Here is a 1153433-nt window from a genome sequence, read left to right on the forward strand (position 1 = left end):
GATTTTCTCTTTATGAGTAAAATCTCAGAGATGCTTCTGATATACTCATCACTTCTACAGTATTCAACAATTGTTTTAAGAGAGTTTTAGGACAGAATCTATCATTGTTTAGAAACGGTACTGAGGAGGTCATGTTTACAAAGTTGAAGAAATACAGCTTTCACAAATTTATGATCCTCAACAGAATGACAGTGATAAAATTTCTCATATGACTAAAAACAATGCCAGGGCCAGCTTTTTAGACTTTTGTAGCACATGCCAGCAGAGTTGATCAAAAGGCATGTTTAATTATTTTTTTTGTGAAAATCTTAATAGACTTCATAAGTAACATGACTTGTATATGTATCTTATTCTACCAAATGCTTAAAAAAAAAAAAAAGATATCGTTTTCTGATGATAACCTTCCTCTGTTCTGAGGCTTCTCTTGAATGACATTGAAACCGGATCCATTGCGCACCAGGGGGAGCTAACAAAATTTATCATTCTTGTTACAGCACAGGAGAATTAACAAGGTAACTCACTGTATACTACAGTGAATTATCAAATTTCAGAGGTTGTCCAGTCATTGATATATTAGTTTCATAATGCGATTGCATTATATTTAAAACTAAATTAAATTAATACATCATCAATAAGACTGGTTGAAAACTGACAGACCAAATAATTTCTTAGATGGGAGGTGAAAAAGTAGTCCTTTAAAAAAAAACCAGACAAACAAAAAACAAAAAAACCCCTTTCTTATTTCCATTAAAAACATTAAAACATAACCAAGACTGCAATTCAGAGTTTAAAAATAATTTTCCTCTAGCCTCTGACCAATGTAGAAATACTTTCAACAGCAAGAAAGTCAGCAGATGAGATAAACACTGAAGTCTTCTTGAACTTTAAATATGAGTATGCCCTCATGCCATCCGGCAGTAACTCTGCCAAATGCATGCAAGTTTATTTTTAGGTCACTGATGGTAGTTGTGTATTGAAGGATGGTATCAGCAAAAGGTTAAAGACTGAATTGCCCTCTGTTCCATCAGTATAGTCCATGAAGTCAATGTTATTATTCTATTATTTATTCTTATTATTCTATTAATCTATTATTATTCTAGTGTAATGTTCTCTTTCTCAAAGTGTTGTAGATGAGTTCTTAGAAACTTTACAGCATGTGCTAAACCATGATCTGCAGCAGAGGACCTCATTTCTTTCTTACAGGTGGAAGAATAAGTCTACACACGGATTGTCTTTCTCACACTCACATGCAGAGCAAGAGATGGTGTCATGAATCAGATTTAGGATTTCTCAGGCACAATGAAAGCCTGGAGTTCAGAGATAGTCCCGGGCAGTGATGGACTGACAGGCTAACCCCACACAGCCCTGTGTTAGGATATAAAGAATGGAGCCAGAGCAGCCAGAATGGACCTACAGACACTTATTTATTGCAATATAATGGTCTAGAAATTAATGCTACTCTGGGCAGATCCTTTGAAGCTATTAATCTGGGACTCTTGTCCAGCCTTATTCCCACCCTCTCAATGGTGATTCCCACCCTCTCAATGGTGAAAAGGGAGGTGAGAGGAATTAGTGGAGAAGGGACAATGAGATGAGTAGACTTAAACTGGAAGTGTCTAGCATGAAAGATATGACATTTAGTGATTGAAGACAGGCAGCAATGGATCATCAGAAAAAAATGTAGTATGTTAAGAGTATCACAGAGAGAAATGGGAACACAGGCACACTTTTCATCATGGTTCAGAAAACATCACTCAGACCAGTCGTTCCCTACTGCAGTGTCACGAAGGCGGCAGATGGCAAAGTGCTAACTGCACCAGAAGGCTCTAAGAAATACTGGTGAGAAAGGAAAATAAGTTATAAACATTTGGGAAGAATCCAAGATTGAGGCTAATGAGTTATTACTGGGAGGAGAGAGGCCTTCAAGTCTTGTGGTGCAGAAATTAAAACTACAATGAGGAGGAAAAAAAAAAGCTTTTAAGCTACAAGAAGCCCTTGACAGAGATAGTACCGTGACTGAGTTCATAATAAAGACTGACAACTGTGCAATTAGCATGTTTTCAGAAAACTCATCCATTCAAATGGGAAACAGAGGAGAGGCCCTGAAGCCTGTAACAAATGAGCCTACATCAAAAAGAAAACTCAGGGCAGAGTCTGAGCCCTACGAAACAGTTTCATTTGTCTCACCAGCTATTTTGCTTCTGCTGTTGCTGCTGCATGTCACCCTAAACTGGACCTTAAACTAGATGAAGTCAGGACAGGTTATTTGTGGCAACATCACTGGAGGGTTAGAGGAAATCAGGATTGGGGGAATACCCCTCCTCCCCACACTGAACAGCAGAATATTCCTCATGGAAAGTCCAAAAATGTATCACCCATGCTCTCTGTGCATCACTGATTTTCAGCAGCATTTCACATTTCGTTAGATAAAGGTCATAAATCATAAAGTGCTGGTATTTCGGTGCTGGTGTTTCCTTACTCCCTTTCTCCACACAGTTTTAATGAAGCACCACGATCTAACATTTCACCCTAAATTCCTTCCTCGTGTCTTTTAGCAGCTTGGGACTGCAGCCCCAAACTACTTGGGGAACAGTAAAAGGATTAATATAGTCTTCTGTCTATGCAAATACTCAGATCAGGAAACCATACCCTCTGACTACTCAACATTAGCCTGTGGATTTCCTTTCATTACTTCTTCAGCAGTTGTTCCTTTCAACCTGTGTCAATATGTTCACATATTACATGGTAATATACATGGTAAAGTCCTATTTTAATATCAATTAGCTTAAAAAACCCGGTTTACTTATGAAACTTTGAGCTGTCACACAAAGAATCAGCATATACCACTTATCAGCTAAATGTTAGCTAACTTCAACCTTGTGATAACACATGTAAGGAAAATAGTTTGAAGAATGTTACCTAAAAGCACTAGGAGTTGGGGGACTGCTTTATGGACGTTTGTTACTTACAAATAGTTCTGCCCATATGGTCTATATGTTTTTTTCTGTACTCATAACCAGTAACTGGTTCAGGGTACACCTCTTCAGTAGTCTAAAGAAATGCCTGCAGTTCTGCAGATGTACCCAGAATTGTACATTAGCTAGCTATTGTTCTGATAGCAGCAGAGTCACCACAGAATGGACCATGGAAGAGATTATGCAGCCACAAAGCCTCAGATGAATTTTGCAGTCTATTTCATCACAGATTGCAGACCTATTATCAGATCCAGAGCAAGATAATTCAAAATTATGATTTTGAATGAAGTAGGTGTCTGTAAGCTATAGAGATTCTTCTGGACTGTAGGGCGGAAATCTTGAATGACTATCAAAATGTACTTGTAATGGCTTTTGACAAATACTTCACTTTTTAGCAAGAACATCTGGAGCCACCATGATTGTTGCATCAAGGGACAGAACAATGTGCCTGACGAGCTGGTTCATGAGGAAGAGAGATTTGTTTCAAGGAGGTAGTGTGAGGAAATCTTTATTCCTATGTTTATTCTTGCTGACAAAGGCCAATAGCACATGTTGGCAACTTCTGCTGGTGAAGAATTAACCTTTTTGCAGGTTGTGACATTTTTTACTTCAAGTGTTTCCTTAGGAAAAAAAAAAAAAAAAAGATCAGAAATGACAAGAATATTTAGTCAAGAGTCACACTATGGCTTCTTAGGGAGTAATGACTAGAAATAAAAATATTTTCCTTATTTAAAAGAAACTGAGCAAACCGATTTATGAAAGATGGAGGATGGAGTGGAGGAAGAATGGGAGTGACTGCTTCATAAATTATTCTATTACAAAGAATTTATGTCAGGCTTAAAAGCATAACAACACAAGTCTGTTTAAAATAATAATGGAACATATTTTAAAAATAAAATTTCATTGCAATATATGGTTGGATGCAACAGATAAGGTTTCTAAATGTTACACACAAAAAAATTTCAATAGTGGCCTTAGCTGACTAATCTTATCTTTAAAAACAGATGACAATTTTTCTTATTTTTTCTGGTGGATTTATTCCTTCTATGGCAAATCTTTTTATCTGAGAGGTGTTTCCCTTTTTTTTACTGTCCATTCTCTTACTTTACCTCTGCAAAGCTTTAGTGCACTATGAAAAAAAAAATCCATATGTTGTGTTAATTTTCTTGTATTCTGTGATTTGCTAAATCTCACGTTAAAGGAATCAGAGGCATCCAATTTGATCATGCCAATAATATAACTGTTCTACGCAGCTTTTCTCAGTAGAGACCTTTATATGGCATTTTAGTAATTTTGGATAATCCAGGTGCTTCTGAATCTTTAAACACCTTGTGTCTGGAGATCTCCATACCCTGGCGTTTGCATAGGAACTCATTTTGATATTAAGAGCTTAACTGAAAGCTGTGTAACAGAAGGATTAGGAGGACTTGTTATGAATTCCTTTTGGTCCATTTTTTGACTTATAAAATATGATGGAGAATATAAGACTTCATTTCCATAAAAGAATACATTAAATAATTGTTGCTTTTAATTACATCACTGGCTTTGGAGATTGTGAGAGACTGAAATGTTATATGACTGTCTCAAAGCTTGCTTGTGTCTGTGCAAACCCCAAGGACAAGCTGCAGCCTTTGGATTAGTCTAAGGAATGTCACCCAAGGAAGCAGAAGTGTATTGAAGGATGCACCCCCCACTCTTTTGTAATTGTATTGACAAACTCCTTAAGTAAGTTTCAAAGGGGGAGACATGAAATGAGCAAAAACAAATGTTTATCAGTGGCTCCATAGTGTAGCTGTTTGTGACTCTATTGTGTACGCCAGACACCATGCATGAGTTGCTAATGAACTGAAAAGAGGTGAGCATTTCTGCCCCAGAAGCCAGATACAAAAAAAGTGGGACCAGAAAAGTGGGACCAGAGAAAAAAACAAAACCAAACAAAAACAAAACAAAACAAAACAAAAAAAAAAAAACCACACACAAAAAAAACCAACCAAAACCTAAAGGTGGGTAGAGATACTAATCAGCAGATATGAGGAATATAAAAAGGCAACAGAAAACTTTGCTCTGTTTGTACCCACCACTGAAGAACTGAAGACTGAGGACCAACAGGACACCACTGGATCCACGGTGGTGACTATTCTTGCAACTCTATCCTGCATCCTTGCTTTATTTCTGCCTTTTCCTTCCATTCTGTCATATCACTACCCCTCTTCACTTTTAATAATAAAAACTGGTTTGGGTGTAAGGCATTTGACCTTGTTTGTGTATTAGTCTTGCTCTTGGGATTATATCAGAACCTCCCCCGACATTGGATTGGGACAGAGATGTAATCTCTTTTCAAGAATTAATAAAAGACATAGACAAAATTAGCAACAGAGTGACAAAATCTGGAGAAGACATTTAGATACACAACAGAATATATGGCCTGAAATACATACTATTTTCGGCTATGTAACGGCTGAATAAATTATAACTGTTGTGGTTTGACCTTGGCTAAATGCCAGGTACCCACCAAGTCACTCTATCACTTCACCCCTCTTTCCCCTTTTTTTCTCAACAGGGCAACTAGGGGACAGAGAATAAGATAGACCAACCCTTGTGGGTAAAACAAAAGCAGTTTTAATACAAGCAAAGCAAAGCAAAGGTCCAAGTGCAGAAGCAAAAGCAAACAGATTTATTCTCTACTTCCCATGGACAGGCGCTGTGGGGCCTTCTCAGGAGCAGGGCTCCCATACGCGGAGTGGTTGCCTGGGAGGACCAAGGGTGACCCCACCCCCTTCCTCCTTTCTCCCAGCTTTATACTGAGCAGACGTCACATGGTCTGGAATATCCCCTTGGTCAGTTGGGGTCAGCTGTCCTGGCTGTGTCCCCTCCCAAGATCTTGCCCACCCCGTCCTACTGGGGGAAATATCAGAAAGAGCCTTGGTGCTGTGTAAGCACTGCTCAGCAGCAGCCACAGCCCCAGGGTGCTGCCAACACCCTGCAGCTCCCAGCGTGAACCACAGCACCGTGAGGGCTGCTACAGGGGAAATCCAATTCCGGCTCAGCCAGACCCCGTACAATAACAATCAAGGCCTTTACTTTGAAGTCTGTGTCCAATATGGCATTTATACTACCTATGTTCATTGTAAACAAATTCACATTAATTTTATTGGAGTAGCATTTTGAATATTTGGGGGTAAAGTACCACCAATACACTTCAAGAAATATGTGACTTTTATAAAAATATGCATTTGAATAAAAATGGGAATTTTTTTGGTTGTACAATAGCCTTTGAGTTTCAATATTTGCAAATGGTATTTTAATCTTCTGCAGATTTTGAACCTCTATTGAAGTACTTTGCTGTAAGTGTCCTGTTTTACTGAACAAGATGAGAACTTCTTGGACTTTAGCCTTCCAAAAGTTTTACTTGTTTTTTATTCTACTTTTCAAGATAAAATGACGTTGGAAACCTAGAAATAGAACTAATATATTAGCAAAAATGAATGTCATTCTTATTTTCCCTTACAAAACGCTGTTCATATTATCAAGATCAAAGATTTTAAGTTCAAGCAACATACATTTAAAGTTATTTACAGCAAATCTAAGAATCAGGTGCAAAATCTTTGATAGTTAATGGAAATACACCCCAGAGACTCCTACATATTTTGTGTCAGGTCACTGCGGTGCAATTTGTCATGCTGTTCATTTACAGGAGTGAATCAGAAGTAAAGATAATATTTAAAAGTGTGACGCTATTTAATTGTTACAATTTAATGGCTTGTCAGTTTAATAATAGTTTGTTATAAGTAACTTTAATACAAGGAATGCTTTGTAAAATTACAAAGACTGAAAGGTTATCATGACAATCATTCCAACACATAGTTCCTACACAGCTGACTCTGAGGGTGCTGCCTGTAGTTTACTGGTAGTTATCGTAACAGAGTCTGAAAGCTGTAGAGGGACTGTGTGTTAGATGGTTGTTCATATTTCTTTCTTGTATGCTACAGCAAACTTTGAATATAAAAAAAGATTTGGTAGTTACTCCACATTGAAGGGAACATTTACATATGTACAGTGTATCAAAAACAAATGTGCTAATCTCTGCTTAGCTTGGAGAGTATTGTGAGAACTGACATTGTACATAGCACCAAAGTTATTACTGCTTGAAAATATATGTATATTAGATATCAGCAAAACACATGGCAAGTCTTGCAGTGATTTAATTCTGTAAGTTTATTTTTATTAAATTAGTAGGCAGAGTAAATAAGCAGATTTTGGAATCTCTGAGCGTGACTGTACCAGGTTATGCCTGGCTGTCTGTGCTGCTACTAAATGCAGGATTCTGCTGTGGTGATTTAAGGAGAACTCTGAATCTGAGTTTATAACTGTAATGACATGAATTAGCATGTATTGGAAGAAAAATGTTATGAGGGAGGGAGAAGGACTGTATGTCATTTTTAGGGTGTTAGCCAGCTACCACAGACATTGGTCTTAATCAACACATTCCAAGGCTTGCTATATTTCTACCCAACCCTCTTAAAAAAAAATCTTCTTAAACAAATACAGATATGTGGTTTATAATATTGATTAGTTCTTCAAGCATTGTGCTTCTAGAAAAGATTTCACAAAGACCACCAACAACATCTAAAGGGAATAAAATAGTTTATGGTAAAATATGAATGAGTAACAGGACCTTTTGACTGGATCATGAAGATGTAATTTTTTTCCTTTTGGCATTTGAAAACTTCAAATTCTTACTTAGCATTTTTCTTACCTTTTTGGGGCAGAAAATAATTATCTTATATGGGCTCTTAACTCTGTATTATCCAGTAAAAAAGGTGGAATATAATTTCCCAAAATGGGAGTTTTCCAGTCTAATTTTCACAACACCTTTGCTGAAAAATGTGAAAGTCTTTAAGATAGACATTGCTTTTTGTAACTTCTGTTGTGTTATTGAGTCAGAAATTTTTAACCAGGCAGTAAGTGTAACTGTTTTCATTATAGACACCGCATCAACAAAAGCTGCCCCTGTAACTCAGGGTTTCATTTCTCAAATTGCTAGAAAGAGAAATAAAACACAAACCTTTAATAAGTCCTGTTCTTTTTTTTTTTTTTTTAATGTCCCTGAAGCTGCAGCAGAACTATATAGAACAATATTTTTTCTATTGTCTTGCACCAGAAGCAGTATCAGTTGAAGTGCTTTCTGCATGCATGAATTTGGTCCCATGCTAATACATACAGGTTCTCATAAGCCCCTGGGAAAGCTACTGGTGAACAATCAAACATGCAGCTGTTGAGATCAAGAGATAATTCTTATCCATTTCATTCAGTGGCTTCTTGCACTTGTTTTTGTGTGGGAGGACAGCTGAAGAAGTAGTTAGCACCCTAGAATATTGAAAGTTTTATTTTAACTACTTTTACAAAGCAGAAAGAAATTCCTCATTGTGATGGATATATTAGCTCTGAACTACAGGAGACTTCTAAAACAAGGCTAGCTAAACATGATTCAGGAGAGGCACAAATGTTGGTGATCCTGTTTCCAATCAAAGAAACTGCATGAGAAAATCTCTTGATTTGCCTATTCCTACATGGCTTGAAATAAAGACCTACAATGGCATCTGCTCCCCAGACTCATTCTACCACGTGGGAAGTGAAGCAAGCTTTAGCACATGTGGCTCTCATGAAGAAGGTGAGTGAGAGTCTCCAGACGATGCAGAGGCACAAGGTCTAATGAGAGTGCTAATCCTCCAGGAGGATGTTCCCCAAATTTCCCCACCGAGCATCTGGATTAGTGCTCCAGCAACTGAATACCCGTACTAGCAGTGACTGAGTGGGTTTGGACTGTGTTTGTTACACATGACTGTAATGCACATGTACAAACTTAACAATAACTGTCAATTTAACTCTATAATGCAGCATAGAAATTTCATATGAGAAATCCTTCAATTTAAATGAGAAATTATCCTTGTCCTGTTTTCTGATGATCGCTCGCTTTGCTTCAAAACCATATTTTATAGAATGTTTTCTCCTAAGTAGAGGGAAAATTATTAATGATCTGTGATTAAGACATTTCATCCTGTATATGAAAAAATAGTAATATTTTGCAAATTAAAGTTATTGCTACGGGTCATACTGTTTGTTTCTCAGAATATTAAAATGAGGAAGATAAAAGACAGAAAAAATATTTATATTTTAAAGGAAAATATCTAAGCCATAATCCTGGAAACACTTTGAAATAAGATTAAACTTACTTAGACCTGAGCTAGTTTGTTTTCTTATATATATGCTCTTAGAATTGTTAGAATGAGCAATATTTAAGTCCACAGTTATAATATAACCTTGTATATGTGTGAGGTAATTGCCTGTTCCCAAAACCATTTATAAATATCACAGCAGTCTGATAAGAGGAAAAGCTGTTTCCCTACAGTGTTCATGACTGTTATTGAAAAAATGAACCTCTTTTGTGATCCAGAATAATTGCTCAGTCAGCTATTGGTTTCTTTTGTCCATGGGTAGATTATTTATCTCTGCCTTTCCCAGACTTTCCTTATAATTTATATTTTTATTTCAGATGCTTCTATTGTCTCTGCGTGGGTAGAGAAAATAATATTTTCAACAAATAATTGGAAGGTATATGTTATTCTTATTAATTTTATACATATAATATCTGTGTGACGATGAAAGGTTTCCTATATCTCTGATAAAATGCAGCATAAAACTTAATATTTTAATGCTATTGTTTAACTTTGAATTTGAAGGCTCCACCTCTCTCTGCTGACATTAGTTGATGTTTTGTTTAGCAAGCCTTTATTTGGCACAATATTATGATGTGAAAGCATTTTACATTCTCTTTTCTTTACTCTGAAATAACATTTCCTTAAGCAGTGAATGCTTTTTTATTGTTGTTGAATATGATTTGATACCTGATGAGTCTAATTCTATTCAAATGTGTATTATTCTAAACCAGGTGAACTGGAGTCACAGTTTAAGACACTATGAGTCTGAATTCACCACATAACTAAAATAATTATAAAATTATTCACCCTTTTAATTCAGCAGAATCTTTACCTGACAATAATTTATATAAAATTTACTTTGCAGCTTACATTCTTTATGTTTTTAATACACAAACTCATCCAGTGGTAATGACAATGAAAACTTTCTCTTTGATAAAATGAAGGAAATTTATTAACCTCACCTTATATCAACTTGAAAATTAGTATAAAGTTATTACTTCAAGTAAAGGTACAATGGGAGAAAATAGTTTTTTATGTGTTGATAGATTTCATATTAATTCCTATTTCTGCTGTTACTTTGAAAGCAGTTAACCAGTTAAAGGTTTATATTAAATCCAGAATTATTTGAAAAACTGCACACAAAACCTCAACCATTTTGACCTATTATAGTGTTTAATTTTAATTTAAAATTGTAATGTAATATTTTATTGAAGAAAAAATTTTTGGCTAGTGTTGACAAGCCAGCATGAAGTGAATAGTATTAGTTTCAGAGTATTGTGAATAATAATTACTTGTACTTTATAGTGCCAAAACCAGTTGAATGAATTAATGGCAGAGTCAACAGTGTGATTCCAATCTTCCTTACTTTTCAGTCTACAGTCCAGCCACAACATGCGAACCAGAGGGGAAATGTTTTAAATATATTAGGTGTCCAGTCAATAAGCTTTAAGAACATAGTTGCTATTGTGCTGCTGCGGTTCTGCAAAACATTGAGCTTGAAAATGACTCAAAATCTGATTTTTGAGCTTCCTTTAACCTGAGTTGTTCTATATGAAAACTTACAGCTGTAATTATCAAAATGAGACTATCTATAATGTTAATTCTTGTAAATATCAGTGCAAATATAATCAAATATAACCTCGTAAATATAATCAAAAAATATAAATTCTTTTTCAGAAATGGCTGCAATCTACATTCAAGAATAGATTGTATTTTCCATTGAAAATTTTATTTTCAATTATTTTATATTCAAGAGGTTTTGTATGTACCTCTGGTTTGAAATACAGTGGATCAGTTTTTAGACAGCTGAATACATGATCTTCATTGACCTTGTAATTCAACCACCTAGTGTTGTAATTATATGAAATTAGTAAAATTTCCATAATATTACCTAGTATTTAACATTAAGAATACTTATCCGGGTATGTTTAATGTTTGATTCAGCTAGCCTATCATGGAGCCTTCTGTGTTAACTAATTTAGGATGCATATTTATATGCAAGCAAATAATTAACTTCAGGAGGATAACTCCTTTTATAGTTCCATTTCTACAGCATGAACTGGATGCCCAAAGAAAAATATTACAGCTTTTATTGTGATCCTTGTGCTGGTTTAAGCCCTGCCGGGACCGGAGGGCACGTTGCTGTTGCCCTTCCCCCACTCTCAGCAGGTCGGGCTGGCAGTGAGGCACAAACCCCGGGTTAAAATGAGAAGAAATTTAATACAACAGTGTGATAAACAATCTGAACAACAACAGTAGCAATGATAACAACAATAAACAGCAATAACAGTAAACAAGACAAAAGATATACAGAGAAATACCACAAAATGGTCAGGGAACAAGCCCACCGCGTGTGTGAGTCACAACCCCCAAAACAAAAAGCGAAAATAAAAAAGGCTCCGCCCCTGGACCTGACATCAGCATGGTATGAATAACCCGGCTGGAGATCCCTTCTCCCTCTCCCTCTGTTGGGGAAACTTAACCCTATCCTAGCTGAACCAGGACAATCCTTTATTACAAACAGTTCACAGAATATACAGTTTTACCTTCATTTTCAACATCAGGAGAAGATTCTGAATAAGCACTGCCTTGAGGTCACTTCCTCTATCAGCTCATGTAAGTTTGCAAGGTCAGTTTTAACGTTTTTAATGATATATGTACATCTGACCTGAGCAAAGTCGCCACTGAAACTAATGTAACTACTGAGTAATTCACATGAACACCTGGGACCTGAGTAAGCTTGTTTACTTCAGGGCTCCCCATGTTCCTATATTTTTCAAAACAAGCAAACAATCCCTCATACTATCCAACTGTTAATTTCAGAGACAACTCAAAAGACATACTCAGCTGGTTTATGGTGATAAAGGTTTCTTAGGAAATACCCATTTAAAACATGTGTGTCGCAGTTGTTTCTCTCTTGGAATTTCTGGAAAGAGAAATTTTCCAGAGTTTTATATGTCTCTTAATAGATTGTAGGTTTTCTGTACAGAAATGTTTAGAGGGATTTTCAGTTGACTGGCCACATTTGACAGACTTATTTGCACAACTCATCTGTCATTCCTTAGTGAGTATGAAAGTTTAGTTAAATATGGAAGTTCTTTGGTTTTGAAAGTATTTTCCAAATTTTTTTATTTTATTAAATGATTGTAAAATCACTCCCAGTAACAATGTAATTTGGGTATCTCATATATTTAACAATCCCATTTCAACAGGCAGTTTTATTTTTCCCTTGCGTTTAGGGATTAATACAATAAATATTTGTTTGCCTTGCATTACTTTCCTAAAGGCTTATTAAAGAGGACAAAAACATATCCCTTGTCTGTGTCTGATATATGATGTAGGCATTAACATTGCATTTCACAGCAATTTGAATTTGTTGAAGTTGTTTAGAGAGATAATTTTGAATATGAATTTGAGTTATTGGGGCAGATAACAGACAGATAGTAACCAGTGAAATAAAGGGAAATTTATGTACATTCTCTGGAATTCTCTGAAAAGCTCAGCAGTAATCATTTTTATTAGATCAATGTTTATGAGAAGACAGTTGTCTTTTATTAATTGGTCATAACAAATACAGTCCTCCTATGGGATACAAAAGCAGATTTTCATCCTTAAGGTGGACTTTTTGAGGAACTTAGCTTCAGATAACATTTCCAAAAGGCACGGGTGGGTATTTCATTGTTGCTTCTGTACTTATAGCTGTGGTATGAGAACTTCTTTACAAACCTGAGGCTCTGAGTTGGATCAAAGGGGCTAGAGAATGCCCTTGCCAATCTGGACATTGTTTAGTAATACTTTGAAGCAGGAGAAAAATCAGGTCTTGCTGCTGAATTAGGACTGTTGTTGTTTTCTTTTTAGTTTGCTTGCAAAAGAAGAATGGCAACAATTTTATTTTTCTCTCAAAGCAAATATGGCAAGGTTTTTACAGTAATACAGGCAGGCTGAGTATTCTCAAAGGTCTGTGAAGGAAGAAGGGGATTTTGCTAGTCAATTAACAGTTTAGATTTTTTTAAGGCTAAATACCTACAGAACCACAAAACTAGCACAAGCTTGGAGACTGACTAATGACTATGAGCTCACATAAAGAAGGGCCCCAACACAGAGACTTTTTTAAAGTGCATTAAAGAAATAATAAGAAAAGGCCCTCCTCCACTAGTGTGCAGAATGCACCGAGAACTGGATGTTTGCAACTGACCAGTGGGACATAGCCCTGCTCCAGTGACAGCACAAGATGGTGAGATTTCCAGTCTCCATCAATATAGCACTTCAATTAGCTGAACATCCCAGTAATTTCAACATCCTTTTTTCAACAGTGGCCTGTAACTGATCACCCAAAGGCAAATCCATGAATTAATGTAGCACAGAGTTAAATGTTAAATTGTTCACAAAGTCTTTCTAACATTGCTTACACTCTGAAACTTGAGGCAAGATACATTTATTTGTATATTCTGAAAGTGCAACTTTAAAAAAGTCCTAACTATAGCAACAGACACAGAAACACACAAAGCCATATTACATATATTTCACTGATGGATGTGTTCTGCAAAGCGGAGTGAATTTCTGTCCCATTGGAATTAAGATACTTTCAGGATTTTAAGTGATGTGAAAGCTGAAATGCTATGTGTTTCTGAATGAGTAATGACTGATCTTTTCTCCTTTTCTAATAAGGTTGATTTATGGCTTACGTGACTCAAACCACATATTACAAACCAAAGGTGAAGGAACCTCTGAGTCTTTTGGAATATATATTATAGTAGACACTGAAATATAGAGGAAAATATGACATATGGAAAAAGTGTTGCAGTGTAGGCATCTGTGCTGGTTTTGTGTGGCGGGGTTTTTGGTAGAAGGGGAGGTGGCCACAGCAGTGGCCACCTGTGAGAAACTTCTTGAAACTCCCCCAGCTCCAAGTCAGACCCACCTCTGGCCAAGGCCAAGCCAATTAGCAATAGTGGCCACACCTCTGCAATAACATATTTAAGAAAAGAAACCAAACTTTGAGGTTAAGAGAAGGACACCTATGCGAACACTGAGGCCAGCAGAGAAATAGGACGAAGTGGGAGGAGCTGCACCAGAGCACAGATCCACCTAGTATCCCGTGGTGAGAGGGCAGGGCCGCCCCTGCCACCCACGGAGGTCACCGGAGGCGCAGAGACTCGCCTGCAGCCTGTGGAGGACCCCCGGGACTCTGTGGGAAGAAGCAGCCCCCGCTGTTGTAGTTCAGCACTGGGAGGACTGCAACACGTGGGGGTGACACACACTGGAGCATTTCGAGAAGAATGCCCCCCATGGGGAGGACTCCTGACAGAGAGTCTGTGGAGGACTGTCTCCCGTGAGAGGGGAACCATGTGGAGCAGAGGAAGAATGCAGGGGAATGATCCTACCCACCTGGGAGGAAGAAGCAGTGAACTGACTGCACCCTCCATCCCCTGTCCCTCTGCCACTGGGGGAGGAGGTAGAGATATTGGGAACAAAAGATGAGCCTGGGAAGAAAGGAGGGGGTGGAGGGAGGTGTTTCTGGAATATGGTACTGCCTCTCACTTTCCCATTCTGTCTGCTAAGTGTTGGTTTTGTTAGTGTTTGAATTAAAGTGACCTTGTTTTCTTGTTCTAAGGAGCCTGTATTTTGCCTGTGACTATTAAATGGGTGATTGACCACTCTCTGTCCTTACCTCAATTCCTGACACTTTTGATTCATTTTACTCCTTCCCTGTACTGGGGGGGGGAAGGGGTGAGTGGGTGGCTGCGTGGTGCTCAGTTGCCCACTGGGCTCGAACCACAACAGCAGCTAAGTAGAATAACTTATTTTAAACCATTGTTTCTTTGCAAATTCCCAGAAATGGACAGGCACTGCCATGATCACTGATGATACATTCTTCTGTACTGTCATCCCACACTGGCACCCATTCAGCTTTCCCAGTGAAACGTTATAGTACCACAGTACCCAGTTTTCTTCATAATTAAGACTGTAGTTAGGATGTCACTCATACAACATCATTACCTGCTTCAGGCTAAAAGACAAGCTTTATAATGCTCTGTTCAGAAATGTCAGGATCAGGTTATTAGCCATAAAAATTAACTACAGCAACCTGTCTGAATCTTTGCACACAAATGTGCACACTTTTAACACAGCTACACTATGTGTCCTGGTTCAGCTAGGATAGGGTTAAGTTTCCCCAGCAGAGAGGGGGAAGGGATCTCCAGCCGGGTTATTCATACCATGCTGATGTCAGGTCCACGCTCAGGAACTTAGGTCCTTGGTGGCTGTGGTGGTGGGGAGCACACATCGGCTTTGTTCCATGACCATTACGGTATTTCTCTGTATATCTTTTGTCTTGTTCACTGTTATTACTCTTTATTGTTGTTATCATTGCTACTGTTGTTGGTCAGATTGTTTATCACACTGTTGTATTAAATTTCTTCTTATTTTAACCCGGGGACTGGCTGAGGGTGGGGGAGGGGCAACGGCAACATCGTCTCCGTTCCCGGCAGGGCTTAAATCACCACACTATGGCAGAGGCAACACACAGAAGACAAGCAATGCTCTGTTATTCCCTACCCCTTCTCAAAGCATACAAAAAACCTTGCAAAGTGAGGTGATAGAGACCTGTTTGTGCAGGGGGATGGATATGGATAATCCCATATGTCAATAGAAACAGCGCCCTTAAAAATGGATTGTGGTAATACACAACAATGGTGAGGAGAAATGGCGGTGGGGTGGGAATGTACATTTCCATCCATTTCCTCTTTGAACATCTAGTTTCCAATGGCCTAACTTTGCTCTGCATCTTGCTCACTGCTGGAGAAGAAGGGAAGCATAATGGGAAGCATAGTAGTGGTAGTGATAGTTGCATAAATCCAGTTCTGAACATTATAGCTGATCTGGAAGACAAAACTAAGTTAGATATTTCCAAAATTCCTGTTCTCTACAGAGTACTTTTTAAAGAGACAAACCCCAGAAATAACCATCTTAACATGAATTTCTAAAGGTAAGAGACCCAGTCATTTCTCTTGGCTATTATGGCAAATAGCACAAGGTACAGAATAAATATTACCCATCTTGCCTGTCAGCATTTTTACAGATTCTATTTTCCCCAGTAGTTTCAACATAAAAAGGCTCATGGCTCCAGTACTTCCCTGCCATTATACTAAAAAATTCAAAATATATTTTTTCTCTAAGACTTTTTTCAGAGAGTATTCATGAGAAAAGAACTTGACTTTATATCCTGTTGCAGAAAAAATATACTCTTAAGCCATCTGTGAGAAACATAGGGTCGCCTGAGTCCATCTCTATTCATTTACCACTCTTTAACATGACTTGTAGTTACCTGATACCCTGACTAGATTTCCTTTTCAAGAAATAAGGCTGTCTTCTGATAAGAACAATATGGGAAGAATTATTGATACAGATTAAATGCATCTTGTGAAAGTCACTTTGTTTTAATTTTAAATTTAATGCTTTACCATTTATTACTATCTTTTGATCTCTTAATCAAGGCACTACCAGATTAAAAAAAAAAAAAAAATCATTTTCTTCTCACTTGTCCTCTCTTCTTTTATCTTTAATCAGAAGTGAACAATAGTACTAATTTTCTGAATGTTCTTTTCCATTTCTTCGTCTAAGGGTTTTAAGTCACATTGTTTAGGAAAGCCAACACATTTCACTCTGAAGTTTGCTAGTCAGATTGTTATGAATCCCATAGCTTGTTAAGAAGTACCACTCCAAATATTCACTTGAAACAAAATGGTGTGATCTCACAAATGCAGGCTGATTGCACCATCACCTACAAATCTCTAGACACCTGGTCCTGATTCTCCATCACTTTGTTCCTTGAGTCATCATCCACAGTGATATTGAAACAAAGTGCATATTAACATACAGCTAGGGAGAACTGACACAGTATTTCTATCATTCCCTCTTCTGAGGTATAAAGAGGCATACTGGGTCTGGCTGAGCATTTAGCCAAGGTCAGACCACCACAAGAGGAATGAGAAAAAGTGGCCTGCCAGCCGTGTTGATCTGGAACAGGGGAGAGGGGATCAAATTGAAAGTGGAGACAGGTTTCCAACAGAAACCTTTTGCAGAATGTGTCTGCATGGACTGTTATTTACCCCAAGTACAAAGATGCAAAGGTTTTTGTTAGGAATGAATGGTAGCATGCTTACAAAAATTCACCATGAACATCAATTAACCTCTGAAGAGTTTTTCATGTGTTGTTTCTCTATTTTTGATGGAAATATCAGAGATCTTCTATCCATTACCATCACATATGATAATATAAGTTAGATTTCTTTGTATTACAGTCAAAGACAGTAAAGAATGGAAAGATCAAATGATTAAATGGTGTCCCGATCCAATGTCGGGGGAGGTTTCGATATGATCCCAAGAGAGAGATTGAGACACGTATGAGGTCAAACGCCGTATACCCAAAATAGGTTTTTATTATTTAAAAAAGTGAAGAGGGGTAGCTATAGGACAGAATAGAAGGAAATGGCAGAAATAAAGCAAGGATGCAGGATAGGGCTGCAAGAATAGTCACCACCATGGATCCAGCGGCGTCCCATTGGTCCTCAGTCTTCAATTCTTTGATGGTGGGTGCACATGGATCTGGCTTTGATGGTGGATGCACACAGATCTGGTTTTGATGGTAGATACACAAAGAGCAAGGTTTTCTGCTGCCTTTTTAAATTCATCGTACCAGCTGATCAGCATATCTGCTCTCCTTTAGTGTTTTTTTTCTCTGGTCCAACAGATTTTGTGGCATCCAGCTTCAAGGGCAGGAACGTTTGCCTTTGTCAGTTCATCAGCAATGCATGCATGAGCCTGGCCTACACAACAGAGACACAAACGGCTCCAGGATGGGGCCAGCTCAGTACATGTCTGCCCGTTTGAGGCTTATGTAAAGAGTTGGGACAATAAAACAGCAAGGAAGTGGGGGTGTGCATCCTTCAGTACGCTCCTGCTTCTCTGGGCAGCATCCCCCAGACCAATTCACAGGCTGCAGCAGCTTCTCTTGGAGGTTTGCACAGACACAAGCAAGGTTTGAGACAGCCGTATGACATTTCAGTCTCTCACAGGTACAAGTGTTACAGGCACTGATATATGTGAATGACTTGACTTCATATTCATATATATACAGACTTGAGTGGAAATATTCAGTAAATAGGAATATGCACTTCAAGCCTCTGCATTTTCAATTCAGGTATGTATAAGTGTTTGTATGTGTCTAAATAGAGTTTGATATATTTAATTTAGTTCAGGATATGTAATATACATAGTTCATATTATTTGTGTTTATACATATTTAGATATATAATACATAAATATACATCAATGATAAGGTAGTAAACAGGAGTGCAAATATTTTTCATATAGTTTCTCTTTTAGTGAATAAATATTTTTTTCTCTTGCTCATTCTGTTTTAAAGTTTTGGTTTGCTTTTTAACCAGAGGAACTAGATATATTATCGCTCACAGAATTCCTCATTAAGCCCACCAGAAGCACAGAATTTACAGACTAATTTAACTCTTGCAATAGCTCTCGGAACTGAAGCTCCACTCTTTCAGAAAGGAAAAAGAGACTGAAAAGAATCACTGCATAGTGATGCCCCTTGACTGAGAGACTGTCACATTGCAAATGGATTTGCCTACACCTCTTCAGTATCCTTATGGCAAGCCAATCCTACATCAAGACCCTTCATGTATCTGTAGTCCCACAGGCCAAGAGGATAATATACCAATTTCTGTGTGGCAGCAGTTTTACCTTGACATTTCACCCCCATGGTTTTCTGGAAAGAAGTTAAATTGGCCCTAGCATTTATGATCAGAAAATGATTGGCTCTGGTTCTCCAACAATGTTATAGCAAGTCTGTTGTTAACAAGAGGCAGAAATGCACTATTACATGCTAGTTGATAGGTCACATTTCATCATCCCTTAGGATATTTTATTCAATCCATTAAACACTTTCAGTTTTGTTCTGGCCCAGTGTAACAAAAAAAACCAAAAAAACAAAACAAAACAAAACAAAAAAATAAAAGCCTTTCTTTTATCACTTCCTTACTTTTGTGAACGTTCTGTACCAGGAAATCATTCAGCCCTATAAACGACTGAACACTGAAAAATGAGGTATCAGGGAAACATTGCCATTGCTTTAAACGCACAGAACTGAGGTAAAGTAATTTGGGAGAATACCTTCAGTCAGGTCATTAGGGTACCTTCTTACAAGGCCCAAATTCAACAGTCACTGTTTTAATTATAGCTAATTCTGTTTACATATATATTATACGTTTGTATAGTACAGTATACCTAGGTGTGTGTATTTTTATATATAAACGAATGTAGATACAAATACATTTGAAAAACAGTAAACCTTGAAACAAAAGCTGTTGACCCAGTATCTGTGAAATTTATCAGTCAAGAAGCAGAAATTTTCTTTTTTACATGCCAAGTATATTATATAGGTTTACTATTAAACATGAAATCAAAAATAAAGAAGAGTGTCCCAGAATTTTTAATAACACTTAGAGCAAAGATAGGTCTATGAATGTAATGGAGACCACAGACTGCTGGAATTTGGGCCATCTTTTTGTGGAGCTTAATGTTTGGCTATAAGGTCTTACTGGCACAGTGTATAAACAGAGACAAGAGTTTTTCTCTTATTTTCTTGGTTGCAGACTTAGTATCTTAACCATTATGCTGCTAGGAAGTACATTACCTTAATAATTCATAGTTAACAAAAGCTTTCTCAGGTGGTTTGATGACAAACATCTCTGCCTGCATTTTATACTTTCTTTAAATAATTAAAATTTTGTGGCAAGTATATTGCTAGAGTAAATCAGGGAAAGTAAATATGATCGTAGGATATTATAATCTGAACATTCTCAGGAAGGATAGGCCTGAATCTTATATCCATAACACTTCTCTACTGTGAATTTTATCATATTTGGATGTAAATTTGAAATCTTTGGATTCCAATTTAAATTATACCAGCATGGTTTTTCCTTTATGTGAATGTACAAAACTATTTTTTGGTGCAGCCTGGAGTAGAAACTTGGGGCTCTTTCTTCCTGATTCAAGATGTGCATTCTTCCATGCACCTCCAAAGCCAGTCATAGTATTCAGACTGAAGTAAAAAGTCTGGTTTGTCACTGTAGTAATGATCATTTTCTAGAGCCTTGAAAAACATGGACTCCTAGAGAATGTGTTTTCTCAGCTGTCATTCCGACAACTGGAAAATTAAACTTCTGGAAATGTTGCTGGCTAAGCATTTCTAGTTTAGGGATTCTGCTGAATTAAGGTTTTTACAGGTACAAATATGAAAAGTCAAGGCTGCTTGAAGCATTACTTTCTGTAGACTGGCATAGGACCACTGAGGTCAATTGAATTATGTCATTCACATCACTTGAGCATGTGACTGGTGGATAAGTTACCATACTGGAAGCTGTTGATGAACAGCCACTGATGTACTTGCACTGGGTAAATCCCAGTGGTACTATAATCAAGGAAAGATAGTTTTTTCATGAGCTGAGCTTTTCCCTATTTGAATCCCAAATAGATTTCAAAGGAGATAGCAAGGAATGTATCTCCTCATTTCTCTTTGTGGTATACGCCCATACATGTACACCACAGAAAGGTCATAGGCTTATCAGTCTGGAAGCTGTTTGCTTTTGCCACTCATACTACAAGCAAATTGCTTCCTAAATTAATAGCTGTCATGGTTTAAACCCAGAGGGCAACTGAGCACCATGTGACTGCTTGCTCACTCCTCCTTCACATCGATAAGGAAGAGAAAATAAAAGGCTCAGGGGTCAAGACAAGGACAGGGAGAGATGATGCACCAATCATGGTCACAGATGAAAGACAAACTTGATTTAGGAAAAAAACCCCATCAATTTAATTTGAACACCACCACTAATTTACCAATCAAATCAGAGTAGGATAGTGAGAAACACAAACACATCTTACAAACACCTTCTCCCACCCCTTCCTTCTTCCCAGGCTCAGCTTTCCTCCTGATTTCCCGAATTCCTCCCCAACAGTGCCACAGGAGGCAGGGGATGGGGCTTGTGGTCAGTTCATCACCTGTTGTATTTGCCACTCCTTCCTCCTTAAGGAGAAGACCCCTCACACTCTTCCTGCTCCAGTGTGGGGTCCCTCCCATGGGACAGATTCCTCCATGAACTTCTCTGACACGAGTCCTTCTCACAGGGCTACAGGTCTTCATAAATTGCTCCAAGCATGGGTCCCTCCCATGGGCTGTAGTCCTACCAGCAACAGACTACTATAGTGTCGGCTTCCCACAGAATCCTGGTCTTCCTTGGGTGCAGCCACCTGCTCCACCATGGACCTCTGTGGACTGCAGTGGCAGAGCCTACCCTCTCACCATGAAGGGGAGTCTCTGCTCCAGCTCACCACTCCCTCCTCCTCCTTCTTGAACTAACTCTGGTGTTTGCATAGGTATTTCCCTCACTGCTCCTCCTCTTCTGCAGGTTCCCCTTCTTAAATACGTTATCACAGAGGTGCAGCCACCACTGTTAATTGGCTTGGCCTTGGCCAGAGGTGGGTTTGATTTTGGAGCCAGGGGAGCTTCTAGCAGCTTCTCACAGGAGCCTTCCACATGGGCCCTAACACCCTACCAGAACTGTGCCACACAAAACCAATACGACAACATTTTCATGTGAGCAACTCAGGATCTCCCCCAAGTGGGTCATTATATTATATTACAAATAGACTGTTCTAGACCCTTCTTTTTTCTTCAATGTTCTGATCCAATATGAAGCATTCATTAATGAAACTGTTACATGTCAAAAACAAATAATCAAAAAAAAGTACATATGAGCTTATCACTGAAGAGAAAGTGGTTCACTTGAAGCTTTTTTCCATACAGCAAACTTTACCTGTATTCATGCATGTGCACATGTATACATATATGATAGGAAGTGGTGGACAAGGAAACAAATAAAGATCATTCTTTATCTGAGTTTTCTTCATAAAATTTTTTAGCTTTTACTATAATCAAAACAAGAAAAAGCATAATCCTTCTGAAACACAAGAGGTTCCTTGTGAATATAAAACACTTCATGTGGTGGTGGCCAAGCACTGACAGGTTTCCCAGAGAGGTTGTGGAGTCTCCATCCCTGGAGATATTCAGAAGTTGTCTGGACATCATCCTGGGCAACTGGGTCTATGTGGCCCTGCCTGAGAAGGGACATTGGACCAGATGGCATCCATAGGTTCCTTCTATCCTCAACCATTCTGTGATTCTTTGATTCTGTGAATGCCCATCTCAGCTCCTTTAGCTTATACTAATATATATAACTGATCCGAAAAAGATGTAACTGTTAATAAAAAGTGACACAGTCTTAACTGCATCACATTAATACACAACTTCTCTGCTACCTGTGTCTTTCTCACAGAACTACAGAAAAGTTTGTGTCAGCGTATTCTTCTGATATTCCCTTTGTCAGTGCCCTTTGGCATGGAAAGTGCTGGTTGGAGATGTTGCATTTTAACTATCTCCCCATTACTTTTCAGAATAATTTTCTGATTGCTGTCACAGGAAACTAATACATGTATCTTCATTGCACAAGACATCAGACCAGGAAGGCAGAAGAAGAATACAGATAGGCAGCCACTGAGATGTAAAAAAGCCATCAACAAATCAGAACTCTGCTGTGATTAACTGTCAGATGGAAAAAACCTCGAGATAGAAGGAACTAGGATGTTGTTAATAAATAGTTATATATTAGGATTACACAGTTTACAACACCAGGCATTATTGGCAAATAAAGGTACTGAAGTGGTTAAGAATCTTCTAGAGATCTTATCTGTGTAGACAAATATGTTCTTCATGTAGATCTAAAACTGTATTCAGTAATGAGCTATCAATTTTATTGTCATATAAAAATGGCACCTGAGAACATTAATTTGAGATTTAGTTGAGGTTTTAAAATTTTCTTGGGAAATTATTAAGAAATTCTAATGGCAAAGAATAAGCAAAACGTCAGAAGTTTGTTAATTTGGAAATAGACAAAGATAGATAGGTGGTGTATGGGCATATGACAATGTTGGAGCCAAAATTTGTTGAAGTATATGGATGGAATAATTCTTCTTAACCATTTTGGATTAGACTGCTGTTGGCTCAGCAAGTCCTGGTAAAACATTCAATGTCAGAGCTTACTCCTCCTGAAACTGAAGTACCCTTCACACACAAGTGGACCTCACAGACCAAAACTGTAAGTGGCCCTTAAAGACTGCAGATAATCTTGTGTTACCTCACTCCGTATATGACATTTTTTTCCAAAGCGACATTCTAACACTTGTTCTGTGGTTTTACATTCATATGTAATTTTCACTTGCAGAGAGAGTTTGGAATAGCAAATAGCAAATTGGAGCAGCAGAACTTGCATACATTTTGCTCAGCCATAAATGATGACATAAGGCAGTAAAGACTTAAAAAGCTTTGTTTGAATACTGCTGGGAAAAGCAGGAAAGGAATATAACCCTGAGTTTTGTGTATGACAAGTGTAAATGAAGTACTATGTAAATAAAACCTTGCTTCCCTAACCTACAAAATGAAGGAGATTAAAATTGCTACTTCAGGTTACTTAGAAGTCTTTTCACCTCTGGCAGACAAGGAATTCCCAGTTCAAATCTAGAGGTTTTTTGTTGAAAGCTTTTTGTTTCACTGTAGTTAAGGATGTCAGTGATCAGGTGAAAGTGTTTCTTCTGCTTCTTCTTGAGGCAAAGACCATTGTCTCAATAGATACAACAGGACATAAGAGAGCAGGTTCAGTGGGTTTTTTTCTGCAGTGGAAGCCACCCTCTCTTAATACTGAGCATTACCATCAGTTTTGCAAGGATGACAGATGTAACAGATTGAGAGGCAGAATAAATAAATCTATGCCGTTGTCCAGATTGCTGTATCTGGCTTAATTAATTGTCTTAAGGAAATGGGTATCTCTGAACTACATCACAGATGTGGCAGCAGCTGGAAAATTGACAAAGCCTTACAGCAAGTCCAGGACTCCCTTGTATGTTCATATTTATTCATTTATTAGCTAGACAATGGTCATTCCATTCACTAGGCAAAAATATCAAAACTTATTCTTTGTATCAAAACTGCAGTGTTTTATGGTGACTGTCATTCATCTTCCCATTGCCATGTCCATACTGAGATCTCTCTCCAGACTGTTTGCCATAGCACAAGGCTTTCTTCCTTCTCAGTGTAGCAAGGACTGTTTGCTCAATTACAATGTGTGATTCCACAGATGGCCCAAAAGAAGCAAATGGTTGACTAAAACCCATGGACCTCTGCAGCACAGTTTTGACGTAAAACACATGGGTTTATGGGGTAATATTTAAATTTGGATTTTAGTTATTCTGTAGTATACTAGAACATGTTAATACAAAATATAGTGTAGAAATAGTCTGTAGTCTGTTATTAAAAACCTGATATTTTAACAAAAAAATTGTTGATGAAAAAAAAGACAACTTAACCTAGTACTAGACTGCTCAATCATCGCTTTTCAACCATGTTGGAAAAAAACCTGTTCTAACACAAAACGGATAAAACAGATGGAGATTTCAAATTTTGTCCTTAATAGTAAGAAGGCAGGCAGCACATAATTTGATTTTGAAGTGATATGGAAATAATAAAAAATATTCTTTTAAACTCTGTATCTACAACCAACTGAAGATAAGTCAGACTCATAGTTTTGGGGGATTTTTTTCTTTTCCACACATAATGTCACACCATCTGTCAGAGATATAAGATAGAATATTAACATGAGTTGTTTACATCCAGAAGGGATACTTTTCATAACATTCAGTATTTCTTAAAGGGCAGAATGACATGGTTGCTGTGGTCAGAAAAGTAACGATGACACTTCTGTGCAGAACAGATTGACTCTCTGGGTTAGATCTTCCTCTGGGGAAAATTTATGTAGTTGACTTAAATTGAGTTATACCGATCTACGTCAGTATTAGGTTCTCTGTGCATTCAAGCTATATCAGTGTCTTTTACTGATAAAACCAAGTGTACTTTGTACACCACAAAATAAATCTGGGTACAAAATAATGATAATGATGCTGAAAATCATTGCAGATTTTGTAATTAACCTACTTTTCTTCAGCAAGATAAGACTGAAAGATCTTGAATTTATTTTCTGAGGAGAGAGAAAGGAGAAAAGGGCCAGACACTTCTACAGCCAAAACTATAACTTGTATCAACATGGGAATTTCTGAATGGGGTTTAAACTACCTTGCTTATTGAATAGTGTTGTGGATTTTTTTCTAAACTCAGATTGATGCAACTAGAATGTTCCTGTTATCGAAGATAGCTCCTGACTGATTTGAGTATATGCATATTTATACATAGAGATATGTGAATAATGCTACATTATTATTTGTATAGCAACAGTATTATATACAGAGGAAAATCATACAAATAGGAAAAATAAAGTCAACTGTTGAAAGTTTCATTGGGCATCACTATTGATCATGTAATTTTTAAATATTTTTTATCTATCAAATATTTGTGTATGACAAGTATGATTAAGTATTATGTAAATACTTACGTGCATTTTAGAATTTTCCTAAAATTCATATGCAATTAAATGGAAAAGTTTATATCAGCTTTGCTGTGGAAGAGGGCATTATTATATGTCTAACTTCAGATAATTTTCAGAGTCTTTCCTTACCTTTATATTAGAAAACTTTATTCCTTCTTCTAGCAGAAAATATACCTTTGAATAAACGAAGATAACTTTCTACTGTTAAACTAATCCGCTATTTACTTACTTTTAAATCAGCAACAACAAGCCAGCAGACAGTGGAGTTGTAACATGGTAAAACAAATGTTATCCCACAGCTTTACAATCACTTTCTGATATAAATGTTGCTGTGCAAGCAGTTTTCCTAAGAGATGCTTCTTAATACAAGTGGAAGCTTGATAGCGCCAAATGCCTGAAGAGGTCTGTATGAAAGTCAGACATTGTAGATGTGGGAGGTAGTATTTTTTTATTGAAAACATATTTAAGTGAGGCAGACACTTGAAAGTGTAAGATTGAATTCTGAAGAGATAACATAAGCATATGTTTCCAAATTCCTAACTCACATTTTTTCTTAAGTTAGCATTATATTCATTTTACTTTACATGACATTTCATATATCCGCCCAACTACTTAGTTCACAAACAGCCCCCAGCATTGTTGTGTTTTTTTCATGGTATTAATTCATGATCAAGATCAAGATCTGTATTGTCCAGAAAACATTTCTTGGGAACTAGCTACACAAAGACAGGCAGCTGGCAAGGAGCAGGGTGGCCCATTTAATTTCACAATTATTATGAACCACAGGACTTGTTTAGATCTTCCTCCCTGAAAATAGATCATCTGTTTCATTTTGTTGTTGGAATTACCTCCCTCTGTTTGACACCACACATTTCTTTATTTAGAAATGTAAATATTGTCCTAATTAGCTAATCAGGAGAAAAGTTCTAATAAATCCACTCCAAAATGCTGTCAACATGCAGCAGAATTCAGCAGAAACAGGTGAAGTTTTATTCAGGAACTCCCCAGCAGATAGTACAATTGACTCTGAAAGAAGCTGAGCAGTGATAAAAGAAATGCTGTATGGGCTCCATCATCTGTGTAAAACTGTGGATAATTCAGTTTATCGCTCTTTAGAGGAAAGGGAACAGAAGTGGAAAAGCAGCATATGGACTACAAGACACACAGGAATAATATGGGGAGAGAAAATCTACCCATAATTTGAGACCTGTATAAGCCCAAGACAAAGATGTTCGATCCACTTTTTTCTCATGCTATGCATGGTCTTGCTTGGAAAGGAAAATTAGCTTTGTGTATTTTTAAGACCTTAAATGATTTTAAGAATTTCCACCATGGGGTTCCTTTGAATTACGATGAAATACACATTCTCACTCCTAAAGGGATTTGATCAATCTAAACTTTGAAACCAAGTGTCTTTTAGGTGGAAAAAAATTCCCTGAGAGATTTTAATGAATGCTGTTTGTATCATCTGCCTCCAAGAAAAAGTAGAAGACAGTGTTTTTGCTAAGCTGCTCAAATGTGGCTTTGGAGATAACTCTTCCTTTTCTTTTTTTTTTTTTTTTTCTTCCCCCCCCCCAGCACTGTCTTTCTTCCTTCAATGTTTTTAGTTAATTTTTTCATTCCCCTCCCAACACCTTTTATGTGAGATGGACATAAGAGCCTCCTTTTTCTTCTACTGTGTTTGTGGAAGTGGAAAGGTTTTGTGGGTGGGAAATACATATTGTCAAGTCTTTTGACTAGTGATAATATGATGAGGTATTTGCTATAGGTTCTGATGGACTAGAAGCAGTAAGACATTAGTATCCAAAACTCGTCACCTGAAATGTCTTCTCCAGTAATAGACGGGGAAGTAAAGAGCAGAAGCATAGTAGATTCCATGTAGAGATCCTAAATCTCAGGGTTTGGAAGAGAAAATACCTTTGCTCTTCCTGATTTTCAGTCTTTCAGTTTACAAAAGCATTACGACTCCTTTGGATTTATTTGGTGTTGGGCATGCCTCAGTTTTGTAATAATGTGGTTTTGGCTCCCTATATCAGGGAGTACTGTTTTTATGACAACTTGTTTGTCAACATCCTATACTTAACAGCATTCTCAAAACGGCAAAATACTAATAATGCATTTTGCAGACAACACAGAAGTCTCTCCACTTGGTTAATATTAATCAGATTTATCTATAAATAATAAATCATGCCTATTCACCCTTGTCAAACTAAACATGTATGAAACTCAAAGTTCTGGCAGTTAAACCAAGATCATACTTCCACTTTTTTTTTTTTCTTTTTTTTTTTTTTTGTGTAAAAATGATTATACTTAATATAAAAGTTTAAAGTCTACTTGCATTTTAATACATTTTTATTTCAGTAAGCAACACTAAATGTACAAAAATTTTCTATTAAGGTTCTGTTTGGATGCTGAAAAGTTTTTCTTTTTCTTGATTATTATATTTCCTGGAATCCTATTACTTTTTACATTTAGGTGCCATTTTGTAGGATTAATTGGAAAAACAGCACAGAGCAGAAAAGGGCCAAGGAGATTTCTAAGTTAGTAGAAGACAAATTCAGTCATTTATTCAGCTCTTAAGATCTGTCAAATGCAGTCAGGTTTTTTTGCTGTCAAAGTATGCTTCTTTAAGAAGGTAGCATGTGTGATGTATCATCTTTTAGAGTAAACATGTTTTTTATTGACTATTGAAACTAATACATTTGGTACATAAAATATACATAAAGTGACTGTGTTTGTCCTTCCATTGATGCCTGTGGTCTGCCATGGTACCTCATTTCCTTCATTTTCCAAAGCACTGCCAGATATTTTGGCTTGTTTTCTTATTTCTATTTTTTTTTTTGTTTAAAGATGTACATATTCACAAACTGGTTTACACTACATAATATCAATAACTCATAAGCTGATCAACTGTGAAATTCTATATATCCTATTTTTCCTGATGTCTCACAAATTTTTATAGTATCATTCTGGGATACTTTGAGAAGATATTGTTCTCTTGATAGTTTTACTTTTAACCTGTCAACTCCAGATGTTAAACAGCTCTGCTTTGTGGAAAAAACCAAACAAACAAACAAACAAAAAAATAAAAACAAAAAACCCCACAACTAAAAACCAGCCATCAAGAGTTGTGAGTTAGGCCAGAAGTAAAAGTTCTGCACAAAGAACTGGGATCACATGCAACACTGGTAAACTTGAAATTATGGAGTAGGAGACTTGAAGAAGACTCGATTATGTGGATTTTCCTCAAAGAAGATGTGGCAGAAGGACTCATTGTTTTAGATTCAAAGAAATCTTTTGTTTTGTTTTGATACCTTTTGATTAACATTTTTCTTTATTTACCTGCAATAGCTTTATACTAAAAGATCATTAACCTTTGTGCCTAAAGAAGTAGTTTATGACTTTTTCTTCAGCTAGAAAAGATGAGAAGGAGAACAGAAGGTGTATACACTATGTCTGTGTCATCTCCTTCTGTTCCTAGAATGGCCTTAAGCACTTTATGAACTCCCATTGGACACTGAACAGGTCTAGTGTTTTAAAAAAAAAAAAAAAAGAAAAGAAAGATGTCAAAGGGAAGATTAGACATCAACTAGAAGTTTCAGTGGAAGTTTCAGATTGAGTTACTTTATTACTCACTATGATAATCCAGGTGAAAGTATGACGAATTGTTGTTCATTTCAACAGAAAAGATTAGATAAAAGTATAATGCTACTATATAACTAGAAGGATATTTTAGATTAAGGCACAAACCAAACACTGTAAGGTACAGCAAACACCAAAGGCAGAACACAAAAATGTTACAACCAGGCAAAAAGCTAGTATTTGAATAAATAACAGGAAAAATGAAGAAGGTAACAAGTTATAACTAAAAGACTGGAAAAGTTGAGCTACCAAGAAAGACTAGAAGAATGTGGGCTTGTTTTTTTAACCTGTAGGAGCTAAGGTGATTTGTTGACTGTGTAAAACATTCTTGCAAGCAAGCAAGCATGTTGTTCCCTATGCACTATATAAATCTTGAGGACCTATGGGCTCAAGCAGAAGCAAAGGAAGATTAGGATAAATACAAGAAAAGTGTCATAAGTAAGGATTCTTAGAAGCAATTGTAGGTTTTGCACACAGACAAACATTTAAGGAAAATCTGATTCCACCTTGACTTTCAAGGGTGTTTCAAACAAATCTTTTTATTATTTTTTAACTGCTGAACTAAAACTGATGTTGTTTTAAACATTTCAGTACATTGTGCTGTTAAATCTAGTCTGGAAAAGTTACGTTTGGTTTTGTTAAGCCGAAAATAAATGAACATTATAAATCTTTCTAGTATACTTAGCAGCTCAGGGAAATTTGTTTTAGATGATGTCTGGTTTAACAACAAACATGAACTTTCTGTATAAGAATCACAGTATCTCTACTGTTTATTTGAGAGATCAAGCTGACGTTAATGCTTGTTTTATTTAAATGGCACACTTTATATGATTCACATTTTCAGGGAATTTCTCCAAAATGGAAGCTTTTACAATATAATATCAAAATATTACCATAATATTTTGACAGAGTGGATGCAAGGGCATGTGATAGTCTTACAAATGTGCTTCTATACAATATACTGTAGAAATTTTCCATATACTTTTGAAGGAGAAGACCAAAATCCTGTGATATTTCTAAGAATGTTAATGGATATATATTCTAAAATATTTTCAGCTATTTTATTACTATGAGAAGTACAAATATATATATGTATAAAGGTAAGTTGAAAGCATTTATCCTTTGACCCTAACAAAGAGCAAGCTAGCTGCCTGCATGGCATGGAGGCTATAGGAAAGACAGGAAGAGTTGGACTGTTTCTAAGAAGCATTCTTAGCTGGATGAGAAAAATATATATCTTGTTTATTTTCAAAAATATTTGACAGAACTGTTTATTTTAAAATTTATTTTATTATCATCTACTGAACATTTAAATATCTCCTTGGTTTTATAGAAACAAGATAGAGCTATCTAGAAAGGGTTTGTGGCAGAAATTCAGCAATCAACAAAATTCATTTTTTTACATCAACAAACTAAGATTTCTTGGGGAAAATGAATCTGTTGTGTGCTGAAGCACAGCCGCAAACCATGGAGTGGAGATAAAATGCCACAGTACCAAAGTTAGCACTGGAGGTCCTAGTGCCTTACAAGTGTCCCCATGGTTCACTTGCTGTTCAGTTCTCAGCAATCAATGTCTCAGTAGATGCCAAAGGGCCTCCAGTGCCTTTTCCTTTCCAGCTATATTCTCCAATGCTATATACCAGTGCATGATTAAACTTCTAGTCTGTAGTTGACCTCAAAATCTTTGATAGACCATTGATAGCTTAGTAATTGTAAATGAACTCCAAAAGATGAGTAAATTTGGCACTTCAGAAACATGGATATGTTATATGGAACACTGCAGCATGTAAGACAATAATATATACATGATTCTGATCCTGTTGTGGATGATTCTGATTAAATTTATCTGACTTGTGGCCATAGAGGAGAAACCATGTACCAGGAGTTATTTACTGCTAGCTTTTTCCTGCCTAATTTTATTAAAGTTTCTCTTGCAAGATCAAATTATTTCTAAATGTATGCACGAAGATCTCTTCAGTAATGGATAAAAGAATTCCTAATGAATACCAGGCACTTAATTAAGAGAAGGGGTTTATTTGTTTGCTTGTTTATTTTTGTAAAGAGAAATCTACTCTGAATGAAAAAAAAAAAAGGAAAATTAAAACATTGAAGGAGAATATTACATACATATACACGAGGTGAAATTAATAGAGTAACCTTTTCAGTGATAAATACAGATTTTTCTGTTTTGCATATGAGGAAACGCATCAAGGCAGAGATTTTGACTGATATTAGATATGTATATTCATGTGCATACAGGGAAGGGGAAGGCAATTAGCAAAGAACTTTTAACTCTTTTTTGTCCTGCAGTGATAGATAATTAGTAGCATAGTTTCCTAATGAATTCAGTCATGGCATTAGCACTTACCTCTTATTGGCCAGCCAAGCAAATTAGAATAGGTTTTATTTCATCATTCTGCAGATTATTCACTCATATATTGCCTACTCATACCTACTCTTCAGTGATTTAAATACAACACTTCAGTGACATACAGAAACCAGAAAAATGTCTCACTCTAAAATTCCATGTCTGAACACAATGGGGAAGGCAGGCTAGAAAACCAATTTCATATTAGAAGTATTTTTATTGTAGCTGAACAAAGACCATGCGACAACACAATACCTATCTCTTATAAAAACTTTTTGAGACAATGACTCACTAATGAAACAAAATTTATGCCCTTTGTGTGAAAGACCTGGAAGGAAATTTGAAATACCATGCAAAATAATATTAATTAAGCAAATATTAGTAAAATTCCCTGAGTGTGAACTTTATATTTTAAGAGAATAATTTTTAAGTGAATTTTTCAGTTTCATCACCTTTGTATCTGAACTAAGAGCCAGGCTGAAGTGGCTTTTTTGTGCACCTTGCATGACAACAACTTTTCATCTTCTTTGCAAGGTAAAATGTATGAGCAGTTCTCCAACCTGATCTTCAACCCTATGCAGCCCTCACCATTTGTAATCTTGGATAAGGAATGTTAGAGGTACGTTCCTGTCTATTCCTTTTAGTATTTGCTTATGGATCCTATGAATTTGTCTAATCCTTTCCAAAGTTTCTGACATTCTCCCCACAGTGTCCAGTATAAAACTTTACAAGTTCACTATCTACTGTAAAAAAAAACCCTGTTTTCTCTTCTATGCTTTAACAGGATTTCATGTAAGTGCCAATAAATACTGCATCATTCTAGTTTTATGGAACTTGGTGAATATAATTATGCATTCATCTCATTCACTGCTTTCATGATTTTGTTAAAACTCTGTTTCATAGTGCCTCAGTGGGATTGCACTTGTTTCCAGGTAGGCTGATGAACTAGGGCTCTTAAGAATGCTGTTAGAGATCAGCTGAAGAATAATAATGGAAACTAGTGGCATTTCCTCTACCTATGCAAGTGTAATTGTTACAGATAATACATATTTTCTCCCCCAACACTAGTCAAAGGAGGAAACTGGAAGTCATTAATGCTGAAGGTAACAAAGATATTTTCTGAGACTCTCTTTAAAGCAAAGCAAGAGACACTGGAGAGAAGACAGGCCCTGTCTGCTTTACTGTTTTGGTTGGTTTCAAACCTCCAGGTAGACATGAAAGAGAATATTCACATTCAATATTTCTCACAGCATAGAAATGAACAGGTTGCTGTTGTTCCATGATTTACAGAACTAATACGGTTACTACCAAGTCTACCTTCTTTAGCCACATGAATTTTTATACATGTTTGACGTAATGTGGTACAGAATAAGGATTCAGTAACACAGATCTGGGTTTGAAAACTTATTTATATTACTGTAGGCATCAGTCATGTTCATTGCTTCAATTCTACAGTATGAGTGAATACATGAGAAAAATGAGATTGCTATAATACTTTCTGGTAGAAATATCTTTTTCTTTAAGAAATGTCATGACAATGGCATGGGAAATATGTTTTTGATGTTATTACTCTCCACTAAAAATCTGTTATTACTGAAGGCTTTACTGCATAGTTACTTCTCACTGTTAGGAAATTAATAGATAGCTAGTATGGTAAGGGTGGTGACAGAAAAGACAAAGGTGTAAAAATTATTCTGTATACAGGTGTATTTCCTCCTTGATATCAAGCAGCAAACATTTGATTCAGAGGCAAGACACTGTGGCTGAAGATCTATTTTAAGTGCCAATACCTGGGGGGGGAAAAAAAAAAAAAGGTGGCTGCAGACCAAAACAAACCTGATTACAACACACACATATGTACACACACACGCACACACACATATATAGTTAGATACATACATACAAATATGGGTTCTTTTCACAAGAAATTTATCATCTGCAAGGGAAGACTTTTACTGTCTACATTTATGCAAGGTATATAGACTGAAGAATCAACAGAACTGTTTTACTTTCATTTTTTTTTTCTGAAAATTAATCCTGAATTATGTTCTGATTTTATTATTATTTATTATTAGAGTTTCTTCTTTTGGTTTTGTACCTTATTAACCTAAAATTTGGCCTGAAAGTCTCTTAATTCAGGTTTATTTCTTGTGACATTTCTAGCATCTCCTAATTTTCATATAATTATTTTATGTAAAAATGGAGAAAAGAATAAATGTTCTTAAGATACAACCAAATGAAATTTCATTCTGGATTGATGATTTGTCCCAATAAAAGGAAGCATGACTAGGAAAGTGTTCTATTCCTGGTCTCATTAGGGGGTCTTAAAATATATTCTTTTTCTCTGTAAGATTTTCAGACTAGCTTCTGTAAACTTCTGTTTTATCTACATGTCATTCATACCACAGTTAACTTCACTTTTGCTCTACTGTTTAAGCTATATAGTCACAGTAATCCTTGTAACTGTTCTTCTTTTTACCAAATCACTGACAATAGGCAAAGATACAAGATTTAGTTCAAGAAAGTTAGGGTCATATATGGTTGAGAGTGGTATGCTTGCATTCTTCCTTCCCTGCTAATGCAAAGATCTAGGTAGTCCTAAAATGCCATACATTAATGAAAGAGAAGACATAATTAACTGAAGACAGGACAGCACTGACGTAAACCGCTTAAACTTCACATTTCCAAGTATCTCTTGACCTGTCCAGCCAATTTTCAAGAACTGGTATAAGCACAATTACATGTGTGCTGAGTCTGAGCACACGTTTTGTCTGTGAGTTCTGCATATTTATCTCCTCCAGTTTGATCTGCTGCACTTCATAAATACTGAACTGTATGTGAATTGTGTCTGACTAGTTACTGCCTTGGGGATTAGTTTAATTTTAAAAATCCGTGCTTCTCCTTTGAGAGTCTCATAGCACAGGAAGCACACTGCAGCTTTTTTTCTAAAAAGACATCTGAATATAAAGCTCAAGGCAGGATTCAAATCACACCTGTCCTACCCTCCCTTTTTTTAATCTAGAAGAGGTTTATATAACTCCATCGAAATTCTGGTTTATGTAGGGTTTTGCTACATTTTGGTTTCTTTTTTAAACTTTATAATCTGCTAGATTCTAAAATCCTGTGTGGATATTCTGAATATTCCACTGCATTTGTGTGTGCCCTTGCACAGTTTGAGGGCCTAACCTCAGTGCCACCGGAAAGAGAGAAATCCATGAATCTGTTGGTTTCACTCAGATAATCAGTCATTCACATTCACAAGGCATCATGTTGTGTTACTCTTGAGGTTCGTGGGTTTTAATCCTTTCTTGAAATGTAAACATGTTTCTTCCGGAGTGCATGCTTTGTGCCCTCTGCATATGGATTAAGTCCCATTGATGAGTAGGTAGAAATATATGTACTTTAAAAAATCCAGTGATTAAATTGTAATGTAAATTACAAGGGATGACAGTTTTAAATGAAGTCATCTTGCTTTTTGACTGCTTAAAATCAGCTACAGCAGGCCATCAGAAAATACTTTATTTTCCTCTGTGGATCATGTAAAATGTCTTTTTACTGCCTGAATATGGATAATACATTTTGTCATTTTACCTAGAGAAATTTTGCTTTCTCAGATTAAAAATACTTGGCTGTTGGAGTGTCCAGATAATATTAGAGTTATTGTTTTCTAAGAAAGAGCTTAAAGAATTAGAAATTTGTTTATGTTTGGGAGTCTCCAAACTACATTGCTGCTAGATCATTATTTCCCACTGACTACTCTGAATTTTTTCTATTTTAAAGCCGTACTTTCATCAAAGTGAATTGCATTCTAAGTTCAAATATACTTGTATAACTCTTTGAAGTGCTAGACACCTAATTTAAAAAAAATGTTGCAGCTGTTTCTCTTAATTCACAACGTGTATTTTATCATGTCCTAAGCACAACTAGGCAATATTACATTGACACCATATTTGTTCTGCCAGTAAGCTTACCATCAAACATTTGTAAAGAGACACTTGCAAGTAATGAGATTTCATTATTAAAGCTCTAATTTTTTTGTGCTGAGAGGTATTGTCTCTGATATGCGGAAATCTGAAAATGCTTAGCTATGTATGAGGTAATTATATTCATGTCAGCGGTCCCATTGAGATAATACGAATATTAACAAGATAAAAGTTGCTCCTATTTAGGTGTTTTCAGAATTAGACCATATTCTCTGTTTCTGTGTTGTCAAAATCTCAGAAGCTGTTTAAGCAGCTCTTTTCCCCCTGGATTTGCTCATTCTTAATGGTTAGACCTATATGTTACTGAGAAGTGGTATTCAAGTCCTTTAAGCAGCTTTAAAGATCTAAGCCTAATATACTTGGCGTATGCCTATGCTAATGTCATCACTTTCCCTGTCTCTGTTCTGATTTTCATAAGCATTGCTAATCAGTACAAGAGAACAATATGATTTATTTTTTTTAATCTCAGGAGTTCTTAGCCTGTCTTATATGAGGTCTCAGATGGTAAAGCATAAAAAAACCCACCATGATTATCTCCTTTCTTTCACAAAGAATGTTTCTTATATGTGTATTTTTCTTAGGTATCTGCTGCTGGTAGCAGTAGGATTGTGTGGCTCCTGCTGTGATCCACTAAGGTTTTTTTCTGCTCTTATTTTTTAAGGAGGTCTTCAATTTCCAAATTGTTGTGAAATTCTGTGTTCCTTTTGCTGACTGAATACCCATTCAACATAATATGAATTCAAGGGGAAATTATTTCATTATAGATTTGCAAATAGGAAATAATATCCAGTATTCTGCAATTACTGCATTGTGGAAGATCTATGTTCAAATACCCACAGACATCCTGAAAAAACATACTTCTATTACCGGTGATAAAATAGTGGATTTTTTTCCCAATACAGAAATTTGCACATGATTGCAGCTACAGAGCAAATAAGAGAATGATGTCTCACTGATACATTAGGTTGCATCCCCCAGGGCTCTAAATTGGGGGATTGATCAATATTGCCTAATCTCTTATCTACTGCTTACAGATAGACACTTTGGTATAATACTATTTTCTCCTCCCTACAGAGAGCACACATCTTTTTCACCATTTTCTCTTCACCAGCAAGATCTCCCAGGCTTTTTTTCTAGAGGCAAGCTTCAAGAAGAATTACAGGTAATGGAAGAGATCCTGGTTAGAAAGCGCTTGAGAAAACTCAACCTATGCAGTTTCATGGGACCCAGTGGGCTATATCTGAGGGTGAACAGAGAACTGGCCAATTTCCTTGCAAGGCTGGACTCTATCATCTTTGAAGGGTCATGGAGGTTGGAGGCATTCTGCAGCAACTGGAAAGGGAAATGTCACATCCACATTCAAAAAAGTCCAAAAGGATCATGTGTGAAGTCCAGACCAGTCAGCCTCACTTGGGTGACTGGGAAAATCATACAGCAAGTCATCCTGCAGCATATTTCTGGGCACATGAAGAACAAAAAAGTGATGAGAAACAGTCTGCATGAATTTACCAAGAGCATATCGTGCTTGACCCTGTAATAAAATGTCTGTGAATGAAACCAGCGGATATAATGTGTCTCTATCAGTTTGGGATGTTATATTGTAGGTGTGTGAACAAAGAGGAGTCAAAATTAACTAGATCATTGTATCAGTTACTGGTTCGTATTCCACCTGGGGGTTAGTTACAGGTGAGGTTGCTCAGGTCTCTGTCCTGCAATATATCCTGTTTAAAAACTTTAATCAATGTGAATGAACTGACAGAGCACACAGTCATCAAGTTCATGTATGACCCCAACCTGGAGGAACCAGTCATAGAATCATATAATCATAGAATACTTAACATAAGACCACTTTATCTTAATTAAGAGGGAATAGTCATAGAATCATACAATGCTCTAGGTTGGAAGGAACCTTAAAGATCATCTAGTTCCAACCCCCCTGCCATGAGCAGGGACACCTTCCACTAGCCCAGGTTGCTCAAAGCCCCGTCCAGCCTGGCCTTGAACACTGCCAGGGAGGGGGCAGCCACAGCCCCTCTGGGCAGCCTGTGCCAGTGTCTCACCAGCCTCACAGTGAAGAATTTTATCCTTGTATCTAATCTAAATCTGCCCTCTTTCAGTTTAGAACTCCAACCTCTCCTCTCAGATTCTCCTTTTAAAACATGTTGTCACAGAGGCACAACCGCCATCACTAATTGGGTTGGCCTTAGCCAGAGGCAGGTCTGACTTGGAGCTGAGGGAGCTTCAAGAAACTTCTCAGAGAGGCCAGTGCTGTAGCCCTCTGCCTGCTACCAAAACCTCCCCCTGCCACACAAAGCCAACACACAGGTCCATGTCCTTCTTTTGCTGGGGGCCCCAGAGCTGGACACAGTACTCCTAGTGGTGTCTCACAAGAGCCAAGCAGAGGAGGACAATCACTTCCCTCGACCTGCTGGCCACACTTCTCTTGACGCAGCCCTGGATACAGTCAGTTCTCCAGGATGCAAGCACACATTGCTGGCTCATAATCAGTCTTCCATCCATTAATAGCCCCTAGTCCTTCTCCGCAGGCCTGCTCTCAATCCACTCTTCACCCAGCCTGTATTTGTGCTTGGGATTGCCTTGACCCATGTGCAGGACCTTGCACTTGGCCTTGTTGAATTTCATGAGGTTTTCACGGGCCCACCTCTCAAGACTGTCAAGGTCCTTATGAATGGCATGTCTTCCCTCCAGCATCCCAACCACACCTCACAGCTTAGGGTCATCAGCAAACTGGAGGTCAATACACCATTGACCTTGGTGCCCTGATTACCTTGTTCTGAATTTTCAGTGCTGACCCTTCTTTAAGCAAGAGACTCTTGCTTAAAAAGAGCCTCTGATTCTCAGATTAATTAAAATAGTGGGGTGAAGAGAGGAGGGAGTAGGTTGTTCTTGGTAGAAAAAAAAATATATGACAGAGCATAATATTCTGGCTATTCTTGGCTGATTCATTGACATATAATGAGAATGCTGTAAAACAGAATAGTGTAAGATGGGATGGACTTCTGGAGTTCACACAGGCCAATCCTCAGCTCAAAGCAGGTCCAGCTAGATGAAGTTATGCAGGACGTTTTTGAGTCATATATTTGAGACAAGATGTCAAATAAGTAGCTTAAACTATGAACACTGTACCACTATCTACTAATGTTAAATAATAAATAAGAGTTCTGACTGCAGATGATGACTGAGTCATCATGACCCAGTTTTGGATAACTGTTTTGAGAATGTTGTGGTCATAATGAGTCTGCATGGGTACCCACAAAAATTAATTCATCAATCAAAATTTCTTGGCAGTTTGGAAATATGATATCAGAAAAGGGCCCTTAGTCACAGATAAAAAAAAAGGCAAATAAGCAGTACCTATCTCAGAAAACACGAGTTTTCTATTACCAAAATGTAGCAGCAATCCTGATGCTTTATAGCTTCTTAACAAACTGCCTTCAAAATGTATCCTCTTCAAATTTTGGTTATGTTTTTTGTATGCTTTGCTTCCTAAGAAGGTCCTGGGGTAATTTTTTTTTTTTAAGTGGGAAGGTGGTGGGCACAATTTATTCCATCAGTAGTAGTAAATATAGTCTATATTTCTCTGGAATTTTTTAGATCCAGAAAAAGAAATTGAACTTTATTGGCCTTTGCAATATCTTAGACATATCTATTAAAACGGCCAAAGAGATACAGGGTGGAGCAAAAATCAACTTTGAAGGATACCTTTCCCTTCTGCTCTAGAAAGAAATGGGCTTTTGGAGACTGCAGGGAATGATCCAGTCTAGACCTTCCAGAAGAATCATGCAAAGGATCTTTTTTGAACAGCTACAGCGTGAAAGCAAGTAGGACCAAGAGAAGTGAAGAATGTTGTTAAGTTTATGCAAGGAAATGTTTACAAAGAGCAATATTTCCTCTGTGGCATTTAAGGCACATTTACACTACACAGTAAGATATTTGAACTTCTTCTTGGATACAAACTAATATATTTATGGTGTTTAGCATGGATTCTGAGCTAGTTTGGATATCTTCAAGACTGTACTGCATTGCATGTTTTAACCTTAGTCTCTGTCATTCAGAATTGATCTGCTGAGATCAGACTAGACTGTCTGGCTACCTTCCATCTCTGCCTTTTAGTTTACACAGTTATCCTGAAATATCTGTAAGGGGTTAATTGAGACAACACTGTGCAGCATTACAGGAACTGATTGCTTGGGCTGCTTTAGAAACAGTATATGAAAGATTTCCCTGAAGGCTTTGAAGCCTGGAAGAATGGAACTGCTGCTGTGAATCAGTGAGGACTGCATGAAAAGACACTCTAGAAGTGTGAGTCTCTCTTGAAACAGCTTATTCCTGCTCAACAAATACATTTTTCAGTCTGTATATTCATTGCAGTAATATTGTACTGTGCTTTACCCACTACTTGGGAAATAAATTAGGACCATAATAAAAACTTTGTTTTTTTCAATTTGAAGGTCTGAATCTCACTAAATATCATTTAAACCTACTTCTGCTATTATGTCACCATTTCTTTATATATAGTTTGGGGAAAACAAAGATAAAACAAAACAAAACAGAAATGGCTCTTTTGATAATTTACCCTGAACAGTTAAAGCCCTAAGTGCCCTATGCCATTCACTAGTCAAAAATCAAGCATTCCTGCAATTTATCTTTAGCTTCATGCCCACTTCAATTCATGATCTTGTCTAAACTTTGCTGACCTTAGATGCATACCAAGTAGATTCTTCCACATAGTAGTATCCATTTCTAAACAGCTGTTAACATCTGTGTCAAATACTTATGTGTTGAAAAATAGGTCAGATTTCTTCAATCTAAAATTCCTTAATAAAAGCAGGGGGTTTGTTTGTACTCTTCTCCCAGAATAAAAGACATTTTGACTAGAAATTAAAAAAAAAAAAAAAAAGAAAAAGAAAAGAAAAACATATCACCTCAGCCTTAAAGTTCTTCCCGAAGATTGACGTATGGTCAAAATTTGTTATCTTGCCTTCCCCTAACATCTCTCCAAGCTCAGCTCAACAATAAAATGATCTGACTTTGGCAAACTAGGACATCCTAGTTTAATGGAAACAGTGACTTGTCTTGCAGCAACTTTACCAGTGATTTATGCCAAATTTAGGGATAGAGTATGATGAAGGGCCCAAATCAAAAATAACCAGCCTGGTTCACATTGATGACATCAACACGAGGGATGAGGAGAATAAAAAGGACATAACAAAGGTGAGAAAAGAAGAAGAAAATGAATAGCAGTAGAGTGCAAGGGAGTGAACTTTTAGGAACTGGGAAGGTCGGTATAGAAGAAAAAGAGCAAAGAGGAGCTCAGTAAGGCAGTAGTTGTAGAATAAGCTGTCAAACATGCAGGAAATTTGGAATCCACAGATCTAATAGTAGTTAGGAACGTGTTTAAAGGGGATTTACCCTTCATTGTGGCTTCATGACTTGCAGAAGCTAATGTGCTTTTAATAGTTACAGCTAGCTGTAGCTCAGGCAGTAAATTATTGGGTTTTAAAATCTCTGCTACCAGTGATGCAGTGATCAGTAAAAATTCAAGATCTACAGGTATCTTATGATTTTGCTCTCTTTTCAGGGATGACAAAAGAGTGTCAAAAAAAAAAAAAAAAGACAAAAAAACCTGTCTCACATCAGTTTCATTTTTCAGAGGATTTTGTGGGTTTTCAAGCACATCTCTTAAACGCTGATGTGAAAACAAGGTGTTACAGTGAACATCTTTAGTTTTGTGTCAAAATCGTCAGATTTTGCTTTTTTTAAAAAATAAATCATGCAGTATTCTAGCATCATGTTCCTTAATATTATGGATCACCATAAAAAATCTGACATCTGCCCTGCACAGTTTCATTTGCAAGAGATTTGCAGCAATTTATCCCTTTTTAAATTCTCTGGACCTGTTTTTTTGTACACTCAAGAAAATATTCCTTCTTTTCTTTGCAGTCACAGGAGAACACAGATAAGAAAATTCTTCAGAAAATACCAAGGATTAGTCCCTTTATTGTTATTAGTATTAAGACAGGAGCTCCTTATTAGCAAAAAGCAAGGGACAGAGAAACGATACCTTCTTCATGACCTGGTAAGGGGAGGTCACTGAAATGAAAAAATATGCAATTGGCCTAATTAATTTCCTACGGTGTATCTGGCAAGATCTTCCTTCCTTTCCTTTTGCGACAACTGTGCCTACAGCCACAGGTAGACGTAGCACAGACACACTAGTGAACCATCAAAATTTCTTTAGCAACCACATGGTATGAATAACAGAGTTTTGTTTCTTCAGCCTTTCCTTCATATCCACTAATAACAGCTGGCTCCACTGAGCTGTGCTCTCTGCTCTCCTGCTGCCACTTATTTCCAGCAATCTGCTCACCGCTGCAACTGCAAGTTCAAACCTTTGATGTTTCTGCTGTTGTTTTCTTTGCTTCCTGACCAGTACAGAGAAAGAAGCTCATTAAGACTGCCATGCAACACATCAGAAGATAAAAGCGCTTATGTTCTTGTCTCTTTGCAATATTGTGAGGGATGATGACTCCTGGAGATGAAGAACCCAAACAACGTTAACATGACTGCAAACTGCAGTCCAGCTTTCTCTTCTTTCTTCTACGCCCACAGTCACATCAGCTGAACTTCTCCACTTTCATGCACACAGTAGGTCAAACTTAGAAAGAAAAATGCCCTATTTAGAAGAATTTAGAATTAGAATGAAAATAAGTCTGTCATCATTGTATCATCCATCATCTATGTGCCCTTGGCAATTTTGTTTAGCCATATGTCAAAACTAAGTGAACCAGAAGCAAACTGAGTTGAACGAATAATAAATTGGAATCAGAACAACAAAAGGACAGAGAAAAAGCTAAAAAGCTCAGTACAATTTGCATAGGACTTCTTTTTCCACAATAAATTGTTTCACTGTCACTCTACTATTTCTAATCTGATTTTGTTTTCTATTCAGACTTTTCATATCTGAATTGAAATACTTTGAAATGTCTAGATCACAGCACCATCCCTAGTCTCGCTTTAATATTAGGAGATTGTAGACACTATATTTATCCACTACAAGACTTAATACTGAAGCTGAGTTTTCAGGATCTTATCATGTGTAATTAAAGCTTGTATCAACACAAATGTTGCTCTCGGTGACTCTGCATGAGTATACGGTGAAGGTTTTGTGGTACAAAAGAGGCATTTTCCCCAGATCCCTCTTTCATTTCCAGCATCACTAGACTCCTTGTGAAGCAGAAACTATAAAGGGAAATCCCTGGAATTCCTCAATATTTTGTATAACTGTCCTTAAATATTAGATTTCCAGACCCTCTTTTTAATTCCCACTGTGATCTTGAAAGGTGACTTTGGGAATCAGATCACTGGAACTGTCTAGTGACACATGACCTTAAGGATGACCAAGTTCGCTTAAATATCACTCACTCCTCCTTGGAAAGATTCATGCACTCCTTACTACCACTTCTTTGCTGCTGCCTCCAGATGTCCATATCAATTCTGTTTTGTGGAAGCAATGCTGTACTACCTGTCACAGTCTCTTCTGACGCTCAGGCCAGACCCTCACGATTGTGCCCTATCCCAGACATGTTCTTGGTTAACGAGTGAGGGTCTTCAGACTCTTTTAGACTGCAAAAGAAAACCCTTCTTGGGAGAAAAAGATGCCTGCCTACCCTTTCCTCGTAGTGAGTGACTTATTTGTCAGGGTAGAGCCTACCCCCCAACTACTGACCAGGGAGAGCAGGTAGGGCTGCCATCTTGCCTTGTGATGACCTGAAATGAGGAGTAACCTTCCTACTCTGATGCCTTCATCACTTTTGCCAAGAGCAGTGTGTGGTTTATGAGCTGTCCTCTTTCTGCAGTTCTTGACAATTAAGACTCTTCTGAGGAGGTTTAAATTTGGAAAATGCGGTTGTTTCACTCTTGCTTTTTTGTGACAAAGTCATTTGTTGTTTGCTGCTGTGAGGATGGATTTGATGTGGAGATAAAGACTGCTGATGCTGAAAGGAGATGTGAATCTGTGAGTAGGCTGAAAGGCAATCTTGTTGAAATCTCTCACTAACTCCTCTCAACTTTCCTTTAAAATGTTCAGAAAACACATGTAATTTTATGTAAGTTTGTACAAGTGTGTGTGCATTGCAGAAATATGGTGCTGGCCTGAGAGTGTTCAGATGGTTAATAAGAGGTGGGTTTTGTTTGACTTTTGGTACCCCACTGCACAGACACCTGATATATCTTTTTGTTAGTGAACTAACAAAATAAATAGCCAAGTAAAGAAGAGTCCTTAAAAGCAGTAACTGAGGAATTCAAGAATTGGCATGAAAAGTGCTAGAAGTGCAAAAGTTGTGAAATCCCTTTCAGTCAAGACAGTGGAGGCCTGGGAATCTAGTTTTAACTCCTAACTGACAGAGAACCCATAGCAATCTGCACACACCATGGATTCTCCTAGGCCCAATCTTTGTTATTTCTAACAGAAACAAAAAAAAGAAAAAAAAAAAAAAAAAAAAGGTCCTGTATCTTTCCACCTGTATTGTTCTCTCTTACGTAATTTTGGATTCTTTGGGACAAAGGCTTGCGTTTGCCATATGTCTGTACACTGCCTAGAAAAATTGGATCCTGGTCTAGATTTGCCCTGTAGACATTCTCATCATCTGAACAATTCAAGTATTGCTATCTTTATTATTATTTTAATGCAATGTGTTCCATTAAGGGAATTTGTACTGGTTTTGTATTTCTCCTTCCTATTGATGCTCTTTCTTAATCCACTTGAGTTTCACTCCCATCAGCAGCACATTCAAAGCCACAAATAATTATGCCTAAGAATGATGTTCTCTTTTGCCTACTCTTTTCTTGTTTGTTCATGTATTTTTTTTTAAAGACTGTGTGATCATGTCAAAAAGAAAATAACAGCTAGAAATCAGTGACTGATAGGAGATATGTACCTACCCTTCTTTGCAATGGATGAAAAAACTTATCTGTGTTAACTGTTGTTTAGTGACTTTTATGCTTGTAGCAGAGAAAAATGCAGCACTCTGGAGCCTTCAGATTTATATATTGTAGTGTCATGTTACAGAGTTTTCTGTTGTTCTCTGCCTGCATATGGATGTAGTTACTAAATAGGAAATAATTATTTGGCCAATAAAACATACGTGATTCTTGCATAGCAAATACCTTTTCCTCCAAATATAGAAAAGTTATTCCCCATAATGGGGACGCATTCTGAACAAAATGACAGATGGTCTGCATGAAGACCTTTAAGCAACAGCAAACCTGCTTTGCCCCTGGAGCACCAGAAGGGGTTGAACTCAGTATCAGTAGCTAAGTCGAAGGTTTCTGCTATGGTGCTTTCACCTGCTGGGTTAACACAAACCTGGAGGAAGAGGATGGTCATTTGTTGAGATTAGCACCTTGCAATAGGTCATAGAAGGCAAGGCATCCACTTGTGGCCTCCTAAGTTTTTAAGGCTTACAAGTTTTTCTTGCATTGCCCCAAACAGTAAATTCTCAGCATTGCTGAGAGTGAATATGTAGACTTCAGTGCATACTAGCAGAAAGCTAAAAAAGAATAACACTTCAAAACAAGCACTATTCCTTAGCTGAAATCCATTTCTGAGGTGTTAGGAGTATTTCTGCCTCCTGAAAACAGATGTTCTTGTTTTAGATGAATAGACACAAATGGTATCAACTAGGCCTCAGGGATGGTGCTTGAATTTCCAGTTGGTCTGTTTATAACCAAGTGCCTGGTGCAATGCAGCCTGGTCCATGCAGAGGACATGGTATCTCATATAGTTCAGCTTGGATTGTCGAGGCAAGGCTACTTGTTGGTACCAGTGAGATGTACAGGTGAGAATGTGGGATCAGGGTCACTGTTTCAGACCCTTCCTTAGCTGTCAGAAGTAACTTAAAGTTCACAAGCATGACACATTCTGCACAGTTACCTTCCTTGTGAAAATGCAGAAATTTTCTCATTAATTAACTAAGAGACTGGTATTATGATGAGGATGACAGTTCCCAGATTTTCTCTTGTGAAAACAGAACTTGGCAGTGATGATGATGGGGTTCACTCTCCATCATGTTTGATTTCCTTGCTATACTATAGGTTGCAGATGTGCTTGAACTGTCGTGAGTTGAGCCCAGAAGGCAACTGATCGCCACGCAGCTGTTCACTCACCCCTTACACACCCAGTGCTGTGAAGAATAAAAAGAAGAAAAAAAGGCTCAGGAATCCAGGTAAGGACAGGGAGGTATAACTTACCCATTAGGGTCACAGTCAAGACGGGCTTGATAGGGGAAGCAAAAGGACATAACTTTAATTCAAACACTTAAAAAAATTCAACACATGACAGACAGGATGGGACAGTAAGAAGTGTTACCACATGTGAAAAACACCTCCCCTGACTGTAAGGAACTTTTTGGACTTTTATTATGTCTCAACATCGCTGTCTCCACGACGATCACTTCCTGACTCATCATAAAGGAGCACATCTTGAAGGAAACACACAGTCCCCCATGAAAACCACATCCGCCCTAGACGAGAACATCAGCAGTCTCAGCAGTCACCCATCGAGCTGTGCCTACGCGTGAGCCGGGTGGAGGGGAAACCACGGCGAGACAGATCGGCCCCTCGCCAGCACGACCACCATGGACACTCGGGCATGCGCGCACGGAGGACCACGGGGTGGCACCTACAACAACGAGCCCCGTGGAAATGGGCAGACAAACTGTGGGGACGGGGACTATAAAAAAGACAGACTGCGTACTCCTTTGGAGAGGGAAACCAACTAGAAGATGGGAACCAACTAGAAGAGGGGAACCAACTCGGAGCCAGGAACGTGGAGCGTCATCGGGCGGACAGAACATCGCCGGATCCCCAGTCGTGGTGGTGGTAATTAGTTGCGCCTCTATCGTGTTCTTGCTTAGGGATTCCGACCTTTTCCTTTCTTTTCCTCTCTGTCCTATCGCTCTTATCAGTTGTTATAGAAAGTAAAGCTCATAAGGTTATGCAGCATCTGACCTCGTTTGTGTCTTAATCTCGCTCTCGGGATTGTTTAAGAACCCTCCCCGATATCGGATCGGGACACTGACCTCCCCCTTCTTCCTGGGCTCATCTTTGCTCCTGATTTCTCTACCTCTGCGCAAGTGGGGCAGGGGATGAAGGCCAAAGACAGTTCACCACTGGTTGTCTCTGCCACTCCTTCCTCCTCAGGAGGAGGACTCCTCACACTCTTCTCCTGCTCCAGCATGGTGTCCCTCTCATGGGAGACAGTCCTCCATAAACCTCTCCAGTATGAGTCCTTCCCACAGGCAGCAGGTCCTCATGAACTGCTCCAGTGTAGGTCCCTACTACATGTTGCAGTCCTCCCAGTGATGAACTACAACTGCAGGGGCTTCATTCAGAGTCCCGTACTTCTTCAGGCACAGTCACCTGCTCCAGTGAGGCGTACTCTATGGGCTGCAGGTGGGCATCTGCTCCACTGGTGACCTTCATGGGCTGCAGGGACACAGTCTACCTCACCATGGTCTTCACCGTGGGCTGCAGGGGAATCTCTGCTCTGGCCCACCTACCCCCACTCCTTTTTTCCACTGACCTTGGCGTTTGCAGAGGTGTCCTCCTTGTAACACCACCTTGCAAGTCCCCAACCCCTCCCAGATTCACCTTCTTAAATACGTTTTTGCAGAGGCACAGCTACCATCATTAATTGGCTTGTCCTTGGCCAAAGGCAGGTCTGACTTGGAACCAGGGAAGCTTTGAAAAGCTTCTCACAGGGGGCCACCCCTGCAGCCCCCTGTCCCACTACCAAAAAACCCCTGCCACAAAAATCCAGCACAAACTCCTGCAAAGAGAACAAGACATCACACACATTCCAAATGCAAAAGCTGGCACTAGAAATAAAAAAAAAAAAAAAAAGGAAAGCATTTGTTTTTACTATATGATGCAGTATTTCACCTGATTATTCCTGTTATCTTTCTTACAAATAAAATATAATCCATGTCTGTCTGTTCCAGGAGAAATTATGTAATGTTGTCTTTTTCTCCCCATTTCATAAACTATTATTTTTCAGTTGTTGAAAATTATCCCTGTATAAAATTTTACCTGGTTGCCACATACAAACTATTGTTTAAAACTGTTACAAGAAACACATGGTGATTATTTCCCATTCTGCTTATCTTTAATTTTCACAGGTTATCACAAGCCACGAGATAATTCAAACTCCATGGTACTTATGAGGAGACAAATATCCCACTTTCATGACACATATGCAATTACGTCTTTAGCAAGCTTCTGTATGTTTGGGTTTTTTTCCCGATACTTGCTATTAGCATGTTTACTCCAGGTGAGAAGCAGTCAGTTACCAGACTAATAATGTCGGTACTGAAGTATAATTTGTAATACGTTGATGAGTACTTTGTTTGAGGGGGTAGAACAAATGAGCCAAAGGGGTGAAGTCAATATGCACAAGTTACAGCCTGTTAAGGCTGTATGTGGATTCTCTCATTCAGAAGGAAAGCAACCATCACTGCCCTAATCCCTAAGAGATTTCAGCTCTACTGAACTGTAGCCATGTGACTTCCAAATTAAAGCATCTACACAGGGATTCAATAAATGCTTTGCAGTGGGATTAACCTCTGGCAAAATAAAGCATTAACTTCACTCTTTGCTGGAAGATATCCATGTAGAAAAACCTTATTATAATTGTGGACGAAACCAAACATGGGATCAGAATTAGGCTTTCAAATGACTGCTGACATAAACACAGTCAGATCCTGTCAGTAAGGAAATTTACAATGAATCTCATTCGTCCATTCCCAATTTTTCTAAATTTGAAGTTTCCACAGAAAATCAACTTAGTGAAGAGGGCTTTGCATTGCTTAAAATGATTAAGTTAAAGTAGGCAGAAACCAGTCATTTTGAAAATATATTTTGCACTTTTTTCTGTATCCATCTGGAATGAGGCCATGAGTGATGGCAGAGGCCTACTCTCCTGAACACACAAAAGAAATAAAAATCACAAAACTATAGGGATAGGGACAAAAAAAAAAAAAATGTTCAAGCTCTATGACTTTTAAAAGCTGTATTAAATAGTGTAATATTGTTTGTATTTGACATCACAATTTAAAATATAAACTGGAAGCAACGCAAGTAGCAAAATACACTAGATATTATTATTCGCTGAGGTTTAAAGCTACTGAATTTTGTGTTGGGTCACTATAGCTTCCAATTAATTACAAATCTGCAAATTCTAAAGAAACTTTTACTAGAAAAAAAAAGTTAAAATCTGTGAAATCATCAACAGGAGTTGCTTTTAAATGTTAAATTGCTGCATTCCAGGCTAAATGAAAAGTACGCTTTCTAACAAGATGCAGTGTCACCTCTGCTCAGACTCACTGTCAGTGTGCGGTCCTTTGGCATTTGTTTAGAGAAGATGACTTTTGTGTCATTTGGAGTGCAAATAAAAATATGTCTGTGCATATAATAATTTATCTGAAGTATCTTTAAAGCAACAGAAGCTTTGTTGTTGCATCCAGATGTATGATATAGCAAGACCAAAAATAAATTAAAAAACAACCCCAATCAAAAACCTGTGTGAAGTAACGTACTTTTTATATGGTCTTTCTCATAACACAGAAAATCAGGTTAAAATATTCTGAATTCTGACCTAACAAAACAGACTTACTTTTGCCCCACTTGACTAGTAATGTAGATTATTGGGATATCCCAGCATGCTTTTTTCCATTGTAAAAACATTGGCAATAGGTTTTGTATGTTTTAGAAATTATTAAACTACGAAATTCTAGAAGCACCATGCTCCAAAAAGTGATCAAGTGGTTTACTGTGGCTGCTCACATAGTCTTCATGTGAGCTTCAACTTTGTTTGGACACCCAAGATATGTGTTGGGCATATCACCTCCTAAATATAGAAGATAAATGTGTTTTCTCAATTTATGTGTATTAGAATTTGAGATTAACTGTCTTGTAAAGCTGCAAACTTACTAGCCTTGTTCATTCAGAGGAGCTGGAGCTTAAGATGTGGAATTTGTGAGTATTCCAGCAAAAATAGTTTATTAGTCAAAAGTCCTTTACAATGCCACACTGGAAATGACTAACTGGAGGTGTCCAAGCAGGGATCTGCAGTGATTTGCATGCAGTTCTGCTATCCCGGCCAGTTCAGGAAGCCAAGGGAAATAATCAGCCATTGGCAGAGCAGAGGACCTGGTGGTCTGTGACAGAGATGCCAGTCCATCAGTTTCACACACCCGTGTGTTGAAACTGCAGCATGCCAGGAAGAGCGAGAGCGGCTCCCATGCACTGTATGTCTCCCTAAAGGTGTTACAAGAAGCCCGCAGCTCATTTTGGTAGAAACAAATTTGCACCATCCATTGGCTCTATTGAACCTGAGTACAGTCAAAGGCGTTTTTTGCATTGCCCAGCACTGCTCCATAGAGAGATCCTCTGCCCAGCTGGGGCCAAGCTGGTGGCAGAAGCAAGAGGCTAGCAACCTGAAGCATTGTTCCCATGATAACCAGTGCTCAGGTGTCACACTGGCACAGCTGCTCTGCCTCTGCTGACCAGGGGTCGGCTTTCCACCACATTTCTTGCCTAGAGGTAGCTAGGGTATTTCTGCACCACATCCCAGCCGCCTGAGAGTGCTTCCCAGGGCCTTATAGCTCATGCAAACGTGAATGACACCAGACAAGATGATAGCCCAAAGTCTGCATCCACCTGTTCCTGAAACAAGGCTCAGCTAAGAAGGTTAGGGCACCAGAAGCGCCATGACTGACCTGTGTATTGTTGAGGGAAGAAGGGTATAGCATTCTTCCCAGCACCTCTGGCACCTGCCAGATTGTAACTTTTGAAGTAATTAGTCTTAGTAACATTTATTCTGTCAGAAAGCAGGCTCAGCCTAACCTCTGACAATGCCTTTCTCTGACAGTAATGTTTTCCTGCATAGTTAATAGGAAAAGGTAACATGAATTGCTGAATTACATGCTAAAAATACATGAAAATTCAAATTGCTGTAGTCAAGAGGAAGAGATAAATGTGGTCTGATTCAAATGCATGTGTAGGCTTATTTTTCAGCTAATTTACCAGGTTGTACAGAAATCAACAAATAGGAAATTTGGATGTAACTCAACACCTTGTATTGTATGGCCAGAATTGTCTTGTCTATATTGTTAATATTTAAATGTTTTCTATAATCACAAATATATCTAAATTCCAGAAGTATTGAGCATTTTACTGACTGTTCTTCTGACTGAAGTCTGCATCATGTTTAAAATTTATGTATCTGAAAGGTGACCAGATGAGCCTTACTCATATGAAAGAACATTCAGGTCAATCTTTCAGGAAAAAAACCCTTGGAATTTTAAAAGTACATTGACAGGCCCTGTTGACATAATTTATCCAGTGAGAGTATCAAGCAGGTAAACATGCCCACATAACAAAATAAGAGTTACACGCATTCTGCAAAGTCCACCTAAGCCTCATAGCACTGCAATATTTTTGGCAGTTAATATTGAAATGTACAGCAGAATGTGCTTCCCTGAAAGTTAACAGACAAAGCTATAACAAAGATGTGTATTCAAGCTGAATTTTGCTATTATTATGGTAACTCTCAAAAGGTTCAATATTTCATTGTTTTTTTGGGTAACGTGTTGAGTCCTTTGAAACTGGGGCATTTATACTACTGATCTTGTTGCAGCTAAAATTTCTTCTAGCAAGGGTTGAAGTTTCTTCTGTAAAATATTGTAAATATCTATTCTAAAGCAATGCTGTAACTTTTGCTCTTTCTCGTGAAATATTTGCTTTTTGTTGTTGTTGTTGCTGTGTGAAAATTTCAGTTGAATGGACACTAAGCAAATTATATTTTTTATTTGTATCTCACTCAGGATCAGGAAACTCTTCCCTCCCTTGGAAAATCTTAAAATTGATGAAAACAAAGTAAAAGGCTTTGTACTCTTTAAACAAATTTCAGAAATAAATCAAGCTGTATATGTGATTGTATTGCTGTGTGCTCATTACTGAAATAAGCTTAATAATAAACTATAATTTAGACCATCTGTACAAGGAAATTGTGTTCTTCAGAAATTAAGGAATTTGTACTAGCAAATGTTGGCATTTTGGCCATCAGCAATGTAAAAGTCACTCTAGTGAAAAAGAATCTGAGAAATATCATCCTTTCTATGTTCAAAGAGGATTAGACGCAAAATGACTGAAGTTTGTCTTCTGCATATTCAGTTACCATCAAATATTGAAGAACTCACCAAGAAGAGCCATATGAAAATGTTTATTTAATATCTTCTTGGAAGCCCAGTATCAAAAATGTTTCATCATCGGCGTCAATTGCCCACCTGAGCACAGAATTATGTGGCTTAGTATTGCATGGAATAAATATGATGATCCTTGAAATCTGAGGACAGTACCAGAAATAAACTCCTTTAGACATAGTTTCAGTTATAAATTGTGGCTAAACTGGGTCTGTTGGAGGAGAAACCAAGTTAAAAGAAGATGAATTATCTATTGCTCTCACAAGAAAAACTGCTTGGGGCAGAAGATTAAATACAGTGTAATATATGATATGACAACAATTCATAATACAAACCGAAAGGCTGGTAAGTACTGTTGCATTGGCATTTAACACTTTCCATTAGATAAATACTATTAATTGATATTCAATGGCCATTTGATATGGCCATTAGCATGTGCCTAATTTTACTTTTACATCCTTATTCATCAGGATTAAACCTAGTCAAGTCAGTAGCAGCACACTGCATCTTCAGGCCCCCAAATGTCAAATTACAAAAGGTGAGCTATTAATGAGAAAGAAAGCAAATTGTTCATTTTTACTAGTGAAGCCTCTGTCCTGAAGAACATGAAATGTGTTGGATGGTGGACTTTAAAGAACATGACATATGTTGGATGATGGTAGAATACTGAGGGCTCTCCCTCTGCCCTTTCATTTGAGAGAAGGGATAGATGTTTAGAAATTATGGAAGCACCTGAGAAGGGTCTGGTAGGGAATGGGGCCCACGCTCACAAAAAGGTGCTGGATTCACTAGCTCATCTCAAGTGCATCTATACCAATGCACACAGTATGAGCAACAAAGAGGGGGAGCTTGAAGCCATGATGCAGCACGAGAACTATGACATAGTAGCTGTAACAGAAATGTGGTGGGATGCCTCACATAACTGAGTGCCACTACAAGCTCTTCAGGAGGGATAGACAGGGAAGGAGAGGTGGTGGAGTGTGTAAGAGAATGCTATGACAGCTCAGAATTGAAGTATAGTGATGATGGGGTTGAGAGTGTTTGGATTAGGTTAAGGGCCAATAAAGCAGATCTTGCTGTGGGAGTCTGCTACAGACCCCCCAGCCAGAGCAGTGAGGTGGATGAAGCTTTCTATAAACCGCTGGGAGAAACCTCACAGTCACTTGCCATTGTTCTTGTGGGGGACTTTAACCTCCCGGGTATCTGCTGGGATCACAACACAGCAGAGAGGGAACAATCCAGGAGGCTCCTGGAATGCGTGGAGGATAACTTCCTCACCCAGCTGGTGAGTGAGCCGACCAGGGACGGTGCCTCCTGGACCTGCTGCTTGTGAACAGGGAGAGCTTGTGGGGGAAGTGAAGGTTGGAGGCCGTCTAGCATGCAGTGATCATGAGATGATGGAGTTTTCAATCCTTGGAGAAACAAAGAGAGGGGTTAGTAAAACTGCCACCTTAGACTTCTGCAGGGCAAACTTTGACCTGTTCAAAAGACTGATTAACGAAATCCCTTGGGAGGCTGCCCTGAAGGCTATGGGAGTCCAGGAAGGCTGGACATACTTCAAGAGAGAAGTCTGAAAGGCACAGGAGCAGGCTCTTCCCGTGTGCTGAAAAACAAGCAGGGGGCGAAGGAGACCGGCCTGGCTAAACAGGGACCTTTGGCTGGATCTCAAGAACAAAAGGAGAATCTATTGCCTTTGGAAGAGGGGCCAGGTCTCTCATGAAGACTATAAAGATGTAGTGAAGTTACGCAGGGAGACATTAGGAGAGCCAAAGCACAGCTAGAGCTCAATCAGGCTACAGCTGTCAAGGATAATAAAAAATGTTTCTGTAAAATCATTAACAGTAAAAGGAAGATTAGGGAAAATCTCCCTCCATTACCGGATGCAGAGGGAAACATGGTAACAATGGATGAGGAAAAGGCTGAGGTGCTCAGCGCCAACTTTGCCTCAGTCTTTAGCAGTGGAAGTGGCTGTTCCCTGCACACCCAGCCTCATGAGCTGGGAGATGGGGAGGGGAAGCAGATTGAGGTCAGCACAGTTGAAGAGGAGCTGGTCAGAGACCTGCTGCACCACCTGGATGCACACAAGTCTGTGGGACCAAATGGGTTACACCTAAGAGTGCTGAAAGAGTCGGCAGATGTGCTCGCCAAGGCACTTTCCATTGGACTTGAGGGCAGCGAATGTAACACCCATCTACAAGAGAGGCAGAAAGGAGGATCTGGGAATCTATAGACTTGTTAGTCCGATCTCACTACCAGAGAAAGTCATGGAGCAGGTCATCCTGAGTGCCATTACAAGACATATAAAGGACACCTAGGGGATCAGGCCTAGTCAGCATGGATTTGCGAAAAGCAGGTCCTGCCTGACAAACCTGATCTCCTTCTATGACAAGATGACCCTACTACTGGGCAAGGGAAAGGCTGTGGGTATTGTCTACCTAGATTTTTGAAAAGCATTGGACACAGTTGCCCATAGAATTCTTATAGAAAAACTGGCTGCCCATGGCCTGGATGAGCGAACGGTCTGCTGGGTCAAGCACTGGTGGCCGGTCACAAGTGGTGTTCCTCAGGGCTCGGTGTTGGGACCATTTCTGTTCAACACCTTTACTGATGATCTTGATAAGGACATAGAGTGAGTGTATCATCGGTAAGTTCACAGGTGACACCAAGTTAAGTGGGAGTGTCGACCTGCATGAGGATAGGGAGGCTGTACAGAGGGACTTGGATAGACTGGATCGGTGGCCAACGTTAACAGGATGAGCTTCAACAAGGCCAAGTGCCAGGTCCTGCTCTTGGGCTACAACAACCCCCAGAAGCGCTACAGGCTTGGGGAGGAGTGGCTGGAGCTGTCTGGAAGAGAGTGATCTGGGGATTCTGATTGACAAGCAGCTGAACATGAGCCAGCGGTGTGCCCAGGTGGCCAAGAAAGCCAACGGCATCCTGGCTTTTATTAGAAATGGTGTGACCAGCAGAAGTAGGGAGGTGATAGTCCCCTGTACTCTGCACTGGTGAGGCCACACCTGGAGTGTTGTGTCCAGTTTTGGGCACCTCAATACCAGAGAGATCTCGAGGTGCTGGAGCAAGTGCAGAGGAGGGCAACGAAGCTGGTGAAGGGCCTGGAGAATAAGTCCTGTGAGGATCGATTGAAGGAGCTGGGACTGTTCAGTTTGAGGAGGAGAAGGCTGAGGGGAGACCTCATCACTCTCTACAGCTCCCTGAAAGGACATTGTAGAGAGGTTGGTGCTGGTCTCTTCTCACAGGTGATTAGTGACAAATCAAGGGGGAATGGCTTTAAACTGCAACAGGAGAGGTTCAGGATGGACATTAGGAAAAAAAATTTCACAGAAGGAGTGGTCAGATAGAGGAATAAGTTGCCCAGGGAGGTGGCAGAGTCACCATCCCTGGATGTGTTTAAGGGTCATTTAGATGAGATGTTGGGGGATGTGGTGTAGGGGAGAACTTTGTAGAGTGCAGGTGATGGTTGGACTAGATGATCCTAAGGGTCTTTTCCAACCTGAATGATTCTGTGATTCTGTGTATTTAAAAACATTTTGCATACGGGTTCTCTAAGAAAAGTTTAGATATTTGCCAATGAAAATTGAAGAAGTGAAACTTTCTGCAGAGTCTGCCATGAACCAGACCTTAGTTCTGCAACCAAGATTGTGGTTCTTGTAGCATATGTCACCAGAGACAACTGATGGAAAAATTCATTAATTAAGATGATGCAGTTTTAATAGAAGTCTTTACCAAATTAGTATAAACTTATCTTCAAGTTTTTCTGGTTTGGAATTACTCTAGATTTTGGTTTTCAAAATATATAATATCCCAATGCTAGCAGAATGGGGAAGCCATATACAAGGGTAAGATTTGGTTTCCTTCTGACTAATGGAGCTGGCTGCTATTTTAAGGAGAAACCTGTTATCTTGACATTAGGGGGAGAAAAAAAAAAGGAAATTAGCATAAATATTAGAAATCATTATCATTAGGTTTCAGAGGTAACAAATCATCTGAATAGATAAAATAGCTGACTTTCTCAAGTCTTCAGGCTGTGTACAAGCTCTAGAAGTCTGGTTATGTTGGTTTTGTTTATTTCATGAGTTGTTAAAAAACACTAGTAAAACCAGAATCCAGTTTTTACTGTGAGATTTTGCTACAAAACTAGTGCCTCCCAAGAATCAAATTATAGAATAGATGTGTCACTAAAAGTATAGAGGTCTGCTTCCCATTGTTTTGGAACAGCTGGTCATTCTGCTGTGCTTTCCAAAACATAGTTCTACAGTTAATTACATAGTTATTGCCAGAACGTGCCACAATCACTCACCATGTAGTTCTTTACACAAGGAATACCTCTTCTGTTGATGTTCAATGCTGCTGAGGATCAGTAGCAGAACCTGGATGTGACTAACAAGAGGCAATATCGTGGTGGGGGTGAGAAAAGTCAGTAAATCAATGCATAAAGTGTATAACTTTAAGCACAGATGCAACTTGAGGACTATTTATTTCACCAGCATAGCAAAGAGTGCTGAATAGTCCAAGTTCCACTGCTAAACTGTGAATAAGTACAAAATAAAAAGAAGTTAAGCCCACACAATACAAAGAGACAGTGCAGACTGTTTCACAATCCCTGTTGTCTTGTGCTTCCTGTGATAACTAGAAAGTAAATATCCCAGAAGGCTTTTTGAATAATACTCTAAAAATAAATCCCCCATGATAATCTATCTGTTTTCAAACTTGTATGTTCCCTTTTTTTCCCCCACTAATTTTCAACATTTTCAGCAAACAGAAGTCCACAACGAGGCACATGATTTCAGTATATCTGTGTTTTCTATATGCTGTAATTTCAAAGCAACAAAATATAGTAGTATTTAGAGAAAGAGCTTTTGCTAGATTTGACATACTGGGGCAAGCAGCACTTTTATTTTCCTCTCCTAATAGACTAGCTTTTTTCTTTCTCACTTTAAAAAATATTATTTATATTTCAATAGCTGCCTGATAGGAGGCAGCCAGAGAGATATTTTGGCTCTAGTCCTATAAGAGCTTTTACTACCTTTTTGTAGAGAACACTGGGTATTTGTAAATTTCCCATGGGGCAGCTTGCTTGAGAAGTTTGGAATTACATTAACATTCAGCTTTCCTGGCCTGCTTGAAGCTTGTCAGCTGTGTGCGTAGTTACACCTCAAGTTACAGTAGGACCACTTGGCTGTAGTGAAGTGATGTGGTGACTGCATCCAGATTTGAAAGTACCTGGTGAATATGGTGAATATGCTGGGGTCACTTGATATGGTGGGGCAGTTTGGGGAAAGTATCTGTGTGGAAACATGCCCTCCACCACCCACCTTCCCAAGTTTCTTTGCACTATGGAGCTAAGAAATATTTTGGTTGTGTGCGGCTTATTTTCACTGGTGCTTGTGAGGTGGTACTTAAGTTGTGATGTTGCTGTGGGGTGGTTGTGAAGCACAGTTTCATGACCATGTACACTGCCTTCACCTTTACTCATAGAGACACTGTGGAAGTCTCAGCAAGAGACAGGGGAACTGTGAGACAGCTCAACTTCGGCTGGTGCTTCCAGGACCCTCCAGTACCTGTGCATGAGTAGCTCTGGGGTCCTCAATGGGACAGTGGGACTTTTCCAATGCACAGTTGCTGTTGCACACAGCCTCCTGTGAGTAACACTTTTGCCTTGTACTCTTCAGCCTAGGCACCCTTCAGACCTCAGGGGCTGGTAAGTTAATGGGACTGCTGTTGTGGCACAAGGGCAGTTACCAAATCGGAGGTCTGCAGAGGGATCTTCTGCAGAGGACAATTGTGCACAAGTCCTTAATTCATTCTGGGACTTTCTCATCCATTCTGTCTTGAGCTTGTATGAGTATCTGTTTCTTCTCTCTCTCCTACCGGGCCCAACTAGATCACCTCTTCTTCTACACTGCTACTGACTAGTAAGAATAGTTTATGTCTGCAGGTGATAAATGGAGAAGCAGATGATGTAAGTGCCTGGCCAGCCATGGCTCTTCAGAGTGCTTACATGTCCTGTGTCACCTGCAAATGTGCTTAATCTTCCCTCTCTGCTGCAGGTGGCCTCTGATTGTGTGTACTTTGCTTTTCTGCAGCCAGCAGCCTGTCATCTGTGCAGCCACTCTTTCCTAACAAGCAACAGAACAGCCAGCCAGAATGTGCAGATATGCAGGTGCATGTAGAGGGGAGGAAAGATAAATGGAAGGATTTTCATTTGTGTGCATTGCATAGCCTGCAATGCACAGTGCTGTGTGGACATAAGCAGTCTATACATGTCTTTTCAAGCAGTGCCTTTATGCAGGAATTCAATAGTGTCTGAATTGTTACAGGGTAACTTGACTGATTCTTGGAAGAAAAATCACAAAAAACCACTGGTCAGGTTGTGTCCCATGATTGCAGATGGCCCTTATAGTCTGCACATATTTCCCTGTTTTTTCACTGGTGAAGTGTCATATTGCCTAGATTCGACCTCCTTGCTGTCTTGTCTGACTTTTTTGTATTTTCAGTGCAAAGACAGCTTCTTAGGACAGGGGAGCTGTTTCAGGAAAACTTCTCAGTGTCTACTACATTAGCACACTAAACTTTGAAGTCTTCTTTAAAGGTGAGCCAAGGAGAAATTATAAAAGAGGACAGGCTTGGTCCTCATTGCACACTCTAAATGACTTTGACACTGTCCCACACAAAGATCAGTGTCAATATTTGGACTGGTGGTGCCCTTGTTGTTGGCTTTTCATAATGTGGTTCTGCTGTAAAAGATGTTTCTTTCCCTTGTGAGAGTTGCCTGTTTGAGTCCTGGGGTAACTGCACCCTTCTCAGCCCAGCCCTGACCCTTTGAGGTTGTCCCAGATGCATTGCTGGACCATAGTGGCTGCATGTAAGAAAACATTTGCCTCCCTGCCACTTGGTTTCTTGGAGACATTAAAAAAAATATAACTTGTAGATGAAGGAAGGAACAACAGATCTCCTCCAGTGCTGACTTTCTGAGCCAATCAAATACTTTTTCCCAATTAAATACCAGTTTTGCTTTGGAGGTTGAAATGGCATAACACTATAGTAATGTGTCTTGTCCTGTGTGAGACTGTCATGTTAGTGATCAAATACAACTGGTATGGACAGTTAAGGGGTATCTGTCACAGACCCTTGGCCCACTGGCTGTGAGGTGCCTGACTTCAGAGTAGACCAGGAGGCAACATCCTCTTAGCCAGGGTTTGCATGACTTTCAGAGCTGCTGTGGTTGCAGGGACTGGATCATTGCTCACAGCACATGCAAGCATTTTGTTGAGTAGCTATAAGGACATTCGGCTCTTACTATGGGCATAATAGTTTTCTTCTGATTATCTATTTTCCTTCCTAGTCTGGTGTTTGAAGGAAAACTGTCCTCTGTCTACTTTATTCTCTGTCTTTCCGTTACATAAGAATGTGCTAATGTTTGCATGGAACATGTGAGAAAAATCTAGAAAAGCACAACAGATGACATGAGTGAGTAAGTACTAGAAAGGGAAAAACTTACAAATAGTACAAGTTGAGTGAAGTATTCCATTACACATTTCTATCTGAAATTGACATGAATTGAAGCTACTGCCATCATACTCTGGTTAATGACTTTTTACTTGAGAATTATAAAATATATTTGGAGAGTTACCTCGTTCAGCTCTTTAGATTACTTCTTGGATTACATAATGCAGTTTGAGCTACATTGAAATTAATGTTTTGATGCATGAAAATTGGAAAATGTAAAAAGAGCTTCATCTTTTGTTTGTCCCTCTGAATAAAGGAAACATGTAATTCTGTCTTTGTGAAACTGTGGAGCAAATAATTGGGCATCTGCCAATACACAAAAGGGAACAAACACAGAATTGCTATTTTACACTGGCCAGAAACAATCTTGCATTGGTAACAGCTATGCTGCATTTTAAATTGATTAAACAGAAGTTGACCTATGCAGAATTAGGAAATGTTTTGTGATTATGTCTTTTGCAATACCTAAGCAAACTCACGATTTGCCCCTGCACCCTCCTGCACCACTTTCACATGTTCTACTCCTAAAAACTTTATTTTTAAGTTTAAAGGTACAAGTGTTTAACCAGCTAAAAGGACCGCAGAACTTTTTCCAAGGAATTAACATTTATTGCTACAGACAAGCAAAACCTTACAGAAAATGTGTGCTTTAAATATAAAAGAAATGTCTGTTCTCATAAATAAATAAAAGGTGTTGAACCGGTTTGTTGGACTGGGACTCTAAATGCTAGTTACACTAAATAATTTCTTTAAGTTTCATCACATCACCACAATTGTTTTGCTCTCATTTGTGACTGGATACAATTACTGGCTCATACTCAGCTTTTCATTCACCAGCATCCCGAGTCCAGCTCCTCAGAGCTGCTCTTAATCCACTCACCACCATGTATCCATGTCTGGGATTGCCCTGACCCATGGACACCTGGCCTTGTTGAACTCCATGAGGTTTGCACAGGCCCACCTCTCAAGCCTGTCAAGGTCTCTTTGGATGGCACATGTTCCCTCTAGACTGTCAGCTGCATCACACAGTTTGGTGTCATCCACAAAATTGCTGAGGGTGCACTCAATCCCACTGTCCATGTCCCAGTAAAGATGTTAAATAATACTGGTACCAATATGGACCCCTGAGGGGCACCACTTGTCACTGGTCTCCACCAGTGACAGATATAGAGCCATTGACTGCAACTCTTGTGAGTGCATCCATCCAACCAATTCCTTATCCACCAAGTGGTCCACCATCAAATCCAGGTCTCTACAATTTAGAGACAAGGACATCAATTGAGACAGAATGAAATGCATTTAGTAAATCCAGGTAGATGACTATGTTCCATGTGCCTTACCATAGTTTCAAGGAGAATCTGCTCCATGATCTTCTCAGGCACAGAGCTGAGATTGACTGGCCTGTACTTCCCTGGGTCTTCCTTGTTACTCTTTTTAAAAATAAATTTTTAAAAATAAGGGTTATTTTTCCCATTTTCCAGTCAGTGTGAACTTCATCAGACTTCTCAGATACGATGGATAGTGACTTAGAAACTTCATCTTCCAGTTCCCTTAGGACCCATGGATACATCTCATCAGGTCCCATGGACTTGTGCATATTCAGGTTCTCTGGATAGTTTGAAGCTCATATCCTCCCGAGGTGGGAAGTACTTAATTCTCCCAGTCCCTGTGTTTGGATTCTGTTTGGTTTCATGGTTTACTTTGGCTAAAAGGTCTTGACTTAGCCAAGCTGGCCTCGTGACTCCCCTGTAAAACGTTTTGCACATCAGGATTGAAAGCTCTTGTGCTTTTAAATATCTCTGAGTTCTCTTTTGCTCCTTTGCCTCTGAGGGTATTTTCCAAAGGGATGCCACACACTAGTGTCCTAAGTGGACAAAACTTTGCCTTTCTGACTACTTTTTACATGTTCTGTACACCTCAAGACTAAGAATTCTATCACAGGATGATCACTACCTCCAATTTTAACCTCTTCAGTAAGCTCTTCCCCATTAGTGAGCAACAGGTTCAGCAGTGCCTCTCCTTTGGTCGGGGTCTCCATCATCTGTACTAGTAAGTTGTCCTCAATGCAACTGCAACTCATTGCTTGCAATTCACTGTTCCACTTTTCCAGAAGATGTTCAGGTGGCGGAAATCCCCTCTCAGGATCAGGGCCTGTGAGCATGACACTTCGTGCAGTTGAAGAAGGAACTCTTCACCAACTTCTTGATCAGGCGGTCTGTAGTAGACACAAACCACAAAGTTTTCTTTGTTGTCTTGGTCTTGAATTTTCATGTATAAGCTCTTGACATATGCATTGCTGTTCTTCAAAGACATCTCTGTGCAATCAATCCCATTTTTGACATAGAGGGTAGTTTTCCCAACTCTCCTTCCTTGACTGTCCCTTCTGAAAAGTTTATAGTCATCTATCACAGCATGGAGGCTTCATTCTGCTCCCTGTCTGTCTTTCATCTCAGTGGGCTGAGTACCCTGAGAACAAGTGGTCTTACTAGTAAAGACTGAGGCAAAGAAGGCATTAAGTCCCTCAGCCTTTTCCTCAGCCTTTATCACCTTGTTTCTCCCCACATCCAATAAAGTATGGAAATTCTCCTTAGCCTTCCTTTCATTGTTAATGCATTTATAGAAACAATTTTTATTGTCTTTTACAGCAGTAGCTGTAAAGTTCTAGTAAAGCTCTGGCCCTTCTAATTTACTCCCTGCATAGTCTCACAACATCTTTGTAGTCCTCCTGAGTTGCCTGCCCCTTCTTCCAAAGGTCATAAACTCTCTTTTTTTATTTTTCTGAATTCCAGGCAAAGCTCTCTGTTCAGCCATGACAGTCTTCCTCCCCACTTGCTCATTGTTCAGTGCATGGGGACAGTCTGCTCCTGCACCTTTAAGATTTCCTTCTTGAACAATGTCCAGCCTTCCTGGACTCCTTTGCCCTTCAGGACTGCCTCCCAAGGGACTCGATCAGCCAGGCCCATCAACAGGCCAAAGTCAACCCTCTGGAATTCCCTAGAACTTTAATGAACCATCATAGGAGTAGAAATTATTTTGTCAGCTGTCATGTGAAGGACCATTCAATGGCAGCAATCTATAACTCTGTCTGTCTGACACTCTTTCACTTACTACATATTTTTATGCTTTCTTCTTCATTGCCTATTTCATATTCACTTTCCTCAGATTTTAATACAATCTTTATAGGTAAAAGGGCCAAAGAAGGGCTGTTATTGAGGGTTTTCTCTTCCCTTGAACAAGTTCACGACTGTGAACTACAGAATGTATTTTTTTTTTAATCTGTAGAAGAACTATTTTTATCCATAGTAATATGAATAATAATTAAAAAAGAATAGGTCTGTTAAGGTTTACAGCAGAGTAAAGAGAATGGCTTGCTGACCTCTGAGAATATACCTAAATTAAATTTGCAGGGAAAAAAAAATAAAAATCAAAGTATAATTCAGCTGCTTCAAGCAAGATATTTCTTACAGAAAACCATGTAAACTGTTGTGGCATGAAAGTAAAAATATTTAATTTGACAGATTATTCCTTTCTTAACTAGCTGAAGGTAGATATTTGATCCTCATGAAAGGAAACTATTTTTTGAAACACGGAGTGAAGCAGAGTTACATAATTTGTCAGTTCTTTGTCCTTTTAAACAAAAGGTTTTTCTCTAATGTAGGAAACAGGTTTGTAACATTCAAAAGTACATATACAGGTTTAAACATCAGAGATATATGCATTTTAATAATAAGTCTTCAGTCTGAGTAGCTATCAAGAATTTAAAATGGAAAGATGAATCTATAACTGTTTAACACTGCTGTGCTAATGTATACTTGGCTGTATAGTATTGCTTCTCGACAAACATGCATTTATGAACTGCAAACTGCAAACATCCCTGCAAGATGAAAACCACAAAATACCAGTAAGTATGCATAGATAGGTACAGATGAAGTAATGTAAAAGCTAGAAAAAACTATCTTGGAAAAATATCTTTAAAGTGTTCTAAATCACCATTTAAATAAGTCTACTCTAGCTTTTGAGTCTGTGTGCATACAATGGCATCGTGACAGATGTCTGTTGAAGAGTTGTCTCAGGTGTAATGCCACTGATAAGTCATTATATTTGAACTACAGTATTAGTGATGTCTTCCTTTGCTACTCTTGTACAAACTGAAAACATTTTCCATACAATGTTTGCTTCAGGACTGGCAACTTTATCCACTTTTAGGACCCCAAGCATTGCACCTGACTGGTGTAGATGTTGGCCTATATGTTTCTTTCACCTGATAATCAGTGACAAACCTCTACTGATCCTTGTAAGGTGAGTCTGTGCAGGAGGAACAGGGCACAACTAATTCATCGGTCTTAAGTCCCATATCAAGTCATATTCCCCAAGTAGCTTATCATGACTGCAACATTCTTCTGCATTGCCACATGGCATTCAAATTTATCACTCCTAATGCTGTACTACATTAACTGGAGACTTGAAAGCATCTGCTTAAAATCTTTCTGTAGCTACAAAATACCTGGTGGTGATAAGAGTAGCATGTGTTCAGTGTTGTGCTTGTTTAGGGCTTTTGCCTTTAGAAAACTATAAAAGCTCAATATCTCTCCAAGTTCTAATTTAATTACACTTTGCATTCTGTCTGAAACATGCTAATCTCTTCCTCCATATCAGTATCACTATTACATTTTTAATTAGCTACTGTATGTAAAATTTCCTATTTGAAAGTCTTTTTCTTTGTTTTCAGGTTCTTCTGTATCTGATAAGCAGGTCATGTTTTGTTGCTTGTGGTTTTGTTGGGATTTTTTAAAAGTAAAACGTTCTCTTTCTAGCTTTAATTTTTCCTCATATGATATGAAATTTACAAAGCACAGAAAGTATATGTATATTGTGTATTGTATTTGCTGACAGTTTAAATTCTTGCCTAAATCTAAACTATTACTGAAACCTTAAAGGATGTAAATCCAGTGTGAACATATAGTCTTATTAAAAATATAGTTTCTTTATATCACCAGATCAAACATAGCCAATGTACTTCATCAGACAGCTGAACCCCTCGATGAGAAAAACTGGCAAAACCAAATCTTGAACAGGTATCCCTGCCAACAGTTGTGTAGCTGTCATCTGTTATCTAAGAATAACAGTCTGATACAGCTGATAGGACCATGTATGTACCTATCACTGAGTGTTTGAACTGAAGGAAAACTGTTAATGGAAAACATGATGACATGTGCAGTGGAAGGAAACCTGTATCTACTGGACTTGTCATACAGGAAAATATTATATATTGGATAAATTTAGATGTTTACATAGCCTGTTTTGGTTTTTCTGGACACTTTCTCAGTTTCTTTTGTTTTATCTAAATGATATCTTGCTTTAAGAGGATTTTGCATTTGTCTATTGCACCATTTGTTCCTGGAAGAAAAGTGCAGGTAGTGAAGGTAAGTCAGGCCACAGGAGTTAACTAGTATTGATCTCAAAATATATCCCCAGTCAATCAGAATAGTTTAAAAGTACAACTAGCCCAGGAACTCTGATATACACTCTACCATAATATGCAACTCGAGAAGAAAAGCAGAAATTAACATCTTCACTTTCTCATCTGCCATAGAAAGATAGGACTTTTATATGCCTACTTCTCTAGGGATATTGCTGATGGCTCATGATACAGTACAATGAATTTGGACCAGTGTATGTTGTGTGGTATAAATTTTTTTTCAGGGGTTTCTGTAAAATATATTTGACTCTTCTTCATACAAAAGGCTGTAGATAATAAGACCGCACTATGTGACTCCTCTTATGAACAGACAGCTGAAGGCTTGCACAAAAGCTTCTATTGTAATATTCAGGGCTAGTTGTCCTAGCCCTGAGAGTCCTGAGTCTCTTCCATGCCTTAAAGGGAAAGAGAAGGGAAAATATTTTTAACATAATCAAGTATATCCAATAGGACATGATCATCTTAGAAAGCGGTGCACAAATATTCTTCCATTAAAGGATTTTTTTCCTTAGAGAACCTCTTGTATTACACTTAATCATGAATTCATTAATCATTAATGTTAAAGCAAAAGTGCCATTTACTGTATTCGGTAGCCTATTTGAGTAATGGTCTTCCAGAGATGTTCAATACCTGTAGTCTTTAATCCACGCTTTAAATTAAAAGCTGTATTGAAGCATTAAAACTGGAATCTTAAAATGAACCACACATTGTTTTAAGAACTGTATTAAGAAATTTTTGTCAGGAAGCAGAAGTAAGAATTAATTATCTGTGTTTGGCAGAGATCCAAAATGACAATATTGCTATAGCAAGAGGGGGGATTTTAGCATCTTTACACATAGACATTAGTCTTTGCAAAGCCATGATTCAAAAAAGAAGACTAATAATATCTTCATGCATTAGAAGGGATGCATACTGAACCAGTAAGAATGATGCAGATCCATGGCCTTGATGTTATCAGGGTTGTGGAGTTAATGATTATTGCATTTTTTTTTTTCCTAGCACTTTTCAGTAATTTTATGTAGGGTTTTTATCCTTGCTTTAGTTAAGTCTATTATTTCTGGGAAGTTGAAAATTTTTATGGTGATCAGATCCTTTAAGACAGTTTTAATGGGATATAATCCTGTGAGAGTGGCAAAACGTCTGGCTGAGACTAGTCTCCTGAGACTGTTATGAAACACTTAGAGTCTGAATTAATTTCTACCACACCGTTACTCAGCTGGGCCACTTGTTATCCTATACCTGGCAGTAAAAACTCAACATCTACAGAATGCTGATATATCTGCATATATAAATGATTCTAAATTGACAATACTTCATAGCAATTCAATCCTTCATTATTTTAGATAGGGAAGAAGGCAAGGAATCTTAGTTAAAGACTGCTAGAAGTTCACTTAAATGTGATGAAAGACTAAGTGAAGTAACATAGAATGTCAATTGCTTTCATAAACAGTGAGTTGTCTACATTTTCAGGTCAAACCTTAGAGATGAGTAACCTTTCTATAGGTTTTAAATTAAGTCAAAAGGACTAAACTGCATACATCTACTTTCTGCTTTCTCATCTTCAGTTCTGCTTCTTCTTGTATGTAGGATCTGGGTTCAAAAATCTACTGAAATCAAGACTGGCCTTGTGCACGTGCATACACATTACCTATGTTTCAGAAAAATCTTCTCAAATTGACTTAACTATGTCTGTCTGGTTTTATTTGAATATTGATGTCTTGCAAAAACTTAATGTTGTTATCAGTTTGTGGCTATCTGTGTGCAGAATATGCAAATAGAGCACTCAGCTGGAAGACTGGACAGTATCAGGGTTCCCAAGTGTGAATGTGAAAGAATTTATGTAGTAACACTGAAACTCAGTGCACCAGTATGCAGCTCAGAGACAAGTCATTTCCTAAATTTGAAACTATTATGCATGACTTGCGATATATTTTTCTGTGTGTTCTACAAATTGGTCTTTCCTTCACAAGTACATTTGTATAGCCAAAACACATAAGCAAGTCATGAACTTGTAAATTCAAGTCCCACTATATGATACAGAAGCATGGAAAAAATTTTTTTAAATTAATCCATACCTCATGTCTTCCCTTGACCATCATGATTAATTCCTTGGTGACACAATACCCATGTATAAAACAATCCTCCTCCTCTTCAGAGGGATGCTAGACTGAATTCATTACATGAGGTATTTAGCTAGAACACCTGTAAGTGTACCCTTTAAGGAAATGAAAACTGAATAATAGCTGCTTAAAGATCTGCAGAGGGTCAGGAAATGCACCCTGCAACTTAGGGACCTTATATCAAGCTGAAAGTAGAATGATGAAAAAATTCTTGATAGTCTATTCAAAACTTCATCCAGAAGATCTGCAGTTTAATTTTTCAGCCTCAACAATTAATTAGTTAACTTTTTCCTCAGAGTTCTATACACACTGGGTGAAAACTTAATATTTAGAACAATATTGTGCAAAAGTGAGCTCTTTGCAGTCAGAGGATTAAGATTCGAGGTGCTGCCCTTTTGAAACACTGATATAATACGTCACACTGTCATAGGTAGAAATAAAAGACATAAAGAAATAAAACAATCCTTATGTATTACATAGCAAGTAACTATTTCTGAAAATTTTAAGCAAGAGCAGGGATTACTTTGGTTTTGATGGACTGAAAAGCTGTAGTTTCATTTAACACTCGTCTATTTTTGCTGAAATTTGAATAGACTTCCTCCTCTTTACATGTACACAAACATGTCTTTTGCACCTTTCTCTGCAAAGGATGAATGATGCTTTTCATCTTCATTGTGGCCAGTTCATCAGATGGGGATCGAGCAATGACCTCGCCCCTTCCCTTGATATCCTCAAACTCAGACTAGACCTCAGCACTGTACTGGAGTAAAGATGCCAATGTTCATTCACATATTGAAACACTCATGTAAACCACAAGAAACAGTGAAACTGTGATTCCTACATTTTGGCCAGCTTCTTATTGTATTTGGGTTTGTTCAATGGATAGGTAAGTGACCATTTCAGATTGTTGAAATATAGCTTCTAAAATATGATTTACTGAAGACTGATATGGTTCACATCCATTGTGCTTCAAAATATAAATTTTCAAACTAATGGTAAAATTATGATTTCTTCAGTTACCAGCATTGCAAAGTCAGAAGAATTAATTCTGGTTCAGTCATCACCATCCACATCAAGGATTTTTGTAGCTGTAACTAAGGCACCAACATTGATGATGTGTAGCCATAACAGTGTTCAATGTCTCCCAAGCCTCTGTTCTTAAAACCTTGCATGGATGTAGTTCAGATTAGCTTGTGTCAGGGAAATAGGCATGACTAAATGCAAAGTATTGCTGTGCTGCCTTGCTTCTTAACCATCTAGGACCTCCTCTGTGTAATGCTGCATTTAACAGATCAAAATGAAGGCCACATGGAAAACTTTAACAGCTACAAGATTTGTCCCTTTTGCAGATAGCTTCCATTATAGTATAACTCTTTTCCAGCAATTCTGACATAAAACTCAATATGACTTCTATTGCTTTATTATTAATTCTCATTTCTAATAGCTTTTATTTTCTCATATGAGGATAAGTCATCCTGAAAGAGTATGTAAAAAAATGTTTAAAGTATTTAAAAATGCAAATAACTGTTGTCCTTTCTATCCTCACACTTTATTTTAACTTAGTGCTTCTTTTAAAATTATTTTTTATACTGTTGCAGCTTTTTTATATGCATTTCATTAACTTGGGACCTCACTGAAAAAAGTAGCAAAGCAAAACTGTGAAATGTGCAGGGTTCTCTCCTATGTTATGCTGTTGTAAGATAAGAGCTGCACAACCCTAGGGCTCTTAGAGTCAATATAAATTATTGTTCTAGAGGAATCCCTATGAACCTTTTCTCAGTCACATAACTGAACCAAAAGAAGTGTTTGAGTGATTTTTATGCTTTTGTTGCGATAGAGCCGTTTTCAGATACTGGTAAGTCAGTCCTGCTAGATATTAGTTTCTCCAGTGCTCCTCAAAAGAACTTTTAGATAAGCTGGAGATCGTGATTTTGGGGTTTTGGCTTGGTTGCTTAGGGGTTTTTTTTGAATGGATGACATCACAGATACTGTCTCACTTTTCAAACTATTTTCAGATGGAGGATTTGGCCCCACAACCTTTCTTTCTAATCTTGTGCAGTCTTCTTTCAGCCAGTGCAGACTGATATTACTTCATTCAATCTGCCCATCAGGCACAAAGAACAGAGATTTCTGTCAAAAGCTTGTTAGAGGTTGATTTGTCAAGTAGTGCTGCTTGCTTGCTTGATTACAATTTCAAAGGTATTTACCACATAGTTTACTTCATGGAATTTTCTTGTTCTCATCTTTTAAAAGAAATCCTGTGCTCAGCTGAGCTCCTGAGAGGCAGGCAGAGGACCCATGACTAGCAAATTTCTTGATCAAGTGCTCATCAACATACCCAAGACCTGGTTGTACTCAGTGTTCCTGTCCATGCTGTAACCATGTGTATGTTTGTGTGTACATGTGTGTGAGTATATTGCTGCCTGACTGTTTTGAAGTGAAAGCAAACAACAAGGTAGAATGCTAATTCAAACTCATGGTTATAAATTACTGGCCTCTTGGCAAATGAACTAGAAGACAAAGCAACTCTGTGAAGACAAGTATGCACAAAAACGAGTGTACAGAAATTTAATTTGCTTGGTTATCCCTTGACTGAGCAGAATTATTGCAGTTAAAATACAAAAAACTCAACTGGAAGATGTTTTGTTCTGATCAAATACAGAAAAAGCAAAATGGTTGAAATCTGATCTAGTGCCATTCAAAGCCAGTATCAGTGAACATAAATATCCTTTAAAAAAAAAAAAAAAAAAAAAAATCTCATATTTTGGGGAAAAAAAAAGTTTCAGTGTTGAAATTTCAAAGTGTGGGTTTTTTAATATTAAAGGTGTCACTTGATCACAAAATAGCACAAGTTTATAAAAAAAAAAATCAGAATTGGGATATTTGGAGAATAGAGAAATTTTTTTTCAGAGGAAAAAAAAAATGTTAACATCTCCTAGAAGTGCTGTGTCCTTCCAAACAAAACATAAAAACATCTTATGGTACCCAGTTTTTGCAAGTTTGAAGTTAGTGAGTTGGGACTATTGTGCTGGCCAATTAGTTCCATTTCACCCTTTTATGATCATTGTAGCAAGCCCCACACTTCCTTACATTCACCTTAAATCCCTAAATTAACAGTATTACTGTAACATAGATAAAGTATTTTTCTCAAAAACACAGCATCTACTTCTACACAAATGGCATAACTTTATATATGTGTTCTGAAAATGTTAATGAAGAAGCAGTTTCTGCAATACCAAAACTCTCTCCTGGCCAGAGAGTAGATTTTCTGGTCTCTACATTTTTATCTCTATTATTTCTTTATTGCTGCAGTGAAAATGCCAAAAAAGCAATATTTTATGCTGTATCTGAGAAATATACAAGCTTCCCACAGCAAAAGGCTCTGGTATCACTGTCAGTATATCTCTGTGCACGTAGAGGACTGCAAGAATCCGGTGGGTACATTTGTCAATGCAGACCTGTTCAGCTCTACTGTTTCCAGGACTTCATGTAGATGTGGTGTTGAAGAATGGATGATATCCTGACCTAACACATATTCTTCGGTAAACTACATGCAGCTAGGAAGAAACAAACCTCTTGTTCTCTCAGCTACTGAACAAAGCAGAAGTACTGGTAAAGCACGGAAGTATGGCACTTGACATGACCCCCCTTGTTTTTCCAAGGACTGGGTATCCACTACGCAATCTTATTAGCATCATATGCAATACAATGGTATTTTTAATAAAACTATCATACTAAAAGGTTTATAGCAAGCAGAACAGCCTTGTTCCAGATACTTCTTCCATTTGTGCTTGTTAAAAGAAGCTAGTACAAGTCCCAGTGTACAGACCTTCAATCCAAAAAGATGGGGCATTCACAATTGTTACTAAGTTCAATGATGGAAAAAAACATGAACTACATAACAAGTGCCATTCAAGTAGAGGATTTTTTTGTAATGGTCAAATGGATTTACAAGACACAATATACTTGCCTGCCAGCAACCTCTGACAATGACAGATAAAATATTAATTTTAAAAAAGTCTTTAAATTGTTGTCACATCTCAGAAAAGTTAAAAATAAGCTTCTGCTCCCTTCTAAGTATTACTTTTAATTTTTCTTATAAACTTTCAAACCCTACCTAAAAAAGTTTCAGAATACCTTGTGTGATAGCCAATTATTTTCCCAGAAATCTAAGAGCTTGTCAACACGAAGAAGTCAGTGTGTGGTAGTTTCCATGCTGAATTTACAGTCCTGCACCACACTAAAGCACTAAAGACAACCTTAATTTGCAGAAAGAATGTGGGTAAGAAGAAAGCATGATGCAGTGTGAAGCTGGAGTCGACCCCTTTTGGAGTACAACAAGGAGGAGAACCTGGATCTCAATGTAAAACACTGTAAATTCATGTGTAATCAATCCCACTGGTGAGTAATGCCATGTGGCAGACAGAGTTGCTCTGTCACCTGGTGGCTGCTGAAGCTGGGACTATATACATCTACATTCTGCTTCTTTCTCTCTCTAAATTCTGGTGTCTTGTTAAAATTATCATGTTTTTTCCTCTACCCAGATTTCAGCATTTTAAACATAGTAGTATAAATTCTTCTCTTCCTTTTTTGAGAATGTGGGTAGCTCACCACCTATACCCACTTTTTCCTTGGCCCCCTTTTAAATAAGCTCAAAAATTCAAGTCAGTATGTGCTGTTTTACAAAGGTGCTCCAAGTGTTTCTACGTGGACCAAAAACAGAGCGGCACTGAGGTCATATTCCCTGCAAGTTAATCAGCACTGTTAAAAAGTGAGTTTTAACTTAAGAGTTTTTAGGGCTTTAACTCCACATGGGCTAACATGGCTGTACTGCTGCTGAGGCCTATGGTATTGTCCTCTGCCACAGACATTCACTGGCTCTTTAGGAGCTTGCTCTGAAGACTCAGCATATGCTGTGTAACATAGCACAGCCATCTTTTGAGTGTCTGCCACTTGCTAAATTGCTAAAATGCAGTAAGGAAGTACTGGGAAATCCCAGTTTTTTCCCATTAGCTTTCCCTTTGGCATGACAGTGGTGAAGTGATATATAAAGAAGTTTAACTGTAGCCTTTCTTTGTTTTCAAGTTCTTTAGAAAGTGGAGTCTTGCTACAAGGAACTGTCGCCCTGGTTTTGCTATTCAATTCAGTAGAGAGATGATAAAATCTGCTTTTGTACCAGACTGTCTCTAGTGCCACCTCTTTCAAGAGCTCTCCTTATGCACTAACCTGTTTCTCAGTGAATGGAGAACCACATGAAGCTTGTAACTTCTTCTGCATGGGCTTACCTGCAAATCTGTCAAATGTTTGTGAGTAGCTCATTGCTACAGAGTGTGGTAAGATGTAATATGCACTCTGTGTTAATTGTTAACGTCTTCCAAAGTTTGTACTGAATGGCTCCACTATGTCTTTGGTCCCTCACTGCATTTAGTAACTCTTCTACCACTTGTAATTAAGAAACACAATTCAGGTAATGTCTACAGAGATGTCACAGAAATAATGGCAAATAAGAATTAACACCATTGTCTGATAGAAAATACCAGAGCATATTATTCTTTTAGAATGTCCTTAATTGAAGAAAATAATTCTTTCCCCCCAGAAAATTGTTAAAAAAGCAGAAAAGTAAATGGAAAATTAGCAGACAGTACAGCTTTACATAAAGTGTTTAGTGGTTAATCATGTGTACAGTTACAAATATCAAATATCCATATTAGGTTGTCTTCTAGATTTTAGCTTTTGGTTCCCACTGCTAAATAATTTGTAACTTTGTTTCCTTTATGTACCTGTACACTCAAACTCTTTTAAAAATGACATCTTGGACCACAAAACTAGGAAAAAATATTCTACCATTCATACTTTTCCACCTCTAACTCCTATCAGGAAAAAAACACCCCTGAATTCTTCCCAGCATTTCCAGTATTACTTTTGACAAGAACGGGAAATTCTAGAAAGTGCTAACAAAAATCTTGGGTTTAGATGCTTATTATTAGCCCCCTATTTGTGTTAGTAAAATATAACTAGAAACTTAAGTTAGTTGGTACTAAAATTCTGGGATTTTATCAGTGTTCTTTATGATGCTGCTCTAAAATTCCAATATAGTACACAACAGTGTGTTTTGGTGTTATGCTACTGATGTGGGAGTTACTGACATGAATAATCTCTCTTCGGGGGAATATATACTGGTACATGTATAGATTTGAGAATACAGAAAAATAATGCCTGTAAATCACATTGAGATCAATAATCTAAATTGTAAAACATGATGGACACTGTGTTTTTGAAGGATTATACATTAGTAAACCAACGACTTTATTCAAAATCTTCTAAAGCTTCAACCATTCAACTACTGTGGTATAGATCAGGTATTTAATCTGCCTAAGGAAAAAATAGGTTTAACTTTTGCCTAGAATTTCAGACTTTTTGTAGAACTTGCCCATTTTTCTCAAAAATCATGAGTCCAGATTCTGCTAGTATAGCATACAATTCACAGTGAAGGCTTTTTGTCATATTTTCAAAGCAAATATAAAGGGATTTACCTGGTTTACACTTTTTAAGATACAGCTCTTTAGCTGTTTTGGGCTAAAAGCATGTGAAAAATTAGTAAAACTCAGTAATGTTGAAGTTACAGAATCTTCTTGATTATAATGACTTATTTCAGTTTTCTTCATCAATTTATATTCTAGTGTATGAACTGTCTTGCCATGTACCTCACTGAAAGAAAAATCAGGAGTGGAAACTTAGCATATATCACATACAGACATACCTTACCATGAAAAACAAAATTTAATATCACTAGACCTGTGTTGTGGTTTCAGTCCAGAGAGAAATCGAGCACCATGCAGCCACTCACTCAGTCCTTCCCCCTCAGAAATGGGAAAGAGAAAATACAACAAAAGGCTCAGGAATCGAGATAAGGACATAAAGAAATGACTCACCCATTATGGTCATGGGCAAAAGACAGACTTATTGGAGAAATTTAAAAAAAACCCACATCAATTTAATTGAAACCAACAACAACAGCCCTTAATTTAACAATTAAACAAAGTAAGACAGGGAAATCACATCTTATGAAACAACTTGCCCCCACCCCTTCCTTCCTGGGCTCAGCTTTGCTCTCAATTTCTCTAACTCCTCCACCCCAGTGAGTCAGGGGGGCAGGGGATAGGGTTGAAGCCTCTTCGTCAACCGTTATCTCTGCTGCTCCTTCCTCCTCAGGGTGAGGATTCCTCACACTCTTCCTCTGCTCCAGTGTGAGGTCCCTCTCATGGGACAGAGTCCTCCATAAAATTTCTTTGACATTAAGTCCTTCCCACAGGCTGCAGTTCTTCAAGAACTGCTCTGGCGTCCCTCCCATGGGCTGCAGTCCTCCCAGCAACAAACTACAACAGCGGGAGCTTTCCTGAGTCACAGCCTTCTTCGGGTGCAGCCTCTGCTCCAGTGTGGGGTCCTCCACGGGCTGCAGGTGGGCATCTGCTCCACTGGTGACCTCCATGGGTGCAGGGCACAGCCTGACCTCTCACCATGGGCTGCAGGGGAGCCTCTGCTGCAGCACACCTCCCCTGCTCTTCCTTTCTTCCACTGACCTCAGTATTTGCAGAGGTGTTTTCCTCACAACTTCTCCTCTCAAATCCTCCTCCTCCTCACAGATTCCCCTTCTTAAATATGTTATCACAGAGGCACAGCCACTGTTGCTGATTGACTCGGTCTTGGCCAGTGGGAGGTCTGACTTGGAGCTGGGGGAACTTTGAGAAGCTTCTCACAGAGGCCACCACTGTAGCCTCCTCCTCTTCTACCAAAACTCCCAACACACACACACAGACCCAACACAGCCTGGGACTGGGATATGACTAAAACAATTCCTGCTCCAAACCAGTATATTTTGTCTTCATATAGCTTACAATGTTTTTTACTCTGGTCATATTCTAACATGAATGTACCAAAATTTGCCCTGACACCATAGTAACAAATACCACAAAACTAAGGAAGGGAGATTTCTAGTGCATACATTTGTGACAGCCTGACAATGGATGCTTGATCTACCAAGTTATTTATTTGGCTTAAACTCTTACAGGAGGAGGAGGCCAAGTACACTCTCTGTCCAGAGTGTGCTCTTTGCTATGGGTCTGTCACAGCAGAAAAGTTTTACGGAGCACAGGACACAGAGCAGGATCCAGCATGGAAAAGAGCCTTTCTTTGAGAAAGACTAAGAAACCCTGAGGATAAGCCAGCTAGGCTTTTGAAAAGAATGCAAAAACCATCCTGATGACCAGATACAACTGGACAAAGTTTGCTGTCACTGGGTCATCTCAAATAAGCCTGCAAAAATAGACCTGCATGTGAAGTCTAAGGGGGCAGCAGAATTGTGAATAACACTTCTCCATCTGACCTCATCAACATGTTGTTGTCTCTGTGAAGGTTGTGTCAAACATGGCTTTCAGACTTTCAAGGGGTTTCAGTCTGCTTTGGAAAATTCACTACAGAAAAAGAAAATGAGTTCCCCTCCAGAGTGTGGATTATTTGAAATCATGTGAAAATATTGTTTTTCATAATCTATTCAGAAGAGCACTCCCAAATCTGCATCACCTGTATGTCCAGTGATAACTCCTCTAGCACTCAGAAGCAGGAAGATCTTTGAGTCAAGGGATGTTGTTTTCTGTTTTCTTAATTTATTCTTCACCGACAGAAAGTCTCTGAGAATATATGTGGCACTGCATAAGTAATAACATAATAAGATTTTCATACACTTCCATAAATTTGTTTGACCTCTTGTTCAAACATGTTCTCAGTGGCTCTGTTGAATGAGAATGTAGGTCTGTAAGGAACAACAGTAACAGCCTCATATGAGTGGAATGTCTGCATTTTCATTTGTTTGCAAAGTGCCATGAATAATAGGCTGTTATAAATTAATACACTATCATTGACTCCAGTACAGCTACAGCAGCTTTCCTCGGTGGAAAGTCTTGTCCTTAATCTTAAGAGCAAGAAGATGCTGTTCTTCAAGTATTCTTGGAGGATTTTTTTGAACAAAGTCTGCACAATCCAGCAACATTCAATCTCTAACACCAGGCATTCTCTGAATAATAGAAGGATGTAAATTTACATTGCTTTGCTTCTTCTCTGCTTCTCCATATAATAAGAGTTTACAGTCATTTTCCAGAATGTAACATGCTGGGTTTATCTCCTGCTAAGTATGCTGCCTTGAGAATTCCCTTTCCAAACAACTATTCGGAATAAGCCCATCCTTAGTGGCTAGTCAACATACAAAGAAACTCTATCCCTTTTCTTGTAATTTTATAATCTGAAAGCTAATTTTCATACACTTCTTTTTCTTACATAGTACAAACACCTTTAACCTTTTCTTTCCTTATGGCAATCCCACTTGTGAAATTTTAGTCAAGAAATTGTTGACTAAAAGAAATAAATTGGCCTTACCAAAAGAAAGGAATATAATAAACATAGCCATATAACAATATTGTACTATTAGTTATGTAAAAAATCTAATAGAAATGATGAAGAATTATCATCATCATAATTTTAATTATTTTACCAATGTTTAATCTAAAGCTCTACCCACATATATTCTTAAGATTCTAAAGCAGAATGGCTGTTAATCAAACTGGAATCCGTTTACCTTTTATGAAAAGGTTTAGCCATCATGTGTGCCATTTTCAACAGTAAAATACTTAGTTTCAGTGTTAGAACTTTATAAAAGTAAAACAACTCTTACTATGTATTATTTAGTTTCCACACTCTTTCCCAGTGAGATCAAGGCATCTCTGTTCATGCCTAATATGATCTCATCAGTGAGAAGGGGATGAAAGAGTATAAAATCTCCAGTTATTGGTATCAAACCATTGTATCTGTTTAAGCTATATTGTGTAAACCATCATACACCATTCACCTTTAGGTTGATGTTATGAGTGAACTGAAATGCTTTCAGTTCCTTGTTAAGGTTATTTGCATGTACAAGCAATGTGAGTGTATACATACATGTATAATATTATATTCAGAAGTTCCAGATTGTGGCACATCACATTATTACCTGATAATTTGACTCAGTTGCTATGTCACAATTTTGCCTTTCTTCTAAAGAAAGCAGTGAGTGAAATTCCACATAAGTTCTGAAGTGATCAATTCAAATGTCATGAACTGGGCAGGTTAATGTCCAGAAGCAGTGAGAGCTGTCTGCTCACCCAGGGGTGGAGAGCTAGTACCCGGGTGATCCCAGTGCCAGCTGTGTCCACCCCAAAATGCAGTCCCAAGGACTCCTGGACCATGGGCAAGGTCAGTGGGAGGTCCCATAAGAAGCTGGTGAGATCCATTAAGGCTTGTAAGTTCTCTAAGGGCCCTGGCAGTTATGTATATCAAAGAAGAATTTGTTCAGATACCCCTGAAATAATGGGACCATTCTAGCAATTAGGCAACGTTGCTGTTCTTCTTCCAATGAAATGCTTGTGTTAAGCTAACAACAGAAAGATTTTTTTCCATGCTCATTCTTCTCATCATGTTGATCATAAAGTAGTTTGGACATGTGTACTTCGAGTGAGGAGAAAACTGTAGAAAACAGACAGTTGCAGTGAAAGTAATTTTTTTTTCTCTTTTTTTTTTCCCCCAGTTGAATTTCTGTTAAGATGGAGAGGGCCTGGATTTAGGATAGTGGATTTAGGGTTTGGAGATATTCCATGACTATGTTACCAAAAGAAAACTAAAGAAAATCTTTCATGAAACTAAGAATAGGGTACCCATTATCAGCCAAATGTTGAGCACTAGTGTGTATGAAAAAAGAGGACAGAGGACTTTCGAGTCCACAGGTCTGGTGATCAGTAATCTGGCAGATCATTGAAGACTTGAGAAACTGGAGCCCTAACATATGGTTCTGCTAATAATGCTTATATTTGCTCCTCTGCATATGAAGTTCTATGGCTGAGTTTGAACTAGCTCTAGCTTTTGAATTTCCTGTGATTGTGATGCTGTCACTGCAAAATACTAACTACTTTTGAAGCAACAAAAATGAAAATGTGCCAGGGCTACTGTGGTGCAGGAATAGAGCTGTTTAAGTATTTAGGCAGAGCTGTGTATCTGATATATAGCTACTGTACACTGTCTTGAAAAACATAGTGTCTGGTTTCAAAAAAGAATAGAATCACAACTACCTGTGATGGTACCTTTTTCCTCTTCTGTCATTATTGCCTCCACAATTAGGATATAACCCGGCTATTTTTATCCAGAAGATTATTTGCCTCAAACTCTGGGTTCAGTTGTCTACATTTTGTTTAGCTTTTTTGACATTTCTGAGAGAGACACATCTCCAAAGGGTGAATTCAGCAGACTGTAGAATCAAGATCTAATAAAGAGTATGACACAGAAATGATTTAAGATGAAAAGTGCATTTGAATTTGTAGAAAACTAGGATAACCTAAGAATGAGGATTTTGTTCATGCATTATGTTAGAAAAGCTCATGGTTTCCACTGAAGAAAAGATTTTCCAGAGATTGAAGACTTTTTTTTTTTTTCCAGGTGCTCAATTATTTTATTTTACTTCTTCATTTTTTCCCCTTAAAAAAAAAACCAAAACAAAGTTCAACTTCAATTTATCATTTAGATAAAACACATACAGCTGCATTGTCAAAAGACCTAGACTCTAGCATGCTGTACAATTTTATGAATGGGGTGTCACTACTTTGATGTGTAAAATGGGAAGTGAACTGCTTTGGAAGTCTATCTGACATTGTGGCTGCTGAAATCTTTAGGAATTCTGTCCCTCTGGGAATAACCTGCATTCTCCCAGCCCAAAAAAGATAAAATACACCTACAGAAAACATTTTCAGAATGGCTCTTCACATTATTTTTTTGTGTTCCTGTAGATCTGGGAGCCTTTCACATTCCAGTGAGCTAAAAGTTTCCAAGCAGTTTTGTGTATTAGCATAATTCTCAGGAAGAAAGGGATCTCTTAATATTTCCTATGACAAATACACAAATTAATCCAAGGCCACCAGAGGAAAAGCTGAGGTGCAAGGCATCCATTAAAGCCTGGACTGCTTCAGGCATGACAGTACACTCTTGTTGGATCAATTAACTGGACTAGCCATGTGAAAAAAGTTAGTAGGATGTATGCAGATGAATAAGTTCTTTAATTTTTCATACAGCTACAAGCAGAAAAACTGTCATAAGAGACAGAATATACAGCCAAGCTTGGCTACATAGCACACTTGGAGAAGAACAAAGGTTTCTGCCAACCCAAGCAGAGACGCTACAGGAATGAGCAATCTGGTGAAACTACTCCAGCTTTTGTTCCACTTCACAAATGAACAACTCATGACCAAAATGGCTGATTCTTTAGTTTTTCTTCTTATTTTGCACAAACTCTCATACAGCAGAAACTCATGGACTCACCAATCTTGGGCAGGCAAACATTGATTTTCTTCCAAAATGACTGGGGTCTTTTCCCTCAGTCATCTTTGCCAGGGAAACTGGTAGGAGGCATGTTATTTCATCAGAAGTTTATTTGAAAAGATAAGGCAGAGCAGTAGTTTCAATAAATCTGTGTTTGTATAGAATGCACTGCATTGTTTGGGTTTGTTTGTTTCTTTTTGCTTATTTCCCTTCCTGGTGTAAGAGACAATATGCTGTTCCTACCATCTCACACATCAGATCATTCAAAAGCAGCTACATATCTCTGATGCTTCGGGTGTTGGTTAAACGACCCACAGAGAACAAGAGCCTGTTTTAAAAGATTTGTTCCTGAAACTTTTTTTTATTTTTTTTAACTTTACCTTAGCTTGTGAACACTGAGCATCTCCATAAATAAGGCCACAGGTAATTCAGTGTAAATCTGAAGTGCCAAGAGTTAATTGAAATTCTTAAACTTTATATGTGAGGACTATACACAAGAATGTACAGTGAATTAGAGTCATGAGCTGGTTGAGAAATCAGGAGAGCCTGAATTTTATTCCTGGCGTCTAACCAAGTAGCTTTACATTTTTCGTCATTAAATGAACCTTCTGCTTCTCAGCCCAAGGAAGAATAAATGGAAAGGCATGCTTAATGTCACAGACTGTAAATACTTGAGGACAAAACCAACAATAGCTTTTTCCCTGCCACTAGAGAGTAGAGGTAAAAAAATTTTATTACTGGCTTTCAGTAATATCTGATTCTCACTGTATTTGAAAGACCCTGTAACTCATACTTCTCACTCTCATGCACCTTCTGAACACTGACGTTCATCAGTACTGATAAGCTGCAAGGTAAATTCTGAGCAACAACTGGCTACACCGTTAATACGTGTAAGAACATCGTGACAGAACTATTTTGAGGGCAACTTTTCAACAGTGTACTGGGTGGACTATGCGATTGCATTATTAGCACATGATATTTAATTCCATGATTCTGTGTTTTGCAGTTACAAAAACATTTTTATACTGAGAAATTCAGAATTTCAAGTGTGGCATGGCACTTGCATTTGTTCAGTCTTATAAACTGCCAGAGTTCTCAAATAAATAAAGAGAAAATAGGGTGCTGTATAGATAGACAAATAGAGCTTCCTTTCCTTTCTGTGCCCTGAAAGCAACAGAAAGCAATAACAAAGGCAGTTTCATGTCAGTCCGTGGAGTTTTGCATTGTGTGGTGTTGGGACTTCAAAAACTAGTGGGTAGGTGATGAGCAGGCATAAGGTGACCATATATTCTACTGCAACGGTCCATGTGTGAGATTGCATCTAGGCATCTGAGCCATTGCTTGATGGACCAATGTGACGTAGTTCTGAGCCTGTGTCACTTGGTTGTAAAGGTGATGCTGTCACTACTCTGTTCCAGACTGAGGAAAGACAATTGCATTCCAGCCACACCCCAGTAAATGGATCCATACACCTGAATTTTTATTAAAGCCCATATAAAGCTCATATAAGTTCATTGGCTGTCTGAAGAGGTGAATACAGTAGCCTTAAGATTTTTAGTTTTGAAACTGAACATTTTAGTTTTGAAACTGAACTGAATTTTGTATGATTTAATTTAATGTAAATCAGCTTTGCTCCACTGAATTTTAGTTTCATTAACAGGCAAGCAGGAGATTTATACAGCATTTGTGCTGCACATTTGAATACACAAAACCTTTATTTGTTATATGTATAGACATAAATATTTAAAGAATAAAAACATTCAGCTATTGGAGAAAAAACAATACATAAGCTGAATGTAGGTCAAAGGAAAATTAGATTTAAGTTCAACACAAGTTGAACTAGCTGAAGGCGTATTGTTGCACAAAAAGAAATACAAGCATTTTGCCCATTAAACATTTGGTGGTGTATTTGTGGCTGTAATTTCTTGAATGAATCTATCATGCACTCTGCCATTAATATCAGCCTGGAAGGCTGCACTTTCTACTTGAATATAGCTGTATGTTAGCCTCAATAAGATATATCTTTACCTGCTACAAAGAAAACAAGACCATCTATTTCTATGTTGTCCTGGTTCAGCTAGGATAGGGTTAAGTTTCCACAGCAGGGAGGGGGAAGGGATCTCCATCCGGGTTCTTCATACCATGCTGACCTCAGGTCTGGGCACCGCAGCGTGGGAACTTTTTCCTTTGTGGCTTTGGTGACGGGGAGCACGGGGCTGTCTGTAACCATTGCGGTATTTCTCTGTATATATTTTGTCTTGTTCACTGTTATTGCTGTTTATTGTTATCATTGCTACTGTTGTTGTTTAGATTGTTCATCACACTGTTGTATTAAATTTCTTCTTATTTTAACCCGGGGTTTGTGCCCTACTTGTGTCCGAGGGTGGAGGAGGGACAACGGCAACGTGGTCTCCGGTCCCGGAAGGGCCTAAACCACCACAGCCTTTTTTGGCGCACCAACGTGGGGCACAAGAGGGCTAAAATAAGAATCAAAAAGGGACAGACCCTGACCAGAGTGTGTTAGAGCAATCTGTTGGGTGTAATTTTTCTGTTTGTATTTGTATTTGATAAGAAAATGTATGCAATGCTGGCCCACTTGCTTGCATGGTGGGGCTGGATTAATCCTTATATCCAGTGTATGATCCCAGTGCTGGTGTTTGTTATCGGTGGAAAATGTATAAAAGGTCTTATTTTGATGTACTGGCTGCTGACTGCTTATAATGTGTTTGTATTGGTGTGTGTGTGGGCAGGCTGGTACCTGTTTTCTGCCTGGGCTTTAGTTAGGGGTCTCACCCCCTCTACGGGTGAGTCAGGGGAAGAGATCCTCTTGGCTTTGGGGAGTTTCAGTTATCCTTGGAGCCTGCAGGCCAGTGTGATTGTGGCACAATGCCTTCTGAATGCTGCCAGATCTTGTTTTGGGCCATGCGGCACTTCTCCAACAACAGCAGTGCCCGGAAACCTGCCCTGAGGTCAGATAATAGTGAGTGGCAAGGGGTGTGGGAAAAGATGGGCAAAGGCCTGAGTCGGTGGGCACCTCCAATGCTTTGGAATTTCACTCCCAAACAAATGCAGAGCCCTGAGAAGCTGATGGAGTGCTTAGAAAGGGTGTGTTACCAAGCTGGCAAAACCCAGGAGACACAGATCGCTGCAATGTTTTGGGGACATGCCCATGCCTACCATGTCCTCTTTAACACCACCCACTGCCCTCAAGGGGGAGAAAAGGTTACAGAACCTGAGAATGAACTTACTGGTACAGGAGCAGGGCCAGGGGGACAGGCAGAACCAGTCTCAGTCGCCCCCACCAGCACAGCAGCTGAACCAGAGAGCCAGCCAGTGCTGGTATCAGTCGCCCCGATACAGAAAACAAAATATACCAGAAAGTCAGTTCGCAGAGTGAGGGATGAGGATGAGCCAGGCCCATCACAGGAACAGGAGGAAGGGCCAGAGGTGATCGTCCGATCTCTATCCCCAACTGAGCTGCGAGATATGTGGAGAGATTTCGGCCGCCTGGGAGGCGAGCAGATTGGCACCTGGCTGCTCCGATGCTGGGACAATGGAGCCAGTGCTTTTGAAATGGAGGGGGGACAGGCCAAGCAGCTGGGATCTTTGGCCAAGGATGCTGGCATTGGTAGGGAAACAGGGAAACAGACTCAAACCCTCAGCCTTTGGAAGCGACTCCTGCTCAGCGTAAGGGAGAGGCACCCCTACAAGGATGATATCCTATGTCAGCTAGGCAAATGGACCAGCACTGAGAAAGGCATCCAGAACCTCAGGGAACTGGCTGTGTTTCAAATGATCTATGGTGATCTGAATGATGAGCAGTCACCCATGGACCCAGATCAGGCCCCTTGCACACACCTGATGTGGCAAAAGTTCCTGAAGAGCGCACCAGAAGCACACTCGAAAGCATTGGCAATAGTGTCCTGGTGAACAGACACCCACACGCTGACAGTGGATGGAGTGGTTGGCAAGCTCTGGCAATATTAGGGAAATCTCCCTTCATCTCAGCATTCCTGGGTCTCAGCTGTGGAGGAACTGTCTCAGAGGGTCCAAAAAAATGGAAGAGGACATGTCCTATGTTCCACCTGCATGGGCTGATGTCTCAGCCATTAGAAGTAAACGTTTCCCCAGCCAAGGGAAAGGCAGCAGAAGGCACACACCACGAGGCACCCTGTGGTTTTCCCTCCGCGACCATGGAGAAAACATGAGGAGGTGGGATGGACAGCCCACTGCTCCCGTAGCTGCACAAGTAGAGCAGCTGAAAGGGAAGACCATCACAAAAGGGGAGTCCTCCAAGAAGAGCGCAGCTCCAGTGTCCAGTCAGAAATCCCCCAGGCAGAATAGAATGGCCAACGTTATGTCTGACCCTCTTGAGGGGACCAGTAAATCATTCTTGCAAGAAGTGAGTGATGATGAGCAGGATTAGCCCTGCCTCCAGCCAGGTGGAGGAAAGGGATAATCAGATTTACTGGACAGTGTGGATCCGATGGCCTGGCACGTCAGACCCACAATAGTACAAGGCTTTGGTGGACACTGGCGCACAGTGCACCCTGATGCCATCGAGCTACAGTGGGGTTGAATCCATCTGCATCTCTGGAGTGACAGGGGGATCCCAACAGCTGACCCTACTGGAAGCTGAAGTGAGCCTGACTGGGAAGGACTGGCGTAAGCACCCCATTGCGACTGGCCCAGATGCCCCGTGCATCCTGGGCATAGACTACCTCAGGAGAGGGTACTTCAGAGACCCAAAAGTGTACCGGTGGGCTTTTGGGGTAGCTGCCCTGGAGGAGGTTGAAGAGTTGTCCACCTTACCCGGCCTCTCAGAGGATCCCTCAGTGGTGGGGCGGCTTAAGGTTGAGGAGCAGCGAGTGCCGATTGCTACCAGGACGGTGCACCGGCGGCAGTACCGCACCAACCGAGATTCCCTGGTCCCCATCCATCAGCTGATCCGCCAACTAGAAAGCCAGAAGGTGATCAGCAAAACTCACTCACCCTTCAACAGCCCTGTATGGCCAGTGAGAAAGCCCAATGGCGAATGGAGGCTGACTGTGGACTACCGTGGCCTGAATGAAGTTACGCCAGCGATGAGTGCTGCAGTGCCAGACATGCTGGAGCTCCAGTATGAACTGGAGTCGAAGGCAGCCAAGTGGTACGCCATGACTGACATTGCTAACGCGTTCTTCTCCATTCCGATAGCGCCAGAGTGCAGGCCACAGTTTGCGTTCACTTGGAGAGGCATCCAGTACACCTGGAATCGATTGCCCCAGGGGTGGAACCACAGCTCCACCATTTGCCATGGACTGGTCCATACTGCACTGGAGAAAGGTGGGGCTCCAGAACACCTGCAGCACATTGATGACATCATTGTATGGGGGGACACAGCCGAGGAAGTCTTTGAGAGAGGGAAGAAGATACTTGAAATCCTCCTGAAGGCCGGCTTTGCCATTAAGCAAAAGAAAGTCAAGGGGCCTGCAAGGGAAATTCAATTCCTAGGAGTAAACTGGCAAGATGGGCGTCGCCTCATCCCAATGGAGGTGATAAACAAGATCACAGCCATGGCCCCACCAACCTCTAAAAAGGAGACTCAGTCTTGCCTGGGCGCTGTGGGGTTCTGGAGGATGCACATCCCCAACTACAGCCTGATTGTGAGCCCTCTCTACCACGTAACCCGTAAGCAGAACGATTTTGAATGGGGCCCTGAGCAAAAACAATCCTTTGAACAGATTAAGCAGGAGATTGCCCAGGCAGTAGCCCTCAGGCCAGTCCAGGAAGGGCAGGAGGTTAAGAACATGCTCTACACCGCAGCCGGGGAGATTGGCCCTACCTGGAGCCTCTGGCAGAGAGCACCTGGGGAAACCCGAGGCCGACCTCTGGTCTTTTGGAGCCGGGGATACAAAGGCTCTGAAGCTAATTACACACCAACTGAGAAGGAGATACTGGCAGCGTACGAAGGAGTTCGGGCTGCCTCAGAAGTGGTCGGCACTGAAACACAGCTCCTCCTGGCACCCCGACTGCCGGTGCTGGGGGGGATGTTCAAAGGAAAGGCCTCCTCCACGCATCATGCAACAGATGCCACGTGGAGTAAATGGGTTGCGTTGATAACACAACGGGCTTGAACAGGGAACCCCAGCCGCCCAGGGATACTAGAGGTGATCACGAACTGGCCAGAGAGCAAAGATTCCGGGATGTCACCAGAACAGGAGGTGACACGTGCTAAGGAGGCCCCACCATATAACGAGCTGCCGGATGCGGGGAAGCGATATGCCCTGTTCACTGATGGGTCTTGTCGCATTGTGGGAAAACATTGACGATGGAAGGCTGCTGTGTGGAGTCCCACACGACGGGTCACTGAAGCTGCTGAGGGACAGGGTGAATCGAGTCAGTTGGCAGATGTGAAAGCCGTTCAGCTTGCTTTGGATATTGCTGAGCGGGAAAAGTGGCCGAGGCTCTACCTCTACACCAACTCGTGGTCAGTGGCGAATACCCTGTGGAAATGGCTGCAGCAATGGAAACAGAGCAACTGGCAACGTAAGGGTAAAACCGTCTGGGCTGCTGAAGTATGGCAGGACATTGCAGCCCGTGTGGAAAACCTCGTTGTGAAGGTGCGCCATGTGGATGCCCATGTACCCAAGTGTCGGGCCACTGATGAACATGGACATAACCAGCAGGCAGACCAAGCTGCTAAGATCAGAGTGGCTCAGGTGGACTTGGACTGGCAGCGCAAAGGTGAACTGTTCATAGCCCGGTGGGCCCATGAGACCTCGGGCCACCAAGGTAGGGATGCAACATACAGGTGGGCTCGAGATCGAGGGGTGGACCTCACCATTGACACCACTACAGAGATCATCCACAGATGTGAGATGTGTGCTGCAATCAAACATGCCAAGCGGGTGAAGCCCCAGCGGAATGGAGAGTGATGGCTGAAATACAGATATGGAGAGGCCTGGCAGATCGACTACATCACACTGCCACAAACCCGCCACAGGAAGTCCCACATGCTCACGATGGTGGAAGTAACCACTGGATGGCTGGAAGCTTACCCAGCGCCCCACGCCACCGCCTGGAACAACATCCTGGGCCTTGAAACCCAAGTCCTGTGGCGACACGGCACCCCAGAGAGAACTGAGTCGGACAACGGGACCCACTTCCGAAACAACCTCAAAAATGCCTGGGCAGAAGAACATGGCATCGAGTGGGTCTGCCATATCCCCTACCACGCACCAGCCTCTGGGAAGATCGAGCGCTACAATGGACTGTTAAAAACCACACTGAAAGCACTGGGAGGTGGGACCTTCAAAGACTGGGACATGCATCTAGCAAAGGCCACCTGGCTAGTCAACACAAGAGGATCTGCCAGTCGAGCTGGCCCGGCTCAGTCAAAACCTCCACGTGCTGTAGATGGGGATAAAGTCCCTGTGGTGCGCATGAGGAATATATCGGGAAAAATGGTCTGGTTTAGTCCTGTGCCAGGCAAAGGCAAAGGCAAACCCATCCACGGGATTGCTTTTGCCCAAGGACCTGGGTGTACCTGGTGGGTGATGCAGGACAATGGAGAGGTCTGATGAGTACCACAGGGGGACTTGATTCTGGGTGAGAACATGCCGTGAATTATGCTGTGCCTGTGTAAATTATTACTTTGTTATTGTTAACTGCTAAATGGCAGCTGGACATGATGCAGATGGTATAGAATAAAGGGGTGGATTATGTCCTGGTTCAGCTAGGATAGGGTTAAGTTTCCCCAGCAGAGAGAGAGGGGGAAGGGATCTCCAGCCGGGTTATTCATACCATGGTGACGTCAGGTCCAGCGCGGCATCGCGGGAATTTTTTTCCATTGTGGCTTTGGTGATGGGGAGCATGCGAGCGAGCTGTCTGTATCCATTGCGGTATTTCTCTGTATATCTTTTGTCTTGTTCACTCTTATTGCTGTTTATTGTTATCATTGCTACTGTTGTTCTTTAGATTGTTTATCACACTGTTGTCTTCAATTTCTTCTTATTTTAACCCGGGGTTTGTGTCTCACTTCCAGCCTGACCAGCTGTGAGTGGGGGAGGGACAACAGCAACGTGGTCTCCAGTGCCGGCAGGGCCTAAACCCACACATATGTATGTCCAGCATGGACCAGGCCCCACTCACAGTGCAGTGCAATGAGATGGTTATTCACCGTCCCGTGTCTCATACTGCAAACCATGAATCAAAAGGGCATTTGAGTGGGTCCTGATATAAGAAGGATGCAAAGCAGTGAGTTTGCAAGCCCTCCTAGGGAGGACATCAATGGCTCTTGAAAATTAGGCATTTTCCTGGAAACACATGGCTTAGAGGAGAGCTTAACTGATGGATGTAAAGGACCTACAGCCTAATGCTGACCTGAAGAAAGAGGGGAACACCACCACAGGCACAAGATCAGAAATGGTACCTGGAGGGATGGTGGTGAGAAGCTGGTCATGCTGCTGGTAATTTCTTGAAGTGGTGCCACTTCCTGAAGCAAGGAGGTCTCATGAACAGCTGCAGACCTAGACAATAAGAAATGAAAGGGACTAGGATTCCTTGAAAGAAGGACATGTTCCAGCACCAGCAGAAACACAGAGCTTGAGACAGGGCTCACCACTTGGACCACTATGATGCTGTCACATATCCTCAGTGACCATCAGAGCTCCTTCTGGTGTCATGCTCCAGAAAGGCAAATAGCTTGAGCCTGCAGAAAGATGAGAATGCAAACCCTGCCCTGTGATAGCCCAAGAACTAGGCAACACAGTCCTGTTTGCTATCCTGAGGAAAAGGATTGTCTGTGGCCAGTAACAGAGACAGCAGGGCAGGAAGCTCCATTCTTATTCCACTGGGTCTGCAGAAGGAACAGGGACACTAAGAAGTGCTAAACTCATGCCTACAGTGGTGGAGATACCACCTCCACACAAGGAGTGTTCAGTTGACATTGCAAGTGCTTTCCAGTCATGTCAGGCATGAACTACACTGCCCTGAACAATGTAATAAATCATGAATATTGGACACAAGTTCTGCAGTATTTTCTATTAGAAATCCTGAAATTTATATCCATAAAAAGGTACGAGTATTGTACTGAGGACTTTTCATGCACTCAATGATACTATGGCATGAGTATTTGCAGCCTCATCTTTTGTGATACTTTTTTGAAGACTGTATTATGACAGGTAATTGGAGGAAGATACTTTGGATTATTAGCCTTTTGAAACATGTGTGTGCTCAAACTGTATTCTGGAAAACAACTGAACTCCTGAGACAAATATCAAGATGTTATATTAATTATTTGACAATCTCCATCTGTTAACTTTACACTACTCTGTTATTCCACAAATGGCATTTACACAAGATCTTTGAGGATTTTAAGTCAAGTCCAGATAAGCCTTATTGAATATGATACCCAAAATGAAACAGATTCTCCATGTAGAGACAGTAAGTAGTTTCAATACATTTGGCCAGATGGGGTTTCTCTGAGTGTGGGGTCTGTTGTTTTGGGTAATGGGGGGGGTCATTCATCCTCAGCTACTAGTTGTTGATCACGCACCATACATGTTCTCTGAGTACTGATCATATTCTGAACAGCAATTGCAAGGTGTTTCAGATCTTGAAACACAACATTCTGTACATAAATTTACTAATTTATGTTTGATTTCTCTTCTTTTAAAGCAAATTTGCACAGTTTCATAAATGCTACTTTACAGAAAAATCTCCTTCAGTTCTATATAAAGATGTTCTTTATGTTGTTGAAGGGCTTGTGGTTCTTATTTTTATTTACATGTTATTTTTTCAACCCATATTAAGTGAAAAATCTGAGTCTTATGGATGGTTAGCCATACGGATCTACTGTTCACTCACAAAACTCTTTTATATGCATTTAGGATGAAGTTTACCCCTGCAGAGAGAGTCAGTAAGAGTTTTATACAGTCCTTCAGTGGTGAATGAACCTTACATATTTCTCTGCAAAGTTTCCATTTCAAAGATGCAGAATAGAAAACAAGATATGTTGAAACTTGGAACTATTTTCTGGAACTCAATAAAACCCTCTAGCATTGAAAAGTAAAGTAATTGTTTTGCAAATTGGGTTGCTTGTGTAAGTCTGTAATTACTGTGTTAACATGACGTGTTTATAAGTCAGTTGCAGCATAAGCACATCATTCCTTATGTGTGGAAATCTGCCAGTTGAAATACAGACTATTGTTGGCAGCAAAACTACTGCATGCTAAAGACATAAATTTGTCAGCTTAAACAGGTGCTGTAGCCTGTGATCTTGATACCTAATTTATACTCTTTATTAGGTGCATTAGATTTCATAGACAAAGCGTGTATGTAGATCGCTGGCTTCATATGGCATTTTAAGTGAGCTACATCTCTTAAAAAGCAGGGATTTTGCACTAAAATTATACCTATAGCTTGTATTTTCTTTTTGTGTGTGTTCGGGAGTGAGGAATCCCCTTTTTTATTTTTTGAGGAGATTGAAGGACAGACATTTCTGAAAAGCATTGACTGTATGGGCACTTTGTAGCATCACATAAGGATACACGAAGAATGCTACAAGGAGAATGTAATAGAAACCCTTTCAAGTTTCTCTGAGCCTCAGACTGAATTCACATATGATTATTGCTATTACTTTTGTCTTTCCTGGACTCCTCAGAAAATATTACACTAATTCAGCTCTGTCCTGTTTTTTGGGACTACAGGCTGCTAGTCATACAGACAGAAAAGCTGCCAAACTCCTTGATTATTTTCAGGATGCTGGATTCCTAATTGACTTTCTTGAGCTTTGGAAATCTAGTCAGCCTTTCTCAGCTGACAGTGCTCCCAGTAACCTTTAAATTAGAATTAAAGCAGATTTGGATGCTGCCGTGGTTGGGAATGAGAGGCCAGACAGAACAGCCCTCCCAAGCTAGGGACCTGAAAGTACACTCTTTCTCCTCTGAGCAGTTCATTAGCTAAACAAGTGAGATATTGAGATGACAAAAGCAGTACTCAGTCCAGGCAATTTTAACCTAAATAGCTAGAATATAGGTTCAAGCAAACAAAATAAGATCCTCAAGGCTCTGCTGAGAATTTAAAACATAGACCTAAGGGTGGGAATCTTGTAAAGACATGGAAAAGCAATGGAAAAGGGACAATTTCCTGCTGGTGAAGATGACAAAGTATCTTGCCTGTGAAAACACGTATTCAATTCTCTGCTTTCCTCACAGCTTCTTAATCCTCTAAGGAATCATCAAAATATAAATAAAGAAAAATTTTATTCCAAACCTATACCAAACACTTATATATTATATTCCAACTTATATCAAATGCTTATAGGACAAGTTTCTGGACTTTTCCTGTGCTCATATTACACAGTGAATGCATGATTCCAGAAGGGTTGCAAAGACCATTCACTACCATGAGTAACCTCCTTTTCCACTGAAAATAATGTATGGAAAGTGCTGTAACAGGAAAACTGCAGTTTGTGATCAAAGAAGAAATTCAGCAGTCAGATGCCACTGTTTTGTCATTTGCTCTAACCTTCACACTACAGTTAGTTTGTTTTTCATGTCTCAGTTGCTGTTTAAGTCATAATGGCTGGCTAAAAGCTATTTAAGGGGGAGAGAAAAACCAACCATTAAAATAGCATTTTGAGGAATAGAGGGGAGATCAGCTGATGACCTGTGTCAGAATCTGCTGTGTGGAAAGAATTTTTCATGACAAAAGAAGTGTGGATATTTACTGAATATTAATTTACTCTGTGCCTAACCAGCTAAGCAAAGCTAACTGGGACTTTTTATTGTTCTTTTGATCACAAAAAAAAAAAAGATTAATTATGCTTTTTCCTGAAATGTCCCTCATTCTATTAGTCATGTGACTTATTCACCGTACAGATTTGGGGTTGAATATTTTTACATTTGAATATTACATGAAAGATAAGGACTAGGGGTTTGAGACTGTTTATGCTGAGAGTTGGATTTACAGAGTAGTTTTTCAGTCCTTCCCTCATTTAGGATCTGTCACTCAGTCAAGGAATTGACAAAATGGTTTCTATTCATGCCTTACAGTCCTTTTTGCCAAATTGCATGGTATCTGTGCGTTGGCAGGTGGCTGTTGTCTAGGCACGTGCTTATCCCATGCCTGCACCTGTTTTCTATAGAAATAACAATCCAGGTTTTTTTTAAGACATAAGTAGCTCTTTCCAAGTGCTTTACACTACTGCAGAGGTGTCTAGGAAAAATCCCTCCACACCTGCCTTGAACTGATGCAAAGGACACTGTTTGCACCAGTTTAAGTGTGAATGTCAATTTTCTTCTTTCACCATAGCCTAGAAAACCTTTCATACACAAACTGGTGCCTCAGGGACCTTCTTCTGTCAGCAGCCCAGAAGAATAAGTCTTTAGTACAAAATTTCATGAAAGTCAGCCTTCAAGAACAGAAATATTTACTCTCAAATTTAGCGTGAATTTCACAGTGGCTTTAGATCCTTTAAATCCTTTGCAGGCCTCATTAGTTAAGAAATACATGTCAGCATGACTTAACTGAGTCAGCCCAAATTAATTAACAAAGCAGTGAATTATTTGAAAAAAAGAGCTACTTCCTAGAGCTTCCTTATCTGACTGTCCAGAGCCTCCCTGTATGAGCTCACATGCTATTGCTTTTTGTTGCAATGCACTACAGTCCTGCTTGTCTGACAGGGTCTGGTGAAGAATGGGGTGTACACCCTAAAGGTATATAAACACTGTAACTCTCCTGTAGCTATAGGAATAAACTGCTCCTGCTCTGACCTCAGCTAAATTGAACTCCCATTATTTCTGTGACCATAGGATAGTGGAAAATGTCTCTCTTTGAAACTTAAAATTAGTTTGCATTTTATAAAGGCCAGGTTTTACATCTTTCCTTGGACAAAACTCCTGACAAAGTTTAATGAACAATTAGCCTGAAGACTAGGTACCATAGGCCTCCGATCAGTTTCTTCTAATTATTCCAGTTTTGTAAGAATAAATTAATGGCTGCGTAAGTATCTGAATGGAAGTTGTGAAATATCAGTTTATCTGTCTTCAGTTCCCAAGGAGTTATGCCATGATTGAAAAAAACTCCAGCTTAAGAAAATCCAAGTTTCTGCCAGGAAATATTTACATGTCTCTTAAAGGAACTGTAAGTGAAAAAATGTGACATCTAAATTCTGTATGATTTTATTTTTTGTGCCTGGTCGTCTGCAAGTGACCTGGTGGTCACTTATTTAAAAGAAAAGGAAGACACTCTCCACTGTCATGGCCTTATTAATCTTCCCTGTTCACTACAGTTTGGTTTTGGATAGTTGAAAAAAAACGTTTCAGTTCTGCTGCTTTGCCCTTCCCCTATCTTTTCTTTTTTAGTCAAATAGAAGGAGGCTATATCTAACCTAGCGTTTGTGAAACACTCATAGAGCCCAATGGGAATTAAATACCTCCAGAAAAGCATCTGTGGCACAGTAATAACTGGGATTGCCTTCGAACATGCAGTGTTCTTCCTTCCTGAGTGATCCTTAAACCAGAGTTGTCAGGCAGAATATTTCAGCCCCTGTGGGAAAACCTGATTTCCTACCACTAATGCAGTTCAATCCAGCAACCCTGAAAATTTCCATTCACTAAACAGCAGGAAAACTCCATTATTTTCCTCTTTGTTCTTGTTATAAAAATGTAGCACACATATGGTGTGGGAGGGAAATGCTACTGAGTGCATTTAGAGGACATATATTGTTGAATTATAATAGAATTGCCACTTAAAGTACATTTTTAAAGTAATTGAAAACAGTAAACTTCTATCAATTAATGCATTAGATACTGATATGGTCTGATTCAAACACAAGCATTTTAATAGTCAGAAGTGCAGATAAAATATTCTTTGTTTAATCTTAAATTTTTGTCTCTGTAGCCAAAATTATCAAGGTGTTTTTTTCTGATCTTCTGATTAGCACTAGCATGCAGACTCTACCCTTAACTACCAAGACTCTTCAAGAGCTGTAAGCAAGCTGTAGATTTCTAAGGTTTGTTTTGTCAGTTCCATCTTCCTATGTGGGCTGCCATTTGGCACACACAACTGAGCAGATATCAACTTTACTTTCAATAAGATGCTGTTCTAGTTCCTGTCCTTGCTACACAGTCACAAAGTCACAACTGGACCACTACTGTTGAAAAGACCAGCATCTGAACTCTTTTTGCCTTTCCCTTCCCTTCCCTTCCCTTCCCTTCCCTTCCCTTCCCTTCCCTTCCCTTCCCTTCCCTTCCCTTCCCTTCCTTTTTTTTTTTTTTTTTTTTAACCTTGATACAAAGGATTAGGAAAGATTTTTAAAAATTAATTTCTATATCAAATGAACTGGTTATACTTTATAGGATATTCCATAGGGTTGTTATTTCTGTGGATGAGGACTTCCTAGATTATCCCTCTGAATGGCAAGGTAGAATAATGAAAATGCACTGCTAAGAATGTAAAGTCCTTTAACTACCCAAACATACCAGCTGTATGTCTAGACACACTGTTCCAAAGATTTTAAATAGAAAACAAAGCTTTCCCTGGCTAAAGAGTTGTCCTTGAATATGAAAAAGAGATGGTTTTGCTTTTGACATTGACCTGCTGTAGCTGAAAAATATGTTGTATTCAACACAAAGACTTGTTTGACTTTGGTCAGAGATGACAGATGGAAAATTTCTCTTTGCATATTTTTATTTCATGCACTGCTCTTTGATTTATATTTTTTCGTCTCTCTTGCTAATGCCTGGAATGATGCAAGTCTTCATTTTATATAAGCAAATGCCTAAATTATCTGTTTTTCTCTCTTTTACTCATGCAGTTTCCAAGAAATTACAGGTATCTATCAAGTCTCTGACCAAACAATTCTCAGTCCCCTAAAGCTCATTTCTCCCCAGTGTGGTGTATTGCTTCTAGTTATTCTGAAGATTGAATCCAGAAAATAGAAAAGGTCACACTGCTCTACTGAGTGCTGCTTGAAGTGATGCCTTAGCTGTAGCCATTCACCCTCAAAATCAACTGGACATCCAGAAATGATCTCCAGTAATGGGGCCTTTGCTCTTCTGAAAGACAAGCTTCACACATTCAGAAAGCCACTACAGGAAAAGAATGGTGTGTTCCTCTTTCTGGGTATGTTCCCATGCTTGTTCATGTCACGACCAACTTGTGAGGCTGAGTCCTTCTCCAAAGTGCCTGTTGTAACTACTGAGTTCAGGGAACAGAGGGAAGAAAAACTTGTGACCACACAGTGGTCCTGTAGAAGGCAGAGTCTAACACTGATAAAATGAACTAGCTAAGCAGAATGAGCCACAGCAGGTGAAAATCAGCATATGGGTTGGGTCTGAAAGCATTCTGGTGCTGCTTTCAAAAGTGTCTGTTATGCACTCATCATTAATTTTAAAAGACCCTTGAAAGCCTTAGAGCAATTACATAAACAGTCTTGAAATACTTTAAATCCCTTTGAAAAACAGTAAAAGCAGCTCCCCATCACCTGATCAGTTCTTAGAGCAAGAACAAGTTGAAGAAGAAAGAGCAGCTTCTCCTCACTTTCCAGACCACTTTGCTCCAATCAGTAGAAAGGAGTGGAAAATTGGAGGATGTCAGGCTTCAACAGAGTAAGTGGTTTTGATGATGTGGTTAAAGCCACTATGAGGAATGTCAGTTTAGAGAAGAGGGCTGCTGCCTGACAGTAGTGACTGATACCATCTCAGGTGCCTTCATCTGTGTTCTCACCTAGGTTGAAAACTATCTTCTGGAGAAACAGAGAAATTGAAGCATCCAGGTGGACGACTGAGCCTTGAGAAAGGGCACACCTGTCCTGGTTCAGCTAGGATAGGGTTAAGCTTCCCAACAGAGAGAGAGGGGGAAGGGATCTCCAGCCGGGTTATTCATACCATACTGGCGTCAGGTCCAGGGGCGGAACCTTTTTCACCTTGCTCTTTGGCGGGCTTGGAGGCGGGAATCCTTTGTCCGTAAACCAGCTACCGGTATTTCTCTGTATATCTTTTATCTTGCTCACTGTTATTGCTGTTTATTGTTATTATCACTGTTACTGTTGTTGTTCAGATTGTTCTATCACTCTGTTGTATTAAATTCCTTGTTACTTTAGCCCGGGTCCGTGCCTCACTTCCAGCCCGACCGGCCGCGGGTGAGGGAGGGGCAACGGCAACATGCTCTCAGATCCCGGCAGGAATTAAACCTACACAACACCTCAAATATTAAATGTGTGTGTGACTCTCTTGATCCCAGTCTTCTTGCTGTAAAGATAGGTATTCAAAGGACATTGGTCTGCAAAACCTGCTTTTCCTGTACAGTTCCTGTAGGAATTCCTGGATATGGTCACTCACAAAACATAAAAGCCTTGTTGGGGCATCAGGTGGAAAATATTCCTGGATCCCAAAATGACACTTTGCCCTGTAAAGCGACCAGCAGTGACTCTTTCGCTGGGTGAGGGATCAGATCTTGCTTAATTTAAAAAAAAATTAGATTTTATTATTCTACCATACCCAGAGCTGAAGCCACTGCTGCCGAAGACTGATTTGGGATAGGTTCACTCTAGAGGTACAGTGGTCCCAGCCTGCAGGGAGTGTCTGTGCAGCACACCTGTTGGGTTTGGTTTTGGCAGACTAGGATTACCTGGGGACAGGCTTTTTTAAAGAATCTGGAGTAGAGGAAGCCTGGAAAGGTAAAATGCTGTTCAAAATCTGGCCCGCAAAGAAATAACTTGTGAAATGGATGGTAAGAACAGAGGGTACATGCTATGGCATGGGTATAATGGATGGAGGAAATAGGTGCGAGGCTTCCCATATTGGTTCTGCTCCAGTTTAAAACAAAAACTAGCTCAGGGTTTGTGCTGATGTATAACATGTCTCGGTGAATTTTCAGCTACCTGCACAGTATTTGCTGGCTTTAAATCCCTTTTTTACAGTATTTTAAATGACTGAAATCTTTTCTTCATGGACAAATAACAAAATTTACTGCAAAAACCCCTCTTCTGCTTAAGCAGTCCTGCATTAAAGACTTAATAAATCTCTTTTAGGTTCACATCTAAAATGGATGGAAGAAGAGATACCTTAGCTCTTAATAGTTTACACATAATTATAATGTATATGGCAAGGTAGAGAAGACAATTTTATGATACATCTGGTTTTGCATGTTTCCCCAGTTAATCATTCATGTAGTCAGCCCTACCTCTTGCCTATTTTGCTGTTTCCCCCCAAATTACTCTCAATATTCCAGACTTCTCAGTAGTATCCAGCAGCTACTCTTTTGAGTACCACACTCTTAGAATAGATGTGTCTTTTCATCACCTAGAGAAGCTAGATTAACCTCTGTGAGAAGGTTGGTCCTCTAGCAAATAGTTGTTAAATTCTGACATCCGGGAGGTCAGAAACTGGGATTTCACTTCTTTGAGGAAATGGAAAGCTTAGCTTCTTTATGGGAACTATGCCACTTACTGCAAGCTGTGGAAGAGCCCATACTATCTACCCTTTCTCACATTATGGCATATTAATGTCTAGAAAATAAATTTTATATCATTTTTTAAATATACTTTACACATATTAGTTTCACTTTTTCTTTCTCTCTGAGCCCTGCTTGGTGGGGTTTATGCTGAGAGCACTGTTTTAAGGCAGAAGACAATATGTATCTAAAACTTGGTGACAGGTTTGGGAAGATTTTTTTTTTTTTCTGCTGTATAGGGCCCATGAAGAGTGTTTGTTAGTTGTGATGAGGATCAACTTTCTGTCAGCATTTGCCAGAGGCAACTTTAGTAAGGACAGATTAGCACTTGAGTATCTTACAATCATGAAACCAGGACATTTTAAAAAAATGTAGCGATTTGGGCAAGGAAAGTTGTTAAGTTTCAGGAGCTGGGAGTAGATGGGTGTTTTCTTCTGCTCGCTAACAACCCAGATAATCTCAAATCACAGAACAGAGCCTGGGCTTGCTTCTGGCGGGTTAGATTCCCCCAAAACCTCATGGGCTGCTGGCCTTTATAACCCAGCGTATGGTCTGGCCTCTCTCAGTGCTCCCTCTGGACCCCTTAAACTGCACTGACTGCTTGCGGTACTCTGCTGTTCTGCCTCGCACCTATGCTTTGCTGACAAGAGGTACCATATAGACATGAAATGAAGATGCTAGATTACGTGAGAAAAGCTTGTCTGTGCATCCCCCCAAAGAGATACTGGCAGGAAGGGGAATCCAAATAATAAACACCCTGTTCTCCTCACAGCAGTCACCAGCCCACCACTGGCCCATCTGCACAAGCCCAGGGTCAGGGCCCCACGTGCTGCTGATGACAGTGACTGGAGCAGTGTGGGTGTGCAAGCGAGTGACCACTAGCAGGGATCAGCGTGGACAAGCCACTGAGTAGGCAAGATGGCCTGGAAGTGAGTGGTGAGTGGGTCCCCATGGGCCAGGGTGAGAACATCTGCCTGTCCTTAGGGGCAAGAGCACACTGGGGTTGGCTGTGGGACCAGGAGAGTGCTGGCTGGCTGTGTGTGTGTGTAGGTGTGCGTGCGTGTGCATGTGTGCACAACAGTCAGCAACAGCTGCTGGAGTGGGGCTGTGGTCTCTGGAATCCATGTGTCCAGGTGCTAGCAACTGGAGAGACTGGGATCCAGGGGCAGCTACTGGGCAGACTCCCTGCTGGGAGGATACACCTTGTATGTGTATATATGTGTATATATATGTATATATACATACATATAAATTCTCTCTAGTGAACCTCCATCCTACTCAGCCAGAGAGGGGAGCACGAGAGGGAATGTCTGTCTGTGATCTGTGTGGCTGCTCATGTATAAAATATCAGTGCTGTATACGCGTGCTTTGTGGGTGTGTGCTTACTGTGAACACATCTTTGATCATGCTGTTGGTTGGACATGGGGACATGGAGCTGCAGCAGCCCTGTCTCCTTTGGGCTGTCAAATCTGGCATGATAAATTTTCTTCTAAGAGATGGCAGTGTTGTGGGATCCATATCTACATCTACCTTGCTGGCAGTCCTGCATGCATTCCAGGCTATGGTATGTAATATGGTACACAGTACATATGCATCCATGCACACATGCCAGTGAAAACACTGAAGGACTGCAAGTGAGTAACTTTTGCTGAAAATACAGGACTTTTACAAATACTACATACAGTAAGGCAGAAAGAACATGTATAACTGAATTGTTTGATTGACTCATAGCCTTCATGAATTTCACATGGCTACACCACCTTCATGAAATAGGAAGTTACTTGAATGTGGATCCAATGTCTTTTCTTTTTCCTGATTACTCTGCCATTTTCCCAGTAAATCCAGAGGGATGAATGAGCTTGTCAACATACGTGAAAGACAGTTAATTGCTAAATAATTTTTAAAGTAATGTTTAGAAAATGTTGTACCTAGCTGCAAGGTTCAACTGAAATTACTTTGACATTTATTGTAAGAAACTTTTGCATTAAATTATATGTTGCTATGTCTCACTCTATCCTGTATGGCTATTTAAAGTGTTCTGTCAAGATTCTTTATGCATTTGCATGAGTATAGAGATATTAAAGAACAGTGGATTATGGCAAACACATCTTATTCTCACATGATCATAAGTGACTTCTCTGATACAAAGTCACAGAGTAGCTCCTACCTTTAACTTAAGAAATTCTGTGCAAGACAGAAGTGCTACTTAGATGTGGGATTTCAATAGTTACCACCACTAAATGGGTTGTCATTATTCCAGCTCTTTCCAGGCAGCAAAACTCAAAATATGGAATACTTTCTCTCCCCTGCCTTTCAGAAGATTCAGGAAGAATATGATCTAGCTCGTATTTAGACTTTTCAGGGGGGAAAAAAAAAAAAAAGTTTTTGCCTTACTCAAACTTTTAATGGGCAGAGACAGATATTTGAGCACAACTTTATGAACCTGTCACCACGTGTTATTTCAACTAGATATGCTGCATCTGGAAGATATCAAAGTAATTAGCTGATGAAGGCCAGTCTTTGTAGGTGCAGACAATTTAGGCAACCCTGGATTTTGAGCCTGGCCTGTTCAGTTCAAAAGTTACTAGAAATGAGCTGGCGAGAGAGAAGGGGGATTCATATAAACCAGGTCCCTCTTTTCTGAAATTTCCAGCTGAATCAGAAGACTTCTGGTATCCCTCAGGAAGGGATTGGAGGGGAACGCTAAGCCCTTCTGCTGAATTCAGTTTCAGTCTGGGTGTGTGACTCCTCCGCACTTTTGTTTGTGCCAACCATGATTTGTGCATCTAAGTCAAGGAAGCTTTGATACATTCCTAAATTTTGAGCAAGATATCCTTCTTCAGCTAAGTGCAGTTCTGTTCAGCTCATTCATGAATTACACAACATTCTCTTTCAAAACCGGGCCATGAGCCCAAATATCCGAGTATTTAATTATTGTACGAACTAGTTCAGTTGAAAGTAGATGCAAGTATACAGCAACAGCATTAATTTATCAACATTAAAAGGTTGTGGGGTTTTTTTAATGCTCTGATTTTTTTTGTTATAAATTCTTTGCAAGGTATACACACCTACATAAATCAAATTACTGAAGGAGCTCTTCTGAGGTATGAATTTGCTTTTCATCTTTGCATAGAGCGCTGCAAAACAGACTTGAGTGACTAGTTGATATATTCCAAGCAGCTTCTCTGCTGGTGATGCCAAAGTTGAAAACATGCACCAAGATACTACGTAGCACAACCCCCTGTGAAGAAGACTGCGGTCCAGCAGCTAGCTCTTGTCTCTCACACAGCGTGTATCTAAAATATTCAAGCGAGGATGAATTTCATCACAGGTCCTGGAATGCACAGGATTGAACCAGTCCTTCTCTTTTTACAGCACCAAATGAAAAATTAAAATGAAAATCACAAGGTGCAATTTCATAATAGTTTTTTAATAGCTAAATTTGTAGATAAATATATGCAATGTTCATACCCTTTTTGTGAACAACAACACTAAACAGTTCATGAAAGTAGCTAGTTATTTATATGTCCTTGAGTTACAAATTTATTTATGGAAATTAACATCATCCTAAATATTAAGCAAAATATCTTCGGCTAAGAGAACAACATGTTTTTACTTGTTTTGTCTCAATGATTCCCTGTCAACTTCAACTTTTGTTTGTCTACAAATGCTCTATTACTTTGGTGATGCAACCACTAATGACTGATGAAAACTTTCTCATGCAAAAGAAACTAAACCAGTAAATTCAGCTAAATTCTCTAATAAAGAATTGAGAAACTTGAAAGAGCAGAATAGCCATTTTTCTAGACCTATTTAGAGATATTTACAGATAAAAGTTCAGATTTCATTACATTACATATGAAACCATATTCATCCTAGTTGACTAGTCTCCTATTAGATTAGTTCCGGTTTATTCAGTTAATGTTGAGGATTTGTCTCCCTGTATAAAATACAAGATTTTTATTAGTTGTAGAGATTCAAATGTTTTAATTTTTTTTCTGACAGAAATGGATTTTAAAGTATTACTCTAATGTACTTGGAAACTTAGAAAAGTTTGCAAGTGCTTGCACCTGTTGCAGTTTCAGAAATTTGCGTCCAAAAAAGCTGCATGATATAGTATGAGTAATGTCTGAACAGATGGATTTTCAGCTCCATAGCAATAGCTGGAAATCTGAGTAGGGCAGGGATATATTATTGTTTTCCCTTTATCAGCCTTAGTAACACCATCTGGCTTTCAATTACGGAATTGCAACAAAGTCTATTTTCTATTTATCACCATCTGGTACCTCACAATCAAGTCACAGAGTCACACGACAAATTTAACCGGAGGTTTTAAGAATTTCATCCATGAAATCTGTAAGGTAAAAGAGAAGCTGAAGGGCTTCATATGAAATACTAAAATAAGCAGTCTAAGAATACAGGCACTGGAACTTGATCAGCTGCACCTTCAGGGAGGAGAGACTGGGAACTCACCTGATTTTGGCCTGGCTCAACCAAAAACCTCCTAGATGATTTCTGGGACCACACAGTTTGGATGTGGACACTGTTTGGAAGCTGTGAGAGTTTGATAGTAGAGTGCAGCCAGACCATTTTAGTTGCAATCTAGGCCACAGAATGGCCCCCAGGACTATTTAATTCACTAGCATAGGAGTCCTGCAGCTTGGGAAAAGTGATGCTATTGTTCCTACACATCCAAAATGCAAGGAGAAGACAACAGACAGTAACTTTGTTTACCAAGCGACACAAGCCTTTGGCTTTCTGCTGTCTGCATTTGCTGTACATGGGAGTATTATGTAATGCACTGATGGTTTTGGAGTATTTCCATCTCTGTGTGAAGAATCTTGACGATGGCAGAAATGGTTCTGGGTTAGACAAACAGTTCTGAATGCATAACACTTTTGTTAAAATTAATAGGTCAAATAATACACAGTGAAATACCGCCAAAAAGGGATGCTCAGTTGAATGTAAGTTAGTTTCAGGTATCACTGAAAATAAATAGTGTTTATTCATTACAGCATTTTAAAATTCTTGCTATAAACCCTTATTCTACTATACAATAAACTTAGACTCAGGCACTTACTGGCTGACATCATACTTGAGATTTTCACATAGTCACAAGGCACGTTCTGTTAGTTTACGTTCACAACATACTTTCTCACATGTAGCTCACATTATTGAAGTTGCATGTGTACTGTAATTAAAAGTACTGATAGGTTAACTAACAACTATATCAAGGTTTAAAAAGAAGACAACAGAAGATGTTGAATAAAGGTTGGAAGTGATACTACATACTTAAGATGCCCATCTAAATTACCCTCTCTCCAACAAATGACACATGATGTCACATTTTTTTTATTCCTTGTCGCTCAATAAAATTATTGCTCTTTCTGCTTAACATGTATGACAAGTACTAGAACTTTGCTAAAATTATCCCTAAATAACATTTTATGATTTAGAGCAGCTTTTGAACAGCAGCAACAGTTATGTCCTGTTTCTTAGAAAAGTATGAATGTTTTGTAGTGGCCTTTGAAATCACTGAGAGAAAATGCTACTTTTGAAAATGAAGGTTGGGTTCACCTGTGAGATACTCCTATTTTACACTGGTAAATTACACTCTCTTAATGCTATTGACATCATACCTTTCACAGAAATTGTAGTAAAGCAACAGTGAAAGAGATCCAGAAAACATGATTTTAAGAAAATAAGCTGGTTTTCTTTCAGCTAGATTTCATCATCTGGATTTAAGAATAGTTCAGTGCTTTTCCCAAAGTCCTTCTATCTCTAACATTCATGTAACCCTCAAATAAAATGGAAGTACATAATGTCCCCCTATGTCCATAATCTAAGCAGATGAACATCATACATGCATCGTAACTTTTTAAATTTGAGAGTACATTTGCTATGACCCTGCTTCTGACAAATATATAAAGAGAAGGCGAGCAATTAAGCACAGAAAGCAATGTATAATTTCCATGAAGACAGAGATACATGTAATCCTGGCTTTTCTGGCTGAAAAAAAAGTAAAAAGAAAGCTTATCTTCCAGGCTTTGGGAACTGGATGTTTAATAAATGAACAGTTTAACTTTGCTAGCCTTCCTACTGGTATTTAAGAGGAACTGCTTCTCTTCTAGAATTATTTGCTGTCCTCCAAAAAATTAAAGGAGAATTTCTGATTTGCAGTTTCTGAAGACATGATTCATGCTTGCTCAATACTGCTTAATAAAACAGGGACACCTCTTAAGTGATTAAAAATGTAATATGGTGAAACATTCACCTCTGTGATGAGAAAAGCAGAAAAGAGTATTTATTGGGTCTGAATTTATTAACAGTAAGCAGTGATATATACACATACATTTTATGAAACTTCTTTCCCTACTGAGCTGTGGTGGGAGCGAGGGGGTTGCCTGCCACACTAAGAACTGGTATGGCTGGGAAGAACCCAGGGATTCTCCCTGGGGAATTACTGCAGCATGCACAAAAGCTACGCAGAACTACAGAATGGTATTATTTTGGTAAACATCACGATCTGAACTCACACGTATGTGCCTGTGTCAATTCTCACACAGCATGATGTCTCATGTCATTAAATTCTAAATTGTGTCTATCTTGTCACGAAAATGCAGGTACTGTTCCTGCAGCAATTCTACCTTCTTCACAGGTTCTTTTCTCCTTCTGCAAACTAGGAATGTCACGTCTGTCATGGATGACCCCAGTCCCACCTCCACCAGCTCCACTAGGCAATGCACCGTTCACAACTGTAACAGCTATACAACACCAATGTGCCTGCCCTTGGATTTAGGAGATTTAACCATTGTTCACAGGTTTCACTCTCCACAAAGAGAAACTGCAAGTATGGGCTCTGAATGAATGAAGAAGGGTCTCATTTAAATCCATTGACCAACTTTTAACTCAAAAGAATATTTGTTAATTCCATTCAAACCATTTCTTGAAGAGTCAAACGAATGGAGTGCATATGTAAAAGCTGCTGGACTAAGAAGGTATTAGATGCTAATTAAAAATGGTGGAAATATAAAAAGTATGACATAGAAAAACAGTCTTTGACTTTCAATTTGAGTTCTCTTTCAAGGTTAGGAATAATTTTATATGATAAAAATAATCTTAATTTTTCAAAACATTTTTTGCAAGAAATTGTCGATCATATCAGCAGCATTTTAAAAACATTTTCAAAGTATTTAAAATTTGAAGTTTTGAGTTCTTGACTGTTAAAAGTACTTTTTGAAAAATTTAGACTCTATACTGATCTGCATACATGGGTTCTAGACCATTTTTTTCTTATTTTTCTTTTTTGTTTGTGGGTAGAAGCAAACTATGAGAAGGTCCAAATTATGATTCAGCCAATGATTTCATTCTACCTAGATGACAAATAATATGCTAAAAACTGGGGCAAAGAAAACCTGGGAACACCATGGTAAGCCCAACCCTTCAGATTCTTAAGGCTAAGTGTTTCTATAAATCTGAAAATACTTATTGTAGATACCCAAACAATAGGAAAAGCACTTTAAAAAGTTTGAATTCTCGATAGAAACCTCAGTCTTAGAACGGTGACTGGAGGAAACGTTTACAAATCAATTAAATACAGGATTTTTAATACATTAAATATTTCTTGCTAAATGATCGTGATTTGAAGATTATTTGATTTCATTTGTTCTGAAGAGGCAGTGCAATCTTATGAAAGCTGGAGGTAAATGCATAATCATTCATGTTTCTATAGGAACTCCATTTTCCGAGTTAATTGCAAAGAAAATATAGTTGTGATCTGCTCTTTCCTTCCTTTTCCTGAACTTTTGGCAAAAAGGAACTACAACACCCTTCCAAATGCCCTTTCCAATTAAACAGCTAATGGACTATTCAAAAAAATGCTTTTAGATTGTGTTATGCATGTAATTCCTCAGAGCAAAAAGTCACATCAGCTTTGATTTTTATATGGAGACCTGACTGGCCAACAGTATGGAAACATTTGGCTTCTTGTGGTGCATTGTTGTTTCCAGCTCTTCCAAAAGCCAAATACCTGCAACTTAAAAGAAATGGCAAACTTCACAAGCTGCAGTAAGGTTCGGTATGCTACTGCAGAAGCTTCCTTTGTGATTCACAATGCACTGAACTGGTCATCACAACTGATGAGATGCAGGAAAGTTCTTCAGGTTTTCTATTGCTTGATCATTTAAGATCCCTTTTGTGACCCACTCTCCTTGACTTTCAGTCTCTAAATTACTGCAAAGTATAAAAGACATTTATTTCTCAAATTTCACTTGTAGCATCTCCTTATTTCAAAAGCAACCCTGACGGGAACAGTGATAGCCTTAGTATTTTCCTGTTTCTATTTTCAGTCTGTAGTAATTCAGTCTCTATATAGCTATCCTGCTTTATCTTCCACTTAGAGAACACTCACGAGGTGGCAGTATCCAGGAGAGACTCCCATTTATCTTGTTGTCAGTACACTTCTTGGAGTAGATGGAGTACTTTATCTTGCTGTTTATAAACCTTCAGAAAAATTACACTTAACTGGCAAATTTTAGATACTTCTATATGCAGTATAAAATTTCCACCAGGTATGAAAACATCAGTGTAATTTCCTCTGAACAGCGATCTCTTTGTATTATCAGCACTCGACAGAAACACAGCAATGATTTCTGAATTTATTTTTTTTTTTTTTAACTACAGCTCATCAGCTGGTTCCCAGTAGTAATGAACAGCTTTGTGTATCCAGTGTGAGACGATTTGCAGAAACCCTGTACCATGTGGTCAGCACTTTCTAAAAATTGACTTGAAAAAGTCAATGAGTCAATTGCTTTTGAATCCACACCATAGGTTCACAATAGAGAGTATTTTATGAAAATACTCTCACTTGGTTTAATTTTTTGCTGGTTCTTCTCCAGACTTTGCAAGAACTCTCAAGTCATTTTATTCCGGGTAATTCCTTTCTAAAATTTATCTTCAAATCTAAGATAATCCCATATAACGTAGTATAAACCATAGTTCTCCTGTGTGAATAAACTGTATGGCACGTGATTCTGGATTAGCAGTGCTTCCTTTTATTGATGAGTGCATTACATGTATTACAGCACCACGAGACACAGAACGAAGGTCAAGATACTGCTCTTAAGTTTCCTATTTATTAGTGGCTAAAGGTAGCTAGCTGCTCTTCTTCGGTATTAGCATTCTTATTCAGGTGGCTGTTGCGGATGAAAGTATTGACACAGTTACGATTTAGAAAAATAATCTAGATTTATTAATAACTAACAACTATTTGTCAATACAAAATAACTCAGAAAGAAAAGCGACTTATTCAGGTTCTAAAATGACAACATTCACTCTAACTTACTTAATGGTACCTTAATTTATACACGTATGTACATGCGCATACACAAACCAGACATATACATACAGAAACAAAGGGGTTTGGATTCGGTAAAATGAACACAAAAGGGACAAGCACACAGGAACAAGGGTAAGGGTACGTACCCACACACACACACCAATAAACAGGTGAAATAGAAGCTAGCTCAAAGAAAATTTCCCTCTCGAGTTTAGAGCAAATACTCACAATGCCTTGGCATTCCTCAACGGGCGATAATTGAGACTCGAGAGGGGGGACTTCGCCCTGGCCTTCCATCTGGAGCAGACAACACCTGAAGGGTTTTGGTACCTGAGAGGCGTCCCAGCTCAGGGGAGATGCTGGTCACAGCCTGCTGCGATCCAGGAGAGCTCAAAGGGCCTCTCTGGTGGTAGCAGTTTATAGGATCCAAGATAATTGACTTTTGTCAAATGCTATCTGGTGCCTTCGGGCACTTGCACAAGAATTTGAATAACATGCAACCCTGTTATTGTTCCATCTGATCACATCCCAGGCACTGGTGTGTCAGGCCATCAGGAGATGATGGGCCATTATAACCTTTTCCGAGGTTTTTGGGAGGGGCAGGAGCCAGGCTCCTCAAGGTTATTCAGTCCTTATCTCCACAGATTGGTGTATGGCTCGGGGGAATGTGGATGGAATCACACCTGGCACCAAGCAGCCCAACAAGGAGGGCAGGGAGGGGTAAGAACTGCACCACCACAGTGGCTTATGCCAGAGGTGGAGACAAAAGAAAACAGACAGTCTTTATAGCACTGAAATGAATACAGAAGCTGACCACACAAACTGGAAGGGAAAAGCTTCTGCCGTAAAGAGAACAGTTTTCTTACCTCTGAAGTATGGCTACCACGGCTACTGCGGGGGATTCTTCTTGAAAAAAATACCCTTGGACAAAACACTGGTAGTGAAAGAACAAAGAACTATGTTTCATTAGCTTCCTTTATTCTAAGTCTTCCATTGTCAACAAAACTTGTGCCTGGGTTTTGAAGAATGTGGTTATGTGTATATTCATTTACCTCCTACCCTGCTATGTTAGCAAAAAGCTATGCAAACTGTGTGTACGCACACGTTCTTACATGTGTGAAAGTGGAGGGAGAGTGCCAAAAACCGAGCAACTCACAGTTATCATTCAATTATTTATAACTTTCACATTAGTGCTCCTACTGGTAAGAGAAATTCCTTAAATGTGCCAATTTTTCATCAGTTTTATAATATGTAGGTTTCTGAGAACCGCAGTCTCCAGCCAGGTTTCTATGGACAGGGAAGGAATATGCTGGTAGTAAAAAAATGTTTAAAAAGAAATAAAAGATCGTTTTTAGAATTATCTTGGGGAAGTGGCGTTCCCAACACTGCTTCTTAATTACTCAATACGAACCAGACAGTTCACATCCTCCATGAAAAGATGTGTTAAATGCAACTATTTCAGACTGTGCAAAGGGCAAGAAAGTGGGATACCCAAGCTCCAGAAACCACGCAGCACCGACATCTGCAAAAGCTGGGAGAAGCGGGAGCAGCGACAGCTCTTCCAGCATCAGGCACAAGCCAAGCAGGCGGCGAGGAGGCCGGGGGTGCTCTCACACCGCCGACGCGGACAACCTCCCGCCAGAGCACGGTCGCGGGGAGGCCTCGGACGCGCCCACCTGCGGAACACAAGGCTGAGGGCGACGGTCACCGCTTCGCAGCCGCCGCCGAGACGCGCCGGAGCCCATCCCTCGCCCCCCCGCTCCGCCGGCCGCTGCTCTCCTCTCTCCCACGCCCCCTCCCGCCGCTGTCCCGCGCGGAGCCGTCGAGCGGGCGGCGGGACGGTCCCGGCGCGGAACGGTCCCGGCGCGGAGCCCCCGCCGGCCGCGAACCCGCGCCCTCCCCGCCCTGGAAATGGCCGCCCCGCCGCGCGGGTCCACCCCTCCTCCGCGCGGCACCGCGCTCCCGGGGGAGGCGAACCCCCACGGGCGGGCGGGGGCCGCTCCCACCCCCGCGGCGCGGCTCCGCGCCGCTGCGGCCCCGGCCTCGCCGGGCAGCGGCGGGGCGGGAGCGGGAAGGGCGGGGGGCAGAACCGACCGCGCCGCCGCCCAGCGCGGGAGGAGGGGGCGCCGCCAGCCGCGGGGGCGCGGGGGTCTCCTCCTCTCGGCCGGGGAGGGCTGACGGCCGGCCGGCCGCCGCCCCGCGGCGCGGCGGCGGGCGTGGAGCGGGCGGCGGGGCCGGGGGCGCCTCTCCGCCGCCCGCCAGCGACCGGGGTGGGGGCTCGGTCGGCCGCCCGCCCCTCTGCGCACCCGCGCTGCCTCCCCGAGGTGCAGCCGCCGCCTCGGCGGGACTCGCCGCTGTGCGAGCCGCCGCGCGGAAGGAGCCGCTCCGCCTCTGACAGAGACGCCCCCCCGCCCCCCCCGCCCTCACCTCGAGCTGGCGCTGCCTCCCCGCGCTGCCGGCGCTGCCGCCTCGCCCGCCGATCGCTCGCCCGCCCGCTCGCCACCGCGCCCCGCCACCGTCCCCCTGCTGCCGGGCCCCGCCGAGGGGCAGGCGGCCAGCCCTCGCCCCCGCCGCCCCGCTGCGGCTGCCGCGCCTCTCGCCCCCGCCGCAGGGAAGGGGCAGCGGCGACTGCCAGGAGGGAGGAGAGAAGAGAGGAGAGGAGCGGAGAGGAGAGGAGCCGCCGGCGGCTCAGGCAGCGCTGCGGCTGGGTCTCCGGGGATGGACTGGGCTTCGCCCTCCGCCTCAGCCTGCCCGTGGAGAGGAGGGCGGTGACCGGCCGCCCAGCCCGCCGGGGAGGAGAGGCACCCCGCCTGCGCCGCGGGGCCGGTACGACCCTGCTCGCGCCCGGTTAAATGTCACGGCTCCCCGGCTGCTCCCCGCCGCCGCGCCGCGCGTCGCTCACCTCGGGAGGGGGCTGTGAAGGTGGCGGCAGAGGCAGCCCCGGCTGCGGCGCGCCCCGCCGCCGCTCGCCGTGAGGGAGCGCCCAGGCAGCCGCCAGGTAAGCGACGGGGGAACCCCCCGGTGCCGTCGGGGGTGGCGGCCGCGGGGAGCGCGCCCGTCAGGGCAGAGTAACTTTTGGGGGGCGGGGGGGGGGAGAGTAGACTGCAGCGCGGGGGCTGCGCCCCCTCGCCTCGCCGTGCGCGCCCCCGGGGGGGGGGGGGGGGGGGGGCTGCGGCGGGCGAGAGGCGGCGGGACGGAGCGCAGCGACCCCCCCCGCCGCCCTCCCGGGCCGGCCTCGTCCCCAGCCCCCGCCGAGAGCTCTTGAGTGAGTGGCGGACGGCGCTGCCCGCCCGTCGGCGGGGTGGGGAGTCGGGGTGCCCCAGTCGGGGGGGTGGGGGGCGCCTTGCCCAAGCATAACCCCCCCGGAGGAAGAGCTTTCCCCGCCGGGCTGAGAGCCGTATTATGGGGGACAGGAGCCCTCCGGGGGCTCCAAGCGACGTGGCACGAACACAATAGTCCTTTGTCGCCAGCGCAGAGATGCTTCCACACCTGTGTCCGCTGCCATGGTGGATGTGCTCGCTGGAGTACGTGCATCGGTGCAGTGGGGCTTGGGGGGGGAAGACACTAATTTACCTTCAGCTAAGCAAATTCTGAATACCGCCGGTTTAAAGGAGAGGCTCGAAGTACATGCAGATGCTCCTGAACATAACTGGAAGACAAACAAAGGCAAGAAAATCACCTGCCGTTGTATCGTTTCTCCAGTCTTTTGAGTCAAAATTACAGGGTTTTGCGAGTCCTGTCCCATAGTTGCTGGAGTAAACATCAAATGTTTTTAAGCATTTTTTCCCCTATAGTTTTCCTTGCCAAGCAGAGAACTGCAGTGCTTTCTTGATATACGCTGCTATTTCAAAATGCCGTTCTTTCAGAACACCTTCTCATTTAGAAAGGAGCGTTTCAAAAATAAATCATATTTGAACTTACATTGCTTGCCAAGTGCTGGGTGGGGGATAGGAGGGAAAGGAGCACACAGCTTTTGGGGGGGCTTTGTAATGAAAATGAGATGTGCAGTCTTTATTTCAGTCAAAACTACAGCACTAAGGGAATGGAAGTGAAAATTAGTTCCTGTAATGTTCAGGGAGGTAAGCCATGACATGTAAAGCACGCACCCAGTAGTTCTGAAGCCTTACCCCACTTCTTACAGTGACGCATCTGGGATTGAGTGGTCTACAATGTAAAGTGTGTCTAAGAAGATTTCACCTGAAACTGCTGTGTATACCCTAGAAGAATTATATTACATTTTATTGATCATACAGGAACAACAACATCTGCGTCCACATGAAAAAATAACATCTGTTAGGAGGTAGCAGAAAAGGATATACCTTTCTGAGCTTCTACTTTCCCGTGAAAACCACGCAGTTAAAAGAGATGGTCAGTCTTCCTGCTGTATGCAGTCAAAGAACCAGTAGTTCCATTAGGGGCTACACCCTTTCCGGGAAGTGCTTCCCTGTAAAGGTAAAGCTGCGGTGTGGTCTATTTTGCTACATAAGTGGACCACACAGGAGGGTGCACTAATGCCAGTATGTTCTGACTCCTGCTATGTATGTGTAAATATCCCAGTCAAAATGTGATCTGGGATTTTTTCTTCAGATAAGCACTTGAAACAATTGACTCCTCGCCTACTGTGCCACCTTCTTACTTTTCTTACTTGAATTGTAGTGACTACTGCACACAGTAGCTAATCTGTATGCAGCAGAATCCTTTTAGGTAAACAGAAGATCCCTGAAAACTGTTTTTACTACTCTAAATTCCCTCTTGAGAAAGTAGGAATAACACCTACGTAGACTGAACAAAATAAGGTGTGATCGACTTCATAGAAGCAGTGTGGTTTCGTAGTATAACAGGTATCAGGGATTTTTTTGTTATTGTTCGAGAATCCAGGCATTCTGTGGAAGGGCTCTAGGTGGAAATGTTATCCTGCGTAGTAGCAGCAAGAGGTGAAGGAATACAAAGTATTAGAGAAGCTTGTTAGTTTAGACAGCTGTCCACAAGTACTGTTATTAGTACTATGTCGGCATGCCACTGCGAACTAATACTGTAGATTTGGGTATCCTGCAGTTAAGAAAAAAGACCAAAGTAACATGCCATTCGCAGTTCTAAGCCATATCATTTTCCTCCAATACAGAAAGGTAAGGAGGTCTGGGGATTGAAATACTAGTGAGTCTGTGCTGAGTTTAAAAATGTAAGTCTATGTTAGTGGCTTTTTCACGTCTTGTATTAAGACCATTTGTGTATCATAAACACAGGGTGGGTGTGGTTATCAGGGAGGATATCAGTGAGATTCTAGGAGGATTCCTGTAGTGGTTTTTATAATTCATGCCAGTGTGCTTGTTGGAGGTTTTTTTGGGGGGAAGGGGGTTATTTGTTTGTGTACCTTTTGACTGTCTAAACCTCAGGGAATAAAGCAGGGAAAAAAGGTTAAGGAGTTCTGAAGGCTTTGTATATGGTCATCTGTTGGTTCATTGGCTTGTCCTTTGTGAGAAGGTAGATTTCCTTCTAGCTGTTGCTGATAATTAAAAATCCAGATGAGGGACCAGTGGAGGGATAAATGGATCAGTTTCAGTAAATCTATACAATACTAAGTGTGTGTCTTGCTTCATTCTTCTTCTGCCAAGGAGTTCAGCTTTTTCAGCTACTAGATCTATAACATGTTAAATACATTCTAATTCTCTGTACTTTCTCTTCACTTCTTGTACAGATATTCAGGACATTTAAGAAAATTCTATTTATAATTAGTCACTGATTGGCATCCCTATGTTATTATAATGATGATTTGGCTAAGCTGTGTCTAATTATGAATTTTTTACAAATTATTGCTCATTTCTAATTAGTACAATGACTAGTTTAACTGTTTATTTTCCAAAATATTTTCAGCTCATGTATTTTCAGCCAGGAACTTTTTTTCCTTTTTTTTTTATGTGAAAGCACAAAACCAAGGTTTTTTTCTTATTTTCTGGAAAGAGTGGCTTCTCTGTTATTGTAGAAAAATATTAAAATAAACGAGATAACTCCATAGAGAATGAAAATTGAAGTGTTTGAAATTTATAGGCATTGCTCCTCAAGACTTATGTTCATGCAGCATACCAATCGATGCTTTCTGTGCTGAGATATCAATATTATTCCCATGAGATACACTGAGTAGAGCTCATGTTTGAGTTTCTTGCCATCTTATAAGCCTCTTGATTCCTGGGGACAATTCCATTTCTTAATGATGAAAATCTGTAGAGGGAGAAAACATAGAAGATAAACTGTCATCAGTGTTGTATAATGACATCTTGGTGACCCATTTTCTGTTGATAAAATGCAAGTCTTAGGATTTTTTTTTCCCTCTTCCTTCAGCAACTATCCTGTGAAGCAGTAGTTCATGAGATTATTTATAATCATACTGATCAGAGTTTTTATTTGATTAAAGTCTAATCTCTCATTCCCTTTGAAACTTGAAGTAGGTATCTGTATCAGCAAATTGTGGGCAAGTTATTATATATTGATATACTCTTTGTGTTTTCAGCTTGATGATTATTATGAAAGTCATAGTAGGTCAGTGTGGATACTCAGTGAACATCTTTTCTGTGAGATGAAATTCGTGAGCAGTTTAACACATCTTCCAGAAATATTCCTAATTACATACAAATAGAAACAACTGTGCATTGAAATGAGTATTTTATTTAAAGTTGAAATATTTTAAACTGCTTCTTATTGTTGAATAGCACTTTAGCTAATATTTTTCTTAGTCCCTTCATAATAGACAAGAAAGTCCTTTTGAGTTTGAGTTGCAAGAAAAAGCCAAATCATACCATACTTAGTGGATTTTGAATGACATGGTCAAAGTAGGGTGATTTAAAAAAAAATAATTTCAGAAGACTAATTGTGTGTGAAGGAAATGGGCATGTGAGTTTTCATCTGATAGGCCAATCATAGTTCCCAAAAAGAAAGGAAATTGAGAAAATTGGTTTTAAATTATATAGACAAAGCAACAAAACTTACTAGCTGTCAATCTCAAAATTAAAGTTGCAGTGCAGATTAAAAAAGTAAAATAGAGGCAAAATTTTGTCATCATTCGTAATAAAACTATAACACATTTGATTGGAGTGAATAGAATTAAATTCAGAAGAAAGATTAGTCTGTGTAAAATTTTACTTTATTGTGGAATTTGATTAACTACAGAATGCCTGTTCTTTGGTCAGAATGAAGAAGAATTTATTCTACAGTCCTGTTGCTTTTTGTTTAGCTAGGATTTATACAACAGTAGCCTGTGATTAATATTTTATTAATTTTAATAAATCTATATTCTATTTTTACATTTTAAAATAAAAAATTTAAGTCTTGTTAAAGCTATTCTTCAGGTGAAGACAGTTTCTTTTAAACAGTAAAAAAATCACATATATCCTGTGAGACTGTAGTGAAGGTATCTTACATGCAATGATAATATACTTTTTACATTTGAAATTACACTTTTAAAAATTGCTCTAATTCTGATATTCTTGTTTAATGCTTAAGAGCAACTGGTAGTGAGCATCTTAGATTATAGGAGTTTAATAGGAGAACACACACCACACCCCTCCGCCCCCGAAGTATACCTATCTTCAGTATTGAAAACTTGGAAGAGCCATAGGGGTAGCATTTACTGAGGCAGGACAGAGGCCATCCTCGAGCTCTACGAATGCAGAGCCTCATCTCAGGGAAAAGTTGGATTTCACTGGAGTCCCTTCTCTCATAGTTCTGCTGTAGCTGAGAGTGTGATGCATGGGAAATCACACCACTAGAGAAACCGAATTGGCTGACCTCAGAACTGGACAGCTACTTAGACTGTCATCCTCTGTCCTCTTTCCAGCTTCATTCCTCCTGTTATTTCCTTCACTTTATTTTGTTTCTGAGAAGACACAATTTTTTCAGCAAATGATATTTATGTTGTTTGCTGTGCTTCATAAACCGCATTTCAGCTTATGATTTGCTGAAGTCCTCATGAAACAGCAGTAGATACTGGCCATGAAGAGCCTTGCAAGAGAAGATCTTCTGAGAAAAACTCAGCTTGGTTTTTCAGGGTTTTGTTTCATTTAAAGCAAAAAGGTTTATGGTCCTCTGTGACAAGCCATTAAGTGGACTCCCATTCATGGCACACGTGAGCCTCAGCACTGATATTTTCTCTTGGTTGGCCTACACCCAGCAGTTTAACACCATACTGTTACTGCAACACAGTATTCCTCTTAGCAGTTGTAGGCTGGTAAGGATGTGTCATACTGATCAAACAGTCCAGAGTCCCAGAATATTTTCCTAGGGTTTGAGTTTGCCTGGAATGTCCAGCTAAAAGTACCTAGTCATAGCATACAAATTCACTTGTAGTGAGGAAATTGATTACATGTTTCATCTTAACTGTGAATACTGTTTGCGTTGTCATGTTCTTTGTTGAACTTTCTGAGCTCACCCTGCTTTGGGGCCTGTTGTAAGCTCTGCTATCAGTTTGAATGCACAGGAGTCATGGGTTGTGATAGTGTCTCTCCCTGAATATAGCAAAAAAGTAGAAGTTCTTCAGCTGCATCAATTAGTGAAGCTCCGTTAAAGTCCATGGGACTACATTGATTTATTACAGTAGTAGATAATAAAGCCCATTAGGTTTTGAGCAGTGGTAGTGGACTGTGTTTAAAATACTTTCTTTAGGAAGGGTCTTGGGCTTTGTGGATGTTTGCTGTTATGGCTGGCAGATGGAAAATACCAGCAAAAGTCAGTTAATTACAATGACTCCTGTTTCAGTTCATTAGTAGTTCATTCTTTTGATAGACCCAGGGAAATATGAATGTCTGCAAACCCATGGTTATGGCAGGAACTAAGTTATAGCCCAGGTTTTTTGCACTGAAGTCATAGGGTACAGCTATGAAGAGAAATCACACGCATACGGTTCAGATCTTTGAAAGAGGTAAGAATATTCATACTTTTAAAATTATTTTTAAAAAAGCTCTTAGGATTATCCAAGTCTTTAGTTAATTCCCAGCAGAAGGTAGGTTGAATGAATACCTGTATCTTACAAATATGTAAGTATTTAAATGTATTGCTGAGACCTGTAACCACTTCTCTAGTGTTCCTTATGGTGTAGTAAATTCTTGATGCCACCAGACAAGGAGGTTTTTAGAAGGATTTGTAGTCAGACTGGGAGGTAGTATTTGGAATTCTCATTGTCCGGATGGACTGACTGGATTATAAAGACTACAGCTAACGTCAGGAGGGAGACAAGGAGAAAAACAGGCTCTTTGGGAAGAAATTATTATGCTTCTCTGTAGGCTCTGGAGAAGAAAAGGAGGGAGAGATTTCAAGATTTTGAGACTTTGCCACTCAGCCATCTGCAGACCCTTAGCTGGTACATACTACAGCTGACAGCCCCGGTAAAGAGGAGGTAGGCTTTGTGGCTGCTTGTGATGAAATCCCATGTTTCTGAAGAGGAAAGGAATAGGGAAGGCTGAAGTGGGATGGATGGTGGTGTGTGCCTGTCAGCATGTCTGGGAATGGGAGAGCCAGCCAAGCCTGTGGCCTCCCAGCATCAAGGCTGGCCATTCTCAAAGGTAACCAACTGCACTTAAGCTTAAAAATTGTGATGCAGTTTTCTAGGCATATCAATAATTGTCTGGAAAGGAGACAGTATGTTGCTGTGCCTGTCAAGGGTGTTACAAAGTATTAGGAGATTTGGAAAACTAAAAACTCAGGGACCACATTTGAGTACAAGACTTGGCTTTAGATGTTCTTCTGAATGCCTCCAGTGCTACATGTAGCTATCCAGACTAGGGCAGTTACATACAAGAAAAGATGACATTTATAATTTTATTAAATAGAAACTAGTACATTCACCAGTAGTAACAGGACTAGATTTTTGATTTGAAATCCATGCCAGATTTAATTTTAATAATGTATATGGGGAAGAGCCAATGAGACGTGTGTTTAGATCAGTATATGAGATAGTCTGGAAGAATAAGCAGAATTCTACATTAATGTATGGCTTTATTGTCTTTTTTTTTTTTTCTTTTTGGTCTGTGTGTGAAATAATGAGCATGTCCAGCCAAATATGGTGGGAAAATACTTGTCTCATGCCAACTTTTGACTGTTACCCTACGTGAACTGGCACACCTTACAGTGCAAAAGAAGCACTTGGGCTATAGGCAAACATGTAAAGAGAGATGTTAATTTATTGCAGGTTGGGTAGTAGAAGCCTTCGAAGAGTGAGTGGACCAGTTTAATTTGACATAAAAGTTTGTGTTCCCCATGTAAACAGACCTTAGTGCGAAGAAGAATTCATTCCAGCTGGGAACTGACTGAGTTGGTAGACTAAGTTATAAAACAGATAAGCAGATTCAGGAAAGCTAAAAACTCAAGAAATCCTTGTTTCTATTGCTTCCATAGAGAATGAAGAGGAAGTAGTTACCTTAGAGTTACTACAAAGGTAGCAAAGAGGTATCAAGATAAAAAGCAATGGAACAATTGCAGAAATTAAACTGCAGTAAATCATAAGGGTGCAATGGCTTGCTTCCAAGATTTCTGAAGGAAATACATAGCCGAGCATCTGAGTGACTTCTCAATCTGTAATTTATTTTGAAATACTATGTCTGACCTGGAAAACAGGCAACTATTAGGAATAATAATGATGTCAGGAATTAATAATAAGTCAAGCCCCACACAAGTAGTTGAGAAAAATAAATTAAGTCAACATCCTGAAACATCTGGATGAACATGTTAGGAGGATATGAGACTGCTGCTTACATTAAGAAGACAAGTATGCAGATCTGCTGGTGGAAACAGTCCTGTCCAACCTCCTCACTTGTCAGCATGACTTAAAGTGAGTGTACCATTTCAGTCTTACTATCAAACACTTCTCTTCCTGATAATGTATCCCTTCAAACTGTTCATATGGTTTGATAAACAGCTTGATTAAAGGGACAAAGTTACATGCATGTTCTTTAAAAAAGATTGTCAATAATTTGACTCCAGTTGTTTACAGCAAACACTTCTGTAAGGTTTTTTATTTTGCTCATACCATGTTCTGCAAATGGAAGTTGTGTTGGGTCGTTAGGTCCTTCCTCTTCTTTTAGTGATAGAGTTTTCAGGAAAGGAGTAATTTGGGATTTTGGAAAAAATAGGTCTTGTGAAAAAACAGACATAATTTCTACTTCGACACTGAGGTGATTAAGTACTGGGCAGCATTATGCATTGGGGACTGCTAAATAAGTCATTAAATGTCTCCTGTCAAACAATTACAGTGAAAAGACAAGTTAAAATGGTTTACACATTATAATAATAATAATTAAAAAAAAAGATTAAGGAGGATACAAAAATTTTATTTAGAACTATTTCAGTAATTATTTTGGATTTTCCGAATATGAACAGTTTTCATAGTTTCAAAAACAGAGTAAGGTAAAAGAGAAAAAAATCCTTGTGATGAGTGGATTATTAAGATCCTACATATACATTAAGGTTAACATGTTAAAACTTTGAAATGGAAAAGGCAGAGATATGGTGAGGATATTTAATAAAACATATCCTAGTTTCTCTGATTTTATTTTTTCCCATTAGACAAACAAATGGTATATGATGGGAAAAGAAATTTGAATTACAAAATGCTTTAAAATTAATAATACATTAACAAACAGTATGGAAGTAAGAATTCAAGTAGAGTTTCTCTCTTTCAAAACTATAGCGATATTATATCCAAGTGAACCTTTTTTAACTGCAATAGAAGAGAAAAACAAGAAAAAAACCACCAGTGCATGAACTGAATACCATAAAAATATTTGCATTACATCATGTTATACTGTTGTTTGCCTGTGTTTGGGGAAGTTTAGCCATTCCGCTGAAGCAGGAACGGTACAGGACAGTAAGGTCTATCAATTTAATTGTTGCTCCTTTGGTTACTTACATGGCTGTTTGACCCGCATATGCTACTCTTTGTAACCTTGCTTAAAAACAATTGAGATGTTACTTCGCAGTGTGGATAGTAGCCTCCGAATACTTACATTAAAACCTAATTATAATTATGTAGTATGCTATACCAATACACAATCTTGATATTAGATTAAAAAATAACTCAATTTAAAATTTTTGCTGCTGTTTGGTATTGCTTGATTTTATCTTAAAGCAGCTTGTTATAAGTATTTCAGCTTTTCTGTTTCATTTGAATATAGGTCAGGTGAGAGCTTCCATTGTTGAAGAAAACAGATTATGGTTATATTTGACAGCTACCAGCCACTAATAATTCATTGTTTGTTCATTTTAGGGTAATAATATTGAATATTTGGTGCATCTAAAGATAATGAGGTTTTTTCACTGTTGCCTCTTATAAAGTAATGAAGCTATTGCTGTAGTTTACATCTGGGAGATGCTCTCGTTTAGCTGGAAAATGGAGTTTTACTGGAAGGAAGGAGACATTCCATATAGGAGAATTAATCTTTTTCTTCATTGTATGTGTTCTCTAAAGTATGAGAAATCTGTATCATGTCCATGGTTGCTGGGTTTTACTCTTCCATGTGTAATCAAGATCATAGTTTTATTTTATTCACATTCTAGCTAGGTATTAACAATATATGGAAGGGCACAAGAGCTTACATCTTGCTTTAAATTTGTCTGTCTTAACTGCATGTTGTTTCTGTAGCTATGAGTAAAATACCGTAGGTTTTCTGAACACATGAAAAAACACTCTACCAGAATGGTAGAGGAGAACATGCAGATAATCCATGCATTTCTTTGGTTTTCTACTTTTGATTGCAACAGATTTCATTATTGTTGTCTTCAGGTGCAGTCACCTTGAATCAGCATGGAGGTAGAAAAGGAGAACAGTGAGACATGGAAGTAGGATATACCTAGAAATTCCCAAAGTCTCTTCAAAGATGATGTCAGACATGCACACTCAGTTTGGAGCAACTGTATCATGGATATGTCTTCTTCAGCAGCTGTCAAAGTACAGCATGTTCTGCTATAACATTTTATTGAATGCAATACAATTGAGTCTCAGATTTAAAATTGATGTGAATACCTGTAAAAACTAGGTAATGCTTCTGGGCCTGTGACAAGTTACCAGTACATTCTGTTACACATAGGCAATGCAACTGGCAAAACTCTGTAATTTACTGTTTGTTCAGTCTTTCTGAAGCAAATAGAAAACTGCAGAAAGTAATTCTGCAATATATACATAATAGTTTGGTCCTTTCTGCTGATTTAAATGAGAATAATTGGTTAGATTTTAAACTCATCAGAAGGATTTAGAATCCTAAAGCTCACTGAAATTTACAGTAAGGAGATAGATGCACAACTTCAAGCTCTTTTGAAACTCCTGCTGTATGATTTTGTGTTCATACTTGCAGAAGTTACATGTTGCCCAACTCATCATTCAAGCTGATGTCCATTTTAAAGGAGTTATGCACAATTTCACATGCATTTTTGTGCAGTTTTGGAATCTGAGACCCAAAATACTATTTCAGTGATTTGTAATTATTACATACTTACCCTAGAAGAAAGTATTCAAAAAATACATTAGCAACAGGTGCTGATCAATAAATATTTGAGAAATTAAAAAATGGGTAGTATTTCTGCTTTCTGTGTTCTCTCCTGTGCTTGGATAAGAATTTTTATCCAAGCAATCCAGTATTTAAGAATATTTAGAGTCATGGTTCCTAACTAGACACTTGTAGTATTTCACTTAGAGTACAACAAGGCTATTTTCTGCAGCTGTCAGAAAAATAATTTAGACCTCTGTATGAAGTACATACCTTCCTCTTCCTCCTGTAGCTTAATTCCAGTTAATAATTGTCAGTACATCCTTCAAAGGTAACAACCGAGATATTGCTCACTGATAGTTCTTACGTGTTACTCTTAGAGTATGGAAGATATAAACTTTCCCAACACTTTGTATTTAGGGACTATGGTAGGCTCTTCCTGTTAATCTGCTACCTGTAACATTTTTACTTTGAAATACACATGCTGAGCTCTCTTGAAGTGGTAAGTGCATGAACTCTGATAGAACTGACAATTCCCCTTAGAGTTTGTTACACAAATGTTTTGTGTTCTGTTCATACTCAGAAAGTAAGAGAGGAGGTGAAGTTTAGTTACTGATATTATTCATTGTATCTGCAGCACATACTAAAGCGAACTTTTATTTTTATGGTGGCAATCACTAGATGGCACTGCTCTATGGTCTTTGTAAGTGGCTATATTTTCCTTTTCTTAAAATATTCATTTTCTGATTCATGACATAGTGACTTGTCACTGGCTTCGTGTTATGATTTCTCTGGGTTTTGTGGTGAGACAAGAAAATTTGACTAAAATAATTTTTGACAAAAGTTAAGTCCCTAACATGTTGGTGCTTTGGTTAAGTTTTGGCAAGAGGAGAAACATGCCTTTTGACAGTCTCTATTCCAGGACTCATAAATAGATGTCAGACAAAAAAGTTGCAGTAAGAATGTTCTTCAGTTTCTGTGTGGAATTATCTTCTCCAGTTGTAAATCAGTATGTAAGTGTATCTTTTATTTCTTGGCAGAAAGGTGATCATGTAATCCTATATTTGCTAGGTGGCAATTCTAGTTTTTCTGGTCTTAAATTGCTCAGTTGTCAATGCAGCCTTTAGCAAAGTGCATAATGAATAGGAAGATGTAAGACGACTTAATCCCTTGTGTCACTGAAGCCCTGGCAAGCTGTATGGCTGAGGCTGTTTATTTCACAACCTTCTGTGATTAGATTGCTCTAACAGCTCCACCCCCAATTCGGTAGTGTACTTAGGACACCATCACTGCAACAGCACTGTTACTGAACAGCAACCACAAAGTTAGAGAGCCTAGCAGACCTAAACCCATCACCAACAATACCCTTCCAAAATAAGGAAGCAGGAGCTGTTGTTTGCATGTGGCATCTTTTCAAAATTTAAGGTACCATCACCAAATCTCTCACTAAAATTAATTATGCCGTGGTAATGAAGGACTTCTGTAAAGTGTAGTGTCTTAAAAGTCCTTATGCATTGGTCCCATTTATTCCTGGATTTTGTTGTTTTGTTATTATGGCACCTTGGCACAATGGGGCTCCAGGCCTGTCTGGTTCCTTGTTTATTTGAAGAACAGTATAAAAGAGTACACCTGTCTAATGGCTGCATATAAATGGAACTGCTTTTGATCTCCAGTAAAGCTGTCTCAGGAGTGTCTTCAGTTCTTCTGGCTGGAAGTACTGTGAGGCATTTTTTAACCAGAAGTTGACTGAGATTCTCCTAACATCAAACCCATAGTGGGATTCTCTCAAGAGTAGGTGCCAATACTGTCACTAACGGCAGCCAGTAGGCATTAGCTGTTGTCAAATTCTGAATGATTAAATAGTTAGACACTCATTCTGAGCTTGTCATTTGCAAAGTATTCCATGCTTTGGAATTCAAATGGTGGTTGGAGCTGTGCATGTGATTTTGGGGTTTATTCCAGAAAAAGGACTTACCAGTCTAGCTTTTGGTGAAAGTTAAATTTACACTCCCATGTGTTCATACTGTGTAGTATAAGATTGGGAAGGTTTAAATGAAAGCCTTTTTTCCATCACGACAATTTTGAGTGCTTATTATAATACAGTGGCTATTCTTTCAGTTCTCTAAAGCTTTTTGATATGAGTTTGTTGTTGTTCTCATTAATAAAATGCAGTCACAAAAAGGCAACCATATTTAGCCCAAGACTTTCACAAAATATTTTTGGAAGACAAAACTGCTAATTCTGTGAAAGAAAATGTTGAAATTATTGTATGAATTGCTTTTCAGCATGGGCTTTTTCTTCATAAGAAAAATGAAGTGAAATAGTTGTTTTTAAATTACTTTCATAAATGAATATATATATTTAATGATGCATTTATTTAATATGGTTACTCGTGTGAAATTATTATTTTAAATAATCTGAAAATTTAGTTTCCATGATGATAATTTGCCTTAGAGATTGATGTCAATGAATTTTGCAGAAGTTATCCATGAATAATTTTAGAACTTCATGAAGACTTGCCAAAAAAATCCATAAAATCTAGTTTATTTCATAATCCATCATTTTTGATGTGAAGATTCTGGAGGCCTGAGTGTGGTGTTGGCATGGTAATACCCTGTTCAAGTGGATGTCAGTTTAGATACTCTTTTAATAAACAGTTTCAGATTAAAGTAGAATGCAGTATGAGGTCGTAGCGATGCTAGCTTCAGGTTGGAAGAATCTAGGTTGAGAAGTATTTGCTCTGGATATTTGATGTCTTCATGCAGCAACCAAGTGTTTGATACAGGCACATCAGAACCGGAATACTTACTGAATTTTATCACCTGCTGGTTTTGATAAAAATATGCTTCTGTCTGGTTTCTAAGTGTTGTTTGAGCTGTTTTGTTTAAAGAATTACATTTGTGGACTCTGCATATGTGGCAGTGAGGAAACCATTTGTTCACCAGCTTCTGAGTTAGTAGCCTCATTACGAGTTATCTCTCACCAGTGGTTGGAATCTGAACCTCATTCTGTATTCATTTCTGAATACAGTTCACTGAATTGGTGAGTATCTTGAGAGACTGTATGAAATGTGATCGAATTGTACAAGAAACTGTCATATAGACTGCACTGTAACAACAAAAAAGTCTTAAAATGAGTCATTTTCGTTTAGTGCTAAGACAGTGATTTTAGAAACACAGGAAAATATTGTTATGCCTAAGGCTGTTCTGTCTCTACTTGACTCGAGTCAGACTAAGACTTCTTCCCTGATTTCCCTTATTGCCTTGCTTTCCATTGTAGCTGTAGAAGAATAGGCACACATTTCATACTCTGCAGTGGCAGGAGAATGAGGCTGCTGCATTTATGATTTCTGCCTTCATTTCCTTGTAGGAAACTTCTTAAAGATAAGGACCCCTCTTTTAGTAAAAAAACCCACTCCTAAAAGCATAGAAGATTTTTTTTTTTTGCAAATGACCTTGTGGTTTGTTGTTTGATGAAGTAATAATCCAGTTACTTTGAAAACATTTAATAGTGTTTTATTTACAAAGTCTTAGACAACTGTGGAAGTTTCAGGTATTTCCTAATTTGTATTTCAGAATGACTGAAAACTGGCTACTTTGTTTCATAATCGGTATTTCAATTTAAAAATGAAAAATAAAAAGTGGCCATAAACACCTAAACATATGCATAGGTATGAAATACTTTGCATTGTAAGTAGCATTATAGTCACAACAGTATTTTTTGGCTGTTCTTTGAGGGTAGAATATATTTGTATAAAAACACTGATTTCCTTTATGAATATAATATATATAGAACAGTTTCTTTATAGGTATTTAAATGAAACGTTTTACAGTTTTGTATTTGTAGTGCTTATGGCTAGTATCTTTACAAATGCTTTTTGCAAATCTTTAAGGTTATCATTGGCTGTTACTGCTGTGTAGAATGTAACATATTCCCAAGCTGTAGAAGACCCTGCAGCTTTGTTAAATAAGCTAAACAGAAATACTTCTAATGGTGAACCATATGAAATGGAAAAATAACTTGGTAAAACAGTACAAGATGACTTGGAGATGTCTTGGAGACATCTGATGAGCTTTCCAGTGCTCTATACTTAGCATTACACACTGTCTTAGAAATTCAAACATGATGTATTTATGCTTATTATACCTCATAAATTAGTCCATCTAATTAAGCTGTACTTTATATAAGTCTTAGGAGCTTAATTGAATTGTCTCAAATGAGTGGGCTAGATTCTACCCATCTGTATTGGTTTTGTGTTGTACTGCATATTTTTTTAGTTGTAATTTAGTGAACTCATCTCTACAGATGCTTTGTCAAGGCTGAATCTTTGATATTCAGTCAAAGTCTGGGCGTTGAACTTGAGAGGAGGAGTTATTTACCTATTTCTGAAAAGGTCTGTGCTAGAGTATGCATGTCTGGCTTTTGTTGCTTTTTCTGAGTATTTCTGAAACAGTAAGAGGAAAGTGTACAATTCCTTGCCAGGGCCTAATATGCTGGTCTCGAGGGCCTGCTAAACCAGGTACAGTTCAGACCCAAGATGTCTCTTTACAGATAATTTAGGAAAAAGACTCTTTTCCAAAGGAACAGCCAGATTTCGCCAGATCATCAGTCTGTGTTTTTTTTTTCTCTGAATTAACCTGTGCAAACCAACACTTAGAGGTTTTATTACAAAAAAAAAAAAAAACCAAAATAAAACCAAACCAAAACCCCCCAACAATTAAATAGGGCTCTAAGTAGAGTGTGCTTTTTGTTTGTTTTTTTTTTTCTTTTTGAAATTAAAATAGGACCACTTTATCTTAATGAAGAGGGAATAATCATAGAATCATAGAATTGTTTGGGTTAGAAGGGACCTTAAAGATCATGTAGTTCCAACCCCCCTGGCATGAGCAAGGACATCTTCCACTAGATGAGGTTGCTCAGAGCCTCGTGCAACCTGTCCTTGAACACTGCCAGGGAAGAGGCAGCAACAACCACTCCAGGCAACCCATTCCAGTGTCTCACCGCGAAGAATTTTATCCTTATTTCTAATCTAAATCTACCCTCTTTTAGTTTAAAACCGTTACCCCTCATCCTATCCCTACACTCCCTGATAGAGTCCCTCCCCATCTTTCCTGTAAACCCCTTTATGTACTGGAAGGCCGCTATTAAGTCTCCCCAGAGCCTCCTCTTCTCCAGGTTGAACAACCCCAGCTCTCTCAGCCTGTCCTCATAAGGGAGGTGCTCCAGCCCCCTGATCATCTCTGTGGCCTCCTCGCTCCAAGAAGTCCGTGTTCTTCTTATGCTGGGGGCCCCAGAGATGGACACAGCACTGCAGGTGGGATCTTATGAGAGTGCAATAGAGGGGAAGAATCTCCTTCCTCAACCTGCTGGCCACATTGCTCAGGATGCAGTTGGCTTTTTGGGCTTCAAGTGCACATTGCTGGCTCATAGTCTTTCATCCACTGCTACTCCCCAGTCCTTCTCTGCAGGGCTGCTCTCAGTCTACTCTTTGCCCAGCCTGTATCTGTGCTTGGGATTGCCCTGACCCACGTGCAGGACCTTACACTGGCCTTTCTGAGGTTTGTATGGGTCCACTTCTCAAGCCTGTTAAGGTCTCTCTGGATGGCACATCCCTTCCCTCCATTGTGTTGACTGCACCGCACAGCTTGATGTCTTCAACAGACTTGCTGAGGGTGCACTCAGTCCCACTGTCCATGTTGCCACGATGATGTTAAACAGTGCTGGTCTCAACACTGACCCCTGAGAAACACCACTTGTCACTGCTCTCCACTTGGACATTGAGCTGTTGACCATAACTCTTTGAGTGTGAACATCCAGCCAATTCCTTATCCATCAAGTGCTCCATCTGTCAAAGCCATGTCTCTCCAATTTAGAGACAAGGATATTGTGTGGGACAGTGTCAAAAAGTTTTCACCATTCCAGGTAGATGACGTCAGTTGCTCTTCTCTTATCCACCCAGTCTGTAACCCCGTCATAGAAGGCCACGAGATTTGTCCGGCACAATTTTCTCTTTTGAAGCCATGTTAGCCATCACCAGTCCCCTCCTTGTTTTCCATGTACCCTAGCATAGTTTCTGGGATCACTCCATGATCTAGCCAGACACGGAGGTGAGACTGACTAGCCTGTAGTTCCCTGGGTCTTCTTTTTTTCCCTTTATAAACATGGGGCTTATGTTTCCCCTTTTCCAGTCAGCAGGAACTTCAGTGGACTGCATTGACTTCTCAAATATGATGGATAATGACTTAACAACTTCATCCTCCAGTTCCCTCAGGACTGTGGATTCATCTCACCAGGTCCCATGGACTTGTGCACCTTCAGGTTCCTTAGATGGTCTTGAACCTGACCTTCTCTTATTGCGTGTGGTTCCTCATTCTCCCAGTCCCTGCCTTTGTGTTCTACAGTTAGGGTGGTGTAGCTGGAGTGCTGGCTGGTGAAGACTGAGGCAATAAAGTCGCTGAGTACCTCAGCCTTCTTCATATCCCAAGTAAACAGGTCTCCCATTTCCTTCCAGAGAGGGCACACATTTTATTTAGTCTTCCTTTTATCACTGATGTACCTATGAAAACTTTTCTTGTTGCCCTTGATGTCCCTGACAAATGTAATTCTATCAAGAGTTTGGAGTCCCTAGCCTAATCCCTGGCTGCTCAGACAGTTTTTCTGTATTCCTCATAATGAAATAGATAATCTATCCCTTTAACTACTACTTTCTTGAATATGTTACAGCAGAAGTTAGAGTTTTTAACAAAAACATCCATGCATATTCATACAGAACATTCTCTTATTTTTGTTAAGAAATTGAACATTTCTTGGAGAAGTTTGATTTTTATTTTAGGAACATGAAGAAGAATTTTTTGGACTTACTGCTGTCATGACAAGTTCTTTACAGCTTTTGTCACCAAGAAAGAAAAATGTATGTTCCTTATAATGGAAACTATATTGTTGTAGCTATTGAACACTAGCTATAACAATTAGTATCTTGTAATTACTTGCTTTTTAGTCATTAACCTCACAAGGACATCAGACTGAAAGATGTTTTTGCAGATTTTCTAAATAGGCTCAATAAAAATGATTCCAGAAACCATTCCTAGCTGAAATGTATGTGTTGTCTGATGACTGCTGAAGGAAGTCCCTGGAAAGAGGTAGACCAATATGTCAAATTGGTCTGACATATTAAACAGAGGTGTAAATAAACAGTATTGAAGTTTCCAAGTAATCATTTAATTCATATTTTTTTTTTTTAAATTATTTAAAGGAAAAAAAGGTCTAAGAAGGACTTTGTAAGTAGTGCCACCATGTTTTTATTTGATTTCAGTTAAATAGGTTTAATTACCTTGCGGAAATGCTGCTGTAATTCAATTGGACTGGAGCAGACACTTAGGTGTGGTACAAGCTGTTGTATTAAAACGATCATGTAAGCTAGCTAAATATTTACTCAATTGTTTTAACAGCATTCTTGCTTTGATTTAACATTAGAGCTGATTCATATTGTTATTGGAAAAGATATGAAACATTAACTTTAGAAAGTGTGTATTCATTGAAAAATGGAGTTGCACATGCTTCTGAGCTCTTCTCCAAACATAGTCACTGATGATCTTTTGGTTTTGTTTTTTTTTTCCATTTAAGCCCCACTCTGTGGTACCTTTTCTGCTTCAGGATACTTCTTGCTCTTCTAATGTTATCTAATTTGTTTAATGATTACAAGTTTCTCTTGAGTGTGTTTTGATATCACTATGCTATTGTTTTTCAAGAGGAATGTAGGTCTTCATACAAGAAACAACCATAACACAAAAGAAAATTTATAAAATAATGATCTTATGACCGGTAAGCATAGTAAAAGTATGTCTGTTCAGCATTTTGTTTCACAGGATTTTTATCCAAGGTGTTATTTGAAATACTTCCCATTTATATTTTTCAATACAGTTACTGAATGGGAGGATTAAATCTTGCTGTTACCACAAAATGCTGATTTTTGAAAGACACGTCTTTCTCCATTCTGTAGATCTCTGCAAGATGGACTGGTCTGAAAACTGTCATGCCAGTAGAATTATATTCTTTCTTCAATACAGATTTTGATTCAATACGAAGCATGCAATCTGGTGAAAGTGACTGATTCACTGTTGTATCTGCCCAAGGGAGTAAAATGTGTTTCAGGTTAAAAAAGAAAAAAAAGAAAAAAAGAAGAGTAGGACTGGATCCTCATTTGGTAGGAAATAGTTTATGTTTGTTGATAAAATATTTCCACTGACAGTCCTTTGCTGTCAGTGCTGCTGTTGTGATTTCTATGAAACAAAAAATGAGCTTGCAAGTGTAAAACTTTGTGTGGTTTTATGAACATTTATTCAATTTTCATTTGTTCTGGGTGGTGTAAGAACTAATAGACAAAACAAAACAGGATATATGAAATCTGTAATTTATGGCTAACAGATTTCAAATCACTTTTTGGTGTTGCATCCAAGGAGTCTTCGGAAAAATCATACACAAATGTGTTTCCTTGACACATTATCTGCCACTGTGTTTTATTTTCTGTTTGAAATAAATTTATCAGAAAAATGTTATTTGCCCCAAATGCAGCTAATAGTTCTGATTTTGTGTCCAAAACAGGCACAGCATTTTTCTTGAATATTGTTCAAATCACAAAATCTTCTAGGTTGGAAAAAACCTTGAAGATCACCTAGTCCAACCATCAACCTAACATTGACAGTTCATAACTACACCAGATCACTCAGCACTATGTTGACCAAACTCTTAAACACCTCCAGGGATGGGGACTCCACCACTGCCCTGGGCAGCTTATTCCAACACCTAACAACCCCTTCTGGAAAGAAATGCTTCCTAATATCCAGTCTAAACCTTCCCTGGTGCAACTTGAGGCCATTCCCTCTTGTCCTGTTGCTTGTTACTTGGTTACAGAGACTCATCCCCAGCTCTCTGCACCCTCCTTTCAGGGAGCTGTAGAGGGCGATGAGGTCTCCCCTCAGCCTCCTCTTCTCCAGACTAAACACCCCCAGTTCCCTCAGCCGCTCCCCGTACGACCTGTGCTCCAGACCCCGCACCAGCTCCGTTGCCCTTCTCTGGACACGCTCGAGTCATTCAATGTCCTTTTTGGAGTGAGGGGCCCAAAACTGAACCCAGTCATCGAGGTGCGGCCTCACCAGTGCCGAGTACAGGGGTCAGATCCCTTCCCTGTCCCTGCTGGCCACACTGTTGCTGACACAAGCCAGGATGCCATTGGCCTTCTTGGCCCCCTGGGCACACTGCTGGCTCCTGTTCAGCCAGCTGCCAATCAACCCCCCCAGGTCCCTCTCTGACTGGCAGCTCTCCAGCCACTCCTCCCCAAGCCTGTAGCGCTGCTGGGGGTTGTTGTGGCCCAAGGGCAGCCCCCGGCATTTGCCCTTAGTGAAACTCCCCCAGCTGGGCTCAGCCCATGGCTCCAGCCTGTCCAGGTCTCTCTGCAGAGCCTCCCTACCCTCAAGCAGATCAATACTCCCACACATTTTCGTGTCACCAACTGGGTTTAACTCCGTTCACCACAACTCTCTGGGCCCGGCCATCCTGACAGTTTTTTACCCAGCAAAGCCTGTGCCCATCCCAGCCAGGAGCAGCCAGTTTTGCCAGGAGAATGCTGTGGGAAATGGTGTCAAAGGCCTTACTCAAGTCAAGGTAAATTACATCCACAGCCTTTCCCTCATCCAATAAGCAGGTTGCCCTGTCGTAGAAGGAGATCAGGTTTGTCAGGCAGGACCTGCCTTTCACAAACCCATGCTGACTGGGCCTGATCACCTGGTTGTCCCGCACATGTTGTGTGATGTTACTCAGGATGAGCTGCTCCATCAGCTTCCCAGGTACCGAAGTCAAGCTGACAGGCCTGTAATTTCCCGGATCATCCTTCCGACTCTTCTTATATTTTGGCATCACATTGACCAATTCCCAATCTGTTGGGACCTCCCTGCCCAGCCAGGACTGCTGGTAAATGATGGGAAGCGGCTTGGCGAGCACCCCAGCCAGCTCCTTCAGCACCCTCGGGTGTATCCCGTCTGGTCCCATAGACTTGTGTGTGTCTGTGTGATGCAGCAGGTCACTGACTGTCTCCTGGAATGTGGGAGGGTCATTCTCCCAGTCTCTGTATTCTGGCTGTGGAGGCTGGATTCCCTCAATACAACCAGTCTTGTTATTAAGACTGAGGCAAAGAAGGCGTTAAACAAATCAGCCTTTTTCTCATCACTTGTTACCACGTTTCCTCCTGCGTCTAGCAGGGGATGGAGGTTCTCCCTGGTCTTTCTTTTGCAGTTGATATAAAAACATTTCTTTTTATCGTTGATTGCTGAAGCCAGATTAATATCTAGCTGGGCTTTAGCGCTCCTGATTTCCACCCTGTATAGCCTCACAGCATCTTTGTAATCATTGTGAGTGTCTGGCCCCTTCTTCCAAAGGCTGTAAACACTCCTTTTCCCCCTGAGTTGCAGCCAAGGCTCCCTGTTCAGCCAGGGTGGTCTTCTCTGCTGCCGGCTTCTCTTACAGCACCTGGGGACCGCCTGCTCCTGAGCCATTAACACTCCTTCTTAAAGAGCGCCCAGCCTTCCTGGGCCCCTGTACCCTTCAGGACCATCTCCCAAGGGTCAAGCAGTTGCCTAAACAAATCAAAACCAAATCAAAGTCAGCCCTTTGGAAGTCCAGGATGTCAGTTCTGCTGTCCCCTCTCCTGACCTCTCTAAGAATAGGGAACTCTATAATTTCATGATTGCTGTGCCCTAGTCGGCCTCCAGCCACTACATCATCCATCAGTCCTTCTCTGTTCACAAAGAGGAGATTCAGCAGGGCACCATAAAACAGTCTTTTTGCTTCAAAAAGATACTTTGAAATTATGTTTATCTCATTTGCTTTTTAGGTTGTTTTGTTTTTTTTTTAAAATCCCACAGGAAAGAAATACAAATTTGCTCGGAGTTTTTTAAAAAGGAAAGTGATCAACAGCTAGGGTTAGTCATGAAGTCATTGAAGGGTTTGTTTGTTCCAGAACTGCAATAGTCCACATCATCTGGAGTTTGTATTGGAAATAAAAGGAAGAAAAAAAACCCGGCGGTTTCAGCATGACATTCAGGTGAAGGGATGAATCCTTGCCCTTAAAGCAGCATCTCTGTGATGCTGGTAGATTACTTATGTGTCTGAAGAGATGCTGAGCAGTGACATTATCATTAGATTCTGGATACTGAGGAAGAGGTGTGGCTGCCATATAAGTGCATTGAAATCAATAATAGATGTGGTGGAATGTGAGAAAAGCCAAGTAAACTTCGATTTATTTAGGCAAATTAGGGTCTCCAGGCTGTCAGTCAAAGATTAGCGGTAACATTGTGTGTTGACCATTTTGTTCCTAATAGCTTACTCTACATGCCAGATACTAACTGCATGATCCAACAGGCTTGTGTCACACTGTTGTATGTTTGAAGGTAAATTTCTGTGTTTTTCACATGGTATAGCCTGAATATGTTCCAAACAGAAACTTTTACTCTCTGCAAATTTTGTCTTCCAGTTATCTTCTTTGCCGCTATTCATCTATAGCCTGTTCTCCCTTTAGGCTTGCTGTTCCTGTTGCTTCTATTTCTGCTGCATGGTTAAGTAAGGTAGCAGCCTACTGTAGGTACATGAGTGCAGAGGTTTCTAATTCACCAATCAGCAGTCTGAGTTACATGGGAGACATATAAATACCTAATTTATATGTATTTAGATCTTAAAGACTGCCATAAAATATGTGAAGAGGAGACTAAGTAATCCCATATTGAGAGCAGAGATTGATAGCAGAGTTTTCAGTTTTGGACATTGAAGCTAAGAATAGCATGTGACTGACATAGTGTTATTGTAATAGAATGAAAGAATCTTTTAAGGTGGAAAAGACCTTTAAGATCATTGGGCCCAACCGTTAACCTAACCTTGCCAAGTCCACCACTAAACCATGTCCCTAAGTGTTTCTTATCTACACGTGTTTTAAATACCTTCGGGGTTGATGTCACCGCTTCCCTGGGCAGCCTGTTTCAGTGCTTGACAACCCTTTTGGTGAAGAAATTTTCTGTAATGTCTAATCTAAACCTCCTCAGCACAACTTGAGGCTGTTTCCTCCTAGAGATATATTTGACTAATTATTTGCCTTTTATTGAAAAAAGGGGGCAAAAACATTTTTGTCTTTTTAAGGTGAAACTTTAAAAGTGTTATTCTTTGTGTAACTTTTATTGTTGAAACATCTAAACTGTCACTTAACGGAGTACCTGCCTCCCTGTTCTTGTTCCTTCATTTGTGTAAGATGCAGTTGCAAAAGTAAGATTCCTTGTTCCATAGACTGGAGAGTAAACAGATACTAAGATTTTTAACATGTCTCTTAGAAGAGATTTTTCCTGAGAGATTTAATACCAGTCCCACAACATTTCAAGGACTTTAACTAGGTGTCAAATATGAGCCAGATTTTAGATATTCAGACATATAGTAAGCATCCACTTCCTTAGGGATACCATTCTACTTCCTGCAACTGAAAGAGTAGTTGTCAAAATAGGGAATATTGGAGAAGGAAGTTGAAAACTAACAGATAAATGCACTCTGATGCAATCCACTCTCATTCACTTCCCCTGTAAATAGTCCTCAGTGCACAGTATTCTGATCAACTCCATCTGACCAGGTTGATCCAAAGGAAAAAGATAAATGTTTTTATTTAAAGTGATTTGGTTTGCAGGCAGGCCAAGTGTTTGGTCTTGTTGACTGTGTGGCTGAGTGAACATTACTGTAGGTGCAAAGGAGGTGCCACCTCATTCTGGTAGCATTAAAAAGTTGGATTGACAAACCAAACTGGGATGAATGGTCTTGGAGCCTTGGAAGCAGTGGGCAAGGACTGAGATTCAGAACTGAGATTTGCTAATGGTGTGCCTAGAGCACATGCTTTTCCTTTGTAAAGCTTCAGTGCTTTCCTTTATTTTTTTTTTTTTTTTCATTGTTTGTTTTTAATGTTTAGAATTCAAACTCTCTGAGGTAGTAAGTGACTGACCATATTTCTGTGCTTCAGCACCTGGTATATACAGCAAATCTTGAGTGGAGCTGGTAGCTATTAAGGTAGTACTATATTTTCAGCATGAAAACGCATTTGAGCTGGCTCTGTTTTACATAAAGTCTTTGTCCTGTCGTAGTGATGCTTCTCCACCTTGATAGGATGATACCAGCTCATTGTGCTACAGCAGGATATACCAGGTGTATTACATATCTGTGTATTACATATATTTAGTACTGTGACTTTGTAAGGTCACTTTCTGGGAAGCAGTGTCTTAATAAGCTGGTGTACTTGTAATATAATGAAGGGTAGGTCAAACCGATTACTAATGGATATATTTAGTAGTTTTTTAAAAGTGAGCGTAGAGCAGATTTTTTGCTTTCTGACTACTTTTCCAGGTGTTTTTGCTTTAGCTGAGTAAAAATAAAATACAGTAACTTTAAAATATCAAAAGTATGCATCACTATTTAAAGCTTCAATACCTGTAGGTCAAAATTGCTAAATATAGGTAATTGGCAATAATTTAGAATATTTTTAATTCTTTTTTTATGGTCTGTGATGGAGCAGTCAGCCTTTGAAAGCCTGATAGATTTAATGGACAATGTCAAGTTTGGAAACGTGGAAAAGGAGACAAACTGGGAACATAGGAAGAATCTTTGGAGAAAATAGGCTGGAAGGTCTGGCTGTACATATTGACATATTGCTTAGACTTTTGCAGATGAGGCAAGATAGTACCATCAAGATAGTACCATCAAGTGGCATCAAGGTAGTACTAAGATTTAGTTGCACAATTAAAGATGAACAAATGGTTCCTCATCATAAAACTGTACTCTCAAGACTGTTTTCAGAGGGAGTGAATGTGAATGGTTTGATCATTTCACTTTGTACAAGGTAAAAGTGTTTGAAAGAGAGTTAATGGTTAGTGTATATCATCTGCTGAGAGAGGAGTCTAAGAATCTTGGAGGAGGATGAGCTGTTAAGTACACTGGTAACTGGCTGCAAAAAGCACACAACTTCACAGGTATTAGGTGACCTTTTATTTCTGAATGTGGTCAAAGCTTCTGTCTTCTGCCTCTGAAGTTTTCACAAATTCTGAAATTAAATTGCTTTTGCATAACACCATACATATAAGCTTTTAGGGTTTCAGTTTAAATTTCTTCTGAAGATTTTGCCTGGATTATTTAAATGGAACCCCCAAATCCACAATGAAGAAACATAGCATGAATGCTTTTTCTAGATTATTAAAAAAACAAAGCAACAAAACAGCCAAAAACCGGAGAGGCCTAACTTTGAAAATAAAGCAGAAAATAATTTTTAAGCATTTAAAAAACAGATCTTTGAGACTTTGTCTTGAGATTTAAGAATAAATTACCATCTTTACCAATGCTACTTTGTTGTCTACATACACAGAAAGTAAGGGAATAATAAATAGAAGAGCTATACTGTCCTGTGTTGTCCCCTGAAATAAACTGACCATCATTGTTTCAGAGTAACTATGAGCAATACTTCTAGAAAATAGACATTCATTCATTTTTGCATTTGAAGTCACTTAGGTAATCTTGTCATTCATGTTGGAAATATGAAATTGAAGGCCAGATTCCAAAATGTGACCTGTAATAATAAGGTGGATGCAGTGGGAGAGAAAGGCATTGGATTTGTTTGTAAGGCATCTAGAAAAAATACTCTGTAGCCTCTTTCCTTAAGAAAAGGACATTCAAACAAACTCAAAGCTTTAAATCCTAGTTTGTATAGAGATTCAGAAATGGACATCTGTTGCTCTTTCTTGCTAGACACGAGTTTCTTTGTACTGAGTGAAAGAGTGTGCTCCAGGAGACATAATGTCCACTGCTTTTGGATTCAGCTGTACGATCCAGTAATGCTGTAAAACTGTATGTTCAGTTTTACAACTTTAGAGATTTGGTTTCCTTCCAGATAAATCCAAATTTCCTCAACTTGTTATTTTCCAGGGGAGAACTAAAAACCAACAGCAGTTGATCCAAAATATTTGGAGTTGTGTTTGATTTCTATTTCATGTTCATGTTTTCATGTGTGCCATTATAATATAAAGTAATACAAACAGAATTTGAAAGGAGAAGTAATTTGGAAGCAGAATAATTTTGACATTGTCAGAACATATTTTCCTTTTTGTCTCAAAAATGAACCTCCCAAATAAAACCAACTGGATTTTGCAAAGAATTACATTCTGAAAAATGTCTTGTGATGGAATATAGTTCTAGCACCGTATTTCTCTCTAGCTTGCTCTATTTTTTGCTTCATGTCTAACATATTTGATGTTAGGGGTGTCCAGAGGTTAGGCCAGTTGAAAACAAGATTGATAAAATAGCATGTTGGGCAGATATGTCAAAAAATGATCTAATAGGAAATGGGGAGAAAGAAAAAAATTCCCTGAGATTCACTGTGCAACAAAAATATATGTACAGTATTGCGTACCACATAAATGAGACTTCAGTGATTTAATCTGAAAACTCAGTGTTCATATACTGTAATTTGTACTGGGAGATTTTTGGACTGCCTTAGTGATGTGCAGTGGAAATTATACTACACAGGAAAGATGCTTCCTGAGCATGTTTTCTTTTTATAGTATTTATTTTAGTTGACTTTTTTTTGTCAAGGCCTATCTATGTGTATGTGTTCTTCCTTAAAGAATGCTGACGTCCTCTCTTTGTATTGAATATTTTTAGGTTGCCATAACATGGTGCTCTTTTGGTTAGGTGAATAATAACTACTTTCAAACAGTTTCTTTAGCTAGCTGCAAATTGTTTATGTGAGCAGGTTTGGGCCTTAGGAAATTAAAGTAAGAATGGCTTCTATGAATTCTTTGGAGAGTTGAAGATTTCAACAACTTGAAAATTTGTTTTGTTTCTAGCACTATCAATTCCTCTTCTAGGCTTTTCCCCCTGTATCTGGGAGAACTGAGAGCTCAGAAACTTGTCTGATGATGCTGATGTTTGTTTTAATGTATGCCATTTGCCTCATTTGAGTGACAGGCTATACAAACCACCCTGACAAGCCTTAGCAATGGTATACATAGAGTTTACTTAGCACCTGGGCAACTGTCCAGAAGAAATTCACAGTGAAGATTAGTGTTTTATCTATCCTTTTTGATAGAGATGAAACAGAACTTATCAAGAAGAAACTTATTTTTTAATGACACTGAATTTAATGCAGTCACGTAGCATCTTTAATACCTGTTTGAAGACAGGCAGTGAGGTCAGTGCTGCACATTATGACCATAAAGTTTTATGGGTATATTTGTTCTTTGGTCACTGAATCTCATGTGGATATGAGCCTGAGCCACTTAAAAGTAGATAAATCATATATGCTGCATAACTGATTTTGCACACAGACATTTTGAGGAAGAAACCTGGAGATGTGCAGATCCTCTTCATGAAAAGGTAGCTTACTGCTCTTGATGTTTCTACAATAAACATGGTTCATAATACATGGGAAAATATACAACTTGGACAGCAGATAAAAGACATTTTAAAATGGATGTTCCTTTTTCTGTCATATTAAATCCACACTTATGAGCGTGTTACTAATTATTTCAGTTACTGTAATAAGTCCTGAAATGAGTTCAGAAGGCCAAGAAGTATTTATTCCTGTTGGTGTGGGCATACATTTGACAAGAAATAAGGACTTAACTTACTACATCAGTCAAACCAATCGAGTGTAAAAGCAGGGCAAACTAAGGCACAAGGTCTAAAAGCATTCAGTTCTCCTTTTTGTTCTGCATGAATTTCTTAAAAGTCTGACCCAAAATTTCATTGAGTGGGATAAATATGAAGCTGTTCTTAAAGAAAGTTTTGTGTTAGCTTTCAATACTATAGAAAATACTATATTGCCTTAAATTATAAGTGAGATTAACATTTGGATGTTTGTGTGCTCTATGCAGCTCTGATTTCTCCCTGGTATGTGGTTTTCTGTGATATGTTCTCTCTTCAATATTATTTTGTTATTAAAAGTAGATTTAATAGAATCTTTAACCATTTATTTATTATTTTTTAGGGACCTCCCTTTGTAGGAGATGTTTTAACTTGTACAGCTTTCACTTCTTTAGCAGCGAAATAAAATGTTTTGGGTTTTCAGTTAGGTGTAGGAAGAGCACAAAATTCTGAAGTTGGTCATCCTTCATCCTGGCTTTAGTATAAAATCAGGACTTCGATAGTAGACCATCAAGTCCTTTCTTGTCCTTACCCACTGTTAAAATTACCCACTCGCTGCTGGCTTTGTGTGTGTGGTGGGAGTTTGGTAGTGGGGCAGGGGGCTACAGCAGCGGCCCCTGTGAGAAGCTTCTTGAAGCTCTCCCGTTTCCAGGTCAGACCAACATCTGGCCAAGGCTCAGCCAATCAGCAATGGTCACTGCGCCTCTGTGATAATGTATTTTAGAAGAGGAATCTGGGAGGAGGAGGGGGAGTTGTGAGGAAGAGTCGTGAGGAAGACACCTCTGCAATCACAGAGGTCAGTAGAAGAAAGGAGGAGAAAGCAAGAGAGATGTGCCACAGCAAGTCAGGCTGTACCCCTGTGCCCACAGAGGTCACCAGTGGAGCAGATGCCCGCCTGCAGCCCATGGAGGATCCCACGCTGGAGCTGTGGGCTGCACCTGAAGACTCTCAGGGAGGAAGGCCCCACTGTTGTAGTTTGGCATTGGGAGGATTGCAACATGCAGGATGGACTCATGCCTGAGCAGCTTGGGAAGGGCTGTTGCCCAAGGAAGGACTCACGTCAGACGAGTTCATGGAGGACTGTCTTCTGTGAGAGTGACCCCACACTGGAGCAGGGGAAGAATGCAAGGAGTCCTTCCCCTGAGGAGGAAGAAGCAGCGTGACTGATGGTAGCCTTCTTCCTTGCCCTCCTGCACTGCTGCAGGGGAGGAGGTAGAGAAATCTGGAGGAAAGCTGAGCCTGTGAAGAAGAGAAGGGTGGGGGGAAGGTATTTTTAAGATGTGGTAGTGCTTCTCACTTTCCTACTCTGTCTATTAAGTGTTTTTGTTTGTTGGTGTTTGACTTAAAATCATGTTCTTTTTTCTTCCCCTGAGTCTGCCTTTTGACCATAATGGGTAGTCATCCTTCCCTGTCCTTATCTCAATTCCCAAGCCTTCTTTTCATTTTTTCTTCACAGTCCTGAGGGTGAAGGGATGACTGAGCAGATGCGTGGTGCTCAGTTGCCCTCTGGGGTCAAACCACAACACACCCATTTCCAGGCAGAGCCTTTTCAGACATATACTGAAGAACTTGTTCCTCTATCTGACTCTACTGCTTCTGTGAAAGCAATATGGAAGGTGACATTTTGAAATGTTACATATTCATTGTTTGAAGTGAAGTTGTACCTTATTGCTACTGGTGTTAGTGGATACAGTTCCAGGAATTTTCTTATCCACTTCTAGCTACAATAGATCAATCATTTTATCCACCTTTTGTTTCTTTGTCACTTCTGAATCACAGTGCTTTCATGCAGAGAATGTCTGCTGCACTGCCTGTTTTTAACAGTCACTGTTGTAAAACAGTTTTATGTCTTTGTTTTGTGTATTTCCATTGATTAATTTTGTACTTGATTACTAGCCTTTATATACAGCAGTCCAAACGGACTCCCTTCCATAAATCTATGATCTGGAAGCATTTATTTTTCAAAGGTAAGTGCATCCATCAGTTTGTCCTTGGTATCGTTCCTTTAATGTGTAAGTACTTGATGCTGGAGGTATGAATGGTTTGTTCTGTCATAAAATTGGTTGGAAGAAGCCTGTGCCTGTTTAATCCTCTGCCTGCCCTTGTCTTTGTTCCTAGGTTGCCTTAGACAAAAGTCATAGTTCTTGAAATCTGCTGATGAAGTTCCCCTGTATGCTTCCTCTGTATGTTCTCCAGCATCTTTACAATTTTCTCACTGTTCTCTAAGGGTAGTATACTACAGAATACAGTAGGGGGTTGATTTTACATCTTCTCTGTCAGTAGTATTGCTCCATATAATTGTGTTCCATCAGGATTACTTACCTGATTTTTTTTTAAAGTTTTCTTTACTTTTGGTGACTAGCTGGAACATTATCCCTCTCTGATTTGTATTAGTCCCTTACTTATTAAAGAACAAAATCCCTTTTTGCTGATGATTTTTTAAAAAAAAAATAAAAGGCTTGCTCTCTGATTAAGTTTTGGTGGTTCTTTCTAGTTACTTCTTTTAATCATGAGTTTACATAATCTGATCTGTTAAAACTATCTTTCCTATTTTTGTGGGTTAACCCCAGTGAGCAGCTAAGCCTCACACAGCAGCTCACTAACTCCCCTGGCAGTGGGATGGGGGAGAGAATCAGGAGGTTGAAAGAGAAAACTTGTGAGGCAGTTAATAGGTAAATCAAAGCTGCACATGCAGGCAAAGGAAAATGAGGAATTCATTCACTGCTTCCCATCGACAGGCAGGTGTGTAGCCATCTCCAGGAAAGCAGGACTCCGTCACATGTAACTATTACTTGGGAAGACAGTTTCCCCTTCATCCTTCTTTCCCCTTCTTATTGTAGAGCATGACATCTTATGGTGTGGAATATCCCTTTGGTCCATTGAGGTCAGCTGTCCAAACTGTGTCTCCTCCCATCTTCTTGTGCACCCCAAACCTACTTTCTCACAGGACAGAATGAGAAACATAAATGGCTTTGGCACTGTGCAAACACTGTTCAGCAACAGCTAAAATTTGAGTGTGTTATCAACACTGTTTTGGTCACAAAGCCAAAACATAGCATGCTCTGAACTGCTATGGAGAAAATTAACTCCACCCCAGACAAAACCAGTACACTTATCTTGACAAAGGATAACTGGTCATTCCCTGTTTTGTTGTTTAATTTGTCTCCTTTTGCTTTTTCAGTCTATAATTTTTGTTCAGAATGGTGATTAGTCTCTAATATCTTTCTTTCATGATTTTTTTTTTTTGGCTTTTGGGACTCTGCTGTTTCTGAATTTTAGCTATTTTCTGTGAACTGATTAATAGGTTCTGTGTTGGTCAACAGTAACTCTGGCTCACTTGACCTCATCTACTTCAGATACTGCATCTGAATCTTTCTAAAGAACATGGGACCATAGCTAAAATAAATGAGGTGAATAAGCTGTTCACTATCTGCTCCCCCCTCCAAGGAAAAAGTAAATCACAGGAGTAAAATTAACCTTTTGGAAGAAAGCTTTTATTTCACAAGATTCACAAGGTCTCATAACAAAACAAAGAAAAATATAATTTCCTAAAATTTGTCTCTATGCTACTTATTCTGAGCATTGGAATATTTGTATTATTTAATAAAACCAAAATGGACTTTCCAGCATGAGTAAAAACTACATTGTAAACATCTTAAGGAATGAAACAACACATCTAGAATTCTGGATCATGCACTGGAAGGAATAGGTATCTATACTTGGCCCACTTAAGAGGCACAGACCCAATTTCTGTAACAGCTTGAAAAATTACAGGAAGTTTAGTAAAAAAGAAAACTGTTTTTTTGTTCCAAGATCTGTGAATAACCATGTGTGTCAGTGCTGTTAGAACTCTCAACAGGGAAGTGGCAAATCTCTGTCTCACAAAATTAAGTACAGCAGTTGTAGGTCTACTTGAAGTTGCTTTGATATGGCCAGAAAAAGGTCAAAAGCAAGATGAACACAAAAAGGAAGAGTTGAGCCAGAAGTTCTGTAGAGACAAAAATGAAACTTGCTTATTTTTGGATTATCTTTTCGTATCATTAGAAGAGAGGTTAGATAGTAGAAATCTTTCATATTGGAAGTTGAAGGTTTACAATGTTTAAGCATATTAAGGTCTTGGAATAGTTTCTACATATTTTGACTAAATGCTTTACTGGTCATTCTAGACCTCTGTGCAAGTAATACCTTAAAGTACCAACTCTCCTTTACACTCCTTCAGTCTCCTCTTTATACTCAATGTCTTTGTAGAAAAGTGATTTACTAGGAAGAAAATTTATTCTCAATTCTAGTGAGATGGTGCTTTGGATAATCAAATAGGAACTATGCAGTGCTTTCTGTTAGTTTCCGGTTAGTTGTTTCTTACATCTTACAGATGAATAACCAGTGTCAACATCTTGTATTGCTTTTCCTGCTGTTACTGTTTTCTTTCTCGTCTTTCTGTCTATTGGTCCTGTGGTCTGGAAGGCACAATGATAAGTGAAGAAGGTAAAAAAATGGCACTGCATAAAAAGAGCAGAGTTTTAAACAGTCATTGTCCCTGTGTTTGGATCATTGCTTGGCAGAGCTCAGAGGTGTTAGTTCACTGACTTTGCTGATTGAAACTTCACGCATCCTGCTTTCCTGAAAGCAATGCTTCCAACAGAAAAGTCGAGAAGTCATTTGTCAACATTTATTAGCATGACTAAAATGATAACTGTTGTAGTCTCAGAAATTGCTGCACTGCACAGCAGAACGGTTATCCCTGTGATATGTGTTACTTAAGGTTGTTCTGTTCCACGAGTGCCCAGTAGTAAGTAGCCTGCTGGTTAAGTACATGCCAAGGCATTCATCAAGTACCCAGTCTGGTGGGTCTCTTAATTTCGAAGTGTTTTCTCTAATAATAATAAGAAAAAGAATATTGATAGGTTTGAGTGTATCCATTAGGTAACTCTGGAAGAAAGAGATAAAGAAAAGACAATAATTAAAAATTAAATTATGGCTCAAAGTGAAATGTTGAGGGCCATTCAGTGGGACACAATCACAGGTAACCCCTGATTTCCAAAGCACATAATCTCGGATATTTAAAGAGATAGCTAAATCTAGTTGTATTAATGAATGATTTACTTGAGGGAAACAGAACCAAGCAGCTTTCAAATCATCTCAGCATAATGCAAGTCAGTAGCTAACTAGTGCATCAGACTGTGCACTGGTGTTTTATTTATGAGTATTTGCGTTCAGTTGTTCTCTCTATACTTTATTCTGTAGATTCAAGAAAAATAATAAAACCCTCATTTTTTTAACCAAAGGACTATCAAAATTCAATGAAAAATGTTCTGAAATTTTCTCTGTACTCCAGACTGACAGTAGATTAAATCAGTTATGGACTCACTTTTAAAAAAGGCTTGTGTTAAAACACAGGTAACAGTGAAAAAGGGGGCAAATAGAAGGTATGAATGATGGAATTATGGCTTTTAGAAGTTTTACACAAATTTACAAAGATTAGGAAAATAAAAAAAAAAGGTTCTATTTTATTTTCTGCTGGAGTTCTTAATTTCCAAGAGTAATGTCCCAGATATGCAAGAAGAGATTTTAGGACCTGTGTTATCAGTTCTGCTGTTTGCTGCGATGGAGGAATTCCCGCTCAACAGGGATCAGCCTATGTGATTCAGTCCTTAACTTTCTTTGACTCCCTTTTTACTAAATGAATTAGTAAAACCTTCCTTCTCTTATCAGAATGAGTAGTTTGACCAACTAATGTGTTTAATAATGTGTTGTTTTAGCAAAGGCATTTTTATTAAAACTCAGGACACTTCTAATTTATGAATGTGTAGTTTTAATTTCAAAGCCGGTGTAGGCAATGGTTCTTGTTTCACTGGAATACACCAAATAGCATGTTTCCTTCCTTGAAAAATAGAATAGGCAAGTCCCAGATTTAGTTGTGTCACAAATTACAGCTGCTTCCTGTCTTCTTTGCAGTATTAATCTCTACAGGTGACAAATTTAACAGTTGCCTGCTCAGAAGCTATGTTTTATGTTTGGAGACCTTGCCAAGTAAATTGCTGTTTCTCAGCATTATCAGATAATTTCTACTGGAAAGTTCTGTGGACAGAACTTTGAAAGCACCAGAAGAATAAAAACAAAACCCCTAAAAATGCATGATTATGCAGTTGTGACACCCTCAATATATCTTTATGGAAGTGGTTTCTAATCGGAACACTGATTAATGTAATGCTGAGTTTTGGTTCTCCGTTATGTTCTCTGTCACAAAGTAAGTGATTTCCACTGGCTTTTTCCTACTCTTCTGGGGAAAAAACCCTTCATTTTACAGAAAGAGGACTCTGATTTTAATCAAAGCATATAAATAAATAGCGATCTGGGAGACATTGAGATATTATATAGACATTCTTGAACTATTACCAGGGGCTTTCAAAATAGGCAGAAAACTTGGAGACATTATTGCAAGCGATTTTGTGATCTAGATATTAACATTTTCTGTGTTGCATTCTTGAGCAGTATTCTTTCTCATTCCATTTTTTTCCCCGTTAGGAAATTGCACTTTCAGAAAAGACATCAAAAATAAAATCCAGAATCAATAAGTAAGGGTACCTAAGGATAACATGCAGTGTGTATTCTTAGGTAATCAAATAAAGGGAGAGGACTTCCACATCACTCACCTCACACCTTCAATGACTGTAGCAAATAGTGGCAAATGAAATAATGAAAAAAAGTTTTTGCAGAACTAAGAAGAACGATAAGCAGCTTTTGTTTCCTAATAAGAACAAATTCTTCCATCGGAAGTTACCTCCTTTTTACCTTTCAAAAAGGTGAACACCATTGGGGAATCCAAAAAGCTAGAACAGCAGCACTTTGCTTTTGTAAATTAATTTCTGTCCCTCTTGTGCCGAGATGTGTTCCAAGAAACTGTACATAGGCCCAGTCAGGCTCTGAGTATGCAGACTTGATATAATATGAATATAAAATATGCATTTCAAAATAAGAATGTACATCTAGGCAGAAATTTACCAGTCTAGAATGTGTACATGAGGATTGACGGTAAAAAAATTCAAGCCGCTGATGTTTTCAGTATAATGAAAAATATCTTAATACAACATCGTATATTGTTCAGTGTGCAATGGCTGAATTGAAGCATACTTCCTAATTTTGTGTGTGAATATTTTTGTACAAGGATAAACCTTCTCTGCAACAAAGAGATCAATAAATAATGAGTAAGTGGTGGTGTGAATTTTGCATTTCCTTTCCTTATACACAGCAGGGTGAAGAATCCAGGACATTTACCTCTTAATTTGTAAGGTCTTTGGAAACAAACTATGCAAGTGGACTAGTCTGTCCAAATAAGATGACTTGAGAACTGTAGGACTGTTACCTTGACATTGGAGTTTGTGATGTGGCACAACAGTCCACAGCTTTTATTCAGATGTGTGGTAATCATCCTGTGTCTTTATGATGAAAAAATGTCTGTGCTCAGCATATATGTTCTGGCTTTCCACTTTTCAGTATAACACAAAAATTCAGCAGAAACAAGTAAGTAGGCTACTCACCTATAAGGTTAGTTTATAAGTTTAGTTAACCATGACTGTATTTTAAATACCTGGGGTCATTAAAACTTGAATGGTGAAGAAAGGCAGTGACCATCTGGGTGTGCTGGTTATGTCACATGGTTTAACCTTTCTTTAGAATATGCCACTTCGGTGCAGAAATTGCACAGTCTATTTTGCATGATTATGAGGATTCTTTTGCCTTACATACAGGCTTTGAACATGGGACTGGCTAGAGATATTTGTTTTCTTTTTGATAAGCTGAAATATACCATGATAAACCAACACAGTGTAGCCAACTAGGGTCTTCAACTCAGTGAATCTTTGTTGTGGTTTTTTTTTTTTTCTTTCCTATGTGTGGAGTTCCACTCTTCAGGAAAAATGTGTAGGCACCAAGCAAGAATATCTTTCTTCTTAGAGGTTTGAGGCTTGGTAAAACATGGCTAATATTCTGCACACAGCTAATATTTTTCTTTTGTATTTTTCCACAGCAAAAGTAATAACTTTCCTGATTGCTCTAATGTTGTTCTCTGTATAAATGAGTAGTATTTTTAAATGTTTTAAGGACAATTTTCATGCAATAGCAGAACTTCAAAGAATATTATGAAAGCAATGCCAAACCCTGCTGAGCAATTTCTCCTTGATGTAGACAGAAATATTCCATTTCTCACCGATAATTTTAGATACAGCACATAAAAGTGCTAACTTTTCACTCTGTTATTGGAATGACATACTGTTGAAAGATTTAACAAAACATATACTTTTAGTGTAATTGTATTAATCTAAACTATATTCAGATAAATCAAATGACCATCTTACACATCAAAAGGAGGACATACTTAACTAGCTCAAGTAGTGCATTTTAGTGTTTGACAGTGTGATTTTTAAGAAGAGTTTAATATGATTTTTATCTGAGCTATCTTTTAATTTTATCCTAGGGAAAGATGGTATCTTAGATGATGCAAGCATCACTAGGTGTTAAAAGATGATTTTAGTAGTTAGGACCTAAAATTTAGGACTATTTCAATTTATGCACTCACCTGTTGTGTTTCAGATCATTAATCTGCATTACTGTATTTTGAGCTGAATCAGAAATTAGAGCTAAATCAGTACAAAATAAAATATATGGTTTCTGGCAATCTTGCCCTGATAACTTACCCTTTTTTCCATTTCCTGCAGTGAGAAAATAGTCATTCTTCTGCATACTTTGCACGAGATGAAATTTTGTTTCTCACTTGTAACATAGACTGACCCGATGATTTTACCTGGAACCTTGAAATGCATCAGGTGAGATTTGGTTCTAGCACATTTAGTCAAGGTCCTTCTGTGTCAGTTTTCAAAGTTAATAGTCATATGATGCTCTTAATTGCAAGAGCTTGGCAGCTTGGAGAACAAGAATATTAGTACACTTTCTTTCCTTAGTTTCTTCATCATTAAAATAATATTTTTCATTTTTTTTTGGTGATACAATACTTTCTTAGTTTGATTTGGTATGATATTTTATTTGTTTGTTACCTGTTTCTGTGATTTTTCTCTGTTACCATTAGATTAAAATTACAGATAACAGAAGCAATTTTTATAGTTTTAAAATTAAGATAATGCAAATGCCTTGAAAACCTGCAGTGCAATATATCTTTCTATTATCAGTAATCACTGGGCCTCTCAGCAGGTTTGAGATCAAATATGCCAGGTGCTGCTCAGGCATCCATGTATATATTTAGTCCAAATAAAATTTAAAGTACTCTTTCTGTCAAGTCGTGTGGTTCCTTACACAATGGAGACTCCCCATCAACCTCAAGAGGGTTAGTCTCTTGTTATTCTGAATTTCCGGCATAAAAAATATTTATTTATAAAATAGTAGAATACAGAAATATAATTAAGTAAAATTGAAAAAAATGCTGCTCCATAATTAAGTGCATAATTATCTAACCTGACTCACATTAACCATTTTAAAGCGTATTTATTATAGAATTCTTGTTCAAAATGGTCGTTAAGCAGTGTATCAGTGTGTCTGTTATAAATGGTACTGTATCTCATTTATACCTTGACAGTGATGCATTTATGGGAAACTAATACATTCTGTCTCCACACTGCATGACAGAAGCCATATAAACAGACATTGCCTGTTTGTAGTTTATATGGAAACACAGTGCCTGTCTTTTCTTCACACGGTGAATAATGTTTCTTCTACAAATCATTCAAAAAGGACTAGAAAGAGAGTCTACATTTCATGAGTGTCATATTTTTACCTGCCACTGATTCTGTGCAAATGGAGCACCCTAACTAATGCAGAGGATGCACAGAGACTGTATGAGGGCTTTGGCAGCCTTTTTCCTCTTCTTGAGGAATGTGATCTGTAAACGAGTTCCCCATTTGGGAGAAGCTGTAATAGGTAGTTAATATCATGCTTCCATTTTTTATAAGCTCTGGTTAAAGTTGGGTACATAATAGCTTGTCTTGAAGAGCGGAGTACTGTATTTTTCAGTAATGTGTTTACTGCCAGTCTTCAAAAAAGCATTCGACAGTTCATAAATATATATGTGTTAGATACTAGTTTCTCTAGAAAATGTATCTTCATTATTGCATAATGTGTGACCCTGAAATAATTTAAATGCACTTGATTTCTATCAAGAGTTTTTCTTTGGACCGGGATTACTAATTAGTTTTGCCTTCTGCCATCATGGAGTGTGTGTTCACTAATGTAATTATTTGGATTAGGAGTGTGATTTTTTGAAAGAAAATTTTGTAGCTCTCTCTAGTTGCTGTACTTTGCTTCAAACCAGTTGTATGCAGCAGTCTCAGGACAGATGACCTCATTGAGACTGAAGTGAGTTACATCTTCTTTTGGACACTCTTACGCCAGATAATACCAAGGCTGAAGTATAGTTCCATGAAATATAGGAGATATGGATTATTTTGCTGTACACATTCACTGCAGTACTTGTTAAAGTAGTACAGGCAGTGTGTCCAACTCAAACATGATGATGTTGAAGTCAGAGGAAACTTATTAATGCCCATGACTTCGGTGATCTCAGGAAATTAATTTTTATAGCATCATTTCATTTGAAAAGATAAACTTACCAAGATCAGTTCTACCAAGTCATCATGTTTTGGTTACATAAACATACTCAGCGTAACTGCTTACAGTTCAGTGCTTCTGCTTCCAAAGAATCGGCTAATTAATTTTTAACTAACTCATTTTTATGATTACCTGTGAATATTTTTTTTGTAAACTCTTTGAATCTCATGTTTAGGTTTTTGTTTGTTTTAAGCTGTAGCACGTTGAATAGCACTGATGCCAACAGAAGCCTTTTATGACTGGGAATACAACAGCATCACTTTACCATCTCCTTCATCCTGAGATGGCACCTAATCTTAGTGTTTAATAGCGAAGAGTTAAAAGCATTTGTAGTAAGAAAGCAAGAATGGTGTGTGGCTGAAATAACACTTCCTGTCATAAAGGCTGTTCTACTTTTTCTAAGTTAGGCAGCAGGGCTTTGCCCACCTTCAGCTGAGAGTCATGATTAATCTGTGAACAGCAAAGATCATCCTACACAGAAATTCATAAATATAAAATATAAATATAAAATAACTATTTAAGACTACATGATTCAGCACCCTTTTAGATGAAAAGTAGTTATGGACAGTAATAAGGTTGTGGAAGTGAATGATACCTTGTGCATTATAAAGGACATAACGAAATCTGTCAATTCAGTAAAATTTTCTGGGAATTCTGCTGTGTGCTTGGCCCATTATACAAATCATACATTTTGAACTCTTTTCATGTGGCTAAACTGACTTGACTAATCATGCAAGTAAAATAAAAGATTATTTTGAGGATTTATACTCACCCCGACGCCTTGGACTGTGTAACTAGTGGCTGATGAAATGGAAGGTAGTACTAATAAAATAGTAGTTTATATACTCTTATAAATTGACAGCTGTAGTGTTTTCCCTTTTAAAAAATGTTATTGCTAACTTGCCAAAAGCCTGAAGAATTAAGGTAGTTCTTAATTAGCTGTCAAATTGCTATAGATAAATTACTTAAGCAAGGATACAAATAAGTGTGGGAAGACCTTTATACTTAAGTGTTATCAAGGAAGGATTCATAGGAATGCAATGATACATCATTTCACTATTTTATTTAGGGATTGCTAATGCACCTGACAAAATTAGATATTATCACTGAAAAACTACATTTTACCTCTTGCTTCAGATTGAGAAAACTGCAAGCTTAAATGAAAGCTACTTGCTTTATCTTCTTTTTGCCTAAAGCTCCTTAAGACTGACAGCTCTATAATGAAATGAAAGAAATGTAAAAAACCTCACAAACCAAATTTATAGTTTATTCTGTGGAATCCTTGTTGTCACTCATTAAAATAAAATTGAAAGGCTGTTTTTAATTAGTGTATTCTGATGTATAGAAAACTTATTTTCTCTTGCCAGTCCACCAAGGAGAACTGTCTAATTCTTAAATCTCTTAGAGTGCTTTCATAATTAACCTGTCATGGTGAGGACTAGTATCCTGGAGCTGTATTTCAAGATAGGTCCATGGCATAATATGTCATTATAGTGTGTTTACAAAAACAATTTACAGAGATATTAAACTGGTAAAACTGCACTTAGATAGGGGGCTGTTTAAAATTGTGGTTTCTAAACTATGACATTCAATCCATTTTTTAAAAGAAGGCACTGAGATAAGTGCCAGATAAATTAGTCTGTAGGATTATGTTTTATACCTCACTGCCTCCTAACTATGTTTTTAATTAGGCATTGACTGTGTATTTGGTAAGACAGTAACTGAAATAAACAATGCAAAAGTTATTTATGCTACTTTACATCCTTGAGATGGCAGTGCAAGCAATCTGAGATTCCTTCTTAAGTGGAATAGGGTTCAACTATATGGAGAAATTGTGGCAGTGCTGAGAAACTGGGTCTTTCTGAGATTTAAGCATTGCATAAAACAATTATTTTTCAGTTATTTTTTATAATAGTGGTAGAGCTGTGTGAAATTTTTCCATGAAAATGAGAAATTATGATTCCAGTCAAACCTAAAAACATCGATTTCATTGGATTCTCCTTTTTATTTTTATGTTATTGTTTATCCTTCTGTTATCCTTTCTTTTCAGTTTGGGGCAGTGTGTTTTATAGTCGTGAAACATTTTACTGCAAAACTGCAAGACTTGTCTATATCCTTTTTTTTAAAATCCCATTAAAGCAAACTACCACCCAAAAAATGTCAATTTGGAATACAAACAAAACCCTAAAATAGTGTATTACATTAATTTATGTTGTAAAATTATAGAGCTGTCATACAGCCTGCATTTGTTTTTAAATACTTCTGATGCAAACTTAGATAAGAGTTGAAGTAAGCATATCTGCTGTGGAGATAAAGTGGCCAGATGGACCTTCCAGTTTTACAGCAGGGTCACAATGTAGGGATGGAACAGTTGGAATACAAGATTGAGAAATAGATAATGTTGGGAAAATCTGAAGTTACAATTACATGTGAGAGCTTCTTAGAATGATTTATTGCCTTGAGCTACAGCTGCTAGCATAATTGAAATTATGAAACATTTACAAATGAACCAGTTTGGCAAGGATAAAAATAAAGAAATGCAATCCCTTTTTTTTTTTTTTTTTTTTTTTTTCCACTCTGATTCTGTTATTTTCTCACAACTTGCTACAGATGATCCACATGGTAAAACTCTGATATACTGAAACTGCATTAAACCATGATTTCTTTCTTTGGATTTATAGTGAACTACATGAGCTTTTCCTCCAGATACTTCATGTGTTTGCTTTGAGATATTTGTATGCATTTACTGATATTATATATCTCCCTTAGTCATTACCATCTTTTAACAGGTTCTGAGAATTGATGGAATTGAAGGGGCACATATCAAATCTAAATATTGTGGTGAGGGTGGATGGGAGAGGGCATGGGGGACTGAAAGCATGTGTTCTTAGCACATGCTGAATCAGCAACAGATTCAGCATTTTTTGATTAAAATCTTGCCTGGAGAAATATGTATGTTAAATTTAAGTGATGCTGGAAGAGTGGTATAAATTACTTGAAGGTTGGACCAGTGGGCTTGGATTGTCTTTACACCTCCTCTGGTGGAATAAAAAACTAGACAGGAGTGTTGGTGGCTTAATGTCAAACTGAACACAAATAGTTAAAATTTTTTTTTCAAAGTTTAGCATTCAGCTCCAGACTGCCTCTTTCTTAAAAGCAATATTTATAAATCAAAGATTAAGGTATATTTTACCAACTGTAATTGGTAAAATGTGCCAATTGGTAAAAATAATAAAAAAAACCCTTTATTTTTGTGTGTTGTAAATAATTGGCTCTTTATTTGTACTTTTGGACTGCTCTAGGAATATAATCTGATTTATCTAATGAATCTGAAAACTAGAAGAGTGGGAAAGATTATTTTGCCTTGTTGAAAAAAGAATCCAAAATAATTATAGAAGGAATAAGCTGTACAGTAGGAAAGCCATGAGATTAAAGTTGTATTGTCCTTTACCAATTTGCACTTTTTATTCCCAAATGAATACTCAGGGAAATTAAAATACTTCAGACACATTAAAGCGAATAGTAGAAATTGAATCGTAGAATCATAAAATGGTTTGGGTTGGAAGGGACCTTAAAATTCACCCAGTTCCAACCCCCCTGCTGTAGGCAAGACACCTTCCACCATCCCAGGTTGCTCAGAGCCCCGTCCAGCCTGGCCTTGAGCACTGCCAGGGAGGGGGCAGCCACATCTTCTCTGGGCAACATGTTCCTGTGCCTCAGCATCATAAAGCATTTCTTCCTTATGTCCAATCTAAATCTACCCTCTTTAGGTTTAAAACCAGTGCCATTTATCCTGTCACTAGAGGCCCTTGTAAAAAGTCTCTCTCTGTCTTTAATATAAGCCCTCTTCAAGTATTGAAAACCACAATAAAATCTTCTTGGAGCTTTCTCTTCTCCCAGCTGAACAACCCCAACTCTCTCAGCCTTTTTGCATAGGAGAGGTGTTCCAGCCCTCTGATCGTTATTTTCATATATATAACTCCTCTGGACTTGCTTTAACAGGTCTGTGTCTTAACTGTGCTTGGGGACCCCAGAGCTGTACGCAGCACTCCAGGTGGGGTCTCACAAGAGTGGAGTAGAGGGGAAGAATCCCCTCCCTCAACCTGCTGGCCACACTTCTCTTGATGCAGCCCAGGATACAATTGACTTTCTGGGCTGCAAGCACACTCTGCTGCTCATAGTCAGTTTTCCAGCCGCTGCTACTCCAAAGTCCTTCTCTGTAGGGCTGCTCTCAAATGTGTTCACCCCCCCAGCCTGTACTGATGATACCTTGCACTTGGCCTTGTTATACTTCATGGGGTTAAATTGATAAACTATATTCCAGCATTCAGTTTTATTTTAGATGTAAATACATTTTTCAGTCATTTTAAGGAATCTGCACATATAGGAAGACATATTTATAACTAAAAACTTAAAGTCCAGTTGAAGTTTTGAAAGAATTGCTTACTTCAATCTTTTTTGAAGAAAATAGAAAATGGCCGGAATACACATTGGACCAAATGTGACACTGACAGTATAGCTTTCTTCGAACTTAATTCAGAAGTAATGCACAGGATTACCATGTTCCTGTTTTCTAGCACAAGATTTCTGACTGCTTTTTAGCAGCTCAGTTGATTTTTTAAAATCTTTGTATGTGTGTGTTCATTTTTATTTAGTGCTGGAACCATAGCTAGTTATGTGGTACATCTGTCCTTGTACATTGACAGGTTAAGATGGTCCCAGTCCCAAAGAACTTGCAACCTTGAAGTCTGCTAGACAGTTAGCTCTGATTTGGTACATGACCAGCGACAATTCTTTGTTTATCTACTGTCTCATCTAGTGTATATATTGTCTAATTAACCTAAACACTTTCAGATGGAGATGGCACCTCAAGAAAGATTGAAGCAGAGTAGAAAAATTAGTTAGCAGAATTGAAAAAAAAGTCATGTAGAACAATTCTATTGATATGTACAGAATAAAAAGATCTTGCTTTAGTGTTTTAGATCAAGGAGCTGGTTAACGAAATGGAAACAATACTTTTTTTTTTTTTTTAATCCTCTAAATGTTAAAAAAAAATCTCAAACATGGCAGACCTACAATAATCACTAAAGAAGTTCTTCAGTGTGGAAAGGAAATTACTGTCTTGGTGTGATGAGGCAACTTCATTAATTTCATGGGGACTGAAGAGGTCTGTAAAGAGGGCACTTTGAAGCTGTAGTTGTTTAGAGTTTCCACCACAATTCCAGCCCATACTAAAACTCTATTTTTCCTTAAACATTTTTTTTTAAAAAAGCAGCTCCAAGCATAATTTTTCTCTCCCTTAATGCACTTACAGAAGTTCAAACCTTCTTCAAAATGTAATTCAACTTTCCTTATCCTACCCAGTCTATTTTATTTTACAGTGAATGATATCCAGGTACTTAATTTTGCAACATAGCTGGTGATGATTTTTATAGCATCTCTTTAGTATTTCTGGCTTCTGATACATCTTACTAAAGATTAGGAGCAATTTATTAATGGCTCAAGGTTTCTAATGACCCACAATATAAAACTAACAATCTTTGATCTTACCCTGGATTTCTCTTGTACTGTTTCAGAATAAATTTTTAATTTTACCTTTAAAGTTTGGACAGTTACACTGTACGCCATGGAATGCTAAAAGAAAAGTTTTAAAATCATCTTTCATTTTTATTTGCTATGGCTCTTACTTCTTCCTATGTAAAGAAGTAGAAGGCAGACAGAGTTTTTATGTGTCTGAAGACACAGCTTTGAAGCATTGATGGTGTTGCAGCATATCCAAGCCATTCATAAAATCTTTCAGACTTTTTAGCCTTTTATGATATTTCTTCTTTTTCTCCCTGAAGGTGTAACATTTGAAGTATTGATCCAAATTCTGAGCTGAGAAGAATATCATAGTTTCATTCTTCTTTGCAATATCAAGTAGATGCCAAGATTAATATGTACTGGTTTGTCATCTCTGTGAACACTCAGAGTTCAGGAAAAGTTGTCTTGTTCTTTTCTACTGAAATACCCTGTTGAGCTGAGTGGAAATACCATGAGTCTATGCTGTTGAAAATACCAATGGTGTATTAAAGAGAAATATGAATTTAAAGAAAAATATATTACAGTTTATTGTAACAGCAATCAACTCCATCACAGACAGCATCGAAGAAACCATTGTGCTCCAGAGAAAAAAAAGTTGTCGTTTATGAATAAATATTGCAAGCATTACTATATTTATCAATGTACTATTTATATGGAATCTTCTTTTGGGATCTGCTATTGGTATATATCTTTAATGATATTCACAGTATTGACATACACAAGCAACTCATGAAGCTCTCACATCTGTAGTGTTGCATGATATGAAAATGCAGATTTGCAGTTGCATACTGTATTGGAACTGCAATTCCAATTGGAATATTGATGCTTAATTCTTATTAGTTTGTGCATGGTTTATGAATTTTTAAGAAATTAGGAAATGTGGATATTCTGAGCTCAAAATGTAGTGCTGGAACTGTCTTTTGAGATTCTCAAGGATCCACTCCCTTGGATCTGAAGGGAATTCATCTGAGTGATTTTCTTCACAGGGATATAAAGAAGTGACTCTCTATCTCTCTGCATAATTTAGCTGATGAGTAGTATTAAAGAAACAGAAATAGCCCTGGGGTTGCAACCAAGAGTCTTTTCAGGGCTGGGTCTAACATAAGAAGTTTTCAAAAGGGTTATGAGCTCTTTCCTCATATTTTATGGCCAGTATGAGGAACTATAGAGATTAAAACTGTAATGTAGTCAATCTTACATCATTAATTTCAATACCAATGAATTTTCTTTCTCCAGTTTCCTAAACTACTTACTAGTAGAAAAGACGAGGACTTTTTTCCCAACACCTTGCTCATTTTACAGTTATGATAATAATTGAATATCACAATGAGTAAAATTATCTTGGGTATGATAATACCTCCACGAATTGGGGCTTTTATAATAATTTTGAGGAAAATGTTTGAATAGGGTAGTGTGAGTTTTTTAACATTATTGTACTTAGAAGTTGTATAAAACATTACTGGAGTTAGTACTGTGTTTTCTCTAATTTTACCCAGTTCAACAGTGGAGGATTTTTTTTTTTTTTTTTTTTTTCAGTAGATAATACTGCACACAAGAACACTCTGTAACGTCATTAAGGGATCAACATGTCAATCTGAGTATTTGACCCTAAATATATTGTTTCGTCTGTGCCACTTTGACATCAATATTAGACATGCTGCCCTTCAAGTGAGTAAGGAGAGTGTATTGCTTGGGCTCTGTTCTCATTCTGGTTCTGCTTTGTGCTGTGATTAATACCATGACTGATGGAAGAAGAAACTATATTTTCTAAATCTATAGATGACAAAAAGCTGGGAAATATTGCAGGTGTGCTGGGACTAGATTTTCAGCTGTTCTTAAAGAAAAGAAATTGCTTGAAAGAAATACAGGGCAATTCAACAGAGACGATTGCAGGGTACTGCACTTCGTCATGAATAGCCAACTGTACAAACAGAAATAATGGGCATTTCTTTAGAAAAGGGCCATAGTGATCATAAGCTTGAACAAGATTAATGAATAAAATACCTTTTTTGATGTATGAGCAGAAGAATAAGCAGCTAGTTATGTAAATAATCCTGCTTTCCTCGATATGGATGATATTTTTGGGTAAGATATGATGAGCTGGTTTTGGGAGATAGACATTAAGGAACAAAGCTTTAAGGAAGTACTGTAACAGTTTGCCCAGGGAGGCCATAGCATTCCTGACACTGGGTGTGAGCATAGCTGATCCTGCTTTAAGGGAGGAGAATGGAAATGGTCATGTTGCAAGGTCCTTTCCAGCTGAACATTTTCAATTGCCAGTAGTGGCAGTTGAAAATTTCTCTAAACTTGTAAACTATTCTCTTCAGATCCTTTCCCACAGTTCTTGCTTGCTTCCTTCATCTTTTCATAATGTTAAAAAAAAGGTCCTTCTTCTTCCCTAGTGATATGTTTGTGCTGAAGTTGTTTTAAAGACTACCTTCCCACTAGAGGTATAAGTGTTTAGGTGCATGACTGAGATGGTTTTGCAAGTTCCATTAAGTTCATAAAGGAAGATGAAGGTAGCACCTTATAATATTAAAAGGTCTTTTGTATAACTATAGTATTAATAATATTGAAAGGTCTTCTGTTTAACTGCAGTATTAATGGCCTTATCCTACTTTTATAGGGAATACCCTGACATATAGAACAATCTGACACATGAAGAATGAGATTCGGAGCCTTCCAGATGGTGGAGGATCTCCTTTGTGCTACGGGGATGTAATTACATTCTTTTCTGTTCTGGACAAAAAGCCAAACCTGTTTCCTTAGGTGAAAATGGATTTTAAGATGAACAAAGAATAAATTTTCAGAGTTTTAGATAATTCTTTTTTTCCTAATGTCTTCTTGCAACAAGTTTTTTAACAAGGCAAAATTATATTCTTAAATTTTTTTAAGGGGATGATTCATCAGTAAAAAAAGGCTATTGGCTCTAAGAGATGAGGAGTAAGAGTGCCTGGAATTCAAATTGCTTTTCAGGGTAATCATAGTGTTCAAGGGCCTTGATCCAAGGATGAAAGGCAAGAGTAAGGTATGGGACCTCACAATCAAAAAGTCTTCATTGAGATCAGGGGAACACTGTATATGCATAACAAGGGCATCTGTTCCCTAACCTATGACCTTAAAAGTATACATGTATTTAGATAAAGTATCCATGCTTACATATGAGTGGTAATGCTAATCTGACATATTTCTAAGAACTAAGATGGAGAAAGTCTTTGAGCAAAAGTTAATTTTAATTGCTGTAATCATGCCTTTCTTGGAACACTTAATTTATACAACTGATAAGAGCATTTTAAAAACAGTTTTAGATGTGCAACAATATTTGCATCGCTGCCAGGTTCCAATCCTGATTGTTCTCCTTTGAGGCAAATGCTTCCACACTTTCTGTCATGCTGCCTTTTTTGTTTGGAAACACTTATGTGCACACACTCAGAACCATACACTATTGTATTCTTGCAAATCCCTACGTAAAACTCTCCTTTTCTGTGACACAAGATTGTGGGAAAAGGTAACCTGATAGGAGCCAAAACTGAGATTATCTTGGCTACCAGTATTTTCCATTGCACTTCTCAGAATCCATCCTTGTAATTGTCTTAACCTGTGTGTATTCCTGTAGGCAGGGGCATTTTTCTCTCTTTTGGTAAGCACATGACTTCTTTATAACTAAGTAATCCTTCAAAGCTGTAAATATTGTAATCCATTACCTTTTTCCTGGAGAGTAAGGTGAAGAACAAATTTTTTCAAAATCTTTACAGATGTCTTTAGACTCCTATTGCATTGTCAACTCTGATTGGTAATATTGATCCCTCCCCAGTCCCTTATCTATCTGAATTTATAGTTCAAGCCTCAGGATTGTACTATTGCTTTCATGATAACACTGCTTTAATCACACAAAGGCTCACTGTGCTTTATCTCACAGATTGTTATTTAGTTTATCCTAATATTTTTGTTTCGAACTTTTTTTCCCTCCGGTCCACTGTTTTTTGAGTTGCTGCCTCTTGCGTTGCTGCCTCTTTTTATAATGCCTATACTATAATGATGAAAATAATTGTCTAAGGGCTTTCTATACAATGCTGTTGTACTAGAGAGCTCTTTGTTTTCATTTATTTTGAAAAGTTCTTTATTTTAAAATAAGTTGCTGATTCACTTCAATTGTTGAAGCCTGTTCAATTCAGGCTCAAAGCAGTTACAAAAAGAAATCTATAAATAGGATGTAACTGTCGTAAACCAATTGGCCAGCAGAAAAGTGTTATCCTGTATGTAGTTCAACAATATGAGTTGCTCTTGAGACTTAGATATACTTTTATTAAGACATCAAGAATGCCTCACTGTTGTGTTACCTTTTTATAATGAAGCTGAAAGAGCTGCCCATTGCCAGTTTAATTACCAGATTTGCCTAAAAACAGACAAGATTTTTTTAATCTTATTATTAAAAATAAAGAAGACAGTTCTTCTACTGAGAAACGAAAGAGGTTTATTACAAGATATTTATTCATTGACTGGATAACTTCATATCTAAAATTAGTTTTGACATGCTGTATGAATGCTGCACTCAAATTCTGGACTGCCACTTTGAAAGTCTGATATGCGTTGTCCTGCACATCTGTAAGTAGTTCATTCTTTGTAGAAGAACTTAATAGTCAGGAAAGGTTTTCTATTCTGCAATCTGCTTTTTGAAATATTTAAATCCAGTTCCTATTCTTACTGGTAAGTACAAAAAACCCTTTGAATTTCAACTACGTAAATTTGTGCTGCTTCTCTGTTGTGTGTGTTACAATTCAGCATGAATGGAGCTTAGTTATAAGAAAACTTATTAGAAAGATCTGCTTTCCAAGGCAGTGTATTTTTTGTTTGCAATTCATTAGATCTGCATGGAAGCACTTTATATTAACTTAATTTCCAGGTAAGGTTAAAAATTTGTCCCTGTCTTCCTGAAGCTCATAGGAATCAACTGGATACCCTTTGAGGTACGCTGTGAGCATGCTAACATGCAGCCAGTGGGGTGCTGATACTAACACAAAAGGTTGTGGAGCAAAATTCCAAAATGCTATAGATACTTGAGCCTTCTGCTAGCTGATGAAGAAATACTAGAAAAACTGATTAATTTAAACATAGAAATAGCCAGAAATATGATAGTTAAAACCATAGACTAAGATAATTAGAGGATGATTTAAAAATAAGGCAGAGGGGACCTAAGCAGATTATGTTCTCTGCTACCTTTATCTCAGTCCTTCTTGGGAAGCATCTAGTGTCCCGCAATAAGGAACAGCAGAACTTCCTTAAACAGTCTACTCCAGTACCTTCCTGTACTTTGAGAAGTTTCTTATTGCCTTGAACATGTATCACTGTTGCTATAACATAGGCATTACTTGTACTACTTCTTATCTTGCTTATAGTAAGAAGACAAAAGAGGTTTTGCCTTTACTTTTGTATCTACTGTTTACTTTTTTGAGGATTATTATCATGTAGTGATCATGACTATTATTTTCTCTGGACTAAATCAGTTGACAGTGGTTCAGTTTCACAGTTCTTTCCTGGTTCAGTTTTGCAGTTCTCTCTTCTTTGGTCTGCATTTTTCTCCAGTAGTCATTGTATTCCAAGGCAGGTTTTACAACAGTAGAGCTAGCAGTAGAGCTAGGTGTGTGTTTTAAGAGCCGTATTCCTGGGGTTGTTTGATTTGGGGTTTCTTTTCAGGGCCGTACTGAAGTGTAGAAATGTAGAAGTACTGCATGGAGTAGACTCAGTTAAGCACTTCAGTTTTTGAAATTAAGGGCACAGAAAGGGAAAAAATGCAACTATTCTTGGATAACTTCCATCTCACTTAAAAATTGAAACTGCATCCCAGGATCTAAGAAATTGTAAAGCAGAACCTGAACAGTTTAGCTGACTATCTAATCCTAAAAGTCTCACTTGTTTTAAGCAGCAGAGAAAGCTGGCAGAAATTACTTAAACTATTTTACAAGGATTTCGAAAGGTTTGTATTCAATAACCATTATTTGCCTCTGGAAATGTGGGTGAGAACTTCTCAAGATTACCACATCAAGTTTGCTGGAACTCTGGAAGGAAATTACTTGTTTTCAGAGAATATTGAAATTGCTAGGCATAACTGGGAAAATAGACTCATTTTGTGTATTAGATGTACACCAAAAACTTAATGGTAGAAATGTGTAATGAACTGCAAATTAGAACTGTAAAACCTGTTGGTGTTTTTTTGATAGGCACAGCGTTGTCTCTTTTAGAGGCGTCAGAGGTCATAGTGCATTCTGCTGTGGACTTTAAGGAGTGCAGCTTTCATGGGAATAGTGTTAAGTGTAAATCTTCAATTCCAGCTGTCCTTATTGTATTCAGGGGCAAATTTTCATCATCATCCTCATGAGAAACTGCATCAAAAAATAGTTTCATTTTTGTTTCTTGTGATTACTTGCCCTCCTGCTGCAATGATAACATGAGAAGTAACGTGTAATCATCAGGAAAAGGTAGGTAGTTTCATGAGAAATAGTTATGGCTCCTCAGTCAATCAATCTGTAATGGTATCTGGAAGAGGAAAAGTTGCTACCTGCATGACTGAATTTCTGCCACATACTGGGAGAAGGAAATTTAGTTTTAGTGAAAAGTGATATCCTGGTAGGCCTGGATATGGAAGTCCTATACTTGTTTGCAGAAGAGGTGGCAGACTGGTTTGAGTATGCCTTCAGTGAGGTCTTGGAGCAATATCACAGCAAAACTAACAAGTTCAGTCATCACTTGCAGCAATCCTGTCCATGGAATTTTTCCTTCTAGTTTCTTTGGAATGCAGGCTGGTGATACTGTTGATTTTCCTTCTGTATGGTTAAAAGATTTTTCTTTTACCCTGATAAATATTTCATTCTCCTGTCACTTTTTTACTTTATTTTTTAGAAATACTTTGAAGGCCCTTTTGAATGAACTTTAAAGGCCCTTTTATAACTGTCATGTTACTTTGTCTCCTGACTTAATGTGTGCAAGCTCCTAATTTAATTAAATTCAGTCTTAACATTCATTATTATTAGCATTTTCCTTTTTTTCTTCCATTTTTTGGAGACATTCTAATCTATTTAGATTTCTTCAACTTTTCTGATGGGGGAAGGTTACATTCCTTAATACGGATACAGGTTTTTTAGTCAGACAGTGATTACTATGTGGTGTGTCCCCTGTGCTTAGAAGGCAACTGATTACTTTTGTACATCGAAGTCTTTTCTTTTTTTTTTTTTTTTTACATAGCTAGCCAAACCATGTTCTCTAAGAAGCAGTCACATAGCAACAAATTGTTTCTACAGTCTACATCAGAATGCGTTAATAAAATAACTGCATTGAATCACTGAAACTAGCCATGGTCAGACTATGAAATAGTTAAATCCAGTCATTGCTTTTAAGAGTCTTTTAACCACACTATAGGTTTATAGGCCTTTATACTGAGTATCTGTCCCGGATACCTTGGGGACCATATGATTTCGGTTGTGCACCCCCCATTATCTTTCAGATGCCAGAGATCCTTCTTCTTCTAGCCATTGGAAGGAACTTTATCCTGCTCTGACTTTCCTGGTACTGGTTCCTCAGGTCCCCATGGACCCACCAATATGTGGGTATGTTCTGTTGTCCTGTGGATAAATCCTGGGAGTGAAAGCACTTGTCAAAATGTCCCACAGAGTTGAAGAATACCTTGTTATTGTCTGGGTACCTTGGGATTGCACATCATTTCAGCCAATGCAATTAAATTCTAGGGTTTATAGAAAGTTTTTGAAATAGTATATTTAGAAATATTTCTGAGAAGTTTAACTGAATAACCAAAATAAAAGCCATGTTTATTGTTTTTAACATTGAGTTTGGACTGGAAAACCTCTTCTGTCTATTCAGCTGACGTTCTCTGGTCACTGTTTGTGAGTCTTGCCTTGGGAGAGTGTTAGAGATTATCCATTATCAGCTGGGGCATTTTTGGCTTTTATCACCAGTCTTCCTCTGAGGCCTTCTAGATGTTCTGGATAGCATCTTTTTCTCTGAAGCAAATTTATCTTTCTTATCTTGGAGACAGTCTGACGGTTCACCATCATAAGCATTATTGCACTTTCTTGGAAGTGTGAAATTCCCTTTATTTGACTGAATCATTTCCTGTGCTTTTCTGTTCACTCATTTATTACTTTTCCAGCAAGGTGTACAAACCTCCTTCTACATCTCAGTGGTTGTAGATGTTGTTACATGTTAGCAATTTACAAGGTAGCTGCCCCCAAAAGCTTACCTTTGCTGTCACAGTGAGCTGATCCAGTGCAGTGAATTAGAACGAGATCAACCCTTCTCTGTTTACAGTCAAGATGAACAGTGTTCTGGCAGGTTAGCTTCAGAAAATTGCTTGCCATGGATACTAATGTTAGCCCTGGTGGTAAAACAGGATGCTGCCAGGGTGTAAAGGGCAGAAAGGGGAAAATCAGAAAGACCCTTATAGTAGCAAGTATACTGGATGTATGTTTCTCTGTTAACATTTAAGGCAAATGCATAGCATGCCTGTTGCAGTGTGTCTCTTAAGACCAGTCTTATATTTTGTGTTAACAGTCACGCTAAAATGAGACAAGCATGTACAGTGCAATACCTGTTCTGAAGGTGAATCTCAGCACATGGTGGTTTTAGGGATGGTACCAAGGAAGATCGTTTTTTTAAAGAGTATATTGCTATGCTCCTCCATGTACATTTTACATGGGGAAATTATTTCACTCTTTATTTTCTGTAAATTTGAAAATTATTGGTGAATGTTTACAAAGAATTTCCAAGTTGGCAAAACTTTGTTGTTATTTTTGCACTGTACAGACAACGTTTTACCCAGGGTGTATGCTGCTCTTAACTTTCTGTTACTGAGGAAATGTGTGTAGGTGTTAGACACCTTCTGCAGTGAAGCACAATGTTACGGTAGTAACTTATATTCTCTCCAGAGTTATAATCAGTGTCATTATGAGTGTAAAAACCCTGAAATTTATGTAGCTATATTGTACATCATGGATGTCAGGGTTGAAATGATGCCTGTCCTGGGCTTTGTAAGCAATCATTTAAACTTGAGACAAATTAAGTTTCATGTACTCATTTCAAAACATAACTGCTTCATTGTATTGAGTAGGAGGAATATTATCCACAGGACTCATATTTCTATTTACAGTGGTTTATCATTTCCCTCACTAATCAATACATCACACAGGCAAATTATGTACCTAATGGACTACTAATTCTCAGATTTTGAAAAAAAAGGGGATGCTGAGGGAGTATCAACATTAGACGAGCGCTGTTGGCTGTTTTGTTGAAAAGCTGATATTCCCAATCTCTGCACCTTTTCTGCCATCTTTTATGGCTTGAAGGAGTATTTGAAGAAGGTGACCATCCTTCTTCATCAGAATATGAAGACGGGGAATCCTTGAGTTCTCCTTTGTGTTCATGTATAATGCATGAGGGAGGTGGCAGGGCAGGGCCTGACAGCCAGGACCGTCCCACCACCCCACCAGGAAGCAGGGCATCTGCCAAGCAGCTCCAGCCCTGGGCAGTTGGCACTTCCCTAGGGATGAGGACTGGTTTCCCTTAGCCCCAGTAGCCAAATCCTACCAGCAGGTAATAGTTTCAGAGCCCTTGCGCTGGGTTCCTTATCACTCTTGAAAGGAAACAAAGTTACACATCTAAAATGCACAAGAGATTCAGAATCTAGCTAAAACATTTTAGACCATGGATAACAAAGGTAGCACCTGCTCTGAACTCTCATAGTCATGCTTTGATGAATGATGGAGATGATGAAACATTTCAATGAGAGTCATGAAATCCTAGTATCTTCACATTTATTTTTTTGCTATTCTGTTCTACACACTGACCCGTCAGTGAGCCAGTGATTGCTCAATCACATTTCTAAACAGGAGACATGATGGCAGGAAGTGTTACTGACAAGATTCCAAGGTACAAGAAAAAAATTGAATGTACTGTCATCTTTATGATATGTGTATGTGTGTGTGTAATAGGTGATACTCATACACAGAGTGGTGCCTAACCTGACATACTTTATTCCTTCAGAAGGTGTGATATTCAGGTGACTTTATACAAGTAGACAAAACTGTCTCAGAAGTTGTCAATTCTCCTGTATTTTTATCCAAGTTAACCTGTTAGCCTGCAGCCAAGGTAGCTTTTTTCCAGTGTCTTGTGTTCCCCTGTGAAATCTCTGGTGATTTGAAAGGGCAAAGTTTGGTCTCCACTATTTCTTTACTGAGGCCACATACCTAGTGGCTATTGATTTTCACAAAACCTTTAGGAACTTAATGTCTTTGAAATTGCTGCTCTTCTGTCCCCAGAATGAACAGTTATTGATAGAATGGACTGATTTAGACACCTACGCTGGACACGATCACAAGTCCTTTCTTTGCTTTGGGAACCCATCTAACAACTGGAATATGGAGTTGTAGTTCAATAGATCTTTTTGTGATTATCAGAATCTAGGTAGTAACTTTTTAAAAGCCAATCCAGAATTAATTGCTATCTAATTTATGTACACACACAGAGTAGGAACATAGTTACACTGTAAAGATCATGAGATTTTTTTTTCATCATAACGATACTAATATTAAGATAATATAATAGCAATGCTTATACAGCTATCATGAAGCAAACTGTATCATGCAGCAGTGTGAAACAAAGACCCACACAAAGCTTTTACAATCTTTACAGTATAATCCTGGGGATCCATGTCAAGATGTTTTATTTGAATACATCAAGGAATACAGCTTCAAGGATAAAAAGTCTCATAAGATACTTTGACATATGTGAAGACATATGAACATGTGAATGTCACGTGTTGCCTAATTTATCAGACTAACAGTCTTATTAAATATCAATATTTCAACTTCATAATGAGAATAATAATTAAGAAACTCTATAAAATGATTTTTTGTTGTGTAAGAGAACCCTTTTGGAGTTCTAAAGCTTGCATATGAGAAATGAATATATGATCTTTTAATTAAATTTTCACCGATTGGCTAGTGCCTCATTTTACAGCTGCATTTCTCAGACATTTCTTGCAATCTGATTGCTGTCGGTATAAAACTCTTTGTAGGTATTTCTGATTAGCATAATTAGTTTTAATTTATTTATTTGCACCTTGGCATAATCATTTATACACATTCAATCCTGTATTTTAGTAGTTCTTATCTCCCTGAGTTAAGATGACACCAATTCCTACTAAATCTGCGTGCAAATACAAAATTGTTCTGAGCTGAGAAGATGAAGGCACTGAATCATTTCTGTTTTCTGGCAGTATTATGAAAACATACATGTATGTACTATTTAATAAACACGTTTCATTTTTTCTCTTCTAATTGAGTCACAGGTCGGGAAATCCTTACATTTATAGTTATGATTTAACATGCATTTAAAATTTGTGTGCTTTTTCTCTTTGTGTCTCTTTCTTATTTCCCCCGCCCCTACAATATACTGGATGAAAATAAATCCTGAGGAACACCAGTAATCTAAGAGTTTAAGAGAGTTCAAGTAACCTGCTATCTTGACTTTCAGTTGTTATCTTTTTAAACTTTCCAATAATCATGTCATCTTGATCTGCCATAGGTACAACGTAATATCAAAAAGAGGATTAACAAAACAATTGTTTTACAGACATAGTATTTGGTCAGTGAAGTGTATACTGTAAGATCTGTGATACTGCAGTCATTTCTCCGAATGGCTGACTTCTGGCTAAGCCAGTATGTGTTACTATTTGTTCATACTGGTCATACTAACTTCATATTGTTTCCCATTCGATCAACTTTCATTAGCATAATACTAAATAGTGATTTTTTTTTTCCATTTGTCCTTTTGTGGTAGTTTGGTAAGGAATATTATTCATTCTGGGCTTGCACAGTATCATAGTGTGCAATTTGTATCTTCATACTAAGCAATAAATTTGCAGAGGCTGTAAAAACGTGAAGGCTCTGCAAATGTAAAACTAGGAGAGAGCACAGCAATGAGTTGCCAATTTATGTTCTGATATCTCAGTGCTTTTCTGATAACTTCCACTTTTGCATCAAATTCAGATAGCTAATAAATATTAAGAACAATTCAAATATATGTCTTCCCAGAATGTAGCTGTGTTATCTGCATTCAAAGGAAAAGGAGAGCCGTGTTCTGCAAAGCTGAGTTGATTTACTGAAGTACTGTTAAATGAGAAAATTTTCATTACAGCTCACATAGGATATTATTTCAGATTGGTGGAGCATCAGCTGAGCTGGAGGACATGAGCAAGTGACCTTTACCAATGACCTCGATATTAAACTGAAGTTTGAAAGGTTAAGCCTGCAACCATATGGCATTCAAAACTGAGGCAGTAATGTCAGAATTAAGGAAACACATTTTAAAGTCTTACTGACATTGAAATCGGTAGGATTGCAATAAAAAAAATAATTATATACCTGTAGCAGCTAATAGTATTGGATAGTAGTCTCCATTTGAAAGCATCATGTTATTGTTTATTTTATTGCCAATTAAAATAGGTTTGGACAGTGAGAAGCAAAGACAGAAATTAAAAATCCCACCCTCCTCCCACCTGTTCTCCCCTTTTTCCCAGGATCATCTTCACTCACTCATTCCCAAATCCTCTTCCCACTCCCCACCCCATGCCCTGAGCAGTGCAGCAGGATGGGGAATGGGGGCTGTGGACAGTCCATAACAGCTTGTCTCTGCCAATCCTTTCTCTTCACCCTGTTCCCCCTCTCCAGTGTGGGATCCCTTCCATGGCTAAAGTCCTTTAGAAAATATTCATCTGCTCTACCATATTCTCCTCATGGGCCACAGGTGGTCTCCACTCTGGTTGCCTGTAGCACCTCCTCCCCTCCTTCTTCTCTGCCTGTGATGCTTGCTGGACTGTTTTTCACATTTTTTTCCTCAGTCCTCTGTGCCTCTGCTGTGTTTCGCCCTTTCTTAAATACATCCTAACAGAGGCACCACCAGTGTGGCTGACAGGCTCAGCTGGGGCCAGGGAGGGGACTGTTGCAGAGCCACCTCCACTACCAACATCTTGCCATTTGCACCTACTATAAATGAGAAGACCAGTACTTAATTTGATAAAGGTAAGTTTTATAGTTAAATGATCGGCAAGACTGTTCCCCATTTCCATTTAGCCAAATTCTGTTGAAAAAACTGATAATTCAGCTTAATTGTTCTTGGCAGTCATATTTCACTGTTGGCCTTTGTAGATACTGACAGCTCTTTGTTAGGTATAGTAGTTGCATTTTCTTCTCATACAATCCATTTCCCAGCCTCAAATTTTGCTGTTTGCTTGGGTTTTTTTGTTTTTTCACTATGAGATCAAGAATTGGTGGGGAAAGGCATTAGAGTGGTGGAGAAGAAGGATACCATACAAGGTGGCAAAAATAGCCTTTTGTAAACTGTTAAGGATACCAGTATTATTTAGGCATATATTTTGATGAACTGTTAGTCTTCCCTAAAATAAAATGGAGAAACGGATGTTAACTAAAAATTTCTTTGCTAATCCAGAAAGCAGTTTCAAAACATTCTGCTGTTTTGCAGTACCTCTGAGATAAGAAAGAGCTGGAATTATTTGCTTTTGAATAAAATTAATGATTAAGTGTTGAACTTGAAATGTGGAGTCATACTCTCAGATGTGGTAAATTCACATTTATCTGCTGAGAAGATAGCTTGTATGGTTAACTTATTTTCTTCAGCTGATTCTTTTACATCCAGAGTGACACTATTGAATTAACTGGAGTTTTACGAGTGAAAATGAAAAAAAGATTTTCTGAAGACTTACAGAGTAAATCCCCTGCCTCTCTTCTACTGTGCGATGACATATTCATCATCTTCTGTGATTTCTCAGCACTCTAGTCCTTCTTCTCTGTGGCAGTTTGTCACTTTCCAGGTCTCTGTTTTGAGATCCCTAAACATTCCTGCTTGTCCTTCTCAAAGAACATGTTGAATCATGATCATATTCAACTTTATATATATAAACTATATAGTCTTTAACTTAAAAAGGCAATGATGTGTGCTACTCCAGATATTTTTACTTGATTAGCCCTGACACTTGCACGGTTGAAAGAAATGGTTTTAGAAGAAACAGATGGAAAAGATAGTGAAATTTACATTTTAATCTGCTTTCCCTGGTACTTCCTAAAATTTTTTTTCCTCCTATAAAAAAAGCAGATAAATTGCACAAATCTGGAAGATGAATCAATTGACTCTTGACAAATATTACTAACATTATACTACTTAGAATTCCCCAAGGGCATTCAATTTTTTTTATAATGATCATTTATAATGATCATAACTTTAGTTCTAACAGGAGTCTATCCTTGAAATAGATACATCTACATCTTTTTTCTTTTTAATGTTACTGAGGAAATATCTATTAACTTATGGCTGAGGATGTAAGTTTTACTGTTGATTTTGACTTTGATATCAGTGCTGCCTCCAACAGCTGCTAATGGTCAGGCTTTCCAGGGGGAAGAATTGCTCAGGCTTTGTTAGAATATATGTTTTATCTTTTTAAAATTGTAGATCTGTCTTCAGATATATCAGATGGACTTTTATAATAGTTCAAATGGAATGCCACATTAGTAGTAACTGGAGGTGTTTGAAAAGTTCCCATTTAATTTTCTGTTTGTTTATGATGGCAATCTTAACTTTTCATTTACTGCTAAAATCTTCCTCAAAGTCATCCTAAAGCGACCCTCAAAAGCAACACAATGATTGAAAAAGTCAGTTGTGGGATAAAAATGGAACATTTGAAACTGGGAAGTTTAAACATTAGGAGCATAGTGAGCATAGTGAGAATTTCTTCCATACAGAAAAATTGAAAATTAAAATTTGGAAATACTGTTAGGTAGTTTCCTGTGTATTGCAGTTTTGGTATTTATTTCCCTAAATGAATGAGGTTCTGCACATTAATAAGTTGGAGTCTGTGCAAGGGTAACAGAAATCTAGGATATATATTCTGCTAACAGACATAATCAAAGAAATGAAATTGTCTAGTATGCAGAAAGAAAAAGGTCGCATGTTAAATTTTTCCTTTGTCTTGGTTTTATTCAAGGAAGAATGTAGTTTATAATTTGTAGTGTCCACTTACATTGGAGTGCTTTCCTTCAGCTACAGCTGGGAGCTTTATGTTAGGCATTAAAAAAGACATTTACCTGCTAAGGGTGGCTGAACATTTGCTTACAGATATTGTGGTTGGTTCATTTTCGTGGTTTTTAAAACCAGGGTGAACAAATATCTTTCTGATGCTGTATTACATAACTGATTTTTCCCAGAGGTAGAGGAAAAGGTGAGGGGGTCTTTCTGAAGTTTTTTCTAAGCTTCTGTGTTTATAGTAGTACTGTTTACAAGGTACTTCAAAATTACAACATTTAAAAAAAACGGGGGGGAGGGAATAGGGAGAATTAAGTACCTGAATTATGGTAGTGTGAAATGGCAAATGTGGCATATATTTCTTCTAATTATATTGATTATGTCAACATTTCCCTTCCCCCTCCAAGTCACAGCAAACCGAACCTGGGCTTAACACTTGCTTATTTTATTCTTATAGCTGTGTAATTAAAATATATATGTTCTGTCTTTTCCAGTTCAATCTAGCAATTAAAAAAATTAAGAACTTTTCTGTGATTTCAAACTATTGATTCCCAAGTTGAAAATTGTGGTTAAGCTGTTGCTAAAAAATCAAAGCTCTAATTAAAGGAAAAAGTGGAAGTATTCTTTTAAAGGAGTCTCAGAAGAGTTGAAAGAGCATCAGGTGCTGCATTCCAACAGCTAAGAGCATTTGTGTGCACAGAACAGGACAACCCAGAAGCAGGCAGAGCAGTGTAGTGTTGCATCATCCTTTTCTTCATGCTTTGCAGCTGACATTGCAGATCAGGTAACACATGAACATTATCATGTTCAGTTAGAGTGAAATTACTAACATTCAGGTGCAAATCATGGCAAATATATTCAGAGGCAAATACAGTCTGCCAATTTAGTTTTATATTGTCTTTTCAGACTAGATATTAGGAAGTGTTTTTTTCCAGAACAGGTTGTTAGGCTTTGGAATGGGCTGCCCAGGGAGGTGGTGAAGTCCCCATCCCTGGAGGTGTTCAAGAGTAGTGTTGACATAGCACTGAGGGATCTGGTGTAGTTGGGAACTGTCAGTGTTAGGTTAGTGGTTGGGCTAGATGATCTTCAAGGTCTTTTCCAACCAAGATGATTCTGTAATTCTGTGATATATCCAGAATATAATCCAGAAAATCTTTGTTTCTTCCTGGTGTTAGGATTTGCTGTTGTGGTTTGTACATCCCTTATGATTCAGTGAGTAACTCAGATGATCATGCGGAGGAAATTAATTGACTGTAAAAGATCAAAGATGGTTTTCTGCATAATGAATAATTTGATCTTAGTCGTGCAAGGACACGATGTATTTTGCATTTGGCACAAAAGTAGTTTAGAGTCCTGTCTTCACTAGCCGGAACTGCACAGGGTGGAATACAGCATAAAGATCCAAGAAAAATGCAGTGGTATATAGGATATGACTGGGATAGTCATACTAGTTGTCATGTGCAAATGCTTTCTACAAATGTGTTGTGAATGAAATGGAAGTTGGAGGTATGTCAGACAGTTATACAAATACACCTCCTTCCTGGCTATTGATTGTGTTGTGTTATGTGTTGAGTTATCTGGCCCTAAATTAGTAAAGCATACGCTGAAGTTTGAATGTAGGAGTAAGCTTTTCTTTTTTTAATTGGTCTGCTTCTATAACAGAACCACAGAAAGAAAATCAGTTTGCAGATCACCTTGTTGATAGTTTCACAATAGTGAGAATACTGTCATAAATGCTGCATAGAATTGTAAGCAGATGCATAAGAAAGTGAAGGACTAAAAATTTTTCTGTGCTAAACCCTGATGAAATACTCTGTAAACCCTTATTGCGTATATATATATCTATTATGCATGCCTGTGGAGGTGTCTTATTACACAGGGACCCTTTTTTTATTTTTTGAGTGGAATACTTGTCATTGGATAACATGCTTCCTTGTTTTTCATTCAGGGTTATCAGATTTCTGTCTGCTAAAAGAAGTGTCCTGCTAAAATGGCAAACAAGAAGTCTTTTCACAGCAAAGGCAAAGGAAGGAAGTGCAAATTATTAATTTCACAGTATTTAGTTTTACTTTGCTGTTAGAATATAGATTTTCATAACTGTATAATGATTTTGTTAATAACTGTGTAAGTATTGCAATTCAGAATTTTGACAGAACTCTGAACAACTAAAATTTGCAGTCTTCTGGTTATGCACAGGAGGAACTGTTGATTGGATGTTCACTTTTTTGACGACATTTCTGTTTCTCAAATTATTTTATTCATGTTGAGTATATATCTTCTAAATTGATTAACTATAATAGCTAAAATAGAAGTTCAGAAGTATTTATTTCATGAAGATATGGGCAGAAGATAGTGTTTTTCTTCTGTGGACAGTTTGTTCAGAAGAATTTCAAGAACTGTGCTGTTCTTTCAGCATTGTTTTCTGCAAATTGTATATGTTTGATACCGAGCACATATATTTAAAGAAAGTAATGGGAAATGGTTTTTTGTAAGCTATGATAATGCCAGCCTAATCCACCTGTAGTGACTCATGTTTCTCAGTGTAGGATGCCTATTTGTTAAAGGCAAAAGCAATCTTTTTCCCATTTCTAGAGTTTCCTCATTCTCTTGGGAAGCAGCATGAGTTTAGTAACAAACAGAACAAACATCTACTCCTCTGATATATGCCTTCGGGTGTACTGTTTTCAAATTATGAGGCCTAAACAAACTTAATGACTTCTTTAATATGGTCTCCTATTATCCAGCAGGTTGAGGACTGCTGTTTAGGATTAAGGTCTCCCTTTGATAGGTATGAAAGAGGCTGCTTTCAAGTGCATGTCTTCAGTATATCCTAAATAGAACAGCAATTTCCTCGAGTGAAGTGAAAGCTTTCTTTCCAATACAGTTAATGCCATACATTGTGACCACTAGTATTATATTTGTTAAAATACTTTTTATCAATAAGTAGATCTTTACTGGAGACCTGTTGACATAGGTAGCAACTAATCAGCTAACTATATTAATGTCTTCAATGTTTTCCAAAACAGTTTTATGTGAAACTCTAAAATTTCACAACACCTTTTAAAGAGAGGATAGCATGGTTTTGATGATAGAGATGACTTTTTTATAACAGTTAATGTCATTTGATAGGATTCCTGTCTGAAAAGCTGATTGTAGAAACTTGTTCGTATTCATACAGATACCTCTTTGGTTTAAGGTAGAAAGTGTGCATATGCATTTAATACATCTGTATGCATGTCATTCTCCTCTGTAATTTCTTAATGCCAAATATAGGATCTTTGTCAATCCTCACACAATGGTATTATGGAGTCCCAGAATGGCTGAGGTTGGAGGCTCCTCTAGAGGTCAGCTATTCCAAGTCTCAGGATCAGAGCAGGATAAGCTAGAGAAAGTTGTCCAGGGCTATTTCCAGTTGGATTTTGACTGTCTTCAAGAACAAAGAGTCCACAGACGCTCTGGGCAACCTGTTCAGTGTTCAACCATCCTGACATTAAAAAAGTCTTTTTCTTTGATTTACATGGAATTTTCTGTATTTGAATTTGTGCCTGTTGTGTTCTGTCCTATCACTGGATATCTGGGCATCTAGCTCTGTCTTCTTTATCCACTCCCATCAAGTATTTCTCTATATGGCTAAGATCCTTGCCTGAGACTTCTCTTCTCTAGGCTGAACAGTCCCAGCTCTCTCAGCCTCTCCTCCTAGGTCTGTTTATTATCTTTGTGATCCTCACTGGAATCATTCCAGTATGTCCATGTCTCTCCTGGAAAGATACGGGACATGCTTGTCCTGGGGAGCGAGCCCTGGACTGGAGCCAGCACTCCAGGTGTGTCTCACCAGGGCTGAGTAGAGGGGAAGGACCACCTCCTTCCACCTGCTGACAGCACTTCTAAGGTAGCCCAGGAGGCTGTTAGCCTTCTTTACTCCAAGTGCACACTTCTGGCTAATGTTCAACTCGTGGTCTGCAAGGACCCCAGGTCCTTCTCTGCAGACGTGCTTTCCAGACAGCTACACCAGCTCTTGACTGGTATCTTTCCTCCCCAGGTGCAGATCTTTTCACTTCCCATTGTTAACCTCATGACCTGTTTCATCCCCCTGTTGAGGCTCATCTGGAGAGTGACACATTTAGCTTATCAATTACTCCTGCCTGTTTTCTATCATCAGCAAACTTTCTGAGAGTGAACTTTGCCCTTTTTCCAGGTAGTTAATGAAAAGGGCTGAACAGTGTTAGCCCCAGTATGGACTTCTGTGTTCAGCAGTAGTGACTGGCCTTCAGCTGGACTTCCTGCACCGATCACATTTGTTATTTTTTATCACTCCCAGAAATGCTACATTATTTCCTCATTTGTACACTGGTTTCACCAAAGCAATACAACTGTACTTGGGATATCAGTATTACTAGGAATTGGCAAAATTGCTTATACTTCAACTACATTTGAGTAATCCTGTGAAACATTCTCATTTGGAAGACTGAAACTGATAGAAAATTGGTAGTGAGAAAAATAGGTAGAATTTAAAGATTACCACATGCGGGGAAATAGTTCCTCTGTAGTATCATCATTGGAAGAAAACACCTAAAAAGGAAAGAGTTACATTTTGACACGGAGAAGTGCTTCTCTAGCTCTCTTTAGAATAGCAAGATTGATTTCATTCCCTGGGTTGAGTCAAATAGACTTTGACACATAGTTCAAAGAAGGTTAAAACATTTTTACATTCCATTAAATTTTGGTATAGTAGTTGTTCAAGGTGAGTTTTTCATATTGCTCTGTTGCACAGTCTAGGGCAGTTCAACTGGACACGCAGAACTGAACAGTTTAAGAGTGTTGTACCTGTGTGATTATAATTACTGGATGTTTACGGAGTACAAAAATTTTATCCATGTGCTTGCCCCAAACTAAAAGCCCTGCTTCATTTTAAGGGACCACTTTTGATGAATAAATCTGCTTTGCTTAAATCTGCTTTGCTTTCTAAAATGCCATTATACTGAAAATGAATATCATTAACAGTGTGTTAAAATGTCATTTCATTCAGTTTTACAGTTGGAATTGTTGTATAAGACAGCTGAAACAAACTACAGTCATTAAATTTCCATATACCAATCAAGTCATGTAATCAACATTCAAGTTTACAAGTATGTATGGAAAATTCTCAGGTTTTTTTTTAGAAAACAACTCTATTGAGTATTTTTATAAGTACTTTGATCCTTTTCTGATGTTTTCAGTGAATAGGCTGCATATGAAAAGCAGAAGTTGCTTGCCTGCAGCTCCATTTCTGACCATGGATTATGGAAATCTGCACTGCAGAGATTATTTTTACTATTTCCTTTTACAGAAGGAAAATAATTAGTTTGATCATTCTACATCTAGAATTCAAAATGTTTATGATCTTTATGATAAATTGTATTTATTATAATAAATTAAGATTAACAATGTTTATAGATCATTTATAAAATTTTTTTTTAACACAGTATGTTATACAGCTGAACCATATTATGTTCTCTTTTGTGATTTTTGAACAGAAAACCTTTATGCTTGAAGACAAAAAGTAAGGTGATCTCTTACAGTATCTATGAAGCCGTATTTTTGGGAAACAATAATAGAGTCAAAAGTTGCACTGAAATATTTGTGTGTTGCTTACTCTGTAAGGAACTTCTAGGGTCTTTTTTTTTTTTTTTTTTTCTTCTAATAACCTACTTAGACATACATACTTACTTTCCTTTGCTGGCAAATTCTCTTTTACCAATAGATGGTAGGAGAGAAAGGAAATAAAATGGTAAAATTTGTTTTTCTCACCTAATCTTTTAGTCAATTTAAAATGCTTTTAGAAATAATTGTCAAAGCTCCCTAATAGGCTTTTAGACATAATTGCCAAACTCACTAATACAACTTTTTCATTCAGATCAATTTTAAGGTAAATTTACTCAGAAAATAAACATTTCATTTTTATAGAAACTCAAGTTGATGTGCTAACTTGTATGTCAAAAATATACACAAAATCATTGCCCAGTTCTTCAGAATTTACGATGCCAGGCTGATCTATTTGCTGAATTTTCTTTGTTTGGTTTGTTTGTTTTGTTTTTTCTGTTATGAACAAGCTAGACTTCACTTAATCAGCGAGCAAAAATGATGAAAAAAAAAAAGGATTTAAATTAAGTTTCAGAACTTTTTTCTTGACATTTAGATTTCAATATCAGTAATTCATTATTTCATTTTAGCTGTGGGCTTGTCATTCTAAGCCTTTAAAAAAAGGTCTTTTATGCTTACATATGACTCACAGTATGGCTTTTGCTGTATTTTTCTCCAGGACTTAAATATTTGTATGAGATAGCATCAGAGTATTCTTCTCATCCATATGATGATGCTGTGAACTTGCAGTGACAACATCACACCATATACTCTCCATTTCATTCCAGGAACCAGTGCAAACTAGTGTTCCTGATTCTGTAAGTTATCAAATAGCCGCCAAACTCAGTTTCAGGAATAGTTCCACTTATCTTTTCTCCACTCATTTCCACTCACTCCTTTCCCCACCCCCAAAATACATTGAAAATGAGACTGCTATGAAATTAACACAGTGAACATTCTTGGTCTGGTCAATGCTGTGTATGTCTTTATGGCACTGGAGCCTCAAAGGGCCAGGACATGACTAGATGTGACAGTGTGCCACTTCCTGACAGTCACCTGTTCCATGTAGTCAAGTCTGCTAGTGTCAGCTCCAGAAAGATCACTGGGAAGGTTTTAACTATTTCTAGCTTCTGGTCCAGTTTTGTGCTTTGAAGACTACCTTACTTCCACTGCTGAGAAAATTCTGTTAGCATAAGATTAGATAAGGGTCTTGTATCTAATTCTGCTCTAACAAAGAAACATACCTAGTTTCTGGAAAACATAAAAATTGGTCACTGAAAATGGGTTTTTGGAAACAGATATATAATAATATGGATTGTTTTAGCTAAAATGTTACTTGTGAAGATTTGAAAAGTATTTTTTGTAGTATACATGTGTGCAATCATAGCTGTAATCCTCTGGGGTAATTTCACAGTCTATCAGTAGCTCTAGTTAGAATAATGGTAGTGTGAAAACATTAAGAGGAAGAAATATCTGGATCTTTATAGTGATTTATCATCTTAAATAGTGCAGCACTAAGCTTGGGACACTAGCTTCGACTCAGTGCGTCATTGGCTCAATTCAATTTAGAGGTTCTCGGTCCAACCAAGAAACAACTATGGGATTTGTATTTTAGGGTGACTCTGTAATATAAGTTTCTGTTAGGGCATGTTGGAATGGAGGGTCCAGACCAGTATAGTTTGTCTTGCTGTCATCCTGTTGTGACTAATCAGTGATGACTTATGGATGTTCCAGACTGGGGTTGTTAGATTCAAGATAAAAAGAGCCTGACATATGGAAAGATGTAAAATTTTCCTGGGCTTGTGTAATTGTACATTTGGTGATTCTCTGGCACTTGCTGTGAGTGAGATCCAGCCCGCTATTCCAACGATCCATTTGCAGCTCTCCTTCGTTACCTGAGCAGTCTGGGCAGTCCTGGACAGTCAGACTAGCAGACCTGGGCAGACTGTTTTGGATCAAAGGGTGTTGTAGGCTGAGAATGCATATTAGAGATCCATTAGGACATAAGGTTGTTATGTGGAATATCACATTTGCTTTGCCTCTGTTTGTAAATTAAGACTTCCACAATGATAAACATAATCTTTAATTCTTACAAGAAAGTTGGAGAGTCAAAAAAGTTTATAACATTTGGAGCCTTGGTCACATGCCTAAGTTTTCATTCTGCAAGCTGATCTTTTTTTTTGGAGGTGGAAAACTGATGCAAATGATCACTTTGAGACTACACAGTTTCAGTAGTGACTGTATTCATGTATGACCATGCAGTACCTAACATGGAACCTCAAAACTTAAGCATCCTGAAGGGAAGATGCATACAGGTTCAAACCACATAAAAATGTGGTTTAAAAGTAACTGTAGTATAACTCTTAATTAATATAAAGTCACCTTGAGTTCTATATAATAGGATATATATGCTCAAGTACTTGTAGATACTTGTAGTACTTGTCTGCCAGTCAGAGAGGGACCTGGGGGGGTGATTGACAGCCAGCTGAACAGGAGCCAGCAGTGTGCCCAGGGTGCCAAGAAGGCCAATGGCATCCTGGCTTGTGTCAGCACTAGCGTGGCCAGCAGGGACAGGGAAGGGATCTGACCCCTGTACTCGGCACTGGTGAGGCCGCACCTCGATGACTGGGTTCAGTTTTGGGCCCCTCACTCCAAAAAGGACATTGAATGACTCGAGCGTGTCCAGAGAAGGGCAACGGAGCTGGTGCAGGGTCTGGAGCACAGGTCGTACGGGGAGCGGCTGAGGGAACTGGGGGTGTTTAGTCTGGAGAAGAGGAGGCTGAGGGGAGACCTCATCGCCCTCTACAGCTCCCTGAAAGGAGGGTGCAGAGAGCTGGGGATGAGTCTCTGTAACCAAGTAACAAGCGATAGGACAAGAGGGAATGGCCTCAAGTTGCGCCAGGGAAGGTTTAGACTGGGTATTAGGAAGCATTTATTTACAGAACGGGTTGTCAGGTCAACATAGCACTGAGGGATCTGGTGTAGTTGGGAACTGTCAGCGTTAGGTTAACAGTTGGACTAGGTGATCTTCAAGGTCTTTTCCAACCTAGAAATTCTGTGGTAGATACAGACATAGATGATATTTGGGAATCTAACTTTCACAAATTAAAGTCACAGAACGTTGCACATACTTATCCTTAAACCCAAGGTGTTTTTTTGTTGTTGTTGTTTTTTTTGTTGTTGTTTGGGTTTTTTATTTTGTTTTGTTTTTTTTAGCTTTACCCAAGAAATTACTGGAAAGTAAGCAAGAAGTGCAAAGGTATAAGATTTGTAGGGTACTGAATATAAAAATCTTAAGACACAAAGTATGTGATTCAGGTTGGGTTTTTTTCTGTCCTATTATGAAAGGTAAGAAGTGTGCAGTAAGTGTCTCTTCTCCTTACTAAACTGAGCCATGATTCTGCAGTATGTGCACACTTGTTGAGCAAACTTTGATTTTATGGCCCAGTCCTGAGAGATCATCATACTGGATTTTTGTTATGTAAGGGGAAGAGGGGTGCTTTCCTTTTGTTTTTCTGAAGAAATATTATTTGAAAACCTTAGGCTGTACATTCGAAGAACTGTTAGGGAAAAGTACGCTGAGGCCACATTTAATCCTGGTATAATTTTAGTCAACTTGGGGGAAGCACTAGGAGAACTGAATTAGATATTTATGAATATGAAGAAATTCAGTTTATTTTCATGGTCTTATTTTCACGGTCTTGTTTTCAATGTGAAGGCCAAAATATCTCTGTAGGATCCATTTGAACATTAGGAGCACGTAAGTGTAGTCAAACCCATTGAGTCCACTGAGACACATAGAGAGTACTGTTCTTTGTGTAGGGCACAGGTGGGTTCTCATATTTATTGAATGATGAATCATACTCTTATTCATTTTCAGTTCTGACCGAAATAAGGGCTCTGTAGACTGATTATGGGTTGTTCTGTACACCTGCTACTCCCTCAGAAATGAATTTTCATTAAAGTGGATAAGAATTGCTGGTAGTTGACATGGTTTGTGAAAAGGCTGAAAGGTACAAATCAGAAAATAGTTTTCCATTGCTTTATTTCCCTCTTGAAAAAGCAAAAGCTTGCAATACACATTTTCTATTCATGTAAGTGGATTACTTATTATATTACTATTTTTAAGGGATAATGATTGTTCTCGTGATGTTACAAGGCATATTTTTTAGTAAGAAGAATGGCATTTAGTGTATTTTTCACTTAGAAGTGAAATAATCAAAATGAAAATTTCTGATCAGAACACTTAAATCTTCTCCAACACAGTCTAGGTCACTAGCAGTGGTAGACATTTTGGTTGTTTCCTCCTGTGCTTTGGTTTTAATTACAAAATAAATTGAAAAGGGCTCATAAACTCTAGTTTAAACCTTTTGCTGCACAGTAGAGTACCTTCCCCTTCTTCTATTCCAGAGAGCCAGTCCTTATGATATTTTCCAGAAGACACATACATAATAGAAGGTAGGTGTTCTCTTGCAACTTCTACTGATTTTTTTCAGTATTTTTGCCTTCATTAATATTATTTATAATATTTTTAAAGTCTATTAATGATGCATGATTTTTTTCTGGTTTTCATTATTTATTAAATGATACAGAAGTACCCAATTAAGTAAAATTACACTTTAATGGTATAGGACAATGTAGTAATTGTAATTTCCTCATATTAGTTCTTTAATTTACTGTCAGAGTGTTAAATTTAGGTGTTAAGAATAAGGAAATGAGAAAATGAACTTCACTACATTGTCCTAAATCATTAAAGTCCAAGAGATATGTATCATATAGATGATCATGTGATTAAAAATATATTCCACTGAAGGCAACAGTGTAGTGCATTAGCGCAAACTCCTCTCCTGTTTCAGAGACGGTTTAAGGCGTTTTGTTCCTTCTGTTACTTTGTTATGAAAGTCTTCTTCTTGGATATTAAAACTGGTCTTTTGTGTTGCTTGTGCTTAATTTATGCTTTGTTCTTTTCAGTGTTGTTTAAATTAATGTTTCAGTGTCTTACTCTCATTTTTCAAAAAGTGGCTTGGTCACTTCTCAGCCTGTATTTTGTTAATACCAGTGTCAAACACTACCAAGTCTTTTATTTGTACTTAATACCTAGATGCCTTTAGGAACCTTTCAAATCTGAGTCAGTGCTTAGGGCCTGGTCTGGTTACACGTTTAGGGTATTTTGAGGTTTTGTTGAGTATGGACATTTTCCTAAAGTCTATCAAAGGTGTGGTAATTATATAGAAGTGAGTCATTTTCGTACTGAGCTGAGTAGGTGAGCTAAGAATCATGACTGTAGGTTTAATTTACATATTTATTTAGGTTTTACTTATGTTCTGTTAGTTTGAATTTCCTTTATTTTGTGGAAGAGACAAAAGAAGTTATAAGTAATTTGAATAGTTGGGCTGTTTTTCAAATTTGAGGATTTGATACAATTTTTTGATTATAAAATTCCATGAAGTAATTTTTGTTCTGAATCCATGTTTCAAAAAGTAAAAAAAGAAAAAAAAAAAAAAAAGAAAAATAATGTCATGAAAAGAAATGGGTATTTTAATATGGGGGTATGGGGGGTGTTTCATACATTTATCCTGTGACAATCATTTAATCTTACATATTTTCAATTACACATTTAAGTTGTCAATTATAATGAGATAGGTTTCTTTCAGTCAGAAAGCCTAAGAGATTACATTTAAGTAGTAATTGTATGCAGTTCAAGACATTCTCTTTAAAGAAACTCCTCCAAGTTTTATTTGTAATAAAAATAAATCATATACAATATACACAATATGTACAATAAACCAGCTTACTGATTTGTAGTGACATTAAATACTTAGAAAAATTGTAGGAATAATGGCACAGATTACAGCTTTATTTGCATTTTTTGTCCTTTAAAGATAAAAATGAATTTTAGTGACTGTTTGCTTTCTACAGTAAAACAGTAGTTCATGAGTTCTAGTGGGCAGATATTGTGAGCCTTTGAGTAATACGTGCTAGTGCTTCTCTTTCTCATAGTAAAGGTAATCCAGATCTAAATAAAAATAAGGAAAAAAAAAAAAGCTACAGAAGTTTAATGAAATTAGTTTTTCTTTTTCTCTGGATTTTTCCTGTATATTATCACCGTTATGAAGAAGCTACTGACCTCTGTGATTTCCTATAGTAAGGGCTAAAGACAGAGTCTGAAAAGATAATAATGGTTGGTCAATATATTTCCTGTAAGATAAGAGATAGCAAGAGAATTGTTGGTCAGTAACTGTTTGCAACTTATTTCAAGAGTAGATCCCTGTCCTGTAAACTACAATGATGTTTGCAGGAAATGTCTGCCATTGAACCGTATACTTTATTTTCATCTTGCTATATGCGTGAAAGAATGCAATATTATTTTAATTTTATTTATTTTAGAATTTCTCACAAGAATTACTATTGCATAGGTGGCATCAACTGAACCTTGTAGTTTATGACTAATGGGAATGTCATTGTGCATTTTGCCCATTTAGGTTTGAGTTGCTGGCATGATATGCTTTTAAGGAAGCTTTCAAAACATTGTGGCTTCTGAATACAGAATATCTTAGTATTTTGCTGTTGAATTAAATCCCTGCGTCTGTCTTGGCTTGGTCCTAAGAAATCCTTGTTTTGACCAGCAGTTTAAAAAATTAATGTTTTTGAAAGCTTAGGTTTACAATTTCTTTGCCATGTGTTACATGTGATGTATGTATTGTCAGGCACACCAAGTACATAATTCATTAGCTTTTTACATCCACAGTCACTTAATTGTCTAATGATACTTGTTAATTAGTGTCATCAGCAGCTTTTGTTTGTACAATGACAAGTATGATGATTTTCCTTGAATGGCAGTCATCATATCTGTTGTATCATCTTGTTTCTGTTCTTCTAAGAACATTCAGAATCAAAACTAAATGTAAAATCCTATGAGAGAGGTTGGTCTGGGCCACAGAACTCAGATTTAGATTTTCCAGTTCACTATGTTGGTAGCAGATCTCTTTGCATGTGCAGCTGCATGAACAAATATGTTCATTTAGAAAAAAAAAATAATTCTTTATTCTGTATAAGTAAGGAGGGCTTATTGAAATCACACTCTGTGTGTATGCAAAAGTTCACCTTCTTAGATCTGAGGGTCTAACCAAAGATAGCTAAACAGCCTTCTCATAAACATCTCTTAACCAACTTGAAGATGTTCAATTAAATCAGACCCAAGGCCTTTCTTGCACAGTTTGTGTGTGACTAACACAGAAAAATACACTGAGTTTTAGATGATCCTTTGTAATTTTTACAGTCTTTCATTAATTTGCTTCTCTACATGTGTGGAAGTATTGGTTTTGTTTCAGTGAGAGTTTTATCTTTCTTAAACAGTTTGGCGTTATGCTTATGGCACAATTTGGCTTATGGCCTGTGGACCAGAATTTGAGGACTGTTGGTTTAGATCTAAAAGCATGAGTCTCCCCATTCTGGAGAGTAAATGGACATAATAAACTGCATTAGATGAGCTTTGTGCTTAAAACATTTTGAGGACAGTTTGTAAAAACTTTAACCTTTTGTGCTGATACATAAGTATTTTAACGTTCTGTTTTCACTTTGGATAACTTTATCTTAAAAAATAGTTTAACAGGTATTTTTCTGGCGTGGGGGGTGTGTGTGTATGTAAAAATTGTGTCCAATAGAGAACCCTTATGTTTCTTCGTCTTCTTATTGATGTAAAATTATTTTGTAGTAGTTAACTAGAAAGAAAGTTAACTAATTACTCTTAATCAACAGGAGTTAATCAGCGAAAAACACATGTTCATTTTAAGTCCAAAAAGTAGTCCCACTGGGAATTGTTAATTTTTAAAATACCTTATACACAGTGTTCTGTAATCAGTAAGAGATTATGTATAAACATCTTTTGAGTGAGGTCATAAACATTTGAGATATGCAAGAAACATTATTTTGATTTCTCCATCCATTTACATGTGTCTGTAATTGAATAGTTCATATATATTATGTGCACCATTTGTAATATGGTGCCATAGTACTATCCTGGCTTAAATATGTTTGAAGTTTACCTGCCCCTCAGAGAATGAGAGAGGCAGAGGAAGAAAAAGATGGAGTGCATCCTAATGCACTTTGAAAACTGTCTTGATGAATACATGCGATACACTTCTGTGAAGATGTTAAAGCTAATGAACTTTCTTCCCATATTTATTTTTTCCTCTGATTTCAAGCAGGAGGAATGGCATAGACATTGTAATGGAAGAAATAAATGGCAAACGTTATTAAAAGCATCAGCCTTCAAAATGCAGCTATGATCTTCTGAAAGAAACTGCAAATCCTTTATTGAATCATATATAGCAAAAACACCTAAAATTCAAACGAGAATTTGAAGTGAGAAAGAAGACTAATTTTCTCCACTGCAGTAGTTAGAAGTTGAATGTTCAGCCCGAGGTTTGACTGCGTAACTGTTAAACACGTGAAACAATATGAGCAAAAGACAGGACTCCCAGGTAAAAGCAACTTGCTGTAGCTGCTGCCACAAGCTGGTGATTTTAGCTTTCTGCTTGACTCTTCCGAAGCTGAAGTGTGCTATTACTTCGTGCTAATCAGCATGCAGGTGATCTCTTAGCCTAATCTTGCAATAATTGAGCTGGGAAGGTATTTGTCCCTCATGCACTTAGCTTTCCAGGTGCAAATGTTGAAGCTTAATTGGGGCAGTTTAAATGCAAGTACATTTAATGGTGTCATTAAGGTCAGACGTTTTTTGTTTCTCCTTCCCCTGTTAAAGAAATGGAAAAGTATTTATTCTGAGGAAGCAGGTTAATATAGTCTTAGGCATCAACATGAACATACCTAAAATAGCACCTAAATGAACAAAACTGTCAAAGTGAAAAACTTTAAGAGAAAAAAATTACAAAAATTTGTGATTCAGACACAACACCAACGAGAAGTGCCATGAAGTTATAGTGTTAAAATCGTGTGTTTTTGCAGATCTGAATTCAATTAGAAATGGGAACATCTACACCAAAAAGAAGAAAATGTACTAAGAAGTTAAGAAAAATGTTTCACAAAATTTAAACTTATTAGTAGAGGAATTATTGGTGAATTTATTACAGATAAATCCTTTTCAATATGCTTACTGTCTAGAAAATGACCAGTTTTCTGTACCACTTGTATGAGGCATATGTCCCATACCTGTAAGTTTTATGTGTGTATTTATAAGTGCCTGTGCTCAGGTTATATTTTGTTGGCTGTAATGAAGGTGATGCTCCTTGAATCACCACAGAGTTTTAGAACTTAATCTGTAGGTATGAACTCCTGTTCTGAGGAAATTAACTGACCTTACTGGAGCTGTACATCAGGCTGCAGGTCAGCCCACACAGATTAGAACAGTCTTGGAGCCTTACCTGACATCTTTGTTTTAGATCAGCTGCTAATCCTCTACCCTGTGATCGAAGAGGATTAATTTCAACCAGCTTCAACTCCAGTACATTGCCTGCTGGAATGTCCTGACGGAAGCAGGTGTCATTTTATTTAATTGCTTAAAGAATCTGACTTTGCTACTAAATTCTCATGGAAAACCCTGAGTATCTCTGGTAGTTGTTGGCACTGTGCAACTCTAAAGCAGAAGGAGCTATGTTTTCATTATACGAATGACTCAGATATTGCATTGCCCCTGTCCTTGATAACAAATGCCCCCTTTTCTTACATGACTGGACCCTTGTAGTAGTCTTAACATGTGTATGCGTATAGCATGCACGTACTTTGCTGTTTCTTCAGTTCTGAGATTACATAGGTATCTCAGTTTGGCATTGCAGAAGACACTTTATAAGAGTAAAGGTTATGTTCAAATGTATTGAAGGAAGGGCAGAAAAAAATTGTACCTGGTAGCAGTATGTATGAGAATCTTATCTGGAGATATATATGGCATAAGAGAAGGAGAGTAAGGGGAAAATGTATTTACTGACCAGTGGTCATGAAAGTGTCTCTACCATTGGCTGAATAGAACACTTGATAATACGGCATTAAAGAAGGCAGCCTCCACTGTTTTGCTGATACTTGTACTGGATTTAGAGCAAACAAAGTTTTTAGCAAATTTAAGATGAATAAGTGCAATGTTGACAGGGTGTGCTAATTTTGGTGTGGAAGGAAGTAAAATATTTCTGACAGCATTGTTCATTTGGGCAGTTCATCGAAGGGGTTTTTTGACACTTCAACACTAGTGTTTAAAATTTAAGGTGGGCATTTATTTGTGTATTATGAAATGTAAATTTGTAGACATAATCAAAGTGTTTGGAAGCCAAGGGGAGTTTAAAGAATGTTCCACCAGTCCTACTCTGTTTGCAGTATACATTGCAGTATACAGTAAAAACAAAATAATCCTGTTCGGATATTGTTTGAGAAATATACTGGGAGTAAAGCACTGATTTTTAAAAATTGCAATGAGTGTGCAGAGTTATTTATGGTTTATACATGTTCTCGTCTGATACTAATGTATCCAGACAGAGAATCACAAATATCTAATTTGCCTAATGTAAATCAGTGTTGTCTCTTTTCTTCAGTTTAACTGGTAGTCCTCTGCCATGTTTTATTAATGTTTATTGGAGAACTAAACTTTATAAATCTGTAATGATTGATCTTGCATTTCAAGTCAGTTCCTGTGATAGCTGAAGTGATAAATTGGCAACTGTTGTCTATAGAGACAAAGCTCAGAAGTGTGGGGGGTTTTGTTGTTGGTGGGATTTTTACCCCAGCAGTGACATCTGGGTTCTCATCTGGCTTTCTGGCAGATCTCCTCTTGCTTCTGCTGGTCTATTTGCACTATTGGCTGATATGCTCACTGTAAAGCTGCCCTGGAGGCTGGCATATACACCCTGTTCCTAGTCATCCCCTCTTCCTTGGATGCCATTTTTCTTTGGCTCCCCTGCAGTGGAGAGAAAGTCTGCCAAACTGCAATGCGTAGTGTAATGCTAGGAGAGCATTTCAGCTACAGCATTCCAAGAAGAGAAGAATACAGGCTCCTCAGTACATTTTATTCCACAGGTTTTATTGTAGAAAGCAATGTCAGAGGCTTCTAGCAGCATGGCGGCACCAAGGCTGCAGAACAGAGAAGCTTCCAGTATAGTGAGAAAAGAAAAATTCCACAGTAGAACAAGCAAAGTCAAAGTAACTAAAAATTATTAAGCAAACAGTGACGGTGATCCTGGGGCATAACTGACACTTGGAATGGGTTGAATCTGGAGATACTAGCCCACACTCATCAGTATTCCTTTGAAATGTCTTTGAAGTAAACTGGTTTATTTCAGAGTGAAGGAAGAGAAAATGTCCTAACAGGCATCAAGCAAAACAGATTTTTGTTTTGACCTGGTTTTTGGTTTGGGATTTTTTTTTTTTTCCCCAAGGCCTTTATAAAAAATTAATTATTATATTAGTATATTAGCTAATGAGTTTGCTCAAATCAGCTGTCAGCCTTCCATTTTTCTTATAATACCGTGTATACCTGCTCTATTACAGCCTTCTAATAATAAAATTAGCTGTCAGTAGCACACATTCTGTCAAGAAACAATTCATTTTTATGGAAGCATATAAGTATTATACCTTTGTACTTTTCTAGGGTAAAAAGCAATTTGGTTATATAAATAAATCTTTGCAGAAATGTTTTTCATTTTCTTCTGCTGGTAGCTTCCCACGCATCCTGTGAAATATCTCCTCCTCTCACCATATGAGAATTTAACAGAATTTACAAATATACCTTATTATACTCAATTTTTTCAGTTACTAGAAACAAAGTGTTGGAATAAATAATGCACCCATTTACAATGTTACTGCTAGCAAAATCCCAAAAGTAACTCATAACTTAATGCAATGAATTGTGTGATAACAAGATCCTGCTAGCTGCTATGATAAAGTAAGAAAATAAAATTTAGTTCTGGTAATTTTTTGTTTCAGGTGATACTTTGTCCTCCCTGCAAGCAGTGAAAATGAGTCTTTAGAATAAATATTAGGTATGGGAGGAGCAGTACTCTAGGAGGAATTCTAGAAGAATTTTCTTCCCCCTTTTCAAAATCACTCTATATCTTGTAAAGCAGGTCACTTCTGAATTAGTCCTCTTGTGCTACCTTAATGTTTGCTAACACAAAGAGCCAAACCTAGTATGATGCCACACTTGTCTACATACCAGGTGTCAGTGGGCATTGAGGAAAAGCAGAAAAATGTACTATGTGCTTTTAATTTCAGAACAATATTAAGAATGTTTATTAATTCCTGACAATATAACTAAGTGCTTACAACTAAGTGAAGTACTAGTTTTAAAATATCTAGCATGTTAAAATTCCTGTTCAGTTTTTTCTCAATTAATAAAGCTGCACTGGCTAATTTTATTTTTGCAGCATTGAGCCTTGATCTTGAAAGGGCTGACTGAACAGAAGTGAGTTCATACAGACTTCTTTCTCGACTCTTGTCAGCTTTCACAGAGAAGGGGTTTTATTGATGGTACCAGCTAAAAACATGAGGTATTAGTCAGTTAGTGAAAACAGCCGTTTCTGTTCCTTATGACCAGATTGATATCTGCAAGAACTAATGTTGCATTTTCTAAATACGACCTGCTCAAGAAGTTTCTGGTGAAAAATAAAAGGACGAGAGAGGAAAGGAGCAATCAGAAACATGAATTAAATTGCTGAGACAGATGAGGGAGTTTTAATTTACCACAAAATTCAACATGAGCAGAGGATGTCCCAAATGGACAAAATGCACATTCCTTAAACCAGTAAGCTTATCAGACAAGGTGCTGCCTAGACAATTTGAGAATTCGTGAGAAAACAGCTTACATACAGTTGAATGAAAAATGTAGTTCAGTATATATCAACATATAGTGTGGCCAAAACATACAGGTTGGTCAACTTATTCAGAAACACTGGAAGAAGGTCCAGTACAAAAAGAAATGAAGCATTGTCTATGTGCTGGAGGCATATGTTACATGAATCCTCATCACCAAAGGACTTTGGCAAAAGAAAATACGGGAGACACTTCATTCTTAGTTGGGTGCCTAAATTTGTCAACACCTTTCTGAAAGCCAGGCCACCCAAAATCTGTGAGGCCAAGTTGGTTTGTTTGGAAATGTTAAACCTGTGGTATTTCAGATTACTTTTAAAGGTACAACTAGTGTTCAAAGTATCCAGGGTTTACTAGTCTTCTAAATATGGTTAAAGTAACAGTCCTATTTCGTGGAATAAATTTCATAAACTACATCTCCATCAGGTCTTGCCTTCTGTCAATATTTGTAGTAGTAGTAATCATAATTATAATGCATATTTCCATGGTGTAAATAAGTAGCATTGGATGCTGTCATTACAGTTTTTGACATTACATACTCTTGGTTTTGTACAAGATTATTAATTTGCTTTGCAGAGGGGCAAATGATGTGTTAAACTAATAACTGAAAATTGAGTGCTTACTTTTTAAAGAAGGAGTTCAGCTGGGTTTAGCACTGCTAGGCTGTAGAGTGCATAACTGTATATTTAAATGTATTCCTTTGAAAGATAAGCAATGATTGCTGCATTTGACACTGTCTGGGGAATCTGTCTTGCCTTACATTCAGGGCTGTGTTTGTGAGTAAAGGTGTTTAATCTCGCCAAATAGACTTAATGTTTGGAGGGACAAATTAAAGTGGATAGCAGTACAGTCATGCAGAATGATTTAATGACAAATGTTCGTCCCTGGCAAATTGGACTAAATTCTGGTCTTCAGGTACTGAAATAACAAAATCATTCCTGTCAGAATAATGCTGCTAGCTTTGTGCCTTAACAGTGACAGAGACTGGATGTCATTCTTCTCTACTTACATAGATTTTTTTGCCTGCTATGACACAGAATACTCAGTGTTTACTCTAAGTCCCACCACTGTGAAATCCATAGTCAGGGAAGTAATGCCATTGAGGAGGTAGAAGAGTCAGGACTGAAGATCCATGTTCAGTTTGGAGAAATTCCTTTTTGCATATTGTCAAGACCAGTGTGAAGAATTTAGAGGTTTCCTGGAAGAGATACAGATAATCATCCAGAAAAAATAATACCACCTGTTGTTTGCATGTTCTTTCATTAAAACAATTATGTTGGCAGAATAACAAAGAAAAAAGAAATAATCTCTTGAGAAATATGTTCATATTCCTGTGGTGTTAGAAGTTCTTTGTTGAAAAGAACTTCAAAGCACCAGAGTCTGGTGGGGAGCTGGTGGGTTTTTTTGTGTTTGCATTTTTTTCATTGCTTTATTGGCACAAATACTTGCCTATTGGTATACTAATAGAATTTCTGGCATCAGGACAAGGAAAATGTACAAAGTGGTAGTGTAAAATTTAAACAAAACCCAACAAAAATACTGCTAAACTATCAAACTGTTTGGAAGTCATGAAGATACAAGCAACTTACTGTGTTAAAATACTTTCCAAAAGTATGGCACTCTGGTGCTTGGCTCCTAAGTAAAATGTGGTAATGTGACAGCATTTCTTTGTGTTAGTTTTTTTTACGTGACAAAGCAAACTAAGTTTTGAGACAAGATAATCAATAGATCCAGGTATTTCAGAATAAAGTGTATACGGATGAATGTAATCTTTTAATGTTTCTTTTACATTTTTTGAACTTATAATACCAGATTTTAGTTTCATTTTCTAGGACAACAACTGATAAATTCAGTCTCTGATTCATTGCCTGCAATATATTCTGGGCATTCATTATACAGCAATAAATTGCCACCAGATTGCTGCTATCACACCTAGCATGAGCTGTTGTGTTATTTAGCTCTTTTTATCTTTAGAGCACCTCTTCCTCAGTTTTCTCAGTGGACAGCTTGCACACTAGCATTCTTTTTGGATGACTGGTTTTAATTCAGTTGGTAGTTGGGGCTTGGATTAAAGAAGCTTCAGACATTCATATTAAATAATCCAGTGTCTTGAAGTTTTGGTCAGAAAAAGCGGTGGATTCCAGTGGTGGCATGGATGATCCTAGAAGCTTCTTGTGTCATATGAACTGAAATTTTGACTAGCTGGCATGAAAATTAGTATAAGGTTCAGCTCTCTTCTTTTGAAGTTGAATGAAATTTTGTTGAGCATTTTACACTTCATTAAAACGTATAGGAATATCTGTGTCTTTATAAAGCTGGCAGTGCCTCTTCTTTGCTTACAACTTTTTGAATTTTGTATTATCTTGTAGCATGAACGTGCATCCATACTGTTTCTCTAGGAAACATTCCATAGTAGTCTGCGATTGATGATGACATTTCTCTAAAAATTCAGGAAAATAACCTTTCAATATTATTTATTCCTTGGGGACTTGTTATTTCCCAGGTCATAACAGCTGAAGGAGCACTACTGTCATCCCAACATACAAGACACAGCAAATGTTACGTATGTTTCATCAGAGTTCATAAATATTGATGTCAAATTGTCAGTGAGTATGTGTTGGAAGATATGGTCTTCATTTCCTTGTTAGGATCCACTAGGATCTTTAAAGCAATACTGTTAATCTGTTCTGTCAGAAACCGGTAATTGGTGAAAGTATGACAAACTTCTCTTACTATGCTTTGGGGGAGGAGATAGGGTTTGCAGTGGTTTGGTTTTGTTTTGCTTTTACTTACCATAGGTTGTGATTTCATTCAAAAGTTTTTGTTTAGTCAGTTTTAAGAAGGAAGCAGTTGTGGCAGCCGTGTGGCAGCAAGAAGGATGTAAGGGGTCCAGAACCTAGAGACTACACTGCCATGGTGAAGTGCCATGTAGTGCAGCAGAAGCCTTGACCTGGGGGAAGCTCCAGGGCCAGGGTGCTGCTGCCCAGCGCTCAGGCTGAAGTGCACAGTGTCAGGACAAGATGCAATGACCTTAATTTGGACAATGGGAAATTCTGTCTTGATAAGTATGAACTTTTTCACAAAAGATAGGGAAAAAAATGAAACAGAGACCCAGAGAGGTTGAAGAACCTCCCTTCCTGGGTGTGATCAAGACTTCACTATGTAAGTCCTTGAACGATGGGCTCAAACTGGACCTGCTTTGATGAGAGTTGGACTAAATGAACATTACAGGCCTATGATTACAGCCTATGTGATTATGGAACCCTGTGATAAAAATCTCTGCTGCTCCACTGTCCACCTAAAAAAAAGACTTTATAGAACTATGAGAAAGAGGATCCATTACTTATGTGAATTATCAAGGGACAAAACAGTTTGTGAAGGAAAATTAATAGATAAGGGTTTCTCAGTCCAAAAATATGTCTGAAGGCAAGCATGAGAGATATAGATATAACAAATAATTTTGAATTGGTGAATAGTGAACTATTTTTGTGTAACAGAGTGAATGACATGCATGTAGAGGCTTTAGATTAAATGTTCAGTATTAAGTTTAAAGCAGACATAGAGAACTGCTTGTTTAAATTAGAGCATAAAATGAAATTGTCAAACCAGTGCCAAAGGATGTTTTAGAGACCAAAACTGTAAATGTGTTCCAGGAGAGATTAGGTAAGCTTACAAAGTAATGCCTTGCTGGGGCAGCCGTTCTCTTGGAAAGATATGCTTAAAGGGGAATTCTCTAATCTTTGCTCTGTTACTGATAAACGTTCTCAGAAATCTTCTGACCACTCTGCACTTCTGAGCAAACTGGGTTGTGTTTTGATTGAGTGATGGTAGATTTTATATTCTTTGGTTTCATTGGTAAAACCTTTGTCAACACATGGGCGTGAACACTTCCCTCCTCCTGGGAAGTGCTCTCCTTTAATTTTTCCGGACCCTTCCTCTCCCAGCATTTCATTTGTGCACCTGTGTATGCATGCACACAGAGTCTCCCTGGCAAGAAGTGGCATTTTTTATTTCCTCTTCTCACCTGCCTGCCTGTTCCCTGGTGCACAGTTCCCAGCTCCTTGGGAGTGCTGTGTTTGTCCTGGTGATTATACACTAACTGCTCTTCAAGCTATTACACTAGCTAGCAGCATGTTGTCTCTCAGATTATAGCACAAATCAATTTAAGGTTTAAACTTACTTCATCTTATGGCTTACTTTGCATACATCCTGGTCTTTTACAGGTATCTCAGTTTCTCCACCTGAAATGAATGACTTCGTGTGGAAAAAAAAAAAAAGCAAAGCAGCAAAAGTCTCTAGATTCTGGATTTTACATAGTGTCTAAGCCCTTTGGAGTGTGATGGTACTGTGAAGCCTGGACTGGTACAAGGTTTTCAAGCCATCATCTAATTTAGTCATTTTAGTAGATGTAGTACTTGGCCTTTTTTTTTTTTTTTTCTTTGTTTTTGAAAACCCTACCAGAGAATTTCAAAACTATCTATGGAAGTAAGAGTAGAAAGAAGAGAGGTAACAGTGGGGTATGGCATGTGATGAAGTCATCAGTAATTGGGAACACTGGGAAGTACTTTCTTGAGAATTGCATTGTGCCTTCACAAGAAGAGAAGCAGAGGACTGAATAAACCTTTTTTTTTTTTTTCCCCATCTTTAGTTTCATACATGCCAATAATGTCATTCAGTCCAATAATATTTCCAATATTTACTACAGTCACTCTTTCCTAGCCATTTTAATTTCAATTTTCTGGTTAATTTTACTCCATTTTATATACTGATTTTGTATAATCATGAACAATTGCCTCCACCTTTCTGTGATGTAATCTTTGTGTCTACTTATGATCTGTTAACTGCCAGATGGTGGAACATACTCCAGCACCACCCGATTCTTATAGCTGTTGTGTGTTCATTGTCAAGGCTAATGCACTGTTTTCCATAAATTATTTGCATGTCATAAACCTGGAGTTCTTAGAATTTATTTTTTTTTAAAAAAAGGTTTCTGATATATATATATATATATATATGAACGAAATATGTATGTATTTCCAAATATTTAATCTATATACACATATAGATATGAGAATTGTACAGGTTACCTTATGAGAAAATCTAGACACATGAACGCTGGACTCTCAGTTTTGATCTGATATCACACTACTTCTTGGGAGCCAGAATGAAGATATTCCATTCTGCTCTGATCCTTTGGTCTCTGAAGCTGAAGTACATCGACCATGATGCAGAGCTGTGTACTTAATGTGTTTGAAATGAAAGCCTTCTTTTCTGAGGCTTTATTTTATTTTATATTTCCTATAGCCATGAAATGTCAATATTTAATTAACACTCCCAGTCCTCCTTTTTTTCGTGTAAAATTTGAATGAAATAGCGATGCTTCATAGCACCTCTTGTTCTTTTTCTTAGTGTTTGTCCAGGCTGCAGAAACAATACATTCCATTGCTGTCCTCCAGTCCTTCAAATAAGTAAATCAGATCTTTTGAGCTACGTTTCTGTTTCCATATGCACCCATTATTTCCTTCTGCTAGAAATCAAATGTAGGTAGGAAGTGGTTTTAGGTTCCAACAAGCAAGACAGATGGAAGAGTGTCTCCTCAGAATACGATACTTGGACATGGCCAGGATACCTGCTTGTAAAGCGTAGGTGTTGAGTGTGCATGTTTGTGTCTGCATGTGCCAGCACGTATGATTGCTTTAGTCAGTTGGCCTGACTAAAGCTAGAAAGCTGGCCTGGCCTGCTAGAAAATGTGGCGTTTAATAAGCAGATCATATTTCTGTTTCTAAGCTTCAATTTGGAACTTTATCTTTTTTTGACTGGGGAAAGCTTTATAGCATGTGTTAGAATTACAGAATCACAGCATGGTTTGGTCCTGCCATGGGCAAAGCCCCGTCCAGCCTGGCTTTGAACACTTCCAGGGAGGGGGCAGCCACAGCCTCCTTGGGCAACCTGTGCCAGTGTCTCACCAGCCTCACAGTGGAGAATTTCTTCCTTATATCTGACCTAAAGCTACCCTCTTTCGGTTTAAAACTGTTACCCCTCATCCTATCCCTACACTCCTGATGCAGAGTCCCTCCCCATCTTTCCTGTAGCCCCCTTTAAGCACTGGAAGGCCGCTATAAAGTCTCCCTGGAGCCTTCTCTTCTCCAGGCTGAACAACCCCAGCTCTCTCAGCCTGTCCTCATAAGGGAGGTGCTCTAGCTCCTGATCATCTTTGTGGCCTCCTCTGGCCCCACTTGAGCAGGTTCACGATCTTCCTAGTTTTTCCATCTTTTGAAACCATTGTCAATATAGAAACTGTAGAAATGTGAGAGAGTGACAGAAAATACCTTGTTACTAGATGCATCACAACATCAGGTGACTAGATCTACATAGATGAAACTGAGTAAACATGGGTAGGTGGTTACTAGGCGTACTAGGTGGTAAGGAGATATAACCATATATTCCCTATGTTCTTGGGAGCACAGAGTAGCACTGTCATGTTGGGATAGTTAAATAATTATGTTTAAATGATACTTCCTGTACATAATCTGGTTTATGGCATAGCTAGTATTAAAAGTTGTCTTTGCTCACAGAGCTGCTGCATTTCAAAAGCACAGTGTCACTTTGTGCTTCTGTTGCAGCAGAAAGAGCACTTCTGCAGACTTTCAGTCAGATCTTTCCTTTGCACATGAGTGGCCATTTTTGAAAGTTATGTTCTTGCTCATGTTTTTTAGTATTTACAAAATTGTGGTGTGTATCACTAAATAGATTCAGGCTTCTCCACTACCAGAAGAATTTCTGTTTGAGGGTGTATTGGGTTTATGTAGCAAGGTTTTGTGAGGGGCTGCAGGGGTGACTTCTGTGAGAAACCACCAGGGGCTGCCTCCATGTCAGACAGAGCCTGTTCCAGCTGGCTTCAAGACAGACCTGCCACTGGCCAAAGCTGCACACATCAATAACACTGGCAGTGCCTCTGTGATAACAGTAATAAACTGCACATCAGCAGCTCGAAGAGAAGAATAAGACTGTGTGAGAGAACAACCCTGCAGACACCAAGGTGAGTGCAGAAGGAGGGCGAGGAGGTGCTCCAGGAGGCAGAGCAGGATTCCCCCGCAGGCCGTGGTGCAGGCCATGGTGAGGCAGCTGTGCCCTGCGCCCAGGGAGGTCCATGGGGGAGCAGATCTCCACCTGCAGCCCGGGGAGGAGACCAGTCTTATGTGGTGGGGAATAACATGAGCCACCTGCTGTGTTGTTGCCACATGGCCATATGAATTTAGGAAGCCTTTGTCCCGTTGCTAGGGCCTTGTGCAAGAACTGTAGAAGCTAGTGGATGGATACCAATTAAACTGAAGGATGAGATTTCAGTTGTGGAATAATTAAAACATCAAGGAATCCATTGTGTTTGTGAATTTCTGGGGAGAAATGGCAATTTGGAAGAAAATGGCATCCCAATATCAGGATTGTAATATTTTTAAACTATTTCCTGCATGTGCAACATACATTATGCTCCAGTTACTTGCCATCCTCCAAGGGCGTGCAGGGTTTGTGTGGTGGGGTTTTTGGTCATGGAGGAGGGGGCTATGGTGATGGCCCCTGTGAGAACCTTCTCGAAGATCCCCCAGCTCCAAGTTCAACCCATCTTTGGACAAGGCCCAGCCAATTAGCGACGGTGGCTGCACCTCTGTGATAACGTATTTAAGAAGGGGAACCTGGGAGGACTTGTGAGGAGAAGTTGTGAGTAGGACACCTAAGCAAACACCGAGGTCAGTGGAAGAAAGAAGAAGGGGGAAAGTGCTCCAGAGGAGAAACCTTGTATCCTGTGGTGAGACGGCCATGCCACCCATGGAGGTGACCAGTGGAGCAGATGCCCACCTGCAGCCCGTGGAGAATCCCACACTGAAACAAGTGGCTGCACCTGAAGAAGTCCGGGACTTTGTGGGAAGTCCCTGCTGTTGTAGTTTGGCACTGGGAAGGTTGAAACACGCAGGGGTGACCCACACTGGAGCAGCATGGGAACTGCTGCAGCCTCTGGAAAGGGCTCACATCAGAGAAAGTTCATGGAGGACTGTGTCCCATGAGAGGGACCCCACATTGGAGCAGGGGAGAATGCAAGGAGTCCTCCCTCTGAGGAGGAAGAAGCAGTGGGACTGACCTCAAAGCCCCGCTAGCCCCTTATTCCCTGCCCCCTGCTCCACTGCAGGGTAGAAAGTAGAGAGATTGGGAGCAAAAATGAGCTCTAGAAGAAGGGAGGAGCGAGGGGAGGTGTTTTCAAGATCTGGTAATGCTTCTCACTGTCCCACTCGGTCTGTTGTTGCCATTGTTGGTGTTTGAATTAAAGTGATTTTCTTCCCCTAATAAGTCTGTCTTTTGCCTGTGACCACAATGGGTGAGACACCCCTCTCTGTCCTTATCTTGATTTCTGAGTCTTTTGCTTTACTTTCTTTTTCCCGGTCCTGAGGAATTGAGCGAGTGGCTGTGTGGTGCTCAGTTGCCCTCTGGGCTCAAACCACAGCAAAGGGTAAGGCTAAGATTTGTGCAGTGCTGAAAGTCAAAAGTCAGGCAGGTGTTAGAGCTTCAAGGCAAGCTGAGGGCCTGAAACAAATCTATTTATTTATTTATTTATTTATTTTAAAGGGCTGGGCAACATCAGGATAAAAAGTTGAAATTAAAAAATCATCCTGTCCTACTGTGTACATTTGTCTTTTTAGCCCAGTGAACTCTGTGATCTAGTCCTTGTCAGACTTGTTGAGTTCCCTGTGTGCACTGTCTAACAAGGATCTCCTCCATTGCACACGATAACATTGTCAGTGTAATTATGCAAGCTACTACCTGTGTTCATCAGTAACATTTCTACTTGTGGAAAAGCAATATGAAAGAGATCAGTCTCTTCAGATCAGTCCACTAATGTAAATTAACAGAAACCTGTGGCTTTTATATTTCACTGTTGGTTTGAAATCTTAATTAATTCTTTTTTTGGTGGGGGAGGGTTTTTAATGCATGCAGAAGGAAAAGTATTTAGCCCTTCTTATGTTTTAATGTTTGAAAAAGTATACAGAGGCTGTTACTGTAACTAATATTATTGTGATCATGATAGTAAAGCCTGACAGCAGGTTTATCATGCAGTTTGTTTTCCTGTCTTTAGATTTCATTATTTCACTTTCATTATTGCTTGGTGTTTCTCCTTTCATGTAAAGTGGGATAGAGAAAAACAGTTTATGTTTGTGCATGTGGAGAAGTGTATAACAACTGAGTGGTCTCCTGTTAAATTCAGTTTGCTTTATAGCATGGAGCTATAGAAATGCTGGGCAGGAACCCTGGAATATGCTCTGTCTTTCATGCACCAATCTTCACATTACATGATTTCCTAACGAGTGACAACACAATCGTCCTGAAGCCTGCAGATTTGTATTTAGTCCTTCTAAAAAGCAGGTAGATGACCACATGATAATAAGCAAAAATCAAAAACAAATAAAAGAGCCAAACCTATTTTTTTTGATAGAAAGTAGACACACACACACAAAAGGAAATGCAAAAAGCCACAGAGGGCACAGGGTCAGAATGAACAAACAGGAGGACTGAGTTGTAACACCTGAGGCACAAGCGGAGCTCTCTTGTTATCATCTAAATTGTGTGGAAGGACATAGTTTCAAAGATCATTCCAGACCAGCCTGGGATCAGTTAAGCAGTGTAGTTCCTGTTGAATTTTTGCAGACAGAAGAAGGTACGTTAACAATCTGCTGGGAGACACAAGAACATGGATTTTTTGGTGTGGTTGGCAGAATGTGCTTGAATATATATATATTAGAGCTTGTTTTGATGTGACAATTCTCATAGAGAGCTAAATTTTGCCAAGCATTGCATCTGCATGCCAAGGCACAGTGATCTGATACTTATGCTGGTCATGAAGCCAAAGTAATTGTGTCCACCTGAGTATTACTGCCCCTAGCATTTTATGAGGTGTGAACCACAGAACTCCACTGAAAAATATAAAAAGAAAAGAATTTCAGATATCAATGGTCAGTTCATTTTGGGCTTTTTATTTGTGCTATAGTATTTGAGACTGTGATGTGTAAGACAAATACTTTTAAGCTGTCTAGTTTAACCAGCAGAGTTCAAAGGACGGTATTTACGAGAGATTGTCAAATAATACCCATAGTTTATTGGAGCTGTGACTTGAAGAGAAACATGACCTGCTGTAAGATCTTGTCTTTAGTGAATAGTGAAATATGGTAATGATGGAAGAAGCAGTTCCGTGGCTTTGCCTTTTCAGGAAAACTAGAGTCATTGAGCTGACAAAATGTGTGACATCCAAATTTGCTGAACCTAAAAGTATTTAACTATGAGAATTTACAGCATTGGTAGAAATGTGGCATTTTTCCAATTATGCCCTGAGTTTTTAAACAGTGTCAGGTAATGAGGCTGTACTGATATATTCATGTAAAGTTCATTACTTTGGTAATGTGTATAAATAGCTTGGACTGATGGGAATAGCTCCACAAATGGTAATTTAAGGTAAATGTTTGTGACTGAAAATGTAGCAGTCACTCTTTGTGTAGAAAAAAGGTACGGATTTTCGCAATGTTTCTGGCCACATTCTTTTCCCACTGAGTTCAGTGGTAACTTTAGAATAGACCTTCAGTCTTCGTGAATAATACTTACTGTGAGAAATTATAATATTTATGATTTATCATTTATTTAGTCAGTAAGGTCATTGATTTCAGAAAATGGCAGGATGTTTTGTTTAACATGACATCTTTATTTCTATTATGTAGCCAAGGATACTGAAAAAGAAGGATACCAATCTAGCTCCAAGTCTACAGTAACATTTAATATTGTGGTTTAAACCCTGGGTTGAGTGTAGTCAGTGAGGCTCCATGATGAAAAAAATCTATATGTTGTTTGGATAGATGTCCCGAAGGAACTCAAGGCTTTATTAGGAGAAAAGAACATGACTTTGAAAAGGAACATATGGGGCAAATTTATCCAGTATCAATAGTTGAAATTAAAAATTCCCCTTGTGTTATTAGTACTCTGGGGTAAAATCTTTTAACTACAGTGTTGTTACTCATAGATACAATTTTGTATCTATTGCATATAATTTTTTTTTCCCCAGAGCGCTAGTAATACAAAGGGAATATCTATATCTATATCTATCTATCTATATCTCCATGTGAATTCAGATTCTCAGCAAGTGGATTTAAACATTAAAAATAAACATAAGAGCAATTGCTTTTTATATTATTCTTTAATAGTTTTCAACTTCTGCCTGATGTTAGTTTCCTGATTTTTTTTTTCTGGTAGTGATACATACCTGGTTAAAAATTTCACATGTGTTATGAATTTCCAGTTTCCTGAAAAGTAGTGTGTTGTCATTTGATGCTATGTATCTCATTGTAATCTAATGTTATAGATAAGTTTTATGGTTGATACCTAAAACAGAGCCTATCCTTGAGTCCATTGGTCTGTCTCAACAAAATACAGATGTCTTAAATTCTGCTACCCTAGCTCTGTAATATAAATACTAGAATGATACTTTTTCTTAAAAAAATATTTTAGTGTATCCCACTACTTTTTTCCCACTGTCTCAGAAATTGGATAATTTTAAAGTGTTATCTCAAAATCAACTCTACTCAAACCGTTTTAAGCTATTCTGTAGTTCTGTTCAATGTTGTGATAGGCACATATGCATGTGTTTCCTTACTTTGTGGAATTACTGCTTTATAGGAGCAGCCACATTAGTTTTTGATTGTGCAACCAAGTTGTAAAGGTTTTGAATTTGCTTATAAGTTTTGATACTGAAAGTAAAGAAAAAAAATGAAAGAAAACTCCCCATTTCTTAGTAGAAACTTTAGCTTACTAAGTTTCCACAAAAGTAATTTTTCTCAGTTTTGCCGTAGTGACAGCCAGAAGGTCCTAGATTAAGGCTTACTATGGTGAGATACAAAAAGCAGCAGCAATGGTGTTCCATCCTATCAAAAATTTACTGACAGAAGACTGGTTTCTCCTAGAAACAGAGTGATTTGACCAAAACAAGTGCCAAATACCCCTTTTTGACCCTACATGCCATAAAGACTTTTTCAGCATTCTATAGTTTGTTTCAAAGTAATGAGCAAATGTATTTTCATACATCTGTTCAGTTCTGTGTCACCTTCTTCTTGAGCCTGATGAAGTTTTTCTTCTCCCTGCTTTATAAGAAGGAAAAGAAATACCTTATTTTCATAAGTTATAGTGTATCTGTAGTTTTGAACACATCACAAACACTAACAACTTGCAGTTTCTGCAGATCTTTGACTCTCTTTTATTACTATGTCTGATACAGACAGGTGTCATGTGGGAACTTACGTGTGGTACCTACAAGAACAGAACTGTACCATTCAGTGACTTAAAATATCATATTTATTTACCAAGCAGGAAGAATGTGGTGGACAGGTAGAAATTTGTATTGTAAAATATCTGAGATTACTATCCAGAAGGCACCCACAGGATGCACCTCACAAACCAGAGCCTCAGACGCTCTGTAGAGCAGGATGTCTGCTGACCAATTCTGTGTTACCACTTGAACAGTATCTGTTGGAAAGCAAGTTGAACAATTGCAGTTGTGGTGGTGCTAAAGCAGCAGAAGTAATAGTGCCTGAAAATAATATAAAGCAATCAGCAAGTTTTTAAGAGTAACAATTAGAAATCATCAAAACCTACAGTTTCCAAAGTATAAATTACATTGCAGAGAGCTATTATCTCAGCTCTTGTGTTGGGGATGGAGATGTTTGTTTATGTTTTTAGCCTGTTTCTTTGAAAGCATGGGTGGTTCCAACCTCAATCAACAGCTGGTACTTTTCCATGCAATCTTATTTGTCATATGGTAAGTTCAAGCTAACTACATTAGCATAGCAGATTTAGGATTTCATAACCTTATTAAGTACTCCATATATCTGTGCCTGTTTCAGTGTGGTAGCTTAAAAGGACATAAAGGCCATCATTATTGTTCAGAGTTTAAATGCAGGCCTGAAAGTTTTCCATGGAAAATACAATCTGGTTTTGGTGAACAGGTAGTTCCCATGCCAACCACTTCTACAAGATACTGAATGCCACCATTTAGCACATATGCATATATGCAAGCTGAGAATGCATGTTTTAATTGCCGGTTCTGCCATATGGAAGTCACACTGTCAGATCATTCATCTCCATTGCCAATTTTTCTAGCAATGAAAAGTCTGAACAACTTGAAAGAAAGAAAAGAGACTGTAGCAAATAGAGAAGATAAACAAATGCTTTGCATAACATTGTATAACGGAAATAAAAGGGAACTGTCCTTTCAGTTTGAATTTTGTAAGTCTCAGTCTATTCCCATAACCAGAAACTCGCATTTTCTCTGGAATGTTAGATCTCTAAGTAGTCAATATAATTTTCTTCATGACACTACGTTGTAGCATACAGGATCTGGAATATTTTCCTTCATATTATTTATTCTGAAAGTTTATTTGCCTTATTAAGTTATATGATGGAATAGAAAACAAATATACAGTAATTATATTTTGATTGAAATGCTTTTTATTTTTAATAATCCTGTAATATTGATTAATCTTTTCAAAGCAGAAAAATATTTAAAATATGAATAGTTGGTAATTGGTTTAGCTGTATTTAACATAGTGCCTGCAAGCTTGAGTCATGGACACAAGATGTTGTATAGACACCAGAGGCATTTAAATTTAAAAATGTTAGCATACTCTTTCTTTCTTCATGGTCCTTTATGGGTTGATGGTCTCTTTTTACTTCTGCTAATGTACAGGTCAAAATTCTGTTAAGTTAATATACAGAAATATTAGACTCTCTGGAGACATCCCAACCTCAGTGACATGTCCCCTGTCTTTCAGGGCACTTAAGCATTTTATTATATCAAAAAATACTCTTAAAATGCTCTAATGCCTTCTAGTTTAAGGGTCAAGTGAAAGAATATGATGGATTTTGTGAACTTAAAATAGCACTAAAACATTATTTTCTTATGTCTGTGCTTTCTTATACTGCATAAATGGGTAGAAAGTCACCTGTGCAAAATCTGTGGGTCTTTATATGTATAGTATCATGGCTTACTCATCTGAAAATGCCTTTTTTTGGTAGTTCACTGACATTGTTTCTTACTCTTTTTAACCCTTTGCCTTGGAGTTTTTCGAGATAAAACAAAAGACAAGGTAAAAGTATTGTATAATAAAGATGTTGTTAAGATAATTATATTCAGTTTCACAGTGTTACATAAATATGAAATAATTCCAAATTTAGAATCAATAATACATTGCACCAAGAGAAAATAAAAACCTGTTTCTTACTTATGCCAAGCTCTGAACATATTTTCTAACATACTGCCTGACTAATCTGTCTTTAAAATTAAACCCTTAGATACTTTGCAGCTGCTGAAGTGCGTTTTTGCAGATGAGTAGTTAGTTGGCCAGTGTCAGAGTTGAGATAACATACCTACTCTTTAAATGCTGTTTGCCATGTACCTGTTTTGTGAAATAGTCATCAGTTGCATCACACACTGATAGTGCATCAGTAGGACTTCCATAACTATGAAGGCATTTCGACTATCCAGCCCCATGCTTTTCTGTTCTCAAGACACTTTCATACCAATGTCCTTTTCATGCCATCGGGGTGTTCAGAAAAAGCATTTGAATGGCATGTATATGTGTCACTTGAAGACAAGGGGATTGTAACCTGAATTTAAGTTCTTCATCCCCATCAGTTCAATGGCAAAGTCCCGGCTGAATTTAAACATGTCAGATCATCTTTTTGTGGAATGAGCAGCTGAATAACTATAAGCATTTAGGAAAGTGTTTCCCATGCACTGGGGATGAAGGCATTTAACAGTGTTATGGGACAGTTATCTCACAATTATTTTCTATATCAATGTTGGAGTAGTATGTAAACAAAGCAATGATGTTTAAAAATATTTGGTGGAATTCCAATATTTGCAGATTACATCTATTACACATAATAGGTGGAGTAATACCTTCCTCTTACAGGCAGGAAAATCCAAACAGAACAAAAGCCCAAACCCCAGAAATTAATAAGGAATGTTGTATCTATGTGTTGATTAAATAAATGGTGTTCATTGCCAGTATGAATCTGTGCTCACAACAAGGCTTAAAACAGAACAGAAAGGAGAAATAGTGGGAGGGTTTTTAAAATTTTGTTCCTACATTTTCCTCGACTGTATTTCGTTAGACATACTAGCTGACTTACTTGAGTAACATTTTTCATGATCAGAGCTGAACTCAGTTAATACCATGGTCAGGGTAGATCATACAAGGGATTGTTTTGCATTGAATGTTTGTTTGTGCAGATTAAAATTGAAATTCCAGTTAATTAGTAACTGCATGATGTATACACAGTAAAATTTAATGGGAATGTGTTTAGACACAATTCTCTAGTATTGCTGGTTATTAATTATTGCTTAGCAAACAAAGCATCATATTTTATAAAATGTTATGCTTAAATTGAGCAAAATTTATAGTGCATCCATATCTTGGAAAGCATGGAAATATTAAGGTAATGCCTAATGAAAGATGATTTTTCTAGGATAATAACCATGTTTGAAATCAGTTCTGCTCCTGTCTTTCTGGAGACACATGCTATAGAGATAGGATTTACCTATAACCACCAATGCATGAACTTCATGAACTTCTGGGGGTTTGCCATTGAGAAAGACAAGGGTGGCTAGAGATGCTTTTTTTTTTTTTTTTCCCCCTTCAGTCTGATAGTCAATGAGCCTGATTATTGCTTCTATTAATATTTCTTGCAGTAGTGTAGCTGTGTATTTAAACCTCCTGTCCACACCGCTCCCTTCTTCCTTTCTCAGCTGTTATTGCATCTTGAAGCAGACCATTAGCAGGATGTTTTCTTCTTTTCTCTGCTGCATTTACATTCCTTGGCTGTGTTGTTTCACCTTGCACTGCAAAATGTGTGTTTTGTGCGGGATGACAGTTTTTGCATTAATCTTTTGTGGAAGAATAATTCTGCTGTTCCCATGTATGTGTGGTGTACTGCTTTTTTAATTCAGCAGAACTCTGTGCTGTTGATCAAAGAACCAAATTCAGGCTTCTAGAAAAATGGAGGGACCCTAGATGTTATGGTTTATAAGTGGGAAGAAGGTGAATGGCTGGAAAGAGACATGTTGCTGGATTTGAGATCTGTTAGAAACAAGTTCAAGTATAAACCTACCTAAAAAGACTACTGTTGTTGACACATAGGGAAATAATAGAATTATACATTTTAGATGCTCTCTTCCATTATACAAATCCAGTCTTAACAAGCTGTAAAGGCCAGTTGTTTTTCACTTAGCAGTCTGCTTAAAAATGTATTCTGTGTGTCAATGCATTTGTCTATAATAGGCTACAGTAATGTATCATAATGGTGCTCTTCTGCTTTAAAAGTGCAGGGATGGAAGAAGGACCTCTTCTAGCCAGCAGGTAGATGACGAATAGGCAGCAGCTGCTTTGGGGGGTCTGTGGCTATAGTAAAGGGTTTCATGGCAGTAGACATACTACTGACTAGCCTTAAACATTAGCTATTATTTTTTAATTGTCAAAAATAAGAAAGAAATACTGACAGATAATTTTTCAATCTCTTTCTCATGGCTTTGTTGTTCCTAACTGTTGTTGGCCACGTATAGACAGATTTGATGTTTTGAGAGGGAGAGGGAGAGTTGAGTTGGAAAGGATTTATACACAATCATCCAGTCCAACTACCTAACTCCTTCAGGGCTTTTCAAAAGGTAAAGCATTGCCCAAATGCCTCTTAAATACTGACAGGCTTGGGGTATTGACCACCTCTCCGGGAAGCCTGTCTGACAGTCTTTTTAGTAAAAAAATGCTCCCTAATGTCTGAAGCTTCCCTGATGCAGTTCTGAACCATTTCCATGTGTCCTGTTACTGGATGCCAGGGAGAAGAGCATAGCACTTCCCCTCCTCAGGAAGCTGTAGAGAGCAATGATGTCACCCCTCAGCCTTTACTCCAAACCAGACAAACCCAGAGCCCTCAGCCACTCCTCACAGGACAGGCCTTCCAGCCCTTTCACCAGCTCTGTTGCTCTCCTCTGGACACATTTGAGTACCTTCACATCCTTCTTAAACCGTGTGGCCCAGAACTGCACCCAGCACTCAAGGTGAGGTTGCATCATCGTTAAGTACAGCAGGATAATCACCTCTTCTGACCAGCTGGTTGCAGTTTGCCCCCTTGGCTGCCAGGGCACACTGCTGCCTCACACTGAGCCGGCTGCCAACCAGTGTCCCCAGGTCCCGTTCTGCAGGGCTGCTCTCCAGCCGCTCCCAATATATATTTGTGTCTGGCATTACTCTATCTCAGGTGCAGAATCCAGCATTTGTTCTTGATAAATTTCATGCCATTGATGATTGCCCAATGCTCCAATCTGTCTAAATCCCTCTGCAAGGATTCTTATCCCTCGCAAGAGTCAAGAGCACCTCCCAGTTTGGTATCAGCAAATTTGAGAATATTGCATTCAACTGAGGAACACCACTGATGACCAGTTTTGAGCCATACATGTTCACTACAACACTGAGTCCTGTCATCCAGCCAGTTCTTCACTCAGCACAACATGTACCTGGTCATCTCACAGTTGGACAACTTGTCCAAAAGGATGCTGTGAAGGACAGTATCAAAAGCTTTATTAAAATCCAGAAAAACCTACATCCACCACCTTCCCTTCATCAACGAGGTGAATGCATAGAAGGATATCAATTAGATACACTTTCTCTTTGTGGACCCATGATGACTGTGCCTAGTGATTGCATTGTTCTTTAAATGCCTTTCAATAGAACCCAGTATGATCTCCATAATTTTTCCAGGAGCTGAGGTGGGGCTAACAGGTCTGTAGTTTCCTGGGTCTTCCCTCATGCCTTCTTGTAAATTGGAATAACACTGTCTAGCTTCCAGTCAGGATGGACCTCCCCAGACTCTTATTCTTCTTAAAAGAAATTTAAAAGAAAAAGGCAAATGAAAAGCATATATACAGAAATAAATTTTAAAAGTGTTCTTTGTGTCTTAAAACTTAATAGCTAGAAAGCAAAGAAGCTTTACTAGCTTGTAATTTAAATGCAGGGGGAGAGACAGTTGAACCATGTTTTTTAATTATTAGGAACCTAAGTTACTGTGTAAATAGCAGCAGCAGGAGGAAGGCAGGCAAAAAAACAAGCTTTTTTTTTGTTGTTTGATTCTTTTTTGGTTTCCATTTTAACCAATGATGCTAAACCTATGCATAAATAAAGTTCCATATTAATTTTAGATTTAAAAATAGATACAAATGGCTGCAAAAGAAATAGCATGGTAATGCTTTCAGTGTTGTGATGAAAACCAAGAAAGAATAGGAAAGTTTTCCTCAAGTCTGAATTAAGAATTTTCTAGAGTAATCAGCAATTTCATGTTATTTCATAGTAAGAGTTTAGTGGGAGGAGGTAGAAGAGTAGACTGAAACAGAGAAGTGGAAGGAAAATCAATTTCTGGACATTGTGAAAAATACCTAGCAGTTTCATTAAAGTTTCTGGGTTTTATGCCTTTGAATAAAGAGACCCACAAGGAAAGATATCAAGTAGCTTTTCAGGTGTATGGAGTCTTAAAGAAACATGAGAAATTTCCACTTATTTTTCATAGGTAACTACAAATAGGGCAGCACATGTTGGTGTGAGTTGTGGAACATACACCATGGCCATAGCCATGAACGAATTACTTCTGGTAGAGGAAAAGTCTCAAAGCACTCTAGCATTATTGGGATCCTAAAACCAATCTGCACTGTCTTCAGAACTGTTACACTATTATCCTCAATTTTTACTGTTAATTGAATTGCCATCCTTGATTTTATTTTGCGGTTTATTCTGTAAAATGGTCACATGTTGGGATTTGCAATTACTTGTAGTATTTTCCAGCTCTGTATCTACTCCCAGACAATCCTTTGAAGTTGTCCCCACTGAATATTGTATTCTTTTCTTAGGATTAAATGTCCTTTTGTCTGGCCAGAATTAGCTTAGCTTTTGATTTTTCTTATAAAATATGTAAAACTTTGCCAAGCAGTTTTCCTCTCAAACAAGTGATCTGACAGGGGAAGAGCACAAGGCTTCAGAAGTTGAATTTGTAGTATCACACATCCATTGATAGCTCTTCAAACACAGTGGAGCAAATAGTAAAGAATTAGTTCTTGATTTCTTGATTTTCTGTTTCTTGGTGAACCTAAACTGCTCTAGGCTTACTCAGGTGTTAATGAATGACAAAAGACTGCACAGCAAGCATTCAGGGAGGGTACATATGGAATAGGCCATGTGGTATGATTTAACTACTATTGCATCATGTAGGGTGTAACAACGAAGATGCTCCTTTGCATCCCAAGCCCAACACAAGGTAACACGTTTGTTTTGATGTCTGTGAAAGATACTTTTGATAGCAAACTCCAGAGTACACATGCAGTGAGTTTCATGATTCTGGCATGTTGCATACGGCAAGTGGATGCAGCACTGTCCCCATGGTGTTAGTAGACTTTTGGTTAGGGTAATGCAGACAAAACATTTAAAGAGAAACTCAATCTTCATGAAAAGAAATGTACTGGAGGTAAGTACGCCTAAGCAAAGGGCTAGACATTGAGTGAGGTAATCTCCCATAGTCCAGTTCCTTAACATAAAACAAAGATGGATTGAGCTGCTTTCCTCTCTGCTGCAGTTGTGGCTAGTATGTGGAATCCTTTGTGCCGGCTATGCTAGAGGCATTGCCTTAGCTGAACTTTAACTGGTTGTAAAGGACTTACTTTCTTTAATATGCCTTTGGTCTGCTGCATCCTCCTGTGCAATTTTACTTTTTACAACACTTTTAATGAAACTTGTTTTTTGCCTTTAGCTTTATGAAGTCTCTGAAATGCCAGAGAAAAAAGTAATTAAGTAGAGTAATGGCCTTAAATGCAGTTCATAGTTCTTTGCTGATACATTTTAAAGAATGCTTTCTGCAGAGCAAAATCCCACAGGAGAATTAATGTGCTCCCAAAGGATATGACCTATACTTTTTTTTAATTATTATTTTGGAAGAAAAGAAAGAGAAGGAAATGTGATTTTTTTGTCATAGTCTCTATAGAGCTAAGTTGAAAGAAGTATTACCTTGTCTTGCGATTTCTTTCATAATAGTATTTTCTTTAAAAGCTAGCAGATTTGGCTCAAATCTAAAGAGAGGCTCATGTGAAGATTTGTGTGCAGTTCTAAAACTGTGGTTCCCAAACCTCTTTTCCAATGGCTGCCTAATTCTGGGCATGTCCTACCTCTGCAGGCACCTTAGTTTTTCAGGATGAAGTTTCTTTAGGACAGCCTTTATGGATTCCCACAGATGCCTCAGGTTTGTATGCCACCTATGAGTCTACAAAAATATAAAACATGTACCTATACTCTGAAGTCATTACAGCTGCAACAATCCACCTGCTCTCCTTTTATTCTGAGAATACACCAGGATCTGTATTCTTGTTCTGGATATTCCTATTTGCCAAGCCAGTTCCTTGCCCATTGTCCTTTCTGGTTGTCAAAGCGAGAGGCTGAAAGATTCAAAAATGTCCAAAGGAATGTGACAAGTTTCACAGCCCTAAAGGTTATTTGTCTACTTTACAGAGAGGACTTAACACAGTCTTCAGAGCACAAATGGGAAAATTAGGCTTCCTTCTTAATTTCTGATCTTGGATGGCATTGTTTTATTTCCTTTGGCTGATTGCGGTTCATTCAGTGTTTCCCTTTTCTGCAGAATGAAAAAGCTTCAGCAGGAAAAAGCATCTGTTCTCCAGCTAAGGAGCAGAAAGCAGGAATGTATATACATAGGGCTGCTGAGTTAGGGTATGTGTTTCCTTTCCGTGCACCTGAAAACTAGGAAGGTGTTAATGAAGCCCATGAAGATACAGGGTGAATCTTTGTTAGTATAGAGGTAGAAGGATTAACAAAGATCTGTTATTGTAATGCAAAAATTCTGTGGTACTACAGATTGGTCAAGTATTTGCATCTAAACATAATGATAGATTGTCCTACTTTTTTTGCAATACCATGGCACCCAAATGCAGATGAATATCTGCTTTTTTAAATTGCACTTTTTCAAGAAGGAATCCATACACAGAAGTCTCCTACAGAAACCTATATAAAATAAAATCTCATTCTGCCCTTTTACATATTTTTAAAATATGTATATTCAAAATCCTCATGTTTTTCATCTCTCTGATGAAGGTAGCTGTGGAGGTAGTTGGTTATAACCAAGATAGTAAGTAGATGAGTCCTACAGAACTCCATAATTTCCAGTGGCATTAAAAAATCTGAAAATACTAATTTATGTTACTGCACCATGATTTTAAGTCTGTTTGTATATTACTTATTTAAAAAAAAAAAAAAGTATGGTAAGAAATTAAAAGTGTCAGGAGACATGCTCAGTTACAAGATAACATACAAAGTAAGACAGTTGTACAAGAAAATAGAGGTTATCAAATGGAGCACATGTTGTACGAGGAGCGGCTGAGGGAACTGGGGGTGTTTAGTCTGGAGAAGAGGAGGCTGAGAGGAGACCTCATCGCCCTCTACAGCTCCCTGAAAGGAGGGTGCAGAGAGCTGGGGATGAGTCTCCTTAACCAAGTAATAAGCAGTAGGACAAGAGGGAATGGCCTCAAGTTGCACCAGGGAAGGTTTAGACTGGATATTAGGAAGCATTTCTTTCCAGAAGGAGTTGTTGGGTGTTGGAATGGGCTGCCCAGGGCAGCGGTGGAGTCCCCATCCCTGGAGGTGTTTAAGAGTCGAGTCAACATAGCGCTGAGGGATCTGGTGTAGTTGGGAACTGTCAATGTTAGGTTAACGGTTGGACTAGGTGATCTTCAAAGTCCTTTCCAACCTAGATGATTCTGTGAAATAAAAAAAAGTCTTGGCATTTTTTTTTGTTCAAATATACTTAAAAGGCCTTGTGCACCCTTATTACTCAAATTCTTAGCAACATTTATAAATCTTAAAGGTATTGTTTTCCAGAAATGAAAGAAAAAATCATTCTTTGCTCTTACTGGCTCATCTTGTTTGATGTTATTTGCTCCTTTATCCATTAGTTTTGTCTGATGTAAACAAACATAATGACTTAGTTGCTTACCAAAGATCTGTTGTTGTAATGGGAAAATTCTGTGGTACTACAGCTCAGGAATTGGTAATTCTGACAAAATTCTTTCTGAAAATCTATAGTAAAGGTTATACTGGGTCAGTTTTAGCCAGTCTCTTCTGTGGTATATGTTGTGCTTGTAAGATTACCTTCCTTCTCAGATCCTTTTATTAAAAAAAAAAAAAAAGGAAAATAATTTTACTGGAGAGAAACTATTTATATTTCTAGACTGTGTAATTGATTAGCAGATGCTCTGGGTTAGAATATAATGTCTGTTTATATAACAGCCACAAAATGATTGCCTTATCTTTCACATGATTGCTTATGAAGCAAATTAGCTTTCAGAGTGAGGGATTTGTACGTTCCCACAAATTAACCCATGTATTTTCCAATTTTGCTATTTAATTAACTGACATGTCTCCCTTATGGCCATCAGGTTGCAAGTTTATTTCCTAGGGGAATGTAGTAAAGACTTTTTTCTCCTGTAGCTTATGTTTTTTGTTAGGTAATATGGTCAGCTACAGCCTCTCCACTGAATTTTTTTAAAACAGCTAAAATTTTGTTTCATTATAAAAAATACATTTACAAAATTATTTTCTTTTGGCAAATGTTCCTGATGAGCTACAACCATATTAGTTAAGCCGCCTGTTATTTTCAAGTTTTAAAATACAGATCAATTTAATCATTATATAACTATTTAGTTTACCTTCATTTAAATCACAGCATAGCATTTCAGCTTTTAAGTATTTAATTATGTAAATTTCTACTAATTTGCAGCCTCATTGCACAATTCTCATTTCAGTGAGAATTGATGGCAAAGGTGAGCAGTTGTACTTCTTCATGCAAATTCATGCATCATGGCAATATAGACATAACTTGTGGATGCCAGGTTTGAAAACATTCACTTTGCTTGGTCTCCTGGTTCACTACATGAAGATGAGAATCGTGTGCAGGATTTGTGGGTCATTGTATACATAGAATATTATAAGACCCTTAGAATATCCTATATAAAGGCACTCCAACCCCTAAAGAGAAAGAGTCCATCCTGCATTTCCATCCAATCAAGTTCTGTAACCATTTGAAATGGAAGAGTTTTCATCAGAAGCTGATGCTTGACAAATCTTGACTGTTGCCTTAGTGATGTGTCTTGTTTCTCAAAAATTTCGAGCTCTTGGGTCCTAAATCACATCTTCTCCATTATACCTAGTTTATGGGAAGTTTTGAACCTTCTTTCAGTAGAGATGGGAGCCCAGGCTCCTGCCTCCACCAGAGGCGTGATTTATTTTCAAGCAAAGCAGCTTTTTCTGACCTAGCTCCCACTGAGTTGGGAAGTCACAGGAAGTATTTGTCCTTGACAGTCAGGGTCAATTTTTGACTATCACTTTTTCCTGCTGTGCTTGCAAACAAACTTTCACAGTTTGTGCCATTCTAAGAAAAAAAAACACCCTCTCCTTTTTCAGTGTCATTACTCTGATCTCCTGGGTGTCACAGGTTTAAACAGCTTTAAACATTGCAGGGTATCAGTAAATAAGGAAATGAAAAAATTGAGGGTTTTTTTGTTTGTTTTTTTTTTTTTTTTTTGTGTGTGTTTTCCTTCTCTGAGTGATTCCTTGCCCTCAGGAGAGAATGTGATGGTTACTTACAGTGCATTCATTTTCATCATATTCAGGGGACAAAATTAATATTATGAGTATCTTAATATTGATTTTGAAATTTTATTCATGGGAAAACATAAACTGGAGCCACCAAGTGTGTAATATAAATTAAGGGGAAGAAGAGGTGTATTCAAATATTTTTCTCTCTATTTTCCTACCTTTAGTATTTTCCTTGGCCAATAAATATACAGACATATATATTTATTAATATTGATCAGCGTAATTCAGATTACTGAACACAGTGCTGTGATTTCACTTAATACTTTGAATAGCTTGTGTTTTGTTTAGGAGGCAAATTCTTCCTAGCCCTGTATAACACATGACAGGCCAAACCAATTAATTAATTAATTTCTCAAAAACTAATGTGGCATGTGCATGTGCTCACAAACACAGAGTTTTCAAGAGAAGAGGTGTATTTCTGAGTTAACAAGTATGTGACTTCAGAGGACACAAGAAGAAAGCAAAATCAACATCAAAAATGAGAGATCCCCATCTCAGTCCCAGTATTGCTGCCTTCAATAGCAAGATGAACTGGGAGCTGCTGTGGGCAGCAGCAGCAGCACAGGACAGAAAGAAGGTGAGGCAATGGGGTAAAAACACCCACCCACCTCCAGTTATTTCTTCAGTGCTCCAGGCTGTGTCCATGTTCATGCCTGCTCATTAGTGTTTTGATTTGTTTTTAAGATGTAGGGTTTGGAAGATAGGTTTTTGTGGGGAGTTTTTTGTTTGTTTCTTTATGGGTTTTTTTACGTAGTTCAAGCTGGCCTTTCAGCCTTTCCTCCACATAAGAAGCTTAAAAACTGTAGTATGAGGATTTAGATTAAGTGGTTTGAGCCGTTTTTGAGTCTCAGATTGTTGCCTCTTAGCCATGTTTGAAAGATACACATTTAATTTACTGTAATACAAACAATTTACTGTCATGCAAATAATTGTACAAGCCTGCTGAATCTATGAAGTAAACACCTCTGGAGTTAAAGTATAATTTACTCCTTTGAGTTTGATCATATTCTCCATTGTGGTGAACCACAAATATCAACAATTTTTCTCAGAATGTTCCTTTAATGGTCAATTGTTTTTAACGAAAAATAAATTTTAATAAATACTTTAATTCTGAGCAAACCCATGCCATGCTTTCCGCTCAGTTCTCTCCATTTTCTCAGGGGTATGACATGGAAAATGACTGAGAAACTCCGGCAAATATATTTTAAGATATAAGGTAAATTTATATATGACAGTTTTATGGATAAGAGGTTTGAGCCGGTATAGTTGTTTTGTTCAGGTTTCTCTGCATAGGAAAATTCCAGAAATTTCCACCAAACCATAGATCTATCAGAACATTGTCCAATTAGAACACAGTTTTAAGCTTATTATTTGTTTGTTTGAAACAAAGCTTCAGAGTGATTGTTGACACTCGGGTGAAGTTGTGGTGGAGAGGAGGTGACCAAGAGTCAACAGAGAACTCTGGGTTAAATCTGTATGGCAGGGCTGACTGAAAGCCATACCAAGTTTGACAAGTGAAAGGCAGCAAGGATGTGTTTAGTTTCACCTGGAAGATTTAAAAAGTTTTCATTTTACAGTGATGGGTGCAAACACAGTCATTTGACACCACCATCCTCAAAGGCTCTGTGGGATCAGGGGGGGCTGCACTGGTGTTTGGGGAGATGGGGAGGATGTCAGCACCTTCCTTATCCTGCAGCACCATAGCCTCACTGGTGATGGTGTGCCTGTGCATCTCTGTCATCTATTCTGATGCGATTGTGAGGAAAAGAGGGAGAAATGTAATTTTTTCTCCTGTAGAACTACCCATCAACATTGTTTGGTGACAAATCAAGATTTATTGAAATGCATTGAATGTTAAGAATATTCTCGCTTATAAGAAGGATTTAATCCATCCTTTATTTGAAGGGAGGGTGCCAAAAATATATGTTCAACAGTAAGTAGAGAAGTTTCCCCCTGGGAAGTTATATGAGTAAATGGAAAGGTGAAATTATAATGGAAAGTACCTTACAGTCACCTCTGTGATAGACAGTTTTGATGTGACTGCCAGGAAGCACACTGAGAAGTCATCTTGCAGTATTTTTCATTTCTGTAGCTTAGTATGCATATTTTTGGTTTATTATTAGTAATTAAAATTTTGTTCCATACCATATATTATTTCATAAGTGAATTATTAGCATCATTCCTTTGTAACTGTGTATTCCTGTGTAAATGCAGTATATTTTTCATAACGGGATACTCAGTTACAGTAATAATACCATATCTTTAAAATGTGGAGAAAGGAAAAAAGTGTGCATTTCCAATTTTCTGTTTCATTTTTGCATATGAAAAATCCAATAAAAGATTATCATAGTTTACAGTAAATTGCATTAAATTGACATTTTTTAAACTACCAGCATGGTTTGTTTGTTGGTTTTTTTTTTTCCCCCCATAGATTGTGTAGAAATACTGTACAGAAAAGTGGAAATAAATTGATACTTTTGAAATAGACTTATCATGCAAAGCAGAATATCTGAGAAACTGTCTTTAAAATTGTTTTATGCCGAATTAGTTCTGTTCATTTAAGAAATACTTAACATGCAGGTAATTCTTTGTAATGGCAAAGAAATATTTATGGATGTAAGGAGGATTTTTATAGAGCTGTTTGAAATTTCAAAAGGAGTACTTTGTGCATCATATAATTTTGAATAAGTGATATTAGTATGAATTTCTTTCCTCTGTATTAAAGTGAGAATGTTCCATTCAGCTTCCTTTTTCTACAGGCATTTAATGTGCAATTAAAAATAATATTTTTCAGGAAATTTACTGGGACATTTTGTACTATGCCTGCATTATGTCCATTGCAATTCTTGATTTGCAATATTTGATTTTAAAAGTGGAAAGCATAAACAGGGCTTCCAGGTTGCTAGTCCCAAAATCAGTCTCTCAGCATGTCATTTAAGCCAGCTCCTGAGAGCTGTCTTAATATGCTCTGAGATGCATATCAAAGCCCTAGAGTTCTTATTTCACCTAGGATTTGCCCTCTACCTATTTAGCACAGAAGAAAGAGAAGATTATTTTCTTCAGAGTGACACTGCAAAGTTTCTGGATATAACTGTCTTTTGAGTTGTGTATCTGTTCAAAATTATGATTACAGTTAAAATATTTGTTCATCACTCTATCTATGCACAGTGGACAACTAGGCCTAGTTTCAGCAAACCATCTCAAAATAACTTTTCAAGCAGATGGGTTTTAGTTTTATGGTCTTGTTTGCTCTTGACATATTTATCCTCCTCAATTCTTAAACCAGTTATCTTTTTGGTGTCTTAGTTAATGTTTTTGTTACCAGGGTGACATGTCCATTCTCAGGCTCCACTCCATCAGTAGTGTTTAACTCTAAAGTACAAGCATTGTATTGTCTGAGCTAATCTTATGGAGGAATAAGTCATCTTAGTGGAGATCGAGTGTAAGTAAACAGAATTTTTTCCATCCCATATGTACTTAAATAACTGCATATAGTCCTTAATGGTGATGGATAAAAATCGATCCAAACTTAATTTAGAGCTGGAGTATCACTTTCAATCCTTCAAGAAAACCATTTTCTAGAGTATAGTTTTTTGCATCTTTAACCATTCCTCCAGATTTTTTGCCTTGTATTTGTAAAAGTTGTCAGTTAGGATGCCTTCTTGCTAGCCAGCTGGACCAGCATTCTGGAGACCCTGCTCCATTCATTAAGTGACACAAAGGGGAGTTCCATTAACACTAATGCTGCTGTAATGATTTACAGCCATTCAGGTTGTCTGATTATCTGCAAATGGACTGGACAGTAGGTTTCTGTCTTTCTTTCCTACCACTCTGTTTTCTGAATACTGTTTTGAATACCATTGTCTGACTACTCTCTTCTTCCTGGCAAACCTACAAGAGACTGCAGACTGGCTTCCTGTCTTACTTATTTTAGTAAAGCCCCACTTTCACTTTTCTTAATATGCAATCCTAAGTAATCCTTTTGTCTGAGTTCTACTTTGCCTTGTTTCCTTTCTCATAATTTTATTTCTTTCCACTTCCCTCAATAGTCACTCCTGTGATTTATCAATCCCAAAATTTCTGCTTCTCCCTTCCCTTTTCTCTATTGATTTAGTCATAAATACTCTCTGTGGTTCTTGTTGTTTGCCTTTATCTCTGTGTTCACCCCTCTCACCTGTTTCAGCATTGCACTTAATCCTTATGAGTAGCCTTCAAGAGTATCATTGTTACCAGGCAGATTTTCTTCATTCATGCCCTCAGTGACTGAACAGCACTATCGTCCTACCTCTTCTAGAAATTTAGGCCAACAACTGCTGCTTAGTATCTCTCAGAGCTATTTTAACCAAGCTGTCTCACCCACATGAATTTGCAATGCCATGTCTCACACAGGAACTTAGAAACAAGAACTTAATGAACTTCTTCCAAGTTGAAGTGACGCGACAGCACTTTTCATCTTCATACCAGCCATAGTGCCTTTATCTCCTCTTCTTTGGCCATGTTGCCTGCTCTGTCCTCAAGGTTTCCATAGTCTCTCTTTGGTCCTTCCCATCTCTTTAACTGCATATTTTCTGCCACGATTTAGCTGGTCTGTACTTGTTCTTCTGCACTTCCCATATGTAGATATTGCCTCCTTCTCCAAGCATTGTGTCTGGTTGAAATTGTACTCAGACTTCTTGAAATTTCCCTACATTCCTGCTCAAATTAAGATTTTAGCCTGTCCCATCAATGGAAGCTACTGTTGTCTCATACCTCAAGTAACCTCTACACAGCCAGTTTGCAGGACATCTTCTCAATCAGTCTTCCTTGACTGCTTTCTTCTCAAAATCTTTTGAGAATGTTCTTTCTTCTTCTCAGTAGTTACTGCTACAGCTTGCTGATTATTCTTTTTTTCTCCATTTCTCTCCATCTGTGGTGTGGTATTATTGCCAGATCCATTTGTGGAACTGTAAACTGGAGTCAAGCAAAACCTGTAGATAGATATCTGAGAACTCTGATTCAAATCCTGGAAGGAAAGTTGTGCTTATGCTTTTTCACTGACAATCTAGGCTCTTGTAAATTAAATGAGAGCTAAGGATGAGTATCTATAACTGCATGCTCATGATTTGGTAAGCAATTTGAGAGTCTGAAGTGCAAGGTTTTAGCTCATGGACATTTGTATTTGACTGAAAGTTATTACCAAAATATTTAGTCTTTGGTTGCCCTGCTGTCTAAACCATCTGCCAAAGAATCTAACAGGTGCCTTCATTCTAGCTAATTAGGATTTACTGGATTTACACTCCCTTGCTAATAAGTGTGTTTAGAAATAAATACATTTTAGCTAGAGAATTTTTAAAATATTTGTCACTTCTGCATCACAATTTAAAGTACAAGTAGAAAATATATATAAACACTGAACTTTTTCAGTAGTGTTTTAATATTTGTTATATATCATAGAATCAGGGAATGGTTTGGTTTGGAAGGGACCTTTAAATATCATGTAGTCCAACGCCCCTGCAATGAACAGAGACATTTTCAACTAGATCAGGTTGCCAAAGCCCTGTCCAACCTGACCTTGAATGTTTCCCGGGAGGGGGCATCTACCACATCTGTGGGCAACCTGTTCCAGTGTCTCATCACCCTCATCGTAAAAAATGTCTTCCTTGAAGCTAGTCTGAATCTACCATCTTTCAGTTTAAAAGCATTACTTCTTGTTGTATCACTACAAGCCCTACGAAAAAGTCTGTCCTGATCTTTCCTGTAGGCACCCTGTAAGTATTAGAAGGCCACATTAAGGTCTCCCCAGAGCCTTCTCTTTTCCAGACTGAACAACTCCAACTCTCTCAGCCTTTTCTCACAGAAGAGTTGTTCCATCCCTCTGGTGATTTTTGTGGCCCTCCTCTGGGCTAGCTCCAACAGGACCATGTCTTGTGGTGAGGACTCCAGAGCTGGACACAGTACTCCAGGTGTGGTCTTATCAGAGCAGAGCAGAGGGGCAGGGTCATAGTCACCTCTGGCTGTGAACCTGCTGGGTGTATTTCTTTTGATGCAGCCCAGGATATGATTGGCTGTCTGGGCTACAAGCGCACATTGCCAGCTCATGTACAGCTTTTCATCCATGAGTACCCACAGGTCCTTCTCTGTAGGACTGCTCTAATCCCTTCATCCCTGTCCTGATCCAATGTCGGGGGAGGTTTCGATACGATCCCAAGAGAGAGATTAAGACACAAACGAGGTCAAAGGCCGTATACCCAAAATAGGTTTTTATTATTAAAGTGAAGAGGGGTAGAGATAGGACAGAATGGAAGGAAAAGGCAGAAATAAAGCAAGGATGCAGGACAGGGCTGCAAGAATAGTCACCACCATGGATCCAGCGGCGTCCCATTGGTCCTCAGTCTTCAGTTCTTCGGTGATGTGTGCGCACAGATCTGGCTTTGATGGTAGATGCACACTGAACAAGATTTTCTGCTGCCTTTTTAAGTTCATCATACCCACTGATCAGCATATCTGCTCGCCTTTAGTTTTTGGTTTGTTTTTTTTCCTCTGGTCCAACAGGTTTTGTTGCATCCGGCTTCAAGGGACATTTGCCTTTGTCAGTTCATTAGCAATGCATGCATGGAGACTGGCCTACACAATGGAGACACAAATAGCTACAGGATGGGGCTAGCTCAGCACACCTCTGTCCCTTTGAGACTTATCTAAAAAGTCCAGACAATGCAACCACCAAGAAGTGGAGAGTGCATCCTTCACTACACTCCCACTTCTCTGGGCAGCATCCTCCAGACCAATTCACAGGCTGCAGCAGCTTCTCTTGGAGGTCTGCACAGACACAAGCAAGCTTTGAGACAGTCCTAATTCACATGAGTCCCTCACCATTTCCCAGCCTGTACTGGTACTGAGGGTTGCCTTGACCCAGGTGCAAAACCTTGCATTTGTCCTTGTTGAATGGCATGAGATTCACATGGACCCACTTCTTTTGTCCAGGTCCCTCTGGATGGCACCCTGTCCCTCAGGCATGTCAACCGCACCACTCATCTTGGTGTCATCTGCAAACTTGCTGGGGATGCACTCGATCCCACTGTCTATGTCATTGATAAAGATGTTAAACACTGCTGGTCCCAGTATGGACCCCTGAGGGGCACCACTAGTCACTGGTCTCCATCTAGACATTGAGCTGTTGACCACTGCACTGTGGATGTGACCATCCGTCCAGTTCTTTATCCACCCAAAAGTCTGTCCATCAAATCCATATCTCTCCAGTTTAGAATCACAGAATCATAGAATACCAGGTTAGAAGGGACCTCAAGGATCATCTAGTCCAACATTTCTTGGCAAAAGACAAGATTACATTGCACCCTGTCCAGCTGAGTCTTAAAAAGTGTCCAGGGTTGAGGAATCCACCAGTTCCCTGGGAGATTATTTCAGTGACAGATTGGTCTCATTCTGAAAAATTTTCCAGTTGTGTCCAATGCCAGTCTCCCCAGGAGTAACTTGTACCCATCACCCCTCATCTTCTCCATGTGACTCCTTGTGAAGAGGGAGTCTCCATCTTCTTCGTAGCCACCTTTTAAATACTAGTACATGGTGATGAGGTCTCCCCTAAGCCTTCTCAGGACTGAACAAACCTGGTTCTCTCAGCCTTTCCTCATATGTCAGACTTGCCAGTCCTTTGATCATCTTTGTGGCCCTCCAGACCCTCTCCATCCTGTCTGCATCTTTTTTGTATAGCAGGGACAAAAACTGAACACAATATTCCAGGTGTGGCCTGACAAGTGCTGAGTAGAGTGGGATAATGAAATCGTTTTCTCTGCTGCTGATGCCCTTGTTGATGTAACCCATCATCCTTTCGGCTTTCTTTGCCACTGCAGCACACTGTTACTCATGTTGAGCTTGTTGTTCACCAGGACCCCCACATCCCTTTACATAGAGTTGCTTCCTAACCAGGTAGATCCCAGTTTGTGCGGCACTTTGGGATTATGTTTACACAGATGCAAGACCTTACACGTGGCCCTGTTGAACTTCATAAGGTTCTTGTTAGCCCACTCTTGCAGCCTATCCAGGTCTTCCTGCAGAGTGGCTCTCCCTTCCAAAGTGTCCGCTTCCCCACCTAGTTTGGTATCATCAGCAAACTTGATCCCATCATCCAGATCACTTATGAAGATATTAAACAGAGTTGGACCCAGTATTGATCCCTGGGGGACTCCATATGTGACAGGTTGCCAGTTTGAACTGAATCAGAAGCCTTGGAGAAATTCAAATAGATAGTGTCCAATGCTTGCCCCACATCAACCAAGCAGGCTACTTAGTTGTAGAAAGTGATTAGGTTTGTCAAGCACGATTTGCCCTTGGTGGTTCTGTGCCAGATTTTCCCAGTCATGTGCTTCATTAGACTTTTGATAGCCCCCATGAAGATTCATTCCATAACTTTCCCAGGGACTGAAGTAAGACTGATGGGCCTATTATTTCCTGGATCCTCCTTTAAGCCCTTGTTGTAGATGGAGGTGACATTAGCCATCTTCTAGTGTCCTGGGATATCACCCAATGTCCCCAACTTCTCAATTAAGGGGAATGGGCTTGCACACTTGGGCATTCAGATAACATCAGGGCCCATCAATTTGCAGGGGTCAAGCTCCTGTAATAGTTCACATACCAACTCTTCCTTCACTGAAGGTGGTCTGTGTTTGCATCAGCCTGGGTTTTTGTTCCCAAGGCCTGGAACCCAATGGTGCTTGTAAAGACAGAGAAGAAGCAAGTTTTGAGAACCTCTGCCTTTTCAGCGTTGTTAGTGACTAATTCACCTCTCCTGTTTCACAGCAGGCCAGTATTTTAATTCTGTTTTTACTTGATGTTTATGTACCTGAAGAACCCTTTCTTGTAGGTTTTGACATCTCTGGCCAATTTCAATTGAAGCTGGGTTTTTGCTATTCTAACTCTGCACTCTCTGGTAGTGCTCTTGTAGTTCTCAACATGTATTCATCCACTTTTTCATCTCTGGTACGATTCTCTTTTGGTTTTAAGCAGACTCATAAGCTTGCAGTTAAGCCAAGGGGGCCTCTTTCTCCCCCTGCTTCCCTTGCCTTTAAAGGGTGTGAACTGTTTTTGTGCTTCCAGGGGAGCATTCTTGAAAAACTCCCAGCATTTACTAGCTCCTTTATCCTCCATGGAAGCTTCCCACAGAACCCCTCCCAACTAAGCTCTGAGCAGGCTGAAGTTTGCTCTTCTAAAATCTGAAACATTTGTCCTAATACTAACCTTCAGCATGCTCAACAGGATCCCAAACTCCACAATATTGTGATCACTGCAGCCAAGGCCATCACTAACTGAGATACTACAGAACAGGTTTTCTTGGTTTGTGAGTAGCAAGTCCAGCGGTGCATCATTTCTGGTTGTCACGTCTAACATTTGTGTGAGGAAGCAGTCCTCTACACATTGAAGGAATTTGATGGATGACATGTGAGCTGATGTATTGTTCTTCCAACAAGCATTTGGGTAGTCACCCCTAAGAACAGGTTCTGTTGTTCTGTTGACCTGAAACTTACTTAAGTGACTCAAATATTGCTTCATTGGCCTTATTGTCTTGGTTTTAAGGTTGGTAGCAGATGTCAATTGTAAGATCCCTCCTGGAGATCACTCCTCTGATCTTGACCCAGGGGTATTTGATAGGGCTTCCACAATCATCGTAGTTGACTTCTATACATTCAGGTTTCTCCTTAACATACAGTGCGATTTTCCAGCAGATGTTGGGGTGGTTGAAGTCGCCCAGCAGGATGAGAGCCTGCGAGCACAATGCCTCCTGTAGCTGGAGTAAAAAGGCTTCATTAATAGGCTCCCCTTGATCAGGCAGCCTGTTGTAAACAGGTTCCCTTTGTAGTAAACAGCTACGAAGTTTCCTTTATTGCCCCATTCCTCATTCTTACCCATAAGCTTTCAGCTTTCATGGCTATTTTTCAGACAGCTTTTCACCATATATCAATTTCTTGACATGGTGGGCAACCCCTCCACTCTTCCTCACTTGTCCCTTCCAAACAGCCTGTAGCCATAGATAGCCACATTGCAGTCATGGGATTTGTTCCACCAGGTTTCAGTAATGGCAACTAGGTCATAGCTTTCTAGCAGTGTGGTGACTTCCATCTCTTCCTGTTGGTTGCCCATGCTGCTGCATCGGTGTAGAGGCACTTCAACTTCAGCTGTGTCACCTTTTTGGAGAAACACACCTTAATTCCTTTGAGGTATTTCACTGATATTCCCCTGTTGGTTCTTACTACGTCAGGAGCCCCTGGCTCATCTCCGTAAGACTTCAGGTGTGCTCCAGTCTACCCAGCAAGTCTCAGAGCAACAGAGTGAGGATCGCTAGTAGCTCCCTGTCCCTCTAACCCAGGTGTGTCATTGCACAGCTTGTTACGAGTGAGCCCGAGTACCTATATATATGTATGTATATAAAGCTTTACAGTAATTGCTGATTAGAAAGTCTTATGTGAGTATAAAACATGTTCTAACATATGAAAATACAGTTTTGCTGCTAAATATATTAAAGTCTCTCTTTGCTAGGATTTTAGATCAAAAGATACTTAGTCATGAGCATCAAGAAATAATGTGAATTTGTTTTTCTTTTAAATTGCTGCTAATAGATTTTGATAAATTGAAAACTGATTGAAGTGATTTGATAATCCAACTTTTGTTATCTATCTATAAATTCCCACTTCTGTTCCATTTCATACTCCATAGAAAACCTTCTCATCTACATCACACTGAAAATTGGAAAGAGAGGAAACTGCTGCCTTATGGAAAACCAGATATATTAAACAAAAGGTGCTGAAATATTGTGAAAAATGTGTTACATTATACTTCAGTTTTATAGGTCAACACAAATACTTGTAAAGGCTGAAAAGCACAATCATATGTCCCTAGGATACTGTACTTCTATATTTTTTACCTTTTAAAATGACTAAGAATTCCTGTTATTAAAGCAAAGGCTTCCAGTCTCCTTATAAGAATATTTTTTATATGTCGGGCTATTAGAAATGTAGATAGCGGGGTCTCAAGCTCATAGATTAAATTGTTCTTGATGTTACATAAGTTATGTGCAGAACAATGTCAAGTTTAACTTTCAGCTGAAGAATCTCTTGGTCTAGTTGTTACATCACAATGGGAGAAATGTCCTTGTGCCTCTACAAATCTCATGTCATCTGTGCTTTCTTGATCTATATTACTTGTATGCATTCAAACATGCTCCAAATGCATGGACTATATTTATTTATGTGTTGATGCCCAATGGTGATATGTCACACTTAAGAAATTCACCTCAGCCCTCCTAGAAATTACTTTCCTTAATGTTTTCGCAAAGTGATAAGGATGCTAAATGCATAATACTTACATTACACTAACAAGAATACAGAAATTTCATGCAAGGAAGATTTAGGCATTCTTCTTTTCACCCTTGTATTTAATGGTATTGTTGACTCATTAATGTAATGTCAGTTTAAAGTCTGATATTGATGTGTGGTCAAGTCATACTCAGATATGAGTGCTTACTAAGAGCGGATACTTTTCATATGTGGAACTCCTTCTACTGTCTGCAGTACAACTCTCTACATTCAAAATTAGTCACAAGAGCATGAGTTGAGACTCTATTCTGTACGTAGCTGATATAAACGTGGGTCTTAGTTTTTGTGACAGATTTTTCCTAGTACTGACTTGAGCCTTGTGAAGACTGATATAAACGTGGGTCTTAGTTTTTGTGACAGATTTTTCCTAGTACTGACTTGAGCCTTGTGAAGACTTCTTAGCTCTGTTTGCTAGCATTATTTGTCCTTTGCAGGGCACTGCCACTCTCCACCTTCTCCCCGCCCACACTATTCAAGTTGAATATAAATGTCCCAAGCAGCTGAGCTTCTAGAGTCTATTGATGAGACTCTTCATGCTAGTTCATGTTTCATTTTCTGTATCTCAGGTGTTTTCACTTAATTTTGTCCAGTCCCTTGTATATTATGGAGCATGGATTAAAACCACCAGAAGCATCCAGAGTGGCTACCATCATGATCATGTATCTATGTCATTAGTTCTTGCTAGAAAATAGACTATTAATATTGTAAAAGATGTGGACTTCCATTATGTGATCGTTCAGTTTTTTACATTTGACTGTACACATGCATAACTGAGACTAATAAGTGACAGATCACAAAATTCTTAAATAGTTAGAAAAGCATGCATCAGAAATGTTAGAGACAGTCGTCTTTATTCAGATCTTCTTTATGACATTGTGCAAGTTACTTATTCTATTACTTTTAAGAAATTGAGATAAAACCGCCCTATATCCCCTAAAAGGAGGTTTAACTGAGAAACATACTCTTTTGGAACTGTCAGTTGTAGATTTTAAGTTGGTTTCCAAGTTAAAGGTTGCAGCTGTTACAGAAGGAAGATCTTGCTCAGGTGAGTACCTGACATATAGGTGAATACAAGAAATAAATGTGCATTTCAGTCCCATAAATATTAGTAAATCTGCTGCTATATCTAGAAAATGTGAAATGTATGTGCCAGATTTAGCAGGACACTAGAACTGTATTTCAGCACCCTATCCATTTCACATCAAGTGGAAGTGCATGATCCTGGAAACAGATGACCATTTCTTAACTGTCACTTCTTCAGTAAAAAAATCCACAAGCTAGACTGTGTTGTAATTTTTGTAATGCTTTCTGCTTCTAATAAGTAATTCATTTAATATGGTGTTTATTGTCAAATTAGTCAAGAACTACCGTTCTTCTCAGGGCAATGATAGATGAATCACTGATTTACTAGTACTCAGGCTTAGCCATTCTCAGTATGTTGTCTTTAATAAGAGCACAATTTTCTACCACATGTATTTAATTAACTGTTTGCTAAGTTGTTTGCAACTCAGATGACTTGTAGGTTTTAAAAGAATGACTTAGGTTCCAGAAAGTGCTGCATAGTTTTCAGATTAAAGAAATAATAGACCTTAAACAAATTTTGACCCATACATGGCTGAAGTATTTTTTAGCCTGCACAGTAGTTTCTCTAGATATCGAGGACAACTTGGTCTAATCAACTTCATTGCTTAGGAAAATTTTGAATAATTGGAAATTTAAGTCAGTGGACTAGGTGGACAGTGTAGGGAAACCTAAGAGTAGTAGCATGGCCAGCAGCGTGATATTTACTTCCTTTGGTGAAAGGATGGCTGCAAATAAATGTTAGAGAACATTCTGTCAGAATGTATTTGGTTTCATCATTCTCTCTTCTTCTCCAGACAATGAAATGAGGTTTCTTTCTTGCTGCACTCTTCTCAATCCCTTTAGACTCAAGAGAGCTGAGTCCCAGTCTAATGGAATAAAAACTGCTAAGGTTGCTGTCCTTTATGAATCTATCTGTATAGATCTATATACTCCTGGAGTTGCTTGCTGACATGCAGGAATAAAGAACCCAGACCAGCCTGTCTCCAACTGCAGAGTTCCTGTTTCATCAGGCAGTTGTAAAGAAAATATGTTACTTGAGTTCAGGCATACAGTCCCAACTTACGTTATTTACTTCCTTATGATTCTCTATTCTGTGGTCACTGACTCAGAAGAAAAAAGGTAACATGCAGAAAAATGTGTCTGGAAGACTGCAGTTGCCTAGTTCTGTTTAGAAAACATGGGTCATTTATCACTGCTTACCTTTTTACTGGTGAGCTAACCCAGCAGAGTTAAACTTGCCGTTTGAATGACAAGTTGTTTCTTTCGATCATGGTTTTCATGTTGTCTGTATTTCCGTTAGCTCCGAATCCCACTGTCTTCAGCTCATAGTTTTGGTAAAAGTTAGGTTAGAATGGATTGGATATTCTCTAGAAAATGAATGAGTTTTTAACCATGCACTTCTGAGGGCTGATTTTAGAAATTTTTTGTGTAGGCTGGCAAGAAAAATGCTTTTGGTAGAAATATTTCATTTCAGTTGTTAAAGTTTATAGTCACTTGCTTAAGCATCCATAGACCAGAAATGTAATTGTGTATGAGAGATTCCAAAAAATCACTACTTGATTCGTTAAGTATATATCTGTGCCTTATAAACAATTAATGCTATTTTCTGTCTTCTCACCAAAACTCTGGTTATCATTTAATGCAAACTGGAGAAAACATAGTTGTGCCTGTGGAGTACTCATATCACCAGTTCTCAGACTGGCCTTTTTCACAGAGGGTAAAGAATGCACCCTGATTCTAGGTGACGTCTCAAAGTCATTCTAGATATGTTATTATTTGGTTTTCCTGTTTGCCTGAAAAACACAGTGTCATGTATGTATTATCTAATTAAGAGACTGAGTTTCATATAACTTCGTCATCGTACTTTAAAAATGTTCAGTTTTTAACTACAGAAGCAATTCTTCTACTCTTTAATCACCACTTGTAAAAAAAAAAAAAAAGCACCAGAGCCTGCAAAGCTGAATACCGAGCTTGCTTATATTCACATTGATTATATAGAGTAGCAATCTTTATGATTACATTGCGATGCAGTAACTTATCTCTTACATTGTATTTTCAGCCTGTACTAGTATTTTACTGTGAAATATTTTTTTTTTAATTATTAAAATTTACACTGCAGCTGGGCAAAATGTCAGAATGTGTATCTGAAAAAAAAAAAAAGAGAGTAACTAAGAATTTTTGTTTTCAATCATGACTGCAGAGTTGAAAATAACAACAACATTCACGGGATAGAAAATTTTAAAATACTCAGCTCAGAATTTTCTGTTTTCATTTGGCTTGATCTGAAAATGAACCATGTCCATCCTTTTTGAATATGCCTCTGCTTTTCGTTCCTTGTTAAGTAAGGATTCATGATTTTATTCCTTAAGAATTATGCAACCTAGAAACCCAAGCTGTTTTCCTTCAGCCGAATTAGCTGCTCTTCAGGTTATAGAAGGATGTTGCCAAAGAGTCTAATCCATAGAAGGAAGAGTAGTGTTACCAACCTGAACCAAAACTCCTTGAAGCCTCTCTGATAGCTCAGTTAAGTCTGAACTGAATTCATGTCCTGTACGTATTATCACTACTGAAGGGATTAGTTTCATTTGAATAATTTCTGAAACCTGCAAAGGAGACAGCTGATGTTCAGATATCAAAAACCAATTTCACCAGTAACTTGCAAGCCTATAAAATAATTTGGTTCAATGAAATGTGTAGCATTGTAGAAGACTTTTAGATAGAAAAAGCTACCAAGAAAAAAAAGGGTTTTACCAAGAAATGCTGATGAACAGTCCATAAAAGAAACAACTTGCTAATTACTAATTCAGCTTTGCAGTCAGTAGCACCAAAGTCTTGCTACTATGTTATGTGCTTATATCTTCCTGGCACACATGGGAAAAATTACCCTTAAATACCCAGTGACAGAAGGTTTCCTGTCTATTCTTTCTATTTCTAATACTCAGAAATAAAGCTGTTTGCACACAACTGAGTTCACTCTTTCCCTTCTCCTCCCTTCCCCTTTCTTTCTCTTCACTTGTACATAGAATGAGATAAAGTAAAATTCACACTGGTTTCAGCAAAAGCAGGTTGAATTTAGCACAATTGAATGTTTTGTGATATCAAGCCTACATGGAGCTCATTTTCTGTCATGATAACTGGATATTTTGAATTAAATTTATATGTTAAAACGGAAAGACGTTCACACTAATATTCACAGCAGTGCACATTGCGAATCATTGTGCTTGAAAGTGTATTAATTGTACATAGTGATTCCGTAGAATTATTTTATACATCATATGGTTAGGTGAAACCTTAATATGTTTTTTTTTTAATCCAGAAGAACAGGTTTATAATTGCTACTGCAGTATGGTGGCAGACATAAACAATAAAGAGGGATGATACTAGTATATGTGATTCGCAGACTGATAGATCACTAAAAACTATAATACTTTACAGAAAACCAAAACAAATTCTTTCATCCCATCATGACCTGCTACAGATCATTCAAGTTTTTTCTGTTACAGGGAAGCAAGAGGGAAATGAGTCTTAAAGCCCACAAAAGGGGAAGAAATGTCTTCAATAATGAGCAGTGGTGCAGGATGTGATACTGGTGTGTTATTTCTCAGGGAACAATACTGTTGAGCTGGTGGTGTAAAAGGAGGGTTATGTTCTTTTTGTCTTGAACCACATATTTTACTACGTCAGCAAAGGAAAACTGTAAGCGATCTTGGTAATAGCTTGCTCAGTGAAAAGTGTACACTTCACATGCCTGCATCTTACATACTTCATGGTTTACAGTAGCTGTGTAGTCTGTCAAAAGAATTTAATGAAGCCTTAGGCTCTGAAAAAGAGAAGTGCTTAGTTTAGGTGTCACGTCATGGACAATTATTTAGGCTAAGAATTGGAAAAGAAGGAGGGTGTAGGCAGACAGTGCCAAAAGGCACCACAGAAGCTAAACTTATGCTTCTCAATGTGCTCATTCATCAGTGGCAATACAGTTTAGTGGATTTTCTAATTAGGTGTAATCAACTGCCAGTTGATGAACATAGCACTCAGTTTGCATTTATTGGAGCACTAATGAATAATCCTTCTCATGCTCACACTGACCATAAGCTCATAGTAATTATAGGTTATTTCACATCACCTTTATGGTACTCATAAGACTCCTGTATGCCATTTTAAATAACTGTAGTCTGTACAAGCCTGAGAATGCCTACCTCGGGCTTTGGTTGAACTGCCACCAAATGTTCTGTACTTACTGCTGGTACAAAAACTGAGCACACAAAGGTCAGTGAAGCTAATTATTTTTTCTTTAAATTTAATAAGAACCTACTATCAGTATGTAGGTCTGCTATCAGTAGGCAACTGTCTGAATTCACAATCTTCAAAAAACTTTCAACAGACACTTGAGGGGGGTGCCGGTCTTTCATTTCTAACTCTGCTTCAGCAATCTAGTTACAACTCTACTATTTCTTTATAACTGACTCCCTAAAAATGGAGAATGGGAAGTGAAAGAAACTGAGTTCTTTTATATGAATATTTTTGTGTTGTTAGAATATGCATTGGCAGTCTAAGGAAAAGTGGTAATAGAAATACTTTGTAGCACAGTTACGTCACCTGTAGTAAAGAGGTAAAGCATTGAAGGTTAACAAGATAGATGTGGGGAAGATCATTGCAAAAAGTGGTAGTGAATGACTGGTGGTGTATGACAGTTACTGCCTTTGGCCTGCAGGTTCTACTTTTTGCTGGCAATACTCCGTGGTATCTCTGGTATCAGTTAGCATCATTTGTCTCAGTGGGAGGTACCTTTGAGGTAAGCCAGAACTGCAACACAGCTCATATGTCAGGACTGGTAGCTGTGTCCTGAGATCATCTCGGCACCTCAGCTGTCCACAAAAATATTTTAATACCCCTGAAGGTTTGAGTCTTCCCATTTATATCAGGTAAAGATGTTTTGCTTGCGAGAGTCAAGAATACAGGACTTCATCTGCGATGCTGTTGCTTCTCCACACAGCTTGCATTGCATTTTCTCTGCAGTGCCATCATTATTTGCAGTGAGATACAAGTGGAAAAAATAGCCCTGTTTTTCTTTTGCATCTTGGACAACACCGTGAAACAGCATCAGAAACCTGGTTGTTATTAATGTGAATAAAGGATTTAGCAAAACATTATTTTAGAATGGCAGCAAGAGATCTTTGAGACTTGTATGTGGTATCTTTCCACTTGTCATACATGGCAGTGTTGTGGTTTAACCCCTGCCGGGACCGGAGAGCATGTTGCTGTTGCCCCTCCCCCACCCTCAGCCGGTCGGGCTGGCAGTGAGGCACAAACCCCGGGTTAAAATAAGGAGAAATTTAATACAACAGTGTGATAAACAATCTGAACAACAACAGTGGCAATGATAACAACAATAAACAGCAATAACAGTGAACAAGACAAACGATATACAGAGAAATACCACAAATGGTCAGGGAACAAAGCCGACGCGTGGGTCCCGCCACCAAAAAGCCAAAGAGAAAAAAAAAAATCAAAGTTTCCCGCCCCTGGACCTGACCTCAACATGGTATGAATAACCCGGCTGGAGATCCCTTCCCCCTCTCTGCTGGGGAAACTTAACCCTATCCTAGCTGAACCAGGACAGGCAGTTATACTGTATTGCATAACTGCATCCCAAGAGTACCTCTTATGAAGGTGAATATATATATATATATACTGGGCAGGGTTCATATGTTCATATCACATCTCACAAGACAGTTTCCCAAGGGCGCTTGTAGTCTTGTAGTCTGTAAGGAAAAAGTCATTGGCTTCATGGTCTGGGTAACATTCTGACATCTTTAGAGTCTACAGCAAATGGATAATCCTAGTACCTTCTGCAAAAACACCACAGATCTTCTTTCCGAATGTAAGCCTTTATGAATAAAGTGGGCTTAGATAGAGAAGAAGATGTTCAAAATTGCAGGCCAGATCCCAGCTGCTGTTGTGACTTAGAAGAGCCTCAGAGTCTTCTTCCCTGAACTTTGTTAGGGCTGCTTCCATCTCTGGAATAGTTCAGAGTAGGCTGACACACAGAGACTTTATCTTTGGCCTACTGTCATGTGAATTTGGTATTGCATGTTGAGATAAGTTGCACAGAAACTCATGCTGTATCTCATATGTTAAGAGATGTGTGTTCCCTGAGCCTTAAATTCTTCCAGAAAAAGACTCTAAATCTGTGTGTTGGGCTGTCCTCTGTTACCTTTTGTCATCTCAGATGCCACCAATAAAAAAAAAAAAAAGGAAACCTGACAATCAGCATTTTTCAGCTGTCACAAATAATTGCCAAACTACTAGTAAAGTAGCTTCATCAATTGGTGTTGCAAGGTAACATCCTTATCTTGTGGCTATATCATCTTGTAGAACTTTGGATCTTAAAAAATCTCTGGTGGTCTTATCCTCCTCCTCTATATTTTCCAAACATAATTTGTTAACATAGAGGAAGAAGAGACTGAAATGTCTCAGGAAAGTATAGCAAGAGTGTTCCAAAATAGTTTAAAATAAAAGTTTAAATAATGCAGATGGTATGTTTCATTAATACTTCCCCAAGATGTGATTTTTTAAATCTCACTTTATTTTTTAGGAAGCAAATGAGCATGAACTTCCATGTTTCTGTTTAAATGGATCACTTTCCCTGGTGCCTCCTCTGTTTTTTATGAACATAACCTGGTACAAGGATTAATCCCTAGAGTAGTACAAGAAAATTGAAATTGATTTTCATCACAGCAGTCAACAGTATTCCTAGTGGTATGGGTTTGCGAGATGACTTCCCAAGATTGTAAGTGAACAGCAGCAACTGCATGGAGCATACTCTTGAGCCTCGATATTCTTAATTATGGGAGTTCTGTTTTATTTAAGTAGCAGTAGGACTAAATGATTTTGCAGGAACATTTTACAACTACGCTGAACTACTGTTTCCTACAGAGACATTGAGCAGCTATAGTTTCCTAGCTGAGTGATACCATTTCTGAAGACCTGCCAGAAGTGTTCAGTGTACTTTCTCATGGAAATATCAGCAGGATCACAAGTCACTTTGCATATTAAAGAGTAAATTGGGAAGCACTTTTGCTAGAGAGGATTAAACATTAATAATCCCCTTGAGAAACTGTCATACTGTGGAGAAAAATTCAGCTTTGACATTTGATTTTAGGCTTCAAATACTTTATTGGACTAAGGGCATAAAGTAGTTCCAACCTTACCAGTGATTATTGTGACTTCTTTGGAAAGTAAAGTATATTGTAATTACCATAAACAAATGTTAAATGTAATTTGATTTCTTTTAAGAAAATGTCATGGCACCTAACTTCTAGTTACATTGTCAGGTAATTAAGAGAATAGAAAATTAAATTACAGAAGCCAACCTGAGACATACCTAGCTTCAGTATTTTATTTTAATCTTGGTGAGATTATAGCGTGTTTGATAAAACTATATGTTCAAATAACATTAGGAAATGAAAATGTTACTATATTGTATGTATAGTTCTCCTGTCTTGAGTAGCATTTTGCACAGGCTGTTGTGAGAGTGCTGTTTAGAAGAAATGGATAAAAATATTTTGGCTTTATGCTGCTTTGTACTGACTTGTAGCATCATTATGTACAAGTAGAGACAGAAGTTGGATTATGTAAGTAATGATGTTATGTTATGCTACATTACCTTATGTTTTCTTATGTTATTTTTACCATTTTTTCGTCCAGGCACTTAGCATTTACATATAAATAGCTATTGATTTCTTGTCACTTTCAAAGTGGGACAGAGTTAATGAAATTCAGCTTGCATTGGAACGTGGCTGGTGCATGACATGGAGACCCAGTGTGCCCAGTTAGTGGTTTCTTCCAGAGCAGCAAACCCAGGGGACCTGTGCTGCTCCTGTCCTCTCCTTTGTAGCACCTGGTGCCCCCTGCTTCTGGTGCACTCCAGCTCAGGAATCCCAAAAACATTTTGTTGGAACAGACATTGACTTGAAACATGAAAATTTCCAGGCAGCTTTCTGTGTGTCATCTCATATGCCAGATGCCAAAGATAGCTTTGGGTGCCTAAGCATGCTCAGGTGGCACGTGGTTTCTGGTACTCCAGGGGCCTTGCTTGACAGCTACTGGGTTTTCATTGCCTGACAAGAACATGATTAATTCCGGCAACGCATTTATTACTGGCAAGTTGAGGAGGAGTAAAATCCTTCTGTATTCATCAGCATATGTTTTGTTGGAAGTCTGAAAATGACTGCATATAATCGATAGTGATTAGAGGCAGTGATGGTCTTCAGGTAGCGTCCTGTCATAGATGTCATTCCCATGCCATGCAGCATTCAGAACAGTAAACTCAGCCTTTAGGAACTGGAATATGAGGTTTCTGAAGGTAGGTTTGACTGTGTGATGGCCTCTTCAACTGCTGAATAGTACAGAGCACACTCTGTGACTAGTTTTTCAATAATTGTTATGTTTTGGGTGAAAAAAAAAGAATGAGAGTACAGCAAAACTGCAAATGAGTGCTTTGCTCTCCCTGTGAAGGAAGTTAACAGCAGCATGCCTGTTCTCGTGCTGCCACTGAAATTGGTTCATTAGAACATCAAGGTATTGGGCTTCTTGCTGCCTTGGTGAACAACAGCTGTTTGAATGAGAGGGTGGTGGGCAAAGTGTATATGTGAGCACTTGCTCAGCCATTGCATTGGCATATCTTCCACCTCCCAAGAGACTAAGTGGGCAGAGTAAAGCACAGATAAGTGGCTGCGAAGGAGGTCGGTCCTCTGTAAAAATAGCTAACGCAACAACAGCGTTTATAGGTGGTATGAGCAATGTCCAACTTGGACCCTTGGGAATGAGCGGATTTTGGTGAGGTTTGTTATGTTTTTGTGGATTTCCTCTTAAATAAGCTGGTTCTAGTTAGCTGGAAGGGGGTACCTGACAAGGCTTTGTCCTGTTCTAAGTTATCATTGTTTCATCATTCTGGCATACTGTGAGAAGAATCCTCAGAATAATAATGTCTAAGTAAAAGAAGTGACAAAGCAATGTTCTATTAAAAGTTTTTCCAACATGTAATTTCTCACTCCAAGCTTATGAAACTGTTGTTATTGTCTCCCCTCTTTCCTTTCCTCACCTCTCCTTGCTCAGCTTGCCTCCGACAGAGTGCACCCTCCACTGAGGTCTTGTGTGCAAGTTCTTGTGTTGACCTCTCTTGTGTGAGGTCAACACAAGAACTTGAACTGAAAGTCTCTCCACTTTCAGTTCAAGTTCTTGTGTTTTTCATGAAAAATCTGGGGTACTGGTGTGGAGGGTGAGAAAATCCTTCACAGTAGAGTAACTATATTCTCCCATCAGAGTGAGCAAAGTTTCTAATGAGGTCACTAGGAAGCAGATGTAGTATCAAGAAGAGAAAAATAATGTTTCCTGTGTGTCGTATCTAGTGAGTCAGAGTTTTACAAAATAGGTCTTGATTTATACTACCAGGATAGCAAAAAACTGTTATGTTTTCTCCAAACTTTAAACATCCTCTGGATTGCTGAAACATTAAACACAAACAAAAAGCAGAGGGTAAGTTCTTTTACAAATTGATAATTAGGGTACTAACAGCAGTTGAAAAAGGTCAGTCAAAATATTTAGATGCAATTTTGACCCTTAAAGTAATTTTGAACTGTTTTATAATATTAACTAAAAATTAGCTAATTGAAGAATAAAGAACACATATAAAACACCTTTCCCTTTAGAAAGTAGCAAAACAGCATTCTGCCACCTAAAAGATCTTTCCTTCCTACTTCTCCGTTCAAGCTACCAAAACAAAAACCATGTCCCATCAGGCTCTTGGTGTCTATTTAAGGATATGGGTTTGTATTATTCACTCTGTGTAGTACATAGCCCCAGTAAAGGGCAAAATCACTTGGCAGAGTAGGATGGCACTGGCCACAGGGAAGAAATGGGGATCAGGCATTATCTGCATATGTGCAGGGGAGGGGGAGGAAGGGAGCGTGTCTGTGTCTGTGACTCTGTGTGTGTGTGTGTCTTCTCACCATGTGGATTTATCGAGTAATTGTATGGGGCAAATTTTAGATGTTCCTAAAGCTAAACCTGATGAGAAACTGTACTGTCATGAAGAAGAGAAAAAAACGTTATCTGCTGAAGTGCTGAATTGTAGCTTAGAGCAGAAGGAACTATTGTGTGTGTATTTATTAAGTAAACTAAAGAGGAAAATGAAGAAATCTTTAAAATTAGGAAAGATGCTGAATTCTCTGAAAAAAGTGTTTAAATGCTAGGAGCCTTAAGCCAGAACAGGATAAGGGGGAGAAGGAAAAGGACAACTGGTAATGAGATGAGCAACTCTGATTTGTGAAGGTGCATGAAATGGCCTATGCTGTCCTACTGTATACAAGCAGTCTTCTTCACTGTGAAAGGGCTGTCTTTAAAAAGCAATTTGTATAAATTGGATTTCTGCACAGCTACATCTGTGGATTACTAGTTATTTATAAGAGCATTTGCTGTTTCCTTCTACATAAATTTTGTAAAATTGAAAAATTATCCTTATTTCCTTTTTATTTTTCCCTTTTCATCATGGTGGTGAAAGTCTATTGCAAGTGTATATTTCTTTCTTATCTTTTTGTTTTTATATTTACTGGGATAATATATTATCTCTGGTGGCATAATCCATATAATGTAGGTGCATTTGATTCATTAATGTGGATTGCAGTGGGAAAACCTACTGTGTTTATGTTAATAATTTAAAAAAAAAATCAGTCATTTGTTCTTGTAATCTCTGATTTAGAAGAGATTTTTCTGTCTGTTTGAGCACACAAGCATCAAGGTTTTTCTTAGCAATTAAGACAGCTCCTGAAAGAATTCACTAGCTTAAACTCTAAAATAATACCACAAAACAATTATTTTGGGCAAAATATGTGTTCTCTTAAGATCTACCTCTTTAACATGTCTACCAGTGTTAAAAATTATACTAAATCGTGTCCAGATCAACAAACTCTGTATCACATGCAGCCTCAACAGTAGGACTACGGTTTGTGTAGCTAGATGATGACCTCTGTGTGATATGCTCCACAGACAATGTCTCAGGTTACATGATGGGGTTTTTTACTTGTGTGCATTGAGGATGCTCCCCTCAGTAAACCTGCAGCCCTTCTCAGACTTCGTTTTTTCTGACATACTGAATATTATGTGCTGTTATCCATATCTCTGAAATAGTGGGGAAATACCTACCAGGGAGGGACGTCTGTGCAGTGACAATCGTCATGCAAATGTGCAGAGACAGTGGAGCCTGTGTATGTGCACACATTCGTATGCAAGATGAGCAAATTCATTTTGCTTCAGTTGTCAACATCAGACCTAGATCAAGAGTTTGTGTGACAGCCTGTTAAGTGCAAGTTATAAGTAGCTGATAACGAGATATGTCACTGGAAATATTTATGCAACTCAAATGAGTAGTCATGCCTGCTATTTTATACACTCTATATTGAATTATGCATCAAATACAAATCTGCCAAAGTTAATATAATTGGAATTGCAAAGGCTAGTGAATCATCTGGAACTATCAGTGCATACCTACCCCAGTCTTGGTGGAGAGACAAGGGAGATCCCAGATGGCAATTATGTGTAAGAAGTTAGAGAGCTAGTACCTAGCTTCAGTTCTTAAAAAAAAAAAAAAAAAGGTAAAAAGGTGTTCCTTACTAGGAAACGTTCTGGAGATGATTTTGAGAGATAAACCTTTTAAAAGGGCAGCATGTGCATATCTTCTTGAAGGACCATAATGGAAACAAAATTCACTTTGAATTATGGGAAGACCAAGAAAATTTTCCTGAATATCTAGATCAATGATAAATGTCAGTTGAATAGATAAAAATATTTGCATTTATTTGTATGTAACATTAGTGTTGCACAAGGCTTGTTCAGTCTACCAGCAGCTGAATTTAAAGCAGCTTGATCTCCTATAACGAGTTTTACCTGCAGTCATTTGTTTGTAAATACAATAATTTGCATCTGAATAATGAAACGGGTCTAAAAATGGTTAAGACTTTTCACACAAGTTCTGAGAAATTGGGTCTTTTTCTTCCAGGGTGTCTTTAAAGGGCAGCATATAAGCCTTTTGTGACTATGAGCATCTTTTAACACTTGGGGTATAGTTCCTATTGATACCACTACAAATGATGTCGATCTTGCTTTACCATTTAGCAGTGAAAATGGAATACTATAGTATGGCAAAGAGATGAAATTTATGAACACATTTTCCTGTGCTGTGCACCAGTTAAGTACAGCATCTTCATACTGCATTCAGTGTATGTGCCACCAGTGTTTGAATAAGAAGTCCTTCTGTTCAGAGGGCAAGGAGGGAGAATTTGGACTCTTACTGCATTGCTTACTAAGGTTTCTGGTGTATGCACAGGCACCTACATGTAATGTATGTATAACATGTTCTCTTTCCTTCAACATGGTTTAAATGTAACTGGGAAAAAGTGCCAACTAAGTGATTGTTTACCCCTTATGAATAATGTTTTGGTAAAACCAGCTGTTGGTTAAAACTTGGCTTGAATCTTCACTTAGTACAGACAAAGCATCTGCAGTCATACAGCTTATGGTACTGCTGACTGGAAGCTCATTGGTGTCGAATAGTTTTTTCTATGGGTGTCATAAGCCCTGGAAATGTTTGAGGGTGAGGAAGTTGAGCTCCTGCACAGCTGTTTCTGAGCAGACTTTCTGCACCAGGCCGTGCACACACATGTGTGCGCACATGCGCACACACAGAGGGCCAAGTAGTCTCAGCAGGTGGATTGCAGGGTCTGCTTCAAACGTCCTGTTGTGTATTTTTTTTGTGAAAAACATTAATGCCATAGAGATACGTACCTAAAACCAGAATGTAATAATGTAAAAATATCTGGAAGAAGCTAGTGAACTGAATCTTCTGAAATGGGACCATGTATAGGTCACATTGCCTAGAGACACAAAGAATTATTTTGTTTTCTGTTAGAGGGGATGGCTGTTGCGTTTCTTGTTTCTTTTTTTTTAAGGCCTCAGTTCCAGAAGTAATTTGATACTCACCATTTTCCTTCTGCAATTAATGGGTTCCCTAGCTCAGCATCTTGGAAGATCATGCTTCTGATTTAGAAGCTTAACATTTAATTTTCAGTGCTTCTGCTCAACATGGTGGTTACTAAACTTGTGATGTGCAGTTTGGCTTGAAGATAATAGAGAAAAGGTGGCATTGTCCCGCCTTTCTCATCTTTCCCTGTGACCGCCAAATACATTAAAAATATGTAAAGAAATAAGCTTTCACAAAAACTGAATAGCCAAGAGATTTGTGGCACCCTGTGAAAAAGATGGGCACTATGCCTTAGTCCTTCATGTGCATTTTTTCTGCAACTTAATGATGATTAGAGTATCTCTAAGCCTAATGTGAAATATTACTGAAGAATAATTACATTTTCTTGCTCAAATGCACAGCCATTTATAATAGTTATTATAGTTTCCAAATGTGTTTATTATAGAGAATTTGCTGAGGAAAAAAAAATAATTACTTGGCTCCGTGGTGTTTCTGATTGAAGAAAAGCACTAACAGCCTACTGTTGGGTTTATTGTACTTTTCATTAAAGCAGCTGGTATTGGCCATTCTCAGAGTAAGAATATGAACCATTGTTCTGATACAATACAATAATTCCTGCTTTCCTGTGAAACCATCTGGTTCTACCTCTGTTCTCAGTATTTTTAGCACTGGTGAGAAACAGTGTAATACTCATGAATATTCACAAAAGATCTGAGTTTTTGTGTAAGTTTCAAATAATTAATTTATTTGTTTTAGTTCAATTATTTTAATACAGGAGACTAAACTTAACTTTTAGCCTTGTCTCAAACACAAAATTAAGAACTTCTAAAGACTGGCTCCGAATAACGGTAGGATGGTCTAGCAGAAACTTAAGGCAATTTGTGGCATTTTGGGTTTGTTGATTGATTATTTTTTTTTACTTTGAATTGAAACATTATGTAAACATTTGACCTAGGAAGTACACTTGATAGTGTCTCCAGTGCTTTGTATCACGGGGTGCTTTTTCACAACTGCACCAGAAATAAGCAGAGTTGAGTCTGGTGAATGAGTAACCACTTTAGAATGGATTTAGACATGTCTTAGATCAAAAGAGAGAAAAATGTAACTGGTCCATTTACAACTTGATAGAGTGATAGCAAACTTTCGATTACAAGATACTCAGAATAATTAATTTCCTCACTCTGAATGCAAATGCAGCCTCTGATCTCACAGGTTTGGAGGAATGTGTCATATTTGTTTTTTTCAGAACTGGTCAAAATCTCTGAAATTGCTCTAGTTAAAATACTGCTAATGACTAGCTCAGTTACCTTCAAATAGATTTGTCTGCTTCACAGTAGAACATTTTAAGATGGCCCTGGTTATCAAATGAGCTCCTTTTCCTTGTCCCTCAGTGTTTTTCTCCTTCACAGATACAGTAAGGAATGGTTCTTGGTTTCAAGGGCATTCCTGGCAGAAAGTACATAATAATATTAATTGCAAAACTCTCCAGGTACTTGTCAAAGTCCTGAAGAGATCAGCCTGTACTGGCATTGTGTATTCAGATAAAGCTCTGCAGGCATCAGAATGCTTGGATTTATTACTGCTGCCAGATAGCAGGGACAGTATGCTGCTAATGGGTTGCCTGTCAACAGTGCACTTATGGAAGCTGCTAGCAATTTCATTTTATATTTTACCTAAGGTTTTGGGGCAAGTCCTAGTAGTTCTTAGCAAAGTATCATAATAATTAGAAAGGCCAGAAACAGTCCATTGAGCATTAAGATGATAAAAACTATTAAGACCTTAAACAAATCAATCAACATTAGTAGATCCACACACTTGGGAGTTTTATGCTGAAAGTTATAATCTAGCATGAAAGTTAACATTTCGCATACATTCAAAATGCACGGGTCTGTTTTGCAGTCCTGATTGTTATTGAGGTAACTGAACAGTCCTCTCTAAATATTAATTTAGGCACAGGTTATTACTGAAGAGGATAGAGGATCTCAAGTGAATTAATTGACCCACATTTTCAAAAGAGGAAAGCTGAGTCATGATGATGTCTAGATGTTGACTCCTATAAATATTCACCCTGGAATCTCCAGCTGTCACCTCCTCTTTGTGTGTGAAAGAAGAGAACAGCTAAAGAAAAACTGGGGTGGAGAACTTGCAAGGTACTTCTCTGGAATGGCACATGAAGCTTCATTTCTTGAAGCCTGTCCAGGAGCCTGGACAGATGTAGCTAGTCAGCTGGAGCTAAATAATACCAGTGGTGTTCAGCTGCTGACTTCTGAAGGTTTGAAAATTTTATAAGGCACTCATGTGGTTATCCTTAATATTTGGAAATCTGATACGGCATTGTTGTGTGCAATATTAACTTCCTTTGATTATGTTTTGTTTGAAATACCAAATCTGGTATAGAATCATAAAATCGTTTGGGTTGGAAGTGTCCTTAAAGATCATCTATTTCCAACCCCCCTGCCATGGGCAGGGACACCTTCCACCAGCCCAGATTGCTCAAAGCCCCGTCCAACCTGGCCTGGAACACTGCCAGGGAGGGGGCAGCCACAGCTTCTCTGGGCAGCCTGTGCCAGGGCCTCACCACCATCACAATAAAGAACTTCTTCCTTATATCTTATGTAAATCTACCTTCTTTCAGTTTGAAACTGTTACCCCTCATCCTATCTCTTCATTCCCTGATAAAGACTCCCTCCCCATCTTTCTTGTAGATCCCCTTTGGTGTACCATAGTTTGGGGTACCCTTGAGAAAAAGAGAATCAGTCTATGAATGCTTTTCTGAGTTGTGCAAGAACTTTCAGAGTTCACAGTAAACTTCAGAGATATATTAATGACTCCAAAACCCACATCATTTGTTACATAAAAGTACTGCTTTCTGATTTTTCTGGATGGCTCCACATGGCCAGGAATTGATATTTTCATTACCACTGCTCGTCTTATTTCATAACACTTACTGAAAAATAAATTTGGATCTCCTAAACCCAATGTTTAAATGTGTTCAGCCCTCTAGCGTCACTTGTCATTTGCATGTTTCTTATAAGAGTTTTAGTCTCTGTGAAAAAAATATCTTATAAAAGCCCTGATTTCTCTTCTTCCCTACCCAATCCTTTCCTTTTTTAGTACTAATAAAACAAACTTCACTTTCTTTGAGATTGGCTTCAGCAATCATAGTGCAAATTTTCCTCTATTATATGAAGAGTTCCCTCAACTTTCTTCTAATAGATCATTAGAGTGAAATTAAAAGAATATGAAGAAACAAGTCTACTTTTATGGACATAAGGTCAGATATGAGGGAGCTCAGTTTGAGAACAAGAATTTACAAGTTTATTTGCTGAAAACCAGAAAAGAAGGGATCATTAAATTTAAATCAATCTTCCACTCTTTTTGATCAACAACTATTGCTTAAAATATAGATAGAATAATTTAAAGAAAAATTTTTGCACTAATTTTTCAAAATAAGCAATGAAAATTGCTTATTCAAATTGAAAGCAATTCTTCATTTTATGTAATAGTGATGTGATATGGACGTCTTGGCCCAGTTATTTGGATAGTAGTTATCCAAAGAAGAAGCACTGAGCCACTTCAGTGTTCCCTGAACACTGGACACTGGACCGTTTACTGCATAAATGTTGCAATTAATTGACGGTGTCATTTTTATCTCAGGATATAACCATTGCTGGTATTTTAGAAAATAGAAGTAATACAATAATTGATGCTGAAATTTGCTTATGATGTGCACACTAATTTAATGGCTGTACTGAGTCATCACGTGACAAGGAGGCCCAAGACATCATTAGGGACCTTCAAGTTTGTTTTCTGCAAATACTTGAGAGGCAATCCATCCAAATCCACACAAAATCAGCAATAAATATAAGTAGGAAAAGTGTCACTGAGTAATAGTTGTTTTTTTCAGAGCTTTCTGTAGATTTGTGTTTAGGGATAGGAGCCAGGGTCTTAGATTTGGTCTCTATCCTATGATGGACACACTTTTCCATAGCGTGGTTTGGTTTGTTTTTTTTTTTTTTTTTCCTAAAGACAATGTTACTGGATTATGTTTGAAGAATATATATTTTTCTCAAGGATATTCTGAAGTCTTTACAGAGACTGTATAAACATTTTTCACCTCTTATGAAGGTGAAAATTAGGATAGCAACATGATGCAGCAGCAAGAGCAAATCTAATATAATCTCTAAGGCACTTATAATGTTGTGCACATTCATTTCTCTCAAATGAAAACATACTATAAAATGAAACTCTTTACCATGCCATAGATGTATTATTAATAAAGCCTGAATTTAAATTGAATCCTCTTTTATCCAACCACTCCTGGAATTGGAATGATTTTTGATTAGAGATACAAAAAAAGAATATTGTAAAGTTCCAATCTTACGTAAATTGGACATCTTTCTGCTATTATTAGTTACTTTCAAACTTTTTATATTTCACAGTGTATATTACCTGAAATCAGAGTGTATACAGTCATTACTTTATCTTCGTCAAGATGGAAATATCAAACTGGAATATTCAGAATTTTTGTTCTTTTTGAAGGCCTCTTTTTCCTAAGATTTGGGAAAGAAAATGAAAAATATTTTTTAAAACTATGACTAGAATACCTAGACAAATTAATGAACGTTTTTAATGTCATATTCACTGTTGCTTGAGAAATAAAGCTCTTGTAGCTAGCAATTGAGGAGAGTAAACTTTTTGTGCTGGAGTGCAAAAAGGAACAGGTGAGGAGGTAAGCAGACATAAAGTAATGAGTTGTCCATCAGGACTTTTGTGAGGACACTATAAATTGACAGGTGCAGATTCTTCTAATTTAGATAAACATTGGTTTTGTTTGTAGATGAACTAGTAGCCATTTTGCCTACAGTCATAATAATAGAATTGCTGTCTGAACAAGCCAATTGAAACCTTACATATTTCAAATTAAAGGGAAAGAGAAATTGTAATTTCTTTATAGGATTAAAGCCTGTATATACATGTTTTGAGTATTTACTGGTTATTTCTTGTATGTTCAATGAGTGTATCAGCACATACTGGAAAGGTAATGGAAAAGGCAAATTGGGTCTTATGGCCAGGCGAGAGATCATGTGATCAAGTTTTTGGCTTAAACCAGGAACTGTAGATAAGGGCATATGCTCATCACACACTCATTTTGTGCTTTAGTGGCTGAGGCTGCTGTCTAGTGAACAAAGCGTTTGTAGCTTCATGAAGTACAGGATACTGGGATTTATTTCAGAATGTTTCACAGCCCATCTGTGGGAACTGAATCCAGTATAACTAGTGCTAAGACTTTGTATAGGTTGTGGAAACACGTGTAGTCCATTGTACAAGGTTCACTTGCTGGTATAGTTACTAATCCTACAGGTATTACTATAGTATCAACACATGTCTTTAAGATAAATGCTGCCTCACACTAGGAAAAAAAATACCGAATTGATTCAGCAACTCTTGTGAAAATACTTTATTTCAGTCAGAAATCTCTGAAGTATATTTAGTCTCAGATCTTTTTATGCCTGACACTGAAGAGACAGAATTTCCTTTCCAAGACTCATAAATGAAAATTGTTGCAACAATGACACTTCTGCCATTTAACCCTAGAGGGGTTTCAGCCTTCTCAGTTGCTTACCGGGTTAAAGGATTGTGATCTGTCACCTGAATGAAGTGTCTGTGAAAGCAGTACTATAAAGCTCCCTAGAGGTGACCTTTTGTAAAACACGTCATCATTATGGCTGCACATTCATGATCTCTATGTAGCAGTGCTTTATGTAGACTGCTGGAGTTTCTTCTTACTGACATCTTCAGTTAATACTCAACCCAAGCATTGCAGTCTTCTGATTGCATAAGAAGCAGATCATAAAATAGGAATTTCTAGGCAGAATCTAATACACTGTCAATAGGCACTAAACTGCCTTTCATTGTCATGTGAAGCTGAAAATTATGCATATCCTTCTGTAAGAAAATCTGTGCTTAATGACCACACTGATTTTTTACTGTTTCTGCAAGTAGGTACATTCAGATTATTTTGTAATTTGTATTACCAGTACAATTCAAAAATGTTTGAACTGACCTTAATACAAGTAGGTCTACATCAATGAAAAACACAGTCAAGTGTGAGCAGCCTACAACATTATTTACAGGAATAAGGTATGATTTAAGTAAATTATTTTACAAGAGATTAATGAGTTTCACTGAGTTTCAAGATGGATTTGATGGACTGGATAAGTGTTAAATTTAAATTTAAAAAGGTAGAAAACATAAATGGATATGTTTTTTTCAGGAATCATGCTTAGATGCTTGCTTGGAACTTTTCAGGTGGATCTGATCTGTCACTTGAAGTCACTACAAGAGACTGACATCACTAAAAACGTCTCTGAAAATAGCATTCAAGCAGATGCAGAAATACCTCATGGTAAATTTTTGAATTGTCATGACCTGTAGATGTGACCAAATTACTTAATGTGGTATAGAAAAATGTCCTAATACGCGTGTTAGTTAACATTAAAACTAACTTCCAAGGACAATAGAGTTGAATTTGTTTCATATATGACAGTTTGCTTAAATTAAGAAATTAAAAATACATAATTCTTTTCTAATAATTTATAACATTTATAAAATACAGAATTATTTTATAAAAATATAATATTATTTTCAAATCTGGGAAACTGGGAGTGAAGTTGTAGTGCTGGGTTACAGGGCAGAGTAGCCCAGTAGGAGAAGATTCAAAGGCAATGAAGAAAAATGACTGGAGATTGTAGGAAACATTTCTTCTTAGAGAAGATGGTATCCTTTAGCCTGAACAAAACACAGCTGTTGTTAGAGATGACATCTTTGTCTAAAAGTTGCTGAAAGGAACAGAAGAAGAATTTGTTGCTTGGGTCTGTGTTAAATAAGTACAAATGGATTCAAAATGCACTGAAAAGTTTAAGAGACCAGATTCATGACAGATATTTGCCTGGATAAAATCATTCTTCTTCCAGGTGTAAGCGCATTTATACTATTACTAGAAGTGATAACATTCAGCTAATGAAGGAAATCTTTTTGTACACTGTTGTCACTAGAAATGGTTGTACATACATTTCTATGTAACACTCCTCTTCCTCCTTTCCCTGGCAAATGCAACAGCATTTGCGATGGTCAGAAGTGCCCTGAACTTGGAAAATGGTATTTGGGCTGATGTCTGTTTTTTAAGAAAGAATGCAGCTTTTATTTCATCTTTGCAAGGAGTAATTTTTGGTTCCTTTTTTTTTTTTTTTTTATTTTATTTTTTTTTATTTTATTTTATTTTTTTTTAATAATTCAAGGAGGGAGTTACTCTTGCAGTTTGACCAATGATGCTGAAACAAAAAGAGGATAATGGAATACTCCTTGGTCCTTGTAAGATGGCCACTGAACTGTCATGTTCTGTGCCATAGCTATTCTCAACTAAGCAGTTTTGGCTCTCAGACCCTGTATACAGAACCTCTATACAGGCAATCTGTCCAATGATAAAAAACGCAATGATAATGTCCTTAGTGGAAACTATTCAAAAACTCAAATTGTGAGAAGATTAGTTCTAGTGTTGTTTCTTCATTATGTAGCTTTTCTCTTTGGTTCTCTGCTTAAAGCTTGCAATTGCCAGTAGACCTCACAAAGATAGAATTGCAACTGTACTTGTTAGAAGAAAAAAGCTTTTTTAGACATTTTTAGACTTCCATACAGAACAAAATATATTTTGTTGAAAAAACCCTCATTTTTCGAGGCCTTTTGCTAGGAAGTTTAGTGTCAGTAGTTACTGGAGACAGGGGGAGGTAAACCCAGGAGTATATGGTGTCACACAATAGTTTTTGAATTTGGACAACATTAGGATGCTTTTTTTTCTTGTCCATTTTGTGCTTAGAAAGGACAGCTAATTGGATTGCCTTGCAGTAACAGGATGTGCCTAAGATTTATTTGATCTAAATTAAACTCCCAGTTTTAATTTCCTCCATAACTTTTGTCAAGCTGTATAATCTTTCCATTCCTTTATTTCTTTCTTCTAAAACTGGGAAAATGCATTTGTCTGACTTGTCTGTTTATACAAACTCTCCTAGATAATGGTGTTTTGTCCGAGACTTGAACTTTTTCAAGGGCCAAATGGAGCCACTAACATTATTTAAAAATATATGGATGAAGAATGGTAATATTAACTTTAAAATGCGTTTAGCTTTTTCGAAAGAGTTTATATGTGAAATTATTTGTGTAAATTCTTTATAATGAAATGTAATAAGAATGTAACTTATTTCAGAAAAAAAATGCATTATAATTGACAGAGGAAGAAGGGAGGGCAGTACAGTTTTTCATAATGTTTTTTTCATAGCTAACATGACAAGACAGATCATTGCATACAATCCCATTTGTCCTTCATAAACAGAAATGTCAGCAGCTGGGCCAAATTTTTACCATAGTCTAGATCTCTGACTCTCATAAGGACTGTGGAAGTAGAACAAAAATGAAACCTGTGGGTAAATGACGTACTTAAGAGTTAGAAGCCTAAATAAATTGTGTACCTCTTTTTAGTCAAATAGCTGTCTGAGTACCTAAGTTTTGTGTTATTTATACCATTTGTATCATGTAATTTCTCTGAATTTGGCAGAAAAAATATGTGCCAGAAATGTCTGTGTAATTGCCCACCTTTGCTCAAAGTTTATGAGAAATACCTGTATTTTTCTCACCTGCTATACACAGAGCCAAGCATTTTACTAGTTTGTTCTTTTCACTCAACTTCATTATTTTCCTCCTTTTTTTTTTTTAATTAATGTGACTTTAAAAAAAAATCCATAGTCTTTTCTTACTCTTCATCACTGACCATGTGGATCGACCATGGATACTTCTGTGTTTTTCTATTGCAGTATACTGGTATTAAAGAATCACCCATTTTGAAAACTTCCTAATACATCTGGTTTACTAATGAGGTTAATTCCTTTTTTCAGGTATGCTTTCTGCATCATTTTCTTGGTCAGGAGTAGCTCTTTTGTTGCAAGTAAAAATACAGCTTAGCCACTTTTGCTGTGTTTCTTTCTCCTGCCATTTCTTCAGATGGTGAAGTAACTAGAAGAGAAATGACTAAGCTTACAGAAGATGTTGAACAGCTCACTTGCATTAAAACAAGTCCCAAGAGATGTCAGTAACCTTTGCAGAAAAGATAGTAAAGGGCAAGATGCTGACTGTATCTCTGAAGTTGACAGTCTTACCAAGAGCTGCAGTAATGTCTTGTTTTATGCACTTCATGTGCTCTCACTGAAAATGCCGACTTTAGGCATATCACATATTTAACATTCAGCAACAGTAGAATCACTGCATTTTACAAGCTACTCTGTTTTACAAGGAAAATGCATGTTAATGTGTTAAGCTGAATTTAGGAGGAAAAGAGGACATCTGAATTATGAAAATCTAGTCTTTCCATAATGTTTAATACAAAAGCAAGTCAGTCTTTATCCTGGAAGGCCAGGTCCTAGTCTATACATAAGCCAATGACTTCCTTATCTGGCTTATATTGACAGCTTTTTTTTTTTTTTTTTTTTAAATGCACACTCCCATTTTTATCTAGTCCTCTGAAGAGATGGTACAGCTTTTCGTAGCAGTTAAGGAATGAGAGAATCTCTCTTCACTGTTAACGTTATTCAAGTTTAAATTCCTACTAGACCCAATATCAAAGAATGCAAGCTCAGTAACAAGACCAATCTGACTGTGACGAGGGAAAACCTTAATGAATAATTAAATGTATATTTTAGGCAGTGTAGTGGCCTAACCTTCTTGTAGATTGGGAGGCTTTTTTTCCTTAATGCAAAATACTGTGATCCTCTGAGGTAGAGCTGATTGATGGTCTTTAATTGTGCTACTTGGGAAGCATTTTTATGTATTTTAACACTGGCATTAATCTTGTCTATATCTTTGAGATGGTCAACATTTGAAACAGAATGGGTTACTAAGATACAGTACATAGTATTTGAAATTTTTTAATCTCAATTTCCTGAAGCCTCCAGATCTGTGTTAAATATTGCACCTGCAGCACTCTTCTGAGTTCTGCTACATTTACAGGAAGCCTGGATATTTAATCTTGGAATTTTTTTTTTTTTTTTTTTCTTTTAGCTTTCTCCCCTATCATGATTTCGGAGTAATCAGTTTTTTGTTTTCCAGAGGTTAATTTTAAAGTTAGTTTTCCAAAAGTATGATTTTTTTTTTCCCTTTGTACAATGACAAAAATCTCACCAGAGTCAGCCCTGACTTTATGGTACCTTGTAAGCATTTTTGCAGGAAGGTGATGGTGTGATGAGTATACAGAAGAAGCTCCAGATAGTATTTCTTGGATTTTCTATTTCTGTTACATCTGCATTTCCTTAGATAAGCTAATATGGTGGAATAAAAGATATGAAAAAGGAGTAACTAATCTGCATACCATGGTCAGAATAAATGTTGGATTATCAGAGTCTAAGAAATATGCTTTTTAAACTTATTTCATGTAGTTTATAAAATCATAAGAAACAGTGTTGGTTTTGCAGATTCAGTATAATTACACTTTATAAACAGTTGGAAAACCATTTTTTTCCCAAATAAAAAGGGATTTAGAGTTAATCTTTTCCTCAAAGTATTGGTAAGAAGTGAGGAATATGAAGATTTTTCCCTTCCAGATTAAACCTGAGTTTTCTCAGGACACCAGCTTTCATATATGGAAACTGAGTATTCTTGTCATGCCAGTTGCACTTATTTTAATAAGAAATCCTGAATTATCAGAAGTAGAAGTCATCTATCCAATTTATTCTACCTTATAATTGCTTTGGTATTGAAGTGTTCATAATTTGCATAAAATGTTGAAAGACTTTTATAATGCTACTTTTTCATATTTTCTCTCTTATCCCGTGAAATAGTGATCATTTCAGTAAGCATTTGTGTCAGTTATATGAAGACATTTAAGATCATGTTATAATGTGTTCTAGCTTTCAGTGATTTAGATGAAGCAGAATTTTACATCTCCGTTTTCTGTAGGGTACAAATCACATCAGTGATTGAAATAGACTCATTGTAATAGAGAACACTAGGGTCTCAAAACACTGCAGGTTAGGTAGTTGGTGAGGTGTGTGTTTTAGTCTTCACCAGCGTGGACAGTTCCTAACAAGATGAAAATCTATACTGAATAATGCGTCACAAAGAGAAACTAAATAAAATAACAACCATACATGACAAAAATAACACACTTCTAAATGTAATGTAAAAGCAATTCTGCTATTTGTACTACATGCAGGAATAATCTGTAGGAAATACAGGGGAAGGTAAATGCATTTTAATTTAACTTTAAGAATCAGGAAAGACATGGTTAATACTGCTTAAGGGATGTGTCATGTCTGTATTTATGGAAATAATGAAATATATATCTGCCATTTATACTTTGTGAAATGCTATTAGATTATACAAACTGTATCTGTAGTTTATTGTGACATATTAGGGGAAATGTTTACAACCCTTCTTTAGAACATTTCTCTGTTAATGAAAAAAAAACCCACCCTAGTTCTTTCAGATTTTTAAGAGAAAGTTTCGGATTTCTCTTCAGAGGACAGTCTATGGTTAAACAATAAGAAGATTATTTTCTAGCATTTGGTATTCCAGAGCCAGTTTAGAAAGCTGACACACTGAATGGAAGCCTTCTAGTTTTTTCTATGTAAAAACAGCTAGATCAGGAAAAAGTGCAGAACACCTTGGAAGATTTGAACTTTATAGAGTCACTGGCAGATTTTTAATTCTGTGAGGAACTGGGAGATAACAGATTCAACACATAAAAAGACATAAAAATTTTCAGGTTCCTCAGCCTATCTCAGTTTTTTTAGTGCTGAGAAGTGGAAAGTAAATTAATTTTTTTAAGTAAATTTTCATTCATAAGTGGTTCAGTGCAGGATGCACCAAGCAGTACATGGATTGATTGATAACCTGAGTGTTAGCAGTTCATCTTTAGACTTCTGTGGATCTGTAGCTGAAGTAGAAGACATGAACAAAATGTGGATAGCTTCACTTAATCATAATGCAGATGTTCCATGAATAAGTAGTCTAGCGCAATTCCTTATCCCACCACTAAAATTTAATCTTTCTCTGTAAATTTAGAATGGAGTCTCCTCACAAGCTCATACTCCAGATCAGTGGTTATTATATTTGTACCTCCCTAATAAGATCTGAATTTTATTTCAGTGCAGAATTTTATTTCAGTCCTAAAACATTTGAAAATAGCTGATGATCTCTAGTTAGGTCTACTCTAAATCTCAGCCTAAATATATTTAACATCACTAGTTGCTCATGTATGGAAAAACTGGGATATTTTCTAAGCAGTCAAAACCTCTCTTGAACAGAACAATCAGCTATCTGCTATATGAAAAGTGATAGTCAAGAATTTCTTACGTTACTCTTGGGATGCCATATCCATAAAAGTATTAGGAGTGCCATAGTGTGTCTCTTTAGTTAATTCACAATTATATGAAAAATAAATACATCTTTTAGTTAGATACTCTTTTTTTTTTTTTTTTTTTTAAAAATTTATTTTTTTAGACTAGACTAGACTAGGTTCATCTGGAAGGGACCTACAACGATCATCTAGTCCAACTCCCTGACCACTTCAGTGTTGTCCAAAAGATAAAGCATGTAGTTAAGGGCATTGTACAAATGCATCTTAAACACTGACAGGCTTGGGGCATCGACAGGCTCTCCAGGAGGCCTATTCCAGTGTTTGACCACTCTCTTGCTAAGGAAATACTGCCTAATGTCAAGTCTGAACCTCCCCTGAGTCAGCTTTGAACCATTGCCAAGCATCCTGTTACTGGATACCAGGGAATTAAAGCAGTTTTTGACATTGTTCTTTACTCCTACTCTTATTTCTTTAAGGTGATACGCATTTCTACTGAAATTGTTCGTTTTACCATCATACTTTCCACAGCGTTTGTCCTTGCGCCATAATTTCCTTTTTGCAGTCATGAGTCTTCTTATTTAGATGCACTTCTGGTAATACCACCTCTTTGCAGAAGATAAATAGGGGAAGAGTGCGTTGTGCTGCATATTCTTCTTCTTTGTTTCTTACACAACCCAGACAGCTCCAATATGATTGACCCTTGTCTTTCTCCCATGCTGTATCACCTCTGAGGCTACTGAGAAATGTGTCAACGTAAATAATTTCTGTTATTCCTCAGTATCTGTTGTCTATGAAACAAGTAACAGAAGTAGGCTGTGCTGCTAGGTATCACTGATTTGGCTATCCCAAGCTTATATATAAGCCAAGTTAAGGCTGTAGAAAGGACAGATCTACAAATTCCACAGGAGCCACTGAGACTTAGAGATACTTTCTTCTGGGGACAGACATTGTGAATGTTCATGGTATCAAACTGATGATATTGTGGTGTAAACTCTAAAATTAAACACATACTTTTCTGATTTCCATTAGTGCATATGGCTGCCTTTTCCCCTTTCCTTGTGTCAGCTGAATGTGTCCTGATATTTTTAAGGTGGAGTGAGAGAGTAAGCTGTATGAAAGTTAAGTATGATAAAACTAACTATAGAAAAAGAAAGGATAAACCAGTGGCCCTTTTGTGTATATCAGCTCTGCCATTTTTCTTACTAAAATACAAGTTGAACAATTTGCAGCCCTATAAAAAATCTTGCAGAGAATCTTCAGCTGGAAAGCCAGATGCCTTTATCTAGATCTCCTGAAGGCTGTGATGTGTGACTTTTTAAATAAAGCTTTTAAGCATAAGCATAAGCAAGTTAATGTCTTGAATTAACAAAATAAAGGGGATTGCAGGGGAATTACCAGTAGAATGGTGCACTATGATGGACTTTTGGACCATAGTTTTCTGCCATATATCAACATACAGTCTTGGAAAAATTGTTTATCTTCATTGTGTTTAATTTCTTCTTTGCACAAATAAAGCTCATCTTTTTTTAGTTCAGGGAGTATGCCCCTCAGAATGGGAATCTTCTTTGTACAGTATCAACAATATCTAATGCAAATGGATCCTGATTCCTACTGACTTTATGATCTTCTGAAGTAGTAACTTCAAAATTTGTACATAATACAGTTGTGGAAAATGATAGAGATTTGCATAGGAATTGCTGTACTGTTTGCATAAGGAAACAAACAACTATATATGTATCAGGCTAAATTTTATGTTTGCTTTTATAAACAAAATAAAAAGCAATGTGACTGCATAAATTGATTTATTCCCATTTAGGCATTTTATGAGAAAGCTTGACAAATGTGCTTCATATTCAATATTGGTTGTCTGAAATGAACTTAGTAAAATGCTTACTGTGGTTAGGAACTAAAAGGAGGAAGATTGAAACAGCACTTGGAACCTCCTTCATAGTGCAAGGTAGTAAGAGTTTTTCTGCTGTGTTCATTGGCTCTAGGACAAAAATTTAAATAAATCAATAGCATGTTTAACACTTCTTTTGAGATACATCATGGTTTATAAATTGACCTCTGATTTGCCTAGAGTGTTTTTTGTTTTTTGTTTTTTTTTCCCCTGTAAAATGAAAAACATGAATCGTTTTCAGTTACTTTTTTTTGTTTCCCAAAGTGTTTGGCCTCAGAAAGTATTAAAAATACATGCTGGATATCTAAATCTGTAAATAGACAAAAAATTAATTAGTGTATCAGAGTACATAATAATACAAAACACTGAAGAATAAAATTTAAAAATTCAATCCTACTACAATAGCTACAATAATTTGAAATTCTTACAGTTATTTCAGTAGTGCCAAGAATAGATCTCAAAAATTACTCAGTGCTTGTAGTTCAGAAACCAGAGAATCTCTGGGGGATTTAGGTGATCTGTTTTCTGAGGACTGCAGATACCTTTTTACTTTTGCATTCCGTAGAGTGTTCAGAGAAGATGACAGATTCTCAGCTGACATCTGAAAGAAGAAATTAACTCTGTGGAGATTCTGGAGTGTAAGTGTACCCCATACCTTCACAAATAACTTGATCTGTGTTTCTTGATATGTTGGTCTAGCAATATTTATTTAGGTGTTTGAAATGGAAGTGTTTTATACACTCTGTAAATGTTCATTTAAGTCCAGACTAGACGTGATTTCTAAATCAAGGGAATGTAATGCATGCTCAACCAAAGACATAATATGTAAACTCATGGACAGATGACAACTCCTTTTACTGCTGAAAAATAATTAACTACTTTTAAAATAAGTATGGTGGCTCATTTCCTGTCCAGACAGAGTAATCTCAGTTGTGAGATTTCCTGTACTACTTTTCTGAAATTTAAGTGTTCTCAAGTGTCCAGACATACTTGCATATTTCTAAAAACTGAGTATTGAGATTATACACTTGTAAAAATTCGTCCAAGACCATAATAAGTTTAGTCAAATATTTCTAATATTTTCTTCAGTTCAGCCTATGAAAAGCAAATAGAAATTGTTCTTGCCTTTTCAGTCTGCCTTGGATCTGCTACTGCAAAAATAATGGCCAACTGAAAATACAACCTCATAATCTTCAAAAGCAGGAAATGCTAAATACCAGATTTGATTTATCAGATCTTTGCAAATTATCCATTATTTCTCAAGAATGAGTTTCTTGAAAAATAGGTGTTTCAATCAGTTTGTGAGTGTCTAAAAGGTCTATTACTTGAAGTCCTTTTGTGTTTATATTTAACCCTGCACCTAGAAATGTTTCCTATAAAATCAACGAAACTGCTTGTGTACAGAGTTTATCTGATACACATTTGCAGGCTTGGACTACAAACTTTTACAAATAAAATTCATTATCTTCTGAATGGTCTTTTTGTCAGATATTGCTAAGTTGTTATCTAATATCAAGTTCAGAAAAGTTTAGAAAGCAATTCACAATTTCAAAAAACGTACTTTGGAAGAGTCTAATGAGCTAGTTGAAGTGCTGAACAGGAAAACAGTGTTAAGGGTAGCTCTTTTCTGTCTTCTCTTTGGCTTCATGTAGAGGTTTCCTTTGTATTGAAATAATTTTCTGATCATATCTCCTGTCTGATTGCTTCTGAATCTCAGTTAAATTTTCTATCCTTTGCATTCTTTCTCTCAGGTTTCTACAGGTAAATGGAAATTTCCCTTTTGAAGGGAAATTTTAGGCATGCATAACTTACCTGATACTCTGGATGCTTATGTGCTATTAAAAGATAAATAGAACTTGGTGACCAGTTTTTCAAACCAAGAGAAAGTCTTTGAGAAGAATTCTGATACTAAAAAGTCAGGCCAATAGTATATGATGACATAGAGGATCAAATGGCTGCTAGAGCTCTGGGTGGTCTTAATTTTCTTTCATGAGAAGGGTGATGGTAATGTAGCCTTCTACATTTTTTCTTTAGTACAGAACTGCAGCTGTATTCAGGTGTTGAGAAATGGTAAAGGCTATTCAATCCCAAAGAGTGCATGACTTCAAATTATCTTCATGGTTTTTCATCCACATTTTTCTGATTTTTTTTCTGCTACTCAAAAATATTAGATTTGGGACACATTTATTTTTCAGATTGTTCTTAGTAATATTTTTTTTCTTCCCTCCACTTGATGCAGTCTCTTCATCTGTCTGCCTATATCATCAGCTGATAATTGTTGCTTGATTTATTTTCATTTTGACAAGTTTACAAACTTGCAATTAGTTCAAAGATAATGTGAGTGTCTATTCTGGTACCCATACTCTGAAGAGTCATGGTACCATAGTCTTTGGACACATGAAGCCCTAAAAGTCAAAGTAATGTAATCTCGGTCTTAAAAAGATACAGTAAATATAGAGAAGGACTGGTGGATGGTGTGGTGGTTGGAAGACTACTAGGGCACAGCGATCATGAAATAATAGAGTTCTCTATTCTTAGAGACGTCAGGAGAGAGCTAAGCAGGACTGACATCCTGGACTTCAGAAGGGCTGACTTTGTCTTGTTTAGGCACCTGCTTGAAGGGATCCCTTGGGTGTATGAAGGATATAGGGGTTCAGGAAGGCTGGACACATTTTAAGAAGGAAGTGTTAATGGCACAGGAGCAGGCAGTCCCCAGGTGCTGTAAGAGAAGCTGACAGCACAGATTAAAAGAAGCCGGCAGCAAAAAAGACCACCCTTAACTAAACAGGGAACTTTGGCTGCAACTCAGGGAGAGAAGGAGAGTTTACAGCCTTTGGAAGAACAGGCTAGCCACTCACAATGATTACAAAGATGCTGTGAGGCTATGCAGAGTGGAAATCAGGAGGTCTAAAGCCCAGCTAGAAATTAATCTGGCTTCAGAGATCAATGATAACAAGAAATGTTTTTGTAAGTATGTCAACAGCAAAAGAAAGACCAGGGAGAGTCTCCATCCCCTGCTACATGCAGGAGGAATCGTGGTACAAATGATGAGGAAAAGGCTGATTTGCTTAATGCCCTCTTTGCCTCAGTCTTTAATAACAAGACTGGTTGTATTGAGGGAATCCAGCCTCCTCAGCCAGAGGACTAAGACTGGCAGAACGACCCCCCCTGCAATCCAGAAGGAGATAATCAGTGACCTGCTGCATCACACAGACACACACAAGTCCATGGGACCAGACGGGATACACCCGAGGGTGCTGAAGGAGCTGGCTGGGGTGCTCGCCAGGCCGCTTCCCATCATTTACCAGCAGTCCTGGCTGAGCAGGAAGGTCCCAACAGATTGGGAATTGTTCAGTGAGATGCCAAAATATAAGAAGAGTCAGAAGGATGATCCAGGAAATTACAGGCCTGTCAGCTTGACTTCGGTACCTGGGAAGCTGATGGAGCAGCTCATCCTGAGTGACATCATGCAACACATGCAGGACAGCCAGATGCTCAGGCCCAGTCAGCATGGGTTTGTGAAAGGCCAAGTCCTGCTTGACAAACCTGATCTCCTTCTACTACAGGGCGATCTGCTTACTGGATGAGGGAAAGGCTGTGGATGTTGTTTACCTTGACTTTAGTAAGGCCTTTGACACCGTTTCCCACAGCATTCTCCTGGTGAAACTGGCTGCTCCTGGCTTGGATGGGCACAGGCTTTGCTGGGTGAAAAACTGTCTGGATGGCGGGGCCCAGAGAGTTGTGGTGAACGGAGTTAAATCCAGCTGGTGGCCGGTCACGAGTGGTGTCCCCCAGGGCTGGGTTTTGGGGCCACTCCTGTTTCACATCATGATTGATGATCTGGACGAGGGGATCGCGTGCACCCTCAGTCAGTTTGCAGGTGACACCCAGTTGGGTGGGAGTGTTGATCTGCTCGAGGGTAGGGAGGCTCTGCAGAGAGACCTGGACAGGCTGGAGCCATGGGCTGAGCCCAGCTGGGGGAGTTTCACTAAGGGCAAATGCCGGGGGCTGCCCTTGGGCCACAACAACCCCCAGCAGCGCTACAGGCTTGGGGAGGAGTGGCTGGAGAGCTGCCAGTCAGAGAGGGACCTGGGGGTGTGGATTGACAGCCGGCTGAACAGGAGCCAGCAGTGTGCCCAGGTGGCAAGAAGGCCAATGGCATCCTGGCTTGTGTCAGCAATAGCGTGGCCAGCAGGGACAGGGAAGGGATCTGACCCCTGTACTCAGCACTGGTGAGGCCGCACCTCGATGACTGGGTTCAGTTTTGGGCCCCTCACTCCAAAAAGGACATTGAATGACTCGAGCGTGTCCAGAGAAGGGCAACGGAGCTGGTGCAGGGTCTGGAGCACAGGTCTGATGAGGAGCGGCTGAGGGAACTGGGAGTGTTTAGTCTGGAGAAGAGGAGGCTGAGGGGAGACCTCATCGCCCTCTACAGCTCCCTGAAAGGAGGGTGCAGAGAGCTGGGGATGAGTCTCTTTAACCAAGTAATAAGCGACAGGACAAGAGAGAATGGCCTCAAGTTGCACCAGGGAAGGTTTAGACTGGATATTAGGAAGCATTTCTGTCCAGAAGGGGTCGTTAGGCGTTGGAATGGGCTGCCCATTGAGGTGGTGGAGTCCCCATCCCTGGAAGGGTTTAAGAGTCGGCTCAACATAGCGCTGAAGGATCTGGTGTAGTTGGGAACTGTCAGTGCTAGGTTAGTGGTTGGACTTGATATCTTCAAAGTCCTTTCCAACCTAGACGATTCTGTGATTCTATACTGAATTGTTACAATTCTAATTTTCTGTCTGAATTTGAGTTTTAATTTTGATTTATCATATCTCTGTTTTGCTGGCTACATGAATGAGACACATGAGAATAAGAAAAAGTTTACTACACCTACCTTTTCTTTGTTGAAAATAGACAGCATTCAGGTTATTTTTAGTGTATAGGAGATGAGTGGATAAGAGTGTCCAGTGTATTCCTATTTACCAATATAATACTGTTATGCTGCTTCTCAGTGAAATCCCACATTTCAGTTTCTTTAAATTAAAATGTCATACTAGTTTTATATTTAGCAATTGAAGGAATATGTTTTTTTCAATATGTTAATATTTTGTGAAAAGGTTAGAGTGCTTCTTTAGCATAGCTTACTGGAAATGTAACATAGGGGTATGTCAAAGAAGTGATCTCTACGGACAAATCAAATCAAAATAATAGAGGATTTGGGAGGAGGGATGATCTGTCAAAAAGTTGGTCTGTCCTTAATGATACTTCTTTGTGAGTCATAGAATCATAGAATATTTAGGGTTGCAGGCATCATACAGGTCATTTGCCATGGACAGGGACATCTTCCACTGGATTAGGTTACTCAAAGCCCCGTCCAACCTGGCCCTGAATAGTCACGCAGGGGCCATCCACAGCCTCTCTGGTCAACCTGTTCCAGTGTCTCACTACCTTCACAGTAAAGAATTTCTCTCCATATACCTATTCTGAATCTACCTTCTTTCAATTTAAAACCATTACCCCTCATCCTATCCCTACACTCTCTGATAAAGAGTCCCTCCCCATCTTTCCTGTAGCCCCCTTTAAGCACTGGAAGGCCACTATAAGGTCTCCCTGGAGCCTTCTCTTCTCCAGGCTGGACAACTCCAACTCTCTCAGCCTGTCCTCATAAGGGAGGTGCCCCAGGCGCCTGATCATCTTTGTGATCTCCTCTGGACTTGCTCCAACAGGTCCTTGTCCTTATGTTGCGGCCCCCAGAGCTGAAAATAGCGCTTCAGGTGGGATCTCAGAAGAGCGGAGTACTCATGAGACCCCAACTGCTAGCCACACTTCTCTTGATGCAACCCAGGATGCAGTTGGCTTTCTGGGCTGTGAGCACACATTGTTGGCCCATAATCAGTTTTCCATCACCAATAACCCAAGTCCTTCTCTACAGGTCTGCTTTCAATACACTCTTCGCCCAGCCTGTACCCATGCGCAGGACCTTGCACTTGACCTTGTTGAAGTTCATGAGGTTCACAGGTACCCACCTCTCAAACCTGTCAAGGTCCCTCTGAATGGTATCTCTCCCTTCTGGAGTATCAACACCACCACTCAGCAGTCCCTCAGATTTCAGAATCAATCATGGAGATCAGCGGAGATCTGTTATTCTGCATTTTGTCCCATCTCAGGTTCTTGTCCTTTGCCCATACATGATCAAAGAAGAAAGAGTATAAAAAAATGAAAGTGTATAGCTTCTGGCAATCTATATTCCAGGGACATCCTTGGCTGCAGGTTGCCTCAAACCTTCTGTTTTTAATGAAGAACAAGTTGTATGAGCTTCACTTCGACTATTTTTTGGATTCCACAATATTCTGTGAACTTTATCCCTTCTCTTCTAGTTCCTTTCTTATTTATTTATTGTCCTCTTGTTTAGTTCCTCTGTTTAAACTCACAGTTCTTCTCTGTGTCTTTTCTAGTATCAGTATGTCCTCCTGTATTCTTCCTTTCTTCTCTTTCACTGGATATTATCTGTTTAGGACATGTACCATTTTACTTTGGAATTTCTAAACACCTCACATTTAATGGGTAGACTGATACATAATGAGGATGCTTGAGGAAAGCATTAGATTTGATAAAATGTCTTAAGATGGTGGCTTATTTTTAGCTTAGTTTTCTACAGAAATGAGGTTTATAGGATGACATGGTTTGTCAGAAACTGTTTCTTCCTTGTGATACCGTTATGCTCCCTGCTGCTTCTGTTATTATTTGAAGTAATTTTTTTCATTTGTCTATCAACAAGGAAATTCATTGATATGAAAGTTCTAGAAATATGAATTTGATTAGAGAGATCGGTGTTAGGATCTGTATTAGGATTTCCCCAGAGATGAAAATAGTTTACAACACAGAGAAGTTCTATATTAAATACCTGAATGTTTAAAATAATTTAAGTAAGAGAACAGGGTAGGTTTAGATTTGCTTGGGAGATGGATTTGGTTTCAGTACTCTGGGCTAGGCAGAAGGTTCTTACTTAGTGCAAGGAAGATATATGGGCTGTACACTGCATAGTGAGGAGAGTTGAGTAGGGAAAGGGGATTTTTTTTTTTTTCCATTTTGTAGGTAAAATATGGGTAAACAGAGATTAATGTGTCCAAAAAATACTAGAATGCTGTATCTCTACAAAATATCGAATATTTCAGTTTACACACATTCTATGGAAACTACTCAAATATGTTGCTGATGAAGGTAAAACATATACACACATATGTGAAACAGCTAGGGATTAGAGATTTAATTTAGCTAGAACCTAAACCAAAACCCTGGAGCATTTTAGTTTTCAAGCTTATCTCTTGTCATACATCAAAAATGGCATATAACTAATAAAATACAGAATAATTTCTTTTTAGGTAAAAAAAAAAAGTTCATAAAAGTTGTTGGATGTTTTCTGTTGCTCCTTAACACTGAAACATCAACCTCCTTTTGCATAAAGCGTCTATTAAGTGTGATTACTTCAGTGTGATCTTTAGAGGGGCAAATTTATAGGAGCTGAGTGTCATGTTTGATCTCTTCAGTCACAATATTCCTCTGTGCTGACTTGGTAGCACTGGGCAATGATTAAGCAGTCCCAAATATTTTTATAAGGTTTTTTCCTAAATTTTATATTATAAAACTTCATTGTCTTTTACAAATGGATTTGGAGTGTGTTCTAAATGATTTTAGCTCAAGTAGGAAGCTGCTTATGCCCTTTTTCTTCCATGAAATAATTTTCTGCTCTGTTCGTATCGTCTGCAGTTTTTCAAATGGGCTGTTCTCTAGGCAATCAGCCAACTATTCAGAACACCTGCGGTATATGTAGTGATAAGGCAGACTGCTCACTGAAAAACATAAGTCTATCAGTACCTGAAAAGAAGGGTAAGTTATGGAATCTTCTGCATGCTCAGTAATTAACTGATTGACTAGGTTTACATAGGTAATATTGGCAGAAACCATTATTTGCTATGTGTTCTAAACTTAGTATTAACAGCATTTTGCTGAACATTCAGCTTTTTTGTATAAGGTAATGATTATAAGAGTGTGTTGAAGTTATTAAACTTTTTTTTTTTTACTAGTAGCTCAACTGTATTGCTCTAGTTAGTTTACTTGGTTACAGAAAGTGATTGGCAGTCTGCAGATGCTATCACCCAACAATTCTCTATGAAATCATAGTAAATCTACTTTTCTTTGATTTCTAAAACATGCATTTTGTTGGGCTGGGAGGAATTTATAGTCCAAGTCTAAGAGAGAATGCATCAGCCTTGAATTTCAGAAGCAGCAGATAATATTTTCTCTTGTTTGAGGTATTTTTTCTCTCAGTTTTGCAGTCTGTCTTGTGTGCACTCCTTCTCCATTGTCTCATGTCAACAGATCTGACCTGACACTTGGCAGCGATGATTGTACAGACAAAAGGACAATGCTTTAGCTAAGAATTCTGAGTTCTCACTGTGAAAAGGGAGCTTGACTGTTCCAGGCCCATGAATGAAGTTAGATTTTATTGCTCATGTTTAAAAAAATGCAGAAAAAACCTGCATTAAAACAATGAAGTTGGGATTTGCACAAAGCATTTTACATGAAAACCTGAGTATAATTTCAGTCAAATCAAGTCTGCTTTAAAAAAATGGAGTATTCAGTCAGGAGCTCTCTTTCATTTCATTGATTCCACAGTACCTGCTTAGCTGCAGGTATTATGAATTTTCCCATTACAGTTGGAGTATTGACAAAATGTGGGCAGGAGAATGTGGTCACAATCCCTGGAGAACTGGTGCTTGTGACTTTTTCTGTCAGTGCAGAGCCAGGCTTTTAACACCCACAATGGATTTTGCCTATATGCCAGAAAATCTAAGAGGCAGTATCAGGCTTTTTTCACCTAGGTACTTTTTGCATTGGAGCTAAATGCAAGGCAAAGATGTTTTACCCAGGTTTCTAAGAAACAGAAAACACTGGTGTTTTCCCACGTTCAGAAGTGTAACCAGATTTCCACTAGTTTACCCTGTTCTTTAAATTAATGGAAGTCTTCCGTAATCAGGTCCATGATCATTGAAAAGGTGAATGCAATACACTTTTTTTTTTTTTTTCTCCACACTACTAGAGTATAGCTATTTTAATTAAAAAAGGAGAGAAAATCCAAAAAAATATTGAGCTAGTAGAAGTGGATATGATGGTGATCATTATTGTTTTGAAAGATCCACATTGATCATGATTAACTTCTTTAGCTGCTGCCAGTCTGTATTATTTGAAGAAAACAGCCTACTAGCAAGGAAGGGAGTTGTCTCAGAAAATAATTGTGGAAGCAGGGTGACAGATATAGGAACATGAGCCTGAAACAGAAACAGACAACAGCACTGGTGTTTATTGCATTTGCTGTCTCCTGTATAGCTCTTCCCCCAGTATAAATATTTATGATTTCCCTGTTAGCTGAGCTTGGTTTAGTACAGATTTGTGCCAAGACTAAAGGGCCAGTGGTTCCTGCCTTTTTTTTTTTTTTTTTTTTTTTTTCCCCCTGGTGTTGTAGTCTGTCCATCTTTAATTGAGGAGAAGTTTTCATGATGTCACTGTTAATCACACCTGTGTTTTCAGCAGGAGCAGTAGTACTGCAAATTAAACATAAAGTGTATGCCCTCATTACCTTCTTAAGTGCTTTATAGGACTGTCTACAAGTGCTAATGTAGGCTTAGAAAAGGATACACTGTGAAGACACAAAGAATCGGTATCATCTCTGAATCTTGTGATTCCTCATTCCACAGCCCAAATCATTCTGCTCTAAGAACACCCTAACTTTAACGTATAAATAAGTTGTCAGCTCTGTCTGTGCTTTACAGTTTATGTAAGTATGCTTAATCATTCCATTGTTTATTCAGAGTCTTAGACAACTGAAGGCATGAAATTCATGATAAGGAAAATATGAATTTCTTCATTCAATGAAGTGCAATATGAATGGTTTAACTTTTATTCCCATGTGTTTCCAAGATGTTGCTAACAGACCTGATTAGCAGGTGAAGACCTCTTGGAAGGGACCTGGAGTAATTCTCCATCATCCTCTGTCTCCATGTACCAAATATGACTTACTCATGATCTTTCTGACTAGTCACAATCTGCCTTCAGTGGATTTAAAACACACTTTTTAACATACATATTTAAAACAAACTGTTGTGGGTCTTTTCAAGATATTGGCTGTTGAGGTCAAAAGCAGCATTATATTCCAAGAGTTGCCATTTTTGTATATGTACTGCCAGAAGCATTATCTCATTTCAGGAGCATTGGCTAACCCTTTCTAGGTAACAGTTCCACAGTGACAAATGTCAGGGTCTGACAATCAGTTACAGCGGAAAGGTAGAATGATTTCACATATACCAGTTGGAGTATATGAACAATAGTCGTATTATCCATCATCTACAATAAATAGTATTATGCCATATCATATGGTTTATGTTAAATATGGAATATTTGAGGCTTAAGTTTAAAGAACTGGTGTTCAGAAGCAGAGAACATTTTGTATTAAAGTTCTTCCCTACATATAAACTCATCTAAAATTTGCAGTTTGCTTAAAATGGTTTCAACTTTTTGGTACTGAACTCTTGGAAATGACTATATGTACAGAGAGATTTCATAGAAATGCTACAGACATAAGAATGATGACTAGAAGCTGAGGAGAACCTGTGACAGATAATTCCCGAAGTATCCCTGTACTCGTAAGTGCATAGGATTTGACAGGTTGTGCAAACATTGCAATCAGATGGGCAAATCTTTAGCATAAATGTAATGCCTTATAAAATACATTGTTTGGCTTTTCCTTTTTTTCTTAATAAGGCATTAGGAATAATCTTGAGTTACCCAAATGATTTTTTTTCTTTTGGAGTAGAGACAATGTTTGTCATGGGTGTATTAGATTTCTTTAATTCTCATGCTATACAGACAATTTATGTTTTATGAAACATCATAGACAGTTGTACTAGAATACAAATAAAAATAAAATTTGGGACATTTTGCTGAACTTGTAAAGCAATGCAGGTTCAGACCTGAACTCAGTATCCAAATCCAGATCTTGGGGAGATGATTTTAGTGACTTCTGTCACAAAACACCACTGTATATCCCTAGGGAAAGGGAATCCAGTATTTCAATCCTTTCTCTCAAGGCACATGGCCTAGAAAATCTCAGAATAAACAAAATCCATGATTTTTAGTAAGGGCCTGACATTTAAGTCATATCTCTTTGAAGATGATGTAGAATTTCACCTACAAAAGGCTTTTGCATTTGCTGAGTGCAGAAGACTCTAATGCACTGACATTAATTTCATCCTTATTTATTAACCTAAAAAAGAAGAAGGAGAAAAAGACCCATTCTTTTGCCTCCTGCAGAACTACTGGCAAATCTACTGGCCAGGTGAATATACTGAATTTCAGTCAATAATACAGAAATGTTTCTTTATTTATGGTTCCTAAAACTTCGTAAAATACTTTTTCTCTCTAATTTCAGTGCTTCCATTTTAAAAAGAATCCTGGACAGGTAACAGCATGCTTCCGTGTTCTTGTCAGTTTACAAACGGAAAGAAATAACTCATGACAAATGCTACTGAAATAAACCTAAGTTTATAATTCATCCAAATGGACAAGTCTGGATGGAAAAGTGTTTGTAGCATGTAGATTAACATTAGTCATGTAGATGTTGCTTTAAGTGGAGGTTCTTGTACTTCCACTTGTGGTGGAGTATCCATCCATGGAGGTGTTTAAGAGTCGGGTTGACATGGCATTTAGGGATCTGGTGTAGTTGGGAACTGTCAGTGTTGGGTTAATGGTTGGACTGGATGGTCTTCAAGGTCTTTTCCAACCTAGATGATTCTGTGATTCTGTGATACTGATGAGCTATAATTATACAGTAACCAAACATGAATTATTTAATTGTAAGTTAATAATCTTTCATTTTCAATAATATGAAATTGACCTGTGTTGATATCAGTCTCAAACTACAATTTTAAATTGTGAAAGTAATTTGAAACAGCAAAAAACCAATAGATGTAGTTTAAAATGAGGTCAGTTGCATAAAATCAGTAATGCTTTTGGCTTAGCATGAAAATAAAAATTCTCCCCACATTGAAATGTAATGTAGTCCCCAAAAATGTATACTTTATGCCTGTCCAAGTTATGAGCAGCTACATCTAGGTGTATTTTTAAGCAACGTACTGGAGTACGTGTCAGATCATAATAGCAAATATCAGTACCTCTACATGTTCTGACAGACACCTACTACTTGGGATACAAAAGCCCCAAGATAACTCATGAACCTTTCTCCACAGGTAAACCCCATTTTTTGCTGGAGTAATATGGTGTTTGCAAGAGTGATCTAAGTATGGTCCTCTGAGAGTAAGCAATTGATATAGAGTATATGGTGGTTCTCAAAAAATCTACTGTAATAGTCATATCCAAAAAGACATTCAAAATATTTAATTAATGTTAGACTAAAATCACCAACATTTTGACAAGTTATGTTACACTAGTTAGTGTCAGTCAGTATCTGGCAGATAGCAGCTAGGAAATCGATAAACAAATGAGTGTCAACTTCATATCAAATGTTTTTAATCAATTTGTTTTTCAGTGTTGTTTTTGCAGATGTTTTCAGTTAATCTGTAGTTCTGAACTCTCAGTGTAGTTGAAAAGAGAAAAACTGTTATTTAGGGTCTCTTTATACTTTCTTTTGGAGGCTCTATTTTTATGAATACATAATGGGCTGTAGACTGGATGAACATTTATCTATTTCACTTGACAGTGTATCCACAATGGATGCCTCTGCATTAAATAATCTCATGTATCAAATACCTGCCTCTGGGAATAACCTCTCAGATGTCCCTTATTTAGGTATCATATAGGTGGGATTCAGAGCTATACTTAATTAACAAAGTGTTTATCTCTTTATGGAACAAAGCTTCTGAGGCCACAGTGGTCTTGCTGAAAAATAAGAATATGTGGTCACAGATGAATACAGTGTTGGATTCAGTTCAAGCAAAATCAGACAAAAGGAAAGTGGAAAAATAATTCCAGGTCAAAAACTGGTCTAGCAGGTGCTGTAGTTGCTACTGAAGATTTTACTGCGGATAATCTCCTAGGTAAAGGATGTAATTGTTTCCTGTAGCTTCGAAGTTTTGCTTTCTACCATAATTAGAGTCTGAGCACAATGAAGAGATGTTGACAATGCTGGCATTTGGAATGAACTTCAAATTCTACCTCCTTTTAGCCGTGATCACAAGTTAAAGTTACTTTATGACAGTGAAGAAATCTGAAAATGTTTGTATTTAAAAGCTACAAAATCTTAATCACTTTTCATAGCTTGAATATTTTAGCTTCACAACCAATTTTAATACATTTAATTAAGCTCAAAGAATAGGACAGTGGATCTTTAAATGCTCCAGTTAACTAGAAAATGGCATCATCTTCCTTTCACTCCCCCACACTGCCTTTAATTATTCCCCTTGAATTAAAACTGTTTGCTGTAATTAATTTTTTTCTTGCAGAGGTGCCACTGCATAAAGTAGGGGGAAATGCATGACTATTACACATGAAGACAGTTCATCTCATATCTAATTTCTGAAGACATATGACTGAATGTAATAAACTTTTTTGCTTATAATAGACCTATTTTAGCCCCAGAGGAAGTGGGGACTATTGAAGTTCATGGCATGTTCATTTTAAGAGGCAATTAAGGCCTTAAATCTTCCTTCCCTTCGTTACCCTTCCATCAGTATCCAAAATATTCTGTTAAATGGTTACCTTAAAAAATGTAGGTGATAAAGTGTAACTCAGACTATCAGGCTTGTCTGAACATGTATTAGTATAGTTCCTAGTCTCCTGTTTGAATTAATTATTTTTCACAATGTTTATTCTCCACTTAAGAGTTTATCCTCTGAAATTGGAGGCTAGCCTTTCAGGCATAATGGATAAAGGCAAAGGTACTGAAGAGTACTCTATAAATTGTGATAGTTGGATAGATTAAATACTTGCAATAATTTGCTAGAGGGAGACCTGCAGAATAATCAGCTACTTTTGCTTAATAATTATTTTTTTGGCTTCTGAGGCACTCCTTATTTACCAGACCTTCCACCTCAATAAATGCAGTTGTAAAATTAAGCTTATGGAAAGAGTTACAAACTTAAACTCATACAATGTTAATTGACCTTAAATGGACAGGATGACATCATCAACCCTAGCAACATATGTGTGCAGGAGTGTAACATTTCTGTGAAGGAAGGGAAGTCAGTGAACAATTAGCAGATTTACAGAAAAATCCATTGTTATTTTCTTTGAGACTGTGAAAAGTTTCAGAATTTTGAATAAGAAGGCATACCAGTTTCATTTGTACATAGAGCATTGCATACGGGTCCTAAATAGTCCTTTCAAAACCCAAAATAACAAATTGATAAATTGGAACAATTTCATTTTACTTTGTTGAAGTTTTGTTGAGCATTGAGTTGTTAATTTTGTGTGCTCATGAACTATTTTCCTTTTAACGAAAATGTAGCTGAAATATTTTTACTAGCTCAACTGTCTAGCTTCCCAGTTATACAAATATTTTAACCTGGATTTCTGTGAACTTTGATGACTGTGGGTTGATAGACCTTGGATCAGGCCACAGAAGCTAATTACAAATTATCCCATGGTCAGAATTGAATTTGTAAAAGTATAAGGTTGCACTGATCAGTCATATTTTTTGCATTAATTGCTATCATCTTTCTTTTATGGGGAGGCAAGTGGTAGCCCCAGGTAGAAGAGTAATGAATATATCAAGTAAGAATAGATTATTAATCTCTTCTACATTGTTAGCTGCCTCAGTGGAGAGCCATTATTATATATTTCAGGAAAAAAAAAAAAATCTCCTTTGTTCTATTTTATAATTTGAACTAAGCTAAAGTCTTTTCGTGTCGACTCTCCTTTTATTATTTACATATTTCTACTAGGATTTTTCTTTTATTTTAAATTGTATATAAACTATTTTTCCTCAAACATTTTAGACTCTATGATTTACTCTAAACTAATTACCTATTTGTTGCTTTTAGTAGTAAAAAGCCTAAACAAAGCAAGCAATGGCTTTAGTTTTAGATTTTCTTTGTAAAATCTATATCACATCAGTTCTGTGTACCTGCTGTGACGCAGCATACGATTGTATATCGTCTTTTTTTATCTCCAAATGTTCATCTGACATGCCTCTAGAGTACTAAATAATCTTAATCACTTCACTTAAAAATAAGAAGCATGGTAGTCCCAAAATATCCAATATTTGACTCCTGCAAATGTTTGTTTGGTGTCCTAAGAGTAAGGATAGTAATGGTGCAAATTAATTACTTATTTTATGAGAAGACAAATCTGTTTTCCAGAATGAAAAGATCAGCGTAAAGGTAACACAAGCCTAACTCCACTGCCCAGTAATATGGAAAGTTTTATAATTACCAGTAACGATGGTAGATTTATCCCAAGAAGCATGGTGAAATTAAAATAAAGATTTTGTAATTAATGGTTGTTAACAGAAAATTTCTGCCCCACGAGATCTATTTGAGTGGTTTCAGTACTGGTGATAGCAGTGACTAGTCATGATTATGAAACTGTTCTTCCAGTTTGTGTGTATGTTGGATCCCAGAGACCTCTTGAAATATGATTAAGTTTAAAAGCAATGTATAAAGTAGTTAAAACTGTAGAAGCATTACTAGCACAAGTTAGCTCACACATAGGATTTTCTCTTCCTAATGAGATGCCTGTGGAGTGATGTTAAATGAAATGACATGTCAGATACTTCTTGATCATTGGTAGTTTTCATGTGTATTTGACTGCAAGGGGAAATCTGCTGGGAAATTATATGATGCAGCTGATTGTTTTGGCTGTGGTAATACAAGGGAAATGAATTATATTTGAAGGCAAAACCGATAGATTCAGCTTTGGAACAGTAACAACTGACAAAAAAAAAAAAAAGGACATCTTGAGGATTTGCAAATGGAGAATTAAAAATTAAGGGGGGTGTATTCAATGATAACATACAGTTTGTATTTTTTTATTTTATGACAGAGTAATTGGATGATACTGTGGCAGAGAAAAAAGAGAGTTGGTTGCATTTCAAGCAATTATTACAATTAAAGCTGTGCAGGGACATAGCTTATGGCTATTCAGATCTTCTGGGAGGTGACAGAGAGTACAAGGTTCTTGCTGGTAATTTAATTAATCTTAATTTCTGGATGGCAGGAGGTAGTCCTGTTATAGAGTTCAAGATAACTGTTAGCTTTGCATGTTATAATTGCACATCTTTTCTTTCTCAAATAGTATCATTCATGTGTCCATATTCTGGAAGTTCATAAAAATTAGTAGGCATCTGTTGCAAATTTTTTTAATGTAAGAGAATTTTTCTGCTGCCCACAGAATTCTAATCACCTTAGTGATTAGAATTAAAAATTAGTGTATTAGTGTATTAAAAAGTCAAGTTAAAAATCTAGTCTATGCTGCATCAGTTTTACATATTTTGGTACTTGTGTTAACATTTTTTGCTGATTTACGTCAAGGAATCCTTAACAAATATGGAAGTAATTTCACATTGTAAAAAAGCCATTGTCAACTGGTTAAAAAAGTACTTAGAAAAAGTCTTCTAGATGTCTTAGGTATTCAGTAAAACCATTACTGGTTTTAATATGTATTACTAGACAGCATTGCAGTTCGTTAATGATTTGGGTAAGATTGCTTCTTTTCTTTTAAATAATTATAAAATTAATGCAATGCTTAATTAGTTAATGGTCATAAGCTATTGCAGTAAAGTGGTTCCTAATTACTTAAAAGTTTTTTTCAGCTACTGGAAGAAATAACTGTTTCAGGTTACTTAGGTTACTTTGGTTACTTGCCATTCACATACTAATTTGCAACTTTTTATGCAGATGTAAATTTAGATGTAGAATGGGTCTGCTCAATTATTGTTAAAATGAAGATCAAGCTGATTTATTGTCTCAAATTTAATTTTTGTTGAGTTACTGTAAACTATAGACTGAAATGAAAAACATTTGTTTTCAGTATATTCATTGGGATAATGCAATCTAGTGTACAATAGCAGTACAATCCAAGTATTTTTGCTTCTGACCAACCAGAAGTGAATAGCTTTAAGAAATCCTTTTCTTTCTCAGGAAGAAGCTTTGCGTAATTCCAGCTGACCTAGATGCCAAGATTTCCCAAGTTCTGCCATTTTTTTGCAAAAACCTCCAATTGTTTGTAGTGCAGGTGACACCTGAAGGAGAAGCAACAAATATCAGTGTGCAGTAATAGGAGTGGGTCTACTTTTGGTTTTGTACCTGGCTTCATCATTCCCTGTACCAACCATCTGGTCCTGATTTTTATCTCACTTTCAGCTCTGTTACTGATTTCTGTGTCTGCTTTTATGGGTAGCTCCCCTTAGCCATGAGTCAGTTACTCATGGTTATGCACCTGGAATTTTGTAGAAATCTTTATACTGAGAATGAGTCACCATAATCTTCTACTCAGTTAATAGTAAAACTACGGGAATGATCTTTCATTTCAAACTTTGGACAGCATTTTTTTCTTTAGCTTTGATCTTCATGGTACATGCTAGAGAAGTTGATTTTATACCTTTTTTAAAAGATTGATCAACTCTAACCTGCTTTGAATTCACAGAGACTAATTCTAAAGCAAAAAAGTTTTCATAAATCCAGATTAAAGTATTTCAGAATTGCTCCAACTGCAGTTATTATGAACCTTTTAATTGCTTGTATGCTCTCTGTTACCTAATTATATTGCGTTAGATAATTTGTGATTTCCTTATTTTGCCTAAATACATCAAAAGAGGAATTACTGGAAATGTTGCTTATGAGTATAATGAATTCATGAGCACTGTGAGTGGTTAATAGCTTTACAAATCACACTGAGAAACCCAGAATTTATTTCAACACCTCATTGGTTATCCTTGCTAAGACAGCAGTTTCCATACTTTTTTTCTTCTGTCAGCTAAACTGGTAACATAAGTACATGCCTTCTTCATATATTAAAATATGATTTTGCATGGTATTATTTATTACTGAATGAAAATAGATGGTTGGTGCATGCGTAGTTTTTGCATCCTGTATGCTTTTATATTATATCATCTTTTGTTGTTTGCAAAGCTGCTGGGAATCTTACAGAAACTTAGAAATGCTTTTTCAGCGAAATGAGGTTCAGAAAAATGCAGATACACTTGCTTTCTGAAAAGGAAATATCATGGTGAATGACACAGTGAATTAATAGATCTAATAAATGAGAAGAAAGCAAGCAAATGGACTTTCTGACAAGCATCTGTGCATATGATTTGTTGATCTTAACTGTACTACTGCCCATCATCTGGCTGCTGATGGGCAGTAATCCACTCCCACAGCAAGATTAAATGGGTTCATAGAGAAGCTGTCACGTTTTGGTTGTGCAACCAAAATTTGAGTTATCAAACATTTTTTAACAAAGAGTATATATGAGCAGAATTCATATCACTGCCTCTGAGCAATGGTCATCTTCATGATACACTTAAGTGTATTGTGGTATATTTCACCTGTACTGTTGTCATATGGACTTCACAGCTAGATGTACCCAATAAAAATGTGTGTAAAACCACAATTAGATTGTTGTTATAATGTATGAAAGTAGAGAAAGGTGTTTTCTGCTTTATTATAAAGCTTTCCCTGGTCTTCACTCATGCCAGCTGCAATGCAGAATGGTAGGCAATCAGCGCTGCTTTACTCATGTGGAGAACAGTGACTGCTGCTGCGACAGTCCTCAGCTCTGCTTTGTTCTGGTCCAGGTGTAGCGTGAAGTGTGCTTTGCTGTTGGCAGTTCATGAAAACTTAGTAGGAAGAGACTCACAGAAAGTGGTTTTATGAAGAGGAAAAGAAGACTTCAGGTGAATTCTTCTGAAACATTTGTGCATGCAACATTGTCATATGAAGACCCATTTGAAACAGCTCATTGGTGTCAGACACTGTGACTTCTAGTTATTGCTTATTCCAAAAATTTATTCTGTATGTCATAAAGCAAAATTTTAACACTAATTGTATCTATATTTAAAAAAAACAAAAACAAAAACAAACCAAACAAACCAAACAGCTGTATGCTGATTCAGTATCTTAAAAGGATACACATAGAGGTTTGGAGAAGTATTTTGTGGTTTTGTCTTGATTCACTATGTTCAAAAAAATTAAAAAGTTAATGTGTCAGTTCTTGATAACATTAAACGAGATTTTATTGTAAAAGTGAATATGTTAACAAAAAACCCCCATAAACCAACAAACAAACAGCAATTTTCTCTGTGAGGAAAAAAAGCTTAACACATGTTTCAGTGTTATCATCTTCAGGGGTCTTCATAGAAATATCTCTGACTCTGGAAAGTAGTAGTAGGAGGAGCTATGAAGCGGTCATTCTCTATGTATACATTTTCACTAATCTAGAGAGACTTTTTCTTTCAGTTAATAATCTGATAGAGATATTTATTCACATTTGAGAGTGGGAATACTTCATAATTAACATGTTACTGATAGAGGGTAAAGCCAATGAGCTGTAATAGAGGGGCAGCCACTGTTCTGAAGATACATTTAGCTTTTGAGGGACAGTGGCCTCTAGGAAAGAGCAAAATACTTCCAGCTTCCTATTCATTTTGGTGGTTGTTCTCATGAAATGGATGTTCATGTCAAATGGATGTGTTAGAACCACTCCCAAAGCACAACCATTTTGAATGACTGGAAAATTAACATCTATAAATATACTCCATCTTAAGCAGTTGTTAAATCTCCATCATATACTGATTTTGTCCATGATTTCAAATAGACAGGGACACTCTTCTTACCCTTTGATTGTTTAATTCAGATTTTTTTTCTGAGTTGTTTGACAGCAGAAGTTAACTTTCTCATATGCAAGTACTAAATTAGATTCTGTATTCATAGAACACATGAGCAAATGCTTAATAGTTTTTAGGCATATAATTTAAATGCAAATGACTCCTAGGCTTTAAATGAATCATGTGCTTTACTAAATAAGTACCAAAACAGAGAGCAGGGGCATGAGAGGTGGGAGGAAGCTGCTCTGTTCGAAGCATATGTTAGCTCTGTCTTCTTTCCATGGTCTTAGGGATGACTAATACAGTGTACTACATTGTGAAATAATAAATTTTAATTGTTCTGTTTACAGCATGGCAAATTTGTGATTTAAACATATTTTATGTAAAACTGTTGTATTAAGCAGGAGGATGTGGAAAGTAGGTATATTGTATGGATTCTGTTACTAAATCTAGAAAACAGCATTCAATTAAATGAAAATTAAATTTTCAAGAAATACAATGATTGTTTATAGAAATGTGATTAACTCATTGCTTGTAATACCATTGGGAAAAAAACACTTGTAATACAATTATAGCAAATGAAGCTAAATTATTGTTTATTTAAAGGGTTAGAAGCACTGTGTGTTTTTGTTAATTGGCCAGATTTTTTTTTTTTAAATAAGATCATCTCTTACATTTTATAAAAAGATAAAAAGCTGTACTTTTAAAAAATAAAAAACCCTTCTGATTTTATTTAGAAAATAAAAATAGTAGGAAAATGTTAGGAGAATTTTTATATGTAAAGAGAAAAAGAATTTTTTTCAAAAGGTAAATATTATTTGATTTTTTGATATGCTGATACTAAAAAGTGACTGACTCAGCTCAAGATTAAAAATACATCAAATTTAACACATTCAAATTAAACCAGTTTTAAAATAGAATTTATTAGTTAGCTGTGTGAATGTATTTGCACAGGCTAGAAAACTGACTGTACCAGTTTACTTTGCACCTTGAAGACAGCAGTGCATGACTGCAGTCAGTTTAAATTTACAAAGGAGATCTGTATTCAGATGTCATAGATGAACAGATCTGGTTCATGCTAATGACAGGGGTTACCATAATTATTTTAAAATGTGGCCCTTCAGTTAGTAGTCCAGTAAAACAATTGCATACCCAGCCAGTCCAAGAAATACCCCTTCCTAATTTTCTGCATAAAGAGCATGGTTATGATTTCTCCAGAAATGCAGGAGATTGTGATGTCCTCTAGCAGCTCTATGGTACTGTCTAGTAACAACATGGAAAATCAGCATATGCAGATCTTTGAGAAGGATTCTGAGTCTTGGAGTTGAACTGGAAAATGGCTGATATAGGTAAAATTTAGCCATACAAAAACTGATTGTTTAAGATCTGTCATGCGGACAAATGAAGGAGCCAAGGTGTGAAAGGGAGTATGAGACTGGTAGGAAGTGAGGGTCCTACATATAAGGGATTTGGAGAACAGAAGATGACCCAGAAGGTAGAATATACGGAGAGAAGGTAATGAATTGGGGGGGGGGGGGGGGGGGGGGGGGGGGGTAGTAGTGAGTGTAAGGTGATGAGGAACAGGAAGGGGTAGTTAATTTTAGGGTTATCTGTCACTAATAGGAAAGCAAGCAAAGAACTAGAAAAGGAAGAATACAAGCATCTAACTCCTTGCATAGTGAAAAGAATGCTTACAAGAGGAAGTAGTACTCTTTCCAGGAACTTTAAGAACTCAGTTTCGTTACAGCTTCCTCTGAGAACAGAAGAAATTCTCTAATGTATTGACAGCGAAGCTGGTGCAGGGTCTGGAGCACAGGTCGTACGAGGAGCGGCTGAGGGAACTGGGGGTGTTTAGTCTGGAGAAGAGGAGGCTGAGGGGAGACCTCATCGCCCTCTACAGCTCCCTGAAAGGAGGGTGCAGAGAGCTGGGGATGAGCCTCTTTAACCAATTAATAAGCAATAGGACAAGAGGTAATGGCCTCAAGTTACGCCAGGGAAGGTTTAGACTGGGTATTAGGAAGCATTTCTTCCCAGAAGGGGTTGTTGGGCGTTGGAATGGGCTGCCCAGGGAGGTGGTGGAGTCCCCATCCCTGGAGGTGTTTAAGAGTCAGGCCGACATAGCGCTGAGGGATCTGGTGTGGTTGGGAACTGTCAATGTTCAGTTGATGGTTGGACTGGATGGTCTTCAGGGTCTTTTCCAACCTAGACAATTCTGTGATTCTGTGACTATAGTTAGAGGCAAAATGGTTAAGGCATACTGCTTAACTGCCAAGTTCAAGATCAACTCCATCATTTTGTCAATGGAGACCTCACCAGACCCAGCTGACAAAAAGTACTCTTTTTATTTCAAACAAGGCATCTCTGGGTTTGGCCAAGTTCCAAGCTACTGGAAGGGAGGTAGCTACTATCTTTTCCCATGCTTCCAATCCTCTCCATTTATCTCCTGATCTGAACTCATATGCTCATCTGATAGCACAGTAAGCAAATCTTAAACAATGCTCCAAAAACTCTTTTCAAAAGCAAGAGAGGAGAGGAAGAGTACCTGGACTGTCCCCCTTTCAGTGACAATGAGCCATTAATCCTTATGAATCTGTCTCCTGAAACCGTGTCCACAGGCAAATGAAAAAGTATGTGTGTGTATCAGAGAGGTATTTCTGAATGCTGTAAACTCCTCTCTGCTTGCTACTAGCTGCAGAGAAGGGGGTGTGTTAGCTGTTAGCTGCATGGATCATTTGCTTTTGACCTTGGCAGTAGTATTTTTTACCAGTTTTGAAGTATAGTTCTAAAACAAATTTGTCTGCTTCATTGCTTCTAACTCCTTTATAATGCATACAAATCTCAAAGGTATGATGAATTCTTTTAGTTTTTCCAGCAGTATTGTCTACCTCTTTTTATTTCAATGTAATAAACACTTTTATTTTGCAAATTTATCAAGCATTTGAATTCTGCAGGTGTTTTTCCTGTATGCCTTAATATGTGTCTGAATAAGGAATAATACAATTGCTTTTGATGGTCAAAAAGAGAGCTTAGCCTGTCTAATGTGGTCAATTTGCTGTTGCTGCAGACATTCACTCACAGCTGTATGATGGCTGAGCTTTTGTTTTTGAATAGATGTGATTCTATCAACCATTTCACTGCTTACCTTTTTTGTGCCAAATAGCATGAAGATGTTCTTAATTTAATTTTCAGTAAAGAGAGACACTGTCAAGGTTGCATACTCTTGAAATCATCTGACTTTGGAAATTGTGCTTTACTGTACGTATGAGCATTTTTTCCAGAAGGGATCTCTGAAAGAATACTTCCCTTCAGTATCTTGTTTCTATCTTAATTATAGGTACTCCTGAAAGTCTCTAAGATTATTGTTTTCCTAAATACATATTTTTAAATTGCAATGTCAGCTCTTCTAAGTGTACAAAACATCTTACATATATCTATACTGGTATGGCAATAGAAACCTTCCCCATGTCTGGTTTTTTTTTCTCCTTTGTGTGATTTTTGTATGGGTCTTTTCAAAGCTAAAGGGAGTGTTTTCCTATTCATGCCGTTTCTTTTTCTCTATTTAAAATTGCCTGAAAGAGAAAAATTTGCAACTGTGTGTTTATGGCTTGTGACAGATAATCGGTCAAAAGTGATGTAGAGAAATCATGACTGCTACTACAATGCACAGACCTCAGTAATAATTTGGCTCCTGGGTGTGATGCAGGTGTGGGAAATACTGTCATCGGGACAGCATTCTGAATGTTCGCCTCAATGTAAAAAGCCCAGAGGCAGAAGAATTTAGGTTAAGATCTTCACAGGTGACAGTGATAGAAAGCTTCACAGAAGGAGCCTCAAGAGTCCTGTGGGTGGGTATTGGATGAGCATCGCAACCAGGCTTTTCTGGAGCATGTGGCTCAGGACATTTGAACTGCTTTGAAAAGGAGTTCTAGAAGACTACAGCTATAGACCAGTTGAGAAGGGATTTTTTAATACCACATTAAAAAACTCTGGTTTGAAAGTTTCTGCATTTCTCAGAAAACGATGAGTCTGTACAAAAAAACTCAGGCTCCAGAGAGGATTCAGAACTTAGGATGTATCCCGTGTGTTGGCCTCATATGTATACTGAGTAACATGGGACAAAAAAGCACTTTTAACTTTCCAGGAGGTGAAGAAATTAGATGTATAGTGTCTCTGGCAGAATGCCAGAGGATCCTCATTCTGGAAGGCAAGCTTTCTGCATTATGTAAAATTCTGTTGTTATGGGTGGTTTAAAAGTTCCTTTCTGATCTAAAATCTCCTGCAGCCTGGGCAGAGGGAAGAACTCATCTTTTATTAGCTATTAAATTATTTTTTTATTTTTGTCTTAAGGATTTGGGCTTTGAAGAAAAAGTAGAAGGGAATAGAATTTAAAAAAACCCACAAAAAAACAAAAAAAACCAACAACAACAAAAAAACACCTTAAGAAAGTGACAGAAAAGAAGTAAAAAGACATGAATGAGGGAAGCTGCAGTTATGCAAGGACATAGAGTCTTGTTAACGTTCAATAGAACCTGGGAGTTTTCAGCAGAATTCAGATTGATTTTGGATCAGTCATTTTGTCTCAGTTTGGCTCCAAAATCTTAATCTTTTGCACAGATATTTTTCAACACTTTTAGTAACTGTGTTCCTTCCAACTGAAGGCTTAAGCAGACCTTGGAACCAACTAGAAATGATGCAATCTCAATAAAGGAAATATGTTTGGAAATCAGGCTCATGTAAATAGAAATTTGGATTGTGAAGTTTCTGCAATTTATAAAATGTGCTGTCAGGAATATCATATTCTATTTGCTAAGTAAAATATGATAATGGTTAGATTTCTGGTTTCATGATCTTTTCTGTTCTGCTTAATGCTGTGCTGGCTAAGAACTTACCTGACCTACAAAGATGTCGTTGGTTTAGTCTTGTTTGGTATGTGGTGCTCATGAATGTTGGAACTGCCATAATTAAAAAAGCAGTCATTTCACCACTTCAGCTATAGAGGCAATAAACAAGCAAACAAATGCTTTTGTTTCATGAACCCCACAAAAAAATGTTGAAGAAACTGTATAAGTTTTATTTGGAGCAGGATTCTTGCAGGATCTTTGTTTGCTGGAGCTTCTAGATCTGAGATCAGTAAGGGAGATTGTTCCCTGTCCTTCTACCCACAGCATTTTTCATCAGTCAACCAGTCAGCAGCACACAGACAAACCTGGGGAGGAGTCAGAGAGCAGAAAAACAAAAGGCAGAGGGGGATGCTAACGTTTTTTCCAAACAGAATTTTGGGATTTTTTTTTTTTAACATTTATATGTTCCAGATCTTATAATCAAATTAACTTTGTAAATATCTTTTGTTTTTACATCTGGAAACAACTTTTAATTCTCTTTGGACAACTAAACACAATGGGACACATTTGTCTTCCAGGAATGTAGTACTTCCTCTGTCAGGATGACGTGTAGCCTAAAATGATTAAGATGACCTGTGGGAAGATAAAAAGGATACATGTCTCTATTTCATGCAGTTTTTCTTGTCCTAATTAATAGTGGGGATTCACAAGATGGCAAAGCTGGTCTAGAAATCGCAGCTGTCAGTGGCCTCCAATTTCTCTTTCATGTACACCATCAGCTGCTTTCTGACACCAAGCTCCATGCTGGTTTTATCCCTTGCAGTGATTTTGGTGCTCATATAACTACTCAGTGGATTGATTCATCTTGCTAAACTGTCAGGATGTTAACCTGACAAGAGAGGCAAATTGCTTTATTTGAGGTTTGTGAGTCCATTTGGCTTACCTGCAAGGTGAGGGAAGTGCCAGAGCTGGCCCATGTGGCATCACACAGCTTTAGGATGTCCCTGTGTCAGTGAGCAATTAAACCAATGCAGTTATCTCAGGAAAACTTTGCTTGCATGTTTTTTGGGGTTTGTTTCTGTCCAGTAAATTATCTACAATGTTCCTAACTACCTGTTTTGTTTGATTTCCACTGAGCAAGCAGGTAAGAAAGTCCTGTGGAAACAACAACAAATATTCAGTGCTTTGCAATACACCAGTTGAATCAGTAAAACAGGCAAGCAATCTGTTTAATGACTAACATGAAATGAAAAATAAATTTCAGCTTACAAATAAATAGAAGAAAAACTACAGATTTTATTTTTCAACTTTTAATATAATACAGTACTGGTAGGCCTACTTATCTTACTGCTATATTATCAGTTTTATGTATGGGATAACTTTATTCCTATCATAAAGGAATTTGTCTACAATGACCGATTGCTCTTCAGTACTTGTTTACTACAAGTCAGTAGTCATAGTAAACTCATAAACTACTGTGCTGTTGTATTGTCAGGTTTCCAGGGCAAGGACTTTTTATTTTGACACCTTTGTCCGATTACTCAGTGCTGTTATTCTAAGGTTGCTCTAGATGTATAAATAGTAGTTGTCTCTGTGTGTGCATGTGTGCATGAGAGATGGAGAAAGAGGAAAAGAGATGGAGAAAGAGGGAGAGGAGAGCAAAAGTGGGAAGGGGAGGGAGGGAGAGAAACATTACCCTCAGAGGTTAGCTAAAAAATAGCAGGGTTCCCAAAAATAGTCTGCTAATAGTTCTGCTACCTGGCTTCGCAATATGGAAGTTAGACACATTATTTACCATAATCTGCTGGTGGTTAATTTTTCATTTGGAAAGGAGATTGCAGGTTTGGAGCTACCTAAGAGCTGAATGTTTTTTAATGCCATGCACTGAAAAGGAATGAGAAGAAATTTAAATATCAAAAATGCATAAACAACCAAGCCTTTGCCTGCCAAAATTGACATGTTGTTAGTTCTGTGGAGAAAGAATATTTAAAACTACCTTCTGCTTTTAATGAGTCCTGAGGTATTTGTCCCAAACTTGTGAATCAGATCAAGTGCTGACTAAATGAATACTGACTATCATAGAGCTGCTCATTAAAGGTCTTTTTACTCATACTAGGTTGGTCTAATTTGGCACTGTGCATTCTGGAGACATTTTGATATTCCTTTTCTCTAGCAGCAGTATACTAAGAGTAAATAGTTCATTCCAGCTTTGTGACTGCACTGGAAAGAAGTTGCCCTATTCTGTCAGACACTTAAATAATATATGAAAGTTAGCACAAAACCAAGAAAACCATGATATCCTTCTTCACGTCAGTGATTAGAGGAAGGATATTCTCAGCTGGTAGAATTCAGTTACTCAGACATCTAGTTTTCATGCCAGAGATTTTGAAAATAAAATGAACTTTTGCCTATCATTGCCTGTGTGACCAAGGGGCAGTGAAATAGAGTATGATAATGCAACAAGACATAGTAAGGGACAGAGGTGATACATATTAGGAAGAAGTCAGTATATGGCAAAAGAACTGCACTGATTTCTGTGAGTTCTTAGGTCAAGATCATAAGGCAATTGCTTTTTAAATTTTTGTGTTATTTACATAGATACTACATACACCTTGTACCTCAGATGACTGACATGTAAGAATTGCTTGTTCTTGTAACTGACATAATATTGTTTTAATAGTATAAATCACAGATTGTATAAGGAAATAAGTGTTGCATCAACTGAGAACTATGCATCAGTATTCCATTATTAACTTATGTAGGGGCAGCCTTAAGAAAACACTGGTAACCACAAAAGGCAGAGTAGAAATTAATAACATTTGTGTACATGGAAGTAGCTGCCACTAATGGAAATCTTCTGTCAGTGTAGAGTTACATGTTTTTATGCAATTTTTGATTTTGTACTTTTGTAGCTACATGAATGAATTCTGCCCACCAGGAGGCAGTCATTCCTATAAGTTTTGTTCCAGCCCAGTTGTTGCGGTAGAGTTGTGTTGGGTCAGACACAAACATAACGACTTCTTGCAGTAGACAGCAGACATGGTGGGTGAGTTTGCAAATCTCACTGCTTCTCCAATTGCAGGCCACCTAGAAAGGACATAATAGTAAGTGTACATAAGTGAAAAAGAAAATTGATGAGGGAAGCACATGGGAACAGGTAGAAATGTCACCCCTATTCACATCCTAACCCTTAGACTCAGAGAGGAAGTTAACAAGAGGTCCAGGAGGCACAAGTTGTCCATTTTGCAGCTGACAGAGGTGATGTTCTTGTCTTTGAAAGAAATGTCACAAAGCACTGGAAGCTGTCCTGCCAATCATTTCCCAAACTCTTCTCTGACTTGCAGCTCTAGGGGAATTTATATTGTCTTTTAAATTGTTGTGCTGGTTTTTTTTTTCTGCTGGCTTCCCCTTTTGTACTCCTTCATGGATTTTTGCCATTTACCTTAACTCTATCCCATGGAAAGCACTGAGGATGCTTCAATGTGATAATGAATCATCACATTAAAATATCTTGTCATGCTGTTACATTGCTGTGAAGAAAATAAAAAATTAAGAAAATATTTTCACTGTTGTTAATTTTGATTAAAGTGCTCCTGACTTGAGAATTGTATATTTAGTGATAGTTTGGCAAAATTTCCAGGTATTTTTATGAACAGATAGTTTTACTGGTCATAATAACATGACAGCTTCTATTTCTATTTTAGCAAGCAATGGATTTCATTAAAAGAAATGAAACTGGTCTGTACAGATAGAAGGTATCTCAAATAGAAATTATTAAAATATAAACAAGAAGAATATTAAGTCTATTTTTAATTGATGTCTCCAGAAGAACCATCACATTGTAAACATAGCAGGATGCAGCCTTAAAAATTGCATTATATGTTGGTACATCAATAATCTAAATCCTGCCCTCCCTTCTCTTTCCATCTCCTCTCTCTTTTCTTCCAGCCTATATGAGGTCTGACATGAAACAAAACGGATAGGAACTTTGCTGTGATAATAAAGGTCTGACAGAGAACCTCCTGTTCCTATGGTTTTTAGCCAATGAGTGAATGAATTATCTCATCCCCCAATCTCCTCCTCAGGAAAAATAAGTTCAGCCCCAGCTTAGGCAGGAAGAATGGAAATGCATTAATTTCTGTTTTACGTTTCCCAGGTGCAAGGGAAGCTATTAAAGGACATTCTCATTTCATGGTCTTTAACACAAAATCTTTGATAACTTCTTTGTGTGTACGTAAAGCTATACATATTTTTTTAGGAAGCTTACTGTTAGATCAACGTTGATACAAGGAAATGTGCTTCTTAACCATCTGCACTCATTTCACTTTTCGTCATGCTGTATGGTCGTAAGATAAGGAAGTTGCTCTTGCCTTGGTAGTTGAGGAGTCCATAACCACCAGAACTTGATAAAACTTGCTAAAAGCTTCCTTTGTCCTTCTTTCACTGTTGGTTTTTAATAGTTCTACTAAAAAACTAAAATTTCAGTAGAACTACTTCAATACTGAACTTTTTATTCATTTTTTAGTCATTTCAGTAGAATTACACCATACAAAATCAATAATAATAGAGATTATTTATTATCAGGGAAACAGAAACAATATAAAGTTTAATTCTTACACACAGAAAACCTAAAAAAGTGGCCTTTACACTTTTATCTTTAGCATTTTATTTTGTTCTTTCTGTGCCTATATCTGTGAGCTCCATGATAGCCAGTAAAATCTCCACTGTGTAGGTATATGACCGTGTAAGAACTTTACGGTGTGTTTAAGCATTGTTGAAAATATATGTATCTATAAAACCTTGTTAAACAACATACAAGAGGTTGTTAACAAGACAAGAGGCGAGATATAGTTCCTTCAGGCAGTAGCCTACAGTTGGAATGGCTTGGGTGTAGATCAGACTGCACTGAAAGCAGTACCTTTTTTTTTTTTTTCTGCATAACCATAAAGGATGTATTGTCTACTAAGGGAAGAGCTTTGCTCCAAACCTGTGCAACAGGGTGACTAAGATTTCTCCTCTGATTCCATTTTTCTCTGTTGAATTAGATGACCGGAGAGCCATAAAACCTGTAGGGTAAATGTATCTGGTGCTTGAAAGAATGAAGTTACGTCAAGCAATGCACCCTGGTCTTGGTTTCCTGTGTGTCTCCCTTTTTTAACCTTTCTTATAAGAGGCACATTTCAAAAAAGATATTTCAATACAGGGAATACTAAACCATATTTCCATGTTCCAATGTATACTAAGTTCATTGTTTTACCTGATTCTCACATGATCAGATGATGTCATTTTTTGACAATTAAATTTTATATGGATTGAGGGAAAAAAACAAGTAAAAAGGCAACAATATTTGGATTATATTTCCTCATTAACATTGGAATTTTTCTTTTTTATTTCATATAATCTCCCCTGTTTCTTCCAGTTTTATTATCATCAGTGTTGCAAATGGAATCTGTGGAAATACAGTGTCATAAAATTAGAGTAACTGCTAGAGTACAGTGTAACATGGATACCACAGTGATGAATCAGATTCTGCAGTCAAGGTCTACTTCCTTTTAATTGCCATTTGGGGTCATTTTCATCCCACATTAAAGGCAATTGCTTATCCATTACAACATCTGTGAATCTAGTTACAAACACACTATAGAAGCTTTATTGATTCCATAATACTCTTCTGCAGCAAACCTTTGCTTATGATAATAGCTAACATTGTTATGGCCTAAGCTAGATGTATAGTATTATACTTCAACAATACATACTGTAATGTTAGGGCTTATCTTTCCAAATGAGGTAATCCTTTGGCTGACAGGAAGATCAGGAATGAATTCTGCTGTCTTCAGAACAGATTCAGCTGTACTGCTTCTTTTATGAGGATACTGAAGGATCAGTATTAAGCAGAGTCTGGCCTGCTTGCAACTAGCACAGTTTGCAACTGTTCAGTAAGATTTATTATTTGTCCATCTGTTTGTACATGTAATATTTGTTTACCAAAGTATTTTAAGGCCATTTGTATTTTAGTTTGTTCAATATCCTAGTGCTAGGCTGAATATTACTGTCAGTAGTCTTGCCCTGTTGTTATTCACAGTTAATTAGGATAGATTTACCAGATTATTCATCCAGAATTTAAGAAGGAGAGGTTTTCTTACTGTTGGTTTATTCTTCTCCTTCATTTGGTTCAACGTTTACTGTCGTGGCTCAATAAGTTATAAGCTGCAGTCTGTTAATGTTGACAGTTTGGATTTGCTGAGGATGCTTAGCTTATCTTCCCAAATTTCCACCTAATTCTACTTAATGTATTTTCTTTCATTAATATCTTGCATGATTCTGCGATCAACCATGTGACCATTATTAACACTGGTTGGACACGTATTTGAATGTAGAATTTTTTGTTACATTGAAAAGAGTAAAAGTCTGATTTAGAATTTTTCACTTAACTTGACAGATGCATATCTACTACTAGATGGGTAGATTCAATGGAAAAAAAATAAATGCTGGCACAGACATATTGTCATTATGTTTTGAATTTTACACCCGATGAGGGTTTTTCATATATGAACAGATCTAAATACTCTCAATTTGATGTAGACATTTACATCTGAGTTTTTAGTTTTTAAAAAATACATGAAACAAACTGGAAAAACCAAAGTTACTTGTTAATACAAGTACAACATTGTGATTAAATCCATTATTATTTAATAAAATTGTGATTCTGCTTGTGTATACATATATAACACAAGTATAGTAAAGTAAATGGAGAAACCTTTCAAACCTAGCCAGAAGAGTTTGGCTTGTCTCAGTTCTTTCTGTTGCTTGAATTTCATACCAAAATAAAGCATCTACTTCAGAAAACCCCTGTAGTATTATTGGCAAGTTCAGAGAACTTGTGGACATGAGGATTGAAGGCATAATAGAAATATAAACAAAATAATGACTCTCTGAAACAATACTAATAACAAGAGAACAAGACACTCCCTTAATTTGTTTGACACTAATCTTTTTCTTGTGTAATACACTAAAGAATATTATTTGTAGAGAAAATGTTAAGATACTATTTATGCAAGTTGAGAGTTTTCAGGATAATTCTTTATTGTAATATGTCCTAGTTTTTGTTCAGAGGGCAACTCAGCACCACTCAGTTGCTCATTCACCCCTTCCCCCTCAGGTATGAGAAAGAGAAAATGAAGCAAAAGGCTCAGTAATTGAGATAAGAACAGAGAAGGTTGACTTACCCATTATGGTTACAGTCAAAAGACAGGCTCCTTAGGGGAAGAAAAAGCCATAGCTTTAATTCAGACACTATCAAGATCAACACTTAACAGAGTAGGACAGTGAGAAGTGTTACCACATCTTAAAAACACGTTCCCCCCACCCTTCTTCCTGAGCTCAGCTTTCTTCAAAATTTCTCTACCTCCTCCACCCAAGCAGCACAGGGGGCAGAGAATAGGGACTGCGGTCAGTCCCGCTGCTCCTTCCTCCTTAGGGGGAGAACTCCTCACCCTCTTCCCCTGCTCCAGCATGGGGTCCCTGTTATGGAAGACAGTCCTCCACAAACTTTCTTCAACATGAGTATTTCCCACGGGCCACAGCCCTTCCTGATCTGCTTCAGCATGAGTTCCTCTGGTGTGTTCAGTCCTCCCAGTGCCAAAGTACCCCAGGACAGCCTTCCCTCAGGGTCCTGGCCTTCTGTGGGCGCAGCTGCCTCGTCCAACATGGGGTCCTCCATGGGCTGCAGGTGGGCATCTGCTCCACCGATGACCTCCATGGATGCAGGGGCACAGCCTGACCTCTCACCACTGGATGCAAGGAAGTCTGTGCACTGGCACACCTCTGCCCCTTCCTCCTCCTTCCTCCCACTGGCCTGGGTGTTTGCATAGGTGTTTTCCTCACAACTCTTCCTCACAACTCCTCATTGGCTCAGGTTTCCCTTCTTAAATACATCATCACAGAGGCACAGCCACCATTGCTAATTGTCTTGGCCTTGGCCAGAGGCAGGTCTGACTTGGAGGCAGGGGAGCTTCAAGAAACTTCTCACAGGGGCCACCTCTGTAGCCCCTTCCCATACTGCCAAAAACCCTGCTACATACACAAACCCAGCACATAATATTTTCTAAAATTCAGTGCAGATTGAATTTGCTTAGTAGTTGTCCACTGCATGCAGTACACGCCATTCCACATCAAGACCAGATAGCATCTGCCCCCTATCAGGTATTCTGGTGTTTTCACTGACTTAAGGAGCATTTTACTGTATGAGCAGTAAAAACATTTGGTTTTCTGTGTTTCCTGGTGGCTTCAGAGCGACATACAACTGTAATATTTTCCCTCTAGAAAAGTACCTCATAAATATAAAGATGAGCTTCATGGTGTACTGGTGAGGCAAGCTAGAAGTATATTCTGCATTTTGTAAGTGGGAAAAGAGAGAAAATGCATAACTGGTGATACAGAAACAAGACTTTCTGCGTTTTGATTGCTTTTTGTCATTAGAGATTTCCTTGGCATTCCAGTTGCTTATATTCTATATATTTTTTTCTTTGCAAAAGTGAAACCAGTTGCCTAGTCTCGTAGCATTAATAGAGGATGGCATTTTCTCTGTTCAGTGGAGAGGTGCCAGAGATCAGAGATTACCACTGAGTCACAGAGAGTCTTACCTTTCCAAGAATGTAACTGTACAGTTTCCAGTGACAGGTCAGCCATTTAGGCCATTTTCACTTAAGAAAAAGCTAACAATAATTTCTTCTGACCCTATGTAATAATATGTGTGCTCACCCTCTTCCCTTCAGAACGGGGAAGTCAGTGCACAGCTGTTGTTCATGAAGTTATTCAGAGTCAGCTGTACATGTTATATCTGGCCTCCTACCTAAGGTGGTTTGTTTTGGAGCCATTGTCTACTTACTTCTTGCCAAGCATCCCACATTTCAGGATCTTATTAAGCAAGCTAACACATGAAAATGTCACCATAGCTGAGGCGATCTCTGCACCGTACCTAATAAATACTCCTTCTGGAGCCCCTAGGAAACATAGAGCTGCACCAAGCTGTTCTGCAGGTCAGTCCAAATTCTACATGGTTCGCACAAACTGGAAAAAAATGTCAAGCTGGACCTGAGCTCATCCAGGTAACTGATTGAACATGAGCTGACTCAGACTAGGCTGGATTTTTATGGTGACACTGAAGTGTCCTTGTACCAAGAATCTCTGTGTGCTCTCTAGGATCCTGGTTAGCCTGTTTTTTCAATTACCTCTTTGTTCTCTTAGTTAAAAGCATTGGCTAGTGTTCCCGAAAAACTGACACTGCAGAATCATGGGATCTTCTGGGAAAGAAAATGGAACAAACCAGAATATACTTTCACCCCTTAAGTACTGGATATCTCCTATTCTCTTCTTCTGAAGTGGTACACCATAGAAATAAAGAAGAGTAGAGAGAAGGGCAAAAAAAGATAATTAGGGATGTGGAATATCTTTTCTATGAAGAGATTAAATAGATAGGTATCTATGAGTCTGGAAAAAAGTAAGCAAATGGGTTATGATCTCAACATACTGTAAAACTGAACATTGTGAAGGGGAAGATTGTTATTCTTTGATTCGCATAACACAGAAACATAAAAGCATCAGATGGTATTGTTGGACAAGTTTTCAGAATGAATCAAAGTTACTTATTTCTATAGCATTTTCTTGAAGCTGTGAAAATCATTAGTGTAGGATCTTGAAAAACTTTGAAATCAGATGCTGCCAACTGCATTCCACAGTTTAGCAAAAAGGATGACCAGTCAGATCCATTAAATTCCAGCATGCAGTTTTAACCTTAAAAACTAGATTTCTCTAAAATACAGACCTTTGGAATCTGAGAAAGAGCATTATTGTTACGTAGTTGTTCTGTTCTTATACATAACTAATGTCTAGTGTCAGACATAACTGCTTAAGGGGTTGGGGGCACAAATTGTGTTCTTCTCCATCCCTATGGTTGGGGGGATGGATGAGGAAGATTACGGGAGAATTCAGCAGATGAATGAGTGGCTCCAAGACTGGTGTTACCATCAGGGCTTTGGATTCTTCAATCATGGGTTGGTATCCAGGGCACCTGATGTTTTGACTTTAGACGGGATGCACTTGTCCCGGAGAGGGAAGGGGACTTTGGGGCCGGAGTTATCTGGGCTCATTGACAGAGCTTTAAACTAGATTTGAAGGGGGAAGGGGGCAAAGCATCGGCCCATCTGAAGTGCATGTATACCAATGCACACAGCATGGGTAACAAACAGGAGGAGCTTGAATCCATGATGAAACAGGAAGATTACGATGTTGGTGCTATTACAGAAACATGGTGGGATGTCTCCCATGACTGGAGTGTGCCAGTTGATGGCTACAAGCTCTTCAGGAGGGACGGACAGTGAAGGAGAGGTGGTGGGGTGGCTCTGTATGTCAGGGACTGTTATGATTGCTTCGAGCACAGGTGTAGTGAAGACAGGGTGGAGTGTCTTTGCATTAGAATCAGGGGGAAGGCCAACAGGGCAGATGTTGTAGTAGGAGTCGACTATAGGCCACCCAACCAGGACAGAGAGATGGATGAGATATTTTATAGGCACTTAGGTGAAATCTCACAATTGCTTGCCCTTGTTCTTGTGGGAGACTTTAACTTCCCAGACATCTGCTTGAAATACAACACGGCAGAACGAGACCAGTCCCTGAGATTCCTAGAATGTGTGGAAGACAACTTCCTGACGCAGCTGGTGAGTGAACTGACCAGAGAAGGTGCCCTGCTGGATCTCCTCTTTGTGAACAGAGAAAGGCTGGTGGACAATGTGGAGGTCAGAGGCTGACTAGGGCACAGCGATCATGAAATAATAGAGTTCTCTGTTCTTAGAGAGGTCAGGAGAGAGCTAAGCAGGACTGACATCCTGGACTTCAGAAGGGCTGACTTTGTCTTGTTTAGGCACCTGCTTGAAAGGATCCCCTGAGAGACTGTCCTGAAGGGTACAGGGGCCCAGGAAGGCTGGGCGCTCTTTAAGAAGGAAATGTTAATGGCTCAGGAGCAGGCGGTCCCCAGGTGCTCTAAGAGAAGCCAATGCCAGAGAAGACCACCCTGGCTGAACAGGGAGCTTTGGCTGCAACTCAGGGAGAAAAGGAGAGTTTACAGCCTTTGGAAGAAGAGGCTAGCCACTCACAGTGATTACAGAGAGTCTGTGAGGCTATGCAGGGTGGAAATGAGAAGGGCTAAAGCCCAACTGGAAATTAATTTGGCCTCTGCAATCAAGGATAACAAGAAAAGTTTCTATAAGTATGTCAGTAGCAAAAGAAAGTCCAGGGAGAGTCTCCATCCCCTGCTAGACTCAGGAGGAAATTTGGTAACAAGTGATGAGGAGAAGGCTGAGATGTTTAATGCCTTCTTTGCCTCAGTCTTTCGTAGCAAGGTTAGTTCTATTGATGAAATCCAGCCTCCTCAGCCAGAATGCAGAGACTGGGAGAACGACCCCCCTGCAATCCAGGAGACAGTCAGTGACCTGCTGCATCACACAGACACACACAAGTCTATGGGACCAGACGGGATACACCCGAGGGTGCTGAAGGAGCTGGCTGGGGTGCTCGCCAGGCCACTTTCTATCATTCACCAGCAGTCCTGGCTGACAAGGGAGGTCCCGACTGATTGGAAATTGGCCAGTGTGACACCCATATATAAGAAGAGTCAGAAGGATGATCCGGGAAATTACAGGCCTGTCAGCTTGATTTCGGTGCCTGGGAAGCTGATGGAGCAGCTCATCCTGAGTAACATCACGCAACACATGCGGGACAACCAGATGCTCAGGCCCAGTCACCATGGGTTTATGAAAGGCAGGTCCTGCCTGACAAACCTCATCTCCTTCTATGACAGAGCAACCTGCTGATTGGATGAGCGAAAGGCTGTGGATGTAACTTACCTTGACTTTAGCAAGGCTTTTGACACCGTTTCCCACAGCATTCTTTTGTCAAAAATGGCTACTCGAAGTTTGGACAATCGCACACTTTGCTGGGTAAAAAACTGTCAGTATGGCCGGGCCCAGAGAGTTGTGGTGAACGGAGTTAAATCCAGCTGGTGGCCGGTCACGAGTGGTGTCCCCCAGGGCTGGGTGCTGGGGCCACTCCTGTTTAACATCTTTATTGATGATCTAGACGAGGGGATCGAGTGCACCCTCAGTCAGTTTGCAGGTGACACCCAGTTGGGTGGGAGTGTTGATCTGCTCGAGGGTAGGGAGGCTCTGCAGAGAGACCTGGACAGGCTGGAGCCATGGGCTGAGCCCAACTGGGGGAGTTTCACTAAGGGCAAATGCCGGGGGCTGCCCTTGGGCCACAACAACCCCCAGCAGCGCTACAGGCTTGGGGAGGAGTGGCTGGAGAGCTGCCAGTCAGAGAGGGACCTGGGGGTGCTGATTGACAGCCGGCTGAACAGGAGCCAGCAGTGTGCCCAGGGGGCCAAGAAGGCCAGTGGCATCCTGGCTTGTCAGCAACAGCGTGGCCAGCAGGGACAGGGAAGGGATCTGACTCCTGTACTGGGCACTGGTGAGGCCGCACCTCGATGTCTGGGTTCAGTTTTGGGCCCCTCACTCCAAAAAGGACATTGAATGACTCGAGCGTGTCCAGAGAAGGGCAACGGAGCTGGTGCAGGGTCTGGAGCACAGGTCGTACGAGGAGCAGCTGAGGGAACTGGGGGTGTTTAGTCTGGAGAAGAGGAGGCTGAGGGGAGACCTCATCGCCCTCTACAGCTCCCTGAAAGGAGGGTGCAGAGAGCTGGGGATGAGTCTCTGTAACCAAGTAATAAGCAATAGGACAAGAGGGAATGCCCTCATGTTGCACCAGGGAAGGTTTAGACTGGGTATTAGGAAGCATTTCTTTCCAGAAGGGGTCATTAGGCATTGGAATGGGCTGCTCATGGAAGTGGTGGAGTCCCCATCCCTGGAAGGGTTTAGAAGTCGGCTCAACATAGCGCTGAAGGATCTGGTGTAGTTGGGAACTGTCAGTGTTAGGTTAGTGGTTGGACTGGATGATCTTCAAGGTCTTTTCCAACCTAGATAATTCTGTTATACTGTAAACCTGGCAGAGATATCTTGTCGGCAAATATTGAAATTGTTGCTGAAAAGTCATTGAAGAGATATCTGCGCCATGAACTTTTGTGTCTCTCGGTATAAGTCACTGTATTTTAATTTGGATCTCTTGACAAAGGGAAGACTAGCCCTCCTTTGAAAGTGCTTGTTCATGTATATGTATCATGGATAGCTGCTCTGGGAAAGCAGAGTTGAAGTAATTTTAGGACACAGGCATACCAGATTTTCTAATAAGCTATGACTGCCTCAAAATTTGTCTTCACTGGACCTAAATAGGTTGGCAGAAATTGTGTTTATCCATGAAAAGGAAATGTCTGCAATGGAGTCAGCATTAGGGAGGAAATATTGTTTATGTTTTAACCTTGCCCATGCATATGAGCCTGTAGCACCAGATGCAGATATTTGCACAAAGGCCTAAAGAATTCACTAAGTCTCTGTTCTGGGTTTCATTACTGAATGCAAGTCCAGGAAAACAACATAACCTTCAGAATGTGTTTTGGATCAAATCAGGCATGGGGTAGGGATTTCTGCTCAAAGAATAACATGGATTCTTTAAGGTTCCCAGTTTTTTCTTACATGCATTCATTTCTTATAAACCAAAGTTAAGTTTTAATTTGGTGGGGGTTTTTTGGTGTAGGTTTGCTCACTGACCTAAACTGGGAACTTCCTTCCTACTGACAAAACTAGTCAGAGTAACAAAAGATTTGTGATGGTTCTGTAACTTGCAAGTGTCCTCAGTCTAGAAGGTACGCACATTTGTTTTTCCCTCTATACAGTAGCAGGTATACTCCTATCCTGGTGTCCTAGTCATGCCTTTAAGCAGGCATAAGATGTTTACTTGGGCAATTTTAGAAGAAAAATCCAATGGAGGAAGAACTCCAGACAGCCATGGTGCTTCATACTTTATGTACATTAGTTGTCAAATGGGACAGTCACAGAGAAGGTTCCTGCAGTGTGCAGTAACTAAAAGAATTAATCTTCACAGAGAGGGTGCCTCTGTGCCAGCTTCAGTCGTGTCAGATCACCTGCCTGCCCTGTCTGCAGACGAATGGAATGATCCTCCTGGTACCTAGCACAACCTGACAGCAGATCTAACATTACTAAACGCCAGAAGCAGCTTGGGGACATGCTGTCAACTAAGAAGGAAGTTGGTGGGGAAAGGGAGATTCAGGATCTTGATTCGTGTACATTTTTAAGGACTGATAGATCTGTCTGCAGAAACTGATCAAAGTTAGATAACAGGAAAATAAACATATAAAAGCAATATGCTGGGGTTTTGTTTGCTTTTCCAATTTCCCTTTGAGCCCCAGATGTGGACACCGGTTTTTACTAAAACCTCAGCACAAGATTTAATTTTTGAAAGTATGTTAACTCTTTGTATTATAGGACTCAATTGCCACCAATCACCAGATGTTTTGGGGAGTGGCAGGAATCTATCAGCTGTGCACTTACTTTGGTTCACATCATGTGGAAATGTCAGAACACACAAGCTGGATTAATTTCAGCTTAAATGAAGCTAAAACATGAGTTTTGAAGCACACCCAACTTCTTCTAGACATCAGTGAGCCTTCAGACCCTGCAAGCAGTCTAGAACTAGACTGTAATAGAGCTGGAGGTCTTCAGACACAACTATCTTGCCCCACAACCCATTCCTGATGTACTGCATCACTTTCTAATGTAGGTACAGGCTTTACCTTATAAAAATAATTGATGTCAAAATGTCCACTGCAGGAAGTCAAAAATTATGTTTCAAAGTAATTTTTTTATCTGTACCAGTTTTCCCAAAGTTCACAGATTTTACTCTTCGTGTCCATTTGATTTCCTGAGTTTGAAAGGGGTAGAAATAATGGATATCCTATATATACCTTCCTTATTCCCATGAGCTGTATAGTTGGTGTGTATTAAAGTTTCCAGTTATTGGCAAATAACAACTCTGAAATACCAATAACACTGGGAAACAGAGCTCTTACAGGTGAGGTTTCATTTATAATTTCACAACTGCTGCTGAACTGCTTCAGCACTGTGTGATTGGGTGTAACAAGTGCTGGGTGGCTGACAGTCTTCCCAGAAAACACATCACACTTCAGCCAGAAGCTCTTGGGTGTGTGGTAGGAATTGCTAGGTGAAACTTCCTGCCTTATGATAGGTAAGAACTGGATCACAGTATCACAGAATTACAGAATCATCTAGGTTGGAAAAGACCTTGAAGATCATCCAGTCCAACCACTAACCTAACACAGTTCCCAACTATACCAGATCCCTCAGCGCTATGTCGACCTGACTTAAACACCTCCAGGGATGGGGACTCCACCACCTCCCTGGGCAGCCCATTCCAACACCCAACAACCCCTTCTGGAAAGAAATGCTTCCTAATATCCAGTCTAAACCTTCCCTGGTGCAACTTGAGGCCATTACCTCTTGTCCTGTCGCTTGTTACTTGGTTAAAGAGGCTCATCCCCAGCTCTCTGCACCCTCCTTTCAGGGAGCTGTAGAGGGCGATGAGGTCTCCCCTCAGCCTCCTCTTCTCCAGACTAAACACCCCCAGTTCCCTCAGCCGCTCCCCAGCAGACCTGTGCTCCAGACCCTGCACCAGCTCCGTTGCCCTTCTCTGGACACGCTCGAGTCATTCAATGTCCTTCTTGGAGTGAGGGGCCCAAAACTGAACCCAGACATCGAGGTGCGGCCTCACCAGTGCCAGTACAGGAGTCAGATCCCTTCCCTGTCCCTGCTGGCCACGCTGTTGCTGACACAAGCCAGGATGCCATTGGCCTTCTTGGCCCCCTGGGCACACTGCTGGCTCCTGTTCAGCCGGCTGTCAGTCAACCCCCCCAGGTCCCTCTCTGACTGGCAGCTCTCCAGCCACTCCTCCCCAAGCCTGTAGCGCTGCTGGGGGTTGTTGTGGCCCAAGGGCAGCCCCCGGCATTTGCCCTTAGTGAAACTCCCCCAGTTGGGCTCAGCCCATGGCTCCAGCCTGTCCTGGTCTCTCTGCAGAGCCTCAAATTAATTAATTAAATTAATTCAAGGGATTGTTGTGGTCCCTAGAAATCAGTTTTCTGGCTCGTATGCTGCAAACCCACGTAAGAGTAGCAACACTTTTCATAAGCGTAGGGCTTGCACCTGAATTTAACACCTTTCTCAGTGATGAATCTGTCATCAAACTGTATCTGTCCCTTTGAATGGTTTGCAGTTTCTAGGTTGAACAATCCCTTAAATGCCATTCTGTTGTGACTTATCAAACAGTTTTCTCATTTTAGTATGAGGCAACTTGTATAAAACCATCGGTTGATATAAAAAAAATCATTCATCTTCCTGTTCTCTGATACAAGCATTCAGAATCCTTTAAAATGCCCCTAACCCCAAGAACAGCATTTTCCTTGCTCTTTTAATCTGGTCTATTTTTGCTACTCAGCACAGTTCCCTTCTTTTAATGAATTCTAATCTAGTTTTTTATATCTATAAAATGCATGTTTACAAAGTTCTCCTTGTGATATCAAATCTCTTTATCTCCTTATATATATACACCTATATACACACAGATATATACATGTATGTTATGTATGTGTTTATGTGTTTATATTTAGTTCAAGCATAGTTTACAGAGCTTTATACAAGTTTACACATTTTATATAAGCCAGAATAGCAACTGCAAATAGTAAGAGTGCAGTGATATCAGTGACATATTTTATTTTGGCCATTGATTCACATATGTTGTCATGAAATTCTAATTATGGTAAATACCATATATTATATCTCAATTTCCTGACAAGGTCTGCACAGACTTTTTTTTTGAAGCTGGTTGTTATTCTTGTTCAACGTTAGCATTTTTTAAAACAAAGAGGCAAATGTGACCTTTTAAAGGGATGTCATTCTGGAATTAATTTTTCATCAGTAGCAGAGTTTTCTGGATTTTGAACATGGACTCTCTATGTACTCTACCAGCACAATGCTTGCTGTGGATACATTATATTTTCATTTAATAGACTACTTAAGTGTTGGTTAGGCTTCTGTGTATATTCATGGATCTTCTTCAACACTGGTTTCATAATATAGGTAACTGTTTTTTTATCAGAGGACTCCTAAGAGATCCACAACTCTGGTGAATGCTCATTATTTGCAATAGCTTTGCAGATGTGGGAGGTCAAAAAGGAAACACAGAAATTTATGCACCCTGATTACATAAAAGAGCTGAATTGTGTTCCATGTTACTGAAACTACTAAAGCTTCCAGCAGAATTTTTGTGAGTATGTGTGTATATATATATTTTAAAAACAAAGCTTACCCTTGACTTCATAACCACTCTGATTTTGATCTTTCATCTTCAATTGTGTCTATTGTGAATAAAGGACAAAGATCATACCACGACATAGGTGAAAATATTTATAAAACGGAACATTATACTTTTATCCTTTGCTTTCCTACTGTGCATAGAGAAAGTGCAATCTGAATATCATCAAGAATTAGATTCAATTTTCCTTTTTCTTGATCTTGTTTAGAGATTCTATGTAATTTTCAGGTATAGAGCAGTCTTCACATATTGTGAGAAAGACAAATACAGCATCAGTATCTCATTTTAGGAGCTTAGAATGGAAAGCATAAAGATATATACTTAAAGATTTTTTTTTTTTTCTCTACTCAACCAGAGACTGGATTAAGAATAGAATTGAAAGTTTTGATTCGGTTTTTACAAGATATTACACTGTTTTGTAGCATTTCAATGTTTTATCTTGGGGGTGGGGGAGAAGTTAGATATTTTTGTTTATTTGCTTTTGCAAATATGACTTCAAAACCAAGAAGTGTCTGGAATGCTATGCAAATTTATATATTTATGCTCGAAAATGTTTATACTATGTTACAAACTAGCAGTAATTTGTCTTTGAGCAGTCTGGTCTTGCCTGACCCTCCGCTGAATGATGCTCAGTAGACATGAAAATCAGCTGCACTTCTGTCCTTTCACCTCTGGATGCCCTCTGAGGCGTATTTCGAACTGCAATCCTGTGCCCAATCTGCCAGCCTAAACCAGAGTTAATTGTATAGAGACTATTAGAGAGTAGGGGGTTCATTACTTGGTGGACAAACAAGTGGAGGCAAAGCTGCTTTGTTACTTCTTAGTATACAGTTAAGCACCTTCAACACATTTGTTTACAGAAGCTTAGTTATTCAATATGTTACTGCATTTCCATAGCATGTCAAAGAATCTATAGTTCTTATTCATTACATTCAGGATAGTTCAATGCTGCAGAGCTAGCTGGAAGAAGAAATATATTAACATTGAATTAGAGAAGGTGGAGAGAATGAAATGCTTGATTGCTGTGTTGAAACTGGTAACTGTCCTTAACTCAGTGTGAAAATATTTCTGAAAGATTATCCTTGAGGTTTGTGTTTAAATTTGGGTTTCAGCATAGGGTTTTCCTTGTCATGGGCTTCCTCAGCTTCTGTATATCATTTTTGCTTAAAGAGCTTCAAGTACTGAGAATTCCTGACCCTACATTTAATCTTTTTTTTTTTTCTTTCTCCTTTTGTTTATCTATGAGCAGTTTCTGGCAAAAACTATTACAGGTTATTACTAGCTATAGTACAGTAACTCTGGTTTTAAAACTCACCTGTTGGCACTGCAATCTTTTTAGTCTTCAAGTATACCCTTTAACTTTCTTTGGTCTATCTGTTCTTTAGTTCTGTGTATGAAAGATAGTCCCATCCTTTTCATTATATATGTATTTCTTATGTTTCTATGACACAGAATTGCAAATTGCTGCCTTCTGGTTGTCACTGTGCCTTGGTTGGCTTATGCCCTAAGTTGCAGGGTTGTCTCACTGAAATTTGTGAACATCTTTTCCGTATTAGAATTAAGGTGTATTAATGCTTCAAGTGATTATATTAATTTTCCCTCCTGAATTCTTCTTTTTCCACATGTCATTTTTTGGAGAAGTGCGATCTCAGTTTGGTTTCCTGTAACGCTCATGCTGTGGTTCAATAAAACATGTGCTTATCACTTGCTTATAACTAAGCACATATTTAGTAAACTTTGCATTTGGAAGATCAGGATCAGTGATTTAGTAAACTTGTTGCATTTGGAAGATCAGGATCAGTGTTTTAGTTAGTTTCCAAAGTGACGTGTGTGTTTAACATTTACTGGTCCAGAATTAAAATTGCCATTGTTCTTTGTAGACAGCAAATTAACTGCAACTTGAGTTACTATAAAACCTGAAAGGTAAAACCATAAAATAGTAGTAGTAAGTGAGGTAAGTAATGTGCTGGATTATATTTTTTATGCAAAATTGAACAAGGATGTTGTAAATGACAAGTGTATGCACCCTGTTAAGTTACTGAATGTTGCTTATTCTTTAATTATGGCTCTTTTTCTTCAGGTCTTATTCCTAAATTAGAAGTATATTCTGTTTAAGACATTTTTCAGTTCGATTATTTTGAAGGTTTCGAATAATTTATTATATGTAAGTCAGACTTAGAACTGTATTTTTCTTTGTATCTGAATCAATGTCATCTTGTATTTCTAAACTGAACCTGAAGATTTTGGACAAAAGCCACATTTACTGTTCGTAAGACAATCTGTAGGGCTGTGTTATCATGCAATTATGTTTGGCTACCATTATTTCTTTTCCTTCTTCTTGTTAGATTTTCACTAGAGCTGAATGGAGCATCCATGGCATTATGAGAACTGTGTGAGCTTTGCTAGCCATTAGTCAGAGTAGCCCATATCCCAGCAGAAGCCTGGACTCCCAAGCCAGCTCACTCTACGTTCTGTAATATCAGCTCTGATGAAAAGTTCCCTGGGTGTCAGTACGTTCATTTCTTTGCTCTGAACTCCCATTTGTTCGAGTAACTTACAACGTTGCTCACAAGTAAGAAATAATGCCTATAGTTTGAAATTCTCCCTTAAAAACGCTCAACAACTATGAGAGCCCCCTTCATGGAGAAAATTCTGTTACTGCACTTAGTCCTTTTGCTGCCATTAAATTTTGCATTCCAGCAAGTACTGGAAATGAATATACAAATTTGTGGGGCTGATATTAAGAGCAAAATTTACATTCATACAGAATTTTTCTAGTGGTTTTATATAGAAGATGTATTTGCTAATCTCTTACTCTTTGAATAACAGTAATTGGATTTCCAATATTATAATTTGCTGGAGCACTTAACTGGGATTCAGTTCACAGTGTATGCAGTAGACGTTAATCAGTTCATGATCAGTTATAAGGCAGAGCATAAAAGAATCCATCATAAAAGACCCCTAAAAAAGAAAATTGTCTTCCAACTTCACACTAGAAAACACAAAATGTAAATTCAAGCAAAACAGACAAATTCTGTGTTTTAAGACCTGGACATTTCACTTTGCAGATGAAGTATAACCAGAGTGCAAAACCAAATACTTTATATTTGTCCCAGTAATTCCTGGACTGGGGTCAATAGGCAAGTGTTTAGATATGTCAAACACAGTGACAAACTCTATTGACAAATTACAAGAAGTCTTACTGAGGAACGGTGTCATTAATACTTTTGTAGTTTGATTTCTGTAGTCTAAACACATTGTTTTACTATGTGTCAAGGATTGGTGTGTACTGTGCTGCAACACTCTGGGGTTTTGCCGGAAGTAATGGTCTATGTTACTGATGTTCCTGCCAGAAAGTTACTAATCTGCTTCTGACAGGAGATCCTGCCAAGGCACAGTTTGACTCATGAACTTCCAAACTCCTTCTAAATAACATGTAGCCTGCTCACTCCTCCTCACCTGACTCAATGCCTTTGTAGAAACAGTGTCCCAATACTGCCAGCTTTATCTTCTGTTTTAACAACAGACAAGCTGTAATCTAGAAAGAATTTTAGTTTATTCTTGGGAAGTTCTTGAACTGTAAAGAGCCAGAAGAGAAGCATAAGGTGAGAAAATGAATATAACTCTTCTTTCTCAGTTTCTTTTCATCTTCAAAATACATTTTGACTGAAATAGTCAGAGGCAACAACTCATCAAGCAACAGCTCACCTTGTGGTTGCTGTCCGTCAGAGGGAAACGTCAGTTAGTCTAGTTCTGGATTAGGCCCAGCAAATTTTACTGCCCTCCACTTCCAATTCTGTCTTGAACAGCTGCTTGTGGCACTACAGTGTTGAGTCTCTAGTTCCAATTACATTCAATTTGTCTTTTTAAAAAAACTTCCTGATTCTTTCAGCGAGTTGCTTTGCTATTCTTCATTCTTTATAGCACATTGCTAGACACAGTTTGTTATTTGGCCCAAGACTGATGCAGGGTAAATCAGCAGGCATGAATAGTATGTATTCAAAATGACCAGTATTCTTCATTGATTGCAGCACTGCAGGACAGTTAAGGATGACAGGGACCTCTGGAGGTCTCTAGTCCAACCCTCTACCCAGAGCAGGGTCAGCTGTGGGTTAGACCATGTTGCTTAGGGCTTTATTCCATGGCAGCAGGAAAGCCTCCGCCTGCCTAGGACAGGGCTGCCCTTTGCTCCTGCCCCAATTTCATGATGGCCTCAGTAGCCACCAGGTGGACAGCATCCCTGCCCTCATGCATATGGACTTGTCCCCTGCTCTAGTTTGGTGACATCTGCAAACCTGACTGGGTATACTTGGTCATCTCAGGTCACAGATAAAGTTGTTAAACAGGACAGGCCTCAGGGCAAACCTGTGGGACACCAGGAAGCACCAGCATCCAGGCAGATATGACTCAGTGGCCACCACCTCTGTGCTTAACTGTCTAACCAGGTATTTACCCACTGGGTGGGGCACTCACACAGGCCCTAATGTATGACTTGGGTATAAGAACGTTGTGGAATATGTATTGAAAGCCTTGCTAAATTCAAGATGAATGACATCTCCTGTTCTCCACTTGTCCACAAATCCTGTCATTTTATCACAGGAGGTAACCAGATGATTTGGGCATGATTCACCCTTTTAGGCGTTGGAATGGGCTGCCCAGGGAGGTGGTGGAGTCCCCATCCCTGGAGGTGTTTAAGAGTCACATTGACATAGCGCTGAGGGATCTGGTGTAGTTGGGAACTGTCAGTGTTAGGTTAATGGTTGGACTGGATGATCTTCAAGGTCTTTTCCAACCTTGATGATTCTGTGATTGGTGAAACCCCACCAACAGTTTCCCATTACCTTCTTCTCCCTTGTGTTCAAAAATGTGCTCCAGGAGGACTGACTCCATGATTTTCCCCGGGACCAAAGTAAATTGGACTGGGATGATCCTTTTGGGTTTTATTGAAGATAGATGCATCATTTACTTTCTCTCTATTGTCTGAGATCTCCCCCGATCCCCAAGACCTTTCTTGTTGGAGAGCAGCCTTGCAAGCACATCACACAGCTTTCTCAGCACAGCTGAGTGCAGCCTATGAGCTCGTTAAGAGCTTATAAGTAATCCCTCACTCATCCTTCTCTGGTCATTCTCCTTGTTCTTGAGTACCATCTTTAAGCACAGAGAGACAGCTTGTTAATGAATACTGAGACAAAAGGCTTTCCCTGTTTAGCCAGGCTCATCCACGACCATAAAGGAGCCCTGTGTGTCTGACCTCTACCATCATACTGAGGACCTCCTCCTCCTCCTCCTCCTCTTCCCCATCCACCTGTACTGGAGAGTTTTTAGCCATCCACTGTTTACTCCAGTTATGTGAGCTGTCCCACCACATCTTAGCCACTGTGGTTTTGTTTCCTCATCTGTGTGCAGTTGTGTGCCTACCCTGGACTGGGAGCCATGCTACCCTGCAATATTGTTCCTGGGGTCTCTTTTGGTCCTATTGACCAGGACCCTTTTCTTTCCACCCCATCCATCATCTCTTTACTAGGCTCTGTGTTGTCAGCTGTCTTCCCCATTGTTTCTGTTTAAAAGCTTTTCTCAGTGTGTTTGATCTTTCTGCAGAAATTATATGTTCCACATTATTAACACCAATGAGAGATTCTGGTTTTATATAATTTCCTCCATCCTACCGGGAGACTGCTGGAGATGTTGTTTCCCACCTGCAGTCTTGCTTATGTCTTCTGAAGTCATGATACCACCCTGCGTACAGCAATATTCTTCAGATTTTAGAGGAGATGTAAACTCAGTAGAGGATGAAGGACTGTGAGTAGTTGTTTATAGCTGATGAAGCATGACAATTGTTTCCTGATAACCTTCTGATTCGGTCATATTTTTGTGATGATAATCTTGAAGCTCTCAACCTATCATTGCTGTGTGAATTTTTAATAGGTTCTGTAGATGTTTATAATCTCTTGTCTGGAAGATTCTTTCATAGTTCAAATTTCTTTCATTGTTTAAAATTTCTTTCTTTCTCTTTTTTTTTTTTTTTTCCCCTGTTGAAATAGAATATTTATCTATGTAAATTCTTCTTAAGTGACATGAACGAGTTTAAGGTCATATGCATTGCCTTAAGGGTTTTATAATTTAAACTGTGGTCACTGCTGTGATACTCTCATTTTTTGCACATATATATATATGTATGTGGCCATGCACAGAGCTTCCTTCTCTACATAGAAAAATTCATGAACAGAGTTAATTCTCCATTTACAGCCAAGCTGGAGACTGAAGTGTTATTACCAAATCCTTATTCCTGAAGACTTTGACAAGTATGAATTTTAGGATTTTAATTTAAAAGTGACGGGAGTCCAGTGCCAAATCTTGCCACTAAAATTCCAGATTCTTGGAATGTCAGACAATTTGGTTCCTAAATGCCCTACCGCACTCAGAGAATGTCAATGGAAAGCATTCTAGTGGCCTACCTGTCCCTAGAAAATCGGCAGATGCTGAATGCTTTTGTTTTAGACGAGCCATTTCAGAAAATCTCGAACATTTCAGACTTTGGTCAGGTGGTTATTCTCACTAGTTAAATAACAGCTATATCAAAGCCTGTGCAGCCTCGGCAGTTTTTGGCACTAACAGGGTGTGAAATATCTTCTGTTTTGAATGAAAGTCCAAGTTGTTTTACAGATAGTCCCAAACTTTTATTTCTGACTTCGACATTACAGTTGCAGTAAAGGATTGGGAGGAAAGATTTCTAGCTTCCATCTTAGATTTTACTGATAATGTCTTCAGTTAAGTCAGGAAAGTCCCTTAATGTTGGATCACTGACAGTGCAGATTACACTCAAAATACTGGAATCAGCGTCTAGTTGAAGAAGTCACACGACGTGATAATTTTTCAGCAAATAATGCATTTTTGTGAGTTCACGCATTTGAGCTCAACCTCCACACACATCTCACCGACACAGGAATTTTCACCTACATTCATGCACACTCACAAGACAAGACCTGTTTATAAGCCATTTGTGACCTGAAAAAGTTTAACAACCACAATATGAAAAAGAGGGACAGTGTGTTCCGGCCCGTAAGTTGGCTGTTTGTAAGTTCCTGTTCAACGTTGGTAGAGCAAAATTAAGATGTCTAAAGTTTGTGTGAGACTGTGGATTCTTTCACTCTTAAAAGCTGAATAAAGCCTACAAAACCGTTCAAATATAGTTCTGTTACCAACTGAAAGAATAGCTAGATTTCCAGTTCTAATAGCGTGTCTGTTTGTTGTCAATTGCTTCATGAATGCAGTAGCTTATTTCAGGCAATAAATTTCTCCCACACTCTTTTCTATAAGTATTCCTCCAGGTATCCAGTACACAAACGTGTTTTTATAGCCCCATAGGTGATATGATATATTTCTGTTACTTGGCTGCATGAATACAGCAGCTTCTTGAATCATGATCCCCATGTGAATTATGAATTGAGAACTTTCCTTCTCCTGTATTTGCTGAAAAGAGAAGTCATTCCTGTTGATAATTCCTGTGTGCCAACAGAAATCTGCAGAAAATGAATACAAATAGTATGAAAACAATAGTACTTGTTTTAAAAAAAGAACAGAATGATAATCATAATTTGAATAATTGAATAATTTTAGTCTTTGCTCCCTGTCTCTCCCTGTGGAATGAGATTTATTTATTTAATCTCAGAAGAATGGTGAGGATTCATTTGTGTAATGTCTGCTAGTGCTGTAATAGCTAATGCTAATAGTTGTTATTATTTTGTTAGATGAGTTAGCCAAGTTCTTCCTTTCTACAAGCTGTTATAAATTATGACAGTCATCCTCTTCTATGCCTTCCCTTTTATTTTTTCTCAGTATATCTAGGTGCCCTAGAGTACTTGTAAGAAAAATTACGCCCATGCTAAGTGTATAGCATGATGGTATGTTACATCATAATGGTTCAGTTCCATGAAATGGGGCAAGGCAGTTTAGTAAATCAGAGTTGCAGAAAGAGGCAATCCCCTTCCCAAGTTTCCCCTACCCTACTCCCACTTTCCAAAGATACCTGCTCTGTGTGCTTACCTTCTGCATCTTACCATTGCCAGCTTTTTTCTGTCTCTGCTTCTCAGATTTTCCATAAACTGACACAATTTGCTAATCTACTGGTAAACAAACCCATCTGGACTTCTCAGCTGAGTTTATTCAGCAAAGTTTTTAACAGGGCTTTGCAGCTGAATTAAAGATTGGTGGCAGGGGCCCACAGCCATGGATACTGGGGAGCAGGAGAAGAAAAGGGATGAAGTGGAAACTTCCCCATGCAAGTGGCCACAAGCTGGTAACCAGCTGCTGATGAGCAATATGGGTTGGCTGGCACAAGTCTGGGGGACAACCTGCTGCAGCAAGGCCACACCTTTTCCAGCAGAGAGGTCATTACAAAGTGACTTTACATGGCAACAGACAATTAATTATTTAAATTTATGTCATGTCAGGACCAAGTACCTCTGTTTTGACCTAGTAATATGTCAGCCAGACTTGAATGGCATGACGTCCTCTTAACAGCTATGTGCGTTATGTACGTCAAATGTCAAACAAAATTTCCAATATTCCTCTGGCATTTGCTCATTTCATCCCAGGGTTAGCTGAGGTTATATATTCTCCTGCAAAATAATCATGCAGTGAGGACTGAAGCAAAAGAATTAGGATACGTTGTGATTTATATCTCTGTCAACCCAGTCTTGGGGTATTAGCTGGAGACAGTGGTCACAAAAGGCACATTTTTCAGATGCCGTAATAAATATTTAGAGCTGACAGCATGTTGTCTTTACTTTCCTTGTAGATAATTCTTTCTAAGGGGAGAATTGAAATCCGAGTGCATCTCATTTCTTCTGTTTTGTTTGTGGTTCTTCTGTGCATTGTTCCTCCTTTGTCTGTATGACCTTTTTGTTTGTGTTGTTTTGAAAAGTGAGGAAACACCATGGCTCTGCTGTGTGTTCCACAGGGAATATAAAGAAGCACTATATTTTCTTGTAAACACCTTTTCTTACTCAAAATAATCACCTTTTCTACTCATTATTTATAGTCTGTGGTAAGTGTGTAAAGCGCTTCACAAAACCTACAAGGCAAAATCTCTGCACCTCAAAGACCACTATTCCATATCCAGTTACTAAAAAGAAATGAAGGCATTGTTAGAAGTCTAAGGACCTAATCCAACAGCACTAAGGTTAATGTGAACTTTGTTATTAATTTAAATTAGCCAAAATTAGCTTCTGGAGACTTCTTTGGATAAAACTTGGAGCAGCAGTAAAACAAGTTTTGCTTCTTGTGGTTATCTTAGGAACTGTGTAACCGGATTGCTTGAGAGCTAAAATAAATTATGGATGTTAGAATTTTGTCAGACTAGCCTGGTCATCACAAACCATATTTCAGGTCTCAGCTTTATCAAAAGGCGTCTCTGTAACTTCAGGTGAATTAAAGTCTGCAGCCAGATGTTTAAAATTAACTTGATACCCTGGTTCTGCTAAGCTCCTTTTGTGAATCAGTCCTAAGAGCTGATTTTTATTCCATTCCACTTTGCCATCTTAATCTTGCTAACACACTTTGTAAAATCAGTATGTGTGTAGCTAGGTAGAGTTCCTGAGAGTTCAGAGATTTAGGAAGATTTTGTGTAGTACCACAAATGTGGGATGCATGAATAGATATATATGGAATCAAAAAATTAAATGTTTTTTTTGCATGGATTTGCACCGGTGTATCTTCATTGAAGATTGCTGGATTGATCTAAGATACCACAAGGGAGGTGAATGAAGAGACCTTGAGTGTTTCAAGGCTTGACTAGATAAGGCACTGAGGAACCTGGTCTCAGGTTGAGCCTGCTCTGGACGAGGGGTTGGACTGGAGACCTCCTGTGAACCCTTTCAATGAGGGGGGGAAAAAAGAAAAACAAAAGAAAAACCAAAAAAACACCAAAATAACTAAACCCTGAAACACAGCTCAATACACAGGATGGAAATAACTGAATCTCCAAGCATAACTATATAAATAGCAATTTCATGATCAACTACTCAGCCTCACCTCCATGCCTAGTAAGATCATGGAGGAGATCCTCCTGGAAATTATGTTGAAGCGTATGAAACACAGGGAGGTGATTAGACACAGCCAACATGGCTCCACAAGAGTGTATTGTGCCTGACTAATCTAGTGGCCTTCTGTGATGAAGTGACTGCATTAGTGTACAAAGGAAGAGCTACAGTCATCTACCTAGATTTCTGAAAGTCTTTTGATATAGTTCCCCACAACATTCTTGCTGTTAAATAGGAGAGATACGGGTTTGATGCATGGACTGTTAGATGGATAAGGAATTGGCTGGATGGCCATGTCCAAAGAGTTACAGTCAATGGCTCAATGTCCAAGTGGAAACCAGTAATGAGTGATATCCTTCAAGGGTCTGTACTGGGACATATACTGTATTTTATCTTCCTCAGTGACATAGTGGGACTCAGTGCACCCTCAGCAAGTTTGAAGATGATGCCAAGCTGAGTGATGCACTTGATTCACTAGAGGGAAGGGATACTATCCAGAGGAACCTTGACAGGCTTGAGGAGTGACCCCATATGATCCTCTTGAAGTTCAACAAGGCCAAGTGCAAGGTCTACACATGGGTCAGGGCAATCCCTAGTACAAATACAGCCTGGGCAATGAGTGGATTGAGAGCAGTCCTGAGGAGAAGCGATACTGGTGGATGAAAAATTGGACATGAGCCAGCAGTGTGTGCTTACAGCCCAGAAAGCCTGGCTGTACCATGGGCTGCTTCAAAAGAAACATGACCAGTGGGGTGAGGGAGGTGATTTTCCCCCTCTACTCCACTCTTGTGAGACTCCACCTGGGGCACTGTGTCCAGCTCTCAGGTCCCCAGCAAAAGAAAGATGTGGGTCTGTTAGAGCAAGTTCAGAGGAGGATGTGAAAATAATGATCAGAGGGCTGCAACACCTCTCCTACAAAGGCTGATAGAATTGGGACTGTTCAGCCCAGAGAAGAGAAGGCTCAAGGGAGGTGTAATTTCAGCCTTTCAGCACTTAAAAGGGGCTTATAAGAAAGATGGAGAGGGACTTTTTACCAAGACCTGTGACAGGACAAGAGACAATGCTTCTAAACTGAAAAAGGCTAGATTTAGATTGGACATAAAGAAGAAATTCTTCACTGTGAGGGTGGTGAGACACTGGCACAGGTTGCTCAGAGATGTGACTGTCCCCTCCCTGGCAGTGTTCAAGGCCAAGTTGGACAGGGATTTGGGCAACCTGGGCTAGTGGAAGGTGTCCCTGCCTGTGTCAGGGGGGTTGAACTAGATGATCTTTAAAGGTCTGTTCCAACCCAACCGTTCTATAATGCTTTCCTGTAGAGAGGAACCTGGTAGTGTAGCTAAATCATTTTCTCTCTTGCAGTAATCTTTATTTACACTCTGAGATTATTAAATCTGGCTGGACATTGAGACCTGATTTAGGTGCAGCCAACCGGACACTATGAACACTCTGTTCATACTATTCTGGCTTATTGTTAATGCTCAATCCAGGCATGCTTAGGGGGTTAGTTTACTTACTTCTGTGTATGCAGTTTCATGGTTTTACCATGTACTACATGCTATAAATCTCTTTTTAACAGAGATTCCTCTCTAACAGAATAGCACAAAACAACCATACATCAAGGACTGCCTGGTCATCATTTTTCTCGCTTTGCTGTATAGGAAGTTAACAGAGTTCCCATACTTGTTTGAGCTTCTCTCCTCAAGACAGAAAACCTGAGAAAGAAATGGGGGGGGGGGGGGAGTGGGGGGGTGTTGGTGGTGGTTTCTTTGTCTTTTGGCCTCAGTTACTTGTTTCAGCTTCTGGATTTTATTCTTAAATCTTCAGAAGCAAAACAGTCCCTTTGCACCTGGAAGGGTCCTCAGAAAGGGACTGTGAATAAAGCCTTGGTCACTGTGAATCTCACTGTTCTTTATACACAAAGAAATATCTTACATTCTTCATGCCTTTTTGAATACCCATAGACAAGTAGATTATCTCTATAGGTTAACTCCAACATGTTTTGAATATTTATTTGTTCACTGCAATAAATGCTGCAGTTCTGATACAAAATCTGTTAAACAGAAGACAATAGTTTTATATAGACTAACATGTTTTGTGGAGAATATTAGACAATGTTCTGTTGTCTAATATGATGCCAAAGAAGCATGTTTTAAAAATTATTTTAAAAAATTGAGTCTCAGATCTTTTTGCAAGCACACAGAATTTTCACTGGGGTTTTTTTAAACTTTTTTTTTTGCTTCACATTAAAATGTTTTCAGCACAGTTTCTTTATTTTGGCATATTGTGGGCTTTCAAGCATGATTGGAATTCTGCACAGCATCATAGTTCTGATTTGCATGTCCTGTTAGAAACACTATTCAACTGTAAATTAATTATGGGAAATAATGGAACTCTATAATTAAGATTGGCAGAAGTCAGTAAGTCTCTATTCTATTATATTTTACACATTTTCTGTATTCAATTAATATGTTTAAAAAAGGGGGGTATATTTTTCTGTGCCTAAAATAGTCATTCATATATCGCCAAATACACTCGTGGAATGTCTAGTTGTATTGTGACTCTGAAAAATGGAACGTTGACTGAAAAGTTAGTCATTCCTTAAGTGTTCTGCTTTGTATCACAGCTGATACGAATCAGCAATAGAACACCAGCAGCACTGCATGTTACAATTTATTAGCAATGGAAAGATACCCTTAACTGTGAAGTTGTGTCAGTCACTGAATCTCAATTCATTTCTGGTTCTTCTAGGTAATGTGGGGGAAGCCAATCTCAGTATGTAGCCTTGCTACCAAGTAAAAATATACCACAGAGAGGATGACTGGTTTACCTAAATCATTACAAGTTGATAAATCCATATTTATTTGTCACAGGGAAAATAATGTACAATGATATTTTGTAAAATTAATTATTTGTTTAAAACACAGATGTATACTGACAGTAGTATTACTTTTTTCAGACATAGTGACGATAAAAACAGCACTTATTTTTGCTTATAAAAATGTTAAACAGATGGCTTAGCTTCTTCTCTGTGATGGCTATTTGTTTTCTGGTTTTCTCATTGTGCAGTGATAAAGAGTACAGCATACACAGCACATAGGTATACGGTGCTCTATTTTCACCCTTTACATGAAGGGAAACTTGTACATAAATGCTATTAATAAGATACTGTTCTTAGTAAAATACTTAGTTATGCATTAGTCTTTAGTCACAGAAACTTAACTGCATTACTAAAAGTCTCTTGTACTCAGGGTTTATAAGGAGGCTAAACAAACAAAAATAATGGTTTTATGGAAAAGTACTAAATCTACTTATTTATTTGTAAAAAAGAATACCAGTTAACAGTTCTTTACTTAAAATTTTGCTTATGAGTCAAGTTGCTCATGGACATTAAAGCTTGTCAATCTCCTGTATGACCTTTGCATGGGTTGAATTTTTTTCCCTAAATATTCAGATATGAAAGATGTGGAGAATACTGGCCTTGATGTGGAGAATACTTGCCCTGTTTCTCCCAAAATGTTCCAAGCATCCAAGAAAGCTTGTTGACTTGCTGGGTAAAAAACTCTCTGGATGGCCAGGTCCAAAGAGTTGTGGTGAACGGAGTTAAATCCAGCTGGCGGCCGGTCACGAGTGGTGTCCCCCAGGGCTGGGTGTTGGGGCCACTCCTGTTTAACATCTTTATTGATGATCTAGACGAGGGGATCGAGTGCACCCTCAGTCAGTTTGCAGGTGACACCCAGTTGGGTGGGAGTGTTGATCTGCTCGAGGGTAGGGAGGCTCTGCAGAGAGACCTGGACAGGCTGGAGCCATGGGCTGAGCCCAACTGGGGGAGTTTCACTGAGGGCAAATGCCGGGGGCTGCCCTTGGGCCACAACAACCCCCAGCAGCGCTACAGGCTTGGGGAGGAGTGGCTGGAGAGCTGCCAGTCAGAGAGGGACCTGGGGGTGTTGATTGACAGCCGGCTGAACAGGAGCCAGCAGTGTGCCCAGGGGGCCAAGAAGGCCAATGGCATCCTGGCTTGTGTCAGCAACAGCGTGGCCAGCAGGGACAGGGAAGGGATCTGACCCCTGTACTGGGCACTGGTGAGGCCGCACCTCGATGTCTGGGTTCAGTTTTGGGCCCCTCACTCCAAAAAGGACATTGAATGACTCGAGCGTGTCCAGAGAAGGGCAATGGAGCTGGTGCAGGGTCTGGAGCACAGGTCTGCTGGGGAGCGGCTGAGGGAACTGGGGGTGTTTAGTCTGGAGAAGAGGAGGCTGAGGGGAGACCTCATCGCCCTCTACAGCTCCCTGAAAGGAGGGTGCAGAGAGCTGGGGATGAGTCTCTTTAACCAAGTAACAAGCGACAGGACAAGAGGGAATGGCCTCAAGTTGCACCAGGGAAGGTTTAGCCTGGATATTAGGAAGCATTTCTTTCCAGAAGGGGTTGTTAGGTGTTGGAATGGGCAGCCCAGGGAGGTGGTGGAGTCCCCATCCCTGGAGGTGTTTAAGAGTTGGGTTGACATAGCGCTGAGGGATCTGGTGTGGTTGGGAACTGTCAGTGTTGGGTTAATGATTGGACTGGATGATCTTCAAGGTCTTTTGCAACCTAGATGATTCTGTGATTCTCTGACTCTTTGCAAGAAAAAGAGGCAGAAAGTATGGTAGTTTGCAAAATATTTTGGACTTGAAACAGCTGTAATAGGTAATCTCTTCCAGGGTTACAGCTATGAGTTTGTTACAACAATTCAACTACTGCACTTAATATTTTTAAAGGAAATCACTCCTTTTCTGTATCCTGACATTGATCACCAAACTATTCCTTAAGACAATGCTTCTTTTTCCCTCTTTCAGTCAGTTCTTTTATGGCCATAATATCCAGACTCTCTTAAAATGAAAAGTTTGTTTACACATCCATTCCAGTCTCCAATAGTTATATTTCTGATCTAAGAACTGTCTTAAATATTGCCTGTTTTAGCTACTTTTGTAGGATCAAATGGCTGAATTCAAAGTGAACATTAACTTGGAATACCATCTGCTGTATCTTACATTAAAATGCCTTATTCTGGGCCTAATGACACAAACTCTTACTTTAAACTGCTGACTTCATTCCAGGAAAAAATAAATTTTACTGAAGGTTCAAGTCAATGGAAGTAAATATTCACATGATTTGAAAGTAACATTAGCCAGCCTAAATGATACAAGTATATGTACAGATCAAGAAAATCACATCACTTATAGAGGAATAGTTCTTTATTTTAGAGTACACAGTAGTCTGTAACCATTCCCTTAGGCCATTACAAAGTTATAAATTTGGACTGTGGCTGTTGGTAGTGATGGACTTCCATGTAATTTTTTGATGACACCATGTAATTAATACATATTTTATGTTCCTAATTAAAGTTTATTAATTGGATCAGAATAGTTTCTTTGTACAGTTCTACTCATTTGTAGTTTACTATTACTTTAAAATGAGCTGTGATACATTTGCAGGCATATTTTGAGCTCTTTAAACTTGTAACTCAATGTGATTGTGTGAGAATGAGGTTGATGCTCTCAGCTGAACATATGCCTTTTCCGGTAAACACAGACAAAAAATAATTATGGTGTATAGATATCTTTCTTCAGAAATTCTAACCTCAATAGCTGCTGCTACTTTTCAGCAATTGCAGTAATGCCATGCCTATAGCTGGGGCAAGAGAGGGAGACTCCTGTCTCTTTTAGTGCATCTAAAGCTTTGTCTCCAACTTTCAACATTTTTTTTTTCATTAGATCTTTCTGATTGAGAGAAAGGAAACAGTTGGAAGCCACAGAGCACAGATAGGCAGAAGACACATGTTTCAGAAGTTACTTATCCTGGTTGTCAAGTCTTAAGTTCACAGTTACTGACTTAATTCTCCCAGGACCTTATTAACATTTAGCTTTCAATAAATGTGGATCTTTACACGTTTTTTTCTCTTTCTTTAGAAAAGCCGTTGGTTTTGTTATATCTCTTAAATTATAATAATGGTTAAACTAAAAACCAAAGCAGTGTGAAACTCCACAAAAGTCTTCTGGAAAACATTGTGTCTTTTGTGTATATAAATGAAGAAAACATCAAACGTTTTCTCTGCACATTTAGAGACAAGTCATCTTTAGTATTTCACTGAGGGTTTTTCCTCCCTTTCACTAATCAAAATTTTGCAGGAGATGATAGAAATTCTTTGTTGAGTACTAAATACTAGGAAAAAGACAAATTCAGTATTCCAACGCATGCCTTTTTGGTTGCTACTATATCTGAGAAAGTTTTTACAAATTCTATTTTCCAAGTGAGATATATATAGATTTTTAAAAATTGGGAAATGCTATGGAGTTGGGGCCCAGCATGTTCACATTCATAATGTTTACAGCTCTTGCTTTGAAATCCCGACATGATGAACACATGAGCAAAACTAAGATGTTTACATGTTTGTATTTACAAACAGTTTGAAAAGAGGGGCATCCATTTTTAGTATTACTTTTTTTTTTTTTTAGATTTGAAAATTTCAGTGGTGATTAGCAAATCTTTTTCTAATAAACATCATCAAATCTAAACACTCTTTTCAAAATCCAACCTTTGCAGTTATATACTGTAAAATATGCATTTCTGTGGAGAACCTTTGGAAATGTTAATCCTTGCTCAAAGGCAATGGTTGTGAATTTTCAAATAGGCAACAATTGTCAGATCAGAATCATTCTTTCTTGAAAAAATTAAAATATGTCAATCCATTATTATCCTAAGCTTTCCATTCAGAACCTTAAATTAAATACTTAATCACCCACTTTAGTAGGAATCAGAATGTTTTCATTCACTGAATTAAAATGAGTATTTCTTTTGACTTACCTAAGTGATAGTTTGTATTTCACACCGTGAAATGACAATGCCATATAAGATGTGCAAATCCAGTTCTGATCTGATTGTATTCCAGAAGTGAACAGGCTACCCTTTGGATTAGACTTGCCTTTGTATAAATTTGTTTCATTTTAGGAGTTAAATAGCTCTGAGCACCTAATGAAGGACAGTCAAGTGTTTTGCCCATTGAAAAGAATGGGAAACAGGATCAAAGAATGCTAAGAACATAGTAGAGTGTTTAAAGAAAAAAGGTTTCATTTTAATTTAGCATGAGAGATGATATTGATGACCTCAAAGGAAACATACTTTTTTTGAAAAAGTTCCATCTTTTTGTTTTGATTAGAAATGTTACAAGAACAAAGGAGTCATAAAATTTCCTGTTAGATTTTTTTGCACATTTTTTTTTTTTTTTAAATTTTGAGAAACCATTTTTATGGTATATAAAGACATTTGTTTGGTTCTATTGAAGAATAATAACCTTAACCTACCATACAGTTCATTCAGTTTCTTGTAATCGCTGATAAATTTACATAAAACTCTCTGCTTCCTAATCATTTTTCCCCAGAGCATGCTCATCTTCAGCATTTTTCTTGTCTTCTGTGAAGGTTGGAAGAAAGTAGATAGTTTAGCTATAGAGTTGCAGCCCATGAAACTTCATGTTGCAACAACCAGCTCAAAAATGATACTGGGTATCATCTCTACAGTATCACAAGATCTATAACATGCAAACCCATTCCTATACCAGTCAGTGTCATTAAACGTCTACAAATCTGTCTCAGATTGTGAGCTCAATTTCATAGTCTTTAATACATGTCTTCCCAAGGTCAGAGAGAATAATTGTGGATTTAGTGTAGTGATTCTGGTTCCTCTGGCCTTGAAAACTATAGTCTTTTCCTGATCTATCTGTGAGTCTATTTCTTGTAAGTTCAAAGGGACATGGAACAATTATAATAAAGATTATAGTTACTGAGAACTTGTTGAAAATAAGGGATGAAAAAGTTCTCAAGTAGATAACCCTTAATAGAAATTATATTACTATTAAAAAAGACTGGAGGAAGAGGTCTCAGATTACCATAGAATAGAAATTCTAGCATCCCATTTTAGTATCTGAGTCCGGAAGAATTAGCCACATGTTCATGCTGGTTTATACTAAAGGTAACGGACATAATAAGCTCAAGGAATTCACAGTATGCACTGCAGAGATGAGCAAAATTAACCTGAACCTGTGGCACTCTCTTACAGGAACCTGAGGAGTGTTCACACCATAATCACCAGGGAATTTGCAGGAACTATATTATAGTAAACACAGTAGGGATATCAGGGGGATTTCTGTATTTCCCAAAGGGAAAGTGCCTCTCCTAATACAGCGCCTGGAGCACTAGTAAGTGATAGAGATTCCAAAGCAATTACCGCAAACGCAGTGTACCTGCAGTAATAAGTCATTCAACTCGGGAGTGACTCTTCCTGAAGCCTTCCCACCCATGCATCACAATTCCTGTGACTTCTTTATCTGGCAAGACAGTGGAGAACATCTACATCCAGATTGTCTTTTCTCGGAGTTTTTGAGTTGCTGTCTTGTTTCCCAAAATGAGTGCCCTCCTCAGACAATACTTGTTGCTGCCTTTGCTCTGTGCTGCAGATGGTAACCACATCCATGGTGCAAAATTACGTGAAAGGCTTCAGTCTACATGATTCCACACATTTTAGGCTACTGACTGCAATAAAGTATGTTTTTGTGACTTAAGAAATTAAAAGCTGGAATTGGTGGGAATTATTCTCCATGGTCTTCAATGGGTTGAAAATTTCATAATAGGTATGAAAAACCCTGTGAAAAAACTTCAGGTTTCCAAGAAGGTTGAAGTGCATTTTTGTAGCAATCATGGGGGAAGAGTTTATGATCTGTTTAGTATATATTTACAGTGTGAGCTTTTAACCTGTATGAAGATAAGAAAAGGGTTTGTAAAAGCCACTCAGGGAAATGAGTTCAATTTGCTTGGGCGGTTACAGTTAATTCTCTGAAATAATATGCTTTAAATAGCCTCAATGTGTTTTCTGAATATCTGAAATGAAGAACAGTAATTGGATAAATAAATCACTAGTGCAGATGTTATCAATGGTGTTGGGTCAAAATTGTTGATATTCTTGGAGTATTTATCAGCTGAATTAAAGCATATTACATTTCATCCAAAGTATCAGCTCAGCATCTCAGTAATAACTCAAATACTATTCAGGTAGAAAACATTTCTAATTCAGTATGTCAGCTCAAACCACACAGACTGTACTTGCAAACACAGACTACTTCAAGTGTATATTTTATGTTTCTGTTTCATATGCCCAGATGGTAATCTGTTTGCTTTGGGGTGAATTCATGAAATGAAGCATCTGGAGTTTAGAGTGTTTTGATTTGCTTCACTAGCTACACCAAGCTCTGACTATATTACAAAATATTTGCTGCTAGAGCTCTTACCCTGAAAGTAATGCTGCCAAAGGGTGAGGAAAGCATAAATGTATTGGTACTCTTTTCCAGGCTACAATTCTGCTAAGATTACTACAAACCTTAAGGGTAAGAGCTCAGTTTCCAAATCTGAAGACGAATGTCACGTGTTTTACAAACACAGTCCTCAAAAATGAATCAGGTTTGCACTTGAATCATCCATCAAGTTACAAGTGCAAGGTCAAACAACATTTTGCTTTAGTATAAGAACATTCATATAAAGTTGATTTAGTTATAGTGACGGTTCTATATTCTCTTTTATATTGCTAAAAGATATCAATTACATTACGGGTAGATTATAGCTATAAAATGAAATACCTCTTATGTATGCATGCTGGAGAGCTGCCTTATTTTATAGGTGTAACTTTTTAAATTCGGGCACTTGTTTCTGTACATGACTATTAATGGAGAGAAATCCTGGGTTTGGAAGAGAAAGAGGAAATCTCAGAAGCAGCTCAGATTTGTTTGAGTAAGACAGAGAAGCAATAATTAAAGTAATTCCTTCATGTTTCTTCTTTCTCTGGTAATTCTCATGGACTTTATCAACACTTTGTGATATTGTCAAGCCATACCAGTGGCACTGAAATTGCACTGTGTAAACCCTGACTAAATCAAATAGCGTATCTCTTACCTTTCTGTGACCTAGAAGAGACTCAGGGCCACTCTGAGTAACAAATAAAAGATTAAACATGCTTACCCACAAAAGCTAACAAACAGTAGCTTAACTGTAGGATTTGTCTCATGTTGATTGTTGTAACTATGTACTAGGCCTACTTTCAGGTATTGTTTAAATTACACATACCTTTTTTTTTGTCATGAACTTGCCCTTAAGTTATGAGAGTAAGTTATCCTTGTTTTTGAATGGCACGAAACTAAATATTCATTCTTCTGCAATAAATTAGCATTATGTCAAAGAAAGCAATGTAGCTATTGTAAATAATAGAGGCAGGCAAATTACAAGGGTGGAAGGCATCTGAAAAACAAAGATTGTGGGTAGCTGCAGAAAATACAAAAGTAATATTCAATTTATGCTCAAACAAATGAATGTTTTCTTAATCGATGTTCTTGTACCTTCTCATCTCTTCTTGTATCAGTGTGTATCTGACTAAGATGAGAAACATTCCTGAACAAAGATCTTATTCCTTCACTTTATCTTGTGACAAATCCTATTTGCTGAGCTGATGAGAAAAGATTATAAAGTGGACTGTTGCAACTATTTAATATTGCATCATATAATTTAATTAACTCCTTTTTTTCTGTCAAAGAGTGATTTCTTTGAACCAACTATCATGCAGCAAAATAAAGCTGTCTGTTAGACTTTATATGAGTGAAACCTGCAATTAGTAGTGATGATTTAATGTCAAATGTTGCAAGTGAGTATTGGGTATTCTAGGTGTTCATGTTGTGTTTGTCCATTTCAGTGTGACATGTTTAAGCTGTGTCCCTAACTCTGTTTTATACTGAATGGCAATTTTGAATTGATATCTAATGTATCAAGTCTTTGGTTCATAAAAGACTGTTTGTCTTCCCAATATCCATAATAAAAAGAGATTATTTATCATAAGAAGAGGCTAACATAATTTCAGCAATTGTAACCACTTACTCCTAAATGCCTCCAAACTTTTAAACAAAATAAAATCAAGAATGGTTCCCGAAACACTGGTCCTCCATGAGGTTTTTCACAACTGTATGAGAACCTATCTGAGGTGGTGTCACAAATTGTCAGAAGTGAGTTGATGATGCAGTTCATTTCAAGAAATATTCAGAAGGTTTGTGTTGTCATTAAGCAATTCTTAATAGCTGTAATTCTGTTGGTGTGTAACACACCAAACAGTATTTCACCCACTGTGCAAGGATGTGGGATGGGATTGCTTGAGAGATTTGACTAGGAGAAATATGTCAATATTAGTTACATTTATGTTTGGAATGGCACAGATGAAATAAATATCTACATATGATATGAATATATTGTTAAGTCGTAAACAACACTGCCTCTAGTTTTCCAGATAAATGTAATGTGATTTTGGTAGAGGGCTGTATACCTGGGTAGCACTTGAGTGGTATGTAGAGGAATGAAACTGGCAATTTTGTAGTCTTTCTGGAGGAATCCTGTTGGTGTCAAAGAGAGCAAACACTGAAAGGAGACAGATTATCATTATTTCATTGGGTAACACTTTAACATTTATCCTGGATTGCAGTATTTTTGCTTTCATTTCTTGATAATTTTAATTTTGTATTTTGTGATATTTTGGTATAAAGTGAGCAACTATTGTGGCTTTTTAAAAAAATTTTTAGAGTCATAGGAAATTAATGTTTTGAAGGCCTGATTTTACAAAGACCATAAGCTTCTTCACAACACCTTTGTTTATAGTTGTTCTGAAACATTAAACTTAGTCAACATTCACTATAATTGAAGACTGTATAATGATGAAAATAGAAGAGAATGACAGAATTTAATTCTCTTATTTCAGACTGCCTCAGTAACTATGCTTTTGACTTTCAACAAAAGCATCAATAAATTTGCATGGGATTTGTGGAAAGCGAATGAGATAATACATACTTTGGCTTCAGAAATCTGAAATTGATTAGTTTTCAAACATCCCATACAGAATGATTAAAGCAGAAGATGTAATAGTTGAAGATCATATAATTGTTGAGGACATTTTAAAAGGGAAATCTAAACACTTTTTTTCAGCTTTCTCATGGATTTAAATGTGAAAATCCTGCTTCCGTTACCTTTTGATCACTTGTGATAACTAAAATAATGACAGATGTGTATTTTACGTCAGACAATAAAATGTGAACCCAAGCCTATATCTAATTTCTGTTGTTCAAATATTAGAAATTATTGAAAGGATCATGGAAGGTAGGTCAGATGGGTCCTCAAGGGTATATAACCTGCTCCCCTCCCCCAGTGCTGCCCCTAGCTGCATATATGTAATTTCTGACGTATGTTTATCCAAGTTTTGTAATGACAGAATTACTGGAGGTTCCACAACTGCCGTAGTATTACATTTGAGTGCTAAACTATCCTTAGCATTAGAAAGCTTTTCTTTTTTTTTCAGAGGAAGTTTAATCTCTTTTTCTGCAGTTTAAACTCAGTACTTCAGTTGTGTCAACTTTAACATCTGTTTCTTCTGTTTCTGGTATTTTCTTGTGCAGGATCTGTAATGCTAAAATATGATTACATGTCTGCAGGGCGTAGTATGCCCTGTAACTCTGAATAAGAAGCACTGGACACTTCAGTGCAATGCTGGCTCTCACAAAGCCTCACTTCAGCTGTGTCAGTCTGAAACTCCTCTTAGCTGGGGAGAGAGGAATGAAGTCTGGAGAAGAAATAGGTGCCTGTGGGTTACAGTGGTCTGGCACAATTTTGCAACTCTGTTAAAAGCAGTACATTTTTTGAAAGTTTTGCTGCATATGTGTAAAGCTGACTCTCAAAGGCCATGTTTGCAGACCTCAGTGGGCGGCAGATACTGTGAATTAATTTCTTCAATACCAAGTCTTGGAGATACGCTTTCAGGGAAGGTGCGATATCTGCATCCAGCAAGGTTTACTTTTTTCTTAGCTAGTTCATTTAGGTTTTTAAAAATCAGGCTCTAAGTTTAATACGTATTGCAAGAAATCTAACACATCTGTTGGGAAAAAAAAAAATAAATTGCCTGCCTTAGGCTTATAGGGAAATTTTTATTTGCTCAATTTGTTAATGCTTGACAAGAAACATACATCTTAAGATAATGTTTCGAACTATGACAGATTTATAAAACAAACTACTGCTGTACTCAGTGCATCTTGGGTAAAATCTCTTTGGATATCTGTAAGAAAAATTGGTGATTTATTCTGAAGAAATATATGACCACTAGCCTTACAAAATTCTATTTTCTAAAGAATTTCATTATTTTATGCTTGAAACCCTACCATGTAACATATTTAAAACTATTAATTATAGTGTCAAGTATAGATCTGAAGGATCTTCAGGATTATTAATAGAATTTTGAAACCTTTTTAAAGTCTGAAATAATTCTTGTTTGACAGTTAAGGCAGCTTTTTGATTGTGTTTCATCTCAACTTTTTAGCTCTGTGGCTTCTCACGGTTTCAATATTTTAGAATATATGTACACCATAACTTATTTTCATGATACTCATGTTTATTGTATGCTTTTAGGGCAGAACTATATTAACTCATTTCACATGTCTGGCATGTGGCTCCAAACATCCAACTGAAATCTCTGTAATACCTTCAGGTTGTTCCTGTGTGGTGTGTTCTGGTGACTTCTTGTTTTGATATTGTGGTACTCTCAGCATTATTTTTGTGACCATTGTCCTCTTCTTTAAAACATCTTGATTGAGATTGCACTTACACTGTTGCAATAGACAAATTCAGGTGAAGTGTTCCAAAGTTACCAAAGATGATTTTTCCTCCAAAAATTTGATGAGACCAGCATCTGGGGCAACATGTTCTCTTTATCCCTGCACCATGAATGAAATGCAACTTTTTGTTTATTTTGTACGTTTATTCTGCTGAATATTGTATAGTTCCCACTGGTTCTTGCAGTGGCCACTATCTGTACCACCAAAGATTTTGTGGAAAATTGTGGTGGCCCCTCCCCTCTCATTTCTCTTTCAGTATTTTCCTTTTTTTTTTTTTCTTTTCCATCCACAATAATTCTTATCATTCAGGTTTGCTTTCACAACTATTAAGCTGATGTCCTTGCAGACCTGGTTTCTAAGACTCCTAAATCTTACTTCTGAGGGGTGCTGATGATGTCAGAACACACTACTTTTTATCTAATGTGAGTGCTTTTTTCCCATGTATATCACTGTACATGCAATGACACTGAAATTCCTCTACCATTTCCCCACCTGGTTAGTAAGCTTGTGAGGTTCTCCGGCATTAACTTGGTAACACCTGAAGAGCAGCTTTGGGCCAAGTGCAGCTTTTTGTAACATGAGGCACTAGGGATATCCTTCTGCTGGGGAAACTGATTAGTTCCTGTTTCTCACCTTTTAGGCAATCACTTATCTCTATAAGGACATCTTCCTTGTTCCAGAGAAACTTAGTTTTTCCAATATCATTTTGTGATTGACCTTTTTGAATTCCCATTGTGATGTGTCATAACAACACCCTTCTAGTCCTCTACTACCACTTGGGTTTTTCTCTCAGAAATAATGACATAATAACATGAAGAAGTTATCAACATTTGGGAGTTCAATTCTTGAGCTTCTCCAGTGGAGGAGATTTTGATGTTGATACATGTTTGTACTGCTGCATTTTAAGGAGGACAGAACTCTGATTATTTAAATATCCTTTGAAGGTTAGTCATGATATAAAGCACAGTTCAAAGTTAAATTATCTTAGCCTCCAACGGCTCATGCTCATCCTTATTTTAAGTCTGCTATGTGTGCAACCAAAGGTAAAGGGCAATGGCTACAACACTTAAAATACTTCCCTGCTATGCCAGCATAAGAGAAACGAAAGAAATTTTTAGAGACATGGTGGTTTTGCTTACTTGTATGGGGTTTTTTAAATTCTAATTTAATTCTGTGTGAAGCCTGAAAATAATTCAATGGAACAAAAGGCAAGATTAAAAAAATAGTTGCAATTGCCCCTAGGAAATTAAAAACCTGAAAAAAAAAAAAAAATTGCCATGAGTTCAAAGAAGGCTTCTCCCTTTCTCCATTAAAATCACTGGATAAGTTAGTGGTGAATCTATTACATTAACCTACTCAGTAGTGAAAGCAAAGCATGCTCTTTATTTAACTTAATACTACATAATAAATTGAGGAATTCAATATAGTGTAGAAACCTTTCACATTACTGTAAAATATATATTTAGACTTGAAGACACTCTTCCAATATGTGTGAAAGAACGGCTGCTGCTGTGCGAAGGCACTATGGGAAGACAGGCGTTCTGAAAATAGTAGTTTTCTTTTATAGGAAAATACCTTGTCGTTGAAACAAATAAAAATGTCCAGTAATAATGAAGTAAGATATTGCAATGGAGGAACAACTTGCTTACCTTTCACCCTCTAGAGCTGACCTAAACAGCATATCCACTGAATGACCAAATATTTGCTTTTACCAAAGCAGAATTGTCCTGTTGTAACCTTCACCAGAGAGGAACACTGAAAAACTATTGGGTTTTTGACTTAACCTTATAATGTTGGCTTTAGCCCAGTGAGAGTATAGCTCATTAGGAGTAGAAACTTCTTTCTGTCTTTCTTTGTGAAGAATTGCCAGGACCATGTAAAGAAACTGTGGTGGGTTGACCTTGCCTGGCTTCCAGAATCCCACTCCAGCTGCTCTCTCACTCCTTCTCCTCAACAGGACAGCGGGAGAAAATAAGATGAAAAAGATCATGGGCCAAGATAGGGACCAGGCAAAACAGACTCAAATTAGAGAAGATTAATTTAATTTATTGACAGTTAAAAATAAAGTGGTATGGTAAGAAACAAAAAAAAACCCTAAAACCACTTTCCTCTCACCCCACACATGTCAGTCTTAACTTCACTCCTCCATGCCAAACTTTTATACTTTCAGAGTTATGTTCAAAAATAAGTTGGTTTATGGTTGCTGTTTGTTTTGATACTTCATATGATTTCATCAAGATAAAGCATTTTCAATTTAGTTAGACATCAGGAACAAAGAACATAAGCTAAAACTTAAATAAACTGCTTAGAAATTAATTCTGCCTGTTAATAGAATATCTTTTTTGTTATTCTTACCCATCCAGACAATGCAATGTTATTTTGTTCCAGTGTTTTTTTCTTCATGCTTTCTTGTATCACTGGTTATTTACATTTCTTCAAATAAAAACTTGATCTCTTTATTAATAGAAGACAGCATTTGACTTTCAAAATATTTCTCTCAGTCTCTGTCTCTGGTAGATAAAATATAAGAAGTGTACAATCAGATTTAGACATGAATATGAGTTTCCATCAAGAAGAAAATATTGAAGTTTCCAAATGTCTGGAGAGGTGTTCAAATTTAAGCAAAATGTTGGAGAGTTAAAGTTTTTATTCTATGGTAATTGTTCAAAAAATTTCCAAGGCAAACTTTCTGCCCACACATGTTAATCTTCTCACCTAAGCAACGGGGGGAGGGGGGGGCGGGGGGGAGGGAGGGGTATTGAGGTGTTATTTGGGTTTTTTTGTCATACTAACAGCTCATAGGGAACAACGGAAAGCCAAGAAAATTGGATAAAGGGGCCGCAGAAGCCAAAGAGATGGATTGCTAGAAAATTTGCTTATTTCTCCACACCTTCAAAATAATAATTTCAAGGAGATAATATTTTCTGCTAGGTCCCACTGTGACCCTGCAGTACGAAAAAATAAATGAATAGTATATAAAGTTTTTATTTTCACAAAGTAAGTTGGCTAAATATTATATGCTACAAAACTGATGTAAATCTCATGCCAAAGCTACTGCTTTAGTGAATGAACAACCCAACTTTTCTAGGGAAGCAACTTTGTTTAGTGGAAACAGTCCTCCCTAGAGTGCTGGCAGCTCTTTGCTGCCTTCTGAGACTCCTTCTGAAAATTGCATGAACTCTTATGATACAGATTCCCTCTGCAGTTCAGCTGTTGATCCCTTTACCTTGTCCATGATCAAACATACAGTATAATATAAAATGATTGAATTAACTCACATTTTGTATATCACATAACAAGTTAGTTGAATAAGATAGATAAAGCATTATATGTTACCATGAAATTTATATTTACTTAGAATACCTGATCTTTCCCATAAATGCAGTGTTATTTTTATACAATGACCTAACAATAATGATTTTGAAGTAGTATTTTTGTTTCTTTTTAATATGCTGTTTTTCAGTTTTCAGAATAATCTGTCAGATCATAATGTGCTTTATGTAGAGGTGCAGAATCTTCTTTTTAAGGCATTGTGAAAGTTCTTGGAAAAGTCATTTCTATATGGCAGGAAGCCAAATAATTTTGGTCGTTTGGTTTGCCTTTCTGAAAAGCTTAGGAGGATGTGTTGATCAAAAGAGTTCATGACATTTTTTTTCAGATTATTTTTGAAACAACAGTCTTTGGTATCAGTGTAGTTCTGGGTTATTGTATAATCTATAACTCTTGTTCTGTCAGGGATTGTTCTGGTCCTGACAAACATATAAGTCAGAACTTTTCTTAACTCCTCTGCCTTCACTGTTTAAGACAGTTGGGTTTTTTTATATGAACCATTACAATAAATAGAAATTTCAGATTTTAATTCAATATGGCAAGAGGACACTGTTCTAAAAACCTCATTTCATACTGTAGAGTTGGAGACGTAGATGGAGGAATCTTTGGAGGTGCCAGTGGAGACAAGTAGTTAATCTTACTGTTGAAAAGATTTTTTTTATCTTTGACTCCATTCTTCGTTTAAAGCTTTGTTAGTTTCACCTTCAGATCCTTTAGTAAATGGCTTTCTAAGCTACTGTGGGCAACACAGGTGCCTGCTCCTACTGAGTGCCGGTGAGTGCACACTATTTGGTTTTATTAGGAGCTTTCACTAGCCTCTAACCCCGTTTACCTCAGCAGAGACATTTACAGCTTTAATAATCCTTTCTGTTTCTTTTTGGATAGGAGTTAAATATGATTCTAAAACATCTCAAGGAACTTCACTAAAAACATCACCATTTCAAAAAAGCTCAGTACAACAGAAAAATCTAAATAAATTTTCCTCTTCTTGTTTTCTAGTAAGCAAGCAGTGAAGCTGGAAAAATTGGCAGCAGACTCGTCTTTCCTGCTTGTATCTGTGGACCCTGGTTTGCAAGGTAAATGTTCCATTTTGATTGACTGTAATTTTATAGTATTTTAGGTTCCAATTACTAAAATGATCGTATAGTACCTCTAGGTTTTGAAGAAAATACCCTTGCTTAGTGTTTCTACACTTTTAGCAGTGAATTGTCTTAGAATACTCCTACAACTTAAAATAAATGCAGTAAGTTGCTTTAGATTCATTAACAAGCCCATCTCCTCTCAGAAATAAATGAAAAAGATTACAAGCTCATATTATTTTTTAGTTTCTGGGTTATTGCTCCTATATTTCCATCAGAGTGAAAGAACAGTTAAGCTGAGCCTGAAGATTTAAGTCTGAATGTGAATGCATTTATTATGTCAAGATGTATTCTCTGTATTCTATAAAATATTAAATATATATAAATATATAATAAATATAAATTATACATAAATATACAGTATAATAAATATAAAAATAATGTTTATTGGTGATTTTATTAGAAGGGTGACTGAAGGAGATTCTTGAGATGTACCTGACTATTTTTGACAATCTTTATTGGTGTACAGTTTTTAAAATGAGAGATTCTTATTCCTACTCTTAAATATAGTTCTTAATAGTGATATTTGAAAGGTAATCATATTAAATATTTTGAAAATTTAGTTTTCTGGAGTTTAAAAATACCACAGGGAAACTAGCTTGTTTTGATAATCTGTTTTGTTACCATGGAAGACTGCTGGCTCTGCCAAGAAAAATATGTCCCTGAATAACTTCCTCAGCTTTAGTTAAGGGTCTAGGATTAATATTACTCTTTCGTTTGAGACCTTGTTCCACCCCTGAATTTTATCTTTGAAATTGTCTTAGTTGTCACTAGGAAAGAACCTGTCTCCCTGGATCTTTCTGCCATTGAAACTGGCTCTTTTACACATGGAAAAAAAAAAAAAAAAGAAAAAAAAAAAAAAAAAAAGGTTTTCAAAAGATTTTTATTATAGATTATAAAGAATTGAATCAGAATCTATGCAAAAGCTACTCCAAATTCATGCTTTTAAATGGAGTGCTGAGCAGAATTACCCCTTCTTGACAGAAGTGCCACTATGAGCTGTATATTCAAGGTAGAAAATTGGCCCTCTTGAAAAATAAAATCAGGAGCCTTCCAGCACTAAAACGGGGGAGTGAATATTCTACTCTTCAACATATATTTAACAATATATGAACCCCAAGGATGTGCATTTTAATGTATTGTATTTCTTTAGTATGGAGAGAAAAAAAGGTGAATCAGCCTTTGCTGTGAGTGAAACCCTGCTACAAGATGTGGGTGGTGACTGTAAAAAGAAAAGTAGCAGCATTTCCTTCTAGGCAGTTTCTCAGGGTGGAAGCCATTTGTACATTCTGAAAAAGGCTGGCCGTTGTTACCAGCTCTCTTTCACCTGCTAGAAACAGTAGAAAAATTCCAGTTGTGAGTAAGAGTCCAAACACAATGCTTTTCCATGCACATGGTTAGGCCTGGAACAATCAGACTGGCCAGAAAAATGTGGGTGATGTTGCATTTCAAAGAGGTGATGGTGCAGCTCCCCAGACTTTGTGTGGTGTTATATAAGTCTCATCTAGCTTGAGTTTTCAAATCCAGCAGAAGTGGAGAAAGTACTAGCAATCAGCAGTGTGATGGCTAAAACCATAATTTTACAAGAGCTTAAACACAATTTTCATGATTACATTGCATTGTGTTTAATGAAAATTGAAGCATGTACTTAAACACTTAGAGAATTGGGATATATTTGGCTCAATGGCAGCTGAAGAAGTGACAGTGAAAACAACAAGTAAAATTTCAGAAGCTTCTATACATGGCATAGCAGAGACATGAGCTGGTCTTTCTTCATCGTGTCTCTAATGCATGGTAACAGTCACAAAAAATAATATAAATTTTTAGAACAAAATTAGCAAACAGCATTTTTTTTTTTTTAAACAAATTAAATTATGACTTTTTATTCAACATAACAAGTTCTGTCTTACTGAGCTTCCTTTGTTTGTAGCTGTAGTTAAATCTGAACATGCCATTGATTCTGGCAAGTTATGTGTAATTTTTGGCATTGACGTTTCAATAGCAAAACATCAATATTCAATTTGGAGTTAACAATAAGTCACTGCCAGTGAGAATAGACTAATACACCTTTATGATGATGAACCTGTGTGGGGTAATGAGATGTTTTTAATCAACCAAGCGGGTAGGTTCAGAGTTGCAATTTGATCATTCTATTTTTAAACATTAAACATTAAATTATTGTGAAGTAAATTGTCTTTCATTCTGTCTTTTGTGTTAGGCCTTCTGAAAGGATTTATTAACATCTATTTAACTTGTTTTCCTAACATTCTTGTTGTGAATTTGGAATGCATAGTGCATCACATTTGTGGATTTGCATAAACTGATGCTGTGAAAATTTTCTCTGTACTTTGCTTTCATATTAAGGTACTAACAGAAAACATCCCAAGCCCCTGACTAGTTTTTAAGCATCTCATAGAATGTTTCTTTCTTTATTAATCTAGATAATACTAAGTGCTAATGTAAGGCCTCAAAACTACTATAGCTGTAATGGTTATTTCTATTTGAGAAATTTAAAAAAAAAAAAAAAAAGAAAAAAAAAAAAGAAAATTAGTTATTTCAGACTTTAATTATATATGTCCATACTCATGTATTTCTTTTCTAAAGAGAAAAGATACAAGTGGAAATTTTCCACATGAGCAAAAATTATATATGTTTGTGCTTGGAACATTAAAAAAAAAAAAAAAATATTAAAGGTGGTGTCCTCTAATCTAATATCCCAGTCATTTTTATATACCAGGGCCCGATTTAAGGTGATTTAGTTTCCTGGGAAAATATGGTCACACCTGGCATTGGGTTGTAGGAATTCTTTCTGAGCACTTCATATAGTCCCTTTACTGATCATTTGGACCAGATATACTGTGTGTTTCTTAAGACTCTGATGAACTGTTCTCCCTTTTGCCTTCAACAAATAGCCATCCTGTTATGGTGCTAAAGTGATGAACTGTTAATTTGGGTATCTGCAGTCAATAGCCTGTATTCCTTTAAATGAGTACAAACAATATGAAGATTTTCCACTCTGTGAAAAAAAAAATAAAATAATAATTTCCACAGCTGTTGCTGACGGTGTGTTTGTGTAGCTTCCTTCCCCAGATGAACAAAAGTACTGTAAAAACTGATTTTTACTACCCTCAGCTAGAGCCTACCAGGGTGACAGGTATTTTTTATACCATCAGATATAGCCAAACTTCATATGAGTGCAGTACTTGTCTAGAAATAATGAACTGCTATTTCCACTGCCTTCTATATTGATTCATATTTCTTGTGCTTAAAAATCTTTATTTCTTGAGTATCCTCCCTGAATGTGATGGATTAGCACCTGTATATTGAGGAAAAAATTCATCTCTTGAACACTCCTAGAGGAGAAAAAAAAATCTGCGTGATTGTAATTTTTTTTTCTGTAATTTAATCTGTGAATCTAGGTTTTAAAAGTGCTTATCCAGAGGTATCACTGTAATTGATTAGGATTTTCCAGTTCTCTTGGTGCTATCAGGTCTGCCTGCCTGAAAATAAGTAAAGACTATCACGATTGCTGTGTTTTCAACACCAGAACCTACTGTTCTTCAGACTAAAAATGGAAATTTGAATAGTTGTGTTGAAATGACTAGAAATATATTCAACATAGTATGTGAATAAAATCAGTACAGTCCCTCAGGTTTAAACCATTTATATTAATCCATGTGCTTGACTCATCTTTGACGATTCAATCTAGTACCTTTAAAACTAACAGGTGGCTTTGGGTGCTCAGATTATACAGTCTGAAGGAATTTGATTTTCAGGAAGTTCTGACCATTCCTTCTACAAAATTCATGTTTCTTCTATTTCTTCTAAATTAAAAATGCACACCCATAAAATCACTTAGAGAAATCTTTGCTTACACTGAAGCTGCAAGACCTGCTGATCCTTAAAACTGCCAGAATAAATTAAAATAATAAATTTCAGTCTTCTGAGATGTTATCTTGAGCTCTTATGTATGCAGTGGTTGACATATTTTGAGTTGTAATTGGACTTTAAATATGTGTTAGGAATTATTTGGAAGTTTAAGTTTACTGAATATCAGACTATTTTCCAGATGAAGTTCTGGGGTAGGGACAATAGGCATCCACACTCCAATATAATGATTGATGTTTAAAATTGATGTACAGCAAACAAGTCACTACAAAAGAGATCTTGAGGTGCTGGAGCGAGTGCAGAGGAGGGCAACGAAGCTGGTGAAGGGCCTGGAGAACAAATCCTATGAGGATCGATTGAAGGAGCTGGGACTGTTCAGTTTGAGGAGGAGAAGGCTGAGGGGAGACCTCATCACTCTCTACAGCTCCCTGAAAGGACATTGTAGAGAGGTTGGTGCTGGTCTCCTCTCACAGATGATTAGCGACAGAGCAAGGGGGAATGGCTTTAAACTGCAACAGGAGAGGTTCAGACTGGACATTAGGAAAAAAAATTTTCACAGAAAGAGTGGTGGAGTCACCATCCCTGGATGTGTTTAAGGGTCATTTAGATGAGATGTTGGGGGATGTCGTGTAGGGGAGAACTTTGTAGAGTAGAGCTGATGGTTGGACTCAGTGATCCCAAGGAATGATTCTGTGTGATTCTCTGAAGACATTCATTTAGAGAGATGTGCGGTTCATTCAGTGAAGACATTCCAGTTTCTTCCCTTTCCTCCCCCAAGCATCAAGTAGCATTCACATTTAAAAGGGGACTAGAATTACTGTTCGGAAATTATAAACCTAACCTCAGTATTCTTTACTTTTGAAATGTAAGAATGTCAGTCAGAACTGAACAAAATCTTAGATAAAAAATGTGCTGGGAAAAGTGAAGTTACGATTCACAATTAAAAATGGGATTTCTTCATGTGTGGAAATGTTACAAAGTTTTGTTATATGGCTACTCTGCAACTACTTCCTATGTTTTGCAGAAGATAAAAACACCTTAAGAAAAGATCTGCTGTAGCAATGCCAATATGCTTCCATTTTCTGTCACAAGAAATTCACCATTTTAGATTGCACATTTTCCTTGAAATAAGGGATTTAGTCCTTTCAGTCCTTCCTTGACTTTCCTTCATGCCTCACTCACAACCTACTGTGCATCCTTAAATCCTTCCAGTTTGCATTTTCAGCATTGCTGCCCATTCTTCGGTGTGGAATTTTGCAATGAGACCTCATCATAGTAAAATACTGTGCTGCATTTCATTAATCAGAAAGTATATGAACAGGAAAAAAAGAATAACTTTGTATACTATTACTGTCAATACAAGGGCAACACTTGATCTACAGTAATAATAAAAACTAAAAGGAGACTTTATCAAGATAATATATGTAACTATCCAAAAATGAACTGAGTGGGTTGATTTATTTTCATGTTGGAAGAATTTGCATGCCAAAAATTGTTTTTCAGTTCCTGACTGGCAAAAAAAAAAAAGAAACATAAAAAAATCTGTTATATAACAGCAGCCTGCGGATATACAGATTTTTAATATATAGGTGATCACAGTTTAGCACATTGAATTCTTTTACATAATCACTATTTTATATACAGTTGTGACTTCTGGTATATTTTGTCAGTACCACTAGGAATTGTATAGAAACTTTGGATCTGAGTGTTAAGTCTTATTCTTGAATCTTTATTCCATCCTTGTTTACTGCCTCACTGTGAATTAAATCATCCTTAGACTAGAAGATCATTCTCAGGCTCACTGTACATTTAAGTTTAATATACAGGCTACTATATTCTACCTCATTTTACTCTCATGCACAGAAGGAATTTCTGCCAGCCAGTGCATGTTGATGCAGGTGAGACCTCAGGCCTGAAAGTCCCAGAACTACAGGGTGTTGAAAAGCTATGGTCAAGTGCTTGGTGATGAGGAGACCTGCCAGCTCCCTGGGAGAGCCCTGTCTCAAATCCATTAAAAAGCCCTTGAGTGTGCAAGGAAGAACAGGTCACCCAGCCGTGTGAATGAGAACAACTGTAGGTCAATAGAACTTTAAAGTAATGTAATTTGACATGTCTTGAGAAAGCACTCAAGTGGAGAGTAGCACAGTGTGTGTCCTGTCCTGGAATATGGAAAAGAATCTGTGGGTACACCAAAGTTAGAAAGAGGTATTTTTCTGCAAATAGTTCTTCCTAAGTGGTTTCTGTCACTGTAAATATTATTAATAATATCACAAGAGGAAATTCTACTGTCATCACATTCTTAAAGACAAAAGTATGAATGATGAGGAGTGAATATGGAATAATAAAAAATATATCACCTCAGTAGAATATAAATATTTTAATCATAAATCTGGAAGCAGAGAAGTGTGCTCCTTTATATATAAATAGCAGGCTAAGAAAAAGAGGGTCATCAAGATTTCACCAAGATTATTCTTGAATTCCTTCATTTGTTCAGGTAGAGTCCCTGTGCTGAGTCTGGTATTCTGTCTCTGAAGCATACTGATTACTGCTCTAAAGGCCATTACTTGAACACTCTCATGCAGTCAGTATGCATAATAAATCTGTGCAAAATTCTTTTTTTTTCCCACACATTGCTGTTTCTGCCTGTGCAAATGTTAGCATAGATTTGGAATCTTTCTGGACTCATTTGTCCCCAAAATTTGGCCTTCTAATGGGGAAAAATATTTGGAAACAATTATAAAAAATCAGAGTAGTTTTAATTGGAAGATTTAAAGTAGCTGCTAGTCACCTTCATCTACTACAAGAAAAGGAGAGCTCTTTCATACCATTTATTCAAATGTAATCACTCTAAAGATATTAGTATAAATTAAGCAGAAAGCATCCACCATTTCAGTTTCTTGATGTCTTGTCAGACAAGAACATCAGTGCTTCAGTCATACAGGTTGAATAAGAAGACAGAATGGAAAGAAAGGAATGCACTGAGGACTGTATGATTTTAGTCTGGACATTAGAAGAACAGTGATTCTTTTCAGAATCAAACATGCAACATTATGGGACAAAGTAGGCTATTTCTACAGTATTCATACGCGTATAAAAATGTGCCATTCCTAATGCATTCTCTATACCTCTCATTTTATCAAGGTCAAATTCATGTCATTTGGCATGAAAATTAAAGGTCATATCCTGAGCTAATGTAACTCATAATATCACTGGAGTTATACTAATTTACAAGAAATTATGGTAGTCCTTAGATCTGTTTTGGAAATTCGACTTGCTTTATAGTGAAGCTCATGGGAGAAATATTTTGAAACATTTTTTGATTGAAAAGTTGATGGAAATTGCTGCATTTATTCATTTGGACACTTTCAAAGAAAATATGTTCATGACTTTTTTTTTTTCCTTTAATATGTTCTTAACTTGGCTTTTGTTCTGCTAAAAAAATACCAGATATTGAAATTTTGGAAAAGCTTGTTACATGCAGTAACAGCAACTAGTGTGCCTTCACGTGGTATCTAGGAGCCAAAAATACATCTATTTTAATTTCAGTTATGAAATATTAGGATCGCCTACACTGTCTTAGCAAATCAGTAATTATTTAACAAATGTTGTGAAGAGAAAGAAAGAAAAAGTGACAGATATGTTATTCCTACTTAAAAATGGATATTTGTAATATTCATGCTAACAGCTACTTAAGCCTTTAAAAAAGTAAAACAAACAAACAAACTAAACTTAAACAAAATGTGCCAAATTTCTTCATCTTTATGCAAGAAACCTAGTGTGCTTACAATTGGTTTACTGAAGGAAAGTGAGGATACACAATTTAAAAGTCTGCAAGCACCTTATGCCTGTATTTTTCTATACAACTCACAGTATAGTTTTCAAATATTTGGTGATATGTTTTCAACACTTATGGTCTTCACCGTGAACATTTTCTTTTAGAATGATAAATTCAGGCAAGTCAGATGTCTAGATCCTGTCAGCACCATAGTTCCTGGGTAAGTACTAACATAACTGCAGATACTGGAACCAATAAAGTTACTGGTATGGTCAGGTATTTCTAAAACCATGCTTATCTTATGCACTGCCTAACTGTTGTTTTCATACTTTTCCAAGCACATAAACAGAGTAAGGAGATCATAATTTATTTTTTTTTTCTTTGCTCACTTGTGTTTGGAAACGACTCTCACTTTTAAGGAAGATTCACTATTAACAATGGGCTTTTCTAATTTCTTCTCAAAATGTAACAATTGATCACATCCAGATTTATCTGCCTAGCTACTCTGTGTCCTTTTTCTTTTATTTTCCTTGTCCTCTTTTTCATGAGCCACTCCTTAGCATCACATAACTCTTCATAATTAGACAATAGCACCCCTGGGAAGCAGGGCTGCTTGTTACAAAAACAGAACTGTGGCATTTGTAGTTTTATGCAGAATTTTTCAGGAATTTGTGATGTCTGAAACAGCCACTGAACATGTAGCCTACGCTATAGTCATGCATGCAATGGTAACATGATGCAGAAAAACAGATAAAAAACCAGCCACAGAGGGTGAGTGAGATCATGCCTTTTATGCTTGCATAACCCAGGGAAAAAATACTTCTAGCACAGCTGTGTTGGAGGGAGTAAAGAAGAAAATGTAACCTGTATAGCATCCCAAAAAGTGACAACCATGCCAGTGAAGATGAAAGTGATCAGGGTTTTGAAAGTGGAGATGATAGAAGGCAGGATATAGAGATGTGGACCTAAATTGTAGTATAGAAGAAGTGCCAGTGGGGATCCAGTATGAGTCAAATTTTGGCAAAACTGACCAGGATGACAGATAGATGAACCTGAAGAAAAGGGATGAGTAAACCTCCCAGGGGAAGAAAGTCTTTTGAACTTTGAGTGGAAACCATTTTAATTAATGCACTTGATCCATTTGAATTAAGATTCTGATCCTAACTACTCAAAATTCTTTCACGTTTTTCAGACTGTACAGCTGTGAAGGCTACTCCAGACTCTGGGTGTGAGGAGCTTACACTTTGTAATTTGTAAATTATGTAATGTGATAAAATTCCAGCTGCATTTAACCATATTATAGAGCTCCTCAGCTCTGCTGAGCATGTTAATTATAGGAATTCATTTTACCAAGATGGTATTCAATGAGCAGAAATAAAATAAAACTTACTGTTGCTGTAGTCAGCAAAAAGCATATTTTGTGAGCAGCAGCAGGTAGATGGATAATGGTTAGCAGAACTGTATCCTGTGGAGAATGACACGTTTTCTGGGTCACTAAATAGTCAGCTCACTCAGTTCAAGTACAATAGTAATTGAATGTTAGAAGATTTATGGTGACAGTGGACTGGGGATACTAGTTCTCTAAATAAAAAGGATATACTTCTTTCCTATAAAGACAGGTTTTGGTAGTCAGGAAAGCTTTATCCTTCTGTTATGAACTGGCCAGATTCTGGGATGTTCACCTGCGTTTGAATTCCAGTTTTTGCTTTAAGTTCATTTTTCCTTCAGCAAGCAGGCAATCTCAGAGAGCAGTCGGTGTGTCTGTCAGGCAGAGGGATGCTCTGAGGGCTGTCACCTTCCATCTTTCATTTCTTTCCCTTCAGTTACATAAATAACAATTTCAGCCCTGTCACTCCAGGTTTATGTGAACCTGTGGACATAACCGGGATTTCTTTGAGAGTCACTGGGGGCAACTCTGGGCACTGCAAGCTCCGAGGTATTAGTTTTTTCAGTCTTCAGCTATGAATGGGTCCTCTCAGCTTCAGAGCAGTTGTGAGCCAAGTTGAAGTCCACTGAAGGACTCTGACACAGGACTGCTTCTGCCCCACTGGGGTCTGGCTGGAGGGGTGGCACTGCCTTTCTGCTTCTGCTCCTGTCCAACGCATCTCAGATCTAGATGTGGAAGGTTGGTGCTCTGCGAGTAACGAGTGACAACTGAATGTGAGTGCCAGTTCCAAAAATAACTGCCCATAGAAACTGGTGTGAACCTTGCCGTAAGGTCTGAAGAGGAAAATCACCCTAGTGAAAGTGCAATTTCATCTACCAAAGGAAGGATTTTTCCATTTCAATCACATAAGAGTTTCATTTTCAAAATGCTGTCTTATTCTGGAGGTTGCTGAATAAATAAAAAGTCTGGGTACTTCAAAGGAAAACCCACTTACACGGTTATGCTGACATTACTGTATGTTCTCTAGTATGCTGTCTAGGGTCCTAATTCAAGTACAGTACCATGCTTACCTTACACAATATTCTAATGGTGTATTTCAGGTTAAAATGTTGGGATTTTTATTTCAAATTAGCATTGTGATTTAAAAGCAAAATTCATAATACTTGATTAACAAAAAACAAAACTGAAATCAAGATGAGACTTCTGTGATTTCTCAATTTAAAATATTTAGGAGAGCAGTGAATCTTGAATTACTACCCAAGGGAAAGTTGTTCTTAGATAATTTTGCCTTTAAAGATACTTTTTTACTGAGATCTTTTAAAGTAAGAACATTGTACTTCTGAATATATTTTATGTTTTCAAATAAATTATCCTGCTTTTCGAAATAATTCTCTGATATTAAGTGTATACACCAATAATGTTAAAAACAGACACAAAAAGACCAGGTTTTGATTGGTAAAATATATCTGGGTACATGATTACATTTTAGTGCTTTTGCCTCCCTTCCTCTGAGGTAATAGTAGAAGGTGTTTCTTCTTCGACCTTCACCCTCGATTAATACATAATTTTGCATAAATCTTCAGGGGCACTTCTTGGACCTTTGGATGCTCTACATCTGACTAGCCATGTCATAATATGCCAGTATATTATGTGTAAAAAGTTTGGACCTCAGTAAGGGGTCCAAAAAGGAATTATCTCTCTTGGTGCCAAACTGGCAAAGGTTTAATGTTTCATTAACTCCTCTGGAAAGCCAGTCACTCACACTTATCATCTAGGTTTCCCTGAGGTTGTTAGTAGCAGATATGGTCAGCACTTACATGAACTTCATTCAAATTCTGCCAATGATTACTCTTAAAAGAGTTTCTACATTTACATTGACCTTTACCTTAATGTAATAGTGAAATACAGAAATTCTCCCTTTTGCCTCTACATGGACACTTGTTTCTTTCAATCTTCTGAGGCAATCATTAACAACACTGGTAGATGGTAAACATTTTGTGGTCTATTTCACTATGCAATCACAAACTACTTTTTCCTGTGCTTCATTCTCTTTTGGTGCACAGTTAGAATACATTTAAGTTAAAAAGAGGACTTGTAGTTTGCCCTGTTTTTATTTGTTGTTTCAGTCTGCAACCTAATTTCACTGTCTTCCAATCAATGTAAGGGCATAAGGAAAGGACTATGTTCATTAATTCATAAACCAGAATAATTAATATTCTCAGAGTTCAAAACAGAAGCATAAATCATACCTTTGTGAAGTGAGGCATTGTGATTCTAATAATGCTCATTTGAAGACTAATCTGCAAATCAGGAACCAATGCATGTTTTAGAGATAACCAAAACTCAGGCCTTTGTGTAAATAATTACGTGTATGTCGTCATAACCAGAAAATACAATTTACCATTTTATAAAAATTTTAAGACTTTTTCAATTTTTTTTTTTTTCTGTTTCTTTTTCTACCTCAGAAATACCATAACACAATTGCCATACCTGTAGTTTGGATCACATTACCACTGTAGGTCATGTGATACCTTTATGTTTCCGAAGAGCTCACAAAATGCTATTGTGCAAACAGGACATCTATTATGTAGACAGTCCTTGAACCTTGAGGTTTTTTACTTTTTTTGGTTTTCTTCAGGTGCTGTACAGACAGACAGAGCATGAGTAAAGGCAGAGATTGATGAAGAGCTTTAAATTACTCATTTTGGAGACAAATTCTCTAACAACCAACAAGCATTCATTCTTTCATGACTGGTATTAACTACATTAATTAAGCAATAGCTGCACCAATGTAAAACCATCTGGGAGGTATTACATTCGTATTTTTTTATGGTAGCATAAAAATGAAACAAAATCAGCAACAGAACAGTCCAAGTAAAAGCTTTTTAAGTTTTCTGAACATGCCAGAGGGGAATGGTCCAACAGGTAATTGGTATAAGCCAAAATAAATAGATCAGTGTTAAAAAGTGAATCTCTAGAAAAATGCTTCAATTCTGCTTTGAGCATTTTTACTTCAAAAAGTAAAACTGCGAAAGACTTTAAACACAAATCAAAATGTATAGTTGAAAATAACTTCCAAATTATAATTTCTTTCTCATTGTTTACTTTGTATCTGGCAGAAGCACCTGTCAAAACCAAAAATGAGTTCATAAAAAACCAGTATCGTTGAAAAAGTTTTTTGACTAAAAATATGGCCAAAATAATCAAGTTCACTTCCTTCATATGAGTAAATTTTTGTCACAGTCAAAGAAAATCAGCTTTCTCCTGTTTGTTTTGTTTTGGGTAATTAACATGTATTAGTGAGACTAAGGTAAAAACACCTCTTACCTCCACCCAGAGACTTACAACGGGAAAATTATTTTAAGTTATCGTTCTCAGGTTTTTGTTATTTTTATGAATATTTACTAAAAACATTAGAAAAAATAAATATGATAATTCAAAATTTAAGTATACATCTTAAAAAGGAAATATTTGCTGTAGGTTGATCAGATATACTGGGCTTCCATATGAAGACTGTATCGCTCTCATTTGACAGAGGCAATTGAGGGGATGTGGGAGAAATCAATACATTGCATAGAGAGTGCCAATAGCAATAAACAACCACTTCCTCTCAGGAGAATAGGGATAACCAAAGAAATATTCAGGAAGAAAATTGAGAGCTCCGAAGGGATTGTTTTTCCTGGAATTTGAGAAGGACAATTTATAACGGGATTAAAAAATATATCAGGAAAGTAGAATGGGGCGGAAGCTTTTTGAAGTCATAAAAATTATGTAACATCTTACCTGGAAAACCCATCAATTTCTTTTTGCTAAAAGTGTTTGTAGAGGAACATGGCATGTCTCCTATACTCACCTGTGGGCTTTTCCTACTGCTACCCAACAGAGACATATTATCTCAATGGTCACTTGGCTTCACCAGACAATGGATCTACTGTTAAAGTGCTAGGAAGTATTTTGGTTTGAATTTTTGTTTGGTTTTGAGACGTACACTTATCTTCTATAAACTAATGCCCCAACTGTATTTCTATAATAAATTCTGCCAAGAGTCATATTGATGGAAAAGTTGGTATTGATAGTTAAATAAGATATACAGGTTAGAAATAAAGAAAGAATTGGTTTTGCATTTTTAAATTACTGGTTAAATGTTAAACGTGGATATATTTGCCATGTTGGCAATTATTTCTCTAACTGCACTAAAATGCTGGCAAGGTTGTACTTACAGATGCAGTAAAATTTTAAAATTAAGAACAAATTAATAACTTGTAATTTCAGGGTCAGTGCTGAAATAGCAATATGCAGTAATTTTAGTTAAATTTTTCATCCACCTTTCCTTTAGGACAGTCCAATTAAGTTAAATAATAATTTGAAGTGTTACTTTAAGAGTGACCTGTACTTCTTCTAGGGACATGATTTCCAAAGTTTCTAAAGTTTACGTGAATACTTTGGACTAACCAATCCCATTAGCCTAAAATGGATTCTCACCTACCTAACTTTGCAAAATTGTGCTCTTATTTATTTTTGTTTAAAAATGTTACAGTTTTCTTTTTAAATTATCAGCTTGCAGTGACAGGCTTTTCATCCACAAAGTGATAAATAAATTGTATGTTACTTTGCCTAGTCGAGACAGGATGCAGAACTGGAATTTGCAATTATACTCATTGAAAGTTGCGTGAAGGATAATAAAGTAGTGACGAATCGTAAATGAACATACATAGTTTGTCTTCCTCTGAGCTCGAAATAAGTGATCACTGATAAAGAATATCTGGCTTAAAAGTTGCTAGGGTTCACACAGCCTTACTGAAGATTTGTTCTGTCATAATTCCATATATAATTTGGCATCATATCTGTGCTTGTCTGCTATGTCTTCACATTAACCAAACTATATTTCAACTTTGGGGTGAGAGAAGCCAGTTACTCAGAAAATCCAAGTCCTTTTCTTGTCTGTCACAAAGAGTGGGCAGAGTGACCCACTGCAAGCAAGCATCAGGACAGAAACTGCAGAGCACAGTCCACCATAACAGTCTTTTTGGCTTTGCTTTTTTGTTTTTCTGCAACATCTCAGAAGAGGGTGCATTCAGTTTTCTGTTGTTGGTAGGGACTGACTGGGGATGGCGTCCCAAATCTGAGACCTGTTTCCCACAGCTACAGAGTTGGCACATACTGCACATAGTGTACTCCATATTGCACACTGAGAGCAAACAGTGGATTTGGTCTTTTTTTTTTTAATTAAATCTTAAGCATGGGTTTTGGGCATAGTTCTAACCATGAGCTATTCACTGGTGGCAAACCAAAAGAAAATTTCCTTCAAACTCTGGAAAGATCAGGTGAGACATCAATAAAGACATAGAAGGGAATATCATCGTCTTTTTAGTAACTGTTTTGTTCATCATTGCTTCAACAACCAGTGTATGTACTTCCAGGCGAGCACTACTGAATACGGGGCTTGAAGCTGTATACACTGACTACGTATTTAGCTACTGCATCAACCTGCTTGCATCCATGGTACCTCTGTTCAAAAGCTGAGCAGCTTGATAAGAAGAAGCAGCTTAGAGCCTGGGCAGAGGCATAGAAAGGTGTTATGGCCTGGGAATTTCATGTTTGTGCATGCAATCACAAGTGATTTCTTTACAGCACTGCTGCACAATTCCAGTAACACTTTATGGCAGCCAAGGTGGCTACTTCCCTAAAGGGACTCAGAGAAGGAAGGATCTCAGCCATTTCTTGTCACTTTGGAAAGCATCATTTTAGATTTTCATGCTAATAAATGAAGTGTAGCTTAAGGCAGTAGGACTTAATCTTCAGAAATAATTTCAGTCTGAAAATTGGGGGATCCCATATCAGATTTTATTCATGTATTCGAGTTTGTAATGTGATTATCTGTATACAGTGATGTTTGGCTATGAAATGGTTGTTACTAAGAGGTTTGTATAACTGACTTTCGCATTCAGGAATTTTATCTTTTTATTTTCTTTCTATCAAGAAGGAATTTTTAGACCATAATGTTTCAGATAGAAAGATTTAATTTTTTTTTTTTTTCATGAGGTGAAAGAAAACAAGTTTTCTAAGATTGTGTATCAGGTTGCTAAAAAAACCCACTCACAGTCCCCAAGTCCTTATCCAGCTCTCTATTTAGATAGCTAAACAACATAACTATCTGAAAGATACCTTCTGTAGAGAAGACTGAATCACAGAATCATAGAATGGTTTGGGTTAGAAGGGACCTTAAAAGATCATTTAGTCCAATGCTCCTGCCATGGACAGGGACATCTTTCACTGGACCAAGTTGCTCAAGGCTCCATCCAGCCTGCCTTTGAACAGTTCCAATAATGGGGCATCCGTAACTTCTCTGGGCAACTTGTTCCAGGGTCTTGCCATCCTCGTCATAAAAAGATGTCTTCCTTATGCCCAGTCTGCCCTCTTTCAGTTTAAAAAACGTTGCCACTTGTCCTGTCACTGGGTAAATATCTCTGTCTTCATACAAGCCCCTTTTACTTACTGAAAGGCCACAATAAGGATTCCTCAGAGACTTCTCTTCTCCAGGCTGAACCTCCACAACTCCTTCAGCCTGTCTTCATAGGAGGAGTTGTTCCAGCCCTTTGATCATTATCTTCATGGACCTCCCCTCTGACCCCGATGCAACAGCTCCCTCTTGTGCTGGGAGAAGATTCCAGGTGGGGTCTCACAAGAGTGGAGTAGAGGGGGAGAATCACTTCCCTCTACCCAGCTGGTAATGCTTCTTTTGATGAAGCCCAGGATATGTTTGGCTTTGTGGGTATGAGAGACTGAAATGTCAAATGACTGTCTCAAAGCTTGCTTGTGTCTGTGCAAACCTCAAGGACAAGCTGCGGCCTTTGTATTAGTCTAAGGAATGTCACCCAAGGAGGCAGGAGTGTATTGGAGGGTGCACCCCCAATCACTTGAAGCTGTATTGTCAGACTCCTTAGATAAGTTTCAAAGGGGGAGAAATGAGTAAAACCAAATGTTTATCAGTGGCTCCATAGTGTAGCCGTTTGTGACTCTATTGTGTACGCCAGACATCATGCATGAGTTGCTAATGAACTGAAAGGAGGTGAGCATTTCTGCCCCAGAAGCCAGATGCAAAAAAAACCCCTGTGGGACCAGAGGAAAAACTAAAGGTGGGCACATATGCTAATCAGCTGATAGAATGAACCTAAAAGGCAACAGAAAACTTTGCTCCATGTGCTTCAGAAGAACTGAAGACTGAGGACCAACAGGATCCATGGTGGTGAGTATTCTTGTGACTCTGTTCCATATGCTTGTTTGATTTCTGTCTTTTCCTGCCGTTCTGCCCTATTGCTACCCCTCTTCACTTTTGATAATAAAAACTGTGTTGGGTGTACGGCATTTGACCTCGTTTGTGTCATAATCTTGTTTTTGGGATCATATTGAAACCTCCCTTGGCATTCGATTGGGACACTGGGCTGTAAGCACACACTGCTGGCTCATGTCCAGTTTTTCATCCACCAGTATCCCTTCTCCTCAGGGAGAATCCTCTTAATCCATGCGGGGATTGTCGCAGCCCCGGTGCATGGCTTTGCACTTGGCCTGGCTGAACTTCGTAAGATTCACATAGGCCCACTCTTCAAACCTGTCAGACTCACTCTGGATGGCTGGGATTCCCTCAAATGCATCAGCTCAGCTTGGTGTCATCTGCAAACTTGATCTCAGGGTACAGTATGTCATTGAGGAAGATAATATATAGTATTGGTCCCAATACAGACCCTTGAGGGACATCATTCTTTACTAGTTTCCTCTTGGACATTGAGACACTGATTGTAACACTTTGGACATGGCAATCCAGCCAATTCCTTATCCATCTAACAGTCCATCCATCAAACCCATATCTCTGCGCTGTAGGGACAAGAATGTTGACCATATCAAAGGCCTTACGGAAGTCCACACAGATGTCATTCCTAGCTCTTCCCTTGTCCACTAATGCAGTCAGTCCATCATAGAAAGCCAGTGGATTAGTAGGCATGATTCGGCCTTGGTGAAGACATGTTGGCCATGTCTAATCACTTTCTATATGCTTCAGCATAGCTTCCAGGAGAATCTGCACCTTACCAGACACTAAGGTGAGCCTGACTGGTCCCAGGGTCCTTCTTATTACCCTCTTATTAATTAACTACTATTGTGTCAGAAGTGATTTCATTTTACTTCTTGTATGAGAATTCATTTTTTTGTTCTTTATTCAGACAGTCGGTTTTAGAAATGTAAATGTGATTTGCATAACCAGGGAATAGGAAATGGTATAGCAAGTCTTAACTTATTCTGAAATAACTTCAGTCTAAGCTAGTAGCTTGATTTCCATGATTTCATGCAACTAGATCTAAGAAAAGCTAAGGAAAACCTATGATTGAGGTCAGTATTTTCAGACGACAATATTTTAATTACAAAATTCATATCCAGTAAACTTTTATAGGGCAGTAACAGTTGCATAACATAGTTGTTACTAATAATTGAAGACAATGTCGTTGACACTAGACCTTGTTACTAATAGTATTGTTTCTTATGAAGCTGCTTCATGGATCTTAATTTTGTTGTCAGCATTGTCTCTGGTATGCTCTTCAGCTACAGAAGGAAAAACTGGTAGCTATCAGCACTACCGTCACAGAGCAGCTCTATAATGTAGTATGTTTTGTGTGTGGAGACATAGCTGGCCCTAGCTGTCAGTGTAGCATACCGTAACACTTGCTTTAGACCGGTGGGCATTTCCTTGGAAAATGTATTGCTGTAGGCACAGTATGTTAATTGCAGGTAGCTACTCTGTCATCTTGCAAACACAGTGATTTTCGGATTACCAGTTACTGCTTTATTAACAACCTGGTGAAAGACCTCTGATTAAAGGAAGACTTCTGCTGTTGTGTACAGTAAGAGTCATTAGTAATGGCAAAAATATTAGTCTTACAAGAATTTCCAGCTTTTCTGCTGTTTTTTTTTAAGGACAAATTTCCAGATAAATTACATTCTAGCATTATACCCTGTGCTGCTCTTAATGTAAAACACAGTCAGGACTGGAACAGGTGAGTCAGAACATACTCTTTTTCATCATCTGTATTCCCTTTCATAACTTCTTACAAATGAAGACAGAATGAATACTCTTACCATTAAAAAAACCCACAAAACAAACAAACAAACAAAATGACCAAAAAACCCCCACCAAACCCAAACACAAAACCCCTAACTTTTTTATGTGTTTTGGAACAGAGGTCTTACTAGTGTTTTATAGGACTTTTTTATCCTAATAGAAGCAATTAGAAATTAATTCGGGCTGATTTGGTTTTGCCTATATGATTTCTCTGGGATTGAAACATGACATCTAAACTGGTTGGAAGATATACATCTTTAACACTGCTGTTTCAAGGATGGGTCCTATGCTTATAACTTCCATTGTGTAAGGAGGATGTGAGGATGCTTGGCATCAAACCACGACTGTTGCTGTGGGCTTTGCTCTTGGTAAAATTTTAAAGAAGGCATGAAATGATCTTTTCAGTATTCTAGCAGTCTTTGTGTAGAAATAATTCCAAACTTCAGTTTTGTTAATGCAAGATTCGTATATATGATAAAGACATCCCATGATATTTCCTATTAGTAGAGTTTTATGTGGGAAAAATTTCAACTAGATTGCAGAAGAGAATCTCTTTTCCCACTCCAAAACACTATCAGATCCAGGCAAAATTAGACATGGTAAAGAAATAGTTGCTGTAAGACTTCTTTTTATTTTCTTTTCACAAGATTACTTCACCACAATCATGATGTACAAATCAAACTAAAAAAAAAATTTAATGATGCAGTAGGTATAGAACACATCAGCTTTAAACTTAAGAGATTTTAGAATACTAATAGAAAAAAGAGAATATCGAACTTACATACTCCATTGATTTGGAAGCCCCCTTCTCCCCTCCCCCCACACCAGATGTCAAGACATTTGAGAAAATAATCCCTAGCATGTGTTGTCATTGAAGGGATATTTTCTTCTGAAAACATTTGAATATGGAATGTCCTGCTGGCTGGTAGCTGTACAGATTCAAAACACTGTATTAGACATAGATCATGTAAAACAGACAGGCCTCTGGTACTAGGAAATTCATAAATACAAGAAACAACTGTAAACTTGAATTTTTCAGTCTGATCTTTTTCTCTAATTCCCTTCACACAAACCTTGCTATTAGAAATTATTGGTAATTATTGGCAAATAGTGTGTGTAAAAACTGAATGCAAATCATCCACTCAGTTTTAATTGTTGTACACAGCTGCTAGTGAACACTGTTTTTTATAAAAGTAGCATGCAAATTATAAAAAATTGATAAGTAAAATTAACCTGGAACATATTCAGAGGTTTTTAATTCTCTTGTTTGTAAGTTCGTCTTTTGAGTTTAAGCCTGGCAAAGTAGAATCAATCACACACTTCAGCCTAAAGAAATTTTTATGAAACATTTTTGTTTAATAAACTAATAATTTCCCACAAGGCAGTAAAATTCATAGATATTTACATATAAGTGACATAAGATTTGTTGCCTGGCTCTTTTGTTAGTACTCCCGCTGTATAAATATCTTTAATTAGATTTTGTGCACTAGATATAAATTTTCAATTAAACAAAGTCAAGTTTGCTGTCTCTCTATAGTCTTCTAAGGGTAAGCAGGTATATGGATAATGGAATCCATCATTAGTAACAATTGTGTGAATAAAACATACTGTTTACTTGTGAGAAAGGGTATGGATCTGGCTAACTTTAGGAAGGCCATGTAATGCTTTCAGCTAAACATGCTGCCAATGTGTCATCAATCAGTTTGATGCTCTACTGAAATAAAAAACTGAAAAAGTTCCTAAGTGGAAAATAACAGATAAAGACTATTATTGATACAAAACACAAACAAATCAGTGCTAGATATTTCACTTCTAAGTAAATATCAGTGCACTAGTAAACCAGATACTGTATTGATATCCCATTTTAATCTTTGTTAGAGCATTTGTCAAGATCATTTCTTGCCAAATCAGGCTACTTTGACAAATAGGATTTTTACAAAAAACATGTCTCCCAAGAGTTTATTCAGGAGAAATTGTGGAAGATTTTTGCTGACATTTCTCATTTAAAAATTTTTCAGAAGTTTAGTGTGTTTTTGTTTCACAGTTCCTTTACTGAGTTTTAGTATGTAAAATAAAAATGAAGATTTATATTACTTTCCTAAAGGGTTATAACAATAAACAAAAGAAGCAGGTTTTCAGTTGCGACAGACATTCAGAAAAAACTTTGAAAGAAGGAACATTGACTTATTTGTTTTACATTTTAGTTTCCGTTCTGTTTCCACACTTAAGGCAGACAGCTCCTCACTAACTTACAGTTCGACTGTGAAATGTTTATGATAGAGCCACAAATGGAAAGCACAAATTTATGCCAATTGTTCAGATTTAAAGAGGATATTCCTTCATTAAAACAGACTCACTAGTCCAATTACTTTATATTACTGAATTTACTGTTTAGGAAAATTCATAAATTACTACAATAGAATGAAAACCGACAGTAAAGTATATTAGACTTGCAGAAGGTAAAAGACTTTGATTATCATCTCCTCTAAAGTTGTGATCTTTAGCTGTCACTAATTACGAATGAAATAACTCCCTGGTATTGTCACAGTTAAAGAAAATAATCTCTTTACACTAATAGAGCTTCTTGCTCTATCCAACAGAATAGAATGAGATGTTAATCTAATCTAATCTAATCTAATAGAACACAATCTAATAGAATTAGTATCCTGATACTAATTATACATCATCTGAGAACACAATATAATTTTGCTGCTGCTTCTCTAAAAGCATACTTTTCCTTTTGATGGGATGAGTTTGGAGGTGAAATTGATGTAGTGGGAAAAGTCAGTTAAGATCAAGAGGAAAAAGATTTGATGGATTAATTGACAGGCTGGGCTATATTCTAGGTTCATGTGAAAAAGTGCAACTGTTCCTGAGCTACTACATTTTAAGCAGAGATTTTATATACGTTACAGCTAACTCCTGATGCACTGTGATGTTCCTTCTTATTTTTTGTATTTTTAAGTGAATATGGTTTAGATCTTCATAAAGAAATTTTCAGATTCTTGTTTTTTACTATCCTTCACTGCATAGGCTAGGTTAATACATTGATTCAACTCAAACGAAAAGAGAAAGGAAATGAAGTAAACTGTTGAACAAAAATAAAAATTTGTGTGGCAGCTGTACAAAATAGAGTTGGACCTCTTGGAATCAAATTCAATGGACTTAAATTTCTTGATTCATAGCAATCTCACATAGTGTCTGGGATGAAGTGAGGTGTGCTCATGTTCCCAGTGATTCAGCTTGCATCCATTTCTAATTCTCAAACTCTCCTTTTCTCACTCAATTTTAGGTTTTATTTTTGTTTTCTTCCATTATTTTGTCTGTTTTTTTCATGCATAATTCAAAGCATGTCTGAAACATTACTCCTTATTTTTGAGATTCAATTTAGATCAGCAAGTAATTTTTTCTTCCTGCAGAATATTTTAAGGAAAACTAAGGTAAAAGTTTTCTTCTTTGAAACACAACTCCTGGTTCCACTGAAGTCAACAGTAATATTATGAACACAAGCTGCTCTTTACATACTGAAACTTGAGCAGTTATGTCTGAATTTCAATATCTGAATAGTGGTGAAGTTCCTAGAATTACCGTCTAGAATTATGATAAACTTTATTAAAATTTCTCCCTCAGACACAAACCCAAAGGGAAAATCCTTTGACCATGAACTCACCTTGGTTGTGTTGAGGCCAATTTCTAGCCTTTCTGTAATCAAAGTTTAGGCCTCAGTTGTCACTAACTGGGGAGAAATAAGAGGTTTTCTTCAGTGAAATCCATGATTGTGGATTGCTACTTTCACATAGGAGGTTAGTGTTTACAGGGCAGTGCCATTACTAGCAGAATACGAAAAGCCAGAAATAGGTAATCTTTCAGCTTCACTGACCAGACCAAGTCTGAGATACATTAGAAAGCACTACATAGTACGTTCTTAAGAAAACTCTCTTAAGTTTTCCAGTGTTATCAAATTCTGAGTTGGAAAATTTGACTACCCACCAGAGGTGATGTAAAATGATAGCATGTAAGGGCCTAGCTATATTAAAAATGAGCTGTAAAAGTACAATGCATTTTGGTGAGCCTGTACTTTTTTTTATGCCTGGGCTGACAGATGCCATTGTGTTGTGTTCAGGCTGTAGCAACACCTAGACACCTCAACTCTGCTGTGCGTGACACAGAACAAGCAAACACCAGATACTCTATCCAAGCTAAACCCCTGTGACCTATTTCCCTTATGGTTCTCCTGATTTAATAAAACATTATCCAGAAATATAGAGAACTTGTTCATTTTTGCTTCACAAACTCTTTGGTGCCCATTTGTACTTAGCAAAGACTGTTTGAACTTTTCAGGGATGCAAGCAGTGCAGCTGTTTTCTGGTATTTCTTTGACTGTTCCCATGCAAAATATTAATTTTGATCAGAAGCATGCAGAGCAAAACCTGTAAAACCACTCAAAGCTTATTTTTTAAAATTATAAATACATGTAAAATTATTCAAGTTATGGAGTCAGGGTAAAGAAGTTGCAGTATATTTCCCTTCACAAAGAACAGTTTTTGACAACTCAGCCAATGTATTTATTGTGAGGATAACTTACCACCTGAGGTTTTTTTCAGTTTCTTTCTTCTCCTGAGCAGATCCTTGGTTTTAATAACAGAAGAATGCACTGCTATTTTATTGTAACTTACTGTCAGTCAGTTTCTGAGTTGCACTTTTAGAACTGCATTATAAAAACTCTGTATTTTCCTTCTTATTGTGTCATTTAGGAGAACTATTCAAATGGCCCAGAATGACAGGAGATATAAATGAAATAGCTGGATAGTTACTCCTTTGGGAATTGCAGTGTGAAGATTATTAGAATGCAAGAATATCCACTAAGGTCAAGACCATGCCTTCTCAGATTTGTGACTCTTGGGGGAAAAAAAACCCAAACAAACCAACCACTCCAAAGATTCCAAGACTTTTGAGGTTAGCAGGATCCTTTTTTCTTGGCTAAGGAATCACCTGGTAGCACCCTAGGTTAAAGACAAAAAGGATGAGGCAGGAATCAAAATCTTTTAAGAAATTGCTAACTCAGTGCTGTGACAGTGGGAAGGGTTGTTTCTGAAGCAAATGATCATCAGGGCTGAAACTCTAGGACTGCAAGGTTGTCCTTTGCTGTACTATTCCTCTCCATCAATTCACTCTTTTTTTGGAAATCTGTGAATGGACATTAGTCAGGCAGTTTGAAAAGCAGCAACACGCTTCACTGTTGAGTAGGCTACTTAATGGACTCCTTTCCAGATATAAATGGAGCATCACCTACCATCACAATCTCATCCAGTGAAAATTAGTAATAACTGCGCAAACCCTTCATACCCTCTGTCTTGCCTGTTCTCTGTACTAGAAAGCTTAAAGTCCTGTGAAAACTTTGCATACTTTTTCTACCTGGATATGGCATATATAGGGAGCCCCTAATCTACTGCAGACAGATTATCATTTCCCTGTCCTTTTGGATTGTGCAGACAGTACTTGATATCGAAGTAAAAATTTAATTTAAGAGCTTAATGTAGAATAGTAAGTGTACTCATATCTTAGCAGTTAATATAGGATTTTATAAATGTGCGTTGTCTTTGTTAATCACATTGTACCACACAGACATAGGCTGTACTATACTCAGTCACATCAGTTACATAAAATAAGGTTACTTACAGAATGCCTAAATGCTAATGTCAAAACCAAGTTCGTATATGCAGATACCTGCAGTTTCTCATGCACAGTAGAAATGGACTTGAACTATCTAACTTGAATGTCCTTGATGGGAATGGGCAATTCACACTGTTTTCTGAGCTTGGTAGTTTAGACATCCCTTATTCATATTCCGTGTCTTTACTCACAGAGCTGTGTGGAGTTCTGCAGCAGTTCCCACATGGGTTAATTAAAAATATTTGGTCTATTTCATTTCACGTAAGTTTCATCCTCTTGAATTTTAGATTTAAATGAACCCAGAAACAGGCTCCATTTCCTCAAGACTTTGATCTGTGGCCATCAGTGCCATGAGTTTCTTAAGATTTGGCTAGGGATCAGCTCCAAGTTCACTCAGTTGTGTTGAACGTTAGTGAACCCAGGTCAAGTGTCAAGACCAACGTAATGCTGTTTGTACACAAGTGGGAATTGCAAGGAGAGAGTTACCAGTGTTGCTGCTGAACGAAATTATTTGTTTCCACCATCCTGAGACAGATATACCTGATTCCTTAAAGGACTGTGGCCAGTGCATAACAACTGGTATCTCCTGTTTCTGTTGCTGCAGTTTGAACAACTGCTTGCTGACATTACCAGCTCCTCGATAGCTACTCGACAACACTAGAACACAAGAGAGTTACATCTGCTGTTCTTCATGGCTGACTCGTCTTTGTTTTGAAACTAGAAAAGGAGGAAATAGCTAGCGGGGAACTGCTGATTTCATAACTGTTTGTTATGTAAAGCCTGTTAATGGTATCAAATTATTCAGCAATGTTATTATACAGCTCCATATTCTTTAGGGGACAGGGAGTTCTTTGTTTAGTTCTTAGGTTGTCACCAAACCATGTGGAGAGACAGTGCATTATTACTGCTTGAGAGCTATTGTAGATATAAATATAGAGCTGAAATATATCTGAAAGGCAAATTAAAATAAAAAAAGAAAAGCGGGGGCGGGGAAGAAAGCAGCATTTGTTTATTTTGTATCTCCAAATAACAAATGCACAGTATATTCACAATAAAAGCATCTGAGGTGTTTGTCCTTGTTTTCTTAATACATTTATTAAGCTACTGATAGAAAATTGCTTTAGTTAAAAGGTATGCTAAACATAGTCAGTACATAAATCTTTAAACATAAAGAATAAACTTTAATTATTAAATATTTTGCAAAATAAATTTTTAAACTTTAATTTATTGCAAATAACTTACCACAAAATATGACATTATGGAAAAGGAAAATACCCTTCATAATCTCAGGTTCTGCATCCTTCCTGTCTGACCTTTCACCTATCTAGACAACAATGCAGTCCAAACCATATATCTGTGACTTTAGATTTACAAGAAACTCTCTTGACATCAGAGGTGTTTTCTCTCAACTCACACTAACACTATGATTGGGGAGCCCTCCTTGCTGGATTCTTGATATCAGTGATGGCATGAAGCATCACGCACAGCTTGGGCTAAAACAGAAATTGCTGTTATATGCAACTAGGTTTGAATCCGGGCAAGACTAGTTGTTCCCAGTGGACACACAAAGTTAGGTGTCCTACTTCAGTCATAGGTTGATCAACAGAGATCTGGAACATAAACATGAAATGCACATGTCAAAAAAAGCTGTGTGTAGATAGAAAGGTAGAGACATTTTCTTTGTTGTTTTTTTGGTGGTTTTTTTTTTTTTCTTCTTCCAGATTTCAGTTGCTGGGATCTTTCCTTCCCTCAGTAGTGAAATACCATCCAGCCTCTAATCTCCTGCTTCTAGGCCAGAACAAGAGACAGTCCCTTGGCTCAGTTTCTTCCTACACCCTGGGGTAGAAGTACTCACACACATTACAGTCTAGCAAGGTCTCTGGGAGAAACCAGAGAATGTGCCCCAGGGGATTCATGTCAAACAGGTTACCCTGTTTGCATGGGAGTATCATGAAAGAACAAGCTGATACAACTCTGGATGACCTGCTCTTGCATCAGGTCGGTCCAGAAACCCCCAGAGGTGCCTTGCAGAGCCTTCCTCCTTTTTCTGTGACTCTACTTGTAGAAAAGTATCACAGGAAACTGATTCAGGGGAAAGAATGGAAATACCAGCTCAACAGGAAATGTCTCCCTTTGCCACCAGTATGAAGCTATAGACAGCATCTCTACATTGAAGGCTGACTTCAGAAACTGAAGTCCATCACTAATTAGTAACACAACAAACAAACAAATAATGCCCACTGGTTACCAAAACGATTTCAAGAATGTGGAAAAACAAAACAAAACAAAACAGACTTGCTGTATTTCCTTTCCCAATGAATTTCTGTGTGACTTTGAAGGAGAAGCACATTATCTGTTTTCTGATTATTACCTTCAAAATTAACTCGGTGTGAACGGGACTTAAAGTATTATCTTTTCCTTTTTTTCTTGTACCTTCAAGAATGGGGCTGAGTTCCAGGAGGGGTGACATATGCTGTGACAGCTGGACAATGTGATTTGTCCTTTTAGATGGAGGGTCTCAGAGTCAATGACTGTCACTGGCAGCCAGTCCAGGATATAAACTTTGTCCTCAGCAAATTGCTTGCATCTTGCACGGAGGAGTACACTGTATCTGAGTGCACAATCTGTAGATAATATATATTGGATGGTGCTGCAATAAAATGTGTAAAAATGGCTTAAAATATTCAAAGGAAGGGGCTGTTGAAATATTATCTGCTGTTATCTAACACTCAAGATGATGTTATTACTAAGCCTGACAGTACTGGATCCTTTACACTATTGACTTTGATTATGCCTTACTAATGGCTGGCTTCTTTTCCATCTCACTGACAATAGTTTCATTTTCTTACCTATACCTTTCTATCGAGTCATTCAGAAAAAGTCAAAGTCATATTCCAGAGCTGAGAAATGGGAATTATTCTCCCTATCTAAAGAACTCATAAAAGTGTCATATCCTCAGAAGAGGTGTTCAGGAAATCAAGAGTGATTTAATCCTTCCTTTACAATTGCTGAGAGATGCTGAGCAATTCTGTTCTCACAGACCATTAGCAGACACGTCAGCTCCACTGTCTCTGACACAGGCCTATCTAGACCAGTATTCCTATGCTGACCAAGTCAAAACAACAGCTTCCTGTAAGAATGACTTAAATCAAGGCAGAGGCACAGTAAAACAGCTGTAGGTGAAAGATTTTAATTTCTAACTGTGGTGCGATTTTTTTTTTTTTATTTTTTTTTTTTTTCCCCAGATAGGAAGAAAGAAGGAAAAGCACCAGGCAGGGCCTGAAATGGTAACCATATGGAGAACTGTAGATCAAATAAGTTTTCAGTGAAGTGTTGCTGAAATGGGTAAGAAGTTGTTAACAAAGCCACAGCTACCTAAGACTGTTTTTTTATTACTACTTTTGCTGCAAGCAAAGAATGGAGTTTCTGCATTATTGCATCAAATTATTGTCTGTCATTATTTTTATTTGTCAAGCAACTGGTAGTGGCTAATGCCTGGGCAGTATTTGTAGTTGTTTTCTTTCTAAGATTCCTTCTGCTGCAGGCCACTGCCAACAATGTACCCTAAATATAAGCATCAGGAAAGTGCTTGATATCACAAACTTCAAAGAATATTGAGTCTTGGACAACTTATGAAGAAAATCTTACAGTGATTTTATGCAGGATAGGAAGAGAGACGTTTTCTGAAATAAGTTTGTCTGATACTGTTATTCAATCTCATAGGCTATGTTAACAGCATTTTTATAGGTGGCAGCAGAGTAGAATAGAATAGAATATTTCACCCATAAGGACCGACAACGATCATCTAGTCCAACTGCCTGACCGCTTCAGGACTGACCAAACATTAAAACATGTTATTAAGGGCATTGTCCAGATGCCTCTCAAGCACTTACAGACCTGGGGCATCAGCCACATCTCTAGGAAGTCTGTTGCAGTTAGACCATGCTCTCTGTAAAGAAATGCTTCCTAATGCCCAGTCTGAACTTCCCCTTGCATGAACCACTGCCACATGTCCTGTCATGGAGATGCCAGGGAGAAGAGCTCAGCACCTCCCTCTCCACTGCCCCTCCTCAGGAAGCTGTAGAGAGCTGTGGCGTTGCCCCTCAGCCTCCTTTACTCCAAACTAGACAAACCGAGTCCTCAGCCACACTCACAGGACAGGCCTTCCAGCCCTTTCACCATCTTTACTGCCCTCCTCTGAACACATTAGAGTACTTTCATATCCTTCTTAATTTGTGTGGCCCAGAACTGCACACAGCATTCAAGGTGAGGCTGCACCAATACTATTCATTTAATAGATGAAAAATCTGCTACACCTGAGATTACTAACCTGTGCACTTTTTTGTCTACATAAACTCTATGTGCACACTTCAAATGACCTTGTTTTTTCTAATGTTACACATTTCAGGAATTTTCTGTAGATCAGTTTTGCAAAAGGAAAACATTTTGATGGTTTGATGTCAAAGACATTTTACATTCCTTAAGAATATGAGCAGTACACAAAACCAGATACTTATGACATGGCTCTGGCACTCGTGATTTAAGCTTACTGGAGAAATAGCTGAGAAAAATAGCCCACCCCTGCAGAAATACTTCTAGGAGAACAGTGCCAGTCATCCTAGACCAGACACAAAATAACAGTATTCACAATTGCAGTTCACAAACAAAGTATGGACTCACTACCCAAAGAAATGTGAGAGGTAAGATAGTGAAAGATGAATTAAAAATGTAGACACCATGAATGGTTCAAAGTATTCAGCATGGAAAGAAGCATGAAAACCGCAAAGACAATGCAAAGCTTGTAGACAGCTGAGGACAAGGTAAATACACATTTTATATTCCAGGGAAGTGGGTTCTCCAAAGAGTAATATGAGCATGACTGAGGACTAAAGCTTTGTACTGCAAAGAAGACTGCCTGGAGTATGGCCTTGACAGATTTTAAGACTCTCAGTGTGCACATAATGCATGAAAAGACTGTCAGCTGCACACAGGCAAATTTGCTACTGTGTTGTTAAATCAACAACAGTTAAATCACAGCAGGATTAGGAAGGCATCTGTAATACTGTATTGGCAGTGCTGAGGGGCAGAAATGTACTGTTGCAATCTAACTTTCTGCTGGTTATGACAAGAGCTGTTCATGGGGAAAAGCAGCATAGTTAAAAAAACCTTGAGCAACAAAGGGTGATGTTACTTAGACTTTAAGAGAGCTGACAGATGTACCTATGTAGCACTGTGAGACAGTAGATCATTTTGAAACAGTACAGTATAATATGAGAATATCAACGTTAAGTGAAAGAATAGTTATTATGGGCCTTGTCCAGCAATTTGAGGATCTGTGTTAGTCAACTGGACACGTAAATAGCAGTTGGAAATTCTAAACATGCTGCCCTACATACAGTTTGGGACTGCTAAAATGCATTAATCTCAGCCCTGCTGCAGTTATTAAAGTATTAACAAGAATACAAAGAAAATTAATTGCAACTATTGAAAATAGTGGTCTATAGCGAGGAAGCAATGGCATAAATTGAGTCATATAGGAGTCACACCTTCTTAATAGAAATGCAGCTATTAGATGAGTAAGTTTTTATTAGGAATTAAAACAAAAGAAAAAATAAATTCTTCAGTCGATCGACTGATCTCCAAGAACTGCACTGGAATTTGGATCTCCTGAAGTTATTTAGCTGTAAAATGAACACTTTCCTGCTGAAGTGGGTATTTAATTACATTGTTGAAATAAAAGAGCCTTAACAGGAAAAACTGAAAAAATAGGTCTATAATGTGGTTGTTAGAACATATTAGTATCATACTAGTATCCTAATCTTAGTCATGTTGTTTATTCTGAGTCTAATATATTCACTTATTTTTTCATGAAAAAAAGTCCTAATGGCTTTGTTTTGTTTCAGTGGATGAAGTAAATGCTTCAAATTTAGAGCTTTTTATCAAATCACATTCTTGGGAACTAGCTATTCTTTCTAAGGATTTGCATTGATTGAAAGCTGCAGAATAGCACCTGGAAAGGAAGCTGCTACCTATTACTAACCGTTGAGAACATACTGCTTGATTTATTGAGGAAGTTGTAGTAACAGAAAAGCAGCAATCTGGTGCATTTGATAAAAAGTCCGTGAAAGACTCAGTAATGAGAGTGGGAATGTACTGAAAAGGAGCTACTAGCTGTGCTCTTTGGAATGAAATCATCGCATCAAGGTAGATCTGCTTTGTGCCTCAGGTGAGGTTTGATCATGACCTTCAGAAAGCGTCATGAAAAAGCCACTGCTGAAAGCATCCAAGTGACTAAAATGCCTGTTATTCAGCTTCCAGAGCTGTCAGTTGAGAATGAGGTCTTGACCCCAAATTACCAGGAAAGTCACAATATAGTGACTGAGATCATGGCCCAGCTTACCAACATACATGCCATTCCCTATCAAGAACATGAAATAGACTTTCAACATGATACAGTATATGTACTGCTCTCATGAGAGGCTTTACATAACCCAGAAAACACCAGTGAGATGACAGATAAAGACAATGCACGTAGAAGAGATATCCTATATGTCACAAAGTATTTCAGTACTTCTGATGCACTGACAGTGGTTTAGGAAACAGAATAGACCATACAAGCAAGGTTCTATGTTGTGTATCTACACAACTGATAAAATGATAGCTAGAAAAAAGAAATTCTAAAATTAAGAATAGCAAAGCAATGTAGCAACCTGGTACAAAAGAGTAGCAGAAGCTCTGAAGCCATGATAACAGATAAATTGTTTTGGCTTGCTATCTGAAAAACACAGTGATGCAGCAAAAAATCTAAACTGCAGTAAAACATAGAATACATTCTACAGCCATCTGGATTACGAACAGAGAAACAAAGTTAGAAAAGGGAACATATGGTAGTGTGCCCAGACAGCTTCAGCCACTCTAAAAATCTTCATCGTCTATTGGACTCTTAAAAGAGCTGGAAGAAAACTAAGCAGTATAAAGGATCAGTCCAATAGTACTCAAAAGAATATAACACAAGCAATATAAATTCAAATTTCTTATCAACGGCAGTGATAAGAAATATAAATATTTTAAAAATCATGCATTGGAGGACGACCAAGCCTCACAGGCTATAGCAAAAAGACAGTAACACATTTTCCTGAGATGTGTGTGAAAATATATTAAAAAAAATTACAAAATAGCAACGCAAAAAGTTGAAATAAAAGATACAGCAATCCATCAGAAATTTGGAGATGGCATCAAACAGTCAATTATGTAAATTGTAGAATGCAGAAAGCAGCGTCTCTCAGTAGACGCTAGCATTGCACCTGGACAAAGATCTCCATCATTTTTTCACATGTAGTATGGCAAACAAAGTAATTGCCAACTGTGTAGAGACTGTGTGATAGACTGATGATTCGAATCATGTACGTTTATCCTCCAAAAAAGAATTCCAGTGTATCCGTGCTTGTATTTTAACCTATAACATTGGGGTACAGGAACTGACAGTCACTGCCCTGCAGTTCTTGCCGTTGGGCACAGAAAAGTCGCTTTGTGCCTCTCTGTGATAACAGTCTGTAAAGGGTTACCAGTCTCCAGAGAGAGCTGTGGCAGCTGATATGTTCTTCTGCAGGAACTCTGCTGAATCCCCCAGAAGACTCTAGGACACTGAATACTAAAAGAAACATCTTGAGATGACTAGTATGATTACTATAAACACTTCATCTGACTTTTTGAAGTTGATAGAAAGACATTTTTTCTGATACTGTTTCTGTAGACCCTGATGGAAATGGGAGCATCGCCACAGACTGTACCCTTCTTACCTACTGCCTCATGAAGGTTCATGAGTGCATCAAGAATTAGTGAAAAGAGATTCTACCTCTGTTCCATGGCTCTAGAAGATCTCTCTAGAAAGACAACTATGCAGAAATCATCTGAAAATTAATGTAAGCACAAGGAAAATCCCTAGCAGTGAACAAGCTACAGCAATAGTTTCTGAGAGGTTCTCTGTAGGGAAGGAGGGACAAGCTGGACCATGGTGGCTACAGAATTTCCTAGTGCTTCACATGACAAGAACAGTTAGGCCATTTAATAACAGAATAATTTGTGCACAATGAAATTCAGCTGGAAATTTTAACTCTGGAGAGTTAGCTGATATTCATTACCACACTAGAGTTTGTCTTTGAAAAGCAACTTGGAGATGTCATACTGTAAGCAAAAAATGTTTGAAAAACTGTAGTTTCTTTAACAGCTTAAAATATTTTAACCAAATGGCTCTCTGAAATAAAATGGGCATGAATATTCTGTGTTAATTTATGGAATGGATTCCTGTTATTGACACTTTTTGCAGTCAATAGAAATATTACAAATAGCTTGTCTAATTGAGCTTACCAGATCTGTTTATGAAGACTCAGACATTCACATGCCAGTGGCTTTACCATATAGAAAATTATTTATATAAAAATGTTATTATACATCTAAAGACATGTTAGAAAGAAAACAAAAATTACCCACACCTATTGTATGCTCCAAAACGTAAGTAGTAAGAGCCGCCATGCAAATTATTTTCATGTAGTTATAATCATTTGATACAGAATTAGAAAGAGTAACACATGCCTAATCACAGCTAAAACATAACGGAGGGAAAATATAAACACAAATAGATCAAAATGGTACTCAGGATATGTACAAATGTAAATAACAGCAATAAAATATAAATCCTGTAAAGAAAAACAATAACCTGTTATTGTTAACTGAAATAGTTAATTTAACAATATTGTTAAATTAAAATCTCAGAGTTTTAATGGATGAAAAATGGGGACACACTCAGGTGTAAAGTGAACTTTATTGAATTATCTGGGAATCTGATGGTTTGAATTTAAAAAATAATTTATATTTTCCTTTTGCCGTAAGAAAATAGTAGACACATGACTTGAAAATGAATTTCCTAATACTCTAAACTAAAACTCTAAACTTATATTATTCCTCAAATCCTAGTTATCCTGTAATTACTTGGGGATAAATTGAGATTTAAGATACTAACAAAATTATAAACTTCTTCAGAGCCAGCATAAGTCCAGCATCTTTCTATTATGTTTCTATATGGAGTTGGGCACAATAATAAATGCTGTGAGCCAGCACAGCACTGTAAAAATTTTTACATAAGTGCAAGAACTGTGTGAAATAATAGTGTTGAAAATTTGGAGAAAGACAAAGTAAAGGTAAAGATAGACAATGGCCAGATATATAATTTCTAAGAGTGATATTAGTTCATTCTCCTAAAATGCCCTATTTTTATATAGAATATGAAGATATTTTGTTGTTCTACCGTAAAAGATGGTTTAGGAACAATAATGAATTTGACTATTGTCTAATTTTATGGGACTTTACTTGTCATTGATTATTGTATAAGAATGAATGAAAAATTAAATACAGCTGTTTGTGTGTCTGTGTGTGTGTCCGATGAGTTGATGGTGAATTGAAAAACAGTATTTTCAAGTGCAACTCTAATTTAGGAAGAGTAAAACAGCACAAAGTCAACTCAGTCTCAATACATGTGCAACAGTTTCCTTACTGCAAAAATTCCTAAATTTCCCTTTTACAAGCAGCCCATTTGCCTGGATAAAAACTGTTGTGCCCAGTATATATCACAATATTCATAAAGAAGCAAATATATCTAAATCTTGCTTTACATCAGAAAGTCACTAATACAATAAATACATTTCTTGAAAGCGCTTTTTATCAGTTGTGGGTTTTTTTAATGGATTCTTATGAATTTTATTGAATTTGCTTTTGAAATCTCTTTGAAATGTAAAGGAAATGTTCATAGCAGTCCTTGCAAAAAAAAAACCCTGTCTTGTATTGATAAATAATTTAAATCAAAATTATTCTGATAAAAGTTCTGTAGACTAATTGTTCATTGCCTGAAAAAAAGGTATTTTGTTTATTTAACATTTGTTTCAATCTCTTAATTTATTCCAAGTTTCCCCTTAGTTGGGGGTCTGATTTCTGCTTCACTTAACAGCATCCTCTTTGGTAGTCTCAATCTTATTTAGATTACATTTGGAGAGAAAATTTGCAAATTAACCTTTGCCAGCCTCTGCTACTTCACTGCTTGATACTTCAGTCTTAGTTGCTGCAGTATAGCCATATATAGCATACACTTTTTTCTGTCTAATACTGTGTGACTTAATTTTTTTATTAGATTCTGCAGTTCATTTCAGTCCTTCTTCCTGACTACACACCACTGGTTATGTCACCAGGGAAGATTTTCATTTTCTCTATATCTTTTCTTTCAGAAATCAACTTAGGCTAAGTAGAATGAGAAATGAGTAGTGGACTTAGCAGTATATTATCACTGTGTTGCAAGACAAACCTGAAAGACAAAGATTCAGATACTCTTTGTTCCATCTGCAACAGTCAGATCCTGTTCCCACTGAAACCCATCGAGATTTTGCCATTGAGTGCATTTGGAAAAAATGAGATTTAATAATATTGAAGCAGGCAACTGATTTGTTAGAAGCCTTGGTTTTCCACTCACAGAGATTTTGGATTGTCACCCCCATCTCCTAAATTTTAAACCATAATGATTATAGGTTTTTATTTGTATATTACCTTTTTAGCTAAGATAAAAGCTGACCCAAGCCTTTTTAGATTATTGTACAAGTTGGATATTTTTCCTTGTTGTTAAAATAGTTGTTGAAGTGAAAACCAAGTGGGACTGTGAAGTTGTGTAACCATTCTATTATAGGCATTTTAACTATAAATGTTCCTGGTGTTTTTAATAGGTTTTTAATAAGACATTTGCTCTCTTGTTACAGTGGTTTGCACAGGGCTGGTTCTATTTTTTGCTTCTAGATCAAAGTCCTTTGGAATGGACATCTTTCCTTTTCCTGGAAATTGTCACAGATTTTGCCCAGATAAGGCTGAGAAAATTCAGTAAATCTAAGCTTTTTCATTTTTCATTTCATAGCAACTTTTTTTGGTTTCAAAATGGAAGCACAATGAAAAAAGTTAACCCTCCAGAGAGGCAAAATGTGTTTCTAGGGTTACTCAGAATGTTTCCTGGTCCTGAAATTATTTTTTTTATTTTTCATTTTTCTTACCAAAACATAACCCATGGATTCAAATTTTATTTTTTAACTAAATTTTTAAAAAATACATTTGGAAATCTGTTATTCAAGCAACCCCATCTGAGGTTGCTGATTTTTAATTTCTTTGTTGATGGCTACAGAGGAAAAGGAGTCCTGTTCCTTTTTAATGGATAATTTAAAAATCCAAATCAGTTTTCTAGTCTACTATATAAACAGTGTTTCATGTGATTGTTGAGCCAAAGACAATAGGTTTTTTGTTGTCACCCTCTTAAGAATCTGTCAGATCATCAAGAGAAGTGTATTGTACGTAGCACATGTGTTATTGTCTTCTTCATTGCTGTCAGCAAGGATAGATCTTTCCTCTCATTTGCCAAAAATTAGTGGAAATCAGAATTATAGGATCATGGTATTAGTTGAGAAATCGACTTTCTATATTCCTTACAGTTCCAGCATTTCAAAATATAGTTCTCAGGAATAAGGACAAACTAAAACCTTGAGAAAGATTCTAATGTAAAATTTACGTGAGTAAAATTGAAAATATCTAAATACTTTCAATTACTCTTGTTGTTAATATTAAAACAGAGGAGCAAAATGTACAGAATGAAGTGAGAATGTTTCCACTGGATTCCACCTCATCTGCTGGGTTAGCACTTTTTCAGCCAGCTCTGGGCTATTAACTGCAAATTGCAAACCCACTTGTGGCAATGATATTTTTCTATCTTTTCTGCAGTTGTTATTAGTGCTGTCATGTCAGTGGTGATTATTGCATAGAGGAGCACTAAGCAGGTTCTCGTTGAAACAAACGGTGGAGGATTGCGTGCGCATCCACAAAGAGCAGATAAGTACTAAATGGAACACCAAGGATGGGTTACCTTCCTTTAAGCTTAACCACCAGAACTGCCCAGACAGCACAATTTCACATGACAGGTCTCAGCTTTTCCTCCTCTTAGGCTCCCTTGCCATTTACAAACAGGTTACTTAAAAAATTTTGTTAGAAAAGTACTGCAGCTTCTAGTGTCAGGGGATGTTGCAGCTGATAAGATGAATAACAGCATTTTTTGAAAAAGTGACTGAGCTGGGGGAAAAAAAGACAGAACTAGGCAAGTGTTGTGTGAAATGTATTTACCATATATAAAGTTCGAAATACGTTAAAGGAAAGTTTTTAGGAAAAAAGAATCAATTATAAAGGTCAAAAAGAAGGGGGAAAGATGCTTTCGTAGCCCTACTTTCTTCATTCCATTTCTAAATATGCAATTCATCTACTAATATTCCTTTTATAATGAAAATATGTAATATAGCTCTGCAGAAATAATCTACAGGAAAGAGGTGGTTTAAGGGTACGATTTGTTAGATAGTTCAATATCCAAATTACTGTATATTCTCCACTCATGTATTTTAAGCCTGTATGGATTAGAGACGGATGTGACAGTGATAAAAGATGAATAAATGAACTGAAGACAGTGCTCCTGGAAGGTATTTAATGTCATCTGCTCCCACATCTGTAAACAGCTGTGGGGTATTTGAAATATTTTACTGTGGTGTCAGGAAATTGTTCTACGCACACTATCTTATCAGGTATGAATGAGCTTGTAGGAGTTGGCAAGGCATTGAGGTACCCCTTATACTCTGCAATCCTTGTTTATATACAAACTTTTGGCAGTCCTCACCTTCTGAATGTCCTAGCAATAGGGTCCACAGCTGCAGTGTGGGAGGCACTAAACAAAATCAATGCAGAAAAGAAAAATGGTTCTAGAGAACAATTTGGAGTCTTACACTTCATCCAGCTTTGCTAGACAAATCTGTTATTTTCTTGATATATTCACTTTCCTTGTTGCTTTTTGAAGTTGCAAGATGCCAGGCAAGGTCATTAAGCACAAGGAAAATCTCTGGCTTTCTGTTTTCCTGCAGGATAAGTATAGATGATAGTTCGGAGTGATATTGCTTCGGGTTAATGGGTTTACTGTTTTGTTTTATTGTTTTGTTTTTGTTTTCCTCTTACTCATTGATACTCCATATTTAACTCTGGCCTCATAAGCCCACTGTCATTTTTGGAACAAGAATGGACAAGAAAAAGAGAACTTTTCTTTTGGGGCCAAAGATAAAAGACAGTGCTACAGACTCTTCGTTGTGTCAGTCTCCCTAGGACCCTCATTCAAAAGTTGCTGTTATCGGAATGTCCAGTGTCTGTGGATTTATTCCCTCAGTCCATACTAAGGCCTGTCCACCTAAGGACAAGGCCGCTACTAAGAAAAACAATCTATGTAGCCACCCCTTCTGCTTCAGCTTAGCAGCAGAGCTCAAGCTGCTCTGAGCAACCTGATGTAGTTGAAGATGTCCCTGCCCATAGCAGGGGGCTTGGCCTAGATGACCTTTAAAGTTCCCTTCCAACCCAAACCACTCTATGATTCTCTCCCCTGCATCTGGGCACTGAGCAGCATCACCTTTTCTCAAAGGATGTTCACTTCACCTGGGATTAGTAATATGCTGCCTCCTTGTTCACAGAAGAGAAGGAGTATAACAGCAGTGCACTCACTCTGAGCTGTAGTAAAGAGAGAAAGCAAGGCTTGCTTGGTCACGAATGGTCTAAGTCTGGCTGCTCACTTTTGGAAGGAAATTTAAACCCAAGTAGCAGATAGAACAGAATTTGATTGAATGAAAGGGGAGGATGGAAAAAGGAATATTTTATCTGTCCCTGAGGACATATAGGATTTAGGAGATCCTTTGTCAGAGACCCATATATAGATAAAAGCCTTAATCCTTTCTGCAGTCCTGAAAAGTAAATCTTTTATCTTTCTTCAGGTTCCTACCTGTTTTAAACCAAGCAACTGCAGCTGGCCCAGCCTCTGCTCACTCATCCATTTTTTTAGAAGTAAAGATTTTATATATTTATACAAACATGGTATAGCATCATGCCAGGAAAGCAATTAGCCTTCAGCAAGAGGGCTATTTGCTTCAATATTTGAGTGGATTTGAGTCTTGTAAAACAACTACACCTATTTGTTTTCAGGCACTCAGCTTCTGTCCCATTAATTTCAGTTTACTGTGACACTTATAATTTATTCTTCCCAAGATTTACATGCATCTGCAGTACCATTAGTTGTATCTGTTGTGCTATTAGCTTTAAACTTTTATAAATACCACAGAGATGGCAAATAAAGTGTCAAGGAAAGTGGCTGATGTATGAAAGAGTATTAATATCTGCCTGGAAAGATGCACCAAATTTCTTCAGGGAATGTATCAGTTCCCATAAGACAACTGTTAAGGTTATCTTGGGTTTTGAGGCTGATTCCTGAACTGTATTGATTCTTTATAATGTTGATGGTCCTTTAGGCATAAAAATTGATGTTACTGCGAGAGTTGTAACTCATGTCCCTCTCTGCTACTGCTCCCATCTATATTTTGAGTAAATGAAAGTAACGATGATATGAGACCTAGTTTTCACCTTCTGAGACTTTCACTGAGGCTTGTCTGTGAGAAAGAAATGTCTTCTCTTTGCTAGAAGTGAGAGCAGCCTTTATGTTGTGATACTCAAAACACAGAAACTGATATCTGGGATGTCATGCGTGAAAGTGCTAAATAACATGAAAGGTGATTATCTCCCAATTCTACATCAGTTTTGAAAATCTGTTTTGAATTTTTTGGGAAATGGGAGTCACTGCAAAGGTGAAAACAGGTGAGAGTCCTAACTGTGCTAATTTCCCAAGCCATGTCAGAACAGGGGCTCTCTAATGCAAATCTTAAAACAAAAACAAAAACAAACAAAAGCATCCAACCTCCTACCCCTATCTAAAAATTATAAAAAATGGGAAAAAAAAAATTAAAGAGATCTCATCAAGAAATCCTTAATATGAATGATAATATACTCATACATGATTAGGATACAGTTACCTTGTTTTCATGCACAGACTAGAAATTTAGATTCTGGGTCCAGCATTCCTGTAGTAAAAACCATAGCTTTGATTCTGCTGGCCCCAGAAAATAAGGTTTCATCTCTTTCCGTTTGTTATTTTGCCATGTACACCTGACTTTGACATTCGATGGCTCCATACTGTAGAGTACCTAAAATACCAAATAAGGCAAGCAAAGCAGAAGGAATTTAAGCACAGGTGATGTAGCATGAACACATTTTCAAAGTATTTTGACAAACAAATGGGATTTCAATGTCTTCATAGACACACAAATATCTTTTATACAAAAGCCCTCTTGTTAAGTGTTTCAAAGGTCAGATTCTTCTAGGAAAGGATTGCCCCCACTCTGTTGTCTCTCCAGGTAAAATTTAAGCCACAACACTTTCTATAGGTTATTAAAATGGTGAAAAATGTGGACTTTTTAAAATATATCTTAAAAAAACCCCATACACTTAACCTCTTTCCTGTGCCATTTAACACAGACTGGTATAAGGGATTTATTTTAGTATCGTAATGTCAGAGATTAGCAGCTGTGACCCAACAGCACAAAGATAAGTGCGTTATAAAGTTTTGAAAGAAATATGGGCAACTGCAAATGAAGGTTTAGATCATCTCAGTCACACTAAATGACAGTGTAATTCATGGATATTGTTGACAATTGTTCTTCAGGCTTGATCCTACTTCCTAGCAGACTGGTATCAGTGTGATTCTTGCCGTCAAGGGGAGTCTTTTCAAGATCTGGCCTTGTTTCCTTTACAGACCAACAATAATGGATTTGATTTTGGTGCTTAGAGGAGGGTAGCCCAATGTTTGTAAGTTCTGGTAACATTATGATTTACTAACAGTTTAGACTAACATAATCTTTTGTGTTTATAGAAATTAATTGTGTTGTTAAAAGGAAAGTAAATGCTATTCCTCAGACGGAACTGTGAAAGTTTGTCTTGCACGTTAATAATCCAAGGAGAAGATTCTGTTCTATGCATTGAACCTGCACTTGCAGGCAACTTTAATCATAGTTTTGAAGTCAGTGTAGCAATAGTCTTAAATAAATAAAGTATTATAGACTGTGAAGCAGTGACAATGCAGATAATTCATGCTGTAAGAATTTAGCACAACAAGGGCAATTTGATATTGCAGGTCATCTGGCCGTTTGATCCCTTCATCTGGTGATATGAAGAGTGCTTTACAGTAACCCTAAGGCTAACAAATTTGATTTAAAACGCCTCAATTTTTGGTTAATTATGTGTATAACCTTTCACCTGAGTGTGAACATAGTAAACCTTCTGTAGCTCATAGCTGTCCGAGGGTCCCAAAATGAGGGTCAGGCTCTGTTTTACATCTGAGAGACTGTGATGTCTTTCGGTCCTTTTCTGCCCAAACCTACAGATATTCATACAAGTTTGAGAATCCTGTTTTGGAACAGAGGCTGAGGAAAATGTGCTTTTCGTTCATATTTTTTAATCTTCCCTTAATTTTCTCAGTATTTATTCATCCTAGGTGTATAAACACATAATAAAAGGATGTGAAAGAATAAAAGGAGAGCAAGAAAATGAAAAATAAAAAGTTTCATTGTCAAATTTCTAACGAGTGGCTTGATCCAGCAGCCATCTTCATTATTGCGACTTGCAGAACTACACTAATGCAGACGTGTCCATAAAATAGTTATTCTTACTGATTGCAAAGATGATGAACTAAAGCTTAGGGAAAGCAAGAATCTGTGTCAACAAATTTGATGTATTGGTATAAAGACCACCGTTGTATGAAGGGGTCATTTGCCTACATCGGGATAACTGTTGCCAAAAGAAGAACAAGACTAGTGACAAGAATAGAAAGAAAAAATGAAGAGATAATTCAAAGGGTTTGGTTTTCATTTTTAATTGCTTATTGAAGGGTTCTCTTCAGTGCTGAGAGATGGTGGAAGGAAAATTTGCCAGACTACATCCAATAGCTGCAGTATGAAACATACTCTATGAAACCTAGAATTATATCCATTTATTATCTTTTTTAAAAGAAAAGGGAGAAAGAGAGGTTTTGTTATTCATACATAACATTGTTATACAGTTTTCAAAATGCACTTAATTCTTAGAACTTATAGGACTTAAAAATTTGCCAGTGGTGTGAATTTTGAAACATATTTCAGCTTTTCATAATGGTTAAAAGAGAACTCTGGGCTTAACTTTTGTCTGTGTGTGTGTTTCAGTTCATAATTAATATCTCTGATGACAATTTTGCTTTTTAGTGTTGGGGATTACCTGTGATACAAACGGGAGTGTCACTACACAAATAAGCATGACATGCATAATCTCTACTACTCTTGCCAGTACGAATGATTCTCTTTAAATAAAATTTGTCTGTCTTGGAAATCATGTGGTTGTAATTAAAGGTTCAACAGTGAGTTCCGTAATGGAGAAAATCAACACAGGAAAATTGGGCAAACACATCTGAATGACAATATCTTGTGATTTGTTTTACTGTCTTTGCTATTAGTTACATAACAATGAAAAGAGGACAACTGTTCGCAGTCAATTCTTCTCTACAGCTATCACTTCTGTTGGCAAGGAGGAGGTTTTCAGGCTTCATGTAATGTCCAAAAAATATCCTTCAATGAAATAGCATCAGTATCACAAAGTTGTCAGTTTATACTTTCTCCTTCTTTGGCTTCCTTCCAGGCAAACTCATCTAAAATATCCTGGCTGGAGCCAAAATGCATTATGTACACTTCTAATATGCATTTCCTCATGAAAGATGCAGTAGGACATCATGTCTTGGACTACTTGAAGTTACCTTGATAGAAGTTAAACAAGGTTTGTTTTGTTCTGAAATAATGCTGGATTGCAAATAACAGGAGAATTAAATTCTAGCATGCTTTGGGTTAATGCAGATGCACAGAATATGAAACCAAGAGAAGATTAATGTTACTAAAGTAAAAAAAAAAAAAAAAAAGAGAGATACCATTCCCTGAATTTTGGAAGTAATATAGAGCAGACTGTCTTCGTTTCAGTACAACTGATGTGTCCTAGAGTGATAACCATGGCCTGTAAGTGATTAATGACATTGTTTATCACTTTGCAGTTTTTGAATTCAAAGACACTCAGCTACATTGGGGAGAACACCCTCAAAAGGAAACACAGGACACAAGAGGGGAAAATGAAGTTTGCTAGTCTTTCCAACTGCCTTTTATAGATAACCAGGTCTAAAAGATGAATGAAATCTTAGTACTTGTCTATATATTTGTTATAATTGCCTGAGCCTCTTTGTCCTGTAGTATAGTCTTCTAATAAAAAAAGGTATGGGATACTGGCCTAGCCCAGGTATAAAGGACACTATCACCTACTCTCTATTGTTAAATGGGGACAGGCCAGGAAGGGCTTTACTAGTCTTGAAAACAATAAAAATTCCAGTCCAGAGACACTATTTACTCCCCTCCTTCAGCTGGAGCAGAGAAGAGTGAGAGGTTTTGCAGGGGCATTGTAGAACACGGAGTGGTATCTCTTTCTGACAATAGCTGCAGATGCAGAATGATGCTGGGACCACTTCTCCACCCAGGCAATGAGCTGTGCCTGAGCTTGCAGAGCTCTGAAAGTAGTCCTTGCACCTGAAGTTTCCAGGTTGAGTCTGCTGCTGGTGGAAAAACTGAGCTCCTTGTTTCTTTCATCTGGGAGCACAGGTCAGCTGATGTTCTCTCTTGAAAGCTCTCTTGAGGCCATGAGTGTGGCTGAGGTAGTGCAATGTCTTGACCTCTGTCAAAAGGCTTGAGGCTGAACCTGCTTTTATGCCTGCAAGCTTCAGGGATGACTATAAGAAATCTGAGAAGCAGCTGGACTAGAGGCAGCCAGGTCCTTTGGGCATGTCAACCTGTGCATCCAAGAGATGAAGATATAACTAGATAAGTAAGGCTCTTCCTATAAAGCATTTCAGATAAAGCTGTCAGCCCCAGATGCATTCACATAGAAAAAGTATCAACTACTTAAAAGAAATAGTAATGATAATGATAATGATGATGATAATAATAATTTTGCTTTTCATTCCTCTAAGAAAATGTTAAACAGGTTGGCATTTTTTTGTTTTAATGTCACTCATTTTGTATTGTTTGGTGAAAACAAGGCAATTTTCACAGCTGAAGAGTGACCATTTTGATACAAAAGTTGTGTCAAAGCATAAATTTCTCGTTATTCAATACTCCTTTTTTATTACATGCTGAACATAATATAATCAAGCTTAACAGCATGTCCACATATTAAATCCACATGAGTTATCACAAGTAGCAGAAATTCTCCAAAGGATGCAGAAAGCTTTGCTTATTCATCTATTCATTCATTCATGTTTCTTTTACAGTTGGTGTAACCTCTGATGATCCTTCCAGTGTGTGACTGATTAGGCAATGTAGTAATTCATCTTTAAAAGGTATCCCCATAACATTTCTTGCTATTTTTGCCATGAGAAGCCAGTACCCAAGAGTATTTCTGCCCTACTTATTGGGTTTAAGAGCTGAAGAGCTTGGATTAATTGGGTGAACAAGGATGACTATCAACCTGTTCATATCTGAACATTCAAAACTGTGATATCTTTTGGTAGATAAAACTTTATCAGTCTTCTTTACTGGTGTAATGAGAGCTCGTCAGGATCACATACATGCATCATACTCTGCTGCCAGACAAATAGAAATCTTAGTTCTTTTTTACACAGAGGCTAAAATTCTCAAGAGAGACAAAATTATCACAGTTGAGACTTTAAAAATACACCAGCCATCAGAATAACATTGTGAGAGCTCACAATACTGCAGCTACTTTACAGTTGGAAAACAAGATCTAGTTTTTGAAAGGACTGTAATATTGCACCTGAAAGATGCTGTACAGACATCCTTTCACAAAGCCTCTTGTACAGGTCCCCTCCAGGGAATGGGGTAAAGACATATTCTGTGTACTGGTTTAGATTAAATGGGAACGTCTTTGATCATAGGAGCTTCAGAATACATTATGTTCTTCATCTCATTTGTAAAGCGTGGAGTGCAATTGCAGCAGTACCCAAGTTTCTGTTACCATATTACAATGCAGCCCATTTCATGCCAAAATTACATCTTTATCTATTTCATATCTGTCCATGCTTTTAACTCACAGACACACTGTTAATGAACTACAGCCACCTGAAGTCTAAATGCTGTAAGAACTTGATGTTAGCTGTTGACCAAACCCAGTCTTTCCTTCCACATATGTAGGACAGCTGGCTCTACAAATGCAAGAAGAAACCTGTATGTATATATTGTGCAAGCCATTTTGCAGAGGAGGTACATTATATTTGGTATTGTCTAAAGAAGTACTGTTTGCGAGAGCATTTGGCAAAGAAATGGCCAACAGGAAATAGCAGATAAGTACTAATGTGTAATATAGGTGTCATCAACCTGGTACCCTGCCATAATGCAGGTTCTCCTCTGCCTAATTTAGTTCTGGTCTGGGCAAACTCAGCGAAGGGGAGAGAAGGAGTTTGCTTTCTGAGCCAGTTCATGCTCTTGTCATCTTGCAAGGAGGAGCCAGCATGGTTATGATTTGAATGCTTAATGAGAGATCACTGTGACTGAACACACAGAGGAACAACTAGAATGGACTACCATTACAACTATCCAGGTTTTCTGGGGGAGCAGTGAGGCATTTCATTATTCGGTGAGAAAACTTCCAAGCATGACATACACAGGACTGAGTTACAGGATGCAAAGGGGTGGTAACCACAGGTTTCCTAGGAAAAGAATAGCTTTGTAATGAATCAGAGGGAGGCTTACAGTAATGTCTGGGCAACATTATAGCTGTGTTCCATTGGCAATATATAAATAAACAGACAAAAACAGAGGCTCCATGGTGTCTTCTTTCACTCTTGTTCCCATTACTTCCCTATATGATGATGACAGCAGACAGAAATAGAATCCTAGCTGGAGACAAACATTCCAGCCAGAGCACCCTTGTGCATCTGTCTTGAAACTGCTGCATTACCTCCACTACCCTGGGCCAGCAGTGGCCAGCACCAGAGATGAGCCTCTCAATCAGCACCCTTTGCTCATCCCACTGGGAGCTGCCAGGTGCACAAATGCCAAGCTGTGGGATGGCAGTCAGCAAGTCAGCCAAATGTGCTGTTCCCATGGCATGTCCCAGATTGTGTCCTGTCATTCCTGAGCTCTGGCAAACTGTCATTTCTTTAAGCACAACACTGCAATTGAATTAAATATGCAAATAAGATGTTTTATTTGCATAAAACACCAGGTTTTAATTTTTTGTTTTGACCTGCACAATCATCATGTTTACTTCCTGGTTTGCACATGTGGAAGGAAAATTGGCATCTCAGATACTCTTCTGGAAATTTGGTAGTTACTGACTTTTTTATGGTGATCACTGCTGCTATACCAGAAAAAGCACTTTCTGACTGGTCATAACTTGCCTTATGTTTGCTGTCAGCCAGTGAAAGTTCAGTTTTGACATTAAGTTATTTTATAGAAGGATATTCAGGGTCTGACTCCTGCATGTAGCTTCAGACATACTGTGATTCCCACACAGCTCATTCAAATAAATGATAAAATTTATCGGGTTATCCTACTGTAATGGTCTCCAAGTTTTTTCTAACTTTGCATGGGGCCAGATTTAATGTAAAAATTGAGATGAGTTTGTAGATGGCCCAAGAGATTGTTTTCTTAATCTCACTAAATGTGTTACAAAATTCCATGTCATATTGCGGAGCAGTGAAGTATCTCTTATTAGGAAAACAAGGAAGAGCTCCAAAAAAGTAAGCTTAGTAGAAAGACCTTAATCTATTTTCTTTTTACCATTCCTTCAGATGAATTTTGATTGGATATCCCATTTAAAAACGTGAGCCACATTTTTTGGAGGAGGGGATCAAGGGATTTCTCTAGTAAAGAGTAATTATTTCCCACACAATTCAGTTAGTCAGTGGCCCAGTGACTCCATATGGCTCCCCTTTGTACTCTGTCTATACAACAGACTCTCATATCCTCTGCCTGAAAAATGCTCACGAATAGCCTTTTAATTTTTTCTTAGTTGCTGTCCTTCATGCAGAAAGACAGTATATTCACTTATTGTTTAGAGACTGGACTGAAAAAGCAATGACCTGCTCAACCCTCTGACAGTTTCAGTGGGTCATCAGTGTTCAAGGGTGAGAGCACTTGCAGGAGAGTCCTTCTTAGCTCTGGCTGAAGCTGGCACTACAGAATGGGACTGGATTCTGTATTTACCTACCTTATGACAGTTACCTTTAGTTTAACAACTTTTGTTTCCACCTTCAGCTCTCAAGTCTTTGCCATCATTGTAGAAGACCAAAAGAATATTTAGATAAATTCATTCTGACAGCAGAGAGAAATAAGTAGAGGTTTAAAAATACTCTTTTATACATTTTTATTCTAAATAGTAGTTCATTATTCCAGTTACAATTTGAACATTTATTGCTGGTTTATAACATACTGGTCATCACATCCTTTCAACAATTTTGTCTAAGAAAAATATTCATAAAAAAGAGTCTTGGGTATGATATTCTTGATAATGGCTGTATTAAAGTGAAATAGCAAAACATAAAAATCTGTAGCAAGTGTAAACATGAGAAATCACTGGAAAACACCTACACATTGCTGTGTAGTTCTATTCACTGCGATTCAGTGAATACCACTGAACTGTAGTCAGTTTTTATTATAACAGGTATGTATATTATGCTTGCTGCAGAGTAACTCCAGGTGCTCTTGAAGCACAATCAATAGGAAGCAACTGCAGCATTTAGCAAACTGAATATTATTTAACTACAGTTCAGCAGATACTAAAAATTTAATATATATATATAAAAGGATACCCTGATTTTTCAAATGTAAGGATGTTTGTGACTTAAGGAAGTCATGGACAGTTTTCAATTTACATATTTATAAAATAATCTCTCATTAGAGTCTTACCGCTAATACTGCTACGTCTGTATGAATGCCACTTCTTCTTGATGAGGAGAGGAGAGGTGGGATATCACAATGAATTACAAGGAACTTGCTTTGAAAGAAAAGTGACTGTTTTCTCTATACATATTAGAGCTGTGCAGGTATTAGTATAATGTTCTCTGCCCATTTACTTTTACAAGCAGAATGTGACATGCTGGCTGGAGTTAATATTCTGAGAGAGAACCCCATTAGGTAATACAATGCAAAATAAAATTTTAGTTATAAGTAGTGAAGATTCCCATTTTTGATCCATCAATTGAAAAAAAACAAAGGAAATGAAAAGCACATCTTTTTGAAGAAGATGCTGTTCTAGAAACTGCAGCCTGCGCACAAACATTTGTGTCATAATGAGGGATACAAAAGGGAAAATGTCCATGTTGCTGACAGATCATCAAGAATCCCTACCTGAGTCTTGCCTCTCCCCTGGGCTTTCCATAAGAGCTTCCCTGGACCTGGCTATCCTGTATACTCAGTGACTGAGTCACCGAAAAAATGTTACTCTCCTTCTTTTCCCATTCTGTGCTGTTTATATCAGTGAAAGTGAAATAATTCTCTGGCTATATCTACCATCTTGTATCTGATCTTTGTTCTACATCATTTTGCCTCTCCAAATTTTTGTTTCTTGAACCTGTATAGGAAATTGTGCATCAACAAGATGGATCTTGCAAACAGTCATACAGTCTGAAATACCCGAAGTTGCATGAAAGAGGGGAGAAAAACACAGAGACTGGATAGCTTGATCCCCCTGATAAGCAAGAGGGGGAATCTTGTTCACAGATGCTGTCCCCATAACTTCTAGCTAAGATAGCCTCTCACAATCACTTTCTGCTAGGTTTCCTTAAGAAGCACAGACACAAGGCAAGCATCTTGTCAAAAGTGAGAGAGATATAGAGAGTAATTATTTTAAAAACTCATTTTGTGTGTAGTATGGTGTGAAAAAGTTTGTGAAAAACATTGCCAAAATTACTGAAACTCCTTTCCTTGACATTTAAAATTTTGGCGACCAGTCACGAGTCGTATCCCCCAGGGCTGGGTTTTGGGGCCACTCCTGTTTAACATCTTTATTGATGATCTGGACGAGGGGATCGAGTGCACCCTCAGTCAGTTTGCAGATGACACCCAGTTGGGTGGGAGTGTTGATCTGCTCGAGGGTAGGGAGGCTCTGCAGAGAGACCTGGACAGGCTGGAGCCATGGGCTGAGCCCAACTGGGGGAGTTTCACTAAGGGCAAATGCCGGGGGCTGCCCTTGGGCCACAACAACCCCCAGCAGCGCTACAGGCTTGGGGAGGAGTGGCTGGAGAGCTGCCAGTCAGAGAGGGACCTGGGGGTGTTGATTGACAGCCGGCTGAACAGGAGCCAGCAGTGTGCCCAGGGGGCCAAGAAGGCCAATGGCATCCTGGCTTGTGTCAGCAACAGCGTGGCCAGCAGGGACAGGGAAGGGATCTGACCCCTGTACTCGGCACTGGTGAGGCCGCACCTCGATGACTGGGTTCAGTTTTGGGCCCCTCAACTCCAAAAAGGACATTGAATGACTCGAGCGTGTCCAGAGAAGGGCAACGGAGCTGGTGCAGGGTCTGGAGCACAGGTCGTACGAGGAGCGGCTGAGGGAACTGGGGGTGTTTAGTCTGGAGAAGAGGAGGCTGAGGGGAGACCTCATCGCCCTCTACAGCTCCCTGAAAGGAGGGTGCAGAGAGCTGGGTATGAGTCTCTGTAACCAAGTAACAAGCAACAGGACAAGAGGGAATGGCCTCAAGTTTTAGAGGATATTAGGAAGCATTTCTTTCCAGAAGGGGTTGTTGGGCATTGAAATGAGCTGCCCAGGGAGGTGGTGGAGTCCCCATCCCTGGAGGTGTTTAAGAGTCACATTGACACAGTGCTGAGGGATCTGATGTAGTTGAGAATGGTCAGTGTTAGGTTAATGATTGGACTGGATGATCTTCAATGTCTTTTCCAATCTTGATCATGTGATTCTGTGAAAAGAAGAAGCAACACCAAAACAAGCAGTGTAGATCAAATGTTCTCTCTGTCATAGGTGAGGAGTCTGAACTCCCACAGTATCATGTCTTTGTAACTACATTTGTAGAGAAAAAGCACTTCATTTTTTTCACAAAAGTTTGATTTTTAGTACTCTATCTTTAAGAATGTTTAAACCTTCAGTGACTGAAAAGAAATTAAAGGATAAATACAAGGTATCTTTTAAAACTATTGGACAATGCTTATGTTTTAGAAGCAGTCATCCTAAATGATAGTTGACAGTTTAATTTGCTGTAACAGAGGAATAAGATGAATACGACAGATTCAGGAACAAAACATTAGATTTTCCTCCAACCTTTTTATCATTGTATCATTCTTAAGAAAAGCAAACCTATTGTACTTGGCTATGCTTCTTTATGCAGTTACACACCATATGACTAATCACCTAGGATATTTTTTAGGACATTATTAATGTAGCAGAGAGAAAGATTAAAAAAAAAAAAAATCAGTATAAAATTAAGAAGTCCTTAAGTAGACTGACAGAAGACTAAGTGAGAAGATTTACATTTATTTAAATTGAACTGTGTTAAGATTTCTATGCTAATTTAATCATTTGGTAGATTTATACCATGAAATAGGGCAGATACGGAGCTGATTAACTAGGCATAACTGAGCTACTTGGAAAATTTGAAGCAGGTATGTGGGCGTGATAGGTTACACTGGGCACTGCCTGTCAGGAACTGTTTAGTGTTTCTGTTGGGTAAAGTCTCAGGCATCTGTGTATCTTGCTGTGTGGGGTAATGACAACATGTCCAGTAACTTCTTGAAAGTCTAACAGGCATACAAATATATAAAGAGATTATATACATGTACATGTGTGTGTATACGTAAAGGTGTGTTCATGTGAAGTATGCAGTACAGATAGAAACTTTGTTTTGCCAAAATACAGGTATCCTAGATGTTCCATGTAGGATCCCCTTTCATGCCATTTTTTTGTTAACCACTTTGGTGCAGTGAAATGAATTAGCTAGCAAATGCCAATCAGATTTGGACAATCACAGAAGCATTTTCAAATGTTTTGGCACTCCTTTGAATGGGATAGTAGAAGCAGCAAAGCTCACTGAGAGATAAGTGTCTGATTCTTTGTCATACCACTGTATCAGCTAGACCAAGGGATATTCCAGAAAATTGTTTGGTAAAACCAACTACCTAATATTTGCAACGCTTATATTAACATTAAAGCATGTTTACATGTGTGTTTATCTAAAGGTATATGTGGAATTTAATTTGAAGTAATTGTTTCTTTAAAAAAAAGAGAAATTGCTTATATGTCTCCCAAATTATATTATCAACACATTGACGTATACAGGTATACTTTAAAGCACAAACATCTGCTATGACTGGAGTGGTAAATCCTAGTTGAGAATATTTAACTCATTAAATACAGACTCACAGATCTGAACCATATATTTCAATTTTAAAATTATTTATTAGAGCAATAATAATATCCAAGTCGGTCTTAGAGTTCACAAATGAGAGACAGGCCAAAGCCAACTGAAAGTTCAATTTGAAGGCCAGATCTATTGACAGCAACAAAGAGTAAATGCTGCTCACCTCTGGAAAATCACGAGCTCATTGAGCAAAATGTTTTGACCATGTATTTTGTCATTGTAGGAGAAAGCTGATCCAGAGAACCCATCAAGATTCCTGCCACTATACTAGAGTTCTAGAAATGCGTATCACTGCACAGGTTATCACAAAGCAGTTTTCACCTCTGATTGCTACTGCCAGCAGAGTATCTTTAATAACAAGGACAAGTAGACCAAAAAGAACAGAATGCTTGCTTAATTTTGTTTCAGTTAATATTTTAAGAATATAATCTGGAAATTATTAATTACTTTTTTATTCTTAGCTTCAGAAAGGATTAAGTTCCAAAAAGACAATTTTTAACACTTTTACACTGTGCTTTGTGTTGCCAGGAAATTTTTTCCTACTCTGATTTTGTAATTCATGTTAGCTATGAGCAGCCATTGCCTGAAGAACTTATCAATGTTTCATATGTGCAGCATGCAATTACAGTGATGTAAACAGCTTTAATTATAATCTTAGCACAACATAAAAATTAAAAGTCTTTCCGATTAAAAAGGTAGTCAAACACATATTTTGCAACAATATTAGTGGAGATAGAATAAGGAAAGAATAAGAATAAATTGATCATCAACTATAAGAGCATTTTTATTCTAAACTTCAAAGGATGAAAGGGTGATATTTCTACAAAAATCTGTAAACAGGACAGCATGAAGAATTCTTTAGAATAGCATTATGACAAATGCATATTATTTTAAATTAATAAGTTTTTCTTTTCCCCTTTGTATGTGGAATACAAGCTGGCATGTACCTTTTTGATACCTGAAAATAATTATGTGTTACTCTATTGTGCTCCTTCTAAGTTAGACAAGCTATGAAAATCCTGCTCAGTCATTGCCCCTGATGTCTGACTTGTTATCAGGACTAAGGGTCACTGAGTCTTTTAGATAATACCACATCTTCTGAATGGCTTCCTTATTAACATTAGTTTCAAATGGAAAAATATTTTTACTTTGCTGTTCCAAAATAAACCAGTGAACAGTATTGTTGTGAAAAAAACTGCTGCATTCTTCTCTGCAGTCACCACATCTTGTCTTCCATGGGATTAATTAGTTCTTTTCTTCTGAAAACATGGGGTTTTTTTCCCGTAAATGAAAATTTTGTCAAATAAAATCTCATAGTTTATAGAAAAATCTGACATCAGAAATTATTCCTATGAGATCTACTGAATGTATACAGCAAGTATACTCAGAGCCTGTCACTCATTCTGAAAGTACTGCTGTTAATGTATTTGTGCAATATTTCTGACACTTTCAAGATGCATTAGACTGACTCACTCTGCCTGCATATATCAGTATGTTATGTATGCAGTGAGAATGATGTCTCATAAGCATTGATTTTATGGCATATGCCATCTATAGACAATGATACCGGAACAGTAAATCCAAAGCATTTTTCAATTTCATATATGTGGAGTTCCTACACATGTGGTATCAATACACTAAAAAGTACATGCCCATCTTATTCTGATGCAAATGAAGGCAACTCTGATTGTCCCTAAATCAAAGACGCTCCTAATGTGGGGCATGCATCTTTGGGTCCTGATCCTATGTTCTAATCTGACTGCTGTGAATCTAACAAACCTTTTAAGGTCTATGGAGCTTTGCACACTGCAAGGATGAAGAAATTACATCTAGAGTCTGTAAACTAATCTTTAAAATTTGTTTCAAGTTTATTGTAAGGGAGTTATGTTATAAATGCTAATTACTGTCGTTAGAAACTTGTAAAGATTAGTATACTCAAGAAAAAAAAATTAGAAATGGCTTAGTCTACCTTAGAGTTTAATAGATAACCTTTATTAATAGGGTTTACATTATTCCTAGCTCTGATATTCAGATCTTGAAGGCAGATTGTATTAGAATAATGTCTTACTCAGATGTGGTGGGAGACCATTGCACACTTATGGGTTGGAGTTTTTTTGAGGCAAGACTGATGTGACCTGTTGCAAAACAGAACAGGCACAAGTATGTCTTCAAAGGGAGATTTCTTTTCCATACATTTAGCTCATTAACTGAAGAGATCTTTATGAAAAACACACATAAGCAGTTTTTGCATATCATTGTGCTATGAATATAAATTGCAATTTCAAATCATTCTGGCAGCCTGATGATTTTCTTTGAGATTTTTCCAGGACTGTTTAATGTTAATCCATCTGGGTACAGGGAAAAAAGTCAATAAAGTTGGTGCAGAGAGGTGGAATTTACATCTTCCTGTGTTAGCAACAAATCACCCCTTAAGAAGAACCTATTTTCAGCAGGTTTTGCTAGGAACTTTGACAAGGATGGAGGGACCCAATTACAGTCATCAGAGGACATCTGCTAGTTAGTTTTGAAGCAGACAGATGCAGAATTTCTGCATGCTTCAGGTGCATCCAATTTCCCTTTTATGCTTCTTATGCATTTCATAAGTAAAACTGCAGGTGTTGAATACAGTCTCAGTCTGGCTGCTGGCCCAGGTTGGGTGAGGAGCTGAAGAATGAACTTTACCTGCCTTTCTGCTAGGATGTGCTGGTGTGGTCTACAGCAGAGGCTGTTACATGCTCAGCATGGGGAGCTCACAGAGAAATTCAGAACTAAATAGAATTTTGTACCGTGAGTGCTTTACAGGACAAACTGAGTAGTCCAAATGTTTTCCAGTAAAAATTAATCAAAAAAAAATTCACACTGAAGAAAGAAATGGAAGCATCCGATGATGCTGTGTGGATGTAAACTGGATTTTCTCCAAAGCCAGGGCTCACCTTTTTCTGCCTGCTCCTTTACTAAGGATCTCAGGTTGACTCAGGTTACAAAAAATAAATTTTGCACCAAAATCGGCAATTGACAATGTTAACCAGATAACAGGTTATTGATCTTTGGTGGCACAGGAGCTGCAGTCACTGCAGAAGTCCTGGGATCTTCAGAAGAGAGAATTGATTTGGACTCTGATGTGGACAGTTGCAAAACAGAAGATGAACAAGTAAGTCTTCAAAGACAGTTTGTTTCCCGTACCTTTACCTTACTAACTGAGAAGGTCTTTGTGAAGGACACAAGTAAAGTTTTCACAAGTCTTTCTGCTGTGTTTGGAATTTTCAGAAGACCATAAGACACAGCCAATTTCTTTATATGGTAGGAAGGTGTGAGCCCTGACTTTGGGGAAAATCTCATCCTTTGTCTGTTAAGTGACTTCCTGTTCTGCAAGGGTTTCAGAACATGCACACGTATAGGAATCCTCTTCAGCTTTTCTCACATAGGTGTGGGATGTCATTTAAGTACAGCAACAGGACTTGAAACTCTTAATTTCTCATCCCTTTCTGAATTAAAAAAAAAAAAAAAAAGGCACTTTGATATGGATCAACAGCCACCTTCCCTTTAATTCCATTATAGAAGGTATTGGGTTTGGGTTTGGCTTTGGTTTGGTTTGGCTGGGTTTGTTCAGGGTTTTTTTTTTCTCAAATTCTAGTTGCTTTGATTTTTTAACAGGTTTTGGAATCTTTGAAATACTGCTATTTCTGTGTTCTCATTTTAAACCCTTCACAGAAACAGATCATAACAGTGTCAATTTCTACTTGCTGTCCAGTCACTGAGCCTATGAAATGAATTATTCTCTAAGCAGGAATACTTTGTGGTCAATTTAGATCCTCTAAACTAAAACTGCAGTTTAAGTTTAAAAGGGTCACAATGACTCATGGAGGACTTCAGCATTTAGATTTATAAGTTATGCTGTGGAAAAGAAAAGCCTTTCTAGGTTTTCAGCTTAAAACTGAAAAGGCTTAGAAGAGCCTTCAAGGACTGCAGTAAGTTAATCACATCCTCAAAAAGGTGGATAATGTCATAAAGTTTGGGAGGAGCTGTGAGGAGGCTCAGCTCAGTTTCAGGGAGGAAGAAAGAGGGAAGTAATAAACTCAAAATGATGGTTGTTGGTTCTTACTAAACATAGTTTTTAAAAAGCTGTTTTCATTGTGTGTTTATTTTACGTTAAAAGTCTTCAGGTAATGCCATATTAAAATACTGCGTAGAAAAGTAAGACACATACATGCAGTGAAGCACATTCTTCTCTCCCAAAAATAATACTGCAGAAACAGAGACTTAGAATCACAGAATCATTCAGGTTGGAAAAGACCCTTGGGATCATCAAGTCCAACCATCACCCCTACTCTACAAAGTTCTCCCCTACACCACATCCCCCAACATCTCATCTAAACGACCCTTAAACACACCCAGGGATGGCGAGTCCACCACCTCCCTGGGCAACTTATTCCTCTGTCTGACCACTCTTTCTGTGAAAATTTTTTTCCTAATGTCCAGTCTGAACCTCTCCTGTTGCAGTTTAAAGCCATTCCCCCTTGTTCTGTCGCTAATCACCTGTGAGAAGAGACCAGCACCAACCTCCCTACAATGTCCTTTCACATAGCTGTAGAGAGTGATAAGGTCTCCCCTCAGCCTTCTCCTCCTCAAATTGAACAGTCCCAGCTCCTTCAATCGCTCCTCATAGGAATTGTTCTCCAGGCCTTGTCACCTGTTGTGGTGGGTTAGCCCTGGCTAGGGGCCAAATGCCCAAGCAGCTGCTCAGTCATTCACCTTTCTCCAACCCTTTTTCACCTGCCAGTTTCACTCTCAACTTCCTACTTCCTCCTGAGCTGGTGGGGACTGGGTGGTTTCAGTCAGTCTGTAACAGTTTGTTGTTCCTTCCTCCTCATGCTTTTCCCTGATCCAGTGTGGGTCCTTCCCACAGGCTGCAGTTCTTCAGGAGGAACCTTCTCTTCTGTGGGCTCTCCAGGGCTTCAGGGGAATACCTGCTCTGGTGCCTGGAGCAACCTCCTCCCCTCCTTTTTCCCTGACCTTGTTTCTCACACTGCTGTTTCTCTCACTTTTTGTTCCCTCATCGTCTGCCTGCATGGTGTTTTCTGCCTTTTCTTAAATATGTTTTCCCAGAGGTGCCACCAACATGGCTGATGGGCTTAGCTTTGGCCAGCAGTGTGTCCGCTGGAGGTGGCTGGACCTGTCATATGTACATCCAACACAGCTGGGTTTGGGGTTGGCCATATGCAAGGAAAGAAGAGACGTCCAGGTTTGATCACTGAGCTGGGTGTGCTCTTTTGGGAGACCCCTGGCCCTCTGAGGCACACCCTTAGCACTGAGGACACTTGCCTCTAGTCTGTTCTTGTTCCTGCTGCTCAGGGTTCCCCAGGGCAGCCAGCCAGCTGCTCTGGCCACAGCAGCTTTTCCCTAGGGCAAACCTGAATGCAGTCCCCCACGTGATCTCAGCTGTGCCTGATGTCATTTAGTAAGGAGGCCCAGAAACAAATGCCTTCCATCCCATACAAACTGCTCTTTCAGGGCACCTGTTGCTTAACTGTTAACGTGGCATCAGGAGGCCTATTGGTTTACATAGCCTCAACACACTCTTCCAAGTGAGATTTTTTCCAAAATAATTGCCAGGGTGCTGCGGAGGGCAGGGACTGCTGGAGATGGGACCATCAGGGGTGTCAGGGCAGGACCTGGCAGCCAAGACCATCCAACTGCCCCAGCTGGGAAGAAGGCAACTGGGGGGCAACTCTAGTTCTTGGGCAGTGGGCACATCCCTAGGGATGGGGACAGGCAAGGTTGGGACAGGATGACTGCCTGTGGGTGGGGGGCAGGATCAGGCCCAGAGTGGTCATTCAGGTGGGAGTCCAGCACCAGTGCTTCAGGGACAAGCAGCTCCCAGGAGCCAGGGTCAGCCCGTAGCACTTACACAGCTCTAGTCACTTTGGTGAGCAAGAGACAAATACAATGAGAGAACTTAAAAGGAAAAAGAAACAGATACAGAAACACGTGAAACTGAATCATTAAAAGGCTAAATACTGTATTTGTTTATTTTTCTGTCTATATGTGAATGAGTTGAATGCAAATTTAGCAACAGAGCTTTCTTATCACCTCAAGGAAAATTCCTTCTCTTGATAGAGCCTGTCTAGATTTTAAAGAAATTCCATGTTTCACAACGTTTATGTGATCTCCTCAAAAGGGGATTTATCTTTTCCTGTCACAAAGTTGCCTGAGAAATATTTTCCTCTTTAAATACAATTAAGAACCCTTTTCATAAAATGAATCTTTGCAAAATTAAAATACCTACTCTTTATTACTCTTTGTAATATGAGGAAGATGGTGATTCCCACTGAGCATGGATTGCAGGTGAAGATATGTAACTAGAGTGGTCGGCCTTAATTTCTCTCCTGTGCAGAAGAGTGGAAAGAGACAGTGATGGTGCCTTGAAGTATTCGGGCTCACTGAGCCAGAAGAGAGGAGACAACAGGAAGAAAGAGAAGTCAGAGAGTGTGTTTTAGATGTGCGACCTTAAGAGATACAGAATGAACTCTCCCCACAGATGTAGTTCCTTCCCTGAGCTGTATCCAGGGCAACTTAGCAGTAAAGCACCATTCTGGTAAATGTAGATATAAAAGTGCAATGTATTATTTAATTAGTAGTAAATCAGTTTTAATATAGTGCTTCTCATGCAGCTTTGCCTTTGGATAATGTAATATTATAGCTGAGCGATTCACTAAAAATGGTGAAAGGGCTGAGGGGTGGCAAGCACCTCTTGTATTAATGGTTCCATTCTACCTGAACATGGTACATTAAATAATTAATTCACAAATCACCATAAACCTAAAAGTTCTTCTTTTTTTAAGTACCACCAGGCACATATTGGAAGTAGCACACTCCTTTCCTGGAAAACTTTGGGTAATCTCAGTCATCTTCTGAAAAATCGTAAATTACTGATAGATAACTTGAAAAAAATTCTAATCTTTGTTATGCATGTAAATGATGCTAATTGTGGTATGGTGTTGGTTTGTTTTTACCTGGACTGAATTCCTTTGTAGTTTGTCTGTGGCCTTAAGTTACTCAGGAGCAACTGTTTCGTTACATGTCATGTGTAACATCTGTCAAAGGCCAACTTTGCAGTAGAATATTTATTATTCTTTGTAGTTTATTCTTCTTACAGCCTCAGAGTAGTTTCACTTAAGACACAGCTAGTTAAACTGATTAAAACTGTATGTTCAAAGTAGCTCAGGCCAAATATTTAGCCATTAAGTACCCAAAATTATCATGGGTAGATTTTCCAATATTTTGGTGAGGGAAAAAAAGGGACCCAAAATATACTGTACTTAGGAGCATGAAGAGAATTTTATCCAGGTCCCCCTCAGAGAGGGGAGGGATTTTGAACAACCTTCTTGTCTTGCCTTGCCACACAGCAAGTGGGTGATGATCATGATTTCCTGAAGGCTGATTCTTTTCTTCCTTGCTGTTTTCTCCCTGTATAACCAGAGAAGTAGATATCACCTGGGTGTAGTCTGCTTGAATAGTAACGCTCATGCATAATTATTTCTAAATGTTTATGCCGTCAATTCTATACTATTTTCATCAAAATGCACATTTCTCTTTCACAGGGGGATCCATGATGACACTGGGAGTGGGTTTTGGGTTTCCTTTATATTTCTTTTTTTTTCATTTTTTAAACTGAGATCCTTAATTTTTCACTGGTTGAAATTACCATCTTTTCTCATACATTACATAATTGTTAACTGTTCCTCATAGTCCTAACATAATATCATTAGAAATTGTTTGTGCTTGAAATGTGACAACTTGCAAGTGCATAGAATGCTTTTGGCTCTGTAGAAGAGCAACAATCTGAGCTTTTTCAGTTTTTCAGCAACATAAAATGAAAGAACAATAACAAAAATTATGTTTTTAAAACACCTTTTTAAATGTTAAACCAAATTTGTCTGTCTTATGTAACATTCATACAAGTGTCTGTAGTCTCAGACAAGTTTTGAAAAAAATACCTAAAAGCAAGTTTTACAACTGATATTGTTAAAGCAGGAACTTTTATGTTTGCCTGTGTCCAGGGCTTATATTTCCCTTTTCTCCACCCAGAAATTATCTTGGTCCAGTTCCTGTTGTGTTCCTGCCCACTGCTGTTTGTACTGCTTGGATGTGACTCCTGCCAGTGTAAACAGTTGCCAAGTGTCTTTCAGTAAATGGCATTAGCAACACCTCAGAGTGACCCGTGTGTCATTGCTGTGGATGCCACCAAGCACATGGTATTGGGTAACTGCTGCATCTGTGAAGACAGCAGATCTAAAATGGAGGAATTTTTTTTCCCCATGGTATAGTGTATTGCTAAGTTGTGTAAGTCATTCTCCCAAGGGTGTGTGGACTCCAGAGCAGGGTCGTCCATAGAAAGAGACTAGATAATTTCATGGAGAACAGGTATACAAGTGATTCTTAAATGCAGTGAAAACGTTTTAGTGTCTAGGTGCTTCTGGTTGTCAGAAGCTGGAAGTATACTAAAGAAAGAGATTTGCTTTAGTCTTTGCCTGGCTCCCGTTACTGACTGCAACTGGTCAGAGTTAGGCAAATTGTGTTCACCTGGGACTATGGCCTGGGGTCAGTGAGTGAACAGTATCAATAATAATCTAAAATACTCTTTTCCCATTTTAAAGTATTTAAATCTGAGTTTTTCATTTAAATCTACATTATTGCTTTATCTTCATATTTAGGTCAGCTGTTGTTTGTTAGGCTGGTGAAAGGCATGTCAGTTCTTCCTTTCAGACAAGCATTTCAGACCTAGCCCTGAAACTAGCTGTAGTAAGCAGCACAAGTTTTTTGAGCCAGGAATAACTCCAAGGTATATTCCGTGATCAAACTAGTCAAATTCATTGTTTTACCAACTGCTCTCATGCTCTTTCAAGAACTTGTACTAATTTTAGAGCTTAGAGATGAATTAGCAATTCACAGTGCACTCACCAGATGCTGTTGACATGTGAATAAAACAGCAACACAGTCAGAAAAAAATTTTGAAGATCACCTTGTCCCTTCAGTATTACAGACTAAGCTAAACAAGAGAAATAATGTATTCATTCATCCCATAACATTATTGAATTAGCCAAGCTGAGGGTATAGACATAATACTGTAGAAGAGTTTTATTGGTATGAGTCATTCCCCATAATTTAGCAAACTGTGATTCTGACAGGTGATTTTATCTGACTGCTCATAGTGAAAGTTTCCCAGTGCTGGACTTGCTTATTTGCAAATTATCCATCTAATTTCCATGCATTTTGTTAGTCCATCTTCTGCAGAAGATGAAGACATATTTTTTTGTGCAAAACGTTATATGCCTTTTTGCAAGCCAGTCAATCTGTTTTAAAATAATCTACTGTCCCACCCACACCATACTGTATTTTTCATGCCTGTTCAGTGTAGAACAGGGAATGATGCAGAGGGCAAGAATGGATACCACAATGGGTCCATCCTGTATTGGTAAAACTCAGAGCTGAATACAGTCTTGTTCATACTTTTTTTTTTTTTTTTTTTTCCTTCCTGCCAGAGATACGCTGTGGGATTTTTTTAAGACATAGACAGTAACATCTTAAACAAAAGGGGGGTTAGAGAGCCAGGTACACAAGTTTTTAATTCTCAGACTTTCTCATAGTGTGTCCTATCATTAGGATGTTCCCCTCAGGAGAAAATGTATCTGAAACAAAGGTGTGAATCCCATCAGGATGAAGAAATGAGTAAGGTTTTCTTCCCTAGAACCTATAGAAAAACTATCAAAAAGATAGCTGCTATGCCTAGCCTTTCTTTGAATCAAGGTACCCATGCTTGTTCATTGTGCAGAATCCCTTCTTATCTGTCTTTTATGTGTATTACAGTAACTGGTAGTGAAAACTGAACAGTGATTTAGCAGACCCATATAGTATGAAATATAAGTTACTTGAGTTTTGTGCTCTTATTTTGCTGCTAGAACAGCCAGAGGGACTGTTGTCATATGTAGAGGAGACAGTGATAGAATCCAGTCAGCCAGGGAGAGGTTTGTTAAATAGCAAAACTGGAAGAAACTACTATAAAATCTGACTAGAAAATTTGTTCTCAGATACTATCTCAGATTTCAACTACTGTTAGTATTTTTACTGTTATTTTGATTCATCTTCCATCACTGTTTTCTAATCCTCTTTCTATTCTGCAAAACTTTCCCCCTTCTATGTATTTTTATAATGAATGATTTCCCCCAGCATTAGACCATGCCTGCTCCTAAAATAATGCCTGAGAGCTTTTGCTTCTCCTTTGGGAAGAGACATCAAAGAGTTATCATCTAATTGATTCTAGTTTTTGTCTTTTTCTTCCATGAAAAATTAGGTCATCACAACACAGTAAAAGAAAAAAAACCCCACATTTAAAATAAATTAAGACATAGCCTATAGCTTCACCAAGACTTATTCATATCCACTGTAAACATTGTATTAGGGTTTTTTCTTGAGAAATGTTTACTTAACAGGAATGTTAGGGGGTTATTTTTGATTTTGGGTTTTTTTTACCTAAAGTCTCAAGAGATTTGAACACTGAAATACAGTGACATAGATCACTAGAATATAGAGATTCAATAAATTGTCCAACTGAAATGGGAAACTTTGAAACTCCTTCAAGATTTATGGTTAGGCAGACTCCATTCTTTCTGAGTTAAGGCTGAAAAACTAACAACTTAACCGGAAGCATATGGATTTCCTGTGCTGCCATTTCAAATAATGCTTAACTCAAAAAAGGTAGTCAATCTCTGAAAGCCGAGATGGGCAGATCTTCAGATATCTTAATTCTTTTGTCGAATGTGGATCTATACGATTTTATATTGCTATGTGAATAAAAGAGAGATCAGAGTTCTGATAATTAATCTATCAATTACAATTCCCAGTGAAATCAACTGGATTTCCACATAAAATAATGAAGAGAAAGTAGCTTGATAAATGTCAGTAATATGTTCCAAATCCATAATCTTATGATGAGTATTTTTGTTAGTTATCAAAATGTAAAGTTTGCAGCAAAACTACTGAGAATAGAAATAGGACCATGCAGTGAAAAGAGGGAAAAAATGCCTGCCTGCAGTAAATAGTGATGTCAGTTGTAAGACAGTACCACTGAAATAGCATTTCTAGTGTTAGAATCACCATGAATTTTAGGATCTTGTGATATTATTTCTTTGATAATTATTCTAGAAAGAAATTGTGAAATCTTCTGTGTTTTTGTAGTAAAACCCAAACCCTTTTATCTTCAGTTAGAAGGCCTACTTCTTATTTCAAATGATGTCTCCTCACTAGAAATGTTTAAGGTCAGGTTGGATGAGGCTTTCAACAGCCTGATCTAGTGGAAGGCGTCCCTGCTCATGGCAGGAGGATTGGAACTAGATGATCTTTAAGGTCCCTTCCAAACCAGTCTATGATTCAATAAAGAAAGAAATTTGGCTAACTGTTGCATTCTACTTGCAAACTGTAATAGATTGGTTGGCAAACTGAAAGCACAATGAAAATTTCCAGATCTGTATCTTTAGTTGATTTATTTGCATTGTGCAGATCAAAAATGCCAACCTTCATAAATGTAAGACAGCAAATTCCTAAGTCAGAGTGGATGTTAAATGCTGAGGCCAGCACAATTCCTTGTCACCTCTTTTTCAGTAGCCAGTAGTTCAGTAATATTTTCAAGATGCGTTAATTATCCTGATACTTAGCACTGAATTAATAACCCCAAACTACCCAGTCTCTGTTATCATTGCTGCTATGCAGCCAGGATCACAGCATAAACCAAAACTTACTCTAATGCTAGAATATTTCCTATGGTTCTTCCCATTCAGGTAACTCCCTTTATCCAGATTTCAGAATACTATTCAGATAGTTCTGAGTTTTGCATTGAACCTCATGGTGTTTGTTACATTGCACTTTTAAAAATAGATTTATAGAGTCTGGTTGCTCCTGAATGTCTGTAGAACCTTAAATTATGGTGCAAAATTGAATGGATGTAATTCTCTTGGGTTTTGTGTTTGCTTTTAAGTAGTGATAACTGATTTTGTCTAGAACATGTCAAGAAGGAAGCAGCTGTGGTGAGCTGTTTGCATTAATTCATGCAGTCAAATTCACTTTTTAGGAAATGCAGGCTGTCTTCGTTGTTTATCATGTGGTAGCTGACAGCCCCTGATCTTGATTCAGCTCACAAGTTTCTATTTGACTTGCCACCTTTTACAGGTGAAAGGAAGCAAACAGTTATTCCATTGCTCTGACCAGCAAAAGCTGAAGGATTTATCTCCCACCATAAAGAGGTTGGAGAGGGGTATCAGCACTACTGGTAACTGGGAAGAAGAAAGGTCGCCACACCATTGCTGTCTTACATTGGCTGCACCATGAACCCAGTGCTCTGGCTGAGACAGTCAGCCCTCTTCATCCTACCTGCTCCCTCCCCTCAGCTCATCAGAAGTGTACCTCAAAGGGACAAGATAGGGAGGTCAGGGGGAAGGTTATATGGCTGCCACCAGACAGTGCTGCCACCAGAGAAAACATAGCAGACCTTTCTGGGAAAGCCACTGTTCCTTGGTGTCATGGTTTAAACCCGGCCGGCCGCCAAACACTACACAGCTGCTCGTTCACCCTCCCCTTCCTGGGGGAATGGGTAAAGAATTGCAGGGGTAAAGGGACACTCATAGGTTGAGATAAAAACAATTTAATAATTGTAATAAAATAAAACAATAATGATAATAGAAAGTACAAACAGGTAATGCACAATTTAGTTGCTCACCACCCGCCAACTGACACCCAGCCCATTCCTGACTTGTGACCCCAAAATACCAACATCCAACTCACAATCCTGGAAGCGAGAGAGAACCCCCTCCTTCCTGGCCGACCCTCTATATACTGAGCATGATGTTACATGACATGGAATATGCCACTGGCCAATTTGACCGTGCTCCCTCCCAGCTTCCTGTACAGTTGTGCATGGGCAGGACATGGGGACTTGGAGAGTCCTTGATCTCTTACAAACAGCTGAAAACATCAGTGTGTTATCAGCATTCTTCTCATACTAAACCCCATACTGAATCCAAAGCACAGCACACTCTAGCTAATAAGAAGAAAAATTAACTCTATCCCAGCCAAAACCAGGACTTGGTTATGGAAAGAGCAATGTTGGGCCTGAGTTTAGTATCTTCTCAGAGAGGAAAAAAGATCCAGCAAAGGCAAAGTAGGACCTCATTTCCACACAACTGAAGACAAACGTTGCCTGCCCTTGCATGCTAAGCATCTGTATGTAGGATCTACAAATGAACCAAACATCTACTGTTGTCAGTGAGATCCAGATGACACTTAGTGATGTCTGGAGAAAGGTTTGCCTCACTGTAAAGCTTTGTCATACTTGACCATCTTTTGGACATGCTTGACCAACTTGATAAGCCTCTGTGATAAAATAGCTGGCCTGATGCACAAGGGGAGAGTGGTGGATATTGTCTGTCTGGACTTCAGTAAGGCCTTTGACACTGTATTCCATAAGATCCTTACAGAGAAGCCATTGATGTGTAGGCTGGATGAGCAGACAGTGAGTTGGATTGAAAACTGGATGAACGTTTGGCCTCAGATGGTGGTGTTCAGCTGCACAAAGCCTAGTGGTAGGCCAGTAACTAGTAGTGTACCTTAGCAGTCAGTAGTGGGTCTAATCCCATTTAACATCATTAATGATCTGGATGATGGCACACAGTGTACCCTCAGAAAGTTTGCTGATGACACAAAACTGGGAGAAGTAGCTCATACACGAGAGGGTGGTGCTGCCATCCAGAAAGACCTCAACAGGCTGGAGAAATGGTCTGACAGGAACTTCATGAAGTTCAACAAAGGGAAGTGCAACGTCATGCACTTGGGGAGGAGCAATCCCAAGCACTAGTATATGTTGGAATCCACTCTCAGCTGGAAAGCAGCTGTGCAGAAAAGGACCAAGGACCCCTGGTGGACTGCAAGTTGAAGGTGAGCCAGCAGTGTGCCCTTGTGGCAAAGAAGGCTAACAGCATCCTGGCCTGGGATGTTGCCAGCCGGTCTGAGGGATGTGATCCTTCCCCACGACTCAGCACTGGTGAGGCCACACCTGGAGTACTGTGTGCAGTTCAGAGCTCCTTGGTAAAAGAGATACATGGACATATGAAGCCAAATTAAGGACCACAAAGTTCATGAAAGGACTGGAGCATTTCTTCTGTGAGGAAAGGCTAAGCAAGCTAGGACTGTTTAGCCTGGAGAAGAGCAGGCTCAGGGGGGTATTATCAATATATATATAATGGAGCCAGGTTGCTTGCAATGGTGACCAGTGACAGGACAAAAGGCACAAATGAAAAACAGGAGGTTCCTTGTGGATGTACAGTAGTGCTTTTTTTTACTGTGAGGGTGACCAAAAACTGGCACAGGTTGCCCAGGATGGTGCTTAGGTCTCCATCCTTGGCAATATTTGTAAGGCGTCTGGAACATGGTCCTGGGCAACTGGCTTTAGGTAGCCCTGCTTGAGCAGAAGTTTGGCCAGATTTCTTCCAGACATCCCTTCCAACCTCAACCATTCATTGATTCTGTGAAAGAAGAAATGTTAGTTGACAGTCTAGTTTCTAAGATCTGCTCTCTGTTTTGACATATCTCAATTGTCTATAATAGGAGCTTAGACACCTACATGTACATACCTAAATATAGGTATATTCTTGAACTGTATGAAACTCAGACTGTTTTAACATAAAGAGTAGCACCAGTATCTAATTTATTTGCTAAGGGATGTTCCTTGATCTGGTTAGGTTTTCTCTAGCTCTTGTGTAATTTTCTCCAATTTGTTGAAATTGTTTCAGTTGTTTCTGACAAACTGAGTAGAAATTTATGTTCACTTTGATAATCTCCATGTAATCTCAGGAAATTATTCCTGAGAAGGACCTCCTAACTGTTTGATACTTCCTTATCTCTAAAACATACTGTTCCTTCTCTAAGATCCGTGGTCATGTTAATCAGTTCTAAACAGTTTCTGTGTCCCACTGCACAGACCTATGTAAGACAAAGTTATGCCATTTTTTTATACTGTGCATTACTTCAAATATTGCCTTTGTTATATTTTTGGGGTTTCTTTTTAAATTCTCTACTTCCTGCTAAAAATTTACTTCAAAATCTTAGCTTTCATTAAAAAAAAATTCTAGTTTATATCGTACAGAAATGTTACAAATAAAGTCCTTAAAGATTTAATACTGAGGAATGAATAACAAGAATAAAAATTAATTCTTAAAACTTCAGTATTTTTGAAACATTTTCGTGACATGACTTTTGATGGAGACTGGTTGATGCCTCTGTTTGGAATTGACTTTTAGATCTGTAACTTTACAGGGGTTTATTCACAAAAAGTTGTGAATAAAATAATGTCCGAGCAAAAATATTAAATGGTAAAGGGCAAGAGAAGGTGTTACTTCTGAGGCAGTGGTATTTTCCAAGACCCTCCCTAGGATGCAGTTAGGTTAGGTAGAAGATCTGCAGGCAGAAGTTGTCTGCAAGAAGGGACAAATAAATGTTTGTGGTCCTCAACAATTTGTAAGCATTATGCAGTCTTTCACCACCATCAGAAATATATGAGATATTTTTTGCATTATTGCAGGTACTCCAGAGATGCTGAAGAGATAGATTATAACTTTTTCTGACATATCTTTCTTTCAGTTTAATTTATTTTTTTCATACATAACTGGAGTTCTGATAATTTTTAAATTAGTCATATGGTGGTTTTACGTCATGTTTTATTCTGCTACCATGGCTTGCAGATTTGGTATCTTCTTCATCAGATCATACTGCATATATCTTCATTTTCTTTAATGGGGAGAGTGGAATTCACCTGATTTGAAATGCAGAGTAAAATATGAGACTGCTAGGAGTATCTTCATAAAGAAATGAAAGTTGTGGTACCTTTAGGACTGCACATTTGCCTCCTCTCAAACAAGATAGCATCTGCAGGAACTGAGTCAGTCCCAAGAACTCTGGCCAAAAAAAGCGTGTCTACCTCTGTTCAGCTCTGAGTTCATGGTTCTGCCAGAGGCCAAAGCCAAAAACCTGTCATGAATCATTGAGCTGCAGCATAGAGGTCCAAAATATGGGAGAGTAACAGCTGTAAAAAAAAGTAATGTCATCAAAGCAATCTGTGTGTAAGGAGAGTAATTCCTGATTTGTTTGTTTTACAGCTGTGTTAGGTGCTTTAAAGCAAGTACCTGTTTCTTGAGATGACCTTGCTTCACTAATATCTGTGGTCTGTAACAAGCTACAGTATTACAACTGTAAGTACAGCTTTCTGTTTTTATTTTAGCCTATTAAGAAAGTACTTCAGTGCCCTCTTAAAATCTGGAAGGCTTGTCAGGCTTCAGAATGGTTCAAACTGAAAGACTTGTCAAATTAGAAATATTTCAGGTAAACATGGCCAAGTCTGAGTGAATGTCAGATTTACAAAAAAATCAGATGTTAGATTTGTCAAAAATGTAAAGTTAACAAGATGGAGCAGAAGGAAAAACCTTCTGAGCTGTATTATCATAATTTTTGCTTGTAGCTGTGACAGATTAGAAAATTATACCTGAATTAACAGGTGTTATTTTACCTGAAACTGTCTTTTTAATAATTAACTCCAACAGATAGAAAAGACATTCCAAAGCTGGAAACCTTCTTTCTTGTAGTCAGGATTGCTTTCATTACTTCTCCCTTGATGTTGGATTATAGAAAAAAGTTAAAAAATAAAAGAGAACCTCAAGACAGATTTTTAAATCCAGAGATAGGCAACAAATTTTAAGTGCCCTGATTTCTGAAATGCTGAGCCTCTGGCAACTTTCACTTACTTTAAAGGGAGCTGCCAGGGGCTCAGCACCTGAAAATAAGGTCAGTTATTGAGGCACTTCAGTAAAGATTGACAGAGAGAGTAGATCTATAACCAGAATATATAATGATTGTGCCCCTTTGGAGGAGAGAAGATTCTGAACAGAAAAACAGAGGCACGTCCTTACTGTTACTAAGCAGTCAGTGCAGTATCCACAGGAGAAAACAAAGTATCTCTATTTTACAGAACATCAACACAGACTTAGTTTCTTTTTTTTTTTTTTTTCTTTCTTCTTTTTTTTTTTCTTTCTTCTTTTTTTTTTTCTTTCTTCTTTTTTTTTTTTTCTTTCTTCTTTTTTTTTTTCTTCTTTTTTTTTCTTTTTTTCTTTCTTTTTTTTTTTTTTTTTTATAAACAAAACAAGGAACAAAGCACTGAAGGAAAAGGGAGTGAATTTTAGGTAATAGCATGACTGGAAAAGTCAGACTTCAGGCTTGTAATGACTTTCCCTTCTGCTGGCTGATCACCCTCTGAAGGATGAGAGAACCTGGTTCTTTTTCATTTCTTGCCAGTAGAAATGCCGTAGTTAGGTTTGGTCCTGGCAACAGTATGAATGGAATCAGGAGGTTCCATTAAAGCTAATTTTCCCTCTCTCTCAGCTGTATCCTCAGGCAGAGTATAGCAGTACCATGATGTGTTTTGTTTGGGAAATTAAAAATGTTGAAAGGAGGGAAGTAAAAAAGAATTTCCAGCAGTTCTGTCAAGTTACATTGTTGAGACCATTCATTTCCTTTTGAGCTCCAGCATGCATTTTTTATCAAATTTTGCCTCTTAATTTTGAGTCTTATGAATGTCCCCTGCACAAAGCTATCCCATGGTACAAGCTGTGTTAGCACTCACATTAAAAACACTAATTTTCAAGGATTCTTTACTAAGCTGTTAAAATTTGCTCTAGACATATACCTCAGGGCTGAGACGTGGAAAGACACTTGTTCAGTCTCCAATGCCATTTTATGACATTGTTTCTTTCCCCCCTAAAGTGGCAGTACCAACCTGAAAATTCCAGAACTCAGAGAACCCAAACTGGGCCTTTCTCCGCGCAAGGCATGCTGCTGTTTGTTATAATCACATGGCTAACCGGCCTGCCTCTTCAGCCTCATGCTGGTGTGCGGCAGCCCAGATGCCCACACTGGCCTGCTTTAAAGGCCCTGATTCGCGTAAGTGGGTCTGCCAACAAATGTATATTTCCCTCAGAAACTGATATATGAACTTGCTGGACTCCTCTAAAGAAGCTTTTCTTGCCAGCAGAGATAAGATTTGGGTATGTGTGAAAAGCTAACAGTTTGGGAAGTGGAAAGTCCTCCAGACAAATGTAAAAAAGCCAGGCACTGATAGAAAAATGAATATAATGAAAATAAGTGATTGAGAAGTTTTTGATTTAATATCTCTTTGGTTTATTTTGATAGTCTTCAGTCTAAGGCTGTGTTGTAATGCTCTTGGACTGAGTACTCTCAAATGTACTGCAGTAAGAAACAAGAGCTTCTAGACAATCCCAAGAGGGTTTAGAGGATTTGCAGAGCAGAGGGCTGTAGGAGCCATTTCCTTATATAAATTAGATATGCTCCAGGGTTAATCATGGTGGGAACTTTGTGAAAAGTTTATATGGGGGAAAGCAATGTAGGATTAGTACTGTGACATTCCTGCCTCTGCCAGTGAACAGTTTAAAAAGACAACTAAAAAATAGGATGAAAAGGACCTTTTTTGTCCTTTTGATAATTGTGAATTATCAAATTCATAGGAATTTGAGAACTAAGCAAATAATTTGATAATTATAAATTATAAAAATACTTTGTACTGGTCCTTACATTGCTGTAATAGCATATTGTATAGTGAGACCATATGTAATATGTAATGTGATAACTCACTTTTGTTACTATTCACTCATTTTAACTGAGACTAGCATGACTGGATTTACAAAAGAAAGAAAGAATCCTGTGGTGTTTCCTGTAGAAATGACATGGTGGGACAAGATCCCTGTCTGAAGTCAAGTGAGACAGCACAGAAATTAGGGCAGTGGTTGTGGCTGTGCTTTTTTTTTTAGAGCTGGATAAAATACTTGTGTTATGATTCCAGGAAGGGAAGAACAAGATAAAGTAGGAGAATCTGTGAGTTCAATTTACATAGTGTCCAAACACAACGACAGAGGGTGCTGGGGATATTCACAAACAATAGACAGTTGAGAACTAAAGAATCAAATGTGATTGTTTAGCTGACCTACTTTAGGACAGACAGTGGCCTCTAAGAGTTCCCAAGGTGCTAAATAAAGCTACATTATCATTGTTAGTTCTGGTCAACACATCATCCTTGTCACCTGTAGGAAGAGCAGGCTTCTTCCTCACAAAGTGAATACATGCATCATATGTAACTGTCTTTTTTTATCTTCTGTCAGATCACCTGTTCCAAGCACAACACTGATACAAAATAGGAGCATTCAGAGAAAGCATAGAAAATTGTGTCGTAAAGCATAGCTGCAGGTAGGTAGTCCAACTCTCTCTCAAACAAGGGCTAGCTTCAAAGTTAGGCCAGACTGCTGATGGCCTTTCTTCAGTAGTTTTGAAAATTTCAAAAGATAGTAATTCCACGGACTTTCTGCACAACGTATTGTAATTCTAAAACACTCTTATTATGAACGGTCTTATATTTCACTGTGCCCATTTATAATTCCTTCTCTTCTTCTCCAAAGCAAGGAGTACCTCAGAAGAAAATTATTCCAAGTCCTAATCAATATCTCTGATCTTCTCCTTGCAATAACGGGAATATACTTTTCTGACATACGATTTGTAATAAGGTCACAACTTTTTGTAGCTTTCCAAGTGAAGTTTGAATACAAATATTCTATGTAATATAAATTCCAATAATCATTTTATCAGATGGCCATGTTATCTTTAGTGTTAAAAGCTCAATGTTAACGTATTGAATCTGACTTCTTGTCTTGTTTTTCATGGGGTTTTTTTAAACCACCAGTCCTTGAAAATAACATATGGAAACATGTAAGTTACAACTGTGTTAAAACAGTCTTTTGTTCTTTTTATTCAAATTACAGTGCTTTGATGGCCCGTTTGTGTAGCTGATGTTGTTTGGAAGGCTTGCAGGGAGTACTGGTATGGGTATTCTGTTACAGTGGTAGACAATTACTAAAGCATAGCTATAAATAATATGTTATTTTCAAGATTGTTTCAACAAATGTTAGTTTCTAAGTCTGCAACCAAAAAATGTAGTTATATGGATATTTATGTCAACTATAGCACTTCCATTTTTACTGACCTTGTATTTTTTGGGAAAAATTGTCTTCCAACGAAAGCTTAAGATGGATAAAGATAGCTACAGATAATTTGAAATAAGCTGTTAGCAATCTCTCTAAAGGCACATTTCTGTTGATTGTGACAAGGTGAATTAAAACACACAAAAAAATATATACCTATTACATAGAAATTCAGCAAAATATATGTGTTATATACTGCTACCTTATGGTAGCACAGGCACTATGAATCTTGATGTAATAAATTACTGTACAGGAAAAATTATCAGAAAAATAGGCAATATCTTTCCTGTCAATAAACTTGCATAAAGTCAAATATATTTTATTAGTAATGAGTTTAACTGGGAAAAATTAGTTATAATTTTCTAAATTTCACTGAAAGTGATTGTAATTTCTTTTGAAAACATTGCACTAAATCTATTCATCCTAGGAATGAGGATGGTATCTAATTGGTAATGTCTGAAAGGACATACTTATTAGAGATCTAGATATTCCAGGAAGGTTTGAATAAATAGCTAGTGAAGTAGTATCTTTGGTATTACATTTCAAACATGTTGGCACTCTGCCTGTTTTTCTGGGCAGAAGCATAATTATGTTTATTATAGCCAACTAATACCAGAATATATCTATTTTTATAAATACTTCCAAAAGTCACTTCATAAGCAGTGAATGAGTATGTTTCTTTCACAAAAAGCTTATTTAAAGTGTTTGTATGTTGCTGTAGGATAGCATGACTGTCAGACCTACATATATTCAGGAAACACTTAGAAGAAAAATCCATACAAGACTCTTCAACCTGAAGGGACTACCTTTTCACGGGATGTTCATGAACAATGCATTACTAGAAACTGGGAGAGGCTATAAGGCTACTGTAATTACACAGATGTGTTTGCCTCATCCTTATACTCCTCTTTAAGAACCTGCCTTTGACCCCAGTCAGATGGATCTTTGCTCTGATCAGGTTCAGCCATTCCCATGTTCACTGGCAGAAAAGCTGCTAATGATTGTCTCCACTCTTAACAGGAATGAATATTGCAAATCTGATCCAAGACTAATGTGATGAAAGAACAATGGGTGTACACCTTTTTGCTATATTTAATCAAACCTTAGTATTTACTGGAAAGCAATCTCAAGTATTTAGCAACATCTTCAAGTTTATTTACAACACAAGTACAAACAAACAGAATCTCTTTTGATGCAAAAATATTCCTCTGCTAAGTAATTTTCTGCTTGTTTATTTTTGTACTTTCAGCTACATAAAATACAAAGTACAAGTGCTCAGTTGATGATGTCAGACTGAAAAAATAAAAGTTTATGTTTAAGTGAGTCTGGATCTGTGTTCTAGACCCCAGCTGAAAATGAGTTTCAAATTGACGAACATAATAGCTGAACATATGTGCACTGCTTTAAATGGCCAACTTCGGATGGTCTCAACAACCTCTAAACTCTTAAAGATAATAGGCTAGATAAAAACAAAGATTCCAAATTGTGCAGAGCTTGGTACTGTAAGTTGTCATATAGCAATTTTAAAATCAAGTCATTGTTGAAGAGTTAACCAATGTAATTCTCTCTGAACTCAAGCTTCATACTGAGACCTCCTTCTGCATGCTAAATCACAGCATCTGTATTTTGTATGCTGAGGAAGAACTTGCATTTAGAGAAATATTCAGAAAGTCATGCAGCAATCCAATTCTATATGCTAAGATACTGAGACAACATATGGTACCATATGCAGTAATGGCATTTTGTGAGCTGTAGTTTGGTAAACTAAATCTGGTCTTGAAGTTTCAAGGTCGTATTCTTGACTCTGTTACTTATATAGTCTGTCACTTTAAAGTAGTATTTCCTGCTTGAAAAGTCCAACTCATTATCGTTGGTTTCTCATTATTTTTTTGTCCTTCGGGAGAAAAAAACCCAAAACAAACAAAATGCCGTACAGATAAAAAAACCCTACCAATATTTGCTAAACACAGTCTGAAGTCCATGGAGTGGGTGATGCCCGACATCCTTAGTTCTGCTTAGTAGTGCTTTGTTCTCTAAAAAGTTATCTCAACATTTGATGAACTTCCTTGTGTCTTAGATGCTAGATGAAGAAAAGATTTGGGAAAATAGATAAATAGGATTCCTTTCAAAAGAATTGTGTGTGTCACTTTATCTAAAGCAGTATTTTCTACCTGAAGTGTCCAACTCATTTTCATTGGCTTATTTGTATATTTTTCCCCTTCAGCCATGAGAGAACTTATCCATAATAAAAAGCTTTCATTTTCTTAAAATTAAATGCAAAGCTCAAAAAAACCTATTTATAGATGCTATTAGTGCTGCTGCCTCTTGCGCTTTAATGGAATCTTATAATTTAAATCCAAATTTTAAAGTACACAAAGTAAACTTAGGATATTGGCTAATGCTAGCCTGCTGCCCAAGAAAAGACAAACTAAAAAAAAAAAAAAAAAAAAAAAAGAAAAGTAAAATTGCATTATGAAATGTGTTATTTGACTGAAACAGTTTTTGTAATTTACCACCATTTTGGTGCAATTCATTGTAGCTGTATTTTTCTTTGGGTCCATTCGGGATGCTCAGCTTCAAAGAACTGAAAGTAGAATATGCTGTTCCACTAACAAGCATCTCAGTCTCAGTTATATAAGACTTTGTAATAAAGACAGATCATACTTGTAAAATTATAAAAAAAAAACACTTCACTGCATTACTGAATAAGTATTTGATCATTTTTTGCTTCCATCTTCCTCTTTCTGTTTAGACTAAAACCTGCTATATTAAGATTCCTCACCAAATTGTGAAGCCACCTTTAATTATTTTTTGGAGCAAAAGAACTACTTCAAACTTTTTGTTGTTCAGAAAAATGGATACTAGTTTTTGATCAAATTTCTTTGTGCTTGAATCTTAATGTATTTTTTCCACTCTTCTTAAGCGCTATTGAATGACACTAGAAAAGCTGAAGCATCTGTCCTTCTAAAGTACTTTAAGAACATTCAGTGTGATGCTGGGCTTTTAGAAGCTTCTTTTTTTCAAGTGGTTAATAGTGAGCTGAGAACTTATGTATCACACTTCAGAATGACTACAGCAATTCTCCTGTTGTGTTTCAGAAGACATATGCATGTTTTTAGATTATATATAGTGTAGCAAAGACAGTATTCTTTGATCTTCTTTCTAGTCTCAGTTCATCAAACAGTCAAAAGTAGTAAACATGCATAGACATTTAAAGTCGGTATTAGTTCCTTTTTAATCAGTTAATAATCAGTGAATTGTTTAGACTCCTCCCTTCCATTTTGCTCAATCTTCACTGAAAATCTGGTCCTTGATAGTTTTGTTTAAATCTCCTTTGAGGAATAGGTGAATGTGAAAGTTTTAATTTATTTCTTTAAATTACTCATATTATAAATCAGTTTGGCATAAAGGAACATTGATATATTCTAATCATATTGAAGTTTTCATGGTAATTGTGGAGGAGGAGGGGGGAAGTAGAACAATTTTGTATGAGCACCTCTTTAGCCATTTCCTTAAACACTAGCTTTTAAATTAAGCTAGAGTTGAACTGAAGGAATTAAAATGATCATATTGTCTTTGTTTAAATTACAGTGGTATAGAAACTGTATTACTTAAGGATGGTAAAGTATTTGATAGAAGCACTTAAAGACAAAGGAAAATATTATTTAAGTTAAAGATTTATTGCCTATGGTATGGTACTCTTAATGATACAAGGAGACAATGCTAATCACAGAACTGAAATAGTGTACAGTCTAATGTAAGACAGTAGATTATTTAGTAAGTAAGCCCTTCCTTTTTCAAGAAGCTAATATAGCTGCATAATTTCTCAGTAATAGAGTTGACTAGATTCAAGAATATGATGAAAGAATGTATTCAGACACCACATATAAGCAAAGGCAGACAGAGAATTTTTTTTCTGTGACACCTATGACAATTAGACAAGACATTCAGCTGACACTTGGTAAACTCTGTCCTTCCAGCTTTGTTTGCAAAGACAGATGTTAAAAGCCTGCTCTGGGATTTGTACATATTTTATACTCACAGACCAGTCTATGTGGGGAGCTATCTGCATAATGGAAAGAGTGAAATGTTGGGACAACAGAGATCCTGTTTCACCACATAGTGCAAAGACAGTACAAAAGAGTGGGACGGAGCCAAGTGAATACCCCAGAGCTATAGACAGGAACTCAAATGCCATCCATTGTAACTGACATCTTTTCCAATTTCTTTGGTATTTACTGATAAACATAAAAGGCTAGAAAGCATTACTTAGTGAAAAATGTTAAGACAGATTTTATTGGCACAATCGTTAGGGACTTAACAATCTAAAGAAAATTTTTTACTGTGATAATCACTATTATTTTAATATTTTTGAGCACTGCCTGATATGATTTGCTTCATCTTCTACCTCCTGTCCTCACCTTGCAATGATCATAAATCACAAAACCCTCTCCTTTCATTTTGTGAAAATCTTATTAATGAGAATTAATGAAAAATGATTCTGTGAATACTGGAAGCTGAATATTCTATTTAAATTTCTACCTTACTTGAAAGGTCCTCTTTTCCTTCCAACCATTTCCCTTACCACTAGTAAGTTACTGAGAGTTTTATGATTGAAGCAGATTAGTTATAGTAGCTACAAATTATTTTCAAATGCATAAGAACGTATCAGATTTAAAGTTGGTGGTTATTTTTGTTGTGTCTATGCTACTTTCATCCCGTGGTACTCTGCAGAGTGCCTGTACTACTAAATATTGTCTGGCATTACAAAAGGGTTTTCGAGGAAAATCCATTATGTCCTTTGGTTGTACCACCAACATACATGTATTAAGTACTACTGATTCGCTCTCTCTCATTCAGTGTTTCTTCCTTTCTCTCTCTTTCTGTCTATAATGGTCATGTCCTGTCATAGGAAGGATATTGTTGCCCACAGCATTTCTTTCAGATCCATAATTTAGGAATGGACAAGCAGCAATATGTAAAAGATTGCAAAGGAGGGAGATTTTGTAGTTCTATAGCAGATTTTTACTGGAACTGTATCAAATTCATTTGTCTATCTGGTACTTTGTAAGGCGCTGTTCCTCTTCCGTTTCAGCATTAGATTACAGTAGCCATTGGATACAACTCACAAATCTTGCTTCACCCTGCACACTCAGACGTAGGTGCTTTGTTTCAGCCTAAGTATACAAGTTCTACAGTAATTTATACGAAGTAGAAAAATGTGGTTTATAGCATCCATTTCTCTGTGTTGAGGCCCTGACAGTTAAGGATTCTCAAGTTAGATGTAAACCAAAGTTCTGTTTTGCTGTAGAAAAAAGTGCAATTCTGAGATATTGTATTTAAAAAATATCTCTGTTCTTTGTAAACATGTGAGCCATAGCACTCTATTAATGACAAGTACTACGAGGTATTTCACTGGTGGCAAATAAAAGATTTCAGTTTATTGAAATGGCAAGGTTTTTAATAAATTAGCATTGAAAAGTTAGTTTTTACCTCTCAATATTTTGTGATTCTTTAAGCTTTAAATTAAAACATTTGGGGCAACAGCTCCACTGATGACTTATCCTTCAGTACTACCAGAGTTTTGGTGTGATTGGATTGTAAGAGCAGATTCAGAAAGTACTTCAGGTTTTTGCGTCTAGTGTGCCAAAGTGGAAGAGTCTAATCTACCTCCCTACTGTATGTAATTGCAAATCAGAGAAAATTCTAAAAGTTAATACATTTAGCTCTGGGTAGGAAGTAGTATGGAAAAGTCTGAAAAGCAGGTATTTCACCAGTTTGTATCTCTGCTCTAGGAGATAGATGACAAAAGCTTCATCTATAAAGTTTGATCAACAGAATTGTACCAGCCCTAGAAATATATAAATCCAAAGTTCTTACAATCTAGTGGTTCATTGTTCCCCTGTGCACATGCTTGGAGGTGTTTATATGTTACAGATGGCCTCTTTATTTACTTCTCTGTGTGGTGTTACTCAGGGCAGCCACTGTATTCTGTAAGCATGATTTGCCTTGCTGTAAAGTAGCAGCTTTTCTCTGTTGATTTAACACTGCTCATAAAAAGGTTAAGCACAAGTAAAACACAATTTCAAATAATTATTTGCAATACTAATTTCCTACACAAGCTTAGAAAATCATTGGGCTATAATACTATATTAGCGAATATATTAGTAACATGATCTGGCTTTTGTGCAGTAGTGAAACCTATTGTAAACAAGAGGTCAAACCTTATCCTTATGTTTGATTACTGAGGCGTATACATTCAGTGACTGTTTTCCTTGGGGAGTAATAAAAATAACAGTACTGCCAAGCAGGTTACAGGAGTGAAGCCAGTAAGTTAAAAATATTAATGCAGAGGTTTATTAGATCAAACTTGTTTCCTCTTACCCAGATTTCTAAATATATAAAGAAACTGTGCAGGGAGAAGTCTGTGGAAGTCCAAACTATATCTTATTATATGTCTTGAATTTTAGAAAAAGCTTTACCGTTTCAGTTAGGCTATTATTATTAGCTAGAAATTTTACTTAGAAGGACTAGCCAGTTTCTATCTTGACCCTTGCGGTAGATTTTGAATATTGCTCCACTATGTGTTTTTAAATTAACATGACGAAATGCTGGGGTTTTTTCTAGCACATATTTTCCTTAAAATTCTTTCATATTTTTCATTGTCTCTCTCTATTCTGTTCTCATACAGATTAATAGTTTGTTTCATTACTGATATAAAGAAATACATCTGGTTGAGGAAATAAGGATTTGAAACATGGTGGTATGACTGTCACACAAAATCATATTTAAACATTTCAAAAATAATTGTTAAAATCCATGAAAAATGCATTGAAAACCATATAATTTTTAGTCTCAATTTTCAGTTGGGATTAACTTCACAGACTATACAAGGTTAGTTTGATTTATTAGGGTATTTAATGTGATGCTTAAGTTACTGACATACATTTTATGTGATTTTTTTTAATGGGTTTCTGAACCTTTGGATTGATTGTTTGGGTCATTTTAATGACTAACCAAATTAGTAGGCCAACGTGATTTTTAATTAATCCAGACTAATAGAGTAGGTGTTAAACTTTCATATTAGCCAACAATAACCACATGCCATTTGAATATGAATTCATATAAATTACATCACAATATGCAAATCTGTTTTGTCATTACCGATGCAGTACAGCAAATACTAACATTTTGACTTTAAGTGTTCAAAAACATAAAATAAATGAGGCATAACTATTGATTGTCTTTGGCCTACATTATCTGCACAGAAACTATTAAGAAGGCTTTTCTATCTTCCTTTCATGCCTCATTTTCTCATACTATCTAATGAAGAGCTTCAGTTAAACTATAATGTGCTACCGTCTTGAAAGTACATTTTTATGGCACTAAAAAGCTATAGTTGTGCATTATGGGCTTTTTACTGCTGTTTTTATTGTTGTGTTGTATTGTATAGAATAATAAAATTTTGTAGTGTGGGAGTTACTTGTTTAATTAATTTTTACTTTTAAATTATATTTTTTCTACTTTAAAAGCAACCTAGAATCCAGACTCCAGAAAAGCAGATTGTCAGCAATAGCTCTGGATTTCAGTTTGTCACACTTAAGACTGTCTATCAGTAAATTAGAACTGTGGAACAGTCCACATTTTTTGACTAAAGTTTCAGTACTCAGCTGTTTGGACTGCAAATGAAAATGTTCCTCCTGCAGTAGTGATACTTGATTTCAGTGCTACTTTTTTGAAATTCAGGTATTCTGATAGATGAAAACTGATTTAGTATTGAAAGTCTTGTGGTAAGGAAAATAAAATAATTTAATAAAAAATCTGAAAATTAGAGTATTTAGCAACTATGTGGATGCACTAAAATATTTGGTCAAAACTTACATGGTGTATTCTGACTGTAGGAGGTGATAGCGCTTAATGTTTGAGGTAGTCTACAGACTATAAACTCTTGCTGCAGGCTCTGTAATTTATTGTGCTCACTGAGTGCTTATCTAAAATGCCCTGCAGTGCTGGATTCTGAAGTTTGTTACTTCTCAGTTGTAGGTTTTTGCTAGAATTTGAAGAATACAATCTGAAGGAATCGAGCTTTTGATGCAACATAGGACCTTCATCTAGAAGAAAATACTATAAACTGATCAAAAATGATAAATGAGAGGTATTTAAAATGGCAAAAGAAATCTCTTTCCTCTATTTTTTTTTCTCTCTTCAGAGCACAAATATTGTGTTATCATGTAATGTATCAGTATATCAGTATATCTATGTAAGGTAAAACTCCAAAATCTAGACTGTGTGGTTGCAAAGGAGAATCTCTAGGCAGTTTAGCAAAGCTTGAATTCTAAATATGAGCCTTGGGATTTTCTGGCACTTACCTCTTGTAGGCATTATGAAATCCCTGTCTGTGCACCTTTCTGAGAGGATGGGGAATAAATCTTCAATACTACCAAGCCTTACCTGGAGCAATGTGATTTCACTTGGATAAAGCTAGTTTTTAAGCATGCAGATTTTAGGCTGCTGAACTCAGAACATAAATCAAGATCTCAGAAATTCAAGTGAGTTAGTTATCCAGGTCCCTGAACGGAGGAAGTCCCAAGTGCCTTCAAGTGAAAAAAAAAAAAAAAAAAAAAGCATGAGTCACTAATTCAATAATACCAAAAAAACTTTGTCATGCATGAACCTTCTCACTTAAAGCATTGGCACACATTTCTTTTCCAAAATTTACTTTCTAATAATTGCTTGTTTTACTTGCAAGGCCACTGCTGAATTTTGCTAGTTCTATCTAATGTATGTGCACATGCACCACAGCCACATTTTTGGAGAATAAATTCAAAGATTTTGTTACTACAGCAGAGCTTCAAAAATCTGTCTTTGTAAAAAGCAAGCTTCATGCATATTCAGGTGTAATATAATCATAAACTTCAATTTTGGTCTCACAGTCTCTGTGGTCACTGAAGCTATATTTAGTTTCTCAGGTAGATTTTTATTACTAAGAAATATGAAGAGGATAGATGCATGTGTCCAAGATCCTGAAGCACACTTCATTATATCCAGGTCATTCCTGACAGAATTGTGTCCAAGCTGCTAAATTTGTTCGAGATAGAAGTCTTCTACATCCCAAATATAATCTTTACTTAACTGCCCAAAGATTTTTTTTTCCTGCATGTTGTATCAACATTTCTCATCTGGCAGTGGAACTTGAAAACAGTTAATCGTTGGCCTCTTCATGTCAAGTTATGTACTACCTCAGTCATCTCTCTCTTGTTGAAGAAACGGATTTACTTATCACAGCCCTTATCTGTAGGTCATATTTTCTAAATCTTTCATGATTACTGTTTCTCCCTATCTTGAGTACATTTTCTTGAGAGTTTAGCATTTCTTAATTGCTGTCTACTCTCAGTGTATAAAAATATTGGTTACAAAAATATTGCAAATATAAACACTAATAATTATATCTAAGTAATTACATTTAAGATACAGTATAAATATAGCAGAAAGGTATTATACAGAAACATTTGTAACTGTTTATTAGATGAATTTAGGCAAATGAAGAACAGAATGGAACTGAGCTGAGGTGAAAACTTGCAAAAGTAACACCTACAGTAAAAATGTAGCCTGACTGAATGAGTATTTAGTGCACAATAAGTTGAATCTAGAGCTGTAAAACTGTGAAGAAACCTGTATGTTGGTATTTGCTAGTAAGATTATTGCATCATTGAAAACAAGAACTCCTATATAACAGACAAAAGAATAATCACTAGGCTACTGGTTAAGATACCTCCACAAAAATTTCATATTTGGTAAGAAAAATATCAAAGATGAAAAGTTTTGTTATTATTAGTGAATTACTTTTTTAAAGTTCTAACAATAAAAATGTTTTAATCTGTGGATTAAAACTACTCAAGTTTTTTCTTAAGAAGATTATCTTAAAAATAAATAATATTTTAGATTCGAATCACAGTTTTTCAACACCTTAAAATGTGAGAACAAGGAAGAGTCTAATTATGTTTCTACTTTCTAAATAAAAACTAGGTATGGACTAAAAGAAAGAAAATCCTATGTGCTTTACATAGGCATCCTGGGAACAGGCTTATATGTATTAATCAAAAGTTTATTCTCTATCTGATGGTGAGTGTGGTGGGATCTCCTAGACAAGGCAAATTGTATTTACTTCTACATGTGATACTTCTGTGTTGTCTGAAATTTGGTGTTGAACAGGGTCTGCATTGCAACTATTCTGCATGTATGTCCATGGGTTTATATATCTATATATATTAAGAAAATAGAGATTACTCTATCTGATACTGATAAAATGTCAACTACACTGCATAATTATCAATATACTGTTAAATCTGCTCAGTTTTTAAATTTAAAATCAAATCATTCCTAAATTAATTCATTAGCACTTAGTACTAATGATTTGTCCTACACTTTATTAAACACTATGACTACATTTAGAAAATTTATATCCTAGAGCAGCTGTGTGTACAGTGTCAGAACTGTGGACTGGGTGCTCCTCAGACATGGAGATCCAGGTGACCCGAAATACTAGCTCAGATGAACCTGGAAGGTCCCATAAAATTCTTCCTTTACTCAAAGAATTGGTAGTAGTTTTTATTTATTATTGAGTAACTGCTGGTGTGCCATCGGCAAGTTGTCAGTAGGCTGGAAACAAAAACAACGCACCCTGTAGACATGAGGGGCTGAAATTGCCAGCAGAATGAGCTTTTCATTCAGGGAGTTCAAGTACTGGTATATGAAGCTGTGTATTTGGTGGTGAACTTTTCGCTTTGGATGTTTACATTATCTTGTCATTAACAGGATATATTAATCTCAAAAACTATTAAGATAACCAATTTTTATGAACAAATCACACTTCTGCTTATGTTTTGATAGTGGAGAGCCAAAAATCTCAAAATCGTACATTCCCTATTCATTAGTTACCAACAGTTTAACTGTAAGTACTCTCCAGGATACAATTCTGCTTTTCCTTCCAGATATGCTATTGTTTAGTTGATAAGATGAGAAAATGCCAACACTGGAAGAAGGGTGAAGGTCTTCAGTGGAACGAACTAAAAATGTTATGTTCAGGATGGTGTCTTTGATAGAGTCCTGAAGACAAAATCTGACATATATGATAAGAAGATAAATGTGGTACAGAAGGATAAAGAAGCATAATCCTGAGCACTCAGAGTAGACGAAAGCTGAATTTTGAGCTTGACTAACATGGTAGGAGAGTACAAGGTGTTAGAGTCAAGAAAAGAACTGATAAATACAGTGAATGGTTGTACATTAAGATAGGCTTGAGCACACTTCATAGTAGTAGTGGAGGGGGCTAAACTAATCCGTTCTTGAAAGGCAATTTTTATTCTGTAGTACCTGATGTAACAGATCAATGTAGTTGTCGTGACCCAGACTGGAAGCCCAGAGAATCACAACAGTTCTGTGATCCCCTTGGGTTAAATTAAGGTGAAATGATGCCAAATGACCAGTTTAAAATGGTTTACTTGCAGTAGAAAGCAATTTAAACTTGGAAAATGATAATAAGGAATGTAGTCTCTTATAAATCTATCAGAAAGAAAAGAAAGGAAAGAAAAAGAAGGGAGAGGAAGAGAGTCAAAAAATCCAGATCACCACCCCTGGATCCAGCGTTATCTCAGGTCTGCTAATTTTACATGGTGGGTGCACAAACAGAAAGTTTTCTGTCGCCTTTTTAAATTCACCTTATCGGCTGATTAGCATACTATACAAAGAGAGGCAGGTGTTCCATGAACTCATTTCCATGAGATGTGGGCAAAAGGTGGAGCATGGGTTCTGCACATGCGCAGGGAGGGGAAATGGGGTGCACCACCTCTTGTCCAATTGCGTCAGTGGTTGCGGTCTCCTCGTACCACCTTTACCTTTTCCTTATTTTTTGTTTCTTGGGCAATTATCCAGTCATTAGCTCCATCTGGTGTTGGTTGTTTATCCTTCTCACCACTCTTTTAGCTCTTCTTCAAGGCCTATTAAAATTGTAGGCCTTAACCCTTACATATGGGTTCATATCAGTCATATCAGTCTACGTCTCCTCTCTTCAAGGCTTATCTAAGGAATTTGGTTATATAACTGCAAGGGAACAGAACCATGCACCCTTTGATACACCCTGTGCTTCCCTAGACAGATAATTCATTCCTTAGACTAATCACAAAGGCCACAATTTGTCTTTCAGGTTTTCTGTGTTGATGAATATTTGGGGCATTACTTCCTTCAGTTCCTTACAGTAGTATTCTCAATACTGTAATTATTAAAATAATTAGGAATCTAAGATGACAGCTTTATCTGAAATAATCTTTAGGGGTTTTTTGTTGAATGTGATTATCATATTTATCTGTACCTGAAATGTAGGCACAGACTGCAGCAACAAATACAAACTAAGTACCTTGCTCAGAAAATCATTGATGCACAGCTTAAACTGGTTGAAGTCTAGGGCAGCCCTGAGGAAGAGCTTTTTCAAAAATGCTCTGGTATCTTTCACAGTTACTGTGGTAAATATCAGAGAAACAAACATAAAAAATACAAATTGTAAATGTGAGGTGAGATGAGGTAAGTTGTGCAGTGAACTATTTGGCAGTATGAGCTGTGAATGAGTAGAAGTTTCTGCATCTGTCGCATCTCCCTTTTCCCCAAGGACAGAAAAGTATCAGCTCATGACTGCCTCCAGTGAGAACCCCACATTTCACCATGGCAAAGACTCAAAGAGAATTTTGCAGCAGTTACACTTTCCCTTAGCATATTCCTAAGCAAAGGTGCCATCTCTTAGGAAAAAATAATGCGCTTCTTAGTAAATGAGGAGTGTAGGTGGGAGGTAGCCCCATTATGAGCAGAGAGGAGAAGGTCTGAAATTATAAGAGGGCTGAAGTAAGCCCTGAGCTAACATTTTGTGAAATCAAAGATGGAACATATGTAAAATACAAATTAATTTTTATCTCTAACAGTGATCAAACTGTAAAGGGCAGATTTAACATGGTTGCTTGCATTTTGCCATTACTAGGAACAATTCTAGGTGTATTTTTTTCCTTCTCCCAGTCTTCCAAACCCAGTGCCAACAACAGTAAAAGTTTATAATTGAGGTTTAATACTGCTTTTCATGAGTGCGCAAGCTCCATAATGTAACATATTTTGTTAGATCTTTTACTTAATACAAGATTTCAATTACACAGATTCATGCTGTATCTTGTCTAGCTGTCACACCAATATCTTCCTGAGTGCTTGCTGCAATTTTTCAGGTTCTTCATTTCTTTATTTATATTTGAACTCATTTAGTTTTATTCAAAAGCTCTTTTCAAAATGCCTGTAGCACACAAAAAAAGCACTTTATTAACAAAGAGTCTATTGCCTTGCAGATGTGAGTTTCAGAAGCATCCTTATGGTGTTAGAACGTAATCTATTAGAGTGATAAAGGTTTCAAGGAGAAACAATCTTAATCCAAAGAAAAACACTTTTTATTAAATGTATCTAGCTGTCTAAAGATCTACTAACATGTCCTTTTCAAAGGGACTATCAAAAAAGGATCTATTTTTTCAGAGATACCTTTACCACTCTCCAGAGATACTTTTCCCCTCTCCAGAAACAGAAATCCCAAGAACTGATGCATTAATCCTACGGACAATTTTCTTGAACCTTCCTTGTTTCTAACAAGATTATTGTCATATCAAATAGCAAACTGGCTTTTTAGGAGAAGAAATCACAAGTAAGAAGACATTGTATTTCTGAATTGAGAAATAATAAAAATACAGTTGACGGTAAAGAGTAAAAAACTGCTTTACTGCCTTTAGGATATCTTGCTTGTTTGACTATTCTCAAACATTAGGTCGATGCTTCATTTGTACTCAGACAAATCATGGTTTATATCCAGCACCTACAAGCCATCTGATTATTCTATTTAAAATTCAGTGGGTGCCTGTATGTGTTCAATTTAATAAAACAGTCAGTTTTCCAGCCCACTGCCCTTAGGACCTTGTTTGCATCTTATTCAAGTCATAACTTGGTTCTACATTTCAGTTGCAGGTAGAGACAGCATCTCGTCCTTTCAGTTGAAATGTATACATGTGCACAGCATCCTTTTAGAAAGTGTGTCATCTATATTTAATGTAATCAGTGTGATCTTTTCTGTTGGGTGAAAGAGTACTCCATTTAATGCATACATTTTGACAAATCAATGGATACATTTATTTTCAGCTGTTGGTAACACTGGGGATGTCAGGCTGCAGATGTATGCAGGTCTGTTAACTGGTTAACAGCTTAATAGTAGATCTACTAGTGATAGCTCCTGTTTCTGCAGGTGCCATCTCATTTTCTCTGTGGCACACAATTAAAATCAAGCCTCAACGTTCCTTGATTACACTGAGAAACTATGTTTGTGTATAAATAGTCCCTTTAAAATGAATAGGTGTTGTTTAGTAAGATAACAGATTGCCTCTCAATATTTCCAGTTACAATAGGATGTACTTGTATCACAGCATAGAGAATAAAATCGTCAAAATTTCAAATTTTGGCTTCTGACTCAAATGATTATCATTTCCTCAGTCCTTTTGTCATATTGCTCAATGGTAAGGTATTTCTGACTTCTCAGCTGGGAAGGCACCTAAATTACTTAGCAAAAATGTGATTTTCACCATGAAAATTTCTTTATTTGCTCAGACCATATGTTAACCTCAGCAGTAGTCTGTTTTCAGTATTGCTAAGGGAAAGTGAGGGTGCACATATAATGTGAGCTTGATAATCCCTCCTAGAATCCAGGACTGACAGTTTAATAACTTGAGCTGAATGTCACCAGTATGTTTAAAAAAGTGGTTTTAATAGTCATAACCATAGTCAGAAGAATATTGTGTCTGTGTTTGGTCCTTGTGCATAAGCAGTCATCTTAGTTCTTAACCAGTCATGTCCTTACATCTTTATGGAAAAAATCTGAAATATGATTTGCTATTGAGGATCTGTGCTGCTATGGGGTTTTTTTCTCCAAAAAGAAGAAAAAGAAAGTTCTTGTAGTGCCAGTTATATACTTTCTTTCACTTAAGATACTAAAAAATATGTGTTGCTTCATGAGTAAAATCTAAACTATACTACTACACGTATTTCTGGAATTATTCCATATCCTTTTAAGTTATTGCAGCCTATACTACTACTGTCTTTTGACTCTGCTGCCCTTTTTGTCTCTGAATCATTTTTTTGCTTTTATTTCATTACTTTCTGACCATACCATTGCTGTTCTCTCAGTCTGTTATATTCCAGTCACATATTAGGAAAAGAGATTTGGATCTTTTTCTATTTGTAAGACTTGTAGTAAGTGTATCCAGGAGCAAATTAGTATTAATTGGCCTCAGACACATGTAAACTGGAAATTAGATATCTAATATGATAAAAGCATGGATCTGGAACAATATTCCCATTAGTTCCATTTGTCTGGAGACATATAAGTTAGTATTTAGATAGACTGTGTAACATGGTTGCCCAGACATGAGGACTGGAGGAAATTCTTTCTGATACTATGTCTATTAGTCCACAAGGAAAATATGATGCCAGATACTTCGGATAGGTGTTTACATTGAAAGAACTGGGAGATGTTTCTACACTGAAGCTTTTCTTTAGAGGGAACTGATTTTGAGAAAATGTCTCAAATTGCAATGTTTGTGAAAGAGATTGTAGAAAAAACAATAAAACCAAATAATATATGTGAGATTCACAGTTACAAAGTTACTGAAATAAGAAGCTGCTGAACTACATACCACAGTAAAAAAACAGCAGTGGTGTAACAAATAAATCATACTCAGCGCTAGAGTATCAGATCTACCGTTCTTATAAGTTATGCAGAAGAGGAAGATACCCTTTCACAGTCTAAGTCTGATTATACAAATGGCATTAGCTAGGTGAAACAGTGTTGTAATTGTCAAGTGAAATGTATTTGGAGACACATCTATCCTTCTATGTGAACAGTTATGATTTTAAACTAGACATTACCCAAAGCAAAGATCTCTCACACATTAGCTCTAATTATTAACAACTAATGTTTCTGCTTTGACTGTTTAATTTCATTTTTTTCTCCTATATTTAATATATAGTATATATATTAGATATATTTATAGACTATATATAATATATAGTATATATATATTATATATATATAATTTGACCACCTAATTTCTGAGGCTTCACTCTATATTGCATTTTCTGTAGTAAAACATATAGAGAACAGTATAAAGCATCTGCTTTTAGTAAAAAAATAACTTTGTGAAAATGCTGGCAGTCTTTAGGATGGGGTATGTCGAGAAGAAGATGGGGGGAGTTTCTGTCTTCTTTTTAGAGAAAGCATGATATAAAAGTTGTACAAATTGACTTACTTGCGATCCCATGCTTCCAGGCTATATCCTTTCTATCCCATGCTTCCAAGATGTATCTCAGTTTTTTAAACTATTCTTTACTTTGTGAATAGCTCTTTTTGCTTAGATACTGGCCCAAGATCAGGGAACATAGTTCTCGTACAGTCTTGACTACGATTATCCTCAGTAAAGAACTATAATTCAGAGTCTGTGTTTCCTCTGCTTTTTCCCTTTGCCCAATAATTTATGTTCGATTCTACTCTACTGCCAAGAAATGTGGAATGAATCCTGATTTTATCTTAATTGTTCTTGTCCCTCATTTTTAGGGACTCCTGTGACTGGAGTGTTGTCATGGAAGGATACAGGCTCTTTAGGAAGGACAGGCAGGGCAGATGAGGTGGGGGTTTCAGTAACCAGCTGGAGTTCATGGAGCTTTGCCTGGGGATGGATGAGTTGCCGACTGAGCTCTAACGAATCAGGATTAAAGGGAGGGCAGGGACAAGTGACGTTATAGTGGGGTCTGCTACAGACCACCTGACCAGGTAGACAGAGCAGCTGAGGCTCTCAATAGACAGATAGGAGCACCCACATGTTCACAAGCCCTGGTCCTCATGGGAGACTTCAACCACCCCAATACCTGTTGGAGGCACAACACTGAAGGGCATAAGAAACCCCAGAGGTTCCAGGAATGCATTGATGATAACTTTCTTCTCCAAGTGATAGAGGAGCCAATGAGAAAAGGTGCTATACTGGACCTTGTTCTTGCCAACAAGGAGGGGCTGGTGAGGAATGTGAAGCTCAAGGCCAGGCTTGGCTGCAGGGACCATGAAATCGTGGAGTTCAAGATCCCTAGGGGGCCAAGGAGGGCGCACAGCGGGCTCACTACCCTGGACTTCAGGAGAGCAGATTTTGGCCTCTTCGGGGATCTGCTTGGCAGAGTAGCATGGGAGAAAGTCCTGGAAGGGAGGCCCAAAAAGCTGATTAATATTGAAGGATCACCTCCCCCAAGCCCAGGAATGATGCATCCCAACAAAGAGGATGTCAGTTAAGAACACCGGGAGTCCTGCATGGATGAACAAGGAGCTCCTGGACAAACACAAACACAAAAAGGAAGCCTATAGAGGGTGGAAGCAAACATAGTTAGCCTGGGAGGAATAGAGAGAAACTGAACAGCCAGGGATCAGGTTAGGAAGGCCAAAGCCATGATAGAATTAAATCTGGTCAGGGATGTCAAGGACACTAAGAAAAGCTTCTATAGGTACCTCAGGGATAAAAGGAAGATTAGGGAAAATGTGGGCATTCTCTGGAGGAAACAGGAGACCTGGTTACCCAGGATACGGAGAAGGCTGAGGTACTCAGTGACTTTTTTGCTTGTCTTCACTGGTAGGTGCTCTAGCCATATTGCCCAAGATGCAGAAGGCAAGGGTGTGGACTGGGACAATGAGGAACTGCCCACTGTAGGAGATCAGGGTTGAGGCATCTAAGGAACCTGAAGGTGCACAAGTCCATAGGACCTGTTGGGATGCATCTGCAGGTCCTGAGGAAACTGGCGAATGAAGTGGCTAAGTCACTATCCATCATATTTGAGAAGTCATGGCAGTCCTGTGAAGTTCTCACTGACTGAAGGAGGGGAAACTTAGCCCCCATTTATAAAAAGGAGGAAAAAAAGTAAGACCTGGGGAACTACAGGCCAGTCAGTGTCACCTCTGTGCCCAGCAAGATCATGGAGCATATCCTGTGGAAACTATGCTAGAGCACATGAAAAACAAGGAGATGACTGGTGACAGCCAACATGGCTTCATGAATAGGAAATTTTATCTGACAAATTTGGCGGCCTTCTAATGACAGGATAACAGTGTTGGTGGACAAGGGAAGAGCAACTGACATAATCTACCTGGACTTGTGCAATGACATCCTTGTCTCTAAATTGGAGAGACATGATTCTGGTGGATGGAGCCCTCAGTGGATAAGGAATTGGCTGGATGATCACACTCAAAGAGTTGCGGTCAATGGCTCAATGTCCAAACGGAGAGCAGTGATGAGTGGTGTTCCTCAGGGGTCATCTCTGGGACCAGCACTGTTTAACCTCTTTGGTGGCAAAATAGACAGTGGGATTGAGTGCACCCTCAGCAAGTTTGCCAATGACACCAAACTGTGTGGTGTGGTCAACACACTGGAGGGAAGGGATGTGCCATCCAGAGGGACCTGACAGGCTTGAGAGGTGGGCCTGTGCAAACGTTATGAAGTTCAGCAAGGCCAAGTGTAAGGTCCTGCACATGGGTCGGGGCAATCCTAAGCACAGATACAGACTGGGCAATGAGTGGATTGAGAGCAGCGCTGCAGAGAAAGACTTGGGGGTATTAGTGGATGGAAAACTGACGATGAACCAACAATGTGTGCTTGCAGCCCAGAAAGCCAACTGCATCCTGGGCTGCATCAAGAGAAGTGTGGCCAGCAGGTCGAGGGAGGTGATTCTCCCCCTCTACTCTGCTGTCGGGAGACTCCACCTGGAGTACTGTGTTCAGCTTTGGGGGTCCCAATGTAAGAAGGACTGGGACCTGTTGGAGCAAGTCCAGAGGAGGCCATGAAGACAAACAGGGAGCTGGAGCACCTCCCTTATGAGGACAGGCTGAGAGAGCTGGGGTTGTTCAGCCTGGAGAAGAGAAGGCTCCAGGGAGATCTTATAGCGGCCTTCCAGTGCTTAAAGGAGCTACAGGAAAGAAGGGGAGGGACTCTGCATCAGGACTGTAGGGATAGGATGGGGGTAACAGTTTTAAACTGATACAGGGTGGATTTAAATTAGATATAAGCAAGAGATTCTTTACGGTGAGGGTGGTGAGACACTGAAACAAATTCCCCAGAAAGATTATGGCTGCACCCTCCCTGGAAGTGTTCAAGGCTTTGAGCAACCTGGTCTAGTGGAAGGTGTCCCTGTCCATGGCGGAGGGACTGGAACTAGATGGTCTTTGAAGCCCTTCCAACCCAAACCATTCTATGATTCTGTGATTCTACTTCTGGAAGATTAGTTGATCTCTTCCTACTTTTAAATTTAAGAGTGATACTACAACTAATTATATAACCAGAAGGAAGAGGTTTTTTAATGAAGAACACTATGTGGTGGATTTCAGCTCTCCAGTGTTTGTTTATTCTTAAATACATAAAGAAAAAAAAAACATGTTTTTAATTTTTATTTTTTATTCAATACATGAGTGTTTTAGTGCTTTTTAAACTCTTCCCCAGGTAATAGAAGCCTGTAATAATAAGTAGACTTTGGAAAATAACTGAGACATAAAAGTCTCCATATATTCTTACAATCTGTATCAATTCATGTCAGGGTTTACTTTGTGCCATCTACAGCTACAAGAGTCTTAAAACTTCCATTATTATTTACTAAAATTTATAAATACTGGGAAACTGAGACGTATTATTTAACTTTAACACATTATGCTGAGCTGGTTTTCTTTTTTATGAGTGCTTTAGGTCAGTCTAAGATGTTTTGTATACTCAGTCTCAAAATATAAAATAATGAAAGATACAACAGAGAACATGATCTATCACATTGATCTACTGAAAGATTTCTGATTCAGTTACTCAAGTTATTTTCATCTAAAGATTTGAATATCATTGTTCTATTTTAATTTATTTTATTTGGGTCTGGGTTCATTTTTTTAACTTTTTTTTTTTTTTTTTTTCAGGTTGATATGAAGATAAGCAGTCTGGAGAAGGAAAGTAGTGGAACACTATAACCACAAGTGTGAGCAAAGAACAGTTTCAACCAGGTAAGCTGCTGCTGCTTTTTTTTTTTTTTTTTTTTTTTTTTTCCCCTGGGGTGTTTTTTCCCATTGGTAGATTCATTTATATTTGTAGTTATATCTCAGCTTTTTTATTTTAATGTAATATTTCTGTGTTAAATGTCATAAACTTTGTCTCTGTGTTAACAAAACATGAATACTCAATATCTCATTATCTCATTGAGACACAGTTTTGTCATGGGTCCAAGTATTTTCAGTCCTCAACCAATGCAGTTAGCACAGAAAATTATTTTCTAATACTTTAAGTATGTAAACTATACTCCAAATTTTGCCCATTTTTGTCAAAATTAGATTTTGCAATGTCAAAAAATTTATGAACTGAAGGGTCAGCTTTTAAAATGTTATCTTCTGCTTTATTTTTTTTAATGTAGAAAAGTGCACTTAAAAATAAAAACACTTGAAAATAAATACAGTTTAAAAATACTGTACTAGAAGTTCAAATTGTATTTGTAAAAAAAATGTTTATTCCAGCCTTTTTCTGAGAAATATTTGCTTTAGGTGAGTTGTCACTTTATGAAAGAGCTATCTGTGAATTTTTTTTCTCCCTAGAAGAATGTCAGTGTAATTTTAGCAGTGCTGTCTCTTTTGGGAGGTAGTTAGAAATGGTTAGGAACATTTGCTTAGAACTAGCCCTGCTATTCTTTGTAGACTAACATATCAGTGACATACATTTGGCTAATAAAATGCTGGGAAATAGTAAGATAGTTTTAGAAATTCAGAAATAATTCAGATAAGCTGCAGCATTTAATACCGTAACATGTTCAAATTTATAAAAAATTGAAAAAAAAAAAAAGAAAATATAAAAAATACCTGGTATTGGAGACCTGGAACAGCATAAGGTCTTATGGCCTAAGAATGGATATATAAATATGCTAGATTTATCAGCAAGGAAATATGTAATAAGGACTTGTAGACTTCAGTCAAGACTGGTCTTATCTGATTTCCATTCCTGTATATATGTAAAGTATGCTCAATTCTGTATCTATCTCTATATATATAGCTTCTGTTGATAAATGGGTGGTCTATGTAATTTATTTAAAGGAAACCCAATAGTTTGCTGATTTTGATTATTCTGTCAGTACTGACAGTTCATCACTAGTGCCTCACCATTGCTCCAAATTTGAAAGTATATCAGATAATAACAAAGTTCATTGGCTCTGTCTTGTGATCACTGGTAAGTGGCAGAGGTATCAAAAATGTTAATAGAGAAAGAAAAAGAATATGGTTTTATCCCCCAGGAAAGATATTTCTTTTCATATGATATCAGCTTAGACTGTTTGAGTTCTCCAATCTGAATTATAAGTCCACTAATATTGTAATACCTATGCTGACTCAAACCCACCTCCTGTCTACTGCCACTTTCATTTTCGAAACACCATGAAACTTTTCTAGCTGGGTCCCCAAAATCCCACTTGCACTACATGCAGGTATTTACAATTTGTCTTCTGATAAATTTGTGCGGAAGATGCTAATTCTGGGAATTCGCAGGTATTCAGTTCTTGCACATGACAGAGCATGGTCTACTGTGGGCTCCTGCAAAGGCTATTTTTTATGTGGATGCATTTGTCTTGGACTATTTCTGAAGGTTTGGGACTGCTTTTTGATCAGTTTTTGGCCCTGGGACTTGGGGTGTTCTTGCCTTAACATCGCCACTTCTTAGTTATGTTCCAGGTAGCACAGAAATAAGATGTTTTCCCTTCAACATGTTTGTATTTCCAACTGCTCAGTCCTCCTTGAAGCTTCTTACTCTCCAGAAAGTGAAAATACTACTAGATTATATCTTTGGAGAAGGAGGAAACCATTGTATTTCTGTTATTCAGAAAAGACAATTTTGCATATAATTACATGCATACTTCACTTTAGGGTACCTCTAGAATGTACCTTTCTAAATTATGTCTTCTGCAGTTAGATGAGTGTGTTGGTGAATAACAGTACAATAGTAATCTTCATGTAGGTGGCTTTCTGCTTTGATTCCCATTAGCTATAAGAAGATTTTTGGTTGGTTGATTGGTTGACTGTTTTTTATCCATGAGGGTGGTCAGATACTGAAGCAGAGTGACCAAAGAGACTGAGATCTCTATCCTTTGAAGTATTCAAGAAGATATTGGGCACAGTCCTGAGCAGGTTAATCTGATTAAACCTGTTTTGAGAGGAGGTTTGGACTAGATGACCTCCCAAAGGCCCCTTCCTTGCAAAATTGTTATGTGGATTTGTGATTCTATGGTTATCATTGTTCCCAAGAAGTAGCAGGAATGTCTTATCAACTATTTTCCTTCATTTCACCCACCACTTCAAGCAGTTAATTATGAAATTTTTACTAAACTGACATGAAATGTGTATTCTTTTCCTGTTTCTTGTTACACAGAATATTAAAATCTTGGTGATTCTGAACAAAGTGCAGATATTAGATAGATAAAAGTGCTTTCAGTAGATGTTTTAGAAATTTCCTTTAAACCACTGCATACCCTTATTAATGAGAATAAATTATAAGTTCCTGGTTACCAACAGATGCCTGTTGGATCTAATTGAGTAAAGGTTTTGAGAGTAATCAGATTTTTTAAAGTTTCCAATTTGGTGTAGTTTCTCTGATGGCAGGATTGTCTAGAGAGTGTAGAGCACTGTAATGCTAAGCCTGTCATCTGTATTTATTAATGTTGTTGTGTATGGTCTCCTTCTGGTGAACTAGTTATTGTAGATTTCCTTAAAATACATTTGAAGTGATGTCATTTCATCAAGTAAGCAATAAATATTTCATTCACACTCATGAGCAGCAAACCCAAGAGATTAGTAGTTTTAATTTTATTAAAAGGTGTTTGGGAGACACTGAACAGCAAAAACTACTGAGAAGAAGGAAGGAGAAGTTGTAATAGCTCTATTTGGTTAAGACCTCTGTGTTTTCCCATTGGAATAACAAACAAGGAAGGGAACTGTGGGAAAAAAAAAAAAAAGAGGGAAGAGCTTTCATCCTGAGTCTAAGAAACAGACTCAGGAAGCTCCTAAGACTAAGTAACACTGAAATGGAGATCACAGCTATCAGTGTACAAATCATGGATCAGCTAGGAAGTAACATTTGCTAAAACATAACTGTTCTGATTGGTTCTAATTTATTTCAGAACTCTTTCCAGATTTGTAGTTAAGAAAGGAATACTTTACTTCATTAATTTGAAAATTGTGCTATACTTAAGACAGGCTAGTGTTTAAGATTTGTTAATGTGATTGTGACAAATCAGTATTAAGGACTTCGTGTACAGGCACCTGAAACAAGTAGGGTAATATCAGAATTTCTGTCTGATCCCAATCAATCTGCAAAAAATGCTTTTCAATACTGATTTTTTCAAACACTAGGATAAGAGAAGCTTCCCTGGTTGTTTTTTGTTCAGTGTCACTTTGAGAAGAGCAGGCAGTAAAGAAGCAGACCATGATGTTATACATTTTCACAGCTAATATGTGTTTTTTCAAAATAATAAAAAGGAGGGGGAAAAAAAAAAAAAAAAAAGCTGATGACAGGCAGATATGTCTCCTTTGGAAACTCTGCCAAGGCTGGTGGCCTTCAACATGTTATGAACAGAAGCTGAGACAGGTTTAGGTAAACCTTTTTCCTTCTGTAATGTGAAGTGAATATTTCTAATCCCTCTTTCTCATGGTGGTAGAATTGAGCCTGTAGAAGTATTTGAACCTTGCTTCAGGAATGCATCAGGAATAATAATGTGACACAGATGGAGGTTTGAATTGCGTCACCATTTTCATAGCCCTGTTGGTCTTATTCTGTTCACTGAGGAAGAATTTTGCCCGAAGTACATACAGTGTACTAAACACAACATGTGTAATGTGAAATACTATTTATCTGGTTCTCATCACAATACAATTTAACCACAGCATGTTAATAGTAAGACTCAAAGCATTGATAGTACAGAGTGATAGATTATTGGCCCCATGTACAGAAGAGCTTTTCAGTCTAAATCAACAATAGTTTGTGTCATTACTGATGTTTATAGTTAGGAAAGTACTTTACAAAGGTTGAGCAAACTTTTGAGAGAAAGATAGGGTAGACTGATAAATGGTCTAGGAGCTAGGTTTCTCCTGTTAAATAAAAAGATTTGACATGTTCACATCAAGATAGATCTGGCCATATGAACATGGAACAAAAAATACTAGCAAAAAAGTTATGGGAAGGACATGAAAGTCAGTAAACTCTTCTGTAAAATTTGTGAAGCCTAATACAACAGATTTCCTCTGCAGGATACAAGTATATCCTGCATGTTTTTGAAGAGTCTTTGAGAAAAGAAGATAATTGCAGTTAACTTGATAAGTGTGCAACACTCCTAACCAGACAAAACCAAAACACCTACAAAATGAAATAGTCAGTTCATAGGAGGGACAGCTGTGCTATAAAAGCTTCTAATTTAAAAATTAAATTTAAAAAAAAGATGTAAAGAGAAAGGGCTAGGTAGAAGAAATATAATAAAATTAAAGACTTGATTTAGTTTTAGTGAAGAACAAAGAAGTAATTAAGAAATTCAATCTTGGAAGATTGTCAAGGGACTTAAACTGTGAGGAAAAGTAGTTCAGCTTCAAGAAAACCTTATGCTCTTAGTTACTAAGATTTTGCACACTGTAGCTGTTAAAATGGGAGCAGTTGATCATCTACTGAAAATCTTAAAATTTTTAATATAGATATTTGAAAATCTGTTTACACACTGTCTATAATCCTTTGGGAAGTCTGAAGTTGATTTGAAAATTGAACTGCAAGACTTCCTCTTATTTCTGTTTCACTCTGGTTCTTATTGTCATCTTTTCCAAAGACAGCTTATAACTGACATGTAATTTTAAAACTTACCAGTATGGTTATTTTAGTTTACAGCTGTACTTGCTTGCTGTTTTACTTAAAGGAAACCAAGAAAGACTTTATGAATGTAATTTCTTCATTTCCGAGAGCAGAACAGTAGACTCATCTCTTAATGTCATAGGCAGAACAATCAAAGCAATAATTCATGACTGGTATAGTTTGTCAGAAATCAAAAGAATTGCATCAGAGATCAATCTGGCCAATTACTGTTTAAAGAAAACACAGAGTAATTTGATTAAAGAGCTATCCCACACCCCAAAAGTGATTAATTATTGAAAAAGTAGTAATCTTAAAAGCAATACTGCCAGTAAGTCATGGAACATATAGAAAGTATTACTAATGGCCATTTAAGCCCTTTTTTATAGCTGCTTCAAAATACCGTCTAATTTATGTCACACATGTTTTCAGTTCTTGCCTGTATGAATGTTAACTTTTACCCTAACCTTGGTCTTGTTTTGGCATATCTAAAACACCTGTCATGTAATAAGGAATTCATTTGCAGCTGTAACAGTGATTTATAATCATTAGCTTTTTTTTTTTTCTGTCAATGTGCTTTTAAGCATACTAATTGGAGTAAGAAAGAAAAGGTAATCTGGGGAAACTGTATGAGTAAACACTATGATTAAGTATAGCATGTTATTTATTTTTATAGTGTAAAAATTGCTATCAGTTTCATGACCAACATTTCAAATGTACTCTAATATTAAACATTCCTAGAAGAAACTAGATTTCATCTTAAAATATAACTGTTACATGATATTGCTCCAGCAAGCAGTATTATCAAGTTGAATCTTGTCTGTATATTCCACACTTCTACTCTGAGAAAATAGAAATAGTTAAGTTAGCTGTCTTCCCACAGGTACAAGCACAGTATAAATAGTTTTTGCACAGGGAAGGAACCTGTCTTAGAAAGCGCTGGGATGAGACAGACTTTTACTTAAACCTTGGCTCCTTTTTAGTATTCTGGCTGGGAAAAGGTTCTGTTTAGTGTAAAGGCTTTTCCCAAAAGCTAGATGTTACTGTGATTCTTTTGAGTAATACAGAATTGTACCCTGGCATCTGTTACAATGAACTAAACAAGACTTAATAAGAGAAAAGGTTACCAGAGCTATTGTGTCTATTTTCCATAGCTGAAAAGAGCAGATAAGTCCACTTAACTGTTACTCTACTAACTGTATGAATGTATTTCTTCAAAATCAGTTTCACAGGGGGGCAGTTTCTCAGGGCTAGAGTGAGATACCTCCCTTCATGTTCAAGGCCTCTTTTTATTCCCTGATTGGTAAACTGAGTAAACTGGAGTAAAGATGCACGTCCTGTTCATGGCAGTGTGTTATTTCCATATAGCAGCTACAAGACACTTCTGCTAGGATATTATACTTCTGCATATAAACTTGTAGAAGATATATCTAGAAGAGTATATTTTCTCAGCTAATGTAGGTTATCAGTTCCTATGTGATCAGAGAGGCTAAGCCAATTTAGGTTAGCTGTTCTCTGATCCTTTGTTTTAATGTACATTTATAGGGCTTTTTTCATATTCTCAGATGCTTTAAAGGTAGAGCCGAGGAATCACCTGATTTCTCAGATTCTTCATTATTTCAGGTTTGTTTCTTCATATTAGTTTTCTCTATCTGTCTTTGAGTCATCTCTTTGGCAGAGAAAAGTGTTACAAAATCAATGGGGAACAGGTTGTTCTGTGATCTGCTAACTTAGTAGAGGGATGAAAAGGTGCTTTGAGATGCTTTGCAAACAGTAGGTGTGGGTGGGTGGAAGAGTCATGAAAGGCAGGGAGAGCGCAGGAGCCCAGGAAGTAGGGCAAGGGTTGTAGCAGGAGGAAGTAAAACAGAATACAGCTGGAAAGAGAAAAAAATGTTACAAAGGTGGTGAGAGAAAGTCTGAAGTTAAACAGCATGTATTGTACCTTCAGTATGTGACTACTTCTGCATATTCACAGGCATTTAACTTTATATCAGTCCTATCATAAACATCTTAAATCTGAAAATCTTTGAAGAGAGCAAATGACAACTTATGGTGGCTATTTAAGAGCATTTATCCATTCTCCTCTGCTTAAAAAATACATCCAGAAGAACCACAAGGATCACTGTCACAACTTGTGCTGAAGCCGTAACTTACCAAAAAAGACATGTCAGCATTCCCTTCCCTGTTGTCATAAGAAAAGTATGATTCTCTTCCCACCATAAAAGATTTTTAATTTTGGGACATCATGCAGATGTTTTGTTATTAAGTATTACCCATGTCAATTTTTGGCCTCTTTGTTCAACTGGTGCCTGTTTTTGGAGGGAGATTTTGTGATGTACACATGACAGGACAATAAGCTAAGTTTCATGGGACTTTCATCACACCACAGAACAGTATAACCTCAAGCATTAACAGTCCAGAAATATAGAGGTCACAATCTTTATGTTAAAACCCCACTGAGCTTTTCAGTTCATGAACTGTTTTTAGTTTTATCATTCTTTTCATTCAATCTATTGGGACAATAGGTTAGTAAATTCTCTGAGCCCTTCTTGTTGGTCTCTTCCTTCAAGTAAAGCCTTCATTAAAGCTCCATGAAAACAAGCCCTATTCAGGGAAGGTCTTGTTTTAAGAATTTCCCCATATTTTTCAGGGTTGAGTTTAAACCTTACATTATTCACATGCTTCACCATATTATTGAATTGCACCCAGTCTTCAACTGTTTTGGAGAAGAAGTGATAACCTTTGAATTAAGTTCTGATGAGCATTTCCATGCAATGCACGAAGAGAAGAATGTCCCATTAATGGAACAGAGTATCCAAGGTTTAACTTTTTATAATGCTAATTTTCTAAGTAGGAAACTTTATATTGTGTGAAATTGCAAAAATTTTTGCTATCTATTCTGATATCTTTATTACCAAGAGTATGCTTTATAATAAAATAAGAACAGCATGAGATAAGATTCACTTTGCTAACTAGTTATTCAATACTGGGAAAGGAAGCATGTCCTTACCTATGCAGCCATAAGTTAGTGTCCACAATATTATGTCTGGACTTAAGTGCATAAATGCACCTCTTCTGTAACTTCTGGTTCATTATTGATTATATTTTATTTTACAGTTAATGGTACTGAACACACAGCCATAATTGCTTTATGCTCCCATGATTTTGAAATACTAATAGCAAATAAAAATTTTTAAAAGACTACCCCATATAGATTTCGTGTAATTTTGAGACAGTGCCTCACTCACACTTGTAGAAATCATATGTTTATTGAAAGAAAAATAGTCTTGAAGACCTTTATATTGAAAAGTATTTGTACATTTGAGGCCTCAGATATATGCTGCATGGTCTGTGAACTGAGTTTAGGGGTGATTTATTGTTCTTTTAGAGGATTAGGCTTATCAATTCATAAATATAGGCTACAACACCTTTTCCAACAGATTTCTCCCACCTAGAGGAAATCCTGAAAAACAGAGCTCTAAATCGGTGATTACAGTCCTCTTTGTAATTTGCCTTGTAAAATACTCGTTGAAATATGCTTTGTTGTACCCTGCCTAGATAGTTAATTCTTTTCAAAGAGAATGCTTAGCTGAGTTATGTTATTAATCAAAATCTATGCCTCCAGCACCATTTCTACAAGAAAATAAAAGAAAATATAAAAATGGTACAAAGGAAAATTAAGCTTTAATACCAAAACTGTACACAGTGTTGATACTTTTCATTTTACCTGACAGAAAAATGTTTTATTCTCAGCACTAATGCATAAATTAGCTCTCTGGATTGCAAGATGGCAATATTGAAGGCAATTGCTGACAACAGTGAAGATTTAAGTTTGTACTTTATAATTTAACGTGCTTAATTTATCGGTAGGTTGAGATTATTACTCAATAGTCCTATATATTAAAACATTTTAATTAATGTAACTTTTTCGTTTGCTGCCTCATGACTTGGTGCTAGAACTGATTTATTCTTTGTGGAGGAATCATGAGGAACTTCTCAGATTGTAATACATTCGCAGAGAGAAAAGGAATACTTTTCCATCTTGATGATAAACACCATTTCACCATTACCAGCCAAAGTATTACCTTCACAAGTCAATATTTTCCAATGATATTGCATGAAATAGCAGCACCACTGGCACAATAAGATGTTGTTTGCCTAAGCTAAATGTAATCAAAGAAGAAAATTGAGAAATCTGACAATATCTCCTCCAGGACAGAGAATAGAGGTGGCTTGGATGAAGCACTCTTAAATGCTAACTTCATTATTGGTTTAATGAGAAATTTCTGTGAAGTTCTTAGTTTTGTTTTATAAGCTGCAAGGTGTAGGGGGTAATTTTTCTGTTATAATAAAAAAATGTTCTAACATCCCTGGAAATGCTTTGTCCTTGTCCTTGACCCTCCATTCTAAAAAAAAGCCCAGAGTGCTTTGTTTACACTGAATTAGCCCTGTGGCACTGCTGCAAGGGTTAAGGGAAAACTAACCTTAGAGCAAGAGCAAGAATCATGTATTGGCAATCCATGTGAATAATCAGCAAGAAAACCATTGAAGTTACCGGGCTACTGCATAAATGGAAACAAGAGTCAAGAGGAGAGATAACCAACTCATGAGTGAGGAGACCCCATGTATCTATGTGCCCAGAACAATCCTGCAAGGAGAATACACTCTCAGGTATCTGCTCACCTGTTTAGGCATAGGACTTAGACCGCAGGATACTTCTGCTTAATTTCCACTTCTGCACTTTCCACTTTAGAGGCAGTCTGAAAAGATGCATGTGGGTGTAAGCACTGTTTTCAGCAAGTGTCAGATTCCTGAAGTCCCTTATGCTACTGTCTACCTGTGTGCTTCTGTCACGTAGGGGAGGAACATTCAGCAGGTTACCGGACCATTTTTAAGCATTACAAATTAACTGTATTAAAACTGCAAATTGCGAGCTCTTCTCTTTCCTCTGCTTTCACTCTTTCTTGTTCCCTAATCTTTCTTTTCTGCTTCTCTGGGTCTTGACTCAAGACATTGAACCAAGCCTTATTCCTGCTGCTTCTTTTAGGAATATTCTAAGTAAACTTTAATTTTTCTTCTATTCGTGTAACTTTTTAAAAAAAATCTAATGCATTCTTGCCAGCCGCTCTTTTCTTTCTAATGGACCATATCATAATAAAAATTACAAATCTGCCTCACCTAAAAGCAAAAGAATTCATTTAGTTAATGCAGGACTAGGCAGATAATGTGTAATAATTATGGCTAATGCGTCGCAAGAGGCAATAAATACAGATAGTAGGATGTACAACAGACATTTCCAGTAATGTGAAAACCACTGAATATATTCCTTCTCTCTCTTCTAGTTTGTTTCAATATGTAAATTTATCCTTTTAAGGCTATGCAGCTGTTGTCAGATTAAAAATTTATCTGCAGCCTACCAAGATACAGCAGAATTTTCAAGTAGTAAACTTTGCAGAGAGGAAGCAAATAGAATTAATAAAATCTGAATATTCATTGCAAATAATATACTATTTCATATGAATCTACAGATGTCTAAAGCATATACAAACATACCTATATTCACGGGTGCATGCATATTTGCTTTTGTGAAGGACCAGCTGCTCTCTAGGGTGATGATGTGTCTTTAGGAAGCTGATCAGAGTCCATTTCTTCTCTGCCCATTGATTGTGGTAAAAGTATCAAGTAAAACAAAGGATGTTTCCTTCTCATTATGCATTATTATGAATTTCAAATCCAAAGTTACAATTGTATCTGAAGTAAATGGGTGAAATCCTTTGAGTTTTCCACCAGCATGTAATTTCATTAGAATTCATTAAATCACTGCAGAGGGGGGAAGAAAAAAACAAAAAAAAAAAAGAGGATCAACCCAAGGGAGGAGGGTTTTTCCTTTTAGTATTTTTTTCCTCATTTGAATTACATGCTTGAAATATTTTTTGAAGTTTTTCTGTCTTGTCTTTCATTATGGTTTGCATTGCCATTTCATAGTAAGGCAATACAGTTGGAGCTAAAATTTCCGTTGAAATATGCTCAAGCACTCTACTGATTGTGGTTTAGTTCTGTTTAAAATAATGTATTTGTATGGCTGTAAAACACTGAAGGATTGACACATATTAAATATTTGTTGCACTATCAAATTTAAATCCTTCTCTGGATCTTGGCATGCCAAAGCATTAACATTTAACTGCAAAAGTTAATTTACTTCACAGAGTTTTTATGTCTTTTTCTTGGTTTTGCACTGCTGGTATGTTCAGAAACCACCGAAATTTGAATAAATTCTGTGTAATCTCACTATTGCTATTTTCTGCATTTTATTTTTTGCTTTCTTACTGAATTATAATTCCTTTTGGAAGCCAAGACTGCCACCTGAGTCATAATAATGCTAACAGTGATTAAAACTTGGACTATGTGATGTGCAGATAACTCAACCCTTCTGTAATATTCCATCTTCTAGAAAGAAAGGCTTGGAAAAAAGTAGTCAATGAGTCTTTTGACAAAGTCCTCTTTGGCTGCATATTTAAGGAAGTTTTTCATTTGCTATAGTGGAGAAAATGGACTACAGCTTTGGAATGATCTATTTATTGATATTAAAGAACTTAAGGGGCAAGGAATTTGATTTTACAAGACTTGTCATGTTAACACCTCTTTATTACTGTTTAGCTTCCTTTCTCAAGAAAACATGGCAAGTTGTCTGAACAGTTTAAAAGGATGACCAAGGGAAAACGGGGTTTTCTTGGGTTTTTTGTTTGGTTTAGGGAGACATTTTAGTTTGGCAAATATTAAGCTTAGCTTTTGTATGCTACTTCCTTAAATTGAAGTTAGGTTGTTTTATTGTAGAGCATAAGAATTCCAGAGAGAGTTGTTTTATTTGCTAAATCAAGCAATGAAATAGTGCAAATTCATGTAATGAGACAGCTTGGGAACAGGCACAAATTTTATCATGCTTTAAATTTGGAGTAGCCATGCTTAGTATTCTTTTTTTTTATATAAGCTAGAGAAAATTAAAATTGTCTTATCAATAATCAGAGTACACCAGAAAGAAAAGAAAGAAGAAACCCAAATATGAATGACACTATGAATGTTTAAGAAACATTTATTTGGAAATAACATGACTTTGTTGTTCCTTCAGGAAAGGTAGAGTCTCTGTTGAGCATCTAGGATGCAATATTATGATGTTTGGTTTAATCAGTGTTATAGCACTGATTAAAAATTGTTAGAGATTGGTGTAAGATAACAGACTGACAGTAAAGTTTGTCAGATAGAAAAGATGACAGTTTTTGTCTTCCCCATCCCCAGTGAAAGATGGGTATTTTTGGAAAAAATCTTTTTAAAGGATATTTTTAGTCAGAAAACCATTTCACCAGTCGCTTTCTGATTAGTGTTATTTATAGCATCAGTTTAGATGAGAAAACAGCAGTTACACACTCTTGCCTTTTCTCTCTATATGGAAAATATCTATAAACTGAGTCTATGTCCACTTCTGGACTTCAGGAAGTATTGTTACCTTTAAGTCTCACATCCCAAATGACACAAAACCAATAGTGAAGTCCAAGAAGAAGGATTCCCACATCCATGGCAATTTACTAAAAAATTTGCCAAAAATATTTTGACAAAACACCTTACTGACTGTAACTTCTGATTTCACAGAGTTCTTCACAGAATTTTTGCAAATTCTTATAGTAAAAGACAGAAATATTTTGTCATCTCCATGTGTTACCTGAACCAATAGACTACAGAGTATGACACTTGTTATTAATCACAGGTATAGTTCTCCTTTTGCATTCTGGCCATTTTCAGGCTTTATGAAGGCTCAATAAATAGTAATTAACTTTTCAAACAGGAATTAGCTTTTTTAATAGGGCCATGTAGGAGGATCCCATAATCTAAAATTAGACCTCTAATTTAAAAAAATCTTGCCTCAAAATTTAAATGCTTGGCTTTCCCTAGCTACTACTAATGCTATTAATAAACCTTCGGGCCTTAAGCTCTCTTCTTATTTATGTTTTCTCTTCTTCTCCCCTGTGAATAGTGTGTTCTAGATGAATCCTCTTGCCTTACCAAGGCTATACCCACAGCATTCCTTCTTTATTAAAACAGACTGCAGTGCAACTTCAGTAATTGCTAGAGGCAGATAGGCAGCAACACTTAAAAACTGTGGAAGCACAAAGCCTTCTGACAATGTCCTACCTATTCTCTTGTTACAACTTTATGAGTGCAGTTCTTTTAGAATCAGGCCCATGTTTGTTGGTGAAGTTGTTCCTTTTTTTTTTTTCTTGTAGTTTTTTGGTGTTTGATTAATACAATCTGCTCTAATTACATTTCTTTAGGAAATTAGTATTTCAATTGAGTCAGAAATAAAAAGTCTTATTTCAAGACTTTGGTTTTTTCCTGTCTTTTTTTGTATGTCTCTCAGCTTGTCCATCATCTCTTAGTCTGAGATGTGTTTCATTCTTTAGAGGTATCATTTTAAATTTAAAAAAAGAAAAAACATGTTGAATATGGAAGATGTGTCGTTAAGCTGTGATCCTATGAGCAACCTTTCTGTCCCTGAACTAATGCATTCTTTCAGGTTCAAACTGTGGTTTTTTCTGCACTAATACTTTCTGGGTTTTAAACAGAGAAGAAAAACACAGCTTAGAACTTCAGGTGTTTTCATCTATGAAAGTTTGATTGATCTGAAGGGTCTTCACCTTATAAATGGTAGACATAGTCAAGCTAAAGTTAGCTTCAATTATCTATGATATTCAGTTGAACGCATGACAATAATCGGAATTAAATTCAAAAAGCAGATTCCCCATGTCTTAAAAATGCAATATGCTTAAAATGCATCTCATAACAGCATTTTTCTATTATAGACCCATGATTTATGCAACTATAAATGTAGTGAAAATAAGGATAAGACGCAATTTCTGAAACCACTTAAACTCTTCTTCAGTAGCTCTAAAGCTGTAATCACATTAGTATATGTGAGTTCATTTACTGTGTATGGATTTGAGGTGTCATGAAATCAATCACAGTTAACCTGAGCCGGAAGAGATTATAAGTGCCACTCTTGAGCAATGATAGCGTAAATTGCAACACATAGGTTTCTAAATTGACAAGTTCCCTTTTCTAAATTAAAAAAAAAAAAAAAAAAAAAAAGGGATTAAGGTACAGTTATGGCATATGGCAAGTATGGGATCCCTCACAAAATTCTGAATATTTTACTAAAAATAAAAATTTTTTACTTTTTTTTTTGGACGTAATTTAGCATATAAAGCCAGAATAGTCATCAGAATTGGTACTAAATTAATTTAAATTAGTTGTAAATTTATTTTTCTCTTAGTTTTCAAAGAATATTCTGAAATTACATATTTTTCAGCATAGTTCTTTGACTTGATTCTTCAATGTTTCCACAACACCTGTATTGAGAAAGTAGGTAAATGGCATTTATTTTGAGGAAAATTAGTGCTAAGGCTGTTATAACCTCATGGTGTCATTGAAAAGCTGCTGAAGTCAGTTTTAAAAGTCTCTACTGACTTTGGAATTCTCTTTTAATTTGTTTCCAGGCTTGAGTTAGGTGTGTTTACCTGGGCTGAGTGCAGAGGTAAGGCAGATTGCAAGGCAGCCCCTCACAGTCTGGTCACATACTATTCTGGATATAGTACCCTGGCAGTTTTTCTTCACAGTCAGTTTTTCTGCCTCTAAATTGATAGAAGTTTTCCTCAAAAAAAAAAAAAAAAAAAAAAAATTAACCCCTGAGATTTACCTTGCTTATGTTCTGCTCTTAAGAAAGAAGAGTTAAGAAAGAAGAGTTTTTATTTGTGTATCTCCACCAAAAGTTTGAGATTAATATTTATATAGTATTAAATTCTGATAGATATCAAGTACCCTAATCCCAAATCATTAAAGTCCATTTGTCCAGGTAATCACTGAAGTCAGAGGGATCATCTATATTTCTGAACCTGAGTATGTTTTAAGGACTCCTTGTATTTGTCTCCAGATATGAATGCCCTGAGGTATCTTTTCTGTCAGTGAACAGGGATGGGATGGGATTCAGCCTTTTGCATCTAGTCAATTTATTACTATTTCATTATACAAACTTATTTTCAAAGGTTTCATTAAAACATGCATGGTGGTGAAAGTCTCAGTTTTCATAACAAATGGGAACATAGTAATTTCAACTGTTATTTAAAATCATGCATATAATAATATTCATTCTTATTGAAGAAAACATTACTACAAAAATGTGGTTTTCAATATTGTGATGAATTCTTGCTTTTTATTCTTTCTCTGCTGAATGTTCTTAAATATGAATAAAATTTCCAGTTATGATTCATAAAAACAGTCTTTCATGGGTATTTGATAAATTTAAGATGAATTATATCTAGCACTAAGTATACAGTAGCACATCTGTGATTTCCCCATCTTTCCAAACTGCCATGATGTTTTGTATTTTGAAGCGTTCTTTAGTCTGAGCGTTGACATATTCCTGTATTGGTTCACAGAAGATGCAATTAGAACTATTCAGCTGTTTCTGCTACAATATCATGCTTGGAATTTGCAAGTCCTCTAGAATGTGTCAGTGGGCACATACCCTCTGCCCTTCTACTCTGTGAAAACCTGCATAATAAAACTAAGTGTGTCCCTTTGGGTCTTGCATGATGGTTGGCTTTAGTAGTGTCTTTAAACTCGATGAGCTTTGTTGCTGGTTTCTTCAGTGTGGGTCCTAAAGATGATACACAATCAGTATAATTTTAGGGACAGAAGGGATTCAAGTCTTTTTGAAAAGTGTAAAGGCAGTGTTTTGCAGAAGTGGGCAACTTTTCTTCTTGGAGGAGTAGTGAAAACATTTTATTTTTTCATTCCAAAAATACATGAATAAAGACTTCAAGTTTGCACCATTATTCTGTGTTAGTTCCAGGTAATTCTGCATGCACTGCATGAAGAAGGACTTGCCTGATATAGAAGTCGGTTTGGTCAAAATTTGAGCTTCCTGAAGTTGTGTATTTATATTGCAGTTGGTGGTTGTGGTTTATATTATTTATTCCAGTGTTTTCCTTTCCATTTCATCTTTTCTCTTTCATGCATAATTTTTGTAAAAATGGTTCCATTTAATTATTTTTGGAAATGGATGAATGGTCTTAGGAACCATCAAGCAAAATTTTAATTTCATTAAATTGCATTTAGATAATATTACCTATCTGAGATGAAATTTCACATACCATTGAGAACAAAGAAATGAGTCAATGGTACAAAAAGACACTTGTAAAGTGATCAAAAAGAGAAAAAATAAAATCCAGATGGCAAAAATCGATCCTGATTAATCTAGCGGGAAAATAATTGAAGAGACCAGTGTTTTCCCAGATGCAGGTGGCTGGATTTGGATGAAATGGTAAGACTGGCACAGATCAAAGGCAGGGAGAAAACACCAAACAAGGCAAGGACTATCAGCTGAAATGGTAACAAAGAGGACAATGCAAAAAGATCTCATTATAAAACAGGCAAATGATAACTGTCTGTTTCTATTGTGACTGGGCTTTTATTAAGTCACTTTTACCCCATCTTCCCTTTCTTATTGCCTTCTGACTATTATCAGTCAGTCTGAAAAAGTTATAACTGCTTCTTGAATGTCCAGTTCCATTCCTGGTGTTTCAGACAATCCCATTTCTTGCTAATACACCAAGGGGCAGTCAGCCAAGTTTAGTGTACAGCCTTGTAAATAATGCAGGGGAAAAAAAAATTAGTCCTTTAGACAGTAAAATGAAGTAAGTATGTCCAACCTGGCCACTGAATAGTGGGAGTTAAGATAAAGCATGAAGATGCAGGTGAATTCTTTTTTAACTATGATGAGTGTAGATGTCTGAGTTTCATCAGACTTACAGTAGAAGCAGAAGCCAGTTAGGGAACCTCACCTTTCAATAATTCAGAAATACATTTAAACAATAGTTACTGATAAGTGCATCACCTCAATATGGCTCAGAGGATAAGTTCACAGTGAAGTCAGGGTAGATGAGGCAGAATAAAAGAACTGGTCTCGCTTTTGATCTCTTGATGAGACTTAATGGTAACATTAATTTCTTTTCCTGGCAATTTAAATGATTGACAGCTTAAACTTATCTAGTGGAGACAGTCCACTTCTTTGTCTTCTAATACAAAATACAGTGAGAGACAGGTGGAGGGGAGGCATCAGACTTTCCCATTGTAGTGTTTGAATGCATATAGGCTTTAAGATTGCTGTGTTGAAATGAGGGGGTGAGGGGTAGGCTGCTTTTCTTTTGGTAACACAATACAAACTTTTTAGATGAATCTTTTTACAAAAGACAACTTTAACTGAAAGGCTCAGTTCAGATGTCTTTTATTTTCATGTCGGCTTCTCTCTGAATTCCAACTGTGACAGAGTTAGCATTCAGTTAGTATACTGAAAATGAAAAACTGGAGCACCTTGCGTTGAAACTTTATAGAAGAGTTTAGTAGTCTTCACTGTCATCAGCTGTTTTAATTACATCAGCATGGCTTCAAGGGGATGAATGGAGACATAGTAATATACACTAAATGAGATTGAAATGTGTATGCACATCTTTATGTTCTGCTTTTCATCTATTTAAATCTTTAATTTGTAATTTAAATTTTAGTATATAGGTCCTTCATAAATTGTACAATACGTAAGATGTATAAGGTGTTAGATGATTTATAAAAAAAAAATTTCATTGCCATATTCATTGCTTAATTCTACTCTGCATTTCTGGTGTAGTCTGGAAGGCTCCAGATTTGACATCACTTTTATTTTTTTCTTAAGTTCTGTTTCTGCTGGACAACTGGTTATGTCTGAACTGAATTACAGAGCCATGTTCTGAGATTTACTGTCCTTAGTAACAATTAACATTTCTGTGAAATATAATATTTATTAAAATATTTAATTTAAAACATGTAATATAAAATATTATTAACTATGAAATATCTGCCATTCAACATATACATATTTAAGGATACACTATTTTGTGTCAGCAAAGTCCTGATGTTGAGATCTCTGTTTCATCACTATTTGTTCCATTCCTTTATGTGGCCTAGGTTTAATTTTTGCATAGAACCTACTCTCCACTGCAGCCTAATGAAACTGATTAATTTTCCTCATATTTATAAACAGTTTTCTTTTGTGTAACCTTATGCATGTAGCAAGCAGGATTATATTATAGGTCATGGTTATTTTAATTCTCATCTCTAATACACTGCTGTAGTAAAGCTTGTTTGCTAGACTTAACCAAAACACTCACAACACGAATTATCACACAGGGTCTTCATTTTAGTGATTATTCATTAAGCATCCCAGAACTATAGAAAATAAGATTGAAACAAACAATGGCAATACAGAAGTGAGGGCATTTTACATTTTGGTGGTGAGTTGGGTTTTTTTTTAATTTACAAAAAAATTGAGCAAAACCTGCGACGTGGTTTATTGTCCATTTTTCTTAAATTCCTGAACATGGACTGGTTTGTCTGCATGAAACCTTTTTTTATAAATTTCACTGACCTTTGTATTAATATTTGTCTCTTCTTCAAATGCTATAATGTTGGTTGATGTGCAAGCATTAGTCTAATCCTGGAATTTATGGTCCTTGAAAGCAGACCAGAATTTTGGAAGTAAATTATTTCAGGATCTTGCAAAAGTGAGTAAAATACATGCTAAACTGTGGGAGGAATCTATAAGGTATTCTTGCACAGGAAGAAAATTGTGCATGCTTTCTGAATTTTTTCTCTAAATCCGTGAATTGCACACTGGTTGTCTGGTATTTTTATAGGGTTTTTTTGTGGGGGCTGAATGTGGCCTTCTGGCTCTCCTGCATTTCAGAGCTTTCCTGCTGCATCAGAATTATAGATTCAAAACTGCCTGTGGTGCATGCTTGAGAGCTCTGTTGTATTTCTCTCCCCTGAATTGTGGAATGCCTTAAACAAAAAGGATATTTGAAAACAATGTGTAGTTTTGTTCATCACTTAGGAATCATTACATTAAGAAGATGTGTAGTTAATCTAAAAATAATGAGAAGTTGAAAAGTGCTGTCAGCACTGGCGTTTATTTGTAATTGATACATAACAAGCTTATGGAAATTGTGGGTTGTGACAGGTCAGTCTTGTTTTCTGTTTAATGTCTGTAAAAAATATCAGCTTGCTAGCCCTAAACACTCAAGTCTTCTGATTTTTTTTTATTTTTCTTTTTTGAGGAGGAGCGGGGGGGCGGGGTGGGGCTGGCAAGGGAGAAGGAGAGGTGAAGGGTGGAGCTTACTCTTCCAAGATCCGAAATAAGATATATGTCTTGAGAATAAATTAACGAAATAATTTTTTGTGCATCTAATTTTAGCAAAGAAATATTTCGTTTACCTATCTGTTATGTCCTTGAATAATGCTGTCTTCCCAAGGTATATAATATAAAATCTGTATTATATAATATAAAATCTGTTGTGTGAATGACCTATATTCCATAGTGTATGGACTATAAACTGTATCAGATAATCCATTCACAGTTATTGAGCAATAACAACTTTCAAGCATTACAGTTTGATCATAATTTCAAATGTAGGATCATATTTCCCTGTATATTTATGCAGTATTCCTCTCAATATGGATATAGTCTTGCTGTTTACTACAAAACAAAAAAAACATTAAAAAAGGAAATTAGAATTTGAGCTAATTTGGTTAAAAATGGTAATATAATAGTATTTTGCTGGTTAAGGACACCAATTAAACTCAGACACCAGAGTGAAAAGAGCAGGCGTATTTTACTGGTGATAACAGTGTAATACAGAAAACATGCAGTAAGAAAAAGCAGAATAGTGCACCTGAAGAAACAAACGGGAGAATACAGGGTAATGCGTCAAGTCATTAGTACCAGAGAAAGAGAAGAGTGATTAAGAAAGATCCATCACCACTTGCACATCACCACCATCCAGCCCCGCAGTGGCTGGGCAGCCCCGGTCACAGCGAGGGTTTGCAGAGCCTGTCCCGGCAAGGGGGAAATCCTACGCGGTGCCTCCACCCGTAGGTGAGGCTGCCAGAGTCACGGCAAAGGGGCCCAGACTATAGACCAGAGATCGACAGGCCAGAACAGCTGGCACCTTTGCTTTGAGAGGAAAATTTCTGGTTTCATTCTCCTGTTGGATTCCACCCAAAGCCTGGCCAGGGCTCGGGGAGGGAGACCAAGGGAGTTTCTAACAGGGCCAGATCCTCGGGTTCTCAGCCTTGAACAGGCTAAACACGGGAAGTTGGATACATTCTCTCCTCACTACTGATTATATTCTAGGCTGCATCTTTCACTAGCGAGTTTACATACTTTGTTAATGATTCCATACTAAGTTAGCAGCTTCGGCTTGGGGCCTGTTGTTCAGGCTTCATTACTTCAATGCTTTAGCACTTTTTACATCAGCATAAGTGGTTGTTATAACTTAGTACAATACCTACTAGCACAATGGTTATCAGTTATAAAATGCACAGGATTCATCTATAGGTCAACTCTGGCTTGGGCCAGTTGTCTAAGCCTTAGCACTTCAAATAGACTGATTCAATCTTTAAAGAAAAGTAGAAGAAATATCAGAACTTTTTAGGACATTGTTATAGTTATATTAGGTAATTCTGAGTTGGGCAATTTCATTTCTGGACCTTTTTTAAATACACTGTTAATTAGCAGCTCTGAATTTAATAGTCACGTAGAAATTTCCACATTTGGTGTTGCTTTTTTAAATTTTCTCAGAACTAGTGAACACCATGGTAGGTAGAAGGATGTTTTTGCAAACAGATGGAACATAACTGAAAACTTGACTTGTGTTTTTTATTTCTTCTGTTTTCTTTTCTACTTCATATCCTGTGATATTTCACACAATGAACATATAACAACAGTGAGCAATGAATATATGGTCTTGAAAATCTACAAGAAAGAAAACTGGATTTGTACTTGACATTTCTCTTTGTTTACAATTTCTCAAAGCACTTGTTGCCTCCCAGTTTTTTGTATAGGCAAGACTAATTTCAGAAGTTCAGAATAATCTGTGAAAGTATTCCTTGGGAAAGTAAAGGTAATTTGATCAGTTAGACTGAAGAAGGTTATACACTTCTGAATCACAACTGAGGAAAAATTAACAATTAAGTTAGAAATGTATAGAAATGCCCTGTGAAAATAACAAGAAAAAGAAAAGGTAGAAATAGTCATTGACATAGGAGGTTATTAGCATGAAAGACACTTCAAAGCTTTAACTGAAATAAAAAAGAAAGCAATCTTGTTTTATCACAGAGACTGTTCCTCCTAACTTTCAGCATAGTCCTTCTTCCCACAGCTTGAAATGCCATTTGATTTTGAATATCACCTAGAAATATGATCATCAGTTTCCCCATTGGAAGCCAATGGCTTCACTGAAGTGAGATCAGGATTTTAGACACAATCCTTGTCCATATCTTGTAGTTTTCCTGTGGTGGGTTTGTTTTTTTGTGTTTTTTGTTTTTTGGTTTTTTTTTTTTAAATGATTTCATTATTAATATCTTCATATTAAATTTTACTTTGTCTGTAATTTTCATTGTGCTGCAGGCTGAGATATCCCTGCAGAGATTTAGACACTGCTAGAAGAATCTGTAGGATCAGGAGTCTTTTAATTGAAAAATTTTAATTTTATTCTTTGTTTATATTACTAATGTACACCACCACCCACAACAAAAGTCACACCTATGAATAATTTTCTCATGTATGAATTCTCCTAACATTCCATATAATACGGTAGATGGACTGTATTCATCTAATAAACTATTATGAAGACTGACATAAGATTAGCATGCTTTTGAAAACTTTATAAAATATTAACTTTAATAAAATACAACTAAAAGGGGGGGGGGGGGGATCAGCTTACTGGTACTTTGTAATTACAATAAATGTAATTACATTTTTAAAGTACATTGATATACCAAGGATGAACCTAGGCAGAAGGGTTTCTGATAAGTCTTTCAGACTTTCTAAAAACTTCTAAGAAACAGTACCAGTGACCAGAGTTAGCCTTATGTACGACAATGTAGTCCTACCATACAAATGTTTTGACACAATTTTTGTCCTTAGATTTGACTCAAATGTTGTTTTCAGCACTGAATCAATGTTTCCGTTAGTGAAAATGGTTAATTTTTAAACCATAATGAAATACAGAATCATAGAATAGTTTGGGTAGGAAGGGATCTTAAAGATCATCTAGTTCCAACCCCCCTGCCATGGGCAGGGACACCTTCCACTAGCCCAGGTTGCTCAGAGCCTCGTCCAACCTGGCCTTGAACACTGCCAGGGAGGGCGCAGGCACAGCCTCCCTGGGCAACTTGATCCAGTGCCTCATGCATCTTTAACAATTATATATATGGGGTTTTTTTAGTCCATCATAAAAAAATTGTTGATCTGAAAATCTATTTGTATACAAAGCTTAAGCATAAATTTTATGTTCAGTTCAATTACTTACTGGACCAATCATCTGCCGTTCTCATGCAGAAGATAAGGTAGTCTTGGTAAAAGGCTGAGAAAGCTTTTCTTTTTCTGAACCTCTGAATTCAGCAGAGAGTGCATTTATGAAAACTCTGAGAAAACCCACCCTGTTTAAAATTAAGATTTTGTATACACAGAAAAACGATTGCAAACTAATAAAGAAAACAATAGACTTTTGGTACACTTGGTAAATAATGAAAATCAATTGCATTTTTTTAACTTTGAAATTAAGTCTTCCCGAAATAGAAAGGTTTTCATATCCCTTATTGCCATCCTACACTAGCAGCAATTTCATTCTGTGATTTCACACTCGATGCTATGGGATGTAAAATAGGCACTTGTCAGTAAATTGGTAGGCTCTGGCAATAGGTTACCAGTCTCCCACTCATATTAGCAGAAAGCAAAGTCCCATGAAAACTCTGAAGAAACAATTTCTGCCCTTTTCAACAGACAATGTTGTGATCATATGCAACAGACAAAGTAAAGATTCCTAATATATGTGTCTTTTCATAAAGCAACAGTAAAGTTTACCTCCCATGTACTATTCATTCCTAGTGGGGCAAGAGAAATAAAGCACTTTTACTGTTCCAAGAAAAAATTATACCTTTCTTTAAACTTTAAAATACCTTCAAAATTAATACAGCTAATTTTGTTTTTCTTTGACTGGTAGAAAGAAGCCTGAGTTTTCTTCTGCTTTATAAGGCAGATTTGCTTGGCAATGCATGCTATTAAGAGGGCAGCCAAGTGATTTAGAGGGAATAGTAATAAGACATTATTACTATTTAAGACAACTTAAATAATCCAAATGAGAAGTTCCGATTTTATCTCTGTGGGCAGTAAATGAGACACCAACATTGGCAGGACATTTTGTATCCCATCCATAGTGTTTGCAAACTGAAGAAAACTATTATAAACAGTAGTCAGCATCTCTTCCAGTATTTCCTGCCCTCCACTGTGGCAAAAAAGCTGGGAAGTTGTAAGTATGTACGATTTCTATCTCCTAGTTATGGTAGAGAGCTCTGGTGGACAAACACTGGAAATATGGCAAGTTCCCTGGCCATACAATACCACAAAATTATTACATCACATGAAATAAGCCTGATAATGTAAGGATTTATCTTGTAACTGGAAGAAATATGTCTTGTGAGAACTTTTCTGTGGACAGTTAGCTTCCCACTCTCCAGTGTATTCGGGGTTTTGAAGAAAAGACATAGAGTTATGTCTCATGTTTTAGATTCAATGGGAGCTTGACTTTGTAGAAAAAGAGAACAACCCAAACAGTAGAATGAGAAACTGTTATCACAAGAAAGTTGTCATGATGAAAGAGAAAGTTAAGGATTGAGGATAGGAGCACTAGTAGGAATGAGATCTCACTGAAGCTTAAATGGTGAACTAGAAAAGAAAAGTTTTTCTTGGAAAAAATATTTCTATGTTGAGTGTAGCATGAAACATTGTGAAACAGCTAGACAAGTTAAAAATCATACTTGCAGAGTGCCTATACTTTTTCCTAATTCCCCCCCTTAAAATCAGTAATTTGACCTTTTCAGTATTCACTGTTAAATTGTCACCTACATGAAAATGGGAAGAAAACATGGTTTCAGAGAATTGCCTGATGTGTGATTCTTTGTTGTGATAACTTTATCATTCAAGCAGACTGAGGCTTGAAACAATAAAGCCGGTCTGTTTCCATGAAGAATGCTCACAGCAGCCAGTGCAAACTGTTTTGCTTTTTTAAACCCTGAAGAATAATGGTTGGCATGGACAGAGACCTTTTTTTTTTTTTTTCTTTGTCTAAACAACAGAGAAAAAAAACCACATTAAGTGTGTTTTCACTGTCTAATGGAGCTTTCTGTATTCTTTCCAGAGCAAATACTATATGTTCTGCAGCTGGATTATAGTATATTGATTATGCAGGTTTTCTTGCAGGTGCGGGATAGGCAGATCATTCCAAAATGCTGAGAGATGCTCAGAGAACAGATGTTTCTCTGCACACCAGCTGTGTTGAGATCTTTCAGTCACCTTGAAAGCTGATGTTGCTTTGTCAGTTACTATGCCAACCAGGAGATGCTTTATACCGAAGTATTTCTGATCACTTTCTGAAAAAAACTGCATGAAAAAGGCATACTTTATCTTTCCTGAAAATATGAACAAGCCATATATTGTTTTCAGGCTGTGAATCCTAGTGGAATTTCAGCACTAAATGCTGACTCAACTAGCTAATTTAGCAGCAGATTAGCTTTATGCATGCAAATGTTTCCATTAACATCTGCAGGCTTGATTACAGGTTTACATTTAAATAAATAGTGAGCACTTTCATGCATCAGAGACCAATAGACATTATTTATATCTGAAACATTGTAATTAGTAGTAGTTATTATTTCAGTATATTCTTGTTGCCCCACAGTTATAGCCTATGAAATCCTCTTAAGTTATTTGAAAGTTGATAAACTGCTAAAATATTCCATAAAACTGTAGTTATGACAGACTATCCTCCTCTTTGTACACTGAATTTGACAGAGTGCTTGTTGCAAAATACAACCAAAAAAGTAATCAAATTGTAATGCTCACTGATATTTTAGGTTTTCAAAGCAAGCCAAAGAGAGGGGAACAGAGTGAGTCATGATATTACTTGAAATGCCAAATTTTGTTTATCATCTTCACCAAAATAAGACAGTTGTGGCATGTACTTCTTTGAATACAGCCTCTAGATATGTAGGATCTGTGAGCAGACAAACCTAAGTTTCCTTTATCCTAGATTCCCTTTAGACAGTTCTGAAACAAACCTAAAAAACCTGGGACTAGTAAACTAGATTGGAAGACAGACTCTGCTGCTGTGCTAGCACTAAATATGTGTATATAGTGTCTTAAGGAACTGAAATATCTTGATTATTTAATCTTTTACATACCAGTTATGTCCAATTTCTTACAACAGTAAGCACTGGCATCCTTTGGATCATGCAAACCATATTTGAAGTACAACCTGGACTCAAGACTGCTCTACTATAATTTACCTCTCTCAACTTTTCCATAGAAGCAGCTGAATTATGCTTCTAAGTCACATATAGAATCAGAGATGATGACAAGAAGAGCTTTTTAAAAAGAGTTTCCTGAATTCAAGACGATTAAAACAGGTGGTCTGTTTTGAATTTTTTAGGTGTCTTCTGCCAATTCAGGATCAACTTTTCATATTCCAGTGTTTCCTTATCAGTAAAAAAGATGCAAAATCCATATGTTAGTTATGTCCATATCTGCTTCCTAAGTAACAATGATAAATGTATGGCACATACTTTCTTTTTTATTTTTTTGTTTTCTCCTTTGCCACATATCTGTTCTGTGGCTTAAATATGTCACTGCTGACTTGCCCCTTCTTCCATTGTTCCCTGTTCAGTTTATAATATGCTTAGAAAATCTCCTCTAATTTGTAATCCTGGGTAGAGCAGGACTTAATCAGCAGTGAAAAAGGGGGAGCTAATTTCAAGTCATCCAGCAGCCTTTTGCAGTCTACCATTTTTAGTTACCTTTCAGCATTCTTCACCCTTAAGAATCCAGAAGCTGTGTTTTCCTCTAGTGCAACATGGAGAACTATACACAAACTATGTGTTAATCACAGTGTGTTTATTCTGGGTTCACTTTTTCCCCCTGAACTTCATAAAACACATACTTGTACACTCATATTCTGTGATAAAATAAAGTAATAGTTCAGATATGCTTCCTCTCTAAAAAAAAAAAAAAAAAAAAAAAAAAGAAAAAAGGTTTTGAGCCTTTACTGACAGTTCTGTGATGCTTATAAAGGCGAGTTCAGATAAGCAGATAACCTACAGTTACAGAAAAGGTATTAGAGTGTGTCCAAATGAGGGCAATCAAGAATGTGAGAGGCCTCGAGGGCAAGGCTTAGGAGGAGTGGCTGAAGTCACTTGGTTTGTTCAGCTTGGAAAAGAGAAGACTGAGGGGTGACCTCTTCACAGTGTACAACTTCCTCAAGAGGGGCAGCAGCAGAGGTGGAGCTGCTGATCTCCTCTCTCTGGTGACCAGCAACAAGACACGAGGAAAGTGAATGAAGCTGTGTCAGGGGAAGTTCAGACTGGGTGTTAGGAAAAGGTTCTTCACTGAGGATGTGGTTGGTCACTGGAACAGGCTCCCCAGGGAGGTGGTCATGACACCAAGTCTGACAGAGTTCAAGAAGCATCTGGACAACGCTCTTAGTAATATGGTTTATTTTTAGATAGTCCTGTGAGGAGCAGGGAGCTTGACTTGATGATCCTTATGGGTCCTTTCCAGCTTGAGATGTTCCATGATTCTATTATACAAGCTCAACTACAGAAGAAATATAACCTCAGGAACCTCAAAAGCAATGCACAAAGTTGAGACTATGTACTTTCAAATCAAATGAGAGACCATAATAAGTATGACCATTTCCACATGTGTTTAGTCCAACAGTGGTACAAGTCTAAATGTAGTCATCTATGTTAAACAAATGGCAGAATGCACTAGTGCTGGAAATCTCCCAGGATGTAGTAATTTGCACTAAGAAGGATGTTTGAGTATCCTACATGTTGAAGTTTAGACAATGAAATGGCAGACAATAAGCTGGTTTGGGTTTTGAGATTATTATTAGCATGCAATGGATGTCTTGTCTAGAATTAATACAACAAATGACCATCTAAACTTTTATTCAAGTGGTCTCTGAAGCAAAGTGTCTTCCCAAGCCAGTATGGTTTATTAAAAACACGTATGAGTCTAGATGGCACAAAAAAATATTCAGCAAGGCTAGCGTCTTGAACTATATCAGCTATATTGACCTTCTATCTCTATTGAAGCTGATATTGTTTTATTCAATTGAGATAATAAAGATATAACATGGAAAACAATTGCTACTGATACCAGCAGTACCCTTGCTACCAACCCCATTTTCCCCTATTACCTGGCAGCACTGCTATGGGCTTTAATCTATTTCCAGCTAGAGTGCATGCCTAAGTATAGTCATAAGACAGCTTGCCACATTACTGCAAAGAGATTACAAGAGGGCCTCGTTCTTTAAATGGAATTTTTCCTTTACTGAGCTAGAAAAAGGGCAGCATTTGCTCTTCAAATATATTCTCCTGAACCTGGTGGTTTCTATGCTGATTACTTTACCTCACCTGCAGTAGGAAGTGTTTCTTCTGGGAATAACAGTAGGCTACAACATACAAATATAATTGAAAGATTTTTACTTTTTTTAAAGTTGATATGTGAAAAATGTACTCATTAGCAAAGGATACGACTTAAATAAAATTTCTGTGTTCTAAAGTCAGATGCATTTGCTTTTAGCTTTTCTGTATAGATCAAATAATCCTCTACTGATTTCCCAATGCAAACAGCTGTAATAAGACTTTTCTGGACTCAGCTATGGAAGACATCTGGATTTTTTATGGAGAACTAGCTTCTGTATTCATTCTTTTCTCACTGACAAGTTGCTAGTATTAAAAAAAAAAAAAAAAAAAAAAAAGTACTTTACAAAAAATATATATTATTGGGGTGATTACATTTGTTCTCCAAACAAAGTCACCAGCAGCATTCCACATCAGTTTTAAGAGAACTGAGAGCAAATGGATAACAGTACTGTGTTAGACCTGTGTCTCCATCAATATGTCCATCAGCATGTACTGGCTCAAGAAAGGATGCAAGGCACCTCACATTCAAATGCTATGACATTATCTGGCTTTTTCCTGTATCACCCCACTACACACTACATATCTGTATAATCTTCTGATTGTTAAGAGTTACCTGGAATTTGGCATTAGGTCTAAGTTAAAGTCTACTTTAGCACATACAGTCTCAATTCAACATAGTGATAGCTGCACACTGTCCAATTCTTTTTGCAGATGTACTTAATTTCCTAGTTTCAGTGCTATGTCATGTCAATTAATTAATTTTTAATTGTGTGTTGGAAAAAACACACTTTTATTTGTTTCAAATTTGCTATGTCTTTGCATTTTTTTAAAGTCCTTTAGTTCTAATCTTATGATCATATATTACAATCTGGAACTGCTATCATCCCTACACCAATTTATACTGATAATAAAGGCTGACAATATAACAAGAAGTGTCTTAATTAAAATTATAGCAATTTTTTCTGGTGTGATCAGTCATGTTTAGCTTCCTAAATTATATACCTTAGGAATTTTCAGAACTCTTTAATTCTTGGTATGACCTTTTCAATCTCATGTCATTTAGGTTCCCCAGACACGAAGGCACCCATTTCTTGACTATAAGTGTACTGAATTGCATTTTAGCTATATAGAATAGAATAACTCAATATAAAAGCAATCCAGTGTAAATTCTTCCATTTTTGCCCTCTTCTGCATAATATTCAACATAAATTTGCATTGTTTCTGGTTTTGTTTAGAATTTATTGTTTAAGACATAAAAAGAAATTCTTAATGTAGAAATTCTAAATTTGCTTTAGGACTTGTGTAACTATATGTACCTGTGTAATTATACGTAATATTCAAAAGAAGCATTTTCTTTAGCATAAAAATATGGAAGATGAAGCAGGAAAGTGAGAAAATAAAAATAAAAGGAAGAAAAAATCTAGCAAAGAAAAATAGCATCAAGAGAAAAGCAAGTAGTTGTATTTTTTATGCAATACATAGGTATCTCAAAGATTATGATTCCTGGAGTTTAGAAAGGTAACTTGCATCATTTCTGAACCCTTTCCAGTCAAGCTAAAATTCTTAAACTGAATTCTTACACTGTTCAAGAAACAATGTATTTGAAGCTTTCTGTCAAACACAGTGTATGAATATTATTTGTTACATGCTGATGACAAGCACTGACTTCTTGCGTCAATTTGAGAAAATAGAAATGTATGGTATAATTTATCAAGGTGATTTCTGACTGCCAGGCTAAAATACATGACCTGATCTGAGGTTTGGTCCAGAATATAACTCATTGTTAAAATAGATGAAATGCAATTTTCTATAAATAGTGAAGATCAAACACCTTTAACTGGTCAAGATCTTGCATCCCCATTTCTATCTAAGAAATCTGACGTAGTCTTAAATTTCTCAGCTTTGATCTTCTAGGTGTACTACAGCCGCAGATCTAAAATTCTGAATTAGCTAAATAGAAAATATGAGGTATCTCAAGTTTATTTTCAGGACAGTATTATGTTATCTTTCTGTATATGTCAAAACGACAAACTTCTGAAGTGCTTTTATGATATACACAGTAGAGGATGGGTATATCATAAATAATACATGTCTGTGTCATTTTAATTATATGATGAGTTAAAAAGGCATACAGTAAGATCTCTCCATGCTGTGAAATAATCTAGTTAAATATTTTGTATTTCTTCTCTGTATGGCATTTATGTGTTTAAGGAAGATAGATTTGCCTAGATTAATATATTTGTGAGAATTCAGTGTTTCCACAATTCAGCAAAAGACTAGTTTGCAGAAACTGTAAAGGAAAATTATACAGGCTGTGGCTAAAAAGGAAAATTATTGCCAGTATTTATGCGCAAATAAAATTCATTATTGAGTTCAGAACTTAGTGAATGAGATAAATTTGATGCCTCTTCCTTCTTTGCCTGAAAAAGGTGTGAAACCTGTACACCTGGAAGTCTTCAAAACTTGTCTGGACAAAGCTTTGTACAACTTGATCTAGTTTGAATATTTTAAGCAGCAGATCAAACTAATTACATCCAGAGGTCTCCTCAATATAAATTTCTCTGTGAAAATGTCATTACCTTTTCTCTTCCCTTACCCCTCCCTGCCAGATATCTACACAGCACTTGTACTTTCTGCCACTCTTAGAACAGTAAACAAATACTTTTTTTTTCCTGATACTGTTATATAGAAAATTTTATTGGCTGTATAACACATAGTGTGATTCTGACTATAATGGAATCTAGCTAGAAGATAAAAAAAAGTAATCCAGAAACAGTTTCCAGATTTGTGTGAAAACCAAATTAACAGATTATCCAAATTCCAGATTAGTATAAATCAATGTCTTGGAACTGAAATATTGAAAGCATATTGATTTAAGATTTTGGCCAGATTTATAAAGTGAAAGAATAAAAAAATGTTTCATGTCTCTAGATTTGCCAACATCACCTTCAAAAAATATAGTGGAAAAAATATAATATTATTTACCATGTTGATATACTCCACGCAGGTAGAAGAATACATCCTCACAAAATCACAGGAGGACTGAGTCTGGTGACACGTCTTGACAGTATTTGGTCTAACCCCCCTGCTCAAAGCAAAGTCAGCTGGAGCGCGTTGCCCAGTAATGTGTCCTGTCAACTTTTGCATATCTCCAGCGATGGAGACTCCACAACCTCTCTGGGCAATGGGTTCCTGTGTTCAAACACCCTCACAGTAAAAAACAGGGTTTTTTGTGTACAGCTGAAACTTTATGTGTTTTAATTTGTGCTTATTACCTTTTGTCCTATCAGTGGGCACCACTGTGGGAGCCTGCTTCCCTCTTCAATCCCTCCCATCAGGTATTTATACACAGATAAGATCCCCTTGAGCCTTCTCTTCTCCAGGCCGAACAAGCCCAGGTCTTTCACCTTCTTCTCATATGACAGATGCTTCAGCCCTTTTATCCTCTTTGTGGCCTTCCACTGTACTCACTCCTGTAAATACACATCTTTCTTGTACTGGGGAGCTGAAATGCTGGAGTTTCAACCCCAAGCCCCAAATTAAGGTTGACATATGGGTGATTCCCACAGCCCTTCACGAAGCGGGGGTGAGTTTCCCTTTAGGCTTCCCTCCAGGGTGGTGCCGGCCTGGCAGACAGAGCCATTGGGTAAATGACCCCAGGTGTCTGCATTGAGTAACCCAAGGTCAGGTGTCCCACTGAGGGATAAAAGCTGGGACCCCTTGCAGGAGGGGCAGTGTCTGTCTGTGAGGTGGGTGCCCTGTGCAGAGTTCCCTGTTGGGGAAGGACCTCCTGCCTCCCTGGGACTGGGCTCTAGTCAGGTCTGGCCTTTGTAAACATGGGCTGTGTAGAGATTCAGTATGTGGCTTCCTTGGTCTGATGTATTTGGCTTGTTGACTCAGTTGTCCCTTCTATGGGAGACTGCATTTCACCCATTCTTGGTCATGTGGTGATGTTGTTGGGGTCAGTAGGATTGATGTCGATTATGTATAATCTAACTGACTTGTTTGTACCCCCAGCACTCACCCATGTACTGACCCTTTTGTATCAAATACAATTTTGTTATTGGTTCATCTTCACGCTGGTTGTGTCCTTTATGCTAGGTCTGATAACTGGCAAAACAAGATTGGTGATAAGGATGGGATAAACTTCCTGCCTCAACCTGCCGGCAATACTCTTCCTAACACAGTTCAGGTAGCTTTGTTAGCTTTCTCTGGTGCAAGTGAGGCTCATGGTCAACTTGTGCACCAGGATAGTGCATGTACTGGTGCACAGGGTTATGCTTCCCCATGTGCAGGGCTTTGCATTTCCTTTTGTTTGACTTGTTTCCCTTGTCTGAACTTAAAATTTCATCATACTAAGTAATTTCTTCCTCCTTTCCATCACTACATAGTGTCATCTTCTTCATTTGAAAAATGCAGTTATTAAATTTTTTGAATGCATGACTTCTAAAAATGTAGTGCTTGGGTATATGCTTCTGTGAAGACTTTTAGAACCATCTTCTATGCATGGAAAATCATGCATATACAAAATAGTGAGTATAAACTGTGAAACCTGTAATTTTAAATCTATCATTCAGTCTAAGTTCACATCATAATTTCAGTGCTTAATGGCAGGGTTGTTTATTCTCTAAGCAATGCTTAGAAGTGGTTGGGAATACCACCAAAGTTAATGGAATGGTAGCAACTTCAATCTATTGGTGTTATAAATTGTAATTAAAGTAAATGAAACACAATGCTTGCACCAGAAGAAGCTCTGGCTGATGGTTTTGGTGTTTATCTGTTTTCTTCTTATTTTCCCAGACAAGTAAATAAAAATAAAACATCCTCTAGGTTACATTTACAGGATTTTCTGAAATAATGTTTTAAAGTTTAGAGGAGAATGTTTGGTTTTTTAAGGCATTCCAGAATAAGCTTTGTGACTTCTGGGTGGTTTTATCTTGTTTTGATAGTGAAGATATTAACAGACATTCCTCATTTTTAAATCCAGTCTAGAGACCTTTTTTTGTGCACTTTGTTGCATTATCAGACCACAAGAAACATGAAGGAACTTGGCTTTCAAAGGAAAGAAAAAAAAGAATGGGAGCTGCTTTGTTATCTTCCTTAAATAATTTTAAGAAACAAAGTAATATTTTCTATATTATTCTTTTCCAGGAAGAGTAGACTGAAGTTCTGTTAATTAGTTTGTTTAGGTGAGACAAAGTTGGCAATGCCTAGTGTGTTAAGAAGTCTAATCTTGGGATATGGACACACAGTAGTTTACCACTGCAATTATGAATTCATGAAGGCTTTAAAACAGCTGGAGTGTTTTTAACAGCATGTAGTGGCACAGAGAGCAGAACAAGTTGCTAAACCTTTACGAAAAAATGAATGTCCTGTGCTTAAATCCTGTGCTGGATTCTGTGTAGCAATGGCTACACCGTTAGGAGAGATCAGGACAGATTGGTTCAGTTCTGTGAGTGTGCATTCTTTGTTTCTCATTCCCTGTAATTTCTTCACTGCAGTGAAATAATCACAGTAGCAGGACTTTCTCTTAGATTTTAGTGTGTTAATCCAGAAAATGAAAGTTAACTCACAAAGATGTCTTTGTGTATTATTGCCCTCTTTTCTCAGAAACTGTAAGAGGAGTCTTGATGGATGGCTGAATTTCATTCTCCTCATGAGACCATTAAAAATGTTAATGTAAACTTTTTCAGATGTCTAAGAGACTAAGTCAGGAAAAGGAGGGTGATACAGTGGGGGAGAGAGGGGAGGGAAAGGTTAAGTTTATTTGTGAAATGCCAAGTTGTGAGCAGTATGCTTTTGCTCAACAAATATAATGAACAATGTGGCATTTGGCTTGTGTGGAAAACAAGGGGCTTTGGGTATATATTTGTGCTAATCATTAATAATCCTTTCTTGCTCTATACAGAGTCTTCAAGCCAACAGATATAACACAATTAAGTAAACTGTAGAATCTCTGTTCTTAATGTGTTCTGCTGGTCATCTTCTCATCTGCCTTTTTTAGAAATATGTATTGGTGTAATTAAACAGTCTGGTTTTTTAATGATAGTATAACCTATCTTAGCTGAAACCTTTAGAAACAAGTTTTAGAAAATATGGGGTAGTAAAACTGATGAAAACTAGGATTTAGTTGAGGGATAACTCTACTGGTGATTATGTCAACTTACATTCTTCGACACTTCATTTCACTAATATCAGGGGTTTGATACTTTGGAACTACTAGAGTGAGAAAGGCCAGTCATACAGGAGTTACATTTGTTACCCAGAAGCTTTGTCACAGCTGACCTCCTCCCTCCATCCACATTAAATAGCATTAAACTGCTGAAACACAAAGAATTTCTGCAGTGTTGTGTACTGTTAACTGTGAGCTGATAGGAGATATATCTGCTCTTTTTCTCCCTGTGATATCTATAATACATTAGTGAAGGAGATCTGGTATGGTGTCTTCCAGTAATGTCTGCTGAAGTAGAACCTAATTGTATGTACTGCTGAAATAAGTCAGTCATCTCTCCAAGAACCTTGTAACAGCTAGGGTCTTCAGTATTTTTTAACTTTGGGAAGACAATAGAAGACAGTGATTCTACAGAATCTTTTTTGTGAAACACATTGTGTATTGTGCCTGCCATACAAGCATGCAATATCTAAGCTTTTTATTTCAGGAAAAGGAACTTATGAGTTAGAATGAAAACAACAGTTATATTAATTGCTATTGAAGTATCATATAAAGACAAAAGTAGACAGCTGATACTTTTCCTCATATTTTTAATGTCTGTCCTGCCCTTGATGCACCATAGTTCATAATACTCTGACAAGGACAACAAAGACATTCACTGGCATGAATCACACAGAACAATTACAACAGGTATCAAATATACTAAAGAACATCAGACAAAACTGAGAGGTGACTAGGTTTGCAATATTTTAGATTTTATCCTTTTCTATGTGGAAGAAGGATACTTGATGAATATAAAGATATTTAGGCTGTACTTTGATTTGTGCCATTCATGTTAACAGTAGCAAAAAAATCCTGCAGTAAAAACCCTGCTGTGGTTTTTACACATTCCCAGGGCTGACCCAGTCAAAAGTTACTACCAACTAATTATTGATTTCAGGTAAGTGCAGAATAAGGTAGGTTTGATAGTACTGCTGGAGTTCTAGTCCAGTCTCCTGCTCAGAGCAGACTCAGACTATTGCTCAGGGCCTTGTTACGTAAGTTTTGATCATCTTAAGGGATGGAGATTCCACAGCTTCCATGGACATCCCATTCCAGTGTTTGGCAACCCTCATAGTGGGTTATATAGAATAGGAATAGAAAATAGAAATTTTCTATTGTATTGAGTCTGAATTTCCCATGCTTATTGCCTTCATCTTCCTTATACCTCCCTCCCCATTCCTCATCAGGTGTTTGCATCCAAAGGCAGAATCTCACTTTAATCCCTTTGTTAAGACTGAAGAAACACAGATTTCTTATCCACATGCTGCAGCCCAGACCATCATGGTGACCCTCCACCTAACTCTCCCCTGTATACCAGAGAGCCCAGACCTGGATGGACCCTGCACTCCTTGTGCGGTCTCACCAGTGCTCAGGAGTGGGGCAGGATCAGTGCCTGGACCTGCTGCCCATGCCTGTGCAGGTGCAGCCCCAGCTGCAAAGGCTGCTTTGCTGCCCAGGTGCACTGGTGCCACCTGACAACTTGCTGTCCCTGGGGCCTTTTCTGCAGAGCTCCTTCTGCTCAGTCAGCCCTAGCCTGTCCTGCTGTGGGGTTAAGTCCTTTCCAGGAGTTTGATTTCAGCCCATTTCTCCAGACTGTTCAAATTCCTCTAAATAACAGCACTGTCCTCCAGCCCACTGTCCACTACCCTCAATCTGGTGCCCTCCAATGCAGTGCCTTCTGTCCCGTCATGCAGGTGATGAGGGTACTAAGCTGCTTTGGACGCAGTATCAGTCCCTAGTAAGCAGCCACTATTTGTACTTTGCAACACTGACTACAGCCTTTTGAACCCATCTTCCCAGAGTTTTCTTCTCTCCTTGTCATATTTATATCCAAGCTAGACTTCCCCATGGCAGCAATGAGTTTATGGCATACAACATCCATTGCTATCCCTTACACACCCTGCTAGTCACCTCATCACAGAAGCTGGTCAGGGTTGTACTTGGTAGGTTTTCAAAAGCACAGGGGCACTGTGGCATGTCAGTCTTTCAGAATGAAGCTCTGATTGCACCACACATGAGCTTTGATAAAAGAGGTAACTAGGTATTTCATAGGCTGTAGCATATGGTAGAAATCAGAGCAGGAATTCACCTCTTGACCAGTTTTGTGTTTAAATGAGTCATCTCTTCTATGTTTCATTTTGATTTGTGTAAGTGAAAATTTATTTTTATAAATCCACAGATACATTTCATTGGTACAGCATTATGAAACAAGTTAAACTGGAACAAATTCTGCTCTCTCAGCTTAAATTTCTGTAAATTTTTCTAGAGTCTGCACTAGAAAAGTTCATATGCCTCACAACGTGCTGTTAGGTCAGTTGAGACTGACTGGTCTCAATTGCTTTGTCCCAAAGCCTATTAAATTGTCTTCTGCTTGTGCTGGTTTTAGAAATAATGTCAATTTTAAGTCAGCCTGAATGTGGGATTTTCTTTCCTTTCTGTAAATGGGGTATATATGCTGTGAAAGAAATGTGTTCATTGTGTATTGTGTCTGCTGTTAAAGTACATCTTTCTTTTTTATTACTTTGTTTATCTATTAAAGGGCAATAAGCTTTCCCTCACTTTGGATTTGGTTATTAGGATTTTTGCTTCTCCGTCCATAAACACATCAATGCATAGAGATTCAGCAGGATAAGTTTTGGTAGCTGTGATCTTTATCTCTGAATTCTGTTTCTGGCATAAGTGTTGTATAGACAATAGAAGGATAAGAAAGATAGACAATATACATGATAATATCTTAGGTGAAGATTGACTAGTAAGGTGGTTAGTGAAAAATAGGGAAACAATGCCTGTGTTTTGTTCGCTGTTACTCTGTTACAGCTTAATGCATTTGGTTGGAGGAAAAGATGCTGCAGCCTCTCCAAGACTACTTGTGTTCCTCTCAAAGGCAATTAACTACTGCTGTCAGACTTGAGTTCCCAGAAGGGCCAGTGCGGAGGTGTTTTATTAATGATGCTCTGCAGTAGAATGTGTACCGAATTGTGCTGTTTCATTAAACACAATCTTCTTGGTTGCTAAGGGTGTATGTTCCTCTAGTAAGCTGGTACTGAGGATAACCACTTCACTGAATGTCCCTTCATTTTTTGTATAACACATGTGAATACATATAAATATGTATTTATACATATACATACCTAATAATTTTAAATTGCTTGTAAAAATCGGATTAGTAAAAAAAAAAATTGGTCATTCATCTTACACACAACATAATCAGGAGTTCCCCACCACTGAACTTTATATATGTGTATTGAGTGGTTTTATATTAAGTTGGTCTTTTTTCCCATTGCTTAATGTTTCTCTCCCAAACAGAATTCAGGTTCTTGGACCCATTTCGTTTTCCTCATTACACCAAACCAGACCATACCAGGTCGTTCCTATGCAGACCTCAATATTAATAGCTAGAAATAAATAGAAACAAATGGTACCTTTTACTTCATTACTTGGATCAAGTAAAAAACTATCAAGTGAACAAAAAGAGTGGTTCATACTCTACTGAGAAGAATTCTGAAGGCTAAGCCTACCCAACCAAGTTGCGATTTTCTGTTACAGTACCCAGCTAATATTTATTTGGAGAAGAGGTTTAAGTACGCAAAAAAACCCATCAAGGAATCACCCTGTAAATTTTGGGCAAACACTGGGCATGATATCTATACCTTGTTTGATTACAATATACATTTCTGGATTAGAAAGCTTTATATGATCTAGTTTATGTCTAGTCCTGTGCTCTCCATAGAGTGAGTCTAGGTGCTGTGACACTGTTGAAGTGCTACTGTTCAGCATGAAATGCTGGACCAGATAATCTTTTGAGGTTGTTTCCATCCTGGGCTAGTCTATGACTTTATGATTCTGTGACTGGCCTCCAGGTGCCAAGTGTGCAGATTGGAGCAGGAGGAAGCAAGAGTGAGTCAGTCATTTAAGAAACGTATAGAAGAGTATATACACAGGCAGATGTGGACAACTTAGGTTAGCTCAGAAAGGCTGTTCATCTCTAAAACTCAGTAGGTGAATTACAATGCAGCCCAGTGTCTGTTTGTTATAGATTACTCTAAAAAATGACATTGAAATACCATAGTAAGAGCATGACTTCAGAGTGTATAAATTCTGATCTAGCAGTATGAAAGAGTTTGTTGTCATAAGTTTAGTATTTTGCATTTTTTATTGGAAGCCATGACTGAGCATGGTTTTCCCTTGAGAACTGGAGACAGCTCAATATATTCTGCCATAAAGTCACCAGATGATAATTATATGCGTATGATTTAATCTATGATTTAGTGATGATGGGGGGTTTTGACAATGAAGAGAATAAACCACTTAATTATTTTTCCTTCCAAAAAAGAAATGTAAACAACAGTGGTGTTATGTATTTAATATTTCCAAACTTTGTTACAAATGCTCGAATATTTTTAGATATTTTCAATCAATATGTCAGGGCCAAATGAGAAGAGTTGCTGTTTGTGCTTTATCATACACAACCATAGTTTTATAACCATGTTTTAAAACTTCTTTCACTACTGTTTTCTATTGGAACAGTTTCAAATATTGTCCTGTGAATCCAGTGGAATTAGTATAAATGATAAATGTTGCTGAAATATCTTCATTTTTAAAATCTCAGGTTTTTTTCTTTGCTTCATTATTAATCGTGACCGAAGTCTACATATTCATCTGTGTTTTACAATCAGCAGACTATCTTCTGAATTTCTAAGAAACAATAGGTTTTACAGTGTGGGTTAAAAGGGACCTTAGTGCAGAGGGCTAGTGGGATGGACTGCATTAAAGACTCGAGGAGACAGATACAAGAACAATATAAAGAATGCACTGAGGATGCCAGCACATCTGGGAACAATCTAATTACCAAATTGAACATGTTGCAATCCTAGCTGTATGCTCAGCATGTTCTCTTTACAGCAGGGATATTACATCAGCAGTACAATCAGAAAAGGAAAACTCCCTGAGGATGGGTTGGGTTGTCTGCAAATTTCAGCTTCCAACTTTCTTCCTTGGGCTTTTTTGGAGGGGAGGTGTGGGTGGGTGGGGTGAGCCTCTCTCTTTCTCTTTTTCTCTCTGTCTTTTTCTTTCTTTCTTTTTCTCCTTCTCTCTTTCATTCTTTTATTTCTTCTTTGTTTCCTTCTTTAACATGCTGAAATAGAACTTCTGTGGTCTCTGGAACTAAGGAAGTGTATAAAAATTATTTCTGCTTATTTCTGAAACCACAGATAAGAGTAATATAAGAGTAATAAGAGAAGAGATTCATAGAAATTGAGAGATGGTAGGATTAAAAAGGCTCACCTTATGATCTGGAACTGGACCTCCTGAATTACTAGGAAACTACTATTTTTCTATCAACTATTCTAATTGTATTTTCTTAAAACTTTCATTTTTTTTCTTTAAAGATTGGCAGAAGATAGGATGTCATTACATTTCAATAATATGATATATAGAACATCATGTGATGAATTCATTCTTGTCAGTTTTAATCTATAGCTTGTCATTTTGAAATATTCCTGGGATGAATTAGGTTCAACCATGCCTCCATGATTTTTTACAGAATCTACTTATCACTGTCCAGGTAAACACTATGATAATGAGGCTTTCCACTAGAAAAATTATTTTCCATTACACTACCCATCATCATAATTGCAACCTAGATATTTATGTGTTGATTTTATGGTCAGTTGTATTGTTTGCCCTTGAAGACCTGGACATATCTGCAGTATATCATTGAGACCTAAATGCCACACTGATTCTAAATCCATTTTTATTAAAAGGGACAAAAATCCCTACGATATGCCACTAGGAAACCAATTTATTTTATTTCAGTTGGTAGTTTTTTAATCACAAACTCATCCTGCTTCTCTTCATCAAAGAATTTCAGGGGACTTAATTAAGATCGTGGTGCTTTCAGTACTCTCTGTTGTGCAAAGCCATACCTGATGGTTAAAGTAGTTTGACCTTTTTGGATTTGTGCTGGATAATTCCGGTTGTTACCATTGAGGTAAGAGTTTGTTCAAAATCTCCATGTTTGATTAAATTCTAAAAAATTTCTTGCTCGTTCTTCAAAATTTTCTGATTTTGTCCCAGTCCTGCAGATGTTATGGTTTGCCTATGTTATGATTTGCTTGTGACATGAACCAATTTTGATAATTTTCTCAAATCATCATTTAAAAAGGTAGTATTATTATCTTATCTGTGTCTTTCTGCATATCTTCAGCTTGCAGATGGCTGTATTCCTTGTAAAAGATGTTATGTGTTCACTATTTGCTTTTTTTCTTAAAAAAAAAAGTAAGAAACCTTTAAAATGTTGGGTTTTTTGTGGTTGGTTTTTTTTTTTTTTTAATGGAGAAAGGAATGCAAGTAAGTACAGTCTGATTAATAATCAAGAAACCTTGCCCTTAAGAAGTTTGTCTGAGCAAAGAACATGCTAGTTCAGGTTCCTTGGTCAGTATCAGTAGTTTCCTTTTGCTGATAATGGAGAACCTCATATACTAATTGAATTTCTGCATGGATTTGGCAAAGTAAATTAGAATTGACACTAAAGCCTTGAAATGAATTTGGTTTTCCAGTGCAATTTTTATGTAGCTCCTAAACAAGTTGGCTTCCAAATGGATACTGGCTTCTGAAGCAGACTGGAAATGCAGAATTCGAGAAAACATGTTCTTCTCCTGGAACTAGATGTGTTTCTACAGATAGGCCAGAGTCCTGAACCAACCATGCTGTGTAGGGATTGTATTTCATGTGCTGACAACATACCTCTCATGGAAAAGCATACTATATCACTTTATTTTCTTTCACTGTAAAGAAAAATGGTAGGAAATTGTGCTTCCAACAAGTGTACAGAAGGAGCACTGTATCCACGTAAACTCACAAAGTCAGTCAACAGTGAAGGTGACTTGCGAATTACACACTGCTCAGTCAAAACTACAGTCTGAAGAAATTACGGATGGCAACAACAGTACGTGGTAGGAGTACATGGTCAAGGATATACTATTGTGTTCTGTTCAGGCTTATTTTAAAATATAGGAAGGAACTGATATGTGAAACCAGTAGTTCAAAGAAAGATAGTGGAATCAAAGTATAATGGACATTTCACTACTATTCCCTGATACTGATCTTTGTGAATAAAAATACATTTGCAATGACAGGCCAGGTGAAATGTAGTTTTCCTGTCTACGGAAAACTCAGCTGGACCCTAACAGCCCAAGTAGCTGAAAGCAGATTAGTTAATATAAAAATCATATCAATTACAAAATTAAAGGTCACCTTATGATTTTAATTGCTTGAGCAATCATTACTCTTGGAAGTAGTTCTAAAAAGTGGAAGTAGCAAATTTGGTGGAGAGAGAAATAAAAGCTTCTAGAACAGAGATCAGATAATGAAAACAGAAAAAAATTAATTGGAAAACTCAGCACTAAATAATCACAAATTAGTGATTAATCTGATTATTTCAAGGCATCTAAATAATTCTTGTAAGAGGTGCTGTGGTCTTAAATTGATATGTCATTTGAATAGTTTCAAAGTGTGATATTTACTTAGAGATGTGAAAGTGGAAATGAAAGAACTTAAAACTAAATCACAAAGTAATATATCTATCATTTTGTGATTTAGGAACTGTTTTTTTAGAACTACATATATCTAGCAACAGAGTCTTAAGTAGCAAACTATACTAACCTTTTGAACTCTGAATTTTGAGTGTAATAAAACTTGATAAATTCCCAGTATTAATTCATATTAATATATACATATTTGAGAGACACTAAATATTTATGTTAAATGGACTTCTAGAACTTAAGAGCTTTTGAGTAATTTTTCTGAGAAAATGTGGACCTTTTATCTATTACAAGGGATTGTCTTGAGATACAAGCATTTTGTAAAATCTCTCAGAAAAATATTAAAGGAAAAATACCAGAAATATTGAAATACCAAAGCAAGATTTTGATTCTGAAATTATTTTTCCTTTTAATATGAACATGGCAGTAATGTGTTTCTTGAGTGGATATGTACAAGTTCAAGTATCCTTTCTTTGCATTTTAGTTTGTAAAATGCACTCAAAAATGTATAGAATGTATTGTATTCTTTAAAAACTCTTCATGCCATTTGTGCAACATAGGAAAGACATAAGGACATGAATTATGTCACTGCTCACTTTAGTATACTTTGATACTGCTAGACTCGGGGAAAATGTGACTTCAAAGTGAATAGAAGTTAGTTAAAAAGGTTCAAAAATGCCACCCGTTCTTATCTGCCACTCTGGTATGGCCTTCTGTCCTGGTATTACTCTTTTCTTATTGTACATTAGCTGTAGCACAGTTACAGTAAAATCTACTTTGTTTCATGTTGTTCTTTCAGTAGAAGATGAATATGTGGTATGTGATGCATTTTCTTTCAAAAGTGTGTTCCCATAATCTATCATCATATAATTAGCTTGTTTTGGCTGTAACAAAATTAATATTTATGAGACTAGCCAGCCTTAACCCTGTCATTGCATCTCCGCTTACAACTAGCTACCCAGGACATTCCCGGATAGCGTTTTTCATCTATGAATCTTGCCACATGAGTGTATCCATTAGCTGCAATGTGGATATTGTTACACCATTTTGCAGATCAGTGAACTGAGCCTCAAAAAGTGTCATAATGTGCTAAAGGTCATGTGTGAGGGGCAGTGGCAGAACTGGAAACAAAATTCCAGGTTCCAGGGCTAAAAACGAAGTTACTTTCAGAAATCTCTTTCCAGTAGAGAAGGGTATAATAAACTTATGTGGTATTTATTAAAAAGGTAAAAAAGATGCTTGGTTGTCTCAAATTATTCATACTTCAGATCTACCCTGTGACATACAGTTGAGCTCTTCCATGCCACTTTAAAATGAACTGAAATATATATGTATGTGAGCATATATATCTAATATATATTCCATAAATATATGTGTGGGTTTGTACGTTTCCTTTGTGGAACAAGTGTGTTTATTACGCTTATGTTTGTCATGGATATATCATTTGGAAATAATTAAGACTAGAATTGAGGTGTGACTATCATATCATAAATAGCCCACAAAGTTGTAGTTACTCTCCAAGAAGCTGCACTGTCATAGTGACCAGATAAAAGTTTGGACCAAATGATTCTTGAGGTCCTTTCTAACCTGGTGTTCTATGATTTGCATTTAGTATTTGTTCTTTCATTTTGAGGTGTAACAATTGCAATTAAAATTGCTAGAACTGGGTAAAACATCAGTTTTCTGGTAATTAAAAATTTCACTGATAATTGGAAATAAAAATAGTCTGTGAATACATTCATGCATTTTGGAACTACCATCTTTCTTGTCTTAAGTTCAGTTCTTGTCACTTTTTAATTTTTCCACTTTTTGATCCATTTGTTGTCTGTTCATTGTACTGAAAGAGATGCATGATAATTCTGGGATTCATAATTTTACAGTGAAACCATATTGCTTTTCAAGAAACTCTGAAAAGTCTCTATGTACCTTGGATCACATCCATTCTCTATGCTTTCTGGTTTTAGCATCCTGTATCTATAACAACTTCCAATATATACAGAGTTTGTTTGTTACTTAATTTCACTTGTGAGCAGCAACATCTTCTGCATGTTAATCTTCTCCTGCTGTCTTCAGAGGGGGTTTTGCGGGTTTTTTTGTTGTTCTTTTCTTCCATTTTAAAAATTTCAATTGGTACTATTTCTCTGAATTCTTCACTTCGTTAGTATTTGAGCAGGGAAGGCATGTTACTTGCTGTACCTGAATGGCAGTGGTTTTTTTAAAAAAGTTTTAGCGCAAGTAGAAAGAATTATCCAAGTATTCAGTCTTGATACAGAAGGTCATGAGAGCACAGAACAGAAATGGTACAGGTAATGTCAATATTTATTTTGCACTCATGGTGGTGTAAGATGTGAAGGTAGTGGCAGGGACAGCAGCCTCAAGAGAGTTATAGGAAGGTTTTGCCTGGTAATAGATTATCTGTCCACACTCTAAGATACTGATATATATGGATGCATTGCTCAATGTTATTTAATCTGTTTTAAGCGTTTGAATCAGGTAAGTGATATTATTCATTTTCAGACTGTCCTTGTAGTTTATTGGTACTTAATATAGTTCTTGAAAGTAATACACTATAAATTCTCCCCACATGTTAAAAATCCCACAGAGGTGATGTATGTTAGCTTTTTTTTCTTCAGTTTTCAGAACAATAGTGGTTTGGTGATGGTTGGAGTCTATTTTAGCAGAGAATGTTGTAGGTGGAATCTTTGTGGCACAATATACTGCTTGTCATGTTCTACAAAGGGTCCCTAGACTGCTATTTAATACCTGCATCCCTGTTCTTGTATGGTCAGGGTTGCTATCTGGACAACTAAGTCATTTTGCAGATTTGAAACTACCTTCTGGTAGTGCTTGTCTCTGCTGAAGAGTGTACCTTAAGAGAGATTACCACACTCCAAGCTTCCTAATTATGACCCCATTCATCTTCTGGTTAGAACAATCATAGTTGGGCATGGAAAAAATATTGTGCTAGACATTAACAGTTTATATACATTCAATTAAGCTTCTGCAGTTGGTTTTCACTTTCTAGGGAACAAAATAATAATCAGGATGCTCATTTTTTAACTTTTTTTGCTCTGGTTTGTTTTGTTTGTCTGTTCTCAGTGTCCTTTCCAATCTCAGCCGTCACCAACCCCCAGATACTTGTATCTTCCACAAGTCAGGCTTGCTTGATGATCTTTTCTCCAAAGATATTGCTTAACCATCATCTTCTCTCTCTGATTTCTTCACTTCATGTGTGTTTCTCCCCCACTGATATCTCTCTTCTTCCTGATCTCAATTCCTGTTTATTCATGGTAGTTTGTGACAAGCTGCTATCTCGTGCCACATGTGGTTGACTGACAGCAATAACTATGCTTTGCTTTTGGCAGTCACTTGTTTCTACTTCCCTAATTCATTCATTACTAAATAGCTGTCCTGGAAAAGGTAGTTTAGATGGCTCCCTTCACTGTTTTTATGTGCTCAACTTTTCCTAGGCATCTGTAAAACCTTTTTGCTAGAAATTCACCATCTTTCTGTGCACTGTCCGCTGTTTAAGAATTGGTTCTAAATTCCTGCAACATTTCATTATCACTATCTACCTGGGTACTTGAATTCAGTGTGAGCTCCATAGCTTTAACTAAATAAATGCAGCTCCAGTACATTAGTGTTTAGTAACTGTGAATTAATGGATTAATGAAGATTACACCAGGCAGCATTCTGTCCCCTACAAGAGGACTTAAGTATGCTTGGAAATGTGTATCTGTAGCTCCAGCACTGTCACTTTGCTGAGGTCATTTCTCAAATTCCCCAATTGATTCCAAGTATAAAACATTGCACTATGATTCAAATTGTCTAGTAGATCATGTGTTCTGAGTGGCTTTAGAAAGAAGGACTTTTGCTGATAAGAATTTTAGAGAGTGATTGGCCTGTTAGATTTTGTGTAGATCATGTTACTGTTATCAGTAATTCTTGAGTTTAGTGCAGAATCAATCTTTGTAATTTCCTTGGAGCCTGCTCACTATTCACGTAGTAATCACCATGTTCCTCTTTGTCCCTTTGTGCAACTCTAATTTCCAAGGCTACCTAGATTCACTGTTACTGGTACAGCCTATGTACAAGTCCTTGTAAGCACTCCAATTAAAAAGTGGATGATGGATTTTCCCACTCAATGACATGTTCAGTTAAGGTGAATGAAATCTCTACAAGTGAACAATCCTTTGCATAGTACCATCTTCAAGTGTGAATGGCATGCTCCTGACATTCTTCAGTCTCTAGCTATGTGCAACAAAATGGGGCACATCCAGTTTTCTGCTTCTCCAGCATAAATTATAACTTTGTGATAGTCTTCTTTGAGACTTCACTGCTACAGAACTTGGAATAGGTAATGGAATTTGTGGCTAAGCAGCTTGTTTCAAGAACCAGTCTGAAAAAGCCTTTCTCAGATCATTGAGAAGTTAATTGTGGAAGTTTGCAGTTGGAAGTCAGTATGTATCTGTGATAAACTGTTCAGCAGGGTGATTACAGGACTGATGAACTAGCTCAAGCAAAATCACCTATAGCACTGGAGTACTCTGTCCTGGCAATCTGCATACTTGATTTCTGGTCTTCCATCTCCACTTCTTGAGAAACTGAAAAGTCTTCAGTACTTTGCGTACAGATAGTTCTGCATCTTTTTTGCAGACCATCTGGATAGGAACATACGAATTGACGTACAATAGTTAGTGTTTTGAATAAGGTTTATGTCCCAAAAGGACTTTTCAAGAATGTCACTATACTCAGTGCACTGAACTGGCCAGCACAGTGATGTCAGTTGGATGAAAAGTTAGTACAAATTCTGTTTATGTTAATCCTGTTCCCATTTACATTCCCTTGTTTAGGTTTGTTCTTGTAACATGTACACTATTAATTCCTATTTCCTTTCTGATTCTGTCTAGAGAGCCCTTCCAATTTACTATTCTAAGAAATGTTTTTTCCAGTTAGTTCAAAATAGTACTTTTTCTTCTATATTATAATATGTAGCATAGAATAAAGGATCTCATCTAGCATTTGAAATCAACCTTAATTGAAAACCTTGGTTTTTCTTTTCTGTCTAGTTAATGAGCCCAGGCTTGCAAATCCTTTGTTTATGTATACTGTACTCTATTTAAATTTCTGTCAGAGGAAACATGTGATTTATACCTAAAGTTGGATTTAAGCATTAAGGTTTCCTGAACAATAATGGGATGTTTCCTTCAGGCAGGAAAGTATTGAAAATGAAATACAAATAAGGAAAATAAAATTTAAACAAAGTGTGTGAATAAACTGTTAACAGCAATTTTCTTGTCCTTCATTTGAATCAAGTTTAAACCAAGCTCGCATACATCTTTACAGTGTGGATAGGATCATACAATATGTGCCTTGCTGCATTTTTTCAGTGAAGGCCTCAGTTTTCTGCAACTCTTTACTGGTATTGAAAGCTTATATTCAGGAGCCACCAGTTGCATACTCATTGTAATGTGAATTAATAAGGAACAGTTAAGAATCATAATAAATGCCTTGTGCAGATGCAGAAAATTTAGATCAGGATAAGTAAATTTAAGATAAGCATCCAAGACTTTGATACTGGTTGAAATGAAGTATTTCATCCTTTAATAGTTTGATTACTGATAGTTTCAATATTTGATAGACTTCCACCAACATTTTAAAACGCTTCCTACTTTGTATTGAAAGTGTAACTAATGGGAAGAAAATTTCCCTACCACTGGCAGCCCTCTCTGGTTTTATGTATATTACAACTAAAGTAATCACTGAGCTAAGGATGAAGTAGATTTGGCTACTACTTTGTTGACAAAATAAAGTAATAGACAGCCTTTAATCAGAATTAGTAATCAGAACATATTTGATGTAGTGGAGAAGTATCTCCAGTGGTGACTAGCTTCCTACTGTAAAACAAACTAACCAATCATGCAGTTTTCTTCATAGTCTTACTGATCCCTTTATCTCTTTGATAATTGGCAAAGAATTTTAACCTTCTTATATGCAGTGGTATTAACCCATGCTTAGTAATATCTCCCCATAATTCTCCTTAACATTCTATTACTCTTTTCTTCATTAGTTCTCTAAAAATAAGTATAAAAATATCTTATTTCCCATATTCTTAGAATACAGCTCCAGATCATTTGTCTAACTGAAGCTGACATGTATCAGTTACTGTTGACATCAGTTACTGTTAAAAAGTGCCAGTGAGAACTTAGATGGGAAAATCCAGTTTTTTAAATGTTTGACATAATTGTATTTGGCCCTTCTGAAGCTACTAGACAACCAGAGATGTGTGCTTGCAGCCCAGAAAACCAGTCCTGGATTGCACAAAAGGAACTGTGACCAACAGGTCAAGGGAGTTGATTCTCCCCCTCTACTCTGCTCTCATGAGACACCACCTGTTTCCAGTCCTGGGTCCCCAGTACAAGAAAAGTACAGACCTATTAGAGTGGATCCAGAGAAGTGCCACAACAATGCTCAGAGGGCGGAACACCTCTCCTCTGAAGAAAGACTGAGAGAGTTGGAGTTCAGCCTGGAGAAGAGAAGGCTTTGGGGAGACCTTATTGTGGCCTTTCAGTACTTAAAGGGAACTTCTAAAAAAGATGGAGAAAGACATTTTACCAAGGCCTTTGGTGACAGGACAAAGGGCAACAGTTTTAAACTGAAAGAGGGTAGATTTAAATTTGACATAAATGAGATTTTTTTTACCAGAGAAGTTGTGGTATGCCTCATCATTGGAAATGTTCATGGTCAGGTTGGATGGGACATTGAGCAACCAGATGTAATGAAAAATGTCCCTGCCCATGACAGGAGGGTTAAACTAGATGATCTTCAAATGTCTCCTCCAACCCATACCATTTTATGACTCTATAGAAGGAGTGCATCCCAAGAAAGAACTTTTTATATTGTGGACTAAAATTCCTGTCTATAGTTACCTCACCTCGCAAGTTCTGAAAAGTAGCCAAATTGTTTGATCATTAATTCAGCTATACTTTAAAAAAATATATTCTAAAAAAAGCATGAAAATTGCTAGAGGACCCCTTAATTGAATAGAAAATAACCAAAATTAAGAGGGACTTAGACTAATTTAGACTTTGGTGCATCTCTTTTGTGTAGTTGCTTCTAGTGAATAATTGTCAATTCCTTTTATTTTTCAGTGAAGCATCTCTCAACTGTGTTCATGTTAGTGGAAATAGAGCTGGCTTTCCATGAACTGCAGTAGGAGCCTGCCTTTGTATCACTAAGAACTGTTAACATCCTTGTCCTTAAAATCCTCAGCATTTTGCAATCCATGTCTGCAATACTGGGAAGATGATTAAGGTTGTCCCTCCAGCTTCAGGTCTGATGCCTGTTAATGCACAGATGTGAAGAGCAGGAAGACAGACAAATCATCCATAATTGCAGCACTATCATAGGCCAGTTCTCTGGGGACTGCTTTCGACAATCTTCATGCAGCTAAGCAAAGTAGATCAGAAAATACCCACTACTTAATGCTTGGCAAGCAGACTCCCTGCCTCAAAATAGTCTTAGGCATGATTCTTCTTACCTTCTTTCTATGTAGGGCACATAGTTTATCAGCTAGGTCAAAATGTAGGCAAAGATCTTTCTCACCATCCAGACTTAATGAAAAGTGTTACATTCCCTTTTAAGAAGCATAGCAACTTATATGCTCTGCTGTGTGGGATGGGAGCTATAGGAAATGCACTGATTTATCTTGTTTACTGTACTGATCACAAGGCACAACACAGTTCTGTAGGCCAAGTTTAGTGCTCAGTATGTAGAGTCCATGCTCTCCGTACATAAGGCCAGTTGTTGTTATATGCAGAAGCAACTAGATTTATTGGGTTTATGTATTCAAAGAACATTTTAAAATACTTATTTATCACCCTTTTGCTCTTACTACAAATGTTAAAAATTAACTCCATGTGAGCAAGCTTATTAAATGAAGACAATGAGAATTTATCTGCAGAGTCAAAGCACAGCTCCCCATGAAAAAAGTGCAAAGGTAAACTGATCTGCAAATCTGCCGGCCTCTTCCTCCAATGGTAATGGAAGCTCTAGGGAGACACATCTTTAAAAGCTGTTTTTGTGAGAGAGGGAAGTCAGGGGACAGAGAGGAGATAGGACATATTTGTTTTCAAAACCAATTAGATGTCTACCCTTCACTGAAATAAAGGGAAGCAGATACTTAAGAGGTTTTCTTAGCATCTGTGTAAGTGTCTCCCTGAACCTCTAGGTTTCCAAAGGCTTTCATATATCTGGATTGTGCCACTGGTGTGTAAATGCCATTGGCTTGTAAATGCCGGTAGTTTATGAGCTTGGACTTTATGACTTCTTATTTCCTCATGAAAGTATCCCCATTTCAAATGCTCAAAATGCTGCAGGCTCCCTTGCACTTTATTATGCAGATATAATCAAAGCCAAGATTTATAACCATAATCCACCACTTCTAACCAACTGAGAATTGTTAATGCAATCACAATTCCATTCCCCATGTTCAGATATCATAACAACTTTAATCCAAGTTAATAAAACTTCTCATCTGTAGTAATGAGGCTAGTAGACTGTTTCCCCATAATATTAGAAGATTTAAAACAAATGGGAAAATATGCACAACTGAATCCTCCTGGCACTTTAAGCCACCGGAAACCACTTACCTCAGGTGTTTTAATGTTCTTAAAACCTGCATTTAACTATAAATATCACTTTACAGTTTAACAGGACTTCAAAAGCAAATATGAGCAACATAGTCCAAGAAGGGATTCAGAATCCAGGTAATGTCTTAGATACTTTATTTTCTTCTTTTTTAAAGAAGAATTATAAAAAGGGAGTTTTCAAGTCAAATATGACTTCATTGCCATGTGTATGTCATGCTTATATTCAACCAGTTTCTCACTCTGTGGTGTTCTGCACAATTTCTGAGAGACTTCTGTATTGCTGTCAGTCCACAAAGATTATTTTTTTCCTGGAGGAAAACAGAGATACTGTATTTTGAATGGAAGCACCTTGGAAAAAAACAAGAGGGGGTAAAACAATGAATAGTAGTGAATATTATTGCTCCACCTGGAGAGTGGGGAAAGATTTTTACTTTTTCAGGAAACATGAGTTTGGCACTTCTGGAATGAGACTCACGTATTGGTTGCAGATCTTCATGAAATAACCTTTTCCCTAAACAGCCTGTAATTCTTGCATGAACAAACAAAGCAGGCAAAATGAGGCTGTAATGTTTCTAAAGGAGACCACAGAAATGACACTTGTTCCCTGGCTGTGCTGCTGGCCACAGTCTAGATGACATTGATCTCCTTTTCCCTGGTTCCTTCAGTCATCTGTTGTGTCTATTCCAAATGTCATTCTTTGGTTACTCCATGCTTGGTACAATATTGTCTTGGGGTTTGTGTCCCTCTGGCATAAATAATGAGTAAGAATGGTACACAAGAGCATAAATTGGAAATGTATGTAGATGTAAAGGGTAATACTAAGGTGAATAAGGTTACATAGCTAGTGCCCTTGAAGTATGGTTGGCACTAGACCATCTTGGGCTTTTTTTTTTTTAATCATACTAGATTCTATCTTACTGCTGTCTTATTTTCTTCCAGCAAATATTTCTGTATTGTTTTCTTATCTTAGATAGCTGTCAGACCTCTGTTTCCATAGTATCCAAGTTCCTCCTCATCTTTAATGTATTTCTCCTCCTAACTGCAGTCCTGTCATGCTATTACCTGTACTATTTTAACTGAGACAAAATAAGACACCAACTTACCTCTGCACAGTTGCAAACAAAGTTTATGTTGGAATGGGGATTGAAGCTTCTGGTCCCACATTCTTTGCTATGCATTATTAGCTACTTGACAGTCACACTTTGAGGGTGTTGGGGGAAGTTACTGGCCTGTCTACTCTGAGAAGAAACTCTTCTGTTAACAATTCAGTCTGAATAAGTGAAGTGTTTTCTTCATGCCTGGACTCCCCTTGAGGAGTTGAATACACTTGTATTTTGTAACATGCTTCCTACAAAAGAAAGGGTAAAGATAATCCTCATGTTAGTTTTTTAGTAGCATAAAAATGATCCCAAATTATCTTGCAGAGTGAAAGAAATCCTGCCTGAAATGTAAAGAACCAAGAAAGTTTCGTTTGCCATCTTTGGTGACCTAGAAATAGTTTGTCATAAGTTACCAAACAATGCTGCTTTTGCTTTTGAATTCATTAGCAATGTCAACACTGTGGTGCTTCTGGGCTCTAGTTCAGTAAATCATTCCTGTTTAAGGACACTTATGAAAGTACCTAATAGCAATCAAAATCAGTTGGAGCAAAGCGAGTACTTAATTGTTATTCAAAAATAAGACTTAATTCTTAGTCAAAAATAAGACTTTCAATTATCCTTACAACTGATGACCTCTTCCCTGGGAGTTGAAGAGGAGGATTACAGTGGCTCTGTTTCAGCCTCTGTGATTATCAGTGTCTCCAGATCCAGTGTAAGTGCCTCAGCTTTGAGAAGACTTAATATCCAAGGTATTTTAAAGATAACATTTGGTGGCAAGTTCCAGAGGATAAGTAAATTAGAATATTTGAAGAGAAAGAAAATGTTCTCTTTGTACCATCACAGTTCATTTTTACAATTTTATACTCACTTAGTGTCTTAGGAGCCCTATTAACATGTAATATCCTTTGTTTCTGTTTCATTTCACCTTGTAGTGTATCTAAGCCTACCATGGGTTAGACAGAATCCAGCATTGAACAGATTCTAAAAAACATGATGATGTAAGAAAGAGAGGTAAGGGTGACAAATTACAGGAGCTGAAAGAAAAAGCTGAGGACTCTAGGCATGAATGAGCAACAGTAACTACCAGAGTTATTTTAAGTAGGGTAAAAAGGAAAAAATTCAAGTTCTGTTTCCTGCCCTCTCTGTTTAATGAATATACTTTTTTTCTCAATTTCCATAGAGATCATTTACAAGTATCCAGATGTAATTGCTGTCATTTAGAAGAGCAGCTGTTAGTAGCCCTCTACTTCTTAACTCATTCAGAATTGTTGTCCTTGAGGTATTTCCAGTGTACGGAAGTCACCTTAGGATACATGTTCACCTTTTTATTTTCATGTGCTGCATAAATTAGAGAGAAATAATGATCATCTGTGAAGCAATCTCACTATGTCATTTCTGTATTGAACATTAGAAGCAAATATACATATTAAAGAGTGTCCCCCGATTATATGGCAAACTATAAGTGGCTCTTCAATGTCTCTAACAAAGAAGTAGACTGAATGCTTGTGTAGGCTTCAGTGGCATCTTCATGCATTGTGTTTAAAATACAAATTAAGCAACATGAGCAAATAAGCAATGAATTATTTTATTTCTTTCTTCCACCTTTATCTTTATAAAAGCATTTCATAAGCTTATTTTGGTTTTAAGAAACAAGAACAATTTTCTCTTCACAAAGAAGAGTAGCTGGTTGGACAAAAAACCCTGTGAGATTCTGCTCCAATATAGAAAAAATTTTTCTGCATTAAAAAAGAAAACCTCAAAGCATTTTCTTTGCATCTCTTTGATTTATTAAGCAATGTCAACTTCTTTTGTTATGTCTGAGGACAAGAAATTGATGTATTGTGCACTTTTATTTTTCCATTTTATGTTTATTTATATGCAGCATCATTCTACTTAGTATTATTCTTGAATATTTCTTTTTATTTTCTGTTTTCCACTTAAGTTTCTAAAATCTTGCTTTCATCAGTTTTCCAGAGAAGTGTTCTGTTTTATAAATGATATCAACCCTTCTTCTGTGCTACCTTTTAAGAAACTGACTTGTAACTGAATTGCTTCCACTTTTGCTGACACCACCTTCATTTCTTTTCTGTTAGACTGTGATCACAAATAATTTTCTTTCAGATTTCTCTTGTCGCTGTTGTTTAATAAGACTGCAGTCATTCTACTTTAGAGCTTCTAGGTAATTAGTAATAATATAGGCAAATGGTAGCTAGTATCTACACTTTAAAAAGCATAATAGACACAATATATAACAGCTCTAAGGTTTGTTCTTTCTAAACAGAATATCTGGTTTAAGCTGTTGGTTTCAGAGATGTCTTTTAAATGAATGCCATACATCATTTAAAAAGAGACAGAACACTCTCTATGTAACAGCCTAGAATATTTTGTTTAAAGTGATGAAATGAATTATTGTTCTATTAATAATTATTCATCTACAGGCTTATTCCATTTTATGTTTATCAGTATGTGAAAGTCTGTATTTTAGTGGGTATGTATGGACACCACCTATAAACATGGTACACAGGATCTAAAAATAATGGGGGAACACATATTTAGCTGTATTATTCTTTTAAATTCTTTTATCAGTGTAATAGTTGAGGACCATTCAGTCACTGATGCATACCTGACATTCAACCATGTGAAACAGGGAAGTAGCATTACACTCATTTCCAAAGGGCAAAGCGGCTGTCTCTGTAATTACACAGCAAGTGTGTCTGCTTGGGGAGCAAACTACATGTTCTCTTGTTAAGATGAAGGTGAAGGTGCTGAATCAAGATGGTATGTATACTTGTATTAAATTACAAACCACATTGTAACATCAGGGAGAAAAATTATTTTGCTAAAGTGGTTTAAATCAACTCGGTATCAAAGTTCTTGATTGTTAACAGCAAATAATTAAGTGGTAATCAGTGAATTATATGTTTGTGACCAATAGCAACACAAAAACATATACCTCACAACTGTAAATACTTACAAATTTCCAGGCATCCTTCTGTACCAAATCCCAAGACGATACGACTCCCCCCATTCAAACACACGTGCAATCATGTCGGGTTGCATGCATAAATGGTTACTCGCACACTGCCTCCCCTTACAGGCTCCGGGTGTTTCAAAACTCCTTCCTGGCCGCGAGGGTCCCTGCTACACACACCCTTGCTGTGGCAGAGTGGGCAATGCAGCTGAACCTGCCCACACCCCGGTGAGGAAACACCTGCAAGGTACCACAGGCACACCTCAGCATGGGTCCTGGCCGTGACGGCCCCTCCACAGCGGGTGTAGGTGCGCGGTGGTGCCCCGCAGCAAGGCTGCTCCGTTTGTCCTAGCGCTGCGTGGGGTTAGTCTTCTACAGGCAGCACTTCTGTGTTAGCCGTCTTTACTTTCAATGCAGTAACCACAGACCTCACAAAAAAAAAGGAATGGGCTCCTTCCAGGTATTTTTAAAAAATGTGGGCTGTTTCTCTGATATTTTTAAGGTAGGTTTAAACCAATAATGGCTGCACACAACACGAATAAGAATATGCAATAGGAATGTGTCTGACTTCCTTTTTTCAGAACATTCTGACAAAATTGTAATCCTATTAAGAAGCTTATAAAATTTCTGGTAAAGATCAGTGTATATAAACCAATAAAACATTGCCTTATACAATACCAACATTTGGACAGCCATATGATCTCAGGTTTGGGGTATAAATATGGATTTAATAATACTCCATTGTTTGGCTTTATAATAAGAGGGATAGCACATGTAAAATGGAACAATATAGTGTGGTGGGAGAAAACATTTATCTTCTAGAAAGATAATGAAATTTATTTATAGTTGTGATCTTTGGCCCCTGAAAAATATATACACCTTCCCTGGAAACCACATTGTATACAGTTACTTTCTAAATCTAATTATGTATACAGGGATATGACCCTTAAAAAGGGAGATGATCATTCCAGGTAGAGAATGTTCAACAATAGCAGGTGTAACCCTGTTCAACAATTTTAATCAGGAGGATATCTTTTCATTAATTATTGTTTTCTAATAATGCCAGTTAATAATAGCAACTATCATTCACTGATATGGTCTTCCTCAGCTTCTTTGTGAATGTTGAAGAAGTTATTCACAATGCTTTTTTAGGTGCAGATAGCAATGAACTTTGATTAAATATTGCTTTTGGTGCATTGCCACCTGAATTGTTTTCTGACAGCTCATTCATTTAAAAGTAAAATCTTGAGTTGTTTACAACATGGTTGTTTCTGTTGCAAGACTGATTTTTATAATTCCCCTTTTTTGTCTTCCTTCTTTATGTTCTTATATTTTTGTCCTTTATTTGCTCTTTTCATTAAAACTAATGACACTTAGCCAGGCTGTTTCCAGATAAAGCTGTAGTTTTGATGCCATTTCCAGCCATTCTCATCCTCATGTTGATTTGTGTTGTGAACTCATTTCTGATAAGTAAGCAGTTTAGTCTGCAGCTCCAAATAAAAGTACATTCAGGAGAACTGAATGGTTTTCAGCTTCTAATTTCAAATCTTATAAAGTCAATATGTATCTGTGAGGGCAAGTTTGAACATGGTATTCTGTGTTTTGTAGTCGTCCTAAATGAACTGTTCATGCTAAACTGTTATTCCTCTCAAGCTATATGCTGACAGAAGCAAGACAACTTCAATCTGATTAGTTAGGCTTATTGTCAATATGTTGCTACTACAGGCATAGGGGTTTTGTTTTTTTTTTTTAAACATTTTTTGTTTTAGTTTTTTTTTTTTTTTTATTGCAGTGATTCCTTCTGGGATTATGGAGATGAAAGGCTGTTTAGTTCTATAAGTTCTTCCAAAAGTAGGGACTACTTATTTTTCAAAATGGGTAAATTTACTTCCAAATAGCACTTTTCACTTAGATAACTCACATTAATTTGAATCACTGTGAAAATACAAAGTCTGATTCTGGTATCTGCATGTTTTGCTTGGTTTGGAGTTGGGTTGGGAAGGTATATCACTCTAGACTTAAATTGGCTGGGATGGAAATTAATGGCATGGCTGCATTTTAAGAGCCCCATGTGATCTCTTCTAAGAATCAGTGGGTAAGGGGACTATCTGACCAGCTCCTGTTTTCTAAACAAAAGCATGTCTATTTAAAGAGAACTGTCTTCTGCCTACTTCAATCTTTTTTAAATGCCCCACCGCAAGTCTTCCTTAGTAGGGGAATACCTTCTCCTTGTAGGCACCAGCACCTAATGCTCTATCATAGAAGAGGCTCTCTGGAGCTTGGTAAGGCAACCTGTGTGTTAATACGATGTTACAGGAAGGAAAAATTCATTTTGGTCAAACTTATGTGTAAAGAAACAGAGCTGAGATTCATAGGCAGCAATTCTCAGTTCTTCTTTCTGCACTCAATGAAATACATTGATTGTAGAATAGCTTGTTTCCTGCAAGGGTTCTATAACATTAATGAGAATAAACGAACATAATGAATGAGAGCAGTAAGTAAAAATAAAGCTAACTCTATTTCATATCTTGGTGCCTGATTTTAGCTCAATTTGCCTGCTGCGGTCTGTCCTAACATCATATAACTTCGTATTATCTTTCTCCTCCCAGGAAAAAGCTTAAGTGTGTTAAAAACCAGGGAATATGTATGATTATATAATTGTGTCAAACTGGAAAGGTATCAGAACAGGAAATATTAAGTCTTTTTCTTCTGTGCTCTCAGTATAGTCCACATTAAAAAGCTACATTTGCAGTTAAAGTCTTCAGCAGAGGTACTCTTACTTATATCCTTTGAGGCACAGTGCTATTAGGATTGTTATTCCTGTTCCTCCATCAGCTATATTGGGATGAATACAACTGTACTGAGTGAGTCCAAAAAGGAGCAGTACTAAAATTGCTGAGATACAAGCAATATTCATATCCCTCTTCTGTTGATTTGGAGAGATAAGAGGTGGAGAGACTGATCTAAATGCTAATGACTTTGCTGGTAATACTTGCTTGAACCCAGTATAAAGGAGCACAGGCAGGATGCTGATAATCCTTTCATCCTTTAGCTGAACTTAGAATTTGAAACTTAGCTCTTTCTTAATTGTTTTCAGTGACTAAGGTTTCCAGAAAACCTGAGAGTGGCAGAGTTATTGTTGGCATAATTGCTGCATGTGTACTTTGGGAGGGAGGATTGGAACATCAGCCCCGCCGCATGCTGATACGCGCTGCTGAAACAGTTGTTCTCATAACTGACTGCTGGAGGGCATTGTCTTCATCCTGCTTTAATAACTCTCAAGCCAGGTGCACCTTAATCCATTAAGTTGTTTGTTGTGGAGTTTTTATGTAGCACAAGGAGATGTATACTTAGTATAAAGTCTTATCACAGGTAGATTTAGTAGTTGTTACAGCCTCAGAATACGTGTTGGTACCTGTCAAGCTCAGGTGTGAGCAGTATGTGTTTCTGACAGCACTTGTAGGACAGAATTTCAGATGTCCTAGAAACAATTGTTCTTGGGAGCTTTACTGATAACAAACTTAACTCTTGAATGATGTAAATCAGTAACAGGAATATCTCCATTTAAGAGCATTGGGATGGCTATGGCAGTCTTTTTACTCACAACATAAATAGGAGATTTTCCTTTTCCTCCCAGTCACATTGGCCAGCAAGTAATCCAAATAGTGTGAATTCTGGGGTGATATTACAAGGAACCAAGAACGGTACAGTGGGTTCCTTTCAAACAATTTAAACTAGCCTACTGTGAGGTGTTAGCAGAAGGTGTAAATTAAAGGTTAGTAGGGAATTGTTATAACTTGCCACTTGAAGTAACCTTTTGTTATCTGCATTTTTGGTTTGGTCACACACTTGTTTTCTAGTTCATCTTTATTTGCCCCATCTTAGGATGTGTAGGATGCTGTAGCTTATGGAAATATGTTTGCTGCTCTGTTCCACATTCCTGGTCTAATGAGGTGGTTTGTTAACAGTTAAATTACTCTGACAAAAACTAGGTTAACCAAGGAGTAGTATGAAAAAGGCTTTATACCATATGTCATTCATGATGATCTTGTGTTGTCAGCAACACTGCGTGAAAAAAAAGGTTCTAGAAATTGGCTTGGATTTTATTTTATTTAAAAAACAAAATATAAGAAGAAAACAGATGCCATCAGAAACAGTTTCCAGTGCTAAGCATAGTGCTAGTCTGATTCTAGCAATGAGATGTTGGCTGTGACACTGACAGCAGGATGGTAGAAAAGCATTCTCTACCTAGGATAGCTCCTTTACAGACACACACCCCTTCCCTCTCACACTGTGCTGCAAGCTCATGGGTACTTTTTATGAAGACCTAAAGGGAGAAGCTTGTAGTCTATAAAGGCCACCTTCATGCTACACAGTGGTCTTCATCCTTCCTGAATGCATTGCTATCAAGTTGCTGAAATGTAGTGCTATGTGTACAGTGGTGAGCAGGGGAGGTGGTTGCTTGCTAAAACAGTCACACTAACACCGTGCAGAATCTGAACAGCACAAGAGAAGTCAGCATACTCCCCTTCTGGTACGCTATTTTTCTGTGGCTCTGCCTGGGGGAAAATTTCACTTGCAGAGAAATTAAGTAAAATTTGAGTCTGTCTTCTCAAACAATTCCCTTCCCACAATTGTTCACAATGGCATACCACATTTTGATAGTGAATTTCAAAATGTGTACTGTCGTTGCCATGGGCTCTACTTTGCTCCATTGCTGCTAATATTATTGATGCTTTTATAGTTTTACATAAGGTTCACCACTCTCCTTTTCCATTACCTTGATTGTTGCATGCATTAAGGCAAGTCTTGGCTTTTCTGTATCAATGCTATAATTAACTCAGTAGAAATTCCTCTATAGCATACCATGGACTAAGCATAGCCACTTTTCTTGGTGAAAGGTGGAAATATTTTTGTGGAGTGGAAGTAGATGAACATAGGACTCCTCTTGTTCCATTTGGTAGTGACATATTAGTGGCACTGTTCCTAACCTCATGTCAGGAAGCATCCGAACACTATGTCCAGGTAACAAACAACAGTATTCACTTAAAAGATCTTTCAAATATGAGAAGCAGCTCTCAGTAAAGAATGAGATTAAGCCACTAAGAATGAAAAAGTGATGGAGGCTGTTGTATGGGTAGAGAAAAAACAGGAACTAATGCTATTTAAAGCAGGACAGTATGTAAAGGGATGTGATGTGACCAGGATGGGGATGTGCTGGTTATGTACCTTCCTATAGCACATCCTGCCAGCAATGCACTCCTTCTGTGGCTGTGATGAAGTTAATTCCTGATAAAGGGTTCTGGCAATACATGCTTTAGCTTCCTGAAAAATTTTCCTGCATATGTAGATGAGTTGATTGGGGCTGAATAATTTTAATCTTCATATAGCTGCAAGACTCTATCCACCCTTGTGTGCCAAAAATGAATCTCTGCTGTGATTCCATGAAATAAACACCCAAGATTCCATTTTTTCTTACTTTTGTAATCAGCATGCTAGACATGATTATACATAAAATGAGGACAGAAATTCATTCATCTATAATTATGTGATCTCATTTGGCATCTAACTATATGATAAGAAATCAGTGATTAAATTTCCTTTCAAAGTCTTTGTTCATCAGTCGCAAAACAAGCTCCGTAATTACCCCTTAGTTATTGTGAGAAGTGTGCCTTCATTATTACATTCCTAATTGTTTTCAGTTAAGGAAATTTATTTTTGTAGATCACTCAGCTGACTCTTTTGGACTGAGTGATTCTCCATTGTTTTCAGTGTAAAAAACAGGTCCTATAGATTATGTTAAAAGATATTCATATTATCCTGGTGGTACATACAATAGGATACATGCTACTTATATACCTGAGTACACATTATATTTTGTTCTTCTATAAGGCATTTCAGGCCAAATTTTTATAAATATCCACAGAACATCCCAGCAGAGACCTGTACTTTGCCTGAAACTGCCAAGAGCTGCATCATCAAAGAAAAATTAGTTTTATGTTGTAACTGTGGGTAAGATAAACCCATTCTCTGTGTTGAAATTTCATGTTTATTGTCCAGTCAATTCTGCAGACAGAATCTATGTGTTTAACTGCTAACTTGCAAGTCTCTTGTTAGAGAATTTTTATTGTATCACTTCAGGTGAAATAAATGTTTGTGCTTAAATATAGAAGATTTATTGCACAATGCATTGGACAGAATCCTGCTGCCATAAGCAATTCTACAGGGAGTCTGCAAAGGTGTCACACAAGCTAAGTCCTTACTTACAGTTGCACCAGCACCAATCCCCTGAGCATCACCACGGGGTGCCTCAGCCCGGCGTTGGTCCATCCCCCAGCCCAGCTCTGCTGCCCAGAGGTGGCCCCTGAGCACTCACCTTCCATGACCAACCGATAGCTACAAGACAACACTGCAGCGTCTCTCATCTCATCACCAGAGGAAACGCCACTCTCTTACAGAGTCCTTCTGTCCTGGCATTCCTGGGTCCAGCCAGTTAAACCCCTTCTGGAGTTGGGCCTTCTTGCCCCTAACGCCAGGTCATTTCTTGGTCACAAGTTACAAGCACTGAGCAGCTACAGTTTGAATTTCCCCTTTACTCTGCTGGGTGTACACAAAACTCTTGTAACAGGACCACATTTGCTGGGTTTTCAGAGGGTTAGCAAAATGGCAATTTATGACAAAAAGGCTGCTCATTCAGCAGATATGAAATCTTCTTCAAAACACGGGGGCATTAGAACTGTAACCTGACACTACTTGACAGAACTTTCTACCAAGGGCCAATTAACATATAGTTGTTGGTTTGGTTTGGTTTGTTGGTTGGGTTTTTTTTTTTCCCCCTCTTATCTCAGTTATCTGAAGTCATTGAACCATCTGGGTAGAATGGTCAAAACCCTGACTTTGAGCCTGGCTTCCTTCTGCTGTCTTCCTTTCAGACAGATAAGGTCTGGAAAATCTTCAGTCAACTGAACAGTCATACTGGATGGTCTATGATTCAGCAAAGCTGATTTTGTGCCTCTCATTCTGCCATTGACACTAAGGTGTCTCAACTCCATCACTGGCATCATTTTGTTTCAAGGAGGTATTTGGTCATCATTAGCAGACAGAATAAAATCCAGTAATGGACTATGAACAGAGCTCCTTGGTATAAATTAATCCCACCACCTGATGTGTTGATATATGTATCTGTCTATTAGTTTTACAAGTCAGGGTTTCTATTTTTGCATTTGAATAAACTGAGCCAGTAAGTGAATTAATTAATTCTTCAGATAAAATACATTGATTAGGTACATGAAATATGTTGGTCTGTTGTGAGATTGTTTTGTTTTAAGTCTATGAAAGTGGGTTTTTTTAATCAAATATTTCACAATATATGCAAATTTTAATGAGTGATGTGCCTTCGAGAAATGTAATGTAGTCATCACTACATGAAGTGTGTCAGCTAATTTCACATCAGTGACTGTTGGAGCTGTGATAGCACCGACTTCAATGTGGTTGTGTCAAACAGAATTCCATTATTGTCAAAAATAAGGTAATGAGAGTTTAAGGACCAAGGGTTGTGAGGTCACTGGTAATCTATCTCCATTGACTTCAGCTGGTTACAAACAATACTGGCATTTTTTATCATTAGGCATTTTTATCATCTGAAGTCTAAACTACCTTTATGACATTAGTTCTGAATGCTTGGAAAGCATTTTATAGATAATATCATGAAGTTGTGGGGGGGTTACCCCAAGTTGTGGGTTTTTTTCTAAAAAAAACATCAGCAAAAGAGTTAATAGATATCTGTTTGGGATTAATGGATTTAAAATAAGTTTGTAACATGTACTGGAAGAAGCCTGACAAGACATTAAATTCTCTGTTTATGAGGTGGCAGAGACATATGTATTCTAATAAATATGAATTACAGCTTAAATATATTCGACAAACGCTTTCTACCTTTCCTGACCTTACTTTAAAGACAGCATTTTCTTACTGTTGCAACAATTCTCATTAAGTTTTCCCAAATCATTCCACATAGAAGGAAGACCTACTTCCCTGTCATTAATGCATTTGTATCAGATACACTTTTAAGCTAAGTAATTCAAATCAGCAATTTTAGTTTATTTTTTTGCTAAATAACACATTTCTAAAATTTGGAAAGGTTTTCCTGTTAAAGTACTTGTCTAAATTTACTTTGTCAGAAATTGAAGTGTCTTTAAAATGAAATAAATGTTGGTGTCTTGATCTCTACACACAAGTATATGTTTGAGGAGAAAACTGTACTTTTGCCACACTGAAAAATCAGAATTTATCTCTAACAAGTATTTCATTGAGACACAAATATGTGAATTATTTTTTAGTTACCTACCTAGGAAACATGTTCTCTTTGAGATCACCTTTGTGTTTTGGGATTAACTAATAAACTGAATACTTCTAGAAATTTGGGAATGACATAAGGTAGGATCTGGAATTTTAGAGATTAATCTTGAGTCACTCATGGTGCAAATCTGCAAAACCCCTATATGTGGCCAGATTCAGTATGCATGCTTTTTGGATTGTCTTCTGTCCTCTGACAAGGGAGTCACAAATCAGGTTGTCGAAGGTGCTCAACAATAAAGCAACAGTTATAGAGACAAGGTTGCTTTGATTCTTACACCACTGTGGTGGTTCCTACAGAGATCATTTAATGACACGAACCTAAAGGAAATATCTTGGTTGGTCCCTGTAAACTGTGTATTTGGCTATAAAGCATTTAAACCTGTGAAATTAAGATGAACAAGATGGTTGTACTAGTTATATTGGAATAAGACAAGCTCTGTAGTAGGATAGCAGTACGGTACTTGGACTATAGCTCTCATATTTCCAGCGTGACAGGTAATTTCACACTTCCAGAAAACTGGATATAGCAATTCCAAAGTGCAAAGGGATGGGAACTAAATGAATATTTTGATCCGGTATTTTAAAAATATATAGCAGTGCTATATACATACATACATAGGTCTGTATATATATATATAAAAATATATTTATAAATATATATGTAGAGGTGGACAAAGGATGACAAAGACAGGCTACCATAAGAGTACAGCCCTTCCTAATCTCCAGAAAAGTATGCCAGAGTTGTCTGTTTGACAACAAGGCTTTGATGTCTTGAACTCAAGGGAGGAGACCCTCCAACACTGTAAATTGCTATCGCTTTTCTGAAATCATTCAAGGAGCAAAGGATCTGCTCCAGAGATTCTTCCACAATAGAGTTAGGAAAGAGTATGATGTCTTTCACATAATAAGTGCAAATAACAGAAGTTAGTATGGGAAAAGATTTATCAGGGTGTTCCTGTGCAAAATAAGCTGTTCCCAGTGCTCTGTCTAAAATGCTTTGTCCAATATGTTGACACCTGTGTTAGTAAACCAGGAGAATTCCAGTCGTTATATTCCCCTTCATTCTAAAAAAGCTGAGTAAGAGGTTGGTGCTAGGTATGTTATTTTCTGTCATCGGTAAGATTGGTATTTATTTTTGAACATTTTTTGTGGTTAACTGATGCTGCAGTAACCAGTGCTGCAGAGGGAGTACAAAATATTGTTGATTCCTGCTTCATAAAATAGTTGCTTTAGAAAGATTCCTTGCTAGGCTTTGTAATACAAAATGAGCTGAAATTCAGGCTGGGAGGCTGGAGTGGACAGGAGGGTATATTACAGTAGATTTTCTTCTCAGAAACCTCAAAAGAGGAACTGAGGGACCGAACAAATTACACTCATCTCTTGAAGTCAGCTTTAAGTTAGAAAAGAGCATGTTGCTTGTTACTAAAGAAGCTTTCAAACTGTGCTAAGTAAAAGATTTCAAATAATGGGGAACTTTATCCTCAGCTAAATTAGTTGCAAAAGTTTTGATAGGTGAATTTTATTTCCAAAGGTGCAGTGACCGTCTCCAGGACTTGAACCCACTAAGTCTTAAGGTATGTTATTTATACTTTCCATAGTAAAAAAACTTGATCTGAATATGTCTTGTGTTACTGTTTACAGTTGTGTGGCACGAAAGTTAAAAGTGAAATGGTTTTAGTCTTGTTGTTTACAAATATTAGGATTTTGGTTTTGTACACGGAAGACCTGGGATGTATATTGTGTTCTGGTTGACCATGGCAAGCTGACCACAGGTTATATATCTCACCATTCTTAAATGCATAGAACAGATTTAACTAATTCATAGTATGATAAGTTTTGTTCTGTTTTGTGACTTCCACTCTAAAAACATGAAAAGGAAAGAATAAAGTAGTGCAATCTCTGCATTACTTTATTAAGCTTTTCAGTATTGAACATTAGTTTCGAGAGAATGTGCATCAAAGCTCAAGTTCCTACAACTCATTATCTTAGAACTTCAGCTTTCCATTTTGTATAAAATGAGGCTCTAGATCGAAGACTATCAAGGGGGGGGGGGGAAGACATTTCAGAGACGCAGGAATTAGCATATAAAAATGCAGCAATTTTTGAAATCAAAATTATCCTCCTCATTTTTAGTATTTGAATTTATGGTTACTGGTGCTCTTCATTCATGTTTGCAGTTTCTTGTGCACTGTGAGGGGCTAGAGAGGTTAGAAAGCACACATGCATGCAGCTGGAGAATTAATCAGTGAATTCTTCGCTGTTATATTATCCTGCAGGTATGCTTGCTACACACTTCTATGCTTCAAGGCATGAAAAGACTTTTGAGGAGTCCCTGCACTTTTCAGCCCATGCTAGATTTATTGCCAAAGGTCTCCCCCTTTCTTTATATGTATGTTTCCAGGTCTCTTCTGGTAGTCTCATCATAGTCAGAAATACTAAATGTTCATGCTTAGAGCTTTTGTTCATGCAGTATCTCTGGTGGGACTGAGCTGTGTCACAGCTGTTACATGAAGCAAAAGATTTACACACACATAGGTAATATACTTTGTTCATGACCCACTGCAGTTGCTGCTACTGTTCAGAGCAATTGACTGCTGCTCTGATGCACCTCACCTCAGCCACTTTAAAAAACATCTGATTCCATTGCACCAACAGGCAGTGAACCAAACAACAGTAAAAATAGCCAGGTCAGTCAGTTGAAACACTTTTCATGCAGCAGTGCTAATCAGAAAAGAAAAGTTCCTGTCTCCAGTGTTGCTACCTAATAGAACTAGTTGGCATGCTACTCTTACCTTCAGATTAACTTCTGATAACTGCTAGAAACATGATTTTGATGGTTTCAGGCCAGTTCTCAGTAGGTGACTATCCTGGTAATTTTGATTTGATTAATGTGTTTTGCTGGATGGTCAGGGAGGACAGAAGCCAAACAAGTTGTGGGGAAGGAACAGCCATGTTATTCGCAGGACTGCAGATTCTGTCATGCAACAATTAGCTGGTGTCAGTCTCCCAAGCCAATAACCAGGACTGCAAATGCAAATGATGCTCCTAAAACAGTTGAAACTTGCAGCCTGTAGCCTTTTCACTTAATGCTAGAAACTGATCTGTGAGCACACATATACTATAGCAGCCTCTAAATATGTTATCAGTACAACACTGAATTTTGTTTCACCCTACACAATAGCTTCAAAAAGTCCCCCAAACCTGTAAGGAGATATTCAGATGACACCATCACTCTACTTCCTTTTCTGAAAATACCCACTGTTTGTTCTACCACCTTTCCACTTTCTTCTTTGTTTTGTTGCTACTTCTGGAATCACCTCTGCCACAGACTCACTGAAAGGACTGAAAATCCCATAACAACATTTACCCAAGTCATCAGAACTAATATTATATTCATTGCATCTGTGTTCTTTTCTCTCTACTATCTCTTTCCCCATCCTTTGCCTGTGCTCTTGATTTAAATGGTAAACCCTTGGGTCGGTTAGTGTCTTATGCATTTATATGGTGTGGTACATCAATACACTCCTCTTATACTGTCCTCTTTTTCCATTAGCACTACTGAAAAATATATGATAAATAACAGGGGGAGCTATGAGTATCTCCCCACCTGGAGTATTCTCTCCAGAGCCAGCCAAAAAGCAGTTCCTCACATCCCTTTATTTCTTCTTTGAGACCAAGGCATAGTCATGACATTGCAAAAGAAGACTAGCAAAATGCTAAGATATACTCCAAATAGCAGTGTAATTCTCAAACCTTAGCAGGATTTGAGGCCATCACAGAGCCTAAGCTGCCAAGTAAGAGAGGGCAGACTGCTGTCACCAGTAATACCAGTAATATTATAAAGCCTCTCGATATGTGGAAATTAGGTTCTGCTTCAGTCACAGACAGCTGAAAAAAAAAAAAGAGAGTGCAAAACATAACCCCTTCATTTATTAATTTTGTTTTCATTATGGTGGAAATGCCACAGAAGGTGTAGGCTTGTTGTGAGTGCTTTTCTTGTTTGATTTTGCTAGCTCCCCTTAAGTAGCACACTGTTAGGTATTTCTTCTGTGGGACTGCGTTTTTAAAAGTATTCTCCAGCCTTTAGCTTTACTCTCTCTCCTATGTTATTATCTCAGTTCACTTTCAACAATTGGACTGCAGTAATAGTAAAAATGAACAAGTAGAGAATTAAATTGATGTTAAATATTAAACCTGTCTACTTAAATACAGTTGGGGGAGGGCTGGATATAATGACATGTTCTTCTTGTGCAGATTCTTTATTTAAATGCCAGTTTTGCTGAATGTCTGTGACTTCAAAAGTCAATTAATATTATTGCACCAAAACACTGTCTTAGCAGAGTAGAGAAAAAATAAGCTTTCTTCTACTGCTATAAAACAATATGTTCTTATAAAATGATTACACTGATACATCTCAAGGTACTGTGAAGTAAGCAAAAGCTGTTAATGGTTTTTTTCATTGTTTCAGTCATTTTATAGGTTTTCACAGAATTGCAGAGTGGTTCAGGCTGGCAGGCATCTCTGCAGATAGTCTAGTTAAGTGCTTCTGCTCAAAGCAGAATCAGCTAGAGTAGGTTGCTTAGGCCCGTGGACAGTCAGGTTTTGAATATTTCCAAGGATGGAGACTCCACAGTCTCTGGGCAACCTACTCCAGTGTTCAACCAACATCACAGTAAAAAATGTTTTCTCATGTTCAAGCAGAATTTAATGTATTTTAGTTTGAGGTTGTTGCCTCTTGCCTTGCCACTGGGCACCACTGAAAAGAGTTTAACTCCACCTTCTTCATTCCCTCCTGATGTGTGTTCATAGACATTGATAAGATTCCCCCTGAGCCTTTTTTCTGTCCAAACTGAACAGACCCAGCTCTGTCAGCCACTCCTCATACGAGACATGCTCGGGTCCCTCATCTTTGTGGCCATGTGCAGGAGTTGCTCCAGTACGCTTCCTGTCTCTTGTACTGGAGAGGGCTGAGCTGGGCCCAGCACTCCATGTGTGTGTCACCAGGTCTGAGCAGAGGGGAAGGATCAGCTCCCTCAACCTGCAGGCAACACCCCTCCTAATGCAACCCCCTTTCTTGGCTGCAAAGGGCACTGTGCTGGCTTATGGTCAGCTTGTCTTCCAGGAACTCCAGGCTCCTCTCTGCAGAGCTACTTTCCAGACAGTCAGCCCCCACCATGTACTGGTGCATTCCTCCCCAAGAGCAGAGTTTTGCATTTCCATCTGTTGGACATTGTGAGGTTCCTCTTGACCCATTGCTTCAGCCTGTTGAGTCCCCTCTAAATGGCAGCACATCCATCTGGTGTATTAACCAATTCTTCCTAGTTTATGTCATCTTCACATTACTGAGGGTGCACTCTTTCCCATTGTCCAGTTCTTCACAACTGGGTTGAATAGTGTTGGCAGTGAGGTGAACCACTAGTGAATGGCCTTCTCCTGGAATTTTGCCCACTGTTCATAACCCTTTGAGTCCAGCAAGTTAGACAATTTTCAGTCCACCTTGCTATGTGTTTATCTAACCTGTTCTTACCAGTTTGTATATGACGATATTATGGGAAACAGTAATTAAAACCTTACTAAAGTTGAGGAAAACATCATCCACTGCTCTCCCTTCATCCACCAAGCTCATCATCTCATCATAGAATGCTATCAAGTTGTTAAGTACAGTTTCCCCTTCATAAAGCTATGGTGACTATTCTCAGTCAACTTCTTGTCCTTTATGGGCTTGGAAAGGATTTCCAGGATGATATGCTTCATCTGCTTGTAGTTCCTTAGATATTCTTTCTTACTCATCTTGAAGCTAGGGGTGACATTTACATTCTCATACTCCTCACAAAACTCTTCTGGGAACATCCTGTCAGGGTCCTTGGACTTGTATAAGGCTAGGCTTCTTAAGTTTCCTAAACATGGTCCTCTTCCACCAAGGGTAAGTCTTCATTGTTCCAGCATTCCCGCTGGTCTCAGGGATTTGGGTTTCATGAAGGTTTCTCTTGACAACAAAGAACGAGATGAAAAAGGCACCAAGTCAGACTTTTCTGTGTCCTTGGTCATGAGACCCCCTTCCCCATTTGGAGGTAGTCCCGCACTTTCCCTAGTCTTGCATTTACTGCTGATCTACTTGTAGAAGCCTTTTTTATTACCCTTCTTACCCCTTGACAGGCTCAACTCCAGATGGGCTTTGGCTGTCCTCACCCTATTCTTGCACCTTCTGACAGTGTCCCTGCTTCCAACTCCTGCATGCTTCCTTTTTATGTTTTCTTTTAGTCAGGAATTCATCTACTGAGGCCTCATGAAACCTTTTTTTGTCGTCTGTATGTGGCGATGGATGACCCCAAGAGGAGGTGATCCTTGAAAATCAATCATCTTTTTCCCCGAAAAGTGAGTAAAATACAGATAGTGAACACAAATGGATCCACTACAATAACTCTTCAGAAGATGACAAGCAATATAATTTCTAAACAATCAATTAACTGATTGGATTTTACTGTTCACAGTAGTCTAAATTTCATTTATGAGCTTCCCTGATCCAAATCTCTGGCTTAGATATTGAGACAAAAAATTAATGTCAAGCAGTGGATATTATCAGTGTTGAGTCCTTCCTCTTCTAGAAAATGATACCTTGTTGAGCAGTCATATCAACTTATTTTCAGCATCTAGTATTTCAGCACAGAATTTGTGTCCAATGACTGGCCAGTTGTTTTTTTAGATATCCCAGACACTATACACAGAAATGACATCATAGTTTGCTCAATTCTTCTTTCCATTCCCCCATTTTGTGTTGAATCTTAATTAAATTTCTTTTATATAAATCTTGTTGAATTCTTGTCACACTATTTCTCTTTGTTGCTCAGTATTCTTTCCCCAATACTTGAAATCTCTCTGCGGACCTCACCTCCTTTTATTCCTGCTGAATTTTCTGCTAGTACCTTTTTGCTCTCTTGATTTTCATGGTGGATCTGGCCTATGAAACAGGATTGACAGGTGTTGTAATTTAACCCCCACAGGCAACTAAGCACCCCACAGCCACACACTCCACCCTCGGGGGGGGGGGGGGGGGGGGGGGGAGAATTGGAAGTGTAAAAGTGAGAAAACTTGTGGGTTGAGATAAAGACAATTTAATAGGTGAAGCAAAAGCCATGCAGGCAAGTAAGTCAGAACAAGAAATTCATTCACCCCACCATTAGGCAGGTGCTAAGCCAGGAAAGCAGGGCTCCATCATGTGGAACAGTAACTTCGGAAGACAAATGTAACTCTGAAGGTCCCCCCTTCTTTCACCAGCTTTTTTTATTACTGAGTATGACATCATATGATATGGAATATCCCTTTGGTCAGCTGGGGTCAGCTGTCCTGGCTGTATGCCCTCAGAGCTTCTTGTGCACCCCCAGCCTCCTCACTGGTGGGGTGGTGTGAGGAGCAGAAATGGCCTTGACTCTGTGTGAGCACTACCCAGCAGTAATGAAAACACCTCTGTATTATCAACTCTGTTTTCAGCGCACATCCAAAACATAGCCCCATAGTAGCTACTATGAATAAAATTAACTCTATCCCAGCCAAAACCAGCACAACGAGGGAACTAATCAAACACAGCTTTTCCTTCACATTATTTTTTTTTCTAAAATGTCTTCACAGCTAAGTTATTTACAAGAGAACATGCAAAGCCACCAGTTGCCACGTTTGACTTTTCATCCTTAAATTCTATTGACAACTGTCAACCAGTGATTGCCTTGTACACAGTTTGCTCCATATTTTTTCTCTTTCTGTAGGTGAGCATACACTGTTTTTAAAGCACTGACCTATGTTTCACACTCCACTGCAGCTTTCACACTCAGGTAGGGTGAAAGGAGGCTTTGGAGCATTCTGAAGGAGGAAGCTTGTTCTGTGGTATCCTGAAGTAACAAGTGATCTTGCTTTGTCTGCACAGATGTGTGAACTGGGGTTAGCATATTTGCGGGACTTCTGCCTGTTCCATCATCTTTGGTATTTAAAGACAAGTAAAACTCATTGGCGTAGGTCTTTTTTATGACTTCAAGTTGTCCTAGTTTTAAGGAGTTTTCTTTTTCTTCAGAGAAGTGATTGGCCAAGATCAGACATAAATTCTTGTCTTAATGACAAAACCCATATATTCTGCCCCTATTTCAGTCCAGTTTCCCTTATTCTGACTCAGGAATACCCCCTGCCTATGTTATTAGCAAATTCTAGTTTCTGGAGATCTTGTCCTTTATCCAGCTGATTTATCCCTTGATCTTATTACCTTGTCTTTCTCAGTTACATTAAAGATCAAAGCTGTTTCAGTTTGGTCATACAAATCCTTATGCATCCAAATCTAAAATCTCAGCTGGTTGCTCTCTTTACACTGTAAGAAGCAAAAATATCATGCAAATTTAGAGGAATATCTGAAGTATGTAACTTCAGCCATACCCAGTCTGACATATCTTTGGAATTTCATGACAACAATTGAATAGAACTTTTCCATTGTCTTTCTGGAAGCTATTAATGAAAGCTTTACTTCTTGTTTAGACTGCTTTATGTGTGTGTCTATGATATTACATTTTGAGGGAAAACTTTCTTGCTGCCCCATCAGAGATGTCACTATGAAAATCACAAGCAAAGAAAGAAGACCCTTCCCCGTGTATTTTGAGTTTGGGAGATCTAGTCTGAGATGTGTTTGTGCTCCTTCTCTCTCACTAAAATTCAGTTCTGCATCTGATCATGGAGAATCATACATCAATCGGTGACTGATCTGCATGCACTGGATTGGATGGAAAAGATCCGTTAATATCTCAATGCAAGATATTCAGCCAATTTCTAAAGTACGTTTCACTAACCTTTCATATTTCCTGCATTCGTCTGACCTGGTGTATGATGAAAGATCAAAACTGTGATTCCTGATTGTTAAACTCTTGATGTGGTTGCTCTCCCATGTGAAGTTCTGAAAGATATTATAAATTTCATATGCTTGGAAACTTTGTTTTTCATGGTGAAGCATCATACCTCAGATGCACTGAACTCTCACTTTAAAACTGGGCTAAGTGCAATCTTGTCCCCTTTTTAGAAATACCTTCTGTTTGTGTACCTTTTCTAAAAGTACTAATGAGTGGTGGATGTTGAATAACAGTTTCTCTTTTGATCCACTGGTTTTAGCTCTGTTGTTGCTGTCTAATGTTTGATTCATTGAGAAGTCATACTCTATGATAAACCAGTTGTGAAATACTTTGCAAAGTTAGACAAGAAATCTACTGTCATTTTACCTAGGATATTTCTGAATTTGGATAGAATATTTCATTTTTATCTTGCATACACATGTATGCACTAGCACACACCTCTGTGCACACATTTTCCTTCTCTCTATTAAAAACCATATGCAACACTTGAGGAGACATTCCTATCAGTGGGAAAGGTAGGGCACATACAGAACTTTGGAGATGTTTAGGAGTAGTGCTCAGTCACTCTTTAAATTTCAACAGGGACTGAAATAACAAGTTAGGACTCCTAAGGAATGCCCAGAGCAGTGTATCTTCTGAATGAACTGGCCGTTGATCTGGATGCCATCTGTTATTCCTCATGATATCTGTGCACTGACCTGAAGATTTCCATGACAGAGAACAAAGATGAGAAAATATCTTTATTAAGTAAATTCAGCTCCCCTAAATTAATCATCTTTTTAGTGAAGGAGGTAGATGCACTGTAATTTAAAGTCTGAAAAAATACATTTACAGATTGTAACAAAAGTATTCACTTAAATTATTAAAAGGTACTTATAATGGTAGAAAATTTTCTCAAGGAAGCTTAAAACTATACAGAAGCAGTGCTAGATAAAACTATAAATTTTCCTGGCTCCATTAAAAACATGTTGAAATATGTCACCTGAATACTTTACTTGTCTGCATGCCTTTTCTTAGTCAAAAGAGGGTCATGAGATCCGTGTGGGTTTGCATTGCATTCATTTACAGGTTGCATTTTCTGTTAAAGATACGGTCAGGAATGGTACCCAGCAAAGCTCTCATGGAACAACTAATTTTACTGAATTCTTTCCATGACATTTCTCAGATAAGATTCTCATTGGTTCAGAATATGATCTTCCTTTTGAAATTCATAGCAAAACAGACTTACAGGTTTAAGTACACAAAGCAGCAATTTTTTAAAAATATAAATACTGTTTATTAATCCTGGCAGTTTTGATGGGTCAATAAGTACAGCAGAGATGCATATAGTCAGCACAAATGGGTTCTCTGGAACATGAGCTTTGTAGTCTCTGGACTTGATGTTTACTAGGTGATATTTATGGCTTTGTACTCAGTCCTCTATAAAGTATTCATCCATTAAGTGCTCATGTTTCCTCATCCTAGAACACGGTTGAGTATATTTCACTTAAAATGTAAGAAAATCTGTGTCTTCCAGGTTTGTTTCAAGCATTCTGAGTGTGGTGCCATGAGAGATGCTGTTGTCCCTGACAGGTTGGGATTATCATGATCAAGTGCTCTATTTTGACTTCACCCAGTGGTTAAAAGATTTGTGTGGTAAAGAGGAAGTATTGAACTTTTAAAAACATTAAACAGGTAAGTCTACTGAAGTCAGTTTGCTTATTGACAGTTTCCAGGCTTATTTCAATTGCAGGTGTTTATGGAATCATGTATCACTGACTCTTTCTAGCAGGGTTTCCTCTTATCATCTTAGAGTAGTAGCTGTGACTTGAACCAAAAAAATTGTTACTTTATAAGTGCAGTATGACAGAAATCAGGTTAAAATAAAATTGTAGTCATGTATCTACAAACAGAAGGGAAACACAAAGAACATTTCACTGAATTGTGGTAAGCAGATGCTTATTTCAGCTTGTTAGTCTAGAGCATTTGCACAGTCCTACTTAAGTGCCAAATAAAAATCTCTGTTCCATGAGCACAAATGCAAATGACCATTGCCATTTCAGTTCTAAGCAGGTCTTTGTTTTTTGCAGTAAGTTGTTTTCTTTACAGAAAGCATGTTTTTGGCATAAAGGGATTGACTTATTTCCCTTAAATTCTGTTAATGGATCTCTGCTACACTCTAGAACTGCACCATTGTGAAAGCAATGGAAAAAATGTAAATAATTACGTTAGCAGAGCAATCTAGTAGCCACTATGTAAGTTGTTACATTAAAATAGTTACCTGTATGAAGTTGGGGCCAGAGTGAATATTTATTTCAAGACTAATTTAGCATAATATATTGTTTTGTTATTAGATCCTGAGAATTCTCTTTCATCTTCAACTAAGATTCCTAAGGTTTCGTCTAAACAATCTATCTCTTCCTTAGAGCAATCTGTAGAAACCAGTTAGTCTAACATAAAGAAATATGGTATGAACACATTTAAACATTACCAAAAATAGGTCTACCTTGTCTGATTTTGATGGATGTTTCACAAGAGGTGTTTTTCAAGGATATTTCACAAGAGTGAACTATTTCAGTATGTTTCTTTTTTCTGTTGCTGTAGCTTTTCTCTTTTGAAGCCAAAATCTTAGAAACTATACAGCAATATGACACTCTGGCAAAGAACTAAACTGCTGAATTAAGACTCAATTTGCTGGTATGTAAGCCTCATGCTTATGGCTGTTTAAGGGTGATCATATTCATATTTTCCTTTCTGGCTTGGAAAATAAGGAGTGATATTTTATTTACCAAGACTATATTCAGAGATGTCTTGGAGTATGTCTGGGGCAGCAGTAGATACTGGTGTACAAATTCCAAGCTTACACCGATGTGAGCTGAACCATAGAGATACAGAGTTTGGGTCAGGAAGCAGTATAGCAGTGTTCAGATGACACTGTACCTTGTGATCCTGACTGTGCACCTTCCAGACATGATCTCATTGGTAAAAGCTAGCCTGCACATAAGTGGAGAAAAGCTATCTTTACATTCTTTTTTCCAGACTTATTGTTTGGAGTACACTTAGATAGGTGCAGGTCAGATGTATCTGTATGTATCATAGCTACACTACCCTTGTGCTTCGCCTGTTTTCACAAATTATTTTTGTAACTGGTGGAAAAATACATTTTATTGTCTATTTAGTGCTGCAACTGAATCGTCATCTGAACTCAAAAATAGTGATTTAAGGAACAGGTTTGTTTTAAATATTTTTATCAGCATAAAATACTATGCTTTTTAACCTTGAAAAACTCAGAAAAGGAGAAAAAAGTGGACCAATAAGTGAAATAAGATGACTAATAGCTTCAAAAATAGTGTGACAGCTCAACATTGTGATACAGAATTGGGGAATTTTAATGCTGATGTAGACCTAGAAAAAAGAAATACGTTTAAAATGGCATCTTATGTTGGCTTGTGTTTCTATCTTCGTGTTAAGTTTCCTATCAAAACCTCCAGCCTGATATTCTTTTCATAGGCCTGTATTTCTTGTGGTATCTTTATTCTGATGATATTAATATAAAGTTGGAATCACTGTTGAATTAGCATTGTTTATGCTTCACTAATATTTATCTCCTTAAGACCCAGATTCTTATCCACTTTTAATAGAAATTTTTTGTATTATTTACTTGAAGAGTCAACTATTAAAAAGACGTCAACAGTGCTATGACTGTCAATTATACTTTTAAACTTTGAGAGTGTGTGGTATGTGGAACATGAGCAAAAAGAAACATGAAATTCTTATTTTGCCTTTCAGAAAGTATTGCTTTTTCTTTCTGCTATCCCTCATTTGTAGAAGTCTTTTGTGGTCTGTATTATAAAAACTAAATATATTTAAAACATCATTACATTTTTCATCTCAGTAAGGGTTCAAATTTTTCACCATTTGCATCAAAGGATAAACCATGATTCCAGCTGCGTAGCTTTCCATGCTTCTCTGTTGACTGAAATAAACGGGCAGAAAATTGGGAGCTTTACAAACAGCTTGTGGGAGGAATCCTTTCTTGAAAGTCTTAAACTGCATTACCAGACAATAAAAAATGTTTGCTGTCGTGATTTCCAAAATTTTTTTCCATTATCTACAAAACCTTGACCTCCAACTTCATCTTATTTTTTTGCTATGAACTTGGAAAAACCTGCAAGAAACAATGGGAAAATGTTACCTGCCAAATCAAGATCTTCCTATTTTCCCCTTAACTTTTGCATAGTGGCACTGTGAATTTGCTATCCTATGAAGGCTCAGTGCTTTTTTTTAGAGAACAGGGGCAACCCTAGTCACCTAACGCACAACTCAGAGACTGTTTTCAGTGTATAAAAGCTTAAATTGACTCCTCAAACAGTTAAAACAAGGCACTTTTAATGGTTTACTGTTTTGTGGGGACTCTTTGCAGGGAAAAGTTGTTTTACTTTGGTTTAACAGCAGTAATTGTTAGTGTATGAAAGGTAAAGTCTTTGTCAGGAAATTTCAATGCTGTTTTTAGACTCTTATGATATGGCTACAAAATGATTCCACCAAGCCTAGCTCAGAATATCTTATTCTATTTTCAATAAATAGTGTACACCTTTTAAAGTTTCTGCATAACAGAAATTTAAATATAATACTAATATGCATGGCAAACTGAGAATAATTCCATGAATACTAAAGAAAAATTAAAAACCTTCCAAAAGGTTTTGTTTGTATCATGAAAGTTTTGCATTTACAATTCACAACAAAGCTAAATGTGGTATGCAAAATACACTGTGCTGTCTGGACAGGCCTTAAGACAAATACACATTTTAGAACTGGAAGCTTTATGTGACTGATAATACAATGTCCTTCCTTCAGGATTATTATGGATGTGCAATAGGCTGATAACTCCAAGTCAATTTGAGGCTGTTTTCAGTAGTCTGCTTAGAATATGGAGTGAGAGGTGAGCATGTCTGGGAGTTCAGGGATGAGGTGATCAAGTTTTTGGCTGTTCATGTGATTTTCTAAGCATATTTTGAACTTAGTAGACTCAGTGCTATTACTACATTGTTGTTTCTGTGATTTATTCCTACCCCCACTTCTTCCTTCTTTTGAAGTTAAAGTGATTTTAATGTCTTATTTAAGTAACGTGATTATTTCATTTCATTTAGAGATTGGTGTCTGCTTGGAATATAAGGTTCCTAAACCATGTACATATGAAAACATAAAGTTCATTTTTGTCTGTTCTGCGATCTGCAGTGAAAATATACTTAAAGGATTGAGATTTAAGAATCAGAAGGCAAATAAAATGAGATTAAAATCCACTGTAATTTTTATTTTTAATTCTCGTTATATTGTTACTCTCATGAACTACAGGCACTGTAAGGCACATATTTAGATTTTTGAGTCCTTAGTTATATAATGCTGCACGCTTTCTGAAAGAAAATGTTTCCATAAATCCTTTTCCCTTTTCATTTGAGCTCAGATGATTAATTTTACCAGGTTTGGGTTTTTTAATTCTGATAGTGAAAATCTGGTTGAATAGTTAAATCTGGGCTAGAGTGTTCACTAGACCTCTGAGAAAAATTAAGTGTTGCTTTTGTTGTGTAAACACTGTGGGAACAGGAATCACACTTTACTGATCCTATTAGTACACTGGCTCACTGGAAAATGGAGGATGATTTCTTCCACTTCTCTCTGTTCTCTTCTCCTCCTCTTCCCCATTTCAGTCCTTTAACAGAATTTTCTGCTTCTGATAGCTTATGATGTGAGCAAATGGATTGTGGAAAGTGCCCTCTGTGGCATCCCTGCCAACTGGGAATAGGTGAGTATGCTGACATGGAAGGGTGTGAAAAGGGCCAGGAGGAGGAAGGAGTAACAGGAAGAGAAAGCTACCTTAATGCCTTCCATTAAGTCAATAAATGAAATGGAAAATGGAAGGCTAAGGAAGGACTCCACAGTCTGAGGAAAGAAAGTGTTGACCAAGTCAGAAGATTGTCCCCATCTCCCTACTGTTGAAGGTGGACAAGAAAGTCAGGAGTTATCTCTGAACATGGCCCATGGATGTTGCCTTCTCACACCAGTTGCCCTTGACTGTTGTGGAGCGTGGGCACTGAGGGTGTAAAATAGGCAGAATAAGTGGTGCTGGTCTAGCCCAGCCTTCCTGAGTACTAAAAAGACAGCTCAGACCTGCTCTTATCTGTTCCGTTAAGGGTCCCACCACACTGATGGGCAGACAAACATAAATTTCATACAGCTTGATCAGCATCATCTGTTAACCTGAAAAGGGATGGATAAGGTGGTACTTGCTTAAAACAGAATTGCGCATATTGCAACTGGCCATTCCTCTGCTTTTACTATGGACTGTCAATCCCATTGGGCCTTTACTGCCCTTAGATTACTTAAATACAACTTTGTGGCCAAATCAGCCCAGAATGGGTCAATATCCAATGCTTGTGCCTCTTAAAACTCATCCCCATACGCACTGTTGAAATGAAATCTCATAATCCTGTTCCTCAAATTTATGTTTCAATTAAAAACAATGTCACTTTTTCAGAATTTTATTTCTCTTACTCAGCGTTTATCTCTCAGGTTTTATCCTTGTATTTGTCACTTTATCACCTTATCAATCATTAAATTTCAGTTCTCTAGGAAGTTCAGCAGGCCAACAAATGAAGTCAAATGTACCTAACACCAACATGCTCGCTAATAAAAATAAATGAGCTCCTAGGGAAAGTTAACAAAATTGTTTCATTATAGAGGATCTCTGAAATAGATGGGACAAAGCCATGACAAAGAAGGAGAAAGGTTTAGGAAGATCCTGAGTATGTCAACACAAGTATCCTGTTGCTGATAAGAGAAGCTGAGGTCCTGCAACACTGTGACTTCTTCCTGCCACAAAATAAGGTGCAGCTGGAAAGAAGAAAATAATCACATCTTGATCAGGTTAACAATCAATGGCCTGAATCTAAGCCTCCTTTTAATACTTTTCTTGAAATGTGTAAACCCTCTGAATGTTCATCAGTTTACAGAAATAGATACATGGAAAAGAAAAGAAAAAAAGGCAAAAAGAAAGAACCAGATCCATGTCAAGAAAAGTTCAAAGCTATTTGAGTAATTCCTTCTAGTTCCCAACCATTCACTAACAATATGTGTAGATACATATAAATTTATATAAAGGTCTTTTTTCTTCTTTTTCTCTGAGTATCTTACTTGGATTAGATTACCCTACCATAAGCACCTTTAAAAAAAGCCCATGCTTTTTTCAAGGACATTTCTGTACATAACAGAGGTTCAGGTTGTAATCTGATGGTCTGGGGATTTTGTCAAAATCAAATGACACTTTGAACTTTCTGTCTTTACAATTCTATGGTTTTACAATTTGGGGGTTGTGTGCATTTGCTTTTCTTTCTTTCTGGCTCATCTGTTGTGACATTGTAAAGAAACTTATAGTTGCACACATCTGAGATCACAAGAGCTTCATTCTATGATGAGATGGGAATGAACAAGAGACTATTTGACTGTGATACAGCTTGATGGTGCTACTCTAGTTAGGGACAGTTCTTTGCAGATTGGAAAAGAAAGCATATTTAGCAGTCAGTGTACATTGAGATATAAAGCTCCTAAATTATTTGTGTACAATATCTCATGGTCGATCAAATAAACATACATTTTAAGAAGTGTCTAAATTAAAGCATTGGAAATAATAGATTTTAACAGCTTCAGATAGGCTGTCCATGTCAGTCAAATAATATCCATAATTTCTTCCTCCAAAGAATGCAGGAGGTGGAAGGGAAAACTTCTAATATACAGTCATACAGTAGAATGTCCTTTAAAATGTCCTCTGCAATCTGCAGTTTGACAAGTGAAATTTCATGTATCTTGTAGCAAATTCTGTATTCAGGAGCTTTTGTGAGTGAAAATAACTTTCTGCAAAAAGCAGAAACAATACTAATAATGAAATTATTAATATTGCAATGCACATTATTTGGATGAAGCCTATGAATTCAGGGAAATATATATGTTATGAATATTATTAAGCATCATTCTTAATTTGAATGTTGAGGTCAAGACTATAAGACATTGTAAGACATTAATACATATGACTATGTATGTTGTACATTGAACAAAAATATTTTATTTGACTATTTTTATTTCAGTCATTCAAACAAGATTCCAGTGATGTTTTCAGAAACTTCAGACTAGGATCTGATATTGTTGGACCTTGACAACTACTTTACTTCATGGGCTACTGGAATTAAATTGAAAGGGCTGCTTAGCAGACTACAATAAGATAATGGAAGTTCTCATATCAAATAGCCATTCATCATGATCAGTAGCTTATTTTTAGTATTAATAGAGTATAGTATTTTTGGTTCCTCACTTTAATTAGTCTTCAAGGAATGCAAGACAAAAGAAGTATTTTGAGAATGTTCTACACCTTTATTGCTGTGGAACTAACTTTACATTAAGGCGTAACTAGAACGAGATGTATATTTTATATGGTATATATAGTTTATATATTTATATAGTTGACTTTATACATTATTCCAGTATGCATAAAAGTGCATTCAAATGTATGCATGACAGTGTTAGAAATTCTGGCCACTGACTTTGTAAAGATACCTTTAATTAGTCTGTGATGTGAACTTTGGACTTGCTCTGTCATCTTTTTTGTGTTGTAACTCTATCACACTAATAACCACATTTGCAGTTGGAAGACAAAGTAATGACTCATTGTAACTGATTCTGTGAAATTAGAAGGTTAATCCTATTATTTTCCTGTTGTAGTTTTCCGCTAGCAAAGCAGATGAGCATGTTGGATTCTCTTTGTATTTTGGAATTTTTTTTCTGCTCTCTGATTCTGTTAGTTCCACTGTTGCTTCATACAGTGGGGAGAAACACCTCAGAAGTTTCACCTCAGAGGTGGTAGCTGCTCCAAAGCTAACCTGCCATGGTCCTGTAGGTTGATCTTTGCTGGATGCCAGATGCCCACCCAGGCACTCTCTCACTCCCTCTTTCCAAGTGAACAGGGGGAGAAATAAGATTAAAAAAACTCATAGATTGAGATAAACACAGGGAGATCACTTATCTATTACAGTCACGGGCAAAACATTCAGCTTAAAGATTTATTTCATTTATTGCCAATTAAAATAAATAGTGAGAAATAAAGACAAAACCAAACCCATCATCCCTTCCCCCCCCCCCCCCCCCCCCAACTTCCTAGCCACAATTTCAGTCCTCTGTTCCCAACTCTTCAACCTTCTCCCCCTCTGAGGCTGCAGCCAGGAAGCAAATGGGGGTTGGGGTCACTCCATAACACTTTGTCTCTGCTGCTCTTTCCTCTTCACACTGTTCCCCTGCTCCAGCACGATGTTCCCCCCCCATAGGATAAAGTACTTTAAGAACTGCTCCAGCGTGGATCCTCTTCATGGGTATAGTCCCTCAGGCACAGGCTGCTCCAGCGTGGGTCCCCCACGGGGTCACAGCTCCTGCCAGCAAACCTGCTCCAGCGTGGGCTCCTCTCTCCACGGGGCCACAGGTCCCGCCAGGAGCCTGCTCCAGCACGGGCTTCCCACGGGGTCACAGCCTCCTTCGGGCACATCCCCCTGCTCCGGGGTGGGCTCCTCCCCGGGCTGCAGGTGGAGATCTGCTCCCCCATGGACCTCCCTGGGCGCAGGGCACAGCTGCCTCACCATGGCCTGCACCACGGCCTGCGGGGGAATCCTGCTCTGCCTCCTGGAGCACCGCCTCGCCCTCCTTCTGCACTCACCTTGGTGTCTGCAGAGCTCTTCTCTCACATAGTCTCACTTCTCTCTCCCATCTCTGTGTAGGTTTTTTTTACCCTTTCTTAACTATGTTATCACAGATGCAATACCATCAGCTTATGGGCTCAGCTTTGACCAGGGGTGGGTCTGCTTTGCAGTTTGCTGGAACTGGCAGTGTCAGCATGGGCCGCCCTGCCCTCTCCTCACAGACACTTCCCCTGCAGCCCCCCTGCTGCCAAAACCTTGTCACTTAAATGGAATACAAATTTTACTGAGTTGTAACTTAAGGCAGACCCTTATTGTCTTGAATATTCAAAACTTTGGCCGGAAAGAAGAAAACAGTACAGATGACAACTTTTTAATTAATTGTGAACATGGAACAGTAAGAAATTCCATTTCTGGAGCATAGGTAGTCTAGAAGGAGCTGAATTCACATGCAGATTGCACTGTTAAAACTATTCAGATTTGCATAAAAATCGTGATTAGAATTCTTGCCAGATTAACAATATTTTCAAAGTTACAGGTGAACAATTGCATTCATACATTAGCATGTATTTAATATGGCTACAAGTAGCCATTGTATATACACAAATCAGGTATTTAGTCATTCATGTGACCTAGTAGAAAATTAGCTGGCTATTTGCTTATGCAAATATGTTGTTTATGCATCCGTCAACTGGGAATTTGAACAAAAAATGGCCATGTGTTGCTGTTTAAGCTAATTTTATACACCTAACTAAGGTTACAACTCTGAAAAATCAGAAGAGATCTTTTCCCCATGGTGCCTCAGATTAGATTGTGTGAACATCAGTGATATTGTTTTATAAGAATTTTGCTGAAAAATAATTTAGAATATTTCTTGAGTTCTCAACTGTTTATTTTAGACTAAAATTCAAAAATCATATATATTGTTCATACAAAATAGAAGATCATATGCAAGCCTTCTTCAGTCCAAAAAACTTCCAGTACCTGGCGTATTAATAAAAGAACCATTCAAACATTTGTAGATCATGAACATTTCCCATAGCCCAGTCTCTGGAAATATCATTTTGTGAAATCGCGAAGCAAGTAGTGGGAATATGGTTTTTGATGTCAGAAGTAGAGAGGTTTAATAAATTTCAGATCCATGTTCATTTAAACAAGTAAACTGAGCCAAAACTTATGATCCGTTGTTATTCTTGTCACTATAACAAATGTGCTTTGTATACCTATGTTTTGCTTATTAGGTATACTTTACCCAGGGAATATTGTCTCATTATACACTCTGCATAAGGCTAGGACAAGATTTTCAAACCGGTGTGACAAAGTCTAAGAAGTCTAGTCTATCATGACTTCTGAAATCTTTTCAGAATATTTTACTTTTTAAGCTTACCAGGAGTGTAAGACAGATTGTAGAGAGTCATTTATTTCAATTAGGAGGACTATTTAATCAAATAATAAGACCATTAAAAAAGATGCCAAGGCTAGCAATGAATTACAGCTTGTGCCGTGAACTCCAGGTAGCCTACTGCTGCAGTCTTTTGAATTGTGAACTTTTAAAATTTTTAAGATAAATTCATAACATGTTACAAGCAATGGGGTGAATTCTGTGATAGATTTGTATCTTAGAAACATATTTGTTGTTTTGAGCCATGTTTTTTAATCAATCAGCAGCCAGATATAGATGTTACTCTGACTTGTAAGAAACTAATCACAGTACTTATATTAAGCTTCATCAGTTGTTCTGCATCTTCAAAGCCATGTAAGAAATGGCCATAGAAATTTTTCAACAATGTTTTGATTTGATTAGATATTCATTGAAACACAACTTTTGCACTTCTTAACTCACATAAAGATATAAACTGCCATAATGTTAACATTGGAATGATTCCTTAGTAAGTCTTCATGGAGAAGGAAAATTATATTTCTAGTCTACAAGATGGTATATATTAGCAGTCAGTGAGTATATTATTTAGTGAGTCTTACGCCAGTACTTTTTTTTTTCCCTTTATTCTACATAAAGTAAAATTGTAAGAAATATTTCTTTTTGTGCCCTTCTTTAATGGATATTTGGCTGAAGTAAGGGATTTATCTGTGTTACATTTTTAATTTACAAAATGTCACATTACTTCCTTCCATTTTGTTTATATAGCAGGAAAAAAGGCAGATTTGCTGAATTTATTTTACATGTGGATTTTTATAGATCTCTCTTGTTTTTTAAGAACCAGAGTTTGCCAATTTAAAAGACTCACATAATTGGGGTAAATGGGATCTCAACAGGAAAATTAAAATATGTTCTTTCCTTGCAATTCATATAATTTTATACAGAATGCCATTTGATCTACATTTTGACAGCCTAAGATAACTTGTTTTGAACTGCAGATAATACATTTAGAAGCTTTCAGGTATCTTAGTGCCTTCATTACACTGTATTACTAATTCCTTTAAAAAAATAAATTGTAGAAATATTCACTCGAAGAAGATCTACTCAGAGAAAAGAGAAACAATGGAGTTAGGGTTCCTTAGTGATAAATTTTCAAGAGTAAGAAACTCCATGGATTCAAAGCCCATTGGACTCATACAGATTTTTTTACTGGTTAGGTGTTTGACCCAAGTATTGACGGTACTGTCTGTAAGAATATATTTTTTGCATATTGAGATATGCACATTATCATCTGGAACCAGTCATATTTTTTCATGGTAAGCCTGAGATGTTTCTGCTTCTATGTCATCTTTTAACTAGATTCTCAGATATTATGTCTAAGTCTGAAATTACCTTGTGATTTTATTAGAATGACACTTGAAAATGGTAACTTAAATTTTTGTTCTCTGCTTTTTGGTGTTCATATGATGTACTGATACTATTAATCTATTTGGATTTGTTTAATAAACGGATGGATTTCCTATTTCTCTCTTTTATTATCATCAGTAAATAAAACTATTGAAGGTCCCTCCAGCTAGCACATATATTATAGGAAGAATCACAGAAAACCGATCCTGGTGTTGATCCTCTGTTAAAAAGCTATAGGGACTGGTAGCAGGAATCATAGTAAGGAAGGGGTAGGAATGTTCTAATCTTTTCATTGTAGCAATGCCAGAAAGATATTTCACCTGTCACATGTCATCCTGTTAGCCTGGCAAGATTTCTAGGGACCTCTCCATTCATTTTGTATTTAGTTAATATAGTATTACCTTTTCTAAGATCATATATTATATAAATTATGCAGATGATTTAAGCTAACCTATTATACCTTGCAACTGAAAGGGGCTAGGAACATCCACATGCCCAGTTTTTACATCTCAGCTGACAAGTGGCCACATCTTAAACTGAACTAAACAGACTGTCAGTAATTATGTGAATGTAACCCAGGAAAAGACACTTCCAGCTCGTAAGTTATTCAGTAGAGAATGACTTGTGAAGAACTGTTCAGAAAGGATAGAACTCCTTTCCATTTGTACAGTGGGACAACTGATTAACCTCTCAAAATATAAGGCCAGTGAAAAACTCTTTAAAGAGGAAAAGGCAGATGGATTAAGTAAATTCCAGCTTGATGTTGTGAATGCTTCATGTGTGCATTAGCATGCTTTCCTTTAGATTTCTTTGATCTTTCTTTGCTTACCTCAGGTTGTTTCAAGTCTTGTGCTTGAAATGCTTCAGTATAGCCCACTGGAAAAGCAGTGCTGTGAATTTTTGCTCCTGCATGCCTTTTTTTAGGAGTTGAAATTGTACTGTGCTATCTAAGACAAGGAGTAACAGAGCCCATGCACTATAACTGAAGTCAGAAGGTGGTGAGAAGGCTGAATCCTTGGATCTTCAGACAAGGACAGCTGCCAACATGGAGTCATGCACCCTACAGACATCAACTCTGTTCTTTCTCGATTCCCACTACTTCAAAAGAAGCGTATTTTAAGCATGCATTGTGTAGAAACACTCTAACTCCTAACTCCATTTTTTTCTTGTTATTTTAATAGCATGACATTTTCAAATGCTAATCAATGTATGTGTTTACCGCTACTCATATTTTACATAGCCAGTGCAAACTGACCTTTCTGCTGTGAAATAAACAGTGGGGAACTGGAGATTTGGGGTTTCTTCCTGCATGTGAAATCTTTTACCAAGTTCAAGAACAGGTGCTTAAGTAAAATCTTCTGATCTGGGTGTATCTGGGATGGGATTTGGACAGTCACAGACAAAAGTGTTGGGCAGGAATTTAGTTTTTTATTACATCTAGATTTAGTCTTGAAACCTTCCTCATTTCCATTACACATCACTAATGCTAGAACAGCTTCAAACACATAGACACTGTTGCACAATTTTGCTTCTGTGGTGCCACAAACAAAATGTGTAATGAAATATTTGTGACCGAGAATTATTTGGTATTAACTCAATTTTATAGCCATGACCCAATCCTCTGTTTCATCTCCTTTCTCTGCCACACATTACCTGCGTGATATTGGATTTATCACATTGTCTCACTGAGCCTCATGCCCTGTCTGTCAAACACTGGTAATGGTGCTTCTTGCCTCCCAAATCTGTTCCATTTGTTTTGATGGCAATCAGAGAGGGGACTGTTGGGCACGGCATCTGCGCAGCATTTAGCAGAACAGGACCTCACTGTCTGAAATATGCACACTTCTGGAATACAATCAGTAAAGACTGATATGTAATCAATCTTGACTAAACCCTCCCAGAGGACTTGCATTTTCTATTTCAAGTGAAAGCAGTAAAGGCACTGGCATTTAGTAGGAGAGACAAACTTTTTATCTGTAGAGCGAGCAAAAAGAGGTGCATTTTTCTCAGTCTAACATGTACCTCGCCTCTGGCTTGGAGGATTGACTCTATTGGGTTGAAGGGCAGTTTATTTTCAAGGCTCATTCAGCCTTGGCCTCTCAGCCACGGTTGCAATCAAAGATGTCAATCAGCATTAACTGTAATTGTTTTATGATAGAGAACTGGAATGAGGCCACCAATTCATTTCCTATAGGCCACAAAGCAGCCATCTACTTGTCACAGTTTTCAGTCATTGCTGACCTCAGGCAATTTCATATCTAGAGGTAGAAAGCTCCCTCTGTCATTACCTGGCAATAAAGCCATCCATGCCTTTGAATTCTCACTTCTGAACAGCTCTTTGGCCTGCCTATTCTTTCTCATGTGCTTATGGCAGCTGTTTAATACAACGACAGAGAAATGTGGTCAGTGAGGCCCGGGTTTAGTCGGTCTAGCCGCCATCTGCCCCTGTGCATAGCTTTTTTTCTGCTGTGTGGCCTGAGGAACCACATTAGCTTTAAACCATCTGGATCTCACCCAAAGAGGGAGTTAATATTTACAGAAACGTTTCAACACGTAACTGAAGAATTTTTATCACTGTTTTGGGGTCTGGTATTCCAGAAGCATAGAGAGCATTAGCAGGCTTCTTTCTGTTAACTCAATATTAGCTTGATAGTTACTTGTTATTGGCTTGATATTGTATTTGGGAGCACTTACTCTTTGGGGAGTGAGGAGAAGGCCGTTGGTTTTGTATGTCTGAGGGTTTTTTTTTTCCACAGCGAAATGTTTGCTGAGTGTTTGCTTTTGCATTTAGTTTTTTTGGGGTTTTTTTTCCATTTTACTTAGAAGCTATTTGAAAAACTCATAGAAAATTTCACTCTGAGAGACACCCTTGAATATAAACCATGATATTGTCATCTTCTTTCCACTTCCTCTATTGCGTTTATGTGTTGCAGCTATGTAGATTTCCTAAACATAATTTCATTGTTTTCAAAGGTGGAGATGCTGGTATCTCTCGTTGCATGTACTAGTATTTTATTGCGAAAAGAGATCCAATAAAATGAAAAAGAATGGCTTGAGAATGAAACTAATTTTCTGTTGAAGTAAAATTATTTTGGATAAAAAGACATACTACAGTCAACAATATATTTTCATTTTTTGTATAACAGAGAAAAAGAAATCAAACTTAATAAAGCCTCAGAACATCTGATGTTGATTTTATATGTGTACATAGAATCCAGCCTGTGATTATTTTGGGCCAATATTTTGTCTTCCTTATGAGTAATAAAGAGTAGAATAGCATGTAGGAAATCTTGTGAGAAACTAGAATGTCATAATAATTTTTTCTGGTTTGTTAAATTAACATAAACATAATATCAGACATAATAACATGTTGTTCTATCTCTTTTTTTTTGTTTTACATAATGTATCAAACAGGTTACAGTAAAAAATAATTAACATAAAAGTATTAACAAAACAACCTCCCCAAGAAAACAGTTTTAAGTCAAAGCCTCTGGTTTGCAACACCAAAAATTACTGAAGTATTATTTGAACGGATTAATCTACATTTGATCAGCAGATGTGTAAATAGCTCGTAGGGGGTAGGCAGGGAGGTACTAATCCACTGGCTATGGATGATAGGAGAACTCAGCTGTGGATAGTATCCTTCCTTTCTTGTTCTCCCTACAGCCACTTCCAGAGAGAGAATAGTGGACTTGGATGTACCACTGAACTGAACTAGTATGATACTTTCAGGATATAGAAACAGAATCTTTTGAAAACTTCTCACCACTAACTTCTAAAATTAAAGTATAGATTGATTTGGTTTATTTTAATTATTTTTTATACTTTGACAAATATATTTATTGTATTCTGACAAATATTCTACTACTATGTATTATTTTACATTTTCTCCACTCCACAGAGATGTCATCTCCTTTTCTTATTGTCCTGAATTTCTGATTTTCTTTGCCTTTAGGCGTGAGTAACTATTCAAAAAAAGCAGCAGGATGAAAACAAGAAACCAGCCTTAGATCTTATTAGAATATAAATAGGCATAAGCTTCTTGTCTAATAGCTCTACTGAACTGTAGAAACTGAACATTCACAGCCAAGCAGATACACCACAACAGAGAATTTAGAACATTGAAAGCATTTATGATTTGAAAACTAATTTTTATATTTATTTTAAAATATTTACTGCCTTATCCCAGAATGGATTTTTAAAATATTTTGATGGAAAAATAGAAACTCCAACTAATTTGTCCTTAATCTTATAAAATGCTGAATGATTTCTGGTTGATGGGGATGGATGAGGAGTCAGAAATCAGATTAAATTGTATTCTCAGTGACTTCAATCACTCTTTGTCTAGTCCTTTCTTTCTCTTACTTCATCTCTACTTTGTTATCCATCAGAGACATGGAGATTGAAGACTAGATGGCTTTTTTTAACCAAAATTTTTAAGAAGTATAAGCAGCTTTAAGTGTCACTGTATTTTGAGTGGCTGAAGAGTGAGAAAAGAAAAGTATGAATTCAGATTTTCTGTCCTTTTTAAGAGAATAAAGAGGATTACTGTTTATTTCATCAGCAAGATGTTCAGAAGTCTCTGATACAGTAGGACAATACAATCACAGATGGGAACCAGAAATGCTCATTTTCCTCCCTCAAGCCTTATCTTTTGAAAGTTCTTCTTGCTTGCAAGTTGAACAGCACTTTCGAGAACTAATCTCTGGAATGGAACTGAACTCTAGCTCAGGAAACTCCTACCACTTTAGATTAAGGATCTGCTAAAGAATATCTTTATTAATAATAATAAAATAAGAAAGACTAAGAGGAGTGGTAGGGACATCTAAGGGTGCTAACTTTACTATGTCACCTAGATCTCAGGCATGCATGTGTAGTCTTGGCAGTGACCTGATCAAAAATGTCAGTGTGCTTTGAAATGCTGGCCTAAGTCATGCTCATTTAAGCTTTCCATCATGTCTCTTTTTTGGCCCGTTAGCCTGACTGTTGCATCATTTACTATTAAATATGCTCTGGGACTGCAAGTTCTTAAGACTTTGAGCTTGAGAATCTTAATTAACATCCTTGATTTCCACCTATATAGCCAAGACCTAACACTCCGAGGTTGAAAGACTCCTTCTGTGGCTTCAGCATTAATTTAGCTGAGATCAGTAACAACACTGTATCTATACAGAAGAAAATATCTGAACTGGGAACCATGTTTTACACTAGGAAGGTCATAAGTTTCCTGTCAGGACTGAAAGAAAATGTATTTGTTACTTCCCTTATATTTATTTTACCTTCTACAAACAAAACTTCCACCAGCCATGGGTGAAAAAGGGACTCTTCTTGCAGTGCAGTGATGATTAGACTTCCACGCTGAAAGCATGGACCGAGCTTTGGAAAAAAAGATCCTTCTGCTACTCATTTAAGAAAATAGGCCTGATGCTTCACATTTTGCTATTTATGCAGTCCTTTATACCCAGACAAAAGCAGGTATAAAATGCAATCATTTCAGTCTTGTTCTCTTACATCTGCTTTGTACAGGCATAAATCATGCATGAGTGGCTTGGTAGTGAAGAATCAGGTCTGAAATATCTGTTTTATGAACTTTGCTAGTTTCCTGTGAGTCAAAGCTACCCTGGGAGAAAAAAAAAAAAAAAAAAAAAATTTAGTCTGAACACTAGGGAAAAAGCAGTACTTCAGGGAACTCCAAGCATGTAATTGTTGCAATCTGTTGTATAATGTACCTCATGAGATTTGTCAACACTGATATGAAACTTCACCCACCAAAGTTCTCAGTCCTCTGGCATTAATCATCTCTGTCCTGGGACAACATTAGCCACCACTTTCCTTGGCCTCCCCATGGACAAAACAGATTAGGAGCACATTAATGTGCTGCTGAAAACATTTTCCCTATGCTCTTTCAAGTAGCACAAGACAAACATATGTGATACAGTATGAGTTATTGACATGCAAGTCACAGATTTCCTGGGGATATGTATGACCACAATCTGTTCTACTTCTCACATGTGCAAAAGCTAATTTTGAAGAGTGGGAGGTGAACCAGAAGGGGGAGGGCAGAGTCTCATACTTCTTTGGTATCTCTTTCATGGATGTTGCTGAGCTTTTAGCTCATAAAATATTCATCACATTGTTTGAAGAATAAAACAACATGTATATGTCTGTTCCCAGCCTTTACGAAAGAGATAAATTCCTCCTGGATATGATTTATGTTCATTGTGTAAGTTTTCATGTTGTTAGTAAGTCAGTGGGAATAAAGATGGGGTGAAAAAATGATTTTAAAAAGATGTTCTGTGTTGTAGCTCACAGCTCTCATTGTGCTGTAGAAATCTGATTTATTTTCTTATTTCACTAACAAGACTGTCTGGTGAGATGGATGTTAATCTTCACAGACTGTTCTTCCTCTGGAAAAAAAAAATATTCCTAGAAGATATTTTTTAATGAGCTATAGGAGCAGCATATCCTTACTTATGCCTCATACTAAAATGAAGGCAGCCAGCTTCTTAAGACTATTTTACTACACATGTTAAAGAGAAAAAAAGCACTCACAAATAAGGAGTACTTGTAGAAATAGTCTTATAGTTTTCTATCTTTTAATTCCGAAATTTTCCTTCTGGCTCCCCTTCTGCTCCCTCCTGCTGGGGGGAGAAGAAACAAGAAGGGCTCAGAAGCAGTGGTGTCTGAAGCAGTGGCACTTTCCAACGACTTCCTTGCCTGTTGCTCAGTCCTCATCACACACAGAAACTCTAGGCTTGCAGCAGCTCCAGATCTTTCATAATTTCTTTGGTAATGTAGTCTTGTTTCTTTGTTTCTTTGTTTTTCTGTGCTGGCCAGTTAAATTTCCTTCATGTGAAAATAAAGATGCTCTTGAATGTTTAAAACCAGTCACTTTCACAGCCAAGGTCCTACATTTTGTAAATCTTGTCTTTTTTTATTATCTACTATACTGTGCTCCATCATATTTCTTTAGCAAAAGCTCATTGAAGTTAGCGAAAAAATCCAGGTCACCCAATACTTTTGATCATGCCCTTAATCTTCTTTCCCAAGCAATGCCTCATGCTGTCCCTAATCCTGGGATAATTAACCTAATTTTTTTTCATCACTTAGCATCTATCATCCTTCAAACTTCTCCCCCACAAATCACTTTTACTCCAGAGGCTAACCCTTTTTTGGAGGCTAAATCTAAGTCTTCTTTCCTAGTTAAAAAGTATTTTAAAATTACAAAAATTATGGGGGTCTCCTAAAAAGACTGTGACTTCATCTCAGCTGCATATTTGGTGACATAAAATCACATGGTTCTTGTGTCGGTATCACTCACTCTAATGACATGTGACATAAATTGACCTAATGCAGGTTAGTATCAGTGATATGGCTTGGGAACGTGATTTCTGGTGGTGTCTCTTTTTTCTAGCAGTTCCTCATGGTCACCATGGCTACCTCAGTACCGTTCAGGGAGATTTTCAAAGTGGTGATATGGTCCAAAGCTATGGTCACCCTGGAATAGAGGAAAGCATAAAATTCTTCTGTGATCATTTTCACTGTCACACAGCTGCAATTCTAGTTTTATTCTTCCATTGTAGTTGGAATTACAGAGAATCTTGCTTTGGGAAAACTCATTCTGTGCAGGTGTAAATACTCAGCAATAACTGTTAGGAGATAATAATTCTAACTGAAAATGTGGTGCTGGAGAAAAGAGGAGATGTATTGCTTGGATGATATGAAAGAATCAGACTCTATACAGTTTGAGGGTTTTAAAAATAAGACAAAAATAATTGTCTGCTTCAGAAATCTTTCTTCTTTGTGTTACTTCTTATAACTTTTTCATGTAATATACTGTATTTGTACTATCGTCATACCTTTGGCATGGTCCAGGACTCTCTTATACTAGGTGGTATATAAGAAAAGAATAGCAACTCTCTTTCCTGTGCTGTTTACAATGTTTGTTTAAATGAGACAACAGCTGGAAACAGACATGCTGGGGGAATGCAAGACAGTGAGGCAGTACTGATCAATACACTAAGCAGTGATGTCAGCAGTACCTAATTGCTGCTAGTGTTTTGTGCAAGCAGCACAACAAAATACTGTTTCAAGACTTTGAAAGTGTTTATAGGCAGTTCTAAAGTTGTGAGAGAAAGCATAGAAACAGATGTACATCTGCTATATAGAGTTGAATCCATAAACGGGGAGATTATAATTATGTTGCATTAAAACAATTTTCTGTAACAAACAACGCAACGGGAAATCTGAACTGAAACCTAGCACTAACCACAGAGGGCCTTGTCATAATAGTTTTTTAAGCTTTCAGAGTTTTATAGGACATCAAAGGTTCTACTCATAAAGAGGAGGTTCATCTTAGCTGACCCTTTCTGTAGAAAGCGCTGCCACCTGCAGAATACCTGAAAGGCTCTGCAAGCTCTTCTACCTGAAGACAGGCTGACATTATGCTCTTTATTGTAGAATTTCACTCAAGTTGTATGCCCAAGACTCAATTCTATTAGCATAACCACAAAATCGGTATGTGATTCCATTTTCAGCCAAATGGGGCAGATCTCTAGTTTCAGAATAATGGTTTTAGTGACAGTATCTGATTAAAAATACCTTAAATATTCATATAAATGAAAAACTGCAGCGGAAAGAATTTGTTGTGCTTTTTTTTAGAATAAGAAAGAAAGATAAAAACTTCTCAGGTCAAAGTAGCTGAAAATACTACCATGACTCTATGTTCTATTCTCAAAGGAGAACCAAAAAGTCGAGAATCATATGTTAATTTTGTGCAGATAAAATAATAGAATCATAGAATGGTTTAGTTTGGAAGGGACCTTCAAAGATAATCTAGTCCAACCCCCTTACCACAGGCAGGGACACCTTCCACCAGACCAGGTTGCCCAAAGCCCCGTCCAGCCTGGCCTTGAACACTGTCAGGGAGGGGGCAGCCACAGCCCCTCTGGGCAACCTGTGCCAGTGTCTCACCACACTCATCATAAAAATGTCTTCCTTATGTCCAGTCTAAATCTACCCTCTTTCCATTGTCCCGTCACTAAAAGTCTTGATAAAAAGTCTTTCTCCATCTTTCATGTGAGCCCCCTTTAAATATTGGAAGGCTGCAAGATTATATCACTTTTTTTCTCAACAAAACATTACATACTACAATTTTATGGAAAATGTGCATGCTAATTTTTTTCTTAGTGGTTATCTTGTTTACAGCTGTGTCTGAGTGGCAGCCTTTGGGAAGATTACTTTCTTAGACAAAAAAAAATATTCACCACAGATGGTAAGATTTCTTGAGCCCTTTGTATGCATGTTATAGGACAGATATAGCAGACAAAAGAGTTTCACGTTCCTATGGTTCTTAAAGTGCAACTTCAAGGATGTCAAGCTCAACAAAATACGACACCTTTATCACTTAGTGTCAAAATTCATATACCTCTCCACTAAATCTTGCTATATATTGAGTTTTGGTATACAGCTTAATCAATATCAGTGCAACTTTTTCACCTGAAAAAATATTAAAAAGGGTACTGAGACTTCTGAACTTCAGCACTAAGTTTTGGAGTTTCTGGCAGTACTACTGTTATCACAGAAAAAATTAAACTTTTTTCCAGCTGGTACTTGAAAACAACTCAGTTACAATTCCAAGAGTGGTGAGGGTTTGCGTTTTGGGGTGTTTTGGGTTTTTTTTCTGTTGACTAAGGTGAAAATTTTGCTACCATACCCATTAAACACTTTAAAAAAACTAAAAATATTATAAAGAGAGGGAAAAACATTCATATTATTAAAGAAAGATATTTATTCTTCCTATTTGAAACTCAATTTAAATATGCTACTTTCTTTGAACAAGAAGTAAAAAGCCAATTTAATGTTAATGATCAGGGAAGAATTGTTATTTCTGACTGAAAGAATTATAGCTCATCTTTTCTTTAATAGGAGCAGTAAGTACAAATAATTATTCATGCATGCTTGCCATCTCATTAGGCATTTGATGTAAAAAACTCTCCAATAAAAACTTTAAGTAGATTTTTTCCTCTTTTGCAAGGTTACACCGAATAAGGTTTATTACTTCCATTAGGTCTTAGAATTTGATTATTCAATCAACCTATTTCAGTCCAGGAAGTCACTTATGGGCGATTAATTTAGTGATGCTCCTTGGTTTGTGCCATGATTGTTCAAAGAAAAAGAAATGGTTTAATTTTTAAAAAAATATTGTTAGTCCTTTCCACCTTCACTTTCTTCTCTGGCTTGTGTCATTCTTGCAGCAAACCTCACGTGCAGAGGAAGGAGATAATTCTAATGAATGTAAGCAAGACAGAAGAGCCATCACATACTGGTAGTATTCCTTCAGGAAATATCAGTCTGGTCAAGGGTAAATTAGTAATGTTTTTCTTTACATTTAATAGCACATTTTTAATAATTTCTGTAGTCTTGAAGAGTTATCCTGGAAACTGCTTTATTTCTCTGCACCTTGTCTAAAGAATTTACAAAGAGACTGTAGGAATATTAGGAGAGTTCTCACCTACCAATTCCCAAACTCTGTGATCAGTTAGTACAGATCTAAAATCTTTATAAGGGAATGCATAGGCTTTACATAGCTGAGATACAGGGTTCAACCACTTTCTGCATGCTTAAGAATTTTTTTTTCAAAGGTCCTTGAAATGGTTAATTCCTGATAAATCAGATAAAACCTTCAGTGCCTAAATAATGTTGTAGAACTGTTCCAATGAGGCTATGAAATACAGCATCATGGTTTATACAGCCTGACCTCAGTAGGCTGTTGTATATTAATGGCAACACTTGAAATATCCATTTATAGGTAGCATTTATGGTTATTTAATGTAGATTTATTCCAAGGGAAATTGATAGCACAGTGCTGAGTGCAACAGGAATTTTAGGAGTTCCCACTATCGTTACAACAGGAGATCTGAGAGGGAATCCTGATCTGCTTTTGTGTCTTGAGATACAGCTAAGCCCTTCTACCTTGTGAAGTAAATATGATGAAGCTGCCAGTAGTTTTTGATGATTCTATGACGTCTGAGATGGGGGTGGGATGACGAAGTTGAACTTGTAGACCTCTGGGGTACCCTTCAATACAGTTTAATTCTGCATGAAATGAAAACAAGAGCTGAATGAATACTATGGTCTAAAATCAAAGTGTTGAAGAGTATGTAAGCTCTCTTGTGAATCATAAGCACCATAAAAGATGCTGAGGTTGGAAAGAGTTTAGCTATTTTGCTGTGCTGGATTGCTAAGTAAACTAACTATCTGAACAAAGCCTGAGTGTTGGTAATTGACACCTTAAAGTAAACAGCTTTAGCCAAATTAGTGTCTTGTTCCTGATTCTGTGATTACAAACATGTTCAAATTTAGGTTCATGGATTTTGATTTGTTCAAGGACCTGCTTAGTCCTGGAGGACAGAGCTTTTTGATCTACAAGGATAGCCTCTTCTGCGCACAGGAACAGTTCATCTCGGTGTGTGAAAAGTCAAGCAAGTGTGGCAGAAAAAGCTAGCATGGATGAACATGAAGATTCTGAGCTCAATACGTAGAGATAGACTTCTTTGCAAAAGGAAGGCAAATTAAAATGTGGGCCTCTTGCTACATGGGACAAGGGAATAGTAACCAAAGATATGGAGATGGCAGCGGTACTTCATTGCCTGTTTTCACTGGTAAGATCTGTCCTCAAACCCACCAAGTCCCTGAGCCTCCTAGTCCCTGGGACCAGACAGAATGCACCAAAGGGAGGTGGCTGATGTCTTTGCAGTGTTTCTGTCTGTTGTTTTCAAAAGATTACAGCTTCATTTCTGATGCCTCAAAAAAAAAGGCAAACATTGCACTCACCTTCAAAAAGAATAAGAAGGAGAATCCATGTTATACAGGCAGCTCAGCCTCCCCATACTCCGTGGGAAGGATCTGGAAGTACCCTGACTTTAGCAAGGCATTTGTCACAGTATCCCAGAGTTTTCTTACCACTAAATTGGTGAGATCTGGTTTGGATAGCTAAATGAGAAGGTGGGTGGAAAGTTGTCTGGATGCACAGGCTCAAAGGTCTGTGATCAGTAGTGCAAAGTCGAGCTGACAGACAGTAGGTGGTGGTGTCTGTGACTGAACTGGTAACTCTGTCCATGCAGTTTGCTGCCTTCATTAACTGCTTAGATGATGGGACAGGAGGCACTCCCAGATGGTTTGTGATGACACCACATCAGGGAAGCAGTCAGTGAGCTGGCGGGTAGGGCTGTTGTTGAAAGGGACATGGAAAAACAGGCTGATGGGAATTCCATGGGGTTCCCCTAAGGCCAAGGCAAAGTCTGGCCTCAGGAATGGAAAACAGTCCGGGGCCTCCCTGCAGCAGAACAGGCTGGGGCCACCAGCCAGGAAGAGCTCTGTAGAAAAGGCTGTACGGACCTTGGGAGGCAAAAAGTTGCCAAAGGCTGCAGTGCACCCAGGCAGCAGAGCAGCCCCTGCACCAGGGAATGCATCAGCAAGGGTGCAGCCAGCAAAGCCAAGCACTGATCCTGCACCACTGCTCAGCAACAGTAAGACCACAGGTCTAGGTTTGAACTCCTAGTGCAAGACAGACCCTGATGTGCAGGAGTGAATCCAGCAAAGGATCCTCACGATGGTTAGGTCCAGAGTACAGGGCAAACAAGGAGAGGCTGAGAGATGGGTTACTCCAGAAAACAATGGTTCACATGATGAACACAGAGAAATAGTTCATATCTTATGCATAATAATCTAATAACATTTCTGAAAGAGTAGACAGAACCAATATATGTGTTGTGTTATACTATTATTATTTTACTTGATATGAATTTTAAAAATCTTCACAGAAGGGATAAAAAGACAAATAAACCACTAAAGGCTCTCTGTTGATTCATTTGGTATATAAGCTTGCTGAAGTCAGAATATATAGCACCCAGTGGCACCCCCTCACCTGAAGTACCAGTCTCCTCACTGCAGAAAGCAGTCACATTGGTGAGGCAGGATTTGCTCTTGGTAAATCCATCCTAGTTGCTCCCAGTCACGTTGTCCCTTGTAGCTGTAAGTGTCCACAGGAGGATTCACTCCATCCCCCTCCTATGAATTGAGGCTGAGCTACTGGTCTGTAGTTCCCCAGATCCTTCTTCTACCCTTCTTGAAGATTGGTGTGATGGTTTTTTTCTTCACTTATCATTTACAACCTTATGCTGAAAAAGAACCAATCTGGAATGTAAAGTGATAATTTTGGAAAGGGGGTTAAATGTCTTCCTTTACGTGATTGAAGAGAAAAACTTCCAAGTTTCTTGTAGAATGTGGCTTGGGTTTTTTTAATGTATTTTGCTAGTCTTGTTTGTGCTACAATCTTACTTCATTTTTACTATTATTTTGGAATATGTTTAAATATACGAGGAAAGCCATTGTTTTGAAAAATGGGATTTGATTCAATGCCTTCACAGATCAGGACTTCTGCTCCCTCTTTTTTAGAAAGTCTCTATCAGATGATCCTTCTATATTTTGAATCAGAGTTTGGTTTTCTGATCTAATTAATCCCACATCCTTCTAGAGCACCTGCTGTCTTGATGGCAGCATTGCAGCTAAAAAGAGACAGTTTTTCATCCAAGCCTTGATGTTCAGGGGATAGAGATTTCAAACACCATTGACCTAAATCAAATTTCTGCTTCTACCATATCATTGAAAGGGTATCAGATTTCATCACTGTCACATCCTGCTCAGATGAGGGGAACGAGTGATTCAGATTTGCAAATCCCCGATGGAGCAGACAACAAGTATCCAAGCCCAAGCATTTATTAACTACCCACAATGTACTAACTGAACACACGATAATTGGTTAAGTCTATAGCAAGTTGTGGCAAGCAATGCAATATGCCTTGCATTTCTTAATGGGAAAGGGAAAGGAGGGAGATAGAGGGAATGGGGAAATACAGATCACCGGTCTGGGTTTCTGTGCTGATCCTGCCAGCGAGGGTTCCATAAAGTGGCCATCTTTTTTGCTTGCATTCATCTTTTTCACTTCACTGCTCTCTCCAGGGCCCTCCCTTTCTTCCCCTCCCTTGATTTATACCCACTTTCCTTGGGTCCATCCCCTAGGCAGACCCACATACCTACGTATCCTGTGTATGGGGAGGGGTAAGGTGATTCTTGGGATGATGTAATTAGCATGATCTTGTTAGTCTTCATTAGCATATTGAGGGGTGTTAACTTTAATATGCATTTTGTGGATAATGAAGCAAAGTTCATTCACCAGACAGATGGCCCCTGAAATTTGCCCAGATGCAGCAGAGGAGAGCCGTCCTGTCTCCACAGGGCTCCCCCCTCCAGCTGCATCCTGTGTTATTGGGGCAGCCTCACCAGCTTCGGCCTCCACAGAATGCACCCTGTGACTCATAGTTTTGTCTTGCGAGTGTTTGAGGCATTTCTTCAATCAGCCTCAACTTTTGCTTTCTCAGGCTGCTTTTCTTAGTTTCTCACAGGCCTGGTTTCTCGTCTCTCACAATCACTAGCCTTTGGATCTGATCTTGTATTAAAATTGATCCTAAAACCTTCCTGGAACTCTGTAAAGAAATTTCCTACTGATGATCTTGCTTGAAGAAATAAAAGATATTTTGATTTGTTGGATTTTTAATCCTACCTGGCTTCCTTTTTTAATTGGTATACCACTAAATTAAAGAACTAAACTGTAGTGCATACATTTTAGTCATGATTAAGTGAAATGTTGATTCTTTAGCAATTATCTCCCTATCCATGCATTTGAATATATGCCAAAATTTTAGTTATGGACCTTGAGAAAACTATATGAATAGAATGAAACATTTCACAGACTTGCTATGAACAAGATATTTTTGATCTTTGTGCTGTTGTTGACAATAAGATTTGTGTTTTATTGAGGGTAAATGGGCTTCAAATAAAAAAAGTGTTACCTTGTGCTTGCTTAATGTTTGTGTCTTCCTGCAGCTACAACTGAAGTGTTTTCTATGTCAGTGAATCAAAACTGACGTAAGCAGCAAGACTGCAACAGTCTTCATTCTGCTTATTCATAATGTGCCTCAGCCATAATCTTAACAAACCACTGTTAGGAATGACAAAGAGTTTCTCATTATTGAATCTAAAGCTGCAGCTGGGAGTTTGTCTTCCTTCTCTGCATTGAGGAATGTCATTGGTGTAGAAAAGTCAAACCTTCTTAATGTCTGGTATATATTATAAAAAGCATTGTAGTTCATCAATACTCATGTCAGCCTTAGTCATTCTTGAAGAATTTGGCTTAGGACCAGCGTACAGTCAGTTGGGTAGCTTGTAACCTGGCCTAGTATGAGCACACAATAGAAGAATTCTTTCCAGAGCTACACAAATGGTATGCTCCTGTCCTGATCCAGTTTAAGAGTGTTTTGCAGACTTCACCAAGCTCCTGGCAGCCCTCTCTCATCTGTTCCTTTTCAGGAGGCAGCTGCAGGTAGTTTGCGATTGCACTTAGATATGCAAGTTTTATGCGATGTTTGGGCTTCATATCACAGCAAAAGCTTGTGTACTGCTTCTTATGGGGCATCCTATTACAATTGTCTGTCTGACTATAAGTAGGTGTAATCCAGCATTCATTTGTTCTTCTAGGCATCATCATCTTTTTTATTAGAAAAATACTGTACTTCACCAACACCATGGTTTGTCACTATCTTGATGTTACAGTACTGCCTGTTACCTTATCAGTATCCTGCTAGGCCACACAAGAAAGTTGCTGTTTAAAGTTACTCCTTCAAGCACAGTTTGGAGTCGCTATTATATTATCAGATATTAGACCCAGATTAAAACTGCTTCAAATTCAGCATCTTTGCAAAACTATCCAAAAAACAGTAGAATTTGTGAAACCACAGAGGTGAGTGGCTGCAAGATATGATTTCAAGGGGCTATGGGGAACATGATTATACTACTCGAAGATGGGAGTTTAACAAACTGTGGTGGCTTTGTGGATGCCAGGTGCCCACCAAAGACGCTCTGTCACTCCCCTCCTCAGCTAGACAGGGAGAGAAAATACAGTGAAAGGCTCACCGGTTGAGATAAAGACAGGGAGAGATAACTCACCAATTACCATAATGGGAAAAACTGACTTGATTTGTGGGAAAATTAGTCTAAATAATTACCAATCATATCAGAGTAGGATAATGATAAATAAAACCAAATTTAAAAAAACATCTTCGCCCCACCCCTCCCTTCTGCCCAGGCTCAACTTCACTCCTAATTTTCTTTACCCCTCACCCACAGCAACAAAGGGGAATGGATATGGGGGATGTGATCAGTCCATTACATGTGTCTTTCCCACTCCTTCCTCCTCACTGGAAGGATCCCTCACACTCTTCCCCTGCCCCAGCGTGGGTCCCTCCCACAGGGGACAGTCCTCCATCAGCTTCTCCAAGGTGGGTCCTTCCCACAGGCTGCAGCTCTTCACGACCTGCCCCAGCGTGGGTCCCTCCCCCGGGGTGCAGTCCCTCAGGCACAGGCTGCTCCAGCGTGGGTCCCCCACGGGGTCACAGCTCCTGCCAGCAAACCTGCTCCAGCGTGGGCTCCTCTCTCCACGGGGCCACAGGTCCTGCCAGGAGCCTGCTCCAGGGCAGGTTTACCAGTGAAGCGCCCACTTGACAGTGCGGTGCTGCCACTGTCACTGATGGGCTAGACCCTGGCCAGCAGCAGGTGTGTCTTGGATCTGTCTGGTGTCGGCTCTGTCAAGCACATGGGCAGTGCTGACCTCTCCTCACAAAGAGTGCCCCTGCAGCCTCCCTGCTACCAAAATCTTGCCATGCAAACCCAGTGCACAAACTGCAAGCAACCATTCCTGCTGGGACTGGTTCTATTAGGAATGAAAAAATAAGTGACTTTTATTTTCACTCTCTGGTTAGATGTTCTAAGGTAATGCTCTGAGGATTTTAAAATGCAGGTTAACAGCTTGTCTGCTGTGCAGTTATTATATTTCACTTGCATGAACCAGTTTGTTGGTTTTCTTAAATGGCTAGACAATAAGGTTTTTCTTGCTTCTACACGACTTAGTACCTGTGAGAACATAGCTACTGCTGAGGAGGATGACTGATGACATAGTGGTGTAACAGCAATGATTCTAGACAAATCTGTCTGTGAAGCAGTGCATGAGGACAGTGTAAATCTCGTGAAGCTTCTAAAACGAAACCATATGTAGTGCATGCTTCATGGGAGCAGTGGTTATTTAAAAAACATTCACTCCCCCAAACAGCATGAGCAATTCATCTACAGGCTAACAGTGCTGTACCTGTTGTTGTATTTTAGACAGGAGATCAATAAATATGAGTAACTTGAAAAAGTAACAACATTTTGATGCCCACTGTTTGGGAAAGTCAGAGAATTGACTTTGCATTCAGAGAATCACAGGAGAAGTTGGTAGCTCTCTTTATTCATTACTGGTGTCAGTGGGCAGCAACTAGGATAGACATACTTGGGAAAAAATGATGCTTTATATAACCATTCCCACCTTCAGTGTCAAGGCTCTAGACTTCATGTAGCTCATTTATGTCTGATAAGCTAAAAAAGTTGTCCCAAATTGCTTCTCTGTTACAAGTAAACAGCTAAAACACCTTTTGGCAATCAATACCTTTCTTCAGCACCAGATAAGACACAAAATAGAACCTATTAAGGATGCATGAAAATAAATTGGTAACACATCTTTATAATTGTAAAACTGACCTTTCCAACAGCACATTGTTGCAGGGTGGCATCCATTTGTGGCTTGGTACCATAAATTGACCTGCCTCTGCTACTTCTGTTTATTTGTGTGGGATTCTGATTTTTTAAAAATTTCTTTGGGATTACTGTTACTGTTTTCACTGAGAGCTGCTAAATGTTTAGTATTTTAGAAAGTTTTTGGTCTATAAAGGCAGAACTACGAAAGAGAATCAGAACTCAAGTTTTATGCTGGTGTAGAGTGTTTCTTACAACTGCTTTTTGTAACATCCTGTGCAGCATAATAGACAATAGACAAGTATTTTTTTTAACATTTCCTTTATTAGTGTCATATATTCTCTATCCTGTTATAATACTTGTTAACACATTTTTGATAGGAGTTGATTCATATAAAATACAGGAAGTTAGTATATTATATAATGACAGAACTCATTCTGCCCTATACATTTGGGATATTATACAGTGTTGTAATCACTTTTTATATGCAGTGTACTAGTAATTTTTAATTGGAGTGAGGGACACACTGGGGAAAACAACAAAGGAACTGTTGTTTTAAAGCAAAACTTTGAAAAAAGTAAAAAAATTAAAGATATCAATTGTATTTGAGTCTCACTGGCAACTCTCCTAACTCAGCAAGACTCCTAACAAGAGGCTGAAGCTGCTTGTTCAATTACATGCCTTGGAAAAGGAAAGACACTCATTTGTGACCATGCATGCAGTTAATTACTATTTCGTTGTTGCATGTTCCCTCAGTGTGCTTCCAGCTGCAGTTCAGAAATGAATGGGGAATCCTTGCTTAGATGAATTCTGGTGTAATTTTGCCACTGGCTTCAGTGAAGAAATGTGTCACTGGTTTTACCGAAAAATCACAACTGTCAAATACGATTAATGGTATTTTACTTTGACTTTTGCTAGGATGTATACATCCCAGTATGTGTAAGGATTGTGAAAACAGGGCCTGGATTTTCACCATAAATACACTAGTAGTGGTAATCTACCTAATAAAAATGCATGTGATCAAAGTGATAATGCTGTTGAAATTTCAGTGAAGCATGACATTGGTAAATCAAATATATGATCCAAAAAACATCAAATATGGGCAGAAAGTGTTACTGTCTCTGCATATAGTGTAAATGAGGCTATTAGTGATGTTCATGGTTTTAAAAAGTTGCCAAAACCAATCAAAAAGATTAAGGGAAAAGCTACAGTAGTAAGTGTCAAGAGTTAAAAGCTTATCCTATTTTCACCTCCTGATGTAGTGTAAGAAATGACATATGCCTACATTAATGTATCTAGTAAAATGATTTGTAATAGATAACTCTTAATAGACAAAAAGGTAGAAAATGGCATCCAGTACATTTAGATTTTTAATGCTAGTGATAGTTAACAATGATTAATAACAATGATAACATAGTGACTTAACAGGGAATGATGCTGGTCGTTCGATCACATGAAATTTTTCTTGGAAGACTGTGTTTCCATAAAAAGTAGGCTGTAGCTTAAAACAAATAAAGAGTCAAATGTGCAAATTACTAGAACACCTTCTGGTATGCTGGAAGTGAGCAAGGTAATAAGTAATACATGAAGTCTATTAAACTAACTACTAACTGACATGAATAGGGTATTTTGGTTTGGGTAACCCTTGCTACTTTGAAAATACAGGATTTTGTAAATGATTTCTCACAAAAATTATATGGTGAGCTATTTCAAATTTAGTTCTTCCATCCTCCAAATTGTCTATACCTATTGTGGGGGGTGTTATAAATAGTATCAATTATTGAAATAATTATTTTGATGAAATTCATACGTTTAAGTCTGCCATTGATATTCCAAAATTATTTAGATATTCCCATATGCTTAGGGAAACAGCTTCAATTTTAAAATTATGTAAAACAATAAAAGAAATCTTCAGAGAAAAATATTTGTGAAGAACTACAGCATTTGAAAATAAAGGTAGTCACCAGTAGATTGCTTGGAAACATTTGGATATTCTTAGCTGCACTTAGATGAAAATGAAGCATTATGTCAATTTAAATGACAACCAAGTTTTTATTTGACAGAGAGAAAGAACACTGGCTGGTTTTAGTTGTGTATATCAGAAAGAAATGTTAATGTGGAGTTGTGCATATCAGAAAAATGTTAACAGCCTTGTCTCAGTTTCAGACAGACTCAGTAGAGAGTCTATCTAAATGTCACGTGAGCATAGATTTTTAAAAATCTGTTAGAAGGAAGCACCTTGAAAACAAAATAGCAGCCTAAATCATAAGAAAAGAAGGCACCATAAAATTGTGGAGGACGCTTGTTATTTTAGAATAATTTTGTCTAGTACATTGTTGGATTATATTTATTTGGTATTACTATGGTTATAGCTGTGCTTATTAAAATATTGTAATCCTTTGGTTGAATTACTTTCAGAGATATCTATACAACAAGAAAGTAGTATTACATATCCATTTCTGCATGTAAACATATTGAAACATAACAAAAAGTAAACAAAAGTATAAAGATTAAAAACTCCAACATTCCCTACACTTTATTTGCACTATAGGTGGTGTGGATCACTGAGCACTGGAAGATAAAAAAATAACAGGAAATTGTTGTCTCGTGTAGCATGGGGAGCAACACCTAAAGGGGTAAAGTATAGTAGAGAAACTGAATAGTCTGTCTATCATAACTTCATGTAAAAGAGTGGATTTTCTAATAAAACAATGTAGATAAGAGCAGTAAATTCTCTGGACTACATTATATTAATCTAAGAAATCACAGGAAAATGAGTAAAAAATCTTCTTTTCTAAACAGGAATATATGCCTTTCTCTTAAAATAATCTCTTTTATACGACCATCACCAATGAGCTTGGAAAAGCCCCCTGACTTTCTAATAGGCTTATCACTTGTGATTAGATAGTGTAGTAATATCCTGTATGTTCTTACGGGACTGAAAATACTGCCTTTATTTTGCCTGAAAATTTTACACCCTGAAAAGTAACATGTAAGTGTTTAACCTCCTAGGGGGAAGCCAAATTTTTTTTTTTCCCTAGAAGAAAGATATTTCTTCATGCATTTATATTTACAAGGCAACTTGGAACAGCTGCAGAAAGAACATCTGATGCAAGAGAAAAAGAAAAAACAATCAATAAGAGGGCAGATGAACTAGATAAATTTGATGCTCAGTGAAACATTATTCCAAATAGTCTGTAGAGCTCAGCAGAATCATGAAGGCCTTGTATTAGCCTGTTCTTATTAAATGTGAAACATTATTTATTGGAGTCACATTCAAATGACACACTCTACATAAAATCTGTTGTGACCTTATTTATTTAATTTGCTTGAGTTTTGTATGAAGACCAGTCTAGGTAGTACTAGAAATGTAAAAGTGTATTTTTGTTCATTATATATGACGAGCCTACTGCGTGAAATCCTGCATACACAGGGAAAAAGCAATGCCTCATGTGCCCATGGGACCCCATGCAGAGTCTCAGCATAGCTCCATCCAGAGAAGGACTCACCACACTGAATTACTTTTGATGTCAACTCAGTCTCTAGTGTGCATTTATGTGTAGTCCACCTCAAAGAAAAGCGAGAGGACAGAAGCTATGTGGATCTCACCAAAAACTTCTGAAAATAACCACAGCACGATTCAGCTCTGCTGTTTCCAACAGTGGCTTTTTTTTTTTTACAGATCTATTTCTTCATTTTGTTTGTTTTTTCCATCCAAGTGACTTTGTGTTTCTCATCCTGAAAAGTTAATTTTCCCAGTTTATTCTCTGTTGAAAGCAGCCTATCTCTTGCCTTCAGACTAAAAGCTTTTCAATCTACTTTGGACAGTTCACTTTCAGAAATGTATTATATAATTCCAAATGACAATTATGTTGAGTATAGACATTACCTCCCATTTAGAATGAAAATACTTGCTTCCTCACTGCCACAGCTGAAAATCAGTCAGTGCTTTTCAGATTTGGCTGAGCTGTGATCATTCATGGGAAAAACCATCTTTCTCTTCACAGTAATATCCTTGTGAGGAATTATTTTAGCCATTTAAACTGGCCCATTTTTTTTCTGAAAACTTTTTAAATAAAAGCTTATGGAAATTATGGGGACAAAAAAACCTTTACAAAATAAGTCTGTATGAAATTTTTTGCTTTTTCCTGCTGTTAGTGTGTATATATATATATTTCTGAGTAGGTAGATTGAACACATTAACAGTGTTTTGACAGGTAAAAGCAGAACAATAAGGCCTGAAAAAGTGCACTCTTGACTCAGAATAAAAACACAGGCTGTTTTCTACCCTTCACCTTGGAATTAGCAACATGCTAAAAGTAAAAAATCATGGGTTAATATGTTCAAAATTGCTTGTGCATAAAAAATTAATGTATTAATTAAAAATTCATAAATTTACTTAGATGCTTGATGTGATGGACAGACCTTCAGTCTTCCATTTGCATCATAGTGATGTCGTGTTCCTCTGAACATGCCGTAATTTTTCAGTGCCAGTGTAGTAGATATTTCATACAGTGAGATCACTGGAGTCCTTAGAATACAATAATAAGTTAATACTAATTTTTCTATTCACATTTTTCAAAAAGGTACACACATAATAATAATTAACAATACTTCACAATAACTTTATATTTTCACAATTTTCGGTAAATCTCAGCCTGTAGCCATGTAACTCAGAGTTTATACAAAATTTACTTAATTATTACTGTAAGTTATAGAACATCTTTTTTTCACTTGCATCAGTGCACTGTAAGGACGAAATACAACACAATGTGTACACTTTAAAAGTAATGAAAATGAGGAACTAACATCGCCAAAATCGGACTTCATATTTTGTTTCTGCTTATTCTTAGAGCAGCATGCAGAAACCCATTAGTAGATCAGCCTTTTCTATTTTCTGACTTAAAGTCTGTGAGAAAAAAAAAAATCAGGTACATAAACATTACCAGATAGCATGAAAGTTCCATTTTCTCAAGATATTTTTTCTGATATCAAGGACGGAAAAAAGTGAAAACATTGTTTACCAGCTGGAATTATTGCAGGGTAAATGTCTCTATATAAGTTGAAATACTTAGGATTTCTTTTCTTAAAAGATATCATGACATGTCAGCAATTATAAGAAAAATTGAAATTATTTGAATATGAAATGCCTACACAGTGATTGTGTAGGGACTTCTGATATCCAAATTCTATAGATTTCTTATCTGAAGCAAGTCATGTAGTACATCTCTCTTTGGCAAAATAAAATTATAGCAGCTTCTATTGTAGGTATATGTATAAGGATAAGCATTTTAAAGAATATCAGGTATTCAGATACCTTACTCATGTAAATTACTAAAACATAAAGTGTTATACAGAGAGTTCCTGCAAAAGTCTTAATTGAAGCATGTCATGCAAGAAAGTTCATATATTTTGTATTTTAGTAGTTCTCTGCCAGTACCATCTGTTATCAGCACTAATCATAAAAATTTTTTCCTGCTCTGATAACGTTATGAAGCCTATGCAAATAGTTATTAGATATCCACTAGAAGGAAATGAAGTGCTCTGTTCCCACTTCTAACGTAGTTTACTTTTTCTGCTGAGAGGCCTGTAACATTGCCACACACACAGGGTAATGGTCCAGTACTTCAGATGTAAACTGTACCATTAACTTTCAAAGAATCTAAAATGGTATGGCTAGGCACAGCATCTCAATTTAGCTTCACAGAATCATCAAGGCTGAAAAAGACTTGAAGATCATCCAGTCCAACCATCAAGCTAACACTGACCATTCTCAACTACACCAGATCCCTCAGGACTATGTCAGCCCGACTCTTAAACACCTCCAGGGATGGGGACTCCACCACCTCCCTGGGCAGCCCGTTCCAACACCTAACAACCCCTTCTGGAAAGAAATGCTTCCTAATATCCAGCCTAAACCTTCCCTGGTGCAACTTGAGGCCATTCCCTCTTGTCCTGTCTCTTGTTACTTGGTTCAAGAGGCTCATCCCCAGCTCTCTGCACCCTCCTTTCAGGGAGCTGTAGAGGGCGATGAGGTCTCCCCTCAGCCTCCTCTTCTCCAGACTAAACACCCCCAGTTCCCTCAGCTGCTCCTCGTACGACCTGTGCTCCAGACCCTGCACCAGCTCCGTTGCCCTTCTCTGGACACGCTCGAGTCATTCAATGTCCTTTTTGGAGTGAGGGGCCCAAAACTGAACCCAGGAATCGAGGTGCGGCCTCACCAGTGCCGAGTACAGGGGTCAGATCCCTTCCCTGTCCCTGCTGGCCACGCTGTTGCTGACACAAGCCAGGATGCCATTGGCCTTCTTGGCCCCCTGGGCACACTGCTGGCTCCTGTTCAGCTGGCTGTCAATCAACACCCCCAGGTCCCTCTCTGACTGGCAGCTCTCCAGCCACTCCTCCCCAAGCCTGTAGCGCTGCTGGGGGTTGTTGTGGCCCAAGGGCAGCCCCCGGCATTTGCCCTTAGTGAAACTCCCCCAGTTGGGCTCAGCCCATGGCTCCAGCCTGTCCAGGTCTCTCTGCAGAGCCTCCCGACCCTCGAGTAGATCAACACTCCCACCCAACTGGGTGTCACCTGCAAACTGACTGAGGGTGCACTCGATCCCCTCGTCCAGATCACCAATAAAGATGTTAAACAGGAGTGGCCCCAACACCCAGCCCTGGGGGACACCACTCGTGACCGGCCCCCAACTGGATTTAACTCCGTTCACCACAACTCTCTGGGCCCGGCCATCCTGACAGTGTTTTACCCAGCAAAGCCTGTGCCCAGCCAAGCCAGGAGCAGCCAGTTTCTCCAGGAGAATGCTGTGGGAAATGGTGTCAAAGGCCTTACTAAAGTCAGGGTAAACAACATCCACAGCCTTTCCCTCATCCAATCAGCAGGTCACCCTGTCGTAGAAGGAGATCAGGTTTGTCAGGCAGGACCTGCCTTTCATAAAGGCAAGAAAGCTTCGTTTTACAATCTTCTCCATTTTCAGAAGTTATTCAACTAGGCATCTGAACTGTAATTTCCTAAAATGAACCTTCATATTTGCTGTGATATGTTCACTGAGCCTTTCTGCTGTCATACAGCATCACACCCATACAGAATAAAGTAAGAATAGAAATAATATTTTGTGCCCATAGAGTGCTTTTCACTCAGCATCACGCAAGACATGAATGTTGCACTAAGTGAGTAAAATGTAAAGGAGTAGCTGCAGTAAAGCTCAGTGAAGTATTGAATGCCACATTCTTGAAAAAGCTTCAATATCATTTTATGTTCTGTCATGCACAACTGAAAGAAAAAAAAGAAAGGACAATTATTTAAATAGCCTCTAAGCTTATTTCTATTGGTTTCACTGAACTTCTGGGCTTCTGATGCACCACATTCACCTGGCATGTAATAAAAAACATTAAGGTTAGCTTCATACATTCAGTCTCGAAGTATTTATGCTTTCATTTAAGGTTACACCAACCTATCTTCTTTTCTCTGTTCATCATGAATTTTCAAATAGCCAAAATAGCTCTCCTTGATGTACTTTACATATATTTCTTCTGTTCTTTGTGCCCAACACAGGTGCTGTCTGACTTATAAACTATTTGGTGCTTACTATATCCAGAACTGACTACTCCTTGTTTAGAGTTTCTCTCCATTCATGACCAGAGAAGTGTCTTAAGGTTGGGAAGAATGATTTTACGATGAAGGGGTGAAACTGGGGGAGAGAGTTCTAAGAAGCAATGGAGAAACAGACTTGACTTATTGTTCTAAATAAAAAATGTTCATACAAACCTGAAGTCGGCCATGAATCCCTATTGTGAGAATGTTGAATCTTCTGTATATTGATTAGGAAACAGGCTACATACCCAATAATATATCCATTAGTAGAATAAAATTCCACCTGAAAACACACAGGAGTTTATCATATGAAAACATAGAATAGTATAAAATATTTAGTAGCTGGGAAATGTTTCCTTTTTATTTGTCCATCTTATTTTTTAGTGCTTCTTAGTTTTCTTTTCTGTCTTTACTTCCTCATGTTCTGTATGATCTGAATTAAAAGAATTGTTATGGTGATATGGTAAAATGAAGGAGAAAACAAATGAAAGTATTGAACTACCATCTGTATCTGAGTATTTCACATTTTCAACACATTCACAATACTCTTAACGAGACTGAAAAGTTCTCTTATTCTCATTTCATATATGAGAGGCTGAAAACAAAGAGATAGAAGCCCAGATCCAGAACAGTACTTAAGGTGTAACAATTTCCAGTGATTTTATTGAAAGTTTAAAAACCCTAGTCATTGACAATACAGTGCATGTGATTTACCAGGGTAAAACAAAATACATGTAGCAGAGTGTGTTGGTTTAGGCCCTGCTGGGACCAGAGACCACGTTGCCATTTTCCCTCCTCCACCCTCGGACACAAGTAGGGCACAAACCCCGGGTTAAAATAAGAAGAAATTTAATACAACAGTGTGATAAATAACAGTCTGAACAACAGCAGTAGCGATGATAACAACAATAAACAGCAATAACAGTGAACAAGACAAAAGATATACAGAGAAATACCACAATGGTTACAGACAGCCCCGTGCTCCCCGCGACCAAAGCCACAAAGGAAAAAGTTCCTGCGCTGCGGCACTGGCGCCAGCATCTTATGAATAACCCGACTGGAGATCCCTTCCCCCGCTCTGCTGGGGAAACTTAACCCTATCCTAGCTGAACCAGGACACAGAGCAAGCAACAGAACCTTGGCACTTGTGTCTTAGCCTGCCCACTTAACAAATAGAAATACTTCTGAAAGTAAGCCAACTGGTTTTTCATGACTACTGTACTGAATGTAAAGAATAATTTGAAACTGAAGACCAATCAGAAACCTTTGTAAGAAGATTTCTGGCTTGAAATTATTTCTAAATAAGAAATATCCACATATAGGATGTTCCATAATTATGGAAAGTAAATAACTTCTGTAAGTTGGAGATCTAAAAATTTCAGAACAGTTCAGCAAGTAAAGGTCAGGAGAAAATATTTATAAGAGTTCTACACTTTCATTTTAATACAAAGTAAACTGAAATCCGAAAGTTGCTGCAGAATTTAACGTTCTTGCTGAGGTATATTCCTTCAAATTAGCCTGATTTTGAGTGCTGGATAACAAGTATGCTTTTGTGTCTCCATGCTGTAATTCAAATCACTGCAGTTTAAATCAGGTAACCATACATAGCATTTTTTGTGAAGGAAAAATAAACAAATAGCCTCTTACCAAGCTTTGTATCTGAAATCAATCCTCTCAATTTAACTAACATTGAAAGAATTGATTTTGTTGATTTCTTCCTGAAGCATAATTGTGTCCCGTCTGTGTACTCTACCAGGAGAACTGCAACTAATTCAGAAGCTAAGTATCCTTTTTCAGACATAAAACTTCTACTAAAATGGCTCTGACTGGGCTCAAATTAATCAAAATTCTGGTTGAAAGACTTGGAATTTGACATTCCAAGAGACGCCTGCAGGTTGTTTTGCTGGACTGATGCTCATAACCATCTGCATTTGACAAGTTTTTTACTTAGGTATAAATTTAATCTTCAAATCTAAGGATAGCCAGTGGGTTGGCCCACAAGAAAATTCAGGCAATTTGTCCACTCATCCCTGTTGAGACAGAAGAGCACAGCGTGCAGTGCTCTTAAAAGTTTCCTTGTCCCACAGGGAAAGAAGTACAGGTCTGAGGAAAATATATTGATTAACAATGAACTTTGTATTGACAACTTGGCATTTCAGGTGGAAAATCTAGAAGATAATGACAGAGCTGGGACAGATGTGGGCTGAGCTGGCTCCTTATCCAATGAGCCAAGGGAGACTTGGTGCTGGGAGCTGTCAGGTCAGAGCACGCTGAGGTGATGTGGATGTCCCCAGATGGGGCTGATGATGTCTTTGAGCAGATAGCACCTTGCCACTGTCGCAGGCCAAGCCTAGTTTCTTTGTGCACAGAATTGAGGGGCAATTCTAGCCAGTTGCTGTTGTCACCAGGCAGGCAGCTGGACTACCAGCTGAGCTTTTGTAGTAGGTATTAATAGGAAGCTGAATCTGTCACAGAAAGCCTAACGACTGGGAGAATAGGAAAAAGCCAGTGACAGGATTTGTGCAGGGCGCAGGAAGATGACCACTTTGTATCAAGCACAGGATCTGTGCCAGGCTGCTGATAGTGTTTATTCACCATGGGGCTGGAGAAGAACCCCTGCAACATGACAGTGCTTTACTGGGTGAGGGAGGTAGAAAGGGCAAGGATGAGTTTGCACCTGAGCTGAGCAAAGCATGAATGTCGAGGTATGCAATCTAGGAATGCCGGATCCTTTGTGCATGAGACCTTTCTGGATGGCTAGGCTTTACAGAGTGGGAAGTTCTGTGGGTTGTCAGATTGACTTGGAGTGATAAAGTCTTGACTCTCTCATGTACCTTCTAGCATTTAAGAATGTGTAGAATACCCATTTTCTTCCCTGGTTTCTCTGGACCATGCACAGGTGACTGACAGAAGAGATGAGAGTCCACAGGCCTTTGCCTTTGCATGTTCCCTCAACCTAGTGCCTTTCACAAAAGCTGATTTGGTTTCTCTAGCTCTTCTACTGATTTGGCTTTATAATCACTTGATCCGCCTTCACTTGACACTCAACCCAAGACACCAGATCAGAGACCTTGTGACAGTCTCCATGAAAACAGGAACTCTTTTATTTTCTAATCAAGCTGAGACATATCGATGCCTCCATCTGTTATCACTCAAGAAAAAGGGATTACCAGTATTCAGTCTCCAGGCTGACTGAGCCAGCATTTTTTCACAAGCAAAGAAGTGACAATAAGAGGAGAAGGAGAAGTAAAAGAAATTTGAGTGCATTAGGTACTTGAAAAATGGGTATGAAAAACAAAGTTAAGGGTTTATACTTGTAAATTAGTGTGTATGAAACACATGGAATAAAAAAGGGATCTGTGAAAAGGCTGAGTCAGTAATTTTTAAATAAGACAACTGTTGATAGGAGCTGACTATGTAAGGCTTTAAAGTTAATAACTGCTAATGCTTCATATGCTTAGGATTGCATTTATGATTTAAAATTATTTTTTACAATTATAAGAATAATTGATACGATGAGTTCTGAACTTGTCCAAATGTTACATTATTTGACCTGCTACATCATTTCTAAACTAATTTGAGATGTTATCTATATTCAATTAGGTGTTTTTAACTGATTTTGACAGTTTTCAACACATTTTAAGTAGTGATTTTAAATAAATTTTTGAAAAATTTTCCATGCAGCTGGAGAAAAGAAATGTCTGAGGCAAATTCCTGAGTTTGATTTAAATTTCATTCACATTATTCCCCAATTATTTCAAAACTGATTTATATTGATTTAATTACATTCATTGAAGTGTGGGTCACTGGGTTTGCACTTATTTTAGAGAGATAAGGATCTGTCCTAGAAAGTAAATTGCAAGTCGATTGCAGTTTATTCCAACTTTCAATTTGCTGCTGCAGGCAACCTGAGGTCATGTAGCAAAATGTATTCTATAATTGAATATATAACTTCCAGTCCCTCTAGTGAGCGGCTTCTTTTGTTTCTCCCTGGTTTTTGGCCATTCTAAAATGTAAGCTATACAAGCTAAGTTTTGAGCTTAGACAGTGAATCATACCAAGCTGATACATAGAGAAGGAAGCATAAACTCCACTATGGTGAGTTGACCTTAAGCTGTTTGCCAGGTGCCCATCAAGCTGCTCTATCACTCCCTTCCTCAGCAGGACAGGGAGGGATTAAGTGAAGAAAATAATAGGGAGAACCACTTGTGAGTCAAGATAAAAGCAGTTTAATAAAGCAAAAGCAAAGGCTGCACATGGAAGCAAAGAAAAACAAAAGATTTATTCTCTACTTCCCATCAGCAAGTGATGTCCAGCCACTTCCTGAGAAGTAGGACTTCAGTACATGTAGCAGCTGCTCCAGAAGATAAATGTAATAACAAGTTTGTCCCTCCTGCCCCATTTCTCTCAGATCTTACTGCTGAGCAGACATCATATGGTATGGAATATCCCTTTGGCCCCTCCCAAGATATTGTGCTCTTTTGCACCCCCCCACCCCCCCCCGCTGGTGGTGGTGTGGAATGTTGCAGAGACATCCTTGATGCTGTGCCAGCACTGCTCATCAGTAGCCAAAACACCAGTGTGTTATCAACACCTTTCTAACTACAAATACAAAGCACAGCAGTGTCAGGGCTGCTGTGGGGAAAATAGCCATTGGGTCTCAGCCAGACCCAATTCATGCACACAGGAATACATCTGGTCTTGGAAATGCAAATTACAAAATGTGTTTCTTCATAACTGCACTGGACCTATTTTTCCAGTGTCCACCAGTGCTACCCTCATAGACAATGGCAACTTGCCTCATTCTAAATGCACAAATTACAAAAAATAAAACAAAAATATCACTTAATCCTGGAGTAGGTTCATGTGAACTGGTAAATACTGGGCATTTAGCCTAAGATACTTAGCAAGGTATGGTGTAGGTTTTCCTCTTCAAATGAATAGTCACTTAAATTGAAGAATGTAATTTTATTTCTAAGCTTCTTAACCACCTTTGAAATGCCTAGACTAAAAAAAATAAAAATATATAGTAGGATCCAGAATTAAAACCTGTCCATAAACACAGTCTATGAATTAAAAATGTAATCCATAAATTATCAGCCACAAATGGTAGACTTTTATTTTAACTACCAGGCAGGTAAAAAATAATTCTGGAATAATGTTGATATTTATGTGTTCAATATATATGGCAATTTAACACTGTCCTGTACACAATGCCTTATGAACTGGGAATTTGTTGTTGTATACACAGAACTTCCTATGGCAGCATACTGGGGTAAAGCCAGAAACTTTGCTATGCAGTATTTTTTGCCTTTCTCTTGCACTCGGGCATCAGAAGAATTTCTGAAGAGCGGGTAACCAGACCAACCAAACACAAACAAATACAGGAAAAACATTTCTCCTTAATGATATAAAATAACATTTGCGGCAGTAGAGTGTATAATATCAGAAGAGAGACCCACAGAGCTCAGGTTTTGTTACAGACTTATGTATACAAACTAGAGGAGGTGTCAACCTATTAGCATAATCAAATAGTTTTCCCACCGGTTTTCTATGTTCTTTACCTTTATCCATGAGCCACTCATCAAGATAACTAATGTTATTCAGGTTTATTTGTTTAGTAATATAATATAAATCCATTTTCCTCAGATGCAGATCAACAGTCTTTTAAGACATGGATGGCATCTTATGAGTTTTTTGAAGTATGGTTTAGCATAGTTTTTGTCAGACATACTTCAAGATTCCTACATTTTTCAGTGTCCCTGAAAATCGTAATTGCATAGCAAAGGTGAAAAACGTATATACACATAGATCCTCCAAACTCACTATCCTCCTAGGTAATTATTATGACAATTATTACCATGTAATAACTTATATGCTTGAATTTTATTCTTTTCAGGTTCCAGAAGTTTGCCGGCTCCATTAAGATATCAGTTATGGTATAATCTTGGTCATTTATTATGTTTATTTGTCCACAAGGCAAAGACTTACATTCTTACAAAATTATTTTTTAGCTGGCATTTAGAAAACACAACACAGGGGAACCAAACTGAGTCATTTTATAGAACACTGTAGCAGGCCATAATTGAATATGCAGACAGCTGCCTCTATGCTCAGAAAACTCTGTCCTTGATTAAAGTTTTGTTGCATGAAAAGATGTCATAATATGGTAGTTACAGCACCTTTCAGCGAGGGTCAAAGTTACTGTACAGAGACAGTGATGAGCAGTGTTCCTCAGGAGTCAGTATTGAGACCGGTACTGTTTAACATCCTTACTGGCGACATGGACAGTGGGTTCAAGTGCACCCTCAGCAGGTTTGCCAATGATACCAAGCTGTGTGGTACAGTTGATACACCAGAGGGAAGGGATGTTCCATCCAGAGGGACCTTGACAGGCTGGAGAGGTGGCTCTGTGCAAACCTCATGAAATTCAACAAGGCCAAGTACAAGGTCCTGCACATGGGTCAGGGCAATCCCCAGCAAACAAAGGCTGGTTGGTGAATGGATTGAAAGCATATCTAAGAAGAAGGACTTGGGGATATTAGTGCATAGAAAAGTGAATATGAGCCAGCATTGTGCACTTGCAGCCCAGAAACCCAACCTTATCCTGGGTTACATCGAGAGAAGTGTGGCCAGCAGGATGAAGGAGGGGATTCTCCCCTTCTACTCCACTGTTGCGAGACCCCACCTGCAGCACTGTGTTCAGCTCTGGGGCCCCAAAATAAGAAGGACATGGACCTGTTGGAGCAGGTCCAGAGGAGGCCACAAAGATGATCAGGGGCTGGAGCACCTCCCCTGTGAGGACAAGGTGAGACACTTGGGGTTGTTCAGCTTGGAGAAGAGAAAGCCCTTGGGAGACATTATAGCAGCCTTCCAGTACTTAAAGGGGGCTACAGGAAAGATGGGGAGGGGCTGTTTATCAGGGAGTGTAGTGATAGGATAAAGGTAACAGTTTTAGACCGGAAGAGGGCAGATTTAGATTAGATGCAAGGAAGAAATTCTCCCCTGTGAGGGTGGTGAGACACTGGCACAGGCTGCCCAGAGGGGCTGTGGCTGCCCCCTCCCTGGCAGTGTTCAAGGCCAGGCTGGACGGGGCTTTGAGCAACCTGGGCTGGTGGAAGGTGTCCCTGCCCATGGCAGGGGGGTTGGGACTAGATGATCTTTAAGGTCCTTTCCAACCCAAACCATTCCATGATTCTATGATATATAGGATAGCAATGGCATGTATATTTCTCTCTCAAAACTTTAGAGGAAATTCATAACAGTATCTATGAGATTTTTCTCTTTCAGAAAGCCATATCAGCTTTCAGAAAGCTTAGCTTGGTTCCCGAGTGGGATGTGCAGATCATTAAGCAGACTTGTATAACTCTGACATGGTCATTTCTCAGAAAGTTGAAGCATTTGGATGGAAAGTCTGTCAAAGTCTGGTCAGTAGAAACCATTGAGAGGTACCCAGATTTTGCCATTCTAGAAGGGAAATTAATCTAGCCAAATGGGTACTGTCTGTGTCTACTTGCCAAGGAGACAGGAATTATAGGTATCTGCTGACAGGTATAGAGCTCATGGTGATGATCACAATATGATTTTCTTTCTTCTTTGCTAAATTTGCAGATATGTTGGTGTATATGCATGACTAGTTTTGTTTGACCTCTATTTGGATCTACATTGCAGAGGTATATAGGATTTTAAGTAATTAAGCACAGTTTTTAAGAGTCATGGTTGTGAAAAAACCCGAAAGTGTAAGGCAATATGACACTTACGTAAGTTACATTTTCCTGGAAACAAATGGGACACATCAGTGGAGACCCATGAAAAAACTCAGACCATTTTTTCACTCTTCCACTTGAATTGTTTATATTTAAGGATAGTTTCCTTCAAGTAACTGAATTCCCTGAATACCTTATACTGTTATTGTACATTGTACTCCAGTGTAAATAGCTATAATGAAATCTTGTGATTTGTCATGAAACATACTTGACTGGATGATTTCTAATGTCTTATAGTGCCTTTAAGTGAAAGCTAGATTTTAATGCTTAGTTACAACATACCTTGTCTATATTTATTCTATGTCCTTCTGAACTACATCTTACCTTTTTCCTAATGCTTCACTGTAGTACAGTGTTTGACATCAAAGTAGAAATGTGGTAAGGAAGAAGATCACACATGGCAGAGGTATCCAAAATCAGAAGGCTATTTTCAGAACAATGTACATATCTCTTCAATTCCCTGCAAAATGTTCTGCCTGACTCCACATTTAGGTATGATCCAATGCCATTTCAAATTTGCCATATATATAGATAAACATATTGATTGAACTAATGTATTCCCTTTTTCTTTCCACTAAAGGTTTAAGAGCTTGTGTTAATTGAATTGGTGTGGCTTGTGAATGGAAAGAGGACCTTTGTTACCCTCAAGGTGTTGGATAAGCCTGAGAAAATTCTTACATTCAGGTCAAAATTTGGAGATGTGAATAGCTCTCAAATTCCCATGTGATATTATTTCTGAAGTTTATGTCTCAATCTGATTATCTTTGGAATGAAGAGCTCTTACTCACACAGCTATGTGGGGTTTTTCCTCTGGTATTTTGCCATTATGTACAAGCATCTACTTTGTCTTTTTAATGCTGAGTAGTCACGCTAATCTTCTTATGTGAACTTAGTTTGAAAAATTAGTTCCATAGTCTGAAAACTTGGTTTAGATTCTGTATATTTCCTTTCTCCCAAGGTACCTCACAGGATGACATCATCAGAGTAAACCGTCATTCTGATATATTCCTAATCCCATTTCCTTAGCAGTCCAAATGCACCTGAAAGCATTACATTGTATTTTTGTTGTCCTACAGCTCTTGCTAACCTTTAGAAGTGCATTGTGATAGCCATCTTTCCCATGGGTATGCAGCTATGGGCACCTCTGTCACTTACTGCCTTTGTATTTTGTCAGTTAATCATTCATTAATAACTGCAGCTCCCTGGTTCATATGAAACTGTATCTTGTACATAGACTTCTTGACTTTTGCTGCCAGGTATTGCATAACTAAATAGTGATAGGGAGGAAGATTAATTAGTTTGCTGAATATAGTGCTGTTCTTTTTCCTTGGGCTTGGTCAGGAAAATCTCCCACCGATTTCAGTTGCTGGCAAATGAAAAGTTAAGTTCCTTATGAAAATTAGATCCTTTATGAAAAATGTTATGAAGGTGATATTGTGTTTTTTATTGTTCCTTGATGTGCTTTTTTTCCAGGTTCCAACTCTGGAAACTCTGCTAAGCTTGGTGGTAGAGTCTAGCTGAACAGGTCTCATGATTGGCATTTAATTAACAGATCTGTCGATATGGGCTTGAAAGTACATTTCTACATTCTGTTCCCTACACAGAGAGCTTGTTGAATTTAAAGGTAGCAAACAAATTAACAGACCCACAAGAACACTTGATCGTACTGACAGGAATGAGCCCCAGGCAGCAGATTTTAACAGTCTAGCAGCCCAGAACATTACTTGATTCTTGACTCTCAGATAGGGTTGTTTCAAAATAGATGAGTACAGTGTGGTTCCCTAAAGGGAGAAGCCCAACTCACTGCTGCCAGAAAAGAGAGATGTTAGAGGATTCAGGTTTTCAGGATGTTTCATTTCTGTTTGTTGTTCTTGCCGCTAAAGTGACACTGTTTTGTTATTTGAGAGAAAACAAAATGTGTGTGGAGAGCCTATAACATTTATTTTCCATGCTAGTAGGAGGCACAAGCAGCCACAAATACTTTAGTTCTTAGACTAAGTTGATGCAATCTGAATTATGGAAACTACAGCTACATTTCTTAACTCCTTTAAGTCAACAGAATCTATCTGGGAACCTGGGGAACAAATCCAGCCTGGGAGAAGCATCAGCTGAATTGTCCCACTATTCCAGGAAGGACATTATGGCATCTAAATGTCATCACTTTCACTTGGAGCCAAACCTTAACACCTGTTATGATTTTGAGTGGCTAGGTTGGTGGGGAGAAGGCAGGCATTCTTCTTTTATGAGTTTTCTTCAACACAAGGTAATATTCTGAAGTGTCATTTGCCTTGTGTGTGTTGTTTTTCCAGATTTTCCAGAATTTGCTCATTTAGCTCAGTCCTCATCCTTTATTTCTGTGTTGTCTCCCAACTGACTTTGGAACAGACATCTTTGTCTTTGCATTGACAACAAATGTCCTGAAATGAGGCACGTGCTTTCAAAGGGAAAGTAAATACCTCACCAAATTTGAGATGCAAAAGCCATGTTCTGCCAGTTTTTCACTGCCATTATGTAAAGATGTAGCATCTGGGGCATAAGAAAAAGTCAGGAGAGATGCTGTAATAGAAAATGTCAGAACAACTCAGTGCTTGCTCTCTCGCTCTGCCTGGCAAATTTGTATAAAGCAGAGGTTTAAATAGGAAAAACTTTAAATTGTAGAACTCTTGGAGTGATATACTGTATTTCTCTTGAAAGCTTTAACATGTACAGGCAATTGGAAATGACTCCCTCAAACACAAGGACAACTTTAATAACTGTCAAGTGTCAGTGAAGTAGACACATAAACAGAAGAAATGTCACAGTCCATCAGCTTTTCCTTACTTCTCCAATTCTCTTTCAATTTCTTAGTCACCTAGATATATATAAAGACTCTGTGCGTCAGTTCTGCACTTTATCTGCTGCAGAAAAATGTTGGTACATCTGCTTTGCACCTTTCCTGTCTGCACAGCTCCCGCCTAGCATTCAAATTGGATTTTCACTTTAAAACTTAAGAATAATCTATCCCTGAGGTATAATTATGGTTAAAAAATTGATGCCTTGGTATTCCGTATTTATTTTCCTTCAGTGATTTCTATACTGAATCTGCTCACTGCACACCCAAAACCAAAACCTTTTTTTTTTGCTATGTGAGCAGACTCTGGTAAATGAAAGTAACGTTGGGGCTTGATTACCCTTCATCACCAGTTTCATCAATGGAAAACACTATTTTTGGTGATACTTTAACTGTGTAAACTAGAGACAGATCAGAGGCATACTTGCATTTCAAACATCTGAGAAAAGAGGAAGGTAAGTCACACCAAAATCAGATGCCATACCCAGTCAGTTCAGAGAGACAATCCACTCATTTTCTTTGTACAAAAGCAAGGACTGCAGAATGGTACTTTTAGCATAGAGAAACTATTAGAGGGGTTGAGTGAAGGATATTTGTCAAGATCCGAGCTCAACCCCCCAAAAAATAAAATCACTAAAAATATAACTGCATTTTCTAGTCAATAAGTAAACTGAGAATGTCAATTTTGGGGTATTCAGCTTTTTGCTACAACACTCTGATTTGATTTCATTGAATATTTTACTCCATCCTTTGACAAACAGTCAACGGTAGGCTTTCTCTAAGGATCTGAGCTGTGAGAAAGAATTAATCCCATGTTTTCTGAAGATTCAAAGACACAGCATATTTCTACTGTATGTTTAGTGCTTATTTCCATCAAAACAAATGGAATAATGTTTCAACTTGTCATGGTTTGAGCCCAGAGGGAAACTAAGCACCACCTGGGAAGGAGAAAATAAAGAAAATGGCTCAGGAATCAAGATACAGACAAGGAGGCATGACTCAGCCATTACGGTCATGGGCAAAAGACAGATACATTAGGGGAAGGAAAAAAGAACATCAATTTCATTCAAACTAACACCACCACCACCTAACAGACAGAGAAGGACAGTGAGAAGCATTTCCACATCTTAAAAACACCTTCCTCCCACCCCTCTCTTCTTCCTGGTCTCAGTTTTGCTCCCAATTTCCCTACCTCCTTCCCCCCAAAGGCACAGGGATCAGGGAATGGGGGTTGCAGTCAGTCCTGCTGCTTTTTCCTCCTCAAGGCAGGGGGGAACTTCTCACATTCTTTCCCCACTCCAGTGTGGGGTCCCTCTCACAGGAGAAAGGTCTCCATGAACTTTCTCCAGTGTGAGTCCTTCCCATGGGCCATAGTGTTTCCCACACTGCTCCAGCATGGGTCCCTCCCATATGTTGCAGTCCTCCCAGCACCAAACTACAGCAGAGGCTTCTTCCCACAGAGTCCCAGCCTTCTACAGGCGCAGTCAACTCCTCCAGCATGCGGTCCTTCATGGGCTGTAGGTGGACATCTCCTTTCCAGTGACCTCCACAGGTAGCAGAGGGACAGCCTGACCTCTCACCACGGGATACAGGGGGGATCTCTGCACTGGCACATCTCTGCCCCTTCCTCCTCCTTTATTCCGCTGACTTTGGTGTTTGCAGAGGTATCTTCCTTGCAATTCCTCCTCACAACACCCAACCCACTCTCAGGTTCCCCTTTTTAAATATGTTATCACAGAGGTGCAGCCACCGTCACTAATTGGCTCAAGCTTGGCCAGAGGTGGGTCTGACTGGGAGCTGGAAGAGCTTTGAGAACTTTCTCATAGGGGGCCACCGCTGTCGACCTCTCCCCCACTACCAAACACCACCACCACACACACAAAACCAACACACAGCTCTTCTGTGACAGACACTGATAGTCTCCTGCTGCTTTTCCAGCAGTCTAAACTCCTGACTCAGATTTTTAGACTCCTGGAGATCCTATTTGTTGCAATTCCAACTTCTAACAGTGTATTAGAGACAGTGAGGCCATATTTATTCCTCTTCTTCTAAGGGTAATGAAAAGGAAAAGTTGCATGAGTAGATAAAGCAAATCTAAATTTGCTTAATATAGAGAGAATATATATATTGAGTATATAGAAATTGTGAGGGAGTTAGTTTGTTAGGGACTAAGTAGGGGATAATCTTTTTTAAAAATAAGGGAGGACAGGCCCCATAAGAGGAATATAATAGTGCTTCTTTTTAAAACATGCCAAGGTCTTTTGGTGTTTCAGAGTTTCAGGAAAACCTGAAAATAAGCTGCAAATACTTTTCATGTAATTTCTGTTGCAGGGCTCTGAATGCTTCATATTCTGTCTCTCTGTAAGCAGTATGCGATAGCCCAGTCTAGCCAAGAGAGAAGACAGGTTCTCTCAAAACTCAAAGGTTTAATCCTTAGTCTAAGATAATCACATTTTCATTTTCTTGCTCTCTTAATAGATCAGATATTGTGAAATGACTTATAACTGTGCAAGAATACCTCATCAATTTAAATAGTTTTACCTTTGGGGCAGGAGAAAGGGGGAAAAAAGAAGGGATATTTTTCAATTATTTGATCCCAGTTACAAGGAATCAAAGAAACATGAGGGAAGATGACATATTGTATTATATAAAAATTCAAGTCTGAAGTATGTAATACAGCAGTGTTATGCAAATCCTTTTCAGAATTAAGAGAATTTCCATTTTTCTTATGAAATAAAATGCCATATATCTGTATGCTTGCACTTCTTTAGGTGCCCCTATTTTTGTCTACCCACACAAGTGACCTTTAGCTTAAGAAGGGCCAGAGGCAGGGTTCAGGTTTGCTTAAAATTTTTCTAGCCAAAAATCAAGGTATTATGTGTAGAAATTAATTTCCTCAGAAAAAATAAAAAATAAATTATTGTGATGGGCAACGCAAGTTGTACAGAGCTTGAGGGGGATCAACTGCGTCTTCCTGATTCTGAACTCTCTAAAGAAGGAAAGGCCTTTAAATTAAACTGTTTTCTTACTATATCAACAAGGTATTAGATAAGTTTTGACATGAAGAAAGCTTAAAAGTACTAGGTCAGACAGAATAGATATAAGAAATGCTTTACATTAGTTCTTCCCCGCTTACTATGTGTTTGCAAAGGTGGATCCTTGCTTTTGCTTAACTCATGATTTTCCAAATGGTGGTGTATTTTTTTCCTAGAAGCAATTATTTCCAATCTGTTGGAGATTTATCTTTTTACTCCCTACTCCTTGCTTTAGTTTGCTGTCTCTGAACAAGCTGCAGTTTCACAGCTTCACGCTGGGATTCTTCTGTTTGTTGCACTCTGAAGTTTCAACAACTTTACCTCAAAGCAGTTTCAGCAAATCTACCCCCTTCCAAATGTTTGGTTTGCATTACTCTTTTCAAAGGAATATAATGGAAAGCACACAAATAAAACACACTGTAATACATCTGTTATGTCAGAGCAGACAATAGAACTGATATTTTAAACAAATTAGATATTGTCACCTTTGTCTTGAAAGCTTGAGAAGCCTTGTAAGTAATGACAAGGATGATATGAAATTTTATGGAGTAGTCATTTCTTTTTTTCGATTAATTTCGAAAACAACTTGAATTTACTTAGCTCTAGTTTGTAACTTTGGGAGACAAAAAGAAAACCACAATTCATTTGAAAAGAAACTTGAAAAATTAGGAATTAAGTTGATGTGCTTGTAAAGGTTTATGAGCTCTCAACTGAAGAACCCATTCTGTTTGGTATCTTAAGGTATATTTAAGAAATCAGAAGGTCTGAAAGATGCTTAGATCTATTATTAAAATGTCTAGTTTTTTCCTAACAATTGTTTCACTGTTGTGGCTTATTGATTCAATTTAATTTCATAGTAGAAACAGCTCTTGTGGATATGCAGCTGAACATTATGTGTCACATCTCAAGCTCAGCTACAACAATATGTATAGGTTCTAAATTGTTTTCTTCCTTCTTTTCCCCACATTGTACTTTCCCTGGAGGAATCTACTCTACAGGGTATTTTAAACAATGAGGAAGATTGATACAGAGGTAGTCCCAGGAGTATTATCTAGCAGATTGTCTGAGTATGATTAGATTGGGATTAAATGTGATCATGACAGCACTGTGCTGATATTGTAAGCATGACAACAAGATGCTTTAAAAAATGCATAAACCTCAAGTTGCCTTGCTCTTACACAGTTGTCTCTGTGTTGTAAGTATAGCAGTCTGAGAACAAACTAGGCCAGGTTCTGAATTTTGTTTAGTGGGCATGAAATTTTCTGCATCCATCTCATACCATTTCAAATCAATTTTGGGAAACAGTGCAGGTTATTGCTTTTCATGCAAACATCTACTTAAAGTCACACGGAACTTGCTTAGCTGCTCTTGGAAGATCACACTGCTGAAACTTCTCACTGATGAATTAAGAGGAGAGCGCTGTGCACTCTGAGCACTGTGAACCATTGCACATCTCTGACACTATTTTCCAAGGGAATCTGTGTTCTTTAAACTCTAGAAAACTCCTAGTGTCATGCTGGGTTGATAGCTACTGTAAAAGTAAAACATTGGTCACATTTAGGGTTTCACTGCCTCATAGGGAGACTGAACATATTATGTAGATGTATCTTGTAGATATTTTAGGTAATTTAGGTAGTTTGCCGTATAGCCAAGCAGATATATATCATAAGTAAAAAATATTTCATCAAAATATGTCAAATATACTTACGAAACTGTGTCACAGCACAAGCAGAGATATCCTGACATTTTTGTAAGTTCTCATAGTGTTAGAAAAGGGGCAAATAGTACTGATCCTACAGCAGTGGTATACAAATTTATTCTACCACTTTTTAGCTAGTTTTTATGTAATGTTATTTTTTATGTAATTTTCTGTGATCTTCAGAGGTTTATAATTACAATATTTTACTGACCTTACAAGATGAAAATAAAAATTCACTCTATAGCTTATACAGACCCCCCAATACCAGCAAAATTTTATAAAACGTGACACCAAAACTAAACATGGTAGTGTACCACATTTTCAAATTTAGAAGAAAAACATTGCCACATTTATTCTTGTCCTACGCTGATAAGAGAGAGGGGAAATGAGGTTTGATTGTAATAGATCAATCTATTCCCATTATTGAGGAACCTCTTGCCAAACAGGAACTGCATCAGCAGTAAATGTCTCCCTAAAATATGTTTAATAGATGACTTGAATAATCATATATCACAAAATCTTCTGTTGTCAGAAGACAACAGGTCCATGCCAGATCTACAAAATTCCTGTGCTTACACTTAAACTCAAGTCAACAAGTGTGGATATAAATTTCAATCTGGGGAATTGAAAAGTCAAATTTTGATATATTCTTAAATATATGGACCCCCAAAAGAAGAAACAGGAGTCGGTTGTGATGAACAGCATTGGAGGAATGGAGCAGCAGGTGTCCAGTCTTCTACACAATGATCTGGTGTTTGTCATAAAAATTTCATATGATATTAGTTTATAGGCATTTTTAAGGAAAAATAGAGAGTATGTTCAGTCTCTACATTGCTGGGTTTCTGTGTTATACAGTAAAAGACATTTAAGAAGTGTCTAAACATAATTAAACCATTCATGAGTTGCTGTCTTATGACCCACTGTGCTGTATATGCTGTGCATTGGTGTTCGTAATGTGTCTGTCTAAGAAAACAGTTGTGCAGTATTTGTTGCTTTTCCTCCACCTTATTCCTCCAGTGACCTGGACCTAACCAGTCTGAAACAAATGCAACAGGATAGACACTTCAAAGATTCAAATTCCTACACATTTTTGTTGAAGTCAGTGGTGAGTAAAGGGATGCCTCATGGAGGAAAAAGTTGAAGTACGAGCCTTTGCTTGTTACAGTGCATGTGCCAGTATGGTGAGATACACGATGTGAGCATTTTTCATTTGTAATCTTCAGAACTATGAGAGAAAATACTGGATATGTGGGGCAGGGAAGGGACAGGGAAAGGAGGACAGATACTGGAAGGGCTGTAGTGGTACCAGGTTGCAGGTGAGAGCTGGAGTTTCTACAGTAAGGGAAGGGGTATAAGGCACCAGCCGGAAACTGTGTTTCACTTGCTAAATAGCTTTTCCTCTGTTTTATCTCTCTCTCCTGATTTTTCTCTTTTATTATGTACTTTACATTTGTAAGTGTGTGAAAGCAGTAAAAATAAAAGTTGACAACCCTGAAGTTTTTTAAAAGGATTTGGAAATTATTTGCATGGAAGAAGAACTGCTTTAGCAGTTTTTATAACGCTTTCGTTTTATCTATATGTATTCAAGCTTCCCTTCATTCATACAGCCCCTGAAGTACAGAAAATACTTTCTGATATTTTGTTTTTAGCCCTGCATCTTCACTTGTAGTGTCTTGTGAGAACTAACTGTGTAGCCTTAAAATGATTGCCAGGCTCTTGAAAAACATTTTATCTAAAATCCTGAAACCAGTTAGAAGGTATAGTGTAGCAAATAAATAGTTCACTTCTGGGACTGGCATGGCATCATACTGAGTATATTGTTTGTGTTGTGGGGGTAAGTCTAGCTCTTATGGGAAGAGAAAACCATTTAGTTTCCTTTCTGCCACAGTAAGACCTCACTGATAGCAAGCTAGCACTAACTGCTTTTTGAATTACCTCATAAGAAAAACCAACACGACTGCAAGCTATCTCTGAACCCACACAGAATGCACTGTAGGGGAAGCAGAAACAATCTTTCATGTAGGTATTTTTTATAACCTGTACATTTACCCCATGCCTTTGAACATTCTCAGTAATATAAGATAGATTTACATACAGCTGTTCTTCTGAGACTGTTCATCGTCTGGGTTTGACTTGCACTCGCAGAGCTTGTCTCCCACAAGCTCCTAAAAGAATGCAGTCTTGTACATTTTGCACAAATGTTAAGGTGATATTCTCTCAGACGGGACTTTAAAGTATTAAAATATTTCTATAGTAATTGATTACTGAATGATTTTGTAAGCTAATGAAAGGAGGATTAGTGTCTCTTGTCACATAAATTGACAGGCACATGTTTGCTCTATACATTAGTAACATCCTCTCCTCTGTAAAATAACTCAGTGTTTGGCTCCCTCTGGCATATAGCAAACCTAAAACTACCTTATCTCAGGCTACCTGGACATTTTCCCTGTCTCTGAGAACATTAGCATACCATTATGGTGATTCCAGTGCCAACAATGGGCTGTACAGATTGTTCCTAAACCAGGGCAGATCCTGCACTACTGAAATAGCTCTGCTCATCACCCATCCACTTTCAGGTGTGTTATTCATAGCTGTGCCTCATTTAATAAAATGAAACAAGAGTTGCCTCTTTCAAGATGGCTACACAAATCCTGCACAAAGAACATTTATACAGAGCCAAATCAGCATAGGTTCAACCTACTGTAATCTTCTACTTACACATATGCAGGTATGAATAATTCCTTGAGGAAAATCCTGTTAGAGAAGGGGAAACTTTGTGCCTATTTCCACTATGCAACAAACCAGGTCAATACTGAGAAATGCCTCTCTTGACTGGAGGGTAGGCACAAGATATGTATGCAAGAAATTGTATATTAGCCAATTACTTGTCTTAGTGGAACCTACTTAAGCCACTTAGATCTTGAAATAACTCTCTGGCTTCCTCTCAAGCTCCTCAGTCTTCAATGTCTGCCCTTCGTTTTACTCTCATTTGATGCCTACTGCAGGAAAAACTAAAAAACATAAATTCCCTTTAAATATAGCCATTTTCCAAGAGAACATTTATTCTGACAGCAGTTAGGAATTAATGACACATCCATACATTGTTAAAAATGCTTTCTGAGTAGCTGTTCTTCAAGTAATTATTTCTTTTATCTTTCCATGTACGTTTTTTTCTGTTTGAGAAACTGCAGGGAACAGGTATTTCTTATTGTCTCTCTTATGACTAGCTTGCATGCATGGCAACTTTTGCTTTCCCTACCAAGTCAAGATCCGCTTGATTTTGTTTTCTTATATTACATTCAGAAGAAAATTTTAAAAAGCACTGGAACAAAACCATGCTTTGACCCAAAATTAACACTCTATCTGTTTAGCAGACAGAGGTGAAAGAAAAAAAAAAAAAAAATCCTCTTCCTTCTCCTCTTCCTTCTCCCGCAGGCTACTATTCTCAATGATAATGAGAAAATATCCTGTCATTTTCTGGTTTTATGCTTACCTCATGATGCAGCTGAATTTATTATTACCTATCATTCAAAAAAAAGAGAACTACTTTGCAAATCAGAATGCATAAATAGGTCATTGTACATGTAGATATTTGGTCTGGCAGATAAAAATGCTAATTTACCTGAAGAGAGCAGAGAATTCTGCAAGTGGGCCCACATGTGCAGACTGAGTACATAATTTCAAATAATTTGTAATGAGCTATTGGATAGAAAGAAAATTCGCTCTGTATAATCAAATATTTCAAGAAATAAAACACAATACCTTCCTGCAATTTACAAAAAGATTACTGAGATGAGCCTGATTTCTAGTGAAGCATGTAGTAGCTATTGTATTCTCGTGTCAAGGTATGAATACCCTGTCAACTTCATGGCAACAATGAGATCACTGACATGTAATAGGGTAAGAGTCATATTCTTCTGTACATGTCATCTAGCACAGGGAGCGTCTGGAAATCATATGGATAAACTTTTATGAGCCATACAGTTTTCATATCAGATAAAGGACAATGGCAGTGACATATGATGATACTTTGATCACCAAGTTAATCTCATGAAGAATCTAATAAAGGAAGAATAGAATTGCAATGTAGAAAAAGTAAGAAAAACTGAAACAGACATGAGAATATAACAGATAAACAAGGTCAGGTGAAGATCCCTCTGGGCCAGTATCCCAAGTCTAGTGATGGCCAAAAAATAATTTCTCAGAAAGTATATAGACCCAGAGAAATTATATACAATATTTCCCCTGAGTGTTTTCCCAGCATCCAACCAGATGAAATTTAGGGAGATGATCAGTTGGAGATATTCCTTATGTGTTTAGCAACCCTTAGTGAATTTCTTTTCAAAAGATTTCTTCAGTCTTCCCTTGAAGCAGTGAAAACTTATTGTCACCCGGGAAGGCTTTCATAGCTTAATAAAAGTATTCTGGAAACTGTCACTTCCTTGGTTTGCTTTGTACCTGTTGTTTGCTTTGTACCTGTTAAATACAAACTTTGTATGTTGCTTTCTAGTTATGATTTATGAAGTTATAACAATATTTTTGCTAGATGAATATACAGAACTTTCAGAGAATTAGGCATTTTTCCAATTACCTTGTGTTATTCGTTTAAAAAATTCAGATATTAAAGATCATGTATGATGTGGAATTCTTTACCATTATCAATAGCATCTTCCAATCTATCCCATATTTTCCATCCTTTCTTTCTTTCTTTCTTTCAGAAATCAGATGAAGGACTTAAGGCAAACTCACTTGTTTGCAGCATTTTACTCAAAAGCATAGGTCAGTACTTGGAAGAGACATAATTCTCTTTCTCTACTGAATACTTACAGAAACTATAAAAGCAGGTTGAAAAGTCCATCTGATTATAATAATTGCAGCCCCAAACAACTACATACCCTGATAGTTATCTCTGACACTAAATTAATTCAGTTTAATAAGTTTATTTACTAACTGCTGCAGATTAAATACGATACTTTAAATCCTAAAACATTGCTCCAGAACATGCAGCCATTAATAGAGAAGTTTGTTATCTTCCTGTAGAGCCATATAGGATAGATGTGGAGAGATTAAATACATGTAAAGCTAAACTCTCAGTAAGAAGTAACTTGTTGCCATTCTACAGCAAGAAACTTTAATTATTTTTCTCCTTTCTACTGTTCTTCTAGTCTTGATAGGTCATGCTTTCTAGACTTCTTGATGATTTATCCTCTTCAGTTGCTTGCCTCAGGTTTTTCTTAATCCTGCATATTCTGTGGATGAGCACTGGCTACAAAAGGGGCATGGCCAAGCTGTTTCTTAACTGATCATTCAGAAATATTAGAAGTATTTCCCAAGCTGAGCAACTGGCAAGATAAATGTCCTCCCATCATTCGGGTAACACATTGTACCATAACTAATTCAAGCAACCTATAAAATGGTAAATTTCCAGACCCCACCTCTGTGCTGTTCTCTTCCTTGCCTGAGATCGAACACCCAGATCCTCACTGCCTATCTTTTGGCATTCACAGCGTTGATATTCAGATAGTGGGGGGGGGGGAAAGGTAGGTTTTTCTCAGTGTATATCTATGCAGCTCTTGTGTTTCCAATCACACTGTGTCAAATTTAAATAACAGTATATCATCAAATAATTTATTTAGCAGATTTAGCATATTAATAACATATATACATGCAGTAATAAATAATAAATAAATTACAAGTTCTATCACAAGGACACTAGAAAGTAAGAAAATATTGAAAATCTGTTGGAACATACCACAGTTATATGTCAAAGATTAAGTCATGTTCAGATATTTTTAAGGTACAGTAGAGACCCAGTCAGACAGCTGAAAAGCCACTGGCAAAATGCCAGTTCATTCTGAGAACAACCTGGTTCTCTGGCCTTTGAGTGGTCTTTCTTTTCAAAGAAAAAAAAAAAAAAAAAAAAAAGACATTAAATCTATGTTGAAATTATGAGTATATGAAATGCTATTATAAGCTTCTTTTGGAAATATATTCAGGTCTTCACTGACTCAAAACTGAACTTCAGCAATATCGTCCTTGTTCTATAAACATTAGAGTCTACTTAATTAAAAGCTCCTCATGAAATGCACTGTCTAAAGCTATTTCTCAGTGAACTGGTTTTGCTTGTTTGTCAAAATTCCAGTCTCAGAAGTCTGCATCATTTTCTGCTTAGTAAGGGCTATTCAGTTTAGTGCTTTTAATGGTGGCTATATTGAGATAACTTACTGTGAAGTTCTTCAAACGTCAGAATTAATTTCTCTTATCAGAATAAAAATAAAAATCCAAAAGTAATTAAGATTTACTGAAGATTTCTTTTTCACCGCTATAAGCAAGTTCCCAGAGAAAGCCACTACTTGATGTATTGGTTCCTAGCAGAGAATAATGGGATATATATAGGATAGCCAGCAGTGAGCTCATTTATCAGAGAAGAAAAGTTTTAGTTTAGTTAGCACTGCTGAGCTATGTCTACAATGAAAAGCTTAACCAGTCTTGACAATATTTGTGAGAAATGTATGTAATAGAAATGATGCTAAAAATAGTTAACTGCTGGAATAGGTGTGGTAAAATGCATCGCACACATATCTAAAATGCCTTCTAAATTTCCAAAGAAAATAAATTTTGTTCATATACTGAAGATATGAAGATGTGGTTCACTTCATGAGGACTTTTTGAAGACTTCCTTCCATTTTAGAAATATTGTATAAAAATTTACAAAGTTGTACTTATAGCTTGCTCAATCACTATGTAACGTGTAATACATAATCACATTCTGTCTGTTGGCTTGTAAAATAACTGGGGACAAACCTTCCTTTCCTGTGCTTTATTTTACAAATTCACAGTGGATTTTCTTACAAAACTAAGCCATTTACAGCAGTTTTCCAAAAAGTAAAATGATCCTTTGCAGCCACATTTACTGTTCAATTATTCTTACAGAGTTTTAAAGGCTCTGAAGGAAGAACTATAACCCATGTAATTTGTGTTTCACACTCTTGTTTCTGAAAATGGAAAGCACTTTAGACATTGGAGAATTAATACTGTCATATTTGTACTAATGTTCATTAAGGAAAGGATTGGGTTTTTTCTCTCTTGCCATTTATTGTATGTGCAACTGGTTTGATCCACTTAGATCTTACAGTCACCCTTAGCAAAAAAAAAAAAAAAAAAAAAAAAGGATTGACGTAAAGGCATCTTGATTGCCTTTATCTTTTCTAACAAAATACAGTAGACAAAGATTACAGTCAATGCTAAAAACATAGTCAAGCACACTAAAATCCATGATTAAATAAATCTAAAAAAAGGCTGAATCCTCCAAAGCTAAAGGGCACGGCTGTGATGCATGGTCTGTCATCTACATTGCTGTCTCTGACGACTGAGGAACATATCACACAGGCACAAGAGGCTTGAGAAGGCAAGTATTGCAGCCTTAACCTCTGATTGTGCAGATTGTATATCCTAACTTCCCCTCAAGTGCTGTTTCTGTGTTGTCTTTTGCAAGGGATAAAGGGACAGAGCTGAGACTTTGCCACTCCTGACATTATGAATTAAATCCATTTAACAAGCATTTTTATTCAAATCACTATTTCTAAACAAAATTGATTGCTGGGTTGTCAGAATATTTTTTTTTATTTTTCACCAATCCTGCATTTTCAGTCTTCTTCAGCCCTGAAATACTTGTCCAGCTGAATATCTATAATCTTTTTTTCTAACCTTGGGTCTGATTCTGCCATTGTTTATTTTAGAGCATCTTCCATGAAATCAGTTTGGTAAACCAGTGATTCATGTATTATTTACAATTCAAAAAGGTAGAAATCTGGTCCTGAGGATCCTTAAATACATACTACTGTTACAGTGCTTCTAAAAACCTTTTATAATTTTCCTGTGATTCTAAGTAAAACTCTGAGTCTGCTAGCTTGTTTTGCACTTCAACTTGTTTGTCAGGCTTCCTGTGGGTTCACTCATTTTCAGTAATGTTGCTAACATAACATTAACCAGTACTGAGGTTTCATTTTCTGCAATTTTTTTGTGCTATTGCTGTCTTAGAAAAACAACTTCTGTATGGTTATAAATGCTTGGTTTGAAACAAAGATCAAGTACTTTATCCACCAGTACTTCAGAAGACTTTGCTTCTGTGGAGGTTTTCCTTTCTCCTCTCCTGGCATTATGAAGTCGTTAGATTTAAAACTCCTTTGAGAATCAGCAGTGCAGGCTAAAGAGAGAAAAGGAGTTACTAAGTAGGGGGGAAAAAGACTTTTCACAGAAGGGTGAGACCATGGCAATTGGCTAGGCTAGTGCTAAGAGCTTATTGATGTAGAGGTAATCTTGGAAGCGTGAGATGCCAATCACAAAGTGAGTGAACTTCAGAAGAATACAAAACAGACAAAAATGGCCTTTCAAGAGGGTGACTGCAGAGTGATCAGAGTCTCAGCTGAGAATACACGAAATTTTCCCAAATGAGGGATGCTTTTCTGACTGCTTAGCAAAGGCCCGAGGCAGTCAGTCACAGGTGCTTAATGGAAACATTTTCTCTATGTACAGTTATGCCTTTCACAGAGTGTCTTTAACAGAAGTCTGCTGTGCCTTTCAAGCCATGAAACAAAAGTTTTTCATTTATTGATGATTTTCCTTTGCTTTTTATCCTTGCAGTAGTGCATGTAACAGGAGGAGATATATGTCTTGATTGTTCTGAAATTCACTATTCAGTCAATCACTGATCAATTCATTGATCAATGTTCTCATCATATGGTAGGAAGTTGCATGGTTTAAAAAGTAGAAAGTTAAGAGAAGGAAACCAATTTCAGTAAGTGCAGTCAGCTAGTTGAAGGGGGCCTCTTCTCTACTTTATCAAAATGAAGAAGTTGTCTCAGTTCTTCAGAGAAAAAAAAAAAAAAAAAATTTTAAGTAGGAAGACAGTGTCTAGAAAAGAGAAAAACAGTATGATTGATGAAAACTGAAATTGTAAGTCTCAATTTTGTTCCAAATCTACAGCTAAGAGGAAGTCAAACTGTACTTTATTGCTTCCCATAGCAGAATTTTGATAATTAAAAATATGGGGTTTGGTAAAAAGACAAGAAGCAAAATACCTAAGAAATTGGGGTAAATCACAGCTACTGTCTCCATTCACCACCACTGCATTTCTACAGATAACGGCTTTTTCATTTTAAATTCATTGCTAGGTAATGTTCAGAATTAATTAAGTTTGTGTTCCCTAACTGAGTTTAGCAGTGAGTAGTGAGGTAGACTTACCATCATCAAAACAGAATTGCCTGTTTGTGATATACATTCATGGCTGTTGGAAGGGGATAAGTTAATCTGATAAGAGGAAATTGGGTTTTTTATTTACTCTTTCAACTTATTTGCCAGAAACACTACAGTTGTATTTAGCCAATAAATGCAAACTTCATTTTTTCACTTCATCTTACCTATATATCATATATTTTCAGGACAATATATCAAAGGAGTGACGAATCATTAAAAAGAACAGGCAAATCATGATAATGAATGGCTTTCATTTTCTATTGAATTCATAAACTAAAGTTCTTCTTCAGTTGCTGGTTTGGGATTTTTTTCTTTATTTATAGTATACTAGTAAAGAGTTCATCTAATTCTTTCATTCTACCTGTAAAACAAACAGCACCGCCTTTGGCCCCTGTCTACTTTCTACTTAGACCTCTTGGTCTAAGTATCTAAATAAATGGGAGCTGCTGTTGTGGGAAAGCTTGAGACTCATCTGCTTGTGACCAGCCTGCAGTGAGTCTGGAATTATTTTTATCACTTGCACTCTTACACATACTGCTCATGCTTAACTTGTGTAGTGGTTCTAATTTTAATGAGGAAGAGATACAGTGTATTTACGCATTTCCTGTTACGTTTCAGGTAGACACATGATTAAAACCTTATAATCAAGAAATAAGTTTTCACGTGCAGTGAGTGCTTGTCCTGCTGCTCAGGACCTATTTTTAATTAAAACTCTGAGCTCTGGTACATATGCAAATATCATTATGTTAACAGTAATAGCCATGCAAACATGAAAAACTTATCCACAGTCTCAACAGAACAGAAGGGGAAAGCAGTGGGATATCTTACACCTTCCTTAACTTCATGAAATGAATTGTAATGGACACAGTATAACATGAGCTCTTCACAAGGTTATCCCCTCCCTTGGTAATTCACTGGCTGTACAGGGAGAAGAAGGTAAAACAGAAGTGGAGAACTTTAACAAGTGATAATGTAAGTCAGACATGGCTTTTAATTTAAGAGTAGTTCAGAACTGAACAATACAGAATTGTTTACTTTTAAAAATCTGGTAAAATAACATAAAAGGCAATATAAGAGTATAACCTATTTCTCCATAAATTGTGCTCTACTTAATACTGGAATCTCTTGTTCCAGTAGTGGAGAGTAGATAGGAAGTTCTTGCTTTTTACCTTCTGTTGTAAGCAGGATTAATATAAGAAAGCCAATCTTCTAGTACAAGAGTAATGAACTTTACCTGAAGAATCAAGGAGAAGTTCTCCACAGTTTGGACTTTACTGATGATCAGATCTCATTGCACCCACATGCTGGTACCTGCAGATCCTGCTAAGCTGCCTGGTAAAGCTGAGTCTCAGCACAGTCTTGACACACCACTAACCTTTAGGTGTGTGATTTTGTGTCAGTCCCAACACAAGTTTGTGGGGCATTCTTCCTTTATTTATACCTGTGGTTATTTGGTTTTATTCCTTGATTTATACCTTCTTGTTATTGGTTCTTTCTGCAGAATGTGATTTTACAAAATAGATTGTTAGTGGTTAGTGGTTAATATCAAGTCACTGTTTACAGGGTAATATGCTTGATTTGCATGGTTTTGATGTAACTGTATCGACTTGGCCTATTGGCCTTATAAGGGGACATAAGTGGAGGTGAAATTGTCACAGCTGTATTGTATGCAAATTCTTCTCACTCCAAATTAAGTGCCAGATTGAATGTTTGGGGGATCCATTGCAGCCACTCTATATAAAGATGCAGCATGTCTGGCTGAAAGCTGTCTTTTCCTTTGTCTCTCTCTGGTGCATACTACACACTGAAAGAATGCTAAAGTAATTGTACAATTGAACAATTGAGCAGGTATGCATTATCTGAGAGACATTAGAAGATACTGGAGGTGAACACAGCATAGGAGAAAATCTATTAATTTTTATTTCTGTAGATTTTAATGGACTGGTGAATATTCATACTTATTAATATATGGGTTGGTCTAGGCAACTCAGAAAATATGCACTTTTCTATATGGTTGTTTTCTTGCACAAGATCATGTTAGCAGATGTTGGTACTTAACGATTTTGTCTTAAGTCCTTCCTCCTTCTATTTTTTCCATGTACAAACACAAGCTCTTGCTCATTCTCAGTTCAGATATACTCTCCATTTAGCAGAACAGATGTTCTCTTTAAATAGGCTTCAGGTAACGTGGACATCTCAGCCTTTCCTTAATGAATCCATCGTAACCAAATTACATATGCATAAATGCAGCCCAAGTCCTTCAAGGACATACTCATTAGCTGTGTCACTTTTGGATTCACTCTTTGGAATAATTATGCCCCTGTGGCTGTTCAAAGCATTTAGATTCACTGATTCTATTTGAAAATACCCACTTGGTATGTATTAACTATATATTGCTATGTACACAAGAAGAAAAAGAGACAAAACATTAGTTATTCACAAAGGTATAAAGGAAGTCCTCTTGTATTCCACAGTCCTGTATCCTTTTCGGATACATAAAATAATGAGAATCTGATTTATTGTCTCTAATACTCCTAATTTATTCCCAGTGTTGTAACTTAGCTAACTGAATTTTCCTTATTTGTAATGGAATGACAGGAAATATTTCTAGCTATAGTAATTCACAAATATGAACATTGTAAGCTACAGGAGATTTTTATTTCTGTCTGTGTAGGTAGAGGATATTTTTAATATATGGCATAAAGTAACATAGCTTGGATAAAACATGTTCAAGGGAATGTCTGATATTCAGAAAACATATAGTAAGATTCATCAACAGATGAAAATCTTTAAAATGCTGGAGCTTTTATGTTAAAAAAAAATACTTAGAGATCTTAAACCAAGTCTTGTGTAAAATAGGCAAAATATGTAGTATGAGTTTAGATGATTAGATACAGTGATCTCCACTAGAGATATTAGGGTATCCTTAGCTATGCAAGCTTTGTGACACAAGTCTTTCTAATTAATCAGCTGTCTATTTTAAGTTCCACTTTTCATATTGTTTTTTTGCAGTGCACGAATTTGCACTGTTAGAAATGAGGAAACAGTAGCTGCAATTTCCCCAGCATTGATCTGAACCATGGTACTGACTGAAATCAGTGAGCAGCTGTCCCTTGGTGTCAGTGCCAAGCTATGGAAACCTACATGTGTTATTTCATAAACAAAATATAGTAGTGCTGGTAATTATTGCAGAGGACAATTGGAATCATCATGCAATCATTATTTCTTTCCTCTTCTCCTTTATCTGCTGGCAACATTCGACCTTACTTGGTCAGCTGGGTTTTGGTCCTCTGTTATAAGGATCTCCTTTAAAAAAAACATATGCACTTCACTAGGGCTCTAGGGAAGGCAAGACCATTAACTACATGTACCTCAGCTCTAGGAAATCTCCTCTGAATTGTTTTTCATAATATCAAGGCTATATTTGTCTCAAAAAAAAAGGCCTAGCTTCTGGTGTCTTTACTCTGACCTAGCTGTAACATTTATTTCAGGGGTATTGCTCAAAGAGTAAGTACAGTAATTTGTGCATTAATGGTGGCACATCACCCAAAGAATGAGGTAAAATACCCTTCCTGGTAACATTCAAGTGCAATAGGTATCCATGATTTGTGACAGCTGCATAAGGGAGTATCAGAACAAAAGTGAGCCCCAAAGGCTTCCACAGCTAAGAGGGATGATTTTGACCTGTCTTTGCTTCTAAGTGAAAAGTGGTCTACTAAACCTTTGCAGAGGAAGATTTACCCAGTAGGCCAGAGTGACTGATCCACCAGAAAGAAAGTTGGGTTGTATATTGGAAGCTGTTATGTGTGAATGGGGAATGTAACAATTGCAGATTCATAATGTTTGATTATAAATTATGTTCAAGTGCTCATTAACGCAGAAGAGCATGCATTTCATTACAAAAACACAAGGATTTAATACAGGTAAAAAGTCATTATGACACTCAAGGGAATAATAAGCTGTAAGCAATGCAGCATTCCTTCATAACAGTAAACTAATATATATTCTGTTTCAAGCTTTACCATAATAATTAGGCCCCAATGCCAGACAATGCTCCAAATAACTGAGAAATAGAAACATAATATTTACAGAATGGCATTTCTTCCCTCTGTTGCTTGACCTGTACTCAATTTTTATTTAAGCTTCTTTTTCTATTGAAAGTTGGTCTGAGAAGAATTTGGCAGTATTACTGCTATACAGATATTATAGAATTTATGTAAGGCATTAATAATGTGACCAAAGCACTGTTCTGTTCTCCTGCTACAAAAGAAGTAGGAGGTTCTTCGTGACAGCAAAATGCCAGTGTTATAAAACAGATTATACAGTCAGAGTACAAATACATAGCAAAGCAGTTCTTTGGACATTTGTTCCTGTTGTACTGTATATGTGTTACAAGCATCTTTTACAAACAAAAGCATGTTTTCATTTCCAGTAACGTGGCTCACCATATTCCTCTCATGTTCTCCATGAAATCATTAAACTTCTGCACTGCCAGGTCCACTGTGCAGAGCTTTTCAAGTTAGTCTGAAAACCTGCATAGGTATCACTGCAGTGCTCAGTGGTACTTCTCAAAAAGGCTAATTATCTTGTGTCAGGAATGTTACTAGTAAAGTGGTGCTGATTACCCTTTTTCTTTATTTATTCAACTAATCAACTTAATTAGTTACAACTTAGGCCCATTGTTTTTCACCTGTTTTTAGCTTGAAGCTTGCTGCTACTTTGTCACTTCTAATGAAAACAGTTACCTATTTTTTCAAAATGTATTAGTTGTGCCATTTAAACATGTTAGCCCTCTAAGAACTGGCAGGGGTGCCATAGACTAAGGGAACAATACAGGCTCACGGCAGCCCCTAGAAAAATCACGGAGCAAGTCGTCTTGGAGCACATCTCTGGGCACATGAGGGAGAAGGATGTGATGAGAAACTTTCAGCATATCTTGGCCAAGGTGAGCCATACTACTTCGGCCATAATACAGGAGAAATGCCAACCAACTGAAGGGGCTCAGGGGAGGCCACTGGGACAAGCAGGATTGGAGCACTCATCCTGCAAGGAGAGGCTGTGGGGTCAGGGCTGGTTCAGTAGGAGCAGAGTTGACTTCACAACACTTAACTCATCCTAGTACATACAGAAGTGGATCACAGGGACGGGGATGGGCTCGTCACAGTGTGCCTAGGAGGAGAGCGAGAGGCACTGGCTGAAATAGTAGATGTTCAGGCTGGGTTTAAGAAAAAGTTTTTCTCCACAAGGATAACCAAGCAGGGACAAAGTGCAGGGAGGATTTCCAGGCCCCTTGGGATAAAGCCCTGAGCAACTTGGTCTGACAACCATGTCCCAAGGTCCCTGCTGGCCTAAAGTATTTTGTGTAGTGCTTTGGTGCCCTCCATGGCATTTCATCACTTCAAGTCGAAACTGGAGGGTGCCTACATGGCAAAGTTGAGCCAACATTGGGGTCTGCATGCACTACCCTTTCCAGAGAAGACCATCTGTTGATTATGGGTTTTTTTCCCTATGGAAAAGTAGCATAAATTCCTTCTATCAATCCAGTTTCTATCTAGGACAGTGAGTTGTGCCACCAAAAAAATGCTCTGTATTTACACATGACAGTGTATTTTCTACTGGGATTACACTATACTGTTGAGAACAAATTCATAATGATCCACTTTGTTAAATCTTCAGTTTAAGAACCTTCTGTAGACTTGCCAATTACGAAGAAAAAAACTATCCACTATCCACATGACATACATGGACTGTTCTAACACAAGAGGAAAAAACGGAAGCACAAATAGCTTGAATACTTTATCCAAGATCATACAGTCTGTATCACAGCTAGGAAATGGATCCATTTCTATTTGCTCCTGATTTTACGACCTAGACATGGGACCGTTTTTCTTCAGTTATTAGCCAGTGAGTATAAAACAAGTGAAAACTTTGGAGTGCTGAAATTAAATTCCTTTACTTTCTATTGTCAGGGACTTTGAGCGGCAGTAGAAAACAGCCACCCTTCCTATTCACCATTTACTGTAGGTCAGTAATTTTCATATCATGGTGGTAAAATGAAAAAAAAAAAAATAATTAAAAATTATAGCCTTTTCCAGCTGAATCAGACTGGAGGTTTGTCTAATTCTGTGTTATAGAGTATGCATTGTCTGTTTTGTACTGCCAAATGCAGAAGCACTGCACTTTTTCCCTTGTTAAATATTCACAGAAAAGTACTGCTGGAACTCAGGTCATCTTGTGGGACCAGCGTTAGGGATGGCAAGATCAGATGGGAACATGAAGCAGCCTTTATTGCTGCAGCCCATCTCATTCTTAGCTAGCTCTAGTCCACTGATACTGGTTAATTATACAGCCACAGAATAGATAATTTTTTGAGTCAGAGAGCAAAATGATGCCTTCATTTGTATTGCTCTACAAACTTCACGTTTTGGAAGAAAAGAAATGTAACTTTTTCCTCTCCCACAGAGTTTCTTTAAGCTGTGTTCCTCTGTCCTGTTCTTTGATATGCAAAGATCAGCCTAGAGCACCATAAATTCCAAACGATTTGAAGATCTGCCCTCAGGAAAAGAAAGCGATACTAAGATATCTTAGCAGTGGATTTCCCCTGCTTACCATGGACTTTCATTTTAGTTAGAATTTAAATGTTTCAGACAGAGAAATCCTATGCAGATGCAAAATAACATTTATTTTCATTATAGTCTACAAAAACTCTTAGTAAGTGAACGGAATACAAGCCTTGTGCTTTACATTCTCTAACCTCCACTTAGGTTCAGTTTTCAGCATTTGTGAATGATTCTCCCAGTATCACAGGATATCTCTTTCATCACAGTGTTTTCAGTAATATCAACAAAAACTCTGAAAGTCAAACCCTCTGTAAAGAAAGTATTAAGGACTACTCTGCAGGGAAAACATCAGTTCTACTGTATTTCAACTATGAAATACAGTACTTGCAAGCAAATGTAATGATTGAATCTATTGTAATATAAGAAGCTGAGTAATTTATCACCTTGGGCATGGCAATAGTTCTAAGAATAAAATGACTGTGATCACTATTAGGAAATGAACATTCCCTCCCACATAGAGTAGGAAAAGGTTATCTTCCTGAGTGAAGGGTATGTGTCCACAACAGCTACAGACAGATAATCTTTTGCCACAATACATTAAGAGGTTGAACCAGAGCTAAAGTGTTCTCACTTTACCTCTGATGTTTTGCCAGTTGTAATGGTTCTGTGTGGATAGAGTTCTGCATGGGTAAACAGAATTTTCCAAGGGTTGTAACCCTAGAAGTGACTCTGTTTTCAAGATTTGCACCATCTATTCATGGGCATTCGAAAATAATGGGCATATTGTTTGAATAAGTAAATCAAATGTGGTAAAATATACAGTATAGAATTATACCACATTGCAGGTACACTATTCCCAGAGAAGTCCACACGCTCAACACATTGTTATTATACAAGGTGTATAGTGTGTGAGAGAAGAAATATGGAATTTGATATATTATCTGTAATATTCAATAACCATTTAAGCAGCTATAATAAGTAGTACCGTAGATGTTGTATCCTGACCTGAGTTAGTAGGTACATAATGTTGAGCCTTCTTTGAGGCTGTTTCACTTCAATGTTTCCAAAATTTCATGCAGAGGGTCTTCTTCAACTGCATGATGCAGTTTTGGACAAGCCAGTCAAGCTGTACACCTCTAGTGGACCTGAAATGAGTAAAATTTTCTTATAGAATGTTGTGCATTTAGGATGGCTGGTATTAAAAGCCCTTAAGTGGAAAGCATTGAGAAATCCAAAATAAACTTTCTGTGTGTTACCGTTATTGTAGGTCACACTACATCTGCCGTGACATCTTCTTTACCTGTTGTCAGAACTTTGCAGAATTTATTAATTTTTTAAAATATTTAGCTTTGGTTCAGATTTCAACTATATCTGTAATCTCAGTAACATACACTGAAAATTACTAAGGATATTGTTAAAATTTATCTCAAAATATATTGTTCTCTCCTTCTTGAACCCAGATATCTTTTAATTTCTCATCTGCCAAGAGGAAATGAATCTGAACTTCAGATAGGTGAACCTAGATACTTCATGTTGCTTAAATGAGCTTTGGATAATAGTTTCTTGTTATAAGAGAAAATTACTAATAGCATAAATGGCTAAATGATTTTTATGTTGAGTGCAAATTACTCAGAATGTGGGATGCAACAGGAAGAGTAGAGAAAAACACTGAGATGATTTTTGAGAAGGAAAAGAAAGAGATTATAATAGGCTGAATAGTTAAGGGTATATGAGACCTGTTACTTCGTTTACATTGTCCCATTAGATTCACCTGCTGAATTTCTCTACCTGCCTTTCCTTCCTTTGGCATACAAATTGTCCTGATTTTTCACACACTAGATGCCTGAGGAATTCACATTACATTTTTTCACATGCTTCCATTCAGATTTTGAGCAAGATACACAAACCAGTCCAGGTTCTGCTATCCCATTGTGCTCGGTGGGGTCTTTTTAATCAGTTTTGGGGGGGTTGTGTTGGTTTTGGGGTTTTTGTGTGGTTTTTTATGTTTTCACTGGCATATGCCTTCATGCCCATTTAGAATATTCTCTGGGACATTTAATTTATAATAGCTCAGAATGAGAATCACATATTCATTCCCACCTTTAATATACTGTGGTTAGGGATTTACCTACAGTAAGAAATAATTTCTGTCTAGCAAAGGATTTGTAGAGCTGACTTAGAACTTAACTATCACTGTTTACATTTTTAATGACTTTTGTAGATTCTGAACAGACTATAGATGCACTAAAGATTGCACACTGAATCACATTGTTCTCAGGTACTTTTTCATGTAGGTTGGATTTTTCCTTCCTGCCTAAAAGTATATTAATACAGTAATTTCTGGTGTATCTGCTTTTTTCAGTTTGTTGATTGCCAGACTAATTCTAATTGGAAGCTGTACTTCAGGCTCCTAAAGTCCACTAGGCTGGTCTTTAGGCAAAACAAAGACATCAGATCCAAATCTTATTTATTCTTCTTTTAGAAATAAGGTAGTAACTAAGAGTAAGAGTAGCTTAATGGGTCGCCTTGAAAAGACATTGTGCAGCCTATGTAAGGGAAACACATTTGGACCATACAGTAGAACTGCCTGGAAACATTATTACTAAAGCCATCACTTGATCAATAGTTCCCCTTACAGTCTTCATGTCTGCTCCATTTTCTGACCCTGACATTGTCTTGACTTTTCTTGCTGAACAGAAATAATTTAGTTTCCTAGAACCAACCTGTACAAAACTGGCACAACACAAATCAGCTGATCACTGACTCAACAACCTGAGTCATGTCAGAAAGTCACTGTCCTGCCAAATTTCTTATAGAAACCCCTGAGGAGTTGGCATAATGAATCAGCTCTCCCTCGTGAGGTTTGCTGTGTTTTGTTGTGTTGGATTTTGTTTGGGGTTTTTTTTTCTGTCTAAATGCTTAGCATCTGTGTGTTCTTTTTCTGTGGCAATGTTGTTAAAAATGAATGGGCTATGTGCATGAAGCATGCACGGCACTGTTGCTTTACTTCAGGAACTCTGAGGCTACTACTTGACCAACAGAAATGTCAGAATGTCACACAGCAATTACAGTTAGACACTCTGCACTTAGTGCACATTGCCTATTGCTTTGGTTTTCGCCTGCTGGATGTAAAAGATTTGTACGGCTCATAAGAAGTGAAATTTCAAAAAAATTTGATTTAAGGAATTTATCAAAAAAAAAAATATATCTGTTCAGAGAAGATAGAAAAAGAGAATAAAATAATCCTTATGTTGATATATCACTACTTTACATTATTATCTCATCAGAGATGAAGAAGCATTATTAATAATTTAGCATGTCATAAGTTATTAGGATGTCATAAGTCATCAGTGTTCTCAGACCCTAGTTTCTCCATGCTTTTGCTTTTCCTAAAGTGAACTGCCTTGGCAGGGTCAATATGATGACTTAGATGTCAGTGGTCTTGTGTGGGAAATATAGAAAGGATGATTAACTATGGAAATCTTTAAGAGAAGATTAAGACTTTGTAATTCTAAAGATAAAAGACAGTTACACAGATCCAGAGAAAAGTTTTTGATGAGGGTTTCCATTTAGGAGAAAGAAGAGCAAGCTGCAAGAGGAAAAAAGATCCATCTTGAAATTGAGGTAAGGTCGGTCTTTCAAGCTTCTTATAAAAAACACAGAAAGATGATGGGTGTATTTAAAAACATGAATAATACAGCTAAATAAATTTGTTACTGGAACATCTTTGCTTTGTCTCCCAGTCCCATTAAACTTGCCTTCAGACTCTAGACTATAATAATTTACTGCTTTTTTGTAGTTTGTGGAATGGAGGGAGGCATTCATCTCTAAAGTTGTAATTTCAGGGAAAATTAAGTTTTAGTGGTACTTCCACAAAAATTATGAAGCTTTAGTTACATTTTGCCATCTGCAATTAGATTAATCTTCTCCAAACTAATGAAGTGTAATTTGTAAATGAACTGTTTGTTTCTCTGAAAGTATCACTCCAGTCATCTAGCTGTCAAGTCTTCTCCAAATGGATGCATTGTTAATCAGGGATGTCAAAGTCTAGCGTTTTTGAATTAGATTGGCTTTCTGGGATTGTCATTTGGTTTGGCTCTTTGACAAAGACTAGGGAGGGCAGGAAAGGATTCTGCTTCTGTTTTTCCTCAAAGCCACAGCAAAGCAGGGGTGCATGCTACTGTATGTCTTCCATTTATCATTTGACAGTGTAAAAAGAGTCTTAATGATAAGATCTCCTTACACAACATTTTCCTGTTACATGATCATCATGCTGTGGTACGACAGAGGTGAAAGCTAAGAACAATTGGTTTATGATTTTAAAAAAGACCAAATAATAAAATTGCACAGTAAACTTTGTACAGTAATGACAACATGATACGGAGTCCTGGGACTGGTTACCCCTGAAGAGGTTTAAAATACCCCATTTTCAGTCATCTCTTTCTAATGTTTCCCTGTTAGTAGCTTCTGATTCCAGAAATCTCAGTTTTCAATGGTTCTTTCAGCTTTCATGTAATATAACCTTATTCTTCTCAGGAAATGTTCTTCTCACAGGCTCTGATATGCTTCTCTCTGTGTTTTGAGTTTGCAGAAGGGAGGGGGCCAAGGTTTTTTACGTAACTGCAGCAGCATCTAATCTTGTTAGGAATACATATATGCTTGTGATAATAAAGCTGAGCTGGTTTATGCACTTCCAATACCATTTATCTAAAGGGTTGAGCTGAGCTAACAGTTGTGCTTTGTGGGACTGCAAATGCATACAGAATGCATAGTTCAGGATGTCAAAACTAATACTCAGATCACCTTAATTATATTAGTTCTTTATTTCTTATTTCTCTCATGCTTCTTAAACTTTGAGAATGAAATGCATTACTGCAAGCTCTGTTGCCAATTTGTGAGAGTGGGTACAAGCTCCAGAGAAGCATTGCAGATTTATCTGGATTTCAGTGAATAAACAGGTTTGTCGAATGAGGTCCAAGATTTGTAATATTTTTTAAGATCTAGAAGCAATTTGGGATAACATTATTTCCAGTTTTGGTAGTTTAAGATTACTTACACCTGACCATTTTACTCATAGAGAAGGGTGTCCTTGAAGGAAGACATAGCAAGTAAATAAAATAATGCAGCAACAGCTGAGATAATAGTATTTGAAATTTTGCCCCTGTATATATTTAAAATCCAAATGATGCTGCTAACCAGAAGTCAGAAAAGAGACAGGAAAGTGACATGTCACAAAACATAGAAGTTACTAATACATTCTCTCCCTTCTCCTTTACTAAATTGAATTGGCCTTGTTTTCCCCTATAATAATTTGAAAGCAACTAAATGAATTCTTTTTTTAACAGTTTTCTCTTTCTATTAGCTTCTTAACTGTCTACAAAGAAGTTATGGTACCCTCATCTCTACCCTTCAAATCCTTATATATATTGCCAGTGCATGTTTTTCTTTATGTACAGATAGTTTAGTGTTATTTCGGCATAGCTAGTTTCTAGCTACCGAAGTCACATATCACTGATTTCCTTTTTTCTTCCCTCTGATTAGATTATTTTAGCAATACCCATCAAGGAATGAACAGTAACTCTTAAAATCAAATATGTATTTCAAATATGTGACCAATGAAGCTTACAGTACACTTGTGTTTGTTCATGTTAAAATGGTTTGAGAGCTCAGAAGTCTTCAGAAAGCAAACAAAAGACACTACAAATATGCCAAAGTGAAAAATAGTTTTCATTCGAACAGGCATTATTGCAAAATGTTTCTCTACCATTCACTTTGTTCTGCATCCTGTGGCAGTTATACCACATTCGTCTTCAAGGCCAAATCTGGACTTCACGTTTCAGCAGAGCCACCCCAACTTTCCTGATGGGTATCCCACTTCAGAGCTTGCAGCTGTCCTGCCAGTTGTGACTCTCACATCTCTACTTGAAGTTCCGCTAGTGTCAAGATATCTCAAGAATCACCTTTGTACGGATACAATATACAATAACTTCTTCAACAGCAGAAATATGTTCTGGCTCAGGATCAGATAAAGGCACTGTGTGAATTGGTGACAATTTTTTTTCCTGCCCTTCACTTCTAGTTTAGTCTGATGACAAAGGGGATGGAGTAAGATATCTCCCTTGTCCTCATTTCCATAGCATAGCTTATTTCCTTCTTGTGCTCTGGTCTTAAGAAACAAGGGTCTACATTTTCCCTCCTCCCGGTTTGTGCTGTCTCCAGCCATCTTCATCTGCCAAAGGACATTAGGGAGGCATTCCTGATGTTCCTTGCCACACCTAAAACTTAAACAGCACTTTTAAACAAAGTTAAATAGCATTTGTAAGATGGGATGGGCAGAAGTTACTAAGAAAGAGCTGTGATATTAGCCTGAGCACCTAAGATTTATGAAGACCTCAACTCAGCACTATCTTGCTAGACTGAGATCACATCCAGGGGCCAGCTGATGAGTAAAGGGATTTTCACAAGGGAGCATTTACTGCAAATGAAGGAATAAGTGTGTTGGCAATTAGAGACTTTGAGGGAATGTAAAAGCTCAGGCCCTGGAATTGGATTTAGATGTGACTGTTCTGTTTTCTGTGATTGATCAGGCCTGTGCCATGCCTCAGCTTTTCATTAATGTCACTGGCTAGAATCATGGGCTCTGCTACTTCAGCAGAGGGAAGGCCACTCAAATTCTTCTTCCATTCTCCTTTCCTTATTTCCCTGGAGTTCAAGGCTCAGCAATCAAAGTGCACATCAACCAGCTGGAACTGAAACTTTTTCTGTCTCAATGAGCAGACACTGAAAAAGCCCTGCTTATATGGATCATTTGTATTGCTATTTTCCATTGCTATCTATCTTACAAAAAGAAGAAAAATCCATCACCCCCATTAGTCCTGGCATCCTGTAGGAATTTATTTTTCCTGCTTGTGCAGACAGGTATCCCTATCATATGTTTATCCCATAACCATTCATGATTTTCTTGGTGCATGTGTCTTTTTCAAACACATATAAATGTTCTTTTAGATAGACTGAAAAAGCAGGCTTAGGTCAAGGGTGATCTTCAGTTATGGAATAGACTATGAGTCATTTATTTCCCCATAAACCAAAGGATTATCATGCTTACTGGACCATTGAAGACCTTTCAGAATTTATTGCCAGAGCTTCCCTTGGGTCTTAGGAGAGCTTTAATCATGACAGTATCTTGAAAACAAAACAAATCAAACAAAAAAACAAAACAAAAACCCCCCACCAACCAGTAACAAAAACAACAGAAAAGTGGCACTTGACTTTTTTTCTTCATAAAGTTTCAGGGAGTCAGCTGGCTAAACTGGAGGAAAATAGAATTTTGACCTTTTTTTTAATCTACACCATGCTTTTTTTTTGTTTGCTATTAGTATGGGTATGTGTAGGCAATTTCTCTCATCAATGGCATTTCAAGTGTAAATAATAACTGCTATCTTTAAGGTCCCTTCCAGCCCAAACCATTCTATGATCTTTTCTGACACATGAAATCATGTTCTAAGGAATCTTTTCTTAAATTATCGCTGCTAGGCAAAGTATTTGTGCTTATTTAGGCACAATATGATGCTTGGATGAATGAAACTGAACAGAATGAAAAGGCATGTTATGAGCGCCAGAAATGACAGGTAAAAGAAGTGATACATCCACTTATTCTTTCTATTGTTTTCTCCAGACCACCTATCTCCAGCAGCTGCCCCTTGCTTTGTGCTATTTCTCTGGCTGCTAACAAAAGCTGGCAGCTGCCCTGCTAGCTGCCTTACTCTTCAGTTATCCAGTTGGACAGTGTTGATGGAAGCAGCAGATTTGAACACAGAGTCATGCATTTTCACCTTCATGGTATGCTTAGGCTCTACCCGCCAACAATCTGGAAAAAACAATCCCCAATTCAAATTGCCAGCTGAATGTTTTACTTTGTTTATACACATACACACACAGGCACACAAGCTTGACAGACCATCTTTTTCACTCCTTGGTATAATAAATGAGCAGGTGGTTCAGTATGCACTTGTATAAATTTGTAGAAGAATGGATTAAAGATTTCTTATAAAGCAGAACACCCACAACTCCTGTGGATGAAGTAGTTTCTTTTTGCCCTCACTTCTGTGGTTGACATTTTATTTATATGATCTCCAAAGAACCTTGGTGAATTAGCTCAGGGAAGCAACACAAAACTTTTACTTAGGTCAGGTAACGAGGCCTGCAATTGCAGTTGGCTTCCCTGGGTGATATGGCAGAACAGCAGTGATATGGCAGAACAGTTTTCTCTTGGCCTTGGAAATCTTCAGGCTTAACTCACAAACTTTCACTTGTTCACTCACAATATCTGTTATCCAACTGATAAATTAAAAATGACAGAAGATGAGAAATGGAGAGTGAGTTGGCTATTCTGAGTTCAGCACTAAAGGGCAGTAGCTCGGATGATTCACCTTCAGGGACCAAGGGCAGAAATAGCCTTTAGATGATGAAAGCTGAGTGGTGTCCCTGAAGGGATCTACAACCCAGTGTGAATTTAAGGGATATAGCATCCAAGTCTTGACTTCCACTGAACCATAAGGGTCAGTGCGCAGCTGTTGGGAAGAGCCTCCTGCCAGCAGGAGTCCGGCAGAGGTGGAGGAGTGCAGGCAAAAGCACTCCCTGGGTCATCAAAGATGTACAGTCATCAGTGCATGTAGGCATGCCAGTGCTGCCAGTTACACCATATATTGATATTACACTGCACCAAAACAGAAAATAACTGTATTTTCAGCAATAAAGCCACAAACAGTTGCTTTGCTTTTTTCTTCAGCAGTTATCTAAAAACTGCAAACAGAGGAAATATGATTAGCTTTTGTTCATACCATTAGCCTAGATTGTTACAATGCTTTAAATCCCTGAGGAATTTTACCTTTTCTCTCCTTTTGTTGATCAGTGGAATATATCATACCTACTACTGCTGCAGTTGCTTGTGCTGCTTTTTCATTTCTTTTTTGTTTGGACTTCAGGGCTTGCCTCTTTTTTCAGCTATTGAAAATTACTTAACATCTCAGTTTGAATATGGCGTAATTTACCTTCTCTCTAGAGGGTGAAGAGGCAAAAATACTGAAACAAAGCAATGACTTCATCAATTTGTTGGGGAAAATGCAGAATAAAATTCTTTATTTTACTTGTAAGAATGAATCGAGAAAAGGTTATGACTAAATAAAGGAATGTTCAGAAACAGAATATATTTTGCAGAGTGAAACTTTCATATTGTTCTCCAGTAAGGATTTTCATTACTTATTTAGTCATATGGAATTTGTCTCAGAAAAAAAATTAAATTGGAAATTGGATTTCCAAGACCACACACTATATCATTATAATAACTCACATTAGTTTCAATGTGGTCATTTCAATTTTTATTTTTTTTTTAATGAAACCAAAGAGAAATATTTTCTCTGTGTAAGGATGTGTCATTGCTGCCTATCAATGCAGTATCAGAGGTTATAAATACTGTAGAGAGTGCCAGACTACTGAGTTGGATTAAAAGCTATGTTGATCAGATGCTAGATGCATCCTAGCAATATAAGAATGATGCTCAGCACAGATTCATTCATCTCTATCTAGGTGCACTTCCAGTGTACAACTCTGTTCTGCCATGAAACATCATTTCCAGTGCTAAAAGTATTTTAGTTTTGTTAGATATCTTTGTACAACACAAGAAAGGTGTTACTTCAGATCTCTGCTGGATTTCTTAAAATCACAATCTCTCTGGCCTTTCCCAGTTCAAAGGAAATGTACTGTAGGGGTGTGTGTGTATGAAAAGTCATAGGTAGGGGTGACATTAATGAATGGCTGTTCCAGATGTGTCACTTCCTTCCATTTAATAAAGATACAGTAGCAGCTATGGACATGAATGTATATGCATATATATACATAAATATGTATGAGTATTTATATGGATGGCTATAAATATCGTGTTAGTGACAGCCACTGTCCTGCAATCTTTTACCCAAGATTTTGTATAAAAAACCTGCACTGAGGCCATTAGGAGGTGGAAGGAGAGGATTGGTTTTGTTTCCAGTTCTGCCCCAGGTGACTCTCTAAAGATCGTTTGCAATCTAGCATAAATTTAATTCATAACCAAAGTATTGCAGGATGCTGCATTTGAGTAATATGTATTGAGGAAGAAAAAATTTCAGAACATGTATTTAATCTGCTGTGCTTGTGGATTAAAAGAAAGTTACAATTGAGAAGGAAATGATTCAAACATATGTGGCTTCACACTTTTGTAAATAAATCATGGCACTGTCAATATTTTAAGGTGACAAGTGCCATCTAAGCGTGATAAAACAGCCACAAAGTTAAGGTTACTGTGTAAGTTATGCACTTACATAGACTAAATTTTAACAATTGTGAAAGATAAGGAATTTATGGCAGAGGAATTACTGTCTAACAGCACCCAGAGCAAGTGAAGATGCTTAAGTACATATGAAATCTTTTGTGAAATGCTTCAGAGCATCAACAGTTGTGCAAATTGTATTGGTATGGAATATGTCACATCAGAGATGTGTCTCTATATTTTCAGTACCTGATACCAACTTTGAGACCTGGTCAAATGAAGTGTGTTGAGAAATCTGTTCTGAAAAATAGAGTGTAGGCCCAATTCCTCCAAAGTAATTTGGTTTTCATTTCAACAGAGCAGTGACACATCTCTATATGTCTTTTAAGAAGGGATCTATAATTCTTTCAGAGATAATTAACACATTCTTCATTTAAAAATATGCCGCACAGGTATAGAACTTAAGTATATTTTCATCAAGGTGTGCTGAGCTGTTTACTTTAAACAGTGAAACCTGGGAACCATTAGTGCTTGTTATCCACAACATAGAGGACAAGAAAATGTCAGGAATGTCTGTGTGGCTACTACTTCAGGCAAAGCAAATGTCTACATTTGACTTGTGGAGGGCTCTTCCTTTACAACCTGTGTTTCCATCCTTGCTGTTTAAAAGAAAAACAACAGTGTCACCTTGGATATCTTCTACAACAGACCTAGAACTGCTTTGTAAGAGTGTTCAGTATCATTATTCTTGTCACCCATAGTGGACAGAGGCCCAGAGTAGTAAAAACACTTGGGCATGATTAATCATCAGGGCTGGTGATGAAAGGCAGTGTGCGCAATCCACACACTTGGGCTTGGCCACACTGCCTTTCAGCATATTGGCTAAACCTCTTCAATAATCTTGATTAAAGGTCTAGCATCCTAAGGGTACATTTGGGGAGCATTCCTTCTATCTGTATGTTGGTGAATGTACAAAATGAAGGACAAAGAAGTTGCTTACTCTCTTGGATAGAAACTGTCTACTTTTTTGAATTCTTGCAGAGGAGAAATTATTGCTGCTAGTTGAAGAGGATGGATATGTGGCTATACGAATTAATAATAAGTAATAAATATTTATAACTATAACAAATTAAATGATGTATAATTGATTGTGTACTGTATAATTACATAATACAAATATGTTTTGTAGCTATCTATCAAATATAATGTATATTATACAATTATAATTATACTTAATTATAGTAGTTCTGATAATAGCTCCCCCTCAGCTTATGTACTCTAGTTCATAATTCAGCAATTTTATCATCACTGTATACTCAGTATAATTTTAATACATTTTAAAGGCAATCAAAAGCTGTGATTTTGCATTTGAGAGTCACTTCTAAAGGACCAAATTTTAGACCTGTCATATTCTGTGGAATTTTTCTGAAGGAAAGAAGTGCCCACAGACTTTAAGAGCCCCTGACAGCCAAGGCTTTAGTTCCCTTTGCTATCACTGTAGTGCCAACCATTCCCTCCTATTGACTCAGCTGGCTACAATATAGTTGTTTGAGAGACAAGTTCAAGGACATTTACAGCCTTTCCAAATCCAGGAAATTCTCAGGAGAGAAAAGGTGGATGTCCTGGTACAACTAGGATAGGGTTAGGTTTCCCCAGCAGAGGGAGAGGGGGAAGAGATCTCCAGCCAGGTTATTCATACCATGCTGGCATCAGGTCCAGGGGCAGGAAACTTTGATTTTACTTTCTCTTTGGCTTTTTGGTGGCAGGACCCACGCATCGGCTTTGTTCCCTGACCATTTGCGGTATTTCTCTGTATATTGTTTGTCTTGTTCACTGTTATTGCTGTTTATTGTTCTTATCATTGCTACTGTTGTTGTTCAGATTGTTTATCACACCATTGTATTAAATTTCTTCTTATTTTAACCCGGGGTTCGTGCCTCACTGCCAGCCCGACCGGCTGAGGGTGGGGGAGGGGCAACGGCAACATGCTCTCCGGTCCCGGCAGGGCTTAAACCACAACAGATGGGCAAAGGCCTGAGTCGGTGGGCACCTCCAATGCTCTGGAATTTCACTCCTAAACAAATGCAGAGCCCTGAGAAGCTGGCAGAGTGCTTAGAAAGGGTGTGTTACCAAGCGGGCAAAACCCAGGAGACACAAATCGCTGCAATGTGTTGGGGACTTGTCCATGCCTACCATGTCCTCTTTAATACCACCCACTGCCCTCAAGGGGGAGAAAAGGCTACAGAACCTGAGAGTGAACTCACTGAAACTGCCCATTCCCCTGGTCCACATACTGAGCCAGTCTCAGTCGCCTCCACCAGCACAGCGACTGAGCCAGAGAGCCAGCCAGTGCCGGTATCAGTCGCCCCGATACAGAAAACAAAATATACCAGAAAGTCAGTTCGCAGAGTAAGGGATGGGGATGAGCCAGGCCCATCACAGGAACAGGAGGAAGGGCCAGAGGTGATCATCCGATCTCTATCCCCAAATGAGTTGCGAGATATGTGAAGAGATTCTGGCCACCTGGGAGGCAAACAGATTGGCACCTGGCTGCTCCGATGCTGGGACAAAGGAGCCAGTGCTTTTGAAATGGAGGGGAGAGAGGCCAGGCAGCTGGGATCTTTGGCCAAGGATGCTGGCACTGATAGGGAAATAGGGAAACAGACTCAAACCCTCAGCCTTTGGAAGCGACTCCTGCTCAGTGTAAGGGAGAGGCACCCCTACAAGGATGATATCCTATGTCAGCTAGGCAAATGGACCAGCACTGAGAAAGGCATCCAGAACCTCAGGGAACTGGCTGTGTTTGAGATGATCTATGGTGATCTGAATGATGAGCAGTCACCCATGGACACAGATCAGGCCCCTTGCACACACCTGATGTGGCGAAAGTTCCTGAAGAGCGCACCAGAAGCACACTCGAAAGCATTGGCAACAGTGTCCTGGTGGACAGACACCCACACTCTGACAGTGGATGGAGTGGTTGGCAAGCTCCGGCAATATGAGGGAAATCTCCCTTCATCTCAGCATTCCTGGGTCTCAGCTGTGGAGGAACTGTCTCAGAGGCTCCAGAAAATGGAAGAGGACATGTCCTACACTCCACCTGCACGGGCTGATGTCTCAGCCATTAGAAGTAAACGTTTCCCCACCCAAGAGAAAGGCAGCGGAAGGCACACACCTCGAGGCACCCTGTGGTTTTTCCTCCACAACCATGGAGAAAACATGAGGAGGTGGGATGGACAGCCCACTGCTGCCCTAGCTGCACGAGTAGAGCAGCTGAAAGGGAAGACCATCACCAAAGGGAAGTCCTCCAAGAGGAGCACAGCTCCAGTGTCCAGTCAGAAATCCCCCAGGCAGAATAGAATGGCCAATGTTATGTCTGACCCTCTTGAGGGGACCAGTAAATCATTCTTGCAAGAGTTGAGTGATGATGAGCAGGATTAGAGGGGCCCTGCCTCCAGCAAGGTGGAGGAAAGGGATAATCGGATTTACTGGACAGTGTGGATCCGATGGCCTGGCACGTCAGACCCACAAGAGTATAAGGCTTTGGTGGACACTGGCGCACAGTGCACCCTGATGCCATCGAGCTACAGCGGGGTTGAATCCATCTGCATCTCCGGAGTGACAGGGGGATCCCAACAGCTGACCCTACTGGAAGCTGAAGTGAGCCTGACTGGGAAGGACTGGCATAAGCACCCCATTGTGACTGGCCCAGATGCCCCGTGCATCCTGGGCATAGACTATCTCAGGAGAGGGGACTTCAGAGACCCAAAAGGGTACTGGTGGGCTTTTGGTGTAGCTGCCCTGGAGGAGGTTGAACAGTTGCCCACCTTACCCGGCCTCTCAGAGGATCCCTCAGTGGTGGGGCGGCTTAAGGTTGAGGAGCAGCGAGTGCCGATTGCTACCAGGACGGTGCACCGGCGGCAGTACCGCACCAACCGAGATTCCCTGGTCCCATCCATCAGCTGATCCGCCAACTAGAAAGCCAGAAGGTGATCAGCAAAACTCACTCACCCTTCAACAGCCCTGTATGGCCACTGAGAAAGCCTAATGGCGAATGGAGGCTGACTGTGCACTACCGTGGCCTGAATGAAGTTACGCCAGCAATGAGTGCTGCAGTGCCGGACATGCTGGAGCTCCAGTATGAACTGGAGTCGAAGGCAGCCAAGTGGTACGCCATGACTGACATTGCTAAGGCGTTCTTCTCCATTCCGATAGCGCCAGAGTGCAGGCCACAGTTTGCGTTCACTTGGAGAGGCATCCAGTACACCTGGAATCGATTGCCCCAGGGGTGGAACCACAGCTCCACCATTGCCATGGACTGGTCCATACTGCACTGGAGAAAGGTGGGGCTCCAGAACACATGCAGCACATTGATGACTTCATTGTATGGGGGGACACAGCCGAGGAAGTCTTTGAGAACGGGAAGAAGATAATTGAAATCCCCCTGAAGGCCGGCTTTGCCATTAAGCAAAAGAAAGTCAAGGGGCCTGCAAGGGAAATTCAATTCCTAGGAGTAAACTGGCAAGATGGGCGTCACCACATCCCAATGGAGGGGATAAACAAGATAACAGCCATGGCCCCACCAACCTCTAAAAAGGAGACTCAGTCTTTCCTGGGCGCTGTGGGGTTCTGGAGGATGCACATCCCCAACTACAGCCTGATTGTGAGCCCTCTCTACCACGTAACCCGTAAGAAGAACGATTTTGAATGGGGCCCTGAGCAAAAACAATCCTTTGAACAGATTAAGCAGGAGATTGCCCAAGCAGTAGCCCTCGGGCCAGTCCGGGAAGGGCAGGAGGTTAAGAACATGCTCTACACCGCAGCCGGGGAGATTGGCCCTACCTGGAGCCTCTGGCAGAGAGCACCTGGGGAAACCCGAGGCCGACCTCTGGGCTTTTGGAGCCGGGGATACAAAGGCTCTGAAGCTAATTACACACCAACTGAGAAGGAGATACTGGCAGCGTACGAAGGAGTTCGGGCTGCCTCAGAAGTGGTCGGCACTGAAACACAGCTCCTCCTGGCACCCCGACTGCTGGTGCTGGGGTGGATGTTCAAAGGAAAGGCCTCCTCCACACATCATGCAACAGATGCCACGTGGAGTAAATGGATTGCGTTGATAACACAACGGGCTCGAACAGGGAACCCCAGCCGCCCAGGGATACTAGAGGTGATCACGAACTGGCCAGAGAGCAAAGATTCCGGGATGTCACCAGAACAGGAGGTGACACGTGCTAAGGAGGCCCCACCATATAACGAGCTGCCGGATGAGGAGAAGCGATATGCCCTGTTCACTGATGGGTTTTGTCACATTGTGGGAAAACATCGACAGTGGAAGGCTGCTGTGTGTCCCACACGACGGGTCACTGAAGCTTCTGAGGCACAGGGTGAATCGAGCCAGTTGGCAGAGGTGAAAGCCATTCAGCTTGTTTTGGATATTGCTGAGCGGGAAAAGTGGCCGAGGCTCTACCTCTACACCGACTCGTGGGCAGTGGCGAATACCCTGTGGAAATGGCTGCAGCAATGGAAGCAGAACAACTGGCAACGTAAGGGTAAAACCGTCTGGGCTGCTGAAGTATGGCAGGACATTGCAGCCCGTGTGGAAAACCTCCTTGTGAAGGTGCGCCATGTGGATGCCCATGTACCCAAGAGTCGGGCCACTGATGAACATGGACACAACCAGCAGGCAGACCAAGCTGCTAAGATCAGAGTGGCTCAGGTGGACTTGGACTGGCAGCGCAAAGGTGAACTGTTCATAGCCTGGTGGGCCCACGAGACCTTGGGCCACCAAGGTAGGGATGCAACATACAGGTGGGCTCAAGATCGAGGGGTGGACCTCACCATTGACACCATTGCAGAGATCATCCACGGATGTGAGACGTGTGCTGCAATCAAACATGCCAAGCGGGTGAAGCCCCAGCGGAATGGAGAGCGATGGCTGAAATATAGATATGGAGAGGCCTGGCAGATCGACTACATCACACTGCCACAGACCCGCCACAGGAAGCGCCACGTGCTCACAATGGTGGAAGTAACCACTGGATGGCTGGAAGCTTACCCAGCGCCCCACGCCACCGCCCGGAACACCATCCTGGGCCTTGAAACCCAAGTCCTGTGGCGACACGGCACCCCAGAGAGAATTGAGTCAGACAACGGGACCCACTTCCGAAACAACCTCATAAATGCCTGGGCAGAAGAACACAGCATCGAGTGGGTCTGCCATATCCCCTACCACGCACCAGCCTCTGGGAAGATCGAGCACTACAATGGACTGTTAAAAACCACACTGAAAGCACTGGGAGGTGGGACCTTCAGAGACTGGGACATGCATCTAGCAAAGGCCACCTGGCTAGTCAACACAAGAGGATCTGCCAGTCGAGCTGGCCCGGCTCAGTCAAAACCTCCACGTGCTGTAGATGGGGATAAAGTCCCTGTGGTGCGCATGAGGAATATATTGGGAAAAATGGTCTGGTTTAGTCCTGCACCAGGCAAAGGTAAAGGCAAACCCATTCACGGGATTGCTTTTGCCCAGGGACCTGGGTGCATCTGGTGGGTGATGCTGGACAATGGAGAGGTCCGATGCGTACCACAGGGGGACTTGATTCTGGGTGAGAACATGCCGTGAATTATGCTGTGCCTTTGTAAATTGTTGTTTTGTTATTGTTAACTGCTAAATGGCAGCTGGACATGCCGCAGATGGTATAGAATAGAGGGGTGGATTATGTCCTGGTTCAGCTAGGATAGGGTGAAGTTTCCGCAGCAGAGAGAGAGGGGGAAGGGATCTCCAGCCGGGTTATTCATACCATGCGGACATCAGGTCCAGGGGCAGAAACTTTTTACTTGCTCTTTGGTGGGCTTGGTGGCAGGGAGCTGTTCCCTGTCCATTTAGCGGTATTTCTCTGTATATCTTTTGTCTTGCTTACTGTTATTGCTGTTTATTGTTCTTATCATTGCTACTGTTGTTGTTCAGATTGTTTATCACACTGTTGTATTAAATTTCTTCTCATTTTAACCCGGGGTTTGTGCCTCACTGCCAGCCCGACCAGCTGAGGGTGGGGGAGGGGCAACAGCAACGTGCTCTCCGGTCCCGGCAGGGCTTAAACCATTACAGTGGAATTTATGTTCCCAGACATGAATATTGTTAAAAATATTCAACAAATTTTAACTGAGGTTAAAATGTGTGCTATCTAAGCTTCAAGAAGCTACGAGATATATAGCTGCAAAGAGGTTTGCCTGTTTTTCTGTAAATGTCCTCAGTGCCCAAAATGTTCTGCTTCCAAATCTATAAAAAATTTTTTTAAATATAGGTGGAGTTGTCTGCCTTTCAACAATTGCCAGATAGTGTTACTTGTCTACAAACAGTATGTCAGGATATTTTGTACTCTTGTGCTTAGTATGGAGAGGATAAAATACTGAAATAAAACTAGCAAGCTCAGGGAAGAACTCATGGATACCTGAAGACTGTCTTGGCACCAAGAGAAAACATGATCAACGCTGAAGTCATGTACTACTTTTATAAATAGAATTTCAGCTCCCTTGGATAGATGACTTTTGGCAGCGTTCTCCAATTTTAGCATGTAAGAGCATTTCTAGGTGGCAGAACTTCCTTGACTGGAGGAGTTAATAGGGCTGCTGCTTGACTAGTGATAAATTAACTGGTTATTGATAAATTTATTTGTGTCATGTCTCAGAGAAGAATGAAGTCAGTATATATGGAGACTAGTTATCCTTTCCCTGCGATTATATTCCTTTACAGCACGTTGTTACCTCCAACATTCTTTTGAAAGTCTTCTATCTGATAAACCCACTCTATTTCTGCCTAAAGATGGAAATATAAAAACAGAGAGGGATGAACTGTGAATATCAGGGTTTCTCCCTCTATCTTTGGGAGAATAGTCACTCCTTATTCTTTAAGAGGGCCTGAATTTTTATACTTTTTTTTTTTTTTTTCATAAAGTCAGTTTAATCCTGAGAAGTGCTGAACTCTCTTCAAGTCTTACCCATTTTCCAACATTTACACTGATATAAATGGTAATTATGGATGTTCAGCACGTTTTAGAATCAAGTCCTTCATCCCTGTGATGAAGGGTTGCTCTGCTTACTTTCATCTTCTGTGCTGCATACTGTTTCTGCTGCAAAGCTCCTGTTGCAAGTGAATTTGTTGTAGGTTTTCCTCACAGTAATCTGGGTCTAGTGTTTATGGGTTTCTTTGTTTCTCTATTCCCTGACTTCTAAGGTACTGAGTCATGACATAGGAACAAAGTGTCAGCCCCCCTGGCAACAATAACCATACAAAGTCTTTCATATGTTCAGGAGGTGGGGGTTGCAGAAGGGATGGCATCTATCCTTTCTAAACTGTTAGATGAAAGCTGGGGATAGAGTTACAGTAGGGTAGAAACCAGTACAACTTGAGGACATACAGGCTGGTATAATAGATGTTGTGACTTGGTAATATGAATCACTTCCGGCTAGATGGACTTCTGGTCCCTTCACCAGCCTGCCAGTGCTTTTGTTTCAGTTAACAGAGCAACAACTGCCACATCCCCTCTTTTTTCGAGGAAGTGTGGGAATGAGGATATTCTGGTTGGTTTTTATAGACAACTGTTCTGACACCCCATTAAGACTGGAACTTCCATTTTGCCATTTTGTCCTTTTATGAATCCTTGTTTGTTCCTTCTCTTCATGCCTCTCAGAAATCAACTGTATCTGCGCTTTCTCTGTAAGGAAGCTCATAAGCAAATATAAGTTAATATTTTCCTGAATACAGTATTATAAGAATCTATTTCATGCAGTTGAATAGTGCCTGTCATACAGAAAAGAAAGCGGGGGGGGAGAGAGGACTTGACTCTTCTGGTAACCAAACATTCAGAGGCTTCATGGGGGGCTCTGCAAGCAATCTGCAACCAAGGAATTTTGTTATATTTCATTACCCCAAGGACACTGAAGAGGATCCATAGGACAGTGAGGATTGTTCTGGTTTTGCACTCATTAAAGTAAATCTTTGAGAAGACTAATCAAAACTGCAGAAAGTTCTTTACATTTTTCACAGCATGGAGAAATGCAGGTTGTCAAAGGGCAGTACTGACAATGATTTTGAACAAGGCTGCATGACAGCAGGGCTGGAGATGCTCTGTTATACTTAGTTATACTCCTACTCTGGAGACAGGGGGGCATTGGAACTGAACCTGCCAAATCAGCTGCCACTTTGAAAACAAACTTTTTTTCTACTGTGCTTTCCTCAAGGGGAATAGTATATTAGAAGATGATCTTGCTCCACTGCATGAACAGCACACTGCTACAGCAAATGTATATTGCATGTTTTCTAAAGCCTCTCCAGGTTGTTAGATGTCCTTAAATAACCTGTGAGTCACTTTGATCACCTTACATTTTCTGCCTATGAATCTACCAAATCAATACCTAACTCCCATTTTTGTAACATTGCTGAAGTTGGTTTTGCCTTCCTGGACAGTTTTATGGTTCTTTCTATTATGCAAGTAAGCACAACATTCTTATGATTCAGGACATATAGATCAAATTACAATAAGACTCAGATCTGAATTATCTAGGTCCATCTCCGACAGACTGTGAATGTGCCCCTGGCTCTTCAGTTGTCTCTCTGTTACCAACGACAGTGAAATCTTGTCTTCATTCATCTCATATCAACATGCCTTACAGTGAGACTTAAGGGAGAGCCATCAGAACCAGATTCCTAGTTAAGACTTCAGTGCCTGGAGTAGTAATTGGGTACCTGTAATTATTTGTTTCCTCTTATATAAGAAAAATGCAAAACAAATGTAATTTGTTGAGAAAACATGTAAAGATGTACAGACTGGGAAAAAGTAATTGTTTCTATAAAGTAAGTTATACTCGTATCCTGAAGGCATGACAGGGATCTGTACTGCATATGTATGTACAAGTAAGTGTATCACATAGAGATTTACCATAGAAATATATATTCAGATTGTTTTGACCATTATTATAATTCCTTGAAAAAGGAATTTGTTATGAAAACTGATTAATGCTATTTCAGAATTGCATCATTCCTCTGAGCTGCTCAGTTGAATTTGTAAATCACCCTCAATTTCAGTGATGGCAAACATTTTAATTCTGGCACCCTTCTCCTCAAATGTATTGTCTGGTCTACCTTTGGTTTATTTTATTTGTAAAGGGGTCAATAAAAGACTCTGTTTCAAAATTAAACACATGAACAGAGGGGAAAGCCAGAGGAACAGAAGGCTGAATTGTCGTGAAGGAAATTGAAACAAGGAGATGAGATGAGGTCAAAAATTTAAAAAGACACGAGTGGTGAGTTCATTTATTCTGCTAGAAAGTAATCACGTCGTACTCCTTTGTTTTGGAAGGATTATACTGCTTTTTCTCTTCTCGATCCTGAGTAGGCAGTATAGACAAACTCTCACAGATTGTTTCATCAATGACTCACAACTCCACTCTGCAAGTGCAGAATATCATCTGCAGCATATTGAATACTTTCAGCTCTGTTTAGGCCAGAGCATTTGTAGGGTGGTCATGACATATTTTAGCAACGCATGAAGCTCTTCTAGACAGAAGAAAGCCAAGGCAGAGACTGCTGTTGTTTACAGAATTTTTTTAGAAAAATACAATGTAAAAATATTAGGCCTTATCTAGATAAATGTATTCTAAACACCTACTGTGGATTGTAAATGTTTCACATGGTTATGCCAAGCTTTCTTCAAGTATATATTTCAAACTACTGTAAAATTATATATTTCTTCATTGAAAAGTTTAATTTTTGCTAATTATACTGGAAGGTGGGTGATTTCAGTGCCATTCGTTGATGAATTTTGCCATTACTCTCAACGAAGCATCTTTTTAAAATTTTGCTTTCTTTAGTCAAGATTATTTCCTTTTTCCTTAACAGCGATAGTAGCTGAAATGGAATGGCTGTTTATAAAAATCACTTTGAGTCTATAAGCATCATTTAGAATGGTGGGGTCTATGTGGGAACTGTAAGACATTTGAATGAAGATTACAACTTATCTCTTCAAAATATTTGTGATATTTGCACAGTTGGATTTAAATGATAAGCAGAATGTATATGCAGTTATGAACTTCCTTGTTTTCCTTCCCATTTCACCACAATGGAAGGAGTAAAGGAAACAACAACAACAACAAAAAACAAAACAACAACAAAAAAATCACACACACTAAAACCACCAAACTTCTACCTTTAACTCCATTTATTAGAAGTGAAGGAAATTAATTAGTGCCCTTTTCCTCACTAGTTCATGCTTTTTTTTGGTGTCAAGCCAATCTAATAACTGAAGTGCTGTGCCAGTAGATTTTACTTAATGGTTAAAAGGTACATTCCTGACTCTTTCTGTTCTGATTAGTGTGCTTGGAGGTCGAGCACACACACACACAAAAAAAAAAAAAAAGTAATTAGGAGGAAAAAAAATTAACGGCAAATTCACATTCACATATTCCTTGTGCCACTCATTTCTCATGGTATTTAGGTAGTTGCTCATTTAGATAGCCGTGTATAGGCTGATCAGATGTGCATCATCTACTGTTCTGTAGACGATGCAACCATCTACTGCTTTCTCTAAGTCACCAATTACATCTGCCTCCAAAATGGTCTAGATTAAGGCAATTAATTCTTTCTTGGAGATGAGTTAAAGCTAATTTGTTCCTTTCCTAATTGCTTTTGGAAGTGTAAGAGTGATGTCAAGAAAGGCTTTTTTTTCCTATAAATGCAGGTAACAAACAAAATGCATTCATCAGCAGATCCACTGGTGTGTTGTGTGTTTTTCCACCTATAACTGAAGTGGGCAGCTTTTACTTTTCAGCTTTATTTTTGATTATCACAGGCAGATTCAGGAAGGTCTTTACATAAAGAAAAAACACTTCGTGTGTTTTCAACATCCATGAGCAGTTCAAGTCTTGAACATAGTTTTGGAACTTTTTCTAGCTGACCTCCATAAGTCATGAGAGATGTATATTTTATCTGGAAAAAATAAAACTGAACCATGGTCAAGTCTTCTCTGAAAGCTCACAGTCTTATTTCTGCTTGTCTCTCAAAATAGATGTTCCTTCCTAGCTCCTTCAGATGCCCTATCTGAACAGGTAAGGAACTTCATCTACAGACTAGTTGCTTTCTGAATGTAGGAGGTAATTATCTCTTATTTCCTTCTTTTCTTCAGCATTTACTGAATAGCCAAACCAAGACTAGACCTTTCCACAGTCCCTGGTCTTCTTAAAATGCAGTTTGTGATACAAGAACAAGATCTTCATCAATTGCTTCAGGGAAACATGAGGAGGAAGCATTAGTCTTCCCATCATCACATCAGCAGAGACATTGGGGTGAACACAGCCAAAGCACCGTCATGACTAAACCCAGTAAATTAGCTAGAAAAATGTATGACTAACTACTTCTTTTGCTCATGACAATTTATATTAAACCTCCTGCGTTTGGCAGTACTTCAAAACAAATGCGTAGTTTTAACTGAGTTCATGGGGTCTGTGTACACAGAATTACACAAAGACTTGAGTAGTTTTCTGAATCTGGGGCATATGGCTTCCTCTCTCTCACTGTAGGCAAACTGTATTTTTCAATGAAGCTATTATGGAGACTGAAAGGAAGAGATCTCTTTCCCTTGACCTTTTTCTTTATTTACTTTTTCCTTCTGGCTGTCTTTGGCCATGGGACAGACTGCTGTACCTGTCCCAAGGAGGTGTTACTGTCTCCAGGAGGCAGAGTGCTGAGTGACTCAGTAGGCAATACTTTCTGTTCTGCTTAAAGATTATCTTTACAGTACGTACAGTGTGTCATTCTATCCAAGCAAGAAAAGCAATCATTTACATTTTTAATCAAACCCCCCAGGAGCCTTAGCTATGGAATTATCGTAGTAATACCCTGGGCAGTATATCAGTAATGAGTCTGGCATCTCTTTAATAATAAAACTGTGTCTATCGCTAGCTCCGACCTTCATTTCACACATAAAAGTTACACTTTTGTAGCACCAGTTATACCTATCTGTCTATCTATCTGTATCTATGCAAAGTTGATTCTAATGACTCAGACCTCATTAAATAAGGATTAATTTATATCAAATACATAAGTAATTGGTAGGGATAAGGACTGTTTCACCTTTAATCATGACCAATCCTTTTTCAGCATGTATCAACATGGTGGCAAGAGGTTTTAACTTGACTTCGGCACTTTTATTCTTTTCTCTTCTATGACTTTTTAAATGGACATCACTGGCAGTAGAGAACAGACTTTTTTTCATAAGCACTGAAATGACCTCTTTCAAGAAGTTCACTTACTTACATGGCAGACTAGCATAGCTACAGTAAGGATGGCTGTGAAAGTGAAAGAACCTTACTGCCTTTAACAATTTACCCTGCTTCTTACACAGGGCTAGTTTCAGTATTTCTCTTCAGCGTTGCAGTCTGCAGTGTGGGCTTTCCAACAGGGCTCTAAGAATTCAAGTTGAAAATCTAACAGTCTGAGGTAGGTACGTATTTATCATGCTGGGCATTGGGACTTCAGCTGCTAAACCAGATTAGCCTTAGGGGACACTTATGCTCACTTTTGCAAAACCTGTGAAGATCTAAGAAGGTACCTCTCTTGAATTTGTTTTGTTGTACCTTCAATTTTGAAACAGCACCAAGTCAGTGAGCAACAGTTTTTTCCTTTGTTCTTTAATGTCTGTAAAAATTTTATGCAGCTATATCCTAAGGAATGGTATGAGCACTAACAGTGCTTTCTTTTGTCTCTTAAACACAGCATAGTTATTAAGAAGTCATGTGTTAACATTTGGTGTGTTAGACCTCAATAGCCTTTTCAAGCTGAAGTGTCCAGTTGCTTTAAAAATAGTTCATAACCACTTTTATGTTCTTTTGAGACAATGGGTTGAAGACAGCTTGTTTTGGAAAAACACAATCAAAAGAAATATGCCTGTATGTTTGCCTTTTAAGCTGCAGGACTTAATTTCTGATCTCTATTTGCACTCAAATACGTGCATATATTTTAAATAAAATAATAGGGCTTTTTCTTTCACCCTACCTGTCATTCTTTGTTTTAAAGCAAGAGAAATGCTCATGTCTTAACATGGCCTATTTTTTGTCTTCTTCCTAGCTAGCAATTATTTTATTATCTCTAATCCTGATGTAATGACAACATACATATATATACACACTAGTTTTTACCTTATTTCTGACTGTAGAGTTCTAGTCAACACTTTTTTCCAGAAATAATGGCAGTAATACTTAGGAAAACAAATAATTTTTTGCTATAATTTGAATACGTTTAATGTGGACTCCTGTTAGCGACTTATTTTGCCTGGGCTGAATAAAGGAGTTTTTTCCAAATTCAGATGAAGCTTCAGGTAGTTTAAATGAGAATGAATAAGACTGAGTTCATTTTAAGGATAAGGTACTTGTTAATAAATGAGGTAAATGTGTGAGAGAAAAGAGGAGGTGTCAGATGACCTCCCATGGGGAGGAGAGGAGAGGAGAGGAGAGGAGAGGAGAGGAGAGGAGAGGAGAGGAGAGGAGAGGAGAGGAGAGGAGAGGAGAGGAGAGGAGAGGAGAGGAGAGGAGAGGAGAGGAGAGGAGAGGAGAGGAGAGGAGAGGAGAGGAGAGGAGAGGAGAGGAGAGGAGAGGAGAGGAGAGGAGAGGAGAGGAGAGGAGAGGAGAGGAGAGGAGAGGAGAGAGAAATTTCAGTTGGAGGGGACCTACAACAATCATCTAGTCCAACTGTTTGATCTTTTCAGGGATGACCAAAAGTTAAAACATGTTATTAAAGCATTGTTCAGATGCTTCTTAAGCACTGACAGGGATGGGGCATCAACCACCTCTCTAGGAAGCCTGTTCCAGTGCCTGACCATGCTCTCTATAAAGAAATGCCTAATGCCCAGTCTGAACCTCCCTTGATGTATCTCTGAACCTTTCCATGTATCCTGTCACTGGGTACCAGGGAGAAGAGCTCAGCACCTCCCTCTCCAATTCCCCTCTTGAGGAAGCTGTAAAGAGCAATTACATTGCCCCTCAGCCTCTTTTTCTCCAAACTAGAGAAATCCAGAGTCCTTGGCCACTCCTCACAGGACAGGCCTTCCCGCCCTTTCACCACCTTTGTTGCCCTCCTCTGGACACATTCAGGGTTGGAATGGGCTGCCCAGGGAGGTGGTGGAGTCCCCATCCCTGGAGGTGTTTAAGAGCCGGGTTGACATAGTGCTGAGAGATCTGGTGTAGTTGAGAACGGTCAGTTTAGGTTAATGGTTGGACCAGATAATCTTCAAGGCCTTTTCCAACCTAGATGATTCTGTGATTCTGTGAGTACCTTCACATCCATCTTAAACCGTGTGGCCCAGAACTGCACCCAGCACTCAAGGTGAGGCTGCACCAACGTTAAATGCAGTGGGATAATCACCTCTTCTGACCGGGTGGTTGTGCTGTGTTTGATGCAGCCCAGGATGCAGTTTGCCCTCTTGGCTGCCAGGGCACACTGCTGCCTCACACTGAGCCGGCTGCCAAGCAGTGTCGCCAGGTCCCTTTCTGCAGGGCTGCTCTCCAGCCACTCCTCTCCCAGTTTACACTTGTGTCCAGAAGCATCAGGCATTAGCCATCCCATCTCTCTTCATTCCTATCCACTCAGCAAATTACCCATTCCACCCTTTCATTCAGTTGCCTCACCTTTTAAATGTCTGCATGAATTCTCTCTTTATTTTTATTTTCTTTCACTGCAAGGCACACATCCACAGCTCTGACGTACTGTGCTTCTCCATCTTCACATGAAGTTTTTACCCTTGTACTTTTCTTCCTCCATCTTCCACATCCTCCTTAGCCATTCTGTCAAAAAGCCATTCTTCTACTCTCTAAAATCCTTCTGAAAAGTCTCTTATTTTAACAAGAACAACCTACTGTGGCTATTAATTTACACTGCAGTCCTTTAACCTACTTCCCACTAGGTAATAATAATATTTTACCATCTTAGAAAAATCTCTGAGCTCTCAAAACTGATTTTGTTTGTTTCAACAACCTTGTTTCTTTGCTGTATATATTCTATCCCTTAACAAGACAGATGTAACCTGTAAGGTGACACTAACTCAGTAAATGTTTATAAACAGTACCAGAGAATAAGTAAAATTAGGAGTCCAAGTAAATGAAATTTAATTTAGTCCATCCCAAGGTTATTTACTTTAGCTGCCCTTTTTCCTTTCAACCTCTGCATGTCTCCCATTTCATTTTCTTCTTTTCATCTTTACATTTTTTCCCCACTCTGCTTCATTCTGGTCATTTTCTCCTTTTCTGTTTCTCCAGCATTTTTTCTTCATTTTGATTTCTTCATTTCTTATTCTACTACATCTACCCGCCCCATTTATACATTTGCCTATTTCTCTTCTCACTTACATATTCTTTCCTACATACATCCTTTTTCTTTCCAATCTGCCATACCTCAGAATCAGCCAATTATCCTTTTCTTCTCTTAAAGCTTCTCTTTCACCCACCCAGTTTAAAAATCTGTATTTCCCTTTTTTGTCTCCTTTTCTGATTGTAGTCTTCTGAGTATTTTTACCTTTATTTCTCCTTTCCTGCAAGTTACCCCATTTCTCTTCCCTCCTGCTTTTTGAAAAACCCCTCTAGATCTTTCTTATTTATACAACATCATTGATGTGCTTTGTCCCACCTCTTTTCCCCATCTCTGCCATTCCTACATAACAAAATGTGGGAGAAGTGGAAGAGGTTTCTGCTGGGGTTCTCAGGACAAAAGGAGGCGTGTGGGCACCTCAGCAGACCTTGGTAGGGGATGGCATATGGATAGCAGGTGTCTTGCACCAAACAAAGTTGCAATTTTCCCTTGAACCTTTGTACCTAACCCTCTCCAACAGACAGATAGTAATAAATCAACACTAGAAGGTGGGTCAAAAGCATGGCTGTGTCCTGACTTGTGGCTTAAGCATGGCTCACTGGTGGTACAGAGTGAGAGGGAAGGCATAGTCTGATTGACTCTAGCCACTGTTTGCCAGGACCAGAACTTTCTGGAGAGCCCTTCTGGGGTGGGAAGACCCACACTTTCTGGCTGTGCTGCTCTTTCCATCTCCACGCCCACAGACTGAACTGGAGGACGGCCTGACAGGGTAATTGACAGGGAAAGATGCTGATATGAATTCATACCAGCCTACAGTGACTTGCTCACTACAGTTTGAATTGCCTGCGAACATCTCGCGGCAGCTCTCATTTAAACCACAAAAATGTCAAAATATTTTATTCAGTGAAAAACATAAGTGAGTTATCAGGGCTGACTGTTTCTGAGTTCATGCCTTTTAGCAAACAACTTCTGAAATGAGTTCTCCCTCCTCCCCCCAGCTAGCAGTAAGCAATTCATATGTTTTGAGGTTGTGAAGTGGGGTTTTTTTAAATTATTTTTTAAAGCTATACTTTAAAATAAAGTGGTTCTCACGTAGAGGGACTGATCCTTTTCCTAGTACATTGAATGATAAAACTACTGTGGACTATGAAAGGGCAGCATAGCAGTCTTTATCTTCAGCTGTGTAACGTGTCTGGAATCCATCCATTCTACTACTGGGAACTGAAAGATTTAAAAACATTAAAGCAGCAAGCAAAAATTGCAAGCAGGAATGAAGAGAAAGTATTGTGATTAGAACAAAATCATCTATTGCCATATGCCTTCCCTACAGAGAAAAATATTTAGACACCCATTAAATAAAAGAGCCTGGTTTAGCCTTTCCCTGGAAATAACCTTCTACTACTTACATAGTAGCTACATAAAATAAAGTTTAGAATTTATCAGCAGTTCTTCAGTCCCTTCATTTCATTGCACTGATCAAAGATTTTCCAACACCTTAAATAGAAATACTGACTTTTCAGCTACAAAAGGTGGAAAATGGTGAAAAAAATATCGTATTCTTTCTTGTTCTTATGCTTATTCTTACTCTTAATTTTTTTCTTATGCTTATTCTTAATCTTGTTTTCTTATTCTTATTCTTACTGAATTCTTTTTCTCTCTGTATCTGAGGCTTTGAACATCCATTGCAGTCTTTGGGGACTGCTAGGAGCCATAAACGCTGAAGTTTTTTTCAGAATCATGTCATCAAGGCATCTTTTATATTAAGGTTAGAGGTTGAAGGATGCAAAAAATGCTGTCAGTGCTTTAAGTTACTTGTGCTTGTTTTGCAATATTTTGCAAAATAAAATGTAAAAGGAGGTTTAAATATCTGCTCCAGGCATGTGATGGCAGAAAGCAAAGGATTTGTTCCGAAATGTATTTTTCTATTTCACATTGGAATCATGCAAATCATCCAAATGTTTCCTTTTTAATTAGGCTTTTTGAAAGATTCATTGATTCACCTAAGAACAGTAGCCATCATTAGTTTAAAAACCGCAGCAAATAAATTTGTAGCAGCAGTACTTTTTCTCATTATATGCAGTGTGAATTGAAAAACTCACCAAAAAATAGATCAGATTTAAGGTCTACCTGCTGATATCTAAGGCTGGCTTGGTTTTGATCATGTCATTTTAAATCATCACCATTATCTGCTTGATTTTGTTTGCCCCTTTATTAAACTAGAATTGTCCTACGAACACCTTCAGAACCTCATTATCTTCCTTCAAATACCTCCATAATACTCATGACAGCTTTCTAGAGGAGGCAATGCTCCCATGCTTGTAACAATCTTCCTATTCTCTGATCAGTTCTTCAGGACTATCTTTTTGAGCACCCTCATGTGCCAAAGGCATGTCTTGTATTCTGTATTTTTTTCAGGTTCTACACTCCTTGGAATGGAGAGCTGTGACAGCCTGTTTTCCTAAATGAAGGAGGCCATAGTGGATATGCTCTCTGTCTCTGTATTGATCTCCTACCAACAAAGTTCAAACAGGTCCTCAGTTTCAGACAAATTTGCAGAGGGTCGTATCTCGAAAGTTAGTAATTTCCTATTAATTTTGTACAAACAAGCCTACAAGAAGATAAGGATCCTAATAATGCCTTCAGTAAAAAAGAGTCTGACAACTAAGTACACTATTTTCTAGTCATCCAAGAATGCACATGGGAACTCAAACATGAAAGAAAACACTTGTTCATTAGACACAAGACTTCATTAGTTCTGAAGGTCGAGGAATTGCTTGTTCTGTGTTTCAATAGTTTGTAACGCAGTATGATCCTGGTTCATCTCTGTAATATGTATTTAATATTATGCTACCAAAACATAGTAACGTGTAGAAGAATATTTCAGTAGCTGCTGTAAGACACTTCAGGAAAGTATAATTCACTGAAGATGAAGACAGCATGAAGTAAAAAAACCTTTGATTTTATGGACATTTCCCAACACAATATATAGGCAAATCACAATAGCATGCTAAAGTGTAGAGAGACACCTTGATCCACACTAATATTCTGCAGCAGACAAAGTTGAACCAGATAATAGAGGACATTTTCTTTATATGTTGGTATGGAAACTTCTAAGATCACTATACCATGGAAGAGCTGTGCCTGTTCACAGCCCTGTCCAATAAAGATTCTGCACCAGATGTCTTCACTTTCACATCTTTAACATGTATGAGTCCCTTAGGCACAGGAATTCTTCTAATTAAAAGACCTTGTGGAGTGTTCCCACCAAGTATGGATACCATCAAAATTTCAGAGTACCCTTGTTTCACCCATATTTTGCCAAAATGAAAATTCTAATTTTTCATCACACTTTAGTCAAAATGAAATTATGTTCTTTACCACGGCAGAACTGAGATGTAAGTGAGGGTAAGTCAACCAGAAATAATGTGCAGCATTAAAAGAGGGCACAGATCAAATGTGTTCACAATCCTATTAAACCTAAGCAATTCAGGTTGACCAAGAACAAATCTCATTTCTCTTTTTCCTTAGGATGCCTGTCAATTATGTTAAACTGAATTCATTCTCATCATGTGACTTGAATAAAGATAGATAGTACAACCTTTCCAAACCATATTACTCATCTGAAAGGGAGAAAAGACACCCTTATTTTTCCAGAAACAATGATTACCCTACCAGTTGTAACTCATTGAATTTGAAAGAGCTTTTATTATTATAATTAACTTCTGATTGAATTTTTTAGACATCTATGATTATAGCAATGCAGCTTTTATTTTCTTTTAAACCATAAATTTTGCAAAGAGGAACACAATGGCTGGCATAAGACAACAATAACCAAAAAAATGTGGGGTTTTTGCCAGAACAAAAACAAAGAGAAAACATTTTTGTTAATCAGAAAACAGCAAAGCATAGTACATCATCTTGAAATCTTGCATTGTGCTTTGAAAACTGCAGCCTATTTGGGAAAATTGATTTCATGATGGAAATGTCACCGTATATTGGATTCTTTTTTTTCCCCTCTCCTCCAAGCCAATGTCAAAAATCCTATAGGTTATGTTTCATGTTTTGGGGTATAATTAGTTAATGGTTTCTCTTTGCAGATAAAACATCATAGTGGTCTAGTTTTGAGTAACTATGCTTCCCAGCCGAGGAAATTACTTATAAAATCTTTCAGATGGAAACTCGTCAGACATATGCAGCAGAGAAGAAAGCAGTGGGGCCCTCTGGCAGTGGCTGCAAGGAGAGACAACAGTGACCCCAAGGCAGCTGCAACACTTACAGGCAGAACAGTTGTGCATCTGCACCTCATGCACCTGCGTTTCATGGACAACTGGTTGACCAGTTTGTCCACAACACTAGCGTTCAATCTACTTAGAACTCCTACTCTTAAAAAAAAGTCACACAGCCATTCTCAGTAGAGGAGCTGTGCTTAATTCTACACCATCTGAAACATCCAGTTTTATTTCAGTGCATATTATAAATGAAATACAGCACTACCCATCACGGTTTATCTTTTGGTTCGCTTTTATATCTATTTCATTTTTTCAATGACCAGTTGGCATCAAAGCTCGTAACTTTTTAAATCCTTGTGAGGAATCAAAGTGAGAGTGGGAATTAGACAAAATAAAAATCAGGTGCCACGGCACCCAGCTGTGGTGCTGGCGCATCTGGCAGCGACTTGGGGGGTGTGGGGTGTGGGGGGGCTCCTGAGCCGGGGACACACCCGGGACGCTGGCAGGCACGAGTGGCTGAGGAGGCAGGAGTGGGGCCACCCCTCCTGCCCGACCCCCAGAAGGGGTTTGAAAGGGCCAGTCAAATCTGGGAATCAACAGGTGGTCATGGGACTGGTGCCACAGCCAGGGGTTCGGCGGCTTAGACCATGGTACTTGCTGTGAGAAACCTGGGCTGATGGGAGCTGCTGGGGTCTGTCTGTCACAGAAAGGGAAGAGCATCTTCGGTCATAGGCTTGCCCAGCTGGTGAAGGGAGATTTAAACTAAAGCTCCCAGGGAAGGGGAACCTCAATCCGTCCCACTCTGACCAGTCTGATGCCAGTGCCAGCAACAGCTGCCCAGAGCCTGGAGAGGGGTCACAGGTCAGCAGGAGAGCACCTCAAGAGCAGCACGAAGGAGTTCCAGCTGTAAGTCAGCTTCATCAGGACCAATTTAAGTGCCTCTATGCAAACACATGTAGCACGGGGAATAGACAAGAGCAGCTAGAGACGTGAACACACCTGCAGGGCTCTGATGTTATTGGCATCACGGAGATGTGGTGGGGTGGCTCCTATGACTGGAGTGTTGGCATGGAAGGACACTGGCTCTTTAGGAAGGACAGGCAGGGGAGACAAGGAGGAGGAGTCACTCTCTAGTGCATGGAGCTCTGCCTGGGAACGGATGAGGGACCAGACCTAACGGAACTAGTGAGTGAAGTGGCTAAGACACTACCATCATATCTGAGAAAGTGTAGCCGTTTGGGTAATTTCCCACTGACTGAAAGAGGGGAAACTAACCCCCATTTTTAAAAAGGGATAAAAGGAAGAACCAGGAACTACAGGCCAGTCAGTGTCACCTATGTGTCTGGCAAGACCATGGAACAGATCCTCCTGAAAACTATACTCAGATACATGGAAAATAAGGAGGTGATTGGTGACAGCCAACATGTCTTCACAAAGGGCAAATCATGCCTGACAAATTTGGTGGCTGTACAACAGGGTTACAGGGCTGGTGGATAAAGGAAGAGCAACTGATGTCATCTACCTGGATTTCTGCAAAGCATTTGACACTGTCCTGCGTGACATCCTTGTCTCTAAATGGGAGAGACGTAGATTTGATGGATAAGGAATTGGCTGGATGGTCGCACTTGAAGAGTTGTGGCCAATGGCTCAATGTCCGAGTGGAGAGCAGTGAGGAGTGGTGTTCCTCAGGGGTCAATGTTGGGACCAGCACTGTTTAACCTCTTTGGTGGTGACATGGACAGTGCGATTGAGTGCACCCTCAGCAGGTTTGTCAATGACACCAAGCTGTGTGGTGCAGTTGACACACTGGAGGGAAGGGATGTGCCATCCAGAGGGACCTTCACAGGCTTGAGAGGTGGGCCTGTCCAAACCTCAGGAAGTTCAACAAGGCCAAGGGCAAGGTCCTGCACATGCGTCAAGACAACCCCCATTATCCATACAGGCTGAGGGATGAAGAGATTAGAGCAGCCCTTCAGAGAAAGACTTGGGGGTACTGGGGTATGAAAAGCTGGACATGAACTTGCAATGTGTGCTCAAAGTCCAGAAAAGCAACTCTGTTCTGGGTTGCATCAGGAGAAGTGTGGCCATCAGGCTGAGGAAGGTGATTCTCTGCCTCTACTATGCTCTTGTGAGACTACACCTGCTGTGCTTTGTCCAGCTCTGGGACCTCCAGCATAAGAAAGACACGGACCTGTTGGAATGGGTACAGAGTATGCCACAGAGGTGATCGGGGGCTGGAGCACCTCTCCTATGAGGACAGGCTGGAAGAGTTGGAGTTGTTCAGCCTAAAGAAGAGAAGGCTCAGGGGACACCTTATAGTGGCCTTCCAGTGCTTAAAGGAGGCTACAGAAAAGGTGGAGAGGGACTCTTTATCAAGGAATGTAGTGATAGGATGAAGGGTAATGTTTTTAAATGTTTAAATGAAAGTGGGTAGATTTAGTTTAGATATAAGGAAGAAGTTCTTCACTGTGAGGGTGGTGAGACACTGGCACAGGTTGCCCAGAGCAGTTGTCATTGCCCCCTCCCTGGCAGTGTTCAAGGCCAAGTTGGATGGGGCTCTGAGCAACCTGATGTAGTAGAAGGTGTCCCTGTCCACAGCAGGGGCTTTGGAACTAGATGATCTTTAAGGTCCCTTACAACCCAAACCATTCCATGAGTCTATGATCCTATATGTGAAAGGAGAAACTAAGTAATTTACAATTCAAATATAAAATTGAGAGCAATAGTAAGTGTAGAATAGAATAGAATAGAATAGAATAGAATAGAATAGAATAGAATAGAATAGAATAGAATAGAATAGAATTAGAATAGTTCAACAGAAAGGTACCTACAGACATTATCTAGGCCAACTGCCTGATCACTTCAGAGCTGACCAAACATTAAAACATGCTATTAAAGGCATTGTCCAAATACATCTCAAACACTGACAGGCATGGTGCATCAACCATCTCCCTAGGAAGCCTGTTCCAGAGTTTGACCCATGCTCTCTATAAAGCAATGCTTCCTAATTGCATGTCTGAACTTCCTCTGACACAGCTTTGAACCATTCCCACACATCCTGTCACTGGATCCCAGGGAGAAGAGCTCAGCACCTGCCCCTCCACTTCCCATTCTCAGAAAGCTGTAGAGAGCAATGACATTGCCCCTCAGCCTCCTTTTCTGGAAACCAGAGTCCTCAGGCACTCCTTTCAGGACATGCCTTCCAATCTTTTCACCAGCTTTGTTGCCCTCCTCATGACATAACAAATATTGTCTTAAATTTTTGTTGAAATGCATATTTCTTCCTTTCATCATGTGGTTCTATTTCTACTTCATCAAAAAAAATGGGAACATCCCTTTAATAAGAAATTCCACTTCTTTTTTTAACGACTCTTCAAAATCTTGATGTCTCCTTCTGCAAGAAGATATCTCTGCTGGATTTTACTTTGTCCACAGGAACAGATTTGTTTCATTGCTGTGAAATCCTACATATGTTGACACAATAATACAAGGAGATAGGAAAAGTACTCTGTGATGGGTCCTGATCCAAATTCTTCAGGGCGTTGAATAAATTATAAAATCAGTGAACTGCCAAATTTTATATGTGAATGCTTTTTTACATCCACTGTCTATGTTTTTCATTAAAATTCATATTTACATCTATGCCTATTTATTAAATCTTATAAGTTTGCTCTCTTTTTGTGCATAGTATTGAAATATTGATAGTTGTCTTTCTCGGAGTAACTTTTAGAGGTGTAGTCCTTAGGGCCATCACAACAACTGCACCGTGTTACTTATATTAGCATTCCTGCAGCATTTAAAGTGTCACAGACTCTCTAGGTGACAGGTTTCAGAATGAAAAACATTCATGAGCTTGAGCACTAGAAATGTTCTGGTGGACCTGGAGAATGTTATTCAGAAATTCTCTGCTGCTTGTGCTGTAAACTTGGCCTTATATCTTGTGTACAGTGGTTCATAATGGAATACACATGGAGCTAAGTTGTCAGCCCCTGAGAACAGGAGGGAATGGTGGGAACAGAGAAGCAGCTCTAAATATAACAAACCTTGGTTGCATACTTATTCTGTTGGATTTCATCCTCAAATAAGATGTCAGAGAAGACTTGAGCAGTTTTCAGCCTGAGCATACTCTTTCTGCCACACCACCATGAAACCCACCAACAGGGCAAAGGATTGTCATGTGCTCAAAAATCCTAAGGTAAATATTTGTGATGTCTAGACTGGATGAATTCAAACCTGATTTTACTTCTCTGGTTTACTTCCAAATGTTAACACTTCACCTCTGTAGCATTAAATCTGTTTCTCATGTAAATATTTTACATGCCAGTTAAGGTTAGCACGTGGCACTATAGCTTTCAACATAGTGCAGCTGGCTTGGAAATGCAAACCTGGAAAAGCTTCTCTGGCTTCATGAAGCACAGCAAGATCATCAGGAATACTGAGTATAACATTTAAGTCAGGCTGTGTTCATCAGATAGCTTAATGTTTTGGAGGATGGCATAGAGATGCCAACATGTCAAGAAACAGTAGCTGCAATGTTGATGCAGGGCCTGTGTACTGTATGCAGTTCCTCTCTGCTGCTATCCTGTATGCAACTTATGAAAATCTGAGGGAAATTAACACATAAATCCATTGCACTCTTTACATTAAAGCAATATAAACAGAGAATAGATTGCATTAACTGAGATAAAACAAGCATAGTTTGGTTTTAGTCATTTAGTTAACCAGATATGTTCTTTAATTTTTTGAGTTAGTTAAAAAGATTTTTTTCTCATTAATTCAATGCATATTGGTCTCTAAGTTCTCAAAACAAGAAGAGTTTATATTTTCACACATAGCTAGAAGAACCTAGAAGATCTGTGTCATGGATAATGCACGGATAATCTGACAATTATATTGGTTTAGATACTTGTTCCCTGTTACATAAAGTCAAATATGAATATGAACTTATGAAAATATGAAAATATGTCTAAGGAATATATTTTGATGCACATTTTTTGGTACTGGAGATGCTACCTAGCAAAAGATGGAGGCTAAAGAACTTAAAATATCTAATTTGTTATTCTCTTCATGCCTCATGATACTTGATCTCATGCATGCATGATAGGATGAATGCAGGTCTGCACACTGCACTGAACAGACAATATAGCAGAAGAAAATTCTGTACCTCCTGTGCACTAAAATCTGACAAAATCGGAGCATTTGATTTGGGTTGTGCTGGGGCAGCCTGCTCTAGAAAATACTGCATTATAATCCTTTAATACTTTAAATCAAATTTCAATATAAGGTTAAATTTATACTGTTGATTATATTGGCACAGAAATTTCCCCTCATCTGTAGAAAGTCAGTTCAGTGCAAAGCTATGTCAGTGTATGAGCAGGCATTGCTATATCAGCAAGGTGTAGATAAAAGCAACTTTGTGTATTACATGATGCTAAGGGCTTGATTCTCTCTCTTCTTTCTTACTCCATTGTGACTGTGCTGACATTAGAGGCATTGTTGCTTATTTACACTGGTGAGACATGATCACAGCTGAGTATCCATCAGGAGCTAAAGCCAAAGTGAGAAGGGAAAAGTGCTCTTTTGAAGGGAGCATCTGAACAATTCTACGGTAGAAAGTATTATTTTAAAAAGAGTTAAGTGAATATAGTTAGAGACAGTGTTATTGTGCTTTAAATCTCTGGAGGAAAGGTGATTAGATGTAGTTGCTATTTTTTCTGTAATATTTTTGAATAGAGTATGTTCCTTGCACACACTGCGGGAACTGAGCACAAATTGCCTCACTAAGCTCTATTATTCTGGAGAACAGCGAGAATAAGAAGCTGAGACACTGATGAACTCAGAGAAATATGAATAACACATTAACACTCAGGATGTATCAATAGCATGCTGCCTGACACTAAGGACAAGCATCTTGAGGATGCAAGGAATTGCAAGAATGGGTAGCCAAAAGCAGGTCTGGAGACGGGAGATTTTCAAGACCACTTCTGATGGCTCTAGGGAAGAAAGATTCAGCTGCAGGGGGTAGGAAATCTTGCCAATAAAAACCAAAGAGGTTTTGTCTCTCAGATATCATTAGACTCCACGTAAAAACTGGGGGGAGGCTAAGCAGGAGGAGTGATTTTTATTTTCACACACACAGAGAACACAGTATGGGGATGTTTATAATACTCAGATGATTGTATCTCAGGCTTACTGCTCTTCCAACCTAATTTCCGGCTTAAAACTCAGGAGAGCACGATGCATGAGAGAGCTTCAGGGGAAGGAGGGTGAGATGCTGTTGAAAAACGTTCCCCAGTTGGCTTTGTTATATCACAGCACAATATAGCCAGTGCTGTTGCATAGAATTCCAGGCACAAAAAAAAAAAAAAAAGAAAAAAAAAAGAAAAAAAAAAAGAATAAATACATTCTTTATTGAGAAATGTAAGAGTGCACAAAGGGGATTTTTTTTTTTCTTTCAAGAGATTCTTTTTGTCTGTATTTGGTGCAGTCTTCTGGATTAACAGCCCTTACACCAAAAGTCCTCTTACCAGAGAACAAGCAGCCTGCTCTTTTTCTTGAGTGATAGGCCCTTGAGCCATCAGGGCTTAGCTCTATCTGTCAAGTTACAGTCCATCCTTCTGAAATTGCCCAGCAGGATTCAGCAGTAGCCAGACTGAGCACACCAGCTTAAATCATGTAGTTTACAAAATACCTACAATAATGCCAGTTTCGTCACTTTTAGCCCAACATCCATAGTTCACTCTGATTAAGGGGGAACTTGCAAAATTAAATAACTGAATATGTATGTCAATGAGAATTTGAGGTGCTGTATGCTGTAATTTGCCATTGATTATAATCAATCAGATAAAATTCATTTTCTGCAGTTGATCACTGTTGAAAGCTACACTGTACATGGAAATCCAAAGTGCTACTGAAGGAGAGTATTTTTACTGTACTTCACTGGCACAGCTAAATGATTTAAGGAATCCAATATGAGCAAATAAATTTGTAGCTATGATGTCGTTATTAACCTGGATGCAGTTTGAGAATTTCTAGGATTTTATAAAGCCTATTCAACTGAACGGTAGCTCACTGTCATAATGGGGGGAAAAAAAAAAAAAAAGTGCTATGATATTTTTCATCTCTGTTATAAAAAATAATTGTTTCAGTATCCAAAATTATTATTTCTGAGGTACAAAGAGAAACAGTACTTGTGTAGCTTTAGAAACTAGAAGCACTGTGTCTGTACAAAACAGGAGTATGTAAGATGTTGAGGCATCCTGTTAATAGGGTCCAGCCTTGACAAGGCAGAAGTGTAGACTATATTGGTTTTGCCATTGAAGTAAAAGTGCAACGTACATTTCATGCTGTCATTTCAGTGGTTTGATGTTTTTAACAAGGACTGTGCTGGCCAAAGGAGAGAGAGATGTCTTCCAGTATTTTCACCTTTACCAACCCAGCATTATGCTTCTGTAAGTGTGCAAGACGGCTGGCAGTAGCTTGAGGAAATCATGGCCTGTTGGGGTGTCTTATCACATTGAAAGAAATCAAATTTCCTCTGAAAGTTCTTTATTCCTTGGCAGATGAGACAGCCACTACTTTCCAGGTGCCTCAGATCACTCCTAATGCTGGTAAAGCTAGAAAAGGTTTAACAGGGGCGTAAAATATCATGCCACAACAAAACCAAAACAAAACCAAAAAACTTCACCAAAATATAACCCTAGGAACAGCATTTGGGAACATGACAATAAAATGATGACTTGGTTTGCTTTGGTTTAGCTTAAGATTGTGGCAAGCACTATAAACTTAAGTTAGAAGTACTAAAGTCAAGTATGTCTGTTAGTTGTAACTGTGGTATTTCAGAGTGGTGCCTGTGCGCACACACATCGTGCTAGAGTCATTATTTGAGGGAGGGAGGCAGACAGCTATCAGCAGACATGAGACTATGGTCTGGCTAGAGATGGACATGCTTGGAACTGAGTGACAGAATGAACCTTCCCCGTGGAGCCTTGACTGATTGGTACAGGGGCTATACTTGTGGGAATTTCAGGCAAGTCTTGACGTTTTCCCCAAGGAAACTGCTGCTGTGTCTGATCTTACTTGTATGCTTAAACATGTTTGATTAACTTCCTAGGTGGAGTGAACCAAAGACTTCCCTAAGCCATTCCTGCTGCAGAAGTGAACAAATCGTACATTTGTAAATAGTCAGTAGAAACTTCCTTCAGAAGTGGTCACGTAAAATAGTCTTTTCACGTGTATCTGAGATAGTCTATGACAAGTAGAAATCATTAGAAATGGAAAATGCTTCTGCTGGAGTGGTTTTGTAGGACCACAGCCACCTAGGCTATAAGAACTGTGCGGAACAGAACTCTGTTCTTCCTCTGAGGAGGGAATACCTTCTCATCCACCTGAAGATATCTCTGTGAGGAATATTGCTATGGAGACTCCCATCACCACCAGATAGAAAATGGACATCTTGCTCAGCAGATGCCATTTCTATGCAAGTATTACAGCATGTCAGGATCTTAATACATTAGTGTGGGGATTTTTTCCCTTTTTAACAAACACTCTGTCTTGAATGTGCAACGCATTCCCTTGTCATATTCACCTAGCAGACTACAAAGTTGGGCTAACACCAAGGATAAGTCATACAGCTATTATAGCTATGGTCTGGGTCACAGATGAGATGCTTTCTACATACAGTGCCTTCTCTTTTTAGGTACTTGCTAGTACATAAAATTCACAGAACTTGAACATAATCTGCTGTCTCCAAACCTCCTCACACTGATGTAGTAGCTGGGTAACCATTCCTGGTTTTCAGGCAATTATTTTACCACCAAAGACATGCTTTCTGGAATATTATGACACTGTGAGCACTTCTTTCTGCCTCACACTATTGCATCATGTCACATGTGCTACCTCTGGGCATGATGTAATAGCACAGCAGTTTGGCATGCCCCAGGGAGAAGCATTTCTAAGAGGGTGCTATGGTGATGAAATGGATACCTATATGAAAATCTGCCTTTAATTACAAGCAAGACTTGAAGCACAAGCGAAACACCACCACATATTAGGAAATGCCTTGTTGAGGAAAAGCTAATACTCAGTTCTCTATGGATTAATTAGAAAAGGAGCCCCATCCAGGACCCACATTGTTTACTTGAACAGCTTTCAAGCAAACTACAGTGTTTCAACTGGGCTCTAATTGCACCTGATGGACTCATTACTTTATAATCAGAGCAGCATTGTACAGTTTTCCCCAGTGATTAATTAAACTGATGAGATAGTGCCCAGATCTTGCCAGCAAGCAAGACCATTTGAATTTTTCACCATCTCTGCCAGAGGTGTTGTGTGTATATTGCTTAAAGCCAGTGGGGTCTTCTATCCCTTACTTACTAGGTTTACAATGCCAAGACAATCCATACTGGTGTGCATCTTCATTCCCCATCATGACTTGGACCTGCAGCTGCCCATAGGGGATCTCATAAGGCTCTGGAAACCTCAGTTGCTTTTCAGTTAGGCTTATTTCTTACAAAGGTAGTTTTCTGAACAAGGTTAAATGTGCAGCCCTTGTGAAAATTCCTGTGCCTTCAGCCAGAGGCACTTAAAAAGACAGGAAAGTCACTTAACTACTGTCCACTTCAGAAAGCACTAAGGGCAGCAGGAAACCAAGATGAGTGGTAAGGTGATTGCATCTTTTACAATTTCTTTTCATTGCTGCTACTGCTGCCACCTTTTCAGTGATCTGACCTTTCATTATTTGATTTTTTTTTTTCCTTCTATTAATGCTGAATGTTTCTGCAACCCCAGCAAATTTGGTTGTGTAAGTGCAGCAAGTGTAGGGGAGGGAGGGAGGAATAGAGAAAGAGAGCTTCCTGAAACTTTGCATGGAGGCTCACAGATAGCTCAGGAAAATAAAGCAAAAAATATATAACAATTTAATCGCTGCTCTGTGGCTTTTAATAAATTTCTGAGAAGAGAGGGTGAATATTTGCAGTATGTCGGTTCTGAATGAGAAGCTAATATACCTTCAGTATTTAATTGAAATTGTTACAATATCAGACCAGAATTGCTGTATTTCCATTTTTAGTGTGTGTAGAACTGTCTTTCTAAGAGACCTCTGTCCATGCTTGAAGTAGCTTGAGTTACAATTGTATTTACTTTTGAGGGGTGTTGGATCTATTTTTACTGTAGATGCATTAAGACCTTTGTGTGAGGTCTGATGTGTTTACACAATGTTGTATGTAAACACAGCCACCTCTGATCAGCAAAGCATTAAATACAGTCTTAATTCACAATGAACTTGATGAAGACAAAAAGTCTGTTTTGACATCAGTGCTAAGTGCAGCTTGACTTGATGAGTCAAGGACGGTGGTGTTATGATTTGTGTGTTACAAAATTTTTGTGAAACTGGTGTTCTTGCCCGCACCCCATTTGTCTTTCTGTGTGATTTTTGTACTGAACACAAAAACTCTATGCAGCATCTGAGGTTACACACACTGTGTCCTGCTGTGCATTATAGGTGAACACAAAGTTATTTAGTCCAGACAGAGCTCTGTGCTTTTGTGACTGCACTGCTTACAGGATTGAAACTACATACAGACTCACTATTACCCAGCTTCATCCCAATGTATCATAGTATTGTTCTACTCATGTTTCATGGGGCACTTGTGGGATTAACAAAGAGCATAAACAATCCTGTGGAAAATGTTTTCTGTCTTGTTTGCATTGCACAATGGGGTCATAGAAACTATAGGTGGGAAAAAGTCCTATGAATGATTAGAACTTTACTATCATGCAGACAGTGGTGGAAACATTTTATACTGCTCTAAAAACTTTGCCAGGAGGTTTTGTTATTTAAAAAGATTTTCACAGAAATATCTACCTTTTATACAGAACTCTGATACCAGATATAAAATTTGCAAGGAATATCAATGGTATATCTGAAGATCCTGCCTGAAAATGCTCCATGTTGTAAAATACATTTAAATGAAGAACAGTCCATGGAGGAAAGTTTAAAAGAGAAGCCATAGGGGAAAGCTGCCAGTGAAGGCACACAAAAAATAAAACAAGGAAAAAAAAAAAAAAAAAAAAAAAAAACAAACACAAACCCACACCAGATTTTACTTCTTATTTTATTTTTCAAAAAACCTGGTTTTGTTCAGTGTTTAATTATAACAGTCTATAACAGTCATGTAAATAATTATTTATTTGCAACAGAATGCTTAGGAGTAATACCCATGGATGATGTCTCCTCTACAATGTTATATTTATGGAGGATGTCTTCTGTGACAACCTAAATTTCTATAGGAAGCTCAAGTTTGTGCATTCAGCGACACTCTTTACCTAACAAAAAAGGGTAATCTGAATTCAGAATCTTCAATTTGATTTGATTTATTCAAGCTTTGCAACTTCTGAAATTAAAATCAATACAGACATTCTTTCTGCCTACAGAAGACTGAAATAAGTATGAAAGCCTGGTCATTCTTGAAAATGTTAAGTGAGAAACTGTTCAAATAGACAATACAAAATATTTTATAATATTTTATAAATAGCACAACCAACTTGTGTCAGACTGACCTTTTTAGTCATTGATTTTGTGTCTAGTAAGTTGTTCTCTTTTATCTGGAAAAAAAAAAAAAAAAAAGCAGATGTGAAGAAGACAACACTTTTTGAATAGTACCCCTCATCTGAACTGCGGGAAAAACCATGTGCTTGGAAACCACTAGTATTTGCAAAACCTCAAAAAACATTACTTTTTCCTCTAAAATAATGAGTGAGAATAATCAGTGAGAAAGACTGGGTATTCCACAGTACACTTCTCCACATGGGATACAATGTTAATCTTTCAATGATTGAAAATAATTTATTAATTAAAATATTATTTGTAATTTGTCACCAAGTATAGTTCCCAACCCAAGTACTGTACAGTGTCATACACATAAAAATAGGCAACTCCTTCAAGAACTTGCAGTCAGAACGTGCAGTATACACATAAAGGGTTATAGCTAAAAACTATGGGAGTGTTGAAGAATACAGATAGAACAGTGACCTCCTCTGAGGTCTAGTAGAAAGTGCTGAATGAAAACATGTACCCTTACTTTAATCTTGGTCCATATCTTGAACCACAAGGCTATCTGACCTCAATGTTTGCAATACCATACAAATAATTTTCATTTATACCATTTCTGTACTGCAAAACTAGCAGATTTTCCTTTGCTCAGTTCCTCGCCACAAAGCTGGTCAGCTGTATCAGTGGGAATGGGAATGGAAAATGGATGCAGGCAAGAACACCAGTGATTTTATTTGAAGGTGTCCTCCTACATGATTAGCTTGGGTGCTGCAGGGTTTTGGTGTGGGGTATTTTTCAAATTTGTGAATGGATACTACTTCCATTACTACTTACAGGTGTAAACCAAACATGGCATTATTGTCGAGGCAGTATTGTCAGGCTCAGTAGGACAGACTTAGACCTGCCAGTGAATGGACTTGTCTTATTTCAAGGCTAGATTAGTGCAGTTTCTCACTGACAGCCATGCCCCATTTTTTTATCTAAAGGATGCCGATTGATCTGAGTGTAACCACCACTTGTGTTTACAGTGCTTTCAACATAGCCCTTGCATTTCATAGCCAGGTTGTACTGACTTCCTTCTTACAAGAGTTTTATGTGCATTACAGTGATAGTTTACGTTGTTGGAGGAGGGAATGGGAGGAATGACAGCCAAGGTCACCCTTGAAGCCTTTTATGCAAACCAATAGGTTGTACAGGCTGTACCCTCTCCCACAGTGCGATTCAAATCCGGTCTGTTGTGTGAGAGGACTCTCATCAGGAGGGAACTAGAAGCTGCGTCCTGGGTGTGCATTTGGGGAAGGGATTTCCCAGGCTTGGGGAAATGAGCCTTACGAATTGTGCCAGCAAGTGGGTCTTAGCTCATGAACTGCCAGCTGCCTGGTCTTACACATAGCAGGGGAGGAGCAGTTAGAGTGATCTTATACAATCAATTTGCTGCTATTTCCTGACAAATGAGCCTGCCCTTTATTAGCCCTGCTTATAGTCTCAAAAGGCAAAGCACTGCTCATGTAATTCTTCCCTGCACTTGCAAAGTGCATTTGTTACCATTCAAAGTCCTCTGTTCTTTTACAGCTTTTAAAAATTAATGATTAAATTTGTTCTCTTCCCCCACACCCTTTTTTTTAAAAAAAAAAAAAAGTTTATTTGCCTTTTACAATTCAAATGTTCATGGACACAACTGAAATGTGCATGGACCTGAACAAATTTCACTGTGTCCCAGAGTCTTTCTTCATTTATTGGGATTTTGCTGCGGTTTAGGAAATACATTCTTTATTATATAAAAAAATGGAGGATCAGTCTGCCAGCTGATCTTGAGAAGTCTGAAGTATGTTGGTGGAGTCCTGTTTCACACCTGGCATCACAGCAATCCTCAGCCACCTGCCAGGTGGATGGAGAAGCAGGCTCAGAGAGAGGGGATTCTCTCATTTTCCCATTTTCATGGCTACCTGTGTCTTTTGATCTCCTACACTGATTTGAGTTAACCTCCTCTGGGAACACTATAATGCTGTGAAAGGACTAGACATAATCCCTCTATTTTTTACTATCATGGCTCAGTTCCCTAGGCAAGTCCACCAGCCGCCCTACAAAATTTTCAGCTATTTACTGTCTTTGGTATCTGCCTGTGTCAATAAAGATGTCAGCTGAGATTCTCTGAAAAGATCTGAATTTTAACTGCTGGGATATATGCATCCCATTGAAAGCCATGGCAGATGTCTATTTTTCTAAGAAAATGTAATTGTAAAAAGACTGGGTTTTGAGAACAGGTAATCTGGACCAAGTACTGTTCTTGGTTGTGCTGAGGGAACCTCCTTTCACCCTTGAAGGATGGCTAAAGTGTAAATGAAATTTTAATTCCAAAGCTTTATGTTATTACTGTTATAGCAGGTTTGGAAGGGTTTTTTTTAAAAAAAAAAAAAAACAAAAAAAAAACAAACAAAAAAAACCCCACAACAACCCAATATGAATGATTGTCTGGTCTCTTCAAAATCAATTATTGCAGTTCAAGAGAAAAAAGTGCTGTAGGAAAATTATAGTCCAGAGTAAAAGCCAGAGTCCAATAACCAGGTGTCTCTGAGAAAAGGAAGCATTTATTCCCTCTTTCTTTCTGAGCTCTCTTAAGGAAGAGGTAACATCAGGTCACTTCAAATTAGTCATAGAAATGGCCAGAAGAATCAATGGTATGGTCCTGATGTGAGAAGGTGCAGAGGCTGAACTTCTCAGAAGTTGTTTGCTGGTTTAAAAAAATTATTGTGATGAAAAGATCTGACATCTTAACATTCTTGGAAATGATAAATCAATCATGTTAACTGGTTGGATTTGATAACAGTAATTCATCTTGAGAAATATGAATTAAGAAACTCAGAAAAGTTTTACAACAATGCTTAGGCATTGATTTGGCATTCAGAGCTCCCAGATTCAGTCTCATACCTGGCACAGAACTGGGAAGCAGAAAATCTGCTTTAAAGTCTGTAGGTGTATAACAGATATTTTTTTTATTTACTCTGGGCTGAAGCCTCTCAGTTCTTCCACACCTTTTTCCCCCTCTCAGGTCTCTTGGAAATACTTACTTGTAACAGCTGATACAGTTTTAAAACACAAATTTTGAGTTAATTCACAGCACCAGACCAGGGCAAGTGACTTCTAATTATTTATGCTATGTCCTTCCATAGACTCTTTGTGGCATAAAGAAACCTACAAGAGCATGCTAAAGACAAAATTAAAATGTCTTGTGTTTTTAGATAAGTTGTGACAAAATAGCAAAAAAAAATCAAGGCAGAATTCATATCAATGGTAAGTTCCAACATTTGTTGGGATTATAATGGATGTAATGTTCCATTATGGACAGAGCCAAGAACACTGTGTATTTATAAGCTTGTGTGAAATACCCTGTCTATATTGTTAAATAAAATATGCCCAGTCAGCAAATTGGAGCACTGGATACCAATACTGTTAATTACTTCTTTGTCCCCATGTCAGCTAATACTAAGATAACATCTGCCTGTGCTTTGACTTGTACATATGCCAGGGGTCACTCTCATCAGGCAACAATTCTATGGAGAAAACTTTGGCAAGTTCAGTTCCACCTGTCTTACAGTGCCTCCCATCACCATCCCAGTGCTCTCCCTCCACTTCAGCAGTTACTCTCTTTCCTTGAGAAGACCTCTTTGAGACAAGGAAAAGGAATTCCGAGCCAGGAGCACAAAACTGGACAAGATGCTATAGGCAGCATAAGCCTTAGTCAGAGTCTGGGCTTGGCTGTGCGCAAGCTTAAAGGAAGGAATGGAAACTGGGAACAAAAACTGATACAGAAGAGCAGCCAAGTACTAAATGTAATCAGGGATTTGTGATGGATGGACACAGACTGCCTGAACAGGAACTACACTTCATAACTTAGATATTCATTAAAAATGTTGGCCCTGTGTTAATGAGACCCATTAAATAGATTTAGTGGAAAAAAATATTTGTGTAGCGAGCAAATCTTGGGTATGTTGGTAACCAAGGTCTGTAGGGATTCACAATCTTTAAAGAGTTAAAGTCAAGACAAAACAGAATAGATGCTCTTAAAGGAAGCATTTTCTGCTTGTTTACTGAGTGATCAATGTTCTTTATGGGAAAAAGTATTATGTATTTAAAGGCTGTTGTAACACATGTACCTAAAAAGAAAGAGGTACTCTGGCAACCTTGAATCTGGTATTTCTCAACTTTATCATGTTTTACTTTGCAATCTTGATTTCTTCTTTGAATGATATGGGGGTTTGGGTGTTACTCTGAGTGTAACTATTTCTCCTTCAAAATGTTCTGTGTTGAGTTTGATTTTTCTGCAAAATTGAATGCAAAGTGGACTTTTATAAGTGTATGTCTATATGTGTGTTGGAGGTGTTCTAGCTTAGGAATCAAATGAACTTGAAAGAATTATAGAGCAAGTCATATGCCCTACCAAGAAATCTCCCCTATATATAGTAACATTATCTTAGAGTTTGAAACAAATTATTTCTGAAGCAACCTGACATCACAAAAGCACAAATGAGAAAAGTATTACAAGATGAAACATGACAGCAAGCTCAGAACAAGAGTGTCTTTGGCTTTGTCCTGGTGTTTTTAAGGAATAATGTATTCACAGCATGGTGAATTTTTCTGAATTTTAGTACATGAGACCTAAGGGACTACATGTCAGAGAGGTTCAATTAACCAAAACATTAGTGCTCAGAGATGCTTGATTTTAATGACCGTATTTTTGAAATTTTAAAGTGGGTTTCACTATTTCTAGTATGTAAGCCACAACGCCTTGGAGAGAAGGATGAATGAGGAATTGCAGCTTAACACAGCTGATTTTCATAAGAGACACAAAGGAGCAGCAGTGAGTCTAAATTGAGTACAAGTTTGAACAGCTACATAGGTTTCTGGAGATAGTTTGAGTCTTCCATTATTCAGAAGGTGTAGTTTCAGTATTAAGTTGGAGACAACCTCCTACCATCTCAGCTTAGTCATAGTGGGGTTGTTATTTGATCTTTGTGGAGACCTTTCTTAATGAGTGACAAATTGGTCCTAGACTCCTCCAGCATCATTTCAACTAGGTTTAGCTCTTTGATCTGTTGGGGGTTTTTTTATGTCCACATTTTAAAATTTCCACACTAAAAACAGGAGATGGAAAAACATGAAAACAAACAAAATATTGTTCCTCCCCTTCTTCCTAGTAGCGATGTGCATGAAAAATAAGTTCTAAAAACTGCAACCCCCAAAGTTGTGTGTCATCATAAATTAAAACTTGTCTATTTTCTTACATAAAAATAAGATTTTTGAAGGCAGTTTTTTCTGGTCATGCAGGTCTCTGAAGCTCAGAAGAGTAAGATGACTTCAAAAGGAAATGAAATAATAACCAGCACTGATTCCCCAGTGCAATTTTCTAGTGCTTTTTTTTTTTTTTTTTTTTTCCAGCCAGCACTATTGAGTAAAAAGATAAGCTTATCCCCTACTTCCTTTTGTGTTCTCTGGTATGTTCCACAAGTTCCCCTTAATTTATACTTTTAATACTGTGATTCTTACCACACATTGGGAAGCCATGACTTCTACTGTCATGTTGAGTCCACTAACTGTTTCTATTAAACACGAGTCTTTATGCATGTGTGTATATTGCAGTATATATCTTTGCCAGTTGGTACTGATTTCACTCATAGGCATTTCTAGGTGTGATTGGAAGTCAGCAATTCATTCTCTATATGCAAAAATTCAAATCCCAGAAGTTTTCTATACATTGCATATGTGCTACACATCAACATTTTGTTCAGTGGAGAAGACAGAACCGACTACGAGTAGTGTGGGAGTCTGTGAATAAGCAGTTTACATAGTGATGTGGTACTCTTAGAGCTGCCCATGCAAGCTCTAAAACCTCAGCAGGGAGAGACAAAAAGCACATGTTTCTGTAGCATTTTCCTGGCCAAAAACGCACATGCCCCTGAAGACACACCAAACACATATCCTATTTTTCTTTTTTATTTTTTTTAACTGTGTGTTAATGTAGTTAGCTAACCTGTACTTACTGGAGTGATGGGCAATGACATTTCTTTAATTAAAGCCATCTTCACAGTTTTATTCAAAGTAGTTCACCATGTAATTACTGGTTGTTGTTAGGAGGAGAGAGGGAAAGGATGAGCAATGCTCTTTCCTGCAGATGTGGTAAATGCAGAGAGTATGTTGTGGTGTCACAGGACACTGTCACTGTGGCAGTGGAGACTGTGGGAGGAGTTGTAGGTAGACCTCAGGAGAAAAGTAAGACAAGTATAATAATAGTTTCGGAGGAATACATGCATTCTAGTTAGTGCAGTAGTAGAAGCAAGAGCAAGATGGTAGACAGCAGCAATGCATGTATTTATTCTGCAGGCCTCAACTTTTATGTATGCCTTTCTTAGCAGAGAGGCAGGTCAGTGGACAGAGCCATCCCTTCATTCACAAGCAAATGTATTTGTGTACAGCTCAGAGTCAACCTTTATATCTGTATGACTATCTTGTCTTTTTAGTTTACCAAACACTGTGAGTGTAACTCACTAGTTTTCCCTGGAGATGAAAATGCACAGTGTGTATGCTACATGAGAGAAGGAGGCACAGTAAGAGAACACAAAGTCTAGCTTTGTGGTAAATCTTACTTAACTATCTGTAAGTAAACGCTGATATTTTGTTCAGTCTGGTACCTTCTGAGCACATACATGCAAACCAGTATTCTTATGGCAATGAGAAACACACATACTAGACATTATCTGAATTTTGATGCGTTTCACAGCAGTAATAAGTCATAGCTCTGCTTGGTCAGAGAAGATATATGAATAGCCTTAGCCCTCTGAATTTCCATGATTCTTTCTAGTAAGCTACACTTTTCATTATGCAACTCAGTGAAGTGTTGTAAAAAGGCCAATGAAACTGAGAAATTAAGCAAAAATTTAAAAATTACTAATAAAGTATAACCTATGATTCACAGAAATTGAAAAACTCGGCACTTTGTCCACATCTAATTTGTCATTGTATATCTTATCTATTATCCGTTCACCTTTAATGTGAAATGTATCCTCACACACTCTCAATAACTTTTTTCTTCTTGGTTCTGCAGTTATTGGGTAGTAATGTTTTTGTTATATATGAAATGTAAGGTTGAATTTTAAAACATTTAACAGAAAAAAAAATAATATAGAGGTGACAATTTTAATACCTCAGGTATGACATTTTTGGATTTTAAGGAAATACTGATCTTTCACCCATAGCAAGCCATCACATAGACCATGCTTTTCTTTTAGAGCAAGAGTGAATAAGAAACAGCTAACATACACATGCAAGTTTAACATGTATACAAACCCCATAAAACTAGTGTTTGTTAAAGCAGGGGATTAGTTGGAGCACAATGGAAGCAAAAAGAAGTAGCTTGTACTGTACAGAAGATCCTTTTTAAAAAATGTATATAATTTAAGAATTATGACCAATTCTTATTATGCCCTATGACAGTATGAAATCTTGTCTGTGTCCTTTCAGAAAAGCACACACACATCTTCCCTGGATGTGTCCTTTGCCTTTTCACACCTGCCAGGCAATTTCCAGATAACCACTTCATTCTTTCAGATAGTATCAAAAAGCAAAAATTGGGCAATTACTTAAGAAATACCTTGAGAAATTTCTTGAGATTTTTTTTTAAGCTATCGATTTTTATCTGCTAGCTTTTGTACCTTCTGCCTTTTTCAGCACTTTAGCAGCTTGTTTGTGGGACCTCCAGCTCCATCCCAAAACCTGGAAGCAGCTAGCTTTTAGCAAAGAGATGCATAAAATGACAGTGGCATGCCTAGGTTGCCGTAGGCCAGTTGTGGTTGTGATTCTCCTTAAGCTCTACAGATAGTGCATATATGTATATATATGCATATGTTATTGCATGTATCCTCACTCTCAGACTTCAGAAGGAAAGTGGGTTTTTCAAATAGATAATCAGGCAGAGTCAGAATCAGAGTTCATTTGAAGTTTCTCAGACTAAAAAAAAAGGAATTTGTAAAAGTGCACAAATAACCACTAAGTGGATTAGAGTTTTGCATGTTATTGGCCTCTGTGAAAATGAAGCTATACTACTTAATGAAGCACTATCCTCTGAAAATAAGCACAATCTAGAGATATATATATAGATGCTTATTTGGTCATAGAAGACTGCTGGGTTTTATTTTTCTCAGGAATTGCTAGGAAAAGGAGAACATAAGGAAGCATGTTTCCACAAGACTGTGAGAACCTCACTTTTCTCAAATAATTTTGCTCTGCATAGGATCTGAATCTTACTGAAGTGGTTGCCTAAAACGTTGCTATAAAAATTAAAAATGCCCATCGCATGATAACGTGGTGGGGTTTTTTTTCAAGGGAGAAACATTAGATTGATTTGTTTAATGCATCAAGTACTGCCTGGGAAAAAAAAAAAAAAAAAAAAGAAAGAAAGAAAGAAAGATAAAACCTTGCTATTAATGACTGCTTTATAAATCTTGTCAGACAACTAAATTAACAAAAATGCTTTAAGCAATAAGAAGAATGCAGTTTTTCTCTAGGAAGTCTTTCCTATCTCTACTGTTTCTTCTCTACAGCTACAGACGACTACCTCCCATTTTCTATACAAAATAATTAAATGTAGTTATTGAAGGTACAAACTATCCAGCTAGGGATTTAAAGAAATTCAGCTAACTTTTAAAGTATCAATCTGCCTCCATAATAAAAAAAACATAATTGAGAAAGCAGTATAGTGAAGTTTCAGGGAGATAAGAGTTATCTTATAATATTGAAGAAATACAACAATTGACGGGAGAGAATGAATCTAAAAAGTTCTCATGATACCTAGTACATACTATTCTGTGCTTGTTAACAGACACACAAAAATAAAAAGTTGAAGGTTTTTAAAGCAAACTGTTCATAAAAGTAATAATTTATTACTAAGAAAAAAGACAATTTTTCCTTTGTCTTTTTATAAATAGCAGCAAAGTAAAAGCCTAGAAGTTTCTGTAAGAAAAGCAGTAGGCTCAGGAGGTATTTAAAATAGCAATACGGTATGCATTTCTTACCAGAATTAATGGTTTGCTTCTGACATTTGAGAGGATGTAGCTGATGAAGCCCTGGAATACCTTGACCTGAAAAAAGGTAGCAGAGTAGTAGATTTCAGACTAGTTCTCAGTTCCTCTGTGGGTAGTTTGTCCCTGTTTACTGCTAGGTGCTTTTTTGGGTGTCTCTGTCACACCTCAAAAACAGTGAGTTAATTTTTTTAATGAGCCAAATAAAGCTCAAAATCTGATCAAATCTGAATCCACTCTGTCCACAGTTCTGCTGCACTGTTGAATGGAAACTTAGTGTAGATTTCTTTGTTCTGCCTAAAATATTATTTGGCACTCCTTGCTTGTCCACTGAGGGATCAAGGAGAATTTGCAGGGAATATCACAAAAGCAAATATTGTGGTACATTTTAAAATATCCATGTCTTTTGCAATTGCAGTTCTCAGATATACACTTCTAAAGTGATTGACCCAAGCCCCATTTTGAACTTCAGAACATGGAAAGATCTGTTACAGTAGAAATATGAATATGTTTTCACCAAGTTGACAAATTATGTTAATAATTCTCCATAATTATAAAAAACATTGGTGAATAGATGTGCTGAATAGTCAGTTAAAAAGTGTTGATATTTTCTTAGCTGTATACTATTGTAATGCGTAAGTACACTATTGTGCATACTCTGAACAACTGACTGTATAACGAACAACAGGAAAGGACTGTACTCTGCAGTCAGTGAAAGATGTATATGCTGCCTCTCTGAAGTGGCTTAAAAGCTTTGCAAGTACTGCCCAAGTAAATAAATAAATAACTAAATAAATTAATAAATAAATAAAAATTGAAAACCCCTTGCATTTTCCCTGTTGTCTCACTTAGGAGGCTAAGAAAGCACTTGCCTTACAACTAATCGAATTTATGTCCTTTTAGAGTATTTCTTGGATCAAATGTTAAGAAACTCTGATTTTTTTGCAGTAAAATTCACCAAATCAAAGACCATGTTATAAAGAACTCCTGCTAGCTCACATAAAGCTCCTTCAGTACAACTACACAAATCTCTCTGAAGAGCAAATCAGAAGAGAAATACGAAGGACCCAGGACAAATTCACTGATCATAGTTCACTGGCCACATAAATTTTTTTTTTTTTTTCAGATGGGGCAAAGTGAAAGAAGAATTCTAGGTTTGCAGAGGCCAACATTTTTTAAATATTTAGGCTGTTTGACATGCCTTTTCTCGAGAAAACCAAAGTAATAATTGTAAATGGAGAACACCACTTGACTAATGATATGAAAGAGTTCTCAGTGATTAGCACACTGTGCTGAAGCTTAAAAAATATGGATTTCTTGGCTTGAAGGCAGACTTCCTTCAGGACCTTGAAAGAAACATTTATCTTACCTTGGTGTCAGTTCTAATAATCTTAAAATGAAAATAAAAGAAATATGTTTCACCCACCATTTCTTTTAGTTTTAGGAGAGTATATAGACCTAGGGAGTACACAACATAAATAATGATGGAGCAGCAAGAATTTTAATGGAATGCTCAAAACATTGGGCACAGTCTCCCTAAATCTATACATTATCTGCTTATTATCAAAATGTAAGTCAAATTACTTAATTACTGAAATATCTAATGAGACTAAAACTTGACAGGATTTTAAAAGGACCTGCACTAAAGTTTGATGATAAAGCAGATTTGACAGTTATCTGAGAGAAACTGAAGCTGAAAAGTGGTTTGGATAACTCAGTAAGGGCTCTGCTGCTAACTCCCTGCCCAGACCCAATGGTAATTGTGCTCTGAGCTATACTGGTTAGGCTAGTGTGAGACAGGTATGGGCAAAGCCTCAGTTCTACTCCTGAGATATGAAACATGTTAAGAAATTTGTTTGGCTGGAATTTGGAGGATGGAACAGAACTCTAATTTAGGAGTCATAAAGATCCCTACCTTCTTTAAAATTTAAACTACATTTGATACATTCAAAAGAAGTTAACACAGGCTTTTCATTCAACAAATTAGCTAAATTCAAAGGCTTCAAATAAGAAGGGATTTCCTGTACACAGATTAATGAAGGTAGAGGTTGATCCTCACTGTTGTTCCAATGTATGGCTTAGTATGGTAATATTAGGCTTCCTATTTCAAGGCTTGATGTTCTTTTAACAAGTTATCTGCATCATAATACATAAATTATCACAAATTTATACTGACATAGCTGTGTTTTGAAAATTTCAAAGATTAATAGTATCATTTGCCTGTTTTCAGAAGTGCTTTCATTTTGTTTTTTTTTTTTTTGTAACTCATCAAAAGACACCAATTCCTTATATCATTTCAAGTTCCATTATTAGATGAGCTAAATAGTTTTTCTTTTGAGAGGTCTGGGTTTTTTTCTTTCCATGAAAATGGTGAACACTGATGTATGAGTACGTGTCATTGGTTTAAAAAAACAAGCCCATGCTGTCATTTCCATGATATCCTTCTTACATTCCACATATCACTTGCCATTATTAAATTACGTTAATATAAATATTTCCATAATTAAAATATTAATATAGACCAGTTTTGCTAGAGTATTTCATAACTTCTCAGTATTCCTTCAGTCCTGGCACTTGAGGTTTCACTATCTTCAGCTGAGAAGCTGTAGAGAAGAGGGAGAAACCATGGTGCCTCATTTAACAGAACACAGGCCGTGATCACTGCACTGTCAAAGAAGCCTTTGGCCAGACTCACCCTACAGTGTAATGTTTTCAGAAGGGTTTGCTTTTGGGGTTTTTTTCCATAACTGAGTAAGATATTGAGTAACTGGACATTTATGCCACTTATGTGTTGTAGTGAAAGCATAGTTTAAATATTCTTCTATCTTTGCACCATCTCTGTGCTTTCTTCTATCTGAAGTTACCTGTTAGATTCAGCATTTGCTCTGCCCAGAAGCAGTATCCTGCTGCTGTCTGGCCCTTGGTCACCAACAGAGCTTTAGTAGCTTCACTATTCCCTCTCTGTGATTGACTACCTTTGCAGGAAAAACAGTCTGCTGGGGGCAGGTGGATTACAATAAGATATGGCTTTGCCCAAATGGTTTAAGAATAGAACCCCTAGTATAATCTTTTTATGGATTTTTCTGTGATTGATTATTATCTTTCCTATTCAACAGTAATAGCCTAGCATTGCAGAAGACTGGATTTATTTCTCTCACTCGACGAGCCTAATCAGGTGTGGCAGAAAAGGGAATAAATTAAAAAAAAAAAAACAAAAACAAAAACAAAACAAAAAAAAAACCACACTTGCTCTGCAGCATGACTGAGCTACTTGAAATCTGAAGAAATATGATGTCATCAATCAACAGGTGCCATGAATGCAGTCAGTGTTAAGGTCAGACTCACTGAGATAAGTGTAATTTCATGCTTATGTTGATCATAGGTCCATTACTCTTCAATCTGAACAGGGTTGCTGGATTTTCTCTTTGTATCCTTCTTGTGGTTACAGATTTCTCTCTCTTTCTCCCAATCACACTTTGCCACTAACAAATACTGTCTACTCAGCACAGTGTTTGACATTCAAAATGTTTCCCTCTGAACAGTAGAGCATTTCTCCCATCCTAACTGGTAATAAAACTAGAAAGATTTAACTTTACCTATTCAGCTTTGAGACTGTGGAAAAAGTGGACCTAAACATGAACCAGGAGTTGCAAAAAAACAGGTTTTCAACCTTTCATAGTATCTTTCAGTTATAATTAACTGGTACAGAAACTTGCCCAGGCCCTAGCCATGATAGCTGTGTCAGCAGAAAGTAAGGAAGCATCAGAAATAGAGACCAGCTTGAGCAGCAGTGGGCTAGTGGGCAACTATCTGAGTATATGCAAAACAATTTTATATATAAAATACCCATTTGTTCACAGTTCCACGAAGAGATTGCACATATATCCAGCCTTATAAAAACAAGTTTTCAATACGCAGTGCCTTGCCACAGTTTAAGCAAGTAATTTATATTTCAGTGTTGCCACTTCATTGTAATTTCTTGTCACTATGTGTGCTTTGTGATAAGCAAGTTATCTTGGTCAGTAGTGTCCTAATAGCATCAATACAGGAAAGACCTGATTTGTTATCTGTCTCTGTCATTTCCGTCCTCAGCTGTTCTCATACATTCAAGTCAGCCTGGGCCCTGCTTCCTTTTTTCACCCTTAAATACCATCATTTCCTTATTCTTCTCCCCTGTATAAAGGACTTTTCTATCACCTCATAGTGACTGGTACACCAATCTTTCACTAAGTTTCTCAGATGTTGTTCTTCTGTATGTTCAAAATATTACCACTAATGTAGTTCCCACATTAGACTCACACTTTTTCATTTTGCAAAGCTCTTGATAATACTTTCAAGTCCATGTATTGTCTAATTGGCAGCTATGCTTAAAGTTTCATTTAATGTTCTTTCATCTGCTCCTGCTTAGCAACAAAGTCAGTTTTGACTTTTTTTATGTCATTTCTATATCTCTTTCAATGATGTCTCATTGCCTAGAAATACTGATTCCTGAATCTCTTTGCCTTGCAAACATGTGTGCTTTGCCAAAATCTACAGATGAAAACCCCTCTTCTTTCTTTGCATCTGTGAGAAGTAGGAAAAGGAGAAAATCCAGCAAAATATACTTAAAAATATTAAGTATTTTGAGTAGTCTGTGAAATCTTTGCTATCTTCTCCCAGACATCTGCCTTCATGATTCTCACCAATCTTATAATTTTGAATTCTTAGAGTGAATTGACTGAATGGATTTGTGCAGACAACCCAGCTCAAAATCCTCTTCTTTAGACAGTCTTTCCATGTAAATTTGTCTCTTAGTGAAGATAATTTATGTTGCAGTCCTGCATCTGACCCCCTTACTCTCAAATCATCAGTTTCAGTTGTTTCAGTTAAATACTTTTCAACCTCATGTATGCTTTGCCTCCTCTGGGTGAGTAAAAAATTGCTCATGGTATCAATTACAAGCTTATCTAGCATTATTTTTAAAGCTGAATTGGACATCAGGTGCAAACCTTTTGGGTTAAGATCTCTATTTATGGTCAGCTACTACTAGCAGATCAAAGGGTGAGTGCATTGAAGAATATAGTGTTTATTACACTTATTTGCTGAAAAGATTGATGGAGTATTTTCAGCTGTCTATAGTTAAAATGAGTACAGCTTGAATTATTCATAAGTTAGTGCACAGTGAATTTAGCTATTTCATTTGTGTCCATGTTGGTAGGTCACAGTAGTTTACCTAATCCTTCATCTATATCTTTAGTTTCTGAATTATTTTGTATGATAACTGAAAAGTGTCCTGCTACTGGACACTGTTATCTTTTGATTTTAATAAGGGTTCTCAGCACAGGGGAAGGGAAGTCAATGATCCAGATTTTTATTCTTATCCCTTCAAAGTTGCGAAAGGAAAACGTGTACCCCCACAAAAATATATATAGTATATTCAGTGACCTGAATTGTTGAGCATCATCTGTAGAGGTGCAAGTAATTGTTGCATGATGATTATTCTCATCAGCCTAAAGCATGAAAGCAATTGAGTGAAAAAAATCCTCATGTTATGTAAAATGATTACTGCCTGTGAGCCATAATAAACAATGATGCTCTCACAGTGGTAATGTTAAGCAGCAGAACAAATGAGTGCAGCCTGCTGATTGTGCAGTGTCTTGATCATTACCAATTGCCATAACCCCTAGTAAGTAAATGATTTAATTATTGGGGTGTCTGTATGATCCGTTTCTAAAAGGAACAAAGAAGAATGCTGAGAATGCACCACAGTCACCTCTAAGACCAAGTGACTTAGGCATCTACAGCCCCAGGTATTTCTCTTTGTGTTTTGCCTCTGCTCTGCAGGACATCCAGGAGGTCTGTTAAAAAAGCAACCACAAAGGAATGCAATGCCAATTTGTATTCAAGAGGTCAGAAATCATGTTCCAAAGTATAACTGATTAAAAACCTTCAGGAAAGCAGGAGGGAAGAGATAGGAAGAAAGACTAGGTTTTATGCATACAGTGCATGATAGCAGCATCACCATGACTTCACATTTATTTCTTTACCATTCCTACAGAATGGGCTTGATCCAGAAATTCATAGGATTAGTGGTGTGATTACTATATTTAGATTTTCAGATAAATGCTAATCAGAGAGCAAAACTGCTCTAAAATTTTATTGAGTCCATGCAAAAATGAGATTTCCCATGTATTCCATGAGAATCTTCCTTTATACAAAATGGGTGGGCAACCATGCTTTGCAAGTTGGATAACAAGACATCAGTTTGCATTTATGGTGATCCAGATCATCAGCTGCATTGAATAATGAGTGCTGAAAATCATTATCTGACTAAGGTAAATTTGCAGTAGACCTGCAATATAGCTTTGAGAAGTCTGCAGTTTAAACTGTGCTTCTTGTACCTGTATGAGAGCCAGATCGAGTATCTCAGTACTGCATAGTAGCTGGCAAGTATGCAATTATACCAAATACCTTATGAACCATAATCTCATTTTCAAAAGGACATTCAGCACTTAGGAATGGAAGCCTTCCCAAAAGTCAGACAACCCTCCTTGTTTCACTTTTCCCCCTCTGGCCAACATGAATCACCTCCTAAGTGCTGAACCCATCCTTAAAAGTACAAGTCCTGAAATCAGAAGGTTTTTTAAATACCTTTGAAAATCTTATTACTCTGCCTACTTTGTGGATTTTAATAGTATAAAATGGGAAGAAGGAAAATAAAATTACATTTCTTCGCTCTATCGTAGATTCTCTGAACCAGCTTTTCCATTTTTAAAGACAGACCTTTGAAGCAGGAACTCTGTCTCCCTGTGTATGGAAAATATTTAACACTGGCTAGTGCATTTAGCTGCCAAACATATTAGATTTCATATTATCTTTGTAGGATGGTAACAAGCATATAAGGTGGGTTTCTCAGTCCCAAGGAATACTACTTTTTCTCTCTTACTCATTTTGACTAGATCACACCATTCTTCCTCATTAGACTGTAATGGCTCTGTAATTATTTTAACTACAGCTGGGACAATAAGTTTTGATGGAACAGTACCTTAAAAGGAGCACTGAGAATTCAAAAAATCATCCCCTCACTTGATTTTTATTACTTCTCACCTCCTACTGCCTCAAGTATCAGAGAAGGTCACAACAACAGAAAGGAAAAGGAAAGATTAATGAATTTGAGTCAGGGTGATGACCCACATACCCCTCTAACAACATATCATCTTCAGAAAAGTATATGAAAAGCCATATTTTGATGGATACATTCTATGAAAAAAAAAAAAAAAAAAGATTTTCTGCTTTATATTCCTTATAAGAAGTTCTTCCTCCAAATATTTATGCACCCACTGGCACCTTACTTACTAAAGCAGTTATCGAAGGGCTGAGAGTAGAAAATAGGAAAAAAATATATTACAAGGCCCTCACAAGGGTAGCCCCAGCTTCACCTAGTAGCATTTTCTGCTTTCTTCTGTAAGCTTTCACAACAATTTCCAGACTGCATCTCAAGATCTACTTGTTAGAAGTGAAGAAATCCCTTTTAGCCTTATTCTTTTTTACACATACTGTGTACGGTGTTTCAGGACCTGGCCCAGACAGACCCAGTTACACTTAATAATATATTTCTTTACACTTAATAATATATTTCTTTTCACTCAGAACAAAGGCTTTCTTCCTGTGACCTAGTCCCTGCATCCTTTCCTGCTTGACAGTGCTCAGAGAACTAGTTACCTGCAACCATCCACTTTCCAAGTAATACCAAGTTCCTGCAGCAGAAGTCTGGCAGATAAAACATACAAGATATTTTTGTAAGCATTCACAATTTTAAAAAGTGACTGTACATTACTGCTAGAAGCATTTTACTTTGGAGGGTTCACTTCTACATGTGTTTGAATCAAAATTGTAGGTTCTCCTAATTTTGTCCAACTTGCACTCTCACTTTGCCATTCATTCTCTTTTCTTCCCTGTTATATTCTACTCCGTCTGCATCCACTGCGCTGTTACAGTTTGCATATATGATTTGAAAAAAGTCATACTGAAAAAAACCAGCAATGTTTCTTCCTAAATCTGCAAGCTAGAATTAGTACAAGAAAACTGACCATCTGAAGACTTGTCTCTTTGTGTCTGGTGTTTTCCACATCTGAGTAAAATTCAAAGACCCAGGAATTTCTTATCTAAGTTTTTCTTTTATCTATTCTTTTTTACCATGTTGCGGCTTTTTCTTGGAAAAACAGCTGTATTGGCTTTGTGTGGCTAGGTAGGGTGCTGCAGGGATGACTTCTGTAAGAATCTGCTAGAAGCTTCTGCAGTGTCTGACAGGGCCAATGCCAGATGGCTACAAGATGGACCCACCACTGGTCAAGACCGAGCCCATCAGCGACAGTGGTAGCACCTCTGGGATAACATGTTTAAGAAGGAGGAACAATCTGTGCAAGGGCAACAGCAGTTGGAGAGAGAAGTGAGACTATGTGAGAGAAGAGCTCTGCAGACACCAAGGTGAGTGCAGAAGGAGGGCGAGGAGGTGCTCCAGGAGGCAGAGCAGGATTCCCCCGCAGGCCGTGGTGCAGGCCATGGTGAGGCAGCTGTGCCCTGCGCCCAGGGAGGTCCATGGGGGAGCAGATCTCCACCTGCAGCCCGGGGAGGAGCCCACCCCGGAGCAGGGGGATGTGCCCGAAGGAGGCTGTGACCCCGTGGGAAGCCCGTGCTGGAGCAGGCTCCTGGCGGGACCTGTGGCCCCGTGGAGAGAGGAGCCCACGCTGGAGCAGGTTTGCTGGCAGGAGCTGTGACCCCGTGGGGGACCCACGCTGGAGCAGCCTGTTCCTGAGGGACTGCACCCCGGGGGAGGGACCCACGCTGGGGCAGGTCGTGAAGAGCTGCAGCGTGTGGGAAGGACCCACCTTGGAGAAGCTGATGGAGGACTGTCCCCTGTGGGAGGGACCCCACGCTGGGGCAGGGGAAGAGTGTGAGGGGTCCTCCCCCTGAGGAGGAGGCATGGGAACGACAATGAGTGATGAACTGACTACATGCCTCATTTCCCGTCCCCCTGCACTGCTGGCAGGGAGGAGGTAGAAAAATTGAGAGTGAAGTTGAGCCCAGGAAGAACGGAGGGGTGGGGGGCAGGTGTTTTGAGATGTAGTTTTATTTCTCATTATCGTACTCTGATCTAATTGGTAATAAATTAAACTAATTTCCTCAAATTGAGTCTGTTTTGCCTGTGACAGTAATTGGTGAGTGATCTCTCCCTATCCTTATCTGGACCTACAAGCCTTTTGTTGTGTATTTCTCCCCCTGTCCAGCTGAGGAGGGAGGAGTGATACATTATCTTGTGGGCACCTGGTCCAGCCAGGCTCAACCCACCACACCAGCCTTCCAGGCACTCGGGCCAGACACTCATCGTTAAGGTAATTCACACCATCTGCACGTCCAGTTCAGACTCATGGAGTCTCTTTCACATCACCAGAGAATTTACTGCCAGGATCTAAGTCCCTTTGCAGAGGGCAGTTCCAATGAACCAATGGGCACCCCAACTGACTCCTTGTCACACACTCACTCATTCAGACAGTATTATCCATGCAGTTTAGACCCTAGGTTTCCTACAGCAAAGTCTCAGATGCCAGATTCCATTAAAAAGTAATTTAATAGAGTGGTACTGCAGTAGGAATAGCTTGAGTTGGATGCCTCGGAAGACGGATCCCAAATGAAGAAAACCCTGGGCAATTATACCCTTGCAATCTATGCACTCACCCCTCACACTCTCTTCACATGCTTTTCAAATGCCTTTTAGTCCAGTGGTGATTTCTGGTCTGGGATCTTCTTAACACCTCACTGGATTCCTTCTCTGTCTCCCAGCAGGACATTAACTGTTCTTATCTTGTTGAGCTGCAGTTTCTGCTTACAGTTGTAACCTCCCTCTGTTTTGCACTGGCTCTGGAGGCCCTCTTTTGCTTAACTAGGTAAAAGTTTAGCAAATCTAGGTTAAAGTTCACAGCTTGCAGCCTAAGGCTTCAGGAAATCCAGCTACTCATGTAAATAATGCTAAACAAACAGTATACCAAATCACACAACATTGTGATGTAACCCCTGCATCCTAGTGTTACGTGATTGAGCAATTCATTCTATTTAAAACTTACTTATTTAAGGTGAACGATTAGTATTTCTTAACACTCATAAATGTTTTAGGTGTGTAAAGCCGTTAACAGAAGCTCATACATGTGCTCCTTTATTATTTCCATGAAGTAATACTTTTCATTTATATAATGTAGATTTATTTCTTTATAACAAGGACAAACAAGTGCCCTAATGTGAATTGCATGGTGTGTCGTGTCTTCTCATCTATCAACCTCTCGTGTTTTAAAATTCTGTTTGTGCAGAATTGCTGTCTTATGAGTGCCCCAATTTATTCCCTTTTATTCTCATCCCATTCATTAAATGCAGTCTGATACCTGTGTTTGAACTGAATTCCTAATTTAGTAAGTCTTCTTTAAAATACCTGCAAATCAGGAAAACATATTTGTATGAAGTTGTCAGGTAACCTTGCATTCTGAGTCTCTTAATAGCAGATTTCTTGTAAGCAATTTGCTTTTGAAAATGGTGTGTTAAAAATACATTATTTAATAACTTGAATAAATCTTTCATTTATGACTAAATTCAGGCATTAGCTTCATTTTTGGCATAACTCCATAGGTTTCAGTGATGGACTGGCCTAGAGAGCTTACAGGAATCCTATTCATCTTTATTGCTTTAGTATGTCTTGGAAATGAAAGATCATATTCAGAAAGATGTGGTGAAATGAGCTTTAACATGATAATGCAATTGCAATTGCTTCAGACATCTTGTTTTTCTTCTGTGCTGCTATCACAAAAAAAAAAAAAAAAGAGTAAGAGTATGTAAGAGTAACAGGGATATCAGTGGAAAATGTCCTTCTAATCCCTATTGCTTTGCTGAGGTGCAGACATGCCTGTAAATGGCTACTGAGTTGAGGCTGTTGTGGAATTCCACCTGCTAATTCATCTGATCTTCTGCCTTGTAAAGCAATTATGGGATACTAGCTTTCTGCTTACACGGCACAGCTGCCTGAGATGTCACAACCAGTGTGCTTCGTGTTGGCCATATTCCAACAGCAATACCTATGTCTGAGATGGTTATGACATAACTAGAAGTATAAACATTGGTGTCAAGGGGCTTCTTTCTTTCCCAAGATCGTGTTAGGGGCATTCTGAGCACTTATTTTACCAGTGCTGAGTACTCTTTTTTTTTTTTTTAAATCAGTTCCCTCAGTTAATCCCATTTTTCAGTTTCTCCTTTCCTCCAGTCGATTTCTGATTCTCTATGTATGCTGTGCAGTTTGTGGATGCTCACCAGTCTATGCTGTCTTAAGTTTCACAGAGGTAGTGTCTTTTCTTTTCTGTTGCACCAAAAGATGGTTTCAAATTTGCCTTACCTACTGCATTATAAAGAAAATGCCCATGGTTCACCGGCACTTGGTATATTACAGCAAATAGAGTAGATAAGGTGTCAGAAACTGTCTTTAACCGTCCTACCTAACTGAAAAATACTACTACACCCCTCCTGGCCTCAAAAAAGAGTAAACTTGAAAAGTATTTTGATTAACAGCTGCCTGCTTAGCACGATGGAAGGAATGACATTTGCAAAGACCACGTGTGTGCCCCAACTGGCAAGTGAGCCTAGTCATTGTATCAAGCACCAAGAAGGGAAACCAGCCATTAGCTGTGCCATAGTAGAGATGGACATCGCATAGAGCTCTTTGTAATGTGCCAAGAAAGATGCCTCGAAATACCATACACAGTTTGAGTCAATACTATTGGAAAAACATTTTCTTGCTTGCTTCCACATACTGTTTTCTTGAAGATGCTGAAAAATGTACAGTCTGAGAAGCCAGAAGTGAGATTCTCTTGCAAACCAGCTCTAGGCCAGATGCTGGATAAAAGTCAGCAAGATACAGCCACAACTGACATGAAAGCTGCATTGGATGTGCTGATCCACTGTATGAACCACATTGCAGTTACTCCTTTTTTATCCCTTTTCACAACAGATTTTTAATGTTGCCCATTTAGTAAGATTGACAGTGATAAAATCCTATCTTTTTCTGTATGTGTCAAGCATCACAGGGAACTCTTACAGACTGATAAATGTCCTTCCCATAACGGAGATGCTGCCAGCCAGAAAAAAATAAGTATCCATAGAGAGTCTTCTACCTTGAATGGACTGCTGAAGATTTGCAAATAACATACACAGCAGTTCTTTGGAAGTGCCAGATATTAGCAGGTAGTTTTAATGAGCAGCAGGAAACAGACCACAAATGCATGGATAATTAGAAGCAAGAGTTTACTGTTGGTTCTTGCCTTGTGAGTTTTAGGGGAAGAGAAAAGGTTGCCCATTACCTGCAGTTATCACTAGATAGGGTTCTCAGTCACAGCTCACTCCCCTTTTAAGTGTATATAATTATACCTCACAGATGGAATGTGGTCTACAAACCTGGATGTGAAGAGCGTTAGTGTAGTCCTTGATCCAAAACCAGTTAAAGTCAATGTGGATTTTGAGTAAATCAAAGTACTGACTTCTGCTTGCAGTTTATGACTGAACTGAAGCTCTACAGTGACTGTTCCTACCCCTTTCTCTCTGTGATGAAGTACTGCTAAACTCTGAGGGCATTAGTGAACTAATTCTCTTTCAAATTATTCAGTCCTCTAGAGCAAATGTAGGACCTGAGCATTTTCACCCAATTACTTTGCATTAAACTGGGGGGGGGGGGGGGGGGGGGGGGCGGGGAAATGTCTGTACTATCCAAACTGCATTATGTCTCTCAGGCAAAGAAACAGCTTTATTTCCAGACATCTAAGTTTCAACAGTGGTTGGTCTGTTTTTTTTTTTAAATAGCACTCACAAAACATGAAACAATAATCCAATGTGCCCTTCCAGAGTTACATTACAGATTGCTGTGAAATTCCTGATTGGGTGAAAACCCCTGGTTTTTAGAGTACAGAAGCAGGCTGTTTTGTACTGATGAAATCCCTCCAGGATTCTGAAGGGCACCACCTCATTTTTTTGCATATATATTATGTCCTCCTACTGATTCCATTAGTGATTTGGAGTGGAAATTATACCTATTAAACGCAAAAATATTCATGGATCTGATTGCTGACATAAATATATTGGTTACAAAGACACTAAGATACCAGCTTTAAATTGAATGAGACTTTATTGTGTGAAGTTAAAACGTGGTAATAGGACTGTACTTTCCTTGGACTTTTGAATCCCTGCAAGGTAAAATTATTCCTTTTAGAAAATAGAACATAGTGGTTTAATGTGTTTTATTGTGATGATAAAGGACAGAGGATCAGATTTCCTACCTGGCATAAACAGCACAGATATGTAGGGTGCAGTGGGTTTCCATCATTTCATGTGCGCTGCGGATATGCTCCTTTGTATCCATAATCAGCATATGTAGATATTTGCAACCTGACATCTTCAGCCTGGACTCTGAGCAGAATACCAGCAGCATCTCTTACTTGCATGTGAGACTGTAAAAAAAGGGATGGGAAAAAAACATTAAAGTATTAACACAGTAAACTCTTGTCAGGCCTAGTAAAAATTGATCGTGTGTAAGTGAGATTACAACAGAATGTTCTAGTAAGCAGCATTATTCATTGAATCTGCTAAGAGACATCTGCATAGCAAGGAACCATGACTAATACCTCCTTCTCCCATCTTCCAGAAAGGTTTTCGGTTTGAATTTGACACCTTGCCTCGGCTCTGTATGTGGATGCTAGTAGGGCTAGCAAGATGACATTGGTTCCCAGATTGGCTGGGTCTCTAAATCTGGGATTTCAAACAATTCAGCAAAGCACATTCCTCATTTTTTATTCTTGGGGCTTAAGTCCATTGCAGCAGTAGAGATTCACAGAAAATTCCATGTTCATAATATCTCAGTTACCTGTACATAGCAGCTGCATGATCTCTAATCTGAGGATGGCATGGGAAAGATTCTGCTAGCATAAAAGATTGGTCTTGTGGTCACCAAAAATTAGACTCAAGACATTTAACCAAACTGAAAATGTCAAATTTTTCAAAGCTCGAGACAAACATTTGGAGAATTATTAAACAGATGAAAGCCCTCAGCTGATAAATTGGGTGTTCCTTTATATAGCATATATAACATCTTCTCTGAACTTTTTTCTGTGATTCCTGGCAGTACAAAACTAAATAAACCGAAATAATGAAAGTGACACAGAAACAGATTTGTATTAAGTGGCCCAGTATTAAAGTTAAGCATATCATATGTGACAACCACAGTGAGACTGGATGCTAGATGGCTTACCTTGCCCATACATCCTTACACATGCCTGTGATGGTTCAGTTCTGCTGACCTTGCTTATAAGAAACTGCTGTCTGAGCTGCAGATTTTCTGGCAGTACATCTTGAAAAGAACTGTTTAGCTAGATTATAGCAAATCATTAACTGCAATCAAAGGTATAATCAGTTTTCTGAATTAAGCATAATATTCTTACTGAAAGGGCTCACTCGAGGAAGAAGATGGCTAGAGCAAAGTCCTACATATCTGTACCACAGCTATAAATGCAAATCAGCAGATGTGGATTTTGCATATCTTGACCACTCCTTTTAGCAGGACATTGCATCCACCTATCACACCAGATAGCTAGAAGTGACTCTTGGTGGTGAAATTGTGATTATATTTAATGTTTTTGCTCAGGAGAGGGAGAGCAATATTGAGCAGAACAACTTTCTTTAACTTCCCTATCTCTGAAGTTACCTATAAGAAAAGAGTTTTTGTTTGGGGGTTTTGTTTGGTTTGGGTTTTTTCCCCATTTATTTGGTGTCAGAGACTGGTGTTTATAATTTGGCTTAGTTATTTTCATTCTGAGGAGATCAGAGGTTTGAGATACAGTGTGGTCATATGTAGAGATACTGTGACCTCTCAGTGAAGGAATTGCTGAGATACACACAGGAAAGTATATTTTAAATATGAAGAAAATGAATATACACTAATATCTCTGCAACAACTTCTTCTACATTAACTATATATACATTTAAATTTAATCTTGAAAATTTGCTCAGTTTTCCAAGTTGAGGATTTGTTTGACATGGCTTCAATAGAATCCATATCTCTGAAAGATATTCTGTAAGCTTTCTAGCTTTCTGTTCTTTTCTAGGTATTAATTGTATAAAATATTTCATTTAGTGTGAGTACTTTTCTTCATGCATATGGATTATTTTTCACATCCTTTTTACTCTATCCATCCTTTTTTATTAGCCTACCATTCCATTTGCTCAGAGTGTTTTAAAATCTGGAGCTTGTCTCTGCTTTCAGAAATTCCAGAGGAATTTTGTTATTAAAGCTCATGAAAATGTGATAATGGATTCTTTTCTTTGTCGATGTATTTAATTTGCATTCATACTCCTTATTATGTTAGATAAATAGGTTCAAGGAATCTAACTTCCCATGTGTTTGCTCCTCAGAAGTAACTACCCTGAAATACTGATAACACTGAGGTGAATGGTACCATCTTTCTGTCTTACAGACCAAGACTTTATCTTCTCTCCTTTCATCCCAGTGATAATTGCTTATCAACAGAAGCAGGCTTCTTGGTGTGACTCTGAAGCAACCAAGTTTGTGGTCCCCAGCAAAGACATACTATGAGCTAGGTCCACTGTATAAATCATAGTAATTTTAATACAAAGTAGATGATGAGGAAATATTGTATACAGTTGGCTGTGGTGTCTGAGTTTGATAAGTCCCATCCATGGGCTCACTTCTCAGTCCTTTGAACCCATCCCATTCTGAGTCTGGTATGCTGGTGACAACATGGGAAGAAACAATGAGAAATATTTTCACTGGAAACAAAAAATAAATATTGAATTCCTCATTTTTCCGTAAGAATGCTTCTACCTGAGTGCAGCTTTCACCCCTTCACAGGATCAAAGGCAGAAAGATAAGAAACATCTGAGTACGTGTGGTTCATGTTAATAAAAATGCCTTAATAGCATTTCATGCAGCAAAAGCAAGAGCAGCACTGGCTCTGGTGGAACAAAGCACAAGCTTCCTGTTCGGAAATAATCATGAGATTTAGGTTGTGTTTTGCAAATGGCAACAAGACTTGCATTTCACTGTACTAATACCAAAGAAATGGTTTCTGCATAAGTATGGGAAATAGAAAGCTTCTTGGAAATTAAAGTGACTGGGATGGGAAGGGGGATCTTTCTTTCCCCATTCCTTAGTTAACCTCTACTTAAAATCAACCAGTCCTAATCAGTAGTCATGACCACATGCATGGTTGCTCAGCCATAAAGAAACTTGCAGCCTCTGCAGAGAGGCATCCCTTCCCTGACTCAGCTGGCTACAGCAGCTCTGGTCTGCCCCCACCACATGAGGGAGGGGGAGAGCCAGGACCCCAGCACCATGCGGGGAGAACACCCTTGATGGAGCTGGTCAGCATGCAGCATGTAGGCAACATAATACCATTTGCATATGTGCGGTTGGTGATACCGGTGCAGACAGTACTGCACACACACCGAACTGCAGCACCAGGTTACAGTCCATCACCAGGTGTATGGCACAACATGCTGAGCAGAGAGAAAATCAAGAGTCATTTTTATGTGAGTTACGAGATCGTGAAGAGACAGCAGCTAACACTTAGCTGAGAGCTAAAAGGCTCTCAGCAGTTCATGCTCTCATGGCAAGAGGCTGTCAGTTCCCAAAGGGCTTACAGATCAATTACAAAATGAGGAAATCAGCGAGAGGAAGGCAGTGTTGAAGAACTGAGAATGACCCAAGAGCAAAAACTGAGAATGACTCTGACCCAAGTGGAGCACCAGTGACAGAGGCCAGGTACGTGCCTGTATTTCCTGAATCCCAGTCTTAACACCTTAAAACCTTTCTACACATGGCCTTGCTATGAGACTCCCATCTTTTTTCACAACCTGCAAAGATCTGCTGTTTCATGAAAACGATCAACATATTTTTCCTTCTGTTCGAATTATAGATCTTGCCATAACCACTCTGATGTTAAGCAATATTTTTCTTCCTTTTCTTGTTTAATTTAGCTAAGGTAGCAAGTCCTACTTTATGCATGGATTATTATTATTGAGTTGCATAGAATAGGAATAGTTTTTCCAACAGAGTAATAAATTAAGTGTTGAACCTAGAAAAATGCATTATCTTTCATCTCTTTCTTTCTCTTCTGATCTTATTACATTTTGGAAGAACAGACATTCTCTTCTCTCTAGCTTTCTTTTTCTCCCAGTTCCTCTATTTCTTGGTCATAGCCTATCCTGTGTTATTATGGTTTTGCTTTAATTTTATCCCCCCCTCCCTCTTTTTGTTTCTCTTGGCTGTTTTGTTCTCCTGTTGCATCCTGTTGCTCCTTAGCATACAGCTTCATTCTTGCACGAGGATTGCCTCCTGCAGGCAGTGACCTGTCCTTCCCTGTATGCTGTTCCCTCCCCACAGCTGTGCTCCAGTGAACAGCATGGAAATCTGCCTGATCTTTGAAACACAGAACCACTGAGAGGTTGTCAATCATGTCTACTATGTGTATGTTGACTGGAGCAGAAAAGCAAAAGAAAAAGGAAAGAAAAAAAGACTCTAGGAACTACGCTTCTGAGCCTAATGTTTGTAAACCAGTTCCTCTGCATTGAGGCTAACAGTTTTCTTTGGAGTGTTAAAGCTGGTTCCCAGGGAGACTCCTTTTTAGTGTGTTTGTTGATTTCAGGCCGCATGGTACACTGACAGCATGTGAGACTTTATGCTAAATCTTCTACTCACCCAGATGCTGAGATTTTATCCTATTCTTTGTTGTCTTATAATATTCTTATTACATATTCTGACCTGAATTTTCCTTACATTTGATAGTGATGCAGTTAAAATGTTCTTCCTAAATGTCTCAGGATTAATGATGCGTGAATGTCAAGAATGAACTGAGAGGACAGCTTCGACCAGGGTAGGGGAGTTTGAGTCAGGTTGTTTGTTTGTACTATAATACATTGGGTGCAGTGATTTAAACAAAGGACAGTGTCACCACTGCATGCTATGTTATAAATATCCATCAGGACCAGAACAATCCAACTGGCCGTGGCCCTAAGTTAACCACCATCAACCAAAATACAGTTTTGTGTAATGTTTATTTCTGGTCCATCCCAAAGAGGACAAGGAATTAATGACAAGAAAAGCTTTGCAAGAATGAAGGAAGATTTGTAGCATGTGGGCTTTTTAGGTCTATTGATGGAGGAATGGTAATAGTCTTTGGGTAACAGTTAAGATTTTTAAAGTTGTGGTGACAACCATAAGTTTGCTTTGGTCGGGGTTGATCAATAGCATCTCTCTACATCAGAGAAAAAAGATAATCCCACTGTATGGGTAATGCATTCCCTCTGCTTCCTTGCTCTGGCAACTTGAAGAAATCAATGTCAAGATGAACCTGCAAGAATGTGTTCTTTACTGTTCCTTTCTTTTCTCTGACAATGGTCAAAAAAATCTTAAATATTTCAGTATTCCTATTTTGCCTGAGAACTCTGTTGTCTGAAGTCAGTATTGAACACCCGACAGCATTTATTAAGCCCTTATTGTGTTTCACTATTGTGCCTGCATTAGCACCAAGAGGGCAACCAGGAGTAGTGAGTAAAAATCTACTGTGTTTTTGCTTTTATAGCCGTGGCATTAAACTGTACTGCCTTGCAGATGTTTTAGAAGAAATCAGTCACTGAATCCTGAAAACTTCATGCTGAATTTATTCAGAAATTCCACAGAAAACTAAATGTGAAAAAAGGGACCTTGCTGATGAAAATGGGAAGTCTTTTCCAGTGGATGAAGTGCAGTATATAAGTAAAAATCATCACTCATGAGGAAGAATTATCAGAATATCTTCCCAGGCCTGGTATCAAAGACCTGAAGCTCGAAAACCAAATAACCATATAAAAGGAAGGGAGGAAGGGGTGGTGGGGGGAAACACCTTCCACTGAAGCAGTTTTTTTAAAAGACAGTGTCAAGAACATAATTTGCTTTGTGAATAACTTACATGTATTTTCAAATGCCCAGTAAGAAGAAAACTTTCAGCAAAACTTCCAAATTTTGCCTTTTTTTTTTTTTTTACAATTCTGTTGGGTTTTACTGCAGTGCGTTTCTGGAGCTTCATCTTTCTGGCAGAACTATTTCTATCACAGAAACATAATTTATTACTCTTATAAAATAAACCATGTCTTTTCAGGAAGAGATAGTGATGCATCACAGAGTGAAACACTCCAGCTTGTAGAAATCCCATCTCACAGGAGTAGGATATAGTCAAATTGTAATTCCAGTGAGGCACCATTGTGCCTAGACATTTTGGTCATTGGTAAAATTGTGAACGATCTGGCAGGGAAGGGAGTCTGGGTTTTGCTGGGGGGGTGGGGGTGGGTGGGTGTGGATTTTGGTGGTTTTTTTTCTATTTCACTAGAGGAAACAAATCAGTTCTTTCCTAGAGAAAAAAATAGACTAAATACAACCTGTGAATAAAATATTTGGGTTTGTGAAGTTTTATAAAAACCAAGTTAGGAAGAGGTATTTCCTACTGTAAGAAACTGGCAATTCTATATTCAAAAAGTAAATATAACTTTTTCTTTCAGTACCAGAAGATAAACCATTCAGTGTATGTGGTTGCATAGAGAGGCCCCTAGAATGAGAAAAGAGTACCACAGTGGGTGAGCACTGTTCACAGTAATGCCAGTAATAAATATCTTACTTATTTGATGTAATAATGTATAAAACACGTTTAAAAATGTGCTCTTTAAAAGTACACATGCTGCAATCTTTTACAGTTGCTTAAAGTGTCCCTAAATTTGCATGTGAAATACTGCAAAATCTGTCCCTTCCCAAAAATGAGCTTTTAAGTCAAAACATATTTGACTCAATTGTTTTAAAAGAAAAGAATGGAACGAATGGAGAAGCAAAAAAAATGGTCCCTTAATATATTTGTCTTAGTCAGTACTAAAAGAATAGCATCTGTGCCCTTTTCAATAAATGCTGCATTATTCAGTTTGATGTACCTGGTGTGACAGACACTACAGAAATCTTCCTGGCTTTTGATTGAGAACTGTGTGGTCTCAGAAAACTTACAGTCTCAAAAAACATTCGGCAAGGACATACCTGGTTTATTTAATGAACAGGAAACACTGCAGTTGACTAGTACTGACCTTGCCTGCAGGTACCACATCCCTGAAAGACTGCGAGGCAAAAGTAATGGGCAGTACCTTAAAGTGCTGCACAGCTGGGCAAATGATGCTGCGAAGAACAGTTGCCTGATTTGGTAGTGCTGCATTTTCTTTGGACAGGTTCATGAAGTGTGTTTGCATCTTCTAGCCAGATTTGGGAGCGCCGCCGCTGCCGTAGGGTGGCAGGGACACCTAGTGGCTTTGGTAAATTAAGCTGGGATTGTTCCTGCCACTGGCTGATAAACTCACAAGGTTTTTGAGGAAAGGCTCTCAGTGCCTCTCTGCTTCAGTGTTCCATCTCAAACCATTTTGCACCACAACCCTTTCTGTTCTTTTTTCTCGATTCTATGAAACAGGGAAAAAATATGCATGTGTACTTTAAGTATTGTGACAGATTTTTCAGGAGAAACAAAAGGATTGTTGATTATTGCATGACTGCTATAATTAGGGTTTGCAGAAACAAACAAGCAGGAAATCACTTAAAATTGTGAATTTCACGTATCAACGTTATCATTTTATCAGTATGAAAGCAGGCAAATGCTGTTTATACCTGTGGTTCTGGTTTTTAAGTTAACCCTTTTAAATGTACAACAAATAGTTGTTTTCTTTTTTTCCTATAGGTATTATGCATGACCATATTCTTCTGTCTTCTGGGACTAAATAATTCCCACTAAGTCAATAATGCTTATAAAAGTGAGACACTTAAATGACACTTGAGGAATCTTTACATGTAAAATGCTTTTCCTATAAAAACACAGGTCAACCTCTAGGTGAAATTTAAACCAGTACAGACACAGTGTAGAAGGTCACCTTGTACTGCATCAGATAAAAGCAGCCGGACCAGGTGGGGCAGGGATCATCTAGCCCAATGTTATGTCTCATTTGTTGGTGCTAACACCACCAGAAGTGTCTCAGTGATAAATGTGAGCAAGCTGGAGTTTGCCAGGGTCCTGGCTGCCTCCTGAAGAAACCAGGAAGAAACAAAGTTGTCAGAGGTTCAGCACAATTCACAAAGCACAAAGTATGACTAGCTGTGTTGAGGTGCTGAGCTGCCCTGGAGCTGCATCCCACACTTACCACCTTCAGACACAGCAGCCGCTGCAGCCACCAGCACACAGCAGTGTTACACAGGCATTTTGGCAAAGGCCTCTCAAGGGTTACCAGGATAGCATCAAAATAGTAAAGAAAAAAAAAGGAAAGGTGGCCCAAACCTGGAGGTGAATAGTTTAGGATCCAATTCCCAGGCAAGTCGGTCCCTTCAGTCAAGAACTTTAAAGTGAATGGTGTTACATAGAAGAGAAAAAAAAAAAAACAACTCATAGGCTTTTAAATCAAAGAGCAGAAATAGGGACTGATCCCATACAGTTGGAACATGTCTTAGTTAAGACCTGTCAAAGTCCTTTGAAATTCATCCTCATAGGATCTTTCTCAGTGACAGCATCCTCTGTACTGATGTTTTAGAAGTCTGCTGCTGTTGTGTCACACTCAATGATACACAGTCATTCACATTATTAGAGAAGTCTGAGTCCATCCTTTTCCCAGACAAAGTACCTTCCTTGAAACAGAAATAGTCTACAGAAGTTATCCTCCCATAATTTCAAGTTGATGGCAAGCGTTTTTACAGAACTTGTTTCCACAGATGACAACAGACTGGTTAGCTGTGCCTTTCCGTCCTCTGTCTTCATCAGATGACATAACATCTGACAGACCCTCTGAATCCTCTTCTTTCAGCATATGTATATTAATGCTAGATTGAATACATTATAAGTATTCTCTGCTTTCAAACAGCTGAACACTGAACAGACCTGCCCTGGAAAGGTTTCAAGGTCATCGACTTTTGCTTCTCATAAGCATGTGATTTCCTTTTACACTTTTTCAGCATCACAGTATGTTGTTATACAGCTTCTTAAAGATCTGTGCAGTGTTCCATGAGAGAGAGGAACAGCTGTGATCCAAAACGCCCCCAAATATGTTGAAAATTTGCCATTGACATTAATGATCTTCTGATTAAACCTCAGCCTTTGCTGCCTTTCATGGATGTATTCTCAACTCAGTTTTAATGTGTGTAGGATGATGAAGGCCTCCATATATCATCAGTTAACCAATGACTAGAGTTCAAGAAACTCTACTCCAAAGAATACTGTAATATTGTACAAAGACGCTATCCTGTCTCTGAAATAATGGCTTTGTTCCTTGTCTCTCCCACAGGGTGCTCTGAAAGGAGTCCTGAGAGTAAGCACTTAGAAAAGAGATTGTTAAAAGTTTGGTACTCTCAATTCTTGTTCTGCCTATATCCAGAACCATTTTAAAACTGCATCTTTTGAATTGCAGTGACTATGCTTCTTTCATTACATACTCTGTTAGCAGCAGTTTGCTCCTATCTTAGTTTTTATTCTAAATATGAAGAAGGTTCAGTGTGCTACTGCACCACTACTATACAGTAATACATAGTTCATAAAATCCTTGATATTAGTGTCTGAATTTTGCTTTAAGGTTTTATATATTTATTGATAATAAAAACTTGTAGAAAAAAGGAATGTATTCAATTCTTGGCAGTATTCCTATTTCTTACACAAGCATTACCTATCTTTTGCCTAAGTTATCACTGGCTCAGTTCTGGGTTTACTGCACTGTATGATGATCAAAAGTTGCTCTAGATATCAGTCAAATAATGAACAGCTTCTTTGCATTAAAAATTTAATTTGCTAGTCTTGAACTGGAGTAAACAAAGTCCAAAATCATGGTTCTTTGTGAGATTTCTTTATTCTTCTCAACCTGAAGGACTCATTTACTTGCCCGCTTTATATTCATTTTACTCTATTTACTTTAGAACTTTACAGTCTCACCAGTGGTGTAAAGAGACTTTGAAGTCACATAAGTACCAGGCTGAACACATGTATGGAAATACTTATTTATCAGTGTCTTGCTAAGTTAATGATAAAGATACGTCAAGTAGTATAGCAGCTGTTTTGAGAAATAGGGTCTAAATCAGAGCTGAGAATGATGTATTCAGCTTTTCCTCAAATGGTACATATAATTTCATGTAGATATAGGTGTATATTTCCAAATAATTTGTCATGTAACAGAGTTGCTCAAATATATTTGATATTTTTTTGCATTGCTTCTGGAATTTATGGCAGGGAACAGATATTCCTGTTGGTATATTGACAGTATGTTTCAAGTAGAATATGATAGAAGGCAAAGTTTATAGATTATATACCAATATTACACAGCAGGGGAGTGGAGTGTTGAAATTACAATGAAATGGAACTGTGAAGTACTGACCTCTACTGCTATCTTAATTGTCTCTATTAAAGTCCTTGTACTTTCAGGACCTCACTGCCATAGACACTTCATATTGTGCAAGCATAATTTAAAATTTGAGACAAGGGAGCAAAGTTATCACTTCTACTGAAAAAGCTACAAATCACACATAAGTACAAAAAAGCAGTATATCCCCTTGGCAAATCAAGGTGGTAACATGCAAAATTGGCTTTTTGTGTCTGCGTTACACATGCTTAGTCAATTTTATTGATCATACCTCAGATTAGCAAGTGCAGTACATGCCAATCTAAAAACAGTTCCTGAACACATGGTAAATGCTCTGCCTGAACAACCAGTTAACATCAGATGGCATGGCAGGACACTGTCTAAAACTTTTGTGAACTAAAATGGCAAAGATTTGCTTTTCTGCATACCTACAGCTCCTCAAGTAAATTCAGATAAACACCTAACTTATAAGGTGCTCCTTAGCAATAGAAGTCTTGTTCAATTTTTTGCCCCTTGCTGCTTAGGTCTGTGCATTACTGAAATAGCAACCTCAGCCTTAACCCGTTCACACAGTTTTGAGACTCTATGAATTCAAAATGTAAATCTTATAGAAGGTTGGAGGTTTTTTTTCAGTTTCTAGAGCAATCATATAAGCTTCAAATATTTGTGTTATAGGATTTGTATAAGGCACATTATTTATTCAGATAAAACACATTTCATGTTTGTATTAGTTCCCTTTTTTTTTTAATTTGTAGAGGATTTTTCTAGGAAGGGAAGGCAAGAATAATTTTTATTTCTCAAGACATTAGGAAAGTTTCAAGGCTCCTTTTGGGTCATCCTTTTGAGATATGATAGAGGCAATGTTGACCAATCAGATGCTGTTGTGTACATTCTGTTGTGCCATCTCAGGTTTGTTCCTTGAATGTCATTATCAAGCCTTTTTACAGTGTTGTGAGTGCTAAAAGCCACTCAGCCCGACAGAGTTTGAGCATGCCTGAAATGTAGCCATGCACAACTCTGCTGTCTAGGCTCATTTGGTCAGATAGTATTGTGGTTGAATTCCATAGCTAAATGAAACATTTGCATTGTTAAAAAGTTAGTAATACAGGGAGAGTCATTAAAAGGGAGGAGGAGCACAGAGCTCTCACTTGGAATGGTGACTCAGTGAAGCAGACAGATTTGGGAAAGCTGCTCGATACGGCAGAAGCTCTCAACCAGAAGGTCCTCCCACCAGCACTGCCAGATTGTGCAAAGGGATGCAGAGGACATGCGTGCTAGCCAGGCAGTGGGAAGTGGATCAGAGACTCATATGCTTAATCTACTCTCCACCCACCTCCCCTGTGCTTTTTTAAGAATGCACAGCCATTCTAAATTACAAACATTAGTCAAATTGCTGTTTGGAACTGTTGGGGGGAATTTCGGGTCTGCATTCAGATTGCCATTCCTATTTCCCCTGTGCCTTTTCCCCTTCCTCCTACCCCCTGTGAAGTCAGTGATTCATTCTCTTTTCTTTCCTCCATATGGCAGGATGTATTAGAAAAGAGAGAGAAATTCTCAACCAGAACATATTCTTTCAGTCCCAGAGGAGGCAGAGGGGAATAAACAGTATTTGCACCTTATTTTCTCCTTTTTATGCATAATCCAGAAGGTTTGGGCTGTTTCTTTTCCCTTCAGTGACAAGGACTGGTCACTGAGTCCCGACAGTACACTTATTTGAGTGATAAGGAGAGAGCAGCCCTTTTTGCAACTACGTAAAATCCTTTTCTGTGCAGTTGATAGTGCAGAATTCAGTAAAATGTTGATCAAAGTCCAAGTTGCACTCTCTAAACATCTGCCTGATGCTAACTTCATCTTATAAATTCTTATCCATAAGATCTTTACAGTCAGTGGTTACATGTTGGTGTTTGGATGCAGTTGCCATACAGAAAATAACATAAATTAGCTAGACCGAGCATTTCTTCAAGGAAAACATATCAATGTGTGTCAAGTATCAGTAAAAATCAGTTTAAGCAAAGTTAGACAGAGCAGTGTTTATAAAAAAAGAACCACCCTCTTTATTGACAACGTATAAATAGCAATCAACAGAACCAATGAAAATTTACCAGCATAATTTCCTTCACTAAAACAGCAAGTGAGATATTGACCAACTGTCTTAATTGAGTTGCGGTTCAGCTTTTCAGGCATTAAATTTCCTAACTGTGAACAGAACTGGCAGCCAAGTGACTCTTGTTTAAAATGTGTTTGTGTTAAAAAGAAAATGGAAATACTGGTATGGAAGAACAAACTATGCTCACAGCCTTGTAGATAGGTATAATGCATTTTCTTCATCATTGGTAAATTTTAATCCACAAGAATCTGAGTTAAAATTTCACAGAAGAAACAACCACACTGTTGCCAGTACTCATTTGTACACAGTGTTCTCATGGTTCTGTCTCAGGTGTCACAGTAGTCATCTAAAAATTGTCATTTCATTAAGGACTAAAGTGGCCTTCCTTCTCTGGCTGATTTTACATATGATATCTTTGAAATAAAAAGGGTCCCAGAATCTTGTACATTTGTAAGTTTATGTGTTACATTTCAGACATAATGTATAATGAAAGCCTACACGGGGTCTTCTGCAAAAGTTCAGCTGTCAAGCTGTCACCTTTTCAGCCACAAAGTTCAATCATTTGATAATGTAATATATACATGTAGATTGTTACACATCTGTGTTGCTTTTGGGTAGAAGACTAGACTTCAGAGTCACTTAAGCATGATGGTCTCTAACTGTAAATATTTTATCTGCCCATCTGCCCTTCCTTAGACATAAATTCAAAGTATGTTTACCAAATGAGTTATTTTAGTTTCCAAATTATCTGTAGGTTACTTGAAAGTTGCAAACACATATGCATTAAAATAATCCATATGAAAATTAGTCAGCTTCCTTTCAAATGGCTTGGGCTTTAATTAAGGCTCATTAAGAACTATTGACCTGATGGACCCCAAAAAGGGAAAAATACAATCTACGCAACTCTGGTAGCTGGTATTTAGTGCTATCAGCCATTTGACTTGCTCTTTTTCCTTCTCCATAGAGCAGACCAAAATTAAGAGTTAGTCTAGAGACCAGAGACATCGTCCTGTAGGTGGTCCTACTTCAAGTCCTGTGTCACTGTGCATAGACCTGCCTGGATAATATCAATGGGATGTTAGATATCCAAATCCTTAGCCTGAGAACTAGAGAGAAACATAGAAAGCAGCAGCTGCCATACTGAACACCCTCTTACACCAAGAATTTTCCAAGAATGTTGTGGAACTTTCAAATAGCAAAATAAATACTTAGATCTTGTGAATTTTCTCTCACTTCTAGCAGCTAGCTGTCATAAAACTAGATACCTATCTTCACAGTGAAGGACCTTACCCTGGGACCCCACTGAAAAATACTGGCTGAAAATCTGGCCCCATAATAATAGCTTAGAACCTTTTTTCCTTAAATATGTGGCTGTCGTTGATGAAATAAACGTGGAGATTTAGTTCCCCAAATTCAAGAAAGGCCTTCATCATCACTGGTCAAAATCCAGGTTCATGGTTTTGATCCAGAAATTATTACAGAACATGTCATTATTCACATATAAATTTCCCAGAAATCCAGAAGCAAGCACGGCTGGACCACGATAGCTACATGCTACATGCTGAGTCACACTAGCCAAAAGCTTCATAGATGACATACAGACATTATTGTATTTTTTAATACTATATAGGCTGTGTAGCCTGAACTTTGGAGTTAATTTACCCTCTTCCAATAAAATACTGTATTTATTTTTATTTAATTTTATTTTAAATGAAACATCCCACAGAGTGGCTAACTGCCTACCAGTTATTGGTTTTATAAAATAGTCTTCTTAAGTTTTTTGGGAACATTCAGTTCATCAAGACCTGCAAGCAGAATGCAGAATAAGGCATTCTGAATCACTGATTCAAAAAATAGATATAATGCCCATTATTAACTCTGTGTTCTTCTCTGTCAGACGTTGGAAGATAATTGAAGTGTGCAGTTTTCCTTACCCAAGTGATTGTCAGGGCTCCCAAACACTGAAAATGAAGCCTGGGCAGGAGAGTTCTGAATCAAAGTGCTGAGATTTAGCCTATACCATTCTTATCTATCAGTTTTCTACAGAAGAAGCCTTTATTTTATACAAGCACAGATAGCACAGTAATTCTCTGCCTTTTACTCTGCACCGCGTATACCATTACTGGTTACCAACTTGTCCCACACGGCCAGTTCATAAGCAATAGCACACATTGAGAGCTCAGTAATCAGACCTTCCCTGCAAATCATAAATTCATCATTAATTAATCCTAACATTTTATTAAAATATTATTGGTTTGTTTCTCTTTTTTCTTTTTAAATTTTTTTGTGTGTCTTTGCTTCTGTATTTTAGAGCTCACAGTTCCTCAAAAGCAACATTTTGAAATTACATCTGTAAAAGTGGGCTTTGTTTCTCTAAATGGGATCCAGAAGCTTAGCTTAGAACCTGGAGGCTCAAAGGTTATCAGAATTGGCATAATCATTACACTAAGTGCATCTATGCACTTAGAGAAGGGCACTGGTTTTTTACTGTTTCTGCCTCCTAAGTGTATGCTTTGTATTATACTGACTGATTGAAGATGGGATGACATAACATTTTCCGATTTTTTTTCTAGCAGAAAAGATTAGGTTTAAATGACCCTATTAAAAAATAAAGATTTTCTATCATGGAGGGGAAAATAAAAACTCCAGACAGTTATAGGAAGGTTAGAGAGACAGAAATTGAAAAAGAAACATCATCTATTGAGCAAACAGTTATCCTTAACCTGCCTGACTTCATGTATATGAGTCATCCTCTTGCATTCAGTAGTTCATCTGCTTTTAAGTATTATGTGATATTGCTGCCTTTGAGGGTACAGGAACCTGTGTGGAAGTGAAATGGCTTTTTATCTTAACTCAGTTTATACAATAAAGAAGGAAGGAAAATCCAGTCTGCTGATATAAGATACCCACTGCTGGTAATATTGAAAAGAGGGTACTTCTGTACCTTAATTACCTGAGGAAGTCCCATCCAGCTGCAGTCAAGTTTACCAGATGCATCAAAGCTGCAAAAAAGCTTATAATTTTAGGGAAAGCCTGACAGTGAGTAAAGTCTTACTATTATTTAGTATGTGATGGACCATACACTTTGTAAACAAGTGCACAGGCATTGTCACAATTACTTGCTTGAGTAAATTGATTGGAATTTGGTTCACAGCATTTCTGCTTCCAGTGATACCACTGGCAAGCTTCTTCAACTACAGTGGGAACAAGGTCCTTTTCATCTTCTTACCTAGGAGAAGATGTAGCTGGAAGTGAAGCTAGTCTGTGAGAGCAAACACTCAACCATCTTCAAAAACTGCAATGTCATTTTAGCAGTCCATGTCTGTGTTCAGCAGCAGGATTGTCATCCAACAACATGCCCATGCAGACTTGAGCACACCAGAAGGGTGCCTCATATCCACAACTGCATGAGAACCTTATTCAGTTTTGGGTGTCCACCTGCAAGTGGCACAGAGGTCTCAAGGGTTGTCAGTGCAAGCCACAAGTTCACCGTTTGCAGTGCTGAAGTGATCCACACCTTCAAGCATTTCTGCCCGAACTCCTGCACTCTGAGCACTCTCCAAGAAAGAGAAGGCACAAAAGAGCATGTGTTTGTACCAGGGAAAAGGACAGTTCCCACTGCTCTTTTGAAACATTTTTTGAGGTATCAGGCTTTGATCAGTTCTTTAGCCAGGCACTGTTTTGAGTAACACAATATACTAAAGATATGTTCTCACATCCTGACAGATTGTGGTTTAGTAACAGACATTTACTGACGTTGCCCATGGAAGCTTGATTTGACGGTCTTGTAAATCTGGGTTCAGCATTCAAAGAAATTGTAGTAAAACCATAATGTTATGATGGACGTTAAGTCAGCTACTAAAATCGTAAGAGGAAAAATAGGTGCTTTCCATGAAATAGCAGGTCTGATCATGGGTGTGCACAGGGGTGGGGATGTCCTTTAAGCAAATCCTCTCTGTCCACAGTCTTAAGCTGAAGTGCGCAGTTCTGTCACAGGATGTAAGACATAAAGTTACAAAAAAAGAAGGGTCTAAATGTAATGTTTAATTTCACTGCTTGCTGAGAGACTTGGATAGATTGATGTAGTGCTTATTTATGTCCTGGATAGATTAAATACACAGCAAAAAGAATAACCTATGAGCATTCTTGTAGTTTTACATCAGATGCTTTCCAAAAAAGATTGAGCTGAGCTCAGGCACTTGTATGCAGGAAGAGGAATACCTAGACTTTACTGTGGTGTGACTGAATTGGTTATCCTTTTAATATTCACTAGTGAAGTGCTACTTTACTAACTGCAGCCACTCAACTTTGCATTCTGTCTGTTTTGAAAGAGACTGAAACTGGAGGATTGGGTGATTGCTGTATTATTCTTGTACTCCATTCAGTTCTAGTATATAACTGCTTATAAGCAAGTACCTTAGGAAAGGAGGAAAACAATAATTAATTTTTATATTTACTTAGCCAGCAAAGATAATATTGTGGAAACACTGAACACTTTTCACAGTTTCGTATCATTTACCAGGGTGTGGTATTGATTTCCTTTAAATTTATAACTCCATTCTGTGCATCTATAGTTATATGCAATAAGGAAACAACGAGTCATTGCTCCTTCCTCTTTCAAAAAAAAAAAAACCTAAGAATGTGTGAATCCTTTGAATTTTGCACAGCACTTGGTCTTTTTCTTTCCCAGAGCAGAATAATCAGAGAGAGAGAGAGGGAGCGTGTCTTGAGAGTGCACCAGTTGTTTATTTCCAACTCTTCTTATTCCCATACCAGCTGTCTGGGTAACAAGCAGGGGAGTGGTCATTACTACATTTTTTTCCTCCCTGGCTTTCATTTTAAGAAGATAGTGAAATCGCTGAGCCACATTATTGCAACGTTTTTGATACAGTTGGATGCGGAATCAGGAAATGAAATGGAAAAGCATAAAAAGCTTTGAAAAAAAAATCATGTAGAAGAAAGGAAGCTGGTTTTGAATTTCTGTCATGCACAAGAACAAGGATTATTGCTTTACAGAGGATTTGCTGGGTTGTGAATTGTATAAAAGATGTTGAATTAAAAACTGGCCTCCCAAAGAAAAAATGGATGTGCTGGAGGAAGCACAGTCCAGTTGTTCCTTTTTGAGTATCATTCTTCTGCATTCTTAAACATGAAAGCTGAATTTGGCTGAGATACAACTGTGAGAAGCAGACTGAGTACGGTATCTTGAAAGATCTTGTGTGAAGCCCTGAAAACCAGCACCAAGTCATGGATCTACAGAGTTTTTTGAGGACTCTGAGTTTGAGCACACTCAAAGTATTCTTCTGAGGCTTATGGCTTCTCCTTACATAGTACATGTGAACAGTCAGAGGTCATGAGTACTAATATGGTATATGCAAAAAATACTGGCACAGATAACCAGTTCACAGATCTGTATGAGTGAAAACTGTTGTTTTTACAGGTTGCATTGTTTTTGTCTGTTAGCCATCCCACTTACCAGCTCCTGAGCCATGAATAGTTGTACATCTGGCGATTTCTTATTATATGGAAAGTTAAATACCAGTAATTCCGGTGAGATTTATGTCAATGTGCAGCAAAGTTTCTCATACACTACTGGTGAATGGAATTCAGTCTGTTTGAGCAGTGGAAATCTCCATCTTAGTCTGTGTGTGTCAAGGATAAAATCTTATCTGAGTGCCTTTTTCAACCTCATTGTGATTAATTTTGATGAGCTAAGACAAGGTTCACAAAGTATTGAGAGCTACGCAAAGACACCTTTAGAAACCTAAATGTATTTTTGCTATCTAGACCTCCCAGTTGAAAGAGGCAGTTGTTTACTACATGTGTGCCTTTGGCCTGTGACACATTTCCCAGGTAATTATTTCTCAAAATAAATAAAATTCCAGGGGGGAAAAAACGGGTTTTTTATTTTTAATTCCCATGCTAGATTTGCTGAGATAGGTCTTAGTGCCCTCAAATAAAGAAGCCAGAAGATACGGGAGTTTTGGATTTTAGCAAAGCCTTTGATACTGTCTCATGCAGTATCCTTCTGGACAAAATGTCCAGCACACAGATAGTCATGTCCATAATATATTAGCTGACAGGTTGGGCTCAAAGACTTTTAATAAATGGGATTACATCAGTCTGGCAGCCAGTCACCAGTGGGGTTCCCCAGGCTCAATTTTAGGGCCAATGCTCTTTAATGTCTTTGTAAATGATCTGGATGCAGGAATCAAATGTGCATTAAGTTTGCTGATGATATGAAATTAGGAGGAACTGTGCACTCCCTTGAAGGTAGAGAAGCCTTACAGAAAGATCTGAATAGATGAGAGAGATGGGCAAACACCAACCATATGAAATTTAACAAGAGCAAGTGCCAGATTCTCCACCTGGGACCATCTCGGTTATACACATAAATTGGGGGATGAAAGGCTGAAGATCAGCCCTGCAGAAAGACATCTGGGAGTTTGGGTTGATGACAGGTTAAATATGAGTCAGCAGTGAGCCCTGGCAGCTAAAAGGGCCAAGTGAGTCCTGGGGCGCATCAAGCACAGCACAGTTAGCTGGTCAAGAGAGGTGATTGTCCCACTCTACACTGCACTGGTGAGGCCCCACCTCAAGTCCTGTGTGCAGTTTTGGTTTCTTCACTATAAGAAGGATGTTGGACTATTAGAGTGTGTCCAGAGAAGAGGAACCAAGATCGTGAAAGACTTCAAGGGCAAGATTTACGAGGCGCAGCTCAGGTCACTTGGTTTGTTCAGCTTGGAGAAGAGAAGGCTGAGGGGTGACCTCTTCACAGTGTCCAACTTGCTCATGGGGGCAGTGGAGGGGGACCTGATGGTCTCCTCTCTCTGGTGACTAGTGATAGGACACGAGGAAATGGAATGAAGCTGCATCAGGGGAAGTTCAGATTGGACATTAGCAAAAGATTTTTCACTGAGAGGGTGGTCAGTCACTGGAACAGGCTCCCCAGGAAAGTGGTCACAGAAATAAGCCTTTCAGTTCAAGGAGTGTCTGGACAACACTCTTAGTCATATGGTTTAGTTTTAGGTAGTCCTGTGAGTTGGACTTGTTGTTCCTTATGAATCCTTTCCAGATTGAGATATTCTATGATTCTATTACTGAAGGAATTATCATAGTCATTAGCCCAGTTGTAGAACTGCCTGAAAATAAAATCTCAATTGGCAAATAACGGATATCATCCTTATACATACACATAGAAATAAACACTGTTTTTATGATCATTCTTGAATTCTAGATCATTCTAGCAATGTTTCTCATTGGGATGAGTAATACAGCTCAAAACTGCAGTGAATTTTCCAAACTGAATGAATTATAACTTACTGGCACTTGTTTGGAGAAAGTCATGTCACATAATATAGAACAGAGGGAAATTGCCAGCATCCTTTACTTTGTGAATATCTTTTCACCTGCAGATTCAGAGGGCATAATCTTCCCCTTAGGATACAAGTAAAATGAGTGCTTCTTTTATTTTTTTCTCAGTCATTACAGAGATTTTGCATTTATGGTAGTGTCTGCTCAGAAATGACACAGATGTGCAATGTATCTTCTACTGGAGCAGATGCAGTAAGATCTGTGCACCACTCAGATGATATTCTTCCTATTCATGCATCCCTCCCTGCTCCTGTGTCCAGTAATACTGAAAATATGCAATGCTACCCTCCTTCAGTTCCACTCTTTTCTTCAATTTTTCCAGCTACTGTTTTTGGCCTAAGTGACATTTCAGAGCTAAAAACTAACTAAAATAAATATTACATACAGTTTTCATCAGGAGACATATCAATGCTTGCTTTAATATAAAACATTATTTAGCTTTTGAATAAGTGAATTTCAGTTGATAACATGGGTGCCTTCAGTCTTAAGATCCCAAATGATATAGTCTCATCTGGGTTTCCTACAATTATCTTTGATATTAATGAGCTTTTAATTAGGAATAAAACTAAGACATCATTATGGATATATGTATCTGTGAAAACTCAAGCATTCATTTTTTATTTTATTTTTTTAATTAGGCCATCTGAAAGTGCTCTAGAAGCAGAAAGATATGTTAGCATTTATTTTATTTAGGACAAGGACAAGTATGTTATTCTCAGAGAGTATTATTATAGATGATATAAACAGTGTTCTCCTTTAAAAACTATGTACATTTTTGTGCATGCTAGTATGCATGAACATAAAAATGGTTGAAAATTATCCATTGAAACTGTTTCTTGATAGAATATTATGTTTTTTATGAAACACAACTGTTGTAGAAAACGTCTTAAGGGAGAAAATAATTTATTGGAAGACAGTTTTTCAACAAAATTTAAAATATTTTTCATGAGAAAAACACTTCTGATTTTTGTAGAGTTGTACTGTACAGCAATAGAGTGAGACAAAAGCTATCTTGTAAGCTAGATCTCCATCTTTGAGCTGAAGTCTGTAGATCTAAACCAGGAAGAAAACTACTGCAAATGTGATGTTAAGTGTAGTTTATGTTTACTACTTGACTTGTAGAGGGAAGTATAGCAGTGCTATGAAGAACTGTTGTGTGTCTCGCAGGAGACAGTAAGTCACTAGACAGGCTTGTAACGGGTGCAGCAGAAACTGGCCAATGCAGCAGTTACGGTGTTTGTGGCTTTGCAGCAGCTTGTTGCTGTCAGTACCCAAAGTGTGTCCTGTCAGGTGTCAGTCTCTGGAAATTCCACATAGATCAGGAACAACTGCAGAATGGAGCACACCCAAGTGTGAGTGTGTCAGTTTCTCTAGGAAGCAGCAGTAGTACATATACACAGACTGCCTTACTGTGGAAAAGAAAGAAAAAATATTTCGGGCCCATCTTTAAAAGTACACACAATTACCCTTGCAACTAGGGCTAGCATGGTACAGCAGATGAATATACCCAATATGGAAAGCTGTGCTTTTTAATTTTTTTTTTTTGTGTGTAATTTACCTGGAAAATAAGTGTGCCTGGGATATTATGAAAGTATTGTCTTTTGCTAATAATTAAAGGAAATATTTACCACATATATACGAATTCAGGCAGCAGAGGCTCTGCCTTGTACAAAAAGTGCCTTCATCAGGTCTGACACTAACTGAATGAAGTGGAGATTTTCAGGAAATCCCTTTTACTTCCAAAGAAATGTCTAAATACCAAATCACAAAAATCATGAAGCAACAGTCGCCATTGCCAGAATTTGGAGAACTCTTAGGATGTTGCTAGTGACACCCTAGCAAATGCGGGTACAGGTTTCAAGCTAATGGGTGACAGTAAATGCTCAGAAGAATGGGTTTCAAGTGCAAAAAGAGCCATTTGGCTGTGAAGCACACAAGAGTTTACGCCTTTCTGACTGCTTCACTTGAAAGCTACCTGCAGCACTGCTTTGACACCAGGAGCTCTGCAATGGGCAAAGCCTAAATCAACAACTTGATTATGACTCTGAAAAAAATCTGACTACAAAATTTCAACTGTTTTGTGTCTTCCACATTCTGTCTCTTTGTACTGTGTTTGAGTGTCAGGGTTTTTGGTAACGGGGGAGGGGGCTACAGAGGTGGCCCCTGTGAGAGGTTTCTTGAAGCTCCCCCGGCTCCAAGTCAAACCTGCCTCTGGCCAAGGACAAGCCAATTAGAGATGGTGGCTGTGCCTCTGTGATAACATGTTTAAGGGGAACCTGAAGGGGGGCACTTTGAGGAGGCCTTACAAGGACACTTGTGTGAACGCCAAGGTCAGTGGAAGGAAGAAGAAGGAAGGGGAACAGGTGCACTGGAGCAAACACTCTCCGGTATCCCGTGGTGAGAGGGCAGGCCCACCCCCCTGCCACCCATGGAGGTCACGGGAGGTTCTCCTGTGGCCTGTGGAGGACCCCCGGGACTCTGTGGGAAGAAGCAGCCCCCGCTGTTGTAGTTCAGCACTGGGAGGACTGCAACACGTGGGGGTGACACACACTGGAGCATTTTGAGAAGAATGCCCCCCATGGGGAGGACTCCTGACAGAGAGTCTGTGGAGGACTGTCTCCCGTGAGAGGGGAACCATGTGGAGCAGAGGAAGAATGCAGGGGAATGATCCTACCCACCTGGGAGGAAGAAGCAGTGAACTGACTGCACCCTCCATCCCCTGCCCCTCTGCCACTGGGGGAGGAGGTAGAAATATCAGGAAAAAAACTAAGCCCAGGAGGAAGGGGGGTGGTGGGGGTGGTGGTGGTGTGTAAGGTATGGTACTGATTCTCACTGTCCCATTCTGTCTGTTTAAGTGTCATTACCGTTAGTGTTTTGAATTAAAGTAACATCCTTTTTCTTCCCTCAACAAGCCTGAGTTTTGCCTGTGACCGTTAATGGGTGATTGACCCCTCCCTGTCCTTATCTCAGTTCCTGAGTCTTTTGATTAATTTTCTCCTTCCCAGCACTAGGAGGGAAGGAGTAGTGAATGCTGTGGTGTTCAGTTGCCCTCTGGGTTCAAATCACGATGCTGTTTCTCTTACTCTTTCTCTCAGCATGATAGCTTAGTTCATCTTGTGCTGACACCAGTAGATATCTGGAATAACATTCATGAAGAATGGATATGACTAATGCAGAGATTAATGGTTGTGTCTTGTTCACCTGTCAACATGTCAGGTCTTATTTCTGTATGTCCTATCTTGACCCTTCTGCAGGCTGATTTTGAATCTAAATATATTTTAAGAATGCCACTAGCAAACAGGAAATCCCCAAGGCAGTTCACTGTTTTCTTTTTCTCTCAAGAATATACATTATCATCAGCTCTATTTTAATTCAAAGTGCAGTTGCTTTGTTCATCTGTCTCTAGGGTGTCTATCTGAGCCATTAAGTGGCTACACTTAGGTCTATCATGCAACTTATTCCTGCGTAACCTATTAGCATTGACCAACGAGATGAAATATATCCCTTCTTTCCTTTGTGCCAGCCCTGAGCGCTGGCCACAACTTTCTGCTAGGATAGTCACTCTGAATTCAACAGCATTGTATTAACAGAGGGTCTTCTGACAAGGACTAAGAAATATGTTTATTCTCCTGTGATTATTTTTAATGTACCAAATGTAATGCCTTAGCTCCTGTACTGTCTCTCCAGAGTCTGACTACTCCTGCAGTCTACAAAGAGCAGCATCAGATAGTTCAGCAGCTTGCTTCCATGCCATGAACTGAAGGCCTTGTACATGACAGTATCAAGACAGTTCCCAGGAATATGCTCCTTGTTTTGACTGATAGGATTTCAGTGCAAGATACAAGTGGAACAGATGCAAACATACTTATCGAGGTGGAAAAAAGCCACACAGTTGATGGGTTTCATTTTTCCTTGTATTAGTCAGATAAATTCTACTGAAATTATGTGTGTTACAGCTTTGCTGAGTGTATCTTGTCTCCCTACTACCATGTGCCGTACCCACATAGAGTTGAGATTCTTGTCTCAGCACAAAAGAAAATATGTTCATTTCAATGTCTTCAGATTTCCTGTTTTATTCATTTTTTAGCTATTTTCAAATAGTTGGAGCTGTAAAATAAGCTTAATCTACCTCCAGCCAAGGTGGATTAATGTTACCCTTGTAAAATGCATTTGGTTATTCAGATGTACTTAGCTAAAAAAGGTTCTTAAAAACACAGGGTCTTAAGTATTTAGAAACTTTTGGCTACACAGGCTTTGAGTTGAGTTATGAAGCAAGAGCCATTTGTAGTGCTACTTGATTGATCTCTTAGCTTTCCCTGGCACATTCTATGTGCACATGCTTTGGCCTCTGCATACCATGATTTGTCACCAAGTGCTGCTGCTGTAAAAAATTGCAGGGACCCAAGTCAGTAGACTGAAATTGTTTGAAACCCTCCTTGGTGACTGCAATCACAAGATTGTGGTCAACAGTAAAAATTAACTCTACCAGATCCATACCCTGTAGAATACCATGCAGTTTTGGTCTCCCTTTTGTCCTGTTCAGTATTTATGTAGAGCTGTTAGGGAAAAAGTTCTCACCTGCCTTTGTTATACAGATAGTACCTTAATACGCCTGCCTCTTCTAACAGCTAATAAGGTCACTGTAACCTAGATTTCCTATTGTATGTATGTATAAGGTAATTAAGAAGAGCTTTTGGTGTTAAATCTAACAAAAATTAAATTATGATAACAGGCAGAAACTTGCAAAATGTATTGTTAATGTTAACATTGAATGTCTCTTCTTACAAAAGTTGAAAGTCAGCACATTACCAGAACAGTTCATTTTTTCTGACAGCCATAGAGATCTCTGGACTTTGACATGGAGGTATTTGAAGGAATCATCCATTTATAACACATTATATCAAGAACCTTTCTTATGATGTTCTAGATCCAATGTAGATTGCATTTGGCTTCCTAAATGGATTATTGAAGTGGAATTCAGTTATGATTGAATGTGCTAGCCCTCAAAAGTCTGCTACTGATTTAAAGCAGCTTCCTTTTTTTTTTTTCCAGTAGATTTCCGTCACTGAGACCACTATAGCTGAGGAGGAGCTGCATGTTAGAATTAAAACTTCCAAGGGAATTCCATCCCTGTTTTTCAACATAGGAGATAATGTCCAGGCAACAGGGTTTTCATCTTTACTGCCAGGTCCAGACAGTTTTAGAAGACTGTTTCTTTCAAGATGAAGAAATATAATCTTTTAATATAGAACTGCTGTTGACAAAAGCTTCCCTTCTCTTTAATTAATGCAGTTAACCTTCTTACTGATTTAGTTTTGATTTAATTTATTCAGACTGCATTAATTAGTGCAGAAATGAAAAGAAAATATAGTCTTTAACACTCTCACATCGTCTTGTTCAAGTGGCCTTTTCATGGCAGCAGAGCTTTTTAAGGTTCATCTGCCTAGATAAACTGTGAAACACAAGGTCCTCTTTGAAATAAGAAATCCTTACTTGTGAGAGATTTTTACTGTTATGACTGCTGCATTCCCCCAGAGCATCAGCTTTTGCTCTTTCCTTGTTATATGGTTTTACCTGCTGTGCTACAATAACTTTGCCTTTCTTTCCCTGTGATAAGTCATTCTCAGTATCTGGAACATTAAAATCTTTCAAGAATCATCAGAGCTTGATGGCTTTTTTGCTTAGTATCTGTTAGTGTTAAAGCAACTTAATAAAAATGTGAACTTTTTTAATATATGTATCATTTTTGAAATCATACATCACTCAGCAAACTAGCATGCAGAAGTACTGAACACCAATTCAGCTACAGTGAATGGGTACTATTCCAATACTAAGTACCCACACAAAATGTAGTACAAACTACCAAGAAGCTGCACTGTTTTCAGAGGCATAAGTCTGTAGCTTTCCCCATTATTGCATTATCACATTTAGGTGTATCAGCACATCTGTAGTCATGATAATTGTGCTATTCTTGTCTTTGCCATTGAATGTTTACCTCTTTGTGATATCACTTTTCTTCAGTAGATGAGTGAACAACTTGGCAGAAGCAGTTCTGAAGAACTGTACCTTTCAAAAATTTGTTTCTGCATTTGGAAGGAATAGATGGCAGAACAGATGTGCTATTCACAGTACTTCATTATTTTATTCAACTAATAATTTTTGGTCAAAAACCATTTCTATGCAAATATTTGCAATTTTTATGAGGTAGTTAATTGTGTGGGTATGATAGTAGCGTTACCTTCCCTGAATTGTTGACTTATATCATTAACCATGCATTCTGCAAATGCAAAAATTTCTGAATTTTACTGTACCTGCAAGTCTCTTTTACAGACCTTCACATAATTGTTCACATGAGCTTTTTGTAAACCTCTTCCCCTTCAATTTACCAACAATGTCAGCGGGAATGTCATTTTGTCTACACTTCTTGCAAATATCTCCACTTTCTTTTCCTCTTATGTCATGAAATGTCTCCTGTGAGATAATCCTTAGGGTTTATTATCCTTGCCTTCAAATTTATTCCTAAAATTCACTTTCTCTGTGACAACTGTAAGAAATTGGTAAATCAATCTTAAAAACATTGGATTAGAAAGCATACTTGTGGCTTTATTTCTTTAATTTCAGATGATCTGGATTTCTAAGATTTGTACAGTTAATCTATATAATCATATGAATTTGTGGTTGTGATTTTCCTACCTCCTGTTGTTTGGCACACTTTCACTTTGATTCAAACAACAATCTAAGCATTTGCAGTAAAATTATACCCCCCTGAGGGTAAAAACATTTTAATCCAGGTTTTATAACACCTGGCACAAAGATTTTAACCAGTCTTCCAATAATACTAGTGGATAGCCATTCAAAATGTTCCTCTGATGGTTGGGGTTTTTTTGCTTTTTTCCATTTCTGTATCATGTCTGTTATAATGAGATACTGGTCTGGGTCTCAGTCTTAGAAGTATAACCAGGGTACTGTTGGAAACAAGTACTGTTTCTTCTGAAAATAAATGCAGCTTTACTGTAGTTTCTGAGTTGGTGTTAGTCCATGAAGCTTTTACTTATGACTTCGTAGTAGAGAATGATGCCAGGACTACAGAATAATTGAGTCAAAACTTTGTTTCCAATTCAATTAATTGGCAGACTTCTGGTTGCTTTTCTTGTTGCTACTGTTGCTGTTCAAGATTTCTTCCAATCTATTGAATGCTGATAGACAGCTACTTAATGTTTTGCAGTTTATTTAAACACTGAGATATTTAAGAAATCAATGAAGGGAGAGAGAACCAAATCACTGCATAAGCAAAAAAGGCTTGATTAAAGAGGCAGGGAAGTTAGTACACCATAGTTCACTTGAATCTTTTCTGAGATGCTCTGATTTAAAGAAAAATCCTCATTGGAGACTGGGCCTGTGATAAAGCTTGGGATCAATACACTAATCTTGTGTAATTTGCTGGCACACAGCCTAGTGAGGCAAAGCCTTTGCTACACATTGACTCTCACACCGAATATGGTGGAAAATGTCAAGATTACACAGTCTAGTCAGAAAATGCCACAGTCAGGATTTCATTCATCCTCCTTGTGGCATTGTGTCTCACTGTAAGAACATTCCTAAATTTCTAATATACATATTTCTTTTTGACTGTCCCTAAAACCATCTCAGTTTGTCATATTCCCAGCCTGTTTACACTTTTTTCCCTGGGCAAAACTTCCCACCATTGCCACCGTGGTGCAGTCCAGCATCAAGGACCCCTCACCCTCCCTGCCCTTACCTGGTCTGGTCCAGCATCACAGGGAGCGCAGGAAAGAAAGATCAGCTGGTCTGCCAAAATAATTGTGATAGATAGTTGTGACATAAGACTGTGAGTAAAAAGCTTCCCAAAGCAAACTGAACTGGGCAAAAGTTGGAACCACACAGATGCAATCTGCAATAGTTTTACCTGCTCTTATTCAGCAACTGTCTACTGAACACAGGAGTAAAGGTGTTTTGTGGCAAAGGTTTGAGCAAAGGTTTTGGTGTACTGCTTGCTGAAGTATGACACTTGCTGGCAGAAATGGCAAAGCTGGGACCCTTCATACCCCTCAGTATCTGTTCCCTGCTCCAAAATAACAGAATGATAAAATTCAGCAAGCAAGTAAAAAGAAACAATCTTATACAGGAGAACAATTTACTTTCCCTGAGCACAGGCTCATAAAAAAAAACAATCTTGATGCCTTATTCCTTGAACAATGTGAAGGACAGATACAAATTCAAACACCTTGCATTGAGTTTGCCTGGCATGGTTTTGGTAGCAGGGGGGCTACAGGGGTGTCTTCTGTGAGAAGCTGCTAGAAGCTTTCACCATGCCCAGCAGAGCCCATGCCAGCCGGCTACAAGACAGACCCGCTGCTGGCCAAGGCTGAGACCATCAGTGATGGTGGTAGTGCCTCTGCAGTAACATATATAAGGGGAAAATGTTACTGCGCAACTAGCTGGGAGAGAGGAGTAAAAATGTGTGAGAGAAGAGCTCTGCAGACACCAAGGTGAGTGCAGAAGGAGGGCGAGGCGGTGCTCCAGGAGGCAGAGCAGGATTCCCCCGCAGGCCGTGGTGCAGGCCATGGTGAGGCAGCTGTGCCCTGCGCCCAGGGAGGTCCATGGGGGAGCAGATCTCCACCTGCAGCCCGGGGAGGAGCCCACCCCGGAGCAGGGGGATGTGCCCGAAGGAGGCTGTGACCCCGTGGGAAGCCCGTGCTGGAGCAGGCTCCTGGCGGGACCTGTGGCCCCGTGGAGAGAGGAGCCCACGCTGGAGCAGGTTTGCTGGCAGGAGCTGTGACCCCGTGGGGGACCCACGCTGGAGCAGCCTGTTCCTGAGGGACTGCACCCCGGGGGAGGGACCCACGCTGGGGCAGGTCGTGAAGAGCTGCAGCCTGTGGGAAGGACCCACCTTGGAGAAGCTGATGGAGGACTGTCCCCTGTGGGAGGGACCCCACGCTGGGGCAGGGGAAGAGTGTGAGGAGTCCTCCCCCTGAGGAGGAAGGGAGCAGCTGAGAACATGTGATGAACTGAGCACAACCCCCATTCCCTGCACTGCTGGCAGGGAGGAAGTAGAAAAATTTAGGAGTAAAGTTAAGCCCAGGAAGAAGGGAGAGATGGAGGCAAGGTGTTTTCAGATGTAGTTTTTATTTTATTATTACTCTGATTTGATTGGTAATAAATTAAACTAATTTTCCCCAAAGTCAAGTCACTTTTACCCATAACAGTAATGGGTGAATGATCTCTCCCTGTCCTTGTCTCGACCCATAAGCCTTTCATTGTATTTTTTCTCCCCTGTCCAGCTGAGAAGGGGAGTGAGAGCAGGTTCAGTGTGCACCTGGCATCCATCCAGGATCAACCCACCACACACCTTTAAAACAGGGACTTTACCTTGTTTTAGGAATTAGCTGGTAGCATTTAGGTGAATAATCAGTGCAAGTCAGATACCTATCATGCAACATTTCACCCTATAAAGTTTACTTTAATATGGTTATGTATTTAGAAAGGGAGTCTTAAAAGAGAAGTTATTGTGACCTCAACATCAGGCAAAATTGTCATGTCTGATATGATACACAGGATTATTTTAATTGTCTGAAAGGCTGGGAGAAGGGAAGGGAAGGGTGAAATCAAAACTACCAAGCTGGAGTATCAAACATGCAGCTAATTACAGAAGCAGATCTTCTGTGTCTCAACTTTCCTGTCTAAAGACTGGTTTTACGCTATACTGGAGCATTGGATTGGACAAGGAAAGGAGCCTGGTTAAATGCACTCTCACTTTTAGCTATAAAGGCTTCAAATTTAGTCTGAGGGAGAGGGAAAATATATAGCACATTTGGATGGCTTGACACATTCCTATCTATGATACTCAGAATTGCACAGCATTTGCAGGAGGCATCAGGTTACTTTTATTTATTTTTTATTATAGTTCTTCAATTTAAAAGCTATGGGGTATTGGTACATACACATTCTTATAAAGCATTTACAGATAGGTTCAAAGCTGCAGAACCTGTGAAAAATTATTTGCATTTCAAAGCAGTAAATATGGCTAGTTTGAGTGAGATCACACAAAACTATTAACTAGTAACTTTAATGAGCCTTCTTAATTACATAGCTGAAGATAGTATCAGCCAACAGTAACATGACTCTTGACTTTGTACTTGAGAAACAGAGCTAGAGAATTACAAAAAAGAGGTAATTTTTATATTTTAATAAGGAAGCTCTTGATATATTTTATTTCCCAGAGTGTATCAAAACGTGATAAATACCCCAGAAAGGTCAGAAAAACAATTTTATATGTTCTCATTCACATTCAAGCATAGAAAAACTGCCAGTGCACAATTATTTATTGTTTTATTAGAATTTTTGTGCTAAGCTATAATTTTAGAGAAGTACTCCACACTGAAAGGCATAGTACAGTCACAGAAGAAAAAGCTTACATTTATGTATATATGCACTTTACTTTCTTGTATGTATCACAGTGAAAAAAAGTTGTATTGAGGGGTGCAAAGGATATTGAGGTAATCCTTCAGGTGTTTAGAGGGAATTCCTATGCTGGCAAAGGATAAAGTGTGTAGTGCCGGTTGTTTAAGCAGGAATGAAAGATGTCATGTTAAACAGTGACAGCTAGTTCAGCACAGTGCCAGTGAGGCTGCCAATTAATTAGCATCCCACAAGTCTAAGAAAACATGGGAAATATTTATTCTGAAATCACCTTGCAGTGAAAAATATCTTTTAATGGCGTAATTTCATTCAGATTTTTATACAGTAGCATTGTTGTTTAATGGATGTATAAGCAAAGGTGATCACACTGACAAAAAATATATACTTTAGTGTTGAAGATGTATCCTTTCAAAGTGTTCTCACAGTGAAGGCCTATGGGATGCCCTACTAGTGATGTTACCAGCCATGTCTTGAGAATAAAGATTCTCTTTCATTAATTTAAAACTGGACCATATGCAATAGCTGGTCAAAGTTCACTGTAGACTTCTCCCAACATTCACCTTGTCCTGCAAAGGTCAGAAATTTTTAAGTTGCCCATATTTCCTTTGATAAACTTTTTTATCCTTTGTTCATTATTTGTACAATGAGGTAAGGTTACATTTTTCATGTAATGAAGATAAAGTCATTTTTCCACAAAGCAGTTCAAAGCTAAGGGTGTAGTCACAGATACGGTTAGCAGGAAGCATGGTAGTGTCATCTGGGTCTATGTAAATTGAAATAATCCATTTAATTTATGTTTTCTTCTAACCTGTACTTATTGATCTAGGTAATAACTGTTTTTCAGACTTGTGATTTAATGTAATTACTATTTTTCCTTATTGATGTGTAATTTACTCCATCTTAAATCACAGTTCTGAATCTTGCTTGCCTGCAAGAGCATACACACTCATGCATGCAGCCTTATAGAGAAATGCATATCCACCTTCATCTATGTGCACATGCTCTTGCAGAAGGCAACTGTTAATGTATGAAGTGCCTTACTAACGCTACTTTTCTTTATTCCAGCCACAGTCAAAAAATCCTTTTATCATCTTTTATACTGTCCATCTTCTACTTTATACTCCTCAGAAGTTTTAGTTACCAGGTGGATTGGATAGCTGCAAAAAGCATATCATATTTTTGCTATCTAAAATGAACACTCCAGGGGTGCTTGTCTTCCACTGAACCTGTTTACTTTGTGCTTCATACATTAGGTGAATAAGGTAGGAAATGAATTCTCTGCGTGCTAGAAGTATCAGTATGAAAGCACTAACCTCACAGACTGAGCTCTGAAAGTAATGATCAGAGCACCTGAAAGCCCTTTTTATCTGAATTCGTTGCAAACACCTAACTCACAGACCCCTATAGATTTCCAGTTTTAACTTAGTGCCTAATGAAGTGAAGTTTATCTCTGAAAACCTTTGTCACAGCTGGACATAACAAGCAATAGTTACTTGCAAGACTACAACTTAAGGGGGAAACTAAATGAATCTCAGCAGGTTGTCCTTCTAGGACAAAGTTGAAATGTGCTTTTATAGGTGGTATAATAAAGAATAGTCTTCATCCAGGTCCCCAGACTACATCGCAAAGCCAGCATGCAATTTGCCTCTTATTACTAGTCTCTGCATAGAAGTGTCAGAGTGGGAAGAAGAAGCCACACCAGTCAAGAGTGAGATTCTTCCACAGAGTTATGAGAGTTGTAATGTGCACCATTCATTTATGGTCAGTCAAAGAACACAATTTATATGCAGCTCCAATAGAACTTATTGTTCACCCAGTTAGGTTTTTAACAGTCAAAGCACAACAGCTGTTTATTACTTAGTCCAGTTACAGTAATGCTCATGCTTACAATTCAAACCACCCAGTTTCGGCTGAGAATTGTTGATGACACAAGATCAGCAGATCCAAGTATCTGCTCTTTTTCTCACATGTTGAATCCTTGCCCTTCTGATCATCCACAGTCTGAGAGAGCAACCCTCCTCTCTCGGGCTGGATGATTGATGAGTTATCACATCTCAAGTTGTTTGTCTGGGGAGTATTGTGTTGCAGCAGAGTTACTGGTAGGAGTTTCTTCTTCATCAGTCTGGGGTTTACTCAATATTATTTTTATGTACTTCAAACAGCTTATTTGCTAAAATAACTGATTGCATCATAATTTTAGTTATATTTGTTTGAATCTATGTATCCTTTCCTGTGTACAGGATTTCTTTTATGGTACAATCCACATGACTGCACACAGACCAACAAATGACTCAAATTTGAGATGGAAACTGTCTAAGCACTAGCCAGATGATTCTCAAGTCCCAGACACACAGGTCAGGCTGTGAATGCCTGGCCATTCGATAGTTTTATGACTACCCATAGTCATTATGGGTGGGACCAGCTGGACAATAGTCATCTGTACAGACCTGAGAGGAAGTTACAGGCAGGAGTTATGTAAATAATTTTACAAGCACAGCTAAAATGAAGCCCAAATTAACAAGCCCAGAAAACACCTCACAAGGCCTGAGACACCTTGTAAGGTTTGTTAATGCCCAACTTCTACTACTACCACTTGGCCTCATCAAGTTGGCTGTACCACAGGAGTTAAGGCACTTCCATAGTCCTTGCTTGCAGTGTGCCTTACTTGGCAAGTATACCAGACACACCTTCCTTTGATGATCACCTACAGTATTCTCTTTTTTTTTTTTTTTTCCTTCTTTTGAAATGGGTTTTTGAGTGTCTTCATTTAGTAGCTGCCCTTGAAAAAGTCTCATGCCTATGATAACTAAACCTGTAAAGTACAGCCTTTGGAGAAGTGTAGTTAATTTAATAGAGGATATCTTGCCTTCTACCACCCCCAGTTTTATCCTGAAGACAGGAATGAATAAATCTCTTACTAACTGTTGTGCTTCTTTGGACATTGTGATGCTCTAACACAACCAGGTCATCTTATCTTGTTTTTCTCTCCCTCAGAGCTAGTTTACATGTCTTGGAAGTACAAAGCTGTATTCTGTAAACTTTCTCCGGTCTTTCTAAAAATCACATAAAAAATCTCTGTGCAGTAAAAGCAAAGAATCAATTTGTCCTTAATACAAATTCTAATCAGAGATGCACCACTTCTTCCTTCCTCATCTGAGCTATTGTGTATGTGCGAACAAGCTCCATCTATTTATAGCTGTAATGTATGCAGTAAAGGTTAAAAGAAATCTTTTCATTATCAAGGAGCTCCTTTTCTTGAAGATAATACATGATCAAGGTTTGCCTTAAAACACTGATGTGAATAGGAAAGGCAAAAGCCTAGTTTCACATCACCTCACAGAGGCCCAATGATGCAAAACATGATTACCTCTATTTGCAGAGTGTATGGTGTTTATCTCTGCATTAATTATAGCACTGTCTTGAGGAGACGTGCTAAGAGTAAAAAAAGAATAAAACCTAACCTCCTTTACGGTTTGCAGTAGGAAAAGCTCTTTTGTCTGCTCTGACATCTAGAGGGGAAAAGTTGGATAAAGAGATCCCTTGAAAAGCCCAATGATAGTGAAGGAAAATCTGCTTTTTTGTTGTTCTTGCCATTCACAATCATAGAATCATGGAGTGGTATGTGATGGAAGAGACCTTAAAGATCATCTAGTTCCAATCCCCCTGCCATAGGGAGGGACACCTTCCTCTAGACCAGGTTGCTCAAAGCCCCGTCCAACCTGGCCTTGAACACTGCCAGGGAGGGGGCAGCCACAGCTTCTCTGGGTTGCACTACTTTCACAGTAAAGAACTTCTCCCATATATCTAATCTGAATCTAACCTCTTTCAGTTTAAAACCATTACCCCTCCTCCTGTAACTACACTCCCTGATGCAGAGTCCCTCCCCACCTTTCCTGTAGCCCCCTTTAAGCACTGGAAGGCCACTCAAAGGTCTCCCAGGAGCCTTCTCTTCTCCAGGCTGAAAAACCCCAACTCTCTCAGCCTGTCCTCACAGGGAAGGTGCTCCAGCTCCTGATCATCTTTGTGACCTCCTCTGGAATCACTCCAACAGGTCCATGTCCTTCTTATGTTGGGGGCCCCACAGCTGAACACAGCACTGCAGGTGGGGTCTCTTGAGAGTGGAGTAGAGGGTGTGAATCACCTCCCTCAACCTGAGGGAAACACTGCTCTTGATTGTTTTGTTTCAATTGAAAACACATGTGCCTGCTTTGAAATGGTACTGTAAAATTGGCAGAGATCTACTTTTGCTGCAGACTTAACTTCTTCCCTTTCCCATCCTCATCCCCACAGGCCCGTGACGGACGGTTAGACCGGATCAGTGGAGTCATGCATCACACAGCTGTATCATGCTGGCAGCCGTTCCTGGGTCTGGCTGTGCTGCTAGTCTTCATGGGCCCAACCATAGGCTGCCCGGCCCGTTGTGAATGCTCAGCACAGAACAAATCCGTCAGCTGTCACCGAAGGCGTCTGATGTCCATCCCAGAGGGTATTCCCATTGAGACCAAAATCTTGGACCTCAGCAAGAACCGACTGAAGACTGTCAACCCCGAGGAATTCACATCATACCCTTTGCTGGAGGAGATTGACCTCAGTGACAATATAGTTGCCAATGTGGAGCCTGGAGCCTTTAATAATCTCTTCAACTTGCGCTCCCTGAGGCTGAAAGGAAACCGTCTGAAACTGGTCCCCCTTGGGGTGTTCACTGGGTTGTCAAACTTAACAAAGCTCGATATAAGTGAAAACAAGATTGTCATTTTGCTGGACTACATGTTTCAAGATCTGCATAACCTAAAATCCCTGGAGGTTGGGGACAATGATTTGGTTTATATATCACACAGGGCCTTTAGTGGACTGCTCAGCCTGGAGCAGCTCACCCTGGAGAGATGCAACCTCACAGCTGTACCAACAGAAGCTCTTTCTCACCTCCACAACCTCATCAGTCTGCATCTGAAACAGCTCAACATTAACGCATTGCCTGCGTATGCCTTTAAAAGACTGTTTCGCCTGAAAGACCTAGAGATAGAGGCCTGGCCTCTCTTGGACATGCTACCTGCCAACAGTCTCTATGGTCTCAACCTTACTTCTCTCTCCATCACCAACACCAACCTGTCTGCAGTACCTTACTCTGCTTTTAAACATCTGGTTTACCTGACACATCTAAACCTCTCTTACAACCCTATAAGCACCATTGAAGCAGGCATGCTTTCAGATTTAGTGCGCCTGCAGGAGCTCCACATGGTGGGGGCCCAGCTACGTACCATTGAATCACATGCTTTCCAAGGGCTTCGATTCTTACGTGTGCTTAATGTGTCCCAAAATCTGCTAGAAACCCTAGAAGAGAATGTATTCCATTCATCCAAAAGCCTTGAGGTTCTCTGCATTAACAACAATCCTCTGGCCTGTGACTGCCGTCTTCTTTGGATTTTACAGAGGCAACCCACTTTGCAGTTTGGAGGCCAACCACCGATGTGTGCTGGCCCAGACAGTGTCAAAGAGAGGTCATTCAAAGACTTTCACAGCACAGCTCTTTCCTTTTACTTTACCTGCAAGAAGCCCAAGATACAAGACAAGAAGTTGCAATACCTGATAGTGGAGGAAGGGCAGACAGTGCAGCTGATGTGCAATGCTGACGGGGATCCGCAGCCTACCATATCCTGGGTTACCCCACGCAGGAGACTGATCACGACTAAATCAAATGGAAGAGCCACTGTGCTGGGAGATGGCACCCTGGAGATTCGATTTGCTCAAGACCAGGACACTGGGATCTATGTTTGTATTGCAAGTAATGCAGCTGGGAATGACACCTATTCGGCCTCCCTTACGGTAAAGGGGTTTACTTCAGACCGTTTCCTTTACGCCAACAGGACCCCTATGTATATGACAGACTCCAACGACACAAGTTCCAATGGAACTAATGCGAACACCTTCTCTCTGGACCTTAAGACAATATTGGTGTCCACAGCTATGGGCTGTTTCACATTCCTTGGAGTGGTTTTATTTTGTTTCCTCCTTCTTTTTGTGTGGAGCCGAGGGAAAGGCAAACACAAAACCAGCATTGACCTTGAATATGTCCCTCGCAAAAACAATGGTGCTGTGGTTGAAGGGGAGGTTGCTGGACCACGAAGGTTCAATATGAAAATGATTTGATGGTATTCTGCTAGCAGTGCTTTTTCTGTGGCATTAAAACCAATTAAACCAGCCTGGCATGTGGAATTGCTAGGCAGAAGCAGCTTAATGCAGCTGTCACTGTATCAAAAAGTTACATGAAAATGGAAAGACTATTTGTGGTTATACAGCAGAGCCTCCAGACCTTGAGGCAGATATGTCAGGGCCTTTCATAGAACTGGTAAATTGTACTAACTGTTTGCATTGCAAATATTGGCATTCTGGGGATATCAGCAATGAATCGCTGGCTCATGTTCATGGACAATTGTTCAACATTTTCTACCACTATAAAAAGAAAAAGAGAAAAAAAGCCTACAGTGTAGGATTTACATACTTAAAGAAAAAGACACATTTGTTTAAAACATACTTTACAGTGAAATTTGTATCTATAGATCTCATTTGGTAAAACTTTGCATCATCCCTTCTAGCTGGTTCAACACCACAAAAAATTGGTATTTTTTTTTAATCTACATCTATACTGTGTACATTTTGAAGCAATACAAATGAGAGGTTGTGCTTTTTAGATATCCACCAATACTGACCCAAGTGTGATGTCACCCTCCTTTTAACTACCATCTAACCCAAATTAGACTCTTGTAGTTACCAATTAGAAATAACATAAGATATTTTTCTCCTCATGTATGATAGAAGGCCAGAGATAAATAGTTGAGAGCAAAAATGCTCAGCTCTGTTGATCTTCTCTTCATATAAATAGAAGGCATGTGCCTAGTTTTGATACAGAATGGAATATTTTTTATATCTGTGATATCACACTGGACCAGTTTACTGTAACATAGCCCTGGATCTCACCCAGGGAAGGCAACCCACTAGACATTGCTGGCATAGAAGAGTTGAGTTCTGCCTTGAAGAGAGAGAGGTCTTTTTGTTAGTCCTGATTTTAATTTCAAAGCTACTGTTAAAATGTTAATGCATACTGGACAAAAAGAAAGAACTTAATACGTTCTGCATACTCCTTGGGAAATACAGTCATCTTACTATTTATACAAGTGAATTAAATCATACAAATGCTCTGATACAAGGAATGAACTCTTCTCCAGTGCCAAGTAAACTACGGTTGTCCATGCATAATATGGGGATTATAATACTAAAATAATGTTTAAAACATGATAGCCTCAAAAAGGCTAACATACTGCCAGATATAATGAACCTCTAGCCACTGTCATTCTCATCTTGTATATTTGTAGATAACACATAAACACAAAGCTAATTTCCAATTACAGATTACTTAGCTATTCTTGATGCCATTTTAATAACTATGTGGTTATGTTTCTTTCAGGGGCAGTATCTTAGAGCAAGAGGGGCAAGTTTTTCCAGGTTTTAGGAAGATTTTTTTTAAGGGAGAGAAGACAGAAGTGGAACGTTAGTTCAGTATGAGTAACCTTTTTTTGGTTTTATGCCTCTAAACAAATCCTCAAAAGGCTCAGAACTGAAACTTTATTCTTTATTCTTTATTGTTCATACCACTGTTCTTGGTTTGAAATTCTCAGCAATGGGAAGATCAGAGTTGTTCAGCAACCTCTCAATTTTTCAGCAGTTATGAGCCATAGGTTTGTTGCTTAGTGGTTGAAAACAAAAATAATTGGCATAACCTGGAGTAAGGATAATAATGACTATGTATAAAAAATACATGAATTTTTTACATTTTACAAAATGAGTATGAAAATATTATAAGACAGAACATTCAGATTAAAGTGATTTAAGAGCCTGTGTCCAGTCTTAAAATTAGATTTCAGCACTTTGAAACCAAAGTCAGGCTGACCTATAATGGGATGCAGGTGCTTTTAAAATTAGTATCCACATTCTTTGGCAGAGATTTTCTAAGCAGGATAAAAATCTCCCACTCCTATCAAAGGAAATGTGCCAAAAGTTGTAAAATCCAGCTGCGCTCCCCAGGTTTACCCCTAACATATCTGTAGGGCCCGAGGCTAGGCACTTTTGAGAATCTCTTCTCTTAGTAGTTGATCTTTGATTGCATCATTGCTCCATTTTAGGTCACCAAACTGAGGAGGATGCAAGGGTTGTTAGAATTTTCTTCGCTTTAATTGGTTTTAAGTTTAGAGTTGGGTTTTCTTGCTTCCTTTTTTTTTATGCTCTGAACTAGATGGAGATTTATGGAGATGCTTGAGACTAATCCTCTTTGTTCTATGACAGTTTGTAGAACATTAATAAAATGGAACAACCCCTGACTAAATTCTAACACCAGGGAAATTACTTTTGCTGATATAATAACCACCGCACTGAAGTCCAAAACTCTACTGTACCTTAATGTGGGCAGCTAAAGAAACAAATGGGGATAAAACAAAGTGTTTCTGAACTGCCCACTGAAGACATTTGCATGTGCCTTTCCCTTGTAATTGTCATTTTTTCAACTAGTAATCTATTGCCCCTGCAGTCATTTCATGTTAAATGTTGAAATCAATGTTAGAAGCAAAAATTCTCCTAAATTCTACACAGTTGCAGCTGATTGCTTCATATTAAATGACACAATAAAAACAAAAATAATAAAAAAAAAAACCTAGAAAAAATGTGCTTTTAGGATTAATTATGAATTGCTGAATTCCCCTGTTCCCTTCGAATGACTCTAAAAAGTGATTGCATTGTTAGTGCACTGCAAGGATTTCTGAGCAGTAATGTGCTTAGTTACCTATGTGAAATGTGTGCTGGTGATGAAAATCACTGCTTGCCCTTGCTGAGCACCACCTTGCAGAGCTGTCAGCGTTGTGTGTATCGCCTTGAGTTCAGCCAGTATTCAGTTTTTAAGAATCAGTGTTTTCTCCCTGCCTCTAGCGATGTTCTACTTTTTGCAGCCTTCTTATTTCATTGCGAACTTGGCAAGGCATATGGCATCTCTTAACAGAAAGACAGCAAGACTCAGAGACAAGGTTTTATCTTGCTCCAGATAGTCTTCTTTACATGTATTCGTGGGACACACACTCACTGTGGCTGGTTTGGGTGAATAAGGAATACAGTATCAGGGTCAGACCTAGATAAGCACCTATTTGGCAATTCTTTTAAGAACAGAGTGGTGGAATGCCTACCTTGCCTCTGGAAGGAATCACTTTTCCTTCTCTGCTACAGACAAAGTACAGCACAGTTTATCTTACTGCAGGGGAGAAAAACAACTGGGCTGTGAGGAGACATCTGACCCACATGGCTCCCCTATCATACATTCAAAAACAGATGGACAGTGCCTACCTGCCATTAAAAGAGGGAATGAAGTTTTTTCCCCTACCTCTGACTTGTATACTGCCTGTCCCCCAAGCCTGAACTTAGCTGGTGGTCAGTGCGACAAGACTGAGGAGCAGCAATAGTTCTGAAGGAAAGGAGAAAACTGAAAATGTCAAAACCAGCAGAGCGATTAGAGAAAGCAGGTACCGGAGTATCCTTGTCAGTAATTCATTTAAGAGCAGTGCTGAGCCTCCCACAAATACATTTTAAAGTCCATGCCCACAGACCAGTACTCCTCTTTCATACTGGATGAATGTACAAGTGCTCAGGCTTCCCATCAGTAAGCTAAAGAGGACACTGCAGCAATGTATTAAGAAAAGAATTTGCAGTGATATAAGGACAGATTAAGACTAAGCAGTGCCCTACCTCAGACTTATTTTTAGGTTTTGAGCTGGTTCTCTTTTTTTCCCCTTCTTCCTTTCTTATTAACTTAGCAGCATTCTTTTCAGAAAGGCTTCATCCACCTCAGCTGATTCAGACTGGAAGACTGCTTTTACTCTCTGTTTGCCCCTCCTTCACCATTCACACATGCTCCAAGTGCCAACAGGGTCAACAGCTCCAGATAAAACTGAAATCAGCCAGGAGACTCTTGAGTCCCTAGAGAACTGTTGATGCAAGCTGATGTCACTAGGTATTTTTTTAACTACACTTTTTTTTTTTTTTAATTAAGTTGACGTCACACTGCCATTCAAGGTTTAGTTTATTTATATGAATAGCAACAATTATACCACTGTAAATAAAATTAAGAAAGCCAGCAAAATTGCACCGTCAACACTAAAAATTTTAGTTGAGGCATATAAAACACAGTAAGAAGTCAGCTTTAATATTTAATGGAGAGTCTTATCTAAACCTTGTGATAGAATAAAAAGCTGGTGCGGAGGAACTTTGGAATGTAGACCACGTTGTGACTGAATCACATCAAAGATATGTAGAAATAGACTTTTCTACACCAGGCCTAGATATCTGTGTTAGGTATTGGACTTCTCCCGAAAAACTTTAAGGATGTGTGAATGCCAGAAACCCACATTTAACCCGTGAAAAGACAAAGCATTGGCTGAAAATCCAGTAGAGCAAGCAGCTTCTGGCTGCCTGAGAACAGCAGCTTCTAGCAAAGACAACCAAGAAACTGCAGTCATATAGTTATTCTGCCTCATCTGCTATTGCATCCTCTGAAAAAAGGATCCATTAGCCAGTAATAAAATGACAATCCTTACTCATTTTTCTTCAAGGAGGGCAACATTTGTGTAAATAAGCTACAGTCTGTTTCACCTCTATCCCCAGCAGTGAAAAATCAGCAAGAAGTGAGAAAGGGGAAGACTATTCTGGCCAGTTTGCTGATTTTTTTCCTCTGATTGATACTAGTCTACCTGGGACTAGCATGATGCTCTTGTCTGTTCCCATCCTTTCAGCTCACAAGGTGGCTTGATATGGAGTAGCAGGGAAAGGAGCACATGGTCAAGCTGTCCCTCCTCCCTGAACTGTAACTCTGGTCTTCCAAAATAAAAGAACCAGGGCAGCAACAGTATTTTAGAAATCACAGTCTGCTGCAGCTGATCTGTAGTTTTGCCATGTGGGAAAACACTGGATACATGCTTTCTGACCTCATTTCAGTATCCCAGGTGATTGTTCTTTGTGCTAAATAAAACTACGAAAGAAGAACTAAAAAAAATTTCATTCAGTAATTTAAAAGTTAATTGTGCCTGGAGGAGTTAAAGGAACATCTTTGGAAAAGGCAAAGGGCCTGATTGCTGGAGAATCAATGAAACAATTTTTAGGTTAGCTAAGCAGTTTGGATGCCCTGTTCCTATCACCTATAATAAGAATTACAAACTCAATTTCCCTTGGCAGCTTAGAAGAAACATAGCCATTTGGTCCAGTGATACACGTTCCCTTTGCCTGTCTCCTAGGTCTGCCCTCTTCCCTTCTCATTTTCAGATGACTGTGATGCCAAATGAAGATCTCTGGATTTGGTTTAGTTTCACTGCATGTTCACATAGTCTTTGGAATCTAGATCTCAAAGCAGGATCTTAAACCCTCTTCAAGCCAAAAATAAAAATAAAAAAGGAAGAAGCTTGGGTAAACCTCCTCCTGCAAATGAAATAAACCGACTTCTGCGAGGTTCTTGCTACTGAGATAGCTCCATGCCAAAAGCAATCTGCAGGTTGGATGAGTCTTTTTTTTTTTTTTTTCGCTAGAAGCAGATGGTTGGATATAAGGCCAGCTGGAAATAAAAATCTGTATTTATAGCCTCAGCAGAATAAGGAAAGAGCTGGCACAGTCAAGAAAATATTCAATGTTATTTCAACTTAAATTTAAGGATACTTTATCTTTCATATTCAAATAGCTCATACAAGAGTACAAAAGAGCAGACTTTCACCTCATAATTTGATTATTTGTATTTATTCAAACTGGTAACAAAATTGTCATGAAGCAGAAGTGTTGAAGCAAGAGACTGAAAACAGATTTTCTACTCTAGTCAGGCAATGTAAATCAGGAGAATTCCTCTTGACACCATTCTGTTAGTCCTTGGTACACAACAAATTTGATAAAGGAATCTAGGTTTTTTTGCTTTCTACTAACTGGGCTATAGTGGAAAATAAGCAGAACTTATGTTTTAATTATTTCTCACCTTGTGGCATACCTTCTCTTCTGGGTTGCTTTAATATTTACCACTGCTAACTGAGCTGGAGAATATGAAAATGTAGATTCTGGGAAGAAAAGAAAAAAAGGAAAAAAAAAAAATCTGTAACCTGAAAGAAGTCTGCCTATTTCTATGTGTGGTATTTGCAAGTCAACAACATTGGCTCTTGACACATAATTTTAAGGCAGCTGTGAATATGGTTGTCAACTTGTACACAAGTTAATAATTTTGATCTTTCAGAAAACAAAATATTATTGCTTCTTGATGAATTAATTTATGCCATTTTGATATCTAAATGCAAATGACACTTTGGCTTAATTAAACTGGGCACTGTATAAGTAGGAAGTAAATGACAACCCTGATCTTAGTGAGCTTACAGCCATATAGTAGGAAGTTGGCTTCTGGGCAAGTACAAATGACAGCAAGTCTCTCATTGTTTGGGGAGGGAATGCCATAGTGCATATATATTAAAATACCATCACACTTACTGAAATCTAATTGCAAGCACATGTAGTTCATATGTATATGTTTGTGTGTGCAGAAAAAGAGTTATATTTGTTTTGTTCTTTTCTTACTTCAAGTATTAAATGTATATTGTTTTTAAAAGGTGACAAGGTTAACCAGAAAAAATGTGTTGTAATTTATTTTGATATATATGATCATGAGTATGGATGGGAAATTAAACAGCCTTGCTGTTATAATCCATGAAGCACATGACAAGTCGGGTTTGTCCATAACTTCGCTTCATGTTTGAGCAAAATATGCTAATATAATGAAAAAAAAAAAAAGAAAAAAAAAAAAAAGCTTTGTTTGTCAAGACAGTTGTCCTGAATGTCATTTTAAAAGTTACTTTAGGGTTTATATCATGATGTGTATCACACTTATTCAAAATGAAACCCAAATAAATAATTCCATGGAGTGGCAAAATTTACTGGGAAAAGTGAAGAAAATTTACGCTGCTTCCCCTATTGTAGCTGATCACTTTTTTTCAATGGGTAGGGAAGGAAACTAAGATGAGAAAAATATGGTTTTCGCAGCATCACACCTGAGGTCCTTAGTGCCAAGTCTTCATGACAGGTAATCTTCTCAGACTCACCACTCTTGAACTGAGAATATAAATAATTACATTCAGAAAAAGAAGACTCCAGCAGGTATTTTTCTCACTTTCACTCCTCCTTCCGTGCATAGAGCCCTCAGACACAGAGCAAAACCTAGGTCACATTCAGATATGATTTCGGATTTATTCTCCATGCAAGGTATCAGTCAGCCTGTTCCCTCACTTTCATTTGCACACTGTGTACAGGTAATTGATGGGAATACCAATCAGGCTAATGCAGGAAGAAAAAAGCTTGCCACTTACCTGTACCATGGAGAGCACAGCAGAAAGATAGATTTCACCAGCTGTATGTCACTTGGAAGGCAACCAGTACTGACAATCTTCATCTGAAACATGGTTTCTAAGGAAATCACCGGTATTCAAATTCCACTGTAACTGCACCGGAAAAATTAAGTGGTGGAAAGTAGATTCTGTTGAGCTTGAAAGCTATTCCAAACCCCTGAGGCTTATCACAAGCCACCAAATCTATGGCAAAGATCAGCCATCCTTTGAAGAAGGACACAGGCCGTAACCTAAGATATTGCAACTCCCGTTTCCCAGAGCTAGTCCATGGCTAGTTCTCTTTCACCACAGAAAATTTGCTTATGCTTTCTGGGATCATCTGAAACAAGATTTATCAGCCATAAACCCATCATCTAAACCAGGGTCCTGTTTGCTAGGAGAGGAAAACAAAGTTGTTATTGCTACCTCAGGAAAGGAAGCAGCAAGTTGAAATCCTGCTGGTTTGTTAGGAGCAGACAGACAGGGGCTGAATCTGAGCTCTCCTGTGACTCCTGAAATCTGTCTTATCCTTCTGCATTTGCATTTGACACTTCCAAAAGGGTTTGGCTGACTTGCACCACTGTACCCTCCTCTGCAGCAGAATGTCAAATGCAGTGAATCTGTGGGCTAAACTTAACTATAGATCATGTTAAGAATGTGCTTTATTTTCATGCTTTGTTTTCCTTTAATTTGGTAATCTGATTGACAATCTGCAGTGTACTGCGGTACTGCCTTCAGTATGACATAAAAAGAGCCACTGCTCCTAACACTGCATTGAGAATACTGAATTTGCAAAGAACATTGTTTCCTTTAAAGGTTCCTCTAGCCTAAGCCTTAGATTTCTTTTATGCAATTCAAGTTCCTTTTTTGGACTCCCTGACGCTATCTCAAGAGGTGGAACCTGTTCCTATATCACAAGATCTAATATGTAATTTTCAGTTCTTACAGTAGAAGAAACTAATAGTTTTCTCCATGATAGTCAGGTAGAGAAAAACAGCATCACATCAGACAATCACTGACAAGTTCATTAAAATGATCCACATTAAAGCCAGGGTCTAAACAGAAAAAAATTGTTCTCTCCAGAGCTACTCTTTTCATTAAAAAACTGCAGTACCTATACATAACTCTTAACAAACAAACATCACTTCAGCTTTTAAAAAACATCTGAAATTTTATACAGCACAGTCACTTTCATAAATTTTTGAGAATATTTATACTTTTACAGATCGACTGTAGATTTGTTGTGCAGGTAGTAGCCCTATGTTGGATACCACGGTAACCTTTGAATAAATAAATCCTGGCATCCAAAGTTTATTTTAAGAAATGCCTGGGTTTAATATTTTTGTATTTGAAAAAGGTAGTGGGAAATGGGAAATCACACTATTTACCAATTAATAAACTCAATTCACAGAGACTGAGTTATTCTTACATGGGAGAATGCTCAGAGTGAATTTTCTGCATCATAAAATCTACCCACACACAGCTGTAGATGACACGCTATTAAAAGGGCTTTATTTGTCTCCTGTACTATCCATACTGGGGGAGAGGCTGGTAATTCATGCCTGGAAATCACGAATACATCTGAAACTACTGGCTTAAGAAACACTGAGTTATTGCAAAGGACCTAACCTTGCCGTCTACAAATTCAACAGCAGGCTAGGAGATTTTGTCTAAATTCCTTCTTTCCTAGATATAGGAAAATCCCCATGGAAAGCCTTATTTTGCATCTGTTCTTGGAAGGGTAAATTTCAACCTTAATAACTGAGGTGAAATGTAATACCATAAGAAGTTAGTAAAATACAGGATAAGATAGTAGAGAAGAAAAGAAATTAAAACTTGCGTAAAAAATTATATGACACTGGTACTTAACACCTTGTCTAAATAACTGAGATTATTTGGGTTTGCAGGAGCTGTTTTTTTTAATTAATAGCTAGGGGATACATTGAGATAGTTAAAGCTGTAATCACCAGCTGGAAGATCTTATTTACCTCATCAGTCCCTAAGTGGAAGTTATATTTTTCTGAGCTATTTTCCAATAACTTTGCTATTTATATAACTCAAAAGCACAAGTGATGGAGAGCACACTTATTTTATTATAGGAAGCTACAATGATAATAATTTTAATCTATTACTTTTGCTATGAGAGCTCTTTGCTGTATGTACAAAGACTAATAGATTACATCCATTATGTAAAGTATTACTATCGCTGAAACCAAACAACATCTTGTCTTAAAAAGCTACCAACCTTTGGTGCATCTGTGCAGTGCATCACTTCTAGTACACTGCAGATAATACTTTGCTTTTGCATAGAAAAGGCATGCCATGCAAGGGGGTTAGAAACAAAACAGCCTTCTGACATACAAAAGCTTGCATTTTAATGGGCCTTACGGAATCTTGTGTTGGCTTTCATGAGTTTGGCAGGCTGTCACATTTTGCCAAAGGACACCAGATCAGCATTGCCTGACTTGGGGAAGGCATAGCTGTCATCTAGTAAAACAAGCAGAAGACTGGAACTCAGAATTTCTGAGCTATAATCAAAACCCCTGGGCCACGAACTCTCTAGAAAATACGACAACAATATTTACCTTTCAAAAGGAAGATTCTGGCATTTCCCTAAAGATTATAAAGCAAGGCAGTTATGGTTCAGCCATTCCTGTGTGAGGAATAATTTTGTATGTAGGTTGGTAAATGGTAATAGGCATTGTTATCAGACAAAGAAAACCTTTTATTAAGAAATGCAACCCCTGCTGCCCAAAGTGTTCCAGAAGATGATGACAATGTGATGATGGCAGTGGTCTGCCCTGTAGCCAGCATTTCCAAAAGCTATAGAATAGAAGCTCTTGCAGAGCAGCAGCATCATATGAAAGAAAATTGTCGTGAAAGATACACACCAAGACTCTTTTTTTGCAGTTCAGTGGTATATTGCATGAAAGAACTGCTTAATGCCTAATTAGTGGTTTTGCAATGCTTGAAAAATGTGACTCATCTCCTAAAGAATCTATGAAGATTTATCTCTTTGCCTTTGATTATAGATGAGAGATGCCAAAATGAATGCAAACCACACATCAACTGTCATGTTGTCAAGTGTCATGCCAAGCACTCAGACTGCTACCACTACTACTACTACAGAAACATTGGTCCTTCTATGAGACTACCAAAAATAGGTCACACAGTTTCTCTACTCTCTAATCAGTTTACTGAAAGACAGCTAGCATTCCCACAGGTTCTCCAACTCTTTAATAGCTAAAGTAACATATATCCACTTTTCAAATTTCTGCTGCTAATGTTTATCACAGGACATTTGTCCTGACACTGTTTACTCTATTTGCCACAGTGCTGAACTATGGCCAAGCTCATCTTCATCTTTGAATCAAAATTGTTTTGCTTATACATGAGCCAGACACTTGGAACTTCCCCATTCCCAGCTTCTGCTTTAGCACTGAAGCCAGAAGAATTGCTGTGAATGTCAGTGAAGCACATCTGATAGTTAATGGCCAATTACTGCTTCGCATCCAGAAGTCACTGGGAACTATTTCTGAGGTACAGGCCTATCTGGCATGATTAAAAATAACAACTGGTCCTGGGCAATGAGATTAACCAGCATACACACATTTTGCCATTCAAGACCATCATCAACTCAAGACACTGGAAGGTGTGTGTTCAAGTCAATGGGCATTGAAAGGAGCACTTGCTGGATGTGCATGTCGTCTTAGAGAACTGCACGCAAATAGACACATGAGAGATCAATTTATCCTTCAAGGCTTAACATACTGAAGCAGAAACCCAAACCACTGCAAACAGGAGGAGGGTATGCATTTAAAAAAACAAGCATTTTGCTCTGGTGGGCATTATGGTGTAAGAATTAAAAGTCAGAAAGATAGATACGAGATGTACTTGTTGATGGGAAAACTATTTTCTCAGTGTGATAAAATGCTCCCTCTGGATCCTGTCTTAACACAAGGATTCTCCTCTCTCCTTATTCAAAAAGGAAAGCTACAAACCACCTCATTTAATTACAAATGCTTTCTTAAGATGCAGTCTGTTCTGATCAAAAGATCAACCCTTCCTGGATTTTCAACAGCTATTGTAGGTTTTTTTCATATAAATCGATTTTAATTGTAACACTCCTCTGCTACAGCCCTGTTGTCCGTGTCCTTCTGAATTGTCACTTACTTAAATGAAGAAATAAAAGCTCAAAAGCACATTGTTGTAATTGCTTTCTATGTTTCAATTGTCTTATCAGAAACAAGGTTATTAATTTAATCTGTTAGGGCACAAAGATATAACACTTCCCTTTAAAAAAAAAAATTAAAAAAAAAAAAAAAAAGTAAAAATCCATTACTGTTTCACTTGTGGTTTTTAAGACAAAAGTTTGAAGTTGTCATTCCAGTCCTCTGCTATAGTTTTGGAAATATGCATAGCATTCCAGTGAACATATTGATTATAAAGAAAAAAAGGAGGGTTTAATATTCCAATGAGATTGCATTTCCTGCACTTACAAATCTAGTGTCCGCCAACTAGGATAGCACTTGCCATGTCAATGTAATTTCCCATCATACCCTTTCCTCACACTTTCCAACCAGTGTTTGACTGGTAAGTTCAGCATGTGGTGTCCCCATTCAATCCCAGGACCAGCAGGTGTAAGGATTTGTCCTGGTGCCTTTTCTGTGGGCAAGCATGGGAAGATGGGATCTGGGTGCTCAGGGGCTGCAATCCAGGGGCCTTTAACTGGTCCCTGCCACACTTCCAGCCCTTTCTTCACTGTCCACCATTGCCAAAGAGGAGACACATCTGCCCCACAGAGGGAAACAACTTTTCTCTGCTTTGGAGATTGACATGCCCTCAGCCATTAGCCAGTTGCTTTCTGTCCAGGTACTGTCACCTCTGTTCTGCTCTGGTATCTCTCCAATGTCTGGCTTCAGCCATGCCAAACAATCTATGGGGAGGGCTGCTAGTGGGGCACAGGAAACAGGAAGGAGCACCCAAAGCAGAGACAAGCCTTGGGACAAATTTATTTGGCAGCTCCCTAGTGATTTCTAGCAAAATCCCTTACAAAGAGGAAGAAGGTGCCCGAGTGACATAATGGTGCTCTGGGACAACACGGCCAAGTCATTGATGACTAGTGTAAAACACCAATAATGAGAAGACAAAAAATTAGGGGAGAGAGTGGAAAGGGGCATTGTGGGATGCCCCAGAGGAGTGTGCAGAGGCACAAGTGCTGTTTTGACCATAGTCTTGCCAGAGTGAGCACTGTTGTCATGGTCCACTGCAACAGACCCAAGCAATGAACTATGATCGCGCCACACTCAATACTCATCCCTAGGAACCAGCAGAACCTGCCTCGGCCTGGTTCATTTCTGGACTCCTGCTGAGCATGTGTATAAAACCTGGTGAGTTAAATGAGGCTTTGGATGGTGCTGTGTGGTGTTTTGGGGGCTGCTGGTAGCAGCTCTTGGTGCCCGTCCCCAAAGTTACCACCTGTGTTTTCCCAGCCCTGCCTGCTTCAGGCAGCCAGGCACCACTTGACATGTTTGCAGCAGCATGATATGGTGAGCCAGTAGGAAACTAGACTGTCCCCTCCATGGGGACCCTGTCTAGCCCATCAAGTTCTCAGTGCAAGTGGAAGATGACTTTAGAGTACAACAAAATGCCTGCCACAGAGCCCTCAGCTGCTGGCAGCCAGTCAGGAAGAGCTCCCAGACATGCAGATGCCCGCAGCCCTCATCAACCCATGGTATCCCTGTCATCCTCTCCACAGTGCACACTATTCCCAGCTGAGCAGAGGACTGCGGGAACAGCTCCCAGGGCTCCAGTGGGTGACCTCCAATGGATCATCTGGGCAGCCCTTTTCCAGGGCCACCTTGATATCCTCAAGCTGGTGATGCAATGGGAGCTCCAGGAGGTCTATGAAGCCAAATAAAAGTTCACTTTTATATCTGGGATCTGTGTGTTTCTTATGCTAGCCAGTTAAGACTAACCCTCTTTAAAAAGCTCATATAAAATTTCTGCATACACTGAAGAGAGAATTACTGTCTCAATGATCCCTGTAAGGATGGACTTCTGAGAAGTGATACCTCTGGGACAAAAGAATGAGTTGTGGTTCTGCATTTCCATGAAGGTAAAGGACAAAGACGTTGTTCTCAAAAATATACCACACAGGCCTGTGAAAGAAAAAAATTACAGCACAAAGGCCCAGAGCAAGATGGAACACAAAGGCCAGCTGGAGTGAGAACAACCAAAGCAAAGTGCCCCAGAACAAGAAGGGCCTGTCTTTTCGGGAACTGTAAAACATACATTCTATTGCTGTTATGAGTATGCTGAAGGTTGCCAAGTAACTGCATCCATCTTTGGTCTATGTGCATCACAAATCTCTTCGAAGATGGTGGGGGGGTTTATGCCAGATAAATGGAAGGAATTATTTGACTTCTCAGTTAGAAACAACAGAAACAAAAGAGACATCACAGCCCCTGCATCCAGCACACAGATAACACAATTAAAGTCATTATCGCCTGCAAATATTCACCCTGCTTCCTCTGCTTGAGATTATGCACATGTTTCTTCCAGAAAAGAAAATGTCTTGTTTAAAAGATCAAAGGCTTATGGATACATTTTTAATACCAGAAATTGTACTGTGTGCTACTGCGATATTTCAACAGTTTTCTGTTACAACTTAAATCCATGTTAAGGAAGCAGTATAATGGATTTCCTAGTGACAGCTTGCATCCTTGTGGGGACATCTCAAAATTCAGTCAGGCCTTTCCTATCCAGAAATGAAACACAGTTACACAGAAGATTCTTCTTTGTTGGTACTTTGTTCTTAATTCATGTCTTTTCCTGTGTTTGGTAGGTTTCATTGTTGCTGTGTCCTCCCCGAATGAACTTGACAGGAAAATTATGAGGCGATATTCCTCTTGTTTGTACATTTTTAAGCATAAACATACTCTACATCAAATGAAGGCACTGACAGTCTTTATACTCCCTTTGGGCTCCTAGCAGAATTGTCTTCTCTCTTAGATGTGTGTCTGGCTTTTCTCATGACAGGCCATATGAAACTCCTCTTCTAGAAAGAGCCTTCTGAAACAACTGAAGCCCATACATATTGCTTTTATACAAAACTAACTTGCCTTAATTTGGTTTTTACACTTCTTTTTTGCTTCAGGGTAAATTCTCGTAATTTCACCAGCTCAGAATAAATAAATCAGCCTCCCTTTTGAAAGATCACTAGTCTTTTTCTTGTTTTGTTGTGGTGTTTGTTTTTTGTTGTTTTTTTTTTTTTTTATAGAAACGTGCTCACTTTTGATGAGAAGAGCATTACACCCTGAATGCACCATCTTAGGTGGTGTGTACTCAAAAAAATATTCTAGCCCTTCTCAGGATGCTGTAACATGTGACAAGGAAATTAACAATGACTGTACAGAACTCACCCTCTCTGTATGATTTAGGAGAGAAACAGCAATGCACCACTCCTCAGAATTTTGTGAGTTTCATCTGCAGGGTTAATCTATGTCACTGCCATGGGTCCCACCACTATCCTTCCTCCATCCCAAACACTCCTTCCTATAGTACGCATTTGTTCAAACCAAACCCTTGATTTCTGTTTCCTCGTACACTCCCATCACTGAGTGCAAATCACCAGTCTCACTTCTTGTCATGCTGATCCCTTTCTGCAACTTTTTACAGTTTTACCCTTGGCATTATTGTGTCTGTATATTGTATTTCAAAAGAATGTGATTTCTATATTTAGAAATACATTAATATTCAGAGTCTATGTATTGTACAACCTGCTTATTAAATAATGAGCACATAGCACACAGAACTCCCACTTGCTCTCTTGCATTAGTAAGAGCTGGTTGTGGCAAGCATTAGTAAATTTAATAAATTTTTATTACATATTCACCACACATGCCTTTGAAGCTTGTACAGGTTGTGCCATGAATGCATAATCAGCATAGGGAACACAGATCAGAACTCCACAAGCCTCTCTTTGGGACTTTATGACACCATTGACTATAAGAAAAAGTTCACTCATCTCCAGTCAGCAAGAAATTCAATCGAATGAATGTCAAATATAAGTACATACAGCATACAAGCCTTGTATAATTGTGAGATTTAGCTGCTGCCTAGAACTAATGTTTGTACACAGCAATTTAAATGTTAACAGACAATACCAAATTTTGAAATTAATTGCAACTACTTACGAAAACCATGAATGTTATAAATTGAATCTGGAAACCACATTTGCATATATTATATAAGTCTCACTCATAAAAAGGGCTGCACAGAAATTTAAACTCAAAATCTTGCTATAGCTTTGATTGTGTGTAGCACTCACTCCAGATGTCTTGATCCCATTCTTAGTACCAGAACGATTAGGTTCCTGTACACTGTAGTCATTTGGAATAAATTCCAAGTAGAATTTAGATATTGGATGTAGAGAGAAAAACCCTCAAATCATCTTGTCATTTTTCCATGCTTGAGCCAGATAGCAACAATAAAAGAAAAAAAAAAAAAAAAAGTCAAAGAAAGGTTATTTTTCACAGTGTTATGATTGAATAGTATAAGATCATCTTTGTTTTCTTAACAGCCCTTATGAGATTCAATCATTACTGGTTTCTCCTTTCATTGACCATCACTATCCTATTCCAGTACACTGAACTATAACCACAAGTGGCACATTATGTCTTTACCAGTTTAGGATAGTAACTTGGTCGTTAATGTGTATGTGCATGCTTTAAAGTTCAGTGCTTATAGTTTTGTGGTGGAAAAGCACACCACTTTCTCAGCTTTCATCACCAAACAGTTACCTTTTTCTCATGCATAAAACCAGCATTAACTGGTTGAATATGTGTTGTTTAACCTGCTTTTAAATTAGGGTAGTTTTAAGCAAGCAAATAGAAACTATGTGATCTGCTTCAGCTAATGAAATATCTATTGCTGTTTGTTTCCCCTGAAAACAATGACAAGATGGTCACTGCACTGCAGGCAGCTTGGCACATCCATTTGCTTCTCTAATGTGTCTGGCTTCTTAAAAGGAAATTTCAGGGCACTTTTAGTTTCCCCGGACTGTGAAATAACCAGCATCTCCAAAGTAATGTCACAGGCCTCAAGGACAGCAGGTCTTCATGAATCCGCACATCTGTGCCATCCACCAGCCCCCAGCTCTGCTCTTGTGAATATGTAAGGCACAACATTTTTCCAAACACTTCATGGCATCACTGCTTTGCCAGAAGTCTGTCATGGCCTTGTGGGCCTTAAGACTATAACCATATCTAACTGGCGAACGGATCAGACTTAAAAACAATCATACCTCTGATTTTGGGGTGGTTTTTTGTTTAGTTGGTTTGACTACTGAAGGTTGCTCTGATGGGAAAAGAAATTAAGAAGATATTGCTTTTGACACATCTCCTTCAGAATAAATTTGTAGAGGAGGTTAGGGGAGGGTGAGGCAATGTAGCTTGCCAGGGAGTTTACATGTCAAGCCATACCACTGAAAATATGAAAATGTCAGCTTGACTGTCATTCTGTCTTTCTTTCAGTGTCATATCTAGTGAGTGTGGGGCTCTATTAACATGCATTTGAGAGGCTACATCATGCTGTCTTTCAAAAGCTTTTGGGTATGGAAGTAACTAACTGAGCTGTTGTTTCTATCTTCTCTGTGAAAGGACTTTGAGAACTTCTGCTGGGGTTTTTTTGTTTGTTTTTTTTTTTTTTTTCTTTGTGCCCTCTATTTTCCTGTATACAAGAAAACAGAAGACAGAGGCAGAAAATATCGGAGATAGATCCTGCATGAGCATGGTAAATTATGATATATAGATTCTGCCAGAGCAGCCTAAGAAATAAAATGAGTTTCAGAAGGGAAATAAAAGCAACAAAACCCTCTCCCTCACTACCACACCCCTAGCAGATCACAATGTAGGGCAGCATGTTACCTGTTTATTACAGCACCCAAATTAGCAGAGCAAGTGTGTTAGCTACAATAAAGCAAAAAGGACTTGAGAAAACTCTTGAGATTATCTCAAAGGCTTAAATCTAACCATCTATCTCTCTTTAGCTGTATAATGCGTAACAAGAATTCAGCTGCTCAGGCAGGTTTTTAATTGCAATGCCCATAGGAAAGAGTCCCAAAAGTCTAAACATGTATCCAAGCAATTTCTTCCACCATAGGTGGTTTTATTTCCACAATAGCTACATTATTATGACTATCTGGCAATTTACTCTGTCCTTTCTCACCTAAGGTGACTCATCTCATTATCAAAATGTGTTGGTATTAACACTGGAAGCACCAATTTAGCCTCTGACAGGGCAACCATCCCCTTCATTCCCAGATTTGACCTATGTTAGGTGACAAGTGCAAACGTGAGCCATGGACCTGCAGCTCCCTGGCACCCAGCTGCCCATGCCCGGTTACTGCAAGCCTGAAGTCTCAAGGCCAGTGTTGAGTCCCTCCCAAACAAGTGGTAAAGGTCTAGACCACATGTGAGCCCTCATAGGGCTCTTGCTAAAAGGCAAAGTACTCTCATAAGAAAGTGCACTCCTATGGGCTGAAGGAATGCTACTATGGTGTAACTTTAGTGTAAATAGATTCAATGATCTTCATTTCTTAATCTGTAAATTTTATAAATATCTATAACTGGGTAATCTGATTTGGATGTCATGAATCAATGCTTGTATTTTTGTTTTTACCTTAATCCATCCTATGTTAGATGTGATCTAAAGATATCTGCCCATCTACCTGACACATGATATTCTGAACCTGTAAACTATGACACTGCAGTTTCCCACACACCCATCAGCACTCATCAGGGGACAGGAGAGGTGAGCTCCATGGCAGGTAAAAAGCTGCACCCAGAAGAGGTGGAGGCAACTGCCGTGATTATTGGTGATGTTGAAGGCCCGCTAGTGTGTAGTAAGATACCAGGGTGCTGAGCTAATACTGAGGAATTATAGCAAGTTTCTCAAAGTCCTCTCCTTGCTATGTGTTGTTCTTCTATTTTATCATAGCTGCCTAGGCCCAAAGAGACAAGAAACACAGGGATTTGCTGTAGAAACCTCACTGAAGTGAGTTATTGCTACCGTAGGTCATTGTCTGAAGATGCTAGATATTGGAATGCAGGGCAATGATGGGGGGGAAGTGAAGAGTGGTAGGATGCCTCTGTCCACAGCGTGCTGTTCTAACATGTCGTGACATACCATCTCCTATCTATCTCTACAGTCTCTCTGATGCCCATAGTTTGCTAACAACAAACTCAGGCTACAGGATGGGATTAGGATTGTCAAAACAGATTTTACACAGAGTGTAAACCACAAGGAGCACTTTCCATTTGTTGTAGTTTCTATGGCCATTTCCACTTTGAACGAGCAGCAGTAGGAAATTGAAGTCCTGTCTGACTGATCAGGCTGAAAAACAGCATACCTTCTGTTAAAAAATATTTTGCTGCTCACTCTTGTTGCTGCCTTCTCATATGAATGAGTACAGCATTTAATACATGCATGCATGCTGTTTTTTCTACTTGGCTTTACATTAATATGTAGCCTATATATTGGAGAACAAGTTAGAAAGAACTGTAGATCTGTACAAGTGAGACAATCCAGAGATTCCCTCTCATTTCTAGTCAACATTTTTTAAGTTATAGTGGCATAAATCAGAACTAAATAACCCTGTGCTCCATATTTCTGAATCCTATTTTCTAGTCTTGTCTGAGCAAATGAACTCACTCCATCTTTTTGTTAGTATTGTCAGGCTTGTTACTCTTCCAAATAAGGTCCAAGTCACTGTCACAGCATTTCCTAATGCACAATCACATAAATACTTTTCACATGATGTCCTTTCCAAAGAATAAGATTTGGTTTTTCCAACTTGCTGTGGATATTTTGTGGGTGAGGTTTTCACCAGATGATCAACTGATTTTCCCCTTTCACTCAGCATTCAATTCTTTCATCAGCACCAGTGGAGGTAGAAAATAAAACAGAGATTTTGTAAACACAGCCTTTAGTAATATGCTGAAGGCTATACCTAATAATGAGATGGGGGAATCTGAGAAAAAAAGATTATTTATATGGAGTAAAAGTATTGGGATTTTTATTAATCCTACCTAAATTTAGTAGCTAAGAAACGATCAATCTTAATGTGTAAGCCACAGCAGTTATTTCATGGTCCAAAGCTGCTGTAGAACAGCCAGAATTATGTTTTGCAGTATGCCCAACAACTTTTCTACTGAAAAAACCCCACATTCTAGAGTGCATGTATGATTACTTGCATTCCGGATGCCCTAACTCTCTGGAAGATTATATCATTTTTCTTAAACTTCAACCCTAGTTTACTTTCCCACAAGCCAAATTTCTAGTATCTGTCACTTATCAACTACACAAGGTTAACATTTTAAAATGTGACATGTAGGGAAAGTGTATTTTTTTTCCTACTTCCATAGCTCAAATATGGCCAAACCACATTTAATAAAGCTTAATTAAGTTTAAAAAACAAAAAAAATAGAAGAAAAGATAATCCCTTATGGCTGAGATGAATAATGAAGATGAAAGATTTTTTTTTTGTCTAAGATCATCATGGGTAATGTTAAAAGAGGTTACACTTGTAACTGAAACTTTAGCTGTATTGCCACATCTGCAAGCCCGGGCTGCTAAGTATATAGACAAAAGTTCAGTTAGCATATATATGCAGAAAAACATTTGAACATTACCAAGATATTTTCCTTGTTTTAATAAAGGGTGTATAGTACTTATTACTCTACAGCAATTTGATGATACCTTATGTCTCTTTTTATTACATTTTCGAGGAATATAAAGAAAAAAGACATTCTTAGTTAAGTAGCTCATGTTAAGCTCACAGGAAGTGATAGGAGAATTTCCTTTTTACTCAACAAATAGAAAGTAATTTCAAACAGAAATCTATCTGCCGGGACCAAAGTCCAGCTCTGTGGACTTCTGTGTAAACTATGCTTCTGCCCCACTCCCAAGTGAATCACACCATCATGAAAGAGAACTAAATACAGCCTTGCATTTCTCTGAAATGTTAAAATATGCAATTTTTAAGCACAATAGAGATAAAAATAAAATGAAAATGTTAATTCTTTAAGATCCCATCCTGAAGATTCTCTCTTAAAATTATCAGATGTTGACACCCTGCCCCATGACCAACATTGGCAATGTAGGTAGGATGCTGCCTACCTTCCATGTAAGGTACACTTCCCTCAAATCACACTACCGTCAGTGGAGCCAAGGAGTGACACAACTTTTACCTGCATTCAAAAGGTGTTTGTGCAATTGGCTGCTGCTTCCAGATGACACAGACACTAAGTGTCCCTGGCAGTCTACTGGAGCCATGGCATCATTTGTGATCTTCTCTTTGCTCTCAGTGATTGGGTGAGTCATCATATGGGTGCATTATTGCTCATCTTTCCTACTGCCTCATTAAAGCTTTGTTTTATAACATGTTGTCAGACTCCATTACTGTTCAGACCACAGGCGTGTAACAAATAAACTGGTTATAACAGAGGTATGGATCTGTTAGACCAGTGCTCAGTGCAGAACTTTGTCATCAGTTACTTCCATGATTATCAGAATACACAGAGGTGGGGAAGTACATTGGGAACAACCTTCCCAATCTCTGTATAATTCAATGGCTTGTTCTACGATCATTTATCTCCTGAGGTTCCACAACACCATCCTCCCTAAGGATTCAAGCTGAGCTCTCACTTGACTGCTGTTCAAAATTAAATTATCTGGCTTCTAAAGAAGAAATGAGCAGGGTTGTTCATAAATATTAGCCTGAACTAAAAACTATAAAATCAGTTGATTGACTAGAAATGAGCCAAGAGGTTGAAATATCCAAAGCAAAAGCCAAAGAGGAAGAGAAGGGCAGTGTTTATCACCAAATGTTTTCCAGAAATTTGCCTAAGACAGGCCTGACACAAAGTCTTGTTTGAAGTTTACTATGGTTTCAGCTGGGGCCAAGCCACTATACTTACCATGGCAAGTATTGTGTTCTCTACTGCATAACAGAAGCACAAGGCATACAGACAGGTCTCCATGGTCCCATCAAGTTAGGCTCCTGAGTCCCAGCCTGTTGCTTTCTGTATTGCAACCTAAGGAGGCTTTTTGAGTTTAACTAAAAACCATGGCTTTCCAAGTGAGCTCTGATGTCACGGTCTGTTTAGGTATTTATGGAGCTCAGAGGAAAACAGAAAACTCAGTTGCGGCAGGACAGAATAGTCAGACCAAGACTTCAGGGGAAAACACTCCCAAGAACTCTTATGGGCTTCTGCTGAGATGGAGAAAAGATTACTAAGTGTGGGTCAAGAAGAACTCATAGCTGCTTCTCTCTGGAAGAAATAATCTAAACTTGCTTACATGTGGCAAAATCTGGAAGACACCTAGCTTTGATGTAAGTCCTAGCACTGATTTTCCCTCTGACCCTTTCATTTAAAACAGACAATTCAAAATTATCCAGAAATATGCAGTGTATGCACAGTGACACTATTATTCTCCTTTAGCTAGTAATAAACATATAAATTGATCAGGGTACACATCAGTTGCATTCAGCCTGAATGGGGCAGACTGTGTTCACCTGTCTAGCCCACATCACTACCATGCCTCACAACAACTGATCTCATCTGCATTTTCTCATCATCAGTGACAGGAGTGGCAGGCAAGGAGCACATGGTGACCTCCAGTATGAGGTGACCTGAAAATGCATTTCAGGGGCATGCTGAATTTATGCTTCTCATGCAGCTAAGCAGCTGTTTGAGTAGCATTCAGAGGTCCAGATCCAAGAGCCAGACTTTGAGGGCTAATCAGTGCAAATTAATATTTTTTTAAAACCTCAGACATGACTTCTTTAAGCAGCAAGTGAAGGCCTTGGTGTGGTTGCAAGTAACATTTGCTTGCTGGGTCTTCTCCCAGTGTAACAGAGAGGAGGCCTGAGAGAGTCAGGGGGCATGCTAAAACAAGCTTGCTCAGAGAGGGGACTTAATAGAGCATCTGGGCAGAGACTTCTCTATACAGATCCAGAGTACAAAAAAATGTGGAATGACAATTTAAACCCAAATGCAGCCTAACAAAATGTGTCAAAAATGGAATTTCAGTAAAGAAATAAGCACAATTTACTCCATGAGGTCCAGACCCAGACCACTGTAAGCCAAGAGAAAATTAGCAGAGGAAATAACACATAAAATTGGTGCTGTGATGATTTTCTGTGATAACTTATCATAAATATTTAAAATCCATTATAACTTTTTGTTCATTCTTAAATACAATATGCTAATTTTGTAATGCTAAAATTGTTCAGTCCACTTATTTGCATAGTTGCTGCACTGCAGTTCGGTGAAGTTTTCATTCAAGATACTTATAAATGATAGCGTGATTGTGTGTTCAGTTGAATCAAGAAAAAAAACACACTCAAAAAAATAAAACTTTCAATGCAAAATGCATTATAATAACTACCACAGATAAGATGAAAGAAAAATTGCAATTGGGTTGAGGGCAGAGAAAAGCTTTCCATAAATTAAAAGTGTCTGCTGGGTGCTAAAACATCATAATAGTCTGAGCAAATGTTGAGTGAGATGCTCTGGGTAGAATGAATAGTGTTGCAGTGATTAAAATATTAACTGGTGGTTAACTGTAATTGGCAGCAATTCAGCAAAAGTGATTTTTCTTAGAGATGGGAATAATGGCATCAGCTAGAAAAAGAAGATGTAATCAGTGCTTCAGATTTTCTGTCTAATTTATCTGTTAAGTGTATCCTCCTACATAGTTACAGCCTGTCCCAGATCTGTGTACTTAGCACCTCCAAACTTCTGGGCTCTTAGAGGAATCAACACAAGCACCTAACAACCAGTTGGGCAGAATCAGATGCAGCAGTGGTTCGTTGCCTGCCATGTAATGGTCTTTATCAGAGCTTTGTCATTCCACGTTCTCACACATAGGAATGAATTCTAAACCCAAAGAGAGAACTGAGTCCAGAAATGGGTCTAACTCAGACCACAGAGTCCCTAGCCCCGCCTTTCCAAGGATCGGAGGCAGCTCAGTCCTGGAGGAGCACCGGCACCAGCCCTTCTCTGCAGGCTTGACAGGTCTGCCCATGGAACCACACCATGTCCAAGACTACCAGGAATCAAAATTTGAGGGTGCCCATTTCAGCCAGGTTAGAACTTTTTACTGTATAATCCAGTAGTTCAGAATAACACAGAATATATATGAGGAGGAGTAGAAGCAATTATTTCAAATTAATATTTGAAAAAGTTTATTTTTAAAATCTCCCTGAACACCTTTCCACCTGCAACATATATCAGATAACAACAAAGTGACCCTTGAAGAAACAGATCTGAGTGTTGGTTCTCAAAAATCACACTAAAAGACAAGCAGAATATGAAAACAGAATTTTACAAAATATTCTTAGGAGAAATTTGATGGAAAGTTTTCATGCAAAAAAGGAGCAGGTTGCTAGACTGGAAGCCCCCAGATGAAGCATAAGAATTTGATGAACAAAAACCTAAAAAATCTAAAATGTGTTTTTTCCACACATTTTGGGGAAAAGTATGCTTCCTGCAGAGTTGGAAGCAAACATCATCTTTTTACATGAAATCTCAAAATTCATCAGGATATGAGATAGCTTTGACATTCCACTATGTTTAAGGTAAGCACAGATGGGAGAGACCACGCAAAAAAGAAAAAGCTCTCAATATTTAATCAGAAGCACTCCTAAACATTCAGGTGTTGCAGAAGCTAATGAAAAGTGAAGGAGAGATGTGAAGTTGAAGCCTTCATGGTGGATGCTTTCCAGGGGAGAAGAGCATCTTTTGCTGGACATGAAGGAGCAGCAGGACTTGAAATCATTTCAGAGATTTTCACAAGCAGGAATTACACATCTTTACTTTCAAAGGCCAGTACCAGGCAGTAAATGTGTCTCTGGAAACTGCAATATCTAGCACACAGAAAGCAGATTCTGAGATGACCTGTAATGGTCTGGAGAGCCATGATGGGATTGGAGATACGCAGGCAGCTCTGCTCGGTCTGCAGTCTGGCAGTCAAGTCCATGTTCTGCCCAGCACCAGTGGTGACGACATAGTTGTAAAGACTTGTAGCACAGAGATTATCAGTCAACTGTAAAAGAGAAAGGTCTCTAGTGTATAGTACAGTTGTTAAGAGCATGCCTAATTCCAAACACAAATTAAATCCATACTTATTCACCAGTGCTTTCAAGAGTGTGTTACTTCGACTTCAGTTTGAAACATGATCAAAAACTAAGGTGTGTATCTGCTGAGATACACCTTACCCTTGAGAGGTAAAAAAGGAGTTTCTGTGCTCTCTCGCATTTAGCTAGAGTATTGCTTTTGAGTTCACTCTTTCTTATAGTTTGTACAGCACCTGCTGCAGATAAACCTTGGACCTTGACAAATCCAGCACAAGTAAACAGATATTGTGACAAATCTGGCTATAACCTCCAAAGACAGTGTTTACTGATTGTGTAGGGGCAACAACACAAAACAAAACAATGTTCAGTTAGTTTTAGTGCTACTGTTCTTTGATAAGGAAAGAAGGTGGCATTTCAAAGTAATATTTAAACATACTAAAATCACAACTGAAAGGAAGAGGGTGATGGAAGCTGTGTAAATCTGAGCTTTCTCTTCCTCACAGATACCAGCAACAGCATTGACATGCTGTGAGGAGCAGCAAAAATGCTGCTTTTCAGAAACTTTAATTAATGTCTGCCTGAACCACTTCTGGTACTGAAAATTAATTACTTTTTAAATGTCTTTATTTTTAAACTACAACCCATAGCAGCTGGGATTCAATACCTAAGTGAGGCACTAAAATCACACACCTAGAATGTCATGTATAAAAGCTGCCTTCCCAATGCAAGAACAGTCACATAACCCTTCTCCAATTCTATTGCCTTTTGCACTACAGGAAAAGGAGAGCCTTAAAACACAGGTGCAATACTTCAGTGCTCTGTCAAATGATGCAGTGAAGCAATGACAGTCCCAGGCTAGTTGGACCCTTTCATTTTTAGATTGGACTTCATATAATGTGGGATTTGTTGGCAGCTACAAGCCCAGCAGCTACCAATGTTCTCTTTACTTCTAACAGAATCAAGAAAGACTTCCATACTCAAGCCTGTCAGTTTAGTGCTCTTCCTCAGCCCTTACTTACTGCCTCCCTTTTTTTAAATGATACTCAGAAATATAGTTTACAGAGAAACTGACAGCAGCAAGGGGGCTAGAAGACAATCCAGATGTTCTTGAGCTTTGTTTTACAATCATTGGGTTCTTGTGTGTCTAAGCTACTAATTCTAATTTTAATATACTTGTTTTTCTATCAGCAGACACATTGCTTCTGACATAAGTCTTGCAGTGCTCACTTGAAGCAGTTTTTGTCAGTTGTTGTCTGGTATAGTCATTGGAAGCTGTTGTCACCTCACTTTGTTCAGTGGCACCTGACACATGTCTCCATGTGTCAGTGAAAGGAAAAGTCCTGGCTCTTCACAGTCATCTTCTCACTGAACTTAACTAATTATTCTTATTTGTTTTGAACATGAACAGCATCATTCCTTGTCAAAATGAATGACTCCTCAATTTAAGCCTGAATTTATTTCTCTGAATGGTTACGTACTGTATGAAACACATCAGTAGGGTATATAGTCAATTCTTGTTAGAAGTGAGTAAAACCAACTTATTCTAAATTTATAAGTACTTTAGTTGGGCTAAGAACCATAATCCTACATCAAGGAAAAAATATTCTAGATCGAAACAACTGGTGCTTTGTGGGTGTCTCACACAGCAGGTGTGGTGTAGAATCTGAGTTGAGGCTCTTCCTTCTTCTCTGGAGAAATAATGGATCCCTGAAAGAAGTAGCATCCACTGCGCTAGCTAATCATTCAGTTTGTGAATTACAGTGATGGTAACATTACAGTTAGACAAAGGAGAACATAATGTGGCAAATGTAAAAGTCAGCTGAAATGTCAGCCATATGGCAAGGAAGACTTTTATTTATCACCTGTGAATTCTGTTTGGCAGAGGAAGTTAAGAGAACCAAGTTATTTTTGAATGCCTTCATAAAAGTATTTATCTAACACTGCAAATGAAGGTAGATCAAGTTCCTCTTCACCAGCCAACCAGTAAAGTGTGTTCTTAAAACTTATGGGCCACCTACAGAAACACTTGTGAGTTTAAATTTAGGGATTAAATAGATCAAGGAGAGTTGATTTCCTTTTTCCCATCTGAAGAGAGAGGGCTGGAGAAACAGTGAAACAAAGTCTGTTTTTAAAAGAAAAACAGCTAAATAAATAAATTTACATCTGAATTTCAACAGTGGGTAAGGATACAATGTAAAGAAAGTGGGATTTGTTTGTGTTGTTGAATTCTTGGTTCTCCAACACTGTTTGCAGACAGTGTGGGAGTACCCTGGACAGGAAACAAACCTGCTTGTGGGACCCATGAAGCAGGATAAATCAGGCAGAAGAGCTGATGCGTGTTGTTAGGTTTTGTGGTGCATACAGAGAAACTGATGAGAGCAGGACGAAGTAGGCAGGTCTCAGAGGGGAAGGAAAAGGCACTTTCCAGTCTGAGCAGTTTGCTGCAATCCAGAAAGCCTCTGAGCTGGTTGGAACCAAGTCTAAAAGCAAGACATTTCTTCTGAAGGGACACAGAGAATTCAAAATAGGTGCATATAAACCCCTTCTAGTTCCAGTCTGTCACACCATATCAGCTAGACTTTCATCCACTTGACAAGTTGAGAATCCTACCTTGCATTCTAATAATGCAACTTTCACAAAACAATATTTTCATTTAAAAGCCTTTTGGTCTTCAAAGTTGCTCCATACAGGAGATAGTTTAGGCATAGCTGACTGACAGTCTGAGCAGATTTGAACAGCTGTTACAAAACTACAGATGTGTGGACAGGGTTGGCTGTAAACAGAAGGATCCATGTAAGGGCATCTGTCATGTAGAAAATAGGCCATAGCTTCAGGAGGAAAAGCTGGAGTAGCCGTTGACCTGCAGTCACCAGGATAGGGTCCAGTCCAATTCTGTGGTGACTACCTGTCTTGGGGAAGCTCAGCTTGGTCTCACAAGAGGTTTTCATAACCATGTTTATGAGCAGCAGTGAGGTTTGATGGAGCAGGGGGAGTGGCTGCTGTGATCCTCCGTGGATAACTCCATTCCAGCCTAGTTTTAATCTTCCCTTCTGGTATGACTGATAGTATTCCTATAAATCTAGTGTAGTAAGAAACATTAGTAATTTCATAGTTTCACACATTTGGGAGTATAACGTAAATTGTAACTTATCCACCCACGGTACAGTGTAAGCCAAGGTATAGTGCCTTGATCAGAACACTCCTAAGGCTGAATGAACTATTTATTTTTCCTCACTTGCAGACACATTCCACAAGGTCCTGTGTAGTAAGCACAGATGTAAATTGTGACTGATTTATGATTTTTTCTTTCCTGGAGGTGTGTCCGTCAACTGGGTTAACTCCTATTGTGATGAGAAAGTATGTCTAGTCTTCTGACAAAGCCAGTATGACAGCAAGCTTCCAGCTTCCACAAGTGGGAAACCCAAAATGACTGTGCCTGAGAAATCTGTTGTTCAGCATGAAGGAGAGAAGGCTCTAGAGAGACCTTATTACAACCTTTTAATTTTTAAAGGGGACACATAAGAATGATGGAGACAGGCTTTTTAGTAGGACATCTAGTGATAGGACAAGAGGTAGTGGTTTTAAACTAAAAGAGCTTAGATTCAGACAAGATATAAGGAATACATTTTTTACAATGGGGGTGGTGAAACACTGGAATGGGTTGCCCCTTGAGATGGTAAGATGCCCCATCCCTGGAAATAATCAAGGCTAGGATGGATGGGGCTCTGAGCAACCTGATCAAGTTGAATATGTCCCTGCTCATTGCAGGGGTGTTGGACTAGATGACATAAAGGTCCCTTCCAACCCAAACCATTCTATGATTCTATGACTACGTTCACCAATGATCAAAGAGTTCAATTGCCCTGCAAAACTGGTCTGCAGGTACTCTGGGGCACATGCCTCTATATTTATTATTATGAGGAACATCTGTAATAACTTCTTAGTTTGTTATTTCAGAGTCTATATATGTTCTTCCTAATCTGAGGAACTTCAGGTTATGAGAACTTCAAGAATGTTTTAATCTTTCTTCGATCCTTCTTTTCCATTAAAAAAGACATTAATCAATATTTGGGTAGTGAAAAGCCTGACAATGACTCAGTGAGCTACACCATAAATCTATGGGGCTATTTCAAGCAGATATTCTGTACAGCAGACTGCCCCACAGTTTTCAGGTCTTTGGCAGCAGTTCTTCTTTTTTTTTTTTTTTTTTTGTTTTTTTGTTTTATTTTTTGTTTTTTGTTTTGTTCTTTTCTGCAAAGAACTTCTATTTTCTTCCTATGCTGAAGAAGAAACTTTTACTAATGAAAAAGGATTTGTTCCTGAAGCTTCTCATGCTTTCACCAAGCTCTCTGCTACAGTTTGAGATACAAAAACTGTTACTTGTGGAATAAACTGCCCAAATTAGGTCTGGTGGGTAGATAAGGCTGTTGTTTACTCTCTGTTGATTTCTGTAAGGGTCCTGTGTTCTTAAAGCAGATCCATGGCAAACTGTGGCTGTGTGAAGAAAAAATCCTCAGCAGCCTTTCCCAGTAATCACCAACATTAATAAATGTAGAGCCCTTCAACTGTTTTGTAAAAGAAGACAAACATTCCTTTCTCTGTAACCACTCTAAAAACAGTAACTGCAGCCCTATCTTGTCAAAGGAGATCTATAAAAATAATTCATTCTCCTGCTTTACTGTGGTATCCCTGTGCACCTTCCCGAATTAGACTAACAGGTGGGCATGTACATGGGCACTGTCATATAGTGTGGCAGCCAAGTGTCTTAGAAAGCAAGACCTGGAAAGACAACTCCCCATGGAAAAGTTAAAAGCTTTCTTTTGAAACATTTCTGTTGCCGACTTGATGGGGAACACAAAAGGCATCAGATGTTTCCTTTCGACCCTTAGCAATTCTTTGTGAAATGAGTTTGAAAATTTGTTTTCTGAATAAAGCTGTAAGCACTCCTCATGTCATAAACACCACTCCACACTCCCATACAGGACTGAGCATTCATGATGTGTTTCTCAAAGGCAGAAGAATCACTAGGTTCAAAAATAACATTCAGGTTTTAAAAATCTAAATAATTTCCACAATGCTTTCAGAAAGAAGACTTTCTAGACTGATTTCTTCTCTGTAATTGACCTTGAAGGCACTTCTGGGATGCTGAAATGCACCACAGATGTTTGACTGCTCATGAATTATAGTAATTTCAATCCTATGAGTTATATAATGTGGCTTTCTGAAAAAGGGTCTGAATTCTACTTTTGTAGAATGACATGCCCTAGTCATGTCATCCAATTGCACTCCCCTTAAGGTAGTCAATAATCCCTTCTTCTCAGATCTTCTTCTTTAACAGCTTATTCATATATTAAATACATATATTATCCTCTTACCCTATATACTTCTAGAGTAAGATCATCACCAAGTGTAAGTTAGCACCATGGTTTCTTTACATAGTATCTGATGAGCTGAGGTATGGATTTGAAGGCCACAAGAAGATTCTCTGACTAGTTTCTCTGACTTTATGAGTAGCACAGGCCATAAGATTTTCACAGGCTCTTGTATTCCAAGAGAAAGAAATATGGCAAGTAGCTGGCTCGGTTTCTAACCACTTTAATTTTTAAAAAGAGTAAGATTTTGCTAGATTTAGTGGTAATATTAATACAGTAACTAGCAGTCTGTACAGTGTAATACATCTCCTTTCTAGGAAAAATAACTGTTTTCTAAACTGTCACGTGTCCAAGACCATGATAAGGTTACTGCTTATATACCCAGAAACATCTGCATGCCAAAACAATTTTAGTCATGGTCCAAACTAAACATGCCATTTTAATACTGTGTCACTGCATTCCCACAAAACTCCACTTTCTTCTCCAGATAATCCATTTCTGCCTTCTCACTGGAAAAAAATCACTTTCAAGTACATGTCAATATGTCATAGAGAAGATAAAATTGAATATAAATTAAATATTTATCTTTCTAGGGACATTTTCCTCAGGTTTGTGTAACTTGGATATGTTATTTAAGAGGCAAAAATTTAAAATTTAAAAGAGTTCCCTGTGACATGCTTTTCTTCCAGTGAATTCTGATTTACAGTGAAGTCGATGAACTGGTGCTAGAGTAGCAGGAGAATCAGATTTACATTCCTGGCCCTCTTTGTTAAAATACTGCTTCCTTTTCTGACATCAATGCAGTTGAGGAAACTATAGGATGGATTCTGGCTGTGCTGAGTGCTGGCTCCTGTACACTAGTCTTTAAATGATGCAGATGGAAAGGAAATGCCAACATCCAAGAGCCTCTGTCTCAAAATACTTTATAAACACGGCTCAAAGAAACCAAACCAATATTCTCTTTCATGCCTCCTTTTCTCCTTCCCAGTGCTGCTTCTGCATACTGCAGGTTTGTTATAGGTCCAAGCTGCACATCTCCTCAAGAATGAAAGCTTGCCTGTATGGTGAGAGAAAAGGTAGAACTGCTGTAACAGTCACACCTGAAGGGCAACTCCTGATTTACACCTGTATGAGTGTTAGGCACATCTCGTATAATCTACCATAGGCAAAGGCAAAATGATGATTTAGCAATTCCTGAAAGCATGCAGTTTTGTAGTTGTAGTAAATAATATAAAAAATTAATCAGACTGTCTTGAAAAGTATCCTGATAAGTAATGCTTAATGCTCTGCAAAATTATATCTTTTGAATTATACTTTTTATTGGCAACTTAAACTCTACATAAAAAGCAGTGTTGAAGTATCTCAGTACATTTCATTTCCAAGTAATCAAAGTTGTGTGCGGCTACTGGAGATGAGAATCACTGTGAAGAGAATGTAAGACTCAACATGTATGTGCAAGTTAGTCAAACCTGTGTGTGGGAAGAAGCCACAGAAATTTATTCAGGCTCCTATTTTAGCTCAAAGCACCAGTGTGAGTAACACCAGAAAGCAAAATTCAGTCTGGATAGAGAATTTTGGCAGATGTCTCAGATAATAATAGAGAGGAGATTTAAGCATTTTGAAAAGATGATTCTGGAAGACAGGTGTAAAGGTGTCATTTCCACATTTTGCTTTATTCATTTAGGCACATGCATTTATTTTCTTTTTTCAAACAAAAGTGTGTTTTTCTTATAATATCTCTTTCAGGGTAACATGATGACATATCATGTCCAAATCCTCAACTTCTTTACCTATTGCTCCTCCTCTTGTAACTGGATATTTCATTGTATTTCCCTTGACACCAGACATATTGAAATGTCTTGTTGCAGGAAACTGACAATATTGAGTTTCAATGGACTAAACGAAAAATTTCAGGAAAGAACTGAGACCACTTAAAGATGAGGTAAGGTTACAGAGGAGAGGCAAGAAAGTCAAGGCCATAAAGTGAGTGAGTATACAAATCAACCTGTTACAAAGGCTCTCATATAAACAACCAACCATCAAAAATAAAAAAGTAATTATTAACTAGCTCTCCATAAATTACAGGTTCAAATATCTGTGAGAGGAGAACAAAACAGCTTTCTAGGGTTTAATGGCAACCAAAATGCATAACAAAGAACTCTATGGGGTTTAATGGCAACCCAAAACATTTTATCCTTGACATGTGAGGGGTCTCAACCTCGAGGACCTGCTCAGGGCAGCGTCCCAACCCAAGGCACCTCGAGGAGTTTCCTTGGGCAAGGTCCTGACCCAAGGGGAGAGTCCTCCACCACAGCTGCTGCTCCAGGGGACGAGCTCCCAATGGCTCCCCCAGGGGACTCCATTTATACCCAGGACAAATCTCACCTTGAGACAATAGCGGCTCCCTTTGGCCAAAGGCCCCGACTACCCCGAGGCCTTGAGAACAAAGGCAGCCAGGTGCTGCCACGCTTCAGCAGCCAAGCTCTGCTTTCATTGGGCAATGCACCTGCCACATAACCATATTTGCAGCAGAATGATATTCAAGATGCCACTTTGCACAGTGGTGAAGTGCTGAGGTTGCAATAATATCCCTGCACAGAGCCTTGTACAATGTCCTCTAGCTTTTTTCTCTACAGTAATAGATCAGTAATGAAGGCAGTTAGGGGAACACTCTCCAAGTAAGTGCAGAGTCCTTCACAGAAAATTTACAGTCATGTCAACATCAATATCAGTAAATAAACTATATGCCACTGAACTAGTTTAAGGCTTGAATACAAGGACATAAGGAGGATACAAGTGTCAAACTATTAAATATATTATTTAGTCTGTAAATTAGCAATTTTTTTCTTTGACAGATATCTTACACAAATCTGAGAGAGAAAAAAGAGATTGTATATTTTTCCAGAATTTCACAAAATAAGTATAATCAATGGGCATAATTTTAAAGAGGTGCTTTTAGAAATAATACATTATCTTATAAATATTTCTAGAAATACGTAAGCCCTGCTGAAGAACGAATCCTCTCCCTCATTAGCACTTAAGACCCATTTACTAGTCTAGTTAACTCGGCTGTGAAAGTACTTAAGTATGTAAAGAAGGCACACTTCATAAATTCTTAAATCCTATGTAGCATACAGTCAAAATCTATGTCAATCCCAAAACTTTGAATGCAGGCTTTGATTATTTGTGAAATGGAGTGATCAAACTAATGAAAAGCAGTAATAACATAAACTATCATATACATGCAAATAGTTGGCACTTCTCTAGTGTCTTTCTAATGCCTAATTTATTTTAAAATTTCACACCCCAGTTCTGTAAAACAATTTAAGCAAGTTGCTTCCTTCTTGCAGGATAGAAAAGCACTAATTCAATCTTATCTAAAAGGAAAATGAGATAGACTTTTTGTGGAGATCTCATCACATGGCCGAGTTCTATCCTGTACTTTTCTACTTCCCATAAAATTCAGTCTAGGTAATATGATATAATGGAAAGTGGCCATAGCACAGTAGAAAGAGAACCTTATACGAGAAATGCTATTTTTTCTAATGCATGAAACAGTTCCTATATGTTGAATTATATCACTGTTAGCACATCAGCTCAACCATATCATTGACCCATCAACTGAAATGTGATATACACATATAATATTCTTTCGTTGGCCTTGAATTAACTCAAGTTAACTCATTCTTCCAGGCTGAATAACTTCAGAACTTAAAGGTTTTATGGGCAGAAATCCAAGAATAAAATGCACCAGGATTCTTTGACTAACCTTGCCTGCTACTCCTGATCAGAGATGCATTATCAATTATTAAACATTCATATAATGATATAACGTGTTCTTTCCTGGTATAGAGAGAGGCTGATTGGGATCTCATAATCTACTTTACCTCAGAGATAGGAGGAATGGCTGTGGTTTACAACGGACAACACAGATAGGAATCAAGACACAAACTCAAATTGCACTGACCCAAAGGGTCTCTTTAATGCATCTATACAGCACACACCTCTTTACTGACTATACTTGCAAACAAAGGAGTGATATAAATTAAACATTTTAACAGAAGAATGAAACGAGTGTTGGTCTTTAAAAATGCAGTAATATGTAATAGAGATTTGGGAAAGGAACTCTAAACTGATTTTCTTGTCTTCTCCAGACCTCTGATTTGCAGTGCTAAAGATGTGGTCCTCAGCTTCAGTAGAACATCATCTGCTTCTTTTCCTAAAACAAATAATCTCCACACTGTAATCTTTGGTACTAGCAAACATGCATGCAGCAGTTTGAAAATATCATATAAAATACACATTGTTTTTGTTCAGGAAATCAAATAAAATCTTAGTAAAATGAAAGCATGTCTACTCTAAAAATGGCAGAAGCTATTCCCGAACCCCCCTTCCAAAACTTAACATCAATTTGGTGTGGCCTGAATTTTTTCTTTAGCGTGTATCACTGTGTTTCAGCTTACTCTAGTTAGAAGAATAATTTGTGATTCTCTGGGATGAGTTTTCCCATGGAAGATGAAATCTTTTATTTGAGCAACCAATATCACTGTAAAAAAGACAAGCTTTCAGACCTGCAGGTCCTCTAAATTTCTATGTCTGTATTATATTAGTCTGGTAAAAACAAAGAAGATTCAATTCTATCAGTTCTGTTCTGAAAGAATGTTAATTTTGTTTTGGAATGCTGTTCATAGCTGATATTGATATGTATTTTACCTAAAGGGTTACAAATCATTAACATGTCAGTTTCTGAGGCAGTGTAATTAACATCTCTTAGACCATAATCACTCATTTAACCTCATCCTGCAAACATAACAATTCTGGCATTTTAAATTGGCAGGTTTGGAACATGTTTCGTCATGGTCCCTTCCTTTCCTAGTCTGCCATCAGCAGGCCTGTTTGCAAGTAACTAATGCCTGGTGCTGAGTAGCAGGCAAAAGCTGTCTGTTTGACAGAGTGCCCAAACACAATTCCAGAATTGGTGTAAACTCTTAATTTTGGAGAGTGCAGACTTCAGGAACTCAGGCTGCCAACTTACTTCTTTGTGTAAATAGATTCTCTGAACTCAGTGAACTCACCTGTTCGGCTGAAATTTCATGCTCTGTATCTGTTGAGACTAGAGGAATAAATTCACAATGTAATTTGAAAATAGATTCTATTTTAACTTGAAATTCTACTGGTTTCTATCTTCAAGTCTTAGGTGTTTTTTTCCTGGTAATCATATTTCACTTTAGAAGATGCTTTTGCCAAATGTTTCTGTGCTAAGAGTTACAAAGTAAATTATGAGGCTTTTGAGGCTCTGAAATAATTATTGTATAAAATGTGAGTTTAATTGTCATAATTATTTTTTTCTATTGCAACTATTCTCATAGGTTTTCTGTAGACATAGTATTTTTAAGACAGTTCTTTAAAGACATCTTTCACCTACAAATATTCAGATGTCTAATCTCAGTTCATTTTAGTGCAAAAACTTGGTTTAGAACTGACTTACAAGGCATATGATTTTACTTAAGTAAATTAGGTGATCTTAGGGGCTAGAACACATTTCTTGCATGTTCATAGGATTTTCATGTTGAACTTTTAATCTGCAGTGAATTTAATAAGAATAAATTGTTGATCTAAATTACATCAGCTGAGACTACAGAAACAGCACTGCTGGAAATCAGGCTTCATTCATGTCCATCTTACACATCACACCGGAACATATATAAACTATTAATGTCCATAGCTTTATCTATTAGAATAACTGCTACTCCAGAGATAAAGTAATTCATTCAAAAAGATGATTGTGTAAAACTTTTAATATTAGCAATATTAAATACATCATATCTATTAAAAATTATCTTGGTAAAATTAGTAAATTTAATTGCTTATATCAGCACTTGGGATCTTATTTCATTTGCTGTAGCAGATGTTTCAAAGCAGATGTCTTGCCTAGTCAGACCACCTGGAGAAAACCTAGTGTAGTATCCTTTTCATCACCTTTCTGTGTTACAGGTCAATTTGTGAGTAACCAGTTCAGTCTCAGAAGTACAACCCAAATTCCTGGTATGTCTTCTTTTCCTCCAACTCCCCTTTCCCTCCAATGTTATTATTACTAGTTTGTTTGGTTTTTCCTCCATACCACAAGGTTCTTAGCCCATTTTGGAAGAGACATTGACAGAGAGTACTCTGTTGGCCCCTAGACTGGAGGATTTGGCCCAGTACTGCTGCCGGTTGTGGTTCTCTTTGAATTACAGTCCTGAGCAGAAACAATGGCCATAAGACCTTGAAGATGATGATATGGCTCTGTATTGGAAAAATATAATTAATGTGTTGTTAGATGTGCCCTTCTTACATGTGTTGATTTACTTTTCTGGTACAAGTGTATACAAAACACTCTTATGCCATCAATCTGGATTAAGGATGAATGTAAATCAGATAGTTCTAAAAATGTTGCTGGTGTTATAAATGCTACTGCTACAGCTGATGGTAGAAGTTTTTTACAGATCAGGCCAAGCCAACGATCTCACTGTTGTCAAATTAGCATGCAGCATTAACGATACTTTTAATTACAGGGTATTGTAGACTGAGAATAGATGATCTGTCATAAAGCCTACTGGGACAAAGTTACCTTTTCTCTCTCCCAAGAAACACAGTTTTTGTAATACATCTGAACTCAAATTACGCATTTGTTCACATTCAGCATTTCTCATCCTATGGCCAAGCATTTTCTCCTAATCCCAGATTTATTAGAAGATATAAAGAGGGCTTTGGAGAAGGACTGAAATGGCAGTAACCTGTGGAGCAATTCCTGTTTCTCATGGTCTGAAAGAGAACTGTCTACACAAATTCACTGTGTAAAAAACACTGTATCTGTGTTTAGAAAAATTATGCTATTTACACAATTGGAACAAGTAATTGAAAAAGTACAAAATGCATCAGTCCAAAGGTAGACAAAGGTGATGTAACAATATTACTCTTTGGAAGTACAGTCACTGCATGAGTGGGAGTTTATATAAAATGCCTCTTAATTCTAAGATAAATTCGGCTGCTCAGTGTCATATATTTTGTTTTTCCTTTTCCAGATTACAAACCTTTTACAGTTGGGAGTATAACATCACCAACTTAATTGTGGAAAACCAGAGTGAAGTACAGACTATCCAAATATTTCAGGTAGTGTATGCAACAGCAGCAGTCAGGATGGCTGTCTGCAAAGGGCACCCATTTTTTGTCAGTTTAGAGAGAGTGTTACTAGCCTATGAAAAATGATGAAAGCAAAACCATAAGAAAATCCAACAGGATAAATACTAACCAGAGCAAGGGAAATTTAACATGCAGGCTTAAAGTTCAGAGGTAGATGTAAGAATTAGACATGTGGGATTCAATGCAATGAGTGATGGGATTTTTCACTGGTTTAATCATTCTATAATTTCTGAAGTATTTGAGATAATGATCAGGGCTAGACTATGAGTGATTGCCTGTTAACTGCAAGGCACTCGTAAGTGTCCAGGGACAGCTGCCTGACAGATATGGAGTTCTTCCTTTTGCATAGTTGGGCTGATTAATAATATTCTGAGGTTTAGATTATCTGAGATCAAGTGCTGATAACATTCTCTCTCATGTTTATATCATTTACAATCAGATTCGTTTCTTCCCTTTTTCTGTGAGGTATATCTAACATCATCCTTTAGAATGAATACCCAACGTTAGTTCTGAATCCATATCTCTCTCCTAGACACTGTCTTTCTTCTCCGATATGATAAAGTAGGAAAAACCTGTAATCCACAAAATAAATTCAGATTCTGGACTTGCCATTTGGGGTTTGCAGAAAGCCTTTACCAAGTTCAAACGGGGACTGATATCTCAAATTTTTGTTCTTTAGAAATGTAATTGTGAGAAGCAAACTGTGCACAATGCAACAAACATTATTTACATTCTGTGAGTATGTGTTTGGGCAAGTTTACCTGGGCTCTGGGGATTCTATGATGAGAAGCATTCTGCAGGGGGTTACAGAAGATAACGTGTGCATCTTTACATGGATCCTGGATTGGGGTGCTTCATTAGGCTGCACTGCTTTGATTCAATCCCTGTAAACTGTAAAAAAACATCCTTTCCATCTAGACAGAGGACAGAAATTGCAGGAGGGTGTGAGAAGTACCTTTGGCATAAAGGTGGCTTTGTCTGTATTCACACCAAAAAAACAGAAGTTTATCAGCTGAATTTAAGTGAAATCCATGAAACATGAATTGTCCCTAGGCCAGACACTCTGACTGAAATTGCCCCATAACTCTGAAAGATTTTCTGTGGGTAAGAGAGAAGAAGAAAGCTTACAATGCAGTAAGAACATTGAATAAGGGAGACTTTTTCCTTTTAAGGGATCTGAAATCTTTTGAGAAGGATTCTTAAAATAGTAGTTTTAATTCTGTTTTCTCAAATATGAAGGATTTAATTGTGTCTGGAGCTTCTAGGGTATGTATTAAGAACTTATTTTTTTCACCCCTACGGAAGAGGAAGAACAAAGATTCCCAGTGGTAGTAAAAGTAATGAATACTTTTTGGGGCTGACCAATTTTGGACAAAGAGTATATTAAAATGCCAGATGTTCACTAATGTAATAAAACTGAATACTCTGAGCATTAAATGGAGTAAAAAGTCATAAGGAAGTTTTTGAAAAAGAAAAGAATCATGGTATGTCCTTTATCAGCAATATAAAGACAGGGTTTTTTCTGCCCTGAGTTATCTTTTAAAACTATGTAGAAAAGAGAATCAGAATACTGAATTCTATTTCATGTACACTTGCCCTGATTCTCAATTGGTCATCTAGGAGTGTTGCTAGCCCAAGTCTTGCCTATATAGACTTCACTGACAGCTTCAGCAGTGATACTTATGGGGATGGTATTTCCTTCCCTTCCCCCACAATCTTTTTAAACAAAGAAAAAGTAGTCTTTGTTACTCATGACAGGAGTGAGATCTTTTCTTCTGAGCATTAGCACCTCAGTGCAGATAAATTAACTCATGATTGATACATAGGGCTTTTGCCTGTGTGGTGGTGCAGTTCTTACCCCTCCCTGCACTCCTTGTTGGGCTGCTTGGTGCCAGGTGTGATTCCATCCACATTCCCCCGAGCCATACACCAGTCTGTGGAGATAAGGACTGAATAACCTTGAGGAGCCTGGCTCCTGCCCCTCCCAAAAACCTCGGAAAAGGTTATAATGGCCCATCATCTCCTGATGGCCTGACACACCAGTGCCTGGGATGTGATCAGATGGAACAATAACAGGGTTGAATGTTATTCAAATTCTTGTGCAACTGCCCCAAGGCACCAGAGAGACCTTTTGAGCTCTCCTGGATCGCAGCGGCCTGTGACCTGCATCTCCCCTGAGCAGGGACACCTCTCAGGTACCAAAACCCTTCAGGTGTTGTCTGCTCCAGACAGAAGGCCAGGGTGAAGTCCCCCCGCTCGAGTCTCAATTATCGTCCGTTGAGGAATGCCAAGGCATTGTGAGTATTTGCTCTAAACTCGAGAGGGAAATTTTCTTTGAGCTAGCTTCTATTTCACCTGTTTATTGGGGGTGGGGTGGGGGGGGGGTGGGTACGTACCCTTGCCCTTGTTCCTGTGTGTTTGTCCCTTTTGTGTTCATTTTACCAAACCCAAACCCCTTTGTTTCTGTATGTATATGTCTGGTTTGTGTATGCGCATGTACATATGTGTATAAATTTAAGGTACCGTTAAGAAAGTTAGAGTGAATATTGTCATTTTAGAACCTGAATAAGTCACTTTTCTTTCTGAGTTATTTTGTACTGAGAAATAGTTGTTAGTTATTAATAAATCTAGATTATTTTTCTAAATCATTACCGTGTCAATACTTTCATCTGCGACAGCCTGTGACTAAGCCACATTTACACTCAAGAAAGTGCAAAACTGAAGTGGATTTGATCAGATGGTGCCTATACATTGGGATCTCTAGGATCAAGGGTAGTAAACACATAGGCTAAAGTCCAAATTCCCAGTGAGACACACAGAGAGATCATAATATTCATAAATACAGAGTTTAATTTGACAGAAAATAAAGTACAGGAACACGCGTGTACAAGCATACATGTTTTGTAACACGGTTCCGTAAAGCCAGTTGGTAAAACAGGATTTCTGCTATGGACACCAAATTCTATCTTCAGTCAGTCCTTTGTTAACTTAACAGCTCTCCATTTCATCAAATGGGGGCTGTATCTCCAGGAATTACTCTCACAAAAGGGCCCCCAGAATCTGGAATATTATTATGTTTCACTTTAAAGAAATTTAAAGCAAGGATGACTCACTAAGGATAGAAGTCTCTACCCTTAGCGTTAGGAAAAGAAAAAGTGTGAGAGAGTGCATTGAGTGCAAGAGACCATTTCACTTTCTCATACAAGTAAAGTGTGGAGAATTGTGCCTGTCCTTAAGCTTTGTGGTGAGTGGAAGCAAGGTCCCTGGTGTTGTGTTTGGATCTGCTTGCTTTCTGTCCTTCCTTCTCTTCTCTTCTCTTCTCTTCTCTCTCCCTTCTGCTATTGCTGTGTGCAGAACCCATACTGACATTAGAAGTTTACACCAATTTTTACGGAGCCTTTTAGGATTTACATGTCTTAATAAAAAGAGACTCTTAACCCAGAAGCCCTGTTTGGGGCCATACCAGCAGAGAATAGAAGATTGCTCTTAGTCCTTGTCTGAGTCAGGGGAGCGGTAGACAGCTGCTTCTGCTAGGAACAAAGAAGAGGTTCCAGACACTTATTAGCTTGGAAATCGCACCCAGAACAGGATCATTTGGCACTGGGAGCTGTCCACAGAAGGAAACTGCATTATCATGCCAGGGAGGAGAATTGCATGATCGTGGATTGCCACCCCATGGTCATCAAAGTATCGTGATCCCTGAGCTGGCATGGGGGTGACCAATTGACACAGAAGCATGAGAGACTGACAGACGATCAAGCCCCCCTGATCTTTATTGCTAACAGCCCCTTCCCAACTCACCCTTTGGCATAGCTGGGCAAACTTTCCTGTTTAGCCCTTGTAGCTTTGGATCTGCTTCAGCCAGATGTGAGTTGCTGTATTGCATGAGCACAAGCAGGGAGCTCTGCATTTAAGCATGGGGAGTCAAGAATGTTCTCATCAAGGTAAACTGACATTATTTACAAGGCTTTGATTATCCCTGCATCTTTTTGGTTGCAAGCTCAGATACAGCTGTGTTAAGAAGACTTCATGTTCATACAGTAGTGACTGACCATTGATTCAAATCCTATTAAAAACTACTAAAGAAAAAAAGGAAAATTGTTTAAGAAAACTGATTTTTTTTTCTACTCTGGGTTATTCCCACACAGAGTACAATATAGGGATGAGGAAAAATGATGGATCCAAAGTCATTCTTTGAATTTACTAGATGCAGAAATATTGCTAATTGGGGGCTGCTTCTGTACTGTTAGCAGCTGGTTTGTGGTAGTCCTACTCTGTAATCTTTGTTTCACCCATCACTGTGTCCCCCCAAAAAATAATGACCTATACATGAGCAGTAGTTCTCAACAGTGAAACCCACACTTGCAAATTAATGTTGCTTTGCAGTTCCACCCTTGATAGATTTTTCTTATTTTTCCAGTCTTGAGCACTGTGGTAAACACTAGAGTAAAAATTTACTAGAGAAGTCATGTATGATTCTCAAGTAAATTCAGACTCTGTCTTGGGTAACTGTAAGCAGGGCAAACAAAGTATATTTAAAACTCTAGTCTCTTCATTTATTTTAGTGTGGGCCTGATACAGTGGCTCTGCAAGCAAATGAAAAAGCTGGATTTTATATCACTAATATTTTATGCTACAAATATCTATTGTCTATGCTGGTGTGGTAACTTACCTTTTTTTCCCTTTCACAAATGGAATCTGGCTGTCTGAAATACAATGGATATTGGTAAATCACTGTTTGTCTGCTCTGAAGAAAATTACAGCAGTATCAGCCAACCTTGGGTGGAAAAAACTGAATGCTGACATAAAATTGAATGATATGCAAAAGTAGAAGATGCTTTTTCAAAAGCATTCATATGGAAATATTAATTAAGATGTATTTATTGATAAAAAGATCTCTTTAAATGTTGTTTTCCCACAGCACTTATTCTTAACCTGTGTTTTTGTTGAAGAAATAGATAGCTGCAAATACCATTTTTTTCACAAAGAGGAGAACATTATACAAACATTGTGTTGTTCTGCCTCATCAGTGGTCAAGATTTTTGCAAGTGTAGTCTCTGTTTTGGATTTTTGTGAACACTGAAGTGGAAAGGGAGTCCAGTGTGATTATGCAACTACCTGGAACATAACAGCTCCCTCCTATGGCAGTAGACTCAAAGACCAAGCTTGGGTAAGTGCTTTTATGTCTCTGTGCATCTTTCCCTTTCCTAAAAATGGGATAGAAACTTTTCCTCTGCTTGAATACAACAGGTATATTGTAAGGTACCAAATGCTCTCAAGATACATTTAGATTTGTGATTTTGGTGGCACTTGATGTATTGTGTGAGATTACTATTGTCAATGCCTTTGCCTAACTTAAGCAGAGGCTGGTTTGCTCTGTGTACATAGAATAATGTTGGTCTTAACATACACAGGTACCCAGGACTATACCAGTGGTGCCTCTCTTCTCAAGACAAAGGATTACTACATTATAAAGCATACATGCTTTTTAATCCTTTCCTGCAATCTCATTCACAGTCAGTGGTAAATGTGCTTTTAAGCAGTAATGAAAGAAGAGAGGGTAATTCCAGCAGATGGAGTGCAATATTCAAGTTATTATACCAAATCATACCTAGAATATTGTATCCAATTCAGATTATTCGCATTCAAAAAGAAAAGTTGTAGAAAATTATTAGACTAATCAGAGGTCTGAAAAGAAAATTGCATAAACTTAAAAATCATTATATAATAGATAGCATGAGTCCACTGAGAATTGGGATCCCCTAAAATTCCTTCTGATTCAAAACTTACTAATTTCTGATCCTTTAATTCTTATTTTCATGTTCCAGCCTACTTGCCTATATATAGACAAAGCTGATATGTTTAGTTTGGTCTGCCAGTTCCCTGAAAACTTACAAACTGTTGTTATGTAGACTTCAACTGGCCAAGGCATTAAAAGATATCTGAGAAAGAGCTCCAACAGATTTTGAGAAAATGAATGGCTACATGGAGAAGAAAAATTCATGTGTGTTACCTACAGCAAAAGCTCCAGGGTAAGGTTAACACATTATTCCAGAATGTGTACAGCTTGAAACTAACATTGACACATTCTCCATGCTTCACAGCTGGCAATTAAAGGATATTACTTAGCTGAAGATATTAGTTAGTGGTGGAAAGCAGCAGAGCAGGAGTGGGACTTGAAGGGACTGGGATATCTGCCTGGATGTTGGGGAATATGGGACAGAAATTGAGGGGGATGGAAGGTGCATAGTGACAATGGACTCAAACTCATGGGAAAAGAGGACACATGCATTTTGCTGCTCTAAAAAAATAAACCCTCTCTGTTGAAGGTGACACAGAAGAAGACTGTATATCCACCAATCTTTTAAATTCCTTGTTTCTAAACATTCAGTGGAGAAACCATCTTTCAATTACAATTTGCCTTTAAGGTTTCTTTTTTGTTGTCGTTGTTGTTCTTGGCTTCACACAATTCTGCCAGGGAATCGTCCTATAAATCTTTTATTCTCTATCTGACTACTTTATTTTAAGTCTCTCTAGGAATGTAGTAAAATTTTGAACTGAATTTAAGATTCTACTACTGCATTACTGCCTCTCTGCACACAGCTGGCTTGTACAAGAAGATTAAAATGCTATTTAATACATATTCTAAAGAAGCCTTATTTTCAGGCCATGACAGAGAAACATTTTGTCAGTGAGTTCAAAATGAAGCATTATTTAAGTATATATAACCTTCTGCAACAAATGCTGTGTAAGTGGCAAGCACCATAGTATATGAAGACCCATAGAAGACCTACTAGTATTTAAAAATTCTGCAATATGTATTTTGGGCAAGTAAAAGCTAACTCCAGCCTGTTACACAGAAATTCTGTCTCCAGAAGTAAAGTTCATTAATATACCAGGAGATACACTGAAATCTGATGCCAAACACCCTTTTTCTGGTCCTTTTAGGGCAACCCAAATAAATGACTGAGGAGAGAGAAGCATTATGTGGGATATATAGTACATGAGATTTGCCACAATGGATCAAACATAATGTTTTAGAATTTTTTATTCTTTTTATGCTCTGATCTTTCATAACTTCTTGGACAGTAACTTATGACATAGTAAATGAAAAAGAACTCTGATATAATTTTGCATTTTGCTACAGTTAAATAGCTTTAAATGTTCTCTTGTATTACAAGGAGAGGGGAGTAGCAACTCGAAATTAAATCATCTTCCCCTTTCTATCCATTATTTTCCATATTTTGTTTTCCTTGAGTGCCCTTGTTCCATTCTTTTCCTGGAGCGAACACCCATTTCTCTTCCTAGTAGAGTTGTTCCAGGCTCTGAGAACTGGTAATGAGATCAAAATGCAAGTAAAAGGTGTTAAGGCTGCAGATGGCCTCTGCAGAATGGGCTAACATGAGCCTTTTTCTCTCTGCTTTGTTTAGGTAATGAGACAGCACTGAAGATAAGATGCTGCTCAGTTTTTCCAAAATGACAGGAGAATCAGCTTGTTTGTGAGAGAGGAAGTCCATATCAGCCCCTGTGGTTATCTTGATGAATTTTGTTAGCTTGGTCCTCTGGCTATGTAGAACTAGTATGCAGCATATGTTAAAATATTCATACACTGAGCGATAACCACCTTTCAGGACTGATGTGAGATTGGCTCAGAAACGTACAGCTCTTGGCCCTTGGTTCATGTTTCCTTAATGCTTGCTGTTGGCAACTGCTCCCATTGACAAATTTTCAAAACAAACTTGTAAGCCAAGATGGCTTTTTCCTCCATGACTGATAATTTTTCACCCACAAACCTTGGCAATTTTACTTAACAGGTAAATTTTATTCATCCCTTCTAGTGATAATTCTCTGTGAAGGAAAGGGAATACATAATTTAGTCTGGTATATTTGTCTTGCTAAAATTCATTTATTATAAAATGCATGCCAATGTGTCTTCTCAGATATCAGTATCATTACATTTAATAATATAAATGCTACTTGTTTTGCATAAAGGTAATAATAAATTAATATGCAGTTAGCACTTACGCTCTTTAAAATATCATGATTACTTGGGAAAAACCCCAACTATCTATCTCTGAAGAATAATTCAGATTAATTTATTCCTTCAAGTTTAGGAGTCTGTGACATGAACATTAACATTAAGGTATTAGCAAGGGTAAAAGAGGAACTGAATATTTATGGAAGCAGCAGGAAATATTTATACGATAATAATAGAAATGGGGGGTGACTTTCAGAAGGAATATAAAACCAAAGTTACAAGGTATAATTGTGTTATTATGGTATATATCTTCAATTCTCCTACATATGATCACACCAGGGTTTTCTGTGTCATTCTCTGAGGTAAGCTCTTGTGGGAGTCCCACTGAATCTACTCCACTACAGCAATTTTCTATGACTTGCAGCTGGAGTTTCAGATTTGCACCCAAGTACACCTTTAGCAAAAGCAACCACCTTGGCAATACTAACTGATGCACAGCAGGACTCTTCTTTCATGTGTTCACTAATTGCCAAGTAAGGGAATGTTTCCTGAAACACAGAAATAGGAAAGGAACTATATATACATTATGCTAAGCTGTAAGTTATGGGCAGAATGAAATGAGACATTTTCCTGTCTGCTTCTTCCTTGCACCTCTAATTCTCTTGAGCTTTGTGGAAGCATAAGAACCTATAAGGGTCCAGACAAGGACTTAGTTTCAGGTTCTGGAAATCAAGGTGGAAAATTCACACAGAAAGTGAAAATACAGAACAAGCAAACCAGTCTGCAAGCCAGAACCATCTCTGAGGCCCACACTGAATGAAATCAAATTTTGCTGAACACTTCACTCTTTGCATGCATTATTACCTCATTTTTTTTTCTCAGTGCTCTATGCAGAAGCCTTGACACACATTCCATTGCCGATTCCATTAAAAAATGGAGAAATCCTGAGTTTATCAAAAAGGTATGAAACATGAAACATAGAACATTTTAAATATTCTGTATTAAAAATTCACATAGTTTCTCAAATGTTGAATCATTTACACCTTCATCCTTTGCTCAGTATTCTCAAACTAAACGCATTGAAGGGCCGGGACTATAATTCTTCTGCCTGGCCATTCTGCCACTAACTTTTGTCTCATTTTGTATTCAGGTCTCCAGCTAGGGCTCTGGAATTTATAGGAGTGCCTCTTCAAGAAATTCCTGTTAAAAAAAAAAAAGATCATTTTGTGTTCAATAACATACTGTTGGAGATTTGTTCCCTTTTCAATTCAATCTCTGATTTCACCTAAAACCAAATCATATTTCAAAATACAAGTGGAAAAAAAAATCAGCATGTAATTACTAATGGCAGGTTTTCCCTATATTTTGCAGCAATGCCACTTATTTTTCTGTGTCATGGAAAAACTGAGTTCTGTAGCAAATTATATATTCGGGGAGAATTTGTAACATCAGTATGAAACTCCTGGAGAGTCATTTGGAAAAGACCCATTAAGAACCTTCTCTCTTGCATTTTTGTTGCTGCTTAAATATTCTTTTTCTATTTAATTCCATTATGGATGTTTTCCAAATTCAAAGGACTGGCTATAGGACTTGTAAACAATCCTCCTAATCTGAACAGCAGTCTACATGATTTTTGCTACTTAGACAGTAAAGATGGAAAGGCCAAGTATTAAAAAAAAAACAAACCACAAAACAAAACAAAAACAAAAACAAAACAAACCTACCACAACAAAAAAACCCACAACCAGGCCAAAAAGGTAGTATAGCTTTGGTAATCACAAGGTGGGGTCTTAAACTAAAGAGGAGTCTTATGTATTCCTAGTGCCCAGGTCTAAGTGACATGACCAGCAGGCTTTTCCTTTGGGAATCAGTGATCTCATAGCTTCTTTACCATCCTTCACTAGTCTTTTTCCGGCCAGCTGACATCACAGTCATGCACTGGGAAGAGATGTGAGGTGCAAGATCCAAGTTATTTGAACACAAGCCATGACTTCATTCACCATAGTCAGTGATGACACTGGTTTTGCTGGAAGTACAGCTTCAATAGCAACAACTTCCCCAGCACAATACTGGCACCAGGATACTTCTCTGTCTCACCTTTTCCAGATCAATTATCACAGGGTCTTCCCTCCATTAAAAAGACTTTTAAAACCTTTCCCCAAAACTGCCCTCACTAGGTTTTCTGTCCCTGTGCTGCAGGGGAGATGTGCATTCTCTCACTGATGCCTGGGATGCTGCTCATACACTTTTATATGTCTTGCACAACACCTACAGGACATTATATCTCTGCTACTGTACAAGACATAGGACATCTGATCAGTGAGGGTGTAACAGAAACTGCTAAGGGGTCATTTACAGCTGATTTTCAGAAGTTTTTTCAGAAAGAGTTGTATTGACTCTAAGAAAATGGAGTCATTTTCATGGTGAAAGCACAACCTAGCAGAAAACTGTTCACTCTGTGGTAAATAATGCCAACTGTTTTTCTATTGTTTTTTTGACATTTATTCTTAGATTAGATGCAGGAAAGCTTGAGGAAGTTTAGTTTACACTAAGCTTTCCTCACTGTCACTCTGTGAAACTGTGTAATCTGTTGCACTACATAGTGTAGCACAAGGCCAGGATTAGGCTCTTCAGAGTTCAGCCCAATCTTTTACTTTCATCAGTCTAACCTAAGCAGTAAAGAATAGGCACCTGTCCATCACCTGAAATAAAACTATTATGTATTACAGCTTCATTTACATTTAATTTTAGAGTTTTATCCACAAGTCTACATTCTCTCTACAGCAGTGCCCATGTCTGTATTACTACCTTTGCTTCAAATAGATTTTTCAGTTGGGTCAGAAAAACAAATTATGCGTCTGTGTTTACTCACCATGTACAATGGATTTGTTGGTGCAAATGCTACACATACGTATACAGCACTCATCTGAAAACTTAGAATGCATGGACCATTTGTGTATTTTCATGGTGTAGAATGGCCTGGCAACCTTTCCATTACAGAATAAAATATTGGAGCATTTGTCATCGTTGCATGGCTTCTACCCAGCCTTTTTTTTTCATTAGGACATCGGTACACACAATGTTATTGGCTGTTGTCTGAAATTGGAACATTAGTTTACCCAGTCACCACTGTTCATTTGTGCTCACTGTGATGCCTGTGAACATCAGCCTTTCCTTACAGCCACTGAGGTGGTTGATGAGAAATAGATGAACAGACAGTTAAATCAGATAATCCAAGAGTATATAAAGTATCTAGAAAAAAATGTCCATACAGTTTTGTAAGATACTATACTCCTGTAAGAGATAGCAGATAAGACCTTTTTATCTGTTCAGTCACAAATGGCTGACTGTACAACTCCGAGTGTCCAGGCCAAGGAGGAAGGCTGCCAGTTTCTCACCTGGCTGCAGCATGCTGGGAGAGGTGAAAGCTTTGGCAGCGGTAATATTGTGTATTCCCTGAGTGCAATTGCACAGGTCTGGGAGAAGATCAGAGAGAGTTGCTCTCTCTCAGAGCTCTGATTGGCATGAGTTCAGCCACAGTTGCACACACCACATTTTCTTCCTCAGTAAATCAGATGAGACCCTTTATTTATTTGTTCATTTGTTTGTTTTCCATTACCAAGTCCATCAATGTAAGACCACAAATAAACCTGTGATTTAAGAATGAATGTGTTAAATCTTGTAGTACTGGACTTTGCTAGCATTTCCTAACCTGTTTGTTCCCAGGTCATGTCATAGGGATCTAATACAGACATACCACAGACCCTTGAAGAGCTTCAGCTTCTGCTCTCTGTGCTCAAGCTTTGCCAGTGTAGCCATCTGGGCACATGGGAAGTTGTGGAGGGTTATATTACAGTTTCCTTTTTCCTCTGTACTATTCAGAGAGGCTTTTCTCTTTTACTGCTCCATCTTGCCTTGCCTGGAAGGGAAATCCCAGTTCTGGATGAAGCTGGCTTACTCCTCATTATCTCTATTTTAATACATGCACTTTTTCACAACAGAACTATAAACCTAGTTGTGTGGCTGAGCTCCAAAAAATCTAGTTTCCCAACAGCTTCAAATGAATGTCACATTTTTATGAGCTTTTTGGCCCACCTTGAACTTCAGCATTTTGACAGCTATCTACGCCCTCCTGAAGCCAAAACAGCTGCATGTTGCTATTACATGATGATATTCCATCACTGACTAATGAAAACGAGCATAGAGATGAGAAATGGTATTCAGACTTCTGGTATTCATGTTATCAATGATGTTGCTGTAAAGTGTTGTTAGCAGCTATATAGATTTGCTTTCACAGAAGCAGATGCTTTGGTTTCTTTCCTCCTTGCATGAGTATGGAAGCCTCTTTATTCGCTTTCTGGTGTGATCAAGGGCTCTAAATGGGTCTACATAGAGCTGTTATAAGGCACTGAGAGTTATTAGGCTGATAGCCTGGACTGGCTGGCAAACACAGAACAAAAACCCATCCCTCTGTACGGCAGTCAGCTGCCAGTCTTCAAGGGGCTTTCATAGTGTTCTTTCAACTACATGGAAATTATCTGTTCTGCAAAATGGACTGTTCTCCTGAAGGATTAAGCAGCTTATCATTACCACATAATTTCCTCAAAGAAGAGCTGGCTCGCTGTTCCTTTTCATGCCATTAATGAGTTACTTGAGCCAAAAAGCACAGCTTGTAACTATGACTACATTACAAACATTTTGTGAAGATTCCTCTGATCTTCTCTAATAACAAAATAGATAGACTTTGACCTGGAAGGATGTTTTCAACAGTTGGCTAATAAGTCTGCCTAACAGTGTGAATTTGCAACATCAGCACTTCAGATCGGCTTCTGCAGCATGCTGTTAAGATAGCCATGAGGTGTGCGATCGTGTCTTCTTGATGTCTACATAATCCTAGATACTGACTCATGCTGAAGGGTGAACTGTGCCTATTGTTCATTTCTCAGCCTTTAACCTTTCTGAGGTAGGACTATACACTCTGTTCTGATTGCCAGAATTTAACTTGGAAAAACAAAGATCTACTGGAGCCAGATGAGGATTATCCCAGGTGAATACTATCAAAATAATGTAGCAGAACTTAACACTAATTAATTAATTATGATTGATTTATACTCTTTTCCAGGAATACATTTTCTAACCACATTTAGTTGTTATGAAGACTTGGACAAAGTTTTAAGTTTATAGGTTTGTCTTCTCCTAAACCCCAGCATTTTAAAATCTCCATATTTATTAATAATGTGTCATCCATCACCATAAAAGCCATATAGATAATTTATATAGCTTTTCCTGGAGGGTATCTTTGTACTGTCTCAGTTTTAGCAACTTAATCATTTTTTATGAAAGTCTAGTTACACGCTAACGTGTTATGGAAGGGAAACCTGGAAGGTGGTCTTAGACAATCACTTTCATACGAACCTTTTTGATGAGAATTGAAGTATGGAAGTATGAATAGGAGAACATTAAATTAATTTAAAAGCAAACAACAACAGTATTTTTAACACAGAATTACAGAGACAAGGTTTTTTACAGTTTGAGTCATCACATGAAACAAATTATTTTTTCTAGATATTTGATGAAATTTAGTCCTGGCGGGAGTCTAAGATCCAGGCTCTGATGGCCTAAACTGTTCAGAATTACTAAACCCTTGTGAATGTCTTAATCTTAACATCCTAGGAGAAACAACTTTGATGTCATGTTTATTACTCTATCTGATCTACATCCATAACCTGTTCCTGCAGCTTTGGTACAGTAGCCACTTCTCTCGCAGACTATTTTAAGCCTTCATCATCTATTTAACTAGAGACTGAGTGCATAATAATTCTGTTCTTTCCTCTTCATCAAAGCACAAGAATCCAAAGCAAAAACAGGTGCAGTTTTGCTGGCATCAGGCTGCATTGAGCTATTTTTTTTTACTAAGCTTCTGATTTTGAAAGGACAGATCATGAAAATTAGTACAAATGAATGACTATTCCATCGCATGCATGAAAAAATCCTTCCATATTTAGGTACCCTTCAATTGCTGAAAGATCAAAATAGAGTGGCAATGACAAGTGGTCATGGAGATCAATTGAATCAAAGCTACATGAACAAGCACTTGGGAAATGAGATGCAGCCAAAGAACAACAGAGATCCTTTGCTGTTTAAAACATGAACAAAACAAAGTACTTCTTATCTAAATACAGATTGATTTATCTGATACTACTGAAAAGTTCTTTCTAAGCTGTATTACCGTTTGACTCTCAAGAATATTCATAACAGTGAAATATAGTGTTTAGCACTATCTTTGCCTTCTTTCTGAATGCATTTCCATGAACAAAACTTCATTTTTAGTCCCAAAAATTCTTCTGGTCCTGACATCTGATGACCTTTTTGAAGACAGGGAAAAGGAAAAGAGGACCGGTCTAGTCCCAAATGATTCACCAAAACTCTTGTTGATGCATTCACTAAACTTTCCAAGGCTCAAAGATACCCCCTCATGACCAACCCTCCATTATAGACAAAAAACACCCACAACACACTTATACTCTTTGACGTGAGTTTCATGGTCTTGCTGCAGGTGCATAAGGTCAAACTGTGTCAGAGAGGCTTACCATCAACAGCCTATTAAAGATCAATTTGTATCCAAAAAAACAACACAGAAAAAAACCCACTTGTTTGGTAAGCATTAGCAATGCCACGAAATAATTTCTTCAATATTCTCAGCAAAAATGATTTCTACATGACTCATGATGTTCAGATTTTTACAATTCCTTTTGTTTGCTTATTTTTACAACTATTTGCTGGACTCAACATTGCAGGAGAAGTTCTGCTTTAATGATTTGCAAGTTTTCCAGTTGTTCTGGCTCAGAAGTAAAATTTGAAGAAAATGCACAGTTCTATTCTGCAGGCTCAAAACCCTCTCAAAGTCAAAGACAAGGAGTCCCAGCTGAAGTTTCAGAAGTATTTCAGATCCATCTTTCAGTAATTTACACGTTGATTCTTTATTTTGAGCACTTCAAGATTTTATTTTTATACAGGTGATAGAGCTATCTAACCATTTCCAACACTAAGTTAAATGACATTATTTTTGTATAATTCATTGCTGAACTTTTGTCCAGAAAGTGCCAGCACAATGTTGGGAGGCCATGAAATTCAGCTCTGCTCCAGGGAACTGGTGGGACATCATTCAATGTCCACTGAAGCCTCTTGGATTATACAGAACTATGCCTCTTTTGTATCTATCTCAGCAGTCCTTCCTACACTGACAGCAGTTTTTTAGATTGAGTTTTCAGCAATTTAATATCCCCTGCTAATGTCATTGAACTTGACAGAAATCTTAACTATTGTTTCAGAGGACTAGAACTAAAATGATATAAAAAACACTTGAAAACAGCCTCTTAATTCTTCTTCAAAGCCAGAATTCTTGCAGGACTTCAATGAAATGGAAGTTTCTTGCCTACATTTCCACATTACTTATTTAAATGGATGCCTGGTGCATGAATGTTCTTCACACTATGATTCTGTGCATCTTTGATATACAGTCATTTTGCTTGGTGCTCTGGTGCATTCTGGATAGTCATTTACACCCATACCACAAGGATGTGTAGCAAACTGTCTGATAAGATATTTTGGGTGGGTTAAGTGGCTACATAAGATGCTAAACTCAGCAAAAGTGGGGCTTACTATATTGCATTGGTAACAAAGGTTGATATCGGATAAATTGAGTGACACAAAGTGCTGGCTGGTCTGGCTGGAGTGAAAAGCAGATTCTCAATTTTCTTGTCAGAAATTCACAAATCATTCTGTAAGCAAAGGAAATAATGAAGCATGATTCTTGTCATGCTACCCCTAATTGTTCTATTCTCTGTACTCATCAAGGTTGATGGAAATTGGACAGTAGATGAAAAGCCTTTGAGCCAGGGAAGGAAGGATACTTAGTAGTAGTCAAACATGGTGAAAATATATAAGTAATTGTCTAGTTAGGAACTTTGGTCAAGAACATCTTGGTATGACAATATGGGCTCTTCACACACAAAAAATGCTTTTTAAACTCAGGACCTCACTGAGAACTTGATTTACTGTTTGGCTTAGTATTAAAATCTCTTTTATCATTCACTAAACCACAAAAGAGAATATCACCCAATCTATTCATATGAAAAAGCTTCTAAAAGTAGATCTGTCATAGTACAAGTTTGATTTTTTCCACAAATATCTTCAATTCCCTGACATGTTACATTTTCTGTAAGAAAATGTTTTTTTCTTTCAGTAATATTGTAGATCTGTTTCCTTTTTCTTTTTTGTGAATAAAATCAAAAAGTAGGTAATTTCTAGATTTGCATTACTTTTACAATAATTTTCTGGCATATTTTTGTAGAGCAGTGTTTACAGGGAACCAGGTCTTGCTAAAGTGTGTGAGAATACCAAACACTAAAATCCATCTGTGAAATTTTGCATTCAACTATCACAACTTTCCTTTGAATCTTTGAGATATCCAAAGATTATATTTTATGGTTACTAGGGGAGAAATGACAGAAAGAGGAGCAGGATGATGCTTTCAAAAATATAATTGGTCCCAATATGTAAACTTTATCCTAATGTTAGCCAATAGAAGTATCAAAAGAGCAGGAAAGGAAGTACAAAAATGCAATTGTTAGAATTGCATTTCATTATAGAAATAAGAAGAAAATAGATCTGTTTGAATAGTCTTATAATGTTTTTTGTAGTCATGTCAAAAATGAAGCTGTTATCATCTCATGGGAAGAAAGAATACTAAAACGTTTTGAGAGGTAAAATTGACAGAATTAGAGAAATTAATTCACATCCTGACAAAATACATTGCACGCCATTGAAGAAAATGTCCTTTATCTAGCTCTACAAAATGCTATCCCATGGAGACTTTCTCCAAACTTGCAGCACCTGTTTCTGTCTAGAAAAACTGGAATTACAGACCTGTTATCATTTTCCATCTCTTGGTTGAACAGATACTGTGTGTACTTCCAGTCCCATTTCTGCCTTCAAAGAGGTGACTGTGCCTCTGTTCTGGGAAAGGCATGTCCCACTTGGCTCTGAGCTAGACAAAGGGCTCCAGGTTCAGTTTTAGCAAGGTTTTACTATATTGCTCACAGAGAGGATGCTTAAGTGGCTCTTCAACTTTTTGCTTTCATCTAGTGCTCTGTTTGTGATCTAAGAGTATGTTTTCAAAACTACTGAGCTACCTCCAATTGAGTTACAAATAACTGCTCACTGAAGTGTTCATTTCTTAGTTCAGCTGAGACAGTCTCCTCAAAATCTTCGCCCACTGATTCTACTGCTTTTCTTCTGCATTAAAATGATACATCAGCATGTAAGCAACTGCCTGCTGATGTAGGAGTGCAGCAGGAAAAAAACCTCTGCTATAAATCATACTAATAAATATGCACAAATATTACACATAGAGAAGACATGTTTTGATCAGGAAAACAATGCCTATTAAATGAGGTTTATGTTTACTTTTCAACCAGGATGCCATATAAATTATTTTACCCTGAATTGGTGTTCATCAGACAATTGTCTTCCTCTGACCCCATTCTTCCTCCAAAGTAAGTAATCTCATGGAGTTTACATGGATTTTAATATGAACTAAGATAACCAGCTTGTCAGGGAAGTTCCAAAGCTTACCAAGATGACACTCAAGCGACTGGGTGAGCTAGCAATTTCAGTACTTTCCACTGGCAGACTTGACTTCATGGCAAGAAAGATACCTAAGTTAATTTATACCACATTCATGAACTGAAACCTGTCATTGTATCTCTCATGAGTTTCATGCATTTATATTCATACTATGTTTACCTCTTTCCTTCTCTTTTTAAAAAGAGATGAGTTATTTTTCTATCCAGAAAGTGCAACTGCACAGATGGACAGTTTTTCAAGGCATTGAAATGCCTTAATTTCTTTGCAGCTGTATCTCTACATATGCTCAAAAATTTGAGGTTTCTGACTTGGGTACAGTCCTGCAGCATTTCTAAACAGATATCCTGCCTTCCTCATTATTTACCAAGTCAATGGATTTCAGCCAGTGTATCTCTCATGTTTGAAGGAAATAGACAACAGGGATTCTCAAAAAGTAGCTAAGGAAATCCGGCCTGCTTCCAGTTTGCCTGTTCACTATACAGGGATGCACACCCTCCTGGAAGGCTGAAAAAGACTTTGAAAACAACTAACCTATGTTAATAAAATGTCATCATTGCAACTAAACAGGCACGGGTTTCCTTTAAGTATGAGAAATGCTGCACAAAATGAACCATCCCATTCATCTCTTAGTTACTCTTTGATGGGTGTGTCTCAGTGAGTTCTCTACTGAAATCCTGATAACACCTGGAAAAGGCAAACACATTTAACTGGAGATTGTACTGTGCTGTTCTCACCAGCAAAAGGTTGCTGAACTTTGAACAGGCAGGATTTCTGAGGAGATGCAATTAAGAAACCAATTATATGCAATGAATGATGGCACAGGATTAACAACTTAAATGTAAAATGTGGCTTTTTTATGACCAGAAAAGATCCTGTCCTCCTTCATTTCAGAAAGATGGACGTGGCTTAGATGTAATATGGATACAAATATTCATTACGATTTTTGATGGATTTGAAAAGCATAAGCTGAAGGTCCTCTACTCTCGCACAGCAATATTAACTGGATTAAATGGAAATCTTCAGAACAGATAATATTAAACTGTTCGACAAGTCTTCCTTCTAGGGGACTTACTCCTGCATTTGTCTTAATTATTAATGTAAAAACCCTACAGAAGTAGAATACATCTTTTATAAAGACTAACTATAAAGAATCTGGGAATTCTTCAGCAGTTTTATGTTAACCTCAGAAAACAATTTTAAAGAATACATTTCTTCTATCATCAGAACTGATCATATCTTTTCCGTGTAACACAGAGGTTTGTGTCTGTAATAAAAAGACAGATATACATAACCCAGTACTAACTAAAAGTATATGCAATTTTGTCAATAATAGTTCAGTGTATCCCACAGTCAACTGTATTTTCTTGTTACATATTTGGAGAGAGAAGATAGTTTTAGTACAATGCAATGGACTATGCTCAGGAGCTGCAAAACATTTTCCATGAACACTGTTCACAAGATTCCATTGTGTCTCCTGTGTTTTTCAGATTTTTACCTTTTAGATCATCGCTACCAAACAGAACTTCACAGTTACTTTAACCCTTAAGTGTCCTCGGTGTTAAGACATGCATCTCAGCTTCCTACTGTACAGGTAGAAAATTAGATACTTAAGAAATCAGCTGTTAAAAAGGGTGATTTAAGTGAGGCAAGAGAAAAAAGCCCTTTCTGAGCAACCATGAGATGAGACAGGACTCACCCCTGCATACTGAAATATTTTAGTTGTGACAGTAACTAGTTTCTCAAATGGGGTTTTGCAGATTCACATGCTGAAATCCTTTGTAAGTTGTAGACACAAAAGAATCATAGAACAGCTGAAAGTCATCCAATTCAAAGCATAACACAAATTTAAAGTAGCTAAAAAGTGTTAACTGCTATGTTTAGAGGACCATCTCTAAGAACTTCTAATTAAGATAATAACAAAATAATAGTTGACTTTCCTTAAAAAACATTTTTAGCAGCTACTTGGGCTAGTGCTTATTTCAGTTTTTTAGTGAGAGGGGATTATGCCTTTCAAAAGAGTGCCTAAGGTAATACATAATTCTGCAGGAAAACCTTCTGGTTAGTGCCTTTTTGGATTGCTTAAATTATTTTCTTGGATAAGATTAATTTCTTGCAAAATTGATTCTAGTGAATGACTGCCATGTGCCAATTTGTGTATCTATTCCTGTAACAACGAGAGGTTTTGAGACGCTGAAGAAACAGAGAAAAAAACAAAGCTAATACAGACTATTGGATTTTGTAATCATGTACTTTCAGCTTTCCAAGGAGAAACTGATCATCTTGTGCTGTTGTAGCCTAAGGCCAAAATTCGTAAATTTAGATGTGTAAGGTTAAGCTGCTAAATCTGTATTTATTCTCCTACACAAAAGCAGTTTCATTTCTACCCTCACCTGCCAGCTTTAATAGGCCATTTACTGTTCTCTTCAGCTCAGACATTTTCAGGATGGATTCATACTTTGTGTTAATATATCCTCATTAAGGTAAGTAAGGCTACACTAATTTTCAGGGCTTAGAACAGGCTATAGAATGTACATTTAAGGTTAGATGTATCTTAACCTTATGAAAAACTAGTATTTTCCTTTTCAGGCTTTTAATGTATTTGTTCTCACTTGAATACATCACTGGGTCAGGTGTGGCTTCTCTTTCAGCAAATATACATTAATTCTAATGAACAGTTGGCTAGTTCGCAAATTGGCTGTCTACATGAAACTGCAGTTGTACAAAACAGTCACTTCATGACTATGTGAGTGGCAAGAACACCAGAAAAGAAGGGTAAGGGTGTACCTTGATGTTACGGTTCTGCCACATATGCTATATTAGTACTGATAAAAATAACAAACATCTTGTTTCTTCAACACACACACAAAAAATCTGGAGTCAAAAGTCACAGCAGTAAAACTAGCTGCAATGAAAAACATGAAGTGCAGTCCTATTTTCAGATTTGGTGCAAAGTGACAAAGAAGTCTCACAGAGAAGTTGAAATTATATTTTCATTAATCTAGTGTGAGTTTTTTATAGATAAACATAGGTGAATATATCCCCTTAATCTTGTGTTCCTGTGGAAGTGTTCTTCCTGATTACTCTTCTCTGGTAAATTTTTCAGTAAAATTGCCAGTTTAGGAGTTAGAGTGATCTGTTCTGGGTTGCTTTGAAAATTTGGAATTCACATCTGAACTTAATCCCTATTACACAAAGAATAGAGAAATCTAATACAGTGTTACATGTCAAAGGGAATTGCTTATTGGTAGTGACTTAACATAGCTTCATCACTCTAAACTTTTCTGCCTTTGGTATATACAATATGTGTTGACTCCTTGAGCTGCTTTTGGACTACAGATAGGTTGCCCATGGCAGTTTTCAAACATACAAGTCACAACTCAGAAATGGACCTTTTCTGATATAAATAGATTTCAGCTAAAACATCATTTAGCATCCTGACCCTCCTGCATTCAAACTACTTAAAGCAGCTTTGAAAGTCTTTGCAGGCAGATGCTACACATCAAGCAGTATGCAATGGTGTTTGACCTGTGCATTGCTCCAAGAATAGCCATTGTTATAGGATGAGTTATTAATTTCCTGAGGTCTCTGGGATTGAAAGTGCTTATTTACTTGAATGGTATCTTGATTGCTTCAGAGTCATAAGTGTACCCAAAACTGCCTATTTCTGTCACAGTCCATCTGTTTAGGACCCTAAGGACTTTATTAAGTATAGAAAAATCTGTATGACCCCTTCTTCTAGCTTTGGCCTGCTGGAATTCACAGTGGATGCGTGAACATTCACTTCTCAAAGAGGGAAGCCATTAGCTGTGCATGCTGATCCACTGCTTCTCTCACCAAGGTTGCTTCCATATTTAGGAAAGTTCATGGGGTTACCAGAAGCCCTTCTTCCTTCTGTTGTTATGATCATACTTGTTTTAACAGTTGAAAGGCAAGAGGAAAACAGTCAGAAAGCAACTCTGTTCTTTTCACAGACATCTTTCTCAGAAAAGAGGAAAGTCTGCCATTGTCCCGCATGCCCCAGAGATCCTGAGTCAAAGGCTCAGGTGGCAAAATTTAAATTTCTTACTAAGCTGATTTTTTGGGGCTACATTGCCCCAACTCATGAGAAAGGTGTTGGTTTCCCAGGGTTGACCAATCTACATTAACACATAAATGTATCTGAAGCAGTATGTGTGCTTAGTTATACTAACTGGGGGTTTAGCTAAACCTTGTGTAAACACTGCTCTTTCCTCTGTTACTGCAACATATGAGCTGAGGTATGCTGAGCTGACAGAGGCACCTGCAGCTACCACTGGGTGATAATGTCCAAACACCAAGAAACCAAGTACCTCAAACAGCAAGGCTGGTATTATATCTTTCTCTTTGGGGATTAAAGGTTTGTCCCTTCCTGAAGATCAAGCTGAAATTGGCACAGTGTGCTTATTTCTTCCTCTTTCTTCAGTTCATTGGGACAACTGTTATGGAGTTACAGCTAAGACCAGACATATTCTAATGTACAAACAAGTTAATGGGGAGTACACCCTTTGTAATTACATTTTCCTTATTTCCAACTATTATTAAGGCACAAGCATGTGTTAGCTTCTAAATAACAAAAACTATGCATTTGCAGTAAGAAATGAAATTGTGAATCTTGCATAATGGAAGAAGGCAATGTTATGTGTAAGTAATACAGATGGTGTTCATTTAGGTCTACAATAATTGTGATATTGAACTGATGGAATTCTTATCTGAAATCCTTAAGGAAAAAAGAAAAAAGAAAAAAACCAAACTTTTTTTCACAGCTTTATTACAGACAGGAGTCACTGTAAGGTTAAACACACCACAAAGGATATTAAGCATGATCCTACTGAATGTAACTGGAGAAATTAAAGTCATTGAGAGTGCAGTGTGTTTCTATGATTCACAGTTCTGGTGGACTTATTTCTGGGCTGAGGCAAGAGCATGTAAAAGCAGTGAAGGCACAGTGATGCAGGACAACAGCCTGACGATGCTGGATCACTGGAGGGTTTGCTAGCCAGCATCTGTCTCATGCCAAAGTGCTTTCTGCTGTGCCATTGCCGCTACTGTCAGCTTTTTGGCCAAGTTAACTCTAGCTCTAACATGCCCACATGATTATGTCATCTTATTTTCAAGATCCAGCCTGTTTATAAGCATTTAGTCTAATGGCACAGCATACAGCTACTTATCACACTGTTTGAAATACCATCCTTCAGCAGAAGCAAAGTATCTGATCATCTACTTGTTTGCAGTCCACGGCAAACCTAAGACTGAAAAGTGCAAACTGAACACCGAATGGTCTTTTTTATAGAAGGTCTTTATTTCTTGGCAGTTTAACAGGTGTGGTAAATGCCTGAATGTATTCTCAATGGATGCCTAGGAATATACAGTGTCTTTGACATTATTACACAGTTTCCTGTGAATGAAGAAAGCTTTTCCATGTTTCTACTGTATTGCAGTACTGTATTTTGCAGTATTGCTGGACTATAAGTGCCCAGATGGTGCTGGCATTGTTTTAAGACTGAAAAGGTTTACAGGGTGTGAAGTTCCAGTAATCTTGCTATGGGAAAAAGAGGTTGTAATTTTCTGGTGATGGGCAACTGTTCTAAAATGGTAAAAACATATAGCATGACATCATAAAACAGTTTAAGAATGTAAATAAATGTGACTTGTTTCCAGAGCAAAAAAACCTCTATACAGAGTCCCTCCTGAACAGATGGTTTTAGGTCATTAACTTAAATGTCACAAGGAGAGTAAGCTTCATAAACCAGTCCAATAACAGTCCTGTAGCAAGTAATGTTCCCTACTCATAAGTAAGTGCTTGTAGCATACAAAGGGAGGATCCTGTCCTGTTGAACAGGGCTGGCAACTGAGCAGTTAATCTTGAGAGGGCTCTGTGGACCACAGTGACTTTTCTTTGGTTCCCATAAATCTGTAGAGCCATAACAGTGACAGATCTGTAAGGAGAATTGGGATATGCCTCCAGAGTTTTTCTAAATAACACAATATATTGTAACTCTTTTCAAATAAATGGAGTTTTTCACTGGGGATGGCATTTTTCCCTCTCTTTCCTATCATGAGAGGTGGTAATAGCCTTTTATCATCTGGTGTAATAACAATATGAGGAGAACTGCAACTCATCAGTATTTGCCAATGCCTTTCCCTCCTGTATCACCTCTTCAGACTTTTTATCTCTATACAGGTCTTTGGTTGAAGATTTGCTTTGTTTAGTTACACTTCAGAGTTATACAGGGTTTTTGGACACATTGTCCTAAGCAAGACATTTTGATACTCAGCTGAACTGTGAGAGAGACTGATCAGAGAGCAGCTCTAGCAGCTCAGCTTCCAGACTTGAATTCCTTGTCCCACAAACTGCCTTGGACTTCAGCAGGAGCAATTTCACACACCAGTCACACTACAAACATCTTTGTTCTTTCAAAAGATACCAGTGCCAGGAAGAAAATCTCTTTTTCTGTCTTTCCTGTGTCACAATTTAAAAAGAACACATTGACAATTAAGTGCCAGTGCATGATTTATGAGATCTGTTTACCATGCGGCAAACCATGTAAGTGTACCCTCAGGACTGGGATACAGGTTGTTTGTATTCCTTGTGTATCCAGCAAACTGTTGGTCAGTACCCATTCACATTAAAATGCCTTGAACTATGCTAACAAATCTTGAAAATATGTATCCTTAGCAAGAAGGGTGGTCATATGGTAATTTAAGTGAAGGATGTGGCACTAGTCTCCCATGCTGGATGGGTTACAACCTAAATAGCCTTCAGATACATATATCCTTAAGCAGAAGTCAGTGGGGTGCCTGTATGTACACATGTTTATTGAAATTAGAACAAGAAAAAGAGAAATATAATATTTCTTGGAGATTGTTTTCTGTACATTGGGAAAAAAAAAGTAATCTGTTTCTTGATTGCCCACTGGTTTTGTGTTGGACAACCACATGAAATTATCTGCCCTACATGGGACCTGCCCAGATATTCCTTATGAAAAAAACCTACAGAGATGGTTCAGGATAAGACAGACTCCTGCTTCAGATCCTGAAGCAAGGGATGGGAGACCAGCCCCTGTGACTCTTTGGAAGTAATCCCCCAACAGCTGGTGAATGAGCTGTCTGGCCTGGGGCTATGGCTTGGTTTCATTACAGCAAAGAAACAGTCCCAGAAGAAACTTGGATTTGGTAGAAAAAAATCAATGGAAAAAAATGTTCCAGACACTTTCTGTGCAAGCAGAGGCAGGTGAGTCCAAGTATGTTTTTAAAATATCACACATACTCAGAGAACCCATCTATCAACACCTCACCAAGGTGGATCAGCACTTCAGCAAATCTCCCTCACTCAGCCTTTACTCGCATGCAAATCAGCAAAACCGCAGCAGATGATAGCAGATGTGAATCCAATGCACGGCCTTTGCCTGAGGATCTTCTTGGGAATTGACCTGTTAGATGTCATACTTTGGACTTGGGACTCACTGTTACTATGCTGCTACAGCACAAGCTAATCATGCACTGCCAGCATATAGTCCCTGGCTTCTCTGTATCTCTGTGATCCTAGGACAAAACTTTTCTTTCTGCCCTAATCTGACTGTTGGGGTTGCAGGATCAGGAAGAGGCCAAAGCATGTGTCATATGGGCCTGAGAGTTTTGGGAAATTGCAAGAAGTTGCATACTGTTGACCACCCCAACACTGCTCAACCAGATGAATGGAGGTGCAGACAAGAAGTGAACTGCTTCTCTGTCCCATAGCCAACCATAAGCATAGAGCTTAAAGAGAGCTTAATAAAGTCTTTGCCAGCAGCGCTTCCTATTATAAAGCTTTCTCTTCGTGCATGTAACATACAGCCAGGGCTCAATAAAATCTATCTGTGTACTCTGTTAATCCAGTAGCAATGTAGGATCATTAAGCCAAGGCACTCCAAAGCTTTATGACCTTTTAATTTTGAAAGAGTAACTGAATATATGCTCAGTTCATTAATCTTTTAAAACGTTAGTATCTCAGTCATGTTTCTGCAAAATGGGGACACGAGTCATAATTCTTTTTTTCTATTGCTTTTATAAAAAAAGAACAAAAAAGCTTTCAATATTAACTGAGAAGAGACAAAGAATAGTGACCTCTTGGTGTCAGGGCAGGTCAGGTTACTGTGAATTTTTATGGTTGTGTCACACTCATAAACCCTATAAAAATCATTGTTTATAAGAGAAATGTTAATACCACCTTAATTCTAATGACAGTAATATGGTACTATTGTTTTCTTTGCTAGTTAATCTGCTGGTACAGTAACCTGTGCTGTCCTGGGAAATTTTATACCTCTTGGAGAAAGGGGAATGAAGGGGAGTGGGGATGTTTTCTCTCATGGGTATAAAAAGAGCATTGGAAACTGGATTAATGTTGGCAGTGATTTCACAAGCTCTTTAGAAAATGTTAAACCAATTGTTTTCATGTGCTAAGATATGTGGCTGCAGTATGCCTTATTCTGTGCCTTATACTCCTGCATCTTACCAAGTCATATCACTACACAGGCAGCTGCAGACACAGCTCTTTCACTCTACACCTTCTAATTTTTGTTCTTGGCATGTATCTCTTGGATCTTCTGGCCAAGGTCACCCAAGCTAAGCTTTTGCCATGTAGTACGGGTTTCTGACAGACACAGTGCCTTGCTCTTTCTCACAAGTCCTCAGTGTGCATCCACAATTCTCTTTATTATGTGCTCAAAATGCAGGTTTCTCAATCTCTGTGCTACAATAAGAGCTGATGGCTCTCAGCAGAGTGGCAGTATCACAGGCCAAGATGCACCAGGGCAGTGCCTCCTACAGCTGCCATGCCTCAGCCTGGGAATAGCACCTCTTTGACCCATAAAAAAAGGTTTTCTGACTAGACTTTGCCCCTCCTACCACCCTCAGATTTCAGGGCACACCCTACCTACTCACGGGCATATGCACCATGGCCATTGTGGAGCAAACTGAGACTTGGACGGCTGAAGAACAGCTAAGCATTTAGGGTAAGGCATAGCTTAGTTTCCTGAATAAGTGGATCAGCAGGAGAAGGAGGGAAGTCTTGTCTCCTTTCCTTTTTCATGTGTTTGCCTACTTGTATCATCTTTTCAGAACAGATGTGTCTCTCTTGCTGTTTCCTTTCTTTGCATGCTTTTCCCATTCTTCCCTTTTGCTCTCTTGGGCTTTTTTTTTTTTTTTTTCTTTTGTATATTATGCACCCATTTATTTCATACTTCCCCATACTTCTCCTGACACGCTGCTCATTTTTCTTCTTCCACTCTTGAGAGGTGTCCTGTTGAGAGCTTCAAAGACAGTGTGTAGTGTCAAACTTCTATATTTTGGTTCCCATGATCTTCATGGGGAGCAAATGGGCTATGACTTACGCTGTGCAAATCCAAACCTAGAACAGTGGAAGAAAAAGTTGAGTTTGAAGGCATTACTACTTCTGGAGTCCTGGCTCAGAGACAAGGAGGTATTGGAGGCATGACTTCATGGAAGTGGCCTTATTTGCACTCTGGGGAATCATCCATGGGTACCAAACTATATGGCTAGTTTCTGTGTACACTGTGTGGCATGAAAATTCATCCAACATGTGGAGAGTTTTTCTGTATTCATAAGAGTGATTCATTTCTGCAACACACTGGAGGAAAAAAGTGTAATGGACACATCGTCATCTGCAAATAAGTCACAAAGCTGGAAGATATACCCGGGCTTCTGGTGGCCTACAAACAGGTCCTTATTAATCAGGGATCTCTGAGGAAAGCAGTTAAATCTCATACAAAGAGTCCCTGCTGAATGTTCATGTGAGGTAGGTTTAGTTAAAGCAATATAGGCATTTTGCTTCAGCAGAGAAGTTCAGGGTTTGGGGGTTTTTTGATTGTTATTTCCTGCATTGTTCCACAGTGCATGTATCTATTCAGCTTCCTGCTTGCTTCATTATGACAATGCCCCAGGCTTTCTTGAGCAATAGGTCAGTGAGGCTTGGTACAGTTTCTCATAGGATCAGGAAGAATCTCAAGGCTTTCATGTACCCCCCTAAGGTAAATATCTCCATAGTGGTTTCAAGTGGGTGAACTAGTCATGGCTGTTGTTGTGCACTGTGCTCTTTCAACCAAGCTTTCTTTATTTTCTTCCCAGCAATTATTCACTTTAAAAAAAAATTAAAAAATTATTCCTTTGCAGACAGAAATTTACACTGTACACATGTACAAAAATGACTTGTTCCTCCCAGTATAAACAACTACAATCTGAAGTAAACTGGCAGAATCAAACTCAGCCTGTTAGTAATTATGTCTCTTTCTCTCTCATGCTCAACCCTAGACAGATTGGGGGGGGGGGGGGGGGGGGGGGGGGGGGCAGGGAATGTTGAGGTTCGCATTCACCTTGAAATTCTGCCAAGCCATGCTCCTTTCATAGCAATTCTACAACATGAAGTTCTTGACCCCAAAGCACCACCTGAAATGATGCTCTACCCTACAACTCCTTCCAGGGTGCTCCTGTCGGTATACTCTGTTCATGCAGGAGGTCCATCTTGATCTTGCCACTGCTCTTGAGCACTACCCAAATTTTGCTCTGTAGCTGCTAAAGGCAGTGCTTTGATATGAAAGGAGGGTATACTAGTCAGCAGCCAAATTACTGAAAACTGTCTTTTCTGCTGAAAAAACTATATCAGGAGTAAAGTATGCTCCCACACTATAAAAACAAATAACCCTTTTTAATATCTTAAATGAATCCTGGGGTTAATTCATCACTTAAAAAGAGCAGCCTAAGACTCCAAATATTGTTTACCCTTATGAAAATCTTGCACAAGAATCTTGCTCCTGAAGACTCAGGTGTCAATTTATAGTTGATGAATTTTATTGCTGATGAGTACATGCCTTCCTCATCAAAATGCATTACCCATGCAACAATAGAGGTCTTTGTGTAACTGGTCTTTGCTATTTTTTTAACAGGGTAGCTTTGAGCTCCAGTTGCTGCTTTTGGAAGGAAGAGAAGATACTTTCATTTATCATTATAAATAATCTAAGCCAGTGGTCTCTCCCACTAGCTGCCTGTCTTTGTCCCTAGCTACCAGAGCAAGCTAGGCTCCTTTTTCAAATGTATATTTCTGCTTGCTTGCTTTCCAAGTGAGAAAGATAAATAAGATTTATCTACAGTACTGAAAGTCAGAGGCTTGATCCCTGCTACAAACTATTGGCTTTTTTTCTTGCAGTTCAGGAGTGGAGGAGAAGAAGCCTTATAAGACACAACCTTGTTTTCATTAAATGCAGAAGGAGAGGAATGTACATTGTTTTAGTCATTGCAGGGAGTTGAGGAGTAGACTGGGTTGGGAGGTGGGAGGACTATCATAATTAAAAGGACTATCATAATTAAAAGACTTTTACAGGGGACCACTATACCAAGCTGTGTTGCCCCTGGAAGTGCCTTCACCACAGACATGGAATCACATGTCAGCAGCAGGAGGCAAGGTGGGGAGTGAGCTGTTGCACTGTCTGATCCCCTCTGGAGCCAGGGGACAGCAGGGGACACAGGGAGGACAACACAGCTTCAAAAAACTGTGGAGCTGGTCCATACTGCTGAGATTTATGGGAAGTAGGTGTGTGCTGTCCTGTCTTTTATAACTCATCACCAAGAACCTCTGAACCAACTGACATGCAATGGGTACCGTTTCAAAGGGGAAAATCAAGGTAGTATTTTGTTACTTTTACATGCCCCAGCTCTGGGATTTGTTACCATTTAAACTTAGATTAAACCAGAAGATAGCCCTGAATCTACTTGTGCCTGATGGGCCATGGAGAGCTGAACAGGATGGAGACAGAGGACCTTTTCATATCATGGAGCCATTTCCCCAATTAACCCTCAGTACCAACATATTTTTTCACCCTTCTGCTAAGGCTAGCTTTGGTATTATTTCAGCCTGTACACCTCCTGGCATGTTTCCAGTTTAGGAAACAAAAAACAGCCTCTATTGTAACATAACATTCTATGGTAAATCACAGAGTTGCGACAAACAGAAATAAAACTTAGAAACTGGGGGGAATCTTTCTGGCAGCTCTGGTTTTTTTCCAGATGCTTAGTTACAGTGGCCGGAATTCACATGTACAAAATTTCCTATAATGCTTTATTGTCTTGTGTTTTCCTGGGGGGTGTGGGAAAAAGTTATATATATGACAGGGAGTATCTGGCAAAAGCCCTACCTGCTAGTGGTGATCTCAAAAGAAATCTTTTTTCTTTGCCACATACAGAATAAGATAAGTCTACATTTGGCCTCTGCACTTTCTGCAATGTTTTGGCTGAGAAATGAAGGATTTCCTTCAGCACAATAAGAATGCACAGTTTTTCATCTCCTGTGACTTAGGTATTATTCACTGGGTTATTGATTTATTGGGATGGGTGAAGGATGAGGGCCTGAATTTTTAATTTCTTCATCCGGCTTTTGTTCCTGCATAGACTGGAAGAGGTCTTATTTGGAAAACTTTTCTATTAGTTCCAGTGAGCCTACAGTCTTTCAGTGGATGCTCTGCCTCCCACTTGGGCTTCCTGATCCCCTTAGGTACTGAAGGCCATAATCTTCATTGTGCTGTGTAATGGGTATATTCAAAAAAGACAGTATTTTCTTGAAAAAACACTCTTGCTTCCATACATACTATTCACAAATATGTTTTGTAGTGTCAGGTGGGAATATGGATATAAACAGGTCCATTCCAAGTTTCCCTGTAACAGTACTGGACAAGTTTTAGCATTGTCACACACTCTTATCTGTGCTTCAGAAGGAAAAGCAAAGAGTAAATACCCCACGGTTGTGGCAAAGATTATAAGTGAATGAAACTGGGTAGAGATAGTACTTTCTAGGAGCTAGTACGACAAAGCTGGTTTTATACAGTTGTGTATCTATAGCAGCTGATGAAGCAGGATTATTAAATACCTTGTAGGATTAAAACCTAAAGGAATATCACTACTCACTGATTACAGGTCCCTTATTCAGTTGGGCGATAAGAACTAGCATGTTATTCTCTACATATCACAACCAAGCCTCTGTTATTTCTGATGTAAACTTCTGGCTCTAATGCCATGTATTGTGTTGGCCAGATTGCTAACACAATGTGACCGGCCAGGAAACAAGTTGGTGATGAGGGCTGGGGAAAAGATATAAAAGAATGTATTCTGCACTTTAGAAAGTGGATGTTGTATTGACTTAGTCCAACTGTTGGTATTAATCTGTAGTCTGAATATTAATCACTTCTGAAACAGACTTTAGGCAAAAGCAGATGACTGACCGAAATCTGTGTCAAAGGAAAGCTCCACACAAAGAAAAAAGGATAAACAGATAAGACAAACTTGGAAGGGAAAGGGGAACATGGTACATTCAAGTCATGTCTCAAATGAGCTTGGGAATGACTCCAAAATGAATGTAAAAACATTGCTTATTTGTCTGCAGTCTGAAAAGTACCCTGGTTGCTCACATGACAAGGCTAGATGCTGGCATGTTAAATTTTGTGCAACTCCTCTGGTGCCTTTAAAAGTCAAAAATGTTGACTTTTATTTATTTTTCTAAACCGAATATCTATTATGAAATTACTGTTGTGCACTTGACATTTTTAAACTTATTATCTGATTAAAAAATCAGCAACATCTGTTACCCTGCACTAAACTTCCTGTAACTAAAGATGCACAAGCCCTGGAGATTCAGCATTACGTGAGATAGATTTGTTTAATATGATTGAACATAATTGTGCATGTAATGTTTTAACGTAATATTACTCAGCAGATGTGCAAATAATAGCTGGGTTATTTGCCACCAGCCATATGCTGGTGATGTGATGGCAGAAGCATCGTAATACTTGGCAAGACAAGTTCATTAGACTGAGTGACAGTACCAATGCACTGAAACTGAGATTTGGTGGTGACCTGGGGACACTAATGTGTGCCTTGAGGACACACCAATGTCTTAGTCTGTTAGAGAGTATATCATAAGCTTTCTTGCCCTCTGTAAGAGATCCTGAGCACTACTTTCAAATAGCTAGTAATTTCACTAAAATAGATGTTTAACATGAGTCTGTTGTGAAACCCAGGACAAGTTTATTGCACAAAACATGAAATACAAAGTGAATACTTGATTATCAGATGACTTTGGATTGTCTCATGAAGCTCATTAGAACAGAGTCACAAAATTCAGTTTTCGTTTATGAAAATTCTGGTCTGAAATATATTTCAGACATGCTTCTATTTTAAAGAAAGTTCTGTTATTTGAGATTCTGAAGAAAACAGCATCCCTAGTTACAAGAGATAATTGCTGTAAAGCTGAGAAAATGCATTGATGCAAAAGAGATGGCCAAACTCTAACATCTCATTCTTAGTGGTCTACATAAAGAAAAAACAGGCAAACAAACAAAACAAACAGCTACATTGCCAGCATCTGACCTACCTTATTCTAGTCCCCTTTGGCCAAACATAAAGGAATTAAAATATTCCTGAATATTCAGGGACTAATAAAATTAGGCCCATGGACTCACAATATAATTTGGGTGTCTCTGCATTTCTGATGGTTTTAAACACCCTTAAATCTGACCTACTAATGGTCTACTGTTTAAACTTTGATCTTGCAATACTGAGCTAAATAAGGTATTTGCTCTGATAGAGTATGCCTTCCTAAGGATTAGGCTTCCCTCTTTTGTCTTGTTTTGAGAACACCCTGGACTTAATAGTAACTGACATAAGAACGTGAAATAAGGATGTGTGTTTGTATGGTGGACTGTCTCAAACATTTTATACCATAAAAGAGAATATTGACTGCTGTTAGGCTGGGGTTACCCACAGTGTGTGTTTGAACCAGTATGCCAAGGACAGCATTTCCTTTGGCTACACCTCCATGGCTGCTAAACCTTTCATCTGTGCACTTAAAAGAGATATTTGATGACAGGTGGGTAACGGAGTAATAGGGGATAACAGGGATAATAGATAATGGGGATGACAGTTGTTTCTTGCAGAGATTTAATGAAGTTGTGCTGGCTAGTTCTTGGACATTTCTGAAGGTCTGGAGAGTTAGCCAAAGTGTAAGAGCTGCTGGCTGTTCATAACAGGAATAGAACATCCTCTACAATAAAAGGGCATCCTCAGCATGACTGCAATATCCATTATTATTATATAAGTGCTTGCAAACTGAAATCACTCTGACTATGACAGAAAAAATCCAAAAGCCAGGAGAAGTAATCTCAGGCAGAGATGCTGCCCATAACCAGACAGCTGTAGAGAGTATTTCTTCTTTGGCAAACATGATTCTTTTCATGTGGTTAAAGATCATAACTTTGTCACTCCTCCTGAGAGCTTATGAAGGTGTTAATTACTTTTGTCATGTGTTCAGAAAGCTCTAACAAGCCAATATCAATGAGTGTGATAGGGGAATGTGACAGCTGCACTATCAACTGTCTTTTCTTCCCTTCTTTCATTGTATTAGTCTGCTAAGAATGAATTAAATTTGAATTTGAATCCACACAACTTTTTAGAGCAGAGAATGATTTGAACTTTATGTTGACAGTGGGTTCAAGTAATGACTAGATTGCAGCAACAAATTTATGCATGTGCATCAAATGCTTCAGCACTGAGTGTTGTAGTCAGAGGAATTCTCTATGCTTTTAAAATTAAATAATATAGCTCAAAACGAGAAAGATTCATTATGGTTATCTAGTTTAATCTCTTGACTATCATCAGCGATGAAATTTTGTCAAGAGATTTTTAACACCAAGGAGTCAAGTTAGACTATATATGGATATCAATTCTATCCCCCAAATCTTATTATTTTAAGAGTGAAAATGAAGATATTAGCCTAGTGATCTTCTTTTAGTGGTAAATTTGAAATTGTTCTATCATTCAGTTCCCATTTCCATAATGGATATCATCTGAGAAGAGTCTGAACATTTTAAATCTGGATCTGCGAATTCGTCATTGAGGGGCCATTCAGGAACAAGATATCTGCCTCAAGGATCCTTTATAGACGGGATGCCTGTCTTGGATCCCAAAGGAGTACTGTCTGGATGCAGTGCTCCCTATGGCAGCTTGAGCAGAGCCTGCCAATCCGGCAGACAGAGATTCATGCAGCTCCTGAGTTCCCAGAGAAAATGTTCATGGGTCATTCCGTGGTCTTATGAGGTCATGTCTTCATTACAGGCTGCAATTCAGTGTGCTGGAGCTCCAGTGACAGCATGTTTCCAAAGTCATTTTGCTTTCTTTAGGCACTTTAAAACCAGGACACTATTGCAAATGTTTGTGTTAGAAAAGTATGACCTTAGTTTTTCACATTTTGTTCTCCAGTAGACTGAAGTGAACTTCTCCTTACTGTTACAAGGTTTAATAGAGTCACATTTGCAAAAACTGGAATTATAGTAGGTGCCTACAGACCAATATCTAGTGTGACCCTTCAGTGCCAGAGCTCTGCTTCCTGGGCAAGAAAGGAGGGCCTTACCGTCTCTATCTATCCCTGGTCCATCTCCAGGATCACTGTAGGAGAATGAACTGCTGTGGTCATGCAGTGGATTTTGCCCTATTGTAGATCCCAAGTAGACTGTCATGGCTGGAGAAGACGGGATCTATCTTGTTCTGGGAAAAGACCTGCAACAACATGCTGCAACGACCTGCCCTGACAAAATCATCTCCACTGCCAGGCTTGTCTTACTTCTCAGCTTACTGGTGGTTACATGTTTATGGATGCCAACCAATTGCATTCAATGGGTCACAGCTTTTCCAGACAGCCAGTTTTTAATATGAGACTTTCAGTCCTTTGGGGTTGTTAGAAATAATTTATCTTAATAGCGTAAGTCCAATAATGTATAGAGGAAGTGTTTTATGCAGCACGGCTGACTCTCCTTAAAGAGAGTTCACAGCAGAGTACATGCTTCTTTGACCCTCAGTTCTTCTGCTCCCTTAGACTGGTTTAAGCCCATTTCACAAGTCTTCTATATATCCATTTGGTTTCTTCCCTGACTATCCATTTGGACAAGCAAATTAATATTTCCTGTTTAATTTCCAAGCAATTTGATTTTCACCTATCCATAAAATGGTAATTGTTGGGAATACCAGTCTTGTTAAGCACATAAACCTTAATGCATCACATACTGTGTAACTTCTTTAACATAAAAGTTGAAATTCAGAAGCACTCATAGTTAGGAATTCATTGTATGCAATCTTGGTCTCACAGCATATTTAGGAGGGATAGGCATACAGACAAATGCAGTTGGCTTCTTGTTCATAAGAATGTGTTAAACATGTTTCCTTCCCCAAAGAAAAATTTCTGGGTTTCATTTAGAGTGACAGAGTTCTTTTATCCTGAAAAGTATCTATGCTGGGAGGCTGATAAAGTTATGATACTCTCTATGCATCCATTGAAGTGCCTGGGGATTCTTGTGGTTGAAAGGCACCATATAAATTTAAGATATTATTAGTATTACTTCTGCTAATAATAATAATTCAACCCCAGAATAACATTTACAGTTGAGTTATTATAATCCCCTAAACAAATGGGTTTATGCAGAAGCAGAACTGCTGACACAAGCCTCCTGTAACAAGACAATGCCAGTAGGCATTACTATAACTCAAGCAAGGGCTAGTCAAAATGATACAGCCACTGTGTTGATGTGTTGTATACGATTGTGAGTATTGGTGCCAGCTGTGTCATAAACCACTCTCTGGAAATAATAACTCTGACAGATAATGGAAATGAATCAGCATTTTCCCCTTAATCAGAAGCCTGACCATACAGTCTCAATATTCGGTAAGGAATATTTTCAGCTCTCTCTCTCCCTCAAAAAAGAAAAGTTTCAGTGAGGTTATGTCCTCCGTTTAATAAAGTTGGCAAGCTTTGTTTTCTCACACCTTCTGAAGATCTGCATGAGATACCACTTTAGCAGAGGATAACAACTATACAGGGAATAGCAGGCTGTTTCCACTTACTAGCCCTGATTGCTTCATGACAGTGATGCTGGTAAGCTGTTCTGGAGCTGAAGCCCCAAGCTGTAAGTGCAGGAGGGACTCAAAGCAGGCTTACTTCGCTAGGTTACTTGGGGTGGGAGGCGGGAGCAAGGGGTGGTTCTATGGACATACATGTTACACTCTCCCTTTGGCTCCTGTTTTAAGAAAGGTTTTAGATTTAACTTGGCAATGCCTTGAGAGCTTTTAAGCTCTCTCTAATGATTGCCACACATCTAAAAGACAGTAGATATCCTCAATTACAGTTCAACAATCAGGACATGGAGTATTTTATTATCTGACAATCAAACTCAGTTGTTGGGAGTTTTGGAAATTGATGTCTTGAGTGAAAACCCACCCCCCACCCTAGGTCAAAGCATGTCCTAGCCTGCATGGAAAAAGCTAGATACATTACGCTTCCTGGTTTTCTCACAGTCTTAGTTTTGTTAAGACTGATTTTTTTTTTTTTTTTTTTTTTTTTTTGTGGCTTACAAAAATTCATGTTTCATAAATAAGGCTATTCTGTAAAATAATCCTAAAATTAATTTTCGTTACATCATCTCTCCATAAGCTTTAGATTTTTGCTTTGTCTTAAAAGGTTTATTTGTCTCTTTCCTTTCAAAACCCAGATTTTCTTACAAGGTTAAAGTTAACATATCAATACATTTACCAAGATTTTGGAAGCAAACAGAAGTAAGTTCTTTTTCTATCATGCTCATGAATAATGTGAACTTCCCCAAAAATTTATGCAAATTTTTTCATTAAAAAGTCTACAAAATTTTACTTTTATCATGTATTTCTTCCTCTGTTTTTTTCTCAGCACCCCTATCAAATATATTACCCAAAGTCTCCCTAGTGTTCTGAAGTTATATTGGTTTTTTTGTACAGGTGCAAAAAACCATAATGTTTTCATTACCGCTAAAGGATACAAAATTAATTTAGTCTCCAGCATGTATTACCATGTGCCAGAAGAGATAAGTTTTTAAAATGTAAGGTCTGCCTGAGAGGTAGTATTTGTTTCTTTCCAATAGATACAGCTAGAATAAAAACCAAACTTTCAGACTCAGAAGTCATTATAAGGGTAGTGTATTGGTCAAGTAATAAGATGGGAATTTCTTAGCATCATACCACTGCCTTTAAGAATTGTATTGGAGCCAGCTGCAGTTGGATTCATCAATCAGTGGCGTGCACACAAATACAGGTCTGTCATCAAGAGCGTACCTCTTAAAGAGCTGTGGCATGAGTTACTGGTACAGAGGAGAAAGCTGTACCAGCGAAGGCTGCAAAGTTATTGCTTCTTGGCTAGGATGTCCCTTCTAAAAGGAAGCCTGATATGAGACTTTCCCTGCAGAATTTATTAGGAGGCTTTTCATCAAAATTTGGAAGTTTGGAGTTAGAAAAGTCTTATATAGTGAGTAGGTGACAACACCTCAGATATATACACACAAGACAACAGGCCAGTTAGTAACAAACACAACCCCAAAAAATAACACTTTAAAACCCAGATGGTAGGAAAGGGCAAATTGAATTGAGTACATTTTTGTTATCAGTAGGGTGCATGTGAGCAAGAGACAGCTGTGGTACTATTCCATATACAAAATACAAAAAGAAGAGGGATGCTAGAACTCGTCTGGGCACAGGACACAGGAAACACTGGCACATTTTGTAAAGTCTGACAAACCTATTGTGTACATTCACATGTGCAAATGCATGTGTAAAACTAATTTACAGAACTGTCTTTGAGATTGAAGTTAGGGCAAGATTAGAAGTCGGAGAAAATGGTGTGATCACAGATTGTCTTGCCTTTGCTTTTTCTGCAAGCATACTTCTGACTCTGCTAATGTACCAAAGCAAAGAGGCTGCTTGTTAGAACACTATGAGATATCGTTTCCTCTCTTTTATAACTTCCACACAAAAAACCCTACCTGCCCTTACTTTCCAAACAGAATATGGATTGGTTATTTGTGCCTACACTTCAAATTTCTCCTCCTCCAACCTTTTTTTAATGGAAGTGAAGGCAGAAAAACTGCCAAATAAGCTATGTTGTCCTCCCCTTAGTTTGCTGTAAGTGAAAAGCCATTATAGTTTTCCTGTTATCTCAGCAATATGTTGCCTTTCTATTCCTTGTAAAAGCTGTGTATTTGACTTACACTGTGGGAGAGAAGGGGGAAAAAAGATGCTTTTACAGGGTATATTTTTCTGTATGGGCAGGCCAAACTGCTGTGATAGTAGATGAGCTAGTCAACTGTTCCCTCAGTCTCTGCCCATTGCAAAGTGAAAACCTAAATTGCAGTTCCCTCCTGATTCCCTGTGGAAGGTGATATCCATCTGGAAGATTTGGCTTTGGACAGCAGGAGAGTTCATAAAGTTCATATTAAATAAAGATCTGACTTGCTGTTCAAATTGACTTGACGGTATGACCTACTCCATTTTCACCTTGAGTTTTTGCTTCAGGGGTGCTAATTATTTTCAGAATAATGTCTAACAGCATCTAGTATTGATACAGGTAGTTGTTTAAACTCCATTCATCCTTTAACTGCTACTGCATTTTAGTCCGTGGTACTGAAAAACAGTGGATAAAGGTTATCATGAGCTAGTGAAAGATGTATAGGGAAAATTCAGGCTGTTGGTGTTACAACTCATTTTCTAAAATTAGTGGAAGTATTGTTCCAGTGGTCACCCCAAGGGTCCAATGACAAATGTTCAGTAAGCCTAGTAACATTGTCAATGCCCATGATCCACAGCATGGCTGTGGAACAGTAATATCAGTGCAGCCTTTGATAATTGATATACCTCTTTATAAAATCTCACAGTGTAGATGGTAGTGACATTCAGAGTTGAGAAACTGAGGACTGTAGATAAAAGCCAAGTGACCTGCTCCAAATTGCAAACAGGGGAAACTTCTTGGTCACTGGGCAGCTTAATAGGCACAGCTTCATAATCACAGGATCTTTTGCCTTTCTCTCACATTCCTCACATGGCTCTCCCTTGTCATTAAGTATGGGAGCTGTCACTACTATTGTCATGCCTCTCCAATACTGGTTCTTGCTCCAGATCTGGTGCCCACACCATGACACTGCAAATTCAATCCTACTGAAGCCATATGCATGGGTCAGCTGGAAAATCCTGATTTCCTGCCTTTTCCCCTGCATAAAGTCCTGTATTGCACCTGCTTGGAAACCTCTGCACACTCCTTCAAGAGAGTATATTCTGACCTGCCCATTAGGTGGATTTACTGATCTTTTTGCTAACTTGTCCAACCTTGTGCTAAGGACTATATGGTTAATAGTCTCTGACATCATGTGTTTTCATTAAATCCAGAAACAAAGTCTCCTTAAATTCCCTCCTGTATATTAGACTCAAGAACAACTTTCAAGAGACATCATCTTGGAGGAGGAGAAGAGGCAAAACAGAGGGGAATGCAGATGACTGTGGTCTATTAAAATTATTTGTACCAGAGTGATGGTGAATCTCCTTCTGCACTTTCTGTCCATTTTGGGGAGGGTCATTCTGTAGTTGAAACAGGACAGACATAGGTCACTAGTTTTTAGGAACAGAAGCCCTGCCTTTATAAATTATCATCCCTACAGCAATCTTCTGTGCTTAAACAGAACAACTTTTAGTCAATGGGAGATTTATAACATACTCTAGGCCAAACAGTGACCCGTGAAGGATGCTCTGTCTTACTTTAATTTGGCATCCAACCAAGTTGTGTCTGCACTGTTACTGAGAAACCTGTAACCCAGACTTTTTTGTCTGTGCTTGAATGTGTATGAGCACACACTGAGCTACTTGCTAGTGCTAAGCATCACTTGAGACTGAAATATCTGTGTCTGTATGATGATACATGAGTGTCTGAAAGATGTCAAATCCCTAATCAAATGTCTTTTGCCTTGGGGGCTGCCAGTAACCTCTCTGCAGTATTACTCATTCTGGCAGGTAGTTTTCCAGAAGCTCACAAATGCAGGAGGCTCTGAAAAATTTGGAGATGAAGAAACTCCTCTTTTATCCAAAGAAGCAGCATCTGGATCACCATTGTTCTGGAATGCTTTGGACTGGCTTTCAGCAAATACCCCCAGAAAAAGGCTAGACCCTCAGCTTTTGAAAATTATGGCATGATGCTGTGCTTGTTATGATGAAAAATAATGTTTCTTTATGTAGATGGAGGTCTCTTTTATGTTCTGAGAAGTACAATGTGCCTTAATACTGCAGGCAGTGTTTAGGAGGAAAAAAAAACTGAAGTAAAAATACAGGTTTTACATATATGCCCTTGAATAATTATTTTTTTTTTTTTAGCCTGTGTCATCACACTATGCTTTTATACTGCAGCTTAATATACACATGAGAAATTTCGGGGCTGTTGAGCATGCAGATTTTCCTAGGGGATGAGCGCAAGGTTATTTAGCACAGGTGTTTCTGTAATTGTACAACACTCCCTATTCATATGCCCAGAAGCTCATATTCCCTTGTGAATGATGCTGTTGTCTAGCATTAGAGCACCAGGCTCTAATAAAAAACATAAATAATATTGCTTTACAGTGACCCCTTCTGTGAGTCATCTTTCATTTCATGAATGCATGCATCTCAGGGAGTGGGTGCTTTTGTGGTAAGTATTATTCATTTCAGCAACCGTCTGTGCACAGTTTTCTCTCAGATGTTGTTTTAGACAATAACTTCGTTCACACACCAGGTTGGATATACTGTGCAGAACATGACAAAAGAGACAGAACCCCCTCAATTCATATGCTGCAGATTATTAGTGAACTGATTGCTCCCCATATTTGACTACCACAACATACAGCAGGCAGACCTCCACTAAAATGAATAATGTTGTACTCAAGATACTTAAAGAAGTTAAAGACCAGAGTTTTGTGATTATCATTGCCATGCAGATTCCACTCCAGAAAAGCTTGTGTACCCTGTTACCCACTGCATTCAGCACATACATCTACCATGTCTGCAAACCTGATACTTGTATATGTAAATGAGCAAGCCAGGGATAGCTTGTCTGATTCTTGTCTCCCTTCTGAAATCTACTATACCTTTCTCCATTTTCACTTGTACATTTGCTAAACCTCTTGATTACTCTAACCCAGAGACTGTAACAAAAGGGACTCAAAAACTACTGGTTTATGTTAGTCTGGCTTTTATTTTATTTTACAAAATCACATGTTTGTAACGATCATTGTTTTAGGGGCTGTGATTAAACAAGATGATATGAATTACTCTGATATTTTTCCTCTTTAACTTATGCCAAGCACATGGAAATTCATGAGGCATCAACAGGAGCTGGCTGTGCTCAGCATCTCTGATAATCAGCCTAAGAAGCTGAAGCTGCAGTTACTGAGCTGGTCAATGTTCTGGTACTCACTGTTGCTTGGTACATTTTTATAGAATGGTAGCATCCATTATTCATATGAAATTTTAAAATACACAGAAATGCAGCAGAGACCTGCCTTCAGTGCTCTTCAATTCTTTTATATTGTTCCTATGTAGGTTGGATTCAGCTGCCTGAGTAAACACCAGGTTCTGTAATGAAAAGATTAGTTCTCCCTTGTTCTACCACAGAGTGTCCCCCCTGATTTGGGATCTCAGCAGCCCTACTTAATTACTAATTAGCGTTTTTTCCATTTCTTCCCATGTCAGTTGTGTCTGATAGTGAAGATTTCTTAGCAACTTGACTTAGCACCTTTACTAATTGCTCAAAAGTCCTGTGCTTTGATTTATTTTTTTTTCCCCCCAGGCCTTTTGAAACACACTAGCTTCAGTAACCCTTTCAGATGCATTGTTTCTATTATTGATAATATTCTTGGTCGCAAGAGAAAGAAGTTTGCAGCCTTTGTTTTGTGGTATACTTTTTTACTGTCCTCTGAGGGAGGGTGAGATACTGTTATGGAGGCTCTCAAATAAACAATCAACCACCAAAACCTAAAAATTTATTGTTAACACAATTAACTAGTTCTCCACAAACTACAGGTTTGAATGTCTGTGAGAGGAGAACAGAACAACTCCTAGGGTTTAATGACAATCCAAAACACAGAACAAAGAACTCTGTAGGGTTTAACAACAATTCAAAATGCTGTATTACCTGACAAGTGAGGGCTCTCAGCCTCGAGGACCTGCTCAGGGCAGCATCCCGACCCACAGTCCCTCAAGGAGTTTCCTTGGGCAAGGTCCTGACCCAAGGGGAGAGTCCTCCACCACAGCTGCTGCTCCAGGGGACGAGCTCCCAATGGCTCCCCCAGGGGACTCCATTTATACCCAGGACGAATCTCACCTTGAGACAATAGCGGCTCCCTTTGGCCAAAGGCCCCAACTACCGTGAAGCCCCAAGAGCAAAGGTATTCAGGAGCTGCTACGCCCCAGCAGCCAAGAAACCCTGTTTTTGTGGGGCAGGTGCACGTGCTACAGATACCAGCTGAGGTTGAAAGCTGTAAAGGCAAAGTTGAAGGGGCAAAGCTACACAAGATGGCAGAGGTTGGCAGTGGAGGGTAAAAAGCAGTCTAGATTGTGACTTGGGGAAACAGAATTGAAGGTCACCTTCCTTTAGGAAAGAATTTGTAATTTGTCTCCCTAGTTGTACTGGGAAGTTTCCTAATCCAACCGCCTTTGTACAGCAACAGCATTTTAAAAATATATTGTCTGGGTCACAATTCCCCAAGGCCCTCCTGATGTATGCCTGAGGTCTTGCACAAAAAAGAGATGTCAGGTTTAATGCGGACTGGTTTGCTAATCATGACATTTACATGAATGTATTCCTTTTGCTATTACCCATCCAATAGTAAATACCAATGGAACAAAACCACACCTGTGACTGTGCTAGTAAATACTGGAAAGAATAAAAATCTGAAAGCAGACTTAAAAATCTAGATCTGAAAGGGCATAGAGAGGGATGGGGATGGCACAACAGAACAATAGGAATTGTTCATCTTGCTACCCTGCTGTTGCTGTTATTACATTACCTCATATGCATGCGCCTTTCAAGATGCTAGTTGCTGCTCTTCTGAGATCTACAAATTTCCAACTGCTGCCACAGCTGTGAGCTCTCACTTGTATCCCACACTATTTTTTTTGAGTTAGAAAGAAGATCTCAGAGGAGCCGGAAATCTGTAACCATGAATGTTGGTAATGGAGGGGCAGTGACAGAAAAAAGGAAAATTTCACATGATTTTTTATGAAAAAGGAAATCCTGGTTTTCATTTCTTTTCTTCTGCACCAGAAGCAGCCACTACTTTGCTGCTTCACTTCTCACTCTTGAACACATTGCTGGCCTACAGGTCCCATCTCTTTGCAGGCAGAGGCCAAAGGCGGAGAGAGCAGCAGGGTCAGACGGCCCCTTTCAGCAGCAGCCTGCTGGCTGCCCTGCCTGCAGGAAGAGCATCGCCTTCCCTGCTCTGCCTGAACAGGCTGAAGGAGCCAGGCAGACACCAAGCAGGGCAAAACCTCTAATGGGATGCAGCTGAGAGGGTTAACAGCTCTCGTTAGAGACCTTGCCCTTCTTCAGGGATGGTGAGTGGCTAGCCACCAAGGGTGAAAGAGCCACTGCACAACAGCAGAGCTGCTGCTACACTCTGCTCAGACTTTGCACTGTGTGGAGTTTCACTCCTTATGTTTTCCAACGGCTGATTTTTTTCATAGTTTGGGATGAATGGTACAGCTTTCCCCCATGCAAAGCCCCTCTGGGTAAAGCAGTGGGGGCATTTCATTCTAGTTGGTGCTGCTCTGAGTTAGAAAAGGGGAAGGAAGGCTCTGGAGGGAACAGGGCATTGTATCTCCCAAAGTAATGCTAGCGGCTGTGGAAAAGGAATTACAAAAGGCCATACCACTGCACAGGACTGAACTGGGAAGGAAGGCAGAAAAGTATGTTTATAATGGTCTGAAATTTAGTGGAGCGGTTTGCAATATGAGACAAGGTGGGGAAAAAATGGGAAGTTGAAAATTGTTGCTGGAACACAAAGGAAAGAAATCTATGTTCAGAAACAAAATGATAGTCTGGAAAATGGAAAAAGTTTTAACAGAAGGTTTTGTAATGTCAGGGGAAGTTACGTTTGAAAGCAATTTTTCTGAACTGATCAGAACTCTTTGAATTTGCAGAGCTGTCACCTTCAGAAGAGCTCAATTCACTGCAATTAAATGACCTGAAGAATAGAGTAGTACTTAAAGTCAATTGCATTTCTGAAGAGCAGTGGTGAAATGAGGAGCCCAGGCTCTGTCAGCAAGTATAGAATAAAATGAATGGGACCTGAAGATGTTGTATGACAAGAAGGTGAATTTGTGAAAGTAACTAAAACAGAAAGCCTCATCTGAAAAGGCCTGTGTAAGACAATACTCTGCATCCTCATCAGAAGAGTCATCTTTGATAGGATTGTTCAAATCAAATAGCTCTTCTGGTAAGTATGCCTTTATCAAAATACCCATCACAAATGTTGTCCTGTAATGTTTAATATCTGGGCAAGTGTTGAAATGGTAAGCATGAAAGTACTTCAAGGGAACAAAGTGGAGTGCTTCTAGATGCAGGATGACAGCCAGGCATTTCACATGCAGTGGAAAGCTCTCCTGCAGTCTGTAGTGCTGTCTTTCGCAGCCTCCAACTATAGTCAGTATAGACCAATACCACATATGGCTGGTTACCCTGCGCGTATGAACACGGACACACTCAACACAGAGGGAGCTCCATCTATTGCTTCCTTCTTCAGCCTATACTTAGAACCCTGAACTCCTACAAAGTCTTTCAAGTCAGGCATTCAAAACAAATCAATTTTAAAAGTGCACAGTGGTCAGAACAGGCCATTTATCTGTCACTGTGAATATCCAGGGGTGTCCCTTTTTTAAACTGCCATTTCAGCAGGATCACAAAGGAGAGAAAGACAGGAGACCAGACAGATCTCCATTTCTCTTTGCAATGATGATGCTTCAGATCCATGGGTTTCAGCTGCATGCAGGGTGGGCTGGCTCACCACTCCTCCCTTGCTGCTGCTTTTTTTTCCTTTTTGGGCATGGGCAGGGAAGGGATTACAGTGTATTAGGCCAGAAAGTGAGTGGGCAGGAGAAGTCTCAAGCTATCTCCTAACCAGCCCTTATGCTGGAAAAGTATCATGATACCCAACTCTGCTTACCCTGCTGTCCCAGAAATCCCCCTGGGTAGGTCTCTAAGAAGCATAGACACAGTTTTGGAGCTGGAGCATCCCCAGGAAGGGTACCAGGTAAATATCCCCATTGCAGAAGCCTGTGTTGCCCAGCAACATATGAAGGGGAATGCAGAACCATGCACCATGGTCTTTGCATTTTTCTCATCTAAAATCTTCCCACGTGTTTCCACCACAGGAACTTCACTTTGCAGCTGAGACGCTGCAGGGGAGTAAGCTTTGCCGATCCGTCAGAGTATTGTTTGTTGTGGTGAGTGTGAACATAAAGGGACATTTGATGATTGCTGGCTGGATTCTGTGTGACTGAGCATTAACAGGGAGTGCTGCTTGGAGAAGACTTTTTGGCTGGGTTGTGAAAATATATGTTTATGCAAACTGATATGAACAGTGCAAGAAAAACCAGAGGTGCTTTTCTGAAACTGTAGCCCCCTAATGGGGTCATGATATCTCTACCCTCAATAATCCTTTGGTGTCTTTGTCACTTTTCCTTCTCAACAATAGCTTTGACAGTCATTTTTTTTCACAAATACTGTGTCACATGCAAAGTCTTTATCTTAATTTGCCCAAACATCAGCCATTTGTTTCCAATTAGCTGGGTAATAAGCAGAATGGTCTTTTCTGAGAATGCATAATAAATTTTTACCCTTCTGAAACCAATAGGGTTTGACCTGGGACTGTTTGAACAATATTTTATGATTTCAGGGTATTGGTACTGAGTTACTATTCTAATAGTCTGTATCAGTCAGGCTTACAAGAAACACTTCTGCAACCACTTCCTAAACTTATTACTCAGGAATGAGATGTTTAAGTGGCAATGCTACGTTCAAGTTTGTTTCGTGCCATCTCTCAGGTTTGGCATAGCTAAGGTCAGCCATGTGCTTAGGAGAATGTCAGTATGAATATAAAGTAGGAGAGTGGAGTCCTAATACTTATAATGCTCCAAAACCACTCCATCTATTTGGGGGTTTTTTTTGCAGGTCTTCTTATGTTTCACCACAAACTTTAGATTTGCAAGGAGGACATGGCAGGACACCAGCCAGAGGTCAAACAGTGCAACAACACATACTGTGTGTGGTTGCTACTGTATTTTTTTAACAGTCTTCAAGGGGAGTTATGATTCCACATATTATACCTGTCATAAATAAGCGGCCTTCACTGTCTTCCAGCATCAGCTTCAATACCTTCAGCAACATCACCTTCCACATCTGCTTCAGTAAGACACCACCTGCCTAAATGCCTGTCTCATCACTTTAATCATTAGTCTCCTTTCTGACATGTTATTAGCCTTATTATATCTCTGACTTCAACGGTGATCATCTGAGACTTAGTTCTCCTTTCAACTGGTATACCACTACTTTGAACAGAGTCTGTGGGTGCAAGGCATTAGATAAATAAGTTCCATTTAATTGTTTCATTTTACTGGTTAAATAAATGTGCCTGCATGTGCTGGAAACTTTTATGATTGTTTTTATGTAAAATGGAAGCTGGAGTAGACTGCAAGGCAAGAAGAACTTTTTATGGGATGCTTCTACCCCACCTCCTCCCTTCCATTATTTCTACATGCCAATGGGTCTCAGATCATCTGAAAAGTTAAACACAATTTCACACATACAGCCATGTAATAGCAAGATTTGATGCAGCCATGCAGGCACACTTACTTTTACATAGAGACAAGAATCAAAACATCTTCGAGGTACAGGCAGCAGCGCTGTTATGTTATGCTAAAGAAGCAATCTTATGGTCCTGACCACAGATATGTAAAGTATTCTCACCCTGCTGGAAATAATTTGGGTTTGTGTTTTATATATAATTTCCTTTTTTTATCTTCTTTCTTCTTCTTTGCATGACAAAGATGAACACAGAGAAGGTAAAAAAGCTCATTGTCCAGCTCATTGTCCCTGAGATTTTTTTATACAATATGGTGCTTTCCCAGTATAACCATAAAAATAACCTTCAGCACTTTAGCACCCTATTGGTTTTCCTTCACATTGCTGCTGTTGACATCTGCATGGCAAGAACAGCAGTAGCCAAGGTACTGACAGTCAGTCTCTCACCATAGCTGGATTTGCTTTACACATTGCCATTGTCATGAGATCACTCCTCTCTTTCTAGAGTACAGCCCTACAATTTCCTTGGCCTTAGTAGCTATTGCTTCTCAATAATACTTTTCCTATTTTTTTCCTCTTAAAAATTCACCTCATATCATATAGTCACATCTCATATTAAATTCCCATTCCACTTTGTTATAACATATTTATAACCTTACGATATTTTAAAATTATATTTAGAATTTTTGTCTTTTTCGTAAGTCAGATATTCAGTTTCCTTACTTACATCCGAGAACTCTCCCCTATCTTATCCAAGCCGTGGACATGAGGCCAATTCCAGGCCAATTCTAGGACATCACCATCTAATCCCTATACCAAGGCACTATGTTGCTTCAAATCTAACTTGCTATCCCTGTCATTTTGGGTGCACACTATCCTAAAACTTTGCAACAATATTCCTGAGCAACCTGACATAACTCTGAAGCTAGCCCTGGGTTGAGTAAGAGGCCAGACTCTGGAGATCTCCACAGGTCCCTTCTAGACTAAGTATCTGCCATATTACAGTATTGACAGTCAGAGAAAAGGTCCTCTAACTGAACAGAATGTGTGTCTAAATCTTAAAACCAGCTTTGGACAAGTCAAATAATGTATTTATTCATTGTTTTCAGGGTCCCTTGGGGAAAAAAATTACATTTAATATATGAAGTTGTGTGGAGCTATTTACAACATAACAAGCGTAGATCATTTACTAAATAAAGAAACAGTCATCAAGCTTTTTTTCAGTTTTGAAGCAGTGCTGTGACTGTGAGATAGATTAAATACAATGTTGGGAACTCCTGAAACCAATTATGGTAGATGATTGTAACACTGCATCCTCAGATATGCCTAATTTGCTCTTACTGCTGTAACTAATGAGGTAGATAAGAAAATAATGTTCATATTCACATGTGAACATATGTTTAGCAGCAGTAGCAGAAATCACGATACTGGCTAATAAAATAAAAGACATACATGATGACAAAGATGCCATGAAGAATACAAAAATGTGAAACACCTCTTTGCCAGGCAGTGGGAAGAGTCCAGGGAAAGTTAGTGCAAAACTCTAAATAACAAGAGGATTCATGTAGAAAAAAATCTCTGGTAGCTGCTTGTGGTTCCCTGTGTCCAGCTGACTGTGGCAGTCCATAACTGTCCTATTTTTAGTTTTATTTCAAACATAATTCAGGATAACTGTAAGTGGTTGCCAAAATTCAATGCAGTCCAACGCCTTCAACTACATATTTTCAGTCCCTCCATTGCATTGTGTCTCCATTCAGTTGCAAAGTGAGCTGTTTCAGTGAGATGACCCACCGGAAAATATTTCATGTTATAGTAGAAGAGATAGTTATTTTGAGTGGATTTGTCTTCCATCAGGTCAGGTCTGACAGAATTGAACATACAGCAGAGTGTTTTCTGGACCCAGCACAACAGGGGTGGTAGGAGTGCGTGGAAAGCTAGACCTACCCTTTTGACAAGATGCAGTTTCCCCATCACAGTGTGAGACAGGACTGTTGGTGCAAAATGTTTTAGCACTCAACTGTGAGTTAAAACCATAAATACTTCATATTGAAGACAATGAGTGATTAGACTCTATCCCATCATGGATCTTTGTCAGACTTTAATTTAAAAGCAGAATTTCTGCAATTTTTCTGTCATCCAGTTCTGTCCAGTTCTTCCTGTACTCCTGTTGTACTATCTGAGGCTTGCTTCCACTGAGGTGTGTTGGGATACCCATTATTCAGAGCATAATAATGCCCTAAACACCTTTTAGAATTGGCACAAGCACTGAACCCATGGCAGGCATCTCTATTTTATCACATCTTCTACTGGCCTTTCCTCAGAAACTTTCTTACGTCTTGTTTTTCCACGTGTGTCTTCTCAGGTCTATGATCAGTTAGGATTTGTCCTTAACTTCCACTCCCAAATATATTGTGTTCTTTTATCCTTTTTAGAAAGGCCTGTTCAGAGGCAGATAGATGGTATCTACAAAGGAAGGAACTGCAGCCTCAATTTCACGTGGCATGCCCTAACACCTCTACTTTCCTGCCTTTTATCGACTGGCAGGTGAGGCATGTAAAACCACTGTTACAGAATGAGCGGCTGGTACCTTCAGTCATCTGCCCAACCCCTTGTTTTACATTTGGTGGAAGGAGACATAGGGAATTTATTTCCATTCTTACATGCTCCCACTATCTTTTGTCTGTACTTTCTGCCCACTGTTGCAAGACGACTGTGCACCATACAGATGTTAGCTGAGTTGTTGCTGAACATAACATATCACAGGTTTTATGGGCTGTGCTCCATTTCACAGTGGTGGAGAACATGGAAAACCAGGGTTATTTATACTTCCTTGTTCTCTGCTGAGGACTCACTTTACAAGCATGTGTGCTCACTGGGAGGAATAAGCTAGTTTTTGGTAGCAGTTTGCACTGTGAAATCTCTTGTCTATAGCAGACTCCATCCCCTTTGTATGCATAGTCCCAGGTCATAAGTGTGGATGGTCACTTAAGTGCCTCAAAACCCTGCCTATAATTTTTCATCTGGAGTTTTATATGGTATGCATTAAGAAGAGTTTTGCATGAGTGAGATTCATTTATACAAGTCTTCCATGCTTTACTGAAGTGCTTCTTTGTTCAAATAATAGAGCACTGTGGAAGAGAAGAAAAGTAAAAATTACAACCTTGATTTAACCATAAAGACCACAGATATTAGGCATTGCCTAAAACTACCCATGTACATCTGATGACTTACACAGATAATTAAAAGCTGTTTTGGCAGAGCAAGTACTAATTCTTTACCACTGAATTCCTCAAGTGGGGATTACCCAGGACAGAAATGAGTGATCTGTGTACCTTAGGTGAGCAGATGTTTGGCTATTCTTTGACAGGGAGATCTTGACAGTTATTATAAGTATAGGGCTGGCTGACACTTAGCTCTCTAATTATCTCTTAAATAAGCTTGATCATCTCTGAATTTCAGATATATAGCATAGCACAAACTACAGAAATGACAGTACTATGAGCAAAAAGTTGTGTTTTTTTCTTGGGAACTTCTTCCATAGCTACCTCTATAGTAAGCCTGAAGATCCAGCTAGAAGTGCTTAGCTAACTGGGAGAAAAGACATTTTTAGTACTCAAGTTTTTATCCATTTTGAAAGATTTCCTCTCTGCAGCTGTCTTTGGAAAGCTCAGCTGCAGCTTCAGAAAGCTCTTTTGTTATGTTTGCAGTGAAGGATTCAACTATACCATGTTGCTATTGAGAATGGTGAGTCCTGGTATTCTCTTATTCAGTAACATGCACAGAATATGAATTAAATTTGTTAAAACAATGACTCACTTTTGAGAATGGATAAAAAGCATTAAAATGACAGAGAGTGATTTCATAGAGCAAGTCTCTGTGTTTCCTCTAAAGGTATGGGTTTTTTGTGGTGGAGAAAAAAATTATTGCTTGCCTTTACTGACATAAAATCTGCTGTGAAAATGAAAAGTAAATCTTTTTCTGCCCACAGGCAGGAATAGTTACCCTATTGGTGGATGTTTCTTTCAGTGATGTTGAGTACTTTCTGATGGGGTGAATTTTTTTCTGCAACAAAGAAAACATCAAAGCTTCATCTTAAATATAGGTGAAAGTCTATCTCTGAGAGAAGATACAGAGTACTTTGTACATTGTCCCTAATGCATCCCAATTCCATGCAAGGACATATGATGCTGTATTTGCATCTTTGTCTAAGTGTCATTTGTATCACTGCCCATAGAAAAAAAAAAGATTGACCACCCAAACTGGAGTGGCTGTGAAGACCTCTCACCTCCATACCTAATTCTACAGTTTTGCTGGCTGATCTACAGCAGCTCATTTAATATCTGTGTCTCTTAACTCCTAGCTATGAAATTAAGTGACACTTCACATACAACACCCTCAGTGAAGGTATAAATCCACTTACAATTTAGAGATCCTCAAATATTCTGCTCATTAGACTACTCAAATGACAGAAAACTAGTGTGAGGCAGAAGGCTTGCTTTGAAAGAATCCTAAAACAATTTTGGATCTAATAAAAAAATCAATAATGTTTTCTTTTAATATGACAAGAGGGTGTGCCAGTCACAGTGAACAATTGACCCACACACACTGATGATGCAATGCAGATGTATTCATAGCCTGATGCAATCCACAAGGATTGATCAGATTTTATGGCCATTTGAATAGCACAACTCCAAACTATGTTTTAGAGTGACCATTTTTGAATGAAAAAATGTCTCCTATAAACTTCGGTGAGTATTATGTCCTTACGTGGCTAAGTCAAAACATCTTTCAGCAAAGCTCTGAGATATAAGCAGTTAAACTGGTAGATCTGCTTTCCCTGAGTGCAGTTGATTGGACCTGGAGAAATGGCAGGAATGCTTTCCAGCACAGACCAGCTAACAGCTTTTCCCATTGGACACCTGCCCAAGGAGGCAGAAATACTGAATGCCTTACATCTACACCAGGAGAGAGCTGCAGTTGGAGTAGGAAGACATGCTGGACCATCACCCTCTGGCTCTGTTAAAGCATGTGATATTGATGCAGAATAAATGCATAAAAAGAAACCTTCCCTACACTATAATCACGTTAGTGACTTTGCAGCAAAGTAGAATATTCCTCCAGAAGATCTATTTGCTTCAGAGCGGTCCTGCAAAGGGAAGGAGTCCTACCACATGCCCTATTGCTGTGAGAGGAGTTTTGCCTTTTATGGTCACCTGTCTCTCCATGACATTAACCAAGCACATAATATGCCGCTGTCGCAGTACATATTTCATTTGCGTGTGCCAGAATGGGGAAGATGGCATGTTCTTGTGGGTGCCTGTTTGATGCCATCTTCTGCCATGCCATCACAGAGATTAGCAATACGCTGCTCGTCAAACTGACCTGAGGCCAGACCAGCTTAACGTGCGGATGTAGGCACCGACATGCAAGAATGTTCTTTGTGCTCCTAAACACTCACAGGAAGACAGCAGAAGCTGATACCCAGAAATTCATTGGATTAGACCTGAAGGAGCTGCAAAGAAATCTCCTGTTATTATTCAGATAATCAGGCATTTGTTCTGTATAAATATTGTGTATATATATATATATATGTATACATACAAGCACATGTGCACATGTATCCATGTAAATACCATATGTACAAAAAATATACAGTATATCATAGGTTAACACTGATAGAGTTTAGAATGCATCATAATGAAAGCATGCTTCTTGTAATCTGGTTGCATTTAACATTATTTTATGTCAAATGCACATACAAAATCTGAGAGAGAACAGAAAGGCAATGATAGGTTCAGTTTATTGGCCAGCTTTGCAAAGACAGTACTGCAAACAAAAATACATTTTAAAAACCATATACACAGTAATTATGCAGCAGCTATGCGATAGCAGCTATAGCTATGCGATAGTACATATTTTGAAATAAGTAGGGTATTTTTCTTTAGATAGGCACATAAAGTATTAACTTAGATGCTTCTTTCCTGAGAATATTTACTTGTGCTTCTGTATGTTCATTTTAGAAGCATTATCTTGGCCTCAGGTTGTAGACGGCTACCAGGGAATCACAGACCTTTTAGTTCTCTACAGACGGAGTTATGGTTTACTGTCAGTTTCACTTTAAAATTCAATCAGCCTCTCCTTTGCTATACTTTTAGGGCCTTTTAGACTTAAATTTTAAAGCAAGGAAGGGCCCAAGTAGTGTGCTCTTCTGCCTAACACAAATCACAGCTCTTTACCTAATAATTTCTGTACCAGATTCATAACCTCTGTTTGTGCTGCAGCATCTCTCTGGGAGAGACAATCTTGATTTCAAAATGTCAAATGATACACAATTATTTGCTGAGCACTGTCCTGAGTATGACATGAATTGTGAAATGAACCCTGCTCTTTAAAGAGGGAACTTGGCATATCTTAACATCAGCTGAACATATTGTAACAATCTATTTCTGTATCTGAAAAGTCCAAGGGAAACAACTGGATTGATCAAGCTAGTGCACAAGAATTGGAGAAAGACTGTGCACAAGATGCTATTTTTTTCTGCCAGTTACAAGGTCCTAGAAATGGTTGCATGTATAAACATGTCTGCTTGTCATAGATCACTCCTGTGTAATGAGGCAAGCAGCACATGGTGCTGTAGAAATTTAAAATGTGCCAAGATGAAGGAACCAGCACCAACACACAAGCACAAAACTAGTCATGCAGAAGATTACCAAACAATACTAACTGGAAACCTAAATATGAACCCTTTATATTATGAAAAAAAAAAAATAAAAATCTGTTTACTTCATTGTAGCCATTTGCTACTCTATGAACACAAATTTATCTCAATTACAGTGAATGCTGATGACAGAAGAAATTTCTAAGAGCAGTCTCTTTAAACAGGGACTACTTTCATGGTGTCACATGCAGAATAAGGCAATTCCTATCACAGATAGAATTAGTAAAGTTAGTTACAAAGATGCAATCAAAACAGTCAAGTTTAGTAAACTTTCTTGCTCTGTATTTGAGACAAACTCCAGGTGATGTTTTCATGTCAGAAGATGACAGTAATAACTTTCCTATTCCACAAACAATTCACAAGGGTGCTAAACAAGCAACCAACAAGCTGTACTTCTTTATTTGGAGGGACAGCTTGCATTATAAAATTTGGGCCTGTTTTCTCAGAAAGAGAAATAAAATGACGAAAACCTCACTATCACCCTTTCTCACTCCAAGCACTCATGCCAATGTTCCTCTTTCCCTCTGAATTCACCTGTCCCTCTAAAACCTCTTTTCCCTATTTCTGAAGCTCTATTATTTCAGACTTGAACTCTTCTGTTTGAACATCCTATTTCCCTAGCTCTAGCCAACAAAGAGTTGGTACTGAATGTGCTCCACAGACTTTTCTTGCCATGTTCCCATGCAGTTGGGACAAGCCCACAGCAAAGGCATCACATCCCCTCAGGACTCTCTTGGTCTCCACCTGCTTGCTGCTCACTCCATAAGACCAAAATGTCATAAAATTGTCCAGGTTTTCTTCAGGGTTCCTAGAGTAATGACTTGACTGTGGTGAAGTTTCAATCACTGAAATGGAACTCATATGCTATATGCTATGTTCAGTGAAAAGATAATTCAGGAGTTTGAATATGTAAGCTCTGGGGATATTCTTGAATGTTTTTATAGCATATTATCTAACCACTGATTTTTGAAGAGCTGGTCATCCTCAACAGGTTGTTGCCAAAGTCAATGACGTCAAGTAACTGCAGTGACGTAAAAGAAACTAAAATATGCAAAGCAGAGTGTTTCCAAAGAAACTACATATAGTAAGATATATCAGTTCAAGGATCTTTGTCTTCACTCCCTTCCAAACTCCTGAAGCAATTTATGTTGTGTAGATTCAAAAGGTGTTCCCCAGAGTGAAAGTTTCACGTTTGTCTCTGTTCTGGGTTAGGTGAATGATGTCCCAAAAATTATCCAAGTACATTGCAGCTGAGAATAATTTTTTGTACATATGCATGTACAAAAGGCTGCAAGATTGATGCATGTGTTCGATGTCTTAGCAGTCAGCATTTCTATAGCTTCATCATTTCTAAGCTCTGTACAAATATTTTCTAACCATTAAACAATCATTCCAGATCTGGGTAGGGCTGGGTTGTTTTTTCATCTAGAGTCTTTAAACACACACTTTTTCCTCTTAAGGTCAGGAACATAAGTTTAGTTAAGACTGGACATTTTCTATTTCATGACAGGGCATTATACAGTAGGATCTTCAAGGTCCTTTCCAACCTAGATGATTCTGTGATTCTGTGACAATGGAGAAAAGCAGTTATGCAGGTATTTATAACTCTGTAGGTACAGGCTCAGGTATTTGTACTTTCGTGATGCAGATTTGGTGAAGATGATTTAGCTTTCAACAGTGACCCCTTCTGGTGTGCAGGAGGAGATTCTCTACACTGCACACACTGTTCTGAAACTGCCATTTCTAATATGAAATACTTTCCTTATAAAAATTATTACTTTTCAGTCGTGATCTGAGAGAGTAAGTGGAAAAAAGGAGTCTGCCATAAAAGCCTAGCTTCCTTCCTGACCTTGCTTTATTAAGACATCTCCAAGTATTCTTGATTTTTTAAACAGTAAATGTCATTTAACCAAAATCAATGCCTCTTAGCAGAGTTGCATTACTCAGAGAACAAAAATCGATGTTCAGTCCTGTGTTAAACATAAAAAAGTAGGGGAAGTAGGGGTCCTGGGCAATAATACCTGCCAAACAACTCTCTTTTCTTCTGAAGGTGAAATACTGAAATTTCCATTGCTGCAAATCTGTTCCTTCCATCCTCACTTTTGCTTTTTTCTTTCTGAATTAAGAGCTCTAATACCATTTAAAAGTTTAATGACTCCTTTCAAGACCATTTGATTACAATGATCTGTGTTGCAGAGCTTTCATACTCTACTCCTGCTCTTCATCATTTTGCCAAGCAAGGACCTGTACTTTTTAAGCAGAGGGGTTATAATCCCAATACTATACATGGTATAGACATAATATACAACATAGCCAGGAATTCAGATCCTGAGTAGATTCATTGTTACTGTTGTCTTTATTTCTGCAGACTGATAGCTTGTCTTCCAGGCATGCCACCATTTCATTTCACTTGATGAGACTTTAAAATCTGTACCTTTCTAGATGAAAAATTCATTGTTTCTTCTGGAGTGGCATGAGACATTCTGTCACATTCCTCTGCAAAGTGACAATATTTCTTCATCAGTACAGCTTTGTTTCCTCAGTGCTGTTCCAGCATTTGGTTCCCCTTTTTGCTAGTTTGAGTGGTTTTTTTGGCAGGGGGTGAAAGGGCTGATCTAATTAGACATGGTTCCAGTGGGAACACTTTATAGTTTGTGATATTGTGAAGACTCTTTTTCTTCCATACACTGCAATACACTTGTAAAATCATAAAGCCTAGCAGGAACTGCTATAAATGTAGTTGTTACGTTGCTCTAAAACTGAAGCAGCACTACCAAAGTCGCTCCATCCAGTTCATGCAACCTGCTCCTGTAGACCCCTGGTGCAGAGTCCACACCCTTCCAGTGTGGTTTCTTTTGGGGCTTCAATAACATCAAAAAACACTCCTAATGTCCAAGCAGATTCTCCCTTAGTGGTGTTTAGTGCTGCCACGCTGTCAGCCTGCCCTTCAGGGATGCAGAGAACAGGTATTTCCACGGTAATACCTACCTTTTAAGTGACTTGTGTTCACTCATTTCAGCTGCCCATAGCCTTCTAGTCATCACTGCATCTCAGGCTTGATCTCTGGGGGTGACTATTACAACATCTCTGAGAGTTGGAGAGCCAGCCAACAGAACACACCACGGACATGGTAAATACCCCACCAGAGAGATGGCTGGAACCGCTGCCTCCTGTCAACTAAGGTGTGTTAGTCATTACAGAATGAGCTGTGATAGTCATTCCCACATAAAGGATGAAAGTTTGTCACTGTCCTTGAACTCTGCTCCTTTCATATTTCTGTTTCTCCTGACTTGCTGCAGCAAGCCAGAGAGACAGGGCAAGTTTTTCCACTTGCTTTTTTTCCCCCCTTCCTGCTGTGGATGTCAGAACTTTTCTCTGAGGTCTAGAAGGTTGCTCTTCTGTGACAGCTACAAGCAAAGGCTACAAGTGCAGTCAAGAGTTTTCAGAGGAAGCTGAAAGGTATTGCAGCTTTGTGGGAGGCCAGGACAGTCAGGGAAGCAGTGAGAACATCCTGGATGCATGGATGGATGGATGGATGGATGGATGGATGGATGGACGGATGGATCTTTTAACTGAGGCTAAGGAGGAAGATGCTAATGGGCAACGCTGTGTAAGACTCTCAACAGAAGGTGTGTCAAGGCTGAGCCTAAAATGGGACAGGAGAACTTGGAAAGCTATGACTGGGCCAGATTAGCCTGAAATTATGCTCCTAGAGACAGGTGATGGGGACAGGTGATTGAGACAGGACAGATAAGCAAGGAAGTGATCTTGATACTCCTCACCCAAAACCACCAGACAAACTATGTAACCTGACTGTTCAGGACCCCGTTAAGAGCAACTGGTTTGAAGTTAGTGGGAAACAAACTTTCCTCTTTTCTTGCAGTTTTACTGGTATTGGGATGGTTGCTTACTGATTGCATTCACTGTGAAAAAGAGGGTATGAATATAAGAATGACTTGTTTCCTGTTTCTCAGCTACTGGAGTATTAGATTTTCCCAAACTTCTTCAGAACCTAATTCCTCTGCTGGAAAAGAGGAAGAGCAGCATCTCTTGAGGATCCTGTTAAGAACATCCAGCTACTGCCAAAGGCTACTGCACGACTTACTCATGAATGAGACTCCCATGGGCTCTCTGCCATTCACTGAAGTTTATTTCATGACAAAAGGCATGTGGGATGGTAAATATTCAAAGAATAGGAAATCCTCCTGATGTATAATAATTTTAATATCATTAGGCCATGTGCCTCTGCCACAAGTTTCTCAAATGGTGAAGTATGCTGAGGTTTGACAAGGATGCCAGTGCTCCTTGTATTATTATTGACGATGCTTATAGTATCTCCAGAGCATCAAGAGCTCTGTTTTATATTTTGCTTGCTTGTTTTCAAAGTCCACTGGCTTCTAGGGTTAGTATCTCATTCTTTTTCTCCTTTTTCTTCAAAAGAACAGTGGAATGTTGGGTTGGTGGTTTTGTTTTGGGTTTGGTTTTGTTTTTAAAAAAAGAAAAGAAAAAGGCAGAGAAACACTTTGAATACAGTCAAAAGTTTGAAAGTCAAAAATTACAAACTGGATATGACTTGTAATATTTTTCCTGGGTATTATTGCTAGCTATATGAAGGTTTCCTTGTTCTGTTTGCTTTTCAAAGTCATTGCATTGGACTGTGGAGCATAAAGACTTTTAATGGAAAATCTCTAGAGAACAAGCACTGCCAGAGAATTTTGTACTGAGAATTTTGTACTGCAGTATACTCACAAGTAAAAAGGGGTGAACCCAATCATGCCAATTTGGCTCTAGAGTTAGCTTTCCAAATCTTTTCCTTCAGGTTCTTTAACTCTGACAGTGGATAGTTTTTTTTCAAAACTAAACAAAAATTATGTATAAATTAAAATCCAAACAGCATGAATACTGTACAATTTTTTTTTCCTCTGCTACATTTCAGTGTCCAGATCCTGCAGCGTGACATAAGTACCCTGATGCTTACACTACATTTGGCAGCTTAAGGTGAACTGTAAACACGAAAAAATTATTCTTCAAAGTATAGACCCCAGAACTTCCAGGGCCCCATTTCACAAACAGCTAAATAAGAGGTGAAACACAGGTGACATGATAAAAATGTATTTTACAAGCATTCTGTCACTCTTCTCTGGACAAAGTAAGCACTGAAATTGTTATGCAGTGAATAGGTTCATAGATGTTTCTACTTAAAAGAACCACTCCAAGGGAGATTCAGGCTTAAGACACTAAAACTTAAGATTTTTTTCTCCCCTTTTTAAAGTTTTTGTTCTGATTGTTATCAGATGTATTATACTTCTTGCTCTTTGATTAATTTTTCTGCATCAGCCTGCAGAAGAACATAGTGAACCTGTCAAGAATTCTTCTAGCTGACTGACCAGTCAATGGCAACCAACAATTTCACAAATGAATCTGTTTAATCAAGGTACCTAAGGAGAAGAAGATACCTAGGGAGCTTTGCAGGAAAGGGAGACTGACCTGTCATAGATTCTTATGCTTTCTTAAGTTCATAAGAGCAGAGTAACTCAGGTCAAGGGGGGAAATCACTGAACAAGAAATGAGTCACTGAAGTGCTTTGCTGAATCAGGTTTTAAGTGTGTACTCAGATGCAGTGGGAATTGTGAACCAGCTGAAGTCTGGCAGAATGGAAACCTTTGAAGAGTTTATCACATTCTTAACTGATATCCTGAAAAAGGGTCATCTGCTGATTTAGTGTTTAAGGCCCTAGTCTGCAAGCTGCCATGCTCCCCACACTCCCACATAAATATCCTTCATAGATGTTTAAAGGGTTTCAGGCGGAGATTTTTCCTCCAACAAAAGGTGTCTGGCCAAGTTACTTATTTCTCTACCCCCCCTTAATAACATAGGTGTCAGTGCTGTTGCAAGATTGTATGTTTCTTTTTTATAACCCTTATGCAGGCAGTCTTCTGAATGTTCTCTAGCCAAAGCCCTCTCTCCCCACATCTGCCTGACATTAGCACTCCAGGGTGTGCAAAGGCATGGGTCCCTGCGGCACTGCATCTGCACCCTGATGCTGCTCCACTGGACCTTGACAGTTCCACTCATATCGACTTCTGCAGCTTGGCAGGGGTTGCAGTAATGAACCGGTAGCATAATAACCATACCTTGGAGATGACTGTGGATTTAATCAGATGCAGAGGTAAGTCTGAACCCACCTGCCTGCCTGTAACTTTCAGACAGGACTGTGCCAGGACTTGTAAAGGGACACCATGCTGCTCGTTGACAAACACTGTCACATGGAGCTCTTTGGAGATGAAATCTGCTTCTTGCAAAAAGTCTGAAAGACTACTATCAAATCCAGCACTTTAGAAGCCATAGCTTTTTTGCACTATTTGGCAATGCATTTTCATCTTCTTAGCTCTCCCTTGCCCTTCCACAATTTGCATTAATACCTTCTGAGCTCAGTGATGAACTAACTTTATCAAGACGAATGAAGAAGCTCAGCTTGTTTCAACCAGCAAAAAAGGGCTTCAAGCAAGGATGGGATTCTCTCTGACTACAGTAGAGTAAACACTGGGGAAGGACTAGGACTATTTATGCTAATAGATGATGTTGCAAGCTACTGTGGCAGTCTGTTTGCAGAATTCTGGAAAAACTTCCCTATAGATCTTCATACTCCCTTCACTTCTGGAAAAATTTATTTTTCAGCATGGGGTTAGAAATCATCCTCTCTCCTTTTATTTCTCTCTCTCAAATGGAAGATTTCAGTCCTCTATGCAGTTTTGCAGCAGGTGGCCAATGCAGAAAATGGAACAACTGTGGAATTAAGAGAACAGTTAAAGCTGGTATCCTGCTACTAAGTCATTCAGCAAATACAATGTGAAGATCTTTTCAACCCATGAAATTTTATAACACACCTATTTTGCCAGTGCATATGATCCTACTGCTGTCATGACTCTGGGAAACCATATAGACCTTGTGATTCATACCAAAATCTGTGTATGACAGAGAGCTACAGGCCATGCAGCCCAGAGAGAAGTGAGCTGCAGAATAACTCATAGGCAGGAGACAATAGCTGTGATGGCTCCCATCACTCTGCTGCAGTACAGGATGGAGCTGGGCACGCAGAGACACTCTGAAGTGAGCTGAACAGTGGCCTCAGTTGTTCACCTTTCAGCAGTGGTCAGGGGTGAAGGTTGCTCAGCTTCCCTTCTGCCAGCACAGTTCCACTTTTGCATGTGATGTTCCAGGATGGGCACCATGTTCCTCCCCAAAAACTTACGGGGCTTACAAAAGGCTGTGTTACACATATAACTGTCCTTTACCACTCTCGCACCAGCCAATCAAAGATCTCCAAGTACTTCTTAAAGTATTCATTCACAGTAGGATTGAAAAACAGATAGTGCGTCATTTTTAGCTGAACTGAGCAGGAACCACAGAAATGGTACCATACGTAGTAACTTCGGTTCTGGTTGACTTCTGGCATCACCAAGTCATCCTTCAGTCAACAGGGTGGGTTGGACAGGACCATACTGAAGCCGAGCCATGAGCAGAGCAGTTTCTAGCCCCCTCAGGGCTGGTAGCATCATGCCACCTTCACTGCTTTCTCTGGTAATGGTAAGGGTGGCTCCTAAATTCGCCTAGTTAATGATATTATGCGCAACAGACAACATTAAGAACATAAGTACAGATTTACCCACAGGTGTACAATATGTGTTTTAGAGGAGAGAAATGTCACCCTCCTATTAAGCAAGAACAGCAAGTGCTGAAAAAATAAACCACTTCGCTGATAACAAACTCGTTGAACACTCCTTAAAACAAATCAAATCTACCACCTCCATCAGTGTCTGACTAATTGTGAACAAGAGCTTCTCTTTTTTTTTGTAATGTTTCTCTGCAAATATCCCGTCCTTACTTGTTTGCTGATTCTTGCTACAGATGATATAATAATACCTAATTTACATATAGATTAAAAGTTACCTTGAAGCTTATTTACCGCTTGATGAGGAAAGGCAGTGGAACACCATACAGATATATAGGATCCATTAAGCCTGTGTCATATTAAATATTAGAACTAAAAATTTTTGAGTTAGGTTTTGCTGGGTCAGTATCATAAACAGAACTTTGGGAAACCGCTGTTTTCATAGCAGTTCAGGTACAAGGTACTATTCCAGATACTACCAGACCCTGCTCAACTGTTCCTCTTTAAAGTTTAAAATTGATTAGGTTTGCTCTGGTTATCAAAAATTACTCAGTTTGTTCTTCTGCCTTCTTGCATTAGCACATTTTATGAAAATTTCCTCTTCCATCCCAGTCTCAGACATTGTCAAACCAATATGCTTCCAGATCTGGGACCATGAAAATAGCCCTCCCTCCCTCTGACTCTCTCAACTTTGTCTCCTGACACTGGTTCTGTATCAGGACACTTCACCTTGATCCCCAAAGGACATTAGTCACAGAGGAGAACTGCAAAACCCTGCCACAGCCAGTCTCCCAGTGTAATTCACTAACACAGGTGAATACTTTTTTCCAAAGACATGCATATAGTTGAACACCGAGCTATCATGATATCTTCAGTAATGCATTCTCTGCATAGTAAACAGGAACTAGAGATGGAAAAATAACATGCAACAATGTAAAATGAATAACATCTTCCCTTTTTCCTTAGTTTCCTTGGGAAATTATTAAACTTTTCTGTATTAATTTACTGAGGTCTTTGTATCTTCTGCCATGCATTAAGCTTCATTATTACAAAATATTACAGATCTTTTATCATCTCTGACTGCTTGTTTTCAGTTTAACAAGAATAATAAAGGGAGAAATTGCTGAGAATGAGACAGGCATACATAGTGTTCCTAAGCTTACTAATTTTCTTTATGCTCCATGTATTATTGACACTTTGTAGTCAGCTGAAATATGTCTTCACTAATCCTTTTTCTGTCCTTTCTCAGAAGAGGATGATGCATATTTTCCCTTTCTGAAGAACCTTACAAGTGGAACATAAACTTAATCTTTGTAAATGCATTTCAGGTATTGAAAAGACTGCCAGGATGCTGCCAGGTGGCAGCTCTGTCAGAAAGGGGAGCCCAAGGCCCCGGCTGGGGCATGTGGCAGCACAACCTCCTCCTGACAAGGGTCAGCCCTGCTGTCTCCAAGCACAGGCATTTGCACTGCTTGCTGGCTGATATTTAGCAACATTAAGAACATGAGTTATGCTCAGTGTTAGCATACAGATGAAGTGCAGGTCAGTGGGCTTCTAGACATCTTCACCCATTTGTAACTTTAGGTCTAGGCTATGATGGCTAGTGAAAGAAGGGTACATATAACCTTCACAAAAATCAGAACTCAGGTTGGACACATTTGTCTGTCTGATTGCACAGCACTATAGCCATGGCTGAATACCCACAATTAACCTCAATCCAACATCCACTTTTTAAATTAAATTACATGTCCTTCACATCTAGATCAGGTGTAGGACATTGGGTTCAAAAAATTGGATGAGAAAAGATACTGCCAACTTAAGTGCTCATTACTGTGTAAAAAGGAGACCTAACTTAAAACTTCAGGAATAAAACAGCTTTAACGGTTTGTACATGTTCCTTGACAAGAATGCCTTCTAAGAAGGGCATATAATGTCCTCTAGCATGTGCAGAAAGGTAGGTTTAGAGCATCTTTAATCCTCAAGGTATTGACCAAGTCTATAAGCTTGAAGTCTAGTGCTGATTCTTACTTGGAGAGTTCACCCCCAACAGCATCATTTGAAACCATTGGTCTAAATCAAATAAGGAGAAAAAGGACATGAAAAGGCACATCAGTATCATGAAATGACTCTGTAGAGGACTCTTCAAGCTCCCAGAGTGGTTGTACTTAGAGCTCACTTGGTACTAATGGGGTGTCTGAAGTAGGATCACTTTCCTGGGAAACAGGAGTAATGGCAGTATAACCCCATCTCTTCCCAGCTCTGAAGACACACACAGGCAGAGCAGCTCACACTCACGCTCTCTCCACTGCTTCCCAATCAGCAATAACCTCCTTTCCCAGCTTGTTTTCTTCCCCACCACGGCCTACCAAGGCCTCTGAAATAAGCACCATGCTTGCCACCATGGAACAAGAGGCACCACAACAGAGAGGAGGGGAGAGGTATTAAAGAACTTTTTTTTTTTTTTTAAATTGCTATTTGTTAGTATAGTTCACAAACACTGCTGAAAAAAAAGGACTAACACAGAAGACAAGGTATATAAAAGGGCAGCATCAACTATACCATATATATTTCGCTTCCTTCTCTGCACCCTGCTCCTTCAACACAGTATTGAAACCTTAACTTGTGTCAAAAAGGCATGTGCAAGGCCAAATTACTAAATTGATTAAAATCCTTCCACAGAATAGTCTTTTTTTTTTTTTTTTTTAAATTAATATAGCCCCTTCACTGTTATACTTTCACTCCTGTGCTCATTTTGACATACATGATATCATTTAAGACCATTCACCATGGAGCCATTGTGAGACATAAGGGACAAATTCCCTGTAAAAATCACTATCTTTTGCTGCAGTAATTCTTCTCAGTTGGCTGATCTCTTTGATTTCAAAAGAAAAGCCACCAGCTTTAATTTTTTTCTAAGCTTCTCTTTTCAATGACTGCAGTTTCATTACATCCTCTTATGTATATTGCACAATTTGATGGATGTTGTAAGTACAGGAAGGGCATATATGAATTAAGAAACCAAAAAGGAAAAGCACAAATATGAATAAAGTAGACCTTGAGTTAGACTTTTTTCTTGAAGAAACCTACAAACGCTTGGGTCACAACATGATTCCTTGTAGTTATTCCACAATCCTTGTTTTCCTGAGCTAACTGTGTTTTCAAGAATTTATGATGACCTTACATATCCATTTGATAGCTGGGTGGGTTTTTTCCCATCTTGATAAGATGGGATTCTTGATTCTGAATATTGGTTTAATCCTCCTACAGTCTTTACCCAGACAAAATGCCTCCTTTCAGTGGGGCCAACATTCTACCCTTTATTTTTTTTCATTACAAGTACCAGCTTTCTTACCAAATGATAGGACCATACCCATAATTATCCCATAGAAAAAAACACAGTAAGAAACTTTAACTGGAGGTATATGTTGCATCCTATGAAAACTACGTGTTCCACTCTCTGTGTGTATGTATGCCTGCATCCTGGTGCATTCCCACTGCCCATCTTGGTGCATTCCACATTGTGTCATCCTGATATCCACAGAGAATCCATTACATGCACCACTATAGTAGGACTTTACCAAGTCTACTTGGAGTTCACCTGTGATTGACCTGTCTTACATAGGGTGATTTGGCACACATATTGTCTAACCTTTAGATAATCAATACAAATAATGGTCTTAACTAGAGAGAAGTCAGATGTTTAAAAGGCCTGCAGAAAAAAAAAGAAATCTGTGGGCTATCTGTGGAAGTAGAGTGGATATGGTGCGTATGGTAGGTCGAAAAATACAGAAATGAATCTTGGGATGTTGTTTTTCCTTTGTGTTTCCTGCCTGGGTTGCTGCCATTTACAGTTAGGCACATAATCATCAAATTCAAGAAAAAGGCCAAATGGGTCAGTGAGCAAGTAAGTGAAGGAGCTCCTAACCCACAGCCTGTATGTACAAGCAATTAAGGTATAAGGATTATAAGGAAGCACAAGTTTTGAATTCACCTGATCTGCAGGTAGATAAAAGACGTGCTCCAATGCTGATCACTTAGAAACAGACTGACCAGTTGACTTGGGTGCCTATAGATTGCATGGGATAATTCCCTGGGCAATGATGATGTGGCTCTTCAGACGCTACCCTGACTCCCCAAAACCCTCTGCTTTTCTCATGAATTATTATTGCCTGCTCCATCCTGAAGCCTCCAACTGACAGTATCATGAGGACCATACATGTTTCACTACTGATGGTGCATATTTTGTAGATCAGACAATACTCTGATTTTTTTTTTATGTTAGTGTCCCTCTAGCTTTTCCTTATATAGGGAACATGAATTTTTCTTCCCCTGAGTAAATTAGGTATTAGTTTATGACACAAAAAATCAGCTTTTTGAAAGCTATGGCTTAGATTAATTCTGGTTTATTCCCATCTGTTTATCTGAGCAACTACTAAGGGACTTGTCCTACAGACTTTTTCCCCCTTTGAACGAGGGGAGGACAGGAGTTACTGCAACAGCTCCAAGAGTCTTTGAAAGGGAGACTTCCAGTGTAACTTGGGCACTGAACTACTGTTGTCTTGGAAAATGCCTCCCTTAATGATGTGCTTTGGCATCTGTTTTAATTTGGTTGCTGACATAGCAGAGATGTTGTTTCCCTTCATTATTGTTTTCTCTAGGGATTTTCCACAGAATATATATAACACTCATATCTTTCTCTTACAGTACCTGTGAGATGGATAATACTACTAGCAGCTTCTGTATTTTTTCTATACATCTAGTCAGATCTATTAAGAACAGCTTTGTTTAGTCTTTGAGAAAACAAAATATATTTGTTTTACTGCCATCCTAAGGAACTGGTTATTTCTCTGCATCAGGCTGTGATACTGCCTTCAGTCACATCACTCTGGAAAGTGCCCATGTGTTTTTTTCTCTATTATATTAAGACATAAGAAGATTAAAGTTATATATTTCATTTAAGGTGATGTTTAGTTTCAGATGTTCCTAATCCACAGTGTTTATGCCCAATTAGATACTCAGGAGGGCTTATCATTTAAAGTTCTTTCAACTGGCATCAGAAAAGTAACATTCATTTTTTAGAACCAGCTAAAATTAAAGCCTAAGTCATTGCAAATAATTTGAACTGTGAATCACAGTCTCCATGACTGGAAGCTTCCAGATGTACAAGTACTGAATTCTCCTTCGTAACTTTCTGAAAGGAAGGGATGTGCATTTCATAGCTATACAGAAGTCAGCATCAAAAATAGCCTGCAGTATAGGAATGGTACTGAATGATACTAGTATTCAGTGCCACACCTTTGCTCAATATATATACAAATAAATAAGCCATGCATGCAGATCTTGCCTAAATTAAACATATACCTGATACAACTGCATAATAACAGTGTGATCTCAGCTGGCCTTTTGTCCACATAAAACAGGATTTTAACACAATATCTAAGGATGACTGAGGTGCAATAAATCCTAATAACTTTAAAAAAATACAAGATTTCATCCACATTTCCTTTTCTTTTCTTTTTTTTTTTTTTCATTCTCTTTAATGTTTTGGGGATTGGATGAAACTTGAATGAACTTGGTTGAAACATACCTGGCATTCTTTTGCATGTGTGTATTGCTTTTCCATGCTCTTTCAGATGTCTATCTTGCTTATGTATTTCAATCACACCAAGGGCTGCCATATTTTTAGCCCTCTTCCCCACCTTGCTACAACAGGACTCCTTTTCTACACGAACAAAATCAGGATCTGGTCTCAAGGCAGGCAAGAATTCCTGGATTCCAGAATATTCATTTCAAGGACATTACCTTCAATCCCTGCTACCTCCTATAAAGACCGGCATGAGCATGAGATCAAGTTGACTTTCCTTATGCCAAAACGGATGGGCATGTGGCATTACTCCTTCTTAGAGAAAGATTAAGCTCATTGTAGCCAAAGCAGAGATTTGTGCCACCTAGAAACTGAGAATGCACTACTAAGGGTATAACTAACATAAGCTCGCCTTGAACCCAATGTAAGTTACTAAAAAGTGTAACCAACAGCAGCATGTATTTTGTGCCATTGTCATAGCAAAGCCACACAAAATGCATAAACATTTTACATACGTGTCTGAGATGTCTATACATATATATATGCGTGTGTGTGTGTGTATATATATATATATGCACATGTACATACAGCTGCATGTGGGAAGCATCCAACCAAGAAAAAGTTGCCAAAGGACAAGATAAATACAAAAGGCTGAAGTAGGTAGGAGGACATCCTGCTGCACACAAATGAAAGATGATGGATAAAACCAGAACCAAGGGAAGCAGTAAGGGAAGCAGATCGCTCTTTCAGAAGGCAGTCAGAGAGCATATAAACATTGCACAGGAAGAGAAAAGACAGAGAAGGAAGAGGACAGGCCCGGTTACCATCAGACTTCCCCTGCTGAAGAGCTTTCAAGCCTTATCACATCCACCTCCATGACCAAGGCCACCGAGGACTCAGCTATCAGCCCCGACTTTATGCATAAGCCTTGTGGTACCACATACACAGAGGTGATTTAGGATATCAGTGTTAAGGACTATCTTACGTATTTAGTGAAAATTATTAATACTGTGTTAGTGCTAACCGTTAGCACAAAATGAGTTGTTAATGAATGAATTTAATAAAGACTCTTGAGTTTAAAATTGGCTTGCTTTATCAGTCTGCTAAAAACTTCAATCATAATGATCTCTAATTCTCTATATGTAAATAAAAATTTAGTTGCAATATTACTGTCTCTTTAGCTGCAGTGATCACAAAGTAAAAACGTGAACGATATCTTTTGTGGGTGCCAGGGCCCAGGATTATATAGTTTAACTCACCCTTGCTGTGAGAGTACTGTGCCTGAATCCTACCAGGATATGTGCTTCTTTCTCAGCACAAATAGAGTTAAATAGAGGCAATTCATATAGAAGTGCAAGTATCTTAATGATCAGAAAATGCCAAGCTGACTGATGCTTGTGTGATAACTACTGCAGATAAGTAAAGATGTAACTTTTCAGTGTAATCTGGCTGCTGAAATGTGTTTTGCAGGACATGTTCTTCTCTGTTGTAAATTGGCCAAGCTCCATGGCAGTCCATCAGACCCAGCTGAGATACAGGTCCTACTCATGGAAGTTAATACCCTGCAATTTGATCACCTCACAAATACTTGCCAGCAAAAAGTATTTGCTGAAAGCTTTGGCAAGTAATCTTCTGTCTGTCTGTCCTGCTTTTAAGGTGTCACTGCTTATGTATCTAGTATGGAATTTTCTGCTGATGTCAACACATGCTTTACTTCATTTTTAATCATCTCAAATTTCGCAAAAGCATACTCGTCAGCAATGTTATAGTTTCACAGGAGATCTGTCCATCTTGTTGTCCTTCACTTTACAAAGATGCAACTAGAATTTCACCTCCTCTTCCTATTCCATTATGATTTGTTTGACAATTTTTTCTGTTCATAAACTCCAAATGTAAATAGTAATGGCTGATTACAGCAGCCTTGTGTTTAATCCATTTGACTATCCATATCTTTGATTTCCATATCTTTTAGACAGATGCCACACATTCTTCAGTTTGATATCTGGATACAACCTCACTAGTCTGCATCAAATGCCATTATTAAATTTCTGCAGCTGATGCTATAACTGAAAGCCTTCTCTGCCTGAGTGCTGGGTTTACAATTTTTTGTATTTATCTGAAACATTGCTCAAGCATGCCTCTAACACTGCATACAATTGATATTTTTTGCCATTTTCATTTTGAAAAGATAAAAATTAAAATTATACTCCACTAGGTATTAGGAAGTTGGCAATATCTTAAGATATTTAATAATACACTCACATTTCAATTGAAAGTACCCCTGTGACTTTGTAGGCTGAAGTAGAACAACAGTATAAAAGATACCCAAATTAGGTTTCTGTGAAGTAAATATTAGAACCAGTTATGCAATACTAGGCAAAAGAGAGTTCATTTGAGTTCATAAGCTGATTACACTGTTCCCTTGCTCTGACGAAAGTGTCTTAGTTGTCCCAGTTCAGACTCCACTGACAGTGCAGACAATTTTCAATTCCTAAAATACATATTAGTATATGTAATGTCATTAGGAACACAGTTACCTTCTCTGGGCATGCATTAATCATAATTTCTGTGAGTCTTGGTAGGTGTTTGTGGATCTAAAGCTTATGACCTTGTGCGACACATGATATTTTGTCTCGTCCTCGGTACCAGTGAGAGTTAGGGGCTGACTAGGATTCCTCCCTACTGGCTTGTTAAAGCTTCCTCTGCTCCTTCCTACATTCCTGTGAATGTAACATACAAGAGAAAGCCTAGGCAATAACAGTAACTCATTTAAATCCCTGAGGATTCATGCATTCTCCTCCATATTTCATTGTATGCCAGGGTAGCCAATGGAATCCCTAAGAGGTACTTTTTTTCCTGATCCCAGGAACAGCAGGTCTCAGACCAGCCTGCTCTGTTACCTACTATGTTTTCTGGGGCTTATACACATTGTTAAGATGGTTCATTTTTTTCAGTGTACAGATTTACCACACCAGTCCCCCATATAAGAAATGCTTTACTTGTTATATAGCTCATTTAAAATCACTCTTAAAACAAGGCAGCATGAAGTGAAAGACAAAGTAGCATCATAACTTCTAACACAGCACCATTTACAAATGTTCTTAACAAAGTAAGCAAGTGGAATTGGGGCAGGGGGTTGTTACAGCGGATACTGAATGTGTTTGCATCATATCATGCATAGATTCCTTATGTTTTGGGCTGCATGCATCAGAGAAAATCTGATGGAAGAGCTTCCTGATCACAGCCAGCTCTATTAGTTTCTTAGGGTGTGGAAATATTCTGGACCGCAAGACCTCCACTCTGTTTATGCCACTTTTTGCTTCCTTGATGCCACGTAAAAATTATTCCTTTCCCTGGGGGACTAAGGGTGCTGCTTTTGCAGAGTAAAGTGTCTTCATCTGTTGAGCATAATATTTAACATAATTTTATTACTGACAAAATGGTCAACAGAAATATTTGAATGGAAAAATGCAAGTGGCTCGTTACTGGCTCTTGGTTGAGATTAGATATGACCATAATTAATCACTACAAGATGACATTAGGCTTCGTGTGGCTGACCTCCTCCACAGTCTTTGAGAGAGCATAACAATTACAAAATGTAGATAACATGGTGTGGCTTCCTGTCTTACACATTTATGTTCTGCACCTTTAGCACTATTTACAATTTCATACTGTTTCTTCTACCAACAGAATAACTTAATTGGATTTTATGTGTGTCCTGTTTGTACAGGATAGTTTTCTCAGATGTGCGTAACAAGACTGGAAGCATGTTTTACATGAAAATACCTGACAACCTCTCATTAATATGGCTGTAGAACCTATGGTCATCAGAGTCACAATGGTCAGTGACTCTAATTATGAGATATATCACCCCTCACCATGCAAGATCAAATACAGCAATCATCGTATCTATAGCACACAAAACTAAAGTACATCTGAAGATGTAAATGGCAACCAAAGAACTGGTGAGTTTGTGCCATCCCCAAAGATGCTGTTAATAGATTGAAACTGTAGCACACTGGAAAACAGGCTAAGGGACCTACCTCACTTTATTCAAAAACTTTCTAAATGTTATTACGTCACAGAAATTTTCAGATTTTTTAATGAAATAAAATAACTCTATTCCCTGTCAGATATGCAGGAGTCGGATATGCAGGTAATATAGTGGGGGGGGGGTTTGGTCTTTATTTTGAAAATATATTCTGAAAGAACTCTGGAAACAACTTTTATCTTCAGAAGAAGTTTAGCAATAAGCATGTCTCAACATTCTTTGAAATGTCATCTCGGAGTGGAAGCATCTAACTTGGTCACAGTTGTTATAAACTGACTTCTTAAAATTGGCTGAGTCAGAGTTCCCAATTTCTTTATTTAGCAAGCGGCAACAAGCAAAACAGCGCTGGGCAGCCAGGGAGTCTCCTGCTCCAACAACGGACCGCACACTCCAGGGCATTTTGTTTCAATCTTATACTACAAAGTATTACATAGTTATTATACACCTATACTTACTCATTACTTGAACCCGCCCACTCCCGCTTCGTATGGTAATTAGCTTATCAGTCCTTTACGCTTGCGCAGAAGTTGTTAAAACTACGGGCAGGGGTCTTCAAATCATGGAAGGTGGTCTTCTGGGAGGAAGGCCGTAGGTCCTCCTCACAGTGTACTTTTCACCTTTTGCTTGGAATGTGATGATCCTCTGAGTTTGTAGTGTTCTTATCAGTCTAGGCCCAGTAATGTCTTTGCATAATGAGATTCATGGTCGTGAACATCCTCCTGTTTTATTCAATTATGTGCCTGCAATTCTCCACATCTTCTGACTGTACAGATGCTTCTTCTTTTGTTGTTCCCCCCCTCCTTCCTGTCACCTTTTTTTTTTTCTTTTTTACACTATCGTGTTAATTCAATTAAGCATTTGCTGTTAGTATTACACAATATGCAATAGTTCATATTACAGTTCGCTGAATTTGATGAACAGATGGTTTACCACCTATCACAACAGTCATGAATTTCTAGGTGGTGGGTGATGTTTCTCTAGTGGTCATGAATGCTGGGGTTTGATACCTAGCCATTGGAAAATCATGGTAGGCCACGTGCTAAGCTGTCAAAATCACTTCACAGACAGCACCAAAGGAGTAAATGAGAACAAATGGAACATTCCTGGTCTTTTTGCTGAGCTCTGAAGCTCAGTAGGACTCCACCTGGTCCACCAGAGACTGGAGATCTCTGCACATCAAACTACAGTTCAGAGAGCCTGGCAGCAGCCTCCTGCACTGTAAAGGGGATGTCAAATCAAACCACTGTGTTTCTTCTAAATGACCTTCTTGCCATAGTTATTTCAAGCTCACGAGAGCTGCTAAAGTGCAACTGCACTTTATATAATGACATCAGTGTGTGCCAAGCATTTGATTTGTATATGAACTTCTGTGGCAGAGCTGCTATTTCTCTGCTGTCTTTTGTTCTGCTGTGTATAAGCTCCCTTGGCATCGGCACAGGAATAAAACAAACATACATTTAAGTAACTGATAGTGGCAATGTTACTGAACATACCTTTGACCAGATAAGTATCTTGACTTCTGTGTATTCAGAAAAGGCACTACAATTAAAAAGTGTCTGCTAATTGTAAGGGAATTTGAACAGCTAGGAAAGATGGGAGTCCTGGAAGTGCTCTGGGGCTTGCTAGCAAAAAAGAATCCAAAAGAATGTTTTTCTGTTCTTCCCTAGGTGAAAAGCATGCTGCAACCAACAGGTCAAAACATAGAGTTTCCTGCTTCTTTAGCTGTACTGCAGCACAAAAGAGACCACTCAAATTCCCCAAGCCTTGAAACAAGCTCTTGAGTGTCAGGTACTGACTGTGTGGTGGGTTGACCCTGACCGGATGCAAGGTGCCCACCAAAGCTGCTCTATCTCTCCTCTCCTCAGCTGGACAGGGGAGAGAAAATAACAAAAACCTTGTGCGTTGAGGTAAGAGCAGGGAGAGATCACTCACCAGTTACAATCATGGGCAAAACAGACTCATCTTAGGGAAAATTAATTTATTATCAATCCAATCAGAGTAGGATAATGATGAAATAAAACTAAATCTATTTAAAACACCTTCCGTCCCACCCCTCCCTTCTTCCTGGGCTCAACTTCACTCCTGATTTTCTCTTCCTACTCCCTCTCAGCAGCACAGGGGGTTGAGGAATGGGAGGTACAATCAGTTTGTCACCCATTCTTTTGCTGCTCCTTCCTCCTCAGGGGGAGGACTCCTCACACTCTTCCCCTGCCCCAGCGTGGGGTCCCTCCCACAGGGGACAGTCCTCCATCAGCTTCTCCAAGGTGGGTCCTTCCCACAGGCTGCAGCTCTTCACGACCTGCCCCAGCGTGGGTCCCTCCCCCGGGGTGCAGTCCCTCAGGAACAGGCTGCTCCAGCGTGGGTCCCCCACGGGGTCACAGCTCCTGCCAGCAAACCTGCTCCAGCGTGGGCTCCTCTCTCCACGGGGCCACAGGTCCCGCCAGGAGCCTGCTCCAGCACGGGCTTCCCACGGGGTCACAGCCTCCTTCGGGCACATCCCCCTGCTCCGGGGTGGGCTCCTCCCCGGGCTGCAGGTGGAGATCTGCTCCCCCATGGACCTCCCTGGGCGCAGGGCACAGCTGCCTCACCATGGCCTGCACCACGGCCTGCGGGGGAATCCTGCTCTGCCTCCTGGAGCACCGCCTCGCCCTCCTTCTGCACTCACCTTGGTGTCTGCAGAGCTCTTCTCTCACATAGTCTCACTCCTCTCTCCCAGATGCAGTTGCACAGTAACTTTTTCCTCTTCTTAAATATGTTGTCACAGAGGCACTACCGCCATTGCTGACGGGCTTGGCCTTGGCGCTGGCTGGCATGGGCTCCATTGGACACGGGGGAAGCTTCTAGCAGCTTCTCACAGAAACCACTGCTACCCTGAAAAGCCAACACAAACTGCCATGAAGAGCTGTCACTTACCCATTCCTCTTATGTACCTCCTAGCAGCAGAACTGCTTTGAACTCATTAGTGAGAGGCAAGTTATTTGCAAAGACGTTAACTCCTGCTACTTAAATGATTCTGATCTCAAATATTTATTTTAATAAGAAATGAGCTTGTTCCTTGCCAGTTTTGTTACATTTTCTGATAGAACACAGCAAACATATGAAAAGATGTCTTTCACAAGATTTGGCTAGCATGATGATTGCAGATTTAGCCTTGCAGTGTGTTAAGTTTCTTGTAAAGTGCATTATTAGAACAGGGCAAAAAACACAGGGCAATTCTCCTGTCTTGCTTCAGTAGCCATGATGACTGACGGATTACTTACATCTGTCTGTGAAGAGGAAAATAACTTTCAAGGTCTCTAATTTATTATTTTTTTTTAGAAAGCAGAATTTTGGTCTTACGTGCTGACTGATTTTGAATAACAAATGGCAATGACAGCCTTCTAATCCTTGCTTCCAACATCAGTTTACTGCCTCTGCCATTAATAAATTCTGAAAAAAATGAACCGGTAGTGGGGAAAAAAATGTGTTGCCTTTCCCTCATCAAATTCAATGCTTCTTTTAATATTTTTAGGTGTTATGACAATAAAAATTACTCCATATTCACTCATTACTTCTCTGGAATGAGTTTATTCATCAGCACCTAAACTTTAATTTCTCATGCTCTAGTATCTCATATTTCTATTACTCATATCTGCCTGGGATAACACCTACTTTGCCCTGCATTTTGGAAAGAAAATAATTATTAAACTCATCAGTTATGGTGTACAGGGCTTACACTTTGCTTGAAAATTTCAGAGATTTATTGGACAAATTCCTGTGAAGTTACATGTTGCAGAAATAATAAATTCTTGTCACAAACTGGCAAAGGCAACTGCTCTTAGATCCGTATTTCTAAGCCACCAATTTTATTGCTCCCTGCCTGCACTACTATTTTTAGATATTAATCCACACAATTTACTCAGGCAAAACTCCCTCTTGAAGTTCTACTGTTCTGCCAAAGCAGAAAGAATGAAGAGATAGCCTCTTTTTGAGTTGTGTTTCTCTTCACTTGTGAAGAAGAAACAGAATTCTATATGCTTTGTTGTTTCTATCTATCTGAACATTTTCTTGCATTTCCTGAATATAAGAATTTGTTATACTGTATGTGATACCTCTCTGCTACAATCATTCCTTAGAAATTCCGAACTTTGTCTGAAACTGCTGATTATTTTCAGCATCACATAAAAGTACAACTGCTTTTTGCAATGAGGCAATGACACATGAGGTGACAGCAGGCTGTCCCCCTTGCATCAAGTCACACAGCAGAGTAGCTTTAAAATTCCTGATAGGATTTTAATCCCAAGGGGAAAATTAATGGCATTTTACAAGAAAAATGGACAAGAATATGAGGATAAGATTATTCAGTGACAAGACAAGAAAAACTGAAAGCAGACCATAGAATAGTTTGTGTTCTTTAGACCTTTTAAACATTGATAGGAGTAAATGTGATATAGACAAGAAATACTTCAGATTGCTAACATCAACAGGAAGGAGATAACTGTAGGGGTTAGGGGGTGAATGCCCAAAATGAAGCTTCTGAATTCTCAAGCACAGATCTGCTATTTGCTAGCTACAACCTGTACAGGCTTGTTGTAAAATGTAGTAACACGTGACTAAACAGAAGTGATACACACCAAATCCTCCAATGAATAAAAAGACACATGCCATAACATGAGACAAAACTCTCAATTAAGAGGCAGATCACATGTTTCTGCAGACATATTTAGATGGAGAAAAGCAGGTTTGTAAAATTGTAAAAGTCCTCATTGGAAATGGGGTAAGTTCCTTGGAAATGCACCTAAAAAAGACTAAGGATGCTTGGGTACTTGGTCACTGACACCCAAGATCAGTAACTGCAAGCACCAGAAAAGCACAAAATCAACACTTTCTACCCAACCCTCCAGGACCAGCTGCAGCCTCCCCAATGAGAAGGCAGTCAAGACTGAACGAATGTCACTTTGGGAATGAGTGTGAGAGTGCGTGTGTGAAATTATCAAGGAGCATAACAGTGCCAACACTAACAGTTCTTAAAGCCCTAGTATCCAAACACACTATGTTTTCTGTGTCATGCTCATGAGAGTAAGACATGAAAATAAAGTAGAGATAAAAATACATTACTAGGTTATGTAGACAGAAGCTTCTGTAAGACATAAACCTACCATAAACCATTGCAAATTTAGCCAGTCAAACCACCAAACCAAATATTTGATGAATCACAACACACTTTTTTCAGTATTACTCAGGAAGACTCTCTATATTTGAACATACCAAACAAGATAATCAAGCTTGAAAGATAAGGACAGAGAAAATAAATATTGAAGTTACGACACAATGCTACAGATGTGAAGTGTCTCTCTTACCAAGTTTTATATGCAAAACTTCAGAGCAGGATCACATGAAGGAGGTTGTAGAAAGACACCAAATCTTTTCTCCAGTGAAAATAGTCATTCTTATTATGAGACAGTGTTGAACTGTGCCCACACTGTTGTTCTAAGATAAAGCTGTCATTGACAGGTGCAGTAAATAATATCCTGCACTGCCTCAAGGCTAAGTTCTCCTCTCCTGGAAATGTAAAGGAAACCTTTGAATCACTGACCCCAGCGGAAGTAAAACCAAATGCAGAGAAAGCAAAAAGACACAACAAAATAAGAACATCTTCAACACAGACCTCACTGATACTTAAGGTTTGCCTGTGTAACATGCCAGTGTTTGGCTTAACTGTAAGAGATGAATGAGTATCTGTAATAATTTGTATTTCTAAACTGACAACATATACTGATCAGAATTCTTTACATGTAGCTCAGACAGCTTGCTAAATGCATTTGACATGACCGCTAGCCAGCTGTGTATTGCTGGAAGAAACCTAGTCACCTTCAAGAGTCCTAAAATCTATGCAGCCAGCAGTCACTTTATCATGTAGTTACATACTTGGCATGCGCCTACCCATACTGAAAGACACACTCTTATATGTGGCTCCTTCCAGCTGATGATAAAGTGCTGAGCTGTATCCGGATTTTAAGTACCTTGCCATATGGAAACGACATGAGACTTGGCAAATCCTGTGATCCTAAGAAACAATCATTTTTCTTCGCTGCCTGGTGCAGTTGTCTGCTCCTGAGTCACATACAACTCTGGGAAGTTCAAGTGCAGTATTTGTGCTGGAGCTATAGCCAGTGATGGCAGCAAGGTGACAGGAGAACAGGGTTACTAGATAATCAAGTGTCTAACTACGACAGTAAGCAAGCTGGCAAGGAATGCCAAAGGTGACAGTTCTTCACTGCCTTGCTGTCTAGTTGAATATCCAGCTATCCCTCAATGAAGAACTACTGCCGTTTTCTACTTGCAGATTATTCCCAAGGACTCCGCTTGGAGGTAGGTGCTATGTGTGTTGAAGCTCTGGGAAGACTTGGATATTCACTTCTAGTCTGGCTAAGTGGGGTGGAATATATTTCTTTGGCCTTGGAGCTGTAGGAAAATAGCTGTAGTAGTTTTGTTTAGCTTAAGAAGAGGAACAAAGAAGTTTATGCATCAAAGAATTCATAAGAATGCTCTGCATAAAATCCAGCTGACGTGTCTTCCATCACACACAGATGGAAAAGGAGCAGAGAGGTCGGCATGCTGCTCTAACACATGAATTTTGGGTACCACATTATTCATGTTGGAAGAAAAAATCAGATTCTTTAACACCTGTAAATGTGTTAATAATGGCAAAATAGTTGTATTGCAGGGGTTAAAATGAGCTGGCAATGAGACAACAAAGACAACTATCTTGGTAGACTAGCTAAACATTCATAGACCCATGAACTTGTCATCACCCTTCAGCTGGTGCCATTTCACACACAGAACACACCAGTGTCACTAAGACTCTTTTCAGGTATTTTAACTGAATGACTAGAAGTTCAAAACATCATCAGAGCGCCAAAAAGACATTATTCCTTTTGTGGGAATTGCTCCCTAACCCTTCTGAACAGGAAGTTCTGGTTACAGTTTGTTTTCCTTTAGAATTAGGAGCTCTTAAAGCAGTGACAGACAACCTGACCTGGCCATGGATTATGGGTAACAGTAAAGCTATCACCAATTAGATAACACGGAATGCTATGTCATGCACTTAGAAGAGTGGAGACATCAGCACCGTAAGTATGTGTGGAAGTGTTTTCCACCTGGAAAACAAAGCGACAGTGCAGTGTGTTTTATCCAAACTATATAACTGTCCTCGTTCTACAGCTCCATGCTTTGGTTTTTACTCTTATAATGGCTTGTACACTTATATTAAAATGTATGGCATGTTACAAATAGGCAAGCAGATAGGACTGAATTTGTGTCTTCCAGCTCCTCATCCTTTCCTTTCAGCCACAAAACCACCTTTCTATGGTTAATTCCCTGCTTGGATTTCTGGTAGTTTGAGTATGAGAGTGATTGTTGGGATGCCTGGAAGGCTCTTGTTTTTCAAACAGCCAGGTAACAAGAGGGGCATCAGTTAGTGGTGAATGTGTGTGGGACACCCAAAATTGTCCCAGGGGGACTGATAATGCTAAAGATGACTATCAGATGGATTAAACAGTAATCAGGCAATTAAGAGAGACTTTGGAAAAAATAAGTCAGCCTGAAAAGTATAAAAGCAGCAGAAACCTTTGTGGCAGTGGGAAAGTGTGCAGCAGAGCCAGGGCAGCCCCAGGACGCTCATAGAGGTGCTGGTGCTGGGGCAGACAGAGCATTCTTGCTGCAGGGCACCTGCACCCCATCTCTGTGAAGGACACAGAGGAGGGAACCCTTGTCAGCATGTGCCTATGGGACATTGCAGGGGGCTTCCTCAGTGTCATGTGGCTTTCGGTGGCAGTGGTGGCACAGGTGCAGGTACAGCTGGAGCACCTTGTCACACACAGCAACACTGGGGAGACGGGACATGAGCTTGTGACCTACAAACCCCATCATCTGTTTGCCTGCGGGGGCAGCATATATGCCTGTCATTACAACTTTTGGGGATTATAGATGGGCGTATAAAAGTTTGTAAGTGCCTATTAGTGTTTTGCAAACATTTACTACTAGTTCATCTATTACATTGCTGGCGCTGATCCTGAATGCATAGTTCACTGATTGCCAATTAATTTCATGTCACTAAATATGGTGGAACATTCAGACCCTAATTTGATAATGGGGATTTGAACATTTCTACCATTCTAGGGCTGCAGATAATTACAAAACAAGTTCAGCAACCTATGCTTAAGGGAGTATTGTGAAATACTTGAAGCATCAAAATTATTCTTGCAGTAAAGATGAGACTTATCTGTGCTAGAAGTTTTCACAACTTTTATATAGACTTCTGCCTTCTGCCACATTCCCAAGACCTCCAAAGCCCCTGTAGTTCCTCACTGTAATCCTTCTTTGTAATGATGAACATGGAACCTAAACGAGATTTTCATGGCTGATCAGGTCCGTGAAAAATCTGTCAAGAGCAGCTGTGATGTAGCTGATCCTGTCTCTTACCTGCAGCCTTATTTGCTATGTTCCAAGGGTTCATTATTTCATGAGTGCAGTTATCTTCCATGAGGGACATATCATGCTACCAAAGGTTGTCACACCAGCTTTGTACATTGCTTTAACGTGTTGTGGTAATAAGAATATATAGATGTAGCCAAGGTAACAAGTGAAAAGTAAATGGAATCTTACTGGAAAAATACTGAAAAGCAGATGCATAACAATCAGTGATTCAATCAAACTGACTGACTACAAAAAAAATCACATATGGAGAATTCAGCAGGAAGATATGAGATCTGCCTTTGGTGGCAGTTGCAACTTTGTCTGACCTCTGAAAAAAAATTATCACTAGGTCTCAAATTGGACAATACCAGGAGGAACTTTTTAAAGGCTGCTTTTGAGTTTGGGTCTGACCTTAGATGACTCCTGAGGAAACTTGCTTGTCCTCAGTGACCTTTAGTTCACATGTAGTCTTATGGAAACTGGTTCTCCTTATGGAGCAGTGTCCTCTGGTGACACTAAGTAGACCTGGTAAGGCTGGACCAAAACAGCAGTGACAGGAGAATAAGCCTGCTGCTTTCCCTTGATTGAGCCCTTGCCTTCAGAAAGCCTCAGCCTTTTCCCCTGGAAAAGTTTACACCAAACCTATGAGCACTGACCTTCAGATAGTACATGAAAAAACTTTTTACCCATCTTGGGCTTGTTACCCACTCCCAACCAGCTTCTGCTGACTCTGCAGCAAGTCTCTGATCCATTCCAAAGCTAAAATAGAAACTGGATGCTGCCATGCTACTTAAGAGTGTACATTAATGCATACTGAGAGAACATGACAGTAATTTTATAGGAAGTTACATGCTTCCTTCAGAAACAATAAGCACTCCCTACATCTAGCATGGTATAGTAACACTTCTGACAGCAATGAGGCAGATGCCTTTAAAATTAGTGATCTTTTTTCAAGATTAAATTAGATTGGAAATAATGAACTAAAAAATCAATGGTTTTTTAAAGTCTATACTTTAATATACTGTTAAAACTGGAAGAAGAAAGATCTTCAAGTTCAGAAATACCATGTCTTAAAAGTTTTTATGTCAGGGCTCATTAAAATGCTGTGTATCCATAAAAACAGCTGAACAAGGTACTGCAAAATATGTGATGTTGATTCAAAACTCGTCAGAAATAGTCACCATTTTCTGTCTCATTATGAAAAGCTTTGAACTAAAAAAAAAAAAAAAAAAGCAAAAGGATTATAAATTGTCTTTCCTTGCTTTCCTGATGTCCCCCCTCCAATGAATAAAAGTACAAGCGTGTGAACAAACAGTAGGGTAGAGAAGTATCCAGTAAACATCACACTTCCTGACTAATCCTGTTCAGCCATGCCTGACTGCGAAGGGAATGCAATTCCTTAGCACAGTCTGCTCGTAGATGGCAGGTACCTGATCTGTTTTGCTACCCAAAGTCCAAGAGTGCCTTTCATGGCAGCTTGAAGGTACATGAGAGGACTTTACACTCCTCTGCCTGTTAGTAGATAAAGGCTAATGCACTCATACAGATTTTAAAACATTTTCCAAATCTGCTGTCTTAACAGAATAGTACTGGGCCATTTTCATAAGCCTTGGAGGAAAGGACAAGATTTTTTCTGCTTGAAACTCCTTTAAGATGTCTTGATTGCCAGCAGCAGGCATGGCCATGGCAAACTGCAGCGGCTATCTACAGCTTTTAAAAACTGCATGTTGCCACAGATTTTCATCAATATAGCTGAGTCTTTCACAATAAGAGAAGTAAAACTCAACAGAAGAAGTGAAACTGAGGAAGAAGTGGTTTATGTAATGGTCCTAACAAGAAGTGCTGCTATAGTTTCTCCTGCTTTTTTCATTTGTAACATACACTGAAAAAAGCTTTTTGTTGAAGTTGGTTTTCCAGCATCTTTCAGAATTGAAAACTTCCCAACACAAACAGCTACTTTAAAACATGGTCTTGTGTTATGACCAGTTTTGGTTTTTTGTTATAAAGCTTAACATGACATGATGGCACATGCTTGCTTCTGTATAACATTATTCCCAAAGTTAGGTTTACCTGCATACCTACCCAAGAGAAATTGGTTTTCAGATGAGTCTGATTTGTTGTACAGCCAGGTTGTCTCATTACACAACATGAATACAAGCAGAAAAAGGAAAGTGGGAACACTCACCTGGGGTTAAGAGAGACCAGATCCGATCAGCTGTTTTCAACAGCAGTGCGAATTTAGATTTAACTTAAGTCAGCTGTGTAACTGCACCAGAACAATGCCTTTGAGTCTTAGGAAGATAACAGACAAATACATCTAGCATAGTCACTGAGATTATGGAAACTAGTTTTAGCTAAGCTCTTACTCCTATGAGAAACTTAGTTTTAAAAAGCACATCTGAAAGATATACAAATCACAAGACATTATCTGTTATTTATTCTAAGTGACATGTCTATCTCCACACTCCAGCTAAGCTCTACATGAATTAACATATGGCTTTTTTTAATATCATTTATTATCTTATCAAGACAGTATCCTCCTTCAGTAGCATCAGAATAAAACAACAAAACTGGGTATACCTCAGTGGTGGATTTTCCTTTTCTTGAGTTTTGTAATTTATTTATTTCTAATTGATGTTGCAGCAATGGTGTTATCTCCATATTCCCTACCCTTTTGCCAAGTCAGAACTACTCTGGTGCTTATTACAAAGGATCCTGTCTTGCTGTGTTTGGAAAACAACTCTGGAATCAACAAAAAACCTCACAGCTCACATGACAACTGCTTCATCATATAATAAAACATTCTAAATGTGATACTGTTTTATTTAAGTATTTCTAATCAATGCCAGGCATCTTTAAAGGCACTAAATTTGGGGTTCCATTTTTTAAATTTGTGCATCTTAAGTGTGATTTCAGCAGCCAAGCAAGAGTTAACTATGTCTTCTGCCTAAATCCAGTCTGTCTTCCAACGTGTACCAAGGTGAACTGCTGTTTTGTAAAACCTAGGACATCTGTCCACAGATGAAGCCCAGCATTCACCAAGCTCTAAAGCAGCTACTGTCTGAAAGCTCTTTAGCCATGAGTATTCTGACCCCCACTATCCATTTACATAGATCTTCCGCTGTAATTTTACCATTGTCAGATGAGCTTGAAGAGATATACTACTTTTCTTGAAGACATCAAATCACCCTTTCCATGTGTAAAAGGATCATGGAAAAAAGGTCATGAGAGTCCTCTTAGGATAAAATTCCTTTGTGCTCAAAAATTCTGGATCCTTAACTTCCCTTTGCAAATTGCTAATGTCCACTGAGTGGCTCTAGAATTACAGGCTGCTTTCTGTCACAGTAATTAATGGGTCGATACACTGCCATGTTTGTGCATTTAGTGATCTGTGAAGTATTAAAATGACAAAGACAGCAGCCTGGGATAGCACCCCTCAGATACAAACAACTGGTTGGGTGCAGCCAGAATCCATACTAGAAGTTGTGTGGAATTAAATTATATTCATAGGTCAAGTTCAAATTTGCATGGGCCCTAGCACTCACTAAAGCCAGTGTTTCTAAGATCAAGTTAAAACTAGTAACAAGAGACTCCATTAAACATGACAGTGCAAGCATACTTCACCGGTTTTAACACAGATGTGAAACTACAGCCTTAAACCATCAACCAGAGATACTGCAGAAAGCCTCACCTTTCCCCTCTTGGAGGAATGAATAGATGAGGATAGGAGAGTGCAATCTTTGTTTTTAAGAGCTAATTCTGGCTTTATGTTGCTTATATGTACATAAAGCATAACCTTTGCACCAATTTCTGCACCACCACCAAGCATTCCTGCTTCTTGCTATCTCAATCAACCTTTCCCACTTGCTCTCATTTACCCTGTGTATTAATTTTGCAGAAATCTGATCTGGCTGGAAAACATTAATTCTATTACTGTCAAATTAGCCCTCTTCAAGATCATTTTTTTGCAGTGGTGCAAACTTACATTGGCCTGAGTGCATGCATAGTTACAGTGCAGCAAGGTTGCTAGGTAATACCCTGTGTTTCCATAGCCATTCTCCACCAGGTTGAGCAGCTGAATTCCACTACTTTTTGTTTCATCCCTTTCCCTGTTTGCCTATGTACTCCCTTATTTTAAAGCATGACGTCAGTTATGGTGGTAATTCAGAATGCCATACTAAAAACATAAATAAAATTGAAATGTGTTTTTGCTTGAGCTCAGGGCCTGAGCTCATTCTCATTTCTCTGTTACACACTCTCCAATTAATATCTTTGCAGATGTGCAGCATTAGGCTTCATAGCCAGATGTATTCTCTCTCAGGGAAAAAATCTGCTTATGCTGCAGCCTGTCACTTCTCCGATGTGTCCACAAAAGGCACCTGCAAAAATAGTTCGTCTCTTCAAATCATATCCAATGGGATTGGTACTTTTTCTTCTGCCTGAAGAAAGTATGAAAAACTAAAAAAAAAATCAGTGATCAATATTGCTACAAGAGGCAGAAATTTAATTCTGCCAATAATATAGCTGCAGCAATTAAGAGATTCATCTATTATTTTAAGAAAAAAGTAAGGATTTGTATTCATGCTAAGATTTCTTTGCATATAACATGGTGATTTGATTTTAAACATAGAATCCTCAAAGCAGTTTCTAATGGGAAAACTGATGCAGCAATACCAAGTGTCTTATGCAAGGCTCCGTGACAATTCCATGACAAAATGAACGCTGCTTCCCCATCCCTGAAGCTCAATTTTCTTACACCATTACTTATGTAATATCAGTGCACTTTTTGTACAGAAGAGTGCCTACAACTATATGAGAAGCAGTTTACATTAATTTATCTTCACTGTTCAAATGGAAACTAAATGCACAAAACCTGTTTTTTGTGGGTTTTTTTTTATAAACTGCATAGATTTACATTAGATAAGTTTCAGAGTTTGATGCCAACCCCCTGAATTCAGCAAATTAAATATCAGCAACTTTTAAAACTAGAGTTTAATTCTGCTGTTCCTCCAAGCTCTTGTATAATCATTACATAAATTTTGTGTGGTCATTTATTGTTACTGGAGCTCTGCTTTACAGAAGCTAAAACTGGAGTCCAATACACAGACCTAAGTCCTTTTATGTTCAGTGTATGTCTCATTAATAAAAGTAATCAAAAAGGCACATTTTAGCTGGCTGAAGACATTTTTCGATGTGAAACTATTCAACGGCGTAACATTCAAGGCATTGTGAGGAAGGTGATTTTTTTGGTTAAACTGGGAGGATATCACTCAAAACCCCCCACACTTCAGGTCTGTTGTGCCTTGTGCATGTGCCTGTTAAAGCTGCTTGACACCACTCTTCAGGGTACAGCAGAGGGGAGGGAAGCCTGCCGGACTAGAGAGGTGTTGTTACATCAGAGGGGTCCTTTTCGTTTTTAGGCTGTAAATAAATGCATGCATCTCACACCTAAGTGACTATGGGGATTATGGAAGTGTTCAAAGCCAGGCTCGATGGGGCTTTGAGCAAAGTGATGAAGTGGAAGATGGGGACTGGAACTGGATATCTTGAAGGTCCTTTCCAACCCACACCATTCTAAGATTCTGTAATTTTTATCCAGGCTGGATTGCACAATAAGATGTAAAGGCACTTACCGTATACCTGTAAACTAAACGAAGCTCCAATAAGGGCACCTTCACTGTTTTGCATACAGTATGTTTGTATACTAACCTAATTCTGTCATTACTAACTTCCTATTTTAAGCTTAAAAGCCCGTCCATCAAATGACGCACCCGGCACAAGGGAGTTTCCCCAACTACCCTGCAGCTGCGGCTGCTTCTCGCTTCCTTCGCAAGCTGTATTTGGTTTTCGGGCCGGCCCTGGGCCAGTTCGGGGTTGCTCGCTCCCAGAGTGACCCGCCTTGGGCTCGCTACCCCTCCCAGAGCGCAGCAGCACCGCTCTCCCCGCCGCCGCGGCGGAGGCAGCTCTCAAAGCGCGGGTTCAGCCCTCAGAGCGCGGAGGCGTTCCTGGCTGGCCGCGCGGCCAGCTGCCATTTTTCCTCCGCCGCCCGTGAAGTAACACCGCCTCCCTGCTGCCAAGACGGCCCGGGCAGCCAGCCAGCCCCGCCGGGGTCCCCGCCCAGGCAGTTCCCCGGTAGCACCGACCACGGCGGCCGCCGGCCCGGGGCAGCACTGCGCCTGCGCGGCAGCGCCGCTAAGGCCTGCTGCCTTGTGGGCAGGCGGGACGCGGCTGGCGCATGCGCGGTGCGGCGGCTGGTGCGCAGGTGAGGAGGGCGCGGGGCCGGGGCGGCGGGGGGGGAGGTTGCGCCTTCTCTCCCGGGGGCTGCCGCCGTCCCCGCCTGTTTGCGGAGGGAAGGAGCCGGGCCTTCTCGTAGCTCGCCTCCCCTAGAGATGGGTCTTTTCCGAAGTTCAGACCTGACCTGGAGGGTGCGAAACGGGCCTGATCCAGGCTGGGAGCGCGGTGATTCGGCCTCCGGACCGTCGCCGTGTGCCGCAGCTGCCGTGGTGGGGGGTAGGAGGCTTTTCTGGGAAGGCTGTGGTGAGAGGAAGCCTCTCGTTAGGCCACGAGCGTCAGGAGGCAGGGGTGACTGGTGTTGCCGTGCGTCTTCCCTGAAAACCGTGAAGTCACGTTGAGAACGCCGGGCGGCCTTGGCTTCCCCGCTGCCGTCCGGGCTGGTCACGGCGGGCAGGGCTCGGCCGGGTGGCGGTCGGCCGGGCCTGAGGGAAGGGTGCTTTACTGACCTGCCCAGGTGAGGAAGTGCACCCGGGCGATCTTACTAGGGACGCTCGCCAGGAAATAAGAAAGTTCAGATACGTGAAACGAAACGGTGCCAGAGGTCTGGCGGCTTACAGCTGTGTGGGTGAGTCGGGTGTTCCTGCTCCTTGGGGAGCGGCACGGGGTGGGTCCCCTCTGCTGTCATGTGCAGTGCTGCAGGCAGAGAGGAAAGGAAAGCCGAGTCCTGGTCATGCGGCATTTCATCGAGTAAATGCATTTTAGCTGTTACAGTTTTCCATCCTGTATTGAATTTGCTAGTGAAACTTTTTTATTTAATGTGTTTCTGTGACTAGCGTAACTTTTAGGGGAGATGAAACTTCCTTCCTTCCTATATTCTTCAGTTTCCCATCAAAATGAGGAAGCAGTAGAGTTCTTGGAAGCTGCTAGAGAAAGTGTTTAAAGATTTGTGTCTACGCAACATGAATTTTCTGTCAGTACATTCTATAAAGTCCTGAGCATTTGTCTTCTATCACCCTGCATGTCACCATGATGTAAAAGATATATTGTATGTCAGTTTTCTTGCACAAGTTGAATGCTGTGCAGGCTTATCATACTTCTGTAATGAGTAAAGGGTATTTGAGGTCTGACTGACTAACTTTTGTAAAGCATACCACTTCACTGTGTGGAAGGTATGCATATACACTTCCTTCTTGAATGAAGTCTACGATGGTGTAGAAGTCAGGTTGTCTCTCAAAGTCTTATTTGGAAACAAAAGAAAATGAGAAAATAATGAGTGCATCTCTAATTTTGTTGTTTGTTTGTTTGTTTGTTTTTTTCTATGAAAACTTTTTTTTTAGGTAATGTAAGCATTTCAGTTTTAAAAGAGAGAGGAAGCAGGCATGTCAGCTCTTTGTCCACCACCATCTCCTGCAGTGGCTAAAACAGAGATATCTTTGAATGGAGAGTCACCTTTATTAGCTGCCACTTTTGCTTACTGGGACAATATTCTTGGCCCCCGAGTGCGGCACATCTGGGCCCCAAAGACAGAACAGGTACTTCTTAGTGATGGTGAAATAACTTTTCTTGCTAACCACACCCTGAATGGAGAAATACTTCGCAATGCAGAAAGCGGTGCAATAGATGTGAAGTTCTTTGTCTTGGCAGAAAAAAGGGTAATCATTGTGTCATTAATCTTTGATGGAAATTGGAATGGAGACAGAAGCACATATGGACTATCAATTATACTTCCACAAAGTGAACTTGGCTTCTACCTGCCGCTTCACAGAGTGTGCGTGGATAGGTTAACACATATTATAAGGAAAGGAAGAATATGGATGCATAAGGTAGGTTTATTGTCCATTACTAAAAACACTTGTCCAGGTTGTCTTGAGCAAAAGCAAGAATAAAATTCTGTGACACCCACTATCTAGCAGTCCAGACACAAAAACTCAGAGAAAGCTGACCTCTCTACAGGTGTACAATTTTGAAGGTTAAGTTACAAATATGTCAGCAAGTTCAAGACTGGGGTTTTTAGCCACATGATAGATCCTGGTAATGCTACATAGCCCTTCCCAGGCTATCTAGGTGAAATAAGTATCCTGCACAGTTTTTCATCTTCTGAATTTGATCTAAATTGTTACTTTTAACTGTGTTAATTAATGTATTTAAACTAGGTAGGATTGTAAATTTACTGTGTTTCAAATCATTGTTTTCACTGTTGAGGTCCAGAAAGAGGGACTGATACAATTAATATTGTCATTGTTGTTAACAGTTTTATTTTTTAAAAAAAAGGGTATTAACAAACAGTTGAGCAGGTGTTAAATTGTGTAAAACTAATGGGAGAACCACAAAAATACATCTATTTTAGTCCAAATATTTCTACTTCTGAAATTCAAAAAGGAAAACACGCTAAATTTTTCTGAAGAATTGCAGCTCTTAGCTTTTTGGTACATTATGGGTATTTTCTTACTAAGTGAAAATTGTTATGTATTTTTGCTTAAAATAAATAACATTCTAATAAATACTAATATGTCGTCTTCATGGAGTACAAGTTGTCTTAGAGCAGTAGATTGTATGTCGGATGTAATGTGTGTGGTGATGCATGTTTGTCTGATAAAGTTTTTGTTCCTCTTCTGTTTTAGGACCTCTAGTCAACATACTTAAACTTTCTTTTTGACTGTTCTTACGTGAACTTATTAAGATTCCAGAAATAATGAGCTGTGGTAAATTTTTGTGGTGGTGTTTTGTTTCTGCAACAAGAGCAGACTCCATTGGATTTCTGCTATATTGCCTGATGATGGCCAGTAGTGTTTTCTGTCACATTGTCTCTTGATACTCCTGGGATTTATTTTTCAGAGGAAGGCTAGGTCATAAAGTTAGTTTTCAGTGTAGTAGAAACACAGATGTTTTCATTCCCGATCTAGTCTTCAAAAAGTTGCTGGATGTTAGTGATTTTGACATAAGTGAATGCTATCTCATGTTCTTGGTCACATTACTTCTCTGTCATTTAGTGTCCTCTGTACTGACTTTTAATGTGAGTGGTTAAACAGAATTGTCCGTTGTTCTTAACTATAATATACTTAAGTATAAGCGTCTTGCCTCTTTTTGGACATGATCCATATCAGTATGTTTCCATAGCTGAAATACCCTTCAAGTGTCATTAAGAATTACAAAAAAAAAGTTTACTACTAGTTTTATCAGAAAATAGTCATTAAGTTCTTTATTCTTTTTCAGATGTTCTTGAAGCAGGTAAGTCAGCTGGGTTAGCTGACACTGTGACACAGTCTGAAATAGAAGGAAGGCAGACAATAAATATCTTTTTTTTCTTTTTTTTGAGGATGATCAAAGTACAAAATACATGACAGATCAGATTTGATCAGAACCAAGGAGACACTCCACAAAATAATCTTGCTAGGTTGAAGGCAAGTTCTCTTCTGTTCAGCAACTGTATAATGTAGTAAACTTCAGTATATCTGCAGTTCTGCAGCCTTATGTAGAAGAGAGAAAACTGCTTTGAAAATGTAGATTACAATTTAGACATGAGTTGTAGATTGATAGTATTGAAATAAAATAGGCTCATTTTGTAGTTTGCATTTTGAGGCAGTTCAGCAGCTATGGCTACAACAAAACGAAAAATGTTGAAGTCTTTATCTGAAACAATGTATCTGTTCTGGAATTTCTGATGGTTGTGGTTATGAGCTCTTACCAGTTTTGTGTAGAGCCAGACAACATTTCCAGCTAGACTTTAGAACAAAAGAAACCTTCTGAACTCAAGGACTAGGAGAAACATGGAACAGTGTTCAGACTGCAAAGAAAGGCAAGCAACTCCAAGCAAGTCATCTGTATGGGATTAGAAACCCCTTTTATCGACTTCAAGTTTATGTTCCAGATGTTTAATAATTTTGAGCTGTTAAATTTCTAAAAACAAGTGGATTACACCATTTATTCAGCCTTATCTTCATGAAGACTGACTTCTTTTAAAGCAAAGGATCTTCATTCTCAAGAATGTCTTACTTGACTGACACTGAACTCAAGGGTAGGGGTGCCCTGAAGAAATCTGCCACATTCCTGTAGTTTTTCACAGATGCATTTTTAGATGGTTAGACAAGTTTTATTACTGTTTCAGGGCAAGTTACTTAGCTTGTTCCCTATTCACCTACTCAAAAAAAGTTACATAAAACCCTTTTCCCACTTGATGAATTTGGATTAGTTCAGTCACAGGAAACTAATGAATAAGCAGTAAATTCAATAACCTGTCAGATTCTAGCAGAAGATATTATTAGTTCTTACAGCATCTTCCATTTTTGCTTATGGTATTGATTGGTCCAGTGATTAATGCCAGATTCTCTTTGTGAAAAATAACTTGATTTCATTGTAAGTTGTATTTTGAATGCAGTTTGCTACTCAGCTGCTGAGGAGTCTGTTTTGAGAACTTTGTCTAGTCTCTTGTACATTGTGTTTTGTGTATTTTTAGGTTCATGTCTCCTGTACTTGGTCATAAAACAACCTTTTGAAGACTTGTCAGTGTCTCAAAATGTGGGGAAAAAAAAAGTCCTGTTTCTCCTACCCTCCCCAAACAATTTTTCTCATTCTGGAGGTCTGATTTTTCTTGTGCTGCATCAGGAACCATCAGTCTGTACCTTATCCATTTGAAAATAAAAATACATCCATAAAGTGGATTTCTGCACCATAATCTGATCATTTGGCATTTTCTTGGTCTGTAATGAAGAAACTTAATGTTTTGTAGTTGTTATCGCACCCTCCATTTCCTGCTACTCCTGCCCAGACATGTGAGAGGTTTGGTGGGGGGCAAAGCGGGAGCATTGATCTGTTTAAAATCACATCACTTCCTGCTAATGTCAACTCTTTTTTTTAAAAAAAAAAAAAAAGACATGAACATCAAAATTTGACTCTAAGAAGCATGACTCCACAGGGAAGAAACTGTGCCATTTGACTGTTATGTGCATACATATATAAAAAAATACCAGAGCGTTTATGTTTAACTGCTTCTCTTGCTCAGGAGAGGCAAGAACATTTCCAGAAGATTGTCTTGGAAGGCACGGAGAGAATGGAGGATCAGGTAAGGGCCACCTGGTTGATGCGTGTGAAACACCATCACAAAATTATTTGACTCCATCTGGTGACTGTAGAAGTTGGTGCTGCTTCTTATTTTTGGGATTTAGGAAGATATTTTGGACTGACTGCTGACCTGCCATGCACAGGAGGCAAAGTTTCTGAAGATAGGACAATGGAAGCTGTGAACAAATTGAAGGAAAATATATTCCATCACTTTATGGTTAAAGTGGAAATCTATGAAGAATATTACCTTTCAGAAAAGGAGAGTCATTTACTTGAACTTGAAGCTCTGTAAAGGTAGTAGCTTCCATAGATTCATGCTCGCCTCCTGTCAAGGATGGCTTTTCACTAGGTCATTACCTTTTTCAAGTTACAGAGACGTGTGGAGTCTGTCATGTTGGCATGTGGTTGAAGACCTAATGGATAAGACTGTGAAAACAATTTGATACCTGAAACTGTAAATATGAAATTATGGCTTCAGTTTCTTGTGATAGGTAAAACAGATAAGTAATTTTGTATGTTAATAACTAATATGCCATGGTTTACTGTAGTTGTTAAAACATCAGACTTGGATTTAAAATGCTTAACAGTAATTGCACATAATATGGTATGATCAGATTATCTCAATACAAATACTTCTTGTTTAGGCCGGTCAAACTGATTGTGAAAATTAGCACAGGACCCTGGAAAACCATTTTGGTCATGATGTTGAGAAGCAAAATCTGTTTCCGGTTCATAATTATTGATGAGCAGAGCCGAAGAAGTCTATGCGTGAATTTCTGCTTGTATCACACCTGAAAATAGCACAAACAATAGGAAGTTAAAATATGTTTTGCATGTAATATTGCAAGTTCATGTTAGTAGTAACTTCTAATACTACATAATGTGCTTTTACTTCAAGTGTTTTATTTAATGCACAGGGTCAGAGCATCATTCCAATGTTGACAGGAGAAGTCATTCCTGTAATGGAACTCCTTTCATCTATGAAATCACATAGTGTTCCAGAAGAAATAGATGTAAGTCCTTGTGTTCCTTGCATTCGAAATAAAAAAAGTGGCTTTGGCACTCTGGTTTGGTACTCTCTTTGGCAGACAAAATCCCACAGCAGTCATAAATTCTTGTACACTTAAGTTATTCCACATCAAGTTCTCCTAAGTGGTGAAGGGAATAGTTTAACATAATTTTTAGTTTAGTAAATATAACAGTACTAGTTGTGGTTTTTATGGTCAGCACTTAGCAAAATTGACTGCGTAGGATGACACCATTTTTAAGCATGAAGTGGAAAGAATATTTGATGCAAAACAAAAGGAATGGGGAGGTAAATGGTTTTAATGATACTTGTTGCAGTGTGGTTTAGTGTTTCATAGAAGTAGGAGTGATCTCCTATTTAAACTGTACTGGACAAGGTTATAGAAAAAAACATTGGGATGAATCTGACTTGTGACTGGTGAATATTTAATAGGTGACTAATTTTCAGAATTGTTTGGCTGAAGTCAGAAGGTCTTTTTAAGGTTGTGCTTTTGGGCAGTCTTACATCTTAGCTTAAATAGTTCCCAAATAGTTCCCCTCTGTCATTAAAACCAAAAATCAATTATTTGGAAGGTGTTGCAGATCCTTGCCTAACCTTTGTGTATATTTACTTGCATTTCAGATAAGTGACACAGTGCTAAATGATGATGACATTGGGGATAGTTGCCATGAAGGCTTTCTTCTCAAGTATGAATTTCAGTTTTGATTTATGCTGTGGTAAAATGTTTTGAACTTGTGTGTGCATATATATATATATAAAGTATGTGCATATGAACATGTATTAGATCAGCTTGCTTTGTAGGAGTGGGGAGGATGACATGTATTTGGCTTTTTTTGATTTTTGTCTAAATTCTGTAGAAGTTATCTTCTTAGAAGACTGGCTCTGGGCTAATAGTTGTATCCCTGTAGACTGCATTGTCACAGAGTCATTTGTTTGATAATAGAATTCCTATCAAATACAGTTTTTCTTTGATACTTAAGTTCAATTTTATGAGGCTGTAAGTCAAAGTCTTACATTTTTATGAAATACCAAAAGAACTTGGGGTTGTGTTTACTGCATAAACCATGAATAAGAGTCATTAATGGTATGACATAAAGAATGCTTATTATTAAATTGTATATTTCTCTTTGTTTTTTTTTTTTTGTTTTTAATGTATAAGAGAAAGTAGTCACACTCGAGAGCAACTTGGTCTCTTCTTGTGGGAAAGCATATTTTGTAGATTTTAACTGATGTTCTGTTACCTTTCAGAACATCTCTGGTGTAACTGCCTTCATTTATGTAGTGCTTAGTGCCATCTGTTTATACAGCATCACATACACTTCCTGTACTACAGAAATTCATGTGTTAATTTAACTAATTCTTCACAGTAATGTAGTATTTAGTTCCATAAAGAATGTGGGAAATAATGAAGTGAACGTTATGGAATGGCTTATTGTAAACAACTAGCGCCATTGATCCTACAATGATGAGCTATTCATGTACCAGATGCATATTTATTGGGCGGGTAGTAGACTGTAGGATGTCAGTTATCTCCACTCGATGCTTCTTTTCCCGGGAAATTTTGTCTTGAAAAGAAAAGAATAACTTGGCCGTTCATGTGAAGGGTCTAGATGTCTGGTTTTTAGCTTATCTGCAAAGCTTACCAGCTCAGCTAGGTTCTGATTTCAAGTCTTAAATACAGTGTTGGATGGATTTATGCATGTCATTGAATAAAAATTGGATTAAACTAAATAAACTCCCATATCAACAAAACCAGCTTCTAAAATAAGCAGTCATGCTTTCTTAGTAACTTCTAAATTATACTGAACATCTGTTTCTGCCCCAAAGGAAGAATTCATAAGAATTCAGATGGCCTTAAATTTAACTCTCAGAATATACTTGGTAAGATAAATAGTAGCAGGTACAATATAAAGTCCACCTGTAGATTTCAGAGCCTGAGTGTGGCTATTATAGTCCTTATCAATTAGAGGCGTTTATTAGAACTGGTTATTCACATACAATGCATCTTTCAGTAAGATAGCATAAATGTACTTTAGTATATTCACAGATACCGGAGAAAGTTTTTTAATAGTATTTAGACTTTCTAGAGTATCTAGATGTTTTGAAACTTTGGGCCAGGCTTTGGTTTGAGGAAGTGCAGGGGGAAAGTGCAGAATGAGGAAGTTTGTTAAGGACAATTGAAGAGTTGTGAAGGTTAGTCCAGATATATTTACTGCAGCCTCCAAACTTAAGATAAACTAAATCAGATCTGTGCTGCTGGCAAGTCAGAAGACAAGATCACTCATCTTCAAGCATGCCTGTGTGTATTCTGAGGGACTCAAATAGACTAGCTTACCTGCCAAGTCTCCCAAAACTGTCTTCTGATCCAGTTTTAGAAAAGGAGGACAACCATGAAATAGATCTTTTGTCAAGATGTTTTCAAATCCTTCATTATTAATATGTATTCTGTTACTTTAGAAAAATAATTTTATACAGATTCTGTAATACAGTTAGATAGTGGCAGTAGACAATTTTTGTTTGCTCTGTAACTGGTGTTTGGAGGTTCTGAGTGGCAGTCTTTTTATTCATCAAAATAAAAATGTAGATATTGTCAAACTTTATTTCAGCCGTATCCTACACACAGCTGTGTGAGGTCCTTTAGGTATGGGCCTATATTTATGCTAGGAGCACTTCATTTTTCTTATGAATATGATAATTGTTTTATTTGAAAAGTCTGATTAAATGTATTAACCTATGTTTGTTTTTATTTGCAGTGCAATTAGTTCACACCTGCAGACCTGTGGATGTTCTGTAGTTGTAGGAAGCAGTGCAGAAAAAGTTAATAAGGTAATGCACTTTCTAATAAACCGAACTTAAATGTTGATTATTAAGAGTGTTAGTTGTTACTTGAAACAAGGTTTGTCTTTAAACATACTTGAGGTTGAAGAAGGAAGGAATACTGTTTGTCTGAGTATCTCCTTCAGCTGATTGGTCAAGTAGTTGATAATTCTACCTGAAAATTGCCTTATCAGTTGTATTCCGGCAACTATAAGAAAACCAATGAATTTAATTTAATTGATACTGTAGGTTGCCCTAGGGCATGTATTGATAGGCCAAGAGGTAATGGTTTTAAACTGAAAGAGTGTAGTCTTAGATTAGATACAAAGTTGTTCTCCACTGTGAGGGTGGTGAGACACTGGCACAGGCTGCCCAGAGAAGCTGTGGCTGCCCCCTCCCTGGCAGTGTTCAAGGCCAGGCTGGACGGGGCTTTGAGCAACCTGGGCTAGTGGAAGGTGTCCCTGGCTATGGCAGGGGGGTTGGAACTAGATGATCTTTAAGGTCCCTTCCAACCCAAAGCATTCCATGGTTCTGTGATAAACAAGTAGTAAATGAGTCTGAGCTTTTAACATTATGTTTGCTAGCAAAATTACATAAATTGAAGATTTCTGAACTGGCTTGTCCACTTCAGCTATATCAGTGAGTATTATCTGTCTACTCTTTTAAGTAATTTGTATCTGCATAATTTCTCTTATGCTGGGGAATAAATGTACTTTTGTATCATGAACTGCTTGTGTTTCATGCAACATCAAAGATGTTGACTCTGTAGTCACGTTGAAGGAGGCAAGCTTACTGGGACCTTAAACCATTCCAGCAATTCCAATATTTTTTTCTTTGTAGCTATGTTTGTGTTGACTTCATCTTCAGTCTATTTAAAACTTAGTTGGTAAATAAGTGTACAGTTTAACTGGTAGATCTTAAACTAGGTTTGACTCAGCTTTTCAGAAGAACCAGAAAGAGGCAAAGGAGAAATACAAACCCCTAGAACTGAGGCCTGTAGCAACAAAACACTCAGTGTGTCACACGTGCTGGAGCACATTAGTAGGGATGACGTTTAGCAGCTTTCAGGTCCAGAAACAGTAAGTAGCATTAGCTTTACCTCTTAACAGGGCAGAGTATATGCATCATTATGGTCTATTTGGGAGGAAAAAAAGTTGCTCTTAGAAGCTGTCACTTCAGAACAAGAAAATAATTACATTTTTGTGGTAGACATTTTTTCCCATGCTATTTTTAACTCTCTTGTAAGTTTGTTATTGAAATGCTTAATTTGAACCAATATAAAACTATCACCTGTACTACTTTTCCTCTAATATTTCAGTATAAATGGAGAGTTTCCTGATGCTTATTTTAAGCTTACTCAATATGCGAAGGAAAAATCAAATGAGGATATTTTCCTTATTCAGAATTCTCCTGGTATTTTTTTTATGTATAAGGCTTTTTGATTATACCAAAATGCTTGTTTCAGATAAATTGAAAGCAATTCTTGGAAGAAACACACTTGTGTTTACTGTCCATTAAAGTATTTTTTAAAGCATGTTTCTTTTTAGCATAGTGCAGTGCATCAGTGTTTTGTTCAGAGATATTTCCCTTTGATTTGCATTTAAGTAGGCTGTTACTCCATCCCTTCTAATAAAAACATTGAAGTTCATTTTCTGTTAGGATATTCAGAGACAAATCGTGAAGAAAATGTGTTCTTTGTGAGAAAATGTATTTCACTACATCAATTGCCTCTACATTCATGTCTGAGTCCCTTAATAAACCTCTTTGATTCAGAATATCCCTGCAACTGGGAATGAAAGTAAGGTTTTCATAAAACTGTGCAGTCCTAGAGCCTTCAGGTATTAGGTGCCACTGCACTTAATGAGTATACCAATACTGCTGTGAGGGTAGGCTCTGTGTAGTTACGTAGCATTATAAGTTTTCAATTTACACTGGGGCCTCTGGGCCGTTCAATAACAGTAATCTCATGTCTTGAGACCATGACAAAGGTGCTACAGTGGTGCATGTGTAGAAGCAGTATATTCAAATAACTTCATTTTCTGATAGGGAGTGTTTTTGTATATTGGGCTCTTCTGTCTGATTATGTTTTTAATTGTGGTTATTGAACTCAGTTTTATTTTGTAAGACTAAAACCTTCCTTTGAGGAAAAGCTCACTTTAATTTTCAAAGTTGATGTCCTTTTTGGTATATATATGAATGTATCTGTGTTTATTGCTTCAATGTGAAATAAAAATTAAGAACAGTGGGCCTGCTGAATATATTACATATTAATTGTACACTATACGTATTACATATTTTATGGTATGTATGTCGTCTTGCTGCAGTGAAATATAATAGTCGTCTTTTTAAAAAAATCAAGGCACCTTTAGCAAAGCTATGTTTTGAAATAAGCAGTTCATGATGCTTTATAAATTGGAGGATTTGTGTGTATTGGCAGTGATGCACCTCTGATCAGATGAACAGAAAATTCTGATACTCACTCACAACAGAAGCAGAGAAGAGAAAATTTTCAGTTCTTAGCTGAAATCAGTTAGTATGTATTGTTTCAGGGGTGTAAGATTTGCACATGATTAAGTTACCATAATAGAGGAAATGTTAAGGGCTTAAGTCATTGTAAAACGCTTAACGTTTATGGTTCATAAAATAATTAAAAAGCTTTAAGGTCTAAATGGTAATGAGCACATAAAATAATGTATTGATAAGCTAGACACTATAGGAAAAAAACAGTCTAGAAGAATGTGAGGGTAAAATTTTGTAAGTTTTACACAAATTCTTAATCAGCAGCACGCTCTTTATGTCATGGTACAACTGTTCTGAAGTAATTGCTTTCTTTATGGCATACTTTAGCTTTTCTTAAAGTGAAAAAACATGTGTTGCATGTTGCTGAAGTGACAAAAAGCATTAGTCAGAAACTATGTTGTCATTGGTTTAGGTACTGCATAAACACATGGTGCAACAATAGAGCCTTCTCAAACACTCTACAAACACAGGTAGGACACCACAGGTTAAGACTGAAAGGTTAGCAGAATGGAATACCTGTTTGTATTTGGAGATGATTACTTGTAGCTATAACAGCAAAGGAGTTTGGAAATGGATAATGAAGTACCTTTGTTGGTTTTAATGGAGAGTTTGAGGAAATTACAGAGGAAATAAAGATGGATACTTATTTAGGAAATTGATTGTGTCTGATTGGAGACAATAGCTGCTGTTTCAATATGGAATGAATAAAATAAGAGGCTTAAAAGGCTAGGAAAGTAATCACAGTAACTCATCTTTATGTAATAGGAAGAGGAAGCAGAAGGCTAAAATGATTTGTTCTACATACTTGGCTTAAAAACAAACTTTGCCAGAAAGTGTTGGATTTTTCCTTCATTTGACATGAAGTTGGAGTAATATGACTTACAGTTTAATAATTTAAGCATGTCACTATTCTGTGACCTTGATGAAGTTTCGGCTTTTCTAATACGCATGATGAACTTTTTGTTCATCATTTGAAATGCCTGATACATTCCAGTCAGAAATTACATTGAAGATTAGTTCATTGCTTACATTTTCATGTTTTTCAAAACTGTTCTTTTTAATGCAGATTGTGAGAACATTGTGTCTGTTTCTTACACCATCAGAGCGGAAGTGTTCCAGACTCTGTAGAAATGAGTCTTCTTTCAAATACGAGTCAGGACTGTTTGTTCAAGGCTTACTCAAAGTAAGTACGCTTAATAAAGTTCTATTTTTCTGTAGTTTAAGAACATTCTTCAACGTATACATATGCATGTGCATAAGATGTGCACACACATACACGCATTCATGTTCAAAGAAAGATGTCATCTTCCCTTTATTCCTTTCTGGTGCTGTAGCTTGCTTGTAACTATCTGTGTGTTAAAATTCCAAGCCTGTCTTTTCTCTGACGCATCTGTTTCTTGAGTATCGTCCAGAATTGTTCCTATACTGCTGCCCAGGGGAGTGGTGGAGTCCCGTCCCTAGAGGTGTTTAAGAGTTGGGTCGACACAGCGCTGAGGGATCTGGTGTAGTTGGGAACTGTCAGTGCTGGGTTGATGGTTGGACTGGATGATCTTCAAGGTCTTTTCAAACCTAGATGATTCTGTGATTCTGTGTATACTCTTTTGCTTAGAATCTCAAAAGGTGCATTAAGTTTCTGTGTTGTACTAAAACCAAAATAAGAGCAGTCCATCAGTCCGACAGTTTCCAAGTATTCTAAAAGGGCTGTAGCAATGGGTGAAGATGAATAGAAAAATAACACTTCTTGCTCTGGCAATCAGTCTAAACTTAACAGATAAATATAATATGTAATGTTAATGGGCTCATGAACCAGATGTTGCAATACTATAACACACAGATTACCTCAGTACTGTTTTCACTGTTATTTTAAGGGAATTATCCAGTATGGAGGACTTCTTATTGGGCTACAGTCACCAGTTCTCTCAAACAAAACATATCTAAACAAACGGGATATAAAATTTAGGCATGATGCTTTAATATTGTTTTGTTCCAGTATAGATTCAGGGTTTTTTTAAAAAGTAACTAGAATAATAATTTTTTTCACTGAAACAGGATGCAACAGGAAGCTTTGTGTTGCCCTTCCGTCAAGTAATGTATGCTCCATATCCTACTACACATATAGATGTAGATGTCAATACAGTGAAGCAGATGCCCCCTTGTCATGAACACATCTATAACCAACGACGATATATGAGATCTGAGCTTACAGCATTTTGGAGAGCTAATTCAGATGAAGAAATGTCTCAAGATCGTATTATCCACACAGATGAGAGTTTCACACCTGATTTGTATGTACTCTTCTCTCACATCTCGCAAAGTTATTTGATTTGGGACAAAAGAGTAAAGTAGTACAAAGTGTACTTCCTAATAAAAAGTACATGAGAGTTTTTTTGCTTTTAAGAAGCTCCTTCAGCTCTAGTAGGTGCATTAATTTTGAAGGAATTTACTAGTTCTGTCAGTAGTTCTGTTGCGTTAAATATTACTGAAATTTATTTTCAGCGATACTTCTGACCATGTCATATTAATTTTGTTGCCTGTTTTAATTAGGGGTATTACAGAGCTAAGTGTATTTGACAGATCCGAATGACTTTCCGGGGTTTAGTTCATTTCATGTGAAAGTTTTGCTTTAAAATTCTGTATTAGCCTTAAAAATAGTGAGTTTATAATTCACTAAAATTTTGAATTCACTTTTAATTTCTGCCAGATTGTAAACAGTAATTCTGTTGCTGTGTGCAACTGCTGGACGGTTAGTGTCCTTTCATGGCACTACCTCACAATTTTGTTCACTTTCTTTTCTATAGAAATGTCTTTCAAGATATCCTGCATCGAGATACATTAGTAAAAGCCTTCCTGGATCAGGTAATTGTTGCTTTTTCAGAAAGAACAAGAGCTAAAGACCCTAGTAACAGATAATTTACAATAAATAGATAATTTGCTGGCTTGGTAGCTATTTTTCATACTAGTGCTGTGATTCTTCTCTGCATAACTAGAGAGAAAAATACTTGTGTTATTTGTAGAATTAGTATAATACTGAAACTTCTTCTCTACTTATGAAAAACAATGCACTTTTTCTATTTCTGTGCAACAGTGTCTACAATTACAGTATTGAGAGTGCTACCTGACTGAGATTAATTCGAGATCATTTTAAAGAGGAAAATAATACTTGATCCAAACAGAACTGTAAACCAGCTTAATTTATTGAATCTGTGCAGCTAGAAAACTAAGAATGAATGTTGAATATATCTACAAATCTGCTGTGAATGTGCCTGGTTTGCTGTAATTAAGGATAGGTTACATGTGGATGCAATGTTTATTTATATTCCACATTCCTAAAATTATTCTTGAATTTCAGCATCTACTTAATTTTCTTGTATAATTTTTAACAGATCTTTCATCTGAAGCCTGGCTTATCTCTAAGGAGTACCTTCCTTGCACAATTTCTGCTAGTCCTTCACAGAAAAGCCTTAACTTTAATAAAATACATAGAGGATGACACGTAAGTGAACAGATAATAGAAAGAAGGCTTTGAGAAACTTTCTCTGTTCTGTTTTACAACACCCTTTTCTATTTTCTTGCAGGCAAAAAGGAAAAAAGCCTTTTAAGTCTCTTCGTAGCTTAAAAATAGATCTTGACTTAACAGCAGAGGGCGATCTTAACATAATAATGGCCTTGGCTGAGAAGATTAAACCAGGCCTACATTCCTTTATCTTTGGGAGGCCATTCTACACTAGTGTACAAGAACGTGACATGCTCATGACGTTTTAAAGTTCTCCACTGTTAATGTGTAATATTGCAATCTTGCATGGCAGGAAGAGAAATTTGTCATTATGACTACCACACTTGTGACACTGATTGACTTGTCTGAGGATGAAGCATTAAGAGGACAGTAACACTACAGTCTGTTCAAAGCAGGAGGGAGTCTTGTTAGCGGGGAATATCAACTTAGCTGGACAAGCATGATTTTAATGAATCTATCTTTTCCGTGTGCTTTTCTAAACAATAAATGTTACCAGAAGTTCCTTTGCCATATGGGCTTATAAGATAAATTTGTACATGTTTTTAGTGTACGATGAAGGGAAGTATTTTATTTCCACAGAGATTTTCTTCAGGTCTGTGTCAGTTTTTCCCTGATCTGCTGCATCACTATTTTTTAGTGTTTCCACAGAAAACAATACATCACAGAATCATAGAGTGGTTTGGGTTGGAAGAGACATTAAAGGTCATCTAGTTCCAACCCCCCTGCCATGGGCAGGGACACCTTTCACCAGCCCAGGTTGCTCAAAGCCCCGTCCAGCCTGGCCTTGAACACTGCCAGGGAGGGGGCAGCCACAGCCCCTCTGGGCAGCCTGTGCCAGTGTCTCATCACCCTCACAGTAAAAAACTTCTTCCTTATATCTAATATATAACTCAGTCTAACTAATCTGATATAACTCGATGTAACTCCATCTAACCGTGCTTATGTTTAATTAGAGAGGATATACATCCTCTGTAATCTTGGAGGTTTTGGAAGAGGGACCTTTAGTTTAGAAGAGTTTTAAAAGTTTTTATTCTTATGTATGTGATGCAAATCTGAAATATATCTTCCCTCATCTCCCTTTTTAACACCACTCGCTCCTTCATTTAGAAAATGTAAAGGTGTTTGGGATTTTTAATGTGCTACAAAGTGCTATTCCTGTGTGGAAATTGTTGACTATTAGCAGCTTAAATAGCAGCACTATGGAGGTGTAAACCGGGTCATTATTTAGGCAACTTTGTGCATGTGAGTGCCAACCAGGATACTCTGCCACAGATTGCTGGGCCATCCTTCAGTGAGCTGTTCAGTGATCCAGCATAATTGAGCTGTCTTAAAACACAAAACAGAAAACCTGTGTCATTCAGCAGCGGTTGTCAGTCTTTCTCTCCATAAACTGATGGTGTTTTTTCCATTGTCAGTTAGAATAGGGTTCAGATTAAAGTATTAGACTTTACCAAAGAACATCCAAGGTGATAGCAAAACTGAAAGATAAAATAGTTTGGTTTTTTTTTTTACATTGGCAGTAATATTTTTAACAATCCTTAATTCAGAGATGAGCACAGCTATGAACGATGTGATTAGCATTTTACTAATTGGATACTAGTCAATATTTTTGCCAATCTTCTGAGTTCATCTTACCAAATCTCCAACTTTGCTTTGCTTGAAAATAAAACCATGGTTTCTGTCTGAATGCCTCAACCTTTCTTTTTCAGTAGCAGGTAGGAGTGGTGTGATGTCAGGTTAATCAAGACTGATTTTTATGAGTTGTGACACATGGTTGGTGTGTGTTACATTAACTGTGGTACATTTGTATTACATGTTTTGTATGTCTTCTCTTTTTGGACAAACACAGGAATATATTTATGCCATGTTTTAGTGTAGCCATATAACTCAATATTCATTGTAAAAAAGCTGCACTTGTGAATGGAGAAGCCACAGCTGCTTTTTTGCTTACATTTTGTTTATAACACTCCTTGGCAAACAGATTTCCATTTTCAACACAGCTTTTTATTACATCTTTCATGCAGCAAGACATAAAAGTTAACAGATGTTAGAATCACAGCTTTTCCCAATAATCAGATTTTATAAGGAATCATTTTCTTTATTTAGATGCACAGAATTCCTGAAATACATTTCCTGAAAGACAACGATTCACAATTAAATATTCAGAGCTTCTAAAAGATGTGGAATTAAGCTCCAGCTGCATACCATTTTTGCAAATGAACATCATTAGCATTACCTGGTTGAATAAGTAATTATATTTTGTTTGCTATATGTGTACGTAGGACTCTTGCAGGGAGCTCAGTGCTTCGTTAAAAGAACTTGTCAGAATTATGCTTTCGTCATAGGATCATAGAATGATTAGGGTTGGAAGGGACCTTACAGATCATCTGCCACAGGCAGGGACACCTTCCACCAGCCCAGGTTGCTCAAAGCCCCGTCCAACCTGACCTTGAACACTGCCAGGGAGGGGCCAGCCACAGCTTCTCTGGGCAACCTGTGCCAGGGCCTCACCAGCCTCACAGGAAAGAATTTCTTCCTTGCATCTAACCTGAATCTGTCCTCTCACAGTTTAAAACCATTACCCCTCATCCTATCCCTACACTCCCTGATAAAGAGTCCCTCCCCATCTTGCCTGTAGTCTGCTTTAAGTACTGGAAGACCACTGTGAGGTCTTCCTGGAGCCCCAACTCTCTCAGCCTGTCTTCACAGGAGAGATGCTCCAGCCCCCTGATCATATTTGTGGCCTCCTCTGGACTCACTCCAACAGGTCCATGTCCTTATGTTGGGCCTCAGAGCTGGACACAGTACTCCAGGTGGCGTCTCATGAGAGCAGAGTAGAGGGGGAAAATCACCTCCCTCAACCTGCTGGCCACACTTCTCTCAGTGAAGCCCAGGATATGGTTGGCTTTTTGGGCTGAAAATGCACATTGCTGGCTCATAGGCAGTTTTCCATCCACTATTTCTTTCAAGTCCTTCTCTGCAGGGCTGCTCTCAATCCACTCATTGCCCAGCCTGTATTTGTGCTTGGGATTGCCCTGACCCATGTGCAGGACCTTGCCCTTGGCCTTGTTGAACTTCCTGAGGTTTGGACAGGCCCACCTCTCAAGCCTGTGAAGGTCCCTCTGGATGGCACATCCCTTCCCTCCAGTGTGTCAACTGCATCACACAGCTTGGTGTCATTGACAAACCTGCTGAGGGTGCACTCAATCCCACTGTCCATGTCACCACCAAAGAGGTTAAACAGCGCCGGTTCCAACACCAACCCTTGAGGAACCCACTTGTCACTGCTCTCCACTTGGACATCGAGCTGTTGACCATAACACTTTGACCGTGACCATTCAGCCAATTCCTTATCCACTGGGTGGTCCATCTGTCAAATCAGTGTCTCTCCAATTTAGAGACAAGGATGTCGTGCAGGAACAGTGTCAAATGCTTTGCAGAAGTTCAGATAGATGACATCAGTTGCTCTTCCCTTACCCACTAACAATGTAACCCCATCGTAGAAGACCACCAGATTTGTCAGGCACAGTTTGCCCTTAGTGGAGCCATGCTGGCTGTCACCAATCACCTCATTTTCCATGTGCCCTAGCACAGTTTCCAGGAGGATCCACTCCATGATCTTGATGGGCACAGAGGTGACACTGAGTGGCCTATAGTTCTCCAGTTCTTTTTTTCCATTTTTAAAAATGGGGATTATGTTTCCCCTTTTCAGTTGGTGAGAACTTCACAGGACTGCCACGACTTTTCAAATATGATGGATAGCGGCTTAGCCACTTCATCCGCCAGTTCCCACAGGACCTGTGGATGCATCTTAAGTCCCATGGACTTACGCACCTTCAGGTTCCTTAGATGGGCTTGAACCTGATATCCTACAGTGGGCAGCTCTTCTTTTTCCCAGTCCCTGTCTTTTGCCTCCTGCATCTTAGGTGGTGTGGCTGGAGTGAAGACTGAGTCAAAAATGTCGTTGAGTACCTCAGCCTTCTCCATATCCTGCATAACCAGGTCTCCCATTTCTTTCCAGAGAGGACCCACATTTTCCTTAGTCGTCTTCTTATCACCAATGTATCTATAGAAGCTTTTCATATTGCCTTTGATGTCCTTGGCCAGGTTTAAGTCTGTCGGGGCTTTGGACTTCCTATCCTAATCTCTGGTTGCTTGGACAAATTTTCTCTAGTCCTTCCAGGCTACCTGTCCTTGCTTCCAGCCCCTGTAGGCTTCCTTTTGTGTTTGTGTTTGTCCAGTAGCTTCTTGTTCATCCATGCAGGGTTCCTGGCATTCTTCCTGACTTTGTCAGGATGAATCACTCCTGAGCTTGGAGGAGGTGATCCTTGAAGTTCAAGCAGCTTTCTTGGTTCCTTCTTCCCTCCAGGGCTATCTCCCATGCTACTCTGCCAAGCAGACCCCTGAAGAAGCCAAAATCTGCTCTCCTGAAGTCCAGGGTAGTGAGCTTGCTGTGCACCCTTCTTGCTGCCCTAATGATCTTGAACTCCACTTTCATGGTCACTGCAGCCAAGGCTGGACTTGAGCTTCACATTCCTCATCAGCCCCTCCTTCTTGGTGAGAACAAGGTCCATCAGAGCGCCTCTCCTCACTGGCTCCTCTATCACTTGGAGAAGGACATTATCATCAATGCATTCCTGGAACCTCCTGGATTGTTTATGCCCTGCCGTGTTTTCTCACTAACAGATATTGGGGTGGTTGAAGTTCCCCATGAGGGCCAGGGCTTGTGAATGTGAGGCTGCTCCTGTCTGTCTGTCAAGGGCCTCATCCACTCAGGCTTCCTGGTCAGGTGGTCTGTAGCAGACCCACACTATAAAGTCACCTGTCCCTGTCCTCCCTTTAACCCTGACACATAAGTTCTCAGCTGGCTCCTCATCCATCCCCAGGCAGAGCTCCAGGCACTCCAGCTGGTCAGTGACACAGAAAGCAACAGTGCCCTCTCATGTGCTCTGCCTGTCTATCCTAAAGAGCCTGTATGCAAATAGGCATTTGCATAGAGGCATTGAAGTTGTTCCTGATGAAGCTGACTTACAGCTGGAACTCCTTCGTGCTGCTCTTGAGGTGCTCTCCTGCTGACCTGTGACCCCTCTCCAGGCTCTGGGCATCTACTGCTGGCACTGGCATCAACCTGGTAGGACTGGGATGGATTGAGGTTCCCCTCCCCCCACAACTTTAAAACCCTCTTCACCAGCTTGAGTTACTTTACCAGACGTGTTACTTGTGCTGAGCTTCTGTCTTACTAGCATTATTTCCTTTTGTGTTTCTAAGCAATTGATCCATGAGAAAAGAGCCTGATTGCACTAAGTTTTTACTCTTGTGTCTAAGATTGTGAAAAAAATGTAATAAACGCTACTGAAAATTCTAATGTAGAAGTGTTGAAATCTAAAGAGCTTTAAATGTGCTGTTGAAATAAAGCACTTCAGCTTGATAGGCATTGGAAAGTTAACATTGACACTACTAATAGTAAAGCTCTGTTTACTGAAAATGCTGTCACTTTCTGAAATTATGAAAATCTGGAAACTTTCTCAGTTGCTACTTTTGTTGCACAACTGTCACAAGTGCACTATCACAAGTGCAGAACGTATCGTGAAGTAAATTATTAAATGCATCTGCATGTTGTGTTGTAAATCTTGCTCAGGAAATGAAGTATTCTAATAAAATTCATGCACACTTTTTGACTTCAGTTGCTGCTTATTTTTTTCATAGGATTTCAGTTCTGTATCTGATAGAATCATTATCTTTTCTCTTTTGAAATAAAGAAAAAACCTTACTCCTTCTTGTTAAATTAAAAATGTTGAATCACAGACTGTGATTGATAGAAAGTCGTATGTTACTTAGTTCCATTTCTGTTAAGGACTTAATTATTTCAAGCTGAGACTGGTATGATTTGCTATGCCTCTGATCTGCTCAAATAAGAATTTAGCCTCTGTTCTTAAAGTTTTAATCCCATATGTGAGAATTCCTAAATGTTTTAAGGAGTTCACTTATATCTAGCAGTCATGGAATACCTTTCTTCAGGTTTTCAGTTAAAATAACAGGGAAAGTTTATTTCTTCCAGTTGGATTTGAACAGGGAGTAGTGTTTCAGAGCATTTTTAGTAGCACAGTTTCCCTGATCTTGATTGCTGCCATGTCTTATTTGTTCTGACTGCAGAGGATATTCCCAGCCTATATACCAGCATGGGTATTTTGGTAATGTTCTTATCCCTGAGCCACCAGTATGACACACCAATACAGAGTGCCAGAACTTCTACTCTCCTTTCTTCACTGGGAAAAGGTGTTAGAAAGATTTCTCTTCCTATTCTCAGGTCTGTGAAGACAAAGCAAAGTTGGTCAGAATATGAGGGCTATCTCATACAGGCATATTGCTCACTTGTATTGTCTGATCAGAGCCTACAAAGAATGCACTTTGTCCTCTCTTCAAGTTTACCTCTGTCTTGGCATAGAGCTGTGCTCTAACTGTTACACCTCTGCTTGGGCAAAACACCAAGGGAACTCCATAGTAGCATGTCCTTATTTACAAGGTTGTTCATGTGATACTTCATTTAAAGGAAGTCATTATATTGCTTCTGAAAGCCATGCTGTTCATATGCATGTCTAGAGATTTCAAACACAGAAGACTTCAATTAAATTTCAGAAAAAATGACACAGTTCTGACAATGACTATCAGGTAAGTCTGACTTCAGTTAGAGCTACCCTGCAAGAACTTTTGACCTTTGATTAGCATAGGGCAGCTTTTCAAAGCAAGAGATAGTGGAAAGAGAATTTCCTACTTAAATGGAATGAAATGGCAACTGGTAACTGTTCCCTTCTTTTAGATGTACCTATCTTATTGTCATAAACATGGCAGAGGTCCCTGACAACTGGAAAAGGGCCAAAAGACAATTGGGAACTGCAAGTTGACCACTTTCACGCAGGTGCCTGGGAAAATCATGGCCTGTGTCCTCTTGGAGCATGTGTCTTGCCACATGAAGGAGAAGGTGGTGATGGGGAACTGACAGCATGGCTTGACCAAGAGTGAATAATGCTTCACATACTTCATTGCTTTCTGTGATAAAATGACTGGACTCGTGGACATGGGGAGAACAGGGGATATCATTTACGTTGACCTCAGCAACTGTCCCACAACATCCTTGTAGCCAAGCTGAATGTTAAGGTCTGTGTGTGTGTCCCACCAGAGGGATAAATACCTGGTTGGGCAGTTGGGCTCAGAGGTGGTGGTCACTGGGCTGAATCTGCTTGTAGGCTGGTGCCCCGTGGGGGTCACACAAGGTCTGCCATGGGGCCTGTCCTGTTGAACATCTCTATCTGACTTGGGAAAGTGACCAAGTACACCATCAGGTTTGAGGTGATGCCAAATTGGGGGACACCAGTCGATATGCACGAGGGGAGGGCTGCTGTCCAGAGGGACCTGGACTACTGGGAGGAAAAGAGAGGGCCCCGTGCACCTGGGGGAGGAGCAAAGGGCAGCCCTGCCCCAGGCAGTCAGAGCCCTGGCAGCGATGCTGGTGAGATCAGAAGAGCTCTGGGGAGAAGGCCCTGAGTCTGTCCTGGTGGGCAATGAGCTGAGCAGAGCCAGAGGGGCTGGAGATAAGGGAAGTTTTTTCCCTGTGAGGAGAGATGGGTAGGGCCCAGACCCAGGGAGGTGGTGCCATCTCCTTCCTTGGAGGGTTTCCAGCCCCCACAGGATAAAGCCGTAAGCAACCTGGTCTGACCCCATGGCTGAGCCTGCTCTGAGCAGGGGTCAGGCGGGAGACCTACCAAGGTCCCTGCCAGCCCCAACTGTCCTGCAGTGCAATGGTCTGGTAGGCAGACTGCAGTCACTGCTGCTTAGAACCAGAGAACCGCCAAGGTGGGCAGTGACCTCTGGAGACAAAGATCAGTTCCATCAATGCTCATGGCATTGTCTGATCAGTTCTGAGTATCTCCAGTGGCACAGATAAAAGTAGGGGCTGAATAAATTCCACTGTGGGAGCACACGTGTGTGAAAGCTTAAAGGTGGCCCTGGATTCACCAGTGAAACTAGGGATGTGCTAATGTATGAATCCCATAGAGAAAAGTTTAGGTATCAGGAATATAGGGTCTAGCACACATGTTAAAATTAATAGCAGCATATCCTTTATTTGAAACATGAGGGCTAATCAGGACTTTTTACAGAAACATGTATTTGTAGAAAGGAATAAAAAGACTTTTAAGAGAGGAATGTAGACGTATAAGGAAGGGTAATTAGATAAAATCACTTAAGATATTTTTGGCTGTCAAACTAAAAGCTTGATGCTGTGAAGCAAGGCAAACATCTGTAGCTTTGTCCCTAACCTGTATGTAACAGTATGCCGAAATGTTTAAAAACATACAATAGCCAAAGCTAATTTGTGAAACTTTCAATGCCAGTTTCTCCTCCATTTAGAAAAAAATGTCTCATTATAGTACAACAGAGTGTGTTTTCCAGCTTCAGTTAAATATGACTAACAGTTGCTAGACTTTTTTTGGTTTTCAGTACAAACAGAAACATAAGAAATTACAGGTCAGGGAATACTGAAATTTAGTACTGCAGCCTATACATGCAGTAATTCAATATTTCTGCCAAAGTGTTCAGTAGTGTAGCTGACTGACGAAACTGCAGTTTCAGCCTTCCTCATTCACCCATAGGGATGCAAATCAGTCTGCCCTTGCTGAAATTTCTGTCTGTCTCAGGCTGTCTCTTCACTGGAAATTAATCCTGCACCTCTTTGTCTCCTGCTGGTGATATCTGCCCTGTCTCTGTGATAGCAGTATTTGGAAGTGATTTCTGATAACCTAGATTCTGGAGGAAGGACCTTCTGGCATTTCATGGGGTGTTTTTTAGTAGCCAAGGGTAGCTGCACAGACAAAACACACAGAGTGCAAAGGACCTGGAAAATATGTAATGACTAATTAAATTCATACCAGTTTTTGGCAGGGAATTGGGCATTGGCAGGCTGAGGAACATTTTCAGTCCTCTTCAGGTTGGAGACTTGAGAGGTAGCTGATGCAAACTGGTTAACATGTTTCTTGATTGATGATCACACTAGAATGAAATGGGTAGGACAACAAAATTCTCAGTGATCTAGGCAATCATATATCAGCTTGTAATTAAGTAACAATGCCAGACTATTGGGCTTGATTATGAAACTGTTAATTATAGGTTTGACTCCCAGTGAAACACATAAACACAATCAAATTACAATTCTGTTAGTGTGGAGGTGCAAATAGATTTCCTCCCACACCAAATCTGACGGACACAGACCTGATGGCAGGTTGTCCAAGGAAGGTCCCTCCGGCATCTCAGTGGTCTGGGGCATGCAGGTCAGCATCACTGCTCTCTGAAGGCATTTTGTGCTCCAGCTGCTGGAGGGGATCCACCTTCCTTTTTCTCTGCCTGATTTCTTACCTTACTCCCTATTTTTTTCTTATTTTAAGCTTTTTTTCTATCCTTGCATCTTCCTTCCCCCACCAAGCTCCTCTCAGCATCCCATACCTGATTGGTTTTCTCCATTGGTCCTAGTTTTTCTACATCTGCACCCAAATTTCGTATTTCTGATACTGTCATTTAGGCAATATTGGGCATATGTGGATTTACCAAGAGTAAAGCTTGGGATGAGTGACTTTGCACCCCAGAATTCCCCTACTGTTGGACTTACTCAATGCCTAGACATAATTACTTTACTTTAGCCTCCATTCCCCTACGTGGCTCCTAATAAGCACAAGGAGGTTCTCATCATATGCATCAACCATTTGCATACCAGGGCAGCCAAGTAACTTGTTTTTCACAGTTCTGTTGTGGGCTACCACAAGTTCCCCATAGGAGCCTGTCTGCTGTGGGGCTGCATGCCCCATGGGACCTCCAGTATGCCAAGGCCAGGGGGGTTGTGAGCTCTGGAATGTGCAGGAGGCTGACTGCATTAGGCCATGAGGCACCTTTTGGTGCCAGGACCTCCAGGATGGAGAAACAGAAAAGCACTAACAAGGCATAGTGTACAGGAGCATAGGGTGGCAGCACAGCACTTCATAAGAGAAGCTTGTGGTTATGGTTGAGGGATCCATGATGCTAGCATGTCTGGACTGCAGTGAACTCATGGATGTTTGATTTCCTGTGACTCCATCAAATAAAGTTGCTCTTTGATGCCAGCTGGTAGTTGCCGTGGGGGCTCTGTAAAATGTGTATTTATTCTGTTTCTAGCTCTATTTCTGAATGTTTTTTAGGATACTTGCAGCCCACATGACTAGCATTTGGCTGAGCTGTATTTACAGCTAATGTATTTCAGGAAAAATTTTCACATATATACAAAACATATACATATAAAATGTAAACTATGAAGATGTGACAAAAATATAATAAAGCATTCAGTCACCTTTCTGATAATGCATTTAAGAAAAAATTTGAACATCAACAAAATTCATAGCTAACAGACTCTATTAAACTTTCAGAATGTCTCTTTTCAAATTAACCACCCAGATTTCATTCCCATCTTTGTATATTTCAATAGATTTCTTTGTCCATTTGTGAACAAACTACCAGTCTGACACATATGAAAAGAAGTATCTGTTTGTTTGACTGGTCTTATGGATATGGTGACAACGTGATGTCTTCAATTAGTTCCAGAAAAGTGTCAGCTTGTAAATGTGCTTATTACAGAAAAAAGTAGCCAAATATAGGACTGGCTTTATGTATTAGTAACAGAGTATAACTAGTTTTTAATTATGGAGTTTTGTTAATCAAGAAAGTGTGCACATAAAAAATTGTATAGTGTTTGAAAAGATGGTTGTCTTGGTGGGGGTTGCATTAAATGTTCTAGAATTTTATGTGGCTTTGCTATGCTTTCTCTGCTCTTAATTTTATTTGAGAGTGTAAATTCACAAACTGAATACTAGAGGTGTCTTTCACTTTGCTAAAAACTTCCATTTTTTAGTCCTCCTGTTTTTGTTAATTTCTGATGCTTAGTAATGACACATACTACAAAACCAGTGCATTGGGATAGATGCCAAAAGTTATGGATTAAGCATGACCCTTCCACAAAGGTTAATATTCGGAAGTTGCAGCAATTTTGAGGTAAGCCTTGGACAGCCAGGATGACCAGAATGATGCTGAAGCCACAGACTGCAATCAGAGAGAAACCTGTTAGCAACAGTTTTGAAACAGAGGTTCAGCCCCCTTTCTGAAAGCTGCAGGGCAGTCCCTGTTTGTGTGATGAGGCAGGTGCTCCTGGTGGTCTCAGCTGTTTGCTGAGCTCCTACACCTGCTCGTGGTTCCAGGCAAGATTACAAAATGAGCTTTAAAAAAAAAAAAAAAAAAAAGATGCTGGAGTCTGGCATAGAGGGAGAGAGATTAAGTTATTTTGCAGGAGGCTGAAGAAAGAGTCCAAGAGGCAACAGTTTGGTGCTTTGAGCCCCAGCCTGACTGTGGCTTACCAGACAAAGAGGAGAAAGAGAAGCAGGATGGGAATGCAGATCACCTCCCATCAGCCCGTTATTCGAATTCTGCCTTATGAATCTACAACTCAGTGAGGGACAGAGAGGTTTTCCTACGGAGCGGGAAATCTCCCCATGGCCTTGCAACTGTTTAAATGGGGAAGAATTAAGTATTTTTCACTTGAGGCCGTTTATCTGAACTCCCTATTGTGCAGAGACTGAAAACACTTTTGCTTTTAAACCCAAACAGGGCTACTTCATTCTTGAAACACAAGCCAGTGTTATTCTGCTGTGCAATGAAAGATCAATTCTTCAGGCTGTGAAAAGGAGGCTCTTAGATAACTTGGGTGCCAGAGGTCACAAAGCCATCATCTGCCCTGCTCAGTGCACAGAGACCTCCTGTCTATCTGTGGGCAGCTGCTGCAAACAGCTTTGCTGCAGTTGGTGGAGCCTGTGACCGAACCAGTGAAGGAGCTGCCAGTGGAATTTCAAGTGGTCTCTGTTTGCAAAGAGAATTCACAGAATATTTTGAGGAAAAAACTGGGAAGAACAGAGCAATAACACAGCAAAAGCAAACTGTGTGGTAATGTCTGTGCTGAAAGGGCAGCATTTACTCCAGTGCAAACAAAGGATTTGGGTGCAAGGAGGAGGACTTGGAGTGATTAGACATGAGATTCTTCCCAAGTGGGAAGTTAAAAAAATGGAGGTCAGGGAAACTGAACCAAAGCCTTCTTGGAAGGGGAGGATGAAGAATGAAAGGATGCTGGGGAGGGCAGAGCAGCAAGAGATCATCAGTGGTGTGCTGGGGTGCCCAGTGGTCAAGAGGTGCCAAGGGAGGCTAAGAATGTCAAAGCTGCGTGTGACAACCACAGCACTGAGATGAAAATCAGTAGATGCATTCACAGGATACAGAACAGCTTTAGTGGGTGTGTGGTTACTCAAATGTGTGCCTGTTTTGTTACAACAGGTTAGCACTTGGTGAAAATATTGTGGATGTGGTTTCAGAGAGCATAATAGTTGGTGCTGAAGACCTGAAGTCCAAACTGTATGTGTTTTAGCAGTTTCACTTCAGAAAAGCTTTAGTCTAATCCCATACCCTGAATGTTCAGCAGCTGCTGGAGTGCCTCTTCCCATTCAGTTTAATAGGATGCCACCCATTTTATGTCCATTAAGGTGAGCCAAATCACAGTGAGGAAAGATGGATGATCAGGTGAATGATTTTAGGAGAGCATTCCTCATATGAACTGAAACACCGCTGCAGATGTGTGCTCTGACCAGGCAGCAGATCAAAAGTAACGGGTATGAGTGTGCAAATGAAACTAAAAGGGAAGAAGATTAACAGAAAGGAGAAAATAGGAAAAAAGGGAAAAGGCAAGGGTTAAATATCCGTAACACTCTGAAAGAAGAGGAGGAAGGAATACCAATAGGCCTTTATGTTCATAGGTAAAATGGCATGGGGCAGAAGTTGATCTATTTTGAGATCTGTGCCTCTGGTTAGAAAAATGGTCTGTTTTTACCATAAATGCATTTGAATTTTCAGCATTAAAAAGAATAGGAATGGTGGAAACCAAATAGATATTAGAATGATTTGTATTTATGTGCCTCTAGTTTTTTCCCCACATCTGGTTTGGATTACTATACTTTCTAGTGGTAGAAGATTTTGAAACGCATTTATCCAATTCCTTCTTCCCTCCTCCTCCCTCCCAGCTAATCACTGAATGCAGGCAACATTTTTATTTCCAGCAGAAAATTCAAGCAACATGCATCAAAAAAAAGCAGGCAGAAATATGCCTCGGCAAATATTTCTGTATGAGCTTTATTATGAGAAGAATTTTTAAAACTATTGTAGTGTATCTAAATGCTTGTAAAGATGTATGACTGGATCAGAGGCTATTGAAGTGGACTGAAGAACATCTATGGATATCAGCCATGGAATGAGGTCGTGGAAAAACTTAGTATGTTTAAGTTTTTCACAATTTGTTTGCAACAGTCTACAGAAAGGAACTGATGACTATGAACACTGCTGTAGGTTCCTGCATTTCCAATACAGCCTGATTTAATTCCACTTCCACTTAGTTTTACAGGGTTCTTCTCCGAGGGCTTTTTGTGCTGCAGCATCTCCAGTTTTCAGCAGTTTGGTTTCTCATTAGAAAACTCTTGCAGTACAAAGAAGCAAGACATTGTGGAGCCATCTCACATTTGCTTGTGGGCAGAACTTGTGGAATGCTGACTATTCTGCATTTCAAATCTTGCCAATGGCTGGAGAAAAATAAAGCCATTATTAAAACCAGCATTGTTATTTTTTTCCAACAAAAGCAAGACCCATCTGGTTCTTACACTGTTTGAGACCATGTCTATAAGGTTAAGCAGTGCCAACTTCGGTGACTTAAGGATGGAGTTCACAACCAGTATATTTTTAGTGTTTCATGTTTGAAATCTGCTTGGCTGTAGGTATGGGGAAGAAAGAGAACCAAGGGCAAGATCTACATGTTGCCACAATTCCTGAGGCAGAAGAGAGCTATCGGCCATCTACCACAAGCTGGAAGGACATTGCTCACAGTGTGACAGCATCTCAGGGTTTCAGCTTGGTGTGCTGAGCATACCTGAAAAAACAGCTCTAGTGACTGTATGTTCATCTGGATAGTATGGGGTTTAGACAGCTTTTTGATGCTCTGGGTTGTTAGCCTTTTCTTGTTAAGACATTACTCTGATGAGTACAAATGACTCTACAGGCAAGCAGCTGCAGAGATAAAAGGCAATGAGGTTTATACTTCATCAATCAGTGTTAAGTGATTGTGGTGAGCCACTTGAAGCAAGCTAAAGACAGTCCAGAACAGGAATTATTTCAAGGTCTATGTTTTAATACTGGTTTGCTTTAATATGTGATTTCTCTGAAGAAGACGTTTTGTTTAATGTTCTCTTGGGAGTGTAATGATAACTGCTTCTGATAGTGTACTGTGTTAAAGGGTGGCACAAAACTTCTTGAAACTAGGAAATTTTAGTTAACAAAACAGCTGGGTTTTGTCCCAAGTGCAGACATGTCCCAAAGTCATTTTGAGCCACATCATGGTTAGTAAGAAAGCTAGGCTTTGCTCTAGAAGGCATATCTACAGCACAGTATTTCATAGCCTTGATGATGCAAACATGTCATTAATGATCAGCTAATGACAGGATTGCTCATTTGGACACCCAAACCCAGCAATGAAACCCTGTGGCATTCCCATAATGCAGATCTTTATTCAAGTTAGTGGGGGCAAAAAAGACCTGTCTAAGTCCTTCCCTGTCCTTCCTTGGAGTTAAGCCCCTCTGTTAAGCACAGAGCCTTGCTGGCTGCATAGCAGAAGTGCTCACAAAGTCACTCTTGAATCTTTCTGATATGAGGTGATGTATATTTCTGACATTCAGCTTCTCTGTTCCCTTTTCTGTGGTTTTTGGGATGAAGGGAAGGGTAAATGGAAGCAGAAATGAAAGCGGAAGGTAAAGGAGAAAGTAAACAAGGCTCTTGTTAATTACCTTCCAGGAAATCTGCCATATAACTAGTTTTCATTAAGGCACTTAGAAACAGTGACATGAGAAATGCAAATAATTGTAACAATTTTTGTAAAACAATTAGTAGCCAAAAAAAAAAAAAAAAAAAAAAAATTCAGCATGTGAACAAAAAGAAAATAGATACAACAGAATTCTGATTTTTTTGAGGGATTCAGTTGTCTGTATATGCTTAATATACTTACGAAACAATAAAACCAGAAAAACAATTCTTCATAAAAGCTGTTTCAGTTGAGGTCATTTTCTTGCCCTTCATTGTCTATAAGCAAGTGCTGAACTGTAAGTTGTAATAGAAGTAATGCTTCTGTTAAGCATTTTACTTTTATTTCAAAGTTTGCAAGGACATTTTTGACACTGTGTTATTTGTTTTTTCCATAGAGTATTATGGCCTGTAGATGTGGCAGTCTCACTTGCTGAAGAGCCAAACTGACAAACAGAAATTTCTCTGTTTAATCTCAGGCATTCTGAATCCTTGCATGTTTCTGCATGCACTTCACTGTACCCTGGGACCCCATTCAGATACAACAGTCACAGAACTAGTTGGATGCAAGCAGTCCTGGTGGAACCAGCTCTAGTTCAAGTAATTCATGAAAGTTATTTGATGAATATAAAATGAGAAACACTCCAGAATGACATACACGTGGAAAAATATACCAAGAAAACTTTGTCTCTGATGTAATGAGTGAATTCCAGTATTTTCTTACTACGACTCAGCTCTCCTTTGGTTCCTCCTTCTCTGTAGGATGAGGGGCTGGGATTTCAGAGTCTGGATCCGGGTTTGTGAATGAATGGATGTAGTGTTTCAGATACGTCTTCTCTTTACTCTGGAGGTACCTATAAAGAATATTTTGTCATGAGCTAGCACACCTCAAGATCTTCATTAGACAATAAAGACCTCACTGAATTCATGGTTTGACTGGATTTAAAAGACACATCTCTTTGGACCCAGCAGATTCAGAGAGTCTTAGGGGACCATGAATGAATATGAAAATGTTGGAACTTGGTGAGCAAAACAGTGGTCCTATACTGACTTCCTAGTAACTAAAACAGAGATTGTAACCCATGATGACAAGAACAAGAACATCTTGCATCAGTTTAGTAAAAAATGGCAATACAAGTATGTGCGATTAAAAATGCATATGGAATTTACACATAGAGTTGGGGGCTGACACTGATTTTTTTCTTATGCACATTTTATTTCATTTATTCAAACCCATCTGCTTTTCCTTAAAGAATTACACTTCCTGGGAAAATTGCACCACTGCAGATAATCCACAGGCCTAGACTACCTCTGTATTTTGAAATGCATTCCCCACTCCTTTCCATTAGTCCTTTTCACCAGCTGGCATGCACAGTCTTATCTTGCTATGGATTAGCCCACACTTCTGTATCTCAGGGACACAAAGAGGTATGCTCCTCTTTAATGAGTAAGTACATCATATTTTACCTATGATCATGAAATTGGTGCTCTGAGAGATGGGACTATTATTAAAGCTAGTAACTTAACTTAAAAAAAGGAAACACTTTAAGATGAGATTTTAAACTATGAATATTGCCTCTATTATCAAGTGAGTCCTTGATGTTGTTTGAAGGAGACAGTCACCTTGGAAAATGTAAGTCTTGTGGTTTAACTGTGGTTTGAAGCTGTACTTCCCGACTCCTTAGTTTACAAAGGAGTTATCTTGTGTACTTTTGAAGGCAGTACTGGGCCCTTGTTTTTCCTTTAGCTGCTGTGTTAGGAATAACTTTGCAAAACTTGTAAGACCCAGGTGATGTTGCTGTATGTGAAATGAAGAGTTATTGTGCTTTCCTGGATGTTCCTATAGACCCACTCAGTGAAACAGAGTGCAGACAGAAAATAATTACTCTGCCCTGCTAGCCAGTGCACCTAAGGTCAGCCAGCACTTCCCTGCAGAAATGCACCGCGGCTGCAGCCTTCAGGGGGAGAGAACCAGGTGAGAGGTAAAGAAAACTTTGACACTTTCTGCTCCCACTGCAGTATGCATGGCTCTGAGCACCTCTTGGGAGCATCAGCCCACTCATCTTGGTGCCCGCTGTTCAAGTAAGTGCATCTCTTCCACTGAACAGGCACTTTGACCATGCTTTGGCCTGTAAGACAACCTTCCCTATATGGAAGACACTAGTGTTATCATTAGATAAGACAGTAAATTAAGGGTATAGTGACGTACATTTTTTAAAGCAAAACACATGACAGTGTACTCCATGGTCGGTCTTGTCACAATAGTCTGAATTCTGATTCAAACTATTTCATATTCTGGATTTGTTGAGTACTCAGAGAATAACTTCCAAGAGTATATTTTATTTAGGTATGTTTTACAAGACATAAACACCAGAAATGTCTTTCCAAGAACTCAACAGTCTTTCTGATTTATAATAATATTCAAAATAACAGAATTTTGTCATCTAGATATTCTACCAGCTGATGTTACTGCATTCAGCACCTAAACTAATTATATGCTGTAAAAAGCTCCTCCTCACGTTCCCTCTCCCAGTTGTCAGACTGGAAAATAGGCTTTAATAACACATCTGGGAGTTTAATCTGGGGAGAAACAGACCTGACTATCCAAGTGACCTTGCCACCCACTTCTCTTTTATGTCAAGGCTTCTCAAAGTTGAGTGCCTCTTCTGCTGATAAAATAACCCAGATCCAAAACAATTAGAGCCTTGAAAGCTTTGAATTTTCCCTAGAGATTTCCAGGCAGACAGTGCAGCTGTCTGAGCAGCAGTGTAATGCTCTCCTGTCGTAAAGTCCCACTTAATAAGTGGGCTGCCATGTTCCAAATTAGCTTTGGCATCTGAATGGTGTCATTAAATAGAAGGAGAAATTAGGGCTAGACAGGGAATAGGCCAGTCCGAATCTGAAACAACACGAATCCACAGCTTTTCCTTTTGCATATACATCTTTCTGATAAGTGCTATGTCAACACTCTATCAGGTAATATTAAGTGCTAAGCAAAGGTATTTATCATTGTGTGTATGGGGGTCTATTACAGTGTATGTTCATACCCAAATTGTTCTGATGTGTTATTTATAACACATGGTGTCCAAGAGATACCATGAACTTTTCCGTACCCCATATATGTTGTCAAGTGACAAAGCATGACAGACAGTGGTTCATGGTGTGTCTCCCTTCAAAATGTGGTTGAAATATTTAGAGTGAGATTCTGCACAATTCCAATTTTTTTCTTTCTTTCCTTAGGTATTTGCCCCATAATGGCATACCAAGCTAATACAGCATGTATTTACTGAGTTTTGCATGAAAAATAATTCACAGTGGGTTCAAAAAGGAGTGTAACTTCTCTATTAAATACTGGGACCACTGGGAACCTGGGCAAAGTTAGCAGGACTTTTCATATAGTCCTTTGATGATCTGCTCTAAGCACAAGTAGAGGAGGGATCATGGTAGCTTTACACGGGAGCTGAGAAGTTCCATGGGGAACCTAAAAGAGTGGAGGGAAAAAGATTGGGAGAAAACTTGGAAACAGATCTAGTAGTAGCCATGCTTGGGGGAGTATTTTATGTAGATCTTGTACACCAGGATGGAGTCAGGCTGGATTCTGAGTGATGCTCCTCTTGCCTCTTTCCATAGCATTGTAGCTATATTTTTCTTCCATCTCTGTGTGTTTTATGGTAAACAGAACATTTCTCTTTCTCATTTCCTACTGTAGCAGAAGCTGGTGGGGAGGTTGGGCCTAGGTGGGAATATATGCTTGTCTGATGGTTGATGTTACATGGAGATCTCCTTGCTTCCTCTCCTGAAAAAGTTGTTGTGCGCTGTGTCCTCTCACAAAAGGCTGCCAGAAAGAGCTGAAAGAGAGGGCTCCACTGGCAGGGCTTGGGTCATTAATTCAGCTGCGGTCCTCAGGTTAACCAGCATCCAGCCCATACTGTCTGGTGCTCTGAAGGCTGTAATGGTTTTCACCTGTCAGAGAGATCACCGTTCTATCCCTCAGTTATCTGAGATCACTGGGGAAAACTGGTTTTGGCCATGCTTTTTCTGTAATGTGACTTGAGTGGTTGAAAACAAAATCCTCAATCAAATAGCTCTTAATGGAGCCAGAAACTAGACCAATGTGTGCTTTGTGGACCTGACAGAGTGCCTTCATATTATATTAATGTTATAGTACTCCCAGAAGGAGAGACAATTTTGTCACTGGTTCCAGAAAACCATTCTTTCTGCTATTTATAGGGCAGAGGAAGCAAGGATTTAAAAAAAAAAAAAAAAGGAAAAAAATAAGGGGACCTCTGTTTAGTCATAAGATTATAGCAGTGAGATTATAGCACTTTCTGATCCATGCTTTTTTGGCAAATAAATCTTGAAGACATGACACAATTATAAGAGCAGAATTCAGTTCAGAGAGCATCTTGAGAGAAGCCTTGAGCATTGTTTGAGTTAGAGGAAACAGTAACTGGATTTTGCCGTTTACTTTTTGCTGGGTAGGAATGGCAAACACTAATCTCAAAGGAACAAAGGACACTGAGTTCCACTCTTGGTGACCTTCATGTAAATGTATAATCCCTTCATTGGTAGGGGTGGAAGATTTTCTTGGTTTATGCTGCTAAGATTGGGCAAAACTTCTTTCCATGTACTTAAAGGTAAAATCCATAAGGCATTACCTAATGCCAGCAGAGGGTTACATTTTGCATTGGAGAATTCTAGAAGACTTTCCTTAATGCAGAAGCAAGACTAATAATGTGGTCACTTGATGCCTTTTCCTTCTGGCTACTGTGTTTCCTCCTTAATTTTAGCATCACTCTCACTGCTTGCCGAAGAGATTGTGTTACTGTAGAAATACACAAGTCCCTGCCTCTCCCCATCAGTTGTCAGCCATAGAAACCTGTGAGAATACCCCACAGGTGAGCAGAAACAGGCAGGCAGCAGAGGCGAACAAGATGATTCATGCAGATCTCCTGGCCTCAGCAGTGTTTCTCGTTCAGTCCTGAAACCACTAGCAAATTTAGTCTGCTGTTGTTCAGTGGCTCTCCAAAAGAAACAGGACTCATGTGAAACAGTGCCATGGGTTTTTACATCAGTAACTGTATCTGAGTACCCTCCCCACAGGTTATCTCTGGCGTCAGACCTCAGTTAAATATGGGTTATTTTCTTTTCCCCCCTCACCAAATTTTCAGCCCAGACACCATGCTCTTGAGGCAGTTAAGACAGAGCTGCAGTCAGGCAACCAATGGCACATATGCACCACAACTTGCTGAGGCCTCTGGCACCACAATGAGGCCACAAAATGTTCTTGCTGATGCTGTTCAGCTGCTGGAGATGAATTGTTCCATGGGCAACTCTAATTATCAGGACAATCAGAGAGGGAATAACTGTCTTTCTGAATCACTGAACCAGAAAGCAGGCTTTTGACAGGATCATAATAATCTCTGGCCAACATCAACAAAAAAAAGATTCCAGCCTTAACGAAGCTGTTGTGGAGCCGTCCAATGGCTTTGTTCAGAGTTCTTGTACCTTTCCTTCCTGTGTCCTTCCTCCTGGAAGATCTGGGAATGGAAAACTCTGGTTGCAAGTAGTAGCCATTATGCAGGAGCTGGTTGTGGATGCTCTGTAAGCCACCTGTGTGAATAGCAAGGCTAGACTTACAATGCTTTTTATATCACTGTATTCACTGCTGCTGCTTGCCACCATACTGCATATGCTGGAACACCTCCAAATCATAGAAAGCCTGTTTAAGTTAGAAAAAAATACAAATATTGAAAATAAGTTTGTATATGAAAAAGCTGATTCTGTGGCCACTCATAATAACAAGGATACTGTTTGAAATCCCCTCTGCCAAACCATGTTCTTCTATCAGGTATATCAGTGGGAAATTTCCAGGGTGTGATGCCTTGAAACAAGTGAAAAATCAGTCCTGGTGGCACAGTTCCTACATATAACTGACAAGATTTACTGCTGTAGTATTTCTGCTTAATGCCAACAACTTCAATGTATGTTCACCATATTTAAAAAAAAAGTCACATGTGAGTCTGAGGACTTTTGAACAGCTTATTTAGACTTTCTATTAAGAATATATAGAGGATCTGAAAGCATATTAGATGTATTGCCATATAAAAAAAATTTCTACATCTTGTTTTTTATGGTAAAGAAACAGCCTCTTTCTATTTGTAATTGCAGGTGCACATGTGTATGGTGGGGAGGGTAAACTGTCTATCTGTCCCACATGGGAGGGGATAGATACCACACTTTTGGGTCTGAGCTGTACTGCACATGTAAAGCAGGTGGCTAGGGAGTAGAAATAAAGCTAGGGATGAATGTGTGGAAGTGACGCATAGCTGCAGGTGCAAGCTATATTGTAGTGGTCCCTGCTCCTGAGAGAACAGTTTTGGCCTCACTGCATTTCAGACTCTCCCTTGGCAGCACTAGCATCAGCTTGCCTTCCACACAGGCACAGATACTTCAGCAGTGCAGCCATAGCTGTTTGTAGTCTAAGCCATGGCAGGCCAACCTACTGCCTGTTGTGGCCTTGCCTCGGTTGGTGAATACTCTTTATGTTGCCAGAATTATTCGAGAGGAAACTGTGCTAGATCTGTGCCATACATAGGAATTTCAAGTGGATAGTATGGCGTAAAAGAAGATTACTGTGTTGAATTTGTCTTTATGGCAGCAGGCCTTTACTGTGCAGTAATTCGGGGTTAAGTCAGAATTTAATGCTTGGTACTATGTAGAGCAGTTATGCTGTGAACAATGAAGAGCTGTTAAAATCATGAGCCAGTCATGATGGATACTGACATGAAGTACCCTACGGGCTAGAACTGAAAGGAGTGTAGGGAGATATAATCCTGTAAGAAAGTATATTTAATTTTGCATGCATTGTGGCTTTAATCTATTCAGAATTCCATTGATTGGTTCTCTGTATGTGTTGATTTTTTTGTTTGTCTGTTTTTGGGTTTTTTTGCTATATAATTTTTCTATAGAAGGCACAGGGGAGCAAAGTCATGCTGGTGATTAAAAAAGAGTAACTCTTTTAATGGTGACAATAGAGGAAGATTTCCTCTATAGATATGAAGAGTACATATTATTCTCTTCTTTCTTTCAAGATATTCTGCTGTATAAATACATACAAGTCACAGACAAAACCAGTAAAAAGGTAGGCATATTCTATTATGGTATTTTGCTGTAATCTCTCCTCTTTCCTTCTTTACACCACAAGGCACCCTTTGTACCCTTAGTATTAGTTTTAATAGCTGGAAAATTTACTTTAAAAAAACCCAGTGGGTTTTGTTTAACTTGTAAGAGAACTTTCAAACACAATACCTCTGATAGCAGCTTAGTTACTTGTCACTGGCTATATGCTCAGAGGGTGTAGCACAGCATAGTCCTGTTGTTTCAGTAAAGCTCTTTAACTTACAGTCAGCAGTAATGCCAGTCCTAGTAGACACAGAATTGAGTGCTGGTAAACACAAAGACATAATTACTTCAAAACCAGATTGAGTTGTCTAAGTTATAGTTCCAAGGGTTTTTTTAGTCATACTGTTTTAAAGCTTCACATGCCTACAGCCTACATGAGAGCCTACTATAACCTTCTTCAGTGCAAAATCAGCTGGTCTGAACTCCTATTGACAGCGGCTGAGCTAAAGGAAGATGCTTTATTTTTTAGTAAAATAGATTCAGCTTTGTAGGTTGTCCTGGTTTCAGCTGGGATAGAGTGAATTTTTCTTCTTAACAGCTAGAATAGTAGTGTTTTGGATTCAGCATGGGATTTGGTATGAAAAGAATGTTGATAATACACTGATGTTTTCAGTTGTTGCTAAGAAATCAAGGGCTTTTCAACTCCCCACGTCTTGCCTGTGGGCTGGTGTACAAGAAGCTGGGGGGGAGCACGGCCAGACCACTGGACCCAACTTGGCCAATGAAACATTCCATATCATGTAACATCACACTCAGTATGGAGAGGAGGGTTGGCCAGCAAGCTTGCTCTCTCTTGCTTCTGGGATTGCGGTTTCGGGATCTTCTCTCTCTGGGATTGCTAGTCGGGAATGGGCTGGGCATTGGTCAGCAGGTGGTGAGCAACTACATTGTACATTACTTGTTTGTATTTTATATTGTAATAATATTATCATTCTTATTCTTCTTTTATTTCAGTTATTGAATTGTTTTTATCTGAACCTATGAGTCTCCCCACCTTTACCCCTCCAAATCTCCTCCCCATCCCCAGGGCAGGGGAGGTGAGCAAGCATCTGCTGGTGTTTGGCTGCTGGTCGGGTTTAAACCACAACAGGGGTGTTAATCATCACCAAATGGAAGGCAATAAGTTGCTGTGGACAATAACTTCTTAAATGCCCCAGTTGATTCAGCCAGACAGTATTTAGCAACAGCCTCCTTTGGCTTGGTTTAAGCTGATTCAGGGCCTTGACATAAAACTAAATCAGTAATTTCAATGCAGAGTGGAGTAAAAATTATCTCCAAGTTTAAATTAATTTGGGGTTAACAAAGCCACAACAATTTCTTGTAGACTCAAACCAAAACCATAAGCTAGCCACTTGAAAAAAGGAAAGAGGATGAGGCAGGCTCTAATTTTATCCTGCTTTCCCAAGAAAATAGAGTTTATGATAGCATCTTGGTTAAATACAAGTTTCTATTCTTCCCGCTGTCCCCAGATCCATTTTGATTTTGCTAGCCAGTTTTGTAAAACTGATTAAGGGATACAGATCTCAAAGATGGTATGTTCCGGCAACTCCTATGCAAACTTGAGTGAGGGTAGACACACAGATGTACACAAACTTTGTGATCTACCAAGGAGGCAGCATGTATTTAGTTGTATCAGGCACAAAAACCCAAACCAAAAGGCAGAATAGAGACATAGGAAAATAACCCACGTAAGCTCCACTTGCAAGATCTTGGTTCTTTCAGAGCATCTGAGCACATCTAGCACCAAACAGAGCAACACCCCAACAGGTTGTTCCTGCTAGTTTAAATTGTTTGTACCACTGTGATATGTCCTATCTGTGCCCTTCTCCATTCTGGAGTCCCAACAGTGGAAGATATTCAGCAGACCTCAAACATTTGATGCCAAATTAAATTGCATTTCAGTTTTCTCATGCTAACAATTAATCTGAAGACATTTTGTTTTGGGTTTTTTTACCTTGAGCTGTGTATTTTGTGTGATAGGAACAGGACCCTTGACTTCATCACCCTTGCTGTATGTGCTTAGAATAATATGGCATACATGACTGAATCGATTCCTGCTTAAATTCTGCTGAAGTAAATTGGCTGATGGGGTTCACAGTTCTTCTCTCTGGCTTCTCTCCCAGTAGCAAAGGAGCAACTTCCACCAAGTGTGCTGGTGAACATGGCCATGGTAATGATCCAGTGTACAACATGACTACAGAGAAGGGAGGTGCAGGCATCTTCTTGTTCGGAAAGTCAGCTGTCCTTGACGTGCTTTTAAGCCCTTTGTCCCTTTCAAATCTCACTCTTGCTGGGGTACTTTAACACCTTGAGCAATTTGTGATGGTCAGAGAAGAGAGGGGTCATAGATTCAAGTTCAGGAGAAGAATCACATCCATAGTTTGTCCTTTCTGAGCTCTAGTTTGTTACCAAAAATAAATTCTTCCTAGGCAAAGCTGGCAGGTTCTTGACATGCTTTAATGATTATGCATCATAGAGAAGAGAATGCTGTCCTCAAAGACACTCTCAAACCTTGAGTATATATAACAAATGGGATCTTGTCAACCACACCTACTGCATTTTTAAAACCTCTTTCCTTGTAGCATTTAGAACGATGCAAACTTTAAACATTACTTTTTTGTTAACTTAAACAGGGTAGACTTGGAAGGGACTGCGGTCTTTGGTCAATGCTGATGTGGTAAAGTGATAGCATTGGGGGAGGCAAACTCCTCCTGAGCCATGTGTCTACGAGTGTGCCTGTGAAGGAAGGTCGTGCGGGTCGAGATTCTCCTGCTGCTACAGGCTCCAGGACAGGTCAAAGTTCAGCACTGGTTGCCTAAACCGGTGTTAAGTTTTCCACTAAGCTCTGCGAAGGACGGCGTAAGGTTGGCCCTCTTCCCGGCAGCGGTGGGGAAAGGGGCTGCCCCGCAGACAGGGCGCAGAGGAGGGGGCTGCCGTGGCTCCGTGAGCTGGGAGTCCTCGGGGCGCCCCGACAGCTGAGGCGTGGGGTGGGAGCTGCCCGGGCCGCGCCGCCGCCCCTCCGGCCTCAAGCCAGGCGCGGATCAACCCTGAGAGCGGGCGCCGCTGCCGCCGCCACCGCGGAGCAGCCGGGCAGGCGGGAGGGCAGCGCCGCCATTTCGGCCGCTCCCGCCGCGCCGCGCCCGCCAGGGGGCGGCCTCCGCCGAGGGCCGCGCCGAGCGTGTGGGGCCGCGCGGCGGGAGCCCGGGGCCGGCGGGGGGGCGGGCGGGCGGCTGGCAGCGCCTTGCCGCCGCCGGGACTGGCGCTACGCGGGGACAGCCGCGCCGCGCTGGCGCGTCCCTCCCCTGGCTGTCCGGCGAGGAGGGCACCCGGGAGGGCGGCGGCACCCGGAGGGGCGGAGGTAAGGCGGCGGCGGCGGCAGCGAGTCGGCTCGGTCCCGGTGAGGGGAGAGGTCGGTCCCGGTGAGGGGAGAGGTCGGTCCCGCTGCCCCACAAACTTCCCGCCGTGAGCGGGCCGCCGATTGGGACGCGCTCCCAGCGCTCCGCCCGCCCGCCCCAAATGGAGGTGCTGCTCCCAACTCCGCGGAGGGGGCGGCCCACGCTCTCCAAACGTGGGGGCTCGGCTGGTGCCCGCCCCCACCGGCCAGGATCTCCCGCTCCCCTACGCCCGTCGTGAACCGGTGCCTGGGGCCTCCTTCCTCGGAAGGTGGCGGAGCAGGGCGGGGCGGAACCGGCCCCCTGTCCTGGCCGAAACGGCAGGTGGGCGCCGTGTCAGCGGACGGGTCGGTCCCTGTGAGGGGCGCTTGGCTCCCCGGCCACTGACACTGTGTAGGCGCACCAGCCGACTGGCCTGGAGCCCGGGGGAAGGTGCATTTTCCCAAGTGATTTTATTTATTTATTTATTCCCCCGACCCCCTTACCCTGTCTCCGAAAGGTAGGTCGCTGCGTGCTTTTTCCTCCAGCGCTCCACGGGTTCGCTCCGTCTCGCTCGGGGGGCTGCCGGTTCTGCAGACCTGTTGCCGCACGGTGGATGCCTGGGAGCCGCACCAGGGCAGGGCGCGGGGGCCTCCTGGCGCCGGCCGTGTCAGCACCGGGCGGGAGAGGGTGCGCACAGATTAAAGAGAGAAAGGAGGAGGCAAGTAGTCGTCAGACTTGGGTCTGGATGGCCTTTTCCCCTCTCTATTTAATCGTGTCCCCCTCGCAGCCCACTCGTCCTGCTGTCTTTCAGCACTGTACTCTGACGCGGGGCGGTGAGATGCAGAGCCCTGCTCGCTGGCCCTGTTGTACCCGCGTTCAGCAAAGCGATGGGAGCCTCAGTACCTCAGGCTGGGAGTTTGTCATGGCAAACGCTGAGGCACAACCCATTTAAAAACGGCAGCTTTCCTGCTGATGTTGGGGATGAAGTTAGTGTCTCAAGAAACCTGCCGTGGAGCTGATCTGTGAGGTTTTTTAGTTGAGTGACAGGCAGAGGGTGACAGATTTATCTTTTTAGTTTTCAAGGTCACTCAATGAAAAACAGTTTGTGCTGAACTCCTTGATCACTAGTGGAACACAGGATTTGAAATCTCCGTGTCTTTGCAGCATCACGATGTGACAGCCTGACAGCTAGCCCCTCAGAGTCTGACCCAGGGCTTGTTACGGAGAAACAAGTAATAGTCAGTGGGACGACCAGCAAACCCTAGAGGTACCCACTGTAGGTTTAAAAGAGAATAGCTGCAATGCAAGCACAAGGTGATTCTGGTTGACAGGGGCTCCTGGAGAGTCCTGCTTGCAGCTGATTGACTCTGCAGATCATCTGTCAGTTTTCTGGCAAGCCTGCTGCCAGCTGACGTTTGAAGATGTAGGGGGCCTTCTTCTCCCCCTTGAAGGTGAGATCACTGTGCTCTATGGCTGGTTGTGGGCAGCTCTCATAAACAAAGTGTTCCGATTGATGTGCAGGGGTGTGTCCTAAACCTAGTTAGAGCAAGAACAGGTTACCTGTGTTATTATCAGAGGCATAAAAGGTGGTTAAGGATCCTTCCCACCCCTGCTTAGATTGCAGTGATTTCTTATATAGACAACAGGTTTGTTTCTGTTCTCCAAGCCATTTAGTTGTGTTTTTACATGCAGGTATAATTTGTATGTAAAGAGGGATAGTCATGAGAAAATCTTCTGGACATTCTCAGACTGGAGAGTTTGCAGGCCAGATGCTCTGCAGATGGAGAGCCTGTTTCCCCCTTTTGCACCACAGAATAGCATGTTATTCTAAAATTTGTAGACTCTTCTGAGTGGACCAACATTTGTGACAGCTTTGCTTCCCCGCTCTGTGGGGTAGAGAAAAGAAGAGTTCCTGGCACAAGAAAAGGAGGAAACTCTTCTTTTGTAACAGAGTATGCACATCTCAAAGAGAGGGTGTTGGTCCGAAAGAAGAGGAACACAGGTAGATACAGTACAGTCGAGAAATACTGAGTTCCAGAAAGTACTGAAGAGGAAAATGAGATGGATGGAGAATAGCGTGATGTTGTTTGGCATCAGGCAATTTGGAATGATGATTTAATGCTTTTTGCTGCGGTGTTGGTGTAGTAGCGGGTGCTGCTTAAGAGCACATTAGTGAGTGATGTGAAATTTGGGAGTGGACCAAATCACTTCAGCTCCTTTGCTGCTATTTCTGTCACAATAAATGTTTCTTTATCAACTGCCAGCAAAGTACTCAGCATCATCTGAGATCTCTGAGGAAGGTACTTGCATTCTGAAACTGAAACTAAGAGATCAGAGAGGGCCAGGTGCCCTGGGAACATGAATCACAGGAGTATTTTGGAATAGCAATTGTTTAAAAATGTTACAGGAAAACCATGGTACTGTTCTTCATTTAATACCCAGTCTTTATCATGAGTCAAGCAAACTGACATCTCAGATGGAATGGTTTATAGACAAAACACAATGTTATTTTAATTTTTCTGTTTTAGGATAGTATCTCAGGATTAGATGCTTCAGGAGTGCTTTTGACAGATAGGAGTCTTGTGAGCCTCTTCTGAGCCAGGGACTTTTGCCTGTGCAGGTAAGATGGAGACAGAAAGCTGAAATGAGTAAGATATAACCGGAATTTTAATGCTAACTACTGTACAATTAAATTTGCTTCCAGAGAAATTACTAGCTTACTACTGCAGTAAGCTTCTTTGGTGATGGGTAATTAGCACATTAGTATATTAAAGGAAAAAGGCTTACGAATGAACTGCAGGTATGGGTGAAGATCTAATACTTGTATATACACAGATTAACTGAGAGGCTCTTTTAAAGGAATTTGGACCAGATAACAACAGAAGAGGAGGTTTTGCTCACTGTTTGGCTGTGGTTGTTATGCAGTCTTGCTGCTGCACTCCCCTTTCTCTTTTGTGCTGGTTCTCATATGCAGTTGGTATTCTTCCCTGCTTTACTTTAGATCTTTACCTTGGAACAAAAGTATGGATTTTGTTTGTTTGTTTTGTTTGGATAATTTCCTTCTGCTCTGGTGAGCTCAGGAAAAGATTCAACAAATGTTAGAGCAGGGCAGAATATGGGATTGAAAAGTGGGAGAGGGAGGAAGAGAGGGTTTAAAATTGAACCTTGTGATCTGTAACTTTAGTCTGATTTACCCCAAAAAGATAAAAAGGGACTTAGGCTAGTCAAATAACTTCATGGGAACACACTTTTTTTAAGAGTGAGGAGCTCTTCAGTCCATGCTTTCCAAGATCTGTTTGAGCTAGGAAATCTGTGTTCAGATTTAATTTAAAGTATCTGCTGCTTTTGCTGTTGAGGGTGTTTCCTTACCACACCAATACAATCAGAAAAAAAAAAGATTTTATATTTTTGCATGGAGATTGAACATACCCTCATGCTATCAAAAGATGCAGGTTTTTAATCCAGCAAAACTGTAGCAAATTCTGTGTATAGTAATATGCCAGGTACTTGATAATAGAGGACCCCTCCTCTTTTAAAAACATGTCTTTTTCCACTGTAGTAATCATTGGTTTGGGTTTTTTATTTTTGTGATTTTACACTTAATACCACTTGGGGGTACAAAACATGAAATTACTTCTATCATAATTATGCAGCTCTGAAGTTTTAAAACAAATGCTAGCAGATAGATGAATGCAGTCTCTAAATTGCGGACTGAAGGATGTGCTGAACAGGCATTTAAAAAACAGCTTGGAGAGGCTTGACACCAGCCCTTGACTGGGTGTTATTCTCAATGTGCTGAAACCAAAGAAGTGTGGATGAGGTCTGTAAGAAATGAAGTTCTGTTTTATTTCTCACCTTTTGATCATGCATTCCTTACTCCAGCACTAAATCTTGGGAGAACTGCAACTTACCTTTTCCATCTCACAACTGTCTGTATTTCAAAGTGATCCAAGCTTTCACTGACCAGTACAATGTGGTACAAATGCTAGCAGTGAACATTTCAGATAGCACTTCCCTGAAAAATATGGACTTCCCCTTCTTCTTTTACCCAGAAAAATAGTCAAGAAACTAGCCAGTTAGAGGATCTTGAAACATAGTCATTTTTTTTCTTAAAAGAAATTTTAAGTGACTTTGAATCTCCATAACACGATTTTTACTTTCTCATTTTAGTGTCCTTTTTCCCCTTGTTCTTGTGCAGAAGTACCTACTGACATGATAATAGAGTGCTTGATAAGGTAGACATTGAAGTGGTGTGTATCCACAGTGTTATCAAAAGCAACAATCTAAAAAAACTTGAACAGATAGACATAGTTTTGTTTCTTTGGGTCTCCTGTTACACTAATCATAAAAAATTACAGAAGTTACAAAAAGTTTAATTGTAAAAATTACATGTAACGACAGTAACCTAGAAATTTTCATAGAACAGTGCAGTACTTAGTTTCTAAGTTCTTCTGTGTATTGGGTTTGCATGGCAAGGTTTTGTTAGCGAGAGGGCTGCAGGAGCAGCCTCTCTGAGAAGATGCTAGAAGCTTCCCCAGTGTCTTGCGGAGCCCATGCTAGCCGGCTGCAAGACGGACCTGCTGCTGGCCAAGGCCGAGCCTGTCAGTGATGGTGGTAGCACCTCTGGGGTAACATATTGAAGAAGGGAGAACTGTGCAAGGGCAACTGCATCTGGAAGAGAGGAGTGAGAATGTGTGAGAGAACAACCCTGCAGACACCAAAGTCAGGGAAGGAGGGCGAGGAGGTGCTCCAGGAGGCAGATCAGGATTCCCCCGCAGGCCGTGGTGCAGGCCATGGTGAGGCAGCTGTGCCCTGCGCCCAGGGAGGTCCATGGGGGAGCAGATCTCCACCTGCAGCCCGGGGAGGAGCCCACCCCGGAGCAGGGGGATGTGCCCGAAGGAGGCTGTGACCCCGTGGGAAGCCCGTGCTGGAGCAGGCTCCTGGCGGGACCTGTGGCCCCGTGGAGAGAGGAGCCCACGCTGGAGCAGGTTTGCTGGCAGGAGCTGTGACCCCGTGGGGGACCCACGCTGGAGCAGCCTGTTCCTGAGGGACTGCACCCCGGGGGAGGGACCCACGCTGGGGCAGGTCGTGAAGAGCTGCAGCCTGTGGGAAGGACCCACCTTGGAGAAGCTGATGGAGGACTGTCCCCTGTGGGAGGGACCCACGCTGGGGCAGGGGGAGAGTGTGAGGAGTCCTCCCCCTGAGGAGGAAGGAGCGGCAGAGACAAGGGGTGAATGGACTAAGCACAACCCCCATCTCCTGCTCCCCTCTGCCACTGGGGAGGAGGAGGTCAAGTTAAGCCTGTTAAGAATGGAGGGGTTGAGGGAAGGTGTTTTAGGATTTGTTTTATTTCTCATTATCTTACTCTGATTTCATTGGCAATAAATTACTTTTCCCAAGCTGAGTTTGATTTGCCCATGACAGTAATTGGTGAGCGATCTCTCCCTCTTTTTATCTTGACCCATGAATCTTTTGTTATAGTCTCTCTCCCCAGTACAGTTGAGGAGGGGAATGATGGAACAGCTTTGGTGGGCACCTGGTGTCCAGCTAGGGTCAACCCACCACATCCTGTAAGAGAAAAGGTCAAGATTTAAAGTTCCTTGACTTCAAATAGTAGAAGACCATATTCAGTCTTGGACAGTGCAGCTCTTTCCGCAGGAATAGAAAGTTGCAAATATATCCTCTTGGAGGGTTAAGACTGAATTCCAGACGGGAAGTGTGAAAATAATATTGTCTACGTAACTTATTTTTTATTCTATAAGATACCATTTACTTTAACTTGTAAAAGCAAAGATTTTTTGCAGAATGCTAGCATAGGCTCTTAAACACCTGTTCCTTATAAAAGCTTTGCTGACACCGGTCAGTTAAACCCACCTGGATAACCCAGATTATTGCCTAATAAATGTATGGCTTTACAACCTCTCCATCTCCCTCTTTCAAAAAAACCTCTGCATCTTGAAATGGAAAAACAATACAGTACAGCATGCATGAGTTAATAGGCGTATCTGCTTTAGATTCATGGAAGTACCCCGCCAGAAGCGTAGACGAAGGAAGCAAATGGTTCCACACACTGTACAGGGATGTGCTTTTGCTCATGATGCTGTTATTACCTAACCAAAATACGCTGTGATCCTATGAAGAATTGATGGAATCTAGTAGGAAGTTTAAGGTTGTGTCCAGTCATATCTGCTAAAGTCTGTGCTGACTCTTGGCTTTTCAGAAACTGAAATCCAAGTGCAGATTTGAGCAAGAAGTATGTCCATCATAGATAATAGGTACATAGATGCAATTTGACATCATCTTTCATGATGCTTTATGCATAAGGAAACCTTAAGTTCACGGGCTTCAGTTCAGCAGCTTTCTTAGGTTGGGTATAAAAAATTGAGCTCTGTTAATTCCACACAGTAACCATACATTAAAAGCAGTAAATTAAAAAAAAAAAAAAAAAAAAAGAATTTAATGTGCTTAAACATATTTTGCTGCTGTCAAACGTCACTATGATGTCAGCATAGTTGCAGTGTTTAAATTAACAAAACAGAGATTCCAGAGATTGATTAATGAGGTTGTTGGGAATTTAACATTAACTGTGTGCCAAACTGGTCTTATGCTTCCTATACAATGTTAACTGTGCTGTTATGACTGTGATTGGAAGTAAATTTATATTCAGGAGTCTGAAACCCATTCTTTCCCCTCCCTGTTTCCGTAGAATAGAAGCACATGAGAATTAACTGGATGGGCCTGATCTCCTTAGCTCAGTGTCTAATTTAGATGCCTAAAATTAAACAGTTGTAAGTATCCTGTTATTGCACTCCAGAGATCAGGAATAATAATCACATTCCATTAAGATGGCTACACGCAGAATTAGTTTTCCTTGGTTTTTTTGTTTGGTTTGTGTTTTTTTTTTTCCCAAAGTAGGAAGGGATTTTAAGATACATATTTAAATAAAGGAAAGACATGGGACTGAAGTTGCTGTCCAGCCCTCAGATTATTAGGCAAAATGTTGAGATTCTGTTCTCAGATAATGGTAACAGCACGTTGCATTTTTTCTCTTCAGAGTATTCCCTTTTTCTTCACCAGTTTCATATACTCACATAAATATTTTAACTCTTTTCCTCTTACACTCCTATTCAACACATTTCATTTATGATAAACATATTTTAGGAATTAAATACTCTTAGAAATCTGAGGTGGAAAGAAATCTCTGTTAGACCTCATCCAATCGAATATATAATGAATGGAAGTGAGACCAGGATATTCAAGGTCTCTTAAGTAGCAATTAAACTGATGAAGATGATGACTTAAAGCACTGCTTGGGTCTGCCTGCATGAGGGAAAGAAAGGGGGGAGAGGGAAGAAATTTGTTTTTATCTGTATCTATATAGTAAATATTTTCCGATTAATCTTGTCTGCTTATGAACTCAAATGTGAACCAGCATATGCTAAAAAACTTATGCTGTAGTTACTGAATATGCTATAGTTACTGAATATGCTGTAGTTACTGAATATGCAGTAAAGATGGGGTTTATGTTCCCATAGGATATAGAGATGTTTACTTGCAAAATAAGGATCAAAGCTGGGAATTGAGTTTTCTAGTTGAGAAGGTCTACCCATCATTATTTTTGAATTTAAATAAGTCCAAGTCATGTTAAACTCTCATCTGCTTTGTAAATTCTTTGTAGCATATAGGACTTTGGGAAGGTCTGTCTTCCTTATGCTTATCTGCATCTTGTACTTTTTTCTGCATTGGTGAAGTAATGCAAAAATAAAATCTATGTAGTGTCAATGCAAGAGTTTCAGGTCCTAAAACAATTGACATATTCTGTGGAAAGACTGCAAAATATTTTTATAGTGCAAAGAGAGAATACAGAGGAGCAATATTCACTTGTTTTTTAAAGAACTTACCTTCTACACAAGCAGTGATACCAAGTGCCTCTTCACTCTACACGTTTAACTTAACACGCTGAATGCTTTTTGAAAACAGGCCCCAGTTATCAATTTGTAAATTATTAAAATTTGGAAATTAAAAACCTATCAAAAAGGAGAAGATTGTCAGATTCTCACAAAGAATCCCAAAAAAAGATTATGTTACCTCTTTATGGCGTGTGTTTTTTCATAAGACTGTCAAAAATTATAAGGCATGTTCTCAGTTCCATTTGGACTGCTTTCTAGGAACAGTGGCTGTATTTCTTATCTTTTAGGAAATTGGTGATTCTTTGGAAGTGCTTTTTAACGCGTAATGTAGTGCTTTTTAGGATGCATGTTTGAAAGCTGTTTCTTGCTTTTGATTGCTCTTCTGATAAACATACCTCTAATTGTTCAATTTGCTGGTGAATTCCATTTTGGAATTTCTGAATCTTGCTTATATTCCAAGCACCAACAGGAAGATTTTTGCTAAACAGTTGAAAGATCTGTTGGAGGAACTCATAGATGATCATTGTGACATTCTTCTGTGTGACCTTGGAAATCTCCATGGGGAATCTGAAATCAGTTGATTCACTCAGACATTCGTGAGAAGAATAGCCACCTACTGTCCACAGAAAGTTCATGTTGTAGTAGTTCACTTTGATTGCTTGGAAGAGGCAAATTGGATGCGAGATTTTGATGTACAATGCCAGTGTAATGCAAACTAGTAGTAAACTTCTCTGAACCAAGATGGTCATGTTGAAGTAGTCAGCACTTTTTTCCTTGCAGATCTCTGAGCTTGCAGTTTCTTGTTTGTCTTGTCTGTGCTCACATACTTATCTTTGGTGTCTCTAAATTTATTTCGTTTGTATGACATGCTAAGTATTACTCATATTGTAGGAATTGTATTTTTGTCAACTGTGATCCTGCCAAGAATTTACTGTTTATTTCAGTTTCAAACAGTTGCAAAGGTTTGCTCATTTCTGCTTTGACTGTGTTTAGCTGAAAAAAGAGTAAGTGAGTCAATCTGGCCAGGCAGAGGACATGGACAGATTAGCAGGTTAGAATCTGTTAAGGGCATTTCATCGTCTCATATTCTTACTACAACAGGCAGTCTTGCTTTATGGTGAGAAAGTCTACTTTTATGCTTAAGTTGGCGAAGACTGTGAAAAAGAATCACATCCCCCGATAACAGATATGCAAATATATGCTCTAAGCAAGATGTAATTTTCTTAAAGAAAATTCTTTCTAAATTCTTTCTAAAAGAAATGTCTTTTTTGGTAGGACAAATTGTTTTGTTTGGGGAGTGGCATAAATTTTACTAGCAAACTAACCCTGTTGTTGACACAAGCATTGACTTACTAGGGGCATATGTTACTATCACTATGGTGGCAAGAAAATAAGTTTATACAATTTGTAAGACAGATGCTTTTTTCTACAAAATGATAGTTTATAACTCAGAAGAGCTTTCTCCTACTTCATTACTTGATGAATTGCATACTTTTTTAGAGCTGTAAAGAAAAGCATGCTTTTATGTAAAAAGAGGAATTCCTTACATTTCAGAGTAAGAAAACTTTTGTTCTGAAGCCTCCTTCTGTGAAGACAAGCTGTCAAGGAGACTTAATTTATTTGTGTTGGTAGCAAAATGTCCTGTCTTCAGGACTACCCCAGCCAGTGTAATGCTGGAATGTGTCTCCCAGTGCCTGGCCAGTGTACTTCTCTGAATATCTAGTCTTTGGGCTATCTTGTAGCAGGACTGCAGGTAGCCATCAGTATGTTAACTGCCCAAAATGGTCTCAGCTTTTTGTGATGACTGTTCTGAGGTAGTGCTACCTCAGCACTGTGCCTTAAAGTGCTTGGTTGGTTCTTGAGTATGCACTAGCAAAGTGCCATGTTTTTAGGTACTGATGGTTTCCTCTAGTGCAGTACAGCCCTTTTAACTGGTTCCTGTAATCACAATATAAAAATTCACTGGTGACTGAAAAGAAAGACTGGGCTGAATATTAAGATAAGCAAAAGTTACAAGGCATTTAGCAGGCAGATTTGTTTCCTTGTGGAAATCATTAAGGATTCTTAAATCTATACAAGAACCGAAGTGATTTGAGCCACTGAAATGTACAGTTTAGAAAGCCATGGGACATGCTCATATGTAATTCAGCCTGCATAATTACAGGGGTATTTGAAAAATAATATGGAAGATGTTGAAGCTCAGGAATGTTTGGTGTAAGCAGCAAAGAAACTCCTGGATGTTCTTGAGATCTTAAAGTATTTTATTATAAAAAAAAAATCCTGTTGATGCTTGGGAGGACCTGTTAAAATGTGGCAAACTGAATGATTACTATGGATAAGCAGTTTCTTTAGCAAGCCACAGCATGACTTCAGCAGTTACACAGTAGGACTCTACTAATACATTAATGCTCCTATAGTTATTCTTGGTTTGCTACTGCTGATGCTAATGCTGTAGAAATATTGAGGTATTGTTATAAATTATCCACATCAAGGGATATTCAGAGAAGTTATTTTATGAATGGAATTGTGGGGATGATGGTTTTGTGTTTGACAGAGAATCAATAAGGCTATGGTAGATTTGATGCATGGATTTGCCCCATATATCTTTTGGTGAGACACAGAATTATTTTCTCTTTCAGTTCTTACTTTGTTAAAAGACAGGATTATTATATTTCCGTTGATTTTTGTTTGCTGTATCTGTTTGTATTCCTTAGCACATTTAAGATATGTATGACTTCTAGTGTGTCAGGAGTCTAAACTTAGTTGGAGGAGTTGCCTTTTTTATGTATTTTATATTTTTTTATATCTGTGCACATATGGAAATGATTTAAGCTAAACTGTAAGTAGCATGTAGTGTTAACATATAGTGATAGAAAGATCAGAACATCTAATTGAAATTTATTGTAATAACAGGTTACTGAACTTGTACTAGAGTGGTAACCATAGAATTATAGAATGGATTAGGTTGGAAGAGACCTTAAAGATCATTACCAACCTCGGAAGTGACATTAAAGATCATCTAGTTCCAACCCCCCTGCCATGGGCAGGGACACCTTCCACCAGCCCAGGTTGCTCAAAGCCCCGTCCAGCCTGGCCTTGAACACTGCCAGGGAGGGGGCAGGCACAGCCCCTCTGGGCAACCTGTGCCAGTGTCTCACCACCCTCACAGTGAAGAATTTCTTCCTTATATCTCACATAAATCTACCCTCTGTCAGTTTAAAACTGTTATCCCTCAATCCTATCCCTACATGCCCTGCTTAGGAGTCCCTCCCCATCTTTCCTGTAGCCTGCTTTAAGCACTGGAAAGCCACTATAAGATCTCCCTGGAGCCTTCTTTTCTCCAGGCTGAACAAACCCAACTCTCTCAGCCTGACCTCACAGAGAGATGCTCCAGCCCCCTGATCATCTTCATGGCCTCCTCTGGACTCACTCCAACAGGTCCATGTCCTCGTTATGTTGAAGGCCTCAGAGCTGGACACAGCACTGCAGGTGGGGTCTCGCAAGTGTGGAATAGAGACGGAGAATCACCTCCCTCAACCTGCTGGACACTCTGCTCTTGATGCAGCCCAAGATACAGTTAACTTTCTGGGCTTCAGGCGTGCATTACCAGGTCGTGTTGAGCTTCTCATCAGCCAATACCCCCAGGTCCTTCTCTGCAGGGCTGCTCTCAATCCACTCTGCTCAGCCTGTATTTGTGCTTGGGATTGCCCTGACCCATGTGCAGGACCTTGCCCTTGGCCTTGTTGAACTTCCTGAGGTTTGTATGGGCCCACCTCTCAAGCCTGTCAAGGTCTCTCTGGATGACAGTGCATTCTTCTGACATTATCAGAAAAGGTCCCAGGACACAAAATGCATTTACTAGTTAGTCATTACACACAGTCTAAAGCAGTAGCAAATATGTTTCTCTGACTTTTTTTTTTTTTTATGTTGACTCAAAGTTATTGTTAAAAAAGGCAGTAGAGCATTTATTTTTTAACTGAGGAGGTTATAGTGTCAGAAAATTTTGTCTTTAATAGGCTTGACTGAGCAGAAAAAAAAAAAGATAGTGGACTGAATCAGATCTTGATTCATGGCTGGAAGCATATAGTGAGAGATTAGTTATGTATGCTGAGCTGAAATGGGTTCATTCAAGGCATCATATGAGAATAAATCACATCACATTCATGTCTAGGTTACAGCTAGAGTAATCACATCAAGAATGTTTATACAGTAGTACCAGAGAGATGAGAGTCTGATCCAAAAGCTTTACCATCAGGAATGTGTTTTTAATGTCTAGCCATGATTTGATAGTTCAGTTCAGAATTACATGCTAACTGATCTCATCTTTAATTTCGCTTATTCTCTGCAGTAAAAATCTTAAGTCAAAATTCCAATTTGGTGTACACATGCATTAAGTGAAACAACATCAATTTATATCAGGTGAGGACCAGTCCTTTCATCTACTAAAGCAACGTGAAAAACAGGTTAGTGTTGCATGACAAAGCTGGATCTGTTTCACTGTTCAACACTTTTATTTTGTTTACACAGTGGAGAGCAGTCACATCCCCAGTCATCCCCTGTTTTACTTTCCACTGTGATATCATAGGTGATCCATGAGCTATTTGGATGTTGTTGAAAAATGCTAAAATTTCAAAGTAAGATTAAGAAATAATTAAGAGCCTTTTAGCTGTTATTGGAGAAACTGAAGAAATTTTATTTTCTCAAAAAGGCAACAAGGAAAACCCATTCACAGTCACTCCTAGATAAGTTGATTGTGTGTGGTGAAGGAGAGAACCTTTAGGTCATAATTAGAGATCAGAGACCCGTTGGCTTTGTGCTGCTGATCTAGGGACAAGTAAGGATGATTACTTTCCAGGGAAGCTGAGTTGTCTTTACATGATACTGTGTGTAACTGCCCTACTTTGAGGACATCTGTTTCACCCACATGAAGATTACCATCTTCTAAATTAAAACTTTCCTTCACTGGAAACATAGAGAGGAAGAAGAGATAGACAAATTTTATCTTGTAATGCAAAGAGTCCACCCTGAGACCAATCTCCTCGCATTGACCCTTTGCTGGCTGTTCCTGCAAACATGGAAATACTTTCCTTGTGAAAATGAGAAGAATGGCTTGAATGAGCAAATCAGGAGCTATGAGTCTATGTTTTTGTTTCAGTGCTTCAGGTTTTTCTAAGCTTTCTAAGCTTTGCATTACATTCTTTCCTCTTAAACATCTCTCTGGAGTTTGGTCAAGGGACCCAGCATCACTGGATGAACCATTTTTTCTCTAGTGAGATGAAATATGTTTGTTGGGTTTTGTTTTGGGTTTTTTTTTTACAGAATCACAGAGGGTTGGAAAAGACCTTGAAGATCATCCAGTCCAACCATTAACCTAACACTGACCATTTTCAGCTACACCATATCACCTCAGCGCTTTGTCGACTCTACTCTTCAACACCTCCAGGGATGGGGACTCCACCACCTCCATGGGCAGCCCATTCCAACACCCAACAACCCCTTCTGTAAAGAAATGCTTCCTAATATCCAGTCTAAACCATCCATGGAGCAACTTGAGGCCATTACCTCTTGTTCTATCACTTATTACTTGGTTGAAGAGACTCATCCCCAGCTCTCTGCACCCTCCTTTCAGGGAGCTGTAGAGGGCGATGAGGTCTCCCCTCAGCCTCCTCTTCTCCAGACTAAACACCCCCAGTTCCCTCAGCCGCTCCCCGTACGACCTGTGCTCCAGACCCTGCACCAGCTCCGTTGCCCTTCTCTGGACACGCTCGAGTCATTCAATGGCCTTTTTGGAGTGAGGGGCCCAAAACTGAACCCAGGAATCAAGGTGCGGCCTCAGCAGTGCTGAGTACAGGGCTAAGATCCCTTCCCTGTCCCTGCTGACACAAGCCAGGATGCCATTGGCCTTCTTGGCCCCCTGGGCACACTGCTGGCTCCTGTTCAGCCGCTGTCAGTCAACACCCCCAGGTTCCTCTCTGACTGGCAAAATAATAATATAAAGATATAAAATTAAATAATTTAAAAATCACTCTATTACAGATTTTGTATGTCTGTAACAAGTATAAGCATCAATATGTCTTGTTGTACTTATATAGGCTGTCATGCTTCAGTAAAGGCTAAAGAACTTTTCTTGGACTGTGGATCCCATTTTGTGCCAAAACAGCTGAGGACATGAAAATTTTGTGGCCCAGATGGGAGCTGAAAACAAAATTGTGAAGCAACAGGCCTTAGTACAAAGGACTAGGAGTCAACTAAGTGGAACTGAGGTCCCAGTCTGAATTCACCTAGGTGATGCCTAGGTTCAAAGTGTCCTTCAGTCTTCCTGTATTTTAACTGCATCTTTACAAGTTAGATACACCTAGCTACTACCTGCCTTAAGAGTTTATATAGCCAGGCTCTATGTCAAGGTTGCCTAGCAGAAGCATTGTGAGAAATGCTGAAAAAAAGGGGAAAAAAATGGCTGCGGCCTGATAAATGCAAATCAGTTTTGAATTGGGATGACCCTAGTGTCTGAGAGAGGCTACTTTAATTTCTGGATTGTCTTTGTTTCACTGTTTGCTTGCTTAAGAAGTAATGGTGATGATAAACTGTTAGTTTAGATGATAAAAAATATGCCTACACCCTCAGTGTAGAGAGAGACCTTGTTGGGGGGAGGGGGGGGAGCCTGAATAACACCCCAGCTGCTCCCAGTCCCATCACATGAGCCATCAGCCCAACAAAAGCCCAACTCCACAAACCCAGCAGAGCATGGGGGCACACTGGCAGGCAGGAACCCAAATTAAAGACTTGGAGGAAGGGCCCCTTCCGGGATTGTCCTGGGGGAGCCTCACCCCAATGGCCTGGGAAGGAAACACATCAAGATGAATCAGTGCTGGAGCACCTTACGGACTTTCTGGGGGTTGCTGCCTAGAGATAGAAGACACTTTATAGGATCCAGAGGAAGAGCATTTCAGGACCTATTATGGGATGGTTAGGGGAGGAGCCAAAGGTAGGGAAAGGAATGGATCGTAGTGTTTTGGGAAGGAACAAGCATGTGATAATAGAGGGATGAAGAGACAAAAAGGACTGGTCATGTGTAAGTAGCAGCTGGTCAATACATTTCTCTGGTTGTGTCCTGTGCCTAAACAGCAGTATGTCCCCTCTTCTTAATAAACTCTTAAGTATTTTCCTGGGTGAGGGACTTTTTTCTGTAGGTGTGTGTGAGTATGGGGTCTAAGTGCCAACACCTAGAATCAGACCACAGGTAGCAGGGGCCCATGCGTCACTGGTACCAGCAACTGGAGAGACCAGAGTGAGTGAATTTGAGTGCCAGCAGCTGGACAGGGGCCAGGGGTCAGTGATCTGTGTGTCCGTGATGCCAGTGACCGCAGCAAGAGAGGATATTTAATAGAGTGTGTGAATGCTAGAATCAAGCTAGACTTACCAGTGAGTAGGTAGTGGGGGATGAGAGCCATGGGCGTGCCTGTCTGAGAGTGACACCACAGGAGGGGCTGGCTACTGGGAAGACCAAGGTGGTCCCAGTTACCTGTTGTGGAACTCTGTATGTGTGTGCACATATGTGTGAGAGGGCATCTCTACCTGCAAGCGGAGTGGGGCTGAAGACTTGGTGACCCATATGTCCAGGTGCCAGGATCCAGAGACAGCTACAGGACAGATGATGTGTCAAGCCCAGCTGCTGGAAGGATTAATTTTGTACCTATGTGTGTACGTATATATCCTCATAGCAGATCTCCATCCTGCTCAGCAAGAGAGAGAAGAAGGAAGAAGCTCTTGGTATTCATGTAACTGCTCTATGTGTCTGCCTGTGTTGTGGTCATGTTTATGCATATGTATGTGCTGTACATGTGTTTGAGTGTGTGCTTACTGGGAATGCACGTTCAACCTCACTACTGGTTGGACCTGGGGGCATGGGGCTGCAGTAACTTTGCCTTTGTTGGGCTTCTGGATTCTGCCCACTCTAACAAATTATGGTCATTTTCTCTTAGTCAGGGACCAGACCAGCAATTCCAGTAGGAAATCCATAGTCTCACCTAAGTGCTTTTAAAGTACCCATCTCACCTCATCCATGTTATTGAGGGCTGTGCAAGTGGAACACTTGCAAGGATGAGTAGAAAAGATTGGTTTTTATTGGAGTATCTGCCATGGGGAAAATGTAGAGGTCATAGCCTACCAGAAAAACAGGGGTGGAATATCCTACAAAGGCTGTTTGGCTTTCCAAGGGAATTTCCATTTGACTGTACTGTCAGACTCCTTGTGTTAGATTTTTGTGACTCTAGTGTTCTCATCTGCTTGCAATCAATTGTAGTAAACAGTCAGACTAGCATTATTGTTCATCTCTCTGTATAAGGTCATCTTGGCAGCCAATAAAATAGCAGTCATGAAAGCATCTCCACAGTGATAGGAGATCTGAGGTTCCTAATGCTTTCTCACTCAGCTCAGTACTGCTCAGTGCTCATCTTGTTAAAATTTGTGTGGTGAAATAATAAACCAAAATGCCAGACTAGCTTCCAGGAGAGAGAGTCACTTGGTTTTCCTGCTGAGCAACGTTTCTTTCTGGGAAGAGTGCAAACGTCACTGTAATTCTTCTCTCAGATGTGAAGAACCCTTAGGCTTGAATCACAGAATCCAATAAACATGATAGGGAAGGTTCCACCCAGCCAACTTGTTTACCCTTAACTGCAGAGGAAATGTTTCATGCTGCATGTGTTTCTCAGAGATCTTTGTCAGTCAAATTACTCTTGGGAGCAAGCCTCCAATAGGGCAAAGATGATGTCGAGTTTAGGGTGAAATTTTACCACATACACCCTAATTGATCTATTAGCTCCTTACCCAGAGAGCTGGTCCTGTTTCCCTCCTGTTTGGCCTTAGGACTGTTTCAGCTTGGGAGGCTTAAAGTGACTGAAAAGCCAATCCCCTTCCCTTTCTCAGAGAGAGGCCAGGGGATTGGGAAGGACAATTTTTTGCCTACTTTTCTACCTTGAACTGGCTAATCAGAGTAGAACTGGAGCTGCCTCATAGGGACAACCAGAAGAACATGGCTATTAGCACGTAAGCAGGACCTGCCTTCATCAGCAGGGAGCCTTCAGATCACCTGAGATAATATGTTTAGGCTTAGATGATCTGATCTTGCTGATTTCCCATGGTAAGACCTCTGAGGAAAAAAAAATAATTGTTTTCTTAGCTTTTAGTGATGCCAACAATTTGCATCAGGTCTTTTTGCCTGCAGGCCTTTCTAAAGGAGACATGACACTAAGAGGCTAGTATTCTGAATTTAGGAGCTTGTGCTGTGTAGAAGGCATCCTGAAGTAGTCATGTGATCTTGTCTCATCATGACATCCACAAGTCCTATTTTGCAAGAGAGGGAAGCATTAACTATATTACAAGTGTCTCAGCTACTCATTTCTAGTACTGGCTGCAGAATGTGGAACAAAGCAAAACCATTTAAAACCAAATGAATAAAAAGCTAAGAAACTTCTCAATTTAACGTGAGATTTCTGACTACGGTATGTGTGCTACAGACCTCTCTCTTATAGAGTTGATGCCAGATACAAATCAGTCTGTGTTGTATGTTAGACTATATGAGTATCAGAGACTACAAACGTGCGTTAATATTATCACACTTCAGAATATATGCATACAGTGGTTCTGTAGCCTATCCTGTATCATAATAACAAATAACAGAGTATTTCTGGTTGCTTATATTGGGTGGAGGGCAGCAACTTTTATGATGTAATAAAAACTTCTTTGTGTTGCTGACAACATGGCCGTTTGCTTGTGAAAAATGTCTTGAACAGTCTGGCATGACTGTAGGAAGACTGCTAACTGAGTAGTGATGCAGAATTGCCCAGGCATAGTGAGGTGAAGACTTAACTGTACGTGCCAGGTGTGTTTATAATTCTTAAAATTCTATTTCACGAACTAATGAAGCCTGGTTTCTGACCTCACTCGATTCTCCAAATCCTTCTCCTTATGTTCCACAAATCTTTCAAAAGGTAAGTCAGGACATATTGTAACTAATTTTCTATCTCAGTTCCACATGTACTGCATGATTAGATTTTTCTTTAGTGATGTCGGTAGTCTTGTTTTCATCCCCATCCAGCTGCTAATTTTGTGAACTCTGGATGACAATATTTATTTTGAGGTTTGAACTGCTCTCTCAAACATCATTGAAGCTGGATGATGGTTCGGAAAATTATTGTGGGTAGCAAGACAGACAGTTGGACTCTGTAGCATTTTGTTTCTAGAAAATCGGTTGAGAAGTGTAATAGACATATAATTTTCCCTTAAAAAGTTGTTAGAAGTTAATAACACACATAGTATGTCTTTGGAATTAAACATTATTGTCAAGTGTAGTTGCAGTGGGCTTTTTGTGAACGTCTCTGCAACAAGGTAAGGACAGAGTATTGACATCAACTTGGTTTAACAACAGGAGTAATGCCAGCTTCTGCTTGTTTGTTTTGTTTTGTTTTCCCCAAGTAAATATTAGTGTTTCAGATTAGTTTGGTTGAAGGATTAAATGTTAAATGGTCACAGAGATACTTCACTCTGCGGTTGAGGGATTATCAGGGTAACAAAGTTGTTGTTGAAGACTCTCATAAGCCTTGACAGGAATGTGTGGTCCTATGTTCCTGCAGCAGGACAGACTCCAAGTTGGGAGCAGCTCATGTTGCTCCATGAAAATAAGACTGCATCTGCTCCCTGTCTGCCACGTGCATAGGAATGGCTGTAGTACCATCCATTTTTACACTTTACATAAGAAATAGTTCAGACTTCTTGCTTGAAGACCCCAAATGAAACCAGTGACATCAAGTTCACTTGCTGTGTAGATTGTGACTCCAGACTGAAGAACTGTTTGTACTGTGATTTGCTACTTAGTATTTTGCGGAAATCTTGTCTGTGAAAGAGGTAGGTGGGTTTCCTAAGCATTTTCTTGGTCCTTTGCTCTATAGGAGATTGTTTGTACTGTAAGGGAGATTGCTTCTGGAATTACTGAATTGACACATGTGCCTTTTAATACTGTGCAGTTAGTAAGTGGTCTAGGCTTTTGGCACCGATGCTTATTTTGAAATTGCTCAGCATAAATGACAGGCAACTGAACAGGCTAGCACATGATACATCAGTGTTTTGGACAGAGTCAGAACACAGGAACTTGATGCTGCAAAACTGTGAACCAGTTCACCATAAAGCTTACTTCAAGGCGTATGGGAATGGCATCTTTAAAACCCTGGATAGAATAAAGAGTATAGGCTGCTGGGCTTCTGTCTGGACACTTGCATATTAGGCAAAGAGGGTTACTGTAGCAAACTGCCACAACTGGCTGCAGTGCTATAAATTTACTCATCCCAATTCCAGTGATTGACACTGACTAAGCAGCTATATCCTCACTCCAGAGGCCTGGTAGTCACCTTCTGTGAACAATAATTCAGATTAGCTGTATGGATTTGTATCAGCATTGCAGTGGGATTGCATGCTGAATGGTGTAAGGAGAAAGCAGCTGTGGACCCCAAACAGTAAGGTTAGCCGGTTTCTGGAGAGGTTGATGATTTCCTGGAAAAAATGAAATGGCTCAGTGAATGTGTCCTCTTTTAGTCCAGTACTCCTCTTCAGTGAAAAATAACCTGTCCTGGAGACCCTGAGAGCTGCAAACTTTCCTAAAGCTTCTTGCATAAATGCCGCTGTTGCTTTTGTAGAGATTTATAGCAGAATCTTAGCACTAATGAGGAGAGAGAAATTCAAACCAGTATCAGTATTTTATTGTCATTTATTGTGATACAAAACACACACACACCATGCAACAACATACTGAAGGGGCTAAAAGTTTTTATTATGAGCATGCCCTTGGGCTGCTGTTTATGTGGCAGGTTTTATCTGCTGTGCACACCTCTATACTGAAAGGGTGAAGCAACTGAAATTTCTCTTGCAGCTCCCACACCACAAAGTGTTACAAGGTGAACCTCTGAAATGTACCAGTGTTTTGGCAGATGTGTCAGTTTGGTTTACCTGTGATGCTATATCAAGTTAAAATAATAAACTAGAAATGTTCTGAAAGAAAAACTCTTGCAGCAGTGACATCACTGTTTATATGGTATCATGATAGTCTAAGGATGGGGGAAGAGAATTACTTTCATTGAGTAGATACAGTAGATAAAGTAACAAGTTTTCTGGTAGAGAAGCTTTTTTTCTTGTAGGGAAGGGATGCCATTCAGAGGGACTTTGACAGGCTTGAGAGGTGGGCCCATACAAACCTCAGGAAGTTCAACAAGGCCAAGGGCAAGGTCCTGCACATGGGTCAGGGCAATCCCGAGCACAAATACAGGCTGAGCAAAGAGTGGATTGAGAGCAGCACTGCAGAGAAGGGCTTGGGTCTCTTGGTTGATGGGAAGCTCAGCATGACCCGGTAATGCACGCTTGCAGCCCAGAAAAGTCAACCATACCCTGGGCTGCATCAAGAGCAGTGTTTCCAGCAGGTTGAGGGAGGTGATTCTCCCCCTTTACTCTGCTCTCATGAGACCCCACCTGGAGTACTGTGTCCAGCTCTGAGGCCCAACATAAGGACATGGACCTGTTGGAGTGAGTCCAGAGGAGGCCATGAAGATGATCAGGGGGCTGGAGCATCTCTCCTGTGAAGACAGGCTGAAAGAGTTGGGGCTCCAGGGAGACCTTACAGTGGTCTTCCAGTACTTAAAGCAGACTACAGGCAAGATGGGGAGGGACTCTTTATCAGGAAGTGTAGGGATAGGATGAAGGGTAATGGTTTTAAATTGACAGAGGGAGATTCAGATAATAAGAAAGAAATTCTTTACTGTGACACTTTGGCTGCCCCTTCCCTGGCAGTGTTCAAGGCCAGGTTGGACGGGGCTTTGAGCAGCCTGGGCTAGTGGAAGGTGTCCCTGCCTGTGGCAGGGGTTTGGAACTAGGTGATCTTTAAGGTTCCTTCCAACCTAAACCATCCTAGGATTCTGTAAAGAGCAGGAGTCGTCCACACTACGCTATTTGTTACATTATTGCTTAAAATGTAAAAATGATTCTGGTTGTCCTGCATCTTTAAACTAAGATAGGTACTTCTGGGTCTCAAAGGCTCTATTTGAAAGGAAAGTCTTGTCTGCTACTGTGCAGTTAGTACCACATCTATTTTTCTGTTCAGAATTTGGACATTAAAAGAAGAGGTGAAACGGGATATGATTAGATTAATGAAATAGAAATTTTAGTCCTTTTAATAACTCTCTGGGCTCAGAACAGGTTTGAGTGTAACCTAGTACTGTATGTAGTACTCTTCAAGACTGCTGAAGTGTTTTTGTAAGAAGAATGGAGTATGATCTTTTTTCAGATTGAATTGGCCTGGCTGTAAACAGAACAGGGTTCTGATCTGCCCTGCAGATGGGTCATTTGGTAGGATAGCATTTGTGTGAGTCTGCAATTTCCCCACAGTCCAGAGTCTTTGCTAACTTTTAGGAGCGAAACTGACTAGGACCACTTTCTAAAGGACAGTTCCCACTTTGGCAGTGCTATTATGTTTGTGATGGTAGGCAAGAGGACAGCCCAGTAAGTATGTCATCTGAGAGAGCTGAGAGAGCAATATTGGTAGTTATCTCTCTTCTCCTTTATTTCTTCCTCTGCTGTGACTGCTAGAAAGATGCCTTTATTTTTTATCAGCCTTAAGTCCCAGGCAACCAGGACAGCTGTAGCTGGACTGACCAGTTTGAGAACTGCTGTTAAAAAAATCCTTGACTTGTCAGCTGGGCCCCCCACATTCCAGGTCAAGTGAAAAAACATACTTGCATGATCCTGATTACTAACAGAACATTTTCTGTCTACAAATGCTTGTGTCTTGGCAAGGTGATGAAGAGAAGTAACCTGCATCAAATTTATGTGGTGCTAAAAGGGTAAGGTTTTCCTTGCATTATTTCCCATTTTTTTAAAAAATTAAAGAGTATTTTGAGAAGTGTAGGGAAAGTGCTGTTCTGGTTTTATGGCTTTTTTTACCCGTCTCATCTCCTTGTTCTGGGCCACGTTTACTTCGTAGAGATGTTATTTCATCCACAAAGACAGTCAATTTGTTAACTTGGTGAGTGGTTTGTGGTTTGTTTCTTTTTTTTCCTGTAGTTTATGCAGCAGCTTAATTTAACATGCTCCACAGGAAAGGTGTTGACAACTGCTGTTGCTTGCGAAGCAACTAATAATTATATGATGCACCTATTGGCTCCCAGCATGGGGTAAGAAGGAAGGGGAACTCCCAGCACTCACTGAGTGCTTAGCACTGACATTTTTTTCTTTGGACAGAATTTGGGCTGAAGGTTTTAAGTCTTTGCATCCTCTGTAAAGACAGTGGGATGGGATAGTCACATAGACATTTGGATCTTGAGCAATGGAGATAAATTGTAAACTGTTTCTAAGGAGTTTAATTTCTTTTAAGGAATGTCCTATAAGTAATACATACTCTTAAAATTACTATCTTTATAAATATCATGCATGATTTTTCTAATGGGGTCTTGAACAAAGTAATTTCTAAATTAAAGTATTTTTTCCTTAATTTTACTGTGGTTGTCAGCACCAGAACTATTATTAGCAAATAGAGGCCTGACTTCTTCCTTCAATGGGATAATGATAATTCAGCTTGGAGGAGATACCTTTTGTTCACCTGATCCAAAGGACTTGGTTCCAGAAAACTGTTCATTGTGGTAGAGTCCAAAACTACACACAAGTTGGGATGTGTACAGAAATCACTTGATCAAGTTTGAACACACAGAGGCCTTTACTCTAGGTGCCCCAAGGTGAATGTTTAACTTCTCTGTTAATCACAGATTGATGAACAGATGTGCTAAGTTGGAAAGAAGCAAAGGAATGGGTGAGAAGATGCTGGGCCTTGGAAGCTCAAGAGGCTTTGCGTTTTCTCTCATCAATAACGTTTGCCCTTAATACCATTTTTCTTTCTCTTCCTCAGAATTTACTGTTTTCAGACAGTGATCTTAGGCAACACCTTATGAAACTTTACAGTCTAAAATACAGCTGTTTCTCTGGAAAGTGTTACAGTTTCCAGAGCTAGGAAACAACACAGTGAAGAAGTGACTATCAGGCAGTTAGATGGAGGACTAGAGTACCTGCAGGAGACAAAGGTGAACTCATAAAGTAAATCAAATTCATCCTCTACTCTTACATCTGTCCTGAAAAATCTAATGAGTCATGTCCATACTTTTTTCAGTAACTTGAGCTGGCCCCTCCAACTTTACTATTTTTTGCTTTGCTTGCAGCTTGAACATGCTAGATTAATAATTATGACCATACCTCTTCTAGTTTAATGACATTGAGACTTTAAGAGCAGTGCAATTTCCTAGTAGGCCAGAGAAAAAAAATTCTGGAGGAATAAGAAGATGTCAAGTTTGTGCTACCCATTTTTCTGACATCTGAAAGTCCAGACATTTAATTTCCAGTGTGAATCTATTAGATGCAGATGACTCTGTTATCCAGTGGAAATTGGGACGTAGCTTGAACCTGCCCACTGAAACACCATGAGTTAAACAGAGGTGCTAAAGTCTGCTTCAAGAACATGTCTGGACTCTAGCTTTATGAACAGATGGCAACTCCAAATGAGGCAACTGTGATTTTCTTCCTTGGTCTTCTGTTGGCCTGATGCATGACCTTGGACAAATGACTTGCTTTCATGTTTCTTGCTTTCATCTGTTGTTCTCAAAGGACTTGAGGAGACAAATAATTCATATAAGAGACAGTGGGATAGATTTTGATAAGAATCTTGTGGTTATATCTTACAGCAGAGAGAGGGGACATTTGAAAACCAGGTCTTTTGCTATTATAATAAAGTAGCTTTTATACTCTTCTTTTTGGTTTATTGTACTGATAAAGACACCAAACACAACATGATTACATTAATGGCCTTTAAAGAATTATAATGAAGGAAAATTCTCCTTGGGTTTTACAGGCCTGCAGGTGTAGGCTTCATACCTCCCAGCTTTTTCCAGTGCATTGTGCTAGCAATTTACTGGTTTCTGCAGTGTCACCAAATGTGGCTGATTGCAGGGGCAGTGTGCTTCAACTGTAGGCCAGTGTAGGGGACAAGAGTCCTAACTAGCTGCATTCCACTATAATCCCTGAGCAAAATCTTGATTTGACACTACCTTTAAGAGACCTACCTCCCTTTTAACAAAAATGCTTAGGCTTAAAAGCCCTCTGCTGAAGCATCTTTCTCCTGGTGATGGAAGTAAAGAATAGAATGAGGTACTAAAAAATATGGCTGATCTCTGTAGTGCACAGCATGGGGGTACATGATTTAACTCCCTTAGTGTCCTGAGAGCGAAGCAATTACAAAAATAAATTTTTACTTGCAGAATCCTTGGGAATTTTGCATTTCATCCTGACTGCATATCTGGTTTTCTCTCTCTTTTATGAGGGATTTGGGGGAAGCAAAACTTTGCTTCTGCTTTTTGCTTTAGACAGTCCTGAGTCCTGCTGTGTGCTGCTTTACAAAATACAGTCACCCAAATGCCAGTCCCAAGTCACTTTTTTAGGCAGAATTGAAAATGATGTTATTAATGATTCAGCTCTTACCAGTAAAACTTGGAGCATGAGCTTGGAGAAGCCTGTGTAACCCAGACCTCCCACTCAAACTGGTAGGTTCGCTGCAGACAGTCTCCCGAATTCTCAAGTCTGGATGCTTTCCTTTGAGACAGGCTGCAAAATCCATACAGCATGATGGATGAGAGTCTGCTATGATTATCTCATTAAATGATATCCTCTTTTTCAGGTACTGTCTTCTGCAGAATACTATAAACTCACATGGAAATAAAACAGAATTTACCATATAAATAAAATCCTAGAGAGAGAGCTGTATCAGTCATCACCAGTATAGCTTCTGTTTTCCAAATTCTGGCATAGCACTATTCTCATCTAGAAACTAGTTAGGATTTAAAGGTGGTTATAGCTTGAGGTCTTCTAAGAGAAGTAAGGCAGGTATAAGGGGTTAGTTTGTGCTGTAGTAGAAGGCTTCACACGCTAATATGGAGTGCATATTATGTATTAGATAAAGGATTTAGCCTTGAGAGTCTATTCAGCGGGTTACAGCCCTTTAATGTGAGCCTGGTGCCTCATGGCAAACTATTCAATAAATGAAAATAAAATAAGGCGTCTGGAAGGAGACTGTATTTGTAAGGACATGGGTGGAGGCCATGTAAAACCATTTGAATTTAGCAGTCATTTGCTTTGGATGGGTAAGATCAAGAATAGTTTCTGGGGAACTACCAAGATGGAACAGAAAGATATGTTAGTTTCTGGTGGTTTTTAGCAGGGCTGAATTGTTCAATAGATTACTAACAGTATTACTTAAAAGTGTTACTGGGCTCTCACCAGCATGTTCGCACTCAATAGAGTTTCAGGTGTTATTCACCATTGCAAGTAAAGTTACTTTAATGAAGGCCATGAGAGCTTTCTGTCTGCCATATTAGTGGTTAACCTGCTTAGATTTCTGAATTCTTTGTTATATTTTATATCTGAAGGTATTGAGTCAATGGAATTGCCTTGTGTTTAAGAGAAGTCTGGAAGAACTAACTTTTAAGTATCAGTGCAGTGTATGTGAGGACATCAGTGGCTGTGTTAACACCGTAAGGCCCCTAATGGGATTAGGTAGAAAGTGTCAGGGTTTGTTTTTTTCTTTTTTTTTTTTTTTTTAAATTGTTCATTAGATTTTAAGTTGTGTATGTGTAAGAATCTTAGTTCTCAGCAATATCATTTGCCATAGGAGGCACTTTATACTGCCTGTATTAAAATTCAGCAGAGAAGTATTACTCCTTTTCATGAAGACCCATGACAATTTTTACATAATAATTCATTTCTCAAAATGTCCTGCATCAGAGAAACACACAATGTTTTTCTTGGATGTATTAATGAAACCACATATAAGCATTACTGTGCTTCTATTAAGGCAGTAGAAGTAAAATGTGCAGAGGACCATGCCCGTAATCTAATGATTGCAAATGATGAGAGCATGAAGGGGTGTTAAGGGTGGGATCTGCAGCTTCCAATTTATACTGTAAGAACTGCACATTTAGACTCATTACCTTAGACTGCCTTTATTATCAGGGGAGATGAGCATTTTTAAGTTTGGTGCATCTGTTGTATTTTACATGTCTAGGATGAGATGAGTTGTGTTACAGAAACACATTTCTCCTCATTAACTCTAATGAGAGTCAAGAAACAAATGTGTTAAAATCTAAAACATAAATACCTACATTTGACAAATTACTCCCTTCCCAAAGGTTCTAACTGTAACCCCTCTGCTTCTTACCACTACCCTACATCTCATCCCAGAAGTAATAACTTTCCTGGGTTTATGTACTTTGCTGTGACACTAACCCATATGGCTTACCTGAAAGCTTTACCTTTTGCCATGTTCTCAGTCATGTCAGTGGCAGCTGTGCTTGCTTTTGCTGGACTACTGTATTTTTCTGTGCCAGAGCCAACAGTAACTTAGGCGATCAGGCTGTGCTCTGTATGAAATTGTTTCCCTTGCTGGAATTGTTTTGTCTCTCTAAACTGTAAAGTCAAAATTTGTTTAGTTCTAAGCCCTTTCAGAATTTAGCAATGTCAGTTCAGAGGCACAGTTGCCTTTCTCTCCCTTTACCAGGTTTCCTACCCTATAAGCTACTGATAGATAAGAGTTGCTGAAGTTGCTTGTTAGGTACTTTGTTCATGCACTTATTTGATTTAATATGTGTGATTATTTATTATGCTATATAATCTGACATTCAGTCCAGAAAGGTAGAGCTGCTGAGTTATTATTTGTAGTTATTAGATTTCTAAGGCAGGGCCATTAGTTGCTCTTACTACAGACTTGTGCTCTGGAATGCAGTAAATAAAGCTGATTGTAAATTAAGCTAATTACATTATTGTGTTGTTCATGGTAAAGTGCTGTCACTGGTAAATTGTGGCATTTAATCATGTCATGATCACTGTGTTCATATTGCTGCAGTAACACTATCAGGCATTAGTATTAAATTCAGCACAATCTGTACTGGTTTTAGTGATCAAAACTAAGCTTCTCTTTAGACATGTCAGTCTTGTTCTGTTAGTTAAACTAAAGTAAGGCATGTACAATGGTCCAGTATTTTTCATCTGATGTCACAGCTATGTTTCAAACATGTCTAGAGCTCTTAAATTCCAGTATTTATTTTCAAAAGCATTTTATGGGAAGCACACAAAAAAATCAGATTCACTAAAAGTGTATTTTTGCCATGATTTTTCAGGTTGAAAAACCAAATCTTTGCTGGCCCTCCAGACTACTCTTTTACCATTTAGGCACAAAGGAGACAGGATTACCATTATTGGGCTGGTTAAGTACACTATTATGTAAAGGAGCAATTGCAAGTGCATTTTCTGAAATGTTAAATCCTCATGAAGAAATGGCTCTTAAAGCTTCGTAGTTAGTAGGTCCATTAACATCCCTTTGCATCTCATGGCTGACAGGTACAGTTTTTCCAGAGATGGTTCTTTCTTTTACAAAAATAGTTAAAATGGGCTGTTACTACTTATCTTCCACAGGGTCATCATTATACTTTTCCTCTGGAACTAATGTACTGCACTACTAGAAGATACTTGTTTCAAATCCATAAGCATAAGTGAATGTGTATGGGTACAATAGCAGAGAAGGACTAATAGTCTACAAAACTGACATGGAAACTGGTTTTGAAATTTGAACTTAAATGGGAACATGTTTACTCACAAAAAGATTGATGCTTCACTTTAAGAAGGTGTTAATCTGATCGTGGGGTAAATTTAAGTCCTTACAGAATAGTTTTGTGCTATTCTGTGCTCCTTTTTGTCCTCCATCTTGGGGAAGCAAAACATGCCTCTGTTCTTCTTCTGTGCTTGGAGTGAGTATAGCTTAAATGAGAATTTGTCTTTATACTGAAAGTTTATTCCTGAAGATCTTTCTGTGGGCATGCTAGTGTTATAACTCAAGGCAGACAGTAGGATAACAGTAGACGTTATTTTAGTTTTCAGAAACAGTAAATTGATTCCTTGTATTCCTCACAGATGTCCCTTTTCCTCAGTCCACTTCATTATACCTTCACACAAACAGAAGAAGTACAGCTGAACCAATTTACTTGTTTCAGTTGCTGCCTGCACTCTTGGAATCTGTTTCAGTGAAGTCTCATCTTCTAATGCTCATGTGAACTGTAGTACAGCAGTGCACCATCTGCACCTAGACTAATTGTATTCATCTGATAACGTCTTAGAAACCAAAACATGATGAAGTCTTAAGCAGACAAGAAGCGTAATGCTTCACATAATGTTTCCTGCATTTTTTCAGAGAAGCTGTTCTGTAACATCTGTCTGATACTGGAATAAACCATGCAATTAATCTAACAGTTCTAATGACAAAGGGATGTGACAGATCAGAAGCGAGCATATAAAGTTACCCCTTACCCTTTAGCAACCGTATGTTGTAATCTCTTTTGTGTGAGGCACAGTTCAGGTACAGAGTATGCAGTTTCACAGTCTGGATACAGTATCTCTGCCACACAGATGAAATATGAGTCAGTATATGCGAAGACCTTTGTCAACAAGCAAAAGTGTTATGTGTCCAGCCTACCACAGATGACAACTGTTCTGTGGAGTTTTGCAGTGTATTATGTCATTTGGCTTAACGGGTGTTGGATAGGTACCTGTGTATTAGAAATTAAGGGTTATATTCTGCCTCCATGGTTGTGTCTCTTGAAAAACTGGAGTTCACATCAAATGTACAAGCTTTGAAGGAAATCTATGGAAAGTGAAGGAAGCCTGTTTTATCTCTAGGCCAGAACAGCCACATATTACATCTGTGTAACTCTGTAGATGTAATCTGCTTTACTAAATTACACTGGACTTTGAATAGTACAGTGTGCATGGGGCCTACACAATTTCAGAAGCACCCTTACATCTTTACTGTATTCTCAAGACTTATCAATATATTTATAATAAAGTAAATCTCAGGCCTGTAGAGAGGTCTGGATGGACTTCTGCAAGTTATCTGCTATCTTGAAATGTATAGGCACGACCATTTTACTGCTGTGAGCTTAATTTAATTGTTTCTGTTCAACTGACTGAAGGAAATACATTTGAATCTGAATATATGCTTGCATTTTTTCTGTATTCAGAACATTTCAATTTTGCCTATTGTTTTGACTAGATTTTTTCTTTTAGTAAGTAGTAGAAAGTGCTGTGCCAGTGTTCATATTTGTTTATAAATAAAACAGTTGGAGCTGAAAGAAGCAGAAGAGTGATGATGTTTTGCAGAATTTTGAAAATCATGATTTTCTGGCAGCAGTAGATTATTACATTGTAATTGTAACTGGTGTCGACAGTATTTTCAGTTCTTTCCTATATCATGTTCCTTTACAGTGATCTTGTCCTCTAAATTTATATATTACTTATACCACAGTTTTTCATGGCAGCTTAAGCAGGTATATTAAAGAATGAATCACAGAGCAGTGGATTTTGAATTCCCAGTTGTGCCACATCAGTCTGGCTCTGATCTAAATAGAGCTAATCCTGTTTTATTTTAGAGCAAGCAGGTGAAGAATTGGCCTTAACAGGCTGTACAACTTGTAGTATGCTGTCCTGTTCTTAAAACAAGTAGTACACAAGATGAATACTTCTCTAATTGCATGTACTCCCACACACATACAATAATAATTTAATAATTGAACCTGTCTGCACATGATGATATAAAAAGCAGAAAATGCAGGTGGTTTATACTATCTCTGTATATTTGGCTGATTGTTTTCCATAATTGAACCTAGGGGTAGAAAAATCAATACAAAACAGAATGTAGCCAACAGCCTTTGCTTTGGTGCCTACTGTCAGCCTTCTAAATTGCTGTTCAGCTGGCACTTAAACTGAAGCCTGTTGCAGTTCCTGGATATGACTGGGAAACCCTAAGTAGAAGAGTGAAGAAGGGGGGAAAGTAAAAAAAGCACAAGGAAAATGAAGAGGATATTTTGGAATGAAGAGATGACTAGGAGGAATGGAAATGAATTGCAGAGAAAAAACAATAAGGGAAGGCATTTCTGAATCTTTTTCTGATTTCACAGCATTTCTAAGATGTGTATTTTCAGCATGTGAAACAGTATGGGAAAAGCTGTCTATTAACTAACATCCAATATGCTGTAATCATGGGATCTTCAGATACACCTCCAGTAATTTGCACCTTGGTACTCCTCAGGTATTATCAGTGGTTCCTAAAGAAATATCTGTAGTCTAAGTGTCAAATCTTGCTGGAGCCAGAGTAGTGGTCTGCAGGACAATGAGTCTGCAGTCTGTAAGGCCTCAGAAAACTGCTTGCTTGTGAACTCGGTTGTGTGGCTTGCCATCCTGGGTTCTCACGCATTTTTCTAAAGAAAACTTGGACTTCCATCCCTGCTGTGTTAGGACAGGGATTCAAGTCATCTTAGTTAGTCACCTGTGTGGCATGCTTTTCAGAGAGCAGATGTATTATTATTTGGGAGTACTCTTGGGATCTGTGGTGATTGCTGGCTCAGAAATTATGATGGCACATGCATCTCTAGTAGCAGATATCGTGTGTGATACAGCTGGGTTTACTCAAATAATTTGGAACTGGATCAAAACCATAATGCATGGAATTCACGGGTGGCAAAAGATCTGACTGAAATGGGATAAAGAATAGCAAGGTAGCAATGCAATTTCCTAACCATTTACTTATGTAGCAATTGGAATGATGAAAGCATCGTAAAGGGCGGTAGGTCTAAGGCTTTTTGGGCTTAATGCCAATTTAGGAATAAATTACAAGCACCAAAATTTGTGTGAACATAATCAGTATTTTCAGTATTGTTAAAGATTGTGTAAAATTCTAATGGATAAATTAAAATGTTAAAATAAATACAATAAAGCCTGGTAGCAGAAGTGCTAAATATATAGTGAGAAAAATATCTCAAAGCCATTATCTTCTGGGTGTTGCAGGATGTGTGTTTCTGGTAGAAAGAAGCAGAGGGAAAGAGATACAGAACCTGGGCATAGAGACATTCAACAGTATATCAGATATTAGTTTCCATTACGATGTGAGCCAGGGTATGGCATCTTGGCCACGGTCTGGATGAGTGGGTGAAAAGTGTGGTACTGATCAAAGTGCCTCCCATATGGAAGACTGTACAAAAGTGAGGGGAGGGCTGGGGAAGGGTAGAAACCTCAGGTGCTAATAACCTGCTAAGACCAAGCAATAAGTGATGTTTTGTGAGGATATTCTTTGGTGTTATTTTTCTTCAGTTATATACAATTAAGTTGAATGTACAAATTATGATTTATATAAGGTTCTCCAAATTGTCTGCAAAAATTGTATCTTGCAGCCCACCTAGGAATACTTTTAAGACAGTTTTCCAGCAGCAGAATATTAGTGGATAATGAAGTGCTGTATATTCAGATTCTCACATTGGGAGTGAGCTGTTAAAAGACTAAGATAGAAGACTCAGAATCTGAGTGTAGGTAGTCCAGATGGTGCAGGTCTGCTTACTCCAATGACTTCACACATTTTGGAGGCTTTCCTGCTTTTGCTCTCACAAAGCCCATTTTCTCTCTTCAGTGGTCTTCTGGGTTGTTTGGTTTTTGCTGGAATGACTGTGCTTCTGATGTCTTAAGGATTATTATACAAGTGTGTGATTTTTATGAAATCTAATTTTGAGTGAATGAGAATCTTACTGGTGTATGGGTTATTTATACACAAGTATTTAATGATATACTGGAGGTGCTGTGAATTTCTCTACTCCTGTAACTACCTGTTGGTTTAGATGTATCTTTAATAAGATAGACTGTTCTGCAACATACACTCTCTTCCCCAGCATCTACACTCTCTTAGCAAAAAGTGGCAGGACTTAGGTCCTGCCTATTAGCAGTTCCCTCTAAAGCTCTTCTGTCCAGCTCTGCTTTAGGAGACAGGAGGCCATGGAATGATGTATGCTGGAAGGTGGCCTTAAAGCTTCAAGAATTCATTAAGAAACATCACCACAGAACCTCCCTACTGACACTGTAGTTATACTAGCAAATAAGAGTTTGTAGTGGTGTTGCTCTGGTTGGGGCCTAAGACAGATGGAGACCTTTCGAGTCACAGCACATGCTACACACAAATGTACAAGTAGAAACAGGAAGCTATCAGGTTTCCTTCTTTCTTGGTCAGAAATTGTTGGGGAGTTACTGAAATTATGGTGTGGGAAACATGCTGCATGAACTAGTTCTGTAGGAGGAAGCTTAGCCAACTTGACTCTCAACTTCAAACTGTGCCAGCTTTACAGTCAATTTTTGATTAAAATCAGCAATTGGCTTTTAGTTAGAGCTAAACTGAGCAGTGCCAGGCTGTGGGGAACCACTCTAGTTCAAAGCAGAGTCCTTCAAAATGGCACCTTCCAGAGATTGTCAGCTGTGCTTTCCCCATTTACTGGTAGCTATGGCTGCACAGACCACAAGAGGTACTCAATTTTTGCTTCAGAGTAAACTGCTTGCTATAATGGTCAGGAAAGAACCAATCTTAACCCTCCCTGCTGGTCATTTTTGCATGCTCTATGAATAATTATTTTTCCCTTATTTCTGTAGTATTGGGTATTTACTGGTCACAGCTGTGGGCAACTTGGTTTGAAAAGCCAGATGCTTAGCTTGCAGTGAAGGGAGTTTTCTTCTTTTTATACCTGTTAAGAGGTTGGTCCTATAGCTCTGTCACAGTAAATGTTTTTGTGTATGGTTAGAAGCAGAGTAATACATAGTCCAGAATGGTTTAGGGGAACACTAAAACCTGATTTCAGGGCTAGTGCTGGATGAGAGTTGCTTTGGCCACAAACTGTAAAAAGTAATCAAATACTGCTGCCTATAAAGTGCTTACCACAGGGACTAACTAAAAAGCCATGCAAACCCTCCTTCCAGATCAGTTTGTGAGGTAAGTTTTGTTTGCTGTGTTAAATGCCTTCTGAAGCACAGTATGGGTTAAGCAATATGTGGAATTGGCTTTGAAAGTAGTTTAGTTCACTAGAAAGTTAAAGTAGAATCATAAACTGGAAAGCTATTCTTCGGTGTGTAGGGGGGGGAAGGCAATTCCACAGTTGTTCCCCACAGTGTACTGCTAGTGCATTGCTCCCCTAGTGCTGGTGTATTATGGTCTGTGCAGAGCTATCCAGTAAATATGGTCCTGGCCATTTACTATCTGCTAAACTGCATTAAAGGAGAGCACATTTTTTTCTGTCCTATACACATCCCAGAGGAACAATCCTTGTTACAACAATGGTTGTGTCATGCATTGGAGAGGAGGCTGCCTGTCCTTGGAGGAGGTAGTTACTATCCTCAGTGTTCTTTCCAGTATCAAGTGTTTGATATATCATGTCTCTGACTTCATTTCCTTGCTTTCATTATATTTCAGGTATCACAGATGGCAAAGAAAACAGTTTTTTTCCTCCAAGTGAGTCCTAAAAGACTGCTCATCTAGAACTCTGGAGTGTGGATGATTACCTCGCCCTAGGTATTCTGTTTCTAGCCTGTTTTATGGGGGAGGTGCATATATTTAGCAGATTCTTTGTTTCTGCCTCTGTGCATAATAGTAGGTAATTTTGACCAAATGGTAAGATTGAACATGATAAAGTTGCAAGGTGATGATCAGAATAGTTACCTGGAGAAAAATCTCTTCAGCCATCAAGTCAGTTTAGTCCTGCAAGTTAAGACCAATATATAAAAACAGGGTAGATTATTTATTTTTCTGAATTTTGAAAGAACAGATCGCACAAGTAGATACTTATGACCCCAGCACCAACTGCAAAGGCTATGCCTTGTGACTCCATGCTTTTGAAGCACAGTATGACTTGCCAAGTTGCATATTGAGCGCTTTGATCCAGACCATGGGAAGCAAAGATTTCTTCTGTGGTTTCATACACTTCGCTTTTCTGATAATCATGCAGAGCTGTGGTTTAAAGTCAGTGGATTGAGTCCTACAGCTGCTGGACTTCCATTCCAGGACAAAGTTTTAGATTTGTGATATAAATAACTGAAAGATTAGAAATTAAATGGTTGTGGGTTTTTTTCCATATTTCTCCATTTGTAGAGAACTATGCATTTTGCTTTGTCTTGATCAGCGCTGCTTTATAAAGACAAATAAATCCTATTTCCCCATTATTAATACTGACTTCACTGTCTTCCTTCTGGATGTTTACTGCCCATAGCAATACCACTCAGTTTTGAGTCATTGGCAGTCAATTTGACGGGCTGCATACGTCAGGCTTGACATCAGTTACTGACTCACGCATGATTTTTAGGCAAATTTTGTCTCTCAGCAACAAGGAGTTAATTTTTTGTAACTGAAAATCACCATGCCCATGTTGAGAATTATGTTTGTTAGAAAGGGTGCAGCACACCAGTTGATGTCATATTTTCCTTGCACATCTTTGCTTTGGATCTGAAATCCTGAGATTCTTAAGGCTGTTGCTGAGGCACTGTGTCACCAACCTGCCTCTCCCCTGTCTGCCCTCCACACATTAACTTGAGCTTTGGTGGGAGAAGTCAGACTAAGGCTAAGGGATCTGAATGGATGTCAGGTGACCTTTTTACATCTCATTCTCAGCATGTATGCTTTCAGGAATTCCTGTTTTGTCCATGGAGTGTTAGTTACTTGTCTCTGCCAGCATAGTGCGTATACCATGACTCTTCATTTGTATCTCTGTTTCTTTGCATGCTTTCCCTGGACAAGAAAGTGAATGGCTTTAATTGAAATGTTGCTGAGATGAAACATATGATTTAGACTTTTCTCTTAAAGCAGAACACATACATGGTTTCCTAAAGCTAAGATTTAGACCAAAAATAAAACTTGAGTTTGGCTTCTGCATGCAGAGCAGGGTGCCTGAAGTTCTAGGAGATAAACTGCTGGTTTCTAGCAGATAAGCCACTGTATTGCTTTGTACAGAAAGACCTGCCCTCTGGTTGATCTGTTCACAAAGGAGAAGAGTAAAGCCCTGACAGGAGGTCTGATACCATACTTTTCTGTGTGAATGTTCTGCTGTTCCCTATCACTCATATGACTTAACTGGTATTTTTTCAACAGACTATAGCACACTCAGTTTTAGGCTTTTGTATGGGAATTGTGTGGATGTTCCCAGAGTGTAAGAGTGAGCAACAAATCATATTTTAACTCTCTCACTGTCTACTCAGTTGTGCCAGTGCTTTTAAAAGCCAGAATGTAGATTTAGGAGTGAATTAAACTGAACAGAACAAAGAGATTTGTGAAGATCAACCATAGTTTAATAAGGAGTTCTTACTGTCTTGTCGAAGGAGAGTGCTCAGAGTATAAAAGTGAGATTTTAGCTCTGTTGAGGTCAGTATCAGTACTCCCACTGACTGCGGCATAGTCAAAATTTTATCTTTAGAAACAGGGTGGAGTCAGAAATGAAAGAAGCTGGAGGAGGCATGTGTATTATAATGGAGAATGAACCATGTAATTTAATTTGTATCTTGTCTTCTTCTTCAAGACTATTAAAATTTTCTTAATCCTTTCACCTGTCCTCTGTATATTGTTTTTAAAGACACGAAAGCTAACAGTTCTCTGTTGGACCAGATGATGCAATAAGCATGCTACAAAAGTGTAGCATGTACTGTTGTGGTGAGGACTCCACCCTCAGAAACAGCAAGGTTTTGACAGTGAGCTGTTCTATTGCTACTCCTGCTGCAGCAAGCTAGCCGAACCATCCAATCCACCTGTATGGTAACTGTTTACAAGAGCAATGACGCTGTGTTTTACAAGAGCTGTGGAAACAAGGCCTGTGCACTCCTAGAGGCTTTGCCTTATTAGTGGAGGAAGGACATAGCCAGTCGCAAGGGCTTGATAACTGAAAGCAGAGACTGTTCGTGTACTTAGAGAGAATGTGGTTTAGTGACTGCTTGTGCATGTGTTAGCCAGAGCTCAGACCAATAAAAGCCTGTGAGCCAGGAAGAGAGCTGGAAGAACCTGGGTGTGTAATAAATAAACGGCATTCTAAGGGACTATTAGAATTGCATGCTTCACTGTGATCTGTCACTCTGTCAGACTTCAGCCTTGGTAATTGCCTGAGCTGAAGCGAGTTCCCCATGTTCTGTAAAAATCTGGGAGGTCTGTAACGGTCATGGCAAACACTGCAATTCACTAAAGTTGCCATGGCTGAAAAAGGACTCCCACAGGTTTCCTATTCTATCTGTCTCATTCTCTGCCTTCCACACAGACGTTTCCTTATGCTGTCCTCTTCCCTGTGCTGTGTGGCCAGGCAGGGGATCAAATAAATTGATTGGGGTGAAAAATTGGTTTGTTGTTTCATTATTGCAATTTATGTCTTAGTCTCATAGAGGTCCCTGCAAGGGGATATATAACCAACTAGACCAAGTATCATAGGGGAGAGGGCAAGAAGGCTGGAACATGAGAGTGGAGAAGGTGAGTCAGGACAGACTTTTCAGAAAAAAATTGCAGCCATACATACCCCTACATGACTATCGGTCTGTAGAGGGTCAAGACCTTAAGTTCCAGTATGATAGAGGAACAGAGGCTGAGCTTTGGTATAATCTAAACCATGCATTTTTTGCAGTTTCTTTAGTGTAGTTCTGAGAGAGGCCTACTTCAGCTGACCTTAAACTGTATGCTGCAGGAAGGTCCTGTTCCTGACTGGATTGCCATGGATGCTGTTAAAATATAAACTTGTAGTGAAGAAGTAAGTGCCAGGGTATTCTTAGTATCTTCATAGTGATCTGTGTACCTTTCCAGAACTTCAGATGATGTGTAATCACATTTAACACCTGTAAAAGGCACTAGAGTGATACTAGTTAAGAGTTGAGTTCTCTGTTAAGACATATCTATCGTCATGGTGAAAAACATGATTCATTTGGGTTAATAAACAGCACTTATCACCTAAGATTCGAGCAGTCTTACCTCATTCTCCTGCTGTCAGACAGCTCATGTACTTCATCCTAGAAATGGCTGTTGTTTAAATCCACTTTTAGTTGTTTTGTACAATTTTCCTAAAAGGAAAGGGGAACTTCTTTTTGTAGTCTCTGTAGAAGGGAGATTTGTTGAAAGAAGTGGAATTAAATGGTTGCTAATAAAGCATTGGGATACTAAAATGCAACGGTTCTACCTAAAATCACCTCTGAAATATGATCAAGACATGTATGATAATATGATTAATGGCATTTGTCTAAAAAGGACTGCAAACTTGATGTTTTCTCCACAGATGCCTGCCCAAGCCATTGCTACTCAGTCACATCAGAGGGACCAATCCTGTTCTTTAGCCATTTATTATTTTTCAATTTTATCCCTACAAAAATGTCTGTATTTTGGCAGAATCATAAATTTATTCTCTTTGTCAAATGTTGCTGTAATATTTGCATACCTTACAGATTTTCAGGCAGAAGATGATCCAATTTAGTTATTGTTTGTCACATGTTACATTACTACATTCATTTTTAAAGCACCCAGTTTTATAGACAGTTACCCATTGTATTTTGCTGGCCCTTTCCAATCTTTTACATTAGAAATTGGGTGTAGTTGTTATTAGTCTAAACAAGAAAAGAATCGAAGGTCATTTATATTTACTGCTTTGAGCCTTGACATTTTGATTATGAAAATACTATTTATGCTATTTTCTGTGATCTCACACAACTGTGGCTTTTATTAATTTCATGAAATGACTTGCTTCTTTTTTTTCCCCATGCACAGACAGAACAAAGGCTAGTTATTGCGTGTCAAATGAATGGATGTTGCTATATGTGGGAAGTGTTTCTCGCTGTGGGAAGGCTTCTTTCCAGTTAGTGCATTTCACCTGGGTACCTTGATGCTGCAATGTTGGTACTGTGGTTATCACATATGGATTAGTGTAAGGTAATTCTAGTAGCTTTAGAGGAAAAGGAAGAACTTAGAGAAACCCCAGGAATCCTTTCTTGGGAAAGACTTTAAGCCAAATTATTTTTTTTCTTTTTCCTAAAGTCCCTGGGACTTCTACAGTAAACAGAAGCAAATTCTTGTCTTGAAGCATCAGTAGGCTTCCTTTCACTGGATCCTACCATTTACTATTGTTATTTTGTGTATTAATTGACATGTTCTAGGATTTACATAAATAATGCAGAAACCACGGACAAAGGCTGCAACAGGACATTTTTGTCCTTAATAGTGATGGTTCTACCTGAAAACTTTCACTGGAGAAGCCATGGAGAAACCATCCAAGGCAGCACGTGGCAAACTAAGACATTGTGGATACTTCTTCTAAGTCTTAAAGTAGTAATCAGACACCCTTAATTCTGGGACCTTATGGAACTTGTAAGATTGTGGAGGATAGGATGGAATGTAGGAAAAGATACACTGTCCCTTGGAACCTGGTTCCTGTGTTTGTATATGCTGCTTTTAAGAGACATATTCTCTTGGTTTGATCCTTTTCCCTTTCCCTTTCAACTCTGGCACAACCATAAGGCAAATATTAAACTCCTTGTGTACATAATAAGTTAGTATTGGGAGGGGTTTTTTGCCCATGAAGAATATCTTCTCATATCATAAAATTTTCACTATGAATACAAATAATTGTAGAACTTTTTTTTTTCCTCGTGGTTTCAGATAAAACTTAGCTGAACTGCATAAATTTGAGTATGTAAATAAGATATATGTAATATTATTATTGTTCCTGCTCACTTTGCTGATTTTTACTTTGTAAATAGGAAAGGTGTTTTCAGATTTCAGGACAGGCCTTTCCTTGTTGGATAGTTCTTTGTACTTCAGTGTGTTAAACAGATAAGCTGTTCATTGTATAATACAATACTGGCTCTCAAACAAGAGCCTGGAAATAGAAGCAGTGTACGTTTGCTCAGTCAGAAAGGAGCGTGGTTATATGTATGTGCCTCCAAATAATGTGTTTGCTGCCCCAGTTATCTGATATAGCCATAGTGAAATGGCCCCTTGTATGGATAGCGAAGTACAAAGCCAAACATGAAAAGTCGACAAAAGGTTGGTCCTTAACGAGATTTGGATCAAATGTGTGCTTTCCTGCAGGCTTCAGCTGGCTTTGAATCAGACTGTGCAAGTGCTCAAAATGAAGACTAATATTTTGGAAAGAAAAATGTGAAAATCAGCTGATACTGAGTTGTTTTTCAAACATGTATTGCTGGATAGACAGCTTACTGTGAGTTTGATGCTGGAGAAGTCATGTCTCCTTACTTTCTTGATTAATAAAAAGGAAATTATACCAACTTCTTTTCCAGCAGCCCTCTAGAGTTTGCTTAATGCTCAGTAGAGTGCTGTGATGAAAGATGTGTGGTTATAAGCAGTGTGTCATTTAGCAGTCTTATTACCTGTGATTTAATAGAAAGTATATGACGAAATGATATAGTATGTTTTTAACTCAGCAGTGACTCAGACATGATGGTGATCACAGCATGTGATTTGTTGTGGGTGGTTTTTTAGTGGTATCTGCTTGGGTAGGACTGGTTTATTATTTCCATATGTTGACTTGGTATACCTGATACTTAGACTGAGTCTCTCTGTATGTGCATGTTTCTACATAAAGCTGGGGACAGCATTGATTACTGTGGTGCTGATGCCATGGATGAAGCTTGTGACAGTCTGGTTCTCTGTTCTGAGGTCATCTCCAAATCTGCAGTTACCATTCTCAGTCATGGCTCTGCCAGCAAGGGAATTCACCCAGCTGGATTATTAATGCCATGAAACAGTCCTTCAGAAAAAGCTGTTGGTGACTGTCACACATCTTCAGAAATACATTGCACTGAAAATAAAGAAGAGAAGCTGTAGTGTTGGAAGGAGTTATCTGTCTGAGCTGCCCACACCAGGACAGACATATATTCAGCACTAAGTTCAGAAAAGCATTCAGAATCCAAACACCATGAGCCGCAACCTCATTCTTTATGCTCCATTGTATAGTTAGGACATACATAGTCATAAAGGATCAGAAGCCAGATTCTATCAGCTTTGGCACAGGTATACGTCAGGAGCGGTTCTGCTGGCATTACTGTGATATGAGAGGAGACTGCAAAATACCTTTTAGCAATAGTAAAATCTAATTTTCTATGGAGGAGGGTGGGTGCCACTGTACCACAGATTTCAAGGAGTTATGATTCTATCTAACCAATACCGCAACACTGTTCATAGTGTTTCATCTCTGAAGTAACTCTCCCAAGACCAGTTGTGATAATGAAACTGGGAATGTTTCTCATTATCATGGAGTGAAAATTTCCATGGAAGTGAATGTGGTGGCCAGCAAGCCAAGTTACGTTCTCAGTGCTTTAAAAATCAGGTTTTGCTCACCATTTGTTGTTACCTGGTAACTTTTGCTTTTGTTAATGCTATATGGTTTTGAAGCAATAGCTTTGCTTTCTAAGTTCAACACTACAGAGTTTTAATTGACAGTATGTGATCTGGGGTGGAATGACAAACCTCTCATCACTGATTGTTGATTCAAACACAGTGCAGCAACATGTTGGAATTCTAATGGTGAATGAGTTCCTGCAGTGGCTTAGTGATTCAGTCCAAAGCAGAGGAGTGGCCATCCTACCATTAACTAGTGCTGCTTTATTGCCTAAGCAGTAAAGATGCTTTTAGAGCCCACAGACTTGAGCTAGAGCATTCCCATTAGCTTCAGCCTCTGAAGAATCCAAACCTAAAGTGTCTATGTTTAATCTCTGATGAAAATCAGGTGAGCCTGTTCTTTTGCCTCTTGTGACTAAAGTAAAAGCTGCTTTATTCAGGGAAATAATGGTGGTGCTATTTGTAACTGTTAGAAAAGCCTAACTGAGCTGGTTGCTTGAGTGGTGGGAGTAAGGGCAGCTGCGTAACCTGCAGGAAAGCAGTCGGTTTCAGCAGGGGGGGGGCGAGTCTCAGAATTCTAGTTTCTTTTTTGTTAGCATTTGAGTGAAGACAAGGGTTAATTAGATAGCAAATACACTCAGGAAGCAGCATTCTGAGGGCTGATTTGACACAGTATTTCTGTGAAATCCAGGTCATACACTTTTCAGGTTTGTATTCTTGCATGTGGAAGTGCATGAGAAAGTGAGTTTATCCATACCCTGGATTTGCACAGTCTTTGGTCACCTTTTAAGAGAAAGAAAAAAATCATCTAGCAGAGCTAAGTCTCTAAGAAAAGTTAAACAGTGAATTTGAATTCTGCAGTCCAGCTTTGCAAAGATAGTATGTGGTTTTGTTCTGTGTAAAGTGATAGAAAGATGAAACAGGAAAAGCATTAGATTTTATTGCAAGGTACTGAATAGAAGATTCTTCAGACAGGAAAGGTAGAGGAAATTTTTGTTCTGAATCTATTTTGATGAGTTAAAGAACAGTTTCATCTCAATGTGTAGTAGAGTAATCTTTTGGATTAGTCTTTGGGTTGAATTTGACCATGATGTATGTGTGCTTCCACAGGCAATTTCAACATGTGACCCTGGTACACAGAAGACTTTTGAGAATAAGTTGTTTGTTGAATGTTTTGGTTGCTTTTATTCTGTATGAATTAGTTTTAGGTAGACTTACTGAACGTATGGAGAGGAGTGGGAAAGAGTATGTATTTAATATGGTTAATTATGTTTGCGTACTCAGTAGAAAACAGCTTATAAAATATGGTGTTGGAAAAGAGTTTAACATCAGTGAGTATTGTGCTTCAAAATGTGTCTTCTGAAAAGGAGTTTTATTTGGTGTCCAGCTTGTTGTTTTAAATAAAAACTCCTTGAATGTTCTGGTGAATATTTACGGGTGGGGAGGGGAGTCAAAGTAGCTACATAAGAGCAGCAGGTATATCAAAGTGGGAAAAAAGGTAGTTAACTATAAAACTGTGGATCTAACATCCTTATTGAAAAATGGGACATTGGCTCCATGCCATCTCAAAGTGTGTTAGTCACAAGCTCAATCTGTGCAGCAGTACTCACCTATTCTTTGAAAGGCTTTTACATAAACAGATGACTGCCATAGAGCATTTGAAAGCTGGGGGTTATGGGTCTTAGTAACAAACAACAAGCTGTAGGGCAAAGTTGTCTCTTTAAAGTGCCTTCATTTCCTGCCAATGACACTTAACTAAATTGTTCCAAGGCTAGTTTTGTTTAAAGTCTTCTTTCCCTGACCTTTGTCAGGTTTCAGGATCTCTGGATTTGAACATTCAGGATCTCTGTGTTTGAACATTACTCCAAGGGGTGTGTCAGATATGACGTCTCCCTGGAGTTCTTCTCTGAACTTCACACATTTTGCTGGCACAGAAAGAATGTTAATAAACTCATGATTGGAGTATCCCTCCATCATGCCGTCAGCAGAAAGGAAAACAAGCAGTTCTCTGCTGGTTTTGTTTACCTGCTGCTTGGTGGCAAATTGGCTGGATGCTAATCTTTCAACTATTTGGGAGAGGATTTATTATGGCACCAGATACCTCTTTGCTTAGGTATGCATTGTTTTCTTGTAGTGCTTCAGAAAAAAATAAGCACCTTTTTCTCTTCCTTTCTGTCTCTCAGCAAAGCTTTGGGCAACTGTCTTTGCAAGAATTCAGTGCTTTCCATACACAGCCTAGTAAAATTTTCATGGACAAGATTTCTGTTATGGGGAACAGTCGAGCATGATGAGAATTCATAAGCCACTGATAGGTTAGGATTTTTGTAGTGCTGTGCAAATTTAAAACATATTGTGTTATTTAATTTAAATCATGCACAGCGTGAAATGTTTGCTCTCTGTCTTTAATCATAAAACCTTCAGCACTAAAACAAGTCTGATTGAGATAGCCCCTATCTACCCTATCACCTACTAATTGCCTCCATTTACTGATTATAATGCTTTTCCACATATATATAAGAATAAACAAAACTCTCATGCGGTAATTTATTTTTTCAGTCAGACTGGCTGTCAACCATTCTTTGTTGCCGGAGCAGGTTAAGACTTGCCGGAACAACTCTTATGTCTATGCTCTTCCTTTGTAAGAACAACAATGCCAAGCATTCCCCTATAGAGAAGATGAATAGAGCTATAAAGAAAGTGGCAGCTTCACTGTTGCTTTCTAATCATTCTACACAGTCCAATAGAAAATTAAGACCGCTACTGATCTCCTGAAAGTCGGTCAAGAAAAATAACAATCTCTGTATAGTTCTGTGCGAAACAGGGATTGCTTCTGTGCAATACTGTTGGTTTCACTCTAACTAGGTTCAAAATAGAGAGCAAATATGGAGAAATCTTGCTTGGGGATTTTTTGCCTACAGAGAAGAGCACTGAAGCTATAGTGAATGCCTAGGGGCACCTCTGGTCACTTCAGGAGCAGTTAGATAAGACATAAATTATCACGTAGTGTTCTGTCTACTAAATTTATACACACATTACGTATGGTATGCAGTCACTGTAAAAATACAGCAAAATTAAAAGGTTGGTTTAAAAATGATCTAAAGACAGGAAGATTATACAAGATGTATTGAATTTCCATTTTATGTTAAGAGCCTCTATCTGGGTAAATATTTAAAAAGGATGGAGAAGTTATTTCCTTAATACCTTAAAAAATGACACTTGCTTTTTTCCTTCAGATGTTCAGCAGGTTAGGGGTTGGATGGTTTTTAAGGCTATCTTGTTATGTATTTGCTTTTCAGCTCATAATTACTAGAAAATGATGGTAAAACAGTAACAGACAGGGCCCAATTTGAGTTTACCACTAATGTATATTGTTTTCATATCCTTAGGGACATGAAGCCTTTTGGGAAGGTTTTCAAGAGGAAGAGCTAGTAGACTACTGCTCTGAAGTTGATACAAGCCTTTCTGAGAAAAAGAGCAGGACCTGGAGGACCTGTGATAGGGAGCAACTGTTTTCAGATACCTGCATTAAATCTCAGCCGTGCTTTTCTGCCAGCCGCTTCAGAGCAGAAGATTAGCAGACATGTCCATAGCACTCAAGCAAGTCTTTAATAAAGATAAGACTTTCCGCCCAAAACGCAAGTTTGAACCTGGAACCCAGAGGTTTGAACTTCACAAACGAGCACAGGCCTCTCTGAACTCAGGTGTAGACTTGAAAGCGGCTGTGCAGTTGCCCAGTGGAGAAGACCAAAATGACTGGGTGGCTGTCCATGTTGTTGACTTCTTCAATAGGATCAACCTCATTTATGGAACTATCTGTGAGTTCTGCACAGAGAGGACCTGCCCAGTGATGTCTGGAGGCCCTAAATATGAGTACCGGTGGCAGGATGACATGAAGTACAAGAAGCCTACCGCATTGCCAGCACCCCAGTATATGAATCTTCTCATGGACTGGATCGAGGTGCAAATCAACAATGAGAATATATTTCCTACAAGTGTAGGTAAGTGTGAGGAAGAAGTCCTAAAGTATAAACTGTCCCTTCATTCTGCATATTAAGCATGTTTTATTCCCACCGTCATTTTTAGAGATTGTGAAATTCAAGCCTTTAAATAGCAGGTGGGGAGGAGGAGGGTCTCTTGCAGGAATAGTGTGAAATGTATGAAGTGTTATCTGTGGCTGCTAGATATGGTGGGATTTGTTAGCCTAAAATGTTTTAATTCTAGCCATTTGTTCCTGGTAAGCCTCTCAGGTTAATCACAAAGGGTGGTCATCATTGCATTATTAGCTTTTTGAAAGCTAATCAAGTTTTGATTGCTTTGCATTTTGCCTGGCCACTTAAGCAGATACAGAATGGATGGAAAGCAAAACCTAATTAGAGTCGTATCCTCTCTTCTAAGTGTGTACAGCTATATGCAGTACAAGGCAGTGGACAGGAATGCAGAGAACTCTGCCCTCCCACCCTCTCTTGACTTCCTATCCAAAACTGACAAATTGGGAAGTGGATTATTCTCCAAATTACTGTTTCTAAGAGTATATATAACGCAAAAGCTTTGTTATGGTTTAATCAGACAGCCTATGCAAGAAAGCTGTTAAGGGCAGCACAATTTTTCTTTTATAATACTATAGTTAGTTCTCCTGAAGACTGTAGCAAGTAGGTGGAAGTATCTTTGTTGGAATAGTTCCCTCCGGATGAGGAGGACTTGGCAGAAGAGTGCATTGTGTAGTGTAGACAGCCTAACTCCTTATGACCTGTGGCTGCAGATAATAAAAACCAGGATGTTATACTTAGAGATGTCAGTGTACTTCTGTAATTTTTAGCAGTTTAATAATGAGTCCTGATTCATTTCTTACAAGTGGGAAACCTGGAAACTTACTGTAAAAAGTGTGAGGTGTTACATTGAAGTACTTGGTCCAGATGAGTAACAAACAAGAAGAATGCTCATGTGTTAAAATTAGTTCATCTGAATGTTTTGCAGTTTATATGCAGCTAGGGCCTGCAGCTAACTGGTAGACAGTACATCAAGAGGATGTGTCAACCAGTATTTCCTGACCTTTGAAATACCTTATGCTTGGCCTTGACAGCTATTTCTCTGGACAAACTTGTGGTTTGTTTCCCAGTTCCGATCACTTTTGTTTTCTAGACTAATTGGTATAAAGAAGGCAATAACTATATGTTCTGGTTTTGGCTGGGTTAGAGTTAATTTTTTTGAGCTGGGAGAGAGTATTGCTTTTAATCTGAACTTCACCAGCACAGCAAGAAGAGGGAGGATTTCAAAGGAAGCAGTACCACATACTTTGTGTAGTGAAAAACGGGTTTGATTTCTCAAGCATTTCTTGGTTTATGTTTCTTAAGGGTGAATGATTTTTGGAATTGAAGGTGGGTTGAAGGTGCAGTGAAGTATGTGATTTTGCTTTCATTAATATTTCTACAGGCTTTTAGTATGCCAAGTTTCCATCATGGAGTATTCCAATATTACTCTGCTCTTGTAGTTTGCATATGCAGAAAATGTGGTCTGTCTGCAAGCATGGGGAGCAGGTAACAGGTAATAAGTACACTGGCATGCTGATGGGCCTTACTGAACCAACAAATAATCTATAAAACAAGATTTCAGCTCTAGATACTCCCACCTAATGTTTGTAGTAAGATACAACTGGAGAAAATTTTATCTTGAAGGCTTACCTATTGTAAGCCTAAGAATGAAATCAGTAAATACCCTCAGTCTACTATTATTCTCCTCCCAGCAGCTCCTGCTGTCATAGATTGAATTAAATCTGAAGAAATTGAGGAAGGGGAAAGACCTGTGGTCCCTAGAATGGGTCTGGATCATGACACAAGTCAGAACAGGAATGCTTGACATCTGTGAAAAATCTTTATCTCACTGTGAGATAAAGGAGGGGGAGAAGTCTGCTTGAGCTTTCATGGAGTGGTAGACTGCACCAGGCTTGCATTACAGACAGACATTACTGGAGAGTCCCATAAAGAGATTTTATAGATACCATTTGGAGCATTATTCCATAGAGCAGCACTTGCATCTGTATTCCGTTCTCCCCTCCTCTTGACCCTTTGTTGCAGATATCATAGTGGCCAGCCACACACTTCTTGTCTTCTTGATTCACCGATTTGTGGTATGAAACTGTTGGTAAAATTTCTTGGGAGGCCTTAGATCTTAGAATTCAGAAACAGGTGCACACTGCATTGAATCTGACATTCTAGGAACCTGTTCTTTCAGCAAGTCCCTACTTAGGCACCCAGAACAGTCAAAGAAGTTTGGGTCTGTTCCTAGGCAAGTTACTTTTCTTTCAAGGGAATCTTTCCGATTTATTTGCACATTAATCTCCTATCTGTAAAATGGAGATGATAACTACCTGCCAGCCTGTCTGAGTACTGCTTATAAAGCTGTTGAATGAAATGCAGTGGCTTGGCATGTATATTGTTACATGGTTTGCTTTTCACAATCGCTCAGAGAGAGAAGATTTGTTCCTAGCTGTTCTGCAGCAGCCTTTGGTTAGATGCACCACAGGCTTAGTATTGATGCAAACCTTTGTTTTCATTCAGAGAAACTGATGATGGTGAACATGACGATTGTTCATTCTTCAAACCAGTTGAAATAGATTTTGAAAGATGGTGTACCCAGATACAAAAACAAAACAGGCTTAGATATGTCCTTACTAATAGTACAACAGTTCTAAAGCATTGAGTGGCTGTAACTTAAAGAGATTAATTTATTGCTTTGAATCTTTGTAGCATATGGTCTGCAGAGAGTTGTTCTGAAAAAAGTGTATGTCCGGTGGATGGGATTTGGGCTGACCTTTCCATTAGCAAATGAGTTTGTTAAAGAGATCCAGAGGGGGATTCATAGGAGCTGTTCACAGAAACCTGAACACATTTTTCTCAACTTAATCCTTTTAAACTTGTTCTATTTCATTTGACATATCTCTTGCAAACTATCTAAAAAGGAATTTCAAGAACTCTGATTTAAGCATAGCTTTCATTGAGGAGCTACTTTCAAGGAAAATAATTTCATGATAGGAATAGCCAGGCTTGGTGGACTTCATGTGTTGTTATTGTTGTTCCTCTGTGGTTTAAAAAAATCCACAAATGCAGTTGAGTTATAAATTGTTATGGATATTATAGTTAACCCTGTCAGTGTTTACATTGGCATGGTGATCTCTGGCCATTTACCAATCTCTGTACTTCCTGTGGTCTGGTGCTATTTCCTCTCTGCTTTCTCTAGTCATTCTGGTCTATTCATTTGCGGGTAAAGAGACTCTTCCTCCAGCCACTCTCCTACTAATACTAAACTGGCTGACAGGGGAAAAGGGAGCTGGTACGGGAACAGAGGAGCTGTCAAGAATTGTGTACATATGACAAAGATGGGTGCTAAGTATTAGGACCACTTCTTTGTATAGCAAAGCTTTAAGGACTGCCTTTGTACAATAGCCTTACAGCCTTTAGAGGATTTTAGACATTATTATGTCCTTGTTCTTATTTCCATTATTCTGAATTCCCTTTATACATTTTAAGTGGATTTAAGGCATATAAGAGACTGACAGCTCTGGAAACAAGTTCTGTATGTAACCACAGATACACCCTGACCTCATTGAATGGGAACACAGGAACAGAATGGGGGAGACTTCACTCTTTATGCCTGCTCAAGCCACTCTGGTGAAGCTATCCATGTTAGTCCCCAGCATGAATTTTTGCAGCATGCTGGAGTTTTGTTTAGCTTTGGAGTAAACTCTCTTTGTTCAGTAAATACTAGTTGCTCTTCCAGGTACCTAGTAGTCTCACTATTTAAACACTTTCAAGGGATATATTTTCCAGGCTTATATGGACAATTTAAATACTCCATAGCCTCAAAAGTGCATTTTCACCCCCCACCCCTTCTTTTTTTTATCACTGGGCTTCTTTTGGTAAACAGGCTGAAGAAATAATTCTGAGCAGGAAGCAGTAGATCCTCGAGACAGCTGCAGGTTTTGGTGAACTGCAATTGTCTGGTTTTACCATGTGTGTTTGGGCAGTGTCAAAAAAAGGGAGCTAAGAAAGCAAGCAGCTCTCTACAGCTTTGCTCCCTTCAGGCCCCGATTCCCAGACAAATTCAGTTGCCCTAGGTTTTTTTCTCTTCCTCACTGCAGTGTTAAATTGAGAGTAATTCTGGTTTGTTTGGGTTTTCAGTGGATGGAATGTTTTTTTCTGTTTTAAGAGTCACTGGGAAAGATATTCAGATATTTAAGGCCACAGGGGATTATTTCATTTATTCTAATCTGACCTCCATCATAACACAGGCCACAGAATGTCACCACATGATTTCTTCATCAGGTCCATAGTTTGAAATGAGAAGACAGAAGACAGAAAGTCCTGCTGATATAAACAAGAACATGAACTTCTTTTCTGACTTGACATAATGAAAAACTTTTCCCAGTGAGGACAATAAAGCCGTTGAGAGGGACCCAGAGAGGTTGTGCTGTCTCCATCCTTTTGGGTTTTCAAGACCAGGCTGGATAAAGCCCTGAGCAACCTCATCTGATATAATGGCTATATAAAGCAGAAAGCTGGGATGCAGACCTCCCAAAATCTGTGCCAGCCTCAATTATCCTGTAATTCTTAATTCTAATTTCAGCATTGACAGGTTGCTTCAGGAACAAGAGCTAAATTGATTAGAAACCAATTAAGCAGTTTAAGATGCTGCAATTTCGCATTTAATGGAAGTACAAAATCACTTTTAAGCTATGAGAGTTTTTGCAGAAGAGGATTTCAAAGGTTATTAAGTTACTGTAATCAAATAGCCTAGTTATGGCTGATCAAAATGAAAGTGTTTAAAACCTAGGACTTCAGCTGAAAAATTAATGTATCTTTAGAAATACGCTGCTTGGTCCATGCTTGACTAGTGAATTTTGGTACTTGGCAGCTTCAGACTTTTTGCACAGAGCATGTGTGTGACGCTACTTCCAGTACTCCAAGAGGAGCCCAATATGTCACCACAGTGCATCAACAAAAGCAGACCAAGACTCTGGAGGGCTCTCGAGGAGTGATTCAAAATAACCACTAAATCAAGAACTAAACTTTTTCAATTGTTTCTTACTAATATTGCAGTAGAATTTTTCTGATTCTCTAGCAAGTAATAATAGTTACCACTTGGGGCACTTTTCTGCAGGGACAGAGGAGGAGCTGTCTGATTAATGTGAATAAAGACTCCTTGGCTACTTTTACTCAGCAAAGGCCTCTTGACAATACAGCCTGTAGAATGTGGGGAGAGTGTTTGACTTCACTGACTTTGTCTTACAACTGTCCCTGTCTTACTGCTCTTCCAAAATATTAGGAGAAGCCCATAGTATGGGCAGAGTAATGTTTGGTGGCATTTGCTGCATATACTTTTTTTTCATTCTTTGAAGCCACTGCAGTTGCACCATCTAGGAACCACCAGTACTTCACGCACACCTGTCCTCCAATAAAAAATGTACAACCTCTACAGATGTTTGGGGTTTTTTAATTTCATTTTAAGACAGAGATCTGACAGGGACTGAAGGGAGGGGTTAGATTGTTGCCTGTTAACTGGTCGTTTGGTCAGCCAGTGGTGGATGCATATAGCTGTAGGCTACCAGCCGAAGACTCTTGTAAATTCCAAACAGTCCTTTCTGCTTGAGCTTTACACCGGTAACACCAGTGCTGGCTTTGGGCTAAAGAAGAATTTTGTTTTGTAAAGCTTGTCTTCTTTTCACTGTTGTTGCCCTTCCTTGGTCCCTCACCCATGGATGTGCTTGCCAAGAGCTTTGAGTTAATCTGTTGTGCCAATTAAATAAAGAAAATTCTGTAAGACTTAGACTATTATATGGCTGTAGCTTTCCTCTAGTCATTAAACTCTGAATTCTGTGCATATATGTGTGTTACAGCAAACTTAGAGCAGAAGCACACTTAGAACACTCTTTTAACTTTATAACATTCTTAGAAAGTTTGATGTCTTGAAATATATGTGCCTGAAAAATACCAGGTAGATATTTTACAACTAGATTATATGTCAGAGATTTCTCGTCCTGTGCCCTTTTTCCTGTTCTTGTGATTCAGAATCTAGCAGATGCTTCTGTGTAAACTAAGCCGATGAATCAACCCACAAACCTAGTACACTTCAAGAGTACCATCAAAGATTGATAAAAATTGTGTTGGCCCCGTCTATATGGTGGGTGACACAGTTTACCAGATAGCTATCTATCTGGCCTTCTTAGCGTTGCATTACTTTCTTGCTGACTGATAATACTTTGGAGCAATTTGATTCCCTATTTTTATCTGGTATCTAAAATGCCTTGATTAGTCTAGGAATTCTGCTTATACAAGAATAGAGGCTAAGGTGTAATCTAGACAATCTTCAGGTGCGCAGTCACTGTTGACTGACAAGTGGCTGCTCTCAAAGCTATTCTCCCCAGCTGTCTTCCCCAGTGTACCCTCTTGATCTGATGCTAGATATTCTATTTGAGGAACTTATAGGTCCGTTTCCATCTCAAACATACAAATTAACCCATTTTTCAGTCCAGTTCTGATAATAATAGAAAGTAAGTGCGAATTCTTTAACATATTCTCTGCTTTTCTGTGAGAAGGATTTGGCACTGCTGCTATGAAGGAATGCTGCCTTACATAGAGAATGCATATTAGAAGACTGATGCCTCATATACCAGGTTTCCTGTATTATTACCATCATTAAGGGCTAAAAAGCACTTTTACTAACAATGTAGAAAAGCAGGTCTTAGCAGATCTCTTCTTCCATTCTCCATGCCGCAGAAATGTAAAAAAAAACCCAAGAGAATAAAAACTTAGGTGATAGAGTGAATGGTGGAGGGAAAGTTCACAGGAAGAGGGATGCATTAGCTGGCTCTGCGAAGGCTGAAAGATTTCAGGATCTCTGCTCACTCTGATACTCTTTGGGAGGAAGAAAGAACTATAGAACACCTGCAAAAAGTGGTCCCACGTGGGAGCTGTAGTGGTCTGTCCTGTAGCTGCCAGGTCCCTTGTTCTCGAGGAATTTAGCTCTCCAGCACACTGTGATTGCACATACTGTGGGAAATCACTTAAATTAGTCTCTCAGAGTCTCTTCGGAGGATCTGCAAATCCACAGCCACAGCTTCTGCCCTAGCTGAAATTGAGACCTCTTCTCTTTAGCTACCTTCACAGCATGGTTGATGCCTACAGTGTGTTGTCTATGGCATACTGGGGTTGAGCTTGTGCCCAACTCAAGATTGTGGGAAATCTGATACCTTGAACATGCTTTGCCTTGGGTTTGTGTGAACTGAGTGTTGTGTGTATTCCTTTCCCTGATGAACAAAGAGAATAGCTCCTCATCTGAACCTTATAAAACAGACTTAGTCTGATATACTGCAAAGCAGAATATGTGTGAGGTAACATTTACATATTGTAATGTCTTTGCTGGTTTATTTTTTGGAGCCTAAACTAAGTAAGATTCATGAGTATCAGCTGTCTTGGTGGCTACTTTTTGTCTATGTTTATTTTGCCAAATTTGAGTTGTTATTTAAACTCAAAAATACTGTAGAAAATTAATGGTAGTCCCTACTCCTGTAAAGTATTTTCATCCTTAAGGTCAATCTTTTGAGGACAATGCTCATACTTTTAGGGCCTGTTTTATTCAGGATCTAGCCAAGGGAAGAGGCATATGTCACTGGGGTCTTCAGCTGCTCCAGACATATACTAACAACCATCAGAGTAAACTGTAGTCATAGGTATATGAAAATAAAATAATTTAGTCCTGTTTAAAGTACAGTCTCCCTTTAACTTCACTGTGGAATGGCTGGAGTGCTGCAATAAGTGTGGTTCTAAGGGAACTTTTGAAAAAGCCTAAAGCAAGAACAAGGTCTTTGCTTCAGCCAGAGGTATATTCACCAATACTGCTTTGAAGTTTGACCACCTTCTTTCAAACAGAATTTTGGCCTTCTAGATTCATGTAGGGTATGTAAATAGAGAAAAATTAGAAGCCTTAACACGGGAAATGCATTAGTTTCTTTTAAATAAGGTCCTCATGTCTTTTATAGATATTTTTTGGAGGAAAGTCAAATATGTTCTTAAAAAATATGTGGTTTAAAACCCCCTTCTGTTGATAAAAGCCATATGTGAGCCTTTGTATCAAAATAGTGTGGCCAGAAGGACTAGGGAAGTGATAGTCCCTTTGTACTAGGCACTGGTGTGGCCACAGTTTGAATACTTTGTTCAGTTTTGGGCCCTTACTGCAAGAAAGACATTGAGGTGCTGGAGTGAATCCAAAGTAGAGCAATGAATCTGATGAAGGGTCTAGAGTGCAAGTCCTGTGAGGAGTGGCTGAGGAAGCTGGTGTTGTTTAGTCTGGAGAAAAGGCTGAGGGGAGACCTCATTGCCCTCTGCAACCACTGGAAAGGAAGTTATACCGAGGTGCGTGTTGGTCTCTTTGCCCAGGTAACAAGAGATAGGATGAGAAGAGATTACCTCATGTCAGGGGAGTTTTAGATTGGATATTAGGAGAAATGTCTTAACTGAAAGGGTTGTCAAGCACTGGAACAGGCTGCCCAGAGAAGTGGTTGAGTCACCATCCCTGGAGGTGTTTAAAAGACGTGTAGATGTGACATTTAGGGACATGGTTTAGTGGTGGACTTGGCAGTGTTAGGTTGATGGTTGGACTTGATCTTAAGGGTCCTTTCCAACCTAAATGATTCTGTGATTCTTTACTTTTTAAACACAAAGAATGACATACTCAGATAATCTGAAACATTTGTATGCGCAGTGTTCATCCTGATAATGTTGCACAGAAAACCATCAGACTTTCTTATCAGTATTATTTATAATTGTAATTAAGTCACTTGTGTTCTTACCATTAATGATGACTGTAGTAATGCGTTTCTGTGCCTACTTATGCAGAATTTCTCTGCCTTGAGGAGCTTATATTCTTGGGAAACAAAAGTAAGCAAGAGATTATGGGAAGAAAAATGATTCCCAGAGAAAAGCTATTGTTTAGCATGGTTCCTGCTAGACTTAATTTTTCTGCACCAGATTAGTTTGACCAGTGTCTTCATCTGAACACTCACTGGTAATGCTGCACATGACATGACTAGCCCTTTTCTACATGTCTGCATCTTAGAGTTTATCTTTGCTTCATGAGTTTGCTTGCATGTGTTTACATTGGAAAAGGCCATACCAAAAAAGTGAAAGTGGGGGGTGATGATGGTGGTTCTGAAGAGGGTTTATTTCAGAGTCTCAGAGTGTCTCCTCTTTAATTTTATGGTTGTTTGGTTCACCATTTCTGTGGTATGTGAACCACTGTATTCCCTCATACAGGGGATTGTCAATACTTGGTGCCTTAGCTATTCAGTACCTTGAAGAAAACAACTTGAAATCTCAACTCTGATGTGATCTTGGGGAAGGTGTGGAAGGTATGTGTATTCCTTCTATTGTACTGATTTTTAAGGATGATGAGAGGCCTGGTGCCATAACAGATAATAGGCATAAAGTAGGAAGGGCAACAGTCTCCTTTTTTTTTTTTAAATTGTAAATTAGTGCAACCCTGTAATGTTGCATGTAATGTTGCTTAGGTGGTAGAGAAGGAAAAAGCAGGGGCCAGTCTTTATACTATTAATAACAATGTTCATTTTATTAAAACAACTTTTCTACAGTACACTCAAAACTCCTGCTTATTCACTGTTCCTTTGTCCTCAGCAGAGGAGGCCAAGGCTTGTATTTTCTGTTCCACAAGACTTTGTTAGAGTCATTCAGCCACTCATTAAAATGGAACACATTTAAGCTTGATTATCTTCTGCATTCAAGAAAAGCTGAAATACTCTTGAAAAGAGTCATTGGCTTAGTAATGGAGAAGAGTTTGCAAATATCTTTTGTCATAACTACCAAGATATTGTTGCCACACAGGATTCACAGGTTTTGGTCTCTGTTTAGCTGAAGCAAGCCTAACATTGGTCTAGCAGAAAGAAATGGAGATTAATAAAGTGGGCATTGGATCTAAAGTTGCCCCTTAAATCGTATGATCTTCGTGCAACTCACTAATTATTTATTAGACATCATAATTCAACCAGTTCACGTTCAGTAACCTTAAAATTAATGGATCAAATGCTGTTTTATTATACTGGTGTGAATCTACTATGATACAAATCGGTATGAATACCAGTTATCAGAATCCTTCCATATTCAAGTTAATGCAGTTATTCTGATAAGTAGTCATACTTAGCGGTAGTATAAAACATCCTTCTTGTTTTTATTGATACTTGTATACTGAGGGTCAGCATGATCTTTGATCAGAACCTGTATAACAAGAATGAGCCTTACTTTACCTTGTCTCACTATCATGTGATAATGCCTCGTTGCTTTTTATCTAGTTAAACCAGGCATGTGCTGCTGATGCCAGCTAGCATCCAACAGTGATAAAGCAAGAAATACTCCATTAAATGGTTTGGGAGTGTACACCAATTATCAGTTAGTGATACTGCTGTAAAATGTATTTCTTCATTTTGTGTTTCTATACCTTGCTCAGGTATTTTTAAATGAATAATTGTTTTCTTGTCAAAGATGGATTTTGAGCATAGATTTGTTTGTATTAGATAGTTATGCTGTAATACTCCCCAAACATGTTTTCTACATATCCTTGCTAGTGGAAACTTCAAAAAGGAAGCAGCACAGAAGTTTCTGAAGTGTATTTGTGTGTGTATAGATCCACACTGAGTGGTGGAAAATAAAGTATCTGAAAACACTTGAACGGAACAGAAATGGATACTTGTCAGCTTATGCTCCATGTTGCAATGGACTGTATGTGTGCTCTGATTCTGACACTGCCAACTGTTACATGCTGGGGGACCAGCTGACTTCAGGAAAACTGAAACAAAAATTAAAAGTTTTGGTAGGTTGTTCCTCTCTGTGCTTCTATTTCATCCACACAGGGATGAAATGCTTTCATACACCTTAGTTAATATCCTGGAGAAATCCAAGAAGAAGTCCTTAAGTACTGGCTGCTGGCCTTCTACTGCTGCAATGCAAACACTTCTATAAATGTGACCAACACAAGGCATGTCTGTAGGTGGTAAGTGAAGGGTTTTTTTCCCTTTGTAATTGTAAGCTGTTTTTTCAGACCACTGGTGCATGCAAACTTGTCTTTCTACATGACCTGCTTGCTCCTGAAACAACTGTTCTGCGGCTGTACATGTGACATGTGCAACTTTACATATTCATGGTTTTTAAGACCTGTAGAACTCCATCAAGTCTCCCATCTGCCCTCAAGGTAACTCTACGAAGCACTGTTACCCCATAAATATCTACTTACTATTTGACTGTTGGAATTGCATTGATATATGACAGAAGCTGGAATTTAATTGATGTTCTCTTTTGTTCTGCTCCTGACATACCTAGCTGCTGGCATAATTGTTTGTCTTCCCCCACCTGACCCCAGGCTGGGCAGTTTTGTCTGGAACCCATCAGCCAACACAGTCCAAGAACTGCTTGCAGTGAAACAGGAAACAAAAGGTGCATCCTGCATATGCATTTTGGCCTTTGAAGATGAAAGGTGAAGGCCAGCCTTATCAATGTACCTATGACAGGACAAGCAATTGTCCTGCAAAGAAATCTGATGAGTTACAGAAGTGATGTAAGATAGTTATCTTCATTCTTACCTTCTACCAGCCATGTGGACAGAACTGCCTAAGTTGTCTTAATTGAAGCAACAAACTTCCCTTCTTCCCCATTGATGGTTAATGTAGCTTCCAAGTACCTAAGCAGCACACTCTGAGATGCAGGCAACTGTTGTTAGACTGTAACTCACATTAATGACTGGGTCTCCAGAGAGAGGCTCTGTGGCCTGACAGTCATTCTAAGGCTGCGTAAGTTCTGTGTCTCAGGGACGAACAACTCTTACAGTAAGAATTCTTTTGTTATGGTAGGCCATTTGCCACAAAACTTACATGTGCAGCATATGGAACGTGGAAATATCAAATAATTTTCAGTGTTTGACACTGTACGAAACCCAAAGTCTTGTGGTTAAACATTTAACCTCAAAGAATTGTTTTCAAGTAGAGAAAACCACAAAGCCAAGGTCTAAATTGTTCCATTTTCGCTGAAGACTGGCACAAGATGCTCTCCAGAGATGATTCACCACAGTAGTTGATGCCTCCACATGCAAATAGATACAGGAATTTCCTAAAACACAGACCTCTGTAGTGTTTCATGAGTCTCTTTTTTCAAAAGTTTTGCTTTAACTGGAAAATCTTCTGAGCCATGCTTAGAATCCTTGGAATAAGGGGTAAATGCAGGCCATGGTACCTGGTGGGTGACTGTTTTGTATGACTGAGCAGAAGAGCTCACTGACAGCAAAGTCAGAGATCGGGAAAGACCTGACAAATGCTCAGAACATCTCAGCAACACAGTACAGAGTGAAACAGACTTTACTGACAGTGCTGATATGGAGGATTTTTTTCATCTTTCCATCTCACAGTGATTCACATGTCTGTGTCCTTCCACATGCCTGAAAATACACAGTGGAAACTTTATTTCCTTCTCATAATATGCATCAGTGGCACTTTGACTCATGAGAAGCAATAGGAAGGTTGCTGAGACATCTGGAATCAAAGATGATCAGGAAAGGAGTAATCAAAGTTTGTTAATAGTTGGAAGGGGAAAGGGAGGTCAGTAAACAGCTTGTCTTTGAAAGACAAAACTCTCATCTGGATATAGAAAGAAGTACCTTTTCTTTTAAGAAGCAGATGTTCAGCTGAAACATTTTAGTTTACCAATAAATGTATGCTGTCAACATTATCATGGTGAAATAATGGTAATTGTTGTTCATACAACATCAGCTCTAATCAGCCTTAATAGAAAGAACTCAGACCTCTAATAGAGAAGTCCCTAAAGCTTGAAGCTATAGTACTCAGCAACGAAGCCACTTCCAAACCACATGCTGGATGAATCAGACCTTTCAGAAAAGTGCCAGTGAATATTTGGGCATTAACACAATACATCTGTTTAGAATTTATGTGCTTTGGTATTAGTTGCATACCATGGCTGCCTTTTCACTTGGAGTTTTAGAGCTCATTTTTGGTTGGGTTTTTTTTGTAAGATCTAATTGTTGAAGAGCCCTTAAAGCAAGATAAATGTTACTCTTTCATTTCTCAAATAAGAGACCAGACCTCAGGTAATCAAAGTATTTTGCATAATATATGAGTAGCTGTTCAAATAGGAAATTCTGAGTAGAAGTGATCTTGGATTACATACACAGTGGTTCATTGGTGGATCCAGAAACAGGTAGTGTCAGTGATTCCAGGAATACTCTTGAGCTGTTCCTAAACCCCTAGCTTTGTGTATGCATTTGGAGTAAAGGAAAAGAAAACTGAAAGGCTTTAAAAAGACTCCAATTCCATGCATTTCTATCCCAATGGGAGAATGCTTGACAGAGTTTCTGGAGGGATTAAAATTGGAGATTAGAGAAGGGTTTTGCCTAGATGTTTGTTTTACATAGGACCTACAAGATTGCAGTCTTTTGAATATGTGGTTCCAGATTCATGGGTTTTGAGCACATGATTTGCAGAAGAAAGGCTATATAGTTCAAACCAAGGGTCCATCCAGACCAGTATGGGAGAAGAGTGTAAAAAAAGCGGAAGGTGCTATTTCCTAGCTTCCAGCAACACACATGGTAGAGATTGTCTCAGAGGTGTCATAACATCCTTTGATTCAGGGGATTCTGACAAGAATGAGGATCTAACAAATAGCAGTCCCACTGTTTTATCTTCATGGTGACTCTCTGTTCTGCTCATTTAAGTTTTGTACTGGTTTGGGCTGCAGTGAGAATTTCTGCCTATAAATTTTTCTTGTGAAGAAAAGAGCGGTTGGAAGGTTTGGGCTGAAGATACATCCTTCTGTTCTCCTTTACAGTGAAAGTAAGGGATTAAAAAATTTATGCCAGTTTTGTCTTTCATTTACACTTGCAATTCCTTCAAATACTTTACAAATTTTCTTTGGACAGGCATGTTTTTAAAACTCTTTATGTCACAGTAACCATCACATCCAGCCCCAAAATTTTTGAATAAAAATCAATGCTCATTTTAGTATTCAGGTTGTGCTGTAACTTGAATTAATTGATTACCAGTTAGCTAACAGTATATACTTTTGCTGCAGAGATCACAATCATTTGTAGTTGTCCCAAGGCACATCAACAGCTGTCAAGAAAATTAAAAAAAAAAAAAAAGGTATTGGAATTTAATTGCCTTCTGAGAAACCAATAGCAGCAAAAGAGAAAGAAATAAACACAACTGAATCTTGTTGATGCAAAGAAATCAGGGTTATTCACTCATGTGAACATTTGTCACTGGGTTTGTAGTAGTTTCAGTTTTGCATACTCCATGCCTCCTGCAGACAGTTGGGTTGCAGCACACTGAGGATTTCATTTTGAAGCTGCAGCTGCTTGCACATGAGCTGAGAAGCTTTACAGTAAAGGAAGCAATGATGTAAATACTCAATATGAAAAAAATTGTCACATGGAATGTAGCCTTCAGCTAAAATGAAGGATTTTCTTGTTATCTCTCGTCATCTGCCCAAACTTACCCTAGCATGTCTCCTATTATGAGGGCTCAACTGCTAACACACACACACAACTTCCTTTCATTCCATTTAAAATATGTCTTAGTTCCCCTTTAAATAAAATTTTTAAATCTTTCCATTCTCAGAGTAAATGCTGGTGACATAGACACCCTCCTTGATTTTTTGAGTAGGCTTTTCTTTACGTGAGCTCTTATAGGGGTAATTTACAAAAGTTACATTTGTTGTATCAGGATCTTGTTTTGTCAATAGTGCAATTTTCCCTGACATTTTTTTTATCATCAAGTTGGGTTTTGTAAATATGGAGGGAGCAGAGTCAGTCTCTGGCAGATGTCACTGACTTCCAGTGAGATTTCTGAATCTAAAATCTGAATTTTTTATAAAACCTTTCTAAGGCAGACTGATTCTATATGGCATAACTGGGAGCATTAAGCTAATCATTTTTGTCATTGGAAGTAGTTCAGAGGGTGTAGGCCAAAACAGAGAAAAAAGCTCAGTTCTTTTCAGCAGCTGCAGTCTGTATTCACCGCTTAGCCAAAGCAGTCCTAAAGGTCTTGGAAAATTTCTGCAACAGGTGGGATCCTCAGACATACACCAGTATCACTGTAGTGCACCAAACCCAGTTTAGGGGGAATGTAGGATGAAAGAACAAAACTGGATTTCTGCTTTGGGTTCTGTGTCAGGCAGCTGCAGAGATCCTGTGAAAAATCAGAGCCACCTTTGAAAGCTATTTAATCTCTTGCTTTATCCTGCAGTCAAACCTACAAAAGATCACCTGAAATAGCAACAGCTAATGAACTGTACCTGCCTTTCAGCATCATGGGGATATATAGCTATGGAAGCAATACATGGAGTTAGAGATCTCATTAAAGTACTGCTCTTTCAGAGAATTCAGAGCCCCCATTTTTTCTAATAGTTTGGCTTTTCAAATTGAGCAAGTCCTTTTCAGTCTTATTACATGTTACATATTGTGATAATGTAAACTCTTATCTGCTAAATTTCTGGCCTCAGACTACTAAATAGACATTTACAAACTTTTCCAGTGATAACTAACTTTCACTCTTCTTCCAGTATCTAAGTCATACCGTGCCTTCACCAAGGTACATAAAAATCTTGCTGAGCATGTACCTAAGTTATCTGCACCCTGAATCTGTTACCAGTCTCCAGACTGTGTTGCTGGTCTGAAGTGGAAATGTACATGCATTCCTCTCTTGCTGTTGGGGGAGAAATTGCTCTCTGAACATGTCAAGATGCCTATATTCAGCACTGTTTGGTCTAGATCTGGTATGGTAAGTTCCTCTTTTAAAGTACTCCTACAGCTGTTGGAGTACAACTCCAGGTGGGAGTTGTACAGTACAGCTCCAGTACAGCTCCAGGTTGGCAGGTGGAAACAGGCCTCCTCACCTCTTAATATGGTTCTGTTTAAATAGTTCCCCTAGCAGCTCCAGTGTAAAGGTGTTCCTTAAAGGCCATGAGTACAGCATGGTAAGAAAGTGAGCACTCGGTCCCCGATCCTGACACTTGGAGCTGTATTGGACAGTATTACAGAATCACAGAATAATTTAGGCTAGAAGAAACTTCTTGAGGTCATCTAGTCTAACTCCCTGCTCAAAGCAGGGTCATGTAGAGCAAGTTATCCAGTCATCTGATGGCGACACCGCAACCTTTCTGGGCAACCAGTTGCAGTGTTTGACCACCCTCACAGCAAAACAATGTTTTCTTGTGGTCAGATGGTATTTCATGTCTTTTTATTTGTGCCCATTTTCTTTTGTCCTGTCAGTGAGCACTATGGAGAGGAATCTGTCCCCTCATCTTCATTCCTCCCCATCAGGTATTTATACACATAGGTAAGATCCCCTGAGTCTTCTCCATAGCACAACATCCTACCACTCAGCCTCCTCATATGAGAGATGTTCCAGTCACTTCATGATCTTTGTGACCTTGTGCTGGACTCTGTTCAGTTAAGTCCATGTCTTCTACTGGGGAGGCCAGAACTGGACCCAGCACTTGACATATGGCCTCACCAGTGCTGAGTAAAGGGAAGGATCACCTCTTTTGACCTGCTGCCAATACTCTTCCTAATGCAACCCAGGATACTGTTGGCCTTTTTTGCCCTGAGGGTGTATTGCTGTCGCACGGTCAGCTTGGTCTGCCAGAACCCAAAGGTCCTTCCCAGCAAAGCTGCTTTACAGTCACTCAGTCCCCAGAGTGTACTGGTGCCTGGGTTGTTCCTCTCTAGGGGCCGGGCTGCACATTTACCCTTGTTGAACTTAATGAGATTAACCCCCATCATTATGGGAAACTTCCTGAAAGAATAAAGAGCAGTAGTAAAGTTGTAAGAGTTTTCTGTGATATGGAAAGTGGGAGGAACTGTTTACAAAAGTCTTATACATGGAGGGCACCAGATTAGTTCTCAGTGATATCGTGCACCTGTGTACTAAGTTGAAATAGCAGAAGATGTTTAAACTGCCAGCGTTGACTATGAATAATTGCCGAAGAAAGTCAAGCAGACCAAAGGATTATTAGTGGGTGAGCTAACAGAATAAGGAGCAACAAACCAGAGACAGCCAGAGACAGCTGAAGTAGATTATACTTCAGCTTCAGCGGCAACTGAAATTGGTCTTTTCTTCCCAGAAAGAGCTAACCATTCCTCTTGATGTGCTGTTACTGCAGGGAATGGGACAATTAAATTAACTGTTGTTGCTTTACTTTAACCATTAGGTATTCAGTGTTACCCTGTCATCTGCCTTGCTGGTGGTTTTTTTTTCTTCTCTTGATTCGGTTGGCCCAAACATTATTTTAATTAATGAAATCCATTTCGTTGATTACTTTTTGTGTCTGTATTCATCTCCCTGTCCTTACTTACACCTTGTATTTTTTTCATGTGAGCCTTTGCTAGCTGTATGGGTGCATCTTGATTACAGTCTGGATGACTGGTCAGATAACATGGGTATGGTGGCAGCCAGCAGAAAGGGTTTCAAAAAACTGTGTCTATTTTCAGTAGACCCATCTTCATAAGAGTCATTTGTTTGTGTATATTAGTTTCTCTTTGGAAAATTTGTTTCAGGGTGACTTGATTTTCTTTAACTCACTTTCGGCACCTTGTTGCATAAACTATCTCAGTTTACCTCCTAATATGTAAAGGGTTTTTCTGTTTGTTTGGGTTTTTTTTTGTTGTTTGTTTGTTTGTTTGTTTTCTGAGAACCAACACAATTGAAGAACACTGTGTATGAAGGCTTTTTCCTGTCTAGTCCTTGTTCTTTATTCATTTTTGATTAATCCCCATGAAAAAAATGGTCTCTTGATCATGATACAATTATGATATTTGCATACTGAAAGTTACTTTTCAGTGTTGACACTGCAGGTAAGAAATGCATAAAATATTGTCTAGAAAAGGAAGCAAAGGATAGGAGTAAATAGTCGATTTATTCCACTGTGGAAGTGAAGAAGGTGAGCAGTAGAGTTCTGCAGGCTGACAGGCTGGGACTTTGATTGCTTAACACAGTCATAGGTGAGCTGGAAAAAAGGGCGAGCAATGAGGTGGCAACATTTGCTGATGCTATGAAGTTATTCAGGGTATCAGGACAGGGACTGGCTTTGAAGGATTGCAGAAGGCAACACTGTGAGACAGTAACTGAGAAATAAAAAAACAGATATAATTCACTAGAGAATCTAGAAGTGATGAATGTGAGAACAGTCCTCATTTCTGTGTAGAAGATCTCTGTGGTGACTGTTGCAGTTCAGTGCCAACCACATATTAAGAATTACTAGGAAATAAATGAGGAGCAAAACAAAAAGCATAATTATGCAATTGTCTAAATCTCTGTTTCTCCCACACCTTCTTGCAGTTCTCTCATCACAGAGAAGGTAATGTTAAAACTGGAAAAGTTTCAGAGAGGGCAGCAAGGATAGGCAAAGGTGTAAAAATGCATTTGAATTAGGAACAGAGGAGTTGACTTAGACATGCCTTCATAGAAAAAAGGCAGGCTGATGTGCAGGATATAGTATGAGCATTGCAGGCAGGGTTTGCTTGTTTACCACTTTTTCCAACCCAAGAACTCCCTGAGGAGAGTGGGGCAGAAGAAACGCAGTATGGGGCAGATAGCGGAGCACCTTGCCAAAGGAAGCTGTAAGTGGAAGAGCTACAAGGTGTAGCGGGAGAGGCAGTTTGAAGAGAGATCCACTTCAGATCTACTGTAGCTACTGAATAGACAAGCTACAGTAGGCTCAGCAAATCGCTTGAGCAGAAGGTGATCAAAGGCAAGGAGGACATTATTAGGAGAAAGTATCATATATAAAATACTGGCCTGAACCAGACCTGTTGTTTTCATGTTCCTCATGAAACAAATTGCTTATTCTTCATAAGACCTTTGGATGTAGTGTATTTGTGTCTACACCTAACTCGGCTTGAACAAACATGTAGTAACAAATGGAAGCAACATACCCCATGATGCTGCTGTTCTGTCTGTTGCACCCTTCTAACAGATGGTGCCTCCCCTTGAGATCTGCTTGTGAACCAGTACTCCAACTGCTGCACTTTTCAGCACGTTACAGTAAATGACCTCTGATTTAACTTTCAGAAGTAGATCAGACATACGTATCATAATAATAGTAAAGTATGTGAAGGGAGTGTAGTGACACGTTGAAGTGGTAACAGCCAGTTGGTTTGCTGTTCCCCATGGTCTGTCTGCCTGGGCTGTAAGTTTGAGAGAAGACAGATGCATTTGTGGATGGTGAGCTGAAAATCGGCATTGTTTGGCAGTGTAGTAGATCTTTTCAGTTACTGATGTAGTGCTACATTTAGCACTGAGTGGAAGGGCTTTGTTTCTCTCTTACTAGCTGTGTTACTAATACTCAAATTTTCAAGGGGGGATAACAGATAAGAAATTTTGTAACACTTCAGTGAGAAATGTTTGCTACACTAGGGCATCCCATGTAACTTGTCACCTCATGTTGTACACTGAATTATTTCAAGAAGCTTTACCACTTTACAAAGGTAGGTGTTTAACTGCCATCACACAGTGGAGCAGCTCCTCTAGTTTTACAGGAACAAAGCAACCAACTTGTTTAAGAATTTTTTAAACTTCTTGAAGTATACATTCTCCTTTGAAATATTCAATCAGACAGTACATTTTGCCACTATAAAGGACCAGCAGTATTAACAACAGGTTTTTGTTGGGTTTTATTTTTTTTAGTGCTTGGACAAGTGCTTGGTATCATTGCAGATTCTGACCATCGTTTTCCTGAGCTTCCATGCATACTATTTTTGTCATTGCGGGAGAAAGAACTGTCCTGGGGCATTTTATGCAACAATCAAAAGGGAGTATTTGTAAAGAGTCTTTGTAAAGCTTTATGCAGAAAGTCTCAATGCAGAATAAGTGTTCCCTTTCTTCCTGGGGCTTGTATTTTTGTGGGGAAATACAGTTGTCCTTTTTGCAAATACTGTGATGGAGCAACCTCATTGTTTTCCTTTCCAGTTCTGAGCAGTATGCATTTATCTACACGGATCACCCAGAAATCGGAAACCATTAATTCTGAGTGTATTGTAGCAGAAGTTTAACTTCATGGCAATTTCAACGTGCATTGCATATTTCTGTCTCATTGTGGGGGTTAGACGAGTAGGAATAACCTCATGAAAGTTACAGTTTCGCTAATCCTCACATTCAAAGTATGTAAATCAGACCAAAAAGTGTCTAAAGGAAAATACTGTTTGTTAGTTTTTTCTGATTTGTCAGAACAAAATGTTTAGAGTTTTCTTATTACATAAGAGGATAATACAAGATGTGGAAAAACAGAAATGCTAAATAAATTTTCAGCCATAAGAAAATTTACAAAAATAATAAAGCTCATGTAGAAATTTAGTAAGGCATCAAAACCAAATCAGACTGTTAGTTAGATGAATAATTTGACTCTAAAAAGTTTTCTTTTATACAAGATATCAAGAGGAGGAGAAGGGCCAGCCTAGAGGCTGGCAGAGCTAAAGACAGCTTTGCAATCCACCATTTGCATGGTACACTATTTTGGTATTAACATGAGAAAAATATAAAGGAAGTAGAGCAAAAGACAGAATGAAAAAGGAAAGAAAGCACAAAGCAGGTGGGACATAACTCTGTGTTTCCACAAAGCCCTACCTTCTATATTTATTATTAAGCTTGTGCTTACATTCACCCCTCCTCAGGTAAACACTCAAAAAAAAGCACGTAAAATGGGCAATGGTAGTACTAGAGAATCTTGCCATTAGCTGTCCTTACGTTACTTTTCTCTTTTACTGACTCCACTAGTTTTTTGATAACAGGAATGTGATGCTTTAATGGAATCGCATACTCATAGAATAGTTTAGGCAAGTTGCCTTCAGAGGGAATGTTATTTCCTCTTTCCCCTCAAACTATGGGGTTTCTAAAGCTGATTACAAATCAGAATGGCAGAAATTTTCCTTCTTTGTCATACAGAGGTTTTGTCAGAAAATTTAAGAAGTTTTATTTGTATGTTCTCTGTTGGAACAGCTTAAATTTAACTGAAAAGAGTAATTTAAAGGTAAGTGGAAAGTTAACCTGTATGCTGACTAATGAGGCTACATATTTTGCGCTTGAGTTTCTCTCTTTAATATTTCTGGAGCTGCTGCATATTCTCCTTTTTGCACCAGAAATTTTAGTGGAGATACTGCAGCTGCTCTTAGCGCTTAGTAGTGCATCATAAAAACAACTGTGCTGTAAATACATTTTCTGAATTGTCAGGGTGCCACAAACATCTCAGATTCAGGGATCAATGCAGCTTTTATTCTAACCTGAAGTCTGTTCTAACCTACTGCTAGGAAAGAAGTGAAGGTATTACAGACTGTACATACTACTTCATGATCTATACTTGGGGAGATCTTTTTTATATGTATATATTCTTTCATTTGCCTCGTTGTTAAGCAATACTCTTCACAGTCATGGCAGTGCTTCTGCTGGGACTTACTGTGACTCAGTGATGGTCTGGAGAAGTTCTAAAACTGTAACAAAGATTTTTGTAAAGGACCATCCATAGCAAATTTTGAATGAATGAACAGACAGTGTGGTCAGTGTGATGTCTCTGTGTGGTCTTCAGTCATCTTGTATTCAAATTTAATCACAACTTAAAAGGCACCTTTTGAATCAACCTTCAGTTTGTCTTGGTAACTGAAAAAGAGCAGATTTTAAAATGAAGTTATTTTGTTTAGTCTTCTGAATTCTGTGTTTAGTGTTCATCTTTCAAACTTTTTTTTCTGCCAAATCAAGAAGGCTTAGACCTTGCATTTGATTTTGGGATAAATATTAGAAGATTTTGTGTATACATGTGTATAAAACCCGCCCAATTTTTCACATAGCCCCATGATTCCAGAAGCTTAAGTGCTGCAAGAAAAGATGTCCATATAGGAACACTTGTGAAGGTGTTGTAAGAGTTTCCCATAGTCCCTAAGGCAGCATGACTGAATAAGCCCTCGGAGAGATCCGGGCATAAAGTCTGTAATTTTTTAATGTTTTGCAGCCTTCACAGAGTTTGGAATATGTTACGAGGTCTGAGCATATTCCTTCACAAAGTATGCTCAGACCTTGCTCCGAGACTGGTAAGCACACTGTCCTGGGAATAGTCCCACTGAAAAGGTGTTCTGAATCAGGGGCAGGAGTGCAAGACTAATCATGATGATGCTTTCAGAGGAAAAATAAACAGACTAGCAGCAACCTGAAGTCTGTGGAGAAGAATGCAGTTGTATCCATTGGGTTGAGGGTAAACTTAACTCAGTTGCCATAAGTAGAAATTTAGAAACTCTACTAGAATTTGTAATAATGGACTGCCCATACTGATGCAGTGCTGCGGTTGAACATTTTTTCATATTTACTCATTTTTTGTTAATAGAAAGGTGATGTTTCTGGGAAACAATGAATGGTTTCTTAACCATGGTATAGCCAGAAAGTATGACTTGATGCAGTATGTGAAATTCTCTGCCCTGCATATTGAACAACACTATACTGTGGTATCAGCCTGTTATGGTCAAATGGAGTATAACAGCCATCTCTTTCTTCTTACCACTTCTATTCTGTCTAGTTTTTTACCCTTAATATAGCTTGCTTGTTGCAGGAGTTTTTTGAACACAGTCTGTAATCTTTTTTTTTTGAAAGGTCATTGTATTTTCCAGCACAGATCCATGCTGAACCTGAGTGGTGGGCCACAGAGCATTCTCAATACTTTCTCTTTTCCTTAGAGCTACCTGTTAATTTTTAAATGTAATAGATAAAGTTACTGGATCTCAGGGCATACACGAATAACACTTGCCTAAAGAATATATGATCTAAGTTCATAATTGCTTAGTTAGTGTTTGTAGAAATCTACTTTTGAGGTTCAGCAATCCTATGTGTATTTGCAGATGAAGGCAAAGTATTGAAACTGTAGACGTGTCACCACACATCGCTAGATCCCTTCCTATGCTTCCATTACTCATACAGTAGCCTCTTGTGGTGCACCAACAGTGCATACTATGCTATTGATAAATGTTTTGCTCAGTGTTTTGCTCTTGTTCTTATGTGATCAAGTCAGAGAATATAAAGTACTTGGTCTTTGCAGACTATCCATCAGTTCTGTGTCATTATAGTTACTAGCAACGGACTCCTTGCTGTGTATGAGTTTATTGCCATTGTTCTTTGAACAGTCCCACTTCCATGGCCATGTTAAGCTGTTGCTGTCAGCAGAATCACAACTTCTGCTGTGTTTATCTCTGAGATAAGAGGAAAGAAAAAGGCACAGTGCCTTGAGCCTGTGAACTCTAGAGCCTCTCTGTATCTTCTGTCACAGGTGGAGTTCTCCAGTGTACTCATAACAAATTGCACCCCATTGGACATTACTTCCGTAACATTCAGCTTCCTGAAACATCACTAAAGGGTAAGTTGGCAGGCTGACCTATCGTGAAGATCTAATGTTTTAAGACACACTGAACTGGAAATTTTGAGGGGTGAGTGGAGGATTTAGGAGACTAGTATTGACACTCAGGATTTTAGAAATCAAAAATATAAATAGGTTGCTTGTGAGTAAGCAGGAGGAAATAAAAAATCCATTTTCTCTATGATTTATTCATGGTTCTTATTCCATGGAAGAGCCAGCTTGAGCCCAGCATCTACAGATACTCCTCAAAATGCCAAAGTGAAACCTTTTAAAAAGTCTTTTCTTGCCTGCCAGCACACTGACCTGGCAGAACTCTTCCAATAAACATGTGTCATAGAAATGGGTCTGTAGTAGTTTGAAGCTTCCCATCCAGCTTCTTAGTAGTCCTTTTTTCAGTAATGCACAGCTGACATCATTCCAGGTGCTAGTAGCTAATTTGTCTTTGGCAGCACTCTCTGAGATGTAGGTGATCTGCATCTTACATAGTTTCTTAGTGCTCAGAGTCAAAACACACCGACTCAAAGCCTGCAAGCACAGAAGTTACGGCAACTAGCACCTGTGCTACTGTGTCCCTCCTCTTTAAGGATGCTTTTGGATAATTGCTGAGGCCAAGACCACATTCACTCATCATTCTGTTTTACAGACAGGAAATTTTAGAGTGTCCAGATACATAAAGTTGTCAACTCTCTGTCAGGTTTTACACACAAGTTTTATCTGTCCTTCAACGTCTTATCTTTCAGGCTATGTTAGTTACAGTGTGACCATATACATTCCCATAACCTTAAAAGGTGATTGATGTTACACACCATATGAGCAATGGTAGAGATCATGTAAACTTAAGTTAAACCTATAGATAAAAATGTATAGACATTAAAACATTAAATATGAAGATAAATGAATGTTTGCTCCTCAGATGATTAATGTTAAACATATAGATAAATCAGTCTTTTCAGACAGAAACTCCAAAGTGTATGTTTAGCTCTATCACTGCTTACCCTTGCTGGTATAAGTGCACTTAGTCTTGCTGTAGGTTTCTAAAGCTGTGCTAAAGCCGATAGAAAATCCCTGTAAATCCCATCTTCAGTTAAATTGTCCTTGTGTAATAAAAACGATGTGGGGATCTGACCAGTATTTCAATTTCATTTATAAGGTGAAAGGAAAGGCAGTGTCTTGAGGAGTGGAGTGGGGCTATATATTGTTTTTCTGGCATATATAGAAAAGTATTTTATTAATTTGTATGGAAAGCAGGTACCCTGAAGAAATATTTTATGCTTCTGTGATTGAATTTCTTTAGGCCTTTCATTTATAAAAATTAAGGCCTAATGAGTGCTTTGTTGTTCTTTTAAATGAAATAAAAGTAATTCCTGCAGACTAGCTTCTAGCAAAAGATATTACGTTAAAATAATCTTTGCCTTATTCTCCTTTCAGTTCTGTGACATTCAGTAGGCTTTAAATGAAATAACAGAAAATGTTTACAGTTTTCAAGACCCAAAGAGTTCATGCAGCTGAAGCTGTTGCAATGTAGAAATGTACTTTATATAATAGTTAAAACTCTGTTGATAAGATGGGTAGTGGGGCCAGAGGTGTTTCTTCTAAAGGTAGTATTCAAGGCTGTTTAAAGTCTTTGATATTCCAGACTTTAGTGAGCAGGAATTAGATGATGGATGCTGAGGGAAGGCTTCAGAGAGTATTGACCCTGTTCTGTCAAGGAGAAAATTTTACTCTAGTGAAATAAGGGTGCCTCCCTTTCTCAGCTGAATATGATAATAGAGCAAATCAACTTATTCTGGTGTAGTTGTTTTAAAATATTCCTTTCATTTATTCCTCTTTAAAATTTTTGTCCTGTAGTGCATTTGATTTTTATTGACTTATTTTCATTCACAAATTTTATTAGCAAATGAATCTTGCAAAAGTAGTTGGTTATGGTCGTTTGTGCAACATTTGAAATGGTTTCTGTAATTGTCCTTTGCTAGTGACATCAAAATAATATGCTACTTAGCTTCATGATACTTTAAAAGAAACAGGATACTCTTGTGCATTGATCTTCCAGACTAATTTTTAATGAAATTAGTGGTAAAACTTCTTTTGATTTCTGGGTACCAGATGGGCTCCGAGGCATCTGAAGAGTCAGATTCTTATCTATTCATGACATATTGGAAGGATCTGTTTATATGAAAGTAGTGCCTTTGTGTGGGAAATAGTAGTTTTTGAGTGCCTTGTAAATCCAAGCCTTACTAGCCTATACTTTAATAGTAAAGCTAGTCTTATAGGGGCATAGGCAATCAAAATACTCAAATCTTCTTTGTGTGACTTTAGTTCCTGTTTTGGAATTACACTGGATTCAAAACCTGTCGGTCAATGATAGCTTTTATGCATGCTTCACAGTATGAGTGTGTGTGGGTGTGTTTGCATGTGTGGATTTGTGTGTGTATGCACGCGTGCCTGCTGACATAACCTGAAATCTCTTGGAAAGTGCTGTCATCTGTGAGCATAAAGTCCTGTGTACTCTGTTTCCTATTCCAGAATGATTTGAAATGGGTTTCCTTTTATGAGATGAATATGTTACTGCAAAATGCAGGAGCACTTTGAGGAGCAGGACTTTACCCACTGGGCTACAGAGTCATGGTGTGTCTTCTGCTGCCTTCTGACGTTGCGAGTCTTCCTTTCAGCACAGTGGCGTCAAGATGGCATGAAGAGTGCAGCCTCCTAGGTTCATCAGTTTTCTGTTGATAAACATACTTCCCTGCAAAACAGTAGAAAGAGATTTGAGTATCCTTAGTTTTAGAACTACCGCCAAAAAACCTGAGTGATACATGAAAGACAGGCAACCGTCTCTGGCTCTGCTCTGAAATGAAAACAATGACCACTGCCTTTGGTACTGAACTTGATGCAACCAATGCATGCCAGGAACGTGCTGAGTGTTTCTTGGAGGAAAGATGGATATCCTTTCTAGTGTTTGAACATCAACTGGGGTTTATATGAGAGGGAGGGACTGACCTCTTCCAGTAAGGCAGTTCTGAGAAAACAAAGGAAGGAAAACTTTGTGTGCCTGGGAAGGTCCTCAGTTGAACAAGGACCTGGATTGGCAGCAACTGAAGACAGAGTTGCTCAGGTTGCAGTTACAGATTTCTGAAGATGAATCTGGCTTAGCTCTCCGATGTTTGAGAGTACTTGTGCTGGGAGGGGGTTGCTTGCTTCTTTTTCCTCAGCTGATAGGTTCATTCAATTTTACAACCTTCTAACAGTTTTAAAAACAGAGTAGTGAAAAGCATCTGTTGTGTTACCCCCAGATCCTACGTTATAAAAGCAAAAATAGTTAAACATGTAGAAGCAGATTTAAAAGCCCCCCAGACTTTATTCCAGGCTGTGCTGTTATAAATCAGGAAAGTCAGGGACTAGGATTCTGTTGTTAGATTTTTTTGTTCATAGTTTTCTGGACCAGAACTTCTGATCTTCCACTAAACTTCCCTTGCACACTGCTGTATAATTGTCTTTCCCTATCTCATGAAAGAACTACATTTTACTGGAGAGAAAAATAACTTATTTAAAACTTCTGAATCACCTCTAAAAGGAACTATCGATATGCACTGAGGTTGTTTTCGTACACATACAAGTTATCACAGTAAGTTATCTGCTTATTTGTGTGAGGAACAAAGTCCAGTAAAACTGACATTGTTCTCTTTGACCCTTGAGAAAGACACTTCCTTGACTAACAAACTGAGATAACATTAAAATCTGCTTGTGTCAGGGTAGGTGTTTTTGTAGCAAAGCTTCCAGAAATAGCTGAGGGCATCTTCTGCAAATTTTTATACTTGGGGCGGGGATAGGAGAAGGAAAACATGGAAGCAGGAGGGGAGGAAGGGTTTGGTTCAGGTGCCTTCTTCAAATTATTAGTTTCTGCTAACCATATTTTCTTGCTCCTTATTAAAAAAAATTGAAAAACTCTGACTTTACCAGGTTTGTATGTTTTTAAGCTGTGTTTGCAATAGTATAGTGTCAATCATTTTGCCAATGGACATGCGAGTTCTTCTCTTTCCCCCATCTGTATTTTAAAAAAAGAATTCATTATGGCTGTGTCCTGTAAAAGGACTTTCAAATGTGCAGCAAAATTTCTGTGCACAATTGCCAAAGGGCTTACCAGCTTCCCTTGAGTAAAGCAAGACATCAAACCACACAAATAAAGAAGGTCAAAGCTACTCATGCCTTTGGCATCAGAGAAGATTTAACTGGGCAGTCATTTTCCTTGCAAGTTACAGGCAAGAGTGTGAGCCAGTCAGTCACATGTAACAGTACAGGCGAAAAGTCTAGGTTGCTCTGGTATCTCAGCATTGACTTTCTGGGACCATATACTTTCTGACTCTTGCCTAGAGATAATCAGTCGAGCAACAAAGACAAATTGTATCATGACTTTTCTTCTGTTGCTTCTCTAACCTGTGCAGCTGACCTAGTTCAGGGGAGGTTGTCATATGTATTGCAGTAAGACAATTTGATATTGTTGCATATCAGAATTTTTGCCTGTTGCATTCATTGCAGAGCTTCAGTTACCCTCCTTGATCTCCAACTAATTAACTTTTAGTCTCTCTGTCTTATCCCACCATTTTTTTGCATCATACAAAGAACAGGTTTTGTATCAGCAGGGTTTAAATGAGAGGACCTTCATCGTGGCATTAAAATATCTGTGTTTTAAACCAACAGACCATTAACTTACTGGTAATCACTGCATGTTATTGTGACCAGCCTTTTGGGCAGACAGCAGTCGTAATAACTGCTTTTGGGGAGTGAGTGTTTTGAGTTTTGAGGAGGGCCCTGACACTGTGCAGTTGTCATGTATGTGGAATACTCAGAGAAATAAGGCAACAGATCAGTGACAGGACTCACTTTATTAGCACTGTGCTGTATGTCCGGTTAGTGATGTATAGATTAGATCTGGATCCTTACTCCAGCACAGGAGCAAATCACCTGCCAGCAAAATAAGAACATATAAGGAATGAAGTAGATAGCCTACAGAGAGCTGTGGATATAAGACTGTTTTCAAAAAGAAGGGAGAAATCCCCCCATTTTCTGATGGAAAAGAACTTGATAAATGGATTGGGGAAGTTGAGTTTTGGAAGTTGTAGAGTCCTACTCATGTTAGAAGTGGCCTTTTCTATCAAGTCAACACAGTCAGAAAAGGTCAAGCGAGTATGGGGAGGTTGGAGCAAAGGGGAAATGACATGATTGTTCCCCTGTGCTGCTGTGGTGCATCTGTTGCCAGGGTATATGGATGCAGCTTTTCTGCAGGAGACCTTCTGTTAATACAGCACTGGCAAGTACAGCACGCACTCCGGAGAGGTATGGATGGGTACAGTCATGCTGGCTGTGTTTGTTACTGGTTATACCATGCCTATCCACTACCCACTGAATTGTTTCCCAATTGCATATATAGCCCTGAATTAAAGGACCTTCTACTGTGTGACTGGGACGTTTGAAAGCTCCTTGCACATTCGTGGGGCATAATGGGGAGCTCTGGGATTTTGAACACGAAGTTAACAAAAAGGATCCGTCTGTTGCTTTCTTGTCACGCAGAAGCACTGAGGCTCAGCTTGCAGATGAATCAAGGCTCCAGTTCACTCATCCATAAATACTTTTTTCAACAAATAGCAGCTACCTCCAAAATATCAGTGTCATCTTTGTGTTTCTTTGCCTTTTAATAACCATAACTCAGCAATCTAATTTGGTGTTTCTACATTCTGTCTCTTTATAGTATCACACTGCACCTAGTAAGATAGTCATCTTTCTTGGAAGTTTCTTTCACTGTTGAAAAGAATCCAAAGTTTAAATAAATACTTGGACTTTTGGTGGGTTTGAGTTGTTGTTTTTTCTCTTCCTCTTCTTTTTTAACTACAGAGTACCAGGAAAGGAATTATTAAACCTGGACTCCATGTTAAATGAGGGCTTGGAGGGAGGAAAAGCAAAGGTTACTGTGTCTGAGCTGAAGGACAGAGAACAGACTCCTTAACAAGTCAAGGATCTAAATCTAAGCTACTCCATTCCCAAGAGCCACTTGTAATTATTATGTTCTGTGGTTGATTTATTTATAACTATAGCAGTTGCAGTGGGAACAAAACATTAGGCCAAATTCTGACCTCAGAATATAAATCTAGAATCATTTCACTCTGATTTTTAGAATTTTGATAGCATGTCTTCAGATTCATTCTACCATAACTGAGATCAGACTCTGTTCTGTTGTATTAGGGTTTTTTTCTTCGAGATTGTATTTCCCATCCTTTTGTCTAATTTTGAATACAAAGAGCAGCAGAGTGTATGCTTAAAGTAGTGCTGCAGCCACTTCCATATGTTCATCTGTATGTTGAGGCTGACCAGACTTTGAGCCTCCTCTGTAAACTCCGTGGACAGACTGGCTGGCAGGCTCTCCAAGGCTAAGGACTCTATCTCACTGTACAGCTACCAATTGCTTTCAGTGATACAAGGAGGTACTTTTAAACTACTGAGGACACTGTCAGTTCATAAACCAGTTTTGCAGGAAGGGGAAAGAAGTCAGAGGGCCATTATGCCATACCCAGGTAATAAATCTGTGGTAGCAGCAGTGTTTCATTGTTTATTTAAGAGTAAATAAAACAGATAGCTTTGCTTCCACAACGACAAATGAGACTACACAGCCTGCCTGAAAACTTAATACACATGAGGAGCAGTGAGAATGCTGCAAGTTTATTATGCACCAGCTATTTTTTTTTTTCTGTGTGTTAGTTATGTGTCCTCAAATTGACTGCCTAACACATCTAAAAAACTGTCAGATGAAAGTCCTCACTCGCAGCAGAAACAGCGCTCTATGGCCTTTGCACTTACTGCCTGTAACTGGTAAGTGGGAACATGGGCTGTAGAGAAGTTAAAGGATTTGTCATCTTGGTTTATTCAGCTTGTTTTAGTCAGTTAATACATGAGTTTCTTCATTACAGTAACATTCTTCAGTAACAATCATATATCAACCCATGGAAGACAAAACTAATTATTCTCCATTTTGAGACGTGCCTGTTCTGGATCAGAAAACAGAGAGCCTTCAAGAATTCATCTCTCAGTTCGTTGAACCAGCTTGCAGGGACAAGTGCCAGCTATTGTCCTTCTCCCTTTTTAACATTTTCTTGGGTATATTTAAAAATTGTGGTTTGGGTAGCTTTTACAAAAATGTAAAGGAGGCTGCTGCTGTAATCATGCCTGAATTTAGCCATGCTCTGATGGCTGAGGTGTGATTACCTGATAGATAAGCAACTAAGTGTGGTTTCTGTTATGGTTTTTGATAGATTGTATTTATTTTGCCCTTGGAAATAGCAACAATTATTTGTTATAATCCAGGTGTTTGCTAATTGCATGGAGTTTTGATTCAAATATTGCCAAGACATCTGTATGTATCATCATTTCCATAGTTTAGCTATGTCACAAGTGGGATCCCCCAGGATTGATACTGGGCCCAACCCTGTTTAGTATCTTCTTAAGTGATCTGGGTGATGGGATCAAGTGTACCCTGATGAAGTTTGCTGATGATACTAAATCAGGTAGGAAAGTGGACACTTTGGAAGGGAGAGGTGCCCTGCAGGAAGACGTGGATAAGCTGGAAGAGTGGGCTAACAAGTTCAACAAGGCTAACTAACAACAGTGTAAAGTCTTGCACCTGGGAAAACATAATCCTGGAGTGCAGCACAGGTTGGGATCTACCCGGCTGGGGAGTGGCTCTCTGAAAGGGACCTGAGTGTCCTGGTGGACGACAAGCTCAACATGAGTGAACAGTGTGCTCCAGTGGCAAAGAAAGCCAACAGGATGCTGGGCTGCATCAACAAGGGCATCACCAGCAGAGAAAAAGATGTCATTGTCCTACTCTTCTGAGCGCTTGTCAGGCCACACGTGGAATACTGTGTTCAGTATTCGTCCTGCTGTACAAAAAAGATGTGGACAGGCTGGAGAGTGTCCAGAGGAGGGCCACAAAGATGATCAAAGGACCGGAAAGCCTGTGTATGAGGAAAGGGCGAGAGAACTAGGTTTGTTCAGCCTTGAGAAGAGGCTTAGGGGAGACCTCATCACCATGATCCAGTATTTAAAGGGTGGTTACAAAGAAGATGGAGACTCCCTTTTTACAAAGAGTCACGTGGAGAAGATGAGGGGTGATGGGTACAAGTTACTCCCAGGGAGATTCACATTGGACAAAAGAGGAAAATTTTCCACAATTTTTCACTGAAATAATCTCCCCAGGGAAGTGGTGGGTTCCCCAACACTGGATACTGTTAAGATTCAGCTGGATAGGGTGCAGGGTCATCTTGTCTAGGCCGTGCTTTTGCCAAGAAAGGCTGGACCAGATAATCCTTGAGGTCCCTTCCAACCTGGTATTCTTTGATTCTGTGATTCTGTGATGTCTTGCTTCATGACCTGAGCATTTAGGCCTCCTCCATGACCTCTGATATTAGCTTTAGCATTGAGATGGATGGATGTGACAACCAAAACCAAACATTTCTTAAGGAGATAAAGTAGTTGTGCTTTGATAGATGTAGCTATTTCTCTGGTTCCCAGTTTGTACGTCAGAGTAAGAAGGGCTGAACTGCATCTCTGAAGCTACTTGAAATTATATCAAGAGGATTTGCCTCTGATGAACCCAGTACAGACCAAACAAACCAAAGACACTTTCCTGCATTATCTGTGCCACAGCAATAGCAAATGTAGATGCAGTTTGGGGATACACTGACCTGAACACTTCTGCATGCTGATGTGCTTCCCCACTTGCATGCTAACAGGCACAGCAGTGTTCACATCTGCAGTAGATATAACCTGGTATCTTCCTGGCCAGGGAGTCCAAACTAAGGCACATGTTTCTACTGATGGGACCCAGACTAGTGACAGCCACAGTTGATAATTTATGTAATCTATAATCAAAAATCTGTTTTCAGTGTGGAAATTCTCACCATTATGTCCTCACGTCCTCCTCAGTGAAACTGGGCAATTTGTCCATTAATTCACCACTCTTATGAGTGCCAAACATTATTCAACAGGAGGCTAAAATTTGAAAACTAGAAAGCTTACAACAGTGTCAAATTAATATCTCCATATTTTTTCTGCAAATAATAAACATTTTTCTTGTTAAGAGCATGAGCTGGGCTTTTAGGGAGTATGGGACTGGTTTGGTGTGAGGCTTTGTTTTTTTTTTAAAAAGAAGCAGTAAGTTACAGTTGTAGTTCAAATATAACTAAAATGTGAATTATAACTAAAAACCAGGAGAATGTGCAACAAAGGAAAGTAGCAGTAGAGTTTCGAGCATGGCACTACAGTCATCATGTCCAATGCACAATCATAGAAGGAGATGGGGCAGCTCAGTGCTACACAATGCCATGCACGATCAGTCTTTAATGAAGGATGGTTTTGAAGGGATTGTTGGTGCCACACTGTGGATGCCTCACTGTTTACTTGCAATTGTTGCTTTTTCTGCTGCTTTGGAGTCTCCAGCTGCAAAGTGGTGTAACTTCCAAGATACTCTGGAAGAGTTGTTTCTGTGTGTCTGTAATTTTTCTATTAGAAGAGCAATCATAGTGGTACACGTCACTAGAAGGAAGGTGAAAGCAAGGGTCCTTCAGTCAGTTATTTCAAATTCATTATTAAGTTTGATGCTGTGAAATGCTGCTGTTGAATAAGATGAGCAGAAGAGTGTCTGTCACTTCTGGGATGAGCTCTGTATGTATCAGTATGAGGAACATCCACCTCAGGATTTAAAACCATTGATGTTGATGGGACAGTGTGAACTGCAGTGAAAATCATGTTTCTGAACATTATAATACTCAGTGTTTGTCCATTAAATTACTCAGGGAAAAAGGACCAGTACCTCTTTGTCTTGATCCATTAGAGTTGCTTAAGTATTTGTTTACCTTTGGAACTAGCAGTCAGATAAACGTATGCATTAAGTGATCTTCTGGATTGGAAAGCAGGTCTTGGAGGTCATAACCTAATTTGCAATTACAAACTCACACTTTGCTCCAAAGCTGTTGTCTTGGGAGGATGACAGAATGGTTATGACAACCCTGCCTTCTCTATTCACAGGTGTTCCCTTTCCAAAGAACTTCCTTCAGATCTGCAAGAAGATACTCTGCCGGCTTTTTCGTGTGTTTGTTCATGTCTACATCCACCACTTTGACCGTATCATCCTCATGGGGGCTGAGGCTCACGTCAATACCTGTTACAAGCATTTTTATTACTTTGTGACAGAGCTCAACCTCATAGACCGCAAAGAACTAGAGCCTTTGGTAAGTGTGGGGTCTGGGGAAAAGCTCTAGGAAATTTTCCTCCTACCTTCACTGAGAATTTCCCACACTTGTTGCAGTGGGTTTCCTCTGGGCATAAAGGTCCATGGTTGAACACAAACAGTTTAGAGGGATGAACTCTTGCCTCTGTCCATAGACCAATCCCATCTGCTGCAGTATTTGTGAGATGCTCGGTAGAAAGAGAAAAGCACAATGTATTTTGTATGGAAAAATACAAGGTGGGAGATACTGCCATACAAAGTGGGAAAATAGAAATTCATTTCTCTTCAGCTTCTTCCTGTACTATATATTTTATTATAATTTTATTCTAACTTTTTTCACTGGTCAGTAACAGCATGGGAGTAGCATAGCAGTCACTTGTATGCATGTGAATGGAACAGTGGTCTATATAAAGGTGAATTGTTTTCTGTTTTTTTTTTAATCTTTAATTAAGTGTTTGTGAAGGTACTGAGTGTGTTAGATCCAGAGCACACTCTGGGTCTAAGTGAGATGGATGAGGTGAGACAGAGGTTCAGACAATTAGCAGTGTAACAAAACCAGACACTTCCTTTTGGACTGAAACAGATCAAAATTAAATTCATTGTTTCCAAAAGTAAAGCTTCAGAAATGGAAACGCTTTTGCTGTTACTTGCAAATGCAAATCAAATCAACATGTAAGCAGAGAAGGAAAAGTAGGGCGTAATTCAGAAAACAGTTTATGCACAAACCCCCACTGTGGGCATTTAGCCAATTTAAAAGGGATCAGGGCAACATTTCTCCATGGGTCAGTATCTGGAAAATACTGTGTCGTAGAGCTTATTGATGAAGTGCTAGAACCACTGGGATTTATTTTTTTTTTCCACAGAATCACAGAATAGCTTAATTTGGCTGGCACCTATGGATATCATGTAGTCCAAATCCCTGTTCAAAGCAGTGTCACCTAAAGAGGGCTGCCCAGGACCACGTCAGATTTTCAGTCATTCCATATAAAGGCACATTGCAAGGAGGTTTATAGAGTAGTTGGTATGAAACACTTCTGAAAGTGTGGCAAAGTGATGTTTACCTGGATTTTTTCAGGAATGGGAGCTGTTGCAGGTGTGGTACTTGTATATGCTTATGCTGATTGAAGGGAGGGACTGTAAAGTCAGACAAAATAAGATGGTCTTGTTTCCAGCAAGGCCTCCTGAAAGACACTGCATATGGTATGTATTGATAGCTTGCAATGTATCTGTAGTTTCTTTCTAGATAGGAAAACTTAATATGCCACCTAATGTGTCCTAAGGGATAGAAGGAGGCCCTGCAAAAGAGAATTTCCCTGCCAGACTAGATCCTAGGTTAGCTGTGGCTGATAAATTCTGAGGATGTGTCACAAGCAAGATAAAAGGCAGGGTATCTCAAAGGTAGGAGGACATGCAGTCTTAAGGCTGTTGCTAGATACTTGCTTGCTTTGGAATAAAGAGAACACAGAAGTGATTTAATGCTGCAGCTGGTGGTTAACAATATTCCTGCACTGAGCAGACAGACAAAGAACTGGGGCCAGTGTGGCGCAGGAGGTGGCCCAAGTCCAGCAGCAGAGCAAGCTAGGAATGCCTGCAGCTGGTGTGTGCTTTCCTCTTGCATTCCAACATTGCCTCCCTTCACAAAATTATCCTTAGGATCATCATATGATGCATATGATTAACTTTGCTGAGATGCAGGTCTCCCAGAAAAATGTTTCACCTGCAGTGGGGAGGCACTATGTCAGCAAACTGACAAACCTCCAGCTGCTTCTGTCTTCCTGTCCTTGACATGGGTGGCTGTCAGCAATGTGGAAATACAGAAGAAAACCATATGTCTGTATTTTCATCTTCAGCTGGGCAGAGAGAAGGGAAGGAGTTGCCAAACAAAAGCAGACATTACAAATATCTGGAATTTTAATGCTGTAGTTGAGGACAACCTGTGCCCTGCCAGGTTCACCACGGCAGGAAACGAGCCCACATTATCTCCCATAATTAGAAAATGGGCCAAGAGCTGATTAAATAAACAGACTGCCACATGCTTTAATAAACAGGAAGGCAACGGATTTATCAACGTAAGTTCAAGAATGGAGAATAATTGGGGAAGCAGGCAGTAGATTAATAGTAATGTTAGCCTGCAGGACTTAAACTCTTTCTTTAAAATAGATTTTATTTTGCAATCCAGTGCAGCAGTTATAAAACCCAATTAAGCAGATGAGTACAAATAGAGTTCCCCTTTCCATTTGGGAGTTGCATCACTTGTCCTTTCTGCAATCAAAGAGGGGGCTATAGTTTAAAATGCTGCATATCTTTCTCCCAATCCCAGCACTGTGTTAATTTTGGAGATCCCAAGTCTTTTCTTAGAGCAGTTTTATGTGGGGACAAAAAAGGAAGCTGGCACAGTCACTGACCCCACAGGTGGTCCTGAGGAAAAAAATGCATGTCCAGTTGGTTGTTTGGGAGAAAAGAAGTTTGGAAGCATATCTGCCCTTTCCTGAAGCTAACAGGCAGACAAGGAAGACTGCACAGTGAGAGCTCTCAGAAGATCTTTAAGGTATGTCTCTATGGGGAGACTATCAGGAAATAAGCTAAGGTTTGAATTTTAAGATGTGGCATTGGCTTCGTGCTGGCTCCCTGTATGACCAGCTTTATTTTCCACTGGCAGTAGTTCACCTTAATTAATTTCTGAACCTCTTCCCGTGGCCAAAACTGTCTAGTGAAGTGGTGCCTACTAGCTCCATCCCACCCTCCCCCAGTGTTGGTGACTGCTTGTATAGGGTGCTTTAAACACTTCATCTAAATGTGCTTTTTAGTGAGAATCTTAATGCAGCTGCCTAAGCACAGTAACTTACTGTTGAAACAGCAGCCCAGCTATGGCAAGTAATGCCCCTCTACTTCCTTCCTGTGATCCCTTTTCTCTAACGACAGATTTCATAGTGTGTAATGTGCCAGAGTACTTTTTAAGCACATCACGAGCAAAACAGTCTTGGTTCGGGGAACTGTACTTAATTTATTGCCAGTTAACAAAATTTTTGATTACAGATCTGGCTATTGAGGAAAAAACGTCTTTCTTCCCAGTCTCTAATTCAGTAAAAACTTCTCTTCCCCCCTTCCAGGTCTCAACTTACCTTGGTTTTGCTACACATTAACACTCAGCTACTCTTAATCCCTTTGGTGAGGTGAGGGGCAATGCCGGAAACCAGGGATGTGCATACTGCTTCTTGCTTCTTAGTTGTTTTCCTCCACTCCAGCATGGGTTTACTGTGGGACACTGGTGTCCCTGCTGTGGTGTGGGTTGCCCATGACCCACAATCCCTTCAAGGGTGTGCCTGCTCTGGCACAGGGCACTTCCTTCCAAGAGTACGTCTCCAACCACATTCCCAACAGTGCCACGAGCTGTGTATCCTCTCCTCTTAGCAGCTGCTGCTTTCTTAAGTATCTGTGAGCAGAGGCACCATGTGCCTCTCTGACTGGTGGAAGTTTTGGCACATGGTGGATTATTTGCAGCAGTTTCAGGGACAGCTGAAAGTAGCTGTGACTGGCACAAGGTAATTCATGGCCTCCACAACAAGTCACCTCCACGTCCTGCTGCTACCAAAACCCTGACACTTATGTTCAGTACAAAGCATCCTCTGCAACGTAAATGATAGGCAATCTGTTGGTTAAAGCCTCGCTTTCTGTTTCCAGTTTTATTGTGGGTTTCTTGCCTGTCTCTGGGATATAGCTCTCTTAATGAGTCTTCCCATGTGGAATATAAGAATATTTAGCATTTGACAGAAGTATTGTGAGCCTGAACTTAACAGTGTTTGCAGAGTATTCTGATGACACAAGAGTTGCAGTAAGAGTAGTTTGCTCTTAGTTCAACTTCTGCCTTCAGCAGTAGGCTGAAGTAAGCTGTAAGCTTGACACATACAAAGGGAATGGGAAGACCAAAACTTTCTGAGTTCCTTAACTTGACGTTTCTTGATTTGCTTTGCTGTTGCTTTAGGACTTCCATTGGTAAAAATGGGAAGTGTGCAAACACTATGCTGTCATGCTTTCTAGCTCTGTAGACTTCACGTGAAACGAGCAGTCCCTTTGGGCTCTGAACTACAGAGCCAGACCCCTGTTTCCCTGCTGTCCCAGGGAAGACTGGGTATCTTCAGTACTGCTTTATAGAACACCTCATCTTTATTGCAGTGTTCTCAATACATGCAACTATATACTCCATTCTCACTTGCAACCCCGTGTAGCTCTTTGTAGTTAAAATAACCTGAGACCTGTTTTTAATATATCTTGCTGGGACAGGTCACTCATCCGCTTTTTTTTTGCTTTTAAGGAATACAAGCTGCTGTATGCAAGGCAACATAATCCTTTACAAATAGTTCTTCATTTCTTTAGCTCAACACAGCATAAATCATAACAAATCTGATTTTCCCTTAAAGAGAGCTAAGTACCTTCTGTGATACTTCCATCTCAGAAAAGAAAGGCTAACTCCTGGAATAAATTACTGCTACAGGTAGAACAGGTCCCCCTTAAAGGAATCTGTGATTTCAAAGTGTGTTCTAGCAATGTGGCAGCACCAGGTCACAGAAGAAGTTTCTCTGGCATAAATAACATTGCTTCAAAGAAAAATAATCCCATGCAAAGCATTTTGTCAGCTAACAGTTGATGATGCAGCCTGTGTGTATTGCAGTATCTTGTTCTGATTTCTAAATCTATGCATTTTAATTTGCCTGATATTTCTGCCTTGTGTTTGTCAGAGTTAAGTCAAAAACAACAAAAAAAAGACACCTAAAACTGTGGTGAGAGTTCAGTGTTAAATTTGGAGGTCTGAAGATGGTATAACTCACTTGAAAGAACAAGATTCCCAACATGCATTTATGTTTTTTTTAAACTTGTGAGAAGTATGGACCTAGGTCTTTTTCTCACTATTGCACATTACTCATTAACATAACCTTAAATTATATCTCTAAAAGAGGAGTGATGGGGAAAAAAAGATATTTGGTCTTTTTACTGTGCAAATATGGGCAAAGTCATAGAGGGCCTGAGAACATGTGCAGAACTTGTATATTTGATATGTACTCTGAAACCTGTGTTATAATAAAAAAATCTAAGTGGCAAACGCAAGTATATTTCATCTCTCCATGGCTACCCAGTTACAGAACTGTGGTCAGGTCACACATTCATACTGTGCCAGGAAGCAGTGGGACGTGATACACAAGGAGGATCCATCCACATAGGAATCAACGATTCACATGGTTTGAGTACATTTGCTTCTGTCACAGCTATTAGGGATTGTCAAATGCACAAACCTGTTTGACAGAGGTACTAGTATATGCCATTTTTATACATTTTTCTGTTTAACCAATGTGTCCTCTTACAGAACAAAGAGTACCTTCTGTGTTCTTTCAGAAATATCAAAAAATATACTGCAAACCAGTCAGATTCTCACCAGATTCCTACTTAACTTTGGAAATTATTGATGGCAGTGAAATTTTCCTGTGAGGATGGGCAAAAACCAGCAGAATATGGCCATCTGCTTTGCTCATTCTCATCTTTTTTTTATAAGTCACATCCTGTGAAAACTTTTATCTTTTTCTCAGAAGTAATTTTTTATAAACATTTTGTTTATGAGAACAGGAAGTAATAATTACACTTGAATGAAGAAAAATAGAGAAGGATATTATTTACATGTGCTGTTCTGATAAATGTTAAATTGCTGATTTCATTTAGATGTGGAGACAATCAGCCACGTTAGCGAGCGGATAGCATTGGTGCTGGAAGTAGTGGCAGGCAGTGGAGGTGAGTGTATAAAAATGGTGAAGCTAGTAATTGCCTCCATGAGGACAGAGTTCATCTGCAGGAAAAGCAAAGACAGTAATGTTTTCTTCCCTTATTCTCCATTATTTTCAGTGTAAAAGATTCCATTGACTTTACAGCATGATTGTCTTTGGATAATGTTTTCATCCAATATGTGAAGCTGCTTAGAAGTAACCATCTAAATGTTGGGGTTTTTTCCCATCTCTATAGAAAGCTGTCTGAATGGAATTTCTAGTGCTTGTCCAGGTAGTCTACTAAGTAAAATGACGAGTGTTTAATACATTAACCTATCATTAAACTCTGTTTGGATGTTTGGGTTTTTTTTTTTCTTTTTTTTCTCTCTCTTTTTTCCCCTTAGGAAGCAGTATTATGTATTATTTGCAAAAATCTGTTATGGTCTGGGTGACAGAAGATTTCAAAGTTAAATGTGTTCAGGACATTTATACATTGAGGTTTGTGTAATGACCATAACTCTACCTTCCTAAATTATTAATTCAGAGCTTGATTGATGCCCTGATGACACTGACATAAATCTGAGGCACCTTCTTTTCAGTCAGTGGAATTATTCCAGATTTTCCAAAAATATTTAGAGAAAAATCTAGCCCCACTATCACAGGTGATATTTTCATGTACTGTTTTTCCACCAACACTGGTGTCACACAATATCCTGCTCTGCACCCCATGGATGTATTAATTGACAGGTTTGTAGGCCTGATTAGTAGAACAACCAAAAACTACATGGGAAAAGGAAGAATTAGTTTTGTACTTACAGCCATTGTTTATGAAAAAAACGTGTTTCCATCTCCGAGCCTTTCAGCCAGTATCTTCCATAATCTATTTAAAAAAAACCAAAAAACATCACTTAAGGTATAGTTCCACAATCATTTTAAGCCAAGATGAGTGCAGTCTGAAACTGGAAACTGATCCTGTCCCTCCTGTCATTACTCACTGGATAGTCCTCTCTTCTCCCTTGTGTCAGAACTAGCCTTTTTGTTACCATAGTCAGATCCAGGGATGGATCAGCTGAGCACCTGGTGCTCAGCCCAAACTGGTGGTTTTTCACAGAATCATTGAATGGTTTGGGTTGGAAGGGACCTTTAAAGGTCATCTAGTCCAACTCCCCTGCAGTGAACAGGGACATCTTCAACTAGATCATATTGCTGAGAGCCCCATCCAGACTGGACTTGAATGTTTCCAGGGATGAGGCATCCACCGCTTCTGTGGGCAACCTGTTCCAGTCAAGCACTTTCACTGGAAAAAATGTCTTCCTTGTATCTAGTCTGAATATACCCTTTTACTTTAAAACCACTACCCCCTGTCCTATCACTAGAGGTCCTACTAAAAAATTTTTCCCCATCTTTCCTGTAGGCCATTTAAGTACTGGAATGTCTCTATAAGGTCTCCTCAGAGCCTTCTCTTCTTTAGGCTGAACTACCCCAACTCTTTAAGCCTTTCCCCACAGGAGAGGTGTTCCAGCCCTCTGATCATATTTGTGGCCTCCTCCGGACCCGTTCCAAAAGGTCCATATCTTTCCTGTGCTGAAGATCCCAGAACTGAATACAGTACTGTAGGTGGGGTCTCACCAGAGCAGAATAGAGAGGCAGAGTCACCTCCCTCAACCTGCTGGCCATCATGGGCTTTTGATACAGCCCAAGATATGATTGGCTTTCTGGGTTGCAAACACACATTGCCAACTGATATCCAAATTTTTATTCACCGGTATTCCCAGCTCCTTCTCTGCAGGGCTGTTCTCAATGCATTCATTGCCCGTTTTGTTCTGATACTGGGAGCTGCCCTTACACTTGGCCTTGCAGAACCTCATGAGGTTCACCTGGGCCCACTTCTTGAGCTTGTCCGGGTGCCTCTGGATGGCATCCCGTCTCTCAGGTGTGTCAACTGCACCACTCATCTTGGTGTCATCTGCAAACTTGCTGGGGGTGCACTCGATCCCACTGTCTGTGTCACTGGTGAAGATACTGAACAGCTCTGGCCCCAGTACAGACCCCTGAGGGATGCCACTCGTCACTGATCTCCATCCAGACACTGAGCCATTGACCACTACCCTCTGGATGTCACCATCCACAGAACAGTCCATCCATCAAATCCGTATCTCTCCAATTTATAGAGAAGGATGCTGTGGGGGATCATGCCAAACACCTTACGGTCCAGATAGATAACATCTGTAGCTCTTCCCTTTTCTGCTGATGTAGTTATTCCATCATAGGAGGCCACCAGGTTGGTCAGGCAGGACTTGCCCTTGGTGAAGCCATGCTGGCTGTCTCAAATCACCTCCCTGTCCTCCATGGGACTTAACATAGCTTCTAGGAGGATCTGTTCCATGATCTTCCCAGGGACAGAGGTGAGGCTGACAGATCAATAGTTCCAGGGTCCTCCTTTCTACCCTTTTTAAAAAATGGGTGCAGTGTTTCCCTTTTTCCACTCACGAGGGCCTTCACCTGACTGCTGTGACTTTTCAAATGTCATGGAGAGTGGCTTGGCAGCTACATCAGCCCATTCCCTCAGGACTCTGGGATGCATCTCAGCAGGTCCCGGCAGGAATTTGTATGTTCAGGTGCCTCAGGTGATCATGAAACTGATCTTGTCTTACAGTGGAAGGAACTTCGCTCCCCCAGTCCCTGCCTTGCAATCCATCCACTTGAGAGGTGTGAGGAAAGAGTTTGCCAGTGAAGACTGAGGCAAAAAAATTGAGTACCTCAGCCTTCTCCTCATCTGCTGTTGCTAGTTTGCCAGTTGTGTTAATCTGTGGATGTACACTTTCTTTGACCTTCCTTTTGTGGCTGGCATACCTGTGGAAGTCCTTATTCTTTGCATCCCTTGCCAAGTTCGGCTCCAGCCGCACCTTGGTCTTCCTGACCCCATCTCAACACAACCAGGCAACATCCCTATATCCTTTCCCAGGACATCTGTCCCTGCTTCCACTGCTTCTGCATTTCCTTCTTGCCCTTGAGTTTGACCTATAGACTAACTCCTTGAACAGCTGGAATTTTTTCCAGGTCACTTTCCTGTTACACATAGCCTAATATTGGCACAAGACAGGTGGTGGGAACAAGGAGCTGGGGGAAACGTGATGGTGCGACTGTCACTTTTGTGGCAGCCTGAACTTCTGACAATAAAACACAGCCAAAAGTGTAGTCCTTCACTGTGTGCTGGAAGACTGAGTGTCCCTACCTTTAAGTAGGAGTTTGGGCTTGCAGCAGTTGCTAGTGCTAGTCCTGCCAGGTGTTTCTGGAATCACACAGAAGTCAGGATACCAAATGAAGAAGTCTCTGTTTTCACATGAGTTTCTCCAAGCACCCTGTCTGTTTCAGGATGAGCTAATAGAAAGTACTGTAGACAGATGGTGCTCAGGAGAGCACTTTTCTCTTTTTCGTGTTTTGCTTTGTGTCCCGGTTCAGCTAGGATAGAGTTGTTTCCCCAGCAGAGAAGGGGGAAGGAATCTCCAGACGGGTTATTCATACCATGCTGATGTCAGGTCGATGCTCGGGAACTTTTTCCTTGGTGGCTTTGGTGGCGGGGAGCTCACGGCGGGCTTGTTCCGTAACCATTGCAGTATTTCTCTGTGTATATTTTGTCTTGTTCACTGTTATTGTTGTCATCATTGCCATTGTTGTTGTTCAGATTGTTTATCACACTGTTGTATTAAATTTCTTCTTATTTTAACCCGGGGTTTGTGCCTCACTTCCAGCCCGACCGGCTGAGGGTGGGGGAGGGACAATGGCAACATGGTCTCTGGTCCCGGTAGGGCTTAAACCACCACACTTTGCCAGGGCTACAACAAGGCATAAAAGTCAGTCCTCCAGTTCTGTCACTGCTGTGCATGAGGCCCAAGTAGCTGCTGTTACACACCCGATTTCCTACAAACAGTACATCTTTTCACGAAATAATTAGCAGCTTTGTTCCATCTTTGCCTATACCACAAAAAGTACTAATCAGACAATTCTTTGCCAGAAATGCCATAGACATAGTAGAAATACCATAAACATAGCCCATCTGGCACTAGCCCCATCCAGCACTCTCAGTGGAAAAAGCCATACTAGCAGGCTTAAAATACATGGCAAAGTATCAGCATTTTAACAAGGATGCACTCAGATGAAGCATGTCTCAGTGAAACAAGATAATTCAATGAGACTTCTTTCTACAGACAAATTTTTCAAGCATATATTTTAAAATAAAAGTATAGCTTCCTTAATTCACTTGGGTTTTTATCCAAATTATTGTTTTATCTGCTGAGTTAAATTTTTATTTTATGATGAAAATGAGAATTTGTGCTTTTCCAATCCTTCTTCTCCATATGTCCATTTACAATCTTCATGAAAGCAGTGATGGTACCCATAAATCAATAGACTGGGAAATATAAATTTTCTGCCAGTCAGGAGAGAACAGTTTGAGCTCAAAAGTGGAGGAGAACTAATTTCATTAAAGTCACTGTGTTCTTGTTATCACTGTCTATTATAGCTACCCAATTCTATTTTTATATTGCTGCTCATTGCCATGAATGTACAGCTCTTCAGATCCCTCTGAAGTGCCCTGTATTATGGCACTTACAAAAAGCAAGACAACAATAATATTAACACAGAGTTTTAAAGATATCTCTGTCTTTTTATTGTTATAGACTTCCCAGTGTGTTCTACGTGCTTTTCGGATGGCTAAAAGGTTCACCCCTTTAGTTAGTGAACATGTAAGGTTTAATCTTGTTTAGAGTCATAGATGCTGCTAATGCTCCAGAAGGATAACTGATCATTCCCTAATTAATCTGCCATTAACAGTTTTTCACCCAAAAATCTACCAGTGAAGCTTCTGTATGAAAAACTTATCTTTTTGCTTTCCTCATGCCTTAGGGCATTCTGAGAGAGACCTGGCAACCCCCTGCCACTATAATAAGAACAGGCAACCCCAACCCTAATAGCTCCTTCTGGAGACATTGGCACCTAGCTTTCCCATCCCTTCTGATGTGCGTTTGTCTCTCCTCTCACAAAATTGGACACCATGCCCTCTACGACATGGAAATGACGACCAGCCTCTCTTAATATAAAATTCACTTGATGAATATTTACCAAGTGCCTTGTAGAAAACTTTTCCCAACAGTTGCATGTGCCAGTAAATGTAGAACTAATACCCAATATGCATGTACAAACAGATAACTGAGTCAGAGGTTGTTTACCTATGTGTGTGTGTGCATTCAGTGCCTCTCTTTAGACATGTAATGTAGGCATGCAGGTATTCTAAAACTGTTCAAAATTCAGATACTTGTGTGTTTGCAAGTTGTTGCAAATCCTGATATAGGAGTCTGATGACTACACCAGTTTGTCTTGGATAAGTAGAATGCCCCACACTCAAAAGAGAGAGGCAGCAATATGTTTTATTGAGTTAGTTCAATAAGCTTGATGGAATTTAACAAAGTTTAATAGTAGTTTACCGAGGTTCAGTAAGTTTGATGGCAAGATTCACCTTATTAATTACTTCATGGAAGAAACATACAAAGGAAAATTGAATTAGAATGATTCACACAGAGACTGGAGATGCAAAGGGTAAGGGAGACCCTCCCACTGAATCCCGAGGTTCAGAGTGGACCCCCTTGTTTTCTAAACTCCTATGGAGCCTAGGTGCAGCCAGATCCAGTCTTAGTCTCAGATTTGGACCACAGTTTATGTCTAGTGTAATTATCTGTACAAAGTTTCTAACATTTACTATTGAATAGCTACATGGATTAGTAAAGTTTCATTAGTATCTTACCAAGGATCGGTTGTGAGTAAGGGGTCTCTCCGCCTTGGGCAGGGAAGGATGTCTCAGTCTCAGGTAAGAAATCTCAAACCTTGAGAGGTGTCCCTGCTCAAGGGGAATGTCACCAAGTGTGCAGTCCAGTTGCAGTTCTGGAAGAACTCAGATTGGGCCCATCCAAAGATCTGTCTTTGATAAAAGGTCTCTCTGCCTCAAGGAGCAACCCTGAGAGGCATCCCAGCTCAAGGGGACATCGCCACCATGCTGCCTAGCCAGGAGAGCTCAGAGAAGACTCACTTAGGCAGTTGTATTTATGGAATAAAGCAGTTGCCTTGTAGTCAAATCACATGTGATGGGAAAGGTATGTGCGAGACTCCTTGTACCCACAACTTACTTTGTTAATTCGTAAATGAGTCTTGGAAAAGCCACCCGCTATTCATGGGATAATGGCATGATGGGTCTTCCAAGCTCATATGCATTGATGCTTGCTGTGTCACTCGGCTCCTTTGTGGTTTCCTAGAGGAGTTCTTGGCCCTCCTATGGCTCAGGCCTTTGCCTCTTTGGAGTCTGTACCAAACTACTGCTAATTTGGTAAGGGGTCAAATGCATCTATCACACAAGTACAATTCACAGTATGAATTTATCTAATAATTTAATTTTCCTACAAGGTTGTTGCTTGTAGTTGCTTTAAATTTTGTTACTCATCACAAAGTGGTAGTGACCTAGTACTTGATCAGGTATTATCCAAAATTAGATAAATACTTATTCAGCCAACTTTAAAGTAGGTATAATTTTCCTTCTTTTTTTCCACCCTGGTTATTTGTTTCAGTAGAAGTGTCCCCATTCAGGCAAGGCTTATCACTGCTGTCAACTAACCAACAATATTTTTCTCTCCTTAATAAAAGGGGAAAAAAAAATAAACCAAGTATTCCCTGCCCCCAGTTTTTCCACTTCAAGAAGATATGGTGATAATTTCCAACAGGATTCCTTTTATATTGTACAACTGATGAGAATTTCTCAACAAGAAACCAGTAGTAGCTAAAAAAATGCCATCTTTGTCATCTCCTTCATTTCCTGCAATAAATTAGAGGGAAATGAGATCTCTAGGACTTAACACTGCTGAAAAGACAGGATTCTGAACTTTGATGCACAAAGAAAGCAGAGTCATAAGATGCACTGTGGTGCCAGAGTTTCTGAGTAAATAATTTTTGGCATGCATGTTTTTAATTACTATTTTTATAACATCAGCTTCTTTGCTTGCACTGAATGCAAGCACACACTGCGGAGAACAAGAGGACAGGAGGACTTCCCTACTGACAATTTCCTGTGTGTCATCAACTCATCAGAGCTTTTGGAGTGGTTCCATTTGGTGCTCTGGATTAACCGCTCTGCTGTCTTGTGCTTTGACACAATTATCTCTCTCTTTTGCATGTACTTAAGTACAGGTGTCTGTTGTTGGTGTGGAGTACATCACATGAGTCCTGTTTTAAAGTTTAGCTAATGAATGTAAATTATAGTCTGTTGAATAAAAAGGGCCTCTCCAGATTAATCCACATCAGTTTACAATAAACCATACCATATTTGTACTTCAAAGAGATTATTAAGATAAAGAGTTATAGTTAACAGTCCAGAATAAAGTGAGAACGGAAAATTTTTGAAGAAGCTTATTCCTCTAAATGTCTTCAGTTTTGCAAAACATTAGAAGAGCAGAAATTGCAAAATAGCATCCATCTCATACTTTTCCACTTTTCTTTTTTCTTCTTTTTTACAATGAACTCCTATGAGATTTCTATAATACAAAAGACATGCCACAAAAATTATTTTCCATAATTGTTTAATTCAATTTGATCTTCTGATGAGTTAATGTGAATCTTGCCTAGTCAGTAGGTTGTTGCTCTCTGCTAGCACAATTTGTGTGGGGGGTATCTGGCTTGGTTACAGCAACAAGAAAAAAAATAGAATAGAAAAAGGCCATTGTGGTTGCAAAACTACAAAAAATGACAGGTACCTTCCACATCAGCTGTGATACAAAAAAGGAATTTGAAACTGGTTTCTTTATGATGGATACATAAGTGTTTCCTCTACTCTGCCCACATGTGAGTTTCCTGCACATTGACTTGCTCCTGTGTTTAAATTCTAAGCTGAGTCAGAGCCAAAATGACTCCTTAATAATCACAATGTGATACCTTACTCTGCTTGTTCTAGTATCTTGTAGCCGATGTGAGTCAGAGTTGCAGTTCATGCCTGGAGAATGCACTGTGGGTAGAATCAGAAAGTGACAAAACTGTTAACAGTTTAATCAACTAGGCTTTTCCCTCTATAATTTATATGGATCCATTTACACTAGTTCTTATACTGATTAGCAAAAGCGATCCTTGCTGATTCTCAGTGCTCTGTGTGGAAGGCACATGAACAGCAAGCAGAGACTGGAAAAAGCTTTTTCACCAGCATTGAGAAGAGTGTGATGGGAACTCCTCCACCATGGTTCCTGTAGTGCTTTTGGAAATGCTTTTGTCCTATCTGCATAAGCATCTTGACTGGTTTTATTACTATGGAGAGAACTACTGCTGTTCATCCTCTTTGACAAAATATCATCTTCTCGGTTTACATGTATCCCATGCTTATCTGAATAACGTAGATCAGCTACCCTTACTAGACTGAAACAAGGAGGCAATCTACTGATTGTGTGCTGTCAATTTTCACAAATAAAAGACTGTAAAAAGAAACCAACAGCAGCAAAACTTGAAATTTCCTAGAACTCAAAACAACTTGAAATTTTGGATAACTACTCAAAAAATACCAGTAATTTCCTTTCTGTAACACTTGATGGCTTAATTCAGTAGTTTAACTAGCATCAGAAGGCAATTGTGAAGACATTATTAAGGATATGTTTCATGAAAGCTGTTCTACCTAACTAAAAATACGTATTTTTATAATTTGAACAGTACTTGTTGAGGGACTCTTAGTTTTATTGAGTGTTGAATTGGGCTGTTATTACTCTTTCTAAACCCACACAAATCAGACAACTGAAAAAGAGCAAGTCCAATTTTTTTAACTGCCAAAAGAAAAAATCTAGTGCCACATGAACTTGACAGTTTTGTAAAAAAAAAAAAAAAAAGGAAAATGTATTTATTTTCCCAATTAAATGGATCTTTTAGTGTATAAAATTATTTACGTAAAATACCTACTATATGCAAAAAACCCTGTTGTTCATAGTAGAGAACTGATGTATCTCCTGATAAATTTTCTGCATAATTTTATACTAGAGATAATGGTACTGTTTGCTTATTCACTCTGCATGACCTGAATGTCAAAAGCAGCACAGTTAAAGTCCACTAAATAGGGTAAGAGACACTAAAACCAACCACAGAAGGACTTTCATTTTACTGTTACAGAAGACAAAAACATGCAGAAGGTGAAAGTACCTCCTTAGAATATGATGCCTTTAAGCAAGTCAGTCGTTCAAATGCATGTTGTGTGTATCTATCTGGATCTAACCCTACTGAGAGGTGCATTTTGCAGTGTAATTTCCTGATACTATTCCCTCTTGCAGTCAGTTGCTAATATGCCTTTGTCATCAGTGATAAGGGACTAAATTTGCAGGCAGGAGTATTATTTGTGTCCTGCAAACATCACCATACAGATTCAGGAGTAATCAACTAGGATTATCATCAGGCCACCCTTAGTTTCAAAATAACGACCCTGAAGCCAAACAGATTGTAGGAGAGATTGAGGTAGCCCTGTGCATCATGGTAATTGAGACTCATTCAAGTGGAAGACATCCTGAAACCTAACATAGGAAATACCCAGATGATCAATATACCCATTGGATAGCAATTACCAGGGGTTTTTTTCTGTCAGTATACAGAGACGGGGGCAACTAAAGAAGTAGAGGAAATTTTTTTTTAGTAACTTTGGAGAAAAAAATTTCCAAATGAAGGTTCAAGGCATGTCTCTAAATGAAAATGCCAGAAAAAAAAGCAAGTTTTGCAAATGACTTAAATGTTATAAAGCTGGCTTCAGCCTTTCTATCCTGGTCAATTAGCTATCTGAATGAAGATTAGTTGTGCAGCGCAGGATCTTAGATCGCATGGTCTGTGCTGTTCCATAGTAAACAGCCTCTTTTGTGACCACAATACAAAGAGCTTTGTCTGCATGGCAATTAATTTGTCAATTGTTGAAATCTTTGTGGAAAGAACAACAAAAAAAGTCACAGAAGACATAGCCATTTATGCTTTGAAGAACAGTATGTAAAACCGTCTTTCAGACCTTTTGCTTCTTTATCTACTTATTCTGTGGTTCTGATTTGAACAAGATGACTGTGAACTGGCTCCACAGGTACATCACTGAGCCCCTCTGCATATATATGGGATTTCCCTTGGGTGTGGCTTGATTTTCTGTCTGTGAGAGTAGAGGAGAAAGGTATGTCCCAGGGACTGCTCCAGCAGAGCCTTCTAATCATGAACCACATATCAGACAGGTTGTTTGTGTATTGCTTTCCCGCCCAACACTGTGTATTTGTTCACAGGAGGGTTACACAGATATAAGGTTCCTTAATCATAAGGATAGGGTTAAGGCTGGGCCTTAATTCTGGGGGGATTGTAGTGTTTGGGGACATAAGTACATGACAGACTACATGTGGAATGTTGTTTCCTCTTAAATTGGTATGTTCAGACAAGTGAATTGGGCATGGTGTCCACGGCTGGTATCTCCTTGCTGTCAGCTACCTGGTCAGGTCTTCCAAGGGTACCTTTGGGCCGAGTGTCCCTGCCTGTTAGGAAGTATTAAGTTTCCTCTAACCACTTCTCTGCTTAGTTGTATCCACACACTCCTCACAATCTTTAAAACAGTTGGCTGAACCAAGCTATTGTCACATCATCCTTGTAACTGACAGCTGGCAGTTGGAGGAGCTCAAGAGGGGGAATGGCAAGCGCCCTTGGCTGCAGTTTGGGGATCTGGAAGTGAGGGTGGAACACAGTCACTGAACGAGGATTCAGATCTTTAAAGCAGCCCTGATTTTAGTGAAGGTGAATACTGCATTCATTATTTTTTCTCGTGTTTTTATAGAATACTATTATTTATGCTATTTACTCATGTCACCTCACCCACTTTCCCATCAGCTTTTGCACAAGAAAGACTGCAGACCTCTTGCTTCCATTAAATACTGGTACAGAGGTGATGTCTGGTGATTTAATGCCTTATGTTTTGCCAACTCCATATTTGACTCATGCAAGCATTGAAACACCATTTTCTCAGAAGAACGAATTTTTACTGGGGAAATCAATCTTGTAACCCATTCAGATTTGATCAGCACCTCCCCATAGGTAGGTTTGTCCCATTAAAAAGAGATTTCTGCAGCTACTTATGCGTGCGCTAAGATGACAGATATTTTCCATTCTTTTCCTGCTTCATTTAAAGGCAAACTGAGGAGCAGAAATTAAAATAGGTATAGATTTATGTGCTAAATGTATCTGACATGCATGTTGGAGCAGTAGGGAGGGGAGAGGACCAGACAACCATCAGATATAAAGATTGATTACACTTTTAAGACTGTTGCTTTTTTCCCTTCTTTTGGGAAATCATGTTGGTATTCCCTAAAAAATATTGAGGAATGCATCTTTCTGTGAAATCACAAATATTAATGAAACAGACAGATTTCTGGTGCTTATAAAGTGGCTTGTTAGCATTAACTCCAGCAAGTAAGAAAGTACTTTAAGGACTTGAAAAAGAATAGCAATTGTTTCTCTTTAAGTTGCTTAGAAGTTAGTTCTGTGTTAAGTTCTCCTCAGTGGTTGGTCTGTAGGAATATTCAACACACAGATTTTATTTTCTGCATTGCATTTTGGCATTGAAAATCAGCATTTATTTCTACTTTCATTTTTTTATTTAATTGTGTAATCCAAAATTGAGAGCAGGAACAAGTCTGAATGCAGTGATACAGGATAATGCTCTGGAATTTCTTGTAATTTGTTTACAAGAGGAAGCACATCTGGTATCAAAAGTTCTGGTATGGAGAGTTTCTGTTAAAGATGTTTTGGGTGTTTAGTCAGCACAGACTTTAAAACAGAAGTTTTAAGTATATTTAAAAACGTTTGTGTGTGCCTGTCTGTGTCTCTGTGTCTGATGTTCTAATTTGTCTGTCTAACCTTTATATTTCGTTTAATATCCAGCTAGGGCTGAGTGTCGCAGTACCTTAAGCCCAAGAGTCAGCATTTCCAGTCTTCCTGCCTTCTCAGAAGAGTCAGTCAACAGCTAATTGTCATTTCCCGTGTTTGGGAAGTACCCTTACGTGCTTTTAACTGATAATTATTAGTCAAGAACATACCTCTACACCTTTCCGGAATTAAAATGAATGGTAGAGTTTCAGAGAAGCACAAAACAAGGAAGACTCAGGAAACCCTGAAGTAGACTCAGCTCTGAGTGTGTTAAAGGCAGTGCTCGCATAATGGCTGGGCACCACCACAGTAACTAGGTAGCCAGATCTCTGATAAGGTTTTGGGGGGGAACTTCTCTGCTGATCTAAGTGGAGTGGGACTGTGTGCTAAATCCCCTGATGCCTATCAGAACCAGTGGGAGATTTTTCAGCAGGCTCTGTGAAGAGCAGGTAATTAGTTTTTAAAGGTGAGTATCTCTGAGAGAGCGTTTGGCAAGTAGGAGTGGTTTGCTCTGTGAAAAGCTCAGCAGTAAGCTCTGCAGCACACAGCATGCGTTGTGCTGCTGTCTGGCCGAGGTCGGATGCTGTGATATGACCCTTCCTCTCATTCTCTCCAGCATTTTGAGTGAAGCTAACTTTTTCTTCGCTATCTTCAGAATTATATCAATCTCTTTGAGAAACTGTTTCCTATTTGTTTTTCTTCTCTATTGTAAATTAATCTAAGAAAAAAACAACTAGGTCAGTCTCACAAATGATGTACTAAATCAATGTTACAAAGATCATGTTGGTTTTCATTTTTTTAAAAAAACACATCTAGTTCATTGTCATTGGTGGAAATCAGTAAAGGCTTAGACACGTACATACAGGAGTGCACTGTGACCGTATACCTGTACTTCTGTGTCCTTCATTTACTGCTAGCAATATAGGTCAATACAGGAAAAGTCTCTGTGCATCAAAATTATGGTGTTTTGTAAGTTTTATCATTTTTCTGACTTTACATCTTTGATGAGCATTTCCAAAACGAAAGCCAAGCAGATGTTGGAACAGAAGGCCTGTTAAGTAGAAGCAGGGAGAAAGCTGCAGAGCTGTTTTCAGCAACACTCTCCTGACAGAGTGGGGAGAAGAGGATTTAGGGGGAACAGTGGATGTAAAGGACTGTGAATATAACTGTATAACCAAACAAAAATCCAGAAGTTAAGGGAGGTAGAGACTTGGGAAGAATTTTTATTACTATTAAAAAAAAGTCTGCCTCTACAGAAAAGTTAGGAATGGCATAGTCAGTTCATGCTGCATGACTCTTGAGCAGTGAAACGCATACAGCTGCACGTAGCTGAAACTCGTGGCAAACTGGTTTAAAGCCTCGTAGTTTACATCTCTTGCATAGATTACCTAGACTCCTACTCTTTACTTTGCCTGAACACACTTATCCAAGTCTAAACTCTTGCTTCTGACGCTGTTCGTTTCTTTGACGTAAAAATGGAGACACATTTTGCGTGCTGAATGTGTTGCTTAGGATGTTTTATTATTCTATCAGGAGGCAGTTTTCCTCCCACTGCTTCTGAAGGAAGGTGGCCAAGATTACAATGACTTTGATACTGTCCACATTCCCCTCTTTACTGCTTTTCTAACAGAATAAGATGCTACTGTCTGACTACAAACAGCTGTTCAGCAGCAGCTGCAGAAAGAATTGATGATGTTCCACCTCACAGACCTATCAGCTGTAGTTATTGGTAGTACAGTGTGGACATGGAGACACTGAGTATGTGTATATTTAGGGGTCTGCAAAATGCTGCCTCGAGAGACATTATAAAAGCATAATGTAAAACCCCTGAAGAAAACACAAGACTTTGGCAACAACATGTTTTAGCTCCTTTCCACTTGCAGCAGATTTTGCTGAAGAAGGTGCTGAGCAGTCTCCACAAGGTGTGTGTCTCCTTGGCCCGTAGCAAAGAGCCTGGCACCACAAGCCTGGCAGTACCCTGCCGAGGCAGCTGGAACTGCCGACCGCTGGGGAGCAGGCAGGGCAGCACCTGGCATCCTGGGCTGGGGAAACCACCTTTGGAAACGATGTCAGGCCAGGTCAGTGAAACTTCTGCATAAGATTCTAGGTGGAGCAATGATCTGTTAGGCACAGAGTAAGATACAGTTACAAGACTGTCAGGAAGCCATTAGGTATTAGGTACATTAGGTATTAATGATACCATTACATTAGGTATTAATGATCTTATAACAAATTATGTAAGCAAGCTAAGATTTTCAGATCTTCTGAAAGCTTGGCAAACCTAAATAGATTTTTCAAGTGAAATGGTATACGGTCGGGAGACACTATGAAAGATGCCCTAAAGGGTATGGTGACCTTTAGATGTGGCAGCCCTTCGGCCTTGGCACACATTTATGCTGTGTATGTAGATGGCTGGTGGACAGACGGTCTGATATATCTATCCAGAAAATCTGCTGACAAATATGGAGAGTGGATGAAGAGAACGGATCAGCCAGTTACCAGAGAGTTTGTATCAGAGTGCCTGTAAATCAGATGAAATAAAATCCTATATGTGTTGGGAGATAATGGACATGTGAGCAATCCTACACATGTGCACGCTCGGCAAGGACATAGAACAAAGAACTCAGCAACCAACTCCAGGAGATGGGTTGGGCGGAGAAAGACATTTGAGTGTGGCGCTTATTATCCAATCTGGAGAAGGCTTGAAGCGCGTGGACAAAGCTAACTGTCCAGTCATAAGGATTGCACCACGTACCGTTCGCGCGCACAGGAGAAACCTATAAAAGGGCTTGCTTACCTTCAATAAATGGGCATTGCTTGATCATACTCGTCGTGTGCGTGTCCATAGCTCCCGCATATATGGATCCCAAACTCCGTTTCTTCATTCTGTGAATGCTCCAAGACCCTATCCTAGAGACAAATACCACAGCTCTGGTCAAGTCTTAAAGATTTGTGTCCACCTGCCCTTTGTGTCCATGTGTGGGCAGAAATAACAAGGCAAAGAATGTATCTCCATGTTTCCTGTTGGCTGCAGGTTCAATGACAATGATTGGAATCCTATTTCTTACATTAAATTAAAAGGTTTCTTGCTTTTGCAGGTGATTTATTTCTTTTTTCTGGGATGCAGCATCATTTACCTGACATGGCTCGAGAATTAGTAGGGTATTAAAGCTGTCAAAAAAATGACAAAATGCTGCATGCTATTTGACAGTTAGGTTCATTGGCCTTGAAAGTGATGGAGAGAAGCAGAACCATGGTGGCATATAAAACCACATAAATTTGCAGAGATGCAGAAATGTTAACTGGGAAGAGGTATGTGCACACTTTGCAGCAAATGCCATTTGCTTTTTAATCTCTCTTTCTTGTTTTGCAGAAAGAGATGACAACCAGGATGTGTCACTAAAAAGCTACCCACTGAAGAAAAGCAAAGTCCAATTTCCTTCTTACTGCAGAGTTCAAGAATGTGACAGCCCTCATGGGCTGAGCCTGCTTGTTAATCCATGAAAGCAGGAAAGTTGGGAACCACAGTTACTTTCACAAATTCTTCCCACCACCATCAGTGTTGTTAACCCTGAATATGCTGCTAGGAATCTTGTCTGAGCAACATGGATTATGGAAAGAAGAATCAATTTCATCTTAGTTCTAGCTCCTTCGTTAGGGATAAAAACTGTTTCAGCCATGAATGAGAGACTGTGCTCCTGCTGCTAAAGCTTTACTGAAATTCAGGTCCCTGGGCTGACCTCCAGATTTTTGTTTTGAAACAAAACTGTATTGTTAGCTGAAATGTTGTTTTCTTTTTCTTTTGTTTCTTGGTATGTGCTTTGTTTCCTAAGTGCAGCAGAATATTAAGACGATCTGGAATCACAGAAGACTTTTAGCCTTTAATGCCCCCCACCCCTCACCAGGCCACCGAAGGCTTGTCCATAATTCCCAAATGCCATCAAGCACAGACCTGTCCTTCAGCTGATCAGGCAGTTGTGCTTGACTGTGACTCATAATTGGGTGACAAGGGGACAGTTTCTGATCTCAATTACATGAGCAGGAATACAGATATGGCTCTGAAGTGTTGAAGTCTTTTCTTTGAATTCGTACCAGACACCAATTTGTGACTGACAGCAAATCTGCTTAGTATCTCTACTTTACATAAAAAGCAGCTATAGTCAGCATTTTCCTGAAGTACCCTATGAAGTACACCAATCTGTCATATAATTTGATATCCTCCCGTCTCCTCCAAAAAGGATCCCTCTCATTCACCTTAAAGTTTCATCTTTTCAGGGAAAAAGAAATTTAATTTTAGTAACTGGGAGGGAGATACAGTAAAAATTAGTAGTATAAAGGTTAGAGTGAAGGCCTCTATTGCATCTAAACAGTGTCCAGCAGTGTGGTTTGCTTTCTGCACTGGACTAACACAAAATTTTTTTCCAGTACTCAGTCCATATATATTAACTAACCCATATATATGGGTAGCCTGGAAGAATCAATTGCAGTAAATTGAGTCTTCTATGCCAAATATGACCTTTTAAGAGGCTTTCTTAAAAAAAAAAAAAAAAAAAAAAAAGAAAAAAAGATAAAGCAATACTTAACATAGAGATCACAAGAGAGATACAGCTGAATAAATGGGAATCAAGTGGAACACACCTATATATTCTGTGCCTTCTGATGAATTTTGCACACTTGTGTGGTTGTGAAAGATTACGCCTTCCTCAGTAAGTGCTGAACCCTGTAGCTGCCTCTCCTCAAGGTATCAGAAGCAAATCTCGTAACATCCAGTGACTGGAACATTTAAAACAGAGGAGTAGCAGACACTAAAGAATAACAGCAAACCCTTTCTAGCTCATATTGTGGTACATTCTGATTTGCTTGCCTGCTTGCTTAAAATAGGGCTTGCAAATGTTAGTGATCAGTCCTTGCTGGGACAAAGGGTTTTGTCTGTGAACATTGAGTGTAGCTATGGTGGAGGCTTTCCTGCGTCTTTAGAATTATGCAAGCAGCATTATCCTTTGATTTCAAGGGGATGGACTGAAGTGTTCCTACCTCCTTCGGTGGTCTTTGCAATCAGGTAAATTCTTTGGGGATTGGAATGCGCACACAGATAATTTCTGGCCTGCTGGAACTCTTGCAGGTTATAACTAGCTTGTGGAATTCATTGCCACAGCTACTGCTGAGCTTAGTTGCCTCATTTTAAAGAAGATGAGAAATGTTACATCTATGACAGAAGGTACATGGTACATGTGGATGACAAGTGCCTGGTATTACAAAATCAGTTGCATATGAAATGGTTTCTTGTACTCCTCTGAAGTGCCTGGGCTGTTGTACTGTTGGAGACAGAGCTGTAGCCAATACAGTGCTCTTGAATTTCACTGTGGTCAGTTGCCATCTGGTGTTCTTATGACTGGGCAGTAGTGCAGTGCTGTAGATGCTTTGCATGAAGATGCAAATGTGTGGAATTCTGTGCATAAAGATTGTAGTCACTACATAAATTGAAAAACATGGTATTTTATGCATAAAATAATTTATTCTTCATTTTATTATGCTACTTACCATATGTTGTTTTGAGTCTATTCACTGTAGGTCAGTCTGAAGAGGAAGCAGAATTTGTTCCCAGTTACTCTGAATTATTTCTGAATAATCTTTTTGTGAATGCATTAATTTTGTAAATTCATTAATTTTGTGAATGTAAAACTTACCTGTTGGGAATATTTTCCTTTTTCTAAAACTGTTTTTCATAAAATCTCATGTTTCCTTTTCTAATACAGCACACTGTATGAAGCAAAGGAGGGAAATGCAGAGCTGAACCCTAGAGGGTTTGTGTTTAACCTGGTGAAAATTCCTGCAATGGGAAAAGCCCGTTACAACCCAGGAGCTGAACCAGCCACAAAGAAGTGGAAAATTTATTTGTTTTGGTTGCTTACTCTGCTGGGAAGAACATGGAGTTTGCTAGGTGATGAAATAAGCTTCCTGCAAATGGCAGGGCTTGGCCTTCAGCTGAATATCTCCCAACAGGTACTCTTGCTTCCACTGCAGAGATTCGGCCACAGCTTGGCCATCTCATGCCATGAGCCATTTATCATTTTCCCGTGCCTGTCCTTATGAGGACAGTGTCTGGAACATGGCATCGCTTACAGAAATATCATATTACCTCTTCCCATAGAGGAGAGAGGGGCAGCATCCTCTTGGATCTCATGCTCAAAGATTACAGCTTCATGAGTAATTTACTCAAGGCCACATCTGGACAGAATTGTGTTTCCATTGTTAATTGCATATCCTGATTTATGTGATTCCTCAGGATATGTAACGAGAACTGAGTTTAAACATGATTGTATGCAGAGGCACCCATTTCACCTACTGAGAAAAACTTTCTACCTGGTCTTACCGATTATGTATGTTCCTAATCATTCCAGCATTTCATGTGGTTCTGGGATTTGCAGGGGGAAGGGATTGTTGTTTAGGTTTGTTGGTTTGGATTTTTTAACAATCTATCTAGTGTTTCAATCAGGTTTTGTTTTCCTTGCCGAAAAAACAGGTTTTTTTTAGTCTGGTGCTTAAGAGATGCTGTTAGTGTTAAGCTTTAAGGCACTGTAAGAGGGATCACTTTAGCTGACTGAGACCACAGTCAGCTTTATTTCAGATGTGATCCTGTGATACCAAAATTGACTTCAGTGATTAAAGATGTAATAGATTTCATTGATTGTCTCTGCAATAAGGGATTTTGTAATGAACTTCTACTTTGTGTGAACTAGATTAGTGTCACTATAGTGATAAATGTAACATGAAACAAATCATAACGTAACCTTCCTTAGGTTTTATGAAGGATGGAGTCCCATAGTCTGTTAAAGAGTTTTTTTACTGATACACAGCAGTGAAATTGATGATTTTCCTCAGATTTGAGAGCAGTTGGGTGCTTATAAAAACTTGAGTTTTTTCCATGAACTCAATCTCTAAGCAGCAGAATTTGTACCAGACAAGGTGTTTGATTCTCCCAACCAGTGGATTCATTAAGAACAAGGCAGGGAAGGAGGAGAACTATTAACGTATAACTCTGTGGGGACCTACTGACAACTATTCAAGACATGCAGAAACCTAAGGGGTAAACACTGACCCAGTGATCAAGTGCAGAAAAATTCCTGGTGTTCTGTGGAAAGGACACAGAGAACGATATGAACCACTATTACCAATTTTCTTTTAACAATAGACTAAAAAGGTCTTTTAGCACCTTTGTAGTTCTAGTTGAATAAATTACACATTCTAGAGCCCTCTCACAAAAAGCCATTCCTTCCTTTAGCTTTTTACCTTTTCTGCATGTTCTTCAGGTTTCCCAGATTTTCCAAGAGATCAGAGCTGGCCTTCTGCCTTTTGATCCTTTTGCTTCCCTAAGGACAATATTGTTACAAAAAGTAGCTTTCTCACCTCTCTCTGTGCCCTCTCAGGAGAGGCCACCAAGGGTTAGTTTTGCATTATGTCTTCAGAACAGCAGAAGCAAGAAAGCAGGAGGTACCTGCAAGCACTGCAAAACAGTATGCACTATGTATAAAATGCTGGCTATTGTATAACATGCTTTAAGTGCTTTAGAAAGGGGATAACACTGGGGGACCCAGTATAGACAAGTGGTCAGTGTTTAGACATTTTTTTCCTATATATTGGAAGAAATTAAAGCCATTTCTAATAATTATGGAGACTGTTCCAAGGGCAAAGCAAGCTAAATCAGGAATAAGAATTTGGTAGTGGTATACATTTAAATCTAAAATGATCAAACTTAATTTTTTATGTATTTCGTGCTAAATAGAGGGGCAGTTTTTTTCAAGGTCTGGCCAAATAAGTTACAGCTATTAAAGTAGTTGTTTCTTTTCTGTTTTGATAAGTTTTCCTGTTTTAAAGATAGATATAATATAATAAAGAGTTATAATAATATTCTACCAGGGAAAAAAATAAATTACTTGTCCAGTCTAATACCTCTGTGTGTGTGTATGTGCATGTGCGCATATGTATATATATGTTTGGGTGGGGACATGGATGTGGAAGTATCAGTGTGTGCATATGTACACTCACTGCTCTTCTCCACAGAATAAATTTTTTTATTTTGGTAACTTTTAAGGGGAATGCATCTTTCTAAGAATAAGTGGTTGATTCTTTTTCTACCTCCATGCATCAGCACTGTTTGGTATGTTAATTTTTTTTTTAATGGTATCTTAGGCTCTTCCAGTCCTGTTATTAAATGGTGGTTCAACTGTAAGGGAAGAGAGACCAACACTAACTGTTGTCATTAAAAGAAAAGAAAAGATTACTTTCCAAATCAGTCCTAGTGGATGAAGCAATGGAATCCAAATATGAATGAAAGAAACATAACTTTGCAGAAGTGTAGTGAGGTTGTTTGGGATCTAAGTCTTCTGCAAGAAAAATGCATGTGGTTTTCATATCACGGGGTAGACTTTCCTGGCAGGCTCACAGTACTTTAGAGGTGAGTGAGATCCATCGCTGCCAATGCACCAACTTCCTCACAGCCCACCTGGAACCCATGAGACACCAAGAAAAATAGACCAAACATCATGCTAATGAAAACTGGCCAGTCTCTCACCGACACCAGTGGGATCAGACTAGCCATTCAAGTAGCCTTTCTTTAGCTAAGCTGGCTTCCTTAGTTCTTGCCTGTCAGTTCTTCATTTTGGGTAACTCACTGGTTTCATCAGGTTCTTCAGCTGGTTCCTGATGGGGCACTTCAAGACAGGAGAGACATGTAAGTAGCACCACAGCCAGTTCAGGGCAAAGTTTCATCTCCTAAAAACCCAACAAGAAGAGACTTGGTTAAAATTTGGCTGCCACAGAAGGAAATGGATGTCAGAAACTATTTCCAGCGTATGAACTTAGAGCTCATTGGACTGTTCTCTTTGTCTCTTGGCCTGATTCCTAAAACGTGTAGAACCATATATATATATATACACACACTATTATATATAAGGCTACTGTATACTGAACACGAGTCATTTATGGAGCTTGAGGGAAGCAGGAGCATAGGGGTTAAGAATGACTGCCAGCTATGTAGAGACAGCACCCAGGAGAAGAAGAGTTGATGCTGGACTTGGAGTGTCTCTGATGGTGGGGAGGAGCTGGAGATTAGAGATGCTGGAACTAAAGTAGTCACTGGTAAACAGCTGCTGAGGGAAGCTGAGGAATTTGGCAGAGAGGTAAGAAGCCCAATGGCAAGGGTAGCCAGAGGGTTCTTGGGGTAATGTAAATATCAGTACCCCAGGGGGCTATGCCACCATTCACAGGGCCCTCAGTACGTTGGAAAAAAAAGGCCAAACAGGAGCCTCATGAAGTTTGATAAAGGGAAATGCAAAGTCCTGCACTTGGGGAGGAACAGCCCCAGGCATCAGTATATTCAGGGGGGCACCCAGCTGGAAGGTGGCTTGGCAATCTGCCCTCATGGCAAACAAAGCCAAAGCCTCTCCTGGGCTGCATTAGGAGGAATGTTACCAGCAGGGCAAGGGCTGATCCTTCTTCTGTGCTCAGCCCTGGTGAGAGACACCTGGAGTGCTGGGTCCCAGTCCTGGCCTCACCAGTGCAAGGGACAGTACAGGCTGGAGCAAGCACAGAAGAGAGCCAGGAGGATGGTGAAAGGACTGGAGCATCTCTTACACAAGGAGAGGCTGGAAGAGGTGGGACTGTTTAGCCTGGAGAAGGCCCATGGGGGATGTTGTCCATGCGTATAGAAATTTGATGAAGGGACTGAAGAAGAAAGACTTTTCTCAGTGGTATTCAATGACAGAAGCAATGGACACAAACTGAAGTACAGGAAAATCCTATTAAACCTAAGGAAAACCTTTTTCTCTGTGAGGGTGGTCAAACACTGGAGCAGGTTGCCCAGAGAGGTTGTGGGGATCTCTGTCTTTAGAGATGCTAAAAAACCTAACTGGATGCAACCCTGAGCAACCTGTTCAAAGCGATCCTGCTCTGAGTATGGGGTTGGGCTAGCAACCTTCAGCGGTGATAGGACTCTTTAGTCTGCCATTGTTGGTTTCCTTGTCTGGGCTAGAAAAGACCTATGATGTCAGGGGAAGAAGCTGCAGTCAACTCTTCCCTCTGCAGCTTTGCTGCATGCCTCCCTCTATTTCCCTAGCCTTGCCTCCATCAAGCAATGAAAGCTGAAGAAGGCACCTTGTGTGTCAGCCAAGGAGCAAAGCAGCAGAGGAGTGTTGCATTCCACACACCACACACCCTTGCTACACTGGAGACATTGTCTCAGCTGTGTCATTGGCACTGGCCCTGGGATGATGATTGCCTGCTGCTGCACAGTACGATAGCAAAGCAGAATTCAGCTTCCCTCTTCTATTCCGTACTGCTCCTCACAGTCCTCAAAATCGACATAAAATAAAAATGAGACAGATCCAGTGAGCAACACAGTGAAAGCCAAACAGATCAGCCTGATTTAAAAAATAGTTCTGCCATAAAACAGATGGACTTCATGATTTGAGCCCTTGGACTGTATTTAATGTTATAGCAATTGGAGCAATTCAAGTAATTTGACTGGTCATCTGAAGGTGTCACCCACCTGGTGCATGCTTTTGGTCAAGTGGAGCCGTGCTGGCACCATTAGTAGCAGAGTAAAAGCCACACATTATTCCTAAAAGCCATACTGTAGGTGATTACTAACTATTTACTGATAAATATGGCACAAGGGGTGGTAGTCAGGAGGAGAGGTGGAATATCATTGCACAGACAGTAAATCAAGCCTCCCTCCTACACTAAGCCAAATTATATCACACTGTAGTAGTCAAACAGGAAAAAAAACCCCACAACACACACCGAAGAATAGACCATTCTAAAGTTTTACACTTATATTGTATCAGCAGTAGCTGTGTCACAAAGCCCTCCAAGAGCACTACAGAATCTTGTCAGGCTACTCACTCTGCAAATCAGGACACCTGTTAGTTCAGTGTTACACACTTGTCATGTTATTTTCTGCCTTAAAATGGGCAACTTCCGTCAGCTGGCAGTACTCACAGGTATCATTGCTGTTCATAGCAAAAGGCTGACTTCTAAGAAGTGGTATTGCTTTCACCAAGCAAGTGGGGGAGGCAGTTTGTTGAACACACCCATCCATCTTCATGTGGATGTAGCAACAAACGTGGCTGGGAAACCACTGAACTTAACTGCATCTTTTATTGTGATAGCAGAATTCAGGCCCAAGGTTTGGAAGACCTGCTTAGTCTGCTGATAGGTCTAAAGTCAGCTGTGAGTGATTATCCAATCTTTGTGCTGACACGCTGCGCTGGAGTGCATTTCACTTGCAGTCCCTGAGTTCCAGGCTCTCCTGCGCTTAAGCTGTAAAAATCATCAGTTTCCACAAATGGTTCTGTTCTGCTCCCAACAGACAAGCGCTTAGTAAACTAAATGCATGTGCACTTTATACTATGTTAATAGGAGTGAAAAACAAACCATCTAAGTTTCTGAGACTTTCTTTTAGCAAATGACCAGAGAAGTATGCTAACAGGGCAGTCTAGCAACTCACAATTACCAGGAGTTTCAGTGACACACATGTGTAAGACCTGCACAGTTAAACCCAACAACTAAGTCACCTGCCCTCCTAGTTGCCACCATAGTAACCAAATTAATACTATGCCAAATTAATCTGCTTACTTGGTTGCTTAATTTCAAGTAGCTATGACATGATCAAGTGTGAGGAGAGAAATGGTATATACTAGTTGACAAACTCTTCAGGGATTAAAAAACCCAAAATCCTAATCATCTAATACACTGCATTTATCCTTCTCAAACTGGATGGTATACAATAAATTCCTGAGCTGGTGCATGTAGCCTGAGAAGCAGGGCTGTTTTCCTTAGTAAGCAGGTCTCACTGGCAGGACATCCTTCATTAAGTGTTATTGTGCTAGATTTTCTTAGCAGAAAAAAATATCAGTATAAAAAAAAAAAAGAGAAAATTGCACAATCACTGTATTGTTTTGTTGCATTTGGGGCCCATCAATCTATCAACCTGCTGGTAATGTACTTCTAAGCTGATCATCCGTGGTGGTGAAATCAGACTTGCCTAGCCTGTGTTTATAGCTCTGAGTTACTTGGACATGACATGCAGTTATAAAAATGGGAGGAAGGTTAGGCTAAAGGAAGAGGCTGAGCTGACCCAAAAGACTCTGCTTGTAAGTGACACTTAGTGTCAGCAGTGCATGATCCTGAGCTTCCCAGTATCTGGCCGACCCTCAAAATGTCTGTTGTAAATACCACATGGAAAATTGAATTTTACTGATAGATGAATGCCTTGAATGCCTTTCAGGGTTCCCATCTCAAACAACCTGAATGCTCCTGCAGGTGAGCAGGAACTGTTGTAAAGCTGCTGCCTTAGTCTGACACAGCACTTTGTTACTATTAGCTAACATTTCACAAGATGATTTCATTGGATGGACCTACATAAATCATTCTTTATGCCAACCCACTGGAAAAAACAATTTCAAAATACAAAGTACAGCAGAGAAGAAACATATCTTAACAAAGAAAAAAAAAACACAACAAACCAATAAAAACCAACCCGAAACCAAAACAAATAAACAAAAAACCCCAAACCAAACTCTGCAGTCCTGGAGAATGATGTTGAAGGTCGGTCGGTACTGCAGTTTTTGACACTAACACTTCAGGTGCTGGGAAACACAATGTCTTCAGTTTGTTACTTCTGATTTGTGGGTCCCTGCATTTCCACAGTTGTCATGCTGCAAACTGGTCTCTGAAAAACCATCAGACTACTGAAACAGGGACATAATAGAACTCAAAAGAACTCAAAACTTGCACCTGATTTCAAGCAAATGTCTGAAATTTGACCTTTGTAAAGCAAGTGGTATAAAAGCCTTACCGCAGCAACTCACCCATTAACAGACTGAAATAACAAATGGGACTAAACTTTATTGCCGTTTCCTGTGCTCAGTTTGGAGGTGGTTTTGCAGGATTCAAAGTGGACCTGATGCATTCATTCAAAACGCTTAATTGTTCTAACAGGTTGCTGTTCCCTGAGGATCTGTGGACCAGATCCAGCTAGGATTTGTTATGTGCCACGTTCAGGAGGATGAAAAAAGCTTCTACTTTGCTCGAAGGAATGAGAGGGATACAGAGCAGAGCAACTGGCAGTGCAAGTGAGTAAGGGAGAAAACTTTTTCTTTGAACCAATAAAAGAATGAACGACCATAAGGAGAGATAAGTATGGTATTTAAGTCTTCCTAGTGAAACAGCTGGAAATCATTACCATTTTTTTTTTTTTCAAGTGGAAGATCTAAAATACTATTTTTTTTCTATTCTTCTAATTCCTGTGTGAATGTACAAAATTCAGCTGTTGCCCATATACTTTTATATTTAAATAAAATTAAATCAGAATGTCTCTTCTGTAGTTGTTCTGACTGTCCAGACATCAGGCACTTCAGGTTGGGTTTTCTTGGGGTTTTGGTGGTTTTTTGTTTGTTTTCTTTTTAAAGTTTCTGTGCTGCACTGCCTCTGTCCTTCTCTTCTGAGCCTAGGGTGATGTGGAAAAAAAAAAAAAAAAAAAAAGAGCAAATGTCAAAATCCTTTTATCTTGCTCTTTCTGTAGGCTAAAGTCATCAAGCCTTTTTCTTGGTTGTCAAGCCCAAGTTCATAGAAGTGGATTCCTAAAATCCTGCTCAGAATAAGGCTATGGCAAGGAAACAGCACGCTAGAAATAGCACTGGAGCTGCCAGTTCTTAAGGTTGCTGTGTAATTGCTACATAGCTTCTTAGTTTAGAGATGGAAAAAGCTGTATTTTCTTTCAAAGTGAAATGCAACATACTGTGTTTGCAGATTTTAACTAAAAAATCTAATTCTGCCATGGACGGCTAGAATGAAATAGGCTTAAGTGTTTTCTGAGCAGAAGTTAGTTCATAGATTAATATGAAGTTCCTCACAGTATGTTCTTTTCTGGGGTTTTGATTCCTTCTTTGGTATTTGGGGGTTTGTTGGGGTTTTTTGTGTGTTTGTGGGTTTTTTGTTGATACCTCCTCTGGTACTTGTTTTGGGAAAAAATCAAGTAAGGAAATAGTAGAACATTACGTATTTGGCCCAATAATATTCTCCACAGGCAGGAGGTACTATCAGCTCTGGTGAACACTCAACTGGTCTTCTGGAGCACTCAACGAGGGCAAAAAGAGGAAGAGCTAGTCTTAAATAGTTTATATATTTTTACATATGTGGAAGGTAATGCATTTTCAAAGGCCATGACATGAAATTAACAAGATAGATCTCATTAACTTTGATCCTATAGCAATACTTATTCATTAAAGTGGCAAGCAGTATAATTATTTATTGGAAAATGAAAATGGAAGAGTATCTGTGATCTATGGTAAAAGGAGAAAAGCAAGTAATAAGACAATGATGTGGTTGTAAATCAATTGCAAGACAGCTAAGAATTAGTATCCTGAAATTAAGCCTGTTATAGATGTTCTGTATAATACAGAAGTATACATATCTCTCAGTTTTCTCTGTATGGAAGCAATATATATATGTAACCAATCTGGATAATTTCAGTGTCCTGCTGTTAAAGTTGGAAGGTGATTTAGGCCATGTAAATAAACAAATGTTATTTTTGAAAATAATTTTGGACATCCTTAATTAAGGGGGCAGTTTGAACCTGTTGTTGTGCTACCTCAAGCCAAGACCTAAATTGCATGTCTGCTACTTTTGATATCAGTACCTTTTGCAATGAAATACAACGTACCTCAGAATCCACATTGTGACTACTATGCTGTCATTTATTGTTTTCCCAGCACTCTGAACTGACTGGCCTCAATACTCCAACAGCATTACTGTAATAATTCGTACACACTACATTATCATCATGTTACGTTAGCTTCAGTTATGGCAGATCGGATGCACAGCAATATTGTCCATGTGTGTTCTCCAGCAAGTCAGTAATTTAAACAGCAGTGAAGATGCTTATACAGATATTTTGCCATGCGTTTGCAGGAGATGGTACACTCCCTGGCAGCATCGTTTGGTGTCCATGAGGAGGAACGTGGCGGGTACGTACCAGCAGTCTCTCCACAATGTCCAAGCCCCTGTCAAGGATCAAGTACCCCCTGCAGCAGGCCAGGTCAGCAGATGGGGCATCCATGGCAGGGAATCTTTCACACTTCCTCCTGGTGCAGTTGCAGGGCTCAGCTCTGCTCGCTTGTCTGCTTCACTGGACCCAGGAGTTGTTAGGACACTGAAACCACTCTTTATCTGAAGGACTAGCCACACACAGTGGTTACAGAGAGGCTGTGAGGCTATGTACAGTGGAAATCAGAAGGGCTAAAGCCCAACTGGAAATTAATTTGGCCTCTGCAATCAAGGATAACAAGAAAAGTTTCTGTAAGTATGTCAGTAGCAAAAGAAAGTCCAGGGATAGTCTCCATCCCCTGCTAGATGCAGGAGGAAATATGGTAACAAGTGATGAGGAGAAGGCTGAGGTGCTTAATGCCTTCTTTGCCTCAGTCTTTTGTAGCAAGGTTAGTTCTATTGATGAAATCCAGCCTCCTCAGCCAGAATACAGAGACTGGGAGAACGACCCCCCTGCAATCCAGGAGACAGTCAGTGACCTGCTGCATCACACAGACACACACAAGTCTATGGGACCAGACGGGATACACCCGAGGGTGCTGAAGGAGCTGGCTGGGGTGCTCGCCAGGCCGCTTCCCATCATTTACCAGCAGTCCTGGCTGGGCAGGGAGGTCCCGACTGATTGGGAATTGGCCAGTGTGATGCCCATCTATAAGAAGGGTCAGAAGGATGATCCGGGAAATTACAGGCCTGTCAGCTTGAATTTGGTGCCCGAGAAGCTGATGGAACAGCTCATCCTAAACACCATCATGCAACACATGAGGGACAACCAGGTGATCAGGCCCAGTCAGCATGGGTTTATGAAAGGCAGGTCCTGCCTGACAAACCTGATCTCCTTCTATGACGGAGCGACCTGCTGATTGGATGAGGGAAAGGCTGTGGATGTAATTTACCTTGACTTTAGCAAGGATTTTGACACCATTTCCCGCAGCATTCCCCTGGCAAAAACGACTGCTCGAGGTTTGGACAATCGCACATTTCGCTGGGTAAAAAACTATCTGGACGACCGGGCCCAGAGAGTTGTGGTGAACGGAGTTAAATCCAGTTGGTGGCCGGTCACGAGTGGTGTCCCCCAGGGCTGGGTTTTGGGGCCACTCCTGTTTAACATCTTTATTGATGATCTGGACGAGGGGATCGAGTGCACCCTCAGTCAGTTTGCAGGTGACACCCAGTTGGGTGGGAGTGTTGGTCTGCTCGAGGGTAGGGAGGCTCTGCAGAGAGACCTGGACAGGCTGGAGCCATGGGCTGAGCCCAACTGGGGGAGTTTCACTAAGGGCAAATGCCAGGGGCTGCCCTTGGGCCACAACAACCCCCAGCAGCGCTACAGGCTTGGGGAGGAGTGGCTGGAGAGCTGCCAGTCAGAGAGGGACCTGGGGGTGTTGATTGACAGCCGGCTGAACAGGAGCCAGCAGTGTGCCCAGGGGGCCAAGAAGGCCAATGGCATCCTGGCTTGTGTCAGCACTAGCGTGGCCAGCAGGGACAGGGAAGGGATCTGACCCCTGTACTCGGCACTGGTGAGGCCGCACCTCAATGACTGGGTTAAGTTTTGGGCCCCTCACTACAAAAAGGACATTGAATGACTCGAGCGTGTCCAGAGAAGGGCAACGGAGCTGGTGCAGGGTCTGGAGCACAGGTCCTACGAGGAGCGGCTGAGGGAACTGGGGGTGTTTAGTCTGGAGAAGAGGAGGCTGAGGGGAGACCTCATCGCCCTCTACAGCTCCCTGAAAGGAGGGTGCAGAGAGCTGGGGATGAGTCTCTTTAACCAAGTAACAAGCGACAGGACAAGAGGTAATGGCCTCAAGCTGCACCAGGGAAGTTTATAGTGGATATTAGGAAGCATTTCTTTACAGAAGGGGTTGTTAGGTGTTGGAATGGGCAGCCCAGGGAGGTGGTGGAGTCCCCATCCCTGGAGGTGTTCAAGAGTAGGGTCGATTTAGGATTTAGAGCTTAAGGATATGCTGTAGGTGGGAACTGTGCTAGGAGAATGGTTGGACTAGATGATCTCGAGGGTCCTTTCCAACCTAGATGATTCTGTGATTCTGTGACTACACGTGGAGCTGGAATGATCCTCCTGGTGCAAGAAGTGAGCAGCTCCCAGCCCTCACCATCAAGGGAGTCCCCATTTCCCAGCTTGGTAAGCACAGATTCTTCTTGCCCCTCCTTTTTGACAACTGGGATGTTCAGGCACTTGTTTAGACATGATGCAGTCAAGGTCTTTCTTGATGTATCTGAGACTGTGCAACCTGTTGACTTTCTCTTGCTGCTCCTTTACTGGGCAATGGAGATCCTCCATCAGCACACACCCCTCACACGAGCACAGGCACCATCACCCCCACCCTGGCCTCTGTGAGGCCCCATTTCTCTGTACTGCATTCAGCCCCACACCTGGAGACCTGCATCCTCCTATGGGAGTCCCACCTTGGTCAAGATCAGGAGCAGCTGCTCCAGTGGGTGCTCAGGACTGTGACCGGTGGTGCGTCACCACCGTTGCTGAGCACACATGCACAGCTCTCAGCAGAGTTCCTGCCCCCCTCTGCACAAACTGTTGTGCAAACTGCTGGACCTCTGTGCTTCCTCTGTAGCTGCACTCACTGAATTGAGGTGCTGAAAGAACATCACACTGTTTCCAAGACAACTTGCAGTGTAAAGGGCAGGAATAATCTGAAGCTAGTGGCTTTGGTTTAAATATTGGCAACGATTTTTTTTTCTTCTCTTTTTCTCCCTCCTTCTCTATGTTCATCATCACCTTCTTTTTCTTCCATTCAGGTTTTGTCTTCCCCACAGCAGCGATAGAAGGAGGATAAGGACTATCCTCTGGTTTGGTGATACAAAATCACTGCACTCTGGGGTAGCAGACTGCTGATGATCAGCTAGAGTTCCTTGTTATTTCTTCACCTCAGTCCTCTCCAATGTCTTCCAAAATGTTTTAATGTTTGTTTCTTTCCATAGCCTCCTGTTTACCATGTGTCTAGTTCTGGTAACTCAGCCTTTCAGCTCAAAATCACATTTGCTCATGTCCTGCAGCGCAAACTTCCTGGTAACTCTTAGTGTGCTTTATGTCCTTGTTCATTAACTAGTCAATCAACAATTTTCAGGCTGCTTTGAATATGAACCCTAATTTTCAGTGCCACCGTGCTATGCTTAAGCATAGGGCTCCCATTCTGTTTAACTTGAATTCCTTGTGGGCAGATCTGTGCCCTCTCTGCAATGACTGTGTGGGGAATTACCATGTGCAAGTCGCCTCTGTGTTGTTCCTCTCACCTGTAGTGAAGAATCTATCACCTGAGCACAGTCTGCCTCAGACAGAGGTTGAACCTTGCTTTGTCTCCAGACATGCACTTTGTCTCTGATATTAAAAAAGGCGTGTCATGTTTTACACCAAAAAGTGTTCAAATGCCCACGTCTGAATGGGAGTTTGAAAAAGTAGTGACTATTACCACCAAAACTGAACAACTCTAGGAAGGGTGATGGCTGTAAGAGCACAGTTCATTTTACTGTGTCAAAAGCCATTTTACTGAACTGCCAAAAGCTACAGCCTGGATCTGTATGTACCACACCAGAAATGCTCTTCCTTCTCATCTTTGCATCATTCTATCAACTTTAAAATTTTTGTTGATGTGAGAAATGTGGGCCAACAGTAAATCAGCTTATGTGAGTGCTGATTAAATAAGTATCTACAAACTGTGGACTTCTATTCTCCTCGTATGATTATATTGTTCTCAGCTTTCGTTTTTTCTTCATATTTTTTTCTGTAATACTCTTTCAGCACGTATTTTTTCATCTACATTTTAAAAACCTGAATCTTCTTTCTGTAGTCAGCAGAGGGAGCTATGTCACTTACTTATGTAAGACTGTAGTGGTTTGTGCTTTGAATATATTTTTTTTTTTCCCCTCGTTTTTCCAGTTCACATCAAACTCGAATGATTTCCGTGCCTTAAAATTTCTATACAAGGCTGTGGCACAGTGGCAGTCACATAGGTAGCTTGACAAACTGTTACAGATTAGGAATAGGATACCTTGGCTAGTCTTTTTGTTCAAAATTAACCATGCCAGATATTACTACAAATCTATATTCTGCTTTACCCAAACAAAGAACATAGTATTTTGAAGCAATTGTCTTTAGAGTTTAGACAAAAACCCTGTAATCAGAAACACGCATTTGAAACCGTTGTAGCTTACAGTCAAGCAAAAATATTAGGTGAGAACTGGAAGCTGTGTTGAAGCTTATGTTTGTAGATCAAGTCACAGGATGTGTGTTGCAATAAGACCCTTCAGGAGAAGCCTTTTTTGTTCTCGGGATCTATTACAAATTACAGTGTCAAATGCATGTCCTCTCCTGAGAAACATGGTTTAACAGTGAGGAATGACATGGGAGAGGAGCTGTTCAGGCCTTCTACATCCATAGGGCCCTCTGTGGCTCCATTTGCAAGCCTAAAGAATAATCCCATTATTTTAAGTGAGTGTCATCTTTACCACAGTGCAATTTGCAGGTCTTTGCAAACAGGCAGGCTTACCTTCTCCTCTGCCTGCCTACCCCAACTCTGAAGGCGTATCCCACTTCTAGTGACTAAGAAGAGTGGCCACAGAGGCCAGGGTAATTCCTGGAGAAGCAGCACCGCTTCCACTATGAAAGTAATTTTGCTTGTCTTTTTATCCTTCCTAACTCCTGCAGGGACCACTAGGAAATATATTTCACCTGACGATATGTTCAAATCAAAACTTTATTCTGGTAGAAATTACAGAGCTTACATTTGCTAGATATAAAAAAGGGCACAAGGTATTTCTTCCTCTTGGTTTTTTTTTAGTTAAACACAGTTTTTCGTCAGAGAGCTTGATAAGACCATTCCCTTCCACTGTGGTAGCAGTTGTTCTGAAAACATATTTGACAGTCTGACATGTTCTGCCTGTGTTCAGGTGCAAAAGCATGTAGGAGGCAGAAGTGCATAGAGCTTGCCCGGCATCTCCAGCAACCACACAGCATCCAGTCAGAACATAACCATCAGAGCTCATAGCACCAGAGAGAAGAGCATCTGCTCACAATTCTGTGAACCAGGCAACAAGTTCAGCTGAGAACTGCACAAGGTCTGCCCTGAGATTTCTAATGGTGCAGGGACAGTCAATCCTGCAAATACACAAGATTTCAGTCATCAGGAACTACAGAACAGTAGCACTGAAACACTCTCAACTGTTCTGGCTGGCTTGAGCTCAGATTCGAAATGTGTGAAAGGGAAAAAAAATTGTTTCAGGAGGTAAAAAAGACATTGGTTTCCTGAACATTGCAGCTATTGTCTTACACTCCAGACCAGAGACAGGAATATTGTTTTCTTAGCCTATATAAATTTTGTCTTGACTGAGAAATATTCTGATTGTCATGATACATCAAGAATGCTTCAGGTTAGAGTGAAGTGGGAGCCTGACACAGGAGACAGTTCCTGAATGTCAGTGTATACACACAGCTGTTGAAAACAGGCCATATTGAGAAATACAGTATCATATGAATATTGAGATCTTAAATAACAGTATTTTTATAAAGTTAGTAGTGTTGCTTTGTAATTTATTAAACTGGATTTGATCACTTGTTGCAGCCTGTTAAATCATCAGTAAATACCTTTTTTTTTTTTAAAAAAAAAAAGCACTTTTATTTGACTAAGAAGTTATTGACTAAGCATCTTCTGGATTACTCCAAAGTAACGCTACCTGAAGATTGTTTGGAAGAGGATAAGGAAGATGATGATGAGGAAAAAAACACTAATGACAAAGTCCTGGTAAGAAGATTATAGGATCTAGTAAAATGACATTAAGCTGCAAAGTACAGATATTGTGTCACTTCAGGTACTCATGTGAAGTGGACTTCTCCCATCTATATAGTGTGAATTTAATGTTTACAATCCTTGCTGATAATATTGTTTCACAGAGCTGCTGTTTCCACAGCTGAATGGCTTATACATTCACACAAATTCAGTGGGAAGTTTCTAGAAACAGGATTGAATAGATGCATCTAGGATAGCATAGCTGTTAGCTATGTCCTTGAAACACAGCCTTGTTCTTTGATCACACAATGCCATGCCTAGTGCTTATAGATGAAACAAAAATGAAAAGCCTGTCCTCACTGGGACAGAGGAAAGAGCAGACTGTAGAACATCTCAAGGATGAAGTAAGCTTGGCTCTTTTTCTGACAACTTTTGAAACACATAGCTTTTTGGTTTGTAATACCAGAGCATTATAATGTTAAAGAATGGAATTATAAAATAAGAAAAATATTTTAGTTAACCATTTCCTCCTCTAATGCATCAAGAAGGCAAAGATGGAAGAGAGGAACTGTGCTGTACCATTCAGTCCTTGAACTAAGCATATTCAAAATTTGTACTATTAATTTGTAAGATTGGAAACAAAACAGGTTATGAATAAAAAAATAGAGGAAGAAACATGTTATATATGACCTCCAGAACACTCATTCCCATCTCATGATAGGCAGTTACAGGATAGTGCAATCCAAATTTTCAAAGAGAATGGTTGGTTTCTCTGTAAAAACAACTGTATTTAATGAGCCACAAATAAGTTAAAGCACAACTAGACATTTTGAAAACCATCTCTCTCATTTGGATGAGATTGTTTTTGTGAACACTCCCATTGTTGTCTTTGGAAAACTCCAGATTTACATGGCAGAGATGGGAGTTTAACTTAATATGCATTCATATAGAAATGTCTGCAAGGACATCTGTGTCCCCACTTGATGATGGAGAGGAATTGTTAAAGAAGAGTATACAGAATTTGCAGGAGAAATGTAAGTAGCAGAAGATACCATTTAAGGAGTGTGAAACTGTATACAGCCACTTAAGTAGTAGTATAGTCCAGAAAGAAGAGCCTGGTACACAGGCAGCTACCCATCTTTAAATTATATCTTGTGTTGTATCCATCTGTTACCAATACATCTATTCTAAGATCAAGACAAATTAATGAGGTTAGGAAATCCTAAATGAGTCCCAAAGTGCGGCGGGCGGAGGAAGCAAGCAGCCGATTCAATGTGAATGATAGAGCAAGCTTCAACTTTATTGAAAGAAATCACACCTTATATAAGAACTCTACAGTACACTACTCACAAATCTATTGGATACATCTAAAAGGCTACATTATAATTCCCAGCCCCCTGTGGCATCTCAGACATGTCACAACATCTTCCCTCTTCTGGCCTGCCTCCCTTCCCAAGGTTGTTTTCACCATCAAGGCCATTGTGTACCTCAGTTTCTCTCTTTGTTAACATAACAGTCCGTTGTTAGCATAACTGAACCCTGAATCTCCTTCCTTGTTAGCATAACTGTACCCTGGGTTTTTTTCCTTTGTTTACCTCAGGTGACTGTGACCAGCTCCTGCACAGACCCATGGCCTTGCTCTGCAAACCGTTCTCCAACACCAAAGTACTAAACAAAATTACAGAATGATAGGTGAGAATGAATATCCTGCTGCCCTCTCCACCTTTCAACAAAATACATTCATAGACATAGTATGACTTGTGAATAATCAGATCCCACTGGTTCTGACTTATTTCACTATTTTCAAGAATCCTTTTATCCTGTCTACTGCTCACTGGTGACCTTTGTGATCACCAATATAGTTTACAGTTCATGTTGAAAGAGAGCCCACATATGAATTAATTGCAGAAAATAAGTAAAGCTGGTGTCTGTCAGCACACATGACACTGTGTACAGATTGACACGGTCTTCTCACTTCTGTCTGAATCATTCTTTTAAGATATTTCTGTAACCATTTAGACTTAAAAATTGAGCATTATGAAAATGGACTGTATTAGTAATGTATTATTTTGCTGAATGACTATCTGCATATAGGAAGTGACACACTGCTGCTGGCTATTACACTCATCAACTCTGCCAAGAAGCATGAAAACTGGTCTCATGTAAAAACTGCTAATCCATTCAGAACACCATAGGCAAATGACACACTGCCTTCCATACATAGCCATCAAAAATCAAATATGAATCTGGAAAACGCTTCTGCAAAAATAGCTGTGCCTTAAAATTTATACATAGATTGGGATTTTTGTTAGTTAGTTTCTACTCCTAAGAGATTCACCCTGCATAACTTCAGTTTCTTTATTATTACTGCTTGTAGTGAAATTCACCTTCACCAAAAGAGCAGAAGAGGAGAGCTCTCAGGAAGAGCAGGCACTAGGTAACAGCTAATTGGGGTTTTCATTGGCATTTCTAGTATTATAACATCACACTAAAAAAATCTGTTTTGACATTGCTGACTGGCAGGATTTTTCAGTGAGCTCAAGACAAGGTACTCCTTTGCAATTTGTAAGTTCATAACATGGCTATTTCAAGTTCTCAATTTTTTAATCACAGCAGAATTGCAAAGTACTACAGAATAAAACATACTTTTTTTTTTTTTTTCTTAAAAAAGGCAGTTCTTACCACTTTTCCAAACACATTTGTTAGTGAACGACATTAACTTCTGATTTTTCTAGCTTTTACACTTTTGACAATAATGAAGCAGGTTCCCTGGGCATTCTTCCCCTCCTTCACTTCCACCTCAGATGTTGAACTTTCTGTTTTTTCTTTCTTGGCTTTATTTTAGGGATAATCCTTGCGGCTGTTCTTTTTTCTTTCCAGAATCCAGATTTGGACCTCATTACCTTACCACTCTCACACCGAGCCACAGTGAAGAAGTACCTTTGGATGGTATGGTAGAGGACTCAGGAAAATATTAAATATGAGTCCAGTTCTTCTAAGTAGACAGTATAAGAACAACATAAATTCTAAATTTGGTGGGCAAAAATGAAATAAAAAAGAAACTTGAAATGAAGAGACTTTGTCCCATCTTCATCTGAGAATCATAGAAAAAGTAAAAATCACTAGACAAGCCCTGTCTTTGAGACACACACTTATTAGCAGGTAAACAAACTGAAGTCCCAAGACAATGAAACTTAGCACAGCCAATATTAGCAAGCTATAGAAAAAGTATTGCAAGTAAGTACTTTGAATCTGAAAACACTTCTATCCCAAAACCTTGAAACATGCTTTAGTTTATCTCTTGTTTTCCTACCACCAGTTACATTTTACTAGTACTTTGCAACTGAGGTAAAATATTAAACATATTCACAAATATATGGAAGAAGATAAGCTTCTACTGACATGATTAGGAGACATGAATTTGTGTGCAAAATTTGGCTTCTGAGATTGTATGGTTTCTACCCATATCGATTCATGAATGAAAGAGCAGCATATGATTGCTGTATCTGTGGTAAAATAAATCAGCTTGTTTCCATTTCTGAACAGCTAGAAAATATATCAACCTCATTTTATTTTCTAACAAAGGGCTAATAAGCAAAAGCATTTCTATAAACCAAACTGTCAGGAAATAAATTATCCTCAGAGGTTTATCTGTTGTGAATTTGTATAAGGGATCATAAATGGTGAAATAAAAAGTTATTGCTTAAATATAAGGTTTTTCTTGTGTATTACTGGAGTATTACTATATTTTACATTTTTCCAAGAGCTAAATTTATGAATATTTATGAGGATGTCTCTGAAAGTAACAGAAGAGCACAAACAGGGAGTTTCACCTTGATAGATAAAAGTAGCTTTCCGACTGGTTTGGAACCCTTTTTTGGCTGATAATTAGTTACTGTGTAATAACCATATAGTGCTAAAATCAAAAGATCTGATTGGTACTGCTTATTAGAACAAATTGCACTTAGGAAAGTTAACAAGATCTAGAAGAAACTGAAGGAGGTTTAGATATATACAAACTACAGCAAAACTAGGATACACAGATAGCTGTAGAAATCAGTAAAAAAATTTAAAAATTAAAGAGTGACTAGTTCACTGAAAACAGCTTCGTGTTTCATTCCTTTTCACAGGCAAAGAAAATAACAATGTTGCAATTAGTGTGTTATAGTAGTCACATATAAATTGTTGTAAATCTTCTTAGAACAGCCAGCTGCTTGCAAGTTATTTATAATCCCACTTGTTTCTATTCAAGCAAAAGAATTACCTATACATTTAAATAACAGATGGATATGTGGAAAAAAAGATGGATTTTTAAATTGCATCAAAGACATTTTTATCATCAAACAAGCACATAATCAAGTTCCTGATCTCAGTGACATCTCATACTTTCCAAGAAATGTATTTTTACAAGAAATGCCAAGTAAGAATATAGTATAGCTGTCTTGATGGGTTTTGCACACAGTTGATTAAGAATATGGAGAGCTGATGGTTCCACAGATGCTTAAGACCACCCCATCGTAAAAAAAATGATTCGAATAAACTCAGAGTAGTAGCATCTCCAGTCCCTTGGGCCTGCTAAACTTCTGTCAGAATTGCCCTTTATAATGGATACAAATCATGTGTAGAAAGATTGGAAGATGTGCTTTTGGCCAATTCATCAACAACTAAATGGATCTGGGTTTTCACAGAACTAGTCCTTTTATTAAGAAGTGCTTATTTCTCATTAGCAAATCGCACAGATATAGTCCGTTTCTGTGCATGTTGATTTGTCCAGGACGTTACCTGTGTGCATACTAGCAGTGTGGTGTGCTTTACTCTTGTAGTGTCAGACAATACCGATTAGCTTCAGAGGAACACAGCTCAAGAAACCAGATGAGAAGATTTTAAAGTAAAAGTAATGCTTGCTGCATCATGTACAATTCTTTCTTGCTCCTTAGTATTTATGATATGCTGTTGTATGGCTTTACATAGTACAGAATGGGAAGTTTTCCAGTCATGTGCTGTGCTTTATTATTTGGATAGTAAAGGGATGTGCTACTCCAAAAATGGGATCAAATACTATGCAAAAATGTGGTAAAAGCTCAGAGAGGCTGTATACATATATAATTAATTTGCATACATTTTCCCCTGCAAATGAAAAGTGAAAGCAGAAATTACTAAAACATAGAAAATTATATTATTACTAGGAGTGTATGTACTAAATGTTTCCTTATGAAGTTGAGATGCTCCCCTTTGCCAGTTCAAATCCTGAAAAAAAGCAAGTTCAGTAAATTATTATCCATCTTCAACAGCACCTATTATGTTTCTATTGGATTCCTCTGGTTAGGACAATATAACAATTTTTGTTCTGTGTTTTAGGAATTTTTGTCATATATTCAGATGCTCATGTGAACAACAGAGACCAGCTTCTGCATCTTACCTCAACCCTCTGAAGGGAGGTCTCGATTTTTCAGTTTCCAGAGCTGCAGAAAGCAGCTTGTGGGGTGAGAGAACAGCATCAGACACACAGAGGAATGGGAAAAATCTCAAAATCAGAAACAATACCTATCATAAATTCTGTACTTACTATACCACCGATTTCTCATATATCAAGTCTCAGCAGTATTCCTTCATATGAAGACTTAAACAGAGACCACAGCTAAATAGAATCTCATTGACAGTGACTGACAAACTCTCTAACTTAGATGCTGGTATATGCGCAACTATGTTTATATAAACAGTACTTGTGATTCCCTAAATTTGTAACTTGAAGGTTCATGACAGGACAATAAAATTTACATTCTGATAAGACAGTGATATGTAATTAAAATTGGATCACAAATGTTTGCAGGCAAACATTAACTGATTCAGAATCAAGCGCCAGGAGGTACAACCATGGCTCCACATTACTCCTCGAGGAACAGCTGAAACACAATGACTTCCTGAAATGAATTCAAGTAATCCAGCATTAGTGGTACACACTGAATAGGAATGTAGTGGTGGATCTCTGAACAATAAACTACCTTTTAAATTAGGATTTTGGGGGGCAACAATCCCATTTTTTTTAATATCCTTTGTTTGGGAAATTTATGTGAGCATATGTACATTTTGCAATGTTTATGTGCATAACAGCCCTCTATGCTGTTTTTATGTACACAATAACGTCCAAGCCCAATTAAAAGCAAGGCAGGTATTTTTAACAGAAAAATTATCTCAGTAGATCTTTTAAGAGAACACAATTTTTCTGTTTCCTCTGTTTTTTACACACCAAGCCAAACCCAAAATATCATACCTGGTTTTGACAGTCTCAGACAGTAGGAAAAATTTTTCAGTTGACACAACTACAACTTGGGGAAGGAAAGTGCAATGGGAACAACATGGCCAGCAGTAGAGAGTGGTCTGTAGACCAGTTTTAAGCAGCGAAGCATGAAAACCAAGGGTTTCCAGATTACAGCCAAAATGTATTGTCTCAAGGCAATGCAATTGATTTAGAAAAATTGCTTGGCTGTTGTCTTCTGGAGCCAGCTCAAAATCCAGGAATTCTTCCATTACCTTTCAGGATCCTGTGCACAGAAGTTTTGAAAATAATTTGTCCCACAATGGAGAAATACAAGACAGCAATGTAAGATTTCTTTTTCTTAATTCTTTCTTATATATCAGTATTTAGTTATTATTTTCTTTGACATCTCACAGGGCAGATTTCCTTTTTTCAGCCACATTGCTGTCCAGCAGGGGACAGTGACCTTAGCAGCCCATTTTCAGTTAGTTCCTCCATTCCTTTTTTTTGTTAATATTTTCATGTTTTCTGTTTTTAAAATGTCCTTTACATCTGAAATTAAATCTTTGCCTTGGAGGTGGTACTGAAGCCCAACCCACTGAGTGCAACTGTAGGAGTTGACAGTGTCGATGACACTAACAGAATTAATGGGAAAAGAATATGGTGCTGTTTCACAAATTCCCGGTTAATTCACATTGTGAATACCGAGTGAAATTCTGGTCCCTTACACTTAAAAGCAAGAGACAAACCCAGAAAAGTTTCAAGGTAGGGCAACAAGGATCATCAGTACTATGAAACCGCTTCCGCAACAGCAACCATAGAAGTGGGCTGGAAAAGAGCATGTGTTGGTGGGAGGGGAGAGTTTCTTACAAATATCGAGTACCACAGATAAAACAGGTAGCAACTGACTACCCATTCCATAACGAAAGAGCATCAAATGAAACCCATAGGAGCCAGGTTAAAAATACGTAGCAGATGCTGTCCTTGCAGAGGGCGGTGGGTGGACGAGACAAGCACTCCCGCTCTATTCTTACAGCTCCCCCGCCGCCTCTTCTCACCAGTTAGGGCTGCAGAGCTGCACCGCACCCGGCCGACGGCGCTGCGGACAGGGCGGCTCGGCCCGTGCGGCTCCGGCTGCTCCGCGCCGCCCCCCCGGCAGCTTCTTCCTCTGCCCTCAGCGGCCCTACGGCCTCCTCGCACCGCCACGGCAAACACTGACCGGCGCCTTCACCCGGGACGTCTCCTCAGGGGCTGGCTCCCGCCGTGAGGGCCGCCTCCGCCAGCTCCTACCGCCAACACCGCGGAGCCCTTCCCCGACAGCCGGAGCGGCAGGGCCCCTTTCCCGTCTTTCCCTCTCGCTCTCCCCCTCCCTCTCCCTTTCCCTCTCCCTCTCCCTTTCCCTCTCCCTCTCCCTTTCCCTCTCCCTCTCCCTTTCTCTCTCCCTCTCCCTCTCCCTCTCCCTTTCCCTTTCCCTTTCCCTTTCCCTCTCCCTTTCCCTTTCCCTTTCCCTCTCCCTTTCCCTCTCCCTCTCCCTCTCCCTCTCCCGCTGGCCGTCATCCCCCCTCCCACTCCCTCACAGCTCCCTGCGGGGGCGGGGCTGCGGGCTCCGGCCCCGCCCCTCCTGGCCCTGCCCCCGCTCCCATTGGGCGGCTGGTGTCGCACGCCCCACCCCCCGTCGCCCGCGCGCCGCGGTACAAGGGGCGGCCGGCGGGTCCCGGCGCTCCAGGCGCCTTCTCCTGCGCCCGGCGGCGGGGGGAGGAGGATGAGGCGCCCCGCCAGCTGCTTCGGGGTTCCCTTCCGCTCCTTAAGCCGGCGGGCCGTGCCCCAGGGCAGGAGGCTGCCCTCAGCTTCGGCTCAGCCTCCCGCCGCCCGTTCCCACGGTGAGCATGGCGGGATGAGCGGCTTGGCTCGTCCCGCCCTGCTGCGCCTCTTCAGGGGCTGCGGGCGTGGGGCGGCAGCCGCGGGGCGGAGGGAGCAGGGCCCTGTCGTCCCCAGGGGAGGGGGTTTGCTTTCTAGGTGGCCGTGCTCTCGCTGGCTGCCGTGGTGGCGGGCGCTCGCAGGCGCTGGGGTGTGGGCATGGCCTCGTCCCTGCTCTTTGGCAGTGGTAGCGAAAGAGCGAGCTGTGGTGCCGTGCGTGAGAGGTGGTGAGCGAGATGACACAGGAGGAGGTCTTTGTGGTCTTGCTCTTAGGAGGAAAAGACCAAACGGAAACACACCCAACAGCAGTGGCAGTACTAGGATTAGAATATAAACTAATGTTTGTGCCTGACTCTGGAGGATTGCTTAAAGCACTGTGTGATAGTCTAATAAAGGCTGGTGACTTGCTTTCCTGGTAGGAGGATGCCACCTTGCCTTTATAGTGTGTGACCTTTAGCCTTTATAATGAAAAGCAGAAGTTGTAATATGAATTGCTTTTAATCTTTGTAAAATACTTGCTCTCCTTCCAGGATTAGCAGTCTGCAAAGAGCCTGCTTGCACATCAGTGAATATCTGGCATTTTCTACTGAAACTTTACTATGCCCATCCCATAGCGTTCCACTTTCCTTTAATGACTAATAAGATTTATAGCTAGCTTTTTTTTATGTTTGTCATGTTCCTCATGACTGAATGTTTTCAGTCAACTGTAAACTAGATCTCATTAGCAGAAACAGTAGTGACTTCAAACTTGGTGATAAAGCCAAATGGATATGAGAGGTGTGGGGCAGGGTATTAAAATTACTAAACCAGAAATAGTAGCAACCTATGTTAATGAACAATCCAACCTGCTTCTGAACTGGCCTTGAAAATTTTAATAATTAAAAACAAGTAGCTATTTTCTGATTACCATGGACTTGGGTTGGTCTCCTCCACATTGTTTGCTATGGGTTACACTGGTGGTTTTGAGCTGATTGATGTAATCCAGGGAACCATCAAAGTGTCTCTTACTCTCTCATGTCTGTTTTTTAAGCAGATGCTACTGACCTTTGCCTTCACAGCTCAGTAGTGCCAAAACTGCAGTCACAGTGCAGGTTCTCACTCTGCATGTAGTCTCTTTCTGTGGAGCAGAAGCTTTCATTTCCACAATAAGTACTTGGGTTTTCACAGTTACCTGTAAACAGCAATGTTTTGTTTCTTTCTTAAAGATTTATGTGCTTGAGAATAAAGAACTGCAGCCTGGAAGAAGTATTGGGATAGTTTGATGGTTGCTAATAACTGTGGCAGTCAGGGATAAAAAAAACCCCAAACATCCACAAAAACCAAACAACAAACAAACCCAGCATAGTATCATTCCCTTCTTGACTTTCACTTGCTGATTTTGCAAGAAGTGATGTGACTTGTCAAAGGCTGAGTCTGTGTTTCCTTTTAAGGGACCAACATTTGTCATTAAATGACTTCTGCAGTTTCTAACAAGCTTGAACACTGAAGGCTTTCTCAGTTAGTCAAAGAATAATCTTATAACATGGATTGCTACATAGTCTAAACGATATTTCACCCGTAATAAAGGGTGGAGAAATGTCACCTCTCAGATTGGTTGGTTTTCTGGTAAGAACAGTTACCAGCTCATAGTGGCTCAGAGTATTTCTTGGAGGTAGAAAAGTGTACTGGTTTTGGCTGGAGTGGAGTAAGTTTTCTTTACAGCTCTGTGTGGTGCTAAATTTTGGGTTTCTGACCAAAACAATATTGATAACATGCCCATGTTATAGTTATCGCTGAAGAACACTTGCACAGCCTCAAGCACTTACCTGTTTTTCACACTTCCCTGCCAGCAAGTAGGCTGAGGGTGGGCAAGGGACACAGCCAGGACAGCTGAATCAGGCTAACCAAAGGGGTACTCCAAACCGTATGATGATGTGCTTTGCAATAAAAGCTGGGAAAAGGAGGAGTAAGGGGAGACGTTTGAAGTTGGGTGTAGTTAGGCACAATGAAGACCTGCTTTCCAGGAAGTGGCTAAACATCTACCTGCTGATGAGAGGCAGTGCATTAATTTCTTCTTTTGCTTTGCTTCTCTGCACAATTTTCCTTTACCTGTTAAGCTGTCTTTACCTCAACATATGATTTTCTTTGCTTTTACCCTTCTGATTTGCTGCCATATCCCTCTGGAGAACTGAGAGAGCAGCTGCCTTGATCTCAGCTGCCAGGCAGGGTTAACCCACAACAAGAGGCTTTGCGGTACCAGCCTGTTTTGTGGTATTGTTACTGTGTTAATGGCAGAATTACTTATTTTAAAGTAACGAGGAAAGGATCCCATTCACTAAAAAAATATTACTTTCTAGTACTTCCCTGAAATGTTTTGTGATTACTGGTGAAATTCACTGTTGAAATCAAATGTTGACATGTTTTTAAGTGATGATGTAAATACCATTGTTAAGATAGGCTGTTGATGCTAACAGATCTCTTGGATTACAGGGTTTGTATACGATTAATGAAATTTTGGGAGGGAAATAACCGCTATATTTTGATTTGCCAGAATATCCATGTGAGGATGGAGATAGTGCCTTGAGAAAGTGTCAGGCTGAGTTTTGGTAACCAGTCTACAGCCTATAAAAGATAAAAAGGTAACAGTTGCTTAAATCTGCAGTTGGAAAATTCGACTTTCAAAGCTGCTTAAAACTTGTGCCCAATTATAAATACACCTGTCTTGAAATGTTACTGGGTTTTTGGGACAATAGACCTGTAGTCTTATACATAATTAATAAAATATATTATTTCTTCAGCTGAAATCTGTAGATGGTGGTTTAAGATGACTTAAATTACAGTCATAGCTATCTTTCCTCAAAGAGGCAGATGATATACAAAAACCCAAAAGGATGAAAATAGCAACAGATTCAGTCAAGAATGAAATCGAGGAACAGAAGGGACTCTCACAGTTCAGTTTTCCCAGTTAAATGGTTATAAACACTGTAACCCTTGAAAATTATCTTGAAGTAAGATACTTTCTCCCAAGGAAACTATTGAAGTGCATTTTTTAGCACATGCATGTCGTGTTTTCAGTTTCCTGGTATACAAATAATGGCTGGTTTTAATTTGAAAAATACATTGTTGATTATAGTTGTCCAGCAACTGTTATGGAATACAATTTTCTACAAAATTATTTTGCAGATCTCTCCATCTCTTTTCTAACAGGTGAACTGCAGAATGAAAATGCTAAGCAGCAATGTAAGGCAACGGAAGAATTTCCTTGTGAAAATCAAGATGGGAATTTAAAAATGTCTCAACTGAGGAATAGCTGTGTATTCACAAAGAGGGCAAGAAGTTCTTCTTTAGTGAAAGTTAAAATACAAATTGAAAATTTTGATGAGGACTGTGGTCTTGATGTACCACCACAACCTGTTAATAAAAAACCAAGAATAAGTAGAAGTTGGACAAGTGGGAACAGTAACACAGAACTGGCTGCAGAAAAATTACACCATAGTGATACAGCAGACATTCCTGGGTATACAGAAGGAAAATCAGAGGAAATTATCACTTCTCAGAAGAACAGAAAACATTTAAATGAGTCTGAAAAAACAGGCTATGTTTCTTCAAAAGCAAATGAGATTTATTTACCTAATGTAAACACAGATATATGTAAAGTTTTGGAGGAAAAAGTTGCCCTTGATTATTGTAGGGAAAATCATCAGTCTCCAGCTGCTTCTGTTGAGGCACACATGCAGATGCAAGAGAAGGTAGGAAACAATACATTGGTCAAAGTATCTGTTCAGGAGCATACTACTAATGAAGACTGTGTTAACAGCGGAAGAGTAACAAAGTCTGTCTTGCATACTGGTCACTCATCAAAAAATAAAACTACAATTGAAAGACCTTGTAAGGAAACTATAATAAATACACAGAAAAGCCAAAGCATAGAAGAAAATGAGGGTAATGATAGCCCAGAAGATAGACACTCATATCCAACTTATTACTTAAACAAGAAAAAAAGTGAAATAACTCTGCCAAGTTTTTCTGCTGAGAAAGCAAAACCCAGTGGGGAGGACACAGAGCATTCTGAATCAGATGATCCTTTAGAGGAGTGTCGGAGAATTTTTGATGAGTATGAAAGAGAATCACAAAAGGGCATTCAGAAGCAGGTATATTTTTTTTTCCCCTTTCAGTGCTTGGGGTTTTATTCTGATCATATGAGATGGGGATGTGCTATATAATATAACCAAGTCTTTCCAAAATGTGTGTTAGTAAAGGTTAAATATTTGAACCTTCACTGCTAGTAAAGTCATAAGAAACACTTACGACTCTCTAGGGTAGTTTGACAGGGGGTGATCTCTGTTTCCTGAAGTAGAAAATTGCTCAAAGTAGCTCCCTGCCTTGGGGTAGCCATTTCTACTTTTACTGTAATAAGCAAAGTTTGAGGCAGTTGTGTGTTCAATAGTCTGTTCTTCTTATAAACAAATGTGGGAACTTTGAGTACTAGTGGCGCAGCTTTAAAGCTCTATGAGTTAAGCCATGGTTTGAATGTAAAATAGTTGTCTAATACTGGATGAATCTGTAATTTTCCTGGTGAGGTTTTTTTGACCGAGTAGCTTGAAACATTGGAGTGAATGGGTCATAAAGATATTACTAAAGATATTACTGAAGTCTAGAGCTTCATAACAATTGGGCTAAATAGTCTGTTCTTGTTTTTAATAGGCCAATAGAGCAGAGGTAGATCTCAGTTTATTAGAAACCAAAGTAAGTGTTCCTGGACAAAAGTGAAGAATTACACAGATGGCAAAATGTAATGTGAGTTATAATCTTGTAATAGACTGAAGGTCAACATAGCTTTACTTAGTATTTATAGACTTGTGTTGGACTTCAGTTTATCTGAGTCTTGTAGTGTAATTGTAAAAATATTTTGAAATTAATGAGAACAAATGTCTCGCCAACACTTCTGTTAAAAGTTGAAGTACTTAAGGTGGCTTCCTGTCACAGGCAAAGTAAGCTGGTGCCCAGGGTACCTGAGGCTGATGAGTATTCAAAAGTCAATTTGGAATGGAGGCTTGTACCATGAGATTACAGATACAGCACTTGGAAACCCGAAGTGGCTGTTGCTTTCTCTGCTTTTATGGTGCTGTAGGTGGCTATGTTAATAGCAGGCATAATTCTTAAAGTCCCCTCCACCACCCCTGAGGTCTTTCAGCTTGGTGTTTTCCTTCCAGGGACAGCATGCTGAGCTCTGAATCTGATAGCAAAATGCAGTGTAAAGGACTGTGACTTTAATGCAGTCTTGCTGTGATTTGGGACTGCTTGAATGTTAACTGTGGTTTGTGTATGTTCTTAGCAGGTATATAACAAAAAAGAAATAGTGCCTTTCAAAGCATCTCCTGGGGAGCAGAGCCATTATGCAGAAATTCATCAGGCACACCGGAAAGCACTGGAGTCTTCAGCTACAGTTAAAAGGAGACCAGCTTCTATTACTATGACTTCTGAACAGAAAAAAACTAAGTCTGGATTGTCAGCTACTCCATTTCAAAGCACTGACAGCTTGATCTGTAGGTTTGACAAAATGAACTTTGTTTTGCTTCAGTTTCAGCATTGCTTAAATGTATTCATTTTGTTGTGGTGTTAGCAGAGTTGAGCGATAGCGAGCACCTGGCTTGTGCAGATAGATGCTCTATCCAACACAAGGTTATATTTGAGGTCTTGATAACTGTAGTGGAAAGGCGACAAGTACTTTGTGCAAGTTCTTTGAATGTGTACACTTTTTACCAAAATCCTGAAAAAAACTCGTTTTGCTGAAAATTTGGTGATACATGAGTTGCAAGAATAAAAAAACCTGCTGATTTTCATTTCAGTACTGATATCAACTGTTAGGTTTCTAGTCTGAAGCATTCAGACCTTCTGACACAATTTGTTAAATCCTGTGGTTGAAAAACATATGTTCTTCTCCCTTTAAATTCTTTCATATGTGAAAGCCTGGAGTCAGAATAACTTTTAGCATTTGATACTAGTTAAACCGTGTTTCCCATCCAGTTGTTATACTGTCACTTTAAATGCTTACCAAGTAACCTACTTAGCATTTAAGTTAATAAAACACTACTTAATAGTTTCATTCATGTGTTTTTATTACAGCTGCTAGAAAACATCTTCACAGCAAACTGAGTCATTCTGCCAGCGCATGCATACTGTCTGAATAACAGTAAAATGGATTAGCGTATCTCATACTGTACAAATGTGTCTTGCTGTATAGTGGGTACTGATACAAGTGAAGTTAAGCAGGGTGACTGCAAGGATGTCTCCAGAATCTCATGACAAACTTTTATTTCTGAGATCTGTAGCTTTCCTGACTTGAAAAAGGCAAAGCAGTACTGCAAGGTGCTTAGTGAATGCATTGGAAGATGAGGTTAGAATTGTTTTCCTGACTCTTTTTCTTGCTATCATGCTTTTTTGTGGGGGATGGGGAAGGGACAGGGAAAACAAGCAAGTCAGTGTTTAAAAATCATAGTCATCACAACTTTGATCTCAAAAATACTGGAGGACACTTTGCATAAAAAGTGGCAGAAATGAAGTCTTAATTCCTGACATTCCAGGTTTGGTTTTGTGTGTTAGTTTACTTTTACTCTGCTTTAACAAAGGATCTGTAAAATACCAGTGTTCCAGATTAAGTACTAGCAATTACCATTAGAGTTTAGATTCAGACTGTATCTTCTATGTGTTTCAGCCTCTTTAAATTTGTGTGAAGTTCAGCCCGATGAAACCAGGAGTGGTCAACCGCCTATACCACAGGAAGGAAATGTTGCAAGAATGCCCCATGGATTTTCTTCTAGTTCATTGATAAAGAGGCATGTTTTGCCACACAAGGTACTGTAAAGTTACTGCTGCAGAACTTGAATATAAGAATGGGAACAGCAGTGGAAACAGTGCTATTAATTTCAAACAGAATTTTATAATGTAGACCCTGTAATGAGATATATTAGTACAGCTTTTTTAAAAATTACTTTTTCTTGTGTGCTTTAATCAAGTTGCTATGCAAACTGTATTTTCACTTTCCTTGCTTGTACTAACCAGCATTATACAAATGTAAGCAATTAAATATATAAATTGTTAATCGAAGTGGTTATGATGGAACAATTAAATATTAGTTTGTTTTCAGTAAAGTCATACTTTTGTGTTGGTTATTTTCCCTTAAAACTTCCTGCCATGTATAGTGACAGATGATACCTGACAGAAAGGGTTTATTTGGCTTCGAGATGTACCCTTTTCCTAAAGCAGAGACTGTGAAGTTTCCTGGGGTCAGATGAATAACAAGATCAGAATTTTGCTGTCTTATTAAAAATGTCAAATGTCATGGCTTCAATCTGCTTGGTTATTAACGTTTTTCTAGGATATGAAGTACAGATTACTTTGTGCTTCATATCTCCAGTATGTGCCTCCCTGTTTCCTAACTAGAACACTGCATACCCCAGTAACGGTGCGACTAGGCTGTGACAATGATACATATTGCCTGTGTTCCCCTTGTGCAAATGTTATCTTCTCTTTGGTAGCAGAACACACATAAATGCTGCTCTTAAAGGATCTTCCTTAGCAAATAAATGTGCTATAGACATGTTACTCCCTGGTACACAATATGCATCGCTGTAAGTGTTTGGATCTTTTTGGGTGTGACAGTATTATGGTTAACCTACTTTTCTGTGAGATTTTTGAATGTGATTTTAAATTCTGTGCATTATTTTAGAATAATCATATTGTGATAAGGAAAAATTCTGTATTGCATTGCCTAACAAAGGCTCTAGGCTCCTAAAAATAAGTGCTTTTTAAGCTTAGTTCATTGAGTCTTCAGTTCATGCTCTGAGTGAACTACTACCTGAATTAAAAGATGGAGCACATGAATCAAATCATAACTGAACTGCTACTGCTTGCTGTAGGACTGAAAGTTTGCTAAGAAAAATAGTTTTAAAACCTCACATAACTTTAAGCGGGAGACTACTTTGTTTATTTCAAGCAGGGAAAACCTGTGCAGCTACTAGTTCTGACGGTTGTTTCTGGCTCCTCGTTGTGCGCAACTCCAGTTTTCTGGATAGCTATTCAGCAATGTTTGATATTCATTTATTTTCTCTGAGGATCAGCAGAAGACTGTCTGAACTGCTTTTAGTTCTTTGGGCTATTTGTTACATATTGACCGCACTAGTGTGAGATTTTGTTGGTTTTTAAGGTTTCTACATGGAAAAGGTGTTCCGCTCCAGAATCAGGATCCAAAGTACCACCGGAGACAAGACAGCGATATATTGACATTTTTTTAACTGAATGCTTCAAAATTTGTAGCACAGTGAATGAGGCTATTAACAAGGTTTGTAATATTTTACAGATCTTTACAATTCCTCTTCTGAATTAAGTCAGTAGGTCTTATCTTGCACAATGTGTTGGTGGCCTGAAATGAGCTTGTCTTGTTGACTACACAGATAGCATAAACAGCAAAATAAAATTAGGAGAGAAGCATTTTTCTTCCCCCAAAGCATTAATGAATGTACTCTTTATTTCAAGTGTACTTCTTCATAGTTAAAAGGTGCTGGACTTTACTTTCACTTCTGATTCTTACGACTTTACAGAAAGAAAACTAAGGAAACATTCTTGACCTAAAAATGTAATAATGCCCCCAATGAAGCAGGGTCAGAAAAAGCTGTCTGTAGCCACAGGAATGGTTACCCTAAGAGTGTTCTCAGATTCCCACAAGGATTAGATTTAAATTCTGAATTGTAGCACTGATCCTCCCCCACAGATCTCTACTTCATGAGTACAGAATTTGTCTTTCTGGGTGTCTCATAAATCTGATTTTGTCTCATGTTACACTTCAGATTTAGTATACTGCTTGCATGTATACCTCTACACCTCTAGGTTCAGAATCTTAGATTCTAAATGGCAGTACTTCTTGTACAACAGTCTCTTTTTTTTTATCTTAAATACAGGCCATAACAGAAGAACAATCTATTTATGATCGTTGTGGCAGTAAAAAAATGTACCTGAATTTTGCTGTGAAGACTCTCAAAAAGCTGAGAGATCATGGTATGTTTGCTTTCATTAAATTTTTTTTTAAATGGATTGTAAGTGTGGAAATTAGAACAGCAGAAAAATGTCTTGAAGTCTTGAAAGGATTATTTAGATTAACACTACTATACTTCTGCATATTTAAATCATTTTGTAGAAATATATCACTGAAATTTGTGGTTTGATTTATAAATATTTGCTTAGGTTATTAACATGAAATCTAAAATTGAGAAGAAATGCTAAAAACATGTTTTCCTGCATTCAGGAGGACCTAGTACCATCAGATCTTCCAGTCATGATGGATCCATAAAGTCAGAGGAAGAGAAAGGTAAAGAAAGGGCAAGAGAGATGTCAGTTCTCTCCTTTAGCCTATAAATAGTCTTATTTCATTATGAAAATGTTACTCTCTTTTTGTTCATGCTTCATCTATTAGCCACTGCAAATGTTTCCAAAACAATTCCCTGTTCATATTTGCAGACTTATTCTTAGGGGAAAAATGTTTGGGGTTTTTTTGAAAGAGAATGTTCTTAGTATTTTATTCTTAGCCTTTCTGGGATAAATAGTGAATTAACATACCATTTGTTGAGTGTTTTGAATAATGCTTCACTTCTAATTGCTCTGAGGTACAAGTGTATAGTTTTTGCGTGTCAACTATAGTGCACATCTTGTAATTTCAGTTTTGTTTTATTTTGGAAATACTAGGATATAAGTGCTACTTAAATTTGTTCTAATATTGCTTAAGCTTTGTGTTTGTTTACTTTTTGGTTTTTAGTTGGGGTTTTTTTTAGCATTTATAGGTGTTGCTCTATACAGACTTCTGGAAGATTATCTTCTGACTGAGGAACAATTGAAAGAAAATAATTTCCCTCGACCAAATCCTGAAAAAAATGGTAGTGCTATACTTACTATGGTTGTAAAAAATGCTGGATATGATGGTAAGTGCCTCCTAGACTGCAACAAGGTTGAATTTCAGTCAGTGGTTCACAGGACAATGAAATACATGGGTATAAATTCTACATTGTGGTAGTGTTCTGTAGTACATGAACTACAAGTGAATTCACAAGCTTTTGTAATTAAACCATGAAGTTTTATAGATATCTACTAATTTCTGTTTCAATGTAGTAGATGAAGTCTCAGGTAAACTTGAAATTTCTTATTTTGCTGTAGAGGAACTTGGGCTTTTTATGCATGGCTAATCTTGGGAGGCTGCTTATGTATTGATACTCCGCTCTCACAATTACTATGTATGTAACCCTTCTTATACTTCATCATTTCTGAACTTTATGGCAAGCCAGCTAGCAAATATGTGCTGTTTGTTTGTTGGGTTTTTTTAGCTTTCAAAAGAGTGTGCTGTAGGTGTGGTGAAGTATATGCTGTTACTACTTCAGGAGAACATACCCGTAAAGAAGAATGCAACTATCATTCTGGCAGAGTATTGGAAGAAAAAGGTAGGCATCCTTGGCATTCAGTCTTTGTGGAAGCTGTTAAAATTTGTTATATCTCATGTCAAAACCGAGCAAGATCAGAGTATGAAACTTTCTTTGCACAAAGTTCAGCTGAGATATATTCTGCTGTTCTTTTAGGAATGTGGCTAGTTAGTAAACCCTGTTTTCTCTGAATATGCCATAACTTTAGGAAAGCTTATGTTAATAAAGCCATGTGGGAAGAAGAGAAAAAAAATGTTCATTGTGTGGCTTTGCACTGACTTCTCGGTGACCTTTGTCATCATTTGAGAGATGCCTTCAATACTCAGAAGCTACATTAAATATTTCCCTCAGGGAGAACCTTCTAGACAATACAACAACTTTCTCTCTCCCGTTCACTGGTATTTATTTTTTGATGAAAACCTTGTCTCAAGGGAGTGATGTAAAGTTTGTCATCTTGGCATAGGTGAGACCTGTAGATGGGACTTGCCGCTTTCCATAGTGCGGTCTCAAGAAAAGATGGAAAAGAAATTTGAGAGGGGTGTGAGGGTACTGACTTGTTTTTGCCATTGCTAGTTTGCAAAATCTGCTCAATTTTCAGCTTTCCTTTTTGGCAGTTCTTGGTGGTGTGGAAAAATGCTATAGCTGTTGTGAGAGAATAGTTGGATCTGCTGGATGTCAGACTGCAAAGGTAGGAAAAATGTTCTCAGAAGGTTTATATAACACAGTATCTCAGTTTTGCTTTCTGTGTCCTTTTGACTTAAAGTTGGGTCATAGCTTTCTGTGAATGGTTTGGTATAAGCCTTTTAGGTTTACTTACTAGCATTTAGTAAATTATGTGGCAAATATTGACAACAAGTATTAGATATGCTTCTGAGTGTTAGAGAAACAAATTGTCTGGCCATTTAGATAAGATATATCTAACAAACTTGCACTTAAATATTAATGGTAACTTTGCAGCTTCATGTTCATGATGGGAGAAGAGAGAAATTAGAAGGCTTCACAAAGACAGTCACTAAATCACTGCCTATTGATGGAAACTATGGTGTATATGCTCTGAACTGCGAGATGGTATGAACAACCTAAAAAATTTTTTTCAGTTAATAGAGAACTATATTGCTGTTTATGAAGCAATTTCCTAGCTGTAGCAGTTTGGCCCTCATTTTCTCCAAGAGGTCTGCAGAACTCTTAATTAGTCACTCTATGTGGCTAGACTTCTAGTGTTGAATGTTCAGTTAACAAAATTGTTTGGATCTTCCGAGCTGGCAGTGTTCTGCTTTCTTTACAACTTAAATAATGTAAGGAAACGTCACTGCTGTGTAAATGTTCATTAAACTAACTTTTTCTTTAGTGTTACACAACCCATGGCTTGGAACCAACTAGAGTGACAGTGGTTGATGCTAAGCTACAAGTTGTCTATGACTCTTTTGTTAAACCAGATGGTAAAGTTGTAGACTGCGACAAAAGGTATGCTAATTAGTCTATATTACTTGAGGATTAGACTCAATAAATTGGCAGATAACTATATAACAAGAAACATGTCTCCTAAATGTCTATTTCTGGTAACAAATCATAGACCTTCAATCAAGAATTAGGCTTTTGTTCTTACAGGCTTAGTCAAGGATTTTTCTTTTTGCACAGTTCAATTTATTTTTTCCACATTTGAAGACTCTTTTTCTCCCATTTCTTAAAAAAAAAAAAAAAGAAGTTAAACCTCCTAGAACTTGCTAAATTCCCTACGGGTATAGAAGCAAATGCAAATTTCATCTATAAATATTGTCTCACAGAAAAGTCATGCATTGGAGCTATCGAACTGTGCAGCTGTATTCAGCTGCAGATAATTTGTATATGGTCTTTCTATTGGGTTTTGTCACTGAGACCTGGAAAACATGTTTTTTGATCCCTATTAGTTCTTTGAAGTTCTGCAACTGGTCTGGGAAGAAACACAGGTTTTGAGACTCACTGCAAAAAAACAAGTTGGAGGAAAACCAACATAATGTGTTCCTACTTTAACAACAATATGTTTGCTCTGAGCCCTGTCTTTGCTCCATGCTTAAACAGTCTCGGTCACTTGTAGTGGTAGAAATATGTTAATATCACGTACTTTAGTTTATCTTACACTACCTAGGTGAAGAGGAAGAGAATGAAAAAATGTCTTATGTTTATTTCAATATTGTGTGACTTCAGAGCTGGCTAGTGTTAACTTTAGATGCTGGGGGGATGATCACTGTAAACCTAGTTCTTCTAGATATTTGTTAGTGTCTCTGTTAATGAAGATCTAAATCTGTCCTTAGACTCTCTGGAGTAACAAAGGATGATCTGAAGAATACCACAACATCTTTTCAGAGTGTACGAGCAATACTGCTAAATTTGTTCAGTGCAGACACCATTTTAATTGGACATGGTTTAGAAAATGACTTACTTGCCCTCAAGGTAAAATAACCTGTTTGAAACCAATTTTAAGAGGTTACTACTTGTCTTTACTGTGTTCTAGTTAATTTTAAAAATGGAGAAGAATGTTGCATTTCGCAGATCAAGATGTATGAAAAAAATTAAATAAACTTGATTGTTAAATGATAGTTGTAGTAAAGATAATACTACATTCAGAGAAGGAAGAGATGTGTTTAGAAACACAGTATGGTAAATATTCTGACATTTGAGCTGCTTTGTGCATTTGCGCTTCTAACTATCCGATCATACATCACCACTGAATAATATTGTCTTTATTTCTAAGTTCACAGAAACCTAGAATTGTATATTTTCTGATCTTGCTGACCTCATGCTGACAAATGCATAAAAGGCAGTGACAATTTAAGTAATACTAAAGTAGAACCTTTGTAAAAATCTATGATGCCTGTCAAGTAATACCTTAGGTACCAGAAATTCACTGATTATGCTATTAAATATCAAAAGCAGTAATATTCCATAATAAACATAACCATCTGCCCAGGAAGGGTCTTATCAATTTATATAAATACCTGAAGGGAGGGTGTAAACAGCACAGAGCCAGACTCTCTTCAGTGGTGCCCAGTGCCAGGGCAAGAGGCAGTGGGCAGAGAGTGAAACAGCAGAGGTTCCCTCTGAACATCGGGAAACACTTTCACTGTGAGGCTCACCAAGCACTGGCACAGGTTGCCCGGAGAGGTTGTGGAGTCCTCTACCTTGGAGATGCTCAAAAAAACATCTGGATATGTTCCTAGGCAGCTGGCTCTGAGGGTCCTGCTTGAGGAGGGTGTTTTGCTAAGATGACTTCCAGAGCTCCCGTACAAACTCAACCAGTCTGTGATTATTACTAATGAAGGAATTACAATTTAGCCTTGATAGGCTTCTCCACTAGTGATATCTAAAGACGAAAGCAAACGAGACTTTGCAGTGTCATATTGGCTGTCTAAAACCAGAATTAATTACATTCACTGGATGTATGCAGCTAGTGAATAAATGTCAGTGCAGTGTAAATCACTGCAAAGCACAATTTTTCCACAGATCTTGTCCCACAGTTTGCTATTCCATAATGAACAGAGGAACATAGGACAGATGACTTAGTACTTGGGGCTCAAGGATTATTTTGGGCATGTTGAGAAAGGAAATAGTTTAGATGCTAGATGAGATTTCTTTAATAAATAAAGGAGGTGCAAGACTGTAACTGCATGTGTAATCATTGCTGTGGCCTCTGCTCTTTTCCAGCTAATTCATGACAAAATAGTGGACACATCAGTAGTGTTTCCTTGTCTGCTAGGTTTGCCTCACAAAATAGAACTTAGATGTCTGATAGCTGATTACCTCAGGAGGATTCATCAAGATGATGGTAAGAGCGCAGGTTCTTATTAAGCAATCAGTATATTGCATCATGAATGGGAAATGGGAATAACCCAGAAAACTGAAAAGATGGTAATACACTTACTGTCATTTAAAGCTTTGTCTTGGATACATTTACTTAACTAGTATATTAAAACCAGATTATATACCTGAAGGGCAAGATTGTCAGTATTGTGGTTTGCCTCCAGACTTTAAGATGACTTTAAGATGACTATCTCCAATAACCAAAACTCTGCATTTAGCAGGCTCTTCTGCTTGTTTGGATTTGATCACCACTGAGCTAAAATCCAAACTGAACCTACAGAGCTACGTAGCTGCCATTTCAAGAAAAAAATGAAAAAAATCCTAATGTGTGACTTCCATTCCCTATGTTTATATTGATTTGTTCTGCTGCTTTGTGCTAGTTTGTGTTAGTTTTTTACCAGTACAAGAGAAATGTTATAAACTTCAAGTTTGGATTTGTGTTTTCGTAAATGTAGGTATTAGTAGAATGAAACACCATTTGTTATGAGAAAGCAGAGGTCTGTTGTGATTTAACTTGCTCTGAATTTAATTGGCTGTTTGCCTTTATTTTTTTGACACTCTCAAACTGGAGTTGAGTAGGAGTGCATTTTAAAGTGCAGGATTTTTGGTGTCCAAGGCACAAGAGCTGCAACTGCTGAGGTAGCTTAACTTACATTATATCATATACTTGATTTGACTGAAAAATTGAAGAATACGTAAAGAGCTAGAAGGTTATGGTTTCAATAATTCAGCCTTTTCAGACTACTTGGAAAACAAGTTTCATACAAGTTTTACTTTGAGCAGTTAAAAATACCGGTAGCTGAGGGATGGAATGGCAAGGCAGAGCACTACTTCATGGCTTGGAAAGCAAATGAGAATTGCAATTTTCCCTGACAAAAGATAGTAAGGATAGAGGGGATGCTTACAGCATCAGCTCTGTTTTCTTATCCAAATGACAAAATAGTTCCTATTTTATTATTGGCAAGGGCTCTATTTCATTTCTTAAGGTACATCTAAGAGAGGAGAAAACTTGAACCTGCAAGGTTATTACCAGCTGTCTTCTGCTTCTGAACAGTGGAGGTTACTAAGTGGTATAAACTTATCTGCCACCAGTAAAACCTATTACTCTCCTCTGTTAGCTTCCACAGCTCTTTATATGTCAAATATAAATAGATACTGCAGGGATAGTTCTTATAAAATATGCTGATGAAAGCATTTATGTAACACACTAATGCTGCTGCAGATGACTACCACGACTGTGTAAATTATGTGTTCAGTGAGAAGGAAGTATGACCATTTCCACATTCAAGGAAATACTGTACTGCTTTAAGCCAGTAGATAGCTGAATGGCAGCTATGTGCTTGTGAATGTCCGAAGATCTTTGCTTCTGAGTCTAGGCTACTACATATGAAAAATGATCTCAGATCACTGGCACAAGTTTCACAAGAGAAAGCTAGAAGCTTACTTACTATTGAATCATCTTTTGTTACTATAGCACTTAGGTCCTCTGCTTCTTTGGGGAATGGAACATCTCAATTAAATCTAAGAAAATTATTTTTATCCCTAGTATCAGCTCATTATATTGTGGTGTTTTCCTGTGCCCAAAGCAGCTGTGGAATCAGATGTGGAATATATGCATTAATGCAGTGCTATAGTGCAAAGAAACACCTTTTTCTTCCTGAGCCACTAGCTCAGAAAAGTGGAACGGAGAGGGGATTTTGCCAGCTTCAGATGAAAATGCTGAACTTCATGCTTTCATATTTTTTCAACTTTTTTAGTTTCTGAATAACCAGCCCCTGTCCCAAACCTGTTTATGTGAGATCTTCTGTACCTTTATTAAAATTTCTATACTAAAAATGGTATCTTTGTTTACCATAACTTAAACTACACTAGATTTAGATTTTCCTTGATCAGCTCATACAGGATTTGATGGGGTACACACATTCAAATCAGTCAGTGTCACAATTTGACACTGTGTCAAACTTTTGTTTATCAACAAAATTGATATTGATGACTGAATATAATAGGTCCATTTTCCACCCATGCTAGAGATGCTAGGATACCCCCAAAATGCAGCTTTGGCTTTCAGTAGGAACTGCTCAGAACTATCAAGAGTTAACTACCATTATGTAATTAATTACCAAATGCTGGTAGCCAGCATTTTGTTGTATTCACTTCATGTTAGGAAGGGTGTTCTGATGCCTACACTAAGTGCCAAATAATGAGAGGATTGTACACATTTCTTGTTTGTATAGCTACCCCTATTTTCCATGCATTTAAACTTTTCTACTGTATTTTTGTAGTTATGGGAATTGTACAAAACGTGTAAGCTTGAAAGTTGTTGACGTAATAAGCTTTGACTAAACATATAATAAAAATGTGTGACCTTATATAATTTAAAACCTTTAACTCCACTCTGTTTGGATTTTGTGAAGCTTTTCAGTAGATCAGGACAAATAGGTTGTCCTTCATTAACCAAGGTAGAAATTTATCATCTAGTTGCAAAATCAGCTTCTCATCTGTTACTCTTCCAACTTCTGATTTGGAAGGATGTGACTTGGAGAGGCTGGTTTTCCAAAGATGGCTGTGTTGGATACTCAGATTACTAATCCAGGCTCTACTGGATATTGAAGCTGGAGCATTTGGTGGAAAACTGAATGTTGCCAGACAATACTGGACTGCTAGAAGCATGTGGTTATTTATTACCTTGAATCCTGGTAGCAAGAAGTTGCAACAAAACCTGTCTGAATACTAAGTATTGTTTTAATATTCTCAACAATTGTTCAGTTTAATAAACAAAACTAGCATTCTTTATAAAAGAAATAGATAATCTAACACTTCTAATTTTTTTTTTTTCGTTCTTCTCTAGTTGATGGTCATAATTCCAGGCAAGATGCAATTGCTTGTATGGAGCTAATCCTTTGGAAGGTTAAGGAGGACCATAAAAGGAGAAAATTATAATTATTACGGCTTTGGAGGTACAAGATGGGGAGAAAAATCAACCTCGATTTGTCTCACTGTTCTGTAATGCTTCAGTATCAATTATTTTTCTGATGTAAAAGAGGGGAAATCTAATGGGAAACTGACTGTTTTCTAGTAGTAACCTTTTATTTCTGACGTTTAAGAGTTACAAGAAGGAGAATGAACAAATGCACAAAATACAAATATGCACAGTAAATTCTTGTGTTAGACAGCAAACCCATGTGGTTTTTTTTCTGCTCTGTTAATAGTGTTATTTCTGTAGTTATCCTTAGTACTCTGTGTGGCTGAAAACTACTGTTCATGGTAGATGAAAGTACTGTTTGTTTAAAATTGTAGGTATAACTTTTGATTCTGCCTTGTTCAGCCTCTAAAATAAAACTTAAGTTTCTGCTGCATGATTAAGATTATTATTTGTTTTCCTTTTCCTTTCCCCTTTCTGCTTCTTTCTACTTCTCCATCTGCTTTCAGAGAGAGAAAATAAATTTAGTTGTATTTAATGTACTAATTAACACAAAAAGGCATAATGGTAGAAATGTGACCTCTTCTGGAGGAGAATCAGCTGGTCTCTTTTAAATAACCTGACCCTATAGGAAGCTTTTCAACTGTAAAAGCAGTAAGCTTTGCTGACTTCTAAGGGTTCCCAGAAAGAGTATTTCAAGAAGTAACTGTGTTCACTGCTTCAGCTGAAATTGGACTATACTCCAGGACATAATTATCTGTCTCCCACTTAAGCTAGGATTCAGCATCCACTACCTTCAAAGAAAAGGATTTTAAAGTCTGTTGCCACTTATTTTTGTATGAAGAAAAATGAAAATGTAAGAGTGGACCACACTTGTACAGCAGCACTAGCTCTGAGCTGGAGTTATGCTCTGCAGTGATTAGCCAAAGAAAGCTGAGTGGCAAGGAAATATGGTCTTGACTGAGGACCCTGTTAAGATTAGATCAGTACTGATCTCACAGTTCACAGACATGCCGTGAAGAATGAGTACACTGCATGACTAAACCTCTACTGAAGGTTAAAAATCATTGTAGCTACTTCTTGTTCATTTGAAATACTGAGGGACTGTGTCCTGTTCTGTGAGATACTGACAGGCAATAACGGTAGTTAGAAGTAGCATTGCATGTCTATTGTCCTGTATCTGCTGCTCAGAATGTCAAAGAAAAAGATTCTGATTTTTCCTTGCCCAAAACAGGTAATAGTACTTTCTGTATAAATAGAACAGTCTTCCATCCAGGCCCTACTACAGCTTAGAGCAGGAGCTCTGGCATTCTTTACAAAGGGGATAGACTTGCTCATATATACTCCCAGCTTTGAAACTAGGTCTTTTTAGTGAAGATTGCCTTTATTTGGCTTTGAGTAAGGAAAGAAGTGAATATCTGCTCTTTAGAACCTGTTCTACTTAGCAGAGAAGTCTGTGTCAGCCATCCAACAGGCTGTTTGCAGTGACCAAGCTGATACTCCTGAGAGTCTATAGGCCATCTAAGGAACCTCCATCTGACTTTTCTTCATAACTTCTTGTAGTCGGGTGTTGAATTGTTAAAACCAAATGGATAAAATACTGTGCACAGTAAGTAAAATAATTTTAGATATTAACTTCTTCTGTAAAAAATAGCAAAACAAAGCAGCCTTCTGCTCATGGAAGAAATGAAAAATCATCAGAACTGAAATGTGGTGTGAATATAGGTGCAGTTAGTTACTGGAACAGTGACTTAACTCAGAGTCATACCTTTGTTGCTGGTTGCCATAAGCATACTTTTTTCTTTCCCACACTTATTTATGACAGCTATAGCAAAATCTGACCCAGCATGTTCAGGAGCTGGAAGCTTAGCATTTGTTTTGGAGATGGGAGATACTGATACAGTCTGATTGGAACTCCACAGTTCACCACAGGACTTATTAACGTTATCATCTCCTATTGTGGAGTATCACACCTGTGTCATATATTGTGCTGTTAAATGAATATGTGAAAGAGCTCCAAAGTATTATAAGGAAAAGTTACACTAGGTTTGCTTGATTGGAGGATTTTGATGTGCAGCCTGGAACAGTTTGGGTTGCTTTGTTCCAAGTGTTGTTTAATCAACATTCCCCTGTGTCCAACCAGTTGCTTTGCATGTAAGAATGGCTGATCAGTATGTGACTTGGGGAAAGGCAAAAGGGTGTGTTTGGAGCAGGGAGTGTGGTGTACCAGGGAAGGGAATTAGCAGCAGGAAGGAAAACTTGTGTTTGATCAGAGCTGAACTATGCTCTTGTAATTTAATTGCTTAGCGCTCTTTAGCTGGGCCTCTGGTTATTTTCTGCATATCCCTTCCCTTATTTTGCAGCATTCACAGAATCACAGTGTAGCTGGGATTGGAAGGCATCTGGGGAGATCATCTAGTCTAGTTCTCTGTGGTGTACAGGCATGTTTTGAGTATCTCTAAGTCTGGAGACTCTACAATCTCTCTGGGCAACCTCTTCTGTAGCTTGACCACTGTTTGACCACATTTATATGCACTGCTTCTCATTCTGTCACAGATACTGCTGAAAAGAGTCTACTGCCATCAGCCTTATTTAATTCCATCACGTATTTATACATTTTAATGAGATGTAGGTAGTAGTCAACATTTTGTATTTTAGCTTCAGCAAAAGCCTGACTGTTATGTTTTAGGTAGTGGAGTGGGGCTGCGTTTGACATTAAAGTTGTATCATGCACAGCCTGTCCACAGAGAAGTAAGAATTAAATATCCTTCTTGTTTAAGACCAGATGTGTGCTTCCCTTCAGGTTACAGAGGAGTGGCAGAAGTGCAGCTCTTGAGTGGATTAGCTGAATACAGACATCCCCAAGGGCAATTTTACCTTAGTTTTCAGACAATCTAATGAGGCTGAAAGTGCTTGTTTGGAGTTTCTGTTACCCCTCCCCTCATGATAGTATCTAGTGAACCTTGTACTACACTAGCCAGTGGTGCTGTGGTCACATCATTTCTCAGGTTTCCTCTAAGGCATACTGCTTTATTCTGTAGCTCTTGAGTTTTGCTTGGACATATTAAGCACTTCTTGTTTCATCTGCCTTCAGACTGTTGAACACTCAGAGCTGTTGCACTAAATGCATTGCTACAGGCTTGGGGAGGGGTGGCTGGAGCTGTCTGGAAGAGAGATCTGGGGGTTCTGACTGACAAGCAGCTGAACATGAGCCAGCAGTGTGCCCAGGTGGCCAAGAAAGCCAACGGCATCCTGGCTTGTGTCAGCAATAGTGTGACCAGCAGAAGTAGGGAGGTGATAGTCCCCTGTACTCTGCACCGATGAGGCCACACCTGGAGTGTTGTGTCCAGTTTTGGGCACCTCAATACCAGAGAGATCTCGAGGTGCTGGAGTGAGTGCAGAGGAGGGCAACGAAGCTGGTGAAGGGCCTGGAGAACAAATCCTGTGAGAAGAGATTGAAGGAGCTGGGAATGTTTAGTGTGAGGAAGAGAAGGCTGAGGGGAGACCTCATCACTCTCCACAGCTACCTGAAAGGACACCGTAGAGAGGTTGGTGCTGGTCTCCTCTCACAGGTGATTAGTGACAGAACAAGGGGGAATGGCTTTAAACTGCAACAGCAGAGGTTCAGGCTGGACATTAGGGAAAATTTTTTCACAGAAAAGTGGTCAGACAGAGGAATAGGCTGCCCAGGGAGGTGGTGGAGTCACTATCCCTGGATGTGTTTAAGGGTCGTTTAGATGAGATGTTGGGGGATGTGGTGTAGGGGAGAACTTTGTGGAGTAAGGTTGATGGTTTGACTTGATGATTCAAAGTGCCTTTTCCAACCTGAATGATTCTGTGTAAATGGAAGTTTAGGATGGTGAGGGAGAAGGCTTGGGGGATGTGTGGAGGCTTTTTTTATACCTTTTTGTTCTTAAAGGCTTCACTTTCTCTGATCAGGTGCCTGATAATTTCCTTTTAAACTATAAATAACACTTGACTGCAAGCAGTTATCTGCCATTCTGCTCCTCAAAGCATGGCCAGCTCCACTTGTCCGAAATGCTTCTTTTTTTCCCAGCCAAAAACTTGTACTGAGTATGAGCTTGATAACTGTATGTGAGAATATGGGAGGGCTAATGCTGTGATATTAAAAACAACACAGGGAATAGCTGATCATACTCTAAGCTTGTGCAGATGTTGGCAGATGAAATAGGTGGAGGTGTATAAAGAATGTTAGGATGTGGGGTATTTGGAATAATGGAAAACTTGGCATTGGTAGCATTATGCTCTTGACAGCAAAGAAACAGAGAGAAGACACTTGGGAAGGAGGGAACATGGGATCTGATGTATTGTGCTGTGGAAAGCAGAACATATAACCTGCTAATGGTTAAGGCTGAAAACCTTTATATGCCACTTACTGCCACAGTTTGGGCTTTCCAGCACTGTATAACAGATAGTAAAATCTAGCTATTGAACCTGGGCTACCCAGTGTTTGTTGCAAGTATAGAACTCATTCATCTATTTTAAACTCCAGCAAAACTAGTGGATGTTTTTAATAGCTGTAGTTCTGTGATGTGTAGATCTAATGGAGACATCTCAAGCTGTGTATTCGAGTTATTGGTTTGTTTGTTGTATTTTTTAAAATGTCAGGTTAAAAAAACCCAAACAATTACAGCAGATTAGAAAGTTAATGCATGCCACAATGTTAAATGATGATATGAAGAATATTTATAACGACACTTAAATGCCCTTCAACTAAATTTACAGTGAGAAAAGCACTTAAAATGCAGACAGTATAAAGACCTGTTGAGTTGATGAATGTGTTTCTGATTCTTTCCTTATGTGGTATATTGTTCCAAGTAAAAGTTCGCCAGAGATGAAGGGGTTCACATCAAGTAACAGAATAGTCAGTTGTGTCTGCTTGTTAGAGATGTGTGAGACCTGTTTTGGACCTGTGAAAAGATCTGTACGGAAAGTGGAGCAGTCTAAGCAGAAGTTGTTAACTAGCTTTGCCTGGCAGCCTAGAAAACACCCATGGAGGTCCATTCCTCTTCACCTCACTGACCTATACGAACCTGGTTGGACTGAAAAATGCAATGTCCATGCTTCAGAATGCCAGCCAAGTAGTCTTTTATGAAAAATATAGTGGAATTTGTTTCTCTTTTCCATTTTGGAGTTGTTTCTTGGTCCAGTGAATCTGTGCATTCTTTGTAAATTCAGATTGTGGCACCAGTACTTATAATGAAAGTTCTGCCTATCTCAAGGCCACACAAGTGATCTCAGCACCCTTGTTTGTTGATATTCCTGTTTAATAAGGCTCTTGATGCTTCTATATGAGTCAGCCTGGTGTATGCCACTGATATCATGCCAATGATACTCTGCTGTGATACACCTGCCTTGTGACCAACCAACAAAATACCCACCCACAAAGTATCAGAAGGGCATGCCTTTTTCTCTTTCTCTCTCTAGTATCTTTCCCCAAGTCTTGGGGCGTGACCAGATCCACCATTCTAAAAAGTCACTGTAATGTGATGTTCAGTTATGAGCTGGCGAGTCATGGGGAGGGTTCAGGGGAACATATGTGCAAAGCCTGAGTTTAGCAGATACGTGAAGTTCAAATAGGGTAAGTCCACAGGATCCCATATGGTTGATTTGATACCAGAGGCTCAGGCCAATCCTACCTCTATTTGTCTAACCAAAGGACTAGAAGATCCTTCAGCAGGCCAAATGTCATTGTTGTTAAGTACAGTAATTTTAAGAGGCCATACCACACTAGACTGCATAAGGGATAAAATAAGCAAAAGTAAGTAAGCCCTGCTTGTATATAATAGGCAGTAATTTATAATTATGCAGTGAAAATATTAAATGAAATACAAATTGAATAAGCTTCATGTATATCCAGGCTAATTGTAAAAATGTATTTTACAATATGTAGTATGTTCCTCAATCCTGTGCTTTATAATTGCTGTATAACTGCCTCCACTAGCTTGAAACACGTCAAAACATATGCATATTTTGCATATAGGCAAGCACTGACTGTTAAACTCGACAATGAAAGAGCAACAGCATGCCTTATATCTTACACGTCAACAGAATTTTTGAACAGATCATTTCTACTAGCTCACTTTTCCATTCAAACTGGAGTCTTAATTATCCTTGGCGAGCATATTGGATTGACATCTGCTTGCAACACCCATTGTCACATTGAATTTAGCATTTTTGTTTAAATCGCAATGAAATGACTATGAAATACTGCTACAAGATACCCACCGTGCTATCAGTAGCCCTTGGAAAGTAGCTAAAACATCTAAGATGGCAATACCTAATGCATTACAATATGTATGTATACACTATATCTACACAACTAGGAAAAATGAATACCCCGCGTGTGAAGCAGCAGATTTCATGACTTTAGTCTATTCCTACTCTGAACAGTATATACACTTCTGTATTACTGTGTGATATACACATACATATCTGTAGTAAAACAGTATTACTGTATTATATACAGTTAGAGCTATACAGAGTTCTACACAGCATGTCACATTTTGGGCTCCAGCAGATTGAGTTTTGGTTTTCTTCAGTGCATCACTGATGAATGAAGATTTCTCCTGTCTTAAGCAGCTTCTTCAGCGGAGCAATCAATGCCTGCGTAGGTAAACTTCTCATATAGGGTAGTATTCACATAAGTCTGGGAAGGAAATAAACAGGAATTGTGATGCAAAGTGCATTACCTCAAGAATCCTAAACTATACTGAAATTATTCATGGCCTAATTATTTTCTAGGGATTCATTCTTACCTTCCTTTCTTCCAACATCCTGTTCAGTGACACCAGTATCTGAGCAAATGATGGTCTTTCATAGGGTTTTTCTCTCCAGCACTGTCTCATTAGGTCATACCTTTAAAAAATCAAATACCAGCATTTGATAGTTGAGGTATATAGGTTAAAGCTACAAATTCATATTTATTGGAAGATTGTGCACATTCCATTTTTCAAAGGAAAATGGATTTATACATAGCTGGAGTTTTCCACAGCTGGTTGCAGTCTGAAAAGATTTTTCTTTTTCTCTGGAATAATCAAAAAGCTCTCTTTGAGCTAAAGCCCAGCCATGTTATGTAAAGAACAGGGTATCTGGCAGGAGCAGAGAGCCTGGGAAAGGGTTCATGACAAATAACAGTACATGCTGGGTACAAAAGAACTTAAGTAATTATTTCCACTTGTGCACCTTGCTTAAGTATTTTTTAAATGTCTTTTTTGTGTTTTCCTGAAAAAATGTTTGTTTTCTTAGTTTCTTGCAGACATCATATATTTCCTATAGTAGATACTGATTATTCTGTTTTGTTTTTTCTGCTGAGGCAGTTACTCACACTTCATCATCACAGTTGAGAGGCTTTTCCAGTCTGTACCCTTGAGGCAATTTTTCATAGAGTTCTGCACATGTCATTCCACAATACGGTGTTCCACCTAAAGCAGAGTTTAGCCATTGTCATGAATACAAGGAGTTTTTAATAAAAGAAAGTTTAATTACATAACAGAATTGAAAAAGAATTACTGATTTAGTAGCAAGTAAATTAACCCAATGTTAGGGAATATTTTGCAGCTACATTTTTGTTGTTAATATTTTCATACTGCTTAATGCACAGTAATGAAGAGAAAAATAAAAGTAATGTAAACTTTTATTTTCTGTGGAGCTGCCCTAAACTTCTTTCCAACTCTGAGGGCCTGCATCTGACTGCATTTGAACTGTTTTTGCAATACCCTTGATAGCAATTGAAGCTTTGGTTTTGCAATAGCCTTGATGGCAATGAAGTGATTCCTTCATTACATGGTATTAGTAAGATATGGTATGGATTCATGGAAATTACCATCACAGAATCATCTAGGTTGGAAAAGACCTTGAAGATCATCTAGTCCAACCACTAACCTAACACTGTCAACTCTCAAGTACACCAGATCCCTCAGCACTATGTCAAATACACCATATCCCTAGGCGCTATGTCAAGCTGGGTTTGCCCCTTTTTGCACATTTGGTTACTTAGACTCTTGATTTTCCACATTGCAGTGTGTTAGTTCCCATCCATATCTACTGTAAATCCATTTAGCAAGGAAAGCTGGGAAAAAATTAAAAAGCAAGAGTTCATGATTAGTCCAGTACGCAATGTGCACCTTAGTCAGTATGCATCTCTTGGCCAGGAGACCACAGGGCACACTCCAAGGTAAATCCTGAAGGCTATGTAACACAGTCATTTTGAATGGTTTGTGGTTGTATCACATATATGATGAATAGAGGTCTGTGCAGAAATTAACTCTAAATTTTATTTGAAAATGAATTTTCAAAATTTTTCCTCAAGAATACTTGGAGTAGATGTTTGTCATTCTCCTCCCCTCCCCCAAATCATTAAAATATGTCTTGATTTAAAACTCAGGAAGGCTGAGGAAAACCCACCCGTCAAACTCAAAACATATTGGATTAGGGATATATATTATATGATATGCTGGATTTTATATTTAGATATGGCCTAGGTTTTACGGTGCAATGAAAACAAGGTCATTATGTTTTTCTCATTTAGAATGGTACCTGAATCGAAAATGTGACAATTACATTTCCAAGCACACTGAAGCTAAACAAAATGTAGTAGAATGAAATAGAAAAATTGAAATACATTGCAAAGAAATAAATTTTTAACAAACTGAGTGAATGGAGCTGGGTTGACTCAGATTGATTTATTTGTGTGGTACAAAATTCAGCTACTTACCTAAACTAACAATTTCCCATAATAGAACACCGTATGACCATCTGCAACAGAGGGATATTATGGAGTGCAACAAGAACGCAACAAAATTTCATATTTTAAAATGGTAGATAGTTTTGCTAGTATTCACACACTGAGAAGTGTGTGATACATTATTTTTTTAATTGTTTTGTATAATGATAGAGTTCATAGAATCAGAAAGCAGGAGTGACATCTTTAGCAAAATTAATTCACTGTGGGGTCATCAACTGGAGTCCTTTACTAGACTGTGAGTTCTCAGCAAATAGTGCACAATTGTTTCTAATCACTTCCAATTTCCTGAATAAAATACTGAGTTCCTTTGGGTCTCCCAAGGATTCATCAGGTTTCTGATTTCAAATGAGAAATATAACTAAAGTAGTGGCCCAAATCCAATTAGATTGTGAACACAGAACTTGTTCAGACACTGATGATGAAATAAAAGTAACATTTTGTTGTGAGTTTTACTTTTCTTCCATTGCTCACTTGAGCCGACATGGCTACTGTGTTTTTTCAGTTGAGTCAAACTTTTCTTGGTACTGAAAAATATATCTTTATTAAAACAAGACCACTTGAAAACATACTTACACATCACTGTTTGTGGTGTAAACGCTGTAATTCAGTGATTCAATTGCCATCCATCGCACTGGAAGCCGTCCCTGAAAATTATTTCATGACAGTTTATTTGTTAGTGGTTGGAATAGCAATACTGCGATTTATACCCCAACAATTGTTCTGTGTGTTTTAATCAAAACTGACTCTGTGCAAGTAAGCTTTATCAAATAAATAAACTTCTTTAAGTTGTGCACTTACTTCCCAAAGGGACTGTTCACACTTGTGCTCGTTTTGTGTGGCAGGTTTTCTGGTTTCAGGGGAGAGGGCTACAGTGCTGGTACCTGTGAGAAGCTTCTGGAAGCTCCCCCCACCCCGCTCCAATTTGGATTGTCTCTGGCCAAGGCTGAGTGACTTTGAGGAGTTACAAGAAGGACACCTATGCGAACACCAAGGTCAGTGGAAGGAAGGAGGAGGAAGGAGGGTGGGCTGTGCAGCAGTGCAGAGGCCTCACCGGTACCCCGTGGTGAGAGGGCAGGGCCGCCCCTGCCACCCACGGAGGTCACCGGAGGCGCAGAGACTCGCCTGCAGCCTGTGGAGGACCCCCGGGACTCTGTGGGAAGAAGCAGCCCCCGCTGTTGTAGTTCAGCACTGGGAGGACTGCAACACGTGGGGGTGACACACACTGGAGCATTTCGAGAAGAATGCCCCCCATGGGGAGGACTCCTGACAGAGAGTCTGTGGAGGACTGTCTCCCGTGAGAGGGGAACCATGTGGAGCAGAGGAAGAATGCAGGGGAATGATCCTACCCACCTGGGAGGAAGAAGCAGTGAACTGACTGCACCCTCCATCCCCTGTCCCTCTGCCACTGGGGGAGGAGGTAGAAATACCAGAAACAACACTGAGCCTAGGAAGAAGGGAGGGGTGGGGGGAAGTATTTTTAGCATATAATGCTTCTTACTGTCCCATTCTGTCTGTTAAATGTCATTGCCATTAGTGTTTTGAATTAGAGTAACGTCTTTTTCTTCCCCTAACAAGCCTGACTTTTGCCGGTGACCATGATGGGTGAGCTCCCTCTTCCTGTCCTTATCTCGATTCCTGAGCCTTTTGAATCACTTTTCTTCTTCCCAGCACTGGGGGAAAAGGGTGAGTGAACGGCTGCATGGTGCTCAGTTGCCCTCTGGGCTCAAACCATGACAACACTAAAGCTAATAGAAAATTTATCCAACCAACATCAAGAGGAAACAAAAGTAATTCCTGAATGATGTCTGATGATGCCTCTAACCAACCTTGTTCCTTTGACCAGCTGGTGTTGTTCCTGGTCTATAACTGTATGATGCTTATTACACATCTTCCTCTTTGAGATCTTTCAAAATGTTAGCTCTGGACAGCTGTTTTTTCATCTCACAGATGCTGACATGGCTCTGGTTACCATCTTGCTAACTTCTTGCTAACCCTGTTCAGTAGAACTTAGACCAACTTGCCTCAGTTGGACAAATTCTGGTACAAAAACATTATTTGCATAGCTGTACAGATCCTCTTCATACGTCAAATGTGTATTATATGCTTTTTCATAGTACATTTTTACTAAATCTCATAACTAGGTGCAAAGTAGTTATTTTGCTGCCATCCATATTCATATAAATAATTTTCACTTACATCATATAATATATTATAAACATAGTAGAGGATTTACAAGTAATGCATGTATATTAATAAACACTATATAAATGTTTACACATATTAATATATAAAATCTAAATAACCAGTTCTGAAGTACCCATAAATTTGAATTTTTGTTCTTATGAAAACATAGAGGAAGAAACAGGAAAACAAAGAGGAAAACAGACTTCATCAGTTTGTTTTGATCCTTACCATGGTCTTTTTAACATAAACTTCTTGACCTCTTGATAAGCCAAAGTCAGCTATTTTTGCAACGTAATTTTCTCCAACCAAGATGTTTCTTGCTGCCAAATCTCGATGAATAAACTAATTTTTTGTAAAAAAAAAGATCACCACAACATCTATGAGCTTTACATACTTTACATATATTATTTTAGAGCTATATTAAAAATTGCAAACGTTCAGAATAAGAACAAAAACCAAAAGAAATGTCTTGATGTGTCACTACCAAGAACATTTTAAACTTTATCTGAAGATTCAAGCAGTTAGCTACCATGTTGTTTGTAAGTTTTAATGCCTCTTCCTTGAGTCCTCGTGACACAATATTTGATAGGACTAAGTGAACACAACAAAAACCTTCATCCAGTGGGAGATATAGAAGCTAAAATTAAAATTGGTTTCATTAAAAGGCATAGTCCCTGAAAAATGAATTGCTCTGCTTTCAGTGGGTAGAGAGCTGAAGACTGACCTGTTTCTGGCTCAAGTAGTCCATCCCTCTAGCAACATCTGCTGCAAAATGCAGAAGTTGCTGAGAGGAAAGTGTAGATGCAGTACTGTTGGCAATAGCAAATGCTGGATCTGTCTCTAGCACTCTGCTTTTCCGAAGGAAGTCCAGTAAATTTCCATGGGGCGCATATTCAATAGCAAGATAAAGATATCCTAACGAAACATCAGATAGTGAGCATATCACAAAGTAAAAGATGGTCAGTAATAGTATTTGGACACTTAGACTGCTTTGCGTGAAAGAGAAATAAACTTAAAACAGATGAGGGCAACAGAAAAATTGAGCAGGAAAATTCCTAGGTGCGGGGAATAATTTAGAGCTATTGATGAACATAGTTTCTGAAGGATTAATGTGGGCTTGTAGATCTAAAACCAAGTTGATTTGGCGTTTTATCAAATGTTGCACTGTACTGTGGGGTTTTTTAAACATTTCTTTAAAGTACATGTATTCAAAAGTATCTTACCCCGATGTTCACATGCTCCCAAAAGATTTATGATGTTGGGATGATGGCCAAGCTTGCAAAGAACTTCAAGTTCTCCAGCGAAGTCTCTGTGATCATCTTTTGAGGCATACTCTGGAAATCAAATAAGCATGCATTTATATTTTCCTTTGAACTGAATAACCATATTGTTATTAATTATAAGGACTCTGGGCTGCCTGGGGCACTACTGCTTCAGCCCCAATAGAAAAACTAAGATACATTAGTATTTACTGAAAAAAGCAGGAATTTCCAATCAAAGAAGAAGAGAGAACATAATATCTGTAGCCGCTATCTGCAGAGAAAGAAAGCATCTCAATATACCACATCACTGATTTGATGTCGTAGCAGATCACATGAAAACTTGTTGACTAAAAATATTTCCATACAAGTGCTGTCAATTATTTCTGCCTGCATGCAGACCTTGGCTCTTTTTAAATTGATCATAATATTTCAAAATATCTCCCAGTTTGCTTAGATAATCGTCTAGTCAATTGTAAGACAATATGTACATTCTCGTGGTATCCTATATATTGTAGTTCTCTATGGACTGTTGCAGTCATGCCCAATGAATACAAAGAAAATGAGTGGTCCTCATATTATGTATATACATAGATGCACAGATAACAGTTGTCCCTGAGTGACAAAACAAGATGAACAAATGCTGTGCCGCAAGGCTAGGTCTGTGTGCCTCTCTCTATTACATGTATGTTTTAATGGCTCCCACTTTGCAGATGAATTTACACATGAAGTTCATATTAACTTACGAATTGAAAAATACGTAATAGTTAATAATAAAGAAAAGAAAAGTTAAAGAAAAGTATAAACCAACTTGACCTTGCAGAAATACAGTCTTTGCCAAATTTTAGCCTAGTGACAGCTGATACAATTTTGCTAGCAACTTTTAATATTTATTTTAGCTTTAGGAGAGGTCTACTAAGCATTTATTACGACAGTGAAACACTTGGAATAATCAACAAAGAAAAGTCTTTAGTCTCAGAGAATCCAATCTCTATTACCTTTCATCCTTTTAATTGCAGCATCCATGCGTAAGCCATCTTTCTTAATGCGTGCTTTCAGGACTTGCCCAAAGTTACCTTCCCCAATCACATCTTGAAATTTTATGTCATTCCACTCAAGAACTGGGTAAATAGTGGGATCTGGGCTGTTCTTGGCTTTCCTGCTCAGGGTGAGAGTACCTGAGTTAAACTGTACAGCTGGCTCTTCCCTCTGTAACAGAATTGAGCAAATGACATTAACTGATTTCTACTTTACTGAGGAATGCTCTGATTACACTCACAGAATAGATGTGTGCTCACTCATGGACACAAACACACAGAGCCTGATCCATCTCTTGCTTGTGCAGGAGTGAGTGTAGTAGACAATTACACCTGCTTTAGACAATAACTTCATCAAGCACTTCTGCCCAGATCCACAAAATTAATCAGGCTCCTAATTTATGCGTAAGTACCTTTGTAGACCTAGGCTTCCTGAACAGTTTTATATATTGAAAGATGAAGGAGATGGGCAAAAATAATTTGGTAAAACTGATCTCAAAACCAGTTTTGTCTCAGGCTCGAGGTTTATCCTATATTAGGCTTGACTAAATCATGTTCTGATTAGGCTCAGTAGGAAGACTGAGGAAAGAAGAAGCAAGAAAACAAAAGAGAGAGGAAATGACCTTCCTCCATAACTGATGAGACATCACTTACACATTTCCACAAAACACCTCTGTGGGAAATGTTTCAGGACAAGGAACAGGAGCTGTTCTGTGTGACATAGGGACTGATCCTCTCTTTGGATGAGTTCCCTGGCCCACTGTTTATGAAACAACCTATGCAGAGCCATATGGAGGAGCTCTTTAACCCAACTTCGTTCTGCTTCACAGGTTCCCCTCTGAAGTGAGAGAACAGCACCAGAAAGCAGAGCAATAAAGAGTCTACAGCAGGATACAAATATATACATGCTTATATATTTGTGTGTGTGTATATATATATATATATATCCCCATAATTTTGCAACCTTCAGCAGTTTCCTCATAGCCAGAACTATGATGATGCTATCAATTGACTCCTGGTGTGCTATCCCCGAGTTGAAAAACCATGATGGAACAGTTACTGATGCTCAAAAGCAACATTAAAAAGTATTGTAGTTTTCATAATCAGTCACAAATTCATATAGGAACAGGGTCCTCCTACACTCTGTCTGGCTCAGTACTTGTCATGTACAGGTGCAGCAAAGCAGAAAAGGGAGAAGGATAAATGTTGTGCAGCTTTTTTCAAGCAAGGCTTTCTACCTCATAGCCTATAACTGTGATTGCTTTAGCTCTGGGGTCACTAGCAGATAAGCTTTACAACAACAATACTAATTGCACACATGAAGACTGTATTTGGAAAAGCCAAGGAAAAAGAACTGGAAAGAACAGGAAAAGATACAGCCAAAATTAACCACACTGACGCAGGAAATCTGGAAACCCACCACCACGTTTTGGAAAGCCTGAGCCATTCGGCGCTGGAAATTGGCTCGCTTTAACTGTAGCATGATGAGAAAAGCCAGGAGAATTGTTACACAGGTCATCCCTGCAGAACCAAGGATAGCAATAAGCAGCATTTTGCCTCCTTTTGATTCATATGGGGCTGTTGAGAAAGCACACAAAGAGTTCATCATTATTTCCATCAAATTCTGAAAAAGCCATGAACAATACATAGATACTCCTGCCTTGTAAACTGTATAAAGACATAGAGATACATCCCTTTGTCTTCCAGAAATGTCACAGACATTGGATGCTCTGATTTTCAGATAAATGAGTACCTGCAGGTCACACTGAATTCAGGCAGTGCAGAGCTAAGGTCACTCTCAGTGATCTAATAGTCCTATTATATGCATCTACTTTAATTTATGAGCTGTTTGGCACTTTGTAGTGGATACAGACAAACATTGCATGTTGTCACTTCATCGGTGCCATGCAGTGAACTGAGAAAAAAATTTGGCAATGCGGTGTTGTATGTCAAAGTTAAGAGCAAAAGAAAAATAATATTAAAAAAATAATACTATTACTTTGCCTTAGCTGTCTAGTTTATACCCCTGGCCCTGGTCTGTACAAGTCCACATGTTGAACAACCAACCTTTAGTTTCTGGAAGAGTCTTCAGTTCAAATGATGTGTTTGGGTTGCTCAAGCCAATGTTGTTCTGAGCATTTATCTGAACCTGGTACACAGTGTTTGGCTCAAGGCCCTTGAGATGGTATTGGGTAATGCTGGTGTTCTTTATGATAATATCGATGTGGTTGTACTCAGCCTTGCCATAAATTTTGTAGCTGATGATGACGGAGGAGATGGAATGACCCTCAGCAGTTGTCCAAGAGATGACTGAGGATGTGTCTGTGGTGTTAGAAAACCTGATGTTGTATGGTGCAGGAGGGATTCCTGAGAACAAACAGAAACACACACAAAGCATTGGAGTGTACATCCACCTCTTCATCCTGCAGTGAGCCAAACACTTTCCTCTGTGCTTTTGCTGTGCTAAACAGAAGCAGAATTTTGTTGACAAGCTATGGTTACTGGATGCAATAGCTTTATGAACTTGATGTGCTGTCACCCATATTGCAGTACTTCATACTTCCAGCAGAGGTTGGAGTGGTATTCAGTATACTGCTGTCCTTGGATGATGATACAAATTATCTGAGCTGTATGCAGGCACAACATAACTGCTTTCAGATTAATGCAGAAAAAATAATTTCCTTCTATACTGAATCATCATTCCCACGTGATTCCCATTTCCCATACTTTCACTGCTTCAGGGAGCAATTCCCTGTTAGAAAGAATGGAAATCAATACCAACATTTCCACAAATTTCATGAGAGAACCACCAGCAGGGGTGAGTGCTAGTGGTGACTAATAAGCTAACTACCTTCTCCTGAAAAACAGTTCCCTTATGTTTTTCTTAGTGCAGTTTGGCATCAGAGTTCAGGAAACTGGAGTGTCCCATGAAGCCATTGATACTTCTGTTAATACATGTAGGATCTCATAATGGGCCTCCTCACATGACCTGTAAGGAGGAAGAAGCCCACCTTTCCAGTGTGTAGTATGGACAGTGGCACCCATCAGTCATTCAGATGGACATCTGTTCAGATGTTATTTCATTCAGATACGGCATTTGTTGTAGCATTATGAAAGGACACTACACACAGGAAATTCAAGGGCAGTCATTGGTCTTCAGTGTAGCACACTTAACTACTCTTTTCTCACAGGGGTTTTACCTTGCATCACATCTCTTCTTTAACTGCAGTTTCTGTATTGACATAGCTGAATTGTGGGGTCTGAGTGGTTTTCTGAAGTATCAAAAGAGCTTGAAGTAGTGAATTCTGTGGGTTCATCATTATGAGGAGGAAAAAAATGCTACATGTGTCCAAAGCATGAATCACACTTCAATGAAAATGTGGATTCCCTAGCTTTTAATTAGTTTTTCTTGGTGTTTTTTTAAAACTCATTATTAGTTCCTAATAATTTCCAGCATAAGAATTTCTTTGGATGCTGAGTTATCGTCACAATAATAGTAGTAATAATCACAAGTGATCATCAGGAACTGAGTGTTACCAGAACAAAGGATTACATTTAACATAGTCATTAAGTGACAATCAATCTTGGGGAAAGAGGAAGAATTAAACAGAAGGATGTGAATCAGCTACTTACTGTCACTGAAAGTCCATGCATACAGATAGTTACTCCATTCTCCTTGGGACCTGGTGTTCACCCGTACCCTGCACATGTATTGCTGTCTAGGCTCAAGATCTTTAATGATCAGGGTGGACATATTTCCTGGCACTTGAGTAATAACACTGCTCTTGTCACCGTTGTCATTCACGATCTTCCTTTCCACTTCAACACGAATGTCATCCTCTGTCCTCAGTGTTAAAGGATGCCATGACAAATTCAGTGATGTCATACTTTTTGGAAAGAGAGTGAGACCTTCTGGTGGAGGAAGACCTTGGAAAAGCCACAGTGAAACAGGGAAAAACATTTCATATCCGGTATACAAGCTAAAATAGGGGTACCAGTTTTTCCTAACCACTTGCCCTATCTTAGGGTGACAAGGGGTAATTCTCTCCACCACCTACCCAATTTGACATAAATTCCATCTTAGAGGTGTTGATAGTCCCAGAGTATCTTATCAGCAGCTGTTGTGGCAATAAAAAGGTCTGTTCACTGAGCTGATGTTGCAGATGCACTTTTTAAACATGAGAAGACAGCCCTTTTGCTCTTTTGCTCTCTTGTTAGATAGTTCCTGGTGCAATTCTCATTTATTTTGTATGTCTGTATTCAGTTTGGGCTGTATCCTCAGTGGGATAAAAGTTTTTCTGCTTGTTTAGACATCTTCATTTTTAAGGTAAACTGATCTAATACTAAGAGGAAGGACTAATGTGGTATTAGGAGGAAGGAGCAGCATGCAAAAGAAGTGATTTGTATCTCCAACTCCGCTGCATAGCTAGCAAAAATACGTAAATTCTCCTTTCCCAGATCCCCCGTCTCTAAATCGGGGAGAATAGTAGCTCTGCCTTATTCTGGTTTTCTCCACCTCTAGTGGGTTTTTTGTGTGTTTTTCCTTGTTTTATTTCTTTGCCTGGGACTATTTTGAAAGTCTCTACAGAGTATTCAGGACCAGTTTTCTTTGCTCAAATGGAAGTGCTCTGACAGGTACCAGGGAACAGACCATAGAGAAAAACAGCTGAAATAGCCTTTTATGAAAAGCCAAGATGACAACTTACCAAGCGCAGCTGTTGTGAAACTAGCCTGTGGTCCGGGATGGCCTTCCCCACCTTCTCCTTGCCGACTCAGCTGAACACAGAACTGATATTCTGTTTTTGGTTCCAGATTGTCCAGTCTTTTGGTTGTGCCTTTTACTGACAACAAATGGAGAAAGTAAAGCCATAGACCATGCTGAAAAATGTTAAGGAAGAAAAGGTTTGGAAAATATTCCTGAGCCACTGACCATGGAAGGTAAGATACTCAGATACTTTTGTTCCTGGTTCACCAATATAAGCTATTTGGAATATAAAATACTTATTTTTAAGTTGAGCTCCAACCCAGCACAAAAGATGTTCCCATCTGCCCTTCCTTCTGGTCAGAACAAGACTGGTTGCTTAGGCAGTGTGCATTGTGTATGCAGATCTTAGGTTATCTTGAATTAGTAACAAATGTTTGTTACTTGTTAAAGTTCCTGTAATGTTTCCTATAATATTTTAGGCCTTGCATAAAATGTTAAAACAGAGCTGGAAGAAGTCATCTAACTCACAAGCAGGCTTCATTTTGCCCATAACATTCCTGATAAATATTTAGGTAAGATATTTGTCTCACCAGAGGGCACAATAGACATGAGGAAGATTGTAGATGCTCCAGGACACCTCCATATTGCTCACTACTTTTGAAAACCTGCTATTTACATGGGAGTATTCAACAACTAGGCCTAACACTGAGTAATGTCTATCTTAAGGAAGGAGAGAGAAAACCCTTGGTTACTGAAAACTGAATATAGACTTTTAACTGCTGTTGGTGTACCACATTAACACTATGCAGTGATATACAAAGAATCACACATCAAGTCATAAATGATTTAACTTTTATGCGTTGTAGAGTCTTTTGAGTTTAGTCAAGAGAAGACCGCACATTATGTTTCAGCATGCAGCTGAAGTTTGTGTTTAAGGGGAATTAAAAAATATCCTCTTACCTTCCACAGACATCCAGGACTGATAATGTTTTGCTGGCTTGTACAGGAGTTTTGTTGACACAACAGGTCCATCTCCAAGATGTAACTCAGCATTGATATCAATTATGAGAAAATTATGTCCGCTGTCTGTCAGCCTTGGGGCATACTGTGGCACAGGAGGAACTGAGCAAGAATGCAAGTATTAAACCAGCCTTTTAATTCCCTATATCAGTAAAACTCTGGTATCTTCCTAGATCTACAGAAAAATGGGAGATGTTCTTCAAAAGTCTTACAAAGTAGACAGGAGTTTATACCCTAAAGTTGACAGTTTAGATCTTTCAAAAAAACCCTTGGGCTTTTTTCTAATCCTTACCATCACACTTACTTTTTCAATACACGTAATTAGTATGTTGCTTATAAACAACTTATTTGATTCTGACTACAAATATTTATTCAGACATTTTCCTGCAGTACAGAGAACAGAAAATTCTTCCATGTTAAATGTAAAGCTGCCCTTAAATGTACAGAGATTAAGACATTTGAAGAGATTCATGCTTTTACCTTTGACTGTAACTTGAAATGGTTTCTCTGCCATTCCTGCTACTGTCTGCACACTGCAGACCCAGGTTCCTGTATCACGGGGCTGGATTCGATTAATTGTAAACATGGCTTCAGAGCGATTACTGGTAACAATTAGGGCAGGCTGAAAAGACAAAAGATGTACAGGGCCCGAAAACTGTGGGCATGTAGGAATATTCCCGTGACACTTTCTCACAGTTTAGGAACTCATCAGGAGTTTAAGTGATATCAATAGAAAGGGTCTACAATGGTCAATTCCACAGTTTCATATGTGCTCATTGAGTTAATGAAGTACCTCAGAATATTGAAATTTCACATTATGTTTGAAAACAATAGTGTGCATTAAGTACAGATAAGGTAGTTATAAACATCAGAAATAATAGGAAGCAATTAATCAGGAGCCTACCCTTAGGACAGTTCCATCTTGCTTCAAAAGTTTAAATTCTTCGGATTTAGGAAGTGGCATCCCAGTGGCTATACAAAAAGGCTTGAACTCGACACCAGAATTGAGTTCTACAGGATTTAGTAAGTTTTCTATCTGAGGTGAAAGATCTGCTGCACCTGCAGAAGATACATAGTATTTTAGTGTCAGCCTTCAAACAGAACTTTAAAAAGGCAGCACCAAATCAGGTTTAGGTGTAAAATGAGCACAGGCAGCATAGGTGTCTGAGTCTCCTTTTACTCATGTGAGCCTGTGCAAGGATCATGCTTACCAAATCAGCTTTGCAAGCTTAATTTTCTCTCAGAGAGACAGAGCTGTTTTAAACTCTGGGGTTTTCTTGGTGTCTCAGTCATCAGTTTCAGATCATGAGGCACATGGTATAGGAATGTATCCAGATGAATAAGAGGTAGGTAATGATAAAGTACAATGAGCCTATCCAAAAGCTGATCGTGCAGGTAGGATGCTCAGCTTCTGTCAGTAATTGATATTAAGGTCAGTGTTAAATCCTGTGGAGTAAGGTTTGAAAATCTACCTCTAATGAAAGCAAAATCAGATTAAATGTTAATAGTATACCAGCCTGATAAATGCAGCATAAGGGGCAGAGGCTTATAAACACTGTATTGCAATAAAGATGTACAGAAGTGTTTGGGCGCCTAGAAAGTAGTTGACAGAGCAGGGATACCAGCCTGGAGTGATAATGCTGTTCCAGCATGAAGATCTGTTTCAGTTACACTGGGAAAAGCCATTTACTACCGTGTTACCTTGCTTTACCTTCTTTTTCACATTGCAGACCATGCCATCCAAGGGAGCAGATGCAGCCCTTAAATCTGTCGCACGTCCCTCGATTGTGACAATTACATTTGAGTTTGCAGTCCGACCCATAAAAACCAGGTTTGCATTCTGCAAGTACATACATTTCCAGTTAGTGTAAAGGTACTAGAAAATGTCTTCCACTAATTTTCAGTCTCATGCATCAATTCTCCAGTAGGGTTTACTTCCCTCAGCTGAGCTGAGTTTGAAACTATATGTATTAGCACTAAGTCATTCACAGAGCATCCTGAGAACACGCTCTTGTCAAAACTTAGAGCACATTTGTATCCGTGCCTGTCATTTGTTGACTAGATGCCAATGTGGAAGCTTCTTCGACCTCCACTGTTTTTTCACTTACACTGCAGTAGAGTCCAAAGGCTTCATCAGACTTATGTCACCATTGAACATGGTGACACATATTCTTAAAGGAAGATGTGCTTCGTGTCCCAAAGTTGTTGGCAGTCTAATTGAAATGAACAAGGCTGATTATGCTCAGTATTGCTCAGTTCGACTTGTAGAAATACAGCAGGACTGTATCTGTTAGAGGATTTTTAATGTCTCGGTAGAATGTCAGTTCATTTTACAGAATATTTTGAATAGTTTTCGACTTTACTATGTCCTTCTTCCGAGAATTTAACATGGTCCTGAGAATTTAACATGGTCCTCTGAGATAGGTAAATACTATTATCCCTTCTACAGAATGTAAAAAATACTGTCTTTTACTCTCTTCTGTTAGTTCTCGTCTGTATTTCTATGTGCAGCATGCTAAGGACTCCGCCAATCCTCATATTTTTTACTATACCTTTATCACATTCTAGTCCCATCCATCCTGTGGCACAAGAACAACCATATGGATCTGGTAGACAGAACATATAGTTTCTGCAGCCATAGTTTTCTTTACAGCTCTCTTCACATGTTTTGCCAAATGTATTGGCTCCACAAGCTATCGAAGGGAGAGAGGGAAAGAATAGCTTAACAGCATTAAGTCCACAAAAGAACTAATGCTTCTAATGATACAGCTTTAGGCAACAGACAACATGAATTAAATTTAAAATAGCATTTTTACCATTCAGATACCAGATATATTAACACCCATAACAACTTAAGGAACAGCTACATGAATGGTTAAGTTCAGGCGGCAAAAACAAACTTAACTTTCTCCCATGTGAGGATCCATCAGCAAAGCACCCCTTGCTTTGGGTATGTGGGGTCAGAGCTACAGCAATAAATACTCTTTATAAGTCTTTTTAATATAAAATGGACAAACAGTGCCATGAAAACCTAATATTCTTCTTAGATGTCAGTGCATATGAAACTACCAAGCTCAAGGTTTTGCTTCTCTGATTAGTGCTGCATAAGAGTGGTTCAGATGTCCACTATTCCAATAGCTTAGCTCTAGAGTTTTCAGCACTGCAATTCAGTCAAAATATTAGGATACATATTTAGCATCGAACCCAAAAGTTGTTTGGAGAGATTAGAGCAACGTGATGTCTGCTGTAATTCTTCCAGAATCCGAACTGTCACAGACACAGATATGCACACACAGACATATACTGTTGATATGCCCCTGCAGAGAGAGATCACCCTGTGAGCATGTTAGCAGCTTGTTCAGAAGTGGCCAGGAAATCTTTAACACAGGGATTCATTTCCCAATTACAGTGTATCCTTCAGATCTCCTATTCTACCATGCATTTAACAGCCAGTCAGTAACTTCAAGCATACTGATTTAAGGGTAATCACAGAACAACCTAGGTTGGAAAGAAGCTCAGAAGATCGTTTAGTCCAGCCATTGTGGGAAAAAGAACCTAAATGAGGTTATCTAGCACACTGTCCAAGTGCATATTGATCCAGAAGAGCTGGAAACATTCATCTTCCCTAGCAATATAATCTCCACTAGGAGAAGAGATGGAGAAGTTAAATCATAACTACAAGAACAGCCTTACTAATTCAGACTTCATGTCGCCCAACACTGTCCTGTGGCCAGTAGTGGCTGTAAATGCTATAGCTATAAAGAATAAAACAAGGCTAATCCATCTGATGCTTCCCTCAATAATCTGCCAATTTCTGCTACTGAGAACAAATTAATAAGCAATCTATGAAAATAATATTTGCTTACCTTTCTCACATGTTTTTCCCATAAAACCTGGAGGACAGATGCATTCCCCAGTATCTTCATGACAAATGCCATTGTTCATGCAGGAAGGGCAGTGGGAGCTGCAGGAAGGGCCCCATTTCTGAGCTTCACATCCTTTTATGAAAAAATATAATGACATATTTGTTGTCTTCTTATTCAGTAACCAATCAAGCAGTAAAATTCTTTTTAATGAAAACAAACAGTAAAATACATAAAAACATCCATAAGGACCCCTCAAAACCCCAGCCAAATGACCTAATGTAAGGAATCACTTTTTCCATTGTGGAAATGCCTCTATTTCTGGATCAGGACTGCTGCATAGTATGCAGTGATGTTAAGTAACACCTTCAGAGAAGGAACTGACAAAGTCCTCTTTTTGAAACTAGAGATAAAGTTTTTTTAGTTTATAAGAGTAAGTTTGGATGTTGACAAAGATATTGTATTTAAGATTTTAGTTCTTGTAACAGGGATCAAAGACCTACGAAAGGTCCAGGCTTCACCTGGAGCTGACTGTACTGGTAGTAAAACAGCAGGACCAAGTTTGACATCACTGGCATTGTACCAGCATTTCGTAAGTAATTTTTTTTTTTTTTTTCAGTAACAATATTTTTATTGAAAGTTCAGTAGACTGAGTTCACATCTGTTGTATCTTTACTGTCTTCATGGGTTCTTCATAACACAGATCAGTCAATGGATGACCTGTTTCTGGAATAAATGGACTAAGACCAATGAGTTGTCTTAATGCCTGTCATGATTTTCTTTCCCACTTTAAAAAGATACTACTACCATTAATCCTGCCAGTGAGAGTTTTGATGCTAATTTAATATAAGCCCATCTTAAGCTCTAAACAAGTATATATGCCATCATTGTGCAGATGCTTAATCTAACACTACAAGATGCAATATTCTTTGAGAGGAGCTCAAAGTACTAGTGTAGTACACTAGTACTAGTGTAGCTAACACTACAAGATGCAATATTCTTTGAGGGAGCTGAGAGGACTCAATTCAGTATTTGATTTTTAACAATGTTTCTTACATCACAGAAGCTGATCTTAATGCTTTCCTCTAGTGTAAAGCTAGGACTGAGAAGATAATAACCTGGAAAGTCCTGAGGCAGTTCTCACTAAGACTGAGTAAATGACTTGGATCAGCTTTTTCAGATTTCAGCAAGCATTCAATGAATCAACATGGCACTTGGAACTCTATCTCCTCTTTCTCCCGGAATGAAATTTTTACATGTGGATACTTTAAAAAAAAAGCTTTGCTAAAAATCGTCAGTTTGTGTCTACAATGCCAATTCAGGGAAAGACAGGACATGTGTTTGAGTGGTGGCATGTAATCATCCATTCTCTTTATTGTTAGTCTGCTCCCTATCGCTCTCCCAGACTATGCCCCAGGAGTTTTCCCAGTAAGCAGGATGGGCAAGACAAAAGCCTATTTCAAGGCAGGGGGCAGAATTTATGGATAAGTCTTCTGCTATGCAGCTTGGTACTGGAGTATGCAACAGATCTTGGACCATTTTATTTAACGGTAGCTTCAAAATCCAAATTTGGGGCATTATATTGATTCATTCATGATTCCTGGAAGTATCCTGTGGGTAAGAGCAAGTAAAATACAATTTACAATCAGAAATATTTTCTCCATGATGTAAGATATTTGAACAGCCATTTATTTTTACATATCAGTTTTATATTTCTATCCAAGTTAATAGAATACAATTTTCTCTATATCTGATGAAAATGGACATAGCAACATGAGGTGCAAGATGTGTAGAATACTTATAATATGGAAAATATCTGCCTGCACTGTAAACTGGTCCTGTCATCCACTGGGAGGTGAACTTTAAGAGCTAACTAAGGCTGGGGTGGTTGGTAAGATTACAATAATGTATTCTAAAGATGATAAATCTTAGGATAAATGGGGTTTATCCTAAGATTTATCTCCAGAGAGAACAGAGACATTTGAAAATTGCTATTTTGTGCTCAGACCCACATATCATATTCATGGGAGTGCCCCTTTCTTCATTCATACTTACTCAGTGTTTGAAAAGCTGAGATGTTGAGAAAAGAGCTAGCTGTTTCAGGAATGGATGAATTGAATGTAAATCTGAACTTTTTTCTCTCTCAGCTGCTTAAATCAATATCAGCTTGTACCAAAGATCCTTGGGAAAAAATTTCTTCTGACATAATCTGATGATAGCTTATGACAAGAAAGATTTTTGCCCTTATTTGGGCACAGTAAAAGATTCAATTCAGATTAATTATGACTTTAAATAATTAATCATTTAGCACACATTAATGAAACTTACGTCTTACAATAAGCCTTGTGTAAGCAGAAGTAAAGAGATTTCCTCCTATATATCTGGCAGAGTAAACCCCTGCATCCTGTGGTTGAACTTGAGGATAGGAGACTTCCAGCTCCCCCGGCACTTCATGCCTGGGCACAGAGTGGATGAAGGAACCTGGGGAAGGGGCACACGGGTACAACAGACAGAAGTCAGTCACCTTCTACAGACAGAAGTGAGTTTGCATTGGTTACTGAGGAAGGACAGCTGGGATGAGCTAAGCTTCAGAATCTATTCCTTAGTTATGAATTGCTGACAGCCCTTTAGATATACTAGGTGGATTTTTTAGATATACTAGGTACAAGTAAAAAGGAAGGTAGATCTTGAGAATGATTAGATGAATGGGACAAACAATTTCACATTCAGCTTTGCTTTGCAGGAATGTTGCTAAGAGTCTAGGGGGTAAAAGTGTTCATTTTGTTTCTTGGCCTTTTCTGAAGTGAGAGGTGACAATCTATAAGAAGTCTAGTGTAGCTGGAAAGAGTCAAATAGCAAATGCCAGCCAGGTCCTATTTAATCCAAGAAGCATAAAGATTTACTCAGCAGACCAAAGCAGGAAAATCACAGCACAGCTTTATCTTTTCTTCCCAGACTTATCATGTTTCTGTCTCTTCTATCTTTTTCACCAAGAGAGCTTTTCTGTGTTATTCTAGGCTTGCTGCAGTTGGTCATCCATGCTTGCTAAGTAAGGCAATAGCATTTGATCTTCTCCCATCCCTCCGGATCATGAAGTACGAACATTTGAACATTGGTCACTGTCAAAGAGAAGTTGCATCCAGTGGACTGCAGGACCCACGGGAGTCCTTCCACTCTATTCTGTTAGAACAAGGTTGCTGCAGTCGGCTAATGCCAGGTCCAGCCAGCTATCACCAAAACATACATGCATATACTGACACACACTGTACCAACAGAGTCAGCCACCAACACACCCACACAGCACAGCTGTGGCTCTACAGGTACTGCATGTGCACACGGGACTCACAGACTCTTGAACAGCCCAGACAGCCCAGTCCTATTCTCACTTGTCAGCTAGTCAGGCTTACTGGCAGACTTCATACAGTCATACACCCAAAACTGGATCTCAGCTGGCCTGGACCTACAGTCTGTCTAACAGTTTATTCTACTCACTGGCTAGCCTGGCTTGAAGATCATTAGTGTCACACATGACCCCATGCACATGGGTCCCTGACATAACTGGCCTTAGACTCTTAGTCTCTCTGGCTGCTGACCCCAGACATACAAGCCCCTTTGACCCTTGGCATGTGGTTTCCAGTTACTTGGCAGTCAAATTTGTTGCACCTTCTAGTCTGGTCTGAAGATCACTAGCACATTTTACATACGCAAACCAGGTAGAGAGCACACTTCTGTTGAAGAATAATTAGGAATAGAGTTTAATAAGACCAGACCTACTGTAGTGCAGAGCTTGAACAAAGCTGTGGCACCTTTTACCTGCCTCCCACCCCATTTTCCCATGCTTGTTCCTTTCTCTTTGATCCCTCCCTTTCTCCTGTTTGTCTCTTTGTCTAAATATCCATTATTTCACACATGTTCACAGTCCCCCTCAATCATGCCATAGTAAGTTTGCTCTTTCCCCCTGATAATCCTGCTCCCTGGTTCTTATACCTACAAAGCTCTGTCTGAAGCTGCTCAGGACTTTGTGTTCCCTCAGTGGCCCTCAGAAGTTGGACAGCTCTGTCCATTGATGTTTTCTCTGTCATATGCTACTCCTTAGGGCTTTATTTAATAACTTCTCTTGCTTCTTGTCCTAGTCTTTTATGCTGAATGACCATTAACCAGATGATACTCCCACAAATCGAATGCCTTCACCTCCTACCTCCCCTTATAGTTTCACTGGCAATGAAACAATTATTTCACTTTACTGAAATAATTCAGAAGGTACAGGCAGAACCTTTACTCTCTGTGATCATACATATTGTCATACCTTACTATATATGACTATAGTAAAATTTCAGACAGTCTAGAGACATAAAATTTTGCTGAGGATCATAATCAAAACAGCAAAAGTTTTAAGGATCAGTTTATTCCATGACAACGTATAACAGTTCTTCAAGAAAACAGGGCCAAAGAATAAGAGCAAAGAATGAAAGGGATTAGTTCTGAAACTGCAGGGCTTGCTTTGTGTATCTTTTGAATTACAAGCTGAAAAAAAAAAAAAAAATTGCAGCAAAGTATTAAGAAAGCCTATGCTCAGAGTCTGGTACAGGTTTTGTGGCTTGTTTTCCAACATGGCATGTGCTATGCCAATGTCTTAAAGCAATCTTGTTTAGCAGAGGAGTTTAATTCTTTGGACAGCCTTTGTGAGGGTCTGCAAGAGGGAAGTGGTATTTTAAATGACTGAAGTGAAAGACTGCAACAGTTAAACATAACAGGACAAGTATTTTCTCTTCTTTGCCAGCTGCTGTATCAGGATTCCTTAGGGATGATATTTCAGCTGCAATCTCAGGTGGAGAACTTGACCTACAATGGTTAATTTGAGGCTTTTTGCCAAATTTCCAGTTGGAATGCTAAGACAACACCATGATGTAAGCATTCCTCTCTGACATACCAGCTGGTTCTTGTATAAGAAAATGCTGTATAAGAAAATGCTGACAGTAGATCACAAAATTTCCCTGGGGACCCTCAAAGGACAAGCAACAGCAAACTTTCTTCACTGTGCACTGCCATAGCTGAATAGCTCTGAAGAGCAAAGAAGCAGGTCTTTAAGAAATGCTACTTTGCATATCACTTTTTTAAAAGACACCTTTTGGTTATTTTTCTCTTCCAGCATGTAGAGAAGTGCTCCAAGTGTTCAGCGACTGGGGTTGAGGCTGACCCACTCCATGTGTTCTTTTGCAGTGTGCTGATACTTCCTTACCTTATCCTGCTCTATTTACTCTGTTCGCTGGTAGCTCATTGAAAGCTGGACTATCAGTAGACAAAATTGTACCTGTACATTATGTGTGCTTTCCACAAGTATAATTTCTTGGTGTCTAACATTCTGATTCAGTCTGAAGGCACTTTAAGTTTCAGTGATCAGTATTTTACTATATTTATACAGGAGGTAGATAGCAAACTGCACATATTTCCAAGTATCAAGCACTAGCAACACAAAGCTTGAGTTACATGTGATTTAGGTGCCATGTTAGATAGGAAGGTTGGTGACATGAATTTTACAATCTGACTAATTTTTGTAGTTGAGTGAAATGAGGATTAGATTTTGTTGACAGTTTTGCCTTTTTAATAGCAGATTACTAATGCTTCATTTCTTAGCCTAAAGAGCATCATAGAAGGTAAATGGCCTCTAAAAGCCATTTGAAGAAGGAAAGGTAAGCACTTAAAAAGCAGTAAAAATGCAAAGAAAAATGCAGTATCTAGGCCTTCACAGTGACACAGAAGAAAAAAAAAAGAAAAGGTTGTTAAAAGTAGCCAGGCAAATATATGAGGAGTTATAGAAGGAAATCAAAAAAGGAAAATGAGAAACAAAGCAAAGGTATAAACAGAGAATTTGGCATTCTGGAGGAAGAGAAACAGGTCAGCTCAATATATTAGATATTGCAAATGGCTCCTTTAAGGAACATTAAATGCATGAGGAATTATGTCTGCTCCAGTTGTCCAGCGTGGGCATCATCAGCAAAGACTTTAAAACAGTTATGTGACACTTGGCTAAGGCAATGATAGAGAAAGATTAATTACCATTTTTGTAGATCACTGCATCTTCCTCTTTTGCTGCCATTCTGATGAAGGAAATATTCACATGCTCTCCCTTATTTGCTGTAACAGTTAATGCCACTGGGTGGAATGATGCTGAAAACAGAACAGGACAGAAGTATGGGATAAATAGCAGCAGTTATTGTCGCTATCCGGTCTCTGGGCTGAAAGCTGAGAATGGTTTACAGCATGGCCCTGATACAGATTTTAAGGTTTAAATTTCTTTTAAGCACACACTGACTCTTCAGCCCCAGCAACCTTAACTCTCTGTTTTGGCAAAGACAGAGGACTCACCTATACCTCGAAACAACAGACTGCTACTAGAACATGAGGCATGAAATAAAAAAAAATTAAAAAAAAAAAAAAAAGACTTTGGCTGAGTAACTGAAACCCTTCCTAACTGGGAGCTCCAGTGAACTGTAAAACACTTTCCCAAGTTTCTTCAGCACTTGAGACTTGAGAATGACTCAGTTCTTTTCTCCTTAAACTTTATGATGCAGAACAGTCAAGATAGTTCAGGAGACCACAGTCATACAGGGCCTGGGGGAGATCCAGTAAGATAGGTCTGTGCTTGCATTTGTTCACCATATTCTATAATTACTAAGAGTATTGGCTTGCACTAAGAACAAAAGAAGAAAACATATTCATAGACAGTGGTACTTTTACCAAAATATTCTCGTCTGAAAATGTGGCTTAATTAAAAAAAATTCCATGGGACAAACTGTCTAGATCAGTGATATTTCTCAATTTTCCTTGGAAAATTGAAATTAATTTTGCTGCTTAAACAGAGAAGCACTTTTATACATTTGTTTATAGTTCTTGATTTAAGAAAAAGAAGAAAGTACTAGACAAAAGTACTACTTCACACTTCTGTCTTTATCATTGTTAGTGGAAAAAACATGTCAGAAGATAATTGGGGAAGGGACAGAAAAATCTCAAGAAATATTACTTTTTGAAACCAGTGAAATAATAATTTTAATTACAACATTACTTGAAACAAGTTAGAAGTTAAGGATGCTTCCTTTCATTTGGTTGAAAAATTCCAAGGGAAAGCTGTGAAATTTTTTGAGGATAAATTCAGGTTTTCTGGTCATTGATATGTCGTATGGAAAAAAAATTAGGGAAACTGTTCTAAAATTAGGCAAAGTTAACTTCTGAACTGTTCACCTCTTTATCTGAGTGAGAATATTATGCCTTTGTATCTTCCCTTTAAAGCACCCAGGGACCAAGGCATTGACTTTCACCAGGCCCTTTTTCTCTTTTTGAGGCTGTTTTGCCTTAGAATTCCTCCTGAGCAAGTTCCTCTTGGGTAAGTCCGTCCTGCATCTTGTTTTTGTTCAGCTCCAGGGAGCCTGGTTCTGCTGCCACCCACCTGCCTCACCAGCAAAGTGAGTGGGACCTTTCCGACAGAAAGATCTACCTGAGCTTCAGCTGGAAGGAATCCTTGGAGAGCCATTCATGCTTCTAGTTGGCTCCGCATTTACACAGGTTCCATTTCTATTAAAGTCACGTTTATTTCACAGGGAATATTTTGTTTAAGGAACACATAAACAAGTTTAGTATAAACTATTAGACAACTTACTCAAAAAAATTTGCCATTTTGCTATAGTCATGCCTCTTTTATTCAGTTCATTTTTAGAAAACTGTCAATAAAGTGCACTTTGACTCATACCAGTGGTTGCAGAAAATAATTTTGGAGTCTGTGGCTGAAACGTGAAGGCAAAGAAATACACAGAGATAGGATCAGAAGGCACAGAAAAAAATTATGAACTAATTTTCTGTTATATGTGTAACATAGCTGTAAAAAACAAGCAGGTAGATGGCACATCAAAGTTTTTATGAGGCTGAAACTGTGTCAACCTCTACAATATTATTTTGTAAAATCTGAGCGGGAAAAAGGGTCATATTCTTTCAATATTTGAGAAAATATTATTTTAATATTTCCATTTCAGAATGTCATTTTAATTAAAAAGCAAAATGTTTGTATTATGTTATGTGATGTAAACCCAAAGAAAATCTGAGCAAAAATGAAGCCATTTCTAACTATCCAAGTCAAATTCTCTCCCAGAATTTTATTTCTTTGAGAATTTTTGACATTTTAATGTTTTATTTCTGATTGGAAATAAGACAACTACTGAAAACTCACAATACTTTGCAGAATGGAATTTCTATCCCTTGTGCAGTTCTAATGTGAGCCTCTGCCACATGTTTTAATCCCTTTGTAAGTGCTATCCAACTGATTCCAGCAGGAATCTTCCTGTATGATACTAAGCACATGCGTGGGAATCTACTGAGCATTTGCCATGCTACCTGGGCATTGCTATCTGAACTTACCTCTTAGAGAAACTAAGAATTATAATATAGAATAATGAAATAAGATCTCATTAGAAACAAGGAAAAAAAAACCCTGAAAGCAATCCCAACTTACTGTCCGCTCCCGAGTTAGATGTTATTTATCAATAACAAATGCATGGTGAAAATCATGATCTATTTAGGAAAAGACAATTCAACCGCATCCCAAAAATGAATTACTATTTACAAATTATCCTAAGTGTTTTAGTTGCAGTGGGTTTTGGACCAGATTTAGTGGGGCATTACTAATTTTTTTAACAAGCTATTAAACTTTTGTTTCCCCATTTTCTTTTTTTTGTTCGCTTAGCCACAAGACTTTTTCTTCAGGGTATTGTTACAATGCAAAGGAATGCACACTCCCTGGTGAGCTCAGTTCCAACGTATTTTTAGATTGTAAATTGTATTAATTCATTATTTCACATCTCGAGTGTGTGAATTCCTTATAGAGACATAATGAACTGAGTTGCAGGGCAAGTGTCATAATGCTTTGTCGCTTGCATTTCCATTATTGTCCCTTTGCCTGCTCTAGAGATATTCTGTGGGGGAAACTCAATTGTATATATATGTGAAAATACATATTTATTCTATAGAGAAATGGCATAAATTATATTTGACTAGATGCAGAACAGGTCATAATATTCTATTCTAGATATGTGTGCTGTATACAGTACAAGCATTACTCCCCATATATATTTGTACAAAGCATAATCTGTTACCTCTCATTTCATGTATGAGTATTACATGTGTAACCATAATGCTACAATATAAAAAATTCAGCAGAACGCCTCATTAGTTTCAGAATGGCACATGTGTGGAGCAAAACAGGAAAACAAACCTGTTATTTTTCTGTATTATACTGCTAAAATCTTCATTGTATCTGCATATCTGATGATAGGTGCATAACCAGGCCTATGACAGTTCCCTCTAAAGTCAATGATTAATGATTAATCCTTACCAAATGATCAATCCTTAAGTGAGTGTTTGAGCAGCTTCTTGCCCTGCGGCTGCAGAACAGCGGCTGGATTTTCAGAAGTGCTGCTCCTTCCCATGCCTTTTGTGTCCTCAATGGAAAACTCCATGTTTCAACTCTTACTTAATTTTTAGTGTTGAAAAACACATCTTTAAAAATTATTCAGACAATGTGAAGGGGAAAAAGGCCTGTTTTCCAACTACAGATGCTCTGCCAAACCTCACAATCCTTCAGTGACCTTTTCTTCCTCTTTCTGTGCACTTTAACAGCTTTGAGAACTTATCTTGCGCCTCTTTCTCACCCATCCAGCCTGATTAGATTATATGCATTCACCAAAGAGTTGATGGCTCAAATTTTGACAGTAAAAGCTTTTGCAGAGAAAATCTGAGAGATGGATTCAAACCCAGAAATAATTCAAAGAAACCTACCTACTGCTGGCATGAATGTTGTGTTATTTCTGGTTAGAACATTGTCCGTCACATAGGAAGCTCTCAAAGTTTGATTACCTTAAATTCCCTGCTCCTAGGTCCACAGATACCAAGTGCAAAAACCTGATTGATTAAGCAGACACTTTTCCACCCATGGGAGATTTTTTACATGACAGCCAGAGATGTGCTCAGCAAACTAACATTCTGCCACAGGCGGGGTCATGTTGACTTTCCATGGGCTGTTATCTTATCTCCTCCTCAATGCAGTCTCCTTTGAAACAATGGAGTTGTCAGTCTGCATCTGCAGAGCTTTCTTGGTGACCAGTCCAACACCCCAAAACCCACATTTGCTCAGAGAAAACCTAAGCCATAGAAAAATGCACTTGTCCTCCCCACCTTGCTTCTAATGTTCCTGTACTAAGAGAAATGAATAGACACTAGCTGTAGCTCAGACAAATTAAAAACTTTATTTTCTAAATTTGCTATATAATTTCAGGAGATACCGACAGTGATAACTACTCTTACTAAAACCTTGTAAAGAAAGACTAAAAGTGTCAAGTCTCTTCACAGACCAGCCGCCATGTCACAAAAAATTAGCAATACAGGACTCCGACTAGAAATCGGCTGAAGTCTTGAAAACTTGATTTGCTGCAGAAAATTAGCCAAAATTTCTTGCACTTTTCTGAACTTTATTGTGATCTCTACTTCAGAAATTTTTCCAGAAGTTTAATGAAGTCCAGAGACAGCAAAATTTTGCAAATAAGAAAATGTAATTTAAAGGCTATATGTTGGCCTTTGGAAATCCCAACTTCTCATCCCATCACCTCTCTGCCATATTTGCATTTTCTACTGTACATAACCTTAAAACTAAACCCAAGTCAACAGTGAAAACCATAGTGGATTTTTGTGAATAATGTTCTTAGGTTTTGGGAGAGTTCTCTGGAGTTTCTGTCCATTGTTGAGATGGATCCTTTTTTTCCATACTGACACAGACTGTGCAGATCCAATATTGCTGATCTATAGTTTTACTGAACCTTAGGCAAGGCAGTTATTTTTGAGGCTCAGTTGCCTGTTTATTAAGAAATAAAAGATAACAATATTTGACTACCTACATCTCAGACCTGTCAAGACTTTAAAATGGAAGTGTGCTTAGCTATCAAGGGTCTGGGATGTGAAAAACCCACCGCAGAAATTACCATAGATGTTATTTCTTGGCATCAGTACTTACCTTATTTTCCAACTGACTTTGTGTTCCTGGCAGTAGCCAGATGCAGGCAGAATACCCACGGATTTCTAACTGACTGACAAGGAAATGACTAGCAGCTAGTATCAACCAGTTGTCTCTCTGCTTTAGGAAAAAACACATGGGCTTTAGCCAAGTCTATTTTTGTTGACTCCAGACTGCCTTACCTGCTCTGGAGCCACATTTGTCAACCAGGGATAACTGCCAGTCTGCAAGCAGTGACATGCAAAATTCAGATCTGACCACCATACAGTACCTCCCAGTGGCATCTTCATGGTATGTATCCTCGTCACCTCATCCTGGAGTTTCCCTTCACAGTAATATGCTCCAATAGTTTCACTGGCCTGTTCCCTCTTCCACACCACTGTTTTGGCTGTTGCTCTCTTTGAATCTTCATTAACTTCCAGTGGTTCCCGGTGCTGGTTTGTCACATCCTCCTGGTCTCGGTCTATTGTGATAGATTCACGGGGACGCCATTTGGAAGTGATACAGATAAGTGATGTCTCAGAGTTGCCCACCAGAGGGAAAGAATTAATCAGTATAAGGTCCAGTGCCGCATTCACTTTACCTAAGGAAGAAAGCAGCAAGTGAAAAGGTTTTTCTGAAGAGTTTGAGTATGTGGCCTGTCAAATTGCCAGATAAGCTGTTTCACCCAGTACACAGGGTTTTTCTGTCTGATGTCTTCCACAGCTTTTGTGCAAAATAGGAAGACTGTAGATTAAATATTCTGCTACACTGCCTTTAGGGTTTACTTTTTATGTCATGAACATACTTTCAATGTAAAGAACATTTGTTCTTCTCAGAAGAGCAAACAAGCCTCGCAAACTTGTGGAATTTCTTTTAAGAACTTTCGCGGAAGCCCAAGGAAAATCATGTGTTGCAGAAGCAGATAGATGCTTGAATAGTTAAAAATGTGCATAAATGCCTCGAGTATGGTGCTTTGCTGGTGGCAGGGTCAATAGATCATAAGGTTGTCACTTTATTAGTGTTTCTTTTATGTCCCTTACATGGATTTAATACATATGAATTGATGTAAGACAGATGTGTCTTTCAGTTATAGGAATTGGTAGTACTTTGGAATATTTTTTTCAGCTGTTTTATGATTTTGGATTAATGATTTCGTAATCATTCACATGTTAACCATCGAAGCCTTAACAGACAGTGGCAAGAACAATGGTGCAAAGAAACTTTCTCAAAAGCAAAGAGCAAGTTGGCAGCACTTGTAAAGTTATTTTTTTACGAGGTTAGTTTTAAATCAATCAAAATTACTCCCTTTGATAACAGAACTGCCAGAAATACATGGAGATGGAAGTTCTTTGGAAATGATAGATACAAGCTTGATGAAAACAGTCTCTGACAGCACTACAGATTTAGTTTTCAAATGCACATAGCAGGAGGGAAATAAAGCTCTCCTACAATCAACAATTTGCAAATAACAGGCGTTTCCCTTTACTTTTGAAATTCACATTAAGGAGAAGGGAAACAGTAACATTTTTTCCAGCTAAAACAGGAAGAAGAATTGATTTCTTTTATTCATCACATCTATTTTCCTGCTTTGGATACAAGTATATTTTGTATTTACACAGAGAGACCCAGTATTTAATGCCACTCAGCTTCCAAATGTTTCTCTGATTGGAAGGAAGGGGTCTAGTCTTAGATAAGAGAGGTCAAAAGGTTTTATTGCTGACCGCAGTCTTTGCGTGTGTCTCTGTAGTGCTGGGGCCAAGGGAGGAGGTCCTTCTCTGCTTTCAATGCCAGCAACCACTCTGGGGACTCAAGTATCTTGACAGCACACTGACACTCACCACACCCAGCCAGTCTGCCACAGTTACCACCCTTTAATGTGCCAGCCCAGATAACTTGCAGTTACATAATGGAGAAATTAAACCTTCTGGAAAGGATGAAATGGCTGTTAAAGTAAATATTGCATAAAGGTGTAGGTCAGCAATGTCAATTCATGCTGCTGCACATTACAAAAATAAACCCTTTGAACAAAGAAGAAGTATGTGCTAGAAATGAGGCCAGACTCATGCATTCATTTAATAGGCCATTTATAAAAACGCAACGTTTTTACTTTTATATGAGGAACACTTGTGCTCTTACTATGGGTCTGATGCATCAGCTGAAGGCAGATTAATTCAACAGTCACCGACACTGAAAGGAGAAGACTTCAGTTTCTGTCAGCAAGGATCACATGCCAGGTAGAGATATTCTTAAAATCATAAACTGCAAGATTCTGATTTCTGCAGACTTTTGTGAAACTTGGATTCAAATTTGGACCCAGACTCTGTGACTTGATGTGATTGTCTGTGCTGAGGTCAGGCAGGGTGTTGCAGATCAGAACTGAACTATTTTGACGTGTCTGCCTAGCATCCACAGAGCACAGAGCTCCAAGTGTCTTTCCAATACAGTGGTATGGGCCCAAGTTGCTGAGCTCCTTCAGAGGATGACTGCTCATCGAGGGCTCCAGTTCCATTTCTCTCGCATTTCTCTCTTCCTCTGACCTCCAACATAGATATAAAGGTGAAAATATCACCTCTTGCTTCCCTGCATCTCAATCTTTTAATATGATGAAAAAAAGTAGTAGAAGTCTTAGTTTTGAGGACTAGCTTTCATGTTGCCTTTGATTCCTATGCAAGACATAGCAAAGCAATACCATATCATATTCAGGGTATTTGCTGCATACTCTTCTGTTTCTTTGTAGTAATACAAATCATGTAACCAAGGTGTAGAAAAACCATAGCTCAGAAGTATTGCTTATTTCTCTTGTTATTATTACAGATGAATCAAAACCTAGCCACTGGTGGGTGAATAGTGGTCTGATTGATTGTCTAAATATATGTAGTATTTTGTCATATTAAACACTGCAGAGTAACCCAGACACCTGCATGAAGCAGATGGAGCACAGATGGAGTTTCATGTCTTCCTGGAGAAACACTAGAAGGCCTTTCTGCATCTAAAAAGGAGTAATAGCTATGCATAAGTATGGAATCATATGCCAAGCATGATTTGGCAGTTAATGTTTCACAGTTGGAATATATTGCAAGCAGAAATTTAAATATATACAAGTGAAAGTTTTGCACTAAGAAAAGATATGCTTTAGGTGTATTTAAGGAAAAAAAAAGCAGCATCCTAGCAGGATATTGACTTGAAGGCAACTCAACTCAGAATCTAGCAGGACTGGCATTTTAAAAGTCACCCTAAGGCCTCTAATGTGAGAGAAAGGCTTTGTTTGACACCACCGGGAGTTGCTGTTCTCAGACTGGGGGGAAAAAAAAAAAAAAAGAAATGTATAAAATGCACATATGCTTTATACTTAAGGGTTCCTACAGCATCTCTTTCTGGTAATGCAACATAAACTAACCCAACAGTCCTTGCTAAAAAGGAATTTACCTAGTCTGGCAAAATTTAGGCAAATCCTACCCTTGATGTTAATGAAGACTTTGAATATGTAAGGACTAAATAAGGACAACAGGATTTAGCTCTCTGAATAAAGCACAAAACATACAGACAGGAAACAGCCTGTCTCTGTACCAGTGACAATCCTCTCTGCTTCCTTGAAAAGGTCCTTTGAGTCCTGCCCCAGTCCTTGAAGAACTGACCTTATCAGGAAGGCAGTTTGCTGTGTGTGCAAATAGCTTTTGAGAAGAGAGCATTTGCAGAAGGCTAATGCTGAAAATGAAAGATACCCTGCAGAAAAGATTAATTGCCCAGTATTTATGACACAACTCATTGTCGTGCAGTGCTTTGAGATCTTCCAGCACAGAGAAAATGGCATCCTCTAAAACTAAGTTTAAATGATAGTACACCCACTATAACCCAGATGGCAAAATGAATGCAGGGAGGCCTTTGAAGTTCATCACAGGCCACCCTTAACTACAGGATTGTGCTCTCTCTTAGGTGATACCTGGCCATGTCTTTCACAGCTTCTCTAGTACATAATTGCCTTGAGAAATTGTGCTGAACAGAGAGAAAGTGTGTATCATGCTGTCTCCGCAGCCCCTGTGTGTTCTCATTCCCTAGCAAAATGCCATTCATACAGGCACAGAGTCATCACGTTTTCTGTGCTGTGTTATACCAGCCAGGACCAACTGGAAGAAACAGCTCTCAGAAATTCCCTGGAACACATCCCGGACACAGGTCATCTCAAAGAGCAAGAAAGTCTCTGCTAAAGTTTAAAACATCAGTTCCCTAGATTGGTATTTGTGATAGACACTAATTTAGGAATAAAACAATGCATCAGCCTTGAACTGAGACAGTTTAATGTCAAAGTACACACAGAGAGTCTTATGAGAACAGAAAAGTGTTATGATTTGTCCTCTCATCTCAGAAAGCCCCTGCCCAAATACTTGAAGATTTACACTGTTAAACTTTGTGTGGTCCCCAGGAAAACATGGAAATATTGAAGACAATTTCTACCTAGTGTGAGACCTTTGCAGAGTTGCTGTTAATTGGAAAAGTGTTCAATACTGTGGAGTGTCTAACACTTCTCTACCATAGAAAGCAGCCAGAGTGGTCAGCTCCATCAAGGTAAAGGATAACCATACTCCACTGCCCCCCAAACACATATTAAACACTAGTCCATGTTTGCAAGGTGTATTAAAAATGCAAAGTTCTGAGTAAATGTTTTAGCTATTAATTAATACTGGGTAGTAGTGGAAAGAAAGAAATTGTTTAGGCATTACACATCTAATGATGTATTCATTTTCCTTATATTTGTAGATCCTTTTTATTAATTGCTTGAAGTGACTATAAACTGGAAGTCCTTCCCTTGACATTTGGAGCATAACAGAGGAAAAAGAAGAGCTGTAGTAAGAGATAAGTGGAAAGATTAATACGTTTAAAATACTAATTATTTAAGACAAGAGGAGACAGCAGAAAATTCCAGTAAAATCCACCCCTTTTTTCATCAGGTTAAGCAATGGGAATAAAAGGTGATGTAATCTGAAATGCTCAGGCAGTTGCTTTTTCTACTGTTATTGCTTGGAACACAAATTATTTCTGCTTTTAACTGTCTGTGAATATGAATATAAAACTTATAGATACTATACTAGCAGAAAAAAAATAGAATCTGTTTAGTTTAGATTTGGTGTTATGCTGAAAGGAAAACAGTCAGTTGCATTTGACACTCTTGAGACTGATGGAAATACATATCTCAGACTGTCAAGTCATCAACACTCCTCCTTCAAGTCTCTTAAGAAACAACACCAAGCACTCCTTCTGCTTGAAAGAATAAGGTTTTGATTTAGAACAAAACTTGCTAAATAGCTGGCATGCCCATATTTCTCATTGCGTCTTGTTTTGTAGTTATAAGTTCACTGTACCCTCCTCAATTGTATTTTTCTATGTAAAATCACACACCGGATTAAAATAATTTCACCAATCTGTTTAGGAATACAAATGGCCATCCTATAAGCAATTTTGCTGAAAAAGTATAGCATTTGATTAATTCTTAATAAAGTACTAGATAAATTACATTGAAAATTTTAAACAATTAACTAATTAGCTGATCTGGAAGATAATCAGGACAGAAATAATGCAAGTGAAATATGAAGAAGAGACCAAATCTCCATGTCCCCTCTCTGATTAAAAAAAAAAAAAAAAAAAAAAAGAAGAAGAAACAGAGTACTCCTTACTTAATATTGAATCTAATCAGAAACTAACTCAAAACATTAGCTGTTTGGGGATATTTTTCATGTAGAGAGTGGAACATAGACTGCACCAGAATTTGGCAATCTTTATTTCCTCTTTTTCTGTGCACTCAACATTTCTCTTATCAGTCTCGCTTATTTTTTGTTCATTTTCTAAAAAAGTAAATAATTTGAGGGGGCCTTGAAATCACATATTCATTTTATGGAATCAGTAGTCTCTTAGTGTCCTGTAAAGTTCATCTGGAATGCAAAGATAGCAACAGCTCAGTTAATTTCTTCTGGTGAGTCAAGTTCTCTTCTGACAGCTCAGTCCCCCACAGGAAAAGGAGGCTGAAGTTATTATTACCTGAAGAGATTCTCTGCCACATGGCAGCAACAGCAGGGCAAAAAAAGAGAGAGAGAGAGAGAGAGAAATGCTGCAAAAACCAGCTCATAAATGAGAAAAAAGTCAGGTTTTCCAGTAAAACCTTTCTTCTTGTCCATGGAAAGAATCTTACTGCTTCTATCTTATGCGATGTTACTGGGCAGCTGTGGGATGGCTCACAGCTCAAATACTGAGACCTCTTGCCCTTAGTAATAGGGCATTATTTGTGGAGGAAAGGTATTGTGAAACTAATAAGAGACAAAACATTAGTGACAGAACATTGTTTTGCTACTTAGTAGTAGTGGGAAGACCAGAGCACAAATGTGAAAAATAAAACAGTTTGCCAAAGCTACTATGCTAATAGTTTCTTACAAGCCCTTGAGTTCATTTGGAGCAGTTCAAGGAAATGCAACTGCCTTCTTGTAAAATAGAGTATAATGTTTTCTCTATATTTCAGTTGTTTCACAATTCATAAAAGCAATCTTTTAAGATAAAAAAGCTAGAAAAGAGGCACTGGTGCAGCTTGGCTGGGCGTTTCACAGTGAGTGTGCCTAAATGCGTGTGTGTAAGTAACCAAAATGTAGAAAGACTCTTTCTTATGACTTCTCCTTAGGCCTGGCTGACCAAACACAAGTAAAGCAGAAAACAACGTATCAGCAGAAATTGTTGAACAACCAGTTGACAATGTGCTAGGTAATGCTGAAAAAGGATGAGGAATGTGAGAATGCACGAGTAGGACAGGTTTGTAGTTTAGCTACACCTGGCTGGATTTGCAGCTAGCCAAAGGCGGGTACTACCATCAAGAAAGTATTTGCAAGCAAGAATACATATGTCCATAACAAGGGTGATCCTTGTAAGTTGCATCATGAAGCTACTATATATACTGCATATGTACACTGTATGTTGTTTGTGCACATGTGCCGAGTTGAAGTATGCAAAATAATATAGGTAATCAATTACTTTTCATAGGACATATCAGTGCATACAACATGCATAAGGTTAGCTGTCTGAAAGTGTCTGTGAGTGCTGGCTGCTGGACCTACTGTAGTACATTCTTGCCTCGACAGTAGCGTACCCTCACTCTGCCACTTAACAATTTTTCTGAGTAGTGGGGGATATTTCTGGTGCTAAGCACACTTTGCGTGTAATGAAGCTAAGCTCCCTGACCAGTGGCAGGTCTGAGGTGAACAGTCAGAGAGTAATAGAAAATCATCAGCATGATCAGAAGTGCAGATGGAACTGCATTGTCAAGAGAGACTTGTTATACTCCAAAGGGGAAATTAACCAAGACACTTCAGACAGGCTCACAATGCAAAAAGTAAATAAATACCAGGCCATCAAAATACCCACCTTGAAGCAAAAAGTTTATGTATTTTACCCTTGAACCCAGAAATGTCATGTGTGAACCTGTCTTTCAAAAATCCTTTCAGAACTTAGTAAATGCCTAATATCTTCATACCCTAAGTGTTTGCATTTCCTGGTGATGAATTACAGAATGAATTTTGGTGAGGTCTTTTTACTCTTTATGATGTTTTATTTAACATCATTAGTGCATGTTCTTAGTTTGGGTGTTAGTTGGAGACAAGTTATCAGATCCGTACCCTAAAAAATAATCAGCATTTTAAAGTCGTTACAGGAAAGTCTTCAGTTCAGACACAGGTTGGTTCTTTGCTATGCATTGCCACTGAAACCACAGTGAAATGGCATCTTGAATGTGATCTTGCCACTAGCACAGGGCAGATACTGTCTTTGGAGGACAGTTCTTCATTGCAATTTCTCTAAGATTTTCATCCCTCCAGTCCCAGATAGACCTTGCATCACAGTAGGAGCTGACCATGGAACTCTGTCTCACGGAAGTTGTAGGTGCATCCATGTTTGGTTCATTTCTTCTTTCTATGGAAAGCTGAACAGGGGTTTTGTGTGTTTAAGAGACAGGTCTGGGTGAAGCAGACTCAAATCTACATGACCAATACAGAACAGGTTTCCAACTCAGATAATTCTTATTGTGGGCACATGAAGGACCAACTCCACTTCTCCTCTGCCCTAAAGCCAGCTCCTCAGCTGCAGCCAGTCTCTCTGACTTCCCTCTTGTCCCCCTAAAGCCTTCCAGATGAAATTTTTGTGGGGATCAGACCATGTCTGCAAAATGTTACAACTTCATTTTTTTCCTTGAAATAAAATTTCAGCAAAAAGTAATCCATCCAACCAGCTTAATTATGACTGTATACCCAAACAATCTATGTTGTGCGTATATATATATATTTACATATATGAAATCTTTATATAAAACAATAGCGTATGTTCACACTAGTGAATGTAGTGGGATTGCATTTCACCCTATTAGATTTGATTCCTCCAGGTCTGATGCAATGCCTTTTTACTCCTGACTATTCCCAGCTGCTGAAATGGCCTATGGGAACACAGGCCTCCTGAGAGCTACTCTACCTCTCACTAGGTCTGAACCAGACACACACCAAAAGCAAAATCTAAAGCTAAAAAAACCAAAACAAAACCAAAACCAAACTGGAGAGAATCAGCCCACTTTTGTAATTCCACTTAGGGTAGGTGCACAGAGCTGCCTGCACAGGCTAAAGCTGTTGGGTTTGGCTTCTAGCTGCAGTCAGGGTGTGATGAATTAGGTCACAGCTGGAACTTTTTTCTTTGCAAACATATAGCCAACAATGTAAAACTAAAACAGAACAGCTCACTCTCTCCCCCATAAGACAGATCCATCAATTTCGTAGTCATGACCATCCTAACAGAACTGTGCAGTAATACCAACATTCAGCAGGTCAGAGATTCAAACAGTGATTCCTGTGGAGGCCCAATATTTTTGGGTTAGATGAAGCCTACACCTCAAGAAGAGTCTAAATTCCGTGTAACTTTCAAACTCATGAAAGAGGCACCTGGGTACTGTTCCCTTTGGCTACATAACCTGTGTGTGTCAGGCAGATGCAATTGCTGGGTCTCACAAATCAAATGCACTTCAGGAACAAGGAATGAAATAATTTTTTTAATTTCTCTTGCAATTCACATTAGTAGTTTGATGATTTGTATGTCTGAAAGACTGTGTGCCAGTGTAATGTTTACTCAGCATAGTTTTGAAATACCTGAGATTAAAATCTCAGATGTGGTTTGTGTCCACCTCTGCCTGTGGCAGGCTCAAAGCCCCAGCACTGCAGCTGTAGGACAGACTGTTTGAAGTTCGGGCAGCATTTTGTTCAGACAACAGCATATCTGAGGATACTCACACAGACCTAGTTCCTTTAGGGGAATAATGACGTATTTATATTCACTGTCACAGGCATGTATTAACCAGAGGTTAATTCAGGTTTTCTTTATGTTGTTAACCTTTACAACAGAAAAACAAGTCTTGAAGCAGAATTATTAGAACATTCCAGTCTAAAAATTGCAATTTATTGTAATTTTGAAAAGCTTATAGCATCATAATGGTGCTTGTGTGTCTGGTAATATGTGTTAAAAGCTGCTTAACTTTCTAAATACGTAAATGAGTCACATAATAATAGTATGCACCATTTATGGTTTTTTTTCATAACACCTACTGATCTCAAAGAAAACACAGCCGTCAACAGGGCTGATGGAGAGCTGCCACTGAATGCCACTGCACTGTTAGCTCCACTGTTACCCTTTCTGAAGAGGCTAATATAACCCTCTGAGTATTTTACCATATATGGGTTCAACAACTAAATCACAAAAAAAAAAAAAAAAAAAAATCCAGTACTGGATCTAAGATTATTGGTAGAGCAGAGCTATAGCACAGAAGATTCTGTCTGTCTTGAAGAATGGAGACATTTGGCAATGTACATTTTTTCTGCCAGAAATAGTCAGACATGTGCTTGAAATTGCTTTTAATTGTTGCTGGTTTACACAAATCTTCTACTGGCAGTGGCCATCTTGCTAAAATAAGGCTCACACATGAGCATTTGTGAGAGTTAGCCCACTGTGAGAAGCTGCAAGCAAATTTCCAGACCATCTGAGGGTGATGCTAAGAGGCAAAAGCCAAATTCTGGCACTCATTATAGTCTTTGTCCTCAGCCTTCCAAGGGAATAGGTGAGTCTACCGCTCTTCTTTGGTCAGGACTTAACAGATCATACCTAGCCACAGCCTTGGTGTTTGAATTATACTTCAGGATGGATGCCAGGATCATTTTGATTCTACAAAATACTGACTGGATTAGAGTCAACCAAAACAATGTGGTGATGCTCAGTCTAGTTTCAAGAATCCCAACAAGATTAAATTCAACCCCTTGCCAGTTTAATTGAACATTTGCTATGGCAAGCATTGACCCTATATACAGTGTAAAAGTGAGCATTTGTGTATATTTTGAATGTTAACTTCCAAATCAGACCTTTAGCTCTAGCTGCAAATGGAATACTCTACTAAAAGAAAGAAAAAAAAAAATTAAATCAAAGGCCATTTCTTGTAATGGGAGCCAAGCTGACAGTCTTCACCTTGGAAAAGGGTGGAGTGGATTTTGTGCCTATCCAGCAACACACCCAGAGAAGCCCACAATCACTGGGGACAAGGTTAAGCCAGTTCACTGTCTGCGCTGAGTGTAAAGCCTTCCCTGCTCAGGGAATGTCATTCCTGCTTTCCTGAACTCCGCCTGCAATATCTAGAGGAAAGCAGGCTCACATTGTCTTCCACAGCTCGCCCCAGGAAACATGATATCATTCTCAAACAAAAGCGGGAAAGCTGACAGATCTATTGAGATGGGTGTGACTACAGCACACACCTCACTGGTCAGCCCCTGTGGAAAAGGGGGACTGACAGCTCTTCAGGAGGGAGCTCTCTGCATTGTCCATGTTTATAGATAATCTCTGCAGCCAACTTGTTTTTCTGTCATACTTGTGACTTAATGAATGTCGCTTGCTTTCTGCGTGAAGTATGTTACCACAAAGAGAAACAGGAGAGACAAGGAAAAAGAGTTGGGGTAACTAGACTTTATTTTCTCCATCCATAATGCTTACACCACCCAGGCATCTCCTTAAAGTGAAAAGCTGTAAGTGATTTGAGGGCTTGATAGGTTGAATCAATATGCAGCTAAACAATCAAGAAACTTAAGCCACAAAAGAGGAATTGGTAAACAATATGCAGCCCATTACAGCAATGGCTAGATAAGAATACTTATAAACATTCATTCAACAGATTTTAAACACTTTTTTTTTTTTTTTTCAATTTTGAATCTCTAGTCTTTTATAGACTCCAAAAGTAACATCTCAAACTCATTTCTTAATAATTCACTTTGCTGTTAACATGCTGCTAATCAAGAAGATCTGGAAATTTTAAAGCAAGTTACATGGCAATGAGGACTTCTGCCTTTTCTTGCTACTTTGTGGTTTTCATTACAGCACAATCTTCAGTTTTACAGCATGTTACCTAGATGGACTAGAACAATTTATGCACGTATTAATTAAATATTTAGGTGTAAGCCAAGAGTCTAAGGTTATTATTTGAGTTGTATTTCTTTTTTACAGATTTTGCTTGGTATGTTATCCAGAAGAAACTGTATAGACAATCAAAATATGGATGCTAAAAGCATTACTCAAATGCTGAGCAACTAAGAATCAGATGGCAGGAGTGCAGGCTTCCTTTGGGCTCTGCTTGTGATAGCTACAGCAAAACATCTCTAATGTTAAGAGTCTGAATAGTATAAACTAAATTTACATTAGTATAATTTTACTACATACCTTTCATAAGGTGTCTCGTGACTAACTTCTGATTCCTGAACTAATGACATTTGCTGGCAATAATGAATCATTCTTTAGCTGTAATTGAACTATTATTAATTGACCTTATATAATGCACTTTCCTGCCCTTTTTCTCCACTGACTTTCATCTAGATTCCATATGTGGAATCTTGTCTAAAAACTTGTCTAAAATCACATACTGGAATACCTACAAATGTCAACATTTTCTACTGCACAACCAGTTCATAAAGTCAGTCACAGAAAAAGTCAACATTTAATCTGTATGTAGAGCAGATATTCTTGGGGAAAGACACCAATGAATTCAGTGAAATGAGATTTATGGAAAAGTTAATACCATTAGACAGAAGAGAAACCTTGCTGCAGTGTGCATATGAGTCAACAAAGAACAATTAAAAAGAGGTGGCATCGGATTCTACAAGTAGTTAAATCCTCCCCAGCTCAGCCACAGTCCTGCCTTCACTCCCCCTAAGAGTGCTGCACAGAGGTAAGTGGACACACTGAAATAAACACAAGTATTTGAAACAATAAAGGTAAAAGTGCTGGAGTAAGGAGTAGGGAGTCGTGTGTTTCATCTGCACAATGCATGAGAAGCAAGAAAGACATGACAGGTCGACTATAGATATTAAAAAGGTTTACCTGAAATCATCAGGCTGAATCCATAGAGAACTATATGTGCTAAAGGGTCCATGCTTTCCAAAATATATCCATCCAGTTCTTACAGTTGCTCATGGAGTATCCTTTTCTCGGGGTAGACGTTTACCGGTTACTCTTCTCCTGCATGGTATGCTGTTTACAACTCAGGCAAGAAATCGTAGCACTGGCGCAGGCTGGAACAGTCTCATTGCTGTCTGAGTACAGGGAGTTTAAGTTCCTTTTTCCTGTTTCCTTTGTAGATTAGGATGGGAAAGGCAGGATCTTAAAGGCATTTTTGTGTCAGTGGGACTGCAGGGCAGTGCAAATCCCGTCCACCCAGCAATGCATCAGAACAGTTATCTGGAGCTGCTGGAGAAGTAGGGGACTGCTGTTGGTCACCGTCAGCAAAATAGGAACAATGATGGCATCTTCCAGTAGGCGGGAGAGTGCATGTAAAAAGTCCTCCACCTAGGTACAGTAGGTAGAAACTGTCATCCCCTTCTTAAAGTACAGCTCTGCTAATTTCTCAGGGTGCTATCATCTTTTCTCTTATTTATTTAATCCACGTGTAAGCTGCTGGCTGCAATGCATCCCAGCACACAGTAATAGAAATACGAAGTAAACGGCAACAAAACAACCAGCTGAATCCAGTATAGACCAAAGCCAGCCACAATCCAGCAAACTACTCTATTAGTTCATGTGCTTTACTGGGAACAATTTTTCTCTATGTTTGACAATTGGAAACAGACTGAAAACTTGTTGCAATAATAAATTGCACCCAGAGCTATTATGACTTCAGTGGGATCAAAATGCCACATCACTCAGAGGGGGGTCTCAAAACTCAGAAGCTAAAAGAAAACATCAGGAAATAATACAAAGACACAAAAAATTAATGAAATAAATGAAAAGTCAGCACTCAGCTATATAAACAGAATTGCAAACAAAGGGCAATCTTGTTTACCACTTGACTAAATATAACTGATGAAAATGTAGCATTTGAAAGTCCTGTAGTTCTGCCAAGATGCTAACACCCAGAATGACTTTAATCCTTTAGTGTGAGGAGGAGAAGGCTGAGGGGAGACCTCATCACTCTCTACAGCTCCCTGAAAGGACGTTGTAGAGAGGTTGGTGCTGGTCTCTTCTCGGAGGTGATTAGTGACAGAACAAGGGGGAATGGCTTTAAACTGCAACAGGAGAGGTTCAGGCTGGACATTAGGAAAAAAATTTTCACAGAAGTGGTCAGACAGAGGAATAGGCTGCCCAGGGAGGTGGTGGAGTCACCATCCCTGGAGGTGTTTAAGGGTCGTTTAGATGAGCTGTTGGGGGATGTGGTGTAGGGGAGAACTTTGTAGAGTAGGGCTGGTGGTTGGACTTGATGATCCCAAGGGTGTTTTCCAACCTGAATGATTCTACGATTCGTGACTTTTACAGAAGTATGGAATCATTTTGGAAATGGGGTATGGGTTGATCCTACTTTGATTTAATTTCCATAGGAGGACCCTTTAGCCTTCAATTGGTATAGATGGCACAGACAAAGTCCTTTACACCCAAGATCTATTGCCATGTGGACAGAGGGTGTCATCTACAGCAGATTTCAATGCATTAACCCAGAGCTGCTCCTTACATGTCACCCATCCCACACTCTCCCAATATAGTTGAAAGCCAAACCAAGTAGGAACTTAACCTGAAAGTATCCTCTGGAGGCAAAATCACAGTGTGAGGCCCAAACACTACTAAAATTCAATTTTGAGACTTAAAGGAGACAGAATATAAGATATTTACTGGGTCTGGTTCTAGATCACAATACACACATGTATTTTGTTCACATTTTATTTTTGAGAACATTTTCTTAGACGTGAAGAGGCAGTGATTATGCACATTCCAATTGCATGTTAACCTTTATTAAGCCTGCTGGTATAGGCCCCTCTAATATCAGAATACTTAGTGTATTACCAGATACTATTATCATAATACCTATCTTGTGGATAACCCTGTTCTGTTGCTCATTTAACCTACATCTAACATGGTCTATCTTTTTTTTTTTTTTTTTTTTTCCCTAGTGTCTTTCAATTTCCTGAGGTGTGGGGGTGTTAAACAATTTCAGTCAAGGCTGTGGTTCTTCAGATAATTATTGTGATCTTAGAAGGGTTTTTAAACTTTTCACTTAAATGCCACTCCCTGGGGCATAAACAGGTCACTGAGAAGAAATGCACCACGTCTCCTTGTTTAATGTAACTAAACGCAAAGCAATACATATTGACTGCTGCTGACCAGTTTTGCAGTATGCATAACTGTCCAGGTCAGCTATTCATTATGTACTGAAGAATCAGCTTATGCTTACTGATCACTACATCTGCCATGGCAAGGTAGCTATCTCCAGGATGAGAGCAGACAGCCTAAATATGCAATACTCCACAAATACAAGAAGGCTGCAAAGACCTGCTGAGGCCAAAAGAGAGGAGTTGCGTACTTACCCAAGTCAAAATTTGGTTCGGATAGCAGCCTCAACAAGCTCACTTATTTGTTTTGCATTTCATTTTATAATTTAATTTTTGAAGAAATAATGAATAGTGTCTATGATTCAATAAACATTTAAGTACTTGTTATGTGTAGTAAGTGTTTATGCTTAGACTTGTTTCTATCTGGAAGGCTTTTAAGTGACATGGTTTGATTATTGCTCCCACTGATCACATATGTTTTGCTAGACTCTGAAATTTAAAGGATTTCACTATTCTGGCTTATTCTTACTCATATTTAAGTGTTTTCCAGCCTAACCTTCTATATTTTCATGCTTATATATCATATTATTAGATTATGAGTCTTTGTAAAAGTAGGTCATATCGGTTTTCTGTCACGTGAACGAAAAACTCTATGATCTGAGCATTCCTTTGATTACTGAACAATACAAGTGCACTAGAATTGTCTGTCCCCCCCACCAAGCAGCAATATCATAGCAGGATACCGTGCATGAGCCCATCTCTTGCTATCTAGTCCTCTGCTTATGTTGATTGATCTGCAAACAAGAGGCTTCTAAATCTCAGTCTGCATTCACTGTTACAGAGCAGAGGAATTGGAAACAACCTTCTGGCAAAAACAGACTGCCAGCAAAAGAAACTGGGCTAAAAGTGAGGGTGACAGGAAGAGTAAAGTATGGTACTGCGTTACTCCAACTTTTGTGCGTGTGGGGCTAATACAGCCGGTTGACTACTGGGCTGGCCAATGAGCCTATGGCACAGTCCTCAGGTGGGTATGTAGATGTATTTGGGCCCATAGACTACACCCTTTGTCTTTTCTAAAGCTACTTGGAAAGACTCAGAAAGGCTGTCCAACCTCATGAAATTTCTAAAGTGTTCCCCTCATGAACATCAGTTTTCTGGTGGTTAACTGCTGATTGATACATATCAGCATTCACATCTAACTTAATGCCCATCACAATGGCATGCATGAGTTTTTAAATTAGTAACAACAGGGAAATAAATTGCCTTGCAATATGCAAATATAACCCTAGCATTAAACGTGTTTTTTCATAACTCTGTTTGCTGGAGGTTAATCTTATGATATGTCAAGTGCCCTGAACTCTTGACAGCAGGTTTTCCTCTTTAGATAAGCAGCACGCTTGTCTCAAGGACAATCCATTCATACATGCTGTAGCACATGGAAATATGTGAGGAGGAAAAAGAAACAATGCCACTCTGCACTTCTTTAATCAGGTAGATGTGTTAGCAGAAAATACATATCCTCTTGCAGTGTCTGGCTGTATTATGCTTTTTGGAAACAAGCCATTACTTTGGCCTTGACATGATGTTAATATATGTTAGTAGGAGGCAGTAAAGGAACTTTAGGAATTATCACTCACAGCAATCAGCTAATGTGAAGTAGAGGCACATAAATGATGGAGTTTAAACTTCTTTTCTTAAACAGAACCTGTTGTCCCCTACAGAACAGCCTGTGCCACTGAGACCAACCACAGCCCCTAAGCCATCTATTATGGATCACATGGAGGTGAGATGTAGAAGCCAAGTGGATAGTCAGAGGACAGGTGCTGTTGCTGGTCTAAGTGGTCAGGACGAGGACTATCTCTAACAATGCAGTAGCAGTATAGAAACTGGAGGGAAATAAAAGTTTCTATGGTACATAGTTAAAGATAAGTCACAGTAACATGGAAGGAACTGAAGGAGTAGTGACATTATAGTAAGTGGTTGTGAGAAACTTTAAGGTGGGGTAGAAAAAGTAAGAGTCTGGGTTTTTTTTTGTTGCAGCTCATTCTTTTGGCAGTCCGTGCTGAGGAGGTGCAGTTACTTCTTTTCTACTGCCCCTCCTGCATTTGCATTCTGAAAAGGTAACTCACACTGGCACACATAGCTATGGTCCAAGATCTTCTCTTGTATTTTCAGGAGACCATAGCCTGGAAAATGGCTGAGTATTGAGCAGTCTACAGAACAGCCTTAGCCAAAGGGAGCTGTTGCTTTCCAGTCTTCCTTGCTAGTGAAATGAAAGAGAATTTACTACAATAGAATTAAACAGAGGATCTCATGGGAATCTCAAGTTTCTCTCAAGGAGAAAGTTCAACTGTTGAAACACACAGTACTTCAGGGCCTCTGTATCAGTAAAGTAATTGTGAAGGATATCAAGCTGTTTGATGAAGGTCTATAGTCTGGAAACTTTTACTTTGTGACTCACTTGTAATTTGTTAAAATAGGCTTCAAGTAGATTTTAGACTGGTCTGTTGTCAGGAGAACAAAACAATATATATATATATAATTTTTTTTTTTTTCCCCAATTCTTTGCTGACAAAAGGGACTGAGACTAATTTAAAATATGCTTGGAGAGTGCATGTGAGAAGTGAAGGTAAGAGCCAGCAATGGTGATGGCCACTGATGATGTCAAATGTGTATATGAAGTCACATGAGTGAGAAGTTAAGCAAGCTAGTCATATGCATGCAGTTTGTATAAAAAGGACAAAACTGCATCCTTGTCACTGCTTTTTGAGCCCATTGTTTTCCTACTTTAGAGCATGTCTGCTCCGGTTTATAAAAGGTCTGCTAAAACAAGTAATTCTGAACAGGTGCTAAATCAACCCCAAACCAAGCTTTTGTTTCTCTACCAAGACTGGTTGAGGTTCTGGGATCACAAATGTATGTGATGTTAGTACTTCTGCTGCCCTGAAGTCAAAAGAAGTCTGGAGATGAGTGAGATTCTCCAGCCTGAAAGAGGCATCGTTCAACAAGAGGTAAGCAGAACTTGTACAGAAACTAGAGATCACAGTATTGCCTTTCTCTGTTCTTTCACTGCTTTTCTAGAGCCTGAAGGACAAATTACACTGTGTATTTATGTTTAAAGGTAACAACTGTAAATCTAAATGTTTTAGCATTGAATCCCGCCAAATGTTGCACAGCAATAATTTGTTTCAATTGCTTAAAGTAGCCCAGCATTAACGAGACAAATTTAATATCTGTGCAGTTTGGAGAGATAAAGACTTAATTGTGTAAGCCATTTAATGCACATGAAGTCTGCAGATCTGACTATTGCTAGTGTTTTCATCCATTAAGGTTACAAAAAGTCATTCTTAAAATCCTGTTTGCAAGTCCCACTTTATTACGCTGAATTAATCTCACAGTTAATGTGTTTCTAAAGGTAATTTTTATTTGATGACTGCATCATTTGACTTTAACCAGCATTCAACAAGTGAAATTTAGTTGCTATCTACCTGTTTCTGCTTCCAAATATATGAAATGTATGTCACAGTGGGATTCGCTAAAATCTTGTTCTGATGGAGGAGAGCCACACCTGCACTGCTGGGGACCTACAGTGTAACAGTTTCTTCTGGTGAATGCTCCAGCTTTAACTCCAGTCTTCTTGCTGCATGAGAGAAAGATTTCTAAATGGCTTGTTTTTGTTTTTTTCTTTTTTTTTTGAGAGAGAGGTTGAACAATGTTAGCAATTCTTGAAATATGGAAGTGTGAAAGATGTGCATGTCTCATTTTAAACTGAGACGTTAAAAATGTAGATTTGCATATAGGTAAAGAACTTCAGTAATTTTCAGCTCAATAATCCTAAAAAAAAATATTAAATACAGCAAACCTGTACACAAGTCCAAGCCATTAAACAGCCCCTCTTCATTTAATTTGGAAGAAAAAGAAGGAACAGGAAGGATACCGAAAATCTGAAGACTCGATTTGGAATTTTGTTTCTCATGCGTAACTGTTGGGGTAACTGAAACTACTGATAATATCTGCTATAATCATTATTTTCTTTTTCTTTCTACCTTTCAGAGGTGCTGAGTCCTCCTCAGCCCACTCAAAATAGTATTTGTAGGCAAACTTGTGTTCTATGTAGGAGACAGTGGTTTTGCACCTTATTCATCCTTTGCTGCATGGAAGAAATCTTGGGCTTGATCCAAAGATACCAGTGCTCAGTGAATCAAGCCCAGTCACTTTAAATGAATGCAGCTTTCAAGGAATTAGCCTTAGAAGAGGAAACGAGAGCGGATCATTTTACATTTCTGGCTCATTTTTTTAAAAAATGTGGGAGGCTTCCTACGTTTCACACATTTGGCATGTTGTCCCGTTAGTCCTCCTTCCTGAAAGGAGAACCTGCAAGTGTAGACCGCAAGTCACGGCAAGGAACATTTCTTCCTCTACTCCAAACTTCTGCCAGTCCCAATGAATGATCGATCAAAGCTGGTGGAGTTTTCACCTGCAATATACACGGCATTCAGCGTTCAGCTAGTATTCACCATTGTGCATGTGTTCAAGTGAACTGTGATTTTATGATCTCTCTCAAAATCCAAAGGTTTTTTTTCACTCCAAACAATTGCCATGTCCACCCCACCCAGATGCCTTATCACTATGAGACATGTTTCTGAGGAGTTCACTTGAAGCAGATATTTTGCAGAATAGCTATAAAGTAAGCACTTTAATGTCTTTGTCCTCAAACTAAGATATCCTTATGACTAGTGCCTTATCATAAGGTCTGCTTTATGGCTTGTATTTTTGTTCTACATTTGCAGCAGAAAACCAGAAGTGTACTGAAAACTTTACAACAACTTCACTTTGGAAATGTATACTTCCAGTTGTGTAACAGCACATCACAGCACTAAGCATTAACATTGACTAATGCTGTCAGGTAGAAAGAACTAAAAACAAATCTCTGTGTTCTGCCTGTTTGGAATTGCTCACAAGAATGCCGCATGTTGTCCTCTATGCTCACTAACTCAAGGAAAAAATAATCTCATTTTGAAAGAAAAATAAGTTTCTTTGATCACAATGAAAAGCAGTGAGGATAAGATGAAGCAGGAAGACCAACAAGAGGATTAACTCTTGCCTGCAGCAAATTGGCCTGGAGATATGATGATATCCATACACACGGGAACAAGTTGCAGTGTCATCCCATCATAAGGTGGGAAAAATGACAGTCATTGCTATGCTCATCCTCATTCAGAACACAAATATAACAAAGAAATAACAGACCCTTTTGTTGAAGATTTATTTCCATGCAGTGTGCCAGTGAAGTGGGATTTGGAGTGAGAGACAGTGTCAAACCTGATACTAATGCCTTAGTGGCATCTTCCTGGAGGAGGATCAGGTTAGGGAACTTTTAAACAGACTGGACATACGTAAGTCCATGGATCTTGTTGGGAAGTACCATGTGCAGAAGCAGCTGGCTGATGGCATAGTGAGGCTATTTTTTCATGGTGATAGAGAGAGGCTTCTGAAGATGGAAAGAAAGCAAATGTCACTCCTATCTTCAGGAAGAGCAAGAATGAGCCGGGAACTACAGGCCAGTCAGCCTCACATTGATCCCTGAGAAAGTGATGGAGCAACTTACACTGGAAACCATTTCCAGACACATGAAGGATGGAAAGGTGATCATGAATAGATAGCAGGATTTATGAAGGGGAAGTTATGCTTAACCAACATGATAGCCTCTCACAATAAGGTAACTAAGTGAGCAGGGAGAGAGATGTGGATGTTGTTTACCTCAACGTTAGCAAGGCATTTGACATGGTTTCACATAAAATCCTCATAAATAAGCTGACAAAGTACAGGTTAGGTAAGCAGACAGTGAGGTGGCCCGAAAACTGGCTTGGGGCTCACTGTGTGATCAGTAGCCCAAAGTCAAACTGGAGGCCAGTCAGTAGTGGTACCCCAGGTGTGGACACCTGCGCCAGTACTGTTTAATGTTTTTACTAATGAGCTGGATGATGGTCAGAGAACACCTTCAAGAAGCTTACAGATGATACAAATCTGTAAGGAGTGGTTGATGCACCAAATTGGTGTGCCCCTGTTCAGAGGGACCACACGGGCTGAAGAAATGGGCAGATAGGAATGTCACGAAGTTCCACAAACAGAAGTCCTGCTACTGGGAAGGAACAACCCAGGCACCTGTATACACTGGGAGCTGAGTGGCTCAAAAGCAGCTTTGCTGAGAAGGACCTTGCAGTCCTTCTTGGTAGACACCAAGGTGACCAAGAGCCAACAATGCACAGTAAAAAAGGCCAACAGTATGCTGTGGTGTGTTAGGGAGAGCATTGCCAGCAGGCTGAGGAAGGTGATCCTTACCCCTGCTCAGCCCTGGTGAGACAGGTGAGCAGAGAAGTTTTTAAATTTCTCCACCCAATAAATGCTGCCACTTAATGTTGTCTCAGTTTGAAGTCGCAGCATAAAATGGATAAAATATTGACTGGGTAGAGAGACCTGTGTTACTGAATTAGTGTCGATATACATAAAGGAGCTTTGTTGAAAAAATGCCGTATGACTGGCACTTAACCTTGTGTTTAAAAAGAAGAGTTAAAGGTTATTTTCACTGTGACTTTAGGAGCTAGATATGGATACAATTTACTCAGATCACTCCTGGGAATGAATTATTAGAGTGATACTAAATGCCTGCTGCCTAGCTCACCATTTAGAATCCATACAGTCCTCTTCAGCCATGGGTATTATGACCATGATCCAGAACCGTAAGGATGAACGGTTAAGAGGAGGAATGATGGATGAGATTCTCAGACAGAAACAGGGAAACTGGAGATCCTTCAATAGAATAAGGAAAAGAAGAGCATGCTGGAGAGAGGGCTTTTATGACAGGCATCAACTGGAGAACACACCAAAAACCTGTAAACTTTACCATGCTATCTTACAGGATGAATATCAAGGAATAAAACCATCCCCTGCCCTAAATGAAAGCAAATTTAAAGCAGTCTCTTTATTCAGTCTGCAGCTTTTTTCCATTGTTCATTAAAATATGTTATTGTAACACAAGTGGAATTCAGGAGGTGATCTCTCCAGCTGGTGGTTTGATGGGTGAGAGTATTAGACTTCAACTTTATCTCAGCAAATAATGGGCTCTCTCTGGAATAGCTGAAACTCTGGCAGGAAGGAAGAGACATTAGTGGGAATTTCCCCTAGATAACAGTCCTTGGTTTACAGAAATCCTGTTCCATTATCTCTAAAAATTATATAGACATAAATATACAGAGCAACAGCATCTACTGTGCTGAATTTGGAAACACAGTGCTCTCTCCAAGAACCTTCAATATTTTTGTTTTCATACCTCTTTATACTCAAAATGACAATCACAGACTTGGAGAAATTTAGTGACAAAAATACAGGACTTCTATTTTCATGTACATTTCTATTTTCAGTGCATCTTCTAATGCTTTGTCTACTCCAGTTCTATGAAGTGAAGCACATAGTCTACTTATGTTTTGCAAAACTTTTCTAAGAGAGTAGAACACCTACAAAACCAGACCCCCCTTTTTAAAATTATTTTTTGTAAAAGGCTAGATTATTGTCTGGCTAAGATTCCTATCTGTAGTCGAACATGTTTTTTTTCTCTTACAACATACCAGGTGGAGGAAATTATCATTAGGTAGTTTATAATTAGATTGCATATTGAATGTGAGGGAAATGTACACATGGAAATACTATGTAAAAGTCTTCTGAAATTTCTGCATTATAAAGCACATTGTTATTTCTGTATCAGTCCTGTTTTTGTTCTATGCTGAATCTCTTTCTATGTATTTTTGTCAAAGTAGAGGTTGCATATGACACTGCAGCTTGAAACCTTAAGAAAAAAACCACAGAAAATACAAGAGCTTTTCTCTGTTACTCCCTTTATTGGTGAATACTACAAAAGTAAAATGTTCTGCAGAAGGTCAGTATTAGCTGAGTTTCACTATTTTTATCACAGTTCTCTCCTTATAATTACATTTAAAAAATATAAAGCAGTTAATCAGTTCTCCACTGGGAAATGAAAATTTGCTTACAGATCAAAGTACATTTGCTTTTATTCTTAGACTTCAAACTATGAAGCAGTTCTGACTTAAAAGGATGCTTGTCATCCTTAGATGTTTTCCTTACGTGTTATAAATTGCTATTTAAATAGGGATGGCATGCTGATATTACCATTTATCTTATTATACACTTCATTTAAGATAATGCATATGAGAGCCTGTCAGGCAGTCCTTATTCAGGGAGAACTCCTGGCAGGGATAGGACTACAAGACAATTAAGAGATTCATTGTATAAATTCATTGTTTCACAACTGTTTCACAAGAGAATCATTGGAAAAATTCATTGTTTCACATTTCAGATACCATCCAGCAATGGGCCTCAGAAAAATTTTCTGATGTTTTTACACTCATTGTGTGGTATTTCCTTTTTATTTCTACAAGTTTCTACAATTCAGTAAAATTTTTAAATGTTTCAAACAGAGGGATACTATTAAACCCTGTGACATCTAAAAACGTAGAAAAATACTTTCCAGAATATGTGTTGCCATAGTGGTGAGCGAATGAGCCGACTAGTTCAGCCTTCCATGCTGCCTGTGCACATCTCTTGTTGTTGGTCCACTGGGGCAGGAAGGAAGTGCCTGGGTTCAGTTCTTGGTGTTCTGTAAAGCTTCTATGAGAGCTTTGTTGTATTCTGTGACCAGCTTTCTCACGTTCTTCATTATTGGCTGGTAGTCACTCTCCTGACTTTTTGTTGCTATGACTGATTAAAAGAATTAAAGAAACAAACTGCCAGTATAAATACAAGCATAATTAGGTATCATACGGGAACCATAATACAGTAAGTTTCCTCATGTGAAAACTGTCACGGGTTGCAAATAATAGAAGAAACTAAAAGATTTAAGCCTATTTAGTATCTGCCATCTCATGCCAAGAGGAAAAAAAAAAAAGAAATTACATGTCTGAGTCAGTTTTGTTTTCATATATGCAGGCAATAGGTCCCTCCTGGAAGACTCTGTCCATTGTTACATTGCAAACAAAACCATTTCAAGGCACTCAGCTATTTACAATCATACAGTCTGGCACTTTAGAATTCCGGCTACAACAGTCCCAGTCCAGGAAAGCAGGACCTTCCTTTTCAGTAGCCCAAGCAGACACAAAACTCTGTATAATGGTCTGCATTTGGACAGGTAGGTAATACACTGCAGCAAGTTAGGAGGCACTTCTAGAACCCTGATCAACTTCGTTTGTTTCATTTTTTTTCTGTTAGAAAAAATAGGACCTAGATTCTTGCGTGATAAAATATTGCGGTAGAGCCTTCTTCATAGAGGAAATGGCTGCAATTACATTACATTGTCCAAGACTTTTTTCAGATTTTTTCTAAGAATTAGAGTACTTATCAGACACAAGAAACAGGATATTTGGTATATGAAAAAGATAATGCTCTGTGCAGATCCCATATTATTATTTTTTTCCCTGATGACTAGGCGATTACAGAATTGCCTAAAATATATTCTTGGGCACTTTTCTGAGACATGTAGCAATGTCCATTGTCCAACACAAAACACTGGATGATATCGTCTAGTTTTGCCCTTGCTTCTATCAATTACATTTGTACTATAATCATATAACAGTGATTCTATGCATCTTTGAGATTTTATATTGTTTCCTAAATCACTTTAAAGAAGTTCATTTATTGCAGTGAATTTAAAGTTCCTAGAATATAAAGTAAAAGTGCAATGATGCCCTACTCCAATGGCTACAGTAACTGTGGGGAATAGTACAAGGTAAGAAGAAACACCAGTTTTAATAAAAAAAACTTCAGTGCTTTCGATAATTTAAAAAAATACTTTGTGAAAGTCACTTGCAGTAAATAAGATTTTGCTGATGTTTTGGAAGCTCTTATATGATCAGTGCAATGTAAGTAATTAGCATCACATAATGAGAGCACTACAATGCAGTTCCCCCCTCCCAGCTCATTTTGCAGCTAAAGCATCTCACGGTCATATCTTACGACATTTATCTTTTTTCTCTCTCTAATATGCAATTCCTCTTTTATTTGATAAAAATACATTAAATGCATACAATCTGTCGTTTACTTTTTCATCATTCATATTTATGGTGTTTTAAAACTGAAAAATACTAGGCAAAGTCACCATGCTATACAGATTTTCAAACAATGCCACACTTGCCGGATAATTTCAGATAAGACTGGATGGATGTGAAGATGATCTTTGCATAAGACCTAATGGCAAAACTGACCCAACAGGAAAAGCTCCAGAATGCAAGACAAATCTTATGGTTTAGGACCCTGTAAAATTGTTTCAGACAATACATGCAAGTTTTGCTATATGTAGTATCTATCAGCTAACTAGACATTTGCAAAGCATCGCCTTTCCCCTCCTCCCCTGTCTTCAGCTCCCCATTCCGTCCTGTCTTATTCTTCTGGAGGAAACAGACTTCTTCCTCAATTAATACCATGCCTGAATTTTGCTGTATTTCTTAAAGAAAAGGATACATTCCTTCATCATAAAGTTATTTTGCTCATGGTGCTGCCACTTCCTCTCCAAATTTGTAAGCTGATAACACAAAAAGAGTCAAAAAAGAAAATTATAATTACACATGTACTTTATGTAAAGAATTTCACAATCCCTATCACCTGATAAGATCAAAGTTATTTCACAAAAAACCCACAGAAATAAGAAACAATGGCAAAATTATTTGTAAAGCTTCTAATGATTAACCTGTATATAATTCAGCACTTCATACACCTATTTATACAAAAGCACTACGTGCAACTGCAGTGGTGGATGGAAAAAGTCAGATGAGAATTCAAGACGTCACATAGAGAAATGTCTAAGCAAGTCAGAAGTAAAAAGGTGAACACTGCAAGGAGATACTAATTCTCATTATACTTCATATCATTTAAATGATCTCTTCTTAAAATCAGTAAGATCTAAAATCACCAAAGATACAATATTTCCTGACACTGTCTTGGACTTTGAGCTATACAGAAGAAACTTCCTCACTTCCATAGTTCAGTTTCCTGTCTGATGCCAGAAGCTGTGATAAGAACAGAGCTGCAGCAAGAAGATTGTAGGAGTGTGGATTAAGTGCTGGCACTTCTTCAATACTTTCAGCATCAACAGGAAACTAATGTGGACATTATATTGATGGCTGCTTCCTTACAATACAACTTTATATTTGTTTTTCTGATGCTACTGTTCAAGGTTCTGCATTTCAAGATATGCAGATGTTATTTTTAAATGCAGAAACTGAAAATCATTCTGAGACTAAACATTCAGTGGAAACTAGGGTAATAAATTAGGAAAATATTGCAACATTTTACTTAAAAGCTTATTCGTAAACTGGAAGATATGAAAATAGTTGCTATATTACTCAAATCTTACAGTGAAGAACCAGTTATTTACTGTGCTGGTTCACAGCAAACATGGCAGTCCTTTATTTCCAAGATATTGTATTTCTGACCAATTAAAATTTTTATTGTCCCCTTTGTAGATGTTACGTGCAATACAGCTGGTAAAGGAGCCTAGGTTTAAAATACTGTCTGCTATCTATCAAAGGAAATACTCAGTGCATTTTTATAGTAACTCCTTGAAGCCCACACCTCATACAGCTGACTGCTTGCAAAATCACCCAAACCCTCAAGATACATAAACTACTTGTACTTCAACATGCTTGAAGCATGTCAACTAATCAGCTATTTTAAGATACAACTTTATTCACCCTCATGTCATTTACACTCATGACATAAAAAGCAAAGAAACAAATCCTTTTCGCACACATTGAAATAGAACTGCCGCACCTTAATGAACCGAAGAAATTCTGTACAACTACAATTTTATATAAACTTCTAAGCATTACTATGTAAGTATCTTGACCCTGGCTGGGTATCCATTTCTGATTTACATAATCTCTAGGAATAAGAATGTGATCTTGGCACAAAAATATACAGTATCTGAAGTCTTGCAGACTTTGGCATTCAGCTTCAGGGATTTATATCATCACCCTAGAGTTAGCCCACAATAATCACATGCTATGAATGTATATGTATAGCTCTTTAATTAGAGGAGGATGCCCTCTCATCTGCTCCATAAAGTTCACTCCAGAAGAAAGTTAACTTAAACATGTATGAATATCACCTCCAACTTTTAACTGAATTAGAAAAAAGTAACAGTTCTAAAGGACAGAGATCTCAACAACCTGAAACAATAAAAACTAGTGAAATGCAGAGAAAATAATAAATTTCCATTTTTCAGCTTATTTTAAGGTCATTCATTTTCCTTCTGTGCATTCAAGCCTATATGCCAGTAAGGTTCTGTTGCCAAGACAACAGCAACTTCTGGGTGTTTATAATGCAAGAATCAAAGCTGCTGAAGATTTAATAAACATCTTTTTTCCCAATTCACTTTTGAAATGTAACTGTAAATATATGCATATACCAAAGTTCCTCAGGTTTAAAGAAGTCTGAACAAACCCTAAAACTTCAGTGGTCTGCAAGGAGCAGAAAGACTGGAAAAAGGAAAATTAAATTAATAGTATAGATTGCAAGAAAAAAACTTACCATCATAACTTTAAAAGCAAAATGGATCTTATCTAATTAGTAGTGACTTTTTTTTTCTTGTAGTTTCTTTCTAACTTGGTTCTCAAAACTCCTCAAGCAAGGGATGGGCAAAAGGAGAGAGTTCTGAGCAAGATTAATATAAACACTTAAACAAAGGATTTACACAATTTTTAAGCTCAGAAAGAACTCTACCTAGTAACTTTGAAATCTAAAGATTACTAAGATTACTAAAGATTACTAAGATTACTAAAGATTACTAAGATTTCTAAAGAAATTTATCAGCATATTAACTCCTGTTTGAAATCAGAAAATATGGCTATGCATTTACAACACACAACCTTGAAAAATCCTTGAGAATGAATAAACTGATTCCATCTATACAATGCTTCATGTGTATGAGAAAACAAAAACTACAATAGAAACAAATTAAGAGATAGTAGGTAGCTTGAGCTATACCTGAGAATGTGTCTCATTCTCTTGCAGCTCTTTCTTTAGTGTCTCATACTCTGTATTCAAGCATTCCATTATCTTCTTGAAAGAATGGCTACGTTTTGTCAATTTTTCTTTGTCATCCTGGAGTATCTAGTTGGAAAAGACAAACCAATTAATGGATGAGTTCATTTGCTGTGGACTACAGACAAATTATCTTAATTTGGCTTTCAACATGCTACTTTTTCTTCCATTCAGAAAAAGATCATGCCCATAAAGAACTCTTCAGGCTTTTCTCTAGCAATGCATGCCCTATTCTAAAGAGAATATTCAACAGTTACAACCAAGTTATAGGCTTAGACAATACTATATCAGCACAAGTGAGAACAACTGATGTTATGAATTTGTAGGAAATGTATAACATGTGAAATGGGAAGTGGTCTATATGAAGTTTATCTTCGAGCAAATACATGCAGCATAGAATTTTCTTCTTTGTTTGGGTTCTGTAGTTAGATTGCTAAAGTCAAGTTTATGGGTAGTCATGTGTTAGAGCAGAAAAGTTCAGATGAATCACTAAAATAAATGGGAAATTTGTGGAAGGAAGTTATCAAAAGGTATCCAGCTGACAGCCTGCTACATGTACTCAGTTAAAGGCACATATATAAGCAGAGAAGCATTTGGATTCATTTGCACTGGTGTACAAGACCAGTTTTCAGCTTTCAGTCAGGATTCTCAGTCATATATCTGGATTCCCCTCCACTAGGTGCTCAAAACCACAAATTCTGTATAATCCAAGGCTTAATTCCTTTCATTACCTTTTTCTTTTCTTCTCCTGATGCTTTCAGAGCTGGCAAATTATTATAGACCTCCAACTCCATTTTTGTTTGTTCAATTTTGTCTTTAAGAGAAGCCAGTTCATCAACCATCTTGCCCTCCAAGAGGTCCATCTTCTGTAGGTCCATCTGCAGTTTCTGACTCTCTAGATCACCAGATATACAATCTCTAATTAACAGTACTTTTAATTTCATAATCCATTGCCCAGTATATAAAGGTTTATCCTATACTTCAGCAATACAAACAGCTCCTTCATATCTTTCTGATTTTGATATTCATGGGAATGTTAATGTGAACAAAAGAAAAAAATTTATTCTTCACAATCATCCCATAAGTCAGACTCCTGTATTACAATTACTGTATATTACATTACTCCACAACTGAAGAGTAATAAAAATATGGTGATTTCCTATATCACACTGTGGTATGTTAAAGTTGTTTATAGCATCAGTCAATTTAAAAAAAAAAGTGGTGATACCTTACAAAAAGTTGAGCACAAGAATGCAGACAATTTAAAAAAGTATATTTTTGTTAGCTTTTTTAGCATCATGTCGGTTTTATTTATGTTGCTTGTATATGGTAACACTTAAGATTTAGGAGAGTAAATAGCCAATTTGCTTTAAATATTTGCTCAGTACAGGAAAACACTTCCGTATCTCCACAGAATAAGCATTGTCATAGATTACAAAATGAGTATGTGCTACAAAATACAGCATTTACTTCTGAGAGTCCTAGAAAGAAACAACACAGTTACAGGTAATTAAACCAGTTAGAAGTATGGATGGATTCTTATATGAAGTCAGATGTAAAGACTGAAAATGTTCAGACATGAGAGGCTTAAGAGATGACATAATAAAGACACAAAAAAAACCCCAAAAAAACTTTGATCCAGTTTTGGGGATAAGTTTTCCACACTGTGTGGAAGGGCTAGATGTGGCTAGACTTGTTTTGTATGGTTTTCTGACCCGCAGCCTTGTCACTATATTTTCTTCATGTTTCTGAACATTTAAACACATGGCTACTTGACCTTATGTTTCAGAGCTGTGTCTAACCCAGAAGAATGATACAAATAATGCAGGTTTTCTATTACGTTCTAAAATATGAGGCAAAGTGGGCTGTTTGGAGGGTTAAGACAGCACAAAGAAACGTCTCTTGGCATAGACTGCATATGTTGTTCACACACTCAGATTTGTGCTGATCACCTGGAAAAAGGGCAGGACATTTTTCCTCCAACTTAACCAAGACAGTATAGATCTTTATGGCAGAAAGCAGTGGATGCACATATGTGACAGAGGGAAAGTTCACTTTTCCAAAAACTGGGTGTGGTTTCCTTGGTGGAAGTGTTTGGGAAAATCTCACCTGATCAAAACCTTGTCAGAGCAAGATTTTCGTACTCATCTCTTGTGTGTATTTATGCCATATACTCATTTTTTAGAGTGAAATATTGGCTTTAATCAACATTTCTGGCTTATTAATGAGAGCTCTGATAATTTCTTTAGAAACTTCAAAATAAAAACAATCCAAGATTTTTGTGTAGAATATATAATTATCCTGAGGGAACACACTTCCATAAGGTAAGACTGAAAGGGTCCTCCATGTGCAAAGAGCATTTATATAAATATGAAAAATTTCCACAGGTAAAAAAAGGGGTTTAAAAATAAAAGGTTTGGAACTGCACTGAATGTCTGTGATTCAATGTTTATCATGATTTCTACCCTAAAGGGCTTAAGAAAACACTTCACCTGTATCTAGAGTATTTCATAACTGCCCACAGTTTCACTTTCAAGTTCCTAGTATTGGTCAACATCAGATTCTAAAACATGGCTGAACAGACCACAGTTCTACTTCTCCTGCTCTACCGCACTGTGGTTTAAAGACAGACAAATGCTTAAGGACCTCAATAAATCAGGGCTTTAACATTAAAAACAATAAAAAAGATTTCTGAAATAAAAATAATTAAAATTGGAGAGAAATAGCAGAAAACAACTTTAAATTTTCTTACTATTTATTTAGACCTAATCACAGCATTTTAACTTTTTATATAGTCATTTATAATTTGTCATTTTAAAATAATAAATAGTTGACTAGTTGCGATTTATTTTACGTGTAAAGAGTAATAAAAATATAAATGTCAAAAGCCAGAAAGGATTCTTAGACTGCTCTATCCATATACTGATAAAAACTATGATGGGACAGCAATGGGCTATTCCTATCCATTCACAACTTCTGGAGAAAAAGGAAGAAACTAGAAGGGGTGAATTTATCCTTAACCAGCAACAGCCTCAATGAAAAAAACTCAAAAACCTCAAAACTTCTCTAGGGGAAGAGACAGGAAGAGGATGCAGCCCAGTTCCTTCTGATACGCCATGAAGTTGCAGCGTCTAGCAGGCAGTGTGTACATAGCAGCAAACTCTCAGACCAAACTACAGTGACCTAGGGAAATGTTTTTGGGAAACTATGCCATCAGCACTTTTGTTTACTCTTCATGGTTTCCTTTTCTCCCCCCCTCCCTTTTTTTTTTAAAGCATTCTGCTGGTGGACTTTTTATACCTTTGCTATGGCAATAAAATATGGAAATCCAGATTTCAATCACAACAAAAGAATCATGAAGATGACTGTGCTATAATTCAAGGGTTAGGAAGAACTTCAACTGTGCAAACGGAACATTCACTGTATTTTTGAAAGAATCTTAAGTTGTTTATTACAGTATCTGTGACTCCTTGCTGTCAGAAGTTTACTTATGAATCATTTAAATGATCTGCTGAAAATTACATACTGTAACTTCCTTCTCTCCCCTTGCGAAGAAAGAAATATGTCTTTCAATCATGTCTCTATAGTGCTATGCGCTTCCAGAACATCCTTATATTGTAAAGTAGTGAGAACTGATGCTTACACAAAAGAACAAAAAGTCATATTTGAACTTGTAATGCATGGCCCAGCTTTTTAAACTAAGGTAGAACTGCAAAATGAGTATTTGTGGACAAGTGAACACTAAATGTTCAAACACACAACAGAATAATTTCTGTAACGTTTTGTGCATACCAGCTACTTATTTGCACATAAGTACTTTGACTTACAACACAGGCTCCTATTTTGAAAATTATTACGAAGTACAGCACATAACAGCATTCTAACAGAATGATTTATGGTTCTTAACCCCTGCCCCTTCCTTTCAGCCAAACAAACAAGGAAAGGCTTGCTGAACCAATAATGATATTGGCAAAGGCTTAGAATTATGAGAACAACTCCACTATAAACAGTGAAAAAAAAAGAACTAAATAGATACTTGTTCTGGAAATGAAAGAAAAATACTGTCTGCTTTTTGAAGTTACAGGCAAGATCCTGCAGATTCTTACACTTAAATATTTGAGTATTTCCAAAATGAAGTAAAAATGAATATTCACTTTGCAGAATCAGATCTTGAGATTTGAGAGCTACTCTTTGTTGTTCCCAGTTATTCTCCCATGGTACATACCACTTCAGGAAAGCACAAACCACACATTTACAAATAATACATAGTTAGATAACTGTGGAAGTCTCAATTTATTAAATGCTATTTGAAGATTGTGAAAAATATTTATTTCGAGGTGGATATTAGTAAAGTACAACTTCTAGCTCAAAAACTTTGTACCCCTCTATAAAAATACATCTGTTTAACATATATAGGTGCAAGGAAGCTGATCATTTACTTATAAGAAACTGAAATCCTCCTGAGGAATATATATAACTTGTTACCCACAAGAGTTTCAATCTGTCAACTTGTCACTGTATTTTAATATTTGGAGATCACTGATCTTGTACTTATTAGGGTAACAACTCAGGTAATTTTAATTTAAGGACTGAATTTGAAAATTCATTGCTGATCTCACCTGTAATCAGATTCTTAGCAGTGCTCTGTGATTTCTGCATTTCATTTGATTTGAAAGTGAGGTCTTCTTGCATAATCTTCAGCTCTTGATTGGTAACAGATGAAATTTGTTTCATACGATTCACATTCTGTGTGTTACCAATAACAATAATGAGAACGTGCTATATCTTTGAAACAAACATCAACTAGACAAGTAAAAAACTCTCCTGTTCCAGTGCATTGCCTATTATTTGTCTTTTCTACTACAAAGTCCGAAAATACTGGAAATAGTCAGAAGTGATATAAATGTGAACAATTTTCATTCAGCCAACTTTTGATAAAAGATGTACTGACAGGCCAGTGAAGATGCAAGAAAAATGTAGCAAATAAAAACTGTGTAGCCATAACTATCACTTCTAAAGTACATGTCATTACATAAAATATACCTTATGGTATACCATACTGAGTTAGAAGGCAATAAAGTGATGATATAATCAAAGTATTACTCAGCTGAAAGATTTCTGTAAGATTAAAAAGAACATGGGAACCAAAAATACTTAAAGAAAAAGTGATTCAAAAGCGCAAAAAACAGCAGACTGCAATTGGGAACAATTTCTAAAATGTTTACACTAAATATTACACTGCAGGTTATTCCAAACATAATTTTAGTAGATCACGAGAGATAACTGGGATATTGTCAGTTACTTAAGAGTAGTGACAGAATACTCATGAACTGAGATTTGCAGACTTTAGGTAAAGAAATTATTGCAGTAGTTTTATTTGCAGTATTCCGACCTGTTTATCATTAATGGAATAATGTTCATTATAGCAGTGATGATGAGTTACAGCAATTACGCAAACGCTTCTTTTATTCTGATCACAAGTATTATCTAATATTCAAAACTCTTTCTCCAGAAATAAAAAGAAATGAAACTTTTTTTTTTTTTTGAACTACAGCTGTACATGCTTTAATACTTAATCCTTTCAGGAGATTATTATGCAGACACTGACTGGATAATATATAAAACCCACAATCGTTCTTTATCCATTCATTCTCCTGCTCTGTGCTTCTAAATTCCTAGTCTGCCACAGGAAGAGGGAAATGCACTTACCCTGCTTGAGTGTTCCAGGAGTGCAACAATGTTGGCTTCTATTTGGACTTTTCGTTCCAATTCCTGATTCTTCACATCTTCAAAATTCTCAAGAAAATCTAGAGATCAACAAACATGATAGAGGAGACTGCTATATGCATGAGTACTGCACAAGTCCCTGTCATTTCCAGTCAAAACTTTGTATTAAATTGATATGCTGTACAATTTCAAACAGGTTACTAGAGTCTTTGAAACTTGTCAGTTTATGAGCTGGAGGGAGGACATATTTTCCAGCGTCACTGTATTTGACTGATTAATGACATGAGGTCACCATCTTCTTGGATACTGTTTAGGTGAGGGTTGCCACTCAATGGTAAAGGAGTTTCATCATCATCATTTCTGACACCTCTCTGAATGCTTGTCCCAGCAACTGTTGGTCTTAATTTTTCTGAAAGCTATCAAAATGGGCTAATAAATAAAAAGGTGATTTCACTACCTAATGGCCTGTACTAAATGCCAAACACTGCTAAGGACCTGAGACCAGTATTCACTTGGTATCATATCTTTGTGTATGATGTCCTTTTGCTACATCTCTAATTTATGTTCATTCCAGTAAGTGTCCCACCAAATCTGACAAGACAGTTTTAATGGTGGTATGCACTCTGTATTTGTATCCTAGGCATACTACATTGTATTTTTTGTGCTGGATATATTGAAAAAAATGTGCTGGACACATCACATGAAAGTCAGAAGTCCATCAAGATGCCACCCAGGGCTATAAGTTATGATCATCCATCTCCTACTTGGTCTCCTCCTGAAACATGGTTTATATACACAGGAGCACTCAGGAAACATAAGAGTTTGGAAACTGTCTAGATGGATGAAAAAGGTGAGAAGTACTTGTTTGAAGGATTAGATAATAGTAAATTCAAGATGGATTATTTGGGAAGAGAGAAAGAAGACAGGAGGAACTACTTAATGGAAATACTGGAAAATCCTGAAGGGATGAGACCGACTAGAAAACTGAGGATCGCAGAGCATCCATGATTTTTTAAAAATGACCAATTTTAAAATTCTTTACTAATAAAACATTATGGATAAGAAAACTATTGTAATATCTGACATTATCTGCAATGCTGCCCATGAAAGAGTTAACAGAGACACTTCACAGGATACAGCTTCTAAAACTTTCAGAGTGGAAAATGTGCTTAAGGAGCTGGTGTAGCTGGGAACTGTCAGTGCTAGGTGAACAGTTGGACTAGACGATCTTCAAGGTCCTTTCCAACCTAGATGATTCTGTAATTCTGTGATATGTATTATCAGACATGAGGGACAATATCAAGAACCTACAAAGACTATCTCTGAAGCAGAGATTTCAGGATGAAAGACCCTTGGAATTCTTAGAGGTAAATGAATGGCATTAGACAACACATTTGTAATGTGCAGAGATGATTGCTAAAAACAATGACTAGTTCTGATACAGATTCAGTTGGCTCAAAAAGTTGAAATAAAGTTTTCGTCCACCTGACAGTGACTAGTAATGGTAGAGAACGGTACTTGGCAAGAATGTAAGAAAGTTTACCCTTTGCCAACACTGCTGTGAACTAGTAACCAGAAACACAGTTAAAACCAAAGCTTAAACAGCCTGCAACTGAAAAAAGCTAGCCAAGTCCCAGGTGCTGAATAAGACTATTGCCAGGTCTGTTTTTTCTCCAGTACCCAGGCTGAAAATTAAACTATCCTTATTTTCTCTCTGTGGTGTTCTTTTTCTTTCAGAATGAACTTGTGTTGTTTAATACTTTAATGAGTGACCAGGACAGCTCTAAAAAGAGCTCCTTTCTCAAAGGACGCCTACTGGATATTTCATACCATCTGTTACTGTGAAATATAGACAGGAATTTTCTACATGAAGAAAATACTGGAGCACAACATAAATAAGGGAAAGGCATTAAGGAAGGTAAAAGTATTGAAATTCTCACTTAATATTTTGTGTTTAAAACATTTGAGCTGTTCTGCCCTTTTCTGTTTAAAAAAACTAAGTGGGTAATTTTTACTAAGAGAATCACTCAGATAACCTAACAGAAAACTTTCAATCACATTTAAGTATTTAGTGCTCTAGTGCTGAGCAAAGGCTGCATTAACAGCTCTTGTGGGGGTCTGAGACACTTCTTTTCAACACAACAGATTGTGCCATGGACTTCAATGCATTTTAGCAAGAGGTCTTAAATGTTCATTATCTTGATAAACCCACCTATTTGCTTCCAAGGAAGCTGTAGGCAATGAGGATATTGAATCTTCCAAAGGATGTATGTAAGGGAAGGCAGAGGAGTGAAATAAAAGCAACTTCATGAAAGAAAAGCATTCTCACACATTTATAAATATGAAATGAGAATAAAACTAAAATACTTTACATACACAAATATATAATTTTATAAACCTGACCTCAAAACTGTGGAATTAGGACCCAAGAATTGTACCTACATGATTTGATTATTGTTTTTCTCCTTTGGCATTCTGGACCATTAGGTGGGTTTTGTTTTTTTTTTTTTCAAACCTTCTCTGAATTTATTTAAAAACATTAAGCAAGGTCTTACATCTCATCTCACTGTCTTTCTGCAAGCAACTCTCCTTTTCATCACACGTGTCTGATTGACCTTGTTTCGTTTGAGTGCTATGTGTTTCACACATTCATAAAAAATTGAAGAGACTGAAAGAGGTCATCTGATTAACTCGCTACAGGACAAAGACAACTGTATGTCAGTAATTCAAATGTTTGTCTATACTCTTCTTACATACAGGCTCATGACAGATACTCTACAATCCCCCTCAACAATCTATTCCAATGCTTGCTGAATGTTAATGTTAGGAGTTTTTTTCTAATATCCAATCCAAAATCTTAATGCAACTATTGATATATTACTCCTGTTCTCAATGGATATGCAGAGATAGATTATTCACTTATTATTGGAAAGAGCCTTTTTAGGTATTTGATGACTGTCATAAATTCTCTAAAATAAAAGACTCATTCTTTAATATTTCCTTGCAGGTCATGCTTTCCACATCCTCTATCAAGTCTCTCTTCAGGACTGTCAACCTCTTTCTTTATCTACTGAACTAGAGGCAATACTCCAACTGAAGCCTTCCTCGATGCACAGGGAGCAAGATTAGTACATGTGTCTGACAAATTACACTCCTATGTATACCTACTACTATGGTATTTTTCTCTTCCATGTTAGTGTGATACTGCTGAGCCATGTTCACTTTTTCTTTCACTCTAACTCCGAGCCATACCATAGAGCTGTGTCTAGTGAACTACTTGTTCTGCATTTTTGCTGTTGATTACTCTGCCCAAGTGTACAAATTTAAACAATCTTTTTTGAACTTCTTGTACCTAGTTTCTAGTCTGCCACAGGCATTTTAAATTTTAACGCTGTCCTCCAACATGATTTCAGATTTTCCAATGCAGCATTTTCTGTGAACTATATATTTACTCTCTTTCCTGTCATCCAACTGATTAATAAAAATATTCACTACCCTGAACATCCAAACCACTGCAAAACTCCACTCAATACTTTCTTCCATCTTGGCAGTGAATCTTTCATAATTGTTTATTTTTTAATCAAAAGCACAGTGTAGGTTAATAATGGATTAATAATATTTCCTTAGCTTGCTTCTAAGAACATGAGACAGCAGTAGAAGATGTACTGAATTTACAGGAAACATCATCTGCTGCTTCTCCCTTATTCTGCAATATTATTCTGTCAAAGAAGGAAATTAGTTGTTTGTTCTTGACAAATCAATTCATATTCCTGTTTCTGTAATGTTTACAAATTTGCTTGCTTATTTTTTTCTACAATCTTTCTGGAAATGGATACTAAGCTGACTGGTCTGTATTTCCCCAGCTCTTCTTCTTCAAGACAGGTACCATGTTTGCTTTTATCCCATGTTTAAGATTCCTGCATATTCCCCCAAATCTCTCAGTTAATCTCAAACAGCTCTAGAACTGCATCAATATCCTCTGATGAAGGGCAGAAGTAGAACCAAAATCCCAAAAGTCAGAAGGATCATAAGGCCCTGCTTTCATGGTCTGTATTCATACCGAAAATAAAGATCAAGCAAGCTTTTGCCTTTCTGCTCCTCAGGAAATCAGGAAATTAGAACATCCAAAAATTCTCTAACTACGTTCTTATCTGTCTTTCCTTACTGTCAGCTGAAACCTTTCTTTCAGTATCATGCTAGCCATAAATTACATTGAACATCTGTAGAATTGTTGAACAAAGAGGTATTATATACTTTTGCTTTCATGGCATATTTATTGATCATTTTCCCCTTTTGCTGAGTAGCAGACCACTTTTTTTTGTAACCTGCCCATTACAGTATACTAGCAATAAGGTATATTTTATTTCTGTTTTCATCCTCTGTTAATTGCTGCTGAGGTCTCTATAACATTAGAACCTTTTAATATGGAAGAAAGCTTTAGTAGCATTCATCTTGAAAAAACAGATATGAGAAGCCTTAATTTTAAAGAATTCCAAAATATCTATGCTTGTCCATTCTGAAGTGCTGCTTTTAATCAGACCTCAACAGCTGGTTTTATGTCTTCTATTTAAATTAATTTCAGCCTTGCTTTCAGAAGAAAAAGCTGTGTTCCCAAGTCCTTTAATGTTTGATGAAAATACTTGAAAGATGCTCCAAATACCTGCGACTGTTCTGTGAGTCCTAATATATAAATTATCTTGTCCTAAGATAGATCACAGAAACTTTATGCAAAGATCAGGACATCAGCTCTTTTAAGGTCCAAATTGAGTGTTAACAATACAAAAAACCCTGTATTCTGGTGGAATTAGGCCTAATTAAAGGAAATTAGACAACTTACTATCCATGCTTTCTTCCCTCTTCTTCAGCTCTTTGTATTTCCAATTTTCCTCTCCTGAAAGAGAAATAACATTGATTTAACTTTATATTGTCTCAATCCTGAAATCCTTTAGGTAGGCAAAATGTCAATTTAAAAAATAAAAATTCTACATGCCTAGAAACTACAGAATTCATCCCATGCCATTTAATGTAGTCAGTCTAACTATGTCATACACACTTTTATATATAAAAAAAAATCTTAATAAATCAACCTCATTGCAATTTTTAGAACCTTTTAGAGATCAGAATTTTTGATAAATAAGAGTGGGATACTTTGTTTGAACAAAGGAAGTTCACAGGATTTTTCTGAACACAGCTGAATTTCAGTAATAGAGAACAAATGCTTTTGTGCATTCAGGCACCATGGTTAGTTAAAACTTTCTGCAGTTGTCCTTAACATATGAACCATTTCAATGGCACTTTCACGTATTAGAATGGACTTTCATAAGGATATGCTGCTTGCAAGTAACAGTGTGACAATCTCAGGGAAATAAACAGAAAAACTGTAAACGCAATGATATAGGAAAATAAAATGCACAGAAGAATTTCTACAATTAAGTTTAAAAGAACATTTCTAGACACATTCTTTACAGTGGTATTAGGAGTAATGAATAACATACAATACATAATTCACAACATCTTTAAATCCAACCACTGACTCTTACTTAAAATAGTAATAGTAAAATGGGAGACTTGATGTATTTGTCACAAGTTTCAAGAAGATCAGACAATTCAACTCCTAAGAATAATTTTAAGATTCAAATATCTAAATTTGTATTTGTTTGAGTCTTAGGCATTGATTAATTTTCAGCATAATCTTGTAACTTTAAAGAATACAAAGAAAAAGAATGAAGAAGATATAGATATAACTGAGCAAGCAAATTTTTGCAGGTCTTTTTACTTATATACCCCCATGCTTTCCTTTTTATCTAGTATATACAAACAATAGGAACACCCTCGGGCCTCAAGGGAACTGTGATTCTGCTCCAGCTTCCTTGCAGCTGTGGCTTTGTTCCTTGCTGGACTCTCTCTTTCATTTTGCAAGGCAAGTCTCCAATACTTTGTAACTCAGTCTGTGCTACTGTGAAGTCTAGTTACAGTAAGCCAAAAAACAGAACTACATTATCTGTCAAGTGTTTAAAGAAAAAAAATATTTGAAATTAAGACCACAACTTTTAAAATGTCTTTACAGATAAGTTTTCTTTAAAAGACAAAATTATTACATTGATATCTTAGCCTCTCATACAATTTATGAAGTGTTAAGTCTATTCCATTATGAGTTAATCTTGATTTTGACTAATCAGTTAAAGGTAACTGCTAATATATGGAACATATAATAAGTGGGTGAATTTTTTACTTATTTAGTTCTTGTTAAGTGAAAACTAAAAATAGTTACTTCTGTTTATGGTCTGTTTTTTTTTTTTTTTTTCTTTCTCTGCTCTGTTTTTAGCACTGAAATATTTATCCTGAAACATTCAAAAAATCCTTATGTGTACTTTTCCCTTTACTGGCTATTTTACCTTAAATTTAACTAAAAAACTTTAGGAGCTGAAATTTTGGGAATGCTTTGTAACAAACAATTTAAATACTGAATCAGAAGCAAGACGACAAGGGAGGGAGGGAGGACAAGAATCTCAAGGGCACACCAAGATTCTGATTTAGAGCAGAAGTATGAATGGCCATCTGGGATTCTCTCTCCATTCACAAGAGAAGAAGGCATTGGGAATTCCTGTGTCTAAAGCTACTCCTTATGAGTATCTTCTTTATTCACTCTATGTTATACCAAGAGGTATAATTTCCCTTATACTATGCCACAAGGCAACTAATTCTGAATATCCTGACTGTTCCCGATACATTGACAGAGCACATGTGCTTTCTGCTACATATGCTTTAAACACTCTTCTTCATCAGAGGTCTTTTTCTAAAACAGTGAAAGACATACAGTCCAGCAACAAACGATAGAGTGTGTAAACCTAGCTACCAAATGTGAAAACCAACTCATATCTTACCTTCTGCATTTCTCCAAAGATACAAAAAAGGAGTTGCAAGCCAAATAAGGAAAAATTAAAGCAGAATAGTAAAGTTGGCAATGACATTATCTGGACACCAGAAAGCTAATAGAACAGTCTTAGTAAATTATTTGCACAAAAATAATCAAATATCTTGAGAAATATGAATTATTTTGTAATGCAAAAGATGAGAAACAGATGTATCAAACATTAGGGTCAATTTTAGAAATATTTGTTCACCTTGAAGGAATTTACACTGTAAATTTTACACTGATTGCCTGAGAAAAAGTATAAAGTAAAAAGAACACAAACACATCAATTCATCAGCCCTATAGAATTTAAATAACTTGTTACTAAGTTTTCCAGAATGTATGCACATATTTATTTAACTCATATCTAAACAAGATTCCTTATAATTACAAAGTTTTCCGTGGGATAAATTTTCATTTTAAGGAGAATCTTCCACAGCTGTTGAGGCCCTATGCTCAAATTTAAATTACTTCCTTCAGAACCATGACTTGAAGTGCTAGGACAAATCCCAACCTAACCTAGCCTAATGTACTACAGCAGGTGTTTGCCTAAGCTAATGCCATTTCTAGGGAGTTTCCAAACTCTTCTTGCAGAGCTGAATCCAAAAAGTTTCAAAACCAGATTAAAATAGTATGAATTGTCTGCTTTACACATTATTATTAAACACTCTCAATTCCACATTCACTGAGAGTGTATCAGGTCATGTGGAAGTTGCAATAAAAACCCCACTTTTCTAAAACTGAGCTGGTTCTGCAATGCTGTCAGTAAGATAAACTTCTATTCCTCAAGTAGTCCTAAAAATAAAACCGGGACAGAAAACCAGAGAGCTGTACTATTATTTTATATGGTAGCTTTACTACTCTATATGCACTTAATAAACATGCCACTAAAGGTGGGTACTCCCTATTTCTCACATCTAAAAAGAGAAACCTGCAGCCCTAGATACAAAACTTTCTTCTGATGGTGAATAATGGACATTTATATAAGCTTAAAAGTTTCAATCAACTAATGTCCATAAAATGTGTTCTAATATGAACAGATGCAGCTCAGCATAGTGTGTTACAACTCTAGTCACGTTACCTTGATGATTCTCCAGATCCATATCAAGTCGCTGAATGACCTTTTTAAAATGGTTTGTTTTTTCTTTTACTTCTGTCAGCCTGACAAATAGATAATGAAATCCAAGGTTAAAAATGTGACGTAAAATGGAGAGAAAAATCAAGAATAAGAATAGCAAACCTACGTTTATCAAAACCAAAAGAACAGGATGAGGATTGTTGTTATCATAAAATGTATATGTAAAGCACTTGTCACTCCAGTCCCTATATCTGTGAAATATAATTACTGCTGCAGTTTTGCGTTAAAAACTTCTTTTTTTTTTTAAGTTATCAGTAGTTCTTAACTTACTCAACTGGTCCCTCTTCTGGTTGCTATACAGCTTTGCAGAGGTACAACATAATTGGTAAACTGCAACAAGGAACTGTATTCCTTAGAAATTACCTACATGTTCACTAAAATTCATTAGGAAATTGCCAAGTAAAGCACTGTATTATATAATCAATTGAAGCGGGAAAGGAAATTAGCTTAAAAACATTTTTGTGTAAATTCTCAAATATAATTCTCTGTTACTGTTTCCAAAAATTCTGTTAAGCAGCTTATTATTCAATCAAAGGTGTCAATGCATTAAAAATTAACCAATTATTACAGTTGGGAATACCACTTAAAAGAATTTAAAACTGTTTCTAGAAGATTTCAGGAATTATCTGAATTTTTCTTTAAAGAGAGATAAATCAAAAAGCTAAAAATCACAAAAATATCATACTCTTTTAAACCCACTTCTTTACTATTTATTATAACATTTACCAGAGTTTCTGGCAAATCTTCAGAAAGGTCCAGTACCCAAGAATCAAGAAGAAATGCCCTGTTACTCTTCAGAATTAAAGTTTTTGTAAGCAACTTCATAACTCTTAGGTTTTAAGACATAACAAACTCTTCAAAATGTGACTGCAGCATAATAGGGGCTCATGTTCACAGATGTCCTAGATGAGTAGCTCTTACAGATTAATGTCTTCCTCAGCCTTAAATAAACTTATATCAGTGTTATTGCCAATTTATACTCTCAGGGCACGTTCAAGAGGACAGGAAGTTGCGTATTATACAGATCTAACTGTCCTACCACCATAAAGGTTGTTTAGCTGGAACAAAAGGACATATTCTGTTCTCTGTGGAATGTTAACACTAGCAGAGGCTCGAAAATGTGATGATGTTCTAGAATTCCATAGAAATATGTGATGGAATTCAACTATCTGTCTTTAGGGTCTAAATGTAATTAGTAGCAACAGTATGGATTACTCACTGTCTTTCCATGCTTGCTATTTCTTGACTATCATCCTTAACCTGGAAAAAAGTATTAACAACTTTAACATGTGACATAAAATCTACAAATGAAAAAAGAAATCAGAAAAGATATCTTAATTCAGTATACAGAGAATAGACACTCAGCATATGAAATCAGAAACTTGCTGTCATTGTCCAACAACAACTCTTAGTTAGAAGTGATATGATAAGTGTTCTGTCTTCCAAATGTTTTCCTGATTTCTCAACATACATTTAAAAATCAGACACACTTATCAGTGTTGTTCAGTTCAATAATCCATATAGAATATATGGACACCTACTTAACACAGCATAGATCTTTGTAAACTAATTAAATTGTTCCTAGATTAGTACCTCTGCGCAGTATCCCCTAAGGATACTGTTGAGTTATGTTACAGAACTGTTAAATAGGATAAGTTTTCTCATACCAACAGGATTGATGAAATAGAACAAGTCATCCAGTAGAAAAGCTGACTGCCAATTTTGTTTCAATGAACATGAAACATCCCATCCAGCCAATTAATTAACTGCTCTTAATATCAGATGATTCATGCAGCTTAAAGAGCAAATAAAGGCAATATTCAAACCCAAGTATTTTAAATTACCATCCTTTAAACTCAGACAATCTTTTACATGATAACATTTTATGTTCTTGCCTGCTTTAGTAATCTCTCTCTTTCCTCCTGTGGAGATTCCATGTTCTTATCCTCAGCAATCATTTGATCTCGACGTTCCTCGAGCTCATGGAGTTTTTCATACAGCTGCACAGCCTCCTGTTTCACCTGCAAGTGTGCTATTTCCTGTTGGAAAAGCAAACACCCACTAACTATTTTCAGTTGGCAAGACAGCATTGAAGAAATTATGTTTTAGTTGAGCAACAGTTATCTATACATTGAAAGTGAACCTTAATTGTTATAAACAGTACAGAGACAGTATAAACAATAAACTTCATAATCCACATTCTCAATATTGCATTTTCTGGAAGGCAATAACCCAGTCAGCTACTTTTTGTTTTATGAGGGCATCCTCAGGCCAATTTTCTGAGTAGCTTTACTATTTCATAATTTCTAGGGGATCACAATCATATACAGTATTCAAAAGGACTAGAAAAATGTCTTGCAGTATTTGAAATTTATACTTTCTGAATATATACATGACTGTATGTTTCAGCTCATAGATCCTTTTATCCATGAAAGACCTGATATAAGAAAGTTCTCCTCAATCTAGCAATACGACAGTGTATTAGAAGTATGTGTTTATATGTATGTATGTGGGATAGAGTATCTTAGCAGGCACCACTTTGTGATTCAAATGCCAGTTGCTTTTGAAAGGGAATATGGAACAAGAAAATCATTCTCACACATCCTGAAAGTGGAAAATATATTGAAGTTCTGAAGTTCACGTTGATCTTCATAGGCTAATTCCAAAACAATCAAATATCACACAACACATTTGAAACCACATGAGTAACTAAAGCTAGGAAGCCTCACTACTGTTATCAAAATGTTGTCCTTGGCATCTAGCAAAAATATTTTTTACCCCAAATTGATTAGAAATTATTGGTGGAAAACAGGCAGCTTTGCCTTCCCAGTCTAGGGCATGATCCTACAGTATCTGAAAACTTAAGGAGAAAGATTACATGTATTTTTCTACTGTACTGTTTTACACTAGAGTTCAGTGAAGACTGGTACAGAGACCACCTGTTATCATACATACAGCTCTTAGAGCATCCTCCTTTACATTTAGTGCATCCAATTCCTGCTGTTGAACAACCAATTCCTACAGAGAAAAAAAATTGCAAAATTCAGACAAAAATTACTACTTGATGAGATTACTTATTTATTCTGCGATTTAGAATTTATAAAATGACATAAACCATCTCATTGCTGCTCTTAAAAATCTAAAAGACAGTGTCCAGCTTCTCCAAGTAACTCAGATATAATACCCACTTACTTTCAGCATCCAACTTTTCTAATAAACTCTTAGCATTGTTATTTGCAGATAGTCTATAACCAAGGAATTGTTTGCTCTGTTTCCACTATTTTTCTTAAAATTGGTACTGAGGCTGGAATTTATAATTTCTACTTCAGAAGTTTGAAGTCAAATCTTAAAATCTGAACTAGGCACCACAGTTTCTTCATACTCCATAAAGAGACAGGTAGGCCCTGACTAGTGATTCAGCTCACACTAAGACAGCTGGGAAGCACTGGCCTCAAAAGATGCCTCTTTCTCTGTACAGACTACACAGATAAGCTTTATAAGACTGTATGTCTGAAGCTAGATAATCCCAGAGAACCTAGACATTTTAATGCTTTTGTTAACATTAGGATTAGTGAAGTCACAAGAATTTTACAAATCCAGTCCATTTTTCTGATCCACTCAGATGTACAACAAGAACAACAAAAAACCCCAGCTGGATTCACTTTTGTACACAGAGAGAAAACTTTCTACTCAAGTGAACTAAAAAAAACCTGCAAGGGTTGTTTTTCCCTTTTGCTTGTTTTTTTACACATGATAAAACATCTAAGCACTACAGTTTTTAAAATCTTCACGTCAATCCCCAAATCTGGAAAATTATGAACATAATTTGTTTTTAAATTAAGAAATACAAAAAGACAAAAGCAAAATTGCTCTATTTACTTTTCAGGCACTTCTACAATTCATTAAGATACCAGCAAGTTCTTTTATTCTATTTATTTATTTATTTATTTACTCCATTCTCAAGCTCTTTAATACTTAAATTGTATCTGGAATCAATGGAGCCAGATTGAGAAACATTTCAGGTAAGTACAATGAAACAAACCAACCTGGACAAGTTTTTCATTTGCAGCTTTCATCTCCATGTATTTAGCTTGATTTTCCTGTGACATGTCTTTAATTATGTCATCTGCTACAACCTTTTCACGTTCAATATCTTCTTCTACGGTTTGAATTAACTTTTCTGTGCTGTAAAATAGAACGTTTCTGTAACTTTTACTAGTTGATGTCTATTTTAAAGAACCCATTTCAAACCCTGGCATTCCATCAGCTTCGCTGAAGTGATCCTTTAACACAAAAACTCCACAGACTCTAAAAAAAGGAGTTACATACTTGTATCTAATCTTCTTGGAGCTGGATTAGCTATATAAGCATTCACACCACAGAATGCAGCAGACGAAGAACAATTTGTCCTTACCGTACCCACACAGTGCTTTCCAACACTCCCAAGTCTGTCTACCTCCGTAGTCCCCAACACTGACAAGATTATACTACTCCCTCTCAGTTGTTTTCAATCAGCTAATTCCTTCAATAAGAATAAGTAGTGTGAAATAAAGAAGCTGGTATATGATTTGTGAGAGCACATAAAGAAAACATACTGTATAGATACCAGGACTTGATGGTACTGGATAATGATGAAAAGGCAACTTTCTTTCATTAATGAATTGTTGTATACTTAAGAATGGAGACTGGCTTCAGAGTCTTAGGCAGTGAGGAGCTTCTTAGCCATGCAAGAACTAAGAAATTAGCTATCCATGACATTCTTGATTCATGACTTTAATCCTGTTCAGAAATCAATAGGCTGCAACCATAAAAACTTCTCTACCACTGCAACTATAGTGAGCTACAAGCAAATGCATCAGAAGATTCAAGGAAGGCAGAGTTGTTCTCACTGTTTCATGTAGTGTCTAGTAATTTCTATGAAATTCCTGAAAGCTAGAGAGTCAGTTTGAGAACACAGCTAAAGAAAATTAATAAAAAACTCCTAGACCCTAAAGAGTATATAACTTCCTTCCCACCACAGTTCATGAAAACCAGTTTGCTTGTTTCCAGAGTGACTTCTGCTGTTAAGAATGATAAAATCAGCTGGACACTTTCCTTCAGGATTTACTTTTCTTCTATTTTTCATTAACACTTCCTGGGTTGCAAGATGCCAAAAATTTTAAATTGTGTAACTGACACTCAGACTGGAGCCAAGAATGCCCCTCAGGCTTAAAAGATGATGCAAAATAGAGAAACTGCACTAATTTAACCTCAGGGTAAGTAAATGACGAAAATTTCATAGAAGCAGAGTAGAGATGATGTTGGACAGAACTTCTGAAGATCATCTAGTCCAGCCCCACTACGCAAAGCACAGACACCTAGAGCAGGTTGTCAGCACCTTGTTTAGGAAGGTTTTGAATATCTTGAAGGATGGAGACCCCACAACCTGTCTGAGCAATGTTTCGATGTCTGGCCACTCTCAGAGTAGAAAAACTTTTTTCTTACATTCAAATGGAATTTGCTATTCTTCAATTTGTGGCCATTGTCTCTTATCCTGCCCTTGGGCATCACTGAGAAGAGACCAGCTCCATTTTTTTTAACTTCTGTCCAAAGTATTTACTTTGTTAAAATACCCACTAAGCCTTCTCTTCTAGAGTTTAAGCAACTCCAGCTCCCTCTGCCTTTCCTTATAGTTTTCAACACTTCTGAGGAATTCTCAGAAGAGATTTAAAAGTGTAACTTTCCAACTAGCTTCAAGAAAGATCTATAACCTCCAGGATTCTTGAGAATGTTAAGTAGAACACCAGTCTATAAAGTGATCATTATGCTACACTTGGTAGTGGAAAGGAGTAATTTTTTAAGTAAAGTATGTGCTGAAGCTATGAGAGTAGTTTGATTCAAGACCCTCTGGAAGACACGGACCTGGGCATTGGCAGGAAGCTTCCATGTTACTTCTTTATTGGAGGCTCCTCATCCCTCAGCCTGGGCTGTTGCAAGGTCTCAGCAGTGACAGTTTCTCTCAAATCAAGCCCAGCTGAAGACATGACAGAATGAAAATAGAGAAATTGCAATAAAGAACTCAGGAAAATGTTAAGATTGCTGATTTCCAAACTAAATCTCCACACTAGATGTGATTCATCTGGAGAGACTGTCAGTACCGATTATAAGGAGCTCGTCTTTAATTACAAACAGGGTGCCTTTTCCTGCTGATCACCGGGGCATTCAGGGAGGGAGAGAAGAATACCACATGCTACATTTCTCCTGTATTCCAAGCCACCCTGTGGAAACAGCTGGCACCACTAACAGCAGTGGTGTCTCCAAGCTCTACTGGATTTTTCTTACCTATTCCTGAGACTGCAAGTGTGCATGGCACATTAAAGAAAGAAAGCCTACTTTTCCAGCCCACTGATGTAAAATGTGTGTGGACACATTACAGCGTAGCCTCTTTTCCCTGTGGCAAGACACTTTTTCTTACGTGATATGGACTCCTGGCTAAATACTTCAGGGTGATCCATTATGTCTTTGAGACTAAAAATGTCTGACTTAGCTGTGATACACCTTTCTGGTAGAAACATTTTGACCAAAGGTTAAAACTCAGTGATTTTCTAAGAAGCAATGAAAATATCACAGGAAGACAATTCATTAACACAAATAATTTTAAGACTACTGATGAAGCTCAATCAGGGATTAGGCTTGGAAAAGTAGCATAATGTTCTGAGATACTAAGCAAAAAAATCAAAGTGGCAATAACATCACAGAAGGCTAGTGAATTAAAATGGTTTTTACAGTCACATACTTGAGAGGAGACTGAACTCTTTTGTAGTTTAATGCTGTGCATTGGACAGAATGAGCACCAATTCAAGAAAAAAATTATTGGATGTAATGTTTGTGTATTAATATAATCCCTTTTTTAACCTGCATATAGACATGCTCTCAAATCAGAGTATCATTTGTTTTCAGAATTTCTGCCTGAAATATAGTCCATATTATATCTCTCTTTAAGTGCTTGCAATTCTTTGTAAATAATGAGCTTTATGTATCACACCCTGCAGCTCCTTTGATTTTCCAAAACACAAGTATTAACATAGATTTAACTAACTAGTAGAGATCTTTACTTCAGTATGCAAATATCCTGAAGTTTTCTTCATTTCATGACTGATCACATGAAAAATTCAAGGCTTTTTCTGTGACCAGCATTTCTTTAATTGATTATAACTAAACTTGTTTGTAAATCCCCTACGGCATTTTAACTTAGTGCTTCCTATATGATCTGGAACCTGACACCTGAGCATACTATTAGACTTCCCTATTGCCTGCAGATCCAATTAAATCCAAGATGATTATAAGTTGCTCAACCTAGTCAATCTTTTGCTAAGGGTTTTCTAGATTTATTATTTTTTCTACACTGCCTGCTTATTCATCAGGTACAAAGGTTGAACAAAAACAAAGTGCTGTTGCACCATATTATTTCTTGTCAGTGCACTGAAAATTCTATACATGTGTACATATGCTGCCTCTAAGAAGCAACAGAAAGGTAAGATACTTGACACATCTTTTTCAAAATGTAGATGAAGATTTATTAGTATAACTTGTTGCTAGCTGGAAACAAATACATCTTGAGATACATGAAAAGTTCAGGAATTACTGTGAACCTTGGACATGCCAAGTTGTTAGGTAAATTGTACTTCAGTAGAAAGCCAGGGAACAGTCCATTTCTTCTCTGAAAACCAGACTAGCTGATTATATACAATCCATTATCTCCCCAAATCTCCATTCTTTTTATTTTTTCTTTTTTTTTTTTTACAAATGTAAGAAAACCAGTAGGAATTACATTACTATTAAATGACAAAACCTTCAGAAGTTCTCCAAGGAAAACTTTTATGAGAAAAAGCTTCTAATTACAAGGAAATGTCAATGTATTACCAATGTATTGCCAAGGCTCAGTTTCTTTCTAAAGCAGTCACTTTAAACAGTAATTCTTAAAGTCCAGTTCTATGATAAAGCTAAACTGTAATTAAAATTACAGATGCTTTCCTGTTGTTCTACTGATTATAGGGATTCACACACACACACACACTGCAGGAAAAGTTTTAAGAAAATCCCTAAATTTTCAGTAGAAACTAAAGTATAAAATAGGAACTGGTTTTGACTTAGACATACGCAGAGTGAATTTTCAGACAGGAAAAGGATTTTTCAAGCCAATGACGTCTCCTTCATTCAGACATTTTTAATTTTTGCTTGAAATTTTGAAAAAATTTTAACTTTCATTTTCAACTTGTTATTAACTTGCAGACTAACTTTAAAAATAATATTTTAATGTATTTTCTCCCACTTCATTAAAGCCAGTATTTTTCTTGGAATCTGCAAACTAGACTAACACTATTTCTATATTTCTAGATTGCCTGGTTAAGGCCTGCTCTGTTTCTGAACATCTCGGAAGTGGTATCTTTAAGGTCCAAGTATGCCACAAGATCCAACTGTTAACATAGTCTATATCCAGATTTCTCAAACTGCACCATGTTTTTCACTAGCAATATACAAACTGGCTCCAAAAAGTATGCAAGCCACCAGTACCATCACTGACAAGAAAAATACCTAATACAGAACACAATACCACAGTGGCTGCTGCTGCTGCTAGTACCCCTTCTCCTTGAAAATGTCTAACAAAAAGGTTTATGAACTCTTTTTGTATTTAAAGTAAATTTCCAATGCATCAGAGCAGTTTAAGTGGTATTTATCTTCTTCTTTCCAAGAAGTTACTAAGTTTCCAGCCTGATTCTGTTAGGTGAATGAGGTCAGTCCTCAGACACATAAATGTATAAAAGAAATCAATATTAGACTTGACCAATTTGTTCTTTGACCTCTTCTACTCCATACGGATCAGGAAAGGCATCCTGGCACTCTCTCGTGGTGTTTTTTTAAATCTGGCCTATATTTAGCATTGTTTATGTAAATGAGCTTCCTTATGTAACTTTGCCCCATCTTCTCTACAAAATTCAGTGAATACTCTACAGCTGAAGATACTCCAGGCACAAATAAGTGTCTTACTAGTTATCTTTTGGGTCTTTTTCAATCTGGAAGACAGAAATCTGGGAAGGAGATACTGAGATTCACTTAGGCCACTATCTTTTCTCTTCAGATGCTTAACACAAAGTGTAAAAGTGAAAGTATAATCTACCTTTTATAAAGCATTTTAATTTAAGTCTGGCATAAACGTGGACTGATTTAACACCTGACAGAGATAGTTTAAATGAGTAGATCTTGCAAATTATGCCTGATTCAAAGGTTATGGGTGAGTGACACCTTCTCTGAGAGGTGTTGATGTCACGGTGAAAACTATTTGTCAGAAAAGCTTTCCCAACTCTCAGAAACTAAGGTTCAAATCTGTACAGAAACGCCAGCAGAAGAGATTGAACCATGTTTCCTTAGTTCCAAAGATCAGAGCAACAACTACACCTACATAATATGGAGGTGCAGGTTTATGTCATATATGTTATATTACGGATAATAAAGATATTAGATCAATCTACTAATTAAAAATGCTGAATAACTTACATAAAACATAAGAGAAATCTGACTGGATAAATCAACAATCCATCCAGTACAGTATTCTGCCTCTGTCAGTGCAAACAAGAGAAATCTAGGGAGAACATACAGGACTGAATATGTTCTGTGGTTTACTCCTATCATAGTCTTTCAGCACCCATAACTGCTTTAACAGGGATATTAAACAGTACATCCCTGCCTATTCATTTTATGTATTTATGAAACTGCTAATAACTTGTCTAATCAATCCTTTATCTGCTGATACAGTCTGCTCACTGGACTTTACGTTTGGCTCAATAAAGTGAAAGCTGAATGCATTAATTCTGATAACCTATATTTTTCCTCTTAATTTTACATTTCATAGTATTTATGCAGAAAAAAATATTAAATTATAATTGAAATAATGGTATCTATTAATCTGTTAAACTACCACTACAGAGGACAGTGGTATTTGGGTCCTGGTATACAAAAATATTGTTTTTTACTAGGCTGTAAACATGAAACTCTCTTGGCTTGTGATCTCAGCTGGAACACTGTTTTTGAATCCAGTCACTGCTGACTGCAACATTACTTCTCAAACTGTAAGTTTTCTATGTATGTAAATTACCCTTATTTTGAAAGATACACTAGAAGTTAAAGACATTAAAAAACTACCTTATAAACACAGAATTCCCGAATAAAGAAGCACATAGAAAGAAATATGACATGTTTTTCTGTGGAATGGACAATTAGCTGCTCGCAATCATTTTAAATGCATAAATAACGCTGACACATATCTGAGATGGTTTTATATCTCAGTCAAATCTCTCTGCAGTCAATCAGAATGCCTCCTTTATCTTTACATCATTTTGGAATAGATGTAAAAAACACAGTTTATTTGGACAAGGCCAACTACTGCTCAAGTTGGAGATTTATTATGAAGTTGCTCAAGTCAGGTCCAAAGGTATACAAGAAATTTTGAAGGTTTTTTTCAGAGATTAATTTAATGCATTTTGCATTTATGGGGGAATGGAGAGGAAGGAAGAAATCTTGATTAACAGTCAAATGATAAAACTGGTATTGCACTATTTGCTCTAACTCAGTGCCTACAGGTCCAGTACTCTATCTACTGCTTGGTTCATCTTTGGTACAAACATGAAGAACAAAAAAAACAGACAATGGGTATACACAGTATAGAAAAGGCACTCCACCTACATTTGGTTCTAAATAAGCTATCTAGTCTCAATCTGGTCACAGCAGTAACAAACTGAACACAGGCTACTTATTTAGGAAGAGGAATAACACAACCAATCTGTTTCCAGTACTTAGAATCTTCTTTAAAGCCAGTTAAAGTATCGTGACACTCAATGATAGTCTTCAGTGATGCATACATATTAAGAAATCTACTCAAAAAATAAAAATGTTTCAAGATACTGAGAGTAAACACTCTCAAACCTGAAAAGACTACAGCTATGCTAAACTTCAATTCAGAAAACTAAAATTAATTCATGCCATATTTATAATAAAAATATATACTAAATGTATTGTTGAAGATCTGCTTCAAGAGTAAATATAGCTGGTTTTAAAACAAAACATTTGAGAAAGCATGTGTGAATTCATTTGCAGCCTTGAATCTGCTTCCTCTGTGACACCTTCATTCCAGGTTATGTGGGAAAGTAACACTTTTTCTACTCAGCCAACCTTTACCAGAATTCTAAAACAGACAGCCTTACTAATTCCAAAATGCCAAAGTGGTTCGATTTTGGATGATCATTACATAAAAAACGTTCCATCTCAAAAAGAGTTTAAGCACTATGTGATCTGGAACTTATGGTCTCTATACACTCGGATGATTCAACACCCTGTAGCACTAGACCATGAATATATTAAGAAGAACATAAATAAACTTGCATGTAAAGCAGTATAACCTTTAAAATGGTGGCATTAAAAATACAATATAGCTTTTTCATGCTCCTAACAGACATCACAAACACCTTCAGCACCAGACTTCCCTACAGTATTTTAATTTTTGTCATTCTATTTTTTTCAACAGGTTACCTGTGAGAAGTCTGGAAAGAACCTCTCTAATATCCCCACTAACCTTTTCCAAAACATTACTAAATTAAGCCTCAAAAATAATAAAATTATTTTAAAAGATAGCGACAAAGAGATTCTTCAAAGTTTTATTAGCCTCACTGAACTTTATCTGAATGAAAACATGATTACTGTACTGTATAATGACAGCTTCTGCAATCTGACAAAACTTGTAATTCTGGATATCAGCAACAATCATATTAGCAGAGTCCATAAAGCAGCATTTGCAGGATTAAATCAACTGTCAGTGTTGAATCTATCCTATAACAAAATTACTCAACTAGATTCAGATGTATTTACTTCGCTAAAAAGTCTGACAGTTTTAAATCTACAGTATAACTTTCTGAAATCTTTGAATATAAAATCATCTTTTAAATTGATTAGAATTGCTTTAGCTGGAAACCCATGGACCTGCTCCTGCGACCTCCTTGATTTACAGATATGGCTAACTGCCTCCAATGTGACAATGGGTAAGTTTTAGTAAGAGCAGCATTTCATACTTTTTTATATCAAACAGCCTTATCTTATTTTTTTCTGGTCTGGATAATATCTATCATCATCTTATCTGTATTTTGCAATAATACGTTACGCATGATTTTTTTTTTAAATTAGACTGCCAATTAATTAACATTTCATAGCCTTTCCACTGCTCACATTCACAGAAAATGAAGACAACACTACCTGTATATTTCCAAACACCATGAAAAAATTCTCCATCATGACAGCAGCTATCCAACCAAATGACTGCAAAATTGAAAAAGCTTCTTCAGAACACACTATAACTTCCACTTCTGTCATTATGCTTAAAAGCAGTGCCTTACTAACAGCTTTGACTCCAAACAACATCACTGGAAACAATGGAACACATGCAGGTAATATACTGATGTTTTGCTTTACCACTTACAAGCTGTTTGATTTGCCATTCCATGATTTCATATTGGTTTGTATTCCTAGTACACTGTAATTCTTCCATAAAAGCCAGGGCTTCAGAACAAACACATTTCCAGGTTTTGGTATAGTATACACAGACTATGGTGAATATGTACGAAATACATGTTCAAAATGGATAAACCACACATGAATTCTCAAAGGATACTACAAACGTGATGAAACTTCAAAGGCTTGAAATTCAGATAATCATCCTGATCTCTGCCTAACTAGCAAAAAAAAATAAAAATCAATTACTTCTCCCAAACTAATTGCTTTCTAGACATAGCTTTTGTCTTAAAATGTGAGTGAACCTATTAATTTACTCCTGCATTCAACTGTATTCAGTGTAAAGGACATGGATGTGCACATCCCATATTCTTTGAAAATTCCAGTGATAGTCTCCTTACTTTCCATCACTATTTGATGTTAATTCCATCATCACTCTGTAACACTACAGCTCTTCTTTTGGTAGTCTTTTTTTTTTTTTTTTTACATGCAAATTATGTTCTTCTCCACTCTTCCATACTGAAATGCTTTACTTCTTGCTTCTGGCTAAAGCAGAAGAAATATCAATCTCCAAATACATACACAAATTTAAGGCACCACTGCCACACACTACTTTCGCTGTATAATCTATTTTAGGACAGTGGCTAGCATACAAAATCAGTTTCTAAATGAAGACTACTTGCAACTACAGTCTATTTAAATTTTTATTATAAAAGAAATACAATTGAAAGGATATTCCAAACAAAAAATGTAATATTTTAGGGTGCAGACATCATCACTGTACAGAAATTTAAGCCTGGGAAATTGAATTTGAAGTCAATTACTGTTTTGCTTTTTCCAAAGTCCAATCTTGGAATTTAAATTTGGAAAAAAAAAAAAATAAAATTTAATCTTTTATATGTTCCTAGAACTTTATCTGACTTTGAAACTATTTTTTTCCATAAATATGCATGATGGATTTATATTGCTAGGAAATGGAGATATGCACGTATATCTTGGTCTGATTGATGTTTCTGACTCTCTAATAACATAGCAATAACATTCTACTGAATCTTTGGAGATACTCAGTAAATTCCCCTATCATTGTTTATTTTGTGAGTTCTCAATATAAGTATGAAAAAACTCATATTAGAGTTCTTGCTAGTATTCCTCATGAAGATTACTCTTCTTTTTTTCCTGTTTTAAAGAGTTACCACTTCTTGGCAAAAGTTGGACCTTCCTAGCGGGTGTCCTAGGGTTTGTCCTAAGCACTACACTCCTGATTTTTACTGCTATAAAATGCCCAACATGGTATCACTATTTCATCAGCTACAGCCACCGTCGTCTGGAAGAAAATGACTCAGAGATGTCTGAACAGGAGTTCTCAGCTGACACTAGTTCTTTTCGTACAGTATCGTGTACAAACAACGAGGATCCCGTAGTAATATTTGAGAAAATTCATGCATTTGTGCCCGGGGAAGATGGATTTATCGAGGATAAATACATAGATTCTTATGTGACTGAAGAGAGTTAATGTCTTAAACAATGGATGTTGAACTGACTTTTCAAAACTTGTACTTCTGTATTATGCTACTTATGTACAATAGAAAATGAAGCTAAGCAATCCATCTCCTTTCATCTCATCAAATTCCTAACAAGATACTGCTGCATGAATCACAAAATGAAAAAATGTGGTGATGTTCATGCATTAGTGGCGCAACAAATATTTCAAAGCATGCTAAAAATACTCATAATCCACCTTTTATAAAAACCTATTTGGTTGCTTATGGTGGGGAGGGGGAGAGCTTACTGTATATTACTTAACAGGAACAAGTCTTCACAAAGCAGCTTGTGAAGTTGGTATATTCACTAATGCTTTAAGTTTGAAGAAGTCCAGAAAGAAAAAATAATTTCTCTAAAATACTGAAGCAGACCACAACTAGACTGGAGACTGAATCCAAATCAGTGGTGTCACAGCTTACCAGTCTATCAGGCAAAACTAACAGAATCAGAGAACAGGGCATTGGTTTTTTTTTACCTGAATTAGCAGAGCACGAAAGACCAACTGCTCCATTCCCTTAAAGGTGTCTACATGCAGTACAATAAAATATCATCACCACATATCTAATGCATTTATGCCATAGTTTGCTACTGAACCAAGTTTTTTCTCTTTGTATTTTTTTAACACTTAAAAACGCCTTCCTGGATAGAATAGACACATTTGAAAAAGTGACATTATTAAATTGTAAACTGTTTTTAATAAGTGCTTATTTATACCTCATCACTGAGATTGTTTTTAGTGGCAACAAGCAGAATCATATCTTTTTCTCTTAAGCATCTCCTGTCCATAAACATCTCATCCTCTCAGCCTGTCACTACACAAACCATTCTCATGGCTTACAAATTCTTACTGCAAGTATCTCACTGTCCTCATCTTCCCATTCACACACCCCCTTATCAGACGGGAATGTTCCCATTCCTCCTTGCTTTCCTCACTCTGCTACTCTACAGTATAAACTCCAAAATGCAGGACCCTGGCAGCAGGTTGCCAAAAGACAGTAGTGTCCATTGCCACCTAACTCCTCCTGAATGACATGGTAAGTATCTCCACAGCAGTTACTCAGAAGAGTTTAAAGCTAGAACAATAGCTGTGGCCTGGCACTGCTGTATCGTCTTGAAATTACTCAGGTACCACTTGTGGCGTGCATTGCACTATTAAGGAAATTCTGAATCAGATAACAACTTCAATTTTGTGAAGTTCAGTTAAGATTTTAAGAGCTTTGGTGAAGGATACATAATACACTTTGGAGAAGCATACATTGTACTTACGCTTGTCTTTCTGTGAAAATTTTATCCACGCTCTGAGCATCTCGGTCATTCTGAACCTTTAACTTAAAAAAAAAAAGATATTTTGATATAATATAAACAGATTTTATATACAAATTCAAAGTTTCCTTTAAATGAGCAAGAAGCTGCTCAGAATGCAGTAGAGGAAGAGCAGCAGAAGGTGCCTGCTCCAGTTTTTTCTTAGTTGATACTGAGGAAAGACCTGAAATTGCAGTCTTCCACGGGAAACCAAAGGAAGTAAGAAGGTATCTCTAAGTTTGAAAAAGAAATACAATCAAGTTTGTAATAAATCAATTCACTTATTATTATTGTGGGATCTACAGTAGCCTACAGACAGAATGAAAATGTTACACTTGCAAAGCATTCTTCTCTTCATGACACAGACAACTGTGACTTCATTTTTCAATCAAATGCAGGGAAAAATATTGTTTTGACTGAGAAATACTCAGGTGGTTTTTCAAGCTATCAAAATAACCTTTTCTAAAACTAGTTTCTTTTGCTTATGGGCAAAGTGGTCATAAGAAATGGAACATGCTTAATGCCACTCATGCCTTAATAGTTAGAGGAACACTCTATCTGTGTTAGAAAATAAAGAAAGTAAAGGAAGAACAAAGCTCATTGATTTGTGATGGGCCATGTCAGAGACGTACTTAATACTGGAGTAATTTAAAAGGCAGAAGACAAAAAGACAACTACATTTCCAGAAGACCAGGCAGCTTTACAAGGCAGTGGAGTCCAGTGTATTTGCACTTCATAAGACTAGTGTTCTGTGCTCCCAAGACAAATAAAGAAGATATTTTAACACTCATAATTAGTGTTGGGATGACATCCCTTTCAGATCTAAAATACAAAAAGGTATCATGGGGCTGTTAATGCAACACTTCAGACAATTGTCCCACTACAAATATGTTGCAAATATTATGCTTAACTAGAAAAAATGGGTAAGTTTTAAATTACTGCTATTGCTTTAGGTATGTCATACTGATACAGAAGAATGATTACTTGTTTTGAGATTTATTTACTTATTTACTTATAGAAAACTGCTTAGCAACTTATTTACTTATTTATAGCAAGTTACAGTATTTTTTTAAATATTGCTAAGAATCCTGCTTGCCCAGACTGTTCCGTGGACTTTTACCAAGGACTACAGTGTTCATCAAAACAAAGCAGTTCACTGTGAAAATCTACCAAGGATTACAATGTTCAGCAAAATATTATACTTTTGGCTTTGAGTAACAGGTGGCTCTAACTAGTTGGAATTTTGCTAATGAGTAAAGATAGCCATATACGAATGGTAGAAGTTCTATTGGTTCTTAGATGAGATAGAAAGTAAACCATCTGAAAAAGACTCTTGTTATTCAAGAAATCGGCCAAGAGAATCTGCGCATGCTCTGGGGAAAAAACAAAGTGAGAAAGACTGTGAGCCTTCCTCCCAAAGACCCCCGAAGACGTCCCCCAGGAGGCAATGCCCAGGTGCAAAGATGACATAAACTGCTGACATCAGCCTTTCTAACTACCCCAGCCTTACTCATGCATATGCATGCTTGTGTTATGTAACCCAATGAATATGGATATCCACACTCTATGAGTTTTTGGTAAAATGTGTGGTGGGTGTGCAAGCTTTGTGGAGAGATCCCCTTGCACCCCGGCGCTGGAGTAAACATACCTGCTTTATAACCCTATTCGAGTTGTAGAGGGTTTTTTCTGCAAATCAATACGTTTAAATCACCAAGAATGTGACACACACCATTTCACTGTTCTAACATAGCAAACAACGTCATTTTTACCATATTGTAATCTCGAATAACTTCTGACATATCCATATTGGTGTTAAGTATATCCACAACCTGAAATGAGACAGAATTCCAACCTGTTATTGCTCTCCCTTTTTTTTAATTGCACAGAAAAGAATCAGACAAATATGTACCAACTCACAAAGCACTCAAGAAAACACATCAATTTTCTGTTATTGCAAATAGAAAAACGATGATTTGTGATTCTGAATAGAATACATGCAGTTTTCAGATGTAATCATCATTATATGTAGTTGTATTAAACTCACAAATATTATGCAGCAGTAATTTCTTAAATCCATATGCAACAAAGTCTCCTAAAGTATTTTACACTTCCTTTTTTTCTTTTATATTTTTCTCAGTTTCCATCTGTCCTGGTTAAACTAGGATAGGGTTAAGTTTCCCCAGCAGAGAGAGAGGGGGAAGGGATCGCCAGCCGGGTTATTCATACCATGCTGACGTCAGGTCCAGGGGCGGGAAACTTTGATTTTACTTTCTCTTTGGCTTTTTGGTGGCGGGACCCAGGTGTCGGCTTTGTTCCCTGACCATTTGCGGTATTTCTCTGTATACCGTTTGTCTTGTTCACTGTTATTGCTGTTTATAGTTGTTATCATTGCCACTGTTGTTGTTCAGATTGTTTATCACACTGCTGTATTCAATTTCTTCTTATTTTAGCCCGGGGTTCGTGCCTCACTGCCAGCCCGACGGGCTGAGGGTGGGGGAGGGACCACGGCAACGTGCTCTCCGGTCCTGGCAGGGCTTAAACCATCACAGCCTTAATTGGCGCCCAACATGGGGCTCGAGGCCTGAAATAAGAATAAAAAGGGACAGACCCTGGCCAGAGTGTGATAGAGCAATCTGCTGGGTGTAATTTTTCTGTTTGTATTTGTCTGATAAGAAAATGTTTGCAATGCTGGCCCATTTGCTTGCATGGTGGGGCTGGATTAATCCTTATATCCAGTGTATGATCCCTGTGGTGGCGTTTGTTATCGGTGGAAAATGTATAAAGGGTCTTATGTTGTTATACGGGCTATTGAATGCTTATGCGGCCTTTGTATCGCTGTGTGTGGGGGCGGGCCAGTACCTGTTTGCCGTTTGGGCTTTAGTTAGGGGTCTCACCCCCTCTATGGGTGAGCCAGGGGAAGAGATCCTCTGGGCTTTGGGGAGTTTCAATCATTATTGGAGCCTGCAGGACAGTGTGATTGTGGCACAATGCTTTCTGATGTCTGCCTGATTTCGGTTTTGGGCCATGTGGCACTTCTCTAACAACAGCAGTGCCCGGAAACCTGCCCCGAGGTCAGATAATAGTGAGTGGCAAGGGGTGTGGGAAAAGATGGGCAAAGGCCTGAGTCAGTGGGCACCTCCAATGCTTTGGAATTTCACTCCTGAGCAAATGCAGAGCCCTGATAAGCTGATGGAGTGCTTAGAAAGGGTGTGTTACCAAGCGGGCAAAACCCAGGAGACACAAATTGCTGCAATGTGTTGGGGACTTGCCCATGCATACCGTGTCCTCTTTAATACCACCCACTGCCCTCAAATGGAAGAAAAGGCTACAGAAGCTGAAACAATATCTGGACTGGGGGGACAGGCAGAGCCAGTCTCAGTCACCTCCACCAGCACAGCAGATGAGCCAGAGAGCCAGCCAGTGCCAGTGTCAGTCGCCTCGATACAGAAAACAAAATATACCAGAAGGTCAGCTCGCAGAGTGGGGGATGGGAATGAGCCAGGCCCATCACAGGAACAGGAGGAAGGGCCAGAGGTGATCGTCTGATCTCTATCCCCGACTGAGCTGCGAGATATGCGGAGAGATTTCGGCCGCCTGGGAGGCGAGCAGATTGGCACCTGGCTGCTCCGATGCTGGGACAATGGAGCCAGTGCTTTTGAGATGGAGGGGAGAGAGGCCAGGCAGCTGGGATCTTTGGCCAAGGATGCTGGCATTGATAGGGAAATAGGGAAGCAGACTCAAGCCCTCAGCCTTTGGAAGCGACTCCTGCTCAGTGTAAGGGAGAGGCACCCCTACAAGGATGATATCCTATGTCAGCTAGGCAAATGGACCAGCAGTGAGAAAGGCATCCAGAACCTCAGGGAACTGGCTGTGTTTGAGATGATCGATGGTGATCTGAATGATGAGCAGTCACCCATGGACCCAGATCAGGCCCCTTGCACACACCTGATGTGGCAAAAGTTCCTGAAGAGCGCACCAGAAGCACACTCGAAAGCATTGGCAACAGTGTCCTGGTGAACAGACACCCACACTCTGACAGTGGATGGAGTGGCTGGCAAGCTCCGGCAATATGAGGGAAATCTCCCTTCATCTCACCATTCCTGGGTCTCAGCTGTGGAGGAACTGTCTCAGAGGGTCCAAAAAATGGAAGAGGACATGTCCTATGTTCCACCTGCATGGGCTGATGTTTTAGCCATTAGAAGTAAACGTTTCCCCACCCAAGAGAAAGGCAGCAGAAGGCACACACCACGAGGCACCCTGTGGTTTTCCCTCCGCGACCATGGAGAAAACATGAGGAGGTGAGATGGACAGCCCACTGCTGCCCTAGCTGCATGAGTAGAGCAGCTGAAAGGGAAGATCATCACAAAAGGGGAGTCCTCCAAGAAGAGCGCAGCTCCAGTGTCCAGTCAGAAATCCCCCAGGCAGAACAGAATGGCCAACATTATGTCTGACCCTCTTGAGGGGACCAGTAAATCATTCTTGCAAGAAGTGAGTGATGATGAGCAGGATTAGAGGGGCCCTGCCTCCAGCCAGGTGGAGGAAAGGGATAATCGGATTTACTGGACAGTGTGGATCCAACGGCCTGGCACGTCAGACCCACAATAGTACAAGGCTTTGGTGGACACTGGCGCACAGTGCACCCTGATGCCATCGAGCTACAGTGGGGTTGAATCCATCTGCATCTCCGGAGTGACAGGGGGATGCCAACAGCTGACCCTACTGGAAGCTGAAGTGAGCCTGACTGGGAAGGACTGGCATAAGCACCCCATTGTGACTGGCCCAGATGCCCCGTGCATCCTGGGCATAGACTATCTCAGGAGAGGGGACTTCAGAGACCCAAAAGGGTACTGGTGGGCTTTTGGTGTAGCTGCCCCGGAGGAGGTTGACCAGTTGCCCACCTTACCCGGCCTCTCAGAGGATCCCTCAGTGGTGGGGTGGCTTAAGGTTGAGGAGCAGCGAGTGCCGATTGCTGCCAGGACGGTGCACCGGCGGCAGTACCGCACCAACCGAGATTCCCTGGTCCCCATCCATCAGCTGATCCGCCAACTAGAAAGCCAGAAGGTGATGAGCAAAACTCACTCACCCTTCAACAGCCCTGTATGGCCAGTGAGAAAGCCCAATGGCGAATGGAGGCTGACTGTGGACTACCGTGGCCTGAATGAAGTTACGCCAGCAATGAGTGCTGCAGTGCCGGACATGCTGGAGCTCCAGTATGAACTGGAGTCGAAGGCAGCCAAGTGGTACGCCACGCCTGACATTGCTAACGCGTTCTTCTCCATTCCGATAGCGCCAGAGTGCAGGCCACAGTTTGCGTTCACTTGGAGAGGCATCCAGTACACCTGGAATCGATTGCCCCAGGGGTGGAACCACAGCTCCACCATTTGCCATGGACTGGTCCATACTGCACTGGAGAAAGGTGGGGCTCCAGAACACCTGCAGCACATTGATGACATCATTGTATGGGGGGACACAGCCGAGGAAGTCTTTGAGAGAGGGAAGAAGATAATTGAAATCCCCCTGAAGGCCGGCTTTGCCATTAAGCAAAAGAAAGGGGCCTGCAAGGGAAATTCAATTCCTAGGGATAAAATGGCAAGATGGGCGTCGCCACATCCCAGTGGAGGTGATAAACAAGATCACAGCCATGGCCCCACCAACCTCTAAAAAGGAGACTCAGTCTTTCCTGGGCGCTGTGGGGTTCTGGAGGATGCACATCCCCAACTACAGCCTGATTGTGAGCCCTCTCTACCACGTAACCCGTAAGAAGAACGATTTTGAATGGGGCCCTGAGCAACAACAATCCTTTGAACAGATTAAGCAGGAGATTGCCCAAGCAGTAGCCCTTGGGCCAGTCTGGGAAGGGCAGGAGGTTAAGAACATGCTCTACACCGCAGCCGGGGAGAATGGCCCTACCTGGAGCCTCTGGCAGAGAGCACCTGGGGAAACCCGAGGCCGACCTCTGGGCTTTTGGAGCCGGGGATACAAAGGCTCTGAAGCTAATTACACACCAACTGAGAAGGAGATACTGGCAGCGTACGAAGGAGTTCGGGCTGCCTCAGAAGTGGTCGGCACTGAAACACAGCTCCTCCTGGCACCCCGACTGCCGGTGCTGGGGTGGATGTTCAAAGGAAAGGCCTCCTCCACGCATCATGCAACAGATGTCACGTGGAGTAAATGGATTGCGTTGATAACACAACGGGCTCGAATAGGGAACCCCAGCCGCCCAGGGATACTAGAGGTGATCACAAACTGGCCAGAGAGCAAAGATTCCGGGATGTCACCAGAACAGGAGGTGACACGTGCTAAGGAGGCCCCACCATATAACGAGCTGCCGGATGAGGAGAAGCGATATGCCCTGTTCACTGACGGGTCTTGTCGCATTGTGGGAAAACATTGACGGTAGAAGGCTGCTGTGTGGAGTCCCACACGACGGGTCACTGAAGCTGCTGAGGCACAGGGTGAATCGAGCCAGTTGGCAGAGGTGAAAGCTGTTCAGCTTGTTTTGGATATTGCTGAGCGGGAAAAGTGGCCGAGGCTCTACCTCTACACCAACTCGTGGGCAGTGGCGAATACCCTGTGGAAATGGTTGCAGTATGGAAGCAGAACAACTGGCAACGTAAGGGTAAAACCGTCTGGGCTGCTGAAGTATGGCAGGACATTGCAGCCCGTGTGGAAAACCTCGTTGTGAAGGTGCACCGTGTGGATGCCCATGTACCCAAGAGTTGGGCCACTGATGAACATGGACACAACCAGCAGGCAGACCAGCTGGCAGGGGCTTAAACCAACACACCATCTTTTTCCTTTCCAATAACTGAAAAGGCAGTATTAACCAGTACATCTTTACAGAACAATGTCAATATAAAAATATAAAAAAGCAGCATACCATGTTGTAGTCTGCTAGCTGACCTTGAAATTCTTTGATTTCACCAGCTAAAGCCTCTGCCCTAAATACAAAACAAAAAGTTAAAGTGGAAAGATTTGTATATGTAAAAATAAAATGATAAAACCAATTATTTAATGGTTCCTGGAAGCCTGCAAAATACTCAAGATAGCTCATGACTGAGAATGTTAGCACTGCATTAGCTGCAATAAATCTCACCTTTTTTCATATGACAAATAGACAGACTTCTCTTGCTTGTACATTTCTACTTCTTCCTGCAGCTTTTTAATTTCTGCTGTGAGCTCATTTGTTTTGCTTCTGAAAAAAATAAAAAAGAATCATTAACATTTGAAGGTACAACTAAAACAGATAGAAATTATATTTTACTATAGGTGATGTGCAGTCAATATCTCTTTCTTACACTGCACCATGTTTCAAATCAGTATTTCAAAGAAGAGCTGGACAAGTGAGGAAAAAAAGCAGAGTGGTTCTATCAGATTAAAATTCAGTTGTTAGAAAACCTGGATATGAAATAAATGTTTTCATTAGCTTTTTGTCCCTGCTGGTGAAACAGATGTGAATTATTCTCAAATGGACAGGAAAAAAAATAATTTCACAGAATGTGGATAGAATTCATATTTAAAATGGCATCTTTTTGGATTGATTTTATTCAACAAAATCATATTTATTCAATATTTTATTCAACATCACAATATGATCAACTGACAGGAGTATGCAATACAGTTTCTGCAAGGCCTTGCCTTTGACAATGTTAGTTCAATGTATAATCCAAGTAAACTACCCGAGACGTACACTAAAAAGTGCTTAGTTTGTGATGCTACTCCTTACTAATGAAGTTATCAGACGCCTTGCCTTTGACAATGTTAGTTCAATGTATAATCCAAGTAAACTACCCGAGACGTACACTAAAAAGTGCTTAGTTTGTGATGCTACTCCTTACTAATGAAGTTATCAGACTTATCAAGCGTTACAGGTAGAAGTTCAAAATCACTGACCTTCCATTTTCTAATGCTATGGGAGTGTATTTAACTTAGCAAGCCTAATAACAAAATGTCAAAGAAATCTACTTGTACTTGCACATAAGCATAAGATTCCTTTCCTCCTACAAACTATATGCAAAATGATCTTAACTCTTACAACAGGACACATTTAATTGTATGTCAACACCACTTATCCCATGCTATTGTTAAGCACAACAAACTTCATGTCAGAAAGGGAACAGAGCACTAAACCTTCTGCAATTTGAATATGATGTTAAGACATACCTCAGCAGTCCAAGGTAGTACGTTTTATCCATTATCTGTCTCTGAGGACCTGACAAAGGAGAATGATATTTTGTTAAAAAACAACTACTTTCTATGAACTGTAAATTACGGAAACAATCTGCAGAACTTGCAGGCAAAGAACTGCCACCTTCTCGGTGTTCTTAAACAGATTTTACTGCATTAAAACAAATGAAGGCAGAAATTCATTTTAGAGTGTTGTGAAGATAGACATTACTTTTTCAGCTATATGAATAGTTACTATATAACAGTATTTTAATTATTCTGCAGTGATGGGAGAAGACACAATTTATCTTATTCCATTCTTTCGAATGATTTTTAAAGACAACTCAGACACAGAAAAGATTTTGTATTTTCTGACTGCCAACAGCAAAGAAAATAAGAGGGATGCTTTAATCTTCTTGTCTCCTACTCCTATTAATCATAAACTATTCATTCTACAGTTTACATGGCAATGAAAAGTTTCCCTTTAAAAACCTAAATATTCCTTTAAAATGTTTGCAGAGACCTTATTAGCTAATTTCAGTAAAAAAATACCTTTCATTGCAGTTTTCATTCCACTTAATCCCTGTTGAGTAACTGGACGGTCTGCAACTTTAATCTGAGATGATAAGACTCCTCCAGCAGTTGAAGAACCACCACGAGAACCAGGTCTTGAACTAGGAATCATCTATAACAAAAACAAAATACAAACCTCCCAACTCCAAATTATGAATTTATTATCTTTATGCAATTGCCAAAGCAATTAAAAATTCAAGTTAGTCTCTATACTATTTCTATAATTATCTTTTAGCATAAATATCTCTTCAGGGAAACAAAGCTTCAAACAAATGTCTGCTTCAGAAGTGCAAGAGATCACCTTTGAGCAGCTGTTCCTTGTTCCCTGTCTGCAACATTAATGCTATTAATGTGTCCCAGGTGAACTCTTGATGTAAGACCTCCTTGATCCCCTTCAGTCAAAATTATAAAATAAAATTATCTACAAGACTAAAATCTTAAAATTCTTCCCGCAAAACTATCACTCCAGTTAGGATACTAGAAAGTAACAACAACAACAAAAAAGATAAAAGTCTAAATATATTTGAAGTTAATATTAAACATTTTCATACCCCTGTTCCTATTCTGGTTGCTGATGGAGTCCTTGATGAAGAGGTAGGCCTTGCGGGCAACCCTATGCCTGCTCTTGAAGAAGGACGAGCTATTGGAGGTCTGTGACCGCTGGCCATATTTGTTCCTTTTTGAACTTCTCTCTGGGAAGGATAGAAACAGTCCTTTAATTTGCACAAGTTCTTTAAAACTACCAGAGATCAACTCTTTAAAGCTTAATTCCCCTCCGTATTAAAAGGAGTTTAGTTTTCTTTAGAAATCGGCAAATCACTTGCTTACTGGAAAGGCATGGTACGAGACAGACAGTGCTCAGAAAGGACCACAGCAGGTCCATGAGTAAGGCGAGAAAGCCGTCCCTTTTCAGTGCGCAGTCAGTCCTCAGGTTATAGTTAAAACTCCCTGTAATTCCTGTGGCATTTATTGTTTCAGCATCTTCCCACAGAATTCCAGTCTCCCTCTCACGAAACAAACCCGAAGTTAACAGCTGCCGCAAATACCCATTGGGGTTATCTGGAGAGTCCTTCAGGCATCATCCGTCACCAATGCAAACCCAGACCGCGCTACCCCTGATAAATCCTGGCAGCTCGCACCAGCCCCTTGAGGAGATCTTGGCCAGCCGCAGCACAGAGCCCTTTTCGAGCGTGAGAGTCTCGGAGGCACCCGTGAGACGGCGATACCGTCGGCCATGACCTGAAGAGCCGGGAAGCGCCCCCCGGCACACTAAAAACCCGGCTCCGAAAGGCTGAGGGCGTCTGGAGCCGGGGAGGCGCGGCGGCGGCCGCGCCACTGGCCCCTTACTACAGAAGCGGGAAGCGCCGCGGAGCCGCAGACAGGCGCGGGACCCGCTTCCCGGCCGGCATCAACCCCCCGCTCTCACCGGCCCCCCACGCCGCCAAGCAACGTCCGCCGACCGCGGAGCAGGTATCGCGGCAACGGCCCAGACAACCAGCGCAGCGACCCGACGCCGCGGATGCAGAGACCTCGCCCCGCGGAGACCCCGCCCCCGGGACGCCCCGCCCCGGAAGAGCGGCGGCCCCGCCCCGGGGCGCGGGGCCCGCCGGGGGATGGGCGGTCACCGCCCCGCGCCGGCCCGGCGCGGCCTCTTCCGGCGCGGCGCTTGGCGCTTTCCGGTGGCGGCGGCCGCGGCCGTGGCGCGGGGATAGTTGCTGTGTCAGGACAGCTCGGCGGCCTCCCGCCATGGCGGGCGAGGGCGGCGCGTACCGGCTTCGCTGCTCCCTAGTGGGGCACGGGCAGGACGTGCGGGGCCTGACCCGCGGCCTCTTCCCCCAGGGCGGTTTCGTGTCCGTCTCCCGGGACCGAACTGCGCGGCTCTGGGCTCCTGACGGGTGAGTGCCGGGCCGCGGCCCTGGTCGGGCCCGGGCGGCCGGTTCGGGCCGCGCAGTGCGGGAGGAAGGGCGCGGCGGTGTAACCGCCGGGTCGGTCCCCGCGGCCGTGACCTTCCTTCGGTCTGCCGACTGGAGCGGCGGGGGCGTGGGGGGGTGTGCCTGGCGGTCTGTTCGCTGGAGCCGTCTTGTGAGTTTGCGGATGGCTGAGGCGTTGGTGTTGCCAACGCGCGCCTGCTTTTGGGGAAGGTTGTATTTGCTCGGATAGTTAACCGTATGTCGGTATTTTTAGCGTGATTTGCAGACTCTAATCATGTGTGTAAATCTGGGCGTCTTTTTTTTCCGGGTAGTATTGACGTGGTTTTCACCTTTTGGTATTCAGTACCAGAGTACTTTGAAGTAGTAACAGTGCTGTATTTTTAACGGCAAGGCGGCATGTTTTGAATATTTTCAGAAGACTTTTTCTTGCCCTTCCTAAGTAGACTTCTTTGAACATAAAATGGAAAATGAACCAAAAACTGCACAGAAAATTTAAATACACGAAGATACTGGAAAAGGAAGAAAAAGCATTATTTTCTGATACTTATGTTGTACAGGGTTGTCTCCTACTGGATTGATCTTGTTGATTTCACTCAGTGAATTTTTTAGCATATTGTGACCAGAAGAGGTGCTGCTAAGCAATGTGAATAGGAGATGGTGGAGATAAAAGGTGTTGTAGGAAGGCACAGCATATATCTCCTCACCTGTCTATAGTTTTAAACTGTGAAATGCATTCTGAAGTTGCTAGGCATGGATATTCTTTCCACTGCCTTCCGGTGAAACAGAGATAACTGGTGAATTTGCCAGAATGCTCACACCTGTGTTTAAATTGGTGTCTCTAGCTCTGTAATTGAGGGGAGGGAGGACTGATCTCATTAAGTGTGTCTTGTTAAATCTCTCATCACAAGGGGAGAAACTTGTTAAACTGTACAGAAATTTATTGCAGGAAAGGAGGTCTAACCCATAATTTTTGAGAGCTGTGTGAGGAAGACGTGATTAATTTAGGTAGAGTCATAGCACTGATAATGATTATCTCTCTCTGCCTTGAAGACTCTGGGATTACAGTAGGCAGGGTAAGCAAACTGCTGTATGTAATTTCTCTTAAATTTTACACACAGATATGTTACCTTCATTTGTTCTCTGTACCTTAAGCAGTAAAGATGTTTCAGAATTTAGGAAAGTATCATGTTTTCCTCTACATACTCCAAGCTTTCCAAGCATTAGAGTATGAAGGATGACAGTGTAGTATGATAGTTTATGTTGGGTTGTTGGGGGGTGGGGGGAGGGAACAGACACAAAACCACCCCCCTAAACCAACACCACCACAACCTGTGCGTTTATTGCGTCGGGATGAGTAGCTTTTTCCAGTTAGTGCTATAACTATTGACTCTGGATCATGATGAAGAAATAAGGGTGCTGCTTGGATCAGTTAGAATCTATTTAGCTATCAAACCTCTACGGTGGTCCTAATTAAGAGCCAGTGAAATGATCTGACAGGCAGTAAACTTTCTTCATTTATGTGCACTGTTATTTTGGGGTGTACTGGAATACATATTTGAGTCTTGAGACACCAAAAGATTTCATAAAGGCAAACTATAACTAATTCTGATCAAATTGGGCATAGTGTTTGCCAGTAAGCAAGGAAAACCAAAACTAAGTCTTTCCAGGCCTACCATTACTGCAAAACAATTAGAAAGCTTTAATTATTGCTTACTGGGTTGGACTGCTGGGATAGAATTTTTCTTTTAAGTTTTTCATTCATTCTGCATCATCCATAGTATTTATTCAGCACAGTGCAAGCATAGTTATTACTTCAAGAGTTGGAGTATAAAACAACTGTTGTAATTCAGTGCCTCAAATACTGTTTCTGTTATGACCCTGAACTGATTATCGTGTATGTTTAGTCTTAACAGGGGTTTTACTGAAATGCACTGTATGAGTGGCCACTCAAATTTTGTATCTTGTGTGTGCATCATACCTCCAAGTGACCTCTATCCTCGTGGGCTGATTGCAACTGGTGGCAATGATCATAATATTTGCATTTTCACAGTTGATAACCCAGCTCCTCTTTACATCCTTAAGGGTCATAAGAACACAGGTACGTAGTCATTTTATTTTGGAGTTTGTTGCATAAAAGTTATTTGTTAGAGAGGAGATTAGGTTAAAGTTATAACACTCTCTTTTTATTTCTTTGGTATTTAACATAGCAAACTATTTAATTATGGCCCCTGCAAAATAGGGTTTTATCATCTCAATTCATGTAGTGACAGTTCATTGCTAGGACTTCCAAGTTTATGCTGAAGAATGCTTGAGCTTTTACTGTATATGTGAATACATAGCAAGTTGCAGAATGATTACCCTTTTGCCAAGGTTTGTTTTTAAGAAGCAGTAATTTAGTTCCCCATGTATTAAGCTTGATTTTTGTGTCAAAGTTGACAGAAAAAGTCAGCTTCCTAAATAAGCAAACTTTCACTGCCCATTTTGTTACTTAGATGGAGATCTAATATTAATTGATGCTTTAAATAAAGACTAAAAGCCAACTTTAGACACTTCAGTGCAACATGTGACGTATTAAACACAATTTTGCATGCCTTTTCTTCAGCTATGTAATGAAACATTCAGAAATTTTCATATTAGCATACTAAGTTTTTATTTTCCCGCACTGATCTAGTATTGATAGACCTTTGAACTGTTTTGTCATGTAATTATAGGATGTCAGAAATAAGTATTTCAAGTTTTGAAGGTTTTGGGGCTTTTCTTAACTGTGTTAAAGAATGGTTGTGGAGACCAGTTTGAAAATACCCTAGACTGCTAAACAGCACCAAAAATTCATTCTTGTATTATAAACCTCTTGGCTTTCTTTGAGCAAGAAAATAGTGTCATTGTGTAATGAGGCATGGAATGGCTTATGTACTGTATCAGAAACCTGGGAGAGATGAATAGTGAAAATGACATGCAACATGCTCCCCCCAGGCATGTAAAAAGGAATGAGGTGTTCTAGACAAGTTATAGATTCCCCTACACAAGAGTATTTCTAGCAATTTCTGTAGTAATATGAAACATTTAAAAAAATGTAAAATTACATTAATTGTAAAATCTGTTTTTAAAGTGGGGAAAAAGTAGGACATGAGAAGTGACAGGGGTAAGATACTGCCCAGTTCTCAGTGTGGAGTCACAGAAGGAAGAAACACAAAGCCGTACTTTCCTTCTATGAATGATTAGATGGACAGGGTACTACTCTCTAACTCTTTTTGTAAACTTATTAGTAAACCTTATTAGCACTGTGTGTTTTCAGTTTTACTCCTGTGTATCACTTGAGCACTTGCAGATTATTTTTTTGCTAAATCTTTTAGAAGTATTTAGCCTTCCAAGATGGTAACCTAAGTATTTTTTTGTACAAAATACTGCTCTTGACGACATAAACTAATACAAGTTTGTCTGGGAACTGGCTGGATGATCACACTCAAAGAGTTGTGGTCAACAGCTTGATAACCAAGTGGAGACCAGTGCTGAGTGTTTTTTTCGATTCTTCTCTGCATTCCACAGGGAGGGAGGAGGGAGGTAATGGCTGCATGGTGCTTAGTTGCTGGCTGGGATTAAACCAAGACAATATTCTAGTCTGAGGAGAAGAGCAGTTTCAAAATATGAATGGCAAAAAGATGTGAAAGATGTGAACATTTGTAATCTAAAGTGAAGAGGGTTTTAGGCAATACCTTTCTATTTGGCAGTGCAACTGCAGTTCCACTTAATTCTTCCCCAAACTCCTCAACACTAAATATGCTACTAATACTAAGTAAATATCCTTGAATAAATCTCTTTAAATTGGTGGCAATTCAGGAAACTTGTCAATGCTGATTTGAATGTTCATTCCAGTTTGCAGCCTTTCATCTGGGAAATTTGGCACGTTATTAAGTGGATCGTGGGATGCAACAGCCAAGGTCTGGTTGAATGACAGATGTATGATGACACTGCAGGTATGAAGTTCCTCTTCGTGAATGTAAAATAGGTACTCCAAATTTGATTCTGACAAGTCTAACAATGTTGTTTTTTTGCAGGGTCACACAGCTGCAATATGGGCAGTGAAAATATTGCCTGAACAGGGATTAATGTTGACTGGTTCAGCTGACAAAACTATTAAACTCTGGAAGGCAGGCAGATGTGGGAGAACATTCACTGGTAAATGTTGCTGCATTTAGTAATTTCATCAGGGTCATGTGCTCTTTTAAAAAGAGAACAGAATAAAAACTCCACAAAACTGTAGATAAATTGAGTGATTTTTAGGCAGGGTTTTTGCAGTCTCTTAAGTTGTATGCCCAGAAATCACACAACTTTCAAAACAATTAGATTTTTTTTCTCAGAGAATATTGAGCAATGAATTACTTTTTTTTTTTTTTAAATTGTTCCCATAATGAAGATTAGTTACCAGGATTTAGATGTGAGCTAAATTGAAATAGTACACTGCTGCTAATGGAAATGGTATAATGCTACATTAAAAGTTTTCCTTTCTTTTATAAAGGACATGAAGATTGTGTGAGAGGTTTAGCTATTCTCAGTGAAACGGAATTCCTTTCCTGTGCTAATGATGCTAGTGTTCGAAGATGGCAGATCTCTGGCGAGTGTCTGCAGGTGTATTATGGGCATACAAATTACATATACAGCATCTCTGTCTTCCCTCAGTGTAAAGGTAGGATTATTTTTGTGACTGTTACCCAACATTCTTCCAAAACGAAATGACAAGGTGGGTGTTCAGTGGAGATGCCACAACTAAAGAATTTAAGTCATGTTTAATTTACTACTTTCTTTTAGCATAAATAATATGTAAAAATACTGTGATTGACTCCAAATCACACTTGTGGTAGAATTGATCTTGGCAGTAGGCAAGTTGAAGGGTCCTGGGTTTCACTTAAGTGAAACTTTGGCAAAGCAATAGGTAAAACTATCATCTAGGTTGCCCCCTGTATTTCAGAACTGTTGCAGACTACTAAAATGGTAATGTGTGGCTTACTGGTTTGAGATAATGTAGTTTGAAAACTTTCTGTGAAGTATCTAAATCTACATTATAAATAGTTCAGGTTAAAAATTGTATGTGTGAGACTTAATTGCATCTGTCTTCAGAATTAGAGGTTTAGAGGTTCAGAACTAACTGTTGCAGACAGTTACAGAAGAGATTCCACGTGAGTGAGCTTTGTGAGGTGTATGGGACACTTGCACGTTTGTTTAACAGGTAAAGTGCACATATATTGGTGGGTGTCATAAATCTCTTATGCCTTAAAATTTACATTACATGGACTTTTGAGAGAGATTTATGCATTTTTTTCCTGAAAAAGCAGACCTACCTTGCAAAAAACTGAATTTGAAACAAATGTGAAGCTATGCAAGTATAGCGTAAGATAAAATGATGATGGTTACAAAATTGATCAAAGTTCTTCATTTAAACTCTTGAAAAGAGGAAGGAATCTTTTCTTTGTCTTAAGCATAATTTCTTTCCCTGTCTGGCTTATTAGTCAGCATTTATGCACTTTTAATGTTTTTTGAGGCAACAACCTAGTAGTGACTATTTCAGCTCTCTTCTTGAAGTTGAGAGAAGTACTAAGTTGTAGAAAGGTTCTTTTACTGTTCTAATTTTTAGATACTCAGTTGCAGAATGGCATTTATTATACAGTACAGTAAAAATACATCTCAAATATTTTTATATCTTTTTCTTTGCAGATTTTGTAACTACTGGAGAGGACAGATCTCTTAGAATCTGGAAACAAGGGGAATGTGCTCAAACAATCAGACTCCCAGCTCAGTCTGTATGGTGCTGCTGTGTGTTAGACAATGGTGACATCGTAGTTGGTGCAAGGTATCCAGGTTTTACTCCCAATGTATTTTTAGATATAAATCTGCAAACCCTTAATGAAATTTCAAGCATCACTTTGGATATCAGTTTCATCTGTATTTAAAAATACAGCCATCAAAGTGTGTGTGGGGATTAAATTTAAATATGTGCTGTACTTCTTCCAAAAAGTAATTCTTTTGTTATGTGAATCACAGAGGTTGAGTGAGTTCCTTAGGAATGTGGTAAACCATGAATAGACAGAGAATGGCCTTACAGGTACTCTATTAATAACCCTTTTGATAGGCATATCCTACCTTGATTTTAAAATTATACTACAGATAGGGGTTACCTGCTTAAGTCTTCCTTTGGTTGTTTTTAGCATGAAAGCAAATTTCTTCCCTAAAAATAGTTGGAAGGTGTGTGAGCCAGCATAGGCAGGATGCAGGAACAACCACAAAACTATGGATAAAATGGAAAGAGTCAATCTATTCTTGTTACCTCATGACACTGGCGATCTCTGCAGCAGCACCTGGGCAGAGGCACACAAGCAGTCATGCAGGCACTCCAGAATTTGGTCCTTGCTAGTGAGAAAGAGAAGAAGGAAAAAAAAACCCAATCTTGCTGCTTTTGCTTGTATGTCAGATTTTCACAAGCATAGTTTTCCACTGTGCTTTCATCTTTCCCACAGCAGTGTAGGAATCTCAAGTGTGTTCAGTAGGGTGCCTCAGAGTCTATCACAGGCCTGTGTTATCTAACCAGAGATGTTGTACCTGTCAAGTACACAAAACTAAACAACAATTAGTATGATACATGTGTTTTTCAACACCCCAGCTGCAGCTCAGTTGAGCATGTTTACAGTCCTCGTCACCAAACTTCTCTTATATTCCCACAGGAGGGGTAGTTAGAATAATATTGGTTTCTCATGAAACAAAGGTCATCATTAGAATGTATGTCATCATTTTGACACTTCAAATAGTATATCTGTTTGAATGTTTCCATTCAGTGATGGAATTATAAGAGTGTTTACAGAGTCTTTGGAACGTACAGCAAGTGCTGAGGAGATTCAAGCTTTTGAAAATGAGCTTTCCCAAGCATCCATTGACCCTAAAACTGGTGATTTAGGAGATATTAATGCTGATGACCTTCCTGGAAGAGAACATCTTAAGGATCCTGGTAAGTTACTGTACTTTTGTCATGTTAGAGATACCTCCAAATCTCAGTTCTGAGGTATTGAAACTTTCCATAGTTTCCAAAATTAAGGGTTTGATCTCTTTCAATACAGTTGCTGAAGAAAACAGATTAATTTTGTTCTACTATCCTTTCCCTGATTCTTCTGAAGGCAAGACTCTAGTTTAAAAATATATATAATTTTGTAGACTAAAATGGCAAAAAATATTCTTCTTCTGATATAATTTACAAAAAGGTGAAATTGAGGATGCTGCAGTGTGTTCAAGATGTTTCAGATCTGTTATGCCAGCTGTGTCAATCGTATATAAGACAGTTACATGATTTGCAAAAGGACTCCTAGAAGTGGATTTTTTTTTTTTCCCTAAAAGAAAAGTAAATGCAAATGTTCTGCTTTAGCTTTCCACTTGAAAAACTTTGTCTCAATTTACTCAGTTCACACTTCCCAGCTACTTGAGAGATTACTGACAGTACAGTGGAGGCAGTAGCAGTTAAGATTATTCTTAACTAGATGAATACTTTTTTGCAAGGCGAAGTAACCAGTGACCTCAGCCCTTGGCTCTGATCAGCAAGTGGCACAGATCTTAAAATTTTATGATGCTTTCCATCTTGGTAGACTGTGGGAGAATATCACCTTTCTTAATTCTCATCTCCTTGGGAAAATGGTAAAATACGAAATACTGGACTTCTTAAGGATTGCAACTTAGTCTGGTGGTAGATACCATTACTGTAATTGTAAAATGCTGTTGTCAAGATTTCTGCTATTCTTGTTGCAACATGTAGCATTTACTTCCTGTGCTGTGACTTTAAATGTTGTTGAACTATCTTTTCATCTTTAAATTTGAGTGTTATTGGAAGACTTTTTTTCTCTCCTACAGTAAATTGTATTCTTGAATTTGTTCAAACTCTTAAACACTTCTGTCTACAGGAACAAGAGATGGACAGACACGGCTTATTAAAGATAATGGGAAAATAGAAGCATATCAGTGGAGTGTTAGTGAAGGAAGATGGATAAAGATCGGTGATGTTGTTGGTTCTTCTGGAGCCACACCACAAACATCTGGAAAAGTTTTATTTGAAGGAAAGGTATATGCAAACTTGAATTGGTTTTATTCCTCCTTAAGTAAAATGCTTTGTTTCCCATTAAAAATTTATTCTAGTCTTTGCTTAGGTTTAGAAAATAAGTATTGTTTCTTTTCTGCCTTCTTTGATCTAGTAAAACTTGGAGGTAGAAATAAGTACTTCTTGCTTTGCTTTATTACTTTTGAAACATTTTGTGAAACAAGCAAGCTAATAGAGACAAATTATTTTGGAGACAGTTAAACTATGAGAGAAATGATCTAGGTGAACTATTAGTAGAGAAATGATAGTATTTATTGCTAATAACTTGAAAAGTTAAACTTCCTTTCCAAAGGAAGTGAACTGTACAGTTTAAAATGCAAGGCTTACTTAAAACATTAAGTACCAACCTTTCTGTATCCCTTTTCTATTGTAACTTTTGAACAAAAGTACAATATGAATAAAGCCAGATAAGCTGAAAAACATTTCAGTAAAGGAAACATACACAGAAAAGTCTGTCTAGTGCAGTCATACAAGGAATGGCTTTGAGATAATAATTCTGTCTCTCATGTGGTTTAAAGAAACATTAGGGATTTGTTGTTTTCTAGTATTAGAAGTGTGCTTTTAAGGCTGAAGTGTTTTGAGGTGTCTGATTGCCCTTTGGCTTTGCAGGCAGCTAGAGTGTCCATGAGAGTTACCCGATGCATCTGTTATTTTGTAATATACCTGCATACACATTATCATGACATGTTTTAGCCTGGCCTTCGTGAGACAGAGAATTCTGGAAGATACAGGGTATGGTTTAAGCATTTTTTACTTGCAGCCTGTGTAGGAGAGTATATTGATACAAGTAACAATACAAGTATTGATCTTCAAGTAACAGTATTAGTTTTTAGGCCTAGCCCTGGGCCATTATTAGTCTGCATTTGATACAACCTTTTGTAAAAAGTGCTGACGAACTTCTACTTTGTTTTTATTTTTATTCTGCTTGAAGGAGTATGACTATGTTTTCACTGTTGATGTAAATGAAAGTGGGCCTTCCTACAAACTGCCATATAACATCACTGATGATCCTTGGCTGACTGCATACAACTTCCTGCAAAAGAATGATCTAAATCCTATGTTTTTAGATCAGGTGGCCAAGTTTATTATGGACAACACTAAGGGGCAAACACTGAGTACAAGCGCTCAATTTTCAGATCCATTTACAGGTAAGAATTTTAAACTTAAATGATGACATCAGTCAGTCCTCCGAGTTTTGTTTACCAGCAGACTTACTGAGGGTGCACTCTTGTCCTGATCCAATGTCAGGGGAGGTTTCGATACGATCCCAAGAGCGAAATTAAGACACAAACGAGGTCAAATGCCCAGACCAATTCACAGGCCACAGCAGCTTCTCTTGGAGGTTTGCACAGACACAAGCAAGCTTTGAGACAGTCTTATGACATTTCAGTCTCTCACACCACCCCTTGGCTCAAAGATTGCTTTAGGACCCATGGTGGCTTTAGGAAAGAAGAGTTGTTTAGAAAAGGCCAGAAAAGAGCATTTTACAATTCAGACAATGAAATAGCAATTAATTGTATAAAATATTAATTCATCCATTGAAGTAGTAATCAATTATATAAAATATGAAACAATATATAGCAAGAAGAAGAAACATAAGCATGACAAAAATCGTATAGCAAAAGAGAACAGGAAAAAAAATATTTGTCCATACAATTTTCACAATTCACAACGCATCGAATTAATTGAATAAAGCAGAGAATAATACATGGCAAAACCAGTAATAAGGCCAAATTGTGGAACAAAAGATACAATATTAATACTAACAATGTTTAACAATATTCTAACCAAACATATAATCAATGTAACAATAGCAGTATCAATTAACAGTATTTTAACCTAACATGTTTAACCAAAATGTGTCCGAGGCTGGATCTAAGGACATGCTACCAGCCCTTGAGGATTGGAGGGAGAAAGTGGTTGTCCACAAAACCAAGTACGACTGTGAAACGAGTTACATGGACACTTACAAGACAAACACATACATATCACAAGGGAAAGCATTACAAGAGCTACCAGAGAAACCACCACAGTATCAAAAGGGTATACATTTCTGGTTGTTGTCAGTTGTGGAGCTGAAGATGGTGGTCTGGCCGGCTGGAACTGGGGTCTGCCTACACAGCAGGAAAATGTATTTCCATGCTCCCGGCCCAGAGTGCACATGTAGTTCAGACTTGGGTACTTTAATTTTGCTTTCATGGATAGTTCACTGCTATGCTTATCTCAATAAGGTAGTGGGCTGTTACACCATGCCGTGACTGGAATGGTGGTCATTGTAAGTGAGAAATAACACATGCATTTATACAACCTGTATGATAGCTGGTGCCTTTTTACGTAGGGCACGAATCTGTTTAATGCCATTGGGCGAAGCGGTAGAGACAAATTGCATGTTCGATACAACGCTTTGAATCAGTTGTATAAAACATGGAATCAAACAAGGTAAAAACACTACCATAGCCAAACCACATAACATATAAAACAAGATATGCTTAACCCACAGAGCACCAGGAAGCCATTAGAAGGGATTGAATTCCCAACCTTTCCAGGTCTGAACAGGGACATGGGCTAGTTTTTTAATCCCAGAAGTTATTTGTTTGACCACCTGACCATTGTCATAAATTTTTAAACAACAGTTTGAATCATTTAATTTACCACAAACACCCCCTTCTTCAGCTAGCAGGTAATCGAGAACCATACGATGTTGGAATATTGCAGTTCGCATTTGCGTGGCCTGGTCTGCTAATAGATCCAGGGCACGAGTGGTCTCATTGGTGGTAATTTCTAAAACAGCTTGTAATTGAATAATGCGATTCAAATTATAAACAGGTTCTCGGGCACCGCTGATCATTTCACTGGGGTTCCAGGTGGCAGGCCCATAATGCTGGATGATCTGTTGAAGGGTCCATTCATCTTTTCCCCAATTTTGGGTACTACCACCTGTCAGGGTGGTGTCAATAGATCATTTACTTCAAATTAGGTCATCATACATTACTAACCCATCACCCTGGGTTTGTTGCATCTGGCTTCAAGGGCAGGAAAGTTTGCCTCATATCAGTTCATTAGCAATGCATGCATGGTGTCTGGCTTACACAATGGAGCCACAAACGGCTCCAGGATGGGGCCAGCTCAGTCCATGTCTGACCCTTTGAGGCTTATATAAAGAGTCTGGACAATGCAACCACAAAGAAGCAGGGGGTGCATCCTTCAGTACACTCCTGCTTCTCTGGGCAGCATCCCCCAGACCAATTCACAGGCTGCAGCAGCTTCTCTTGGAGGCTTGCACAGTCACAAGCAAGTTTTGAGACAGTCATAGGACATTTTAGTCTCTCACAACTCTGACCCATCTTCCAGATCGTTAACGAAGATGTTGCACAGGACTGAATGTAATACTGTCCCCTGGGATAATCCACCAGTACCACACTTGCCCTCTAACTAGATGTTCTCAATACACTTCTCTGTCTGCTTAGGAAGACTTCAGTGTTGTAGCTCCTGCACTTCCTATAGAGGACTTTCATCTCCTCAAATGACTGAGGGCTAAGCACAGATAGATCTAACAAGAAAAATACAGAAACCTGACAAACTTCTGAAGTTGAAGATTTGTTCTGAAAAATTTGAACCAAGCCAGTTGTATTTTCTCAATCTAGTCTTTTTTTCAATGGAAGAAAACTTCACTTTTTATATTATTCTAAGAGGTAGTCAGGTGCTATTAAGGCAATGAATAAAATACAAAAAATTTAGCTAGTCAATGAACTGAAACTGAGTGAAATATATAAATGATGCTTTTCCGGGTGTGAAATGGGACTAGAACGTGTTAATTACTGGCGTGGTTTAACCCCAGCCATCAGCTAAGCACCAAGCTTGCTCTCTCCTCCCCCCTTCCAGTGGGATGAGGAGGAGAATGAGAAAAAAAAAAAAGTAAAACTTGTGGGTTGAGATAAGAATGGTTTAATAACTAAAATAGAATAAAAATATAACAATTTTTAAAATTACTAATAATTGCAACAAAAAGGAATATAACAAAAAGAAATAAAACCCAAGAATAAGACAAGTGATGCACAATGCAATGATCCACCCCCTGCCAACTCCCCCCAGTTTATATGCTGCACATGACGTTCTGTGGTACAGAATAGCCCTTTGGCTAGTTTGGGTCAGCTGTCCTGGCCATGCTGCCTCCCAGCTTCTTGTGGACCTGCTTGCTGGCAGAGCATGGGAAACTGAAAAATCCTTGACTTAGTTGTTGCTAAGTAGTGCTTATCCTAAAATGCCAGTGTATTATCAACATTATTCTTGCACTAAGTCCAAACCACAGCACTGTTTCAGCTTCTAGGAAGAAAACTAACGCTATCCCAGCCAAAACCTGGGCAATTACTCATAAGCTGAACCATGTTAATCAATTACATCCTACTTATCACATTACCAACAAAACCACTCCTTATTTCAACTAGTTTCACAAAGGTGAATTTATGAGTAAAATGTTATTAAAATAACTGAGCTAAATATTTTTCTTGTAATGACCTAGAAATGAGAATATAGGCTAATGGGGTTCAGGTGTAATTCACAGCTGTGGTCATCTGAACTTCTGAGTTGTCTGTGTTCAGATGTGTAATGTATATGGACCAGAAAACAGATTTCTGACTCTCACGTAATTAGGAAGAATTTGTTCAGCATCAGGGCACTTTTACATGGATAGGATCAGATTTCTTATAATGCTACAGTAAACAATAAGATATATTTGATGTTTGACTTTATTTTTGAGCTGCTTCTGCCTGAAAAGTATTGACACTTTAATAATATCAATCTATGTGTAGTAGTCATTGCTCTTCTTACTGTTTCACTAGGTGCTGGGCGTTATGTTCCAGGCTCTTCATCTGGATCAAGTACAGTACCTGCAGCAGATCCATTTACAGGTAATGTAAAATTCATAATCTGTCTTGCTAGCATTTAAGATGCATACTTTAATGTGTTCAGTTGTATTCAGCTGTCAGCTCCAGACTACTGTTTCTTGCAGTTCTCCATTTGGCGCAGTAGTGTGGGACAGACTGATAAGGTGGACTCTGCCACTGTCAAAGCATGTCCAGGTCTGTTCAGTAGAGCAGAGCCCTCTGCTGTCTGGTCTGCCTCATGTTACTCTGTCCTTTACAGCAGAGGAGTAAGGTCTTAAACCGTATGTTTTGTCAAACTTTCATATGCATGGCCAACGCAGGAATGGGTATATTCATAGAAGTAGTTTTCTTTTTTCCTTACTATTCTTTTTTTCGTATTATGTCACCTTTATTGGTGCCTTCCGCCTTTAGATTCTAACCCTTCCTGGCATAGCTAGTTGAAATTCCTCCTCGCTAGTTTAGCAAGCCTGTTTGCAAAGACATTCCAGCCCTGCTTTGTCAAACTTATCCCAGCCCTGGTCAGTAGCTCTTACTCCTCAAAGAAGGTTCTGTAGTCAGTAGATGCTAAAGTCCTGCTCACAAAACCAGTCATGCAGCAAATTGCTGACCTGCATGTTGAGCCTGCTTCTACTCAAGTGTTCTTGCTTTGCTGGCAGCACCACCCTTCACCCTTGTCCCCAGAGCTCTGTAATCACTCTTGACACTCTCCAGGACTTCCTTGGCAATATCACTGCTGCTCATGTAGAAGAATAGGAGGGTAATATTCTGAAGGCCAGGCAAGCCTTGGCAGTCTCTCTGCAGCATCCCGGTCCCCAGAAGACACCAACCTGCCAAGATATAGGGTCATGTCAGTAGATGGGTGCCTGCATACCCTGCAGGAGGGAGCCTCCCATCACTCCTGCTTGCCTTTCCCCTTTTTGCAGATGACACAAGGTGCAGTCTCAGCTGGTTCTGACGCATCCCCTGTTGAGTGTTTGTCCTCACCAGTGCCAGGGCGCTGAGCCTGTTCTGCAGTTGCAGATCTACAGGTGGAGCAGAAGACTTTGTGCTGTTGCCAACAGCCAGAGCTTTCAGCCTTCCCCATCAGACTTTCTCTATTCTACTGTGGTCTCCAAATGTGTTTCCTCTCTTGCTTTGTGTGGATCAAGCTGTGATCTCTGCAGATGCAAGGGCGTTGCAGTTCCTTCACCTGAAGTTTCAGTGACACAGAGTCCACTTCCTGCAGGAGAGGCCACTGTTGGCCCCAGGCACAGAGGGAGGCCATGCCTGGGTAGCAGTGTCCTCCCCCTGGAGCTAGTCATGGATAAGGTACCTGCTGTGCTGAGGGCCTTTGGAACACTCGGTGTCAGAGACCATGCCAGAATGTCTCACAGCTGTGAGTCCCTTAGCTTGTGAATGCCATCACCACTGCCAGCACCACCCTCACACATTGGCACAGAGTTAATCCTTAAATTTCAGGAAGTGTTGAAGACTTTTTTAATCACTTTAGTGCAAAATAACACCTTTAATAGCAATGTTTTAAAACTAGTAACTAAATATGGGTATACATTACATTACCTCTTTATCAGTGGTGGTGTTTAAAAGCCTAATGTCTCCATTCAGGTGCTGGTCGTTATGTTCCTGGTTCAGCATCAAATGCAGTAGCTCCAGTAGGTGGGGTTGATCCATATACAGGTAAGAGATGATGCCTGCTAATGAAGAGTATCACTGATCTTTTGCTTCAGTTTTTCCTTTGACATGAATTTTGTATGGATGGAAATTTATACTTAATGAGCAGATTCCAGCTGCTCATGGAAATTATTCAGAAAATAGGGATAGCAGAGCCTTCCTTTACACTCAGGAATCATGCACAGAAGCTTTAAACTATGTAAATGTTTTTGAGAGGATTTTTGGTTTCCTTCTAGTTATGTTGTCAATCAAAGAATTTGATACATGTAGCTAGTGGAAATTACACAATATCAGCCACTAATTCACCTGTGATTCTAGGAAATCATTGTAGATCATGATTAAAGCTTTTTACTACTATTTTTCTAAAGATATTTCAGGCCACTCTTGCATGTGACATAACTTGGTCATATTTGCAAGTCTTCCACTATGTGTAAACTTTGCCTATTTGTTATGAAAATAATCAAAACACGAGATTTCAGGAGCAGGAGACATCTTTGTTCTAAAATGACCCTTGCCATTTTCATTTTTTAACTGCAATGCCTATTCCTATGAATGACAATGTATTTAGTTCATGTAATTCAGAAATCAGTTAATAATTTAAACTTGCACAGTATATTTTTACATGGGTGGGGAACAGTTTGTGAAGGTATTGCTGTAAGCTTTAACCCTTGAATGTAAAAACAGTAAGGAATGACAGCTATTTGCATAACCATTCAAGTTTTTTATAAGTTATTTTTGAGTAATGTCCAGTAGGAGAGATTTATTGGTGGGATAATGTTCTGTGTTAGACGCTTGGGTACACCACTCAACTTTCCCTATTTCCTTTATGTAGGAACGGGAGCCTACCAGTCAGCTGCAGCTAAAGTTGAAAATATTTATTTTCCGAAGAAGGATGCTGTTACATTTGACCAGGCCAATCCTATGCAGATACTGGGTTGGTGTTTTAATTTCAAGGATGGTTTTCTTTTTCATCTGTTTGTTTGAAGTAACATTACTTCTGAACTTTTCAAAAAGCTAAGTGATTCCCATAGCTTTTCACTGTTTCTTGGTTTTGACCTTTTAAAATTGCATTCATCACTTTAATGGTGCATGTATTTGAAGGCTTAGGAGTATGAGTAAATTTCACAAGACTTCTATGTAATACAGAACATCCATATTTTCCCCTCAGCTTGTATATGCTATGTTCAGCATCTTTTTTTTACCAACACTGTACTTTTTTTCACCTAGCTGCTGGTAATGCAGATCATGTGCAATCCCTTCCTGATTTTGCTCATCAAAGTTTTAGTTTACAGATTACGCTGTATGGTTATGGTGAAGTTTTGAAGTAAGGCATTCTGCAATTTCACAGGTTGCAATTGTCACTTCTGTATTTAAGCAGAACACTGCATAACAAAAAAAGAAAACCATGTACAATATTTAGTAATTATACACGTTTTTAGTAAATGTTGTTATGGGCTTGGTTTTCCCCATGCTTCATTTCTATTCTACTATCTCTTCCTCTGTATTGTCTGTAAATGTTCCATAGAATCTCTACCCTATTTGTCACCAGTTTATTTCAGTATGTTTTTGTAGAGTGCCTTAGTGTATTTAAGGGTTTTGTAAAACTAATTTGTATTCACAATGTACGTGCCTTGAAGATGTCCAAATACAAATTACCTTGGTTCCTCCCCTCTGCTTTATATACAGAGCTTGAAAATGTTGTTGTCTAGTAGTCTGTTGAAGAACCTTAGAACAAGAGATTATGCTTTTTAGAAAAAGCATACTTTCACCTTTATCCAACTTCTTGAAGCGAATAAGCTCCTTTACAGTCATGGAAACAGAATGGTTTGGGTTGGAAGGGACCTTTAAAGATCATCTAGTTCAACCCCCATGCCATGGTTAGGGACGTTTTTCATTAGGTCAGCTTGCTGAATGCCCCATCCAGCCTGACTTCAAACACTTTCAGGGATGGGGCATCCACAGTTGCTCTGGGCAACCCGTTCCTGTGTCTTGTTTGGTTTAAAGCCATTACTCCTTGTCCTGTCATTACAGGCCCTGATAAAAAGTCTCCCCTTGTCTGTCTCATTAAGCCCCCTTTAAATTGAAAGGCCACAATAAGGTCTCCTTGAAGTCTTCTCTTCTCCAGGCTGAACAACCCCAACTCTCAGCCTGTCCTCATAAGGGAGGTGCTCCAGCCCTCTGATCATATTTGTGGCCTCCTCTGGACTTGCTCCAAGAGGTCCATGTCTGTCTTGTGCTGGGGATCCCAGAACTGGATGCAGTACTCCAGGTGGAGTCTCACAAGAGTGGAGAATCTTCTCCCTCAACCTGCTGGCCACCCTTCTTTTTACACAGCCCACAATACAGTTGGGTTTTCTCGGCTGCAAGTGGCTGTTACCAGCTCATGTCCAGTTTTTAATCCACCAGTATCCCTGAGTCCTTCTCTGCAGAGCTGGTCTTAATCCATTTATCATCCAGTCTGTACTGATACTGGGGATTGCACCAACTCAAGTGCAGGACCTTGCACTTGCCCTTGTTGAACTTCATGAGGTTCACATGGGTCCACTTCTTAAGCTTGTCAAGGTCTCTCTGGGGCCTTCTTTCTGCAGTGTTGCTCTTCTATGTATTGTTCAGGTTTCATTTTCTGTTTAAAAAATATTAGTTGGCGTCTTCAGTCAGCCTTGTCCTGTTTCTCTTAGTCTTCTTGCACTCTGGTATTTGTTTGTTCAGGGAGAAGACAAGGGATTCACAGATCAGAAATTTGTTTCTGGAGGTTGTTGCTAGTAAATAGATTTAGCCTCCTCATAGTTTTGCACAGATTTTACAGTAAAATTTAGTCCAGAACTTCTTGAGAGGAAGAATGGCAAGACTGGCTGACTTTCATTCTGCTACGTTACAGCAAAGTAGAGACTTTTACTTAGTCTTAAAAACATACTGCATCAGTTTATTTTTGTCAAATATTCTTGAAGGATGGCTATATTAGCCACAGGTTTAGTGGGTGGTTTGGTTTTTCTGAAGCTTAGAATCTGAAAACTACGTTTACTGAGTTTACCACTGTATTATAACAGTGCATGGTTAAATACATTTGTTAATTTTATGGCTGGACTGGGCTAGAGTTAATGTGTGTGTTTTTATTCCATAAGAGGCCCAAAGTTGACTTTTGTGCATACGGTAAAACTCATAAGGGTGTACTAATGTAATGCTGCCTACTTGTGTGTGACATGGCTTTCATCAATTCTGGAAGAACCGTGATTGGCAGGTGCTTAATGCTAGATCCATTTTAAGCAGAGTGCTGTGCATTAAAACACTTTTTCCAATACTTTGATTTTTAAATTAAATTGAAATTTGAATATAGGACATGGTGCAGTATGTTTTCCTTATGGCACTTAAGTAAAAATACAAAAACTGTGATCACACTGAGAACATACAGTTTCGTTATTGTTTCTACTACCTAATAATAGAGCAAAAAAAGGAATAATCTTTCAGTTATGAAAACTAATGGTCTTGTGATTATTTTCTGCATTTTTTCCTTTATGTAGGCTAAGATGTGAACTCTAAATCCTTGTGTTGCAGTATTAGAGGGAGATTATTAGTAGCAATCATTGTGATGATTAAAAACTTAAAATTAGAAAATGATGAGACTGGAAAAATAATGTCTAAAAATCTACCACCACCACCCCCCCCCCCCTAAACAATTAACAATAGTTGAAACTTGTTTGTAAAGCATTCCATTGAAGACCTTATATTTGTGAAGTTCTGATGTCAGAAAGCTGTGCCTTCTATTCATCTTACAGGCAAATTAAAGGAACTTAATGGCAGTGCAGCTGAAGAACATAAGCTTACAGAAGATGACTTGATAACCCTAGAAAAGTTATTGTCTGCAACATGCAACACTTCTGCAGAAACACCTACAGCACAGCAACTTCAGACTTTATGGAGAGCAGTTAACTGGCCAGAAGGTAGACACTTTTTTTGTACCATCATCTCATTGATACTTCACCATGAGCCAGAAGTTGTCTTATGCTGGCTGTTATGCAGAGTCTGTCCCAAAGAGTTTATAATCCAAGTAGAAACCAGAAGATGATAAACAGATGCTAAACACTGCAGAGGAAATGACATGAATTGCAAAATTGGTAATTGGCTGGTTTTGTTGTTGGCACAACAGTAAATGCAGAGGAGAAATGATATAAACATCAGTCATGGTTATTTCATTATCAGGAACATCCTCAAGAATGATGTGTGAGGCTTGTTTGGAAACGGCAAAGAAATGTGAGGTTGGAGTCCTACTAAATTGTTATGAGATACTAAATTATGGAGATAAATTACTAAATAAAATATCTCAAAAGTAGCTCCTGTTTAATACAGTAGAAAAGAAGTTACTGAAGCCAGGTTATGTGATCAGAGGTGCATTAGTGAAATGACATTCTGAATGAATGCGAATGGAGGTGATATAATTTCAGTCAATAATGTATTGTCAGCACTGATGGATTGGAAAGGCTATTTTGATTGTTACCACACATTCTGGAAAAAATGGATACACTGCATATACAAATATCTAAACATGCTGTTAAAATGAAGTGCTTTCTTGAGATGGTGGTTAAAGATTTATTAACAGGAAGAATATTTTGGTATTAAAAATTCATGTTCAGTATATAATATCACTCAAACTACATTTTGCTCAGCTGAGAGCTGGTGATGGTTGATATCTGCATACCTTTCAGACACTTTATATTGGACAGAACATTAATTCTCAAGATCCTGCATATGTGCAGGAAAATGCTCAGTAAGTAGCTAAGCAAGTTTATCTTTGATTTGGTTATCAGCATGGGATACTGAGTAGACCCAAGGAGCCAGATATGTTTGAAATTTGAGAAAGTCAGGGAAAACTACTGAACAAACTCTCAGTTCAGTTTCCTTACAATGATTTCCAGTTGGACACTTGGGAACATTTTTTTTTTTTAATTTGCAAATTATGTCTTGAAGTTGAAGGTAGTCTAAAAGTATTTTTTTCTCATTTTTCTTTCTGAAGCTGTTTTGTAGCTATACTAAACTATAAAATACAGAATGAGGACAAAGGGAAATGCTGCCTGTATAGGGGTGTTCAGTCACTGGGAACCTTTCGAGACCTTTTTGGATTAGTTACCGTATTTTGTGTTTGCCTTCAGTATTATCAATTAGCTCTTAGGAAAGATTTCAGGATTTTTTGCAAAGCACTGTGTTTATCCTAAATTAAGGAGCATGATTTTTGTGATTGTTACTAGAATGCATTTGTCAATACATGTCTTTATGAATTTCAGCCAACTTGTGCTTTACCTGAATCTCTTTATGCATGAAACTGTTACTGTCTGTTCCCAAAGCTAGGGGCTTAAAAATCTCTGTATCTGAAATAAACTAATCATAATCACACTTGCACATAATGCAGTATTAATACTAAAATATTTTTTTGTTTTGTTTCTTAGATATTGTCTTTCCAGCCCTAGACATTCTTCGGTTGTCTGTCAGGCATCCCACCGTGAATGAGAACTTCTGCAGTGAAAAGGATCACGTGCAACTTATCATCCTTCTCCTTAAATTTCTGAACCCTAAAGGAAAGGAAGCAAACCAGCTGTTGGCACTTAGAGCTCTTTGCAATTGTTTTGTCAGCCAGGCAGGCCAGAAGCTCATGATGGAACAGAGGGATGAAATAATGACGCAAGCAATAGAAATGAAATTTGGCAGTAATAAGAACATCCACATTGCGCTTGCCACGCTGATGTTGAACTATGCTGTATGTTTGCATAAAGTCAACAACATTGAGGGCAAAGCTCAATGTTTATCAATAATCAGCACAGTTATGGAAGTTGTTAAAGATCTTGAAGCCATTTTTAGACTGCTTGTGGCCCTTGGGACGCTAATCAGTGATGATACAAATGCTGTGCAGTTAGCTAAGTCTCTTGGAGTTGACTCTCACATAAAAAAGTACGCCTCTGTATCTGAACCGGCTAAAGTAAAGGAATGCTGTAGGTTTGTTCTTAATCTGCTGTAATTGTTTGTTTTTCTTAGCACTTGGGAGAGACAGTGTACGCAGAAAAAAAAAAATGCTTTAATTCATATTTTGTGACAGACTATAATTGAGAAAACACTGTGGACTAATTACACTCAGTTTGTTGGAAGATACAGAACAAATAAAACTTTTTACACTGTTTGTCGTTTGACTGCTTTTCTGAAGTTTATAGTGCCCAGGATCTTTCCAGGAACTACTTCTGACATAGCTCAGATCAAAATAGATCACCAAGAAGTCAAACCATCTCAGTACTTAAAGGTTGTCTAGATGGACATGTAGGAAATGGCTGTGATTCAGTGACTGTCAACTCAGACACCCATCCCAACCACGTTTCTAAGTTTCAGCACAATGAGCCTGTTTCTTGACTGTGCTTTTTGTCAGCAGAGAAGGGGCCCTGGGGACACTTACATTCAACAGCGCTTTTCACAATTGGTTAATATTAACCCTTGTCAAAAATCCTGATATTTTCTGGCATCTTCCATAAGGTTTTTTCCGCTTTCCTTCTGAAACCTAGCTGTTTTTATGGCGCTTACGGTTTTTAACCCAGAACTAGCTGACTGAGGGATAGAATCTAATTGCAATATAGATGTTGTGCTTCACTGATAAGTGAGTATGTTGTAGCTTGTAAAATGGCTTGAATGTCTACAAAAGCTTTACAGGACTTTTAATGACAAGAATATTCCACCAGTTGATAGCAAATGTCTAAAGTATGTTGTAAAATATTATAGAGGGGGAGAGAAATGAGAAATTAGGTGCAGAGGACAGGTTGAACAGCAGCAACTAGAAGACATTTCCTAGAGAGGTGCTTGATGCTCCATGCCTATCAGTGTTAAAGAGGCATTTGGACAGTGCCCTTAGTAAGTGCTTTAACTTCTGGTCAGCCCTGAAGTGGTGAGGTAGTTGGACTAGATGATTGTTGTAGGTCCCTTCCAACTGAAATACTTTATTCTAAACTGTACAGATGTAAAGTTTTATGAATTAGCTTTAACATAGTAACTGTAGTGATTGTGAAAAGATAAAACAATTTACAGATATGTCAGCAGATCCAAGACATTCAGCTCAAAAGGGGAATGTTATTTCATACTACTGCAAATGTTACACTTCAGCTGAAAATTAAGGTGAAGTCAAGATGGTCAATGTTCAAGTTACATTTTTCATTATACTAATAGAATGGAAAACATGAAAAAAATGGGGGATCTCTTTCTGGCATGTGATCTCTTCATCATGGGACACTTGTCTGCCTCATCTGTGACAATGTGAAGGATTTTGTGACCAAGAGCTCTTAACTTTTTTGTTCCATTTAACTGAACTGTCTGAATTACTACATTACTTTGAGCAAACCTTGCTTTTCAGATCATGAGTCACACATTCGTACTGTTAAACTTGATGAATTTCTAGATACATATCCTTGCAAGTAGTCTTGATCATGGCCTTAGTCACAGGTTTTCTCATTTCATCCATTGCAGGTTCATGTATAAGATTATTCAGGATTTACAGTGCTTAACAACAGATCAACCCCTTCCTGGGAAGACATCTAAGAACCTTCCTTTAGGAAACGTGTCTGTGAAATAATGTGCCTGTGTGTTGAATTTTGTTGCCTACTATACAATTGTTCTTGAAGCTTTAGCTTTTTGATGTTGTGCTCTTTAACTGTGTTTGTACATGTACTATTTTAAGAAATCTATACTCATCTAACATTTTGGCTTTGTTATTGTGGGATTGCTCTGTTACAGATTACCTTTTTATGTGAAAATTGTCATCAATTTCCCAGACCAAAAATTAACATTTATATTAATAAACATACTCTGGCAACTCCAAGAAATGGTATATTAAGAGATATTACAAAATTCACATAAATTTGCAGGGAAATGATGGGGCACAGCAAAAAATCCTTCACCTGGAGACTGCAGATATACAAAGCAGGTCAGGAATATTAGGACAGAAGGACAGCTGCTGCTATAGGGTACTGTGATACCTGACCTGATAATTTAGCATTGTCTGAGGGAACAGAGGGAGTGGGGGACATTGGATTCCATCCCCACAGGAATTGTCCTTGGAGGGTCTGTCCCCACAGAGCCATGCAGTGGCAGTACAGGCAATGGAGGTAACTTGTAAAGGAGGTAATGGAAAAAAAAAAGTTAATACACACAGCAAGGTCTTACAACAAGTATTTGCTTTTTTAATTGACACAGAATCATTTGGCATTCTTAGGCCTTCATGCATTTGTGCAGCAGCTTTCAGTGAGGATTTCCCAATCTAGCAAAACTTGGTATGTGCAAACACAGGTTGAGTGCAAAAAGGGGAGAAACACATCTACAAAGCAGTGGACACATTTTTTCTGTCTTATGATGCATAACAACTAAATTTCTTCTTTTTCTCAGTTATTGCCTTGAAAATTAATAATTGCTACTGCTCTCATTTTAAATGACACTCTTCTTAAACTCCATTAAGGTACATGGAAACATGCATGTACATAAACACAAATAGATGTAAGCGTACTGTATCTATTGATCATCACAAAGTGATGAGCTTTCTGTGGGGAATGCCTCTACGTATGCTGTTATTCCAAAAGAAGGGTTCTTTCGTCCAGTATACAAGCCAGTACACACAGGGTCAAGGTATTTCATTTATTTCATGTCTTTCCAGAGATGGGCGTTGGGTGGTATTTCCACGTCTTTGCAGAGATGGGCGTTGGGTGGTAATTCCACAAAGGTAGCACACTGCACAAAAGAACTTCAAACTACATGAATGCACACTTACTGTAATGATCATTGATAAGTTTCTTTTCACTTTGTCCCTCATTGGTTAGCAGTATGCCTCATCTCAATTTAAAGTTTCTTTTAGTTCTCTGCACAAACTCAAAGGGTGAGGGTGGGCACATCTTCTTGGTCTTAAAGTGAGTCAGTGGTCATGGTCTCTCCCCACCGTCTTGACCTTTCCCGCACTTCCTACACTTTTCCACTGACTTCGTACTTCTCAAGCAATCATCCAGCCTTTGGCACTTTCTGGAGCATGACAGTTTTTTACTAATCTTTTGGCTCCTCTTCAAGGGTATAGTAGTTAGCAAGGCCTGCATCATTTATACAAAGTATCAGGATTACACAATAAATCCAATGTTTAGTGGTTGCTATAGCTTAGGCATTAAGGTGAACATATGGTTTTACTTACTCTACGCTACTGTTGCAGAGATCAACAACAACTAGAATAAGGATGTCACCAGGATGAAGTTTCTTTTTCAGTGAAAGGATATTAAGTCTGTGCCTTGGAAACATGCCAGACAGGAGGTCCACAGAATACAAGTTTTTGAGGTCAGAGGACATTGTAGACAAGTATGTGCCTAGCACAGAAATCAGAGCTGGCTTGCTATCTGCAGCAATAAACCTCAAATAAGATGATCTGTGTGCTAAGTGGTTTTGAGTTGATTCATCAGGGGAATAGTAAAAGTTTGAGAGATTTCAAGAGACCCTTAAAGAGAAATTGTGTCTTTTGTGAAGAATTCAAAGTTTCTCAGTAGATGATACAATTCTTCTGGCATGTTTTTCTAAGACAGAATGGAAGCTCTTAGAAAAAGAAGAGCAAACAGCACGTAGTAGCAGCACTTGACATTAAACCTTTGTTGTTAGGCCTGCCTTGGGCTTTATGAAGTGGAAGCACTTGGGGTCTACTTAGACCGGAACTCAGCATACAATATAAAATGTCTTCCTAGGGAACTGAGTGAGGAATCAAAACTGACTTAGGTTAGCACCAACTCTCTACTTGCCAAAACAATTGGAGACAATAGTCACATAACCTGGGATACAGGAATCAAAAGATTTTGGTAATGTTATTATTATGATGCACCTTACTCTCATCAGGGCCTAATCTTAAGCATACTTTTAAAATCTTCTCAGTCATGTTCAGGCTGCAAACATGTTTCATTAAAAGCACTGTCCATGGAACATGCAGTCACTCTCTTTAATGCGATATGCTAAAGTAATCTACTGTAGAAGATTAGTACCATAGATCAGTACTAAAGAGGTAACTGTAACTGCTTTAGGAAATGTTACAACCTGCTGGTTCCAATGCTGTGAAATTTTTTGTTTAAAAATATTTAGTTAAGCTATTTTAGCTGAATTTGATCCATTACTATATGCTGTGATCACTTTTTCTTTTTTTCTCCCTCTCTTTAAACAAATACAAAGTCTAGGAACAGGAGACATTTCCCAGCTTTCAAAATGTGAAATTAAATGTTTAGCAACAAGATGCCATATGCAACTGTTGAAAGCCTAAAGGAAGTGTGGGCATTTTCAGATTTCCTATTCTTCCAATGGATTTTGATGTTTATTCACTGTAGACACTGAGCCTTCCATTTTGGTGGGAAATTTTTTTTCTAGACTTTCCAGTTGAAAAGATGAATTTGCAAATGGGGACAAAGTCACTGTTGGTCTGTAACAATCACATGATAAAAATAAATGTTAAGTATGGAATTCCCCTTTTTGACAGCAAATTCTGAAGCCTAACAGTGATCAATACTGTTAGAAATCAGTTTTATCAACACGCCCAGTTAACTCCTCTACTCTATGTGCTCTCTACTCTATGCTGCATTCATTGAAAACACACAATTAAAGGTGCAGGTTTTGTTAAAAAATAGTAGCTCAGACAATTGTTAGATATTAGATTATTCCTGATTCATCTTTAACATATATCCTGTTGGCATGCTGTTTTGCCAATTATTAGGCCTAGCATAAAGGACACAGCCAGCATAAAGATAAACCAATAACCAAATTGTATTTGATACAAAAGGGTCAGTACATGGGTGAGCGCTGGGGGTACAAACAAGTCAGTCAGATTATACATAATCAATATTGATCCCATTGACCCCAACAACGACACCGCACGACCAACAATGGGTGGAATAAATGGTGCAATGCAGTCTCCCATAGAAGGGACAACTGAGTCAACAAGCCAAATACATAAGACCAAGGAAGCCACACACTGAATCTCTACACAGACCATGTTTACAAAAGCCAGACCTGACTGGAGCCCAGTCCCAGGGGGGCAGGAGGTCCTTCCCCAACAGGGAACTCTGCACAGGGCACCCACCTCACAGACAGACACTGCCCCTCCTGCAAGGGGTCCCAGCTTTTATCCCTCAGTGGGACACCTGACCTTGGGTTACTCAGTGCGGGACACCCAGGGCTCATTTACCCAATGGCTCTGTCTGCCAGGCCGGCACCACCCTGGGGGGAAGCCTAAAGGGAAACTCACCCCCCCTTCGTGAAGGGCTGTGGGAATCACCCATTCGTCAGCCTTAATTTGGGGCTTGGGGTTGAAACCCCAGCATTTCACGTGCCTAAGCATATACTGCTTAACCTTTTATTTTCCATATAGCTGCTCAAGGGATCCCATTTTCATCTCAGACTCATATACCCCTCATCAACATTTCCTAATTACAGTACCTCTGCCATCTTCAGAGTACACTAAGGCTATCATTTTGTGATGACAAATATGAAGATCTATTCCCACCCATCCAAGTAATCTAACAACACAGAGTAATCAGGATCAAATCTGACCCTGTGACTGTGCGTTATCTGACTCTTCAGGGGCTCACGCTTACTGAAAAAAAAAAAGAAGAGATGATACTTAAATTCTTCTAACCCTTTTGAAAACACAGTGTCAACCACTGCATGACATCATCTGGCCACAGGGCTTTTGGTCACTGCCAGCTTTGTACAACTAGCATTCAGTGGACCTCTACCTAAACGAGTTAAACCACCAGTGCTCTTTGAAGATCCAGTATAATGTGGAATCTATCAAACTGGAAGGCAATGTGTTTGACTCTGGGGGAAAAAAAAAAACCCACAACCAAAACCAACAGACTGTGGTGATTTAAGCCCTGCCGGGACCGGAGACCACGTTGCCGTTGCCCCTCCCCCACCCTCAGCCGGTCGGGCTGGAAGTGAGGCACAAACCCCGGGTTAAAATAAGAAGAAATTTAATACAACAGTGTGATAAACAATCTGAACAACAACAGTAGCAATGATGACAACAATAAACAGCAATAACAGTGAACAAGACAAAAGATATACAGAGAAATACCGCAATGGTTACAGAACAAGCCTGCCGTGAGCTCCCCACCACCAAAGCCACCAAGGAAAAAGTTCCCACGCTCCCGCACCCGGACCTGATGGCAGCATGGTATGAACAACCCGGCTGGAGATCCCTTCCCCCTCTCTCTCTTAACCCTATACAAGCTGAACCAGGACACAGACCCAGAAGACAAATGGACACTTTAGTGCATTAAATAAAGAAGAAAATTGTTGCAGGTCTCTGCTCAGAAAAGGATGTTCTTAATAGAAATTCTTCCTGTGTAATGATGGATATTTGTCTACCCTGGCTTTTGTTTTCAACTAACTATCCTCTTTAACTGGCATTTCCCTTTGTAGCTAATTTTGGCATCGATGGCTGAAGGCTGATTAGTGTCTTACTGAACTGCACAGAGTTGTCATCTGCCTTTAATGGGCTTCTCTGCAGTGATTCCTACTTGTTTGCATCCCATGAAAATTTCACACTTCTGCAATAGTCATGAAATACCACATAAAACCTAAATTTATGTTAACATTAGGACTGACTGGGATATGGATATTTGGGTTTTTATTACGGATATTTTCATGCTTGATACATTTTTAATGGAGCATGTCTCTGTATAACTTAGCAATACATCAACCAAATCATTCAGAACAAATTTCTGGGAACAAAACATTACATGATTAGCAAGTGTTTACTGTGATCTGTAACTTGTTGCATAAAGCTTCACACCAGGAGCTCAGACCAGCAGATCTTAACAGTTTTTACGCAAGTGTAAGAGATTACTCTCTGGAACAACAGTGAAATCAGTCAAATGTCTCTCAGCTGGGCCGGCTATATGGACTACAGCAAAGAGCAGAACCAGACTAGATAAAACAGATTAAAGATTTTTATTTTTTTTTCCCCAGGCAGAACATTTTGCTCAACTATTCAGGTTTTGCAGGTGCCGCTGAGCACAAAGGTGGTGTTACCTGGATAATGTAGTTTGCCTGGATTTTACGTCATCTGCTTGGGGTTTCCAAAAGGCTCTGGACAGGATCTCTGGTTCCAAAGAGTTGCCAAGGGAAGCCACTGAAGGTCCTCACGTTGTTGACAGCTGAAAACCAGGGAATAAACGGTCAGGATTAAGTAGTAATTACGAACGATCTAAAACATTCGTATAAACGGGTGCCTTGCCTGCGTTTGGGAACAGTTTGTTCTCGCTACCCGAGAACAAAACCACGCAACGAAATCACACCAGCATGCCAGACAGCTCCACAGCCGGCCTGGCCGGGCACCCCGCACCGCTCCCGGGCGACGCCAGACGCCCCGCCCCCCCCGCCCGGCGGCGCGTGACGCGCGCCCGCCGGCGCAGCCGGAAGCCCGCCTCGCCCTGGGCGCGCGGATGTGACCGCGCGGGGCGGGGCGCGCGGCGGCGGGGCGATGCCGGGCCGGAAGTCGTCGAAGGAGAAGAAGCGGCGGCGGTCGCGATCCTGCTGCCCGGAGGCGGCCTCGGGGCCGGGCAGCGGCGAGAGGAAGCGGCGGAGCACCGCGTCCAGCCACGGTGCCCTGGAGGTACGCGGGGAGAAGGGGCGGGCGTGGCCGCTGCTTCCACCCCCCCCCCCCCCCCCCTCGCGCCTCCGGGGCCCCGACCCGCCTCAGCCGTGCCCGCGGTCTGTGGCCGGTGCGGTTCAGTCAAAGCTTGCCGGCGCGCCGCTGCGCGGAGAGGAAGGCTCGGACGGGCGGTGCCGTGGTGCTCCCCGTGCACGGCCGGGGGAGGCCGACCCGTCGCCTCCCAGGTGTCAGAGATGGCGGGTCACAGGCTCTGAGGTGACCCCAGTCGTGGCGCTCGTGCTTGCGGGGTTGTGACCCTCTTGCAGGAGGTGTTGGTGTGCCAGTACAAAAATTCGCGTAACACCCGCTCTCGAGTGAACTGCGGGGCCGTCAGAATGTATTTCTAGCTTTTTTTTTTTTTTTTCCAAACTGTAGAGATCTTCTAATGATGTGTGGAAGATACATTCTCTGATACGAAACCCACCGTTATTCTCGGAAGACTGTATCATGGAATGAATTGCATGCCCATTTCCTTCTTGTCAGGGTAGCTGTAAACTATGTGGTTAGTGATTTAATTACACAGCAAATCAGACGGATTTCCTCTGCCTTAAAGCATGCTTTCATGTATAAGCAGCAACTAGGTATTTACAGATAATGTTTTCCAGTTTATATTTAAAAGTACTTTTTGTCTCTTGAAGCTTTTAAAATTTTCCATAGCATAAAAATGGTTTCAGTAACCAAAAATGTAGCTTCTGTGACACAGTTATCTTGCAGACTAAAACATCATTGAGAAGTTCAGAAGTTTGCCTCAAGGTGTACCTTTCTTACAGTTTAGATCCAGTGAGCAACTGGGCACCACACAGCTGTTTTCTCATTCCTTCCTTCCGCAGTAGGATGAGGAGGAGAAAATACAACAAGAGTCTTAGGGATCAAAATAGGTATGGAAAAGGCTCACTCACCAGTTATGGTCATTGGCAAGAGACAGGCTCAACTTGGGGAAGAAAAACCCCATCAATTTGGTTTGAACACCACCACTACTAATTTACCAATTAAAGCAGAGTAGTATAATGAGAAATACAACCACATATTAAAAACACCTTCCCCTCACCCCTTCATTCTTAACAGGCTCAGCTTTGCTCCCGATTTCTCTGCATTGGGGAATGGGAGTCAATTCATCACACATTGTCTTTCCCATGCCTCCTCCTCAGGGGGAGGACTCCTCACACTCTTCCCCTGCCCCAGCGTGGGGTCCCTCCCACAGGGGACAGTCCTCCATCAGCTTCTCCAAGGTGGGTCCTTCCCACAGGCTGCAGCTCTTCACGACCTGCCCCAGCGTGGGTCCCTCCCCCGGGGTGCAGTCCCTCAGGCACAGGCTGCTCCAGCGTGGGTCCCCCACGGGGTCACAGCTCCTGCCAGCAAACCTGCTCCAGCGTGGGCTCCTCTCTCCACGGGGCCACAGGTCCCACCAGGAGCCTGCTCCAGCACGGGCTTCCCACGGGGTCACAGCCTCCTTCGGGCACATCCCCCTGCTCCGGGGTGGGCTCCTCCCCGGGCTGCAGGTGGAGATCTGCTCCCCCATGGACCTCCCTGGGCGCAGGGCACAGCTGCCTCACCATGGCCTGCACCACGGCCTGCGGGGGAATCCTGCTCTGCCTCCTGGAGCACCTCATCCCCCTTCTTCCTCACTGACTTCAGTGTCTGCAAAGTTGTTTCTCTCACATCTTCTCCTTGCTACAGGTTTTCCCCTCTTAAATACGTTCACAGAGGCATGTGGCCACCATTGCTAATTGGCTCATCCTTGGCCACAGGTGGGTCTGACTTGGAGCAGGGGAAGCTTCGAGAAGCTTCTCAGGGGCTGCAGTTGTAACCCCCTCCCCTGCTACCAAAACCTTGCCACACACAAACACAGCACAACCTTGTAGTTATGAAGGAAAAACTATTGCAAGCACAAATGAAGCTGTAAATTTCCTTCTCTAGTTCACTAGAAAATGTGAAACTTGTACTTGCTCTCCCTGATTTTAGGAAGCAAAATGCAGTGTGCCACCAGGAGAAAAAGTGGAAGAAGTTGAACAACCCAGTGATATAGAAGAAGGAGGATTAGACCTCAGTGTGTCACTCAAACCTGTCAGTTTCTACATCGCAGACAAAAAAGAAATGCTTCAGCAGTGTTTCTGTGTCATAGGGGAGAAGAAACTACAGAAGATGCTGCCTGATATTTTAAAGGTATTGAAATATGCCTACTGTTTATATGCTTTTACAAGCTTGAGTGCTTGTGTAACAGAATGCATTTATCTCTCAGGTTTAGTGGACTTCCAGTGTAGAAGCTGCCTGTATATTTCTTAAATAAAGATTATATCAAGTCTCTGAAAGTGAGTTGCTTGTGGTTCCATGCTTTACACATATGGCCCAGTATTTCTGCTGCTCAGTGTTGTAGCTGCAATGAAAACTCCAAGCTATAGGTCAAGTAAATGATTGTATTGCTTATTTTTTTTAGCAAGAACCACACACACACACAGAGTTTTTGGTAGTTGTCAAAACTGAAACATCACTGGTGTTCTTCAGTGGTTGCATTAATGCAGGTGAAAATAGGGAAGGAACTTGCAGTGAGATAACTCTTCATTCAGTACAGTTGGAATTCTGCTTACTGTTGATAATCACTCTGTCCTCAGAAATTTTTAGTAGCTCATGGTCTTTCTTATTTGTCTTCTTAGAACTGTTCCATGGATGAAATCAAAAGGCTTTGCTTGGAGCAGTTGGAACTGTTATCTGAAAAAAAACTGTTGAAGATACTCGAAGGTATGAATGAAACTTTTAGGCACCGCCAGAGAACAGCCTGCTTCTAAACTGGATTTTCACTCCATAGCTACTTATATATATATATATGTACAGCCTATTAAGTATATATTAGTGTGTGTGTATATACATGTGAATATATGCACATGCTAATAGTATATATATAGCATGTGTATATATATATATACTGGTTTTGATCTTTTAAGCTTGAATGAAATCATCCATTGATGATTATTATTAAGCATACATTCAGAAAGCATTAGTATAAGCTGCTTTCCCTTAGTACCCAAACTAAGAACAAAGCTTTTGACCTGATGGAAAAAACAAAGCTAGGCATGTAGAAGTATTGTTTGAAATTCATTATTTTAGGTAGACTGACATTAAGTTGCCTCCTGATTCTCTGCAGGGGAAATCTGACAAACTGCAGTACCATTAGTAATTGCACTGAAGTATTCAGTGTAGTTAAAGAATTCTTGGTGTATCCCTCTGCTCTGCTGAGACACACAGTTCATATACTGTGATTAAAGATACGACATTTCAGCTTTTCAGTATGTTATTGAACTTCCACTTGATATTTAAGGGCTCTAGAACATAGTGCTGTCTTCTCAATTAAGTGGAACTCTTTGAATCTTGAATGCTGCAGAGTGCCTTCTATTAATTCTGTCTCCTGTGATTTATTTTTAGCACCTATAGTATTGTACTAGTAATAGCTATTCTGTTTTTTTTTTTTTTCATAGTACAGTGTAATTAAAGAATGCCAACCATGTTTCTAGCAGAAAACTTACAAATAAGGTTTTTGGGTTTGACTAAGTCTAATTTTAGAATGTCTGCTTTGACTGGGGAAAAAACTCTTATGCTGCTCGCAGGAGAATTAATAATTAAGAATAAACTTAACCATATAGCATTATTTATATTACCTGCCTAAATTTTCGTGTTTGAAACTGTGTATATCTAGGCAAGATTGGAGCTGATTCTGATACAGACGAGGAGGCAGATGGAGGAGACAAGACTGGAGGTGAATCAGTCAGTCAGTGAGTAAAAGACCAAACACTTAAAAACTTAATTTAAGAATACTGAACAATGCAGGGATTTTTCATGAGAAATGAAAGACCCACTTGGTATATCCTTCACTATGTGATTACTTTAGTTGAATGACAATGAGCTGAGACTGCTAGCAAGCACTAAACTTACAAACATGTCTTTGTCACTTTATAGTATTAAATGTGTCTTGAGCACATAACTGTGTTTCACAGTGGTTACTGCCCATCAGTTGAGTTGTGGTAATTGAACATGTGCACATGCCTAGCCTGCAGTGGAAGAGAAGTAATATGATTTAGGTTAACCCTTTTTCTGTAAGCTAAAGCAGGTTGAGTAACCCCCTTCCCACTGAGGTCAGTGAATTGTGTGTTTTCAGTTCAGCTGAGAATCTTCCACTCTTATTTTTGGTCCTTCAATCCTGTCCCAATTGAAGCAGCACTGACACTCACCTGTTCCCATGTTCTCTGTTAGGGATGTTGTAGAATGTCTAATTTCTAGGACAGAGGCTTCTGGTTTCTTATTCTTAGGTTGGCATCTGTCAGTTTTGTAAAGGCCAACACTTTTAAACCTTTTCTTAAAGTACTTGTCTGTGTTCTAAAAGACAAGTCTTGTATAGCATGTCTACTAAGTCACTTCTTTATCGAACTGGTTAACTCTTTCTGACAGTTTCTATGAAAGTAGTGAAAGGGAAAAAAGTCACTGGTTACCAGCCACAGTGCATCAAATTTTATGAGTCTAACTTGCTTGTAGAAGACAAAATAACAAGCTCTTCTGGTTTTGTTGCTGACCTGATTACAGCTGGTCCACAGATTCCATGCACAGACTTAATAAACCTCTGAGATGATACAAGACATTACACCAGTGTTGGGCATATTAAAGTACCCCTTAGCTGCTGATGTGCTTAGTTCATCTAGACCTACTAAATAGGAACAAATAGATGGGAAAGGTAGTGGCAGTAATCCAAATTTCACATTCTGGTCAGTATTTTGATTTTACAGAGACACCTGGTTTCTGATCCCGTCTTTGATTCAGAACAAGTTTTGAAGTTACTGAATGAAGTAATTTTCTTTGATCACATTTCATGTACATCATACAAATATTCTAGAAAATGGAGTGATACTAAGTTAAGTGACATTTCAGTTTTTCTCATGTGGTACAGTTTTAATATCCCCTGACACTGTTTCTGCTAGGATTCCATTTGGAGCTGATCTGTGACTGCATTCCCACCCTTTGCTATTTCTTGCCTACATAATCTGTGAATGGTGTCAGTACACCATTTATGTGGACTAATTTTCTTATTTCGACATTTCCCTCTGCTGGCTTTTTTAAAAAGCAAATAAAAAATTCAGTAACTGAAAAGTACACTAAATATCATGTCTCTTTATGTAAAGAAGTCTCTGTTAAGTGATTGATAGTTTGCCAGTAAACTTAATAGAATGAGAAGGCAAACTTCTTGGCTAAAGAAAAAAGCCCCAGGATTTTGATTTCTGGAGAAATTATATGACTTTTTTTTAAAGATCTAATTCACAAACTCTTCACTGTTGCAAAATATGTGAGTGAAATGTTCTTCATTTTAAAGAGGCATGGCAGGATTAGTGCTGCTAGATTTCAGGAAGGCAGTTCTGTGGCTGTAAGGTGTTTCAAAGCTACTGTTGAGACATGTATTTATGACATTCAGCTACAGTAGATTGAGTGAAGTTTTGCTAATATGCAAATAAAGTTTTGAGCTAGTGAAAACTTGAAAAGTAGAGATGGTCGTTGTCAGTTGATGAATAAAACAACAAAAGAAGGAAAGCAGACAGGATTTACCATTTTTTAACTAGCAGATATCCAAAGACACTTAACAACCCACTTGCTCATGTCAAGTAGGAGTGTTTCAGCAAAATGGCTTGGAAGTCTACGTTTTTTACAGTGTACAGTTAATATTCCAGGCATAAGCTGTGAGTGAACCAAAGTGAGTTGGTGTTGCTTCCCTTTTCTCATAGCTATGTTGGAATACAGCACAATTAAAACTGACCAATTTCTTTAACCATGGTTGCAGTTACCAAAACCTGACAAAGCTAGGTCACCTTATGTTGCTGATGAGAAATGATGAGATGTGAGCAGTAACTGACAGCAAAATCAAGAAAAAATTGTGTTTAAAAAAAGTAAAAGAAACTGAGAGATGATCAAAATTATAGAGTGGATTGCTTCCTTTGTTGAACAGAATGGTTAAGGTGCTGCTGGTTATTGTAGTTCTGTCTCCATCCTGATACTTTTGTATTTCAGACCCCTCCAAACTGGCCAGACAAGATAAATTGGTGTAGGATTTGTGGCTGTTCTACTTTTTAATGCAGTGGGTTAAAAAATACTATGCTACACACATGGGTGCTCTCTCAGAACCTTGGCTCATAGGTTAAGCTGTGTGTTAGCTTTGACAAAAAACAAAAAGGGAAAGCTGTTTGGATGATAAATAAGGGGATAGGAAGAAATAGGTGAAATGAGGAAAGTAAGGTTTTGTATTAATCATTAAATACAGTGCTCAGTAAGTAGAGCAATGTTACAGTTTTGCAACTGTGAAAGCCCTTTTTACTGAACAGTAAATCTTTGTGTTAGGTTAACTTTTTTGCAACATGTGTGTAAATAAATCTAAATGCAAGTTTGCAAAACTTCAGAAAACTCTGTTCTGGCCATAACAGCAACAAGTCAGTCAGTAGGCAGGGAGGCTAAATATGCAGCAATGAAGAAATACTGAAAACTATGTTGCTAAGTTAGACTTTGGTTGCTTGTAATCATGAATATGTTTTTAATTATTATCTGGGTTTAAATGGGTGGAAATGTTTGCCCTGGGAAGAGAAAATACTTCAGAATGAAAAAGGTAGTTTGTTTTTTTTAAATTCTCGTTGTTGGTTCTTCATGGTTTTTCTTCATTACTTGTAGTTTTCTTGTAAATGGCTAGTTTTTTCTGCATTCTCTTAATGATGCAACATAAAAACTTTTTTGTTTTAAATCCAACTGGTCTTAGTTGTTTTCATGAACATGTAAACATGGGAAGGGAAAATTTAAATAAGTCCTGCTGTGGTAAAAAGTTTGTTAACTGAATCGAAAAATCAGTCTGGTTTTTTCATGCTTTTCTTAAAAAAAAAAAAATTCAACAAACTTATACTGTCAGCAGTATCTGTATATCAGTAGAAATCCAGAAAGCTTAAATTCAGTACATCTGAAGTAATTGTAAGTGTATCAAAATATACAAGCTTTCTTAGAAGAGTATAATTTGTACAGTGTCTTCCCCCCCCCCAAATAGACAAATGCTTATCTGTCTCTAAAGACCTGCTTCCTATCTGTACCGTCTAAAAATAGCAGGGATTTAGAGAAGTTTCTCCAGGTACAGGGAAGAATGCAAAATTTAGATCTATCTGAAGCTTTTGGATGTATTTGTAAATTGAACATTTTTCTGATGCACGTATCCTCATTCTGCCACCTGAATTGGAAGTTCTGAGGCTTTTCCTAAATGTCAGCTGTGTAAAAGCTTCACATGCTTCCATTAGCATTTAAAACCTTTGCTCTGTTATTTTGTCACCATCATCTTCTGAGTCGAACGCCAGAAATCCTGAAATAAGCATGCAGAAGAACTGAAGAAGCAGGGCCTCTGTGTGCCAATAACTGGAAATTGCTGTTATGATAGATACGCTTAATAACTTGTGAGCTTTGTGTAGATTTTTGACTCTGCAGTTCTCGGATTTTGTTACAGTTTCTGTGTTACTGTCTGCAGTGGAATACCGTTAAACTGGAAGAACTGCTGTATACCAAGCTTCCAACTAAGTGACAGATACTTAATTGAAAGGAGTGTTATAAATGCAGAGGCAGAACCAGAAAATAACTGTTATGAATTTATTTAAATAAGAACAAGCAAAACAAAAAAAGGTTCGGTTACGCCGGGGAGCAAGGGGGGGGGGTTCCACTCCTCACCGACGGCCCAAGGACGCCGCATGGATGGATGAGCGGTGACAATGTGTAAACAAACCCACCACTCCTTATAGTCTTTCTGATACATATTCATAAGATGGGTGTGTTTTAATCCGCGCAAGCGCAGTGGAGTTTCTCAAATCTTCTCAGCTTTTTTGGCCTTGTTGAGGCAGGTGGTTGTCTGGTGTTTTCCATTCTTTTCTGCATTGGCAATCCGGTGTTGCTAGGGCCTTCTGACAGGTGTTTTTCCAGTCCTTTTCTACATTTGCAATAACAGTCCATATGACTCTGTGTTTACTTGAGGAAAAAAAACCCCTCCAAACCATTTTAATTATAAAACCACGATAAATCTCTTTTAACTTATGTACATAGTGAAACACCAGTAACACGCATGCTTATATTAAAGTCATTATATTTTTAACATGAATCACCACCATATTCTTCACAGAGTTAACCAATTAATGTTCTGCAAAAACTAAGTAGGCGTGTTTCTCATTTAATTCAAAAGGTATTAGCATGTTCTTGAGCTATGTGTTTCTTCTTCCCTAAATTGTGTCTTTATCCTCCAACTGAAGAACTGAAAGTAAATCATTTGCTGTAGTAATAAAACACATATTAAAAGAGCAAGCGTGCTAATATCAGTGATCATATGTTCGTGTATATAATGTAAATGATCTTTGCTCTGAAAATCTAGTGTACTTATTTTTTTCACTGTATGAATATTTGCAGCTTAATATTTGCTTTTTCAAGAGTTTACAGGCTTTTTACTGCTTTGAGTCATGAATGCAGTTTTTGTTTGTTTTGTTTTAGGAAGGTTAGCAATCGAAAAGCTCGCCTTGTTTTAACATGCTTTGCTCCTGAGTATTGGACTGTTCACAAGCATGCAATTGCCATCTGATATTTATCTCTTTAGGATGATTTGGTTATCTTCAACATTTGGAATCACTGACAGAATAGGCTACACAAGTCACCGAACAGACACGTTTAGCATTTGGCATCTCTTTGCTGTCTTCTGTTCTCATGGTGTCCTCAAACTTCAGTTGTAATCAGACTAGACTGATGGACCTTTCATAGTTCATTAAACTATTTCATTAACATCTGCCATTTGGGATGCCTTTCCTGAGGAGCACTACTTCACAAAGACTTTTTTTTTTTATTGCTTGTTGTTAATTGTTTTAGTTCCTGTTTGTCATGGAAAAGTACCCTTGTAAAAAAAAATTGCAGGAAGCTTACAGGGACTTGGGACTTCTAGTCCCATATTTTTTAGACTCTAGACTGCAAAGCCAAATTTTAATTTAGGAAGGCACATCATCTTTATGTCAAGAGTAGCAGAGGTACTGATTTCAAGCCTCATTCCAGAGATTTGGGTGAATGTTTCTTAACGACAGTTAAAAGCCCTGTAGGGAAAGTGACATCATGACTGTATCTCAAGTTGTCAGGCTGTCTTCTAGTCCTGTATGTTAAGATATTTTTTTCTGTCAGAAAGCTTGCCCTGCTGGTCTCCAACCCCAGTTACAACTGAAGCTTGGAATCTCAACCACCAGTATCACAGTGCTATTGTCTTAATCCTTAGCCATTCACTCCTCTGACCAGTAAACCTTGTCTTCACCTATGCTGCTGTTTTACCTCGCTCTGCATAATCTGCTGGAGTGTGATCACCCTCAAACTCAGATTTCTTTAACAGTTGTGCAGATTCCTGAAAGTAATAGATTCTGTACAGATTCCATGTGTATGAGCTGAGGTAAGCACTGCACTGGTGTGGAGCATGCCAACATGAAAAGCTAGCATAGGACAAATATAAATTTACAGAATAATAAATATTAATATTAATAACAAACTAATACCTATCATCTTTCTGCTGAAAAGAACATACTTTGCAAATGTTGTTATATTTTAAAAAAAAAGTGCTTAGTTTATCTCTTGGAACAGTGACTTTGAACTTAACTGTCATCCTGGTCGAGATGTATCTTTAAAGACTGATAAAAAGAGGGAGCTCCAAATTACTGTGTTCACATGAAAGAAGAGAGTATTAAATTTGTATATCTTCATTTGTGTGCCTTAATTTTAGATTAGCATAGCTTCTGCTCGCATTGTTTGGAGACATGATGTTGTGCTACCCTTTTGTAAATCTATACTGCACTATAGATAATTAGGAAAAAAGTATTTCTTACCAATAAACAAATTAAGCAACGTTAACAAGTCGAGAGCAAAACTGAACTGTGAACTGAAATGCTTCTGCTTGGCCACAAGATGGTGCAAAATGACCACCTATGAGATGAAGTAGTCAACGTTCACCAGAAATAGAGTCAGTAAATTCTGAAAGAGTAAAATGTGCTGTAAAAGTACTTTTGAGTTCTAAAAATTCTTTTGCTGACAGTAGGTAGTATTTAAAGGATTGTGGTTTTTCTGTAATCAGTGATAGCGTCAAGGCAGCAGGAGGAAACTTTACAAGTTTTGATGTGTAGGTTTGGCTGGTTTTTTTTTTTCAGTTGATAATTTATTTTTATGTAGCTGTTAAAATGGGTATAGGTAATTTCACAGCCAGTGTTTGAACCATATTGGTCAGTCTGAGTTTTCTGTCAAAGGGGTGATTATAACATGTCAGTGAAGTTTGGAACATGCAATATCAGACTTTCCAAAGTGACACATAGCTGTTCAATGCAATGATGACTACTTAGTTCAAAATGATTAAGTGTGTGTGTGAGGGAGGATGAGGTAGGGGCAGCCTAAGCAGTTTTTGCTCTTAGTGATGAGGAGGGTATATTACAACCTTATTTTGGTCACCAGTTGAGTGACTAAGTATAATAAATTGTTAGGAGTTGCTTAAAAATAAAAAGTGGATTCTTCCAGATCCGTTAACCAGTAGCTGGTCCCAGATCCATTGCTCTACCCAGGTGCTGGCACTTAGACATACAAGCCTACAAGGTGCATCCCCATGCTCAGACATCCTTGCACAAACAGGCCTCTCTGATAGCTGGTGCAGACCTATGATAGTCCCCAGTTGCTGACACTCATACTGCTGATCTCTTGAGTGTCTAGTGGAGCTATGGTCCCTCAGTTTGCCTGCTTGCAAACCCTGGTGTTTTGGGAATTCTGCCTCTGAACTTATAGTCTGTTTGGTATCCTACATGCTGTCTAGACAAGTCTGAGGTTTGCTGGTGAATTACAAGCATCTGCATACACACTGATGCATGACATTGACATTCTCTGAGGAAGCATGCACATTTTTCATTCTGTCCAGTTTCTGTCAGCACAATCTTGCAGACCCCTATGACCTATGGTCCCCTTTGCAGTTGCTGGCACTTCACAGATGGATATAGATATATATGTGTGTGTGTGCATATATACAGAGGTTGAGTGTCCTCTCATTTGGAAAAATAGTATAGCAATAGAGTTTAATAAGAATGCAGAACAGAGTGTAGTGATCAGGTCCAGGGCTTGGCCAGACAAGTGTACTGACCAACAACATGTTTATGCTCTACTGTCACATTAACTTCTTTTTTTTTTTTTTTTTAGCCCCATGATCGTTCTTTCTCAATGTGCCTTGGTCTCTCCCTTTTCCCACCTTTGGTTCTTCCTCTGAACATCCCATGCTGCCTTACATGTTCCTACACTTCCCTTAAAAACATCCGCTGGTACGTTTTATGCAATTCTGAAATCCTCTTCCCTAGCATCCTATACACACCCTCATGCTCCTGTAGACAGTAGCATCCTCCAGCCTGTAAGGTGGTTTCTCTAGCTGACTGCTCTTACTAGGTTTTGTTCACAGCAGATGGGCTAATTGCTCTCCTTTCACAACCCTAGGAGCAACTGAGGCCCGGTGATCCCTCTGAACTGATGAACTTGGTAGGGTTCTCTGCTTCTCACTGGATCTTTGTGCTTATGGTGACTCACCACTAAACACATAACTTAATGGACAGGACAATACAACAGAGAACTAACTGAGTGTGATAAGCTTTGTCAAGTGACAGGAGAGCAAAACCTGAAATTTGTGGGAAGGTGTGCTGTGACAGCATCATGGATAAATTCAGCTGGTGATCTGTGCTGGCACCTGGCCTAACCCCACTCAGTAATATAGGTAGGTGGGGAAATGTTGCTACGCAGGAGTCTGGCACTGTCTCAAAACAGAGGTTCAGTTAGACTTTGGTCTTAAGCTGTGGCCTGGAGCCTGGCACTGAGAGTGCTGAGAGGATGTTTTTCCCTGGGGCAGGCTGTACAGGGTCACTGGAGTGGTAGTTGGGGTGGGTTTTGGTTAGCTCTGGCCATATGGGTGTCTGTATGAGAGCAACACTTTTCCTCACAGCCTGTCCTCTGCTTGATCCATTTAACAAATCAAACATAGTAATGTCATGTTATCTGGTGTGCCTTTTTCCCCATGACAGCAGGAAGCTTGAGACTCTGGTTAACATGTCTGAACCATCACATACAGCAGACCTAATTTTGTTTGTTGAATCTCTGGGATTATTTTACATCTAACGGGTGGAGCCTGTAATCTATTTTGCAACACCTCTGGCCTTTGTAGTAGAAGACTGGTGACTGGAATAGAAAATAAACGAACAGACTTTCTCTTTGTTTGTGATGAGGCAAAGTTTAAATAATTTTCTGGTGTGGTTAGCCATATATACAGAACTTCCCACTCAGCATAGCTTTTTGAACGTCTAGTTTGTATCCATTCGTTCTCTTTCAGCCCTGACTTGGAATGGGAAGTCCAACAGAAATTGAAAGGTTAGGAGAATACTTCTTGAGTTGACCAAGTAGGAAGGCAAACTGAAAGGATACGTACCACTGAGTTCTAAGAAAAATGCAACACAGTAAATAGTCTGTTCTCAGTTTGTTTTAATGGCATTGGACAGTATGTTTCTCTTTCCTTGCTTAAGATGTAGAACATTTAAAAACCTTTTTTTCAGGTGCAGCTACACAGTCTCCTTAATCATTTATTGCATGCTACCATACTTATGTTGCAATGTTTACAAAAAGTGGGAGAAACAGAAGAGTCTGTTGATTTGTAACCTTTGCTACTACAGAAAAGGAAATAGCAATCAAAATAACTCTCTCTGTCAGTCCAAGATAGCAAGAAATATTAAGGTGTTCTCCCTCCTGACATAGCCAGTGGACACCTGAAAAAAATGTATCTTTGAGAGCATGGGGAAAATAGATCTGTATTCAATTTTAGGAAAAGCCTTCAGGGCATTACTGAAAAACACATTGTTAAAGTAATTATATTTGCATCTGTGATAACCGAATATTGCTATCCTTTTTCTAGTGCTGTTCAGCTCCCACAGGCAGCATAGTTGCATTGATTCCATATTAATATGTATGAAACCAATGCTGCACCGATATTCAGGCTATAGAATTGGCAATTCTACTGTCAAAATGCTTGCTAAACATGGCAGTTGCACTCTTCAGTGATTCTGAGTCCTTTTGCTTTCCTTCTTCCTATGTATTTCATAGTTTGTGTAACTAGTATGTGTGAAATGTGTGAAGGATATGAACATTTCATGTAAGTATCTTGTCTTTATCCCTTGTATAAAGCAGTTGAAACCTATAGAGATCAAAGGTAGAAATCTTTAAATAGAAGAAACAGAGAAATACAGATACTGAATACATTTTAATGGTTGAGTTGTGTTTCATTTTAAAAAGTTTCCCTTTGTGAAACTATGAGATTGTGATGCAGGAGAGGTTGACGGTGGTGGGATGATGGTAACTTCATGAAAATAGCTTCTTAATTTCAAAAGAAAACAGTAAATAGTACTTGCAACTGAAACTATAGTTTTTTCAAATTGTTTAATTGTGTGACAGTTTATTCTGCATTTTAGAGAAAAGCTTGGACAGAGGCTACCAGTGAGGATTGTTATTCTAAAAGGCTAGGGTTTAGTGGAAATAATTACTTTATCCTTGTTTATTGCTAGGCAAAGCAAAAAATACCCTCATTCTCAAGTGCTTAGATTAGCACTCTGTATGTTCCTCTTGCCTTTGTTTGTACTGTAGCTGGCCTATTGGGCTACCACCACATAATTTCTTTAGTTAAAGTCGATGTTTCTTTAAAAAGTTCTCTTAAATTATAAAATACGCAGATTAAAATCTTCTTATCTGTATCTAATCTTCTTACATCTTCTTATTTGTTTCTAGACAGGACAACAGTGTAGACTCTACTTCTTCTCTCAGAGAAGACAACAAGCTGGAAGGTCAGGAATCAAAACAAGGTATGTAGTGGAGAAAGCTAAAATAATTTTTTCTTCATGTTGGGCAGTGACTAATTCCAGATAACTGACAGCTCTCTCTTGATCAGTAGCTGCAATCACAGAGAAATAATTTTAGAAATCAGCTGGTGTAGGGTTACAGTCTCTCTCCTGGGCCCAGTTGCAGAAAAGAAGAGGAGAATGTTGAAGGAAACATTGTAGGAACTTTGGCTTCTCAATTCTATGAGACTGGAGAGTTATTTTGTGGCTAGAAGCAAATTGCAGCTCTTCAAAGTTTGCTAGTTTAGCTTCTGGAACATGACTGAAGCTCTTGCAGGGCTCACGTGGCTTTTCATATCTGGTTTTTCTGCTGAAGAAAAATTTCAGTCATTTCAGTTTCTTAGTATATAGGTAATAGCTAATACTGCCGTTACCATTTGCTGAATTCTTTGAGATTCAGTTTTATTTTCTGTTGAGAGGATTATAAGAGCCTAAAGTATTGTTTTGACATTTATAGAAATCCATTGTTATAATTGTTTGCTAAAGGACTGCTGGTAATTTAATAATTTTGTTCAGTCTTCATATATAATACCTTGCTTTGATTGTGCAGAGCTAAGGTCCAGAGGAGTGATGCTTAACACCCGCCGCTCCTGATAACTAGCTTATTTTACTTGAAGTCAGTGCCAGTAGAAGTAAACATTCAAATCTTTGAATCTCTGAGGACAAAAGTTTCGTATTGTATATTTTATCTTTTTAAATGCAGAAATGTAGTGAGTGAGACATTCAGGTACTGTAGTGACTGGCAGAATAGAAAATGCAAAAGCAGGTAAGTTAGCATACATTTGAGTATCTGCTGTGTAAGGAAACAGTTTTTTTAACCTGCAGCAGTATTTGTTTTATTCCAATCATTAAATCAGCACCACATAACAACTACTAGTAGTATTTTGTGCATGAAGCGCTAGAATTGTGGGTGTTTCTGTCTCAGTCTGTTTATTTTCATTTGGACTAGCTGTGTAGAGTAACATCACAAATAGCTTTTCCAATCAAAGAGTGTCACAAATTCTTACAAGCTATAGTTCTCTTCTGCAAAGTTCTGACACTGTTTACTTCCTGCTGCTCCTATTTCACGGTTCAGATGTTGTCTAAAAGATGTCTCTTGGAATAACTTTGTGAAATATTTTTTTTTTTGAAGTAATTAGTGAGGGGAATTAAATGGAGAAGAGTTTAATAAAAGCATCAAAACATTTAGAAGCAGGTTGCTGTGGCTTTGTGAGGAATGCTTTAAATGTTGCTTGTTGTACCATATGGAATGACCTTAGAATTGACAGGTTTCCTGCAGATCTTTTCCATTTTTTTATAAACAAAGGGAATTGATGACTGTTGCAGGTGACTCCTTCATTGTTGTTTTTTATGACTAAATCAACCAGAGTATCATGATGGCTTTGGACTCTAACAGTGGCTCCACTCAAGATGTTAGATTTAAAGAGCTTTTGAGAATATCAATATAAATTAAAAAATATAATTCTAATAATTCTGCTGAGCTGCAGCCTGTGATGCTATGAGAAAAAAGAAAAGAGGATAAGTAAAATGGATAAAGTAAAATTAAAAAAATGAACTTAAGTGTGCTAAAACGGATTTCACAACTGTAGCTGAAGGAAAAAGTAGAAGTTATCAAAATGAAAAAGATAATGAGAAATGTCAACCATGATCTTTATTACTGGGTAAAATTAGAACTACAAAAGAGGGAAATACAGCCCTAATTAAATCTAATTAAACATTTGTAGGCCAGTCAGCTTGTATGAAAGCTGTATTATACAATTTTGGTGCCTCCAGATTCTGAATGAAACCCAAGGTGGCTTTGCCCAGCTTCCTGGTCCATACTAATTCTGAGACAGACGTGAATGACTGTTAATGTTCTGTTTCTGCTTAGTATGTGACCAGTACCAAAAGGAATTCTGTGGTGGGTTGACCTCAGCCAGCAGTAGGCACCCACCAGCTTCTCAATTACTCCTCTCTCAGTGGGGTGGAGGAGACAATCAGAAGAGCAAAAGCAAGAAAAACTTATGAGTCATGATAAACACAGTTTAATAAGTGAAACAAAAGTTGTGTACTGAAATAAAGCCAAATAAGGGATTTATTTACTACTTCCCATTAGCAGCCTGATTTTTTAGCTACTTCCTGGAAAGCAGAGCCTCAGCATGTGCAACAGTTACTTGGGAAGACAAATGCCATAACCATGGACAATCCCTCTTTCCTTCTTTTGTTGAGCTTTTAATGCTGAGCGTAATGTCATGTGGTAGAGAATATTCCTTTGGTTAATTGGGCTCAGCTGTCTTGGCTGTGTATCCCTTCCCACCTCTTGCCCACCCCAGCCTACTCCTTATGGGGTCAGAGTGAGAAACAGAGACAGCCCCGAGGCCCTGCAACTTCAGCACTAGCACTGGTATGTTATCAACATTGTTTCAGAAACGATTTCAATACACAGCATCTTGAGCAGAAAAGCCAGTGATAGGAAGATAATTAGGTAAAGGTATTAAAATCATAGGTCCCTGCTGTGTTAGATTACATTATAAGGTTGGGGTTTTTTTTATAGTATGAATGTCAGCAAGATTCTGATTGACCGATACTAAAAAAGAACAATTCACAGAGGAACTACTTGCTTCGGTTTCCAGTATATTGATTGTGTTGTTGATAGCAAACCTTGCAAATCAATACTTCTAGCCCTGCAAATTTGAGGTTCAGAACCAAAGGTATAGATAAAACTAGCAATACCAAAAAAAATTAACAGTTAAGTGGAAAGGAACCCTTTAAGCCATATGTCAACACAGTAATTTCAAGAATTGGAGAGTCACAGAATTGTTTAGGTTTGAAGGACTGTTTCAAGATCATCAAACCCAGTGTGCCTGTTCAAGCAGGTCAGCTAGAGCAGGTTGCTCAGGACCAAATGCTATTGAGTTTTGAATAGGTGCAAGGATGTAGACTCCACAACTGCTCTAGTGTTTGACCACCCTCAGTGTAAAAAAGTCTTTACATCCCTTCAGATGGAATTTCCTGTGTTTTAGTTTTTGCGCATTGCCACTGGTCCTTTGCTTGTGCAGTACTGAGAAGAGTTTGGCTCCCTTGTCTTCATGGTTTCCCATACTTTTAAAGGAGAATTAAAAAAAAATTATAAAAGCCAGGTTTGCAATACTGTCTGAGTATGTATTAAATAAGGAATATTTTTTATGTGTTAGAGGATCATTATAGACTAGCTTACATGGGAATGGAAACTTTCTTTGAATCTTCGTGGTAGGAAATGATCTGTATTTCAAAACCACAGATCTTTAGCTCTAAACCCTCATTATTAACAGGATACAACAGCCATACCTTTGGCTGGTGCTACTACCAAAAGCAATTATAAAACCTTTAGAATCGGTAACTTTACCACCATCTGACTATAGATTATTCATTTTAAGCAGGAACCAATCCTACTGTCAATTTCTGCAAATACAAAAGGTGATGAAGGACTAAGAATTTATGTGGCCAGTGTGTCAAAAGCAGTAGTCACTCTGTAGCCAATTTCTGAAAACAGTTACTTAGGTTCTGTTAAGAGATTTGATTTCACTGCTGCTTCTAATTATTTTCTTTTTTAAATAAACAGCTTTTAGCCAGCATTAAAGGCCAATGCCATAACTTTCTCTGTGTTTTTACTGAGTCAAATACATCTAAAATACATGTGATAGATTCTGAATAATTGCACTATAAGTGGAGTTTCTATTCATTTTCAGTACTGTGCATGACTACTGTCCCACTCTTTTTAAAGTACGTAAAATAGTTTTAAAGTGTCATTTTAAAAATTGCATTTTGAAAACTAAGTTTACCTTAAATATAATAAACAATAATCAATTTCACACTGCAGTGGCTTCCTTGTGATATGAAACCTTATGACATTTTAATTACGAAAATAGATCATGTAACTCTAGGATAGAATAAGTTTTCCTGGTACTGCTGCATTGCTATACTGCATGTTTTTCTAAATTGGCATAAAAATGCATTAAAAGTTGTCTGAATTAGATCAGCCTCAAAAGTTTGAGGAGAAACAGAAGAGTAATTAGTTGTCTTAAATTCATAGATCTTTTTGCCGTTCTTTTCATCTACAGAGAAACACTAAGCAGAAGCGATCTTGTAAGTTGAAAGAAAAATGGTTCTGGTAGGCAGCTATGTGATTGTTATGTTTGTGTTACAGGCAAGGGAGAAGATAGTGATGTCCTCAGCATAAATGCAGATGCATACGATAGTGACATAGAAGGCCCATGCAATGAAGAAGAAGGCCCAGATGTGCAAGAAAACACTGTCAGAAGTGGAGCCAGTCAGATTGATGACCTTCAGAAGGACATTGAAAAAAGTGTGAATGAGATACTGGGACTGGCAGAGTCCAGCTCAAAGGAGCCCAAAGCAGCAACCTTAGCTGTTCCTTCATCAGAAGATGTTCAGCCATCAGCACAGCAGCTGGAGCTCCTGGAGCTTGAGATGAGGGCCAGAGCTATTAAGGCTCTAATGAAAGCTGGAGATGTAAAAAAACAGCCCTGAGATTGTTTAGATTAAATTTTCAGTATTTGTTTTGAAGGATGTGGTGTCTTTTCTCTTCAGTGCTAATGTATATTTGGGTTGGGTATGACATTCCTCATTTGAACCCTATTTTGTATCGTGACTGGTGGCTTAAGCCATCAGTAGTTTGTTTAATTGCCTTCATGACATGCATAGAGTGGTTGATGCTTCACTGAGATCCAGTCTCTGTGCTGTGTTATCTCCTCAAGGAGTCACACAAAGTATAGAGCTATGCCAGGAACCTGATGCCTTGCAGAAATGTTGGGAGAATCAAGGTCTTTACAACCCCAACTTGTTAAACTATTTCACAAACTTGATTTATACGTACTTCATTAAAAATACCATTTTGAAGAGATCTTTTGTTGTGTAACTTCCTTCAGCAGTCTGTGATGGGATTTAGATTGCTTACTTCTCCTTTGGGCTCACCTCATCATAGTGTGGCTATTCTGGTTAAAATGAGTGATGATTCAGTTAAAAACATACTTAATTTTTAGAAAGTTGAATTCTTAAAGGAAGGGATTTTTTTCCTTTCAAAGAAACAGTTGAACAATGTTATTTTCAGAGTTGTGAAAGTGCCTGAAAGTGACAAATGCCAGAGTTTTTATACTGTTGACTATGTAATTTTGTCGCTCTTCTTCACTGTTTAAAGAAAACAGAGTTTTTTCTTGACTGTGAAGTTTTTTTGTTGACAATCTGGCATAATATTTAGGGCAGTGCAGCAAATCAGACTATTTAGAAGACCTTGAGTATTTAACTGAGGTAGTCATTTTCTGTCCCCTGTAAATAGGAAAATCCAGCTAATTTCAGTATAAATTTTTTTAAAGAAGGAATTTAATTTATTATATCAGGTTTTAAAATAATAATTCTATTATCCATTTGAAGAATATTTCTTTGTAAGTAAATTGTATTATAAGATTAATTTGCTTGCTATGATTTCTTACAAGAATTAAAATAATTCTGATCTTGTTTAGAATTAGTGCTGGTTTTATATTTGACTGCTAAACAAATGCATTTTAAAATATTTGTGTTTGTTTACATATATGCACACAAGTCGATTTTTATATTTTTTAAGGTATGAAGTTTAAGAATGTGGTCCTTGTTAAGTAAAATGATGTATTATATATTGCTGCTCCTTATTTTCTGTTGGTTGTTACTTAGAAAGCAAATTAGACACTTTGCAACAGCAGCATAGATAATTTCCACATGCCATTTTGTAATATTACTGCAGACTTTGTTCTATTCAAATATTATCACTTGAAGTCTCTTGCAAGGCTTTTAATTTTTTTTCTCCTTCCTTTTTTTTCTTTTTTGTTCTTTATTATCTTTTTTCCTTTTCTTTTTTTACCCATTCCTTTTAACCCCTTTTCTACATTTTCCCTTTCTTTATTAGTAAAGTGTATTGTCTTTAGGAGTAAGCTGCTTATATATTTCTTAAAGTATGATTGATCTCCTCTAGAATCAACAGTATTGTGAATAAAATGGGAGCAAAATAGTGCAATGTAAATTTGATTATAAACTAAAACCTTCATTAAATACAGCTGAGAAAATTACAGTTCACTAAACTATGGCAGTGACCTGAGTAAATTTCACTTGACTGTAATCAGTTATCCATGGCAACAACGTTTTTCTATAATTTTGTAGCAAATGAAGGATGTAAGTTGGAATATATGTATCCAATTCAAGTGATAATTTAATTCAGAATATGTGTGTGTTGTCTTCAGTTAATTTCATTTGGCTGTTATTTGAGTACAGAGAAACAAAAGCAGGTAATGAAAGCAAGACAGTTGGCAAAAGCTAGATATGCTGTTGTACTATTTGTAAAGTCATAGGGTAGTGGAACTATCTTAGACTGTAAAAATTTTTACTGCTGCTATACTTAGATCCTTAAGGCATATATATAGGTGAGGTAAGGAATATGTCACTTTGCTGGCTGTGGAAATGACAAAGCTCACCTGCAAGGACGTTTGCTTCCTAGTCCCACTGTGCAACTCTGTATATCTCAACCAATAGGAGAATATGTTCCTTATTGTTTGCCTCTTCTTTCATGGCAGGGTTCATTTGCCAGTTCTACAATCTGCCATAGCATTGATTAGGCTTGCAAAATCCCAAGCAATATGAATAAGAATCAGTCCTTAATACAGAATAAAATGTACAATACGGTAATACTGATTGATAGGACAGAAGTTTATAGGCCTGCATCTTTTCCTTTTTTACTGGTACTTTCAACATCTGTGGTTTTACCACTTGCAGAGGGGATTTCTTGCTGACTGAATACTGCTGTGTGGCTCTCATGTATTTCTGCCAAGCACTGAACAGCAAAAGGTCACTTCATTCAGAAGCCATGCCTTGCTAAGACATAACTTGGAGCGTCTTAGGAAAGCTGAATATAAATCAGGTTTAATTAGAAAAGAGTTTCCTAATGCCACCAGAGGAGCTGATAACAGTCAAATGTACGACGTCCGTTCAGTGATGTTGCAGAAAGATACATTTGCAGTTGTTTGGCAACAAGGAAATACTGCTAGAAGTAATGATAAACTAGGATGTTGTTCTCTTTGGCTGCTACTTGCTGAAGGTGTATGGCATTTATTTCTGAACTGAGGTTCATTTTCCTATTCATTTTCCAGGTCACCTTTAAAAGTTCATTTTGTAGTGTGTTGAACTGTCAAAGGTTATTTCAAGGTCTGGGTCAAAATGTTGCATATGCTAACTTTAATACGTAGTGTGACAAAGATGAAACATTTACTATGCATATGACAGAGAAAGTTTGTAATTACAGCCTAATTAAATTTGAAATTGAAAGAGGAGAAGGATTCCAAGAAAATGAAATTAAGCTGTTTACAAAAATAAAATATATATATCATAAGAGAGACTTCATGTGATTGATTACTTAAGTGCTAACTCAATTTTAGGATATTGTACTGTTGCTGCTTAGGTTAAAAACAGATCAGCTAAATTATATGCGTTCCTGCATTGATACATACCACTGCACAGTTGAAAAAATCCAGTGTATTTAAAATATTTATTATACAGCTGTTTTGTTGTTCACTTTTAAATATCTCCTTGAATTTTTCCTTGAAAACTAAATTTAATATTTCACTTGGAGGAAGAGGCAATTTGTATGTAAAATGCAGTCATGAATTATTTATGAAACCTTAAAATAATTTTACTGTTTTTTGATCATCCACTTTGTTGAGAAGAAATTTTATACATTGGGTGTTGGTCAGCATGAGGAAAAAGATCCTGATTATATTCTGGACTGCAACAGAAATATTTTCTAATTAATTTTGGGTGTCCGTTAGAGATGAAGCACAGTGCTTTTTGGAGGAGGGGTGTTGATTGCCTTTGTATTAGATAAATAAAAAGGTGTGCCTCTCCAGAGAGCCAAAAGTATCTATTATTTCAGTTTAGAGGCTTTGATTTTTTTTTTTAAACGTTGATTTCACAGAGAATGATGATTAAACTTCAAGATGCCACTTTTGAGAGAAAAATCACAGGTGTTTCCTCAGAAAAGAATTAGTTCCGTTTGTAACATTTTAATTACAGTATTTGCTCTCAACAATATTTTGCTTGAGACTTAGTGCCTTGCATAACTTTTTAACCTATGTTATAAAATATGATCTTTGCTATTTAAAATTTCTGTAATTTCTGTAATTATTAATTGCAGTAAATGAAAGTTTTGATCACTGACTTCAGGTTGCTTCTAAGTAGATACAAAGGTAGCATATAGGGAAGCAAATCATCTGTGTAGATGCTCTAAGATGCTGCTCTTCTAACCAGATACTGTTGAAATGTCACATTAAACATGAGCAGTATGTCACTGCATTGTGAGTCTCAGCAAGTGAGGTAGCTGGTAGCGTTCTCGCGCAGCCTCGTCTCTGAGGGAACATGGTTTCACAAATGGCAGCCACCATGGGGGAACCCTGACAGGACAGAAGGTCTCTTTGCCAGCTAAATCATTACAGGGTCAGAGGTTTAAAGATTGTAAATGGTTGCTTGGTTAGTACTGTTATTTTTTTAGATGTTAGTCTACAAAAGCATTTGTCTTAAGTTACATTGTTTTCATCTGTGTGTAAATCAAGGGTCTTCTAAAAATCTGCAAAAAGGTTCTGTGCACATGAATGCATAGTAAGATGTTATATGGCACTTTGCATGCCCGTCTTAAAGTTATAAGCACTGATTTAGCTTTATGAGAACACTGATGCTGGTAATTGTGCCCTTTTCATGGAATATAATTGAAGATTAATTGTGAAATAGTCAGGGAGGGAGACTGGGTGGTTAACTGATGCAGAAACATAAACAGCAGCATAACTTTAGGAGGGTTATGAAGTCTTACCATTTAGTCCCAGTAAATATAAACCTTTGTGTTTATTATTAAATCAAAAAAATTGTTCACCTTATGGCAAAATTTAAATGTTAAAATACTGGATTTTTAGTCGTGTCATGTTTCATTGGCCTTTCTTGGCATTAATATTAAAATTTGTAAAGAGAATAACAGGTGAAGAAAAATTGGAAGCTTGTGAAAAGATTTATCCACATAAAGCTGAATATGAATACTGGTGAGGAACTATGGATGTATTTTGGTTAGGCTACTTGTTCCTGGGCTGCCTCCTTGTCTCCTCCCTCCATTACCACTGTTATGCAGCTAGTGTTTGCATGGGTATGTAGTGAACCACATCAGGAAGCTCATTCAAACAGGGAATCCTGTCCATTTGCTCCCCTCAACCTGGATCATTATCCTGATAAACTTCACTGTGTTGTCACAACAGAATGAGTAGTGAAATCTAACTGCTGAAAATGGCACTGGATTATTTTACCCAAGTGATACCCCAGGTTCTTCCAGTCCTTGAGATATGAGGCATGAGAATTAAGGTCTATGATTTAATTCAGTCTTGCTAAAGGGATGCAGATCTTAACTGAAAAATGGTAGCTGAACTGCTTCAAATGTAAACTATTTTTGCTAGTAAATTTTCCAATCTACATGCTTCTGGTTATTGGTATGGGTTTTTTTAAGCAAAGTTGCTGTTGTTACCATGTGTGGTCTGGTTAAAGCTAGTGTCTCATAATTGTATGGAAATTAAACTTTCAAATTGCATCCACACTAGGTGGCTGTGTTGCTTTAACAATGTCTGTTTCAAAGAGCTATATATTAAGAGCAGAACCCAAACTGTATAAACAAGTTCTAAGCACTACTTTTCCCTACATAAAAAGGGGGATGGGAGCGGAATAATAAAAGGGAATGACTTGCAGTTTAGACAAATGTAAGGTAAGAGCAAGGATATTTTAAGTATACTTAGATGAAAAGCTGAAGTTTGAGGATGAAGTGATGCTCTCATTGTCTTGAGATGAGTGGAAAAACTGAGACCAGCACCCTCATTACTTCAGTCCTTATGTGGCACTTCAGACCTACTCCATAATCCAGTTTGCTGGAATCAGGACAGGTAGGTTGCTCTTCATCACGATTTAGCAACTGTAGTATTTTCTCCTCCATAAAGGGAAATTTCTATACGCTGCAAATCCCAGTGCTTCTGCTTTAGTGTCCCATTTCTTTGGCTGCACCAGTTCCTGTATCACTACAGGTTGTAGGACTGCTTTGTTACAAACACCAGCACTCTGTCTTTTTAGGAAGCTGTCTGCTCTATGTCCCAAGGAAAATTAATTCTTTGATATCTTCTCCAACTTGCTTTCCAGGCCTCATTAGGACATTTACATAAAGGCATACTGAAACTCGAGTGAATGAAGTATTGGAAAATTAATTGAAGGGACCTCTTGCCATCGTAAAGGCAGGTAATGTATTTTCTGTCTTCAGTTTCTAATGCTCAGTGGGTCTAAGCAACTCTGTTAATGGATTACTGTCTTGTTTAACTGTGTAAATGGACATTTTAAAGAAATAGGTTTCTTATGGAATTCATCCTTGCACTAAAATGCCATAGAGCTATTAATACTGTTCCCGGGAATTTAAAATCAGTAGCATCTACCATAGTAGGGCCCTGTTTAGACAATCTTAAGTTCCCTTTAAATTTCTGAGCCTATTTTTTCATATTGTGTAGGCACCTCTGAAGGGCTAGAACCCACTGATAGAATGAGTTAGGTATCAGGATTTAGGTAGAATTCAGGCCATTCCAGTATGTCTCGGCAAATATCGGTGTTAGGTCATATAATACTAGAGCTTCATCTATTGTTTCATTAACTAATCTGCATATTCTTTTCAAAAATACAATAGTTGTATCTGCTTTGCAGCAGAGCCCATTATGACAATTTCTGTGCTTTCATAGTTTTAGGAATATGCTTTTATACGTGTCTTTGCATGATGTTTATCATCAGTATGTTACTTATTTGGTGAAATAAACTGATAGAGGAATTGGTAGATCATGGCTTTACTAAATCTCCAGTTAGTAAATCTTGGTCCTGCAGCAAGAATAATGAAGCTCTGCAGGCATCTATACCTGTTTGTAGGCTAGGGTCACTCCAGTCTGGTGAATCCTATTCCTTGTGCTTCTGCTATATTGGCACATTTTAATAAAAACTTTGCCTACAAAGATTTTTATTGTCTCATGAGAAGTATGACCTATCAAAGATGTGAATGACTGAAATGCTTTTTAATGGACCAGTTTTTTAAAATATATTACTTCACTGCCCCAGCCCTAAATTAACACTGAAATTTGTATTGGGAAGCCAAGGCATAAACAACAGAGGGGAAGAACAGGGAGCCACTGGGCCCCTAATTATACCTCCACTCGCTGCAGAAAAAGGTAATGTTGCCAGTATTGTTCATTAAATGTCAACAGGCCAGGGGGAATGAATTTAACTGAAGTGAGAGCTGTCAGTGAAGAATGGCAGTTCTTAAAGCTGTTGGGGTATAATACATGCTTATCATTGAAAATTGGAATTGGGGTCAGGAATCAGTGTGCAGTGTTTGACACGTTCGACATGTACACCTGGTTAGAATTTCAATTCAGACTGTCCCTTTAACGTTGGAAAAGGGTCTTGGGTAGAGTAACTTTAATTTATTGTTACTTTAGCAATGATACGTATTAATCAAATCTCCAAACGACAGATTTTCTATGGACCAGTATATTTTGTACTTATTTTTAAAATGTATTATATTTATAGGGAAGGCTTTCCATGTTAATTGTACCATTAAGCAAAGAACAGTGAATCCTCTCACGAGGAGCAAAAATTCTGTTGTCTAACCTCTTCATGTCTTAAACGAAGGACATGAATGCTGGAGGAAATGCATGTGAGTTTTTTGTACATGTGATTATATTATGAGACAGCATGTATGTTTACTGCTAGTGTTATAAATGACTCATGACCATATATAAAAATGAGTTTTCATGCCTTACTCCTTTGTATGTAAAAGGGAGAAAATGTTTGCTGTTTGCAGCTCCCTGTATTTTTATTGATAAAATGTGGTAATCAACACTTTGTCTCACTACTCCATTTCATTTTTTTAATGTGTATCTCAGTGGGAAACTCTAAACTGTACTTTTATAATGTCCTCTCTCTCTCTGCTAACTTTATTCTTTAACTACTGAAGAAGATTAATAATCCCCATACCTTAGCTGCAGAAGTTTAATAAACAAAGCTTAATTAAAACAAGAGAAGCACAATAAACCCAAAGGATTCTGCTTTAGCACTGCAGATTCATGTCATTTTTCTTGTTTGTTGTCTGTTTTTAAAAATTGGGGTAGGGGGAGGGCTGAAAGAGAACTTCAGGTTTTTATATTTAATTAAACTAACAGCATGTGCTGATAAGTAATAAATAACAGCGACACAGTGACTAAACAAATTGGTTTCCTCAAGCAATGATTCATTTGCTGTCTTTCATTGCCATCAGGTTAAGAGACAGCTTCTTTTTGTCAGCCTACAGAAGAAATATTTGGTAGTGTAACAACCTCCTTACCATTCCAGCCACAGCAGCCTTTTAATGCATTGAATTAATTTAAATAAAAATGCAGCAATTAAACAAAACTTGGGCTGCTCATTGACTTATAAAAAAAATCCCTGCAGAATCAGTTATTGAGAAAGCATCTTGCGGTGATTCAGTGCGCTTTGCAGTAAGGAAGCACTGCTGATAGGCGAGGTTCTTGTACTTTTGCAGAAAAAGGCTTGTTGGCATTGAATCGTGGATAATGTCCTTGATCTTAGTAGGCTTCTGCTAAGCACTAATCATTCAAGAACAGGATAAATACAAACCATGTTCTCACAAAAATTCTTTGCTGTCAGACCTATACCCACTTATGAAACAGATTGGTCAGTTCTTTAAGTGTGCACCATTTGGAATATTTTCTAGTAGCTTAATGTATCGTGTGGTTTTACTAACCTTACATGGGGTCATTGCTACAGAGACTGGAAAACAAGAAAAATCAGAAAAACTAAAAATCAGCTTTTCTGACCTTCCCATCACATGGTCCAACAGCAGGATGATAGAGTAGCTTTGGAGGGATACTGCCAGAGTGAAATTTGCAGGGCTACTGTAACTTGCACATGTAATTCAGACTGAAGAAGTCACTGCATTTGTTGTACTGATATTCTGCTCATTTATTTAACTGGGTTCTTTTCAGGATTTTGGGTCTGAAGAGTCAAAAGACCATTTTCCATCAAAGATAGTTGAGGCAGCTGGGAGAATATGCTTAGAGAGGAGATGGTGGCAGTTTGAGAGTTGCCCATACAGCGGGCTCCTTGTTGCATGGCTCTGCATTAAGAACATTAAACTGACCGTCTGCATGGCATGGTACATGACTGACATGGTCCTGCATGGTGTCTGCAACAGCTCAGCCTCTGGCCCACTGGGTATCCATGCAGCATTTAGGAAACAGGAAACATTAATGAAAGGAGGGAATTAAAATGTACTAGGATTTTTAGTTATAATGAATCTTGCCACTTGACTGCTTAAGTGTTATGAAAGGCATTTTCAATGCCTGGAAGACAACCTCAAACTTTTCCACATCAGAAGCCACTCCTACCAGGAATTAATTGTTTTGCATCATCAAGTTTCCTTTGTCAGAGCTCTTTTCTCCATTTAGCATACTAACAACTCCTATGTAACTAAAGCAACGTCCAACATACGCTGTAATACAAAGAGAAATGTTTGCTAGTTATTTTCTATGTCTTTTAAAGGACTAAATCTGATTTGATCAGTAAGTACACTCCTGAAAACTCATTGATTGTAATATATTCTTAATGCCACTATGGTATTAGGACAGATGCAGACTGTAGCTTCTGCTTCTAGATCAGCACTAGACCTGCATGCAGTATTGAAATTCCTCATTAATTATGCCATTTCTCCCAGATACCTGTGCTTTATACCTACAAGTATTGTCCGTTTATTTTCAGATAATTATTGCTCTCTTCTGTTATGTTTGTACTACTTAGAAATAAATATTAACCCTGTACAGGCTGTTATCTGTCTCTTAGGTATCTAACCTTCTGATTCACCTTTCCATCCAGTGTACATGAAACTATAAAGTACGGTTCTGCCTTGCACAAAATTGGTTTAAGTCCAGACTGCAATAAAGAACTGCTCTGCAATCCAGAGTTGGGTATGCTGCTGTTATGCCTTGACAACAGCAGTAAATTGTATTCCTGTAATGGTACTGGCCAGTGGCAATACGAGTGGCATAACACCTTCTCAACACAGAAAGATGGTTCCTGCCCTGCCTAAATTTTCTTCTCATTATGCATTGCAAAGTTATAGACCTGTGGTGATCAGTGTTTTTGTTATAGGCCTGTGGTGATCAGTGTTTTTGCTAATCCTGCAGAATTATCACAGAATTGAATTAATGCAAGTCTCTCTTTCTTTCAATATTCCGTATCTTGTCAGCTTGTGTGTCACCTGTGAAACTCCATACTTTCATTTCCTTTGGATTTAGGTTTATTTCTATCCATAGGCTCTCTTTCTACACTTTATTTTTGCTAGTGGCTGATATGCATCTCTAATTTTTTTGGTCAGAACAAACTCTATCCTGTGTTCATCCTTTTTGAAAAAGAAATGGTATTTGGCACTCAAGGTTCTCAGAATAAAAGGCTCAAATGTCAACTATAATTGAGCCTACTTACATTCTGTTGAGACTAGAGGATTTCCACAAATTAAATACTTAAATATGTTCATTTTTAAATGAACATGTCCATGTTTTTCTCTGTTTAAGACTTTCTTTGTCTCAGACATTGTATCCTGTTACACCTTTTCCTGGCAGACTGAAGAGCCCTGTTCTCAGGTTTGTACTTCCTAAGCAGTACTTAAAGACAGTGATCGATGCATCCACTAACCTGCTTCTAATGAGGTAAAAAGATAGATCCTTAAAATCTTCCTATGCGCTGCACCTTTTTCTAGTTACTTAATTCATTCTTAATTAGGTCTTCTGGGAATCCTCTCCAGCATTCTGATGTCCTCCTTGACTTGAGAACATTGGATCATCATATGGTACTTCACGCCAGTAGGGAACCTCAAGTGGTCTCCACTCCAGCCCCCTGCCCAGAGCAGGCGCAGCCATGTGGTCAGACCAAGGCTTAGGCCATTATCCTGTGGGGGCTGGAAACCCTTCAAGGAGGGAGATGGTCAAGCCCCATGGCCCATCTATCCTCATGAGGGAAAATATTTTCCTTATCTCCAGGCCCTCTGGCCACCAGGACCCAGGACCTTTTTCCCAGAGCTGCCTCTGTCCCCACCAGCATTGCTGCTGGGACTTTGCCTGCCTGTGACATGGCTGAACAGTGCTTCTGTCCCAGGTGCAGGGGGGTGCTAGTGGACCCTTCCTCCTGCTAATCCCGGTCCCTTTGGGATTAGAGAGATTAATTTATTATCATTAGCATGCATGCCAACTAAAGAGTACATCTTCTTTCTCCTCTTCTTGATAATTTCTTGGGTTTACTACTCAGGCACCTCCTCCTGCAGCAGTGTCCCACACTCTGAATTAAAGGTCTCTTGGATGTAGGATCCCCAGCATTTTTTGTCAGACCTTTGATTTTACTTTTGGGTGCCAGTGGTGAAAAAACACAGTCTAACTAATTTCAGCCTCTTCCTTTAGAATGAATGAGAATTTCAGTTAACTGCCCTGTGGAGCAGGGGAATTCTATGATCCCTTTACTGAGGTGGGCAGCAGAGGCATAGAGATTTGAAGGTCAGTCCACAAAGCTACTCAGGCACTGTCATACTGACTGTTGGAGTGGCTACTGTTTTGAGCTGCTGCTCTGATTTAGGGTTAAGGTTCCCATTTAACTATTTATTTTCACAACAAAATGGTCATCAGGCATCCTCTTCATTGTTTCTTTTGTGATCTCTTGCTCTGCCCTGTCTAGATTTGGTAATGGTAGAGGTGTATCTTTGGGACCATATCTGTGGGAGAAAACTGACACTCTCATAGGCAAACTCTGATAATTTATAAAACTTCTTGATTCAGCACATGAATTTTGGTCCTGGACACTTACCCCCAAGGCTAGACCCGTTGTTCAGTTACTGAGTATATTAACAAGTTTTTCATAAAGACAGAACTGATGCACCTTCACAGGGCAGTTGTCTCTGCACTCATGTTCAAATTAGTTTTTGGGTTTTTTTGTTTGTTTTTTTTTCCACCTTTTTATCATGCCTGCTTGCTCCTATCTCTGGTTTTAGGTTGTGGCTCAGTCTCCCTGTGAAGGTTTCTCCTAGCACTGTTTTGCTCTCTTGGATCACCCTATATGCCTTCCCAGATAACTAGAAATTTCTCTTTTGTCTTTAAAAGTACAGCCAGTTCTTGGGGTAATCCTGAGGTTTATATGGAGGCAAACAACTACAAATAGCATCTTTACCTGCTAGACACTTTTCCTGACCCTGTCCCTTTCATATCCTTTCTCTTCCTTCTTTCCTTGAGAAACACAACCTAGTTTTAATGAGCCCAATCTTTTCCTCAGTTAATGAGAACAGAAAGGATTTGTGTTGTTCACAGCCAACAAGTGTTTTATTGGCAGCAGCTAGAGGTTGTTAACATACTTTTTGGTCTGTGGGAAAAAAGTATTGAACCAGGAGCTTTATATATATTATGAAAAGAAAGAGGGAGGCTATATTATTTTATACAGAGAATCAGTTGGTTTTGTGACCTAGGATATTAAATCCACTGAAGTTGGTATTCTGATTTCTTGGTGTTTCAGTAGAATGTTGTCCTTAAAACAAAACTGACAAAATCCAATATGCATTTACCTTTGGAAGAATATACTTTTGTAAGTTTTTAGGGCACCTCAGTTTTGTCACCACTGAGTATAGGAAGCTTTCATGCAGTAGATATCTAACTAAGTGCTCAAAACATGTTTCAATACCCAGATGGTGCAAAGTTCCAAGCTAAGAGAAAAGCTGGTCATGAAATGCATAAGTAATGAATAACATTAAAAATCTTTTCATTATTGAAGGGTCTACACTACTACTAGCAAAGAATGGAATAGTGAGGGAAAGTGTTTATAGCAGCTTGTCATCCTTCTTTTTGAAGGACTGCATGCTCCACATTAGAGTCTTTGTATTACATTACCTCACTGTAACAGGTGCTCTTATTCCATGTGAGACCAAATATTTCCAAATGACTAGCCTATCATTCTCCATCCTGTATGTGTAACATGAATTTATAAATTATTAAATAAAAATAAAAGAATTGGCTGAACAGTGTTGTGCCTGCTTATACTGTATTATGCTCTGACTAAATACTTCCTTTTCATTTGATGTATTTTTGTAACTGAAAATATTTATTTTGTTAACACTGCTAATGAATGCATTGCTGTCATATCTGGATACAGTCTGCAGGGGCCATCTGCAAAGAATGAGTAACAGTGCTCTGAATAGTTTAGTAGACTGCCTATGTTTTTATGGTAGTCATACTGCAAAATATAATTGAGAGGTGATTTCTTCTTTCAAGTTTTAGGCCTGCTGCTATTGCAGGAGTGCAAGTTTTTCTGACTCAGAAATGCAGCAAAACTATTGGCTTGTGAAGTTTTACCATGTGTAATAGGCTGTCTCCGTGTGACTAAAGAGAAGTAAAAGCACCCTGCTACTGTTTCCTGTGTGTGAATATGTGTGCAGCATGTATGTATATATGTACATAAATAAGAAACCTACCATTCTTTTTTTACCAGCAGATGGAGGTAACAAACACCATCCCTGGGAAAGGAATAACTGCAAAACAATATGAGAAACTGGATGAATGAGGTCTCTGCACAGGAATTATTGGGAAAAAAAATTGGAGATAAATCATCTCAAGTGTTGATGAAATCAGTGGCGATCAACATTTTCCTCAACTAGAGGTTTTCATTCCATGAATAGCCACTGCCAGTGTATGCAAAGACTGAAGGGACTCATTCAGCAAGTGTGCCTGAACTAATAACTTTTTAGGAAATAGGGGTCTCTTCTGAATCCCTGCCTTTTGGATCAGTTAGCATTGTAGATTCCATGCCAAATTCTGTTTTTTCCTAGTTGCTTAATATGAGTATCTCTATAGCTGGAGTATTGGGGTGAGAGGGAAAAACAGGCAAGGCATTACAAGGAACTTGGTGGACATTTTAATTTCTCCATTTGTAAATGGAAAAGTTTGAAGTTTGCTTATGTATTTTTGATGGGAGAACATGGACAAAGCAGGATGTATTTCTTTAGTAATAAAGTAATTTTATGCCACACAAATTCATGCTTTACATTTTAAGAGCTAATGAAAGATTAAAACAGTACTGAAGCCTTTCTGAGAAGACAAATTTCTCCCTGGTGTAGAGACCTAGGTTAGCATAATCCTGCAGCAAACCTCTAGATATCCTCTCCCCAGGCACAGCGGTGGCTGAGGCCCTTCTGCTGCTCTGAAGCATCCCCTCACCTGAAAAGCCAAGCTCAGAACATTTGTGGCAGTGTGCTCCCCCACCAACCTGACCTGCATTTTCTGTAACGCTATTCAAGTGATAACCATCAGCGGCATAATGGATGCCTCTGGTCATGATGACTACATCCTCAGACTGGATTGGGTGAGACAGGTAACAACCCAACGGCCAAAGGCTAATTTGAACGATGTGCCCATATAGCCACAATGCTAGTCAATGTATGAGTCAAGCGAAATTTTGAAGAAACTAACTTCTGTAGTCAGTATGTATATATGACTATGAGTCAGTTATCTTACTTCATAAATAATGGACAGTCGAGGACCTCTTCTGCATGGCAGGATCTCCCCTTGAGTAGGGACACTGAGGGTTACTCCTTGAGGTTCAGAGAGTGCTACAGATTCTTGACTAGTGATTAATGCATGATAAATCTTTAAAATTAGCTAAGTGATATAAAGGATTGATTGTGTACATATAATCCTTTAGAAATAAACCATTGATCAAGTCTGAGACTAGGAATGGATCCAGCTGCACCTAGACTCCTCTCTGAGGAGTTTAGGAGGCAAAACTGTGCTTTCTGAACCTCATACCTCAACAGGAGGGTCTCCCTGACAGTTTTGTTTGACCTTGTCCTCTATACAGTAAATAAGTGTAGCTTGCCATCGAATCTTGTATACCACTGCCACATTTACTATCAAACCTTGTTAAATTGCTTTTTTGTCAGTAAACATATTGCTACTTCTCTCCTACAAGTGAAGTACATCATTCCATCCGCAACATTACATCAGGTGTGTTAAAATGATCAGTGAGCTAAGGGGGTTTTGATGTAGACAAGGTTTCCCCTTCTGACAGGGTTGCTTTTAACCCAGTTGATGCTCACTGTATGGCCTTGTCGAACAGTTGTGCTTGTGTAAATGAAGGGCAACAGAGGAGGAAGAATAAGATTCAAAATCTGGGGAAGGAACTCCTTAAACTGACATTTCCTCTGGGACAAAAGCCCATGACACTGTATCCTAACATCTGCAAAGCTCTATTAATACATGTGTACTTCATGAGATATACATGTACATCTGTCTTACCTCATGACAGCTTTTAACTCAGGAATTGTTAGTCCCTTTCTTGTATGTATCTGTCCTGTAACATACCAAGCTGCTAAATTATGGGTGAAGTTCCTGAAGTAATTCCTTGATAAGGTGACCTGAGTCATAAAAGCCACAAAGCCACATTTTTGAAAACTCTGAGTTCATCGAGCTTTTTGGACAATGATACTCCTGGCCATGCATTAACCAGGTCAGGTCTTGGTAAAATTTGCTTAGCAGTCTGAATGCATCTCTTGAAGGAACTGGCTGACCTTTCTAGTTAACAAAAAAATGGTGGCAGTGGAAATGGAAGTAACAATGGGAAGAGAAAAATGAGGAGAAGGGCAGGTGGGTGGCCGGGACCTACAGATGTTGAACTGCTTACAGAGAGGTCATAGCCAGCCTGGCCATCCCCGCTGCAGGGGCGTGGAGCTTTCATCCCCGGCAGCAGCGGATGGCCAGCACAAGCCGGCAGCTCTGAGTCACTCTTGGCGAGGGCAGCGGAACACAGGGTTTAGGCAATTCACAGTGTAGCTGGAAAACATGTGTGTACCTTGACTGGGAGCTCATCCAGGCTTTGAAAAGATACGCCTGAGGCACTTTATTATACTGTTGTAGGATGCACTGAACGACTTCATAGGCTCCGTACTGATGCTCTTTAAGCATTAACATCCAAAACAAAGTTGTATTTTTAGCAGAAGTATTGCAGGAATCACCTTATTTAAAAATGCAGGAGAAATACAAAAACTGTGCAAGCTGGTTTGCTTCTGATATAATTTTCTCACATGAATTCACTTCAAACACCAGTCCTGAGACTGTGTCTGATTCTGGGTCACCTCACCAGGCCTGATGCTGACCCCTACTTATAGGCTGATGTCCTGGCCCGTCCTCTCCTATCCTGGTGCCCAGGGAGGTGCCCAATGCCCAGGGCTGGGACTGCCCCTGCTCCTGTGGGGCACATTTGCAGCCCAGGAAAGACTGACTGTGAGTGCACTGTCCCATGGAAGTATGGCATATAGGGAACTTTGTACTAAATGGGTCTCTTGGGAGAATGGTTTCATTCTGTTATTTTTGTGAATCTGTCTTTCTAATGTCTTGAAGAGACTTGACTCAATTCTGCTCTAACTGCAGCTCTTCCACATTTAGTATCATTTGCAACTTTCACAAACAATATTTATTACCTCTAAAAAACTATACAAGGGAGGCTTTAAATAAAACCAAACCTCACACAGTTCTTTTTCCCTGAATGTCTGTGTGTCTTTAAAAATGTACTCTACCACACTTTTGACTCTGCCATTCAGTCTCCATAAAAGTTTTTCTCTTTTCCAAACACATTTGAGTAAGTTTTGAGGTAAGTTTTCATAACAATGCTAAAAGCTGTACTAAATCCAAATACAGTTCATCTAGACCTATGGTCCTTTTATGCCCTAAGCTTAGAAGCTGAATAACAGGAAAAAGCAGTTCAGTTTGGTCATATTTGATCTTTATGTCCTCTGGCTAGTGCTAGAACCAAGAAGACATGAATATGAGCCTCTGTGCCAGTGCAATCAGTTGCTTTCTGAAAGCAGAGCAAAACCAGTGTCCCTTCTCTGAAAAACTGCTAATACAAGGAAATAAAAAGTTCTAGAAATCCCCTAGTTCAGCGCTACTGACAAGTGCTTTGCACACAGAAGCCTCTATACTGTGAACCGAGAACCTGCTTTTTATCCATCAATTCTTGAAGTTTTGGAACTTTCTGCATAACTTTTCCTCCATGTTTCCCATTGATCAGGTTTATATGTATGAGATGGTGATTGTCAAGACAGTTTTTTATCCTGGAAAAGCAGAATGGCATTAGTTAGCTTTTCTGTCCAGGAGACTTGAAAAAGGAGTGAAACTGAGCTCCAGCATGATGAATCAAGATTTCCAGAATCCTGAAAGTAACATATTTTAAAATTTTTAAAAATAAGGTTTTTAAACATTAAGTTCTTTTTTATTTGATTTCTGCTCCTTTAACCTTGGACTGATGTCTTCTATCTTTTCTTCACAGGTGGGAAGACAAAAAGTGACTTTTGAAATATGAACACAAACCAAGAATTTCCCTGTGTCACATGGCTCCAGGAGCAGAGACTTTATCAACAACAGATTTTGTGATATTTGTGGTAAAATCACAGATATTCCAGAAAACTTGGCAGTTAATTCTCCTAGTTCCCAGACTTGTGTATCAATGGAATTAGGCTGTTAACCAATGCTGAAAATACTCTGGGCAAATAAAATCAGTGAAGATTCAGGGGAGAGGCATTTAAGACAATGGTTTGTTCAGCTGGTTCTTACAGCTGCTTTGAGGGCTATGTCTGTCTTGTTTTTCCTTCTCACAGTTTTCTTTGTTTCTGCTTGCCGAAGATGCATTTTACATAGAGGAGAGCGTTTCTGCGAATTTTACCTCTGGATTAGTTGGACTACCTCTGCACTTGTACGAAAGACACACTTGAGAGCTTGACACCTTACATTGGTCCCAGAATGATAATGCACCCTTCCCTCAATTCAGTTTTCAAGCCACCTTTACTCTTAATTCTGTCACCTTACACTAATCCTTGCTTTTGTTTAGTTGCCTTTACACTTTTCCCCTGCAAGCTTAAACTAACCTTCAATAGTTGTGCTTCTTTCTGCCATGGGTTGTTTTGTTTGTTTGTTTGTTTGTTCGTGGGTTTGTTTTTGTTTGTGGTGTTCTTTTGTTGTGTGGGTTTTTTTTGTTTTTTGTTTTTTGTTTTTTTTTTTTATTTGCCTGTTTTCTGTCTTGAACTTCTGGTTCTCTGAGAAATTCATCCATGGTTCTTCTGCTAACTGCCTCTTCCCCTCCTTTTTTTTTTTTTTTTTTTTTTTTAAGGTTATCTTGCTTTACCTAAAGTTATTGTCCACTTGACCAACACCATCTCCCTCTGGACTCCTAGTCATGCTCTTTGAAATCATTCTTGTAAAGGAAGGTGTGGTGGGGTTGCTTTGTGCTGTAGCCCATTGGGTGGGCTTGACATTCCTGGTGTCCTGCCTGTTGCAAGGAGAACTGATGGAGACAGGGATGGGGAGGCATTAGCTATTTTATTCTTTTACTTGTTAGATGAACATTTGCCTACATCTGTCAAGTCAGGGCTGTTGGAGGTTGATCAGGATCACAAGAAGTTACACTAAAGCAGACAAAGGAGAGGAGTAACAGTTAGAAATGACCACATCTGAGTGCTGTGCCCAGTACTGGGTTACCCAGTAAAAGAGAGTCATGGACACACTGGAGCGAGTTCAGAGCAGAGCCACAAAGATGATGAAAAGCCTGGGACATCTCCTTTATGAGGACAGGATGAAAAAGCTGGGACTGTTCAGCCTGGAGAAGAGAAGGCTCAGGGGTGATGCTGATGTGTATAATACCTCATGGGAGATGTAAAGAAGATGGAGCCAGACTCTCCTCAAAGGTGTCCAGTGACAGGACAAGGGGAAATAAGCACAAAATGGAAGACAAGAAAGTCCATTTAAACATAAGAAAACACTTTTTTACCGTGTGGGTTTTTGAGCACAGGAACGTGTTTTCCGGAGAAGCTGTGGATCCTCTGTGCCTGAAGATATCTAAAACCCAACTGCATACTGTCCTGAGCAACCTATTCTAGCTCAGCAAGTGAGTTGGACAAGGTGATCTCCAGAGGTGCCTCCACTCTCAGCCTTTCTGTGATTTAGTAATATTCCTAAGCCTTCTCACAGTTGCGTTTATTATGATCTCAGTTTATCACTGAAATCCTCAAGAAATTTTTCTTGCAAGGAAAAAGGTGCTCCCAGGTTAAGTTTATTATATTTACATATTGGTTTCAGATGAAGCCCCTTGGCCCTGTTACCCTCATCTGCTGTTCAGATATGTTGTTAGTGATTCCTTCACATTTCTTCAGGGAATCCTGAAGCCCTGTACCCACAGTAAGCCTTGTGGTGAGGAGAGGAAGGGTCCACAGAGCTTTTGCAGAAATGTGTGGGTCTTTTTTTTGTATCCTACTGAAAGCACCTAAAATCCTTGTTTGGCTGGTGATTTTGCTTTTTATTCAGTCCCATTATTATAATGTTCCATGTGGCAATAACTTCACCAAGAGATACTTAATGAACTTAAAAAAAGTTTTGAATATAAAGGTTATGTTATCAACAAACGGTGGTCTGAAAGAACTAAATAGGATTATGAAGATTATCCTTCTTTAACAATGCCTTAAATTTTTATCTCTTTATCCCTTCCTCATTGCTTTCTCTCTCAAGACATTATGGTTTATTGTGTCTCCACTAGGTACCTTGCATATGATTTACACACTGAATGACTCTGCTTTCAGAGCAAGGTAATGATATAATATCCCCATTTATATTCAGAGCAGTCAACACTTTCTAGCTCTCTGAATAATAAAACCACCTGCATTTAATATACATGGAAAAATGGGAAGGCAAATAACAGATATGGCACAATCAGATAAGTGTAATCAGATAAAATATCACAATATTATAGCAGATCAGCATCTGGTAATGACTTGAATTTTAAAAGACTGACAAACAGCATGGCCTAAAGCAATCAGGCATACCTCATTCGGAACTACTTATCCCAGATTTGATTGCTCTTCTCATATGTTTCTGGCAGATTAAACATTCAGGCTTTCTTATTTTAACTCTTCCTGTGCTGTGCCTCATTAAGTGGAAAAACACTGGCTTTTTACCTTTTTGTCCCAGAGTGAGAACGCAACGACCAATTACATAGTGAGAGAAAGAGCCCATCTCCCCTCAATGGTTGCAGTAAACTGAGCCAAGCAGCCCTCCTGCAGTGTGCATGCAGTTGCACATCAGTCTGTGTCCTCTGTCTCTGCAGCAGCTGCCAGGGCTTTGACGTCTGTCCTGGCTACTGGAGAATTAGTGCAAACTGATCCGTCTTTTTTGTATCTGGCAACCCTGATGAGTGGCCTGTGGAAGACCTTTATTCCTGCATCCCACTGCACTCAGCAGGACTCTTGTCCTCTTTGGGGCATCCCACAGTTACTGTAGCACAAACAATATGGATCAAGCAATATCGCAGCAGAGCTGATGCTCTGTGGAGGTGTGTAGTGCTAGAGCCTGAATAGTAGGCCCTGAAACAAAGTTGACCTCGATGAACCTCACAACTATATATTATCCATTATTAGTATCTGTTAATTAGTAAAATCTGTATTACCATTAGTGTTAATTATTAATATCTGATCATTAATGAAATAAGTATGCTCACTAGTGAAAGATGCAGCCTAGAATATAATCAGTAGTGAGGATGAAATGTTGTGAGAATGTATCCAGCTTCCCGTGTTTAGCCTGTTCAAGGCTGAGAACCCGAGTATCTGGCCTTGGTAGAAACTCCCTTGGTCTCCCTCCCCGAGCCCTGGCCAGGCTTTGGGTGGAATCTGACAAAAGGATGAAAACAGATGTTCCCATTCAAAACAAATGTGGAAGTTATTCTGACTTGCTGATTTTTGGTCTATAAGGCTGGACCTGCTTGCTGTGACTGGAATCCACCGCGTAGGATTTCCCCCTTGCCGGGACAGGCTCTGCAAACCCTCGCTGTGACCGGGGCTGCCCAGCTGCTGCGGGGCTGGATGGTGGTGATGTGCAAGTGGTGATGGATCTTTCTTAATCACTATTCTCCCCATTGTGTAATAATGATTAGGTGCATTACCTTGCCTAACTGTATGTAGTAATAATTAAGGGTACTATTCTGTATTTTCTTACTGCTTATTTTTGTGTATTACTTAGATATATCCTTTAATCATTAATAGTAAAATCAGCCTACTCTTTTCACCCTGGTGTCTGAGTTTCATTGGTGTCCTTGATCAGCAGAACAAGGTGGGACATCACCCTCTAGTTATTTCTGTGTCTCTGTCAATAGCAAGTCTTAGCTGTTAAGGCAGGTGCTGGAGTAGCACCCAATAATATAAGGAGCACGTTCCTCTCTCCTCCCGTCTCCTTATCACTTCCCTGATCTTTTTATGGTATATTCTCCTCTCATTTGGACAAACACTTCTGGTTGTGTCAGAACTGCTGATGATTTGAAATAAAATGTAACTGCAAGCTCTCTCTTGTACAGCTTGGTTTAAGGCAAGCATTGGTGATGAGGAGCTGCTCTAATTTCTTCTTTCTGATTTGATGTCTCAGGCAATTATATTCCCAGAAAACGTACCCTTGCTTCACATCTTGGGTATGGGCAGTTCATTCACTCCTGATTACTGAACTTGTGATTGGACTTTGCATGCTGCAAACTGAAACACTGCATCTCCAGAGAACATTGGGAGTTCCATGGTTGCACTTGAACTAAATACTATGCAAGTATCTTTTTTTTAATTATTTTTTAATTTATTTGCATCACAGCAACCTCTGCTTGCTGTAGCACCAGAAAAATTTTTACTACAGCTAAAAAAATGTGACAATAGAGCATCTGAGGAAGAAAGGGAACATACTACAGCCATGTTTTTTCCCCATTTGATCACACCTGAGATTAAATAATACCTCAGATATATTGCATGTAAGTATGAGAGAGACTGTATGGTCAGAGGATATCAGCATGTTTTATAAATGTAAAATCTGAAAGCTGAGTGGTGCCATTGGTCTCTATGTACATGGTTAACAGTAAGCTGCTCCAGCCCTGGAAGAAGTCATGTCCAAAGAGGGGTGTGAACCTTGGAGAGGGACATATGGAAAGTATTATCGTAGTAAAGACAAGGCACTTTTAATATCAGCACAGGTGAAGTGCTCATTTTAACTCACCAGTCCTCAATAAATAGTAACAAGTGTTACTATTACATTGAGCCTTCTTTTCATGAGGGACTGTCTGGACATCATTTTAACTTCCATGAACTGGATCATGAGAAGTGAGAACACATGATCCTCACCAGTAAATGTGGAACTAGATAGTGATGCTTTCCTGCCTTTGTTTCTTCTCTTGCTTTCTGTGCGTTAAGGGTGGAAAAAGCTGATTTTAGAATGAGACATCCAGTTTAGACCCAGCGTAGCTATTCCTGCAAAATCCTCCCCCACGGTTCCCTCACCTCTTTGAGAAGCTGCATTTTGTTCTCTGTTGCCTCCTGGAGAGTGAACAAATGGTGAGTGGGGATGAGACTCTACCCTCTTTCTTGACTGCTGGTGCACAGATACAGTGTCAGCTAGAGAGGAAGGAATAACAAAAATAAACACATGATCCAGACAGTTCAAGAAACTGGTACTTCACAAAGCTTGGGGTATCCTATACAAACTAATTTCATCTATGGGTAAAAAATTGCATGGAAGGCATGACAAAAATGTCACAGCAAATCAGGAGCAGAGCAAAAAATGTTAAAATGTAAGCGTTGCTTCCTGTTATATGTTTAAACTTTGTGAAACACAAATATAGTAATTTTTTTCTTTCTTTTTAAATAACAGAGGTTTCTTTAATTTGGAGAAGGATGCTCAAAGTGTTCCTGCCATTATATTCACTGTTATGAGTGTATATTCTTGTACTGTTTCATTACTGCAGGGGATCAGTGACCAAATATATTAGGCATCTATTGCATACAAGTAAAATAAATGAAGGATGATTTGTCATGAGTTCTTTCTTTGTCTTAATAAGATGTGTGGCACAGAGATGAGATATGATCTGTGTTTTCTTTTGTCTCCCATCCCTTTAATGCTTCTATCTCCTGTTTCATTGTCCTCACATCTTTATTAGAGTCCTTTAGTTTGCAGTGTTCTGTTATAATGACTTTGTCTTTCACAGGTCACTGCTGTTCATTGCATTACAGATGGCCTGGACCGCAGCTGAATCAGTTTTGGGGGACTCAATACAAAGTTACTGCTGTTATTAGTCACAGCTTGTTCTTTGGCACAAGTATATGTTGTTGCCACTTAAAAATTGGCTAAACCACATACCAACCAAACACTAAATATGCTTGCCAGGGGCTACCAAAATTAAGAGCGTGAAGCTCTGGCCCCAGTGAAATAAGAATATTTTTCACTGGAGACAAGACTTTATGCAAAATATGTGTCTGTCAGTGTAATGTGGCTTTAGAAAGGTGGTTCAATGAATATCCCAGGGACTTTTCTTCTGGAGTTATTTCATGCCTGCATTGGAGGGGTGAAGGAAGAAACATTCTGATCTCTAACATGAGAAATTCTGATTTTTACTATCTTTTTTTGCCTAAAGGATGGAAAGGGAGTCAAACTCAGTCAAACTCCAGCAACATTTTTTTTTTAAGGCACACAGGGAGAATTCCTCCTCTTTCACAAGAGTTTATCTTTTGTTTCTCCTTTATAGGTTGAGAAAATGAAGTATGTTTTTAGTTTTATACACAAATGGGGCTAGCTTTTGGTCTTGAATTAGGCTTGACAGGCCCAACAGGACCACTCATAGAGGAAAGACCCCTAGTAATTCAGGAATCTAGGCACAGGCTTTCCAAAGTCATGGGACGTGAGAGAGCTTCTTGCAACATATGATACAAGCCTTATCCTTCACCCAGTGTTGGATGCTCTCTGTCACTGCACAGTCAGGCAGAAATCCCATCTGAACTCCACATGGAATATGAATGGTTCAGCCTTTCTCAACAGGAGCCAACAAGAAATTTAAACTCAATTTCAGGTCAGCTTTATAAAGACCTCTAACACATTTTCTTCCTCAAGCTAAGGTGCAGCAACTAGTAAGCTACAGAAAGATGCTACAGCTTTTCAGATATAAGTCACCAGCTCTGTTTGGGCTTGGGAGTGTCCCTGAAAGCACTGCTGTCCAGAAGCTGTAAATCTATTAGCTCTAACTGTCATGGCCTCAGATTGAACTGTCTCAGTCTGTTGGGACTGCTGCTAGTCTAAGGCTACAGGTAAAATGGCTGGTTCCCTTTTGTTCCCCTGATTATTAAGAATTTATTGTTCCTTCACAGCAGTATCAAATAGTGCTGTGAAGATACATAACTTTATGTGAACTGCAGTATTTATACATGTGAATTTTCTGTCTCTGTTTTCTGCTAAAAATAATCTTGAAATCTAGGCTTATTTTTACAGACATACAGAGAATCCTTTGTCTCTCACAGCACACAGAGTTGTTGAGAACCTGTTGAATACCTTACATCCAGCTTCGTGGATTTGAGTGCCAGATCACCCAAAGGTTTCTTTGAAAATCCGAGCCTAAAAATTTAAGTCACAGAGCATTTCTAGTTTACAGATACTTATTTCTTTGAGAATTACTTGCAGGGGCAAAATTCTCCCCATTGAAATTCTGCACCCATATCTTCCTCTTCCTCAGATGATATTTTTTTTCTTCTTCTTTGTCTTTGGCTTGTGATCTGGAACATTATGTACATGAATATGTGCAAAATGAGTGTATTTTGGTGTGCTAAGAAGTGAGCTTTATCTGCACCTCTTGGATAAATCTTTTCCTCCAATATCAGAGAAGGGTGAGGTGCAAAAACTTGGTGAGGAGTGGAGACAAAGGAGTTACATCCCACAAGATGATTTAAATTAATTTTAAAGAGAATATAAGTGGCAAAAATGACCAGCTTTTGCACCACCACCACCCCCCCCCCCCCCCGCCCTTGTTCCTCTGTTGCTCACATTCACTGCCAGGGACACATTTCCTGATTTATTACATGAAAGGCTGTCATCCCACTTCATCACTTGAAAGGGAACTTCTTCTTTAAGTGTGTGTAGATAAGATCTCAGGCAGTCCAAAAGGTATTGCAGCCCACAAATGAAATATCAGAATAGGGAACTTTACTTCTAAATGTCAAAAGAGCTCTTACTCCGTCCACATTGAAAAAAACCCCACTCAATGTCCTACCAAATGCTAAAATTGAATAGGACCCTCTAGTATTCCAGATTTCCATAGAGAAACTGGAAAATGATGCATTAAATCACACTTAATATTCATTTTGCTTCCTTATACACACTGATATGCTGTAAGACTGACAATTTGTATTCTGAAGTGAATACAGAGTTGTAACTGTACAGGCATGCCTATATTAGTATGAATCACACAGGTTTGTTGGGGAGAAAAATACACTCCTTGCTTACTTCCCATTTTACAACTACCACACATTTTGCAAGAGAAGTGTGCCTGAGCTGTTTGCAACTGTGCTGAGCCCAGGTTGAGAACTGCTGATACTGAAAACTAGTTAACACTTCTGCTGAGTTTAGATAGCTAATTTTCATTACTAATGGAGGTTGAAAAGCAGTCGATAGCATGTACCAAATGTACATTAACTTCTATCTCTGACTGGTGATTTCTCTACAAAAATCCCCATGAAACCTATTTTTCAAGTAGTAAAAAACCCTGACATTTCAAACAGCCTCAGATATGGTTTTTAAAATGTTAAAATATCTTTCATGACTTGTATATAGGAAAATAGTATTGGAAAGTAACTAAGAAGGCTGAATAATGAGAAAGACAATTAACATATTTTCAAATGCATCAATGTTATGGCTTGTCATGTCCTTGTTCCTGTTTAAAATTAACAATGACAGATACTGAGACCCTATTAATTTCTTAATAGGCTGATAGGCACAGTCAAGCATGCAGCAAAGAATAATATAAATTAGTACTTGGGTTTATAAACCTGAAAACCCTATTGGGGGTGATCTAGCTTAGAGCAACATGCAGAAAGTGAGAAGACATAGGTCAAAGTCAAAGCCCTATATCTCATATCTCATATCTCAACTTTCTCTTCTCTTCTAAATCCTAGGGACATTGGAATCAAATTCTGAAATAATTCCCTAGATTTTATCTAAAAAAGAATGCTGAGCCAAATCCAGTCCAAATCCCATGTTGCAGGACTATAAATCCAAGTTTCTCTAATTTTCTGTTATGAATAGAAGATGTTCAAAATTCAGATGTTCCTGAGTATTTTTGTATCCCTAATTCAAGATGTATATTGTGATGTCACAGTAGGAAAGTATGTGCTTATGGGAAAAAAAACGATTCACATGCTTTGTAGAAATAGTGAACATACTTAATCTGGCTTTCATACTGTTTGTGTTTATGTGCCTTCTCCAAGCTGTTCCTTTCAACACTTAGCAAGAATGTTTGGAGAGGTGAAGGTATTTGAGCTAATCTTGGAGACCTGCAGTAACAGATGAAGAAAATGAAGTCTAAAGTCTTGTCTGTGACAAGTCTTTAGACAGTGAAGGGGCTAATTGCAAGAGCCAACATTCATTTAAAAAAAAAAAAAAAAAATTCTTCCTTTTAGAACTCCTAACTTTTTTACTGTCAATACATTTTTCACAGTACAATAAGGAGGGGAGAAAATGGTTTTAAAAGAGAGGAGTGGAGGAATAAAATTAAGAACAATGCATCAAATAATCGTTGGTCCTGGTGGGGTCATGGTGAATGCCAGGTTAATAAGGAGCCATCAATATGTCCTTGTGACAAAGGTGGCCAACAACATCCAGGGCTGCACTGGGAGGACAGCTGTCAGTTCTGGAGTGCTGGGGTCAGTTCTGTTCTCATCAGTGCAAGAGAGACAAGGTATACTGGAGTGACTCCAGAGGAGGAACACGAAGACAATGAAGGGACAGAAGCGTGTCTAAAATGAGGAGAGACTGAAAGAGCTGGGACTGTTCAGAAGTGAAGCCTCAGGGGAATCTTAACCAATGTATAAATATCTGATGGAGGAGCAAAGAGGATGGAGTCAGACTTATCTCGTGATGCCCAATGGCAGGAAAAGAGATAACTGACAGAGACTGAAATACAGGAAAGTCCATTTAAAAGCAAGACAAAACTTTTTTCTGTGAGGCTGGTCAAAGACTGGAGCAGGTGTCTGAGAGAGGTTGTGGAGTCTCTGTCCCTGGAGGTATTCAGAATCTGACTGCACACAATCCTGGATGACCTGCTCTGACTGACCCTGCTCTGAGCTGGGAGAGTTGGACTAGATAATCTCCAGAGGTGTCTCCAATCTCAGCCATTCTGTCACAGTATCATCCATTACTTGCTGTATGAAGAAGTGTGTGATTGAGTCTTGATAAGTTTTAATTAAAATAAATCACATGCAGCAAGACTCTCCAAGTCATAATAGTCTAAAACCCTGCAAAGATCCTAACAGTAAAATTTCTTTTTGAACTGAAGGTAATTTCTAAAAAAAAAATGTTCTAAAAAGGGATATATGTATTCATTCCTAAAATTTCCAGGATAAATAGATATCAAGCACACATGCAAATAAATAGCTTTAATGAACAGGTTCAAAACAGCATCTATTTTTAACCAGATGCAAGAAGCTTGTATTTACTTTAACTGGAGTTTTCAAGAAGAGTCTGAAGTTAAAACTGATTTTTACCTTTCATTCTAAGTAATGTAAGCAAACATGAATGACATGATGTAGCTGTCATTTCATTCAGTTTTTTAAGAATAAAACTTCAAAGTTCACTATTTAGCACTTATGTTCTGTTTTTTGTGGTAGGACTGGTGGGCATATTTCATTGTTTTGAAAGCCAGTTCAAGCTAATTCAACCACAAGGTCTGTTTTCAACACATTTTAGTTGCAGGGGCACAATGAGCATCTCAAAAATTTTCCTACATTTTGATTTAATTTATTGTTATTTCTATGGTACTGAAATCAGGTCAGCTAGACAGAAAGTGTATTTGAAAAGTGATTTTAGGTTTTATCTTCTTACTCCTGAGTCTGTCAGAAGATGGTTCTAGCAGGCACAACACATCCCCCATGCATCATCCACAGGTGTATTGTCCCTTTTCAAACAACCAGTATAGCACCTTTTTCTCTGCAGCAAGATCTTCCTTTTGTTTTTTGTTTCTACAGTATGCAGCACAAAGGTAGCCAGGTCCATTATGCAGAATGTGAAATACAGCCACTGAACAAGCAATAAATTAACCTTACAATCACTGTGAATTAGCTGGAATACAAGATAATTCTGTCCATTTCTGATTTGAGTACCTCTCCAAAAGCCTTCTCTCTTCTTTCAGTACTTCCTTTCATGCCTTTTGTGTTACCACATGGAAAAATCCTGGATGTCATGGAAATGTCATGGAAAAAATAATGGAAATGATCCTGGATGAATATCATATGTCACAGTATTTTACTATATATTTATCTTAATCTTTCAGTCACTTCATCCTGACTTTCTTTTTTTTTATTTTTTTTTTTTTTATTTGGCAGTGTAGGAGGTTATAAGCTGGAGACCACATTCCTACTTCTCATACTGATAGATGACTGTTTCCAAGGTGAAGATTGTTGCTGATCCACAGTGCCACAGAAGATAGTGTGGTCCAAGAATAAGCTGCATAATAGACCTGTGATACAGCCTTAGGTTGTAACATGATATAGTTTGTGCTTTTACTCCTTTTCTGACACCTGCAAGAGATTTGGATTCATAGTGATTCATGGATTTCTCTCAAGAGCTAAACCCTGTAATTTGGCAAGGTGCAGACCCCTTGTTTCACGAAGCTTTTCTGATTTAAAGATGTTACTAATTAAGGTGTGGATCAGCAGTCACGTGTGAGTCAGTGCTTTATTTCAGCTGTGGTGAAACACAAGGATATTTGTGATGCCTGCCATAAAGATTCTTGGGAGTTTAGCCATTAAATAAAAACTCATACTGTTTTGTCAATATTTGTATCCTCTCATCTCAGGTGACAGAATCATTTTTTAAAAGTACATGCCATGTGAGCTGGTTGAGTGGAGAACTGCGAAAGACTTTAATAAATTATAGGTGGATTTATTAATTCTGCTCAGGGCCATGCTAACGGGGCTGAATTGAAGGGAAATTGAACTTGCCCTTTTTTGATGGGAGAACACTGGTTTGAAAAAAGCAAATGTAAAAGTCATGTCCGTTTTGGCTGCATCCCAGTTTCAAGGTTATAAAACTTCATTTTCTCATCTAGTGAACAACTATAGCTTCCCTCCCCCTCAGTAGTGGCAGCCTTTCAAAAAACTAAAGCAGCAGAGAAAGGAAAGATGTGACGGGCCTGACTGAAAGTAATAGAAAATGATGTGTTGAATATTGCAAAGTAGCATGCAGTTTCTTAAAACACTTTCTTCTGACATGATGTTCTACTTAAAAAATAATCAGATGTCACTGGCTGTGAGGGACCAAAGTGAAAAGCTCATATCCCCTCACCAAAACATCTGTTGAACACTAATGTTGCACTTTGCTTGGAGTAGTGAATTGGATGAGATATATAATCTGAGTTGCTTTTTCTACTGGGTATAATAAGGAATTTATTTTAATTTACATTCCTTTCTCTACATAAGTAACTGCAAGATAAGTTAAACTATTAAATACAGACAATTCCCAGGTGATTTGTTGCAAAATAAAAATGCTGAATGAATACATACAAATATTTATCTGCCTATTTGACAGTCTATCTATATACCTACCCATCTATCTGCCTTCCTATTATATGCATATATATAAAATAATCCATTTAACACAGATTATATCGGTATGTTAAATAGTGGAAATATGTTAATGAACCCTGCTATTGAATTTTTTTCCAGTGGTCTGCAAATATTTGAAAGCGCTTTTTTTTTTTCAACTGATGATGTGTTAGTAACACAATGACTAGAATATTAGGAAACAAAAATCTACACTAGGGTAATCCCATTGCAGGATTGGGAAGGCAGTCAGAAAAGTCCTTTCCATTTGGGTCTGAAATTGTCAAAACCAGCAAAAGGTAATGCTCCATTTAATTTATGCATCTCATTGCAATATCAATTATATCTGTTTATATAATACTTAGCTGAATATTACTGGAGGAGGCAGTTAGGGAGCAGTGTGTTCTTGTAAAATAAAATAAGTAGGTGGTGAGAAGATTTAGTAATGAACCCATTGTCCATGGAAAAACGAGACTGTTACAAAATCTCTGTTTAAAATGACAGATAAGACTAAGCCACAGAAATGAACCAAAATTACAAAACTTCTCTCGGATTCAGGGTGCCAAACTTGTACTGTGGATGTGGGTTTTTTTCTCTTAAAACACAGAGCTTATTTAATTGTCTTAGAAGATAAACTCAGTGAGATTTTAAATCTGGTTTTATCTTGATATTTAGTCTTGCTTAAAGAGTAGCAGTAAACTCTTTGATTCACACATTTATTCCATGGGTGCTGTTATAAATTAAAAAAGAATACCATTGGTTTCATTACATGGTTTTGAACTGACATCAACAAGAGTGGAATCTGACCTATCAGTCCTACCATATACACTTTTTCCCTTCAGAGAAACTAACTAAACATGAAATTGGCTTTGAATTTCTCTTTGAGTGTTTTTTATCTATAGAAATAATAGAGATTCTTAAATCAGGATCTCTGTGGGGTAAAATGTGTGCTGATACAGTATAAAGTGAGTCTCAAAACTTGTTGAAGTTACTAATATTTACTGAAGGAAATGAGGGAAAATTAAAAAACCCTCTTCTTTGTAGAATTGAAAGTCTAAATTCTTATGCAAATCTGAAAATTGGTCCCTGCCTTTAAAATAATAGTCTAGGGGAAGACTAGCAACATCACAAGTTGATAGTTATGTTTCACAGAGAAGAAATGCTATTTCAGTTTTTCAATGCAGCAAGTAGAAACTCTGTGATCATGCAAGTCTATTCCATGTTTTGGTGCATATTGTTCTTAGAAATAGTTTTACTCTATTGGATACCAGTGGAGTTATTCTGATTTATGCTTACATAAGAATATGACACATAGATTTTTTCTTCTTTTACTAGAAGAGACAAGAAATATCTTTTCCTTGTTAAAGAAGTGCCATACGTTATTCAGCTAACACCAGAAGTGAATAAAACCAGACCTCATGTTTAATTAAGGAGCTCTGCCTCAATGTGATCATTATAGGTGAATGTCATTCACCTAGAAGTGATCTCCTAACCTAATAACACCAAGAAGAATGAGTTGGCATGACATTCTTTTTTGGAGACTAAGGTATACTTACAGGGTAATTTCTTACTTTATTTTTTTCCTTTTTAAAATATAACAGAATTATTATATTTTAAAATATCACAGAATTTTGAAAATATAACAGAATGTAACATTTTGGAGTAAGAAAAGCACACTCCTTTTTTTGTAATAAAATTATTACCCTCAACTGAGTAGAGAGTATTAGTTCTGAAGCAGCACGTAATATTTTAAAAAATGATGTTCATATTTATTGTGACTCCCACTCAAATATTAGCAACTGTGTATCTCTAAAAGGAAAATGTTTTGTTGAAATTCTCTGGATAATGTGGAAACAGGCTGTGTTATCTGGTTTATGTTTTGACCCACTTTATGCCCATACGTTTCAGCTGTTACAGTCCTTAGATTTAAATTCAGTTCTGTAGGGTTCTTTTCACTGGATTGCAAACTTGGTTTTTGAAGTTGGTCACAGTTTGAGGTGGAGATGTGAACCAGTTCTAGATGCCCTTGGAGGGATTGTTTGGAGTTTGTTTTGGCTCCCACTGTATATAATGACATAAACTCTTCTTGACTCCTGCAGTAGGATGAAGACTGTAGCGTCCAGTCCTTTGATCTATCTAGTACTTCACATTAGTGTGAAGTGGTCTTATCCTCCATTACAGTCAATCAAAGATGAGTATTTGCTGAATCTAATAGTGACCTAATTAAGAGCTATTGTGGTGATTTAAAAGAATATACAGATTTTTTTCCTGCCCTTCTGCATCACAGAGAATATCCTCTCAGCTGTAATGAAACATGAGAGGCAGAGGTGACAGACAGGTATAATAGAGGAAAAAAGTGTTTCAGATGTAACCACAACAAAGATATGGGAATAAAAACCTTACACAACACACTGAGCTGCCAAGTCAGACAGCAGTGGGAGAGGTATGAAGCATTGTCTTAAACCTCATTTCCTGAGGTGATATAAATGAGTCCAGTGTTTTCAAGCTGACTCTAGCTTTATACTGTTATAAATCAGTGCATAACTGGAGTAACACATAAGGATGTACTTTGTTTTGAGGCTCAGCCTGTATTAGACCTAACAAATTGTCACTTGGTGTTACACAAATAGAGTCTTGCCAACTAAGTAAACGTGTACATGTGGTAGGTGTTACGGTGACTCAGAGCAAAAACAAAAAATTCCGTGGTGAAGGGTTTTCAAGCCAAGCATAAGATATTAGAGCATCAGAAAGGATGCAATACAAGAATGCTCACTAAATTATAATACTGGGGTTTGCAGAACTTGGAAGTGCTATGCTACATGCTTCCTCAAGCAGTTATTCCCACAAACAGTTCTGCCAAGGACTCCTATTCCTGTTGTGTCAGATTTTGTATACTACTTCTGTAGTTTTTGTATTTCTAGATTTTGAGTGCATCACATTTTTTTATACCGGGTGTAAAGACCAGTCCCAGCTACTTGATTTGAAAGCAATAGGCTCCATATATTCCCATCACTGGACCTACTGAATGTGCATAGGTATAGCTGATAGACTAGTATCAATGCACATGTGTGAATCCCTGTTCTGGGTCTGTGTGTGTGGTGGGGTTTTTGGTAGTGTGGGGGAGAGGTCTACAGCAGTGGCCCCTATGAGAATCTTCTTGAAGCTCCCCTGGCTCCAAGTCAGACTCACCTCTGGCCAAGGCTGAGCCAATTAACGAAGAACTTGGAAGAACTCTGTGATAACATATTTAAGAAGGGGAATCTGGGAGGGGATTGAGACTTGTGAGGAGAAGATACAAGGAGTACACCTGTGTGACCACTGAGGTCAGTGGAAGGAAGGAGGAGGAAGCAGGGGAAGTGTGCTGGAGCAGAGACCTCCCCTCCCTGTATTCCATAGTGAGACTGCAGGGCTGCCCTGCTCCCCTGCCACCATGGAGGTCGCCATGGAGCGGCCTGTGAAGGACTCCACACTGAAGCGTGTGACTATGCCCAAAGGAGCCTGGGACTCTGTGGGAAGAAGAAGCCTCCACTGTTGTAGTTTAGCACTGGGAGGACTGCAACAGGTGGGGGTGACCCATGTTGGAGCAGCATGGGAATGGCTGCATGCCATGGGAAGAACTCACAACAGAGAAATTTCGTGGAGGACTGTCTCCTGTGAGAGGAAAGCCACGTGAAGCAGGGGAGAATACAAAGAGTTCCGCCACCCCTTAGGAGAAAAGAGTGGCAGACTGACCATAACTCCCCTACTCCCTGCCACCTGCACTCTGGCAGGAGCAGATAGAGGGGATGGGGAACAAAACCGAGCCTGAGAAGAAGGGACAGGTGGGGGAAAGATGTTTTTAAGATGTGGTAATGCCTATCACTGTCCTACTCTGTTAAGTGTTGTTTTTGTTAGTGTTTGAATTAAAGTGATGCTCTTTTTTTTTTTAATTCCCCTGAAATCTGTATTTTGCCATAACTGTAATGAGTGAGACACCCTTCCCTGTGCTTATCTCTATTCCTATGCCTTTTTGCTTTATTTCCTCTTTCCCATGACTGAGGGAGAAGCGGTGAGTCAGTGACTGTGTGGTGCTCAGTTGCCATCTTGGCTCAAACCATGACAATCCTTCTAAGAATCCAGTTTTGTCTAATGAACCCAGAGCATCCTGGACTTTTTGCAGGTATATGATAATGCGTAGAGAGCTGCAGTAGTCTAGGGCAGAATATCACATGTGCAGAAGATGTTTTATGTGTACAGTGGTTATTTTTGGTCACTCTGCCTGACATACAGAAGTTTGGTAGGGTATATCCCTCACCCCAAAATGGCAAGATAGCAATGAATCAACAGTCAAAAGTTATATTCTGTTGCTAATGTTGAGGATGACGGGTCTGGAGAATTATCCGTTTCAGGCAAGACTGATAAACAAGGACTTGACAGAGAGGTGAGCAAAGGACAAACCTCTCCTTCCTTTCTTTTTGAAGGGAACACAACTCATTTAGAACCAACTCTCCTGCTCCACATGGATATGATGCCACTGAAATGGCTAAAAGTTGTAATTCACTGGAAGAATAGAGTGAAGGATCCGATTTATCAGGGAGTGTAGTGATAAGGTGGGGGGAAGAGTTTTAAATTGTAAGAGTGTAGATTTAGATTGATATAAGGAATACATTCTTTACTGTGAGGTTGGTTAAGCACAGGAACAGGTTGCCCAGAGGGGCTGTGGCTGCCCCCTCCTTGGAAAGGTTCAAGGCCAGGCTGGACGGGGCTTTGAGCAACCTGGTCTAGTGGAAGTTGTCCCTGCCCATGGCAGGGGGTTGGAATTAGATGGTCTTTAAGGTCCATTCCAACCCAAACCATTCTATGATTCTATGATATAGGAATAAATCTATACAGGTGGAGTAATCATATTCTCCTCTTGCATGACTGGGATATGTGAGTGCACAGCTGTGTCTCTCTCAGTCTGAGTGTGTGTGAATTTTGAATCGTTGAGCTCTTCCTGTGGGTCTTGGGAGACTGTGAAATACTTTTCACATATTCAGAGAAATTTACTCACATGTAGTTGGAGTAGAAGGAATTGTGATAAAAAAGATTGTAGTAGCAATGCTAGAAATTTTAACTTTCCTCATCTTTAAGTTACTGCCTGAGTCACGCCTACAGAAAAACTACACTGAAAGGATGAAAAAAAGGCCAGGCAGCATAATATAGCACAAAGTGTAGGTAGCTAACTAACTATCATTAATCTCCTTCTGAATCCTCTTTCTTGAGATTCATTCATTTGTTTTGTCTCTTCTTGACAGTAAAATTGCCTTAAGAGAAGTGTTCGGAGTGTATATTGTGCTTGTCACCATCTGCCTTCTTCTCTTTGAATGCAGGGTAGAGGAACCCGAAGCTGTTTGGGAAAAAAAAAAAAAAAGTTTAGCCAAATTTTCGGGTTGTCTCGTTTAATGTTCTGGAAGCTCAAAAGCTTTTAGTTGTGAAGAGAGGCTCTAGATGCAATGAAGAGACTCTCAGTGGTAATCATGGGAGTGTACACAGTGTGGAAAGCCAGTTCCTGCCCCATTGGCTTGTTTAAGGTCTGTTTGAATAATGAAAGTGTGCCTATTAGTCATGCTTGCTGTGAGCTGCTGGCAGTCTCCCTCCCTGGAAGTTGCAGTCTCTCTTGCTTTCTCTGTGGTTACATTCAAAGCCAACTAATAGGAACAAACATCATTTTGAAAGCCATGCCACTTCATTAGCCTGACATGACATTCTTGGCAGGGTTTTCTGCATTACCTTAAACATCGTGTTTTCAGGGCCTAACAATATTGGAGCATAATGAGTGCACATTGGCAAAAAAGTGCGAGTGTAGGTTTGTCTGCAAAGGCTGTTCAAATATATCAGATGTACATCAAGCTTGGCTGCTTATATTATGCACTGGTATTTTCCACCTGAAATGGAGGGCAAAATCAGGGTTGTAACCCTTATGCGAAGGCAGCTATAGCTGGATCAAATACAATATTTACAGACTTCTGTGTTATTACTTGTTTTACAGTACCTGTTTTCAACCTGATCAGAGTGATCTTCTGTCCAACACTCTTCCCTGTCATACTGCCACTATAAAAACCTGTCTCTTCAACCAGGGAGGAAAAGGTCTCTCCCTGAAAAGTGATCTCTACTCTGCTCAGCTGCAGCTCAATGGCTGTGAATATGGAAAATTCCAGATTCAAATAATCTTAAAATACCTGAACTCAGCTGAGAAATTCAGGGCTCACTGAAATGATCAGTGTCATATTGCTTTAGTAGGGCCGGGATTCAATGCGTCTGGCCATGGTGTGCTTTGTTGCAGAGGCTTGCAGCTGGCTAGTTTAGGTCCAAGACTCTTGGCTAGTAAGATTGGAAATCTTCTCTGTCATATGTTGACATTATGCTTAATTTTAATGTCAACAATAAGCCAAGAGTGCTCTCTAAACAAACCTTGCCCACTTTTTCTCCACATGCTGAGCCACAAAACCTAGTTAGGTGTTCTGGAGCCTGCTCATCTAAACTGAAAAGAAGATACAATGCTTTGATTTGGTTAGTATGTACAGAAATGTTGGAATTGGAGCTTGTATTCAACTTGCTCTTTCTGAATGAAGTTGGATAAACTTACCCTCAAATGAGCATGGAGAAGATTCTTTGTTTTTTAAGACCATGCATCTCAGATTAAATAGTTGTTAGGAGGCCATCTTTTAAACAGGGATGATAAAAATCAGGATGCTCAGTTACTGAGATGTTAATGAATGCAAATTTTACTTTTAACTTCTTATGGTGGATCTACTTGCTCATGATCTCTTGGCTAAACACACTTGCAGGCACCTATTTGAATGGTATGTTGTCCACTTTCAAGTAGGTCAAGTTCATGCCATAAAGCATAACCACCAAGGAAACATGGGTTAGTGTACAGTTTGTGTAATGCTGAAGGAAACTCATATTCAGAAATAATCTTTGTAGTGATGCTACTGCCAGTTCCAACATACTTGAGTACATCTCTTGACACTTAGAGTAATACCTCTACAGATAAAATGGGCCCATACAGAAGTTATGGCAAAAGTGCTTGCTAAAATTAGAAACCCTCTTGGAAAATGGTGTGGGTCACTGAAGATACAAAAGTGTACATGCAAAGGTAAGTCCCCAACCAGGCACAACAGCAGAACTGCTTAGAGTAGATGTTGACTACTCTATCTTTTAAAAGACGTACATGTATTTAATAAACATTATATAAGAATGCCACCAAAAATACTAAGAATGAAGCAGAAAGAGCTCAAAGAAGAAATTCGTATCAAAGAAAAATGGGACTTTTAACTCATTAACTCTGCTTGTTGTAGTTCTGCTGGAAAGTGGTGAACAGAGAAGTGAAAGACATATTTGCCACCTTACCAAAAGGCATTCTTATATTGACATTTCTTTGGCATGGTTGGTGTGCATTGAAGGTGAATTAAATTCTGGCTTTTTCTAGGATAAAAAGACTGGTAAATCTTTTAGCTTTGACAACAGAATGAGAGAGAATTGACTTAAAAAATCCTAAGAGTTCATCAACAAAAGCCTGTTCCAAGCATCTTTACTTTTTTTTTTTTTTTTTCTCTCTCCCTGCACTAGTAAAACGTAATACTTTCAAATCTTTCAGATACATGGAATTTTATCAAAATGTCTGTTTTTCAGCACATAAATCTGCTAGTTCAAGGCTAAGAAACGGCCTTAGAAATCTGGTTCAGACCTCTGCTCTGTCTACTTTGAGATTTTTGCCCGGCTCTGCCCTGCCCTTCTGTAATATGCAAGCACCTTTCATACTGTCAGATTTGCACTGTTGTCTTGAATAATTTGACACAACCCTCATAGCTGGGTCCAATTTCACTTGAGGAGTCAGCAAGATGGAGCTGCAGAGATGGAAGAATTGCACATTTTGTGACCACCTTGTTCATGCAAGTTCAAGAGGCACAGTCCTCAGCACTGGCTCGGGTTGTTGATAAGCCCTACTGTTCCCATGCTTACTGTATACACATAGATGTGCAAATTCACACAAAAGCTGAAATTCTGATGGGCATTACACAAAATTTTTTGTACTGCTCAGGTTTTTCTTTTGAAGACTAGTGTATTTCCAGGTATGGATAGTTCAAATATGTTACTAGATGTAATACCTTTTGAAAATATTACTAATTTGGTAAGACCTGTGTTGACTTTGATATTAATTTTACTATCTGCATGACAATTAAATTTATTTTATTTCTTAGTATGATTTCCTCTGTAATGATGTATTTACTCTCTACTGTTTCCGAATACTCTCTACTCTTTCTTAACTAAGCTCAAGTAGTGCTATCAAAGCTACATTATAAAGTCCAAATTAACTGTTAAGAGTTAGAGTATTCTACTGAAACTACTTTGTAATTAGCAGGCTACTAGTAGAGACCTGGTTGCCTGTCAGTGAGTTGGCTTGATTTTCACATGTACTGGAGCCCCTCTGTATTGTTTCAATGGCAAAAATTTCAGCTGCAATTGGGCCTGAAAAACTGTGTTTATGTGAGTAATTTTTTTCCCATACATTGCAGTTATCTGGTACAGATTTTTCAGAAAGATTGGTCTCGGATCTTTTTATAGCAATTTATAGTGTGGAAATTTAAGGAAGTTTGTTGTTAAAAAGTAGTACTTCAAATATGTCACTAATGTTTTAAACTGGCCTTGCTTGTTTAAAGTTTGCATTAATGTAAGTGATTTTCCTTAAGGCATACATTTAAAGGATAACTTTTAAAAAGTGTACACTGTTATCTGAACTGGTAAAATGATGTTTACCTCATGAGAGGAGAACCTCGGATTAAAGCATCTATCAGACATATGAAACCTGCCCATTTTTCTTGGACTGAATGCTGACCCTTAGATCTAAAGATTATATTTTGAATATTTAGTTAAGTCATTCTTGTAGATGATCTTATGAGGATCCATTTAGCTGATATATTTCTGTCATAACATCACACAAATTCTGCCACCTGTCATGTGCATGCCATTTACTCTACTGATGCCAAAACCTTTGACTATTATCTGTTATCTTCTAAGATGTATTAATTGAAAGCTTCTTCAGTCTTATGTCGCTGCCATTAAATGTAGGGGCAGTGTAACACCTTTGCCAGCTGTGTCTTATTGTTCCCCCTTGCTTCTTAATGCACTATCAACCTTTAAATGAATGGCAACTTTCTCTTCTATGATTACTACCCACTCAGGGAGATTTTTTTGGTTTTCAGGTGGGGCAGTTGGACTGACATGACACTTGTTTAGTGACCTCTATAGCCAACACAACATGGTGGCTCTCTTTCACCAGTTCCTTGGAAGCATGATGACCTTAACTCTCCAAATTTGAACCCAGAAAACACACTAATGTCACCCAAAATAAGTACATAAGGGTAAGAAGTTTGTAACAGAAATATCTCTTTTGGGGGATGGGCGGAAGAAGATAGTGCAGTGCAGAAGTCTAGGAGTGGGATATCTCACAGCACCATGCTCTCTCTTTGTACCTCCATGCTTTTCTTTCCTCTACTGTAAAACAATCAGATTTTCAAGGAATTCCTGTAGAAATCATGTCACACATAACAATTACATTGCATGGAGTAAGGCAGTAGTTAAATGGCTACTTTCTAGAACAAAGTGACTATATGTTTGGTTGTTATTTTCACATGTAGCAGGGTTTTAAGGAGACAAAAAGTCCATCCATACAAGTGTGTGACAGAATATCAGCTTTCAGTCCAGAGGCCTTGCGAAGAATATGGTTCTTTAGTGGAATGAGTTCACTCTTTAATGAAACGTAATCCATTTCAGAGAAACTATCACATATAATTTGGTGCAATTGAACTTCGTCTTTAACCTTTTACTATGATTTATGTGATTAGGTCACCAGAGGAAGTGGTTTTGGAAAGCATGATTAAACACTTTAAGGAAATAATTTCTATCTTCAAGCACCTTGTGTAAGTGCACTATTCAAGTGTTTGTCCTTCCTCATCAGCCTGGCTGCATCGAAATATAGAAACATATCCTTTGAAATGCTTTTTTTTTTTTTTTTTTTAAATATAAAGCCAGATGAGAAAACTGAAGCTGCAAATGAATTGTTATTATTCTGATACTGAATTTCTTCAGTTTTTACTCCATAATTTGAGTTGTAATATCTCTTTGGTGCATTGCTCTTTTTTGTAAGCATATCATAATAAATATAATTTCTGTGCTGTTTATCTGCTACAACTTACTATTTTAAAACTAGTATCCAAAATTACATCCAGTAGATAATGCCTGAAAAAACATAGCCATGAAGGCACAGTTCAGAAAGAAGTAATTTTGAATCAGCTCAAACTCTCAGCTTAATACCTTTATTTCTGTAATGAACCTACATTTCTGAAGAGGCTGCTATGCAGTCCAAATATGTCCCACCCTGTGTGGCTTCTCACATCAATGCCAACAAGAAGTGAGAGCTACAAACTATTCCAATGGTGAACAGGTTGTGACCCATCAAAGTTCACCAGCTCACTGAGCAATGATTAACATTTAAAATATATTCAAACTAGTCTCCTAATTAAAGTTCAATAATGTAAGGCTTTGGACCTGTTCATTGCCTTTGGAAATAACCAGAGAAGAGAACCAGCATGCTTATCAGCAGAAGTCATTATCATAAAAGGCCAAATTCAGCACATCTCCATTCCACGTCTTTACCGTGTTGTCCAGTCACGAATAGACAGACACAGGTCACAAAATATGGGCGTAAAGTGAGAATGTACTGCCCCTGGGTCACTGAAGCTTGTTTCCATCTGGTACTTGGTATTTGTTCCTTACAACTGAGGGATCTGTTTGCAGCTCTGTTAGGTTCATGTTTAAACATCAAAAAAAAAGTTCATTTTCCTCTACAATTTGCATAGCCTGTCACTGTTGAAATTCAGTGAGTTTAGCTAATAATTTTGTTATTAGATCTATAAAGGGATTTTAGCAACTCAAGTCTAATCCCTGAGCCCTCAACTCTAATCTAGGATATCTTTCCTGCTTCTCTGTACTTTACACGACCCCATCCAACTATACTCTTCCTCTCTTTCTGTATGTCTCTACATGCAGCTGGCATCACATAAGCTTTCCCCTTGCTGCTATTTTTGGGGAAGAAGTATTAATCTGGTTGGAAATATTTGCAGGAAATGGAGAAAGGTGGTTAGAAATGTTTTTTAGAGTGTCTGTTCCATAGTGCAAAATTCATATAATTGATGTCCCTTAATGTTTTTACTTCTGGGAGATTGCCAAGAACTTTATTTTCCTTTATGTCTGTGCATGTATACAAAGATAAAGACAGGGTTGGAACTAAATGAACTTTAAGATCCCTTCCAACCCAAGCCATTCTATGATTCTATGATTAACTCCAAAATCAAAACCCAGAGTCGAATGCTTTACATCACCATACAGCACAGCAGAAATTGGTGTAACGTTCTGCAAAGGGTCATGCTTTGTCTGATTCATCACTTGCATTGGAAAAATTTTAATCTTGTTTCTATGTTGTACTGCTTCACTGTGAAACTTATGAAGGACAGATTTCTGTATGGCACCAAGGATTGCTGCTACCCGATTAACTCAATAACATCTGGGGTTATTTAACAGTTAAAGAAAATTAGCAGTTTCTTCCTCTTGTGACGTTTCAATTCCCTTATCTTACAACCCCTTTGCAAGATTACTGTGTGGGATTTTATTCTTGTCTCCTCTGGAAACAAATGAATACCTGAGAGGAAGAAGCATAAAGAGAGATGTTTCATCTCCTTGCTCCTTTCCTATTGATATGCTTATGTAAAGGATTTGAAAGGTCCTATGAGACAACTCAGCAAAGGAAAGGAGAGTGGGATCAGTGTGCTGACTAATACACCTTCACTCAGTAAATCACTGCAGTTTAAATGCCAGTAGTACAAGAATTCACGATAGCCTTGCTTTTTTAACAATAGGGTTGGTATGTATACAAGTCAGTACACTTAAGAACATAATGCATTGCTCCATAAACTGCTTTGTGATAACATGTTTGTAGGATATTAAAAGGATATATCAGGAACCCTCATAAAATGTTCTCTTTGTTTGTTATGATTGCTTCATTAAAATAGAAGTGAAGGAAAGGGCAAGAGGGCAAGGAGCAAAAGTTTATTCTGCAATCCACACAACACTATACAGAACACAGGGACCATGAATGTCTTCTCAGACATATCCTTTTGTAAGATCAGTGTTTAAAACATCAATTTCCTTCACTACAATGATGAGATTGAGTTTACTCTATCTTAGATTTTGGAGTGTTCACTTTGAGAATGATGGAAAGGTTGGAGGTGGGAAACAACCCTCTGACAGTAAGACCCCTTAAAAGTGTCACCAGTTCAGGAATCCTGAAATTACAGAACTTGTTTTCAAAAAGATCTTTTAAGTCAGTTTCCTCACAACAGTCATACTGAACTTTAAATTTTCCATTTGAACAATCACTGTTGAAAGCAGCAAGTCCAGCTTCATCACCCACTCATTCTTTGCAAATTATCCATCAAAAATTCCTTCTGAGTACATGATCCTCAAGGTTAATAGTTAATTTGCCAAAGTGTAGGAGTGCCAGTCAGTCAATGAAGTATAGGACTCCTGAAATGATCTTCAGCAGGGTGATGTTTTAGCTTGTTTCGTTTAGCAACAAATCCAAAATCTTATCTTTCAATTCTGATTGTGCAAATCTCAAGCAAGAGATCCCTGGGCATCTCTGTGTGCTTTGTCACTAAGAGGGGCAGGATGGAGACTGTCCCCTCCTCAGCCTCCTCTTGAGATCTTGCCTGTTGGACTTTGCTGACTTTAACAGACCATAGGCTTTCAGCTTCTTGAAATAAAGCGTAATAAAACTCCCTGCCCAGCACATGTATACTGATGCTATTAGGGACACAAACCTCATCAGTTTGTCCAGTGAGATCAACAACTACTGCCAAATACAGGACATCTTCCTAAAGAGGCTGGCCACCAAATAATTTTTACAAGCAATTCCTTTTCTATACAGCCCATCCCCATGGCAACTGGCTATTGTGCCAAGGATCACATGTGTCTGCTGGTAGCTACATTTTGATTGTCCCTTAATAAAACTTGATGTGAAAAGGAGGTGATCTTCTATTTGGTGCTTGTTTATGACAAATGGTGCGGTAATTCTTCCTAATTTTTCAAAACAGACATAGGATCTGCTAAACTGTTTCTGATCATTACTCCATTACAGATTTTCCATGGCTCCGACTTGGTGTCTAAATTACAACCTTTGCAAGCAATTGATAATTATGGGGCATTTCTCTATTAACAGTTGTTTTTCTCATATTTTCAGCAAATGGTAATTGTGTACTGAGGGACGAAGCCAAATCTGTCACTGAACGTGACACTATAATAATGTTCTTTTAAAGAATGAGACCACTTAATCATAGAATCAAGTGCCTGGGCTTCCATTTTCTTTCTTCAAAGATTTGCCATGGTGGGTGAGTTGGTTCCTGTGACCAGAGCAACTGTTGCAGCTGTTGTTCTGTCATTAATGTTAACAACTGGTGTTTGACAGTTCCTCTACCACAGCCTGCTCCTCTGGAGATCATCTGCCTGAGTGGCAGGTCTGAACTGGACTGATGCTCCATGAGGCACATGTGCTTTCTTTACCCAGGCTCCAGAGTACGGTGTTTGGTAGTTGTTGGGTGGTGGTAGTTGTTGTGGAGGATATGGGATCCAATTACTCACTATTACCACAGACACTTAGTGGTTGTATACTGTGATTATTTAGCAGTGCGGTGAAAAGGAGGAATTCAATTTCTTCAACATTGCTTTGTCATGCTTGGAAGAAAATTTGGTGGTTTAGAATCCATAAATTAAATGACCCAATTTATCTTGCAACCTTTTGAGATTTGGTTTGGTAACTAATACTTATAGCTCACCCACTGTCTTGGATAAAACACAGTTTGATTTAATATCAATTTAAGATTTATGTGTGGTGTGAGGTAGGTCTAAGGTTAAATTTTAGCAACACTTAATGGTTGATTGATTTAAAGATTAACAAAGTGATTTAGTAAATATGACTAAAATAGTGACTTGATTACAGATTGGAGAATTACAAGATTCACACTAACTGCAAGGTATTTTAAATTTTAAAAAAAAAAGTATATATGTAAATACTCAAAATATACACACACACAGACAGCATGGCAGCATGGAAATATTTGGATATCCAGTGAGATATATGTATACATCCACAATCATGAAGGCAGTTGTCCATATTTAATCACATAGATAAGTAAAGAGGTGGATGGAAGAGGCTAGCTTATAATTAAAATTTCCCTCTTCCTGAGTTTGGAGCAAATACAATGCTTTGGTATTTCTCACCTGCGATAACTGAGAGTCGAGAGGTCAGACTTCACCCTGGACTTCCATCAGCTTTGTGGACAGATGATCTTCAAACTTCAAGAAGTCTGAGCCTAGGAGGCATCTCAGCTCAGGGGAGATGCTGGTCACAGCCAACTGTGATCCAGGAAAGCTCAAAGCATGTCACTTAGGATTGCTATTCATAGGGTCTGAGATAACTGACTTCTGTCAGGTACTTTTCCATTTCAGCCGAACTTGGATGACAGAATATTCTGGTAGTTTCTGCCAGATGTGCAGGCTCAGAACTTGATAGTTTCTGGAGTTCTGGTATCATCCCTCTTTGGTCACAACCAAGTACAGATGTACTAGGTTGTCAGGAAGAATTGGTAGTTGTTACGGTTCTTTAAATGGTAAGAGGAGGGGGCAGAAGCCAGGTGGGCTAAGGGGGCACCTTAATGCTCTGGTCTACTGCCTTTCCCAAACCATTTGAATTGCCGTTTCCAAGCAAAGGGGGATGTAGGAATCAGGAGCATTAAGGGAGTGTATTTACACTCTGATTCCTTACCTCTCCCTATAGTCTTGGCTTGGTATGTGATCCAGGGGGCGAAAATTGCACTAAACACCAAGTGGCCTATGAGAGGGGCAGTTGAACCACCACACCCATGTAAGTTTCATCATCAGATCTTTAGGTTTTCTTTCTGGAGGAGGGCTCATACAGCACACATTTATTGCTCAGAAAGGATATAGAATAGTTACAGTAGGGCCAAGAGCCTTGGTGTGATGTAGCCTGCTCACCTTCCACATTTCCCCTCTAACAATACTCTACTCCTAGAGTCTACCTATTCATTCTGGTTGTCATGGTATCTGAGGAATTGACAACAAGGCTTCATGTGTTATAAAGACTGTAAGGTCCTTCTTGTTGGCAGTAACAGGTGAAAAGAACTACACATTTCCAAAAGAATCAGGTTTCAAATGAATCACAGTCCTCCAAATTACCTGCTGCTCCCCCTGGCCCCAGGAGCATCTGAGTGGTCTTCATGGCAGAGAGCTATCCTATTATTCAGCCCAGGCTGCCAGGGGGCTAAAACCACATTCACTCAGACAGTCACATAGAAAGAAAGTGATGTAGAGATTAGAGAAAGCTTTGTGGTGCTCTGATCTGGGACTCTAAGTTTAGGACATAGTGCCATGTACCACACATACTGTCGGCATCACATGTTTGAGTAATTATACTTACGAAATTTGTTTTTTAGTGATGCAAACATTTTGTGTCATAACCAATGCTGCAATATTTTTGCTATTTAAACTGAACAATGGGAGAAAGAAATTGCATTATTTCAAAAGTTTTCAGTTTGTTGCTGGCCTAGGAAAAAAGAAACACATAATTGAATAAATTTTTGTGAACTTTTCAGTTGCCACAGTCCTTAGATACTCAAAGAAAGCAAATATGTGTAGTATGAAAAAAGCATCTGTATTATTATTATTATTAATTTTGAATGTTATTTTTAGCACAGCATAGAACAAAATGCAGACCATTGCTTTTTGGAGTTATTGAGGTTGGTTTTGGTGGTGGGTTTTTTGGTTTGTTGTTGTTGTTGTTTGTTTGTTTGTTTGTTTGTTTTTCCCCCAGGACAGCATGTGCATCACAGCTCAAATCTAAGAGCCATAAAATGTCCATATCATGCTATGCCAATAGTTCCCATTCCCTGCCATCAGTTACTTACATTGAAATAAAGCAAGATATATTGTTTTTCACTGGTGCAATATTTAAATGATTTCTCGCAGACCCAGCTTAGTACCAGCTTCCTCCCTCACACCTGAACCATTGAACTTGGAATACCCTTCCCAAGAGGAAATGACTGAGGGTGGTTCCCTATAGTGGGTGCCTATTCAGGTGACATGTGCTCACCATTTTTGCTGAAGTTTGCATTTTCAAAGAGGGAAAAATACAAAACAGAAGGAAGGAGAAAGAAAGCTCCTGAAATTACAATTACTTGTTAACTGTGAAAAATAGAGAGAATAATCAAGACAGATGACCAAATTTAGTAAAAATAAACCTCATCGTTAAAACCAATTAAACATTTGCATTTCAGAGGTAAGTTTCTGTGCAAAAGTTTGCGGAACAGCAGGTTGACAGTGAAGATTATTGACTGCAATTTGCTTAAGTTTTCTAAGTTATGTGCAATATATGGGAGGATTTACTCAGCTTTACGTAGCTGCTTTATTATTCTTTTAAAGTGAATAATTTATAACAGTTCTCAGAGATCTTTTATCAGCCACTTATCTCCTTCAGCTGGACTTGTGATGTGAAGGGATAAAATGAATTGCTGTTTAATATTATAAGAATTAATCAGACCAGAACAGCAGGAGAATAATGACTGCCTTCATGGTTAAATATTTTACATTTGGCAAGAAAACTGCAAGTCAAAATAAAAGGATTTTAATCTTTATCCCTTATCTGAACACTGAAAAATGCTGGTGACACAGTGAACTACAATATATTTGCTGCATACTGTAATTTCAATTGTTGGTAACTAAACAGAACTATTTATTTTAGTGTGTTTGACATCACTAACTACAGCAACAACAGAAGAACTTTGAAAATACTTCTTGGGTGCAGCTGGAGTTAATTTTGGTAATGTACCCATTCTCTGTATTTTCCTGCAACATAGTCAGTCTTTTATATCTCCATAACCCCATAAAGTTAAGGAAGTTGAACTAAAGAATGTTGGAAGAAAAAGTATTTATGGATGTCAAAACTGAATCTAAAAATGTATTGTACATTTATTACTAATTTTCCATAAACATTGTGTATTCTTTGGGGTGAGAAATTACATGTGAAAAGTATCACAGACAGAGCAGCAAGTATACCTTCATGCACAAATTCCTGCAAGAAAAACATCATGAATATTTTGCAGCCTTTTTCATCATCAAAAGATTATGATATTTAGGCATATGCTATGCATATGAGTAACACCAGGCACAATATACCTTTTCTGTATTTACAATATTTACATTTCTGACAAGAAAGTATTTCCCCCAGATTTTATTATTCTGCTATACTACAAAAGTTCATGGGTTTGTTACTCTGATTCACAATACACTTAGGCTCAGTTTCTTTCTGGATGAGGAATCTCCCTTTGTTTTACAATTTTGGGTCTCTTTGTTAGCTGCTATTCTGTACCTTCCAGTGGTACAGAATTATTTTTATTGTAAAGCACAATTTAAGTCCAGCCTGCTCTCATACGTTCATCTCCACTGGACAGTGACACTGGCTTTTCATTTGTAGATCCCTTGTCATCATGTTTTGTGCGCTGTCTCTAATACATCCTTGTGCTTGCTATGTTTTTAGGTGGAATGCAGTACTCCACACTCTTCTGTATTACAAAAGTTTCAGAGGTAGTGTCTTCCACCCACATTAACTCACAACTAGCAAGAATATCAAGAGCTTCAGAGATTTCAGTTCTGTTGTATTTCATTACCTTCCAATTTGCCTGAATAATACTTGTTCGTTGACTTGTGGAAGTCCTGATTATTTTATCCTTTTTGTCCTCTTCATTCCTCAGGAGTTTCAGGTTTGAAGGACTTTTAAACTTGTAGTCTTTAAAACTTGCCTTATGCCTGCTAGCATATGCTATTCAATGATCCCTCAGAGCAGATGAGTCCGGTATAAACTGACACCATTACTTATGTGATTTCTATGGAGTCTGGTAAATTGGGCTTGTTAATAAGACAGATTGCTTATTCCAGAACCTCACTGAAAGTATGGATCCCCAAGAAGGAGACAGAGGTCTTTCTGCCTGAATCTGTGCAGAGATGGTGCAAAATACATGGTTTTTGCTATTTTCTAAGGTGATTGGTCATGACAGTTTTTGAGCTTCCTTGAACAGTTTGAAGCTGTACTTTGAATCCAGGGAGAGATTAAGTATTTTCTGAAAGTGTAGTGACAAGTAAGCACTCATGAAGATGCTTGAAAATTCCAAGTCTTACTTTCTCAGCTTACCTGTTGACAGAAAAGATGCACATAAGACATTAAGCAGATGTTTGGTCATCACATGAGAATAAACTCTCTCTTCATCTTTTCTAAGTGAAAGGTGAATGTTTTCTGTAACCACAAACCTTCTCAGCTGCTTGAAATGTCCATACTGTGACTCTCGCTCCTTCAATCCTGCTAGATTGATGTGGGGTGAGTAGTGGACATTGTCTACCTGGATTTCTCTAAGGCTTTCAGTACAGTTCCTCAGAGCTTCCTCCTGGAGAAACTGATTCTTTATGGTCTAGTCAAGCGGTCTGTGTGGTGGGTGGGGAACTGCCTGACAAGTGGCAACTGGAGGGTGGTGGTAAATAGGTCATTTTCAAACTGGCAACCTGTCACACATGGGGTCCCCCACAGGTGGATACTGGGTCCAACACTGTTTAATATCTTCATAAGTGATCTGGATGATGGGATCAAATTTGCTGATGATACCAAACTGAGTGGGGAAGCCGACACTTTGGAAGGGAGAGCCACCATTCAGGAAGACCTGGATAGGCTGTAAGAGTGGGCTAACAAGCACCTTATGAAGCTCAACAAGGCCAAATGTAATGTCTTGCACCTGGGAAAACATAATCCAGGAGTGCAGTACAGGCTGGGATCTACCCGGCTGGGGAGCCGCTCTGTGGATCACGAAGATGTCCAAAGGACTGGGAAGCCTGACATATAAGGAAAGGTTGAGAGAACTGAGTTCATTCAGCCTTGAGAAGAGAAGGCTTAGGGGAGACCTCATCATCATGATCCAGTATTTAAAGGTGGCTACAAAGAAGATAGAAACTCACTTTTTACAAGGATCCACATGGAGAAGATGAGGGGTGATGGGTACAAGTTACTCCTGGGAAGATTCAGATTGGACATAAGAGGAAAATTCTTCACAGTGAGAACAATCAGTCACTGGAATAATGTCCCCAGGGAAGCAGTGGATTCCCCAACCCTGGACACTTTTAAGGTTCAGCTGGACAGGGTGCTGGGCCACTTTGTCTAGCACATTCTTTTGCCAAGAAAGGCTGGATCAGATGATCCTTGAGGTCCCTTCCAAGTTGGTATTCTATGATTCTGTGATTCTATTATTCTATGAATCTTTATTCAGGCCAAACTCCAATCAATTTTAAGAGGTTTTGTACATGTTAATTATACAGGATTAGACTTTTTTTTTTTTTTAACCAGACTGTACTATAAAGAACATTTTTATTAGTACTTTTCAAGATCCATAATGTATTCTTCTTCTGTGTTTGCAGTATGTAGCAGAATGTAATAAGATCTCATTTTATGCTTGGAATAAAAAACATCCTAGACTTGTCATAACTATTATAGTGTAAAATAAAATTATTACAAACAACTGCTAATCCTGTTGGCCTTGGCTACAGTCAAGTGTTTTATAATATTACAATCTGGTTGTGCTATGAATAAGTCAGGGTAATTTACTGTGAACTGTAAAGGCTCAAATAAGAACTTACTAGAGTTTTGTTTTTTCTCTTACATTCTGCTCTTCCTTTTAACTTCCCCCCCCCCCCTCCCCCCTCCCAGTTTCAGGGAAGCTTCTGCCTTTATTTTGACTTTCCAAAACCAGAATGTGTTTACAGATTCTCTCAT

General features: G+C 38.7%; 9 protein-coding genes, 1 long non-coding RNA gene and 2 pseudogenes across 17 annotated transcripts; 8 read left to right on the plus strand and 4 right to left on the minus strand.

Annotated features, from left to right (window-relative positions):
* The first annotated feature begins 109251 nt into the window (after positions 1-109251).
* Positions 109252-652202, plus strand: LINGO2 (leucine rich repeat and Ig domain containing 2). Of its 2 annotated transcripts, XM_074932702.1 has the most exons (6): positions 109252-109333; positions 319879-319955; positions 410404-410487; positions 474332-474374; positions 483196-483353; positions 649775-652202. In XM_074932702.1, exon 6 carries the CDS (start codon positions 649811-649813, stop codon positions 651629-651631), a length of 1821 nt encoding a protein of 606 aa, XP_074788803.1. In that variant the 5' UTR covers positions 109252-109333; positions 319879-319955; positions 410404-410487; positions 474332-474374; positions 483196-483353; positions 649775-649810; the 3' UTR covers positions 651632-652202. The 2 variants fall into 2 exon arrangements, with proteins under 2 accessions (XP_074788803.1, XP_074788804.1); XM_074932703.1 differs by lacking the exons at positions 109252-109333; positions 319879-319955 and adding an exon at positions 386433-386513.
* LOC141973809 (uncharacterized) lies at positions 210486-254465 on the plus strand (annotated as a pseudogene).
* On the plus strand, positions 282057-287415 carry LOC141973810 (uncharacterized). Its single transcript, XM_074932723.1, is given in 3 exon segments — positions 282057-282256; positions 286850-287017; positions 287019-287415. Coding segments are annotated over 3 exon segments (765 nt in total).
* Positions 289761-297350, minus strand: LOC141973811 (uncharacterized; annotated as a pseudogene).
* A 121402-nt stretch (positions 652203-773604) lies between the features above and the next one.
* Positions 773605-794274, plus strand: C9orf72 (C9orf72-SMCR8 complex subunit). Of its 5 annotated transcripts, none has more exons than XM_074931346.1 (11): positions 773605-773701; positions 775011-775496; positions 778673-778732; positions 779649-779744; positions 780380-780444; positions 782512-782584; positions 786162-786278; positions 787145-787380; positions 787894-787951; positions 788479-788588; positions 788671-794274. In XM_074931346.1, exons 2-11 carry the CDS (start codon positions 775053-775055, stop codon positions 788855-788857), a joined length of 1446 nt encoding a protein of 481 aa, XP_074787447.1. In that variant the 5' UTR covers positions 773605-773701; positions 775011-775052; the 3' UTR covers positions 788858-794274. The 5 variants fall into 5 exon arrangements, with proteins under 5 accessions (XP_074787447.1, XP_074787450.1, XP_074787449.1 ...); XM_074931349.1 differs by having other exon boundaries at positions 775011-775205; XM_074931347.1 differs by lacking the exon at positions 773605-773701 and adding an exon at positions 773759-774298.
* Positions 794275-814032: 19758 nt separating this feature from the next.
* Positions 814033-917695, plus strand: MOB3B (MOB kinase activator 3B). The gene is made up of 6 exons (XM_074931589.1): positions 814033-814104; positions 816649-816740; positions 847427-847525; positions 857704-858315; positions 891835-892037; positions 913100-917695. The coding sequence occupies exons 4-6, from the start codon at positions 857898-857900 to the stop codon at positions 913127-913129; spliced, it is 651 nt and encodes a 216-aa protein (XP_074787690.1). The 5' UTR covers positions 814033-814104; positions 816649-816740; positions 847427-847525; positions 857704-857897; the 3' UTR covers positions 913130-917695.
* Positions 917696-961757: 44062 nt separating this feature from the next.
* TEK (TEK receptor tyrosine kinase) lies at positions 961758-1002401 on the minus strand. Its single transcript, XM_074931370.1, has 23 exons — positions 1002238-1002401; positions 990110-990421; positions 984846-984956; positions 981117-981269; positions 978792-978923; positions 977478-977618; positions 976637-976765; positions 975830-975984; positions 975406-975547; positions 974866-975027; positions 973907-974041; positions 972834-973127; positions 971268-971567; positions 970624-970778; positions 969162-969372; positions 968128-968238; positions 967629-967819; positions 967133-967246; positions 965294-965364; positions 964691-964731; positions 963302-963398; positions 962733-962832; positions 961758-962623 (listed from the first exon to the last, which is right to left on the minus strand). Exons 1-23 carry the CDS (start codon positions 1002287-1002289, stop codon positions 962549-962551), a joined length of 3384 nt encoding a protein of 1127 aa, XP_074787471.1. The 5' UTR covers positions 1002290-1002401; the 3' UTR covers positions 961758-962548.
* Positions 1002402-1012338: 9937 nt separating this feature from the next.
* On the minus strand, positions 1012339-1057010 carry IFT74 (intraflagellar transport 74). Its single transcript, XM_074932557.1, has 20 exons — positions 1056882-1057010; positions 1056007-1056147; positions 1055435-1055567; positions 1054880-1054928; positions 1053813-1053911; positions 1053597-1053657; positions 1048486-1048545; positions 1046681-1046742; positions 1035385-1035523; positions 1034294-1034356; positions 1033234-1033377; positions 1032558-1032598; positions 1031282-1031361; positions 1028125-1028178; positions 1023270-1023367; positions 1022180-1022306; positions 1018292-1018455; positions 1017504-1017629; positions 1014981-1015041; positions 1012339-1013225 (listed from the first exon to the last, which is right to left on the minus strand). The coding sequence occupies exons 2-20, from the start codon at positions 1056121-1056123 to the stop codon at positions 1013110-1013112; spliced, it is 1794 nt and encodes a 597-aa protein (XP_074788658.1). The 5' UTR covers positions 1056124-1056147; positions 1056882-1057010; the 3' UTR covers positions 1012339-1013109.
* LRRC19 (leucine rich repeat containing 19) lies at positions 1038825-1045385 on the plus strand. The gene is made up of 5 exons (XM_074932793.1): positions 1038825-1038851; positions 1041352-1041444; positions 1042896-1043406; positions 1043599-1043808; positions 1045060-1045385. Exons 1-5 carry the CDS (start codon positions 1038825-1038827, stop codon positions 1045383-1045385), a joined length of 1167 nt encoding a protein of 388 aa, XP_074788894.1.
* A 62-nt stretch (positions 1057011-1057072) lies between the features above and the next one.
* On the plus strand, positions 1057073-1078228 carry PLAA (phospholipase A2 activating protein). 2 transcript variants are annotated; one of them, XM_074932555.1, is made up of 14 exons: positions 1057073-1057350; positions 1059291-1059484; positions 1061260-1061360; positions 1061442-1061562; positions 1061903-1062070; positions 1063096-1063231; positions 1064211-1064380; positions 1065321-1065478; positions 1066446-1066662; positions 1070353-1070421; positions 1072000-1072071; positions 1072898-1072999; positions 1075839-1076003; positions 1077504-1078228. In XM_074932555.1, exons 1-14 carry the CDS (start codon positions 1057202-1057204, stop codon positions 1078067-1078069), a joined length of 2388 nt encoding a protein of 795 aa, XP_074788656.1. In that variant the 5' UTR covers positions 1057073-1057201; the 3' UTR covers positions 1078070-1078228. The 2 variants fall into 2 exon arrangements, with proteins under 2 accessions (XP_074788656.1, XP_074788657.1); XM_074932556.1 differs by lacking the exon at positions 1072000-1072071.
* Positions 1073009-1085466, minus strand: LOC141973711 (uncharacterized). 2 transcript variants are annotated; one of them, XR_012635593.1, is made up of 3 exons: positions 1085330-1085466; positions 1085125-1085249; positions 1073009-1074755 (listed from the first exon to the last, which is right to left on the minus strand). It is a non-coding gene; the product is annotated as an uncharacterized LOC141973711 (long non-coding RNA). The 2 variants fall into 2 exon arrangements; XR_012635592.1 differs by lacking the exon at positions 1073009-1074755 and adding an exon at positions 1083115-1085019.
* A 92-nt stretch (positions 1085467-1085558) lies between these two features.
* Positions 1085559-1105349, plus strand: CAAP1 (caspase activity and apoptosis inhibitor 1). The gene is made up of 6 exons (XM_074932707.1): positions 1085559-1085707; positions 1087709-1087909; positions 1088398-1088482; positions 1089435-1089510; positions 1099592-1099665; positions 1103867-1105349. The coding sequence occupies exons 1-6, from the start codon at positions 1085576-1085578 to the stop codon at positions 1104208-1104210; spliced, it is 912 nt and encodes a 303-aa protein (XP_074788808.1). The 5' UTR covers positions 1085559-1085575; the 3' UTR covers positions 1104211-1105349.
* The last annotated feature ends 48084 nt before the right edge of the window (positions 1105350-1153433 follow it).

This window comes from Athene noctua, chromosome Z (genome assembly GCF_965140245.1).
Source record: "Athene noctua chromosome Z, bAthNoc1.hap1.1, whole genome shotgun sequence".
Taxonomy (NCBI): domain Eukaryota; kingdom Metazoa; phylum Chordata; class Aves; order Strigiformes; family Strigidae; genus Athene; species Athene noctua.

Excerpts from the sequence above, each read along its gene's own strand:
- LINGO2 (XM_074932702.1), top strand. The coding sequence starts at position 649,811 with ATGCATCACACAGCTGTATCATGCTGGCAGCCGTTCCTGGGTCTGGCT.
- C9orf72 (XM_074931346.1), top strand. The coding sequence starts at position 775,053 with ATGTCAGCTCTTTGTCCACCACCATCTCCTGCAGTGGCTAAAACAGAG. Across the intron at positions 779,745-780,379 it reads GTGTTCCAGAAGAAATAGAT|ATAAGTGACACAGTGCTAAA; the intron begins GTAAGTCCTTGT and ends CTTGCATTTCAG. Across the intron at positions 788,589-788,670 it reads AAATACATAGAGGATGACAC|GCAAAAAGGAAAAAAGCCTT; the intron begins GTAAGTGAACAG and ends ATTTTCTTGCAG.
- MOB3B (XM_074931589.1), top strand. The coding sequence starts at position 857,898 with ATGTCCATAGCACTCAAGCAAGTCTTTAATAAAGATAAGACTTTCCGC. Across the intron at positions 858,316-891,834 it reads TATATTTCCTACAAGTGTAG|GTGTTCCCTTTCCAAAGAAC; the intron begins GTAAGTGTGAGG and ends CTCTATTCACAG. Across the intron at positions 892,038-913,099 it reads GCAAAGAACTAGAGCCTTTG|AAAGAGATGACAACCAGGAT; the intron begins GTAAGTGTGGGG and ends CTTGTTTTGCAG.
- TEK (XM_074931370.1), bottom strand. The coding sequence starts at position 1,002,289 with ATGGACCCTTTAGCACATATAGTTCTCTATGGATTCAGCCTGATGATT. Across the intron at positions 976,766-977,477 it reads GGGACTAGAATGTGATAAAG|AATGCAAACCTGGTTTTTAT; the intron begins GTATAGTAAAAA and ends ATGTACTTGCAG. Across the intron at positions 974,042-974,865 it reads GTCCTGGATGTCTGTGGAAG|TAAAAGGCACAACCAAAAGA; the intron begins GTAAGAGGATAT and ends ATTTGTTGTCAG.
- LRRC19 (XM_074932793.1), top strand. The coding sequence starts at position 1,038,825 with ATGCTGCCTCTAAGAAGCAACAGAAAG. Across the intron at positions 1,041,445-1,042,895 it reads GCAACATTACTTCTCAAACT|GTTACCTGTGAGAAGTCTGG; the intron begins GTAAGTTTTCTA and ends TTTTTTCAACAG. Across the intron at positions 1,043,809-1,045,059 it reads AAACAATGGAACACATGCAG|AGTTACCACTTCTTGGCAAA; the intron begins GTAATATACTGA and ends CCTGTTTTAAAG.
- IFT74 (XM_074932557.1), bottom strand. The coding sequence starts at position 1,056,123 with ATGGCCAGCGGTCACAGACCTCCAATAGCTCGTCCTTCTTCAAGAGCA. Across the intron at positions 1,031,362-1,032,557 it reads ATAGCAAGCATGGAAAGACA|GCTGACAGAAGTAAAAGAAA; the intron begins GTGAGTAATCCA and ends TCTATTTGTCAG. Across the intron at positions 1,015,042-1,017,503 it reads AGAATGAGACACATTCTCAG|CTTACAAATTTGGAGAGGAA; the intron begins GTATAGCTCAAG and ends TTGTGTTATCAG.
- PLAA (XM_074932555.1), top strand. The coding sequence starts at position 1,057,202 with ATGGCGGGCGAGGGCGGCGCGTACCGGCTTCGCTGCTCCCTAGTGGGG. Across the intron at positions 1,062,071-1,063,095 it reads TGTCTTCCCTCAGTGTAAAG|ATTTTGTAACTACTGGAGAG; the intron begins GTAGGATTATTT and ends TTTTCTTTGCAG. Across the intron at positions 1,076,004-1,077,503 it reads AGCAGTTAACTGGCCAGAAG|ATATTGTCTTTCCAGCCCTA; the intron begins GTAGACACTTTT and ends TTTGTTTCTTAG.
- CAAP1 (XM_074932707.1), top strand. The coding sequence starts at position 1,085,576 with ATGCCGGGCCGGAAGTCGTCGAAGGAGAAGAAGCGGCGGCGGTCGCGA. Across the intron at positions 1,089,511-1,099,591 it reads GGAGGTGAATCAGTCAGTCA|ACAGGACAACAGTGTAGACT; the intron begins GTGAGTAAAAGA and ends ATTTGTTTCTAG. Across the intron at positions 1,099,666-1,103,866 it reads AGGTCAGGAATCAAAACAAG|GCAAGGGAGAAGATAGTGAT; the intron begins GTATGTAGTGGA and ends TTTGTGTTACAG.